A 1,132,672-nucleotide genomic window follows, 5' to 3' on the forward strand; every position below is an offset into this window, starting at 1 on the left:
AGGCAAAACTAAATCAGAGCATTGGTTGCCTCTGCTAGAGGACTGACTAGGAAGGGGCATGATGGAAATTTGGGAGGGTGACAATAATGTTCTCTATCTTGATAGAGCTTTGAGTTATACAGTTTAAAAACTCATTTGTCAAAATTCAGCAAATCTACAGTTGAGATTTGTGCATTTCTCTGTATGTAAATTTTACCTAAAAAGTAAACAAAGATTGAACTCTCATTAATGCTGAAGTGTTTATGGGTAAAGAGTACTGACGGCTGCACTTCAATTTGAAATGCCTATTGGATGTATTGATGGACGGAGAGAGGGATATATTGATGGCTAGATCCATGATAAGTCAAATATAGCAAAACACTATCTGTACAGTCTAGGTGGTGGCTGTTCACTCTACAGTTCTTTCAACTATTCTGTAGGTTTGAAACTTTTTATAATAGAATTTGGGGGAAAAAAAAGGCCCCTCAAGGTCATCATAAAAAAAAATTTTAGCGCGATTTCTCCATGTAAGTACATGTGCACATGTGGGCCTCTATGTGTGCATATATATGTACAAAGATAAATATGTATCTAGTTGTCAGTATATGTGTCCATGTGCTATGGGGATGGGTGAGTGTGAAAGCATCTAAGTCCAGCCAGGTGTGTGCTGTAGGCCAAGTAGATGAAAGTGTGAAAGACCTGAAGGGTTTCTTAATGCAACATGTAATTATTGAGGGCATAGTATATGCCAGGGACTGTTCTAAGCAACTGGGTTATATTAGCAAGCAAAAAAATAGAAAAAATTCACGCTTTTGTGAAGTTTACATTCTGGTAGGGGAAGACAGATGATGGAAATTAATTAATTAACTAATTATATAGTGTGTGTTCATTCACAAACTGGCCCCTGTACACACAGGGCAAGGAGAGACTGAAGAAAGAGGCAGATCCCGCCAGATTGGTAGGTGGCAGGTGTGCTAAGCAATGGAACTCACAAGGCTTGTCTTGGGCAGCTGCAAGATGAGTAGATCTCCTCACCCACCCACCAGAATCTTCAAAGTTTATCGAGAGTCCTTAACTGGGCTCAGTCACATATTCAGTCCAGATGGTCTCAACAACACCTTGCTCTCTCAGGGCTGTGTCCCTGGAACGGCTCCCACTGTGGGATCAGTAGACAGAGCATACATTCCAAGGACGGGAGAGGGGGTGAGGAGCCTCCAATGGCCCAGGTCCAGCTCAAGGGTCAATCAGCAGTCACATCCTCTTGATTACCTCCTCCAACAGTGTGTTACAAAGTGATAAGTGGTATGTAAACAGGAAAAAGAAAAATAGTTTGAACAGAGTAAGAAGAATCCGGAGTGTTGGCAGTGGGGAGGGATTTGGTAAGGGGAGCAGGCTTCACAATTTTAAAAGGAGTGGTCAGGGAAGGCCATACTGATGAGGTGGCATTTGAGCAAAGGCTTGAGGAGATGATAAGGAAGCAAGCCATGTGGCTGTCTGGACTGTGAACGTTCCAGACAGAGGGCACAGCCAGTGCACAGATCCTAAGGTGAGGTGTGCCTGGCAGGTTTTGAGGAGGAGAAGACTTGAGCTGAGTGAGTGAGAGGAACTGAGAAGGTGAGAGCTTGGGGGGCGTCAAATGGCGTAAGGCCTTGGCCTTTTATTCTGACTGAAATGGGAAGCCATTGTGGGGTTTTGAGCGGAGAAGAGACAGGATTGACTTATGATTTAAAGGGCCAGGGAAGAAGGAGGAAACTTTTGAGGGGCTATGGCAATAACGCATGCAAGAGATGATAGTGGCTCAGGCCAGGTTGGTGGTAGCCAGGATGGTAGAAGTGGGTGAATTCTGGATGTCTCCTCTGAAGCAGAGGCCCCCTGTGGGCAATCTCCTCTCTGAGGCTCAGATGCTTTTATAGGGGAGTCCTATTGGTGAGCACCCACCATGGGCCTTGCCTTGGCCTGGGTTCCTTCGTTCCGTTCGGCCTTATCCCATCAAGTTCTGCATGAAATAAGTGGACGGTGTTAGGTGCAGCTCACTTGCTTGGCCGGAATGGTGGTCCTGTGAAGGCACTGGTGAGAAGTGAGGCTGGAAAGGGCAGCAGAGCCAACCTCCAAAAGAGTCTGGACACCAGGACAAGGAGTTTGGGCTTAGTCCTATGGGCACTGAGGGTGAGATCACCTTCTGGGCAAGGATAGTGGCTTTTGCCAAATGCCTTAAGATGACTATCAGGCACGGAACTGCCCCTATGATTGACAAACAGGCTCACCCTTTTCTCCTAATACCTACTTGCAAGACCAGCTCCACCTCCATGTGGAGTGAGTTGATGGGTTCGTGGGAACTTTCCCAGCCAGAAAAGCCAGCTGGCCCAGATCTCTCTCCCCATTAGACCAAATTTATTGTTTCGGGAAGGGGTAGCCCACTTTTTATCCAGGCTTCTGTTAGGGAAACTTTCTGAGACTATCCTCTATTGGGGAACAAAGCTCCATAAACATTGAACACAGGTAAGAGGTGAGGAATAGAGGAGGCTCTAGCAGATGGGAAACAGTCTGGCCTGAGGATCCGGTGTGGAGATGAGGCCGTAGAGGAGCCACAGCTGACAGCCAAGATTCTGACTCGGTGCCTGGGTCGATGGTGGAGATGGGGAATTCAGGAGGAAAAGCACTTTTTCAGGGCAGGTGGAGCAAATTATAAGCTTAGTTTGGGCCACCATTTATGAGAGCAGACTGCAGGACAGGCAGGCTCTGTGAAGGCTAGTGTTGGGGCCCAGGGCAGGCCTCCTCAAAATATCCCACAATAGCATTTGATTATTTTGAATGAAAGTTATCGGAGAAGCAAGAGGCATTCTGATCCTCCTGTCTCTGTTCCCCTGAGAACAGGAAATCAATCCCCCCTGTGAAAGTTGCTGTCCCTGCGTCCTCATCACCAGAGCGAGGGGATTCCAGGCCAAGAAGCCTGTGTAAGCAAACCTTGCGAATTGACTACCTCCAGCCTAAACTCTGCTGAAATTCCTCACTATTTACGTACGCCAAACCTAAGCTTCTGTGGCCTGTCAATTCTTCACAAATTTACTGTTTCTTTGCATAAAAGATATTTATACTGCCTGATTTGTTCACTCTCCAAGCATCATTTCTTTGTGGTCTCCAATATGCACATATTAAACTGGGTTTTTCTCCTGTTAATCTGGTCTTGTGTCAATTTTGTTACTAGTCCAGCCATAAGAACACAAGAAAGGAAGGGGATTTTCCTGCACCCCGACAGTTTTGGGGAGCCAGCCAGGAGAATAACCAGCTGGGAAACTGCTTTCTCACTGAGAAAGCTGCAGCTGAGAGATCCTGGGACATGTGACATAGAAGCCGGCAAAAAGGTAAGCTTTCTTACTGTAGGGGCATTAGCTGGTGCGCCCCTTTAAAGACCACGTGTCCCTGAGGTTCCTTATCTGGGCTATGTGCCAGCACTCATGAGGATAGCAGTCCTGGGCTTGGCCAACCCAGCTGCTTTCTCGTGGGATAACTGGCACAAAGACCCTTGAGGTCTGAAGGAAAACAGAGGCCCTCAGGGAGGGGGGGGCTCTGGTCCTTGGAATGCAGGTCATACAGGGACAATCCCCCTTGGCAAGCGTGCAGCCTTTTTTCCTCTGCCTACTTAAGCTTCTCTCAGGGGGCGGTAGTGGTTCACAGATCTATGTCCAGCCTGCTGCCCCTGGACTCTCTCCTTATACATAAGTCCCAATAAATCTGTATGTCTCACCCGCCATCTCCAGGTCATTTCTTTGGTCTCTCAGCAGGATACCCTGCTGCCCTCACCCAGCTGGGCATGTGGCCTTACACCTGGCAAGCCAGCCAGGAAACCAAGGAAATCCCTGTGAGCATCAAGACTATGGAGGGTGGAAAGGGGAGATCTGCAGGGGAAATCCCGGGTTGGCCGGCATCCTCCATGTGGAGGCCAGTGGCTGCCAGCCTAGATGGATGGGGTCCAACACATGAGTACAGGGACACCCGGAAAACGCCAAAGGTCCTTGGGGAAGTCCTGCGCGTGATTGATGTGGGGAAATGAAAATCAGACGCCCAGGTGGTAGCTGCTGTGGTGGGGTGGCCCCTCCTTGCCGCAGTTCGCTTAGCAACAGAAGCTGAAATGGAAGCTAAGGCGAAGGTGAGGCAGGTACAAGAGGAGCTAAAATTAGAAAGGGAAGCACGGCTCGTTCAAACTGAAACTACCAGGCTCTGCCAGCAGGCTTACGGGAGTCTGATGGGAGAATAGTGACCTTAGCCTGCCACTTAGCCAAGATGAAAGGGCGATGGCTACCACGGGCAAAGGTACGAGCTCTCATGGCACAACGAGACTGAAACCCAAAACAGTGGGACCCATGTGAATCAAGCAGTGAAGAAAGTGAGGATGCTGCTGGCTGGGATGAACCATTAGAGGTTTCTGTACTAACCACATGACCCTGTCCTAACCTAAAAGTTAAAGTCTGACCAGCACCACCCCGCAGGGGTAGATCCCACGGACCTGCCTCCCCCTGTTCGGCATGTGCATTCCGCCATGAGGGATTACACCGCCACAGAACTGGTGGAATTGGGGAACAAATTCAGACAGAGGGGGAGAGAAAGTATCCCTGGCTGGTTTACTTTTTCTTTTTTTTGAGGAAGATTAGCCCTGAGCTAACTGCTGCCAATCCTCTTTCACTGGCCCTGAGCTAACATCCATGCCCATCTTCCTCTACTTTATACCTGGGATGCCTACCACAGCATGGCTTTTGCCAAGCGGTGCCATGTCTGCACCTGGGATCCGAACCGGTGACCCCCGGGCCACCGAGAAGCGGAACGTGTGAACTTAACTGCTGCACCACCAGGCTGGCCCCTCCCTGGCTGGTTTTTGTGCCACTGGGACACTGGTGCAGAAGGCATTTTGCTGTCAGGGGTGGAGAGGAGTAAGATGGCTTCTGTCACCTCCCATCCCACCCCACGTCAATGCCTTTATGCCACCATAAATGAGCATGGGGCGGTCTCTCTCCTGACCTGGCTAGTCACTGCCTGCAGGGGTGCCTGGCCCAGCAAGGGGGACATAACCATGCCCCCCGACCCTTGGCAGACCACGGAAGAACTACAGGAACTGTTAAGGGAATTAGGTATGAACCATGCTGTTTATGCCGAACACTTCTGAGGGCCTGACAATGAGATTTTTACTGCAGGCATGAAAGACACTGTGTTGCAAACAGCACCTAACCAATGGTATGGGGCCTTGGTTTCAATTCACAGTCCTTTGGTGGGTCAACCTATGTCCCGGGCAGCCCAAGCTGCAGCTGACCTGGGAGAAACAGACAAAATCAGAAAGAAGGGGGTAAGGGCTACTGGGATCCCTGGAGGGAAGGAAGATAAAGGGGGAAAAGTACAAAGGGTCCCGTTAGAGTGACTCGCAGGCAGATGGGGCAAGACTTGGTGGCTGTGGGCACCCCTAAGGAGAAAATAGATAAGCAGCCTACTGCTGTCTTGGTGTCATTGTGGCAAAAATTAGGGCCAAAACAGAGGCTCACCAAGTCTCCTTCTGGGGAAGCTCCTGGGGCTGCCCACTCCACAGCACCCCCTGTGATAACATGGGAACATCCCAGCCCCCTTAACTAGGGAACAGACCAAGGGACCCCGACTCACCCCTGTAACCGTGTGCATGTAGCAAGAGTTTCGGAGGACCAGAGGCCACATGTAGAGCTGACAATTTATTGGTCCACCAACAATAAACCGACTGTTTTAGGCTTAGTTTACACAGGAGCAGAATGTACTTTGATTCATGGCCATCCATCCCATTTTGATGGCCCTATTATTGTCATAGATGGTTATGGTGAGGGCACAGTCAAGGTGAAACTGGTGCTGCTGGTGTTGCAGATAGGGCATCTTTTCCAAAACAGTATATGGTTTATATTGCCCCTATACCGGAATACATCCTGGGTATGGATGTCCTCACTGGCCTGACTCCACAGACTACTGCTGGAGAATTTTGCCTCTGGGTCCACATGATTAAAGCTGTAATAAGGGGCCATGCCAAATGGACTCCAGCGAAGTTGCCCCAACTGCGCCATCTGTTGACAATAAAGCAATATCATCTCCCAGGGGGACAAGATGAAATCACAGGAACCATACAGGAGTTGGCAAAGATAGGAATCATTAGACCCACACGTAGTGCATTCAATAGCCCAGTGTGGCCCATCTGGAAGCTGGACGGGTCCTGGTGACTGACTGTGGACTATAGAGAATTGAACAAAGTGACACTGCCTATGTATGCTGCTGTCCCCAATATAGCCTCCCTCTTAGAGCAAATAGGGCATGACTTGGGGAGCTATCATTTTGTTCTGGACCTTGCTAATGCCTTTTTCAGCATCCCCTTGGATGAAGGTAGCCAGGACCAGTTTGCCTTCACCTGGCAGGGCACACAATGAATTTTCAGTGTTCTGCCTCAAGGGTATCTCCATAGTCCCACAATTTGTCATGTTCTTGTGGCCACTGACCTGGCTCAATGGACAAAACCCCCTGATGTTACCTTGTTTCATTATATTGATGATGTCATGTTAACCTCTGAGTCTTTTGCAGACCTCCAGGAAGCCTCTTGCTCCCTTGTTGCCCACCTACACCAACGAGGACAGGTGGTGAATGACAGCAAAGTGCTATGTCCTGGGGTGTCTGTCAAATATTTGGGTGTTGTCTGGTTGGGTAGGACAAAAGTGGTTCCTGCTGCTGTTATAGATAAAATACAGGCTTTCCCAACACCCAACACCCCAGAACAACTACAGACCTTTCTGGGCTTACTGGGTTATTGGCGCCCTTTCATTCCTCATCTAGCCCAACTGCTGTGTCCTCTTCATAAGCTGGTGTGAAAGGGGGCCATCTGGGACTGGGGGACCGCTGAGCAGGAGGCCTTTGCCCAAGCCAAAGTAGCAATAAAACAGATTCAGTCCTTGGGTGTTTTAACACAAGGACAACCATATGAATTGGATGTTTCCAGTTACCCAGAGGGGTTTGGATGGGGTCTCTGGCAAAGGCAAGGCAATAAACGAGTGCCCCTTGGCTTCTGGTCCCAATTGTGGAAAGGGGCTGAAAACCAGTACAGTGCCCTGGAACAACAATTGCGTGCTGCTTACCTGACCCTCCAGCAGGTGGAGCCCATCACCCGTTCTCTACCAGTCACCTCCGTACTCATTTGCCCATTGCAGGGTAGCTGCAGGATGCTTCCCAAAAGCCCCACTCCAGAACAGCCCAAACACAGACACTGGCAAAATGGCATGCATAGTTACAACAATGAGGGACACTCACCAGTAGTCCCCTGAGTACAGAATTGCATGCCATCCTAGGACCAGCACATACACCACGGAAGAAACAACCCTGTCAGATGAGGTGCCCATACCTGAAACCCTGCCAAATGTACAGGAAGGAGAAAGACCAGCCCCAGCAGAGGCCCGGTTTATGGATGGCTTTGCAAGGGGCAATCGCCCACAGTGGATGGCAGTGGCCATCCAGCCTTCGACAGACAGCTTGTGGTTGAACTCTAGCTCTGGGTACAGTAGTCAATAGGCCGAATTGCGGGCTCCCTGGATGGTGTTGACTTGTGAGCTCGATCCAGTGTGTCTATGCATGGATAGTTGGGCAGTCTATAAAGGGCTCACCCTGTGGATGGCACAATGGGCATGACAAAAGTGGACTATTAATGGTCGCCCATTGTGGGGGGCAGAACTCTGGGATGATATCTGTCAGCAGGTCCGGGGAATGACAATGACAGTATACCATGTGTCTGCACATCAGGTGACAATGCTGCCAGGAAACAAACAAACGAGTTATTTCGGATTCACTCCTGGAAGAAGCACCAGTCGAGAGAGTGGCGGAGTGGCTACACAAGAAGACTGGACACGAAGGACAAAGAACCCTCTGGGCTATTGCCAAGGCCTGGAGCCTTCCCCTGTGCTCTGCTGACGTGGTGCAGGTCTGTCAGGAGTGCCCTTTCTGCTCCTTGTGGAGACCCTGAACCATTCCCTGGGACACAGGCCAAATGGCAAGAGGCAACCAGCCTTCTCAGTGCTGGCAGGTGGACTACGTCAGGCCCTTGCCTCTTTCGGATGGTTGCCAGTATGCCCTTACTTGTGTGCACATGTCTACAGGACTGCTACAGGCATACCCCAGCAAAAGGTGCACACAGAAGACCACCATAACAGGCCTAGAACACCTCTGTGCTGCGTACAGTGTTCCTATGGACATTGACAGTGACCAAGGTACACATTTTACTGGCCACCAGGTACAGACATGGGCTGATCAAATGGACATACAGTGGTATTTTCACCTGCCATACAACCTCACGGCAGCGGGACTGGTGGAATGAATGAATGGCTTGTTGAAACAACAACTAAGTACAGGAGACAAGACCCTGGCCCACTGTACAAGACACCTGACAATGTCAATACATTGACTAAATGGACAGGAAGTGCACCCGACCCAGTGCATATCAGATGTTGACACAGGGACCTGATACGACGGTACGTCTACAGACAAGAGCTAATCAAGGAGAGAAACTACAACCACAGAGAGGCCATCAGAACGACTTGCTTTTGCCTCTTCCACGAGAACTCCCTACCGGGACCCACGTGGTCACTTGACCCTGAGACTGGCAGGTGGGGCCCCGCTGGTGTGGTCTCTTCGCCCCTTGAGGAACAGACTTAGAACAGGATATAACAGTAGCACCCTTCATCGTGAGGAGGTCACCCCAAACCTCCAAGCTTACTAATCCAAGACTTCCAATTCCTCAAGGTACGTTCATCCTTTCCCTCTGGTGTGTCGTTGTTCCTCCCTTATCCTATACCACTGCCCCTGTGGCAACCACACCCACTGGACAAGCAGTATGGTAATGCTGGCCTGGCTTGAAACCACAGGCCAGTGCCATAATGACTCAAGACATTGCAACTGCATGTGTTTTGCTGGATGGTCATGACCTCCCTGTTCTAGTCCCCTCTAAACATCTTACTTTTTGTCCTTAGCACAATGTCTGCCAACCTTTTCACTGCTTGGGCACACACCGTTGTGACATACAAAATCGCTCCAACTGCTGGGTATGCAGCAAGCTGCCTCTCTCCTCAGCCACAGGGTTACCATGGCATCTCCTAGCTGCCAACACCTCTGACTGGAGAGCCCTGTGAGAATGGAGGAATGCTGCCCACTTTCCCATTTCTACTCCCCTCCTGCCAAGTAACCTGTCCCTGCCCTGTTATGCTGCCTCTCGAAAGTATATCATCCAGCTTGTGCATGAGCAAGTTAATATAACTCCAACGGTAGGGTACTCTGTTTTTGATGGTATAGGATGGTTAACTGCTGTACAAATAAAATTAAGAGGTTCCCTTCCCTGGTGCATTGAACATCACAATAACTGTGCACCATCAAATGAAAGTATTTCAAAAAAATATGGGGTGGACACCTAAAGTAATGTGTAACCAAACAATTATCATTACTGCTGATATGTGGCTTGGAAAACAAGACAACACCATCAAAAGAGACTATGCCTCTCTTTGGGGGTGGTTGTGGGATTGTGGTGCCCACAGCTGGCCCTGTCTGCCTTATCATTGGACTGGCAGATGCACATGGGGGCGCCCCTACATCCCTGCACACATCCTGTCTTCCCTTCAACAGCTTCCTTCTAACTGGGAGGCAGTGCATGCACGCCATCGTGTGTGATGCACTGCAGGGTGGTTTTACTCCCTCACCTTCTTTTCCCCACAGGCTGTGGTTGTGGGTGTAGAACAGCAGGTGTCTGCTTTAGCCCAACACATGGCAACAGCCCTCAATGACACCAAACACGCAATAACTCTACTAAATGAAGAAACCTCCCAAATAAGACAAGTAGTGTTGCAAAATAGAATGGCCTTGGACATGCTTACCACAGCCCAAGGAGGAAACTGTGCCCTAATTAAAGTGCTGTGTATATCTCCCTGATTATACCCACAATGTTTCCTTCACAAGGGCCTCCCTATGGGCTCACGTATGGGCCATTGGCAACCTGTCCACTGACCTAGTATCCACTTGGATACAATCCCTCCCCTCCACCTGGCAACATGTTTTCTTGGGTGTCCTTGCCTTTTTACTGCTTCTTTTATTTTCATGTTGTGCTCTCTATTGCTGTTGTGGACTCTGGCTACAGTGCTCCTCTCTGTGTCTGGCCTGAGGGAAGCCATGAAAGACTGGAGTGATGAGACTGTAAGGGCCATTGGGACACATGGTGGGTGGAGTGTAGGGGCATTACACCAGCCCCTTTAAAGACCATGCGTCCTTGAGGTTCCTTATCTGAGCTATGTGCCAGCACTCACGATGATAATAGTCCTGGGCTTGGCCAACCCAGCTGCTTTCTCGTGGGATAACTGGCACAAAGACCCTTGTGGTCTGAAGAAAAACAGAGGCCCTCAGGGAGGCGGGGCTCTGGTCCCTGGAATGCAGGTCATACAGGGACAATCCCCCTTGGCAAGCATGCAGCCTTTGTTCCTCTGCCTACTTAAACAAGCTTCTCTCAGGAGGTGGTAGCGGTGCACAGATCTGTGTCCAGCTGGCTGGCTGACCCTGGACTCTCTCCCTGTATGTAGGTCCCAATAAATCTATATATCTCACCCGCCATGCCCGCCATCTCTGAGTCATTTCTTCAGTCTCTCGGCACGATACCCCGCTGCCCCAACCCAGCTGGGTGTGCGGCCTTACACTTACCATGTCAGCCTCCCAGATCTCTGTCTGCAGAGTCCCATGGGAACAAAAGTAGTGAGAGTTTCTTTTTCTCTCTCTAAGTTTAGATTACTAGGAGAAAATATTTGTGAAACTAGTTTTTCGGACTTGAGTGACTTTGGCATTTAATAAGTGAGTACTCTTGGTTTTGTTGATCTTTTCCTCTCAGAGATGGCCTTTGCTTTCCTTTCTCTCTGTCTGTTGTGTCGTTTGTCATAAGGAGAAGGACTATAGGGTAGGACAGCAGGTACAGGCCCTTGATAAGCCTACTGTTCAAGCCAGCCTCGCAGACTGGGGAGTTTTACAGTTCTCACCAGACCGGTATCTATTTAGACAAACTTTGCTGTGGGTCTCCTTTGTAAAAAACAGGTGAGGTTTTGATACTGAACCTCTTAATCTCAAATTTGTGTGCACAATATACAGTAAGCCAAACATTGAGACATTGGTGCTTGGAGATGGAGAAAGGTTTATTCAAATAGGCCAAAACAGGAAGATGAGAGCATAGGTTCTCTCAAATCCACCTTAATAAGAGCAGAAAGCAGGGGGGTTTTATAGAGCTAAGGGGCAGGAGGAACTTCAGAGAAACAAAGGGGTCACTCCTGATAAGCCCCTGGGCAATCTGACTTCTGAGTGTCAACAGCTGCTGGGGGCTGGCCATCTGGTGATCACAACCTCCCCAAAGGCATTCTCTTTCTTCTGCAAAACAAGCTCACAAATCCTCGTGACCCCTGAGTCACCCCTCAAGTTAAACAAGAAAACAGCAAGTTGAACAAGGTCAAAAAACAATCATGTTCTTATTGAATGTCTACAGTAACCCTCAGGTACCCAGTTTCAATGCCCACTGTCTTTTTTCCCTTCCTCATTCTTATAGGAAGTGGGGCATTGATCATTCTGGCTACTTCCTGCTAAAAGGGGGCAAAGATAAGGAAATTTTTCAACCTGAGACTGAGCACCAGGTTATATTCTGCATTATCATTATTTGAGTGCCTTTATCTACAGTCTTACAAGAGCACTTTATTCCATATTTGATTAATCCAAATGTTCAGCACCCAAAATGCAAGAACCCAATTCGTTTTACTTATCTGACTGGTGTTGGTTGTCTTAATCCAGAACAGCAGCTTAAGGTTTTTCAGTGGCTTACAAGACCAGTTTTTTTTCTTTTCAGCTGCTGAGTGCTCTGGTCATGGGGAGACGAGCTTTACTCAGTTGTGATGGATCCATGGTTTGACTCCAGCCAATTTGGCTGATGAATGGGTGGTCAAGAGGACTTCATAAGGCCTGGCACACTTGGGAGTTAGTTGATCCTGTAGTCCATGCTCTTTCCAAGACTTAAGGAGAACCTGGTCACCTGCCTTGATGTGGTACAGTGGAACATTTGACAAGAATGGGAAACTGTGAGAGGCAAACTCATGAACAGAAATTATAATTTCATTTAAAAATTTTAAGTGCTACCTGATCACTATTTCCTTCTGTTGTATATAATCTCCCCCCATTGGTGAAGCTGAGAATGATATACCACACATCATTTCAAAGGGGATAAATTGAAGCCTACTTCGGGGGGCCACACGGATCCTCAACAGAGCAGAGGGCAACACCAAATCCCAGGTTAAATTAGTTTCCTGGTTCATCTTTTTTTTTTTAAAGCTTGGCACCTGAGCTAGCATACGTTGTCAATCTTCTTTTTTTTTCTTCTTCTTCTTCTCCCCAAAGCCCCCCAGTACATAGTTGTATATTCTAGTTGTAGGTCCTACTACGTGGGACACCACCTCAGCATGGCCTGATGAGTGGTGCCATGTCTGCACCCAGGAACCAAACCGGCAAAACCCTGGGCCACCAAAGTGGAGTGCGTGAAATTAACCACTTGGCCACGGGGCCAGCTCCAAGGTTCATATTTCCTTTTTTTTTTTCATTGCAGTAACATTGCATTATAACATTATATAACTTTCAGGTGTAGATCGTAATATATTTTAAATTCTGTGTAGATTACATCATCTTTACCACCCAAAGACTAATTACAATCCGTTACCACACATTTGTCCCTAATCATCCCTTTCAACCTCCCCTCTCCTCTCTTCCCCTCTGGTAACCACAAATCCAATCTCTGTTTGTTTGTTTGTTTGCTATCCGTTTGTTTGTCATTGTTTTTATCTTCTACTTATGAGTGAGATCATTCAGTATTTGACTTTCTCCCTCTGACTTATTTCACTTAGCATAATTCCCTCAAGGTCCATCCATGTTGTCACAAATGGCCGGATATCATCATTTCTTATGGCTGAGTAGTATTCCATTGTGTATATATACCACATCTTCTTTATCCTTTCGTCCCTTGATGGGCACCTAGGTTGCCTCCAAGTCTTGGCTATTGTGAATAATGCTGCAATGAACATAGGGGTGCATGTATCTTTATGCCTTTGTGTTTTCAAGTTCTTTGGATAAATACCCAGCAGTGGGATAGCTGGATCATATGGTAGATCTATTCTTAATATTCCTAGGAAACTCCATACTGTTTTCTATAGTGGCTGCACCAGTTTGCGCTCCCACAAGAATGTATGAGGGTTCCCTTCTCTCAACATCCTCTCCGACACTTGTTTCCTGTCTTGTTAATTATAGCCATTCTGACAAGAGTGAGGTAATATCTCATTGTACTTTTGATTTGCGTTTCTCTGATAGTTAATGATGTTGAACATCTTTTCATGCGCTTGTTGGCCATTCACATATCTTCTTTGAAGAAATCTCTGTTCAGATATTTTGCCCATTTTTCAACTGGGTTGTTGGTTTTTTTGTTGTTGAGACATATGAATTCTTTGTATATTTTGGATATTGACCCCTTATCTGATATATGGTTTGCAAATATCTTCTCCCAATTGTTAGGTTCTTTTCGTTTTGTTGATGGTTTCCTTTGCTGTGCAGAAGCTTTTTAGTTTGATGTAGTCCCATTTGTTCATTTTTTATTTTGTTCCCCTTGCCCAGTCAGAGATGGTACTTGAAAATATGCTGCTAAGCCTGATGTCAAAGAGCGTACTGCCTATGTTTTCTTCTAGAATTTTCATGGTTTCAGGTCTTACATTCAAATCTTTAATCCATTTTGAGTTGATTTTTGTGCATGGTATAAGATAATGGTTTACTTTCATTCTTTTGCATGTGGCTGTCCAGTTTTCCCAACACCATGTATCGAAGAGACTCTCCTTTCTCCACTGTATGTTCTTGGCTCTCTTGTCGAAAATTAGCTGTCCATAGATGTGTGAATTTATTTCTAGGCTCTCAATTCTGTTCCATTGATCTGTGGGTCTGTTTTTGTACGAGTACTATGCTTTTTTGGTTACTATAGCTTTGTAGTACATTTTGAAATCAGGGAGCGTGACGCCTCCAGCTTTGTTCTTTTTCCTCAGGATTCCTTTGGCTATTCGGGATCTTTTGTTGTTCCACATAAATTTTAGGATTCTTCATTCTATTTTTGTGAAAAATGTTGTTGGACCTTTGATAGGGATTGCATTGAATGCATAGATTGCCTTAGAAAGTAGGGACATTTTAACTATGTTAATTCTTCCAATCCAAGAGCACGGACTATTTTTCCATTTCTTTGTGTCTTCTTCAATTTCTTTCAACAATGTTTTATAGTTTTCAGGGTACAGATCTTTCACCTCTTTGGTTAAGTGCATTCCTAGGTATTCTATTCTTTTTGTTGCAATTGTAAATGGGATTGTATTCTTAATTCCTCTTTCTGCTATTTCATTGTTAGTGATTAGAAACACAACTGATTTTTGTATATTGATTTTGTATCTTGCAACTTGACTGTATTCATTTATTATTTTTAAAACTTTTTTAGCAGATTCTTTAGGGTTTTCTATATATAAAATCATGTCATCTGCAAAGAGTGACAGTTTCACTTCTTCCTTTCCAATTTGGATCACTTTTATTTCTTTTTCTTGCCTGATTGCTCTGGCTAGGACTTCCAATACTATGTTAAATAAAAGTGGTGAAAGTGGGCATCCTTCTCTGGTTCCTGTTCTTAGAAGAATAGCTTTCAGTTTTTCTCCATTGAGAATGATATTTGCTGTGGGTTTGTCATATATGGCCTTTATTATGTTGAGGTATTTTCCTTCTATACCCATTTTCTTTAGAGTTTTTATCATAAATGGATGCTGTATCTTGTCAAATGATTTCTCTGCATCTGTTGAGATGATCATGTGATTTTTATTCTTCATTTTGTTAATGTGGTGTATCACGTTGATAGATTTGCAGATGTTGAACCATCCCTGCATCCGTGGAATGAAACCCACTTGATCATGGTGTATGATCTTTTTCATGTATTGTTGTACTCGATTTGCTAGTATTTTGTTGAGGATTGTTGTGTCGATGTTCATCAGTGATACTGGCCTGTAATTTTCTTGTTTTGTGTTGTCCTTGTCTGGTTTTGGTACCAGGATAATGTTGGCTTCATAGAATGTGTTAGGAAGCCTCCCCTCCCCTCCAATTTTTTGGAACAGTTTGAGAAGGACAGGTTTTAAGCCTTCTTTGAATATTTGGTAGAATTCACCAGGGAAGCCATTTGGTCCTGGACTTTTATTTTTTGGGTGGTTTTTGATTACTGTTTTGATCTCCTTACTGGTGATTGGCCTATTCAAATTCTCTACTTCTTCTTGGTCCAGTTTTGGAAGGTTGTATGATTCTACGAATTCATCCATTTCTTCTAGATTATCCAATTTGTTGGCATATAGCTTTTCATAGTATTCTCTTATAATCTTTTGTATTTCTGAGCTGTCTGTTGTAATTTCTCTTCTTTCATTTCTGATTTTATTTATTTGAGCCTTCTCTTTTTTTCTTGGTTAGTCTAGCTAAAGATCTGTCAATTTTGTTTATCTTTTCAAAGAACCAGCTCTTGGTTTCATTAATTTTTTCTACTGTTTTTTCAGTCTCCATTTCATTTGTTTATGCTCTGACTTTTATTATTTTCTTCCTTCTGCTGATTTGGGGCTTTGTGTGTTCTTCTTTTTTCCAGTTCCTTTAGGTACTCTCTTAGATAATTATTTGGGATTTTTCTTGTTTGTTGAGGTGGGTCTGAATTGTCATAAACTTCCCTCTTAGAACCACTTTTGCTGTATCCCATAGATTTTGGCATGTCATATTTTCATTTTCATTTGTCTCCAGGTATTCTTTGATTTCTTCTTTGACCCAATCTTTGTTCAGTAATATTTTGTTTAATCTCCACATTTTTGTGGCAGTTCTGATTTTCTTCTTGTAGTTGATTTCTGGTTTCATACTTTTGTGGTCAGAAAAGATTCTTGGTATTATTTTGATCTTCTTGAATTTATTGAGACTTGTTTTGTGGCCTAATATGTGATCTATCCTGGAGAATGTTCCATGTGCCTTTGAAAAGAATGTGTATTCTGCAGTTTTTGGGTGGAATGTTCTAGATATATCGACTAAGTCCATCTGGTCTAATGTGTTGTTTAAAGCCAATATTTCCTTATTGATCTTCTGTTTGGATCATCTATCCATTGGTGTAAGTGAAGTGTTAAAGTCCCCTATTATTATTGTGTTACTGTCTATTTGTCCTTTTGTGTCTGGTAATAATTGCTTTATATATTTAGGTGCTCCTATGTTGACTGCATAGATATTTAAAAGTGCTATATCTTCTTGTTGGATTCTTCCTTTTATCATTATGTGGTGCCTTTCTTTGTGTCTTGTTACAGTTTTTGTTTTAAAGTCTATTTTGTCTGATATAAGTATTGCTACTCCAGCTTTTTTTTCTTTGCTATTTGCATGGAGTATCTTTTTCCATCCTTTCACTTTCAGTTTGTGAGTGTCTTTAGGTCTGAAGTGTGTCTCTTGTATGCAGTGTCTATATGGTTCTTGTTTTTTTATCCAGTTGGCCACCCTATGGCAATTTATTGGAGCATTTAGTCCATTGGCATTTAAAGTAGCTATTGATAAATATGTCTTCATTGCCATTTTGTCACTTTTTTTTCTGGGTGTTTTAGTAGTTCTTCTCTGTTCCTTTCTTCTTCTCTTGCTCTCTTCCCTTGTGGTTTGATGGCTTTCTTTAGTAATATGTTTGATTTCTTTCCCCGTACTTATTTGTTTACCTATTATAGGTTTCTGGTTTGTGATTACCATGCAGTTCCTATATAATGTTCTATGTATATAGCAATCTATATTGAGTCAATAGTCTCTTTAGCTTGACCTCTTTCTAAAAACTCTACTCTTTTACTCCCCTCCTCCCACATTTTATGTTTTTGAAATCATATCTAATCTCTTGTTTTGTGTGCATCAATCCATTATCCTCTTATCATTGAAACAGGTAATTGTAGTACTTTAGTCTTTTAATCTTCATCTTATCTTCATAGGTGGTTGATCTGTTACCTTTACTGTATTTTTGCCTTTACTAGTGATTTTATTGCCTGGGTTTTGTTTTGTTTTGTTTTGTTTTTGTAGTCTTCTCTTTCCCACTTAAATAAGTCCCTTCAGCATTTCTTGTATAACTGATTTCTTGGTGATAAACTCTTTTAATTTTTGCTTGTCTGGGAAGCTTTTTATCTCTCCTTCCATTCTGAATGACAACCTTGCTGAATAGAGTATTCTCGGCTGTAGATATTTTCCTTTCAGCACTTTAACTATGTCATACCACTCTCTTCTAGCCTGTAGGATTTCAGCTGAGAAATCTACTGATAGCCTTATGGGCTTTCCTTTGTGTGTCACTTGTTGCCTTTCTCTTGCCACTTTCAGGGTTCTCTCTTTATCTTTAATTTTGGACATTTTAATTATAATGTGTCTTGGTGTGGGCTTCTTGGTGTTCATCTTGTTTGGTGCTTCCTGTACTTGGATGTCTGTTTCCTTCCTTACGTTAGGAAATTTTTCAGCTATTATTTCTTCAAATAAATTCTCTGCCCTTTTCTCTCTCTCTTCTCCTTCTTGTACACCAATGATACAAATGTTAGTGTACTTGATATTGTCCCAGAGTTCCCTTAGACTGTTCTCATTCTAATTCTTTTTTTTTATCTGTTTAGCTTGAGTGATTTCCTCTAGTCTTTCTTCCAGCTTGCTGATCCATTCTTCTGTATTATCTACTCTGCTATTGAGTCCCTCCAGTGAATTTTTCATTTCCAGTATTGTATTCTTCGTTTCTGATTGGTTCTTTTACATATTTTCAAATTCTTTGTTGACATTCTCACTGTGTTCATCCAGCCTTCTCCCAATATCAGCGACCATCCTTATGAGTTTTTGTTTGAACCCTTGTCAGGTAGGTTGCTTATTTCTGTCTCATTTAGTTCTTTTTCTGGGGTTTTGTCCTGTTCCCTTGCTTGGAATGTATTCCTTTGCCTCCTCATTATGCCTCTTTCTCTGTGCTTACATCTATGTATTAGGTGAGACGGCTATGTCTCCTGATCTTGGAGAAGTGGCCTTATGTAAGAGATGTCTTTTGAGACCCAGCAGTGTGCTTCCCTCTCACCACCAGTCCAAATGATCTAGGAGTGACCCCTGTGTGGGCTACTTGTGTCCTTCTGCTTTGGCAGGGTTGCTCTTACTGCAGGTACACAAGGAGTCTAGTCTTTCCCTCCCTGGCCAGTTGTTTGTAAATCGGATTTGGGGAGACCTAGCACCACTGGGTACAAGGTGTAATAGCTCACTCCTGTTGCAGTTTTCCTGTTAATTGGGTAGGTACCCAGCGTAGCTGGTTGCTAGGCTCAGGGGCTTACAGTTGCTGTAGGTGTCAGGCCTGCCAGGCTGTTGTCAGCTCTCTTAGGATTGCAGCTAAGTGGTGCTGGCCCTAGTCATGGAAGCACCCAATTGTTTCAGGCTTTAGAAGGTGGGGCCAATCCTCTTTGTGGCTGTTTGTGAAGCACAGGTCTTCTGCCACTGATACACCCCACCCCCCACATGTCCACACACACTGTCAACACAGCCCTGGTCCATGCACACTTCCCAACCCCCTGGAGCATACCCAGTCACCCCACTGCAGAGGCCCGCACCTCTGTACCAATGTCCACCACTGTTCACCTGGTCCTCACACAGGCCCTGCCCTACAGAGGCAGACACACTCACCTGCCTGTAGAGGATCAAGGCACCCAGTCTATGCAGGCTGACAAGTAGCCTGAGAGCTTGCTGTTGGGTGGGGCCAGTCCCTAGGGCTGGATGCCTGCCTTGGCTGAACTGGATTAAATCTGTGCTTTAGTGAGTTTGGCAGAATCCTGAGCTAACAGGACTGGGGAAGAACTTCAATGGTTTCTGCCAAAGTCTGTGTCAGCATGCCTGTACGAGGTCACAACAATGACCACCACCAATGTCTCAGTCTCTGGGGAGGTCTCACCTCTCACCAAGATGCACCCAGAGTCTACCAGGTAAGTCTCTTTTCACCAAAGGACTGTGCAGCTTTCTTTTTGGTGATTTTAGGTTGTTTCCTGAGATGCGTGAATTTGTGCATGGGCCCTTTAAGAGCCAGGTTTTTTTGGCTTTCATCTGATAGCTTTTATGGGGGTATTCCCCTGTTGTGGTTAATAGCCAGCAAAGCCAGATAGTAGGACACTTGTGTCAGTTGTGCTGAGTCTGAAGGATGCTTATAGCAGTAACGTGCCCCTGCTAAGGTCCCCACTTCTCCAGGGAAGGCTGCATACATTAGGGTGGCTCCGCCCAGCTGGCTGTGAAGCTCTGCTGCTCAAGAAGGTAGCATTCTTTCTCTCTAGAAGGAATTTCTGCCTCTTCTGCCTCAGTCAGGACTGTCCCTTGTTGTGGGGGTTATTTTTATCCAGTTTTCAGTTTTCTCTCCAGGGTAATTTTTCTAAGAATAGTTGTAACCTGGTTGTGTTTGTGGGAGGAGGTGAGTTCAGAGTCTGCCTACCCCACCATCTTAACAAGATCCCCCCTGGTTCATCTTTTCAGTCTTTCCTGTTGACTGGGGCCACTGTGAGTCATGGAGTTTCCAAATGATCCTCAAGGCTCTTGATACTTCCTGGGTTATCTGTGAGATAAATGCAACTCCGTTGTCACTCTGGATTGACAGTGGGAGTCCGTACCTAGGAATAGTCTACCAGGATGAGTCCTTCTGAGTTACATTGAAAATGCTTTGCTCAGGTCTGGTAAGGCCAGTGCAGGTGCTTCTATTAGTAAGTTTTTAAGATATTGAAAACTTAGTCACATAGCTTCCCACTCAAAGGGGTCCATTTCTGGCCCCTGTAGTTTATCATAGGCTTAGCAATCAAGCCAAAGTTAGGGGTCCAAATGTGGTAAAAGCCAACTATCCCCAAGAATCCTCATACCTTCCTATGAGTTTTATTACCATTTCTCTCTCTTGAGGAAGGCTGCATTGCCCTTTTGAAATGGTAAACCCCAAATACTTTACAGTCTCTTTAGATATTTGTGCCTTCCCTTCAGACACTTTATATCCCCTCCTGGCTAAGTTCAACAAATTTAACTCAATTCTGACACTATCTACCTGGGAATAGCTTCAGATACCACAAGATTACCCTTCACCTCCCATTTTAGATGCCAGTTGAAAGTCCAGATTGTCACCTGTGCTTCTGACCTACCAGCCACAGACCAGAGGTTCCCATGACCCCCTCCCTTGGGTTTGATTAATTTGATAGAGCAGCTCACAGAACTCAGGAAAACACTGTACTTAACAGCCAGATGGAAGAGATGCATAGAGCAAGATATGTGGGGAAGGAACGTGGATCTCCCAGGCTCTCTCTGGGCATGCCATTCTCCCCGAATCTCCTGTTATTCACCAACCCAGAAGATCTCTGAACCCCATATTAAACTCAATCTTAAATCTTTCTCCCCACCTCAGAGGTGTGGGGAGGAGGATGGGGCTGAAAGTTCCAACCCCTCAACCACACAACTGGTTCCCCTGGCAACCTGCCCCCACCCTAGGAGCTCTCCAAAAGTCACCCCACCAATATAAATTCAGGTGTGATTGAAAGGAACTTGTTATGAATAACAAAAGATACCTACTTCATCTTTATTACTCCAGAGTTATTTCAGGTGCTGCAGACAAAACTAATTATTATAACAAAAGATGCCCCCATGGCTTTTATATCAGAAATTTCAAGGGTTTTTGGAGCTCTGTGCCACAAACAAAAGGAAGATATTTCTCATTATAAATTACAATATCACACTGACCTAACAGGATTCCTGCTGAAGGCAGGGCAAGATGATCAGACATCACCTGGGTGTGGTGGAGGGTGAGGCTCCAAAGGCATCTTCCTTTTTTTTTTTTTTTTTGAGGAAGATTAGCCCTGAGCTAACATCCACTGCCAATCCTCCTCTTTTTGCTGAGGAAGACTGGCCCTGAGCTAACATCTATGTCCATCTTCCTCCACTTTACATGTGGGACGCCTACCACAGCATGGCTTGCCAAGTGGTGCCATGTCCACACCCGGGATCCAAACTGGTGCACCCCGGGCAGCCAAAGTGTGTGCACTTAACTGCTGTGCCACCAGGCCAGCCCCCAAAGGCATCTTATTTATTTATTTATTTAAAGATTGGCACCTGAGCTAACGTCTGTTGCCCATCTTTGTTTTTTTTCTTATTCTTCTTCTTCTCCCCATAGCCCCCCAGGACATAGTTGTATATTATAATTATAGGTCCTTCTAGTTCCTCTATGCAGGACACTGCCTCAGCATGGCTTGATAAGTGGTGCTAGGTCCGCACACAGGATCTGAACCAGCAAAACCCTGGGCTGCCAAAGCAGAGCCACAAACTCAACCTCCTGGCCATGGGGCTGGAGGCCAAAATCATCTTTTAAATCCAGCACTGTATAGCATTGATAGCCCCAAGGTCTTGAACAAATCTGTATTCCCCTATTCTCAGCCTTTTAATGGGTAAAATGGGAGTGTTCCATGGGGATCTCCATGGTCTGGTCAATCCCTGTTCTAAAAGCCTATTGATTACAGGAAAGATTCCTCTTACAGCTTCTGGCTTTAAGGGGTATTGTTTCACCAAGGGCCAGTGATCTACTTGCTTCAATTTTACCTTTACTGGTGGAGCACTGGCTGCTTGTCTCACCTGTCCTTGTGCCCATACTTCCACATTAATTCAGCTTAATACATTTAGGAGAATCTGTTCCTTCTCAGGTGCTGGTGTACCTTTCAATAGGGCCATGAGCTCAACTCACCGACTTTTATGGACTTGGATCTTTATTTTATCTTGTTCCCAGCTTATTGAGGCCCCTAACTTAGACAGGTTGTCCCTCCCTAGAAGGGGAATAGGGCATTATGGTACATACAGAAAAGAATGCTTCAGAATTTTTTATCTTATTTACCAGGTCAAGGGCTCCAGAAGCCTTTTGGTCTTTCCCTTCCTGAAGCTCCTTTTATGTCACACTTTCCTTTAGAAAGGTTTCCCTTTTGCGTGTTCAACACCGAGAATGTGGCTCCAGTATCGAGCAGGAGTTCAACATGCTCTCCTACTGCCAAGGTCACCTGGGGCTCCTAGAGCCAACTGGGGAGCCCGACAGCCCTGTCACATCTCATCTGTAATCAAGGGAAGTTGGCATGACCCAGTTCTCTTTGATCCCCTCTGTCTCTGGGGATGGTTCAGAGAATCCCACCATCAATGCCTTTCCTGCCAGCAGTATGCACATTGATTAGCCCCCGATCTTATTGGTGGCCTTGTGGTCCTTCAATGGGGGCTGGGATCACTCATCCATGGCATCTTCCTTTCCCTCAGGTTACCTTGAGCAGTCTGGAGAACTACTATGAGCAGATCTGCCTGTCTCTGCATCTTTTTCTCATCCTTCTTTCCCTCTGCTTCATTCCGGTTGTTGAACACTCTGAAAGCAGCCTCTACTAGCTGTGCAGGATTAATATCAGGACCCAAAGCCAACTTCTGGAGTTTCCTACAGATGTCTAGAGCACTTTGAAATATTAAATCGCTATTAAGAACTGCTGTACTGCCCGGGGCCTCAGGGTCCCCATTTATATATCACCTGAGGCAGTCCTGAGCTTCTGGGGAAAAAAAAGGTGAAGGGGTTTTCCTCAGGGCCTTGTTGGACCTCTCTTAATTTAGACCAGTTAATGAGTGACTTGCTTACTATTTGCATGACTTTCAAAAGCAGAGCCTAAAAATGTCCTAGCTTATCTTGATCATCATGGTCTCTGGGGCTCCACCCAGGGTCAGTCCCCAGCACAGCCCTCCCACTAGGCCTGTGAATTTCTGACCCAAGAACATATGCACTATCCACTTGTTCCCTGGCTTTTAACAGAATGGCTGACTTTTGCTTGACTGTGAGGAGGGTAGTTAAGAGGTCTTTTGTCAGGTTTATGAATTCTTCTGGGTCATCCCTCAATCCTCTAGTGTGTGGTTTCCAATTGTAAATGAAAGGGCTGGCACTACCCCTGGCTTAGAAGCCTGTACATACTGGCAGAATGCCAACAGCTCTTCGGGCTCCAACTGGGTCTTGGTGGCCAGGCCTCAGCAAAGCAACTGAATGCTGAGCCTCTTCTACTGCCACTGTTGCTGCTGATGATGGCCCTGGGGCTGGGCCAGGCTGGGCTGAGTACAAAGCCCCTCCACCAGCCACCTGCCTGCTCTTAGTCTGCCTCTCCTGTTGCTGCCACTGCTACTGTGGCTGTGGCTGCCACTGCTGCTGTGATGGGGCAGGAGGCACCAGGCTGCCCCACACTGCATTCCCCTCTGCACTGCTGCCACTACTGATAAGTCTGTGGACATGCCCATTTTAATAAAACCAACAAATTTAAACAAGCTTCTGACTCACACACAAGACAAACACACCCACACAGACAAAATCCAACTCCTGCAGGATACAAACAAAAGGCGAAGTCTAACAATCCCTTGTATCTCTCCCAAATGAGGGGCCCTCCTTTCCAATCACACAAAATGCAAATGGAGAAATAAGGAATTCACAACCATGCACATGTTATGGTGACTCACCTGGCAAAAACAAAACTGAAAGTACTCACATACAAGACAAACACATCCACACAAGGACAAAAAGTAGACCAAGGTCCAACGCATGTCTCCACTCCAAGCAAGCATTGTGCCAAGGGCAGCCAATGCTTGTGGTATCCTGGGAGTGGCAGGGCAAGTTCCCCAGGCAAAGACACCCAGGCAGCTGCTGGGGACCACCAATCACTTGAACCCTCACCAGGGCTATCCAGCCATGGGCCAAAGACTCCTTGCTGGCATGCCAAAATTGATACCAAACCTCTTAATCTCAAGTTCATGTGCCCAATACACAGTAAGCCAAACACTGAAACATTGACGCTTGGAGATGGAAAAAGCTTTACTAGAATTGGCCAAAATGAGAAGGTGGGAACATAGATCTCTCAAATCTGCCTTAAGAAGAGCAGAATGCAGTAGGGTGGGAGGAGGGAGGTTGTTCTAGAGCTAAGGGGCTTGGCAGGGGCAACTTTGGAGAAACAAAGGGGTCACTCCTGATAAGCCTCTGGGAGATCTGACTTCTGGGCATCAGTGGCTGCTAGGAGTGAGCCATCCAGTGATCACAACTTCCCCAAAGGCATTCTCTTTCTTCTGCAAATCAAGCTCACAAATCCTCACAATCCCTGAGGCACCCCTCAAGTCAAACAAGAAAACAGCAAATTGAACAAGATCAAGAGGCAATTGTGTTCTTATCAAATATCTACAGCAACTCTCAGGTACTGGGCCTCAGTTTTTCCTTCCGTCTTGTTCTGTGTCCTGAGAACTTGGCTTTGTGACCAGTGAAAATGTTTTTCTCTGGTGTCTGTCATCCACAAGGTACATTTACTGGGGTGTACCTGGTGACCAGATGAAAGACTGGGGTTCTGAGACATGCAGTCACAAGCAGCATTCTCTTTGTGCAGCCATGCCCACTCTCAGGGGAGTTTGTCATAAAAAGTTCAGTCCATAAGGGCTCTTGTCATCTCAACTTTCATTGTTTGTTAGTGCTAGAAAAATCCCATTCCCGTAGTGCCTGCCCAGTGTCACAGTTTAGCAGGTCTGTGACGGGAAGTGTCCCACACTCTGATGGGAGACTGGAGACACCATTTTCACTACACTAACCTTACCACCTATGCGACGAGGGTCTTTCCTTTCTAGACTATTTTTGGGAGTGAACTTCTGGATCTTGTGAGGGCTTCATCCTTTGCACTCTCTTTTGGGGATGCCTCTTGCATCCATGGTTAATCCATAAAAAGGCTTACTGGTTTCACTCACTATTAAGATCCTATTCGTCAATGGCCAGACAATGGATCCTTTAAATTGGAAAAATTTCTAAATTAGAAAAAATAATTTAGAGAGCTTTCATATTGATACAATGGTTAAGCATTAAGACTCCCTTAATAAGATGGAAAGACAGAAATTAGAACAAAAATCAAGTCCACTCAGACCACTTATTTGCCTTCAGATGTTTAAAGATAATGAAAAAAAGTCAGGACATCGGAAGTACAATTGTCCGGCACTTAAGAAGGAAAAGGGAAAAAATAATATAACAGCTAGACTTTTAGGGGCTCCTTAACCAGATGAGAGAATAAAAATTTTGACAACACAAAAGTCCAACATAAAACCCCCTTTTTAAGATCTGGCTCCATATGCCTTGTTTTTAAGCTTCCTTTTCCTACAAGATCTACAGAAAGCACTCCAGCCTAATTTCTAATATACAAATTACTCATGTAAACACTAAAAGACAGAAAATGAGTTCAACAAAAGCAGCTAGGACAGGCAGTAAAGCTCACTTTGCTGGGCTCTCTAATCAGGCTCTTCCAACTTCAGGCCTTTTAATGAAATGTCCTTTGCAGATTTATCCTAGAGCCACTCCCCAGGGAATTCATTTCCCCTGGACAACAGCACTTTTACCTCCAATCAGTGGCCATTCTGTAATGCCTAGTGAAGAGAAAAAAAATTCATGTTGTCCCTTCCTTTCCAAATCCAGACCCATTGGTTATTGACCCTTTCTCTCCCAGGGATAACTGTTACCTTCTTGCTTGCCTTGCTTTGTGTGCTAAGGGCTTGGCTTAACTTTCCGCTTGCCTGGGACATGCATGCAAGCTGTCAGTTCTTTCTTTTGGCTATCTTTTGGAATGACTCTGGATCATGGGAAGGTAATAACCTTTAAGGACACTTCTTGGGTCCATGGAGTTATTTAATACTGCCAGAAATATTTGCTGTTTATCTCAGCTGAAAACTGACAAGATATTTAAAAGGATTTTTTTTTAGTAGCTCTATGGTCAAAAGTTGGCCAAATTAAGGCTGATATTCAGAGCCTGACAGGAGTTTTTTATAGGCCCTTTTCCTGAGTTAAAATAAAACTATGTACCCAGAGGAAATAAGCAAATTAAAAATAATATAATTGGACACATAGATCAACCTATGATGTCATTTAAATTACAACCCAATTTCTGGGGAATTGAGAACAACTGTCCTTATCTTACAAATCTTTACAAAACTGAAAATGCAGCTATAAAGGCAGTTCAGATTCCACCCATTCCCTTTAACCAGTTCCATAACCTCCCTCATTTATTTCAAAAGGCTTGTAACTGGGGCTGGCCTGGTGGTGCAGTGGTTAAGTTGACATGTTCCTCTTCTCGGCAGCCCGGGGTTCAGCAGTTCGGATCCCAGGTGCTGACATGGCACCACTTGGCAAAAGCCATGCTGTAGTAGGCATCCCACATATAATGTAGAGGAGGATGGGCATGGATGTTAGCTCAGGGCCAGTCTTCCTCAGCAAAAAGAGGAGGATTAGCAGTAGTTAGCTCAGGGATAATCTTCCTCAAAAAAAGAAAAAAGGCTTGTAACCATTCCAGAAACTCTTATTTAGACCATCCCCAATTCCTAAGACTGAAGGAAAGTTTTAAATTACAATTAACCCGAATCTCCCATAAAAAATGCATTTTTTCTCTCTGTCTCTGGAAGTTATGTTTTACCATTTCTTTAGAATGTAACCCCCACAAGAAGATAAAAGTCCACAATTGCCTGAGACTAAAGCTGGCCAACTCAATTGGTAAAGCTTAAGGTTAAAAAAAAGTTTTGTTTTAAATGCAGGCTACTAGAGAGGCTCTTTTGCCCCAAATCTAATTCACAGCCTCCTTGTCTAAGGTAAACACAAATCTTAAAAGTCTTCTCCACAAATATTAACAACAAAAAGACTTTTAAGTAAGTAGCTTTGACTTGTTCCATCTTCTAATGACACAACTATTTATAAACTAGTAAGTTTTGTATTATACCTGATTCATGGCTGAAAATTTAAAACAAAATCTGGGCCAGCTCCAGGGGCCTAATGGTTAAATTTGGCACACTCTGCTTTGGCGGCCCTGGTTTTGTTCCTGGGTGTGGACCTACACCACTTGTCTGTTAGTGGCCATTCTGTGCTGGCAATTCACATACAAAAAGAGGGAGATTGACAGCGGATGTTAACTCAAGGTGAATCTCAGCAAAGACCAAAAAAAATAAAAGTAAAGTAAAATGAAAAATGAAAAATGAAATAAAAGCTATAAGATCTGTTTCTGTCTGTCCCTATATATGTATGTACATTATAGATATGGTATTTTTCTACTTGCATATGGTATTAGCAAAATTCATTTCTAAAGACCTCTATTTAATTAACTTAAAGTAAGTGCTTATATAAATTACTTCTACATATTAGAAACTAACCCAAATCTTTTTCAAGTTAATGTAATATAAAAGAATCTTTGGTGAATAAAAACTTGTTTAAGTTTGTTAGTTTAATTAAAACAGACATATCTTCAGACTTATCAGCATTGGATATAATGCAAACATACAACTTTTATTCTACCTGTGTTATTAATCAAATAAGCTCATGTTATTTCTGTTATAAAATTGATCAGCAAAAAAATAGCAATAGTAACTTAAGATGATGGCTGACTGCTTTAATGTCATAACATTTTCATAAATTAAGTATGATTATTAAAAAGAAATAAATTATATAGATGTTAATAAAATAAAAATTTTTAGGTATAGTAATTATGTTTAATGATATGTGTACTTGACAATAACTTGCCCAAGTCTTTTTGATGGCTTAAAACTTTAAAGTTTTACAGGTAAACTTAAATGATAAAAAGTTCATTAAATATCTATATCATCTCCAGATAAAATAAAATAATAAAACATTTAATTACTGTACAGGAGTTTGCCCACTTTTGCTCTCTTACTACAGAAAATCTAAAAGATAATTTGACTCTATTAATAAATATGTTTTGTGATTTATTTAAAAATTACACTATAAAAAATCTTTCTAGAAATTATAAAATATATTCATAAATTTGCTGATCTAAAGACTATAGATATAACATACAGTTCACAATTGCTTACTTCTTAGTTTTCACTAGAAATTAAGGCTTCTAAGGGCTAAATTCTAATTAATATATGTAACTAAAGCTACTAAAATTAATAAGGGAAATCTATATATACAAAAAGATAAACTATATGTTTTTGGTTAAAAGATATGAAAAATAAAAATACATTTTTATTAAAATAATAATAATTTTGTCTCAAAATAAAGTTATTTTGAAAAAAACAGAGAAGAGAATTTTACCTTGTGTAGTCAAGTTAGCTAAAATTAAGTTACTTTTAAAATTTTAAAAATGAGCTTTAATACAAATAGTGTATTTATATAAAACTGGAACTTAATTTTCTTTTCATCTCTTAAAAGAGCAAAATTTTCTTGGAATACTGGTCTGTTCCTGATAAGAGATTATGAAAGATTTTTCCTTATCTTTTTGTGTTTTATCAGAACTATTTCCTGTGCCTTATGTTAAAAGCCGTCTTGAATGATGGCAACATCATGGTGGAGTGAGCTGTTCCCTTAGTCTCTTCCCCCTAAGTTACAACCAAACAGACATTCACTAACCAAGAGGATTCCCTACAGAGCACAATAGAACGTTTGAGAGATCCATGCAGCCATACATCTGACAGTAGGGGTACTGGATCCCCAGGAAGCAGTGGAAGGAGGAGAATGGATGCCCTCCCCCTTCCCAGCAACAGTGATCTAGGTCAAGGGTACTCATGCAGCAGCCAGGTCATGACTATAAGAGGAGGCAGGGGAGCAGGCAGGCCTGCAAGCAAATGATTTTGCTTTTACAGTTACAGCCCAGCCCTCAGGAATGCTCCACACTGAGTGGTGCAGCTCAGCCACTGAGTGGGCACCCCCACCAAGCACAGCAGCCCAGGAAAAGTGGCTGTGAGTGCAGAGTGAGCCCATGTGCATGAAAGAAAGAGCCCCTCCCCTCCCCTCCTGCCTAGTGCACCAGCTTGGCCAGTTCCTAGCCAAGGCAGCATTCCACACCAGAGCACCTGCATGTGCAACCCACTAAGCAGCTGCAGCCAGCAGGCAGACACAGATGAGCCCTAGTGGCACAACTTCCAGCAGATGCTGGGGGTTCAGAAAACACAGATCCTGCCCCCTCACACCACTGAGGTGGCAGGTGGAATCTGCAAGCTGAAATTACCACTATGTGCCAGCAAAGGATCACTTCATCAAAAACCATGACCTACAGTAACACTCCAGAGAAGAAGGAAAATGACAAGTCTCCAGAAACCAATACTGAACTCAGAAAAATTTATAGTCTAAATGACAGAATGCAAAACAATTCTCATAAAGAAACTCAATTAGTTGTAGGAAAACTCAGACAGTTCAATGAACTCAGGAATAAAATTAACGAGCAGAAGGAATTCTTCACCAAAGAGATTGAAACTCTAAAAAATAAAAAAGCAAACAGGAGCAAACTGATGGCCTAGTGGCTAAAGTTCAGCAAACTCCACTTCAGCAGACCAGGTTCAGTTCCCTCGTGCAGAACCACACCATTCATCTGGCAGTAGTCATGCTCTGGCAGCAGCCCACATGGAAGACCTAGAGGCACCTACAACTAGAATATACAACTAGGTATGGGGCTTTGGGGAGGAGAAAAAAGAAAGATTGGCAACAGATGTTAGCACACAGTGAAAGAGATTTTTAAAAATCTAGAGGGGCCAGTCCAGTGGCATAGTGGTTAAGTTTGCATGCTCTGCTTCAGCAGCCCTGGGTTCATGGGTTCAGATCCTGGGCATGGACCTACATATAGTTCATCAAGCCATGCTGAGATGGCATCCCACATACAAAAAAATAGATGAAGATTGACATAGATGTTAGCTCAGGGACAATCTTCCTCCAGCAAAAAGAGGCGGATTGGCAACAGATGTTAGCTCAAGGCTAATCTTCCTCACAAAAAAAAAAAAACCCTAGAAACTTTACAAAACAGAACTGATATTATTGAGGACAGAATTAACAATTTAGAGGACAGAAATATAGAACCGCTTCAGGTGGAGGATGAGAGAGAACTAAGACTTAAAAAAAATGAAGAAACTCTTTGAGAAACATCTGACTCAATTAGGAAATGCAACATAAGGATTATAGGTATTTCAGAGGGAAAGCAGGGGGAGAAAGGAGCAGAGAGCTTGTTCAAAGAAATGATAGCTGAGAACTTCCCAAACCTGGAGAAGAAATTGGACTTAAAAGTATATGAAGCCAATAGAACTCATCATTTTATCAAAGCAAAAAGACCTTCTCCAATGTATATATTAGTAAAACTGGCAAAACTCAATGACAAAGAAAAAATATTAAAGGCATCAAGGCAGAAGACAATAGTCTACAAAGGAGCCCCATCAGGCTTTTGGTGGATTTCTCAGCAGAAACTTTACAGGCTAGGAGAGAATGGAATGATATATTCAAAATAATAAAGACAAAAACTTTCAGCCAAGAATACTCTATCTAGCCAAGCTATCCTACAGATACAATGGAGAAATAAGAGCTTTCCCAGATAAACAAAAGCTGAGGGAGTTTGTTGCCACTAGACCTCCCTTACAAGAAATGATCAAGGATACCCTTATGCATGAAACAAAAAGACAAAAGTTTACAAAGCCTTGAACAAGGAGATAAATAGACAAAATCAGAAAATTACAGCTCTCTATCAGAATGCGTCAGCAAACAATTATGACATAAAAGATAAGGAGGGGCCAGCCCAGTGGCACAGTGGTTAAGTTTGCACATTCTGCTTCTTGGTGGCCTGGGGTTCGCCGGTTCAGATCCCGGGTGGGGACATGGCACCACTTGGCAAAAGCCACCCTGTTCTATGCGTCCCACGTATAAAGTAGAGGAAGATGGGTACGGATGTTAGCTCAGGGCCAGTCTTTCTCAGCAAAAATAGGAGGACTGGCAGCAGTTAGCTCAGGGTTAATCTTCCTCAAAAAAAAAGATAAGGAGAAGGAAAGCATCAAACATAACTATAAATGCTTTATTTTAATCACAAACTCACAACACAGAACAGGATGATTTGTGACAACAATAACTTAGGAGAGGAAGAGGAAGGGGATGGAATCTGCTTAGGGTGACAGAGAAAAAAGATATCAGAAAATGAACTATCTCATCTAAGAGATCTTTTATACAAACCTCATGGTAACCACTAAACAAAAAATCAGAAAAGAGACACAAATCATAAATAAAAAGAAAACTGAGAAAACCATCAGAGAAAACCACTAAACTGAAATAGCAGTGAGAAACACAAGGGAAATATAGAACAACTAGAAAACAAGAGATAAAATGGCAGTTTAAGCCTTCATATATCAATAATCACTCTAAATGTAAATGGATTGAATTCTCCAATCAAAAGACACAGAACAGTTGGGGCTGGCCCCATGGCCAAGTGGTTAAGTTTGCGTGCTCCGCTGCAGGCAGCCCAGTGTTTCATTGGTTCAAATCCTGGGCGTGGACATGGCACTGCTCATCAGACCACACTGAGGCAGCGTCCCACATGCCACAACTAGAAGGACCCACAACAAAATATACAACTATGTACCAGGGGGCTTTGGGGAGAAAAATAAAATCTTTAAAAAAAAAAAAGACGCAGAACAGCTGAATAGATTTTTAAAAAATACCCAACAATACGCTGCCTCCAGGAAACACATCTCAGCTCTAAAGACAAACATAGGCCCAGAGTGAAGGGATAGAAGATGACACTCCAGGCAAATGGCAAGCAAAAGAAAGCAAATGTTGCCATACTTACATCACACAAAGCAGACTTCAAGATAAAAAAGGCAATGAGAGGCCAAGTGTGGTAGTATATAATGATAAAAGGGGCATTGCACCAAAAGGACATAACACTTCTGAATATATATGCACCTAACACAGGAGCACCAAAGTATATAAAGCAACTATTAACAGACCTAAAAGGAAAAATTAACAACAACACAATAATAGTAGGGGACCACAACACCCCACTTACATCAATGGATAGATCATCCAGACAGAAAGTCAACATGGAAACGGTGGATTTAAATGAAATACTTGAGCAGATGGACTTAATAGATATATATAGAACATTCCATCCAAAAATAGCAGAATACACATTCTTCTCAAGTACATATGGAACATTCTCAAAGATAGACCATATGTTGGGAAACAAGGCAAGCTTCAGTAAATTTACGAAGATTGAAATCATGTCAAACATCTTTTCCAAACACAATGCTATGAAACTAGAAATGAACTACAAGAAAAAAGCTGGGAATGTGACAAATATGTGGAGACTAAACAACATGCTACTGAACAACAATTTTAGGTCAACAAAGAAATCAAACACAAAATCAAAAAATACCTGAAGACAAATGAAAATGAAAATGCATCATACCAACTCTTATGAGATGCAGCAAAACTGGTTCTAAGAGGGAAATTCATAGCAATAAAGGCCCACCTCTGGAAACAAGAAAAATCTCAAATAAGTAATGTTAAACTGCACGTAACAGAACTAGAAAAAGAAGAACAAAAAAAGCCTACAGTCAGAAGAATTTGGGAAATAATAAAAATTAGATCAGAAATAAATGAAATAGAGACAAAAAAATAGTAGAAAGATCAATGAAAATAAGAGCAGGCTCTTTTAGAAGATAAACAAAATTGACAAACCCTTAGACTCACCGAGAAAAAAAGAGAAAGCTCAAATAAATAAAATTAGAAATGAAAGAGGAGAAATTACAATGCATACCATAGAAATACAAATCATTATAAGAGAATACTAGGAAAACCTATATGCCAACAAACTGGGTAACCCAGAAGAAATGGATAAATTCTTAGACTCATACAACCTCCCAAAATGGAATTGAGAAGCTAGAGAATCTGAATAGACCAATCACAAGTAAAGACAGTGAAACAGTAATCAAAAATCTTCCAAAAAGTAAAACTCCAAGGCCAGATGACTTCTCTGGAGAATTCTAACAAATGTTCAACAAAGATGTTAGATCTATCCTTGTAGAACTACTCCAAAAAATTGAAGAAGATGGAATGCTTCTTAACTCATTCTATGAGGCCAACATCACCATAATACCAAAACCAGACAAGAACAACACAAAGAAGGAAAGTTACAAGCCAACATCGCTGATGAACATAGATAAAAACGCCTCAACAAACTATTGGCAAAATGAACACAACAATGCATTAAAAGGGGCATTAAAAGGGTCAGACACCATGATCAAGTGGGATTTCAACCAGGGATGCAGGGACGGTTCAAAATCTGCAAATAAATTGATGTGATACACCCATTAACAAAATGAGGAATAAAATCATATGATCATCTCAACAGATGCAGAGAAAGCATTTGACAGGGTCCAATATCCATTTATGATAAAAACCCTCAATAAAATGGGTATAGAAGGAAAGTACCTCAACATAATAAAGGCCATATATGACAGTCCCATAGCCAACATCATACTCAATAGGGAAAAACTGAAAACCATCCCTCTGAGAGCAGGAACAAGAAAAGGGTGCCCACTCTCACCACTCCTATTCAACATAGTACTGGATGATTTGGCCACAGTAATTAGGCAAGAAAAAGAAATAATAGGTATCCAAATTGGAAGGTAAGAAGTGAAACTCTCACTATTTGCGGATGACATGATCTTATATATAGAAAACCCAAAAGAATCCATCAAAAAACTATTAGGAATAATCAACAACTATAGCAAATTTGTATGGTACAAAATCAACCTACAAAACTCAGTTGCATTTCTATACACTAATAACAAACTAGCAGAAAGAGAAGTCAAGAATACAATCCCTGGTAGAAGGGAGGAGGGCAAAAGGGATGATTAGGTATATGTGTATGGTGATGGATTTTAATTAGTCTCTTGGTGGTGAGCATGATGTAATCTACACGGAAATTGAAATATAATGATGTACACCTGAAATATATGTAATGTTATAACCAATGTTACTGCAATAAAAGTAAATAAATAAAGCTTTAAGGCAAAAGAAAGAAAACAAATAGGATTCAGTATAGACAACCTGTTAATATAATTCATTACACTAAAAACTAAAGAAAAACTGATTGTCATCTCAACAGATGCAAAAAAGCTATTTCTTAATGTTTAATAAATATTTATATTAAATATATTAAAAAATAAATAGATATGAATGAAATTCCATAATATAAATAAAAAGAATACAATCCCATTTACAAATTGCAACAAAAAGAATAAAATATCTAGGAATAAATTTAACCAAAGAGGTGAAAGACCAATACACTGAAAACTGTAAGACATTACTGAAGGAAATTGAAGGAAATATAAAGAAATGGAAAGACATACCATGCACATGGATTGAAAGAACAAACATACTCAAAATGTCCATACTACCTAAATCAAACTACAGATTCAATGCAACCCCAATCAGAATCCCAACGATATTTTTCATGGAAATAGAACAAAGAATCCTAACATGTATATGGAACAAAAAACACCCCCAATAGCAAAAGCAATCCTGAGAAAAAAGAACAGAGCTGGAGGCATCATAATCCCTGATCTCAAAATATACTACAAAGCTACAGTAATGAAAACAGCATGGTACTGGCACAAAAACAGACACACAGATAAATGGAACAGAATTGAAAGCCCAGAAATAAAACCACACATCTATGGGCAGCTAATCTTCAACAAAGGAGCCAAGAACATACAATGGAAAAAGGAAAGTCTCTTCAATAAATGATGTTAGGAAAACCGGACAGTCACATGCAAAAGAGTGAAAGTAGACCATTATCTTACACCATACACAAAAATCAACTCAAAATGGATTAAAGACTTGAATGTAAGACCTGAAACTATAAAACTCCTAGAAGAAAACATATGCAGTACACTTTTTGACATGGGTCTTAGCAGCATCTTTTCAAATACCATGTCTACTCAAGCAGGGGCAACAAAAGAAAAAAGAAACAAATGGGACGACATCAGACCAAAGATCTTCTGCAAGGCAAAGGAAAATTAACAAAACAAAAAGACAACTCACCAACTGGAAGAAAATACTTGTAAATCATATATCTAACAAGGAGTGTATTTCCAATTTTATAAAGAACTCATAGAACTTGACAACTGAACCTGGGGCCGGCCCAGTGGGGTAGTGGTTAAGTTTGCATACTCTGCTTTGGCAGCCTGAGCTTCACTAGTTTGGATCCCAGGTGCAGACCTATGCACCACTTATGAAGCCATGTTGTGGCAGGCATCCCACAAATAAAATAGCGGAAGATTGGCAGAGATGTTAGCTCAGGGCTAATCTTTGAGGATTTGCCTCTCTGCCTAACATCTGTGCCAATCTTCCTCAAAAAAAAAAAAAAACCCAACCTAATCACAAAATGGAGAGAAGATATGAATAGACATTTTTCCAAAGAAGATATACAAATGGCCAATAGGTACATGAAAAGATGTTCGACATCACTAATTATGAGGGAAATAACAATCAAAACTACAATGAGATATCGCCTTACACCTGTTCAAAGTGGCTATAATTACCAAGACAAAAATTAACAAATGTTGGAGAGGATGTGGAGAAAAGGGAACCCTCATACACTGCTGGTGGGAGTGCAAACTGGTGCAGCCACTATGGGAAACAGTATGGAGATTTCTCAAAAAATTAAAAATAGAGGGGCCGGCCCAGTGGCTCAGTGGTTAAGTGCACACACTCCACTTTGGTGGTCCGGGGTTTGCTGGTTCAGATCCCGGGTGTGGACATGGTACTGCTCGACAAGCCATGGTGTGGTAGGCGTCCCACATATAAAGTAGAGGAAGATGGGAACAGATGTTAGCTCAGGGCCAGTCTTCCTCAGCAAAAAAGAGGAGGATTGGCAGCAGATGTTAGCCCACGGCTAATCATCCTCAAAAAAAAGTTAAAAATAGAAAGATTGTACAATCCAGCTATCCCACTACTGGGTATTTACCCAAAGAACTTGAAATCTACAATTCAAAGAGAGTTATGCAGCCCTATGTTCACTGCAGCATTATTCACAATAGCCAAGATGTGGAAGCAACTCAAGTGCCCATTGACTGATTAATGGGTAAAGAAGATGTGGTGTCTATATATGATGGAGTACTACTCAGCCCTAAAAAAGACAAATCATCCTATTTGCAACAACATGGATTGATCTTGAGGGTATCATGTTAACTGAAATAAGCCAGACAGAGGAAGACAAACACTGCATGATTTCACTCATATGTGGAAGATAAGCAAACACATGGATAAAGAGAACAGATTAATGATTACTAGAGGGGAAGGAGGTTGTGGGGATAGGTAAAAGGGGTAAAGAAGCACATTTATGGTGATGGATAGAAATCAGGCTATTTGTGGTGAGCACAATGCAGTCTATACAGAAAATGGTAAATAATATTGTACACCTGAAATTATACAATGTTATAAACCATTATGACCTCAATGATATAATTTTTTGGAAGAAGCTGAGTATTTTCTATTAAAAAGAGCTTTTAAGGTTTTGCAGCTATGTAATCTTGTCTTTGAATCTTTTTATCACTTTGGTTAAACAGATAATTAAATATTGTTTCATAATGATCTGTGACCCTATTTAGGCAAGTGTTTTAAAACCTCTTTGATATTTTTGATAAACGTCCCAAAATCAAATTCTAAATGAAGTCTTTTTGAACTCTAGCTAACTTTGGGATTTTTCAGAGGTTCCCTGAAATATCTCAAAGGACTTGTTCTCTCTCCTTGTAAAAAGAGGGATATTAAAATAATTAGGCTTACTTGATGTGTTAAATTACATGGGACTATTGTCAAATAAGAAATAACATTAAGCCTTCTTTATGTTATATCCATAGAAGTATATGTCATAAGAATTCCAGAAATTATGTGAAATTTCTGAAAGTCTAATATGTCCTGGTATAAAATGTTGTCTGTCATCAAAATTGAGACTTACATTAAATATGTATAACAGAACCTATAAAGGTTATGACACATATGAATGAAGTCCATTCTGCTTCTCCAAAAAAAATTGACACCTCATTCCCAAACTTTTGCTATCCTGGTGTCCTTGTAACATGGCAACAGCCTTCTCCTGAATCAGAGAAATTAAGATGGGTAAACAATGGCTGTAAATTAAACAAATAGAGCTATGGGAAACCCAAGATGGCCACTTCCTTCCTCCTGGTTCCCTGGCAAACTCCATCTCTCAGTTTTTACATTCCTTCACTCACTATAGGAGAAACTATTTCTGTCCCCAGAGGGGTCAGAACTCCTCCCTCTGGGTCCTTTGAGCACGTCCTGCTGGACTTCATTCAATTGCCACTCAGTAGGGGTTATCAATGTGTTCTTGTTATTGTACATATATTTTCCAGATGGGTTGAAACCTTCCCCTGCCACAAGGCTGATGCCCTCACAGTGGCAATTAAAAGTGTTTAAAAAAATGTGTTTCCCACTTAATTTATACCTTCCACAGTCTCCAGTGATCATGGCATCCACTTCACTGGGCAAATCTTACAAGCCTTAATAAAAGCCTTGCAAACTTCTTGGAATTATCACTGTCTCTATGACCCCCAACCATCAGGCAATGTTGAGAGAACTAATGGAAAAACTGTATTCAAGCGGAACAAGAATTAATTACATGGGACTGAGTGAACTGATGAGGATGATTATAAATTTTGTGACTTTTTGCCTGAAAATTACTGTTCTTTAAATGTTTTGTTTTTCCAGATTTAAGGAAATCCTTTTTTTCCTTTTCTCTTAAGCCATCAATGACTTACAGCAATTTGGTGAACTATAACTTTGAAAACAGGATGGAAACAATTACTTTTTCTCCCTACCTGATCCCTCCAGAATTCAGCAACTCTCAGCATTCTTATTTTCATGACAACATATTTATCTGCATAAATTCCATAAGAATTTGTTCTCCCTGTAATGGAACACAATTGGAAACATTAGTTATATTACCAAGGCTTTGACTGAAATGTCATGTTTGAGAAAGACATACATAAACTCAAATATGCCTAAACAACCTTAAGGAATTAAGGTTAAGTCTCTGAAGCCAATAAAGCTCCTTAGAAAAACGGCCTGGTACCTCACTTACAGAGTTCTTGACAACCTAACCAGGTGAGTAAAGAAAGTCACTTCCTGGCAGATGCAAGAACCTCAGTATATGTTGGGATCCTCAAGAAGAGAGGAATTTCCCCAAATCTATAGGTATGACAGGCAGAATATTTGGCTTGGCTCTTTAGCCTCGAGAGGCTATTAAAAGTTCAATCTGGAGATTCTTTATAAAAATTTCCAGCAGAGCAGATTTAAAAGAGCCTATAATCAATTGCTATTCTTGCTGTACTTATGTAAATGACTAAGCCAAGTTTATTGAAACTAGAGTTATTTTGCAAACTAATTAGTCTAAATTTGACTATCTTTAATAAAATAAGGGTGATTTTAGAGAGAAAAATTATGTTTCAGTAGAAACTATAACACACTTATGAATATTAGATTCTAGTCCTGTTAATTTTCCTTGAAGTTTTATTTACCTAAAAACTGGACTAGATGCTAAGTTCTTCTGATTTCCTCAAATATTTGGCTACAACTCTACAAGCTATATTTCCAGTTTTTTCTCCCACTTTTGACTGGAATTATTAAGAACTACAGCTGGCCATTTCCCTGATGCCCTGAAAACTGAAGCTGAACAACTTGATAAAAACTTAAGAGAGATTGCCACAACAGCCCATATTTAAACAATCTTTGTGCATGTTGCTGAGTCAGCCACTCAGAAAGTTTACCTGAACATCCAATGACATCATCAGAGGCATTTCAAACTACAAAAGACGCTTTGACCTTGACATCTAGAAATCTTCTTGACTGGCTGCACCCTAAGCTCAGAAACTGGTTTATAATTTGCTGCAAGCATTAACCATTGATTTTCTTTGTTTCCATAGAAGTGTCTCCCATTAAATATCTAATTGCTTGCACTGTAAACCTAACTTTGGGAGCCCACTTGCATCACTGCCTCCTGAAATGAGACACAACTGAACTGATCTATTTTCAAGACTAAAAGATTAATTAAATGAAATAATAGAACGATCTACCAGTTCAACTTTTAATATGTGAAATTTCCGGGGGAGTTTCAGAGGAGGGAAATGTTGGGGCCCAGGGCAGGCCACCCAAAAATATCCCACAATAGCATATTGATTATTTTGAATGAAAGTTACTTAAGAAGCAAGGAGGGCATTCTGACCCTCCTGTCTCTGTTCCCCCTGAAAGCAGGAAATCAATCCCCCGTGTGAAAGGTGTTCTCCCTGCATCCTCATCACCAGAGTGAGGGAATTCCAGGCCGAGAAGCCTGTGTAAGGAAACCTTGTGAATTTACTACCTCCAGCCTAAACTCTGCTGAAATTTCTCACTATTTACGTACACCAAACCTAAGTTTCTGTGTCCTGTCAATTCTTCACAAATTTACTGTTTCTTTGTGTAAAAGATATTCATACTGCCTCTTTTGTTCACTCTCTGAAAATCATTTCTTTGTGGTCTCCAATACATACGTATTAAACTGGGTTTTTCTCATGTTAGTCTGGTCTTGTGTCAATTTTGTTATTAATCCAGCCATAAGAACACAAGAAAGGAAGAAAGGGGATTTTCCTGCACTCCGACACTAGTAAAGCTAGTGGCTGGTTTTTAAAGCATGTTCTGCTGACCCTGGGCTTTCAGAGACATGCTACATGGATAACTACAGTGGGAGAACAGCAGAGGACTCTGGAATTGCTAGCTCCCACTTAAAGCAGAGCACCAGCTCTCTTTTAACCTGCTTCCAATTTGACAAAATGGTGGCAGTTGGGGAGAGAAAGATTCTGTAAGGCCCTAGGGGAGCCTCGCAGGGAAAGGATCTGCACTTCTCTGCCAAGGAGAAGCTGCCTCAGTGTGGCAAGGGTGGGCTGTAGGCTAAGTGCAGGGGGCCCAGGGACACTTCCAGGGGCCAGCACCAAGGCAGCAAGTGGAGACTGTGGCCAGCCTGAAAAGATTGGGAGAGATGCCTGCCGGACAGGAAGAATTCCTGGAGGCTGAGTGGTCACTCCCTCCACTGAGCCACCCCTGAGGGGGTCATCATTCATATCAAGCCCCTGCCCTGAGGTCTTGTGTTTTGTTATTCTTGCCTCTTCACACATCTGTCCACCTACTCTGACCCCCTCGCCTCCTTCCTGGTCTGTGAGCTCTCAGGGGCAGAAACTGGGTGGTACTGGGTACTGTTCTCATGTACCCAGCCCCAGACACAGGCCACACAGTAAGCATTCTCTAGCCTTTGTTCTAAAAATGCCTGAGTGACCTGTGTGGCTGGCACTAAGCAAATCTCTGGGGCTTGGTTCTTCAAACGTAAATAGGAAAAGTACTCCCCCTTGGACTTATGAGAATCCAGATAAGAAATAGATAGCTAATCACCTTGGCGAACTGTGAAATGGGGTCCACATGTGGGTTGCTTCTGTCATTATCATTAAGAGGAGAGGTGGGGAGGGTAGGACAAGTCACTGAGGAAAGAAAGCCCAGAGTTCACTTGGGCATTCCCTGGGATGGGATTCCCTCCAAGCAATGTTGCCTTAGAGAAAGGGTGTCAGAAACTCAAGAGCGGAATCAATGACAGGGTGAGCATTTGGAATATCCTAGAAGCTCTGATTCTCTATCTGCACGGAGAAGGCCATGTGCCCAGTTGATGCATCTGCATGAATCCCACCATCCTAACACTACACAGTGAAACGGTCAAGGCTGTTTGGGGGCTTCCAGTCTTTAGTCTTAATCCACCTCCATCATCTCCCCACCTCATCCTCAAAATCCCTGGAGATTCTGAGGCTCAGAGACTGTCAGAGCTAGAAGGCTCTCCGAGGTTTTTAATTCCAAGCCACCCAGGGAGGGCTCCTCATGGCCTTCATTGAGCCCTGTGCCAGTGAAATCCTTCTTCCTGCTCTTACATCCAGGCCCAGCTCCCCACTGGTCCTACTCTAGGCCTCTGGAAATAGACAAAAAATAAAGCCAGTCTTTCCCTTATGCAGCGGTTTTCACCCCACCCAGGTAGGGTTACCAGATAAAATACAGGATGCCAGTTAAACTCGAATTGCACGTAAACAACAAATAATGTTTTAGTATAACTATGTCCCAAATATTGCGTGGGACATACTTATGCTAAAACATTACTCGTTGTTCATCTGAAATCAAATTTAATGAAGTCCCGTGTCTTTATTTGCTAAATTTGGCAACTGTAAGACCCAGGATCATGTGATCAGCAGTTAACATACTGTGGGAGCCACAGCCAAGCCTGGTCTGTCACATCCAGAGAGCAGACCTCACTCAGTGGCTCAGGAGGTCTGTGCATCACCCCCAATATCTCAGCTGGATAGAGTAGGCTAGTCCCTATCCCCTGCACTTAATGGTTTAGTCAGATTTTCTCAAAGCCATCCTCATTATGCTAGGGAAGTTTTCCTGCATACCCTGCATCCACCCACATCCCATCCATTTCTTCTGCTGGCTGGGCAGGGCTTTTAGGCATTCTGGCTCAAGTGCTAGTTTTCCCTTTCTCTCATCTGGCAAATTAAGAATGATCAGAGGATGGAGGCCCAACCAAGAAACCAAAACAGAAGGTTAGTGATGGGGGGCAGGAAAGGCTGAGACTGACTCAGCTGGAAGGTGCCAGAGTGGGCTCCTAGTGCTTCAGAGGGTTGGAGATGGCCACTCTCCTCTGCCCTGGTGGGCAACGGCTATCTTTCTTGTTTCTAAAGGGCCCCCAGGATTTGAGGGCCTCACATGGCCATTTCTGCCAGAAGACTCACTCCCACCTCTAACTTCATGTTACTGGTGACAGTAATGACTCTCAAATTCTCCCATGCGTACTCATGTGATCCCTTATCAGATGTGGAAGGGGGACAAGAGAAGCTACTCTGAGTATATAGACCATCGATGAGGAGGGACAAAGGGAGAAACAGGGCTAGGACTATAGTCGAGGGTGAGATTGTGAACCTCTGTTCCAAAACTCTGCTTCAACTTTGCATGCTATTCTATAGTTACTTGGTTTTTGTCTGTCTTCCCCTACTTGGTTATGAACTCCTTGAGGTTAGGGATCTTTATCCGTTTTGTTCACTGCTGTATCCACAGTGCCTAGAACGGTGCCTGGCCTATAGTAGGACAGAAAAATGGTGGCCGAATGAATAAAGGAATGAGCAAAGCAGATCAGAGGCAGGAGCAGGGGCAAGAACAAGGTTGGGGGTCAATACAGAAACCAAGCAACAACACAGCAGAAAACTAATGTGGTCACGAACGTATGTAGAAGATATTTACGGCAATTGTATTATAAATAGGTGCGGGTAGAGAGATGCAAAAGGAGATAAGATTTCTATGCTTCACTCAAACTGGTAAAATGACAACACCATAGATTTTTATAATACACACACACACACACACACACACACACACACACATACACACAAATACATAAATGTACCTAGAGTAACCACTAAAAAAATTATACAAGGAGATGCACTCGAAAACTTCATAGATAAAATCTAAATTGAATTCTAAAAAATGTTCAAGTAACCCAAAGCAAGGCAGGAAAAAGAAAACAGAAATAAACACAGAAGAAACAGAAAACAAAAAGTTAAATGGCAACTTAAGTCCTAACATATTAACAATTACATTAAATGTAAATTACCTATATACACCAATTAAAAGACAGAGATTGGCAGAGTGGATTAAAAAACATGACCCAACTAAACGCTATCTGCAAAAAAACTCACTTCAAATATAACGATGTTGAGAGGTTGAAAGTAAAAGGATAGAAAAATATATATCATGCAAACATTAATAAGGAAAAAGGAGTAATTATATTAACATCAAATAAAGTAGATGTTAGAGCAAAGAAAATTACTGGAGACAGACAGGGGCATTGCTTAATGATAAATGGGTGAATCTACCAGAAAGACAAAGCGATCCTAAATGTGTAGGATTTGCAACAGAGGCGCAAAATATTGGAATCAAAACCTGATAGAACTGAAAGGAGGAAGATAAAAAGCCACAATTACTGTTAGAGACTTCAACACTCCTCTCTCAACAATAAATAGAAGAATTAGACAGAAAATCAGGAAGGATATAGAAGTCAACAACACTATCAACCAATGGGATCTAAATAACATTTATAGAACACATCACTCAACCATAGTAGAATACACATTCTTTTCAAGTGCCCATGGGACACATCTTTGTCAAGATAAAACTTATCCCGGGCCGTAAACAAACCCCCAACAAATTGAAATCATATAGAGTGTGTTCTCCAACAACAAAGGAATCACGGTAGAAATCAATAACAGAAAGATAACGGGAAATTCTGCAAACACTTGGAAACTAATAATTCACTTCTAAATAATCCATGAGCCAAAGAGTCTCAAGGGTTCCAAAAGATACATTGTACTGAATGAGAATGAAAATACAATATATCAAAACTTGTGCGATAGCATTAAAGTAGTACTGAGAAAGAGATTTATGGCACTAAATGCATACATTAGAAAAAGAAGAAAAGTCTGAAATCAATCGTCTAAATTCTCACCTCAAGAACCAGAAAAAGAAGAGCGAACCTCACCCAAAGCAAGCAGAAGGAATGAAAACAGAGAACAAAAATCAATGAAATTGAAAACAGAAAAGCAATAGGGAAAACCAATGAAACAACAAGCTGGTTCTTTGAAAAGATCAATAAAATTGACAAATTTCTAGCAAGACTGACAAAGAACAAATAAGAAAAGAGAGAAGACACAAATTACCAATATCAGGAATCAAGCAGGGACTATCGCTGCAGACCCTGCAGACATCAAATGATAATAATGGATACTATAAATAACCCGACACACATAATATTTGACTGCTTAGAGGAAATGGACCAATTCCTCAAAGGACACAAGCTACCAAAATTCACTCAATGTGGAATACATAATTTTACTAGCCCTTATAACTATTAAGGAAAACAACTTTGTAATTTTAAAACTCCCCCAAAAGCAATCTTTTGGCCCAGATGTTTTCACTGGAGAATCCTACCAAACAATGAAAGAATTAACACTGATTTTACACAATCTCTTCCGGAAAAACAGAAGAGGAGGGAACAATTCTAAATTCATTTTGTGAAGCTAGCATTACCCTGATATCAAAACCAAACTAAACAGGAGCCGGGCCGGTGGCGCAGCGGTTAAGTTCGCACGTTCTGCCTCGGCGGCCCGGGGTTTGCCGGTTCGGATCCCGGGTGTGGACACGGCACCGCTTGGCAAAAGCCATGCTGTGGTAGGCATCCCACGTATAAAGCGGAGGAAGATGGGCATGGATGTTAGCTCAGGGCCAGTCTTCCTCAGCAAAAAGAGGAGGATTGGCAGTAGTAGTTAGCTCAGGGCTAATCTCCGCCGCCCCCCCCCCCAAAAAAAACAGTACTTAGCTCAGCGCTAATCTTCCTCAAAAAAAAAAAAGTACTGAAAAAGAAAGCTCCAGGCCAATATCTTTCATGAATGTAGATTTTTAAATCCTTAACAAAACATTAGCAAAGAGAATTCAGCAATATGTAAAAAGAATTATAAGCCATGACCAAGTGAGGTTGATTCCGGGAATGCAAGATTGGTTCAATACTTGACAATCAATCAATGTAATCGACCATATTAACAGGCTAAAGAAGAAAAATCACACAAACAGTTCAATCGATGCAGAAAACAATATTTGACAAAATTCAATACCTTCAATTCAATTCATTCATTCGTGTTAAAAACTCTCAGAAAAATAGAAACGAAGGGAAACATCCTCAACTTGATAAAGAACATCTCCAAAAACCCTACAGCTAATACTGTACTTAATGGTGAAAAAAGAAACATCTCCCATGATCCAGAACAAAGCAAGGCTGCCTGCCCTCGCCACTCTTATTCAACATAGTGCTGGAAGTTATAATTAGTACCATAAGGCAAGAAATGGAAATAAAAGGGTTCAGAGTGGAAAAGATGAAATAAAGCTGTCCCTATTCAGAGATGATATGATTCTCTACCTAGAAAATTCCAAGGAATCCTCAAAACACTCCCCCTAGAAATAGTAAGTCAGCTGAGCAAGGTCATAGAATACAAGATAAACACGCCAAAGTCAATTTTATTTCTATATACTAGCAATGAACATGTGGACTCTAAAATTAAAAATATAATACCCCTTACAATCACTCAAAAAATGGAATGCTTAAGTGTCAATCTGACAAATATGTGCAGGACTTATGCACTGAAAATTATAAAACATCTGTGAAAGTCAATGAAAATCTAAATAAATGGAGATACATACCCTGGTGGTCATGGATTGGAAGACTCAACATAGTAAAGATGTCAATTCTCCCCAAACTGATACGGCTGTAACACAATTCCTATGAAAATCCCAGCAAGATCCTTCTGTAGATATAGACAAGGGTATTCTAAAATGTATATGGAAAGACAAAAGAATTAGAATAGCTAAAACAATTTTGAGAAAGAAGAATAAAACTGAAGTAAAGGGCCTACCTAATTTCAAGACATTGCTCAGTTACAGTATTCAAGACTATACGGTGTGGGAGGAGGGATAGACCCATAGATCACAGATATGCCCAACTGATTTTTGACAACGGTGCAAAACCAATTCAATGGAGGAAGCATAACCTTTCTAACAATTGACGCTGGAGCAAATGGATAACCATAGGCAAAGGAACGATCCTCCACCTAAGCCTCAAACCTTACACAAAAATAAACACAAAATAGATCACAGATTCAAATTTAAAACCTGAAGCTATAAATCTTTTCAGTAGAAAACAGGACAAAATCTTTGGGATCTAGAGTTAGACAAAGAATGCTTGACAACAAAACCACGACCCATAGAAGGAAAAATTGATAAATTGGACTTCAAAATGTAAAACTTTTGCTCTGAGAGACACCAGGTAAAGAGATGAAAAGACAAGCTATAATGTGGGAGAAAATATTTGCAAACCACATAGCCAACAAATAACTAGTATCTGGAGCACATGAAGAACTCTCAAAACTCAACAGTAAAAAAAACAGTCCAGGGGCCAGCCAGGTGGCACAGCCGTTAAGTGTGCACATTCCGATTCAGCAGCCCGGGGTTCACCCGTTCGGATCCCGGGTGCAGACATGGCACCATTTGTCAGCCATGCTGTGGTAGGCGTCCCACATATAAAATAGAGGAAGATGGGCACGGATGTTACCTCAGGGTCAGTCTTCCTCAGCAAAAAGAGGAGGATTGGCAGCAGATGTTAGCTCAGGGCTAATCTTCCTCAAAAAAAAAAAAGAAAACCACAGTCCAATTATAAAATGTGGAAACAACCTGAATGTTTTACCCAAAAAGATACAACACAGATGGCAAATGAGTACATGAAAAGATGAGCAAGATTAGCTACGTAAGAAACACAAATTAAATCCACAGTGAGATGTCACTACACACGTATCAGAATGGCTCAAATAAAAAAGTATGACAATAATAAATGCTGGGGAGGATGCAGAGAAACTGGATCCCGCATACACTGCCAGTGGGAATGTATAGGCACGCTGGAAAATAGTTTCTTAACAAACTAAACATACACTTATAGCATGATCCAGCAATTGTAGTCCTGGGCATTTTTACCATAGAAATGAAGACTTACATTCATTCACACAAAAACCTGTATATAGATGCTTGTAGCAGATTTATTTGCAATAACCCCAAACTGGAAACAACCCAGATGTCCTTCAACAGGTGAATGGTTAAGCAAACTACAATCCATTCATATCATGGAATACTACTTAGCAATAAAAAAAGGAGTGAAATTTTGATATATGCAACAACTTGGACAAATGTCCACTTTCCTCATTTGTAACAAGGCGGGGGGGGGGGTCTCAAGGGCCTTCCTGTTTGGGAATTCAAGATGCAGATGAGCAGGGTGAGGCAGGATGAGAGCGTATTTGAAAGAGTTTGGAGCTTTATTTTATTTTTTAGAACTTCTAAAGATTCAAACTAATCAGAAAGAAGCGGCTTGATGAAAGCCGGCTGTTGTGCTTCCTGGGCATCCTAGGGAGCCCATTCTGGAAGCTGGGGACCCAGGAGAAGGGTGTTTAGGGTAGGTGCATTCTGTTGGCACAAGCTAAGAGGTCTGCTTGGTTGTAGAGAATGACTTTAAGGAGAGCAGCTATTGCCTTCTTACACTGAAATGGGACAGGGCGGATTTGAAGCCCATACTGAAAGCACTCTATGTTCCCAGGAACGTAAGGAAATATCTTTGTTCTGATACACAAAATTAAGGGTTTGCCAATCAAGGTATCTGAAAAATCGTAGAAAGCCACATTGCCTCCTGAACACTAGGCAAAACGGGAAGTCCAACGTCAGAGCACATTCAGCTGGTGGTATGGTATTTGTCATGTAATTCTCAGGCACGACTAGAGTCTGCACTGTGTTCAGGCTTGGAAATGAAGCCGGGAGTAAGAGTTCATGAAAAAGGTCTACAAGCCCAATTGCTGCACATAATACGTAAAGGTGGGATAACTCGCGGGATCTAACCCTCGGGATCTTACCCGCGAGATTTGAATCTCGCTAAAACTGGAAGCAACCGTTGCTACGGGGTCTAAAAAGGGCGTATTCAGGGTCTCCCAACAGCCAATCGTAGTGCCAGGCGTGCTCGGGGGCGTGGCCATGGAGAGACAGTAGCCAATGGCAGAGAGGGCCGTGAATAAGGTGAGGACGACGGGCGGGTGAGGCGCACAGAGTGCGGCAGACAGGGGAGGCTGAGGCGCGTAGCCTGTCTGCGGTTTGCGCTGTTAGTCAGAACTCTAGCCGGTACTTTAGCTCCCCCAAACTTAGATTAACATCATGGAAGATTCACAGCGGATGGTACGACGCCACTACCGCGAAAAGAAAGAGCTGCAGGCCCGCATCCAGAGCATGAAGAACTCTGTCCCCAAGAGCGACAGGAAGAGAAGAAAGCAGTTGCTCCTCGACGTGGCCCGCCTCAAGGCCGAGATGGAGCAGAAGCACCAGCAGGAGCTGGAGAAGTTCCAAGAGAGTTTTCCCGATGACAGCAACCTCGATTCTGTCACTGAAGATCTTGCCAAGATGGATCTCGAGAACCAGCCTCCCCGCCTCGCAAAGGCACAAAGAAGGCGCGAACGAAGGGCGGCCGCGGAGGGAGCGCGCCTGGAGAGGATCGCTGAGGTGGAGGCGGAGCGTCAGGCCGGCTTCCGCCACGACGACGAGGAAGAGAAGCTCTCCGCCATCCTGGAGGCCAGAAATCTGGAGATGAAGGAAATCCCAGCCGACGGCCACTGCATGTACCGCGCCATCCAAGACCAGCTGGTGTTCTCGGTGACCGTGGAGAGCCTGCGGCGTCGCACCGCCAACTACCTGAGGAAGCACGTCGACGACTTCCTGCCCTTCTTCAGCTACTCCGAAACCGGCGACGCCTACAGCCGCGACAGCTTCTTGAGTTACTGCGACGACATCGTGCACAGCGCGTTGTGGGGAGGCCAGCTCGAGCTGAGGGCCCTGTCGCACGTCCTGCAGACCCCCATCGAGGTGATCCAGGCCTACTCTCCCGTCCTCGTCATCGGGGAGGAGTACGCCAAGAAGCCGCTCACCCTCGTCTACCTGCGCTACTCCTGCAGCCTCGGGGAGCACTACAACTCGGTGAAGCCGCTGGAGGCCGGCGCCGTCGGGGGCGCCGCCCCGCGCCTCTTCTAGGCCCTGGCGCCACCGAGCCTGCCACCATTGCCGTCGCCGTCGCCGTCGCCGCTGAAGCCGCCGCCGCATCTCCTCAGTAGGCTCTGTTTTTTTTTCTTCGGTTTTCTCTGTTTTCTTTCTGTTACTCAAAATTCAGCGTCCCCTCGCGTTCTCCCCGCCGCCGTCCGGCCGCTCTGGCGCCTCTGTTGCTGCTCCGGCGGCGAGGGACCTGCCCCCCCCAGGAGAGCGCCTGCACGGTGCTCTCCGAGGGGACTGAGTTTGATAAGTTCTCGCCGCTTCTTGCCCTTAAGGGTCTTTGCCTCCCTCATCGATGAGAATTGGTCACCTTGCAAATAATTGGTTGGGGGGGGGGGGATTTGAAATTGGAAGTTTGGTTTGATGGCGTTCTTAACCTGAGGAAACTGAGTTTAGCTTGGGATCTGCAGCCTGTGCCCTGACTGTGTCGCCTTCCTCAGCTGAAGCTGGAGTTTAGTGCCCGCGAGGCCGTGTGAACGCCTTGTGCTTAGTCCTTTAGAAACCAGCGCATCCCGGACTGTTGCGGGCTTCGCGTGTCCTTCGGCCGGGTCACTCGGGAGACGTCGTGAGCCGTGCACGAGACCTCCTCCACTACTTTTTGTTTTTTCATAAAAACTTGTGTTGTTCCGAATTAATTTTAGTTCTTTAGATGTTTGCAAAATTCTCAGTAATAGCGTTTGTTAAATTTAGACGTTTAATGTAGGCGTTAAGTGTAGAAAGTAAGGATACATAAACTGATAGGCTAGAGAAGGGTTACTTGAAGGTGCGAAAGATCTCAACTTAATTTCTTTTGTTAAAGATAGGGAGAGCCAGGACTTGAGTTAAGGAGTCCGTCCATTTCATTAGATCTACAACTGGTGTGAAGCAAAAAGAGACAAACCGACAGGTAGCTTAACCCCTGTCAGGGACGTGTGAGCTAGTGAGTTTCCTTTGTGCTCAGAGACGCAAAAGGGTAGGGCTTTATTCAAGTAATTGATCCACTTTGTTATATCTATCACTGGTGTGACATGTGAAAGATGTGAATTTAATAATTTTCCTTAATTCTTAGAGATAGAAAAGTATTAAAAAAGATTTTTTAAAGTATTAATGGAGTTGATCCACTTTGTTATATCTACAACTGATGTGAAGGCTGAAAGATCCGAATTTAGTAATTTTCCTTAATTCTTAGTGATAGAGAAGTATTAAAAAGATGTTTTAAAAAATGTTAATCCATTTTGTCATACCTACAACCGGCATGGGGCAAAAAAAGTGAGCAGTGTGCTTTTGTTGATATTTGAGACTTGTTGGTGTCTTGAATTTGCCAAATAGTAGTGAAAGTGAAATGATTTTCAGTACACAATTTAAAAATTCTTAATCTTTGGATTGTGTATTTCAGTGAAGTTGCTTAAATTCATTTAAAAAATTCTTTGTAACACCAAATGTTCTAAAATAAAATATATGAACTTTAAAAATAAAAAAAATATTATGTTTAAACAATTAAAGCAGTTTAAAAAATACCTAGTTCTCTGTTTCTGTGTATCTAACTTCGTATAGAGTTCGTATTCCAGGATCCACTTCAGCAAAGGAATGCTGGAGGGTTAGGGAGCAGGAGTGGGGTCACAGATGAGGCTTTTAGGAGGAGGAATGGGCCTGCGGTCTTGATGGTGGCCTGGAGTGGAGTGTTTTCCAGGGAAGGATTTAGGTCCTGAGTTAAGGTTTCACTCAGTGAAAGACATCACGAAATGATTTCATTTAAGGATGTTCTCATTACTATGCATGAAAAAGAACTCCCACTTCCCAAAACTCACCAGTCCATGGCTACATTGCAGGAGGGAAAGAAGTGCCACTGTTTTTTTTTTTGGGGGGGGGCGGTGTGGAAGTGTTCCCAAAATACAAATATGGAAACCCTGCCAATAGCTCACTGTATAAATGTGAGTGTCAGATAAATTTCAGATAGCCAGCTGGCTAAGACGCAGTCCTGCAGAAACCGGGCATTTGGGTGCATTGTGAGAAGAGAGCCTTTTGTAGGGATGAAGACACTGCCTGGAGAGGGGAAAATAGGCCAGGGAGGGAGGCCTAATCTGGAAGGGTGCCCAGCTGGGAAGGAGGGTGAAAATTTGCGGAAAAGGTCAGCCTAGGAGGATGAATGGGACATGGCAGGAGAAAGGGGAACAGGTTGGGTGGGGGGTGGGGGTGGGGGGGGCGGGTGGCCACAGGCTGAGGAAGGGGACTGGCTGGGGAACAGGGCATAGATGGTGAAGAGAGCCTGGCTAGAGGAGGGGAACTGCGTGGGGTGTGGAACACAGGCCCATGAAGGGGGCCTGACTGGGGCCATGGCAAAGGCTGGTGAAGAGCTCTAGAAATGGGAAGGGTGCCCTACTGGAGTGGGCTGCATTGGGTGGGGGAGGGGAGCACAAGTTGAAAGCGAGGGCTGGGGTAGGGGACCTTGATGGATAAGGGGACCCAGCTGAGTAGGGGGGTTACAAGCTAGGAAAGAGAGCCTGGCGGCGGGAGGATTCCTGGCAAGGGACAAGGTCCAGACTGGGCGGGGGGTGGGGGGGCAGGGTATTGGCTGAGGAAGGAGGCATGGGCGAGCCGGGGACCCTGACTGGGGTAGAGGGCATAGGCTGGTGAAGAGGGCACTGCCTGGATAATGTGGCCCTTGCTGGGGGTAGGGAGAAGAGGGCCTGGTACTGCCCAAGGAATTCTTGGGCAGAAGGTACCAAAGACAGCAAAGTCACATTTCACAGGCTTGTCTCTTGAGTATGAGAGAAATAACTGTTCCTGTCTCGGGAACCCTGAAGGTCTCACTGGGGCCTGTCCCAGCTGCCTCCACCGAGTCTGCCTTCAGCTGTAAGGAGATGGAAGAGTTAACCTAGGCCAGATCCTAACCAGTCCCAGAGCACAGACCAAGAGGGGGCCTTCACTGTGGTATCTGGCGGGACGTAAGGGATTTGCAGTCTGTTCACTTTTGTAGCAGTGACCACAGTCACTGAAGACAGTGACTGTTCTGCGCAATTTCTTGTACAAAAGCCATGGGGCACTGTACCCAAAGGGATCCAATTCCAAAAGCAACTTTCATTCATTCACTTACTATTTTTTATTACGCATTGTCATGCCCTCTCCCCTTTTGTCATAGCAGCCAAAAATAACGTACACCTATCTGGGTTTGAAGCCCAGCGCATCCTCCCACTTCCTAGCTTTGTGAGGTGGGCCTCAGTTTTCTTATCAGTAACATGGGACAATTAACACCTGTCTTAGAGATGGTGCATTAAATGAAAATACATATAAAGTGATAAATGTTAGCTACTGTTAGTATCGCTATCTAGGAGCCCAACCAAGGACATAACATTATCAGCTGTGTCAGCAACTACCCCTTGATTTTGTCTACGGTGACTTTGGGGGCCACTTGGCCCCTTCTCACAGGTCCTGTGATGGAAGCAGAGTCTCCCCCAGGGTTGTCTGCCCCAGCTGTTGCCACCAGAGCTTCCTGGACTGCAGTGTGAGAGCAGAAGCCACTGGAGCTCCCCTGAAGTGGCCTATTGGAGGCCTGTGTGCAGGGACTCCTCAGGCCAGTCGGTATCTTCCTTCCAGGCCTTTCTACGCAAACACATAAGCACACGTGTTTTAAAAAGTAAAACTGGTATCATTCTATTCAAGCTACTTTTTTTTTTACTTAACAATACATTATAAGCATTTCCCTGTGTCCTTAAACAGTCTTCGATACAATGATTTTAATGCCTGCATTCTAGCTTGTGAATGTGCCGTAATTTACTTATCCTATTCCATTGTTGGACGTTTAGATTGCCTTCAGTTTCTCATTACTATAAATATGTCACCGTAGTATCTTTGTAGCTGAATCATTGTCTATATTTCTGAATATTTCCTTTTAAAAAGGTTTCTAGAAGTGATCTAGGTCAGAAGGAGAGGCTTTGAATGCGTGCTGGTAAATTGCCCTCCAGAAAGATTGCACCAATTTACACTCTCAGGGTACGAGAGTGTTATTTTCCCATATAGTCGCCAACACTGAAAATTATCATCTTTGCTAATTTGTTAGGTGAAAAATGTTGTATTAGTTGGCCCTTTGTCGATTACTAGTGACGTGGAACATTCCTCTAAGTGTTTATTAGCATGTCTTATTTCATTCGTGCAGGAACAAATAATTCTTAATTCATTGAGTGTTCCTGCACTTTGCTCAATTTTCTATGGGTGAGTTTGTTTTTTTCTTAGGGATTTTTAATATGTCCTTCCACCTGTCAGTCAGATATTTTTTAAAAATAGTTTTTTCCCTGTACATTATTATCCTTTCAGTTTTGTTTCTGACTTTTTGCCTATGCTGAAGTTTAAATTGTACTGGAATCCATCTATCAATCTTTTTCTTTACGGTTTCTGTCTTGGTATCATACTTAGAAAGGGCTTCCCCATCCCGGGGTTGGATCCATATTCATGTATACTTTCTTTCAGGTTTTTAATGCTTCCTCTTTATATTCATCTATATTTAACATATCCATTTGGAAATTCCTTTGGTATAAGGACATAAATTGACTTTCCCCAATTATGATAATTAACCAGTTAGCCCAACACCGTTTATTGAATAATCCATCATTTCACCATTGATTTGAAGTGCCACCTTCCACATATATTACATTCTTTAAGATAAGAGGGTAAATCTTGGGGCCTGCCCGGTGGCGCAGCGGTTGAGTGAGCACGTTCCGCTTCTAAGCGGCCCAGGGTTCGCCGGTTCGGATCCCGGCTGCGGACATGGCACGACTCGGCACGCCATGCTGTGGTAGGCGTCCCACGTATAAAGTAGAGGAAGATGGGAAGGGATGTTAGCTCAGGGCCAGTCTTCCTCAAAAAGAAAAAAAAGAGGGCAAATCTCTTTTCAGTCAGTCACCAGGAATAACTGCATCCGGTGACGTAAATCTGAAGCTACCAGCTGTCCATTCATCCGTTCATTCCATATTTACTGAAGAGAGTGGTGATAAACAATAGAGGCAGAGAGATGAAAGATCCAGTCCCAGCCCTCACCATGTAGTGGAGGCGGCAGACAGGAAGATAGAAAGTAGCAGCAGCATGACCAGCACCTGAGGGAAGGAAGCTCAGAGGAGGGACACCTCATCAAACCGGGGGGATCAGGGAGGCTTAGGAGGAGCTCTTAGAGAACACAGCCAGAGTGGAGGCAGGAGTGAAAAAACACGATGTCTTCCTGTCAGTGGAACCGGAAGATAGAGGTGAGAGGTGAGGGAGTTGTGGGAAAGAGGCTGGAGAGGGAGGCAGGTATGGTCTCCCAGCTTTAATAAACATCAGTTTTACTCATAATGTTACAAATTAAATAAATACAAATGAAATGAGATACCGTTTTGCAGCAGTCAGATTAGCAAAGAAGTAAAGTTTGAAAATAGGCTGTGTTGACGGAGAAATGCAGAAACAGGCACTCTCAAATATTGTTGATGGTGTGTAAACAGGTACAATCTCTTTGGAGGGCAATTTGGCAATGGCTATCAAATTTTGAGTGCATAAACTACTATCATTTATACTTTTATAGATATAAATATACAGTTTTGCTTGTGCATGACTGAAGCATATATTAAAAATGATAACCTTGGTTGCTTTTGAGGAGGGAAATCAGGTTGCCAAGGGAAAAGGATGGGAGGGGGCTTTTCAGTGTAATCTCTTGAATGTCTGATATTTGGAGCTATATGAATTAATAAGAAAATAAATCTAAACCTAACTTACTAAACAAAACGCACGTAGCTTTTGACCTAGCAATCTGCACCCAGGGATCTTTGCTCCGGATGTATGTATTATACAACATTGTGTTTCAAGAATGCTCATTACAGCATTACTTGTCAAAGCAAAAATCTAGATACAATCTAAGTCTCTTCCCTAAGGGCTAGTTGAATAAATTTTGGATTATCTATTTGAATCATTTCCTCTAGAGAGAGGGGGAGAAATGGATACGTGGAAGGAGGGAGATGGTGAGCTTCTACTGTTAAACTATATGCTTCTATATAGTTGAATTTTGTCATTGTGGTTATATATATGTCTCTCTCATAAAATTTACCATTTTAACTATTTTTGAGTTTATAGTTCACTGGCATTAAGTACTACATTCACGTTGCTGTGCAACCATCCACACCACCCATCTCCAGAATTTTCTCATCTTCCCAAACTGAAACTCCGTATCCCTTCAGCAGCAGCCCCATCCTCCCTCCCACCAGCCCCTGGCAGCCAACATTCTACTTTCTGTCTCTCAGTTTGACTACTCTGGGTACCTCGTAAGTGCGATCACACAGTATTTGTCCTTTTGTGACTGCCTTTTTCACATAGCATAATGTCTTCAAGTTTCATCCATGTTGTAGCATATGTCAGAATTTCCTTCCTTTTTAAAGCTGAATAATATTCCATTGTCTATATATACCACGTTTGTTTATCCATTATATTGTTGAATTTTTAAGTAGAAAATTTTATCTATGTATGATCTAAAAAATAGGAAAAACTTTCTAAACACTAGGATGGTCTCTTTTCTTCTTTTTGCTCTGGAATAATTTTTTTTCTTTTTTTTTTCTTTTTTCTTTTTTTTATTGAGTTATTGATAGGTTACAATCTTGTGAAATTTCAATTGTGCATTAATGTTTGTCAGTCATGTTGTAGGTGCGCCACTTCACCCTTTGTGCCCACCCCCCACCCCACCTTTCCCCTGGTATCCACTAAACTGTTCTTGGTCCATAGTTTTAAATTCCTCATATGAGTGGAGTCATACACAGATTATCTTTCTCTCGCTGGCTTATTTCACTTAACATAATTCTCTCAAGGTCCATCCATGTTATTGCAAATGGAATGATTTTGTTCTGTTTTGCAGCTGAGTAGTATTCCATTGTATATATGTACCACATCTTCCTTATCCATTCGTCTGTTACTGGACACTTAGGTTGCTTCCACGTCTTGGCTATTGTAAACAGTGCTGCAGTAAACATTGGGGTGCACGGGACTTTTGGGATTGCTGACTTCAGGCTCTTTGGATAAATACCCAGTAGCGGGATGGCTGGATCGTATGGTAGTTCTATTTTTAGCTTTTTTTTTTTTTTAATTAAACAAAGCTTTATGAGGAACCATGGCCCAGGGCCTTTCTTCCCGAAGGAAGAAAGGGCACCGAAGAAGTGGGGTGCGGACAGTGGTTATATACCCCCAAACGGGGTGTTTCACATGTGATTGAAATGTCCCTCCCCACAATAGTCACAAGATTGCCCTGTCGGCACAGTGCTTGATGGACACAGCAGGTAGTGGTCTGCTGTCTCAGAGGGCGTAGCAGGAGGCAAGTCAATTGTCTGGAGCTGGGCGGTCACAGGTGAGCTCAGCAATCAGTTCCTAGCCTAAGGAAAGATGCTTAATCCTTAAGGAATGCCAACATTGGGAGGGGGAGGGAAGTCAGTTACAGGAGGTTACCAGACTAGCACAATAAAATGCAGATTTTAAGTAATTGCCTTTGGTATTGATTAAGAGTTTTTGGAGAGTAGGTCATCTCCTTTCTTCTTCCTGGTACAGAGAGGGAGGCACCTTTTACAGATAGAGATTTACCTTACAAATGTAAACGTGTCCTAACAAAGGGCAAGTTCCATTCCTCAGAGCCTCCTTCCCTGTCCCAGTTTATCAAAAGCAATCAGCCTCAAATAATCCTGATGCCAAAGAGACATATCTTGGGGTGGCCAATTCTAGGTTCCCACAGTCCCGCCTTTGAAACTTTTTAAAGTTTCACAGTCCAGAAGCTGAGTGGTAGATTGTTTCATGTCACTGAACACATTTCTTAGTCCTGGTAATAGATTAGTCCAGTTAGAGTCATTTTAGAAGGCGGCGATGCAAGTGGGCTCCCAAAGTTAGGCCTATATTTTGGAAGCAAGCAGTCAGGTATTTAATAAGTATTTCTATGGAAATAAAAAGAAAAACAAGGTTAATGTTTGGAGCAAATTATAAAGTACTTCCTGAGTCCGGGAGACAGCCAGTCAAGAAGACTTCTTATGTCAGAGTGAAGCATCTTTTGTAGCTTGAAAGGACTCTGATGATGTCATCAGGCTTTCAGATGGCTTGCAGTTTACACAGCAACAGACAGGAATCTCTCTTAAGTTTCTATCAAGTTGTTCAGCTTTAGTTAGCAAGGATTCAGGAAAAAGAGCAGGTTCAATTCTCAATGATTCCAAATGAAAATGAGGTAAAAAAATTGAAAACATTAGTTTGGAGATTTGTAACCAGATATTTCAGTAGAATAATTCAGGATCCAGTCCAGTTCACAGGTAGAAAAAAAAACCTCAAACACAATTAACAAAACTAGGATCTAAGATCCACAAATGTGTATTATAGTTTTTCACTGAAACATAGTTCTTCTCTCTAAAATCACCCTCATTTTTACCAAAGATAGCCAAATTAAGACTAATTGGTTTGCAAAATAAGTTTAGTTTCAAGAAACTTGGCCCAATTATTTACATAAGTGCAGCAAGAATAGCAATTGATCGTACAGGCTCTTAAATCTGCTTTGCTGGAATTCTTTTATGAGGAATCTCAGATTGAACTTTAAAGACCTCTCGAGGCCAGGAAAGCCAAGCCAAGAACTTGCTGTCAGATTTGGCCTGCAGTACCTACAGATTTGGGTGGACTCCTCTCTTCTTGAGGTCCCCCAAAATATTCCGAGGTTCCTTACATCTGCCAGATAAGCAAGCTTCCTTACTTACCAGGTAAGATTGCCAGAATCTCTATACACAAGGTACCAGGCCCATATTTCCAAGTGGCTTATTTTCACAAAGTCAACCTTATTCCTCAAAGGCAGTGTTGTCATATCCGAGTCTGTATGTTTCTCTCAAATATGACATTCCAGTCAAAGCTTTGGCAAGATAACCAACGTGTCCTGTTATAAGGAGAACAGATTCTTATTGAACTTATGCAAATAGCTATATTGCCATGAAATAACCATACTCACAAAGAGTTTCCAAATTCTGGAGGGTTCAGGTAGGGAGAAAAAGATAAATGTTTCAGTTTTGCTCACAAAGGTATAATTTCACTAAATTGCTGTAAGTCATAGCACAAGAAAAAAGAGAAAAAGATTTTCTTGAATCTGAAAAAACAAAACATCAAAAAATCAACAATATTTCAAATAAAAGTCATAAAAAAATTATAATCATCCTCAGTTCATTCAGTCCTGTATAATCAGTTCTTGATCTTAATCTTCTGTTAGCAGTTTTATGAGGTCATCAGTTTCTCCATTAGATTTCTGTAATTTCTTACCCAGAGTTCAGTTCTATGATCTGAAAGTTTATCAGAAACCTGTATTCCAGAGTAAGTGTCAGAGTCCTTTTCCACGAATTCCTCTCTTGCCGGCTCTCGTCAGGGGTCCGGGATCTCTCGGCCACAGCAGTCCAGGAGCAAGCAGTGTCCAGCCAGTGAAATTTCATCCTGCCGACTACACCAAAACTGTAGGGGAGGAGGACATTTCCTCTCCCTAAATGGGGGTTCGTCTGGCTGGAGAACGAATTAAATTCACATGAGACAGAACAGCAAGAGAAAATTAAACAAAGCTTTATGAGGAACCATGGCCCGGGGCCTTTCTTCCCGAAGGAAGAAAGGGCACTCTCTATTTTTGGTTTTTTGAGGAATCTCCATACTGTTTTCCATAGTGGCTGCACCAGTTTGCACTCCCACCAGCAGTGTATGAGGGTTCCTTTTTCTCCGCAACCTCTCCAACATTTGTTGCTATTAGTTTTAGATATTTTTGTCATTCTAACGGGTGTAAGGTGATATCTTCGTGTAGTTTTGATTTGCATTTCCCTGATGATCAGCGATGATGAGCATCTTTTCATGTGCCTATTGGCCATCAGCATATCTTCTTTGGAGAAATGTCTGTTCATGTCTCCAGCCCATTTTTTGATTGGGTTGTTTGATGTTTTGTGGTTGAGTTGCGAGAGTTCTTTATATATTATGGATATTAAGCCTTTGTCAGATATATGACTTGCAAATATTTTTTCCCAGTTAGTGGGTTGTTTTTTTGTTTCAATCCTGTTTTCATTTGCCTTGAAGAAGCTCTTTAATCTGATGAAGTCCCATTTGTTTATTCTTTCTATTGTTTCCCTTCTCTGAGAAGGCATGGTGTCCGAAAAGATCCTTTTAATACTGATGTCAAAGAGTGTACTGCCTACGTTTTCTTCCAGAAGCCTTATGGTTTCAGGTCTCACCTTTAGGTCTTTGATCCATTTTGAGTTTATTTTGGTGAATGGTGAAAAAGAATGGTCAATTTTCATTCTTTTACATGTGGCTTTCCAGTTTTCCCAGCACCATTTGTTGAAAAGACTTTCTTTTCTCCATTGTATGCCCTCAGCTCCTTTGTCAAAGATAAGCTGTCCATAGATGTGTGGTTTTATTTCTGGGCTTTCAATTCTGTTCCATTGATCTGTGCACCTGTTTTTGTACCAGTACCATGCTGTTTTGATTACTGTAGCTTTGTAGTATGTTTTGAAGTCAGGGATTGTGATGCCTCCCGTTTTGTTCTTTTTGCTCAGGATTGCTTTAGAAATTCGGGGTCTTTTGTTGCCCCATATGAATTTTAGGATTCTTTGTTCTGATTCTGTAAAGAATGTCATTGGGATTCTGATTGGGATGGCGTTGAATCTGTAGATTGCTTTAGGTAGAACGGACATTTTCACTATGTTTATTCTTCCAATCCATGTACATGGAATGTCTTTCCATCTCCTTATGTCGTCATCCAATTCTCTCAGAAAGGCCTTGTAATTTTCATTATATAGGTCCTTCACTTCCTTAGTTAAATTTACCCCAAGGTATTTTATTCTTTTTGTTGCAATTGTGAATGGTATTGTATTCTTGAGTTCTTTTTCTGTTGGTTCATTACTGGAGTATAGAAATGCTACTGATTTATGCAAATTGATTTTATACCCTGCAACTTTGCTGTAGTTGTTGATTACTTCTAAAAGTTTTCCAATGGATTCTTTGGGGTTTTCTATATATACGGTCATGTCGTCTGCAAACAGCGAGAGTTTCACTTCTTCCCTCCCTATTTGGATTCCTTTTATTCCTTTTTCTTGCCTGATTGCTCTGGCCAGGACCTCCAGTACTATGTTAAATAAGAGTGGTGATAGAGGGCATCCTTGTCTCGTTCCTGTTTTCAGGGGAATGGGGTTCAGTTTTTGCCCATTGAGTATGATGTTGGCTATGGGTTTGTCGTATATGGCCTTTATCGTGTTGAGGTAGTTTCCTTCTATGCCCATTTTGTTCAGAGTTTTATCATAAATGGCTGTTGGATCTTGTCAAATGCCTTCTCTGCATCTATTGAGATGATCATGTGGTTTTTATTCCTCAGTTAGTTGATGTGGTGTATCACGTTGATTGATTTGCGGATGTTGAACCATCCCTGTGTCCCTGGTATGAATCCCACCTGATCCTGATGTATGATTCTTTTGATGAATTGCTGAATTCTGGTTGCCAAAATTTTTTTTAGAATTTTTGCATCTATGTTCATCAGTGATATTGGCCTGTAGTTCTCTTTTTTCGTGGTGTCCTTGTCAGGTTTTGGTATCAGCGTGATGTTGGCCTCATAGAATGTGTTAGGAAGTGTTCTATCGTCCCTAATTTTTTGGAATAGCTTGAAAAGGATAGGTATTAAATCCTCTCTGAAAGTTTGGTAGAATTCCCCAGGAAAGCCATCTGGTCCTGGGGTTTTATTCTTTGGGATGTTTTTGATTGCTGTTTCAATCTCTTTCCTTGTGATTGGTCTGTTCAAATTGTCTGCCTCTTCTTGAGTGAGCTTTGGGAGATTGTAGGAGTCCAAGAATTTATCCATTTCCTCTAGGTTATCCATTCTGTTGGCATATAGTTTTTTGTAGTATTCTCTTATAATCTGTTGTATTTCTGCAGAGTCTGTTGTTATTTCTCCTCTCTCATTTCTGATTTTGTTTATTTGAGCTTTCTCTCTTTCTTTCTTTGTAAGTCTGGCTAGTGGTTTGTCAATTTTATTTATCTTCTCAAAAAACCAGCTCTTTGTCTCATTGATCCTTTCTACTGCCTTTTTCGTTTCAATAGTATTTATTTCTGCTCTGATTTTTATTATTTCTCTCCTTCTGCTGACTTTGGGCTTCATTTGTTCTTTTTTCTCTAGTTCAGTTAGGTGTGCTTTAAGGTTGCTTATTTGGGATTTTTCTTGTTTGTTAAGATGTGCCTGTATTGCGATGAATTTTCCTCTTAATACAGCTTTTGCTGTATCCCATATGAGTTGGTATGGCATGCTATCATTTTCATTTGTTTCCAGGTATTTTTTTATTTCTTCTTTAATTTCTTCAGTGATCCATTGCTTGTTCAGTAATGTGCTGTTTAGTCTCCACATCTTTGTGCCTTTCTCAGCTTTTTTCTTGTAATTAATTTCTAGCCTTATAGCACTATGATCTGAGAAGATGCTTGTTATTATTTCAATTTTTTTAAATTTGTAGAGGCTTGCCTTGTTTCCCAACATATGGTCTATCCTAGAGAATGTTCCATGTGCACTTGAGAAGAATGTGTATTCAGCTCTTTCAGGGTGGAGTGATCTATATATGTCTATTAAGTCCAATTGTTTTAGTTTTTTATTCAGCTCCACTATTTCCTTGTTGATTTTCTGTCTGGATGATCTGTCCATTGATGTGAGTGGGGTGTTGAGGTCCCCTACTATTATTGTGTTGTTTTTAACATCTTCCTTTAGGTCTGTTAATAGTTGCTTTATGAATCTTGGTGCTCCTGTGTTGGGTGCATAGATATTTATAAGCGTTATTTCTTCTTGATGAAGTGTCCCTTTGATCATTATATATTGTCCCTCTGTGTCTCTCTTTACCTGTCTTATTTTGAAATCCACTTGGTCTGATATGAGAATTGCAACACCTGCCTTTTTTTCCTTGCTATTTGCTTGAAGTATTGTCCTCCACCCCTTCACCCTGAGTCTGTGTTTGTCCTTGGGGCTGAGGTGTGTTTCCTGGAGGCAACAAATTGTTGGATCTTGTTCTTTAATCCATTTTGCCACTCTGTGTCTTCTTATTGGAGAGTTCAATCCATTCACATTGAGAGTGATTATTGATGCATGTGGACTTAATGCTGTCAATCTGTCGCTCATTATCTTGTTTTCCTGTGTTTCTTTTCCTGTGTGCTTTAGACTACCCATTTAATACTGCAATTTCTTATGCTGGGTTTCTTAGATTCTTCCTTATCTATGATTTGTGACTCTGTTCTGTACTTTATTTTAGTGTCTACCTTGAAGTTTGTATTTAGAATCTCGTGTAAAATATAGTCTGTTCTCTGGTGGTCTCTTACTTACTCGACCAATACTGATTTAGACCCTTTGCTCTTCCCCTCCTAAAGAATTATTTTCATTTTTTATTCCAACTCGTCTTATTAATTTGTAGTTAGAGTGCTAAGATCGTCCTTGTTTTGGTAGTTTCCTTACTTTTACCCTAATGCTATAATTGAATATTTGCTATCCTGTTCTGGTTCTATCCATCGGTCTCCCTAGTCTGTGGATTGTGTCCCCTTTCTCCCTTGTTTCTTTTTTCAAGTATGAGAGCCTTCTTGAGGATTTCTTGTAATGGAGGGCTTTTAGTTACAAATTCCCTTAACTTTTGTTTGTCTGGAAAAGATTTAATTTCTCCCTCATATCTGAAGGAAATTCCTGCTGGATAGAGTATTCTTGGCTGAAGGTTTTTATCCTTTAAAGCTTTGAATATATCACTCCATTCTCTCCTAGCTTGTAGGGTTTCTGTAGAGAAATCTGCTGACAGTCTGATAGGGGCTCCTTTATAGGTTATTCTCTTTTTTTTTTCCTTACTTCCCTGAGTATTCTCTCCTTATCATTCCTATTTGCCAACTTTACTATTATGTGCCTTGCGGTGGATCTTTTTACACTGACAGATCTAGGAGATCTAAAACTCTCCTCTACACACGTTTCTCCATTGATCCCTAGATTTGGGAAGTTCTCTTCAATAATTTCGTTAAGCACACTTTCTGCTCCATTTTCCTTTTCCATATTCTCGGGAATTCCTATGATCCTTATGTTCTTACTCCTCATTGAATCCATTATCTCTCGGAGATTTTCCTCATTTTTTTAAATTCTTAGTTCTCTTTCTTCCTCTGTCTGGCGCCATTCAGCCTGTCTGTCCTCGATTATGCTAATTTTCTCTATGTTGTCTACACGGGCATTCAGGGAATCCGTATTCTGTTTTATCTGGTCCATTGTGTTTTTCATCTCAAGTAATTCTGTTTGATTCTTCTTTATGATTTCAATCTCTTTTGTGAAGTAACCCCAGAACTCGGCTTGTTTCTCTATCTTTCTCTCTAACTCATTGAGTTTTTTGATTATAGCTGCTCCGAATTCATTATCGCTTAGTTTACCTAATTCCAAGTCCTCAGGACTTAATTCTGTGTTTTTATTGTTTTCCTTCTGGTCTGGGGCTTTTATAAATTGCTGGATGGTAGAGGAGCGTTTTTTTCTCATGGTGGTAGAATTCAGTTGCAGTTACAGCCTGTCGCCACTAGATGGGGGTCGAGAGCGGCGTGTTAGCTCTCCCCCTTGGGGCAAGATGGCTGCGCCCACTGGCTTTGCTAGGGGGGGAGGGGCTGTTACTCACACGCGCCGGTCTGGGTTCAGATCAGTTCTGTTCTCTGGTCTCCCAAGGCCCTTGATGTATAGGGTCCCCGCGGACGGAAGCTTTCCCCCCGTCAGCGGGTGTCCACTGAATCAGCGGCAGGAGTCCTGGATGATCCCCCAGTTGCGCGGCCCCTCCCCCGCTCCTTCCCGACGGGCGCCGCAGCGATGGCAGACTCTGGGGGAGGGGGCGATGTTCTCTCCTACAATTCCAGCGCCTCCGAAGGTGTAAAGCTAGGTTATGATCTCCGCCTTCTTGGTATTGTAGGTCTCTAACGAGCTGGCATTATGTTTATTCTCTGAAATTCAGTTCTTCCAATCTTTTGTTGTATTTTGGAGGGGAGAGAATCCCGGGTCAGCTCACCCTGCCATTTTTCTCCGCCCACCCTGCTCTGGAATAATTTAAATAGCATGGGAATTATCTGCTCCTTGAAAGTTTGAAACAATCCACTCACTTGTGAAGCTGGGCCTAGGTCTTTGAAGTGATCCTCTTTGACAGTCAGGCACGGTCCTTCGAAGAAAAGCAACGCAACGTAACAACAATCATAACAATCTAAAGTAGACAGGAACAAAAATTGGAGAACGAAAAATCAGGAGGTAAAGAGTTACTGTGAGAATTTTCTTATCTCTAGAGGATGAATTAAAGATAACTTTTCATTTTTGAAGTTGAAAAATTGAGAATTATAGACTTAAGCATGGCGCTTAACATCATAAAAATAAACACTAGCAGAACGCAAAACAGATTGCCTATGGTCCCATTGAGAAGATTTTAAAAAAGAAGAAAAAAGAAAACCTAGATGAATAAAAACTAGACTATTGGTGGTGAGCACGATGCACACTGTAGAGAAACTGATATATAATAATGTACACCTGAAATTACATAATGTCATAAGCCAATATGACCTCAATAAAATAATTAAATAAAAAAAGAAAACAAAATGCAAAAATAAAAGTATGTTTTTCCACGAAAAGAAGAAAACCTAGCCCTTGGAGCAACAGATAGAAAACAAAGGAAACTGGGCTGCGTGTGGGAGGAATGGAGTAGCTTGTGCACTTTTCTCTTGGTGTCTTCGTTTTTACTTTGACTTAAATTATTTTGAGGGGCCGGCCCCGTGGCCTAGTGGTTAAGTTCGTGCGCTCCGCTTCAGCCGCCCGGGGTTTCGCCAGTTCGGATCCTGGGCGCGGACACAGCACCGCTCATCAGGCCACGGGGAGGCGGCGTCCCACATGCCACAACCAGAAGGACCCACAACTAGAATACACAACTATGTACTGGGGGCCTTTGGGGAGAAGAAGAAGAAAGAAGAAGAAGAAGATTTGCAACAGTTGTTAGGTGCCAATCTTTGAGAAAATAGAAAAAACAAAGAAAAAAATAAGTTATTTTGCATATGGAGATACCTAGGGTGTGCTATGCTCCTGTGGCCTGTACCTAGTTTCGTAAAGAAGACATGTTCTTATCTCTTTTTGGTTCCTTTTTATTTCGATGAGTCTTTCCTAGGGGAATGATACAAATGAACATTTAATCAACCATCAAGTCCCAACTTTACATTGAATGAAAAAAAATATGCCCTCTAAATATGTTTATTGCTCCTGAATTAGTCTTGCCAAAAAACCTTATTAACTGCCGACCTAGATGATCTCTATGGGTCCTTCCAGCTCCCTCTGTGTCTCTTTCTGTGTCTCTGTCTCTCTCTCTCTCTCTCACTCAGAGACACACATACACAAATCTAAGACCTGTCTCTGAACATTGTGTGACCCCACAACACCACAAGGCGGAAGCAATAGGGAAGCAGTTTGGGTTTGTAGTAGAAAAAATGTTCTGATCACCAGAGGCGTTCACAGATACAACCATCTCACAAGGTGGGGAGCTCTCTCTGAGAGGTGTGTAAGCCCAGGCTGGATAATCACCACCTCAAAGAGGTTTTCAGGCCATTTAACTGTCTAGTGGGAGCTTCTTTCTAGCTCACCTGAGAAATTAGAGAACAAGGAAGCTTTCTTTTACTTGGAGGTGGGAAGTGAACTGGAAGGGAAGCACAGAAAGCCCCAGGGCATGGGGAATGCTGGGCTGGGAGCTGGGGGGCACTAAAGGAAGTTTGCTGGGCCCTTTTTTCCCAATTGGGTCCTCTTTCTAGAACCACAGAAATGTTAATCCCTCCCCCAGGCCCTGATCAGTCTGGAGGGGCTGAGGAACACACAAGTATTATTGTAGGAGTAGCCTAAAATGGAGACACCACAACTGCAATGTTGGCTGCAGCCCTTGTTCCTAAGTGCAAAACTGCTGCTTCAGCCAGCTTGGAGTGTTGTTCGAGGTACTACTGGAACCTCGGGTTCTTATTGTTCCCCAGGATGGAAATCAAGAGAGACAACAAACGGGAGTAGAAAAGTGAAAGTTCATTAGCTCGTGCACAAGGGAGCCTGTGCAGAAAGGAAAGGGGCAGGTGACTGGCTCGGTAGGGAAGAGGATTGTGGGGCTTTTATTAGGCAAAGGCTGGGGAGCAGTGCCTTGTCATGGCATGTAGAGGTGGGGTTGTGTTTGCATCTGCCCTGTCGTGTAGCATGCTACTACGTGCAATGCGTGTATCATTAGCATGCTAGCTCTCCACCCCTGGGTGTGATATTTAGAGTGGTAATGAGGCTAGGCTCACCTTCAGTGGACTCCAGGGTGCTAGGGTGCATGCGTAAGCCCAGGAGAGTCCAGAGGCTGCAGAATGTGGATCTTGGTGGCCTCTAGCTGATTCTCCTAGCTTGTCTATTGTTTAGGGGCCCTATCTTGTTAGGCCAGGGGCATTGCAGATGGCCCTGTCATATTAGGCTGGTTCCTGTCTCAAAGGGACCTCTTTCTACGGAATGGGCTAGAATGATTGGAACATGTTCTGAAGTGTGTAAGCAGTGCTTCTGAACTATTTGTGGGGCTTGAAAACAGCTTGTTCTCTTAAGTATCCTATTCAGTTCAACCAAATATATTGAATATCTCCAATAGCAGGCACTGCTGGTTGGGTAGAGGCCCAGGAAGGCCAAGCAAGGAGCCCCAAAATAATTAAGACTGTGTTTATGCTCTCCAAGGCGACCTCACAGCCTTGGAGGTCAGACCTACACAAATCCAAGTGACCGCCAACCCAAGGTCCGTCAGTGAGTGCCGTGGTCCAGTAAGAAGATGAGGAAGTGAAGTGGGAATGCTGTAGGCCAGCTTGGGGTGATTGGAGCAGGACAGAAGAGGGAACGAGGAGTCTTGAAAGATCAGCTTAGATTTAGGTGGGCAGCCCTTAAAGGAAGGGCATTCCAGGCCAAGAGGACCCCGATGGACAAACACACAAAGGTGGCAGTGAATAGAGAAGAGTTGTTTGCGTCTCCAGCACGTTTCCCTCCATTCCTGCAAAAGCCTCTACCTCCTTTTGGGGTTTCCATCCCTCTGTCACACTCTGGGGGTGACAGGGGCTTCACCGCCAGGGCCCTGCCCCTTCACGCTTGCCAATCAAAGCACCACTTCTCCCCGGCCACAGTGATCTGTTCGAGGTGAATCTGTGGCTTGGGGCCATCTAATCAAAGTGAAACCCAGGATTTGGTGGGTGCATGTGCTCTGTTGCTCTTTTGAACCTGTGAGAAACAGAATCTGAAGCCCTGGCCATCTGGAAACCGTTGGGGGTTGGGGGGGACTGCAGTTACCGGGGTGGCTCAAGTGAAGCCACCCTGGGAAATCACCAAACTGAATCAGCTCCTAGGAAGTGGCTAATAAGGCCTTCCTGGAAGTGGAGGTGAGTTCAAAGTTCTTGGAAAATCTCAATCAGAATTTTGTTTGGAAAAAAGAGGAAGGAAACAGGTAGCAACCACAGTGTTTTCCCGTGTTCACAAAGCCACTTTATCTAGGTTTCTCAGCTACCTTGAAAAGAAGGGGAAACTCAGGTATTCTAGCCCCTGAGGAGTGGCCTCTCTAAGGAGTAGTAAGTGGGAATTCTTGGGCCCGTGGCAGTCTGATGTGAACTGAGTTAGTGTTTGTCCATTCTGAGGAATGCAAACATCACTGAGGGGTCCTAGGAGTATCCAGTTTTTGATCTCGAGGACCGGCCCCTGTAGCAACTTCATGAGCTGCCTTCCTGGAGGGCCCAGACTCAGCGACCAGCCACACCTAAGAATAGATAATATTTTTGCAACTTGCTCCACCCTTTGAGGAAAAAATTCTTCTGTAGTGCGGAGTTAGAATGTTACTCTAAAGGCAGTAGAATCCATTAAAAGTTTGTTTTTCAGAATGAATGAGACATCAGAGCTCTGCTTTAGGGATAAGGGATCCGATGGCACTTGGGGAAAGAATGGATTGCAAGGAGATTGAATTGGAGGCAAGAAGGTGATTTGAGAGGCTCTCTTTTAATTCATGACAGATGATGGGGAGCTTGCCTGGGGCTGTGGCAGCAGGGAGAGAAGAGGGGACCAAAGTGGTGGATGCTGGGAGTAGAATTAACGTTTGTTTTATGTGGGGAGTAAAGACGAAGGCAGGATCGGAGGTGGTTCCCTGGTTTCTGGCGGGAGGAACTCAGGAAATGGTTCACTGAGATAAACCTTTAAACACCCCTTGAATTACCAATCAAGTAGAATAACTTCACTTTCATATAGACAGCCTTTGTACACTAAAGTTTTTCGTACCTCTGAGCCCCAATCAAAAGGAAAGAATGTGTGAATGTGAGCAAGCACAAACTATCCATTCTAAGATAGAGACACACTCAGTGGCTAAGAATAGGGTGCGAAGGCACTGCTTATTCAAAATATAAATATAGTTAAAAATTTTAAATATATAAATAAAATTAAAAAAATAAAGTTAGCAGCAAGCCAAACGTGTGTCAACAGTCACCCAGCAGTAACTCTCAACAGTGCTGTCGCCAAACTCAGAATTGTTCAGTTGATGATGGTAAGACAGGAGCTTCAGCAGGGCCATGCAGGGACGGCTCTGGCACTCTCCGCGGTGTGATATGCTCTGCATCCTTCTTCCTGTAGGTCTGCAGTAGATAACTATCTGACCGGATTTCAGAGCCTCTCTCCTTTCATATGCACATCCCACCCCTTTCAAGGAAAGCAGCGATAATAAAGTCTAAATCCACATTTTAAAAGCAGTAAAATTTTTTCCTGAATTTGGACCCACAGCGGATTTTGAGTTTTACATCAGTTGCAAAGCAGTTTCTATTTATTCCTTCTTCTACTGGTGGGGAGACCTGAGGCCCACTACAATGCCTTATGGAAAAGCAGAACCGTTAAACCCTGGTGACACAAAGAAACTGCAGCAGAAGCTTTGAAATTCAAGAACTTTTTGTTTTGCTTTCTTGTGTTCTTTTTGCTTGTTCGTCTACTTTAAGCCCGGTCAAATGTTTAGCTTTGGTGTACTCCCCTCCCTGATCCTTGAAGATAGAAGGGAAGTTCCCCAGGCCAAGGTGGGAAGGGGGATGGGCAGACAGGATTGTTGGGAGCAACTCTAATGGATCCACTCGCATGGAATAGGCAAGAATAGACACTGAATATTAACAGAAGTTTTTCTCCCAGTGGAATTATAGGTGAACTTAATTTCTCCAGATTATCAACCGTGAGCATATATTACATTTCATTTTACATTGTATTTCAGTAAAAACAAATCAGTGTAAAGATTCCTAGATACTGTAAGACACTCATTAGAATTATTTTGTGGTATTTTTTTCTGCAAACAAAATACTTTTCTTTAAATAAGAAAAAAATCCTTTTAAATTGCAAGTGATTTCCTTTTTTTTTATTTAATGGAAAACAATCAGCCGTGATTTTTTTCTCAATGAATAAAAGTGTCCCCAAACAGGCTTGCTCTAAATGTTAAAATTTTAAACCTTTCAGCGATGTAATTTGCTAACTCTATGCACAATAGTTAACACGATTAAAAGTTAAAATCTTCCTTAAAACAGTGAAAATCGTTATAGCAAATAATTCAAATTAAAAAAATTCAATGTTTTCCTGAAAAAGCTTTATATTTTAAGGACTTATTAGAAAAATGAAGCTGCAAAGTAATTTGTATAATAAGATTATACAAGCTAATGTGTAATTTACAGTAAAATTAATTTTCCTTACAAAGTTTTAGATATTAAATAAAACCCCATAAATATTAAAAAGAAATTCTTACAAAAGGTGAAGTGACTAAGAGAGCAGGGGGAGGGAGGCTTCTGGGAGTAAGGCGCTGCTCTGTTTCTTCAGCTGAGCACTGGTCCTAACAGGCATATTCGTTTGATTTTTCCTTATGAAATGGGCACTTTTCTGCATGTGTGTTACTCTTCAAAAAATAACAATAAAAACACAAAAGAAGGAGAAGGCAAGCCGAACTGGAGGTCACAGAATTTCAGGATGAAGACTGAGACTAGGTTGTTGGACATTGTGAATAATAATAACAATAGTAGCTATCATGTATATGGCTAATAATTATTATAGTGAACACTTACCATGTGCAAATAATTGCTCTAAGTACTTTACATATGTTAATAAATGTACTAGTCTCTACTTCTAGGAGGCATGTATTATTATAACCCTTATTTCAGAGGTGAGGAAACTGAAGTCAAGAACACAATCCCAGGTAGAAGGGAGGAGGGCAAAAGGGATGATTAGGTATATGTGTATGGTGATGGATTTTAATTAGTCTCTTGGTGGTGAGCATGATGTAATCTACACGGAAATTGAAATATAATGATGTACACCTGAAATATATGTAATGTTATAACCAATGTTACTGCAATAAAAGTAAATAAATAAAGCTTTAAGGCAAAAGAAAGAAAACAAATAGGATTCAGTATAGACAACCTGTTAATATAATTCATTACACTAAAAACTAAAGAAAAACTGATTGTCATCTCAACAGATGCAAAAAAGCTATTTCTTAATGTTTAATAAATATTTATATTAAATATATTAAAAAATAAATAGATATGAATGAAATTCCATAATATAAATAAAAAGAATACAATCCCATTTACAAATTGCAACAAAAAGAATAAAATATCTAGGAATAAATTTAACCAAAGAGGTGAAAGACCAATACACTGAAAACTGTAAGACATTACTGAAGGAAATTGAAGGAAATATAAAGAAATGGAAAGACATACCATGCACATGGATTGAAAGAACAAACATACTCAAAATGTCCATACTACCTAAATCAAACTACAGATTCAATGCAACCCCAATCAGAATCCCAACGATATTTTTCATGGAAATAGAACAAAGAATCCTAACATGTATATGGAACAAAAAACACCCCCAATAGCAAAAGCAATCCTGAGAAAAAAGAACAGAGCTGGAGGCATCATAATCCCTGATCTCAAAATATACTACAAAGCTACAGTAATGAAAACAGCATGGTACTGGCACAAAAACAGACACACAGATAAATGGAACAGAATTGAAAGCCCAGAAATAAAACCACACATCTATGGGCAGCTAATCTTCAACAAAGGAGCCAAGAACATACAATGGAAAAAGGAAAGTCTCTTCAATAAATGATGTTAGGAAAACCGGACAGTCACATGCAAAAGAGTGAAAGTAGACCATTATCTTACACCATACACAAAAATCAACTCAAAATGGATTAAAGACTTGAATGTAAGACCTGAAACTATAAAACTCCTAGAAGAAAACATATGCAGTACACTTTTTGACATGGGTCTTAGCAGCATCTTTTCAAATACCATGTCTACTCAAGCAGGGGCAACAAAAGAAAAAAGAAACAAATGGGACGACATCAGACCAAAGATCTTCTGCAAGGCAAAGGAAAATTAACAAAACAAAAAGACAACTCACCAACTGGAAGAAAATACTTGTAAATCATATATCTAACAAGGAGTGTATTTCCAATTTTATAAAGAACTCATAGAACTTGACAACTGAACCTGGGGCCGGCCCAGTGGGGTAGTGGTTAAGTTTGCATACTCTGCTTTGGCAGCCTGAGCTTCACTAGTTTGGATCCCAGGTGCAGACCTATGCACCACTTATGAAGCCATGTTGTGGCAGGCATCCCACAAATAAAATAGCGGAAGATTGGCAGAGATGTTAGCTCAGGGCTAATCTTTGAGGATTTGCCTCTCTGCCTAACATCTGTGCCAATCTTCCTCAAAAAAAAAAAAAACCCAACCTAATCACAAAATGGAGAGAAGATATGAATAGACATTTTTCCAAAGAAGATATACAAATGGCCAATAGGTACATGAAAAGATGTTCGACATCACTAATTATGAGGGAAATAACAATCAAAACTACAATGAGATATCGCCTTACACCTGTTCAAAGTGGCTATAATTACCAAGACAAAAATTAACAAATGTTGGAGAGGATGTGGAGAAAAGGGAACCCTCATACACTGCTGGTGGGAGTGCAAACTGGTGCAGCCACTATGGGAAACAGTATGGAGATTTCTCAAAAAATTAAAAATAGAGGGGCCGGCCCAGTGGCTCAGTGGTTAAGTGCACACACTCCACTTTGGTGGTCCGGGGTTTGCTGGTTCAGATCCCGGGTGTGGACATGGTACTGCTCGACAAGCCATGGTGTGGTAGGCGTCCCACATATAAAGTAGAGGAAGATGGGAACAGATGTTAGCTCAGGGCCAGTCTTCCTCAGCAAAAAAGAGGAGGATTGGCAGCAGATGTTAGCCCACGGCTAATCATCCTCAAAAAAAAGTTAAAAATAGAAAGATTGTACAATCCAGCTATCCCACTACTGGGTATTTACCCAAAGAACTTGAAATCTACAATTCAAAGAGAGTTATGCAGCCCTATGTTCACTGCAGCATTATTCACAATAGCCAAGATGTGGAAGCAACTCAAGTGCCCATTGACTGATTAATGGGTAAAGAAGATGTGGTGTCTATATATGATGGAGTACTACTCAGCCCTAAAAAAGACAAAATCATCCTATTTGCAACAACATGGATTGATCTTGAGGGTATCATGTTAACTGAAATAAGCCAGACAGAGGAAGACAAACACTGCATGATTTCACTCATATGTGGAAGATAAGCAAACACATGGATAAAGAGAACAGATTAATGATTACTAGAGGGGAAGGAGGTTGTGGGGATAGGTAAAAGGGGTAAAGAAGCACATTTATGGTGATGGATAGAAATCAGGCTATTTGTGGTGAGCACAATGCAGTCTATACAGAAAATGGTAAATAATATTGTACACCTGAAATTATACAATGTTATAAACCATTATGACCTCAATGATATAATTTTTTGGAAGAAGCTGAGTATTTTCTATTAAAAAGAGCTTTTAAGGTTTTGCAGCTATGTAATCTTGTCTTTGAATCTTTTTATCACTTTGGTTAAACAGATAATTAAATATTGTTTCATAATGATCTGTGACCCTATTTAGGCAAGTGTTTTAAAACCTCTTTGATATTTTTGATAAACGTCCCAAAATCAAATTCTAAATGAAGTCTTTTTGAACTCTAGCTAACTTTGGGATTTTTCAGAGGTTCCCTGAAATATCTCAAAGGACTTGTTCTCTCTCCTTGTAAAAAGAGGGATATTAAAATAATTAGGCTTACTTGATGTGTTAAATTACATGGGACTATTGTCAAATAAGAAATAACATTAAGCCTTCTTTATGTTATATCCATAGAAGTATATGTCATAAGAATTCCAGAAATTATGTGAAATTTCTGAAAGTCTAATATGTCCTGGTATAAAATGTTGTCTGTCATCAAAATTGAGACTTACATTAAATATGTATAACAGAACCTATAAAGGTTATGACACATATGAATGAAGTCCATTCTGCTTCTCCAAAAAAAATTGACACCTCATTCCCAAACTTTTGCTATCCTGGTGTCCTTGTAACATGGCAACAGCCTTCTCCTGAATCAGAGAAATTAAGATGGGTAAACAATGGCTGTAAATTAAACAAATAGAGCTATGGGAAACCCAAGATGGCCACTTCCTTCCTCCTGGTTCCCTGGCAAACTCCATCTCTCAGTTTTTACATTCCTTCACTCACTATAGGAGAAACTATTTCTGTCCCCAGAGGGGTCAGAACTCCTCCCTCTGGGTCCTTTGAGCACGTCCTGCTGGACTTCATTCAATTGCCACTCAGTAGGGGTTATCAATGTGTTCTTGTTATTGTACATATATTTTCCAGATGGGTTGAAACCTTCCCCTGCCACAAGGCTGATGCCCTCACAGTGGCAATTAAAAGTGTTTAAAAAAATGTGTTTCCCACTTAATTTATACCTTCCACAGTCTCCAGTGATCATGGCATCCACTTCACTGGGCAAATCTTACAAGCCTTAATAAAAGCCTTGCAAACTTCTTGGAATTATCACTGTCTCTATGACCCCCAACCATCAGGCAATGTTGAGAGAACTAATGGAAAAACTGTATTCAAGCGGAACAAGAATTAATTACATGGGACTGAGTGAACTGATGAGGATGATTATAAATTTTGTGACTTTTTGCCTGAAAATTACTGTTCTTTAAATGTTTTGTTTTTCCAGATTTAAGGAAATCCTTTTTTTCCTTTTCTCTTAAGCCATCAATGACTTACAGCAATTTGGTGAACTATAACTTTGAAAACAGGATGGAAACAATTACTTTTTCTCCCTACCTGATCCCTCCAGAATTCAGCAACTCTCAGCATTCTTATTTTCATGACAACATATTTATCTGCATAAATTCCATAAGAATTTGTTCTCCCTGTAATGGAACACAATTGGAAACATTAGTTATATTACCAAGGCTTTGACTGAAATGTCATGTTTGAGAAAGACATACATAAACTCAAATATGCCTAAACAACCTTAAGGAATTAAGGTTAAGTCTCTGAAGCCAATAAAGCTCCTTAGAAAAACGGCCTGGTACCTCACTTACAGAGTTCTTGACAACCTAACCAGGTGAGTAAAGAAAGTCACTTCCTGGCAGATGCAAGAACCTCAGTATATGTTGGGATCCTCAAGAAGAGAGGAATTTCCCCAAATCTATAGGTATGACAGGCAGAATATTTGGCTTGGCTCTTTAGCCTCGAGAGGCTATTAAAAGTTCAATCTGGAGATTCTTTATAAAAATTTCCAGCAGAGCAGATTTAAAAGAGCCTATAATCAATTGCTATTCTTGCTGTACTTATGTAAATGACTAAGCCAAGTTTATTGAAACTAGAGTTATTTTGCAAACTAATTAGTCTAAATTTGACTATCTTTAATAAAATAAGGGTGATTTTAGAGAGAAAAATTATGTTTCAGTAGAAACTATAACACACTTATGAATATTAGATTCTAGTCCTGTTAATTTTCCTTGAAGTTTTATTTACCTAAAAACTGGACTAGATGCTAAGTTCTTCTGATTTCCTCAAATATTTGGCTACAACTCTACAAGCTATATTTCCAGTTTTTTCTCCCACTTTTGACTGGAATTATTAAGAACTACAGCTGGCCATTTCCCTGATGCCCTGAAAACTGAAGCTGAACAACTTGATAAAAACTTAAGAGAGATTGCCACAACAGCCCATATTTAAACAATCTTTGTGCATGTTGCTGAGTCAGCCACTCAGAAAGTTTACCTGAACATCCAATGACATCATCAGAGGCATTTCAAACTACAAAAGACGCTTTGACCTTGACATCTAGAAATCTTCTTGACTGGCTGCACCCTAAGCTCAGAAACTGGTTTATAATTTGCTGCAAGCATTAACCATTGATTTTCTTTGTTTCCATAGAAGTGTCTCCCATTAAATATCTAATTGCTTGCACTGTAAACCTAACTTTGGGAGCCCACTTGCATCACTGCCTCCTGAAATGAGACACAACTGAACTGATCTATTTTCAAGACTAAAAGATTAATTAAATGAAATAATAGAACGATCTACCAGTTCAACTTTTAATATGTGAAATTTCCGGGGGAGTTTCAGAGGAGGGAAATGTTGGGGCCCAGGGCAGGCCACCCAAAAATATCCCACAATAGCATATTGATTATTTTGAATGAAAGTTACTTAAGAAGCAAGGAGGGCATTCTGACCCTCCTGTCTCTGTTCCCCCTGAAAGCAGGAAATCAATCCCCCGTGTGAAAGGTGTTCTCCCTGCATCCTCATCACCAGAGTGAGGGAATTCCAGGCCGAGAAGCCTGTGTAAGGAAACCTTGTGAATTTACTACCTCCAGCCTAAACTCTGCTGAAATTTCTCACTATTTACGTACACCAAACCTAAGTTTCTGTGTCCTGTCAATTCTTCACAAATTTACTGTTTCTTTGTGTAAAAGATATTCATACTGCCTCTTTTGTTCACTCTCTGAAAATCATTTCTTTGTGGTCTCCAATACATACGTATTAAACTGGGTTTTTCTCATGTTAGTCTGGTCTTGTGTCAATTTTGTTATTAATCCAGCCATAAGAACACAAGAAAGGAAGAAAGGGGATTTTCCTGCACTCCGACACTAGTAAAGCTAGTGGCTGGTTTTTAAAGCATGTTCTGCTGACCCTGGGCTTTCAGAGACATGCTACATGGATAACTACAGTGGGAGAACAGCAGAGGACTCTGGAATTGCTAGCTCCCACTTAAAGCAGAGCACCAGCTCTCTTTTAACCTGCTTCCAATTTGACAAAATGGTGGCAGTTGGGGAGAGAAAGATTCTGTAAGGCCCTAGGGGAGCCTCGCAGGGAAAGGATCTGCACTTCTCTGCCAAGGAGAAGCTGCCTCAGTGTGGCAAGGGTGGGCTGTAGGCTAAGTGCAGGGGGCCCAGGGACACTTCCAGGGGCCAGCACCAAGGCAGCAAGTGGAGACTGTGGCCAGCCTGAAAAGATTGGGAGAGATGCCTGCCGGACAGGAAGAATTCCTGGAGGCTGAGTGGTCACTCCCTCCACTGAGCCACCCCTGAGGGGGTCATCATTCATATCAAGCCCCTGCCCTGAGGTCTTGTGTTTTGTTATTCTTGCCTCTTCACACATCTGTCCACCTACTCTGACCCCCTCGCCTCCTTCCTGGTCTGTGAGCTCTCAGGGGCAGAAACTGGGTGGTACTGGGTACTGTTCTCATGTACCCAGCCCCAGACACAGGCCACACAGTAAGCATTCTCTAGCCTTTGTTCTAAAAATGCCTGAGTGACCTGTGTGGCTGGCACTAAGCAAATCTCTGGGGCTTGGTTCTTCAAACGTAAATAGGAAAAGTACTCCCCCTTGGACTTATGAGAATCCAGATAAGAAATAGATAGCTAATCACCTTGGCGAACTGTGAAATGGGGTCCACATGTGGGTTGCTTCTGTCATTATCATTAAGAGGAGAGGTGGGGAGGGTAGGACAAGTCACTGAGGAAAGAAAGCCCAGAGTTCACTTGGGCATTCCCTGGGATGGGATTCCCTCCAAGCAATGTTGCCTTAGAGAAAGGGTGTCAGAAACTCAAGAGCGGAATCAATGACAGGGTGAGCATTTGGAATATCCTAGAAGCTCTGATTCTCTATCTGCACGGAGAAGGCCATGTGCCCAGTTGATGCATCTGCATGAATCCCACCATCCTAACACTACACAGTGAAACGGTCAAGGCTGTTTGGGGGCTTCCAGTCTTTAGTCTTAATCCACCTCCATCATCTCCCCACCTCATCCTCAAAATCCCTGGAGATTCTGAGGCTCAGAGACTGTCAGAGCTAGAAGGCTCTCCGAGGTTTTTAATTCCAAGCCACCCAGGGAGGGCTCCTCATGGCCTTCATTGAGCCCTGTGCCAGTGAAATCCTTCTTCCTGCTCTTACATCCAGGCCCAGCTCCCCACTGGTCCTACTCTAGGCCTCTGGAAATAGACAAAAAATAAAGCCAGTCTTTCCCTTATGCAGCGGTTTTCACCCCACCCAGGTAGGGTTACCAGATAAAATACAGGATGCCAGTTAAACTCGAATTGCACGTAAACAACAAATAATGTTTTAGTATAACTATGTCCCAAATATTGCGTGGGACATACTTATGCTAAAACATTACTCGTTGTTCATCTGAAATCAAATTTAATGAAGTCCCGTGTCTTTATTTGCTAAATTTGGCAACTGTAAGACCCAGGATCATGTGATCAGCAGTTAACATACTGTGGGAGCCACAGCCAAGCCTGGTCTGTCACATCCAGAGAGCAGACCTCACTCAGTGGCTCAGGAGGTCTGTGCATCACCCCCAATATCTCAGCTGGATAGAGTAGGCTAGTCCCTATCCCCTGCACTTAATGGTTTAGTCAGATTTTCTCAAAGCCATCCTCATTATGCTAGGGAAGTTTTCCTGCATACCCTGCATCCACCCACATCCCATCCATTTCTTCTGCTGGCTGGGCAGGGCTTTTAGGCATTCTGGCTCAAGTGCTAGTTTTCCCTTTCTCTCATCTGGCAAATTAAGAATGATCAGAGGATGGAGGCCCAACCAAGAAACCAAAACAGAAGGTTAGTGATGGGGGGCAGGAAAGGCTGAGACTGACTCAGCTGGAAGGTGCCAGAGTGGGCTCCTAGTGCTTCAGAGGGTTGGAGATGGCCACTCTCCTCTGCCCTGGTGGGCAACGGCTATCTTTCTTGTTTCTAAAGGGCCCCCAGGATTTGAGGGCCTCACATGGCCATTTCTGCCAGAAGACTCACTCCCACCTCTAACTTCATGTTACTGGTGACAGTAATGACTCTCAAATTCTCCCATGCGTACTCATGTGATCCCTTATCAGATGTGGAAGGGGGACAAGAGAAGCTACTCTGAGTATATAGACCATCGATGAGGAGGGACAAAGGGAGAAACAGGGCTAGGACTATAGTCGAGGGTGAGATTGTGAACCTCTGTTCCAAAACTCTGCTTCAACTTTGCATGCTATTCTATAGTTACTTGGTTTTTGTCTGTCTTCCCCTACTTGGTTATGAACTCCTTGAGGTTAGGGATCTTTATCCGTTTTGTTCACTGCTGTATCCACAGTGCCTAGAACGGTGCCTGGCCTATAGTAGGACAGAAAAATGGTGGCCGAATGAATAAAGGAATGAGCAAAGCAGATCAGAGGCAGGAGCAGGGGCAAGAACAAGGTTGGGGGTCAATACAGAAACCAAGCAACAACACAGCAGAAAACTAATGTGGTCACGAACGTATGTAGAAGATATTTACGGCAATTGTATTATAAATAGGTGCGGGTAGAGAGATGCAAAAGGAGATAAGATTTCTATGCTTCACTCAAACTGGTAAAATGACAACACCATAGATTTTTATAATACACACACACACACACACACACACACACACACACATACACACAAATACATAAATGTACCTAGAGTAACCACTAAAAAAATTATACAAGGAGATGCACTCGAAAACTTCATAGATAAAATCTAAATTGAATTCTAAAAAATGTTCAAGTAACCCAAAGCAAGGCAGGAAAAAGAAAACAGAAATAAACACAGAAGAAACAGAAAACAAAAAGTTAAATGGCAACTTAAGTCCTAACATATTAACAATTACATTAAATGTAAATTACCTATATACACCAATTAAAAGACAGAGATTGGCAGAGTGGATTAAAAAACATGACCCAACTAAACGCTATCTGCAAAAAAACTCACTTCAAATATAACGATGTTGAGAGGTTGAAAGTAAAAGGATAGAAAAATATATATCATGCAAGCATTAATAAGGAAAAAGGAGTAATTATATTAACATCAAATAAAGTAGATGTTAGAGCAAAGAAAATTACTGGAGACAGACAGGGGCATTGCTTAATGATAAATAGGTGAATCTACCAGAAAGACAAAGCGATCCTAAATGTGTAGGATTTGCAACAGAGGCGCAAAATATTGGAATCAAAACCTGATAGAACTGAAAGGAGGAAGATAAAAAGCCACAATTACTGTTAGAGACTTCAACACTCCTCTCTCAACAATAAATAGAAGAATTAGACAGAAAATCAGGAAGGATATAGAAGTCAACAACACTATCAACCAATGGGATCTAAATAACATTTATAGAACACATCACTCAACCATAGTAGAATACACATTCTTTTCAAGTGCCCATGGGACACATCTTTGTCAAGATAAAACTTATCCCGGGCCGTAAACAAACCCCCAACAAATTGAAATCATATAGAGTGTGTTCTCCAACAACAAAGGAATCACGGTAGAAATCAATAACAGAAAGATAACGGGAAATTCTGCAAACACTTGGAAACTAATAATTCACTTCTAAATAATCCATGAGCCAAAGAGTCTCAAGGGTTCCAAAAGATACATTGTACTGAATGAGAATGAAAATACAATATATCAAAACTTGTGCGATAGCATTAAAGTAGTACTGAGAAAGAGATTTATGGCACTAAATGCATACATTAGAAAAAGAAGAAAAGTCTGAAATCAATCGTCTAAATTCTCACCTCAAGAACCAGAAAAAGAAGAGCGAACCTCACCCAAAGCAAGCAGAAGGAATGAAAACAGAGAACAAAAATCAATGAAATTGAAAACAGAAAAGCAATAGGGAAAACCAATGAAACAACAAGCTGGTTCTTTGAAAAGATCAATAAAATTGACAAATTTCTAGCAAGACTGACAAAGAACAAATAAGAAAAGAGAGAAGACACAAATTACCAATATCAGGAATCAAGCAGGGACTATCGCTGCAGACCCTGCAGACATCAAATGATAATAATGGATACTATAAATAACCCGACACACATAATATTTGACTGCTTAGAGGAAATGGACCAATTCCTCAAAGGACACAAGCTACCAAAATTCACTCAATGTGGAATACATAATTTTACTAGCCCTTATAACTATTAAGGAAAACAACTTTGTAATTTTAAAACTCCCCCAAAAGCAATCTTTTGGCCCAGATGTTTTCACTGGAGAATCCTACCAAACAATGAAAGAATTAACACTGATTTTACACAATCTCTTCCGGAAAAACAGAAGAGGAGGGAACAATTCTAAATTCATTTTGTGAAGCTAGCATTACCCTGATATCAAAACCAAACTAAACAGGAGCCGGGCCGGTGGCGCAGCGGTTAAGTTCGCACGTTCTGCCTCGGCGGCCCGGGGTTTGCCGGTTCGGATCCCGGGTGTGGACACGGCACCGCTTGGCAAAAGCCATGCTGTGGTAGGCATCCCACGTATAAAGCGGAGGAAGATGGGCATGGATGTTAGCTCAGGGCCAGTCTTCCTCAGCAAAAAGAGGAGGATTGGCAGTAGTAGTTAGCTCAGGGCTAATCTCCGCCGCCCCCCCCCCAAAAAAAACAGTACTTAGCTCAGCGCTAATCTTCCTCAAAAAAAAAAAAGTACTGAAAAAGAAAGCTCCAGGCCAATATCTTTCATGAATGTAGATTTTTAAATCCTTAACAAAACATTAGCAAAGAGAATTCAGCAATATGTAAAAAGAATTATAAGCCATGACCAAGTGAGGTTGATTCCGGGAATGCAAGATTGGTTCAATACTTGACAATCAATCAATGTAATCGACCATATTAACAGGCTAAAGAAGAAAAATCACACAAACAGTTCAATCGATGCAGAAAACAATATTTGACAAAATTCAATACCTTCAATTCAATTCATTCATTCGTGTTAAAAACTCTCAGAAAAATAGAAACGAAGGGAAACATCCTCAACTTGATAAAGAACATCTCCAAAAACCCTACAGCTAATACTGTACTTAATGGTGAAAAAAGAAACATCTCCCATGATCCAGAACAAAGCAAGGCTGCCTGCCCTCGCCACTCTTATTCAACATAGTGCTGGAAGTTATAATTAGTACCATAAGGCAAGAAATGGAAATAAAAGGGTTCAGAGTGGAAAAGATGAAATAAAGCTGTCCCTATTCAGAGATGATATGATTCTCTACCTAGAAAATTCCAAGGAATCCTCAAAACACTCCCCCTAGAAATAGTAAGTCAGCTGAGCAAGGTCATAGAATACAAGATAAACACGCCAAAGTCAATTTTATTTCTATATACTAGCAATGAACATGTGGACTCTAAAATTAAAAATATAATACCCCTTACAATCACTCAAAAAATGGAATGCTTAAGTGTCAATCTGACAAATATGTGCAGGACTTATGCACTGAAAATTATAAAACATCTGTGAAAGTCAATGAAAATCTAAATAAATGGAGATACATACCCTGGTGGTCATGGATTGGAAGACTCAACATAGTAAAGATGTCAATTCTCCCCAAACTGATACGGCTGTAACACAATTCCTATGAAAATCCCAGCAAGATCCTTCTGTAGATATAGACAAGGGTATTCTAAAATGTATATGGAAAGACAAAAGAATTAGAATAGCTAAAACAATTTTGAGAAAGAAGAATAAAACTGAAGTAAAGGGCCTACCTAATTTCAAGACATTGCTCAGTTACAGTATTCAAGACTATACGGTGTGGGAGGAGGGATAGACCCATAGATCACAGATATGCCCAACTGATTTTTGACAACGGTGCAAAACCAATTCAATGGAGGAAGCATAACCTTTCTAACAATTGACGCTGGAGCAAATGGATAACCATAGGCAAAGGAACGATCCTCCACCTAAGCCTCAAACCTTACACAAAAATAAACACAAAATAGATCACAGATTCAAATTTAAAACCTGAAGCTATAAATCTTTTCAGTAGAAAACAGGACAAAATCTTTGGGATCTAGAGTTAGACAAAGAATGCTTGACAACAAAACCACGACCCATAGAAGGAAAAATTGATAAATTGGACTTCAAAATGTAAAACTTTTGCTCTGAGAGACACCAGGTAAAGAGATGAAAAGACAAGCTATAATGTGGGAGAAAATATTTGCAAACCACATAGCCAACAAATAACTAGTATCTGGAGCACATGAAGAACTCTCAAAACTCAACAGTAAAAAAAACAGTCCAGGGGCCAGCCAGGTGGCACAGCCGTTAAGTGTGCACATTCCGATTCAGCAGCCCGGGGTTCACCCGTTCGGATCCCGGGTGCAGACATGGCACCATTTGTCAGCCATGCTGTGGTAGGCGTCCCACATATAAAATAGAGGAAGATGGGCACGGATGTTACCTCAGGGTCAGTCTTCCTCAGCAAAAAGAGGAGGATTGGCAGCAGATGTTAGCTCAGGGCTAATCTTCCTCAAAAAAAAAAAAGAAAACCACAGTCCAATTATAAAATGTGGAAACAACCTGAATGTTTTACCCAAAAAGATACAACACAGATGGCAAATGAGTACATGAAAAGATGAGCAAGATTAGCTACGTAAGAAACACAAATTAAATCCACAGTGAGATGTCACTACACACGTATCAGAATGGCTCAAATAAAAAAGTATGACAATAATAAATGCTGGGGAGGATGCAGAGAAACTGGATCCCGCATACACTGCCAGTGGGAATGTATAGGCACGCTGGAAAATAGTTTCTTAACAAACTAAACATACACTTATAGCATGATCCAGCAATTGTAGTCCTGGGCATTTTTACCATAGAAATGAAGACTTACATTCATTCACACAAAAACCTGTATATAGATGCTTGTAGCAGATTTATTTGCAATAACCCCAAACTGGAAACAACCCAGATGTCCTTCAACAGGTGAATGGTTAAGCAAACTACAATCCATTCATATCATGGAATACTACTTAGCAATAAAAAAAGGAGTGAAATTTTGATATATGCAACAACTTGGACAAATGTCCACTTTCCTCATTTGTAACAAGGCGGGGGGGGGGGGGGGTCTCAAGGGCCTTCCTGTTTGGGAATTCAAGATGCAGATGAGCAGGGTGAGGCAGGATGAGAGCGTATTTGAAAGAGTTTGGAGCTTTATTTTATTTTTTAGAACTTCTAAAGATTCAAACTAATCAGAAAGAAGCGGCTTGATGAAAGCCGGCTGTTGTGCTTCCTGGGCATCCTAGGGAGCCCATTCTGGAAGCTGGGGACCCAGGAGAAGGGTGTTTAGGGTAGGTGCATTCTGTTGGCACAAGCTAAGAGGTCTGCTTGGTTGTAGAGAATGACTTTAAGGAGAGCAGCTATTGCCTTCTTACACTGAAATGGGACAGGGCGGATTTGAAGCCCATACTGAAAGCACTCTATGTTCCCAGGAACGTAAGGAAATATCTTTGTTCTGATACACAAAATTAAGGGTTTGCCAATCAAGGTATCTGAAAAATCGTAGAAAGCCACATTGCCTCCTGAACACTAGGCAAAACGGGAAGTCCAACGTCAGAGCACATTCAGCTGGTGGTATGGTATTTGTCATGTAATTCTCAGGCACGACTAGAGTCTGCACTGTGTTCAGGCTTGGAAATGAAGCCGGGAGTAAGAGTTCATGAAAAAGGTCTACAAGCCCAATTGCTGCACATAATACGTAAAGGTGGGATAACTCGCGGGATCTAACCCTCGGGATCTTACCCGCGAGATTTGAATCTCGCTAAAACTGGAAGCAACCGTTGCTACGGGGTCTAAAAAGGGCGTATTCAGGGTCTCCCAACAGCCAATCGTAGTGCCAGGCGTGCTCGGGGGCGTGGCCATGGAGAGACAGTAGCCAATGGCAGAGAGGGCCGTGAATAAGGTGAGGACGACGGGCGGGTGAGGCGCACAGAGTGCGGCAGACAGGGGAGGCTGAGGCGCGTAGCCTGTCTGCGGTTTGCGCTGTTAGTCAGAACTCTAGCCGGTACTTTAGCTCCCCCAAACTTAGATTAACATCATGGAAGATTCACAGCGGATGGTACGACGCCACTACCGCGAAAAGAAAGAGCTGCAGGCCCGCATCCAGAGCATGAAGAACTCTGTCCCCAAGAGCGACAGGAAGAGAAGAAAGCAGTTGCTCCTCGACGTGGCCCGCCTCAAGGCCGAGATGGAGCAGAAGCACCAGCAGGAGCTGGAGAAGTTCCAAGAGAGTTTTCCCGATGACAGCAACCTCGATTCTGTCACTGAAGATCTTGCCAAGATGGATCTCGAGAACCAGCCTCCCCGCCTCGCAAAGGCACAAAGAAGGCGCGAACGAAGGGCGGCCGCGGAGGGAGCGCGCCTGGAGAGGATCGCTGAGGTGGAGGCGGAGCGTCAGGCCGGCTTCCGCCACGACGACGAGGAAGAGAAGCTCTCCGCCATCCTGGAGGCCAGAAATCTGGAGATGAAGGAAATCCCAGCCGACGGCCACTGCATGTACCGCGCCATCCAAGACCAGCTGGTGTTCTCGGTGACCGTGGAGAGCCTGCGGCGTCGCACCGCCAACTACCTGAGGAAGCACGTCGACGACTTCCTGCCCTTCTTCAGCTACTCCGAAACCGGCGACGCCTACAGCCGCGACAGCTTCTTGAGTTACTGCGACGACATCGTGCACAGCGCGTTGTGGGGAGGCCAGCTCGAGCTGAGGGCCCTGTCGCACGTCCTGCAGACCCCCATCGAGGTGATCCAGGCCTACTCTCCCGTCCTCGTCATCGGGGAGGAGTACGCCAAGAAGCCGCTCACCCTCGTCTACCTGCGCTACTCCTGCAGCCTCGGGGAGCACTACAACTCGGTGAAGCCGCTGGAGGCCGGCGCCGTCGGGGGCGCCGCCCCGCGCCTCTTCTAGGCCCTGGCGCCACCGAGCCTGCCACCATTGCCGTCGCCGTCGCCGTCGCCGCTGAAGCCGCCGCCGCATCTCCTCAGTAGGCTCTGTTTTTTTTTCTTCGGTTTTCTCTGTTTTCTTTCTGTTACTCAAAATTCAGCGTCCCCTCGCGTTCTCCCCGCCGCCGTCCGGCCGCTCTGGCGCCTCTGTTGCTGCTCCGGCGGCGAGGGACCTGCCCCCCCCAGGAGAGCGCCTGCACGGTGCTCTCCGAGGGGACTGAGTTTGATAAGTTCTCGCCGCTTCTTGCCCTTAAGGGTCTTTGCCTCCCTCATCGATGAGAATTGGTCACCTTGCAAATAATTGGTTGGGGGGGGGGGGATTTGAAATTGGAAGTTTGGTTTGATGGCGTTCTTAACCTGAGGAAACTGAGTTTAGCTTGGGATCTGCAGCCTGTGCCCTGACTGTGTCGCCTTCCTCAGCTGAAGCTGGAGTTTAGTGCCCGCGAGGCCGTGTGAACGCCTTGTGCTTAGTCCTTTAGAAACCAGCGCATCCCGGACTGTTGCGGGCTTCGCGTGTCCTTCGGCCGGGTCACTCGGGAGACGTCGTGAGCCGTGCACGAGACCTCCTCCACTACTTTTTGTTTTTTCATAAAAACTTGTGTTGTTCCGAATTAATTTTAGTTCTTTAGATGTTTGCAAAATTCTCAGTAATAGCGTTTGTTAAATTTAGACGTTTAATGTAGGCGTTAAGTGTAGAAAGTAAGGATACATAAACTGATAGGCTAGAGAAGGGTTACTTGAAGGTGCGAAAGATCTCAACTTAATTTCTTTTGTTAAAGATAGGGAGAGCCAGGACTTGAGTTAAGGAGTCCGTCCATTTCATTAGATCTACAACTGGTGTGAAGCAAAAAGAGACAAACCGACAGGTAGCTTAACCCCTGTCAGGGACGTGTGAGCTAGTGAGTTTCCTTTGTGCTCAGAGACGCAAAAGGGTAGGGCTTTATTCAAGTAATTGATCCACTTTGTTATATCTATCACTGGTGTGACATGTGAAAGATGTGAATTTAATAATTTTCCTTAATTCTTAGAGATAGAAAAGTATTAAAAAAGATTTTTTAAAGTATTAATGGAGTTGATCCACTTTGTTATATCTACAACTGATGTGAAGGCTGAAAGATCCGAATTTAGTAATTTTCCTTAATTCTTAGTGATAGAGAAGTATTAAAAAGATGTTTTAAAAAATGTTAATCCATTTTGTCATACCTACAACCGGCATGGGGCAAAAAAAGTGAGCAGTGTGCTTTTGTTGATATTTGAGACTTGTTGGTGTCTTGAATTTGCCAAATAGTAGTGAAAGTGAAATGATTTTCAGTACACAATTTAAAAATTCTTAATCTTTGGATTGTGTATTTCAGTGAAGTTGCTTAAATTCATTTAAAAAATTCTTTGTAACACCAAATGTTCTAAAATAAAATATATGAACTTTAAAAATAAAAAAAATATTATGTTTAAACAATTAAAGCAGTTTAAAAAATACCTAGTTCTCTGTTTCTGTGTATCTAACTTCGTATAGAGTTCGTATTCCAGGATCCACTTCAGCAAAGGAATGCTGGAGGGTTAGGGAGCAGGAGTGGGGTCACAGATGAGGCTTTTAGGAGGAGGAATGGGCCTGCGGTCTTGATGGTGGCCTGGAGTGGAGTGTTTTCCAGGGAAGGATTTAGGTCCTGAGTTAAGGTTTCACTCAGTGAAAGACATCACGAAATGATTTCATTTAAGGATGTTCTCATTACTATGCATGAAAAAGAACTCCCACTTCCCAAAACTCACCAGTCCATGGCTACATTGCAGGAGGGAAAGAAGTGCCACTGTTTTTTTTTTTGGGGGGGGGCGGTGTGGAAGTGTTCCCAAAATACAAATATGGAAACCCTGCCAATAGCTCACTGTATAAATGTGAGTGTCAGATAAATTTCAGATAGCCAGCTGGCTAAGACGCAGTCCTGCAGAAACCGGGCATTTGGGTGCATTGTGAGAAGAGAGCCTTTTGTAGGGATGAAGACACTGCCTGGAGAGGGGAAAATAGGCCAGGGAGGGAGGCCTAATCTGGAAGGGTGCCCAGCTGGGAAGGAGGGTGAAAATTTGCGGAAAAGGTCAGCCTAGGAGGATGAATGGGACATGGCAGGAGAAAGGGGAACAGGTTGGGTGGGGGGTGGGGGTGGGGGGGGCGGGTGGCCACAGGCTGAGGAAGGGGACTGGCTGGGGAACAGGGCATAGATGGTGAAGAGAGCCTGGCTAGAGGAGGGGAACTGCGTGGGGTGTGGAACACAGGCCCATGAAGGGGGCCTGACTGGGGCCATGGCAAAGGCTGGTGAAGAGCTCTAGAAATGGGAAGGGTGCCCTACTGGAGTGGGCTGCATTGGGTGGGGGAGGGGAGCACAAGTTGAAAGCGAGGGCTGGGGTAGGGGACCTTGATGGATAAGGGGACCCAGCTGAGTAGGGGGGTTACAAGCTAGGAAAGAGAGCCTGGCGGCGGGAGGATTCCTGGCAAGGGACAAGGTCCAGACTGGGCGGGGGGTGGGGGGGCAGGGTATTGGCTGAGGAAGGAGGCATGGGCGAGCCGGGGACCCTGACTGGGGTAGAGGGCATAGGCTGGTGAAGAGGGCACTGCCTGGATAATGTGGCCCTTGCTGGGGGTAGGGAGAAGAGGGCCTGGTACTGCCCAAGGAATTCTTGGGCAGAAGGTACCAAAGACAGCAAAGTCACATTTCACAGGCTTGTCTCTTGAGTATGAGAGAAATAACTGTTCCTGTCTCGGGAACCCTGAAGGTCTCACTGGGGCCTGTCCCAGCTGCCTCCACCGAGTCTGCCTTCAGCTGTAAGGAGATGGAAGAGTTAACCTAGGCCAGATCCTAACCAGTCCCAGAGCACAGACCAAGAGGGGGCCTTCACTGTGGTATCTGGCGGGACGTAAGGGATTTGCAGTCTGTTCACTTTTGTAGCAGTGACCACAGTCACTGAAGACAGTGACTGTTCTGCGCAATTTCTTGTACAAAAGCCATGGGGCACTGTACCCAAAGGGATCCAATTCCAAAAGCAACTTTCATTCATTCACTTACTATTTTTTATTACGCATTGTCATGCCCTCTCCCCTTTTGTCATAGCAGCCAAAAATAACGTACACCTATCTGGGTTTGAAGCCCAGCGCATCCTCCCACTTCCTAGCTTTGTGAGGTGGGCCTCAGTTTTCTTATCAGTAACATGGGACAATTAACACCTGTCTTAGAGATGGTGCATTAAATGAAAATACATATAAAGTGATAAATGTTAGCTACTGTTAGTATCGCTATCTAGGAGCCCAACCAAGGACATAACATTATCAGCTGTGTCAGCAACTACCCCTTGATTTTGTCTACGGTGACTTTGGGGGCCACTTGGCCCCTTCTCACAGGTCCTGTGATGGAAGCAGAGTCTCCCCCAGGGTTGTCTGCCCCAGCTGTTGCCACCAGAGCTTCCTGGACTGCAGTGTGAGAGCAGAAGCCACTGGAGCTCCCCTGAAGTGGCCTATTGGAGGCCTGTGTGCAGGGACTCCTCAGGCCAGTCGGTATCTTCCTTCCAGGCCTTTCTACGCAAACACATAAGCACACGTGTTTTAAAAAGTAAAACTGGTATCATTCTATTCAAGCTACTTTTTTTTTTACTTAACAATACATTATAAGCATTTCCCTGTGTCCTTAAACAGTCTTCGATACAATGATTTTAATGCCTGCATTCTAGCTTGTGAATGTGCCGTAATTTACTTATCCTATTCCATTGTTGGACGTTTAGATTGCCTTCAGTTTCTCATTACTATAAATATGTCACCGTAGTATCTTTGTAGCTGAATCATTGTCTATATTTCTGAATATTTCCTTTTAAAAAGGTTTCTAGAAGTGATCTAGGTCAGAAGGAGAGGCTTTGAATGCGTGCTGGTAAATTGCCCTCCAGAAAGATTGCACCAATTTACACTCTCAGGGTACGAGAGTGTTATTTTCCCATATAGTCGCCAACACTGAAAATTATCATCTTTGCTAATTTGTTAGGTGAAAAATGTTGTATTAGTTGGCCCTTTGTCGATTACTAGTGACGTGGAACATTCCTCTAAGTGTTTATTAGCATGTCTTATTTCATTCGTGCAGGAACAAATAATTCTTAATTCATTGAGTGTTCCTGCACTTTGCTCAATTTTCTATGGGTGAGTTTGTTTTTTTCTTAGGGATTTTTAATATGTCCTTCCACCTGTCAGTCAGATATTTTTTAAAAATAGTTTTTTCCCTGTACATTATTATCCTTTCAGTTTTGTTTCTGACTTTTTGCCTATGCTGAAGTTTAAATTGTACTGGAATCCATCTATCAATCTTTTTCTTTACGGTTTCTGTCTTGGTATCATACTTAGAAAGGGCTTCCCCATCCCGGGGTTGGATCCATATTCATGTATACTTTCTTTCAGGTTTTTAATGCTTCCTCTTTATATTCATCTATATTTAACATATCCATTTGGAAATTCCTTTGGTATAAGGACATAAATTGACTTTCCCCAATTATGATAATTAACCAGTTAGCCCAACACCGTTTATTGAATAATCCATCATTTCACCATTGATTTGAAGTGCCACCTTCCACATATATTACATTCTTTAAGATAAGAGGGTAAATCTTGGGGCCTGCCCGGTGGCGCAGCGGTTGAGTGAGCACGTTCCGCTTCTAAGCGGCCCAGGGTTCGCCGGTTCGGATCCCGGCTGCGGACATGGCACGACTCGGCACGCCATGCTGTGGTAGGCGTCCCACGTATAAAGTAGAGGAAGATGGGAAGGGATGTTAGCTCAGGGCCAGTCTTCCTCAAAAAGAAAAAAAAGAGGGCAAATCTCTTTTCAGTCAGTCACCAGGAATAACTGCATCCGGTGACGTAAATCTGAAGCTACCAGCTGTCCATTCATCCGTTCATTCCATATTTACTGAAGAGAGTGGTGATAAACAATAGAGGCAGAGAGATGAAAGATCCAGTCCCAGCCCTCACCATGTAGTGGAGGCGGCAGACAGGAAGATAGAAAGTAGCAGCAGCATGACCAGCACCTGAGGGAAGGAAGCTCAGAGGAGGGACACCTCATCAAACCGGGGGGATCAGGGAGGCTTAGGAGGAGCTCTTAGAGAACACAGCCAGAGTGGAGGCAGGAGTGAAAAAACACGATGTCTTCCTGTCAGTGGAACCGGAAGATAGAGGTGAGAGGTGAGGGAGTTGTGGGAAAGAGGCTGGAGAGGGAGGCAGGTATGGTCTCCCAGCTTTAATAAACATCAGTTTTACTCATAATGTTACAAATTAAATAAATACAAATGAAATGAGATACCGTTTTGCAGCAGTCAGATTAGCAAAGAAGTAAAGTTTGAAAATAGGCTGTGTTGACGGAGAAATGCAGAAACAGGCACTCTCAAATATTGTTGATGGTGTGTAAACAGGTACAATCTCTTTGGAGGGCAATTTGGCAATGGCTATCAAATTTTGAGTGCATAAACTACTATCATTTATACTTTTATAGATATAAATATACAGTTTTGCTTGTGCATGACTGAAGCATATATTAAAAATGATAACCTTGGTTGCTTTTGAGGAGGGAAATCAGGTTGCCAAGGGAAAAGGATGGGAGGGGGCTTTTCAGTGTAATCTCTTGAATGTCTGATATTTGGAGCTATATGAATTAATAAGAAAATAAATCTAAACCTAACTTACTAAACAAAACGCACGTAGCTTTTGACCTAGCAATCTGCACCCAGGGATCTTTGCTCCGGATGTATGTATTATACAACATTGTGTTTCAAGAATGCTCATTACAGCATTACTTGTCAAAGCAAAAATCTAGATACAATCTAAGTCTCTTCCCTAAGGGCTAGTTGAATAAATTTTGGATTATCTATTTGAATCATTTCCTCTAGAGAGAGGGGGAGAAATGGATACGTGGAAGGAGGGAGATGGTGAGCTTCTACTGTTAAACTATATGCTTCTATATAGTTGAATTTTGTCATTGTGGTTATATATATGTCTCTCTCATAAAATTTACCATTTTAACTATTTTTGAGTTTATAGTTCACTGGCATTAAGTACTACATTCACGTTGCTGTGCAACCATCCACACCACCCATCTCCAGAATTTTCTCATCTTCCCAAACTGAAACTCCGTATCCCTTCAGCAGCAGCCCCATCCTCCCTCCCACCAGCACCTGGCAGCCAACATTCTACTTTCTGTCTCTCAGTTTGACTACTCTGGGTACCTCGTAAGTGCGATCACACAGTATTTGTCCTTTTGTGACTGCCTTTTTCACATAGCATAATGTCTTCAAGTTTCATCCATGTTGTAGCATATGTCAGAATTTCCTTCCTTTTTAAAGCTGAATAATATTCCATTGTCTATATATACCACGTTTGTTTATCCATTATATTGTTGAATTTTTAAGTAGAAAATTTTATCTATGTATGATCTAAAAAATAGGAAAAACTTTCTAAACACTAGGATGGTCTCTTTTCTTCTTTTTGCTCTGGAATAATTTTTTTTCTTTTTTTTTTCTTTTTTCTTTTTTTTATTGAGTTATTGATAGGTTACAATCTTGTGAAATTTCAATTGTGCATTAATGTTTGTCAGTCATGTTGTAGGTGCGCCACTTCACCCTTTGTGCCCACCCCCCACCCCACCTTTCCCCTGGTATCCACTAAACTGTTCTTGGTCCATAGTTTTAAATTCCTCATATGAGTGGAGTCATACACAGATTATCTTTCTCTCGCTGGCTTATTTCACTTAACATAATTCTCTCAAGGTCCATCCATGTTATTGCAAATGGAATGATTTTGTTCTGTTTTGCAGCTGAGTAGTATTCCATTGTATATATGTACCACATCTTCCTTATCCATTCGTCTGTTACTGGACACTTAGGTTGCTTCCACGTCTTGGCTATTGTAAACAGTGCTGCAGTAAACATTGGGGTGCACGGGACTTTTGGGATTGCTGACTTCAGGCTCTTTGGATAAATACCCAGTAGCGGGATGGCTGGATCGTATGGTAGTTCTATTTTTAGCTTTTTTTTTTTTTTAATTAAACAAAGCTTTATGAGGAACCATGGCCCAGGGCCTTTCTTCCCGAAGGAAGAAAGGGCACCGAAGAAGTGGGGTGCGGACAGTGGTTATATACCCCCAAACGGGGTGTTTCACATGTGATTGAAATGTCCCTCCCCACAATAGTCACAAGATTGCCCTGTCGGCACAGTGCTTGATGGACACAGCAGGTAGTGGTCTGCTGTCTCAGAGGGCGTAGCAGGAGGCAAGTCAATTGTCTGGAGCTGGGCGGTCACAGGTGAGCTCAGCAATCAGTTCCTAGCCTAAGGAAAGATGCTTAATCCTTAAGGAATGCCAACATTGGGAGGGGGAGGGAAGTCAGTTACAGGAGGTTACCAGACTAGCACAATAAAATGCAGATTTTAAGTAATTGCCTTTGGTATTGATTAAGAGTTTTTGGAGAGTAGGTCATCTCCTTTCTTCTTCCTGGTACAGAGAGGGAGGCACCTTTTACAGATAGAGATTTACCTTACAAATGTAAACGTGTCCTAACAAAGGGCAAGTTCCATTCCTCAGAGCCTCCTTCCCTGTCCCAGTTTATCAAAAGCAATCAGCCTCAAATAATCCTGATGCCAAAGAGACATATCTTGGGGTGGCCAATTCTAGGTTCCCACAGTCCCGCCTTTGAAACTTTTTAAAGTTTCACAGTCCAGAAGCTGAGTGGTAGATTGTTTCATGTCACTGAACACATTTCTTAGTCCTGGTAATAGATTAGTCCAGTTAGAGTCATTTTAGAAGGCGGCGATGCAAGTGGGCTCCCAAAGTTAGGCCTATATTTTGGAAGCAAGCAGTCAGGTATTTAATAAGTATTTCTATGGAAATAAAAAGAAAAACAAGGTTAATGTTTGGAGCAAATTATAAAGTACTTCCTGAGTCCGGGAGACAGCCAGTCAAGAAGACTTCTTATGTCAGAGTGAAGCATCTTTTGTAGCTTGAAAGGACTCTGATGATGTCATCAGGCTTTCAGATGGCTTGCAGTTTACACAGCAACAGACAGGAATCTCTCTTAAGTTTCTATCAAGTTGTTCAGCTTTAGTTAGCAAGGATTCAGGAAAAAGAGCAGGTTCAATTCTCAATGATTCCAAATGAAAATGAGGTAAAAAAATTGAAAACATTAGTTTGGAGATTTGTAACCAGATATTTCAGTAGAATAATTCAGGATCCAGTCCAGTTCACAGGTAGAAAAAAAAACCTCAAACACAATTAACAAAACTAGGATCTAAGATCCACAAATGTGTATTATAGTTTTTCACTGAAACATAGTTCTTCTCTCTAAAATCACCCTCATTTTTACCAAAGATAGCCAAATTAAGACTAATTGGTTTGCAAAATAAGTTTAGTTTCAAGAAACTTGGCCCAATTATTTACATAAGTGCAGCAAGAATAGCAATTGATCGTACAGGCTCTTAAATCTGCTTTGCTGGAATTCTTTTATGAGGAATCTCAGATTGAACTTTAAAGACCTCTCGAGGCCAGGAAAGCCAAGCCAAGAACTTGCTGTCAGATTTGGCCTGCAGTACCTACAGATTTGGGTGGACTCCTCTCTTCTTGAGGTCCCCCAAAATATTCCGAGGTTCCTTACATCTGCCAGATAAGCAAGCTTCCTTACTTACCAGGTAAGATTGCCAGAATCTCTATACACAAGGTACCAGGCCCATATTTCCAAGTGGCTTATTTTCACAAAGTCAACCTTATTCCTCAAAGGCAGTGTTGTCATATCCGAGTCTGTATGTTTCTCTCAAATATGACATTCCAGTCAAAGCTTTGGCAAGATAACCAACGTGTCCTGTTATAAGGAGAACAGATTCTTATTGAACTTATGCAAATAGCTATATTGCCATGAAATAACCATACTCACAAAGAGTTTCCAAATTCTGGAGGGTTCAGGTAGGGAGAAAAAGATAAATGTTTCAGTTTTGCTCACAAAGGTATAATTTCACTAAATTGCTGTAAGTCATAGCACAAGAAAAAAGAGAAAAAGATTTTCTTGAATCTGAAAAAACAAAACATCAAAAAATCAACAATATTTCAAATAAAAGTCATAAAAAAATTATAATCATCCTCAGTTCATTCAGTCCTGTATAATCAGTTCTTGATCTTAATCTTCTGTTAGCAGTTTTATGAGGTCATCAGTTTCTCCATTAGATTTCTGTAATTTCTTACCCAGAGTTCAGTTCTATGATCTGAAAGTTTATCAGAAACCTGTATTCCAGAGTAAGTGTCAGAGTCCTTTTCCACGAATTCCTCTCTTGCCGGCTCTCGTCAGGGGTCCGGGATCTCTCGGCCACAGCAGTCCAGGAGCAAGCAGTGTCCAGCCAGTGAAATTTCATCCTGCCGACTACACCAAAACTGTAGGGGAGGAGGACATTTCCTCTCCCTAAATGGGGGTTCGTCTGGCTGGAGAACGAATTAAATTCACATGAGACAGAACAGCAAGAGAAAATTAAACAAAGCTTTATGAGGAACCATGGCCCGGGGCCTTTCTTCCCGAAGGAAGAAAGGGCACTCTCTATTTTTGGTTTTTTGAGGAATCTCCATACTGTTTTCCATAGTGGCTGCACCAGTTTGCACTCCCACCAGCAGTGTATGAGGGTTCCTTTTTCTCCGCAACCTCTCCAACATTTGTTGCTATTAGTTTTAGATATTTTTGTCATTCTAACGGGTGTAAGGTGATATCTTCGTGTAGTTTTGATTTGCATTTCCCTGATGATCAGCGATGATGAGCATCTTTTCATGTGCCTATTGGCCATCAGCATATCTTCTTTGGAGAAATGTCTGTTCATGTCTCCAGCCCATTTTTTGATTGGGTTGTTTGATGTTTTGTGGTTGAGTTGCGAGAGTTCTTTATATATTATGGATATTAAGCCTTTGTCAGATATATGACTTGCAAATATTTTTTCCCAGTTAGTGGGTTGTTTTTTTGTTTCAATCCTGTTTTCATTTGCCTTGAAGAAGCTCTTTAATCTGATGAAGTCCCATTTGTTTATTCTTTCTATTGTTTCCCTTCTCTGAGAAGGCATGGTGTCCGAAAAGATCCTTTTAATACTGATGTCAAAGAGTGTACTGCCTACGTTTTCTTCCAGAAGCCTTATGGTTTCAGGTCTCACCTTTAGGTCTTTGATCCATTTTGAGTTTATTTTGGTGAATGGTGAAAAAGAATGGTCAATTTTCATTCTTTTACATGTGGCTTTCCAGTTTTCCCAGCACCATTTGTTGAAAAGACTTTCTTTTCTCCATTGTATGCCCTCAGCTCCTTTGTCAAAGATAAGCTGTCCATAGATGTGTGGTTTTATTTCTGGGCTTTCAATTCTGTTCCATTGATCTGTGCACCTGTTTTTGTACCAGTACCATGCTGTTTTGATTACTGTAGCTTTGTAGTATGTTTTGAAGTCAGGGATTGTGATGCCTCCCGTTTTGTTCTTTTTGCTCAGGATTGCTTTAGAAATTCGGGGTCTTTTGTTGCCCCATATGAATTTTAGGATTCTTTGTTCTGATTCTGTAAAGAATGTCATTGGGATTCTGATTGGGATGGCGTTGAATCTGTAGATTGCTTTAGGTAGAACGGACATTTTCACTATGTTTATTCTTCCAATCCATGTACATGGAATGTCTTTCCATCTCCTTATGTCGTCATCCAATTCTCTCAGAAAGGCCTTGTAATTTTCATTATATAGGTCCTTCACTTCCTTAGTTAAATTTACCCCAAGGTATTTTATTCTTTTTGTTGCAATTGTGAATGGTATTGTATTCTTGAGTTCTTTTTCTGTTGGTTCATTACTGGAGTATAGAAATGCTACTGATTTATGCAAATTGATTTTATACCCTGCAACTTTGCTGTAGTTGTTGATTACTTCTAAAAGTTTTCCAATGGATTCTTTGGGGTTTTCTATATATACGGTCATGTCGTCTGCAAACAGCGAGAGTTTCACTTCTTCCCTCCCTATTTGGATTCCTTTTATTCCTTTTTCTTGCCTGATTGCTCTGGCCAGGACCTCCAGTACTATGTTAAATAAGAGTGGTGATAGAGGGCATCCTTGTCTCGTTCCTGTTTTCAGGGGAATGGGGTTCAGTTTTTGCCCATTGAGTATGATGTTGGCTATGGGTTTGTCGTATATGGCCTTTATCGTGTTGAGGTAGTTTCCTTCTATGCCCATTTTGTTCAGAGTTTTATCATAAATGGCTGTTGGATCTTGTCAAATGCCTTCTCTGCATCTATTGAGATGATCATGTGGTTTTTATTCCTCAGTTAGTTGATGTGGTGTATCACGTTGATTGATTTGCGGATGTTGAACCATCCCTGTGTCCCTGGTATGAATCCCACCTGATCCTGATGTATGATTCTTTTGATGAATTGCTGAATTCTGGTTGCCAAAATTTTTTTTAGAATTTTTGCATCTATGTTCATCAGTGATATTGGCCTGTAGTTCTCTTTTTTCGTGGTGTCCTTGTCAGGTTTTGGTATCAGCGTGATGTTGGCCTCATAGAATGTGTTAGGAAGTGTTCTATCGTCCCTAATTTTTTGGAATAGCTTGAAAAGGATAGGTATTAAATCCTCTCTGAAAGTTTGGTAGAATTCCCCAGGAAAGCCATCTGGTCCTGGGGTTTTATTCTTTGGGATGTTTTTGATTGCTGTTTCAATCTCTTTCCTTGTGATTGGTCTGTTCAAATTGTCTGCCTCTTCTTGAGTGAGCTTTGGGAGATTGTAGGAGTCCAAGAATTTATCCATTTCCTCTAGGTTATCCATTCTGTTGGCATATAGTTTTTTGTAGTATTCTCTTATAATCTGTTGTATTTCTGCAGAGTCTGTTGTTATTTCTCCTCTCTCATTTCTGATTTTGTTTATTTGAGCTTTCTCTCTTTCTTTCTTTGTAAGTCTGGCTAGTGGTTTGTCAATTTTATTTATCTTCTCAAAAAACCAGCTCTTTGTCTCATTGATCCTTTCTACTGCCTTTTTCGTTTCAATAGTATTTATTTCTGCTCTGATTTTTATTATTTCTCTCCTTCTGCTGACTTTGGGCTTCATTTGTTCTTTTTTCTCTAGTTCAGTTAGGTGTGCTTTAAGGTTGCTTATTTGGGATTTTTCTTGTTTGTTAAGATGTGCCTGTATTGCGATGAATTTTCCTCTTAATACAGCTTTTGCTGTATCCCATATGAGTTGGTATGGCATGCTATCATTTTCATTTGTTTCCAGGTATTTTTTTATTTCTTCTTTAATTTCTTCAGTGATCCATTGCTTGTTCAGTAATGTGCTGTTTAGTCTCCACATCTTTGTGCCTTTCTCAGCTTTTTTCTTGTAATTAATTTCTAGCCTTATAGCACTATGATCTGAGAAGATGCTTGTTATTATTTCAATTTTTTTAAATTTGTAGAGGCTTGCCTTGTTTCCCAACATATGGTCTATCCTAGAGAATGTTCCATGTGCACTTGAGAAGAATGTGTATTCAGCTCTTTCAGGGTGGAGTGATCTATATATGTCTATTAAGTCCAATTGTTTTAGTTTTTTATTCAGCTCCACTATTTCCTTGTTGATTTTCTGTCTGGATGATCTGTCCATTGATGTGAGTGGGGTGTTGAGGTCCCCTACTATTATTGTGTTGTTTTTAACATCTTCCTTTAGGTCTGTTAATAGTTGCTTTATGAATCTTGGTGCTCCTGTGTTGGGTGCATAGATATTTATAAGCGTTATTTCTTCTTGATGAAGTGTCCCTTTGATCATTATATATTGTCCCTCTGTGTCTCTCTTTACCTGTCTTATTTTGAAATCCACTTGGTCTGATATGAGAATTGCAACACCTGCCTTTTTTTCCTTGCTATTTGCTTGAAGTATTGTCCTCCACCCCTTCACCCTGAGTCTGTGTTTGTCCTTGGGGCTGAGGTGTGTTTCCTGGAGGCAACAAATTGTTGGATCTTGTTCTTTAATCCATTTTGCCACTCTGTGTCTTCTTATTGGAGAGTTCAATCCATTCACATTGAGAGTGATTATTGATGCATGTGGACTTAATGCTGTCAATCTGTCGCTCATTATCTTGTTTTCCTGTGTTTCTTTTCCTGTGTGCTTTAGACTACCCATTTAATACTGCAATTTCTTATGCTGGGTTTCTTAGATTCTTCCTTATCTATGATTTGTGACTCTGTTCTGTACTTTATTTTAGTGTCTACCTTGAAGTTTGTATTTAGAATCTCGTGTAAAATATAGTCTGTTCTCTGGTGGTCTCTTACTTACTCGACCAATACTGATTTAGACCCTTTGCTCTTCCCCTCCTAAAGAATTATTTTCATTTTTTATTCCAACTCGTCTTATTAATTTGTAGTTAGAGTGCTAAGATCGTCCTTGTTTTGGTAGTTTCCTTACTTTTACCCTAATGCTATAATTGAATATTTGCTATCCTGTTCTGGTTCTATCCATCGGTCTCCCTAGTCTGTGGATTGTGTCCCCTTTCTCCCTTGTTTCTTTTTTCAAGTATGAGAGCCTTCTTGAGGATTTCTTGTAATGGAGGGCTTTTAGTTACAAATTCCCTTAACTTTTGTTTGTCTGGAAAAGATTTAATTTCTCCCTCATATCTGAAGGAAATTCCTGCTGGATAGAGTATTCTTGGCTGAAGGTTTTTATCCTTTAAAGCTTTGAATATATCACTCCATTCTCTCCTAGCTTGTAGGGTTTCTGTAGAGAAATCTGCTGACAGTCTGATAGGGGCTCCTTTATAGGTTATTCTCTTTTTTTTTTCCTTACTTCCCTGAGTATTCTCTCCTTATCATTCCTATTTGCCAACTTTACTATTATGTGCCTTGCGGTGGATCTTTTTACACTGACAGATCTAGGAGATCTAAAACTCTCCTCTACACACGTTTCTCCATTGATCCCTAGATTTGGGAAGTTCTCTTCAATAATTTCGTTAAGCACACTTTCTGCTCCATTTTCCTTTTCCATATTCTCGGGAATTCCTATGATCCTTATGTTCTTACTCCTCATTGAATCCATTATCTCTCGGAGATTTTCCTCATTTTTTTAAATTCTTAGTTCTCTTTCTTCCTCTGTCTGGCGCCATTCAGCCTGTCTGTCCTCGATTATGCTAATTTTCTCTATGTTGTCTACACGGGCATTCAGGGAATCCGTATTCTGTTTTATCTGGTCCATTGTGTTTTTCATCTCAAGTAATTCTGTTTGATTCTTCTTTATGATTTCAATCTCTTTTGTGAAGTAACCCCAGAACTCGGCTTGTTTCTCTATCTTTCTCTCTAACTCATTGAGTTTTTTGATTATAGCTGCTCCGAATTCATTATCGCTTAGTTTACCTAATTCCAAGTCCTCAGGACTTAATTCTGTGTTTTTATTGTTTTCCTTCTGGTCTGGGGCTTTTATAAATTGCTGGATGGTAGAGGAGCGTTTTTTTCTCATGGTGGTAGAATTCAGTTGCAGTTACAGCCTGTCGCCACTAGATGGGGGTCGAGAGCGGCGTGTTAGCTCTCCCCCTTGGGGCAAGATGGCTGCGCCCACTGGCTTTGCTAGGGGGGGAGGGGCTGTTACTCACACGCGCCGGTCTGGGTTCAGATCAGTTCTGTTCTCTGGTCTCCCAAGGCCCTTGATGTATAGGGTCCCCGCGGACGGAAGCTTTCCCCCCGTCAGCGGGTGTCCACTGAATCAGCGGCAGGAGTCCTGGATGATCCCCCAGTTGCGCGGCCCCTCCCCCGCTCCTTCCCAACGGGCGCCGCAGCGATGGCAGACTCTGGGGGAGGGGGCGATGTTCTCTCCTACAATTCCAGCGCCTCCGAAGGTGTAAAGCTAGGTTATGATCTCCGCCTTCTTGGTATTGTAGGTCTCTAACGAGCTGGCATTATGTTTATTCTCTGAAATTCAGTTCTTCCAATCTTTTGTTGTATTTTGGAGGGGAGAGAATCCCGGGTCAGCTCACCCTGCCATTTTTCTCCGCCCACCCTGCTCTGGAATAATTTAAATAGCATGGGAATTATCTGCTCCTTGAAAGTTTGAAACAATCCACTCACTTGTGAAGCTGGGCCTAGGTCTTTGAAGTGATCCTCTTTGACAGTCAGGCACGGTCCTTCGAAGAAAAGCAACGCAACGTAACAACAATCATAACAATCTAAAGTAGACAGGAACAAAAATTGGAGAACGAAAAATCAGGAGGTAAAGAGTTACTGTGAGAATTTTCTTATCTCTAGAGGATGAATTAAAGATAACTTTTCATTTTTGAAGTTGAAAAATTGAGAATTATAGACTTAAGCATGGCGCTTAACATCATAAAAATAAACACTAGCAGAACGCAAAACAGATTGCCTATGGTCCCATTGAGAAGATTTTAAAAAAGAAGAAAAAAGAAAACCTAGATGAATAAAAACTAGACTATTGGTGGTGAGCACGATGCACACTGTAGAGAAACTGATATATAATAATGTACACCTGAAATTACATAATGTCATAAGCCAATATGACCTCAATAAAATAATTAAATAAAAAAAGAAAACAAAATGCAAAAATAAAAGTATGTTTTTCCACGAAAAGAAGAAAACCTAGCCCTTGGAGCAACAGATAGAAAACAAAGGAAACTGGGCTGCGTGTGGGAGGAATGGAGTAGCTTGTGCACTTTTCTCTTGGTGTCTTCGTTTTTACTTTGACTTAAATTATTTTGAGGGGCCGGCCCCGTGGCCTAGTGGTTAAGTTCGTGCGCTCCGCTTCAGCCGCCCGGGGTTTCGCCAGTTCGGATCCTGGGCGCGGACACAGCACCGCTCATCAGGCCACGGGGAGGCGGCGTCCCACATGCCACAACCAGAAGGACCCACAACTAGAATACACAACTATGTACTGGGGGCCTTTGGGGAGAAGAAGAAGAAAGAAGAAGAAGAAGATTTGCAACAGTTGTTAGGTGCCAATCTTTGAGAAAATAGAAAAAACAAAGAAAAAAATAAGTTATTTTGCATATGGAGATACCTAGGGTGTGCTATGCTCCTGTGGCCTGTACCTAGTTTCGTAAAGAAGACATGTTCTTATCTCTTTTTGGTTCCTTTTTATTTCGATGAGTCTTTCCTAGGGGAATGATACAAATGAACATTTAATCAACCATCAAGTCCCAACTTTACATTGAATGAAAAAAAATATGCCCTCTAAATATGTTTATTGCTCCTGAATTAGTCTTGCCAAAAAACCTTATTAACTGCCGACCTAGATGATCTCTATGGGTCCTTCCAGCTCCCTCTGTGTCTCTTTCTGTGTCTCTGTCTCTCTCTCTCTCTCTCACTCAGAGACACACATACACAAATCTAAGACCTGTCTCTGAACATTGTGTGACCCCACAACACCACAAGGCGGAAGCAATAGGGAAGCAGTTTGGGTTTGTAGTAGAAAAAATGTTCTGATCACCAGAGGCGTTCACAGATACAACCATCTCACAAGGTGGGGAGCTCTCTCTGAGAGGTGTGTAAGCCCAGGCTGGATAATCACCACCTCAAAGAGGTTTTCAGGCCATTTAACTGTCTAGTGGGAGCTTCTTTCTAGCTCACCTGAGAAATTAGAGAACAAGGAAGCTTTCTTTTACTTGGAGGTGGGAAGTGAACTGGAAGGGAAGCACAGAAAGCCCCAGGGCATGGGGAATGCTGGGCTGGGAGCTGGGGGGCACTAAAGGAAGTTTGCTGGGCCCTTTTTTCCCAATTGGGTCCTCTTTCTAGAACCACAGAAATGTTAATCCCTCCCCCAGGCCCTGATCAGTCTGGAGGGGCTGAGGAACACACAAGTATTATTGTAGGAGTAGCCTAAAATGGAGACACCACAACTGCAATGTTGGCTGCAGCCCTTGTTCCTAAGTGCAAAACTGCTGCTTCAGCCAGCTTGGAGTGTTGTTCGAGGTACTACTGGAACCTCGGGTTCTTATTGTTCCCCAGGATGGAAATCAAGAGAGACAACAAACGGGAGTAGAAAAGTGAAAGTTCATTAGCTCGTGCACAAGGGAGCCTGTGCAGAAAGGAAAGGGGCAGGTGACTGGCTCGGTAGGGAAGAGGATTGTGGGGCTTTTATTAGGCAAAGGCTGGGGAGCAGTGCCTTGTCATGGCATGTAGAGGTGGGGTTGTGTTTGCATCTGCCCTGTCGTGTAGCATGCTACTACGTGCAATGCGTGTATCATTAGCATGCTAGCTCTCCACCCCTGGGTGTGATATTTAGAGTGGTAATGGGGCTAGGCTCACCTTCAGTGGACTCCAGGGTGCTAGGGTGCATGCGTAAGCCCAGGAGAGTCCAGAGGCTGCAGAATGTGGATCTTGGTGGCCTCTAGCTGATTCTCCTAGCTTGTCTATTGTTTAGGGGCCCTATCTTGTTAGGCCAGGGGCATTGCAGATGGCCCTGTCATATTAGGCTGGTTCCTGTCTCAAAGGGACCTCTTTCTACGGAATGGGCTAGAATGATTGGAACATGTTCTGAAGTGTGTAAGCAGTGCTTCTGAACTATTTGTGGGGCTTGAAAACAGCTTGTTCTCTTAAGTATCCTATTCAGTTCAACCAAATATATTGAATATCTCCAATAGCAGGCACTGCTGGTTGGGTAGAGGCCCAGGAAGGCCAAGCAAGGAGCCCCAAAATAATTAAGACTGTGTTTATGCTCTCCAAGGCGACCTCACAGCCTTGGAGGTCAGACCTACACAAATCCAAGTGACCGCCAACCCAAGGTCCGTCAGTGAGTGCCGTGGTCCAGTAAGAAGATGAGGAAGTGAAGTGGGAATGCTGTAGGCCAGCTTGGGGTGATTGGAGCAGGACAGAAGAGGGAACGAGGAGTCTTGAAAGATCAGCTTAGATTTAGGTGGGCAGCCCTTAAAGGAAGGGCATTCCAGGCCAAGAGGACCCCGATGGACAAACACACAAAGGTGGCAGTGAATAGAGAAGAGTTGTTTGCGTCTCCAGCACGTTTCCCTCCATTCCTGCAAAAGCCTCTACCTCCTTTTGGGGTTTCCATCCCTCTGTCACACTCTGGGGGTGACAGGGGCTTCACCGCCAGGGCCCTGCCCCTTCACGCTTGCCAATCAAAGCACCACTTCTCCCCGGCCACAGTGATCTGTTCGAGGTGAATCTGTGGCTTGGGGCCATCTAATCAAAGTGAAACCCAGGATTTGGTGGGTGCATGTGCTCTGTTGCTCTTTTGAACCTGTGAGAAACAGAATCTGAAGCCCTGGCCATCTGGAAACCGTTGGGGGTTGGGGGGGACTGCAGTTACCGGGGTGGCTCAAGTGAAGCCACCCTGGGAAATCACCAAACTGAATCAGCTCCTAGGAAGTGGCTAATAAGGCCTTCCTGGAAGTGGAGGTGAGTTCAAAGTTCTTGGAAAATCTCAATCAGAATTTTGTTTGGAAAAAAGAGGAAGGAAACAGGTAGCAACCACAGTGTTTTCCCGTGTTCACAAAGCCACTTTATCTAGGTTTCTCAGCTACCTTGAAAAGAAGGGGAAACTCAGGTATTCTAGCCCCTGAGGAGTGGCCTCTCTAAGGAGTAGTAAGTGGGAATTCTTGGGCCCGTGGCAGTCTGATGTGAACTGAGTTAGTGTTTGTCCATTCTGAGGAATGCAAACATCACTGAGGGGTCCTAGGAGTATCCAGTTTTTGATCTCGAGGACCGGCCCCTGTAGCAACTTCATGAGCTGCCTTCCTGGAGGGCCCAGACTCAGCGACCAGCCACACCTAAGAATAGATAATATTTTTGCAACTTGCTCCACCCTTTGAGGAAAAAATTCTTCTGTAGTGCGGAGTTAGAATGTTACTCTAAAGGCAGTAGAATCCATTAAAAGTTTGTTTTTCAGAATGAATGAGACATCAGAGCTCTGCTTTAGGGATAAGGGATCCGATGGCACTTGGGGAAAGAATGGATTGCAAGGAGATTGAATTGGAGGCAAGAAGGTGATTTGAGAGGCTCTCTTTTAATTCATGACAGATGATGGGGAGCTTGCCTGGGGCTGTGGCAGCAGGGAGAGAAGAGGGGACCAAAGTGGTGGATGCTGGGAGTAGAATTAACATTTGTTTTATGTGGGGAGTAAAGACGAAGGCAGGATCGGAGGTGGTTCCCTGGTTTCTGGCGGGAGGAACTCAGGAAATGGTTCACTGAGATAAACCTTTAAACACCCCTTGAATTACCAATCAAGTAGAATAACTTCACTTTCATATAGACAGCCTTTGTACACTAAAGTTTTTCGTACCTCTGAGCCCCAATCAAAAGGAAAGAATGTGTGAATGTGAGCAAGCACAAACTATCCATTCTAAGATAGAGACACACTCAGTGGCTAAGAATAGGGTGCGAAGGCACTGCTTATTCAAAATATAAATATAGTTAAAAATTTTAAATATATAAATAAAATTAAAAAAATAAAGTTAGCAGCAAGCCAAACGTGTGTCAACAGTCACCCAGCAGTAACTCTCAACAGTGCTGTCGCCAAACTCAGAATTGTTCAGTTGATGATGGTAAGACAGGAGCTTCAGCAGGGCCATGCAGGGACGGCTCTGGCACTCTCCGCGGTGTGATATGCTCTGCATCCTTCTTCCTGTAGGTCTGCAGTAGATAACTATCTGACCGGATTTCAGAGCCTCTCTCCTTTCATATGCACATCCCACCCCTTTCAAGGAAAGCAGCGATAATAAAGTCTAAATCCACATTTTAAAAGCAGTAAAATTTTTTCCTGAATTTGGACCCACAGCGGATTTTGAGTTTTACATCAGTTGCAAAGCAGTTTCTATTTATTCCTTCTTCTACTGGTGGGGAGACCTGAGGCCCACTACAATGCCTTATGGAAAAGCAGAACCGTTAAACCCTGGTGACACAAAGAAACTGCAGCAGAAGCTTTGAAATTCAAGAACTTTTTGTTTTGCTTTCTTGTGTTCTTTTTGCTTGTTCGTCTACTTTAAGCCCGGTCAAATGTTTAGCTTTGGTGTACTCCCCTCCCTGATCCTTGAAGATAGAAGGGAAGTTCCCCAGGCCAAGGTGGGAAGGGGGATGGGCAGACAGGATTGTTGGGAGCAACTCTAATGGATCCACTCGCATGGAATAGGCAAGAATAGACACTGAATATTAACAGAAGTTTTTCTCCCAGTGGAATTATAGGTGAACTTAATTTCTCCAGATTATCAACCGTGAGCATATATTACATTTCATTTTACATTGTATTTCAGTAAAAACAAATCAGTGTAAAGATTCCTAGATACTGTAAGACACTCATTAGAATTATTTTGTGGTATTTTTTTCTGCAAACAAAATACTTTTCTTTAAATAAGAAAAAAATCCTTTTAAATTGCAAGTGATTTCCTTTTTTTTTATTTAATGGAAAACAATCAGCCGTGATTTTTTTCTCAATGAATAAAAGTGTCCCCAAACAGGCTTGCTCTAAATGTTAAAATTTTAAACCTTTCAGCGATGTAATTTGCTAACTCTATGCACAATAGTTAACACGATTAAAAGTTAAAATCTTCCTTAAAACAGTGAAAATCGTTATAGCAAATAATTCAAATTAAAAAAATTCAATGTTTTCCTGAAAAAGCTTTATATTTTAAGGACTTATTAGAAAAATGAAGCTGCAAAGTAATTTGTATAATAAGATTATACAAGCTAATGTGTAATTTACAGTAAAATTAATTTTCCTTACAAAGTTTTAGATATTAAATAAAACCCCATAAATATTAAAAAGAAATTCTTACAAAAGGTGAAGTGACTAAGAGAGCAGGGGGAGGGAGGCTTCTGGGAGTAAGGCGCTGCTCTGTTTCTTCAGCTGAGCACTGGTCCTAACAGGCATATTCGTTTGATTTTTCCTTATGAAATGGGCACTTTTCTGCATGTGTGTTACTCTTCAAAAAATAACAATAAAAACACAAAAGAAGGAGAAGGCAAGCCGAACTGGAGGTCACAGAATTTCAGGATGAAGACTGAGACTAGGTTGTTGGACCTTGTGAATAATAATAACAATAGTAGCTATCATGTATATGGCTAATAATTATTATAGTGAACACTTACCATGTGCAAAGAATTGCTCTAAGTACTTTACGTATGTTAATGAATGTACTAGTCTCTACTTCTAGGAGGTATTATTATAACCCTTATTTTAGAGGTGAGGAAACTGATGTACAGAGTGGTTAAGTAACGTGTCCAAGGATGTTGCAAACTACTCTTTCAAGAAGTTTACAGTGAATGAAAAGAGAGAACAGTAGTTCATGAAGAAATCAGGGAGGTTTGTTTTTTGTTCTTCTTTCGTAAGCAGAGTTGAATGAATTTAAGGTGTCAGGAGAGAAGCCAGAGAGAGAAGGGGAAAGGGAACAAAAGTGCTTGATCCTCCCCAGGAGGCCAGAAGGAGATGGATCAAGAACCCATATATGTACAGTTTTGTCCAATGGAAAAGCATGTTCTAAGATCTGCAGAAAGGAGAGGTCTGTGTGGTAGAGAGCTGAGAGATCCCACATCAGGTAAAGGAGATGATGAGGACCTTTGCTGAGCCATTAGGAGGCCGGGAGTGGGTAAAGAAAGCTGGAGAAAACCTGCAGTGAGGATTACTCAGAGTTTATGATAGTTAAAATGATGGCAATTGCTCATTTCTGGATCCCACCCTAGGCCTACTGAATCAGACTCTCTGGAGGTAGAGCTCCAGTGCCTGCATTTTTAATGAGCTCTGAAGGCCGTTCTGATGACCTCTGGGTTTGAGAGACATACTGGCATACCTTGGAGATTTTGCAGGTTCGGTTCCAGACGACCGCAATAAAGCTAATATCGCAGTAAAGCGAGTCATGAATTTTTTGGTTTTCCCAGTGCATGTAAAAGTTTACTATACGGTAGTCTATTGTGTACAATAGCATTATGCCTAAAAAAAACAATGTACATACATTAATTTAAAAAATACTTTATTGCTAAAGAATGATAAGCATCATCTGAGCCTTCAGTGAGTCATGGTCTTTTTGCTGGTGGAGGGTTTTGCCTCAATGTTGGTGGCTGCTGACTGGTCAGGGTGGTGGTTACTGAAGGTTGGGGTGGCTGTGGCAATTTCTTAAAATAAGACAGCAATGAAGTTTGCCACATCGATTGACTCTTTCTTTCACCAACCATTTCTTTGAAGCACATGATACTGTTTGATAGCACTTTATCCACAGAACTTCTGTCAAAATTGGAGTCAATCCTCTCAAACCCTGCCGCTGCTGTATCAACTAAGTTTACGCCATGTTCCAAATCTTTTATTGTCATTTCAACAATCTTCACCAGGCATAGATTCCAACTAAAGAAACCACTTTCTTTGCTCATCTGTAAGAAGCAACTCCTCATTCATTAAAGTTGTATCATGAGATTGCAGCGATTCAGTTACATTTTCAGGCTCCACTTTTTTGTTTTGCTTTTATAAATGCAAATTTTATTGTGTATATGGAAACTTTTACTGAATTTTAATATCTTTACCATTAAAATTTGTCTTTTTTTGTTTGTTTTTTTGAAGGAGATTAGCCCTGAGCTAAGATCTGCTGCCAATCCTCCTCTTTTTTCCCGAGGAAGCCTGGCCCTGAGCTAACATCCATGCCCATCTTCCTCTACTTTGTATGTGAGACACCTACCACAGCGTGGCGTGCCAAGCAGTGCCATGTCCACACACGGGATCCAAACCAGAGAACCCCAGGCCACCGAAGCAGAACATGCAAACTTAACCACTGTGCCACCAGGTCAGGCTCCACTTCTAATCCTAGTTTCCACCACATCTGCAGTTACTTCCTCCGCTAAAGTCTTAACTCCTCAAAGTCATCCACGAGGGTTGGAATCAACTTCTTCTAAACTCCTGTTAGTATTGCTATTTTGACCTCCTCCCATGAATCACGAATGTTCTTTTTTTTTTTAAGGAAGATTAGCCTTGAGCTAACTACTGCCAATCCTCCTCTTTTTGCTGAGGAAGACTGGCCCTGAGCTAACATCTGTGCCCATCTTCCTCTACTTTATACGTGGGACGCCTACCACAGCATGGCTTTTGCCAAGGGGTGCCATGTCTACACCCAGGATCCAAACCGGCGAACCCTGGGCCGCCAAGAAGCAGAATGTGCAAAATTAACTGCTGTGCCACCAGGCTGGCCCCATGAATGTTCTTAATGACATCGAGAATGGTGAATCCTTTCCAGAAGGTTTTCAATTTACTTTGCCCAGATCCATCAGAGGAATCACTATCTATGGCAGCTATACACTTACAAAATGTATTTCCTTTTTTTTTCTCCTCAAAGCCCCAGTACATGGTTGTGTATCCTAGTTCTAAGTCCTTCTAGTTCTTCTATGTGAGCCCCCACCACAGCATTGCTACTAACAGATGAGTAATGTGGTTTCCTCACCGGGAAATGAACCCAGGCCACCAAAGCAGTGAGAGCACTGAACTTTAGCCGCTAAGCCATCAGGGCTGGCTCTGTATTTCTTGAATAATAAGACTTGAAAGTCAAAATCACTTCTTGATCCATGGGCTGCAGAATGGATGCTGTGTTAGCAGACATGAAAATAACATTAATCTTGTTGTACATCTCCATCAGAGCTCTTAGGTGACTTGTCAATGCACAGTAATATTTTGAAAGGAATCCTTTTTTCTAAGTGGTAGGTCTCAATAGTGGGCTTAAAATATTGAGTAAACCATGTTGTAAACAGATGTGCTGTCATCCAGGCTTTGTTGTTCAATTTATAGAACACAGGCAGAGTAGATTTGGCATAACTCTTAAGGGTCCTAGGAGTTTTGGAATGGTAAATGAGCATTGGCTTCAACTTAAAGCTACCAGCTGCATTAGCCCCTAACAGGAGAGTCAGCCTGTCCTTTGAAGGTTTGAAGCCAGACATTGACTTCTCCTCTCTAGCTATGAAAGTCCTAGATGGCATCTTCCTCCAATATAAGGCTGATTTGCCTACATTGAAAATCTGTCGTTTAGGGTAGCCACCTTCATTAATTATCTTAGCTGGATCTTCTGGATAACCTGCTGCAGATTGCCTTGCTCTGGATTAGGCTTTGGCCTAAAGGAATGTTGTGGCTGGTTTGATCTTCTATCCAGACCCCATTGAAACTTTCTCCATATCAGCTATAAGGTTGTTGGGCATTCTCTTTTTTTTTTTTATTGAGTTCATAATAGTTTACATCATTGTGCAATTTCAGTTGTACATTACTTCTTGTCTGTGATCACGTAGGTGTTCCCCTTCACCCCCTGCGCCCACCCTCCACCCCCCTTCACCTGGTAACCACTAAACTATTTTCTTTGTCCATGTGCTTGTTTATATTCCACATATGAGTGAAATCATCTGGTGTTTGTCTTTCTTAGTCTGGCTTATTTCACTTAGCGCAATTCCCTCCAGGTCCATCCATGTTGTTGCAAATTGGATGATTTTGTCTTTTTTCTGGCTGAGTATTATTCCACTGTATACCACATCTTCTTTATCCAATCATCAGTCGATGGGCACTTGGATTGTTTCCCATGTCTTGGTTATTGTGAACATAGGGGTACATCTGTTACTTTGGATTGTTGATTTCAAGTTGTTTGGGTAGATACCCAGTAGTGGGATAGCTGGGTCATATGGTAGTTCCAGTTTTAGTTTTTTGAGGAATCTCCATACTGTTTTCCACAGTGGCTGCACCAGTTTGCATTCCCACCAGCAGTGTTTGAGGGTTCCCTTCTCTCCACACCCTCTCCAACATTTGTTATTTTTAGTCTTAGTGATTATAGCCATTTTAACAGGCGTAAGGTGGAATCTTAGTGTAGTTTTGATCTGCATTTCCCTGATGATTAGTGATGTTGAACACCTTTTCATGTGTTTATTGGCCATCTGTATATCTTCTTTGAAACATGTCTGTTGATATCCTCTGCCCATTTTTTGATCAGGCTGTTTGTTATTTTGTTGTTCAGTTGTGTGAGTTCTTTATATATTATGGAGATTAACCCCTTATCGGATATATGATTTGCAAATATTTTCTCCAGATTGGTGGATTGTATTTTTGTTTTGATCCTAGTTTCTTTTGTCTTGCAGAAGCTCATTAGTCTGATGAACTCCCACTTGTTTATTTTTTCTTTTGTTTTTCTTGTCTGAGAAGACATGGTATTCAAAAAGATCCTTTTAAGTTCCATGTCAAAGAGTATACTACCTATAATATCTTCCAGGAGCTTTATGGTTTCAGGACTGACCTTCAAGTATTTGATCTATTTTGAGTTTATTTTTGTGTATGGCCTGAGATAGTGATCTAGTTTCATTCTTTTGCATGTGGCTGTCCAGTTTTCCCAACACCATTTATTGAAGAGACTGTCTTTTCTCCATTGTATGTTCTCGGCACCTTTGTCCAAGATTAGCTGTCCGTAGATGTGTGGTTTTATTTCTGGGCTTTCAGTTCTGTTCCATTGATCTGTGTGCCTGTTTTTGTACTGGTACCATGCCACTTTGATCACTATGGCTTTGTAGTACATTTTGAAGTCAAGGATTGTGATGCCTCCAGCTTTGTTTTTTTTTTCTCAGGATTGCTTTAGCAATTTTGGGTCTTTGGTGGCCCCATATGAATTTTGAGATTCCTTGCTCTATTTCCATGAAGAATGTCATTGGGATTGCATTGAATCTGTGGATTGCTTTGGGTAGTATGGACATTTTAACTATGTTTATTCTTCCAATCCATGTGCATGGAATCTCTTTCCATCTCTTTATGTCATCATCTGTTTCTTTCAATAATGTCTTATAGTTTTCATTGTATAAGTCCTTCACCTCCTTGGTTAAATTTATTCCTAGGTACTTTATTCTTTTAGTTGCGATTGTAAATGGAATTGTATTCTTGAGTTCCCTTTCCATAAGCTTGTTATTAAAGTACAGAAATGCAACTGATTTTTGTAAGATGATTTTGTACCCTACAACTTTACTGTAGTTGTTAATTATTTCTAATAGCTTTCCGATGGATTCTTTAGGGTTTTCTCTATATAAGATCATGTTGTCTGAAAACGGTGAGAGTTTCACTTCTTCAGTGCCTATTTGGATTTCTTTTATTCCTTTCTCTTGCCTAATTGCTCTGGCCAAAGCCCCCAGGATTATGTTGAATAAGAGCAGTGATAGTGGGCCTCCTTGTCTTATTCCTGTTCTCACAGGGATGCCATTCAGATTTTCCCCATTGAGTATGATGTTGGCTGTGGGTTTGTCATATATGGCCTTTATTATGTTGAGGTAATTTCCTTCTATCCCCATTTTGATAAGAGTTTTTATCATAAATGGCTGTTGGATCTTGTCAAATGCATTCTCTGCATCTATTGAGAGGATCATATGGTTTTTATTCCTCAGTTTGTTGATGTGGTGTATCATGTTGATTGATTTGGGGATGTTGAACCATCCCTGTGTCCCTGGTTTAAATCCCACTCGATCATGATGTATGATCTTTTTAATGTATTGCTGTATTCTGGTTGCCAATATTTTGTTGAGGATTTTTGCATCTATGTTCATCAGCGATATTGGCCTGTAGTTCTCCTTTTTTGTGTTGTCCTTGTCAGGGTTTGGTATCAGCGTGGTGTTGGCCTCATAGAATGTGTTAGGAAGTGTTCCATCCTCCCTAATTTTTTGTAATAGCTTGAGAAGGATAGGTATTAAATCCTCTCTGAAAGTTTGGTAGAATTCCCCAGGGAAGCCATCTGGTCCTGGGCTTTGATTCTTTGGGATGCTTTTGATTACTGTTTCAATCTCTTTACTTGTGATTGGTCTATTCAGATTCTCTATTTCTTCTTGATTCAGCTTTGGAAGGCTGTAAGAGTCTAAGAATTTATCCATTTCCTCCAGGTTGTCTATTTTGTTGGCATATAGTTTTTCGTAGTATTCTCTTATAATCCATTGTATTTCTGTGGTATCCATTGTTATTTCTCCCCTCTCATTTCTAATTTTATTTATCTGAGCTTTCTCTTTTTTTCTTTGTAAGTCTGGCTAGGGGTTTGTCAATTTTATTTATCTTCTCAAAGAACCAGCTCTTTGTTTCATTGATCCTTTCTACTGCCTTTTTTGTTTCAATAGCATTTATTTCTGCTCTGATATTTATTATTTCTCTCCTGCTGACTTTGGGTTTTGTTTGTTCTTCTTTTTCTAATTCAGTTATGTGTAGTTTGAGATTGCTTATTTGGGACTTTTCTTGTTTGTTAAGGTGTGCCTGTATTGCGATGAATTTCCCTCTTAGTACTGCTTTTGCTGCATCCCATATGAGTTGATATGGTATGTTTTCATTTTCATTTGCCTCTAGATATTTTTTTATTTTTCCTTTAATTTCTTCAATGATCCATTGCTTGTTCAATAGCATGTTGTTTAGTCTCCACTTCGTTGTCCCTTTCTCAGCTTTTTCTTGTAATTAATTTCTAGCTTTATAGCATTGTGATCAGAAAAGATACTTGTTATTATTTCAATCTTCTTAAATTTATTGTTGTTTCCCAACATATAGTCTTTCTTGAGAATGTTCTGTGTTCACTTAAGAAGAATGTGTATTCTGCTGTCTTTGGATGAATTGTTCTATATATGTCTATTAAGTACAACTGGTCTAGCTTTTTGTTTAATTCCCCTGTTTCCTTGTTGATTTTCTGTCTGGATGATCTATCCAGTGATGTGAGTGGAGTGTTGAGGTCCCCTACTATTATTGTGTTATTATTAATGTCTTCTTTTAGGTTTGTTAATAGTTGCTTTATGTTCTTTGGTGCTCTTATGTTGGGTGCATAGATATTTATAAGTGTTATTTCTTCTTGATGGAATGTCCCTTTGATCATTATATACTGCCCCTCTTTGTCTCTCTTTATGTGTCTTATCTTGAATTCTACTTTGTCTGATATAAGTATTGCAACACCTGCTTTCTTTTGTTTGTCATTAGCTTGGAATATCATCTTCCATTCCTTCATTCTGAGCCCATGTTTGTCATTGGAACTGAGATGTGTTTCCTGGAGGCAACATATTGTTAGGTCCTGTTCTTTAATCCATTATGCCACTCTGTGTCTTTTTATTGGAGAATTCAATCCATTTACATTTAGAGTGATTATCAATATATGAGGGCTTAATGCTACCACTTTATTACTCATTTTCCCATTCTCCTGAATTTCCTTTGTTTCTCCTCCTGTGTATTTTGGTCTACCAATCAAGTTATGTAGTTTTTTATGTTGTATTTCTTTGTTTTCTCCTTATTTGTTATTTGCATCTCTGTTCTCCTTTTTTGTTTAGTGGTTACCCTGAGGTTTGTATTTAAAATCTCGTGGGCAAAGTTAGTCCCTTTTCTGATGGCCTCTAATTTCTTTAGACTAAACCGATTCAGTCCCTTTACTCCTCCCCTCCTAAGTTGTTTTCCTCACATCTTATTCCATCTTGTGTTATAAATTGTGGTTAAAATGACAAGGTTATCTTTGTTTTTGGTGTTTTCCTTCCCTTTGTCTTTAATGCTCTTCTGGAGTATTTGCTATCCTCCTCTGATTCTACCTATTTATCTCCTTACTCCACACTTTTTAACCCCTTTCTCTCTTTTTTTTCAGGTATGAGGGCCTTCTTGAGGATTTCTTGTAGGGGGAGTCTCATGGCTGCAAACTCCCTCAGCTTATGTTTGTCTGGGAATGTTTTTATTTATCCCTCATATCTGAAGGATATTTTCACTGGATAGAGTATTCTTGGCTGAAAGTTTCTGTCCTTCACAGATTTGAATATATCATTCCAGTCTCTCCAAGCCTGTAAGATTTCTGCAGAGAAATCCACTGAAAGCCTGATGGGGGTTCCTTTGTAGGTTATTTTCTTCTGCCTTGCTGCCTTTAGTATTCTTTCTTTGTCATTCAGTTTTGCCGGTTTCACTAATATATGCCTTGCAGTAGGTCTTTTTACATTAACATATTTAGGAGATCTGATAGCCTCTTCCACATGGATTTCCATCTTCTTTCTTAGGTGTCAGAAGTTCTCTGCTATTATTTATTTCAACAAGCTTTCTGCTCCATTCTCCTTCTCTTCTCCCTCTTGAATACCTATAATTCTTGTTTTGCATTTCCTAATTGAGTTGGATATTTCTCAGAGACTTTCTACATTTCTTTTTAGTCCTAGTTCTCTCTCCTCTTCTATCTGGAGCATTTCAACATGTCTATCCTGAGTTATGCTGATTTTCTCCTCTATGATGTCTGCTCGAGCATTCAGGGAATCCATATTTTGTTTTATCTCATCAATTGTGTATTTCATCTCTAATATCTCTGATTGATTCTTCTTTATAGTTTCAATCTCTTTTGTGACGTAGCTCCTGAACTCATTGAATTGTTTCTCTACATTCTCTTTTAACTCATTGAGTTTTTTGATAAATAGCTATTTTGAATTCTCTTTCATTTAGAGTACATATTTCTGTGTCTTCAGGACTGATTTCTGGGTACTTGTCATTTTCTCTCTGGTCTAGAGATTTAATATAAGTATTGATACTACTAGAGAGCATGATTTTGTTCTTTTGTATCCTGGTATTATTTGGTCACAGTTATCACCTGTTGCCACTGGGTGAGGGTCAAGAGCTGCATATTCGGAGCCCTCTGTGTTCTCTTGGGATCCCAGGCACTGGAGCCAGCACTGGGCGGGCTGGGGGGAGGGGTGCTTTCTTCTGCATGCTCTCATGGGCTTACTCACTCTGCTCTCACTATCTGCTCTCCTGGGGTGTTGGCTTGATGAGGTCAAGCCCACATTAGCTTTCATCTTGGTAGGGGCTTTCCACTAGGCTGCAAGGGACCTTTGGTATCTTTGATGTTCCCACAAACGAGCATCCCCTCCCCTCTTGCTTCCCTCGCAGAGATCACGTGCAGTCCCGAATCACAGTCTTTTGGGGAAGGAGTGAAGTTTTCTCTTACCTCATTCTACCTCCTCCGAGCAGAGCTCCAACCACTCCACTCTCAGACATTTGGTTTTGTGGGTCCCTCAGAAGTCTTTTGTGTTATGTGGATGTCCTCTGGTGGAGTATGAATGTCTTTTTCATTGTATGGTGGAGGGGGGAGATCTCCAGGAGAACTCACTCTGCCATGATGCTGACATCACTAGTTTTGGCTTTCTTATTATTTGTGTATTCACTGGAGTAGCACTTTCAATTTCCTTCAAGGACTTTTCCTTTGCATTCACAGCTTGGCTAAGTGTGTGACACAAGAGGCCTGGCTTTCAGCTTACCTTGTCTTTCTACATGCCTTCCTCACAAAGCTTCTTCATTTCTAGCTTTTGATTTAAAGTAAGAGATGGACAACTCTTCCTTTCACCTGAACACTTAGAGGACGTTGTAAGGTTATTAATTGGCTCAATTTCAATATTGTTGTGTCTCAGGGAATAAGGAAGCCTGAGGAGAGGGAGAGAGATGCATGAATGACAAGTCAGTTGAGCAGTCAGAATACACACAACATTTGTCAATTATATGGGCACAGTTTGTGGTGCCCCAAAACAATTATTGTAATAGCATCAAAGATCGCTCATCACAGATCACCCTAACAAATATAATAACAATGAAAAAGTTTGAAATATTGTGAGAATTATCAAAATGTGACACAGAGACGGGAAGTGAGCAAATGCTGTTTGAAGAGTGATGCTGAAGTTGGAAGAACAAACATAGTTAAAATGTTCATATTGCCTAAAGCAATCTACAGATTCAACGCAATCTCAATCAGAATCTCAATGACATCCTTCACAGAAATAGAGCAAAAAATTTAAAAATTCGTATGGTACAACAAAAGATGCTGAATAGCCAAAGCAATCCTGAGAAAAAAGGAACAAAGCTGGAGGCATCACAATCCTTGACTTCAGAACACATTACAAAGCTATAGTAATCAAAAGAGCATGGTACTGCCAGAAAAACAGACCAACAGATCAATGGAACAGGATTGAAAGCCCAGAGATAAAACCACACGTCTGTGGACAGTTAGTCTTCGACAAAAGAGCCAAGAACATACAATGGAGAAAGGAAAGTCTCTTCAATAAATGGTGTTTGGAAAACTGGACAGCCACGTGCAAAAGAATAAAAGTAAACCATTATCTTGCACCATACACAAAAATTAACTCAAAGTGGATTAAAGGTTTGAATGTAAGACCTGAAACCATAAAACTCCTAGAACAAAACACACTCAGTACAGTCTTTGACATTGGTCTTAGCAACATCTTTTCGAATACCATGTCTACTCGGGCAAATGAAACAAAACAAAAAGTTAACAAATAGGAATACATCAGACTAAAAACTTCTGCAAAGCAAAGGAAACTATGAACAGAATGAAATGACAACCTGCCAACTGGGAGAAAATATTTGTAAATCTTTTATCCAACAAGGAGTTGATATCCCAAATATATAAAGAACTCATACTACTCAACAACAAAAAAACAAAAGCCCAGTCAAAAAATGAGCAGAGGATATGAACACACATTTTCCTGAAGAAGATATACAGATGGCCAACAGACACATGAAACGATGCTCAACATCACTAATTATTAGGGAAATGCAAAGCAAAACTACAAAGAGGTATCACCTTACACCAGTCAGAATGGCTGTAATGACCAAGACAAAAACCATAAATGTTGGAGAGGGTGTAATGAAAAGGGGACCCTCATACACTGCTGATGGGAATGCAAACTGGTGTAGCCACTATGGAAAACAGCGTGGAGATTTCTCAAAAAATCAAAAATAGAAGTACCATACAATCTAGCTATCCCGCTACTGGGTATTTATCCAAAGAACTTGAAATCAATGATCAAAGAGATTTATGTGCCCCTATGTTCATTGCAGCATTATTCACAATAGCCAAGATGTGGAAGCAACCCAAGCGCCCTTCCACAGATGAATGGATAAATAAAATGTAGTAGATGTATACACAATGGAATACTACTCAGCCATAAAAAGGACAAAATTGTCCCTGTCGGCAAAGTGGGAGAATTCTCCCCTCCTTCCCTTAGGGTTCTTATGGCTTGTCAAATAATTAAAAAGGCAGATTAGCAGGAGAAAAATCCAACAAAGTTTAATAACATGTATATATGGGAGAAACTCAGGAAAAACTGAGTAACTCAGCCATCTGGCCGAGGCTGCCTGTTTAAATATCTTCAGCTACATACAAGGAGGATGTTGGGGGTAGTGATTGGTAGTGATTTGGGATTTCAGAGGGGAGGAAGGCAATTTACATGGAGATGGAAATGCAAATATTTGTCAAGCAGGTTTTCCTGGGCCAAAAAATGGGTTTGTTGGTGTCTTTCTGTCACACCTGTTTTACATTATACTATAGCTATCATATGGTATGAGCTCCTTCATGGAACAGGCCTTCTATGTTAAATTATTTTAGGCAGTTTAGGGGGAAAGTCGAATGTTCTTCCTGAGTCTTCTGAACCTTTATTGTCTTCAGTTCAAAATAATCCACATACCAGTGTGGTGCATCTTGAGGTGACCTTCCTTGAACCCCATCATCCCATTTGCAACAACATGGATGGACCTGAGGTTATGATGTTAAGCGAAATAAGCCAGACAGAGAAAGACAAACATTGCATGATTTCACTCACATGTGGAAGATAACAAATACATGGATAAAGAGAACAGATTAGTGGTTATCAGAGGGGAAGGGGTTTGGGGGTGGGTGACAGGGATAAAGGGGCACATATGTATGGTGATGGACAAAAATTAGACTACTTGGGGTGAGCACGTTTAAGTGTATTCAGAAATTGATAAACGATCATGTATATCCGAAATTACACAATGTTATAAACCACTACAATCTCAATAAGGTTACTAAAAAAAAAAGACACTGATAGACTTGCTCAATGCAGAGTTGCCACAAACTTTCAATTTGTAAAAAACGCAGTATCTGAAAAGCACAATAAAGCAAACTGCAATACCTCATTTTGGTATGCCTGTACTGGCTTATGAGATTCACGGGCCTCAGAAAATGAAGGGAAGATAGGTGCACTTTGTGAGACAGAGCGTGGAGGAATAGTTCTCCTTAGGAATTGGAGCTTTTTAATAAGCTCTCCGAGTGATTCTGATGGAGGTGGTCTGTGCATACACTGGGCATGTATTTTGACAGTGGCTAAGCATGTGGGCTTTGGAGCCACATTCTAAATACTACTATTTATTTCCCATGCCACCTTTGGCAAGTTAGTTAAGCTCTCTGTGCTTCAATTTCCTCATCTGGAAAATGAGGCTAATAATAGATAGTACCCACCTCATAAGTTTGTTGTGAGGATTAAATAAGTTAATATATGTAAAGTGCTTGAAACATAATAAATACTCAACACTCAATAAGTATTAGCTATTAGTGTTAATGTTTATATTATTCAGCATAGCTGGGGGGCCCAGGGCCTCTGAAAGTGTGACCTAGAAAAGTAGGTTAGGCAGTGGAATGTTCAAGCAGATTCGTGAAAATCACCCGGTAAGTGAAAAACATAGCCTTGTGACCAGATAAGTGCTCACGAGGAGACAGAGGAGGCGGCAAAGTGAGGGCTGCACCCTCTCCTGGATGGTCTTACTAGGGTACTTGGCTGGCAAAGACAGTCCCTGACAGGGTGACTCGAGCTCCACCCTAGAAAGTGAATGAAGGAAGGCAAAGCGGGGATGGTGGTAGTGGTGGGGAGGTGGAGATAAAACTGCTGATGTGTCCTCCACAGGTGGATAGGAACCAGTACTGCACCGAGGGCTAACTGCTTAAAACCTACCTTGTTTTGCCTCTGTTGCGAAGCACCAGGTTCTAAAAATGTTCTCAAAATGAATGAAAGTCCTTTATTATTCATCTTACTAAAGGCCTGCCCTCAGAGTCTAAGCTGAGCCTCTTGGGCAGACGCTTGGAGCCCTGTCTCCAGCCATCAGTTCAGGCCACTGCTTAGCCTCTTCGTCTCTCTTTTTGCACCTTTGCACTTAACCCTGCTTGGGTTCTGGTTAAGGGGAGCACAGACAGACTAGGGAGAGAGCTGGAACCCAGGTCCCATGAGAAACAGTTGAAGGAGCTGGAGCTGTTTAGCTTAGAGAAGAGACGACTAAAGGCAACATAGTGTCTGTACTTCTGAAGGGCTGTTACAAGACAGCAAGAGCAGATGGGGTGGGGGTTCCAAGGGGCAGAGCTAGGACCCATAAATGGATAGAAACCATAGGGAAGCATATTTCAGCTCAACACAAGGAATCAACTTTCTGACAGAACCAATCAACCATGAATCAGAATAGATACCTTGTTGGGTAATGAGCTCCGTGTCACTGGAGGAGTGCAAGCTGAGGTTGGATGACAGTCTTATAGCAGAGAACATTTTAGAGTTTGGTTAAACTTTAGAACTAAAACGTTTGTTCTATATTTGTGTTCAGCAGCCTGGTTTCATTTCCATAACCCTTGGCTTTCTTAGCCCTGCTTTAATATCTGGTAACCAGATCACATCTAAATATACTTGGGAATGGATATTGGGGAGCACTCTGACTTTCCCATAGGCCCCAGGAATTGGGTCCATGCGTGTCCCTCCCTTTTAGCTACCATCACCTCTCCCCTCCCAGACTGCCTACAAAGTCGGATACATTTCTCTAATTCCCCGCTTTCTTGCTGTTCCTGAAACAAACTCATAGGCCCTTTAGGATTTAGGGTATAGAGTCACTGATGAGAGGTGACAAAATAGGAAACATAGCAGGTAGTCCCGAGTCCCAAGAACTCTGACCAAGTTCCCAAGCAATTGACCGTGGTCTACTAACAAATTCTTCTCGAACTTTAGTGTACGTTGAATCACATAGGGATCTTGTTAAAATGCAGATTCTGATTCAGGAGCCTGAGGTTCTGCATTTCTAACAAGCTTTCAGGTGCTGCTGATGGTGCTGGTCCATGGATCTAAATCATTATACAAATATCAGGCTTGTTGCTGTGGTTGTAGTTATCATTGGGATTCTTGTTCCTTGTTCCATGGCAGAGTTGTAACAGGGGTTGCAAACTCAGATGCCCAGCAGGATTAGTATAAATGGGCGAGGGAAGCCAGGTGTAAGGCAATGAATTCTAGGCTGTTTGGGTTGAGACTCAGCATAACACCAAATGTGGAAGGTAGACACCTAGCAGCCACCAGTCTGGGAACTCTGTGAGTCTACATCCACTCCGTGTGTGTGTGTTTAATTCTTTGTGAGAAGTTACTTATCTTGATCTCAGTTTGGTAAAAGTCCCAGGGATTCTGAGAGGAGAACAAAAGGATAAACCAGTTGTACTCAGGTGCCTCTGGACTCCCTCTCTTTGCCCAAGTGAAGGCTTCCTTGGCACTTTCTTCAAATTTCTCCCTTCAAAACAAAGGGCTCATTTTTCTTCTTTCAACACAGATAGCAATGAGTGTCTCTATTTCAAGCCGTCGCCCCTCGTACAGGCGAGTACAGTGATGTTCAAGGTGCTACAAGGAAGGATTTCATCTTATATGGAGCAAGAAATGCCTGATGTCCAAGCTGGACTTTGAAAAGGGAGACACACACAAGATCTAATTGTGATTATTCATTGGCTGCTGGAACGCTCCAAAGAATTTCAGAAGGTTAGTCTATGTTTTATAGACAGTAAAGCCTTTGACTGTGTAAATCACAAAAAGCTCTGGGCTGCTCTGAAAGAAGCGGTGTGCCTCAGCACTTGATCATCCTGATGCATAAGCTGTATTGCAGACAAGAAGCCACTGTCAGGACAGAACATGGAGAGACAGAATGGTTTCCTGCAGGCAAAGGTGTCAGGCAAGAGTGCACTTTTTTCTCCCTATCTGTTTAATGTGTATGCAGAATGTATCATATGAAAAACTGTACTAGACTCAGATGAAGGAGGAGTAAGAATTGGTGAAAGAAATATCAACAATCTAACACATGCAGATGATACCCTCTTACTGGCAGAAAGCAGCAATGACTTGAAACAACTTCTCACGAAAGTGAAAGAAGAAAGTGCCAAAGCAGGACTGCATTTGAACATCCAGAAGACAAAAATCATAACTACAGAAGAACTGCACAACTTTAACGTAGACAATGAAGACTTTGAAATTGTTGAAGATTTGATTTACCTTGGTTCAGTCATCAATTTAAATGGAGACTGCAGCCGAGAAATCAAGAGAAGGCTGAGACTTGGAAAGGCAACAATGAAAGAATTAGGAAGGATCATCAAGCGTAGGGACTTGTCATTAGAGACTAGAGCCAAGATTAGCCACACCCTCATATTCCCAATTACTAAGTATGGGTGTGAAAGTTGGACAGTGAAAAGGGCTGACAGGAAAAAAAATTGATTCAATTGAAATATGGTGTTGGAGGAGAGCTCTAAGGATACCCTGGACTGCCAGAAAGCTGAACAAGTGGGTCCTAGAGAAAATTAAGCCTGAACTACCACTGGAGGTAAAAATGATTAACTGAGGTTGTCCCACTTTGGGCACATCACGAGAAGGCAGGATTCTTTAGAAAAGACAATAATGCTGGGAAGATAAAAGGCAGCAGGAAAAGAGGAAGACTATGTATGAGATGGATGGACTCCATAAGAGCATGAGTCTACGGAAGCTGAGGAAGGCTACTGAGGACAAGACATTTTGGACATCACTCATACATAGGGTCGCCAGGAGTCGGAGCTGACTTGACGGCATGTGACGACAACCCCTGTACACACACGTTAAACAGAGAGTTTTCTGCTGTCATTTTTGGTCAGTAGACTGCAGGATAAACCCCAGGCCAGACGAGTAAGAGGTGAACTGGGCAAAGGCCAGAGTCAGGCTCTGGGCCGCAGGAGAGTCCTTCATATTAGTTCTCCCTCCAACAAAGGTGGAAATTGGAAAAGAAAGTACTTGTAAGGATATGGAGATTTAGTGATGGGAAAAAAGAGACTTTACCATGGAGAAAATTTTCTATAAATCCAGTCCCAAGCCCAGTACTCTGTCCCTAGGTTTGGGGAGAGAAACTCCTTTGGAAAGGGAAAGAATGATTTCTCAAGCCAGGTCAAGGGATCCCTGCAGACATTTGCCTTTGCTCTGATTCTCTTGGCATGCTCTACTCTCCTAGATGGAAGAGATCTTAGAGTATGTCATTTAGTCCAGCTCGCCACTGCCACCTCCCACCCAGCAACACTTCCATGTCTTCTCTATTCCTCAAGCAGATTTTTGAGTTGGCATTTATTTTTCCAAGTGATCTTTTTCCCCCAAACAAGAGTTCTACCTGCCAGGAAAGCACCGTTCTTAGGCTCAGCTGTCGAGTATAAGTCAGTCTTCAGTGAGCGTGAGCCCTCTATTTCAGGGCCTGGTATCTACTGTCAGGTTCAAGCACTAGAGGTCACAATGTTCAGTGAAAGTATTGTTCTTCCACAAGAGGCCTGTCCAGTAAGAAAAATGGCAGTAGGGACAAAGACTTCAGCCCAGGTTTATAATCGTTGATAGGAAACTCCCCCTCAGCTTCCTTGGTACTCTTGGGAGGTGACATTGGAGAGTAAAACTCAGCTCATTCTACAGAAGAGACAGGAGGATGTCGTGCTTCATTTTCTTCTGCCCTCTAGCCTTCGTTCATAATGGAAGCACAAATACCTCCCCAAACGGGCTTGTGCTAGCTTTCGAGAGTGGGCTGCCTGTTATTGCACACAACCTGGGCACAGAGCCAAATGACCTAGGCGTGGGAAACACCAAGGATCTCAAGGAGGGGTAAGGGCTCAGAGAACTAGCCGCCTCCCCTAGGGGAAGGAGGAGCTGCTTTCAAGGCTCCAAGGCATCATCCCCCTCACATTGTGCTCTGGACACATGGAGGGAGTCTCACCCCCAAGAAGCATGAAATGAGATCCCTATAAGCCTATCTCTCAGCACCCTCCCCCTCAAATTGCACCTCTGCACTGGATCAAGCCTTTGACTGATTAGAACTTAGAGGAGCCAAGGTCTCTGCCAGCTGGCCCTTCACAAGTGTTATGAGAATGCTGATGGCGGCCTGAGCTGGGCATGAAGGTAGGCCCCAGGATGGAGAACTAACAGGACCCAGTGGAGTCTGCTCCCAGGATAGACTGCTGCTTGGTAGGAGCATCACAGCTGTTGCAGAGAGGCTGTGTTGAACTGCAGGAAAAGCTTGCTTTGAGAATTGGTCCTATTTTGGAATTCCAGCTCCTCTACTTTCTAGCGCTGTGACCTTGAACAAGTTATTTCACTGCTCTATGCCTCAGTTTCCCTATATGCAAAAGCAAAGAGGTACCTACCCCTTAAGTGTACTCTGAGGATTAAATGAGGTGTTCGTAAAAGCACTTGACCCAGAGCATGCGCTCGATAAGTGTTCCTCCCCTTCCCTTGGCTTGGTAGAATATGTTTACCAAGGAAAGTTGAGATATACAGAGCCCAGCCCTATCTCTTGGACTGGTGCCAAATTGAAGGCCTCTAGATGCCATGACCCAAAACCAAAAATAAGACCAGAAGAAGGTTAAATAAAGCTGCTCCCTGCCAGCGTGACAGTGTGCTGTCCATCAAATACATAGCTGATCCTCTTGGTCCATGAGCATGTTTGGAGGGTCATATCTCTCCACTAGGGTTGCCACAGTCTGGTCTTCTCGTGACCAAAAGCAGTCATTTGCAAGTCAGTTGGCCTGAGGGACAGTTTTCCTGTGTGAAGCTAATTCATCTATGAAGTATTTTGAACTTTGCTCCCTCCTGCGTTGAGCCCTCACGACTCCCCATCCCTCCTCCTTCACCTGGTTAACTTCTCCTCCTACTGACCTTGACCTTAAATGTTAATTCTGCAGGGAAGCCTTCTAGACTATTGAACTAGGCCAAGTACCTGTACTTTGCCTGAGCACTTTGCACACCTACAAGTAATGAAACAATTGCACATTTCTGTGTAAGGACTGTTTTCCCCACTAGACTGGAAGCTCCTGAGGGAGGCACGAGGCCTGTTTTGTTCAGGTCTATAACCTCGGCGCCTAGCATAGTGCCTGGGATATGGTATGTGCTCAAAATATTTGTTGACTGATTAGATGACCCCTGTGGTCCCTCTCCACCTTAGGGTTCTAGGGTCGCACAGGCAGGCCGTTCCTCTGTAACCCCCATTGGCAAGGCCATGGCTAACCAGCCAAAGTCCAGTCTGAGAAGAGTTTGGGACACCCTGAAATATGGCATCTCCTTTTTCTCTCTTTTTCTCTCCTTTGTCATCACCATCCCTATTGAGGTGGTGACAGAATCTTGAGCAGCCATTCAACCTCCACCACAGTGGAGAGAATTAGCCAGCAATCCTAACAGTTCTTTTAGGTTCTGACAAAGGAGAGCAAACCAGGATGAACATAGCACCAGCTCTGGGTGTTTCAGATCCCAGAACAAGGTCCTAAGTCCTGAGTGACAAAGACAAAGTCCCTAACTGCCCCAGCCTGGCATACCATCTGAGGCTGGTGGATGTGAGGGAGAGGTGCCAGGAGACATGTGGTTTCTGGAGTCAGAGGTCGAGAAGCTTCCCTCGTGCTGAGTGCTAGAGAAGAGTTCCAGAATGAACAGGAAGCGCAAAGAGAGAGCCAGCCGAGAGGCAGCCCTGAAGGAACCCTCCATCAGAGGCTCAGATTGCAACTGGTCTTCTATGCATTGGTTTAAGAAGCAAATTCCATTCTAGACAAATTTCCTTCTTGCATGCACGCTGCTCTAATTTTAAGCATGTCAAATACGCAGCCAAATGCAATTACATTTTAAGCACAGCACTCACTTGAAATATAGCATAAATTTCTAAACCAATTTTAATCACATTACAGAGAGGGCAGACATGCTCAGCAATCTGAAATTACACCTTATCCAAGAGCCTTTCCTGATTAGTTAGAAGAGTGGCCAATTTGCTGGCTCTGGCCTGCCTCTTCTCCTGTTCACTCTCTGCTGTCAAGTATGCATTTATCCATATTCTTGCATATGATGTAGATGTGATTGTTGATTATTCATTCTGCCCTGGTTACCTGTTTGCTTCATTAATGACATGCCCTTTATGCCTGAGCAGCCTTTTGGCTGTTTTTTTTTTTTTCTTGTACCCCTCTGTGAGTATAGGCCTGGCGTTGGATTCCTTTCATGCAGGGCTCGCCCCAGCCCCACTCCTGCCCAGGTCCTTAATAAGGGTTCTTTGAGAATGAAAACTCAGGGAGCCAAAGGCCAAACCAGGTGGTTGCTGGGACAGTATGTGGCAGTGAGTCCAAGCTCCCCCAGAATTTAGGCATATTCATTTCTGTCTGGGCAGCGGGTCTAAGTGCCTTAGCATCGCTCTGGTCATGGGAGACTGGCACACTCCTTACAGGCCAGCATCACCAGAAATGCCTGCATATGTGTTCCTGCCATGGGGTGGCTGGAGAAAGGACTGGCTGGGTGCTCCTTGTGATGCCCAACCCTTTGACCAAGACCTGAGGGGACCACATTCAGGGGGAAGCTGATAGGAAGGAGACCAGAATCTGGCTAGTTATAGGGTCTGTGACTGACTCGCCTTTGCAGCTCTTCCCCTTGGAAAACCCAGGTTGCCGATCTCTGGATTGCCCCCCCAAAATTTCGGTACCATCATTCAGGCAAGAAAGGATTCCAGGCTTCACAGACAGCCTGAATCTCATGCTCACTTGCTCTTGCTGGCTCCACGCTCACTGGCGCTCTCTCGCTCTCTCTCTCTCTCTCTCTCTCTCTCTCTCTCTCTCACACACACACACACACACTCTCTCTCTCTGACTCTGACTCTTTCTATCTCTGACTGTGTATATGTGTCTCAGTCTCTCTCTCCTCTCTGTCTCTCTTTTCTGTCTTTCTCTGTGTCTCTGTCTCTCTCCTCTCTCTCTGTGTATGTGTGTGTGTGGATGTCTCTTGGTTTCTCTGTATTGCTGTCTCTCTGGCTCTCTTCTCTCTCCTGCCTCTACTCACTCCTCTTCTCTCTCCTTCTTGCTCTCTCATCTGTCTCTCTCTCTTCAACCTCTCCTCTCTCTGCCTATCTCTGAGTGTGTGTCTCTCTCTCCTCTCTCTTTCTCTCTGAGTGTGTCTCTCTCTCCTCTCTCTCTTTCTCTTTCATCACTGCTCTCTCCACATGCCCAGATACAGAAGCACCTATTTTTTCCCTTGGACAAACCCATGTATTTAAAAAGGTAATTTCACTTAGAAATGAAAGGAAAGGAAGTGGCCCAGAGCACAGATGTTGGCCTTGGTCAGGATGCTAACCCAAGCACCTTAACTCTTCTTCTGGGGTGTGCTGAGGTCACAGGGCTCCAGTGCCCACAGGAACCACTGTCCTCTCAGACCCTGGCTCACTGGGATATTCATGAGTTGGATGACAACTTGCTGGGGCCTGTAGCATCAGATGGAGGAGCTGGGAGGTGAAGGTGGACTCAGTGGAGTAGATAAATGACTTTTAAGGTCAGTCCCCAATGTGAGATTCTGGAACTCTGAGATTTTACACTTGTGACTTACTTGAACCTGAAATGACCAGATAGTATTCAGTTCTGGGCCTCACACATTAAAGGGAACAAACTAGAATACGTCCAGAGGAGAGTGATTAGAATGTAACAAGGACTAGAGACCATGTCACTGTCTCACAGTCGACATGAAATAAGTGCCTACTGTGTGCCAGACACTGAACTAAGCCCTGAGCATACAGAGATTAATAAGGTACAACTTTTTTACTTCAAAGAGTGATCAAATCTAGAAATATGAGTTTAATTCTAATCACCCACAGTCACTGAGTGCTTACAAAATACCATACACTATTCTAAGATTTTTGCATGTATTCTCTGGTTTAGTCCCCATTTTACAGATGAGGAAACTGAGACCCAGATAGGTTACATTTGGTGACACTTTAGTACCATGAGGATTGATTGAAGGAGCTAGGGCTATCTAGCCTAGAGAAGAGAGGATTCAAGGGAACATGGGTCTCATGTCTTCAGACTTCTGTCAGAGTCCAAGAAAACAGATGTATTTGTATGTGACCCAGAGGGCAGAGCTGGAATCCAAGAGTGGAAGCAGATTTGGACTCAGTACAGGCAAAAAGTCTGTCTTAGGAGTCAGAGCTGTCCGTGGCTAGAACAGGCTTCCTGGAGAGAGGGAATGTCTAAGCAGAGGCTACATGACCATTCAGGAAGTGGGGAGGGGAAGATGTGCCTAAAGGTCTCTTGTGGTTCTGACAGGCTGCACATTTCCATTTTCTGGCTACACACTGGCTTAAAGACCCAAACATGACCCTTTAAAGTCCTCTGAGGATCCACGCTTCAGCTGCCAGAGATAAACATGTCCACCTCTGTATACAGGAAGCCCCTGTGGCTTGCTCATGCTCATCCTCCTTCACGTATTTCTTAATTCTCTTCTCTTACTCCTTCCCAAGGGGTTTTGGGCTATGCCTTGCCAAAGAACCCCACCCACAATCTTCACCCACCAGTTTCCTACTCAGGCCTTGGGGTGATATTGTTGCTGTGGAAGTGCAGATTAAGAGCCAAGTAGTAGCTCTTTCTCAGTAGGGTAGTCAGACCACAGCAGATGACCGACAGCCAGTCACCACCAGTGAGGTCCACGTAACCCAAAGGCTCCCATGCCTCATGCAGCGTGAACTATGGGCACTCACTAATCAGGCCCAGGAGTCCTTCAGACTGCCGAAATATGCACTCTGGCCTTCTTCTAAGTCTGGCACACTCAGATTGGCCCTAAGCAAAGAAAGCATCCAGCAGTGAAGAAGATTGCTAGAAAGAGCCAAGCTTGTGAGGTGGTCAGGCATGGCCCTCAGGGTCACTCCCTTCAGGGCCTACAGGCTATTGTAGTGAAGGCTCAGTCTGATTGGCCAGGAGAAGGTAGCCAAGGCCTTTGGGAAGGTTGCTCAGCTTGTAGTCAGAGAAGTCAAGGTACTGAGTTTCTGTAGGCAAGAAGGCCGTGCCTGGGAGCCCTTCATCACATTGCCCTAGAGACAGAGCTTCTGCAAGGAGAACTGCAGGCCTTGGAAGGTCCCTGTGGTTAAAGTTAGCCCTGTGTTGCCAGAGAGATCCAAGGAGCAAAGGGTGGCAGGAGCAGACTCCTGAATGTAAGATCCTGGGCTTGTTCCTTCAAAGACCCAGATGCTACAGTAGGAAGGCTGCCCTGAAGGGCTGGGACGCCTACTGAGGGGATCTTCCCCATGGCAACATGCCTCCAACACAGGTGCAACCCCTTATCCCCCAAGTCCATTGCTTCTAGGCTGGGCATCATCTCAAAGAACCAGCTGGGCAAAGACTGAATAATATTCCCTTGGAGATCCAGAGATGTCAAGGGCAGAAGGACAATGAAGAAGTAGGGACTGCCCTCAAAACTGGTGATGTCATGGGGCAATGGGTGTCATATTCTGGAGACACTTCCAGGCCAGGCTGAGGTGCTGGAGGGCAGGAAGTCTACCAAGGAAAACTCTTGGGAATGCTGCCTACTTAGGTCAAGTGGGATATGCCAAGATAATGCTATTCGGATTAGAGATTATGTCATGGCCGCTCCCAGTCACAATCCACCTAGTCACTTCTTGGTACCAATAGGCAACCTCCTAAGTTGGGGATAGGGGATTTGATTCTAGAAAGGCCAGGGCGTTGTCAGAGAGGTTAAGATAGAGGAGATGGTGGTGAGTGGGGAGAAGTGGTAAGGTACTCAGGCAGTTATGGCTCAGGTCTAATAGTTGAAACTGGTATGCCCCATCCCATTCCTCAGCTGCAGATAACTGCGGGCCTTTGGGGCTCAAGTGGAGCTTCCACGGGTTGGGGAGGTTGAAGGAAGAAATGCAATGAAAAGAATTCCTGGCCAAGGTGAGCTCCTACAGCAGGGGCAAGCCAACAAATTTTCAGAATGTAGTTGTTGTTCAGGTTGACGTCCAAAGGGGATCCAAGAAGGTGCCCTGGGCCAGGCAAGTCATGCGGTTGTCTGAGAGATTTAGGCTCTTCAACAAGCTGAGTTTGGCCACTTAGTAAGCAGTCATGTCACTGTCACAGTTGACTGAGATGTTCAGAACCTGAAGGTGACGCAAGAACCAGAGTGTTCTGTCGTTAGCGAGATGGTTATGGCCCAGGTGGTTGGATGCCAGGATGAGAGGGCTGAGCCAGTGAAGCTAGTGGAGGCCAGAACTTCCAGCTAGTTGCCCTGAAGATCCAAGCCTTGGTCTGGCCTCAGTTGCACCATCCACCCTAGGGCTTTTAGAAAGTTGTGAGAGAGGTCACATTGTCCCACACTCCATGGGAGACCTGCCAGAAAAGTTTGGAAGCCAGGGCCTGGCAGGAAACATGCAGCCTAGAGAAGAGAGAAAAGAGTGTCTTGTGAACTAGAGAGAGTGGAGTGGAGTTGGGGAGAAAGAGCTGAACCCCATTCACTCAAAAATAAAGGTCTTGAGCACCTCCCGTGGCACTGTCTCATACATTACCTCACTCTAAGAAGTCGGGATGGTGGTTCCTGCTTTTTATAGATGATGAAAGAAGCTCAGAGAAGCAAAGTGACCTGCCCAGTATACAGGATTTTAACCCAAGTCTGGCTGACTCAAAGTCCATGCCATTTCCACTATTTATCTTGCCTCGTTGGGTGTATCTTTTTCTAGTTCAAAAGGCCCTTGTTCTCTATGGCAACAGGAAATTTGTTTCTATCCATGAATGAATCAGGCGATCCAACAGTACAATACAATCAATACAATCCTTGAATGTTAGAGCTGGAAGAGACCTTAGAGACCATTTCTCTCTGACAACACTCTCATTTTAAAGCTAGAACAACAAAAGGCTCAGAGAAGGGAAGAGGCTTGTCCAAGAGTACAGCAAACCTCAGTCTGGCTGCTCACCCTCTGCCCCAGGAGCTCACTGTGGGGGTGAAGAAAGGAGGGAGAGAATACAATGAATCTCCTTCTGGATTCCTTAGGTGGACACTGCCTAGCCCTGGTTTCTTTTTCTTGGAGATGGGGCACCCACCCAGGACAGGAGAAACCTATTTCTAGCCCTTTCCCTTGGGAAAAGGGTCAACCAGGGAGGTTCTCCTTCCAACCTCCCACCTCTCCCCATGGTCACTGCCCCCCGCAACAGAACATAACTTACCAGGTAAAAATGGGTTTTGAGGTAAAAACACATGGGTTCAATTGTTAACTTCACCACTGACTAGCCTAATAATCTTGGGCAAATTCTATAATTTCCCTGAGCCACAGTTTCCTCATCTGTAACACAATGATACTAATACCTTCCTTGAGGGGTTGTTGTGGAGATGCAATGCAATGACATCCATAAAGCACTTAAGACAAAGAACCCATCTATAACTATTCATTTGTCCCTTTCTTATCTACCACAAACTCCCATATTTTCACCCCAGGCTGGGCCAGGAAGGCAAAAGTCCCCAGCTTGGGGAAGGTGGCAGCCTTGGGGCAGAGGGGCGGAATTTCTACCACTGCCCATGAGCTGCAGAGACCACAAATCCAGGAGGAGGCTGAGTTCTGGTTGGGCCTTACTGTTAGGTTCCTTCAGCTTTCCTCCAAACCATGAACCTGGGCTGGACCTTGGGTACTTTTAAATAGGCCCATGCCAGGGTAGGAAGTGCAGATATAGGATGGGGAAAGCAAGAACCAACAATTCTCCCTGGGAGAAAGATAAGGCAAAGAAGTTGTGGAAGGGAATGAATGCCTTTGAAAGTAAAAAGGAAATAGAGGAAAGTTGCTGGGCTTTTCTAACATCTTGGGTGCCAGGAAATGAACAAACCGAGATACCTTCCCTGACTGGCTTATAAGTTTCCCTCAGTCCTTGGTGGCCATTATAGGGAAACCCCTTCAGTGAGAAGGAAAACTCGAGCTCTGAGTAAATTGGCCAGCCTTTCAGCGCCTGTATCATGGGACTCTGGCTCTGAGATGAGAGGGAAGTCAGAGGGTGGGGGCCAAGCTGAATCTTGGATAAGCCCCTACCACTTGGAAGGTATTGTGCTGGGTGCCCCTCCCTCCACTCATTCAATGAATTAGTGCTAGGTCCAGTGGAGAATAGAAGAGCCTCAAGTCACATGCATATCAAAAAAGCAAAAACTGTACCATGACTTGCTTCTCTGGCCCTAGTTCTCCTTCCTTTTTAGACAAGCTCTTAGAAAAACTTGGTTGCTGATTTCATCCCCTGAAAAAAATCCACGACTTCATCCCTTGGTCTTCATCCTCCTTACAACTTCTCTAATCTAAGCCCAGCTCATCTCTCACCTATCTCCAGTCTCTGCCTGCCTTCAAGGCAGCTGGATCTCCAAGCCAGCAATTGTAACCATCCACTTCCTGGCTTTAAACTCTTTGATGGCTCCCCACTGTCCACCAGATCTAATCCAGCCTCCTTCACCCAGCCCATGAGGCCCTTTGTGATTTGGCCTGTGCTTATCTGTCTTTATTTCTTGTCACTCCCCCACAAGAAACATACATTTCAGTCATACTTAACTATTTACAGTTACTAGAATATATCCACACTGTTTCAAACCTCTTTATTTGCACATTCTTCCTAGAATGCTCTTTCCAGCTTGACTTTCTGGCACAATTTGACTGTCCTACAAGCTGCAGCTGAAGCGTGATCTGTTTTGTGAAGGCTTCCTTGATCTCCCACCTTTTTATGGCTTCAGCCTTCCAGTCACCTAGGCAGCACCCCCCTCATACTTCCTGGCCAGTTCTTGTCATTACTGGTTTGCTTATCCCCACCCCTGCCCCTGATTTTTCTTCAGTTGAGCCTTATTCTATACCAGGCACTCTGCTAATGTTGTACATATGTTATCCCACTGAATCGTCACACCATCCTGTGAGTTTGGTGCCATTATTATCCCAATTTTACAGCTGAGAAAACTAAGGCTTCAATCTAGGTCAGTTACCCACATCACCCAGGACACGGGGTTAATAAACAGCACAGTGGAGATCCAAACCTACGCTGACTCAAAAGGCTTAACATTGGCACTAAAGTACCTAGTCTTTACCGGTTTAAGGGGTATAGTAACTCTGGGAGAGACTTGCTGAAGCTGGGCAGAAGTAGAGATGAAATCTCTTTAGGTCCATGTGCCCTAATGTCCTAGAGGCTGCAATGACCTTGGGGCAGCTCAGTCGCCAGTGTCTGTGGCTTTTTCCATCTGAGACAGAGAGCAGGGTGGGACAAGAAAGAACTAGTACCTTTCTAAGAGGAAAAAGACACAGGAGTCGGCCCCATGGCCAAGTGGTTATGTTCCTACTCTCCCCTTAAGTGGCCCAGGTTTTTGCCAGTTCAGATCCTGGGCACAGACCTAGCACCACTCATCAAGTCATGCTGAGGTGGCATCCCACACAGCAGAGCCAGAAGGACCTACAACTAGAATATACAACTATGTACTGAGGGGGCTGTGGGGAAAAGAATTTAAAAAAAAAGATTGGCAACAGATGTTAGCTCAGGGCAATCTTTAAAAAAAAAGAAGAGGAGGGGCTGGCCTGGTGGTGCACCGGTTAAGTGCGCATGTTCTGCTTCGGCAGCCCTGGGTTTGTTGGTTTGGATCCCGGGTCCGGACATGGCACCGCTTAGCAAGCCATGCTGTGGTAGGCATCCCACTTATGGAGTAGAGGAAGATGGGCACAGATGTTTGCTCAGGGCTAGTCTTCCTCAGCAAAAAAGAGGAGGACTGGCAGTAGTTAGCTCAGGGCTAATCTTCCTCAAAAAGAAAATAAATAAATAAAAATAAATTTTAAAAATTACATTAAAAAAAAAGAAGAAAAAAAAAAGATGCAAAGCTTCAGGTACTTCAACAGCTCACACAAAATCCCCTGGGCCATGCCTGGAGAGAGAAGGTGAAACAGTCCTGGGCAAGACTGACAGGGAGAAAGCAGGGGAGGAGCAAATAAAGCCAGAGTTCAGGCTTCAGCTGCCACCTGGTGGTCAGCTGTAGAGAGGCAAGAGGATGGGGCCAGGGTCCTGCCTTGGCACAAAGCAAGGGGCAGAGAGACTGCTCAAGTGAGCTGGGCCCTGGCTTACAGCATTTATTCATTCATCCATCCATCTATCCACTCATTTCTTTATTTATTCAACAAAGGTGTATTTCACCAAGCACTGGGAATACAGCAGTGAACAAAACAAAAATGTCTATTATCACTGAGCTCATATTCTAATGATGAGAGACAGACAAAAAATAAATAAGTAGATGATATCATGTGTTAGATAGTGATGAATGCTATGGAGGAAAAGCAAGTAAAAGTGAGAGGCAGAGGCTTTGCCATTTTAAATAAAGCCTCACTGAGAAGGTGAAATTTGAGAAAAGACTTGAAGGAAGTAAAGGTGGTAGCTATGGGTATGTCTGTGGAAAGAGGGTTCCAGGATAAGGAAACAGCTCAGGAAAGACCCTAAGGTAGGAGCATATGTGATGTGATTGAGGAGCAATCAGGAGGCCAGTGTTGCTGGAGCAGAGTGAATAAAGGGAGGAGTAGTAGGAGATAAGCACAGAGAGGCAGGCAGGGGTTGGATCACGAGGGGCTCTGAAGGCCTGTTTTATGTGCTGAGTGAGATGGGAAGCCATGGATGGTAACTTGCCCAGGATCACCAAGCTAGCAAGTGGTGCTGGGCATTCTGTCTCAGAAGCCTGTGCTCTGTAGTACTGATAGGGATAGACACATAGACCGGTGGAACAGAAAAGAGAACCCAGAAATAGATCCATACAAATGTGCCCAACTGAGTTTTGACAAAGGCACGAAAGCAATTCAATGGAGAAAGGATAGTCTTTCCAACAAATGGTGCTAGAGCAATTGGCCAACAACAGGCAAAAAAAATAAACTTCAACCTAAACTTCACACCCTATACAGAAATGAACTCAAAATGCATCACAGACTTAAATGTAAAACATAAAAGGGTAAAATTCTTAGAAAAAAAAATAGGAGATATCTTTGGGACCTAGGGCTAGGCAAAGAATTTTTAAGTTTGACACCAACAGCACAATCCATAAAAGGAAAAATTGATAAATTGGACCTCATGAAAATTAAAAACTTTTGCTCTGTGAAAGACATGTTTTATTCACACACACAAAAGAGACATGAATGTTTATAGCAGCTTTATTCATAATAGCCAAAAACTGGAAACAACTCAGATGTCCTTCATCACGTAAATGATTAAACGAACTGGTCCATCCACCATGGAGTACTACTCAGCAACAAAAAGGAATGGACTATTAATATGTACAACAACTTGGATGAATCTCTAGGGAATTATGCTGACCAAAGAAAGCCAATTTCAAAAGGTTACATACTATATGAGTCCATTTTTATAGCGTTCTTGAAATAACAAAATTATAGAGATGGAGAACAGATCTATGGTTGCCAGGGATGAGGGCAGGGAAGTAGGCGACTGTGGTTATAAAAGGACAATACAAGAATCCTTGTGCTGATTGAACTGCTCTGTATCTTGACTTGGGCTGAGGGCACGTGAATCTCCACATGTGATAAAATTGCATTAGAACTATACACACACACACACAAATGAGTGCATATGAAACTGGTGAAATCTGAAAGCTCTGTGGACAGTGTCGGTTGACTGGTTTTGCTATTGTATTGTAGTTATACAAGATGCCAACATTGGCAGAGGTGGGGTGAAGGATGCACAAGACCTCCTGCAACTTCCTGTGAGTTACTTCAAAATAAAAATTTCAAAACAAAGTAAAAAATCCTAGAAGAAACCATGAGGGGTTCTAAACAATAACCTTAGAGTGTTCAATCAAAGAAGTTTGGAGACCTCCACTATGTAAGTTTAAAAAGAAAATCAAAAACACCTTAACAGATTTACTAGCATTCACACCTGAAAAATCAGTTCCTCAATGAGAATATCAGAAGTACTTATGATCTGACATTAATAAGGAGATATGCAAGATGACAATTAGCCCAACATTCTTATTTTACAGAGGGGGAAAATGAAGCTCAGAGACAGGAGGCTACTTGCCCAAGGTCATACAGTAAAAGAGAATGGTGGAAATAAAATTGTCTTTGGTTCACAGTTTCAGTGAAGATGATAAGGGGTTCAGTGAGAGAAACAAGGCCAAGTGCCTTCACCTCTGTGAGCCTCTTGTCCTTAAACTTGGTAAAATGCCTGGTTATGAGTTAGTATGTAAAGTACCTAGCCCAGTACCTAGCACATCATTGGTACTCTATAAACTGTAGTTTCCTTACCCCCTTTATTGAGAGAGGGGTTGCCATGCTTTCAAAGCAGGGAGGGACAGAGACAAAGACTGCAGCCACATTAGGGAGTCACCCTCACCTTCCTTCCTCAGTTCTAGACCTCTAGTAGAAATTGACCCTGGTGATATCCTGGGGATAGGGCTGAGGGTCACCATGGAGATGACTGGGGGAAGGGGATGAGACTTTCAGTTTCTATGGTTACAGCCTGAGAAGCAGGATGAAATTTGGAAGAAAAGTTGGAGAGCATGGAGTTCCTTCCATGGAAATGGGGAAGGGGCTCTCTGAGGCCCACCTAGGGGTGGAGGTAGGGGAATTGGAGAAATAAAGCCACTCATCTCCATGGCCACAGATTGGGGAGTGGTGGAGTCACCTAGGGGACAGTGGGAGGTGAAGCTTTCTGTCTCTGATGCTAGAGAACTGCTAGGGGTTTACTTAGACCTATTGAAATGTATTAAATGTCCCTCCATGTACCACCTAAATTCATCACTCATATCAGCAGTATGCCTCCACACTTTGGGAAAGACTGGACCAGTTTATCTACTATAGTCTCTCTCAGAGCCACTGTGGGGTGCAGCTAAGACGTTGTTTATCGAAGTTCTTTGGAAATAAATGCTATACAAATGAACGTGAAGTAGGCCCTGCTTTCCTTTCATGATCTATGAGGGCAGGGGTTTGGTCTGTCTCATTCACTCCAGCACCTAGAAGAGTGTCTCACACATATCAGGCATTCAATCAATATGTGTTGAATGAATTAATCACCTACCTCCTTGTACGGGAGGAAAACAATTCCTCTACTCTCTAGGTCCTTCTAGCTGGTCTAAGAATTAGATTGACATGAGACAGAATAACAGCAGAAAATCATACAAAGTTTAATAACACATATACATGAGAGAAACCCAGGAAAACTGAGTAACTTGTCAAAATGGCCAAAGCCACCACCTTAAATACCATCTTCGGCTAAAGACAAAGGAGGATGTTGGGGGTGGTGGTTTAGGGCTTCAAAGGGGAGGAAGGCTATTTACATGGAGATGGAAATGTAAATGTTTGTTAAACAAGTGTTAGCTGGGCCTTTCGTAGACAATGGGACCCATTTTCTTTTTTAAAGATTGGCACCTGAGCTAACAACTGTTGCCAATCTTCTTTTTTTTTTCTTCTCCCCAAAGTCCCCCAGTACATAGTTATATACTCTAGCTGTGACTGCCTGCAGGTCTTTCTAGCTGTGGCATGTGGGACAGCTGCCTCAACATGGCCTGATGAGTGGTGCCATGTCTGCACCCAGGATCTGAACTGGTGAAACCCTGGGCCGCTGAAGCAGAGCATGTGAACTTAACCACTTGGCCACAGGGCTGGCCCCCTGGGACCCATTTTACATTACACTACAGTTATCTTATGCTATTAGCTCCTTCCTGGAACAGGTCTTCTATCTTAAATTCTTTTAGGCAGTTAGGGGGAGGGTCAAAGTTTCTTTCATAGTCTTTTGTTCTTAAAAATAATCAAGCCAAAGAGACACATTTGGGGTGGCCAATTCTGATCCCCCATAGTCCCACCCTTCAAACTTTAAGGAGTTTCACAGGCCTTTGAAACTTTAAGAAGTTTCATAGTCCAGAAGCTGAATTGGAAGATTGTTCCATCTCACTGAATTAATTTCTTAGTCCTGATAATAGGTCAGTACTGTTAAATTCATTTTAGAAGGTAGTGATGCACGTGGGCTCCCAAAGTTAGGCCTATACTGTGGAAGCAAGCAATCAGGTATTTAATAAGAAGTATTTCTATGGAAACAAAAAGAAAAACAAGGTTAATGGTTGGACCAAATTATAAACCAATTTCTGAGTCTAGGGGACAGTCAGTAAAGATTTCTAGATGTCAGGATTAATGCATCTTTTGCAGTTTGAAACATCTCTGATGATGTCATCTGCTGTTCGGGTATCCTTTTGAGTGGCCTACACAGTAACAGGCATGTTATCATGATTTGTATCAAGTTTGTATCAAGTTGTCCAGTTTCAGTTTGCAGGACTTGAGGAATACCAGTGGTTTTAGTTCTCAGTGATTCCAAACGAAAATGATGGAAAAAATTGAAAATGTTAGTTTGGAGATTTGTAGCCAGATATTTCAGGAGACTAGAAGAATTCAAGATCTGGTCCAGTTTACAGATAGAACACAAAAACCTCAAAGACAATTATCAGAACCAGAATCTAATATCCACAAATGCGTACTATAATTTCTACTGAAACAATTTTTCTCTCTAAACTCACTCTCATTTTTACCAAAGATAGCCAAATTAGCTGGTTTGAAAATTAAATCTAGTTTCAATAAATTTGGCCCAATTATTTACATAAGTATGATAAGAATAGCAATTGCGCATATAGGCTCACTTAAATTTGTTTTGCTGGAACTTTTTATAAGGAATCCCAGATTGAACTTTAAAGGCCTCTAGAGACCAAGAAAGAAAACCCAAGGACTTCTCATCAGACCGTGCCTGCAATACCTATAGATTTGGGTGAATTCCTCTCTTGTCAATGTCCCCAAAATATTCTGAGGTTCCAGGAATCTGCCAGAGCAGCAACCTTATTTATTCATCTAGTAAGGTTACTGGGAACCCTGTAAACACAGTACCAGGCCAATATTTCCAAGTGGCTTTATTCCATAAAGTCCGATTTTTGTTTTGTTAAAGCTCAGAGTCTATGTATGTTTCTCTCAAATATGACATTCTAGTCAAAGCTTTGGAAATATGACCAATGTTTCCAACTTTGTCCTGTTAAAAAGAGATCAGATTCTTACTAAACTTATGTAAACAACTATATTGCCATGAAAATAAGAATATTCACTCACTAAGAGTTTCCAGATTCTGGAGGGATCAGGTAGGGAGAAAAAGATACATGTTTCAATTCTGCTTACAAAAGTATAATTTACCAAACTGTTATAAGTCATAGTTAGCTTAAGAGGAAAAAAAGGTTTTCTTTTAATCTGGAAAAAGGAAACATTAAAAATCAGCAATATTCTAAGCAAAAGTCATAAAAATTATAATCATCCTCATCAGTTTATTTAGTCCCATGTAATCAACTTTTTATCTTGATCTTTTGTTAGTAGTTTCATGAAATCATCAGTTTCTCCATTAGAGTTCTGTAATTTCATACCCAGTTCAGTTTTATGATCTGAAAGTTTATCAGAAATCTGTATTCTAGAGTAGTGTCAGAGTCCTTTCTATGAATCTCTCTGAAGATGAAATATTTGCAAAAGGATCAGAGTAAAACAATAACTGTCTGTAAATGACAAGAGACTTAAAAATGGCAATTGACAAAGAAACTTGATTATTTTTGTTACATACAACACTTTAAAATAATAACTAGAATTATGATTGACAACAGGGACAGGTCAGAATTTTAGGAATGTTATATAATTCTTAAAACACTTGTATCACTAACATTTACTCACACAATATCATAGGTCCCTATGAAACAGTGCTTAGTTATACATTTAACCATGGTAACAATTAAAAATCTTCAGGTGAATGCAGAGAATAAAATAGCTGTAAGAAAAACTTTAGCATCTGTGATTAAAGACCTGATTAAAACAATATAGGACATTTATTTTGATAAAACATAAAATCCCTGCCCTTCTGGTAGACTACTCAAAGAAAAGCTCTTTCAGAATCTCTTCATCAAGAGCAGACTAAAGATTCAAGAAAATTATCAGAGCCAGCCAGGGGATGCAGTGGTTAAGTTCACACATTCTGCTTCTCGGCGTCCTGGGATTCACCAGTTCGGATCCCGGATGCGGACATGGCACTGTTGGCATGCCATGCTGTGGCAGGCGTCCCACATATAAAGTAGAGGAAGATGGGCACGGATGTTAGCTCAGGGCCAGGCTTCCTCAGCAAAAAAAAAAAAAAAAAAAAGAGGAGGATTGGCAGTAGTTAGCTCAGGGCTAATCTGCCTCAAAAATAAATAAATAAATAAACAAATAAATAAATAAATGAATAAATAGATAAAGAAAAAGAAAATTATCATTTTGAGAGGGAAAAACAAATTTTAATTTTGCACTGGTTTACTTTTGATATTAAAACTTATTCACTTAATTAAATTCACTTCAATCTTAGGCAACTTGACCATTTACAAAACTCTTTTTTTCTAAGAATTCCTCTTTCACAAACCTTCTATAACTTTCTTTTTACATTCAGAGTTTGTCCCATGCCTTCCTTCTTCCCTTCTAGTACATTAGGACAAATTTATATTTCTTAAGAAAACAAAAATATTTCCATTATACCTTCTTTACTGAAAATATACACCTTACTTTCCTTGAATACAAAGATGTTTTCCTTATTAATTTTTTGTAGCTTTAATAACATTAAAATTTTAAACCCTTAGAAACCTTAATTTTTAGTGAAAATTAAGTAAGCAAGCAATTATGAACTGTCTTTTACACTAGCATTCTCTGGCTTGGCAGATTTATAAATACTTTTTACAATTTCCAGAAACATGTTACTTTATAGTACAATCTTTTAATCAAACACAAGACATGTTTTCTAGTAGACCCAAATACTTTTTAGTTTATCTGTAATACGACAAAAGTAGGTAAGCTTAGACATGTTTAGCAATTAATGTTTCAGTATTTTACCTTATTTGGAAATAATCTAGATATTCAATGAATTCTTATTTAAATTAACCTAGAACAACTTCAAAGTTTCAGTTACCAAAGATATTTTCGAAGTTATTTTAAATACACATGCCATAAACTATAATTATTGCTAAAAGTTTATCTAGAAGTGCTTATCTCACATCTAAATAATTTGTTTCCAACAATTGTATTTAGATTATCCACAAAAACTTCATAAGACATCAGACAAAATTAGCTATTATTTAATTGACAAATTTGTAACGTGCATGACATGAGCTTGTTTCACTAGTAAACCCAGGATGTATGTCTGCATCATATCCAATGCTGATAACTCAGAGGAAATGCCTATTTTCATTAAACCAACAAACTTAAACAAGCTTTCATTTGCCAAAGATTTTATATCACGTTAACTTGAAAGACATTTGGGTTAGTTTCTATTACATTTAGAATAATTTATGTAAGTGCTTACTTTAAGCCAATTAAACATAGCTCTTAATTTTGGCCATACCATCTGGAGGTAAAATATGACACATATATAATAACATACATATAAACACACATACACAAAGACCTCACAGCTATTGTTTTAAAACTTTAAGACAATGTATCACATGTTTAAAAGTCTGCACAAAGCATTTAACAAAGGCCCTCTTTCTAAGTGTACAATTTAGTGCTAGACCAATTTACCTTAGGGGGGGTCTTTTATTATCTTTTTATTAGCACCTGATATTAGCCTCTAATTTTTATCTCATATGGTGTGGGCTGAGGAAACACTATTGACTTCCCTTAAGCACGTTTAATTAACATTATCTGAAGGGCAGATTTATATGCTGTCTTACAATCAGGCAGGAGAAACGTTCCCTTTCCATAGTGAGACATTGTGTCTATCTGCACAATACAATCTAATACAATGAGACAAAAAGAGATACAATCACTTCACATAAGGCCCATAAATATATGAGTTTTTCTATAAGATTTCATCTGAATTCCATCAACTCTTTACCTCTAATCATAGCTTTCATTAGGACTTTGTCAATAGGTCTTGGTCTTATAATTTTGGATGGGGAAGCACTCCCAGCCAGTCATAACATCCATTTTTAAAACACATTCAGGCAAAGTTGATATAACATCTTTATATAAAATTAGCTTAAACTTTCCAAAATTTATAATTTTATTAACACTTATACTTTTACATTTTCTCAATTTAATTTGTAGCCTGAGTCAGGGACTTACTAGTCATTTTTCTTAATTTCTTTTTTAATTTGGCCTTTTCATAGGTACCAATAAAACAATTATGATGAGAGCTCTCAACAGTTTTTTATTGATGTCATAATAATTTATAACATCATGAGATTTCAGTTGTATGTTATTATTTTTCAGTCACTATATAAGTGCACCCCTTCACTCCTTGTGCTCACCCCCTAAACCCCTTCCCCCTGCTAACCACTAAACTGTTCTTTTTGTCTGTGTGTTTGTTTATCTTTCACATGTGAGTGAAATCATATGGTGTTTGTCTTTCTCTGTCTGGCTTATTTCGCTTAATATCATACCCTCAAGCTCCGTCCATGTTGTTGCAAATAGGATAATTTTGTATTTTTTTATGACTGAGTAGTTTTCCATTGTATATCTATACCACATCTTCTTTATTTAATCATCAGTCGATGGGCACTTGGGTTGCTTCCACATCTTGGCTATTGTGAATAATGCCGCAGTGAACATAGTGGTGCATAAGTCTCTTTGAATCATTGATTTCAAGGTCTTTGGATAAATATCTAGTAGTGGGATAGCTGGGTCATATGGTATTTCTATTTTTAACTTTTTGAGAAATCTCCATACTGTTTTCCATAGTGGCTGCGCCAGTTTGCATTCCCACCAGCAGTGTATGAGGATTCCCTTTTCTCCACAATCTCTCCAACATTTATTATTTTTTCTCTTGGTGATTACAGCCATTCTAACAGCTGTAAGGTGATATACAAGTGTAGTTTTGATAGGCATTTCCATGATTATTAGTGATGTTGAACATATTTTCATGTGCCCATTGGCCATCTATATATCCTCTTTGGAAAAATGTCTGGATATAATTATTTAGACAGCTGTCAAGATGGTGGTGGAGGTGGACTCTGAACTCACCTCCTCCCATGCACACAACCAATTCACAACTACTCTTAGAACAATTACTCCCGAGAGAGAACTGAAAACTAGATAAAAAGAACCTCAGCAACAAGGGACACTCCTGACTGAGGTGGAAGAGGCAGAAATTCCTTTCTGGAGAGAAAAAAAAAGCAGCTTTGCAAGCCACAGCACTTCACAGCTGGCCTGGGGCAATCCTAAGGTACACAGCCTTCCCTGGAGGAACATGGGAGCTGAGTGGAGGAGCATTACCACTATAAGCATCCTTTGAACTCACTACAACCAAGATGAGTGTCATAATATCTGGCTTTGCTGGCTATTAACTACAACAGGGAATATCCTTAGAAAAGCTATCAGATATAAGGGAAAATAAAGCCAGTACTTAAAGGGCCCACACACAAATTCACCCATTTCAGAAAGCAACCTAAAATCACCAGAAAGACAGGTGCACAGTCCTTTGGTGAAATGGGACTCACCTGATAGGCTCTGGGTGCATCTTGGTGAGAGGTGAGACCACTCCAGGAACTGAGACATTGGTGGCAGTCATTATTGCAACCTAGTACAGGCGTGCTGACACAGACACTGGCAGATTCCGTTGGAGTTCTTTCCCTGGCCTGTTAGCCCAGGGGTCTTCCCCACTCACTAGAGCACCAATTTAATCCAGCTCAGTCATGGCACACAGACTGCCCTAGGGACTGGGCCCACCCAACAGCAAGCCTTTGAGCAACTTGTAGGCCAGCAAAGGCTGGATGCCTGCATTCTCTGCAGCCAAGTGGGTCCACTTTGGTGGGACAGGGTGTGTGTGAGGAGTGGGTGGAGTGTGTGGGATGTTGGTGGAGTGTCTGGGACCTCTGCAGGGGGGTGATTGAGTCCACTTCAGGGGGTCAGTGTGCACAGGGAAGGACTGTGTTGGTGTGTGTCTCCCTGTGGGCAGTGGGACTTGTCAATTGCAGAATATTTGTGCTTCACAAACAGCCACATAGGGGATCAATCCCAACTTCCAAAGCCTGAAACAATTGGGTGCTCACATGACTGGGCCCAGTCCCACTCAGCTGCAATCCTGAGAGAGCTGACAACAGCAATGCAGGCTGGAGGCCTACAGCAATTGTAAGCCCCTGACTCTAGCAACCATCCATACTGGGGTTCTACTCAACAGAAAAACTGCAGCAGCAATGTGCCATTAGACCTTGCTGCCAACTGTGCTGGGGCTCCCCACATCTGATAAAGTGACTATAAGGTCCATAGCAGACACATGCAGCTGAGAATTAAAACCAGCTTAGCCTAGCCTCCCCACCCACCTGCAGCAAGAGCAACCCTGCCACAACAGGAGACACATAGCACACACAGGGCTTGCTCCTGGAACATTTGGAACTGCTGGTGAGAGGGAAGCACAGTGCTGGGCCTCATAAGGTGTCTTCTACATAAGGCCACCTCCCCAAGACCAGAAGATGTAGCTGAATCATGTAATACATAGATATAAGCATAGAGAGAGAAACAAAATTAGAAGGCAAAGGAATATGTTCCAAGGAAGGGAACAGGAGAAAACCCCAGAAAAAGAAGTAAATGAAACAGAAATGAACAATCTACCTGACAAAGAGTTCAAACAAAAAGTCATAAGGATGCTCACTGATCTTGGGAGAAGAATGAATGAACTTAGTGAGAAAGTCAACAAATAATTGGAAAATATAAAAAAGAACCAATCAGAAATGAAGAATACAATACTGGAAATAAAAAATTCACTAGAGGGACTCAATAGCAGAGTAGATGATATAGAAGAACAGATGAGCGAGCTTGATGAAAGACCAGAGGAGATCACCCAAGTTGAGCAGATAAAAGAAAAAAGAATTCAAAAGAATGAGAACAGTCTAAGGGACTTTTGGGACAACATCAGGCATGTTAACATTCTTTCTGGTGTCCCAGAAAGAGAAGAAAGAGACAAAGGGGCAGAGAATATATCTGAAGAAATAATACCTGAAAACATTCCTAACCTAAGGAAGGAAACAGACATCCAGGTGCAGGAAGCACAGAGAGCAGCAAACAAGATAAACCCAAAGAGGCCCACACTAAGACACATTACAATTAAAATGTCAAAAATTAAAGAGAGAATCCTAAAAGCTGCAAGAGAAAGGCAACAGGTAACATTCAAAGGAAACCCCATAAGGCTGTAAGCTGACATCTGAGCAGAAACCTTACAGGCTAGAAGGGAGTGGCACAATATATTTAAAGTGATGAAAGGAAAAAACCTACAGCTGAGAATACTCTATCTGGCAATGTTATTATGCAGAATGGAAGGAGAGATAGAGTTTCCCAGACAAGCGAAAATTAAAGGAGTTTATCACCAAGAAACCAGTTTTACAAGAAATGCTAAAGGGACTTATTTAAGTGAGAAAGAGAAGACCACAAATACAACTAGGAAAATTATTTTTAAAAAAAGTAATAAAATCACTGGTAAAGGCAAAAAAAAAAAACCAGTAAAGGTAGAAGATCAAGCACCTATGAAGATAGCATGAAGGTCAAAAGACAAAAGTACTAAAATCAACTATTTCAATGATAAGAGGGCAAGGGATACACACACACACACACACACAAAAAGAGGTTATGATTATCAAAATCATAAAATGTGGGAGGAAGGGAGTAGAAGAGTAGAGCTTTTAGCAAGAGGTCAAAATAAAGAGACCATCAACTTAATATAGATTGCTATAAACATAGGTTATTACATATGAACCTCATGGTAATCGCAAATCAAAAATCTATAATAAATACACAAAAAATTGAGAAATGAACCCAAACATAATACTAAAGAAAGCCATCAAACCACAAAGGAAGGGGCCGGCCCCGTGGCCGAGTGATTAACTTCACACACTCTGCTCTGGCAGGCTGGGGTTTCACCAGTTAGGATCCTGGGTGTGGCCCTAGAGCCACTTGTCAGGCCATGCTGAGGTGGCATCCAACATAGCAGAGACATAAGGACCTACAAATAGAATATACAACTATCTACTGGGGGGCTGCAGGGAGAAGAAGAAAAAAAAGAAAAGGAAGATTTCCAGCAGGGGTTAGCTCAGGTGCCAATCTTAAAAAAAACACACACAAGGGAAGAGAGCAAGAGAAGCAGAAAGGAAGATAGAAGAACTACTGAAACTTCAGAAAAAAAGTAACCAAAGAGCAATAAGTACATACTTATCAATAGCTATTTTAAATGTCAATGGACTAAATGCTCCAATAAAAAAGCATAGGGTGGCCAAGTGGATAAAAAACCAGACCTACATATATGCTGCATACAAGAGACACACTTCAGACCTAAAGACACTCACAAACTGAAAATGAAGGGGTGGGAAAAGGTACTCCATGCGAAAGGAAAAGAAAAGAAACCTGGGGTAGCAACACTTGTATCAGACAAAATACACTTTAAAACAGAAACTGTAACAAGAGACAAAGAAGGGCACTACATAATGATAAAGGGAACAATCCAACAAGAGGATATAACACTTGTAAATATCTATGCACCCAACATAGGAGCATCTAAATATACAAAGCAATTATTAACAGACATAAAAGGACAAACAGACAGTAACACAATAATAGTAGGGAAATTTAACACTCCACTTACACCAATGGATAGAAGATGCAAACAGAAAATCAATGATACATTAGACCAGATGGACTTAGTAGATATATACAGAACATTCCATCCAAAAACCACAGAAGACACATTCTTTTCAAATGCACAGGGAACCTTCTCCAGGATTGATCACATATTAGGCCACAGAACAGGTCTCAATACATTTAAGAAGACTGAAATAATAGCATGCATCTTTTCTGAGCGCAAAGGTATGAAACTAAAAATCAACTACAGGAAGAAAATCAGAAAAGCCACAAATACATGGAGATTAAACAGAATGCTACTGAACAATTATTGGGTCAATTAAGAAATCGAAGGAGACCCACAACTAGAAGGACCTGCAACTAAGATATACAACTGTGTACGGGGTGGGGGTGGTGGGGTTTGGGGAGAAAAAGCAGAAAAAAAAAAAAGATTGGCATCAGTTGTTAGCCCAGGTGCCAATCCTTAAAAAAAAAAAAAAAGATTGGCAACAGTTGTTAGCCCAGGTGCCAATCTAAAACAAAAAAAGAAAAAAAAAAGAAATCAAAGGAGAAATTAAAAAATACCTGGAGACAAATGAGAATGAAAATACGACATGCAAAAACTTATGGGGTACAGCAAAAAAGGTTCTAACAAGGAAGATTATAGCAATACAGGCTTACCTCAACAAATAAGAAAAATCTCAAACAATCTAACAGTGCACCCAAAGGAACTGGAAGAAGAACAAACAAAGCCCAAAATCAGTAGAAGGAAGGAAATAGTAAAAATCAGAGCAGAAGTGAATGAAACAGAGACTTAAAAAATGATAGAAAAAATCAATGAAGCCAAGAGCTGGCTCTTTGAAAACATAAACAAAATTGACAAACTTTTAGCTAGACGCACCAAGCAAAAAAGAGAGAAGGCTCAAATAAATAAAATCAGAAACGAAAGAGGAGAGATTACAACAGATAACTCAGAAATACCAAAGATTATAAGAGAATACTATGAAAAGCTATACACCAACAAATTGGATAATCTAGAAGAAATGGATAAATTCTTAGAATCACGGGCTGGCCCCGTGGCCGAGTGGTTAAGTTTGCGTGCTCCGCTGCAGGCGGCCCAGTGTTTCATTGGTTCAAATCCTGGGTGCGGACATGGCACTGCTCATCAAAACCACGCTGAGGCGGCATCCCACGTGCCACAACTAGAAGGATCCACAACAAAGAATATACAACTGTGTACCAGGGAGCCTTGGGGAGAAAAAGAAAAAAAATAAAATCTTTAACTTCTTAGAATCATACAACCTTCCAAAACTGAATTGAGAAGAAATAGAGAATTTGAATACACCAATCACCAGTAAAGAAATTGAAACAGTAATCAAGAACCTCCCAAAAAATAAGAGTCCAAGACCAGACAGCTTCCCTGGGGAATTCTACAAAAGATTCAAAGAAGACTTAATACCTATCCTTCTCAAACTCTTGAAAAAATTGAAGAGAAGAGGAAGCTTGCTAACTCATTCTACAAAGCCAACATTACCCTGATACCAAAACCAGATAAGGATAACACAAAAAAAGAAAATCACAGGCCTATATCACTGATGGACATAGATGCAAAAATCCTCAACAAAATACTAGCAATCAAATACAACAACACATTAAAAAGATCATACACCATGATCAAGTGGGTTTCATTCCAGGGATGCAGGGATGGTGCAACATCCACAAATCAGTCAACATTATACACCACATTAACAAAATGAAGAATAAAAATCACATTACCATCTCAATAGATGCTTAGAAAGCATTTGACAAGATACGGCATCCATTTATGATAAAAACTCTGAATAAAATGGGTATAGAAGGAAAGTTCCTCAACATAATAAAGGCCATATAAGACAGAACCACAGCTAATATCATTCTCAATGGAAAAAAAAATCTGAAAGCTATCCCTCTAAGAACAGGAACCAGATAAGGTTGCCTACATTCACCACTCTTATTTTACATAGTATTGGAAGTCCTAGACAGAGCAGTCAGGCAAGAAAAAGAAATTAAAGGGATCCAAATTAGAAAAGAAGAAGTGAACCAGTCACTATTTGCAGATGACATGATTTCATGTATAGAAAACCCTAAGGAATCCACCAAAAAACTTGTAGAAATAATAAATGAATATGGTAAATTTGCAGATACAAAATCAACATACAAAAATCAGTTGCTTTTCTATACACTAACAATAAAGTAGCAGGAACATAAATTAAGCATACAATCACATGTACAATTGCAACAAAAAAGAATAAAATATCTAGGAATAAATTTAACCAAGGAGGTAAAAGACCTGTACTCTGAACACTGTAAGACATTGTTGAAAGAAATTGAATACACAAAGAAATGGAAAGATATTCTGTGTTCATGGACTGAAAGAATTAAAATAGTTAAAATGCCCATATTAGCTACAGCAATCTACAGATTCAATGTAATCTCTATCAAAATCCCAATGACATTTTCCATGGAAATAGAACAGAGAATCCTGAAACTTACATGGAACAACAAACGATCCCAAATATCCAAAGGAATCCTGAGAAAAGAAAAAAGCTGGAGGTGTCGCACTTCCTGATTTCAAAATACTCTAAAAAGCTATAGTAACCAAAACATCATGGTACTGGAACAAAAACAGACACACAGATCAATGGAACAGAATTGAGAGCCCAGAAATAAACCCACAAATCTATGGACAGCTAATTTTCGACAAGGGAGCCAAGCACATACGCTGGAGAAAGGAGAGTCTCTTCAACAAATGGTGTTGGGAAAACTGGACAGGCACATGCAAAAGAATGAAAGTAGACCATTCCCTTACACCACGCACAAAAATGAACTCAAAATTGATTAAAGACTTTAAGATAAGACCTGAAACCATGAAACTGCTAGAAGAAAACCTAGGCAGTATGCTCTTCTACATCTGTCTTAGCAGCATATTTTCAAGTACCATGTCTGAATTGGCAAGGGAAACAAAAGAAAAAATAAACAAATGGGACTACATCAAACTAAAAAGCTTCTGCACCACAAAGGAAACAATCAACAAGGGGCCGGCCCAGTGGCAGAGCAGTTAAGCACGCACGTTCTGCTTCAGCGGCCCCGGGTTTGCCAGTTCAGATCCTGGGGGTGGACATGGCACCGCTTGGCAAGCCATACTGTGGTAGGCATCCCACATAAAAAGTAGAGGAAGATGGGTATTGATGTTAGCTCAGGGCCAGTCTTTCTCAGCAAAAAAAAAAAAAAGAGGAGGGTTGGCAACAGATGTTAGCTCAGTGCTGATCTTCCTCAAAAAAAAAAAAAATGATCAACAAAATGAAAAGACAACCTAACAATTGGTTGATTAGGCACATGTGTGTGGTGATGGATTGTAACTAGTCTTTGGGTGGTGAGCATGATGTAATCTACACAGGAATAGTAATATAATGATGTACACCTGAAATTTATACAATGTTATAAACCAATGTTACTGAAATAAAAAGAAAGAAAGAAAGATTTGTCTTTCTTTAGAAATAAATAGAAATAAATAAAAGAAATAAAAAGAAAGAAATAAAAGAAAAAGAAAGAAAATGTCTTTTTATATCCTCTGCCCATTTTTTGATCAGACTGCTTGTTTTTTTGTTGTTCGGTTGTGTGATTTCTATATATATCATGGAGATTAACCCCTTTTCAGATATATTATTTGCAAATATTTTCTCCCACTTGGTGGGTTGTCTTTTCATTTTGATCTTGGTTTCCTTTGCCTTGAAGAAGCTCCTTAGTCTGGTGAAGTCTCACCTGTTTATGTTTTCTCTTGTTTCCCTTGTCCGAGTAGACATGGTATTCAAAAAGATCCTTCTAAGATCAACGTCAAAGAGTGTACTGCCTATATTTTCTTCTAGGAGTTTTATGGTTTCAGGTCTCACTTTCAAGTCTTTGATCCATTTTGAGTTAAATTTTGTGTATGGTGAAAGAGAATGGTCTACTGTCACTGTTTTTCATGTGGCTGTCCAGTTTTACCAACACCATTTATTGAAGAGATGTTCCTTTCTCTGTTGTATGTTCTTAGCTCCTTGGTCAAATATTAGCTGTCTGTAGATGTGTGGTTTTATTTCTGGGCTTTCAATTCTGTTCCTTTGATCTGTGCCTGTTTTTATACCAGTATCATGCTGTTTTGATTACTATAGCTTTGTAGTATATTTTGAAGTTAGCAATTGTGATGCCTCCACATTTTTTAATTTTTCTCAGGATTGTTTTAGCTATTGCGGTCTTTTGTTGCCCCATATGGATTTTAGGATTCTTTGTTCTATTTTTGTGAAGAATGTACTTGTGATTTTGATTGGGATTTCATTGATCCTGTAGATTCCTTTACCTAGTAAGGACACTCTAACCATGTTTAATCTTCCAATCCATGTGCATGGAATATCTTGCCACTACTTTATGTCATCATCAATTTCTTTCCGTAACATCTTATAGTTTTCCTTGTATAGGTCTTTCACCTCCTTGGTCAGATTTATTCCTAGATATTTTATTCTTTTTGTTGCACTTGTAAATAGGATTGTATTCTTGAGTTCTCTTTCTGTTCACTTGTTATCATAGTATAGAAGTGCAACTGATTTTTGTAAGTTGATTTTGTACCCTGCAACTTTGCTGTAGTTGTTGATTATTTCTAATAGTTTTCCAATGGATTCTTTAGGGTTTTCTATATATAAAATTATGTCATGTCAAAACAGCAAGAGTTTCACTTCTTCATTGCCTATTTGGATTCCTCTTATTTCTTTTTCTTGACTAATTGCTCCAGCCAAAACCTCCAATACTATGTTGAATACGAGTGGTGAGAGTGGGCACCCATGTCTTGTTCCTGTTCTCAGAGGGACGACTTTCAGTTTTTCCCCATTGAATATGATGTTGGCTGTGGGTTTGTCACATATGACCTTTATTATGTTGAGATCATTTCCTTCTATACCCATTTTATTCAGAGTTTTTATCATAAATGGAGGTTGGATCTTGTCAAATGCTTTCTCTGCATCTATTGAGAAGATCATGTGGTGTTTATTCCTCATTTTGTTAATGTGGTATATCATGTTGATTGATTTGTGGATGATGAACCATCCCTGTGTCCCTGGTGTAAATCCCACTCGACCATGGTGTATGATCTTTTTAATGTATTGCTGTATTCGGGTTGCCAATATTTTGTTGAGGATTTTTGCATCTATGTTCATCAGTGATATTGGCCTGTAATTTTCCTTCTTTGTGTTGTCCTTGTCTGGCTTTGCTATCAGGGTGATATTGGCCGCATAGAATGTGTTAGGAAGTGTTGCATCTTCCTGAATTTTTTGGAGTCATTTGAGAAGCATAGATAACAATTCTTCTTTGAATGTTTGGTCAATTATCCTGAGAAGCGGTCCAGTCCTGTACTCTTATTTTTTGGGAAATTTTTGATTACTGTTTCAATCTCTTTACTGGTTATTGGTCTATTCAGATTCTCTATTTCTTCATGATTCAGATTTGGGAGGTTGTAAGAATCTTAAGAATTTATCCATTTCTTCTAGATTGTCCAATATGTTGGCACATAATTTTTCATAGTATTTTATATAATCTTTTGTATTTCTGTGGTATCCATTGTAATTTCTTCTCTTTCATTTCTAATTTCATTTATTTGAGTCTTTTTTTCTTAGTGAGTCTGGCTAAGGGTTTGACAAGTTTGTTTATCTTCTCAAAGAACCAGCTCTTTGTTTCATGATCCTTTCTACTGTCTTTTTATCTCAATTTCATTTATTTATGCTTTAATTTTTATTATTTCCCTCCTTCTGCAGACTTTGGCCTTTGTTCTTTTTTCTAATTCTGTGAGGTGGAGTTTACAATTGCTTATTTCAATTCTGGGGTTTCAATTCTGTTCCATTGATCTCTGTGTCTGCTCCTGTGCCAACCTACTCATCTACAGACAGTTAATCGTCAACAAAGGAGCCAAGAACATACAATAGAAAAAGGAAAGTCTCTTCAGTAAATGGTGTTGGGAAAAATGGACTACCACATGCAGAAGAATGAAAGTAGATCGTTATTGTGCACCATATGCAAAAATTGACTCAAAATGCATTAAAGACTTGAATGTAAGACCTGAAACCATAAAGCTCCCAGAAGAAAATATAGGCAGTACACTCTTTGGCATTGGTCTTAGCAGCATCTTTTCAAATACCATGTCTACTTGGGCAAGGGAAACAAAAGAAAAAGCTGACAAATGGAACTACATCAGACTAAAAAGTTTCTGCAAGGCAAAGGAAACCATGAACAACAAAAAAAAAGACAACCCACCCACTGGCAGAAAATATTTGCAAATCATTTATCTGACAAGGAGTTGATCTCCAAAATATGTTAAAAAAACTCATACAGCTGAATAGCAAAACAACAAACAAGCCAATCAAAAAATGGGCAGAGGATATGAACAGACATGTTTCCAAAGTAGATATACAGATGGCCAACATACACATGAAAAGATGTTCAACATCACTAATCGTTAGGGAAATGCAAATCAAAACTACAATGAGATATCATTTTATACCAGTCAGAATGGCTATAATTACCAAGACAAAAAACAACAAATGTTGGAGAGGATGTAGAGAAAAGGGAACCCTTATACACTGCTGATGTTAATGCAAACTGGTGCAGCCACTATGGAAAACAGTATGGAGATTTCTCAAAAAATTAAAAATAGAAATACCATACGATGCAGCTATCCCACTACTGGTATTTGTCCAAAGAACTTGAAATCAATGATCTAAGAAATTTATGCGCTTCTATGTTCATTGCAGCATTATTCACAATAGCCAAGACATGGAAGCAACCTAAGTATCCTTCTATGGATGAATGGATAAAGAAAATGTGGTGTATGTATATCCAATGGAATACTACTGAGGTGTAAAAAAAAGACAAAATCATCCCTTTCAGAAAAACATAGATGGACCTTGAGGGTATGATGTTAAGTGAAATAAGCCAGACAGAGAAAGACAAACACTGCATGATTTCACTCATATGTGTAAGATAACAATTGCATGAATAAAGAGAATAGATTAGTAGTTACCTAAGGGGGAGGGAGTTGGGGCATGTGCAAAAGGGATAAATGGGTGCATATGTATAGTGATGGACAAAAATTAGACTAATGGGGGTGTGCACAATGAAGTGTATTCTGGAATTTATAAGTAATAATGTATACCTGAAACTGTACAATATTATAAACCATTGTGATCTCAACAAGAAAAAATCCATAGAAATAAGAAACAAAGATTGCTTATTTGAGATTTTTCTTGTGTCTTAAGATGCACCTGTATTACTATGAATTTCCCTCTTAGGACTGCTTTTGCTGCATCTCATATGAGTTGGTATGGTATGTTTTCATTTTCATTTGTCTCCGGATAATTTTTTTATTTCTCCTTTAATTTCTTCAATGATTCATTGGTTGTTCAATAGCATTTTGTTTAGTCTCCACATCTTTGTCCCTTTCCCAGGTTTTTTCTTGTAGCTGATTTCTAGGTTCGTAGCATTATGGTCAGAAAAGATGCTTGATATGATTTCAATCTTCTTAAATTTATTCAGGCTTGTCTTATTTCCCAACATATGGTCTATCCTTGAGAATGTTCCATGGGCACTTGAGAAGAATGTGTATTCTGTCATTTTTGGATGGAGTGTTCTATATATATCTATAAAGTCCATCTGGTTTAGATTTTCATTTAATTCCACTATTTCCTTGTTGACTTTCTGTCTGGATGATCTATCCATTGATGTAAGTGGGGTGTTGAGATCTCTTACTTTTATTGTGTTGTTGTTAATATATCCTTTTAGGTCTGTTAATAGTTGCTTTATTTATTTTGGTGCTTCTGTGTTGGGTGCATAAATATTTATAAGTGTTAGGTCTTCTTGGTGGAGTGTCACTTTGATCACTATATACTGCCAATCTTTGTCTCTCTTTACCTGGTTTATCTTGAAATCTACTTTGTGTGATATAAGTATGGCAACACCTGCTTTCTTATGTTTGCCATTAGCTTAGAGTATCATCTTCCATCCCTTCACTCTGAGCCTCTGTCTTTGGAGCTGAGTTGTGTTTCTTGGAGGAAGCATATTGTTGGGTCTTGTTTTTTAACCCATCTCACTACTCTGTGTCTTTTGATTGGAGAAGTCAATCCATTTACATTTAGAGTGATTATTGATATATGAGGGCTTAATGCTGCCATTTTATTGTTCATTTTCCGGTTCTTCTGCATTTCCTTTTTTTTCCTCTCGTGTACCTTAGACTACCAATTTGGTTAGGTAGTTTTCTATGATGGTCTTCTTAGTTTTCTCCTTATTTATCATTTGTGTCTCTGTTCTAATTATTTGTTTAGTGGTCACCACTAGGTTTCTATAAAAAATCTCATAGATGAGATAGTCCATTTTCTGATAGCCTCTTATTTCCTTAGACCAAGGCAATTCCCATCCCTCTCTTCTTCCCCTTCTAAGCTATTATTGCCACATCTTATTCCATCTTGTGTTGTGTGTTTGTGGTTAAAATGACAAGATTATATTTGGTTTTGGTCTTTTCCTCCCCTTTCTCTTTAATGTTATAATTGTGTGCTAAACTGTTCTGATAGAGAGCTGCAATTTTCTGATTTTGCTTGACTATTTATCTCCTTGCTCAAGGCTTTGTAGCCCCTTTCCTTTATTTTCAGGCATGAGGGCCTTCTTCAGGATTTCTTATAGTTGCGGGGTGGGGTGGGGGGTCTTGTGGCAATGAACTCCCTTAGCTTTTCTTTATCTGGGAAAGTTTTATTTCTCTATCATATCTGAAGGATATTTTCACTGAAAAGAGTATTCTTGGATGAAAGTTTTTGTCTTTTAGAATTTTGAATATATCATTCAACTCTCTCCTAGCCTGTAGGGTTTCTGATGAGAAATCCACTAAAAGCCTGATAGGGATTCCTTTGTAAGTTATTTTCTTCTGCCTTGCTGCCCTTAATATTTTTTCTTCGTCATTGTCTTTTGCCAGCTTTACTACTGTATACCTTGGAGAAGGTATAGTTAGGAGATATATAGGCTTTTTTCACATGTATTTCTGGCTCCTTCCCCAGGTTTTGGAAGTTCTCAGCTATTATTTCTTTGAACAAGCTTTCTGCTCCCTTCTCCTTGTCTTCTGTCTCTGGAATACCTATAATCTTTACGTTCTATTTCCTAATTGAGTCAGATATTTCTCGAAGAATTTCTTCATTTCTTTTTAGTCTTAGTTCTCTCTTCTCCATCTGAAGCATTTCTACATTTCTCTTCTCAAGACTGCTAATTCGTTGCTCCATAATATCAGCTCTATTGTTTAGGGAGTCCAGGCTTTTCTTTATCTCTTCCACTGTGTTTTTCATCTCCAACATTTCTGATTGGTTCTTTATAGTTTCAGTCTCTTTTGTGAGGAAGTTCCTGATTTCATTGAACTGTCTGTCTGTATTTCCTTGTAACTTGTTGAGTTAATGGTAGCTATTTTGAATTCTCTGTCATTTACATTATAAATTCCTGTGCCTTCAGGATTGATTTCTGGGTACTTGTCATTTTCCTTCTGGCCTGGACATTTAATATATTTTTTCATACTGCTTAATGGCGTGGATGTGTGCCTCTGCATAGTGATAGTATCTGTCCACAGCTTCCACTTCTCACCACTGGGTTCATGTAAGGAACTGTGTATTCTGAGTCTGCTACAATCCATGGCTTGCTCACTCCAGCTGCTGGCTGGTTTTCTATCTGTGTGGCACTCTGGCTGACTGGTTGAACTAGAGTGCCAGGCAGTGGGTGGGGAGCTTTCTTTCACCTGCATGATCCCAGGGCTTTTCTCATTCAGCCTTTGCTATCTATTCTTCTTAGGCGCTAGCTTGATGAAGATACCCTCATGATAACTTACTTATGTCTCTGTGTTGGGTTTTCCCATGGGCTGTGAGGGAACTTGCATAGCGATGGTGTTCCCATGGCAGACCACCCCTCCTCCCTTTCCTCTCACAGCTGTGCACAGTCCCAGGGTCACTGTCATTTGGGAGGCATAGGAGATTCCCCTTACCTCCTTCCACTTCCCCCAGGGGGTCCAGCACCTCCACTTTCAGACATATGGCTGTGCGGGTCTCTCAGATGTTTTGTGTTGTGTGAATGTCCTCTATTGGTATATGAATGTCCTTTTCATCGTATCTTAGAGGGGAGAGTCTAAGGGGAGAGCTAACTCTGCCATGATGCTGACATCACTCAAAATTCAATAATTTTTTTGAATTTTGAAGTTTTTCCAATTTAAATGATCCATTATCTGGCCACATTGACGAGTAGGATCTTAATAGCAACTCAAACCAATAAGCCTTTTACAACTTAACCACAGACGCAAGAGGTGTCCCTAAAAGAGAGTGTAAAAGAAGCAGCCTTCATAACATCCAGAAAGGTCACCCCCAAGAACAGTCTAAGAAAGCAAAGGCCTTCATTGCACAGCCAGAGTAAACAAGCAACGAAGGTTGAAATGACAAAGGCCCTTATGAAAGCAATTGAGACCTCTTATGACAAACTCCCCTGAGAGCTGACACAGCCAGACAAAGAGAGTGCATCTTGGAACCCTAGTCTAGTCAACTGGCTGCCGAGATATATGCTGGTATGTGCATCCCCTGGATGGCAGAGACCAGAAAGGTCACAAAGCCACGATCTTAAGAAATAGAACAAGACAAAAGAAAACAACTTCATCCTATACGCACAATAACAGCTTTAGATAAGCCTTGGATCTCTCAGAGCCAGACTAATACCTAGGAGGGATTAATTCCTAGCATGAGGTTGGGGATTGTGTATGCTTTTACAGAGTACCTCATTGCACAGACATTCTCTTGACATTGGCGGGGGACCTGTGTCATCTATGCCATTCTGTGACCAACTTATCCTATTATGAGAGTCTTCTTGAGGTGGTGTGTGTCCTAATGACTCTTAGTTGCTCGACCCACATCTACTAAATTTTCCACCTTTTTGGCTTCCAAGATGCCCTTAGCAACAGCTTTCACCTCATGCACATATTCTCAAACAACAGGCTTATAGAGATGCCTGCGTGTCACCCTATTGTTTTTCCTTTTTATGACAAATGAAAAAAAAAAATACAGAGACAAGGAAAAGCAGTGACCATCTCTGGGAGAAGGATCTTAACCAATGAATACTCAAACCAAATTTCCTAGAGTTGCTGAGTCCAAGAAGCTAGCTTCACCAATATTTTCTCCTCCTAACCTAAATTTAGAAAAGGGAAAAAAACTCACCACTCTCACTTCCACAGGACCCTCCAGGCAGAGACCCAGGAGTCTGACCTGCTAAGAACTCTTACCTCCTGCCAACTCTTGTCAGGGGTCCAGGATCTCTTGGCTGCAGTAGTCCAAGAGTGAGCAGCATCCAGCCAGTTAAGTTTTATCCCATCCATGTTACCAAACTGTAGGGGAGGAAGACAATTCCTCTACCCTCTAGGTCCTTCTGGCTGGTCTAAGAATTAAATTGACATGAGACAGAATAACAGGAGGAAATCAAACAAAGCTTTGTAACATGTCTACATGGGAAAAACCCAGGAAAACTGAGTGACTCACTAGAATGGCCAAAGCTACCACCTTGAATACTATCTTCAGCTAAAGACAAAGGAGGATGTTGGGGTTAATAATTTAGGGCTTCAGAGGGAAGGAAGGCAATTTACATGGAGATGGAAATGTAAATGTTTGTTAAACAAGTGTTTGCTCTGTAGACAATGGGACCCATTTTACATTACACTACATTTATGCTATTAGTTCCTTCTTGGAACAGGCCTTCTATCTTAAATTCTTTTTGGCAGTTAGGGGGGAGGTCAGAGTTTCTTTCAGCGTCTTTTGTTCTTAAAAATAGTCAAGCCAAAGAGACACATTTGGGGTGGCTAATTCTGATCCCTCGCATCTTGTTGCCTCAAATTCTAAGTTCCAATAACATCAAAATGCTTCAAGTTTCCTATACATGCTATCACCATTCAAGACTCAGTTTCAGGGGCTGGCCCACTGGTGTAGTGGTTAAGTTAGTGCACTCTGCTTCAGCAGCCAGTTCTCACTGGTTTAGATCCCAGGTGTGGACCTATGCACTGCTTATCAAGCCATGCTGTAGCAGATGTTTCACATATAAAATAGAGAAATATGGGCATAGATCTCAGGGCCAATCTTCCCCAGCAAAAGGAGGATTGGCAGTGGCTGTTAGCTCAGGGCTAATCTTCCTCAAATATAATAAAATAAATTAAGACTCAGTGTCAGCATCATCTCCTTTGAGAAGCCTTCTATGAACACCCTGCTTAGGTTCCCCTCTTGAGTGTTTCCATCATACCTTCCTGTGTATCACTATAACAGCATTTATCACATTACATTGAAATCACTTGTTGTGTCTCCCTCACCTAGCTGGTATAGCCTCGGGAGCAAAGACTCTGCCTGTTTATATCCCAGCAGCTAGCACAATGGCTGGCACATAATAGGTCCTCAATAAATATTTAATTGAACCAAATACCTCCCTATTGCTTACAGCACATCAAGTCTACACTCTTCTGACTGACTGTACATCCTCCATAATGTGGGGCAGCCTACTGGTTCAATCTTACTTCCTTTTACTTTTTAGCACAAATCCGTTACATGTTCATTTCCTCTTTTGTATTTCACCAGGTCTGTAATTTCCTCTTCTTTTGTAGTATAGTATAGTGGTTAAGAGCAAGGGCTCTGGAATCAGATCTGGATTCAACGGTATTGGGTTCAAATCCCAGTATAGGGCAATACCATTAGGCCAATTATTTTAACCTCTCTGAGCTGCAATTTCCTTATCTGTAAAAAGAGGGTATAACAACACTCGTTTCTTATGGCAGTCATGAGGACTACTTGAGAAAATGCATAAAAAGTATTTAGCATAGTCACCTGCAGGAAGTGAGCATTCAGAGAAGGTTAGGTGTATTATTATTATGTAGCATTATTCACTTAACATTGAATCCCTACCTAACAGGTGTCAGGTGCAGTGTTGAGGTAAACAAAGATGAGTAAGACACTCTCTTACCTCAAGGAGCTCTCAGTCTAGTGAGAGATAGCAGAGGATAAGGAAAATCATATTTCAGTACTATCATAGGGAAATGAATAAAGTGCTGTAAGAGTTAAGAGGAGGGTGCTTCAACTGCAGAAATGCTTCCTGGAGAAAGTGATCCTTCAGCTAAGTCATAAGTAATGAATAGAAATTTGCCAGGCAGACAAGGGAGAAAAGACATTCCAGGCAGAAGGCCCAACCCATGTAAATACATGAAGAAGGCCTAAGAGAACAGGATAGATTTGGAGAATTAGGAGAGTTTGCTAAAGGTGGAGCTTAGGATACAGGGAGGAACAGAATGAAAAGGATGTCAGCATCAGATAGGAAAGGATCTTATAAGTCAGGCATGGAGTTTGACCTTTAACAGAATGCCACCCTCAGGGCCAAAGTTATTCCCTCCATTCTTACCAAATTACTATTTGATTATTTGTTTACATGTCTCTTCCATTGAACTATGAACGCCTTAAGGGCTCAAACCCTGTATCTTGTTCTTCTTTGAACTCCCAGAGCCTAGCATTCAGGTAGCACACAGTGAATGTGGAAAGAGGGAAGGAAGGGACTTCTGCACGTCACACAGCTACTTGGTAGCAGAGGTAGGACTCAAATCCAGATCTCCAGAGTATTTTTAAGTTCTGTAACACATTCCTCAGACTTGGATATAGAAGTGGGAATTGAAATCTTTCATTTAATGCAAACTTCATTGTATTGGAGTTTTTCCTTTCATGGCTTAATGAACTTCTTGCTGCCAGTCAGGCAAATTCAGATCTCAAAAATACTGGGTGAAGACAGTTTGAACACTCAGGATTAAGTAATTATTCCATAGATAATTTCTGGCAAGCTATAGTCTGCTCTTGACTTTGCACACAGGTTGGTCTCATCAAGTGCTATGGCTGGCATTACAGGTACAAATATCAGTAGAATATTACTCACTCAAGACAAAACAGCATTGCCCCTCTAAAGCAGATCAAAGAAAGTCTAAACTTCCAAGCACATCAATTCAGATAGGCAAGAAAAGGTCTACTGTAACATTTCTCGCCTGAATCACACAATTTGTTATCCAAGGTAACAAATCTGTGTTAAGATCCAAACATGACAAATGAACATCTATCATCTCTCTCAGGGAGTCACATCAGGAAATACTTGAAAGGTCATCTCATTTCGACAGCCAGGCATAGATTACTTCAAATGTCTTCTACTGTAGGGGCGGAAGACAATTCCTCTCCCCTCTAGGTCCTTCTGGCTGGTCTAAGAATTAAATTGACACGAGACAGAATAACAGGAGAAAATCAAACACAACTTTGTAACACGTATACATGGGAGAAACCCTGGGAAAGCTGAGTAACTTTCCAAAATGGCCAAGGTCACCACCTTAAATACCATCTTCAGCTAAAGACAAAGGAGACTGTTGGAGGTGGGGGGAGTCAGCCATGGGAGAGTACCAGAAAAACACGGTAAACAAAAGTGAGGCTATTGTGCAGATTTAAGTCTGTGCTTGCACATGGATAAGAGTTTCTAGAGATAACGTCATCCCCCTCTTCCTGGTACAGAGAGGGAGACACCTTTACAAATGGACATTTTCCTTACATATGTAAATGTTTCTTACAAAGGGTAACTTCTACTTGGTTTTCAGAGCTTTTCCTATGTCTGCAGTTTTTAAAAAATAACCAGCCCCAAATAATCCTCATGCCAAAGAGGTGGCAAATTATGCTCCCCTGTACTACCATCCTCCTGGACTCTAGTTTTCCCCCTTCCCAACGCACTGTATATACTGTTGCCCTGTTCATCTTAGCTGTGGACCTTGGGCAAGTCACCTAACTTAGGGTCTCAGTTTCCTCATCTGCTAAATGAGGGGTGCTAGATTAGTGCTTTTGATACCGTGTTACTTAGAGCCCTGGAGTCCCTCAACAGTGTCTTGGGCCCTTGGGTGCCACTGAGCAGGTTGGGAGAAAGATGGGCCAGAGGCTGAGTTGGAAGACTTTTGTGTATCCACTGCAAACACAGCAGCCCTCTTAGAAATTATAGGCCTGTCTAAAATTTGGTTTGGAAAAAGAGTTCTGCTACTACAAAAAGTTGAAGTATCATTATACTTACATGATTTCTAAGGGCTCTTCTAGTTCCTCTAACTAGGAATTCTTAAAAATTGCCCATAGACAACAGGGATTCAATGTGATAATGTGTTGACGCCCAGAAACACAATAAAAATTCATTTTTATTATTGTTTTTTTCCTAACCACTTTTTAATCCTGGCATCGTCTCAAAATAAGATGCAGTGCAATACTTAAAAGGACAATTCAAATATAGAATATGCACTCTGAAAATAACTGGCAACTCCCATAAAGATTGTCATTTTGAAAGCCATAGAAAAATGGCTTACAAAGGTCAGGACCAAATTCAAATTCTGCATTTTTTTTCTCCCAGGCAACAGTAAATCTATGTCTTAGTTCAAGGCAATGTGCAGAAACAAATTATCCTTAGTCTCACAATTACTGAGTTTCCAAGTCTCCCCTGCAGGTACTATCTTTCTTTTGGGATTCCTGGCCCAGGCTGCCCCTGAAAGCTCAGTTTACTGGAGTTATTACAGATGCCAGCCAAACCAAATAGGTAATTCGCCAGAGCCTCCCTTCCTCCGCAGCTTCCCGGGGGTGGGGGTGGGGGTGGGGGTGGGGGTGGGGGGAGTGGCGGGGGGGGGGCGGGTTGCAAGGGGAGGTTTATTAGAATCACCTGGGAAGCTTTTTCAACCTACACTCAGTCCCCACTCTCCTCTCCATCCTGCAAAGCACTGTTTTAGCTCGGGGCTTCCTTCTGTCCTACATAAAAGGTCCTCCCCACCTTTTTAAATCCCACAATTTAAGATTGATGGAGTAAAAACAATTGAACTTAGAAGACGCTGGCTTTGTCACAACTGGTTGGGTAAGTCACTTAACCTTTCTACTCTCAGTTTTTTCCTCTGCTTTTTGAGGTCCCCTTCCAGCTTTGAAATTCTATGACTGCATATCATGTCTAAGAAGCTTTCTGAACTACTCTTAGCATAGAATGACTTGTCATTTCTTGGTTTTCCAACAGCTTGTACAATACAACATATCCCCTGATTTTATACTGTCCTATATTGCCCTCTAGTTGTTTTTACATGAAAATTTTTCTTCTCCACTATAGTTAGTTTAAAAGCTTATTTTCCAGGGCGGGCAGCATGCATTTTACTTAAATCCCCTAGGACTACTTGGGTTGCGTCTTAAGGTATCAGTATATATTTATATTGATTTGTTCAAAACAGTGATGTCCCTTCTTTCAAAGTCCTGGAATTATATTTTTACATCAGTGTTGTCCAGTAGAAGTAAAATGTGAACCACAAATGTGAGCCCAGTATGTAATTTTAAGTTTTCTAGTAGGCACATTAAAAAAGTAAAAAGACACATGATATTAATTTTAATATTTAACCCAATATATACAAAATATTAACATTTCCACATGAAATCTGTGTAAAAATTGAGATATTTTATATTCTTTTTTCGTAATAAGTTTTCTAAATCTGATGTGTATTTTACATTTATAGCACATCTCAGTTCAAAATAGCCACACTCATGTGTTAGTAGCTCCATGCGGCTAGTGGCTACCATATTGAACAGCGCAGTTCTGCATAATTGGACCGCTTTCCAAACTGGTCGCTTATTTTCCTGTTCATATAATGACACAGAGCACTTAATAAGTACCAGGCACTGGGCTAGCCAGAGGGGTGCAAAGATTACTCAGACTCATTCTGCTAAGGGAGTTAGATTTGTAAATCACTAGCTGTAATACAGTGTGGTCGGTGCTCTGCTGGAAATACACAGAAAATGAAAACTTTCTGCGACATGGCGGGGAGAGAGGGGGGCGTCAAGGAAGGTTTCACAGAAGAAGTCACTTTAGAAAGCAAGCTGGCTGTGGGGTGAACTCACTGGAGTTGCAGGTTACCAAGTGAGGGGCTCCAGAGAGCCCCAGGCCGAGAGGACAGGGCGTGGGGCCGGGAGTGGGAGGGGTGACGTCGGGGGGAAGAGGGCGGGCGAGGATTGGCTGGGAGGAGCGCGGAGCTCTAGCTGGTGGGGGGACGGAAGCCGGAGGGGGGCGCTCCTGGCGCTCGCGCGCCCAGACGTACGGAGCGAGGGAGCGGCGCGGCGGCCGGAGCCCCCGGCGGCCCTAGGGCGCTCCTCCCGAGGTAAGTTGCGCGCCCGCCCTCGCTCTGAATGCAGCCTCGGCCCCCGGGCCTCCGAGCCCAGGGAACTTCCCAGTCCGTGTCGGCGACGAGGAGCAAACCGTAAAATAGCGCCTCAGGTTTTGGTTGGTTGGTTGCCTTTCACAGATGCCTACTGCTTGCAATAGGCAGCCTGGTAAAATGCATCTATGGAAACGGTCGCCGGGGCGGCACACAGCTGCTTCCGGAAGTTCTTTGACGTTTTGGTAACAACGGAGCAACTGGACCAATGCGGCGCCCTTTCCGGTTTCGTTTGTTCTCGCCGAGTTCTTTACCAAAGTTGCCGTTGCCCCCGGAAGTGAGGTCTTCCGGTTTCTTCCCTCCCCCATGATGGCTGCAGCAGAAGACGAGTTATTGCTGCCACGGCTCCCCGAGCTGTTTGAAAGCAGCAGGCAGCTTCTGGAGGAAGTGGAAGTAGCTACTGAACCCACCGGTTCCCGGCTAATCCAAGATAAGGTGTTCAAGGGACTGGATCTGCTTGAGAAGGCTGCCGAAATGTTGTCGCAGCTTGACTTGTTCAGGTATGGGGGAGAGGGTAATAAGAGCTGAGAACGAAGCTAATAACGGTTACCAAGGGTGGAGCCCTTGAGCCTGGGTGGAGGAAACTAGGACTAGGAATTTTCCATTCCCACCTCCCCCTGCGATCTTGTGTACATTGTTTATATTCCGCGGTAATTGATATGCCACGACTCTGCTCCCTAGTGTCAGCTGTGTGCATAGGCGCTGGGTGTGAGCGCTCAGCCACTTTCATTGAAGAAAACCGGCCGCTGTTCCCCTGGCCCCGTTTGCTCCACTCCCACCCTAGCCCTTCCCTCCCCCAGGAAGCAAGGGGCACAGTTTGAATGCCCAGCCGGGCTTCACAGCCTCCTGTTTGCTCTTTCCAGCCGAAATGACGATTTGGAAGAGATTGCTTCCACCGACCTGAAGTACCTGATGGTGCCAGCATTTCAAGGAGCACTCGCCATGAAACAAGTCAACCCCAGCAAGCGTCTAGAACATTTGCAGTGGGCTCGAGAACACTTTTTAAACTACTTAACTCAGTGCCAGTACTATCACGTGGCAGAGTTTGAGCTGCCCAGAAACAAGAACAACTCAGCTGAAAATAATACTGCTAATTGCTCCATGGCCTATCCTAACCTCGTTGCTATGGCGTCTCAAAGACAGGCTAAAATAGAGAGGTGGGTCAATAGCTGATAATTTGAGGACTGCCCAATGGCAGTGTATTGGGGGGGCATGGTTTTTTTACTGGGGGAAACAATGGTGTATGTCACTCTTTTGGTTCTTATTGAGCATAGGCCCTGGTGACAGCAGACTCTCCTGAGTTTTTCAAGAAGCCTCTGCCTTTGTCGAGATGGTCACCTAACGGTCAGACCCCTACTACCTTATGGTTGCCAACAGCAGCAATGTAGTTTAGCATAGCGTTTCCCAGTCTTCCCCACCTCACAGCATAGCAATATTCATATGGTACCGTGGGGTGAATATCTCTGAAGGGCATAATATCTTGTAGGTCTAGTCCATTTGTGGTCCATTGATTGAGAAGCTTTGTTCTAACGGTTCTGGATCAGGTGTGTAACATCCTCAACTAATCTTGGTCCTGGCACAGCTTCATTGTGTGACCTTGAACAAGTTGCTTACCCTCTTAGTTAAAAAAAAAAAAAAAAACATTTAATGAGTGCTCACAGTAGGAACCGTGCTAGGCACTGGGGATACAAACTGAGTATGGGTGTTTGTATGAGTATGGGTGGTCTCTGTCTGATGAGGAAAAGAGGCATAGAAACAGTATTGATATAAAGTGATGTGTTACAGAGGGCTCTCCTGTGAGAGCAGACAGGAGGGGCGCCTGACCAAAGAGGGAGCAGGAGAGAGCAGAGGCTGCCTGGAAGACGTGACTACTGTGATGAGTTGTTTAAGGATAAATAGGAAGATTATCTAGAGGAAGAGGAAAGGAGGGCAGTAGCCAGCAGAGATAATAGTGTTAGTAAAGCTACAGGGGCGTTAAAGAACACAGTGCTGGAGTGGGGATGTGTGGGTGGGGAGCAACTGTAAGCAATTAGGTGATGCTAGAACACAAAGGAGGTGGTGGACAGGGGGAAGGAATGATGCTGAAGAGTGTCGTAGGGGCCAGACCGAGGAGAGCCTGCGGTGTGAGGAATGTGAAGGAACAACCTTGTTGCTAAGAACTTGGGAAGGGGTTTCAATCCCAGTTCCACCATTTAACACTCTGACTTTGGATAAGTTGCTTAATCTCTCAGTGCCTTAATTTCCCCAGCTTTAAAATTGTATAGTAATAGGCCCTTCCTCTTAAAGTAGTTTTGAAGATTAAAAGAGAAATACATAAAAAGCACTTAGCACAGTGTCTGATGCAGTAAGCACTCGAAGTCAGCTATTGTTATATCTCTGTAGCTGAGTACAGGTTGTGGAGTCAGACCGGGGTTTGAGATCCAGCTTTCTTTTAAACCATTGGACTTTGGGTAACTTATTTAACCTGTCTGAGCCTCAGGTTTCCTCATATGTGAAATCTAAGTAATAATGGTACCTGTCTCATAGGGTTAAGAAGCAAATAAGATAAAGCACATAAAACAGCTAGCACAGTATCTGGCACATAGTAAATATTCTATAAGTGTTGCCTGCTATTAGGCCATGCTAAAGAGCTTAAGCTTTGCTTGGTGATTGGGACCCACTGGAGTTTTTTTCTTTAAAGAGTAGATGGTCGTATTTGCGTTTTAACCAGCATACTCTGGCTGCAGTTAGGAAGCAATGAGGGGGGAAGATTAGATCCAGTTAAGTCATAGAGGTGGTGAGGCCTCACTAAGGCAGTGGCAGAAGGGATAGGAGGCATATATTTATTTAGGAGGGTTGAACCTGCAGAAAACCTGGCGATCAACTGGTGGTGGGAGGTGGGGTAGAAGGAAGCAGCAAGGAAGATGTCATGTTTCTGACTTAGGTGGATGGCTGTGGAACTCATTAAGATGGGGACTAGAGGAAGAACAACAAATCAGGGAAGAGTATGAATTCCTTATTGAGACATGTTGCGTTTAAGGTGCTTAGGAGACATCCAGGTAGAGGTGTCAGTGTGAAGCTCAGAGGAGAGGCCTGGTCTGGAGAGCTGAATATTGATTCATTCATTTAACAAATGTTTATTGAGCCTTTCTTGTGTGCCAGGAACTGTTCTAGGTAATGGAGAACCGGCCAAGCCCATGCCCTCATGGAGCTTTTATTTTGGTGGAGGAGACCAACAATAAGCTAGTAAATAGTAATGTAATTTCAGGTGGTGAGGGCTGTAAAGAATTAATAAGTGTGGTGAGGGGCTAGTGAGTGACAGTGAATGATTTTTGAGGAAATGGGGGTAGACTGATATGAAGTGGAGTTCAGCATCATGTCCTTTGTAAGAAGGTGAGGGCAACCCACTGGCATATAACAGGTAGTTTAAACAGTGAGTTTGGTATCCAAATAATTATAATATACCAAAAAAAAAAGGGAAACTGTAAATGCCATAGAGATACAAACAGTGTTGTGGAGAAAGACCAGGCAGTGATCGCGTCTGGTTGGAGGGGTGAGGAAACGGTTTCAGAACGTAATGACACTTGAGATGAGCCTTGAAGGATGTAAATTTCTATTCTGAAAATAGAAATTACACATCTTCCAATGTAAAGGTAATAATACTCATTGTAGAAAGTTGGAAAAACAGAATATTTTTTAAATTAACAATAAGCCTTAATCCTAGCACTCAGAGATGATCTGTGTTAACTTCCTGACGTATTTCCTTCCAGATACATAGTTATTTTAGTTAATAAATTTGGAGTAACACTGAAATTTAGTTTTTATCTCTTTTTTTTAGCCTAATATTCTATGTGAGCATTTCCCCATGTGTTTTGAAACCATGATATTTAAGGGTTACATAATATTCCATCCTATATTTGTACCATACTTATTTAAATTAATCTTTTATTGTCAGGTACTTAAACTAATTCTGGGTTATTTTTGTTTCTTTGTTTTTGCCATGCTAAGTAATAATCCGAGCAGACACCTTTAATGGAATCTGTAACTCTTTCCCTAGGATGGATTCTAGAAGGACCAGTGACTAGATCAAAGGGTTTGAGTATTTTTGGATTCTTGATGGTAACAATATTGCTTTCCACAATAACAAAGTTTCAGAGTATGTCCTGCTGCGCTGGTCTTGGAAGGTAACACTTAGAAAATCCAATTGAGCAAACAGAAAAAGTTATCTTATTGTTTTGATCTTATTTCTTTGGCTAGAAATCTTGATCTTTGAACTTTTTTTTAAATGCCTGGCAGATGAGGTGTCAAAATTGTCTTTTTGCTAATGGCTCCCACGTTTATATCACTAACCCGGACCTCTCCTGACCTTCAGGCTCATACTTTCAAAACCCTACATGGATGTTTCACAGACATCTCAACCTTAACATGCCCTAATTGAACCCTTGGCTTTTTGGCTCCCTAGTTGCACCCCTAAATCCAAGTCTTCACCGTCTCAGTAAGTGCACCACCATTCACCCAGGTGTTTCAGCCAGAAACCCAGGAGTTCACTTCACTTCCTGCCTGCAGGATCTCCACAGCCAGTCCATCAGCAAGGCCTGTCAATTCGGGCTACACAATGTATTTTATGTCATTCTGTTTCTCTCTTTCTTTACTGTCATACTTTAGTCTAGGCCACTAGCATCTCTCACCTGAAATAGCCAAACCACTAACTATAAGGCCCTGTGGGATCTCTGGCTCATGCCTCTCTTCAATCTCATCATGTATCATACTCCCCTTTTTCACTAGACTCCAGCCAGAATGGCCGCCTTTCAGTTCTTTGAACAGAGCCAGCTCCTTCCTTCTACAGAGTCTTTGTACATTTTCTCTTTGCGTGGAATACTGTTCATTTATCTGTCTTTCTGGGCTTTGTCTTTCTTGCCTGCTAGAATGTGTACTCCATGAGGGCAGGAGTCATTTCTTTCTTGTCCACTGTGGTATGCCTAGCACAGGCCTGACATACAGAAGGTGCTCAAGAAATATTGTTGACCAGCAGGAGAAACAACGTGAGCAGAAGCCCAAGGCAGGGTAGTTTGAGGTATGCACAGGGAATGGGGCATAGTCTGGTTTGGCAGACGCTACGAGCAGTATGGTCAGAGGTCTGCAGAAGGAAGTGATGTGTATAGAATATTGATGGGGAAGAGAGAGGCAGAAAGACAAGCTAACGTGTTATAATACTACTTCAACTAGGAAGGAGTGAGAAAAATGAAGTTACAACTGTCAGAGGTATTACTTTTGCAAGAAGCACTTATATGATTAGAAAATAAATTGTTCAAATCCTTATTTACTTTCTGTAAGTCCTCCCTCCCACGATTTTACATACCGAGGCCATCCTGCATAAAACACCTAAATGTTACGTCCTCTCTTTCTCAAAACCTGTTTCTTCACATATCTTCTCTACTCTTAATTCCCATCTTTGAGGAGTGACTGTAAGTCTGGTTGATTAACTGTATCTGCATTCTTTCTTTTTTTTTTAAGATTGGCACCTGGGCTAACAACTGTTGCCAATCTTCCTTTTTTTTCCCCCCAAAGATTGGCACCTGGGCTAACAACTGCTGCCAATCTTTTTTTTTCCTGCTTTTATCTCCCCAAACCCCCCCGTACACAGTTGTATATCTTAGTTGCACGTCCTTCTAGTTGTGGGATGTGGGACGCCACCTCAAAGTGGCCTGACGAGCAGTGCCATGTCCGCACCCAGGATCCGAACCCTGGGCCACCGCAGCAGAGTGCGCGAACTTAACCGCTCGGCCGCGGAGCCAGCCCCCTACATCTGCATTCTTTCGACAGAAATAGAAAAGTAGAAGCTGGATAAGTGGTGAGTCTAGTTTTAGATTTACTGAATTAAAGTCCTAAGGTGACAACTGGACAGCCATGTCCGTAGATCATGGAAATGTGTAACTAAAACTTGTGAGGCTGTTTTGTGGCTAGCTCCTAAAATTTAGGAGCCTTGGTGGGTGTGGATAGTTTGCCAAGAAAACACATGTAGAGAGGAAAAACCCAAGGAAAAACCATTGGGGCAAGTTAAGGGACAAGGAGGAGGAAGGAAAGAGCAATTCTAGGTAAGAGACTCAACAAGATACAGGTAGAAGTACTTACAGAAGCCTGGGGAAGTAAGAGAGCAAATGTCATGTCCTCTTCGAAGCTCCTCCTACCTATCTTCCCTCCCAGATACTGTAGCACTTAGATTATGTTACTTTTCACAGCATAGCTCTCTGTCATTCTCTAGACTTGGAACTCCTAAAGGTTAGAGACCCTGACTAATTGTGTACTTAGTATTCTAATTGTATCATTGTATCTTTGGTGCCCAACCTGGTAACTGAATCATAGTATGTGCTTGCAGTGTCTTTGGGAGGGGCAGATAGAGTGGACGTCAGAAAGACGGAAGCCATATAATGTAGCAGAAAAAGCCTGGACTTGGGAGTCAGACAGACCTGGGATGACCAATCCGATTACTACTACTCAATAGATAGGGCATCATCTAACCCCTCCTAGCCTCGATTTTCTCATCACCTAACAATATTTGTATCATGTTGCTGCTTACAGAGCACTTTCATGTGTATTGTTCCATTTGGTCCTCTTTTTTTTTCTTTTTCTTGTTTTTTTTTTTTTTTTTTGAGGAAGATTAGCCCTGAGCTAACTGCTGCCAATCCTCCTCTTTTTGCTGAGGAAGACTGGCCCTGAGCTAACATCCATGCCCATCTTCCTCTACTTTACATGTGGGACACCTACCACAGCATGGCTTGCCAAGCGGTGCCATGTCCGCACCCGGGATCCGAACCGGCGAACCCGGGCCACAGAGAAGCGGAACGTGCGCACTTAACCGCTGTACCACCAGGCCAGCCCCTCCATTTGATCCTCTTAACCCCATAGAGCAGATATCATTATCCCCATTTTAGAGATAAGGAAATGAGCCCTGAGAATTGACTTGTCCAAAGTTACATAGCTAGTAAGTGACCGGGCTAGGATTTGATGAAGGTCTTCAAATTCCCAGTTCTAGTGCTGTTTCCACTAGAGCACAGAAGAGAAAATAGTGGTTATTTGAAAAGATAGAACATAGATTGAGGGAAGGTGTTTCCAGGATAGGGGAAAGGCACCAGTAGACTGAAAAATTGTAACTGCTAATGACAGGGAAGACGATTGGGAGAGCGAGGCCTGGAAGATTGTGGGTGGGGGCAGGATCAATAGCAAAAGTGGAATGGTAAAGACATTGCCTTGCTGAAGACAGCACTAGCTCCTTCAAGACAAGAGGAAAGGGGGAAAGGTGAAGCTACAGAGATTTTAAGGTAAAGAAGAAAATTGAATTCTTCATTGGCTGGTCATCTGGTGAGTGTGATTGTGGCCTGGAATCCACAAAAGATGGACAAAAGGATAACTGAGCAAGAGTGATCACTCAGGCCAAGTTTGCTAGTATGAATTTGTAGTTGACTCATTTGACACAGATTTGTAATTTGTTAGTTCTCTTCAGCAGTTTGGGAACAGAAAAAGGGAATGGTGGGAGTTGCCCAGAGTCAGCAGGGTGACAGGCATTGGGGATCATAGGGTGATAGGGAGTGTTTCCACATAGTGGCTCACCACTGGAAATCGAAAACAGTGATGAAAGTCTAGGACAGTGGGTTTTAATCTGTTCATTGCAGCCCTAAGATTCTACCGCAGTGCCTAAGGGAGATGTTGGGAGCCCTCCTTTGACTTAACCGAAGCAGATTTTATCTGTTTATTACTTATTGGAGTCCAAGTAAGCTCTCAGAAGAAGAAAAGTTTCTTCTGCTAAGACAAAAAGGTTTTATTAATCTTTTTTTGAGATTTTATTTTTTTCCTTTTTCTCCCCAATGCCCCCCAGTACCTAGTTGTATGTTTTAGTTGTGGGTCCTTCTAGTTGTGGCATGTGGGACGCCACCTCAGCATGGCCTGATGAGCGGTGCCATGTCCGCGCCCGGGATTTGAACTGACCAAACCCTGGGCTGCTGAAGTGGAGCGCATGAACTTAACCACTCGGCCACGGGGCCGGCCCCAACCAAAAGGTTTTAAAACAGGAGTTGAGGAGCTAAAAGTCCTAAAGATGACAAGGAGCAAAGTCATAGGAGTAAAGAAGTAGAGAAGACGGGAAGACCAGAGAGTGCAGTGAGACCAGACGCTTGCGGGGAACGGGAAAGGAAGTGCAAGAACCTCAAAGGACCAGTAGACTAACCCAGAATTTACCCTGGATTATATGCATTCTGAGACCCTAGTAAGTTTTTTTCCTGACTTAGGTACATCCAGGAAAGAGGGTGGGGATAGGAGTTGGACTAGAATTAAATGTTGCCAAGTGATATCTGGAGTAGCCTCCATGAACTGGGAATTAGCCTTTGTAGTGTTTTACTCAGAATGCTACCTATGATGATACTGTGACAGCTGTTTGTAACATTATATAAAGTACCCGCTTGTTGTGTAAAAGGAGCAGAGGAGCCTAAAAGTTTTTGTAATAAAGAATGTTTCCAGAGCAGTGGTTCTTGACTTTTTGCAGGTCACGGACCTTGTTGATAATTTGATAAAAACTATGAAACCTCTTCCCAGCAGAAAAAAAAAAAAAAAAAAAAGCATCCATGTGGAATTCTGTATAAAATTTCAGGGATTTCAACGACCACCCCCTCACACACACACCTGGCTCCAAACTCTGCCCATGGACCTCAGGTTAAGAACTTCAGGTTTGGGCGAACACCTGCAGAGGGACATCTGATTCTGGACGTCCAGAGTGGAGTTCCAGATGCAGATATTTCAAGACACTTCTCTTGGGAATCGTGGCATTTTTTCTTGGCTCCTCTCTTTCCCTCAAGCTCTTACATCCAATAAATTAGCAGCTTCTGTCTTTTATATTTTAAGTACATCCACATCTCACCATCTCCCTATTTCAAGTCACCATCTCTCACCTGGCTTGTGGCAATATCCTTTTGATTGGTTTCCCAGCTTCCACCTTGCCTCCCAGCCCTCACAGTCTACGGTCCACACAGCAGCCAGAGTGGCCCATATGAAAACAAGTTTTCATGTCAGCCTATTCACGTCATGTATTCTATTCAAAAGCCTCCAGTGGCTTTCCTGTCTCACTCAAAATATGGCATTTGATATTTTGGGTCTTATGGCCTCCAGGGTTCTATAAATTATGGCTCTGGCTATCTCCTGGACCTCATTTCCTATCATTCTTCTTTACTCCATGTCAGTCACACTGACCTCCTTGCTATTTCTCAAACATGTCAAGCCAGGCACTCTCTCACCCCAGGACCTTCGTATTTGCTTTCCCCCCTCAGAACACGGTTCAAGATATTGGCATGACTTGCTTCCTTATTTCCTTGAAGTCTTTGCCCAAATGTCACCTCTTGCTGATCACCTTGTATCTCATAGCACCCTTTTGCGCCATCACTCTATCCACTTACCTTGCCTTTTGCTGCTTCTTAGCACTTATCACCACCTGACTCATCATCTATTTCTTTTGCTTCTCCCACTAGAATGAAAGCTTCAGGAGAGCAAGGGCTTTCTTGTATACACTGCCGTGTCTCCAGCACTGAGAACAGTGCCTGTCATGCAATAGGTACTCAGTAAATATCTTTCAAATGAATGATGGATGACATAGAATGCATCCTGAAAAAGGCAGGCAGGATGGTTATAACTCTTTAAATTATATTAGGATGAGTCAGAAGAGCTGGGAACATTTTGTCCAGAAGAAAAGAAGAGATGACCATTTTTTAGCTGTTTCACAAGGAATTCCTGCATCAATGGCAAGTGAATGACCCCTAAGATTCTCTGATTCTTTGAAGCTGTAATTCCTAAATGGATAGTATGTGATACTGAGCACCCAACCTATAAGGGTTGAAGTGATAACATGACTAAGGCACTCCCATCTCTAAAGATAATGGGGCGAGGTGCTCAGATCAGCTTCCTTTTATGTTTTTCTGGCTTCAGAATGTGTTTCTTAGCCCCTGCTGACCCCTTGCTTTGTAGTCTTGAGAGAACTGCCTTGGTGGCAAGTTCTAGGGTGTAGAATCTGTATTTTTGCCAAAGTGGAAATCAGCATACTTACTGCCTGGTCATTTGCAAAGGTAAGATCTTACTGTGGCCCTCATTTGAAGGAATGCCTCTTTATCTTTAAGTTCATGGGTAATGCTTTTCTGTGGAACAGATACAAGCAGAAGAAGGAGGTGGAGCATAGGTTGTCTACGCTGAAATCTGCTGTGGAAAGTGGTCAAGGAGATGATGAACGTGTTCGTGAATATTACCTCCTTCACCTTCGAAGGTGGATTGGTATCAGTTTAGAAGAGATTGAGAGCATTGATCAGGAGATAAAGATCCTGAAAGAAAAAGACTCTTCAAAAGAGGTAAGCCCATCACTGCCTAGATAGTTCAAAAAGCTACTGTCAGAGATTTGGATGTTCTGCAGGAGAGTTAAAATTAAAATCAAATTAAAATCCTTTTAAGTCTCCATAAAATCGTTGTTCTTATTAAGATTAGTGGAGGAAGGCTGAAGGTGCACTAGGGTAGCTTTCTCTCCAGCCTATAGTGATGTTCCCCAGTGCTTCCGAACCTGTAACGCACTTCTAGTCATTTGTAATTTTGTGACATGCCACAGGGGAGGGCGACTTCTCTGAAGTAAAAATTGGTTTTGGCTGTGGGAGGTCCTGACTGCTTGAGGAATGCATAGGGAGGTATGCCTTTAAAATCTGTGCTTGACTGTAATAAAGGGGAAGAGGAACGGGATGGGAGCAGAGAAGAAAAGTGGAACTAGAGGAGAGAGAGAAAAGGTAGAAAGAAGATAAAACGACAAATGGACCATGTTTAGGCTGGGGTAGGAATCCGAATTTAACCTTACACAGTGTTGCACTCACACCTTTAGATCACTCACGTATGAGACACGGCAAGGACATCTCCGTGCACAAAATGTTGCGTATACTGATAAAGAAAACCTGGTCTGACACAGCTTTGGCTGTCTTTGAAGATCATCACCCTGTTTTGGAGCTGCTGCTTCAGAAGATTAGGCTCTGCTGCTCCTTACCTTTGGGTTCAGGATACAATGTGAATTGAGTTGAATTTATCAGCTGGTCACAGACATTTATTTAAGACCTCAGAGAAACCTCTTCCCAATTTGATTGGTACTAATTAGCCCAGGAGCTTTTGCCTCTGGGTAACATCAGCTTAGTTCTTCATGTTAAAGGATCAAAGAATGAATGATTGGTTAGTAGTCTAAGGTCAGAAGGCCCCTTGAGCATATCTAGATGAGGGGTTTTCAAGCATTTTGAGACTCTTCTGAGTCCTCCCCTGTCCCTTTTTTTTGAGGAAGATTAGCCCTGAGCTAACATCTGCCACCAATCCACCTCTTTTTGCTGAAGAAGCCTGGCCTTGAGCTAACATCTGTGCCCGTCGTCCTCCACTTTATATGTGGGACGCCTGCCACAGCATGGCTTGCCAAGCGGTGCCATGTCCACACGCGGGATCTGAACCAGCGAACCTGGGGCTGCCGAAGCGGAATGTGTGAACTTAAGCACTGTGCCACCGGGCCAGCCCCAGAAGAGGTGTCTTAATCATTCAACTTTTGGGGCCGGCCCCATGGCCAAGTGGTTAAGTTCGCGTGCTCTGCTTCAGCGGCCCAGGGTTTCACCGGTTCGAATCCTGGGTACAGACATGGCACCGCTGATCGGGTCATGCTGGGGCGGCGTCCCACATGCCACAACTAGAAGGACCCACAACTGGAAATACACAAGTATGTACCGAGGGGCTTTGGGAGAAAAAGGAAAAATAAAATCTTAAAAAAAAAAAAAAAGTAATAATAATTCAACTTTAGCCCTGAAGGCCAGGCTGAGGAAAGGGGCTTCAAATTCAGCTCAGGGGATTTAGATGGAACATAGAAGAAGGCCTTGGAATCTCCTTCTCTGGAGGGGGGCATTTTAAAGCCATGTAATGTTTTACTTGTAGTGAGATGATTCCTGGGAGAGCTTCTCTTCCTCCTTTTTCAGTAAGGTACTTGGGCCTCCTCGGGAAGAGCTAAGCAGCCTCCACCATTAGTATTCTGCTGCTCTATCTTAGAGATTGATAAATAGGAAGTGAGTGAATTTTGAATCCAGGACTTTTCAAGCACCTGAAGACTTAAAAGCCTGCCCATATATGGGGTGGGCAAAATGGCAAATGCACTTCTGATGATTAATTTCCTTTTTAGGCATCAACTTCCCATTCATCTCTTCAGGACAGGCCTCCAATGAAACCCTTCATTCTCACTCGGAACGTAACCCAAGCCAAGTAGGTAATTCTAAAAAGTGGGTTGCCTTGCAGGCCCCCTGGTTTTATGGTTCCGTAGTAGTGGATGAGGAAGGGACGGAATGGGCGTTGTTAAAAGGCCACGGCTTCACTCGAGGGAGCTGTTCTTTCATCAAAGGGATATTAATCTCTTGTAATACTTCCTCTATGTCTGTCTTCGTCAGAGATTTCTCTCACAAACTTGAGCTTAAAAATAGGCTCCAAAGAAAACCAACAAAAATAAAGAGAAAGAAAAAAGGAATCTAATGAAGAATTGTATCCTTTAAAATTGTTTCCTGTTATTGCCTTTGACTACAGTTCTCAAAAGGACATGTTTGCTTCTTCTAGGATTTAATTCTGAGTTCTTGTGATGCTTTTCCATAGGGTCATGGGAGAGTCTCCTCCCTCTGTGTACCTTTTAGACCTACCGATTGTAAATACCCCTTCCACAGGATCATCACTGCTCTGTGGGGCATTGGCCTCTGGGTTTGCTTCTTGGGAGATGATCCTGGGCTATTTATCTTCTCATGAAAGCCCTTGACTTTAATGCCCTTTCCTGGATGCTTCTTTTTACATGTCCTCACAGGAATTTGCCCAACTCCGTGGAACATAGCTGGGTAGGGGAGCAAGGATGAAACAGACACAGGCTTTGTCACTAAACAGAAGAGGCTTTTTAATAGTGCTATTTATGTTTAGTTTTCTAAATGCAGTGTGATTCTTGCAGAGTATTTGGAGCTGGTTATCCAAGTCTGGCAACTATGACGGTAAATGACTGGTATGAGCAGCATCGGAGATACGGAGCATTACCAGATCGGGGAATAGCCCAGACAACACCAGGTATGAAGGGGGACGGGGAAAGTACTTAGACTACTGGTTCCTTACTCCCAGCAATTAAATTCAGACCAAGTATCATTGCCTTTTAGGAGCAGAAGTAATCTGGACAAAGATTCTGAGTAATAGAAAGATTCTAGGCAGTATTTTATTTATTATTAAAATAAATAGCAGATGATACTGGGAGGATGGGGGCAGCATCAGCATAGTTTCTGAATCTCTCCAAATATCATGGCATAAAAACAGCCTGAGCAGCTAGATGGTAAAACCAAAAATCCATGGATAGCAGTTCTGCTTATGATAATAGCAGAGTAGGTTGTATCAGGCCAACCCTTCCTACAGATAACAATTTACAAAGTATAACAAAACAACCTACCAGAAGGCACTAGAGAGGAACCAAAAAAATCAGACATAGACTGGAGAGAATTCAACATTTAAAAGGAAATGGTACTTGGAATTTCTTGAGGGCGGGGACTTTTGACGACCTGTATTCTTGGTGCCCAACTTGGTAATTAGATCATAGTAAGTACTTGGAGGTATCTTCTGAAGGGAAAGGTGGAAAGAGTTGATGTTAGAAAGATGGAAGCAATACGGTATAGCAGAAAAAGATGGACAGACCTGGGGTAACCAATTACTCCTGCCACTTAATAGATAGGACAGCATCTAGCCCCTCTGAGCCTCACTTCTTTATCTCGTATATTATCTCATTTGATCCTCTTTAACAACCCCATGAAGCAGACATTCTTATCCTTATTTTAAGATGAGGATGGTGTCTGAGAATTGACTTACCCAAAGTTAACATAGCTAGAAAGTGGCCAGGCTGAGATTTTAATTTAGGCCTTCAAATTCCCAGTTCCAGTGCTCTTTCCACTATAGCACAGAAAAGAGAAGAGTGGTCACTTGAAAGAGTTTCCTGTTTTTTATAGCTTTTCACCTATAGGCAGGCTGCAGTTGCTGTGATGTGAGGGTAGGTAAAACTTGGATAGAAACTTGCAGTCTTATTTGTTGAAGAATGAGAGAACTGAGCTCAGGGTGACCATAGCAAGTGAAAAGTGAGAGAAGATATCCCAGAAAGGAGAGAACCACAGAGAAGGAGCCCTAATTCTCCATATAAACCCTGCCCAAATCTCCACCTCACTCCTAAGCTATGCATGCACAGGATAGACTCCAAGCACCCTAGCTAGAGCTCAAAGAACTCAATGGAGCAAGGAAAGTCTCTTTAATAAATGGTGTTGGGGCGTGCACAAAGGAACAACGCTCCTATGGTGGCAGAGTGTGTGGGACCTCTGCAGCAGGGCAAGGAGGTCCACTCCAGTGGGTCGGGGCATGTGCACAGGGCAGGACTGTGTTGATGGGGTGTGTGGCCCTATGGGCGATGGGGCTTGTCAGCTGCAGCATGCTTGGGCTTCTCAAACAGCCACATAGGACGTCAAACAATTGGGTGCTTATATGCTTGGGGCCGTCCCCACCCAACTGCACTCCTGAGAGAGCTGACAACAGCCTTACAGGCTGGAGGCCTACAGCAATTATAAGCCCCTGAGCCTAGCAACCAGCCATATTGGGGCCTACTCACTTAACAGGAAAACTACAGCAAGAATGTGCTATTAGACCTTGCAGCCAACTGTGCTGGGGCTCCCCACACCTGATAAAGTGACTGAAGGGATCATGGCAGCCACATGCAGCTGAGCATTACAACCAGCCAGCCAGGGGGACACCTTAGCCTCCCCATGCACCCGCAGCAGGAGCAACCCTGCCACAACAGAAGGACACACGTAGCCCACACAGGGAACACTTCTGGAACATTTGGAACCAGTGACAAGAGGGAGGCACACGACAGGGCCTCATAAGGCATCTCTTACATAAGGCGACCTCTCCAAGATCGGGAGATGTAACTTATCTACCTAATACACAGATATAAGCACAGAGAAAGAGGCAAAATGAGGAGACAAAGGAATATGTTCCAAATAAAGCAACAGGACAAATCCTCAGAAAAAGAACCAAATGGAACAGATAAACAATCTACCTTATATAAAGAGTACAAACTAATAGTCATAAGGATGCTCACTGATCTTGGGAGAAGAATGGATGAATTCACCGAGAACTTCAACAAAGAATTGGAAAATATAAAAAGGAACGAGTCAGAACTGAAGAATACAGTAATAAAATGAAAAATTTACTAGAGGGACTCAGTGGCAGAGTAGAGGATGCAGAAGAACGAATCAATGAGCTAGACAAAAGAGTAGAGGAAACCACCCAAACTGAACAGAAAAGACAAGACTGAAAAAGAACCAGGACACTCTAAGGGACCTCTGGGACAACATCAAGCACACCAACATCCATTTTATAGGTGTCCCAGAAGGAGAAAAGAGAGGAAAAGAGGTGTAAAATCTAATTGAAGAAATAACAGCTGAAAACTTTCCTAACCTAAGGAACGGAACAGACATCCAGGTACAGAGAGCACCAAACAAGATAAACCCAAAGATGCCCACACCCAGATGTATTATAATTAAAATGTCAAGAATTAAAGAGAATTAGGGAATCCTAAAAGCTCAAGAGAAAAACAAGTTACATACAAAGGAAACTCCATATGAAATTGAGCAGAACAGGGACAATAAAGATGAAGGAAAGAGAAGGTCCAGATAAAAGTGGGAGAGAGCCAGAACCAAGAACTCTAATCAAGCAAGTCATTCTATTTCTTTCACATACATAAAAACGGCAGAGAGGGAGCCTCTGTGAAGTTAGAAAAGCCACTCTGAACCATACTACTTTCTAAAAGTTCAGGAAAACTTAGTACACGTAAGAATGAACAACAGCTAGTGGTGATGTTTGCACAGCTCTGAATATACGAAAACTCACTGAACTGTACGCTTTCGATGCATACATTTTATGGCGTGTGAAGTATATCTCAATAAAGCTGCGAACAAAATGAACAGAAAATTATCAAGGTCAAATCCCACACAAAGTGATTATACAGGGAAAGAAAGAATCAAAAGCATTCCAGAGACACTCAAAAAACACAAATCTAAAATGTACTGTTTAAAAATGAATTGGAAGACATTAAGAAAATTATATAAGACATGGAAGAACGATATAAAGCAGGATTAGAAAAACTCAGAAATGTGTGACAACTTGGGGAAAATAAAGAATCATTTCAGAAATGAAGGCTAAGCTAGAAGAAAAGGATGAGTGAACGCAACAGAAAACGTCTTAATAAGGTAACAAAGGAACATGTTTTAAATCGAAAAGAAATTTAAACAGGATTCAAGAAACAGTGACAAATGGGGGCTGGCCACATGGCCAAGTGGTTAACTTCACGCACTCCACCTCGGCGACCCGGGGTTTCCCAAGTTTGGATCCTGGGCATGGACGTGGCACTGTTCATCAGGCCATGCTGAGGCCGCATCCCACATGGCACAACCAGAAGGACCTACAATTAGAACATACAATTATGTACTGGGGGGCTTTAGGGAGAAGGAGAAGAAGAAGAAGAAAAAAGATTGGCAACAGATGTTAGCTCAGGTGCCAGTCTTTAAAAAAAAAAAGTGTCAAATATAAAAGATAGCAAAGAAGACCTGGCATATGGATAATAGGATTATCTGAAGAAGAAAACCAAAGCAAGGAAAAAGAATAAAAGCTAAAAATTAATGTTAGGGAAACTTTCCTGGAACAAAAAAAAAGATTTGATTTGAGAAGGCACACTGTGGACCTGAGAATTTTGACTAATAATGACCAACAACAAGACACATTCTAATAAAATTACTATACTTTAAAGAAAAGGAAAAAAAATGCTTTGGACATTTGGACAAACACAGGTGATTTATAAAGGAAAGAAAATTGGATCACCCTCAAACTTTTTGACATCAACACTTTATGCCAGAAGAAAATGGAGTAACATGTATTTAAGATTCTCAAGGGGAAAAAATATGAGCCAAGGACATTATATCTGGTAAAACTGACTTTTAAGTATGAAGGATATAGCCATTTATCAACATGCAGGAACTCAGGAAATATTGTTCCCATGATCCTTTCCTAAGGAATTTGCTAGAGAACGAGCTTCAAACAACCAAAATGATGAGAGACATTGACAGAAGGACTGGTAGCAAGCCTTAAATATATAGTTATTTAGACCTAAGACTAAACGAGGGTTAAAAGGGAGAGAGCAGAGTATGTAATGCCTATATGCTCCGTGTTCAGATAACGTCGATATAGCACCACTGTTTTCCAAAATGGAGAAATGGGAAAAGCATATGCAAGAAAGAAACTGCTACCAATAATCATATTGCTGACACTATTAGTGTTATTCCAAGACTGTGTGTAATGCGAGATAGTATAAGTGAGTAATTATAAGACATTTGAATCCTGTCATGCTCTGTCTTTGAGAACTAAGACTTTTAGTGTGGAAGAATACAGATGTAATTCAAGAGTTTAAGTTAGAAATAAAACGACCCTGTAGTCCTGAATATGAACTCAATGAGAAATTTTATTTAAAAGTAAACACACGCACACACCCCCCTTTGCTTTAGGGGTGAAAGGGCTTAGAAATAATGACTAGCCCAGTAGTAGTGAACACGCCTAGTAATCCAGATTGTGGTCTTGAAATACCGTTCCCATTAAAGGAAATTAGGATGTCTTAGAGAAACAGCTAATTCTAAGTGTGGGGCAGGAAATGTACCAGGTGAGCTTGGAACATTTTGTCATAAGAAGTAGGGAAGAAGCCTTCAAAGACTACTAAGGTCATATCAAAAAGACTCAGAAGCCACTTCGAAGATGTTTCCACTGGTCAGAGACAGTTTGGCTTCAAAAAGGATAATTGCCAATAGCAGTGAGCACATCCAGTGCCCAAATCTTGGTTTCTAATACCGTTCTCCACTTAAAGGAACCAGGGCTCCTTAGAGAAATGGCTGATTCTAGAGCTGGGGCAGGGAATATATAAGATGTGCCTGAAGTGTCTTGTAGTACTAGAAAATAAAGAAGCACTCAAGAAAAAACAATTGAGCTATGTTAATTGGACACAAAGGCCAGCTGAAAGAACTCTCACTGGCCAAAACTGGAAGAATTTGAGCAGGAAAATAACAGTATTGAATATAACACCAAGAATAAGATAAATACCCATGAGTCTCTAGTGATAGAAAGAAATGATTAAATAAATGAATGGGGGAGGAGAGACAAATCTCCCCTACAGAAAAATTCCAAATAATTTGTGTATGTACTCCTGTCTCAAGGAGCGGGAGCATAGCTCCTCCCCCCTGAGGTGTGGGCTGTGTCTAGTGACTTTCCGCCAGAGACTGTGGTGTGGAGGGTGCAGGAGGCGGGCCTTGACAGCTGGGAACCTGGCAAAACCTCTGCCTTAGTCGGGTGATTCTGGGTAAAACAGCAGCAGCGGTAAGTCATGGTGATGCTGTGTAGCCTTGATTTGATGTGGAGAGAAGGGCCCTTCGCCTCTGCAGTATTCTCCTCCAAGACCCATAACCCCAGTCAAACTATGAGAAAAGCATCAGGCAACCCCAAATTGAGGGACATTTTGCAAAATACCTGAGGAGTACTCCTCAAAACTGTTCAGGTCATAAAATCAAGGAAAGTCTGAGAAATTGTTACAGCCAAGAGGGGACTAAGGAGACAGGACTAAATGTAATGTGGTCTTCTGGATGGGATCCTGGAACCGAAAAAGGACATTAGGTCAAACCTAGGCTAAATGAAGTATGTACTTTAGTTGTTAGTAACACAGCAGTATTGGTTCGTTTCTCGTTTCTTGTGACACATAACACATAGTAATGTAAGATATTAAAAATCAGGGAAATTGGGTACGGATGTATAGGAACTCTCTATACTATCTTCTCAATTTCTCTGTAAACCTAAAACTATTCTAAAATTTAAAAGTTCATTTGAATATATTTTTAGAAATCATTCCAGTTGGTTGAAGCCCATCAAATATGTCTAAATCCATGAGTACATAATTATATTTAAAAACAAGAATTGTTCCATTTCAGAGGATGATAACAAACCAATTTATTATCTTAAGTAGTACATAAAGTAAAAGAATCGAGTATTTATCTTGTTTTTTTCCCGGGTAACTAAATAGTAGTAGATGAGAGGAAGCCTCTCTTTATAAAAGCATTCTAGTTAATAAAAAAGAATGTTAAAATTAAGGGTATGACCTTCCTGGAAGCCCTAGAAAATTATTGAATCTAGGCATTCAGCATCAACAGCGGCTAGCATCACCACACATGAGACACAGATGTTATGTGTCACCTGACGAGAGAACACAGCACCACCTAGAATCATGCCGAAGAGATGACCTCTGAGTCAGATGCAGCCTCTGTGTCCGCTTGCCAGTCTGCGGAAATACGGAAGAACAGTTGGACTACATCATGACTATGCAATCAGCAAAATCCAGATTTGGGGAAGCTCTCAGGTCAAATGCCCCAGCTACTTCAGTAGATAACTTGTAAGGAAAGAGAGAGAGGGAAGAGGAACATGTAGATTCAAAAGATATCAAAATATTTTTAAATGGGCAAAACTAACCTTAAAAACATTGTGCTAAATGAAAGAAGTCAGACACAAAAGACCACATACTGCTTGGTTCGGTTTATAGGAAATGTCCAGAAGAGGCAAATCTGTAGAGACAGAAGGTGGATTCGTGGTTGCCAGGGCTGGAGGCAGAGAAGGAATGGGGGTTAACTGTAAATGGGCACGAGGGACCTTCTTGGGGTGATAGAAGTTTTTTTAATTGGATTGTGGTGATGGTTGCAGAACTCTGTACTAAAAATCATTGAGCAACAAATGAACATACAGATGGACAGCCCTAGTGTCTAGGGGTGCACACTTGGGTAATAAAGCTATGATAAACTCCAGGAAATTATTACGATGAAAGGTGGTATAGTGATTTGGAAGATGCTCCTGGAGAGGCTTTTGAGATGGGTACAAGATGTATTTCTTGACCCAAGTGGAGGCTATGAAGGTATAGCCTTCTTATAAAAACTTGTTACATATATTTTTGTGTGATTTCTAGTGTCTTGTATTTTACAATACAGGGTTAAAAAAATAGGAGAACACAAGACTCCCAAGTTGTTAGATCAGATCCCCACGTATTTCATTCTTCATCATAGTAATGAGAATACTTCTCACGGGCAAACTCAGGGTAGCCAGGAAACGCTCCTTTACCTTGCAAAGGAAAAAAGTTAATGCAAAAGAGAGAGAGCAGTTGGTTTAATTTCTTCTGGGTGTACACTGCATGACAAATGCCATTTGGACCTCAGACCCTGTTCCAAACACGTACAAAATAACACAGATATTCTTTTCCAGTAAGTTCCACTGCCCCGTGTTTTCCAATTTTACACACACAGAAAATTGTATAACTATAATGAAGGAAAGGGACGGAGGAGAAAAAGTCACCTGTAGTCCCACCTCCCTGGCATATCACAAATCATAGAATCCTAAATATTTTTTACATTAGTGTTTTTGCTTTGCTCGGGGTGGGTTGGTTGGTTGGTTGGTTGTTTTTGTTTTTTGTTTGGGGTGGGGATGTTGGCCATTTTAGCAAGAATTCTTTCTCAAATAGAATTCATTCTGAGGGACAACTTTCATGTTTTTGTCTTCTTGTGAAAACCACTCAGCATCCTTTCTTCCTGTTATTTGACATGTCATCTGTTAAGGAATATAAGTACTGTCCCCACTTCTGCTGGCCCCAGGGTGGGCAGCTAGATTCCTTGTCCCCATTTTATGTGGTTGTGCTCAGAGTGGAGCTGAGGCCCCAGACATTCCCTCAGTTTCTCACCCCGGCTTTCTCACTTTTCCACTTTGTCAGAGTTCAAAAGAGCAGCTCAGCACCAGAAAGATCAGGAACAAAAGGAGGAAGAGGATGATGACGGAACCCTCCACAGAGCTCGGGAGTGGGATGACTGGAAGGACACCCACCCTAGGGGCTATGGCAACCGACAGAACATGGGTTAGTTGTCCCACAACAAGATGGGATGATAGGGGCACACCAGCTTCCCTGCCAAGGAAGGCTCTGTGGTCTTCCCCTCCCTGGGCTCCTGCTTCAGCTGTGTACAACAAAAACGTAGATGCTTAATCATGCTTTTCATTCAATAAAGTGTCAAAGAATTAAATGTGTATTTGTATCCTAGATGATGAGCCAGCAGTCTTGTTTTGGCATTATCATCCTCATCATGGTGTATTCCATTTTCTTAAGTGGAAAGAAAAGTACTGAGAAATGGCTTTGTATAATCAATGACTGTATGAATTCTCATTAAAAAATAATAAACGTCCATTCTATTACATGAGCCTGTGCAGAAATATGGCTATGAGCTTCTTTTTTTTGTGGGGGGGAAGTCAGCCGTGTGTCCCTGGGTTTATGGAGAGATCTTGGTCATCTCCCTTTGGTCTGGGCAGTGAATTTCCCAACATTACCGCTGCCCAGACCAGCTGGAGCTTTCTCCTTCCTACCCCAGCACTGTGAAATAATTCAACACTCTGCTTTACGGGGGTGAGCACAAAAGCCAGGACTTTCCCTGCCACACAGCACTATTTTTAGGAATTATAGCTGTACATGAATGGACCATAACAACCCTGTCTACCTAGACTTAATGCCTTGGCCAGGAGAAATGAGAGAAGCGGGTAAGGCGCTGTGGGGGAGGAAGAACTATTCCTCTCCCCTCTAGGTCCTTCTGGCTGGCCTCAGAATTAAATTGTTATGAGACAGAATAACAGGAGACAATGAAATTTAATAACACGTCTACATGGGAGAAACTCAGGAAAACTGAGTAACTTGCCAGAATGGCCAAAGCCACCACCTTAGATACCATCTTCAGCTAAAGACAAAGGAGGATGTTGGGGATGGGTGGTTTGGGACTTCAAAAGGGAGGAAGACAATTCACACAGAGATGGAAAAGCAAATGTTTGGTAAACAAATGTTTGCTGAGCCATCTGTGGACAATTGGACCCGAGAGAGAGAGAGAACTTTGCTATAAATAGGCTTGCTAGTGCCTTCCTGTCTACACACCTAGTTTACATTATACTATAGTTATCTTATGCTATTAGCTCCTTCCTGGAACAGGCCCTTTATCTTAAATTCTTTTAGGCAGTTAGAGGGAAGGTCAAAGTTTCTTCCAGAGTCTTCTGTTCTCAAAAACAACCAAGCCAAAGAGACACATTTTGGGGTGCAAATTCTGATCCCCCACAGCGCTATGAGAGCCATCCTGTGTATGAGTCTGAGGCCACGGCCTCTACTCATGGAATTATTTGCCATAACCCTTAGGGGCAAGAGCAGCTCAGGCAGTAGCCTAGCTCTTAAATGGCTCACCCTAAGAGCATTTTGGCCCTCCATGCCTGTACTGTGTCATATCTGGCACAGTCCGATGTGGTAAATGTGCCATGAGGTCACTTTGCTGGTTAGTAAGGTGCCTGCAGTCATGCTGAGAACTGAGTGTGGAGGAGGAGGAGGGCACAGATGGCACTGGAAGTTACCTACTTTCTGCAGTAGAGAGAAGACATGTCCTCAGCTCTTGGGTTGATACTCTGAAAAAGCAGCCATGTGTTGAAACAAATGGTCTGTATAGAAAACATACTTTTGTTCTATATGGCTTTGGTACACTTAGGTTTTCTTTTAACAGGAAGATGACGCAGCCTTCCTATTCTAGCTTCTGTAGTCTAGTTTAGTGGAGGGGTTTGAAAAGGAGACTCGGTTCCCTCTTGTTTATAGGATGGTAAGTGGAGGGCTGTCGGGTGATGATTAAGAGGTTGTGTTTAGTGGGAGATGACAGAAGACTACCAATAATATATTTGTGTAATGCTTAATAAAGGACTCATCTCACCTCCACAACAGAAGCCCCTGAAACTGGTAAAGCACAGATTAAATTCCCCGAGGATTTGGGAAGCACCCATTCATTTTTAGCTCTCTTCTAATTATTGCCAGACTGCCTCTAGCAGTGGCCTATTTTCTGCCCTTAAAACTCCACCCTGAGTTCATTATCAAAATGGGCCAGGATGGGGCTAACCCCTTGGTCTGAGTCTATTTAAAGATGGGCCTTCCAGAAGATCCAGCCTGATTAAGCCTCCTCACACATTCTTATATCTAGGAGGCAAACCAGACAATGTGGGTTTGAATTCTGGCTTTAAAAATCGCAAGCTCTGTGACCTTGGGCAATAGAACTCTGAATTGCTTTTCTGTTTCCTCAATGTCTGTAGGTGAGCTGGCTCGTGGTGGTGGTGTGACAATTAAACGAATAGTGGCAGCCGTTATAATAGACTCAAGCAACTGAAGAGTAAGTGATTTCTATTCATCTGAACTCAATGACTGCAGACTGTCCACTAGGAAGGGAAAGGAAATGGACACGTATTGGGTCTCTGTTCCGTGCCAGGTGCTGGACCCAGCACTTGCACGTTCTATTAATATAATGACTCTGCAACATAGGCAGCATTGTCCCCATTTCACAGATGGGAAAACAGGCCCAGACAAGCTGATTTCCTCAAGTTCACACTAGTGAGACGCTGTGCTTCTGTCATTTTCCATGTGCTTCCCAATTGCTTGTGCTTTTAGTTATGTATCTTAAAGCTGCTGAAAAAAAGGAAGCAGCTTCAAAAATCCAAACCCAAACCACTGCTTACACATCATTGGAGCTCTAGAAATTCCTTCTTAGCTGACTCACCAAAGAAAAGGTTATGCCAGCTCCCCCACCATTTCCTCCTCAGCTGGGCAATGAGAAGACAGATGGTGAGCAAACCCATCTTCCTCCATTTTCCTCTCCTGACTCCTGGCCTGACTGCCAGAGAAACCAAAAGAAAACCACCTTTTCTACCCCCACCAGGTCCAGGCCTCTCAGGGTCCTAGAGTGAGCTGGGTTTGGTGGACTCCAGTAAGTGAGGACTCAAAGCTTTCAACACATAATAATACAGCTTCATAGTTTACAAAATTCCTTCACGTAATGCTGCTTATTTCATCCTCACCACCTGTCAGGCAGGAGATGATGTCTTCGTTTTACAGAGAAGGAAACTGGCTTGGGGAAATGAAATGAGTGACTTCAGTCACAGCTAATAAGCAGAACGTGCAAACATATCATTGTAGTCAAAATATTTGCCTTCAATAGCTCTTACGTGGAAGCCAATTAGATTTGGAAAAGGTGAATACCGAGCACTATTTCTTATACCGCCTTTATGCAATAATTTGCCCTTCCCACTCTTGTCCTTCTCAACAAAGGGCAGGGGATTGAATGAGCTGATTTCAAGCCCAAGAAGTTGGAGTTAAGAGTCCTGAGTTAGATTCTCAATTCAAGAGGCTCTGCCACTCCCTAGCTGGGTGACCCTGGGCCAGGTCACCCGTGTCACTGCTGGCATTTAAAACAACTTGAAAAGGGAGAAACTTTTGAAACTAAATCTCTCTCTCTCTGTCATTCAAACTCCAAGTCCTCCTCTGCGGACTCTGGGCCTCCAGTTTGCTCATCAGCATAACAGACACAGTGCACCCATCTCTGTTGGACATCCTACAGCACCATGGTATTGGTACCATTGTCTCCTTGCAAAACAGCTCTCCAACACCTGCACATCATTGCCTCACAGAATACTTTTAACCCATTTGTCCAAGGTACAGCTTAACCTGACACAGTTTACTCATGTTCCGTAACAAAAAGACGTGGGTTCTAATCCCAGCTCTGTCGTCATCTTAGCCCCTCCCAGAAGCAGACACAACATCTGCCCTACTAACCTCACAGGCCAGAGTGAGGAGCAAATGAAATCAAATATGTGGAAGCACTTTGAACAGTTATAAAACACAGCACAAGAGTGGGGAGTAAGAGGAGTAGGCTGTTGGTAAGCTAGGGAGACAGAGAAGGGGATGCATTTGCTTTTAGTCAGTGTTTCACAAGTTTGTTTAACCCCTGCCCCTCTAATACTTTCTCAATCTATCTTCTGTATATCACCATCAGCAAAAAGGTTTGCGAAACGCTTTTTGTTTGTGTGCTGAGATGAACAGCAAAGGAGAGAATTGTTACATGCAGTGGAAACTGAGAACTGGTTTTTACATGTTTACAAGTGACCCAGGTGACCTGCCAGGCCACCTTTGACAAATGTATGTGAAAGGATGGTGAACAAAGTCTTAGATTTCAGCTTCTTGTCCCAACTGGCAATAAATCCCTCAAAGAGAATACAACTCAGCAATAACTTAGGGCAGCCTATTGCTGTGTGGTTGCACAAATAAAAATAATAGCTGCCATGTATTGAGCACCTACTATATACTAGGAGCTTTACATCATTTCTAATCCTCACAACACAGCCCAAGTTAGATATTATTATAGCCTCAATTTGTAAATGAGGAAACTGAGGCTCAAAGAAGTGATTGCTCAAAGGTTACTCAGCCCTAAGTGGTGGAGCTGAGCCTGGATTCCAGGTCGGCCTGACTCTACAGCCACGCCCTTCCAGTCCACTGCCTCTCTAGGAAGTACAAAGCACAGAGGACATACCAACTGGTCAATACACCCTGGTGGCATGCTGCTCTGGGGATAACCACGCCTCTTTCTCTGTCCAAGTTTTGAGTAACAATTCCACCAGCTTTGCCTGCCGGGGCCCTTTGGGGGCATGTCTGAGCCCTGCTCACTAGGGGAAAACACTCACTCGGAAACATCCCCTTCCTGGGGCCCTACATCCCTCAAACTGCAGGGGAGCATCCCTGCTCCTAATGCCAGGCCCACTTGCTCTCCCCTTTCATCCCTAGTCGATCTTCATTCAAGTAGACCTTTTAAACCCTCTACTCCAGTCTCTCACTCGGGTTCCTACATATTTTCTAAGCCAGACAAAGACTCCGTTGGTCCATCAGGCCTTTCTGGACAAGTAAGACCAGACCCAGGCGATGGGTGCATGAGCCTTGGAGGCCGGAGGCTGGGAGGAAAGTTTTCTGCCTGAACTCTGAGGCCCTTCAACACTCAGCAACAGACACCGCCTCTGCTACCATGCTGCCCTGGGCCCTGGTTCAGGCATTGAGAGATTGGCAGAAAGCCTTCTCACCAGCCTCATGTAATCCGTCTTCTCTTTCCTTGTCCACCTTCTCCCTGGGTGAACTCCAGCCCAGCCCATCTCCGGCTGCCCTGGCCAACTGTCCTGCGGGCCAGCGCTAGCCCTGACCTTCTCGCTGAGCTCCCAGACCTGTAGCCTCCCCTCTACCACACAGCCTCTCTTGATAAACAAATAAAACTCAAATTCAACAGTCTTGAAAGGAACTCATCACAGTCCCCACCCCTCTGGCTCCATCAGAGCTTTTCAGATTCCCATCACCTACATAGTGCTCATCCTGAGAAGCTCAGCATTGTTTCTGGATTTTTCCTCCTGACAAAGCAAGCATTCAATGTTTGCAGAATGAATTGGCTGAGTGAATGAGTCCCATCATGAATCACACTTGTTCATCAGGCAGATTCACGATTGGCCAGCCTCTTTCTTTTCATATTCAAACAGCTTTACGTAAAAGAAAACCCAGAATCCCTTCACCTTAAAGCAACAATCATTTCTCTCTCAGACCTCCTCTCACCCTAGCACTGAAGAGACCACATTTTTACAAAGTGTATTCAATGGAGAGGTCTGCTTTATTCTTTGCTTTTAAAGCTTAACATACCATATATGGCAGAGTCTGCCTTACAATAATTGTAATGACTTTTAATGACTGCACATTAGTCTATAATGTTGTTATATAATAGCTTACTTAGCCAGTCCCAGATTTTGAACATTTGGAATCTTTCCAGGTTTTTACTGTTTGTTCCTGTATCCATTTAACAAAGTAAATTACCTTAGTTGCTTGTGTGCACATAAAATATCCCTGGAGGGGGAGGGGTGTTGAGTTGTTGGAGGCCGGGAGAGGGAAGGAGACTTTTCACTGAATTCCCCATAATCCCTTTTGAACTTTGAATCATGTGAGTATGCTGACTATTCCAAATATATATACCAAAAGCTTACTGTACACCAAGCATTGCACTAGAAGCTGAGTGTAGAGATGGGGTCCACACTCACAAACTAACTCCCTGATAGGTGCTCTCCAAAAAGTATGTATAATGTACCTTGGGAACGCAGAGGATAATGCAGGGTAAAGAGTGTTAGGGAATGATATTTTCACTGAACCTTGAAGCATAGGTAGGAGTTAGGTTCGTAAGAGACTGTTATCACCACCAAACATAGGTTCTTTACCTGCCACACAAGAGGGGCCAAATAAAAACTGGAACACCCGGCTTATGGCATGGAAAGCATTTTTATTTCAGATGACATCAGCTGGGAGATGAGAGTGATCCTGCAAATTTGTCTCGTTTCATCTCGTCTCCCCGAAAGAGGGGGGAGTCAGTGGCCTTGCTGATCAGAGCTTTTCCACCAGCCTGTGTTTGGCCTTGGGACAATGTTTGTAGGGAGGAAGAGGAGGTGATATGGAACCCAGGTGGGCAACCTTGGCTGTTTGTGTCCATGGCAAATAGTGGATTTTGGAGCCAGGGAGCCAGGGAGTAAGCATGAAAAGAGTGCTTTTGGTTTTAACTGCATATATGCTGGGTTTAATGTAGGGGAACTGATATCAGGGCTGGCTTCAATTCCCCCATATTTTATGTTCCAGCTACTTCCTGCTGAATTGGGGAGTAGGTTGTTTTATCTAGTTGAACCAGTCTTTTAATAAGGTGGTGATGCAGATATGTTCCCAAAGTTAGCCCTGTATCATGTAAGTAAGTAACCAGGTATTTAATAAGAAGTATTTCTAGAGAAACAAAAAGAAAAAACAAGGTTAATGTTTGGAGCAAATTATAAATCAGTTTCTGAGCCCAGGGGACAGCCAATCAAGATTCATAGAAGTCAGGGTCAAAGCATCTTTTGCGGTTTAAAATGTCTCTGATGGTGTCATTGGGCACTCAGGTAGCTTTCTGAGTAGCTTACACAGGAGCAGGCATGAATCTCTCTTAAGTTTACATCAAGTCCTCCAGCTTCAGTTTTTAGGAAAAAGAGCAGGTTCAGTTTTCAATGATTTTAAATGAAAATGATGGGAAAAAATGGAAAAAGTTAGTTTGGAGATTTATTTCAAATATTTGTTTCACATATTTCAGATATTTTTAGGAGACCAGAAGAATTTAGGATTCAGTCCAGTTTATAGACATGAAATAAAAATTTCAAAGACAATTAATGGAACCAGAATCTAATATCCATGAATGTATATATAGTTTTTATTGAAACATAATTTTTCTCTCTACAATCACCCTCAATTTTACCAAGCATAACCAAATTAAGACTAACTGGTTGTAAAATATGTTTAGTTTTAATAAATTTGGCCCAATTATTTACATAAGTACAGCAAGAATAGCAACTGATCATATAGGTTCTTTTGAATCTTCTTTGCTGGAACCTTCTAAGGAATCTCAGGTTGAACTTTAAAGTCCTCTCAAGGCCAGGAAAGCCAGACCAAGAACTTGCCATCAGATTATGCTTGCAATACCTGCAGATTTGGGTGAATTCCTCTCTTCTGAAGTCCCCAAAATATCCTGGGGTTCCTTGCACCTGTAAGAGGGAGTGACATTCTTTACTCAACCTTACCAGGTTTCTGGGAACCCATAAGCAAGGTACCAGGCCAATATTGCCAAGTGGCTTTATTCCAGAAAGTCCACCTTCATTCCTCAAAAGCTGTCTTGTCATATCCAAGTGTGTATGTTTTTCTCAAACATGGCATTCCAGTCAAAGCCTTGGTAATATAACCAGTGTTTCCAATTGTTTCCTGTTATAAGAAGAACAGATTCTTATTGAATTTATGCAAATAGCCATATAGCCATGGAAATAAGAATACATGCTCATCAAGAGTTTCCAAATTCTGGAGGGATCAGCTAGGGAGAAAAAGATAAATGTTTCAATTTTGTTTACAAATGTATAATTTTATCAAGTTACTATAAGCCATAGTTAGCATGAGAGAAAAAAGAAAAAGATTTCCTTAAATCTGAGAAAATAAAACACAAAACAAAAAAATCAGCAATATTTTAAACAAAAGTTATAAAAATTATAATCATCCTCATCAATTCATTCAGTCCTGTGTAATCGATTCTTGACCTTAATCTTGTTAGCAGTTTCATGAAGTCATCGGGTTTTCTGTTAGAGTTCTGTAATTTCTTACCCAGTTTAGTTTTACAATCTGAACGTTTATTAGAAACCTGTATTCTAGAGTAAGCACCAGAGTCCTTTTCACGAATTCTTTTGAACATAAAACATATTAGTAAAAACATCAGAGTAAAATAACAACTATCCATAAATAACAAAGACTTAAAAATGGCAATTGACAAAGACATTTGACTATTTCTATGATATACAACATTTTGATATAATAACCAGAATTATGGCTGACAATCAGGATGGATCAGAATTTTAGTAATGTTATATAATTTTTCAAACATTTATATCGATAACATTTACCCATATAATATCATAGGTCCCCATGAAGCAATGTTTAATCATCCCTTTAACCATGGTGACAGTTAAAGAATTTTAGGCAAATGTAGAGAATTAAATAGCTGTAAGAAGAACCTTAGCATCTGTGATTAAAGACCTGATAAAAACACTATAGGAAGGCTGGCCCCGTGGCCAAGTGGTTAAGTTCGCACGCTCCGCTGCAGGCAGCTCAGTGTTTTGTTGGTTTGAATCCTGGGCGCAGACATGGCACCACTCATCAAACCACACTGAGGCAGCATCCCACATGCCACAACTAGAAGGACCCACAACAAAGAATATACAACTATGTACTGGGGGGCCTTGGGGAGAAAAAGGAAAAGAATAAAATCTTTAAAAAAAAATATAGGAAATTTATTTTGATAAAACATAAAATCCTTATCCTTCTGGTAGACTACTCAAAGAAAAAACCTTTTATAATCTTTTTTTTTTTACCAAGAGCAGACTAAAAGTTTAAGAAAATTATCTTTTTTGTAAGAAACAGATTTAATTTTGTACCAGTTTACTTTTGGCATTTAAATTTATTTACCTAATTAAATTTTTTTTTAATCTCAACCAACTTGGTCATACATAAAACTCTTCAGGGTTTTACTTTTATAAATCTTTTGTCACTTACTTTTTTTACATTCAGAATTTGTCCCAGTACTTTAGGACAAATTTATCTTTTCTTAACCCAACAAGCAAAAATACTTTTACCTTTTATACCTTTTTACTGAAAACATGCATTTTACTTTCCTTGAATATAAAGATTTTTTCCTTATTAATTTTTAGTAACTTTAATTAATATAATAATTAGAATCCTTAACCATTAGAAACCTTAATTTACAAGTAAAAACCAAGTAAGCAGTTATAAACTTTTCTTTACATTAGCATTCTGTGGCTTGACAAATTTACAAATACTTTTTATAATTTTTAGAACCATGTTACTTTATAGTAATAAAACACAAGGTGTGTTTATTAATAGGCCCAAACACCTTTTAGTTTTTCTGTAAAAGGAAGCCCAAAGTAGATAAACTTAGACATGTTCAGCAATAATGTTTCAATGTTCCATCCTATCCAAAAGTGACCCAGATATTCAATAGGTTTTGTCATTTAACTTAACTTAGTAAAGCTATAAAGTTTGTTTCCAAAAAGATTTTGGAAGCTGTTTTTTAAGTATATATACCATAAAACATAATTATTGTACTTAAAAACTCTTACCCAGTTTTAACAATTATATTTTAATTACTCTTAAAAACTTCATGTGACATTAAAGCAGTTAACCATCATCTGAAGTTGTTTTAAGTACATACATCATAATACATAATTATTGTTAAAAAGTTTCTCCAAAACCTTTATCTTTTTACTCCTAGTTTACCTGTTCTCAACAATTACATTTAGATCGTCTGTAAAAATCTCATGAGACATTAAACAAAATCAGCTATTATACTGAGTTATTGGTTTTGCTGATAAATTTTGTAACAGAGATGGGGCTGGCCCCGTGGCCGAGTGGTTAAGTTCGCGCGCTCCGCTGCAGGCGGCCCAGTGTTTCGTTGGTTCGAATCCTGGGCGCGGACACGACACTGCTCATCAAACCACGCTGAGGCAGCGTCCCACATGCCACAACTAGAAGGACCCACAACGAAGAATACACAACTATGTACCGGGGGGCTTTGGGGAGAAAAAGGAAAAAATAAAATCTTTAAAAAAAAAAAACAAAATTTTGTAACAGAGATAACGTGAGCTCATTTGACCAGTCAACCCAGGCTGTACGTGTGCATTGTAGCCAATGTCAATAATTCTAAGGATATGTCTATTTTAAATCAAAGCAGCAAACTCGAACAGGATCTTATTTACCAAGGATCATTTTATGTCATGTTAATAACTTCGTCTTTTAAAAGTTTCTGTATAGTAATCAAAGACTGTATTTCATTACGAGAGACTTTGAATCCTCTTTTTTAAGAGTGACCTCTAAGGTAGGCTCATCTGAAACAGAGATTCTCCAGAATGGCCATTACCATTCCAAATTGTCTCAAAAGTTTACTTATTTTTACTTGTTTAATTTTAAATCAGGAATTTCAGGGCAGTTGAAGTGGCACATCTCAGCGAGAGAAGAGAGAGAAGCAGCAGATTTGGCCTAGGCCACTGTCATGTTTAATTATTTAATTAATTTCTCTTAAAGAGGCAGTAAAGTATTTTTTATTTTATTTAGAAGGCTCAAAAGATTAAAACAGGCTTCCTGTTCTTGTAGCTGGCTTTTTTCAATTACATACGTCAGTTTGGGCAAACTGAAACTGCCCCATTTAAATATACCAATTTTACAAAACTTTATCTTAATTTTACCAACTCTTATACTTTTAATTATAACTTATATTAGAACTCCATTAACAAGTTTCAATATTACAGTATTATGTAGGGAAAGCATTTCCAGTTAGTCATAACATCTATTCCCCAAAACATTCAGGCAAAGTTGACATAACCTCTTCATATCATATTAGCTTAAACACTTTAATCTTTACAGTTTTATCAACCTGAGCAGCTCAACTCTTGCCCAAACAATTGCTGGTCAGGTTTCTCACTGTGATTTTCACCTCCTGACCTTTTAAATTTTTTCACACTGGGGTGAATAGAACAGGTTTGTCTGATGTCCTTTAATGTTGGGGGGCCAATAGTGGGGGTCCCTTTAGCCCATTCAACCTTAGGCAGTGTTTTAATAAAACCTTTGCTTTAACTTTATTTATGTCTGTTTTATTTATCCCATTTTCCTTTCTAATAACCAGCTAAAGATTTTCATCCTGTTGGGATGAGTTCTGTGACTCTTTCTTTTTTGATTTTTCTTTGTTAATGTTTTCATTAGAATCTGTAAAACCACAAAAAGAAGCTGAGGCCCCAAGTTTGATTAAGTTTTTAAGACTAATCATTGTATTTTCCTTTTAATTTGGTCTTTTCATAGGTACCAATAAAACAGCTGTTTATGATGAGAGCTCTCTAATAGTTTTTTCAACTTAAGGATCCATTGTTTGGCCATTTTCTCTCCGGAGTTTAAAGAATATTGTGGCCATGCAGTGTTACAAAAGAAAATCATCCCTTTTAGATGTTGGCTTATAACTATAATTAGACCATCTACTCAGAATTAACCCCAATGGGCTCTGCTTGGGGACAGACAGCATGTTTCCCATTCCAATACACAGAGACAGACAGACACACAGACCCAGACAAAGAAAAACCAGACACGAGTGAACTGCTTCCCAGATTGAGGGTAGAAAGTCCTACAACTGTTCCCACTCTGAATGCATGCCTAGATGGCCCCTCTGCGAACAGAAAGGGCCCCAGATGGCCCCTCCAAGAATGGAAGGAACCCAAGAGGAGGGAAAGGAAGTACACAGGCGTCCCGAGGTGACTTACCCTTTCAGACAGAGTCCGTCGACTCACCAGAACGAAGAACAAACAAATAAACCTAGAACCTGTTTCCTTGACATAAGAAAACATGCCTAGGGTCAGCGGTGCCAGGCCAGACAGAAGGTACTAGGGCCGGTTCCTAGGGCAAATCACGTAGACAGCTGCTGGGCTGCTTCCCAGGAAATCCCAGTCGGCCCGGGGCCATGGAGCCATGGGCAAGAGCCTCCTGCCTGGCTTACCAGATTGTTAGCGCCTGCAAACATAGGTTCTTTACCCACCACACAAGAGGGGCCAAATAAAAACTGGAACGCCAGCCTTATGGCATAGAAAGGTTTTTATTTCAGGTGATATCAGCTGGGAGATGAGAGTGAGCCCTCAAATTTGTCTTGTCTCATCTTGTCTCCCGGAAAGAGGGGAGGCGAGGACTTTTAAAGATTTGGGAGGAATGTGGCTGCTTGTAGAGACGTTGTGGGGAGTCAGTGGCCTTGCCGGTCGGAGCTTTTCCACCAGCCTGTGTTCGGCCTTGGGACACTGTTTGTAGGGAGGAAGAGGAGATGATATGGAACCCAGGTGGGCGACCTTGGCTGTTTGTGTCCATGGCAGATAGTGGATTCTGGAGCCAGGGAGTAAGCAGGCAAAGAGTGCTTTGGTTTTAACTGCATATATGCTGGGTTTAATGTAGGGGAACTGACATCAGGGCCAGCATCAAGACCACCATGGGCAAAGGCCCAGAGTAAGAAGGGGTACTTCCTAGTTGGGGAAGGATGCTGTGTTGGGTGTGGTGTGAAAGTGATGAGAAATGAGACTTTCAAGGAGGGCAGAAACAAGTGTAAAGATGGCTCTGGATACCAGGCTCTGGAGTTTGAACTTGATTCCACATGCAGCGGGAGACTTTGGAGGGTTTGAAACAGGGCAGATGCTAACAGCTGTATTTGACAGCAATCCTCTAGCAGCAGCATGGAGACCAAAGGGAGACCAGCAGGAAGCAGCCTGCTGAAGTCCAGGCGACAGTGACAAGGGCCTGAACTAGGGGACCAACTGTCCTGGTTTGCCCAAGACCATCCTGGTTTTAGCATTGAAAGCCCAGCATCCTGGGCAACTCCTCAGTCCCTGGCAAACAGAGCTGGTTGGTCACCCTAGCCTGAACCAAGGCACTAGATGCCACTGTTCCCCAGGGCCTGCCTGCCCTGAGAAGTAATCCACTGACTTCCAGGGGATTTTGAAATACCTACCCTGTTCTGCCCTACCCTCCGCCTCCACAGGTCCCTCCTTGAACCACCACTCTTGGGTCTACTTTCACTAGATTATAGACCCACTGACCTCCAGACATAAAGAGATTTTTAAGGAAAACATCCCCACTTACCAACATCTTACTGGAGCTTCAGGCTAAGGAATCAATATTTCCTTGCACTTGCAGGACACTTGATACCATTTTTGTATTTGATTTTCCTAGCAACCCTTTTGGTTACATCCAGAAGATTTTTTTGAGCACCTTCTATATTTAAGGTCTTATGCTGAGAATACTGGTCTTTTCCTTTAGGACACATCACAAATTCAAGAGTGTAAACATTTTTGTGATTTGTTTCTGTTTAACGTCTGTCTCCTCCACTAGACTGGAAGCTCAGTGAAGGCAGGAGTCATGTCCATTTTCTTCACCACCTCAGCGCCTACAAGAGTGCCTGACTCAACAGCACTCAATAGATAGAGAAAAAATGAATCCAGAGGTCTGGGACCTGGGGACAATTTTTCTTTTCTTTTTTAAATTTTTTTAAAATTATTTATTCATTTATTTATTTTTTGAGGAAGATTAGCCCTGAGCTAACATTCACTGCCAATCCTCCTCTTTTTGCTGAGGAAGACTGGCCCTGAGCTAACATCCATGCCCATCTTCCTCTACTTTATACGTGGAACGCCTACCACAGCATGGCTTTTGCCAAGCGGTGCCCTGTCTGCGCCCAGGATCCGAACCGGCGAACCCCAGGCTGCCGAGAAGCAGAACGTGGGCACTTAACCACTGTGCCACCGGGCCGGCCCCAATGGGGACAATTTTTAACTTTGCAAAGGCTGGTGTGCAGAAGCAAGCCTTTTAGCCTGAAACATAGTAGAAGTTCAGTAGATATTAATTGAACTAAATGAATAATAATAATAGGAAACACACAGTGCCTACTGTGTGCCAGGCCCTGTGCTAAGCACTTTACAGTCACGCACTCATTTAATCCTCAGAACAACCCTATGAAGTAGGTACTATTATTATCCCGATTTTACAGATGGGAAACCGAGGCACAGATGTTCGCCAACCTGTAAGCGGCAGAGCTGAGAGCTGAACTCTGGCTGTCTGGCTCTAAAGTCCACGCCCTTAACCACTACACTGCCTTCCAACAACGAATGCTCCGACTGAAATCTAAAGAGAGCAATTTCTGTCACGGGAAGGACATGGTGGAGCTAGGACTAGAACCCAGGTCTGCTGTCTAAGGAATGCTTCTCCCAGCCTACCATAGGTATCTGGCTGCTGATACAGAGCCCCTGGGAACGGCAGTACGAGGAGGGATCTGAGAAGTCTAGATATCAGTGCAGAAAAAGGCCTTAGTCAACTAGGTGGCTCTCAGCAGAAGACAGGGAGAGCCAAAGAGCAGCCACTAGGGCAGAAACAAGTGTGGTTGGCAGGTGCCATTTCTTAAGCAAGGAAAGGTAGCAGGTTGCTTTTCAGAGGTCCTGTCTGAGGCCTAAGCCATTCTCCTTTCCTACATTAATTTATCAGGGACCCCCTCCTCCACATACACACACAGCTAAAACCAACCCAAGGCCATTTCTGCTTCATTGCAATTGAACACGTGAAAAAGGGATACATATTAAGGAGATTAGGTAGATGATCTGAAACCTTGTGTGTGTAGGAAGTTGGGGTGGGGCAGAGAATGGAGAAGACTGGAAGAAAGGTTAGGTCAAGCCTAAAACCTCCAGCAGCTAAACTGACTCAATGATAAGCAGTTAGAACAAAGCACCTGCAATCAGCTCAGCTTTAGAGGTGTTGGCCTTCTGTTTGGGCTACTCGCCACAACAGAACAGCACCATAGCCATGGCCTTTCTCTCCCGACTGGATCTTCAAGAGACCCTCCAAACCCTCTCTGTTTTACAGTGGATCCCAGTCTACGTGTTTTTAGGTGAGTGAACCCAGGGACCGAAGAGCACATGGGAATGGGCCAAAAAAGAGGCCAGGAATCCCCAGATGAGGAGGGCTCTGAAGAGATCCTTTGGTTATTCTCCTCCCTCTAGGAAGGATTGTGCCTCACCACCCAGAGAGATGGCTACTGTTGAGTGCACTGGATCTCTCTCCTCCCAGCTGAGGGCTCTGAAGGCCAGGAGTGAGGCTGTGGTTGTTCTGGTTTAAAGATCACCCAGCCTTCTCAAGACTGCCGTCTCTGGACTAGCCGAAAAGAGTCATATTCAGGGACAGGGGCAGAGGTGGTGGTAACTTGCAGAAATGGTGTTACTAAGTAAGCGTAGGGTGATTTTCCAATATAAGATTATGGTGAGAGAATTCTGGAAAATCTGAGGGCTGCCTGAGTGACTCACTAGACAGAATTTTGAGAAAAGGTCAGTTGTGCAGTGGACTCAGGTCATGGCAATCATCAGTGCTGAGCAAATGGGCTGAGGGCTGCAAGCTTTTCCCAGCCAGAAACCAGGACTTTGCAGGCAGCGATTACAGGGGCAAACTGGACGGGGAGAAATGTCATCCTAAAGGATGGGACAGGTGGGAGGCAGCTGATTCCAGTCTCTGGGAGGCTACATGACTCCTTAGAGCAGAGGTTCTTAACCAGGGGCCTATGGATGTAGAACACATGGAGGGGAGAGACAACTTTGAATTTGTATGGAAAAAGTTACCTCCTATTTTCACTAACCTCAAATTGAAATGATGAATGTGCCAACAAACCACAAAAGTGTTAGCAGTACCTGTGTCTTTGTCAGTAATAGACATCACAGAGATTTACATTTCATATGCCAGCTGTTGCAAGCATCTCGAAATTTCATGTATGCACATGACTAGTACTTCAAAATCCCAATAGTTATTGGAGCCATTGTTAGGTCTGGTTATTTAAGGCATACATCAAGAAGCTCATGTTACTATATCATATTTTTTGTAATGTTTTTATAACTTTTAATATAAGGAGTTTCCTTTGTAAGTCTGTGTATTTTATTTTGTGCATTTAAAAATATTATTCAGAGAAGGGGTCCATAAGCTTCACCAGACTTCCAAAGGGGTCCATGGTCCCCAAAAGATGAAGACTATTGAGCCTTATTGAAATCAAATCATGCCAAGCTCTGAGTCCATCAATGGCTTGGCTCTAGCTACGTTAACACAAGGAAGCAATTTTTCTGTAAACTTGTTTCTAGTCCCTCATATTTTCTTTTTGTTTTCCTTTGCATTTATCTTAATTTCCTCAAAAAGACCCCTCTGACAAGTTCCAGCACTTAGCTAGGCAAGTGAAGGGCACAGGAAAGTCTTAAGAGACTTGGTATCGAGGTGGCAGCCACCATTTCAAGTCCGGATCCCAGAAAGAGTGGGCAAAGATGGGGCAGAGAGAGCAGAGAAAAGAGGGCAGGAGAGGCCAAGCGGTGTGAGCTGATCCTTTCAGGCATGGGGTCTGTCCCAGCCCAGAAAACCTCTGTATGGCATTTGAATGCAAGTGCTCGGTTGTTCTGGCTCTTCTAGGGGGCTCTCCTCAATAAAATGTTATTATTTTTCTCCCAGAAAATGATTTTTTCTTTAGTATTTTTTCCTCTCTTCCTTTTCCCCTCTCAAAAGACACTGTCTCTGCACAGGGATAGGGCAGAGGGAGTATCCAACACTGAATATGTAAGGGTCCGAGAGTGAGAGCATTAGCCTCCTTGTAATGCCCGCCCCCGTCCACCTGCCCTGCCAATCTCACCAGCTTTCAGTCATCCTGGAAAAGCTGGAAGATGGACAAACGATGGCACCTGTGTATCTTAAGTGAAAACACTAATAATAAATGTCAATGTTTTCCTTCACCTGCATTTTTAAAAGTTTTTAAAAATTGTGGTAAAATAGACGTAACATAAAATCAACCATTTTAACCATTTTTAGGTGTACAGTTATGTGGCATTAAGTTCATTCACAGTGTTGTTCAACCATCACCACCACCCATCTCTAAAACTCTTTTCATCTTGTAAAACTGAAACTCTGTACCCATTAAACACTAACTCCCCGTTCCTCCTCCTCCAGCCCCTGGCAACCACCCTTCTACTTTCTGTCTCTGAATTTGACTCCTCTGGGTACTTCCTGTAAGTGCAATTGTATAGTGTCTGTCCTTTTGTGACTGGCTTATTTCACGTAGCATAATGTCTTCAAAGTTCATCCATGTTGTGTCACGTGACAGGACTTCCTTCCTTTTAAAGGCTGAATACCATTCCACTGTATGTATACATCACAGTTTGTTTATCCATTCATCCATTGATGGACACTCGGGTTGCTTCTACCTCTTGGCTATTGTGAATATGCTGCTATGAACATGGGTATTCAATTATCTCTTTGAGAGCCTGCTTTCAGCTCTTTTGGGTATATACCCAGAAGTGAGGCTGCTGGATCATACGGTAATTCCATTTTAAAATGTTTTGAGGAACTGCCATACCGTTTTTCATAGCAGCTGCACCACTTTACATTCCCACCAACAGCATGCAAGAGTTCCAATTTCTCCACATCCTCACCAACACTTCTTTATTTTCTGGGGTTTTTTATAGTAGTCATCCTAATATCTCATTTTGGTTTTGATTTGCATTTCCGTAATGATTAGTGGCATTGAGCATCTTTTCATATCCTTGCTGGCCATTTGTCTTGACTTCTTTTAGATTGCTTATCTTTATCATTCCATTTGTCTTCCTCTACTAGCTTAGGTGTTATACATCCTGTTTCTGTTTTTTTAGTGATTATGCTAGAAATTACAACGTGAAGCCTGGGTCTTTGGAATTACCAAGGTAGCAATAGCATCTAACAGTGTGTGATGCCCACAGAGGTGTAAGACATTCAAATCTGTTCAACAGTTATAGAGCAAATACTAATGATAAGAGCTTGGCTGTCCCTGCTGAGACTGCAACAATGTGTCAAGTATGGGCTTCTTGCTATCTAGTAACAAAGATAAACCAATCATTTGTTCCACCATTGTACACATTTCATGTGTCACTCCTGGACATGCACACAAGTCACCACAATGTAAGGCAGACTGTGGTAAGTGGAAGAAAGAGCCACAATGAAGTGATATTAGGGTTTCAGAGAAAGAAAATATTACATCAAGTTGAGGACATCAGGGAAGGCAGAAAAGGGAAGCAGTGTGTCAGTGAAGAGGGCATGGGTTCTGGAGTTCATCAAACTTGGTTAACAATAAGCTATGTGACTTTGGACAAGTACTGTAACCCCTCTAAGCCTCAGTATCCTCATCCTCTCAGCCTAGTCCACAGTAAATGCTCCCTCCAAAAAACTATCTTTCCTTCCTTCCTCCTTTTTTCCTTCCCTTCCTCCCTCCCTTCCTTCCTAATTCCCTTCTTTCTTCTCTTTCTCACCCTTTTTCCTTCATCCCTTCTGTCCTGCTCAGAGCCTCCGTCAGTGCTTCTCCTCCTTCCCAAATGATGTTCAGAATCATGGCTGATTACTGAGCATTACTGGAAGTGATGGGGGAAGAAACATGGAAAGGGAGGAGAAAAAAGGCAGAGGGACAAGGAGGGAAGAAGTGAGAAGAGAGGAATGAAAAGACAGTTTGGGGGAGATATGGAATACAAATATTCATGACCCTGAGAATTAGGCAAAGGCCTTGACAGCCTCTCTGAGGGCTAGCTCCCATTTAAAGGCTGGCACTCCATCTGTCTCTTCTTTCCTGGGCTTGTATCACCATCTACCTAAACTGTTGCAATATCCTCTTTCCTGGCCCTCTGCCTTCTACTCTCCACTCTCTCCAATCTGTTCCACTGCCTACTCCAAGAAGAGTCTTTCAAAAGCAAATCTTTGATTACAGCCTTCTGCTCAAAAATAGTTGGTGGTTTCCCATGGCCTACTCGATGAAGTACAAATATGTTAGCCTGGGCATTCAAGGCCCTCCTCCACTCTCTGGCTCTAACCCTTTACCAACTCATCCTCCTACTCTTCCCCTATATGAGGCTTGTATTCCAGGCAATCTATTCACAGAACAAACACGAAGGGTACTCTCCCACTCCTTCACCTCTGCTCTGACTATTCCCTCCACTGGAAAGTTGCCCTGATCCCTCTTCCTGGGCTATCCACAGACAACCCCTCCATTGAGATATTGCTCAAGTTATAATTTCTCTGCAACATTTTCCAGACAACTCAAGACTACATCACCTCCGAAAGTCCAAAGCACTTTGTAAAAATAGTTGGGTAGGGGCTGGCCCCGTGGCCGAGTGGTTAAGCTCGTGCGCTCTGCTGTAGGCAGCCCAGTGTTTCATTGGTTCAAATCCTGGGCACGAACGTGGCACTGCTCATCAAACCATGCTGGGGCAGTGTCCCACATGCCACAACTAGAAGGACCCACAACGAAGAATATACAACTATGTACCGGGGGGCTTTGGGGAGAAAAAGGAAAAAATAAAAATCTTTAAAAAAAATTGTTGGGTAGCAGTCCTTATATCCTTTGTCACTTCTACCCACTAAGCTCCGTGAGAAACAGAAGCCATGTCTTGTCATTATTATATTTCTCACGAGACCAGGCTTGACACTTAATTGAAAATTCTTCCAGATTTCTTCTTCCTCACTAGAGACCTTTAAGTCCACCTCTGGTTCTTTTTCTCTCTCTCCTGGGCATCCTTTTCTTGTGGGCCTGCCTTCTTTCTCTGGTTTCTGATACTACAAAAAATAGAACATAATCTTGGGGGTCAGACAGACCAGGTTCACCACTTACTTGCTACATGACTTTGTGCAAGTAAGTCACTATTATTTTCTATGTGATCTTGAGCAAGTAAGTCATTCACCTTCCTTCATTGTAGAAACAAAGCATAGTACCTGCTTCTCAAGACCATTCCAAAGATCAAAGAGATGAAACAATCTTCAATAGATGTTCCTTTTCTTTCTTTCTCTTATAGAAATTGACATTACTTGGAGCCCAACCACCCCACCTCATAAGACACTGCCAACCTTGCCATTTGATCAACAGAGGATTGACAACCACTTCTGAGACAGGCACTCTACACGCTGATTTCATTGCACCCTCAGGAAGAATAATGAGCAACAAGGTCCTAGAAAATTAGGCAAATAGAGACTTTGACATAGTCTCAGCATTCTCATAGGCTGCTTTAAGGCATCATTCACTACTTCCTTTCCTTCAGCCCCTATATCCAATCAACTGCCAAACCCTGAAAATTCTGCCTCCATAGTATCTTGCAAATTGGTTTGAGAAATAGTAGCCTATTTCAGGTTCCCATTGCCCCTCATCTAAATCACTGCAGCTCTTAGCTGATCTCCTTTCCGACAGTTTCTCCTGTTCCCACAGTTATTCCAAGTTAGCTTACTGATACACAGATATGATCATGCTACTCCTCTGCTTAATAACCTTCACTGGCTTCCCATTCCATTCACGGTCAGGCCTAATCTCCCCAGCTTCCTTCCCAGCTTCCTCTCCTATTCTGCGGCCCCCATGCTCCCTGTACTTTTTCAGGTTATGATGTTACTCATGGGCCTTGGACTCTTCCATCTTGAGGCCTTTTTCAAGCTCTTCCTTGTGCATGGAAGGCCCTTCCTCCACTATCCATCTGTCGAAATCCTGCTCTTCCTCCAAAATGCAGCTTAAATCTTGCCTTCTGAAAGAAGCTTTTCTAGCTTTCCCAGTAGTAAGGATGGTCTTCTCCTGGGTTCCCATAAAATGACATTTGAACTCTGACTATATAGTTTTCACCCTCTGGGATGTCTCCATTATTTATGGTATCAGTCTTCCCCACTAGACTATGAGTTTCTGGAGAGCAAGAACTTTATTTTTTACGTGTATTAATATGACTTAACACACGGAAAGTGCTTAAAATAGCTCTTGGCACATAGTAAAGTTTCAACAAATGCCACTACTTTTTTTCCCAAAGTTTGGAGTGAAGGTACATGACCTCTCTGAGCCTCAGTTTCTTCATGTGTAAAATGGGGATGGTGGGGTTATTTCTTAGGCTTGTGAGAGGATTAAATGAGATAATGCACATTGAGTGCTGAACAGAGTGTTAATAATAAATACTTGAAACATGGTATCCATGACCAGACTTACATTATTTTCATCATTCCCATATTTACTCTCTTCACCCTTCTCCTTTCAGTCCTCAATCCTATCCCCATGGCTTTTAGCACAGAGACTTCACATGAAGTGTGCACAATGTTTGTTGAATTATTAAATTACCTTTTACTCTCACAGGCTCTTGTATTTATAGTTTATTTAGATCCAGTCACAAAGCCACAGAAACTCATCTTTGACAAACCAGCCATGTTCTTGGATTTCTGAAGGCTTTGAGCCAACTCATTAGGATGCTGGGTTTTTGCTTTACACTGAAAATAAATGGTTGCCTATAGCCTTACATGCACATGCACACCCTGGAACCTCAGAAGGTTTTTCCTTTTTTGAAATAAGAGCATTGATGGCTGCTCTTCCTATCAGCTTTTACCTGCCATTTGGAGAATTTTGAAATCAAACTTCTGCCTGTGCTACAATTTAAGGTAACAAATATTTATCATGAATCATTTCCCTCTGCTTGGCACTGTGCTAAAGGCTGTTTTCAAAAAGCTTACTGCCTAATAGGGACAGGGCCAGATATGTGACATATTAACTACACAAGCAGCAGAATGAAACAGGGCCAAATAGAAGCATAAGTAATGCGCTGTAGGTGTCTGGAAGAAGGAAGCTTAATTCTGACCAGAGAATCAGCAAAGATATCATCAAGGAGGTATTATTTGAGCTAAGCCTCGAAGGCTAAGAAAATTTTGATAGGCAGAAAGTTGGGGAGAGGGTAGTCAGAATGAGCCAACAGCATCACCAAAGGCATAGACATGTGAAATTTCTTGGTGGATTGAGGGAATGGGGAATAGACTAAGGTGGTTGGGCCACTGTTACCCATACTTCAGCCATTTGCATCCCACTTTCTGGTTCTTTCCACATCTGAGAACCACCTATGTTATTATTACTTAACATTTTGTCCAAATTGACTCATTTCTATAATCTAAATTAATGTATTTTAACAGGAAGCTTTATATCACTACTGTCAATTCACTTTTATTCACTACACATTAAAATAACTTTCCATACATACACCACCTCAGATCATCTAGTGTCCCTACAGTGGTATAGAGGCCACAATCTGAGAAATACTAGGCTAGAGCATCAGGGGCATGAGTGCAGGTACTGAGAGCTGAGGCTGGGAAGATGTGTGGGGCTAGTCCATGGAGGGTCTTAAATGCCAGGCTAACAGGTTCAGACTTTATTCTGTCAGCAGTGGGAAAATATTGAGGCAATATTGAGGAGGCAAACAATGTTATGATTGTACTTTAAAAAAATATCTAGCAAGGGGCCGGCCTGGTGGCGCAGCGGTTGAGTTTGCGCGCCCTGGTTTGGCGGCCCAGGGTTCGCCAGTTCGGATCCTGGGTGCAGACCTACATACCACTTGTCAAGCCATGCTGTGGCAGGCATCCCACATATAAAGTAGAGGAAGATGGGCACGGATGTTAGCTCAGGGCTAGTCTTCCTCAGCAAAAAGAGGAGGATTGGTGGAGGATGTTAGCTCAGGGCTAATATTCCTCAAAAAAAAAGAAATATCTAGCAGTAGCATGGGAAATGGACTGGAGGGGAAGAGACCAGTAGGCAAAGAGTGACAAAAGACTGCAGTCCTGACCAGAGGAGATCAAGTCCCGAACCATTGAAGTAGCAATGGGGACAGAGGCAGGAGGATGAATGGGAGAGATTTTTTTGGAAAGGGTGAGAAGTCAAAGATAGCTCCAAAATATTGAAAATATTAAAAAACCTTCCGAAACAAAAATCTGCAGGCCCAGATGGTTTCCACAGCAAATTCTACCGAACATTTTAAAGAAGATATATAACAGATTCTACACAATCTTTTCAGGAAAATAGAAGAGGAAAGAACACTTGCCAACTCATTTATGAGGCCAGACCCTGATACCAAAACCAAAGACAGTACAAAAAATAAAACTATAGGCCAATAAATATCCTTCATGAATATAAATGCAAAAATCCTCAACAAAATACTAGTAAGCAAAATCCAAATCCAGCAATATATTACAAAGAATAATACCACTGCCAAGTGGGCTTTATCCCAGGAACGCAAGTATAAATATTTGAAAAATCAATCAATGTAAACTAAGGAAGAAAAAACACATAATCATATCAATTAACGTAGGAAAAGCATTTGCAAACTTCATCTTCAGTCATGATAAAACCTCTCAAAACTAGGGCTAGAAGGAAACTTGCTCAACTTGATAAAGAGCATTTGCAAGAAATCTGCAGCTAACATCACACTTTGTGGCGAAGACTGAAAGCTTTCTCCCTAAGATTGGGAGCAAAGCAAAGCACAAAGATTGTACTCTCACCATTTGTATTCAACATCATACTAAAAGCCCTAGCAAGTGCAATAAGGCAAGAAGAAAAAAAGAAAGAAATGCATACAGATTGAAAAATAAGAAATAAAACTGTCCTAATTCACAGCTGACATGATTGTATAGAAAACCCCAAGGAATTTTTTTTAAAAAAAACCCTCCAAGAACTAACAAATGAGGTTAGCAAAGTCACATGATACAAGATTACACATAAATATCAACCACATTTCTCTATACTAGCAGAGAACAATTGAAAACAAAAATTTAAAAAACAATACCATTTAAATACCTCCAAAAAGTGAAATATTTATGAATAGATTTAACAAAACCTGTACCGCATCTGAAGGCTGAAAACCATAAAATGCTAATGAATAAAATCAAATACCTAAATAGTCAGAGATATACTATGTTCATGGATTGAAAGACCCAAAATAGTAAATATGTCAGTTCTCCCCAAATTGATCTATAAACATAATGCAATTCAAATAAAAATTCCAGCAGGGTATATCAGATAATAGTTTTGCATAAATATTAAAGTTCCCAAATTTGATAATAGCATTGTGGATATTATAAAGAAAGTACACACAGATATTTAGGGGCAAAGGGTTGTGATCTCTGTAATGTAGTAGGCTCAGATACAAACATACATGTATATACTTATAATTAGAGGTAAATCAAATGTAAAATGTTAACAATGGGTAGATCTAGGTGAAGGTTATATGAGTTTTTATTAAAATATTCTTGCAAATTTTCTGTTGATCTAAAGTTTTTTCAAAATAAAAAGGTTAATTTATTAACCTTTGTAGACATAGGCATAGACAAGCTGATTCTAAAATTTATATAGAAAAACAAAGGAACTATAATAGCTAAAACAACTTAGAAAAAGAATAAAGTTGAAGGAATACACTATCTAATTTTAAGACAGTATAAATCTACAGTAATCAAGACAGCGATGCATTGGTGAAGGGACAGACACATCGATCAATAGAACAGAATAGAGAGTCTAGAAATAGACCCACATAAAAATGGCCAATTGATTTTTGACAAAGATGCAAAAGCAATTCAGTGGAGGAAGGATAGTCTTTTCAACAAATCACGTTGGAACAATTGGATATCCACACGTAGTAAATGAACCTTAACCAAAACCTCACATCTTATCAAAAAATAACTCAAAATGGATTACACATCTAAATGTAAAACACAAAACTGTAAAATTTTAGAAGAAAACCTTCATGGCCTGAGGTTAAATAAAGATCTCTTTGATTTGACATCAAAAGCACAATCTGTAAAAGAAAAAAAATTGACAAGTTGGACTTCATCAAAATTAAAGGCTTTTGTTCTGAGAAAGACCCTGTTAGGAGGATGAAAAGATAAACAGAGACTGGGAGAAAATGTTTGCAAATCACATGTCTGACCAAGAACTAGTATCCAGAATGTATAAAGAACTCTTAAAACTCAACAGTAAGAAAACAAACAACCCAATTGAAAAATGGACCAAAGATTTGAACAGACACTTTACCAAAGAGGATATACAGAAGGCAGATAAGTTCATGAAAAGCCATTAAGCATCACTAGGTATTAGGGAAATGCAAATTAAAGTCATGATGAGGTACCATACTACACATGTATGAGAATGGCTTGGCCATCTTCAGTACAAATAGGAGCTACCTTACATGAATTTCCTCCTTGATAATCCACTCCAAGACTCCTCACAAGATGTTGGGAGCACCTCCTGGTGTCAAGCCTATAATATCTATGCGAGCGTCATATATGCATCCACACAAATGGTTGTTCTTCATTCTTACCTCAGATACCCTTGCTTTCTGTCACAGAATTCCTCATTACATGATCTTTAGCTCTTCCATGTTTGGCCTCTGTTTCTCCTCTCTTTAAATCCCATTTCTGTCACCGTGAGTGACACTGATGACATTCAAACAGGCTGGGTCTGGCAGGCTTGCCTTTAAAGGACACTTAGGGTCTCCTGAGGTGCCACACCTGCAATTCAAATAGATTCCACCAGAGAGGTGGTGTTTATGGAGGTATGGTTCTTGGTTAGAGTACCCCTAGGACAGGTGGATAACTGAAAGAGATCAGACGTGAGGCACACAATCAATCCATCCATGCTCTTAAAATAACGTCACATTGAAATAACATAAATGCTGACTAAGCACTAATCATCTAAGTTTACTATTATTAAAAAGAGAAAACATTTATGTATCTTTCAATCAATCTACAGATATTTGTTAAACACCTACTTTGTGCACAGCACTATTCTAAATACTGGGGATACAAACGAAATGTATTTGAAGCAAGATATAAAAGAAATGATACACAGACTATTTTTAATTAATAATGACTTTTATTTAACTTTACCTGAGTTTTCTTCTGAAGCTTACTCAGCAAATTTAATCTTTTATGAGGGTCAGAAGTAGCAGGACTTTTATCCATGGCAGGCTTCCCATAGCATTCCTCCCACCACTACTTCTTATTTAATTAGCATGCTTACAACATGCTTATTCAGCCTATCGCTAAGGTTTCTTCTACTCCATAGCGTGACTTTTTAAAGAAATGCACATTCCGTCTTCTTCCTGTTATTTTCATTTGTGTCCAAAATGCGAGAGACAAACTTGTTGGTAGGTAACTCTTGAGTTTCTTCCCCTCCTCTGAAACTTTTGTCTACCATGATGTGGTTACCTGGTCAAAGAAGTCATCCCCTTAGCTGGGTCTTTTTTTATTGACAATATGTGTACTTAGCCCTTCTTTCTCATGAATGCAGATTTAAAAATGGAATTCGATTCCCACAGCTATAAGATGTATCATGTTTGCATTTCACCGCTTGCTGTGGCCCTTTGCTAACAGAGATCATTTTTTTCCCTTCTGAACTTTTGAGACATTTTGATTGGGACAAAATCCAACATAGTAAAGCAGTTTAATATGTGCTTTCCTCTCAGCATCAAACATCCTGCACACTGCAGGCAGCCCCTCTCTGCTGGAATGTGCTGACTTAGCAGTTCCACAAAGGAAGGAGGGTCAAGCTTTTACAAAGGACCTCCTGAGGTCCCAGAATGGGGATGTCAGCCACTGGCCCAAGGAGCTGTTCTTTTCCACTTGCCAAGCAGTGCCGTCCTTTGACCCTGGCTGGGGGCCTGCTCTGAGAACGTTATGGTTCTGCTGTTTCCTCAGTTAAGATCTCAGCCATCAAAGGCACCCAGATCCAGGGACTCAGAGATCAGCCTGGACCACAGCAGAGCTACTAAGTGAGGGGTTGGGGGAGAGAGAGAGAAGGGTCTCTCACCAGCATTGACTCTTCCTTTAGTATAGAGCAGAGATGGGGGTTACGAGAGGTCTATTAAACTTGAAGGGAACTGAAGGGCATGAACCCTTTGTGTCCCCTCAGGAGCTGTTCCTATTCTCCTTATACCCTACTTTCTGGTGTTCACTAAGTTCTGGACCTTGTCTGTGCTCGCCTTAGCCTGGCTTGCCTATGATTGGAACACCCACAGTCAAGGTAAGAGACAGGGGGAGAGTGGTGGTTCATGTCTGTGCCAAGGATGGAACCACAGGGAGAGGGAGGTGGAGGGAAAGAGTGGGAGAGACAGAGGAAGAAGGGGTGGGGAGAGGAAAGAAGGGGAAAGAGAAAGGAAAGGGGGGAGGTGGAGAGAGGGAGAATAGTAAAGGGGGGTAGAGGGAAGGGGAAGGAGAGAGGAGAGCAAAGCTCAATAGGGAACAGAGGTCTCTGCCAGGCTGTCCAGGAAGAATGAAGAGGTTGAGATTTCTCGGCAGGTGCCTCCAGCTTCACACTGTTTCTCTTTCACCTTTCTGGCTGGCTCCAGAGGAGCAGGGGCTTCCTATGTCTTCTTGGGAGTTGGATTCAGGGACAGTGTCTACAGCTCTGTGCCCCCAAAATATAGAAGTGTGAGAAGGAGGCTCCTCCTGCGACCTGAGGACTGTAGGAAGAACCCTCTACGTCTGGGAGAGGTAGAGGGATTGGCAATAGCTTGCCTGCTCTTCTCTTCCCTTCTGTACCCACAGGTGGTAGGCGTTCAGCTTGGGTACGAAACTGGACCCTCTGGAAGTATTTCGGAAATTATTTCCCAATAAAGGTGACTACTCTTCCTCTGGGTACCCTTGGTCCCTGTTATTCAGACTCTCCCTCTCCACTCAGCTCCATGTTTTCAAAGGCTTTGGTGGCCAGCAGTGAAGGTAAAGGCCCAGAGGCATAATGCAGAGTAGGGGCCCAAGATGGATGAGCATGTGGGAAGATGGATAGATAGCAGCCTTTCCTCATGGTGGCACATCCAGGTCTGAGCATCATAACCCCTGGCAATCCTATGACAATGATGACATCCCAATGAACAGGGATTTAGGCTCCCCATGGGAAACACAGTCTACTTGCTGGGATCTTAGTCCACACGTCATCTCCTTCCTTCTTCCTATCCACTGCTCTGACTCAGTCTCCCTCTAACAGCTGGTGAAGACTCAGGACCTCTCTCCCAAACACAACTATATCATTGCCAGCCACCCCCACGGCATTGTTTCTTATGGTGTCTTCATCAACTTTGCTACTGAGGCCACTGGCTTTGCTCGGATTTTCCCAGGCATCACTCCTTCTGTAGGGACCTTGGAAGGGATCTTCTGGATCCCAATTGTGCGAGAATATGTGATGTCAATGGGTGAGTATAAGAAATCATTCCATTCTCTGACTTACCTCAGGGCTCCAACTGCAATAAGCCCTGACAGTCGGTCCAATTCTCACTATCTGCTCGAAGAGGACTTAGTAGAAAATGAGTCCAGAGCACATTGGTCCAGTAACAGGAGTATGTGGCCAACTGTCAGGTTCCATCCAAGATCTGGAAGGCAGGGTTTGTTTGGTTAGGCAGCAGGATAAGTTATGTGCATTCATAAGTGTTGCCAGGAATCCTTTCAGAGGAGGAAGCAGAAGGTTGCAGTTCAGAATCAAAGCCAAAGTGGAAAGCAGAAGGCAAAAGCCAAATAGCAAACCCAAATGTGCAGAAAATCAGGCATGAATGGAACAGCTCAGGCGAACTTTGCCACTCTTTCTGGGATGTCAGTTGGCTTCTTTGGGCCATTTATATAGCAGTTCTCATCCTGGGGCATCTTAAAGACATTTTAAAGTCTCTCATACTAGTTGGTACCCTCCTGGCCCATGACCTTTATCTCCTGGGAGCCCCTTCAAACTTGCATAAGAGATCAAGGGATAAAGGATAAGCATCCATCAGAATCCAGGACAACTTCCCCACGCCAGGCTTCAAGGCAGGGTACTGTGACAAGTGTCCTTCTCTCTGGATAAATATCCATCCTTCCGGACACCAGAAAACAACTGAAGCCAAACATTAAAAGGTAAGATACATTCATCTGGAGGGGCCAGGTGGGACCACTAGAGTCCCAGAGGACAGTTCTGCTCCCCTCTGAGGTTGGCATGAACCTGGAGCAGCAGTCTCCCTCAATGACCGAGGCCTAGAAGCAATTTCTGCCATCCCAGGAGAGAACAGAAGGTAAGCACAGGGCAAAGATGGGAAGCAGAATTGAGGAAAGACTGTGCCTGTTGTTGAGCGACAGGGTGTCATCCTCAATCCATGGTTCATCCCCATTTCAGTTTGGCTCGGGTATGTTCCTGGGCCTGCCTGCTCTCCAGAAACCCCGGCCAACGGCTCCCCTTTGGCAGGTTGCTCTAGGGAGGAAGCAGGTTGGTGGTGGCTAGTCCTGGTCACCCCTGGGGGAGAGAACTCTGGAGAGTCTCCCGTGCTGTCAGCCTGGGAAGAGTGGAAGACAGCTGTGGTTCATGGGTAGAGAGGGAAGGGATGGGCTTAAATACTATCGAGCTAAGAAGTAGGCAGAGAAACTCAATGTAGCCCCAACTGTAGCAGCACAGACCCCAAGGCAAGCAGCTGACCCTAAGGATCAACCTCAGGCTGAGGCTAACCCAGGATGTGGAGGTCAAAGACAGAACGGTGGAAACAAAAATAGTCAGGAAACAGAAGAACTGTGTCCAGAAAGGACGAGCCCAAAAGAACCCCTTACTCCATCCTCAGGTACTAAGTTTGTTATGCCACTTGACTCTCTTGTTTCACAGGTGTGTGCCCAGTGAGTGAGTCAGCCTTGAAGTATTTGCTGACCCAGAAAGGCTCAGGCAATGCCGTGGTTGTTGTGGTGGGTGGAGCTGCTGAAGCCCTCTTGTGCCAGCCAGGAGTCTCCACCCTTGTCCTTAAACAGCGTAAAGGTTTTGTGAAGTTGGCGCTGACGACAGGGTGGGTCCCTAGTTCCTGGTGCCCTATTGTCAGGGTGCCATAGGTCCTATGTAGCACCTCTCCAGAATGGTGCCCTCCCTTGGAAACCTGTTGGGGGGCTCCCTCTTCATTCTGATTGCTTCTCTCTACTCCCTCACACTGTGCCTTAAGGGTGTTTAGACCTCCAGACACATTTCTTTCTTTCTTTCTTTTGGAAAATTGGCCCTGAGCCAACGTCTGTTGCGAATCTTCCTCTTTTTTTCTCACGAAAGCCCCCTAGTACACAGTTGTATATCCTAGTTGTAGGTTCTTCTAGCTGCTCTATGTGGGACACCACCTCAGCATGACTTGATGAGCAGTGCTAGGTCCGTGCTCAGGATCCGAACCGGTGAACCCTGGGCCACCAAAGTGGAGCATGTGAGCTTCACCACTCAGCCATGGGGCTGGCCCCTCCAGACACATTTCGATGTGCACTTTTTCTTACTTGAAATTGAAGAAAGAACAGTAGAAGAAGACCTTTACGTTCTACACATTACCTAGTAGGCTGGGAGTCTGGGGAAGTAGGGGACTTCACTTTATATCAACCCATTAACTGAGATGCCCAGAGAACCTACCCAGGGCAAGGAAGGCACTGGACTTGATGCTGTGAGGATTGTAAAAATGAATAAGACACGGTTACTGCCCCCAAAGAGCATACAATCTGGTTTGAGAAATAGAATGCATTCATTCAGCAGTTACTGAACACCTACTGTGTATCAGGCATAGTACTAGGCATTGAGGATACAAAAATAAATAAGACCAGGTCCTTGCCTTTAAAGAACTCATAGTTCAGGGGCCCGCCCCATGGCCGAGTGGTGAAGTTCGTGCGCTCCTCTTCGGCGGCCCGGGGCTTCACAAGTTCAGATCCTGGACGCAGACCCAGCACTGCTCATCAGGCCATGCTGAGGCAGCATCCCACATAGCAGAACCAGAAGGACCTACAATTACAATATACAGCTATGTACTGGGGGGCTTTGGGAGAAGAAGAAAAAAAAGAAAAAGAGGACTGGCAACAGATGTTAGCTCAAGTGCCAATCTTTAAAAAAAAAAGAACTCATAGTTCAATGAGGAAGACAGACATGAGTCTATTCTCAACTGTAGCCAGGATGATCCTGTTAAACGTGAGTCAGGTCTTGTCACTACTCCAAATGCTCTAATGGCTCCCATTTCACTCCAAGCGAAAGCCAAAGTCTGTACAAGAGCCTGCAAGACCCTTAATAATCTGGTCCTTCGCCACCTCTCTGACCTCATCACCCACTGCTCTCCCCCTTGCTCACTCCATTAGAGCTACACTGGCCCGCTTGCTGTCCTTCAAACATGCCACACACTCCTGCCCTAGGGCCTTTGCTCTAGCTGTCCCCTCTGCCTGAAACACTATTCCTCCAAATAACTGCTTGGCTCATTCCTCCACCTCCTCCAGGTCTTTGCTCAGATGTCTCTTCTCAACAAAGTCTGTCCAGATCATCCTGCTCTATTTTTTCCCATTGCATTTATCACCTTCTAACATATCATCAATTTTATTTGTTTGTGTATCTGGCTTTTTGTTTGTTATTATTGTTTATTGTCTGTCTTCCTTCAATAAAAGGTAAGCTCCATGAGGACAGAGATTTTTTTAATCCATTTGTTCATTGATATATTCCCAGGGCTTAAAACAGTACTGGCACATAGAAAGAACTCAATAAATATTTGTTGAATGAATGACATGCTATAATAGAGATATGTACAAAATGCTATGAGAGCACCAATTGACAGAAAGACTTTCACCTAAAGTAGAGGTTTCATAGGTGGGTGACATCTGACTTGCAAATTGAAATATTAGTAGGAGTTGCCAGTCAGACCAAAAGGGAGAAAGAACTCAGGGGACCTACAACGTATCAGGCACTATGCCAGGTCTTAGAGATTCAAAGATGAATGACACGGTTCCCACCTTTGATCAGCTTGACAGACAACTAGGGAGTCAATCAGATAAGGAGATGACAGTAATACAGAGTTAGGATAGTGTTAGTGTAGGAAAAAGATAAGCACTAGATGAAGGGTGCCTAATCCACATTGTAGGGGAGGGAGTTGGAGGTGATCAAAGAAAGTTTCTTCAAGAGGATGAAATTGGAGTTGAGTATTGAAGGGCAAAATAGAATTAGCCACATGAAGACAGAGGGAAGGCATTTTCAGGAGAGGGAGCAGAGTGTACAAAGACCTATAGACAAGAGAGAAGTTGGCACACTTAGTATGGCTAAGCAGATCGCAAGGAACGGGTGGGGAGAGGGGAAACTAGCCAGGTAGCCAGGGCTAGAGCTCAAAGGCCATTCTAAGCAGTGTGGCACAAAGTGAGGAACTCTGGAAGGATTTTAAAGAGAGGAGTGATGTGCCCAGGTATGCAGTTTAGGAAGATCACTCTTGATGTTGGGTGCAATGAAGGCAGTTAGATTGCCTAAGATTTGCTTCTTCACGTCACAGGACAAGGTGCAGCAGCTTCCCTGCAAAGGGTTCACTTGGGAGGGTGGGGCATAGCAAAAATGAAACCCAAGGCTGGAGACGTTTGGGTGCTTGGGTTCTTGTCCTATAATGGAGAGATTGTAGAGGTTTCCCACCTTAGAGAGGGTTTCGCTGGGTGGAGCTGCCTGGGAGAACTCACACTTCCCCTTCTCTCTTTGCAGAGCATACCTTGTCCCTTCCTATTCCTTTGGAGAGAATGAGGTTTACAATCAAGAGACCTTCCCTGAGGGCACGTGGATAAGGTTCTTCCAAAAAACCTTCCAGGACACGTTTAAAAAAATCCTGGGACTAAATTTCTGTACTTTCCATGGCCGGGGCCTCACTCGAGGATCCTGGGGTTTCCTGCCTTTCAATCGGCCCATTACCACTGTTGGTGAGATTTCCAGTATCTCTGGACCACCCTGGTCCTTGATTCCCCATACCCAGGTCATCCATCAAGTCCCAGGGGACCTGACACACAGCTGGGATGAGCGATAGGAATTCCAGTGGGTGTGATTGAGGGCAGGGTGTGGCGGACAGCTAAACAGATAAGAGCTGTGGCCATTCACAGGTGGGACAGAGTTCAGCAGCTGCCATGAGAGCATCATTATTCACATACATTCCTTCAACACTCTCCTGAGCTTGCTCTCATTCTCTTGAGCATGCATGAGATTAGGTATTTGGAGAATACGAGACTGGATGGGGCTGGAGCAGAGGGAAAGAACAAAGGAAGGGGAGGGGACCCAGATACTAAGTTTCAGTACGTGGCTCCCTCTGAGGAATGGTTCATTTGAGTTGGGTAGCTCTAATGCTTGTCTCTTCTCCTTCCCCATAGTTGGGGAGCCCCTGCCAATCCCCAGGATTAAGAAGCCAAACAAGAAGACAGTGGACAAGTACCACGCACTCTACATCAGTGCCCTGCGCAAGCTGTTTGAGCAGCACAAAGTTCACTATGGCCTCCCTGAGACCCAGGAACTGACAATCATATAACATGAGCTAGATTCCCCCATTACTAAACCCCCAAAGCACTGAGGGATCCAAATAGGGCCACATGGGTGGAAGAATTTGGGGAGAGGAGAAGATCTCAGGGATGAGAGAGAAGGCCAACCAAGCCAAAAAGTACTTAACAAATCAGGTTTAGGGGAAGGAACCAGAGGGACAAGAGAAGATTGGGCAACAACCCAGTTCGGCAAGCAGAATCTTGTGAGTCCACAGATATTTTTTGCCTCCTGATCCCAGTCAACTCTCTGATCAGAGGAATGAGAAGCCAAAGAACACCGTGCCCCATCCTCCCAAGCCTTAGTGACACCCTCACTATTTAGGTTTAGGCTTGCAAGACTTCTTGCGAACAGGGATGGTTTATTTCCTTCTGGGCCCTTTCCTTACAATTTGGGCACCACTACACGATAAAGCAGGCACCCGAACTGTGGTTTTCTGATCCAAGCAGACAGGATTCCCTCAGTTGTAACACAGTTGTACACTGGCAAAAACTTTTGCACACAGTCATGCTGTTTCTTATGTAAAAATAAAGCTCCAGATGTATAAAACAAAATATGACTATTTCCTAACTACTCTGTGGTTCCCTACTGGGCTTCCCTCAAACTGGCCAGAAAGCTGGTCTGTGGAGAGCCATTTTCCTCTTCTTCATCCACCCTTTATACTGCCCCTGACAGAAAAGGTGGAGGAGTGGAACCAGAACTGCCATACAGAGCAGGAGACAGGAGCAGTACCATGGGAAGTGGCACAGGTACCCACTGAGCAGCCCATCTCTCCTGATCTCACGTCACCACTATGGGTCAGAAGGAAGAGAGCCATGAGACTGTGCACCAGCTGTGAGTCTACACCTACCACGTACCAGGGACTATGCCATCGTTTTCACAACGTCTGTCTCTTAATGCTAATACCAGCTGGGTGAGATTGTCATCATTTCCATTTTACAGTAGCTAAAACTCATAGAGGTTAAATGACTTGTCCGAAGCCACATGGCTTCAGGATAGAACTAGCATTCAAACCCAGGTCTTACTAATTCCAATCCAGAGCTCTTTCTAACACACCAACCACCACGCTTCCCATTCCTCATTTCCCAGAGACCTATTAACCAGCTTCATTTTCCTAAATGTGGTCCCATGGCCCCCCACTTAAATTAGTTCCTAAGTGTGGACAAAAATGACTTGGATTCTACTCAGAGTGGTCCCAGATTAGGCCTCAGGGAAAATAATTTATTAATTTTGAAAAACTGTTCATATCAATTGAATGGATTGAAAGTCCAGAAACAAATCCATACGTATCCGGTCAATTGATTTTTGCCAAGGGCGCCAAGACAATTCAGTGGGAGAAAGAATAGTCTTTTCAGTAAATGATGCAGGGACACTGGATATTCACATGGAAAAGGGCAAAATTGGAACCCCACCTCATACCATACACAAACATTAACTCAAAAATGGATCAAAGACCTAAAGTGAGAACTAAAACTATAAAACTCTTAGCAGAAAACTAGAGAAAAGTTTGCCAGCCTTGGATTTGGCAACGGTTTCTTAGATATGACACCAAAAGCACCAAAAAACAAACAAACAAAAATGGATAATTCAGACTTCATTAAACACTTTTGTGCTTCAAAGAACACTATCAAGAAAGTGAAAAATCAACCCACAGTATAGGAGAAATTTGCAAATCATGTATGCGATAAGAGTCTAGTATCCAGAATATATAAAGAAGACTTACACCTCCACAACCAAAAGACAATCCAACTAAATATGGGCAAAGGATTTGAATAGACATTCCTCCAAAGAAGATCTACAAATGAAAAAGTGCTCAAAATCATTAGTCATTAGGGAAATGCAAATCAAAACCACAATGAGATACCATTTCACACCCACTAGGATGACTATAACAAAAAAAAACAACAGACAATAACAAGTATTGGTGAGGATATGGAGAAACGGGAACCCCCAGGTATTGCTGATAGGAATGTAAAATGGTGCAGCCCCTTCAGAAAACAGCTTGGCAGTTCCTCAAAAAGTTAAACATATAACCCAGCAATTCTACTCCTACATATATACTCAAAGAACTGAAAACACATGGTCACACAAAAATTCGTACATGGATGATTATAGCACAACTATTTATACAGTCATGCACCACATAATGACGTTTCTGTCAACAATGGACTGCACATATGATGGTGGTCCCATAAGATTAGTACCATATAGCCCAGGTGTGTAGTAGGCTATACCGTCTAGGTTTGTACACTCTCTGATGTTCGCACAACAAAATCATCTAATGACACATTTCTCAGAATGTAGCCCCATCATTAAGTGATGCATGACTGTAATAGCAAAAAAGTGGAAACAACCTAAAGGTCCAGCGATTGATGGATGGATAAACAAAATGTGGTATATTAATGTGGTATATATAATGGAATATTATTCAGCCATAAAAAGCAATGAAGTACTGACGCATGCTACAACATGGATGAACCTTGCAAATGTTATGCTATGTGAAAGAAGCCAGAAACACAGGCTATGTATTGTATGATTCCATTTCTATGAAATGTCCAAAATAGGGAAATATAGAGATTCAGAGACAGAGAGAGATAGAAAGTAGATTAGTGGTTGTCAGGGACTGGAGGAGGAGGGAAAAGAGGAATGAGTGTTAATGGGTATGGGGTTTCTTTTTGGGGTGATAAAGATGTGGAATTAGATAGCGGTGATGGTTGCACAACCTTGTGAATATAATGAAACCCACTAAATTGTCCACTTTAAAATGGTGAACTTTATGGTATATGAATTATATCTCAATGAAAACGTAATGTTTGAGAAAAATTTTAGTGTAAGGAAAAAAGTATGAATTATATCAAAGCAAAAAAAAAATCACAATAAAAGCTTTTGCAAATATTTTTAAAATATTTTGAAATGATTGTAGATTCACAGGAAGTTGCAAAAGTAGCGTCCATTGGACACTTTAGCTAGCTTCCTACAATGGTAACATCTTACATAAGTGTAGTATAATACCAAAACAGGAAATTGACACTGGTACAATACTGTTAAGTAGACTATAGACCTTAACTCAGTTTTTGCCATTTTTATACGCATTTTATACTCATTCGTGTGTGAGTGTGTATGTGTACGTACATGTATGTCTATGCAATTTGATCGCATATATAGATTTGTGTAACTCCTATGACAATCATGATATAGAACTGTTTCATCAACGCAGAAAAACTCCCTTGTACTACACCTGTATAATCACACACCTTCACCTTCAGCCCTGTCCCCTGGCAATCACTGATCTATTCTTCATCTCTATAGCTTTGTCATTTCAGGGATATTATATAAATGGAATCATACAGCATGTACTCATGCTTTTTTCACTAAGCATAATGCCCTTAAGATCCATCCAAGGTGTCATATAACAATAGTTCATTCCTTTTTATTGCTGAGTAGTATTCCATGGTCTGGATGCACCAGAGTTCATTTAAGCATTCACCCACTGAAGGACATCAGGATTGTCTTCAGTTTTTTGCTATTGCAAGCAAAACTGCTATAAACATCCATGTACAAGTTTTTGCATGAACATAAGTTTTGAGTTCTCTGGGATAAATGCTTGAGAGAGCAATTGCTGGGCTATATGGTAATTGAATGTTCAGTTTTATAAGAAGCTGTCACACTATTTTCTTGAGTGGCTGTACCACTTTACATTCCCATCAGCAGTATGCGAGGGATTAAATTTCTCCGCCTCTTAGCCAGTATTTGGTATTGTCACTGTTTTTTATTTTAGCCGTTCTGATACATGTGTGGTGATATCTCATTACAGTTTTAATTTGCATTTTTGTTTTGGGTCAGTCTCAGCCTATCAATAGCGATGCTATGGCTAGAAATGCCTGAGGGCACTCACCTGGGCCCATACTACTTGGGCAAGCTCCCACAGACATTTCTCCCACTGGAGGCAGGGCTGTGGCTGGACTGGCTCTTGTGGTTCTTGTTATGATAGCAAGATGCACCTCAGCAACAACCATCAGGGAAATTTGAAAACACAAGGTTTATTACTCACAAGTCTTGGAAGGTACATGGCATGCCGGAGCCACACAGCAAGGTCATGGGTAGAGAGAAAGAGAGCTTGCAGACCTGGGGTTCTGACTTTATTGAGGTTGAGGGTGGGGTGCCTAGGGTTTCATGAGTTCACCCTTTGTTGGTGAACTTAAAACATAAGAGTGAGAATTAAAGCACAGGAAAGGAAAAGCAGGGTCCCTCAAGCAGTCATTATCTAGGCCACCCAGGGCTTTCTAAAAGCGGAACTTCATGGGTAGGGCAGTCTGGCTCTTAATCTCATTGTGTAGCTGGCAATGTGTTTATTCAAGATGGATGTCTTTAAAATGTATGCCTCAGCAATCAAAAGCTTAATGCCAGGCACTTGCATTACAATCAAAAAAGCTAATTGTCAGGCACTAACCTACAGTTTTCCTAATGGCTAATCATGTTGAACATCTCTTCATGTGCTTATTTGCCATCTATATATCCTCTTCGCGAAATGCCTTTTCATGTCTTTTGCCCATTTTCTAATTGGATTGATTAGATTTTTACTGTTGAGAGTTCTTTATATATTCTAGATACTAGTCCTTTCTTAAATATATGGCTTGCAGATGCTTTCTCCCAGTATGTAGCTTGTCTTTTCATCCTCCCACATGGTCTTTTGCAGAGAAAATATTTTTAATTTTGGTGAAATCCAATCTACCAAAACTTTCTTTTATGAATTGTGTCAGTTTTCTATTGCAGCTGCAACAAATTGCCACAAACATAGTGGCTTAAAACAACTAATTTATTATCTTACAATTCTGGAGGTCAGAAGCCTGAAAAAGGATCTCACTGGGCTGAAATCAAGGTGTTGGCAAGGTTGTGTTCCTTCTGGAGGCTCCAGGAGAGAATCCATTCCTTGCCTTTTCCTGCTTCTAGAGACTGTCCACATTCCTTGGTTCATGACCCTTTTCCAACAAAGGCATCACTACAGCCTCTGCTTCTGTCTCACACCTCCGACTCTCACCTTCCTGCTTCCCTCTTATAAAGCCTCTCGTGGTTACATTTGGCCCGCAGATATTATTTAAGATAATCTCCCCAACTCTTAACCTAGTCACACCTGCAAAGTCCCTTTGGCCACGTAAGGTACAAAAATCACACGTTTCAGGGAGTAGGGCATGGACATTTTAGGGGGACCATTGTTCAGCCTACTACATGGATCTTGTTTTTGGTGTCATGTCTAAAAACCATTCACCAAGCCCTGGGTCCCCAAGATTTTCTCCCATGTGTTTCTCTAAAATTTTTCTAGTTTTATGTTCTACATGTAAGTCCATGATCCATTTTAAATTAATTTTTGGATAGAGTATGAGGGATTAATAAACTTTTGATTAGGTACAAAGTGCCATCCAGAGCAAATTAAGTCATTGCACCTACCTCAGAGAGGCCACCAAGATGGCTCATCTCTTTCAAGTGTTTTCATTGATAGTACCTGGTCCAAAACAGAGACAGTACACGTGCCAAAAAAAGGAAACTATAGAACAATATCACTTCTAAACAAAGATGTAAACCTCTTAAATAAAGTAAGAATAAATTGGATTCAGAATTCCCTTAACAGAATGCTCCAAAACCAAGAAAGTTTATGCCAGGAATGCAAATATAGTTAAATATTAGGAAATCTATTCCTATGACATAACAACAGGTCAACAAAGAAAAACTCTATAATCATCTTAATACATGCAAAAAGCACAAAATAAAATTAAATGTCCGTTCTTGATTAAAAACTCTTTAAAATATAGCAGTAGAAGATACTTCCATAATATCGTAAATGGTATTTATCTCAAATCAATAGCCAACATCATACAATGATAAAACCCTATAGACATTTCCATTAAAATCAGGAATAAACTAAGAATGTCCTTTGTCAACACAGTTATTTACTACTATTTTCAATTCCTGGCCAAAGAAATAACAAGTGAAATGGAATTGAGAGGAATAAATACGGGAAAGAAGGCAACAGAATTATGTTTAGAGGTGACTCCTTTCTTATCACAGCTAAAATCCCCACAGTAATACCCAAACTCCTATTTACACTGATACAACATCAATTGATAATAAGCTGAGGTGTGGGTGAACAAGGAAAAGAATGAGAACAGGGTGGGTGGGGTACGCAGGGAACAAATTACGTAAGGTCTTGGAGGTCATGGTGAGTACTTTGGACGCTATTCTGAATTAGGTGAGAAACCACTGAAAACTTTGGAATGGGGAAGTGACAATATCTGATTCTGCTTACAACGCTCTTCACTTTTTTCTGGTCAGATTTCTTCAAATTTGAAAATTTTTTCACTCTCCCCAATATATGAGAAAAGAAATGCCAAATCAATTTTTAAAAAGCTATAACTTAAAATTGAAATATGATATTTTGATGTTTGACTCCATTAAAGCACAATGAGCCAAGCAACAATTTTGACAAAAACATTGTCTCTCTTAAGAACACATAAAAGTAGGCAGAGTGAGATATCAAGGGAAAATATTGCACCCTGAACAAAGTACATTTCTGGTTTAACAGCCATAGGAAGAGAACTATTTGCTGTAACATCAAAATTGGGGGAGAGGGTATCTGCAGGTACCAGCACAGAAGCTTTGAAGAAGTTCCTGGCAAAGTTAACTGAAATCATTGAAGAGGAACGCTACTATTCCAAACAGGTATCTAATACCAGTGAAACAGGAATTTTTGCAATCTAATGTTGTCCGAAATCTACAATGTCAAGAAATACAAACCAAGGCCTGGCTATAAGGCAGCGGTGGTTGAATTGTTAAATTCTCAAAAGAACTCAGCCATCAAAGATTTTATTGAAATAGGAGAGCAAGGGGTCACTGTTAGAGCTGCCAAAGAAATTATCCTGCTCCAAATATTTGTCATGTGTCAATACACATCTCATCGACAACAAAAACATTCCAGAAAAATGACCGTATTTTAAAATGCACTTGGAAGGTCCTAAGAGTAATAAAGAATGCCTATGTTTACTTGAGGAATATTTTGCAGAAAAATATGACATCTTCATTCCAAACTTCAAGGATTTGTGTTTTTTTCCTTGTTTTTAATTGAGAGATAATTCACATACCATATAATCCACCCTTATAAAGTGTACAATTCAGTGGTTTTTCATATATTCACAATGGACATCTCAGACAGGCCAGCCCTTGAGGGAAATTAATCACCCAAAAGAAACATTTCTGGTGCAGCATTTCCATTTAGTGTTTCGTTTTACATAGTTGATAAAGGTTTTCCAAAAGTATATATTTTCTTTTCTTTTCTTTTCATTATCAATTTTGGTATTTTTACAGTGTGAGGTGAATTTTCAGGAACAAATTGTTACTGAACCAGGCTTGTTTTGCCTGTTACACAGCATGCCAATCACCAAGATGACGAGTTTGCAGCAGAGAAACGGTTTATTCACAAGGCATCAAAGTGAGGAGACAGGAGAACAAATGTCAAATCTGCCTCCCTGAAAATAGGAATTAGGGATATTTGTGGGATAAAGGGGGCAGGGTGGTCTGAAGTGGGAATAGATGATTGGAAGTAAGGAAAAGTGAGGTAACTGATGATCTATGGAGGTGTGGTCAAGATTTATGGCTCTTCATATGATGCTTGTTCACAGAATGGTGGCATTAGCATCATCTGAGGGTGGAATTTTCAGCCCCCTGACGTCAAAAAGTCACCTATTGGTCATCTACAGAGGCCCAGTTGATGAGTCAGTGGTCTTAACCAGCTGGACAAGGAGTTCACTCCAAGTTCCTGAAAAACTTAACCACCCATTACCATGGTGACCCAAGCATCAGAGATGTTATTTATAGAGTGGGCTTTAGTAATGCATTATCTAACTACTTTTGCAAACAGACAACTAACTGAGTATAGTTCAAGCAAGTTGGCCCCCAGTTTCAAAATTAAAACATATTATATTGCACCAATAGTATATGAATTTACCTTATGAGAGCTTACTGCCTGAACTTGGTACAGGGACCAATAGGCTACAAGTTATTTGCAAACAATATGATTGTTTACTTTAAAAGTTCAAGAGAATAAACTGAGAAATTATTAGAATTGATGTGAGTTCAGTCAAGTGGCTAAATACAAGATAGTATAGGCAAAAATCCACTTTTCCTGTATACTAGTAATAACCAATTAAAAAATATAATAGGGGAAAAATCTACAAAAATTTATGGAGATATATAAAGAAATGGGTAAATCAATGGAGAGATATACCATGTTTCTGGATGAGAAAACCCAATATTGTGAAGATATTAATTATTCCCAACTTAAATTGAATGTTTAATGCACTTCCCTAGAAAATCCTAATGGGATTTTAGATAGAAATTTACTCTAAAATTCATCCGAAAGAATAAACAGTCAAAAGCAACCAGGCAATTTTTTAAAACTAAGAGTGATGAGGAAGAACTAGCACAGCTAGAGGGTAAAACACATTATAAATATTCAAACACTAGAATAGCACTCATACGAAAACATATACATAGGTCAATGGAACAGAACAGAGAACCCAGAAACAGATATCGATAGACAGAAAGAGAGAGAGATTGATTGATTGATTCACTATCTCTATATTTATATAGATCTATCTATATATACTGAACACAGGATAAAGGAAGCCTCACAAATAAATGAGAAGAGGTGGGTTGTTCAATAAATAGTATTATAGCAGAAATAAGCATTTGAGGGGGAGAGCTATAATGTCACCTCATACTGTACACCTAAATATATTCTAATTAGATTAAAGAGTTTCACTTAAAGCCTCAAACCATAAAGAAATAGTAGAAGAAAATATAGGGAACCTCAGAAAATGGGCTCAGGATTTAGAGCCTCTCTGCTTACAGTTCCCTTGTGGTCTTGTGGGGGACTGGTCTTGGCCACGCCAAGATATGTCTCTTTGGCATGAGGATTATTTGAGGCTGATTGCTTTTGATAAACTGGGCCAGGGAAGGAGGCTCTGAGAGGTGGAACTTACTTACCCTTAGTAAGAGACATTTACATCGTAAAGGAACTCTCCATCTGTAGAAATATCTCCCTCTGTACCAGGAAGGAGGGGAGATGATCTTATCTCTAGAAACTCTTAATCAACGGAGAAGGCAAGGACTTAAATCTGCCTTTGTTTATTGTGCTTGTCTGGTAACCTCCTGTAACTGACTTCCCTCCCCTTCCCAACATTGGCATTTCTTTAAGGATGAAGCATCTTTCCTTAGGCTGGGAACTGATTGCTGTGCTCACCTGTGACCACCCAGCTCGAGACAATAGACTTGCCTCCTGCTACTCCCTCCCAGATAGCAGACCCACTACCTGCTGTGTCCATCAAGCGCTGTGCTGACAGGGCAATCTTGTGACTATTGTGGGAGGGACATTTCAATCATATGTGAAACGTCCTGTTTGGGGGTATGTAACCACTCTGTGCACCCCACTTCTTTGGTGCCCTTTCCTCCTTCGGGAAGAAAGGCCCTGGGCCATGGTCCTCATAAAGCTTTGTTTAATTTTCTCTTGCTATTCTGTCTCATGTGAATTTAATTCGTTCTCCAGCCAGACGAACCCAGAAAAGGTAGAGGAAATGTCTTTCTGCCCTACAGTCTCTTCCCTCAGGAGAAAATGGAGGGGGCCTCCTCAGGGCCTACAAAGATCTTTCCTTGGCTCTGGTGCTTTCTAGGCCAAAGCAAGACCCCAACCCAAGGGCACAACCCTGTTGTCGGAGTGTGCAGCAAAATCAGTGGCCAAGGTCCCTCGAAATTTGTTGAGCTGAAGAACTGAATGGGGTCTCTGCACAGGCATCCCCCAAATAGGCTTCTCTCAAGTGCCACAGGCCCAAGCTCACATCCATCCTGTGGCTGCATAACAAGAGAGTATCAAGAGGGAAAATGAAAAGAGGTTGGAGGGAAAAATAGATGAGGGAGAGGATTCCTTGTTGCAGGGAAGGAAGAGACCTTCAGATTCACTGCTGCTCCCAGGTCCAACACTGTCACAGGGAATCCACCCTTTTGGGGCCTCCACAAGGGAAACCATCACAGTCTCAAAGCATAATGTCTGAGGAAAAACTAAGTTTTTAGAACCTAATCTCTGGCCCTCAGGACCTGGTGGAGCTTTGCCTCAATAACCCGTTTTCCTCTTTTCCCCAGTAACTGGAAGAAAACTGAGCTTAAGGATGGCCTAGGACAGGGAACTGGTGAGTCAGAAAACAGAACAGAGTGGCCACACTGATAGCCTGAGGGGGACTCCACCCACTTGACAAACCCAACTGCCTGGAGGTGAACCAGGCGTCCCAGCCCAAGAGCATCTGTGCAAACAAATCCTCCCTGAAGACAAGCAGAATGTAAGAGATGCCTTACTTCTTATCCCCACGATCTCTCACACCATATGACGTATACAGGTCATTATAGGACACACTGTTCCTAGAGGCTTAGCAGTTCAGAAGATGTATCAGCCTGAATTGCTATCTGCCCCATGTCACTCAGTGCTTTCAAACTATCACAACACCATTCTTTCACTATTTTCACAAATGCTTCTGGAGTCCTACTAAAAGACAGGCAATGTTGAAGATACTGGGATTGTAGCACTGAATAAAATAAAGACCTTGCCCTCAAAGAGCTTACATTCTAGTTGAGGGAGGCAGATAAGCAAGCAAGCAAGCAACACCATCAGAGAGTGACAAGTGCCATGAAGAAAAATAAAGCCAATAAGGGATCAATGTATGATGAGGAATCCTATTTCAGCTGGGGTAGTGAACGAGGCCTTCCCCAGAAATATGTTATTTGAACAGAAATCTGAATGGAGTGAGGCAGCCAGTCATGTTAACATTGGGGGAAGAAGAGAAGTAGCAGAGGAACCAGCAAGGACAAAAAGCCTGAGGGGGAATGTACTTGGCTTGTTCAGGAAACAGCAGGATTGCCTGGAAACTGGTTGGAGTGGAATGAACAGGGGGAGAGGGAGAGTGGAAGAGGAAGTGAGAGGTGGACAGGGGCTCGATCAAATAGGGCCTCACAAGCCAATGTGATGGCTTTGGATTTTCAACTAAGCGAGATGAGGAGCTGTTGAAGGTTTAAATTCTTTTTATTATGAAAAATTTTAAACATATACATAACTAGAGAGAAGAGTATAATGAACCTCCATAAAGTTATCACCCAGATTCAAGAATTATCAAGATACTACTGCTTGCTCATCTATTCTAATTTTTCCTTTTTTCTTTTTTAAAGATTGGTACCTGAGCTAACAACTGTTGCCAATCTTTTTCTTTTTCCCTTCTTCTCCCCAAAGCCCCCAGTACATAGTTGTGTATTCTAGTTGTGAGTGCCTCTGGTTATGGCAGGTGGGACGCCGCCTCAGCATGGCCCGACAAGCAGTGCCGTGTCGGCGCCCAGGATCCAAACCTGCGAAACCCCAGGCCGCCGAAGTGGAGCGCACGAACTTGGCCACGGGGCCAACCCTCTAACTTTTCCTTTTTCTTAGCTGAAGTGTTTTAAAGCAAATTTCACCCTTATGTATGTCACATCTAAAAAATATGACCATTTTCTTACATAACAGTAAAACCATTATCACACTTAAAAATTAGCTATAATTCTTTAGTATCATCTAATGCTCATTCCATAGTCAAATTTCCCTCATTGCCTTCACAAAGGTTTTTTTTACAGTTGGTTTATGATGTTCCACAAATTATTTTACTCTAAGCCAGTCTCCCCCTCCCTTCCCTTTTTTTCCATACCACTGACTTCTTGAAGAAACTAGATCCTATCCTGTGAAAAGTCCCATATTCTGGGTTTGTTTGTTGGCCTCCTCACAGTGTCTTTTAACTTGTTCCTTTATTCCTCTGATTTCCTATAAACTAGAAGCTAGCCAGAAGCTTGTTTAGATTCAAGTTCAACTTTGGAGGTCAGAATAGTTTAAAGGTAGGTATTTCCCACTGGAGTTATCCCCCTTTTAGTGCTTCTAAGATTGAGTGGAAGCGTGGGTGGTGACAGCCTCATCTGTTTGCTATAACATTCCATGTCAACCTTTCACCTCATGGTTTTAGCACTCAATGCTGATTGTTGCATGACACAATTATTTCCTCAGAGGTTGTACAATAATGTTTATCTATTTCTATCCTTCCATCCACACCTTTTAGTTCACATAATGCAGTGTATTGATAAATCTCACTTCCAACTCCACCCCCTCTAACCTTTTCCTTCACTCTCCCTACAGGTAGGTATGTTCATTAATTTGGGATTTTTTTCCTAGAGTTCTTTTTGCAGTTAGAATCATTTGCATGTATACGTATATATATGTATCACCCCTTCTTGAAAAAAGATTGCATTACTGTATATGCTTTTCTGTATCTTGCTCTTGCCACTTAAATGTATCCTAGAAATCACCCCATATCTGTGTCTCCAGATCTCCCTCATCATTAGTTTTGAGCAGGGGAATGGCAAAATCTGACTTATAGTTTAAGCCTTCCTCTAGCTGCCTTGTAAAAAATAGAATTTAAAAGGGCAAATACCAAAGCAGGGAGATCATTAAGAGGCTGCTACAATAGTCTAGGGAGACATGGTGATGCGCCATCTTGGATCATGCAAATGAGGGCACTACCCCAGGGATGGAGGGGCCTGGCCCCTGGTGGCTTCACTCAGTAGACCTGCACAACAGCTCAGACACCTCATGGTGTCTGAAAGAGAGAGAAATAGATCTTCATCTTATTTAAGCTACATTTTATTTTGGATCTCTGTCACATGCACTGAACCCACATCCTAACTAATACAAATCATTCTAGTTCTAATATGCTCTGATTATTATGACTGGGAGTCAAGACAACTGGCTTCTTGTCTTGACCGTCTTGGTTACGTGACCTCGAGCAGAGAAGAAGTGAGAGGGTATTCCAGGTAGAGGGAACAGCACGGGCGAGGTTTCAGAGGCTGTGTAATTTGGCCAAATCTCAAAAGCAATAGAGAGCTCCTGAAAGTGACAAGTACAAGAGGAATTTTCAAAAGGTGAAGTAGATAGTAGTATAGAAAAGAAGAGAAACCAGAGACCAGGAGACCAGAATAGGAACTCACGCCTAGGCCTTGCTTCTACCCATCAGGCAGTCATTGATAACCCAAGATAACTTATTTCCTCAAATACATACCATGGCTAACCCTACTATCACCTCTCTGACTCCACTTCCTACTATTTTCTCTACTTGTTACTAACTCCACTCCAGCCATGCTGACCTACTTGCTGTTTCTTGAATAAATTCCTTGAACAAATATGGCCCTGCCTTAGGGCTTTTGTACTTGCTCGTCCCTCTGTCTGGAATGGCTCTTCCCGTAGATAGCCACATGCCTTCCCTAACCAATCTACCTAAAATGGCAGCCCACTCCCCATCCCTCTTACTCTGATTTATTTTACTTCACAGAATGTCTTACCACTTGGCATTATATTGTATATTTATTTGTTTGCTATTGTCTTCCTTCCCTAGAATATAAGCATCACGAAGACAGGGATTTTGACTAGATCACTGCTATAACCTCAGCATTTAGAACACTGTGTAAAGCATAGTTGCACATAATAAATATTTGTTGAATGAATGAATGAGATATAAAACAAATTTCACTTAAGTCCTACCAGTACTTTACTTCAAGGAGTCTTAGCTAGAGAACACACTGAGTCGACAGAGGGGGAGGGGAGGGCTAGGATGGAAGAGTCAACCCTGAGACTAAAAACATGAGGGAAGGAGCTTGAAGAGGAGCTAAGAGTCTTAGCCCAGCCCCATTTGCAGACTGAAAAGCACTCAGATCAATTTCTGTGGAGATTTTTAAGTTTTCTGTAACTAACTAAACCTGCTATTTTTGCATGTTTTTTTCCCCCAAAGTTACAAAAAATTTCTGAGAATAATACACTTTTAAACTTTTGGAAAAAGTATCTTCATAACCTTAGAATGGGGAAGAATTTATTAAACAACACAAAAACAGTATAAAATTTAAAGGAAAAGATTGATAAATTCAACCACATTAAAACTGAGAACTTTAAAAAATCTGTAAAGAAAGTGAAAAGATAATCCACAAACCAGGAGCAAGATCATTTATTCAACAAATATTAGCGAGCATCTACTGTGGGCCGGGCACTGTGGATGGTCCTTAGGATAAATCAGGAAACAAATCAGGGCAAACTCCTTGCCCTTGAGGAGCCTCCTATTGAAATCTATGTGTTGATTACTATAGGCCAGGCACCATTCTAAGTATTTCATATATATTAACTGACATAATTGGCACAATAACTCTATGAGTTAGGTGCTCCACAGGTGAGAAAGATGAAGCTCAGAGAGGTTAAGGAAACTGACGCCTGGAGAGGTTATTGCCTGAGATCAGTTAGTAAAGGGTGGAGCTGGGATCTGAACCCGGGAAGTCTGGCTCTGGAGACCACGTCCTCTGCACCTTATTGCAAATTGGTATAGTGACACTCACAGCATCTAATTGACAAAGGATTAGTATGTGGACTGTATCAAGAGCTCCTGCAAATCAATAAGAGAAAAACAAACAATAGAAAATGAGTAAAAGACATAAGCAGAAATTTTTCAAAAGAGATATGGCCCTTAAACGCACGAACCGGTGCTCAACCTCTTTAGTAAATAGGGAAACACAAATTAAATACACAATAAGGTAGCGTTCAGCACTAAACTGATCGGCAAAAATTAAAAAGTCAGTTAAAGCCAAGCGTTAGGATATGGAGCAAGGTGAACTCACAATCTGGGGAAAGCATATAATACGATCACTTTGGAAACCAATCTGGCATGTCCTAGTAAAACTGAACATGCGCAGAACCTTTGACTCAGCAGTTCCATTCCTGGCATATATCCTAGAGAAACTTTTACACATAGAGCACCGGGAGACATGTATAAGACTGTCCTGGGGGCTGGCCCCGAGGCCGAGGGGTTAAGTTCACACACTCCGCTTCAGAAGCCCAGGGTTTCACTGGTTCAGATCCTGGGCACAGACCTAGCACCACTCATCAAGCCATGCTGAGCTGGCATCCCACACAGCAGAGCCAGAAGGACCTACAACTAGAATATAGAACTATGTACTGGGGGGCTCTGGGCAGAAGAAGAAGAAGAAGAAAAAGAAGATTGGCAACAGATGTTAGCTCAGGTACCAATCTTAAAAAAAAAAAAAGACCATCCCAGAAGCATGGTTCATAATAGCAAAAACAAGCTGGAAACAACCCAAATGTCCATCAATAAGAACATAGATGAATAAATCATGGTACTTCCATCCATATTTATATAATGGAATACAAAAAGCAGAGCTACATATTTTAACAAAGATGAATCTCAAAATCTTAGTGTTGAGTGAAAACAATCAAGTCACAGAGGAATATCATATTATATATATGTATATATATATATATATATATACACACACACACACACACAGAAGTAGGCAAAAATAGACAGTGTCTTATTGTTTAGGGAGACACACATACATATGTGATAAAGCTACAAATAAAATCAAGGAAATAATAGACAAATGCAACGGTATAGTAGTTATTCATGGTGGGGGAGGAGCGAGGGGAATGAGATTAGGGAGAGGCACACAGAGGCCTTCAAAGCTACTGGAAGCATACTATTGCTTTAGCTGGGTTACTATTCTTTCGACTGTTTTATATGTATGATATATTTCACAATAACACAAAGAAAAATTTTAGCTGACCTGAAAAGGATTATATACTCTTTTCAGAAACAAGAAGGCTGGGGAGGAGCTGGAAGGCCATGCCTATTTCTGCTAGTGCACCCTTCGTTCCATGTCAGATCTTTCAATGTTGACTGGATTACTAGGACTTCCTCCTGGCACCTCACACTTGGTCTGTGCCCTCCGTACCAGTCCTTTCCCCATGGTCACAAATTAGTAGCCCTTGGGCCAAGTCTGTTTGCAGTTGTATTACGTTTAGACAGTACAGTTATTGCTGTTTTTAAAATTAGAAATGGTTCAGAAAAAGAAAACATACATACATATGTACATACTTACATTCACATAGAGATAAAATAAATATGCAAAATATTGACAATTGTTGAATTGAAGAGGTGGAAGGTATACAGGTGTGCATTATACTATTCTTTCAACTTTCCTGCATGTTTGAATTGTTTTACAAGAAAAAGTTGGAAAAACTAACTTTAAAGGCCTTTTTAAAAGGAGCGTGCCCTCTCAAGGTCACCACAATCCCCACCATTCCCTAGTAAATAACTCTCAGCTTGTTCCCTCATTTCTGGGACCTCTGGTCCCCAGAGACATTTAAATTTGCAACCTGTGGCTCAGCTTGTAGGTCTTGGCCCCTCCTAGATTTCCCTGTTTCCTGCAGGTAAACAGGTCATGGTGTGGTGATATGACAGGTGTTTCTCTCATCATACACGAAGTTTCGTTTTTTGGAACAGGTTAAGGATAATACAAGCAAATGTAACTCCCCACTACCGTGCAGTGGAGAGGGCTGTTACCTGTGCCTGGACATGTGAGTTATGAAGAATCGCTTGAGGGTGCATAGGCACCAGAGAGTTTGCAGCCAATAAACTGCTCCTCTTCAGACTGATTGGTTCTTAGTCCCTCAGAGTCCAAAGACATCAGGGAAACTGAAGCAGCTTCCCAGTTAGCGTTTGCCAGCCACATTGAGTGATATGACAGATTTTTTCTTTGCAAACTCTGGTTCTCACTCTTGTAGCTATCATACTGCACTAAACAAATCCTTGAACCTGCCACCCCCAGCTTGGCTATTTCTGCACACATCGTACAGCATGAATTCATCCAGTTGTTTAGCATGCAAAGCAGGCATAGAAGGAATAGGCCAAGAACCAGAGGCAGGCAGGGTCACTTGAGGGATAAGCTGGGGTTGGCCAGTGACCTTCCCTGACAGGCAAGACCAGCATGCCAAGCAGGTGTGGAAATGGCAAGAGTCTGATTATTCTAATCACCCGGATAGAGACATCAAGATCACCTGCCTTTCTGATTTCCACTCATCTTTGATCTAGGACTAGGCCTGGGTGGTTTCCACTGGCTGTGTCACTCTTTGGAATGGCCTTGCCTTTTGCTATATTCTTACTTGACCTCCACACCTTGCTGACTTTCCAGATCTGAGAACTTCAACTCGTTTCTGATCTCTAGATCTCCATATGACCATGGAATTGGCTTGGGGGAACATTGACACCTGTCCATTCTTCTCTGACCTGCTTTGGCTCTTTTCTGTCTACATCCTGTAGTGAGGGAGCTCACTTGAAGATTTGATGCTGCTCTGATGAATCCTTACCAGGACAGGGACTGAAGATAAGGGACAGAACTCTATCACCAAAGCTGTAGCATTAAGAAGATACCTTCTGGTCTCTGAGAAGAAAGTGAAGGCCAAGACCAGACAATTAGCTGCTAAATTGTGACCCAGGGGCAAGACAGTATTTCCCATGTGTAGTGCTTAAGAAGGAAACACCCACTGGAAAAATATGAATCAATAAAGATAGAGAAGAGGGACGTCTATAAGACAATGATGAGAGCGTGTCATCAACCAAAGATTATGATTAATACAATTCTGTGAGGCCACATTAAAAAAAGAGAGAGAGAAAAGAAAGGATCAGTGTACTTACTAACAACCAGTTCCCACATCCCCAGGTTTCTTCCTTTCTTTTGGCCAACGCTCCATTTGTTTTGGAGGGTTTTTTTGGTTTTTTTTTTTTTTTTTTTGAGGAAGATCAGCCCTGAGCTAGCTACTGCCAGTCCTCCTCTTTTTGCTGAGGAAGACTGGCCATGAGCTAACATCCATGCCCATCGTCCTCCACTTTATACGTGGGACGTCTACCACTTCATGGCTTTTTGCCAAACGGTGCCATGTCCGCACCTGGGATCCGAACCAGCGAACCCCAGGCCACCGAGAAGCAGAACATGTGCACTTAACCGCTGCGCCACCAGGCCAGCCCCTCCATTTGTTTTTTAAAGGTTTTATTTTTCCTTTTTCTCTCCAAAGCCCCCCGGTACATAGTTGTGTATTTTTAGTTGTGGGTCCTTCTAGTTGTGGCACGTGGGATGCCGCCTCAGCATGGCCTGATGAGCGGTGCCGTGTTGGCGCCCAGGATCCGAACCAGCGAAACCCTGGGCCACCGAAGCGGAACGCGTGAACTTAACCACTCGGCCACAGGGCCGGCCCTCACTCCATTTGCTTTGATACAATTCATGGTGGCCAGGACCACCTACATACCAAGAAAGCCCCTGGCCTAGGAAATTGCAATCTCTGCCTCTCTTAGTTCAGGTGAGACTAGATTAATTTTCTTCTCAAAAAGAAAAGAAAACAATATGAAAGCATAGAAACCAACATGTTGATAAAACAGATTTCTTACCCTAGTTTTTCCTGGGTACAGGCTGATGTCAGTGATCCACAGCTTACAAGTTCCATTTTTCCACACATCACCTCAGTCCTGGACTTGGCTTGCATTTAAATGTTCCCTGAGCTTGAGCTGAGGTGAGTCTACGCAGCAGCCCTGCCAGGTCTAGTAGAATTTGGGGGGCCTTCATGAAACCTGTTTTCCGAGCTGTTTCGAGAAGAGGGTCAAGCCCTTTCTTCAGACCCAGTCTTGTCCTTGGAGAAAGAGGTTGATTCTGCTGACCAGGCTACCTGGTCCCTGGACCCTACCCAGGTTAACGGAGGCTTGAGAAAGTGTCCCAGTAAATCCTAAACACTGCCAGGAGAGAGGAAACTGAGCAGTGTCACTGAAAGGGCTGCAGGTAAGTGAGGGTTTCTGATCAGTGACCATTCCTCTACGATTAAAAGACCTAGAAGTCTGACCAGCTAGTGAAAGAGGCATGTCTAGAAATTAGTGCCTCCTCCATAACAGGAGATTGGTTAAATGAATCATGGCCTATGCACACAATGAAATGCTATGTATGATGTTATAGAAGAACATTGACATGAAAAATGTCCATGATATACCATTAGGTGAAAAAGCGGGTTACAAAACAGCACATAGAATATAATTCCATTTTGGTTAATGGTTATACGTAATAACTAATATTTATTGAGCTTTAAATATGAGCAAGGCATTGAGCGAAGTGCTTTACATTAATTACTTTATCCTCGTGACAACCCTATGATGTAGGTAGATATTATACTCATCTTTTTACGGATGTGGAAACTGAGGCACTAAGAGGTTAAATAATTTGCCACGGCCAGCTCAGGTGGTCTAGCAATTAAGATTCTGTGCTCTCACCATGGCAGCCCAGGTTCATTTCCCAGTCAGGGAACCACACCACCCATCTGTTGGTTGTCATACCGTGGTGGCTGCGTGTTGCCGTGATGCTGAAAGCTATGCCACCAGCATTTCAAATACCAGCAGGGTCATCCATAGTGAACGGGTTTCACTGGAGCTTCCAGACTAAGTCAGACTAGGAAGAAGCACCTGAGCACCCACTTCCGGAAAAAATGGCTATGAAAACCCTATGAATAGCAGTGGAGCGTTGTCTGATATAGCACCTGAAGGTGAGAGCATGGCGCAAAAAGACCAGGCAGGGTTCCGCTCTGCTGTACAGAGTGTTGCTAGGAGTCAGAATCGACTCAACGGCAGTAAACAAAATTTGCCAGAGTTCACTTAAGCGGCAGAGCTGAGATACAGACTTAGGTGTCTTGGACTCAAGAGCCAAACTCTTCACAGTGACACTATATCTATGTCCATATTTGTATAGAAAAAGACAAGAAAAAGAAATACCAGGATGCTATCACTTAACAGTGGTGGTGAGATTATGAGTGATTTTTGTTCCCTTTATGCTTTCCTGAGTAGTCTGAAATTTTTGTGATTTACTTGGAGTATTTTTTTTTCCTCCCTGAAGCCCTAGTACATAGTTGTATATCCTAGCTGTAGGTCATTCTAGTTCTTCTATGTAGGACATTGCCACAGCATGGCTTGATGAGTGGTCTGTAGATTCAAACCAGTGAATCCCGGGCTGCCAAAGCAGAGCCTGTGAACTTAACCACTTGGCCACGGTGCTGGCCCCACATGGATTATTTTTATAATCAGGAAAAACAATAAATCAATTCCATTTTGAAAAAAGTAAACAAACCATTGTTTCCACCTTGTTGGCAGCAAACCTCTGGGGAGTAGGGGGAGTAACTTTATTACAAGGGTTCTGGAAATTCCTACAGGGCACAAGCATTGTCTACAATAAATAAATAATATGCTTCCACGTATGTTTTTTTCAAATTTCATGATGTATACCCATAATGCCTTAGTTTATTATATATTTCTCAATCAACAGATATTAAAAATACAACTATTATCATGTGGAAGTCTATGACATTTTAAACATTAAAATACTAAAGCAAGGGATGGGATCTGCTGCTAGAAGGGAAAATATGTGTACAGATCAACTCTCTGTAGCTTGGGTGTCTTCTCAACAACTTTCCTCCCTTTTTTCAGGGAGGCATGAGGAAATACAGGGGAACAACCGCAAATGCACACATTATTAAAAGTTAACCCAGGAGAAGTCCTGGAGAAGACAATTTGCAAGGGTGAGAGAAATTGGAGAGGGAGTTGAGGAAGGTCCAGAAAATTCTATTATGGAAAGATGGAATGCTAATCTCCCTCATATTGCCAGGGGCTAGTCCCCACCCTCACCAGAGGGATGTCAACACTTGAGTAGGGTGGAGATGCTGAAATACCTGAGTGCTAACATTTGTTCCAGGGCCAGCCCAGCGTCCAATCAGCAGGAGGATCTGGAATAGGGAGGGCCCTCCCAGTGTAGGGGAGGCAAAATAGAAGAACTTTGTCTTTTGCCAAACTGTCTCAAAGGTCAGCATCTGCCTTCCTTTCTCTCAGTCTTCTTCTCCCCCTTTGTATTGTATCCCTTGTCCTTTATTTCTGTATAGTCTCTTGTCCCCCACTCAAGTCCCCAGAACCATCCTGATCACAGACCTCAAACTAAGACACTCGCTTACTGATCATTGATTCAGTACTAGGGCTTTCCAGGCATTAGGAGCAGAGGCACTGACAGATAAGATATGGTCCCTACCCCTTTAGAAGGATACAATCTTCAGGTGCAAAAAACAACCAAAAAACCCACAACTCAATTTGCTTACAATGGGCATAAAGTTAAAACAAGGTAAGAGGCAGGAATTAGAGAGAGGAATGAGGGCTTGCTTCCCCTCTCTCACTTTGGTCTGTATTTGGGACTCGCCGAGGAACCAGGTTCCACATCCCCACCTCTGCTCCTGGGAGCTGGTACTGAGGCCTGGAAGACTGGCTTACTCCAAGGGAGAACAGTCCTCAACAGGTCAGTGGCATGGGGAAAAGAAGGAAGGTAGGAAGGGAGAGTGCTCCATATTAAAAAGAAATTAAGATCTTGCCAAAGGCCTGAAACCTGAGTTTGATCTGGTCTTTGAATCCATCTGCCAATCTGTGGGAAATACAGAGGAACCTGCTGAAGCACAAGGTAAGCAAGGTCCAGGCTGTGGGAAATTCTCCGGGTCAAATGCCATGGGTTCTTCAACAGATAAATCATCAGGAAAAGAAAAGGATGGAGGGACAACCTGTACATTAAAATAGACTTAAACTCTTCAAAAGTGCCAAGATCATGAAAGACAAGGGAAGACCAAGAAACTGTCACAGATTGGAGGAGACTAAGGAGACATGATGATTAAATACAATGCGGGACCTGATGGAATCCTGAAACAGAAAATGGACATTAGTAGAAAAAACTGGTGAGATTCAAATAAAGTCTGGAGTTAACAGTAATGGACCAGTATTGGTTTCTTACTGTGACAACTGTACCATGGTTCCGTAAGATGTTAGCATGAGAGGAAGCTGGGAGAAGGATATGGGGAACTCTCCGTGCTATCTTTGCAACTCTCCTATACATTTAGAATTGTTCCAAAATAAAAAGTTTGAAAAAGAGAAAATTTAAGGGACATATCAATTTTTTAATGGGTAACACTAAACCATAGTCATTAGAGAAATACTTTGGGAATGAATAGAAATGCATAGAAATGCAAGGAAAAGATGTATCTAAGTGTCAGGATAATGCTTACTTTGGGAGGAAGAGGCGGGTTATGGATGGAATGGGGAACATGGAGAGGCTTCTCGAGTGGATGGAAAAGTTCTATTTCTTGACCTAATGGTGGTTCCAAGGTGTTTGTCTTATAATAATTCATCAAACCATACATTTTTTTTAAAGATTTTATTTTTCCTTTTTCTCCCCAAAGCCCCCCGGTACATGGTTGTGTATTCTTAGTTGTGGGTCCTTCCAGTTGTGGCATGTGGGACGCTGCCTCAGCGTGGCCTGATGAGCAGTGCCATGTCCGCGCCCAGGACCCAAACCAGCGAAACCCTGGGCCGCCGAAGCGGAGCATGCGAACTTAAACACTCGGCCACGGGGCCGGCCCCTCAAACCATACATTTGTTTTAGGTGGTTTTCTGTATCTGGGTTTTATTTTAAATGAAAAATTAAAGAGAGAGAGATAGACTTAAGAGACATAACATCCAACTACAATCAGTGGACCTTGTTTGGATCCTGATTCAAAATTAACCAACAATAAAAAGACGTTTGAATATGGACTGGAATTTAGATATTATTAGAGAATTATTGAATTTGTTAAGAGTCATAGTGGCATTAGTATTATGGAAGAAAAATCCATATTTCTGTAGATATATAGTAAAGTGTTTAGAGGTGAAATGACATGATGAGTTAGAATTGCTTTAAAATACTAACCCCCCAAAAAAACGAATGAGGAGAGAGATGAAATAAGTATGGCAAAATGTTAATAATTTGAGGATGAACACAAAACATGAACACAACGATGAAACTTTGTTGCTTTCTCTAGTTTTATGTGTGTTTGGAAATTTTTATAATAGAAAGTTAAAAGAAGGGGACAGTGCCAAACCACGCTGCCTCAAAGCAACAGTCTCAACAGACACCTAACCCCAGGTGCTCTCCATCCCACAAACCCCCAGAGCTCCTTTCCCACCAGCCATCTCCCTGAGGTCACAATCCCTGTAGTCTCAGAGCGGCTGGATCTCTGGGTCTCTAGAACTGGATGGCAGTCCTTCTTACCTTTCTCCATCCTGATGTCCTAATAATTCCAGGAAAGAGAGTCAAAGGGCAAATGGGCAGAGCCCAGGACTCAGACCTATGGGGCAGTCCTTGGTACTCCAGAGCCTTCCCCCTGCAGTGGGTGGGTGGTGGGTGTTGGGCAGGGCAAGGAAGGGAGAGGACAGGTGAAAAGCCTCATAATCATATGCGTTCACTATTGAGCGAAGCTTCCAGAGGCTGGTGTCATCTTTGGTTGGAACACTGTTCTGAGATCTTCACCTTCCTCAGGCTCCTGGGCACCATGCCTTATTTCAAGCAGCCTAAGCACTTCCAGACTCTAACAGTTGTGCAGTGGCCCTTGAGCTACATTGTCTTGTGTGAGTACCGATCCAAGAGTGCATGGCAAGAAGCCAGAGTCAGAGGCCAGGGCCAGACCTGGGGCAGTTTTTATGCTTATGGGAAGTCTCATCTCTGGCTTTTGATCATCTCAGATAGTAGCACAGAGTGAAGCCAAGGAGTCTCAAGTTTCAGGAGGACCCTGGGGAAGGAAGAGATAGAGCTCCAGGGGCCAGTGAGGACAGGCAGCGGGATGGAACAGTCATGATAGATTTGAGTAGATCTAGCTAATTTTGGCCACTTCCTAATCCCCACTATCTGGAGAGGGGAAGTGAGGCCCAGGGAATAGGTATGATACGTCTATGATCATAAGGAAGCATGGGGAGTGGGACAGAAGAAACATTAGCATTACAGACTTAGAGAAGTATAGCCTGTGTTTGAACCATGGAGTTTTCCATTCTGGGAGGAGGGTGGTGATAGAATTGGGGGAGACAGAGATAATGAAAGAAATGGCGAATGGGTAAGAGGACGAGAATGGTGGATGGGAAACAGTAGAGGGATGCAGATGCTGTGTGGGCGGGGTGTGGGGAAATATGGGTAGTATATGGGCAAGGGAGGGTGGGCTGGTGATTTAACAAGGGTTCAGGGATGATGGATAGGGAGGGAAAAGATGGTGGACAAATGGGAGCAGGGGGAAAAAGCTCCTGGCAGGCAAGGAGCAGGCATAGAGGGATGGTGAGCAGGCAGGGAGATAGGTGGACAGGGATGACAGGTAAGTGGAGAAATATGGTAGATGATAGAGGAAATGTTTGAAGGAGAAGTGGACATGGGTGATGGATGGGCAGGAGTTGGATTACGCAAAAGTCCAAGACCAGAAGCTTGGGTGGTTTGGAGGGCTCTTAATGGGGCTAGATACGGTCAAGTTCTGCTGGTAGCACAAATTTGGTCTGACCTGCTCCCTCATCAGTTTGGATCTTGCAGCCATTGTTCATTTACCTGCTGCTTACATCCCTGTGGCTGCTACCAGCCCTTTACTTTACCTGGCTTTTCCTGGACTGGAAGACCCCAGAACGAGGTAAGACTCATGGACCTAGAAAGAACAGGGCCTAAGAATGTTCCACCTTAACCTGTAACCAGGGAGTCCCACTCACTGTGGCACAGGCCTCTCAATCAGGTTCTGAGAGCCACAGGGGCTGAGCCAACTGGAACTGTCCTGGGGTCTCTTCCTTTTCCACCTCTCTAGTAGAGCCCTGGTCCCTCCATGCTGCTAGGGAAGCCCCGGGTGAGCGGCAGGGGTGGGGTTGGCACACACAGACACCATCTCCTGCTGATATTTCTGTTTCAGGTGGCAGGCGTTCGGCCTGGGTAAGGAACTGGTGTATTTGGACCCACTTCAGGGACTATTTCCCCATTACAGTAAGTGTCTCTTCCCCAGAGTCCCTCGTAGTTCCCAAAATATTGAGCACTTGTGCCAAAGGACTAGGGTTGTCCATAACGAGTATCCCGGAGAAGTCTTAGTGCAGGCTGGACATACTTCAGGACTCAGCATTGCCACTGGGCACTCACTGCTCTGCTAGGACACTTTGGACACCTTTGGCCTGACCTACCAGATGACGCAGGCAAAAACACGAATATACTTCAGCGCAGTTTAAAAAACATTGATTGAAAGTCTACTCTGTACCATGTTTGGGGGACAGAGAAGTGAGTAGGATGTGACCTCTGCCAACAAGGAGCTCACATCTAATGGGGAGGACAGACAAGTACATATTTGTGGTTTGGTACAAGGTACACAAGTAGTTCAGATGAGGGGTAAGGAAAGGCTTCACAGACATGGTGATATCGAAGCAGGGTTTTTCAAAGTTCAATAAAAGTTACTTATGCAGACATTGGGAGGGGCATTGGGGGAGAAAGCACCAGGAAGAGGTTCAGAAATGTACTGCAATGTTGATCCTCTGAGCACTCTGGAGTAGACAAGAAACACTGCCCCTATTTTTAGAGCAGAGCTCACTGACCTTTCTCACATAACTGCAGTCATAGAAGACGATACCATGCATAAAGTGCTCTAACTGAGTGGCTGAGACTACTTGCAACCACAGGCAAGAGGCCCAGCAGCTCTAGCTGCTCTAAACCCTGCCTGGTTTCCCAGAGGTTGAGGACCCTATCTCAGCCCCCTGAAACACACTTATGGCCTATCTGTTGAAAAGCTCCCCTTTAGAGAATGTCCTGATCCCTGAAGTGTCTTCCCCCTTGCCTCCCCACGTGATCTCATTTCACCACCTCTGGTGTTTCTCTCCATGGCTGCAGATGCTGAAGACTAAAGACCTGTCACCTAAGCACAACTACCTCATGGGTGTTCACCCCCATGGCGTCTTGACCTTTGGTGCCTTCTGCAACTTCTGCACTGAGGCCACAGGCTTCTCGAAGATCTTTCCAGGCATCACTCCCCACTTGGCCACACTGTCCTGGTTCTTCAAGATCCCCCTTATTAGAGACTACATCATGGCCAAAGGTGCTTCTGACCATACTTCCTGGAGCTTCTGGCTCATTTCTCTGCTTGGAGATGCACCCTTTTAAGCCACATCCCCTACCTCTCAATCCCATCTCACCCTTTCTCCCCCACCCCCCATCATCATAGCATAGTGATTAGAAGCATATGTTCTGGAGCTAAATTGCCTGGGTTTGAGTCCTGGCTCTGCCACTTACTATGTAGTCATGGGCAAACTACTGAGCCTCTATTGGTCTCAGTTTCCTCATCCGTAAAGTAGTGCTGATGATAATAGTCCAATCTCAGATGTGATGTGATGAGTAAATGAGGTAATACAAGTGTTCAATATAGTGCCTTCCACAGAGTATGTGCTCAATAAATAAAAGCTGTTGCTGTTAATGGCAATAGAAGAAAAGAAAAGGGTAGAATTATTGTTGGGATTCAGAAAGTCCTCTGGTTACCCATCCCACTGAAAACCTTTCTATTGTAGTTTCAACCCAGTGCCTCCTGCGAAGTGGAGATATTGCCTCAAAGTGAAACGTGTTGTGTTTGCCCACAGCCTTCTCTTCTCCATACCCTTTGCCCCATCTCATTGACCCTCCTCCTAGGACCCATGGGAAAGAGGGAACACAAACAAGCCAGTGAGGAGTAGAGCAGAGGGTGTTCCCTCTCAGCCATTTTCTCCTCTCCTGATCATTTTGCTCCTCTCTCTGCTCCTTGATTCTCTCCAGGTGTGTGCTCTGTGAGTCAGTCAGCTATTGATCACCTGCTGAGCCACGGCACTGGCAACCTCGTGGGCATTGTAGTGGGAGGGGTGGGAGAGGCCCTGCAAAGTGTGCCCAACACCACCACCCTCATCCTCCAGAAGCGCAAGGGGTTTGTGCGCACAGCGCTCCAGCATGGGTAGGTGTTCCTCCCACGGCAGAGGGGGTGGCCTTCTTTAAGCAGCATGACCTGGTTGGCGATGCCAAGATGAATCAGACATGAATCTTGACCTCATAGAACTACCTAGTAAGTAGCAGAGATGACCTTAGGATTTCCAAAAAGGTTTAGGTTAGCCACTCCTTCTGAGCTAGCTGAACAAGTTCCCAGGAGGCCAAACCAGAAACCCAGATTCTTCATTATCGGGGGGGGTTCCTGATTCATTATCAGCCAGGGCTCCCTTAGTATATAGATGACTCTCACATTATCTCTATCAACATTGATATCTACATCTGTCTGTTAATGGTAAGTTCAAGAGGGAGTACAGTATGGTGAGTATGCACGTAGGCTCTGGAGTCAGGGGCCTGATTTAAAATCCTGGCCCCATGACTTACCGTGCACTCTGGGACAGGTTACTCAACCGTTCTGAGCCTTGGTGTTTGCATCTTCATAATGTGGCTACTAATAATGGTACCTACTTCATAGGATTATTGTGGGGTTTAAATGAATTCATTCACATGTAACACCTACCAAGTGCCTGGCACACAGTAAGCAATGGATAAATGTTAGTCACTCTGACTTAGGGATAAACAGTGGGGGCAAAGAGCAGGAGCCCAAGGGTGGAGCTGTGGGGTGTCCCATCAGGTTAGTAGGCTAGCTCACTGGATACAGGGACAATTGTCCTATTGCAGACTCAGAGAAGAGGGAAATATTTCTTCTAAGGACCTTGTCTGAGTGGCTTGTTCATCAGTTTGGAGCATAATGTAGGAGAGAGTTCCGGGCTGTGAGGAAGAAGTCCTGGGTTCTAGTCCAGGTCCTGCCACTCACTGACTGCTTGAGTGACCTTCCCCCTTGAGAACCTGGGCTTCTGGATCTGTAAGATAAAGAAAATAACCCCCTACTGTGTCTTCCACTGTCTCTGTTGTGAGGAACCAGTAAGGTAACATATATCAGAATTCTGAGATCATTATTAGTAACTCACAAAGAGTTGAATGAGAGAGACTGTGTTCTCTTTACTCTTCTCTCACAGGAAGACTTAAGGAGCCTGTTTCTCTCCCTAGGGCACTGTCAGGGTGAATTCCCACGGCCTGTGGGAGGGAAACAACCTTTCTCTGCTCTAATTCCAAGACTCAAGGACAGAATTACCTTATACATAGTCCCTGTGGGTGAGGGACATGTCATATATACACATCTGGGCAGAATCATCGTCATCGTCTCTGTGCTTCCTGCTAGTAGAAACAGAGTCAGATGTTCCCCTCCTTGACACCTCCTGGAAGCTTTTCTTTACATGATGTAGGTCTCGGGACATCTCTGCCCAAACTCCTTTTCCTTTCCTGCACCCCCATATCTTGCCCTTGTGATCCTGGACTAGAGATAGCCTTGAAAATTTCAGGACAAAAAACACTCAATATGGGAGCCCTATTTAGTGCAAGAAAAAATGCTTTATGTCACGGGGATTTTATAATAGATGGGAGCCTGGCCATGAGCAAATGTTCTTCTTACCCTAGCCTGTGTTTGGGAAATAAATCGGGGTTTTCCTACAGGGCTCATCTGGTTCCCACCTTCAGTTTTGGAGAAACCGAGATCTTTGATCAGGTGCTGTTCCATAAAGACAGCAGGATGCATAAGTTCCAGAACTGCTTCCGCCATATCTTTGGTTTCTATTTTTGCATGGTCTATGGTCGAGGCTTCCGCCAAGGCTCCACTGGGATCCTGCCATACCCATTGCCTATCATCACTGTAGGTGAGTGCTGCTCTCAGCCCCAAGGCCACCTAAGCTCTTTTTCAACCTCAACCTCCCCTCCCCCACCAAAGAAGAGGGTATCAGAGGAGGAAAAGCTGGGAGCTGCTAACATGGGATGCGAGAGGATTTGGCCCAGGGAAGGAGAAGAAGGTTAAAGAAAGAGAAGAGTCTAATACTTGCCTTTCCCTTTTCCCACCTCTCTTGGCAGTTGGGGAGCCTCTGCCAGTGCCCAAAATTGAAAATCCAAGCCAGGAGATGGTGGACAAATACCATGCACTCTATGTGGATGCCCTGCACAAACTGTTTGAGCAGCATAAAACTCAGTATGGCTACTCAGAGACCCAAAAGCTGCTTTTCCTGTGACTGAAGTGGCTGCATGCCCAAGAGCACATGCCTTTACTGCTAACCAAAAAGGGGGAGAAGGGGGATTGAGGGAGGGCTAGGTATGTCAGGGGAGGGCATTAGGAATTGCTTCCTTGCTACAGAGCCCTTGCAGTTGCTGGCCCTGAGGAGCTTCACCCAGTCATTCCTCAGATGGGGCATTCTCAGTCCTCTCAAGCCCAGCCAATTGCATGCTCCCTGCCCCACCCAGGTCCTGAAGGACTCCAGTGATAGCCAGGCAGCCTGAGCAGCCCCCTCTCTGGTTGTTGTCTTAATGCATTTTTAAATTGAGATATATTTTGCATACCATAAATTTAGCACATTTAAAGTGTAAAATTCAGTTGTATTTAGTATATTGCACAACCACGACCATTATCTAACTTTAGAACATTTTTCAGCACCCCTCGAAAGAAACCCAGTACACGTTAGCAGTCACTCCCCATTCCCCCATCTCCCCCAACCCCTCCACGTTGTAGCATGTATCAGTACTTCATTCTTTTTCTGGATGAATAATATTTCATTGTATGTATGCACCACATTCTTTATCCATCCACCAGTTGATGGATTTCTGGGTGGTTTTCACTTTTTGGCTATTGTGAATAATCCTGCTATAAACATTCATGTGCAAGTTTTTGTGTGGTAGTCTGCTGTCTCCAAATATAAAGGCTTACCTTATGTCTACACCACTAAGCTAGCGAGCATGCTTTTCAGAAAGATCAAAGACATTTTACTCAGGATTACTTTTAAGTTGGCAGAGGCTTTTCACATAGGTCACTTTGTCCTCACAATGGTCCTCTAACACCATAATCCCAAGGTATTTGCAACCACCCCGAATCTACTGTGGGGAAGGTACTTTATATTTTAAATCCTGACTAAGTTCTGTTTTAAAGTTTTTCTTAAAGCTGTATTCTGAGAATTTTAAAAGAGTAAATAAAAACACAGGTGTCTCTTCCTTCACAAGGAAACCAACAAAAGACACACTTAAAAGCATAGCAAGGGACCAAAAGTTAAAAGACCATTTAGAAATTCATACAACTCAATAGCAAAAACCAAATAATCTGATTTTAAAATGGGCAGAGGACCTGAATAGATATTTTTCCAAAGAAGACATCCAGACGTCCAACAGGTACATGAAAAGATCCTCTTCGTCACTAATCATCAGGGAAATGCAAATCAAAATCACAATGAGATATCACCTCACACCTGTTACAATGGCTGTTATCAAAAAGACAACAGGTAACAAGTGTTGGCAAGGATGTGGAGGAAAGGGAACCCTTGTGCACTGCTGATGGGAATGTAAGTTGGTGCAGCCACAATAGAAAACAGTATGGAGGTTCCTCAAAAAATTAAAAATAGAACTACCATATGATCCAGCAATCCCATGTCTGGGTGCATATGTGAAGGAAATGAAATCAGTATCTCAAAGAGTTATCTGCACTCCCTTGTTCATTGCAGCATTATTCACAATAGTCAAGACATAGAAACAACCTACGTGTCCACTGACAGGTGAATGGAAGAAGATGTGATACAATGGAATATTATTCAGCCATAAAAAAGAAGGAAACCCTGCCATTTGCAGCAACATGGATGGACCTTGACAGCATTATTCTAAGTGAAATAAGTCAGAAGAAAGACAAAAGCTGTATGATCTCACTTATCTGTGGAATCTAAGAAAAAGGCCAAACTCATAAAAACAGAGTATAGAATGGTGGTTGCCAGGGGCTGGCAAGTGGGGGAAATGGGGAGATGTTGGTCAAAGGGTACAAACTTCCAGTTATAAGATGAATAACTTCTGGGTATCTAAGGTACAGCATGGTTATTACGGTTTAGTATAATGTATCATATATTTGAAAATGGCTGAGAGGATAGATCTCAATGTTCTCACCACAAAAAACAAAAATTGTAATTATGTGACGTGAGGGATGTGTTAACTAACCTTATTGTGGTAATCGTTTTGCAATATATATGTTTATCAAATCATCATGTCATAGACCTTAAACTTACACAATGTTATATATCAATGATATCTCAATAAAGCTGGGAAAAAATGGGGAAGAAAAGGCCATTTAGACTAGCTTTTTTTCCTTTTCTTAGCCCATAAATGTTGGGTTTTGGTGGGGTCCCACCCTCTTCTCTCACTTTACACTGTTTCCGGTCTCAAATATCTATTTCTAAACCAGATTTCCCTCATAAGGAATTTCCCTCAAAACCAGTATATCCAGCTCACCAATCTCTAACATGTACTTTAACCTCAACATACCCAATACCAGGTGAATCATCTTCCCCCTAGTTAGTTCTCTGCTTAAAATCCTTTATCATTCCTATAATGCTTCTACCAGCATATCCTAAATCATGTTCTCAGTACCACCAATGTTCCTCAGATGTTGATGAATATTGCACAGAAAAAAATGGTTCTGTGGTTAAATAACTACGGGAGATGCTTAATTGAATAAAGTTAGATAGATGTATTTAATGAAATATTTTCAAAGTCTTTACTACACTGATGAGCACTGGTGACTCTCTAAGAGGGACTGTTTAGTGTTTCCCAAACTTATCTGACAACAGAACCCTTGTTTACATAACACCTATTACTTTCTCATGGAATATCTGGAGTGCCTCTAAATACAGTCTTGTAAATGCTGGTCTACAGGACAAAATTTAAACTCCTTAGCATGGCAGAGAAGGCTGCTGGTAATATCATGAAGGTGGCTGATTTGATTTGGGGGCCTATCAGATTGGGAGAAGCCTTGGTAGGAGTCATTGGGGCCCACTGGGTGGGTCAAAACCTCACAGGGGGTGATCAGAAGGTAATTGAGTAAAAGGGGAATTGGATTTGAATAGTGCCCACCTGTCCTGGTTGTCCAGGAAGGGGCAACAAGAGCAGCATTTTTCCAGAAGAGTCTCAAGGGCACACATGGGAATGAGGCTACACCTGGAAGAGTGAAAGCAGAAGTGGACTGCAGTTTCAGCCTTTGCCTTCCCGTTAGCATTGGCCACTTGATCCTCCTCAAAAATTTATTCCCCTTGTATCTTTTCTTCTCACCATCACTTTCTACCCCACAATGCAATCTCTTGCCCTCCCTCTTTCTCCTCCTCCCCTCTAAGTATTTTTGAGACACTCTAATACTCTAAGCTTTTGCTCCACACTCTGGATGTCACAGTGACTTCGTACGTGGTGGTCATCAAGGGAACTAATCAGTAGGACTTAATCGCAGAATGTGAGAACAGGAAGGAATATTTCCAAAGAGTGGCCAGGATGGTGACCCCAGTGGACCAAATGGCCAGGGATCTGTCTGAGGTAATCATGGAGACAAAAAGTGAGCAGAGTACTTCAGTGATATCCAGAGGGCTGCCCTGCAGAGGGAAGAGCTGTACTCTGTCAAAGATTTTTGGACCCCGGCTATCAGCCAGGGAGTTTAACACCTCTCCATACACATAATAGTTGATTGGTCCAACATGAAGGCCAAAAAAGGCCGTTCGCAGTCTGGCCCCTCTTAACCTCCAGTCACTCCCTATCATGATCTAAATAAAGTAGTACATTGGCCTACTTCATGTTTTCTGAACATGTTCACATTTCTTTGACTTTGTACATGTTCTCTCTACATGGTAAAGCCTATTCATCTTTTAAGCCCGCATCAAATATCACGTTCTCAGTGAAGCCTTCACCAGGAAGAATTAATAACCCCTTCCTCCATCCTTCCATAGCCTTTTGATGACTCTACTGTGGTGCTTAACACATTATATTCCAGCATAATTATTTGCTTCTAGGTGAGTCTTTCCTACTCGTTTGAGAGCTTCTTGAGAACAGAAACTGTTTCTTACTTGTCACAACATTCCCAATGTCTAAAGCAGTGCCTGGCATGTGATAGCCACCGAATATATATTTCCCAGAAGGAAAGAAGGGGTTTCATAGGTGATTTCATAAAAGAAAGGCACCAAAGAGATAGATAAAGTCAGGGCATTTAGGTCCAAAGTATGATATACAATGAAAGTATAATAAGCTAAATAAGATAGCATAAAACCACATAACAGAAAAACTGAAAAAAGAAGTTCAAGGAAAAAATTAAACATAGAGTAGAACTTTGGGATTTACGGATTTAATATAGCTTCAATAATCTGCAAGTGTGCTTCACTGCATTGAAGCTCCACGAGCACAGGGCCTACAAGTGTGTAGCTCAGCTCTCTATCCTCACCCCTTAGCCCAGCGCCTGCTTCATTGTGGGTGCTTGAGAAATTATTGTTGAAGGTCCATGACATGGGGGCAATTTCTAATTCTGCCAAAACAAGTGATTTAGCTAGTGAATGAACTGAACCATATCAAAATGTAAACTTAGTTTTGTCACTCTCTACTCGTGGTTGACCCTACTAAGGATGTGCAAGGAAAACTTGAAATTTTCAGTTATACCTTTACAGCACTTACGGATGAAAATCAAACAGTCTCAGGATGCATGGCTTGGGATGTATTCCTCACATATCAAAGGTTTGCTGTATAATGTGATTGGAGTGTCAACACTCTGCTATCAGGATATGGCAAAGCAAGTAAACAAAAAGCTGATTTTAAAAATATGGAGCTGAATAAAACAATATATAATGTAAACTAGGCTGTCAAGTGATAAGAACCTAGTAAGCAGGACAAGGAATTACACTTTCTTCTCAAGTGCACATAAATCATTCACAACTATTGTTCATGTATTTGAATTCAAAACTTCTTTTTTAAATTCAATTTATTTAAACAAAAACAAAAATGGTTCATCCATTTCTCCCACTCCCACCCCCAGCCTCTGGTAACCAACAATCTGTTCTCTGTATCTATGAGCTTGCTTTATTTATTTATGTATGTTTTTAGATTCCACACATAAGAGAGATTATATGGTATTTGTCTTTCTCTGTCTGATATTTCACTTAGCATAAGGTCACAAATGGCAAGATTTCATTTCTTTTATGGCTGAATAATATTTCATTGTATATATGAACCACAGTTTCATTCATCTATCGATGGACACTTAGGTTGTTTACATATCTTGGCTATTGTAAATAATGCTGCAGTGAACATGGGGGTGCATGTATCCTTTTGAGTTAGTGTTTTGGTTTTCTGCGGATAAATACCCAGAAGTGGAATTGCTGGTTATATGGTAGTTCTCTTTTTAATTTTTTTTTTTCTTTTTGAGGAAGATTAGCCCTGAGCTAACTGCTGCCAATCCTCCTCTTTTTGCTGAGGAAGCCTGGCCCTGAGCTAACATCCATGCCCATCTTCCTCTGCTTTGTATGTGGGACGCCTACCACAGCATGGCTTGCCAAGCAGTGCCATGTCCGCACGCGGGAACCGAACCGGCAAACCCCAGGCTGCCGAAGCGGAACGTGTGCACTTACCGCTGTGCCACCGGGCCGGCCCCTCTTTTTAATTTTTTTGAAGGACTTCCATACTGTTTTCATAGTGGCTGCACCAATTTACATTCCCATCAACAGTGCACAAGTGTTCCCTTTTCCTCATATCCTTGCCAACACTTGTTATTTCTTGTCTTTTTAATAATAGTCATTCTGATGGGTATGAGGTGATATCTCATTGTGGTTTTGATTTGCATTTCCCTAATAACTAGTGATGTTGAACATGTTTTCTTGTGCCTGTTGGCCATCTGTATGTTTTCTTTGGAAAAATGTCTGTTCAGATTGTCCATTTTTAATTGGATTGTTTGGGTTTTTTTTTTTTTTTTTTTTGCTATTGAGGTGTGTGAGTTCTTTATATGTTTTGTAACCTCTTATCAGATATATAATTTGCAAATATTTTCTCGCATTCAGTAGGTTGCCTTTTCGTTTTGTTGATGGTTTTGAAGCCGGGTACCTGAGGGTTACTGTAGATATTCAATAAGAACATGATTGCCTTTTTTTTTTTTTGAGGAAGATTAGCCCTGAGCTAACATCTGCCACAAATCCTCCTCTTTTTGCTGAGGAAGACTGGCCCTGAACTAACATCCACACCCATCTTCCTCTACTTTATATGTGGGATGCCTGCCACAGCATGGCTTGACAAGTGGTATGTAGGTCTGCGCCCAGGATCCAAACTGGCGAACCCCGGGCTGCTGAAGCGGAATGTGTGAACTTAACCACTGCACCACTTGTCTGGCTCCGATTGCCTTCTGACTTTGTTCCCAACAAAGACATAGATGAATCTTGTCAATCTCCTGTTTCCTTGTTTAACCTGAGGAATGACTAGGGTCTTGAGGCTTTGTGAGTTTGTTTTGTAGAATAAAGAGAATGCCTTTGGGGAGGTTGCGATCATTGGATGGCTGGCCCCCAGCAGCCTTTGCAGATTGCCCATGGACTTATCAGGAGTGACTCCTTTGTTTCCCCAAAACTCCTCCTGCCAATCCCCTTAGCTCTATAAAACACCCCTGCTTTTTGCTCTGGTGAAGGTGGATTTGAGCAAACCCATGCTCCTACCTTCTCATCTTGGCCAACACAAATGGGGCCCTTCTCCATCTCCAAGTGACACTGGCCATGATATCAGTTCCCCTACATTAAACCCAGCATATACAGGGTTAAAACCAAAAGCACTTTCCCTGCTTACTCCTTGGCTTCCTGGCACCAGAATCCACCATCCCCCACAGAGGCAGACAATCAAGGACAGCCACTTGGACTCTATTTCATCTCCTCCCCTTCTCTGCAAGCAGCCTCCCAAGGCAGAACACTGGCTGGTGGGAAAGCTCCAACCAGCAAGCCCACAGGCTCCCTAACCCCGCCCCACAAGCAGACACATTCTTTGCAACCTTTAAACCCCTCGCCTCCCATCTTTCTGGTAGACAAGAAGAGACTAATTTGAGGGCTCATTCTCATCTCCTGGCTGATGTCACCCAAAATGAAAACGCTTTCCTTGCCATGGCCTCGCGTTCCAGTTTTTATTTGACCCCTCTTGTGTGGCAGGTAAAGAACCTATGTTTGTAGCTGGTAACACAAGCACTGATGTCTCAGTGTTTGGCTTGCTGCACACTGGGCACGCAAATTTGAGATTAAGTGATTCAGTATCAGTTTCCTTTGCTGTGCAGAAGCTTTTCAGTTTGATGTAGTCCCACTTGTTTATTTGGCTTTTATTGCTTTTGCTTTTTGTGTCAGATTCAAAAAATCATTGCCAAGACCTATGTCAAGGAGCCGTGTGTGTTTTCTTCCAGGAGTTTTATAGTTTCAGGTCTTACATTCAAGTCTTTAATCCTTTTTGAGTTAATTTTTGTGTGTGGTGTAAGATAGTGGCCCAGTTTTATTCTTTTGCCTGTGGCTGTCCAATTTTCCCAGCACCATTTATTGAAGAGACTGTCCTTTCCCTATTGCATATTCTTGGCTCCTTCATCATAAATTAATTGACTACATATGCATGGATTTATTTCTGGGCTTTCTATTAGGTTCCATTGATCTATGTGTCTGTTTTTATGCAAATACCATACTGTTTTCATTACTATAGCTTTGTAATACAGTTTGAAATCAGGGTGTGTGATGCTTCCAGCTTTGTTCTTCTTTCTCAAGATTGCTTTGGCTGTTTGGGGTCTTTTATGGCTCCACACAAATTTTAGGATTGTTTGTTGTAGTTCTGTGAAAAATGCCATTGGTATTTTGATGGGGAGCATTGACTACGTATATCACTTTGGGCAGTAGGGACATTTTAACAATATTAATTCTTCCAATCCATGAACACAATTCTGTGTTCTTTCCATTTATTTGTGTCTTCTTCAATTTCTCTCTTTAATGTCTTGTAGTTTTCAATATACAGGTCATTCACCTCCTTGGTTAAATTTATTCCTAGATATTTAATTTCTCTTTATGATAATTCACTATTAGTGTGTAGAAATGCAACAGAATTTTGTGTCTTGATTTTGTATCCTGCAACTTTACTGAATTAGTTTATTAGTTCTAAAAGTTTTTTGATGGAGTCTTTAGGGTTTTCTATATATAATATCATGTCATCTGCAAATAGTGACAGTTTTATTTCTTCCTTTTCAATTTGGACACCTTTTATTTATTTTTTCTTGTCTGCTTGCTCTGGCTAGGACTTCCAATTCTATTTTGAATAAAAGTGGTGAGAGTGAGCATCCTTGTTTTGTTCTTGGTCTCAGAGGAAAAGCTTTCACTTTCTCTAAGAATCAACAACAAATTGCTTTTGAATCGATTGTTGACTGTTCTGTTTTTCTGTTATCTTCTCACCTAGAAGGCTGGTCCTTACCTACTCTGGGGCTATAACTTTCTTGATAACTTAGGGCCTTGATAGGTCTTCCTGGATACCTCAGACATTCACTCATTCATTCACTTCATTCAACAATATTTATTGATCACCTATTACATGCTAGGTGCTGGAGGAAAATAAGTCAGACACCTACCCTGTCCTTAAGAAGCTCAGTCTACTGGATGAATATTCAAACACAGTTGACAGTTATTAATATTGACTTACTATGTAGCAAGCATTCTCACATGCATACTGTATAAAGCTATGCACGTGAAAGAGAAGTGATGATGTCAGGCTACAATAGTAGGTACACGATGAGTACAAGACAACTGGAGGAATTTAAATTGTTGAATTTAAGATTCATTAGGGGGCCGGCCCGGTGGTGCTGTGGTTAAGTTTGCATGTTCTGCTTCGGCTGCCCAGGGTTCGCCGGTTTGGATCCCGGGTGTGGACATGGCACCGCTTGTCAAGCCATGCTGTGGCAGGTGTCCCACGTATCAAGTAGAGGAAGATGGGCATGGATGTTAGCTCAGGGCCAGCCTTCCTCAGCAAAAAGAGGAGGATTTGTGGCAGATGTTAGCTCAGGACTAATCTTCCTCAAAGAAAAGAAAAATATTCATTAGATTCTTGGTTTTCCAGAAAGTTACTTAAGTCCATAATAAATATGACAAAAAATTATATACTGTTAATCTTGCTTTCGTGACTCTGGACTCTTTCAGAAAGGAATTTAATGTGTTATAAAAGGTTACTGTGGGAAAACCAGTTTTTAAATCAGAAGTAAACCAAGCAGTATGTAACAGACTCTGCTAGTACCCTACCCAATACCTATTATCCCAGTCTTCCTTACTCAGAGAACCCCAACTTGGTTTGGGGCAGCAATAAACCCAATTTCCCATACACATAGCTCAGGGTGGCCACATGACCTAGCTCTGGCTGATAAGATTAAAGCAAAAGTCTACTGGGTGGTGTTTCTAGAAGGGCTATTGTTTTCCTAATAAAGAAAACAATTTAGCTTACCATCCTTTAGCTTTTTGTCTTATACTCTTACCCCTTTCTTCCTGCATAGAACACAGACAAGGTGCTCAGAAGTTGAGCAGCCATTTTACAACCATAAGGATGAAGAAAACCCACTAAAAAGATGGTGAAGCAGGAAGCTAGAAGGATTTTTCTTGAGCAGCTGCACCCACCCTTGTACTGCCTACCTTGGAATTTTTTTGTTAGGGAAAAAACCCATTTTGTTGAGCCACGACAATAGGGTTTCTGTTACATGCAGTCAAATGCAGTCCTAACGAAGCTGGGTATCTGAGGGTTACTGTAGATATTCAATAAGAACATGATTGCCTTTTGACCTTGTTCCCAACACAGGCATAGATGAATCTTGCCAATTTGCTGTTTTCTTAGTTAACTTGAGGGGTGACTCAGGGGTCTTGAGGATTTGTGAGTTTGTTTTGTAGAAGAAAGAGAATGCCTTATGGGAGATTGCAATCACCAGATGGCTGGCCCCCAGCTGCTGTTGACGCCCAGAAGTAAGATTGTCCAGGGACTTACAAGGAGTGACCCCTTTGTTTCTCCGAAGTTCCTCCTGCCAAACCCCTTAGCTCTATAAAACCTCTCATTTTCTGCTCTTATTAAGGCAGATTTGAGCAAACCCATGCTGCCACCTTCTAGTTTTGGCCAATTCCAATAAAACTTTCTCCTTCTCCAAGCACTAATGTCTCAGTGATTGGCTTACTGCACATCAGGCACATGAATTTGAGATTAAGAGGTTCATTATCACAACTGATAAACTGTACCTCGAAAGGGAAACGTTTGCAAGAAAAATATTTTACTTTTTATTAGGAGAAAGAGAAAAAGTCTTTCTTCTGATTTGAAAAGCAATGATATTGTCTGCAAAAAGAAAGGTACTTTTCTTTTCTTGGTCTGTACTTGCCCATGGTGGAGAGCAAAAAATCTAGGAAAGAAGGAGACATAAGCTAACTCCTGCCCTCTGATCAAGTGGAACCAAGATATAGATTTCTCTTGGGGGCCGGCCCCATGGCCTAGTGGTTAAGTTCGGTGTGCTCTGCTTCAGCAGCCCAGGTTTGCAGGTTCAAATCCCAGGTGTGGACGTATACCACTCATCAGCCATGCTGTGGTGGTGACCCACATATAAAATACAGGAATATTGGCACAGATTTTAGATCAGGGCTAATCTCCCTCAAGCAAAAATAAAGAAGAAGATTGGCAACAGATGTTGCCAGGGCTAATCTTCCCAGGAAAAAAGAGAGAGAGAGAGAGATTTCTCTTATTAGGGTAGTGTCTCTTAAAATGTGTCTTGGCATAGTAGGTTCTTGAGATGCACCTCAGGAAAAAAGAAAGAAAGAAAGAAAAGTTTCCTTAGTCAATAAGTTTGATAGATATTGCATACAGAACCTTTTCCTCTTAGAAAATCACAGTGGGCATTACAATGTTAAAGGCTCTGGGTAAATCTTGTAGCAAAGAAATCTGCTTAGCGTCATTTAGCCCAATCCCTCAAAAACTTGGTAACACCTATTACTAAACTAGAAGATGCACTTTGGGAAACTGCATTAGAGAAATGAATAAAGACAAAACCTTGTAAAATCAAACTGGCTTAAATCCTCAAAAAACCCAGAGCAATGGCTACCCTCTAGAAAGGAATCCAGCAAGACTCAGTGTGGGTAAAAAGACATATTTTATTCACTTTGGAGGTAAAGGGAATGAGGCTTACAATGAACAGTAAGTGAAATACCAGTGAGAAGTACACAGATTGAGCAGGTGCCAGCAGCATGATGTCCCCTGAGAGGGCATTAGTTGATTTTTATCTTGAGTTTTCCAAGTACATCTGGTTTCTCCTTCCCATCAGTAGATCTAAGAGCACTACTAGGGCCTCAAACCATAGTACACAACGTACAGTAATAACCCCAGAAGGATTTCATCTTCCTCTTTCTCTTGGACAGTTGCCACATTTAATAATTTACACTTTGACTCAAGGAGGGATGATTTTTCTTCTTCCCACTTGTGACCTAAATACATAAGTTCTGGCAATCAAACACATACCAAGGTGCCCTCACAGACAGCCTCATTCTTTGGTTGTACTCAAGTATTTTTGCACTTCTTTTTGGTGACAAGCCATCTCTCAGCTCAAATGGGAAATAACAGCCCTATAGGTTATGTATGGCAAGTCACCCATTCAATGAGTTATTCTGAAATCTTTGGAAAGAGGTAGCGGCATCTAAGAACTCGAAGGGAAGGAAGAATATAAATGAATGTAAACAGTTCTTGATTACAAAAGCTATTTGAGATTGGCCTCTTTAGTTCACTCATTGGCTAATATCTTTTGTATGCATAGATCCAGGCTGGCAGGGAATCAAGTATTTTTATTATCTATCTAAGTGTCTTGTCCTCCTTGAATTCCCTTAGGCATTTGACACTGTTGCTTACTTTCTTAATTTTTCTTCTTTTCTTTCATTCAAAGGTTTTTTTTTTATTAAGTTTTATAAGTCCTTCTTTTTGAAATTCTCTTCTCCCTTGATGCAATGCCAGAGTCCCAATTTGTTTCTTCCCAGTCCATCACTATGGTCATCTCTCAGTGATCAGTTCTTAGGCTTCTGCTTCTCACATTCAAGGGTTCATTCTTTGTCATGATCTTAACTATCACTTCTAAGCAGCACCAAATCCAAATCTGGAATTCTGGCTCCTCATCCAGCTACACTAAAGTTGAGAACTGTTGAAAAGAGGTTCCCACCCATGGGAACTATACATGATATTTCTTCATCCATTACTTCTGTACTTCTCAACAGCCCTGCCAAACAGGTATCACCATTCCCAATTTACCAATGAGGAAACTGAAGCTCAGAGAGATTAAGTAACTTGTCTGAGATCATGCAGCTGTTGAGTAGCAGATCAAAGATTCAAAGCCACGTCTGGTTATCTGACTAAAATTGCTTGTTCTTTCTACTACTCCTTATCACTTCCTTCACCAAAATGCTGGCTTTCATCACATCAATGAAGAAAAACAGAGTCATAGGTAAAACATTTAGCCTAACCAGTTGGGGGCTATGGGATGAAGTAGTAGGAAATGTGGGGGAAGTGAAAGTTCAGATGTACCACCTTCTCCTCCTCTCCACATCCAGGTTAGACTTACAAGTAGGCCAACTAGTGAGTAGCTAGTGTATTGAGATGTGAGAGATGCTGGACAGGCCTACTTTCCTTCAAAACATCTTTCTAATACCCTCCCTACCTCTACTACTCCTAAAGTGCCCCCTAGATCTTTAGGTTCGTTAAGGTTCCTGTGGCCTCTTAACATGGAAATATACTCAGGAGAAGAAACATTAAACTGAATTACTGACATATAATCATTCAGCAAATATTTACTAAGCACCATTTATTAAGCAAATGGGATGATATAATAACAACCATTTATATTTGCTTAGCTCTCTAGATTTTCAGAGCCTTACCATGATCTGAAGTACTTAAAGCTGAGGTTATGATCCTCATTTTACAGATGATGAAATTGTGGCTGAGAGAGTCTGACTGACTCACCCAAGTGACACACCTGAGTCCCACTTTCATAACCAGGGCTCAAACTTGGGTTTTCTGATTTTCAGTCCTATGCTCTTTCATGATCACAGTAACTCACGGGGTTTACAGGTGGGAACTCAAAACAAACATATATAAAGAGTCAAATAACAATTCCAGATAATAGTATAAGTAATATCAAAAGACAAAAAAGATAGCACAACTAGAAGGACCTACAACTAGAATATACAACTATGTACTGGGGGGCTTTGGGGAGAAAGAAAGAAAAAGGAAGAAGATTGGCAACAGATGTTAGCTCAGGTGCCAATCTTTAAAAAAAAAAAAAAGACAAGGAAGTGTCAAATGACTAACATGGACAATAATTATTGCAGATGACCAGGAAGGTCACTGTGGGTAAGAGTTAGCAGGATTTCAACTTGTGTTGAAGATGCTAAGGAACCATGAAAGAGTTTTGAGTAAGACAATGAAACTGTGAAAGCAGTCCTTGGGCTGCTCAATCTGGCAATATACATTGTACAGGATGCATTCAGGTGAGGAGAGACTGGAGGTAAGGAAGACCAGTTAGGAGGCTGTGACAGTCAGTCGAGGATCAGGTGACAAGAGTTTGTATTAGAATGGTAGCACTGGGACCATAAGGGAAGGTCAATTGTAATTGATATGATGAAAAAAGAAATGGTTAGAATCTCCTGAAATAGGGAGGGAGAAGAGTTGAATTTGCCTGAGAGTTTTGAAGCTTAGGTGACTTGAGGAAAGAAGACGCCATGAACAGAAATGAGCAAGACAGGTAGGGAAACCGGTTCAGGGAGGTTAGTTTTTGACATCTTGGGTTGAAAGTAACAATGGAAGATCCAAGTGAAACTGTTCAGTGGGCAATTAAAGATATCAAGGTGGAACCTGGGAGAAGGTCAGGCCTAGAGCTGAGTTGACATGGTGTAGTGGAAGGAGATCTGGGAGCCAGGGGACCTGAGGTCTATTCTCTGCTCTGCTACTAACTTACTAAGTCATGGGTAAGTCATCTCTGGGCCTGTTTCCTCCTGTGTAAAGTGAGAGGGTGCCCAGGCCCTAGAAGATTCCTAAGATAACAAGTACTCTCAAGGACTATGAGTCAAGTGAATTGTATTCACGTGCATATATGTTGTCTCCAAGAGAAAATCAAGCATCAGATGGGGAGAGGAAATTAAATAATCCCCAAATGCTATGACTATGACAGATCTCAGACCTCTGTTCACTTAGTGAGTAAAAGAGAAAGAGAAGCCAGCAAAGAGAGAGGAAGTAATAAGAGAGAGAAAAGTAGGAGGAGAGAAATTTTAAAGCAAGGGAATAAAATAGGGAACTAAAATTAAAAGTGTTACAATAAATGGAAGAAATATTTATGTCAAATATGACAAAGGGTTAACATGTATGTTAAATACATTAAGAATATGTTTAGGGCCGGCCCCGTGGCTGAGCAGTTAAGTCCACGTGCTCCACTGCAGCGGCCCAGGGTTTCGCTGGTTCGGGTCCGAGGCGCAGACATGGCACTGCTCGTCAGGCCACGTTGAGGCGGCGTCCCACATGACACAACTACAAGGACGTGCAACTAAGATATACAACTATGTGCCGGGAGGATTTAGGGAGATAAAGCAGAAAAAAAAAAAGAATATGTTTAGATATATAAGAAAACCACTAAGATGTCAGTTGGAGAAGGATATGAACAGATAGTTCACACAAGAGGATATGCAAATAGTAAGCCTATGGGAAAGTGTTTAATCCCATGAGTATCAAGGAAATGAAATTGATGAATACTGTTTAAGCCATCCAAAAAGATTTTTATAAAGTCCAAGCTAGAGCTGCAAGGGAACTGGAACACTCATGTATTATTGTGGCGCTGAAAATTTATGCAGTCCTTTTGGAAATCAAGATCCATAAAAATGTTCATGCTCTGATCTGGTAATCCCACTCCAGGAGACTTGTCCTACGAACAGAACTACAAAGAAGAAAAAAGCCATACGCATTAAGATGTTCAAAGCACAGAAAAATTGGGAGTTATCTAAATGCCCAATAATAGGGGAATAGTCAAATAAAATATAGCCTACAAAAATGTAATTTTATGCAGCCACTGAAATGATAAACATGAAAGACTGTAGCACAAGGAGAGTATTTACAATAAAAAGTTTCTTAAGAGCAGAATTTTAAGATATACATACACTATGATTACACTTGTGTAATATATATATATATATATATATATATATATATATAATACAAATTGAAAAAGCACAGAACATGGAAAAATGAGAGCAATTGTCTAGGGTTTAGAAGTATAGATGAATATTTTATTTCAAAATTTCCTTTGATATTGTCATAGTGGAATTTTTTAATGTTTTTATAAAAGATTTTAAAGAGGACGTGCAACGGGGTCAAGTGAAGTAGAGAAGTCAAAGAGGATGAAGGTAGAGAAAAGACCATTAAAGGTCTTCCTTATGAGGTAATTTGTGTTATAGGTACAGAAAAGTGTAGGAAGGAAACCAGATTTAGAGAGTTAAGGGGGTGACTCTGGTGAGGAAATGAGGTTTATGGTACTCTTTCTAGAAATGTGACAATGAAATGAATAAGATGAATAGAAGGGTAGCTAGAAGAGATAGCAGGGTCAAGGTAATAGTGGTAACGCTTTATTTTTGTTTAGTTGTTTTTTTTTTTTTTACAGATGGGATGAAATCAGTTATGGAAGAGACTGAAAATGATGAAGAGGGATAAACAAAGGAACTAGAAAGAGGGCCACCTCTTATTCTGGGACTGGAGGGAAGAAAGGGAGAAAGACAAGATGGATATAGAAGTAGAGTTAACGTGAATGAAGCAGAGAGAAGTTGAGGTATTAGATCTCAGTTTTGCAGGAGGCAAGGTAACTCTTAAGGGGTCATAGGGTAGGATGAAGTTGGGGCCTTGAGAAGGTAGAAAAGACAGGAAACAGTTGCTCTGGAATGTTCACTAGGAAGTCAGCAAGCTAAGAGGAATGGGGGCTTAGATGAAGTTCAAAGACATGAAGTTTCAGTGGGTCAAGCCAGCCTTGTGCTCTGGCTTCATCTGCTATCTTCTCCAGTCCTAGGGGACAGAAGAAGATTGGCCTAAGGTGAAAGTCAAGGCATTTAATTAAAGTGAGAATGTGAGAGAAGGCAGCCCTAAAGTAGCAGACCACAAAGTCTGGCCAGTTAGTCTCAATTAAGCATAAAAAAGCTAAGTGGACTTGAGAAAGGGAGGAGGCTGGGTCAGTTGTGATGGAGAGAGCAGCTTTACTGGGTGGGACTGATGGGTAGGAGAGATGATAGGCAAGGAGGCTGCGATCACAGGAATAAACGGGAGAGAGTGCAGATGAGGAACAGGGTATGTAACAGTCTAGGCAGCGGCCATGAGATTGGGAGACTAAGAAGAAGGTCAGTTCATTTACTCCTAACAGAAGGGGTCCTGGGTAACAGGCAGGTTCTGGATATCCAGGGAGGAAGAGGGAGCACTTAAAAGAATGCAAAGAGGCACTTAGGGCATTGAAGTCATTTTTTTCCTGCAGACCAGTCCCAACCTTCCTCTCCAGAGAGATCCCTTAGCAGCAAATAGGCAAGTAAGAGATCAGAGACAGGTCAGCAAGGGTAGCGAGGGTAGGGCAAAAAAAAGGGAAGGCTGAAGACTCAGGAGACCAATGCGCTAGAAGGTGATTTCAGAGGGGGTGCCTAGAAGTGTAAGCCCACCCTTCTCACAAATGCCAGCTCAGAAACTCTTATTTCCCAAGGCTTGGAGGTTAGCTCCCCAAGTTCCATACTCTGCCGCCCCCACCCCACCCCCCGCCATCAACTCCCATAAGCCCATAAGCACTAAGTCCACGCTGGTGGGAAGTGACTGGATGGGAGACTCTGAGGGGAGCCGTCCAGTTCCAGTTCCCTGCCCTGGCCTTGAAATCCTAAAGCTTGATCTGCAACAGCTGGTTACAGATTTATCACGTATCTAGGGCAGAAGCTAGAGAAAGGGGAGAGGCCAGTGCAGAGTCAGCTCTGGGCATCGATCCCTGTCACCACCCCAACCACTGCACAAACCTGCTCCACCCCTTCGTGCCAGAACTTACAGCCATAGACACAAGAGCTCCTCCCTCTCATTCTGAGCCATCCCCTCTTCCTTTCATTAAGTATGAGAGCTGTCAAATATGCTCTCAGCAAATATCATAAAGGAGGTCCATCCCCATTTCTGGTCCAAAGGCTATCAGCTTGGGCCCCACCCCCTGGGGCTCCTCAGGGTCCCCCCGCCCCATGGTATGACGCAGGGCTCCCTCTCTACCTCGTGGCTATACACCAGTTCAACAGTGCCATGCCTCCAGCTGCATGTGGGGACCCTGACATGCAGGCTGTCTGGGATTGTGCCCTATTTTAGCACCTTGGTAGGCAAGGCTATCCTGTCTTTGAGGGGAAACTAGGAAGTGGGTGTGGTTGCTACATATGTCACATCCTTGGCATCTGTGATATACTGTTGCCCCCACTTCCTGACTCTGACTATCACCAGCAGATAAGCCAGGCCAATCCTGAGATTACTTCAGCTTCTCCACCCCTCCAGTTGAATGCTCTGGTCTGGAGGAACACATGCTACACAAGGATGTGCAGGAAAAGGGAGGGGGAAGGAGGACTGGGGAAGATTTCCAGGAAGGCTTATAGGATCAAGAAACAGGACAAATGGCCCCAGGAAGAGGACAGAAACAAAGAGAAAGAAGTAGAGGAGGAAGAGCAGCTGCTACCCACTTTGGCTAAAAAGGAGAGGCCAGCTGAAGGGTTTATGGGCATCACACATGACTTCCCTGGCTTCCTCTAACCCTCAGGGTGAGGGCCTCTCTCCAGGGCCTGGAAAAGAGGAGGAAGCAGCCATATCATCACATGTCACTATTAGGTTCCGTCGCCTCTACCCTGCACTCACCCCCTTTTCTCTCACTTCCTGGCTTCCAGTGTTACAATGTACCTGCCCTAGGGGTAGGGCACCCTCCGTCCTAGGGGGTGGCTGTCCACCTGCAGCTGCTATCCTCAGGCAGGGACACCAGTGCCAGGGAGGAGGCAGCCATGGGGGGCCGGGGGCCGCCACGACTGCAGAGCTGCCAGAGCTGACGTCGATACTTGTTCCCAGTGAGCAGGTAGAGCACAGGATCCAGGCAGCTGTTGGCACTGGCCAGGGGCCGAGTCACTTTGTAGACCACGTTGACAATGTTCAGCACCTGGCAGTCAGCTTCCAACAGCCTTGCCATGTAATAAATGGTGCGGGTGATGTGGAAAGGCACAAAGCAGACAGCAAAGACAGTCAGCACCACAGCAATGGTGCGGAGAGAACGCAGACGAGAAGATGACTGGGCAGCCCCTGGCAAGGGCCGATACAGGCGCCGGGCCATGAGCCCATAGCAGACAAGAGTGACCAGGCAGGGCACGCCAAAGAGCAGCCCCATGATTGCTGAGCTGAAGTACACATAGTGGTCAAATTCCTCAGGCCGAGTGGTGTCATGGCACAGGATGGTGTCCCCCTTGGTGCTGGTTGTGACAAAGAACAGGTTGGGTACAAGGCAGCTGGCTACGACCAACCAAACTGCCAGGCAAAGAAGGCTTGCAAAGTGTGAACAGCCCCAGCGTAGTGCCTGCAGCGGGTGGCAGATGCCCAGGTAGCGGTGTACACTGATGCAGGTGAGGAAAAGGACGCTGCAGTAGAGGTTCCAATAGAAGAGAAAGCGGATGAACTTGCAGAGCCCAGGGCCAAAGGGCCAGTGGTTGCGGGCTGCATAATAGTAGATGAGGGTGGGCAGTGACAGCACATAGAAAGTGTCTGACAAGGCCAGGTGGAACATGTAGGTGGCCGTTGCATCCCAGGGTCGGAGGCGAAAGAGGAAGAGCCAGAGGGTAGGGGCATTGAGGCCTAGGCCCAGCACAAAGACAACTGCGTAGCTTACAGGCAGCAGGATGAACTTGAACTCCTCATCAAACTGGCAGTCCAGCTCCACCTCACTTGTGCCAGGATCTGTGGTCAGGCCTAGGGCTGTGGGCAACGAGGACTCTGCATTGGCCATGGTCCCCCTAAAGGTGGAAAGGGCAGAAGTGAGGGTGACTGGATTTCCCTGCCCTCCCCCAAGCCCCTTCCCGGGGCAAAAAAAGTAGAGAATGGGGAGGGCAGTGTTTGAAGCATTAGAGGAGCTGAGAGGAGTGCATTCAGGTGCAACCCAGGCCAGCCTGGCCCCTGCCCAAGCTCTCTTGGTCCAGCCCGGGGAGTGGTGGGCAGTAGGCAGTGCTGGGGCTCAGGAGGGCAGTCAGCGGATTTGGGTTGTTCTCATTCTGCAGCTGACTCTGTCCTTCAGAGCTTGGCTAGCTGAAGGGGGTGGAGACTTACCAGGACTGTCCAATGTGGGAAGACACCCAGACCCAAATTATCTCCTAGCTCATCACAACAGCTGTGTCCCTGTGAATAGGGCATCTCTCCACATGGTGACTTCATCTCTCCTCTCACCCTCATCCCTGTGTCTCCATACTACAGTTACCTCTGACATCTTCCCCCAGCCTGGTCTAGCCCAGGAAACCCATCGCCACCCATACCTAAGAAACTTGGCACGTCTCCTACCTGGTCCCCTTGAAGCTGAGCCCAGCTGACTGTCACCCTTCCCTTTGGCAGCCAAAGGGCATATCCAAGGGGGCGGGGTTAGGGGTGGGGCCTACCCCTCCTCCTGTCCTGGGAGATTGTCAGAGCTAGAAAGGCTCATTGAGATCTTCTAGTCCAACCCACTCACTGTACAGATTGCGAAACTGCGGCCCAGCGAGATTACTATTTAACAGCTTCTAAATGACTGTAGGAGGGAATATACAAGGAAATGTCTGAGTTTACAGATGAAGAGCCAGGCCACTGGAGATAACTAAAACTATAGGAAGTTTGTACAAATCTGTGCAAGTGTGCAGAAGCGTGGGAAATGAATACTAACATGGGCAAGTGCAAGATAACATATTGAAAAATTTTAGAAAATCTGAACTACTGATGTAAATCTTAACTCCATGTGCATATAATTATAACAAATGCTTATACAGCACTATGTGCAAGGCATAGTTCTAAGTGCTTTATACTTATTAACGGCCCCACAGGCTCTCTATGAAGAAGATATTGTCCCTACTTTGTTGATGAGAAAACTAAGGCACAGAGAGTTTAAGTAGTTTGCTAATTAGTGGTACAGTCAAGGTTTGAACACAGGCAGGTGTGCCTTTAAACCAGGCATCCATGTCCTAATTGCTATGCTTAGCTGCCTTTCTAAGCCCCTGGCCATAGTCCAGGAAGGATAAAGAAATATTTCCTGAGAGCCTACTATGTGCTTTATCAAGTTCAAGGCACTGATAGTTCACTAGTAGTGAACAAAACAGACAAAAATCCCTACTCTGCTGGAGCTTGCATACTAGTGGGAGGGAAAAGATAATAAAATTAACAAGTAAAATATACAGATTGTGATCGTTGTTATAGAGAAAAATAAAGGAGGAAGGGGGAATAGAGAAGGAAGGACAAGGGGAACAAAGAAGGGTGCTGTTTTAAATATTAGGGGGACTGTTGAATAAAGACCAGGTGGTTGTGAGGAAGAGGAAACATAGAGAGTTTGGTGGGGACCAGATCATGAAGGTCCTTGGAAGCCATTGTGAGGACTCCTTGGCTTTTACTTTCAATGAATGGGAAACCATTGGGAGTTTACAAGAAAGTGTCAGAATCTGATTTACATTTGAGAAGGATCACTGCCTAGCTTTACGTTGAGAATAGACTGCAGGGCTGGGGGTGTGGGAGGAAGACCAGTTTGGAGGCTACTGCCAATAGAGATGATGGTAGCTTAGACCAAGGTGGTGGAAGTGGTGAGAAGTTGTGAGATTCTGGCTAGATTGTGAAAGTGGAGACAAGATTTACCGATGTGGGGTATGAGAGAAAGAGAGGTGTCAACAATGACTCCAAGACTTCTGGCCTGAGCAACTGGAAAAATGGACTTACTGTTGACAGAGATGGGGAAGGCTGCGAGAGGAGCAGGTTTGGGGAAAGACTGAGAGTTCGTTTTTCAGCCTGTCAAATTTAACATGCCTATTACACACACAAGAGGAGATGGCGAGGAGGCAGTTCACTCCTCCCCAAGGATGCTAGCCAGCATGCTTCCCTTACAGATTCCACCCCTTCCTACACACTACCGCTCATCCCTCTCTATTACTCCAGGAGCCCCTGTCTGAGTACAGCAGAGAAAATGCAGAGAGCAAGCCTACATGTTCGAGAGCTGAATGCCGGGGAACACCAAATTGTCAGGAGCTCTGGGCCTGGGACTCCTGGGGCTAACTAAGGCTCCGTGATCATGAGGTCTTAGGCACAGGAGGTAAGCTCTGGGCCTGGAGGACTCGAAGCATGAGGTGAGTGGTGCTCTCGGGGAGGAGGAGCAGGCTGGAGCAGAATCCACTCTGAAGGGAGCTGGGAAGCAATGGGAACTTTGAACCTGACCTTCAGGTCCTGAAAATGTTGCCCAGTTGGATCCTGAGAGTGAGAGGAGGAGGGAGGCCTTCAAAGGAGGCTCTAGAATGGAGATCCTTGCTCTGTGGCAGGGTGAGGGGCACACAGAAGGTAGGCATGGAGGAAGCAGTCGTAGCCTGAGTCCTAGACAGCTGACTGCTGTGATATTACATAGAAGGTCCAGGTGTTTGGAGCCAGGCAGACTTGAATTCAAATCCTTATTCTCCCACGTATTAGTTGTGCGACCCTGGACACCTCTTTGTAACTTAGTTTTCTCACCAGTGAAATGGGGATAATAATACCCTCTTTAGGGTTTCCTGAATATTGAACTGGTTAGTAGGTGTGAAAACACTTTGTAAACCATACGATGTTGCTAATCTACAAGGTATTTTGTACTATCACTTTGGTTCCAGGGATGAAGCTGGCCTCTTCAGAGGAGGACAAGCATGATTTGAGGCTTAGCATACACCCATGGGGACATTCCATCCATACACTAGAGATGCCCCAGTCTGAGCCAGCTTCCTGCTCCTACTGCTTCAAACTGGCTTAGCTCTGCTAGGTTTCTGCTGGTCCCCGGACACTGCTGCTGCCACCACTGCCCCCCAGCGGCTACTTCAGGAAAAGACCTCGCCCAACATTCCTCAACCCGACTACTAACGCCCCCACGGGCCAAAAGGAATGATTTGTGCCTTATGAAACGCTGCAGACCAGGCTCACTCTCTTCTGCGAAACTCTTCCCCACTTTCATTTCTGGGACTTTGCATTACTCTGGTTCTCCTATTCCTCTGGATGTCCCCTCTGACTCTTTCCCTGGCTCCTTCCACCAAACGTGACCCTTCCCCAGGGCTTAATCCTAGAGCCTCTTTTCCTCTCTCCTTTCCTTCCCTCCCCTCTCCCCAATCTCCCCCTTTTCCCGGACTCCACCATTTCTCTTACTCTCTCTCAACATCTTTCATGATTTAACTTAGAAGTTATGAATAATTATAATGACCAATGAGACTCTAGCATACAGGTCTCTCGCTAATCAAAATTTCTCTCTCACAGTCTTATCACAATTGATTTCTACTGAGATTATGGCACATATCACAAACTGCCTAGAATTCTACTCATTTGTATTTCTGTCCATCTCCTCCTGATCTTCCCACCCCTACAGCAGACCCAGCGCTCCTTGAGGACAGGCACCTGGCTTAACCTCTTTCCCACAGTCTTCCAGGTAAAGTTATGATTACATATGTTGCAGGTACTTTTTTTTCCAAATTGTATGTCTCGTTGTCCAAAAAATTGCCTTTCAATTCAGAGTTAAGAAAACAGATACCTTGCACATAGTAGGTGTGCAATACATGCTTGTTGAGTGAATGAATGATTCAGTTATAGTTTGTTGAATTGAATAATTCCCACATCTATAATCTAAGCCCTGCATATATTGTTTGCTGTAGGACATATCCACTTGGGTATCTCGTTGACATACAGAATTTAGTATGTCAGGCAAAGTTTCTTGCCTTCTTCCCCCTGACAGAGATAAATAAGATGTATGGATACCATTGTTGCTGATACCCTTCCGTTCCCCTACTCCTCCAGTCTTTCCAGTCCTCTCCCTCTTGGCTCCTCACATCTAATATTCATAAATGTCTTGATGACAGTTTCTCTGCAATGTTTGCTATTTCCTTGGGGCCTAAAGAAGGAAAAGGAGGAAAGGCATGGTTTCTAATCTCTTTCTCTGAGTTGAGGGAGGGGCAACGAAGGAGAGGGAGGGAGAAGGAAGGGAGGAAGGAAAGGGGGAGGGAAAGAAAGAAATGAGGGAGGGAAGGTAAGTGAAATGGTGAGGAAAATGCAGGCTTTGGAGTCAGACAGACCTAGAGTTTAACTCTGGCTCCGTCATCTACCAGCTATATTACTGTGGATAAGTCTTCCCGAACCTCCATCTTCTCAAATGTAGAATGCGGATACTAGCACCTATCTTGTGGTGAGGAGAAAATGAGGCAATGCGTGTAATGCATAGTGTCTGGCAGTTATCATCCTCTTTGGCATTAGGAATTAAAATATAGGTGAATTTGGAGGGTGTTAGAGGTTAGGAAATTCACCCCAATTGCTTGAGTTTTCTTTAGGAAGTGAAAAAATGAGGTCACCTGCTAAGAATAAGGTGCAGTGTGGAGTGGAACAAGACAGTCACTCAGCCTTGATGGAAAGAAGCAGTAACGGGAAACTCTAGATAATCCAAACTTACGAGTAAAATCATGAGAAAGTGACTGGCTCCATATAACTGCACCCAAGTTAGCCTTGTCCGGGTGTCTTTTCTGTAGCGGTCCGTTTAGTCTTTCTAAATGTCTGTTCTTCGTCTCCAGCAAGGCTGTTAACAGCTTTAGCGCAGAGACCAGGACTGCTGTGTCCAGCACCTAGGACAGCGTGGGAAGCTTCTGTTTCTACCATTTGATTCATCTGTCTCCTTCCCATCCTCCCTCACCGAGCCAGCGCTGTCGTCCAGATTCCACTTAAGTCTGCTGGTATGCTTCAGTTGCAATGACAGAAAATTCCAATTCAGCTGACAGAAAAATAAGGAAACTTATTATCTTGCATCCAAGTCCAGTAATGGGCAGCTTTGGAGCTGGCTAATTCAATGATTCAACGTCATTAAAAAAATCCTGATTCTTTCCATCTTTCTGATCTGCAACCCTCAGCATCTTGTTTAGCAACTCTCATGATCACAAGCTGGCTGTTGCAGTTCAGGCACTGCATCCAAACATGGTCATATTCAACGGTAGGAGAGGAAGGCCTCTCTTCCTGTGTGTTTATTTTTATTACTCAGGAAACCTTTCCCAGAATCTTCCTAGCATACTTCCCCTCACATCTCAGTGGCCTAAATTTCATCATGCCTATAACTAAACTAGTCACTGGAAAGAGGGATGAAATGACCATGACTAGCTTAGAGGAGCAGAGAACTATGTGGAGGAGGGTGGACTACCTAAAAAAAGGGGATTTTGCCCACAAGAAGGAAGGGGGAGTTGGCTATTGAGTTGATAAACAATCCTATCTGCTATAACACCTTAATGAATAACCAACCCCTTCCTCACTCAGAGAGCTGATCATCACTTCCTAACTGGAAGTCCTGGTTGGGAATATGATTGGGGATGCAGAGTGAGGGTGGGTAGGGACCTGAAAATACCTCTCCCATCAGTCTATCATAGGGGCCAGAAGCTCCATAATTAGAGATGCATTCCTTTGCCTTCTCACTCTTGTCTCCTCATAAAATGCAAATACTCTTGCTCAAAATGAAACTATGATGACAGCTCTCTTTGGGAGACTACTAAGTGAAAGGGACACAAGAAATTTTCTGGGGCAATGGAAATGGTCTATATCTTGATCTGGGTGGCAGTTATATGTGTGTATATATAGGCGTATTAGTTTCCTGTTGCTGCTGTGAAAAATTGGTGGCTTAAAACAGTACACTTATTCTCTTACAGTTCTGAAGGTCAGAAGTTCAAAATCAGTTTCCCAGGGCCAAAATCAAGATCTCAGCAGGGCTGCGCCTGAACTGCAACAGCCACCTTGCAACCACGAGAGACTAGGGGAGAAGCTGTGTTCCTGTCTTTTCCAGCTTCTAGAGCTGCATTCCTTGACTGCGGCCCCTTCCTCCATCTTCAAAGCCAGCAGCACAGCATCTTGCTTCAGTCCTCATATTGCCCTCTATCTCTGTAGTCAAATCTCCCTCTGCTTCCCTCTTACAAAGAGACTAGTGATTACATTTAGAGCCCACTCAGATGATCCAAAATAATCTTCCCATCTCAAGATCCTTAATTCAATCACATCTGCAAAGTCCCCTTTGCCAGATAAGGCAACATTCATAGGTTCCAGGGATTAGGACCTGATATCTTTGGGGCCATTATTCAGCCTACCACAGGAGGTAAAAATTCATCAAGCTGTGCAATTAAGATTTATGCATTTTATTGTTTGTGAATTATATTTTAGTCAAGAAATGCACATACTCCTGGAAAAGAGAGAATGATTTCAGTTCAATCATAATAATGAATTAATTGACCTACTAGATCTACTTTCTTTCTGCTAGAGGACCATGGACCTGAGTTGAAAGAGGAGATAAGCCTCAAGTGTGGGTCTAAAGACAAAAATGAGCTGAGGGCTAGTCCAAAGGTACATTCATTCTGACTTTTCACATTCCCCACAGACACCAAACTTGGCAAGTATATGACTCTTTCCTGTCTGTCCAGCATTAGTTTCAATCCCACTATGGTCCCTGCAGTCTGGGCCTCTAGCTTTCCCTGAAAATCCCTAAGAAGAGAGTTACAGCAACTAAATGACAAGGCCCTGGGGTGCATACTGGCAAGGAATGGCAAAAGCTAACATAGGTAGCTGTGCAAAGGGAATACAGGACAGCCTTCCAGTACCCACAGTGTGGAGCGGGAGGCAGGGAAGGCCCAGCCCTCTTAGCCACAGCCATAGGCATCCTCTGAGAAATGGACACCTGTTGCAAAGGGTGAGGGCTGCGTCTACAGATAGATACTACAGATGAGCCAGCTCAACGGGGAGGTGAGAGGGGGAAGGGTCCTGTATCCCCAGAGCTTGGAGGTTCTGTCTCTACATTCTCCATGTCTGTGAAGCCTGGGCCTGGGGCTGGGCCCTATGGGAAGGACAGCCAAGAAAGGAAGATTACTTTTGTTGCTGCCATTGTGGGGGTCTTGGCAGCTGTAGGACAGAAATATCTCTAATTCCATGAGCGGTCATATGAGGCAAGGGAAGCTGCTTAGAGCCTATAGCACGGACTTAGTTTCAGGGATTGGAGAGAGTCAAGAGAGCTGGGGGTAGGGTTTACTCTAGGTGGGGGTGATACAGATGTCAATCGCCTAATCCCTCCACATACAATATCTTGCCAGGAGAACGTGCCCCTGGGCCAAGAATCCTTTGTTACTTTCCTCTCCAACAAGAGAAGTTCAAGGCTCACAGACATGTGCACACAGCTCAATACACTCAGCCTCCCATTCCCCACCCCACCCCCATTCAGGAGATTTACTCCTGCTGTGCACCTAAGCTGGGATAATCAGAGTTTCTAAACATCAAGCTTCAAGAGTCCCAAGTCCCAAGCGGTGGGGGGCTGGGGAAGGGGTACTCTTTCCCATACCCTTGGCTTTTGTGTGGCCTGTAATGGCTGATCAAGAGATATAGAAAGATAAGTGTGACACAAGGCTCTCCTTTCAGAATCACAAAGGCCTAAACTTTGAGCTCTCCTATTTCTAGCCCTCATCATGCTTTTCCTTTAATGTCTTTGACTCCCCTTTGATCCCAGTGCTCAGGTTCAAAGCCTCACAAGGCCAAAACCCTGTAGTTTCCCTTCTCAAGCTCCCCTGATTTTAACACCATCAGATTCAACTCCCTACCCCCACCCTGTCCCAGCAGCAAGAGCCTTCTAATCTTTTAGCTACTAATCTTTTAGCCACTAATCTGCTTTCCAAACTCTTGGCACCTGAGCTATTTATAAAACAGTGTTTTATGCCCCCCCCGCCCCCCGCTGTCAGAACCCTATTCTTCTCCCCTGACCCCCACCAATCTAAACACTCAGAGGACCTTGAGTATAAGAAGCTGGGGAGGTGAGCATAGCAACCAGAGCTGGAGACGTATGTGAGCTTCATCTCTCTCCCCAGGTAATAGTCCAAAGTCCTCTATTTCCAGCCCATACTAGGTCCCATATCCCTTTCCCTTAGCACTATCCCTTCCCCCCCTTAATATATCAAGGAGCACTTGAGGGGCACCTTTCCTGACAAGCTAGCTGGCAGGCACTCAGGCTGAGACACCCTGCAAGAGACCTCTGGAAGCTCCCCTAAGCTCACTCCTTTGGCCAAACCTAATATGCATCAAAGAGAAACACTAGAGAGACATCTTCCTCTCTCTAAGGGTCCCTACTCCAAGGCCTAGCACCTGGGGACATGGATGGGGATAAGGATGGGCAAATCTAGGGAGGTGATGAATGGGTTCAAAGAAGGCTTTCAACCTTCATAGAGATTTCTGCCACCAACAACCAAGAGCATGAAGGCACCAACCCCTTCTCTCCCACATCTTTCTTCCTTAGCTGAGGATTAAGGCCACTGTGATTTGAACTCAGGCTCAGAATCCATTGCAGGAGCAAAAGCAGACAGAATCCATTTTTCATCCATTCATTCTTGTATCTCACAAACACGTCTTGGTGCCTTCTGTGTGCCAGATCATGTCCAGCCTCATCCAGTCCAATTTTCCTCACACTTTTCTGGATGGAGACCTCTCTCCAGCCCCTTTCTAGACAAGTTCCTTCTCTCTGAAGGCTCTCAAGAGTGCCCCAGCTATTCCAGGAAGCCCAGCCCTTTCTGGAGAATAGACAGTATGGTTAGTCAACAATTTGTAAGAAATAAGGAGTGTTTTTCCCCATGTCCAGGATGGGTGAGAGTATGGCTGAATAAGTAACCTTGGCAGGAGGGAGAATAAGAGTCACTTGATGGTGGTGAGGTATCTATCTAAGGAGGAAAGGTTGCACCTCACTAGGTGTGTCTGGGTGGTATACCAGAGTCGGGTAAGGAGAATAAAGACTAAATGACTGAGCCTTCCTCCTTCTTTCCCTCTTTCCAGAAAAGGCTCAACATCAACTCCATGGCCAACACCTCCAAGTAAGTAAGAACTTCTAATTCTCTGATTCTGTGACTTGTCGCCTACCCAAACTCAAGTAATTGCCTTTAGGGTAGAGGGATTTCCAACCTCTCTGCAACTTGTGGCTTGGACTCTACCCCAATTCTCTCTACCTTTGCGCCATTTCGTGCTCCTTGGACCTCTTCTCCTAATCCCAGGAGTATTTCCTTTTCTCTTCACTTACCTTTCTTTCCTCTCCCTTCCTCTCCTGTTCCCTTATCTCCCAATCCCTCTCCCTATCCTTTTTCTGATTTTCTCCTCATAGAGTGTTTAAGAAGACCTGCTCCAATGGGAAGGTGAGAGAACTTGGCCCAGCTGGGCAAATAAGAGGGTAAAAGGGATAGGTGGGTATATCCTTCAAGGTCTCAGGGGTTTGGGTTGGGGGATTCAAAGGGATCCATTCAAAGATGATTATGAAAATAACATGGGAGGTTGTTCCACAACAGCTTTCCATCTACCTGGGGAAACGGGACTTCGTGGATCATGTGGACACAGTGGAACCCATTGGTCAGTGAGTCCAAAAAACGAAAGAGCCTGAGGGGAAGGGAATGGGAGAGAAGGAGTGAAAGAAAGCCAAGAAAGGACCATGCAGAAGAGGAAGCCAATTTAAGGGGAAAATGGGAGGAACCATTTCGGGGATCAACTTCTGTCTCATGGTCTGAGAACTTTTCCTGACCAGGGTGCCTGCCATCTCTCCCTCTCTCCACAGATGGTGTAGTCCTGGTTGACCCTGATTACTTAAAAGGCCGAAAGAGTAAGTAAAAGTCCCTGTTGGTCTTGGTATGTGCCAAGGACCCCAAACTGAAACATCACAGATGCCAGACAAGTAACCTGAATGAGTGGACTGGACGAGTGGACCAGAGGGGTATAAGAAAACCAAAAAGTGGTGGGAACTGTGAATGCCTATCTGGTGGGGGCTAAGAACTGTGAGTTCCAGCCCAGTGTGGCCACATTTTCTGATCCTTAAAGAGGAACTGGAAATGAAGGTCAGAAGGAGATCTTTAGAAGCCCAAAGTCTGAAAAGATTATGATGCCCCTTCTCCAAATAATATTCAAAATAGGTATATTTCTAACGCACAAATAAAATTTTATTTTTCAAAATTACACAAAATTTACATGTGCTGAAATTAAAATAGTTTATTTCTAAAATTTTTGCTTTGCTGTTATCTGGACATGGGCTTAGACTACCTATGGAAAGATCCACTCCACCAGAAATCCATATTTTTATGCAAATTTCCTGATTTTCAAATGTTGGCAACTAATTAGAAGATTTTTAAATGCTTGGATAGATCAAAAAACTTTATTTTTCCATAGGCTAAATGTGACCCTCAGGCAGCCATTTTCCAACCTCTGGTATATGTCTTTCCAACTCTCCTTTTGTGTAGGGAAACCCCTTATCTTTTCTGTAAAACAGAAAAAAATAAAAACCCACACAGAAAAAACAATAACTACAGCAAGTAACAGCAAGAGACTTTACTCTGGCCACAGTTCTTTAGATCAAGATTACACTGAAACATTTTTCACTGCTTTTTTTCCTTTTAATTTTTACTCTGTGATCCAATTAGATTGAAAATTGGTTTTGAACTGAAAAAGGCTCAAAACAAACTGATAAATACTAGTCCAGATGTAACCTTTCGATATTGTGGAATAAAATCGCCTTAATCTCTCAGAATACACAGTGTGGCTAAGGAGTCCAGCCAGTTTTCAATATCAGAGGAAATTTGGGGTATAGCCAGTAAATTTTTTTTGTATTCTTTTTAGGAAGACTAGCCCTGAGCTAACATCTGCCAATCCTCCTCTTTTTTTTTTTTCTTTTTGCTGAGGAGGACTGGCCCTGAGCTAACATCTGTGCCCGTCTTCCTCTATTTTATATGTGGGACGCCTACCACAGCATGGCTTGCCAAGCAGTGCCATGTCTGCACCCAGGACTTGAACTGGCGAACCCGGGGCTGCCAAAGTGGAATGTGCGCACTTAACCGCTGAGCCACTGGGCCGGCCCCAAGACAGTAAATTACACAACTTATTTAAGACTCTCAATTACTCTGTATTGCTAAAACCTAAATAATTTTTTCACATCCCTACAAAATCTTCAGAATAACCTACAGAAAGAAATCTTTAGTTTAAAAAATGCATGTTGATCCAGGAATAAGATACGTTTTTTCCTTTTATCCCACTCTGATGTCCTTTAGTAGAGTTTTGTATTACCATTCGAGTTGCAAATATTTCTTAAATTTATTCCTTAGCTCTTTTATATGTTTTGTTACTTTTATAAAGAAACTTATTTTTCTATCGAAGTGGATTTACTCATGTAAAATACACTTACGCTATACCATTGAGTGATAACGGCCGGTTGTAGGGCAGTATATGTGGTTGCGTGAATGAAGTGTTGTATAACAAAAATCTATCTGAAATCTCTTGGTATTATTTCTTACAACTGCATGTGAATCTATGATGATCTCAAAATAAAAAGTTTAGGGCTGGCCCGATGGCATAGTGGTTAAGTTCACATGCTCTGCTTCGGCGGCCCAGGGTTTGCAGGCTCAGATCCTGGGTGCAGACCTAGCACCGCTCATTGAGCCATGCTGTGGCAGTGTCCCACATAAAATAGAGGAAGACTGGCACAAGTGTTAGCTCAGTGACAGTCTTCCTCAAGTAAAAAGAGGAAGATTGGCAACAGATGTTAGCGCAGGGCCAATCTTCCTCACACACAGAAAAATAAAAATAAACAAAATAAAAAGTTTAATTTCAAAAAGGCAATGAGAGAGAAGTCATAAAAGGCCTAAGGTGGCCTTAGGTTTATAGAAACAAACAAAGCTGGGAAGCAAACACAATAGATATTAATAGCAGTTATCTCTGGAATATGATGTATAATGGTGGAGCATTGATTTATCTTTTGGTTTATATTTTCTGATTTTCAAACAATTAATAAGTATTATTTGCATAATAAACACAAATATAAATTAATACTTTAGAATAGATATTGAATTAAAAAAATTAAAACAAGCTATTTCCTAGCACAAAAAAGGATGATTCTAAACTGCCAGAGAGCCAATAAGATCTTGGGGGAGGTGGTGATACCCTCCCCACATGCCAACTGCAAGATGTGCCAAGAACAACTCATCCGATTAACACCCTCACCTCAGAGGTTACTCCATACTCTTCTGCCTCACCCCTCCTGATCTTTTCCTGTCTTAGTCCTCATTTCTTTCATTTCCTCCCTCCCCCTGCTTCCTTCCAGCCACCTCTTTTCCTCTCCTTCTCATCTTTTCTGTCTTTTCCTTTCCTTTGTCCTTTTCCTTTTCATTTTCTTTCTCTCTCCCTTCTCCCACTTTAATTGGTCGTAATTGAGAACCAAGGTGAATTTATTTGTTTTATCTTTTGAAAATTGTTAAGTTTGTCTTCACTATAGAAAAATTAGAAAGTACAGATGAAGGAGAGACTGCAATCCTATCACTCAGAGATACTCACTAATAATATTTTAGTTCATATTTATTCATATTTTCTGTGCAAAAATTCTATATTTTTATTAAAAATGCTATACTATACATAATTTTTTCTAATCTTCTTTTTCATTTATGTCAACATATAAAAATCTATGAATTTTTAAGTTGCCTAGTACTATATTGTATGGGTGTGCTATAACGTCTTTAGCCAATCTTCAATTGTTGGACATTTTGTGCTCTTATAAAGAACTCTGTAAAGCACACACTTGTATATATATCTTTTCACACCTGTCCAATTATTTCTTTAGACTAAATGCCTAGAAAAGGAATGAATGGCCAAAGGGCATTCCCACATTTTTAAAGCTTTCCATTGCCAAATTGCCCTCCAAAATGTACCAATTAACTCTCTCTCCTGCGATGTATGAGGCTGCCCATTGCCCCAGTCCTTATAAACACTACCATTATCACACTTTCAGTCTTTGTTGTATCTTTTGAATATAGATTAATTTTTATTGTTCTTAATTTTAAAAGCAGACAATATGGTTGTTCAATATTTTGATCTCTTAAAAATACTAAAATAAGTTGCTTTCTACTAGTGGGTGCCTGTTGGTAGTCTTCTTTTCTTTACAGAAAACTTTTCTTTTCTTTTCTTTAAAGAAGATCTTTTAAAAGGGCTCCTGATAGAAATAAGATGCTCCATCCCTGTTCGACATCTTTCCTTCCCTTGATCTGTCACTCTGTCCTTGGACAGGTATCCCTCTGTGCCCCATGCCACACTCCATGAGGGCATTAAAGAGGCTTTCCATCTGCCCCTAATCTTAGGTACCAGCTGCAAAGTATGCATTCAATTATAACTGTTTCATTTCTGCCAATATTCCCACAATTATCATCATCATCATCTACATTTATAATTATTTTACAATTTCCAAAAGGATTTCTTATACATCAACTCCTCACAACCGTCCCATGAGTTAAGTTGGGCCTGCATGAGTCTGGGCCTTGGAGTGAGACAGGCCTGGGTTGAAATCCTGGGCCGTCACTTAACTGCTCTGAGCTCATTTTCTCTACCTGTAAAGTGGACATAATAATACTTCAGAGGATTGGTGGCAGGTCTAAATAACATATGTAGAGCTCTTAGTGCAGTCCTATTATTGACAGGTGAAATAACTGAGGCTCAGAGAACTGAAGGGATTTGTACAAGTCATAGTCAAGCCCAGGGATTCTGACCCTAGAGAATTACGTAATGAATACCCTCTACCCACCACCTAGCTTTAAAAAGAATTACAGCAACAAACTGAAGACTCCATGCATCCTTCCCTAATCCCCTTCCTCTTCCTCCCTCCCACCTCCTTCTCTCCTTGCCTCCACCCAGGTAACCACTATCCTGAATTTGGTGTTTATTATTCTCACGATGTTTCTATACTTCTACTCCATATCGATATGTCTGTGAGCAACTCTGGTATTGTTCTATATGCTTTTAAACTTTATATACACAGTATCAGATTGTGCATATCATCCTGCAGCTAGCTTTTTTTACTCAATAGTTTTTGAGACTTAACCATGTTGATACATGGAATTCTAGTTTATTTATTTTAAACTCAGTTTAGTATTCCACTATATGAATATACCACAACTGTATTACCTATTTTCCCATTGATAGATATTTAAATTACTTCCAATTTTATGCCATGACAAACATTCATGCAATGGACATTCTCATATCTAACTCCTTGTAAACATGAGCAAGAATTCCTCTAAATTCTCCTTAGGTCATAAGATATGAGCAGATTCAGTTTTACTAGATACTGCCAGTTTTTCAAAGTGGTTGTAGTAATACATGCTCCCAATAGCAATGCGTAATCAACTCCTATTGCTACAGATCTTCACCGACACAGTATGGTCAGACTTTAAAATTTTTGACAATCTGATGGGTGTGAAATGTTATCTCATTGTGGTTTTAATTTGCATTTATCTGATTACTTAGGAGACTGGACATGTTTTCATATCTTATTGGCCATTCCATTTTGCACTTCTGCGAAGAGCCTATCTTTGCACACTTTTATATTGAGATATTTTTATTTTTATTATTGACTTGTGGGAGTTGTTTATAATTACAAATGCTAACCTTTTGTCTGTTGTATGTGTTGCAAATATTTTCTCCCAGGTGTGTACTTGTTTCATTGTTTGTAAAGACTCTTAATGTAAAGAAGTTCTAAATTTTGCTGTAGTCAAATGTATTAATTCTTTTCTTTATGGCCGTACTGTTTCTATCATATTACATTGTCTCTCAGTGTCTTCCTATGAGCCATTTAAGACCTCCTTTTCCCTTCAGGCCTGACTCCTTTGTCTCCCCTCTGTCTCCTTTGCCTGCAGTGTTCGTTATGTTGACTTGTGCCTTTCGCTATGGCCATGATGACTTGGATGTGATTGGTTTGACATTCCGCAAGGATCTGTATGTACAGGTCCAGCAAGTGGTCCCCCCTGAGCCCTCCAGCCCCCAGGGGCCTCTCACAGTCCTACAGGAGCGACTGCTGCACAAGCTGGGGGAAAATGCTTACCCCTTTACTCTGCAGGTACTGACCCCAAGTCCTGGGCAAGGTTTCCAGGGAAAATTAAGAGAGGAAGCTAAAGCAGGAGAATAGGGGAAAACTGTCCCTATTTCTTCTGTTGGCTGACCTCTTTCTCATCTCTAGATGGCTGTCAACCTGCCTTGTTCGGTGACACTGCAGCCAGATCCTGAAGATACAGGAAAGGTGAGGTCTGGGTTCTGAGAAAGTTGGACAGATGGTTAGTGCTGGGAGGAGGGACAGAGGGACAAGTGGACAAGACTGAAGAAATAGACAGCTAAGGGATGAGGTCAGGTATTTCCTTACATGCCCATGAGGAAGGGAGGGGTAGTGTTGGAAATGAGTTCTCTTTGTCTCTGCCCCTTTGCAGGCCTGTGGGATTGACTTTGAAGTGAAAAGTTTCTGTGCTGAAAACCTGGAGGAGAAAATCTCCAAGAGGTATTCTCCTTGGTCCTTTCCAAAATCCCTGCCTCCAGCCTGGACCAGGAAACAGCTCTTGTTCTCAGGACAGAAGTGGCGCTACTTCTAACCTCCATAGCACCATCATTACCAACTCAGATGCCCAGTTCTGATTCCCCTCTGAATTTTCTTCTTTGCTCTAGGGCAAGGGTCAGTAGACTTTTCTGTAAAGGGCCAAAAAAGTAAATATTTAGGCTTTGTGAGCCATATAGTTTCTGTTGCAAATACTCAACTTTGCCATTGTAGTGCGAAAGCAGCCACAGATACAACGTAAACGAATGAGCAGGGCTGTGTTCCAATACAACTTTATTTACAGACACTGAAATTTGAATTTTATATAATTTCCAACTGTCATGAAATATTAATTTTCTTTGATTTTTTTCAACCATTTAAAAATGGAATAACTGTTCTTAGCTTGTGGGCCATACAAGAACAGGCAGCAGGCCAGATTTGGCCAGTGAGCCATAGTTTGCTGACCCGTAGGTCAATGTAGGTCTAGATACCTACATTGAGGGTCTAGAGGAGTTCTATGAGGGAGGCCTTCCTCCCCCTTTACTCCCCAAGCAAAGACTGGGCTATGGTGTTGGCATGGGAAAGGTCTGCGGGTCCCAAAGGAGACTTTCTAGCTAACCCCTTGGCCTCTACTCAGAGACTCCGTGAGGCTGGTGATTCGGAAAATACAGTTTGCACCCCTGGAGCCAGGCCCTGGCCCCTCAGCCCAGACCGTCCGCCGCTTCCTTCTGTCAGCTCAGCCCCTACAACTCCAGGCCTGGATGGACAGGGAGGTTTGTGACCCCCACTTCCTGTCTCCTACCCCGCAACCCCTCTGAAACCCTTTCTTCACTGATTTCCTACTTGGGTAGACAGGGTGTAAGCCAGGGTGGCGATAGCACTAACGGAATAGCAATTCTAGGTCTTGACCCAGGCATTCTCATTCCAACCTTGTGATGGGCCTCTCCTCCTACTTCAGGTTCACTACCATGGCAAACCCATCTCTGTCAATGTTTCTATCAACAACTGCACCAACAAGGTCATCAAAAAAATCAAGATATCAGGTGAACCTCTTTTCCTATTTCCTGCACCTGGTCCCAAATCCACAGGTCTTTTTCCAAAACTCTGCCCCACTCACCCAGTCTGCATTCGTCTAGGCTTTCCCTCCAATGCAGGCTTATCAATATAAGTATCTTTGCCCATGAGCACATTTTAGTGCATCATGCATAGTGTGCCCATGTATAAGGTCACTCCTGAGGGCAGTGAGTCGGGGTCTTGAGGATTACTGACTGATTATCGTCATGTGCTTTTCCTGGCTGTTCAGTTGACCAGACCACAGATGTTGTCCTGTATTCACTAGACAAGTACACCAAGACTGTGTTCACTCAGGAGTTCACGTGAGCTGGCGCTGCGGCCGGGGTCAGAGAACCAAAGGGTGGGGTGATGGGAAGAGGGCTGGAGGCAGAGGAGGAATTGGGGTAAGAAGGAAGTGGGTAAGAGCCCAGGACTGAGGAAGGTCAAGGTGAGGGCTGACATGGAGAAAGGGAGGGATTCCCAGGAGAACTATAGGGAGAATACCTACAAGAGGATCATCAAAATGCTGAGAGAGGGAAGGGGCATAAGGATTTCCCACCAGAGGGAATTCTTCCATTCTCCACAGTTAGACAAGCCAGCTCTCTGGGATACTCCAGTAGATTCATGAACTTATGCAAGATATTCTTGAGAATGAAGGTACCCTTAGTTGGCAAGCCTAGCCTAAGTTCTTCTCCTTTCAAAGGGAAACTATAGCTGCCAACTCCAGCTTCTCCAAGAGCTTTGCGGTCACCCCACTCCTGGATGCCAAGTGCCAGAAACAGGGCCTGGCACTGGATGGCAAACTCAAGCATGGTGATACCAATCTGGCCTCCAGCACGATGTAAGCTCAAATGTAACTCCCAACCTCCATTTTCTATCCCTAACACATTCTGCATGCTATATGTATAGTTCTAAGGCTTCACCTTCAATGAAGCCTACTTATTTTTTAAAATGTCCCTAGGCTAGTGTTCAGAGATCCCTCTGGGCCTGAGGGCCAACGGAAAGCTAAGTAATACCCATGGGACCAATGGCAGGCTTAGGTCAAAGGCAACAAGAAAGGAAAAAGTGGAGAGGACAAATTCCTTACGTTGTATAATACTTCACAGTTCACAAAGGTCTTACACATGTACTATGTTATCTTCATAAGAATCCTATTAAAGTAGGGTGGATAGGCGTTCTTATTCCATTTTACACTTAAGGACCCTGAGGCTCAGAGAGATGAAGGAACTTGTCTAAGCTTGCATAGCTAACAAGTGGCAGAGGGAGAACGGATTCTATCACATGGCATCTGGCTCTAACTCTGTAATCTCTACAGTAGCTACTCTCTAGGGAAGATAGATAGAAATGGAGTAGAGGACTAGGAGATGAGAAATGGAGGAAAAGGAGGACAAAAAAGGAGAATGATAGGAATTGATAGAATTCTATCAAGTCATTCATTTGGTCCTATGCCTTCAGAGGTCCTAGTGTTAGATGTCTCCCACCAAAAACCATCTGACAAGTGTTAATTCCCCTACCTCTCCTCATGCCTTATCAGTCATGTAGCTATAGACTGTTATCGCTAGAAAGACTCTTAGAAATCATTCAAACAGCATTATTTTATAGATAGAAGATCAGCATCCCAGAGCAATGAAGAGACTTTCCCAAGATCATACAGATTTCTGTGTCTTGCTTTTCAATCAGCGAGTTTTTTTATTGAGCATGTTACATGCTCATTCCCATGCTAAGCAACGTGGGAAGATACAAAGAAGTTTATGACAGTCTCTGCCTTCAGTCAATTTATGGCCTAGATGAGGAACAAAGAGGAGTGAAAATACAATCTAACAGTTAAATGTTAGTACATGTGGTTCAGATTATAAAGCCAATAGAAGTTAAAAGAAGCCAGCACAGCTGGAGAGAGTTTCCTGGCAGAGATAGAATGAGCTGAATCTTGAAGAATGGGTAGGATCTGGATATCAACAGAGGAAGAAAAGAGCATTCTAGATTGGCAGCACAGCATGGGCAAAGGCTAGAAGGTGGGAATCTGCATGGCATGTTCTGAGGCATGGAGAGAGGCTCTGCTGAGGTTGTATCCCAGGTGTTAGGGACTTAGGGCAGAAAAAGTTAGGGAGGCCAGGTGGGGCCAGATTATGAAGAGTCATGAAAGCCAATCAGACTAGTTACATTCAGAGAGGTAGGCTCTTGAGCAGAGAGTGACAAGGTAAAAGTGGTTTTAGGAAGAGAAATGTGGTCCCAATGAGTAGGAGAGATTAGAGCCTGGGAGACCTGTTACAAGACAAAAAATGCACAGGAAGGGACTGGGGGACTGAAAGAATTACTCTCCCCCCCCAACACACAACAATGAATACTACCACCTTCAGTCTTCGACCTGGAATGGACAAGGAGCTGCTGGGGATCCTAGTATCCTACAAAGTCAGAGTCAACCTGATGGTGTCCTGTGGAGGGTGAGTGAGGGTTCAGGATCTGTCTGGGCAGGGGCTGGATCTGTCTCGCTTCTGTTTTCCTCCCAGTTGTACTGACCCAGTCAAGCTGTTCCCCACCCTTTCTCCCAGACCAGGTTCCCAAACCTGTGAGCTCAGTGAGCAAGCCATCGTCCCCTCCAGAAACCCATTCTGTGCCTGAGTTGGCCTTACAATCCCTCAACCTCCAGTAAAATTAGGTTGCCACTTTCCATTGCCAGCTGCTAATTTTAGGGTGTCATTCTACCCTCAGCATCCTAGGTGACCTGACGGCCAGGTAAGAGACTGTGGGGAGGGGAGACTGGGGCAGGAAGGGGAGGATGAGGAGATAAGGAGACCAAAAACCAAAAGAGTGAGGAGGGAGAGTCTGAGGGCATCCCAGGACTGGAAAACTGAGGGAGAGAGGTTCAGGGAGTGGACTCAGATGGAGACCCGTAACTCCACCTTGGGATCCTCGCAGCGATGTTGGTGTGGAGCTGCCCCTAATCCTGATGCATCCAAAGCCATCACAAGGTGAGTGACCAGGTGGGGCTCACAGGAACGGTAGTTTTGAGGGTTGGGGACCAAGCAGTTCTGATCTCATGAAGTGGGGACTGGCAGTTTGAGTAGAGATTGACTAGCAATAGGCAGTTGGGTGTCTAGGTTTTCAGGGGAAGTTGTGTGTGTGTGTATTGTGTGTGTGGGAGGGAGAAGGTTAATAAGGGAGGGGGGACAGTAACAAGACATTTCTTCAGGGAACTGAAGAGCCCCGTATCAGCTTCAGCTCCATTTTTCCCTCCCTCTCCATGCTTGCTACAGAGGCTGCTAGGTAAGGAAATGTAGGCCTGGAAGCCACATCCCCCTTCCCCCATGGCCACCCTCCATTTCATGACGAGGGAAATGTTAAAAAGCTTCCCTGGGGGTCGGCCGGTGGCGCAGCAGTTAAGTGCGCACATTCCACTTTGGCGGCCCGGGGTTCGCAGGTTCGGATCCCAGGTGTGGACATGGCACCACTTGGCAAGCCATGCTGTGGTAGGCGTCCCACATATAAAGTAGAGAAAGATGGGTAGGGATGTTAGCTCAGGGCCAGTCTTCCTCAGCAAAAAGAGGAAGACTGGCAGCAGTTAGCTCAGGGCTAATCTTCCTCAAAAAAAAAAAAAAGCTTCCCTGGAGTATTGCTCTCAACACATGTGCAGTGGAAACATATGGTTTAGCCTGATGTCATAGTTCAGTGTTTTTCACATGCCCTCCTTTCCCTTTCTGCATCACCTGCCCTCTCCACCCCCTGCTCTTCTGGGAAGCATGCTTCCCCCTCATCTTTCATTCCACCCCCCTGCCCCTTACTTCTTCCCTCTTTCACTCTTTAATCCCAAGCCTCTTTCCCACCTTCCATTCTTATTTCCCCTCCAGCAATCATGGGGGACTTTTGTGTTGGGAGATTGGGGAAGGACCAAAGGGAAACAAGCCAGTGTCCTTGATGGGGGTGGGCTGGGGGTGGGAGACTACTGAGAGGGGGCTGAGGACCTCAGCTGGGAAGCAGGGAAGGGATCACCTCTCTGGGATCAGGAAAAGGAGTGAACATGGAGGACACTCAGAAAGTTGTTCTAACCCTCCATTCCCCTCTGCTGCTTCGCAAGCTCTGAGGACATAGTCATCGAGGAGTTTACTCGTCAGGAGCCCGGCGAGGAGGAGAGCCAGGAGGCTTTGGCGGCAGAGGGAGATGAGGGGAGCTGAGCACCTTGCTCTGGTGCCTCTGTGTGGGAGCCGCTCTGTAATGCTCTAATAAATTGGCTTGTCCAGACATGCCTGGTGATCTCTTTGCTATTTCTGCCTCCTGGAGGGTAATGGAACTAACAAGAACAAGCGCCCTCTCTCCCTGTCAGTGATTAGATTACTCTGTAGCAGGTGCTTTTCCCTAAGTGACCCCCCAAATTCCCTCTGGCATGGCCACTCGCCCTCTGTGGGTCCTTCAACTTTCCCTTTGCGCCCTGGCCATCCCCGCCACCACCCCACCACTCCATCAGTGATCACCCACTGCCCCAGCTGCTGGGAGCTGCAAGGCCTGCAGGCAGGGCCTGAGGGGGCATGGCCGTGTGCCCAGGCCTTGGGGCTACATCGAAGGTGGCCAGCTTTGGTTGAGCGGAGACCACCGTGTGACCTCAGGCAGCGAGTGCCGCTCGCCTGCTGGTGTTGTATGCCTTCGCACATGCGGCCCACAGCAAAGCTTCAGCCTGGAAACCACCCGGAAACCAGACCCGAGGATCAGTCTGTACACAAATACAAAGTTGTGTTCCTGGGGGAGCAGAGTGGTGGGTGTCTGGGTTGGGCCTTGGGGATAGGGACGTGTGACGGTATGGAATGGAGTAGGGGGTTCTCTGGGGAATCAATTTCCTCCTCGCCCAGGGTGACGGCTAACCTACTTATATGCCTCAAAGTGGGGAAGACAAAGATCATCATCCACTTCATGTACAACAGCTTCGACTGCACCTGCCAGGTGAGCCCACCACCAAGGAAGGCATCACACAGTACATTTTTGCCCCCTTCCTTGGCCGACTCACCCAGGGACTCTTCTTGAAGTTATCTAGTGTAAGCATTGAGAAGTTGAGCCAGGACAATCTTCTCAAGAGCCATTCTCCACTTCCACTTCTAAGATTGCCTGGTATTGGGTGTAGAGGAGTGGTACAGAGTGAGTGTGTGACTCTCATTTGCAGGCAACCACTGGAATTGACTTCCTAAGATCATGTACAGGACCAAATAGTGAGTGTTCACTCTCATATCAATAACCCTACACCTCAACCCTTTAGGCCTATTCATCAGAGTAGGGTAGCACCACCCCAGATTATCTGTGGATAAAGAAGGGAAAGAAAAATGTGAAGCCTCCCCAAATTACCAAACCCTGTGCTGTTTCTTTTGCTCTGCCCTCATCTAATCTCCAACTGGAACGCAAAGTCCAAGCGGCCTTGAATCCTTAAATCTGCTGCTCTTCCTTAATCAAAACCATGTATTGAGACTAGACCTGTCCTAGGATGGCAGGCCACTTGGTTTGTGGCCATAGCAGTCACTTTTTAGGGATCCAGTTTCCTTGACTCTTTTTATTTTGCCTTTATTAAGTTCTGGCCTTTAAAAGGCTAGTTTCTTTCTCCACCTTCTTTCTAAACACTTGTTTTATGCAAGTTTAGCTGCAGCTATGGGACACAGTTGGTCAGGAGCGTTTTTGCAGCCCGATTCCTAGCTACGTTCACGATTCAACTATTGCAGTGGTTATCTATGACATCACAAGTGGGTGTTAGGCCATGTTTTATGTGAAAAAGGGATTGAGGGACACAATAGGGAGGCTGGTAAGACTAGCAGAGAGGAAGGACAGATACATTACTTTCTCCAAATCTCCACTAAATCTTTCAAATTTCTGCAACACTTTCAATCACAGACATCAATTCTTTCAAGGACACAGCTTAGTGGGTAGATTATTTATGGGCAGAAAGTGGTGATGATGTCATCACCATGTTGGTGAGTAACAAGACTGATCTGAACAACAAAAGGTAAGGTATTACTACAACTTCTGGCATGCCTAGAGCTCAATCTCTATGGGGAGGGTCTACTGCGCTCTATTTACTTGGGAGGATTACCAGTGTCAGGGATCAGAAAGGTCATGGGTTCAAGGCTTCTAGGGTTCCTGGTCCAAGGGAAGCATCATCATACCTCAGAGGGCTCTATCCCTATCTACTAATTCTGGGTCAGAAAGGTTCTTACCACTTTCTGGTTGGTCCCTTACATCATTTCTCATTTGTCCAGATGAGTCTCTGCAGAAGAGGGGGAAGAAAAACCCAGACACCTCAATGCAATGTTTACTGAGACCAGTGCCAAAACCAGTTACAAGGTGAAAAGTGTAATACCCATTTCTCTTTATGATACTTCCATTGCACTCTTGTCTCTAGCTAACCACCACTGCTTACTCTTTTGGATAACCTTGGCTTGTCCTATCGTGAGGTGGGGGTAAGGTTCACCTCCCTGTTGTATAGTGCAAAGGTCCAGAATCATGTCTCTGAACTTGACCTTTTATTCTTTTGTGCATCACAATTCACACACACACTCAGCTATTCTGGCACGCGGCTTCCGCCCTTCCTTCCAGATGTAATTCATCTCCACTGAAGGAAGAGGAGTGTGGAGCATATCCTTTCTCCTAGCTTTGCTGGGGTAGGGAGTGTACAAAGACGGCAAACTTCCTTTGCTGAGTTAATGGTCAGGCCAATTATTCTGCCTGACTGATAATTAAGGGAAAATGGGACTAACTTCAGCCCAAAGTAGCTCCCTGGTTTGCCTTTAGGTGAAAGGGATCCTAAGATCAGAATTCCTCTTCTGTGTCTCCTAGAAGCTGCCCTGGGAGTTGAGATTTGACACCAGCCACCTTAATTACCTTCCTTAACACACACTTCAGTGTTTGAAATCCAACTGGAGCCCTCCAGAGAGTCAGGCATCAAAAGCCATTGTTCCTGTTGACAGCTTAGGCTCTTTGCCTAATTTGATGAATTTATTCCATTTGGGCTTCCCAGTACCGGTCCTCCTGCACCCTCAGGTTTATGGTTTAAATATTTGGCCACTTACTAAGCTTTCATCCAATTCCAGGGCTTAGGAGTAAAATGGAACACCTGAAAAGGCTATCATTTTTCTTGACTATCTCACAGCTATCAGGTGGAAAGTTCTTGCAGGGCCCAGGAATCCCACCTTACCTTCTCTGACTGCTAAAAGACATCTATAGGGGGATGCAGTTCTACAGCAGCTGGGATACCTTAGAGGCTGATATAGTTAATTCTCTACTGTTTTCTTGTCTACGCCCTCAATAAATGACTGGTCCTTTTGCCTCAGCCTCTTACTGCTTACGCCTTCTCCATGCTATACCTACACCTCCACAATGCAATTGCATCATACTGGGGCCCCAACACAGAGCCATTCCAAGTACCTCAAAGTGAGAACCAATTTAGGGCAGGGGGATTTTTGCCTCTTAGGCCTGTAGCACCTGGCTGGGACTTTGTACCATGTTTACTACACTTCTTGGATGAGTTGTTTTAAAGCCCATTAACCACAGACGGTCTCGGATCTCAACATTCAGTAGACTCAGCCAACATGCCTTTGTGTATCTCAGCCTCTAGTTTCTTTCTCAGACGGCCATTGGAGGGCAGCAAAGCAAACAGGCGCATAGAATAGGAGGCGATTTCACAGGAAGCAGACAGCTAAAACCTACCTCCAGCTCTGCTCACAAGGATGTTGTTACCTAACAATGGCACCAAGCCTCTAGAAGAGATATCATAGAGCTGGGATGGGATTTGTAAGAAGAGCCAGAAGTTCCTCATAGAGATACAGTACTACTATTCAGAACTGTTTCCCATATTTGAAGACTTACTTTATTTAAAAATTCAGATTTCCAGGTTCCACCTCAGACCAACAGAATCACTCTCCAGGGGAAGGGCCTGGAAACCTGTATTTAAGCTTCCCAAGATTCTTTCAAGGCAAATTTGGGACTTTTGTTATGGGCGCACTTGACCCCATATCTCATTAGAAAACTTTCTATTCTGAATGGATATTTTGAACACGTCAATGGAAATGGCAGGAAGAATGGCTTGGAATCTCTAGCAAAGGACTGATAACTAAGGAACTAAGAACATGGCAGAAGGTTATGTGGGGGCTGGGGTAAAGAAAAAGGGGAAATCAGCAGTCAGTAGTACTCAAACTAAAAGTCAGAAATTAGGAACTAATTTCTTACTGCTGTCCCTGAAAAGAAATATATCTAAGTCTCTCCCTTAGTTTATGTTCCAGATCAAAGAATTTGGGAAAGGAAAAGACAGAACTAGATTAACACTGCACCCTGCAGAGAAATGTCCAAAGCTCATGGGGGAAGGGGCACTGTTTCCTTCAATACCCCTCACCCTATGCCATTCCTTAGTTCCACTGTGGCTAAGGTTCCTGGGTCTCCTTAATGTTCCAGCCAGAGAGAGATACTTGTGAAGTACGCATAGTTTTGCTCTGTTACTTCCAGTGGCTCCTCTCTTTGGAAGAGCTTTTATTTTTGACTCAACAGTATTTTATACCAGTATCATCCAAAAACCACACCAACATTTCCTCATCACTGCATTTTACTTTCTTGGGGAGAGGACAGGAGGGAGGCAGTAAAAACAGGGTCCCACTGGAGTCTCTGAAGTGTATAAGACTGGCAGTATAAGGATGGGATGAGATGGCCAGGCAGATTAGATAGAAGGTCCTCAAGATTCCTTTCTCTACTGATTTGTATACTCTAGTGAAAATGATATGACATATGTACAATTGCCTAGCACACGGTATTCAATAAATGTTAGCTGCCTTTTCTAGCAGGGTTCTCCACAGGTTAGGCTATACTTAGACATCATCACCCTTCTCCTCTCAGGGAATGGAGCTCACCTAGAAAACTAGGGAACTAAAAGGGCAGTAGTTTCGGTAATACAGTTGGCTAGGTAGCTCAGTGCAGGGCAGCACTGTCTCCCCATCCTCCCCATTCCACTATGCCAGGATGGGGCTGAGAGCAGAGTTCCCCAAGTGGCTTCCCTGAGGCCTAGCCAGCTTATCCTAGAAGATTCCGTGTGGAAGGCTGTGGGCTGCAACTCTCTAGTGCACAGTCCTCTCTTTTTGACGATGATAATCTGGGGAAAAGGAGGAAAAGAGCAGGTTATCTTCAGGTTTTAGCCCCCAGTTCCCCATCGCCAACTTGTGGGGCTTCTAGTAACCAGTATTTAAAGAGTTCCTACCCAGGGCCCTCCCAGGTAAGTAAAAAACAGAGTGGCACTTACTGTAGGGAAAGAAGCGGACACGCATGCTGATTTCACGGGCTGTCTTCAGGATCTCAACAGCCTGGAAGAAACATAGCAGCTTGTACAAATGAAGAGATATGACTCAGCACAGAATCATAACAGCAGGAAAGTAGTTTGCCACTCCAACCTTCTAGGTCACTAAGAGCTGCTTCCCCCTGGTATACTTCCTCAGGAGAGAGTCCTATCAAGTTACAGATTAGGCTAATCTTGTCCAACTTGTCCTACCTGGGATGGCTTCCCACCTCACCACAGCCCAAGTGCTCTGCTCACCTTGCTGTGCTCAATATCTTGGAAATCCACATCATTCACAGCTAGGACTTGGTCCCCTTCCTGAAGTCCTGCTCGATGGGCATCAGAGTCGGGAATGACCTGTTGGTAAGAAGAGAATATATGTGATGGAGGTGGGACAATTTCAAAGACTGTAAGTGAAATTGAGTGCTACTCAAATGTAAGGTGCTATTGGGCTCTTTTTGTGTGTGTGACAATGTAGGGAAACAGATGGCTTGCCAGGTGGGAAGTTTTAAGTGGGAAAGGGTGTCCCCATTATGCCCCTTCTATGAGTTTACCAAATAATCCTTTTCCCAAGCCTTGGGACATCAGGGTTCTGCAATCTGATAACTTAACAAAGGGAAGTAGCTATTCATATTGCCTACCAGGTGCACATACCTTGGAGATGAAGATGCCTAGCTGGGAGGCCTTTCCTCCTCGGATGTTAAATCCCAACTGTAAGACAAGAGCACAGAATGGAGACTCAATATAGACCACAAACACAAGAACATCTAGTTGTATCACTGTATGATAGCTTGGCTTGTGTCCCTCAGAGAGAAGTCAGAAGTTGTGGAAGTGGTATCTCAGCTTTTCTGCCAATAAAAGGAAGTTTCCTTACCTTCCTACCTGCCTCCCCATCCATCCTCCAACCATGGCCAACTTCTGGGCCTGGTAAGGACAAATCTAGCCTGGAATAAGATGCAATTGTTCCACAAGCTCACCTGAGCTCCAGGGGGTTTCTTCAGTGTGACAATTCGGGGCAGAAACTGGGTCAACTCATTATTGTAGTCTGGGTGGTATACCCTCTGAAAGACACAGCAAGCCCAGAAATCTTATTACCAGTCTTAGATTTTATACCCACCTTCATCTGGAACACAAATGCATCACCCTAAAGTCAGGAAAAGGTGAAGTCATGCACTTAGTTTAAGAAAAACAGGTAACACTGTCCAAATGGGTAGACAGATAGCATGGGGAAATGCTAGCAGCTCAGTAGCTCCCGACTTCTTTACCTTGACAAAATGGAAACTAGGTCTCTGAATTTCCAGAATTCTCTGGTGTGAATGAACTCTAGCCGTAGGATTCCATAAGAAGCTCCCAATGGGCCCAGTTGCTGAGAATCCAACTTCTGGGTCCCCTGGCTACAATAAAGGCTAAGATTCACTCTCCAATGAACTGTCTAACCCTGCCATCCTAACTTTCATACATCATCTCATGCCCATGGGGGAAAATCCCCTACTCAAGGGTATAGATGGTTCCCACCTCATGAGGAGGAATCCATGCTGGAGGATTCTCATAGGCAGGCAGGAAAACCACTGGGTAGTCATCATAAGGAATCCGGTTGTCCATCTCCAGCAAGGACCTGGAATGGAAAGGTGAATCAAAGCTGACCAAAATGGTTTAAAAAGGACAGCAGCCAATCAAGTTTCACAAAACAACCCCAACTTATTTCAAGGCTGTCAGTCTACAGGCCCAGCCCACTTCTAGGTGATAAAGACTCGGGGAGAGAAGGAAGAAAAAAGATGGAAGAAAACTATTAACTTTGCTGAATATATGGATGCCAAGCAACCTGCTAGGTGCTCTACAGAGATAATCTTTCTCACAACAATCCTGCAAAACAGATGTTACCGTCTTCATTTTAGAGAATAAGAAATCAGAATCGCGTCTAAAAAAATGTGTCTACTTTCGAAGTCCAAGGGAACGCTGACTCCAACTATCCACAGGTACTCGGGAGAAGGCACCGCCCCCAGATTCCCTAGATGTGATCAGTAACGGTGGCAGTCCCCAGATCGACGCTTCCCTTACCACCTCCCACTTTCCAGATCCCTGCTCCGTATCCTGCCTGATTCCAGCGCACACAACGCGATAAATGCCCAGCCCCTCACCCTCCGGAAGGTCGCAGCCACCTCAGGCTCCGCTCACCGCCAATCCAGCCTAGGAACCGGAAGCGTATGCCGGATGGGTCGAAAAGGGGCGGGGTCAGGGTGCGGCGCGCAGGCGCTCCTCTCGCCAACGCGCCGTCCTGCGCGCGCGGACGTGCGTGCTCCTCCCGCAGGCTGTCTGCACTCCGATTGGCTGGCGCCTCCAAGACCGATTTGAAACTTGGCGGTTAAAGCTCCTGTTGGAACAGGGCGGCAGGAGACAAGGGAAGGGACACTCAGTTTGGTGAGTTAAGGGAGCACACCTTAGCTCAGGATCTGCCTTTCCCGGTACGCTGGAGCTTTGGTTCTTTGTCGTCGTCTCCGCTGGGGGTTTTCCTTTCCACTTGAGACGCCACTTCGCTCTCTTCAGTGTGTCGGGCTGATGGGCAGTCCTGTCGTGGCCAGGTCTGCGGGAGAGGGTCCCTCCTGAGGAAGCGATCTCGCTGGGGGGAGGAGGCTGCCACCGCTGCCGCTGAGTTCCGTAACCCACCCCACCCTCTGAGGAGGGCCGGAATTGAGGGAGGACGCCCTCCCACCCTGCCGACCTATCAAGGTTCATCAGCAAGCATCTTTTATTTATTTATTTATTTATTTATTTATTTATATGTTTATTTCTGCAGAGACGGTGTTGAGATAGGATCATGAAGGAAGAAGTGAAGGGAATTCCTGTAAGAGTGGCACTGCGATGTCGCCCTCTCGTCCCTAAAGAGATTAGCGAGGGCTGCCAGATGTGCCTTTCCTTCGTTCCCGGGGAACCTCAGGTGCGTGCGTAGCAGGGTCCAGGGCCTGCCTCTGAACAGCTGGGGCCAAATGGCAGTGAGGGGCGTGGTTTAGCCTTTCATTGTCCTTACTTCTTGTCCCTTGCCTTCTCTAGGTGGTGGTTGGTACTGATAAATCCTTTACCTACGATTTTGTGTTTGACCCCTCCACTGAACAGGAAGAAGTCTTCAATACAGCAGTAGTGCCACTCATTAAAGGCATATTTAAAGGTAAGACTTTAATTCTTGAAACTGTTCTTGGGCATATACTATGTGTCAGGCACTGTGCTTGCGTGCTGCAAATGCAGGAATGGATGAAACATGAGTTCTGCCTTCAAAAAGCCCAGAGCCTAGGAACTAATACAGTATCATTTGTGAAAGTCGCTGTACCCTATACTGTTTTATACTGTATTTGCTTTCTTTGGTTCTGCTCATCTTTGACTTGTATATATTTTTGTTTGTTTTCCCTGGAACCTCATTAGAGTCTAAGCTCTTTGATGGGTGCTGATAATGATCAGTGTGCCAAGTAATTGAGACCCAGGCACTGCAAAGCCTGTTGAGGGATTCAGACATAAATAACATAGCTTCCTGGCCCTGGAGGAGTTCAAAGTCCAGGGGTAGGAGTGAAAGTAGATGATTACATACATAATTTTAAATACATGAAAAATTGTAAACTTTTTGCACCTATCTTTAAGAAGAAATATTTTAAAATTTGAAAATATAAAGTAGTCCTGCTATAGAAGTAGCACTGGTTTCATACAAAGTGGTTTGAAAATCAAAAGGATGACATCTCTGTTTGGGGGATTTGAGGTGAATTTCACAACATAGAGAACCTTTGAGATAGGTCTTGAATGATGAGTAGAGTCTTTTAGGTGAAGAAGATTTCCTAAATCCCCTGAATACTCTAGCCAGTTAATGATCTTTATTGCCAAAGCTAAGGCTTTAGTGTTGTTGGAGACCATAGCAGGGTTTTGAAGAAGGGAGCAGTGCCTTAGAGGTGTCTGGTTGTTCTAGGACAGTGGTTATTTAGGATTCAAAGCAGAGAGCTATTTAAAAGAAGTGGAACCATGGTGTACGAGTCTGTTAAAGTTGAAAGGGACATTTGTACATCATCTAGTCTCACTTTCCATCCAAAGAAAAATGCTTTCTAGCAATATCTCTAAGTGAACTTCTAGCATCTGTTTAAAATTTTTTTCTTTGACAGGGAACTCATTGACTCACAAGGTAGTCCTATTGATTGGTTTTTGGACAGCTCTAATTGTGTTAGCTTATAATGAGGTGAAATTTGCTTCCTGGTAATTTCTACCCAGTGTTAGTTCATCCCTCTAGACAAACAGAAGCCTTCTTCCAGGCAACAGCTATTCACATTTTTTCCCCTTTTTTAATGATGTCATGGCTCAGGGAATGTTGAACACTTTGTTTCAAATTTTAAAAATATTAAAGCAATAATCTCAAACTTGTAGAAATGTTGTGAGAACAGCATAAAGAACTTTTTTTTCCTAAACCATTTGAGATGAATTGTTGACCTGATGCCCCCTGAATACTTTAGTGTATATTTGCTACAAACAAGGACTTTCTCCTACGTAACTATAATACAACCATCAAAATCATGAAATTAGCATTGCTACATTACTACCATCTAGTCCTCAGACCTCATTTAAGTTTTACCAATTGTCACAATAATGTCCTTTATAGCAAAAGGATCTAGTTCAACATCACAAGTTGTATTTATTTGTACTTCCTCTGTGGTCTCTTTCATTCTAAAACTTCTTCAGTCATTTTTTGCCTTCCATGATCATGACACTTTTTAAGATCACAGGCCAGTTATTTTGTAAACTGTTTCTCAATTTTGCTTTGTCTGATGTTTATTTATGACTAGATTTGGGTTGTATGCCTTTAGCAGGACTATCATAGAGGTGGTGCTGTATCCTTCTCATTGAACCCTATCAGGCAACACACGATGTTGATTGGTTACGTTACTGCTGATCTTCATTCTGATCATTTGATTAAGCTGTTATCTGCCAGGCTTCTCTGCTTCTATAACTTCTATAAAGTTAGTCTTTTTCCTATTTATATATTTGGAAGACCATTATCTGTTTCTGTCTCTTTTCTAATTAATCACCACTCCTTTCCTTTAGCCATTCCTGAAGCAATATGGTTCCCAGATCCTTCATTATCTGGTCATCCTCCTCAGAATATACCTTCACAGCTTAGTAAGAGCACTATAGGTCTACTTTCATATTTTTAACTTGAGAAACAATGAAAATTAAATTATAGTCTTTAGAGTCAATATAAGGTAGAAAGTGATCTGATATGTATGTGTTAGGTTAACATTGCTCTCAGTTGCAAAGACAAAGCAAGTATTTTTTAGTCAGCTCAACAGCACCCTCTTGTACTCTGAGTTCCCAAGACCACAGAGCCCTGAGTATTTTATTAAAAGTATTGAAACTTAGTTTCCCCAGTTGTTACAATATGCACATATCTGTGGTATTGCAGAAGATTATGGAATGTTATTCTCTTGCTCCCTAGTCATACCAGGTGATACTAGCAATCTGTTACACTGAAAATCTCAATTTAACATCTTATGATCTTTGAGAACATCCAGGTTTTCGTTTAGACAAACAAGTTATTTTAAAAAGAAAAAAAAGCAAAGGATATATATCACATTGAATCATACTTAAATGATGACATCTCTATGAGAAGCCTGATAATATGGTCCAGATGCAGTCTGAGAGTTCAGATAGGGAAGGGATGCTTTCACTGACTGTACAAAGCAACTTTGTTGCCTTTTCAAATGAAGACTGTTAATCAAAGAAATACACACTGGAATCCCATCTATTTATGCAGCTTCTAAGACTTTCATTTAATTCCCGTAATTTAGAATTGCTCAAAGTAGAGAGAAAGTAGAATTATAAAGTTCTGAATGGCTTTTTTGACAGTGACTTGGCAGTCATACCTTTAAGATTTTTACTTCCCAGCTTTTTTTTTTTTTAAAGATTGGCACCTGAGCTAACATCTGTTGCCAATCTTCTTTTTTTTTCCCCTTCTTCTCCCCAAAGACCCCCCCCCCCCCCCGTACGTAGTTGTATATTCTAGTTGTGAGTGCCTCTGGTTGTGCTCTGTGGGACGCTGCCTCAGCGTGGCTTGATGAGCAGTGCCATGTCCGCGCCTGGGATCTGAACCGGTGAAACCTGGGCTGTGAAGCAGAGCGCGCGAACTCAACCACTCGGCCACAGGGCCGACCCCCTACTTCACAGCTTTTAAGGGCTATCAAGAAGGGCACACGTTCTGGGGTTGGTATTTTTCTTCTCTGCTTATTTAGAGTAGCAAAAAGTCATAGCACCCATATAACTTTTCTCTGTTATTCCTAAGAGACCCTTGTCTTAAGAGAGCAGTCTCAGTTTTGTTACAAGTAATTGCTGAAGGAAATGGAGTATATTGATTGGATGAAAATATTTCAGCACCACTATGCATGTGACTTCTGTTTTGCCAGGATACAATGCAACTGTCCTGGCCTATGGGCAGACTGGCTCTGGAAAAACCTATTCAATGGGAGGTACATACACTGCAGAGCAAGAGAATGAACCAACAGTTGGGGTCATTCCTAGGGTAATACAACTGCTCTTCAAAGAAATTGATAAAAGGAGCGACTTCGAATTTACTCTGAAAGTATCATACTTGGAGGTAAATGATTTATCTTTATTCTGAATTCAAATTTATCTTTGGGTAGAAAAATAAATCCAAATCAGGTTTTTCCTGGTATGACTCAAATTAGTAAATTGCATTTTTTGTAAATTACATTTTAATAAATTAGTAGAGAAAACTTACTGGCTCGGTTGGATTTGGCTGCTATCCAGTTCTTTCCTTGTTGTCAGACTAGTCTGTTTAATCTGATAGGGGAGTGGGTATTACCATATAACAAAGATGATAGGAATTCTTAAGTTCCAATTTGGCCTCTGTTATTGATTCCCTATAGAGTCTGTAGAAAAATATTTCATTTCCCTTCAGTGTTTTGAGGCTAAGTGATAATGCTGCTACTTCATGAAGAATGTTATAAAAATTGAGTGAAGTACTGAGCTGTGTAAGTGATGATAGTGTGTGTTTATTCAACAGATATTTATTGAGTACCTACTATGTTATAGGCTCTGTTGTAGGTACTTGGGATATATCAGTGAACAAAACATGAAAATCCTTATCCTTGTGGGTGTTTTCATTCTGGTGTGTATCAGTATACAAGTAGATTGACCAGTTATATCTAACCTCAGGACACCAAAAACATGTGTTTAGGGAAATTATGCTTCTGGGAAACTAGCTGGTTGGTTCCATAGCAGTGAAAAGATGTCTTATCTTTAAGGAGCAATAATTAAACTTATTTTATTTAAGCATGCAGGGGCCGACCCGGTGGCACAGTGGTTAAGTGCGCATGTTTGGCTTTGGCGGCACGGGGTTCGCCGGTTCGGATCCCGGGTGCAGACATGGCACCACTTTGCTAAACCATGTTGTGGTAGGCGTCCCACATATAAAGTAGAGAAAAATGGGCACGGATGTTAGCTCAGGGCCAGTCTTCCTCAGCAAAAAGAGGAGGATTGGCAGTAGTTAGCTGAGGGCTAATCTTCCTCAAAAAAAAAAATTTAAGCAGGCAATTATAAATTGTATGTGAATACTTCATCCTGAAGTTGAATCTTAATATGTTAATAGATATAAGACGTGTAGAGTTGGAAGATGGGGAGTTAAACATTATTAAGATTAGCCTTCTTGACTCTCTTGATTAACCCAGTTGTGGCCAAGGTAATTAAATGTAAAAATAACTTAGGAACCTGGTATGTTAAATAGTAGCAACAGCAATAATAGCAGACACATATGGTGCTTACTATGTGCTAAACACTGTTCTAAGTAGTTAAAGTTCTGGTTGTTGTTGAAATATTGGTTGCATTTCTCCCTTTGCTTCCCTCTTCCGCCCTCCACTAAAGACCTGTTACTTATATTTTAACAAAATCATTGAGGATGACGCTTTTTTTTTTTTTTAAAGATTGGCACCTGTGCTAACATCTGTTGCCAGTCTTTCTTTTCTCTTCTCCCCAAAGCCCCCTGGCACATAGTTGTATATTCTACTAGTTGTGAGTGCCTTGGTTGTGCCATATGGGATGCCACCTCGGCATGACCTGACGAGCGGTACCATGTCCGCGCCCAGGATCCCAACGGCTGAAACCCTGGGCCACCGAAGCAGAGCACGCAAACTTAACCACTCGGCCACAGGGCAGGCCCCAGGGTGATGCTCTTATGACACCATTAAAGAACTGAATTTGGGCACCCGTGTAACTTTCTGTTGTGTCTGCTATTCCTAAGAGACTCTGTTTTAAGAGAGCAGTCTCGATTTTGTTACAAGTAGTGTGTGAATTCATTCTTGTAAATATCAGGTGATTACATGTAGGGTTACAGTCATTTTCTTAATTATAAAAGTAATATGTTTGTTGTAAAATAAATACTTTAATATGGAAAGTCACAAAAAATTTTTAAAATCACCTAGGATCTCATCACCTCACAATTACCACCGTTAACATCTTGTTTTTACCATTTTCTTTTCAACAATTTCAGATTTACAATGAAGAAATCTTGGATCTTCTTTGCCCATCTCGTGAGAAAGCCTCTCAAATAAATATACGGGAGGATCCTAAGGAAGGCATTAAGGTGTGTTTGTCTCTCATTTGATGTTATTAAAAAATGCTGGCCACTACTAAAGTTCACATCCCTTTTATTTGCCACTGTGGTTTTAAATGACTACTAACATCTCAGTCTTTCCCATTTTGTGAGGTCTTAATTCTCTTTGTTAATCTAGAATTCCTAGATGGGAGCCCTTGTGGGGAAGGAAGTACAGAGTTCTAAGACTAGGCTGTCCAGGATAGTAGCCACTAACCACAAATGGCTATTTAAACTTGAATGAACTGAAATTGAGTAAAATTTAAAATAAGTCCCTCAGTCACACCAGCCACACATCAAGTGCTCAATAGCTACATGTGGCTAGTGGCTACTGTATATGGACAGCATAGATATAGAATATATCCATGGTCATAGAAAATTCTGTTGGACAGCACTGTAATGGACATTGTGCTAGACTGTGGGATGATGTTTAAAAAGTAAAATAATATGAACATTTTTAAATTCATAAATACTGTAGGAAGAGGAAATCGTTTATTTGAAAGGCTTCTGTCACATGATACAGGTAGAGGATGAGGAGGTATAGCTGAACAGAAAGTTTGAGGCCAGGTTGGGAGACTTTTATATGGCATTGGGTCAAATCCAGGAGCCAGTGTTGAAAACAAGCAGAGCTTGAGTATTCAGGAGTGGGAGATCCAAGGCTAGAAGTGGATGAGAATACGTAGTACAGACTTAGGAAAATGTGGTAAAATAATGTCTTACCCATCTTCCTCTCCTTCCTCTCTTCCCTGCAAGGAAAAGTTGAAGGTTTAGGGTACAGGTGCCTGAGGGGCAGGTGTCTGTGCTTCTCAATTTTTTTTTCCTTCTGAGTTGTTAAGTCATTAGCCAGGTACTAAAACAAGGCTTGAGGGATCAGAGCTATTTTGAAAACCTGATAGGCTTGGAATACAGGAAGGCAGTTTGGATGGTGGGGATAATACACCTAGGCAAAATGCATGCTGTCCCCAGAAAGAATGTTGGTGCTGAACCAGCTCTTGACCAGCTTCCAAGATCTTTTATATGCCCCATGCCAAGGCAGGAATAAAATCCCAAGCATTATTTGAGGTGAAATTTGCAATACAAAGAAGTGTGAGTTTCTGACTCAAATTGAGGTGGGTAAAAACAAGTTTGTAAACACTGTTCAGATGGGATGAGTGGAATCTAAGTAAGTAGAGAAAAGAAGTAAGAGCATTCTGGTAGTAAGGAATAGCTTAAGCAGGAAAGCAGAAAATATACTCCTGGGGGTAATAAGACTACACCAGTCTGTCTAGATTAGAGGGTATGGGTTGGGAAGTAAGAGGAGATATGTTTGGACCAGATTATGAAGCCATGCTAAAGAGCTTAGCTTCTATCCCTGTGAACAGTATATAAGCTATTTACTACTTACAAATGAAAGATTGCTGTGGCTACTGTTACCAAGTTTTTATCTTATGTGTATATTTTTCCAACTAAGTTAGCTCCTGGAGGTTAGGAGAATATCTTAAAATCTCTTTATATCCTTATTATCTAGCACGGGGCTTGGTAGTTTGGTGACATTTTAGGAAGCAGGATTTTATGAAGACTAAACAGAAATGGGTTGAAAAGGAGAAAGACTAGGATGAAGAAGGCCTATTGGGGAAACTTTGCCTTATTTTTCAGGCACGAAGTAATATGGGCTTAGACTAGGCAAGTAGATGTGGAAAGGAAAAGGAAGCAATGGATTCAAAAGAAGAATGACTAGGAGTCGGTGTTAGATGAGATATGGAGGAATGGAAGGAACTGAAAGCAAATCTAAGGTTTTGAGAATAGAGATATTAATAGAAATGAAGAAGTAGTGAAGAGAATGAGTGTGGGTGGAAGGAAGATGATTTTGGTTTATAATTTATTGTTTTCAAAGCATAGGTAGCAGGCAATTAGAAATAAAGGACTAGAAATTTGGGCCACAGATGTAGATTTGGGAGCTATGGAGGAATAAAATCATAGCATATTGAGTCTACAAAGGACTTTGTAATCATCTAGTTCAGTCTCTAGAGGCTCCAAGAAATTTTAACTTGTACGAATTCTCTTGGTTAGAGATAGTACCGAGCCTAGGACCCTGTTTTCCTGGCTTCCTAATCCAGTGGAAACTGTACCGTGCCATTTCCTCTAGTGAAATGAGATGTAAAATGAGTCAGAAGTATAGGGAGGAGCATAGGGTCACATGGAGGAGAAAGTAGCAAAGAGAAATACCATAGCTGTTTATGTTGCCCTTGCTGTCCTTGACGCCAAAGCTTACCTTCACGTGGGGCTCCCTGGAAGGCACCTCTCCATTGCTACCCTAAAATCTAGAGATCTTTTCTAGCTCCAGTATTGGCTGGCGCCCTTGTTTTGGAAGTCCTTAGGGGAGATTGGAGACCTTGGTTTGCAGTGATCACAGAGTTTCTGGTTAAAATAGTCCCCATTACCACAACTCTTCTGTTTATTGACATTCTACTGGAACATCAAGGCATTATTGTTTTAAACCACCAATCCTTATGTTTCTGATGAAGTACTTGAAGTTGAATGATAAGGGAATTTTTTCTTTCTCTGAATTAGATTGTGGGACTCACTGAGAAGACTGTTTTCGTTGCCCTGGATACTGTTTCCTGTTTGGAGCAGGGCAACAACTCTCGGACTGTGGCCTCCACAGCTATGAACTCCCAGTCATCCCGATCTCATGCCATCTTTACAATCTCCATAGAGCAAAGAAAGAAAAGTGACAAGTAAGTTACAGTTTGAAGAGTCAAGCTTTTTAACATTAGTTCTACTAAAGTTGAATATTAGGTTGCTTGTTCAATTGATTTGACAAATCATCAGACCTAGTAACCAATGGAGCCCGTTTTGACTGACTCGAAAGAAGATAAGAGCCAGCAGGTCAGCTTTGATACTCAGCTACCCCCAAGCTTGTGTACCATTCTCACTTGTGTCTTCTTGTCATTCCCACAGGAATAGCAGTTTTCGCTCTAAGCTGCATCTTGTAGACCTTGCTGGATCAGAACGACAGAAGAAAACCAAGGCTGAAGGGGATCGTCTAAAAGAGGGTGAGAGTAGTTAAAGCCACAGTTGTAGATAAAAACTTCTAATACCCTTATTGGTATTACTTGGTGTCTTGACTGGGATATTTCAGGTCATATTTTAACAGTAGCTGCAATCCACATTTGAGGCTGATTTCAGAAATAGTGAAAAATTGTTTCTTTCCTTTGCACTCATTTTCTAATTTAGGTATGAGATTTGGATCTGGCCCTTGGTTTGATTTCATCTGGTTCAGGCAAGTTTTAGTTTTAGTTTTGTTTTGTTTTACCCCCATTACTTATGATTAAAATCAATATCCTGATTCTGTCATCTCAAGTATTCACTGTCCTTCCCAGATGTTGTCACTTATAAACCTCATCAGCATGGTTTCCATATCTTCGTTTAAGTTGTTGATTATCAGTGAGGAAACTCCTAAGGCTAGAAGGACCCCACGGTGTATGCTATTAGAAACTTTCGTCTAGCATGATGGTGACCTAGTAATCTGCATGCTTTGGGAATGGTCTTTCAAGCAATTATTAATCTATCTAACAAGAATTAACAACCAGCTCTTGTTTCTCAACTTTGCACTTAAGGATCTCATAAAAGATTTTGTCAAATGGCTTACTGAAGTCCAGATATACTATGCCTACCATATTTCTCATAGCTACCAGCTTAGTAACGGTACAAAAAAGAAATAAGGATTAGCCTAAATTTACTTTTTCTCAGTGAATTCAAGCTGGCTTCTAGTGCTTATTCTTCCATTTCTAGGTTCTTGCAAGCCATCCCTGGAATGATCTAGAAGACTTATATCAAACTTACTGGTTTGCAATTCATGGAATTAACTTTTGCCTCTTTTTTTTGAAAATTGAAATTATATCTTCCCAGTCTTCTGGAACATCTTTCTCCACGGTTCCTCAAAGATCGTTGACATAGCTTCACTGTTCTCGTTTGAAGTTACTCTCAGTTCTCTCAGCTAGAATTCATCTGGTCCAAGATATTTGAACTCTTATTAAAGTAGTTGAGTCCTCATTTACTACCTCTTTACTCATTTTGGCCTTCAGTTCCCTCTTAGGAACTGAGAAGGCAGAAGCAAAAATAGTAATTGAGGAATTTTCTCTCCTTGTCATTTATTATTAGTATACTGCTGGCACAAGGCAGAGACCTATTTCTTCATTCAGCTTTTTGTTCTGAATGTATTTAAAAATGCCCTTTTTGGTCTATGTTTGTACTTTTAGATTTAGCCCTCTTAATACTATTTTTAAAGGTTCTTATGCCTCTTTTATCTTTTTTTAGGTGTGCAGTTCTGAGGGTTTTTTTTAACAGCTTTATTGAGACATAATTCACATACCATAGAATTCACCCATTTAAACTGCACTTCAGTGGATTTTAGTATATTCACATAGTTGTGCAACCATCACTACAATCTAATTTTAGAACATTTTCATCACCCCCTCCCCCACCAAAAAGAAACTCCATACCCATTAGCAGTCACTCCCCATTCCCACCCCCTTCTCTAGCCCTAGGCAACCACTAACCTATATTTCATATAAATGTAATCATGCAATATGTGGTCTTTTGTGACTGGCTTCTTTTACTTAACATAATGTTTTCAAGGTTCATCCATGTTGTTGCTTGTATCAGTACTTCATTCCTTTTTATTGCCAAAGAATATTCTATTACATGAATATATTAAGTTTTTATTCATCCACTGATGGACATTTGAGTTGTTTCCACTTTCGGTTATTATGAATAACGCTGCTATGAGCATTGATGTACAAGTTTTCATGTGGATGTATGTTTTCATTTCTCTTGGGTATATGCCAAGAGTAGAATTGCTGGGTCATATGGTAACTTTATGTTTAACTTTTTTTTTTTTAATATATTTTTTTTATGTTTAACTTTTGAAGAGCTGCCAGACTTTTTCACAGCATGTGTACCATTTTACCTTCTTACCAGAAATATATAATGATTCTAATTTCTCCATATTTTTACTTTTATTATGTCTTTAATTATAGCCATCCTAGTGGGTGTGAAGTGGTATCGCATTGTGGTTTTGGTTTGCATTTCCCTAATGATTAATGATGTTGAACATTGTTTCATGTGTGTATTGACAATTTGTATATCTTCTTTGCAAAACTGCCCATTCAGATCCTTTGCTCATGTTTTGATTGGGTTATTTATCGTTTTATTGTTGAGTTGTGTGTGTTATTTATATATTCTGGATACTAGCCCCTGTCAGATATATGCTTTGCAATTTTCCTCCGATTCTTTGTTATTTTTTCGCTTTATTATGGCGTCCTTTGAAGCACACATTTTTAAAATTTCAGTGAAGTCCATTCATCCATATTTTCTCTTGTTGCTTGGGCGTTTGGTGTCATATCTGAAAACCTTGCCTAATCTCAGGTCACAAAGATATAAGCCTCTGTTTTCTTCTAAGAGTTTTATAGTTTTAGGTGTTACATTTAGGTCTTTGATTAATTGGTTTTTTTTTTAATTAATGTTATGATAGATTACAACCTTGTGAGATTTCAGTTGTACATTATTGTTAGTCATGTTGTGGGTACACCACTTCCCCCTTTGTGCCCTCCCCCCACCCCCCCTTTTCCCTGGCAACCACCGATCAGATCTCTTTGTCAATATATTAACTTCCACCTATGAGTGGAGTCATATAGAGTTCGTCTTTCTCTGACTGGCTTATTTCGCTTAACATAATACCCTCGAGGTCCATCCACGTTGCTGCGAATGGGCCAATTTTGTCCTTTTTTATGGCTGAGTAGTATTCCATTGTGTATATATACCACATCTTCTTTATCCAATCATCAGTTTCTGGGCATGTAGGTTGGTTCCACGTCTTGGCTATTGTAAATAACGCTGCGATGAACATAGGGGTGCAAGGGACTCTTGGGATTTCTGATTTCAGGTTCTTAGGATAGATACCCAGTAATGGGATGGCTGGGTCATAGGGTATTTCTATTTTTAACTTTTTGAGAAATCTCCATACTGTTTTCCATAGTGGCTGTACCAGTTTGCATTCCCACCAACAGTGTATGAGGGTTCCTTTTTCTCCACAACCTCTCCAACATTTGTCGCTCTTGGTTTTGGATGTTTTTGCCAATCTAACGGGTGTAAGGTGATATCTTAGTGTAGTTTTGATTTGCATTTCCCTGATGATTAGCGATGATGAACATCTTTTCATGTGTCTATTGGCCATATTCATATCTTCTTTTGAGAAATGTCTGTTCATGTCCTCTGCCCATTTTTTGATCGGGTTGTTTGTTTTTTTGTTGTTAAGCCGTGTGAGTTCTTTGTATATTATGGAGATTAACCCTTTGTCGGATAAGTGGCTTGTAAATATTTTTTCCCAATTAGTGAGCTGTTTTTTTGTTTCAATCCTGTTTTCCCTTGCCTTAAAGAAGCTCTTTAGTCTGATGAAGTCCCATTTGTTTATTTTTTCTATTGTTTCCCTCAACTGAGGAGTTATAGTGTCCGAAAAGATTCTTTTGAAACTGATGTCAAAGAGTGTACTGCCTATATTCTCTTCCAGAAGACTTATTGTTTCAGGCCTAATCTTTAGGTCTTTGATCCATTTTGAGTTTATTTTGGTGTGTGGTGAAAAAGAATGGTCAATTTTCAATCTTTGCATGTGGCTGTCCAGTTTTCCCAGCACCATTTGTTGAAGAGACTTTCGTTTCTCCATTGTAGGCCCTCTGCTCCTTTGTCAAAGATTAGCTGTCCATACATGTGTGGTTTTATCTCTGGGCTTTCAATTCTGTTCCATTGATCTGTGGACCTGTTTTTGTACCAGTACCATGCTGTTTTGATCACTGTAGCTTTGTAGTATGTTTTGAAATCGGGGATTGTGATTCCGCCAGCTTTGTTTTTCTTGCTCAGGATTGCTTTAGCAATTCGCGGTCTTTTGTTGCCCCATATGAATTTTAGGATTCTTTGTTCAATTTCTGTGAAGAATGTTCTTGGGATTCTGATTGGGATAGCATTGAATCTGTAGATTGCTTTAGGTAGTATGGACATTTTAACTATGTTTATTCTTCCAATCCATGTGCATGGAATGTCTTTCCATCTCTTTATGTCGTCGTCAATTTCTTTCAAGAAAGTCTTGTAGTTTTCATTGTATAGATCCTTCACTTCCTTGGTTAAGTTTATCCCAAGGTATTTTATTCTTTTCGTTGCGATTGTGAATGGGATTGAGTTCTTGAGTTCTTTTTCTGTTAGTTCATTGTTAGTGTATAGAAATGCTACTGATTTATGTATGTTGATTTTATACCCTGCTACTTTGCTGTAGTTGTTGATTATTTCTAATAGTTCTTCTATGGATTCTTTGGGGTTTTCTATATATAAGATCATGTCGTCTGCAAACAGCGAGAGTTTTACTTCTTCATTACCTATTTGGATTCCTTTTATTTCTTTTTCCTGCCGAATTGCTCTGGCCAACACCTCCAGTACTATGTTGAATAGGAGTGGTGAAAGTGGGCACCCTTGTCTTGTTCCTGTCCTCAGAGGGATGGCTTTCAATTTTTGTCCATTGAGTATGATGTTGGCTGTGGGTCTGTCATATATGGCCTTTATTATGTTGAGGTACTTTCCTTCTATACCCATTTTATTGAGGGTTTTTATCATAAATGGTTGTTGGATCTTGTCGAATGCTTTCCCTGCATCTATTGAGATGATCATGTGGTTTTTGTTTTTCATTTTGTTGATGTAGTGTATCACGTTGATTGACTTGCGGATGTTGAACCATCCCTGTGTCCCTGGTATAAATCCCACTTGATCATGGTGTATAATCTTTTTGATGTATTGCTGTATTCGGTTTGCCAGAATTTTGTTGAGGATTTTTGCATCTATGTTCATCAGTGATATCAGCCTGTAGTTCTCCTTCTTTGTGTTGTCCTTGTCAGGTTTGGGGATCAGAGTAATGTTGGCTTCATAGAATGTGTTAGGGAGTACTCCATCTTCCTCAATTTTCTGGAATAGTTTGAGAAGAATAGGTATTAAGTCTTCTTTGAATGTTTGGTAGAATTCTCCGGAGAAGCCATCTGGTCCTGGACTCTTATTTTTGGGGAGGTTTTTGATTACCGTTTCTATTTCCTTACTTGTGATTGGCCTATTCAGGTTCTCCATTTCTTCCTGATTCAGTTTGGGGAGCTTGTAGGAGTCTAGGAATTTGTCCATTTCTTCCAGGTTGTTCAATTTGTTGGCATATAGTTTTTCATAGTATTCTCTTATGATCCCTTGTATTTCATTGGTATCTGTTGTGATTTCTCCTCTCTCATTCCTAATTTTATTTATTTGCGATTTCTCTCTTCTTTTCTTGGTGAGTGTGGCTAAAGGTTTGTCAATTTTGTTAATTTTTTCGAAGAACCAACTCTTTGTTTCATTGATCCTTTCTATTGCCTTTTTTGTTTCAATATCATTTATTTCTGCTCTTATTTTTATTATTTCCCTCCTACTGACTCTGGGCTTTGTTTGTTCTTCTTTTTCTAGTTCTGTTAGGTGTCGTTTGAGGTTGCTTATGTGAGCTTTTTCTTGTTTAGTGAGGTGAGCCTGTATTGCGATGAATTTCCCTCTTAGGACTGCTTTTGCTGCATCCCAAATGATTTGGTATGTCGTGTTCTCATTTTCATGTGTCTCCAGATAATATTTGATTTCTTCTTTAATTTCTTCAATGATCCATTGTTTGTTCAGAAGCGTGTTGTTTAGTCTCCACATTTTTGCACCTTTCTCTGCTTTTTTCTTGTAGTTGATTTTTAGTTTCATAGCATTATGATCAGAAAAGATGCTTGATATTATTTCAACTCTCTTGTATTTATTGATGTTTGCTTTGTTTCCCAAAATATGGTCAATCCTTGAGAATGTTCCATGTGCACTTGAGAAGAATGTGTAACCTGCTGTTTTTGGATGAAGTGTTCTATATGTATCTATTAAGTCCATCTGGTCTAATTTTTCATTTAATTCTATTATTTCCTTGTTGATTTTCTGTCTGGATGTTCTGTCCATTGGTGTTAATGGTGTGTTGAGGTCCCCTACTATTATTGTATTATTGTTGATGTCTTCTTTTAGTTCTATTAAGAGTTGCTTTACAAATTTTGGTGCTCCTGTGTTGGGTGCGTGTATATTTATAAGTGTTATGTCTTCTTGGTGGACAGTCCCTTTTATCATTATATACTGTCCCTCTTTGTCTTTCTTTATCTGTTTTGCTTTGAAGTCTACCTTGTCTGATATTAGTATAGCGACACCTGCTTTCTTTTGTTCATTATTAGCTTGGAGTATTGTTCTCCATCCCTTCACTCTGAGTCTGTGTTTGTCTTTGGGTCTGAGATGTGTTTCCTGGAGGCAGCATATTGTTGGGTCTTGTTCTTTGATCCATCCTGCCACTCTGTGTCTTTTGATTGGGGAGTTCAATCCATTTACATTTAGAGTGATTATTGAGATGTGGGGGCCTACCACTACCATTTTATGTCTTGTTTTCTGGTTTTCTTCAATTTCCTTTGTTTCTTGTCCCATGGTTTAATCTGTTCTGATGAAGAGCTGCTACTCTCTGTTGTTGTCCTTCTACTTATCTCCTCTGCTCTTGGTTTTGTAGCCCCTTTCCTTTATTGGATTTTTCAGGAATGAGGGTTTTCCTGAGGATTTCCTGAAGAGGAGGTTTTGTGGCAATGAACTCCCTTAATTTTTGTTTATCTGGGAAAGTTTTTATTTCTCCATCGTATTTGAAGGATATTTTCGCTGGGTAGAGAATTCTCGGCTGTAGGTTTTTGTCCTTCAGATTTTTGAATATATCATTCCACTCTCTTGTAGCCTGCAAAGTTTCTGCTGAGAAATCTGCTGATAGCCTGATGGGGGTTCCTTTGTAGGTTAGTTTCTTTTGCCTGGCTGTCCTTAGTATTTTCTCCTTGTCGTTGACTTTTGCTAGCTTCAGTACTATATGCCGTGGGGTTGGTCTTCTTGCGTTGATAAAGTTTGGAGATCTGTTGGCTTCTGTCACCTGAAGATCCATCTCTCTCACCAGATTTGGGAAGTTCTCAGCCATTATTTCTTTGAATAGGCTTTCTACCCCTTTCTCCTTCTCTTCTCCCTCTGGTATACCTATAATCCTTACGTTGCATCTCCTAATTGTGTCTGATAATTCTCAGAGAGTTTCTTCATTTCTTTTTAGTCTTACTTCTCTCTCCTCCTCTGCCTGCAGCATTTCTATATTCCCATCTTCCAAATTGCTAATTCTTTCCTCCATATTATTGGCCCTACTGTTCAGTGCATCTAGATTTTTCTTCATCTCCTCTATTGTGTTCTTCATTTCCAGTATTTCTGTTTGGTTCTTCTTTATCGTATCAAACTCTTTTGTGACATAGCTCCTGAACTCGTTGAATTGTCTATCTGAATTCTCTCTTAACTCATTGAGTATTTTAATGATGGCTGTTTTGAAGTCATCGTCATTTAGGTTATATATCTCATTTTCTTTGGGATTGTTTTATGTGTATTTGTTATTTTCCTTCTGTTCTGGAGATTTAATGTATTTTTTCATATTGCTTGATGTTGTAGATTTGTGCCTCCGCATAGAGATAGAGTTTAGTTGCTCCTTCCACTTGTTTCTGCTGGTGTGGTGGGGGAGCAGCTGTTTATACTGCACCAACCAGGAACCCTATCCGCAGTTGCTAACTGGGCCTGGGCCCCTCCTCGTAGCCACAGTGGTCCTTTGGATTCCCTCTTCTGCCGTGGGGGCCATCACGGGGGGGCTTCAGGCTGCTGGTGCCTACTGTTGCAGCCCACCTAGACGTGCTGCCTCCTTGGGGTCTGTAACGGTGTTATGGGCTTTTCCAGCTGCCAGGGGTAGGATCACTTATATTTGCCGCTCTGTCACTGTTGGCACCCACAAAATCTCACTTGTCCACTATGGGTCGCAGCAGAGCTATTGGCATCTTCTACAGTCTGTGGTTAGCTCACCTAGCTATGCTACTTTTGTCCCGGGGTCTTCCAGCCTTGTGGCTGCCGGATGGGTGCTCTCTACTAGTGCTTTGCAGAGGCTTTCCCTGAGGCTGCTGTGAGCCTGTAGGGTTTCCCCCTAGGCTATGGAGCTGGGTCGCTGGAATTCCACCCAGCCCCAGTCCTGTTCCCCAGGAACTCGGGGAGCCCTTTGCCCTGTCTGGAGGATAGGCGGAGATCCTGATTTCAGTGGTAGCTGGTCAGCTACTGCCCTGCCTGATATTCTCCTCTCCGGGACCCTCCCGGTGTTGTGGATGCTAGGCGTGGCCCCTCCGCTAATAGCAAACAGAGAGTATTGTCTGCTGCCCAGGCGGAACTCTGGAGCTTCCCCTCCGGGCCACAGAGCCGGCCTCTGGAGCTCCCCCCAGCCCCAGTCCTCTCCGAGATCTCCGGCAATCCCTTGCCCCATGGGGCAGGCAACGGCAGCTGGGGGTCACCTTGCCCTCTGGGATTCTCTCTGGGACTTTCCCGGAGTTGTGAATGCTGGGAGTGGCCCCTCCGCTAATGGCAGACAGAGAGGTTGTCTGCTGCCCGGGCGGAGCTCTGGAGCTTCCCCTCCGGGCCGCAGAGCCGGCCTCTGGAGCTTCACCCAGCCCCAGTCCTCTCCAAGATCTCCGGCAATCCCTAGCCCCACAGGGTGGGCAACGGCAGCTGGTGGTCACTTCGCCCTCTGGGATTCTCTCCGGGACTTTCCTGGAGTTGTGAATGCTGGGCATGGCCCCTCCGCTAATGGCAGACAGAGAGTTTTGTCTGCTGCCCGGGCGGAGCTCTGGAGCTTCCCCTCCGGGGCGTGGAGCCGGCCTCTGGAGCTTCACCCAGCCCCAGTCCTCTCTGAGATCTCCGGCAATCCCTTTCCCCACCGTGCAGGCAGTGGCAGCCGGGGGGCCGCCGTACCCTCTGTGATTCTCTCTGGGACCCTCCGGGCGCCGTGAACACTAGGCGGGATCTCCCCGCCAATGGCAGGGCGAGACTCTCCCTGCGGGCTCAGGTGTGTAACTCTAGAGTTTCCCTCTGCGTTTAGGAGTAATTGCGGGGTGTTTAGGTAGGGTTCTGGTCACCTGTTTCCACCGTCGCTCCTCTGGTGTGTGCTCGCTCCTGCCCTGGGTGTGTGTTGATCTTCTGGGGGCGTCCGTTGGAAGAAAGCCGCTTGCAGGTACTAGGCTGTTCGGTCGGGGTCGGAGAGTTTTCACCTATCTCCACATCCTCCCAGAGGGAAGTCCGTCCGCCTTCTGATGTATAGTTGCGTGGGTCTCTCAGACGTCCTGAGATGCTATCTGGATATCCTTTGTTAAACGATGAGTGTCCAAATAATTGTAGACTCGAAGGGGGAGAGACAAAGAGGACTACTCACGGCGCTATCTTGGATCCTCCTCCGGTCTTTGATTAATTTTAAGTTAATTTCTGTATGTGGTGTGAAGTGGCAGTCCAAACTTATGTCTTTTGCATTATTCAGTTATCCCAGCATCATTTTTTTTTAAGATTGGCACCTGAGCTAACATCTGTTGCCAATCTTTTCTTCCCCTCCTCCCCCTCCTCCCCCTCCTCCGCCTCCTCCTCCCCCTCCCCTCTCCCTCCTCCTCTCTCTTTCTCCCTCCCTCTCTCCCCCCTCTCTCTCTCCCTCCCCCCCCCACCCCCCGTACATAGTTGTATATTCTAGTTGTGGGTCCTTCTAGTTGTGGCATGTGGGATGCCACCTCAGCATGGCTTGATGAGCGGCACCATGTGCACGCCCAGGATCCAAACCGGTGAAACCCTGGGCCACTGAAGCGGAGCACGAACTTAACCGCTGGCCCCAGGGCTGGCCCCTGCCCAGCATCATTTATTGAAAAAACTATTCTTTCCCCACTGAATTGTCTTGGCATCCTTGTCAAGAGGCAATTGGACTCTCAATTCTACTCCATTGATCTATATGTCTATCCTTATGCCAATACCACACTGTGTTGATTACTGTAGCTTTGTAGTAAGTTTTGAAAATGGGAAGTGTGTGCTCCAACTTTGTTCTTTTTCAAGATTGTTTTGTCTATTCTGGGTCCCTTGCATTTCCATATGATTGTTAGGATCAGCTGACTTTCTGCAAAGAAGCCAGCTGGGATTGTCACAGGGATTGTGTTGAATCTGTAGATCAATTTAGGAAGTTTTGCCATCTTAATATTAAATCTTTCCATTCATGAACATTAGATGTCTTTCCATTTATTTAGGTCTTCTTTAATATCTTTCAATAATATATTTATTTATTTTTTTATTTTCAGGGTATAAGTTTTACACTTCTTTTGTTAAATTTATTCATAAATATTTTATTCTTCTCAATGCTGTTATAAATGGAATGTTTTTTTTTTTTTAAAGATTGGCACCTGAACTAACAACTGTTGCCAATCTTCTTTTTTTTTAATTGCTTTTCTCCCCAAATCCCCCCAGTACATAGTTGTGTATTTTTAGTTGTGGGTCCTTCTAGTTGTGGCATGTGGGATGTCTCAGCATGGCCTGATGAGCAGTGCCATGTCCGCGCCCAGGATCTGAACCGGTGAAACCCTGGGCCACGGAACCGGAGCGCACGAACTTAACCACTCAGCCATGGGGCCAGCCCCCTGGAATTGTTTTCTTAATTTCATTTTCAAGTTGTTTATTGAGCTTTATGTATTGCTCTTGTGTCTGCAACCTTGCTGAACTTGTTTGTTAGTTCTAGTAGTTTTTTAATGGATTCCTTAGGATTTCTATATATAAGATCATATCTTCTGTGAACAGAGAATTTTACTTCTTCCTTTCTGATCTGATGCCTTTATTTCCTTTTCTTGCTTAATTGTCCTGACTAGAACTTCCAGTACAGTAGTGAATAGGAGTGGTGAGAGTGGATATTGTTATCTTGTTCCTGATCTTGGGGGAAAAGCATTCAGTCTTTAACTGTTAAGTAGAATGTTAGCTGTAGATTTTTCATAGATGCCCCTACCAAGTTGAGGAAATTCCCTTCTATACCTAGTTTGTTGAGTGTTTTTATCATGAATTTGTCAAATACTTTTTCATCATCTATTGACATGATCATGTTATTTTTGTTCTTTATTCTGTTGATATGGTATCTTGCATTAATTGATTTTTGGATGTTAAGCCAATATTGTATTCCTAGGATAAACCTAACTTGTTTTTGTATGTTTAGTGACTTTCATGGACTAATTCTGTAATTCTCTGTGGTTAGAATCACAGAAGTGTCTGCTCAGTTACTTTAGTAGTTAGCTAACGATTTGGTCTCAGATTTCCTTAAATGCCTTGAACCTATAACTGCCAGCATTTGCCTAGGACTCTGTGTATGTGTTGGGTCTTGCCTTCAATGTTTAGGCTCCTTAGAATTCTTAGTCTTCACTCCTTGAGCAGGGTCTCAAAGTCAGCCAGAGGTACAAGATGAGGTCTTTATAGGTCTTCTGGATCTTTTTAGGTCTTTCCTGAGCATGCACACAGCTTTCTAGATCTCCAGAAATATATCGGAGCTTTTTAAAGCCCCCTGTGGACACTTCATTCCTCGGATCTTCCTTTTCAGTTTTCAGCCAAGCTCTTGTTTAACCATGGCTGTTAAGTTTGGTGTGTATCATCACCAGATATATTTCTATGCATATGTGTATATTTACATATAGTAATACATTTGTTATATGCCTTTTAAAATTTTGGCATTGCTAAACTAATTTATTTCATTTTTATTACACAAGTAATACATGAATAAATTCCTCGTATAAAACACAAGCAATACGGATGAAGATAAAATCCCCCTTGATTTACTACCCAATCCTAATCTAGAGGTAACTGCTTTCACCTGCCTGGTAGCATTCAAGATATTTTTCTCTACATGTATATTTTTATTGGTGTTTCCCTGTTGTTTTTAAAGACAAATGCTATCATATTGCACATATTGTTTTTATCTCTTGGTAATATATCTTTGAAATCTTTTTGGATCAGCATATAAGTACCTCATTTTTACAACTGTTATATAGGATTCCACAGTATGCAAAGTCCACCTTGTTTATTTAACTATTCCTGTTTTGATTGACATTTAGATGGTCTAATTTCTGGCTGTTGCAAAATGATGCCTCAGTCGATAGCCTTGTACATGATACACACATGAGAGTAGTCTCTAGATTAGATACCTGGAAGAGGAATTGCTAGGTTGAAGGGTATATACACATTTGAGATTTTAAATACTGCTAAATATTGTCCTCCAAAATGTCTGTCCCGGTATGCACACCACCTACAATATATGAGAATATGCTTCCCTGTACTGTTTTCAATATTGGTTATTATTGATCTCTTTTATTTTTGCCTATCTTGAACATCACGTTATTTTTAAAAACTTGTATTTCCCCAGTTACTTGTGAAACTGAGCGTCTTTTCATGTTATTGGCCATTTCTCTCTCCATTTCTGTGAATTGCCATTTGCTTATTTCTTTTTTTTCTTTCAGGTTGTATTTTTCTTGTTGACTTTAGGAGTTGTTTATATATTCTAGATATTAATCCTTTACATATATTGCATATATTATATTTTTCTCAGTCTCATTTTTTAACTTTGTTAATCTTTTCATTCATGTCTTAGTGTTTCTTCCTATATATTTTTTCTTGAGGTAAAATTATTTACAATAAAATGTATGTATTTTAAATGCTCAGTTTGTTGTTTTGACAGTTATGTGCACTCATGTAACTACCACCCAAAGCATGATATAAAACATTTCCGTCTCCCCCAGAAAGTTCCTTTGTGCCCTGTTTCCAGTCAATCCACCCTTCCCACATTCCACCTTAAACATCCACTTTCTGACTTCTATCATCATAGATTAATTTTGCATGTTCTTAGACTTTGTATAAATGGAATCATATAATTTTTTTATGTCTGGCTTCTTTTGCTCAACATAATGTGGGTTTTTTTTGAGATTTGTCCATGTTCTTGCTTTGATTGATAATGTGTTCCTTTGTATTGCTGAGTGGTATTCCATTATATGATTATACCACTATGTGTTCTTCCATTTTACTGTTGATGGAAATTTGGGTTATTTCCAGTTTTTAGTTATTATGAATAAAGCTGCCCTGAACATTTGTCTTCAGGTCTTTTTGTTAACATATGTTTTCATTTCTCTTGGATAAATACCTAGGAGTGGAAGAGTTAGATGTATGCTTAACTTTATAAGAAACTGCCTAACAGTTCTTTAACATGGTTTGTACCATTTGGCACTCCAGCAATGTATGTGAGTTCCGGTTTATCACATCTTCATACAAAAAAGATGTCTTAGAAATTCTAGTGGGTGTCACGTGGTATCTCGTCATGGTTTTCATTTGCATTTCCGACATGGCAGTGTTGAGCCTCTTTCCATGTACTTACTATTTATTCATCTATCTTCTTTTTTGAAGTGTCCATTCAGGTCTTTTGCCCATTTTGAAAAATTGAATTATTCACCTTTTTATTGATGATTTGTGGGAATTCTTTTTATTTCTGGATTCAAGTGTTAGATATGTATGTTGCAAATATTTTTTTTTCCGGTCTACATCTTGTCTATCTTTTTGATGAGCAAAAATTTTAATTTTGATGAAGTCTGATTTATCAAGTTTTTTTTCTTTAATGCTTAGAGCTTTTGGTATCCTGTCCAAGAAATCTTTGCCTACCCAAAGTCATGAAGATAATCTCCTATGTTTTCTACTTGAAGCTTTATAGTTTTAACTTTTACATTAGTTCTATAATCTATCTTGAATTAGTTTCTGGTTGTAAAGTGAAATAGAGGTTGAGGATCATCCTCCACCTCCCAACATGGGTATTTAGTTGTTCTAGTACCATTTATTAATAAGGAGTTCCTTTACTCACTGAACTGACTTAGTATCTTGGTGTATTGAGTTGACCATATGTGTGTAGGTCTATTTCTGGACTCTATTCTGCCCTATTAGTGTATTTGTTTATTCTTTCTTTTCTTCGTCTTCTTCTTTTTTTTTTTTTTTGCTGAGGAAGATTTTGTGTGTGTGTTTGTGTGTGAGCCACTGCCACTGCCACAGCATGGCCACTGACAGACAAGTAGTGTAGGTCTGTGCTTGGGAACTGAACCCAGGCTGCCAAAGCGGAGCATGCCAACCTTAACCACTAGGCAACCTAGTGGTTACACAAATGCACTATTAGTGTATTTGTTTATTCTTAAACCTTTTAATAAATCTAGTTTATAGTATGTTTTAGTTTCTGGGAAGGCAAGTTTCCTGTCACTTTTCTTTCATCAGAATTGTTTTGATTATTTTCTCTTCAGATGAATTTTAGAATCAGGTAGTCAAGTTCTATGAAAAATCTTTTTGAGATTTTTATTGAGAATTGAATTCAATTTATCGATTAGAGAGAATTGAGCCTTCCCATCCAGGAACAGGATCTCTCTGCATTTATTCAAGTCTACTTTTATGTCTTTCAGTAAATTTTTGTAGTTTTCTTAATATAATTATTACACCACATGTAGGCTTATTCTGGAATTTTATAGTTTTTGTTACCATTTTGAATATCTCTACTTTATTTTCTAATCCTGTCTAGGAAAAGTATTAATTTTCAAATTTTGATCATATATCTAACCACATTGCTGAATTGCTTTCTTAGAAATTTCTTTCTCATCATTTGTCAGTTGCATTTCTTGGATTTTCTAGATGGGTATTCACATTATTTTCAAGTAGACACTATGGCTTGTTCCTTTCCAACATTTACACCTTATTTCTTATCCTTCTTCAATATAAGGTTGAATAGTACCAGTGATAGTAGCCATTCTTGTCTTTTTTTTTTCTTTTTTTACTCTAACCAGAACATTGCTAGTGTTTCACCTTTAACTATCTATTGTACATTTCTGGAAGATCTCCTTTATGAAGTTAAGGAAGTGACCTTTTATTCCTAGTTTGCTAAGAATTACATGTTTTTAAAATAAGAAATGAGTGTTGAATTTTATCGATTGGGAATTAATGATCATGTAGTGTTTCTTCTTTTAACCCATTGATAGAGTGAATTGTAAAAATAAATTTTCTCTCATTGAATCACCCCTGATTGACCATGATAAATTATTCTTTCTGTACACTGCTGGATTTCATATACTAGTTTTTGATTTAGGACATTTACATATCTGTTCCTATGAGAGAGTGGCCTATAATTTTTTTGTATGTGTGCTCTTCTTGTCCAGTTTTGGTGTGAAGGTTTTGCCAACTGTAGAAAATGAGTTAGGAAGCTTTTGATTTTTCCTATGCTCTGGTAGTTTATATAACATGGGAATTGTCTTTGAAGCTTTCTTGAAGATTTGATTTCTATGCCTTGAGCCAGTTTTGGTAATTTATATTTTCTTATAAAATTGTTCATTTTGTCTAGATTGTCAAATTTATTGGTATAATATTGCATATAGGTTTGCTTTATATTTTTAATCTCTATATCTGTAATTATGTCTCTACTTTCAGTTCATTTGTTTATATATCTTCTCTATTTTTTTCTATCACATTTGGCAGATTTGTTCATTAACTCTGCTTTTTTTTTCTTTTTTTTTTTTTACTCTCTATTAATGATTTCCTCCTAGGTTGTTTTATTTTGTTTTGTTATATTCTTTTTATTGCTTCCTGAGTTGAAAGCTTAGTTCTATTCTCTTCTTGTCTCCCTTTTCTTTTTTTATATCTTTCAAGCATATTTAAAAGAGATCAGGATGGTATAATGAACCCCCATGTACTTGTCATGCAGTTTCAACAATGACTAGTTAATGACCAGTCTTGTTTTATCTGTATCCTAACCAATTTCTCCCTCTGATATGATTTTGAAGCAAATCCCAGACATAGTGTTTTATTTATTTCAGTTTGTGTCTGAAAAAAATAAGAACTCTTTAAGAAATATAATCACCTGAAAATGACTAATAATGTCTTAATATCATCAAATATCTAGTCAGTGTTCAAATTTTCAATGGTCTCATTGATTTTATTTAGTTATTTGTCCAATGTGTGGACAAAGTCCACACGTTGTTATTACTTGATATGTTCTTTTAAGGCTTTTAATCTATAGGTACCCCCTTCATCTCTCCTTACCTCTCAACTTCCTGGAATTTATTTATTGAAGAAATCAAGTTTTCTTGTAGAATTTCTCGTAGTCTGAATGTCGCCAATTGCATCTCCATGTAGTTTTAATATTTCTCTTTCCTCTGTATTTCCTACAAATTGGTAGTTGGATTTAGAGGCTAAATCACATTGAAGATCAATTTTTTTCTTTTGTTTGCACATACCATTTGATTATCTCTCTTTTGGTGGTGTAGCTCATTTATTTTCAATTGTCTTTGTCTAAAAAGATACATTTAAAGCTATACATTTTCCTTTAAGTACCACTCGGATAAAATCTTACCATTTTGAGAAATAGTACTCTATTCATTTCTAAATAGGATAGTTCATTTTTTATTTTCTCTTTAACCTAAGAGTTATGTAGAAGGTGTTTCTATGCATCCTTTTGCTGTTGAATTCTGGTTTATTGCATTATGATCAATGAATATGTGTGATTTCTGTTTTTTGAAATTTGGTCTGATTCGTGTTTGGTCTTTGTTAATATTCTGTGTGTATTTGAAAACAGTGTGTTTTCTGTTGGATATATAGTTCTATATATACCTATTAGATAAACTTGTATTACTCAGATCCTTCATGTCCTTTCTTGTTATTTACTTGATATGTTATTTACTCATAATATGACCAAGGATTTGTCAATTTCTCTTTGTATTTGTTTATGCAGTATATATTTTGACCCTATATTGCTAGCTGCATAAAGTGTCATGGCATATATCTTCATAGAGTATTATATCTATTTTGTCTAATATTTCTTCCCTTACTTTCTCTTTGTTAGTCCTTGCCTGGTATGTCTTTTTGCATCCCTTATTGACCCACGTAGGTTGATTTCATTCATTCATTCATTTATACCCAATCTGATGTTCTCTTTTAACAGAGGTTTTTATCTTTATATTTTTATGTTTGTATTTGGACTTATTCCTGCCAAATCATTGGCTATTTGCCCAATGGCCTACTCCTATTCTGGTACCACAACCAATTACCTTCACTATTGTCTCAAGGCTCCCTCCTGTTTGCTGATTCCAGTACCTTCAAGTCTGCACTACTCCGAGAATTGGTGCCATCTTTTTACAGCAGTTCTCTCCTGTATATTTTTTCTTCTATTAGTCTGATTCATTCACTTTCAATTTCTCAGGGATTTTGCAGTTTCCAATCCACCAGTGATGGAATCACAGGTGGTTGGTCGCTTTCTCACTTGGCAGCATCTTCAAAAACTTTTAGGAGCTCTCAAAGGAATTTCACTCAGTTGCATTAGAGGGTTTTGCATACACATTCTGGGTTGCCCATCTTAGCTTCAGAGCTTCAATTTCCTCATTTGTAAAATAGGATTTGAATATATACTCCCCACAGAGAGGTAAGGATTAAGTGAACTCATATATGTAAAACGTGTAACATAATTCCTAGTATATGGTAACCTTTTAATAATTATTAATTCCATCTGCTGTGTTTTTACTTGCTCTGAGTGCTGGTCAGTAAGGAACATAGGGGCCCTACTGATATTTATAGACAAACTCAGCTGAATTAAGACCCCGAGGAGCTTGCTAGGGTGCTTGTCAACATTTGAGGTAGATTTTGAGGGTGGAAGAGGCTTTTGTGATCTGTACCAGCAGAATTAAGTTTTCTTTAGCTAACAAAATATCATTCCCAAAGCCAAGTCCCCCAGTGTTAGAGGGAATCATTTTCTACCTATCGAGAGCTAAGAAAGTTGCTAGCCCCTCTAGAATATTTTCAGAGGGTGGATATGGCCTATCAGAATTTTGTTGCATATTACATTACTAGGGATGGAGGAAGGGGGTGTACTTAAGTGTCAGATTTGATTTGTGAAGCAAAGAAGCTTATGACAAAATGACGGTTGAGTCTTAGATCAAGTGGGAGATGCCATTAGCTGAAGGGAAGCTAGTGAGAAAACAAGACATAGGTATATAGGAAGCAGACTGCAGAGGGAAAGATAATGAGTTTGATTTTGGACGTGTCAGATTTCGAATGCATATTAGAAAAGTCCAGGAGGAAATGGGAAATTCAGAACTACAGCTTACAAGCAACATCTGGGCTGGAGATAAATATTTGGAATCTATGAGTGAGGTTGCCCAGGGAGAGTTGTGTAGGGGAAGACTAGATAATGAGAGAGCCAACACCAAATATTAGTGAGGAGCACTAATATTTGAGTCAAGGGTAAAGAAACCAATTAAGGAGGTTAAAGAGACACAGGAGGATGGTAGTAGCTAAAAACCAAGGTAAGAGTTTCTAGAAAGAAGGGTTTGTCGCCTGTGTCAAATGCTTCAGAGTGGTTACATGAGATGAGGACTGAGAAGAGACAGATGGATTTGTCCATTGAGCTTTTTGGTGATCTTTGCCAGGGCAGTGTCAGTGAGGTAAGGAATCAGGGCAGGTTGCATCAGACTGAGGGGTGAATTTGACTACCGTTCTGAATGTGGTGTTTATCTTTTCCATTAATTTCTTGTATCCCTTAACAATATGTAGTGGTATTTTGCCTGTTTCTAAACTTTTCATAAGTGGTTATAATGTATGTGTTCTTTTGTCACTGATTTTTTTTTTTTTGCTCAATGTCATGTTTGTGAGATTCATCCATCTTGATACATATAACTCTAAGTTTTTTTTTAAACTAGAGTCTTGGGTTTTCTTAGTATAAAATTATATAAGCAAAAAGAAAATGATCTCTTTGCCAATATTTACTCCTATTATTTAATTCTTTTATTTTTTGTTTATTAGTAAGAAAGATGTTGAAATATACACCCTGTAAAGTTGCTTTCCTCAGGGGGGATCTAGTTTCTAATTTTAATTGGAATGATTTTAATGTTTTAATATTTGGAATAATTGCTACTGGTTTTGGTAAGTGGTATTTAATTCTTTTAGTTCCAGAAATGTACTTTAGTCTCCTTGAGAGATCTTTTTTAAGATCAAGTTGTCTGTTTCCTTCAGCAGCTCTGTTTCAGTGAAGGCCTATTCTAAGCGTTCTGCTTGTTCCTCTCTTTGACTTCTGTGTCCCCTTACGTGTATTGTTATTTTCCTTTGTCTGCTCACTGGGGCTCAAGTCTAAGGCTGGGGTGCTTTAAGTCATAGTAGCTATGTGAGTGAAAAAGGCACAGTGGTTTCTGCCCATGAGTCAGCACTGTAGCAGCAGGCATGTTGTCAGTCAGCTTGTCATACCCTTGGGAGGCATCAAGAGGAGGCCTCTCTGTACTCTTGTTCCCTGGTGCTGTTCTTGTCTCAAGATAGGGAGGACCCAACCCAACTCTTCAGTTTTTTCTCAGCACTTGCGGATCCAGGGAAACCTGGTGCACTCACATAGGCGATATCCACTGTCCCCTAGAAGTTCATAGAGTCCTGCGGGCCAAGCCTTCACCAAGAGCCGTGTTCCCATCATTGTACTTTGGTTCTGCTACATCAGACCTTGGGCCCTTGGCCCAGAGGTCTCATCTGTTCCAGAGATGAAAAACCCTGCATCACTCCTTACTCTCAGACCCGTCCTGTGACCTCACTCTCTTGGCTGACTGTAGCACCTATGGGGCTCAAGAACGGAGTAGATGGATTAGACTTGAGAATAGAGGGGATCTGGGATATCTTTAATCTAAGATCTGCCCAAAATCCTTCTACATTTTAAAAATATACTAACAAATTCCCATAAAGGCATGAAATTATTCAATTTTCTAACTTTTCTGCTAAGTATTATTACCAAATTGATAAGTGAAAAATGGTATCTCATTTTCATTTCTGTAGTTATTAGCGAAGTTGAACATACTTTTATATTTATAAACCATCTATATTCTGGATTAAATTACCCATTCAAGGTATTTCTCTCCCTTTAGTCAGTGTGGCTGCTATACATTTCTTGTTAAGTTTACCCCTATTTTTTTGTGACTTTGAATATAAAACATATTCAGATCACTGCCAGATAGATTATAAATATATTACAGATGGATAACAGGTAGATTATTCAACAGAAAAGTACCCAAGTCATAATTATACAGTTTGTTCAATGTTCACAAAGTGAATACACCCATGTACTTAGCACCCAGATCGAGAAACAATATTATAAGCATCCCTTGTGCCCACTTCATTCTCTGTCTTCCCCAGAGGGTAACTTTTGTGTCTGACTTCTTTCATTCAATGTAAGGTTGCCAGACAAAATATAGGATACCCAGTTCAATTTGAATTTCAGATAAATGATGAATCGTTGTGCATGGAACATACTTATATTAAAAAGTGATTCATCTTTTATCTGAAATTCAAATTTAGCTGGATGTCATGTATTTTTTTCTTTGTTAAATCTAGTAATCCTAACTCAACATTGTGCTTGTAAGATTTATCCATTGTATGTATGTATGTTTGTATGTATGTATGTATTTATTGTGGAAGTAATATTGGTTTATAACATTAGATAAATTTCAGGTATACATCATTATGTTTCGACTTCTGTATAGACTACATCATGTTCACCACCAAAAGTCTAGTTATCATCTGTCACCATACAAATGTGCCCCTTTACTCCTTTTGCCCTCTCCCTACTCCCCCTCTCCTATGGTAACCACCAATCTATTCTTTGTATCTATGTGTTTATTTGTTTATCATCCACATATGAGGGAAATCATGCAGTTTTTGTCTTTCTCCATCTGACTTATTTTGCTTAGCATAATACCCTCAAGGTCTATCTATGTCACAAATGGCAAGATTTCATCTTATTCTGGCTGAGTAGTATTCCATTGAGTATATACACATACCACGTCTTCTTTATCCATTCAACCATTGATGAGCACTTAGGTTGTTTCTAAGTCTTGGCTATAGTGAATAAAGCTGCAATGAACATAGGGGTGCATATATCTTTTCAAACTAGTATTTTTGTGTTCTTTGGATACATACCTAGAAGTGGAATTGCTAGATCATATGGTAGTTCTATTTTTAATTTTTTGAGGAATCTCTATACTGTTTTCCATATTGGCTGCACCAGTTTGCACTCCCACCAGCAGTGTGAGTGTTCCCTTTGGCCACACCCTCTCCAACACTTGTTATTTCTTATCTTGTTAATTATAGCCATTCTGACGGTAGTGAGGTGATATCTCCTTGTAGTTCTATTTGCATGTCCATAATAGTTGGTGATGCTGAACATTTTTTCATGTGCCCGTTGGCCATCTGTATATCTTCTTTGGGAAAATGTCTGTTCGGATCTTTTGCTCAGCACCACTTATCGAAGAGACTTTCCTTTCTCTTTTGTATGTTCTTGGGTCCTTTGTCAAAAATTAGTTGTCCATAAATGCGTGGGTTTATTTCCAGGCTCTCAATTCCTTTCCATTGATCTGTATGTCTGGGTTTTTTTGTGTTTTTTTTTGTTTTTGCCAATACCATGCTGTTTTGATTACTATAGCTTTATAGTCTATTTTGAAATCAGGGAGTGTGATACCTCCACTTTGTTCTTTTTTTCTTAGGATTGCTTTGGGTATTCAGGGTCTTCTGTTATTCCATATAAATGTTAGGATTCTCTGTTCTATTTCTGTGAAAAGTGTCATTGGGATTTTGATAGAGATTACATTGAATCTGTAGATTGCTCTAGGTAATATGAACATTTTAACTATTTTAATTCTTCCAATCCACGAACATGGACTATCTTTCCATTTCTTTGTGTCTTCTTTGATTTCTTTCAACAATATCTTATAGTTTTCAGACTACAGGTCTTTTACCTCCTTGGTTAAATTTATTCCTAAGTATTTTATTCTTTTTGTTGCAATTGTGGATGGGATTGTATTCTTCATTTCTCTTTCTGCTTGTTTGTTGTTTGTATATAGAAATGCTATTGATTTTTTGTATGTTGATTTTGTGCCATGCAACTTTACTATATTCATTAATTATTTCTAATACTTTTGTGGTGGAGTCTTTAGGGTTTTCTATACATAAAGTCATGTTATCTTCAAATAGTGACAGTCTTACTTCTTCCTTTTTAATTTGGATACCTTATATTTCTTTTTCTTGCCTAATTGCTCTGGTCAGGACTTCCAATACTATGTTGAATAAGAGTGGCAAGAGTGAGCATTCTTGTCTTGTTTCTGTTCTTAGAGGGATAGCTTTCAGTTTTTCACCATTGAGTATGATGTTAGCTATGGGTTTGTTGTATTTGACGTTTATCATATTGAGATACTTTCCTTCCATACCCATTTTATTGAGAGTTTTTATCATAATTGGATGCTGAATCTTGTAAAATGCTTTTTCTGCATCTATTGAGATGATCATGTGATTTTTATTATTCATTTTGTTAATGTGGTGAATCACATTGATTGATTTGCTGAACCATCCTTGCATCCCTGGAATAAATCCCACGTGATTGTGGTGTATGATCCTTTTAATGTATAGTTGTGTTCAATTGCTAATAGTTTGTTGAGAATTTTTACATCTATACTCATCAGCAATTTGGCCTATAATTTTCTTTTTTGTGTGTTGTTCTTGTCTGGTTTTGGTATCAGGGTAATGTTGGCTTCATAAAATGAGTTAGAAAGTGTCCCTTCCTCTTCAAGTTTTTTTTTGAATTTTTGTAAGGAAGATTGGCCCTGAGCTTACATCTGTTGCCGATCTTCCTCTTTTTGCTTGAGAACGATTGTTGCTGAGCCAACATCTGTGTCAGTCTTCCTCTATTTTATATGGGATGCCACCACAGCATGGCTTGACGAGTGGTGCTAGGACCATGCCCAGGATCCAAACCTGTGAACCCTGGGCTGCTGAAGCAGAGTGCACAAACTTAACAACTACGCCACCATGCTGGCTCCTCTCTTCAATTTTTTTGGAAGATTTTGAGAAGATTAGCTATTAAATCTTTGAATGTTTGGTAAAGTTCACCAGGGAAGCCATCTGGTCCTGGACTTTTGGTTTTTGATTACCATTTCAATGTCTTTACCAGTGAGAGGTTTATTGAGATTCTCTTTTTCTTCTTGATTCAGTTTTGGGAGGTTGTATGATTCTAAGAATTTATCCATTTCTTTTAGGTCATCCAATTTTTTGGCATATAGCCTCTTATAGTATTCTCTTATAGTCCTTTGTATTGTTTTGGTATTCGTTGTCATTTTTCTTCTTTTGGTTCTGATTTTACTCATTTGAGCGATCTATCTTTTTTTATTAGTGAATCTAGCTAAGGATTTCTCAATTTTGTTGCTTTTCAAAGAATCAGCTCTAAGTTTCATTGATCTTTTCTATTGTTTTTTTAGTTCCTAGTTCATTTATTTCTGCTCTGACTTTTATTATTTGCTTCCTTGTCTGACTGTGGGCTTCCTTTGTTCTATTTCTAGTTCTTTTAGGTGTAGTGTTAGATCGCTTATTTGAGATTTTTCTTGTTTCTTGAGGTAGGCCTGTATTGTATACTTCCCTCTTAGTACCATTTTTGCTGCATCCTATAAATTTTAGTGTGTTATGTTTTCATTTTCATTTGTCTCCAGGTATTTTTTCATTTCTCCTTTGATTTCTTTGTTGATCTGATAGTTGTTCAGCAGCATGTTGTTTAGTCTCCACATATTTGTGCCTTTTCAAGCTTTCTTCTTGTAGTTGATTTCTGGTTTCAAACCATTTGTGGTTAGAAAAGATGCTTGATATGAGTTCAATCTTCTTAAATTTGTTGAGACTTGTTTTGTGTCCCAGCATATGGTCTATCTTTGAGAACGTTCCATGTACACTTGAGAAGAATGTGTATTCTGTTTCTTTGGGATAGAATATTCTATATATATCTATTAAGTCAGTCTAGTCTAGTGTTTCATTTAAGGCTGATGTTCCCTTATTGATTTTCTGTCTGGATGAACTATCCATTGATGGAAGTGGGGTATTAAAGTCCCCTACTATTATTGTATTGCTGTCAGTTTCTCCCTTTAGGTCTGTTAACAGTTGCTTTACATACTTTGGTGCTCCTATGTTAGGTGCATATATATTAATAAATGTTATCTCTTCTTGACGGATTGTTACCTTTATCATCATACAATGTCCATCTTTGTCTCTTTGCTATCTTTTTTGGCTTGAAGTCTGTTTTATCTGATATAAGTATGTATATGTCTGCTTTCTTTTGGTTGCCATTTGCTTGAAGCATCATCTTCCATCCCTTCACTTTGAGCCTATGGTTTTTTTTTGAGCTGAGATGTGTTTCTGGGAGGCAGCATATTGTTGGGTCTTGTTTTTTAATCCATCCAGCCACTCTGTGTCTTTTGATTGGAGAGTTCAATCCATTTACATTTACAGTGATTGTTGATATATGAGGGCTTAATACTGTGATTTTATCCTGTTTTCTGGTTGTTCTGTATTTCCATTGTGTCTTTGCTCTTGTATTTCTGACTGCCATTTAAGTTTGGTGGTTTTTTGTGATGGTTTTCTCAGTTTTCTCTTTGTTTATGATTTGTGGCTCTACTCTGATTTTTTGTTCAATGATTACCATGAGGTTTGTATAAAAAGTCTCATAGGGGGCTGGCCCTGTGGCCAAGTGGTTAAGTTCACATGCTCTGCTTCAGCGGCCCAGGGTTTCGCTGGTTCAGATCCTGGGCGTGGACCTAGCACCACTCATCAAACTATGCTGAAGCGGCATCCCACATGGCAGAACCAGAGGGACCTGCAACCAGAATATACAACTATGTACTGGGTGGCTTTGCAGACAAAGAAAAAAAAAGTCTCATAGATAAGAGTCCATTTTCTGATAGCCCCTTATCTCCATTAGCGTAAGCAAGTTTCATCCCTTTCATCTTCTCCTTCTGGGTTATTGTTGTCACATTATTCTTTTTTGTCTTGTTAGTTTGTTACCAAATTGAAGTAGTTATAGGTATTTTTAATGCTTTCTTTCCATTTAACCTTTGTGTTTTGATTATTTACTAACCTATTCTGATATAGAGTTGCAACTTTGTGGTTCTGTCTGTTTATTTATCACCTTCCTTAAAGTTTTGTATACCTTTGCCTTTTCATTTCAGGTGGGAGAGCTCTTTTCAAGATTTCTTGTAAGACATGTCTAGTGCTGATGAACTCTTTAGCTTTTGTTTGTCTGAGAAAGCCTTTCTTTCTCCTTCATATTTGGAAGGTACTTTGCTGGATAGAGTATTGGCTGACTGTTTTTATCTTTCAATATTTTGAATATATCATTTCACTCTCCTGGCCTGTAGAGTTTCTCCTCAGAAATCTGCTGATAGCCTAATGGGTGTTCCCCTGTAGGTTATTGTTTTTTTCTTCCTTTGTCATTGACTTTTGACAGTTTTGGTATAATGTGTCTCAGAGAAGGTCTTTTTGCTTTGAGATAATTAGGTGTTCCATTAGCTTCATGTACTTGTTAGATCCAGTTCCTCCCCTATGTTTGAGAAGTTCTCCTCTTTTATTTCTTTAAATAAACTCTCTGCTCCCTTCTCCCTCTCTTTTCTTTCTGGGTTACCCATTATCTTTAAGTCACTTTTCTTAATTGAGTTAGATATTCTCATAGAATTTCTTCATTTTTAAAAAATCTTACTTCTCTCTCCTCTTCTACCCGGATCATTTCTAGATTTCTATCTTAAAGTGGTCTGCTCTATTTCCAATGCTTTCTACTTTATTCATCTCATTTATTGAGGTCTTCAGCTCCAGAATTTCTTTTTGGTTCTTTTTTAGAATTTCAATCTCTTTGGTGAAATGATCCTTCTGCTCATTAATTTTGTTCCCAAATTCATTGAACTGTCTTTCTGAGTTTTCTTGTAGATCGTTCAATTTCTTCATGACAGCTATTTTGAATTCTCTATCAGTTAGATTGCAATCTTTCATGACTTCAAGTTTGGTTTCTGGAGAATTGTTATTTTCTTTTTGTGATTCAGTGTTACTATAATTTTTTGTGGTGCTCAATGAACTGTTCCTCTGCCAGCACATTTGTAGTAGTGAATACCTTTCCTATTTGAGTAAAGCCTTGTTTACTTTGATTCTGAGCTGCTTCTGGTTGTATTTGAGAGCCTGTGCTTTCCACCCTCCACTACCTCTGCCAGAGGTGTCATCAGTGCCCTTGTTGTGCTGCTTGTGCCTCTGAGGTTGCTGGCGCCTTGCTGCTTCTGGTGTTGCCTGGGTCCTGGGTTCTCCCACTATGGTGGGAGGAGGTGGAGAGTGGGGCAGGAGCAAGGGTCACAGGTGCCCCCTCTACATCCAGGGTTGTTGGGTTTGCAGGTACTGCTTTTGCAAGTTGGGTGGCCAGGGTTGTGGGTGCTGCTGCAGCTGCAGGGTAACCAGGGTTGTGGGCTCTGCTGTCGCTGTTACTGGGCTCTCCGCGGCCTCAGGCGCTGCTGTGGTGGTGGGGCTGTTACTGTGCATGCTGCTTCCATTGCTGCTCCTGGGTTTTCTAGGTGTGCTGGCCAGTCCACCCACCTTCAGATGTATAGATGTATGGATCTCTCAGGCATTCTGGTGTGCTGTGCAGAGGAGCCTTCATTGGTCTATGGATGTCCTACTGGTTGTAAGTTAGAGGGGAGAGACAAAGGGGGCAATCACTCCATTATGATGCTGACGTCCCTCATCCATATTATTGCATGTGGTTGTAGTTCATTCATTTTCATTACTATACATATTTCTTTGGTGAATATGCCACTATTTATCCTTTTTACTGTTGGATGGGCATTTGGGTGGGACTATTATCAATAGTGCAGCTATGAATATTCTTGTACGTATATTTTGGTGAACATATGTACACAAATGCCTTCAATCCTGAATCCTCCTGTAACTGCTACCCTATCTCCTTCCCTTTAGAGTCAAGCTCCTCAAAAAAGTTTACACTGCTTAGCAACACATGTGGTTCACTCTTAGTTATATTTTTTGGTGAGCTATAGTGTGCATACATAAAAGTGCATAAATCATTTATATAGTTTAATACATAATTACAAAGTGAACACCCATGTAACTGCCACTTAGCTTGGAAAACAAAACATTTCCAACACCTGTGTACACTCTTCTCAGGTCATGACCCCCTCTCTTCCCTCTAGAGGTAACCACTTCTGACTTTTGTATTAGTAATTCCCTTGTAGTGCCACCTGTGTATATATGTCTAAACAGCATAATTTAATTTTGTCTTTTTTTAAACTTTATATAAACCGAATGATACTGTATGTAGTCTTTTGTATTTTAGATCTTCTATTCATGGTTGTGTATGAGAGAGTCATCTATGTTGCATATAGCTGTAGTTCCTTTATTTCCATTTCGTTATAGTATTCCATTGGGTGACTATACCATTAGTTATTGTTTCTATTGTTGATGGATATTTCACTTGTTTCCAGTTTTTGGCTGTTATGAACAATGCCCTTATGAACATTCTTGTTCATGTATCCTGATCATATGTGTAAGAATTTGCTAGGGTATATACCTAGAAGTAGAATTACTGGGTCATAGGCTACATATTCACCCAACTGTCTTCCAAAGTGTTCCAATGTATGAGAGTCCCTGTTGCTCCACATTCCCCAACACTGTTTTGTCAGAATTTAAAACTTTTACCAATCTAGTTGGTGTGGAATGATCAACCTCATCATGGTTTCAAGTTTCATTACCTCGATGACTAAAGGGGTTGATCACCTTTTCATATGTTTATTGGTGATGTATATTTTCTATAAATTGCCTCTTCTAGTCTTGCCCATTTTTCTATTGTGTCTTTTTCTTACTGATTTTGAAAAGTAATTCTTTGTATACTGTAGATTCTAGTCACTGTTCAGTTATTTTTATTGCAAACCTCCGCACCCCCACATGTTTTGCAAATATCTTCTCCCTCACCTCTGGCTTGTCTTTTCACTCTCTTTTCATTTACAATTCCTTCACTTTGTGTCTCGTTTAAGAAATCCTTTAGTGTCCCAAGGTCTTGAAGATATTCTTCTATATTATATAATAAAACCTTCACAATTTTGCCTTTAACATTTAAGTCTTTAATCCACCTAGAACTGTTTTTGTACATGGTATGATGTAGGGCTTCAATTTTGTTTTTCCATATGAATACCCATTTGTCCTAGCACTATTTATTAAAAAGTCCATCTTTTCCTCATTGATGAGCAGTACCACTTCTGTCATATATTAAGTGCCCAAATATGTCTTGGTCTGTTTCTGGGCACTCTCTTCTATTAAGTCAAATTAAGTCTTGCAAATCTATGTGCTATATCTCTCCATTTATTTAGGACTTCTTTAATATTTCTCAATAATTTTCCCTGTAGAAGTCTTATACATTTTTTGTTCTATTCTTAGGTAATTTCTATTTTGACAGTATTGGAAGTGATATTTTAAAATCTTTTTATTAAAGTATAATATACAAACAGAAAAGTACATATGTCATAGGTGAATAGCTAGCTGAATTTTCACAAACTGAACAAACTCCTGTAACCAATATAAATAGAATCTTTTTAAATTTTATATTCTAACTTTGTTTTTGGCATATGAAAATAAAATTTATTTTTCAATATTGATTTTGTATCTAAGAACCTGATTCACTCTTTTGGTGGTCTGTCTTTACTCACCTTGCTAAAACCACTATGTGAAACATCACCAGTGGTATCTTAATTACCAAAATGAATTGCTTCTTTTCAGGGCCTATCTTACCTGACCTCTGTGGCATTGACACTTGAACATACCCTTCTTGAAACTCTTCTCTTGGTTTGTAAATTCTCACTCTCCTAGTTCTTTTCCCAACTCAAACTATTTCTTTTCAGTTTCTTTTGCTTTTTCTTCCTATTCCATTATGCTAATTATTGCACCCAGCATGATCTCCTCAATTAGGAATGTGTGCCCACCTCCTGCTGTTAGTTCTTCCTTAGCAATGTTGTGGAGATGCACCCACTTCCAGTCCCTTCCTGCTGCCTCTACAAAATCCATGCCTTCACCCTGTACACCTGGTCAAGAGCCTCCTAACATTTTGGCTCCTAGGAGGCATTCCATTCTAAACACCATAGCTACATTAATTGCCTTAAAATACCCTTTGTACATGGTACCTCTCCTGATTAGAAACTGAGTGGCACAACACTGCTTACAGGATGAAGTCTAAAAATTGTAGCCAGGCCTTCCAGACCCTTTGTACCCTGGACCCAGCCTACTGCCTCAGCTGTCTTTTACAGCTTCCCTGCCCACACTCTCTACTCCAGCTACACGGCCTCTACAAAATGCCCTGCTAATTCTGGCTTCTGTGCACTTTCATCACAGCCATTTCCTCTTATTTCCCAAAATGTAGTATTTCCCCTCTCTCCCATCAAACTATCTACACCATAGCCATCTTTCAAGGTCCAACTTAAGTCTTGAGATTTTTCGATGTTGCCTTTTGTAACCATTTCATCTTCAAATGTACTTTTTCTCCTCTGAAATTCTGTAGTATATACCAAGGGACTACATTGTCATTTTCTGGCCCCTCTATATTTCCAGCTTCATTTCCTACCACTTCCCCACAAACTACAGGGTTCCAATCACAGCAGTCTACTCATCGTTTTCCAAACAATACTCTTATTTCAGATCTCTGTGCTGTTGTAGTTGTATGTTCTCTGCTAGGGTTTTTTCCTCCCCACTGCCTTGGAAACCTGCTTCCATCGGCCCCTGTTCCTCTTGTGTTTTTATCCTCTCCCTCTCTACTGGCTTTCCCCCTTCAGCAAAGAAGCATGCTAACGTATTTCTCCCATTTTAAAACAAAACAAAATCCTTCATCCTCCTCCTATTACTGCTCTCTTCTCTTTTCCTTTCACTCTGCTTTTTTGCCAACCCTCCATCCTCATTCCCTGGAAACTCCCTGCCGAGGTCACCCAATGACCTGAACAACTGGATCCATTAGGGTGTTTTTAGTCTCCTCTTACTTGATGACTTTGCAGTGTCTGATGCTCTGCCCCTTTTTCTGGACAGTCTCATTCCTCCCTTGGATCTGTGACACTACTCTCTCCCGGGTTTCCTCATACTTTTCTGAGGACTCTTTCTCAGGCTCCTCTTCTACTCACCCATACCTGAAATACAGCCCAAGTTCTGTCCTAGGATTTTTTTCTTTCTCTTCTCACTGTTCAAGACCATCACTTTGCCACTTCTGCACCACCCTGAGTGGTCTTACCCACTTATGTGCTTATAGCTCCTACCTATATATGGCCAATCCCAAACTTCTATCTCCAGCCCATATCTCACATCTGTATTTCAGTCTATAAATGTAGTTGCTTGTGGGGCATCTCATGAATGTCCCACAGGCACCTCCCATTCTACATATCTAAAATTGAACTCCTGGGGACGGCCCAGTGGCAGAGTGGTTAAGTGCTCACGTTCCGCTTCAGCGGCCTGGGGTTCCCTGGTTCAGATCCCAGGTGCAGACATGGCACCACTTGGCAAAAGCCATGCTGTGGTAGGCGTCTCACGTATAAAGTAGAGGAGGATGGGCATGGATGTTAGCTCAGGGCCAGTCTTCCTCAGCAAAAAGAGGATTGGCAGCAGATGTTAGCTTACGGCTAATCTTCCTAAAAAAAAAAAAAAAGAAATTGAACTCCTCATCCCTCCCTGCCTCTGTTGAACCTGCCCCTCCATCACCTGCATTAAATAATACCAACATCCCCCAAGTCACGCAAGCCAGAAACCAGGGCATCATTCCATACTCTTCCTTCATTCTGGCTCTTTCTCCCAATCCTTCAGTCACCAAGTCCTGTCAGTCTTACTTTCCTGTCTTTCAAGTCACTTTTTTTTTCTCTAACCCTACCACCACTACCTTAGTTCAGGCCTTCATCCTTTCTTAGCTTATAGCAAGCTTTCCAGTTGGTTTCCCTGTCTTCAGTCAGGCACCCTTTTAAGTCATCTACTAACCAGCAGCCAAGATATTCTTCCTAACTGGATAACCCTGCTTAGAGCTCTTCCCATAGCTCCTCATTTTGTACCACGCTGCTTAGCATGGCCTTTGCACTCTAGCCCTGTCTACCTGGCTAGTTTCCCCTCTCCCCACCCCTTCCTTGAAATCTGCTTAGCCATACTATGTGTGCCAGGTTATCTCTTGTCTGTGCATATTTGTACATTCTGCTTCCTCAGCCGGAAATACCTTCCTTCTGTCTTCATGTGGCTAATTCTATTTTGCCCTTCAATACTCACCTCCAATTTCATCCCCTTTAAGAAACTTTCTTTGATCACCTCCAATTCTTCACATCCCATCTAGTGCTTACGTTTTTCCTACGCTAACACTACCCCAACTCTGTATTATAGTCATCTTACCTGTCTGACTCCCCTAGTAGACAGCAAGCCATTCAAAAGTGGGAACTAAGTCTTACTCATCTTTGAATCCCTAGGGCCTGGCACAGTGCCTGACATGTCATTGTAGGCCCTCATTGAATGCCTGAGTTCTTTCTCCCTTTTGGTCTGGCTGACAGTTCCTATTAATATTTCAATTCACAATTCAGATGTCACTCACCTATGAAACCTCTACTTGAGGTCAAAGTCTTTCCATCAGTTGCTGTTCCCATGGTATTTTCTCCTAACATTTTATTATGAAATTTTTCAGATACAGCAAAGTTGAAAGATTTTGCAGGAACACCCCTTATACCTAGCATCTAGATTCCACCATTAACATTTTTCTGTATTTGCTTTATTACATATCTGTCCATCTATCCACTCATTAATCCATAATCTTTTTAAAAATGCATTTTAAAGTAAATCACACACATTAGTACACTTCCTCCTAAATACTTAAGCTTATGTATTATTAATTGGTGTTTGATATTTGTTTAGATTATTTACATGTAAACTTTACAATGAAAAGAACAAATCTTAAGTGTATATTAGCTGGATTTTGACAAATGCATTTACCTAAAAGCCTGTAACCCAAAGCCTTATCCTGATATAGAAGATTATCTCCCTTCCCAGTCAGTTGCCACTCTACCAAGTCTCACAGCATTCTCCCTTTTCATTGTAAAGATTTATTTATCTGTTTTTCCCAATTGACTTCGAGATCCTTGAAGTTAGAGACTAGTTCTTATTTTTCCTGGCACCTGTGCCAAGCACTGTGTCTGGCACACAGTAGATGTTCAATAACTGTTGGCTGGCCAGATGAATGAATATCTGCCTTATTCCTGGAATATAAGCACACGTTGTATTCATTCTCTGTCTTATCTCCCACATCCAAAAGGTCTCTTGTTCATGTCATTTTTATGTCTTAAATACCTTTGACTTCTATCTCCTTCATTCAATGGAATGGAAAAACCTTATTCCAGTCCTTAGAGATCTCTCACCTGAACTGTTAAAATAACCTCCTAAATTGTTTCTTTTTTTTTTTTTTAAAGATTGGCACCTGGACTAACAACTGTTGCCAATCTTTTTTTGTTTTTCCTGCTTTATCTCCCCAACCCCCCCCCTGTACACAGTTGTATATCTTAGTTGCAGGTCCTTCTAGTTGTGGGATGTGGGACGCCGCCTCAACGTGGCCTGACGAGCAGTGCCATGTCCACGCCCAGGATCCAAACCCTGGGCCGCCGCAGTGGAGCGCGCGAACTTAACCCCTCGGCCACGGAGCCGGCCCCTCCTAAATTGTTTCTTAAACACCTGGTTTTTACTCCCAAATCTGCCTTCCAAATGACTACCAAAGCAATATTTCTAAAATCCAAATCTGATCATTTTTACCCCCTCTTTAAAGCCTTTCATTTGTTTCCATCATCTACAACAGATTTTTTTTTTAAGATTTAATTTTTTTCCTTTTTCCCCTTAAAGCCGCAACATAGTTGTATATTCTTCGTTGTGGGTCCTAGTTGTGGCATATGGGACGCTGCCTCAGCGTGGTTTGATGAGCAGTGCCATGTCCGCGCCCAGGATTCGAACTGATGAAACACTGGGCCACCTGCAGCGGAGCACGTGAACTTAACCACTCAGCCACAGGCTGGCCCCTACAACAGGTGTTTTTAATCTGCCTTCCTTTTAAAGCAGAGGAACTCTTTGAAATGAAATCTTGTAATAGATTCTAACATTTGAAATAAATTAAAAAACAGATTTTAAATTCACATAAATTTATTTTATGTTTGTTTTTATAACATTAAGTCAATCTTAAAACAATAAGAATATTATAGCTATTTTAATGATCACAATTTCTTTCTTTATGTTAACTTTTGTATCACAAAATTTCCGTGATAAAAAATGCAATATATCATATCTAGAATATACAAAGACCTCTCAAAACTTGGTAGTGAAAAACAATCCAAATGGAAAATGGGCAAAAGACATGAACCGATATTTTACCAAAGAGGATATACAGGTGGCAGTAAGCACATGAAAAGATGTTCAACATCCTTAATCATTAAGGAAATACAAATGAAAACCATAACGAGATATTACTGCCCCCCTCTCAGAGTAGCTAAAAGAAAACAAAGTGACAATACCAAATGATAGCAAGAATGTGGAGAAATTGGATCTCTGGTACATTGCCAGTGGGAATGCAGAAAGGTACAGCCACTCTGGGAAATAGTCTATTTCTTCTAGAACTAAACATGTGCTTGCCATACGATAAGGCAATTGCACAATTGGACATTTATCCCAGAGAAGGTATATGCTCACGCAGAAATATCCATTAGCAGGTGAATGGTTAAACAAACTGTGGTACATCCATGCCGAGTAATACTACTCATCAGTAAAAAGGAGTGAACTATTGATACAGACAGCAGCTTGGATGGATTATTGTTATGCTGAGTAAAACAAAAGCAGCCAGTCTCAAAAAGTTCGATACTGTATGATGCCATTTATGCATTCTTGAAATAACAAAATTATGGGGGAGAACAGATTAATGGTTGCCAGGGGTTAGGTACTGAGAGGTGAAGGGTTAGGTGTGCCTACAAAGGTTAGCACGAGAGAGCCTTGTGGTGGTAGGACAGTTCTGTATCTGGTGCACAAGACCTTCCTGTACATTTTTTTGCAACTTCCTGTGAATCTGTACTTATTTCAAGATAAAATTTTTTTTAAATGCAGTATAATGAAACATAATTTTTTCTCTTTCCCAAAATCCTTAGTCCACATCTCTAGATATTCTCTTTGTATACAAATGGAAGCATACTGTGTACTCTGTTCTACTCTACTCTTTATTTTTTCCACTAAATGATATATGTTGGAGATTGTTTCCTATCAGCATGTACATCTCTCTCATGTTCTTTTTCATGTCCATAGATTGTATAGATATGCTATTATATTTATTATACCATTTCCCTATTGATGAATATTTGGGTTGGTTCTAGACTTTTGCTATTACAAACTAGTTTCCAGTGAACCTTCTTAATTCTTTGCATATATTTCCTATAATTTGTTCTGGTGACACATTATCAAGAAAATTCTGATTCATACTGATAAACGTAGTTGCAAATTATAAACATTTTTTAACAGCCCACTTTACAATCTCAGGATTCTCTTTACTTATTAAACTGATCCAGGAGCTTCAATGAGGAATGATGGGACATTTAAATCCAAAGTTGGATCACTAACAATATCTTTCCTAATTTATGTTATATAATAACTATAAATGTCTAACAAGACACTTGCAAAGCTTACAAGAAGCACTAAAATCATCTTTTTTTTTTTGAGCGCCATTGGCTAAGTGCTTCATATTTACGATCTCATTTAATCTTTTGTTTCAGCTTTATTGAGGTATTATTGACATATAACATAAGTAAGTTTAAGGCGTACAACATGATGATTTGATACATATATATATATTGCAAAATAGTTACCACAATAAGGTTAGTTAACACCTCCATCCCCTCACATACTTAGCATTTTGTGTGTGTGTGTGTAGTGATAACATTTAAGATTTACTCTCTTAACTAACAAATATATAATACAGTACTGTTAATTGTAGTCACCATTGCTGTACATGAGGTCCCCAGAACTTATTCATCTAATAGCTGGAAGTTTGCACCATTTGACCAATATCTCCCCATTTCCCCCACCCCTCAGCCTCTGGCAGCCACCGTTCTGCTCTCTCTCTATGAGTTCAGCTTTTTTAGATTGCATGCATAAGTGAGAAACACAGTATTTGTCTTTCTCTTTCTGATTTATTTCACCTAGCATAATGCTCTCAAGGCCCATCCATGTCACAAATGGCAGGAATCCCTTTTTTTATGGCTGAATGATATTCCATTGTATGTGTGTGTGTGTGTGTGTGTATACACACATACGTTACATATACATATGTATATGTGTATATGTGTATACATATGTATGCATGTATATATGTGTGTGTGTGTATACACTACGTTTTCTTTATCCATTCATCCATCAGCGGACACTTAGATTGTGAAACCATCTTTAATACCATATCATCTTAACATGTTGAGTTCCATATTCATTTGGTACTACACAGCTGACTGTAATGCAATGATGAGCACATGAATTAAATAACTGCTTCTGTCTGGTGTTTCAGTACAAGCTCATGTGCTATAATGGTATAATTACTTGCACAATTTTCCATGAGTGAGCATGTGAACTGGGAAAAACTTTAGTGCAAAGCCACAACCTTAAACTACACATTTGCAAAAAATCCAAACATATACACAAATAATAGAGGTATTTTCAAAGACTGCAGAAAAATTAATTAACCTGGTTGCAGAAGATGGTGAGTCAGTAGACTCCATTGTGTTAAGATTTGGTATATAGCACATTGAGGTAAGCCATTTAAATGCAGTTTTTTAAATAGTTAAAAACAGTTTTCAGTAGCGTTGATGGTTGCACAACAATATGAATGTACTTAATGCCACTGAACTGTACTCTTAAAAATGGTTAAAATATGGGCCAGCCCCGGTGGCCTAGTGGTTAAGTTCAGTGCGCTCTGCTGTGGGGGCCTGGGTTTGGTTCCTAGGCGTGGACCTACACCTCTTTGTTAGTGGCCATGCTGTGCTGGTGGCCCACACACTGAACAAAACAGAGGAAGATTGGCACAGATGTTAGCTCAGGGTGAATATTCCTCAGTAAAAGAAAAAAACCCAAAAACCAAAAACGGTTAAAACGGTAAATTTATGTTATGTATATTTTACCACAATAAAATATAATAATTTTTTTTTAAAAATTCAAATTACAGTTGCAGAAACTCAAAAGTATCTCTGTGGTTCCCTAAAGTATCCCTAAGATTCTGGGGAACACAATTTGAAAACCCCTGTCCTACAGGATAAATACAAATACTCGAGCATGACATGTCTGCCTTGCCCTTTATGATCTCTCCCCAACTGTCCTCTGGCCTCATTATTTGTCACTCTCCATCTCATGTCTTGCATTGTATTTATATTGAACTACCTGTAGTCCCTAAATTCATTATGCTCTCTCACAAATATGTGCCTTCATATGTGCTACTTCCTCTCCTGGAATGCTCTTACATTCTTCTTTCCTACCCTTACCCCCTCTTTTGGCATTGCCCTAGTCATCCTTCACAGTTCAACTCAAATTTTCAATTCTTCTCTGAAGCCTTCCTTTACCTTCACAAGTAAAATTTACCTCTCCCTCCTATGAAACCCATTTTTACTATACATATCTCTTCCTTTAACATTATATTTGCAATTATTTGTTTATGTGTCTGTCTCTTCCTTTAGATTATGAACTCCTCGAGGGTAAGGATTATAACTTATACATGTTTGTATCTCTAATACCTAGCACAATGCCTAGAACATTGTACATATGTATTCACTAAAAAAAATGTTCAATGAAAAGGACTTGGATGTGTAGGGTGAGAAAAAAGGAGGAGTCCGGGATGTCTCAGGTTTGCTGTTTGTTGGGTGACTGGTTAGATGGTAACACAATGAAAAGGAACAGTGCTGGAAGTGAAATAGATTTGCACTGAAAGATGAATTCTGTTTTCTTCAACGTTTTTATGCAATGCCACATGGGTACAGCTCACTGGAGGTTATTCAGTAGGCAGCTGAAATATATAGCTTTAGACAATAGGAAAGAGGTCTGGTTTGGACATGCAGATTTAGGGAGTCATTAATATAGGTATTTATTGGAGTTGTAGGCATGGATGAGATAACCCAGGGAGAGTGTATATAGTAAGGAAAGAGCTTGAGACAGTCGCAAGAGAATATCACCATTTAATGGGAAAGTATTAGAATGACTATCCTGTTAGGTAGACTGGGGATGATTGAGAAAAGGAGACACAGTAGTCACATGGCTCTGAAGGGAGACTTGAGAGTTCAAGAGTTCTTTATATACGTTTTGTACCAATCCCGTCTTTTCAGCCTCAAGTCTCTCCTTTTTCCAAGGTACCTGGTGCCTCTAAGTGAGCAAATTAGCTCATTTCCATAGACCATAGAAATTAAGACCATGGAGTTTGGAGCCGGACTGTGTACATTTGAATCCTGCCTCTATCACTTATTAGCTGTGTGACTTCAGGCAACTTACCTAACCTCTTTGTGCCTCAACTCTCATATATGTCAATACAGGGATAATCATGCTTCATAGGACCATCGTGAGGATTAAATGAGTTAATATGTAGCAAGTACCGAGAATAGTGGCTTATAATAAACACTATATAAACTTAGCTGTTATTATCACTATCCTCATCATTGTTTCTCTGCAGGTACTTTAGATTGAAGCTTTCTCCATCTTGCTAAGTCAGTTACTGTTTCTCTACCTATACTCTAAAAATATGTTGAAGGGGTCGGCTCGGTGGCGCAGCAGTTAAGTGCACACGTTCCGCTTCTCGGCAGCCCGGGGTTCGCTGGTTCGGATCCAGGGTGCGGACATGGCACCGCTTGGCAAAAGCCATGCTGTGGTAGGCGGCCCACGTATAAAGTAGGGGAAGATGGGCATGGATGTTAGCTCAGGACCAGTCTTCCTCAGCAAAAAGAGGAGGATTAGCAGTAGTTAGCTCAGGGCTAATCTTCCTCAAAAAAGATAAAAATAAATAAAATAAAAATATGTTGAAACTTTCTGCCTACTGATATTTCCTCTCTTATGCTCTGTGATCCTGTGGATTAGTACTTTTTAAATTCATTTTTGTAGTGTCTTAGGAGAGAGATGAGAGAAATGCTTGCTGTCAGTTTCCTGCGTTTGAGCAGAATTTTCTATAATGCTGTGTTCTTTTTGTATATGAGTTTATTTGCTACATCGATTCCTATGAAGCTACACTGATGTTTTATTGGAATAATTTGTGACTGGATAATTAGAATTTTCTTTTTGAAAGCCTTCTATTCTTTTTCCCCTTTAGACTTTCTGTTCCCAGAAACTTAACTTTTTTCCTGAATTTTGGAGATCTGTTTTGTTAATGTCTAGCATATGATGTTTGACCATGCCCCCTTGATCCCCTACAACCAGATTCCCAGAATTTTACTTATATAATCAGTTCTTCCACGTGTGTCAATTTGAAGGCCAAAGCAGCCATTTCCTTCTTCACGTGCAGTATCTTTTGGGTGAAGAAATTGTCGTCAGAGTAGATGAGGAATTTATCGGGTGCTCTGCTTTCAGCCTCATGTAACTTAGCAAATATCCAGATTATCCAGGTTTCTCTACCCTATTAATGATAACTTACATGTAGATAGCACTTTATAGATCACATTTGATTTTTATCATAATCCCATGAGGTGTAAGGTATGTATTACACTGTTTTATGGATAAAAGAAAGTTTCAGCGGCTTCTCCAAGGTCACATGTTGATAAGTAGTGGAGGCAGAGTTTACATTAAGATTCTGTCTCCTAATCAAGTTCTCTTCCACTCTATCCCCTTTCAGTAATTACTCCTATAAGTTGTGTGATCCATTGCAGTAACATCATTCTCTATCTCTCTGACTAGGCAGATTTTATCTATACTATAATATTACTTCTGTTTTTCACCCTAATTTATTCTGCAATGCTACCTGCCTTAGGCTCATGCATATTTTCTTCACATATAGAGCAGGGTTTGTCAGCTGTGGCACTTTTGACATTTTGGGTCAAATAATTTTGTGAGGGAGGGGTTGCCTAGTGCATTGTAGGATGCCTAGTGGCATCCTTGTCCTCTACTCACTAGAAGCCAGTAACACTCCCCACAAGTTGTGACAGCCAGAATATCTCCAGATATTCCCAGATGTCCCCTAGGAAGCAAAATTGTCACAAGTTGAGGGTCACTGCACATAGAGGTACTTCCTTTCTCTCCTACCTGGTTTTTCTCCCTTGTTACAAATGTACTCTTCTATTCTAGTTGCGAAACCTGTTGTAATGTGCCTCTATGATACTTGTGAAGTTATATTTCCCTTTTTAAGTTAAAATCTCTACTTTAGTATTTATTTGTTGCCATAGTGAACAAAGACCCAAAGGTGTTGAAGTATTCTTGATCCTCTCCTCACTTGATCTGTTCTCAGTCTTATAGAGAGAACTTTTGGTCTTATAATTTTTTCTGGGCATTTTTCTCCATGGCCATCCTTGATCAGAATTTTAAGTTTCTGCAAACATGTTCTTCCCAGTCTTTATGATATATATTCCATCCATGTCAAGAATTTATCATTTAATCTCTTAACAACAGGAAATCAGATCCTATTTTATGATGACTTCTTTCTAGAGAAGCATTCATTTATCTTGCTCCTTTCTATTCCAAAACCCCAACTATCATTTGAAGAAGAAAAAAACACCCTCTTTATTCTTTTTTTTTTAAGTTTTTATTTTTTTCTTTTTTCTCCCCAAAGCACCCCGGTACATAGTTGTATATTCTTCGTTGTGGGTCCTTCTAGTTGTGGCATGTGGGACGCTGCCTCAGCGTGGTTTGATGAGCAGTGCCATGTCCGCGCCCAGGATTCGAACCAACGAAACACTGGGCCGCCTGCAGCGGAGCGCGGGAACTTAACCACTCGGCCACGGAGCCAGCCCCCACCCTCTTTATTCTTAAATCTGTGGTCCTTGCTTAGATTATCATAGCTATAGATTGTTCTCAGAGTTCATCTGGAGACTTTTTTGTTCCTATTGAAATTATAGGTGGAAGTTGTGCTCAGTAGGTTTGAAGAACCTCAGCAGTCTCTCCCTTACATCCCGGATGGGATATCAGTCAGCAAGATGGCACAGTGTTCTGTTTGGCTAAAAGGAAATAAAAGAAAGGAATGAACTAATACAAGGATTAGTGCAGGTATCGATGAACAGGTTTGATAAATCTCAGCAGGCTCTCCTTCCTGTCCCGAATAGGGTAAATGGCCCTGAAAAATGGTACCCCTTCCAATTGGCAATAAAAGAGAAAAAAGGAATGGTTGCTTGAGGAAATTATTTTTGTTTTAGACTGGGGATATTTGAACATGTGTATAGACTGAAAAGAAGGAATTAGTGAAGGGAAGATAACTTGAAGATCTAAGAGAGAGGGGGAAGATCAAAGGATCCAGGATCCCAGAGAAAATGGAGGGAATATAAACACTGACAGAGGCTGAAGGGAACATGAGGGTGGTTATTTCCTCATCTGAAACAAGGAGAAGGACAAATGAATTAGTAACGGCAAAGGAAAGACTGTGCAGTGAGGAACAGGAAGGTTAGAGAGCCCTTGTGGATAACTTTGATCTCCATAATGTATTTGTTGAAATCATCTACTAACAGAATGAAGGTAGAACAATCTTGAAAATGATTCGCGTTTAGAATAGCTGCTGTGGGGAAGTAAGAATGAGGAAGAAAAGATTGTCAGTTGACCAAGGGTTCAGCTAAGGTAGGATAGCATGTTTTGTAATGGATGGATCTAATCCATTAGGTTGTGTGACTTTCTTTAGCATTGTAGCCCACAGAAGCTTACTCGCACACACATACACACATACACAGTTGGTTTAACCTATGGCTGGGAATTGACATGCTGGGGATGGCAGAAGGTCATGGGTCCAGTGAATACTTGGGAAAGCATAACTGAAATGATTGACCACAGGGTCCAGAATAGGTAGTTTAAGTCCCAGGAGAGGATGATCTACTGGGAGTATTACAAACTGTCAGTAAATTGGAAGTCACAATAAAGGTGAAGAACAGGATCAATGAAACAAATGGAAGGATGGCAGGATGCAGTCAGAGAGGAATTTTGGAATTCAGGATCTTGTAGATATAATTGTTTAAGGTTTTAAGGGAGTCCAAAATATGGCTGAATAAGTGAAAAGTAGAGTGGCACTAACAAAAATGATAATTATTTATTAACTTTGTTTTGTAAAAAGTATCTTTATTTAATTCCCCACCCCAACCCAATGAGGTAGGTAGATTTGCCTCATTTTATACAGGCACTTACCCAAAATCATGTAACTAGTCAGTGATAGAACCGGGATTAGAACCTAGATCCATCTGATACCAAAGCCCATGCCCTTAACCATTATACAATATAGCTTTTCCCTTAACCATTATACAATATAGCTTTTCCATGATAAACATAATCATGAGAAGGGCAGGGCTTTAGAGGGACCTCAGAGATTATTACAATGTTTAAAAAGCAAATCTTAGAATTAAAGAAGTAGATAAGAATCTTTACCCTTTCAAAGCAACGAAAAGAAAGGTATTCCAGTGTGATATAATAGAAAGAACATAGGACTTGGCTGAAATCCTGAGATGGAATCTCAGGCCTACCACATACCAGCTGTTTAACCTTCGACAAGTCATAAATAACCTGAGCTAGTTTTCTTATCTGTAAAATAAGAATGATAGTAAAAATAATGGAAATAAAAATTAGCTGTTTATCTAATTTCACAGCACTAATTTAAGGATTAAGTGTGATAATGGATATAAAAAGTAAATAACTATACAAATGGTTATTGTCATGGTGATACTTCCCTGTCTATCTGCTTTGTTTCCGTGGGAAAGGACAAGAAGTGCCAACAGACTCAGTTGTGCATATCCAACATTTGGACCTTTGTCCTTTGTACTTTACTTAAAGAGGCACTATCAGAAAAGTGAACAGGATTAACAGGATTCCTTAAGGTTGATGGCTTAATATTTCTATGGGGTCTTTCTTTCTTTTCTCTTTCTCAGGATACGTGTAGGTATATGTTAGATACTTTACCAAGCAATTTAAATTTTGTTTCCTGCTATTAGGTATTAATATTAACCGAGGCCTCCTATGCTTGGGAAATGTAATCAGTGCTCTTGGAGATGACAAAAAGGGTGGCTTTGTGCCCTACAGAGATTCCAAGTTGACGCGACTGCTTCAAGGTAAGCCTAAAGTGCCTCTAAAAATAAGAGAGTACCTCAGAATGATAGTGCTGAGAAAGTAAAGATAGAACATATAAAAAACAAGATTTTTGGACTCTCACAGAGCTGTCTAACTGATAAATAGGAGAGAGAACTGTTGGTAAGCAGGCTTCCAAGATAATGGAAAGATGTTTTCATATACGAGAGCCAAGAAATCTGTAGAATGCCAACTGTACTTAGTACTTTGTACCTGAAAATGAACCTGGTTACTGTTTCTTTATTATTGCTGATAAGCAGAATTCCTTGAGGAGTTAAAACCTACCTAGAGGGGGCATCCTAAGAATGTTTAATCCCAATAGTGGCTCCTAACTTACTTGGGCTGGGCCCCAGCTGTTTTAGCCTGATTAACTGCTGAAATCACAGTCTCTTTTGAGAATGAGGACACAGGCAATAGGATTCTAAACTATGTCATTTTACACATCGGAAATCTTAGTGTTTTTATATTAGCACAAATAGGAAATTTGTAGATACTTAAGAATTTTCTTTCTTACACCTCTGAGTTTGAAGTCACCAACCCAATTGGACAGCTTTGCTTGCATCCTACTTGTTTGATTTCACTTCCTTCCATTGTTCTTTTTCAGATTCTCTAGGAGGTAATAGCCATACTCTTATGATAGCCTGTGTGAGTCCTGCTGACTCCAATCTAGAGGAAACATTAAATACCCTTCGCTATGCTGACAGAGCAAGAAAAATCAAGAACAAACCCATTGTTAATATTGATCCCCAGACAGCTGAACTTAATCATCTGAAGCAACAGGTATAAGAGACTTAAAATTTGATGGGAAATATTACAAGTATGTGAGTGGAATGATAGAGCTTCTGTTTCTCAGCTTCTCCTCTACCAGAAGTTTAGAGATGTTGGTTAAACATTATGTTGGCTAGGGGAAATCATAAAGTAACTCCTATTAACATGTTTGTTGTCATGTTTAAGATTGGGCAGTGACATTGGAGATTTCATAAAAAGGCAAGAGAGGTAGGCAGGGATCAGATCCTGAAGGTCCCCATATAACTTGTTAAGGAATTTGGAATTCAATCTGAAAGCTATGGGGAACCATTGAAAGATTTTAAGTAAGAGGGTGACATGGTAACATGTGTATTTTAGGGAGATCATTTTAGCAAGTATAGAGAAAGTGGATTAGGAGTGGGCATGACTAGAAGTAGAAAATAAATTAGGCTGTTATAATAATCCAGGTGAGAACTATGGCCTGAACTAAAGATAGCAGCAGTAGTGATGAAGAGAAGGGGACAAATTAGGAAACAAAACAAAACAAGGAGGTAGAATGTATAGGGTCTACTTGATAACAACTTTGATGTGGAAGGGTGGGTGGGAAGAATCAAGATTGATTCCCAGATTTCTTACTTGTACTACTGAATAAATGGTAGTAACAATCATTGAGTCAGGGAATACAGGAAGTAAAACAGGATCATGTAGGAAAATGGAAATGATGAAATTCAGTTTTGGGCATTTTGAATTTGAAGAGCTTGGGGGAGCATCTAAGTAGAATTGTCCAAAGATAACTGTCTATATGGGTTTAATGGAGAGAGGTCTGAGCTGAAGATACAGATTTGAGAGTCATCAGCATTTAGATGGTATCTGAAGTTATGTAGTGGATAAAATCAAAGAGTGCCTAGCACATTAAAGGCACTCACTAAATATTTGCTGAATGAGCGAATGGCCAAGAAGAGAAGAAGGCCAAAGACAGGACTCTGGGGGAACAGCAGCATTTAAGGAATGGGGGAAGGAGGGAAGACAAGAAGAGAGACTAAGAAGGAGCAACTAAGAACTTAGGAAGAAAACCAATGGTGTCATGGAAGACAAGGGAAGAAAGTTTCAAGGAAGGTCGTCAAAAGTGTAAACTTGTAAAGTAAGATAAGGATTGAAAAGAGTCCATTGATTTTTTTCTTTTTAATCAACAAGGAGGCTGCTGGTGACGTTGGTGAGAAGATGGTCAGGGGAATGATAGGAGCAGATTACTGTGGGATGGATAGTGAATGCTAGATTAAGACGTGGAGGAAGCTGAAAGGCTCTTCTTTCAAGAAAGCAAGATGAAAGAAGGCAATAGCTAGGTAGTCAAGGGTCAAGGGATGTAGATCCTTGTTTTTAAAATATGAAAGAGACTTCAACAAGTGGAGGAACCATTTGGGAGAGACTGAAACTGAAAATAGGGACTAGTTGATAAGGTGCCATTTCTAAGTAGTTGAGATCCTGAGCAGAAATAAAAAGGGATTTGCTTTAGACAGTAGAGGCGATACCTGTCCCCAAGACTAGAAGAAAAGAGGTTAGGATAGGAAGCATATAGTGACACTAATTTAGAGGGAGAAGAAAGGAAATTGAGGGATTTTCAGCTTGATGACCTTTATCTTCTCAGTGAAGTAGGAGGCAAAGTCATCTTCTAAGAGCAAGCAAGCAGATAATAGGACAGAGGGATTGAGGAGACCACAGAAGCCTTGAAATCACAAAAATAGGTGAGGTAACTGACTAGGAGCATGAATTTGTGATGGTATCCATACAACTGGTTGTGAAACAGCTCAGCAGCCCTGATAGAGGATCTGAGAAAGCAAGTAGTTAGATTGACCCAGGCTGGGCGGGGCGGGGAAGGGGGGAGCGGTCAAGTTCTCTTGCCTTCCAGGGTATAGTACTCTTTCCACTGGGAATCTAGTGTTTCCCAACTGTCCAGTGCTCACTCCATCTCTGGCCTTCCTCCTCAGTGATAATAACTACTATTCAGTTAATCTTTCTTCCCTCCCCTTCTCCTCCTTTATCTCCTTCCCTCTGAGGGGCCATTGTAGAAAATATAAGTAATTTACCTGTTCACAGTATCATCTCAATTATAAAATACCATACTCAGTTTTGCCTCTCTATTTTCTTTCATGTGTATTCCTATTGCCAAAACTGCTCTTCTTGCTAGTCATTTATTTGTTCATTCATTCCAACAATAAATATTTATTGAGCACTATTATGTGCCAGATACTGTCCTGGGATTCATAGTTGAGCAAGGCAGACAGTTTCTGCCTTCACAGGACTTATTGTCTAGTGGGAGAGACAAACACTAGACACATAATCATAGCAACATATTATAACTGGGCTAGTGTGCTATAGGGTGAGGGTGCTATGAAAGTATGGAACCTCTGTTGTTTATCTAATCTGAGAAGGCTTCCCTGAGGTAGCAACATTTTGAGCTGAGATTTGAGGGATTGAGTAGGAATTATCTATGCAGAAAAGAAGGAAGAGGATTTTAGGGAAAAGAAATAGGATGTGTAGCAAAATATAGTGGTTAAGAGCATTGACACTGCAGCCAAACTGCCCAGGTTCAAATCCTAGCTCTATAACTCACTAGCTGTGTACCTTGGGCAATTTCTCTGTGCTTCAGTTTCCCTAACTATAAAATGGAAATAATGATAATAGCGCCTGCTTCATAGGGTTTTTGCGAGGGTTAAATGAGTTAATACATGTAAAGCACTTAGAACAGTGCCAGGCATATGTAGTCATGCATCATTAGGTGATTTCGTCATTGTGCAAACATCACAGAGGTACTTGCACAAGCCTAGATGGTATAGCCTACTAGACTATATGGTACTAATCTTATGGGACCACCGTCGTATATGCAGTCTGTCGTCGACAAAAATGTCGTTATGTGGTGCATGACTGTAGCAAGTCTGCAAAGGTCCTGAGTTAGGAAGGATTATAGCACATTTGAAGAACTCAAAGAATGCCAGTGTGGCTAAAGTAGAGAGAGCAAGGAAAAAGTATTCTAATGTGAGAGTAGAGAAGAAGTAGAGGCCTGATTAAGGCCTCATGGACTATGTTAAAAATGAGTTTAAGGGGCTGGCCCAGTGGCATAGTGATTAAGTTTGGCATGCTCTGCTTTGGCAGCCCAGGTTTGCAGGTCAGATCCCCAGCATGGACCTACACCACTCATCAGCCATGCTGTGGCTGCAACCCACACGTAAAGTGGAGGAAGATTGGCACAGATGTTAGCTCAGGGCTGATCTTCCTCAAGCAAAACAAGAGGAGGACTGGCACCAGATGTTAGCTCAGGGCTAATCTTCCTCACCAAAAAAAATGATTTTAAGCAGGGTGGTAACATTGATAATTTACATTTTTAAAAGTTGGTCTGGCTACTGTGTGGAAATAGATTATGGTGGAGCAAGAGTAGATTCATAGAGACTATTGAAGAAGTTACTGCAATGATCCAAGTGAGAGATAAATGGTGGCATAGACTTAGGGAGGTGGTGGTGGTGGTGAGAGAAGGAAGTGACCAGTGGATTAGATAAGGGGATGAGAGTATGATGCTCAGATTTCTGGCATGTGAAACTACATATTCACTGACGTGGAATGCACTGGGGAAGGACCAGGCTGGGGGATAGCAGACAACTAAGTGGAAATATTAAGTAGATAGTTAACATAAAGGTCTAAATTCAGAAAGATCTGTGTTTGAGATAAATTTAGGAGTCACTGGTTTATAGATAGTGATTTAAACCATAGGCAGAAATGAGACTTTAAGGAGAGAGTATAAAGCGAGAAGACTGACACTGAGCTTTGAGAAACTTTATCATTTAAAGGACAATTGGAGTGAAGATGAACCAAGGAAGGGACTTAGAAGATCAGCTAGAAGAATAGAAGAAAAAGCAGGAGAGTATACTGTCTGGTAAGCCAAATGCTACCAACGAGTCACGTAAAATGAAGACTGAAAAATGCCCTTGGAATACGGTGACATGCAGATTATTGGTGACTTTAGCAAGAGTTATTTCAGTGGAATACTGTGGGCAGAAATCAAATTGAAGTAAGTTGAGGAGCAGGTGAGAGAGATGAGCATAAAGGAATGGAGGCAACGGGGGTAGACTTGAACTTTATGAAGGAGAGAAATAGGGCAGGAGAGATAGGAAGTGGGATTGGGAAGGGTGCTTTTGTTTTCTTTTAAGATGAGAGAGACTTGAACATGTTTTAATCTTAATAGAAAGGATCCTGTAGAAAGGGAGAAGTTGAAGATATAGAAGAAAGAAGAAATAATAAGCAGAGTAAGATTCATGAGGAGACAGAAAGAGTTGGAATCCAAAGCACAAAGGAAGACACTAGTCCTGGGAGGCAGGCAGCTCCTCTTTTGTTATGGGAGGGAATGAGAGAGGATGACTGCGGCCTGCGCTCTGGTTTAACATCCGGCCCCATTAAGCCTTCTTTTGATGTTTTGGGATTTCATTAATGTGCTTCTTAGAACCGTAAAGTACTTAACTATACTTGATGACTTAGCATCTTCTGTCTTATATCATTTCCTACTGTTTCAGGCCCTAGGCTTGTCTTCATCAACTGGATTGTCAACTTGAGAATAAACTATGGGAGTTTATTCTCATATTGCCCTACATTGCCTACCCCAGTGCTGAGTGATTTTTAAAAAATAAATGCTCAATAAAAACTCATTAAGATGCTAGGTAAAAGAGACAACTCATCTTGTTCTTTTTGTCATTGAATTATCAACCCTGATGCTTTCTGTAATACCTAAGATATGCCTTAGATTTCGTAGGTATCGAGTAAAATTACCCTACTGCTAATTGTGGTGCTAATTCACTGATAAGGGGTAAGTAGCTTTTGATTGGTTACTAGCTAACTGTTCTTTGCTTTTCCCAGGTACAACAGCTACAGGTCTTGTTGCTACAAGCCCATGGAGGTACCCTGCCTGGATCTATAAAGTAAGAGTTGCAGATTAATTTTAAATGTGTATTCTAGCAGAGGCTATTTCTCCTGATGGTTGTTTTCACCCGATATACTAAAGTTTCTGGTAGCTCTTGGTGTCAAGGTAGGGATCTTACCAAACTTGCTGGCTATTTAGGACTTAGCTAGTTAGTTTTGAGGCAGCCTGATGGGATGAAAGAGCATGGATTCTAGCCTCAGAAATTTATTAATTAGAATTCTACTATGAAGAAGAGCTGTCTCCTCTCCTCATTTATCTATTTGATTATTTATTTATATCCATATAATATATATAAATACTCATGGGTATTTATTTTATTTTGTGGGTTAACATACAATGCTATCATTATTTGTTTTCTTGCTCAAATTGTTCCTGCTTTGTTCACTAGGAGCCTCTTCAGGGTGGCTCTTGTGTTCTTAAACACGCCCTCAAGTTTTTGAGCATTTCCACAAGATGTTCTACACCCATCTTGTATTTTCCCTGCCATATCTCCAAGGAGCCCTGTTCTAAATTGGAAAATACTATTTAGAAACCAGATCTGGGCGCTGTGTGCTGATTGTTACTGGGGTGTCACTACTTCTAGACCCTCTCTTCAAGTAGAGCTAGGAAATATCCATATGTATAGTAACCCACACACATACTCATATCTATATTTTTATATCTACTTGTATATATATTAAAAACCATGATTTTATACTGTTAACTCTGATTCCAGTGTAACACTACAGGGTTCATTTTAGCCTTCCTCCTCTCTTTATCTATAACTTCTTTCTCCAACAGTGAGAAACCAGCTCTTATTATCTGCAATCTATTTACTCACTTGTTCAGTTGTGGTATACGCATAAAGTAGTTTCAGAATTGCTAGCCCATACTCTGATGAGAAACACTTTTATGAACTAGATTACAGCATTTATGTACAGTTGTTTCTGTCTTTAGGCTTAGAGTATCCAAGCAAAATAGCATTTCCCACAGTTAGTGTTTGTATTCCATTTTGGGTCCCCCCTACATCATGGTTGGTTTTAATTATTTGTTTATATTTTGGGTATGTAAAACATTATGATGGTCCAAGAGTCAGAGTTATACGAAAAGATATACTCAGAGCAGAGAAATGCAAATCAAAACCACAATGAGATATCACTGCACACCCGTTAGGATGGCTATCAAAACAGAAAATAGCAAATGTTGGCAATGATGTGAGGAGGTTGTGGAGAAATTAGAACCTTTGTGCATAGTTAGAGGGATTGTAAAATGGTGTAACTGCTGTAGAAAACAGGATGGAAGTTCCTCAAAAAATTAAAAATGGGAGTACCATATGATCCAGCAATCCCACTTCTGGGTATATGTCCAAAAGAACTGAAAGCAGGGTCTTGAAGAGGTATTTGCACACCCAGGTTCATAACAGCACTACTCACAATAGCCAGGAGGTGGAAGCAACACAAATGTCCATCAGTGGATGAAGGGATAAACAAAATGTGGTATATATCTACAATGGAGTGGTATTCAGCCTTAAAAAGGAAGGAAATCCTATCACATGTTACAACATGAATGAAACTTGAGGACATTGTGCTAAGTGAAATAAGCCAGTCACAAAAAGACAAATATTATATGATTCCACTTATGCGAGGTATCTAATAAAGTAGTCAAGTTTGTAGAAACAGAAAGTAGAATGGTGGTAACTAAGGCCTGAGGGGAGGGGCAAAAAGCAAGTTATTATTTAATGGCTATATAGTTTCAGTTTTGCAAGATGAAAAAGTTCTGGAGATCTGTTTCACAGCAATGTAAATATACTTAATGCTACTCAACTGTGTACTTAGAAATGGTTAAAATGGTAAGTTTTAGGTTATGTGTTTTTTACCACAATTTAAAAAAAAGAAAAAAACCCACAAGAGAACTAGAAGAAAATATAGGTGAAGGTCTATGTCCGTATAGGTGAAGGTAAAGAACATTCTATAAGTAAGTGCAATGGCAGAAAACTTTAATAGACCAGGGTTGGTGGATGGAATGGGAGTTGTTATTTAACGTGTATGGAATTTTAGTTCTGCAAGATGAAAAAGTTCTAGGGACCCATTGCACAACAATATGAATATACTTAACACTACTGAACTGGACCCTTAAAAATGGTTAAGATGGTAAATTTTATGTTATATGTTTTTTACCACAACACTTTTAAAAAGGAAAAAATACGTATACTCAGAGAAGTTTCATTCCTTCTTTGTCCCTGCTACCCTGTTCCCATTCCACCCTTATTTCCACCTCTTTTCCACCACTAGTCTCCCTGCCCCTGTATTTAACCAATCTCTTTAGTTTCTGGTTTAGCCTTCCTGTATTTCTTTTGTACAAGTGAGCAGATACTTGTGTACTTTTTCATATCCCCTTTTTCTCATATGAATGGTAGTATTCTATAGATAACTCTTTGTGGCTTTGCCTTTTTCAGTATTTCCTGGAAATCATTTCTTAACAGTTCATAGAAGTCTTCCTCATTCTTTTTTATGGCTGCATGGTACTCTTATTATGTATATGTGCCATGCGTACTAAGTCAACCTCTCTCCTATGTGTGAGCATTTAGGTAGTTTTCAGTATTTTGCAATTTAAAAATATGCTGCAATGAGGGGCTGGCCCTGTGGCCGACTGGTTAAGTTCACGCACTCCGCTGCAGGCGGCCCAGTGTTTCATTGGTTCGAATCCTGGGCGCGGACATGGCACTGCTCATCAAGCCATGCTGAGGCAGCGTCCCACATGCCACAGCTAGAAGGACCCACAACGAAGAATATACAACTATGTACCGGGGGGCTTTGGGGAGAAAAAGGAAAAAAATAAAATCTTTAAAAAAAAAAAAAAGAAAAAGAAAAAATATGCTGCAATGAATAACCTTGTGTGTGTATATTTTCATATTATTAGTGATTTATCTTCAGGGTAGATTTCTGGAAATGGGATTGCTAGGGCAAAAGGTAAGTACATGTGTGGTTTTGTTCAGTATTGCCATATTCCCCTCCAGAAGGGTTATACCAATTTGCATTCCTAACAGCAATGTGAGAGTGCTTGTTTCCCTAGAGCCTTGCCAATACAACGTGTTGTCAAACTTTTTCCGTTTTTGCCAATCTGATAGGTAAGAAAGACTCAGTGTTGTTTTAATTTGTATTTCTTTAATTATGAGTGGGTTTGAACATTTTTTCACATGTTTCAGGGCCACTGTTATCTCTTTTTCTGGTGAATTGTCTGTTCATGTGTCCCATTTTTTCTATCAGATTTTTTGATATTTTGGCCCTTTTTAAAAAAATTGTGGTAAAATATACATAATGTAAAATTTACCATTTTAGCCATTTTTAAGTATACGATTCAGTGGCATTAAGTATATTCACAGTGTTGTGTAACCATCACCACCATCCATCCCCAAAACTTTTTTCTTCTTGCAAAACTGAAACTCTGTACCCACTAAACAATAACTCCCCACTTCCCCTCCCCCAACCCTTCGCAACTACCATTCTACTTTCATTTCATTGGATTACTCTAAGTACCTCATATGTGTGCAATCATACAATATTTGTCCTTTGTGACTGTCTTGTTTCACTTAGCCTAGTGTCTTCAAGTTTCATCCATGTTGTAGCATGTGTCAGAATTTCCTTCCTTTTAAAGGCTGAATAATATTCCACATGTTGTGTATCCATTCATCTGTCAATGGATACGGGTTGCTTCTTCCTTTTAGCTATTGTAAATAATGCTGCTATGAACAAGAGTGTGCAAATATCTCTTTGAGATCCTGGTTTCAATTCCTTTGGGTATATACCCAGAAGTGAAATAGCTGGATCATATAGTTACTCTATTTTTAATTTTTTAATTGAATCACCATACTGTTTTCCATAGTGGTTGCACCATTTTATATTCCTACCAGCAGTGCACAAGGGTTTTGACTTCTCCATCCTTGTCAACGCTTATTTTCTGTTTTGTTTTTTTGTAATAGCTACCCTAATTTGAGCCCTTGTTTTTAAGAGTTCTTTATATATTAGTGATATTAGTCCTTTGTAAGTAGTGTGTGTTACAAATATTTTCTTCTAGTTTGTTCTCTTTTACTTTGTTCATGGTGTTCTTTTTGTCATGGAAAAACTTTAATTTTTATGTAGTAGAAAGTTTATCAATTGTTTTTTAATTGCCTCTGGATTTTTTAGCAGCTTTATTGGGATATAATTTACATACCATAAAATTCACTCATTTTAAGCGTACAATTCAATGAGTTTTAGTAAATTTACAGAGTTATACAACTATCACTACAATCCAATTTTAGAACATTTCCGTCACCCCGAAAAGATCCCTCGTACCCATTTGCAGTCACTCCTATTCCCACTCCCAGCCCTAGGCAGCCATTAAGCTACTTTCTGTCTCTATAGGTTTGCCTACTGTGGACATATCATATACGTGGAATCATGCAGTATGTGGACTTTTTGTCTGGCTTCTCTCACCTATAATGTTTTTGAGACTCATTCATGTTATAGCATGTATCAATACTTCATTCCTTCGTATTGCTGAATAGTATTCCATTGTCTGTATATACCACATTTTGTCTATCCATTTACCAGTTGATAGACTTTTGGGTTGTTTCAACTTTTGGGCTATTCTGAATTATGCTGCTATGAACATTCACTTGCAAATTTTTGTATGGACATATGTTTTTTATTGGGTAGATACCTAGCAGTGGAATTGCTGGATCATATGTTTAACTTTTTAAGAAACTGCCAAACTGTTTTCCAAAGTGGCTACACTGTTTACATTCTCCCCATGCTTCTGGATTTTGGTTCATAGTTAGAAAGCCTTTCCCTACACCAAGGTTAAAGAGGAATTCATCCATGTTTTCTTCTAGTATTGAGGTCAGTTTTATTTTTTACATTTCATTTTTCCTTTTGGAGTTTATTCTTATGTATGATGTGAGCCTATTTTCTTTTAACATCCTTATTTTTAATAACTCAATCATTTTTTTCTGATTATAAAAGTGATACATTGCTTCTTGTAGGACACTTAGAACAGTATAAAGAATAAATATTAAAATTGCCATAATTGCATCACCCAGAGATGGCCAACCTCTCTTTGTAATTCTCTCCCTTTGGGTAATTTAATCTCGGTTTTCTAATAATATTTTAAGAGTGTTGGATAAAGAAACTAAGGAAAGCTGGAGTCTCTTAAGGACCTATTCTAGTATACCCAGTTTAGAAGCAATTTGTCCATTTTCCTTTCCTTTCAATTTAGCACAGTCCTGTTTCATGTAAGACAAGACTAATGAAAACCATTTCAGACTTCCAACTACCTAGAATATATTATAGGATATCGTTTCAGCTACAAAAGTAATAGAGTCTTAGAAACCGTTAACGAATCAAACAGTTGAACTCAATTGTTCAATGTTTTACAGAGAAATAAAGATGCTACTTCTTTTCTTAAAAATATGTACTTATATTTTTAGAGACATTTCGCTAAGTTTTTTACAAAATGTACAGTTTATATACATGTTGGGTTTTTTTTTTTTTGCTTTTTGTCCTTGGATTATATTTTTTTCTTTTTGAATGTGTGTCATTGAAGCTTTTGTACTGATTTTCTGCAAGTGTTTGTCAATTTCCACATGCTCAGCTAACTTGAATTTCTGGCATTGGCAATTAAATAGCATGTGAAAGAGGAAACATTGGTTTTCTGTTATATTATCCTCCATTTAGAGAAACCTTGGACATTTTTAGGGGGAAAAAAGCTATTGAGTTAAAAGTATCATTACTTTGGACCTTAACAACTTACACGAACGATGCATGGAAGTTTTCAGTTTAATTACAATGAGAAAATAAGGAAATATCAGAGCAACGTAAATTAACACTAAATTTACTGATAGTTCATTTTTATAATCCACATTTTAAATGAACATTCCTTCATAAGAGTCTTAATAAATTCTCAAGAGTGTAATATGAGACCTTATGGTATGGTCCTGCTATTAACTTTTTGATAAAGAGCATGCTAAGGTCTTCTGTAAGAATTCGTGGAGGTCTTAAGCTGGATGAGAGGGCATCTATTCCTGAAACCCTTTTCTATCCTTTATTGAGATTGAGAACAGCTGTTCCTTGTCCTTTTTTTCTCTTTATTATAGCCTTGACAGCTATTCATTTTTCCTTTCAGTATCCTTCAGATCAAATCTTCACATCTGATCTTTTTTCACCCGTCCTGTTTTCCAGTTTTGAACATTTACTCCCAGTGGATTACAAAATAACCCCAAAAACTTAACTTCTTGTTGGTCTACTTAATTAGTTTGGAACTGATATCAAGTAATCTGCATAAATTCCAAAGGTTTTTATCTCTACATACATTCCATCAAGCTATTTCTGTCCCTCCTTTCCACTCCTATTTGAAATGGAAACCATTGTTGCCACCCACTCTAAGCAATTTAAAATTGGTAGACAAATGAACCGGAGGCTATGGGTCATCATTCTCAAGCAAGGCAAGCACTTAGAAGGGAGCATGTATTTATGCAGAATTGTGAAATGTGCTCTTAGTGGCCACTGGTCATCATTTCAACTTTCTGACTTCTTAAATGCTATTTCCCTAAACGTTATAGTAACTAGGTAATTGACTTATGCTGATGAGGCTAACTTTTGACCCTAAGCAGTGTCACTTTTACCTCCTCCGTATGTCTTCTTTTCCTACTTCCCTAATCTTTAATGAGGGATTGAGAGTGGGAAGAAGAGAAGAAGAGGGAGAGAATATGTATCTTAGCTACAGTTAGCCTTCACTTCTTACCTTCATGGCACAAATAGAAAGATCCTAAACCAAGAGCCAAGGGTAGAGGTTAGTCATTCCTGTTCCAACCATATCTGACTTTAATTATTACCGTTCTCCAAATCACTAATTTAGAGTATTTCAGGCATATGTTTCTTATTCATCCAATATACTGACTGATTGGGAGAATATATTGGAATGGACACACTTTTTCCAGACTTTTGGGGGGTAATTTTAAACCAACCGCCCTACTCAAAAGGCGTATGGGATATATTTTTATCCACCTTTGATATAGGTGTTATCAATCAAGTATTTTTCTAATATGTTACTTTCTTTGTTTTAGTGTAGAACCATCAGAGAATCTACAATCCCTGATGGAGAAGAATCGGTCCCTGGTAGAGGAGAACGAAAAATTAAGTCGTGGTCTGAGCGAGGCGGTTGGTCAGACAGCCCAGATGTTGGAGAGGATCATTTTGGTGAGACCCCAAGACTAAACTACTAGCAATATGGATATTTACTAGCTTTCGTTTCTGAAATATTTAATATGCTTCTTAGTATGACAGATAAGTTATGTGGAAAGAAATGAATTAGTGTTACTATATCCTCTGTGGAGCCCCTCTAGGGTAAATACATGGGCTTATAATCAAACAGACAGAAAAGTTAAAAGAACTGTACAGTGAACATCCATATGTTCACCACAAAGAGTCCACATGAATCCCATTTTAAAATATATTTGCTCTAAAATATCAGAGAGGAAAGAACCAGCTCCCTCTGTCACCTTAAGTCCTGCCTAATCTTTATCCATAATACCAAGTCACTAAGGTTTTAGTTCCTCTCTATCTCCCTTCCCCTAACATTGTCACATTTCATATCCCATCCTAACAACTGCCATAGTGAGATAGAATGGCTGGGAAATTAATTTTAATTCCTTTTATATATGGTTAATTTCCAAAGAGTGGATCACTATGTAACTGATCACACCAGTTTTGAATTCTACTACCTGTTTGATAGTAACCTCCTGGATCTGTGAGTGCTGGCTCTGTCACTAATGTTTTTCAACTAGTCTAAATACAACTTAGTCTTTGATAACACGACTATCGCCAGTAGTGAACTGTTTCCCCCAAAATGTAATTGAACATCTGTAATCTATACACCTTCACGCATCAGTGTGCTCTCTAGTCAAGGAAGGGTGAGCTGCTTAAAGATTTCTTATTTTTTTGTTTAAGATTGGCACCTGAGCTAAAATCTCTTGCCAATCTTTGTTTTTTTTCTTCTTCTTCTCCCCAAAGCCCCCCAGTATATAGTTGTATCTTCTAGTTGTAGGTTCTTCTGGTTCTGTTATGTGGGACACCACCTCAGCATGGCTTGATGAGCAGTGCCATGTCCGTGCCCAGGATCCAAACTGGCAAAACCCCGGGCTGCCAAAGCAGAGCATGCGAACTCAACCACTCGGCCATGGGGCCGGCTCCCAGATTTCTTTAAAGGGGCCAAATCCTACTTCCATTGTATTGTCCGTTGCTAGCAGAAGGATGAAAATGGGATCTAGGGGATTTTTATATATAGTTTTCTGTCTCCAGTACTGCATTTTATGCCTTTGAAGTAACTCTAGAAGCTGTGTTTCACCATGTATGTGAGTGTAGCTGACATAATAGACAGTACTTGACCTTCATAAGGTTGTTACAATGGCTGCCTGATAGGCTTATTGTTTGATGTCCTGTCAGAACTTCATAACAAGCACATTTTTATCCTATATAAACTGTCCATCCCAAATCTGTTGCAGTATCTAGCATGTTACAGATACTGTGATTGAAATAAAACGAAAAATATTAATCACCTTTCCCAAAATGTCACTACCTCTGCCATTTCTTCTTCTCTGCGATCATTCTTGTGCCCCATCCTTTTTCTTGCTTTCTTTTGCTAAAACTAGCCTACCATATCAGATAGTGTAACTTGAAAAAACTCTCAGCTCATATTCAGTGTGAGGCCCTTCTATGTTTTAAATGCCCTTATGCCAGGGCTAGGGAACAGTATAGTATAGAAGGTAGTTTAAAGTAACTGGGTTTTTTTGCAAACAGCGGAGAGTAGCATGCCAGGAAGTATTGCTTTTTCTCCCAGTTGCAAAGTTCTCTATGGAATTAAGGCTTCACACTCCATCCCGTAGTCTGAGCTTCATGGCAAGCAGAAGACCCAGCTCCTTGGATGCTATTTTTAGTAGCTCATGTTGACTGAAGGACTAATTTCCATGACTCTTAAAGAATACATTTCTCAGTAAATAACCAAAGCCCACTAAATCCTCTATTAGAGCAAAGGAGGCAGGCTCTCTACCTAGGTTTTAATCCATAGGAGTAGGAGAGAGGGCATAATTAGGTTAAGCTGTCAGGCACTGCCACTGATGATCTCCTGGGTCTTTGTTGCAGACAGAACAAGCAAATGAAAAAATGAACGCCAAGCTAGAAGAACTCAGGCATCATGCAGCGTAAGTTTCCTACCAGATGTATGCTAGTGACCCCTACTGCCTTAGTATATAACTATGGACCCTCTGGCCTTTGCAATATATAATTAACCCTTGGGTTCCTTTGCTTGAATTTTCAGCTGCAAAGTGGATCTTCAAAAGCTAGTGGAGACTTTAGAAGACCAGGAATTAAAAGAAAATGTAGAGATAATTCGTAACCTGCAGCAAGTGATTACTCAGCTATCGGTAAGCCAAGTAGGGACAGCATAAATAGGAATATTGCTTTCCTTTGTTTCTCTTGATGCATATAAACATGTCTAATTCTGTGCCTTTTGCTGAAACAACTAGATTGTGAACTGTTTGAGGACAGAGATCATGGATCACTGGATCTGAATATTAAATTTGTTAAATCAAAACAGACATAGGTTACATATGCAACAGCACAATAATATTTCAGTGTTCTAATCAAACACTAGAAACAGCAACATAGCAGTGCAAAATTGCCTGGGTATCATGAGCAGCAGTCATTGATTTGTTGTCCTTTCAGTGTAGGCTAACTTAATAACAGGCCTTGTACCATACCCCAATTTTATTTTATTTTATTTTATTTTTTTGAGGAAGATTAGCCCTGAGCTAACATCTGCTGCCAATCCTCCTTTTTTTGCTGAGGAAGATTGGCCTTGAGCTAAAATCTGTGCCCATCTTCCTCTATTTTATATGTGGGATGCCTGCCACAGCATGGCTTGATAAGCACTGCTAGGTCTGCACCCGGGATTCAAACCAGTGAACCCCAGGACGCCAAAGTGGTGCATGTGAACTTAACCAGTATGCCACCAGGCCAGCCCAATACCCCGATTTTAAATAAGCTGAGTTTTGACAGATGGCTTAAAGCAACCAAGGAACACCATAACTCTCTTTTATGATCAGTAATGAATTAGTTTGAATGATTGTTCTGCTGTAAGTTCCCATTTTTATTTATTTTATTATAGTAGTTGTGGGTGGATTTGGAGGAGGGGTATTTGTTGTTTTTCCCAGAAGAAAAATTCTTACAATCCCTCCACCCTAAAAACTTATTTTTATTTTTGGTGTTCCTTCTCTATCTTAGTCCTTAGGCATATATACTTTTTAAAACTTGAAATCATTTTATGTTAAGAGGTAATGGTTGGTTAAGGAGTTACAGTTGGTTTTGCTCCATCTCTACTCTCTTGTTTATTATTCTGAAGCAGTCATGTGTATGTAAATGCTTGCTGATAATTTCTAGCTCTTGGGTAGAGGTTTTAATTTAAGCAAAACAGTGATTCTCCGCCCCAGGTCTTGCCCAGTGTTGTCTAGAGTTGTCAAAAGGTTATCACAAAATCATCCACATCTATATTTTACTCTTAAAGAGTCAATGGAAAAAAATACCATCCAGTATTGTAAAGGGAAGGTTAGGATGGCCAGTTCCAAGAAATTAAATGAATAATCTCCCAAAAGACTAGAAAGCAATGTTTTAGAATAAGTATAACTGTACAAAACTATCACAATAAGCCCAAGATTACAGTTCATTTATATAATAAACAGGCCACAGTTAATTGAGAACCTGGGCTCCAGAGCCAGATAGACCCTGGTTTGAAGCCAGTTCTGCTAGTCACTAGCTATGTAACCTTGCTAAGTATTGTATCAAAAGAAAATAATTTAAGTGACTCAGAGGTTAAAGGCATTATTCAGCTGATTCACTTAGGGAGCACCTGAACTCCAGGTAACTCCCAAGTTGAAGCAGGATTGGAGTTTTATAGGGTGAGAAGGGAGGGGGTGTGTCCTTGTGGTTTGGCTCAGGTAGCAGTTTTTGTTGTTAATTGCTATGAAACTTTTGGTTGGAGGCTGTTCCAGTTTTCATGCCTCTTGCTCAATCCCATTCTGATAGTTGTCTGATTATTTCCAAGACTTGTTCTTGCAAGCCTTGTAGTTTGTCAGTTGGTCAAGTTCACAGGTGAGAGGGACGGCAAAGAAGGGGGAAAGGGAAAGGAGGCAAGGAAAACTAGGGACCCTCTCTCACGTCTATTTTAATCCTCTTACATTAGCGATATGGGCAAAGCGCAGTGGGAACACAAAGGAAGGAATGATTAACTGCCTGGAAAACTCAGGAAGGCAGCACAGAAGAAACTGGGTCCTAAAAAATGAATAGGAGTTTGCCACATAGACAAAGGGGAAAGGACAATCTATATAGAGGAACAGGTATATGCAAAAGCAAAAAGGGAAGTTTAGAACATGGTAAGAACTTCAATGTCGCTGAAGTATCGAGTGCATGCCAGAGAACGGCTATCACAAGGTTAAATTTCACCATCTATAATTCCACTTAAATATAGCTGAAACATCTGATGTATGAAAACCTTGTGTGAACTGCCTCGGAATTAAGATAATCTAGACTGGAGAACCCTACTGCAGCCAAAGCTTATAGGATCAGAAGAGAGTGATCCAGGGCACTATTGTTCATGGCCGCCACACCAATCTTAGAGAATTTCATACCACCTCATTTCTGGGACTTTGAGTCACATGGGAAAGATGAAGAAGAACACCCATGGAACAAAGTTAATAAAATCAGAGAAAGCATATCCTCAGTGAGAATCTGGCAATATGACTGGTGCCTGGTGTGCCTATAGAGGAAGTTGCTAGTGGTGGCTGGCTCAGAGGAACTCTGTAGAATCAGTGTCTGCCACTAAAATTCACTTGGCACAGGAGAGTGCTAAAGATTGCCACAAGCTGATAAAGTCCCTGGCTTCCATCCACTGTCACAGCTAGGCAGAGTAAACCCTTTTACCCAGGGCTCCTGCTAGACTCTTGAATCAGAGTTCTCTGTGACTATTGTTTGGAGACCCTTCCAGCTACACATTTTTTTGGAAATACACAACAATGTATTCTCTGGCTTTTGTTAAGACTCACTACAGTGAAAGCAAAATGTTTCAAATGTAAGTGCTTGTGTCCTTCATTCTGGATTAAAACTAATTTTATTTTAAGCGATGGGTGAACACTCCCTTTTCAGTTTTGAAGGCAACCATTGTTCCTGGATCTTCCTCCCAGGGCTTTGAGGGCTAAACTGTACCATTTCTTCCCTTAAAATATAATTCCAGAAAACCTCTTTGTTGCAGTTACCTGTGAGGAAATTCATGCAGTCCTTTCATTCCCACAAAATCAAATGTTTTTGTTTTTACCCCCTCCTCTAAGGCCAATTCCATAAAAAGCATTCTGCATGCCCAGTAATGGTATTGCCTACAGCCTACAAGCACAAACTTCATTTTGGAGGGTACTGCTGGTTAATGTAGCTCAGTGTACCCCTGACTTGTTCCCCTGACCATCACCTTCAGTAAATCATGTCTTTTTACCTTAAAAGAGGTTTTCAGTTGTAGCCTTAGAATGAGGGAGAAAGAGGCTGTTAGGTTGAAATAAATCCTATTGTTATACATTTACATTTAGGATTATGAAGGCAGAATCCTGCCATGTTCTTATAGAACATGTCACCAAGGCTTAAACCGTAGCATTGTGAAATTTCATTGGGCCAAAAGCCAAAAGGTAAACTCACAGTAGCAACATGTCTTTTTCTAGAATTAACCCATCTACTTTGATCCTGACCCTCTGGAAGGTACTAGAAAAAGTCTCCAAAAGCCAGTGTTATAGGTTCTACTAATCTAGGATAGGCCTGTAACAAGTCCTTTTACTGAAACTTAAAACATGAGAGGGAGGAAAGCCTAACCATTAACCTATAATATATTGAAGTGCTCTGTTTTTTAAGAAGGATTTAGTATGTCCTGCCCTCGGAGAATCACCGGGACCAGAAATCATGATGAGAAAGGATATGGGAACACTGGAGCTTCCTTTGAATTCTCTTTGAGTCTTACTGGTTGGGAATTTCTGGGCAGAAGGGAAATGCTTTACAAACTGCTCTTACTAAGAGCCCCTTCACTCCTTGCCTTAAAGGAAGTGAGATTCAAGTTTCAACAACGGTGTAATGTTTCACTCAGCCGATGCAGAGACTCCATTTGCTAACCCTAAATTCTTTCCTTGCTATTGAACCAATAGCCCTTTTACCTATGACCTCCTTAATCATGTGACTTCCTGGAAATAATCCTTTCTTCCAAGGGCTTTGCGGAATCACTTAAACAGAAGTGTTAATCCATATGTTGCAATGCCAGATAAAGCCTAAATTCCAGTGGAAACAACAGAGCTCGCTCATATGATAGCATGTAAACAAATTAGTCCTAATAAGTGGTTTTGGGTTTCCCTTCTTGGTGGTTGTTGTTCCAATGCCCCCAAAAGGAATTTGCCATTCTCTGGGAGAGAATCAGTGTTTACCCTCTCCCTTCAGGTAATCACTACCTAGAGTAGCTGTATGTGATCAGTTCTTATGTATATAAGAGACAGAGGCTGCAATACATTTGTCTGACTTCATGAACACATTTTTCTCGAGTATCCACTGTGGCATTTATTTCCTTATAGAGTAGGCTCTAGCTACCTTGACTGACTGTAAAATAAAAATAAAAAATAACCCTTCATTCTGTTCACTTTTCTGCTGCATTGCCTTTATTTGATATGTCTGTTCTTAGGATGATATGTTCATGAAAGCTGGCTAGATCTGCACATTATAGAGGTAGACTTGGTGGTAAAACATAAAAAGAAAGAGTAGAATCTATAAAGTGGGTTAAACTTTGGCCCGTTGGAATAGCTAAGTGTTTCACTCTGGGCCAGTGATCTCTGGCAGAGCAGGAGAGGTGCAATAAATGTGTCAGTTGCCACATGACCCTATTTTTTACAAAGACTGCACGATCAACCTTTATAAAGACAGACTCTTGAGAGGTTGGACGTGGAAGCATGTGGCTGTTGGGGTATGTGTGACTACAAAATAGGTCCAGCACCTTAAATGGTCTCTGTATACACTTGAAAAAAATTAACCAATATAAAATCCACTAGTAAGCTTTGTTTCAGAATCTTTTCCTAAACTGAAACATTATTTGTCATTGCAGGATGAAACTGTTGCTTGCATGGCTGCAGCCATTGATACTACCGTGGAACCAGAAGCTGTAAGTAATTGGCCTCTTTGTGTAGAACCAGGAGCTTTAACTGTGTCGTTTCCTATAAGTTATCACTCATCTGAGGAATAGAATCCCTAATTGCCACCATCTCCATAGAATGCCTTGGAAATCCAGAAAGCTTGAGTGTAAATCTCAGCTTTGTAAGCTCTCTAACTTGGATAGACTCTGTCTCTAATAGTATAACTGGTAACGGGTGGCAGGGCTTCTTGGGGATGTCACTTTCCATATTTGTGGTCTGGCTTACTGATTTCTTATTAGATGCTAATATTCTCCATTGACTGTCTAGCAAGTTAATGAGGAAGGGAACAAATTATGGAAATTATGGCAAAGTCTAAAAAGCATTAGAGAAGAAATGGAAGAGAATTTTTTCTCCACATACTTTTCTATGGATGGGATGGTTAGGGGCTAAAAGAGCCAAGGAAAATATTTTGAGTGTTCAAGTTGCAACAATAGATAAAATGTATTAGATGTTGGCTAAAGATTATAGAGCCAGGTCAAAATCAAAGGCTGAACAATGATTTGATTGAGACAGCTTTTTCCGCCTAAAACAAATGTATACCAATATTTGCCAGTCTCGTGGCGCAGCGGTTAAGTTTGCACTTTCTGCTTCCGTGGCCCGGGGTTCGCCAGTTTGGATCCCGGGTGCCGACATGGCACCGCTTGGCAAGCCATGCCGTGGCAGGCGTCCCACATACAAAGTAGAGGAAGATGGGCACAGATGTTAGCTCAGGGCCAGTCTTCCTCAGCAAAAGGAGGAGGATTGGCGGCAGGTGTTAGCTCAGGGCTAATCTTCCTCAAAAAAAAAAAACTATGTTTCAATTTTCTGAAAGAAGAAAGATAGGAGATAAATCAGGTGCCAGAGGTCAGCTCTGTGCGAATAAATGAAGCCTCTTCTCCATTTCCACCTTTCCTAAAAGTGCCATTTCCAGAGCCCTCTCTCCTCTAAGGACCCCTTAGAATGAGGTAAAAGTAAGAAATGTTGATCAGATCAATAAAAGAAAGAGCAGGAAACTTAGTTTGCTCTAAAAGAGTCAGATAAAGGATGTAAGAAATAAGGTTCTTGTAGAGCAGGGAAATAGGCTAGCTCAATTTATTTCAGATGTTTAAAGTAAATATATGAGAAGCCACAGTTTTATTAGTAATGGTAAAGTGGCTGTGAGGCTTGATGAAACAGTGCCTAAGGAACTCCAACTGCTCGTTTCTCTTAGAAATCATTATTCTAATCTTTTCCAGCAGGTGGAAACCAGTCCGGAGACCAGCAGGTCTTCTGATGCTTTCACCACTCAGCATGCTCTACGTCAAGCTCAGATGTCTAAGGAGCTGGTTGAGTTGAATAAAGCCCTTGCCCTGAAAGAGGCCCTAGCCAGGAAGATAACTCAGAATGACAGCCAACTACAGCCCATTCAGTTCCAGTACCAGGTAAAATGTTTACTAGGCCAGCATTTGTTCATGTATACCATCTCTCTTTAATTGTATAGGAAGAAAACAGGCACACGGTTTTTGGTGATGACAAGACATTATAATATGCCTAGTACAACTGGAGTTGTAACTATTGATTTAAAAAAGGATACATTCAGGATAGGGAACCTGTAGCTTTGTTTCATTTAATCTAATACCTTACCTTATGCAACAGATATTTAATAGTTTGATACTGTTATAATAAATGTGGTCCCTGCTTGTGGAGAAATTTGTTCTAATAACTATGCTGGGATTCTGAAGGTACATCTCTTAGTCGATGATCTAGGTTATAGGGTGAATTATGAAGAGACTTGTAGTAGATATCACATGACTTGGCAACTGGCTAAACTGTTTTTCCTAGTGGTAGTCCTAAGTGGCCCTTGCTAGTGAATAGCAGGTCTTTACTTAAAGAGAAGTCTTTGGCTTTCAGGTTATCCACAAGGCTACCCTTGCTCTAGGCATTATTTTCTCTTGTAGCCCAGTGCTTCCATCACAAAGGGATGTTAGTGGAGCTAGTAAGGGGAAGAGTGGATGGTTTTCCCATCCAGTTATATGCTGCCACCCTCAAAGTCCTATATACTGGTATCGAGAAATCCCTGTAGTACTCATGCTTTTCTACCACCAACTCCCCTAAATTTTCAGAGTAAACAAGAAAAGTATTTCTACTAAATAATTTTCACTGCTTTTTTCCCCTGGGGTAAAGGTTGCTTCCAAAATAATGACTGAGTTGCCAATAGAGGTTTTATTTCCTTTTTGTTATCACAGTCATGTTTAACTTTTTTAAAACTAGTTTTTATTTATGTCAAACAAATGCAAGTATATCATTTTTAAAAGTCAAAGAGTATAATACCCAGAAAAATAAAAGCAATCTCCTGCCCTACTACCTTCTCTCCTGTTCCCTAGGCTTATACTTTGAGTTCTTTAAGCTATTTCTTCTGACACTTACGTCCATATTTCTAGATAAGAGTTGGTAGTATAATTATGTTAATTTAAAAATTTTAGACATTATCAATTGACTTCCCACTATGAAAGATGGGAATATAGCTCTAGTATACAGCCACTCATGCAATCTGCTTCACCTCTATCTTTTTAAAATGGTTATATCACAATTTCAATTAAATGAATATTTAGTGTTTAAATTTTTATGATTATGTAAATATGTTTTACAGCTGAGCCACATGGTATATAATATGATTCCATTTTCTTTCTTGTACAGCTTTTCGTATTTCCTGGAGTTAATAATCTCATTTTTTTTTCTTTTCATTAAGATTATGATAGTTTACAACCTTGTGAAATTTCAGTTGTACGTTATTGTCAGTCATGTTGTAGGTGCACCACTTCACCCTTTGTGCCCTCCCCCCACCCCCCCTTTCCCCTGGTAACCACCAATCAGTTCTCTTTGTCTATATGTTAACTTCCACCTATGAGTGGAGTCATACAGAGTTTGTCTTTCTCTATCTGGCTTATTTCACTAACATAATACCCTCAAGGTCCATCCATGTTGTTGTGAATGGGACGATTTTGTCCTTTTTTATGGCTGAGTAATATTCCATTGTATATATATATACCACATCTTCTTTATCCAATCATCTGTTGATGGGCACTTAGGTTGCTTCCACATCTTGGCTATTGTAAATAATGCTGCGATGAACATAGAGGTGCATGGGACTTTGGGAATTGCTGATTTCAGGTTCTTAGGATAGATACCCAGTAGTGGGATGGCTGGGTCATATGGTATTTCTATTTTTAATTTTTTGAGAAATCTCCATACTGTTTTCCATAGTGGCTGCACCAGTTTGCATTCCCACCAACAATGTATGAGGGTTCCTTTTTCTCCACAACCTCTCCAACCTTTGTCACTTTTTGTTTTGGATATTTTTGCCATTCTACCAGGTGTAAGATGACATCTTAGTGTAGTTTTGATTTGCATTTCCCTGATGATCAGTGATGATGAGCATCTTTTCATGTGTCTATTGGCCATCCGTCTATCTTCTTTGGAGAAATGTCTGTTCATGTCTCCTGCCCCTTTTTTGATCAGGTTGTTTGATTTTTTGTTGTTGAGCTGTGTGAGTTCTTTATATATTATGGAGATTAACCCTTTGTTGGATAAATAACTTGTAAATATTTTTTCCCAATTAGTGGGTTGTTTTTTGTTTCAATCCTGTTTTCCCTTGCCTTGAAGAGGCTCTTTAGTCTGATGAAGTCCCATTTGTTTATCCTTGTATTGTTTCCCTCGTCTGAGGAGTTATGGTGTCCGAAAAGATTCTTTTGAAACTGATGTCAAAGAGGGTACTGCCTATATTCTCTTCGAGAAGATTTATTGTTTCAGGCCTAATCTTTAGGTCTTTGATCTATTTTGAGTTTATTTTTGTGAATGGTGAAAAAGAATGGTCAATTTTCATTCTTTTACATGTGGCTGTCCAGTTTTCCCAGCACCATTTGTTGAAGAGACTTTCTTTTCTCCAGTGTAGGCCCTTTGCTCCTTTGTTGAAGATTAGCTGTCCATAAATAATCTCATTTTTTTTTCATTTACTTAGTTTTCTATATACCTGTCAATAATTTATCTCCAAACTTCTTGACAGAATTATAAAACTTCTCTCAATATGGTCAAACATTCCAGGTAATTTAACAACCCATTTCTTTCTTGAAGACAACCCTCCTGGAATCCTCTATCCTGGTTTGCTTTCTCTAGGCCCATTGCTCAGCCGTTAACCGGGACCATCATCCTGGGAATCTGCTTCACTTCTTGTCTCTGTGTTGAAGCCAGTTCTGTGTCTTCCCCATTCTTGGGATGCCCCTTTATGTTGGTGGAGTACAACCCCAGTAGTTTTCTGTGAAAGAAAAATGTTTTAAACCATTGCATGCCTGAAAATAGCTTTTTGTTGTTGTAGTTGTTCATACACAGTTAGTTTGGCTGGGTTTACAATTCTAGAGTGGAAGTCATTTTTCTTCAGAGTTTTGAAGGCTTAGCTCCATTGTCTTCGATTTCCAATGTTGCTGTTGAGAAGTCTATCGTAATTCCTGAATCTTTTTATTTGATCTGTATTTTTTTCCCCTCTGGAAACTTGCAGGATCTTTTCTTTTCTTTTATCTTTTTTTTTTTTTTTTTGAGGAAGATTAGCCCTGAGCTAACTACTGCCAATCCTCCTCTTTTTGCTGAGGAAGACTGGCCCTGAGCTAACATCCAAGCCCATCTTCCTCTACTTTATGTGTGGGCCGCCTACCACAGCATGGCTTTTGCCAAGCGGTGCCATGTCCACACCCAGGATCTGAACCGGCAAACCCCAGGCTGCTGAGACGTGGAACTTAACCACTGCGCCACTGGGCCGGCCCCTCAGGATCTTTTCTTTGTCCCCAGGTGTAATTTAATTTCACAATGATGTGCCTTGGTATGGGTCTTTTCTCATTTATTCTTCTTGCTGCTTAGTGAATCCTTTCAATCTAGAAATTTGTATTCTCCTTTAATGGGAAGTTTTCATGTATTATTTATTTAATAATGTCTCCTCTCTCCATTTTTCCTTGCACTCCTCTTAGTCAGATATTGGACCTCTTAGATTTAGTCTCTGCTTTTCTTATCTCTTCCCTCCTATTTTCTATTTCTTTGTCTTTTTATTCCATTTTCTGGAAGATTTCCTTCCACTACTTCTGGTGAATTCTTTTATTTGCCTATTAATTTCTAAGATTTTTTAATCCTCTAATTGTTCCCTTTTTTAGCCTCCTGTTCTTTTTTTTTCATGGATGCAGTGCTCCTCTCTAAGGATAGATTTAAATTTTGTTGAGGTTTGCTTCTTCCTGCCTTTCCTCTGTTTCCTTCAAATCTCCTTCTTTAGTGTGGTGGGGTTTTTTTGTCTTTCTTTCATGTAAGAGCTTTTCTCAAATTTCCAGTGATCTTTGGCTGTCCATTCATATTTAACAGTGAGGTGGTAAAAGCCAATAGGAAGTTCTGTATGCATGGTTTTCTCTTGGGCTGGTCAGTTTCCCATAAAGAAATCACTCATTCTCCTGCCTGAAGTTGTGTGGGTAGGGTGGTGGTATACCCTATTTCTAGTAACCCAGAGAAAATAAGGGAGTTGTAGTCTCTCCAGTCATATACAGACTTTTATTTAATCCTCTATGAGCAATATGATACTTTATCCCTGCCTTTCGCTATGTCTGCTATTTGTGTCCAGCCTGTCAGGTTCAGCCTCTCCAGAGAGGAAACCTCTGCTCTTCTCTATGTTTCTATGGCTTGTTTCTTCTTGGCTTTTGTCCTATAGGAGTCATATTTCAGCTTTTTCTACTCCCCTAAGTCAGTGACTACTTGCTCAACTATTTTCCTCTTCCAAAAGCTTGTTTCTATCTCTTGACTGCTCTCTTTATCCTTGTTGATTTATACCTTTTTAGGTCACCTCAGTGGAATTTCAGGGGGAGCGAGTTAAATATGTAGCTCAACCCTCCATGTTAACAGGACATAAAACGCAGCCTTTTTTAGGTCAGATCTATTTTGGCCTTTCCAGGGTAAACAGAGGATTAATGGTAAGGCTTGGAAATTATTCCTCTCTTCTTGTAGTCTTGCCTAGAGACACAGGTACATATGTTCCCCCAGAGTACCTCTAACCCTATGAAGAGGTGCTAGTAATGAGCTATAGCTATAGCTGTAGTAAGATATCTTGTCCTTTTTTCCCTTGGAATCAAATATGCTTGAGATCCCAAAACTAAATGTTAAGAGAAAATAAATTCTTTTTTTTTTTTTTTGCTGAGAAAGATTCTCTCTGAGCTAACATCTCTTGCCAATCTTCCTCTCTCTTTTTTTTTCAGCCAACTACATAGTTGTATATTTTAGTGGTAAGTCCTTCTAGTTCTTCTATGTAGCCACTGACACAGCATGGCAACTGACAGACGAGTAGTGTGATTCTGCACCCGGCCCAGAACCCAGCCCACCAAAGTGAAGCACGCTGAACTTTAGCCACTAGGCCATCAGGGCTGGCTCAGAAACAAATTCTTAGTGTAAACAGTACCTTTTAATCACATGTAGATCATTGTCTCTCTTTTTCTAAGAAATAAAGGTAACTTTGTTCTAAACAATATTTTTCCTATTACTGTGAGGAATTGCTATAGAAAAATTTGAGGGGGTATAGGTTCTGATTAATGAAGTTGTTTACCATGAGTTATAGTAGCCCAGGACTCAAATATTTGAATAATTCCCCTTGTGGAGTCAGTGAGACAATTATTGACTGAATGTGGCAAATGTATTGAAGAGATACTATTTTCCACCCATCTGATTGGTAAAAACTTTGAAGTGTAGTAACATCAAATGTTGACAAGGTACCGGGAAAGAAGTACTCTCTTACATAGCTAGCGAGAGTGTAAATTGGAATAGCCACTTTGGAGTAAAGTTTGGCAACATCTATTAAAACTGAAAATGTGTACCTCCATGATCTTGTAATTCCACTTGTCTTCCTCTAGAAAAACTTTGCACATGTGCACAGAAGGCATGTACAAGAATATTTCATTATGGCAAAAAAAAGAGAGAATGAGATAGATCTATATGTACTGATAGAAATAAATCTCCATGACCAAGTAAAAAAAAAACAGGCAAGTTACACCATAATATATACATACACTGTAATTCTATTTATCTTTAACACATTTCAACAGGTGCAAACACACATACATATATGCACATGTGTATGTGTGTGTGTATATGTTATATATATTTTTTTATTTTATTATTATTATTATTTTTTTTTTTTTGGTGAAGAAGAATGGCCCTTAGCTAATATCTGTTGCCAATCTTCCTCTTTTTACTTGAGGAAGATTGTCCCTGAGCTAACATCTGTGCCAATCTTCTTCCACTTTGTATGTGGGACGCCGCCACAGCATGGCTTGATGAGCAGTGTGTAGGTTCACGCCTGGGATCCAAACCCATGAACCCCAGGCCACCAAAGCGGAGCACACAAACTTAACCACTATACCACCTGACTGGCCGCTATATATTATACATTATTTTTTATATCTATTTACATATATTATATATTCTAGATATTTGCCACAATATATTTATATAATTATTAATTATGTATATATTCTAGGCATTTACATATATGTGTAAATGTCCAGAAGCGTAATATGTAAATGTCTAGAAAAAAATGTCTGGAAGATCTGGACCAAGCTGATGGCCATGGTTATACTTCTAGAGAGGGGACTGAAATTTTGGCAAGAGTGGAGGAGTCAAGGGGACTTGCCTTTTATATATATTATCTGGATTATTTTTTGCAAAAATATTTTCTTTGTTGATTATTATTATTATTTTTTATTGAGTTAATGATAGGTTACAATCTTGTGAAATTTCAGTTGTACATTATTGTCTGTCAGTCGTGTTATAGGTGCACCCCTTCACCCTTTGTGCCCACCCCCCACCCCACCTTTCCCCTGGTAGCCACTAATCTGTTCTCTTTGTCCACATGTTTAAATTCCTCATATGAATGGAGTCATACAGAGATTGTCCTTCTCCATCTGGCTTATTTCACTTAACATAATTCCCTCAAGGTCCATCCATGTTGTTGCAAATGGGACGATTTTCTTCTTTTTTATGGCTGAGTAGTATTCCATTGTATATATATACCACATCTTCTTTATCCAATCATCTGTTGATGGGCACTTAGGTTGCTTCCACATCTTGGCTATTGTAAATAATGCTGTGATGAACATAAAGGTGCATGGGACTTTGGGAATTGCTGATTTCAGGTTCTTTGGATAGATACCCAGTAGTGGGATAGCTGAATCATATGGTAGTTCTATTTTTAATTTTTTGAGGAATCTCCATACTGTTTTCTGTAGTGGCTGCACCAGTTTGCATTCCCACCAGCAGTGTATGAGGGTTCCTTTTTCTCCACAACCTCTCCAACATTTGTTACTAGTTGTTTTAGTTATTTTTGTCATTCTAATGGGTGTAAGGTGATATCTTAGTGTAGTTTTGATTTGCATTTCCCTGATGCACAGCGATGATGAGCATCTTTTCATGTGCTTATTGGCCATCTGTATATCTTCTTTGGAGAAATGTCTGTTCATTTCTCCTGCCCATTTTTTGATCGGGTTGTTCGATTTTTTGTTGTTGAGTTATGTGAGTTCTATATATATTATGGATATTGAGCCTTCGTCAGATGTATTACTTGCAAATTTTTTTTGCACTTAGTGGGTTGTTTTTTTGTTTCAATCCTGTTTTCATTTGCCTTGAAGAAGCTCTTTAGTCTGAGGAAGTCCCACTTGTTTATTCTTTCTATTGTTTCCCTTGTCTGAGAAGACATGGTGTCCAAAAAGATCCTTTGAATACTGATGGCAAAGAGTGTACTGCCTACATTTTCTTCTAGAAGCCTTATGGTTTCAGGTCTCAGCTTTAGGTCTTTGATCCATTTTGAGTTTATTTTTGTGAATGGTAAAAAGGAATGGTCAATTTTCATTCTTTTACATGTGGCTTTCCAGTTTTCTCAGCACCTTTTGTTGAAAAGACTTTCTTTTCTCCATTGTATGCCCTCAGCTCCTTTGTCGAAGATTTGCTGTCCATAGATGTGTGGTTTTATTTCTGGGCTTTCAATTCTGTTCCATTGATCTCTGCACCTGTTTTTGTACCAGTACCATCCTGTTTTGATTACTGTAGCTTTGTAGTATATTTCGAAGTCAGGGATTGTGATGCCTCCAGCTGTGTTCTTTTTTCTCAGGATTGCTTTAGCAATTCAGGGTCTTTTGTTGCCCCATATGAATTTTAGGATTCTTTGTTCTATTTCTGTAAAGAACGTCATTGGGATTCTGATTGGGATGGCATTGAATCTGTAGATTGCTTTAGGTAGAATGGACATTTTCACTATGTTTATTCTTCCAATCCATGTGCATGGAATGTCTTTCCATCTCTTTATGTCATCATCCATTTCGTTCAGAAAAGCCTTTTAATTTTCGTTGTATAAGTCTTTCGCTTCCTTAGTTAAATTCACCCCAAGGTATTTTATTCTTTTTGTTGTGATTGTGAATGGTATTGTGTTCTTGAGTTCTTTTCCTGTTAGTGCCTTATTAGAGTATAGAAATGCTACTGATTTATATAAATTGATTTTATGCCCTGCAACTTTGCTGTAGTTGTTGATTGCTTCTTAAAGTTTTCCAATGGATTCTTTGGGGGTTTTCTATATATAACATCATGTCGTCTGCAAACAGCAAGAGTTTCACTTCTTCCCTCCCTATTTGGATTCCTTTTATTCCTTTTTCTTGCCTAATTGCTCTGACCAAAACCTCCAGTACTATGTTAAATAAGAGTGGTGATAGAGGGCATCCTTGTCTCATTCCTGTTTTCAGGGGCATGGCGCTCAGTTTTTGCCCATTGAGTATGATGTTGGCTGTGGGTTTGTCATATATGGCCTTTATCATGTTGAGGTAGTTCCCTTCTATCCCCATTTTGTTCAGAGTTTTTATCATAAATTGCTGTTGGATCTTGTCAAATGCTTTCTCTGCATCTATTGAGATAATCATGTGGTTTTTATTCCTCAGTTTGTTGATGTGGTATATCATGTTGATTGATTTGCAGATGTTGGACCATCCCTGTGTCCCTGGTATGAATCCCACTTGATCATGATGTATGATCCTTTTGATGAATTGCTGAATTTGGGTTGCCAAAATTTTGTTGAGGATTTTTGCATCTATGTTCATCAGTGATGTTGGCCTGTAGTTCTCCTTTTTTGTGCTGTCCTTGTCAGGCTTTGGTATCAGCATGATGTTGGCCTCATAGAATGTGTTAGGAAGTGTTCCATCTTCCCTAATTTTTTGGAATAGCTTGAAAAGGATAGGTATTAAATCCTCTCTGAAAGTGTGGTAGAATTCCCCAGGAAAGCCATCTGGGCCTGGGGTTTTATTCTTTGGGATGCTTTTGATTGCTGTTTCAATCTCTTTCCTTGTGATTGGTCTGTTCAAATTGTCTGCTTCTTCTTGACTAAGCTTTGGGAGATTGTAGGAGTCCAAGAATTTGTCCATTTCCTCTAGGTTATCCATTTTGTTGGCATATGGTTTTTCATAGTATTCTCTTATAATCCGTTGTATTTCTGCAGAGTCTGTTGTTATTTCTCCTCTTTCATTTCTGATTTTGTTTATTTGAACTTTCTCTCTTTTGTGTCTTTCTAAGTCTGGCTAGGGGTTTGTCAATTTTATTTATCTTCTCAAAGAACCAGCTCTTTGTTTCATTGATCCTTTCTACTGCCTTTTTCGTTTCAAAAGCATTTATTTCTGCTCTGATTTTTATTATTTCTCTCCTTCTGCTGACTTTGGGCTTTGTTTGTTCTTCTTTTTCTAATTCAGTTAGGTGTAGTTTAAGATTATTTGGGATTTTTCTTGTTTGTTAAGATGTGCCTGTATTGCGATGAATTTTCCTCTAAATACAGCTTTTGCTGTATCTCATATGAGTTGGTATGGCATGTTATCATTTTCATTTGTCTCCAGGTATTCTTTGATTTTTTCTTTAATTTCTTCAATGATCCATTTCTTAGTCAATAGCATGTTGTTTAGTCTCCACATCCTTGTGCCTTTCTTAGCTTTTTTCTTGTAATTAATTTCTAGCTTTATAGCATTATGATCGGAGAAGATGCTTGTTATTATTTCAATTTTTTTAAATTTGTAGAGGCTTGCCTTGTTTCCCAACATATGGTCTATCCTTGAGAATGTTCCATGCGCACTGGAGAAGAACGTGTATTCTGCTGTTTTTGGATGGAGTGTTCTGTATATGTCTATTAACTCTATCTGTTTTATCTTTTCGTTTAGCTCCACTGTTTCTTTGTTGATTTTCTGTCTGGATGATCTGTCCATTGATGTCTGTGTGGTACTATTATTGTGTTATTTTTGATATCTTCTTTTAGGTTTGTTAATAGTTGCTTTATGAACTTTGGTGCTCCTGTGTTGGGTGCATAGATATTTAGAAGCGTTATTTCTTCTTGATGAAGTGTCCCTTTGACCATTATATATTGGCCCTCTATGTCTCTCTTTACCTGCTTTATCTTGAAAACTGTTTTGTCTGATATAAGTATTGTGTGTGACACCTGCTTTCTTTTGTTTGCTATTAGCTTTGAGTATTGTCTTCTACCCGTTCACTCTGAGCCTGTGTTTGTCCTTGGAGCTGAGGTGTGTTTCCTGCAGGCAAGAAATTGTTGGATCTTATTCTTTAATCCATCTTGCCACTCTATGCCTTTTTATTGGAGAGTTCAATCCGTTTACATTGAGGGTGATTATTGATGCATGAGGGCTTAATGCTGTCATTCTGTTGCTCCTTTTCCAGTTTTCCTGCGTTTCCTTTGTTTCTCGTCCTGTGTGTTTTAGCCTACCCATTGACTTCTGCAATTTCTTATGCTGGGTTTCTTAGAGTTTTCCTTATTTATGTTTTGTGTCTCTGTTCCGTTTTTTACTTTGGTGGCTACCCTGAAGTTTGTGTTCAAAATCTCATGTATAACATAGTCCATTTTCTGGTGGTCTCTAACTTACTTAGCCTAGACTGATTCGGTCCCTTTCCTCCTCCCCTCCTAAATTATTGTTTTCATCTCTTATTCCAACTTGTATTGTGAGTTTGTAGTTAGAGTGATAAGGTTGTCTTTGCTTTGGTGATTTACTTCTATTTATCCTAATGCTGTAGTTGAATATTTGCTATCCTATTCCAATTCTATCTGTCTCCCTACTCTGTGTTTTGTGACCCCTTTCTCCCTTTTTTTCTTATTTCAGGTATGAGAGCCTTCTTGAGGATTTCTTGTAGTGGAGGTCTTGTGACTACAAAATCCCTTAGCTTTTGTTTGTCTGAAAAAGATTTAATTTCTCCCTCATATCTGAAGGATATTTTTGCTGGATAGAGTATTCTTGTCTGAAGATTTTTATCCTTTAAAATTTTGAATATGTCACTCCAATCTCTCCTAGCTTGCAAGATTTCTGTAGAGAAATCCGCTGAAAGTTTGATAAGGGTTCCTTTGTAGGTTATTTTCTTCTGCCTTGCTGCCCTGAGTATTCTTTCTTTGTCATTCATTTTTGCCATTTTTACTACTACATGCCTTGCAGTAGGTTTTTTTACATTGACAAATCTAGGAGATCTGAAAGCTTCCTCCACACACATTCCTCTCTCAATCCCTATATTTTGGAAGTTCTCTTCTATTATTTCATTGAGCACACTTTCTGCTCCATTTCACTTTTCCACACCCTCAGGAATTCTGATGATTCTTAAGTTGCATTTTCTCATTGAGTCAGCTATTTCTCGGAGATTTTCTTCAGTTTTTTTAATTCTTAGTTCTCTTTCTTCCTGTCTGGAGCCATTCAGCCTGTCTATCTTTGATTATGCTAATTTTCTCCTCTATGATGTCTACACGGGCATTCAGCGAATCCGTATTCTGTTTTGTCTGATCCATTGTATTTTTATTCTCTAGTATTTCTGATTGATTCTTCTTTATAGTTTCAATCCCTTTTGTGAAGTAACTCCAGAACTCCTTGAGTTGATTCTCCATATTTCCCTTTACCTTATTGAGTATTTTGATGATAGCTTTTTTGAACGCATCTTTACTTAGTTTACCTATTTCCAAGTGCTCAAGACATACTTCTGTATTTTTACTCTTTTCCTTTTGGACTGGAGTTTTTATAAATTCCTGGATGGTAGAGGAGCGGGTTTTGCGCATGATGCTATTATTTGGTTGCAGTTACAGCCTGTTGCCAGTAGATGGGGTCGAGCTCGCGTGTTCTGAGCCGTCTGCCTTGAGTTGCGATGGCAGCGCGCAGCGCAGGTTGGGGAGGAGGGGCACTTTCTCTTGCTCGCCGACCTGTATTTGGGTCAGCTCTTGCTCTCTGATCTCCCGGGGCCCTGGCTTGCTGGGGTTCCCCCACACGAAAGCTTTCCCCCATTAGCGGGTTTCCACTGCACGGGCGGTGGGAGTCCTGGATGATCCCCAGATGCACGGACCCTCCCCTGGTCCTTCCCTCACCCACGGCAGTGATCCCAGTCTCTAGGGGAGGGAGCGAAGTTCTCTCTTACCCTGTTCCAGCTCCTCCAAGGGGGGCTCCAGCCTCTCCGCCCTCCGTCCTCTGGCTGCTGTGGGTCTCCGACAATCTCTGTCATTAGGATTTTTTTTTTTTGGTCAGAAAGCAGTTGCTCTTTTTGGTTGTAATTTGGAGGGGAGAGAGTCCCAGGTGAGCCCACGCCACCGTGTTGCTGATGTCACCCCTAAGACCCTATAATAATATTTTCATAAGTATGTTTTCTATAAGTGTATACATACACACACGTGTTATTGCCAATTTAAATATGCAGGGTAACTCTAAAGCAATGAGATTGATTTTCATTAGTTATACTGAAGTGGCTCAATATTTTTCATGGAAAACAACTCTTGCATGTTTAGAAAGCCTCTCTGATACAGCCCTACCTAACCTGTCTCTGCTTCTTTGTATCATTTCAGTACTGGTCTAGGGCCTGCATATAATCTTCTTGGCTGCGAATCACTCAGCCAGCCAGTTTCCTTTCATCTTTTTTGGTTATAAGAACATGAAGGAGTCTGTTCATGGGATTTCCCCAATCTTGGAAACTACGAAACTTGAGTTTCTAGAATTCATTTCCTAAATGCATGCAGAACTGCAGTTGCTATTGAATACCTAAGTTTGAAAGTTCTGAATATAAGAATGTTTGTGCAGCTCTTTACAGTTTACAAAAGGTCATTATTTTTTATCTTATTTTGATCTTCCCAACAACCCTGTAAGATAGGTGGTGTCGTTAATTGTTTATACAGATAGGGAAACTCTTGGGGGTCCCCAAGACCACCTCCAGGTTCATTGATTTACCAGAGAACTCACAGGACTCAGGATATAGTCATACTCGTGGCTATGATTTATTACAGTGAAAGGATACAAAGCAAAATCAGCAAAGGGAAAAGGCACATGGTGCAAAGTCTGAAGGAAACTAGGTGCAAGCTTCCAAGAGTCTTCTGGCAGTGGGGTCACACAGGATGCACTTAATTCCTCCAGCAATGGGTTGTGACAGCATGTGTGAAATGTTATCTATCAGGGAAGCTCCCTTGAGCCTAAAAGTCCAGGGTTTTTACCAGAGTTCGTTCTTGTAGGCATTCTCTGCCTAGCATGTACCAAAATTCTAGACTCCCAGAAGGAAAGCATGTGATTAGGATAAATCATATTTTTTGTGCAGTTTAGGCATAATGAGCCACTCTTATCAGTTAGGGAATGGTGAGAACCCTACCAGAATTCAGGTTCCCAGACATGAGCCAAGGGCCAGCCTTGCAAGCAGACCTTTTGAAGGATGGCAGTCTCAGGCTTGCTGTATTAATAACTCTTTTCTGCACAGAAACTGAGGCTAAAAGAGATGTAGTGACTTTCCTTAAGATATTTAGATAATAAGCACTGGACTCAAAGTTCAAACCCAGGCCTTTGGATTCCAAGTCCATACTTTTCCCTCTATATGACTTTTATCTCCATCAAATCAAGTACAAATATTTTTTAGTGTACAGTTGAAGTGGTCATATTGAATACATAGTTCCCTAAGTTGTGGAATGTTGAAGTGATTTTCTTCCTATGCCTTGTAATACTTTCTTTCTCTCTGACCTATAATGTTTCTAGGATAACATAAAAAATCTAGAATTGGAAGTAATCAATCTGCAAAAGGAAAAGGAAGAATTGGTTCTTGAACTTCAGACAACAAAGAAGGATATCAACCAAGCCAAGTAAGAATAAAGTCAATAAATATTATTTCAAGTCCTTATTAATGTGTGAGGAGCTGTAGAGGAAATAGAGAAGTAAAAGAGCCATTTCCTGCTCCTACAGAATTTAAACTTAGGTTTGGAGAGGAGACCTAAACAAAAGAAAAGTTAGATAATTGAGATTTTAAATATTATCTCATGATGATAGTAAAAAAATGCTATAACACAGTATGTGATTAGTGGCCAAATAAATTTCTTAGGCAGTAATTGCTTTAAGAGTTCAGAGACAGGAGATATCAGTTCAGGCTGGCATGATCAAGGAAGGCTTTATAAAAAGTTAGCATTTGAGCTGGAGTTTGAAAGAATATCAGACCTACCAGACAGCAACAGTTTCTTTGTCCCTGCACTGATGATAAATTAGCTTGTGAATAGAATTAATGTCCAGGCTAGTATTAAAAAATCAATCTAGCCATCCCTTACTTAAGAATAAAATCAAGAGATGAGGCTGGCTCCATGGCCAACTGGTTAAGTTCACGCGCTCTGCTGCAGCGGCCCAGGGTTCGGATCCTGGGCGTGGACATGGCACCGCTCGTCAGGCCATGTTGAGGCGGCGTCCCACATCCCACAACTAGAAGGACCTGCAACTAAGATATACAACTATGTACAGGGGGCGTTTGGGGAGATAAAGCAGGAAAAAAAACCAAAAAAATGTTGGCAACAGTTTTTAACCCAGGTGCCAATCTTAAAAAAAAAAAAGAAGAAATCCAAGAGAGATAACCAGAATATCCTTCTTTCCCTCAGACCTCTGCCTTATTGTCTATTCAACCTTCTTTTTACTCAGTGACTGTTATGTCTCTCTATTAAGTCTAAAGTTCATGTTCTTAAAAGTTATGCTGAATGTTTACTTTCTATCTCAGACTTGTGTAACAATCATCAGAATTATTCCTTACAGCTAAAATGATGTGAAATGCCTTCAAAGAACCATCCTTTTAACACAGAGTGTTAGGGGAGTGGTATATTGAGGCAATTGTATTGTTTTATACTCAAAAACTTTGTTGTTTTCCTCTTTGTATTCAACTCCCATTTTTGAGACAGTTTTGGTTGTTTGGGCGGTATTCATTATTTAAAGATGGCTATGTGACTGGTCACCTTCTTTATAAGTATCAGGGTTGTGAACCTGGGAATCTAATATCATGTCTTTTGAAGTCAGGCTTTGCTGCTGCTGGTCTTCATTCCTATAGCATCTGTTTTTAGGTTAAGTGAGCGCCGCCGCAAACGTCTTCAGGAGCTAGAGGGTCAAATAGCTGATCTGAAGAAGAAACTGCATGAACAGTCCAAGCTTCTGAAGCTGAAAGAATCCACAGAGCATACAGTCTCCAAACTTAACCAGGAGATACAAGTAATAAACTCTTATCCTTGTGTTTACCCTATTGACACTTACAAGCATAGGTGTTCCATTTTGGATTACACTACAGAGGTGTTTTGTAGGACATTGTGCTAGTAGTCATCTAGAATATGAATAATAAAACCCTGCTTTGATATTCAGAGTTTAATTTTAGATTCTCAGAAACCAAAGGGCAAAGATACCTTAATGTTTAATGGTGATATCCTGACCACCTTCCATGATCGTGTGGAATAATTTTGTAAAGTAGTTGCAACATGACAGAGACCTAGAGAAAATTTTCACTTATTGAATGTTCAACTTCTGGCATGTGCAAAGTGGTGATTACAGGCCACTTGTAGTGAAACCTTTAGAATACAATCGTTGCTAGGTGGATTTGTCCTTGAGGCTTAGTAGAGATTTACTTGAAATTTCATTTATATACAGTCAATTTAGGGATGAATTTAGCATATAGGTACATTTTTTCTTTTATTTCTTCAGAGTGTTCATTTGTGTATTCTATACTTAGAAACCCTGTGCAGGTATAGCAAGGAGTATTGCAAGCCTAATCAGAAAATCTTTTGGCAGCCCTCTCAGCTTAGCTCTGGGTTTTCTCTCTTCTTAGTGGTTAGTCTATCCATCTGCACATCAGTCTAGGATAAGTACAGATGACTAATACTTGTACTGGTTTTTGTTTTTACAGGTGATGAAAAACCAGCGGGTACAGTTAATGCGTCAGATGAAAGAGGATGCCGAGAAGTTCAGACAGTGGAAGCAACAAAAAGACAAAGAAGTAATCCAGTTAAAAGAACGAGTAAGTAACTATAACTTCTCAAAGGCCTACCTAATAAACCCTTCTCAGGGCTGACTAACATTAAAGCTTCTCTTCAAACAACTGGTGTCTCTAAAAATGTGACACATTCATGAATTTAACAGCTATTTATGAAACATCTGTTATGTGCAAGGTATTATCCACTAGATGCCATGGAAAACAGAAAGATAAATCATATGTGAGCTCTGTCCTTGAAGAATGTCTTGTCTAAAGGGGAAGGTGAGACATAAGCATGGTTTTCTCCAATACAAGGAATAAAGAGATCTGTGCTTTACAAATGGTCTAAAATACCAAAGTAATTAAGAAAAGGAAGCATACTTCCAGTTAGAGTGAAAAGATGATAGCTGAACGGGCCTTGAATAATAAGGAGGATTTTGATAGAGATAAGTGCAGGCATTCTAGATAGATGCAATAGCAGGAGCAAAGACACAGAGATGACAACTTTGTAGGTATATTCAAGGAATGGCAAATTCTCCAGGTTGGATGAAGGATAGTAGTAGAAGATTCCATTGTTAAGACAAGTTGAAGCTGGATTGTTAAAGATCCAAGAAGTTTGAACTTTATTTTGTTAGCAGGGTAAAGATTTTTAAGGTTTTTGAGAAACAAAGTGATGTCAGCAAACTACAGCTTAAGCAAGATGCATGTGGGAATAATATGTAGAACTGAAGTATTGAGAAACTGGAGGCCAGAATACAAGTTGGGAAGATATTGCATCATCCAGAAAGATAGTAAGGGCCTGACTTAGAGTAACAAGAATTAGAGTAGTAACTATGTTCTTGGAAAGGACAATGATTTGGGGAAATTCTAGAGTTGACCAGAATGTGATATGTTGTGTCAAGAAATAGGGAGAGAAGTACTTTCAGAATGGTGGCATGAGGAGCTTTGTGGACTCTCTTCCCAGCAAAAGAAGCACAACTGGTAAAATTTATAAAAACAAGCATTAAAAGTCTCTGGAAATTGTCCTAAGGGCATACAGCAAATAAACAATATTTCAAGGAAATCTACTAAATCTCAGTAAGAAGAGCAAGAGTCTGTGGCATTTGAGCTACAACCAACTCCCTCCCTTCTCCCCCTAGCTCCCTATCTATGGCTGTGGTTTCTTCTATTTCATCCCCCACAGCTCCATGTTTCTAAAGCTCTATTTCAGGCAAGAGCAGCCAAGAGGTCTGGGGATGCCTTCTTCCACCCAGCCCCCACGCATAGGGAGGAAGTTCTATCCCTGCTGCAGATGGCCAGGAATACTGGGACCTGATTAATCCAACCCATCTAATCATAAGATGTACGTTCCATGTGAGGAGATGCAAGCCAGGAAAAATAGGATATACTACCCTTGCCCAGCACCCTACTCATAGAACAGAGATGTCACTCAGAGAAATGGGCTGCTGTCCCCACCCCCAGTTCCTGAGCAGCAGTGCACAGGTTCTGGCTGGGGGAGAGGCAGGCCATAGGAACTGCCATAGGAATTCAGCCCTCCCTAAGGGGACCAACTTTATTTGGGGACAGAGTTTGGGGAAGTTAAACCTAAAGATGCTGTCAAAAACGATGTAAATTTTGGTGGTGAGCAATTGAGAGGAGACCTGGTAGCTTGATGAGAAAAATAAGTGAAACAACAATAAAAATATTCAAAGATATAATGGCTGAAAACTTTCTAAATTTGATGAAAAAATAATCTACACATCCAAGAAGCTCAATGAACTCCAAGTAGGATAAATTCAAAGGCATCCATACCCAGACACATCATGTCAAAATGCTGAATGACAAAGACAAAAAAACTTGAAAGCAGCAAGAAAAGACAACTCATCACATACAAAGAAATCCCCCCAAAATTAACAGCTGAATTCTCATCAGAAACAATGGAGGCCAGAAGGCAGTGGGACAACATATTCAAAGTGCTAAAGAAAAATGCTATCAACCAAGAATCTTATAGACAGCTAAGTTTTCTTTCAGAAATAAAGACATTCCCAGATAAACAAAAGCTGAGTGAATTTGTTTTTAGCAGGCCTACCTTACAAGGAATACTAAAGAACTTAAGACTGAAAGCAAGGGATACCAGACAGTAATTTGAATTTGCGCACACACACACACACACACACACACACACAAACAAAACACAAAAACAAAGAGTGCCAGTAAAGGTATTATGTAGGTAATTCTAAAAGAGAGTGTAATTGCATATTTCTTCTCCTTTCTTCTCTTAACTGATTTAAAAAGGAATTATATAAAATAATATGTATATAATTGTATTGATGGGCCTATAACATATAGAAGTGTGATATATTTGACAATAACAGCACAAGGAGGTGGCTGGGAGCAAAGTTGTATTTGAGTAAGGAAATGATATCAGATGGTAACATGAATCTACAGGAAGAAATAACGAGAACCAGAAATGGTAAAATAAGAACGAATTCTATAAATATATATGTGTAAATATATATTTACTCTCCTATCATCTCAGCTTGTTTAAGGATGTAAATTATATAAAGTAATAATTATAATAATGTATTTTTGGATTACATATAATATACATAACAATAATAGCACACAAAAAGGGAAAGAACAGAGCTATATAGAAATAACATTGTTAGGGGCCGGCCCCATGGCGCAGCGGTTAAGTGCGCATGTTCTGCTTTGGCAGCCCAGGGTTCGCCAGCTCAGATCCTGGGTGCAGACATGGCACCGCTTGGCAAGCCATGCTGTGGTAGGCATCCCACATATAAAGTAGAGAAAGATGGGCACAGATGTTAGCTCAGGGCCACTCTTCCTCAGCAAAAAGAGGAGGACTGGCAGCAGTTAGCTCAGGGCTAATCTTCCTCAAAAAAAAAAAAAAGAAAGAACATTTTTATATCTCACTAGGATTAAGTTAATATAAATCGGAAGGAGATTCAGATAAGATGTTTATTATAAGCACTAGAGCAATCACGAAGAAAATAACTCAAAAATATAGTGAAATAATCATTAAAGGAATTAATATGCTACAAAATATTCATATTCCCTTAATGTAAAAGAAAGCGGTAAAGGAGAAATGAAGGAACAAAAATGACATAAGACGTAGAAAATGAAAAATAAACTTGAAAACATAAATCCAGCCATATTAATAATAACGTAATGTGAATGGATTAAACAATCTAATCAAAGGGTAGAGATTGTCAGGCTGGATTAAAAAGCCAAGATCTATAACAAGATATGCTGTCTATAGAAGACACATAATGGATTCAAAAATACAAATAAGTTGAAAGTAAAAGAATGGAAAAAGATCTACCATTCAAACATCAACCATAAAAGAGCCGAAGCAGCTATACAGACAAAACACACTTTAAAACACAAATGTTACTAGAAATAAAGAGGAACATTTTATAATGATAAAAGAGTCTATCCATCAAGAAGATGTAACAATTATAAAAAATATATGCACCCAACAACAGAGCCCCAAAATACATGAAGCAAACACAGAAATGAAGGGAGAAATAGACAAATCAACAATAATATTTGGACATTTCAATACCCCACTTTCAATGATGGATAGAAAAACTAGGCACAAGATGACCAAAGATAGCAAAGACTTCAACAATAGTATGAACTAACTATACCTTTAAAATTTAAAAGGATTGAAACAGAAAAAGTATATTTTCCAACCACATGAAATGAAATGAGAAATCAGGGGCTGGCCTGGTGGCACAGCAGTTAAGTATGCATGTTCCCACTTCGATGGCCCGGGGTTCACCAGTTTGGATCCCAAGTGCGGACATGGCACCACTTGGCAAGCCATGCTGTGGTAGGCGTCCCACATATAAAGTAGAGGAAGATGGGCACGGATGTGAGCTTAGGGCCAGTCTTCCTCAGGAAAAAGGGGGGGATTGGCGGCAGATGTTAGCTCAGGGCTAATCTTCCTCAAAAAAAAATCAGTAACAGAAATTTGAGAAATTCACAAATATGAACAAATTAACACAGTCCTAATTAAATAATGGGTTACAGAAGAAATCACAAGGAAAATTTGAGATGAATAAAAACAAAGATACAGCATACCAAAACTTATGGGTTGCAGCTAAAGCAGTGTTTAGAGGGAAATTTATACTTCTGAATGCCTGTATTAAAAATGAATATATATCTCAAAGCAATAACCTAGGCTTCTACTTTCAAACACAAAAAAAGAAGACCTTAACCCAAAGCTAGCAGAAGGAAGGAAATATTAAAGGTTAGAGAGGGGGCCAGCCCCGTGGCTGAGTAGTTCTGTTCACGTGCTCCACTTTGGCGGCCCAGGGTTTCGCTGGTTTGGATCCTGGGTGCAGACATGGCACTGCTCATTAGGCCATGCTCAGGCAGCATCCCACGTGCCACAACTAGAAGGACCCACAACTAAAAAATATACAACTATGTACTGGGCGGATTTGGGGAGAAAAAGCAGAAAAAGAAAAAAAGAAGATTGACAACAGTTGTTAGCTCAGGTGCCAATCTTTAAAAAGAAAAAAAAAAGGTTAGAGAATAAATTAATGAAATGGAGACTAGAAAAACAATAGAGAAAAATCAATGAAACCAAAAGTTGGTCCTTTAAAATGATGACAAATACTGACAAACCTTTGGTAGGCCTAATAAGAAAAAAAGAGAAGATTCAAATTACTAAAATTAGGAGTGAAAGAGGGGACATCACTAGTAGTGATGAATCCTTTCCAAAGGAAATTAATCCTGATGATGAATCCTGAATCCTTTCAGAAGGAAAAGATTATAAGAGAATACTATGAACAACTGTATGCCAACAAATTAGATAGCCTAGATGAAATGGAAAAATTCTTGGGAAGATAAAAACTGCCAAAACTGACTCAAGAAGAAATAGAAAATCTTTACAGACCTATAACAAGAGATTAAGTTAGTAGTTTAAAACTTTCCAGAAAGAAAAGCCCAGGCCCAGATGGCTTCACTAGTGAGTTCTCTCAGAACTTTAAAGAAGAAATAATACCAATTTTTCAGAAACTATTCCGAAAAACAGAAGCAGAGGGAACACTTCCCAACTCATTCTTTGAGGCCAGTATTTCCCTGATACCAAAACCATACAAAGACATCCCAAAAAAAGAAAACTATAGACCCATATCTCTTATGAATATAGGTGTGAACAATCTTCAACATAATACTGACAAACTGAATCCTAAAATGTATAAAACAATGATACAACATGACCAAGTAAGGTTCATCTGAAAAAACGCAAGCCTTCTTTAACATCTGAAAATCAATTAATGTAATACACTATATGAGTAAAATAAAGGGCAAGAACCACGCGATCATCTCAATAGACACAGAAAAAGCATTTGAGAAAACCCAACTTACTTTCATGATAAAAACACACAATAAACTAGAAGTAGAAGGGAACTTCCTCAACCTGATAAAGGGCATTTATGAAAAACCTGCAGCTGACATCATACTTAATGGTGAGAGACAGAATACTGTCCCCCTAAAATCAGAAGCAAGACAAGAATATCTGCTCTCACAACTTCTATTCAACATTGTCCTGGAGGTTCTAGCCAGGGCACTTAGGCGAGAAAAATATATAAAAGGCATCCAGATTGGAAAGGAAGAAGCAAAACTATCTCTGTTAGCAGATGACATGATCTTGTATTTAGGAAACCCTACAGAATCTACTAAAAAACTATTAGAACTAATACATAAATTTAGCAAGGTTGCAGGATATAAGTTCAATGTATAAAAATCAGCTGTATTTCTATACACTAGCAACTAACAATTTGAAAATGAAATTAAACAATTCCATTTATAATAGCATCAATAAGAATAAAATACTTAGGAATAAACTTAAAACAAGTGTAAGACATATTAAAACCTTCAAAACATCATTGAATTAGTTAAAGATCTAAATAAATGGAAAGATAACCTGTGTTCACGGATGGGAAGACTTAATATTCTTGAGATGGAATGCTCCCCAGATTGTTCTACAGATTCAATACAATCTCAATCAAAATTTCATCTGGCTTATTTGCAGAAATTCACTCGCTGATCCTAAAATTCATATAAAAATACAAGTGATCCCGAATAGTCATAACAATCTTGAAAGAGAAGACTGAATTTGGAGATGTCACATTTCCTGATTGCAGCACATCTATCACCTCCCATAGTTACCCCCCTTTTTTTTAAGTATAGTGAGAACACCTAAGATCTACTCTTTTAGCATATTTCAAGTATACAATACAGTATTATTAACTATAGTCACTATGCTATATATAGATCAATTCCCAGAACTTATTCATCTTATAACTGAAAGTTTGTACCCTTTGACCAACCTTTCCCCATTTTACACACTCCTCAGTCCCTGGTAACCACCATTCTACTCTCTGGTTCTTTGAGTTCGACTTCTTTAGATTCCACATATAAGTGAGATTATATGGTATTTTTATTTCTCAGTGTGGTTTATTTCACTTACCATAATGATCTCCAGGTTCATCCATTGTTGTCGCAAATGGCAGAATTTCCTTCTTGTTTATGGCTGAATAATATTCCATTATAGAGAGAGAGAGATACACATGCCACATTTTCTTTATCCATGCATCTGTCAACAAACACTTAGGTTGTTTCCATATCTTGGTTATTGTGAATAATGCTGCAATGAGTATGGGAGTGAAGATATCTCTTCAAGATACTGACTTCGTTTCCTTTGGATATATACCCAGTAATGAGATTGCTGGCTTGTACAGTAGTTCTATTTTTAATGTTTTGAGGAAGCTCCATACTGTTTTCCATAATGACTGTATCATTGAAAGACTCTTTAGTTTTATTTTAGCTAGCTGAATAGCAATTAAAAGTCTGACATTTTCTTCTCAGGATCGTAAGAGGCAATATGAACTGCTCAAACTTGAAAGAAACTTCCAGAAACAGTCTAATGTACTCAGACGTAAAACTGAAGAGGTAAGACAATCTAATCTACTAGGTCAAGTGTATTGTCACCTTCAGGCTTAGATGCTGGCAAAGCAGTATCCCTTAAATGAGCCAGTGTCCTGAGAAACCAGGATACCAATCTTGACCAGCAATTCCTAAGTCTTGAACCCTGTATGTATGTCATGAACCGTGAGCAGATAAAAACCTGATGAAAACGGTACTATTCAAATAAGGATTTTTTTTCCTAATTGAGCTTGCTTCTTTCCAAGAAAACATAGAGTAATATTGATATTGACATTTCCAGATACTTTCAGCCTGCAGTGCTTTCTTGAAATGTGTGCCTCCCCTAGGCTCTAAAGCAGTAACTGCTCACCGATATTATGTACATGGAGACTTGTACACTTGGTTCCAACAGGAACTCAAACCCATAGAATTGTTTATTTTTCTTTACTAGTATGATGGAAATACTAATATGCTAGAAAGAGTGTTCTTCTTTTTACCTTTTTTTTCCTTTTTACCTTTTAAGTTAATTTAACATTACTATGAGCCATTTTTATTTAGGCAGCAGCTGCCAACAAGCGTCTCAAGGATGCTCTCCAAAAACAACGGGAGGTTGCAGATAAGCGGAAGGAGGCTCAGAGCCGTGGGATGGAAGGCAGCACTGCAGCTCGAGTGAAGGTATGGACAGCTTGAACTGCTGTTTCTCTCATGTACATTGGAGAAGGGAACAAAGGGAAAAAGCTTTCTTTTTGTTTAGAAGTAAACCGCTGCAAAATCTGAAGTTCTACCTTGTTGCCTTATTTCCTAAAGATAGGAATATCTTTGAATGATTGTTAAAGACCAAGAGAACCCTTTCTATCCCTGCCCTGTTTAGGTTCAGTTAACTTTTTAACAGTTTTATTGAGGTATAATTGACTTACAATAAATTGTATGTGTTTAAAGTATACAATTTAATAAGTTTTGACACAGATATGCACCCATGAAATCATCACCACAATCAAGATAATGTCAATGTCCATCATGACCAAAACTTTTTTTGTACCCTTTTGTAATCCCTCCCTCCCCTCCGAAGTCCACCCCTCCACGCCCTGTCTCCAGGCAACCATTAATCTGCTTTCTGTCACTATAGATTTTTTTTTGTTTTCTAGAATTTTGTAAAAATTGAATCATACAGTATATTTTTTTCTGGCTTTTATTCAGCATAATTATTTTGAGATTCATTCGTGTGGTTGTATGTATCAATACTTCTTTCCTTTTTATTACTGAGTGGCATCCCCATTGTATGGATATATCACAATTTGTTTATCCATTCACCTATTGATGGACATTTGTGTTCTTTCCAGTTTTGGGCTATTACAAATATTGTACTGAACATTTGTGTACAAGTCTTTGTGTGGATATGTGTTTTTATCTCTTTGGTGTATAACCTATGAGTGGAATCGCTGGCTCATGTGATAGGTCTATGTTTTAAATTTTAAGCAACTGCCAAATTGTTTTCCAAAGTGGTTGTACTATTTTACATTCCTGCTAGCGATGAATGAGGGTTCTCGTTGCTGTACATTCTCACCAATACTTATGGTCCATCTTTTGAATTTTAGCTATTCTAGTGGATAGGTAATGGTGCCTCATTGTGGTTTTAGTTTTTATTTTCTTAATGACCAAGGATAATGAGCATCTTTTCATGTGTTTATTTGCCATATGTTTGTCTTGTGAAATATCTTTTCAAACCTTTTCCCAATTTTTCAATTGGGTTGTCTTTTTTCTTACTTTTGAGTTAGAATTCATTATATATTCTAGATATATGTAACAAAGGCCTTCTATGTTCTATAAATATTTTCTCCCAGGCTGTGGCTTGCCTTTTTGTTTTGTAACAGTGTCTTTTGAAGAGCAAGCAAAGCTTTTTAATTTTGATGCCATCCAATTTACTGACATTTTTTCTTTTATACTTCATGGTTTTTATGTCCTATTTAAGAAATCTTTGCCAAATCCAAGGCCACTAAGATTTCCCACTCAGTTTTCTTCTAGAAGTTATATATTTTTAAGCTTTTGGTCTATATAGTTTACATTTTGGTCTATGATTCATTTTGACTTGACACCTTTGTCAAAATCAATTGTCCATGAGTTGATTTCTAGATTCTATTCCATTGATCTACGTGTCTGTCTTTATGCCAGTACCAAAATGTTTTGATTACGCTAGTTTTATAATAAGTTCTGAAATCAGGTAGTATAAGTCCTCCAAAGTTGTTATTTGTTTTTAAAATTTTGAGGGAAAACTAGCTCCTTTGCATTTCCATATAAATTTTAGAATCAGCTTATCAATTTCTATAAAGCGTCTGCTGGGAGTTTGATTAGGATTGCATAGAATCTATAGATAAATTTAAGGAGAATTTACATCTTAACAATATAGAGTCTTTATATCCATGAACACAGTACATCTCTCCATTTATTTCTTTAATTTCTCTCAGCAGTGTTTTAGTTTTCAGTGTACAGATGTTGCACATCTTTTGTCAAGTATACCCTAAGTATTTCATATTTTTATGATATTGGAATTTTTAAAGTTTCAATTTCTAACTCCTTGGACATAGCTGTTGGTTCTTGTAGGTTTTTTGTAGAGTCCTTCGGATTTTCTACACAGACAATCATGCCATCTGCAAATAGGGACAATTTTATTTATTCTTACCTGCTGTGTATGCCTTTTTTTTTTGGCTTTGTCTTGCCTTATTGCACTTGCTAGAACCTCCAGTAAAATATTGAATAGGATAGATGAAAGGGGACATTCTTGCTTTGTTCCCAATCTTAGGGAGAAAGCATTCAGTCTTTCACCATTTAAGTGTGATATTAGCTGTAGTTTTTTGGTATATGTCCTTTATCAGGTTGAAGAACTTCCTGTCTATTCTTAGTTTGCCGAAAGTTTTTATCATGAATGGATGTTGAGTTTTTTCAAAAGTTTTTTCTGAATCCTAGTGAGATGATCTTATGGTTGGTTTGTTTTTACTCTGTTAGTATGGCAAATGACATTGGTTTTTTCAATTTATCTTTTAAGGCATAACTGATATACAGTAAGATTTACCCTTTTTAGCGTACAGTTCTGTGAGTTTTGACAAACACATACAGTTGTATAACTACCACTAAAATCAAGATATAGAATAGTTCCATTATCCCCCCAAATTCACCTATACCCCTTATAGTCAACTCCTCCCACATCCCTGGCCCTTGGCAAACACTGATCTATATTCTGTCATTATTGTTTTCCCTTTGCATCATTGTCATATAAATATAAACATAAAGTATGGCTTCTTTCACTTAGCATAATGCATTTGAGATTCATCCATGTTGTTGCCTGTATTGATAGTTTGTACTTTTTTTTTTTTGCTGAGTAGTATTTCATTGTATGGGTGTCCCACAGTTTGTTTGTCTATTCACCTTAATAAAGGCTATTTGGGGGCTTTTTTTCTAGTTTCTGTGTAAACATAGGTAATCATTTCACTTGGGTAAATACCTAGGAGTGGGATTGCTGAATCATATAGTAAATGTGTGTTTAACTTTATAAGAAACTGCCAAATTATTTATCTAGTTGTTCATTGCTGGTATATAGAAATACAATTGATTTTTATATGTTAACTTTTATCTTCTGACTTTATTAGTCTAGTAGCTATTTTGTAGGTTCTTTGGGTTTTCTACATAGACAATCATGCCATGTGTAAATAGTTTTACTTCTTCCTTTTTAATCTGTGTCTTATTTCTTTTACTTGACCTATTACATTGGCTAGGACCTTCAGGATGATGTTGAATAGGAGTGGTGACAGTAGAAACCCTTCTGTTCTCCTGATCTCAGGAGCAAAGCATTCAGTCTTTCACCATTAAATATAATGTTAGCTATAGGTTTTTCATAGATGCCTTTTATCAGCTTGAGAAAGTTCTTATCCTCAGTTTGCTGTAAGTTTTTATTCTGAGTGGGTATAAATTTTGTCAAATACTTTTTTTGTCTCTAGTTTGTTGATTGGGTGAATTACTTTGATGTTCAAATGTGTTCAAATTGCATTCCTTGGATAAACTCCACTGGTTGTGATTTATCATGCTTTTGTGTATTGTTGAGTTCAAAAATACATAAAATGCTGCTAAAATCAAAATTTTGTGTAAAATTTTGCATCTGTGTTCATAAGGGATATTGGTCTGTTTTCTTATAATGTCTTCATCTGGTTTTGGTATCAGGTAATGCTGGCCTCTTACAATAAGTTGGGAAGTATTCCTTCCTCTTCACTTGTCTGGAAGAGTTTATATAGAATTAATATTGTTTCTTCCTTAACAGTTTGGTATAATTCACAAGTTAAGCCCTCTGGCCCTGAAACATTTTTGTGTTAGTTTTTGCTTTTGGAGTCGGAGGGAGGGTTAACTAAAGATACAGATAACTAAGATAAAGATAACTAAAGATAAAGAGGGGTTTTTTAAAGATACAGAGTTGTTCAGGTTATATATTTATTCTTGAGTGAACTTTGGTAGTTTATGTGTTTCAGGGATCTTTGTCTGTTTCATCAGAGTTGTCAAATTTATTGGCATGAAATTATTCATAATATTCCCTTATTATCCTTCTAATGTCTGTAAAAGCTACAGTAATGTCATTTATCTCATTCCTGTTATTGGTAATTTTGTATCTTTTCTCCTTTTTCCTGGTCAGTTTGGCTAGAGGTTTATCAAAGAACTAAATCATTCTTACAAATGGTTAAAATGGTAAATTTTATATTATGTATATTTTACCACACTAAAAAAATACCCAAAAGACACTAGCTCATTAACTTCCAATCCAATCTTTATCATTTTCTTACTTCTGCTTTGGATTTAACTATTATTTTTAGTTTCTTACAGTAGAAGCTGAGGTCATTGATTTGAGTTCTTTCTTCTTTTCTAATATAGGCATTTAGTGCTATAAATTTCTCCTTTTGTACTCCTTTAATGACATCCCACAAATTTTGATAGTTGTGTTTTTATTTTCATTCAGTTCAAAACATATTCCAATTTCCCTGTTGATTTCTTCTTTAACCCATAGGTTATTTAGAAGCATGTTATTTAGTTTCCAAATATTGGGAGTTTTTCCAGATATCTTTCTGTTATGATTTCTAATTTAATTCTGTTGTGGTTAGAGAACATACTTTGTATGACTTGAATCCTTTTGAATTTATTGAAACTTATTATGACTTAGAATATGTTCAATCTTGGCAAATGTTCTATGTGTACTTGAGAAGAATTTGTATTCTGCTGTTGTTGGATAGGCTATACTATAAATATCAATCATGTTGATTTGATTGATTATGCTGTTCATTTCTACTGTATCCTTGCTGATTTTCTGCCTACTTGTTCTATCAGTTATTGAGAGATGGGTATTGAAATCTCCAACTAGAATTATGGATTTCTCTTTTTCTCCTGGTAGTTCTGTGTGTTTTTTGCTTCATGTATTTTGAAGCTCTGTTATTAGGGGCATAAACATTTAGGATTAATTTGTCCCTTCATTATTATGAAATTATCTTTTTTTATCCCTGGTAATATTCTTTGTTCTGAAATCTACTTTTTCTGATAATAATATAGCCCCTCCATCTTTCTTGTGATTAATCTTAGCATGGTATATATTTTTTTAATCCTTTTAGTATTAACCTATTTATGCCTTCATTTTTAAAGTTTATTTCTTGTAGGCAGCATGTAGTTGGGTCTAGTTTGTATCTTTTCTTTTAGAAGATTGGCCCTGAGCTAACATCTGTTGCCAATCTTCCTCTTTTTTTTTCTCCCCAAAGTCCCAGTACATAGTTGTATATCCTAATTGTAGGTCATTCTTGTTCTTCTATGTGGGATGCCACCATGGCATGGCTTGATGAGTTGTGTAGGTCTGCAGCCAGGATTCAAACCGGTGAACCCTGGGCCACCGAAGCGAGCACACAAACTTAACTACTCAGCCATGGGGCTGGCCCCAGCTCTAGCTTTTTAAATCCAATCTGACAATCTCTGCATTTTAATTGAGGTATTTAAACCATTTACATTTAATGTGATTATTGATATGGATAGGATTGAATCTATCATCTTGCTATTTGTTTTCTATTTGTCCCATCTGTTTTTTCCCTTTTTCCTTGTTCTCTGGCTTCTTTTGGATCAATTGAATATTTTTATAATTCCACATTATCTCCTTTGTTGGTTTATATATGATTTTGTTTCATGTATTTCTGTGCTTTGTTATTAGGAACAAACATTAAGGATTTTATGTTCTCTTGAATAGTTGACTTTTTACCATTATGAAATGATCTTTTTTATCCTTGGTAATATTCTTTGATGTGAATTCTACATTCTCTGGTATTAATATATCCACTCCAGCTTTCTTTTGATTACTTTCAGCATAGTATGTCTTTATCCAAAGTGAACATGTTCTCAGGGATGGTTACTTTTTTAAAAACTGAATTTAGTTAATTTTGTTTACTTAAAAAAATTATATTCATCTACTTTAGAGATTAAGAATGAATATATATCTATTAAATAGAACAGATAATCAAAATATAGTTCAATTCTGTATCATGACTAGTTAAGGGGAAAAAATGGAGACGGTAAAGCCAGAGTACTTAGAAATGCTAGGATATCTGGAGATAGATTTTCTGCAGAAAGCCTCTTTCTTATGACCTTTTAGGATACTGCCATTAAAGGCTCTGAGAGAACTATTGGAATTTTTGGTGAGTATAGGCATAAATGGAAATCTCACTTTTAGTTACTTGGGCTCTGGTCTGAGTGAAACTAAGTCTGCAGCTGAATCTAGCCCATAGGCCAGCGATTCCTCATTCCTAACTCAACATCACTTATTTCTAGAATTGGCTTGGAAATGAAATTGAGGTTATGGTCAGTACTGAGGAAGCCAAACGCCATCTGAGTGACCTTCTTGAAGATAGAAAGATCCTGGCTCAGGATGTGGCTCAACTCAAAGAAAAGATGGAATCTGGGGAGAATCCACCTCCTAAACTCAGGGTAAGTGCCCTTATGGAAATATGTTACCAATAATCAGACTCTGCACTCCCCAAAAACCCTCACTACTTTAGAGGTTACTTTTCTTTTAGTACTTCACCCTCATTCCCACTCTCCTTCTTTACAGAGGCGCACATTCTCACTTGCTGAACTGCGTGGTCAAGTTTCTGAGTCAGAGGACTCCATTACAAAGCAGATTGAAAGCCTAGAGACTGAAATGGAACTCAGGTGATGGGTCTAGCTCTAAGGCATTATAAAAATTTATGCGTGGAATCAAAATAGAACCTGTCAGTCTGGTGATTCAAAAGTTTGTTTTTCAAAAGTTTTGTGATGGTGGAGAAACAAGAGAAAGTAGTGATTTTTTGAACCATACACTTTACTAGACATGTTAGATACATTTTCTCTTTCAGTCCCTCCCTCTAAGGTATCATTATACCTTATGAGGTAAGTATCATTCTTCTCACTTTAGAGATCTAAACTGAAGTTCAGAGATCTTAAGAAATTTGCTAAAGGTTATACAGAGCTGAGATTCGAAATCCAGTCTATCTAATTCCAAAGCCCATGCTCTTTATGATGCACCACAATTTTTGATGTAATAGTATCTCTGAGGTGTAGAACTGACTAAAAGCAAAACTTTAGAAGAATCCAAGAAATGATAGCAGAAGAGCAATAACATAGAAGGAGGAGAACTTTAGAGATCATCAGCAAAGTAGATATAATGTGTAAGTAAAGTTATCATGAGCATTAAATGAGATTAGTAAGTAAAGTACATAACACAGTACTTGGCATAGTAGAAGTGCTTAATGAACGTTCTTCTCTTTCTCCCTTCCTGGCTCTAAGACCAGAAATTATGCTACACAGGCTTTGTAATCACTATTATTGTCTTTTAAGTAGCTATGAGATCTAGAAGGAACAGAACTTTGACAGAGATTTTATAGTGTCTTAGAACAATAGAATGTTATTGCCCAGAAGACCTTGGAGATCATTTAATTTGTTTTTAGCAACACACACTAGCAGTTTATCTTTGGATACATCTATAAGTCACTCAACATTTGAGTTTCTGCTTTGTGCTGTGCTGGATGCATTTGGGATATATAGAAAGAATAGATGATGTCTTGCTCTCAAGTGGAAATAGTATAATGACTCATGGTAGTGTGTTGGAATTATTTGTTAAAATTTCAGGAATGTTATAAACCATTGATGGCTTACAATTGGTTATGGTGAAAGTATTTCACAGACAACTAGCAAAAGTTACAAATCAGGTCTGGTTTTAAGTGCTGATGGTTAAACTTTTACCTGTACACCATTGTGCATAAGTAAATGATTACTCTAATGTAGGGCAGGTGCCACATAGAGGGCAATTACACAGAGGTGAGTTTAATCAAGGGAATTTTCCTAAAGTTGGTGAGACTTAGACTAAATTTTGAAATAGCTAAGGGACATGAATTGTCAGAGAAGACAAGAAAGAGCAAATGATAGATGACAACTCTGAAGTGTTCTGGCCCACCTCTTCCAAGAAGGCTTCCCTGACTCTTCATCCCTCACTAATCTTCCACTTTAAACTCCTTCAGAACTTATAGTATTCAATCATGTGGTACAGATAAATATGTTATCTTTATATTTATTAATTGTTTTATGTTTATTAGTCTTGTCAATCTAGACAGATTGTAAGTTTGTTGAAGGAAAGGACTATATATTAGACCAAGGTACTCAAAGTGTGGTCCACAAACCCCTGGAGATCTCTGAGACCCTTTTCGGGAGTCTGAGCGATCAAAACTATTTTCATAATAATATTGAGACGTTATTTGCTATTTTTACTATGTCAATGTTTGCCATGATAATGGAAAAGCAACAGTGGACAAAACCTGCTGACACATTAGCATGAGTCAAAGCAGTGGCACCAGCCTATACTGGTGGTCATTATAGACTGCACCACCACACACTCTCAGTTTAAAAAAAAGTTAGTTTTACTTAAGAAAGTCTTTGATAGAGCAGTACAAATTGTCGATTTGATTAAATCTTGTCCCTTGAGTTCAGATCTTTCTAATATTCTGTGTGACGGAGCAGGAAGAGCACAGGAAGCACTCCTGCTGCCCGCCGCAGGGTGACGGCTGTCTCAAGGAAAAGCACTTGTGGCTTGTTGGAGGTGTGAGCTCAGCAGGCCTCTTTTCTCAGGGAACATTGCTTTTACTTGAAAGAACGACTGACAGACAAACTGTGGTTATTCAGACTCGGGTACCTGACAGACATTTGCTCAAAAATGAGCAGAATGAGCCTGTCACTTCAGGGAAAACAACTGACAGTGTTTGTCACCAAAGATAAAATTTGAGCTTTCAAGCAAAATGTAGAATTTTGGAAAACTTGTATCTGCCGACGTGAGCTGGATAGTTTTTCTTAACTTTTCTGATGAGACCAGTAGTGATATTAACAATTGTGGGGTTTTTTATATTGTATAATGAAATGTGTTAACATTTGAAGGCTCTGCATGACTCAACATTGTTCAAATGACATTTTACAGAATCATGTATGGGTAAAAAATCCATTTAGATTGCAAGATAGACCAATGGATTTTAATATGAGAGTCAGAAAAGTTTATGGATAATGGTTTCAGATTCTGCATTTCAACTAACTTAAGGAACTACCACTTGTTGGGTTTTGGTGTAGTCTCAAAGAAGATCCACAATTATCTGTAAAGGTTGTTAAAATGCTCCTCCTTGTCCAACTATATATCCTTGTGAGGCCAGACTGTCTTCATTTATGTCAACCAGAACATGTCACAAAAGATTGAATGCAGAGGGAGATGTGAGAATCCAGCTGTCTCCTACTAAACCAGCCATTACAAAGATTTGTAAAAATGCACAACAATCCCATCCTTCACACTAAATTATTTCTTGTTTTGGAAAATGTTATTTTTCATAAAATATGTTAATGTAGTATAATGGATTATTATTATATTTTTAAGTGAATAAGTACTTAATTTTTTTCTCAGCTTTACTTTCTAATACTATAAATAAATAAATATATATATATACAATATATAGGTATAACATATATGAACAGAGTTTCTTAGAGGTTCTCAATAATTTTTAAGAGTGTAAAGGGGTCCTGAGACCCAAAAATTTGAGAACTGCTATGTTAGGTTATTTTGGTACCCATCTTCTTTATAGTATCTCACATAGCACTGCATGTTACACACATGCTGGTATGGTCCCTCACTAGACACATAGCAGATTTGAGAAGGAAGCCATTAATGAAACTGAAATATTGTGTAAACCTTGGTCTCGGGCCATACTTGATCAGAAAATATCTAGAAGCTATAACCAGAGTCAGAGTATCTAGTCTTCTTGAGAAACTTCTCAGTCCTGTGGCAGGCACTTCAAGATAATCTCTCACAATATCAGCCATTGGTATCAATTTTGTATTTGATTCCAGCAAAGAGCATTTTCCTGTTTGTTGTTTTAAGATTTTTTCCTTTAGTTCTCTAGCCTAAATCTTGTCCTTGCATAGGTGAGCCACCATATCACAATCCGAGTTTACATGGCCTCAAGAGGAAGTCACATTACAGTCAATGCACTACAACAAAAGCCTTAAAAACAAATCTTTCTAGGTCCTACTATATGACCCATGTATTTCAACCAATATTTAATAAAATAAAACCATTTGGACAGTCTCTTGGAGTCCCTTTGTCACAGGATTTGAGATGCTGTATAAAATCCTAACCAGTTGACTCAATCATTATTTAGATGGTACTTAACTGATACCTCCATCCATAAAATTATTTGAAATTTCTCCTTGGAGTTTTTCCCCTCTCACTGGTGTTGAGGCTACTAGCAATAAAGCTTACTGTTTCTTTCCCTAAAGGAGTGCTCAGATTGCTGACCTACAGCAGAAGCTTCTGGATGCAGAAAGTGAAGACAGGCCAAAACACCGCTGGGAGAATATTGCTACCATTCTGGAAGCCAAGTGTGCCCTGAAATATTTAATTGGAGAGGTAAACATCACTCTTCCTACCAGGTCTGGCTTGGTAGGTTGAAATAAGATGTTAGCCTGGAATACTGTCATAGTGTTATTGCCACTTTTCATGATAGGAACCACAAAGACACTAACATTAGAGAAATAGTTTTATGGGTGAGGGTTGGTGTGAGCAAGTACAGGCCAGTTACTTAGAAAAATATGATATGACTTATAAATTGATACCTGTGATGCCTGGCATATAGCAAGTGCTCAATAAGTGTTCTCTGTTATTATTAGGAAAAGATCAGGATGCCATAGTAGGCCACTGGTTAAACATAAACTATTACACTATGCTACTTTTTAAAATATCTATGAGATGTATATTCAAAAGTCTAAAAGACAATCTAGGAAAGAGAAAACCTAATCATCTTTTGACATATAAAGATTTATCTTAAGGAAAATCCATCTTCACTGACCTTAAAACAATATACCATCTCACATTGTCACAAAATGAATTAAAAGTTGATCACCTTTGGTGATTGAGGCATTTTCATTTGAGACAAGCGTACAAACTTTGACTCTGTGAGTTTGAGCAATGCTATCCTTTATACATTTTTGTATTGGGTTAGCAGATTTGTCCTACTAAGGAAATCCTGATTAGTCTTGTGAACACTGGTATTTATGAGGTTCAACATCTGGGCTAGTAGAGAACATAAAACTAGGCCAGCATAGGATATCAATCTAGCCTGAAGAGCCAGATCTGCAGTCTCAGCTACTGTGTCTACGTGTTCTGACATGTGAACGTAGCCATTCTGAGACAGGATATAATTGGCCATAAGGGTGTGTCCTTTGGCCTTCTCTTTAAATTAAAGAAGAACTTCTCAAATATCAGAATTTGGAGTTGTCAGATACTGTTTGTATTAGGTTTATTCTTGCCTTGAGGCAGGCAAGAGATTAAATTACGTTAGTGGTGGCTTCTAGCTCTAAGATATCTGTCTCAATAGAAAAAGGGGCTCTTGGCCTCAGGAGTGTTGTTACTATTCAATGGTAGAGTCTATATGCCATGAAAAAATAAGAATGGACTTAGACATGGAGGAACTTTTCTCAGTCCATTTCAAGAAAACTGACATTTTCCTGCCTAATGAATGGGGAAAGGTGGCCATTCTCCAAATAAACTGGATCATCTTTTATCCCTTCCAGCTGGTCTCCTCCAAAATACAGGTCAGCAAGCTTGAAAGTAGCCTGAAACAGAATAAAGCCAGCTGTGCTGACATGCAGAAGATGCTGTTTGAAGAACGAAATCATTTTGCTGAAATAGAGACAGAGTTACAGGCAGAGCTGGTCAGAGTGGAGCAACAGCACCAAGAGAAGGTGAACTCTGGCAAACCAGAAAGCTACATCAAGAAACCAAACCGTTGTTGCTTTTTGTTGTTCATTAAAAAAAAAAATAGTAGGGGGTATGAAGTTTTTTTCAAAAGACCATGTAGTCTTTTCCAAATTTTGCAAATAGGAAACCTGAAACAGAGAAATGACTTGCCTAAGTTTATACATACCAGTGACAATGGCTTTTAGCCTCCAACTTTAATACTAAGATTAACATTGCTGATAAACCTTGTGGCTGTGCTTGCTACTTCAAGCCGTGAGAGCAAAAGAGAACAGTTTACTTCTAAATCACATAGGAGTCATCTGGATAACTGCTTGGACTAAGCCAGAATTCTTTTTTCCTCTTATTCCTTTGGTCCCATTGGGTTGTATCTTTCTCTAGGTGCTGTACCTTCTCAGTCAGCTACAGCAAAGCCAAATGGCAGAGAAGCTGCTCGAGGAGTCAGTCAGTGAAAAGGAACAACAACTGTTGAGTACCCTGAAGTGTCAGGTATGATAAGGAGCCAAAGGTCTCCTGAGATGGGTTCCGCAGGCCTGACTGAGAATCCTGTCTGATTTAGACCATTGTACTTGCGGCAGAGAGCAACTAACTACTGAAAAAAGGTTTATAATGGTAGCCTCTATTACCTTTTGGCCCTATTTGATCAATTTAGGGGTATTTAGAGTGTAGCCACACATAGAATAACCTCCTTTTTGGTGCAGAAATAACAGTACATACTCCATACCAGACTTTGAGGCCTTCTGGTTCTTTTCCTTAACTCTGAGCTCTAAAGAGTTAAGAAAGTTAAATCATCCAGAAAAATCCTAGGGGCATTCACCTGTCTCTTCCTGAGCCTGTTCTTCTGAGCTGAGACCTGACATGTTTGTAAAATGCCTGGGGTGTGAATTTCCTCCAGAGGCTGGGAACACCGCACCCTTTAGTAGCATGTTGGAGCACTATTTTATCCAACTGAGAATGTTTGCTGAATCACCAGTCTCTATAGAGTTTCTTTGGCACCTCCCATTGAAGACATAACCAAACTAGTTAAGGTTGTATGCGTGCATCCAGTCGTCTTATGTGGCAGGAATTTTAATTAGGCTTATTAGAGTAGCAAATAAACTGCCTAGTTTGTGTTGAGAAGGGTCAACAAAAGCATCTGTAGACTTCAAAGAAACAGCGCTAACTCTCCATTGTGGGTTTCTTAATCAGCATCCTGATGTGAATAAGGGATGTGAGGCTAGAGAATAGAAAAGAAAAAGGAAGGTGTAGGGCAGAGCCCGTGGTTCCTGCGAGTGTGATCAAGGCTGCTTGGGAGCATTGAAATCCAAGTGACATTCAGGACACCTAGGAACTGGTACAAATCAGGCATTTTTCTGGGTGCCAATGCCTGCTGTGCAAAAACCATCTGCTGCCAGCAACTTGGCAGCAGTATGTTTTCATCTATGTGAGTTGTCTGCTAACCCACATGTAGTGCCCAAAATAACCCCACCTATCACTGCACTATCTGGAAATAGGATGAAGAGCTTGAGAAGATGCGAGAAGTTTGTGAGCAAAATCAGCAGCTTCTCCGAGAGAATGAAATCATCAAGCAGGTAATAGAGCTTCCTACCTACTTAATAAGCCCTGGGAGACCCTGTTGCAACTGAGGCCAGCTCTTGGGAGCAACCATGAGTGTGATGAGTTGGCTCTATTTTATGAGGTCTACATCGACTTTCCATGTGATATAGTCATGTGCATTTCAAAATAATTTAAACATACATTTTTTAATTTGCTCTTTTCTGAATCTAATACTGATCTTGTAAAGTGGGAGTCCTTCAACCTACCTCACTATTACCCTGCCTCACTTCCCTATGGTTTTAAATTAAGCTAGCTTAGGAATCTTTATGTTTTAGCCATGAACACTCTCAGAAGCTGCCCTGCAATGTACACTTTGTCTCTTCTTTTCAAATAGAAACTGACCCTCCTCCAAGTAGCCAGCAGACAAAAACCTCATCTTCCTAAGGATACCCTTCTATCTCCAGACTCTTCTTTCGAATATATCCCGCCTAAGGTAAACTGCTTAGTGACTGTGATACCTTAACATAGCCAAGGTGTTTGGGGTGAGTGTGCTAAAATCGCCTTTTAAGAAGAGGTTGAGAGTTAAAATCCCCAAATTCCAGCATCTCAGTTTTCCTTGGAGTCCCAGATAAAACTACAATACAAATTTAAGGTAATCTCCCTCTCCAGAAGGCTGACTTTTGGCCGTGTACAGGCATTATGTAACACAACTGAGGAGGAGGAGCTGGAGAAAAGAGCAGTGTTCAGCTGTCCATCCAAAGATACTTATCTCATCATAGCATGAGTCCCTCCTTCCTCCCTCAAATTGCTCAGCCTCTGTCCCTTCAAAGACTCTGCAAGGCCAAAGGCTAAAGCAGAATTTCTTCTGATTGGTAAAGCCAAGTGGGGTATATCTGAGGGAGTCTGAAATCTCTGCTCTGAGAATATAGCTGGCAACAGCTACTGGGAAGATATGATCCACATGTGGTTTTTTTTATTTTTATTAAATAACCATTCCAAACCTTTTTTCTTAGCCAAAACCTTCCCGTTTTAAAGCAAAGTTCCTGGAGCAAAGCATGGACATCGAGGATCTAAAATATTGTTCAGAGCATTCTGTGAATGAGCCTGAGGATGGTGATGGTGATGGTGACGATGGGGATGATGAGGAATGGAAGCCAACAAAATTAGTTAAGGTGTCCAAGAAGAACAGCCAAGGGGTAGGAGACAGCTCTCATCTCTGTCAGGGGTTCCAGTCATCGGTCTTCACTGCCAGTGGGAATATGCTGGCCCCATATCGTGCACCCGAGCCCCTCGATCCTGTTCAGAGGCATTGGTTCCACTGAGGAGTGCTTGCTGAGCCAGCTCTGTGTGGAATCCAGGGCTGGTAGAGAGGGCTGTCTGAGTGTAGAAGGTGGCTCTCTTCATGTTTTCAGGTTCTTACCATCTGAACAGGTAGTAGTCTTCTAAACCATTTCATTGAGGCTGGTTCCAAAGTGATCATAATAATCCTTCACATTTTTACAGCACTTTACAGTTTATGAACCATTCTTATATATGTTATCTCTTTTCATCGTCACAAAAAATCTAGTGAGATATTTATTATTTGCATTTTTACAGGTGGATCTGAGACCCACAGGAAGGAAATGACCTTGCTCAAGGTCATAAAACCAAATGACAGGACTTGAAACCAAATATTCAGACTCCAAGTCCAATTTATTTCTACCGTCTCATGGTCATATAAGTAAAAATTACAGGCCAGAAGTTGAGTGGGGACTTTACCTTCCTTGCCTAATAGAGTGATTTTGCTCACTAGGCTAATGGGCAATAGGAATTAGAGAAAAGGCTAATAATTAAGATTGAACACACCAAGTGAAGGCTAGTTAGGAACAATCTGACTTTGAGGCATGCTTTATTTACTTAACACAGTAATAGTCCTACGTAATTATCAAACCTGGATGTTTTATGTTGAAACATTAACTTCCCAGGCACTATAGTTCACCACTACCCCGACTGTGCTCTGCAGCCATGTTTTGTTTAAGGAGACCAGTTCACAATTTACCCTAGCTGGCTTCCTGGAAGGGCGCTTGATTTCTTTAGCTGATTGATAGTGTACCACTTGGGGAACTGAGCCTTATAAAGCCACAACTCCAAAGAGAAGCAAGGCATGAGGAATGGACAGTCATGATGGCATTAAGACATTTGGAGAGAGTCATCAGGAATGCAACATATCATGTTCTCTTAGTGGGACTAAGAGCTCGTCCTTAGCCTCACAGAGCTTATACTCTAATGGGAAAACAAGGCAAAGAAATAAAAGCACACCATAGAACCTCAGCATATTCATCTCAGGGAGATGGACTAAGAGGTTTTTAAGAGTGACCATAAAGCCAAACCAAATAGACATAGTTCAAGAACATGCCCTGAAAGAGATGACTATTGCTGCATTATAGAACAGAAAAGGAAATACAGTCTTGGGAGCAACTGGAAGAACCGTTTCTGGCAAAGACTTGGTAGTAGAGGTAGTAGTGGGACAGAGGTTTGAGACACTTGGAGAAAACGGGGCAGAGCATGTCTGGCTTTCATTCACTTAGCAAACATTTATGGACTCTTTACTATGGTTGAAGTGAAGAGCATGAACTGAATGTAGATGAAAAGGTCAGCTAAGTAATAGGAAGCAGAGTTGAGAAGTACACACAGAAACAAATGGTAGAGGACCTAAAACCCCTGGGAAGAAGTTTCCAAATGTGAAGCAAATACGGGTATACTTCTCCTTGAGGAAAGCTGATTATGCGTATTCTAGCACTGTTGCTCTAAGCTTAAAAGGAAATAAAGAAGTTTAGCAAAAGTTGTATGTAAATAATATTTGCTATCAATGATAAATTCTATGTCTAAGCAGTGAGAGATCATTCTTTTCTAAACTTTTCCCCTGATTTTATAACTTGAAAAGAGAATATAACTGGGCTTTAAAAAGAGCAAGTTGGCATACAATCTAATTTCCCCCTTTTCGCAACCTCCAAGTCCATGGATGCTATGACTGCTCTTTCATCAGACTGCTCATAGACACATTAGCAGTAGACCTTGATGCTTTGCGTGAAAGCCATCCTGATTATTATTGTTTCACCCCAGCTGAAGCGGGCTGCTGCCATCACTAGGTTACTGTGAAGGAGACTGCAGCAGCTACCAAAATGATGACTTGTCCAAAGCTAATGCTGAAAAAGCGGGCTTCCTCACTTAGCCATGTTTTCTATACGTACTAAGGAGCTGCTGAGGGATAGGCCATGTGCTTTAGTAAAAGAAAGCAATAGCTTAGAAGCCGGGCAGACATGCGTTCTAGTTTTGAGTTTGCCACTGATTAGTTGGATGGCTTTAAGCACGTCACTTCATCTCCCTAGACCTCAGGTTCCTTATCTACGTAATGAAGAGATTAGACTGGAATAGATGATGTATAAGGTCCTTTCTAGCACTAATATCCTAAGTCAAAGTGACAGTTCAAAGTTTTATAAGTGGGTTTTGTTTTTGTTGTTATTTTTAATGAATGGGTTTTAATAATACTACCTTTATATGGTGTTATATGGTATTGAGAAGTTAAAAGGAGTATATGCAAAAGTACCTTGTGAAGGATAAAATATCATGAAGGTATTGTTATTAAGGCACTGTAAGCACTTTACAAATATTCTCATTTGTCCCCTTTGGCAGAAAAGAGGGAACAGGTATTCTTGTCTCTACCTCAGTGGTGAAAGAATGGAGATGAACTAGGATGAAATGACTTGTCCAACGTCATGCCAAGTATTAAATATAGGAGTAGACCCTCTTAATTCCTATCTTGGTATTCTTTATGTTAAAATTTTTTACCTGATCTTATCATTCTGAGACACAATGTAACACTGAAATCAGTGCTAGAAGAATTATAGATTCTAAAGCATTAGTTCTCAACCCTGGCTGCACGTTAGAACTCCCAAGGGAGCTTTTAAACACAGGGAGCCTGGAACCACACCCCCAGATGTTCTGATTTAATTGGCCTGAGGTGGGATCTGGCCCTTTTGAAAAGCTCCCCAGAGATTTCTTACATGCAGCCAGGTTGAGAACCACTGGCTTAAAGGAACCCCAGAGGTCTTTCAGCTCTACTTCCCACTCTATATAAAGAACCCCTCTATTATAGTGGTTCTCAGCGATGGTGTTGGGACATGCTGGTGGGTTACCAGCAGTTGTGATACACACACATGTACATACACACACACACACACCACATTCATATATATTTGAGGTTATGCCTGTGACAAGGTTATGTACCCTCTCTTACATTCTGATCTGCATCCTCATGTGGGAGAGAATAGGATTAAGTTATAGCTGGTGCACATGACATTCATGTGAAAACATCTGTCATGTGTGTCATGACTGTTCTATAATACACTACCAGGTGATTATCTAGGCTCTGCTTGCTTGAAAACTTCTAGTAGAGGGAAGCTCACAGTCTCACAGGGCAGCCCATCATATTCCACTAACTGTTAGAAGGTTGTTCCTTGTTGAGCTAAAATGTGCTATCCTATAAGTCATCCCAGTAGATCTTGGCTAGGGAAAAGTCTAATTGTTCTTCCTTATGACAGCCCTATAGATACCTCTGTCATACTATTATCCCTTTGGATAAAACAGAGACACACAGGCAGGGTAGTAGAGTGTTTTTGAGGCATATAGATGAATTTGTAGATGGTCAGAGGATCATACCCAGCCTTTAGCAATCAATGGATCACTGTCATCCTGGTGAGGTGTCTCTAGGACATGTCACAGAACTGTCTTTTGCCCTGTTTATTCAAAGAAGCAAAGTTTTTTTTTTCTTTTTTGAGGAAGATTAGCCCTGAGCTAACATCTGCTGCCAATCCTCCTCTTTTTGCTGAGGAAGACTGGCCATGAGCTAACATCCATGCCCATCTTCCTCTACTTTATATGTGGGACACCTACTACAGCATGTCATGTCCACACCTGGGATCTGAACCGGCGAACCCCAGGCCGCCAAAGCAGAATGTGCACACTTAACTGCTGCACCACCGGGCCGGCCCCAACAAAGATATTTTTATTATATGTCCAGTGCTAGCAAGGGTGACTAAGATGGGCATTCCTGTCTATTGCTATTAGGAATATAAATTGGTATACCTTTCTGGAAGGCAACTTGAAAATATGTATCAAAAGCCTTAAAAATGTTCCTATCCCAGGGGCTGGCCCCGTGGCCGAGTGGTTAAGTTCGCGCGCTCCGCTGCAGGCGGCCCAGTGTTTCGTTGGTTCGAATCCTGGGCGCGGACATGGCACTGCTCATCAGACCACGCTGAGGCAGCGTCCCACATGCCACAACTAGAAGAACCCACAACGAAGAATACACAACTATGTACCGGGGGGCGTTGGGGAGAAAAAGGAAAAAATAAAATCTTAAAAAAAAAAAAAAAATGTTCCTATCCTGGGCCAGCCTGGTGGGCTAGTGGTTAAGTTTGGCACGCTCTGCTTCAGTGGCCCAGGTTTGGTTCCTGAGCTTGGACCTATACCACTCGTCAGTGGCCATGCTGTGGCAGCAACTCACACACAAAAAGAGGACTATTGGCAACAGACGTTAGCTCAGAGAGAATCTTCCTCGGCAAAAAAAAAAAAAAAGTTCCTATCCTTTGGCCCGGTAATTATGCACATAGGAATTTATAATGAAAAAATAGTCATTGGTATGTAAAAAGATTTATTCATCCAACAAATCTTTTTTGAGCACCTAACTATGTATGTATCAGGCATGTTTCTAGGTGCTGAGGATAAAATAAACAAGACAGCTAAGATCCTCAGCCTCATGAAACTGAAGACATTCTTGTGGAGAGAGCCACACAGTGACCAGGAAAACAAATAAAACATTTTAAATGATGATAAGAAATGAAAAGAAAATACAGTGATGTTATAGAGAATGATGGGGTAGGAAAAGAGTACGTTAGAAGAGTGCTTGGGAGAGGCCTCTCTGAGGAAGAGATATTTAAGCTGAGATCTGGACAAAGTGAAGGAGCAAGTGAGGAAAAGAATCAGAGAAAGAACATTTTGGGAAAAGGAAACAGCAAGTGCGAAGACCTCAGGGCAGGAATGAGCTTGGTTTATCAAAGAGCAGCTGAAAAGGCCAGGGTGGCTGGAGTATTTTGAGAAGTGGGAGAGAGTAGTACAAGGTCAGGTCAGAGGGGTAGTCAGGGGCCAGATCGTGGAGGGCCTTGTCAATCATGGTAAGATTTGGATTGTATTTATGTACCACGATATTTGCTGTAACATGATTTATAACAGCAAAACAATCTTAATATCTAACATTAGGAGACTGGTTAAATAAATTGACATTTCCGTGATGAAATACTATATACAACTATTAAATATTAAAAATCATGATATGATTTTCAAATTTTACAAAGTGATATATATATTATTCCCATAATCAGAAAAAAAATATGTTATAATGGTTTATTTCACCTTCACAACCACAGAACATTGGCGATCGTTGTCATATGAAAGAGACTTAAGGGCTTGAATTTAACTGTAAACTCAGTATGAACCCACAAAGATATGACAAGGGGAAAAAAAGCTACTGTGATTTTAGGCCTCATTAACAGGACTGTTAGGTCCATAACAAGGGAAGTGTTTATCTCCCTCTACTTCACAATGGTTACACCACATTTAGAAAGTTATGCTCATTTCTAGGTGTCACAATTAAATATGAATTTGAACAAACTGATGTCTAGTCATTGTGGTGAGGATTCCTGGAAACCATGTCATGTGGTGAATCATTGGGGGAGCTAGGAATATTTAGCTTTGAGAGGATTTGGACAGAGGGGGCTGGGCAGTAAAAATTATGCTCAGGGTTTGAATAACTATGCTGTGAAAGTGGGGTTAAACTGATTCCATGTCATTCCAGATGGCAGAATCGGGTCCTGTGGTCAGAAGTTATGTAGAAACTATTATCATCTCAGGATAAATAGAGATTTGGATAATTAGACCAGGGATGTTAGAGAGGGGCTTCATACATCAAACCAGACTTTAGATGGTCACCAAGGTCTCTTCTGACTCTACTCCTTCATTCTGTGAGCTCTGCCACCTATGTTTGTCCCAAGCCAAACCATCCCACTTCCTTCCACCATTTGTCTTATAACATCGCTTCCGAAATGCTGATCACCAGCCTCTTTTTTGTTTAATGTCCTCTTTATTAAACACATACGCACAGTGAACTCCAGATTGTGTGCCCAAGGAAACATGCTTATTGATTAAATGGCTTTAATACATGGAAAGCACTTATAACAGTGCCTGGCACAGGTTAAGTTCAGCTATTACTACTGCAGCCTTGTTGGTAAGTGTGAAACATGGCACTGTGAGGGGTATGGATAAATTGTGGCATATTAATGGAGTGACAATGAATGGAACTGGAGCTACATGTGTCAACGTATAATAAGATGCTATTTATATAAAGTTTAAAAACATGTAAGAGAATTCCTTGTATTTTTTATGAAAATTCATATATGGTAAAAGATATGCATGGAAATAATAAACACCTAATTCAAGAGACTTTGCCCCTGGGAGGGACAAAGACTTTGCAAATGGGATCAGGAAAGGGTAGACAGGAGGCTTCAGTTATATCTGTATTTTACTTCTTAAAGGAGGAGTGGGGACATGAGTGAGGTTTTTTTATTCTCTATGCTTTAAATGCCTGAAAAAATTATGGCATCCTAAATTGGGATACATTATTTTAGATGGGGTCTGACTAGCCCAGGGGACAGTGAAGCGGTATTCCTCATGATTTCTGAACTCCAAATTTCTGCCTGACTGCAACTGCTTTTTGATAGTCACTTTACATTGTGGACTCATGGAGCTTGATAACACCTCAAATCCCTAGGCCTTTTTTGTACAAACTACTCTTCAGCCAGCCTGCCCCCCATATTAAATTTGTATGGCTGATTTGGGGGGAACTCACATTTATTCCTGTTACAACATTTCTTTCTACTTTCAACCCACAATTCCAGTCTGTCAAAATATTTTTGAATTGTGATTCTGTTATCTTACATATTAATCATCCTTCCAACTTTGTGTCGTTATCACTAATATATATGCCTACCTTGTACACTGGTTATGAGATTCAAGTGAGATTTTGTATTTATATATTAAAATACTCTGAAAACTGTAAAGTGCTATACAAATGTAAATGATCTTATTTCATATCATCAGTGATTTATTAAAATGCTGAACGACTAAAGTGCTGAGGACAAAGCCCAGACTGACCCTGAACAAACGGTAGAAATGTGAGTTGGATGAAAGTACAGTTAGGTAGATCTAAAGATATCAAGCATCTATACTCAGTCCTTAAATATACCTAACGTACTACCATCCAGCCTGCAGTTCTCCACTTTGCCCATAAAATTATCATGAGAGTTTTTGTCAGTTGCCCTGCATTCTTATGGTACCCCTCTGATCTGTCTTTCAAGTATACTGTCCAAAAAAGAAAATGGATTTGTCTGGCATGACTTGTTCTTAGTAAACCTATGGCGGTTCTTGGTGACCATTGTTCCACTTTAGAAGAGAGGACTGAGGAGATAGAAGGTGATGGTACTTCCTACCTTTTTTTTTTTTTTTGAGAAAGTCTCGAAAATTAAGGGAAGGCACTTCAAACTAGTTTTCTAACGCTTTCAGTAATGTGTCTTTCTACAAACCTGTTTTGCAGTGTTCCTGCAAGGGCTGGTGTGGGAACAAGCAATGCGGGTGCAGGAGACAAAAGTTGGACTGTGGCATGGACTGCAGCTGTGACCTCACAAAGTGTAGGAACCGTCAGCAAGGCAAGGTAGGATCAGTGCTATTGCCCCTCCCCATCTCTTCAGACCTCCCACTAATCTCTGCTCTTTTCTTCTATCTTCCATCCTGAAACCTGGAATCTCCTACACAGCTCTTCCTACCCTGCTCCTTCCCTCTGCAGCCAGAAGGAGAGACATCTCACTTCTCAATGCTTCTTCCTCACTGCTAGCCCATCCACACAAACCACAGCCCTTCCCAGGAGATTCCCAAGGATGCAGCTCCCCACCTCCAGCCTTGGCTGTAAAGTTTCTGTACAGTCTCTGAGGCAGGAACAAGGAACAGGAAATCAGGCATTTACAAGCATATAGACACGCAGGATCAAATTCATGCAGAGGCTTAGCTGGAACCATAAGGGCCGTATGCTGAGGTGGCAGCTTCCAGGAAGGAAGTTAATCCTTCTGACATCTTGAGGCATTAGTTACTTAGACCCTCTCCATGGGAACCAGCTATTCCATGGCTCTAGGAGAAGACCCACAGGAACTTGGTCTTTCTAATAGTCACTGTTGTGAGCCAAGTTAACTGTAACTGTCCTCCTGATATCGCTTCCAGGAATAGCAAACTCAGGGAAACAAAATGTGCACTGAGAAGGGCAGCACCAAGCAGGTCAGATGCCCATATTTGCCTTACACCTACCTGTACCTACAGCAAAAGCTCACTCCTACAGCTCTCTGTGCGATAATAATTCTGGCAAGCTTAGTCTGATGGTTGTTCATCGTGCATTTCTTGAGCATCTACATGTGAACAGTTTTGCCCTAGGTCTTCTATTAAAAACACTTCTAAGGTAGGTAGCCGTTAGAGGACTAAAATGGCAAGCTACAGGTTAGGCTAAGAATCCTAGAAGTAGCAGAGACCTTGGGATTCTCTATGCCTGTGTTTTTTTCAATTTAGATTCTAGAGTCCTGTGATGGCTCCATGAAAGTGCCCCTGAGCATAGAAGCATGGCCTGACTCAGTCTGACCCCATGTCAACCAAAGCAGTTTGCTCTTTACGTACTTACATAATAGGCTTCCTCTTAGGATTTAACTTGTAAAAACCACTCATCTAGTCCGTTGCTTCCATTTTACAGAGAAGGACACTAAGGCCCAGAGATAAGCATATGTGATTCACCTGATGTTACACAGCTGGTTGTGACAGCTAAGATTAGCCCTCAGGCTCCCTGACTCTTAATCCAGTCCTATTTCCATGACAACAGGTTATAATTCTAATCCAAGCTCTACCACAGAGTCCCCTTGCTACCTAAGTAACTTCTCTCTCTTGGCCTCAGTTTCCTTCTCTGAAAGGAAAATTAATACAGACAACACCCTGTAGAGGTGATAAAAAGGATATTGCAAATTGTAGAATGGGGAAGATTAATCAAAGCAACGACCAGGGCTTCGCCTTGTTTTAAGCCTTGCCTCGTGATGTATCCTGTGCCGCTATCCTACCTAGTCCTTTGCCTTCAGAAGCTGCCATCAAGCATTGTGACCTCCCCAAGCAGGGTCTCCCTGTGACTTGCTTAGACTGATTTTGAGGCCCTCAGAGCTGGTACCTCACTGGTTGAAGGAGAGCGGACTGATTTTGTAACCCCGGTAGCTGGATTTCTAATAGCCTGTCTGCTCCATTCTCAGGATAGCTTGGGCACTGTTGAGCGGACCCAGGATTCCGAAGGTTCCTTCAAACTGGAGGATCCCACAGAGGTGACCCCGGGATTAAGCTTCTTCAACCCCGTCTGTGCCACTCCCAACAGCAAGGTAGGTGAGCTAAAGGGCAGGCATTTCCAGCTGTCTTAGCGTCCATCTCTGCATTAGCTGTGACAGAGAACGGTGGGAGAAAAGGGGTAGAAGTATAATCCACTTGCTGGGGACTGGGAATCAGGCATAGGCTGGAGTCTGTTTTCTTCCACAGAGCAATCTTAGAGGACACGTGGTTCTACTGGGAGTGTGCTGAGCATTTGTAATGGCTAGGTTGGGTTAAGCCTCTGCCCCTACCTAGGATCTGGTCATACCTGTCTCTGTCCTTCCTAGATCCTGAAAGAGATGTGTGATGTGGAGCAGGTGCTGTTAAAGAAGACAGCTCCAGCGACCTCCTCCCTTGGCCTCCCAGAGTCGATACACGTAGCAACAGAATCCCAAGAAAATAAAGCTCCAGGGAAGAAAAAGAAACGAGCTCTGGCCAGCAACATCAGCTTCTTTTCTGGCTGCTCCCCTATTGAAGAAGAGGCCCACTGAAGTTGGACTCGTCATTTCGGCCCCAGTCTGGCTTGGGAGATGCTTGCAGCCAGAAAGGGTTTTTTAATGACTCCTCTGGATTTCAGGTTTCCTGCTGTTTAAAAGAAGGGACAGCGTGTTACTGAAAGGGAGGGAAACTTTTTTGGATGTTGGCCCTCGGTCTCTAGCCCCCCAGCCCCAGACTACTACTCTGTCTTCTCCAGGAGGATGCTAAGCCACCTGCAGAAGCGAGAACCAACTGACCTTCCTGACAACTCATCAGAAACCAGTCCCCAGCACAGTCTAGCTCCTTCTTATTTGTGAGCAGCTAAGGCCGTCTCCAGACGAGGCTGAGGCTGTCTTATCTCTGGGTTATCTCAGCTTAACAGCGGAGCAAATGGCAGAACCTGGCCTGAGCTGGAGGGCTGGCACCTATCCTTCACCCCACCTCAGGAATGGGGTTGGGATCTTTCCTGCCCTGACCGTCTCTGGATTTTAAGTGTTTTAACAGTACCCTCCATTGTCTTCCATGTTGCTGAGGTAAATGAAATATTTTTAAATGTTAATGTTAATTAAATAAATAAATCTTAGCCCATCTACTGTTTGGAAAGATCTTTCCGTGCTGGAGGGAGAAAGACAATTTCAACCTATGTTCCTCAGCCCCTGGACATGCTGTTAAGGAGGGTCAGCTGAGTACCTCACTGCCTTGTAGTGGCCCTCATCCCTCAGGGCAGGATGGAGCACCATGTCAGGCCTTTGTGTTGCTCTGCAGCCTTAGGAAATTGCAATAATACTAGCAAAGCCAGTGTCCTGGCCTCCACTGGAGAGCCTGCCTAGCCTCCAGATTTGGGAGGAAGGAACCATATTTACAAAGTATCTCCATGTACCTGCCACAATCCACAATTTTATTTGCTCCTCACAAAAAACTCAAGGTGGATAGGTGTCCTTATTTTGCAGATGAGGAAACTGAGATACAAAGAAGTTAAGTAACTTATCTAAAGTTACAAAGTTAGTGAGTAATAGAGGATAGGTGTCCTTATTTTGCAGATGAGGAAACTGAGATACAAAGAAGTTAAGTAACTTATCTAAAGTTACAAAGTTAGTGAGTAATAGAGCTAGGACTTAACCCAGGTCTAACACCAAAGCTTCTTGTGTAAGTGTAGAGAGGCAGGGGTGGCCATTCCTAATGCCCTGATTTCTTGGCGTAGCATGGGTGTGGGACGACACTGCTGCCCAGTCCCAGGATGGCCCAGCACACGGCTCAGCACACCGGCTGCCTGCTTTCTCCTTTGAAAGGGGAGAGGAGGGGCGTGGCTTACTCCTTACTATGCATCAAGGTTCTCCATCTCTGCTTAAAGCTAAAATGGGGCCAGCCTTGGAATGCCAAACACTGGCTGCTGACTCACTTTGCTGCCTTCTAAAGAGTTTGCAAGCCCTGGGCTTCATATCCATGCATTCTGAATCCCAGCTCCCTCCCCTCAGCAAAAAAAAAGCTCCCAAAGAACCGCCCAGAACTCAGCACATGAAAGCCAAGACTCCTCTAGAATCCAACGGAGCCCAAGCAAAGGAAACTGAAGGACAACCTGCCTAGAATGAAGCCTGCAGGAGGACTAGGTGACTTGGTAGCCTTCTCTGGCCTCCTGCCAGCAAGCAGCCTTGCTTCTCTTTGCATTTTAATGCCGAGGGAGCAAGGGAGCCTCTGCCATTGCCAACTAGAGCCCCTGGATACAATGGGAAGGCAGAGAGGGAGGGGGCGGCGGCCCTTGGCATAAGAGAGCCAGTCCTCCTTCTCACTGTTCCAAATCCAGTACGTGTAGGGGGAGGGGTAAATGAGCTTTTCCCCAGAGAAGACATCCTTTCCCACCAACACTCTGCTAGCCCCCAGGCTTCAAGCCACTACATTAGCCAAAGGTAGAGAGGGAAGGTCAGTCAAGCCAGCTCCCAGCCCCCAGCCCACCCAGAACCCTGAGCTTTAGCGCTAAGCTGACTACAACGTGCTAGCCAGCCCTCTCCAGCTGGTGGTATAGTAACAGCATCTTTTGCATATGTTCATCTTTCAAAAGCCTGTGACCCTAACATACACTCCTCAAATGATTCTGGGGAAGAGACTTTAGATGCCTTGGGGACAAGGCAGCAGGAATGACTCAAGTCTCAGCATGCCCTGAATGAGCATCTCCTGCCTGGGGTGACGAGGGGAAGGAGAGGGCTGCTAGTGTCACCCAGAATCCACAAGGCCCATGGGGACCCCTGATCCAGAAACGGGACGACTTGCTGCCCAGAGTTCAGGAAGTAGCTTACACCTCTGTCTCTTCTAGATGCACCTTGCAGAAGTGGAAGCAGGATCCCAAGAGGGAAGGGAGGCTGATGAATCAAGGCTGTCCTCTCAGGGAGCTTGAGACCAGATGCTAGACTTCCTCACACACACACAGCACCCCCCCCCCCCCCCCCCCGCCTTCCCAGGGGGCTGGCTGGGCCCCTTCTCCTCACTGCCAAGTTGCAAAGTTGTGTGGTCACCTCCCCCCAGCTTCCCGCCTGCCCATGCCCTCAGCCCTCGCCTCCCTGAGCCAGGACAAAGGCCCAGCAGTGACTGAGAGGGGAACAGGAGGAGGGACAGAGGGATGGGGAAGGCTGCACAAAGGAATTCCTCACCCCGAGCCCCCTGACCGGCAGCAAGTAAAGAAGCAGATCTGCTCTCCCTCCCCCTTCCTCCCTCCCATCTTCCCACCAGGGCTGGGCACTGGCCATAGAGCCACTGCAGGACCCGCATAGTCTCCTGTAGGTGGCAACAGTGCCACCTGTTTGACCGGTGGGGCTGAGCCAAGGACTGAAGAGGGAGGAGGCAGACAACTCGGAGAGGAGCTGAGAAGCAGTGCAGAGCAGAGAGCAGAGCAGAGCTGCCGCTGAGAAAAGGTGTGAGGGCTCGGGAAGGCTGGGGGGCTACAGGTGGGAGCAGCAGGGATTGGGCCCAGGGATTAAGCAGCACCCTTGCTCAGCTCCCCTGATTGGGGTTTGCAGTCTCCTCAGATGCTGACCCCATCCTCCAGTCTTCTCCTGGAGGGAGGTGGGACTCTGGAAGGCAGTGTCTAGGGTGCAGGGGCAGGACCTGAGGGGAGGCAGGAGGTGCGGATGGAGCCCAGGGCAGGCTACTACAACCCAGTCCCCGATGGGAAGAGGCAGGGGCCTCCATTTGGGATGGCTTTTTCCTGGGAGCGGAGAGGTTTCCTTCCTCTAGCCCTTCCCCCAGCTCCAGCCCCCCACTCCTCCATGCCCTACCCCAACCCTCCTATCCCAAGGCAAGCATAGGGTAAGAAGGGCAGTTTCAGGAGCAGCTACACCCTCCCTCCTTTCAGGGCCCGGCCACTGTGCACCTCCCTAAAACTCCACAGCCTCAGGGGAGCCCAGATGGCAAGGGTTTGTGTCCCTTAGACCACACAAACTTTGGGTGTATCCAGGGGCTCCTTTACACATTCAAAATCATCTAGAAACCCATTTGTACTGACAGCCACTAGTGCACACACATGTACAAATGCTGACACAAATTACACACCCTCTCGGTTAGAATCACAGTCACACACCCAACCTAATTTGGGGATCAGCAAGCCAGCTCGGTCTTAGCCTGACCCAGAAGTGCAAGGTACAGGGATCCTCTGCCCCAAGACAGCCACATCCCCCACTCACACCTTTGCCCTGTATTTGTTGCACTTTCACCAAAGTGACCTCAGAGGGTGGGGCCCTTGAAAGGGGGAAGGCGGAGACTGGGTTCCTGGCTGGGGTTGGGGGACGACTGGAAAGGAAGGGACAGCACTGGAGTGAGAGGGCTTGGGTTTTCCAGGTGTGTGCTGGCAGGAAAAGGGTTCCTTCAGAAGGCTGGGAGTGACCCTTCTGAAGGCTGGCAGTGACCCTTCTGAAGGCTGGCAGTGACCCAGACGGCCTGTTCCCCTCAAGTCTTCCTCTTACGGGCAGTGGCCCCTGCCCCCTGCCCCCTGGGAGGTGGAGACAGAGATCTTTCAGTCAGGGCTTTGTGATGTGTGCAGTCTCTGTATCCATAGCAACTGGCCAATTAGCTGGGCCTCCCTTAGCCTCAGGTCAGAACTGGAACCTCTGCTTCAGGTTACTCCTGGTTCCTGGGGTGGAAGGCTTTCCAACAGAGGGCTGCCTGAAGCTCGGCCAGATCTGCCTCAACTTGCTGAACTCGGTTTGCCCCACCCGGGGCAGTTTCTCCTAAGTCCCCACCCTGGGTAAGCACTCAATCCCCAGAGCTGGATGCTGTTAAATGGGGAGGAGTTGGAGAGAGTGGGTGTGAATCCTCTCTGCAAAGAGGCTGGACCTCCTGGATGTCCCACTGACTTTCCAGGTATCCAGATTAAAGGGAAAGAGACCCCGGAGATTGTCCCCCTTTGCTCACCTCCTCATCCAATCTGGCACTTGAGGCCTGCCCTGTGACCTCTGTTGCTGAGCAGCGGCCCAGGCCTCTGCTCCTCTCCTGGGCTTCTTAGATACACTGGGAGGGAGGCTGGGATCTGTCTCCTGCCAGGGTCCCTGATGGCCAAGTGTCCCTTCCCCCAGGCCCTCACCATGGCCAAGTCCCCCGGCTGCTGCTCCGTCTGGGCCCGCTGCCTCCACTGCCTGTATAGCTGCCACTGGAGGAAATGCCCCAAAGAGAGGATGCCAACCAGCAAGGTGGAGTAGGGATGGGGGGCCAGAAGTCCGAGGCAGAGGCCTCTTAGGAGGGATAAGGAGGCCAAGTGTGCTCAGAGGCAGCTGGGGGGAAGGGGCTTTCTCTCCCCAGGAAGAAAATCTCCCTCAAATATGAAAAGAGCAGCCTGCAGAGCAGAGCAGCCCAACGCCTGGCAGGAAGCCCCCTTGAGCTGCCATTTGTTGGGGACTCTGAGCTGGAAGTGGGGATCGGCTATGAGCTTCTCTCCTGCCCCTTTGCAGTGCGACTGCATCTGGTTTGGTCTGCTCTTCCTCACCTTCCTCCTCTCCCTGGGCTGGCTGTACATCGGGCTCATCCTTCTCAATGACCTGCACAACTTCAACGAGTGTGTCATGGACCCCCTCTTCCTCAGCATACACGTCAACCTACTCCGAACCCTGGGACACCTGGGTGCTCAGTCATCCCCAGCCCTGCCCAGCTCTCCTGCTACCTAACCACCTTAGAAAATCCCTCCCCGAAGTCTCCCCAACCCTTGGAGCCCCCCCCCCTCCCGCCCCACAAAGAGTTTCCTCTCACTCCTTTCTAGTCCTCTTTCTGAATCCACCCATCCCAACTCCCCTCAGGCCACTATTAACACCCCTTCCCCCACTCGGACACTTCCCTCTCCCCTCCCACAGATTCCTGTTCAACCACTGGGGACACTGGATGGACTGGTCCCTGGCATTCCTGCTGGTCATCTCTCTACTGGTCACATATGCATCCCTGCTATTGGTGGGCCTAACCCCCACCCCGGCCCTTCCTTCCTGCTCAGCTCTACCCACCTGGCCACTGAGGGGAGGGTGGGAGGGAGGTGTCAGACTGGAAAACCCCACCTTAGTAACCCCTCTTTGCACCTCATTACTCCCACCACCCTCTGCCCCCAGCTCCTGGCCCTGCTCCTGCGGCTCTGTGGCCAGCCTCTGCGTCTGCACAGCGTCCACAAGGTAGAGTGCGGATGGGACCGAGCGGGAGAGGGGGCCACTGGGCCCAGCACTTGGCCAGCTATTTGCCAAGGACTTCATTATTCTATCCCCAGGCTTGAGCTCAGGACCTGAGGCCCAGCAAATATTTGTTGAGTGAAAGAAGGAAAGTGGATGAGTCAGGAGAAGGGAATGGTCTTGTTTTCTTAGTGAGGGGGCAGCCCAGGTAGCCATAAGCCCAGGCTGACACAGAAGGTCCCATTCATCCCTGGTCCCCCAGGTGCTGCTACTCTTTATTATGCTTCTTGTGGCCGCTGGCCTTGTGGGACTGGACATCCAATGGCAGCAGGAGTGGCGTAGCTTACGTCTGTCACTGCAGGTGAGTGGCTGGTCTCCAGTGCCTAAGTGGGGGCCTCGGCCTATGGCCAACCCCAGGACATATCTTGCTCCCTGGTCCCCTACAAGTGCAAGTAGCTCTGAATTCCAAAAGTCAGGTCCTAGGAGGAGAAGGGGAGGGGCACTAGGAAGAAGAGCCCTCCTCACCAGCTCTTGTCCACAGGCCACAGCCCCATTCCTTCATATCGGAGCAGTTGCTGGCATCACCCTTCTGGCCTGGCCTGTGGCTGATACCTTCTACCGTATCCACCGAAGAGGTGCCAACTCCACTCCCCCACACGCCCTCCCTGGCCACCAATGCTGCTGCCTGCCGCTGCCCAGTTTCCTGCAACTGCACTCTGTTTTCTGCCCCCAGGGCTCACCCGTTGTCCTTTCTCCATAGCCTGCCCCCTACTCCCCGCAGGTCCCAAGATTCTGCTACTGTTCTTATTTTTTGGAATTGCCCTGGCCAGCTACCTGGCCCCCCTGTGCATCTCCTCACCCTGTATCATGGAACCCAGAGACTTACCTCCCAAGCCGGGGCTGGTGGGACACCGAGGGGCCCCCATGGTAAGTGCTGGGCAGAATGCTGGCAGGGCGGGGAGGGTCTGCTCCTCCAGGCTGTAGCGGCCAGGCCTGTGGGTCCCCAGGCTCCTATCCTTCCCTGCTACCTCCTTACCAAGTCCCTTTCCCAGCTGGCCCCCGAGAACACCCTGATGTCCCTGCGGAAGACGGCTGAATGTGGAGCTGCTGTGTTCGAGACCGACGTGATGGTCAGGTGAGGGAAGCTGGGGGACTGAGGGACGCAGCAGGGGAGCTCTAGAAACGATGACCAGCCCCAGAGCTTGGCCCTCTGACACCCCTTGTGCCCTCAGCTCCGACGGTATCCCCTTCCTCATGCATGACGAGCACCTGAGTAGGACCACAGATGTGGCCTCTGTGTTCCCAACCCGAATCACCACCCACAGCAGTGACTTCTCCTGGGCAGAACTGAAGAGACTCAATGCTGGGGCCTGGTTCCTAGAGGTGAGGAGGTCAGCCTCTGGGAAGAGGCAGCCATCCGCAGGAGCACTCAGGGCAGAGTTCATTCATTGATAAGTATTTGCTGAGCCCTGTGCTGGGCAACAGGTATACAGTCTCTGCTCTCAAGTCACTCCCTCCTGGTAAAGAAGAGAGTCTAGGCAACAGGCTATCAGAATATGAAAGCTAGAGTGATAACAGTATCTTTACTGGGTAAAGAGGAGAGAGAGAGGAGTCACTGTTTGGCAGGTTGGCTGTGGGAGAGGATCAGGAGCGGTTTCACAGGAGAAGATCCCTGAGCAGCACATGGAATGCGAGTGGTTTTTAAGATGGGCAAGGCAGGGAACAGGAATTCTAGTCAGAGGGAAGAGCATGTGTAAAGCCCAAAAGGATGATGAAGTGTTTCTAGGGAACAAAACGTGGCTCAGTGGAACTGGGAGAGAAAATTCCTGGAAGGAGTAGGTGGTGAGACTGGCTAGCGGAGCAGAGGTCTCGGAGGGCTTCGCATGCCAGGCCAAAAGGCGTGGGCCTCAATCCTGCAGGTGATGGAAAATAGCTGAAAGGATACTTTATCGTTTCAGTTCTTCTTTTTCTGATTACAAAATACATGTTCCTTGAAAAAAAAAGGTAAAACATCAGAGAAATAACCTAGAAATTGATGTCTCCCATAATTGAACTCCTCTGAGATATTCACTGTCAACAGTGGGTACATATTCTATATATACATACATATATACACACACACACACATATATATGTATACACGCACATATATACTTCCCATTTTGCACAAATAGGATCACTTAATGTATTCTTCGGCAACTTGATTTCTTTTTTTTTCATTTAACTCTGTATATGATGATATATCAGAATGATTAAGAGCAAAGCATCTGAGTTTGAATCCTGGCTTCACCACTTACTAGCTGTGAGCCTGGGCAACATTCATTAGTCTCTCTGTGCTTCATTTTCCTCATCTGTAAAATTAGAATAATAACAGTACCTACCTTGTACACTTCCTGGCACATAGTAAATAATGTGTTAGATAGCTCGCTTTTTCCATGTCAGTAATTAGAGGGTAAGGTCATTAGTTGATTACAAGGGGAGAAGAGGAGAGTGGCAGAGGTTCAGAATAGCTATTTGAAGGAATGGGGAGGGAGCAAATCAAGAACAAGTAAAAGGATGGCTAAGTGATACTACAAGCAAAAAATAGGACTACAGTGCCAACAGTCCACATGGTGTGCTCTGTCTCCAATTCGAGGGGTGGAGGAGGCAGACAATGGTAGAATTGAATCAGAGTTTAGAATTTGTAGGGCAGGTGGGGCAGGAAAGGAGTTGAGGGTGCTGTGGAAAATTAGTTTAAGCTGTGGACGAACCATGGGTAGGGGATGTAGGTGCGGTCAGAAAGGGAGGAAAGCAAGGGGTCAAGATCCCAGAGGTCTCTGTGAGACCAAAGAGAAAGTGTAGCAGGAGAGAGGAAGTTAGGAAACTGGGAGAGTAGGAGGTTGGGGTCAGAGTAAGGTGATAGAAGGTCTGGAAAAGACCACAGTGTGAAGAAATACAGACCCTGGCTCAGAGGTGGGCAGAAGCTGGACACAAGTAGGGGAAATGAGTGAAGATGGTGAGGATGGGAGATGGCCTGGAGGCTTCTTCTGGTCTTGAAATAATTTTCCTATTCTTATAGAGGCGACCCTTCTGGGGGGCCAAGCAGCTGTCAGGCACTGATCGGAAAGAGGCTGAGAATCAGACAGTGCCAACCTTGGAAGAACTACTGAAGGAAGCTGCCGTCCTCAACCTTTCCATCATGTTTGACCTGCGCCGCCCCCCGCCAAACCATACATACCATGATACTTTTGTGAACCAGACATTGGAGACTGTGCTGAGTGCAAGGGTGCCCCAAGACATGGTGATACTGCCAGGACCCCAAGTGCCCCTTCTTGCTCCTCCCCCCACCACCTTTCGTGGGATAATTTTGAGGCTGGCCCCTGCCCCAGGGCCCTACCTCAGCTCATATACCCCATTCTGTGGTCAAACCTCTCTGCCCCTTCCCCTGCCCTTGGAATCCTCAGGCCTTCCCCAACTTCATGCCCATCCTCCGTTAACCACAGGTCCTTTGGCTACCAGACGAAGATCGGGCTAAAGTACAACAACGAGCACCCAAAATGCGCCAGATATATGGACAGCAGGGAGGCAACAGAACTGAGAGGCCCCAGTACCTCAACCTCCCCTATCAAGACCTGCCACTGTTGGATATCAAGTGAGTGCCAGAGGAAAGGAGCTGAGGGTATCACATGAGGCTTAATGGTGGGGAAGAGCCTATGCAGAGAGTTCATTCATTTACTCATACAACAAGTATTTATCAAACACTTGCTATGTATAAAGCACTATTTATTGCAGGCTTTGGGTGTACTAGTGAAAAAGACACACCATAAACCACTGAACAAAATATATGCATATTGGATAGTGATAAGTGATATGAAGACAATAAAATGGGGAGATGTAGTAGAGCAGTTGGGGTTGGGGAGTGAGGGGCTAGGGAGGGGCCACGTTAGGAGGAGTGGTTCAAGAATTGGTGTCTGGGCTGAGACCAGACGGGTCACAAGGAGCTAACGATGAGAAGAGCTGCAGAAGAGCAGAAACAGCGCCACTGAGCAAGGGGAAGGCAAGGCTGGAGAGGTAGGCAGGGGCCAAATTGGGTAGGACCTTGTAGGCTACGAGAAGGATTTTAGCTTTCATTCTACATCAAAGAGGTAAGCGTAAGAGAAGAAGAATCCAGGAGACAGAGGCTAGAGAGTATCAGCTGTGAGCTGGGCCCCAGAAGCTGACCCAGCCAGTAAACATGATGGACTTCAAAACATGTGGTTGCCAAAGTCTCTTATAAAGTCCTTGTGGTCAAATAGAAAAAATGTGGACTAAATGATAGCTCAGTTATCGTAAGCATTTCAAGGACATTTCACCAAGCTGTCACCATGGAGGAAGACATGACATCGGGTTTGGTCCTTACCTTAGTCTTGTCCTGGTCAACAATGACTGCCGATCATCTTTCCAAAAGACATGAATTGGTAATGAATACACTGACAATGAAATCGAGGCCCTGAAAGGTCTAAGCACTCTAAGATGATGGGCCAAATGTACCAAGATGAAATGCAACAGGGATAGATATAAAGACCTATGTTTGGGGCCTAGAAGAAGCTCAAATGCACAAAGACAAGAGAGGAGACACTGGCATCAGCAGGAATGTGTGTGAGAAAGACCAGGGCTTTGACTGAACACTATGCATAATAAGTCACCAGTGGCATGAAACATTGCCAAAAACTAACCTGACCCTGCGCTGCCTTCATACAGGCAGGGTACCCAGAAGGCAGGAGTTTTGCTCTATTCAAAGCTGGTCCAAGCCCACCTGGGATATGTTCAGATGCACCCCCCCATACTTCCAAAGGGACTCCAAATGATAAATTGGGGTAAGACCAGATTAGAGAGGTTTGTGTGGTGAAAGGAATGATAAGCCAGGTCCTAAGAGTAATAGTTAAAGGAACTGGGGCTGTTGGGTGTGGAGAAGAGAAGACTCAGGGGGGTGTGGTCACTGTTCCTCAGACCTCTGAAGGGCTGTCATAGCACAAAGAGGAGAGACACATTCATGTGGCCCCAGACAGCAAAGCTAGGACCCATAGTTGGAATCCACTAAGAGAGAGAGTTTAGCTATGCAAAGAACATCACTTTTGGTCAGGGGCTGCTATGCAAAGGTAGAACTGATAACTCCTTGGCAATGACACTGTAGATTCAAGCACAGGCGGGGGCTGCCTCCCATGCCTCGTGCCCCACAATTCTGTTTCTTTCCCGCTTTCACAGGGCACTGCACCAGGATAATGTCTCAGTGAACCTATTTGTAGTGAACAAGCCCTGGCTCTTCTCCCTACTCTGGTGTGCAGGGGTGGATTCGGTCACCACCAACGACTGCCAGCTGCTGCAGCAGATGCACTACCCTGTCTGGCTTATTGTAAGGGCTCTGGGACTGTCACCCTTCTTCCTCTTTTCCCATTCCTGCTTTTTCTTAACCCCATCCTTCTTTTCCTCACTTATTTCCCCCCACATACTACCTTTGGGGCGCTGGCCACTGACAGGGACCTTTTCCTCTTCCCATAGCCCCCTCAGACCTACCTTATGATGTGGATCGTTACTGATTGTGTCTCTACCCTGCTGCTTTTGTGGACTTTTCTGCTCCAAGGGTGAGTGCTTTGTGCCTTGCCTTTCTGGGTCTTTATTCTCCCCAGGGTCCTGGTGATGAGGCTGATTCAGACTCATAGATGCTGCCTGGGGCTTGGGGTTTGGTCTGTTTGGTTCCTCTGAGATTCTTAGACCCTTGCTTATATAGTTATGCGCCACATAACAACGTTTCGGTCAACAATGGTGGTCCTATAAGATTAGTACCATAAAGGTAGGTGTGTAGTAGGCTATACCACCTAGGTTTGTGCGAGTACACTCTATGATGTTCGCACAATGACAAAATCGCCTAATAACACATTTCTCAGAACATATTCCCATCGATAAGCAACATCTGATTGTACCCCCAAATTGGCTTGAACCTGGGAAAGGCAGTTTGAGGGAACCTGGGGTTAAAATGTTGTGCTTGAAGCTGGCTGAACTCACAGAGGGAAGCTTTTCTCCCTACAGGAGATGTGCTAAGGAGAAAGAGAGAACTGGTAAGAACTTTCTCCCCTCACCTCATTTTTCTCCTCTTCTAGCCTTCCCCTTGCTCACTCCCTATATGCCCTCCCCACCCCCAGGCTTAGAAACAGCAGTGCTGCTGACCAGGATCAACAATTTCTTAATGGAGTGATGCTCTTCCCAGGAGCCCCACCAGCAGGAGTCTCAGGCCTGTCTGCATTGGCCAATGGCAAAGAAGGGAGAATGGCTGAAGTGGAACGTTAGCATGTTTGGGGTGGGGTAAATTTTGCCAACAGGAGTTTTTGAACTATGAGGGCACCCAGATGGTAAGCATGCCCCAAGTTTGCGTGGAATCTGCTCCCCTTGGGGTTTTGACCTGAGATGGTTGGGAAGACAGTGAGTCATGAGAAGTTTCTCCCAAAATGAAACTAGAACAGAGGAAGTGAAAAGGAGATTGCCAAGATAATGTTTCAGACCTGTGCACGCGTGTTCTTGTGTAGAAGGAACAGGGTGTGTCAGGGACGGGAGAGCTTGGAACAGTGGCTGAAGGAGATGACAAAACGGCCTTTCCTGGAGAACTGTAAGATGACGGAGACACCAACCCTCCTCCCTTCACTGTCTCGCCTGATCCCTGCAATTTAGCTGCTTTCCTGGCTAGAGGCTGGGGGCTAAAGCCCATCTAGCCATGTAATTCTGTGCCCACAGGTAGCTTCTTGCTGTGCACAGCCTTTTCTTCAAGACGGGTTGATTCCTGTATCTTGTCTGTTAATCTGTTAATCAATGAATTTAATTCCCATTTGGTCACAGTCTAATCTTTTCAGCGCTGGGGCTGGGCGGAGGATGCACCTTCTATCTAGCGTCGTATGTGACATGACATTGAGGGGTCCTCACCGGGAGATTCGTGGGTTGGAAGGGGGAGGAGGACCACCTGGGGTTATGAAGGGCTGCAAAGGAGAGGCAGGAGAGCAGCCGCCACCGGGGTCATTCTGGGTGGCTGAGGCGCGCCGTGCAGAGTTGCGTTGTAGCGCCATCTTGTGGTCACCTGCCCCAAGAAGAGGGCCGCGTCGGTCGTCAGCATGACGTATTTGCTGAATGCCACCTGTTTCCTGTGCCGGTTGGGGACTTGTGTCCTTGACTCCGGACCCTGAGGGCATGGTCCGATTTCTACAAGTTTTCGCTTCTCTGGGCTGTGCGCAGGGTCTGGTTTCCGGGCCCGCCTTCCCCTGGAGAAGCAGGTTCCCCAGTGTATTTGCTGCTCGTGAGTTCCTGGGCTAAACGGTTAAGATGACCAATGTGGGGCTAGCCTAGGATGGGGAGACTGGTAGAAGCGGGGCGGGGGGGGGGGGGGGGGCGGGGGAAGGTGGCTAAGGCCAAAACGGGGATTGGAGGGGGCTCTGTGGCTGACTCTTCAGTTCCCCACCACACCCATATTCGCCCCAGTTCGTGTCTCTACACGAAGGGAAATCGAATTAAGGCGCTGGCGAGCACAGGAGGTTCGGTTCGCAATTCCTCCTCTCTCGCCAGACTGGGACCTGGAGCACACTAGCACCTCGGGACAAGACCCTACTCGGTTGCAGGGCAGCTCCTGGAACTACAATTCCCAGGATGCTCCCGGCCACTTCCGGCCTCGGGATCGACGGAGGCGGTTTGAATTTGTGTTCCCGCCCCCTCCTCCTCCGGGACCCCGCCCCTTCCTTTCTCTCGCCGCCCCGCCCCCGCCATGCGCACACATGAGGAGACACACAGGCAGGCGTCCACGCCAACATACCTGGCCTGCAGCTGGCGCGGTGGGCGGGGGCGCTGGTGTGCAACTGGCCGGGAGGCAGGAGCGAACGCCGCGGCCGCTGCCTGGTCCCGGTCCTCACCGGGGTCCACGCAGCCTTGTACCGGGCAGCTCTCCTTCACTACACAGCCTTTTCAAGCTGCGTTTCCTTAGTTTTCGCCGTTCCCGATCCCGCCCCTCAGTCAGACCGACTGCCGGCCTCAGCTCCGAAGCGCCCAGCCTGTCAGGTACTGCCGGGTTCTCACCTCTCGGCATGTACCTCCTCCCCCCATCCCTCCTCTTCTGTCCCCTCCCAGTCGCCCAGCCTCGCAGGCCTGCAGCCTCTTCCTCCCCTCCCCTTCTGATTTAACCCTGACAACCTCCTGGGTCTCCAACCCCCGCAGCCTCAACCTCGCAGCTCCCAGGCTCTCAGCAGCAGTCCTCTAAGCTCAGCGTCCAGACTCCCGGCCAGAATGCCAGGACTCAGCCCTATCCCTAGCCTTGGCTACTCAACCCTGAGCCTGCCACCGCAAATCCTTACTCTTTCCCAAGAGGACTGGACAGCTATGGCGCCCTTAACCTCTATGAGGCCCTGGACTGGAGACTGAGACTGACAAAAACTTGAGCGCGGAGGGCCAGGGGGAGCTGTTCGTTGGAGTTCGGGTGCAGTTGCTCCGTTATTTTTAGCTGCTGACTCACATCTCCTGGCATCCGGGTTTGGGGCTAGCAGGCTGGGCTAGGGGGCTATTAATAGAGTCAAAGCACAGCCCCGACCCAGTTCAGTATGGAAGTACAGGGAGCAAGGAACCTCCCCCTGCCATCAGGCCTTGTGGAGATGTTGTGGACGGGGGCAGTGGCTGGACCAGTATCTCTCTGGCTGCCATTACCTCAGCCTGGTATCTCTACCTTGGAACTCTTGAGGGAAAGCCCACCACGAGACTCCTGGGCACAACTCTCCCCTGAGCTTGCCATGCCTTGGGGCTCTGCCACAATGCAGCTCCTGTTGTACTAGCTGAGAGTAAAGAAACGAGTCCCAAGTGGAGGGGTTGTTGTAGCCACGGCCTTGGCCTGCCTGGCCCTACTCCTGGGCCAGAATGCTAGGTTACTAGCAGGAAAAACTGTGGATTTATGGTCCCCAAAGACCCTCATAAGGATGGGGTGCTTCAGCATGGTCCTAACAGAAGGAGCACGGAGCTGGCAATATGCTAGCCCCAAACCAGACACAGCACTAGGAAGCTGCCAAATTCTGTGTTTACCACCCTCCCATTCTTCTTTTTCTTTCTTGCCCTCTTCTTGGGCTCTGTCTGTCCCTACTCACAGGGGTCAACAGACCTCAGGATGTCTCCCTACTCCATAGAGAAACCTAATTCAGGAGAGCCACTGAGAAACTTGTCTCCACCAAAGTATGAATGATCCTTTATATATTGTCATTCTTATGGGGCTTTTTTATTTTAATGGACTAAAGTCGGCGTTTCCATACTTTGGGAATGGTAGGGAAATCTTGATACTTTACTGGACTAATCACCAAAATTATTCCCACCCATGTGCAATTTGCTAGAATTCCCATCGACTAAGGATGCACACCCACAACAATAACCCCTACTTGCAAACCAGAAACTTCTGCCTTCAGCAGCCCCGATCTCAGGCTCCCGGTCCCAGGTGAAACCAGACGGCTTTGGGGCAAGGGTGATTGTTTCTCTACACACAGAGGCTAGGGTCACCCAATAAAGCTCTACTTTCAAGAATGAGCCCAGATTATTAGACAGCAGCAGGCCACACTGCCCCAACCCCGTCAATTTGCTGAGGGCACCAGAGAGACGGTGGATGGGATGAGAAATTGTCTCCTCCTCCTAAATCAGTCGCTTCAGTGTCTGTTCTGGCCGCCCCGTTGCCTAGCAACCACCTCCGCCTGCAGGGGCGTGGGGCTGCTTTTGACCTGTAGGGGGCGCCTGTCTCCCTGGGGCCTCGGAGGAGCTCTAGAATTTGGGGGTGGGGGTGGGGGTGGGGTGCGGGGAGTTCCAAGTGTCAAAGCATCTCAGGGTTGCAGACCTCCTCCAGCTGTCCTCATCTCAGTCGATGGCAATTGCACCTTTCCAGATGCTCTGGCCAAAAACCCTTGGAACCACATCTCATATCCAACCCAGTCTAGTCTGAGTCTGTGGAGTGGGGAGAAGCTCACTATGAATTTAAAGAGGTTTTACTCATATTCATTAAAAATGGACAGACAAGGGGCTGGCCCCGTGGCCGAGTGGTTAAGTTCGCGTGCTCCGCTGCAGGCGGCCCAGTGTTTCGTCTGTTCGAATCCTGGGCGCGGACATGGCACTGCTCGTCAGACCACGCTGAGGCAGCGTCCCACATGCCACAACTAGAGGAACCCACAACGAAGAATGCACAACTATGTACCGGGGGGCTTTGGGGAGAAAAAGGAAAAAATAAAAAATCTTTAAAAATGACAATTGACAGAGAAACTTATTATAACAACAACAACAAAAAAATGGACAGACAAGAGAGAGAAAAGAAAGAGCAGTCAATGGAGATGGGGCATGGGAAGGGCAGTTCGACCATTTGAGGCTTAGCAATGCTTGTTCTTCAATCAGAGCGGTTCAGAGGGCCAGGCTATACGGGGCTTTTTTCCTGAGCCACTTTTAGGATGTAGGAAAAGAGTCTAGCACTCTATATTGACAAACTGCTGAGCATATAATAGACTTTAAACTCTCAAGTTACCAGCCTAGCCTAGACTTGGTCATGAAGGAAGATATTCATTCATTTGTTCATTCAACAGTAATAGTTAACCCCAACCCGCTGTATACCAGCTAATGTGCTAAGTGTTTTACATTTAATCCTCACAAAAACCTTGTGATTATTTCCTTTTCACAGATAAAGAAACTGAAGCTCAGAGAAGTAAAGTAACATCCAAGGTCACACAACTAGTGACTGGGTTGGGTCTGACTGAGCAACCACTGTGTGCCAGAGACTAAGAATATGGGAAACAAGACACTTCTCTCTTTTCTCTACCTCACGTAGAGTACCTTTTCTCTACTGAGTCACCCTTCAGGACCAAACTAAAAATGTCATCTTTGTGAAACTTTTCTTAAGTCCTCCCCACCATAAGTAGATATTAATTAATTAATTAATTAAGTAGATAATAATTGCTTTTCTGTACACCCGTCTGAAATAGCGCTTTTCATGGGTATTGTAATGATCTATTTCCATATTTCGATTTCTCTAACTCTGAGCACCTCAGTGACAGGGCCTGTTTACCATTCATCTCCACTTGGATGTCTGATAGACATCTCAAACTCAGCATGTCCAGATCTGGACACCTGATCTTTTCCCCCAAAATGACCCCTCCTAAAGTTGTCCTCATCTCAGTTGAAGGTAATTCCACCTTTCCAGTTGCTCTGGGACCACACCTCATATCCAATCTGTCAGCAAATCCTGTTGACTCTCCCTTCAAAATACATCCAGAATCCAACCACATCTCATCACCTCCAGTGCTACCGCCCTGGTCCAAACTACCATCACCTGTCACCTGGACCACCGCAGTAGCCTCCTGACTGGTCTCACTGCTTCCACCCTTGTCCCCTGTGGCCTGTTCTCCACACAGAAGCGAGAGTGATCCTGCTAAACCCAAGTCAGATCATGTCAGTTCTCTGCACAAAACCCTCCAATGGCTCCCCATCTCTCTCAGAGTAAAGCCAAAATCCTTATAATGGCCTGCAGGCCCTACACAATCTGGTCGCCTGCTAAATCTCTGAGCTCATCTCCTAGTACTCTCCCCCTGCCTCACTTTGCTCCGGTCACTTGGTCCTTCTTGCTGTTCCATGGACGAGCCAGGTGTACTCCTGACCCACGACCTTTGCACTGGCTCTTCCCTTGCTATGTACATTCTTCTGCTTGGCTCACTTCCTCACCTCCCTCAAGTCTTTGCTCAAATGTCACCTTCTCAGTGAGACCTACCCTGACCAACCTATTTAAGGTTGCCTCTATTCTAATTTCCAGTTTATAGTAAATACAGGGTATAGAGGAATGAGACAAATGACACCATGAGGAAAAAAACCCCAGACAAATCCAGAATATAGGACATTCTACAAAACAACTGACTTGTACTCTTCAAAAAGTCAATGTCATTAATCAAAAAAAAAGGTGGGAGACTTCTAGTTCTGGACCCAGTATTAATAGGCACACTTCTCCTTATTCCTCCCACTAAGTACAGCTAAAACCCTGGACATTGTATATAAAACAAACATAAGAAGACTCTGAAAGAAAGAGAAAAGGGCAGACTGACTAGGAATCCCGGTGACCTGAACTCATGGTGGTGAGTTCCCTGGGTTTTCTTGTTGACTCTCATATTCCAGACTGGCACTGGAGAAACCAGCAGCCTGGAAATGCCAATGGGTACAGACAGAAAAAGCCTCAATAAAAGCCTGCTCTCTCTAGTCAGAAGACCAGGAAATGGGCAGCTTAGCCAGACAGAAAACTCTTAGACAATAACCATGCTACTACAACCGAACAGCACAGAAAAGAACTGCAGCCCCACCCACGCCAGCAAAGGCCAAGTAGAAATCCAGACTTTTACTCTTTCCAGGCTCCCCCAAGCTCTCTGGCATGGTGTCAAAGAAGGCCAAGTAGGGAGCCTGGACTTCCATCCATGCAGGGTAACAAGGCCTCTCCTCTCCGCTGGGTGGTGTCAGAGTGCCAGAGGAGGCCAAAAAGAGGGTCAGGACTTTTACCACTGCCCCCCCTCCTTCCCTCCCTACTCCACTCCTCTACCACCCTCACTGCCCCCCTCCCATGGTCAGTAGAAGCCACCTGGGGAGCAGGAAGGAGGCACTTCAACCCCTCCCAGCCTGAGAAGTATCAGTGGAGGCCTAGTGGGGAGCTAGAACTCCCACCCCTGCCCAGCAGTAAGGAGAAGCCCTGACCTTGGGTATCAACCAACACTGAGGGAGGAAGTTGAACTTATACACCTACCTGGCAGTAACCAAGCAGTGGCCCCTTCCACTGATTGAAAAGTGTCAGAGGAAGCCTACTCAAAATGAAAGATTTATAAATAAGATCCAGAGTCTCATAATATCCAAAACTGTCTAGGATGATATAAAAAATTACTCATCATACCAGGAACTAGGAGACCCTCAATTTGAATGGGAAATAATTAACAGGTGCCAACACCAAGATGACAGAGCTTTTGATGATCTGACAAGGATTCTAAAGTGGCCAACATTTTTTTAAAAAAATGCTTCAATGAGCAATTACAAACAAAGTTGAAACAAATGAAAAAAATAGAAAGTCTTAGCACAGAAGTAGGAGATATAATAAAGAATCAAATGGAAATTTTAGAACAGAAGAATATAATAACCAAACTAAAAAACTCAGTGGATGGGCTCATCAGGAGGATGGAGAGGATAGAGGAAGGAATCAGTGAACTTGGAAATAGAATATTAGAAATTACCCAATCTGAACAGTGGGAAAATAGATTTTAAAAAAGGATGAACAGAGCCTCAGAGACGTGGGATTATAACAAAAGACCTAACATCCATGTCATTGGAGTCCTGGAAGGAAAAGAGAAAGAGGGTGGGGCTGAAATAGTCCTCAAGAAATAATGGCTGAAAATTTCCCAAATTTAGCAAAAGACATAAACCTACAGATTCAAGAAGGTGAACAAACCCCAAAAAGGATAAACTCAAAGAAACCCATGCCAAGACACATCATAATCAAACTTTTGAAAACAAGACAAAGAGAAAATCTTGAAAGCAGCAAGAGAGAAACAACACCTTACCTATAGGGGAGAAACAGTTCAAATGTCAGTGGACTTCTCATCAGAAACCATGGAGGCCAGAAGGAAGTGGCAAAATAAATTTCAAGTGTTGAAAGAACTGCCAACCCTGAGTGCTATGTCTAGTAAAAATGTCCTTCAGAAATAAGGGGGAAATCAAGATATCCTCAAACGAAAAGCTAAGAGAGTATGTCGCCAGCAGACCCACGCTAAAAGAATAGTTAAAGGCAGTTCTGAAAACAGAAAGAAAATGATAAAAGAAGAAATCTTGGAAGATGAGGAAAGAAGAAAGATTAAGATGAGTAAAAATGTAAGTACATATAATAGACTTTCCTTCTCTTGAGTTGTCTAAATTATGTTTGATGGTTGAAGCAATAAGTGTAGTATTGTCAATCTAAGTAGAGGAAATATTTAAGACAACCATATTATACATGGGACAGAGTAAAGGGACTTAAAAGGAGGTAAGGTTTCTACACTTCCCTCAACCTGATAAAATGATGACAGCAGATCTTCGTGGTGATGAAATAATTCTGTATCTTGATTGCAGTGGTTGTTATAGGAATCTCCACATGTGGTAAAATGGCATAGATCTATACACACATTGTACCAATGTCAATTTCCTGGTTTTGATATGTATTCTAATGATGTAAGATGTAATCATTGAGGGAAACTGCGTGAAGCGCACACGGGCCCTCTCTGTACTATGTATGCAACTTCCTTGTAAATCTACAATTATTTCAAAATAAAGTTTTTTCAAAGATTAGGACTGTTTCTAGATTGAAAGTGGCTAAAGACACAAATACAATGTGAGAGCACTGATTAGATTCTGATGTTAAAAATATAAAAGGCAAGCGTGGGGGAAATTTGAATATAGACTGGACATTAGATGATATTAAGTGATATAAAATTATTGTTAATTTTATTAGATGTCATAGTAATATTGTGGTTATGTGGGAGAATGTGTTTATTCCTACAAGATGCATATTAAATTATTTATGGGAGAAGTGTAATGAAATCTGTAACTTAAATTTGAATGGTTCAGAAAAAAAGTGTAAATAGATCGATAGACCAAATATAGCAAGATGTTACCAGTTGTTGACTCTATGAGGAAGATATATAGATGCTCATTGTACTATTATTTCGACATTTCTGTATGCTTGCAAATTTTCATTTTTAAAAAAGTTGGAGAGGATATGTGGAGGATAGATATGTGATAAAGCAAGTATAGGTATAGTAAAATGTTAATGAGACTCTAGATGACAATTGGGTGTTTGTTCCCTGTAAAATTCCCTCAATTCTTCTGTGTGTTTGAAATTTTTCATATTAAAATGTGGGGGTAAAAAACATGAAGAAAAATTATCACAACCGGTGTCCCCCACAGCACTCCCAATCCCTCTTTCTCTGCTCTACTTTTTCTTTTTATCCACAGCACTTATCACCATATATACTATATAATTCACTTATGTATTGTGCTGATTTTTGTCAGTGTCCTCTCACTAGAATGGAAGCTCCCCAGTGGCAGGGGTTTGTTGAGTTTTGTTCTGTTTGCTGCCACATCCCCAAATCCTAGAACAGTGTCTGGCACATAGGAGGTGCTCAATGAATACTTGTTGAATTAAGAATGAATTTCTGTATCCCTAGGACCTGGTCAAGGTCTTGCACAGGGTAGGTGTGCAATGAATGTTTGTTGAATTGAACTGAGATCTAAGTTCTGCAGGAGAACTTAGAATAGATCTGTTGTACTAGAGTCGTTCAGAGCATGGATTCTGGAGTCAAATGGCCAGGATTTGCATCCTGATTCTGTCACTTCCAGCTGTGTTACCTAGCTGTATTACCATCTCTGAGCCTCAATTTCTCATTGGCAAAATTAAGGTAATAATAGTAGCACCTTGGTAGGGTTTTTGTTTGCATGTAAAGCATTTAGGACTTTGTGAAGACCCAATAACTGGTAGCTAACGACGAAACAAGAACAGCAAAAATATAAAGTCTTCCTGGCATGTCATCTTTCCTCCATCCCCCAACAGGCTGAGCCAGGAGAGGCCAAGGAGATGTCCTTGGAGAAGTATTCCCAAGTTCTTCTCCAGACCCCTAGAATATTTTCTCTCACTTCAGATCTCTTCTTACCTTTCCTCTTGACCTGGACTCTCTTTCCTCTTGGTATCCTGAAGCTCTTTCCCCCATCATGACCACAAGGGAGTGGAGTGGAGGAGAAAGGAGTCTGTGGACCAAGGACAAGAGCTTAGAGCCTTCTTTTCCTCCTGTTCTAGGCTTGAGTCCCTCGCTGGCGATAGAAGCAGGTCAAGTGTGAGGTTTGGTCATTTCGGGGCCTGGAGGTTGAGAGAACAATAGTCCTGAGAAGGAGGTGCTGACAGGAGAGTGGTCTCATAAGCTACCCTCTTCCTTGGTCCCCTGTTAGGAGAGAGCACCTCCCTTGCCCTGCTCCAACGTCCCTTCTGTCCGTTCTGCTGCCTAAAATCTTTACTTCTGGTGGCCCCAGATCAGAGCAAGCCCGGGGACCCATTGAACATCTCCCTGCAACTCCCTCTTGCAAGTGGGATGGGGTGGAGTGGGTGGAGGATGGACGGAAATTGGGGATATGGGGGCATGAGATTGGAGGCTGAGCTCACCCTTGGCCCAAGTCCCCTGCCCCTGCTCTAGGGTTGGCGGTACCCCAGATATATGGGGATCTGGGGCTGAGCCTGGGGGCGCCACTGCTTCTGTTCCTTTAAGGAGCCGCTGTTTAGCATTCCAGCCGCTGCCGCTGCCGCTGCCTGACTCTGCACGCTGATTGGCTGGAATCAACTGAGAAGGGAGCCAGGGAGAGATGCTCTTGACTCCACTCAGATCCATCCTGGGGACCAGTGCAGGAGCGGTCCTCGCGGCACCCAGCCTTTGCCCAGGCTCCCACTTCTTCTTTGCCACTGGGCCTCGGCCCAGGAGCCACAACGGGCGACACGGAGCCGCCAGTGCTGGAGGGGGAGCCGTGGGTGCGGGGCAGCGTCGGGGCAGAAGCCCCGGGACGCCCGCCCGGCCCCAGGCCCCGCTCCGCCCGGGCGCCCCCACGGGTGCCCCCCCCTTCCTGGTCTGAGCAGTGTGAGTGTGCCCGGGAGCCCGGCGGCGGCGGCGGCGGCGTGGAAACCGGCGTGGGCTGGGGGGTCCGGGCCGCAGGGGGCAGTGCCATGCACAAGCATCAGCACTGCTGTAAGTGCCCCGAGTGCTACGAGGTGACCCGCCTGGCCGCCCTGCGGCGCCTCGAGCCTCCCGGCTACGGGGACTGGCAGGTGCCCGACCCCTATGGGCCAGGTGGGGGTAATGGAGCCAGCGCGGGTTATGGGGGCTACAGCTCGCAGACCCTGCCCTCACAGGCGGGGGCCACCCCCACCCCCCGCACCAAGGCCAAGCTCATCCCCACTGGCCGGGATGTGGGGCCAGTGCCCCCTAAGCCAGTCCCAGGCAAGAGCACCCCCAAACTCAACGGCAGCGGCCCCAGCTGGTGGCCCGAGTGCACCTGTACCAACCGGGACTGGTATGAGCAGGTATGGACCAATGGAGGGGGGGCGGTGGGGCAACCCAGGGGGACTGGAGAGAGGGGGCCTAGAGGCCTGGAGTGCAGCAGGGTTTCCTAGGGCTCCAAGACAGTGGAACCTGAGCCCTAGCATTGCAGCTGAGCCAACAGAGGCGGTTGGAAATGTGGGCTTCCCTATGTGTATGCTTGGGGGTCTCCATTTGGAGGGGATTAGGAGGAGCTGTGTGTGTCAGGAGGTGAAGGTATGGCGGAGGGGCACATTTTCCTGTGTGGGGGAATTGGGTTTGTCTCAGTGTGGGGGTTTAGCAGTGTCTGTGTGTCTGGCAGGGGGCGGGAGGTTCTGCGGGGGCTGTGTGTGGTGTGTGTCTCCACAGGAGGGGAGGAGGGGGCATGATGCTCTGCGTAGGGGGGACATGTGTGTGTGTGTGTGTGTATGTTGAGGTGTGTGGAGGGAGGCAATGGAGCTCCTGTGAATCTATGTAGAGGAGTCCATGTGCCCAGCTGCTGAGCTTCAGCCCTCAATGCCATGAGTCCCTCTCCGTCCCAGTCCCTTTGTGTGTGAATGTGCACATGGACATGTGGGGCTGTCTCTCTGAATGTGGAGGTGTCTCTGTAGATGAAGCTGCAGAGATAGCTGTGTTTGCCTGTGTGTGTGGCTACATGTATGTGTGTGAGCATGTGGCTGCAAGTATGTGCACATATGTGCCTCTGTGTGTGTGTGTGTGTGTGGTGTCCCTGTTGAGAGACGCTTGACAGGCAAGGGAGGGGAGGGGGAGGAAGCGAGAGACATGTCCCAAGCAAGGCTGATAGGCTGCTGAGAAGGACGGACTCTTTTGTCCAAGCAGTCCGAAGTGTGTGTGTGCTGGGTGGAGGGGGGGGGAAGGGGGGTCTGTAGCAGGCTTCCTAGCTCCTGGAGCCAGGAAAGGGGCAGCTGCCCCGGTGCAGGGACTGGCCCCAGTGGAGCATGTCCCCCTTGGATACCCCCAGATGTGGGAGAACTTGGCCCCCCAGCTCTGACTTGGCACAGCTTGGGAACCCCTGGGTGCTGGGCACAACTCCGGCTTCCACTCCCAGCCTAAACTGCCAGCTTAGAAAATGGAAGGAGCATCTGTGGGAGAAGCAGCAAAATGGAGGCTGGGCCGGCAGAGCCAGGTCCCTGGCATGCATGGCGGAGGACCTGTCTGGTTATTCGGCTCTGCAGCCCCCAGGGTAGGGAGAGAGAAGGAGGAGGCTTTGCTGTCGAGGGCAGGTGCTGACTGCCCCAAGCTGGTGACCGTTCTGGCTGCCTCTGTCCTCCTCTGGGGATAGGATGTGTTCTCACTCCGAAGCAAAGATGGGGACTTCCTGGGGAGAGGAGTCCTCAGTTCTGGCCTTCTGTCTGTCCACAATTACTGCTTCCCATGCGCCTTGCCTTGGCCCCTTGCCCTCTCCAGCAAGTCCCCCTCTCTCCTTTTCCCCTCTATCCTGGGGCCCTACCCTTGCAAACACTCTCTCATGCTTGTCCTGCTCAAATGGGAGATGAGTGCCAGTCCCAAGGCTGAGCAAGTTGGTCATGGTTTCTTTGCCAGGGTTGATCCCTGGATGGCTCCTGGCCCTGGGAGCAGGGTCCCTGAGGGGGGCAGTGGGAGGCTGGAGGGTGGACCAGCAAGAGCCTGGAGCTTCTGGGTCTCACTGGAGCTGGGCTTTAAGCATGGCTTATCACATGTGGGCACACATGGTACACCAGATGCATAAAGAGCTGCATGAGTGTCCTTTTGCCTGTGTTTCTGTTGCATGGTACTTCAGGCAGCTGCGTTGGTCTCAGGGCTCTGAAGAGCCATTGGTTCTTCCTCCTGGGATCAGGGACCAGAGGGGGCCTGCGCTGGAGTCCTCCCACCAACTCCTAGGGCTGAAAGGCATAAAGTCCTGGGCCAGGCCCAGAAAAAGTGTAGGCAGGACTAGCCAGCCCTCTCCCCGTCTCCTCTCTGCTTCTTGAAGCCAAAGCTGCGTGGGGTGGAGGTTGGAGGGAGGAAGCAGAGCTGGGCATGTGGAGGAGCCCTCACCCTGGGTTTCCAGTTCCTCTCTTCAGAGGAGGAGACCAGGGGTCAAGAAAGGGGCAAGGCAGCCAGAGAAAGATTGGGGAGGGGTGCCAGGATACCTGGGGAGAGAGGCAAGAGGGCTCCTCCGTTCTTGGGGATGAGTGTGGGAGCCAGGGAGCAGGTTCTACTTGTCTGTCCAAAATCACATTTTCACTTGGTGATGGCCAAAAGTATGTCCTGTCTGGGGGCCACCTCTGTGGATTGGTCAGACCAACCCTGTGTTTCCATCCCCTTCCCTTCCTCTCCTCCCATGGCTACTGCTTGTTGAAGGTCATGGACTCTGCTGTCCATGCCTTGTTCTACCCTGGTTCTTTCTGCTGGGAAATACAAAGGGTTCAGGATCAAAAACCCCTTGGTAGAAATGGATTAGGACTTTGACTCCTTCTGCCCAGTTGAGGATTTGGGTTCCTGGGGACACAGAAGGAGATGTAGAATGAGGGTTTATGAGGTACTCTGAAGAGGGCAACTTTCCTTTTTCCCATGGGCTTTACTGGGGAAGGGGACGAGTGGCCAAAACATCAGTGGCCTTGGCAGCTTGCTTTAATCAAAAGAGCACCTGGAGATCAGGTTCTAGCCCCTGCTCTGCCACTAACTCCCAGTGTGCCCTTAGGCACAACCCATGTCCTCTCTGGGCCTTAGTGTCACCATCTGTCACATGAAGGAGGTTGGACAAGATGGTGTCCGCTGTCCTTCCAGCCATGACATGGTGGGAGTCTGTGATCCCCAGGTCAGGGAGGGCTGTGGTTCAGAAGGGGAACAGGTCCCTGTCCAGACCACTGGGTGCCCCCATGGATGCTGGGTGTGGCATGGTTTGCCTGCCACATGTTCCATTTCTGCCATCCCCCTCAGGCCAGCCCTGCACCCCTCCTAGTGAACCCCGAGGCCCTGGAGCCCAGCCTCTCGGTGAGTGCACCACTGGCTGGCTCAGTCCCAGACAATTGATCTGGGCTAAATGAGCAGCTGGGTTTGGCCTGATATGGCTGGAAGCAAGGGGAGGGGGGTGGCCTCCTCAGGGTCAGCCTGTCCCCATCTATGGCCAAGAGGTGTCCTGGGGTCGATTTGGGCTCTTCTACTCTGTGGGGAGTGGGGGAGGAGCAGGTTGACCAGGGGGGTAAGATGGCTGGGAGGGTAGGAGGCACTTAGGGAACTGCCTGTGTCTTCCCCTAGGTGAATGGCAGCGATGGCATGTTCAAGTATGAGGAAATAGTACTTGAGCGGGTGAGTCTGCCAGTGGGGTGGGATGAAAGGGGAGGGGAGGGTTTGAGCCAGGAAAGAGGAGGGCCCTGAACTTCAGTCTCAAGACTCATGGGGGCACCTGCATTGAGAGGATGGGGAAACAGCAGCCCTCAGAGGCTGCATCACTGCATCAATCAATCAACCAACTAACAAATATTAATTAATTGACCTTGCTTGCTGAGGCCTGGGGAATTGGGGAGGGGATGGCTTTGCTGAGGCCTCTATGCCAGAATGGTCAGCACAGGCTGGGAAGCTGCAAGGTTTCTGATGAATGTGCCTTGGCCTGCCATGTCCCCTTCTGAGGCCTGAAGACCCTTCTCTGGGGGGCTGGGGGAGGTAGGGTTGCCAGGAACCCTCCCTCGTGCCCTCTGAGTGAACAGACTGTGCCCTTCCACCCCCTTCTGCAGGGCAATTCTGGCCTGGGCTTCAGCATTGCAGGTGGCATCGACAATCCCCATGTCCCTGATGACCCTGGCATCTTTATTACCAAGATCATCCCTGGTGGAGCAGCTGCCATGGATGGGAGGCTGGGGTGAGGTGGCCTGGGAGCAGGGCTGGAGGTGGCAAGGGCAGGATGGAGATGAGGGAAGGAGGGCTGCCAGGCAGGATGACCCTTCCATTAGATCTGAGAGGGTTGGTGGGGGGGGGGGTGGAGGGTAGGGAGGGAGAGGGAGGGGAGGGAAGGAGGAGGAGGTAGGAGATGGGGTTGAGGGGTTGTGGCAGCGCAGTGTCATGCCTCTTGGGCTTCCCCCACAGGGTGAATGACTGTGTGCTGCGGGTGAATGAGGTGGACGTGTCGGAGGTGGTGCACAGCCGGGCTGTGGAGGCACTGAAGGAGGCAGGCCCTGTGGTGCGGTTGGTGGTACGGAGGCGACAGCCCCCACCAGAGACCATCATGGAGGTCAACCTGCTCAAAGGTCCCAAAGGTGTGGCCCTCTGGGTTTCTGTGTTCTGGCCAGAGGTCTCTGGTTGGCCCTGTAGGAAAGGGAAGGGAATAGCCTTACTCCTTGCCTGACTCCCTGTTCCAGCTCACAGCCTTCTTTCTTGACCTCATGTCTCACCCTAACTGACCTCGGGATGGCAGCTTAGTGTTTGGGATCCCTGGGGGGAGCTCCTGTGGGGCCAGTGGGTTGGGTTTGGGATTGACTGAGCACTCTATCTTCTCCTTGTGGCCCTCTCCCACTCCCTGCTGGCTCCTGCCCAGGTCTGGGTTTCAGCATTGCTGGGGGGATTGGCAACCAGCACATCCCAGGAGACAACAGCATCTACATCACCAAGATCATCGAGGGGGGTGCTGCTCAGAAGGATGGACGCCTACAGATCGGGGACCGGCTGCTGGCGGTGAGACAGCCTTCCCAGGGTGCCCAAATGATAGACTGGAGAGGAGGAGCTTGAGCAACCTCTCACTCCACCTGAACCTCACTCAAGGACTAGGCATCATAGGGAATTTCAAGAGCATCATCTGAGCTGTGTGTACGCAGATACTGAGGTCCTAGTTCTTCTCATGGCTGAGACTCCCTCACCTGCCCTACCCCTATCTCATGCTTCTCTGCTCCTCACAGCACTATCCTGGGGCCTCTGTTAGAGCACTGTTGAATTTCAGTGAAAAGGCACCCCTTAGGGTTCCCTGAAGAGGCCCTCCCTTCTCCCAGTGCTAGCCCTAAGGCCCCTCTTCTTGTAGGTGAACAACACCAATCTGCAGGATGTGAGGCATGAGGAAGCTGTGGCCTCACTGAAGAACACATCTGACATGGTCTATCTGAAGGTGGCCAAGCCAGGCAGCCTTCATCTCAACGACATGTACGCACCCCCTGACTACGCCAGCAGTACGTACCCATCTGCCTTGTTCCTGGCCTGAAGCCCCTGCCCCCTGGTTTCCGAAGGGGAAGAAGTTCATACCCCTTGTTGAGAGAGAGAGAGAGAGAGCAAGCAGAGAACTAGTGCTCAGAAGAGCTGAGTCCAAACCCCAGCTCTGTCCCTTATAGCTGGGTGCCCTTGGGCAAGTCCCTTTCACCTGTCTTTAGTTTCCTCTTTGGCAAAAAGGAGCTAATGCTATATGTGCTGCCTTCCTCATAGGACTGCTGCAAGGATCAAATGAGATCATGGACGAGAAAGCCCTTGGAAACCTGTATTAGGCTATAGAGATGCGAGGGATTATTATTAGTCACATCTCTAGTCATGCCTTTCTTTGTAGACTGCCTTGACTTCAGCTCTTTCTAAGACTCACAGGAGTGAGCCTAGGATTCAGAAAGGGACTGTGGAGGAGGAACCCTGAGGGGTGGAGTAGGGGGCAGAAGCCTGAGGAATCAGCATCCCTTGGTCTCTTTTGCATCTGGAGGGGGGTGGGTAGGGTACCCAGGTGGAGCGGTCTCTGAACTTTTCTCTCGCTTTCTTGATTCCAGCTTTTACTGCCTTGGCTGACAACCACATAAGCCATAATTCCAGCCTGGGTTATCTCGGGGCTGTGGAGAGCAAGGTCAGCTACCCTGCTCCTCCTCAGGTTCCCCCAGCCCGCTACTCTCCCATCCCCAGGCACATGCTGGCTGAGGAGGACTTCACCAGGTAAGAGCCCAACCCCCCCCCCCCACCTTCTTCCTATCGAGGGTTGAGGAGGAGAGGAATCCATTTCTGGCGGACCACAGGCCTCCTTATAGTATGGCACAGAAGAGGACAAGGCCCTCAGTGCTCCTGTCTTTGAGGTCTGAGGACCTCTTTCAGCCCTTGGGGCCCTAGGGAGGGACAGAGGTGGTTGCAGGGACAAGTTCTACCATCAGGGGGAGTTCCAAGTGTGTGGCCCTGATCTGAAAGTGCAGAGAAAGGGTGGGGTGGAGAGTTTAGGGGGCTGAGGAGGTGGAGGCTGCGGGGTTTCCTGCCCTAAGACAGTTGCAGCCCACTCTGCTGCAATCATTCTAAACTGGAGAAGAAAGAAATTCAGCCAGTGGGGTTGGCGGGACGCTGAGAGGCTGGCAGGGCCGGTGGCCTCACAGGGAACAGCCCCGCCCCACTCTGGCGGCGGCGGCGGCGGCACCGGCAGCGGCGGCAGCAGTGGCCTTGGAACTGGTCTGGCCGGCCAGGGTTCCGGGGGACAGGTTTGCTGCAGGGTGGGGCCTGGTAGGCTGCTGGGCTGGCTGCAGTGGAGCCGGAAGGGTAGGCGGACGGGGGAGAACTGGAGGAGCCATGGAGAGGGCACGCAAGTTCTCAGGCTCTGGCTTGGCCCTGGGCTTGGGCTCAGCCTCGGCCTCGGCCTGGAGGAGAGCTTCGCAGAGGTGGGCCTGGCCGCTCCGCTCCCTGCGGCCTGGAGGGGATGTCAGGTAGGAGGAGAGGAGGGCTTGGAGCAAGAGCATCCAGGACTCAGGGAGGGAGACTCTCACCGGAGACTGGGAGCAAGAAAGGAGGAGTCTTGGACTTGGGGCTCCCCTGATGAAAGATGCTTAAAGTGAAGGCAGTGGGCTGAGAAGGTGTGCTGGGAGTTGGGTTGTATGGATATACATGAGTGGCTCCCCTGATGACACTTTTACAGACGGATTCCTTAGACATGGTTAGTTAGAGTTGCAGTTTTTATGTGCTTTTCTCCTCTCTTCAATTAGGCTCCTAAGCTCCTTTTGGGGACCTGGGATTTCTTTATCTCTGTCTCCTACATCACCTAGCAAGGGTACATAGTGGTAGCTGGTGACTAAATCTGTCGTTGGGGAAGGTAGGAGGGGTCATAGTCAGTGGGTGGAATCTGAGGCTGCAGAGGAGCTTGTGTAAAGTAAGTATGCACGTTTTGCTGATGGTGACTGCAATCAACCCCAGGGTGATTGCACTGCCCCTAACTGATTCCCCTTGTTGGGGCCCAGGGTGCATCACACTGATTGGTAGGATAGGAGAATCTGGGGAGGAAGAGGACCAGTGAGTGGGCTCTGATATGTGGTCTCTAGAGCCCAGGACAGGGCTTTGTTGATCTGAGAGAGTAGGGGATTGTCTGCTGAGAAGCTGACTCCAAGCCCTCAGGAAGAAGGGAGGGAAGAGGAACTGAAACTTGGCAGCTGACAGAAAACAGCAGCCAAGCAGGTTTGAGGAGAGAAAGGGAGGAACAAGGTATCATACATAGGGACCCAAGTCCTTCTATAGTGATATAGGCCTCGTTCCAGGCTGGCCCTCACAGAGACAACAGTTGATATCTACCTTGTCCTGACCCTTCCATTCCTTTCCCACCAGAGAGCCCCGCAAGATCATCCTGCACAAGGGCTCCACAGGCCTGGGTTTCAACATCGTAGGAGGAGAGGATGGAGAAGGCATTTTTGTCTCCTTCATCCTGGCAGGAGGCCCTGCTGACCTGAGTGGGGAGCTGCGCAGGGGAGACCGGATCTTATCGGTGAGGAGACAAAGGCAAGGTGGGAGGATGGGAGCTGTGTCAGTCTAAAAGGGAGGAGGGGGGACCTCGCTTTCTCCAAGGAATGCTTGAGATGGGAGAGGCTGAGAGCTGGAGAAAACTTATATTCTCTTTATAGATATCCTTAGTGAGGGACAGGGACCAAGACCAGACTTATCCTTGAGGAGGAAATGAATATCTTTTGGGTCTTAACCCTGGTTGGCATTTGACTACCACAAAGATAATTATTACACTAGAGATGTCGTATACTTTAGGTCTCAACATAGGGACAAGGATGGGATATTGAGAAAGGCATCTGAGTAGGCTTAGGGATGGGCTACCCATCTGCCTCTCCTAATTAGTATGACAGAGGACTCCCTTTCTTGCTTTTGGGGTGGCTCATAGCTCCTCTCTTTGGACAGGTGAATGGCGTGAACCTGAGGAATGCAACTCATGAGCAGGCTGCAGCTGCTCTGAAACGGGCCGGCCAGTCAGTCACCATCGTGGCCCAGTACAGACCTGAAGGTAAGAGAAGAAAGGTGGGACAAGATGATTTGGGAAGTTTAGACTTACGCTAAGTGGTGGCTTTTTGCCATCATGGGTAGCAAAACCACTTGATCAAGTCCCTTCTATCCTAGTGCAGTAACCTCTTCCTCTCCCATTTTCCTTCTGGACAGGGGTAGGGGTGGGCAGTTTGGGAGCATCTATCAAAGCTGTGCTCAGAGCCTGCTGATCAAGGCTGCAGTGCAGCAGAAGACCAGTAGTGGGCAGCAGCCTACGGGAGGAAGCACACAGACTGGGGGCGACTGGAAAAAGGGGGGAAGGGAGGCGAAGCCGAAGGCCTCAGAGGCAAAAACAAGAAACTGTTTCTCCTGGAATAGGAGGCGAATAGCTCTCGGTTAGAAAAATCTCACGAAGAGATGTGAACTCTTAAAGGATCTTGGGCCAAACCTCCGTGACCCCCACTCCCCTTCCCTCATCAGGGTGACGGTGAAAGACCTAGAAAGGCGCTGAAAAGGTGATGCTATGCCCTCGGGGTAGGAAATGGGGAGTGGAACCCCTCCCCCTACGGGGGCCCTTCTTTGTGTTCTCAGGGAGCAGTCCCCGGGCTGGGGCGAATGGGCGGGGCAGGTTATGCAAATGACGATGTTTGATTGGCTGGGGTCAGCCAAGGCCCAGGTGCCGAGGTGAGCTGCGGGATGGCGCGCCCGAGCCAGCCGGCCGGCCGGGTGGCCATTGGCGGGCCGAGCGCGGCCTCCAGCCGCACGCCCCGCCCCCTGACCCAGGCGGAGGGCGGCAGGCGCCCCTCCTTCCCCCCTCGCGCGCCTCAGGCGTCTCCTCCTCCCCCTCCTCCCCCTCCTCCTCCCTCCTCCCCTCCTCCCCTCCTCCCGCGCGCCCCGCTTTGTGTCCGTGGTCTCCCGCGCGGGACGGAGGGCTGGCCGGAGCTGGCGCTTTCTCAGCACTAGACCTGGACTCCGACCCGGCGCCAGGTGAGGTGGGGCGGACAGGGGTCAGGCCCCCTCACAGTCCCCCCTAGCCTCTCCACGGTTCTGTTCTCAGACTCTCTCTTTCCAACACTGCGCCCCCAGCTCTGCGCTCTCCCGCGAAGCCCTCGCCGCGTGTCTGCGGCCCCGCGCGGTGCGCAGCTTTGGAGCCCCTTCTGAGGACCCCTCCTGGGCCCCGGGGAGCGCCGCGCCCGCTCTCCCGCGACTGGGCCCTGTCAGGCCGTCACCTCTTTGCCATCAGCTCTCCCCGCCCACGAACTGTGCCCCCTTCTCGCCCCAGGGCCTCGGTCCTACCCTCAGCCTCCTTCCTGCGGCTGCCGCGCCCCCAGCAGCTCCCTAATCCCTATCCTCAGAGGAATTTTCTAAATCTTCCCCTCCCCCACACGCAGTAATCCACCAAACCTGGCTACCTCTGGGAACCCCCGAGATTGGCTTGGCATTCTCAGCCCCCCTCCCCCCGGCTTTTGTTTGCAAGGATTTTCATACTGTTCCCGACGACTTTCGCCTCCCCCTCCTCTTTGTAAGCCGGCCTTTGTCCCTTAGGTCTGTAGCGCCTGGGCTCCTTGGACACCTAGGCCCGTGGGCCGGTTACTAAGGTGGAGGAAGGGATCTCTACGGGGCAGGTGCTCTGGTGCAGTGATGAGAAGGGGAGAGGCTGGGAGCCCTGTCGCAAAGCTGTAAGGGATCGAAAGTGCCTACCTTTGTCCTTTCCACCCTCTCCCCGACTCTTGTTCAGTGCCTCAAGCGAAGAGCCTGAAGGGAAAGAAGAGAGGGGCCGGCCACCTTCTGCACTAGGCTTTATCGATGGGGACCTAAGTATAGGGAGGTAACTAACAGGAGAGCTTGTTGGTCTGAGGTAATGGGAAAGAGAGATGCAAATAGACCCTTTGAGTCATTTCTCTTCACGTTTGGTGTTCAGCTTAATGACAGGAAACATACCTTAGGGATATTGCTTTTATGATTCCTGCCTGCGCTCTTTGCTTCTCAGTGTAGAGCTAACCATCTGATTTTCATTAGTAACCAATATTTATCCGTTTCATGCCCACACTTAGACAACATAGGTTCTGCAAAGAAAATGGTTTCTCTTGCATATTTGTGTGTGTGTGTGTAGGAGAAATTGATGTGTTTCTTTCGGTTTTGCTCTCTGATGTTGGGCACATGGAAACAACACTGAATTTGTCTGGTGGTAGTATCTTGGAAACTGATGACTGCATATTTCTATGAGTTTTGTTGGGAGAATGTAACTGACTGGTTTGCGTTAAAAGCTGCAAGTTGTCCCGGGTAAAGGGATTCCTGTGGTGTTCATTGCTCTCTGAGCGTATTTCTGAGTTTATAATATATGTTGAGGTGCTATCTCATGTTAGGTCTCTCTACCATTTGCTAAACAGAGCCTTTCTTCTCTTAGGATTTGGTTGAACCACTGTTGTTAAGGCTCTGGCACCCCAATCTTCTTTCTTTCTTTGGTTTGGTAAATCCTTCAGGGCCCCGACATGCAAAAGGTTTTTTTTTTCTGTTCGTAAATGGACCCTTGGAGACAGGTCCAGAGGGACTATCAAGCATTCTGTGTTGGGCTCTGAATTTTCTTTGAAAAAGTGATAGTTTTTAAAAATAGGGACTCCATGTTGATTATTTTATAAATATGTTAAATACTGTTCTTTGGAAGATTGCATCATATGGGCATTTACAAAATGAATAATCCAAAAAATGTCTGTTGGCTAAAATGGCAGAGACGTTGCGTGTTATTGGTCAAGTAGGTGTTCATTCTTTGTCTTTTTTTTCACATAGAATATGGGAGCTGGAAAGGATCACGTAGGCCAAGCCCTCATTGTGCAAACTGGAATAGCGACAGGAGAGCAAGGACATGACTTGCTTAAGGTCGTGAAGGGAAAGTTGCCGAGGGTCAGCAATTCAGCAATCGGTTTAATCTTGAGGGACAAACCCTGAGGGACAAACCGTGCTTGCAAATACCTGAGAGACCTAAGACCTAGTTAGAGCAGAGGAACAACAGGAAAGGACCTGGGGAAATAACAGAAGAGAGACCAGGGAAAGAGATGTATGTGCCCTGGAAGATTAGACTGATCTCCATGGTGGCCATGAGGCGCCATTGCCAATCCACCACAGCCTATACCTGGATATCCTTTAGCATGATAGCTTACAAAAATAGCTTTGACTAATTAGAACAATCAGAGTAAGAAGAGTTTTTCTGCTTTTTTAAAGGCTTAATTGAGATAGAAATCATATACCGTACAGTGTACCCATTTAGGTGTACAATTTAATGGCTTTTAGTATATTCACAGAGTTGTGCATCCATCGTCACAGTCAATTTTAGAGTATTTTCATTACCCTTCTCCTTCTAATACACAGAGAGGGTGCAGGCTTGGAAGGGTGATAGGTAGAGGACAGTTGCTTCCTAATGTGTCTCCCCTGGGCACGTAGAAGCTGGATGGCAGCTTGGTGGGAATGCTCTAACCTTGAGATTCTTTCATATATCTGGTTCGCTTAGTATGGGTTAAACTCATGAAGATAGGAACTGTGTCTATCTGTTTGAACTTTGTATTGTGCCTAGCATGTGTACTTTACAAGTATTTTTATGGTGAAGCTTTGGAAAATATTAAAACAGGAATAGAAGTACTAAATGATAAGCACCACAGTGAGAGATGGTGTTTAATTGTTTCGCTCCTGATTGCTCCAAACTGTTGTGGACACAGCAATCCTACCTGTTAGCTAAAAATAGCATTATGTTCTTGGGCATGTATAATCCTGCTTAAAATTCAGATTGAAAATTTAAACAACTGGCTCTTGGCAAAGGCTCTCTTCTACTCTATTCTGAAATAAAAAGTATTTTTCTGTGACTTATGGAATTGCTCCACCAAGGGAAGGAGGGACTTCATGTTATACCATTTTGATTTAGAAACTGTCTCCTACATTTTTTTGCCTAGCTACTTTGAGTCAGCCTCCATTTGTAAACCTGAACCCCAAATCAGGAGGTGAGCCAAAAATTGGTCACCAAGGTAGCTAAACTGGGAACTGATCCTTTGTGACCAGTCTTTTCCACTAGAGTCTAAATCCAGACAGGCTGGGGGTACAGGGAGTGAGAGGGAACGAGAGTTTTCCCTGCTTATCTTAAAGTGCTGAATAAGCACACTTTCGCCATGGAGACACCTCCAGGTAAGACCTGGAAGAGTTAAGGATCAGTGTTGATAATAACTTGAAAGCATAAAAGGGATATTGTTTCCATAACGTTTGAATAACCATCCCATCTCCCTCTGTTTGAGAGTGAAGGATGTAAACATAGCTGCTACCCTATCAGCATAATCTGTCTTGAGAGCACAGAGGTGAAAGTTTATCGCGGCAAAGAATCAAAGTCCTGAAACTCTTATTGCCATCCTAAAAGCAGGCTAACGTCCTAAAAGAAGGCTAACGTGGGGAAGGAAGAAAATTAATTCCTGTTAACAGCATTTCTACGCTAAACAATTTGAAGGCAGCTAGTATTGTATTCATCTTTGTGTTCCCGGGATCTAGTCCAGAGCCTGGTACGTGGTTTGTCGAAGTGAATTATTTGAGTATGTTCCAGATGGTTTTGTAAGCATTCGTCTTCAGGATATCCCTGTCAGGTAGGTGGTATTATCCCCATTTTACAGATAAGGAGAGTGAGGGTCAGAGAGGTTGAGTGACTTGCTCAAGGTCACACAGCCAGGAAGGGACAGAATCAAAGTTTGAAGTCAGATTTCTTGAGAACTTTGGGACTAGGGCATTTGCCACTAGGCCACGAGTACCTCCCACCACAGCAGAGAAGCTGTGAGCCCCTCCCCCTACCTAGATACCTCTGGACACAGCAAAAGATATGTTCTGAGACTCTTCAGATGCCAGAAGTTGTTAAATGAAGTAAAACCAACTCCCAGATGTCAGCTTTTTAGTCTTGATTGTCACAAACTCCTGCACCAAAGGAGGAAGTAACCTGGGGGTAGAGGGGCTGCTGTAAGCCTGAGGGAGACCCCCCTCCAAAGGGAAAGTGGACTTAGGAAGACTACCATGGGATAATAGTGCAGCCGTAAGAATATTAATGCAGTAAGTAGGCATTTCTCATTTCTTCAGGTGAAATGGAGTTGCATTTGTCATTCAGTTTTTTATGACCTACCGTTCACTTATTCAAGGGTGCAAATCAGTGTGATTTCGAATGTTCACAGAGTTGTGCAACCATCACCACAATCAATTAGAACATTTTCACCAACCCAAAAAGAAAACTCTGTACCTTTTAGCTGTCACCGCCCCCCTGCCCCAACCTCATCCCCCTCAGTGCTAGACAACCACTAATCTACTTCCTGTCTCTATGGATTTGCCTATTCTGGATATTTCATGTAAGTGGATTCATATAATATATGGTCTTTTGTAACTGTTCAAGGTCCATCCATGTTATAGCAAGTATCAGTACTTCACTTCTTTTTATGGCTGAATAATATTCTATTATGCATATAATACGACACGTTTTGTTTATCCATTCATCATTTGATAGACATTTGGGTTGTCTCCATTTTTTGACTATTATGAATAATAGTCTGTGAACATCTGTATGCAAGTTTTTGCATGGACATGTGTTTTCATTTCTTTTAGGTATATATACCTACTGGATCATATGACAAGTCTATGTTTAACCTTTTAGGGATGGCCAGGCTGTTTTCCATAGCAGCTACACCCTTTCATGTTCCCACCATCAGTGTGAGAGTTCCACTTTCTCCATATCCTCACCAACCTTGTTAATGTCAGTCTTTTTGATCCTAGCCATCCTGGTGGGTGTGAAGTGACACCTGGTGGTTTTCATTTGCCTTTCTCCTGTGGCTAATGATGTTGAGCATCTTTTCATATGCTTGCTCTTTGCCATTTAGTTTTACTTTGCTTGGTCCCCTGATTTGATTCTCACTCTCTTTCCAAATTGCCTTGAGACCAGAGCAAACCAACTATGTTATTACTCAGGTGATTAGAGGGAACCAGGAGGATAAGGGACTACCTTTCATTCTTATCGCTGTGTGCTGGAGGGGCTTAAGGCTTGGGTGTAGATCATTTTAGCTAGGAATGCTGACCTGATAAAAATGATAGGGCCCACCTTTTTTTTTTTTTTTTAAAGAAAAAACAGCTTTTTCACATACTGTACAATTCACCCATTTAAAGTGTACCACTCAAGTGTTAGAATGTTCAGTGTGGTGCAACTGTCACCACAATCAATTTTAGACCATTTTCCTCACCCCAAAAGAAGCCCTGCCCCATGAGCAGTCACTCCTCATTTTCCCCAAACTCCTCCCCTCCCCCAGCCCTAGGCAATCACTCCTCTTCTTTGTGTGAAGTTACCTTTTCTGACCAGTTCGTATAAATGGAATCATACCATGTGTAGTCTTTTGTGTCTGGCTTCTTTCTTTTAGTATGTTTTCAAGGTTCATCCATGTTGCAGCATGTAGTGCTTCGCCTTTTTTTTTGGCTGAATAATATTCCATCCTATGGTTATACTATGTTTTGTTTATCCATTCATCAGTTGATGGACATTTGGGTTGTTTCCACCTTTTAACTGTTGTGAATACCACTGCTATGAACACTCGTGGACCAGTTTTTTGTATGGTCATATGTTTCAATTCTCTTGAGTACGTATACCTAGGAGTGGAATTGCTGGGTCCTAAGGTAACTTGACGGTTAACATTTTTGAGTAACTGCTAGACTTTTTCCCCAAAGTGTCTAGAACCTTTCAGGCCCACCTTGTTTTGTAAACTTAGAAGAGAAAAAAATGTTAACTTTCTTTTCAGTTTTGCTTCCTGGGTGGAACTTCATATACAGATGTGTGTGTTTGTGCTGGTCGCTTCTGTCTTCACATAGCCTGAGGACACGGCAGCTAGCGTTGGCAAAGCATTTGGAACCTAGCCGGACAGGTGCTTTCTTGTTCTTGTTAGATGATGTGAGGCAAGAGCCTAGAAGCTTTGGTGTCTGTAAAACATCAGTTCTCCTGATGGGGTAGAATGATTAGAATACTATGGAGCAGCGAGAATGAATTATTTCTTATATAGTTATAGCTTTTTAGGATTTCTTTCTTTTTCTTTTATTTTTTTGAGGAAGATTAGCCCTGAGCTAACTCCTGCCAATCCTCCTCTTTTTTTTGCTGAGGAAGCCTGGCCCTGAGCTAACATCTGTGCCCATCTTCCTCTACTTTATATATGGGACGCCTGCCACAGCATGGCTTGCCAAGCTGTGCCATGTCCGCACCCGGGATCCGAACCGGTGAACCCCAGGCCGCCAAGAAGCAGAACATGCGCACTTAACCGCTGTGCCACCAGGCCAGCCCTAGGATTTCTTTTTATTTTAATACGTTGCTTGTTGAAAACTTGACCCTGGTATTTCCACTGTTGCTTTGTTTAATGCTGTAGATTTATATTCCACAATAGGGGAATTGATTTATCGTTTTAAATAGAGAAATAGGAGTAGAATAATGTGGGCCTATCATTGTACTGAAATTAAAAAACACTGTTTTTGCTCCCTTTATGTTAAGAATGTATGTATACACATGGTGCTAAATCCTATGAGAATCATCTTGGAGGAGGAGTCAGGGGCCTGGGTTCTAGTTCTGACTTTAAGTAGCTGAATGATCCTGTACTAGTCAACCACTTTGGGCCTCAATTTTCTGATCTGTAAAATAAGGAGACTGTGCAAAATGATCTCTAATGTTTCCTCTAACTCAAATTCTGTGTGAGATAAGTGGGAGTGAGTTGAGAATTCAATTTACAAGTTTCCATTTGTACCCAGACTGTTATTGAGTCACGTAGTCTTGAGCTAGTAACAGTCGTACTTTAATAAGGGTCTTGCCTTCTCTTCTTCTTTCCCGTGATAAGGCTTCATCCTCTTGAAATGGACTTTTGTTTGCTTTGTATTGAATTTAGATATCTTAAAAAAGTAAAGGCCCTAGAGATTTTGAGATTTTTCCACTTGGTGAAATTGTGATAAAAAATTTGAAATAGACCAAAAGAAGAAAATTAACATATTTTGTATAAATATGTACATTGGGGACCTGGATACATGTTCTTCAGATTTTCAAAAAGGAGAAAGAGAGTTTTGCAGATCTTGGGTTAAATTTCAGACTGGATTATCAAGAGTTGTTTTCTAAACGTTCAGAAAAAGCAGTGGTGAGCACAGGAACCAGTATTGGTTCATCAAGGTCAAACAAGTCATGTCAGACTGGCCAAATTGCCTTGATGGACAGGGTTACTGGACTGGTAGATCAGGGAAATATGCTAGATGTGGTATATCTAGATTTCAGCAAGGCATTGGGAAGGCTTCTTTGGTCCACTCTTGGATAAGATGGTGAGGTGATAATAGTGATAATACATTTAAATAGATTTGCCTGCAACTGGTTGAATGATGAGTCCCAGAGGAAAATGATGCATGAGCCACGAGCAGTGTGGAGGGGAGTTGCTAGTGCACATGTGTCCTGGCTTTGTCCTTGGGCCTGTCCTGTTCAGTCTGCCTCCCCACTCCCCTCAAATTATGTGTAGTTTTCCTGGATATAATAGTATTACATTTAGATTTATAGAGAATTGGAAAATATAAAGTAAAAAATTTCAAATCACCTGTAAAACTGCCTCCAAATATAACCACTGTGTGTGTGTGTGTGTGTGTGTGTGTGTGTATGTATGTATATATATGTATTTCCCTCTAGACTTTTATATATCAAATAATACATATGTATCTCCTTCAAGACTGGGATCATTGTATTTAAAGAGTTTTATATCCTTTCTTTTAACGTACTTCATAAATATTTTATTAACATGGTTTTTAATAGTTAAATAATATTCCATCACGTCCGTGCCATAATTCACATAACCATTCCCTTATTGGTGGCCATTTAGGTTGTTTCCAATTTTTTGATCTTATAAATAACACTTTGATGGAGGCTTTTTGTGAATCTGTGATTATTTCTTCAGAATGAATTCCTTGGAGTGGAATTATTGGGCCAAAGAGTATGAACGTGTTTGAGACTTTTGATATATTTTGCCAAATTGATCTCCACCTCCACCAACAATATAAGAGTATTTTGAGATCCTTGCCAATATAGAGTATGTTTTTTAAAAATCTCTGCAAATTTAATAGGTAAAAACATATTATTTAATTCATATTTTACTTTATGTTTCTTTTGTTAATAATAAAATTGAACAGTTGTGTGTGTATGTGCATTCACTGGTCATGTTTTGTGTGTGGATTGCCTCTTCATACTCTTTCCCCATTTGCCTGGTGAGGTGTGTTCTTCCGTTCTTAATGATGTGTAAAAACTTTAATGTAGTTAGAATATTAGTTCTTTATCATATGTATTGCAATGACTTTTCCCAGTTTGTAGTTTGCGGTTTTATTTTGATGTACAATGTTTTATGTTTTTATGTAGTCAATTCTACCACTGTTTTCTTTTGTGTATTTTGCCTCTCCCCATAGGTTTGGAAGGGCCTTCCTTATCCTGGGAGCAAATAAATATCTACCTTTGTTTTATTCTAATTATTTAATGTTTTGTTTTTGTATTTAAAACCTTAACCTACTTATTTATTTGTGGTTTATTTATGGTGTAAGGTAGAATACTACCTTATTTTTGCTCCAAACACTTAATGAATTACCTCAGTACCATTTATTAAAATAATCCATCATTTTCCTACTGTTTTGAAGTGCCACCTTTATTATACACACGCACACGATTTGGATTTTGTGTTTCTTTTTCTGTTCTGTAATATTTTACTCTGAGATTATCAGTTACTGGAAAATAACCACGGATGTTTTGACAAATAACAAGAGTCTTTCTCTACGTCCCGTTTTCTGGGTTCTTTCCACAGAAACTTGACTCAAAAGAGATTCAGTTGATACTCCCAATAAAGATTGTCAGAGATTTGTGATCCTGTTGGAGTGACTACTGTGAAGAACATTTGAATCTAGACTCTCATTTGACTGGGTAAAACATAGAAATCAGATGTATTAACTCAAGTTAGCAAGTTTAGGCATAAGATGATGTGTTTCAGTTACTATGTTGCAGCATCTCTATTAAATGGAAAAGATTGTTATGAACAAAAGTACCCACTCCTTTAAGAGCAGGGAAAGGTATAATTCTGTCTTCATTCTCATGTTTTCTGGATGAGGTGTTTTGTCTGGAGTGGTTCTACTTTGGCTTATGGGTTAAAGGAGCTAAAGGCTTTGTTAATCTTGCAGTTGAATATGCTATATGAAATTCCTTTGAAACGAGAAAAGGCCCTATTTGAGGCTTTTACCTCCATCTGCTGGGTGATCCGGAACAGGTGAGAAGGACCAATGGCAAGGTCCTGTGAATAACTACTTCTTAGCTTGATGTGAGATCAAAGCATTTTTCATTCTACTGATTTCAGACCACGTGGCTGTATGTAATGATACCTTTATATACTGTAGCACTTTCTCCCGGTAGCTCATCCTGCATCCTCACTAAGCTCTTTGGGGGACAGAAACATCCAGTCAATAGGGATAAACTGGAATCTTTTATGGTGTGCTGATCTGGCATGTCATGTTTTCTGTTTCATTCGCAATATCAGGATCCTGTCCAGAACCCTGGCTATGTTGTGTGTATGGCTGAGGAAGCACATTGTGACAGTGCAGGGACCAGAACAATGACACTGAGGTTTCTCTTTGGGTTAGTCATAGTTCTGAGCCCATTGTTCTAAAAGTAGAGCTGAAATTATTTTTCTTCAAGCAATATTTGCCCATATTGAGGCCTGTTTGCCACTTTTCTGCCTTCTCACATAGCCTTGAGAAGTTTTTTTTTTTTCACACAATTTATACTCATTGATTTGGTATCTTTTTGACCCAAAGAGCTTAGGATTATTTGCAGATGTGAAGATTTTCCTCTTTGAGATCATATTAAAAAATTAAATTAGACTAGTTCTAGGTTTGATTCCTTATGGTCCTCATTGATTTGGTCGTAAAATCATAATTATTTCAGAATTAGAAGGGACATGAGAAATTGTCTAGTTTTAGAGGTGTCAGATTCTTTAAATAGTAGGCTCCGTAATTAGAAACTAACCCAAGTAATAGGCTTCATATTGTTTGTATAGTGACAAGTTTGTGATTCCTAGAAATGTGCTATTTGGCTGTCATATACTTCTCTCGACACTGACAGGTATCTTCTTGATGGACTTATTTTACTTTCAGCTTTGTCCATTTCTTTTGAAAATGTGAGCTATATTGTTGGGACAGATGCTTGTAATTCAGATGGATCCTGAGAGTTTGCACTCCAAACGCATCTATAGAAACCTAAAACACAATTCGTACTCATCAAAATCTGTGTCTCTCTCCTGAGGCTGTCACTTCATTCTCACCGGAGTTCTGTACATTTTCACAATGGGTGATTCCTCTGAGCTCTGGGCAGCTCAGCGGTGGCAGATGAGGGCTGTGTGAGTTTGAGATTTGAAGACTGGCACTTCCGTAAGAACAAGTGAGCCTTTGGGCAGCTGCTGACTTATTTTGAGTTCATAGCCAATCAAGACACATGCTCTTTATTCAGCCCTGTCTTCCTTACTCAGTATTTGTGTGGGGACTCAAGGTCAGGAAGTTACATTTCTCTTTTTTACTTTATTTTCATTTGTGTCTTCCCATTGTTCCTACCTGTCACAATCTCTGTGTCTGAAATCTGTCATCCACTTGTCTCCACAGCTTCGTTGTCATTTCCAAATTTGATAGGCATGGCTTTTATTTTATTTTGTAGCATTTCCCTTTTATATCTTCATTCAAATCATTGATAGTCTATACTGCATACACAGTAAGTATCCTTTGTTGCTACCATTTGTTTCCTGTCTCTACAACATTTTTTACCCAACATCAAATAGGACCAAATAAACTTTCTATGGGTTGAGAAACTGAGCCCCTTTCAGCTTTTCCAAATTAATGACAAATGTAATTTTTTATCCCGAGAAGACAATTTTTCTGTCATTAGGAAGGTAGATGGATTTGAGAGCAAAGTCTTAGAGGTGACATGGATTTGGAGGCTGGGGTGTGTGTGCAGTTTGTATTAGTGAACATTGTAGTTTCAGTCCCCTTTGATGCTATTGAGTAGATCTTGAAACTTCTGACATGTCAGTGTTTTGCAGAAGTGGCTTGTGGTTTTGTTGGTCAGTTTTTAGCATTTTTTGGTGGGTGGAAGGAGAAAATTTTGTGTTCTTTTTTTCTTACATTAGTTCCTGAGGAGCCCGAACTTGAGACTTACAGTGTCCAAGTTTGTCCTGTCATATGTTTATAGCAAGTTAACACACTCAATGAAAGTTTGTTGGCTCAACATGGGTGTAGATTGCTATGCTAAACTTTGAGAAGGAAACAAAAACCACATCAAGGAGCTTATAGTTTGTAAAGGAAATGACATCACCACAAATTCTGGGCACTAGATTTTACAAGGGAGAGGTAGTGGAGGGTCTGGAAACCATGTTAGATGAAGAATGGTTAAGGAAGTAACAATGTTTAGCCTGGAGAAGAGAGAACTTACTTACTTTGAGGACATGATAGCCATTCTCTATTATGGCTGATGTTATCCCACTTTTTCCTAGTCTTTCAGGAAAAAACTGAGAAATTGCCCTTGATCCTTTCTCACCCTACATCCAATCAGATGTCAAAATGTCTCTCTTCGAGCTCCAACAGATTTCTTGATTCTTGTCCCTTCCTTCTATCCTCAATCACCCCCATACCATGCCAGGCCTTTCAAGTCATTGTCTATACTAGTAGAATAGGTTCCTGGTCTCTGTTATTTTTCTCTCTGTCCTCCATTCTATATTACATTGTCAGAATACCCTTTCCCCAAACCCAGCTCTGATTGTATCACTTTCCTATGGAAACACTTAACGGTCGTTCCCATAGCCTAGTAAGAAAAGTCTTATCTCAAACTCTTATAATCAGGCCCCCAACCTTCTCCTTCCCCTGTTCACACTCTAACTTCTATTCAGTCTTATTAAGTAGTCTTAAAACCTGCTCCAGGCTTTCCCAGCTCTCTGACCTTCTTTAAACTGTTCCTTCATACTATTATGAAGAAGAGAACCCATCATGTTTTATGCTGTTTTAGACACCAAAATTAGGACCAGCTGGCAAAAGAGTTGGCCCTCAACCCAAGAATTTTCTCTTGAAAAGTGTTGTCTAAGAATTAAGGAATAGAGAGCTTCTCAACATTGGACATAATTGAGCAGAGGCTGCCGGCTAGCTGGTTTGAATGCTGGTTTGGGCTACTTATACTAGGGACTGGAGGGGCTAAACAAAAAGAGAAAGCTTGATCCTCTGCTGTCAAGAAACTTAAATCTACTTGGGAGACACCACACTTATTCTCCCCACAATAGCCAAAATAATACACACACACACACACACACACACACACACACACAGCCACTCCTGATCGTGTCATTCTTTTACTTAAAATCTTTCAGTGACTTCTTTCCATTACTCTTAGGATGAAAGCAAAAATCCTTGCCATAGTCCATAAGGCCTTGTATGATTTGATTCCTGCCTACCTCCCTAGTCTGATCTCCTGCCAGTATCCCCTTGTTTCCCTGTGATCTAGACATTTTGTACCTTCACGTGTGCTGTTCCTTTTGTCTGGAACGCTTTTTTTGTCCACTCGTTTTCCCCTAGCTAACTTCATCCTTAAAGGCTCAGCTTAAATGTCACTTCCTCAGGGAAACCTTTGTGACCTCCCCCCACCCTCCCACCCCACAGTAGCTTAGGTCACTCTGTTAGTCTCTTAGCATTTTCTTTTTTTTTTTTTAAAGATTTTATTTTTTCCTTTTTCTCCCCAAAGCCCCCCGGTACATAGTTGTGTATTCTTCGTTGTGGGTTCTTCTAGTTGTGGCATGTGGGACGCTGCCTCAGCGTGGTCTGATGAGCAGTGCCATGTCCGCGCCCAGGACTCGAACCAACGAAACTCTGGGCCGCCTGCAGCGGAGCGCGCGAACTCAACCACTCGGCCACGGGGCCAGCCCCTTTTAGCATTTTCTTCATGGCAGTTGTTACAATTGTAATTAAGTAGTTGTTTGCTTCATCATTGTAATGTCTAAGAACTGTTTTGATTACCATTATTTCCCCAGCAGCTCTCACAGTGCCTGGCACAGAATAGTAGACATTCAGTAAATGTTTGAATAGATAAATGAATGAATAAAACTTCTGGGATGAGGAAAGAAAGGTGGTGAAGACATAAAGAATGTTCAGTGTCAGGCAGGGGAGAAACTTCCAGGAGAAGGGAATAACAGGTAGGAATGAACAAGTTTTATTCAAAGGTTGCAGGCAGGCTAGCTCAAAAGAGGATTTGTGTAATGAGAGGTGGCATAGATAGGCCAAGAGTGACAAGAGGATGGTTGTAGCAGTCCTTGGAAGTTTAGTTGAGATATTAAGGTAAAATTATTTAGTTGCTGTTGAGTTATTATAGATACTTGGACAGAGAGGCTGCAAGTTGAAGTTTTAGGAAGGTTTCTCAAATAATTATCTAAGCTGGACTGGAGTTTGGAAAGCCTGGGAGCAGACGACTTGTTAGGACAGTACCTCAGTGGTCCAGAGAAGAGACGATCCAAGTGACCTAAGTCAAGGCAAGAGGTAAAATATTCAAGAGAAAATGAAGAGGCAAAATCAACAGTAAGCAATGACAATGAAAGTTAGTAGGAAAGAGGTGGCCTGAGGAAGCAATTAGGAAGAAACATCAGCAAAACTTGAGGAAATGTTGGTTGTGCACAAGGGAAAGGGGGATGTCGTGAACAGTGCCAGGCAGGTTTGGCACTAGGTTATCAAGTAGGGGAGGCAGAGTGGTCAAGTCTAGAGGTAGATATTCCTAGAGGTAGTTAGAGTGCATATAGGTGGTAGGACAAGCTGTTTGAACCAGCAGCTCCACCTGCAGGATGATGACCTTTCTGTGAATATGCACAGAGGACTTTTGAGGCTCCTCTTTGTCTTTGTCCATTCCAGAACACAATCTTGACTTTACTTTTGCATAACCTGAAGTCTCATTAAAGTGTTTTTCCCCAAACAAAAGATCAATCTGTCCTCAAAGATAAATTCTGCCTCTACTTCTGCAGAAACAGAAAAGCTGCTGGAAGCTTTAGAATGGCAGTTTATCCTCACTTCCAGTCATAAAGGTTTCAGAATGTTGGGGTTCAATTTGGTAGCACTGATCAAATTTTTTCACGTGCATATAATTTGACCCTGCAGCTTCACTTCTAGGAATCTGTGCTATAGGAATGCTCGTACAAATATACAGTGCAGCATTGATTGTAATGTTAAAAATGTAAGCAATCTAAACGTACATCAGTTGGAATATGACTGAATAAATTATAGTCTATCCATAATATGGAATACTATGCAACTAGTAAAAAGCAGAATGAGGTAGCTCTCTATGTACTGACATGGATGGGTTTCTGGGACATATCAGAGAATGCAAAAAGTAAATGCATGTAAATCTGTGAGTTGTGAGTGTACGTAGATAAACAATGTACACGTGGAATCTGGAAGGATACAGACTAAAAATACTAACTGGTTACTTCTGGGTAGTGGGATGGGGAAATGATAGAGGAATGTCTAAAGAAAAAAGTTAAGGGTTTTTAAAAATCATGTGCTACTTTTATAATTGAAAAAATAGTGTAAACTCATCAGCTTTCTTTGCAGGCACACTGGACAGAGGCCTCTTTAGTGCTTTCCTTCCCTTGGGATTTTCGATTGTATTGCCAATTTTTTTTTTGAGAGCTTCCCAGCCCTCTTGCTCTACCTTCCTTTTGAGACATTCTGTAGGATACTTACCTTATCTTTTCCTGAACTAATAAAACAAAACAAATCTCAATTTTGTAAGTCAAGACCAGCAGTTTCAAACTTTATTGGGCATCAGAATCACCTTGATGCATGTTAAAAATGCAGATTCCTCCCCCCCTTAGTAGGTTCTGGGGTGGGATCCAAAATCCTGATCTTTCAGAGGCACCCCAGGTGGTCCGTGAGAAACCCTGTTTCGGGAATGACGGCTGATTGTGCCCTCTCCCCCTCGGTTCTCTCTGTGATTAGCAGAGGGAAGGAGGGAGTGGGTGGGGAGTGATGACTCACTGCCGATATCTTTGTGGGTCACAAATGGTTGGGTTCATCTCAATGGGGAAAAAATGAATAAAACACAGTTTAGTAGACTTGAGATTTTAGTAATAGGTGTTGTTTCTTTAAAGTAGGCTATTTGGGACTGGCCTGGTTGCATAGTGGTTAAGTTTGCACGCCCCACACCGACGGCCTAGGGTTCACAGATTCGGATCCCAGGCATGGACCCATGCACCACTTATCAAGCCATGCTGTGGTAGGCGTCCCCCATATAAAGTAGAGGAGGATGGGCACGGATGTTAGCTCAGGGCCAGTCTTCCTCAACAAAAAGAGGAGGATTAGCAGTGGATGTTAGCTCAGGGATAATCTTACTAAAAAAAAAAACCCAAACAAACAAAAAATAAAGTAACCTATTTAAAGTGGGCCCTTTGTGTTAGAGGCAGTGACTTTGGCCTAGAAGATGCCTTCCAGTGATGGCTTTGTTAGTTATGTGTGGAAGGGGAGTGGGGACCTTGGCAAATTGTGAGTTTTAGAATTCAGATGCTTTTTAAGTGAAGCTTTTATGCTTGGAAAATGATGCCTCTAATATTAAGGTGAGGTACTATCTATCTTAAGATTATTCTAAACAGTTTTCTCTTAGAATTATTTTTTCTTTGTTATAAACAAATTCTGTTAATCAGATGCCCACTGTGGGTTATTAAAATTTCAAAAAGGTGTTTAAAAAACATATACTCCAATTGCTCTGAACAATTAACCTTAGGGAACAAAAGTAAATGGGAATATGTCTTAACTACGTTTCCACACCCTCAGTGAAGCTGGCAGCCATCAGTTACATCAACCATTAGGTTCATTGGTTTGAGAACAGAAGTGTCGACTTGGGCACAGTTTTCTAATTTGCTCCTCATTTACCCAACACATTTATTCAGAGGCTACTCTGTGCATAGTGGACATTAGATAACTCTACAAATAAAAGCCAAAGACCGATGAGCAGCTGGAACTCTAAGGGGATCATCCAAATGGGAAAAAATGAATAAAACACAATTTAATAGACTTTAAAGCTTAGTAGCACATAGAAAACAGAAAGTGGATTCTTTAAAGCAATAGCCTTGTTCTCTCTCTGTAGTCTATTTTAAGTGGGCCCTCTGGCCCAGCATTATCAACCTTGGATTAGGAGCTTTGAGGAAATGGTGGTTTGGTGCTTGTTTTTTAAAGGACTTTTTAAGAACCGTAGTTACTAAGCAACTGCCATGACCTGCTGCTAAGTTGGAGTTCAGCGGGCAAGTCAATTCCAAAGAAGGGAATATATAAACAAGTTGCGAGAGGGGGAAAGCGGCTTAAGGATAGATTGAGTGTATTTTTTTTTCTGGGTTCAATGCATATTTCTGCCTTTTACTTATCTTCCCCAAGAAAGGGCTGCCTGGTCAGAAATCTCTTTGTCGTTCCGGTTCTCCTAGCCGCTGAGTGTGGAGGAGGGCCAGAAAGGAGCCGACTAGAGAGGGCCAGGATGGAGGGCCGGCTCTTGAGGTAGACAGCTCTGCTGCTGCGCTCTTGGGCGGTCCAGGGCTTCTATGACAGATCGGTCACCACCCTCTACCTTTAGATTGGGACTCCTTGTTGATAGTGATGTGTTGCCTTGTAACCCTCAGAACAGGGACATTGTCCAGCTGCTGTTTCTTTTCCCCCCCCCCAGCATTGAATGGGTGAGTCAGTGACTTAACTGCTTCCTGCAGGATTTCAGGGACGGGAGTAGGTAATGAGGACAAATCACCCTAACCTCAGAGCCTGATGAATGGAAGAGTATGTGAATTTAACCAGTTGGTTTCTCTGGTACCAGAGTGAACACGAAGAAACTTTGTTGCGAAGAGGGTATTTGCATGAGTTAGAACTCCATCCCCTCCCTTTTAGGCTTTTGAGCATATCCCTTTATACCCAGCTGAAGGTCAGGTTGCTTTGCTGATGGAAGGGGAGTGTCAGGTGTTGGAACAGGTGTTTTGTTTTCTGCCTGTAGAGTCACACAGACTAGATGGGGATGCTTCTTGCCAGCCCTCTATGGTGCGTGAAAATGCTTTTGTGGAATTCTTTTTCCCTGGAAAAATAATGTTTTTGTGTTTGTTTTTTAAAGCAGCTTCTCAACCTTCAACCCCTGGTATAAATTTTGACTTCCTTTAATATCAGCTTGTCATAATGAAGTATGCCCGTTTTCTACCGTTTCCACAGTCCATGCCTTAGATATGTCCCATTTTATGTGGCAATTACAGACCTGAAAAATGTTGTGTAATTGTGTGTGTGTGGTAAATGTGCATATCATATTTAAATTTAGCAGAAGAATGTCACAGCAACGCAGCCCTATCAAAATCCTTTTATAATAATTGTATGGCTAGAGTCAATTTTCCTGTGTCAGATTTTCTTAAATTGCCCATAAACCTGTAGTCGCCTTTCCAGAGTGATAAGGCTGATTCGGGCTGTTGTGGTGCTATCGGTGGGCCACAAAGCTGGGCGTGGACTTATGACCCCACTGACTAGATTTTGGAGGAGAGAGGTGTCAGCAGACTTCTAGGTTTGGGAGAATGTATGTTTTAATGTTTGTTACTCAAGCCAAACACCATTTGTTAAAAGGGAGCTAACTCAGGAGAGCTTTGTGATCTCATCTGATTGTGAGGTTGATTTGTTTTTACCTTTGTACTGGGTTCCAATCTCCCCCCTCAAAAAGAAAAGTCATTTAGAAATGTCTTCCTTGCCTAACAATGATATAATGGCCTCAGGTCCTTTCCAGCCGCTCCACCCTGCGTCTCAGGGCCATCTGTTCTCTGCAATCCACTTTTGGGGAAAGTCTCCTTTCCCATCTGCTCTCCTTGGGCCTTAGTGATTTATGAAGATTTATGAAGGCTGCCCTGGAACCTCTTTCCAGTTGTTATTTTTTTTAAGGATCAGTGCGATTTCAAGGCAGATGAAAGCTTTTTCTGTTTGATATGTTCAAATGTTGCTCCTTTTCCAGGTGTGTTCTTTCCTTCTCTTAGTCTGGAGGTGGAGAGAAGTCTGTCTTTCTGTGCTTGGAGGAGGGACTCTGCTTATCAAAGCAAAGATTGACTGGGCTGGGTCTGGCTGTTTTGAAGCCAAGTCTCTTCCTGGCTCTTTGGCCACTGGCATGCAGGCTCGGTGCAGCCTCTTGGGTTCATTTTTTTCCTGTCCTCTCCTTTGTCTCCCTGACAGAGTACAGTCGCTTTGAATCGAAGATACATGACTTGCGAGAGCAAATGATGAACAGCAGCATGAGCTCTGGATCTGGGTCCCTCCGAACAAGCGAGAAGAGGTCCCTGTATGTCAGGTAAGTCACACTTCTGAGCACCAGGCCTTTTGCTGCGTGAGGGGAGCTCTGTGCCAACCCAGCCCTTTTTGTTTAACTAGTAGGGTAGGGAGGGAGTGTGTACTCCCAGTACTAAAGCAACACTTGGCACTGTATGCTCAGGTTGTGTACTTTATGGTCAGTATCTCCTCCCTTTTGTGAGCTGACTTCTATATTTTTGCTCATGAATGACTCAGTGCAGGAAAATTTCAGTTTGCTCTAATTGTAGAAGACTGTTGGGTGATTGTTGCTAGTCAGCATTCAAATAGCACTCGAATGTTCAAAGTACTTTACTTGCAATCTGTGATTTGAGGGGAAAACTTGGCATCCCCCTTTCTACATATGCATACTAGACGTCAGGATTTGTATCAGAGCATTTCAACTATCACTGTGTTCTGGTACAGGGTCTCTCAAGAGACCAAAGAACTGACAGGTCGCTGCTGCATTCTGTTTGTTTGTTTTTTTAAGTTGTGTTTCCTTGCCCCTTGCTGCACTGGTTTGCTGTTTCTGAATCATGGGACATGGGATGGAATGGTGTACATTCCCCAGGAAGGGTGGGTGGAGGGAACAGATATATAGCATTGGGTGTATTGCTGCTGAAAGCTATTCTGAGATACTGTCCAAGGTTGAGGTTCTGACCCTTGAGGCACATTATAATACTTTGTCAGGTCAAAGTACAAACCTCTTGGGGAGTTGGACTGCTAAATGAACACTGACTCCTTGTAGAATTAGGGATAGTTTCCTTCTTCCTGCCTGGGCTTCTTGGCAAAACTCCAGCAGTTTGGTGTAAGTATTGTATCTCTTCAAGGTTAAAATCCTTAGAGAAAGAGGCGGTGGGGATTATACCCCGCTAAGCCAGAGGTAGCTCCCTGTGTGTTTAGTGCTTAGGTGTGGGGTTGTATCAAACTCTTGGGTTGAACTTTTTCTAGTGGCCTCTGATACCTGCTAGGGGCTCAGGATGGGAGGCTACATTTGCTAGTTGCCTGGCTACACAACTGCTCTGTCCTTGGGGTTTGAGATGACATAGCCAACGGATGTAAATGCTAATTGCACTTCTCCTCATTGGTGCTTGATTTTCTTTTCCTCAGTTGGTAGCCCCTGATGCAGGGAGTGGAGCCCAGGGAACCCAGCTTTGAGCCTGAAGCCCACTAGAACCCTTCATGATTCTTTTGTAAAGTGAACCCTCAGCTCAAAACCTTGTGTGTTGAGAGCAGTTTTTCTTCGCATTTCCTGTGCTCACCTCCTGCTGTGAAGAAAGGAGAGCGGGAGGAAGGCTGGACTAGTCACTGGTGATCTTTTCAGTCTTCTGTTTTCTTTCAGGAGGCCCTCGCTCTGGGTCTGCAGCCTAGACACTGGGGCACTGACGGGGGGAATCCGAAATGTGCTGTCGCCACCCGCATAAGGGTAATACTTATGTGACTTGGTCAGGATTGTTCCGTTCCCGTGCTTCTAGCCCCCGCAGATGTGGCACTCCAGTGTGCGTGGGAAGCTGCTCTTTAGGCAAGACAGCTTCTTCGGAGAGCTTTATTTTTAGATTTCCCCTCTCTGCCTATTCTCTGCTTGAGCTCTCCCTGCCTGGGCAAGGGGAGTGGGGCATTAGCTCCCGACTTGGAGGACCTGGAGCACTCTTCTCTGGCTGGGGCAAAGGGTACATTCTGCCTAACTCTGGGGAGGAGGTTGGGCCCACACTCTGTTTCTAGTGAATCAGTTTATATAATCTGCCCTTAACCTTATCTAGATCACATCTGTATCTTCTGAGGAAAGTAAATATGGGTTAGAATAGTGAATGTTTGTGCTCACTAGACTTAATCAAGGGAAATAATGTTTTATGGCTAAAGCAGCGAGCTGAGGTCCATTGCTAAGCTAACTGCTCTACTGGAGCCTGGAGCCGCTCCATTCCCTTTGGTGCTTGTTTTTGGCCTTTCACTCTACACTTGGTTCCTTTTCTTCAGCATGTAAACATATTCAAGTTTCTTCCATTTATTAAAAAGAAGAGAAAAAAAATTCCCTTGATACCAATAGTCCCTTATTGTTTTGTCTCTCTTCTTCAGCTCACCACATTTGCCAAATTATATGCCAGGAAACACAAGTTCCTCAAGATGTTAACAAGTATTGTGTGAAAAATCATTGGTTCAGTAAGTTGGGCAAATGCAGGATTAAACACAAGAAAATAGGGTTCTTCACCGTGATTAGTTCCCAGGGGGTACTCTACTAGGCAGTGGTTCCCCAAAAGGTAGAAGCATGGGAGCCTTATTTGGAGAACCCATCCTAACATCCAGGTTGGGAAATGTTAGAGTCGTCTGTACTTGCTGCTGCTGTTTCTTCAAATCGCCTCTCTCTCAGTAGGGAAGGAAGTGTGCACCTGCCTGTCAGCACAGGGCTGGGGTTCCAGGCACCTCCGCAGGGCTCCAAGGAGCAGAAGCCCAAGGCTCTGGCAGGGATCAGCGGTGACCTCTTAGTCCTCAAATTCAGTGACTGGTTCACTGATTCTCTGCCATTGGTCTGACCTCTTCACCGCCTTTCTTTCCACGAATTACTTGCTTTCTTCTTTAAAGGCTCTCTTCCTACCTTGCTGACCATTCCTCAATATCTTTCGTTAACTCTGTTCCCTAAATGTCAATGTCATTTATTTTCACAGCTTCACATCCTGTCGTGTAAATGACATCTCTGATCTCTTTACTGAACTCCAGACCTGCACATCAACTACTTGCTGGACATGTGCATGAAGCTGCCTTCCCAGTGCCTCAGACAAGCAGTGTGTTCAAAATGGACCTCCCCACACCTACTCCTCCTCACTTTCCTTATCTAAGTTAATTGCATCACCCTATCATGTGGAAAAGGGATTAGATTTGTTCTGTCACCCAAGGCAGATGTCAACTCAACGTAAGGAAGGAAGAGCTAATGATTAAAAATGTCTGAAAATGGAATGGACTGCTTCCGGAGATAGTCAGTTTGATCTTTTGTCACCGGAGGTGTTAGAGAAGAGGCAAGGCAGCCGTTTGCTCAGGTGTTGCAGAGGGGCTTGAAGCTAAAGCAGCGGTCTGGACGCGAACTGCTCAGAAGTTCCCACTAGTTCCCCCTTGTCTTCAGGATAAAGGGGAACAAACACTTAGGGAATACCTGTTATGCGTTAGGACCTTGTTATCCTCTTTGCCTTGCTTTTAAAATCCTTTTAATAATGCTACGAAGTGGACATTATTATTCTCACTTTGTAGGTGAAAAAACTGAGACTCCAGTTAGACAGCTAAGTAGTTCCAAAACTGGAATCTGAACCCGGTTGTCTGACTATAGAGCATGGTTCTTTCAGCATCTCCCACACTTGCTGATAGGAATCAGTTGGTGTGCTGGCAAAAATACAGCTTCCCAGGCTCCTCTTCTATCGATTTGGATTCACTAGGTTTGGGGAAATGTATGTTTTTAACAAGCCATCAGTTAGAATGCTCAGGAGTGACCACCTGAACATTACACTTACTTGAGCTCCTACTGTGTGGAAAGCAGGAAAGCACAGGGCTAAGAATTTGGGTATGGTTCCACGGGGGCAGATTCAAGGAAGCAGCAGATGTGTTTCCTGCCCTTCGGCAGCTTGCCATCTATGCAGAAGATACTGAGCAGCAGGTGGTTAAAGTGAAGAAACCCTTTTCAGTGAGGGTTTCCCTTCAAATTCTTTTCACTGTTGTTTCCCCTTCTGACATGTTCCTCCTCCCTTCCCTTCCCCTGGGTCTCTATCCTCTGGTCTGCATGGGGTTGCAAAGCTCTTTTGAAGCAAACAGTACCTCTTACAGCTGCACTAAGGCTCTAGCAGGTGAAGCCCTAGGGAGCTGCAGCTGTACTAACCACAGGGGAGACGGGATTTGTGGAGCAGGGAGCAGGAGGAAGAAGGAAAGGTAGCAGTGTTTGGAAAATGAAACTTGGTTTTAAAGTCACTAGTGACTTAATGGAAAGGGCTTCCCCATCCTTCACTGTACTAGAATCATCTCTTAAGTAGTATAGGCAGGATGAGCAGCGCCTCTCTCTCTGCCCAGTGTAGGGCCTTTGCTCTGCTGGTGAATTTGCCTTCCACTCTGGAAATGTCCACAGAAATCTGCCTCTCTTGAGCTTCTTGCTTGGGGTCGGGGTGGCTATGTGTTTAACTCAGACCATTCTGATGTGAAGGTCGTACAAAGACACAGGGTAGGTTAGAGTTCTAGGGACCTCTGAGTTTATACTCATATTTTATTTTATCTATTTATTGAATGAATGAACGAAAGAGCTTGTCCTCCAAAGGTTGCCAAGAGGCTCGATAGTATATTTGTAGAAAAAGCTTTTAAAAGTCTGTTCCAGCTAGCCTGGCTGCGTCCTTTGCAGCCACAGGACAACATCAGGCATTTGGGGAGTCCTGGCCTCCCAGCTGGCCATCTGCCATCCCACTCTAGTAAGGAGATCATATTGGGGCATCTGTAGTCTTGATTCAAGAAACAAGGTCAGAAATATGGTCTTGGTCATCAAAGAAGACTGGAGAATCCTCCTTCTTGTCAACAAGCAGACATTAATTGTGCGGCTACCCTGTGCTCGGCCCAGGGTGGTGCTTGGGGGAGCCCGGCTTTGTCTGCTTATTAATGAGTTTCAATAGTAGATTAAGATGCCAATGAGGAAATATTGGAAGGCTTTACTATCTGAAAGAATTTGGAGGTGACGATAATGTGCATCTTCAAAAGCAACAATTTATGTAGTGTTCCGCACTACCAGAGGGTAGGGCAGAGTTTGCTGTATCAGCGATTCTGGAACTGCCTGTTGCTAGATCATATACCCCAAACACCAGTCCTGGGCCTGTGCTCATAATCCCCTCAGCCAATCCAACAGGTGCTGTGAACCCTGAACATTCACACATTGGGGGGCGATTGGTCCTCGAATGCCCCTTTAACTTCGTAATTGCCCTCTACGGCTCAAGACTTTCAGATAGACTGACGAGGATGGTGCCCTTCCCTGCTCTCCCTGTTCCCTTCTTCAGGGAGGCCAGGGAGGCCAGCTGCACTCGCTTCTCTTGTGATGCCCCGTCTTGTGTCTACCTGAGTACTGAAGTTGGGCTTTTAGGTTGCTCTTCAGAAGCTACCGGAAATCGTAACTCTCACACTAAGGTCAAGGGCAAATGAGCAACTGCTGCTTTATAGCTCTCTGTGCATGCTTTATAGGGACTAGGCAAGGGAGGGGCTACTTAATTTTCAAATAATACAAGCCCTTTCTCTGGTACTTTCTGTCTTAGGCACCTGGGGCTGTTATAACAACATACCACAGACCGGGGGGCTTAAACAACAGGCATTTATTTCTCACAGTTCTGGAGGCTGGGAAGTCCAAGATCTAGGTGCTGGCAGATTCAAGTTCTGCTGAGGGCTCCCTTCCTGGCTTGTAGATGGCCACCTTCTAGCTGTGTCCTCACGTGGCCTTTCCTGAGTACGTGCAAGGAGGGAGAGAGAGCTCTCCTGTCTCTTCCTCTTCTCACAAGGGCACCAATCTCATGAGGAGGGCCCCTCCCTCATGACCTCATCTGAACCTAATTACCTCACAAAAGCCCCACCTTCAAATGCCATCACACTGGATTAGGGCTTCAACATAAGAATTTTGGGCAACCACAAACATTCAGTCAAAACACTGACCAAAGGAAGAAAGTGATGTCTTAGACCCCAACTGGTGTGGGAGGGAAATACAGTGGCAGAATGCTCTGAGGAATAGTAACTGGGAGGCTGTTTTGTGTCCCCGCCCCAGCCTGGTCTCATCCGCCATTCACAAGCAGCAGACATGGCCTCCGTCCTCAAAGGGCTTCCCCTTTGGTGGTATAATAGGAAAGATTAAAAACCTACAAGAGTTAAATAGCAATAAATAGAATATATAAAGAAAGGTCACTGCTAAATACATAGTGTGAATTTGGAAGAAGGAAATTTGGAGTGGGCAGAATCACAGAGGAGGGGTGGGACTCGGCTTAGTCCTCAGAGGAGCTGCTGAGGGTACAAGGGGCCAGGCAGAGCCTCCCCAGCCAGACAGATGGCTGGAGCCACAGGCAGAGAGGTGGACACCGTTGAGTGAGTGCAGTGGACACAGCCACTTGCCTTTGAGGCTGTAGTGCTCATGTTTACTTTGCTTTGAGAAACCTGCCTGACCAGTTTCCTCGGTAGTTGCCATTTTCTTTGCATTCCTGTTCATTAAGACACTGGGTGGCTGTGCCAGATACTTATGATTTCTCTGGATCTTTCAGAACCAAACCTCACAATTTAGGATCTGAACCGCAGAGACTTTGGCCTGGTAATCTGTTTACTTTGAGCTGATTATATTACTGCTGATTATATATCCCATCCAGCAGTGAGGTCCCAACTGAAAGGAAGATTAGACAAAGTCCCCCAGAGCGTGTGTATCCTCCCTGTGGACAGGTGCATGCAGCTCTTCCGGGATACTATTGGCAAGGTCACCACTTAAACAACATATCTGTCAAGACCTTTGGCAACGCTGTCTCGTTACGCTGAAGCTTAGCTTGGGAACTCTAACCTGCAGGCCCTTGGAACTGAGCATCTGCTTTTTGTGCTGGTGTGTCACCTCTTTCCCTTTGTTTTTACATGCCACATTTTCCCTGGGCCACACTCTTTACCCTGCTCTTGAGATGAGTCAGTGTTTTTCTGGCCTGGCCACAATGTTTGAGAAGTTGCAGGAAGACCCAGGATCTGGCTCTCCCTTGCCTCACAGAGGTGTGTGGCTGTAACCAAGGAGGAACGTATTTGGGGTTGGAGAATAATCTTTTATGTGGACCACTCACTGTGATCTTAGGCTGCGGATGGTAATATTTCCATAAGCTTTGTTCTCTCCTGACACAGTGTTTCCCTCTGACCTGACCAGTCCTTAACTTGGAGGCCTCCATGAAATTTTTATCTAGACCCAGAAAGAATAAGGGATTTCTGTGGCTTCTAGTCTCCCAACACACTGTCTTGTCAATAAGCTCGAACACATGGGGTGGGACTGAGGGACAGAGTGGTTAATTATGGTCTTTCTTCAGGTGTCTGGAGACAAATAGGCGTTGCTTTCTTTTTTCCTGCTCATTCATTTCTTGAGTAAGAGGTAGAAGAGGTTGGTTTCTGTGTCATCTGGTCCGTGCCCAGGTAGGATTTCAGTTCTAGGACAGTAGTTGGGTCTGATTTTAAAAGGGCGGTGTGTTATCTGCCTTGCCTTGCTCTAATGCTCACCCTAAGGATGAAAAGGGGCGGGCAGCAGGCTATATCCGTATTGTGGAGAAAGGCTCTCTCTCACCCTCTTGCCAGGTCTACCTGAGACATTTGTAACAAGGTGCCAATCCCTGTTACTGCCTTAGGTTTCCAGACTGTTCCTAAGAGACTGTCACTGCTAGATGGGCATAGTTTAGCATGCTTCTTAAAGATCTGAGGTAGATAGATGATATTTTTTCAGAATTTAAGCTCTAATTTACGTATTTTTTTTTATTGCATGAAATATATGTTATTTGAGAAGTGGTTTGACTTTACTGCTCAGGCCTGTTCTCTTTTACTGGGTTACTTTCCATGTGAAAGTTTAGCCTGGTAATTAATGATAAAAAAGCCGAGGCAATGAAGTTGATCACACAAGGCCTACTGAATGAAGGCCAGACTCCTTAGCTGGACTGCAGGCTGTCCCCAGGCAGGCCCTGGCCTGCGCTCTCCTGAGCACCCTGCGGTGCAGGCAAATGCGGGTGCTGCTGACCTCAGCACACACCCTGCACTCCTTGCCTCCAAGAATTTGCTCACACTGTTCCCTCTAGCCAGAAGGGCCTCTCCATATCCCGGTCTTTTGAAATCCTGAACCTCCATTGAGGCCCAGTTCAAAAGTCAACACCTCCTCCCAGCTTCCCCAAGCTACATGCGATCTATGCTCCCTCTGCTTTTAGCCTTGGTTTGTCCTGCCTTTGTGCCTCTCGCTACAACACACTCTGTCAGATGGCACGCTCCACAAGGCCAGGACTTATTTTGCTTCTGTGTCTCCTGTCTATTGAACACACTGTCCCACATAGAGTAGACTCAGTAAGTGTTCACATAATGGAAGAAAGGTATTTTCTAGACATAGCCAAGTGGAGAGTTAGCTTTTTTTTTTTTTAATGTGACTGTGACTTAGACCTCATGAAATTTTTCTGAGATGTAATAGCCCTGGTCTGAGAGTCGCTCACAATGCAACTCTAGACAAGGCCTTGTGTGTCTCTGGGCCTGGTTTTCATCATCTATGAGGAAGTTTTCTAGCTCTTAGTCAACCAAAATTTCAGCAGGAGAAGAGACAGTGGATTTAGAGAAAATCCATATCATGGATTTGGAAAACAAATCAAAACCATGATAATAGAAGGAGTGTTGAAGGAATTGGGAATGTTCGGCCTGGTAGAGAAGACCTAGGAAAGACTCAGACTCATTAAATGCTAGAGCTGGAAAGAAACTTGGAGAATATCGAAGGAATTTTCTTTAATAGGAAGTGGGATGAAATGACCTCTGAGACTCCAATGTTCTGCAAAGCTGTTCTCCTATTTGCACTTCTGATTGATAGAAAAGGAAATTTTTGTTAATCATCTTTAACATTCTCAACTGAGAATGACATAGTTCAGAATTTCATATCCAGATATTATGCTGCTATGTCTTTAACAGAATCATAGTTTAAAAAAAGCATTGTCTGTTCTGTTGTTCAGTATTCCTCATTCACAAATTCATCAAAATCCAGATAGACTTCGGTGCCCCTTTTTATTGGGAAATTGCCTTTTTTGCCTTGTTTGCCAGGGGACGTAGAGCCAAACATGTTCCTCATCAGAAGTAAATGATGCAAGCCAGGTGCTTGATACATCGATTCCCCACTTTCTTTTTTTTTTTAAGTGCTTAGAAGAGTCCCTAGTCATATTAAATGCTCATAAATATTTGCTTAATTAATGAATATCCTTAGGAAAAGAATATTGTATCATCACTAAAAATACTAGTTTTGAAGAATAGTCAATGATATGGGAAATAGTAATGGTATAATTTCAAGTGACAACTAAGGTTGCAAAATTGTACATACACACCATGTTTCCAACTTAGTGAAATTTGGGAAAAAACTTCCCAAACTTGACCTTCGACAAGCGCAGTCAGAAGCTGGACTACATATGGTAAAGTTGATGTAAACATGTCTTCTGGGTGTCAGAAATCTAATTATTGGTCATTTTCTAAACATCTGAGGTTTAAATAAAACTGATATGCTAGTTTATTTCCAAGATGAATTTCAGATACCTTACAATGTTAAAACATATAGAACACGAGCTAAGTAAAAGGTCGAATTGAAAAAACTCGTATTTTTGGGTCTGTGTGTTTATTACACAATATTATACAATACCACAGCAATATGAAAATGGTTTTTCCTAAGTTATATTAAATGTGAGTTTTCTTTTTTTAGACTTATATTTTTCAAATATTCTATAGAGCATAATTTAATTTGTAATGAAATCTGCATATGAATAGTTTAAAATCTCAAATATTACAATGGCATATGCAAAAAATATTAATCCCTTGCCTATTCTCCCCTTTTCTTGCTCCACAAAAGCACCTGCTTTCAAATATTTTAGCTGTAGCAAAAAGAAATAGTTAATCTAAATAGCCCTCTATGTGTTAAATAATGGAGCGACAAAATAATAAGGACATAGAAACACAGTCAAATAAAAAATTAGGCATGCATTTCCACCAGGAAAGAAACAAAATAAAAAGTTTATAGAAAAGGAAGGGTAGGGGCCGGCCCTGAGGCCGAGTGGTTGAGTTCGTGCGCTTTGCTGCGGCGGCCCTGGATGTTGCTGGTTTGGATCCTAGGCACGGACATGGCACCGCTCGTCAGGCCACACTGAGGTGGCATCCCACATGGCACAACTAGAAGGACCCACAACTAAAAATACACAACTATGTACCTGGGGGCTTTGGGAGAAAAAAGGAAAAATAAAATCTTAAAAAAAAAAAAAGAAAAGAAAAGGAAGGGTAGTCATCTATGGACACCGTTTACATAATAGTGTAAAATTAAATTTTGTTTAGCCAAAAAATGTGATATAACTGAAATGGGAGGACAGGGGAGAAAGGATGGTGAGTGCTATAGAAAACCAATATATAATGTCTAAAATGTAAAAGAAAAAAAAAGGCAATAAATATTAAGAAGCAGCAGTTATTTAGAAATGTGTTAGAAAAGAAAAAGAAACAGATAAAATATTTGAAAGCAGTTTCTTTTTAAGCTGACTTACAGTTTTTGAAAGTTGTAAAAGGAACACATGCCTTTGGTTAAAAAGCAAACCAGACGGCACCGTGACCACCAGCATTCTTGTTGACACGGATCTGCGCTTGTTTTGTTTTTACTTAGCTCGTGTTCTATGTGTTTTAACATTGTAAGGTATCTGAAATTCATCTTGGAAATAAACTGGCATATCAGTTTTATTTAAATCTCAGATGTTTAAAAAATGACCAAGAATTAGATTCCTGACATCCAGAAGACGTGTTTACATCAACTTTACCATATGTAGTCCAGCTTCTGACTGTGCTTGCCGAAGGCCAAGTGTGGTTCTGGAAGGTGCTAAAATACATATTGGATTGTCCCTGTTGTGTTTCAAGCTTGTAACCAGTAAACTCTCCCTTCTAATCTTCTGCAATCTCATCCTAATCTCTAATTAATTTTAACATCTTCCTTCCTTCCCTCCCCAAACTAATTTGTGCTTAATCCATGTTCTGTTCTTTTCCTTACTACGTTTGTTTTAATCTTTGAAGCCCATAATGACATTTAGTGTTTCTCATTGTCACTTAGAATAAAGTCTTCACCAAGCATGTCTTCGTAGGAACATCTGACAGAATGCCTTCCTTGCTTTAGGAAACTCAGTTTCGAATGCAGTGCAAATGCGTTTAGATCTGATTCTGTCACATAGAGCCTGGAAAGAACCTCTGGAGGGCAGAGCACCGCTTTCATCTGCTGGCCTCAGCCCCTCTCCTTACTGTTTTGAGTATGTAAATTGAGGGAGATAAAGGGCTTTTTGTCAGAGTTTGGATATTTTCATTTTCAAATAATCTGAAACCGATTTCTTAAGGATTCTGTTTCAAGAAATTTAAAAAGTAGATGGGTATTTCACTCTCTATAGTTTTACCAGGTTCTGAGTTTCATTTGGGCCCGCACATGGGGAAATAGCATTTTACTTTGCAGCTTCCAGCTGAACCAAAGACCACTGTGTTGCAGACGGAAGTCTAGGTCTTGGAACGAGTTCTGGGAAGTCTGCTGGGCTGTGTGTGCCAAGGGGTTACCAGAGAGTATGGAGAAGGCAAGGCAGAGCCTAGATTGCAAGTAGGAAAATACAAACTTCTCACTGAAATCACCCATTTGTGGTGACTCCATAAGAGGAGAGATCCAGTGGATGAGAAAAGTAGACACTGTGATGCAGGTGAGTTTTTTCCCTGAGCAGGGAACTCTGGTGTGAAGTACCAGCTTCACCAGAGCCGAAGTCAGCACTGGATCCTGAAAGATTGAGCTTGTAGCTTTGGTTTAAATTTGCCTTTGACATGCACTCCCCCGCCATTATCCCGTTACATACATACGAGGTTGGATTAATGTTCCTCAGGCTCTTTTGATGTGTTGCTTCCCTACTCTCAATATTCAGGAGCCGCTGGATCAGATCTACTCGAGGCCTTCCAAAATTTGCCCCAGACCTTTATTTCCAACCTCATTTCCTATGACTCCCAGCTGCAACCAAACTGGTGTCCTTCTTTTTCTCAAACCTGGATGGTATAGTTCCCTCCCCACCTTCCCTCACCTTCCCCTTTATGTCTTTACTCTGCAAGTCTTGTCAGAGGACCGGGGTTCTGTCCCAGGTTAGTTAGGTGTGTGACCTAGGTCAAATTATTCTTCTTCCCTGAGCCTTCGTTTCCCCCTATACGAGAGAGAGACTGAACTAGGAAACTTCTTCATAGGTTCCTTTCAGCTTTACCGTTGTGTGGGTCAGCATCAGCCTCAGCTTTTTCCTTGGCTACCCCAGGACACAGGGCCCTTTTCTCTTTTGTGTTTCTGTAGCATTTACCATTCATTGTTTGGGATCATAGTTAACATTTTTATGTCTTGTCTTCAACTAGGTTTTGAAGATATGTTTGTAAACTGAGAAGGCCCATTGGTAGAGCTGACTTGTTTCCCTGCAGTGTTGGGGGAGGGAGAGGACTACTGAGCGTGTTCCACTTTGGACTTCCACCTTGTGTCCAAAAGCTGGGAGGAGATGGCACGTGTGAAAGATTTTCCCTTATGCCCCTTGGTTGGAGAATGGGATGTTTCTTTGAGAGGGGGGCACATATTTACAATGTTGGGGCTGAAAGAATGATGCAGTCTTCCAGAGAATTCCGTCTGGTCTGCTGTGAGGCCTGTGGTTCTGTGCTGACTCTTTGGGTTGACCTTCCTCCACCATCCTTTCAGAGTGCCATTCTCTTGGTGTTTAGGGTTGGGATGGTCACTTCATCTTTCACTGTGCATTTCAGGGCCCTGTTTGATTATGACCGGACTCGGGACAGCTGCTTGCCAAGCCAGGGGCTCAGCTTCTCCTATGGTGACATTCTGCATGTCATTAATGCCTCTGATGATGAATGGTGGCAGGCAAGACTGGTGACCCCACATGGAGAAAGCGAGCAAATTGGTGTGATCCCCAGTAAGAAGAGGTGAGTTGTCATGACCACGAGAGAGGCCTTCCTTGCCCTGTCCTTGGTCCTGGTTTCTTTTTCCCTGTGATACTCTAAGTTGCTGAGAGCAGCAGATGTGCTTTATTACTCCTTTTTGGTAGAGAGCTGGGGCTCAGGACGTGGTTATGACTCAGTGAGCCAAAAAGTGGCTGCTGTGCCTGCTGCAGCCCACTGCTGAGACCACACACAGGCAGTAACAGGACCTCTTTCTGACTCCAAACAGGGTGGAAAAGAAAGAAAGAGCTCGATTGAAAACCGTGAAGTTCCATGCCAGGACAGGGATGATTGAGTCGAACAGGGTAAGTAGGGAAGGAAGTCAGCCAGTATGTGAAGAGGAGTAAGAAGCTTGGAGTCTGTCTGGTGGCTAAGCGAACTGGGAAGCACAAAAGAATATCTCTTTTTCAGGGGGCTGGCTCTGTCCTATCAGAATACTGACTGCTTTTCAGAAAGCAGGGAGAGGGCACTCAGACTCTCTGGCCAGTCTGTACTCTTCCCCGCTGGGTAACTGGCTCTTGAGATGTGTTGGAGTTGGACTGTCTGGAAGGCTGACTTGCTTGGAGCACGTGAAACCACTTGTGGGTGTCTCCCTGGCTGCAGACTCTGTCGGAGCTGAGGGACCCTGAACAGAACCTGGCCTCATCGTCCAGCGAGGAAGGCCAGCCCCAGAGCTCCGACCGCCCTTTAGACCGAATGAGGCATGAGGGCTCTCTCCCTTCACCTCTCTTCTTCTGTGAGCTTCGCAGGCCAAAGAACTTCCTAGTGGTAGAGGAAAGAGAGACATAGAGTGGATGACTCTGTGTGTATCAGTGGCACCTTAGGGCATGTGTCCGGGAGGCTACAGTGACCTTTGTCCTTTAGGAAGTACCAGTGAGTGCTGTGAGTCTGGATTAGGTAGAAACCTCTACCATCCCTACAACATTTTCCTGTAAACATAATTTTCCTCTTACATCAACTTTCATTTAATCTCATAGACTCCATTTGTGAGAGATGGTCTTTTATTTAGCTCACCATTGTCTCCATTTTAGTTTTTCTTGCATGCTTTAAAACCCATTGTTCTGTTTTTTTTTTTCTTCTGTCCTTCCCCTCCATCTTCATGTTCTTCCACAGTCGATCAAAACGAAACGTAAAAAGAGTTTCCGCCTCTCTCGAAAGTTTCCATTTTACAAGAGCAAAGAAAACATGGCCCAGGAGAGCAGCATACAGGAACGTAAGTAGCAGCAGGGTACAGAGAGCAGACCGCCCACAGTCCCGCCCTCTCGTCCTCATTTGCACCTCCCCTTATGAGAAGACTGGGAAATGGGAAAGTGTGTGTGTGCACGTGCGCACATGCGCGTGTGCACGTGTGTGTGTGTGAGTGTGAGTGCATACCTACCTGCTTATTTGCAGAGTCAGGGTAGAAACTGGTCTGCACAGGGAGACACTGGGTCTTTTTTGGTCCAGCTCCTCGCTCTGAAAGAATGTTGGAGGCTCTGAAGTGGAACTGGTTCCAGGGCTGGCCTACTAGGAAATCCCTGGCACTGGCAGTGAGAGTGCCAGGCTGAGCTCTGCTGTGGCGGTGATGAGTTCTCAGCCATAGTGTCAGGTTAAGAAAAATGGTTTTCAAGAGACCCAGGTCTAGGGACTCAGCGTTGCTCTCCTGGCTTCTTCCTCTTGTGTTTTCTTTCCCTTAACTTCACTCATCTGTGTCAAGAGAAGAGCCTTTTTTCCCTGGGCACCTGGAGTCGGGCCTGCTTCTGGAATTACACGCATATGCATATGCACCCAAGATGTCTACACAGCTTTAGCAGACTCGCTGTCATCCCAGAGTGATTACAGAGCTAGCTTTCAAAATGAAATCCTTACTGCTTAAAGGAATTGACACAGAAGGGACATTATTCAACTCTGTCCAAATAAAGATTTGTTGAGAAACACAAAGCTGGTTTGGTAGAAAAGGCCATAAAGCTGAGCTAAGTGAACTTTTAAGAACCAGTTTAATCCTAAGAAATATTCTCATTCTACCATATGCCTTAGAACTTAACTGTTCTGACCCTAACCTTAAATACCAGGTCAGGCTGGTGAACTATATGTCATGTGGCTCATGGTGAATTGAAACCTCTCCTCTTCTGCCTCACAAGGAGGACTCTTGGGGTCTTGAGCTGTTGGGGCTGGCAGGAGACTGACTAGTTCTGATAAGAAATGTCCTTTTTCTAGGCCAGCCTGATTCATGGTCATGGTATGCATAGGTCATTGATGTCTGGGGTGGTAGCTAATACGTCCCAGAGTGCCCTCATCCAGATGGAGGTTATGACTCACAGTCCTGGGTAGCTCAGTAAGAAGCACTAGGTGTAGTTGGTTCTGCTGATGAGCAGTAGGAGATGGTCTGAGACAGAGGCCTGGGTGAGGTCATCACAGTTTACCAGATGAGTCCCAGGACCTCTGCGCCGAGCCCAGCCTGGGGAGGGTTCGCTGGTGGGTGGCCCAGCTGAGGTGGGGGGTTGTCCATTAGATAAGAGTTGAAACTGCCTACTGCTTATCCTCCAGAAGCTGAGCTTATCCCCTGTGGTCTACATAATTCAGGTCAGCTTTGAAGGCCATACCTCAGACTGCATGAAGCCTTCCCTGAAGGATTTGGATAGTGTGAGTCAGTACAGGGTGACAGCTCCGTGGGATGGTAATTCTGCCTGCCTGCCACACGTAGATGTTTGCTCTTTCATGCAGCCTCAGATAGAAATGGTGATTTCAGGGCAAAGCAGAGACCTGGGCTATACAACTACATACTTAGTCAAAGCAGGTGCTCCAAGCCTTGGAAAGTTACCTGTCCTGTCCTGTCAGCCTGTAGGCTGTAGGCCACCTCAGAAAGGTAGTCCACTCCGAGGCCCTCTGGCACCAAATTGGGCAGCATGACGTCCAGGTGTCTTATTTGACCTGAGACGTTTTTTCTGTAGCACAGTTCTTAACCTCACTGTAGTCAGATGTCTTCGTAGTATTTCATACTTCTGTCACTAATGCTCACCTGGCTCTGTATTCTTCCTTCCCCTGTCTTTTTTCTCTACTTTCTCTCTTATCCCCAATTCTTTCCCTCCCTCCCTCTTTGTCCTTGCTGTCTGTGAAATCAGGACTTCCCTGGGTTAAGTGACGATTATTATGGAGCAAAGAACCTGAGTAAGTCAAACTTACACACCATTAACTGTATTTATGGCATGAGTGGAGATGCTGGGGTTGGGGGTGTAGGGGATGTGGGTGAGGGCAAAGGGTGAGGGGAGGGCAGTGTTTGTGATGATACTACAGCAGGAGGAAGTACAAGTGTCTCTGAGTGTCACACTTTTGCTCTGGATCCCTGGTACCCTAATAAAAGCCTATCATTCATGTCTGTGTTTTCCTTTTGTACCTTGAAGTGGTGGGGAGCCATGTTGGCATCCCACCTTAGAAGGGAGGTGGGCAAGGGATACTTCTCCAGGAATGACCACTCACCTCATCTCTAGCCTGTTGTTGAGGTGAGGGGTGCCTGCTGGTTGGATTCCTCTCCCAGTGACACAGTACTAAAGAACTGGGCTTAAGAATGAACTGTTTCAGTCTCTCTAACTAGGGGCAAGAGTCCTGTGAAGTCCTTTACCAAACATGCATCTGGGATGTCCCAGCAGGTCTGGGGCCTCAGCAAACAGCCGAGGGCCAGCTTTCCATACAGCATCTCCAAGGGGCTGAGCTGGTGGGGGCCTCAGCAGCATTTATGGACCATATATATCTAGTACTTTAGCTCAGGAAAACTCTGACTGACCTCTCCTCTCGGGAAAATAATCCTAGAGTGGAAAACGAAGGGACCTAGATGACAGGGCCTTAGCGTCCCTGCTGTGCGCAGAGGTGCACACACAGGCAGCTGGCTGTGCTGGGTGAGGTCTGTCAGCATACACTCTCCTTCAATAAGTAATAAAGGCGTGAAGGTAAAGGATCTTCCTCAGGGGATTGCTTAGGACCTAGCCACGGGTGGCGACTCAGCCAGTCCTTCCAGGGGGCCACAGCATATCATGGTCTGGAACAGTGTCATCTTGGCTGAAATGAGCAGTGTCTCTTTCCATAATTTGTTGTGTCCATGTTTCATCTTCATTTGGCTGTCGTCTTGGGAGTGGTGGGCTTTGTTTGGGCCAAACTGTGCCTTGTGCCTCCTGTGAGTGTGGCTGCTCTGCCCACACTTAGACGGGGGCAGGTCCCAATGGTCTGAGACAGGAGGGCTGTCTTGTCCTCCAAGTGTTCTTTGTTTGTTGTCTCTGTGTTTTGACATGTCTGTCTTCTGGTGGATGGAAGAGCACCTCCCCCCCCAACTACCACCACTGAGGCCAGGCCCTCCTTCTAGATAGTGGTGGCAGGAGGGCTGTTGGTCCCACCGAATGGTCAAAACATCGTTCCTTGGTGACTGCTCAACCTGCCCAGTGCTTAGCCTCTTGGTTCTGGAGCACCACACAAGTCTGTACTCTGGAGACTCTATCTGGGGAGGAAATTCAAGAGCAGCCTGGTCCCTGGCCTTCTCTTTGCTACTGTCACTGCCTTTCCTTTCCTATTGTGAGCCTTGGAGATGCATTTTGAGATAGGATTTGGAAACCACCCAAGTCAGTTCTTTTGGTTCAGATGAAGAGGATGCTGCCAAAGAATGGAAGGCTTGTAGTGTATAGGGAGGGACTTGGCAGACCAACAGGGCTCTGGGAACAAGTACGAGGTGGCCAGGGGCTCAGGATTGGAGCTGTGCCTCCCAGTTAGTGGCCTGGATGTGGCAGACCTCCTGTGGCCTGACTTGGTTGGCAGCTCAGTGTCTCGCTCCTGGAGCATTTGAGTTTTGTGCTGCGTGTGACCTCTCAGTGGTGTGTTCTGAATCAGAGTCTCTTTCTTGTTGGCTTGCAGAGGGAGTGACATCCAACACCAGTGACAGCGAAAGCAGTTCCAGTAAGTGTATGTCATTCTCCCCCATGTCATGTAGCTTCACTGTGTGTCCCAGCCATCCTCATTCCAGCATTACACAGCTGCCATTTCTGTTCAGAGGCTAGTGCTTCTTTTAGCCATGTACACTTTGAGATCCTGGAAATGCTGTGGCCATTTTTTGCTTATGGGATGGGGTTTAGGCCATGGATTACAGGAGAGTATAAGTCCTGCAGTTCTGGCCAGGCCCTGACTTAAAAGCATCCCTGGGGCCCTGGGAAGGGTGAGCTGCCAATGAGTATATTTCTGCCATGGGCATTATGTGCCATAGGTGCTTCCAGTTTGACAGATTTGCTCAGAGATCAAAAGAAAGATGGCTCCTGTGGATATTGTCCTGAATTGCCCTTCCAGGTCACTAGGACCTCCTGGTTTAAGGCTTGGTGTCCTTGCCTTTTAGCTGGATTAAATGATCAGGTAACTGCTGTGTTTTCCTTCAGAGATCCTATCGCTGGCTCAGAGAAGCCACACTTCAAACCCCCTGAGCTTTGGGAGCACTGGCCTCTCAGGAGTTGTGGCTGGAGGCCTTGTAAAACCTGCCCAGGAGTCTTAGGCTCAGAGGAGGTCTGCGAGCAGGCATCCTGGGGCTTGATGCAAATATTGCTGCCTTCCCTGGCACTTATGCCAGCCACTCTGGGACCTCCAGGCACCAAGCACCAAGTGGCTTGGCAACTGTTTTAGGAAAAGCTCATCATTGCCAGGATATATGGAACTCTACCCTGAGGAGAAAGCAGGGCTCAGCATTGCTCTTAAAGGGCACTAGGGATCTTAGCCCAGCCTTGTGCCACTTTTCTAGGTGCTTCTTCCAGTGAAGGGGGAATAGGTAGACCCTTAAAAGGGCGAAGTTGGGCTGCAGCTTTGGGGACCTGCATGAGTGCCCTGACTCCCCTGCCTGCAGACAAGGGGCCATGGCAGTGTGTCTCGACCAGTTAAAGCTTCCCTGTGATTCTTAAACAGAGCAAGAGGGCAACTAAGCACAGTTGACCGTTACCTACAAGAGCAAGTCCTGAGAAATTGAGATGGTTTTTGGTGGAGGCTTCACAGCTTCTGGGTCATGTCTCTTTGCTCGGCTATATTTTGCTGAACGAGAGGACTCCTGACTCCTGTCTCAGGGACGGCAAAGGACTTCCTGTGCTTTCTTGTCAGTGGGAAGCAGACGGGCCCACGGGGCAAGTGTTAGGAAGCACCACTGACAAGGCTGTTTTCTGGCAGAGGTGGGGGTGAGGTGAATGTTCTAGGGAGATGAGGACATAGGCAGGCAGATTATAAACTGCTAACATGTCTTCCTTTTTTGTTGCAGAAGGACAAGAGGATGCTATTTTGTCATATGAGCCAGTGACACGGCAAGAAAGTAAGCCCCTTTCTGAGTCTTGCCTTCAGGCTAGCCTCGTGGTCATGGGGCCTCCTTCTCTTCTGCTGCTTCCTAGTGTTTTAGAGAAGGGGAGGCCACCCAGTGTGCACGCCTCACTACACCTTTACTTGCTTCTGGGATGCCTTCCAAAGGATAGGACAGATTTACAAGGATGGCAAAGGTCGATTTCAGTGGGTGTGGCCGCTACTAAAAGAGAGGTCCTGGTCCCTCCCTTCGGTGGCTGCTCTGAAAAAACCTTGCTCAGCTGTTGGTGCCCTTGCAGAGATGTCTCCTGAATCTGTTGGAAGGAGAGACGCTTCTGACTTCAGTCTTGCCTTGGACTTAGATGTTCTCACATTAAAGGCTCTTTGATGTCTTTGTAGTTAGGAGCCCAAGAATGGCCGCAGACGCTCTGCCTTGTCTGAGTGGCAGCTCCAGAGCCTTGGTGTTCTAGGCAGACTTGGAGGTAGAACAGGCTGTTCAGTGGGGGGCCTCACTCACTATCTCTCTGCTCTCTCTCCAGTTCACTATGCAAGGCCTGTGATCATCCTGGGCCCAATGAAGGACAGAGTCAACGATGACCTGATCTCAGAGTTCCCACATAAGTTTGGATCCTGTGTGCCACGTAAGAGCCCAGGAAAGCTTTGGGAGTGAAGTGTTTCTGCCCTGGGAATTGTTGCTCTGATGTTTTATGGAAAGGATCTGGGGCCAGATTCTAGGATTCTGTGGGAACAGGGTACATCTCACACCCTGGAAGAGATTAGGCAGCAAGAGATTACCCCCAAGCTGATGGGGTTGGGAGGACTAAGACATCAGGCTGGCCTGCTTGCTCCCTTGGAGAGAAGTTTGAGTGGTGATGGTCGGGAATGACTGGATGAATAGCGGGGCCCAGCCCAAGTGGTGTTGGCATACCCACTGGACGGCATCCTCTGCCAGGTTTGCTGGCTCCTCTGCCACGTTTGGCAGCCTCTGCCAGGCCTTGGCCCAGGAACCTCCACCTTTCTGGTCCAGTTTAAGCTAAAGCAAATAGCCTTCTGTGTGTGAGACCTGGCAGTTAGAAGAGAAGTAGGCAAGACAAACTTCTTCCCAGCTACTTTTTTCCCCACTCATCTGAAAAATATTGGAATGGCCCTGGGACCCAGGTGAGAGAGGAGCAAGTCAGCTCTTTTGGCCTGGGGCAGGTCATTGTCCTGGAGCCACAGAGCATTTCCTTTCTTCTTTCAGATACTACCCGGCCTCGACGTGATAATGAGGTGGATGGACAAGACTACCACTTTGTGGTGTCCCGAGAACAAATGGAGAAGGACATTCAGGACAACAAGTTCATCGAGGCTGGCCAGTTCAACGACAATCTCTATGGGACCAGCATCCAGTCAGTGCGAGCAGTGGCTGAGAGGGTAAGGAGAGAGGAGACGGCCCTGCTAGATGACCCTCACAGGGAACACAGAAATGCTCCTGCCGAAGTTCCGCTTGGATCCTCATCCTTCTAGCATGGGGCCTACAAATGGCACTGCTGACCAAGCTGTGCCCACTCTGCATGTTTCCAGCCCCTGGATGGAGGTGTCTGTCACCCCAGAGCATCACCCACCTGAATAGGGACCCCTCTGGAGACGTGGCTTCTTCTGGGTAGTAGGAGCAAAATGTGGAGCCTGGGTCCCTCAGGGGTAGAATCTTCTAGGCCTCTTGGGGTGGCCCTGGGTCCCCCCTAGGTGGATGTTTGGCTTGCCACTGGGTGTGCTTGGGGCTAGGTAGCAGGGACTGCGTGGGCTGATGCAAGTCTTTGCTTTTTCAGGGCAAGCACTGCATCTTAGATGTTTCTGGCAACGCTATCAAGAGGCTGCAGCAAGCACAACTGTACCCCATTGCCATTTTCATCAAGCCCAAGTCCATTGAAGCACTTATGTAAGTATTTTCTGGGACTCAGACACCCCCAGCTAGGAGATGGCCCTGGAAAAGAAATAAAAAATAAAGTCATTTGTTGGGTAGGGGTGAGACTCAATGGAAGCTCAAAGGAAAGTCTGCAGCCCAGCTCTGGGCACCAAGGGCTCCTCCTGATTTGAGTGCCCATGTGTGTATTCCCAGTTGGGCTTTTACACCTGGAAGGTTTGAGAAAGACGTTGAGCCATGGGCCACTGGTGCTCTCAGAGGGCAGCTGAGAGGATTTTCAGGGAGCCTGGAATAATCCTTTGTTAATCAAAACATAGAAGCTAGCTTGGTACTATTTTTCTTATGTGTCTTTGGCAGGGAAATGAACCGACGGCAGACATACGAACAAGCAAATAAGATCTATGACAAAGCCATGAAACTGGAGCAGGAGTTTGGAGAGTATTTCACAGGTAAGACTCCCTGCTGCCCAGCCAAGGGTGATGGGGGCCCACCAGACACCTAGTCTGTCAGCGTCTCCGGGAGCCTTAGACACCCTGCACTGAGCTTCTGGATGCTCTTGAGCTCAAGCCTTTCCAAAGTGCTCAAGTTCCCTCCAGCCAGAGCAGTTTAGCCAGTTTATAGTATCAACCACTGTCACCAAACGCTGCCTTAGATCGTTATGTTCGTTTTGTCTTCATGTCCCTATTGGACTGTAGGCTCCCTCGATGACTTTGTTCCCCCCCCCCCAACTCCGCCCGCAGGCCAGTACTTGACCTTGCATGTTTTAGGTGCTGAATAAACGTTTGTTGATGATGATGGTTCCTTAGTGTGGTGTTCAGGTTGTCTGTCAGCATGTGTGCGCGTGTGTGTGCACGTGTGTGTGTGTCGTTTATATGGTCACCTACTTTAGAATGTCAGTTCCTGAAAGGTTGGGACAGTTTCTATGTAATATGTTGCTTACCTTTCAAAGTCCAGTGACATATATGTGTAGATCGATGCTGAGTTAGGTGCTACTAGGTTAACGGGAAAGGATTCATAACTGTACCTCGCACCTTGGGTTTTGGAGCTCCCTTTACGATTAGCATCCCTGTCCTCGTTTGCTGGGCTGACCTCTGACATAGAACACATATGACGGCCCCAGGAGCACTGCCTCTTGCCAGAAATTATGACTTTCAGCTCTTTCTCTGGATAAGCAGGATTTTCCAAATCTTCCAGTAAGGCTGCTTTAGAGTTACCAGCTGCTGGCCTCATGGCGGCCAAGAGCGACATGAGCTGCAAGGTCTGGCATCTCATGGGTGCTTAATAAACATTTTTTGAACAACACATTTTCCTATCCATTGCTGCTTAGTCTCACTATCTCAGCAAATCGACTTCAAGCCCTGGGCTTGAACTGGAGTGCCTGCCAGTTTCCCTTGCTGCCCTAGACTCACAGACAGCCGACTAGGGAAAGCTAACCCTCCCTGCGGGCATCTTGCGCCGGGATGAGCTGTAGGATTGTTGGGACAGGCCGGATTGCCGGGGTGTGGGGGGTGCTGTGGACCACAGTAATAATTCTGTTTTCCTCTTCACTTTAGCCATTGTACAGGGTGACTCACTGGAAGAGATTTATAACAAAATCAAACAAATCATTGAGGACCAGTCTGGGCACTACATTTGGGTCCCATCCCCTGAAAAACTCTGAAGAATCCCCTCCAACCATTCTCTTGTGAACAGAAGAAATCAAGTCCCTCTTCCCTCCTCCCTCTTCATTCCTGTCCCCATGGGGAGAACAAATGACTACTGTTCTTGTCCCCTTTTTTAGCTATGTCAAAAAAAATTGAGTTTTCTAGTCCTGTTCTGTTTTTTTAAATTTTTGTTTCGTTTTAGTTTATTTTTGGGATGATGCCATCTCACTCATCATGTGACTGTGCCCATTCCTGCATGGACCTTTCCCAAGCGCTAGCACAGGTGCAAATCCATCAGAGTCATTGTTTTCATAAAAACCAAGCAGACGCGAAGAGAAGAGAGGAGGACTGATGGAAAGACAGACTCTGGACAGCTGCACGGCTTGTGAAGTGAGCTCAATGCACCACGTGATGAGATGCTCCTGGGCATTTCTACCTATCTGTACTGCAGTCATGCAGCTCTGAACGGTGCAACGTAATGGCAACAGAAAGTATCTTATTTATATATAGATATATATATGTAATTTATATAAAATATATAGAAATTATTATATATATATATTATACACTCTCATATAATATATATATATTCCCACACATTTGGACTAGAAAATCTATGGAGACTTCATCAATGGTACTGTGTTATTAGAGAAATGCTTTAATTTTCATATTCCAATCAGATGGCATCTTCTATCCCAACTGGTTGAGGAGGAATTGGAAATGGTAGTAAGTGCTGTACCATGGGCACTCGCATTTGGTCATTCTCTTGAGAGCTGGGGGATCTCTAGGAGGGGGTCAGCCAGCGGCCTGCGAGAAAGGGCTTTTGCCTGGGGATGAGAAGGTTCGAGACTTGACCCTAAAGCAGCTGCTGCCCTGGAGGTGCAGTCAGTCCTGTGCGGAAAGAGAGAGAATGGCTAATGATGCTCCATATTAAATTGCCTATTGTTTTATGCCACCTGATGTGTCTGCATGAGAGGTTTCCTTTTTGTTCATTTTTAAGCTGCTGTTAAACCAAAACCATGTTGTGCTACTGTGTCAGCCTTTTCATTATTCCAAGTTTTGCTTTTACTATTTAAGTGAATGCGTAGAATCCAATTGGACAGTGTTCTGAAGGCTTGTGACGTTCTGGAGGAGCCGGGCCTGGTGCTAGAGTAGGTGCCCAGGCTCGGCCGTCCAGTCAGCGGAAGGGGCAGTGGGGCTGGTGAGAGCCGTGAGCAGGAGCTGGGGCTCTGCATTGCAGTGTCCCTTTACTCACCTGCCAGGGACATGCTGGGCTGAGCTGAGGCCCTTCGTGGGGCCCACCGACAGGGACAGGGAGTCACTTGCCTTCCAGTTCTGTGCTAGGCGGTGGGACAGCACTGGGCTTGGCCAGCCACGTAATGAGAAGTTTGATTTGGGTTTTTTTTGCTGCCGCTTCATCTGCCCTACCCCAGCCCCTCACCAACAGCTGGGAGCTTACTGTTTCTTCAAGGAAAAAGTAGACTTTAATGCTGTCAATTTGAGCTGTAGAGTGAAGATTCACTTACTGGAGAGATGTGAAACCTTGTTGCTTTTTCCCAGAGTCAGATGGCAGTAATTGTGGTCAAGGGAGTTTTTCTCTGACCACAGATGCAGGCGGCAGGGATGGCTCGGGCCCCACCCCACCTCACCCCACCCCACCGTGCTCCTTTGAAGCCACTCTGCCTCCCTCGCCTCCATGCTGGAGCCATGACCCAGGGGAGGAGAGCAGGCATGTGCTTGGCCCTAAGGTTGAGTCAGTAGTTTCCTAGCCCCCGCGTTACGACCAGTGCCAACGATGCCACGTTGAAGATGCTTTGAGCCCTACCAGCCAAATTTAGGAACGTGTTACCAGTTCTCCGACCAGTATGAGGCTGACTGTCAAGCATGGGGCCCAGATGGAGGGTAAAGAAAGGGCAGCAGCTTTCCATGGGCCGCACGCTGGGGGAAGGCGAGGAGGGGCAAAGTGATGGCCGACTGTGACTCTGGCGAGGAGGGGCGAGCAGGGAGTGCTGATTTCTCTGATGTTAGTAAGTGACGTGGTCCGAACGCTGCTCAACCCCCTCCCCCTCCCAGGGAAGAAAAGCAAAGACTCAAAGTAAGCATGACACTAGTTGGTTTACCAGTGTTCCTTCCAAGGAGACATATATTTTTTAATAAATGATAGTTGCAATGAACTGTGGCTCAGAGACCTTCTTGAAGTAGTTGAGAAGGGAGGGTGGGGGCACAGCACTGGGAAAAATGTTGCAAACCTTTGTTTGGGGGCCAAAAGGCTCTTTACTGAGTGACCGTCAGCTGACCGAGTCAGGCATTCCTCTGGATGGTTCTAGACCCCTGTGGTCCTAACAGGTCCTTTGTGAAAGTTAGATGCTCAGTCTTCCAGCCCAGCCGCCAAACACTTCCTCAGATAGCACCGACCAGGTCGGGGCGGTAGGGGATGGCCACATCCTTGGTGGCGAAATGCTGGCATTCTTCCAGAAGGGAGCTGCCTGCTGCAGCAAAGACGTTTGTTAGAGAAAGCAGGGGCCAGTTTAGCAGCAGAGACAGTAATAAATGTGGTGAGAGAAAGCTGGCTACCGGTGGTTCCAGAAAGCATTGAGAGCTCAGGGGAAAATGAGGATGAGATGGGCCCAGAGCAGGCCCCAGTTTGCAGAGCAGGGTGGCGGTCATCCCTGCCGCCCTCTGGAGAGGAGGATTGCGTAGAGCAGGTACTTAGAGGACATGGCTGATGCCACTGCAACTTGTGTGGAGAAGCGTGGGGAAGAACTGCTGGAATTAAGGTCAAGAGCGATGACTGAATGAATGAGCAACCCTGATGTGTGTGGGCTGAACCACAGAAAGGAGGAGAATCCTTGCCTGTGGTGCTTTACAGTTTGCAGGGTGCTTCCTTTCACACGTTCTCTCATTTGCTAGAAGGCACCCCGACGAAAGGGAGTCTACAGAGTGCTCCGGGGTGGGGGACGGTTTAAGGACATCCAGCTCCTAAGTGCAAAGGGAACAGAGAGCTGGCCTGTGACCACACTGTGTTAGACTCTGTCTTCACAGCTGCTGTCCCTTATCGAGGAGGCACAGCTGAAGAAAATTCGGCCCAGCGGGAAGATACTGAGCAACTTGGAATCAACGAAGGTAGACATCCCCTGACCCTAAGCTCTGCTGTGACCCGCTCGCTAGAGCGCATCTCCTCAAGGAGCCACTGCTGGGGTCTCTCCCTAGTTCTGCTGCTGACAACACAGTTAATCACGCCTTGGTTTCTCCATCTCTAACAGACCTTAAAACATTTGTAGGATGATATTTATGACCACATAAAATATTCATTCAGATACAAATGACCAACTTTATCATATAGTGAAAGCGCTTCTAGAAATTAATGAAAGCAAAATCTTTGCCCAAAACAAGTGTGGAAGTTGTGCTCAAGCATGAAGCTAATATGGATGCAGAAGAAAGTGGGAGTTGAGCTGCAGGCCTGCGAAGAGACTAGAGGGGAAGTATCCTGAGCGAGTCAAGGTCAAGCAAAAAAGGCTGGGACTGAAAAGGGACCCTGGGGTCGAGCAGAAAGGTCAGTACTAAAGGACAGTGGAGCTCTTTCCACAGAGGCAGTGCTTGCTTGGTGCCAACCACTGGAAGCCCAAGATGTGAGAAAACCTTGTAGAAATGGGATGAGTGGGTGCTCAGAGAGCCAGTAGCTTTCTCCAGGTAAGCCAGCAAGTGAGCGCCCAGGTAGAAGCGCGCCTGGGTGCCTGGCAGTCTCTCCCCGCGCCTTGGCAGGAGTCATTCGGTCTCGGCGTCCCCAGGTTCCTTCCTTCATTGCTCTGCCCACCTGGGATTTCATGGCCTTGATTCTATTAATCCTTTTATCCATTCGGTCCGTTCCTTGGCACCTCTAGGACATTTTATTATCACTGCAAATAACTTCTTGAAGCTCAAATTCCTATTTCCTCAAAAGCCTCTCTCTTCCCCCCTCACTTGCAAGAAATAGCAGAACTGGCTCCTGCACACCTCGTCCCTCCCTCAGCGAACAGGGTCTCGATACCATGTGCTTTGCCAGAGAATAGACGAGCTGCCTCAGCAGTGAAGCCCCAGCTGGATTTTATCTGCAGAGCTGTGCCCGTTGGCGCCATCGGATACCCGCTGGTGGTTTTCACGTTAGACTGAATGAACCACCTGCTTGTCCTGTCCCTCTTCCGCCACCGGCACTCTAGTCAGAAGTATCGGGCACACTTTGAAGGACCAGAAAGCGGGCAGTTTGAGAAGAGGGGTTCAGCCCTGCCTGCTCGCAGTGAAAAGCTCATGCAAAAGGATATTCTCCTGATTGTCCTTGCTGTCCCCACAATCATCCTCCACTTAGCTGAGAGAATTAGCCATGGAAAGTGCTCTCCCGCTTCCATGGGGCCCTGGTACCCACAGGGAAAAGTCTGAGCCCCTTAGCGTGGCCCTTCTGCTGTCAGGCCTTGGCCTTTTTCTCCTGCCTCATCTTTTGCTGTGTCTCCATCTGCTCCAGCCACAAGTTCCCTGAATGCACCACAACCCTGTGCCTTTGCTCCTGCTGCTTTTTCTGCCAGAAGTGCCCTCGTTGCCACCCCATCTTGCTTACCTGAATGACTTCTCTTAATATTTTAAGACTCAATTCAAGAATTCCTCTCCTGTGTTGCCTTTCCTGAAGCAACCTCCCACCCCATAGGAATTTTCTTCCCTCCCACCCCATAGGAACTGACCATTCCTTCTTTTGTGTTCCATTAGACCCTATAAAAACTCTTGTCATCATTGTAACAGCTAACATTTATTTCATGCTTACTATGTGACAGGCACTGTACTAAGTGCTTTATGCATTTTAATTCACTTATTGCCAAAAACAACCCCGTGCGATAGATGTTCTTATTGTCTTCATCTTCCAGATTAAGGAAACTGAGGCACAAGGAGGCCACACAGCTAGTAAGCGGCAGAGCTATGAGTCACACCCAGACTGTGGCTGCAGTCGTTGTGCTCTTAAGTGCTGCACTGTGATGCCTCTCACTTTGCTACACTTGGAGTATTTTCCTGCCCTTATCTTCTTTTACATCCGTCTTCCTCTCGACTCCTCTTTGAGAGCGGAGACTATCTTGTTCATCTGCACAGCCCAGCATTTAGCACAGGGTCCCACACAGTAGGTGCTCAGTAAAAGAGGAGATGTGCCAGTCTGGCTCAGCGTTGGAGGTAAGAGATTTGACTAGGCCCAGACCTGTGGTGAATATGAGTTTTGTGTTTTGTTTTGTGGAGAGCTTCCATTCTGGAGTCCCTGCATCTTCCCCTGGGATCTTACTCCATCAGTTATGACTCCTTTTCATCTCCAGCCGCTGCTTCTCCTTTAGCTCCTTCCCTTCTTTTCACTTTGCTGTCTTCTCACCAACAACTGAACAGTCTTCCTGCTCTGCTCCCACTTACTCACCATCCATTTGTTCATTCAACACAAGTTTCCCAAGTGCTCTCAAGGTCAGCCCTGGTCTCCAAGCATGACATTCCGAGACCCCCTTCCCAGCCTTAATGTCACAGAAAGACGGAAATGCTGTGTCCCTGTTCTCACCGATTTCATTTCTCTCTGTACCACTTCGGCTTTTCCTTGACTCTTTCACTCACTCTTCTCTCACCTCCTAGTGCCACCATTTTCCTCATCACATAGGTCACAAAGCTGATTTCTCTCCTTTGGTCTTCATATCCAATCTCCTACCAAAACTTGTTGATTCTTTACAATGTCTGTTCAATTTAGTCCTTTGTTTGCGTTATCACTGCCCCTACCCTACTAATAACAAGAGCTGGGCTTGGTGAGCACTTAGTGATAGGCGTGGGGCTTGGTGCTGGAAATAGAGAGGCAAACCAAAGAAGACCGTCTCTGCTCTCAAGAACCTCATAGTCCAGTGGGGGAGGGCAACAAAGAAGTAAATGACGGAGTATATAGTTGCACAGTATGCCAAACACTGTGAAGGAAATAAATAGGATACGGCGATAGATGATAATATAGGGAGGGGACCTGCTGTGAGTAGGTGCCTAAGGAAGGCTTCTCTGAGAAGATGACATTCAGCTTGAGACCTGTAAGATTAGTAGGATCAGCGTGGTGGAGAAGGAGTGTGGGATGTGGGGGAGGGAAGTATTTAACACCTTCCCCTGGCCCCCATCTGCGTTTCCAGCGTTATCTCCTGATGTTTCTCTACAAACCAATCTAGACTACTTGCCTTTTTTACCTGTGGGCAAGGCCTCTGTCTAGAATGTTTCCAGTCCCCATCTCTATGAAACCATTCAAGCTGCAGCTCAAGTGTCATTTTCCATGATGAGGTCACCGGTCACTCCAGAAGAGCTTCCCCATTCCCTTCTTTTGCAGCAGTCTAGCAGTTTATACTGAACTTACTCTGCTCTTCCTTGCATGGTACCTATTTGTCCATAATGTACTTCTCCAACTAGACAAAAAGCTTCTAGAAGGCTGAGACTGCACCCAAGTTATCTTTGTATCCCTCATAGCAGCCAATACATGCCAGACGCTCAATAAATGATTGTTGAATGACCTGTCCCTTTCTGGACCTCACTGTCTTGATCTTAAAACATGAGCAAGTTGCACAGAGGATCTCTAAGGCCTCTCCTAATGATGATGATAAAATAGAATTCTGAAGGACATGTACTATGCTGAATCCCACTCAAAGAGACAGTTTGTGCCTTTTGCAAATTTTCAGTTCAAAGGAACAAATGAACAGTGATGTAGGTGACATAGAAGGCTTAAATACAGCTGCCAAAGAACATGGCACATGAGTACATTAGGTTTATACACAATTAAACACTACACGCAGTCAGAGGCTAGGAGCCTGCTGTGGGGGAGCAAAGGATCCATAGGAGATGCGTGGATTAGGACGGGGCAAACTTCCTTTTCCCAGTTGGGCAGAGGGGTAGAGTTCCAGGACAGCTTAAAAAAATAGAAAATGTTGTGATAGAAGAGGGTGCCGATTCTGATTTCTTACAGTTGGACAAAGAAATGGTGCTAGGGAAATACGGGCATGAATGTGCCAAACATACCACTAGATGCCCTCAAAGGAGAGTTCAGGTGTCCCCTGGTGGCAAGTAGGGGTTCCTGGTGGTAGTTCCCGAGGAGCGCTATTTGAGACAGTGTGAGGGTGGTGTCGGGGGAGGGCGGCGGAGGGTGGGGGCTCATGGAAGAGCAGTCAAGTGTGAGAGTCACCCGGGAGGTCTGGAGACTGTCCCAGCGCCCAGTGGGGAGTGATGTACCAGGTCTGTCTTTGAGGCTGAGCAATCGATGGCTTTGTTTGTGAAATTAAATGCAAGCTTTTCAGCTTTTAACTTTTCTTGAGGAACTAAAAAGGTTTGTGAACTACCTCTCTATTCTAGCTTATCAGAGAGGTTGAGGTATTCCTAGGCAGAATGAGGGGAAAATGCAAAACACGGAAAAAGAAATCAGAATGTAAAGGTAAAAAGATCCTAAGAAAGTCAAGGGGGAAAACCCCCTGCTGTTAAGTAGAGGAATGGAGACAACACAGGCGCCCTCCAGGGTCTGCTAGAGTTCACCCCGCTGAGGGTGAATTGGGTCATTCTAGAGAAGACACAAAAAGAAACACTAGAGAAGGTAAAGGGGAATAAAAACCAGAGTCAAGACTATGATGAATAGAGGAATGCAAAACCAACAGCCAGAGAAGGTAAAGAACCCTGAATCACTGGGGCTGCCCCGTACTAGGTGGGCCGTCTTTCCAGGAGGAGTAAGTAGAGATCTGGAGAAGGAGAGAATGACAAGGACGTGTCAAGAGTTAGTGGGTGCAGGGGAACACGAAACCCTGCTGGAAAGCAAGTGCTGGGTAATAATAGCAAACGTTCGACGGTGCTTCCTGTGTGTCAGGTGTCACTCCAAGAGTAGTGTGTGTATTTGCTCATTGACTCTTTACGACAGCTCTGTGACTGTTGTTCCAGACATTTTCTAGATCAAGAAACTGAGGCATGGAGAGGTGAAGTAACTTACCCAAGGTCATACAGCTAGTAAGTGGGAAAGGAAGGATTGAACCAGGGCAGTTTGGGTCCGGGGTGTATGCCACTGGGCTCTGCTGCCTCGTCTAGTTCTTACCACTTCCCATTTCAGCATTTCTTTGCAGCCTGGCTTTTGCCCTCACCACTCCATTGAAACTGTGCTCTCAAAAGTCCGTATGGCTTCCAAGTCACCAAATTTTGTACCTTCACAGACCTCATACTCATCAGCCTCTCTGTCATATTTAACACTGTTATAACATTCTCCCCACCCAGACTTGAAACCTTTGCGTCATCTCTGATTATGTCTCTACAACAGTCCATACATTCACCATCACTGTTTTCACCACTATTATCCCAATTCAATTCTTCATTATTTTCATTCATTCAACAAACACATAATTCTGTGTCAGGCCCTGGGAGTACAATAGTGAGCAAAAGATAGACATAAACAATCATATAAATAAATATATATTTCCAAACTGATAAGTGCTATTAATGAAACTATGGGGCTTTATAAAAGGGTGAAATTGGAAAATTTTAATGGCCTCCAAATTAGTCTTCCTTGCTCTAGATTCTCCCTTCTCCAATCCAATTTATCCACTGTTTCCCAGGTCAATATTCCTAGAGTCTGTCTCTGACCCTACCCCTGCCCAGCTCTAATTCCTTCAGTGGCTTACAGAATAAAGTGCAAACTCCTTAGTCACATATTCGAGATCCTCCATAATCTGGTTCCAGCCTACCTTTTTAAGCTTTTCCTCACTGCTCCCCTTCAAGCACTCTAGGCTGCAAATCAACAAAACCATTCCCTGTTCCTCGTACAGAAAGACTACATGCCTTTGCCATGCTGTTGTTTTTCTGCCTGGAATTCCCTGCCCCTCATTCCTTATGGCCAAATCCTATACATTCTTAGAGTCCAGTTCAACCTTCTCCACAAAGCATTTCTTGAGTCCCTCCTTTGGAATCTCAGCACTGTCCCCCACTCTTACAGCATTCATGTTCTATCTTTGATATTGTAATCACTCCAATACAATAAGTGTAAGCCTAACCTCTTCCTTTATTAGACTGTAAGCTCATTGAGGGCGGGATCTGGGTCTAAATCACAATTATTCATTGGCTGGATGGACAGATAAATGAATGAATGAATGAACAGATGACTGAATGAGGAGTTGGTGGCTTTCTGACTGACAACATGGAGGGGGCCGTAAGTATGCAGATATGATATAAATATTTTCTTTGATCATGTATTTCCGCTGCAGTTTAATAGAGCTGTGGGAAAGTGATCAAATCAGACAAATGCTTCCCACTTCCACCTTCCTCCACCTCTTATTCTAACAAGTGTACCTCCTGTAGGGATGAGTGGCCCCACCAAAGGAGACACGGAATCATCTCCAAGGACTATGAAGTCATGGGCAGAAAATTCAAGGACTTGGGGGACCAGGTGCTATTTTCTTTTCTTCTTACAAAAGAAAACTGGTACTATGGAATAGAAAAGAATATACGGAAGATGAAATGGCTGCCTATTGAGATGGAATTTTAGAATAGGATTTGTCTTGTCTGGATCATAGTTTAAAATACTAGATTGCTGGGCTCCTGGCTAGAGACAGAGTTCTCTGTGATAACTGGGACAAATGTGCTTACCCAGAGCCTTGCTGATCTGATAAAGAGAACTTTAAATTGAAAATAGAGGGGGAATGAGAAAAATGTCCTGATAATATTATAAAATCAATTACTATGGATGATATCAGATATGACAACGAGAACAGCACTGGAAGAGGTGCCCATTTAGTCACAGAAGAATACGTCTGGGGAGAGTCATAAATAGAACTTACGGCTGAAGTTGTTTCTGCATCAATACACAGCACATACATTGGGTTGAGCCATATGAAATTGCCAATATTCAACCATTTTTGACCTACGAAAATGGCAACTTCATATGGTTCAACCTAATATTACAAAGTAAACTTGACATTTTAACTCAAGGTAATAAATATCAGCCAAGAGGTATCATTAAGACTTGGAGGAATGAAACAATTGGAATTTGGGAATTGGGAGGAGCACACTGTTAAGAAGAAAGGTGCCTTTGAGAATGGGAGATGACATTGTGCTGTATGCACAGAAACCCACAAATGTAAGGACAGAGCCCTCTACAGAGTTTGGTTAAAAGGAGAAAGGAGCAGGAGTCATGTAGTGTTAGCACATCACATAGCACCCTACAAAGTGGGGGAACCAATGAAGGATTCCTGATGCAGCTTACAAAAATGGCACAGGGCAAGATCCAGCAGCAATGAGGGACTTTGTCCAGTGTTGCTATAAATTTCATTGGCCTAAAAGAAGAACACTGAGAAATTCTTTACTTGTCTTGTTGACAGTATTACCCCTCAGAAAGTAAAGAAATCAACAAGAAGGACTGTTTGCTCTTCATGACCTAATTCTGACCAATAATGAAGAACTGATTGGTGAAATGGAAACTTGAAGAGCAACACTATTAACTCAGAGTTTTTAAGAGCATAAGGCCAGACGTGGTAAGGTATTCTGCCCTAGAATTCAAGAAAGAAGACTTCAAACGATTAGAGAAAATAAAAGTGGCGTGAGGGCAAAGAAAGAGCGGGCTCCAATAGATCTAGCTTTAACTCATGGCTCTGCCATTTTCTGGCTGTGTGACCTTGGTTAAATTACTTAAACTCTCTGAGGGTCAATTCCCCACAGGACTGACAAGGGAGAGAGGGAAAGAGAAAGAAGGAGGGAAGGAAGAGCAACAGAAGGACACTCCCTCCTTCTCGGGGTTGTCATGGCAGTTAGATGAGATAGCACATGTGAAATGCTTAGCGCTTGGTAGGTATGCATTAATTGTTAGTTTCCTTGCACTTTCTATTTGGCCACCTTCCCAAAAGGGTTGAAAGGCCTAGAAACTAAATTATGACCACATAATTGTGAAGTATTTTAATGAAGAGGTAGAAGGAAAGGTATTTAAAGAAAATGATGTAAATGCACAGAGAATTCTTTGATAATGAGACATTAAAAAGGTGGAAAGAAGGGCATCTGACCAAGGATGGATTTAAAATAGTAACATGGAACTGCCAAAACCATATCAGGAAGGCCTGACCCAAAGTGAGTTAATTCTAGGAGTAAGAAAAAGAGGCTGTTTTCAGTTTTGTTGGCATCAAGAAGCAAATGAAGGAGACCTTAAAGTCTGCAAGTTGGGGCAGATAGTATGTATTGTTTTAACTAAAATTAGCTTTTAAAATTATAAACATAATACAAGCACATGTAAAAAGAATTCCAATAGTACCACAGCGTGTAAAATGAGAAAGGAAATGGCGTAATGTTGCCAGACCACAAAGATAGAGAGAACCTCTTCCATTCCTAGTTTGCTTTGACTTCTCCACCCTACAAATTCTGTCCGTCAGGCTGGAAAGCATCGAGCAGACATTGGGCAGAGGGAACTGAGGATCACAGCAAGGAAACAAATTGTCTGATTTTGAGTCTTTTGGCCCAGACAAATTATATTTGGGGACGATGAGGGAACCTGTAGATGAGATCACTGCACTGGTGTTTGTAACCTTTGGGGCACCATGGGGCATAAGAAAAATGCTGGAAGCCTACATAAGGACATATGCTCCTTTTTAAAGAGAAGATGATAGATATCACAAGCTTTAGACAGGTAGGTTTCATCTTAATCACAGGCAAGTTTCTAAAATACATTATGGGAAGGGATGGTTTGCATGAGACCTAGAAGGGAACTAGTGATCACAACGGGTTCATAAAAGCCTTTACCTAAGAAAAGCTCAAGACAGACTAAGCTCACTTATGAGCTTAGTAAATGGGAATGGGTAAAGCAGAGGACTGTTGTAGACAGAGTGTATCTGGATTCGAGCAAGGCATTGACAAAGTCACTCATGATATCTTTGTGAAAAAAATAGGAAAAATGTAGATAGTATAATTACTGAATGGGTGAATGATCATCCCAGAGTCTGCTAATTAATGGATTGATATTTAATTTATTTAGGTACTAGTTTATTATCTGTCGCCCCCCACTCGGATGGAAGCTCCTCAAAGGAGAGACTTGTCCTCTACTTTGCTCATGACTTTATCCCCAGTACCTCTAACAGTGTCCAGCGCAGAGCAGAAAGTGTTCAGGAAGAATTTGTTGCACGAATGAATGAACTTGGAGGTGGGACTGCAAGGCATGTTCCCAAGCTTTGTCTCAGCCCACTCCTATTCAGTGTGTTTTATCATTTATCTGGATAAAGACATTAGATGACATGCTGACAAAATATACAGATGACATGGGTCTGAGAGGGATAACAACATAATAAAGAGAGCCTCTCTCCAAAAAGAACAACTGGCAAGAGCAATTAAATCATGATAAATGCACTTAGATGAAAAAAACTGGAAATACGCGTTGAGACATTAATTAATGGCAGTATGCATGAAAAAAGACTTAGAAATTTTCATTCATTCTTTCAACAACTCTTTATTGAAAGTGCCAGGCACTGTGGATATACAGTGGTGAGGCAAACATACTGTCTGCCCACATGGAACTTAACTAAGACTATTGAGGGAGACAGATATTAATCAACTCAGTCCATAAAGAAATACATATTTACAGACTGTGAAGAATAAAACAGAGTGCTAGGAGAGCATATGACAAGAGAACCTGACCTGGTCAGGGAAGGTTTCTCTGAGGAACTGACACTTGAGCTGACTTCTCTAAGCTAAGTAGGAATAAACCAAAGTGAAGGCAAGGGAGACTAAACAGTAAGCCCAGTGAGTCAACAATATGAAATGCCTGCTTAAATGTGAGTGCGGTCCCTTGCCCTTTCCCTTGGTGGGCGCTCAGCTAGAGACTCAGCTTGCTTGCTTGCTTGCTCAGCTGAAGACTTGGCCAGAGTGTCTGCCAGGGCTCAGGCCTAAGGGACAGCCCTCATGGTCAGAATGGCAGGCTTAGGATCAAGGAGACAGCTGCATGCCTGAGACATTGTCCTCAAACAGGGATATTGAGCAAATAAGTGAATATTTGAGGGTAACAGGAGCCAGGTCTCTCAATGTTGGAAGAGAGAGTTGCAAATATGGAAAGGAAGGAAGGCTAGAATAAACCCTCTGGTGTTGGATTCAAAATGGAGGTATCAGTATGAACTCAGTTTTATATACACTGTGTGTGTCTGTATATATATATACACACATATATAAATTCATATGCATGTACACACACACACACACACTTATTTCCTAGCTCTGTCCACTGAGAGGACCTAGAAACAATAGCATCCCAGTAACAATGAGTACACCTAGCACCCAGATCTTGGGCACTAACTACCGTTCTCCATTAAAAGAAACCAGGGATCCTTGGAGAAATTACTGATTCCAGTGCTGGGGCAGGAAAGTACAAGATGAGCCTGGAAGATGTTATTGGGTCACAAAGTAAGGAGGTTTTCAAAGAATGATGGGGACATGTCAAAAGGACAGAGGAACCAGCTTTGATCAGAAAAATAATGATAATAGTGGATTATGTCACTGACTAAATAGAAATCCATTAGTCTGTACTAAAACATTTTTGTTTTATTAAGATTATGATAGTTTACAACCTTGTGAAATTTCAGTTGTACATTATTGTTAGTCATGTTGTAGGTACACAACTTCACCCTTTGTGCCCTCCCCCCACCCCCCCAGTAACCACCAATCAGTTCTCTTTGTCTCTGTGTTTAACTTCCACCTATGAGTGGAGTCATACAGAGTTCGTCTTTCTCTATCTGGCTTATTTCACTTAACATAATACCCTCAAGGTCCATCCATGTTGTTGTGAATGGGACGATTTTGTCCTTTTTTATGGCTGAGTAGTATTAACACATTTTTTTAAAGATTTTATTTTTCCTTTTTCTCCCCAAAGCCCCCCGGTACATAGCTGTGTTTTTTTGTTTTTTTGAGGCAGATTAGCCCTGAGCTAACTGCTGCCAATCCTCCTCTTTTTGCTGAGGAAGACTGGCCCTGAGCTAACATCCGTGCCCATCTTCCTCTACTTTATATGTGGGACGCCTACCACAGCATGGCTTGCTGAGTGGCGCTAAGTCTACACCCGGGATCCGAACTGGCGAGCCCCAGGCCGCCGTAGCGGAACGTGCGCACTTAACTGCTGTGCCACCAGGCCAGCCCCCGTAGTTGTGTATTTTTAGTTGTGGGTCCTTCTAGTTGTGGCATGTGGGATGCCGCCTCCGCGTGGCTTGATGAGCGGTGCCATGTCCGTGCCCAGGATCTGAACTGGCAAAACCCTGGGCTGCTGAAGCAGAGCGCGCGAACTTAACCATTAGGACACGGGGCTGGCCCCTGTACTAAAACATTTTAAAAACATGAATAAATAAGTGGGGGTGAAGAAAATGCTCTACCTAATAAACACCAACTAATAACTGAAGAGGGAATGATGGAAATTAAAAAATTAACATTTAGTAACCATCACAGTAAAAACAGATTCAGGCATGAATCATCAATGGATGCCAAAACTACTGAGTGAAAGTTTAATGAGGAACAGAATATTTGGTTTCAAAGTATCTTTCACAAAGTACTTCATAATTACTTTTTAATCACTAAGCACCTGGTAGACACCACCTTAACTTTAAGCAGTGATGGGACAAATTGACACTGTATGTCTATTGGTGTGCTACACCAAGAAGAACACATCACTTTTGTGGTATGCCTACCAAAAAGGCAAAAACTGAATCTAATCATCAGGAAACATCAGACACACCCAAAGTGAGGTTCATGCTACAACATAATTAGCCTCTACTCTTCAAAAATGTCAAGGTCATGAAAGGTAAAGAAAGACTGAGGAACTGTTTTAGTCTGCAGGAGATGAAAGAGACGTGACAACTAAATGCAACTTTTATGAAGGATTTTATTAGGACAATCAGTGAAATTCGAATGGGGTCTGTGGATTAGATGGTAGAATTCTATCACTGTTCATTTCCTGATCTTGATGGTTGTATTGTGGTCATGTAAGAGAGTATCTTTGTTTTTAGGAACAATACACTGAGGTACTAAGGAGTAATGGAGCAAGACGTCTGCAAATTAACCTCAAAGGGTTCAGAAAGAAACGCAGAGAGAGAACAATAAGGCAACATGGTAAAATATTGACAAATGGGGAAGCTGGGTGAAGGGTTATGGCAATTCTTTGTGCTTACTTGCACCTTTTCTGTAAGTGTGAAACAATTTCAAAATCAAAAGTTAAAAAATGTTAATATAAATCAGCTGGGGAAGAAAAGCCACTGTGGTCTTGCAGTGCACCAATGCAGGTCTAGCCAGAAAGCGGCTGCTGAGCTCTGTGTGGGTCAGAGCTCACCGCTCTTGGAAGGCGAGGTGACCACGTCCTGTGAGGAACAGGTGTGGGGTCTGAGGAGGTTTAACTGGAAGAAGAAAAAGCCAAGAGGACAGGGAGGGGCCTGACTCCTGTCTTCAGTCTCCAAAGGGCATCTGGGACAGAGAAAGCACACTTGTTCTAGGGAGACTAATTTCTGTTCAGTTTGAGGAAGGGCTTTTTACCAATTAGCAAAAAAGGTAGATTGAACTATCTCAGGAGTTCCCTGTCATCGGATATGTTCTGATAGAGACTGGACAACCAATTCTCAAGGATGTCATAGATTTCATGACTCCCATCAATGCCCAAAGACCGCTAAGGTCCTCCTGATGAAGAGCCTGTGGTTCTCTGTCATCTTCAGGTATTGGGAATTTGAGCACTTCTGGAAAAAAAGGCACCCTGTGTTGGACCGAGGTGAACACTCCCTTTTGTTCACATGGGGCATGAATCATCTTGCTCTCACATGGGCTATTTCAATATATATACTTCTTGGCACTTTGGGAAATTCATTTGTCCCTCAGAAATGAGCAGTAAAAGCAACAGTAAAAGCCAAAATACTTTTATTTTAGAAAATTTCATTTAACAACATGAAAATAGGGCCTGAGAAAACAGAAACAAAAGCTCAAGAGAAAGTTTCACAAGAATTTAAATACTCAACATCTCAGGACCATAGATCTTCTTCAAGTTGCTGTCAGCTTGCCTGCTCCTATGCCTTGTTCCAGCGGTTCTCACTCTTTACTAAAAAGTGAGCCCTTGTTTTTATCTAATGCTTCCACAAGCTGACTATACAGAACATTCATCTGGGAAAGAGAATAGCAAATAGATTCCTTCAGAGGAAAGGAAATGTGGGGAAGCGTCCGGACCCACGGTGATGGCTAGCGAGTCTAACCCTTACCTTCCGAGATTTGAGGAGCCACTTTGGGGAGAAAATACAGTACTCTCTTGGGGAAGAGGGATCCCCATCACATGAGGTCCGTTTACTAGGGACAGGCGGCTATCATAAGGGAGAAGGTACTTAAAACATAAAAGATCCTTTGCTCTTACTTGGTAATAAGAGTTTTTCTCCCCAGAGCCTCTCCTGGTTAGCTAATGGCCCACAAGTCTGAAACTCAGACTAGTTCCTAGAGAGAATGCCTTTTTAAACAGTCACGTTTGCTCAGAGGCCAATCCTTCCCTACATGCACCAGCAGTGACAGTGATGTGTCTTTCCAGCGCTCACCCTTGGCATTCCTCTTAATTAGATTCCATTTGCTAGCCCTCAATTCCCCCACGTTCACCATCCTTCCTGGTTTCTACTCTTAGAAACTACTACTTACAGTCCCCTAACTCTTGCAGCTCTCTGGAACCACTGAGAGGAACGACAATCAAGATCCTTTCCTAGTCAAGCAAGGTAGAGTCCCACTGAGAGCCCCGGTAGAACCCCGCTGCCGCCCGAGTCATGCCGTCCACCCAGGCCATCTCCCTCCTCACCTGAATTTCATAGCTTCTCCTGAGGGAGCCAAGGTGGTCAAGGAAGCGCAATGCCAGGCCGCACCATTTTTCAGCAGATACATACTTGCTACGGCCGTACATAAATATTCCAATATTCCAGGACTTGACCATCAGCCAGAGAATCTCCGTTTCTGGGTAGCCTTCCTGAAATCCAAGAGCAGTGGGTTTACAGTTAGAATGGTCACAATCATGTGGCACTGACTATCAGTGCTGCATCCCATTATTATTTTACAAACAACGGTGCTCTGCTAACACCAAGGAAGGAGCCACAGGGCCCATGAGCAGTGCCCTGCCCCTGGAGAGTAGCAGGTGAGCACCTTGAAGGTTTGGTCAGCTGTAGAACGCTCCACAGCAAGACTTCATGAAGTGACATACAAACTGGAAAAGCGACGAGGCCCTCTTGGACTGAGGCCTGGTCTCCCTGAAGCAGGAGAAAATCCTGTATCCTGTTTGGGGCTTCCCTTGGTGCTGTCCTCAGTCAGTTATCTCCCCAAAACCTACCTCTAATTTTCAGAGAAGGTTATCAAGAAGCAGTTTTATTGAATTTCTTAATTTCCTTGACCTGAATCAGTCTGTTTTTGGAATAGAAATTGTATTAATCTTTATTTTTTGCAAATATATAGAAAGATTTATTTTAAGGAACTGGCTCACACAATCACGGGGGCTGGCAAGTTTGAAATCGTAGGTAGGCCAGCAGGCTGTAAATTCAGGTAAGAGTTGATGTTGCAATCTTGAGTCTGAAGTCTATAGGGCAAGCCAGCAGGCCGGAAACTCAGGCGGGATTTCTATGTTACAGTCTTGAGGCAGAATTCCTTGTCCGGGAAAACAGATTATGGAGGGTAATCTGTTTTACTTAAAGTCAATTGATTGTAATTTTTTAAAATATTAATCTTTAGTGTTGACAATATCTACCTAGCCATGAACAAAGGGCACATTTCTAAGATGGCCCCTTCTCTCTGAGTGGTCTTTAACATGGCTGATCACAAGGTTTTCCAATAGTGACAAGGATTAGTCTCAGGAGATACTTTCTCAGAACGTGTATAGGAGATGGGCCGCGAAGGGGGCATTCGCGTGCTCGTTCCATGTTAAAGCCCTTCATCTACTCGACAGGTCTCAGGCCCCTGGAGGGGGAAATGTGGTAGAAGACTTAGGCAGCAGTTTCTTGAGAGCGTCCATGACCTCGTCTCAGCTATAATTCTTTCACTCATTTGGGTCTATAAAAATTACTGTGCATGAAACACTATGAGGAGGGTGCTAAGAGGGACAAGACAAAGCTCTTGTCCTAAAGGACACATAGTGCCTTTGGCGAGACAAGGCATCCACATATAAAGAGGACCACACAGAGTATGTGATTAAGGGCTAGTGAGAGTGACACATGCATTAGGTGTTCTAGTTCAGTAGAAGAAACACGCATTAGGCTGGCACAGTCAGAAGAAGTCTGGTCTCTGCTTGAAATGCCACCTCCCATCCTTGTCCACTTGGTAAACCTCTACTTTTTTGAAATTCACAAGCAGAATTAGTTACTTCTCTCTCTCTGTTCCCATAACAAGCTTTACACTCCTCTATAAACTTATATCACATTGTTTTGAAACTGTTTATATATTTATCTCCTCCTCCAGACTGTCGAGCTCCTTGAGGTGCAGGGAAGTTTTCCTGTTCATCTTTATATCCTCAGAGTCCAGCATTGCACCTGGCCCATGATAGGAGCACAATAGGTGTTTGCTGAATGAAGAAATTAATGAAAGAGTGAACAAATGAATCAATATCCAGTCAAATGCTGCCTCCTCAGTGAGGCTTTCCCCGACTCTCCACAATTCATTATTCACAGCGCTTTATCCTACGGCACTTTGTTCGCAGCACTGCACCAGCACTTCCAACACTGTATCGTCTGTCTCCTCCACCAGGCTGGGAGTTCCTTGAAGGTGGAATGTCATCTACCCTTGTGTATCTACAGCCTGGCACAGTGTCTGACAGAGTTGTGATTTTAACTGAAGGAATGAACAGATGACTGAACAGACGACTGAACAGACATGGTCTTAGGGTAGATGAACAGCATCTCGATACACAGAGGTCATATGAAATGTCCAGAAGAGGCAGATCCATCGAGACAGAAAGCAGATTGGTGCTTGCCAGGGCTTTGGGCAGGGGGATGGGGAGTGACTGCTAATGGGTGTGGGGCTTCTTTTTGGGGTGATAAAAACGTTCTGGAATTAGATACTGGTGATAGTTGCCCATTTTGTGAATATACTAAAAACCACTAAGTTGTATACTTTAAAATTGTGAATTTTGTGATATATGAATTATATCTCAAAAAAAAAATACAGATATACAGAGAAAGAGAAAGGCATTCCATATGGTTAGAACAGAATAAATAAAGACTTGGATTGTGCTTGAGACTGGGCATGTCTCAGGGAGATTAATAGTTGTTTGGCCTAAGCAGACAATTTATGTAGGGAAATTAACGGGAAATAGGACTGGAAATGTAGGATGGGGCTACCTAAGCAGTTCCTAAAGCTTTTCCTCAGAACACTAGTGTCATGGAAAATGTTAACAGATGGTCAATAAAAATAGAATTCTTTAGTCAAATGTGTCTTGGAAGTGCTGCATGCTATATACACCCTCTTGGAGTGTTATAATGCACAGTAGTTCGTTCATTAAAAGTTCTAGGAAGTTTTATAGTAAGGAAACCATGTAACTTTGCTTAAGCTAGGGTATATAGATCGTTTACTAACATCTTGCGGGATGTAATTTGTAAAACGTTGGACTGGAGTGTAAAGGGTTTTGCAATACAGGCCACAGATTTTGGAATTTATTCTGCTGGCAATGAGAAGTCACTGAAACTTTTTGAGAAGGGAAGTGATAGGATGAAATTAGAATTTTAAGAAGACTGAAATGCCAGGACCTAAGTGTGAGGAAACACAGATAGTTAGACCTGTTTAAATGAAGTTTTAAGAGTCTAAGAATGAAGTGACGAGGGTCAGAAACAAAATAGTGACAATGGAAAGGCAAAGATGTAAGAAACATTCTAAAGAAGAATCAACAGAACTTGGTAACTGATTTGATATGGGGAATGAAGGATAGGTCAATTGGAAATGGCTCTAAAGTACATAGTTTGAGTGGCTGAGACAATGCTGATGTGATTCAAAGAAGAAAATGGAAGGAAATGTTTCTGGGGATAAAAGATCAAGATAATGATAAGTTCTATTTTAATCATGTTACAATTGAGGTAACTGGAGATATCATGTAGGCTGTTGCAGATATGGACTGGAGTTCAGGTAACAGTTGAGTGTATCAATTCACTTAAAACAGAGTATAGAATATAGAGAAGGAAAGAATAGAGCAATATTGGAATCATTCATAGTTGTGTGGTAAGAGGGAAAAGACAACACAGAGGCGTGGTGAGAAAATAAAGGACAAAGGAAAAGAGAATTTCACTAAGGAGACAGTGGTCAATAATGAAAGCCAGGGTAAAGAAAGAGGCCATCAAATTTGTCTAGGAGGTGGTAATTAGTGGCCTTGTGGAGTGCGGGGTGGCTAACAGTCAGGGAAAGAGTGGCTCAAAATGAGGACAGACAGGTAAGCAGGGCCTTGTAGGCCACATTCAGGATTTTGGTCGTTAAGACCAATGGGAAACTACTGAAGAAGATTAAGCAAGGTCGCACATATTTGAAAATTTAAAAGATCACTCTGGTTGCTGGATGGAGAAAGGTATAGAAGAAAGCAAGAGATGCAAGGAGACCAGCTAAAAGGTTCCTGCAGTAGCTGAGGCAAAAGATAACTTGAGCTAGGTTGGTGATGGTGGAAGATGGGAAGAAGTGAATGAATTTGAGATATTTAGGAGGTAGAATTAACAGGACTTGGTGATGGATTAGAAAGGGGAGTAAGGGAGGAGTTGAGGGTGAGTCCTCGATGTCTGGCTTGGCAACTGGAAGATTGATAGTGTCATTCAGTGAGTTAGGGAATACTGGAAGAGTTTTATTTTCATTTGCATTCGCTGCCCTCATGTCCAGCATTGCTCAGGAGAAACATTAATCTTTAATTAAAAAAAAATGCATCCATGCAGTTACTCACCCCAAAATGACATAGACTTGCCCAGGTGAAATGCAAATCAATGCCAGCAAACAGAGGCGTTTGCTCTTATGACTTTCTGGGGCTCATATTTGAAGCCAGTTTTCTCTGTCCTCAACATCTTCATATATATGGCAGTCCTACATATATCTAACAAAATTGTAGGTGTTCTGGAACACAAATGCCTGTCTTTTTAGGCTCTCCACAGGGTTCCTGAAGTGAATATTGTGTACATCAGCTTTACTAAGATAAAATTCACATACCATACAATTTACCTAAAGTGTACAATTCAATGGTTTTTAGTATAGTCACAGAGTTCTGCAACCATCCCCACAATCAATTTTAGAACATTTTCATCCCCCTAAAAGGAAACCGTGTGCCCGTTAGCAGTCACTCCCCATTTCCTCCAATACAGGCCCCCACCATCCCTAGGCAGCTACTAATCTAATTTCTCTCTCTCATAGATTGGCCTATTCTGGGCATTTTAGATAAATGGAGTCACACAGTATGTAGGCCTTATGACTGACATCTTTCACTTAGCATAACGTTTTCCAGGTCCATCAATGTTGTAGCATGTGTCAGTACTATACCACATTTTGTTTGTCCATTCATCAGTTGATCGACATTTGAGTTGTTTCCATTTTTGGCTATTATGAATAATGCTGATATGAACATTTGTGTATGAGTCTTTGGCATATATTTTCATTTCTTATGGGTATATACCTAGAAGTGAAATTCCTGGGTCATGTGGTAATTCTATGTTTAACCTTCTGAGGAAATACCAGACTGTTTTCCAAAGCAGCTGTACCATTTTACAATCACACAGTGTATGAGGGTATCAATTTCTCCACACCCTTGTCCATACTCATTATCTTTTTGATTATAGCCATCTTAGTGGGTGTCATGTGGTAGATCATTGTGTTTTTATTGGCCTATCTCAGATGACTAATGATGTCAAGAATCTTTCCATGTGCTTATTGGTCATTTGAACATCTTCTATGGAGAAATGTCTATTCAGATCCTTTGCCCATTAAAAAAATTTAGTTGTCTTTATATTATTGAGTTATGAGAGTTCTTTATATATTCTAAGTACAAGTCCCTTAACAGATATATGATTTCCAACGTTTACTGCTTTTCTGTGGGTTGTCTTTTCACTTCCTTAGTGGTGTCCTTTGCAGAAAAGTTTTAATTTTGCTGAAATCTAATTTATTTATTTTTTAATTTTATTGCTTGTGCTCTTGGTGTCATTTCTAAGAAACCACTACCTAATCCAAGTTCACAAAGATTTAAAACTACGCTTCTAAGAGTTTTAAAATTTTAGTTTTATATATAATTCTGAGTTTTATAATTTTAGTTTATATGTACTTACAGTTTTTATAATTTTAGTTCTTACATTTAGGTCTTTGAGGCATTTTGAGCTAATTTTTGTATACAGTGAGGTAGGAGTCCAAACTTCATTCTTTTCCACGTGGCTATCTGCTTGTCCAAGAACTACTGTTAAAAAAAAATCTTTTACACTGAAGTCTTGACAACTTTGTCAAAAATCAATTGGCCATAAATGTGAGGGTTTATTTCTGGACTCTTAATTCTATTTCATTGATCTATGTCTATCCTTATGTCAGTACTGCACTGTGTCGATTACTGTAGCTTTGTAGTAAGTTTTAAAATAGACAATTCAACAAAAATAGTTATAATTACTTTATATAATTTTATGTGTTTCGAAGAAACTAAGAGAAGTAAGGAATGCAAGTCCTATTCATAGTTTGTTATATTAACCTTCTAATTTACCATTTCTGGTCCTCTTCATTTCTTCCTGTGGCTTAGAGTTATTCTCTAGTGTCATTTCCTTACTCCAAAACAGGCTCCCACCTGCCTTCTTTGTGCTGTGATTTTTATATTACATTTTTCTATGTTAAAAGCCAAACAAAACAATTATATAATGTGTTTTATACATTTGGTTTTTAAATCAGTTAAGAGAAGAAAGGAGAAGAAACATGCATTTATAATGTCTTTTATAATTACATAATTACTGGTGCTTTTCGGTTTGTTTGGATGTGAATTATTGTTTGGAATCACTTTCTTTCAACCTAAAGAACTTCCTTTAGTATTTATTGTAGGCAGGGCAGCTAGCAATAAATTCTCTTGGTTTTTCTTTATCTGGTGATGTCTTCATTTCACCTTCATTTTTGAAAGATAATTTTGCTGGTTATAGGATGCTGGTTAACTGTTGTTTTCTCTCATCACTTTGAATATGCCACTGCTTTCTGGCCTCCATTGTTTCTGATGAGAAGTCAGCTGTTAATCTTACTGGAGCTCCTTTCTAAGTTCTTTTTTCTCTCCTTTCAAAATTTCTCCATGTATTTAGCTTTCAATACTTTTAGTATTATGTTTCTGTGTGTGGATAACTGTGTATTCTATTTGGAATTCGTTGACCTGCTTGGATGTGTAATGTTTTTCATCAAATTTGGAAATTTTTCAGCCATTATTTCTTTCAATATTTTTTTCTGTTTCCTTCTCTCCTATGCTTGATACTCTTGCCATGTGTATGTTGGTTCTTCAGATTGCATAATCTATCCATCTATCTTCAAATTTGCTGATTTGAAACAGCTGGGTTCTGCCAGTAGCTTTATAACAATCTACTGTTGAGCCTCTCTAGTGAATTTTTAATTTCACGTATTGTACTTTTCACCTTCAGATTTTTCATTTGATTCTTGAAAAAATATTCTATGTCTTTATTGATATTCTCTCTTTGATGAGACGTTGCCGTCACACCTTCTTTACTTCTTTTAGCATAGTTTCCTTTAGTTCTTTGAACCTGTTTATAATGGTTGCTTTGATATCTTTGTTAAATCTGATATCTGGGTCCTGTCCCAGATAGTTTGTGTTGCTTGCTTTTTTTCCTGTGCATGGGTCAGACTTTCCTGTTTCTTTGCATGTCTCATATTTTTTTGATGAAAAATGAACATTTTAGGTAACATATTGTAGCAAATCTAGAGACTGAGTCCCCCCAACCTGGGGCTTGTTTCTGTTGTTTTTTGTGTATTTATTTCTTTAGTAACTTGACTGGGCTATTTTAGCAAAGTCTATTTCCCTCACATGTGAAACTTGTTAGGTTGCCTCTCAGACAACACAGCCTTGGTTATGCAAATGGTCACCCTGGGATGACAGGGTTTCGTAGGGCTCTCTTTGACTTTCTCTTTCTCTGATGTCTCTATTAAGCTGTCTGACTGCAGGTATCACACCCAGCTACTCCACTAATTGCATAATGATTGCTGTATTGTTTTCAGCAATGCCTGGGGATATAAATTGTGCAGCGGTTAAGTGCACATGTTTGGCTTCTCGGTGGCCCGGGGTTTGCTGGTTCGGATCCTAGGTGTGGACATGGCACCGCTTGTCAAAAGCCATGCTGTGGTAGGTGTCCTGCATATAAAGTGGAGGAAGATGGGCATGGATGTGAGCTCAGGGCCAGTCTTCCTCAGCAAAAAGAGGAGGATTGGCAGTACTTAGCTCAGGGCTAATCTTCCTCAAAAAAAAAATTAAATTCAGGCTACTTTGCGGAGGTGGTCTTTGAGGTTTGTTCTGACTCCAGTAAAGCTCTTATTAGCTGTCTCTTTTCATGGTTCGTTCTGGTAATCTAGCTGGTCTGAGAGTTAGCTTGTTGTTCAAATAGAACTACTATCCTCCTTTTAAGTGCTTACCACCCAAATCTCCATTATTTGCAAGAGCATTCTTTGGCTTGAGCTTCCCCACATCCGGTTTCAAGTAAAGTCAGTACCTTTGGAGAGAACTTTGAAGCTCTCTGTTCTTACAGATTGCCTTTCCCCCTGGGAAAAATCTGAGCCCCCTACTCCGAGCTCTGGGGGGGGACAGTGGACCCCTTTTCTCTGAGTGACACTTCTGCTTTAAAAGCAGGGTGCTGGGTAGGGTGGTCTTCTTGACTTGCCTCTTTGGGTGTGGAACCTCTGCCCTAAGAGTTAGCTGGGGCAAGGGAAACCAGGGTTCCAATATTCTTGGTCTGACTTGCCTGAGGTAGATCCTCTGCCATACAAGTGGAGGATGGGTGAAGGAAGGCCTCATTCTTTAGGCCGTACTGGCCAGAAATTTAGCCTTTGCAACTTGGAGCTCAAGGTGGAATGGGAAGTGCTGGCAGCCTGCTGTTCTTTGTGAGATACCATATCCCTTGACAGGGAGCTGACAGAGTGGGAGGATCGTTTTCTTGGTCACACTTGCCTGGAGTGGAGCTTCCATCAGGCTGAGCTAGAGGAGGGACAGGAAGGGAGTGGGTCATGGCTCAAGTGCCACAGACGCTCATGGTTCTTACCAGGATTTAGTAGATTTTCTTGAATAGATCTTCATTTTCTGTATTCTCTTAGGACAATTTCCAGAGACTTTAAAGTTTGTTTTTTAAAAAATAATTTTCAACAGTTATGATTGTTTTGCTGGGGAGCAGATCCATTCAGATTCTCATGCTGCCATTCCAGAAGGGGAAGTCTCTAGAAACCTCATTTTATTGATAAGGAAACTGAGGCCAAGAGAGGTAGTGCCATCTGCCCAGGGCCACACAGTAGGTTTTTGGCACAGATGAGACTAGAAGCCAGGTGCACTCACTCTTGCTTGAGTGCTCGACTGGTTATACTCTATATGTTTAATGTTATCCCAAGCATACTCTCTAACTTGATGAAAATCTCTCCAGATATTTGCATCTGATGTTTTGACAAAGAAATGTATTTTTGTTTATATAGATTTCCTTGATTAATTGTGTGGTTGAACAACTTTTGCATATGTTTATTAGCCAGTTGCATGTCTTCTATTGTAGCTTACCTAATCATAGCTTTTGCCTATTTTTTCTAGTGTTGGTAATCTTTTTCTTATTGATTTTTAATTTAAGTATGTTACAAATGTCTTATCCAAGTCTGTGGCTTATTTTAAAACTTTCTGCAGTATGTTGAGTCATTTATTAATGTATGTAACTGAATCCATTTTTTTCCTGTAACAGCTTCTGGATGGGTCCTCTGCACCCCATAATTCAAAAAATATTTTCCTCTGTTTTCTCCTAATACTTTTATAACTTTGATTTTTATGTTTAGCGCTTTAATCCATTTGGATTTTCTTCTTTCTTTCTTTCAAACTTTATTTTTATGGATGGTATGAGATAAAAAGTAATACTAATACTTACCACTTTTATAGTACTTACTATAAGCTAGACACTGCTATAAGTACTTTACATATATTAACTTATTTAATACTACTAATAACACTGAAAGATAGGTATTATTATTATCTTTATTTTACAGATGAGGAGACAGAAGCCTACAGAGTTAGGTAATATGACCAAGGCCATACAGCTAATAAAGGGTGGAGCCAGAATTTGAACTGCCAGTCTGGCTCCAAAGTCTGTGTTCTTAACTAGGGAATATCTCTTCTTTTGAGAAAAGAGTTAAGATGAGTAAATAGGTACAGTGGCAGAATGTTATGGTTGAAACATGGACCAGTGAGGGAACTCGTACTTGATGCCCTTGATCTTCTCAATTAAAAGATATAATGAGGGGCTGGCCCCATGGCTGAGTGGTTAAGTTCACGTGCTCCACTTCGGTGGCCCAGGGTTTTGGTGGCTGAGGGTTTTGCTGGTTCAGATCCTGGGTGCGGACCTAGTACTGCTCATCAAGCCATGCTGAGGTGGCGTCCCACATAGCAAAGCCAGAAGGACCTACAACTAGAATATACAACTATGTACTGGGGGCTTTGAGGAGAAGAAGGAAAAAAAAGATATGATGAGACCATCTAATGGAGTCATCGTGAGGTAGGTCTAAGTTGTTTTGAGATTAAGAAAGTATTTTTATGAGAGTAGAAAAGGCTTGAAGCCGCCACTTTACTTGAGTTTGCAAAAAAGTTGATAGGAACGAAAGGATTTCTGAGCAGTGATAAGAACTCATTTAAAGCTTAACAGCATGAATTTGTACAGTCCCAAATTTGGATGGTTCTGTGCTTTTCTTTAGTGAGTCTTCTGTTCAAGACCAGGAGAAGGACTGATGGTGGTGAGTCACTAGGTGTAGAAAAAATGAAACAGCAGGCATGACCAAAAAAAAAAAAAAAAAAAGAAATGTGGTTAGACTGGACTATAAGAGAGTGGGAAGAGTTAAGTTATTTGAAGAAGTCAAAGTGAGAGTAGAGAATAGGTGTGGGGAAGTAAGAGAGATTAGTCAGTAGAAAAAGTCTGAGTTAATCTTGGATGTGGAGCTGATATGGGACACAGACATTGGCTAAAGGAGGGCAAAAAACTATGAAGTGGATGAATTGCTAACATGGATGCCAAAGTCACTTAGGATAATAAACTGAAGTCATCAATGATTGACAAATTGGCCCAGGAAGTGCCAGTTCATGACGAGACTGATGATTAAGAGACAGAAGATATAGATTTTAAGCAAAGAGAAGTAGCAGGAAGATGGTGTGTAAAAAGTGCAAGTGACACCAGGAAGCAAGGATCCAGGTAATTTAGTTCTTTCTTCTGCTGAGAAAAAGGGAGTGTGAGAAGGTGAGACCTCCACAAAAATTATTAGTGAGGTACATGTTGTCTTGAGGGAAGATCCTGCTTTGTTCTAAAAGGAAGAAGGGAGAAGAGGTGAAGGTTGATAATAAAGAGAATATTGCCTACAATTGTGTGGGGAAAACCCTATCTTGTTTTTTTGGGTTGGATGAGGTTATAGATAGCCTTGAGAGTGAGGGTAAAGATTTAGAAAATACAGAGCTATTAGAGATTTGGTGGAAAAGGAGATTTTGGAAAAAGGGAGCCAAGTTTGTGTTTGGGGGAGATATTAGATAGGGATGCAAAGGAAAAACTTGAGAAGAGAAGAAAGAGCTAGAGACCAATCAGCAAACTAACTACAGAAATCCAGAAGAGACACAATATCAAAGCTTGACTCAAAGATGTCTTTGTAAGAACCTCAATTCCAGTCTCAAGGAGATGTGAAGCTTGGAAAAAGGAAGATTTAGATGAAGGAAAACCCAAGAGCCATTGTGCTATGAAGAAAGAACATTGGGTTCAATTCTCAGCTTTGCTGTTATGTAGTTGTATGACCTTGTGTAAGATATTTAATCTTTCAGTGCCTCAATTTACAAAATAATAAGGTTGGGTTAGGTAACCTCAAAGATCATTAATTTCCAGTTCTAAATTCTAACAGTCAATGAATGGAACTTTACCTTTCATTTCCTTTAGATCCCAACAGTCTTGTTTATAAGCTAATATAAGATGATTGGTAGAAGTAGAAATTCTGCCAGTTGAACCAGAAGACCAAAGAAGAGAAGAAAGATGATATTGACAAATGAGTAAGCAGAGCTTCTCAAACTTTAATGTGCATACAAGTCACTTGGGGATCTTGTTTAAATGCAGATTCTGATTCAGTACGTCTGGGCTGGGGCCTAAGATTCTACACTTCTACCAAGCTCCCAAGCGGTGCTGATACTGCTGGTCCATAGACCACACTTTGAAGAGCAAATGACTAGAGAATGTACCTCAGTAGTTTGAACCACCTTAGCTTCCCATGTAAAAGAAAAGAGGCTGCTTTCTTCTGGGCTTCTTCTTGGTTACACAACAGGCCTGTGTGACTCTTTGTGACTGAGATCAGCTGTGAGGGTTAGGTTTGTCTCTCCTCTGTAAGCATAGGGTTTCCCTCCCACTATCTATGTTTCTGTATGGTCTTAAAAATGAACCAGGGAACTTCTACTTCTATGAGATGGAGTAGATGTACTTATCCCTATTTCTTCTGCTAAGTGCAACTAAAACCCTGGACGTTATTCATAAAACAAACATAAGAAGACTCTGAAAGGTGGAGAGAAGAAGGAAGACTGGCTAGGGACCTTGAGGCCAAGGAATGACACAATGGTGAGTTCCCTGGGTTTTCTCTTTGCTTCATACATCCCAGAGTTGGTGCTAGATATGCCAACAGGTACAGACATATTAAAAACTCCAAGAAAAGTCTGCTCTCTTTAGGCAAAGGACCAGGAAAAGGGGAGCAATGCAAGAAAGAAAACCTTTAGACAATAACTGCTTTATTACAGCCGAACATCAGAGAAAAAAATGTGGTCCCAGCCCCACCCACTCCAGCAAAAGCCAAGTGGGGAGCCTTGACTTCCACCCTTGTGAGCGTGTGATGAGGTACCCCAACCACTGTCTAGGTGGTGTCAGAGAAGGCCAGCTAGGGCGATGAGACTTTCATACCCAATGGCTGGTAATGAGGCATTCTCCCACCGCCTGAGGCATAAGTGGAGCCTGATTTCCGCCCCCACCCCGGAGTAACAAGATGCCCGTCTCCCTCCCTGCTGGAATGGTGTCAGAGGAGGAATAAATCTACAAACACTTGTGGAGAGGCAGGACTTTCACTGTCACACAGCATGTAATGAGGCCGCCCCCACCAAGGTGTTAGTGGAGACCATGTGAGGCGCCATCTTTACCCAGCAGTAACAAGGAATCCTCCACCTTGAGTATCATTGGAGGCCAAGTGGGGAACCTGAGTTTCTATTTCCATCTGGAAGTAACAAGGCTGAACTCCTCCTCTGCCATAGCAGTGTCAGAGATAGCCAGCTAAAACAGAAGGTTTAAATGAGATCCAGAGTGTCATAACATAATATGAAAATGTCCAGGTTTGAATAAAAAAATTACTCGTCATACCAAGAATCAGAAAGACCTCAAACTGACTGAAAAAAGACAATCAATTGATGCCAACACCAAGAGGACAGAAATGTACAATATCTGACAAAGATTTTAAAGTAACCATCATAAAAATGTTTCAGTGGACAATGATGAACATATTTCAAAAAATAAAAAAATAGAAAGCCTTGGCAAAGAAATAGAAAGTCTCAGCAAAAAATAAATTCAAACAAAAACAGAAGATATAAAGAAGAACAAATGGAAATTTTAGAACTGAAAAATCCAATGGCTGAAATAAAGACCTCTACGGATAGGTTCAACGGCAGAATGGAGAAGGCAGAGGAAAGGTCAGTGAACTCAAAGCTAGAATAATAGAATTTACCCAATCTGAATGACAGAAAGAAAATAGGCTGGAAACATAAGAGAATAGAGCCACAAGGGACTTGAGGGAAATGACAGAGGTTCTAACATTCCTGTCATCAGATTCCTGGAATAGATGGAAAGAGAAGAAAAAGAAGGTGAGGCTGAAAAAGTACTAAAGAAATTATGTCCCAAAACTCACCAAATTTGGCAAAAGACATAAACCTATAGATTCACAAAGCTGAGTGAAAGAAATCCACCTCAAGACACATCACAGTCAAACTTCTGAAAACTGAAACCAAAGAAAAAATATTGAAGGCAGCCAGAGAAAAACAACACTTTACTTTTTTTTTTTAAAGATTTTATCTTTTCCTTTTTCTCCCCAAAGCCCCCCAGTACATAATTGTATATTCTTCGTTGTGGGTCCTTCTAGTTGTGGCATGTGGGACGCTGCCTCAGAGTGGTTTGATGAGCAGTGCCATGTCCGCGCCCAGGATTCGAACCAACGAAACACTGGGCCGCCGGCAGCAGAGCGCGTGGACTTAACCACTCGGCCACAGGGCCAGCCCCAACAACACTTTACTTATAGGGAAAAAACAAGGTGAAGAAGAGCAAATTTCTCATCAGAAGCCCTGAAGGCCAGAGAGAAGTGGCACAGTATTTTTGAAGTGCTGAAAGGAAAGAATCATCAACCTGGAATCCTATAACCAACCAAAATATCTTTCAGGAATGAAGGGGAGATCAAGACATTATTAGATAAAAGGAGAGTTTATCAACAGACCTACTCTAAAAAAATGTCTAAAGGAAGTTCTCTAAACAGAAAGGAAACAATAAAAAAAAAACCTTGGGGGGCTGGCCTGGTGGCATAGTGGTTAAGTTCATGCACTCTGCTTTGGCAGGCTGGGGTTCATGGGTTCGGATCCTGGGTGAGGACCTACATACTGCTCATCAAGCCATGCTGTGGCAGTGTCCCACATACAAAATAGAGGAAGACTGGCACAGATGTTAGCTCAGGGCCAATATTCCTCATCAAAAAAAAAAATAATAAGGAAAGAAAGAAAGGAAACCTTGGACTATCAAAAGGGAAGAAAGAAAATGGTAAAATTATATTTTTATATAGGTAAATACAATAAGCTTTACTTCTCTTCTTGAGTTTTCTAAATTATGGCTGAAGGTTGAAGTGGAAATTATAATACTCATATGGTTCTAAATGTATACAGAGGAAAATTTATGACAATTATATTATAAGTGGGGGAGGGTAAAGACAGGTAAGGTTTCTGTACTTCACTCAAACTGGTAACCCGATGATAGCAGTAGATAGTTATAAGTTTTACACACATGCACAGTATAATATCTAGAGCAACCACTAAAAAAAGCCTGTACAAAGAAATACACTTAATAACAGTATAGATGAAGCAAAATGGAATCCTAAAAAATGTTCAAGTAGGGGGCCAGCCTGGTGGCATAGCAGTTAAGTTCACACGCTCCACTTTGGTGGCCCAGGGTTTGCCAGTTCGGATCCTGGGCGTGGACCTACACACTGTTTATCAAGCCAGGCTGTGGCAGGCGTCCCACATATAAAATAGAGGAAGATAGTCACAGATGTTAGCTCAGGGTTAATCTTCCTCAAAAAAAAAATGTTCAAGTAATCCACAGGAAGGCAGGATAGAGAAAAGAGATAAATGAAAAACAGAACAAAACAAACAAATAAAGCAAAAAACAAAAAATTGAAATGGCAGACAAGCCCTCACATATCAGTAATCTAAATACACTGATTAAAAGACAGAGATTGGCAAAGTGGACTAAAAACTGTGCTGTCGATATGCTGTCTACAAGAAATTCACTTCAAATATAACATTATAGGGAGGTTGAAAGTAAAAGGATGGAAATAGTAATATCATGTAAACATTAATCAAAGGATAGCAAGAGTGGCAATATTGGTATTAGTAATTGTAGAGTTCAGAGCAAAGAAAATTAACAGAGACATAGAAGGACATTATATAATGATAAAAGGGTTAATCCACAAAGAAGACAGAGCAATCATAAGTGTGTATGCATCTACCAGCAGAGTCATGAAACATGTGAAGCAAATACCAATAGGAGTGAAAGGAGAGCTAGACAATTCCACAGTTATAGTTGGAGACTTCAACATGCCTGTTAAATAGAACTAGCCAGAAAATCATCAAAGATATACAAGAATTTGGCAACATCATCAACCAGCGGGATCTAATCGACATTTATAGAACAGTCCTTCCAACAACAGCAGAATACACATTCTTTTCAAGTGTCTATGGAACATATACTAAGATAGATCATATCCTGGGCCATAAAATGAATCTCAAAAAAATTAAATAATTGAAATCATACAATCTGTGTTCTCTGACAACATGGAATAAAACTAGAATTCAATAACAGAAAGATAATAGGAAAATCTGTAAAAACTTAGAAACTAAACAACACACTTCTAAGTAATCTATGGGTCAAAGAGAAAGTCTCATGGAAACAAAAAATACATTGAAGTAAATGAAAATGAAAATACAACATAGCAAAATTTGTGGGACACAGGTAAAGCAGCACTGAGAGGGAAATTTACAGCACTAAATGTATACATTAGAAAAGAAGAAAAGCCTCAAATTAATAGTCTAAGTTCCCATCTCAAGAACCCAGAAAAAGAAAAGCAAACTAAATGCAAAGCAAGAGAACAAAGTAAATAATAAAGAGCAGAAATCAACATGACTGAAGACACAAAGACAATAGAGAAAATCAATGGACAAGCTGGTTCTTTGAAAAGATGAGTAAAATTTACTAACTTCTGGCAAGAGTGACAGAGAAATAAGGGAAGACATAAATTATCAACATCAGAATAAAACAGTGGATATCACTACAGACCCTGCACACATCGAAATAATAATAAGGGAATAATACAAAGCCTATACACATAAATTTGACAACTTAGATGAAATGTGTCCCTTCACTGTAAAATACAAATTACCACAACTCCCCCAATATAAAACAGATAATTTGAACAGCTCTATAACTATTAAGAAAATTGAATTTGGAATTTAAAAACTCTGGAAAAGAATCTCCAAGCCCAGATAGTTTCACTGGGGAATTCTACCAAACATTAAGAAAAGAACTAACATAATTCTTCACAATCTTTTTCAAAAACTTAGAAGAGGAAGGAACACATCTCAATTCATTTTATGAAGCTAGTATTATCCTCATACCAAAACCACACAAAGACTACACAAAAAAACTACAGACAATATCCCTAATAAATATAGATGAAAAATCTTTAACAAAAATACTAGCAAATAGAATTCAGCAATATATAAAAAGAATTATATATCATGACCATGTGGGGTTTATTCCAAGGATGCAAGGCTAATTCATTATCTAAAGTCAGTCAATGTAATCCAGGTGATCCATGTGAGGTTTTCTGAATACCAACTTGAGCCTCTCCTTTGAACTGAAATTTCCTAGCAAGAGCAGGTAAAGAAGACGTGTGTTCTGGTGGAAAGAGCCCTGAAATTGAGGTCAGAAGACCTGGGTTCTAGTCCTGACGCTCATTCATTAGCCACATGAACTTAGGCAAATTGGTAACTTGACTTTTTTGAATCTTAAAAATTTCCTCACTTATAAATCAAGGATACTAATACCAGCATTCCCTACTTCAAAGAATGGCTATGAAGGGGGAGTTGTACGAAATAATGGATGTAGGAATGCTTTGTCAAATGTAAAGCATGATACTGTGACGCATGAAATTTTATATTTGTGCAATAGCCATTTTGCCACTGTATGGAGGCACTTGATAAAGGTTATCTGCTCAATAAATAATGAAGGAGTGACTGGTCATTAGAAAAGTCAAACAAGGGCAGAATTTACTCCCAAGAATTTAAAACAAAAGAGATGCATAGCATAAACAGGAAAAAGCAAGATACACTATTTTACTTATATATATAAACTTACATATATGTATATATACTATATACAGTATTTTACTTATATATATATTTTATGTTTATATATTATTAAATATATTCATATATTTATATATATATAAAGAGCCAAGAAGGTTATTAAATTAATGCTGCATAAAAAGCTAACTATCTCATCATGTTTCAGGGGATGAGCAATAATGGATAGGAGACTTCTCAAAAAAGTAGGAAATATTAAGCTCTCTATCAGGCAACCCAAGAGCCAGAGAGATGGAACAGTAATATATTAGATAGAATAAAAGTGGCAAAAACAAACAAAAAAATGCTCAGAGTAGTTTTGGCCTTATAGAGAGACTATGAAAATCAATCAATTTGGATTTATAGTACAATTTAATTTTAGTTTGTATTAGTTACTGTGGCAAACACATCTGAAGGCCCAGATGAGGCTCGTGACTTAGAAATGGAATTTTCTCTTCTTGGCAAAAGAAAGTAAAAAACTATATATCCCAAATGTTCAATATTAGAGTTTTTTTTAAACTTAAGTTCACACAGCTCCAGAATTTTAGGTTTCTGTAAGTGGATGCTAGTTTGTACCAGGTGTCACCCTGCTGTACTGCTCCACTATCTGTTATGGTTTGCAGATATTTGTAAATGAAGAAGCAGTTGAGTGCAGAGCAGACTCAGGATCTTTGGATATTAACAAGGAATCAAATAATGACTTTCTGTGTGACTTTAAGCAAGCCATTTAACCTTCTTAATGTTTTTTAGCTCCCTTATAACAAGACTACCTAACATGTGTATGGGCTGTTAAAGTTTACAACACATTATTATTTCAAGTGATCCTTAAAACCTTGGTGTGGGAGTCAGGGCAGGTATGATTTCCATTTTACAAATGAGAAAACCAAAGTCAAACAGCAGAGGAGGGATATCCATATGGAAAAACAAACAAACAAGAAACCATTTAGATCCTTACCTCACACTATGAACAAAAATTAACTCAAAAGGGATCATAGACCTATACGTAAGAGATAAAAGTATAAAAACTTCCATAAGAAAACATAGGAGAAAATCTTTGTAAATTTGGGACAGGCAAAGATTTCTTATCATGACCAAAAACATGACCCATAAAGGAAAAAATTGACAAATTAGACTTCATTAAAATTCAGAACTTTTGCTTTTTAAATGATGCCATTGAGAAAATGAAAAGACATGCTAGAGACTGGGAGAAAATATTTATAAACTGCATGTTTGATAAAGGATTTGTATCTAGAATACATAAAGAACTCCTAGAATTCAATAAGAACCAAATTTTAAAAATGGGAAAATAATTGAATAGACATTTTTTGTAAAGAAGATATACAAATGGTCAATAAGCACAGGAAAAAATGATCAACACCACTAGCCATCAAGGAAATGCAAATCAGAACCACAATGAGCTACCACTATATGTCCATTAGGATAGCTATAATAAAAAAGATGGACAATAACAAGTATTGACAAGGATGTGGAGGAATTGGAACCCTCATACACTACTGGTAGGAATGTAAAATGGTGTAGCCCCTTTGGAAAATAGATTGCAGTCCTCAAAAACTTAAACACATGGACATACCACAAACATATGGTAAAAAAAGGGTTACCATATGACCCAGAAATTCGTGTGCTGAAGGGAACTGAAAACATATGTCCACACAAAGACTTGCACACAAATGTTCATAGCAGCATTATTCATGATAGCCAAAAAGTGGAAACAACTCAAATGTCTACCAACCAGTGAGTGGATAAGCAAAATGTGATATATCCATTCAATAGAATATAATAATATCCTATTTATTCAGCAATAGGAGGATTGAAATACTAACAGATGCTACAACATGGATGAACCTCAAAAACATTATTCCAAATTGAAAGAGCCAGACACAAGAGGTCACATATTGTATGATTCCATTTATATGAAGTATCCAGAAAGAGAAAATCCATAAAGATAGAAAGCAGATCAACGGTTACCTGGGCCTAAAGGTGAGAGCAGGGATTGAGTGCAAATGGGCAAGAGGAAACTTTCTGGAGTAATGGAAATATTATAAAACTGGATTGTGGTGACAGTGGTAACTCTATAAATTTACTAAAAATCACTGAATTGTATACATACAATGGGTGAAGTTTATGGTATGCAAATTACACCTCAATAAAGCTAATTTGAAAGTCACTGAATAAACCTGCACTGAAAAGAAAAAAAAGACAGCAGAGAAGGGACTAAAATACAGTTCTTCAGTATTCCTTCTACTCTGTTACCTGCTTTGGGGGAAATGGTGGGAACAACGATAAGCTTTTTCAAAGGGTTAGTATCATCACAGGGGAAATAACAATTCTACCAGGTTTTGAAAATACAAAATAATTCAAAATGCCAGGTGGTATATTAGAAATGTTCTACTTTTAACTATTTACATTTTATAAACCCAGGGAAATTTTGTAGTGTGTAACTACATTGTAATAAGAATTTATTTACCCTAAAACTCATATCAGAAAGCATTATTATTCTATGTAATTTCTTTTTTCTTTTGTTTTTTTGCTGAGGAAGATTCACCCTGAGCTAACATCTGTAACAATCTTCCTCTATTTTGTATGTGGGTTGCCACCACAGCATGGCTGCTGATGAGCTGTGTAGGTCCATGCCTGGGAACCGAACACTTGAACCTGGGCCATGGAAGCAGAGTGCACCAAACCTTAACCACTAGGCCATGGGGTGGGCCCCTGTGTAATTTCTAATACACAAGACAGTTCAGTTCTTTAAAATTAGCTGAAAGTTTAATATCACTGTTTGACTTACAGTGTGGCTAATAAGGTGCAGAGCATCCTCAAAATAGCCCCAAACTTCTTCCAGGGGACAGAGTTCTGCACTCAGCACCCGCTCTGGCACTAGGAGATTAATCAAGTTGTGCATACATTTGCTGAAATCAAAAACAGAAAACACATCCCATAAGGAAAGAAATGATTGGCTTCAGGGCTAAGATAAGTAAAATCTGGATCTCATCCCAGACTAAGAGCTTCATAACACTTCTGTTCTACTCTCAATTTTATCTGGCCTCCAGCCTTAGAAGACAGATTTTTGAAGTTATAAAAGGGGCTGACCAATCCTTCCTTTTATTATGCCTATGGTTGTCTTTCACTTTTTTAGTTTCCTGCACTAAGGAGTCATGGCTGTTTACTATATTTTATGAGCCGGTTCAATCTACAGGCACGTTAAAGCATCTTGTTATATCCTCAAATGGGCAAGGAAATTGGGATTTAAATTGGGAATAATTCCAGGAGAACTGTCTCTCATGTCTCAGAAAAGGAAGACTGTAATGAAGTTTTCCAGAGAAAAGTCACACAACATCTATTTTTCCCCATGTCTAGGCATAGAAAATGTAAAATCTCCAATAATTAATATTTTATATTATGCACAGCACTTATTGATCCTTAAAGAATGGTGCTTAGAAAAAAAATATCTGAGGCAAATATAGCAAAATGTTAACCTTTGTTAAATTTGGGTGGTGGAAACACTGGTGTTTGTTATATTAATCTGTACTTTTCTATACATTTGGCGTATTTAGTAATGAAAAAAGAAGGTACTTAGTAATTTTGTTATATCTATAGACGCACACAAAGAAGCAACTCCGCCCCCCCCCCCCAGCTTTTTCTCCTTTGAGAAAACCAGACTCCTTGACCTAGCTAATTAATTCTTGGTCTATAATACAACCCTAAATATGGAGCTGTTCTGAGGGGTTTTCAGTTCAGGAGTTACAGAAGTATCCCTGATCATGTTTTAAGTGGGGCAGTTGAGTATGATTGATGACTTATGGGGCATTGACTATAGCTCTCTTGGCTATCAGAAAGCCTGGATTCAGTGTTGAATTACATTTACTAACCTATATTTCAAAACATCAATTGATTCTTTCCTTTTGTGGAGCAATAAAGCCCTTTTCAAGGCCTTTAGAGCGATGGAAGGATAGCAGGCAGGCATTTCCATTGCTAATGCTACAGGAAGGGGGAAAAAAAGGTTGTGAATACCATAATCTCATCCACCATAATTTTCATCCCAGGCTACAACTTGCTTTCTCTAATGAAATTGGCCTGAAACAGATTACCAAAAACAAACAAACGCAAAAAACCAAAAATGAATTTTATAAAATAATGAATCCACAGTGGCTTTCAGAGAGAGCATCTACTTTCTGGGCAGAGTAACATGGTAGGATCACCAGGTTATATCTTTTCTTTAGCAAACATCAACAGAGAACCTACTGTTTCTGTGCCCATGCATATAGTCACACAGATGAAGCAATAATCTTATGAATCAGAGTCAAAGAGGGGCACACTAAGAAGGAAAGAGAAAGCAGATCAGTAAAAGGGCACCAAACAAAAACAGATTTATACCACAATATATTGTTTTTCTCTGATACTAAAAACATGAAACACTTGACATGAGAGTGAGCGTCAGAGATAATAAACCCTAAAACTTCCAGATGTATTTACCAGGCCTCTAGAATTGGAGTTTCCTTATACAAGGAGCAGTGGTCACTATCATATGTCCATAGATTACTCACCACCTGCTCCATGTCTCTAGGAATTCTGTCTTGGCAAGACAAGGAAAGGCAAATGTGACTTGTGCACTTGGGGCTACCTGATAACTTTATTAAACACACACAGGTTCCTGAGGATAGTGAGAGGTAAAAAGGGAAGATAATTAGGCCATTTCCTACAGTGTAACCCCACAGAGGCTCTGGGTCCCCAATACCACTTAGAGCCCAACCGGAAATTTGAAGGTGGCAATTGTGTTTAAAAAATATTACCAATATTTCTCTGTACACTATAATAAATTGCTAACATTGCATCACCTTTGATTAGTGAAGCAGTCAATTGTCATTTCTAGCCAGCTGAGCAAAACTAACTTTCTGAAGTTTGAGCTCCCCCTATTGTGTAGTTATGTAATTCCATTCCACACATAGAATAAATATGAGTGCCTATTATGAGCAACGCACTTTGCTAGCGTTTATAAGTACAACGAATATAGGTAATTATTGTTTGTGACCCTACGGAGCTCATGATCTCATATAAAGAAAAAGATAAATGCACAAATGATTGTAATACAAGAAAGAGAAACAAAGTGCTATGAGGAAACATCGTTTCCCACCTGGAGATAAGAGAAAAGAAAGAAAAAAGTAGTACGATTTAAATGGGTACCAGCTTTCCAAAACCATAATTATAGCTCTTACATGCGATTGTTTCAAATGTTTTACTTTCTAAATGAGGCAGTTCCCACACTGATTCCAAGAAGCTGTCCAGGAATGGATCGTTCATTTTGGCTTTAACTTCAAACTCATACAGCAGAAGCAATGTCTCACATGGATCGTTCGAGAAGTCCCCTAAGAAAGAGGCAAAAATGCAACATTCTCTGTGATTACATTTCATTATTCTTTCCTATTCTAATCTCTCTTCTGAGGAGATTTTCCTTTTGAAGAAAATTAATTTTACTTACAATTTGAAGGTTATCTCAGATTCTGTAGACAGAGTTTTTACATTTTAAATCTATAAGCTCACCAATACTTTCAGCACTCCGTAATGCATTAACTAGCTTTGCCTACACTTCCGGGAATTATTGCCATGGTGTTCCTAAATAGCCTGAAGAAGTCCTGCTGTGATCTAATTCAAATCCAGTGTTTCCCTGCCTCACTTTAATGACTGGCTTAACCAGGAGATACAGCACTGTATAAACTAACTGCGGTTTTATTTTAAGCAAAGTAAAGGAGAGTTTCCAAACTGTTTCATTTAGTCAGTCAACAGTATTTCTTGGGGATCACCATGGGCAGAATCTTGTATCAGGCGGCATATACCATACCATGTGAGATGGCTTTCATTCATCCTTGTTAGAATGAACTTCTAAAAAAGTTTCAAGGTACAGCATACATACAATAAACTGAATGAAGTGCATCAATCTTAAACAGCTTGATGAATTTTTAAATATGTTTAAACCCATGTAACCACTACCCAGATCACAATATACAACACTCCCAATGCTTGTGCTCCTTTCCAGTCAATACCATCTTAGCAGAGTTGACGACTATTTTGACTTTTATCATTATTGATTGTTATTGCCTCTTCTTGAACTCCATCGGTAGTACATAGAAACATAATCAAATTTTGAATATTGACCTTGTATGCTGTAATTTGTAACTCATTTATTAGTTCCAGTAACATTTTTGTAGATTCTTTGAGATTTTCTATGTAGACAATCATGCCATCTGCAAATAGAGTTAGTTTTATTTCTTCTTTTTCTCTCTATATGTCTTTTTCCCATTCTTTTGCTTGCCTTATTGCACTAGCTAGGACCTCCAGGATGATGTTGACCAGGAGTGGAGAGAGTAGACACCCTAGACCCTTGTTCCTGCCCTTAGAGGGAAAGCATTCAGTTTTTCATCATTAAATATGACATTAGCTGTAGGTTTTATTTTTGTAGATGTCCTTTATCAGGTTGAGGAACTTCCCCACTATTGCTAGTTTGCTGAGAGTTTTATCATAAATGGATGTTGAATCTTGTCATTTAATCTGTTGATATGGTGAATTAATTGAGTTTACAATGTTGAGACTAGGATAAAACTCACTTGGTTATGATCTATTATCCTTTTCATATTTTACTAAGTTCAATTTGCTAATATTTTGTTGAGGATCTCTGCATCTATTTTCATGAGGAATATTGGCCCACAGTTTTCTTTTCTCATATTTTGTCTAGTATTGCTATCAGGGTAATACCGATCTCATAAAATGAGCTGCAAAGTGTGCCCTCCTCTTCTTCTTGGAAGAGTTTGTATAAAATTGGTATTACATCTTCTGTAAATGTTTGGTAGAATTCCCCAGTGGAGTTTTCTTTGTTAGAAGATTTTAAACTACGAATTCAATGGGTATAGGACTATTCAGGTTATCTATTTCTTCTAGAGGGAGCTTTGGTAGTTTGTGACTTTCAAGGAATTTGTCCATCTCCTCTAAGCTTTCAAATTCATGGGCATCAAGTTGTTCATAATATTTCCTTATTATCTTTTAAAATGTTTTTAGGGTCTGTAGTGACGTCTCCACTTTCATTCTTGACATTGTCAATTTGTGTCTTGATACACCTGGCTAGAAGTTTCTCAAATGCATTGATCTTCTCAAAGCCACAACAACAACAATACAGCTTTTGGTTTCATTGGTTTTATTGTTTTTTTGTTTTAAATTTTATAGATTTCTGCTCGTACATTATTTCTTTTGTTCTGCTTGTTTGAGTTTAATTTGCTATTTTTTTCTAGTTTCTTAAGGTAGAGACTTAGATTATTTGAGATCTTTCTTTCTCTAAAAGAAGCATTTAATTCTACAAATTTTTGTCTAAACACTGCTTTAGCTGTATCCTTCAAATTAATATGTTGTGTTTTCATTTTCATTCCATTCAAACTATTCCTAATTTCCTTTGTGACTTCCTCTTAGACCCACTGGATTATTTAGAAGTACATTGTTTAATTTCCAAATATTTGGGGATTTTTACAGATAGCTTTATATTATAGATTTATAATTTAATTCCATTATGGTTGGAGAAAATACTTTGTATCATTTCAATACTTCTGAATATTTTGAGGTTTGTTTTATGGTTCACAATATGGCCTATGGTGACGCACGTTCCATATGCATTTGAAAAAACTGTGTATTCTGCTAGTGTTGGGTAGAGCATTCTACAAATGTCAATTAGATGAAGTTGGTTGGTAGTGTTGTCCATGTCTTCTATATCCTTATTGAGTATCTGTTGACTTATTCTATTGATTACTGACAGAGAAGTATTAAAGTCTCCAACTATAGTTATAGATTTGTCTATTCCTCCTTTCAATTCTATCACTTTTTGCTTCATGTATTTTGAAGCTCTGTTGTTAAGTATATTAAACATTTAGGATAGTTATGTTATGTTTAATTGACCACTTTTTCATTATGTTCCTCTTTATCCCTAGTATTATTCCTTGTTCCAAAGTGTTTTGTCTGATGTTAATATAGTCACTCCAGCTTTCTTCTGATTAGTGTTTGCATAGTGTACCTTTTCCAGTTCTTTTTATTTTTAACCTATATCTATGTCTTCATATTTTAAGTGGGTTTCTTATAGACAGCAAGTTGTTGGGTCTTGATTTTTTATCCACTCTGATATTCTTGGTCTTTTAATTGGTGTGTTTAGACCAGGAGTGAACAAACTACAACCTGTGGGCTGGCTGCCTGTTTTAAAAATAAAGTTTTATTGGAACACAATCATGTCCATTTGTTTAAATATTGCCTATGTCTGTTTTCCTGCTACAATGGCAGAGTTGAGTAGTTGTGCCTGAGAGCTATAGCCAGCTAGCCTAAAATATTTACTATTGGCCCTTTAAGGAAAGTGTCCTGACCTCTGATTTAGATCATTTATATTTAATTCAATTATTGATATAGTTGAGTGTTCTTGGATTTCATAAAAATGAATTATACTTAGAACAACTAGACAGAAGATCAACAAAGGAACAAAAGACTTGAAAAACACCATAAACCAACTAGATCTAACAGATATCCATAGAACACTCCACTCAACAGCAGCAGAATATGCATTCCTCTCAAGTGCACATAGAATATTCTCCATGATAGACCATATGCTGGGTCATAAAACAAACTTCAATAAATTTCAAAGTATAAAATAATACAAAGTATGTTCTGTGACTACAATGGAATGAAATTAGATACTGATAACAGAAAAAGATTTGGGGAAACTCACAAATATATGGGAAAACAACACACTCTTAAACCCCCAATGCATCAAAAAACAAATCAAAAGAGAAATTAGAAAAATACTTTGAAATAAATGAAAATGAAGACACAATATTCCAAAACTAATGGGATGCAGCTAAAGCAGTGCTTAGAGGGAAATTTACATCTGCAAACAGCTATAGTAAGAAGGAAGAAAGATCTCAAATCAATAACCTAACCTTCCATCTTAGTTAAGAACAAACGAAACCCAAACAAGTAGAAGGTAGGCAATAATAAAGATTGGAGTGGAAATGAATGAATTAGAGAATAGGGAAATAATAGAGAAAATTAATGAAACCAGAAGCGGGTTCTTTGAAAAGATCAACAGAATTGACAAACTTTTAGCTAGATTGACCAAGAAAAAAAGAGAAAAGCCTCATTACTTACAAATTATTTACAAATAAGAAGGAAGCCATCACTACAACTTTAGAGAAATAAAAATGATTACAAAGGAATGCTGTGAACAACTGCATGCCAATAAATTAGATAATCTGGATGAAATGGACAATTCCTAGAAAGACAAACTAGTGGAACTGACTCAAGAAGAAATAGGCAATCTAAACAAATCTATAATGAATGAAGATATTGAATAACTAACTTTAAAAACTACAGAAAAAGGAAAGCCCAGGCCTAGACAGCTTCACCACTGGATTGTACCAAACACTTAAAGAAGAATTAATACTAATTTTTCACAAATTCTTTCAAAAATGAAGGGGATGGAATACCTCACAACTCATTCTATGAGGCTGGTATTACTGTGATATGAAAACCAGACAAAGACATCACAAGTAAAGAAAATTACAGACAAATATCTCTCATGAATATGGACACAAAAGTCCAAACAAAATATAAGTAAACTGAATCTGGCAACATATAAAAGAATTATACAACATGACCAAGTTGGATTTATCAAGTTGCTTTAACAAGTGAAAAACAATTAATGTAATATACTATATCAATAAAACAAGAAGCAAAAACTACATGATGATCTCAATAAAGGCAGAAAAGCATTTGACAAAATCACCCTTTCATGATAAAAACAATTAACAAACTAGGAATAGAAGTGAACTTCCTCAACCTGATAAAGCGCATTTATAAAAACCCACCACTAAGAACATACTTAATGATGAAAGACTGGATTCTTTCCCTCTAAGATCAAGAACAAGAGAAGGATGACCACTTTCACCACTACTATTCAACACTGTACTGGAAGTTCTAGCCAAAGAAATTAGGCAAGAAAAAGAAATAAAAGACAGGAAGACTGGAAAAGAAGTAGTGAAACTATCTTTATTCATACATGATGTGATCTTGTAAATAAGATTCCTAGGGAATCCAGTAAAATACCATTAGAACTAATAAACAAGTTTAATAAGATCAATATACAAAATTCAATTCTATTTCTATACAGTAGCAATGAGCAAACTGAAAATAAGATTAAGAAAACAATTCCATTTACAATAGCATCAAAAAGAATAAAATACTTAGGAATAAATTAAACAAAAGAAGTTCAGGACTTGTACACTGAAAACTAGAAAACATCATTGAAAGAGATTAAAGAAGATGTAAATAAATGGGAAAATATTGCGTGTTCATGGATTAGAAGACTTAACATTGTTAAGATGGCAATACTCCCCAAAATCATCTATAGATTCAACACAATCCCTATCAGAATCCCAGCTGGCTTTTTTCAGAAACTCACAGGCTCATCCTAAAATGCATATGAAAATTCAAGGGACCCAGATATCCAAAACAATCTTGAAAAAGAAGAACAAACTTGGAGAACTAACACTTCCTGATTTCCAAACTTACTACAAAGCAATGATAATCAAGACAGTGTGGTACTGGCATAAGGATAGACATATGTATCAATGAGATAGAATTGACAATCCAGAAATAAAACCACGTCAACTCGTTTTCCACAGGAGGCAAAGGCCACCCAATGAGGAAAGAATAGTTTTTTTTAACAAAAGGCTCTGGGACAACTGGATAGCCACATGGAAAAGAATGAAGTTGGATCCTTACCTTATACCATATACAAAGATTAACTCAAAATGGATCAAAGACCTAAATGTAAGAGCTAAACCTATAAAACTCTTTAGAAGAAAACATAGGAGTAAATATTCATGGCTTTGGATTTGCCAGGTGATTCTTAGATATGATATCAAAAGCACGAGTAACAAAAGAAAGATAGGTATATCGTACGTCATCAAAGTTTAAAAAATTTGTGCTTCAAAGGATGCTATCAAGAAAGGGAAAAGATAACCCACAGAATAGGAAAAATATTTGTAAGTCATATATCTGATCAGGGACTTGTATCTAGGATATACTACTTAATAATAAAAAGACAAATAATCCAATGAAAAATTGGGCAAAGGGTCTGAATAGACATTTCTCCAAAGAAGATATACAAACGGCCAATAAGTATATAAAAAGATGCTCAACACCATAAGTTGTCAGGAAAATCAGTCATCAGGAAATCAAAACCACAATAGGATGTCATTATACACTCACTAGGATGGCTAGAACAAAAAGTCAGATAATACAAGTGTTAGCATGGAGGTGGAGAAAAATCAGAAGCCTTTTATACACTACTGGTGACAGGATAAAATGGTGCAGCTGCTTTCGAAAACAGTCTGGCAGCTCCTCAAATGATTAAACATAGTTACCATACGACCTAGGTATATATCCAAGAGAACTGAAAACATATGTTCACACAAAAACTTGTGCATGAATGTTTACAGCAGCATTATTCATAATAGCCAAAGGATGGGAACAACTCAAATGTCTATCAGCTGATGAGTAGATAAACAAAATATGGTATTACCCATACAATGGAATATTATTTGACCATAAAAGGGATGAAGTACTGATACATGCCACAACATAGATGAAACTTGAAAATATTATGCTAAGTGAAAGAAGTCACAAAAATCCACATAATTCCATTTATATGAAATGTCCAAAATATGCAAATTCATAGAGACACAAAGTAAATTAGTGATTGCTTAGGGTTCCTGAGGGGAATGCAGGGATGGGGGGTGTGATAGGTAAAAGGTAGGGGTTTCTTTTTGAAGTGATGAAATGTTCTAAAATTGTTGATGGTGATTACACATATCTGTGAATATACTAAAATCTACTGAATTAGACGCTTTAATGTGTGAATTGTATAGCATGTGAATTATATCTCAATAAAGCTGTTTTTAAAAATAAATTTATACTCTGTGTAACATGCCTTTGTGCCTGACTTCTTTTGCTAAGGATAATATCTGTGATATTCATCTATATTTTTCTGTGTCAGAAGTGCATTCCTTTTATTGCTTTGTAGTATTCCATCGTATGAATATACCACAATTTATTTAACCCATCCTCCTGTTGATGGACACTAGGGTTGTTTTAAATCTTTAGCTCTTATGAATAGAGCTTTCTTGAACATTCTTGTACATATTATGGTAAACAGATACACTCATTTCACCTGAGTATATGTCTAGGAGTGGGATTGCTGGGTCACTGCTGGGATAGAAGAATGTTTGGCTTTAGGAGATACTGCCAAACAATTTTCCAAAGTGGTTGTACCAATTTACATTTCCACCAGCAATGTATTAGAGTTCCAGTTGCTTCCCATCCTCACTAACACATGGTATCTTAATCTTAGCCATTTCAGTGAGTGTGCAGTAATTTCTCATTGTGGTCTTAATTTGCATTCTCTGATGAGTAATGATGCTGAGCATCTTTTCCTTTGATTATTGACCATCTGTATATCCTCTTTCGTGAAGTTCCTGTTCAATTATTTTGCCCATTTTTTACTGTGTTGTATTTTCTTGTTGAGTTTTAAGAGTTCTTTATATATTGTGGAATTTGTCAAGTCTGTATTGACATATCTTCTTACTGTCTATGGCTTGTCTTTTTCTTATCTCGATAGTACCTTTTGACAATCTGAAGTTCTCAACTGTAATGACATCTACTTTATCAATATTTTCTTTTATAGTTGGTAATTTTTTGTATCTCAAAGGTCATAAAGATATTCTCCTATGTTTCTCTTTAGAATCCTTATTGTTGTACCTTTTGCTATGATCCATCTCAAATCAATGTTTCTGTATGGTGTCAGCAAGGAGTCAAGCTTCATTTTTTTCCATATGGATATCTAATTCATCCAGTACCATTTATTATTAAAAAAAAATCTTTTCCCCAGTGAATAGCACTGGGCACCTTTGTTATAAATAAAATGATCACGTGTGAGTCTATTTCTGGACTCTATTTTGGACTCTCTTTTCTGGGGTGTAAGTCCTCAAACTCTATTCATCTTTTCCAAGATTGTCCTTTGCATCTCTATAGAAATTTTAATGTCATTCTGTCGATTTCCACAAGTAAATCAGCTGGGAGTTTGATTGGGATTGTCTTGAATCTACAGATCAAATTGGGAAAACTGACATCTTAATAATATTGAGTTTTCCAGTCCATGAACATGGTACATATCCTCATTTATTTAGGCCTTTAAAAATTTCTCTCAATGAGGCCAGCCTGGTGGTGTAGTGGTTAAGTTTGTGCACCCCGTTTCAGCAGCCTGGGGTTCATGGATTCGGATCTCAGGAGTGGACCTACACATTGCTCATCAAGCCATGCTGTTGTGGCGTCTCACATACAAAGTAGAGGAAGATTGGCATGGAAGATTGGCACAGATGTTAGCTCAGTGACAATCTTCTTCAAGCAAAAAGAGGAAGCTTGGCAACATATGTTAGCTCAGGGCCAATCTTCCTCACCTAAAAAAAATTCTCTCAGCAACGTTTCACTGTTTTGTAGTTTCCAGTGTAGAGGTCTTCTGCATCTTTCATTAGATCAATTACTAGGCATTTGACGGGTTTTGATGCTATTAAAAATAGTATTTTAAAAGTTCATTTTCCAATTATTTCTCACCAGTGCACAGGAATACAATTAATTTTTGTGTACTGGCCTGTATCCAGCAACCATACATACCGAAGTCATTTATTTTTAAAACTTTATTTAAAATAAAACAGATATAGAAAACCATTTTGTGTGTGTGTATTTTTAATGTTGAATTTGTGGGATAAACTCTATTTGGTTATGATGTATTATCCTTTTTGTATATTGCTGAATTTAATTTTCTAAAATTTTGTTTAAGATTTTTGCAGCTATCATTTAAGATATTGACCTGTATTTTTCTTTTCCTCAAATGTCCTTGTCAGGTTTTGTCATCAGTCATGCTGGCCTTATAAAATCAATGTGTAACCTCTTTATATTCTATAAGAGACATTTTTACAAGGTTGCTATTATTTCTTCCTTATATATTTGGAAGAATTTATACTAGTGAAGCCATTTTCTCTTTGGGAAGGTATTTAAGATTAAATTTCTTTAACAGGTATAGGACTATTAAAATAGTCTAAATAGAACTACTCAGATTCTCCTTGGGCCAATTTTCATAGGTATGCTTTTCAAAGAATTTGTCTGTTTTGTCAAAACTGTTAAACTTATTGGCATAAAATTATTCACAGTGTCCTTTTATTATCTTTTTAATGTCTGAAAGATTTACAGTGATATCTACTTTTGAATTACTGATATTGGTAATTTGTGTTTTTTCTTTTTATTTCTTGATCCATCTTGCTTGGTATTTAGCAAGTGCAGTAATCTTTCCAAAGGATAAACTTTTGGCTTGGTTGATTTTCTCTAATATATGTCTGTTTTCTATTTCATTGTTTTCTGCTCTTATCTTTGTTATGTTCTTCCTTCTACTTTTTTTGAGTTTAATTTGCTGTTCTTTCCCTAGATTCAAGCTGGAAGCTTAGATCATTGATTTTCAACTTTTCCTCTTTTCTAATGTATAGATTTAAAACTATATATTTTCTCTGGGGCCAGCAGGGTGGCGCAGCGGTTAAGTTCGCACGTTCCGCTTCTCGGCGGCCCGGGGATCGCCGGTTTGGATCCTGGGTGCGGACGTGGCACCGCTTGGTATGCCATGCTGTGGTAGGCGGCCCACGTATAAAAAGTAGAGGAAGATGGGCACGGATGTTAGCTCAGGGCCAGGCTTCCTCAGCAAAAAAAAGGAGGAGGACTGGCAGTAGTTAGCTCAGGGCTAATCTTCCTCAAAAAAAAAATAAATAAAAATAAATAAATAAATAAAAACTATATATTTTCTCTTATTTCAGTTGTACCTCACAAGTTTTGATGTCATACTTTTCATTTTTGTTAAGATCGATATATTCCATATTTTTAATCTTGATCTTTTCGTTGACCAATTGTTTATTTAGAAGTGTGTCTTTTAGACTTTCAACAGTGGAGATTTTCTAATCATCTTTCTGTTCCTGATTTCAAATTTAATTCTACTTTGTTCAGAGAACATACTTTGTATGTGATTTCAATCCTTTGAAATTTGTTGAGACTTGCTTTTTGGCTTAACACATGATCCATTTTGGTAAATGTTACAAGTTACAATGAAAAGAATGTGTATTCTACAGTTGATAGCTGTGTTGTTTTATATATGTTTCAATTAGGGGTGGAGTAAAGTTTTAAGTTTGAGAAACCTTCTAGAAATCAATAATGAATGTTTGTAGGTGAGGTATGGTACACACCTTACTCTGATCAGGAGTCATTGTGCCAAGATAATTGTACAGGAAAATTTCCAGATTCACATCTGTATTTTTATAAAAGAAAACCACAATGTACAAAAGCAAATATGCTAGGAACAGGGAGACTTGAATGACATTCCTAATTAGGTCAGCCACTTGGGAGAAAGAATGGTATATATCACCATAAATATCTGGGGACCATAATGAACCTGTCTCCTGAACCTGTGACCCCATTAAATTTCTTCAGTGATCCCATAGCCGTGTAATCAAAGTCCCTACACAATGCCATTAGGGCTTTGCTTTGTATTACTAAGGTAAGCTTATGCTGCCTGTGAGACATAATTCAAATGGAATGCTGCCAAAAGAGAAGATTTTTAGGATCAACTACCAGAGGAACTTGGGCATCTCCAGATAATTGTTTAATTTTCTTTGGGAAAAAAATCCTAAATTCAGGTCCTCCTATTTCTGTGGCCTAAGTCCCAACTCAAAATGTATACTAGAAAATGTACTCAAGTTTTGTCATTTTGTTTAATGTGCCTGAGGATCAGCTCCAATTGCCTTTTCTCTTGGCTAATCTCAAAACTATCATCTCTGAGAACTTCTTATCCATTGAGAACTTATCTCTGAGCCAAGAGCAACCCATGACTGATTGCTAGTTATTAAGCCAATAGAGGGACTAAGCAAAAACTGCCTGTTGAAGGAATAAGCATTTAATCCTAGTTTTGAACAGATAAAAATTATTTCTAATTCCAACATGACCTTTGATAAATGGTAGCTTTCTACTGTATTTGGATAAATGAGAATGACCCTTCCAGTTCTGGGCTGAGGAGACCATAATATATAAATTTAAAATACATAAAAATGTAGACAATCCTCTGCCCTGCCAGCTGAAGTGCCTTTCTGCTGGTAGAGGCCCATGATGGGCTTTACATTAAAGCTCTCAGGAGGTCTGCCCTGTTGTCATAACCACTAAGACTTTTGATGATGACACTTGATGAATACTTTATACCAAGGTCAAAAGTATAGTAAGTGAAATTCTTCCTTGCAATGACATAAAAACAACTAAAGGCTTTTCTCCATCTTCATGTTTTTGAGATAAAAAATTTACTCATATTACAAAATAAATAGCTTTAAGAAATCTAATCACTAAGATTACTTCTAGCCCTAATGTTAGATGACTCAAAGAGTATGACTCCAAGGATGTTCTTAGCAACATCCAAAGTTATGTTCTTCAATGGACACCCTGAAAAGGAATCAGAAAGACAGACTCAGAAGCTGTGAGTCCCCTTGTGTTAGAAAGGTTTGGAGTGTCTTATAATCATAAGCAGTCATCTTTGGTACAATTCCTACTTCCATTTAAATCTTATTTTTCTTTTCCTGGAAACCTCACTTGCCTTTCTCTGCCCTACATCTATACCTGCCCTATACCTATATCCCAAGTTGAATCTTTACTAAGGTACTTTTCTAAATGTTTCTCCTTCAAAGTGTAAGCTGATAATGACTTAAATTGTGAGCTCTGCCAGGGATCTTTGCATAGAGGGCTCTCACAGACCAAAATGCTCTAATACTCAAATGAATGACTCCCTAATGATAGAATTTCTGGCGCCATAGCAGTTTTCATTTAGTAAATATTTTTTAAGCCAGTGTATGTGCCAGATAGAGTTTTAGGAGGTAGGGAGAAAGAATGAACAAAACAGACAACTTTTATGCCTGCATGGAACTTAGATTTTAGTTGGGGAGACAAACAATAAACAATATATAATACAATATCAAGTAGTGATATGTGTTGTAAAGAAAGAAATATAGGTTAAACTGGGAGTAGACAGTGATGAAAGTCGCTATTTTAGAAAGGGTGTGGTCAGGAAAGACTTGTTTGAGTGGGGTGATACTTGAGCAGAGGATGTCAGGGAGCAAACCATACGAATATCCAGAAGAGTGTTCTAGGCAAAGGGAATGGCAAATCCAAAGGCCTAGAGGCAGGTGAGTACTAGGTATTATTAGGATATAGTAGGGCTAGAGACAGTAAGCTGAGAGGCAGAGTGATGGGAGGTGAGGTCAGAGAGGTGACCAAGGGCTAGATAATCTATGGCCTTGTAGATCATGTTAAGTACGAGAGGGCTGACATGATCTGATTTATGTCATAACACTCTGGCTGCTGTGTGACAGATTTATAGAGGAGTAGGAGTAGAAGCAGAGAGGATAGTTGGGAAGCTATTACAATGGTCCAGGTGAGAGATGAGGAAGCTTGGACTGAGGTGATACTACCGGCTTGATTTACTGTTGGGAAGGGGCATACCACAAATCACACTACTTTCAGCCTCACCTCCCACTATATAACCCCTGAATAAGAGACTATTCCAAAACTAACAATGCTCTCTCATACTCCTGGCATTTGTTTATTCAGTCCCCACAGCTTTTCATGCCTTCTACTTCCTTTTCTAACCATTAAAATCCTATTCATTCAAGAGTAAGTTCAAATAATACCTTTTGGAATGGGTCATTTTTTCCTCTGTGATCCCACACACTCTGTATTTCTATAAGTGAAGTCATTTCATTTTGCCTTTTATATGTGTAATGGATTATGCTTCTGACCTCCTTTCTTCACTGTAAATTTCTTAAGGACAGAGACAGTGACACATTTCCTTATGTTTCCACAATACCTAGTAGCTCCTAGGAACTTAATAAAAACTTTGTAGAATGAATGTGGTAAGCTGCTTTCCTTAGGTCACTGATATAATGACACGTCAGGTTAATCCTTTTGTAAAAGCCAATTCCCATGGCACTAAGATTTCAGTCACTGTTTATACGGTTCTTAATTAACTTTGATTTGGAATAGATTTTTAAAAGGTTGGCATTGTCCAATTTTCCCACAGGAGCTTATGATTCACCAGCTTTGCACTTCCCCTTAATTTGTCTACTTACAGTTGGTAGCTTAATGATTTACATTACTCACATGCTGGGCTCGTAATTTTAGGCATTATTTGGTTGGAAATACTCAATCTTAAGAAATATAGACCTTTTTTAACAAGTCGTTCATTTTTTCTAGATGTATTTTTGTTTTAATTATTAAAGTACTACATGTTCATTGAAAAATTCAAACAATACAAAAGTAAAATAAAAAGTAAAAGTCTCTCAAACTCACTAATGCCTGTCCCAAGAGGTAGCAAATGTTGAATTTGGTGTATATCCTTCCAAAGCCTTATGATATATGATATATACATTCATATGAATGCATATGTGTATATATATATATACACATATATGTGTAATCTATATGTGTATATATACACACACACACATATAGATGTGTGTATAATGTGTATATATAGATATAGTGTGTGTGTGTATATATGTACGTATATATTCTTTTGTTTATTCATGCATTAACCAAATATCAAGAATGTGCCAGGTATTGGATATACAAAGGTAAGCAAAAGCAGACAGTGTCTGTCCTCATGGAGCTTACAGTCTAGTGTATATGCATACAAACATACATACACATATATGTTTTGACAATAAAAATGGAATCAGAAAAGGCCAGCAAAAGTACAACATTGCAAAGTGAGGAGCACACCACAAGGTGCAAATCCTTTATCTACAATAACAAGAACAGAGTTTATAGGCTGGGGGAAGGAACCTGTGTTGATTTGGTTTGGTTTTGAGAAGCCGGTCAGTGAGGCAGTAGAGAAGAAAGAATGTTTGTGTTATAAGAAGCCCTACAGCTGGCTGGGAAAGTACAGAGACCACAAGAACTCATGTACACAACAACCCTAGATCATTAGTATAAACTTCTGCTAGCCTGGATCATGGCCCTGGCCTCCTCTCCACATGAATCTCCTATAAATAGTTGGTCTAAGGAAAAAGTGCCACAGTTTAAGATAAGTTATCACAACTCAATAGTGAAAATGAATAACTCGATTAAAAAAATGGGCTAAAGACTTAAATAGACATTTCTCCAAAAAAGACATAGACACACAAATGGCCAACAGGTATGTGAAAAGATGCTCAACATCACTACTCATCACATAAATGCAAATCAAAACCTCAATGAGATATCACCTCACACCTGTCAGGATGGCTATTATCATAAAAACATAACAAATGTTGGTGAGAATGTGGAGAAACTGGAATCCATGTACATTGTTGGTAGGAATGCAAAATGGTGCAGCCACTATAGAAAACAGCGGTTCCTCAACAAATTAAAAATAGAACTACCATATGATCTAGCAATCCCACTTCTAGTATTTATCCAAAAGAACTGAAATCAGGATCTTGAAGAGATATTAGCACTCGAATGTTCATTGCAGTACTAGTCACAATAGCCAAGATATGGAAACAACCTAAATGTCCACAGAGGGATGAATGGATAAAGAAAATGTGGTATATACATATAATGGAATACTATCCAGCCTTAAAAAAGAAGGAAATTCTCCAATATGCAACAACATGGATGAACCTTGAGGACATTATGCTAAGTGAAATAAGCTGGTCACAGAAGGACAAATAATGCATGATTCCACTTATGTGAGGTATCTAAGTCTAATTCACAGAATCAAAGAGTGGAATGGTGGCTGCCAGGAGCTGGGAGGCGGAGAACGAAGAGTTGTTAATCAATAGGCATAAAGTTACAGCCAAACAAGATGAATAAATTCTAGAGATCTGCTGTACAACACCGTACCTATAGTAAACAATGCTACATTGTACACGTAAAACTTTGTTAAGAGGGTAAAGCTCATGTTAAGTGTTCTTACCACAACAAAATAAAATTAGAAGAAAGATAAGTTATCAAAAAATATACAGCACAGGATAAGACACACATGAAAATAGGATGAGAGGAACAAGAAAAAAGAATGGTAGGTGGTAGGTGGGAGAGGTCTTACCAGAGAAATGTTTCTATAAAGCAGATGACAATTGTGACCAAACATGTCAGCATGAATTTTAAAATGTTAATCAAGTACTCATCCCTATAAAGTAAGAATATAAAGCAGGAATTCAAGAGCTCAGGAAGAGCTGGTAGACAAAAGGAAATGAAACATGCGCTAATTTTTAGAGACTAAAAAGGAAATGGGAAGAAAAAATAAAATCATCACAGAAATAAAGGTAAAACTGGAAAAAGCAAAAGAGAGACAAGATACCACTGAAGAAACAGTAAGGGACATAGAAAACAAGAGATAAGCAAGCAAAATGAAATGGAAATTGGTTCTAATATCTTTAGGTTTCCTCGTCAATTAATGAGTTAAATAAAATCTTTGACATATGTTTATCTTACACTCGTGTGAGAGTCATGGTTATATCTTTAAAATATTATTGACCAAAATGCCCCATAGATACAGTTGACAGAAGCAGGTAAATTGTGTTGCTGGAGAAGTGCAACTCATGGACTGCTTGAACTCATTTTTCCTTGGCTCCCAGATTGAATTCCAAGTGCCAATTAAACTTTGATGAATCTCTTTTTTCTTTTCTATTGAGTTTATGTTTTGTTTTTGTTTCTGGTTTGTGTATAGCCAATAAGTTATTCCCCTTTGGCAGTGCAGCAAAGACTTGGAATGTGGTTTTATGGTCTGAGCATTTGGTGATCTCTGTAAATGATTAACGGATTATCTAGTCTCTGGGGAAGAAAAAGCAGACAATTTATTTTGTTAGTCTTTTTTGTTTTTCTGTGTGTCCATTTTGAGCTCAAATTAATAAATTATTTCATGCCTGCTGGAAAGGAGAACAGCACTTGGATATGTGGACTGGTGAGTTTCTATGTATACTCTTGACCTGTAGCTGAAGTTGTAGATCTGAAACCATAAAATCTCTATATGTCTGTGTCTATGTGTCAATAATTCATAAAGATCTTGACCTCACATTGTGTGAATGTGAAATGTTTTCCTATCTCTGGTAGGTATTCATAAATTAGATTATAAAGTCTACATTAAAAGAGCTCTGTTCTAATTGTTTTACAGACATAAATAAGCACTTATATACAAATATTCTTAAAGTTCCCACAAAAAAGACACTGAACTTCTAATACTTTAAATGTGCTAACCTAAAAGTATTCCCATAAAAAAATTCTTCCCACTCAGAAACATTGTAAGAATCCAAAGTTAAGGTAAGTCTTTGGCAAATGAGATTAATTTAATAATTTTGGTTTAAAAGAAAGAGCTATGTCTTTTTTGGTGATTTATTTGTATAAAGTATAAAACAAACGTACATTTTATTTCACTTGGGTTGTTTCCTAAATGTATATAGGTTTACTGATTAAATGATGTTATATATTACTTATATATAACATTTAAGATTATGAAAAATGAAAATCGTGTTCAACTAAAATTGAATCATTGTTCTGAAAAATTTTTTATTTCAGCAGTAACTATGTTTTGGGTATGCTAGATTTAAAACAATTTCCAAGATATTTAGTTAAATTAAAATTTTTGGCTGATATTAAATTGTTAGTTAATGGATAATCACTGGATACCAAGATAAGTTTTAAGTAAAATAGAATACTTAAACATTGATTACTAAGCACAATTTTAAGTTTATATACTATTGATTCTTATTTTTATGCTATGGAAAGGCTATATCTTTGGGTCATGTTAATGAGTGTGTTCATTTTTCCTCTTTAAAAGGGATGAGTGTGGTCATAGAAGGCTGGGCTATGTGTGTTCATGAACTCTGCTAGTCTGCTATAATGCTTGTGGCCGAGAGACGGTTCTCAATTGCACCCCTCCAAGTTTTCTCTTTGAAATAGAAATTATTTTGCTTAAAAGTTACAGTTAAAACAAGTGGTTGAAATTATATTATGAACAACAGTGAAAGTGGATATGTGCTTTTCTTTTTAAAAGGAAAATGTAATTTATACCTAAAGCAGTGTTTCTCAAACTGTCTATTCTCAGGACCCCTTTGCACTCTGAAAAAACTGTCAAAAGAGATTTTTCATATGGAGGTTATAACTATCAACATTTACCATATTACAAATTAAAACAGAAAATTTAAATATATTTACTGATTGAATTATTTTGAGACAAACCTACTGCATGTTAATGTCAATTTTTAAAAAAATAATTATATTTTAAAAATCAGAAGATTGTTATATACTTGTGAAAAGCTCCTTAACACCTGGCTTAATAGAAGTAGTTAGATTCTCATATCTGCTTCTGCATTCAATCTATTACAACATCACACATCATGTGGCCTCTTTAAAAATGATATGTCTTATTATTATTATGAAAATAGTTTTGACCTGGTAGATCCCCTAAAATGTTGTCAGTTTGTTCCATAATATAAAAGAGCATAACAAAGAACAGACTTGGAAAGTAAATTTTATTTGCCCTGATTTAAACCTGACTCTGAAATAAAGCTCTGTAATGTATTAAAGTGTAGCAAAGGAATCTTGATTTTGATGGGAATGCTTCCTTAGTTTACTGATTAATGCCTTCACTTACAATATGAAAGCTTACTCTTTCTCCTCTATGTAATATGCCTAAATACTAAATTCTGTGTTTTACCAGAATAATTTTCTGGTCTTTATGTTGTCTTTATCATGTCTTCATTCTTGATTATTTAATGGCAAAGAACAAAATCTCCTCATTTATCAAAGAGCTAAAGCTCTTTACAATTGTATTACCTCCTGTGCTTATTTTTAAACGTTTTCTTATTATTTTGCTTGGGTAGGTAACCAAGTATTGTTTCCCAGGCACCCATGATCCTATTTTAATCAAGAGCCCAAACTGCTGCCAACAACACTTTTGTTTTTGCTTTCCAAAAAGTTGTATACGAAATATAGAAAATATAAAATAAAGTTTTCAGGATATCTTTGAAACCTAATACTATCTTTGAGATTTCCAAAAGGGCTCCTGGATAACTGAAAAGATTTACTCTTTCTCCTCACAAAGGAGAGAAATGTAAGAAGTAATTAGGTTCATTTGATAGGTTACTATTCTAAGAGTTGCATGAGAAGAGTGGCAAAATCAGAAGAAATGCCCAGTCTTCTCGCTGTTAAATTATTATAGGTAAAACATTATTAATATAAAATTTTCAGAAATTGTATACTTTATGGCAGTTTCTGGAGATAACTTTTGACTGTTTTCTCTGTCCATAGTATATTTTTACCCACCAGAAAAACATTAATCATAACTCTTGTGAACCACTTTCAATAATGGACAGAATATCTAGATAGAAGATCAACAAGGAAATGATATGAACAACACTATAAACCAACTAGATCTAACATACATATGCAGAATACTCCACCCAAGAACAGCAGAATACATATTCTTCTCAAGTGCTCATGAAATATTCTCCAGTATAGACCATATATTTGGCTACAAAACAAGTCTCAATAAATGTACTAAGACTGAAATCATATAAAGTATATTCTCTGACCACAATGGAATGAAGCTAGAAATCCATAACAGAAAGAAAACTGGAAAATTCACGAATATGTGGAAATTAAACAACACACTCTTAAACAACCAATGGGTCAAAGAAAAAATGAGAAGAGAAATTAGAAAACACCTCGAGATGGGAGCCTGCCCAGTGGCACAGTGATTATGTTTACGTGCTCCATTTTGGCAGCCCAGGGTTTGTGGGTTCAGATCCTGGGTGTGGACCTACACACAACTCACCAAGCCATGCTATGGTGGCATCCCACATACAAAATAGAGGAAGATTTTCAGAGATGTTGGCTCAGCAACAATCTTCCTCAAGCAAAAAGAGGAAGATTGGCACCAGATGTTAATTCAGAGCCAATCTTCCTCACCAAAAAAAAAAAAAAAGAAAAAGAAAAAAGAAAAGAAGAGAAAATACCTAGAGATGAATAAAACACAACATACCAAAACTTATGGGATGCAATGAAGGCACTACTCAGAGGGAAATTTATAGCTACAAATACCTACATTAAAAAAGGAGATAAATTTTAAAGCAATAACCTAACTTGAAATCTTGAGTAACTAGAAAAAGAGGAGCAAACTAAACCCAAAGAAGAAGGAAGGAAATAATAAAGATAAGAGCAGATAAAAATGAAATAGAGAATAGAAAAACAATAGAGAAGTCAATGAAACCATTGGTTTATTGAAGAGATGAACAAAATTGACAAACCTTTAGCTAGACTGACACAACAAAAGAGAGAAGACTCATTACTAGAATCAGAAACAAAAGAGGGGACCTCACCACCACCTTACAGAAATAAAAAGGATTATAAGAGATTACTATAAACTACTGTATGCCAACAGATTAGATTTCCTAGATGAAATGACAAATTCCTACAAGCACACAAATTATTTAAATTGACTTAAGAAGAGACAGAAAATATCAACAGATCTAAAACAAGTTAAGAAAATCACTAATAAAAACCTCCCAAGAACAAAAGTCCAGGACCACGTGGCTTCACTGGTGAATTCTACCAAAAATTTAAAGAAGAATTAACATTAACCCTTCTCAAATTCTTCAAAAAAATTGAAGAGGAGGGAATGTTTCCAAATTCATTCTTTCAAGCCATCATTACTCTGGTACCAAAGCCAAATTAAGACAAGACAAAAAAGAAAATTATAGACCATTATAATTTATGATTAATGATTCAAAACTCTGCAACAAAATACTAGTAAACCAAATCCTACAACATATTAAAAGATTAAACACTGTGATCAAGTGAGATTTATCCCAGGAATGCAAGGTTGGTTCAACATAAGAAAATCAATCAGTGTAATATACTACACTAATAGAACAAAGGAAAAAAAAGACACATGATCGTCTCAATTGATGCAGAAAAGTCATTTAATAAAATCAAGATCTTTTCATGATAAAGAAAAAAACACTCATAAAACTGGGAATAGAAGGGAATATACTCAACCTAATAAAGGACATTAACAAAAACTCACAGGTAGCATAATCAATGGTGAAAGACTGAAAGCTTTCTCCCTAAGATCAGGAACAAGAAAAGGATACCTGCCTTTACTGCTGCTATTCAACATTGCATTGGAAGTTCTAGCCAAAGAAATTAGGCAGGAAAAAAAAATTAAAAGCCATCCACATTAGAAAGGAAGAAGTAAAACTATTGCTGTTCACAGATGACATGATCCTATATATATAGAAAATCCCAGTGAATCCAGAAGAAAGATATGAATTCAGCAAAGTTGCAGGGTACAAGGTCAACATGCAAAAATCAGTTGTGTTTCCATACACTAGCAACAAACAATCCAAAAAGAAAATTAAGAAAATGATTCCATTTACATACAATAGCATCCAAAAGGATAAAATACTTAGGAGTAAATTTAGCCAAGGAAGTGAAAGACAAACAACTTTCAACAATTAACCTTTAGTTTTAGTACATTGATAACTATAAAACATTGATGACAGAAATTAAAGAAGGCCTAAATAATGGAAAGACATCCCATGTTCATGGATTGGAAGACCTAATATTATTAAGATATCAATGCTACCCTAAGAAATACCTACCCAAATTCTGACAGCCTTTTTTTGCAGAAACAGACAAGCCAATCCTCAAATTCAAGTGAAATTGTAAGGGGCCTCGAAAGGCCAAAGTAATCTTTAATAAGAAGAACAAAGTTGGAGGACTCACACTTCCCTATTTCAAAACTTACTACAAAGCAACAGTAATCAAAACAGTACAGTATTGCCATAAAGATAGACATACAGACTAATGGAATAGAATTGAGAATCCAGAAATAAACCCATACCTCTATGGCCAATTGATTTTCAACAATAGTGTCAAGACTCCTCAATGGGGAAAAGAAAAGTCGCTTCAGAAAACAGTGCTGGGGCAAATGGATTTCCACACACAAAAGAATGAAGCTGGATTCTTACCTCATACCATACACAAAAATTAACTCAAATGGATCAATGACATAAATATAAGAGATAAAACTATAAATCTCTTAGAAGAAAACATAGGAGCAACTCTTCATGACCTTGGATTTGGCAGTGGATCCTTAAATATGACATGAAAAGCATGGACAACAAAAGAAATGGTAGATAAATTGGACTTCATCAAAATTAAAATCTTTTGTGCATCAAACGACATTATCAAGAAAGTGACAAGACAACCTACAGAATAGGAGAAAATATTTGCAAATGGTATATCTGATAAAGGTTTTGTGAGATAATAGAAAATATATATATATTGGTCTCTGCCCCTGGTTCCTGGCACAGAGCTCCTAAAACTCTCGTAATTTCCTAAGTGATAAGAATGCCAGGAACATCTCTTGTTCTAATAATGGTATTTGACCTCTGTTCCTGACACAGAGCTCCTGAAACCCTTGTACTTTCCTGGGTAACAAGAGTGTCTTTTGTTCTAATGAGATGACTCTGGGTGGGCTCCTGGATGGCTCCTGGATGAGGGCTAGTCACTGGAAAGACCAAGCCATGATTAGAGCTTGGGATTTTCAGCCCTGCTTCCCATTCTCGAGAAGGTTGAAAGGCTGGAAATGGAGTTAATGATTGATCATGTCTACATGATGAAGCCTCCATAAAAATCCTAAAAGTACAGAGTTGGGAGAGCTTCTGAGTTGGTGAATTTGTGGAGTTGCTGGGAAAGTGGCACACCCTGAGAGGGCATAGAAGCTCCATTGCCCTTCCCACATACCTTGCCCCATGCATCTCTTCCATCTGGATGTTCATCTGTATCCTTTATCATATCCTTTAGAATACACTGGTAAACATAAGTAAATGTTTTCCTGAGTTCTGAGAGCCACTCTAACAAATTAATCGAACCCAAGGCAAGGGTCATTGGAGCTCCGATCTATAGCCAGTTGGTCAGAAGCCCAGGTAACAACTTGGGCTTGTGACTAGAGTCTCAAGTGTGTGTGGGGGGCAGTCTTGTGGGACTGTTCCCATGAACTGTGGGATATAATGCTATCTCCAGGTAAATAGTGTCAGAATTGAGTTGAATTGTAGGACCCCCAGATGGTGTTGCAGAGAATTTCTTGGTGTGGGGAAAAACCTCCACACATTTGGTAACCAGAAGTGTGTGAAGTAAAGTGTTCTGTGTGAAGGTAAAGGAGACACACAGGAAAGAAAGACACAGGACGAGGAAAGAAGTTTAGGTTTTTCTTTTTAGGTTTAACATAATGCAACAATAAAAAGACAAACAACCCAATTAAATGGGCAGAGGACTTTTTATTTCCAAAAAAGATACAAATGGCCAATAAACACATGAAAAGCCACTCAACATCATTAATCATTAATCATTAGGGAAATGCAAATAAAACCGCAATGAGATACCACATCATACTGATTAGGATGACTATAATCCAAAAGAAACAAAGCACGTGATGGCAAGGAGGTGGAGAAATTAGAACCTTCATTCATTCAGTGCTTATGGGAATGGAAAATGGTGCAGCTGCTACGGAAAACAGTTCAGCAGTTCCACAAAAAGTTAAATGTAGAATTACCATTTGACCCAGTAATTCCACTCCTAGATATAGACCCAAAAAATTGAAAGCAGGGACTCAAGCAGATACTTATACACCAATGTTAACAGCAGCCAAAAGGTGGAAACAACCCAAGTGTCCATCAACAGATGAATGGATAAACAAAACATGGTATATCCATAAAATGGAATATTATTCAGCCATAAAAAGGAATGAAGTACTGATATGTCACAACATGAATGAACCTTAAAAACATTATGCTAAGTGAAATGAGCCAGTCACAAAGGCACAAACATTGTATGATTCCACTTAAATGAAATATCTAGAATGGGCAAAACCATAGACACAGAAAGTACATTAGAGGTTACCAGGGGCTGGGAGAAAGGAGAATGGACAGTTATTAATGGGTTACAGAGTTTCTGTTTGGGCTGATGAAAAAGTTTTGGAAATGGATGGTAGTGATACTTGCACAACATTGTGAATGTAATTAACGCCACTGAATAGTATATGTAAAAATGGTCAAAATGGCAAATTTTATGTTATATATATATATTACCACAATAAAAACTCTTTTGAAATAATTATGCACTGTACCTCAATAGAGAATTTTACTTTCCTCCATTCTGATATTATTGATTACCTTACTGAATTAACCACAGCCATTAAAATCTCTGTAATGTACAGACAATTTTTGTTTTACTCTGATGCTTATCTGAAGACTCTGCTGCAAATTACAAGCCAGAATTTGTGTCTTCAACAAAGGACAGTCTCAGAGCCTCATAGAAAAGAACTGTACCAGGTATTTCAAACCACTGACGTGTCAGAATAGACTCTTGGGTACAGGTTTCTGAGCTGATAGTACATAGGCAACTCTGAGATCATACCAGCACACTTAGGATTTCCAGTTTTCTCTTTTCTTTTTTTCCAGTTTAGAAGCACACAGCTTCACGAAAGCAGATTGCTAACCCAAGATCCAGCAGAACACTAATTATATAGGACTGAATAAATTGATGAGGGAAATTTTACTGTGGTTATTTATTTGGAATATTGTTGATGTTGTTTTAATGGTCTATTTTCTGAATATGTATGAAAATCCTTTCCCTTTCTTTGTAAGTCATTTGTACTCAAAACAATTTAGTAAACACTGCTTCTGTAAACTAAATATTTGAAATATGATTCTCACTCACCTTCTCCCCATCCTACCCCTCCTTCTGAATTCAGAAACTTTTACTAAGTCTCCCTACTTTTCACAGCAATAAAGTTATTTGCATAGGTTCTATAAGAATCTGTCCTCCTTTTTTTTAAAACCAAGATATAAATGGACAAACTGATTGTGCAACCAAGGCCTCACATGGAGTATCATATTTGAGAATGATAGTCATTTAATCAGGTATGATAATATACTTTTAAAGAATAAGGTTGATCTTACCTCAACTTTATGGAGCAAATGTCCACAAATTTCCTCTCAGGGAATTATCCTGGTACCTGACTTGCAGGGTCCCAGTATAAATGTGGTAGGAAGTTCACTTTCCATCAGGTTAGGAACCTTAGAAAATTTGGGGGACCTTGAGAAGAGATGACTTTCCTCAAATTTATAAGTACTACAGGTGAAATCTGGTAGAGAGAATTTCTTGGCCTTGGTTTCCCAGCTTTGGAATAGCAAAAAATAACAACCCCTCCTACACACGGACAATTCACAGTTTTGTATATATTTGTAAATTCACTTCCTAATTGCCTGTGTGTGTTTTAATTCTCTTTTGAACCAGTTGTAACATCTTACTGGTTCTTTATTAATTAATGAGTTAAATAAAATCTTTCACATGTGTTCAAAAAAATTAAAATAGAAATTAAAACTCCAAAAAGAGAGAAAATGATTTGGAAGACAAGTAAAAGAGATCCAAAACATACATAGGGTCCCCAAAGAAGAAAACCGAAATAATGAAATAAAAACAAATGTTAAAAACAGTTCTGGAAAATTTTCTAGAAAAAGAGGAATACTTGAATTTACATATTGAAAAAGTACACTATGTTCCAGAAGAAGATATTTCCTAGTATAATCTATTCAGCTACCACATTTTTTTTTAGTTAATAGATTTTATTTTATTATTTTACTTTAAAATAAAATCCATTTTTAATAACATTTTCTAATCCATCATCCCTGGAGCTATACCCAACGGCCTTTTTTGGGGGGTATATAATTCTTTTTATATGTTGCTGGGTTTTTTCTCCAGCTTCACTGAGATATATTTGACAAATAACACTGTGTAAGTTTAAGGTGTACAATGTAATGATTTGATATATGTGTATACTGCAAAATGAGTGTCACAATAAGTTAACATATCTATCACCTCACATAGTTACTATTTTTCGTGTGTCATGAGAACATTTAAGATTTACTTAAATCTTAACTTTCAAACATACAATCCAGTATTGTTAACTACAGTCACCATGGTGTACATTATGTTTCCAAAACTTATTCATTTTATAACTGGAAGTGTGTACCCTTTGACCACCATCATCCATTTCCCCCATCCTCCATCCCCTGGCAACCACCAATCTACTCTGTTTCTATGAGGTCATTTCTTTTTAGATTCCACATATAAGTTAGATCATACAGTATTTGTCTTTCTCTGTCTGACTTATTTCACTTAGCATAATGTCCTCCAGGTTCATCCATGTTGTCACAAATGGCAGGATTTCCTTCTTTTTTAAGGCTAAATATTCCATTGTTTATATATATATACACACATACACCCCGCATTTTTTTAATCCATTCATCCTTTGCTGGACACTTGGATTATTTCCATGTCTTGATTATTGTGAATGATGCTGCAATGAACATGGGGGTGCAGATATCTCTTTGAGATACTGATTTCATTTCCTTAGGATATATACCCAGAAGTGAAATTTTTGGATGATGTAGTAGTTCTATTTTTAATTTTTTGAGGGCCCTCCATACTGTTTTCCAAAGTGGCTGTACGAATTTATATGCCCACTAACAGTGCACAAGGGTTCCCTTTTCTCTGCATCCTCACCAGCATTTGTTGTCTCCTGTCTTTTTGATAATAGCTATTCCTTTCAAGCAGTCTTAGATTCACAGCAAAATTGAGCAGAAGGTACAGACAGTTCATGTATACATCCTATCCTGCCCCCCCCCCAAACCTCCCCCACTATTGCCATCCCACACCATAATGGTACATTTGTTATAATCATTGAACCTACAATGACACATTATCTTCACCAAAAGTCCATAGTTTACATTGGGGTTCATTCTTGGTGGTGTACATTCTATGGGTTTTGACAAATACATAATGACATGTATCCACCATTGTAGTATCATACAGAACAGTTTCACTGCCCTAACAATTCTCTGTGTTCTATCTATTCATCCCTCCCTCCCCAACTAACCCCTAGCAAATCATAGTTTTGTCTTTTCTGTAATGTCATATAGCTGGAATCATATAGTATGGAGACTTTTCAGATTGGCCTCTTTCACTTAGTAATATGTATTTAAGTTCCCTCCATATCTTTTCATGGCTTACTAGCTCATTTTTTCTTAGCTCTGAATGATATTTCATTGTTTGGATATACCATAGTTTATTTATCCATTCACCTACTGAAGGATATCTTGGTTGCTTTCAAGTTTTAGCAATTATGAATAGAGCTTCTATAAACATTCATGTGTAGGTCGTTGCATAGACATAAATTTTCAATTCACTTGGGTGAATACCAAGGATCACAGTTGCTGGATTGTATGGTAAAAGTAAGTTTAGTTTTGTAAGAAACTGCCAAAGTGTCTTCCAAAGTGGCTGTACCATTTTGCATCCCCACCAGCAATGAATGAGAGTTCCTGTTGCTCCACATACTCACCACCATTTGGTATTGTCAGTGTTTTGGATTTTTGCCATTCTAATAGATATGTAGTGGTATCTTATTGTTGTTTTAATTTGCAATTCCCTAATGACATAGATAGCCAGCCCTGGTGGTCTAATGGTTAAGATTTGGCGCACTTACCCCTGTAGCCTGGGTTCATTTCCCAGTCACGGAACCACACTACCTGTTTGTTGGTTGTCATACTGTAGTGGCTGTATGTTGCTGTGATGCTGAAAGCTATGCCACTGGTATTTCAAATACCAGCAGGGTCACCCATGATGGACAGGTTTCAGAGCTTCCAGACTAAGACAGACTAGGAAGAAGATCTGACCACCCACTTCCAAAAAAATTGGCCATGAAAACCCTATGAATAGCAGCTGAGCACTGTCTGATGTAGTGCCAGAAGGTGAGAGGATGGTGCAAAAAGACCTGGCAGGGTTCCACTCTGCTATACACAGGCTCGCTAGGAGTCAGAATCAACTCGATGGTAATAACAACAAAATGACATAGATAGATAAAGATAGAAATAGATATAGACATATATAGATATGTACAGAGAGAGTCTAGCTGTGTTCCCAGAAAGAAGAAATAGATTTTTCAGTGGATACCTAGCATTCTGACATACTTTTAAAATTAAAGTCCTTGAAGCTATGAATTTCACTCTGAGCACTGCTTTAGCACTTTAGATTCTGTTACGAGGTATTTTCATAATCAAGGGTTTTGTTTCCTGATTCCATTATTAATTTCTAGTTTTACTGCATTGTGGTCAAATAATGTTATCTGTTTTATTTTTTACATCTTGGAATTTATTCAGGTTTTCCTTGTAATCAATTTTGTAAATGTTCAAAGGGCACGTGAAAAGAAGATGAGTTTTCTATTTTCAGGTTATAGAGTATATTTCTATTAAATCTTCTATACTAAGTATATTATTTAGGTATTCTCTATCCTTTCTTTTTGTTGTTTTTATTCCTTTAAATGCCTATTATAGATTGAGAGGGATGAATTAAATCTTATGTTTATGTTCTTCCTTATCATTCCTATAGCTTGATACCAAAATCCATCAAAGATACCATATATACACTAAAAGAAAATGACAGACCAATAATTTCTAAATATTATGAAACCAGTTCATCAACATTTTAAAAGTAATAGCACCCCATGACCAAATAGGATCACAGAAATGCATAGATGCAACAATGACAATTTTAGGAAATATATTATTATAATTTAATATATTAATACTTCAAATGAGAAAAACCATATGATTATCTCTATAGAAGCTGAAAAGGCATGTAATTCAATTCAATATCTATTGATTTTTTTAAAAATTCTAACTAAAACAGGAACAGATGGACACAATGTAAAAAAAAGTCTATCTAAACCTAAAGCCAATACCATCCTTAATGAGGAAACAGTAGTAAGCTACCACATAACTTCAAAAAGTTTGCTACTATTTTGATTATTTTATGTTAGCAGTATCTGATAGTGATTGTGGTGTGGCAGACTATTTAGTTAGAGTTAAATCTTGATTAAATTAGACATAAATCTAGTGACCTAAGAGCAATAATGTCATATTGAACAATAATGATCCTACTTTTATATTCAATACTACAGTTCTATAAAAAGCAAAGTAAAAAATATTCTTACTCCAAGTAGTGTGTGATAGAGTCAAAACATAGACATACACTGGGGAAAAATTAGTTTTTAAAGAAGCATTTGACTGGTTATCAAGTACTGCAGTGGCACAAATTTCTGGTGATAAAAGACTGGGTTACTCAGATATGAAACACCCTTCATAACTGTGTTACCGAGCTCCTAGTTCCCACTGTACCTGTTTCTTTCAGGAGATTCCAGATGTCTCTGCATTTATGGATCTGTTCAAGTGCACGATTCAGTAACCTGGTCTATTTGGCAACAATGCAATGAGAAAATTAGCAAGTTAAGCTATTAAAGCAAATTAAATTAAATTTTAATTTTAATTAAGCAAATTAAAATAATCTCACATCATTTTCATTAAAAACAGTTAAAAATAAAATGATAGTTTAAACTAGACATCCTGGAATTTATATAGAAATATTAACCTCTATTCGTACTTTTCCTTTATGTCCCAGGAAAAGGAGGATTAAACAGATAATCTTGAGCATTATCATTTTCTTTAATAATCTAGGACAAAAGAGAAGCACTTCCAGAATGGTGGTGTGAGGAGCTCCATGGACACTCTCCCCAGCAAAACAACCATAAGAGGCGAAAATTATAAAACACGATCATGTAAAGGCTTAGGAAATTGCCAAAAGGGCATATAGCAAATGGGGAAATATCTATTCCAGGAAATTTATGAAGTCTCAGTAAGAACAATGAGCTCATCAACCTCCCCAGCTCAGTGTGATGTAAGCACTACTTTAGGTGGGTGAGGCCAAGAAGATGAGGCTCCCTCTACCCTCAGCTTCCAGGGGATTCCCAGAAGGGGCATGCTGCCAGTACTTCTCATCCCCCTGCCCCAGGTCTGTACTGCAGAAGCTCTATTATAAACAAGCACAACTGAGAGGCTGGAGTTCTTTTCCTCTACCCAGTCCCTATATCAGGCATGGCAAATTGAGAATACTGGGTCTCAATTGCCCTCACCTCAGCTTGCATATAGGATAGAGTTTTCATGCTGGGAGAGGCAGGCCAAGAATGCCAGGGACTACAACTCCCGTCTAGCCCCCAACTCATAGAGCTGGACTGTCATCCTGATAGAAATGGGCCACTGTCCCCACCTCCAGCTCCAAAACAGTGGTATAGAGTTTCTGCTCAGGAGAGGCAGGTCATTAGAAGAGTGAGCTCTGTAGCTCTCCCTAAGGGGACTGACTTTAATTGGAACAGAACTTAGGGAAGTTCAAGTCTAAGTGTACTATAAAAAACCATGGAGATTTTGGTGTTGAGCAATTAAGAGGAGTCTGGTAGCTCAATGATGTCAACAAGCAAAACAGTAGACCAGCTAGAAGTTTACAGAGAGAACCAGGGGAAAAGAAAGCTAAGAAGATACCTACCCCTTCAAAGGGGCCTTACTTTAATTGGATCAGACTGTGGAGCAATTTATGCCAAAGAGCATTTTCAAACACACATACACACACACACATACAGAGCAATCACCTAGTAATTAGTCAAGAATAACATCTGGGTGGGATACCAATAGAAGAAGATCATTCAGCAGTTTAACATGGAGATCTGGGAAAGAGAGTAAAAAATAACCCTGCTAAAACCACTTTCATCCCTCTGAGGGGAGGGGTCAGGGTAACTGCACAGGCAAACACTGTGATCTCCAAGGAGTGGTATCAGAAGCTGTACATTTCTGTACAGTGGGGAAATAGACTTCACTGAACTAGCCCAGCCAAGTCACTGAACAAATAAACAAGCAAATATTAACAAGAACAAGCCCCAGAGGGGGAAGCAGTATCCAAAGATGCTCCAATATATTACCTAAAATGTCCGTTTTTCAACCAAAAATTATGAGGTATGCAAAGCAACAGAAAAGTATGACCCATATGCAGGAAAAGAGCAGGCAACAGGAACTGACTTTGGAAAGGTCCAGATGCTGAATTTAGCAGACACAGATTTCAAAGTAGCTATTTTAAATATGTTCAAACAACTAAAGGAAGCCACCCTTAAGAAAGGTATGATAACAATGTCTCAGCAAATATAGACTATAAATAAAGAAGGCAGTGGGATAACATATTCAATGTGATGAAATAAGATAACAGTCAACCTAAGAATCTAATATCCAGCAAAACTATCTTTCAGAACTGAAAGCACAGTAAATTCCAAGATAAACAAAAGTTTAGAGAATTTGTTGCTAGCAGAACCGTTTTACAAAAATGCTAAGAGAAGTTCTTCAGGCTGAAAGAAAGGGACACCAGATAGTAATTTGAATCCAAATGAAAAAGCAAAGTGCACTGGTAAAAGTAATTATGCAACTATAAAAGACAGCATAAATATGTATTTCTTTTTTCTTCTTTTAACTGTTTATAAAAGCAATTATATACTTAACAGATATCCATAGACCATTCTACCAACCCATGAAGAATACACATTCTTCTCAAGCATACATGGCACTTTCTCCAGGATAGACCATATATGCTAGGCCACAACACAAACTTCAAATAAATTTCTTTTTGGCTAGGAAAGACTAGCCCTAAGCTAACATCTGTTGCCAATCTTCCTCTTTTTTTTTTCCTCCCCAAAGCCCCAGTACATAGTTGTAAGCCCTTCTAGTTCTTCCATGAGCCACCACCACAGCACAGCTACTGACAGACGAGTGGTGTAGTTCTGCGCCTAGGAACTGAATCCGGGCCGCTGAAGCAGAGCACGCCAAACGTTAACCACTAGGCCATCAGAGCTGGCTCCAAATAAATTTAAAATAACTTGAAGTCACACAAAATATGTATGCTAACCATAGTGGAATAAGATTAGAAATCAATAAAAGAATAAAATTTGGGAAATTCACAAATATATGGATATTAAACAACAGATTCCTAAATAAACAATGGGTCAAAGAAAAAAATCACAATGAAAATTAGAAAATACTTTCAGATGAATGAAAAGAAAAACACAACATACCAAAATTCAGGGGACACTGTTCAAGCAGTGTGCTATGGTCTGAATGTATCCTCCCCAAATTCATATGTTGAAATCTTAATCCCCAAAGGTGATGGTATTAGTAGGTGGGGACCTTGGGGGGTGCTAAAGTCATAAGGATGGGGCTCTCATGAATGGGATTTGTGCCTTTTATAAGAGGCTCCAGAGAGATCCCTAGCCCTTTCTACCATGTGAGGACACAGCAAGAAGGTGCCGGTTATGAACCGAGAAGAGGGCCCTCACCAAAGTATTCAACCATGCTGGCACCTTGATCTTGGACTTCCAGCCTCTGGAACTGAGAAATAAATTTCTGTTGTTTATAAGCTTACCCAGTCTGTGGTATTTTATTACAGTATCTCAAACAGACTAAGACACAGTGCTTAGTGGGAAATTTATAGCTATAAAAGCTGATTAGAAAAAGAAGAAATAAATCAATAACCTAAACATTCACCTTAAGGAACTGGAAAAAAAAAAGAGCAAACCAAACCTTAAGCAACCAAAAGGAAGAAAATAATAAAGATTAGAGTGGGAATTAATGAAATAGACACTAGAAATATAATAGGGAAAAAAATGAAACCAAAAGTTAGTTCTTGAAAAAAAGCAACAAAACTGATAAACCTTTGCATAAAGTGATTAAGAAAAAAGGAGAGAAGACACAAATGACTAAAATGAGGAGCGAAAGAGTGGGGACCATTAATGACCTTACAGAAATAAAAAGGATGATTATAAGGGAATCCCATGAACAACTGTAAGCCAACAAATTAGATAACTTAGATTGTAATGGACACATTTCTAGAAACATAAACTACTGAAACTGACTCAAAAAGAGATGAAAAATCTGAATAGACTACAAAAAAGAAAGAAGAAAAAAAATTTATACTCTGAAAACTACAAAACATGGTTGGAAGAAATTAAAGACCTAAATAAAAGGAAAAATATTCCATATTCATGGGTTATAAGACTTAATATTGTTAAGATTGCAATTTAGATCTAAATTGATCTAAAGATTCAGTGCAATACCTATCAAAATCTCAGCTGGCTTTTTTGCGTAAATTGACAAGTTGAACCTAACATTCATGTGGAAATTCAAGGGATCCAGAATAGCTAAATAATCTTGAAAAAGAAGAACAAAGTTGGAATACTAACACATCCTTCTTTCAAAACTTACTCAAAGCTACAATAATAAAAACAGTGTGGTATTGCCATAGGGATAGACATAGGCATCAATGGAATAGAACTGAGGTTCTAGAAATAAACCTTCTCATTTATGGTCAATTGGTTTTCAATAAGGGTGCCAGGATAATGCAGTGGGAAAAAGTAGTCTTCAACAAAAGAACTGGATGTTCAAGTGCAAGAGAATAAAGTTGGACCCCTATCTTATACCATACACAAAAATTAACTCAAAATGGATCACAGACCTAAATGTAAGAACTAAAAATACAAAACTCTTAGGGATGAGCCTTCAGGACCTTGGATTAGGCAATGGTCTTAGACACAACACCAAAAGCACAAGCAACAACAACAAAATAAATAAAATAGGCATCATGAAAATTAAAAATGTTTGTGCTTCCAAGGACAATAGCAAGAAAAGGAAAAGATAACTCACATAATATGAGAGAATAATCACAAATCCTATCTGATAAGAGTCTAGTATCAAGAATATACAAAGAACTATTAGAACTCAATAATAAAAAGACAAATAACCCTATTAAAAATGGGCAAAAAATCTGAATAGACATTTTCCAAAGGAGATATATAAATGACAAAAAGGACATGAAAAGATGCTCAACATCTTTTGTCATTAGTCATGATGTCATTAGTAATGGCATCATTAGTCATTAGGGAAATGCAAATCAAAACTGCAATGAGATAGCACTTCATATTCACTAGGATGGCCATAATCCAAAGGACATAATAGTGGTGGCAAGGAGGTAGAGAAAGTGGACCCCCTCATCCAGTGATGGTGGGAATATAAAATGGTGCAGCTGCTTTGGAAGACAATCTGGGAGTTCCTGAAATGATTAAACACAGTTACCATATGACCCAGCAATTCTAATCCTACGTATATATTCAAGACAAATAAAAACACATATCCACACAAACTCTGTACATGAATCTTCATCACAGCTTTATTCATAATAGCTGAAAATTGGAAAAACCCAATATCTATCAATGGATGAATGGATAAACAAAATGTGGTATATTCATACAATGGAATATTATTCAGCCATAAAAGGAATGAAGTACTGATCCAAGTGACAACATGGAGAACCTAGAAAACATTGAAAAATTATAAAAAGAGTCAGTTAGAAAAGACTGTAAATCATATGATGACATTTATATGAAATATCCATAACGGGCAAATCTATAGAGATAGAAAGTACATTAGTGGTTGCCTAGGACTGGTGGTAGGGATGGGGAGTGACTGAAAATGGGTGAGAGGTTTATTTTTAGAGTGATGAAAATGTTCTAAAATTAGATTATGTTGATAGTTGCACAACTCTGTGAATATGAGGATTAAATTCTATACTTTAAATGGGTGAATTGTAAGGTATGTGAATTATACCTCAATAAGTCTGTTAAAAAATAATCTTAGGGGCTGGCCTGGTGGCACAGTGGTTAAGTGCACACGTTCTGCTTCAGTGGCTGGGGGTTCACTGGTTTGGATCCCGGGTGCAGACATGGCACTGCTCAGCAAGCCATGCTGTGGCAGGCGTCCCACATATAAAGTAGAGGAAGATGGGCACGGATGTTAGCTCAGGGCTAATCGTCCTCAAAACAAACAAACAAAAAAAGCTCAAAAAAAAAAAATCTAAGATGGGGTCAGGATACTTTCCTGTAAAAGTCCAGACAGCAAATATTTTAGGCTTTGCCAGCCACATAAACTCACTTTCACATATTTTTCTTCGTAATCTTTTACCAATGTAAAAACCATTCGCAACTCTGAGGCTGTAGAAAAACAGGCCGTGTAACTGATTTGGCCAGTTAGCAGTAGTTTATCCAGCCTGATTTAGGAAAAAGATGTGGTTCTTTCATAAATTACAATTACTCTATTTTTTTTAAAGCATCCTTCACTTCCCCTAACTCATACTCAGGAGAGTAGAGACAATTTTGATAGGACTATGCAGTCTATATTTCTTCATCATTTACTTATTTGGAAATACTCCAATTTATGAGGATTTAGAGAACAAGGGACAGATATATATATAATAGAATTCAACAAGTCTTCATTAGACAGACAGAGCACCGTGGTCTAATTCATAGAGACTAGAGTTAGATGGTAAAAGGCAGAACTGCATCTTTAATTATCCAAATAGATATCCTTTCAAAAGCAAAGAAGATTTTAGAAGGGTTACTAGGTTAGGGAGTTCTTAGGAAACATAAGTTTGTGCAAGAGAAAGAACACAGAAAAAAAGAGAACAGTTGTTACAAACAAACACAATAATTGATGATTGTACTTAAACATTTGTGAGGAGTGACATCGGCATCATGGCAGAGTAAGCTTTCCTAGTAATCTCCCCTCTCCACCACACAAGGAAAAAGACATTCACACTCCAACAGAGGACATCCAAACACAACAAAAAAGACGTCTGAGAGACCCATGCAGCCATATGACAGAAGGCAGAGAGGCTGGAGCCCCCCTCAGAGGAGGTGGAACGGGGTAAGAGAAAACTTCATTCCTTCCCCAAAAGACTGGGATCTGGGACTGCAGGCAGCCTCTGAGAGGGAAGGAAGAGGGGAAGGGATGTTTGTTCATGGGAACACCAAAGAGCTCCGAGGGCCATTGCAGCCTAGGAGAAAGACCCTACTGAGGTGAAAGCTAATGCGGGGGTGACCTCATCAAGCCAACACCCCAGGAGAGCAGATGAGGGCAGAGCAAGAAAGCCCCAAGAGCATGTAGAAGAAAGTGCCCCTCTTCCCCACCTGCCCAGTGCTAGCTCCAGTGCCTGAGATCTCAGAGGAACACAGAGGGCTCAGAACATGTGGCTCTTGATCACCACCCAGTGGCGAGAGGCAATAACTGCGACCAAATAAAACCATGATGTGCAAAAACAGAGCCATGTCCTCTAGCAGTATCAAAAATTATGTTAAATCTCCAGACCAGAGAGAAACTGACAAGTACCCAGAAATAAGTCCTGAGGACACAGAAATATGTAACCTAAATGACAGAGAATTGAAAATAGCTATCATCAAAAAACTCAACAAGTTAAAAGAGAATATAGAGAAACAATTGAACGAGTTCAGGAGCTATGTCACAAAAGAGATTGAGACTATAAAGAAGACTCAATCAGAAATATTGGAGATGAAAGACACAATGGAAGAGATAAAACAAAATATGGATTCCCTGAATGCTCAAGCAGAAATCATAGAGGAGCAAATCAGCATAATCCAGGATAGATATGTTGAAATGCTCCAGATAGAGGAGGAGAGAGAACTAAGACTAAAAAGAAACAAAGAAAATCTCTGAGAAATATCCAACTCAATTAGGAAATGCAACATAAGAATTATAGGTATTCAAGAGGAAGAAGAGAAGGAGAATGAAGCAGAAAGTTTGTTCAAAGAAATCATAGCAGAGAACTTCCCAAACCTAGGGAAGGGGATGGAAATCCATGTGGAAGAGCCTATCAGATCTCCTAAATATGTCAATGTAAAAAGACCTACTGCAAGGCATATAGTAGTGAAACTGGCAAAAGTGAATGACAAAGAAAGAATGCTAAGGGCAGCAAGGCAGAAGAAAATAACCTACAAAGGAACCCCTACCAGGCTTTCAGAAGATTTCTCTGCAGAAACCTTACAGGCTCGGAGAGACTGCAATGACATATTCAAATCATTGAAGGACAAAAACTTTCAGCCAAGAATACTCTATCCAGCAAAGATATCCTTCAGATATGATGGAGAAATAAAAACTTTCCCAGATATACAAAAGCTAAGGTAGTTCATAGCCACAAGGCACCCCCTACAAGAAATCCCAAAGAAGGCCCTCAAACATGAAAAAAAAGAGAGAAACTGGTCACAAAGCACAGAGTAAGGAGATAAATAGGTAGCCCAAATCAGAAAATTATAGCTAAATATCAGAACAGGTTAGCAAATACTCAAGAATGGCATTAAAGATACAGGGAAGGAAAATGCCAAAAACAAAGATAAGCTTGTCATTTTAATCACAAACTCACAACACAAGATGGAATACGATGTGAGAAAAACAACTTAGGAGGGGAGGAGGAAAGGGACTGAATTGGTTTAGTCTAAGGAAATAAGAGGTCATCAGAAAATGGACTATCTTATCTACGAGATTTTGAATACAAACCTCATGGTAACCACTAAACAAAAAAGCAGAACACAGACACAAATAATAAATAAGGAGAAAACAAACACAACGTAAAACACTACATAACTCAATTGGTAGACCAAAAAACACAGGAGGAGAAACAAGAAAATGCAGGAGAACCAGAAAAGAAGTGATAAAATGGCAGCATTAAGTCTCATATATTGATAATCACCCTAAACGTAAATGGATTAAATTCTCCAATAAAAAGATGCAGAGTGGTGAGATGGATTAGAGAACAAGACCCAACAATATGTTGCCTCCAGAAAACACATCTCAGCTCCAATGACAAACATGGGCTCAGAGTAAAGGGATGGAAGACGATATTCCAAGCTAATGGCAAACAAAAGAAAGCAGGTATTGCAATACTTAGACAAAGTAGACTTCAATATAAGACAGGTAAAGAGAGAAGAAGACAGGCAGTATATAATGATCAAAGGGACATTCCACCAAGAAGACATAACACTTATAAATATCTATGCACCCAACACAGGAGCACCAAAGTACGTAAAGCAACTATTAACAAATCTAAAAGAAGACATTAATAATAACACAATAATAGTAGGGGACCTCAACACTCCACTCACATCACTGGATAGATCATGGAGACAGAAAATCAACAAGGAAACAGGGGAATTAAATGAAAAGCTAGACCAGGTGGACTTAACAGACATATATAGAACACTCCATACAAAAACAGCAGAATACACATTCTTCTCAAGAGCGCATGGAACATTCTCAAGGGTACACCACATGTTTGGAAACAAGGCAAGCCTCAGTAAGTTTAAGAAAACTGAAATAACAACAAGCATATTTTCCAATCACAATGCCATGAAGCTGGAAATTAATTACAAGAAAAAAGCTGAGAAAGGGACAAAGATGTGGAGACTAAACAACAGGCTACTGAACAACCAATGGATCACTGAAGAAATTAAAGGAGAAATAAAAAAATATCTGGAGAAAAATGAAAATGAAAACATGCCGTACCAACTCATATGGAATGAAGCAAAAGCCATAGTAAGAGGGAAATTCATCGCAGTACAAGCTCACCTTAACAAATAAGAAAAATCCCAAATAAGCAATCTCAAACTACACCTAACTGAATTAGAAAAAGAAGAACAAAGCCTAAAGTCAGAAGAAGGAGAGAAATAATAAAAATCAGAATAATGCTATTGAAACAAAAAAGGCAATAGAATGGATCAATGAAACACAGAGCTGGTTCTTTGAGGAGATAAAGAAAATTGACAAACCCCTAGCCAGACTTACAAATAAAAAAAGAGAGAAAGCTCAGGTAAATAAAATTAGAAATGAAAGAGGAGAAATAACAATGGATACCACAGAGATACAATGGATTATAAGAGAATACTACAAAAAGCTATGTCAACAAAATGAACAATCTAGAGGAAATGGATAAATTCTTAGACTCTTACAAACTCCCAAAGCTGAACCAAGAAGAAATAGATAATCTGAATAGACCAATCACAAGTAAAGAGATGGAAACAGTAATCAAAAGCATCCCCAACAATAAAAGCCCAGGACCAAATGGCTTCCCTGGAGAATTCTACCAAACTTTCGGAGACGACTTAATACCTATCCTTCTCAAGCTATTCCAAAAAATTAGGGAAGATGGAACACTTCCTAACACATTCTATGAGGCCAACATCATTCTGACACCAAAGCCTGACAAGGACAACACACAAAAGGAAAACTACAGGCCAATATCACTGATGAACATAGATGCAAAAATCCTCAACAAAATATTGGCAACCCAAATACAGCAATACATCAAAAAGATCATACATCATGATCAAGTGGGATTTAAACCAGGGACACAGGGATGGTTCAACATCCCCAAATCAATCAGCGTGATACACCACATCAACCAACTGAGGAATAAAAACCACATGATCATCTCAATAGATGCAGAGAAAGCATTTGACAAGATCCAACAGCCATTTATGATACAAACTCAACAAAATGGGGATAGAAGGAAATTACCTCAACATAATAAAGGCCACATAAGACAAACCCACAGCCAACATCATACTCAATGGGCAAAAACTGAACACCAACCCTCTGAGAACAGGAACAAGACAAGGAGGCCCACTTTCACCACTCTTGTTCAACATAGTACTGGAGGTTTCAGCCAGAGCAATTAGGTAAGAGGTGGAATAAAAGGAATCCAAATAGGCAGTGAAGAAGTGAAACTCTTGCTGTTGGCACATGACATGATATACAGAAAACCCTAAAGAATCCATCAGAAAGCTATTAGAAATAAGTAACAACTACAGTAAAGTCGCAGGGTACAAAATCAACTTATAAAAATCAGTCGCATTTCCATACTCTAATAATGAACTTACAAAAAGAGAACTCAAACATACAATTCCATTTACAATTGCAACAAAAAGAATAAAGTATCTAGGAATAAATTTAACCAAGGAGGTGAAGGACTTATACAATGAAAACTATAAGACATTATTGAAAGAAATAGATAATGACATAAAGAGATGGAAAGAGATTCCATGCACATGGATTGGAAGAATAAACATAGTTAAAATGTCCATACTACCCAAGCAATCCATAGATTCAATGCAATCCCAATCAGAATCCCAATGACATTCTTCATGGAAATAGAGCAAATCCCAAAATCCATATTGGGCCACCAAAGACCCCGAATTGTTAAAGCCATCCTGAGAAAAAAGAACAAAGTTGGAGGCATCATAATCCCTGACTTCAATATGTATTACAAAGCCATAGTTATCAAAACAGCATGGTACTGGTACAAAAACAGGCACACAGATCAGTGGAAAAGAACTGACAGCCCAGAAGTAAAACCACACATCCATGGACAGCTAATCTTTGGCAAAGGTGCCAAGAACATAAAATGGAGAAAAAATAGTCTCTTCAATACATGGTGTTAGGAAAACTGGACAGCTACATGCAAAAGAATGAAAGTAGACCATTATCTCACACCATACACAAAAATAAACTCAAAATGGATCAAAGACTTGGACATAAGTCCTGAAACCATAAAACTCCTGGAAGATAATATAGGTAGTACACTCTTTGACAGCGAAATTAAAAGGATCTTTTCGAATACCATGTCTACTCGGACAAGGGAAACAAAAGAAAACATAAACAAGTTGGTGTTCCTCAGACTAAAGAGGTTCTGCAAGGCAAAAGAAACTAGGATCAAAACAAAAAGACAACCCACTAAGTGGAAGAAAATATTTGCAAATCATATATTCGACAAGGGGTTAATCTCCATAATATATAAGGAACTCACACAATTGAACTACAAAAAAACAAACAGCCTGATCAAAAAATGGACAGAGGATATCAACAGACATTTTTACAAAGAAGATATACAGAGGGCCAATAAACACATGAAAAGATGTTCAACATCACTAATCATCAGGGAAAGACAAATCAAAACTACACTAAGATACCACCTTAAACCTGTTAAAATGGCTATAATCACTAAGACTAAAAATAACAAATGTTGGAGAGGGTGTGGAGAGAAGGGAACCCTCATACATTGCTGGTGGGAATGCAAACTGGTGCAGCCACTATGGAAAACAGTTTGGAGATTCCTTAAAAAAATAAAAATAGAAATATCATATGACCCAGGTATCTCACTACTGGGTATCTACCGAAATAACTTGAAATCAACAATCCAAAGTAACATATGCACTCCTATGTTCACTGCAGCACTATTCACAAGAGCCAAGACATGGAAGTAATCCAAGTGCCCATTGACCGACAATTGGATAAAGAAGATGTGGTATATATTTACAATGGAATATTACTCAGGCACAAGAAAAGACAAAATCATCCCATTTGCAACAACATGGATGGACCTGGAGGGAATTATGCTAAGTGAAATAAGATAGACTGAGAAAGACAAACACATATGATTTCACTCATATTTGGAATATAAACAAACACAGGGACAAAGAAAACAGTTCAGGGGAAGGGTGTGGGGGGTGGGCACAGCGGTTGAAGGGGAGCACTCATGTGGTGATAGTCAAGAAATAATTTACAACTGAAATTTCACAATGATGTAAACTATTATGAACTCAGTAAAAAATAAGCAAAAAAACAAAAACAAAAAAAACCCAAAGACTTATATAGTGAAAAAAAAGAGCTTTCTGAGCTGAGAAAAAGATGAAACCAAACAAAAAAAAACATTTTGTGAAACTTACCTCACATCAATTTGATCTCTATTCACTGAGATATAAAATTTAACAAAGTCAGGACTACCAACTTAAAAAGGATAACTTTTAAAAAGTTAAAAGCACTATGTAAAAACAAGATGTTATTACTATTTTTTAGTAAAGCAAAGGACCCTATTGAGAATAAAATTACATTTAGCCGTACTTGGTAAGAAGCAAAATGGTTGTTTTTGGTTTTGCTCTGGGGCACACAGATTCTTTTCTCATCTTCTTTTACAATGAAAAGATTCCTAAAATGAGGCCCCTTTAGTCCTCAAGGACAAGGACTTTGTCTTCTTTATCCCCAGTACCCAGCAGAGAGCTTGGTACTCAAATGTTTGTTGAACTCAACAAGGGATGAGAAAGGAAGGGAAATATGTTGGTAGAGATCTGGTGAGAGTTGTTCCAGATCTGAAGGATCATATGAAAGGAGAGATTAACAGAAGGAAGAAAATAAACAGCAAGATGAATTTTACACCAATTAGAAAGAAGCGAAGCTGGCAAGTATGGGAAACTGGCAAGTTTTCTTCATTTGGATAAGAGGAAAAAAGCAGAGAGATCTAGATCTTAAAATCATGCAAATGACTGTGGTCCAATTTGGAGAGAATTTTCTTAGCCTGAAAGAAGGAAGGCAAAGAACTAAAGACAGCCAAAACTCTGGTGTTTGGGAGACTGAGATGTTGATGTTGGTATCTTCTAAAAGGGGTAAGGTTTAAGACACCGAGAGTGGAATTCAGGCAAGGGTAGGAATTTTGCCTTCTTATTAAAATTGAGTTGATAAAATATTTAAGGATGTGGGCCAAAGAAAGCAAATGCAATTGAGTGAAGAAAAACAAGCCAAGTAAATAATTTCAGATGGCTATCAAAGCTGTGGAAGTAGGTGAGTTCTTCCTTAGAAAATGTGTGAAAGGAAACAAAAATAGAGAAAATACTCCTATGGACTACGTATGGTAACAGGGAGACGATGGAGATAAGGAATATTTAAAAACAGATTCGGAAAGAGCGGTCCATGGGCAGGGGCATTTTAAAAGAAGAGATATTTAATCTTTTTAAAAGAAGAGGCCAAGCAAAATGTAACATTTCCTTAGGAAGGAATTAGCTATTATAAGTCTTTGAAATCAAGATGCGGCTGGAATGGAGGGAAAGGATTCTCTAAAGAGAATCAAAAAGAACTGCATCGGGGAAGGCAAACATACCAAATAACATGGTGAACTCTTGTGTTTTCTTTGAAGATGGCACATTACCTGTTGAAAAGTTGTTGAAGCTTTTCTCCCTTGCTCTAGATCAACTGCAGCTGCCATAAGTAAACATGTTTTCTGTGCAATCAGAATGACTTGATCAGAAGGACAAAACTGGGACAGCTGATAAGAAATAACCAAAATATCACTGAATAGTGAGAATTCTGCCAGGTGAACATAAACAATCAGAATGAAAATCAGCAACATCCTGCCTGAATGAGAAGATTCAGCTGGAAAAGCACATCTCACTTTAAAAATGACATAGAGTAGAACATTGATTTACGGTTTTAATTTTATATTACTTCATTGTTTTTTAGCACCTTTCCAGAGATAAAAAGCTTCATTTTGTCACAATTCTTGTATCTTTCTCAGTGACAAGTACTGTCATTTGGCCCTGTATTTCTATCCAGTGATTTACTTCTTGGTTTATGTTGTAATTTCTAAGTGATTTTTCCTTAGCAAACAGATTTCTTCTTTGCACTGAATACAGCTGAAATTAGTATATATATATTGTCATGGTTGAAAGAAACAATGTCAAAGTTTGACAGACATTACACATAACCTCATCATTAAACTTTGTCCTCTAGCTTTAGAAAAAAAACTCCAAGCTTTGTACTACAATAAAACTCTAGGCCGCTTGGGATTCTTACATGGAATCTTACTAGAGCTATCACAAATGTCAAAAACAAAACTAATTTATTTCACCTAATTAAAATGGCAATTATACCTGAACTGTCAAAGACTATTTCTTTCTTTCTTTCTTTTCTCTTTTTTTTTTTTGAGGAAGATTAGCCCTGAGCTAACATCTGCCACCAATCCTCCTCTTTTTGCTGAGGAAGACTGGCCCTGAGCTAACATCGGTGCCCATCTTCCTCTATTTTATATGTGGAATGCCTGCCAGAGCGTGGCTTGATAAACGGTGCATAGGTCTGCGCCCAGGATCCGGACCTGCAAACCCCAGGCCGCCGAAGCCGAGTGAGTGAACTTAACTGCTAAGCCACCAGGCCAGCCCCTCAAAGACTATTTCTTAATCTCTCAAAATGTTTAGTGGTCATAATCATCACCATCATTGAATTAATAGCATTTCAAGACACCCAATCTCTCTAGGTCTCAGGTTATTCATATATAAAATGAGGGAGCTGTGTTAGATTGTCTCTGTACTTCTTTCCAGTTCTAAAACTCTCAACATTTAATCTATTTCAACACATCATACTGTGTACTCCTGAATGTGTATGATGGATATTCTTTCGCCCCTCTCCTTTTATTTTCTCATCAATACTTGTTCTCTTTCTGTCATTTAACCTCTACCTTGGAGGCTAATGACTATTTTAAAATGCTTATAATTACAAAATAAGCTCACAAATCCTTACACGCCGAACCTGCTCAAGGAAAAATTATAAAGTAGGACCAAGATTCTTAGCATCATTTTCACTCCTTGTTGTCCCTAGATACCTATTCTATATTCCTATTGACCTATACCCAAAAGCCTTCCTAATGTTTTAGTAATTGACAACTTCTTAGTGTATTCTCCTCCTAAAGATAGTTATAGCCAGCCCTGGTGGTCTAGTGGTCGAGATTTAGTGCTCTCACTGCTGCGGGCTGGGTTCATTTCCAAGTCAGGAAACCACACCACCCATCTGTCGGTTGTCATACCGTGGTGGCTGTGTGTTGCTGTGATACTGAGAGCTATGCTACCAGTATTTCAAATACTGGCAGGGTCACCCATGGTGGACAGGTTTTAGCAGAGCTTCCAGACCAAGAAAGACTAGGAAGAAGGACCTGGCCACCCACTTCCAAATACATTGGCCATGAAAACCCTGTGAATAGCAGTGGAACATTGTCTGATATAGTGCCGGAAGGTGAGAGGATAACACAAAAAGACCTGGCAGGGTTCCACTCTGCTGTACTCAGGCTCACTAGAGGTCAGAATTAACTCAATGGCACTGATGATAAAGATAGTTATATTTTAATATAGGACTCTGAGAGACTAAACCTTCAAAGGCAAAGCAATAAGTTTTTTAAGGTAGAACTTTGGGCTTCATGATGGTTGTTTCTGATATTTTGGTATGGGGAGACCTGCCTCATGTTCTCATGTTATACCTTATAGAGATCAAATTCTCCTTAGGTCATTCCTGCTTAGACATATATTAAAAGTTCTTAGATTAAAAGCTAATCCCACTCTATATTTAGCCCATGACCATAGCCATAGTGGTCATATCCTTGCTGTGGTTCACACACGAGATACTTATTAGAAGATATTTACCTTATAAGAAAGCATGAAAAACTCTCTCATTGTCACTGGGTCTTTGTCACATTGCACAGCCAAGTTCCAAGCTGAAATAATATAATATAATTATGCAAATCTACTGTTTAATCTGTACCATTATAATCTCCACTACCTATGTCTTTAATATTAATATACTAATGAGGTATTTCTCAGGGGTTAAAAAAGCTAACTTTAGGTTTTTAGAGAAATTTTTTCCAGGTAAATTTAGATACCTCTATCACTTCCAATCTTTAATTCTAGGCTAATGACCAAAGGAGGTAGTGCTGAATTTTATTTTAAAAATTGGGGACATACAATAAATTCTTGGTTGGCACAAATCCAGCTAAAAAATGAGGATCGCCAAGGAGCTCACCAACTGTAAATGGTGAAAGAAATTTAAAATTCAGCAAAGAACAGGGTACATTAGAATCAAGGTTGAAGAAAATTGCTGGAAAGATTCACATCTTCCATAGAGCAGTGGAAGCCTCTATTAGGCAACATTCAGCATGATTTTCACCTTGGAAAATCAAAATTAAAATTCAGTAGAAGAAGTACTAGAAAACAAGTTTTCAAACTTCCAAAAGATCAAAGTCATTAAATCTTTCTATAGTGTAAATGTTTATTTTCCATTATTTGCATAAATTTCTTAGAAGCCAGATTGCTGTATTTATTCCCTTTTCTCTTAGATTAGAGCCTCAGTAAACCTCACAAAGTAGAAAAAGGTCCATGTAGAACCAGTCCACTTGGTGACATGGCTGCTTAATTGCTCTTATTACTGTAGTAACTGCCTCCACCAATTTTTTAAATGTTTCTATTGAAATAGAACCTACATAAAATAAATTACACAACTCATAATTGTACAGCTCGATGAATTTTCAGAGTGAATATATCCATGTAACCAATCTGGATCAAGAAAGATCTTGATCACTACCAGAAACCCAGAAGTAACTCCATCAACCCTCTTCAAGTCCAACCCCTAGGAGAGGGTAACCACTATCCTGAGTTCCAACATCATAAATTAGTTTTGCCTGTTGTTTTTTTACTATATATAAATGGAATCATGCAGTATATACTCAATGTCTGACTTCTTTTGCTCAACATTATGTGTGTGAGATTCATCTATATTGTTGCGTGTAGTTTTTCTTTTTCTTTTTTTTTTTTGAGGAAGATTAGCCCTGAGCTAACATCTGCTGCCAATCCTCCTCTTTTTGCTGAGGAAGACTGGCCCTGAGCTAACATCCACGCCTATCTTCCTCTATTTTATATGTGGGATGCCTACCACTGCATAGCTTGTCAAGCAGTGCCATGTCTGCACCCAGGATCCGAACCAGCGAACCCCGGGCCGCCAAAGCAGAACGTGCGCACTTAACCACTGCGCCACCTGGCCAGCCCTCATATAGTTTATTTTTGATGAATCACATTTAGAAATAAATTGGACATTCTAGACCAAGTTTAGGAGCATAACCTTGGGGACCTGCAGTTATAATTCATGATTTTACTCTTAGAGTCATTTCTATAGAAAAGGAAGAAAACTAATGTTTATTGAGTACCTACTACATCCAAGGTACATACACTGTTTCATTTAAAACCTTTAATAATCCTACGAAGTATGTATAATTATTCTCATTTTATAAATAATGAAACTGAGATTAAGCAAGTTATCCTTGTACCCATAGCTACAAACGAAAGAGTCAGAACTTGAATCCACATTTGTCTGATTCTACTACCCCACAATGTTTCCCATGCTACAGAATTTCCTTTTACCTATTTTTCGAAACCAATGAGCTTCATTAGTCCTTGAGTCTGAAGTTGAGGCTTTTCCATCAAAAAACTGAGCAAGTTTCAGGAGTGCTGCATCAAACAGGAAAATATGATATTGAGGTCTTTTACTTCATACTCTAGCAAAATTGTTAATCCTGCTTTAAAAACAGTCAAACATGAGTTTGAATTTAGAAAGTTCTTTTTTTTGTGTTTGTGCATGAATGCATACCAAAAGTAATTAAAATGACAAAAAAGCATTACCAAGCTCCAAGAAGCTGGTTAACTCAAATTTTGGGGGACAAGCACGTCTTTGGAGAGATTTATAATTTTAATTAAAGCAATCATTCAACACCTGAGGTAGAAAGATATGATTTACGTGTAAGGAAATAAAGAATAGGAACAATCATTAAAAAGACTGAAATGGAGATTGAGAATTGGAAAAGTGCCTATCTATAGGCTGACATAATATTTACTGAGCTCCTACAGCAAGCACAGTACAGAACCAGAACATGCTGTCATCATCAGAAAGCATATATTACATACCCACATGCCTTTCTGAGAGATAAGAATGCCAACCAGCAAAGTTTTTCTCTTTTGAGAACCTTTGGTTTCTAAACCACTTTGCTACATTTAACACATTGTTGACAGGTATTTGAAGTATAAAATTGAACTACCACAATAAATGGAATAGAATTTCTAAGATCTGAACTTTCTGGTGTATTTCGGACATAAGGAAATAGATGCATGGACAGTGGTAATTGGAAGACCTGTTAGGCAAAAGGGACACCAGGTAAGAAAGCATGGAGTTGGAAAAAGGGATGCAATGTAGCTAGGAGCTTAGCTTGAATGAAATGGACAGGGAGGAATTATTAGTAGATAGGGGAGATGATCCAGACTTGGGTAGATAGGAGGACAGCTTCAAAATTACAGAGTAAACAATCTGAATTTGATTCAGAGGACATGAAAATTAGCAGGGTTCAGAAAATTTTCATTTGTCTTGATTCTTTTTCATCTGTTCAATTCCTAGGTTAGGAGCAAGTGGCAAGAAGGAATGGGGGCAGGGCGGGAAATGTCTTTAAAACAAATTGGAATAAAATCAGAACTGAAATTACATTTGGAGATTAGTCCTGTTGATGACAAACTTTTCCCTGCCTGTGAATAGAGAAACCAAGGTAGACTGCTGTGGCAAACATTAATCAAAGCACGACATTTAACTCAAACATGAAGTTTGAGTTAATGTGCTCAGTGTACCTGGAGAATTTAATAGAGGATAGAGGCAAGATAAAGGACTGAAAATAACCAAGGAGATATTTACCTATATTCAAGCAAGTCAAGAGTCTATCCATTTCTTTTTTTCTAAAAAATAAAGAAAAGAGTGTTTTCCTACTGTTCCAAAGCTTTACCATAGAAAAGTACCAAAAGGAGACACTATTTGTGCCTGAGAGCTGTGCAAAGAAAATGCAAAATTGTGAAGTTTGTTGTTCAAGGCCCCAACTTATCATTTCAACACCATTTTCCCCCACTACAGGATACTGTGCCTCATTCCCAGTGCTGATATTTTTTCTCTTTTCTTCTTCTACACCTACTCCCAACAAAGGATTTAAATGACTGATAAGGTTTTTTATCACAGGGTCATAGAATTTGAGAGCAGGTAGTAATCTCTATGATTTTCAAGCTTTTTTTTTTTTTTTGAAGAGGGGGAATTGGAACCTTTGTCTCAAATAAAATTTTATAGAAGTCTAATATACAAGAAAAGATAAAAGTGTAGCTGCTTGGGTTGAACCAGTGGTAGGTGGAGGCCTAGAGTCTCACCTTCCTGGAAGTCCCTGAGGTAGTGCCACAGAATTTCCAAGGTTCTGAGGAACATAGTCTAAAAATCACTTATCCAGTCCAGACCCTTCATTTTACAGATGAGAAAACAGACCAGAAAATGGGGGATGATTTGTCCAATGTCAGGCAATTAATGACAATGTCCTGACTATTACCCAGGTCTCTTGACCCTTTGTCAAGCTTCTTTAAGGGGTAATATAAATTTTAACAGAGGAAAAACATCTCATTTTGCCTAAACAAAGGAACAAATTTTTTAAAAATTTAGCATATGAGTTGTTAATACTTACATAGATACTGATAGTTGAAAATCATAGGACTTTTAGAAGAGAAAGGAACTTTAGAAATTATCCAGTCCAGCTTTCTTTATTTAACAGATGAGGAAAATAAAGCTTAGAAGTGTTAAATAAGTTGTCACTGCCTAAAGTAAACCGGAAGTTAGTGAAATAGCTGAAATTAGAATTCAATTCTCTGACTCTTCCCATTGAATGAGGCTTTTTTTTTTTTTTTTTTACAAGTTAGTCTAATCTATTTGTTAAATCAGGTCCTGGCCTCTACCTGAAAACACTGCTAGCAGAAGTTCTGTTACTATATTTACTTGAAAACAATAAAGGTATGTTTTAAAAATATTCTGTAATTTGTTTATCAATAATTCAAACAGGATCCCTTCCCTTTTCCCTGTCTCTAAACTGGTTTTAATGAATAGGATTTGACTGTATGCCACAATTATGTGGAATATAAAGCACCTTACAAGACCAGTGCTAAAGATCTTCTTGTAAAGAACTGATATTCAGTCATTTAAATAAGTTGAGTGGCTATTATGTGTCAGATACTGTCCCTAGGTTCCAGAGATACAAAGATAAACACAAACAGTCCTGGCCCTCAAGGAGCTCTCTATCAAGGTTTAATATCTGAGTTTCCTTTTTTTTTTTGTGAGGAAGATTGGCCCTGAGCTAAAATCTGTGCCAATCTTCCCCTATTTTAATGTGGGATGCCACACAGCATGGTTTGACCAGTGGTGCTAGGTCTGCACCCAGGATCTGAACCTGTGAACCCAGGGCCACCGAAGCAGAGTGTGCGAACTTAACCACTACACCATCGGGCTGGCCCCTCTGAGCTTCCTTTTTTATTTTTAAATTTGTTATTGTGGAAAACTCCAAAGATGTTTATATGTTAACAGATGAATGAATCCCTATGAACCCATCAACCAGCTTCAGTAATTATTAACTCATCATCGATCTTATTTTAATGATACCTCCACCCACTCCTTCCCCTCCCATATTATCTTGAAGTAAATTCCAGACATCACATCATTTCATCCATAAATATTTTAGAATGTGTCTCTAAGACATAAGGATTCTTTTTTTAATTTAAAAAAAATTTTTAAGCTGTTTTTTTCCTGCTTTTTTTCTCCCCAAATCCCCCCAGTACATAGTTGCATATTTTAGTTGTGGGTCCTTCTAGCTGTGGCATGTGGGATGCTGCCTCAGCATGGCCTGATGAGCGGTGCCATGTCTGCGCCCAGGATCCAAACCGGCGAAACCCTGGGCGGCCGAAGCACAGTGCACGAACTTAACCACTCAGCCATGGGGACAGCCCAAGGATTCTTTTTTTAAAACAACCACATTACCATTATAGGCTTAAAAATTAATAATTTCTTAATATCATCAAATATTTGGTCATTATTCAAAATTTCCAATTGTCTCAATATCTTTTGTTTGTTTGAGTTCTCTTCTAGTGGATTCTTACAGCCTGTAAAGAAGAGGCAAAAATTATCATATATGCTTGGGTATAATTTGCACTATGAAAAAAAGTTATGTCATCAATCCAATATTATCTCCATCACAGTTACTTCCCAAATAAATTAGCTGAAAAAATATATTGTCTCCAGGTACAAATACATAAAGCAAAAGTAAAGTAGAGAGACACTATTACAGGGCTTTTGTCCAAGTAGAGAATGTAGAGATGGGTGATATTTCTCTGAAAGTTATCCCTAATCAAGACCTTGAATGGAGTTTTCTTTCAAATCATTAAAAGGTAGTGAATTTTGTGAATGAAAAATTGGTGACCCAATTCTTCCATGATTGTTAAGTTCTTGATATCTTATGCCATAGAAAACGCAAACAGAAAGATATTTGAATACTCCCAGCTAAGCTGATGAAGAATCAGAATCAACAAGCCAACCAGGTTATATGTTTCTGTGGGAAAGTAAGAGATATGTCTATATTTAAGTCTCCTGTTAAGAAAGAGGGAAACAGATGCAATATCACAATGAAATCATAGCTAACATGATTGAGGGCCTAGTAAGGGCCTGGCACTCTTCTTCTAAGTGTTTTACACATACTTACTCATGGGATCATCACAGCAACCCCATAATGTAGGTACTACTATCATTCTCTTTTTACAGATGGGGAAACAGAAGCCCAGGTTCCACATCTAATAAGTGGCAGAGCCAGGATATGAACCCAGGAAGACTGGCCCCAGAGCTTATATTGATCTTATCCATCACTCAATATCAGGTTTATATCGAAATTAACTATAATTTTTCTAATGGTTACACATCATTTCTGTTGAAATAACTTACTTGTTTTCAGATTCTGGCATTTGAGAAACTTTTGGAAGAACAAGACGAAACAAACACCTGCATGATAAAGTAATATAAAAAGTGATGCTTAGGAAAAAACATGTGAAAGAATTTATACCAAGTTATTAACCTTGATTACCTCAGGAGTCAGAAGTGTGAAAAGAGAGAGTAAGGAGGAAATTTTATTTTATTTAAAGATCTTTGTATTGTTTTAATGATTGCAATGAAAACATACCAATTTTGTAATTTTGGAAGTGTAATTTAATAAAATAATTTTAAAACGAAAGTGTTGCTTATGACAAATTCTTAAATAGTTACACAGTTTATATCATCGCCCCAAATCACCTGCTATAACATCAGGTATGATGTACAAGTCTTTATATTTTTCTTTCTGTAAAGGAACCTGGAATTGCCTTTTGGGCTCCATATAAAGTAGGATGACGATTTTTTGAAGGGATCTGGCAGTATAATGACAAACTGACAAAATAAGGTAGTTTGTAAAGTGTAAAACCCTAAAAATCTTTAAAAATACCATCTATCCTGAATGATTTTAGCTATCTATCTGACCGAAGGCATGCAAGTGTCTCAAGACTCCTTCTGATACTTTTATTTCTGTGACTCTATTTCCCTTTGAAGTGTGGCCTCAAGTGTAGTTGATCAACAGGGGAACCACTATAGAACCCTCTGGTTTCCAATTTTTCCCACTGGCATATTCTCAGTCACATCATTAGGAGCTATCATATCCTAACCTCACACTCCTCTGCCACACTATTGTATATAAAAGTTCCCTTTTGATAAACCATTTTTCTTCATAAAAAAAGAGAAGGGTGAAGATCAGGTTCAAATGATCTTTTTTTACTTTAAGCATCCCTATCAAATTTCCAATGGCATTTTTTTCACAGAAATAGAAAGAAAATCCTAAAATTCATATGGAACCACAAAAAACCCCGATAGCCAAAGCAATCTAGAGAAAGAAAAACAAAGCTGTAGACATCACATTTGTGATTTCGAACTATACTACAAAGCTACAGTAATCAAAAAAGCATGGTATTGGCATAAAAATGGTCACATAGACCAAAGGAATGGAATAGAGACCCCAGAAATAAACCCATGTATATATGGCCAACTAATACTTGACAGGGGAACCAAGTATATTCAATGGGGGAAAGACAGTCTTTTCAATAAATGGCGCTGGGAAAACTGGGTATTGACATACAAAAGGATGAAATTGGACCCCTATCTTATACTACTCATAAAAATTAACTTGAAATGGATTAAAGAGTTAAATGTAAGACCTGAAACCATAAAACTCCTAGAAGAAAACACAGGGGAAATCTCCTTGACAATGATTTTTTTGGACATGACACCCAAATCACAAACAACAAAAGGAAAAATAAACAAGTGGGACCACATCAAACTAAAAAGCTTCTGCACAGCAAAGGAAACTATCAACAAAATGAAAAGGCAACCTATACAATGGGAGAAAATATTTACAAACCATATATCTGATAAGGGGCTAATATCCAAAATATATAAGGAACTCAACAGCAAATGACCAAATAATCTGATTAAAAAATGGACAGAGAACTTGAATAGACATTTTTCCAAAGAAGACATACAAATGGTCAACAAGTACATGAAAAGATGCTCATCATCACTAAGCATCAGGGAATTGCAAATCAAAACCACAATGAGATAGCATTTCCACCTGGTAGAATGGCAATTATCAAAAAAACAAGAGGTAAGTGTTGGCAAGGATGTGGAGAAAAGGGATCCCTTGTGTACTGTTTGTGGGAATGTATATTGGTGTAGCCACTATGGAAAAAGATAAGGAGGTTTCTCAAAAATTAAAAATAGAACTATCATATGACCCAGAACTCTCACTTCTGGGTATATATCCAAAAGAAAGGAAATCACTATCTCAAAGAGATATCTGAACCCCCATATTCATTGCAGCATTATTTACAATAGCTAAGACATGGAAACAACCTAAGTGTCTATCGATATGTGAGTGGATAAAAAAATGCGGTATGTACACACACACACACACACGCACGCACACACACACACGCTGGAATATTATTCAACCATATAAAAAAAGGAAATCGCACCTTTTGCACCAACATGGGTGGACCTTGAGAGCATTGTACTAAGTGAAATAAGACAGAGAAAGACAAATCTGCATTATCTCGCTTAAATATGGAATCTTGAAAAAAAGCCAAATGCATAGAAACAGAGTAGAATGTTGGTTGTCAGGGGCCAAGAGTGGAAGAAATGGGGAGATGCTGGTCAAAGGGTAGAAACTTCCAGTTATAAGATGAATAGGTTCTGGGGATCTAACGTACAGCATGGTAACTATAGTTAACAACACTGTATTATGTACTTAAAAGTTGCTAAGAGAGCAAATCCTAAAAGCTCTCACCACACACAAAAAAACTTGTAATTTTGTGAGGTGATGGATATGTTAACTAACCTTATTGTGCTAACCAGTTTGCAATATATACATGTATCAAATCATCAATCATAAGGTTGTACACCTTAAAATTACACAATGTTATTTGTCAATTATATCTCAATAAAGCTGGTGGAAAAAAACAGTTGGTATAGTAGGCATTGACTCAGACCGATCTTATCAGTACTATTTCAGCAAAGCTTATAGACCAAGAGTAAGACTAACAGAGGAAATCCTTTCACATCCACAGGGTGTGGATTACTTACTTTAAAGCTGTAAGAACTTGTTGTGGGTCTTCTGCATATTGAGCTAAATATTCCAAAGCTTTTCCCGCCACAATTTGTTGTCCATGCTAAAAAGAACAAATATAATATGTTAAATTACATCTCAAAGTGATACAAAGTGTCATCTATATTCCTGTCCATTAAGGAGAAGAAAGAAATCTGAATTTGTTCATTTTGTATTTTCAAAAGGGCTACTGCAAGATGGTAGAATGAAGATACAACTCGTTGACAAAAACAGAACAAGTTCATATTGGCCCCAGAAACCCACTCCTTCCGATCCACAAACACTCATAGCCGGGCCAACACTGCTATGAATCCACTAGGACTAATCTTATTGTGCTCTCTATTGCTGTTTATTAGCAGTGACCAAAAGATCCCCAGACGCTCAGGTCACTCTTATTTCCAGCACCCTAATCCCCATAAGGCTCTGTAAATCCATTCTTTTGTTCTCTTTTCCCATTTCTCTCCAACTCCTCCAACCCTTCCACTATGCTTTCTGAAATTCAGTCCATTATCCGTAAAATCTCCTCTGCGAGTAACCTCTTCTCTGAAAGTTCCCTCCACATTCTTTCTCTAATGGAAACCTAGGTTTTGCCAAGGATACTGCTTCCAATGAAGCCCTCTCAAGTGGTGGCTGTTTTTCTCTTATCTCCCTTCTACCTCTACAGCTGAAGAAGTTTCTGCTCTTTATTGCTGTTTTAAGATTAGCCTTCCTTAAAACCCCCAGCTGTGAATTTCTGTCATCAGACTATATCACCCACTATCCCTCATTGTTGCAGTGATCTACCAGCTCTCAAGCCATTTCTTGATGACTTATCTACTGCTCAGTTATTTTCTCCAGAAACTACTCCTGTATTAACTTTTGGCATTTTCATTATATACATAGATGATCCTCCTACTCTCCTAGTCTCCTATTTCCTTGAATTTCACTCTGCCAATTACCTTAGCTATTCACTAGCACAGTCATTCACCGGACCCTGGCACTACTAATGATTACAACTCTTCCATATTCTCCCTCAGGGCTGGGACTAGGGTGAGCTAGCTGATGCAAGTGAGGCTCCTAGGGTGTAAAATTTAAGGAGATACTCTAAGGGTCATGCAGGGACCAACCCTACACTTGCATGACCCTGAGAGTGAGTGCTTCCTTAGGTAACTTACTCCCTCACCCTAGTCCTGCACCCTACTGTTTTATGTCTTCTACTTTCTGACCACCATCTCTTACCTTTCTAACTCACTCCCTCTAGTACTCCAGCAATCCTTTAACTGCACTAAGACCTCCAATCCATTGATGCTACTAATTTTTCACTCTCCTTCATCCTCTTCATGTCCTCCTCCATACCCAGTTTAAATTCCATGGGGATTACTAAGTATAAATACTCCTTTGCTTCCTGATTTTCCTGTCCCTCTTTTGCTTCATTGTATTTATCTGGCAAAACCACAAGCCTAGTTAAATCCAACTTTCTACTGACTTTTGCACCTGCATCATGCAGCTGAAAGAGGCTGAATAAAAACCCATAAAACTATTTGCTTTATTTTAAAACTTCATCAAATGGGCCTTAATACTACAGGGCCAGCATACTACACTATCCTTGTCATTCACTTTCTTGCACCTCTGGATAATTAGTTTACACCTTATCCTCTCTTCCCAATCCCCCAACAACTCCTCTCCCATTTTCACTCTAAGGTGATGACCTTGTTTCCTACTTCACTGAGAAAACTGAAGCAGTCAGGAAGAGAATTTCCATAGGTTCCCACTACCACATCTACTCACGCACCAGGAACCACACCACATACTCTGCCTTTTCAACTGCTACCATAGATGAACTATCCATGTTCCTTCCTAAAGTCAATCCCTGAACCTATACACTTGTGTCCATCACCTCTTGCCTGTTTAAGGACATTGTTCTAACAATTCTCCTTTTTCTTTCTCACATTGTCAACTTTTTGTTTTCTTACTGGGTCATTCCCATCAGCATATTAAACATTCTCATTCATTCCCATCTCAAACCAACCAACCAACCAACCAACCTCTTGATCCTATTTCTCTCACCAATTACTACCCAATTTATTTTCTTCCCTTTGTAGCAAACTGCTCTAAAGACTTGTCTATACTCACGGTATCCAATTCCTTTCCTTCAATTCTCTCTTGAGCCTACTCCAATCACGCTTTTGCCCTACCACTCTACTAAAACTGTTACTGTCAAGCTCACCAATGACCTCCATATTGTAAATTCCAATGGTCATTTCTCAGTCCTCATTGTATTTGACCGATCAGCAACATTCAATATAGTTGATCACTGTTTCCTCCTTGAAACACATTTGGCTTCCAGACACCACATTATCCTTGTTTTCTCCTACCTCACTGGTTGCTCCCTTTTATTCTCCTTTGCTAGTTCCTCCTCTTTTCCCTAAACCATTAATGTTCAAGGGCTCCATGCTCAGTTTCTGGTCCTCTTCTCTACTCCATATATATTCACCCCATGGTGATCGTATCCAGTCTCGTAGCTGTATATACCATCTATATATTAATGTCTCTTATTAAACTTTTCTCTCCAACCCAGATCTCTTTCCCAAAATCTAGAGTCATATATCCAACAGACTACTCAGACCTCTATTTGGATGGTTTAATAGAAACCTCAAATGCATCATGTCCAAAACTGAACTCATGCTTTTCTCCCCAAATCTGCTCTATTTGCAGCCTTTCCTAGGTCAGTTGATGGCAACTCCACTTAATGACCCAATCTCTTTCTCTTATACCTTTCATCTAATCTATCGGCAAATCCTGTTGGCTTTACATTCAAATAAACCTAAAATCCAACCATTTATCATTTACCTCCATTGTCATCTCCCTTATCTGAGTCACCGTCATCTTTTCCCTAGATTACTGCAAAACCTTCCTAACAGATCTCCTTGCTTCAAGCTTGGCTCTCTTATGGTCTCTTCTCAATACACCAGCCAGAGTATTTCTGTTAAAACGAAAGTCAAATCATGTCCCCATTTCATTCAGAGTCAAAGTCAAAGTCCTTTCACTGGTCTATAAGGATCACATAATCCAGACTCTCCATTACCTCTCTGACTTCATCTCTCACTAATCCCACACTTCATTCACTCTACTCTAGCCATATTGGCTTCCTTGCTCTTCCTAGTACCTACCTTATGGTCTTTGTACTGGCTGTTACCTCTGCCTGGAATACTCTTCCTCTTCACTCCCCCGCTATATGTCTACAGGGTTAACTCCCTCACCAATTTCAAGTCTTTGCACAAATGGCATCTTCTCAATGAGACCTATCCTCATCACCCTGTTTAAAATAGTAACTCACACCAATCCCAGCCCACTCTCACTCATGATCCTTTTCATCTTGCTCTATTATTTTCAATATCACCTATCAACATCTAACATATTACAGTCACATGTCAGAATGACGTGGATACATACTGAGAAATGCGTCACTAGGTGATTTTGTCATGGGCAAACATCACTGTGCTTACACAAACCTAGATAGCACAGCCTATTCCACATCTAGGCTATATGGTACTAATCTTATGGGACCACTGTCATATATGTTGTCCATCGTTTACCAAAATGTTGTTATGTGGTGCAAGACTGTATACGATTTGCTTATTTATTATCCATATCATTTATCATCTTCTCTCCTGCTTGAATGTAAGCTCCAAGAACGCATATCACTGTTTGGTTTACTTATTTATCCCAAGAGCCTAGAACAGTGCCTGGCGCATAGTAGGTGCTCAATCAATATTTGATGAATGAGTGATATTCTCACTAGAACTTGAAATGCCTTTTGTAAAGCAATTGTAGTGAGTGAAAACTCGATTCTACACTTGTTCTTTTGGAGGTATATATTCAATTTCCTGGGTTTGGCTTATCCATCCTTCCTTCCAACTTCTAATTCAAACTACTTTAAGTTTTTTATTTTCTGATTCTTTCTACTCTATTAAAACTATTTTCCTTTTCAGAAATACAGTTCCATAACTCTTCCACTGGCTTTCTTCTGCGTTCCATATCGAATGTAAATTTATACACTTTCCTTTAAAAAGATACCTGCCTTTGAGTTCCCCACTACCGAATTTCTCTCATTTCATTTCCTCCTCCTCACCATCTTCTACAAACACATCTTGTATCTGCATCTGCCAAATATTTTTCTGTCTCCTGCAGTTCTACTACCCTACTCATTTACATCAAAATACATATCATTCAAACTGTATTTAGCAACTACTTTGAGATATTAGGGTAGGTGCTAAAAATATGGTCCTCAAGAATCTCACAAGTCAATTTGAACAGGCAAGCCATGCATTAGCAATACAAGACAGTATAGATTTATAAAGACCAAATAACTAGCATACATGTTAAAAATTACTGAAATTCAGAGTAAGAACAGAGCATTGAGGACTAGAATTTATTTGGGAAGGCTCTACAGTGGAGAGAAATCTTAGGCTGGGCTTTCAAAATGGTAGCATTTAAATAAGCTAAGATTTTTTTAAAGGGTGGGATAGTATAAACAAGACATGGAAAAGCGAATGTGATTGGCAGCCTATTTGAGAGACACTGTGCTTTGTTGGAGTGATGGAGAGCTTATGTCTCCACCATTCTAGATCTTCTGCCTAATGTAATAGTGGTTTATACTACTAGGATGATGGTATGGGGAGTAATATGAGATAAAGTAGAGAGATAGCAGTGACCAGATTGTATATACGTTAATAAGAACAGAAACACTATACTTATGGATCAAGCTTCATAGATTACAAATCACATTTTCAGCCATCTCCTCAGTTAATTTTCACAGCAATCCTGGAGGTAGGTTTTATCTTTATTTTTAAAATGATGAAATTAAGATTCAAAGAAGTTAAGCACTTAAGTGGCAGAGCCAGTACTCAAACCCAGGCTATCATCCAGTCCAAGAGCTCCACAGTTGCTACAGTGCTTTTCCTAATCTTATATATTATTACAACTAGAATTTTGCAAGCAAAAAACAGGAGTGCAAGTATTTATTACTTCTAAACTAAAGTTGTTTTGTGGTTACGAACTAAAAAGATCCACAGAGATTTAAACTGTTTTTTTCAAATCAATGAGAAAGATAAGTTTCCAAATAACTATTTGTTTGCATGGCATAGCATCTTAAAGCTGGAGTGTCTTTTAAAAATTAATGTTTTGCTGTGCTTATTTTTTTCTGTAGTTCTAAGCACAAATCTGTTATCTTATTTTATTTCATTTACTTTACATTATAAAGAAATGAAGAGAAAGAAAGCAATTCTGCAACCGAGCTTGGTATGAAAATATGAGGCAAAACAGAGAGCAAAGGAAGGTCTCTCCTGTGCCTAACTGATGATAATTCTATTAATTGTCTCTCAAAATGGAAAAGAGGTAAAAATCTCTGTAGATGAATACATAAGAATTACCTCTAGAGCAAACTGGGCAGCTAAACTGAGGAGCATGACAGTTGAACCTCTATCTGTAAGTAGGTTATTTTCTTCTGGCTCTTCAGCAGTTAATAAATTCTCTAAAGTAGTAATTGCCTGCAAAGCTGAAAAACAAGGAAACAATTCAAAAAATGAGATACTCTTATCAAAGATAATTGCTATCTATGGTTAATTATTCTACAATGACTTTGGAACTCATTTTAAGAGCACTAATATCTTTAACATATTAGTTCATTTTCATAAAGTCATCTAAGTTGCTAAAATGTCAAGGAGGACTTGAATGTCAGAGAAATGCCCAACTAAGCAATTCACCTCTGTGAATTTATCCTATGAATATATTTGCAAAAGTGATCAAAAACATACAAATATGTTCATCCAGCAATTTTTCTAAGAGTAAAATATGGAACCAACCTAAATTCCTTCAATAGTAGATGGGCTACATACATTTTGGTACGTCCATAAAATTGAATACAGGATGAAGGAAAAAAATGAATGGTGGTATTACATTCTATTATGTCTTAACGGTAGACTATGATAAGTTAAATTTATCTGAAGAACAATCCTAAATGTGTATACCCCCATAACAAAATTTCAAAATACAAGAAGCAAAAACTGATAGAACTGCAGGAGAAATGAAAAAATCCACAATTATAGTCAAAGATTTCAATATCCTCTCTTAATAATTGATAGAACAAGTACACAGAAAATCAGCAAGGATATAGTACACTTAACACTATTAATCAACTTGACCTGACTGACGTTTATAGAACACTGGACCCAACACCAGCAAAATATCCATTCTTCTCAAGTGACAGGGAACACTTACCAAGAAAGACAATATTCTGGGCCATATAACAAGTCTCAACATATTTAAAAAGGATTCAAATCATACAAAGTTATGATCTTTGATGACACTTGAATCAAATTAAAAATTAATAAAAGAGGGGCTGGCCCCGTGGCCGAGTGGTTAAGTTTGCATGCTCCGCTGCAGGCAGCCCAGTGTTTTGTTGGTTCGAATCCTGGGCGCGGACATGGCCCTGCTCATCAAACCATGCTGAGGCGGTGTCCCACATGCCACAACTGGAAGGACCCACAACGAAGAATATACAACTATGTACCAGGGGGCTTTGGGGAGAAAAAGGAAAAAAAACAAAATCTTTAAAAAAAAGAAAGTTCTCTGAAAACCTGCAAATATTTGAAAAATAAGGAACACACTTCTAAATAATCCATGGGTTTAAAAAGGAATCTAAAGTCATATTGGAAAGCATTTTGAACTGAATTAAAATGAAAACACAACACATCAAAATTTGTGGCTTGTCACTAGAGCAATACTTAGAAGGTTAATTTATAGCATTAACTTTATATTAGACCAGGATAAACATCTCAAATTAATGACCTCAGCTTTCACCTCTGGAAACTGGAAAAAAAGACCAAATGAAACTCAAAGTAAGCAGAAGAATGGACATCATAAAGATCAGAACATAAATAAATGAAATAGAAAACAGAAAAAACAATAGAGAAAAATTAATGAAACCAAAAACTGGTTCTTTGAGATCAATAAAATTGATCAACCTCTAGCCACTCTGACAAGGAGAAAATGAGAGAAGACATAAATTACAAATATCAATAGTGAGAAAGGTGACATTACTATAGATTTTACAGATCTTAAAAGGATAAAATGGGGGATATAATGAATGACATTAGCCCAATAATTTCAACAACTTAGATGAAACAGACAGGGGCCTGCCTGGTGGTGCAGCAGTTAAGTGCACATGTTCCACTTCTTGGTGGCCTGGGGTTCACCAGTTCGGATCACGGGTGCAGACATGGCACCGCTTGGCACACCATGCTGTGGTAGGCGTCCCACATATAAAGTAGAGGAAGATGGGCACGGATGTGAGCTCAGGGCCAGTCTTCCTCAGTAAAGAGGATTGGCAGCAGATGTTAGCTCAGGGCTAATCTTCCTCAAAAAAAAAAAAATGGTCACAGATAATGGAGGAAGAAATAAAATGATTGAGCTGATGCTATGTTTAAAAAGTAAAATAACTTTATTTTAACATAACGTTAAAAGAAAAGATTTAATAGGAAATCTATTTTTTTGCCATTTTTGCTGGCAAAATGTTTAAAGTTCTTTTATCCTTCAATATAATATATTAAGTAAAACAAATGTCCAGAAGTCTCTAATGAAAACATTGATGATGGACATGACAGCAATATTAACCTTGATAAACAGCTGACTCCAATTTGCTACTCCTTAATTAATATACAGGTATACTTTACTATCCTGGAACATTTCTTTTTCAATGCAGAATAAATCATCTTTCTTCTTATAGAGTGAATAACAGAGTCCACTGCACACAGTAGGTATTCATAAATACCTGTGATATTGTGATTTTTTAATAAGAAATATATATTTGGTCTTTGTTCCTGTTTCTGGCACAGAGCTCCTAAAACCCTTGGAATTTCCTAAATGCAAAGAGCCATTAAGGTGTCTTTTGTTATGTTAATGAGGTGAATTTTGGAACCCACCTCAGGATGAGGACTGGTTGCCAATGGAGTCAACCATATGATTAGAGGATTGGAACTTTCAGTCCCACCCCTCAACCTCTGGGGATGGGGGAGGGCACAGAGGTCGAATCAATTGCCAGTGGCCAATGATTTAATCAATCATGCCTATGTCATGAAGCCTCCATATAAACCCAAAAGAACAGGGTTCAGAGAGCTTCCAGGTCGGTGAACATGTGGAGATGCAGGGAGAGTGGTGTGCCTGGAAAGGACATGGAAGCTCTGTGCCCCTTCCCACATACCTTGTCTCTGGGTATATAGTATCTCTGGGTAGACAGTGTCAGAATTGAGTTGACTTGCTTGTTGGTGTAGGGGGATGTCCCTCCCTCACACATGGGAAATTAGATGCTCAGAACACCAAAAAGAGTTGTTTAATTGGATTAGCATAAATTCTGTTTGGATTCATTAATTCAAGCTTCTGAATTTCTCAACTTGTGCCTTTCATAAAGGGCAATCAGTCTGGAGCTCAAACTGCTCCAGGATTTGCCCAGCTACCCTGAGGGCTGAACAGGAATATCACAGCATAGGCATATCTGTAACTAAGTCAAGATACATGTTGATGCAGACATACCAGCTAGGAAACCATGCTTAAGTTAATGGGAAGGTCACAGCACGAATGGGATGAAGTTCATATAAGATTCCAACACTGTTAACTTTGTGGACAGAAACTCCATTTTAAGGCCAAATCTCTCACCAATCACCTTCCAAATAAGCGAAGACAGTCAAAAGATACCCTGGAGACTTCCATTCTCTAAAGACAATTCTTAACTGATATGGGTTTGCAGCATAATCTTCCCCTTCCCCCACAGCTTTTTAAACTTAATTTTTGAATAGGTTGGTTCAAATGACAAAAAGTACAAAAAAGCATACAGTGCCAAGACTTTCCCCCCAGTTCTTGTCCCACATCTGCCTAGTTCTTACTCCTTCTATAGGTAGCCCTAGTTCTTTTTTTTTTTTAAAGATTTTATTTTTTTCCTTTTTCTCCCCAAAGCCCCCCAGTACATAGTTGTGTATTTCTCATTGTGGGTTCTTCTAGTTGTGGCATGTGGGACGCTGCCTCAGCGTGGTTTGATGAGCAGTGCCATGTCCGCGCCCAGGATTCGAACCAACGAAACAGTGGGACGCCTGCAGCGGAGCGCGCGAACTTAACCACTCGGCCACGGGGCCAGCCCCTAGCCCTAGTTCTTTTATTCTATGTAACCTTCCATAGCTTCTTTTTGCATGGTGGCATCATCTTTACATAGGAAAGCTAAAATATATATTCAACTCCATTATTTTAAAAACAATGTTTTTTCTATTATGGTCAAAGAGGATTATTTATTCTTTGTGTTAACAGCCAAATACAACTCATAAATAACATTTATACCTCTATCAGAGTTGCCCTCTAAGACTGCAATCTTGAATACATAAAATTGAGTGAAAATATTTGTAGGATCACGTTGTTCAGCTTCTGCCACTGCCACTTTAGCCTGAAAAAAAGAAATATTGGTTCTCTTTTATAAAAGCTATAAGGAAGACTTTATCATATTTTACTAATATTATTAACATAGTCACAACGGCTGAAGGATACTCATAATGAAAAGACACGAATCTAAGAAAAATCTTTAAAGGACTGTTCTCTTAAAATGCTAACAAAACAACGAGTTCTGCTTCTGAAAATAGGGTGCATTATATACGCCAGCTCAACCCTCCTACTGAAAACAAACAAAAAGTTGGATAACGTTTTTTTAAATTTCAAAAGCAATTGACAAGATAGTAAAGCAATTACCAAGCAAAATCTAAGAAAAAGTGAGGTCCCAAAGAAGTAAGCAGAGAATTAAAGACAATTTTTTTCTGGTGGGCATTTGTAAATCCAGGCAAATGTTAACTTTAGTTTTAATAGACTTCACTGGGTCAGGGAAACAGACTTCAAGGCCCAAGAGATCAAACTCTTAGGCTAAGGGCAAATCAGCAGCATTCCTATCCATATTGCCAGGGGACTGCAAAGAAAGTTATCTTGGTTCTGAGAAGAGTGCAGAAAAATGGGGTGGGGAGAACCAATCCCTGAGCTGTAACACAAATAGATTCCTATGTATTTACAGCCCCAAATTACATTATATGGGAAAGCCTAAAGGTTCCAAGCTATGAATTTAGTTTACATTGACTCCAAACATCTGAAGAAGCAAATGAAAATCCTCTCTGGGGGAAGGTACCTTCATCTTAGGCTTCAAAATATTTCCATAAATAATTTTTCAAGAATCATGAGTAGTAAACATAAAAAAATCAAGCACACTGGGAAACAAGGCACCATAAGTGAGAATCAGTAGAAAAAACAGATAGCAGAAACAGATTCTCAAGATGCAGATATCAGAATTTTCGAAAGCTATCTATAAAACACCTATGTTTTCAAAGTTTAAAGAAATAAAAGATATGTTCAAAAATATACATAAGTAGGTTGCTATTCAATAGTACATACTGATACAGTTACAGGTGTTGTTTGCAGCTGGTATCCATTCTGATTGATTATTGCCCATGCCATATAAGTTGTTAAAGACTTTGAATATCACAGAAGTTTGTAGGAAACAGAAACCATATTATGTGACCTTGCTGATTTGAAAAAAAAGAACTACTTGAAATGAAAAATACAAAAACGCAAATGGAAACATAATGGATAGGTGTAATAGCAGACTGAAATAGGTGAAGAAAAAATTAGTGAACTGAAAGATAAAACAGAATAAATTAGCCAAACTGCAGCACAGAGAGATTATAAACATGGAGGACAGTTAAGGAAGAATTCTATTCTTTTTAGGACAACTGCTAAAAGACTAGAAACAGTAAATGATTTCCACACTAGCAGAAGGGGGTAACTAGAAAGTAAAAGAAAAAGAATGAGGACAGTTTTTTCAACAAATGGTGCTGAAACAACTGGACATCCACATGCAAAAAAATGAATCTGGACACAGACCTTAAACCTTTCACAAAAATTAACTCAAAATGGATCAAAAACCTAAATGCAAAACCCCAAATTATAGAACTCTTAGAAGGTAACATGGGAGAAAATCTAAATGACCTTCAGTTTGGTGATGACTTTTTAAACACAATACCAAAAGCACAATCCATTAGAGAAAAATTGCTCTGTGAAAGACACTGTTAAGAGAATGAAAAGGCAAACCACGCTGTGGGAGAAAATGTTTGCAAAACACATATCAGATAAAGGATTGGTATCCAAACTATATCAACAATTCTTAAAACTGAACTATAAGAAAACAAGTAACCCCAATATACAATGGGCAAAAGATGTAAACAGACACCTCACCAAAGAAGACATACAGATGGCAAATGAACATATAAAAAGATGCTAAACATTGTATTTCATCAAGGAAATGCAAATTAAAACAGCAACGAGATACCATTACACACATATTAGAAGGGCTAAAATCTAAAACACTGATAACACCTAAACCTGGTGAGGATATGCAGCAACAGGAATTCTCATTCACTGCTGGTAAGAATGAAAAATAGTAGAGCCATTTTGGAAGACAGTTTAGCAGTTTCTCACAAAACTAAGAATATTCTTGCCGTATGATCCAGCAGTTGAACTCCCTGGTATTTACCCTAATGAACTGAAAGCTAATGTCCACACAAAAACCTGCACATCAATGGTTATAAAAGTTTTATTTATAATCATGAAAACTTGGAAGCAACTAAGATGTCCTTCAATAGGTGGTAAAAATATAGTCAAATTCAGACTACTCTAATACTGTAATGGTGGTGTGTAAATCACTTTTATCTCTACTATAAAAGTTAAAAAACAATATTGAAAATAACTATGGCTACGATAATTTGTTAACAGATGTACAATATAAAAAAAGTGTGAAATCAATAGCATAAAATGTGGGCAGAGGAGAAATAAAAGTTTAGAGTTTTTCTATGTGATTGAACATAAGTTGTTAGCTTAAAATAGACTTTTATATCTGAAAGATGTTTTATGTAAGACACATGGTAACTACAAAGAAAATACCTTTTAATACATACATAAAAAATAAAGAGAAAGGAATTAAAGCATACCACTACAAAAAATAAATCAGAAAAGAAGACAGCTAGAGAAGAAGAAAGGAACTAAAAACACAGAAAACAACTTAAAAAATGGGAATAGTAGGGGCCAGCCTCGCGGCATAGTGGTTGAGTTCGGTATGCTCTGCTTTGGCAGCCTGGGCTCATGGGTTTGGGTCCCAGGCACAGACCTACCCACTCATCAGCCATGCTGTGGTAGTGACCCACATATAAAGTGGAGGAAGACTGGCACAGGTGTTAGCTCAAGGCTGATCTTCCTCAAGCATAAAAAGAGGAAGATTGGCAACAGATGTTAGCACAGGGCTAATCTTCCTCAGGAAAAAAAAGGAATAGTAAGTCCTTATTTATCAATATTACTTTAAATGTAAATGGACTAAATTCTCCCATCAAAGACATAGAGAGGCTGAATGGATTTAAAAAAAAACCCAAAACAAGATCCAACAATATGCTACCTACAAGAGACTCATTTTAGCTTAAGAGCACACATAGGCTGAAGGTGAAGGGATAGGAAAAGATATTCCATGTAAATGGTAACTAAGAGAGTAGGAATGACTATACTTACATCAGATAAAATAGACTTTCATCAAAATCAATCACAAGAGACAAAGAAGGTCACTATATAGTGATAAAGGGATCAATTCATCAAGAAGATATAACAATTGTAAATACATATGCACTCAACATTCAAGCATCTAAACATTTAAAGCAAATATTAACTGAACCGAAGGGAGTAATTGATGGCAATACATAACAGTAGGGGACTTCAACACTCCACTTTCAATAATGCATAGACCGTCCAGACAGAAAATAATTTGAATAATAAATAAATAAATAAAATAATAAAGAAATAGTGGACCTGAATAACACTGTAGACCAAATGGACCTAACAGACACATACAGAACATTTCATCCAACAGCACCAGAATAGATGTTCCTCTCAAGTACACGTGGAACATTCTCCAGATCATATGTTGGGCCAGAAAGCAAGCCTTAACAAATTTAAGAAGACTGAAATTATATCAAGTATCTTTTCCAATCACAATGGTATGAAACTAGAAATAAAAAACAGGAGGAAAAATAAAAAATTCACAAATGCATGGAAATTAAACAACACACTCCTGAACAACCAATGGGTAAAAGAAGAAATCAAAAGGGAAATCAGAAAGTATTTTGAGACAAAAGAAAATGAAAATACAACATACCAAAATTAATGGGATGCAGCAAAAATAGGTCTAAGAAGGAACTAGTTTATAGCGATTAATGCCTACATTAAGAAAAACAAAGATCTCAAATAAACAACCTAACTTTACAGCTCAAGGAATTAAAAGAAAGAAGGAAAAAACCACGCAAATTTAGCAGAAGGAGGAAAATAATAAAGATTAGAGCATAAATAAATGAAACAGAGACTAGAAAAAAACAATTAAACTGAGTTAGTTTTTTGAAAAGATTAACAAAATTGACAAACCTTTAGCTACACCAAGAAAAGAGCGAAGATTCAAATAAATAAAATCAGAAATAAAAGAGGCGACATTACAACTGATACCACAGAAATACACAGGATCATAAGAGACTACTAAGAACAATTATATGCCAACAAATTGGATAACCTAGAAGAAATGGATAAATTCCTAGAAATATACAACTTACCAAGACTGAATCATGAAGAAACAGAAAATGTGAATAGACCAATAATTAGTAAGGATATTAAATCAGTAATCAAAAACCTCCCAACACAGAAAAGCCCAGGACCAGATGGTTCTAGTGGTGAATTATACCAAACATTTAAAGAAGAATTAATACCAATCCTTGTCAAACTCTACACAAAATTGGAGGGAACACTCTCAAACTCATTTTGTGAGGCCAGCATTACTGTGAGACCAAAGCCAGATAAGGATACTACAAGAAAAAAAGCTACAAGCCAATATCGCTGATGAATTAGATGCAAAAATTCTCAATAAAATACTAACAAATCAAATCCAATAGCACATTAAAAGGATTATAAACCATGATCAAGTGAGATTTATCCCTGGGATGCAAAGATGAATCAATAAATGTGATACATCACTTTAATAGAACAAAAATAATAGAATGAAAAATCATATGATTCCCTCAATAGATGCAGAGAAAGCAGTTGACAAAATTCAACATCCTTTCCTGATGAAAGCTCTCAAAAACTGGGTCTAGAAGGACCATACTTCAACATAATAAAGGCATATGACAAGCCCACAGCTAACCTCATAGTCAATGGTGAAATACCGAAAGCTATTCCTCTAAGATCAGGGACAAGACAAGGGTGCTCAGTCTCACCACTTTCATTTAACATAGTATTGGAAGTCTTACCCATAGCAATTAGAAAAGAAAAAGAAATAAAAGGCATCCAAATAGGAAAGGAAGAAGTAAAATTGTCTCTGTTTGCAGATGGCATGATCTCATACATAGAAAATCCTAAAGACCCTACCAAGAAAACCGTTAGAACAAATAAACAAATTTAGTAAAGTTGCAGGATACAAAATCAACATACAAAAATCAGTTGTGTTTTCATACACTAACAACGAAATATCAGAGAGAAATAAAAAAATCCCATTTATAATAGCATCAAAAACAATGAAACACAGGGGCCAGCCCAGTGGCATAGTGGTTAAGTCATGAGCTCCACTTTGGTGGCCTGGGGTTCGCAGGTTCAGATCCTGGGCACAGACCCAGCACCACTCATCAAGCCATGCTGTGGCGGCATCCCATACAAATTAGAGGAATATTGGTACAGACGTTAGCTCAGTGACAACCTTCCTCAAGCAAAAAGAGGAAGACTGGCAACTGACATTAGCTCAGAGCCACCTTCCCCACAAAAAACAAAAACAACAATGAAATACATAGGAGCAAATTTAACCAAGGAGGTGAAATATCCGTACACTAAAAACTGTAAGGCATTGATAAAAGAAGTTGAAGAAGATACCAATAAATGGAAAGATATCCCATGTTCATGGATCAGAAGAATTAAAATTGTTAAAATATCCATATACTGAAGACATCTATAGATTCAATGCAATCCCCATCAAAATTCCAATGACATTTTTTACAGAAATAGAAAAAACAATCTTGAAATTTGTATGGAACCACAAATGACCTTGAATAGCCAAAGCAATCTCGAGAAAGAAGAATAAAGCTAGAGGCATCACACTTCCTGATTTTAAACTACATTACAAGGCGATAGTAATCAAAACAGTATGGTACTTGCATAAAAATAGACACATAGATCAATGGAACAGAATCAAGAGCCCAGAAATAAACCCCCACATATAAGATCAACTATTATTTGATAAGGAAGCCAAGAATACTCAGTGGGAAAAAATAGTTTTTTAAATAAATGGTGCTGGGAAAACTGGATATTCACATGAAAAGAATGAAACTGGACCCCTATCTTACACCATTCACAAAAATTAACTTGAAATGGATTAAAGACTTAAATGTAAGACCTGAAACCACAAAATTCATAGAAGAAAAGATAGGGAAAAAGCTCCCTGACGTTGGTCTTGGCAATGATTTTTTGATAAGACATCAAAAGCAAAAGTAAACAAGTAGGACTACAACAAACTAAAAACCTTCTGCATTGCAAAAGAAATAATCAACCAAATGAAGAGGCAACCTATGGAATGGGAGAAAATATTTGTAAACCATATATCTGATAAAGGGTTATTATCCAAAAATATATAAGGAAGTCTTACAACTCAACAGCAAAAAGACAAATAATCTGATTTAAAAATGGGCAGAGGACTTGACCAGACATTTTTCCAAAGAAGACATACAAATGGTCGACAAATACATGAAAAGATGCTCAACATCATCAATCATCACGGAAATGCAAAATTAAAATGAGATATCACCTCCCACCGGTTAGAATGGTTATTATCAAAAAGACAAATGATAACAAGTGTTGACAAGGATGTGGAGAAAAGGGAACTCTAGTGCACTGTTGGTGAGAATGTAAATAGGCACAGCCACTATGGAAAACAGTATGGAGGTTCCTCAAAAACTTAAAAACAGAACTATCACATGATTCAGCAATTCCACTTCTTGGAATATACACAAAGGAAATCACTATTTTGTAGAGATATCTGCACCCCTATGTTCATGGCAGCATTATTCACAATAGTCAAGACACGGAAACAAACTAAGTGTCCATCAAGGGATGAATGGATAAAGAAAATGTGGTATATATATATACATTGAAATATCATTCAGCCATCAGAAAGAAGGAGAACCTACCATTTGTGACAACATGGATGGACCCAAGGGCATTATGCTAAGTGAAATAAGTCAGACAGGGAAAGACATATACTACATGATCTCACTTATATGTAGAATCTTAAAAAACCCAACCCATAGAAATAGAGTAGAATGGTGGTTGTCACAGGCTGGGAGATGGGAGCAATGAAGAGATGATGGTCAAATGTACAAACTCCCCGTTGATGACTAGGTCCTGGAGATCTAATATATGGCATAGTGACTATAATTAATAATACTGTATTATATACTCGAATGTTGCTAAGAGAGTAGGTCTTAAATGTTCTCAGTAGAACAAAAAGGTAATTATGTGAGGTGATGGATATGTTATCTAACCTTATTGTGGTAATAATTTTGCAATATATATGTGTATCAAATCATCGAGTTGTACACTTTAAACTTATAAAATATTACACATCAATTATATCTCAATAACACTGGGGGAAAAAAAGAGATGCCCTTCAACAAGTGAATGGGTAAACAAACTATAGTGCTTCCATACAATGAAATATAACTGAGCAATAAAAAGAAATGAGCTATCAAGCCATGAAAAGACATGGAGGAATCTTAAATGCATATTGCTAGGTGAAAGAAACCAATCTGAAAAGGCTACATCCTAAATGATTTCAACTATATGACATTCTGGAAAAGGCAAAACTATGGAAACATTAAAAAGATCTGTGGTTGTCAGGAGTTCAGTGGGAGGGAGCAAGGGATGACCAGGAAAGTACAGGGGATTGAAACTATTCTGTATGATACTGCAATGGTAGATAGATGTCATTATACATTTGTCAAAATCTACAGGATCTGTAATACATAGTGAAAACTAATGTAATCTATAGACTTTAGTCAAAAATAATGTACCAATATTGACTCATCGATTCTAACAAATATGTCACACTAACGCAAAATGTTAATAGTAGAGGAAACGAAGTACATGGGGGGTGGTGATGGGGTAACATGGGAACTTTCTGTATTTTCTACTCAATTTTTCTGTAAACATAAAACACTATAAAAAGAAAGTCTATTATTTTTTAAAAATGTTCCTAAAGAAGGCCAGAAAGGAGAGGAAAAGATACACGATAGATGTGACAAATATAAAGCACAAAGTAAGATGTAGATTTAAACTCAAATATGTCAGTATCATACTAAGTGTATAAGGACTAAATGCTCCAGTTATAAAAGAAAAATGGTCACACTGGATTAGAAATATCAAACTATATGCTGTATACAAGTTGCACATCTAAAAGATAAAGATACGGAAATGTTAAAAGTAAAAGAATTAAAGAAGATATACCTGGAAAATACTAACCAAAGAAAGCAAGTGTGAATATATCAATATCAGACAGAAATGATGTTAAAGCAAAAAGTAATACTAGAAATAAAGAGGATTACTTCATACCAATAAAAGCTGCAATTAATGGGAATATAATACAGTGCTAAATTTGTATGCATGAAAAGCATAGCCTTAAATATATAACATAAAAATGACAAAATTAGATGGAGAAATAGACAAATTCACAATTACAATAGGACATTTTAACAACACATCTCAGGAATTGATAATCACACAAAATATGATTTTGGATACAGAAGATTCAAACAAAATAAACAACAAACAATCAAAATTTATATACATATAAATTATATATGTATATATAAATATATATTATATATATTATATTTATTCCCCCAAACTGCAGAAAACACATTTCTATCAAGCAAACACAGAATATTTACAAAAATAGACCATATGCCTAGCCATAAAGCAAACTTCAACCTATTTAGACTATATACCTAGCCATAAAGCAAACTTCAATCTATTTCAAACGTCTGAAATCAACTACAATGCAATTAAGGTAGAAATCAATTACTAAATAGATGTCAAGAAAATCCCTACTTGTTTCAAAATTTGGAAATAACATTTTTGCACAATTAATGGGTTAAAGAAGAAACCATAAGTAAAATTAAAAATACTTTCAATTGTATAACAAAAATACTATATATCTAAACTTTTGTACTGGGTATGAGGGATATCCAGGGATGCTGCTAATGTTCTAATTCTTCTCTGGGTAGTGGCTACATGAGTTTGTTCACTTTGTGATAATTTACCAGGTCGTATACTTACAATTTGTGTATTTTTCTCTCTATAGGTTATATACCAATAAAAATTTACTTAAAGTATCATGGCCTACAGTTAAAGCAGCATTTAATGGAAAATGTATTAAATATATTATGCAATAAATATATTTTAAGAAGAACACTGTAAAGTAATAAGCCAAGGATCCATCTTGAGAAGACAGCAAAAGAACTGCAAGATAAATCCAAAGAAAGTGTAAAGAAGAAAACAATAAAGATACTAGCAGAAATTGCTAAAATATAAAGCAAACATACAACAGAGAAGATGTACAAAGCCAAAACCTTGTTCTTTCAAAATACTAATAAAATGGACAAACCTCTGGCAAAACAAATAAGGAACAAAAAGAGAGAAGGAAAGCCAAAGTTACCAAGAGGGTATTTGAACAACTTTATGCTAATAAAGTTGAAAATGTACACAACATAAATGCATCCCTAGAAAAATAAAATTTACCAAAACTGATTAAACAACAACTAGAAATATCTGAATAGTACTGTAACTATTAATGTAATTAATCAATAGTCTAAAATCTTCCCACAAAAATGCAAATCCTAGATAGCTTCACATTTTAGGGGAGAAATAATTCAAGTCTAACAAACTTTTCTAGAGACTAGGGAAAAAAAGGAAGACTATGCAATTTATTTTATGAGGCTAGCATAACCTTCATATCAAAACTTAAAAGACAAAATGAGAAAGAAAAATTAGAGCCCAATTTCACTCATGAAGACTGATGCAAATATCCTCAACAAATATTAATAAACCAAATCCAGTAAAATAGAAAAAGAATAACTTCATGACTGAGTTTGGTTTTTTTCCCAGGAAAGTAAGTTTGGTTTAACACTAGAAAACCCATTAATCAGTACATTAATGACATAAAGGAGAAAAAAATCATATGACCATCTTAACAAAACAAAATAGAAAAGCTCGTAGCAAATGAGCCATAGAAGGGGACTTCCTTAATTTGATGTACAGTATCTGTTCTGGGTCGAATGTCTCCCCAAAATTCATGCCCACCCTGGAATCTCAGAATATGACCTAATGTAGAAATAGTCTTTGTAGACGTAATCAAGTTAAGATGAGGTCATACTGGATAGAGTGAGCTTTAATCCAATGACTGGGGTCTTATAAGAAGAGGGAAATTTGGACACACACATAGAGAAGAGAATGCCATGTGATGACAGAGACAGAGATTGGAGTGATGCCTTTACAAGCCACGGAAAGTCTAGGATTGCTGGCAAATATCAGAAGCCAGGAAGAGACAAGGAAGGATCCTCTACTAGATACTTGAGAGAGAGCACAGCCTTGCTGACAACTTGATTTTGGGCTTCTAACCTCCGAAAGAATAGATTTCCATTGAAAGAATAAATTTCTGTTGTTTTAAGCCATCTAGTTGGTGGCCCTTGGTTACAGCAGCCCTAGGAAACTAATACAGTATCTATATTTATATTTAAAAAAACCAACAAAAAACACCCTAAAGCAAATATCATACTTAATGGTAATTTAGGGTAACTTTCCCTTCAAGATCAGGAACACCACTTTTATTCAACATGGTACTGTAAGTGTTAGCCAACACAATAAAGCGAGAAATATATAAGGCATAAGGATTGGAAAGGGAGAAACAAAATCACCATTATTCACAGTTGATATAGTTGGATATGTAGAAAACCCAAAAGAATTTGTAAGTAAATTATCGCAATTAAGAGAGTTTAGAAAGATAGTTGTATTTAAAAAAACTAAAATAAAAATAAACTATATGGAAGGGTTCTGGAAATATGGTGGTGGTGGCAACATAGCTTTTCAATTTCTCTGAATCCCCACATGAAAACAGACTGAGCATGTAGATGGCAAACCAAATCTGATACTTAGACAACATTTACAACAAAACTGGATGACAAAGCATCCCTATGAATTTCAAAATACAAATAGGTGGTGACAAAACACCAAGAGCTACAAGACCAGCATTATATCAGCATCTGTACAGGATGAAGAAAAACAGAAGGTAATATGGAAGTGTCTAATGGACAACAGAAAAGGAGAACTTCAAAATAGCTAATAGAAATTCATTGACAAGCATGATGGGGAAATTCGAGAACAGCAGTTGCAATTGGAAGGGAATTTACCTTCTTCATTATTAAGTCAGTTCAAGGGTCTCATAGCATAAATGGACTAAAGAAGCTGGAGCAGTCTAGCCCCTATGAACCCTCAAACTTGACAGGCTCTACACTGAGGAAAAACTGCTGAGAGTACAATCAAAATTGAATAGGACAAAGACAATAGAGATGAAAGAAAGGTATAGACCAGTGCCGTCCAAAGCACCTCTGTGATGATGGAAATGATCTATATTTGTGGTATTCAATACAGTAGCTGCTAGCCACATGTAGCTATTTAGCATTTGAAATGTGACTAGTACAACTGAAGAACTGAATTTTTATAATTTTAATTAATTTAAATTTAAACGTACATAGCCACATGTGGCTAGTGGCTATCATATTGGATAGTGCAAGTCTACACCAAAAACGAAGGGTGCAGTGGGGAGTGAAGCCAGGAAATCTCAGAAAGCAGTCTGCCTTATTTTTAAATGCTACCAAAAAAAGAAAAACACAGAAAAAGGAGCTCTGTGAAGTTTGTAGCACTTTCCAAAACCCCACCTCATTGTAAAAGCTAAGAAAAACTAATATCACATTAAAATGAGAAACAGTAAAGTTTTAAGATAAATACCCTAAAAGCTGTTTTTAAAAAAAGAGAATAAATAGGGGCTGGCCCCGTGGCCGAGTGGTTAAGTTCGCGCGCTCCGCTGCAGGCGGCCCAGTGTTTCGTTAGTTCGAATCCTGGGTGCGGACATGGCACTGCTCATCAGACCACGCTGAGGCAGCGTCCCACATGCCACAACTAGAAGAACCCACAACGAAGAATACACAACTATGTACCGGGGGGCTTTGGGGAGAAAAAGGAAAAAATAAAAATCTTTAAAATAAAAAAAAAAAAAGAGAATAAATAGCATAAAAACACCCCCACAGAAAAATGAAAGCATGCTAGGAAAATGTGCCCACAAAACAGGTCAAAACTCTAACCAACTATTTCAAAATGAGCTAAAAGACATTAAGAAAATTATACAAGATATGAAAAAATGTCATAGGTCAGAATTAGAAAAACTCAGAAATGAAGTACTAGAGCCCAAGAAAAAAATAGAAATAAAAGAAATAAATCATTTCAGAAACGAAGACTAACAAAAAGAAACATAAAAGAAAATAAATACAGCCAAAAATGCCATAAGAGAATAGAAGACAAAAACAGGAAAACTTTAAAGAGGAAATAAAGATTATGTATATTTACCACAATAGAAGATAAACATTAAAAAAGGAAACTAAGATAACTAAAGTGATCTACAGATTCAATGCAATTCCAGTGGCGTTTTTTTGTAGAAATAGAAAAACTCCATCCTAAAACTCGTAAGTAATCTGAACGGACTCTGAGCAGCCAAAAACAATCTTGGAAAAAAAGAAGATAGTTGGAAGACTCACAATTTCTAATTTCAAAATATACTACAAAGCTACAGTAATCAAAACAGTGTGGTACTGGCATAAGGATAGACATATAGACCAATGAAATACAATAGAAAGCCCAGAAACAAACCCTCACATATGTGGTCAAATGATTTTCGACTAAGGTGCCAAGACCAATCAATGGAAAAAGGATAGTGTTTTCAACAAACGATGCTGGAAAACAGGATATCCACATGCAAAAGAATGAAGTCAGATCTTTACCTCACATCATATACAAAAATTAACTCAAAATGGATCAAAAACCTACATGTAAAAACTAAAAATACAAAAGTCTTAGAAGAAAACATAGGGGGAAAGCTTCATGACATTGGATTTGACAATTATTTCTTGGATATGACAACAAAAGCACAGGCAACAAAACAAAAAATAGAAATTTGGACTTCATCAAAATTAAAAAAAGTTTGTGCTTCAAAGGACACTACCAAGAAAGGGAAAAAACAACCCACAGAATGAGAGAAAATATTTTCAAATCATAAAGTGATAAAGGGTTAATATCCAGAATAAAGAACTTTCTACAACTCAACAACTAAAAAATAAACAACCCGATCAAAAAATGGGCAAAAGGACTTGACATTTCTCCACAGAAGATATACAAATGGACAATAAACAAATGAAAAGATGCTCAACATCACTACTCCTTAGGGAAATGCAAATTAAAAATATGAGAGACCACTTCACACCCATTAGGATGGCTATTATAAAAAAACTAAAAAAATAACAAGTGTTTATCAGGATGCAGAAAAATTCGAACCCTTGTGCATTTCTAGTGGGAATGTAAAATAATGCAGCCACTATGGAAAACAGTTTGGCAGTTCCTCAAAATGTTAAACATAGAATTACCATATGATCCAAAATCCTACCCTTAGGTATATACCAAAAAAATGGAAAGCAGAGACTCAGATACCTGTACACTCATGTTCATAGCAGCATTATTCACAATAGCCAAAAGGTAGAAGCAACCCAAGTGTCCATCATCAGATGAATGGATAAAGAAAAAGTGGTATATACATACAATGGAATATTATTCAGTCTTTAAAAAGTAGGGAATTCTGACACATGCTACAACATGGATGAATCTTAAGCACATTATGCTATGTAGAATAAGCAGTCACAAAGGGACAAATAGTGTATGATTCCACTTATATGAGGTAGCTAGAAGAGTCAAAGTCACAGAGACAGAACATAGAATTATGGTTGCCAGGGGCTGAGGGTTAGGGGGAGTGAAGAGTTATTGTTTAATGGGCACAGAGCTTCAGTTTTGCATGATGAAAAGAATTCTGGAGATGAATGGTGATGGGAGTTGCACAATATTGTGTACGTACTTAACACCACTGAACTGTACACTTAAAAATGGTTAAGATGGTAAATTTTACCACAATTTAAAATAATCAATTGTATTTCTATATGCTAGCAATGAATAATTGGAAATTGAAATTAATAAAGTAAGACCATTTGCAATATCATCAAAACATGAATTCTTCGGGATAAAGTTAACAAGATATGTGTAATATTTTTATGCTGAAAGCTATAAGATATTGAGAGAAATTAAAGATGACCTAAATAAATAGAGAGCTATGCTGTGTTAATAGATTGTAACACAATACTGTTAAAGATATTAACTGTCCTCAAACTGACCTATAGATTCAGTGTAATCCCAATAAAAATCCCACCAAGCATTTTTGTAATAATTAACAAGCTGATTTTACAATTTATATGGCAATATAATGGACTTAGAGTAGCTAAAAGATTCTGAAAAAGAACAAAGTTGAGGTTTTACGCAGCTAGATTTTAAGACTTACTATAAAGCTACAATAATCAAGAGAGTAAAGTATTAGCATAAGGATAGGCACAAAAAATTACTGGAACAGAATATAGAAACAGATCTAAATATTTCTGATCAATTTATTTTTTACCAAGGTGCCAAGTTAATTCAACTGAGCAAGGATGGTCTTTCAATACTGGTGCTAGAACAACATGATACGAATATGGGAAAAAAATGAACTTTGACCTTTATCTCTCTCTCACACACACACACACGCACGCACACACACACACACACACACCCACACAGATTAACTCAAAAGGCATCACAGGCCTAAAGATAAAAGCTAAAACTAAAATTTCTAGAAGAAAGCATAGAAGAAAGATTTTGTCATCTTGGGGCACACAAAGATTTCTTAGGACACAATAAACATAAACCATAAAAAATATATAATAAATATGACTTCATTAAAATAAAACTCATAACACACCTACTAGAATTGTTAAAGTTAAAAAGATTGAAAATACCACATGTTGACAAGGATGTGGATGAACTAGCACTCTCCTCCATTGCTGGCAGCAATGTAAAATGGTCCAACTCCTTTGGAAAACAGCTTGATGGTTTCTTATAAACTTAGAAATACACTTACCATATGACTCAGCAATTCCATTTCTAGATATTTCCCCAAGAGAAATCAAAACAAATATCCCTACAAAGGCTTCTACCTTGAATGTTCATAGTAGCGTTATTCATAATAGTCTCAAACTGGAAACAACCAAAAATGTCAGATAAACAGATAAACAAATCGTGATATATTCATGCAATGGAATACTACTCAGGAATAAAAAGGAACAATCTATTGATATATGCAACATGAGTGATTCTCTAAAACATTATGTTGAGTGAAAGAAGCCAGACCAAAAAAAAAAGTACACACTGTATGATTCCTTTTTATATGAAACTCTAGGAAAGATAAATGTAATTGATAGTGATAGAAAGCTTATCAGTCATTGCCTTGGGCTGGGAATGGAGATGGGGATTGACTAGGAAGGCACACTAGGGAATCTTCTGAGGTGATGAAAGTATTCTATATCTAGACTGGGATAGTGGGTACACAGGGGTATATACTTGTCAAAATCATCTAACTGTAGATCTAAAATGAGAGCTTTTTAATGTCAATTACACTTAAATAAACTTGATTTTTAAAACAAATTAATAATGATTTGTAAGGGTCCATTTAGTTCTAAAAGTCATTGATTTATGACCTTATGAACTCCACAGAATCTTCTTTGACTATTATAGATTTTATCAGACTATACTGATATCTTATAACAATATGGTTGGAAGAGATCTCAAAGTTCTCTCAGCCAAGAAATTCTTCTGATGCTTGAATCTCCTCTATAACATTCACACTAAGTGGTCATTCAATCTTTGCTTAAATACTCTCAGGGAGAGAAAATTCCCTATATCTTAAGAAAATCCATTTCAGTTTTTGGACAAGTCTAATCATTAGACAGAGTTTCCTTATGATGACCTGAAATCTCACTCCTTGTAGCTCTCACCCATGGAAACATGCATGGAACAAATTTATTTTACTCCTTGTCAGCCATCCAATACATTAGGGTTTGTCAACATCCTCCTTCAAAAGTGTTGCCCCTGAGTCTAACACAATACTTCAGGTATGTGGTAACTAGAGCAGAATACAGGGTGATTACCATTTTTCTTCTATATATTTTATTTCTATTGATGCAGCTTAATTTGAATGAACTTTCTTAGCATTACTGGCTTATGTTGAGCTTAGAGTCAACTAACAACTCCAAATGTTTCACATGTGCTCCTGTAAAGCCACATTTCATCTATTCTGTTCTTGTTCAGTTGGTGATCCAACTGGGGATCCAAGTACAGGATGTTTTGCTGTTTCCTGTTTGTCCTCATCTTATTAGAATGGGCTCATCATTTTAGCCCATTGAGGTCCCTTCAGATTTGACTCTGTCTTCTAACATATCAGTTACTCTTCAGCTTCAGGTCACATGTACGATATTCACAAAAGGGTCTCATCTACATATTTTTATTCTAAATTCATATGGTATACATCACACAATTCGATATTCAATTGCACACTTTTATTACTTTCTAATTATTTCATATGTGTAAATCTTGTTTCTACAATACTTTAGGCTTATCTATGGAAAGAACCTTGTCTTCTACTTATTCTATGGTACCAGCCACAAACTAGGCATTCAATAAATATTTGTTGATTTGAAATCTCAATTATGGTATTTTTACAGTATAGCTGTATCAAGAATGGGCCACAACTGACCTTTATCTCCTGTTTACTTAAGTGCTAACCTTCTTTTATATCCATACGAATACATTAGTGGGAAAGGCTATACCTGCCAAAGCATCAGAAAATCACTTCAAAATCAATGACAAGCTGTTATAGTATAAACAGAGGCCACAGTGCCATCTAGTGAACATTGCTAGTTTATTTCTGCTGATCACAAGTTCATTTTCAGTCCTGTAATGGAAAGGTACGATTTTTAGAACTTCATATAGTAAATAAAATCAATAAAACCAGCATATGAGACATGACTGTTTTCACTTTAGGTCCTATAAATATTCTATAAATAATCTCTTGTGGCTATTCTAAGTTTTATCATTATACTGTGCTTTGAGATTGTGCTTTAGTTTTATCTATAATCTACAGCAGTACTAATGACACTCACATACCTAACTGCAGTTACAAGCTGAGGATGGGATTTCTGTACTGAGTTAGAGAGTACTCAATTGTGCACTACCATTAACTTACATAGACTATCACCAAAACAAGCCATTATCCATCTCTTAATAAAAATTAAGGTTTTATTACGATTTGCAGCAAAATCCCACTATATCAAGTTGTGATAAATTGCCCCTGTACTTAGAACCCAAGCTCATTTCCCCCATACTAAATCTGTTCATTCAAGCCTATGACTTGCACAAACTAAACACTTAAATATCCTCAAAAATAATATAATAAAATTAGGGTATTGGGCCTAAGGTACTATAAACTCCAGAAAGGCAGAATTGATGTCTGTGAAACTATGTAGTTTAATATTGTCTCATACAAGGTACTAGAGATACTCAATGGATGACGACAATTAAAATTTTACATTTATACAACTTAGAAAATAAATCAAGGAAATTACCTGTATTTAGCACTGTTATCTCAAAATGATGATGCTGAATGTAGGAACTAATGAATCTGTGACATAATCCACTAAGAGTTCAGAAGAATATATTTTCCAACTTCTTTGACTTGCCCTAATTAATTTCTGACCTGTGCCTCAATATTTCATTTTAAAGCAAAATAAAATAAAATGTGTTTGTCTCTTCCCAAAGAGTAAAGAACTGAGCTAGGGAAAGAAATAATGGATCAATTTTTTAAATAATATAATCTCATTCAATTCCAATAATCAAGGGCAGTTACAGATCTTGATCACTTTCAATTTCCAATTATCCACAGTAGCAAGGACAGAAATAGTATGAACAAATGGAATTCATATATCAGAGGAAATAGATTGACAGGTATTTACTGAGTCTCTATGACTATTTTTTAATGTAATGAGCACTTACTATGCATTAGGCTCTATGCTAGATATTAGGGAAAGTAAAGATAAGATATGGTCCCTGTCCTCAAGGAGGTGGCAATTTAATAGGGGGCTAAGACAGGTATAAAAATAACTAGAATATAAGGCATATAACTAGGTATAAAGAGAAGTGTTACAAAGTCTTAGAGAAAGAGCAAGACTCAGAAATTTCCTTAGGAAGCTAAGATTGTTATTAGAAGCAAGGCTTTGAAAAAGGAAATTTCAAAAGGTAAGGATGCAGGGAAGAGGTAATTTGCAATGGAGAAGCATGGAAAAAGGTACAGAGGTAGAAAAGCATAGATCATGGTTAGGAAGCAGCAGGTATTCCAGTTGAGGACAAATATAGTACACATGTAAAGGAAATAAAATAGGATTATTTTATTTATAGATTATGGAGGACCTTAAGTACTAAGGAATTTGTCTTTATTTACAGGGAGCCATTGAAGATTATTGAGCAAGATACAATAATCAGTTGAAGATTATTCCAATAGCCTTAGAGGTAATGAGAGCTTGGACTAGACTAGTAAGGTGAAGATGGAAGAGGAGACAGCTGGCAAAAATACTGCAGAGGCAGAATTGACCAGACTTAGCACATGATTGAATACAGGGGGAGAAGAAGGAATCCATGAATCTAAGATTTCAGTCTTAGATAGCTGGATATACCCAAAGACAGAAAAGTGGACGTGGGCTATGACAGAGATCAGGGCTAGAGACATAGATTTGGGAATGGAGAGTTGAAGCTAAGAAAACAGTCGACTGATGACTGGTTAAAGAAGATGTGGTATACACACACACACACACACACACACACACACACACACGATGGAATACTACTTAGTCATAAAAAATGACAAAATCATCCCACTCACAACAACACAGATGGACCTTATTATGTTAAACGAAATAAGCCAGATAGAGAAAGACGAACACTGTATGATTCCACTCATATGTGGAAGATAAACACATGGACAAAGAGAACTATTTAGTAGTTACCACGGGGAAGGGGGTTGGGGGGTGGGCACCTATAAGATGACTAATAATAATGCACAACTGAAATGTTGCAATGTTGTAAACTATCATAACCTCAATAAAAAAGGTCACTAGTGATCTTCAAAGAGCAGTTTATAGAATCATAGATACAAAAATTATCAAGAGGGAGTAGGTAGTGAGGCCAAAAACCTTAGAGTCATTGTTGTCTCTTCTTTCCTATCCTGCATCTGGTATGTCAGAGAATTCTGTCAGCTTTACTTTTGTAATCTCACCATCCACACTTCTGTCATCCTGGTCCATGCCACCATTCTCTCTCTTTTTAGTTTTTTAATTTTTTATAAACAATGGAAATTTATTTCTCATAGTTCTGGAGGCTAGGAATTCCAAGATCAAGGTGCCAGCAGATTCCTTGTCTGGTGAGAGCCTGCTTCCTAGTTCATAGACCTCGGTCTTCACATTGCATCCTCACAAGGTAGAAAGAAGAAGGGAGTTCTCTAAGATCTTTTTTATAAGGTCCTGATCACCTCCCAAAGGCCTCAATCCTAATACCATCACCTTGGGGGTAGGATTTCAACATTTAAACAGAGGATTGTTAGGAATTCTTCAGAAGCTGATGACTGAAGAAGTGCGCAGCTTTTACCCAAGACAAAGAAACAAGACTAATTTTCCAATTTTTTTCTAATTAATTTTCTAGTTGTTTGGCTCTACTAATCTTGCCTTGTATTGTATTTTGACACCAACATTATTGAACCAATATTAGTGGGGTAACTGTAAGGGATTTAAATAAAAATAAAATGGTCTACAAATTTCAATCCTTTAATTGCCATAAGCAACAAATTACTAATGACAAATCTCACTACATTAAGTTTAAGAATAATTACCCTGGGGGGCCAGCCTGGTGGCATATGGTTAAGTTCACCAGCTCTACTTCAGCAGACCAGGGTTTCACGGGTTCAGATCCCCAGGGCAGATCTACACACTGCTCATCAAGCCAAGCTGTGGTGGTATCCCACATTTAAAATAGAGGAAGATTGGCACAGATGTTAGCTCAGGGACAATCTTTCTCAAGGGAAAAGAGGAAGATTGGCAACAGATGTTAGCTCAGGGCCACTCTTCCTCATCAAATAAGTTAATAAATAAACAATAAAAAAAGAATAATTACCCTCAAAAACACAATTTATCTCAAAAGAGAGACTGTTTGGTCATTGTTATAGACTGAATGTTTGTGTCCACGCCGCCCCCGCCCAATTTGCATCCTATCAGCCAGGGACATAATCCAGGCAAGACTGTAAAGGTGGGAAATGACAGAAGCCAAAGCCTCGAGGCCCCTTTGAATACTGCCAAATGGATTTTACACAAATTCCTCTAGCAATAAGCTATGAATATGTTCAGGTTGTTGTTTGCTTATTCCCAGGATGGGCAGAGGTTTTTCCTTGCTGGGGAACTATAGCTCCACATCCTTATCTTCCACAAACTTCAGGAAAACTAAAGAGAATTAATGGAATCCTAAAACTAAAATTAGCAAGGCTCTCAGAAAACTCTGAACTTTCACCGCCTTTAGAATTCCCATTGGCCTTGATGGCAATAAGACTTACCCTCTCAGGGACCCATAGATTTTCTCCTCATGAGCTAATTACCCACCCCCTACCCCCTGCATTTGAAAAATTTATTTCCAATCCTGGATTCCAATCCATTACAGACTAATGTGAATAAATACAAGTGATTTATGATGCCTCCAGAATTATCACTAGCAGGTTCAAGCTGTATTTCCAAAATGCCTACTTAAACAGGCCCTTCCTGATCTAAAACCTGGAGATTTAGTCATCTGGAAAAGTCATCAGAATAAAACTGCCCTTGGACGTTGATGGAAAGGATTTTATCAGGTACTGTTAACAATGGACATAATGATAAAACTCTAAGGTAATGATCTTGGATCCACGGTTTCCAACTAAAAAGATGCACCACTTTCTCCTGATTGCTGGACATTCATTCTATCATCATCTCTTGCCTAGATTATTTCAATGGCCTCTTAGCTGGCCTTCCTGCTTCCACCCTTGCACTCACCCCAGTCTATTCAACACAGCGGCCAGAGTGATCTTATTAAAATGCAAGTCAGATCATGTCGCTCCTCTGCCCAAAATCTCCCAATAGCTCCCCATCTCACTTAGAGTTAATGACATAAGTCTTTACAATGAACTACTAGGTCTTTCTTACATGATCTGTTCCCCCACTACTTCCCTGATCACATCTCCTACTTTCCCTAATATTCCCTCTGCTTCAGCTACACTGATCACTTTGCTGTTATTCAAATACCCCAGGTATGCTCCTACCCCCATAGCCTTTGCACTTGCTATTCTCTCTATCTGGAATGCTCTTTTTTCAAATATCCACATAGCCAGATCCCTCATTTCCTCAGGTCTCTACCCAAAAACCACCATTGAGGCCTTCCCTGGTCACCCTGTCTAAAATTTCAACCATTCATTCTTCTTCTAAAACATTTAATACCACCCTTTCCTGCTTAGTTTTCTCCTTAGTACTTATCACTATTTAATATATCAGGGGTCAGCAAACTATGGCCTTTGTGCCACATCCAGCCCACCATCTATTTTGATACAGTCCACAAGCTAAGAATGGTTTCACCTTTTTTAAAGGCTGACAAAAATTTTAAAAAAATAATATTTTATGACACATGAAATTATATGAAATTCAAATTTCAGTGTTCCTAAATGTAAAGTGTTATCGGAACACAGCCATGCCAATTTGTTTACATATGGTCTGTGGCTGCTTTCATGGTACAACAGCAGAGTTGAGTAGTTGCAACAGGGACTGTACTGCCTAGAAAACCTAAAATATTTACTCTCTGGCTCTTTACAAAAAATTTGCTGGCCTCTGTGATATTTATCTTCTTATTGTCTGTCTCTCCTAGTAGAATATAAACTCCATAGTGGTAGGGGTTTTTGTCTATTTTGCTCATTAAAATATCCCCAATGCTTAGGACAGTACTTACCATGTAGTAGACAGCCAATAAATATTTTCTGAATGAATGAATACTGAAAAAATATAGGCAGTAATTTTAGGTTACAAAGTTTGGTGATGAAAGGAAGGACAAAGAGAGAACTGTAATTCTCTCTTATCATCTCTTGAGGATGATGATAAGGTTGAAGGAAGATTTTTGGATAAAGAAGACCTCAAAATCATTATAGTGACAGGGAAAAGAAACAGTAGAGAGAGAAAGATTAAAGACCTTGAGTCGAGATTTGTAGAGAAGGTCCCCAGAGAAAGTTACTTCTTTCTCAGAGAGAAGAAAGAAGAAAGGATGGCTAAAGGGGAGAGAAGTTGATGAAGTTCATGTTGGTGGCTACAAGCTCAGATAATTACAAGATGAGGTTTTCTGCTAAAAGGAAGGATAAGGCATGGGGGCTTAAGGACAAAAAAACGTTTTGGAATCACCATTTTGAGGAATGTGGTAGACTGTCAATAAGAGTCAGTTTTATTAAGTGCCTAGCTGAAAAAAAACATGAAATTTTAGCAGATCCAATAAACGTGGTTTCACAAAGTTTCTGAACAATGTTTAATTAGCTCAAGGGAAGGAGTGAAAAAAGCAGAAAATGAAGATTAACAAGGCTATAGTAAAATATGATGGACTGCGTAATTTTTTTTCACCTTTCTATCTGTCCTAGTATATAGGAGAGCATTCCTTAAATATGGAGAGTATGAAATCAATGTCTGCTGAGTTCAAGACAGGAAAGATGAAATAGAGAAATACACTAATTGTAATCAACAAGGTTACCTTGAACATCTTGAAAGTAACCTTTGGCTTCACCACCAATCTGGCCTTAAATGATATAATCACACATGAGTACACACTATTAGGACCTGCTTGGTTTCCTGTTCTCCTCTTCTTCCTTCTCCTCGCTACCAACACCATTTGAACTCCCAATTATAGGCTCAGTCCTATACTAAGCTCTAGGACCAAACTTGACATTAGAAAAGATTAGGAGGCACTGCTTCAAGTCTTGGAAGACTGTATCTAGTCACTTCGTATTCTTCTTCCGGTAATTGCATCCCAGTCTGGCTCCCTATGCCTGAGATCCACTTTTAAAAACCTCATATCCCAGTTCCTTTAGGATTTGAGCTCTACTTTGCTCTTCCTAGTCTGTCTGCACATACTCTCAATGTCCCAAAGATTCAAGTCATGCCTCTGAGTCCAAATCTCTATGGTTGAAGACCTGTTTCCTGTTGACATGCTTATGTGAGGCCAACTACCTGTATGCCTAATTTATGGAATATTTCCAACACTTAGATTTCCCTCATTCATGATTTGCTTATCTGCCCATTAGGATACTCTGATGCCAGCAGCTTGGCTGAGTCAAAGGCAACTGTCTTGTTAATCTCTGTAACTTCAGAGACTAGCATAGTGTCTCATACTGTGCTTTTTTTTTTTCTATCTTGAGTAGCTGATTAGATATCCTTCCTTAGCCTGCAGATGCTTCCATCCCCCCAGCTGTCATGTCTAGCTCCAGGTCCAGGTCCTCACCAATCTGCCAGGCCAATATAAATCATAGAAGTTACAAAGGCTTTGTGATCACATTCTTTACAAGTCTTTAAGTAAGCAGCAGGTAACCATCTTTCTAAAATAGTTAATGGTATCCTGTACAGAAATATAATGAATTAGGTAACAAAATCTGTGTGATAATTTTCTTTTCAGTAAAAGTTTTCAGTTAAAAGTTTACTTTTAAGTAAACAGTAGTCAAGTATCTTTCTGAAACACACGTTAGCTTGTGCAGAAATATGATGACTTAAGTAATATTTCAACTTCTCTTCCAGGACTATGAATTCATAACATACAAACTAAATGGTAAATAGTCTTTTGAAAGAAAATATGAAGTATTTAGTCAGATAAATAGCCTTTCAAAGAAAACAAATCTTCAAAGAAAATAAACCTTCAAAGAAAATGTCTGGAATTACAACCTTTAATCACATATTTTCCCCTAAACTTGTCATTAAAACTTGAAAAGCAACAAAAAGCTTCACATTTTATCTGGGTCCACACACTTGTCCTTCCTGTTTTTTGTCTTTCCATGAGCCAAGACCCATCCTCCACCCCCATTTGTGTATACTATATGATACCCAAAGGAAGAAATGTCTCAATTGCTTTGGGAAATATGAATGGCTCTATTCCTTGTGTGTGTGTGTGTGTGTGTGTGTGTGTGAAACCTGGCCCTGAGCTAACATCGGTGCCAATCTCCCTCTATTTTGTATGTGGGATGCCACCACAGCATGCCTTGATGAGCAGTGTGTAGGTCCATTCCCAGGATATCCAGGGCCACCAAAGCAGAGTGCACAAACTCAACCACTGGGCCACCAGGCCAGCCCCGAATGGTTCTGTTCTTAAATAAGTTTTTAGCTCTTTTACTTTTTAGAATTCTGTCCTGATAAGAAATCAATTGTTAAACATTTTTAAGAGTGGTTGGAAAGGCAAGAGATAATTCAGAAAGTAAAAGAATGACCAGTGCATCCAAGTATTTGCTCTCATTGAATTCTTGACAAAAAAAACGTGTACCTTAAAACTTAATCTGCTTCAAAGGACAATACCTACAGATGGTTAATAGCAAATAACTTTGTTCAGGAGATCCAATGATATATTACCTTTCAGAATAGGGTACAAAACATAAACAATAAGTAATGGAATTAATGATCTTCCAAATTCTCTCTCCTTTTGGGAAGTTCTACTCATTAAAGTTTACAGTGCGCAGATCAGGAAAATATCAATTTGACTTCATCCCATATGAAGGAACTCTCAGACATCCTCACCTAACAGCCAGGAAGTCACACCACTGCATCTATCTCTTACATTTTCTGCCTCCGAAAAATAGGTAAATAAAAGAACCTTGTCAAGTTGTTTCAAATGCAGGTAACAGGCAGCCATGTTCCTTTGCAGCTTGGCCAAGTCCAAATCCATTTGATCAGATGCATACAATCTCAGAGAATAACAGTACCACTGTAAGGCATCAGGGTAATTTTGTACCTAAAGATTAAAAATAAATAACAAAATCACAGAGATATCTCTACATTTGATGCTAATTTTTCCAAGTCACCTCTAGAAACAAACAAAAAAATGGTATTTTTTTTTTAGGCAACCAAAACACAATACCCTCTTTAGTTGAATTCTAAGTGCATTTTATTATCACTCTTGATTAGTGTAAGTTAGAGATAAAGTGGCACTCAATATTCTCTTTTCCCCCCACATTAGCTATTTCATAGAAACCATCAACAAAATGAAAACACAACCTACTGGATGGGGGGGAAATATTTGCAAATCACATATCTGATAAGGGGTTAACATCTAAAGAACTCATATAATTCCATAGTAAAAGAAAAGCAATCCATGTTAAAAATGGCAGAGGAAATGAATAGATATTTTTCCAAAGAAGACATACAAATGGCCAATAAGTACTTGAAAAGGTGCTCAACATCACTAATCATCAGGGAAATGTAAATCAACACCACAATGAGATATCACTTCATACCTGTTAGAATGGCTATCATCAAAAAGAAATGATAAATGCTAGCAAGGATGAGGAGAAAAAGGGAAATTTTGTACACTGTTAGTAGGAATGTGAACTGGTATAGCCACAATGCAAAACAGTATGGAGGTTTCTCAAGATATTAAAAATAGAACTACCATATGATCCAGCAATCCCACTTCTGGATATATGTCCAAAGGAAATGAAATCATTATCTCAAAGAGATATCTGCAATCCCATGTTCATTCCAGTTTTATTCACAATAGCCAAGGTATGGAAACAACATAAGTGTCCTTTTACTGATGAATGGATAAAGAAAATATGGTATATGAATACAATGGAATATTATTCAGCCATAAAGAAGAGGGAAATCCTGCCATTTGTGACAACATGGATGAGCCTGGAGGACATTATGCTAAGTGAAATAAACCAGACAGAGAAAGACAAATACCACAAGGTATCACTTATATGTGGAATCTGAAAAAGAAAAGCACAGTCAAACTCAGAAATGGAGAGCAAAATGGTGGTTGCCAGGGGCTGGGGGTGAGGAAAACGAGATGTTAGTAAAAGGGTACAATGTTCAGTTATAAGATGAAAAAGGTCTGAGGATCTAATGTACAGTATGGTGACTATAGTTGATAATACTGGATTGTGTAATTGAATTTTGCTAAGAGAGTAGAACTTGAGTGTTCTTACCAGAAAAAAAAAGGTAAATATGTGAGGTGATGGACGTGTTAATTAAATCAACTGTTAGAACCCTTTCACAATGTCTATGTATATCAAATCAAATCATCACATTGTACAGTTTAATTATAATTTGTCAATTATACCTCAATAAAGCTGAAAAAAATTTCACATGTGAGATGAAGAGTCTAAGAGGGTGGTGAAACACCCTAGAAAACTCAAAATACAATTTAAAAGTTATTAACACAATGATACAAATTTTAAAAGAGAACACTCATATTCCACCACGCTAATACAGCTATTTCCATTTTTTTACATTCCATTTTAACTTTATCCTTTTGTATTTTTATATAGTTGTAATCATAGCTTAGATTAGAATTTCATGTTCTATTCTTTCCACTTAACTTTGTTTTGTAAATACTAATCTATGTTGCTATGTAGTCTGCATAGTTGTCAATTTAAGGAATATATAACATTCAATTAAGTTAATATGCCATGATTTTCTTAATGTTGGATATTTAGTTAATTTCCAGGGGTTTTACTATTTATAATTAAATGCTGCTGTGTTTTTGTCAAAAATATTTTTTTACTTTTGAGGCACTTTAAAATTTTCAATGGTAAGAAGCTATTATGAAAAATCTGATAGAAAGAACCTGGATAACTCTTTTTAAGCTAAAAAAATTCAGATTGCTCATGCACACCAAGGTCAGGTAGATGAGTCCCATGTACCCTATCAAGAAGCATCACACTTTGCAATGAACTACAGGAGTTATTAGGACCTAAAAGGCATAAAATGCACTCTTCAACTAGAGACAACTGTGCTGAGTAGGTACAACCCTGCCTTTGACTATTTAAAGTGAAAATTACATTCTTCTCTGGTGTTGGAAGTTAGAGTTTAAAAAATCATTCTGCAAGACTGGAAAAAGAGGGAAAAGAAAAAGACTCAATAGGAGACGGGAATTCTGAAGTCATTTTTCACCTGCTCAGTAAGGAAATAAATACAGGGTCTCTAAAAGCAAACAAGGACACCATTCTATTTTGCAGCACTTAACCTTAAAGTGTAAAGGAAGATGTTTTGATATTACAAATACATTGTGAAATGATCACCACAATCAAGCTAATTAACATACCATCACCACACAGTTAACTTTTTTTTGTGGTGAGAACACTGAAGATTTACTCTCTTAGCAAATTTCAAGTATACAAGACATTATTACAACTACAGATACCATGCAGTATGTTAGGTCTCTATAATTTATTCATTTAATAACAGAAAGTTTATATCCTTTCACCAACATATCCCCAATTCCCCCAACCATCAACCCCCAAAACCCGATAACCATTGTACTTTCTGCTTCTATGAGTTCGACTTTTTTAGATTCCACATATAACTGAGATCATTCAGTACAGTCATGCGTCACATAACAATATTTTGGTCAATGACAGACTGCACATACAATGATGGTCTCATAAGATTAGTACCATATAGCCTAGGTGTGTAGCAGGCTATACCATCCAGGTTTGTGTAAGTACACTCTATGATGTTCCCACAATGATGAAATAGCCTAACAATGCATTTCTCAGAATGCATTCTCATCATCAGGCAACATATGACTGCATTTGTCTCTGTGCCTGGCTTATTTCACTTAGCATAATGTCCTCCAGGTTCAGTCATGTTGTCACAAATGACAGGTTTTCCTATAAATCACTTTGGGTAGTGTGGACATTATAATAATATTAATTCTAATGAACAAGGGGTATCTTTCCATTTATTTGTGTCTTCTTCAACATTCTTTCATCAATGTCTTATGGTTTTCAGTGTACAGATCTTTCATCTCTTTGATTAAATTTATTCCTAAGTATCTTACTGCTTTAAATGCTATTGTAAATGGGATTGTTTTCTTAATTTCTTTTAGTTAGTGTATTAGTGTATAAAAAGGGAACTGATTTTTGTATGTTGATTTTGTATCCTATAACTTTATTGAATTTATTTGTTCTAACAGTTTTTTGGTAGAATCTTTAGGGTTTTCTGTATATATATATATAAGATCATGTCATCTGCAAACTGAGACAATTTTACTTCTTCCTTTCTAATTTGGATGCTTTTTGTTTCTTTTCCTTGCCTAATTGTTCTGGTTAGGACTTTTAGTACTATGTTGAATAGAAGTGGTGAGAATGAGCATCCTTGTCTTGTTCCTGATCTTTGAGGAAAAGCTTCCAGCTTTTGAGTATGATGTTACCTGTGGGCTTGTCATATATGGCCTTTATTACGTTGAGGTACATTCTTTCTACACCTAATTTATTGAGAGTTTTCATCATGAAAGGGTATTGAATTTTGTTAAGTTTTTCTTTCTGCATCTATTGAGATGATCATATGATTTTTATCCTTCACTCTGTCAAATATGGTGAACCATATTTATTTATTTGCATATATTGAACCATCCTTGCATTCCAGGTATAAATTAGACTTGAACATTATGTATGATCCTTTTAATGTGCTGTTGAATTCAATTTGCTAGTATTTTGTTGAGGGTTTTTGAGCTACGTTCATCAGGGTTATTGGCCTGTAATTATCTTTTCTTGTAGTGTCCTTGTCTGGCTTTGGTATCAGGGCAACGCTGGCCTTGTAAAATGAGTTTGGAAGTGTCTAAGATGAGTTTGAGTTTGATAAGGATTGGCATTAATTTTTCTTCAAATGGTAGAATTCACCAGTGAAACCATCTGGTCCTGGGCTTTATTTTGTTGGGAGATTTTTGATTAATGATTCAATCTCCTTAGTCATTACTGGTCTGTTCAGATTTTCTTTTCTTCATGATTCAGTCTTGGTGGGTTGTATGTTTCTAGGAATTTATCCATTTCTTCTAGGTTGTTTAATTTGTTGGCATATCAGTTCATGGTAGTCTCTTAGGATCTTTTGTATTTCTATGGTATCAGTTGTAACGTCTCCTCTTTCATTTCTAATTTCATTTATTTGGGCCCACTCTCTTTTCTTCTTGTTAGTTGAGTTAAAGATTTTTCAATTTTGTTTACCTTTTCAAAAAACCAACTCTTATTTTTGTTGAAATTTTCTATTGTTTTGTTTTTCTGGTCTCTATTTCATTTATTTCTGCTCTGATTTTGTTATTTCCTTCCTTCTGTTATCTTTGGGTTTAGTTCTTTTTATAGTTCCTTGAGGTATAAAGTTAGGTTGTTTGTTTGAGATCTGTCTTTTTTGTTAATGTAGGTGTTTATTGTTATAAACTTCCCTTTTAGAACTACTTTTGCTGCATAAGTTTTGATATGTTGTGTTTCCATATTTGTTTGTCTCAAGATTTTTTGAATTTCCTTTTGATTTCTTCTTCTATTGCTATGCCTTCAAATTCACTAATCTTTTCTTCTGCGATGTCTAATTCGATATTAATACTATCCAATATATTTTTCATCCTAGATATAGTTTTTATCTCGAGAAGTTTGATTGGGGTCTTTTGTATCTTCCATGCCTCTACTTAACTTTTTGAATATATGGAATACAATTATAAGAGCTATTTTAATGTCCTCCATTATTGCTAACTTCTGCATCAGTTTCAATTGATTGCTTATTCTCTTCTTTATAGGTTGTGCTTTCCTGCGTCTTTGTATGCTTGGTAATTTATTACTGGATGCCAGACGTTGCAAACTTTACCTTGTTGGGTGCTGGATAATTTTTTATTCTGATAAATATTCCTGACCTCTACTCTGGGAAGCAATTAAATTCCTTGGGATCAAGCTGATCCTTTCAGGTCATGCTTTTATGATTTTTTAGGCAGGTTTGGAGCAGTGATCAGTGTAGGATGAATTATTCCCCACTACTAAGACAAGACCCTTCTGAGTTCTCTACCCAATGCCCCATGAATTAGAGGTTTTCCAGTGTGGTTGGTATGAATAGGCTTTATTCCCAGACCTGTGTGAGTGCCAGGCACTGCTCCCTCTAATATTTTTAGATGGTTATTTTCCTGGCTTCAGCTATTTTCATCCCATATTGTCCTGAACAGTGGTCTGCTAAACACTGGAGGAGGACTCTCTGATTGCTGGAAGTTATTTTCCTGTACTGTGCTCTCCTCTCTGGTACTCTGTCCTATGAATCCTAGCTGCCTTGGTCTCCCCAGACTCTCAGCCTCATCTCTTGAAATTAGGAAACTTGCTAGGATCCACTTCAGTTCCTGTTCCTATACTATAGCCTAGAATATCAAGGCAATAAGCTGCACACTTTCAGTGCTCACATTATTTCCTATCTCCCAGAGATCACTCTCTGTGGCCTGATGTGCAATGTCTCAAAAACCATTTTTCATGTATTTTGCCTTGTTTTTTGCAGGGGTGGGAATGGGGAATTGTTCAGGCAAGAACATAAACCTAGTCTCTGTTACATCTTGGTTAGAAGTGGAAATCCATCACAACTTTTCAAAAGTACATCTCATTGTTTTTACACATGGATACACAAATGCATACAAAGATTAGAAGGAAATATACCAAAATTTTAAGAGTGATTAGATTATGAGTGGCTATTCTTTAAAAAAAAATCGGTAGTTTCAAATTCTTCTACAGTAGCCTGGATTGTTTTGTAAAGGGAAAAATACTACTTCTTTTTTCATTTTTATTGCACCACAATTTTTTTACAGGCTTTTTTAAAGAGTAGTTTTAAGTACACAGAAAAATTGAGAGGAATGTATAGAGATTTGACATAGACCCCTGCCCTCACATATGCATAGCCTCCCCCATTATCAACATCCTCCACCAGAATGGTATATTTGTTACAACTGATGAACTTACATTGACACATCATACTCACTCAAAATCCAAAGTTTACTTTAGGGTTCACTCTTGGTGTGTACATTCTATGAGCTTAGACAAATGCATAATTACATGTATCCATAATTACAGTATCATTCAAAGTATTTTCACTGCCCTAAAAATCCTCTGTGCTCCACACCATAATTTTTTAAAGGGAATAAAATCCCTCTGACTTTTTGTTCCTCTTGTTAACATAAATTACTTTATCATCTTAATAATATCAGTGATGTCATTTCCCTACACTGTAAGCTCCCAATAGGGATAAATCACATCTTAGTATTTTCAAATAAATTCTTGTCCAATGCCCATTAACACTCTACATTATGAATATTTAATAAATAGATGGTACCTAAACAGAGAGAGATTATTAAAGTAGTCAATGCTCTACGATTTTTATAGTAAAAATACTGTTTTATTTGTTGGGGTGGAGAAAATATAAAGAATGAAAATACTTTATTCCCAAACCTCAAAACTTCTGGCAGCTTTTTTCCACAGAATGTCGTGTAAACAGCCTACTAATTCTGTTGTCAGTTGTCTTCCTGTATGGTGACCTGAAGAAAAAAATCCCAAGCTCTGAAAACAAGAATCAAGATCTATTACATCAAATAAAGAGTGCTAACTATATTCAGAACTTATAATCTTTCAGTAATGGGTACACATAGAATCACATTCAGACAGGTTTTCATCATCAATTTTAGGTTTACTAGAAAAATTGATTATATAATACAACCAGAGTTTGCTACAATCACAGTAATTCACCCATCAGTCTGCGAGAGTTTTCAGCCTAGTCTCTTGTTAACGTATTTTCCATGTTCCAAATTTGATCATCATCTGGTGCCTTAATGTTATTGTGAATGAACAGACAGTAAGGCTAGAAATCATTAATAAGAAGTGTTTATACTATTATGTACTAACTAGATCAGATCAAGTTCACAAGAAAGGCCAATTATACCTTAAAGCCTCATTAAAATACTTTAAGACCACATTTACACATAAACTTTATTACTTTAAAGTGTAACTCGTGTCTGATTGTTTCTAGTCTAGACATTTACAGGGTTCAAATATATTAGCACACATTAAGGTAAAGTTTAAATTATAACAGAATTCTATCTCTTCCACTCCCTTGGCATTATCAATTTCCACAAAAGGCTTGATTAGAACACTGAGAGTCTCTGATCCCCCAGCCCAGTCAGTAGATGCAGTTTGTTCCATGACTTAGTTAAAAATATTCACATGAGTGTAAAAAGCTACTTAATGTATCTATTTAAAATATTATAAACCTTTGAGAGTATAAGTGTATAACTAGATATCACAATAAAACTTTGGCTAACTGTAATCTTAGGAAAATTAGTTATTCTGGATAATGAAGTTTTCTAACTAGCTGACAGTTTACTTTCATTAAACACAAAATATTTTTTGAATTAAAAAGTCTAAATCATTTCATTTAGCTTATTAATTTTTCTAAAAATTATCTTTTATGAATTATGTGTTTCTAAACATACTATCTAGTTTTCTGAAGCACAATTTGACCTTTATTTGACCATTCAAAGTCAATAACACTAAAACTATCATATTTTATTTCACTATTAATATATCGTACTGATGTCTTTGGGAATTATTTTAGAGTACAGATTGTTATATTTTTAAAAATACTTGAAACTGTTTTATAAGATTTGTATAGTTTTTTCTTCCCCGTGGTAAGGTTATCTGTATATTTCCCTGCAGACTTTTTCTCTCTGTGTAATATGCTACCATTAAAATGCTAAGGGTTAGAAAACCAGATAACCAAGCTTACCAAAATTGGGTCTAAAAATAACTGGATTCTTAGTGAGAGTCTGAAGGAAGGGTGTCATCAGTAAAACATAGCTCATAGAATCTAGAATTTAAAAGGCTCTTAAAGATTATCTAGTCAAAAGATTTCCTTTTTAAAAATAGCAGTGACTTTGTTTCTATAAAAACATACTACACTCAAAAAGAAACGTACTACATACTTATAAAAATTCAAGCAATCTGGTAAAATATAAAGAAAGCAACAAATCACCTAAAATGCCATCACTCGGAATAAATCCCACTGTTAACATTTAGCAACTATTATTCCAGTTATATCTCTATATACATGTTGGAAGGATGAATTGGGGCAAGAATTCTCTAGGAATAGAATCATACTACTTGTGTTCTTCAGGATACAGGGTTCTACAGAAGGCTCGGGGGTTAGGGGATGCTGAGATTCGGCTCTACATCTCTGCTTCAACCAGAGCAACTCTAGTCTATTTTACTTGGGGGCAGCGTTCATATAAGATTGCATAACAAAAGAATGCTGCTGCTAAAAAGAAGTTAAAAACTAGAAATGTAGTTCACTACTTTCATTTTATAGTTAGAAAAAAACAAGATCCAGCAATATTATTGACTTGCCTGAAGGTACACAGCTAATTTAAAATCAAACTGGAAACGTGAAATTAGGATTCTAACTTCACAATTTTCCACTACACATGAGTTTGAAGCTCAGAGGTTTGCCTGTTTTTGTCGATGTTCTGTTACTTTTGCTTAGTGTCTCATTCTAGCTCAGTCAACGTGGAATCTGGATAGGTGAGGTATTATAGTTAAAGGAAGGAAGAATAAGGAAAAGGAAGTGAGAATAAGGAAAAATCTGTTAACCTGAAAATTTTGCTACTGTTCTGACATCTGTCTTAGAATTACATGCATATTAACACGTTTCTAAAACACCTGCAGAAATTCTACTGACCTACAATGATTTCTTCAATCTTCTCCTTGGCAAGTAATTCTTCTTTCCTTTCTAAAAGCATGTCAATGTGGAGCAGTAGAGCTTTTCCAATATTTTCTGATGACTTAAAATGTTCACAGATAATCTTCAGGAAATAAAATCCAACAGATTCCCTGTTGAATGAGACATAATTTTAAGTGGTGTGAATAATTGGTTTTTTGATCAATGGGATTGAAGTTTATTTGAGTATGAGCAAAACAGGCAAGATAAAGCTATATCTGAGCTTAGGTCATATCATTAAATGTATAAATAAGCCTACTTGTCAACAATAAATCACTTAATTCAATTTCTGTTTAATTTATTAAGCCACAAATGTTTTCTTTTCATGAATACCTTTAGTTAGATAATCATCTCTCTCCTAATATCCAGTTTATGCTTTTTCTCCAGAACTGATGCCAATTTATAAAAATTGGAACATGAGATCCAGTAAAAGTACATGAACTAACATTAGAAATTTACCAGTCTCTTGTGATGAGAACTTTCAAGATCTACTCTCTTAGCAACTTTCAAATATACCATACAGCAGTGTCAGTGATAATCATCATATTGTACATTACACACCCAATATTGATTTATCTTATAACTGGAAGTTTATATCTTTTGACCACCTTCTCATGTCATCAGGCTATACATCTTAAACTTACACAATGCTGAATGTCAATTATATCTCAATAAAACTGAAAGAAAAAAGAAATTTACCAGTTCCCTCCGCCAAGAGCTCCTTTAAAAAGTTATTTATGTTTGATTACACAAATAATACACCAGTATATTCTGATTATTTAAAAATACAAACAGTTCATGGATTGGAAGACTTAATATTGTTAAGATGTCAATACTCCCAAAATGATCTACAGATTTAATACAATCCCTATGAAAATCTCAATGACATTTTTTGTAGAAATGGAAAATTATCCTAAAATTCCTGTGGAATCTCAAGGGACCCTGAAGAGCCAAGACAATCCTGAAACAGAAGAACAAAGCTGGAGGAACAAAACTCACACTGCCTGATTTCAAAATTTGCTACAAAGGTAGAACAATCAAAACAATGTGGTACTGGCATAAAGACATATACTCCAATGGAATAGAATAGAGAATCCAGAAATAAATTCTCATAATATATAGTCAAATGGTTTTCAGCAGGGATGCCAAGACCAATCAATGAAGGAAAGAGAAATCTTTTCAACAAATGGTGCTGGGACTACCAGATATCCATATGCAAAATAATGAAATTGGACCTTTACCTTACACCATATACAAAATTGAACTCAAAATGGATCAAAGACCTAAATGAAAGAGCTAAAGTATAAAACTCTTAGAAGAAAACATAGGGGAAAATCTTCATGACATTGGATTTGTCAATGATTTCTTGGATATGACACCATATGCACATGTAACAAAAGTAAAAATGGATAAATTAGACTATATCAAAATTAAAAATTTCTGTGTATCAAAGGGTACAATCAACAGACTGAAAAGGTAAATTATGGAATGGGAGAAAATATATGCAAATAATATATCTGATATGGAGTTAATATTGAGAATATATAAAGAACTCCTAAATTCAACAACAAAAAACTAAACAACTTGATTTAAAAATTGGCAAAGGACTTGAATAGACATTTCTCCAAAGAAGATATACAAACGGGAACAATCACATGGAAAGATACTCAACATCACTAATCATTAGAGAAATGCAAATCAAAACCACAAGAGACACCACCTCACACCCATTATGATGGCTACTATCAAAAAAACAAAAAATAACAAGTGTTGGTGAGGATATGGAAAAATTGGAAACCTTGTGCACTGTAGGTAGGAAGGTAAAATGGTGCAGCCACAATGGAAAACAGCATGGTGATTCCTTTAAAAAATTATAAACAGAATTTCCATATGATCCGGTAATTCTACTTATAAGCCCAAAATAACTTAAAGTAGGATCCCAAAGAAATATCTGTACACCCATGTTCATAGCAGCATTATTCACAATAGCCAAAAGGTGGAAGTACCCAAGTCTCCAATGACGGATGAAGGGATAAATGAAATGTAGTATATACATACCATGAAATACTATTCAGTCTTTAAAAGGGAGGAAATTTTGACACATGGTACAACATAAACGAACCTTGAGGACAATATGCTAAGTGAAATACATTAGTCAGAAAAAGATAAATATTGTATGATTCTACTAATATGAAGTACCTAGAGTAGGCAAATTAATAGAGACAGAAAGTAGAACGGTGTATGCCAGGGGCTGGCGGAGGGTGGGGAATAGGAGGCTGTTGCTTAATGGGTACAGAGTTTCAGTTTTGCAAGATGAAAAGAGTTCTGGTGATTAGTTGCAAAGCAATGTGAATGTACTTAATACGAGTGAACTGTACACTTAAAAATGGTTAAAATGGTAAATTTTGTTATGTGTATTTTTACCACAATTAAAAACTTAAAAAATGTTTTTTAATAAAATAATGCAAATAGCAAAGCTAAAGCTAACATTTCCCTGGACCCTTACCCTGTCCCAGTCCCTTTCTCAGAGGTAACCACTCCTAAGTTTGCTAAGTATCCTTTTCAGTCCTTCCTTGGTGCATTTACATGCATATCTGTACCTATAGCAACATATTTTTAAAATACGTAAATTATATATTATGTATACTTTGCTTCTTTCTCTGAACAACATGTCTTAAGGGGTCATTATATATAGATTTACCTTACTCTTTTTAACTGCCACACAGTATTTTATAGTATAGAGATATGTTACTTTTCTTATCTATTCTTCTATTGATGATATTCAGAATGCTTTCAATGTTTCACTCTTACAAGCAATATTCCAGTAAATATCCTTGTAAACATGGAAAAATAAAATCTTAAGGAAAAAAAAAACTAATAAAACCATTCTGCCTATGAAAAGCCTAAATTTTCTTCTAACACTACACATGTGGAATATTTAGTGGCATGATATAAGACACTGTTCTTAGAAAAAAGAAAACATTTTCTCTGCTTTCATGGAATCTTCTCATACCAGCATAAGGAGGGGTAGTAATAAAGGGTTACAAATATTAATCGAGTATATGTTCTGTGCTGGGTACCGTGCTAAGACCCTTAGACACATTATCTTATTTAATTTTTTTTTACAACTTTCTTTTTTTAAAGATTTTATTTTTTTCCTTTTTCTCCCCAAAGCCCCCCGGTACACAGTTATATATTCTTCGTTGTGGGTCCCTCCAGTTGTGCCATGTGGGACGCTGCCTCAGTGTGGCCCGACAAGCAGTGCCATGTCCACGCCCAGGATCTGAACCAACGAAACACTGGGCCGCCTGCAGCAGAGCACCCGAACTCAACCACTCCACCACGGGGCCAGCCCTATCTTATTTAATTTTTATAACAACACCACAAAATGTGTTGCATCACACTCATTTTGCAGTTGAGGCTGAGAAAGGCCATAAAACAGATTCAAGCTTATAGAACAAAAGGGACATTCAGGGTTTGAACCCAAGTCTGTTTTACCGAAGAGTTTCCCATTATATTCCACTGACGTCCTGTGAAAATAATATTCAGGGTCACAACAACAACAATGGTGATGAATATGATTCAAAGGAAAATGATTTAACTCCCCATTAAGTGTCTTCATTAATTCAAGTTAACTACAAACCATTTTTAGTTGATTCCTCTTCCTCCTATGAGAGATGTCTACAAACAATAAAGAAATGGACAAAATAAATGCTGACAATTAGGATCTAATCAAGTTATATGAACTGTTGCCAGGAATATGCCACCATCTTTCCTCTGACCATACTAATAAGTTTCATATTTGGACATACATTGTTGGTCAAATGCACATTCAAGGTAACATCTTCTCTCCTAATCTAAGTCTTACTCATTTCTCAAATTTAAACTGCAGGGTGACAAGACAGGGTACATATTTTTAAAATTTTTCCCAAAGAATTTTAGGGGCATTGTTGGAAAATTTTATAGTCTATAAAATCTCTTCTATATATATTTTTTTTTACAAAGAATTGTCACAAACACTGGGAAGTTTTAAATTAATGAATTAAGAAATGATTAATTATCACTGTTCATAATATAGTGACTGACCATTAAAATGCATATTAAGGACTTCTACTTACAGAAAAATGGAGGAGATGTTCTCTTCCCTATTCTTCCTTCTAAGTATAACTAAAAACTCTTGACATTATATGTAAAATAAACATAAGATCACTCTGAAAGGTAGAGAGAAAAAGAACCACTAAGAACTTTAGGACCCAATGAATGGCATAATGATGAGTCTTTGGTTTTCTTTTTTGCTTCACATATCCTGGACTGGGTGCTGGAAAAGCTGGCAACCTGGGAACACCAATGGGTACAGACAGAAAAAGCTCCAAGAAAAGCATGCCTTCTCTAGCCAAAGGACACAGCCTAGCAAGGCTTATAACTTATAGACAATAACCACTTGGCTCCAGCAAAACACCACAGAGAAAACAGTGGCCTCATTCCCATTCCTGCTAGAAAAGGCTAAGTAGAGCCTAAACTTCCTTTTTAGCCAGTCTGTAAATAAGGCACTCAGCACCCTCACCAGGGTGTGAGAGAAGGCCAAGTAGGGAGCCAGGACTTTCATCCCTGTGGGGTAGGTAAAGAAGCTCCACATTTTCAAGGTGCTGGTGGAGACCACCTGGGGAGCCTGAATTTCCACTCTCACCTGGTGTTAATGAAGCATCCGTCTCTCTCCCTGCTGATGTGGTGTCAGAGGAGGCCTACTGGAGACTTAGGACTTTCATAATCACCTTGTGGTAATGAAGTGACCCCCTCTCCTGCACAGTGGCACAAAGACCACATGTAGCAGTAATGAAGCACAAAATCAAGTGCTATCAGTGTAGGCTTAGAAGAGAGTCAAAACTCCCATCCTATCCAGCAGTAATGAGCAACCCTCCTCCTCTTCTTCCCTTCTCCATCCCATCTCAATGGAAGCTGAGTGGGAAATGTAGACTTCCATCCCATCTGGCAATAATGAAGTAGTGTCTCCCTCCTCCCTGCCAGATCAGTGTCAGAGGAGGACAACTAAAACAAGATTTGAATAAGACCCAAGTCTTATAACATAATATTCAAAATATTCAGCTGTCAATCAAAAACCACTCATCATACCAAGAACAAGAAGAATCTAATCTAGATTATAAAAGATAGTCAACAGATGCCAACACCAAGATGACAGAGATGTTAGAACTAACAAGGACTTTAAAGCAGCCATCATAAAAATGCTACAAGGACCAAATATAAACAAGCTTGAAACAATGAAAAGTAGAAAGTCTCTGCAAAGAAATAAAAAGAATCAACAAAGAAACAGAAGATACAAAGAAGAACCAAATGGAAATTTTAGAACTGAAAAACATAATGTGCTAGGCTGAGAATAGCTAAAAGATAGCTTCAATTCTAATCCTCAGAACCTGTCGGTGTTACCTTATTTAGAAAAAGGGTCTTTGTAGATGTGATTAAGACAAGGACCTTGAGATGAGATTATCCTGGATTTTCTGGGTGGGCCCTAAATGCCATCAGAATTGTCCTTATAAAAGAGAGGCAGAGGGAGATTAGACACACAGAAGAGGAGAAAATGTGACCACGGAGGCAGAGATTGGAATGAAGTGGCCACAAGTTAAGGAATGCCAGCAGCCACCAGAAACTGGAAGAGGCAAGAAACCAACTCTCCCCTAGAGCCTCTGGAGGGACGGCAACCCTGCCAACACTTTGATTTCAGACTTCTGGCCTCCAGACTGTGAGAGAATAAATTTCTGTTGTTTTAAGCCTCCCAGTTTGTGGTAATTTGTTACAAAAGCCAGGAAACTAAAACATACAATAACTAAAATTTAGAAAATAACTCAATAGATAGGCTCAACAGCAGAATGGAGAAGAGAGAGGAAAGAATTAGTGAACTTCTAAATGAAAATTACACAATCTGAGCAACAGAAAGAAGATAAAGGGGAAAAAAAAAAAACCTGAATGGAGCCTCAGAGACCTGTGAGAATATAAGAAAAAACCGAACATTTGTGTCATCAGAATCCTGGAGGGAAAGGAGAAAGAAGGCAAGGCAGAACAAGTATTCAAAGAAATAATGTCTGAAAATTCACAGATTTGGCAAAAAAGATAAACCTAGAAATTCAAGAAGCTGAGTAAACCCCAAACAGGATAAATCCCATGAGAATTCACCCTAAGACATAGTCAAACTTCCCATAACTAAAGACAGAGAAAAAAATCTTGAACACTCTGAGAGAGAAATGACAACTTACCTATAGGAGTCATTTCACTCCTAGGAATTTACCCAGTTGATTTGAAAACTTAGGTCTACACAAAAATCTACATGCAAATGTTTATAACAACTTTATTCATAATCACTAAAATCTAGAAGCAACCAAGATGTTCTTCAATAAGTGAATGGATAAACAAACTGTGGTACATTATTCAATGGAAAATTATTCACTAATAAAAAGAAATGAGCTACCAAGCAACAAAAAGATATGGAGGAACCCGAAATACATATTGCTAAGTGAAAGAAGTCAGTCTGAAAAGGCCACATACAGTATGATTCCAGTTACATGACATTCTGGAAATGGCAAAACAGTTAAAAAAAGAAGAGAGAGAGACAGAAGGGAGCCCAACAAACAGGCTTTCCTAGGTTCTTCCCTGTCTACCACCTAATTCATGTTATGCTAAGGTAATAGCTCAGTTCCCGAAACAAGTTTTTTTATCTGAATTCTTTTAGGCAGTTAAAGGGAAGGTAACAAGAAAAACTTTCTGAGTCTATTGTTTATTAAAAATAAGCAGCCTAGGGAGTTCTCGTCAAGATGGCGCTGTGAGCAGACGTTGAACTCGCCTCCTCCCACAAACACAACCAGGTTACAACAATTTTAGGAAGAATCACCCTGGACTGAAAACTGAAAACTGGATAAAAAGAACCCCCACGATAAGGGACAGTCCTGACAAAAGCAGAAGAGGCAGTAACTCCAGCCAAAGAGGAAAAAAGGCACCTTCAGGAGCAGCAGAGCTTCTCAGCTGGCCAGGCGGGAGCCAACCTAAGGATATCCAGATAGCATCTCAAGACGCCTCAGAGTCTCGTGCTACTATGCATCAGAAGGCGGATGGACTTTGCCCCGGGAGGAGGTGGAAATAGGTGAAAACTCTCCGACCCCTGACCCCCGACCCCCGGACAGCCTAGTTCCTGCAGGAGGCTCTCTTCCAGCAGACTCCCCAGTAGCATCGCCACATGCCAAGGGTGGAAGTGTGCACTCACCAGTGGAGTGATGGTGGAAAGAGGTGACAATAGCCCTACGCAAGCCCCCCGTGATAACACCTAAGCCCAGGGGGAATCCCCAGGGTCCCGCACCCACCGGCGGGGAAGGCCTCCGCTCACCATTAGGAGGGAGGCTCCGCCCAGAATCCAGAACAACAGGAAGCTCCTGGTGGGCGGATTCCCTGGCACTGCACCAGGCCACCAGCTGCTGCTGGGCCCACGGTCTCCGGCGCACAGGTCGGTGCAGGGGGTGCCCGGACTTCCCATGGACGTGCTTGGGGACTGGGTGGAGCTCCAACACCCAGCTCTGTGGCCTGTGGGGATGCTCCAGGGTCCTGCAAACCCCCAGCAGGGAGGGCCTCTGCTTGCCATTGGCAGGGAGGCCCTGCCCAGCATTCGAAACACCAGGAAGCTCCCCAGAGCAGAATTCCCCACAAGGCAGCAGCTTACAAGCCACCACCAGGCCCACGGACTCTGGCCGTGTCCCAGACGAGGCAAGGAGCTCCCAGAGATCCCGTGAGAGTGGAGTGGGGCAGAGTGTAGCTCCGGTGAAACAGCTACATAGCCCAGGGGGGAACTCCAGGTTCCTACAGCAGCCTCAGCAAAAGCCTCTGCACAGCACTAGTGAAGAGGTCCCGACTGGCATTCGCAAGGTGGGAAGGCCCTGGGGCAAAAGTAGCACTGCTAGGAGAGCTAACAACAGACTGCAGAAGATACCCATAGCTCTGCTGGGACCTATAGTGGACAAGTGTGATCTTGTAGGCTCTGTTAGGGACAAAGTGGCGATTATAGGTGATCCTGCTCCTGGCTGCTGGGAAAGCCCACAACACCACTGCAGACCACAAGGAGGGAGAGGATCTAAGTGGGCTGCAACAGTAGGCATCAGCAGCCTGAGGGCCCCTTGCGATTGCTCCCAAACCAACGAGGGACCCCACAGGACCACTGTGACTACGAGGAGGGGTCCAGGTCCAGTTAGTAACAGCTGACAGGGTTCCTGGTTGGTGCAGTCTAAACAGCTGCCCCACCAAAAAACCAGTCGCAACAAGTGGAAGCAGTAACTAAACTCTATCTCTATGTGGAGGCACAAATCCATGCCATCAAGCAGTATGAGAAAATATATTAAATCTCCAGAACAGAAGGAAAATGATAAGCACCCAGAAAACAATCCCAAAGACAATGAAATCTATAACCTAAATGACGATGATTTCAAAACAGCCATTATTAAAAAACTCAACAAGTTAAAAGAGAACTCAGATAGACAACTCAATGAGTTCAGGAGCTATGTCACAAAAGAGCTTGACACTATAAAGAAGAACCAATTAGAAATACTGGAGATGAAGAACACAATGGAGGAGATTAAGAAAAATCTGGACTCTCTGAACAGTAGGGTCGATAATATGGAGGACAGAATTAGCAATTTGGAGGATAGGAATATAGAAACACTGCAGACAGAGGAGGAGAGAGAACTAAGACTAAAAAGAAATGAAGAAACTCTCCGAGAATTATCCGACTCAATTAGGAGATGCAACATAAGGATTATAGGTATACCAGAGGGAGAAGAGAAGAAGGGGGCAAAAGGCCTGTTCAAAGAAATAATAGCTGAGAACTTTCCAAACTTGGGAAGCGAGATGGAACTTCATGTGACAGAAGCCAATAGATCTCCAAACTTTATTAACACAAGAAGACCAACCCCAAGGCATATAGTAGTGAAACTAGCAAAAGTCAACGACAAAGAGAAAATACTAAGGGCAGCCAGGCAGAAGAAAATAACTTACAAAGGAAACCTCATAAGGCTATCAGCAGATTTCTCAGGAGAGACCTTACAGGCTAGAAGAGATTGGAATGAAATATTCCAAACTCGGAAGGACAAAAACCTGCAGCCAAGAATACTCTACCCAGCGAAAATATCCTTCAAATACAATGGAGAAATAAAAACTTTCCCAGATAAACAAAAGGTAAGGCAGTTCATCGCCACAAAACCTCTTCAAGACATGCTCAAGAAGAACCTCATTCCTGAAAAATCAAAAAAAGGAAAGGGGTTACAAAATCCAGAACAAACGAGATAAGCAGAAGGACAATAACACAAAGTAACAGCTCTCCATCAGAACAAAATGCAAAAGAACCGGAAAACAAGTCATAAAATGGCAACAGTAGGCCTCCACGTTTGAATAATCACTCTGAACGTGAATGGATTGAACTCTCCAATCAAAAGGCACAGGGTGGCAGGATGGATCAAGGAACAAGATCCAACAGTATGCTGCCTCCAGGAAACACACCTCAGCCCCAAAGACAAACACAGACTCAAAGTGAAGGGATGGACGACAATACTCCAAGCTAATAATGAACAAAAGAAAGCAGGTGTTGCCATACTTATATCAGACAAAGTAGACTTCAAAGAAAAACAGATAAAGAAAGACAAAGAGGGGCAGGATATAATGATAAAAGGGACGCTCCACCAAGATGACATAACACTTATAAATATATACGCACCTAACACAGAAGCACCAAAATTCATAAAGAAACTATTAACAAAACTAAAAGGAGACATCAACAGCAATACAATAATAGTAGGCGAACTCAACACCCCATTAACACCAATGGAGAGATCATCCAGACAGAAAATCAACAAGGAAATTATAGAATTAAATGAAAATTTAGATCAGATGGACCTAATAGATATATATAGGACACTTCATGCAAAAACAGCAGGTTACACATTCTTCTCAAGCAAGCATGGAACATTCTCAAGGATAGACCATATCTTGGGAAACAAAGCAAGCATCAGTAAGTTCAAGAGGGTTGAAATAATATCAAGCATCTTTTCTGATCATAATGCTATGAAACTAGAAACCAACTACAAGAATAAAGCTGGGAAAGGGCCAAAAATGTGGAGACTAAATAACATGCTACTGAACAAACAATGGATTATTGAAGAAATTAAAGAAGAAATCAAACATTATCTGGAGACAAATGAAAATGAAAACACACCATACCAAATGATTTGGGACGCAGGAAAGGCAGTCCTAAGAGGGAAATTCATTGCAATACAAGCTCACCTCAAATAAGCAAGAAAAATCTTACATAAACAACCTCAAATGACACCTAACGGAATTAGAAAAAGAAGAACAAACAAAGCCCAAAGTCAGTAGAAGGAGGGAAATAATAAAAATTAGAGCAGAAATAAATGATATGGAATCAAAAAAGAAAGTAGAAAGGATCAATGAAACAAAGAGTTGGTTCTTTGAAAAAATTAACAAAATCGACAAACCCTTAGCCAGACTCACTAAAAAAAAAAGAGAGAAGTCGCAAATAAATAAAATTAGAAACGAGAGAGGAGAAATCACAACAGATACCAAAGAAATACAAAGGATCATAAGAGAATATTATGAAAAACTATATGCCAACAAATTGAACAACCTAGAAGAAATGGATAAATTCCTAGACTCATACAACCTAGCCAAACTGAATCAGGAAGAAATAGAGAATCTGAACAGACCAATTACAAGTAAAGAAATAGAAACAGTAATCAAAAACCTCCCCAAAAATAAGAGTCCAGGACCAGATGGCTTCTCTGGAGAATTCTACCAAACATTCAAAGAAGGTTTAATACCTATCCTTCTCAAACTGTTCCAGAAAACAGAGGAAGATGGAGCACTCCCTAATACATTCTATGAAGCCAACATCACCCTGATCCCCAAACCTGACAAGGACAACACAAAGAAGGAAACCTACAGGCCAATATCACTGATGACATAGATGCAAAAATCCTCAACAAAATTTTGGCAAACCAAATACAGCAATATATCAAAAAGATTATACACCATGATCAAGTGGGATGTATACCAGGGACACAGGGATGGTTCAACATCCGCAAGTCAATCAACGTGATTCACTGCATTAACAAAATGAGAAACAAAAACCACATGATCATCTCAATAGATGCAGAGAAAGCATTCGACAAGATCCAACATCCATTTTTGATAAAAACCCTCAATAAAATAGGTATAGAAGGAAAGTACCTCAACATAATAAAGGCCATATATGACAAACCCACAGCCAACATCATACTCAACGGACAAAAACTGAAACCCATCCCTCTCAGAACAGGAACAAGACAAGGGTGCCCACTTTCACCACTCTTATTCAACATAGTACTGGAGGTTTTGGCCAGAGCTATTTGGCAAGAAAAAGGAATAAAAGGAATCCAAATAGGCAACGAAGAAGTAAAACTCTCGCTGTTTGCAGATGACATGATCTTATATATAGAAACCCCAAAGAATCCATAGAAAAACTATTAGAAACAATCAACAACTACAGCAAAATCAACATACATAAATCAGTAGCATTTCTATATGCTAACAATGAGCTAACAGAGAAAGATCTCAAGAATTCTATCCCATTCACGATTGCAACAAAAAGAATAAAATACCTTGGGATAAATTTAACCAAGGAAGTGAAAGATCTGTACAATGAAAACTACAAGACCTTCTTGAAAGAAATCGACGATGACATAAAGAGATGGAAAGACATTCCATGTTCATGGATTGGAAGAATAAACATAGTTAAAATGTCCATACTACCTAAAGCAATCCACAGATTCAACGCTATCCCAATCAGAATTCCAATGTAATTCTTTACAGAAATTGAACAAAGAATCCAAAAGTTCATATGGGGCAACAAAAGACCCCAAATTGCTAAAGCAATCCTGAAAAAGAAGAACAAAGCTGGAGGCATCACAATCCCTGACTTCAAAACATACTACAAAGCCACGGAAATCAAAACAGCATGGTACTGGTACAACAACAGGTGCACAGATCAATGGAACAGAATTGAAAGCCCAGAAATAAAACCACACATCTATGGACAGCTAATCTTTGACAAAGGAGCTGAGGGCCGTCAATGGAGGAAAGAAAGTCTCTTCAACAAATGGTGCTGGGAAAACTGGACAGCCACATGTAAAAGAATGAAAATCAACCATTCTTTTTCACCATTTATTAAAATAAACTCAACATGGATCAAAGACCTAAAGATTAGCCCTGAAACAGTAAGTCTTCTAGAAGAGAATATCGGCAGTACACTCTTTGACATCAGCTTCAAAAGAATCTTTTCGGACACCATAACCCCTCACATGAGGGAAACAATAGAAAGAATAAACAAATGGGACTCCACCAGGCTAAAGAGCTTCTTCAAGGCAAGGGAAAACAGGATTGAAACAAAAAAACAACCTACTAATTGGGAAAAAATATTCACAAGTTATTTATCCGACAAAGGGTTAATCTCCATAATACGCAAAGAACTCACACAACTCAACAATAAAACATCAAATAACCCAATTACAAAATGGGCAGGGGACATGAACAGACATTTCTCCAAAGAAGATAGACGGATGGCCAATAGACACATGAAAAGATGCTCATCATCACTAATCATCAGGGAAATGCAAATCAAAACTACACTAAGATCTCACCTTACACCTGTTAGAATGGCAAAAATATCCAAAACCAAGAGTGACAAATGTTGGAGAGGCTGTGGAGAAAAGGGAACCCTCATACACTGTTGGTGGGAATGCAAACTGGTGCAGCCACTATGGAAAACAGTATGGAGATTCCTCAAAAAGTTAAGAATAGAAATACCTTATGACCCAGCCATCCCACTACTGGGTATCTATCCTAAGAACCTGAAATCAGCAATTCCAGAAGTTCCATGCACCCCTATCTTCATCGCAGCATTATTCACAATAGCCAAGTCATGGAACCAACCTAAGTGCCCAGCAACTGATGATTAGATAAAGAAGATGTGGTATATATATACAATGGAATACTGCTCAGCCATAAAAAAGGACAAAGTTGTCCCATTCACAACAACATGGATAGACCTTGAGGGTATTATGTTGAGTGAAACAAGCCAGACAGAGAAAGACGAACTCTGTATGACTCCACTCATAGGTGGTAGTTAACATATGGACAAAGAGAACTGATCGGTGGTTGCCAGGGGAAAGGGGGGTGGGGGGAGGGCACTAGGGGTGAAGTGGTGTACCTACAACATGACTAATAATGATGTACAACTGTAATTTCCCAAGGATGTTAGCTTTCATAACCTTAATTTAAAAAAAAGTAAAAAAAAAAAAAAGAGAGACAATAGGAAAAATAGAAACAGTGAAAAGATCAGTGGTAGCCAGCAATTCATGAAGACAAACAGGTGAAGCACAGAGGATTTTTAGGGCAGTGAAACTACCATGTATGCTACTTGTCATTATTCACTTGTTAAAACCCATAGAACTCTACAGCACAATGAGTGAACCTTAATGTATGTAAATTTTAAAAATATATCATTAAGGAGGTTGGGGAATCCCAGGATGGAATACAGACTGTGACAAGAGAATCTAACAAATGTATGAATCTGTACAATTATATAAAACAACCTCACTGTGGGGGATGGGGGAAAAGGTACCAACCTAAGTAACTTTGGAAATGAGTAGAGTTTGTAGGCCTAAAGGCACAAGGAAATGCACAAAAATACTGTATTTTAGTTGATAAAGTTGTTTCCCATGGGGGTACAGGTTAACAATCCTGATACTTCTATATATGTATACGGGAATTAAACAATTAAGTAAATGGATAATGGATGGTGGGAGCCAGGTTTCTCACTGTTGGGTTAGGAACAGATAAGCAAGTGTTATTTGCAAGCAAGGCTAGAATGATCTATGTGGTAATGGATTAGAGTTTGAAACATCAGTAAGAAACCATATTTAGTTTAATATAGACACAGACGGTTACATATAAAAATATTTATAGATATGTCTACATCCATGGATTAGTATACATACTTATATTTCTTTGTTCTGTCAACTGAGAAGGCCTGAAAGAAATGATATCCCAGTAGCAACAAGCATAGCTACCTTTCGGGCTTGAGTGCTATATATAAATATATAAATCATATTTCTAAAATGATTCTCCAATGAAATAAACCAGGGCTCCTGGGAGAAATGATTGATTCTAGGACTAGGGTAGGAAATATACAAGATGAACCTGGAGTGTTTCGTAGTGTTAGAAAGTAAAGAACTACTTAAAAAAATACCCACACTGATGGGGATATGTCAAAGGAGCACAGGAGCCAACTGAAAGAGCTTCCAATGGCCAAACCTGGAACAATTTGAGCAAAAAAATAAAGCAGTACTGGATTATATCTCCAAGTATAAAATACATACCCATTAGTTAATACTAATATAAACAAATGATTGAATAAATTAATAAATTAGGGAGAAGAGACAAATCTCCCATGCAGAATAATTCCAAATAATTTATGTAGATACTCTGTCCTCAAGGAGGGGAGCATAACTCCATAATTCCAAGAAGTACAGTATAGAATGAGGAAAACAAGATTACATTGGAGACACCTGACAAACAATACCTCAGCCAAATAATCAAAGTTCATCTCAACAGATATAAGTCATGTTGATAGTATGCACCTTAGATATGATGTGATGAAAATTGTACTTTACTTCTATTATCTTCCTCCCCAAAACTCATAACCTTAGTCTAATCATGAGAAAAACGTCAGACAAATTCCAATAGAAAGGTATCCTAAAAAAATACCTGATGAGCACTCCTCAAGACTGTCAAAGTCACCATAAACTAAAAAAGTCTGAGAAACTATCACAGCCAAGAGAAGCCTAAGGAGACATGATAACTAAATGTAATGTGGCATCATGGATGGGATCCTGAAATAGAAAAGTGATATTAGGTAAAAACTAAGGAAATGTGAATAAACCATGGACTTTATTTAGTAATCATGTACCAATATTGGTTCATTAATTATAACAAATGCACCATTGTGACATAAGATGGCAATAGTAGGGGAAACTGGGTACAGGGTGTATGGAAACACTCTGTACTATCTTCTAAATTTTTCTGTAAATCTAAAACTGCTCTAAAAAATTAAGTCTATAAAAAAGCAAAGAGAACAAGCAGAAAACAAAAAAACTAAATGGTAGACTTAAGCCGTAACATATCAGTAATTAAATTAAATGTAAATAGTCTAAATACACTAGTTTAAAGGAAGAGATTAGAAGAGTGAATTAAAAACATAATGCCACACCCATAGGGTGTGTATAAGAAACCTACTTCAAATAAACTAAACATAGGAGGGTCGAAAGCAAAAGGTTAGAAAAAATATATATCATGCAAACATTAATGAAAAGAAAGAAGGACTGGCAATATTAATATCAGATGAAGTAGTCTGCAGAACAAAGAAAATAATCAAGGAAAGAGAGGAACATTACATAATGATAAAAAGGCCAATCCACCAAGAAGATATAGTAATCCTGAGGAGTAATGTCATCAAGATGGCAATATAGGTCATTCCCAACTTCAGTCCCCCTCACAAAAAGACCAACTAGCAACTATCCATAGATAAGTCACCATTGTGAAAACCTGAGAACCCAACAGTGAGGCTGAAGCACCCCATCCCTGGACCACAGAGACTGAGAAGGACCACATTAGAAGAGTAAGAGGAGCAAAAACACTCTGACTGCATCATCCCTCCTCTGGGCCAGCAGAGCACCACACCATAAAGGACCCCCTGGGCATACAGTTTCTCCAGTGGAGGAAAGGGCCCAAGGTAGACATTCAGCTTCCTCAATCACTGCAGGTCTACTGGGTCTTGCCTCATGGGGATCACTGTGGAAATCTGAGGTGCTGACCACTGAGAATCAGAAAGAAATGGAGAAGCGGGGGTTGGGGATACAACAATGAGCACTTAGATCTTGGCAGATTGCATTTCTCTTTACAGCTGCACCTAAGTGGACATCCATGCCAGTGGTTCTGCCCATTTGCAGAGCTGAGCTGGTGGCCCCACCTGGCTGGAGAGCTCAGCAGGCATTTCTGGTTGATTTGGGTCACCAATCAGTAAGCTGTGAACTACAAGATAACGTTCTACAAAATTATCCAGTCAGAGGAGCAAAAGGGAAAAAGAACAATAAGACTTTCAGCAGATTTCTCAACAGAAACTTTGCAGGCCAGGACACAGTGGGATGATATATTCAAAACAGTGAAAGAAAAAACTATCAACCAAGAATACTATATCCAGCAAAGTTGTTCTTCAGAAATAAAGGGGAGATAAAGACTCCCAAACAAAAGCTGAAGGAGCTCATCACCACTAGACTAGACCTGCCTTACAAGAAATGCAAAAGGGCATTTTTCAAGCAGAAATAAAAGGATGCTAATTAACATCACAAAAGCATGGGAATGTGTAAAACTCATTGGTAATGATAAATATATAGTCTAAGTCAGATTCTCTAATATTGTAAGCGTTGTGTGTAATTCACTTACAACACTAGATTAAAAGTTAAAAAACAAATGTATTAAAAATAACCATAACTGCAATTTTTATTGGATACATAATATAAAAAGATGTAAATTGTAACATCAATAACCCAAAACATGAGGGAGGGAGAAGTAGAACTATAAAGTTTCTGTATGCTATCAAACTTAAGTTGTTATCACCTTAAAACAGGATGTTATAAATATAAGATAATTTATGTAAACCTAACTATAACCACAAAGGAAAAACCTTTTCACAGAAAAGACTATGAAAAGGGTCAAAGCACACTGCTACAAAAATGTCATCAAATCACAAAAGAAGACAGTAAGAGAGGAAGAAAGGAACAAAGGATTCACAAAATAGAAAACAATTAACAAAACAGCAATAGTAAGTCCTTGCTTATCAATAACTACTTTGAATGTAATTGGATTAAATTATCCTACAAAAGACATAGAATGGTTGAATGTATTTAAAAAACAAGATTCAATGATCCAGCTGCCTAAAAGAGACTCACTTTTGTGTTAAGGACACACATAGACTAAGAGTGAATGGAAGGAAAAAGATATCTAAAGCAAATGGTAACAAAGAAAAGGCAGAGGTAGCTGTACTCCATTTAGAAAAAGACTAATGGTTAAATATGGTCAAAAGAGACAAAGAAGGTGATTATACAATGATAAAGGGGTCAATGCATCAATGAGATATAAAAATTGTAATTTATCCATCCAACATCAGATCACCTAAATAAATCAAGCAAATACTAACAGAACTAATGGCAGACTTAAGCCCTAACATATCAATAATTAAATTAAATTTAAATAGTCTAAATACATATGGTCTAAATACAATAATACAGTACAATAAAATACAATAATAGTTGAGGACTTTAATACCACACTCTCACTAATGGATAGATCATCCAGAGAACGAATAAGGAAACAGCGGATTTGAACAACAATATAGAGGAAATGGACCTAACAGCTATATATACAGAACATTCCATCCATCATGAGTAGAATACACATTCTTCTCAAGTGCACATGGAACATTTTCTAGGACAGATCACATGTTAGGCCAAGAAACAAATCTCACAAACTCAATAAGACAGAAATTATATCAAGTATCTTTTCCAACCACAATGAATGAAATTAGAAATCAATAACAGGAGGAAACCTGGAAAATTCATAAGTACATGAGAATTAAATACACTCCTAAAAACCAATGGATAAAACGAGAAATAAAAAGGGAAATAAAAAATATACTGAGACAAACGAAAATGGAAACACAACATATCGCAACTTATGAGATGCAGAAAAGCAGTTCTAAGAAGGAAGTTTATAGTGATAAGCACATACATCAAGAAAAAAGAAATATCTCAAATAAACAACCTAACTTTACATGTCAAGGAACTTGAAAATGAAGAACACAGTAAGCCCAAAGTTAGTAGAAGAAAGGACATAATAAAGATTAGAGCAGAAATAAATGAAATGGAGAATAGGAAAAAAATAGAAAAGTTGAACAAAACCAAAGAGTAGGTTCTTTGAAAAGACAAACAAAATTGACAGACTTTTAGCTAGACTAATCAAGAAAAAAAGAGAAAGGACTCAAATAAATAAAATTATAAATGAAAGAGATGACATTACAACTGATACCACAGAAAAACAATGGATCATAGCAGACTACTATGAACAACAATATGCCAACAAATTGGATAACCTAGAAGAAATGGATAAATATCTAGAAACATGCAACCTAAGGAGACTGAATCATAAAGAAATAGAAAGTCTGAACAGACCAATAACAAGTAAGCAGACTGAAGCAGTAATCAAAAACCTCCCAACACAGCAAAGCCCAGGACCAAATGGTTTCACTAGTGAATTCTATCAAACGTTTAAAGAAGAATTAATACCAATCCTTCTCAAACTCTTCCAAAAAAATTAAAGAGGAGGGAACACATTGAAACTTATTTTACAAGGTCAGCATTACCCAGATAGCAAAGCCAGATAAGGATACTACAAGAAAAGAATACTATAGGCCAATATCCCTGATGAATATAGATGCAAAAATTCTCAACAAATATTAGCAAACTGAATTCAAGAACAAATTAAAGGGATTAGTCACCATGGTAGCTATAGTTAACAATACTGTATTGTACATTTGAAAGTTGCTAAGAGAGTAGAAATTTAAAAATTGCACCACAAAAAAGTATAAATATGTGAGGTGATGGATATGTTAACTAACCTTATTGTGGTAATCATCTTGTAATATTTACATACATAAAATCACTACATTGCACACCTTAAACTTATACAATGTTATACGTCAATTATATCTCAATAAAGCTTGGGGAAAAAAACCCCACAATTCAACTATACACAGTTTGAGACAAACCTAACCCAAATGGGCCCAAACATATAAAAAGATAAAGGACAGGCTGCATGTTGACAGCGTTATCTTTCCAATCTCACCTCCTGCTTAAATCTAACCCCTTCAAGCCCAGGAGTGTCTTGGACTTTGATTTCAAAGATAATAAAAGTATATTTTGGAACCGACTTCTTCAGACTTTCAGGGGCAAACCTGGAAATGCTAAATCCCCTTTCCTCTTCTCACCTACTCTCAGAGAAGAGGCAGTCATCCTCCCCTTAAAGACCAGTCTTCCCTGTTTGGCCTGGACTGCCCCTCCTCATCTTGTTCCTTAAATTCTCCCCTCAGTTCACTGTATAATTAACCTCTTCTCCTCCAGGAATTTTTCAATAAACACTATTCTGGCTCTGACCATTTAATCAGTCAATCAATAAATCATTCAATATAACTAAATTTCCCTGATTCTGATCCTTTTTCTTTTAGCCCTGTTTTCCATGAACAGTTTTTCTGGTGTTTGCTTTTGGTTCTCAGCAAAACCCCTTGGTGAATTTCATGCTCATCGCCTTTTATCTTTTAATGCATCTGAGCCTCATCACACCACTTTCAAGGCACTATTCTGCAACTGAGGCAGGAAGAGAACACTGGGGTGACCTCAAACTCTCATCTACAGAGAGTGATGCAGATGGGATGCCCTGAGACTTCCACATTTCTTTAAGCCCTTTCACTCACCCAGCCAGGCCACTCATGGCATTTACAGCTCAGTGTAGGCTCTGATTCTGGCAGCAAACCCAGGCTCTGTCTGTTGCCTCTAACGAATCCACCCTTTTGGTAGCCTTCCTTTTTCTCTCCAGACAAGGTCCCTGTCCAAAGGTCTTGCTTCTTGGTGTGAGCTGTCAGGATTCTTTTACCTGGGCATGGTGTCCTTTCCACCTTTTCCCTGGAGCCCTCACCAATGATGGGTCTGAAGGAAAGGAAGAGCCCCCTCAGCAACCCCTCCTGAAAACCAGATGACCCTTTACTTTTTTTTGTTTCTTTCAGGCTATGTGAATAAATGATAAGCAGTAAAGGAAAATGAGTATTTTATTGAAATGCAATTGAAAGAAGAAATAATTGATGGAGGAAAAAGATAGAATGAAGTAGAAAAAGCTAAAATAATAGAAGAAAAGAAAGCAAGTGAGAGACAAGATTTTGTGGCTAAACAACTAGAGGAGCAATTCAGGTAATGAAATAAAAATACAGATAAATACATAAACAAGATCATGAAATGAGCATATTGAAAAGGACTTGGAAATGCTAATTACAGAAATTACAGCCTTAAGAGTGTATATACATGAGTTGTACCTTTATGTCTTAGTAAAACTATATACATCAGTAAATGACACAGTGTGCAGAAAAGAGTTCACATAGCAGGCCAGGGACTGCCTACTCTTAGAAAGGCCTGATTGCAAAGTAGGCCTTTCGCTGACATCTGGTCACTTGGCTGGTAAACAGTTCCCTACACCAATATAAAACTTTCCCTTAGCAATAAGGATGGCTTGCTGTGCCTAGACTGTGCAAACGATATGGTTTATAATGAACATCTACTTCCCTTCTGGGTGTCTGGAATCTTGGTATGTTATGCAGGGTTGCCTTCATGACCAGCCCCCATTTAAAGCCTTGGAGACTGAGTCTTTAAAGAGCTCCCTGATATAAAACAGTTTACACATGTTGTCATACTTGCTGCTAGAGGAATAAAGCATGTCCCGTGCAACTCCACTGGGAGAGAACGCTTGGAAACTTGTGCTTGGTGTCCTTCAGACTCTGCTCCAAGTGCCTTTACCTTTACTTTTACTGACTTTGCTTTGTATCCTTTCATTGTAATAAAAGGAGAAATAGACAAATCCCCAATTAGAGTTGGAGACTTCAACACTCCCTTTCAAAAATTCATAGAACCAGACAAAAATGAGCTAAGATACACAACAACTCAACAACTCATCAACTAACAGTATCTAATTGACATTTATTGAAGACTTCATCAAACAGCAGCAGAATACACAATCTTTTCAAGTGTCCACTGAACATATACAGAAATAGACCCTATTCTGGGCCATCAAACAAACCTTAAATTTAATTTAAAATTTAAAACAATTGAAATCATACAGAGTGTGTTCTCTGACAACACGGATCAAATAGAAATCAATAACAGAAAGATAATTGAGTTAAAATGAAAACACAATATATCAAAATTTGTGGCATGCAGCCACAGCAGTGCTGAGAGGGAAATTTTCTATCATTAAAGGCTTACATTGGAAAAGAAGAAAAGTCTTAAATCAATAAGCTAAGTGCCCACTGTCAAGAAACTAAAAAAGGAAGAGCAAAATAAACCCAAGCAAGCAGAAAGACGTAAATAATAAAGAGCAGAACTCAACAAAATTAAAACAGAAAAAACAATAGAAAAAATCAATGGAAGAAAGCACTGAAACTGGTTCTTCAAAAAATTTGTATAAAATTGAAAAACCCCTAGTAAGACTGAGAAATAAAAAAAGAGATCAGATTCAAATTACCAATATTAGGAATGAAACAGGGGATATCATTACAGACCCTGCATACATCAAAAGGATAATAAGGGAACACTATGAACAACACACACAGAAATTCAGCAAGTTAAATGAAATGGACCGATTCTCCCAAAGACAAAAATCTAACACAACTCACCAGCATAAAATAGATAATTTGAATAACACTATAACTATTAAGGAAATTGAATTAATAATTTAAAAACTCCTGAAGAAGAAGTTCCAGGCCAAAACAGTTCCACTGAAGAATTCTACCAAATGTTTAAAGAAGAATTAACACCAACTCTATACAATATCTTCCAGAAATAGAAGAGGAGTGAAAACTTTCCAATTCATTTTAGCAAGACAGTATTACACTGATAACAAAGTCAGCCAAAGGTGGTACAAAATAAGAAAACTATAGACCAATATTCCTCATGAATACAGATGCAAAGATCCTTAACAAAATATTAACAAACAGAAATAAACAATATATTCAACAAGTAACACCATGACCAGTGAGGTTTATTTCAAGGGTGCAATGCTGGTTCAATATTTGACAAATAATCATTGTAATTCACCATATTAACAGACTAAAGAAGAAAGATCACATGATCATATCAACTGATGCAGACACAGTATTTGACAAAACTCAACACCAATTCATGATTTTAAAAAAACTCTCAAAAATGTGAGAATAGAGGGCCATTTCTTCAACTTGATAAAGAACATCTACAATAAATCTACAGCTATCCTTATATTTAAAAATCTACCCAACAACAGCAGAATAGACCTTCTTCTCAAGTGCACATTGAACATCTACCAAAATAGATTATGATTATATTCTGGACTATAACACAAGTCCCAACAAATTCAAAAAACTCAAATTATATGAAGTACGTTCTTTGGTCTCAAGAAATTAAATTAGAAAACAATAACAGAAGTATCTTTGGAAAAATGCCCAAATACTTAGAAACTGAATAACACACTTCTAAATAACCCATTGGCTAAATAAGAAAATCACAGGGGAAATCTGAATGTATTTTGAGCTGAGTGAAAATGAAAACACAACATTTAAAATTTGCGGGATTCTGCTAAAGCAGTACTTCATGGAAAGTTAATAGCAGTAAATTCTGATATAAGAAAAAGAAAGGTCTCAAATCAATGATATCATCTTCTACCTTAAGGAAGGCTAAGAACAAGAGTAAATATAACTGAAATTAAGCATAATAAAAGCATAATAAAAATCAAAGCAAAAAATCAATAAAAAAGAAAATAGAAAAATCGATGAAACCAAAAGCTGGTTCCTAGGGATGATCAATAAAATTGATAAATCTCTAGCCAGACTTGTCAGAAAAAAATGAGAGGAGACACAAATTAGCAATATCAAGAACAAGAGAGTTGACATCACTACAGATTTTGACTAATGTTAAAAGGTTAATAAGAGAATATTATAAACAACTTTCTGCTGATATATTTGACATCTTCAATGAAAAAAATTCCTTGAAAGACTCAAACTACCAAAGCTCACCCAAGAAGAAATAGATAACCTGAATAGCGCTATATCAATCAAAGAAATTGAGTATGTACAGTCACGCATCGCTTAATGACAGGGATACATTCTGAGAAAAGTGTTGTTAGGCGATTTTGTTGTTGTGTGAACATCATAGAGTGTACTGAAGGGAAACAAAATTTGCCAGCCCAAAACATGTCTCTTTAACATGAGGATTATTTTAGGTGGATTTTTTTTCTGAGGAAAATTTGCCCAGAGCTAGCATCTGTGCCAGTCTTCCTCTATTTTGTATGTGGGTTGCTGCCACTGTGTGGCCGTTGATGAGTGGTATAGGTCCACGCCCAGAAACGAAACCTGGACTGCTGAAGTGGAGTGTGCTGAACTTAACCACTAGGCCATGGGGCCAGCCCTAGGCAGATTATCTTTAAGAAACAAAAGACTCAAACATTTTCTTGTTACCTCCCCCTTAACTGACTAAAAGAATTCAGAAAAAAATCCTGTCTCAGGAAGTGAGCTATCACCTCAGCATAACATGAACTAGGTGGTAGACAGGGAGGAACCTAGAAAAGCCTGTTTGTTGAGCTCCTCCTTGTGTTCTTCTGTTTCTGTGTGGCCAAACAGTTTTTTTCCAAACATTTGCTCCTTTTAACCTACCTGTGAATTGCCCTACTTTCCTTCTAAGTCCCTAACTCTCACCACCGCAACATATTCTTCTGTCTTTAGCTAAGGATAGTATTTAAGGTGGGGGCTTTGGCCATTTTGGTGAGTTACTTGGTTTTCTGGGTTTCTCCCATGTATATGTCTTATTAAACTTTTGTTTGTTTTTCTCCTGTTAATCTGTCTCATGTCAATTTAGTTCTTAGATGACCCAGAAGAACCTAGAAAGGTAGAGGAAAATTTCTTCCTCCCCTGCAGTACTTATATAAACCTAGATGGTATAGCCTACTACACACCTAGGCTACATGGTGAACTAATCTTATGGGACTACCATCATATATGTAGTCTGTCACTGACCTAAACATTCTTACACAGCGCATGGCGGTAGTTGAAAACCTTGCAACCAAAGAAATTTCTGGGCCCAATAGTTTCATTGTTTAATTATAACAAATCTTTAAGGAAAAAATACCAATTTAGCATAAACTCTTTCAGAAAATTGAAAGGGAGGTTATACTTCTCAACTTATTCTATGAGCCCAGCATTACCCTCATACAAAAACCAGATGTAGAAAACCCTAAAGTATCTACTAAAAAACTTTTAGAAATACTAAATGAATACAGTCAAGTTAGAGGATGCAAAATCAACATACAAAATTCAGTTGCATTTCTATACACTAACAACGAAGTAGCAGAAAGAGAAATTAAGAATACAATCCCATTTACAATTGCAACAAAAAGAAGAAAATACCTAAGAATAAACTTAACCAAAGGGGTAAAAGGTCTGTACACCAAAAACTATAACACATTGTTGAAAGAAACTGAAGAAGACACAAAGAAATGGAAAGATATTCCGTGCTCTTGGACTGGAAGAATTAACATCGTTAAAATGTCCATACTTCCTAAAGCAATCTATAGATTCAACGCAATCCCTATCAAAGTTTCAACAACATTTTTCACGAAAACAGAACAAAGAATCCTAAAATTTATATGGAACAACAAAAGACCCAGAACAGCCAAAGGATTCCTGAGAAAAAAGAACAAAGCTGGAGGTATCACATTCCCTGATTTCAAAATATACTACAAAGCCATAGTAACCAAAAGAGCAAGGTACTGGCACAAAAACAGACTCACAGATCAATGTAACAGAATCGAGAGTCCAGATAGAAACCCATACATTTATGGACAGCTAATATTTGACAAGGGAGCCAAGAACATACAATGGAGAAAGGAGAGTCTCTTTCAAAAATGGTGTTGGGAAAACTGGACAGTCACATGCAAAAGAATGAAAGTAGACCATTCCCTTACACCATGCACAAAAATTAACTCAAAATGGATTAAAGAGGGGCTGGCCCCGTGGCCGAATGGTTAAGTCCACGCGCTCCGCAGCAGGCAGCCCAGTGTTTCGTTGGTTCGAGTCCTGGGCGCGGACATGGCACTGCTCGTCAGACCACGCTGAGGTGGCGTCCCACGTGCCACAACTAGAAGAACCCACAACGAAGAATACACAACTATGTACCGGGGGGCTTTGGGGAGAAAAAGGAAAAAATAAAATCTTTAAAAAAAAAATGGATTAAAGATTTGAATGTAAAGCCCGAAACCATGAAACTTCTAGAAGAAAACATAGGCAGTATGCTCTTTGACATCGGTCTTAGCGGCATATTTTCAAGTACCATGTCTGACTGGGCAAGGAAAACAAAAGAAAAAATGAACAAATGGGACTACATCAAACTAAAACGCTTCTGCACAGCAAAGGAAACCATCAACAAAATGAAAAGACAACCTAACAATGGGGAGAAGATATTTGCCAACCATATATCAGATAAGGGGTTAATATCCAAAATATACAAAGAACTCATACATCTCAACAACAAAAAAACCAACAACCCAATTTAAAAATGGGCAAAAGATCTGAATGGAGATTTCTCCAAAGATATATGGATGGCCAACAAGCATATGAAAAGATGTTCAACATCATTAGCTATCAGGGAAATGCAAATCAAAAGTACAATGAGATATCACCTCACCCCGGTCAGAATGGCTATAATTAACAAGACAGGAAACAACAAGTGTTGGAGAGGATGTGGAGAGAAAGAAACCCTCGCACACTTCTGGTGGAACTGCAAACTGGTGCAGCCACTATGGAAAGCAGTATGCAGTATCCTCAGAAAATTAAGAATAGATCTACCATATGATCCAGCTATTCCCCTGCTGGGTATTTATCCAAAGAACCTGAAAACACAAATGCGGAAAGATACATGCACCCCTATGTTCATTGTGTCATTATTCACAATAGCTAAGACTTGGAAGCAACCTAGGTGTCCACCAAGGGACGAATGGATAAAGAAGATGTGGTATTTATACACAATGGAATACTACTCAGCCACAAGAAATGATGAAATCCGGCCATTTGTGACAACATGGATGGACCTTGAGGGGATTATGCTGAGTGAAATAAGTCAGAGAGAGAAAGTCAAATACCGTGTGATCTCACTCATAAGTAGAAGATAAAAAGAACGACAAACAAACACATAGCAACAGAGATTGGATTGGTGGCTACCATAAGGGAAGGGGGGAGGGGGGAGGGCAAAAGGGGTGATTTGGCTCACATGCGTGGTGATGGACTATAATTAGTTTTTGGGTGGTGAACTTGATGCAATCTACATAGAATTCGAAATATATTATGATGTATATCTGAACGCTATATAATGTTATAATCCAATGTTACTTCGATTAAAAAAAGAAATTACAAGAAAATAAAATTACTAACCAATATCCCTCATGAACATATATACAAAAATTCTACACAAAATCTTACCAAATCAAATTCAACAATATATAAAAAGTATAATATATCATGACCAAGTGGGGTTTATTTACTCCAAGAATGCACAGACATACAAAAATTAAGTCAAGTGAGGGGCTGGCCCCGTGGCCGAGTGGTTAAGTCTGTGCGCTCCACTGCAGGCGGCCCAGTGTTTTGTTGGTTCGAATCCTGGGCACGGACATGGCACTGCTCATCAAACCACGCTGAGGCAGCGTCCCACATGTTACAACTAGAAGGACCCACAACGAAGAATATACAACTATGTACTTGGGGGCTTAAAAGGAAAAAAATAAAATAAAATAAAATCTTTAAAAAAAAAAAATTAAGTCAAGTGAATCACAAACCTAAATGTAAAACCTAGAACCAATAACATTTCTAACAGAAAACATAAGAGAAATTACTTGTGGCCTGGGTTTGGCAAAGATTTCTTTGATATGACACCAAAAGCATGATCCAGAAGAGATAAAATTGATAAACTAGATTTCATCAAATTAAAAACTTTTATTCTTCAAAAAACTCTTAAGAGAATGAAAATCCAAACCACAGACTGGCAGAAAATATTTGCAAATCATATATCTGATAGAGATCTTATTTACAGAATAAATAAGTAACTTTCTAATTCAATACTAAGAAAACAACCCAATTTTTGAAAATAGGCAAAACATTTGAACAGACACCTCACAAAAAAGAATACACAGATGACAAGCATAAGAAAAGATGTTCAACATTATTAGTCATTATAAAAATGCAAATTAAAGCCACAGTGAGATGCCACTCCTCATCTATTAAAATTACAAAGGCTGACCATTCTAAGTGTGGGCCAGGATGTGGAGAAATCAGAATTTTCATACATTGCTAGTGGAAATGTAAAATGCTACAACTACTTTGGAGAATAGTCTGGCAATTTCTTAAAAAGTTAAATGTATACCAACCATCCAAACCAGTCATTTCACTTCTAGTTATTTACTAAGAAACATGAAAGCATATGTCCACACAAAGACATGCACATGAATGTTCATAGTAATTTTACTTGTAATAGCCCCAAAGTGGAAATAACCAAAATGTCCATCAACAAATGAATGGATAAAAAAATTGTGGTATATCCACACAACAGAATACTACTCAGCAATAAAAAGGAATGTACTACTCATAGACACAACAACATGGATGGACCTCAGGTAATTATGCTGAGTTAAAGAAGCCAGACTAAAAGGAATAAGTCCTCTGATTCCATTTATATAAAATTCTAGGAAATGCAAACTAATCTATAGTGACATTAAGTGATCAATGAATGATCAATGATTGCCTGGTGAAGGAGAGGTGGGGGGAGGAAGGAGGGATTATAAAAGGTCACAAGAAACCTTTTGGGGGTGATAACTATGTTCACTATCCTGATTGTGACAATGATTTCATAACTGCATGTATGTATGTATGCATGTATTTCTATATACACACATACATATATATGTATATGCCCATACATGTATGTATGGGTACACATACACTCATGAATATATATGTTCGTAGTGTGGATATGAACATATTGTGTATATATATATGCATACATTTATGACATATATAGTTTACATATGTCAAAATTTATCTAATTGTATACTTATTTTAAATATATGCATTGAATTATCTGTCAGTTATACCTTAATAAAGCTGTTCTTTAAGAGAATAAAGGAAAATTGGGCATTACTTTGCATAATTGCTAGAGGTAGATGGGAAGGCCAGCTAGAACTGTCATTATGAACTCAGTGCACCTTACATAGAGAACCCTGGAGATCGCTCTAAAGCAGTGTCACATCTCTAAGGAATATACTAAGTACTCTTTTACAGGTTATATTAGAATCTCTGCTCCTTGGAGCTAGTTTCATAGAAAATAAAAGAGTATGTTTGCCAGATATAGCGAATTGTGGGAATTTACTATGTGTTAAACATAAGGTATATGACTGATTCTTTAAAGGACTAAGAACTATAAGTTGTTATAATGCTAGTAGGCATATAGACATGACTGATCTTCTGGTTTGATAATTACAATCATTTTCAATTTAAGGATATGAATACCCTGCGTATAGAAAGTCACCTTTTCCTTGAACCTTAATTTTAGGCTACACCTAAAGAACCTGACTTTGGTTGCAACTGTTTGCTTTGCAGTTGCAAAACCCACTTCAATATCTAGCTGATTGATCTGCCATTACAGAGTTCCCCCCCAAACCTGTAGCTTTGCCATACTGGTATGTATAATTTAAAGTATTTTGTGTGTGTGTGTGTGTGTGTGTGTGTGTTATGTGACCACCCTATTTATGGTTGTTAGACTTTAGCTCACAAACTAGCAGCTGAATGGGAATCTTGCAATCATAGAATTCAGAGGTAGAAGGAAACTTAAAGTGTATTTATTCCAACCTCCTCCACCTCACCTCCTACTACCTCCCATTTACAGTGGAGGCTTTGTCTTAGTCTTCTATTGCTGTTGTAACAAATTACCACAAATTTAGCAGTTTAAAACACCCGTTTATTATTTCACAATTCTGTAGGTCAGAAATCTAGGCAGATTCACCTGGGAACTGTACCGAGTCTCACAAGGCCAAAGTCAAAGAATTGGCCAGCCTAGGCTCTTATCTGGAGGCTCTAGAGGAGAATCCACTTCTAGGCTTATTCAGTTTATTGGCAGAATTCAGTTCTGTAAGCTTGTAGGACTGAGATCTCATTTCCTTGCTGGACTTGGACTGGGATTTCTTCTCAGCTCCCAGAGGCTGCCTGCGTTCCTTGGCTCATGGCTCACTCTTTCTTCAGAGTCAGCAATGGTGTGTTGAATACTTGTGCTTTGAATCTAACTTCACCTTCTGCATACCTCTTCCGCTTTTAAGGGCTCATGTGATTACACTGGGCCCACCCAGATAATTCAGGATAATCTCCCTATTTTCAATTCAGCTGATTAATTACTTTACTTACATATGCATAGTCTCTTTTACCATGTAAAGTAACATATTCACAGTCCCAGGGATCAGGGTGTGGAGGCTCCTTAGGGACCATTATTCTGCTTTTCACAGGCCTTGAGAAGCTAAATGACTTGTCTGAGGTTATTCAGTTAGTAGCAGGGAATCATTCCAATATACCACATGTTGCCTCTTGCTGATACATAATCACTAATCATGCTAAATAGCACTTTAGCAATCATCACTTCAATGCCTGTAAATGGGCTCAGTGTTAGTAAAATTGTCCTGCAATTTACTCTTGGGCATAGCTCACAAGTGATGCTCATAAAACTGCTTAAAAAGCTAAATGCAGCATCTCAATCATGCCCAGGACTACTAGCCTTATATAAAATGGTGAACATGAATTCTATTCTGTAGATGCATGGCTCAACTTAGAATGACAAACTATACTAGTTTCAATACTTTTTCAGAAGTAATAATAGCCAAAGAGTATTGAATGCTTACTATGTGCCAGGAATTTTACATGAATTAACTCACTTAATCTTCAGACAAGCCTAAGAGGTAAGTACTACTAACGGATAGTAAACTGAAGCATAGAAGCATAAAACAACTTGCACAAGGTTAAGCACCTGTAGAGTGTATGGTTGGCAAGGACTTGAATCCATGTATTCTGACTCTGGAGTCCACATTATTAACTATTATTCTATACGGGATGGGCCTTGAGTTTAAAACAGCAGATTGAGCCAACTTATTTACTTCAAAAAATAATAGAATAAATGTAAGAATAAATGCATAGCAGAGCCAGAGACCAGGAAAATATATTGTCAGTGGCCAGAAACTTTGAAGAACTTCTGTGATTTGAAGCAAATGTAATCAGACTGATGGAAAATCAAGAGATGAGAATCCTGAAACCAAACAGAAGCACTAAAGGGGGCTGTTTAAGAAATAGGTAGCTAGTTTCCCCCAAAAGCCTAGGAAAACCCCCCAAATCAGAAATTAGTAGAGGACAGGAACAATTGGCATTGGTAATAGAGAAACTGCAGAAACTAATCCAATCCCCAGCTGTGCACACAAGGAGTAGGGGCCATTGATGTTTGACCTAAGGTTGCTGCTTCTAAATGATGTAAGGGATCAGTTATGGAGGCCTCCCAGCTTGAGAAAAAGGGACAAGGAGATTACAGACATAAGGAAAGGGGTGGGGAAGAAGAAAATCAATCAGCACAGAAGTGAAAATCCTCATGAGGCAAGAGAATGCATTTCATACGTCCCAAATCAAGGTCGGGATGGGGGCTAGTGTCCCTAGCCCATGATAATTACAGCCAGTTTCTAAAAATGTCCTCCCAATGAATTATGCTTCCTGGTATTCACGTCCTTGTGTAGGCCTCTCCCCTTATGACTTGCTTAACAATACATGACCTCTAACGCTAAGACATAAGGAGCCTTGCAGCTTCCGTCTGGTTTCTTGAAACATGTACTCTGGATGAAGCTAACCATCGTGTAAGTCCAAGCACTCTGAGAATGCCATGCTACAAGGAATTCCAAGCTAGCTGCATGAAGAGGCCCCATGGAGAAAGACAGAGATTCTCGGCCATCCTCCAGTTGTTCCAGCCATTCTCAGCCTAGGTGACAGGCATATGAGTGGGAAAAAAACACTGACTGTTTAGTCCAGCAAGCCTTTAGAACCTAAAGGTTTAGAATCTAAAGTTTAGACAACTATCTGGCTGCAACCATATGAGATCCCAAGCAACAACGAAGTAAGCTGAGATCAATCAATCCACAGAACCATGGGATAATAATCAATTGTCAATTCAAACCCCTAAGTTTTAAGGTGGTTTGTTACACAGCAACAGATAACCAAAACACCCATACATTCTGAAAGAAATCCTCTCTGTCCATGTGTGTAATCATGATAGAGTGGAGACACCCGCAGCTAGTCACACCACTCATGGGGGAGGCCTACTGAGGGATAGCAAAGTGTGAAATCATACAAATACTGGAAGTGGATCTTTTCTTTAAAAAAATGAAGAGAATCAAGAACATCTGAAGAAACCAGACATCTGAAGAAAATAGTCTTAAAGAGAAGCATCAAAATGAACAAAGTGACCAATGAGGAAAGAAAGTAAATGTAGAAAACAAAAGGAACCTTTAAAATGTTTATTATCATGCATTGGATGTGTTTTATTATGATGATGATGATTACTACTACCACTAACATCATCATCATCATTTTCTAATTGATTGTTGCTTAAGATAACTATAATCTTGGTGTACAAAAAGGTATTCTGGGGATGATATAAAGTCAACAAGTCATAAAAGAAGACTGACAAATTTAACCCCATCAACATTTTTTTAACTTTTACTTTTGAAATAATTATAAATTCGCAGGAAGTTGCAAAAAATTATACAGGGAGGTCCCATGTACCCTTCACCCCATTTCCTCTTACAGTTAAATATTACACAACCATAGGGCAATATCAAAGCAAGAAATGGTATTGGTACAGTTCGTGTGTATAGTTCTATGTCATTCTGTCACACATGTAGATGCATACAATCAATACAATAGAATACAAATTCCATCACCACAAAGATATCCCTCGTGCTACCTCTTTATAGTCACATCCAGCTCCCTCCCCCTTGTCACCATCCCTAACCTCTGGCAATCACTAAAGTTTTTTCCATCTCTATAATTTTGTTATTTCAAGAATATTATATGAATGGCTTCATATAACATGTGACCTTTTGAGATTGACCTTTTTCATTCAGCATCTCCATCACATTTTAAGACCTCTGTAGGGTAAAAGATAGCCTGGGGAGAATATTTGCAATATGTATAACAGTGTTAGCGTCTATTATATACGAAGGGCTCCCAAAACAATAATAGTAAACTTTATATAGCACTTATAATGTATCAAGCACTGTATTAGCACTTAACATAATTAACATATTTAGTCCTAAGAGCAACTTTTTGAAGTAGGCACTACTAATATTTTCATTTTTAAAAGGAGGAGACTTAGACACAGAGAAGTTAAAAACTTGCCCAAGGTCCTACAGCTAGTTAATGGTGGCATGAGGCTTCAAATCCAAACATCATACTCGTAACTAATACACAACACTGCCCCTCAACAAATAATAATCAGGGAGGGATTGCTGGGAAGATGGTGGCATAGGAGGACTCTGAACTCACCTCCTCCAATAAACACAACAAATTTACAACTACCCTTGGAACAATTACCCCTGGGAGAGAACTGGAAACTGGATAAAAAGAACCCCCACAAGAAAGGACAGTGCTGACTGAGGTGGAAGAGGCAGAGATTCCTTCCGGAGAGGAAAAAGCCACATTCTAGCTGCAGGCGCTTCACGGTCAAGAGCAATCTTAAGGTATGAAGCTTTCCCTGGAGCAGTGGGGGATCTGAGCAGGACAGCTTTGCCACAATAAGCAGCTTGTGAACTCAGCACAACCGAAACAAGTATCATAATACCTGGCTTTGCTGGCTGTTAACAGCAATAGCAAATACCCCCAAGAAAAGCTATCCAAAGATAAAAGAAAGAAAAACCTGCTCTTAAAGGGCCCACACACAAATTCGGAAAGCAACCTAAAATCTCCAGATAGAAAAGTGTACAGTCCTTTGGTGAAAAGTGACTCAGTTGATAGTCTCTGGGCACATCTCAGCGAGGCAGGAGGCAGCTGGAACCATCTCCTCAGGGACTGAGATGTTGATGGCAGCCATTATTGTGACCTAGTACATGCATGCTGACACTGATGCTGGCAGATGCTATTGGAGTCCTTGCCCTGGCCTCTTAGCGCAGGGGTCTGCCCCACCAACTAGAGCACCAATTTAATGCAGCTCAACCAGGGCAGGCAGCCTGCCCCAGGGACTGGCCCCACCCAACAGCAAGCCCTCAGGAAACTTGTGGGCCTGCATAGGCAGGGTGTGTGGGACCACTGCAATGGGGTGAGTGGGTCCACCTCTGTGGGGCAGGGTATGCACAAGGGACAGAGAGTGCACCAGGGGTGGGCCTGCATCAGGGAAGTATATGGGGCCTGTGAAATGAGGCGAGTGGGTCCACTTCAGTGGGGTAGGATGTTCACACAGGACATGACTGTGTTCACAGGGTGTGTTGGCCTGTGGGCAGTGGGGCTTCTCAGCTGTAGCAGACTTGTGCTTTTTAAACAGCCACATAGGTGATAGGTCCGACCTTCCAACAGCTGAACCAATTGTGAACTGCCTCGCCTGGGGCCGGCCCCACCCAGCAGCACTACTGAGAGAGCCGACAACAGCCTTGCAGGCTGGAGGCCTACAGCAATTGTAAGCCCCAGAGCCTAGCAACCAGTCACAGAAAAACTGCAGCAAGAGTGCGCTTTTAGACCTTACAGTCCACTGTGCTAGGGCTCCCCATGCCCAATAAAGTGACTGAAGGGGTCGTAGAAGCCACATGCAGCTTAGCATTACAACCAGCCAGCCAGAGGGACAGGTTAGCCTCCTTGTGTACCTGCAGCAAGGACGATCCTGCCACAACAGAAGAACACACATAGCCCACACAGGGGACGCTCCTGGAACATTTCAAGTGGTGACAAGACAGAAGCACGCTGCTGGGCCTCATAAGGCATCTCATATATAAGGCCATTTCTCCAAGATTGGGAGATGTAGCTGATCTACGTAATACATAGATATAAGCACAGAGAAAGAAACAAAATGAGAAGACAAAGGAATATGTTCCAAATAAGGGAACAGGATAAATCCTCAGAAAAAGAACTAAATGAAAAAGAGATAATCTACCTGATAAAGAGTACAAACTAATAGTCATAAGGATGCTCACTGATCTTGGGAGTAAAATGGATGAATTCAGTGAGAACTTCAACAAAGAATTGGAAAAGATGAAAAACAACCAATCAGAACTGAAGAATACAATAATGGAAATGAAAAATTCACTAGAGGGAATCAATAGCAAAGAAAATGGTATAGAAGAACAGATCAGCAAGCTGGATGAAAAACTAGAAGAAACCAACCAAGTTGAACAGAAAAAAGAATTAAAAAGAACAAGTACAGTCTAAGGGACCTCGAGGACAACATCAAGTGCACTAACTTCAACATTATAGGTATTCCAGAAGGAGAAAAGAAAGACAAAGGTTAAGAAAGAGAGGTTAAATATGATGTCAAAAACATAAAATGTTGGAGGAGGGGAGTAAAAGAATAGAGCTTTTAGCAAGATGTCAAACTTAAGAGACCATCAACTCAATATAGATTGCTACATACATAGATTATTATATATGAACCTCATGGTAATCACAAACCAAAAACCTATAATAAATACACAAAAAGTTAAGAGAAAAGAACCCAAACATAATACTAAAGAAAGTCATTAAACCACAAGGGAAGAGAAAAAGAGAAGAAGAAAGGAACAGAGAAAAACTACTAAAACACCCAGAAAAAAGGGAACAAAATGTCAATAAGTACATACTTACCAACAGGTACTTAAAATGTCAATGAATTAAATACTGCAATCAAAAGGCACAGGGTGGCTGATTGGATAAAAAAAGCAAGACCCATATATACACTGCATACCAAAGACATACATCAGACCTAAAGACACTCGGAAACTGAAAGTGAATGGATGGAAAAAGATACTCCATGCAAACGGCAATGAAAAGAAAGCTGGGGCGGTAATACTTATATCAGACAAAACAGACTTTAAAACAAAAACTGTAACAAGAGACAAAGAAGGGCACTACAAATTGATAAAGGGAATGAACCAAGAGGAAATAACACTTGAAAATATCTATAACACCCAACATAGGAGCACCTAAATATGTAAAGAAATTATTAACAGACATAAAAGAAGAAATACACGATAACAGAATAATAGTAGGAGACTAACACTCCACTTAAACCAATGGATAGACCATCCAAACAGAAGACCAACAAGGGAAAACTGGCCTTAAATGACACATTGGACCAGATGTACTTAATAGATATACACAGAACATTCCATCCCAAAACCAAAGAACACACATTCTTTTCAAATGCACATGGAACATTCTCCAGAACAGATCACATATTATGCCACAGAACAAGTCTCCAGAAATTTAAGAAGATTTACACAATACCAACCATCTTTTCTAACAGTATGAAACTAAAGTCAACTACAGGAAGAAAATCAGAAAAGCCACAGATATGTGGAGATTAAACAAAATGCTACTGAACAATAATTGGGTCAAGGAAGAAATCAAAGGAGAAGTTAAAAAATCCCTGGAGACAAATGAAAATGAAAATATGACATGCCAAAATTTATGGGATACAGCAAAAGTGGTTCTAAGACACAAATTTATAGCAATTCAGGCTTACCTCAACAAACAGGAAAAATCTCAAATAAACAATCTAACAGTACACCTAAAGGAACTAGAAAAAGAAGAAAAAACAAAGCCCAAAGTTAGTAGAAGGAAGGTAATGGTAAAAATCAGAGCAGAAATTAGGAAATAGAGACTGAAAAAAAAAGAAAAAATCAATGAAACAAAGAGCTGGTTCTTTGAAAAGATAAACAAAATTGATGAACCTTTAGCTGGACTCACCAAGAAAACAAAAGAGAAGGCTCAAATAAATAAAATCAGAAATGAAAGAGGAGAAATTACAATGGACACCTCAGATATACAAAAGATGATAAGAGAATACTACAAACAGCTATATGCCAACAAATTGGATAATCTAGAAGAAATGGATCAATTCTTAGAACCATACAACACATCTTCTTTATCAATTCATCCACTAATGGATACTGAGGTTGTTTCCTTGTCTTGGTTATAGTGAATAATGCACAATAAACCTGGAAGTGCAAATATCTCTTTGATATCCTGTTTTCATTTCCTTTGAATATACACCCAGAAGTGGTAGTTCTATTTTTAATTTTTTGAGGAACCTCCACACTGTTTTCCATAGTGATTCAACCAGTTTACTCTCCCATCAACAGTGTACAAGGGTTCTCTTTTCTCCACATCCTTACCAACACTTGTTATCTCTTGTCTTCTTGATGATAACTGTTCTAACAGGTGTGAGGTGATATCTCACTGTGATGTTGATTTGCATTTCCTTGATGATTAGTGATGCTGAGCATCTTTTCACGTACCTGTTGGCCATTTGAATATCTTATTTGGAAAAATGTCTACTAAGATCCTCTACCAATTTTTTAATTGCCTTGATTATTTTTTTGCTATTGAGTTCTATGAGCCCTTTTCTACTTTGGATATTAACTCTTTATCAGATATATGGTTTGCAAATATTTTCTCCTATTCCATAGGCTGCCTTTTCATTTAGTTGATTGTTTCTTTTGTTGTACAGAAGCTTTTTAGTTTAATGTAGTCTCACTTGTTGATTTTTTGCTTTTGTTGCTTTTGCTTTGGGTGTCAATCCAAAAAACTCATAGCCAAGAACAGTATCAAGGAGTTTCTTACCTATGTTTTCTTCTAAGAGTTTTATGCTACCAGGTCTTATGTTTAAGTCTTTAATCCATTTTGGGTTAATATTTTTGAGTGGCATAAGATAGGGGTCCAATTTTATTTTTATGCAAGTGGTTATTCAGATTTTCCAACATGACTTATTGAGGAGACTATCCTTTCTCCTTTGAGTGTTCTTGACTCCCTTGTCAAATATTAGTTGACTGTATATGGAGGGGTTTATTTCTGGGATCTCTGTTCTGTTCCATTGGTCTATGTGTCTATGTTTATGCCAGTACCATACTGTTTTGATTATTATAGCTGTGTAACATACTTTGAAATCAGGAAGTGTGGTGCCTCCAGTTTTGTTCTTCTTTCTCAGGACTACTATGACTATTTTGGGTCTTCTTCGGTTCCATACAAACTTTAGGATTGTTTTTTCTATTTTTGTAAAAAATGACATTGGAATCTTGATAGGGACTGCTTTGTATAATTCAACTAATTCATTCCTATGCAACATATCTCTGGTCATACACAGCTGATAGTCCACTCATTTACAAACTCTTTCCTATGTGATACACTCCTTTAGAATGCAGTATCAGTGAGAAAAGTTTGTCAGTTTTAAAGATAGCAATACAGGAAATGAGTGACAAATAGCTATAAGGCATGTAAAAAATAGCAAAATAATAAAAGTAAGTCCCTCTTTATCAGTAATTACTGATAAAAAAAACTTTATCAGTAATGGATTAAATTCTCCAATCACAAGGCAAAGATTGGAAGAATAAATAAAAAAACAGAATCCAACTATATGCTGTCTACAAGAGACTCACTTAAGATCCAAAGACACAACTAGGTTGAAAGTGAAATGATGGAAAAGGATATTCCATGCAAACAGCAACCAAAAGCAAGCAGGGGTGGATAAAATAACATCAGACACAACTGAATTTGAATCAAAAAAGATTACAAAAGACAAAGCAGGGGTGGATAAAATAACATCAGACACAACTGAATTTGAATCAAAAAAGATTACAAAAGACAAAGAAAGACAATATACATTAATGAAAGGTTCAATACAGGAAGAAGATATAACAATTATAAATATGCACATATGTAATAGACCACCAAAAGACCATCAGTTTGCGAGAACTGAAGGTAGAAATACCTCTACAATAATAGTTGGAGATTTCAAGATCCCATCTCAATAATGGATAGAACAACACAACACAAGATAAGTAAGGAATAGAGGATTTAAACAACATAATAAACCAAGTAGACCTAATAGACATATACAGCACAGTCTACCAATAATAGAATACACGTTCTTCTCAAGTGCACATGGCACATTTTCCAGGACAAACCAAATGTTAGGCCACAAATTTAGTCTTGACGGAGTTTAAAAGATAAATATCAGAGAGGAAGATCCAAGATGGCGCCGTGAGTAGTCCTCTTTGTCTCTCGCCCTTCGAGTCTACAATTATTTGGACACTTATCGCTTGACAAAGGATCTCAGGACGTCTGAGACACCCACGCGACTATACATCGGAAGGCGGATGGACTTTCCTCCGGGAGGATGTGGAAATAGGTGGAAACTCTCCGACCCCGACGGGCAGCCTAGTACCCGCAAGCGGCTTTCTTCCAACGGACGCCCCCAGAGGATCCACACACATCTAGGGCAGGAGCGAGAACACAACAGAGGAGCGACGGTGGAAACAGGTGACCAGAACCCTACCTAAACCCCCCGCAATTACTCCTAAACGCAGAGGGAAACTTTGGAGTTGCACACCTGAGCCCGCGGGGAGAGTCTCTCCCCGCCATTGGCGGGGAGACCCAGCCTGGTGCTCGGGGCGCCCGGAGGGTCCCAGAGAGAGACACGGAGGGCACGGAGGTCTCCCAGCCGCCGTTGCCCGCCCCGTGGGACTAGGGATTGCCGGAGATCTCGGAGAGGACCGGGGCTGGGGGAACTTTCAAAGGCCAGTTCTGCGACCCGGAGGGGAAGCGCCGGAGCTCCGCCCGGGCAGCAGACAAAACTCTCTGTCTGCCGTTAGCAGAGGGGCCACGCTGAACATTCACGGCTCCGGGAGAGGCCCGGAGAGAATCCCAGAGGGCGGGGCGACCCCCAGCTGCCGTTGCCCGCCCCGTGGGGCTAGGGATTGCCAGAGATCTCGGAGAGGACCGGGGCGGGGGGAACTTTCAAAGGCCGGTTCTGTGACCCGGGGGGGAAGCGCCGGAGTTCCGCCAGGCAGCAGACAAAACTCTCTGTCTGCCATTAGCAGAGGGGCCACGCCCAGCATTCAGGGCTCCCGGCAGAGGCCCGGAGAGAAGCCCTGAGGGCGGGGCGACCCCCAGCTGCCGTTGCCCGCCCCGTGAGGCTAGGGATTGCCAGAGATCTCGGAGAGGACCGGGGCGGGGGGAACTTTCAAAGGCCGGTTCTGCGACCCGGAGGGGAAGCGCCGGAGCTCCGCCCGGGCAGCAGACAAAACTCTCTGTCTGCCGTTAGCAGAGGGGCCACGCTGAGCATTCACGGCTCCGGGAGAGGCCCGGAGAGAATCCCAGAGGGCGGGGCGACCCCCTAGCTAGCGTTGCCCGCCCCGTGAGGCTAGGGATTGCCGGAGATCTCGGAGAGGACTGGGGCTGGAGAGAGTTCCAGAGACCCAGCTTAGTAGCCTAGGGGGAAACCCTACAGGCTCACAGCAGCCTTAGGGAAAGCCTCTGCACAGCACCAGTAGAAGGCACCCAGCCGCCAGCCACAGGGCTGGAAGACCCCAGGGCAAAAGCAGCATAGCTAGGTGCACTAACCACAGACTGTAGAAGATGCCAATAGCTCTCCTGTGACCCATAGAGGACAAGTGAGATTTGGTGGGTGCCGACAGCAACGGAGCGACAAATATAAGTGATCCCACCCCTGGCCGCTGGAAAAGCCCATAACACCGTTTCAGACCCCAAGGAGAGAGCACATCTAGGTGGGCTGCAACAGTAGGCACCTGCAGCCTGAAGCACCCCTGTGACGGCCCCCACGGCAGAGGAGGGAATCCAAAGGGCCACTGTGGCTACGAAAAGGGGCCCAGGCCCAGTTAGCAACTACGGACAGGGTTCCTGGTTGGTGAAGTATAAACAGCTGCTCCCCCCACCGCAGCAGCTGAAACAAGTGAAAGGAGCAACTAAACTCTATCTCCATGCGGAGGCACAAATCAACAACAGCAAGCAATATGAAAAAATACATTAAATCTCCAGAACAGAAAGAAAGTAACAAATACACAGAAAACAATCCCAAAGAAAATGAGATATATAACCTAAATGATGATGACTTCAAAACAGCCATCATTAAGATTCTCAATGAGTTAAGAGAGAATTCTGACCGACAACTCAACGAGTTCAGGAGCTATGTCACAAAAGAGTTTGATACGATAAAGAAGAACCAAACAGAAATATTGGAAATGAAGAACACAATAGAGGAGATTAAGAAAAATCTAGATGCTCTGAACAGTAGGGCCGATAATATGGAGGAAAGAATTAGCAATTTGGAAGATGGCAATATAGAATTGTTGCAGGCAGAGGAGGAGAGAGAAGCAAGACTTAAAAGAAATGAAGAAACTCTCCGAGAATTATCAGACACAATTAGGAGATGCAACGTAAGGATTATAGGTATACCAGAGGGAGAAGAGAAGGAGAAAGGGGCAGAAAACCTATTCAAAGAAATAATGCCTGAGAACTTCCCAAATCTGGTGAGGGCGATGGATCTTCAGGTGACAGAAGCCAATAGATCTCCAAACTTTATCAACGCAAGAAGACCAACTCCACGGCATATAGTAGTGAAGCTAGCAAAAGTCAACGACAAGGAGAAAATATTAAGGACAGCCAGGCAAAAGAAACTAACCTACAAAGGAACCCCCATCAGGCTATCAGCAGATTTCTCAGCAGAAACTTTACAGGCTAGAAGAGAGTGGAATGATATATTCAAAAATCTGAAGGACAAAAATCTACAGCCGAGAATTCTCTACCCAGCGAAAATATCCTTCAAATACGATGGAGAAATAAAAACTTTCCCAGATAAACAAAAATTAAGGGAGTTCATTGCCACAAAACCTCCTCTTCAGGAAATCCTCAGGAAAACCCTCATTCCTGAAAAATCCAAAAAAGGAAAGGGGCTACAAAACCAAGAGCAGAGGAGATAAGTAGAAGGACAACAACAGAGAGTAGCAGCTCTACATCAGAACAGATTAAACCATGGGACGAGAAACAAAGGAAACTGAAGAAAACTGGAAAACAAGTCACAAAATGGGAGTGGTAGGCCCCCATGTCTCAATAATCACTCTAAATGTAAATGGATTGAACTCCCCAATCAAAAGACACAGAGTGGCAGGATGGATCAAAGAACAAGATCCAACAATATGCTGCCTCCAGGAAACACACCTCAGCCCCAAAGACAAACACAGACTCAGAGTCAAGGGATGGAGAACAATACTCCAAGCTAATAATGAACAAAAGAAAGCAGGTGTCGCTATACTAATATCAGACAAGGTAGATTTCAAAGAAAAACAGATAAAGAAAGATAAAGAGGGACAGTATATAATGATAAAAGGGACTCTCCACCAAGAAGACATAACACTTATAAATATATACGCACCCAACACAGGAGCACCAAAATTTGTAAAGCAACTCTTAATAGAACTAAAAGAAGACATCAACAACAATACAATAATAGTAGGGGACCTCAACACACCATTAACACCAATGGACAGAACATCCAGACAGAAAATCAACAAGGAAATAATAGAATTAAATGAAAAATTAGACCAGATGGACTTAATAGATATATATAGAACACTTCATCCAAAAACAGCAGGTTACACATTCTTCTCAAGTGCACATGGAACATTCTCAAGGATTGACCATATTTTGGGAAACAAAGCAAACATCAATAAATACAAGAGAGTTGAAATAATATCAAGCATCTTTTCTGATCATAACGCTATTAAACTAGAAATCAACTACAGGAAAAAAGCAGAGAAAGGTGCAAAAATGTGGAGACTAAACAACACGCTTCTCAACAAACAATGGATCATTGAAGAAATTAAAGAAGAAATCAAACATTATCTGGAGACAAATGAAAATGAGAACACGACATACCAAATCATTTGGGATGCAGCAAAAGCAGTCCTAAGAGGGAAATTCATTGCAATACAGGCTCACCTCACTAAACAAGAAAAAGCTCACGTAAGCAACCTCAAACGACACCTAACAGAACTAGAAAAAGAAGAACAAACAAAGCCCAGAGTCAATAGAAGGAGGGAAATAATAAAAATAAGAGCAGAAATAAACAATATTGAAACAAAAAAGACAATAGAAAGGATCAATGAAACAAAGAGTTGGTTCTTCGAAAGAATTAACAAAATTGACAAACCCCTAGCCAGACTCACCAAGAAAAGAAGAGAGAAAGCGCAAATTAATAAAATCAGGAATGACAGAGGAGAAATCACAACAGATACCAATGAAATACAAGAGATCATAAGAGAATACTATGAAAAACTATATGCCAACAAATTGAACAACCTGGAAGAAATGGACAAATTCCTAGACTCCTACAATCTCCCCAAACTGAATCAGGAAGAAATGGAGAATCTGAATAGACCAATCACAAGTAAGGAAATAGAAACGGTAATCAAAAACCTCCCCAAAAACAAGAGTCCAGGACCAGACGGCTTCTCTGGAGAATTCTACCAAACATTCAAAGAAGACTTAATACCTATTCTCCTCAAACTGTTCCAGAAAATTGAGAAAGATGGAGAACTCCCTAACACATTCTATGAAGCCAACATCACTCTGATCCCCAAACCTGACAAGGACAACACAAAGAAGGAAACCTACAGGCCGATATCACTGATGAACATAGATGCAAAAATCCTCAACAAAATTTTGGCAAACCGATTACAGCAATACATCAAAAAGATTATACACCATGATCAAGTGGGATTTATACCAGGGACACAGGGATGGTTCAACATCCGCAAGTCAATCAACGCGATACACTACATCAACAAAATGAAAAACAAAAACCACATGACCATCTCAATAGATGCAGAGAAAGCATTTGACAAGATCCAACACCCATTTATGATAAAAACCCTCAGTAAAATGGGTATAGAAGGAAAGAACCTCAACATAATAAAGGCCATATATGATAGACCCACAGCCAACATCATACTCAATGGACAAAAGCTGAAAGCCATCCCTCTGAGGACAGGAACAAGACAAGGGTGCCCACTTTCACCACTCCTATTCAACATAGTACTGGAGGTGCTGGCCAGAGCAATTCGGCAGGAAAAAGAAATAAAAGGAATCCAAATAGGTAACGAAGAAGTAAAACTCTCGTTGTTTGCAGACGACATGATCCTATACATAGAAAACCCCAAAGAATCCACAGAAAAACTATTAGAAATAATCAACAACTACAGCAAAGTAGCAGGGTATAAAATTAACGTGCATAAATCAGTAGCATTTCTATACACTAACAATAAACTAACAGAAAAAGAACTCAATAACTCTATCCCATTCACAATCGCAACGAAAAGAATAAAATACCTTGGGATAAACTTAACCAAGGAAGTGAAGGATCTATACAATGAAAACTACAAGACTTTCTTGAAAGAAATGGGCGATGACATAAAGAGATGGAAAAACATTCCTTGCACATGGATTGGAAGAATAAACATAGTTAAAATGTCCATACTACCTAAAGCAATATACAGATTCAATGCTATCCCAAGAACATTCTTCACAGAAATTGAACAAACAATCGTAAAATTCATATGGGGGAACAAAAGACCGCGAATTGCTAAAGCAATCCTGAGCAAGAAAAACAAAGCCGGCGGAATCACAATCCCCGATTTCAAAACATACTACAAAGCTACAGTGATCAAAACAGCATGGTACTGGTACAAAAACAGGTCCACAGATCAATGGAACAGAATTGAAAGCCCAGAGATAAAACCACACATCTATGGACAGCTAATCTTCGACAAAGGAGCAGAGGGCCTACAATGGAGAAAAGAAAGTCTCTTCAACAAATGGTGCTGGGAAAACTGGACAGCCACATGCAAAAGATTGAAAATCGACCATTCTTTTTCACCACACACCAAAATAAACTCAAAATGGATCAAAGACCTAAAGATTAGGCCTGAGACAATAAGTCTTTTGGAAGAGAATATAGGCAGTACACTCTTTGACATCAGTTTCAAAAGAATCTTTTCGGACACTGTAACTCCTCAGTTGAGGAAAACAATAGAAAGAATAAACAAATGGGACTTTATCAGACTAAAGAGCTTCTTCAAGGCAAGGGAAAACAGAATTGAAACAAAAAAACAGCTCACTAATTGGGAAAAAATATTTACAAGCCACTTATCCGACAAAGGGTTAATCTCCATAATATACAAAGAACTCACACTGCTTAACAACAAAAAAACAAACAACCCGATCAAAAAATGGGCAGAGGACATGAACAGACATTTCTCAAAAGAAGATATGAATATGGCCAATAGACACATGAAAAGATGTTCATCATCGCTAATCATCAGGGAAATGCAAATCAAAACTACACTAAGATATCACCTTACCCCCGTTAGATTGGCAAAAACATCCAAAACCAAGAACGACAAATGTTGGAGAGGTTGTGGAGAAAGAGGAACCCTCATACACTGTTGGTGGGAATGCAAACTGGTACAGCCACTATGGAAAACAGTATGGAGATTTCTCAAAAAGTTAAAAATAGAAATACCCTATGACCCAGCCATCCCATTACTGGGTATCTATCCTAAGAACCTGATATCAGATATCTCAAGAGTCCGTTGCACCCCTATGTTCATCGCAGCATTATTTACAATAGCCAAGACGTGGAACCAGCCTACATGCCCAGAAACTGATGATTGGATAAAGAAGATGTGGTATATATACACAATGGAATACTACTCAGCCAAAAAAAAAGACGAAATTGGCCCATTCACAACAACGTGGATGGACCTCGAGGGCATTATGTTAAGCGAAATAAGTCAGTCAGAGAAAGACGAACTCTATATCACTCCACTCATAGGTGGAAATTAGTATATTGAGAAGGAGATCTGATCGATGGTTACCAGGGAAAAGGGGGGGGTGGGGGGAGGGCACGGAGGGGGAAGTGGTGTACCCACAACATGACTAACAAAAATGTACAACTGAAATCTCACAAGGTTGTAATCTATCATAACATTAATAAAAAAAAAAAAAGAAAAAAAAAAGATAAATATCAAACAAAGTATCTTTTCTGGCCACAAAAGGATGAAGTTAGAAATTAATAACAGCAGAAAAATTGGAAAATTCAGAATTTGTAGAAATTAAACAATACACAACCAACCAACGAAGGAAACTAGAAAATACTTAGGGATGAATGAAAATGAAAACACAAAACACCGAAACTTATGGGACACAGAAAGAGGTGAAATTTATAGCTATACATGCTAACATTGAAAAAGAAGAAAGATCTCAAATTAACAACTTAACTTAACAACTTAGGGAATTATAAAAAGAAGAACAAACTAAACCAAAAGCTAGCAGAAGGAAGGAAATAATAAAATTACATCAGGAATAAATGAAATAAAGACTAGAAAAACAACAAAAAAATCAAAGAAACTAAGATTCGGTTTTTTGAAAAGAAAATTGACAAACCTTTAACCAGATTAACTAAGAAAAAAAAGACTCAAATAAACAAAATCAGAAATGAAAGAGGAGACATTACAACTGATGCCACAGAAATTAAAAGGATTTTAAGAAGTACTATGAAAAATTATACACCAATAAATTGGATAACCTAGAAGAAATGCATGAATTCCTAGAAATATACCCTCTACCAAGCCTGAATCATGAAGAAATAGAAAAATTGACAAACCTACAAGTAGTAAAGGGATTGAAGCAGAAATCAAAAACCTCCCAACAAAGAAAAGCCCTAGACCTGATGACTTCACTCACAGATTCTACCACATATTTAAAGAATTAATGTCAATTCTTCTCAAACTCTTCCAAAAAATTGAAGAGGAGGGAACTCTTCCAAAGTTACTTTATGAGCTCATTACTCTGATAGCAAACATAGAAAAAGACACTACAAGAAAAGAAAACTACAGGCCAACATCCCTGATGACTATACATGCAAAAGTCCTCAACAAAATACCAGCAAGCCAAATTCAACAACATATTAAAAGGATCATGCACTATGACAAAGTGGTATTATTCCTAGCATGCAAGGATGGTTCGACATACATAAATCAGTGTTATATATCACATTAACAGAATGAAGGATAAAAATCACAAGATCATCTCCACAGATGTAGATAAATGATTTGAAAAATTCAACACCCCTTCATAATAAAAATACTAAACAAGATAAGAACAGAAGGAAACTATCTCAACATAATAAAAGCCACACATGAAAAACCCGTAGCAAAATTCATATTCAATGGTGAAAGACTGAAAGCTTTTCCTCTAAGATCAGGAACAAGGCAAGGACGCCTACTTTAGCCACATCTATTCAACATAGTACTGGAAGTCCTAGCCAGAGAAATTAGGCAAGGAAAAGAAATAAAGGGCATCCCTCCAAATTGGAAAGGAAGAAGTAAAATTATCTCTGTTCACAGATCATTATATGTAGAAAACCCTAAAGATTCCACAGAAAAACTATTAAAACTAATAAATGAATTCAGCTAAGTAGCAGGACACAAAGTCAATACACAAAAACCAGTTGCATTTCTATACACTAACAATAAACAAACTGAAAAGGAAGTTAAGAAAACAATTCAGAGGCCAGCCCTGTGGCTGAGTGGTTAAGTTCGTGTTCCACTTTGGCAGCCCAGGGTTTCGCGGGCTCGGATCCTGGGTGCGGACATGGCACCACTCGTCAGGCCATGCTGAGGCAGTGTCCCACATAGCACAACCAGAGGCACTCACAACTAGAATATGCAGCTATGTACTGGGGGCTTGGGGGAGAATAAAAAAAAAAGAGAGAGAGATCTTGTCAAGATGGCAGCGTAAGCAGACTCTGAATTCATCTCCTCCCACGAACACAACCAGGTTACAACTATTTTTGGAAAAATTACCCTGGATAGAAAACTGAAAACTGGATAAAAAGAACCCCCACAACAAAGGACAGTCCTGACTAAGGTGGAAGAGGCAGAAATTCCTGCTGGAGAGGAAAAAAGCCACCTTTGGGAGCAGCGGAGCTACTCAGTTGGCCAGGCAGGAGATACCCTAAGGTACGCAGCCCTCCCTGGAGGAGTGAGGTCTGGAGCGGGGTCTGAGACTGCCAACAGCATCCTTCAGACTCAGCACAGAGATAAGGGTCTTACCGTCTGGCTTCACTGGCTATTAACTGCAGTGAGGATACCCCCAGAAAAGCTATCGCCCCAAAGCCCAAAAGACCCAGGTCTTAAAGGGCTCATGCACAAACTCATTCATTGCAGCAACCTAAAATCACCAGAGAGAAGGCTGACAGTCCTTTGGTGAAACAAGACTCCCCTGGTGGGCTCTGGGGGCATCTTGGTGAGAGGAGGGACCTCTCCAGAGACTGAGACACTGGTGGGGGCCATTGTTCTGACCTGGTCCAGGCGTGCTGACACAGACCCTGGTGGGCGCCATTGAGCTTCTTCCCTTGGCCTGTTAGCCCAGGGGTCTGCCACAGCCACTAGAGCACAGATTTAATCCAGTTCAGCCAGGGCAGGCAGCCAGCCCTAGGAACTAAGGACATGCTAAGGACGGGCTCCACCCAACAGCAAGCCCTCAGGCTACTTTTTGGTGTGCATTGACTGGGTGCCTTGATCCTCTACAGGCAGGCAAGGGTGTCCGCCTCTGTGCAGCAGGGCCTGTATGAGTACCAGGTGAACTGTGGGGGGCATTGGTGGAGAGGTGGGAGCCTCTGCAGTGTGGCGTCAGGGCGCGCTCCAGGGGGTTGGGAAGTATGCACAGACCAGGACTGTGTTGACAGTGTGTGTGGTCCCGTGGTGGGTGAGGCTTATCAGCAGCAGAAGACCTGTGTTTCACAAATAGCCATAAAAAGGATCAGCCCCACCTTCCAAAGCCTGAAACAATTGAGTGCTCTCCCTGCCTAGGGCCAGCCCTACCCAACTGCACTCCTAAGAGAACTGAGAACAGCCTTGTGGGCCTGATGCCTATCGCAACTGTAAGTCCCTGAGACTAGCAACCAGCTACAATGGGTACTAACCCAATTAAGAGGAAAACTGCAATAGGAGTGTGCTGATAGACTTTATAGCAAACAGTGCCGAGGCTCCCCAAACTGGATTTACAAACAGCTGGCCAGCAGTAAGAGCAGCTCTGCCACAGCAGAAGGACACAAGTAGCCCACAAAGGGGTCACCCCTGGATCATTTCGACTGGTAACGAGAGGGAAGCACACTGCTGGGCCTCATAAGGCAACTCATACATAAGGCCACTTCTCCATGATCAGGAGACACAGCTGACTCACCTACTACATAGAAATAAGCACAGAGAAAGAGGAATAATGAGGAAACAAAGGAATACTTTCCAAGGAAGGGAACAGGACAAAACCCCAGAAAAAGGACTAAATGAAACAGAAATAAGTAACCTACTCAACAAAGAGTTCAAACAAAATATCATAAGCATGCTCACAGATATTGGGAAAAGACTGGATGAACACAGGGAGCTCATCAGCAAAGAAGTGGAAAGTATAAAAAAGAACCAATCAGAAATGAAGAATACAATACTGGAAATCAAAAATTCACTAGAGGGACTCAATAGAAGAGTAGAGGATGCAGAATGATCAGAGAGCTAGACAAAAGACTAGAGGATATCACCCAAGCTGAACAGAAAAAAGAGAAAAGAATTAGACAGAATGAGAACAGTCTAAGGGAACTCTGGGACAACATCAAGCATGCCAACATTCGGTATATAGGTGTCCCAGAAGAAGAGAGAGACAAACGGGAAGAAAATTTATTTGAAGAAATAAAAGATGAAAATTTTCCTAACCTAAGGAAGGAAACAGACATCCAAGTACAGGAAGCACAGAGAGCTCCAAACAAGATAAGCCCAAAGAGGCCCACACCAAGACATATTATAATTAAAATGTCCAAAATTAAAGATAAAGAGAGAATCCTAAAAGCAGCAAGAGAAAGGCCACAAGTGACATACAAAAGAAAGCCCATAAGGCTATCAGCAGACTTCTCAGCCAAGACCCTACAGGTGAGAAGAGAATGGCATGATGTATTTAAAGAGCTAAAAGGAAAAAACCTACAGCCAAGAATACTCTACCCATCAAGGTTGTCATTCAGAATGGAAGGAGAGATAAAGAGCTTCCCAGACAAGCAAAAATTAGAGTTTATCATCAAGAAACCAGTTCTACAAGAAATGCTGAAGGGACTTATTTAAGTGGGAAAGTGATGACCACAAATAGAGATTAAAAAAATTATCAAAAAAAATAACAGCCAATAAAATCACTTGTAAAAGTAAAAATATAGTACAGGTGGCAGATCAACTACCTGTGAAGATAATATGAAGGTTAAAAGACAAATGTACTAAAATCACCTATTTCACTGATAAGAGGGTAATGGATAGACACACACTAAACAAGAGACTATGATTTCAAAAACAAAATGTGGGAGGAGGGGAGTGGAAAAGTAGAGCTTTTAGAAAGAGGTCAAGCTAAAGAGTCTATCAACTCTATATAAACTGTTATATATATAGAATATTGAATAGGATCCTCATGGTAACCACAAATCAGAAACCTATAATAAGTAAGCAAAAAGTTAAGACAAAAGAAATCAAACATATTACTAAAGAAAGCCATCAAACCACAAGGGAAGAGAGCAAGAGAAAAAGAAAGGAACAAAGAAGAACTACTAAAACACCCAGAAAAAAAGTAACAAAATGGCAATAAATATGTATTTATCAATAGCTACTTTAAACGTCAATGGACTAAATGCTCCACTCAAATGCCACAGGGTGGCCATTTAGATAAAAATACAACACTCATGTATTTGCTGCATACAAGAGACACACTTCAGACCTAAAGACACTCACAAACTGAAAGTGAAAGGATGGAAAAAGATATTCCATGCAAATGGAAAAAAAAAGAAAGCGGAGGTAGCAATACTTATATATCAGACAAAATAGACTTTAAAACAAAATCTGTAACAAGAGACAAAGACGGGCACTACATAATGATAAAGGGAACAATCCAACAAGAAAACATAACACTTGTAAATATCTATGCACCCAACATAGGAGCACCTACATATATAAAGCAATTATTAACAGACATAAAAGGAAAAATAGACAGTAACAGAATAATAGTAGGGGACTTTAACACTCCACTTATACAAAAGGATAGATCATCCAAACAGAAGATCAATAAGGAAACACTGGCCTTAAAGGACACAGTAGACCAGATGGACTTAGTAGATATATATAGAACATTCCATCCAAAAACCACAGGATACACATTCTTTTCAAATGCACATGGAACATTCTCCAGAATTGATCACATATTAGGCCACAAAACAAGTGTCAATAAATTTAAGAAGACAGAAATAGTACCATGCATCTTTTCTGACCACAAAGGTATGAAACTAGAAATCAACTACAGAAAGAAAACTTGAAAAGCCACAAAAATGTGGAGATTAAACAAAATGCTACTGAACAATGATAGGAGAAATCAATGGACAAATCAAAAAATTCCTGGAGACAAATGAAAATGAAAATATGACATGCCAAAATCTGTGGGATACAGAAAAAGCAGTTCTAAGAGGAAAGTTTATAGCAATTCAGGCCTACTTCAACAAACAAGAAAAATCCCAAATAGAAAATCTAAAAGCACATCTAAAAGTACTGGAAAAAGAACAAATAAAGCCCAAAATCAGCAGAAGGAAGGAAATACTAAAAATCACAGCAGAAATAAACAAAGTAGAGACTAAAAAAAAATAGAAAAAATTAATAAAACCAAATGCTGATTCTTTGAAAAGATAAACAAAATTGACAAACCCTTAGCTAGACTCACCAAGAAAAAAAGAGAGAAGGCTCAAATAAATAAAATCAGAAATGAAAGAGGAGAGATCACAACAGACACCTCAGAAACACAAAAGATAATAAGAGAATACTATGAAAATCTATATGCCAACAAACTGGATAATCTAGAAGAAATGGATCAATTCTTAGAAACATACAACCTTCCAAAAGTGGACCAAGAAGAAGTAGAGAATTTGAATAGACTAATCACCCGTAAGGAGGTCGAAACAGCGATCAAAAACCTCCCAAAAAATAAAAGTCCAGGACCAGATGGCTTCCATGGTGAATTCTACCAAACATTCAAAGAAGACTTAATACCTATCCTTCTCAAACTCTTCCAAAAAATTGAAGAGGAGGGGAGGCTTCCTAACTCATTCTACGAAGCCAACATTATCCTGATACCAAAATCAGACAAGAACAACACAAAAAAAGAAAATTACAGGCCAATATCACTGATGAACATTGATACAAATATCCTCAACAAAATACTAGCAAATCAAATACAACAATACATTATAAAGATCATACATCATGATCAAGTGGGTTTCATTCCAGGGATGCAGGGATGGTTCAACATCCACAAATCTACCAACATGATACACCACATTAACAAAATGAGAATAAAAATCACATGATCATCTCAAGAGATGCAGAAAGCATTTGACAAGATACGCATCCATTTATGATAAAAACTCTAAATAAAATGGGTATAGAAGGAAAATACCTCAACATAGTAAAGGCCATATATGACAAACCCACAGCAAATATCATTCTCAATAGAGAAAAACTGAAAGCTATCCTTGTAAGAACAGGAACCAGACAAGGATGCCCACTGTCACCACTCTTATTTAACACAGTATTGGAAGTCCTAGCTAGCAATCAGGCAAGAAAATCACGCAAGAAAAAGAAATAAAAGGGGTCCATATTGGAAAAGAAGAAGTGAAACTGTCACTTTTTGCAGACGACATGATTTCATATATAGAAAACCCTAAAGAATCCACTGAAAAACTTTTAGAAAAAATAAATGAATACAGTCAAGTCAGAGGATACAAAATCAACATACAAAAGTCGGTTGCGTTTCTATACACTAACAATGAAGTCGCAGAAAGAGAAATTAAGAATACAATCCCATTTACAATTGCAACAAAAAGAAGAAAATACATAGGAATAAACTTAACCAAAGAGGTGAAAGACATATACACTGAAAACTGTAAAACATTGTTGAAAGAAACTGAAGAAGACACAAAGAAATGGAAAGATATTCCGTGCTCTTGGACTGGAAGAATTAACATTGTTAAAATGTCCATACTTCTTAAAGCAATCTATAGATTCAATGCGATCCCTATCAAAGTTCCAACAACATTTTTCACGAAAACAGAACAAAGAATCCTAAAATTTATATGGAACAACAAAAGACCCAGAATAGCCAAAGGATTCCTGAGAAAAAAGAACAAAGCTGGAGGTATCACATTCCCTGATTTCAAAACATGCTACAAAGCCATAGTAACCAAAAGAGCATGGTACTGGCACAAAAACAGACACACAGATCAGTGTAACAGAATCGAGTGCCCAGAAAGAAACCCATACATTTATGGACAGCTAATATTTGACAAGGGAGCCAAGAGCATACAATGGAGAAAGGAGAGCCTCTTCAATAAATGGTGCTGGGAAAACTGGACAGCCACATGCAAAAGAATGAAAGTAGACAATTATCATACACCATGCACAAAAATCAACTCAAAATGGATTAAAGACTTGAATGTAAAGCCCGAAACCATGAAACTTCTAGAAGAAAACATAGGCAGTATGCTCTTCAACATTGGTCTTAGTAGCATGTTTTCAAGTACCATGTCTGACTGGGCAAGGGAAACAAAAGAAAAAATGAACAAATGGGACTACATCAAACTAAAAAGCTGCTGCACAGCAAAGGAAACGATCAACAAAACAAAAAGACAACCTAACAACTGGGACAAAATATTTTCAAACTATATATCAGATAAGGGGTTAATATCCAAAATATACAAAGAACTCATACATCTCAACAACAAGAAAACCAACAACTCAATTAAAAAATGAGCAAAAGATGTGAACAGAGATTTCACCGAAGAAGATATACAGATGGCCAACAGGCATATGAAAAGATGCTCAACATCATTAGCTATCAGGGAAATGCAAATCAAAACTACAATGAGGTATCACCTCACTCTGGTCAGAATGGCTATAATTAACAAGACAGGAAACAACAAATGTTGGAGAGGATGTGGGGAGAGGGGAACCCTTGTACTCTGCTGGTGGGAGTGCAAACTGGTGCAGCCACTATGGAAAGCAGTATGGAGATTCCTCAGAATTTTAGGAATAGATCTAGCATATGATCCAGAAAATAAGGAATAGATCTACCATATGATACAGCTATCCCACTGCTGGGTATTTATCCAAAGAACTTGAAAACGCATAGGCATACAGATACCTGCACCCCTATGTTCATTGCAACATTATTCACAATAGCCAAGACTTGGAAGCAACCTAGGTGCCCATTAAGGGATGAATGGATAAAGAAGATGTGGTATATATACACAATGGAATATTACTCAGCCATAAGAAATGATGAAATCCGGCCATTTGCAACAACATGGATGGACCTTGAGGGTATTATGCTGAGTGAAATAAGTCAGAGGGAGAAAGTCAAATACCATATGATTTCACTCATAAGTAGAAGATAAAAACAACGACAAACAAACACATAGTAATGGAGATTGGATCAGTGGTTACCATAGGAGAAGCGGGGGAGGGCAAACGGGATGATTAGGCTCACATGTGAGTGGCTGGACTATAATTAGTTTGTGGGTAGTGAACATGATGTAATCTGCACAGAATTCGAAATATATTACGATGTACATCTGAAAGCTATATAATGTTATAATCCAATGTTACTGCAATTAAAAAATAATAAATAATTAAAAAATAAGATTGGCAACAGTTGTTAGCTCAGGTGCCAATCTTTTAAAAAAAAAGAAAACAATTCAATTTACAATAGCATCAAAAAAATACTTAGGAATTAACTTAGCCAAGGAGGTAAAGAACTTATACAATGAAAACTATAAGACATTTCTACATAAAATTAAAGAAGACATAAATAAATGGAAATACATTCCATGTTCATGGATTGGAAGACTGAATATTGTTAAGATGCCAATACCACCCAAAGCAATCTACAAATTTAATGCAATCCCTATCAAAATCCCAATGATGATTTTGCAGAAATAGAAAAATTCATCCTGAAATTCATATGGAATCTCTGAATAGCCAAAACAATTCTGTAAAAGAAGAACAAAGCTAGAGGACTCACATTACCTGATTTCAAAACTTACCACACAGGTACTATAATAAAACCAGTGTGGTACTGGCATAAAGAGAGACATACAGAGCAATGGAACAGAATAGAGAACCCACAGGGCCAGCCCGGTGGTGCAGTGGTTAAGTTCACACATTCCGCTTCTCAGTGGCCCGGGGTTCACCGGTTTGGATCCTGGGTGCAGACATGGCACTGCTTAGCAAAAGCCATGCTGTTGTAGGCATCCCACATATAAAAAAACAGAGGAAGATGGGCATGGATGTTAGCTCAGGGCCAATCTTCCTCAGCAAAAAGAGGAAGATTGGCAGTAGTTAGCTCGGGCTAATCTTCCTCAAAAAAACAAACAAACAAAAAGAATAGAGAACCCACAAATAAACTCCTGCATATATGGTTAAATGATCTTTGATAAGGGTGCCAAGACCATTCAATGGGGAAAAGACAGTCTTCTCAACAAATGATGCTGGGAAAACTGCATATCACATGCAAAAGAATGAAGTTGGACCTTTACCTTATATCATATATAAAAATTAACTCAAATGGATCCACGATCTAAATCTAAGACCTAAAACTTATATAAACTCCTAGAAGAAAACACAGGGGAAAATCTTCATGACATTGGATTGGGCAATAGGAGAGAAAAACTGAGGTTTTTTTTCCTTTTAGTATGGCTATTGGGTACTTATTCAACCAAAAAAGTAGAGGATGTGAAATTCAGAGATTAAGAGCAATTGATATTGTAAAGATCTAGTTTTGTAAGCCAAATAAACTCACTACATGATGTGCCCGCCAGAAAAGAGTTAATTTAAACATTGGCTGCATTAAGGAAACAGAATCTACAACAGTGCTGTCCAGTAGAACTTCCTGTGATAATGGAAATGTTCTCTATCTGTGCTGTCCAATAAAGTAGCCATTAGCCACATGTGGCTACAAAGACCTGATATATCTAGTATGACTGAGGGTCTAAATTTATAATTTTGTTTAATTTTAATTAATTTAAATTTAAATAGCCATGTGTGGCTAGTTGCTACCATATTGGATAGTGTATGTTTAAAAGATTTAGAACATGAAAGGTATATATAACTGTTGATTAGATCACATCTGGAGTATTGTGTTCATTTCCAGTTAGCATACTTACAAACTGGACGTGACATCCAGGAAGTGATCATATTACAAACGATGTTAGAATGAACTGAGGGAGAGTTGTCAAGTAAAAGATTTAGATGTTGCCATATGGCAGAACTAGCAGCCTTGGAAATTACTGGAAAATATGTATCAATTCTATATGAGGAAGAATTTTGTGCCCCAGCTTTGTAAAAATATAATCATCATCATCATCATCATCATCATCATCATCCCCTCCTACATAGGTATTCCAGAAGAGGCTGAATGACTTCTCATCCAAGAAGTCCTGTGTCAGGCAGATTAGTCTATAACAACAGTTGGCAAACTATGCCTGTGGGCCAAATCCAACTAGCCACATATTTTTGTAAATAAAGTTTTTTCAGAACACAGCCACTTCCATTCATTTATAAATCGTCTATGGCTGCTTTCACACTAGAACAGCAGAATAAAGTAAGTGTGATAGAGACTTTATGGCTTACAAAGCCTAAAATATTTACTACCTGGCCTTTTACAGAAAATGTTTACTGACCTCTGGTCTAAAATAGTGGTTCTCAGAACCACCTGGAGAACTAATAAAGAATACAGAGGTCTGGGCTTGTTGTAGTAAGGTAGGACCTGACCTCTATATTTTTATCAAGTTCCCTAGTGATTATTTTTTACAACAGTTTTATTGAGGTATAATTCACATACCATACAAGTCATCCATTTAAAGTATACAATTCAATGGTTTTTAGTATATTCACAGAGTTGTGCAACCATCACCCAATCAACTTTAGAACATTTTCATCATACCAAAAAGAAACCCCATATCCATTAGCAGTCACTCCCCATTTTCCCCCAACTCTCACAGCCCTAGGCAACCATTAATCTACTTTCCGTCTCTATAAATGTGTCTGTTCTGGAAATACGACATAAACGGGATGAAACAATATGTGGTCTTTATGACAGGCTTCTTTCACTTAGCATAATGTTTTTAAGGTTCATCCATGTTACAGCATGTATCAGTACTCTGTTTCTTTTTATCGCCAAATAATATTCCATGGTATGGGTATACTACATTTTGTTTATCCATTCGTCAGTTGATAGACATTTTGGTTGTTTCCACATTTGAGTATTAAGGATAATGCTGCTATGAACATTCATATACAAGTGTTTGTATGGACATACATCTACTCTTTAACTCAGGAGTGGAATTGCTGGGTCATATAGTAACTCTCTATTTAACTTATTGAGGAAGTAACAGACTGTTACCAAAGTGGCTGAACCATTTTACATTCCCATCAGCGGTGTAAAAGAGTTACAATTTCTCCACATCCTTGCCAATATTCGTTATTATCTTTTTTTAACCCTCCTTTATTTATTTATTTATTTTTTAAAGATTTTATCTTTCCTTTTTCTCCCCCAAAGCCCCCTGGTACATAGTTGTGTATTTTTAGTTGTGGGTCCTTCTAGTTGTGGCATGGGGGACACTGCCTCAGCATGGCTTGATGAGTGGTGCCATGTCCGCACCCAGGATTCGAACTGGCAAAACTCTGGGCTGCTGAAGCAGAGCGCGCGAACTTAACCACTCAGCCGCAGAGCCAGCCCCGTTATTATCTTTTTGATTATAGCCATTCTAGTGGGTGTGAAGTGGTTTCTCATTGTGGATTTGATTTTCATTTCCTTGATGGCTAATGATGTTGAGCATTTTTTCAAGTGCTTGTTCTCCAGTAATTCTGATGCACACTGAAGTTTGAGAACCACTAAGAGGTCTGTAATACTTTAAGGTCCTTTTTCACATTAATGATCCCATGAAGGTAGAGCCAGAGGAGTATTATCACTTGCAGAATGGCACTTGCTCATGCATTCCTGTTCCACATGACATGGGCCTGCAGGTTAACCTAGTTTAATTCTTGTTTTATAAAGCCCTATCTTATTCCTTTTTTGTTTGATTTATTTTTAAAATTTTTAATATAAATTTTTAAGTTAACTTGACTATTGATTGTGTAAATCATCAAGCAAGCAGTTCCATTTTCTAATTTGATTGGCACAATGGCAAATATTGTGCTCTGTGAATACAGATGGATATATATACATATATATATAAATGGAAACTTGAGAAAAATGTTAGTCTTTAGAGAAAAGAAAATCGATTCTTCTGTACCTATCATGATCCATCAGCAGTTTAGCAATGTTCAGACAGACATCTAAAGACGCGTCAAGATGTAGTGTTTCCATGACAGCTAACAAAGAGAAAAAGTGAAATAATCATATCAGTTTCATTTTGGAGGAAGCTTAAAAGCTTAGCTATTTTCAATAATTTTCCTCTGTTCAAAATCTACTTTCTAAATGTTTGTAATATACCATGACTTGCCTCACAATTTATCAAAATCTTTTTATAAAGTAATAATATCCAATGAAAGAGAGAGTGCAGTGAAACAGGCACTTCTATATGGATGACAAAATAACCTGGTACGATCCCTTTGAAAAGCAGTTTAGCAATATTATATGCTAAGAACACAGTGGTTAAAAGCTTGGGATCTGAAGTCAGATGGACCTATATTTGAAACCACTTGCCACTTGTATGGCCATAGACAAGTTATTTAGTTTTTCTGCATCTTAGTTTTGTCTTCTGTAAAATGGGGAATATATCACCAGTCTCTTAGGGTTGTTGAGAGGGTTACATGAGATAATGTATGTAAATTACATAGCAAAGCACCTAACACTTAATAGGTATTCAATATATGACAGCTGCTATTATTATTATTCCCTTTAATTCAGAAATTATACTTCTGAAAAATCATCTGAAATAAATATGGAAAAATATTTATGAACAAAGATATTAAAAGCAGTGTAGATTATTATAATAATAAAAAGGAAATATACTCTGAGTGTCCACTATAGAGTAGTGATAAACTATTATGCAACCATTAAAATTGTTGAATATGAAACAACATAAAAAATGGATATGCACTAATATGAAAAACGTTTATAAGATTAGTAAGTGAAAAATCAGAAAACAAATGCTGTGTGTACTATATGGTCACAATTCTATAAAACAAGTAAGTTAAACTAAGATAAAAACATTACTGAAAATAAATCATCAAATTGCTAAAAAGTGATTGTGTTTAGATTAATTATTTATTCAACAAACAACTAATGAGTGTATTCTCTGTGCCAGGAAGAGTGCTTGGTGTTGGGAGTTCAGCAGTGGACAAACACACACAAAAATCCCTGCTGTCAAGGAACTTATACTCCAGTGGATGATGAGACTATGGATACTTTTAGTATTTTCCAAATATTTCCTTAATGAGTATGTGCTACCCTTTCATAATTAAAAAATTTGTAAATTTTTTAATTTCTACATTTTCTACCACAAAAAATATCAGTGAAATTCTAATGCCAGCAGTTAGGTTGACCATTCTGAGTAAAGTACTTTCACTAGGAAAGAAACGAACAGACTATAAAAATGCAAGTTTCATACATTCTCTACAACAAAATAAAAGATAATTTTATTATTTTAAACTATAGAAAACTTGGATTCAGGAAGTCTCCTAATTTGTAATCTGACACTACAACTTAAAAATTACTCTGAATATCAAGAGTATCTAGACGGAATGACATAAAAACAATCTAGGAGTAAAGAAGAATAATTTTATTTTAAACTCTGCTTCTTATCTACATTTTGATAAAGACTACAATGGGGAATTCTAGTCCAAAATTAATCAACCTCAAATTAGGTGACTCCAACAATCTCTCTGGTCTTCCCATATTGTATTAGTTTGAGTAAGCCTCTTCCTTTAATTGGTTAATTGGGTTGTTTATTCTCCTAGTGCAAATAAGTAGAGTTGTCTTCCTCATTCCCAACATTTTCCAACCTGTGTATACTGAGATGATAGTTATCTAGAGATGCAAGATCCTCTATACATTTCAGCTTCTGAGGTCTCATTAATTGGCTAAGATTCTAGAGGTCACAGAGAGTTTCAGCAGTACTAAATTAGCACTAAACTTAGAGCTACTTCCAAATTTGATTATTGTCCAAGTTATTACAAAATGTTATTATTTATTGGATAATCAGTTATTATACTAACATATAATTTTATATAGTAAAAGTAACGCAGCTCTATAATGCAACTATATTTTTATATAGTACAAAAATTAAAACATGTACACATTAAAAGAACTTAGAGTAAACTATTTTTATGACTAAACATAATTGAAATACTGTTAAGGGGCCAGTGTACCTAGATTTTTTTTGCCTCACTTTATATGGTAGTAATAACAGTAATAATAATGACTACAATAATAGGTAACGTATTTCACATTATGCATCAGGCATGGTGCTAAATGCTTTACATAGATTTTCTCATAGGATTCTCAGAACAACACAATGAAGCAGACATTATTATTATATCTCTTTTAAAGACAAAGAAATTGAAGCATAGAAAAGTTAAGTGACTTGCCAAATGACCCACAGCTATATATCAGCTGTTTACTTTGTGATGTGTTCATTCTAGTCCATGAAGAATTTTGAAAAACAAATAGCAATGTTTACACAAGTAATTATAAAAAGCAGAGAACTACAAAGGCTTTTTCCATGGATAGGTAATCTTTCTTCATGGTAGTAGACAACTTCAGAAAAGTTGGACAGCTGCAATTCTCTGCTAGACTAAAAAAATCTGATAGCTTTTATTTAGCTCTTTTTTTACCACCTATGAAATTTGCTACTAGTCTCTCTTCTTTCTCTTTCCCTTTCTGACTGACAATCTTCTCCCTTTCCTACGTGATCAATTTTCTTCTCAGTCACATCAAATTATACCTTTTGTTAGTATACTACAAGAGATGTTATATGCAACAAATTGGTGGCGATGTTTCAAAATTGTGTGCTCTTCACACACAGAGACGATACCTTCAAGGAGTTCTTTATTAGCTATTTCACCCTTCAAGAGGATTTTCATCTTTAAGAAAAGCCCAGCTGGATGTGAATGTTCCTGTTTTAAACAAAGAAATCACAATAATATTAAAACTGTGAATGTAAAAGACAATTTTGAAGTAATTGCCTGTTTCATTCAACCACAGCAGGCATGACTCATGATCAAAGGAAACTAAAATTATAAAAGATCAGATCATAACATCCGGTCTATCCTTGAGGATATTTTCTGACATTGTATTCAATCTCAATGAAATAACAGAAGGAAAAGAACATATAAACATTTCCATTAAGTGGCAATCATTTAATGGCAAGGTCATTACTTAAACTGTGCGAATGTAAGGCCATATTCTTGTCTTGGTAAGCAAAATCCCAAATATCAGGTTTGTTTTCTTTTGAGCTTTTAATAACAACTAAGGTCCTTTGCAAACAATAATCGAATGAAATAAAAAACGTATTGTCTTTCCTAAAGGATATGCCTGTCCTATTTACTATAGTCTGGTTTTTCCAAGTCCTTGTAAGCTGGCCCTTAGCCTTCTGTGATCTCTTGCCTGGTTCCACTTTTGCCTGACAGGGTACTTCTTTAAACAGCTGGCTAAGATCAAAAGTGCAGTCCATGCCCACAGGATAGAACTTTTCTCTCTACAAAGCCAATTAGCCTCTATATGAACATTATTCTCATTAGCTGCAAACTCTGCAAATAATTATAGTCATTCATGTGTGACATGCCTTAAAAATGGAAAGTTAGGGAAAGTAAGCACTGGTATTAAAAGGGTTTACAAATATAGATGACATCCATACGAAAAATAAACTAAGGTTGCAAATTTTAATTTATTGCATTACCACCTTTCCTAATGGGCATGTTGAAATATGTCTTGGGTTCAATTTGCTTTTACCTGCAGAGATGTAAGGTCTCCCAGATCTTGACAGGATCTGTTTTCCTTGAATCTACTATACTCACACAAGTTAACATTCTGTTTTTCTCTTTGATTTCATACCAAACAACTCCAGAGAATGGACAACACTTTGCTTTCATTGTATCATCATCTATTCACTTCTATAAACATTTGCACTGTGTTTTCCATCCTTACTGTATCTTGAATTACACTTTCAAAAGTCATGACTGAGTTCCTGTTAAACCCATCAGCTTACTCCCTACCATCAATATCCTTGTCTTCTCTGTAATTTTTCTCACTGTTGTTTCTCACTCTTTTTCCTTACATTTTTGTTTGTTCGTTTTTTTCTTTTTCTTTTTACCAAATGGTTATTGGGAAACAGGATCCAGGTACAACAAATTTTCAACGCTAGTATTATGAATCCTGTTTTTCAGATGAGGATCCTGAGGCCCAGATGGAGTAATTTACCCATGGTCACATAATTGGTAAGTGGTAGAGTTGAAATTTGAATTCAGATTTCTCTGACTCTAAAGGCCATAATCCTTCCACTATAGTATGCTGCCTCCCTTGAAGCTCTTTCTACCCTTGGTCTGCCTATTGTTACACTGTCCAGTTCTCCTACAAGCTCCAAAGATAACATCTCCATTTTTTTAGTGTGAAGTGTATCATTCATTCATACACACACACACACACACAATTATATAAAACATATATGTATAGTTTACAAAATAATGATAAAACAAACACCCATGTACTCACCACTTGGGTTAAGAAACATAACACTATCACCACATTAGAGGCTTCCTATGTACTCTTGCCAATTTGCATCCTTCTCACTTCCCCACAGACGTAAACACCACCCTGAATTTTGTGCAGTAATTCCCTTGCTCTTCTTTATAGATACTCAATATATTTTTTAGTGTTTCCTGCATTTGAATGCCATTTAAACAAAATCATAATGTTAGAAATGCAGGCCCCACACCAAACCTACTGAATCAGAAACTCTGGGGGTGGGGCCCAGCAAATTGCGTGTGTGTGTGTGTGTCTGTTTTGTTTCAGGAAATGTGTAAAATCATTATTATTGATTTGCATTATGAAAAGTTTACATTTCAACGTAAATTCTAGTACCTGTTTAGTAAGGTAATAAAAAAGGAAATTGTGTTTTATCAGGCACTCTAGATAATATTTATGCATAATAAAGTTTGAGAATGCCAACTGTATAGTGTTCTATTATATGACTATATCACAATTTATTTACCGGTTCTACTTTGGACATTTGAGATGTTTTCAACCCAATTTCTATCATGAACAATCCTGACATCAACTTTCTGTACACTTCTAGTGTACAAATGCAAGAACTTTTTTCTAAAGTATATACCTAGGAGTGAAGTTGCTTGGTGGTTGGATATGGTTAAGTTCAACTTCATCAAGTAATGTCAAACTGTTATCCAAAGTAGTAGTATCAACACTCAAAAATGTAGGAATAGAGGGGAACTTCCTCAATCTGATAAAAGGCATCTACGAAAAATCCACAGCTAATACCATATTTGATGGTGAAATGCTGAAATCTTTCCCTTATGATCAGGAACAACACAAGGATGTCTGCTCTTGCCACTTCTGTACAACATTGTAATGGACGTTTCTTGCCAGGCAATTAGGAAAGAAAAAGAGATAAAAGGCATGCAGATTGGAAGGAAACTATCTCTATTTGCAGATGACATGATCTTGTATACAGAAAATCCCAAGGAATCCAATAAAAATTATTAAAGCTAAAAAAAAATGAATTCAGCAAGTTTACAACATTAATATTTTAAAAATTAACTGTATTTCCAGATACTAGCAATGAGCAATCCAAAAGTAAAGTTAAGACAATAATTCCTTTTATAATAGCATCAAAAAGAATAAAATACATAGAAATAAATTTTTAAAAAGAGGGGTAGGACTTGTAAACTGAAAATTACAAACACTGTTGAAAGAAATTAAAGAAGACCTAAATAAATGGAAACACATCCCATGTTCCTGGATTGGAAGACTAAATATTGTTAAGATGGCAATAATCCCCAAACTGATCTACAGATTCAATGCAATCCCTATCAAATTCCCAGGTAGCTTCCTTGCATAAACTGACTAGTTGATCCCAAAATTCATATGAAAACACAAGAGATCTAGAATAGCCAAAACAATCTTGAAAAAGAAGGAAGTCATAGGACGTATGCTTCCAATTCCAAAGTGGTATGCCACTTTACACTGACATCAGTTGTGCATGAGAATTCCCAGTCTTCCACATCCTTGTCAACACTTGGAATTATCAGACATTTAAGGTTTTGCCAATCTGGTGGCTATTTTACTTTCTTTGGTGTATTCTTTTTATCCTCCTAGCCCTTTACTGTGAGTCCTTCCTAAGGTTCAGCTCCTATAAAACTAAATATTCCTTTTCCTACATTCTCCCCTTCAGGAATCTTATCCACTTTCCAGGTTTCAAATATCCTCTCTTGGGTAAGAAAATTTGTTGCAAGACCTTTTTTTGGGTAACAACTTTATTGGGTTATAATTCACATATCATATAATTCACCCATTTAAAGCACACAACACAATGGCTTTTAGAATACACACAAAGTTGTTTAACTATCACCTCAATCAGTTTTAGAATATTTTCATCATCACAAACAGAAACCTTCTACCATTTAGTACTCATTTTTTATTCCCCTCAGTGCCAGTTACCCCAAGCCCTAGGCAACCACTATTCCACTTTTTGTCTCTATATATTTGCCTATTTTAGACATCTCATATAAACAGAATGATACAATATGTGTTCTTCTGTGGCTGGTTTCCTTCAATTAGTATAATGTTTCCAAAGTTCATTAATGTGTAGCATATATTAGCACTTCACTCATGTTTATGGCTGAATAAGGATATACCACATTTTGTATATCCATTCATCAGTTTATGGACATTTGGGTTGTTTCCATTTTTTGGCTATTGTAAATAGTGTTGCTACGAACATTCATGCACTAGTTTTTGTGTGGACACGTTTTCAATTCTCTTGAGTATATACCTAGGAGTAAAAGTGCTGGGTCATGTGGTAACTCTACGTTTAACTTTTTGAGGAACTGCCAAAATGTTTTTCAAAGTGGCTGCACCATTTTACATTCCCACCAGCAGTGTATAAAAGTCCTAATTATTCCACATTCACATCAACAATTGTTTTTGTCCATCTTTTTGTTATAGTCATCCTAGTGGGCGTAAAGTGGTTCCACATGGTGTTTTTAGTTTGCGTTTCTCTGATAACTAATGATGTTGGGCATCTTTCTATGTGCTCATTGGCCATTGGTATATCTTCTTTGGAGACATGTCTATTCAGATCCTTTGCTCCTTTTTAATTGGGTTGTCTGTCTTCTTATTATTGAGTAGTAAGAGGTTTTTTAATTTATATACCCTGGATACTAGATACTTATCAAATATATAATTTGCAAATATTTTCTCTCATTCTTTGGGAGGATCCCATGGGTTGTATTTTCACTTTCTTGATGGTTTCATTTGAAGCAAAAATTTTTAATTTTCATGAAGCCCAATTTCATCTAATTTTCTGTTTTTGATTGTGCTTTGGTGTCCTATCTAAGCACCCAAGACTTTCCCAATTTCATTGTACCAATAAATTTCAAAAATAACTTTGTGGAACAACATAAGCCTACCAAGTTTTTATTTATCCTCAAAAAAGAATATTTTTGCATTCCCACCAACAGTGTATGAGGGTTTCTTTTTCTCCATAACCTCTCCAACATTTATCACTTTTTTTTTTGGATATTTTTGCCATTCTAACAGGTGCAAGGTGATATCTTAGTGTAGTTTTGATTCGCAAACTATCATAATCTTAATAAAAAGTTTTCTAAAAAAAGACTATTTTTGAATACTACTATCAGTTTCAGTTCCAGTCGAGGTGGAGTGTGACAACTATAGCCCATATCCTCCACTAATTACAACTAAAAAGTCTGAACAAGATATACAAAGAACAATCTGAGGACTCTGGAAAGTGAACAAAAGCAGAAAGATTATAGTGAGGCATCAAAACATGGAGAAGTGAACTGGATGGGAGTGGTGAGTGTCCTGGGTTTTTTTCTCTTTTATCTAACGCTACAGAAAGTTTATCTTCTGCCTAATCTCTGAATGAAGCAAAAAAAAAAAAAAAAAAAAAAAAGATTGTCTGGATGATTTTTCTTTGGCCTGGAGAATTTTTAACAGGCTCTGCCTTCATGAAGATATGGAGTTCAAATTTATACTACTCATGTCGTCCAAAAACTGCCAAGCTGAAAAATCAAAATAAAAATAGCCAAAAGAGTGATACCTCTTCGACATCTGGCGAAGGCAAATAGAAAGCTTCTCTGTAGGGCCATGCCCTCAATCCAGGTTGTACAGGATTCTAAAGGAGTAACACTAAAGACAAACTAACAATCCAAAATTACAAAGCACAGGAGGAAATATTTCATACTGAGCAAGATTCAGAAGTACTACGAACAGCAGGATCACATTGTTTCCAAGTAACTTGGCTGTATCTCATAATAAAGCTCAACAAGATCTATAGCATTATAAAGATATCCAGCACCCAACAATGTAAAACTCACAATATTTGGCATCCAATGAAAGACTATGAGACCAGCAAAGAGGCAGAAAAACATGATCCATAATGGGGAGATAATCAATTGAAACTGACCCAAAACTGACACAGATGTTAGAATTAGCAGAGAAAAAAGAGTAAGTATAACTATATTTCATATGCTTAAAAAGTTAATCAGAGACATAGAAAATGTAAAAATGGCCCAAATCAAATCTCTAGAGGTAAAAATTGCAAAATCTGAGATGAAAACCATGTGAGATGGTGTCAGTCCATTGGGGTTGCTATAACAAAAATGGCATAAACTGGGTGGCTGATAAATGATAAGTTCTGGACACTGGGAAGTCCAAGATCATGGTACCAGCAGATTCAGTGTCTGGTGAGAGCCCACTGCCTCAAAGATGGCTGTCTTCTCACTGTAACCTCAGATGGCAGAAGGCGTGAGAGAGTTTTCTCTGAGGCATCTTATATAAGGGCACTAATCCCAATCATGAAGATTCCACCCTTATGATATAATCACTTCCAAAGGCCTCATCTCCTAATACCACCACCTTGGTAGTTAGGATTTCAACATATGAATTTTGGGGGGACATGAATATTCAGTCTATAGCAGATGGGATTAACAAAAGATTAGACACTGCAGAACAAAAATTGATGAACTTAAAGTAATAGCAATAGAAAACAGTCCAAAATAAAACAAAGGAAAAATCCTTTTAAATGAAAACAGCATAAGTGAACTGCGGGACAACTTAAAACAGCCTAACTTATGAGTAATTAGAGTCCTGGGGGGCAAGCAGAAAAAAAAAATTTGAAAAAATACTGGAACTTTCCAAACATAATGAAAATAAATATCCCAGAGATCTGAGAAGCTCAAAGAGCCCCAAGCACAAGAAACAAAGAAAATTGCTTCAAAGTACATCATCATCGAATTGCTCAAAACCAGGCATAAAGAGAAAATCCAAAAATCAGCCAGAGAAAAAAAGACATGTTACATAAAAAAGAACAAAAATAAAGATTGCATCATATTTCTCATCAGAGATAATACAATGTGAAGACTATGGACCAACACCTTTAAAATTCTCAAAGAAAAAGAAAGCTGTCCATTTCAAATTCTTCACCCAGAAAAAAACCATTCAAAAACAAAGGGTATACCTCATACCCATTAGTATACCTACTATCAAAAAAACCCAGAAAATAACAAATATTGGCAAGGATGTGAAGAAATTGGAACACTTGTACACTGTTGATGGAAATGTAAAATGGTGTAGCTGCTATGGAAAACAATATAGTGGCTTCTGAAAAAAATTAAAAATAGAATTACCATATAATCCAGCAATTCCACTTCTGGATTTATACCCAAAAGAACTGAAAGCAGCAAATCAGATATTTGTATACTCACATTCACAGCAGCATTATTCACAATAGCCAAAGATGAAAACAACCCACATGTCCATCAATGGATGAATGGATAAACAAAATGTGGTATATACATACAATGGAATATTATTCAGCCTTAAAAAGGAAAGAAATTCTGACACATTATGACATGGATGAACCTTGAGGACATTTTGCTATGTGAAATATGTCAGTCACAAAAGGACAAATACTGTTTGACTCACTTACATGAGGTATGTACAGTAGTCAAATTCCTGGAGACAGAAAGTAGAAGGGTGGTTACTAGGAAATGGGGGGAAGGAGGAATGGGGAGTTACTATTTAATGAGTACAGAATTTACATTTTGTAAGATGAAGAGTCCTGTAGATGGATGCTGGTGACAGTTGCACACTATGAATGTACTTAATACCACTGAAATGTACACTTAAAAATCATTAAGATGGTAAATTCTATGTTATGAAAAATTTAAAAATAAGAAAACAGGAATGGCTATGTTAATATCAGATAAAGTAGACTGTAGAGAAAAAAATTACTAGGAACAGAGAGACACATCATATAATGAGAAAAGGGTCAATCTACCAGGAAGAAATAATAACTCTAAATGCATATGAACCAAAGAAAAGAGCTGAAAAATACTTGAAGTAAAAATTTGTGGAGGGCACCAGCCCAGTGACATAGTAGTTGAGTTCGCATGCTCCACTTTGGTGGTCTGGGGATCGTGGGTTCGGATCCTGGGCACGGTCCTACACACCCCTTATTGAGCCATGCTGTGGCAGCATCTCACATACAAAATAGAGGAAGATTGGCAAGAGATGTTGGCTCAGGGCCAATCTTCCTCAGTCCCCCTCAAAAAGTTAAAAATTTATAGAACTAAAAGGGGAAATAAACAAACCCACAATTATAGTTAGAGACTTCAATACCCCTACCTCAAAAATTCATAGAATAACTAAACAAAAACTCAGCAAAGATATAGAAGAACTCAACAATATCATCAATCATCAGGATCTAATTGACATTTTTAGAACACTCCACCCAAAAAGAGCCGAATACACATTTTTTTTTCAAGCGTCCACAGAACATTTACCAAAATATACTATATCCTGGGCCATAAAACAAACCTTGTTAAGAAGATAAAAGACAGCTTACAGACTGGGAGAAAATATTTGCAAACTACATATGTGACAAAGAAGTCTTATTTGGAATATACAAGCAACTCTCAAACTCAACAGTAAAAAGTTGAACAATCCAATTTTAAAATTTTAAAAGGACAAGAGATATGAAGAGACATTTCACCAAAGAGGAGCACATGCAAAGGTGTTCAACATTATCAGCCATTAGGAAAGTATGAATTAATACCTATTAGAATTAATAGGTTTTAAATACCTATTAGAATAGCTAAAATATAAAAACAATGACAACACCAAATGCTAGCAAGAATGGAGAGAAACTGGAAATCTCATACATTGTTGGTGGGAATGCAAAATGGTACAGCCACTCTGGAAAACAGTTTGGCAATTTCTTAAAAACTAAATAGTTCAACAATTACACATCTATGCATTTATCCCAGGAAAATGAGAACTTATGTCCACACAAAAAACTATACACAAATATTCATAGCAGCTTTATTTATAATAGCCAAACCTGAAAACAATCAAAATTTCCTTTAATAGGTGAATAGTTAAACAAACCATGATACTATTCATATCATGCACTACTCAGCAATGAAAGAAACCAACTATTGATACACACAAAAACTTGGATGGATTTCAAGGGTATTATGCTAAGTGAAAAAAGTCAATCTCGGGCTGGCCCCATGGCCAAGTGGTTAAGTTTGCGTGCTCTGCTTCAGCAGCCCAGGGTTTTTGTCGGTTTGGATCCTGGGCGCATCAAGCCATGCTGAGGTGGCGTCCCACATAGCAGGACCAGAAGGACCTACAACTAGAATATAAAACTATGTAATGGGGGGCTTTGGGGAGAAGAAGAAAGAAAAAGAAAAGATTGGCAACAGATATTAGCTCAGGTGCCAATCTTCAAAAAAAAAAAAAGCCAATCTCAAAAGATCACAAACTGTATGATTCCACTTATATAATATTCTTGGAATGACAAAATTATAGAGATAAAGAAGGGAATAGTGATTGCAAGGGCTTAGAGATGGTGGGGGTGGAGCAGGTATAGGTGTGAATATAAAGGGGTAGCATGAGGGAAATTGTTGTGTAATGGAATAGTTCTGTATCTTATTGTAGTGGTAGTTATATGAATCTATATATGGGATAAAATGACACAGAACTATACACATACTGTACCAATGACAATTTGCTGTTTTTGATATATTATAGTAATGTAGCAGGTAACCATTAGAGGAAACTTGGTGAAGGATACATGGGACTTCTTTGTACTATTTTTTGGGGGGGGCATTAGAATTTTGTTCTGAATCCTAACCATTATTGCTTTTATTCTATTTTATTTACTTTTCTCTGTATACTATTTTTGCAACTTCCTGTGAATCTATACGTACTTCAAAATAAAATTTTTTTAAAAAAATAATGTGAAATAAAGACATTTTCAAACATACAAATGTTGAAATAAGTCATCCCCAGTACACCAGCATTAATAGAAATGTTAAAAGATGTCTGTGATGATTAATTTTATGTGTCAACTTGACTGGGCCATAGAGAACCCAGATATTTTGTCAAACATTATTCTGGGTCTTTCTGTGAGAGTGTTCTGAATGAGATTGACATTTAAATCAGTAGACTGAGTAAAGCAGATTGCCCTTCATAATGTGGGTGGGCTGCATCTAATCAGTTCAAGGCCTGAGCAGAACAAAAAGGCTAACTTTCCCCTGAGTAAGAGAGAACTCTTTCTGACTGATGGCTTTTGAACTGAGACATTGGCTTTTTCCCGCCTTCAGACAAGAACTGAAACTGGCTCTTTTTGGGTTTCAAGCCTGCTGGCCTTCGGACTGAAATCTTATCATTGGCTCCCCTGGTTTTCAGGCCTTTGGACTCAGACTGGAACTACACCATCAGCTCTCCTGAGTCTCTAGTTTGCCAACTCACCTTGCAGATCTTGAGACTCACCAGCCTCCATAACTGCATGAGCCAATTCCTTATAATAAATCTGTGTGTGTGTGTTTGTGTATATATGTATATATACACACACACACACACACATATATCTACATATCCTATTGGTTCTGTTTCTCTGGAGAACCCTAACACAATGTTCTTCAAGCAGAAGAAAAATAACATAAGATGGAAATTTGGACGTATACAAAGGAATAAAGATCATTTGAAATGGTAACTACATGTAAAAGTATATACAATTTTTTCTTATTATTTACATCTCTTTTAAAAGAAAATTTATGATTTAAACAAAAATAATAAAATAGTATTGTGGATTGTATAACATATGTAAAAGTAAAATGCATGACAAAGATAGCATAAAGGCCAGGCTGGGAGCTATGAAAGTATACTATTATGACATATGAAGGTAGATCAAGATAAAATATATAGTATAAACCCTAAAGAAACCACTAATAATCCAACAAAAGAAATAAAATCAAATCTTAAAAATTACTCAAATAGTATGTGATGTGACAAGACCTCTCTAATTACTCTTCCTTTTCAAAATTTCCTCAGCTAGTCTCACTGTTTATTCCTCCAGATCATCCTTAGAACCTTTTCATAATATTCCAATATAAATTCTTCAGGAAGTTGGAATAAAAATTACACTAGACTCATAAATTATTTTGAAAAAAATTACTCAAATAATCCAAAGGAGGCAGAAAAAGAAAAAAGGGGGAGTAAAGCACAGATGGGACAAATAGAAAATAAATAACAAAATGATAGACTCAAACTTAACCATGTCAATAAACACATCAAATGTAAATATTCTAAACACCCCAATTAAAAGGCAGAGGTTGACAGATTGCATTAAATAAAGAAATAAACAGGAAGAAGGATGAAACAAGATACACAATGCTAACACTAGTTAAAGAAAACCTTAAGTAACTATATTAATAAAAGACAAAGTGGACTTAAGAGCAAATGTGGTATATCCATACAATGAGATACTACTCAACAATAAGGGAATAAACTATGCATACACATAACAACGTGAATGAATCTCAGAATAATTATGCTGAGTGAAAGAAGCCATACAAAACAAGAGTAGATTCCCTATGATCCCATTTGTATATGTCTCTAGAAAGTGCAAACTAATCTATGGTGACAGAAAGCATATCAGTTGTTATTTAAGGAAGAGTGGGGGAGAGGAGTGACAAAAGAGCATGAGGAAACTTTGAGTAGTGATGTATATATTCACTATCCTGATTGTGGTGGTTGTTTCACAGGTACATACATATGTCAAGACTCATCAAATTTTATACTTTAAATATGTGCAGTTTACTGTATGTCAATTACACCTCAATAAAACTGTTAAAAGATAATTAAGAAGAGTAATGAATTACAAATTAATGAAAAATAGGAATACATAAATCCATATTGATAATAAATGAATGTCAATAAGTCAATAAATAAATAAATATTCAATAAATGGGAGAAGGGAGAGCTCTTGCTTATAGTAGAATGTTGAGTGTCAACTGGTAAATGTGGAGGGAGTGCTAAAGTTCAAAAATGACCATTTGGCAGCCATCATAATTAAAAGATTGGCTCAAGTAAGAATGCTAATCTAAAGGAAAATTTTAATTGAGAAGTAGGGTATATACATAATTTTTAAGTCTCCCCACCAACTGTTTACTGGTTGCAAGAGAAAAATAGTAAATATACAGCAAAAAACTGGACAACACCTTTGACCAGGTAATCAATATTAACATCACCAATGAGCAGGTGGACATGATGGGCCTCCAGAATGATAGCTTGATAAAGGACACAATACCACTTATGTAGTATGTCTTCCAGTCACGAATGGATAACTTGAATCTAATCATGAAGAAACATAAGATAAACCTCAAATGAGGAACTTTCAGTTAAAACAAGGTGGAAAGCTACTGTATTCTTCCAAAATGTTAATGACACAGGAGTCAAAGAAAGGCTGTGGAAATAAATGTTCCAGATTATGGGAGACTAAAGAGACATGACACACAATGCAACACCTGATCCTAGACTAATCCTATAATAGAGAGAGAAAATGCTATAAAGTTCATTATTGAGGGTATATAATATATATCCTCAATATATATATGGATATATTATGAACTATATTCCCTCAATAATATGGAAAGAAAGAGTGAGTGCACAAAATATTAATAACAGGTGAACCTGGGTAAAGTACATACAGGTGTTCTTTGAACTATTCTTATTCTTTCAACTTTTCTGTAAGTTTGAAATTATCTCTAAATAAAACTTTTTTAAGCGTATACTGGTCACTGAAATCCTAATGCACCCAATTCAGCTATGTCCAGGATCAATAATTAGGCTATTAAATGTGATATGTCAGGAGCAATGCAGGTGAGCAATTATTGCTATAAAAACTGCAACTTCTGCATCCAGTGAACGAAGAGACATGCTGGCAAGAAGCCATATAGCCAGTATGCAACCTCCTCAGTTCTCCTGGTCCCCGGTTTTCATTTGGACTTGCATCTTAGCAAATACAAAAAAAGAAAAAAAGGATGCAACTTTTGAAAATGTTCAAGTCTATTAATATTTTTAAATTAAAAAAATTTAATGTTTGTATAATTTGGATATTAACCCCTTATCTGATGTATGGTTTGCAAATATCTTCTCCCAATTGTTAGGTTGTCTTTTCGTTTTGTTGATGGTTTCCTTTGCTGTGCAGAAACTTTTCAGTTTGATGTAGTCCCATTTGTTCATTTTTTCTTTTGTTTCCCTTGCCCGGTCAGACATGTTACTTGAAAATATCCTGCTAAGACAGATGTCAAAGAGCACACTGCCTATGTTTTCTTCTAGAAGTTTCATGGTTTCGGGTCTTACATTCAAGTCCTTAAGCCATTTTGAATTGATTTTTGTGCATGGTGTAAGGGAATGGATACATCAGATAAGGGGTTAATATCCAAATTATACAAAGAACTCATACAGCTCAACAACAAAAAAACCAACAACCCAATTAAAAAATGGGCAAAAGATCTGAACAGAGATTTCTCCAAAGAAGATATACGGATGGCCATGAGGCATATGAAAAGATGCTCAACATCATTAGCTATCAGGGAAATGCAAATCAAAACTACAATGAGGTATCACCTCACTCTGGTCAGAATGGCTATAATTAACAAGACAGGAAACAACAAATGTTGGAGAGGATGTGGAGAGATGGGAACCCTTGTACACTGCTGGTGGGAGCGCAAATTGGTGCAGCCACTATGGAAAGCAGTACGGAGTATCCTCAGAAAATTAAGAATAGATCTACCATATGATCCAGCTATCCCACTGCTGGGTATTTATCCAAAGAACTTGAAAATGCAAAGGCATAAAGATACCTGCACCCCGGGGCTGGCCCCATGGCCGAGTGGTTAAGTTCGCGCGCTCTGCTGCAGGTGGCCCAGTGTTTCGTTGGTTCGAATCCTGGGCACGGACATGGCACTGCTCATCAAGCCACGCTGAGGCGGCGTCCCACATGCCACAACTAGAAGGACCCACAGCGAAGAATATACAACTATGTACTGGGGGGTTTGGGGGAGAAAAAGGAAAAAAATAAAATCTTTAAAAAAAAAGATACCTGCACCCCTATGTTCATTGCAGCATTACACACAATAGCCAAGACTTGGAAGCAACCTAGGTGCCCATCAAGGGACGAATGGATAAAGAAGATGTGGTATATATACACAATGGAATACTACTCAGCCGTAAGAAACGATGAAATCCGGCCATTTGGACAACATGGATGGACCTTGAGGGTATTATGATGAGTGAAATAAGTCAGAGGGAGAAAGTCAAATACCGTATGATCTCACTCATAAGTAGAAGATAAAAACAACAACAAACAAACACATAGCAATGGAGAATGGATTGGTGGTTACCATGGGGGAAGGGAGGGGACGGCAAAAGGGATGATTGGGCTCACATGTGAGGGGATGGACTATAATTAGTTTTTGGGTGGTGAACATGATATAATCTACACAGAGTTCGAAATATATTATGATGTACATCCAAAAGCTATATAATGTTATAACCCAATGTTAGTGCAATTAAAAAAAATTTAATGTTAAAGCAGTATTTCAGCATTAAATAACCCCATTGACATGACATAAATTTCAAGAAAATATAATTCAAGTAAATGGTCTCTTTGGGCAACTTAATATTCTGGTTAATTGAACTACTTATTTTCATGCCTCCAACCTGGTTGAAAAAAATCTTTCTAAAATGTATCTGTATATTTAATTGCCTTATTGAGTAAAATACATTGATCTTAATTGGATCTCCTTTTAAACAGTCATCAGCCTATCAGTGTTCCTTGTCCAGGAATGTAAAGGTATGCAGGTGTATGTACATACATATGTATGTATGTATGTATAAGTATGAGTATGAGCTGCAAGTGAACCACTGATGTTTCTCAAACTAATCCCATTATTTGCCTATTTTACCATCATTTCCTTGTTTTTTTTTTGATGAGGAAGATTGGCTCTGAGCTAACACCTGTTGCCTCTTTTTGCTTGAGGAGGATTGTCCCTGTGCTAACATCAGTGCCAATCTTCCTCTGTTTTGTACATAGGACATCACCACGGCATGGTTTGAGGAGCAGCATGTAGGTCCATGCCCTGGATCTGAACCAGCGAACCCCGGGCCGCCTAAGCAGAGCTCACGAACTTAACTACCACACCATCAGACCAGCCTCATCATTTCCTTCTTTATCCTATAAACTCATAGAAAAAGAGAACCCTTTCTGTTTCATACAAAAGAAAATTTTTTTCAAAAATATCTTGTCAAATAAGTATATTTTTCCTTTCTGTGCTGCAGAAGATACTGTAACAACCTGTTGTTTAAAAAAAACAAGAATACTGAAGCAAATGTCTAAACTGGATTTCAAAATGTGAATCAAAGCTTTAAAAAATTCATTAAGCTAATATTCAAAAGTAAAAACCTCATACCTTGTTTGCTAGGTTTATAGCACTGAGAGCCTTATCATAATATTCTCTGTCGTCCCAATCCAAATAAGCAGTGGCTAGTAATCGTAGAACTTTAGCCTATAATTAAAAATAGAAAAAGCACACAGTCAAGGGTTAAAGCGCAACATATCAGCTGACTAGCACTCACACGGTGACAGGCATATTCTCAAACATAAGTCATCATCATGAAATAGCATTTCCTTAAGTAACCACATAATCTTAGGATATGTCTCATCATTATGCTACCCACACCAAATATTATTAAGCAATTTTATAGTAATAGCTTAAGTTTAATATAATTGTGTTAATATAATTATTTTCCTAACGGTGCTTTAGCACTAAAGTACTTTATCATCCTCACCTTAAAAATAAAGGAAACTAAGGCACAGCAATATTTAATCATCTTACTACCTACTGTATAGGTAGCACTGTATTAAGCCTCCATCAAAAAAGATAAATAAAAACACACAATCCCTCTCTCAAAGACTTTATAGCCTTTTTTGAGATTAACCAATTAGACCAAGGGTACACATACTACCATTTCAGTAGGAACAGATATACTTTCCTATAGAGAAGATTTCTCTTAACTCAGCTAAGTTTTAAAATTAATAATGTATTGCTGAATTAAGTTAGTTTCCCAGCCAGGTCTACATTGGTAAGGGGAGTAACTCTAGCCAGCAGGGACACATTTAACAACAGATTCACATTTTGAAAGAAAGAGCCCTATTTCAATGAAGAATCTGCCTCTAAGTATAATGAGGACAGTAGGACCAGGCAAAGGTGATCTTCCAACTTTTAAAAAATATGTTAAGCACATTAGGGCTTTGTGAATCTAGAGAAATGACAGGGTGTCATATCTGTGAGTTTCTTAATTCAAAAACTAAGATGAATCAAATAAGATGTGTATAATGTACTTAGTATCATTATTAGTATTGTGGAATAACTGTGAAACTTATAAACTCCTTCAGAGGACTTTTATGGAGTAAATATGACATCTCTGAGAAAGACTGTAGCTATTTCGTAATAGTAAAAGGGTCAAATAATCAGAAAGATAACACAAAATGGATGAATCTCAAAACTATTATGGTAAGTAAAAGAAGCCAGACATAAAATAGTACATACTATATGATTCCATTTATACAAAGTTCAAGAAAAGTGGAAAATGATCAATAGCAATAGAAGTCAGAAGAGTGGTTTTATCTTGGGGATAGGAACAGCTATTAACTGGAAAGGTGGCAAAGGAACTTTTGAGGGTGATGGAAATTTCTGTATCCTGATCTGTGTGGTAGTTACAAGACTATATAAATATTTTAAAACTCATCAGGCTGTACACTTAAGATTTGTGCAATTTAGTATACAGTCATGCCTCGTATAACGACGTTTCAGTCAATGACAACCCACATATACGACGGCTGTCTCATAACATTAGTACCATATAGCCTAGACCTATAGTAGGCTACACCATCTAGGTTTGTGTAAAGTACACTCTATGATGTTCGCACAATGATGAAATCGCTTAACAATGCATTTCTCAGAACGTGTCCCCATCATTAAGTGACGCATGACTGTACATAAATTATACCTCAACAAAGTACTGCTACCATGAAAGAAAAACTACTTCATAATCTTACCTCTCCATACTTTGCAATATGAATATTGCACTTCAATCACACTTAAATCCTGTCTTCTATCCTCATTTCCTCCTCCTGACATCTTCTCATCTAGATCCTTTGCCTGGTATCCCCTTTTCCCTCCCTTTTAACTGTATAGATTCCATCTACTTTTTAAGGCCTTCCTGCCAGAATGCTTCTTCAACTACTCTAGTCAACCTTGATATTCCCCTTTTCTGCATGCCCTTCTACATACTTCAGGTCAGTACCACACAGTTTTTATCATTTATTTTTCCCAAATTGTTTCACTGTACTAGCTTTTAAAATCGATTTTTGAATTTTAATGAAGTAGAAAATACATACAAAAAAGTTTAAAAATCTCAAGAGTACAGCTCTGAATTTTCACAAAGTAAACACATGTATGTTAACAACACAGAAATCAAGATATGGAGCGTTAACAGCAACAGGCTCACCTCACGCCTCTTTTCAGACACTATTCCAAACAAGGATAACCAATTACCTGACTTCCAACACTATGTATTAGTTCTACCTGCTTTGGCATTTACATCTAGGAAATCATACAGTATGTATTGCTTTATATCTTGCTTTCTTTATTCAACATTATATGTGAAAACATTCATACTGTTGCAATTACTGTAGCTCATTTATTCTCACTGCTATATAATATTCCCTTATGTGACATCATCACAATATATTTTTTATTATTTTTAACTGTGATAAAATACACACGTCATAAAATTGGCCATCTTAACCATTTTTAAGTGTATGGTTCAACAGTATTAAGTATATTCCCATTGTTGTGTAACCATCAACACCATACATCTCCAGAACTCTTTTAATCTTGCAAAATTGAAACTCTGTACCCATTAAACAATAGCTCCCCATGTTCACCTCCCTCCAAACCCCTGCAACCATCTTCTACTTTCTGGTTCTGTGAATTTGACTACTCAAGGTACCTCATTTAAGTGGAGTCACATAGCATTTGTCTTTTCGTGAATGGCTTATTTCACTTAGCATAACATCCTCAAGGTTCACTTACATTGTAGCATCTGTCAGAATTTCCTTCCTTTTAATGGATGAATAATATTTTGTTGTATTCACTTGTATTAGTTTTATCCTTCAAACATAAGCTTTTTAAGGGTAGAGGCCACAATTTATCCTTCTCTTTTATTCCCCATTTATCACATTTCTAGATATATATAGATACTTGGTTACATTTTCATTAATATATTGTAATGGTAAGAAGCCAAGATGGATATTCAAAAAATATCCCATTTTGCTATGGCATGTATTAAATTGGTTTTATATCAGATTTATTCACATAATCACACTTTGTTTGATTAAATATTCAAATTAACTTCCAAACCAAGCTCATTCTATCTGGTTGGTTAGGAGAAAACCTAGAATTTTTGAACATGCAATAATAAAAGCTAAACCTTACTTAGCCAAACATTGTTCTAAGCACTTTACATGTATTAAATTAATCTACCTGTAGGGTAGATCTTACTGGTATATCAATTTTACAGAAATCAATCCACTGAGATAGTAAATGATGTACCCAATGGATAATCTACTTACAAATGGGGGGATAGACTATTATAATTTTATAACAATAACATAAACTGTATTTCTTAAACCTACTTCTACAACATTTAACACGATCCTCACCAGCATTTCTGGCCCAATAGAATTCTTCTCCATCTTCCCAATATCATAGCTTTGGCTATCATTAAAAGAGGAAAAAAATATATATATATATATGCATATTCATTTAAAATTATATTTTTTCAAGATTATATATTACTAAGAAGACATGGTATAATTACACTTTATTCTAACTTTTCTATTTAGCATTACAACAGATTATTAGCCAATTAATACATGAAAATCAATTGTATAGAGCAATACTTTCTAACTGTAGAAAACCACAATTTCCTCAAGATGTAGATCCAATAAATCAACACTAACATTACATTATTGCTCTTTTCCATTTCGCTATATATATATTGCATTAAAATAGTTTACATGTGTATACAAGCTCTGACTTAATGGTCACATTTTAAAGTATAAGAAATATAAATATATTTTTAAAATAAAAGAAATGCAGGAGTTTTCATGGAAACAAAAGCTTTAGTAATATTTATTAACCTTCACAATACCCATGTGAGGCACTATTAGTTTCATTTTGCAGCTGAATGAACCAATTTAGCAGTTAAGTGATTTCTAATATTTCCTAGATTGGTACTGAAAATGAGAGAGAGGGGTTGGGAGTAGGGAAATTTGACTTTCAGATCTCTGCTTTCATTACCAAACCATATTATCTATGTAACATTCTGATAACCACTAATAATATATTAATACGAGCCTCCTCAGGGTTTCAAAACATAAAACTTAAAAGGCAAAAACAAAGATCACTCACCATAAAATTGGTATTCCAAGAGAGGAAGTCAGTAAAATTTTGGTGAACTGAACTAAATTGAAGACATTACTTTGAAATATTCTAAAAATAACTTTAAAGGACCCAGAACTACTAAACGGAGTTTTCAGCTTGATAACAAGGATATAATGCTGGATTCGTCATTGTAAGCCCTGTCTCATAGAGGTTTCCTTTGGTACATTAAATCTTCTACTTCCATTTTTTAAAATAAGCAATGAGGATGGAACTTCTGCAATGGTGGTATAAGAAACTCTTGGAACCTCTACCCAGTAAAATGACCATTGCCTAAAAAGACCCCATTAAAACAAACAACCATTTAAAGTCTCTGGAAATTGTCCTAAGGTCATATAGCAAATGGAAAACCATTTATTCAAAAAAGATCAACTAAATCTCAGTAAGAACAGTGAGAGTCTGTGGCATGTCAGCCACAATCTGTTCCTACCCACACCAGTTCAATGTGATGAAAGCTACTCCAGATGGGTGCTGTCAAGAAGGTGGGAATTCCCTCTCCCTCCAGTTCCTAGACTCCTACCTAGGTTATGGTTTCACCCTGGGAGAGGCAGGCTGCCAGCCTCTTTTATCCTCCCCAGGAATGTGTTTTGGAAGTGCTCTTGTGGACTGGTGCAATGAGAGGACTGGGTCTTCTTTTCCCCTCCTAGTTCTCACTCTTAGGGTAAGGACTCTACCCCAGATGTGACAGATCAAGAATACTGGGACTCAGGAGTGAGGTCAGCATCATGGTAGAGTGTGCTTTCCCGGTAATCTCTCCCCTCCACCATACAAAGAAAAAGACATTCATACTCCAACAGAGGATATCCAAACACAACACAAAACACATCTGAGAGACTGAGAGACCTATGCGGCCATACAAAAGAGGGCAGAAAGGCTGGAGCCCCCCCCCTTGGAGGAGGTAGAACGAGGTAACTGAAAACTTCACTCCCTCCCGAAAAGACTGGGATCTGGGGTCATTCTCAAGGATAGACCATATGTTGGGAAACAAGGCAAGCCTCTACAAATTTAAGAAGATTGAAATAATAACAAGCATGTTTTCCAACCACAATACCATGAAGCTAGAAATTAATTACAAGATAAAAGCTAAGAAACGGACAAAGATGTGGAGACTAGACAACAGGCTATTGAACAACCAATGGATCATTGACAAAATTAAAGGAGAAATCAAAAAATATCTGGAGAAAAATGAAAATGAAAACATACCACACCAACTCATATGGGATGCAGCAAAAGCCATATTAAGAGTGAAATTCATCGCAATACCGTCTCACCTTAACAAATAAGAAAAATCCCAAATAAGCAATCTCAAATTACACCTCACTGAATTAGAAAAAGAAGAACAAACAAAGCCCAAGGTCAGCAGAAGGAGAGAAATAATAAAAATCAGAGCAGAAACAAATGCAATTGAAAGAAAAAAGGCAGTAGAAAGGATCAATGAAACAAAGAGTTGGTTCTGTGAGGAGATAAAGAAAATTGACAAACCCCTAGCCAGACTTACAAATAAAAAAAGAGAGAAAGGTCAGATAAATAAAACTAGAAATGAAAGAGGAGAAATAACAATGGATACCACAGAAATACAAAGGATTATTATAGAATACTACGAAAAGCTGTATGCCAACAAAATGGACAATCTAGAGGAAATGGATAAATTCCTAGACTCTTACAAACTCCCAAAGCTGAACCAAAAAGAAATAGATAATCTGAATAGACCAATCACAAGTAAAGAGATTGAAACAATAATCAAAAGCATCCCCCAAAATAAAAGCCCAGGACCAGACGGCTTCCCTGGAGAATTCTACCAAACTTTCAGAGACGACTTAATACCTATCCTTCTCAAGCTATTCCAAAAAATTAGGGAAGATGGGACACTTCCTAACACATTCTACAAGGCCAACATCACGCTGATACGAAAGCCTGACAAGGACAACACACAAAAGGAAAACTACAGGCCAGTATCACTGATGAACATAGATGCAAAATTCCTCAACAAAATATTGGCAACCCAAATACAGCAATACATCAAAAAGATCATACATCGTGATCAAGTGGGATTTAAACTAGGGACACAGGGATGGTACAACATCCCCAAATCAATCAACGTAATATACCACATTAACACAATGAGGAATAAAAACCACATGATCATCTCAACAGATGCAGAAAAAGCATTTGACAAGATCCAACAGCCATTTATGATGAAAACTCAACAAAATGGGGATAGAAGGAAATTACCTCAAGATAATAAAGGCCATATATGACAAACCCACAGCCAACATCATACTCGATGGGCAAAAACTGAACGCCATCCCTCTAAAAACAGGAACAAAACAAGGAGGCCCACTATCACCACTCTTATTCAACATACTACTGGAGGCTTTGGCCAGAGCAATTAGGCAAGAGAAAGGAATAAAAGGTATCCAAATAAGCAGTGAAGCAGTGAAACTCTCACTGTTTGCAGACAACATGATCTTATACACAGAAAACCCTAAAGAATCCATCAGAAAACTATTAGAAATAATTAACAACTACAGTAAAGTTGCAGGATAAAAAAATCAACATACAAGAATCTGTCACATTTGTATACTCTAATAACAAACTTACAGAAAGAGAACTCAAGCATACAATTCCATTTACAATTGCAACAAACAGAATAAAGTATCTGGGAATAAATTTAACCAAGGAGGTGAAGGACTCATACAATGAAAACTATAAGACATGATTGAAAGAAATAGATGATGACATAAAGAGATGGAAAGAGATTCCATGCACATGAATGGGAAGAATAAACGTAGTTAAAAGGTCCATACTACCCAAAGCAATCTATAGATTCAATGCAATCCCAATCAGAATACCAATGACATTCTTCACAGAAATAGAACAGAGAATCCTAAAATTCATATGGGGCAACCAAAGACCCTGAATTGCTAAAGTGATATTAACAAAAAAGAACAAAGCTGGAGGCATCATGATCCCTGACCTCAAAATGTACTATAAAGCCACAGCTATCAAAACAGCATGGTACTGGGGCCAGCCTGGTGGCACAGTGGCTAACTTGCACATTCCACTTCAGTGGCCCAGGGTTCACCGGTTCGGATCCCGGGTGTGGACCTATGTACCACTTGGCAAGCCATGCTGTGGCAGGCGTCCCACATATAAAGTAGAGGAAGATGGGCACATATGTTAGCTCAAGGCCAGTCTTCCTCACCCAAAAAAGCAAGAGGATTGGCGGCAGATGTTAGCTCAGGGCTCATCTTCCCCCCACCGAAAAGAAACAGCATGGTACTCCTACAAAAACAGGCAGACAGATCAACAGAGCAGAACTGAAAGCCCAGAAATAAAACCGCACATCTACAGACAGCTAATCTTTGACAAAGGTGCTAAGAACTTACAATGGAAAAAAGATAGTCTCTTCAATAAATGGTGTTGGGAAAACTGGACAGCCACATGCAAAAGAATGAAACTAGACCAGTATCTCACACCCTACACAAAAATAAACTCAAAATGGATCAAAGACTTGAAGATAAGTCCTGAAACCATAAAACTCTTGGAAGATAATATAGCTAGTATACTCTTTGACAGCGAAATTAAAAGGATCTTTTCGAATACTATGTCTTCTCAGATAAGGGAAACAAAAGAAAAAAATAAACAAGTGGGACTTCACTAGACTAAAGAGCTTCTGCAAGGCAAAAGAAACTAGGATGAAAACAAAAAGACAACCCACCAATTGGGAGAAAATGTTTGCAAATCATATATCCAACAAGGGGTTAATCTCCATAATATATAAGAAACTCACACAATTGAACTACAAAAAGACAAAAAGCCTGATCAAAACATGAGCAGAGGATATCAACAGACGTTTTTCCAAAGAAGATAGACAGATGGCCAATAAACACATGAAAAGAAGTTCTACATCACTAATCATCAGGGAAAGACAAATCAAAACTACACTAAGATACTACCTTACATCTGTTAAAATGACGATAATCACTAAGACTAAAAATAACAAACATTGGAGAGGGTGTGGAGAGAAGGGAACCCTCATACACTGCTGATGGGAATGCAATCTGGTGCAGCCACTATGGAAAATATTATGGAGATTCCTTAAAAAAATAAAATTAGAAATACCATACGACTCAGCTACCCCACTACTGGGTATCTACCCAAAATATTTGAAATCAATAATCCAAAGTAACATATGCACCTCTATGTTCATTGCAGCACTATTCACAGGAGCCAAGACATGGAAGCAATCCAAATGCCCATCGACTGATGATTGGATAAAGATGATGTGGTGTATATATACACAATGGAATACTACTCAACCGTAAGAAAAGACAAAATCATCCCATTTGCAACAATATGGATGGACCTGGAGGAAATTATGCTAAGCAACATAAGCCAGACTGAGAAAGACAAACACCGTATGATTTCGCTCATATGTGGAATATAACACATGGACAGAAAACAGTTCAGTGGTTACCAGGGGAAGGGGGTGGGGGGGTGGGCACAGGGGGTGAAGGGGAGCACTTATGTGGTGACAGACAAGCAATAACATACAACCGAAATTTCACAATGATGTAAACTATTATGAACTCAATAAAAAAATGCAATTTCAAAAAAAAGAGAGAAAAGAATATTGGGACTGATTGCCTTTACTCAGGCTGGGCCATTGGGCAGAAGTTCCATGCCAGGAGGGCATGCTAAGAAAATTAGGGGCTACCATCTCCCCAACATCCACTCATAGAGCATGAGTATCACTCCAGGAGAAGCATGCCGTGTTCTTGCCCTCAACTCTAGTAGTGTGGCACAGAAGTTATGCCCAGGGGAAGAAGCAAGCAATAAAAAAGAAGAGCTCAGCATCTCTGCCTGATGGTACTGACTTTATTTGGAACAGAGTAAGAAGTTCTCGCCTAAGAGCATTGTCAAAAACAATGGAGGTCTTGGTTGTGAGCAATTAAGAGGGGGCTGGTAGTTCTATGAAAATAGCAGCAACAAGTGATATAGCAGGCCAGCCAGAGGTGTAAGAGAGAGCCAGGGAAACAGACAGCTGAGAAAACAATCCTGGGGTCACATTTGTCCCTGGGGATACAGAAGGCTATGCATATGTGCCAGGCTGCACCTACTGTGAGCAATCAGACGGAGATGCAGGGCAGACTAGAAAGCATTCCTCAAGGCATACACAGATCCATCAGCAAAGAGCCTTGAGCCTGAGTGGCTCAAGAGGCTTAAGCAGAACCTCTAACCAAATACTGACTGAAAATTAAGCTACTCTGATCCAGGGGTTATGGTAAGGAAGCCAGGCTTAAAAATCAAATCACACTTCCAGTTTTTGGTTCCACATGTAATGAGCTTGGAAGTCACTACTCCGTTGTAACAAGAAGTAAAAAGCTGAAAAGACTAAAACATCAAAAACCATTCCTGGATCTATAGGAGAGGGGAGGACAGAGGGCAAATCACTGCCCTCAAGATTGGAGAGACAGACAGGCAAATATAAGGAGTTGCAGCTTACCACAGGAGAGATACACGAGCAGCAACTGCCAAGGGAACCAGTGCCAGGGCAGGAAATTGTGAACTGTAATTGACACTGTTGGAGCCTCAATGTGGGCAAGTCTGAGAGTTAAAAACTACAGAAGGACATAGTCATAGAGGGGCATCCACAATATTGTCAGATTTATCTCCAGGAGTTCAACCACATTCTTGTAATATATATCAGAGAAAAATCCCCTTGGGCTTTGGCAGGAAGAGGTGAAAAGGAACCATGATGAAATACCCCAGAGGATTCTGTTCTTCTTAAAGAGGCCTGCCCTCAGGGGAAACTAGTTAACTAGTGACTAAATTTATTATCAGCGCCTACCTGACTTGGGGAAGAGAAATACTCAACCTCAGCCTACTCTAGCCATTCTGTACCACCTAAGTGGGGAGAAAAAAAAAACTGAGAAACACTTGTGAAGTTCACAGTTCAGAAGCATAGGCACACCAAAAGACTGAGAACTAATCAAAGGACTAGAACTCTTCCCCTCCCCACACACCTAACCACCACATTACTAAAGGCTTATTTACAGCAGTTCCTTTTAACTCAGCACATCATGTCCAGCTATCAAGAAAAAAATTACAAGGCATACCAAAAGGCAAAAAACACAATCCGAAGAGACAAAGCAAGCATCAGAACCAGACATGGCAGGGATGTTGGAATTATCAGGCCAGGAATTTACAATAATTATGACAAATATGCTAAGGGCTCTAATGGATAAAGTAGACAGATGGGCAATGTAAGCAGAGAAATGGAACTCCTAAGCAAGCACCAAAAAGAAATGTTAGAGATAAAAAAAAAACACTGTAACAGACATGAAGAATGTCTTTGATAGGCTTTTTAAAAACTGGACATGGCTAACAAAAGAATATGTGAGCAAGAGGATATACCAACAGAATCCTTAGAAAACAGAAAAGCAAAGGGAATAAAGACTGAAAAAAACAGAATATCCAAGGACCGTGGGACAACTACAAACGGTGTAACATTAGTGTAATGGGAATACCAGAAGGAGAAAAAGAGAGAAAGGAAAAGAAGAAATATTTGAAACAATAATGACTGAGAATTTCCCCCAAATTAATGTCTGATACCAAATCACAGATCAGTAAGCTCAGAAAACACCAAGAAGGATGAATACCAAAAAAACCGCACCTAAGAATATCATTTTCAAATTATAGAAAATAGAAGAAAAAGAAAAAATCCCAAAACAAGTCAGAAGAAAAAAATACCTTATTATAAAAATGCAAATATAAGAATTACAGCCAACTTCTCAGAAACCATGCAAGCAAGAAGAGAGTGAAGTGAAATACTCAAAGTATTGAGAGAAAAATACCACAAACCTACAATTCTACACCCTGTGAAAATATCATTCAAAAGTAAAGAAGAAATAAAGACATTTTCAGACAAACAAAAACTGAGGAAATCTGTTGCCAGTAGATTGGTCTTGCAAGAAATGTTAAGATGGTGATGTCAGCAACATGATTGAGTGACCTATTCCCTTAATCTCTCCCCCTTTCAACTACAAGTAAATGGACATTCATTGACTAACAGGGAATACCCACACAGCACAGCAGGGCACCTGAGAGACCCAGGCAGCTATACATCTGAGGGTGGATGGACTGGGCCCCCAGGAAGTAGCGGAGATAGGTGAGCACTCCTCGACCCTTCCCTAGCAGCCCTGTGCACACACACAAATGCTTTCCCAGCTGCTATGAGTGCCCATGGTGCCACTGGACTCCCACAAGTGGGAACATGCCTTGGCATGACTGTAAGAAGAGGCAGTAGCAGCCCTGAGCCCATGTGTGAACACTGGCCCCGGCTAGTGAGAGAGCCCATTATGCTACTGTGGTCCCAATGAGTGGTGAAGGCTTGGACCCAGTGAAGAAGCCCCTTCCACCAAGCATAGCAGCTAGTGTGACCATAAGAAGAGGTGGCAACAGATCTACACATGCACAAATGAGTTCCCAGCCAGCGAGAGTGTCCATGGGACTGCTGTGGCCCCAGAAGTGTGAATACAACTCAGCGTGACTGTAAGAAGAGGCAGTAGCAGATCTGAGGTGACATGCAAACACTTTGCCGGCCAGTGGGAGCACCTACCACACCTGCACAAATTCCAACAGATGTGGTGAGATCAGAAACACAGATCCTGCTTCCTCCTAGCAGTAGAACGTGGAATCGGTGACCTAATACTACCACAAATGCACAGGCAAAGGATTAGTTCATCAAATATCATGAGAAACTCCAGCAACAATTCAGAGCAGGAGGAAAATGATGTTTCCAGAATCCAACCCTGAAGTGAAATAAATTTACAATCTAAATGACAGAGATACAACCAGAAAACCAGAGGGACAGCCTAGCCTCCCTGTGCACCTGCAGCAAGACCAACCCTGCCACAACAGAAGGACACACTTAGCCCATACAAGGGACACTCTCAGGACATTTGAACAGGTGATGACAGGGAAGCACACAGCTGGGCCTCATAGGGCATCTCTTACATAAGGCCACCTCTCCAAGATCAGGAGATGTAGCTGACCTACCTAATATGTAGATACAAGCACATAGAAAGAGGTAAAATGAGGAGAGAAAGGAATATGTTCTAAGTAAGGGAACAGGACAAAACCCCCAGAAAAGAAGTAAACAAAACAGAGATAAACAATCTACATGACAAAGGGTACAACCTAACACTCATAAGGATGCTCACTGATCCTGGGAGAAGCATGGATAAACTCAGTGAGAACTTCAAGAAACAATTGGAAAATATAAAAAAGAAGCAATCAGAAGTGAAGAATACAATACTAGAAATGAAAAATTCACTAGAGGGACACAAGCAGAGTAGATGATAAAGAAAAAAAGATCAGTGAGTCTGGACAAAAGGCTACAGGGAATCACCCAAGGAACAGGTAAAAGAAAAAGAATTTAAAAGAACAAGGACAGCCTAAGTGACATCTGGGACAACATCAAGTGCATTAACATCCATATTTTATAGGTGTCCCAGAAGGAGAAGAGAGAGACAAAGGGGCAGAGAATCTATTTGAAGAAATAATAGCTGAAAACTTTCCTAACCTAAGAAAGAAAACAGACATCCAGGTAGAGGAAGCATAAGGAGCACCAAACAAGATGAACCCAAAGAGGCCAACACCAAGACACATTGGAATTAAAATGTCAAGAATTAAAGATAAAGAGAAAATCCTAAAAGTTTCAAGAGAAAGGAAACAAGTTAGATATAAAGGAAACCCCATATGGCTATCAGATGACTTCTCAGCAAGAAAGCTTACAGGCTAAAATGGAGTAGCATGATATATTTAAAGTGCTGAAAGGAAAGACCCTACAGCCAAAAATAATCTACCCAGGAGGTTATCATTCAGAATGGAAGGAGAGATAAAGAATTTCCCAAACAACAAAAAACTAAAGGAGTTTATCATCAAGAAACAAGCCTTGTAAGAAGTGCTAAAGGGACTTAACTAAGTGGAAAAGAAAAGACCACAAATAGGAATAAGAAAATCATCCAAAACAAAACTAATAAAATCACTAGGAAAGGCAAATACAGTAAAAGTAGAAGATCAACCACCTACGAAGCTAACATGAAGGTCAAAAGACAAAAGAAATAAAATTAACTGTTTCCATGATAAGGCAGTACTGGATACACATGCACAAAAAAAGAGGTTAGATATGATATCAAAAACATAAAATGGGGGAGGAGGAGAGCAAAGAGTAGACATTTTACCAAGAGGTCAAACATAAGGACCACCAAATGAATACAGATTGCTATATATGTAGGTTATTATATATGAACCTCATGGTAATCAGGAAACAGAAACCTAGAAAAAAATGCAAAAAATTAAGAGAAACAAACCAAAACATAATACTGAAGAAAGCAGTCAAATTTCAAGGGAAAAGAGCAAAAGAAGAAGAAAACAGGGAAGAACTACTAGAACAACCAGAAAAAAAGTAACAAAACGGTAATAAGTACATTCTTATCAATAGCTATTTTAAATGTAAATGAACTAAATGCTCCAGTCAAAAGGCATACAGTGACCAATTGGATAAAAAACCAAGACCCATGTATGGTGTATACAAGAGACACACTTCAGACCTAAAGACACTCATAAACTGAAAGTCAAGGGATGGAAAAAGATACTCCATGCAAATGACAATGAAAAGAAAGCTGGGGTGGCAATACTTATATCAGACAAATTAGACTTTAAGACAAAAATTGTAACAAGTGACAATAAGGGCGCTACAGAATGATAAAGGGAACAATCCAACAAGAGGATTTAACACTTGTAAATATCTATGCACTCAACATAGGAGCACCTAAATATATAAGACAATTATTAACAGACATAAAATTAGAAATAGACAGCAATGTAAAATAGTAGGGGACTTTAACACTCCACTTACATCAATGGATAGATCATCCAAACAGAAGATCAATGAGGAAACATCAGCCTTAAATGACACATTAGACCAGATGGACTTAATAGATATACACAGAACATTCCATCTAAAAACCACAGAAGACACATCCTTTTCAAACGCAAATGGAACATTCTCCAGGATAGATCACATATTAGGCCACAAAACAAGTCTCAATACATTTAAGAAGACTGAAAGAAAATGTAAAATTTTTCCTGACCACAATGGTATGAAACAAGAAATCAACTACAGGAAGAAATTCGGGAAAGCCATAAATATGTGGAGATTAAACAAAATGTTACTGAACAACAATTGAGTCAATGAAGAAATCAGAGGAGAAGTCAAAAATCCCTGGAGACAAATGAAAATGACAATATGATATGCCAAAAGTTATTGGATAAAACAAAAGTGGTCCTAAGAGGGAAGTTTATAGCAATACAGGCCTTATCTCAATAAATAAGAAAAATCTCAAATAAACAATCTAACAGTGCACCTAAAGGAACTGGAAAAAGAAGAATAAACAAAGCCCCAAATCAGTATAAGGAGGGCAATAATAAAAATCAGAGCAAAAATAAGTAAAATAGAGACTAAAAAACACTAGAAAAAAAATCAATGAGGGCCCAGCCCATGGCCTAGTGATTAAGTTCACGTACTCCGCTTCAGCAGCCCAGGGTTTCGCTGGTTCGAATCCAGGCGTGGACACAGCACCGCTCATCAGGCCATGCTGAGGCGGCACCCCACATGCCACAACTAGAAGGATACACAACTGTGTACTGGGGGGCTTTGGGAGAAAAAGGAAAAAATTTTTAAAAAATCTTTAAAAAAAAAATCAATGAAACCAAAAGCTAGTGCTTTGAAAACATGAACAAAATTGACAAACCTTTAGCTAGACTCACCAAGAAAAAAAGAGAGAAGGCTCAAATAAATACAATTAGAAATGAAAGAGGAGAAATGAAAAAAGACACCTCAGAAATACAAAAGATTATAAGGGAATACTACATAAAGTTATATGCCAACAAATTTACTTTTAATCTGTATGTCTTTATATTTAAAGTGGGTTTCTTCGGGCCAGCATGACGGTGTAGTGGTTAAGTTCATGCACTCCACTTTGGCAGCCCAGGGTTCACTGTTTTGGATCTTGGGCATGGACCTACACACCACTTATCAAGCCATGCTGTGACAGGAGATTCATATATAAAATGGAGGAAGATGGGCACAGATGTTAGGTCAGGGATAATCTTCCTCAGCAACAAAAGAGGAGGATTGGCGGCAGATGTTAGCTCAGGGCTAATCTTCCTCAAAAGAAAAGAAAAGAATAAAACAAATTGGATAACCTAAAAGAAATGGATAAATTCTTAGAATCACACAACCTTCAAAAACTGAATCAAGAAGAAATAGAGAATTTGAACAGATCAATCACCAGTAAGGAGATCAAAACAGTAATCAAAAACATCCCAAAAAACATCCCAAAAAAGTCCAGGACGAGAGGGGTTTGCCAGTGAATTCTACCAAACATTCAAAGAAGACTTAATATATATCCGTCTCAAACTCATCCAAAAAGTTGAAGAGGGGAAGTTTCCTAACTCATTCTACGAAGCCAACATTACCCTGATACCAAAACGAGACAAGAACAACACAAAAAAAGATAATTACAGGCCAATCACTGATGAACATTGATGCAAAATTCCTCAACAAAATACTAGCAAATTGAATACAACAATACATTTAAAAGATCATACAACATGATCAAGTGGTATTTATTCTCAGGATGCAGGGATGGTTCAACATCTGTAAATCAATCAATGTGATACTCCACACTAAAAAAATAAAGAATAAAAATCACATGAGCATCTCAAGAGACGCAGAGAAAGTTTTTGACAAGATACAGAATCCACTTATGATAAAATCTCTAAATAAAATGGATATAGAAGGAAAGAATCTCAACATAAAAAGGACAGGTATGATAAACCCACAGCTAATATCATTTTTAATGGAGAGAAACTGAAAGCTATCCCTCTAAGAACGGGAACCAGACAAGGATGCCCACTTTCACCACTCTTATTTAACATAGTATTGGAAGTCTTAGCCAGAACAATCAGGCAAGAAAAAGAAACAAATGGGATCCAAATTGGAAAGGAAGAAGTGAAACTGTCACTATTTGCAGACAACATGATTTTATAGATAGAACATCCTAGACAATCCACTGAAAGACTTTTAGAAATAACAAATGAATATGGTAAAGCTGCAAGACACAAAATCAACATGCAAAAATCAGTCACATTTCTATACACTAACAATGAAGTAGCAGAAAGAGAAATTAAGAATATTATCCCATTTAAAATTGCAACAAAAAGAATAAAATGCCTAGGAATAAACTTAACCGAAGAGGTGAAACGCTTGTACACTGAAAATTATAAAACACTGTTGAAAGAAACTGAAGAAGACACAAAGAAATGGAAGATATTCCATGCTCTTAGAGTGGAAGAATTAACAGAGTTAAGATGTCCAAACTTCCTAAAGCAATCTACAGATTCAATGCAATCCCTATCAAAGTTCCAACAACATTTTTCACAGAATAGAGCACAGAATTCTAAAATTTATATGGAACAAAAGACCCTGGATAGCCAAAGCAATCCTGAGAAAAAAGAATAAAGCTGGAGGTATCACACTCCCTGATTTCAAAATACACTACAAAGCCATAGTAATCAAAAAAGCAAGGTACTGGCACAAAAACAGACACACAGGTCAATGTAACAAAATCAAGAGCCCAGAAATAAACCCACACATCTATGGACAGCTAATTTTCGACAAGGTTGCCAAGAACATACAATGGAGAAAGGAAAGTCTCTTCAATAAATGGTGTTGGGAAAACTGGACAGTCATATACAAAAGAATGAAAGTAGACCATTATCTTACACCATACACAAAAATTAACTTAAAATGGATTAAAGACTTGAAGGTAAGACCTGGAACAATGAAACGTATAGAAGAAAACAGGCAGTACACTCTTTGACATTGGTCTTAGCAGCACATTTTCAAGTAGCATGTCTGACCAGGCAAAAGAAACAATAGAAAAAAATAAACAAATTGGACTACATCAAACTAAAAAGCTTCTGCATGGTAAAGGAAAGCATCAACAAAATGAAAAGACAGCCTAACAACTAGGAGAAGATATTTGTAAACCAGATATCTGATAAGGAGTTAATATCCAAAATATATAAAGAACTCACACATATCAACAACAAAAAAGCTAACAACCCAATTAAAAAATGGACAAAAGATCTGAACAGACATTTCTCCAAAGAAGATGTACAGATGGCCCACAGGCACATGAAAAGATGTTCAACATCATTAACTATTAGGAAAATGCAAATCAAAGTACAATGAGATATCACCTCGCTCTGCTCAGAATGGCTATAATTAACAAGACAGGAAACAATAAGTGTTGGAGAGGATGTGGAGAGAAGGGAACTCTCATACACTGCTGGTGGGTGGGAGTGCAAACTGGTGCAGCCACTATGGAAAACAGTATGGAGATTCCTCAAAAAGTTAAGAATAGAACTACTATATGATCTAGCTAGTCCACTGCTGAGTATTTATCCAAAGAACACAAAAACATGAATGCATAAAGATGCATGCACCCCTATGTTCATTGCTTCATTATTCACAATAGCCAAGAGTTGGAAGCATCCTAGGTGCCCATAAAGGGACAAATGGGTAAAGGAGATGTGGTATATATACACAATGGAATACTACTCAGCCACAAGAAACAATGAAATCCAGCCATTAGTGACAACATGGACAGAACTTGAGGGAATTATGCTACGTGAAAGAAGTCAGAGGGAGAAAGTCAAATACCATATGATGTCACTCATAAGTAGAAGATAAAATCAATGATAAATCAACACAGGGGAACAGAGATTAGATTGTTGCTTACCAGAGGGGAAGGGGGGAGGGAGGAGGGCGAAAAGAGTGATTAGGCCCACGTGTGTGGAGATGGATTGTAATTAGTCTTTGGGTGGTGAATATGATGTAATCTACACAGAAATTAAAATATAATAGTGTACACCTGAAAGTTATATAATGTTATAAACCAATGTTACTGCAATAAAAAATGAACAAAGAAAGAAAAAATGTTTTAAAAGTCACAAAAAAAAGGAGAAACACCATATAATCCAGCTATCCCACTACTGGGGATTTTTCCAAATAACTTGAAATCAACAATACAAAGAAACTTATGCACCCCTATGTTCACTGCAGCATTATTCACAATTGTCAAGACGTGGAAGCAACCCAAATGCCCTTCCATGGATAAATGGATAAAGAAGTTGTGGTATATATATATATATCTATATATATGCACAATAGAATACTACTCAGCCTTAAAAAAAGACAAAACCATCCCATTTACCACAACATGAATGGATCTTGAGGGTATGATGTTAAGAAAAACAAGCCAGGCAGAGAAAGACGAATAGTGCGTGATTTCCCTCATATGTGGAAGATAAACAAACACATGGATAAAGAGAACAGATTAGTGGTTACCAGAGGGGAAGGGGGCTTGAGGATAAACTAAAGGGGTAAAGGGGTACATATGTATGGTGACAGGTAAAAATTAGACTACTGGTTGTGAGCACAATGCAGTCTATACAGAAATTGATAAATAATAATGCACACCTGAAATTACACAACGTTACAAACCATTATGATCTCAATAAAATAATTGAAAAAAAAACCCAAAATGTTAAGAGAAGTACTTTAAAGAGAAGGGAAATTATATAGGTGAAAAACTTGGATGTACATAAATCAAGGAAGAGCATTGAATAAGTAGTGAAGTTAACTAAACTCTATCTCTATGAGGAGGCACAAATCCACGACATCAAGCAGTATGAAAAGAATATATTAAATCTCCAGAACAGAAGGAAAATGGCAAGTACCCAGAAAACAACCCCAAAGACAATGAAACCTATAACCTAAATGACAATGAATTCAAAATAGACATCATTAAAAAACTCAATGAGTTAAAAGAGAATACAGATAGACAACTCAACAAGTTCAGAAGCTATGTCACAAAAGAGCTTGATACTATAAAGAAGAATCAATCAGAAATATTGGAGATGAAGAACACAATGGAGGAGATTAAGAAAAATCTGGACGCTCTGGACAGTAGGGTCAATAATATGGAGGACAGAATTAGCAATTTGGAGGAAAGGAATATAGAAATGCTGCAGATAGAGAAGGAGAGAGAACTAAGACTAAAAAGAAATGAAGAAACTCTCTGAGAAATATCTGACTCAATTAGGAGATGCAACATAAAGATTATAGGTATCCCAGAGGGAGAAGAGGAGAAGGGGGCAGCAAGCCTGTTCAAAGAAATAATGGCTGAGAACTTCCCAAACCTGGGGAGAGAGATGGAACTCCATGTGACAGAAGCTAATCTCCAAGCTTCACCAATGTAAAAGACCAAGCCCAAGGCATATAATAGTGAAGCTTGCAAAAGTCAACAACAAAGAGAAAATACTAAGGGCAGCAAGGCAGAAAAAAATAACCTACAAAGGAACCCCCATAAGGTTGTCAGCAGATTTCTCAGCAGATACCTTACAAGCTAGAAGAGAGTGGAATGATATATTCAAAACTCTGAAGGACAAAAACTTGCAGCCAAGAATACTCTATCCAGCAAAAATACCCTTCAAATATGATGGAGAAATAAAAACTTTCCCAGATAAACAAAAGTTAAGGGAGTTCATTGCCACAAGTAGTGAAGGTAAAATAAAAGCTTTTCTTTTTCTTACTCTTAATTGATCTAACAGATAACAGTTTGTTCAACATCATAAGTAACTATGTATTTAATTGTGTATGCTTATTTGTATATCTTATGTGTATATATATGCTTAGAATAAAGTGAAATAAATGACAGCAATAATACAATGGATGGGAGGGAGGAATTGATATTTTAAGGGATTCATACTACCCAAGAAGTGGTATAGTGTTATTTGAAAGAGGACTTGGATTCGTTGTAAATATGTATTGCAAACTCTAGGGCAACCAATAAAAAAGGTTTAGAAAAAGAAGTATAATCTATACATTATGAAAGGAGAGAAACTGAAATCATATAAAGTACTCAACTAAAACCAGAAAAGGGAGAAAAATAGTGGAAGATAACAATGGGAAAAAAGAACAAGAGCAATAAATAGAAAACATAATAAATATGGTAGCTACTAATATCCAACTATATCAATCACCACTTTGAATTTCAATGGTCTAAATGCACCAATTAAAAAACAGAGATTGTCAGAGTGGATCAAAAACATGCCCTAACTATATGTTGTCTACAAGAAACCCACTTTATTATTTTGTGTGTGTGAGAGGAAGATTGGCCCTGAGCTAATATCTGTTGCCAATCTTCCTCTTTTTGCTTGAGGAAGATTGTCTGTAAGCTAACATCTGTACCAATCTTCTTTTATTTCATGTGGGATGCTGCTACAGCATGGCTTGGTGAGTGATGCTAGGTCTGCAACCAGGATCCAAACCCACGAATCCAAGGCCACTGAAGTAGGGTGGGTGAACTTAACAACTATGCCACTGGGCTGGCCTCAAGAAATCCACTTTAAATATAAAGACATATAGCTTAAAAGTAAATGGATGGAGAAAAATATACCATGCTAACATTATCAAAAGAAAGCAAGAGCAGTTATAGTAATTTCAGACAGAGCAGACTTCAAAGCAAGGAAAATTATGAGGGATAAAGAAAGACATTATGTAATGTTAAAGAGTTCAATTCTCCAAGAAGACAACAATTCCTAACATGTATAAGCCTAACAACAGAGCATCAAACTATGTGAGGCAAAAATTGATAGGACAACAAGGACAAACAGATACATGTATTATCATCACTGAAGTCTTCAACACCCCTCTCTCAGAAATAGATACAGCATACACAAAATCAGTAAGAACAGTTAAACTCAACATTTTCAATCAACTGTGTCTAATTGACATCTATAGACTGCTACATCCAACAACAGCAGAATACACATTCTTACCAAACTCATATGGAACATTCCCCAAGATAGACCACATTCTGGCCCATAAAACACACTTTAACAAATTTAGAAGCATAGGAATCATACAATGTCTGTCAGACAACAATGGAATCAACCTAGAAATCAATAATGGAAAGATAACTGAAAAATTCCAAAATATATGGAGATTAAACAACACTCCTGTAAATAACACATAAGTCAAAGGAGAAATTTCAAGAAGTAAGAGAAATTTTTAAATATTTTGAATGAAAACACAACTTATCAAAATGGGTGGCATGTCACAAAAGCAGTGTCTAGAAATTTATAGCATTTAGTGCATATATTAGAAAAGAAGAAAGATCTAAAATCAATAATCTAAGTTTCCAACTTAAGTAACTAGAAAAAGAAATGCAAATTAAATCCAAACTAAGCATAAGAAAAGAAATAATAAGAATTAGAGCAATAATCAATGAAAGAGAAAACAGGAAATCAATAGAGAAAATCAATGAAACCAAAAGCTGGTATTTGATACAACTGATAAAATCGATATGCCTCTAGCCAAGCTAACTAAGAAAAAAAGAGTGAGGACACAAATTATTAATATTAGAAATGACAGAGGGGACATCATTACAGATCCCATGAAAATTTAAAGGGTAATAAAGGAATACTATAAACAACTCTATGCCCACAAATTTGATAACCTAGACTAAACAGACCAATTCCTTGAAAGACACAAGCAGCCAAAAACTCACACAAAAAGAAATAGACAGTTTGAATAGACCTATATCTATTAAAGAAATTGAATCAAAAATTAATAATCTTCCAAAACAGAAAGCATCAGGACAAGATGGGTTTACTATTGAACTCTACCAAACATTTAAGGAAGAAATTACAATTCTCTACAGTCTCTTTCAGAAGATAGGAACAGAAAGAATACTTCCTAACTCATCCTATAAGGCCAGCATTATCCTAATACCCATACCAGGCAGACATTACAAGAAAACTATGGACCAATATCTGTCATGAACATAAATTCAAAAAATCCTCAACAAGATATTATAAAATTAAATCCAAAAAATGAATTTTAAAACTTGTATACCACAACAAAGTGGGATTTATCCCAGGTATGCAAGTCTGATTCAACATTTGAAAATCAATTAATGTAACCCATCACATGAACAGACTAAAAAAGAAAAATCACATGATCATATCAATAGATACAGATAAAGCATTTGATAAAATCCAACACTCATTCATGATAAAAACTTTCATTAAACTCGGAATAGAGGGAAACTTTTTCAACTTGATAAAGACTATCTACAAATAAAATACAGCTAACTTAATCATACATCATACTTAATGGTAAGAAACTTAAAGCTTTCCCACTAAGATCAGAAACAAGACAAGGATGTCACCTCTCACTTCTTACCATTGTACCGAAAGTCCTTGCTAATGCAGTAAGGCAAAAATGGAAAACAACAGGTACACAGATTGGGAAGGAAGATATAAAACTGTCTTTGCAGATGACATAATCATCTATGTAGAAAATCTGAAAGAATTGACAGAAAAACTCCTGAAACTAATAAGCGATTATAGCGAGGTTTCAGGATACAGGGTTAATATACAAAATTCAATCACTTTCTTATATATCAGTAACGAACACATGGAATTTGAAATTAAAAACACATACTATTTACATTAGCACCCAAAAAATGAAATACTTTGGGGCCGGCTCCGTGGCCGAGTGGTTAAGTTCGCGTGCTCCACTGCGGCGGCCCAGGGTTCGGATCCTGGGCGTGGACACAGCACCGCTCTCAGGCCACATTGAGGCGGCATCCCACATCCCACAACTAGAAGGACCTGCAACTAAGATATACAACTATGTACGGGGGGGGGGGGTTGGGGAGATAAAGCAGAATAAAAAAGATTGGCAACAGTTGTTAGCCCAGGTGCCAATCTTTAAACAAGAAAAAAGAAAAGAAAAAAAATGAAATACTTAGATATAAGTCTAACAATATACATACAAGAGCTATATGAGAAAAACTATAAAACTCTGATGAACAAAATCAGAGAAAAACTAAATAAATTGAGAAATAGTCCACGTTCATGGATAGGAAGACTCAATAATTTCAAGATGTCAATTATTCCCAACCTGATCTATAGATTTAATGCCATCCCAATAAAAATTCCAGCAAGTTATAGTACAGATATTGACAAAATGATTCTAAAGTTTCTATGGAGGGGCAAAAGACCAGAATATCCAACACAATATTGAAGAAGAACAAAGGTGAGGACTGCTGCTACCTGACTTCAAGACTTACTATAAAGCTACAGTAATCAGGACAGTGCCTCATTACAGTAATCAAGGTATTGCAAAAGAAAAGACAAGTAGATTAGTGGAACAGAATAGACAGCCCACCATAAATACAGCCAACTGATCTTTGTCAAAGAAGCAAAGGCAAAACAATGGAGCAAAGACAGTCTCTTCAATAAATAGTGCTGGAACAACCAGACATCCATAAGCAAAAAAACCAAAATGAATCTAAACACAGACCTTACATCTTTCACAAAAATTAACTCAAAATGGATCATAGACCTAAATGGAAAGTACAAAACTATAAAATTTCTAGAAGATAACACAAGCAAAAACCTAGACGACCTTCGTATAGTGATGCCGTTTTAGATACAATACCAAAGACACAATCTACAAAAAAAAAATTGATAAGCTGGACATCATTAAAATTAAAAACTTCTGCTTTGTGAAAGACAATATCAAGGGAATTAGAAGACAAGCCACAGACTCAGAGATGCTATTTTCAAAAGACACATCTGATAAAGGACTAATATCCAAAATATATGAAGAAATCTTAAAACTAAAGTAAGAAAACAAATAACTCAATTAAAAAATAGGACAAAGTTCTTAACCAATACATCACCAAAAGATAGACAGTACATAAGCCTATGAAAAGATGCTCCAGATCATATGTCATCAGGGAAATGCAAATTAAAACAATAATAAAATACCACTACACACCTATTAAAATGGCCAAAATCCAAAACACTGACACCACCAAATGCTGGTGAGAACGTGGAACAGTAGAACTCTCATAAATTGCTGGTAGAAATGCAAAATGGTACAGCCACTTTGAAAGACAGTTTGGTGGCTACTTACAAAACTAAACATATTCTTACTGTACAATCCAGAAATCATGCTCCTTGGTATTTACCCAAGGAAAGTGAAAACTTATATCCACACAAAAATCTGCACATGGATGTTTATAGCAGCTTTATTCATAACTGCCAAAACGTGGAAGCAACCAAGATGTCCTTCAGTAGGCAAATGGACAAATAACTGTGGTACATCCACACAATAGAATATTCAGCACTAAAAAGAAACAAGCAATCAAGCCAAGAAAAGGCATGGAAGAACCTTAAATGCATATTACTAACTGAAAAAAGCCAATCTGAAAAGGCTACTATACTGTATGATTCCCACTATATAACATTCCAGAAAAGACAAAACAACGGAGATCAGTGATTGACAAGGGTTGGGGGGAGAGAGGGATGAATAGGTGGAGCACAGAGGATTTTCAGAGCAATGAAACCATCCTTTATGATACTAAAATGCTATAATGGTGGATACATGTCATTGTATATTTGTTCAAACCCATAGAATATACAACAAACAGCAAGAGTGAGCCCTAAGGTAACCTATGGACTTGGGTGATTATGATATGTCAGTGTAGGTTCATCCTTGGTAAAAAAAAAAAAAAAAAAAAATGTACCATTCTGGTGAGTGATGCTGATTATGGAGGAGGCTATGCATGTTTAGGGGCAGGGAGTATGTGGGAAATCTCTGTGCATTCCTCTCAATTTTGTTATAAACCTAAAACTGCTCTAAAAAATTATGTCTTTAAATAAATCAAATTGCATTCATACCTGGGGATCTTGGAGATTAGGTGCATACCCAAGACATGACCAGAGAGAGAACTGACTAGCTACTAGCCCTTGGAAGAACGCAGGGGCAAAATAATAAATTCATTGAACTGTGAAAATAGTCTCTAAGACAAATACACATCCAACAGGCAAGAGTGAAAATCTAACTGGCTAAGCGGGCTTAAACACAACCTTTGACTAATGAGCGGCTTAAATGGATGCAGGGGTGAATCCCAGAAAGCCATGAAAAGACAAAAACAAAAGGGAAAAACTCTGAGCAGCAATATTAGAGGTCACACACTGTAAGAAAAACAGACTCCACAGAATTAGTCCAGTCAAGTAACCAAACAAATAAATGACCAAACAGACAATAAAAGGAACAACAAGTTCTAGAAAGGGTGGAAATTAGTATGCAGACTTGTTACAATATATTGTCCAAAATGTCTAATTTTCAATAAAATATTACAAGACATACAGTAAGGCAGTAAACTGTGACTCACACAGAGTAAAAAGAGCAGGGAATAGAAACTGCCTTTGAGAAGTCCCAGAAGTTGCACTTATTAGAAAAATACTTCAAAGTAGCTATTATAAATATGGTCAAAGAACTACAAGAAACCATGTTTAAAGAATTAAAGGAAGGTATGGAAGCAATGATTCATCAAATGGAGAATAAGAGTATATCAATTAAGTGATAGAAATAATAAAATAGAAACAAGTGGACATCCTGGAGCTGAAAAATACAATAACTGAAATGAAAAACTCACAAGAGAGGTTCAACAATAGAGTCGAGCAGGCAAAAAGAGAATAAATAAACTTGAAAATAGACTGATGAGGGCTGGCCCAGTGGCATAGTGGTTATTAAGTTCGCATGCTCCACTTCAATGGCCTGGGGTTCACAGGTTCAGATCTCAGGCCTGGACCTAGCACTGCTCATCAAGCCATGGTGTGGCAGTGTCCCACATATAATAGAGGAAGATTGGCACAGATGTTAGCTCAGTGACAATCTTCCTCAAGCAAAAAGAGGAAGGTTGGCAATAGATGTCAGCTGAGGGCCCATCTTCCTCACCAAAGAAAAGAAAAGAAAAGAAAATAGATTGACAATGATTATATAAATCTGAAGAACAGAAAAGAACAGTGAAGAAAAAAAAAAGACCAGAACCTCAGAAAACTGTGGAACATCACTAAGCATACCAACATATGCACAATGGGAGTACAAGAAGGACAGAAGTGAGAAAAAGGGATAAAAAAAATATATTCAAAGAAATAATGGGGCCAGCCCCATGGCCTAGTGGTTAACTTCAGCATACTCCACTTTGGAGGCCCAGGTTCATGCTTTCAGATCCCAGGCACAGATCTACATGTGGCAGCAACCCACATATAAAGTAGAGGAAGACTGGCACAGATGTTAGCTCAGGGCTAATCTTCCTTAGTAAAAAAGAAAAGAAAGAAAGAATGGTTGAAAATTTCCCAAATATGATGAAAAACAATAATCTACACATCCAATAATGTTGATAGGCTCTCCAAGTGGGAAAACACAAAAAATCCACAACCAGACACATTATGGCCAAATTATTGAAAGTCAAAGACAAAGAAAATCTTGAAAGCAGTAAGAGAAAAATGATTCATTATGTAAAAGGGAATGACAAAAAGATTAACAGCTGACTCCTCATCAGAATCAATGAGGGCCAGAAGGCAGGGATGATATATTCAAAGTACTTAAAGAAAAAAAAACCTGTCAACTAAGAATCCTATATCCAGAAAAATTATTTTTTAAAATGAAGACTAAATAAATACAATCCCACATAAACAAAAACTGAAACAATTTCTTGTTAGCCAATCTGCCTTACAAGAAATAGAAAAGGACATTCTTCAGGCTGAAAGCAAGTGACACCAGAAACTAATTTGAATTCATATGAGAAAAGAAGAGTGTTAGTAAAGTAATCATGCAGAAATTATGAGACAGTATCATTACATATTTCTTCTCCTTTCCTGTCTTATTTAAAAAGTAGCTAAATGAAAATCTATAAAATTCTATTGTTGGAGCATTACATGTGTAATATATTTGACAATAACAACAGAAAGAAGTGAGTGGGAATGAAATTATCATTAGCGTAAGGAAATGACACCAGATGGTATCTCAAATCTATAAGAATACATAAAGAAAACCAAAACTGATAAGAAGGCTAATATACAAAAAAAATCTATAAATATTTATGCTTTCCTTTTTTTCTCTAATCTCTTTAAAATATATAAAATTGTATAAAGCAATAATTATAACCAGGTATTGCTGAGGTATTTTTTTTAATTTTTATTTTTTTCGGATGTACATATTTCGAATTCTGTATACATTACATCATGTTCACCACCTGAACACTAATTATAGTGTATCCCTTCACATGTGACCCTAATCACTCCTTTTGCTCTCCCCGCTCCGCCCTTCCCCAATGGTAACCACCAGTCCAATCTCCAATGCTATGTGGTTTGTTTTTTTTTTTTTGGTGTTTTCATCTTCTACTTATGAGTGAGATCATATGGTATTTGACTTTCTCCCTCTGACTTATTTCACTCAGCATAATACCCTTAAGGTCCCTCCATGTTGTCACAAATGGCCGGATTTCGTCATTTCTTATGGATGAGTAGTAGTCCATCGTGTATAAATACCACATCTTCTTTATCCATTCGTCCCTTGATGGGCACCTAGGTTGGTTCCAAGTCTTGGCTATTGTGTATAATGCCCCAATGAACATAGGGGTGCAAGTATCTTTATGCCTTTGTGTTTTCAAGTTCTTTGGATAAATACCCAGCAGTGGAATAGCTGGATCATATGGTAGATCTATCCTTAATTTTCTGAGGATACTCCAAACTGCTTTCCATAGTGGCTGCACCAGTTTGCACTGCCACTAGCAATGAACAAGGGTTCCCTTCTCTCCACATCCTCTCCAACATTTGTTGTTTCCTGTCTTGTTAATTATAGCCATTCTGACGGGAGTGAGATGATACCTCATTGCAGTTTTGATTTGCATTTCCCTGATAGCTAATGATGTTGAGCATCTTTTCACATGCCTGTTGGCCATCTGTATATCTTCTTTGGAGAAATCTCTGTTCAGATCTTTTGCCCATTTTCGAATTGGATTGTTGGGTTTTTTGTTGTTGAGCTGTATGAGTTCTTTTTATATTAACCCCTTATCTGATATGTGGTTTGCAAATATCTTCTCCCAATTGTTAGATTGTCTTTTCGTTTTGTTGATGGTTTCCTTTGCTGTGCAGAAACTTTTTAGTTTGATGTAGAACAACAAAAGACCCCAAATAGCCAAAGGATTCCTGAGAAAAAAGAACAAAGCTGGAGGTATCACATTCCCTGATTTCAAATTATACTACAAAGCCATAGTAACCAAAACAGCATGGTACTGGCACAAAAACAGACACACAGATCAATGGAACAAAATTGAGAGCCCAGAAGTAAACCCACACGTTTATGGACAGCTAATATTCAACAAGGGAGCCAAGAGCATGCAATAGAGAAAGGAGAGTCTCTTCAATAAATGGTGTTGGGAAAACTGGACAGCCACATGCAAAAGAATGAAAGTAGACCATTCCCTTACACCATGCACAAAAATTAACTCAAAATGGATTAAAGACTTGAACGTAAGACCCAAAACCATGAGACTTCTAGAAGAAAACATAGGCAGTACACTCTATGACATTGGCCTGAGCAGCATATTTTCAAGTCCCATGTCTGACTGGGCAAGGGAAACAAAAGAAAAAATGAACAAATGGGACTACATCAAACTAAAAAGTTTCTGCACAGCCAAGGAAACCATCAACAAAACGAAAAGACAACCTAACAATTGAGAGTTTTTAAACATATATAGACATAATATGTATAATAATAATAGCAAAAAAAGAGAAGCAAACGGAGTTATATAAAAGTAAAGTTTCTATGTTTTACTGGAATAAAGTTAGTATAAATCTGAAGTAACTTCTAATAAATAAAGATGTATATTGTAAGCCTTAGAAGAACCACACGGAAAATAGCTCAAAGAATGTATAATGTTAAAATTGTTAAACAAATTTAAATGGTATACTTTAAAATATCCACTTAAGACTCAACAATTCCACTCCTAGGTATATATACAAAAGAAAACAGGGATTCAAGTAGATACTTATACACCAATGTTCACAGTAGCATTATTCACAATAGCAAAAAAGATGGAAACAATCCAAGTGTTCTACACTCAAACAATCCACTCAAAGAATGGATTAACAAAATGTGATAAATCCATAAAATGAATATTATTCACCCACAAAAATCAATGAAATACTGATACATGCTACAACATGAAAACATTACATTGAGTAAAATAAGCCAAACACAAAAGGACATATATTATGTGACTCTATTTATAAGAGGAACCTAGAATATGCAAAGTCACAAAGACAGAAAGTAGAATAGAGGTCACCAGGAGCAAGAGGAGTGGGGAGTTATTGTTTAATGAGTACAGAATTTGTTTGGGATGATGAAAACATTCTGGAAATGGACAGGGGTGATGGTTACACAACACTGTGAACATACTCAATGCCACTGAACTGTACACTTAAAAATAGTTACAATTTATAATAAACTTTATGTTATGTATATTTTACCACAATAAAATAAATTATTGGTAAAAAGAGGAATGAAGTTCTCATACATGCTACAACACGGATGAATCTTGCAAATATTATGCTAAGAAAAATAAGCCAGGTACAAAAGGACAAATATTGTATGATTCCACTGATATGAAATATCTAGGTAGGCAAATTCATAGGGATAAAAAGTAGATTACAGGTTAACACTGGCTGGTAGGGAGGGAGAGATGGTGTGTTAATATTTAAAAGTTACAGAGTTTCTGTTTGGGATGATGAAAAAGTCTTGAAAATACATATAATGATAGTTGCACAAGACTGTGAATGTAACTAATGCCACTAAATTTATACTTAAAATGATTAAACTAGTAAATTTTGTTATATATATTACCACAATAAAAAATAAATTCATTAATTTTCAAAAAAATTCACTTAAGACAAAAGAAGGAAAAGAGGAAAAACAGTCATGAGACATATAGAAAACAAAAAGCAAAATGTCAGATATAAATTCAACAATAATAATATTAAATATGAATAGATTAAACAATACAATCAAATGGCAGAGATTTTCAGACAGGATTAAAAAACAAGATCCAACTATAAACTGTCAATAATAGACACATTTTAGATGCAAAGATTGAAAGAGAGATTGAAAGTAAAGAAATGGAAAAAGATCTACCACATAAACAGCAACCATAAGAGTGCTAGAGTGGCTATATGAATATTGAACAAAATAGACGTCAAGAAAAAAATGTTTCTAGAGATACAAAGGGATATTTTATAATGATAAAAAGGCTATATAAAGATTATAAACATATATTAACCTAACAACAGAACCCCAAAATACATGAAGCAAAAGTTGACAAAATTGAATGGAGAGATACATAATTCAACAATGATAGTTGGGGATTTTAATACCCTACTTTCAACAATTGATAGAACAACTAGGCAGAGTATCAAAAAGGATACAGAAGACTTGAATGACACTGTGAACTGATTAACCTGAGACATCTATACCACACTCCACCCAATAATAGCAGACTACACATTCTTCTCAACTGCACATAGAACATTCTCCAGAATAGAACATATTCTAGGCTTTAAAAAGCCTCAGTAGATTTAACAGGATTTAAATCATACAAAGTATGTTCTCCATCTACATGAAATTAAATTAGAAATCAAGAACAAAAAAAAGTTATGTGGAAATTAAACAACATACTTCTAAATAACCAATGGAACAAAGAATAAATCAGAAAGGAAATTAAAAAATATCTTGAACTGAATCAAAAGAAAAGCACAACAGACCAAAATTTATTTGACAAAACTAAAATAATGGTTAGGGAAAAATTTATAGCTATAAACAACGATATCAAAAAAGAAGAAAGAACTCCAACTTCCACCTTAGGAAAATGGAAAAGAAAGAGAAAACTAAACCCAAAGCAAGCACAGAAGGAAAAAGTCATAATGATTACAGTGGAAATAAATGAAATAGGTAATTGAAAAATGATAGGAAAAATCAAGAAAACAAAAAAGATCCAAGAAATTGACAAACCTTTAGCTAGACTGATGGAGAAAAGAAGACAGAAGACTCAAATTACTAAAATCAGGAATCAAAGAGGGGACATCACCTCTGACCTGTGGAGAAAGACTGAAGATCTAGTGCTCCAGCTACATGCCCTTGTATAAATCTCTTAATCTCTCTAAATTTCTATTTTCTTACCTGTACAAAATGAAAGTTGATCTGTATCAGTCATTTTCAAACTGTAAGCAGGCGAATCATTTTTTCAAACAAAATCTTTCAAGGACATAACACATAGGAAATTGATTAAAGCCTAACTTCTCTGAAGCAAAATGGAGATCTTAGAGAATTGTGGATAAGTCTCTTCTTCCTCTCAAGGTGATTCTGAAGCTCTTCTGGCATAACCCAAGGGCACCACAGAACATAGTTTCTAAATTACTGAACTAGATGATCTATAAGGGTTCCTATAGCTCTAAGGTGTTATCTGTAGTAAATTATCTTATTAAAATTGCTATTATACAATTTGTTGTATTTCCACAAGATGATACTAATACATTCCATTTTCCATTAAAACAGTTCTTGTATGTGATCATTTTTATAGTTAATAATTTCATCATAGTCTATGATTATATAATACCTTTAAATTTTCAAAGTACTATTATGCTGCTTATGTTATCTTCATTACAAGCCTGTGACACAGATAATATTGGACTCATTTTTCAGATGAGGACATTGCAGCACTTAGTAGTTAGGTGAGTGACCCAAGGTCACACAGCTGCTTAGTAACAGATTTTCTACTGCTAGCTCTACGATCTTTCCCTTGATCACATTGCCTGATTACAGATAATACTGTCAAATTCCCAAGATTTCAGGCTGAGAAGAGAAGTGAAAATAAAGGAATGACCATTAAGTAGTGTTAAAAACTGATACAAACTTCCCTTGGGTTTGTATATTAATATTTGTGCATATAAATATATTTGTATTTCCTTTATTATTTCCTTTACGTCTTATTAGAAAACCTCTGGTGACATATATGCCTTTATAAACATAGTAAAGGCTAAACATTGATAAAAAGATCTCATAAATACTGTCCTTATTATAACCATAATAGCTATTTTTAAACCCTGCATGAAAATTACATAATATAGATTCACTAACTCTAAGCACTATGAATTTAGAAAATAACAGCATAATTTTTGCTGAATTCTCCTCGTTTGATTCCATGAGAGAGACAAAAAGTTATACAGAAGCAGGAAAGAGACATACTCCTCTTCCCACTTGAGGAAACTACACCCAGGGTAAAAACTATTCCCAAGTAATAGAAAGCAACTTACGTTAGCTACCAATTGAGAAAGGTTTTAGATTCATCTTAGAGAAATTAAAAATGGTGTTAGAAAAGGAGCTTAAAAATTACTCCTCCTCAGAGTGACGTCAGCAACATGGCCGACTAAGCTGTTCCCTCTGTCACTCACCCTTTCAACTACAACTAAATGGACATTCATTGATCAATGGAGGATACTCACACAGCACCTCAGGATGCCTGAGAGATCTGTGTTGCTATACATCAGAAGGTGGATGTACTACCCCTAGGGAGGTGGTGGAGATAGTTGAGAACTCTCCAGCCCTCAGACAGCCCAGTACCTGCAAGCAACTGCTCTCCAGGCTGAAGCACTCATAGCACTGCCGCAGCCCTGAGGGTGGGTGTGTGCCTCGGCACAACTGTGGAAACAGTTGACGGCAGCCTTGAGCCCCCTGTGATTGCTCTTTGGTCCAGTGGGAAAGCCCACAGACCCACCATGGCCCCAGGAAAGAGACTCGGCTCTGTGCCAGTGGGGAGGCCCCTCCCACCAAGCAAAAAGGCTGGTGTGATTTAGGAGCAGAGAGCGGGCACAACTGCAAGTCCGGGTGAACAAACCCCTGGCTGCCTTAAACGTCCATAGTTCTGCTGCAATCCTGAAGGGGGGCGTCCAACCCAGCAGGACTGTGTGAACAAGCGGTAGCAACCCTGAGCCCCAATGTGATAGCTCCTTGGCCCAGTGGGAAAACCCATAGTCCAATTGTGGCCCCAGGGAGTGACTCAGTCTCTGTCCTGGTGGAGAGGCCCAGTCTACCAAGCACAAAGGCTGGTGCAACCTAGGAAGAGATGACAGTGTATCTGCAGCCTGGGCAAAAGTGCCACCAGCTGCTGCAAAAGTCCACAGTATCAGTGTCCCTGAAAGGGCAGTATGAATGGTAGGACTGTGGGAGCAGGTGACAGCATTTCTGAGCCCCTGCGTGATCACTCTCTCCACTGGTGGGAGAGTCCACAATCCCACCACAGTCCCAGAGAGTGGTGCTGGCTGAGACCCAGCATGGAGGCCCCACCTATGTAGCACAACAGCTGGTACAACTTAGGACCAGATGGTGGTGGAGCTGTGAGTCCAGGCAAAAAAAGCTCCTGGCTGCCTCGAAAGCCCATAACAGCACTGAGGTCCTGAAGTGGGGAGCGTGTCTGGGTGAGTCTGTCAGAGCAGGCAGCAGCAGCCTGGAGGCCCCATGTGATTGTTCCCACAGTTGGTGGGAGACCCCATAGGGCTGCTGTGATCCCAAGGAGTGGCCCAGACTCAGAGAGGCACAGCTGACAGGGATCCTGGTAGGGACAGATTACACAGCTCCTGGCCCCTCTCTCCAGTGGCAGCAAGTGGAAGCTGAGACCAAATTCTATCTCTATGTGGAGGCACAAATCCACACTGTGAAGCAGTATGAAAAAATACATTAAATCTACAGAACAGAAGGAAAATGACAAGTACCCAGAAATCAATCCTGAAGACATAGAAATCTATAACCTAAATGACAAAGAACTCAAAATAGCTATCAATAAAAAAACTCAATGAGATAAAACAGAATACAGATAGGCAATTCAATGAGTTCAAGAGTTACTTCACAAAACAGCTTAAAACTATAAAGAAGAACCAATCAGAAATGTTGGAGATGAAAAACACAATGGAAGAGATAAAGACAAATCTGGACTCCCTGAACAGTAGAGCTGATATTATGGAGGACAGAATTAGCAGTCTAGAGGACAGGAATATAGAAATGCATCAGATAGAGGAGGAGAGAGAACTAAGACTAAAAAGAAATGAAGAAACTCTCAGAGAAATATCCAACTCAATTAGGAAATGCAACATAGGATTATAGGTATCCCAGAGGGAGAAAAGAAGAATGGAGCAGAAAGCTTGTTCAAAGAAATACTAGCTGAGAACTTACCAAACCTGGGAAGGAGGTGGAAACCCATGTGAAAGAAGCCAATAGATCTCCAAACGTTATCAATGTAAAAAGACCAACTCCAAGGCATATAGTAGTAAAGCTGGCAAAAGTCAATGACAATGAAAAAATATTAAGGGCAGCAAGGCAGAAGAAAACAACCCACAAAGGCACCCCTATCAGTCTGTCAGCATATTTCTCAGGAGAAACCTCACAGGCTGGGAGACAGTGGAATGATATATTCAAAATTCTGAAAGACAAAAACTTACAGCCAAGAATGTTCTATCCAGCTAAAACATCCTTCAAATATGATGGAGAAATAAAAACTTTCCCAGATAAACAAAAGATAAGAGAGTTCATTGCCACAAGACCCCTCCTACAAGAAATCCTAAGGAAGGCCTTCATACACGAAAAAAAAAGAAAGGGGTTATAAAACCCTGAGCAAGGAGATAAGTAGATAGACAAAATCAGAAAATTACAGCTTTCCATCAGAACACGTTATCAAATGCTCAATTATAACATTAAAGATAAAGGGAAGGAAACACCAAAAATAAATATAATCTTGTCATTTTAACCACAAACTCACAACACAAGATTAAATAAGATGTGACAATAATACCTTATAAGGGGGAGAGGAAAGGGGTGGAACTGGCTTAGTCAAAGGAAATAAGAGGCTATCAGAAAATGGACTATCTCATCTATGAGATTTTTTATACAAACCACATGGTAACCACTAAACAAATAATTGGAACAGAGACACAAATGATAATTAAGGAGAAAACTAAGAAATCCAGCATAGAAAACTTCCTAAGTGAATTGGTAGTCCGAAATACACTGGATGAGAAACAAACGAAATGCAGAAGAACCAGAAAATGAGTGATAAAATGGCAGCATTAGGCCCTCATACATCAATAATCACTCTAAATGTAAATGGATTGAATTCTCCAATCAAAAGACAGTGAGTGGCAGGATGAATTAAAAAACAAGATGCAACAATATGCTGCCTTCAGGAAAGACATCTCAGACCCAAAGACAAACACAGACTCAGACTGAAAGAATAGAAGACAATACTGCAAGCTAATGGTGAACAAAAGAAAGCAGGTGTTGCCATACTTACATCAAACAAAGTAGACTTCAAGACAAAACAGGTAAAGAGAGACAAAGAGGGGCAGTATATAATGATAAAAGGGACACTCCATCAAGAAGACATTACACTAATAAATATTTATGCACCCAACACAGGAGGACCAAAGTACATAAAGCAACAATTAACAACCCTAAAAAGAGGTATTAACAACAACACAATAATAGTAGGGTACCTCAACACACCACTTACACCAATGGATAAATCATCCAGACAGAAAGTCAACAAGGAAATTGTACATTTAAATGAAAGACTAGACCAGATTGACTTAATAGATATACATAGAACACTCCATCCAAAAACAGCAAGTTACACATTCTTCTCAAGTATGCATGGAACATGCTGAAGGATAGACCATATGTTGGGAAACAAGGCAAGCATCAATAATCTTAAAAATATTGAAATAATATCAAGCATCTTTTCTGACCATAATGGTAAGAAACTAGAAATCAATTACAAGAAAAAAGCTAGGAAAAGGGCAAAGATGTGGATATTAAACAACATGTTACAATTAAAGGAGAAATCAAACATTATCTAGAGACAATCACAAAGACCAAAAAACACAAATGTTGGAGAGATTGTGGAAAAAAGGGGACCCTCATACACTGCTGGTAGGAATGCAAACTGGTGCAGCCACTGGGAAAACAGAATGGAGATTTCTCAAAAAATTAAAAATAGAAATACCATATGACCCAGCCATCCCACTACTGGGTATTTATCCAAAGACCTTGAAATCAACAATACAAAGAGGCTTATGCACCCCTATGTTCATTGCAGCAATTCACAATAGCCAAGATATGGAAGCAACCCAAGTGCACATCGACTGATGATTAGATAAAGAAGATATGATATATATATACAACAGAATACTACTCAGGCATAAAAAAATACAAAATCGTCCCATTTGCAACCACATGAATGGACCTTGAGAGTATTATGTTAAGTGAAATAAGCCAGACAGAGCAAGACAAACACCACATGATGTCACTTATTTGTGAAACATAAACAAACTTATGGACAAAGAGAACAGTTTAGTGGTTATCAAGGGGAAGGGGAGTGGAGGGTGGGCACAAGGGGTGAAGAGGCACATTTAAGTGGTGTCTGACAAATAATAATGTACAACTGAAATTTCACAATGTTACAAACTGTTATGACCACAATAAAAAAATATTTAAAAGAATTATCTGGAGACAAAGAAGAATGAAAACACAACGAACCAACTCGTTTGGGATGCAGCAAAAGCAGTCCTAAGAGGGAAATTCATTGCAATACAGGCTCACCTTAACAAACAAGAAAAGACTCCAATAAGCAATCTTAAACTACACATAACAGAATTAGATAAAGAAGAACAAGCAAAGCCCAAACTCCATAGGAGGGAAATAATAAAAATTAGAGCAGAAATAGAAACTGAACGAAAAAACACAGTAGAAAGAATCAATGAAACTAAGAGCTGCTTCTTCAAGAAGATAAACAAAATTGACAAACCCTTAGCCAGGCTCACTAAGAAAAAAAGAGAGAATGCTCAAATAAATAAAATTAGGAATGAAAGAGGAGAAATTACAACAGATACCACAGAAATACACAAGATTATAAGAGACTACTATGAAAAACCACATGACAAGAAATTTGACAGTATATAAGAAATGGATAAATTCTTAGACTCTTACAACCTCCCAAAGTTGAATCAAGAAGAAATAAAGACCCTGAATAGACTGATCACAAGTAAAGAGATTGAAACAGTAATCCAAAACCTCCCAAAAAACAAAAGTTCAGGACCAGATGGTTTCACTGGAGAATTCAACCAAACATTCAAAGATTTAATACTTATCCTTCTCAAAGTATTACAGAAAATTGAGGAAGATGGAACACTTCCTAACACATTCTACAAGGCCAACATCACCCTGATACCAAAGCCAGACAAGACAACACAAAGAAGGAAAATTATAGGCCAATATCGCTGAACAGAGATGCAAAAATCCTCAACAAAATATTGGCAAGCCGAATACAGCAATACATTAAAAAGATCATACACCATGATCAAGTGGGATTTACACCAGGGACACAGGGATGGTTCAACATCTACAAATCAATGTGATACACCACATTAACAAAATGAGGAACAAAAACCACATGATCATCTCAATAGATGCTGAGAAAGCATTTGACAAGATCCAATATTCATTTACGACACAAACTCTCAATAAAATGGATATAGAAGGAAAATACCTCAACATAATAAAGGCCATATATGACAAACCAACAGTCAACATCATACTCAATGGGGAAAACTGAAAGCCACCCCTCTGAGAACAGGAACAAGATAAGGGTACCACTCTTATTCAACATAGTACTGGAGGTTTAGGCCAGAGCAATTAGGACAGAAAAAGAAATAAAAGGAATCCAAATAGGCAATGAAGAAGTGAAACTCTTGCTGTTTGCAGACAACAGGATTTTATATATAGAAAACCAAAAAAATCCATCGGAAAGCTATTAGAAATAATCAACAATTACAGGAAAGTTGCAGGGTACAAAAGCAACATACAAAAATCAGTTGCATTTCTATACTCTAATAACGAACTAACAGAAAGTGAAATCAAGAACACAATCCCATTCACCATCGCAACAAAATAATAAAATATCGTGCAATAAATTTAACCAAGGAAGTGAAAGACCTATACAATGAAAAGTACAAGACTTTACTGAAAGAAATTGATGACGACATAAAGAGATGGAAAGATTTCCATGCACATAGATTGCAAGAATAAACATAGTTAAAATGCCCATACTTCTTCAAGCAATCTGTAAATTCAATGCAATCCCAATCAGAATCCCAATAACATTCCACAAGGAAATAGACCAAAGAATCCTAAAATTCATATGGGGCAACAAAAGAGTCCGAATTGCTAAAGCAACGCTGAGAAAAAAGAACAAAGCTGGAGGCATCACAATCCCTGACTTCAAAATATACTACAAAGCTATAGTAATCAAAACAGCATGGGAGGCCGGTCCCCTGGCCAACTGGTTGAGTTTGCATGCTCTGCTTCGGCAGCCCAGGGTTTTGCCAGTTCAGATCCTGGGCACAGACATGGCACTGCTCATCAAGCCATGCTGAGGCGGCATCCCACATGCCACAACTAGAAGGACCCACAACTAAAAATACACAACTATGTACCAGGGGGCTTTGGGGAGAAAAAGAAAAAAATAAAATCTAAAAAAAAAAAAAACAGCATGATACTCGTACAAAAATAGGCACCCAAATCAGTGGAACAGAATTGAAAGGCCAGAAATAAACCCACACATCTACGGACAGCTAATCTTTGACAAAGGAGCTAAGAACATACAATGGAGAAAGGAAAGTCTCTTCAATAAATGGCGCTGGGAAAACTGGACAGCCACATGCAAAAGAATGAAACTAGAGCATTCTCTTGTGCCATTCACAAAAATAAATTCAAAATGTATCAAAGACTTGAAGGTAGGACCTGAAACCATTAAACTTTCAGAAGAAAATACAGGCAGTACATTCTTTGACATCGGTCTTAAAAGGATCTTTTCAAACACCCTGTCTTCTCGAACAAGGGGAATAAAAGAAAAAATAAAGTGGGACTTCATCAGACTAAAGAGCTTCTACAAGGCAAGGGAAACCAGGATCAAAAAGAAAAGATAACCCATCAACTGGGAAAAAATATTTGCAAGTCATATATCTGACAAGAGATTAATCTCCATAATATATAAAGAACTCATAAAACTGAACAACAAAAAAGCAAACAACCCGATCAAAACATGGGCAAAGGATATGAGCAGACATTTCTCCAGAGAAGATATACAGATGGCCAATAGGAACATGAAAAGACGCTCAACATCACTGATCATCAGGGAAATGCAAATCAAAACTACACTAAGATATAACTTTACACTGTTAGAATGGCTATAATAACCAAGACAAAAAATAAGAAATGTTGGAGAGGTTGTAGAGAAAAGGCAACCCTTACACACTGCTAGTGGGAATGCAAACTCGTGCAGCTACTAGGGAAAACAGTATGGAGATTTCTCAAAAAACTAAAAGTAGAAACACGATATGACCCAGCTACCCCACTACTGGGTATCTATTCAAAGAACTTGAAATCAACACTTCAAAGAGACTTATGCACCCCTATGTAAACTGCAGCATTATTCACAATAGCCAAGCCATGAGAGTGACCCAAGTGCCCATGATTGATGATTGGATAAAGAAGATATGGTATATATATACAATGGAATACTACTCAGCCATAAAAAAATGACAAAATCATCCCATTCGCAACAACATGGATGAACCTTGACAGTATTATGTTAAGCAAAATAAGCCAGACCAAGAAAGACTAACACTGTATGATTTCACTCATATGTGGAAGGTAAACAAACACATGGACAAAGAGAACAGATTAGTGGTTGCCAGGCAGAAGGGGGGTTGGGGATGGGCATGAAGGGTGAAGGGGTGCACCTATATGGTGACTGACAAATAATAATGTACAACCGAAATTTCACAATGTTGCAAACGATCATAACCTGAATAGAAAAAATTACTCCTTCTCTAACATACTGCCTACCCAATTATTTATTTACATCCAAAAAATTCTAGCAACACTAAGTTTTGGTTGTGTTCTTTTTAAAAGAAAATATAAACTGTAACCATGGTCTCAGAAGTATGCTGAAGAAATCATGCTTTCTTTGGATTCTGACGGTTTCGAGAAAGGCAGCACAGAGCTCTCACACAAGAGGTTGAGAAATATTCTCATTTTTGTTAACTTATAAAGGACTCTCCTCTTCAGGAATCTATAAGTACTCTGTCTCTGATCTCTAAGTCAAAGAAGTGGGGTCATTTAAATTTCATTTATTATGATGGATGTTAGGTTATTTTTTACAGAACACCTTCAGGGTTTTATCCAATTCTCCAGGATTTTGTCCAATTCAAATGTCTTCTGTAATTTTCCCAATTTATGTCACTGTCTCTAATATAATAAGAGATCACCAATTAGGAATTTTCCTATGTATAGTCTTTGGCTTGGTTTCATTCCATTTATCTTCTTTATTCACAGCTCATTTTGAAAAAAAAACCCCTCAACTCCTGAATCCTCCAAATGCGTTTCTATGATTCTCATGTTTTCCTTGTCATTTAATATATTAAAAGAGTTTTTAAAAACTTTTTTTGAAAAAAACTAAAAAGAACATAAAGTAAAATGTTAATACTGAGCATTTATGAATGTAGGATTATAGGGGACTTTTACTTTCCATTTACACTTTTTTTAATATTGAAGTTTTTATAATTAGTACATACCACTTCTTTAATCAGCAAAAAAGTTTCAAACATTATTTTTTCTATATCCATGGCTATTACCCATTCGTTTTGACTGTTCTCTAAATTTAATTTGTCATAATTAGAAAATAGGTCTTCTTACAGCAAAAGGAAACAAAGTGAGCCTCCCAAGTGTTTACCAGCCAGTTGCTCCAAGGAACACAGTTGTGTGAATTAGAAAGAACTACTAGAAATAAAGGAAAAATTATGCAAGATTAAAAATATGACTAAGGCTTTGGAATTAGGGCATTTTCCTCCCAGGAGGAGAAAATCTGCAAAATCTTTGTGGTAAATCAATGTAACCCCAAAGTCTTTTGAGTTGGGTTTATTTGTATTTGTTTGGTTTACACTGCTTTTTGTAGAATACTAATTAGCTACAGGGCAATTTCTGTACTCCTTTTCTAAAAAGCCAAGATCAGCATACGTCCAAATTATTAGATAGGACTTTAAAAGATAAACACTAAATTTAAATTCCACCAGGGCAACTGAGAGGCCACTAACAAGTCCCCAGGTTGTGAAAGAAAATTCCAAATCAACAGTCTCTTCTCATCTACTTATTCTTGCCTTCTGCCACGAGCAGACAGAGGAGCTCAATATAGTAAGAATTACAAAAAGGGAGGAGTAGGGGGAAAAATCTATTTTATTAAACAACAACCTATTAAATATATTTCCAAAGCTGGCATTTCGATTTCAAAGATGTGAAATTTTAAATTCTATAGAATCCTAACTGAATTTGTCATTGAATACATCAAGGCAGGTACCTTGACACCCACAGTAAAGTAAGCTGAAGGATTCTCAATTTCATTCATAATTACAGAGGCCTTCTCTTAATCTGTGGCTTCTCTAATAAGGGAGCATGATCAAAAGAGTGTGGCAGAAAGCAAGGAGAGCAGCAGCTGTTCATGAACTTTTCGTAGCAAAAGAAAAGGCAGGGAGGAGGTAAAAACTAAGAAAGGTCCTGAACCAAGATCTGTTAACAAGAACTGAGGGAAAGAAGAGCTTTATAAACAATACCCACTACCACTCTTTATGTTGTAGGCTTCTATTTCAACAAAATTCTAATATACTATAGCAATTTTTATATCTTATCATTTGTGTAAAAATGGTTTTTTTCTTTTTTAGACTAAATGGATACTTCCAAATTGTATATAACCTCTAGCTTAATATTCTCTTCTTAATAGTTAAGCCTGTAGAAAGTACACACACTTTCCATGGCCTCCTTCTTGTATAAAATTTACAGGGAAGAGTGCTTAATTAGCAGCTATTCACTCCTGCTTATATCACCAACTTCTCCCAGCAGTTTTCTCAACACATGGATAATTAAAGCATGAAGAAAAATTATTCTGAAGATTAGCAGTATATGAGAGAAGAAGATGGGTGCTTGTCTTTATGATATTTTTACCTGGGAAGTCAATAATTAATCCATGTTTGATTTGACTGGGATGAATTTTAGAATAAACTAGTGGACTGGCCATATTAGTGTCCATTTGCAGTAAATAGCAAACATCACCTAGAAATAGTAGCAGCGGCTACCATTTATTGAGCAGTTTCTATTTCCTGAGCATGTTATCGAACACTCTACAATACATGCATCATCGTATTGAAGCTCTACAATAATTCTAACAATGGCTATCATAATATTAACAATTCACAATGATGTCAAAGATGACTCGAACTTGATTAGGAGTTGATCTAATACTAGGAAAGCTATCCATTGTGCTAAAATCCCTATCGTTAATAATAATTATTTTTCCCTTTTTTTAAACACATTAAAATACAATTTTTTTCAAGGCATTTGAGAATACTTCACCATGTTATTTTTATATCCCCAAAAGATGTGGGAAAAAAATCAAGAAGCAGAGAAAGTAAAACCATATATAATAACTAGGGCTATAATTCTAGTTCGTCCTGTTTTCCCCAATCTCATCTAGACTCAAAATATAGTGGTGCTCTATAAATTTGTTATTATGTAGATTTTGACAAAAATATGACTATGGGTCAAATTATATTCCTAAAAATATAGCCACTAAATATATAGTAAAAATCTGATATAGTTAGCTTATAATATGGATCAGTCACGTCAAGTCACCATCGTATTTTCCTTCTGTAAGATTTTCTAAAAAATGATGATGACATACGGGGGATCAACAACCCGTGGCATATTTGAAAATAACGTACATCATGTCACTTCAAGCCTCAGCCTACTCTTATGACCAGTTCCTAGAGAACATTCACCCTCATTCTTGGCATAAACTACAAGCTCACCTCATAGGCTTAAGCTTCCAGAAGCCATCCATGGCATCAGCATGCCTTTCTTTTTAAAAGGAAACCTGTTGTAAAACCCATGCTAAACTAGCCAGCTCCTTTGGTATATTTTAAATAATTCAATTTATAAAAATATGATTTCTAATAAAAATTTCGGGTACATTCCACTTGTGTGAAGCATTCTAAATTGAGACAAGTGTATCTCTTTTAACCGCATAAGCCTGTTCTGTCAGGCATAGTTCTCTATAGAGTTTGATAAGTCTTTAGGATCTAAAACATCTTTTACCTAAACAAGTTTTTTGCATAGGTATTTTGTTAGAGATATACATGCCTGTGAATGACCATATTTGTATTTACTTCATTAGGGGCGAATGTAATTTTCACAATAGTTAAACTAATCATATAACCAGAACTAACCCTGTACTCAGAAAGGGGAAACACTTACTGAATTGATTTGATATATTTTACTCCATAATCCCCTGATATTCAAAGAACCCTATGTTACATCTCCAGAAAAATACATTTTTCACATAAATTCATTTAACTAGCAATTACTGAGTATCCTACAATGTGTCAGAATCTGTGCTGGGCCTAGGTATTCAGTGAAAGACAGGATTCTTGTATATAGTTGCTACATTTTTGCAGCATTCCCTTGATATCTCCAGATTCAATACAACAGTACAAATCTTACTATAGTACTGAGCATACAGTAAGAGCTAAATATATGCTTACTTGTCTGCTATTAAAATACCAAAATTCATGTAAGACTAACAATTTGAGCTGATCCTACTCCCATTCTACCACTCTTATACTCTGGGATTGACAGACAGGAACAGGTACCAAAGCAAAAAAAAAAAAAATTCCATATTCTTGATGGAGATACAAAGGAGAAATGGAGGGAGAACATGTTCTTATGTTATGTTAAGAATAGAATACATTTTTCTATCAACCAGCAATGTGTAAGAATAATAAACAATACATGTTAAAGGAGTAAATAAATTTAGCATGTTGGCTTTTGAAGTCAGAGAATGTTTAAACTGTCAAAGCACTCTATATTAAGTATTAACTGAACTCTATGACAATATTTCTGAATTTACATTCATTATTTTCTTTATATTACCTAAGCCAGAAAGAACTTTCTTCATATTTATTCTGCTTGTAGGTTTCTACTCCAAAGTTGTAACAGAGAATATGAAGATATCTGGTCTGTAATATTTAAAGAAAAAGATACGTTAGAGTCATGATTTCCTTAACATTAAAAAAATCTATAGCAATTCAGAGTCTTTAAGACATACTTGAAATGTTCTGTACGTCAAAATAACCCACTTTTCTCAAAACTTCTCAATTTATATTAAGAGGAGCTACAAAATATTTAGGTTGGGGCATTAGTTACTAATGGAAAAGTAATACAATGCATTATTAACAGAACTTGAAAGGTGCTTTGTAATAGGAAATGGGAAACCTAATCATTGCCCAGCAAAAGGATAGGCTAAAATGCCTCTGTAGGTTACCAGATCCAGTATAATAGGCATTACATCAGAGAGAACATTCAAAGAAAAGAAATCACCATGGAGGGGGAAAAAAATGAAGGATTTTTTTTCAAAATTAAGACAATTTAAAAAAATTATAAAGTTCTGAAATATCTCCAAAGCACTATCTAGTCATAAGACTTATTTAGAAATAGTTTAATGGACCCTCTTTAACAACAAAAATTTTCTTTACATAAATTACCATTGAGATAAAAGTAGGAACAAGGATGTGAATGGTGCCACAGAAAAATACTCTGATGGGTTAATCAGCACCTCAGTCCCTGCATCAATGCCATATCTCACAGAATTTTCATCTGTCAAAATACTGGAAAATGGCATAAGAGAAAAATTTTTAATTCTAATATTTTATCCAAATATCCCCTCAGTATTTATAGAAAACATCTATCCAGAATCTGATTATACCCATACAAAGGAGTCCTTTATAAGTCTTACTTGAGTAAGACTACAGAAGTAGATCCTCCATTAAGAATCCAAGATCTGAGGCAAGTTATTCATAAGTAATGTGTAAAGACCTGTCTTGCTTCAAAAAAGTTTCCCTTTGAATTACAGTACATTCAGAAAGAAGTTCGATATGCATGCCTGAGCAGATCAGACCTACTGTATACTTGAATCTAAAATAAAGAATAGTCTTGGTAATGTGGGTCTGGCAAGAATTCACAAGTCTTTAAATGCATTCTTGACATATCTGCAGAAAAAGCTTAACTCATTACATGCCTCAGATCCCATAGGTTCACAGTGGGCCACACTAATTATGTAGCTATACTGGAATAATGCAGCTCACACTCACTTGCTGCAGAGAGGCCTGCAACTAACTTGTACAGAGGAAAATGGAAAATAAAACGTTTGATAAACATTTAAGTATACTGAGTCTTTATTCAATTTCCTCAGTACAGTCATGCATCACTTAACAACAGGGATACATTCTGAGAAATTAGTCATTAGGTGATTTTGTTGTTGTGCGAACATCATAGCCTACTACACACCTAAACCATATGGTATAGCCTATTGCTCCTAGGCTACAAACTGGTACAGCATGTTACTGTGCTGAATACTGTAGGCAACTGGAAGACAATGGTAAGCATTTGTGTATCTAAACACAGAAAAGGTAAAGAAAAAATATGGTATAAAAGGTAAAAAAAAATGTTACACCTGTATATATACCATTGAATGGAGCTTGCAGGACTAGAAGTTGATCTGGGTGAGTCGATGAGCGAGTGGTGAGGGAATGTGAAGGCCTAGGACTGTACACTACTACAGACTCTATAAACACTGTACAGTTAGGCTACATTAAATTTATTGAAAATTTTTTCTTTAATAATAAATTAACCTTAGCAATATGTAACTTTTTTACTTTATAAACTTTTAAATTTTTTTAACTTTTTGACTCTTTTGTAATTACACTTAGCTTAAAACACAAACATATAGTACAGCTGTACAAAGATATTTCCTGTCTTTATATCCTTATTCAATAAGAATTTTTCTACTTAAAAAATTTTTTTTTACTTTTTAAATTTTTTTGTTAAAAAGGAAGACACAAACACACACACATTAGCCTAGGCCTACACAGGGTCAGGATCACCAATATCATTGTCTTCCACCTTCACATCTCGTCCCACTGGAAGGTCTTCAGAGGCAATAACACACATGGAGCTGTCATCTCCTATAGTAACAATGCCTTCTTCTGGAATACCTCTTGAAGGACCTGCCTGAGGCCCTACTTGAGGAAGTGTCACTCTTTTCAGAAATATGTCCCTGGTGTTTAGCTTGGTTTGTTTCTTTTTTTCATCAGAGATTTACCTGTAAGCAGATAAACGTACCATGAACATTCCCCTCCATTAATGAAAATCTTTCAGTGTTGGGTCCACGTTTTCAAACTTTAAGGAGCTTGCTGAGGTCTGCAAAAGCTTCTGCTACACCCTTTGCTGTGAATTTTCTTGGAGGTTCTTTTTCTTCTCCTGCCATTTCTTTTTCTCTTGCCTCTCTTTCAGCTATACATTTCTGTTCCAGTTCCAACAACTCTTCATTAGTCAGTTCCTCAGGAACCACCTCTAGGAGCTCCTCAATGTCATCCTCATCTACAGCCGGGTTAAAGTTGTTTGCCATCTCAACCACAGCCTTGTTGATTTTTGCAACCTCCTCATTCTTAACAAATCCTTTGAAGTCATGGATGAACCTCTTGAGTGTCTTCTTCCAGATGCCATGCATATACTCCTTAGTGACATCACCTCAAGCCCAAGCAAGGTTCTTGATGCAGTCATAGATGTTACAATCCTCCAAAATTGCATCAATGTCTTCTCAGTGTCTTCCTCAGTTGCAGCAATAGCCTGAGTAAAGGTTCTCTTCAGGTCATAGCCCTTAAAAGCTGCTATAATTCCTTGACCCATTGATTGGATCAAAGAGGTGGTGCTGGAGGGAGAAACATAGCTTTGATATTGGGATGAAGATCACCAGTAAAAGATAGATGTCCAGGAGCATTATCAACAATAAGCAAAATCTTGAAAGTTACGTTATTCTCCAAACAGTACTCCATTTCTCTGTCATAGCAATTCAGGAGGGCATCTTGGAAGAGGAGCTGGGTCTTCCATGACTTCTTACAGCTCCTGTAGTACACTGGCGGTGTGTGCTTATTGATATGCTCAAGGCTGTGGGGGTCTGTGCCAGATCACAAAGGGTTTCAATTTGTAGCCCACAGCATTGCTCCCAAGAAAGACTGTTATTCTGTCCTTAAAAGCCTTGAAACCTGGCATTGACTTGATCTTCTTATGGATGAAAGTCCTTTCAGGCATCCGTTTCCAGAATGGGGAGGTTTTGTTCATATTGAATATTTGCTCTGACAAGTAATTCTCCTCCACAATCAGCTTATCTAGAATTTCTAAAAATTCTTCAGCTGTACTCACAGACTCACAGCATATTTCCATATTATGTAATGAATAACGATTCTTGAATCATTTCAACCATCCAGAGCTAACAATAAATTCAACGTTGTAGTTGGGTCCAGCCTTTTCTTTGAACATCGTAAACTTTCTGCTTTGGCCATGATTGTTGGTGCTGAGGAAGATAGCTTCTGTGTCTGGTCTTCAATCCAAGTCATTAGAAGTTTCTCCATGTCTGACATAGGCCCTTCTTGAATTTTTGTTAGTCTTGTTGCCTTCAATAAAGCACATACTTTAACAGCTTCTGCCACTTTGTTATGGTTCTTCAAGATCATAGCTATGGTGGAAGGGGACATGCCTGACTGGCAAGCAATAACCATCACTCACTTTCCACCTTTGTAGTCCTTAATCACTTTTAATTTTGTTTTCAGGTCAATCAGTCAACATGGCCTCTTACTGGCAACATTAGCAGTGGATTTTGTACACTTAGGGGCCATGATGAACAAAACAACATGAGATTAAATCAAGCACTAGAGAAAATGATGCAATCAAGAGACGTGGTGAACACAAGAGGTATGAGGCTGCTGCCAGTGTAACACAATATACTGTTTTACAGTAAACTGTTTTTTATAAGTAGAAAGAGAAACTCTAAAATAACAATAAAAAGTATAGTATAGTAAATACATAGACCAGTAACATAGTCATTTATTATCAAGTAGTATGTACTGTACATAATTATATGGGCAATACTTTTATATGACTGGCAGTGCAGTAGGTTTGTTTATATCAGGATTACCAAAAGCACGTGGGTAATGTATGTGCTACAGCATTATGATATCTATGACGTCACTAGGCGTCCAATTTTTCAGATCCATTATAATCTTATGCTACCACCATCATATATGCGATCCGTTGTTGACTGAAACGTCATTATGTGGTGCATGACTGTATTTGTCTCTGCCCTCACAATCTCTTCAAGTGTACATACATTAAATGCTACTTCCTAGGGGAGAAAAGAATACAAAATAATAAACTTATAACAACAAAGCTACCTAATACTAAAAGATCTTTCAAGAGACCCACAGCATATTCTCAATGTAACGACAAAAAAATCTTTTAACTATCAATACTGTTCCATTCACTCATTCATTTATAGATTCAATAATAAATATTTACTAAGCTCCTCCTATCTACTAGGCACTATTTTAGGCATTAGAGATACAGCAGCGAACAAAACAGACAAAAATCCCTGTCCTCATGAAACATTTCTAATGGGGTATGAAGTATTAAGATTCATAAAACTATCTCTTTAAAAGATGTTCCTAGCCTTCCATGGAGTGCTAACATCTCACTTTGCAAGCAATACACAACAGCAAAAAACAATGCAACGAAGGTAGATCTGTAAGTCTATTGTATATTGGTCATATAGAACAGGACTTATGGGAGCTCCAGGACCCAAGGGATCCCTAGGACTTCCAGCCACTGCTACATCTACTGGCCCAGAAATGACAGCTCTAACTGAATACCTACGTTACAATGCTAAGGTGAGATTACATAGATGATTTTAAAAATTCAATTAAAGTAGATATAGCTGCTAAAAATGAGTTTGAGCACTATATTTCAGTTCAATACAAGGCTTTTCATTTTTAACTAACTAGATAACTTCATTTTCTACAAATTACTTTGTAAATTAGGTTTTTAAAATTCAGAAGAAGCAAACTTCCTATTATTTTCCCAGTTCTAAGCTATTTTTGTTTGTGATTTTGTTGTCTTTTAAACATTTATAGACCATGTATTTTTACATTTTGTTCAATTATAATAGTGGGACACTAATTGAATGATAATTGCCTGGCTTTCTTCCTTATTGGCTTTAAGACATTTACCTTTCAATCCCTCCCTTACTTAGCTTTCTCTAATCCTCAAATATCTCAATACTAATTAACAAAAGGTCATTAGTTATTCCTCCTGGTGCTCTAAGACACAATTTTCCAAACATTTTGTTTCTCTGTCTCTGAACAACAATACAGCATTACCTTCTGCCTTCATGTCAACACATTACAGCAATTCCCTATCGAGTATTGGGGTACAGGAAGGATGTCTCAGAAAAGAAGAGGCTTGGTTTAATTCATTAATTCCTTTTACCGAGTAACACTATGTTAGTTCTTCTCCAATCTTTATCCGATCATTTCCTTTCATTATAAGATTTCCTGCCCTAGATTTTCAGGTCCCTTGTCTAAACCTTAAGCCCATCAAAAACACACTAAATAATTTCATTGACCTTTAGAATTTAAATCATGAGTTTCCTAACAGTATAGTTCTATCAACCACCTTCCAAATAAAATACAAACTCAATTCTGGACTTAAAGGTCCTTTATTAGTAGCCCCATCCTGATGTAGGCATAATTACTCTTCTGTTATATATCTTAGATCTTCTAATTCAGCGCATTCCTCTCTCTCTGCATTTGCTTCTCCCCTTGCCGGCTCTATCACTGTGCAAAATACCAAAAGTTTTCTTTCCCTAAACACCACCTAAGAGTCTTCTTTCATATCTTTCAGTATGCAATTCAATGCCCATTTACTCTACAAAGCATATTAAAGAAAGTTTCCTGTCCTGTGAAATAGATAGCAACAGTGCCAAAGCCAAAAGAGGAGGCAAAAATATGCAAATAACACCAATCCAAGAGAATTTACAGATAAAATTATTAGAACTAATAAGAGTTGAGAGAAATTGCTGGATACTAACTAAACATATAAAAGCAACTGCATTCTTATACACCAATGACAAATAATTTAAAAATATAATCTTTAAGATATCACTTATGATGACAATTGAATGAGAAATATCTTTACACAGAAAATTGTAAAACTATGTTGAAATACATCAAAGAAGATTACATAAATTAGAATATACCACATTCATGGATAAGAAGACTCACTATTATAAAGCTAGTGAAGCTCTCTAAATTAATCTATAAATCCAATGCCATCTCAATCAACATCCCAATAGTTTTTCACCAAACTTCACAAGCTGACTCTACAATGAATATGGAAAAGTAAAAGGCCCAGAACAGCTAAGACAATGTTGAAGAAGAACAAAGTAGAAGGATTTGTCCTATCAAGACTATCTTAGGTTGAACAACGTCCCCCCAGAATTCATGTCCACCTAGAACCAGTGAATGTCACCTTATTTGGAAATAGGGTCTTTGCAATGTAATCAAGATGAGGTAATACTGGATTAGAGTAGACTCTAAGTCCAATATGACTGGTGTCTTTATAATAGCACTCAAAAATAATATATATAAATCAAAATGTAGTTCTAAAAATCCCACAGGACTCATCTAACCCATAGGAAGGTGTGGGGAAAGCAAACAGAGAAACAAAAAGCAGAGAAAAAGAAAAGCCAGCATCAAGCTCCTGCTAAAAGATGTCAGAGTGAGCACACGTAATTACCTCTGCTCTCTCCTGAAACCCTAGTAAAATTATAGTAAAGAAAAAAGTTTTTTTAGTTGTCATAAAAAGCACATAAAATTTATCATCTTAACCATTTTAAATGTACAATTCAGTAGTGTTAACGATATTCACATTGTTGTGCAACAGATTTCTAGAACTTTTTCATCTTGCAAAACTGAAGCTCTTTACTCATTGAACAACTCTTCATTTGCCCCTCCTCCCAACCCTGGCAACCACCATTCTACTTTCTGTTTCTATGAATTTGACTACTTCAGATACCTCATATAAATAGAATCATGCAGTATGTGGCTTTTGTGACTGGCTTATTTCACTTAACATAGTGTCTTCAAGGCTCATTCATGTTGTAACATTCAACAGGATTTCTTTCCTTTTTAAGGATGAATAATATTCCATTATACGTGTATACCACCACTTTTTGGTTTTGTTTGTTTGTTTTGGTGAGGAAGATCGGCCCTGAGCTAACATCTGCTGCCAATCTTCCTCTTTTTGCTTGAGGAAGATTGTCACTGAGTTAACATCTGTGGCAATCTGCCTCTATTTTGTATGCGGAATGTCGCCACAGCATGGCTTGATGAGTGGAGTGTAGGCCTGCGCCTGGGATCCAAACCTGTGAACCCCAGGTCACCAAAGCGAAGAGAGTAAATTTAACCACTACACCACTGGGCTGCCTCCCTCCTCTTTTTTTTTTTCATCCATTCATTGATGGACAGTTGAATTGCTTCCATCTCTTGGCTATTGGGAATAATGCCACAAGGAACATAGGTGTGCAAAGATCTCTTCAAGAATCTGCTTTCAGTTCTTTTGGCTTATACTCAGAAGTGGGATTGCTGGGGGCTGGCCCCGTGGCCGAGTGGTTAAGTTCACGCGCTCCGCTGCAGGCGGCCCAGTGTTTCGTTGGTTCGAATCCTGGGCGTGGACATGGCACTGCTCATCAAACCACGCTGAGGCAGCGTCCCACATACCACAACTAGAGGAACTCACAACAAGAAATATACAACTATGTACTGGGGGGCTTTGGGGAGAAAAAGGAAAAAATAAAATCTTTAAAAAAAAAAAAAAGAAGTGGGATTGCTGGATTATATGGTAATCTTATTTTTAATTTTTTGAGGAACAATCATACTGTTTTCCATAGCAGCTGCATCATTTTACATTCCCACCAACAGTGCACAAGGGTTCCAATTTCTCCACATCCTCATCAACATTGTTATTTTGTTTTTTTGATAGTGGCCATCCTAATGGGTGTGAAGCAATATCTCATTGTGATTTTGATTTGCATTTCCCCAATGATTAGTTATATTTGCATCTTTTCATAAGCTTGTTGGCCATTTGTATATCTTCTTTGGGGACATGTCTATTCAGGTTCTTTGCCCATTTTTTAAATCAGGTTACTTGTTTTTTGTTGCTGTTGAGTTGAAGTCCTTTGTATATTCTAGATATTAACTGCTTACCAGATATATGATCTGTAAATATTTCTCCCATTCAATGGGTTGCCTTTTCACTCTGTTGATTGTTTCCTTTGATGTGCAGAAGTTTTTAAGTTTGATGTAGTCCTTTTTGTCTAGTTTTGCTTTTGTTGCCTATGCTTTTGGTACATTTACAAGAAATCATTGCCAAATCCAATGTCATAAAGATTTCCCTCTATGTTTTCTTCTAGGAGTTTTATAGTTTTAGGTCTTACATTTAGGTCTTAGTCCATTTTGAGTTGATTTTTGGATATGGTGTAAGGTTAAGGGTACAACTTCATTCTTTTTCATGTAGATATTCAGTTTTCCCACTGTCATTTGTTGAAGAGACTGCTGTTTCTCTACTGCATGGCCTTAGCACCTTTGTTGAAGATCATCTGACCATATATGCAAAGGTTTATTTCTGGGCTCTCTATTCTGTTCTACTGGTCTGTCTTCATGCTAGTACCACAATGTTTTGATTCCTGTAGCTTTGCAATATGTTTTGAAATCAGGAAGTGTGAGGCTTCCAACTTTATTCTTCGTTATTAAGTTTTTTTTTTTTTTGGCTATTTGAGGTCCCCTGAGATTCCATATGAATTTTAGAACGGTTTTTTCTATGTCTGCAAAAAATGTCATTGGGATTTTTATAGGGATGGAATTGACTCTATAGATAGCTTTGTATGGACATTTTAACAATATTAAGTCTTGCAATCTATAAACACAGGATGTCTTTCCACTTAATTGTGTCTGCTTTAATTTCTTTCATCAGCTTTTTATAGTTTTCACCTTCTTGAGTAAATTCACGCCTCAGTATTTTATTCTTTTTGATGCTATTACGTAAAAATTTTTTAAAGGCACAAGCCCACTGGGATAAGTACAATAGGATAGTAGACCAAGAGCAACATAAGTTTTGGAAGCTGAAAAAGAGATAGCTAAATTAGTAACTCACTTAGTAGACATGGGAAAGCAGAATGCTATACTAGCAATGGGGAAACCTGAGAAGCAGCCCAATTTATATTGCCAAATCCTCCTCTCAAATTCGGCAGCTGGCAGCCAAGGCACCTTGTAAAGGCTGAAAACAGGAGGATTGGTTGAAAGTCTGTTTAAAAAAGAGTCAAATCCTCAAGTCTCTTTCCTCACTCCATCAGACAAACAACTGTCCTACCATGATCCTAGCAATAGGCTGCAGGGGGTAAAAAAGAGGGTCTCTAAACTTGAGGAGGTGAGGCACAGTTAAGCATATGGATGCTAAACTGAAAAGAGGAAATTAAGTAAATTCACTTAAGTAAAAATTTACACACTATTGAGACTGAAGTCTTTGTTCCCTCCTCCTCAACTGTCAAAACTCAGGAAGCCAGGTATTGGATCTCTAAGGGGTAGACCAGAAGAGTCTTCTATGGAAAATTTGACCAGCCTAAGAGAAAGGATCCAAAGACACTGAAATGAGAAAATAGCTCAGCTTATAGATCACCTCATCCAGATACCTTACAGAGAACACCCAGGAACAGAACTTCCAATGAGATTTTTTGTGTTTTGTTATCAAAGTATAAGCAGCCAGTGATCACTGGACATATGAAGAAAGCATCTAATAGCATTTAATAGAAAGGCAGAGACAAAACACACATATATGCACACAGAGAAAAGAAATCACCTTGGAGAAAACATAGATGATGCACAGAAAAAAATGGAGAAGAAGAATCTATCAATTTCTTCTAAGACAGAAAGGAAGATATTGCAATTCTGAAATAAGAACAATATGCTATAAAAGAGAAATATTAAAAAAAATAAAAAGACATTCTTCTCAAGCGCGCATGGAACATTCTCAAGGATAAACTATATCTTGGGAAACAAAGCAAGCATCAATAAGTACAAGAGGGTTGAAATAATATCAAGCATCTTTTCTGATCACAATGCTATGAAACTAGAAATCAACTACAAGAATAAAGCTGGGGAAGGGCCAAAAATGTGGAGACTAAACAACATGCTACTGAACAAACAATGGATTATTGAAGAAATTAAAGAAGAAATCAAATGTTATCTGGAGACAAGTGAAAATGAAAACACACTGCACCAAATTATTTGGGACACAGCAAAGGCAGTCCTAAAAGGGAAATTCATTACAATACAGGCTCACCTCAATAAGCAAGAAAACTCTTACAAAAACAACCTCAAACGACACCTAACAGAATTAGAAAAAGAAGAACAAACAAAGCTCAAAGTCAGTAGAAGGAGGGAAATAATAAAAATTAGAGCAGGAATAAATGATATGGAATCAAAAAAGAAAGTAGAAAGGATCAATGAAACAAAGAGTTGGTCCTTTGAAAAAATTGACAAAATCGACAAACCCTTAGACAGACTCACTAAAAAAAAGGGAGAAGTCTCAAATAAATAAAATTAGAAACGAGAGAAGAGAAATCACAACAGATACCAAAGAAATAAAAGGGATAATAAGAGAATACTATGAAAAACTATATGCCAACAAATTGAACAAGGGCCTAGAAGAAATGGATAAATTCCTAGACTCATACAACCTAGCCAAACTGAATCAGGAAGAAATAGAGAATCTGAATAGACCAATCACAAGTAAAGAAATAGAAACAGTAATCAAAAACCTCCCCAAAAATAAAAGTCCAGGACCAGACGGCTTCTCTGGAGAATTCTACCAAACATTCAAAGAAGGTTTAATACCTATCCTTCTCAAACTGTTCCAGAAAACAGAGGAAGATGGAGCACTCCCTAATACATTCTATGAAGCCAACATCACCCTGATCCCCAAACCTGACAAGGACAACACAAAGAAGGAAACCTACAGGCCAATATCACTGATGAACATAGATGCAAAAATCCTCAACAAAATTTTGGCAAACCAAATACAGCAATATATCAAAAAGATTATACACCATGATCAAGAGGGATGTATACCAGGGACACAGGGATGGTTCAACATCCGCAAGTCAATCAACGTGATTCACTACATTAACAAAATGAGAAACAAAAACCACATGATCATCTCAATAGATGCAGAGAAAGCATTCGACAAGATCCAACATCCATTTTTGATAAAAACCCTCAATAAAATAGGTATAGAAGGAAAGTACCTCAACATAATAAAGGCCATATATGACAAACCCACAGCCAACATCATACTCAACGGACAAAAACTGAAACCCATCCCTCTCAGAACAGGAACAAGACAAGGGTGCCCACTTTCACCACTCTTATTCAACATAGTACTGGAGGTTTTGGCCAGAGCTATTCGGCAGGAAAAAGAAATAAAAGGAATCCAAATAGGCAACGAAGAAGTAGAACTCTCGCTGTTTGCAGACGACATGATCTTATATATAGAAACCCCAAAGAATCCATAGAAAAACTATTAGAAACAATCAACAACTACAGCAAAATCAACATACATAAATCAGTAGCATTTCTATATGCTAACAATGAGCTAACAGAGAAAGATCTCAAGAACTCAATCCCATTCACGATTGCAACAAAAAGAATAAAATACATTGGGATAAATTTAACCAAGGAAGTGAAAGATCTATACAACAAAAACTACCAGACCTTCTTGAAAGAAATCGACGACGACATAAAGAGATGGAAAGACATTCCATGCACATGGATTGGAAGAATAAACATAGTTAAAATGTCCATACTACCTAAAACAATGTACAGATTCAACACTATCCCAATCAGAATTCCAATGTCATTCTTTACAGAAGTTGAACAAAGAATCCAAAAATTCATATGGGGCAACAAAAGACCCCGAATTGCTAAAGCAATCCTGAGAAAGAAGAACAAAGCTGGAGGCATCACAATCCCTGACTTCAAAACATACTACAAAGCCACGGTAATCAAAACAGCATGGTACTGGTACCAAAACAGATGCACAGATCAATGCAACAGAATTGAAAGCCCAGAAATAAAACCACACATCTATGGACAACTAATCTTTGACAAAGGAGCTGAGGGCCTACAATGGAGAAAAGAAAGTCTCTTCAACAAATGGTGCTGGGAAAACTGGACAGCCACATGTAAAAGAATGAAAATCAACCATTCTTTTTCACCATTTACTAAAATAAACTCAACATGGATCAAAGACCTAAAGATTAGGCCTGAAACAATAAGTCTTCTAGAAGAGAATATCGGCAGCACACTCTTTGACATCAGCCTCAAAAGAATCTTTTCGGACACCATAACCCCTCACATGAGGGAAACAATAGAAAGAATAAACAAATGGGACTTCATCAGGCTAAAGAGCTTCTTCAAGGCAAGGGAAAACAGGATTGAAACAAAAAAACAGCCCACTAACTGGGAAAAAATATTCACAAGTTATTTATCTGACAAAGTGTTAATCTCCATAATATACAAAGAACTCACACAACTCAACAATAAAAAATCAAACAACCCAATTACAAAATGGGCAGGGGACATGAACAGACATTTCTCCAAAGAAGATATACGGATGGCCAATAGGCACATGAAAAGATGCTCATCATCACTAGTCATCAGGGAAATGCAGATCAAAACTACACTAAGATCTCACCTTACACCTGTTAGAATGGCAAAAATATCCAAAACCAAGAGTGACAAATGTTGGAGAGGCTGTGGAGAAAAGGGAACCCTCACACACTGTTGGTGGGAATGCAAACTGGTGCAGCCACTATGGAAAACAGTATGGAGATTCCTCAAAAAGTTAAGAATAGAAATACCTTAGGACCCAGCCATTCCACTACTGGGTATCTATCCTAAGAACCTGAAATCAGCAATTCCAGAGGTTCCATGCACCCCTATCTTCATCGCAGCATTATTCACAATAGCCAAGTCATGGAACCAATCTAAGTGCTCAGCAACTGATGATTGGATAAAGAAGATGTGGTATATATATATACAATGGAACACTACTCAGCCATAAAAAAGAACAAAGTCGTCCCATTCACAACAACATGGATAGACCTTGAGAGTATTATGTTGAGTGAAATAAGCCAGACAGAGAAAGACGAACTCTATATGACTCCACTCATAGGTGGTAGTTAACATATGAACAAAGAGAACTGATCGGTGGTTGCCAGGGGAAAGGGGGGTGGGGGGAGGGCACTAGGGGTGAAGTGGTGTACCTACAACATGACTAATAATGATGTAAAACTGTAATTTCACAAGGATGTTAACTTTTATAACCTAAATAAAAAAAATTTTTTTAATTAAAATAAAAAGAGCTCTTGAGGGGCTGGCCTGGTGGCATAGTGGTTAAGTTCACATGCTCCACTTTGGCAGCCCAGAGTTCGCTGGTTCGCATCCTGGGCACAGACCTACACAACACTCATCAAGCCATGCTGTGGCGGCATCCCACACAGAAGAACTAGAAGGACTTACAATTATGTTATACAACCATGGACTGGGGCTTTGGAGAGAAGAAACAAGAGGACAATTGGCAACAGATGTTAGCTTAGAGCCAATCTTCCTCACCAAAAAGAAAAAAAGAGCTCTTGAAAATTAAAAGTATGGTATCAAAAAAAATTCATGAGAAGTTTTGGAAAATAAAATGGTGAAAATAATCTAAATAGTAAAATGAAACAAAAAAACAGATGGAAAATTAGAAAGAAAAGAATATTAGAAACCAATCCAGGAAATCTAACGTCTGAAAAATAAGAGTTCTAGAAAGAGAAAACAGAGAAGAGAAATCAACAAAATGAGTAACAAAACAGAAGTACCAGATTGAAATGGATTTCCAAGTGCCCAGCACAATGAATGCAAAAAAACCACATCATCATGAAATTTTAAAACATTGGAGGCAAGAAGAATATCCATTTCTCATCAAGAGAGAAAAACAGAATAATGGTTAAGAGTGGGGACTTTGGAGCTGCACTGTCTAGGTTTGAATCCAGTTTTCATCACATACTGCATATCCTTGAGTAAGCTCTAAAATTATTTTTGCCTCAGTCCTTAACTGTAAAATGTGGACAACAGTAATACTCACTTCACAAGGTTACTGTGAAAGTTAAGTTAATATATATAAAGCACTAAGAATAATGCCTGGCACATAGTAGTATTACATAAGTATTGGTTATCCTTATTGTTACACAAACTTCCAAAGAGAAAAATCAAGTTTCATACAGTGGATAAAGAATCAAAACAGTGAGTGACTTCAGAGAAAATGGCATAGTATAGAACTCCAAGGGCCAGGCCTTCCAAAGAAACACTGACAAAAATGAGCAAAAACTGTCAGAGAAAATTGTTGGAACTCTGGAAAACTGTCAAAGGTTTACAGCAACCAAGTGAATGCTAAATCAAGGAAAAGGTGTCTTAAATACAGTGGGAGAGTTTTTTGGCATTTTAAGTTTAGCTTTGCCCCACTCCACTCCTTGACACAGTGGCACTCTTGAAAATGGCAGCTGGCGTCCTCACTGTGGGTGCCTGGTTCCCGAAGGAACTGAGTGGACCTTGTTCCCAGAGAATTGAGTTTGTTTGATATGATCTGTTCAGGGATTCCCAGCAGAACTAATGCAAGGTGCTTGACTTTGTTTCTCCTAAATCAGAATTCTTACAAGGTGAAAAAATGGCTAAGCAAAGGGCGTTCCTTGAAAACACTGAAACACAAAGAAATAAGCCACTGCTGTCTGGAGCAAAAGATGACAGTTGGGGAAAACAATACATATGTTGAAGGTCTGGGAGGAAAAGCTGCAGAAAGTTACATTGGGGAAGAACGGCTTTGAAAATCTCAAATATACAATGAGGAATCTAGAAAGCCATGCATATGTCCAGGGCAAACACATGCTGAGAAAATACCTGAGAAGACCCTAAGCTTTCACTTCCAGTTGGCTAATATTTACACTCCATGCAAGCAGGAAGCAAGGCTAAAGCAGACGTATAAAAAGCATGACTAAGTGTTGACATAGTGCCCCAACACAAACCAATATGCAAAGAGAGGGATAGTATTTTTTGTTTCCTTTTCTTTCTTTACTTTTTTCCTAGCTCTAAGCATTTAAGGAAATCTTTGTTAACCATTGCCTGACTGCAAGTTAGAGTAAAGGAGACAAAGTACACAGTCTTTAAAAAATAGTTTAGAAAAGTCCCTAAACAAAGAATTACAAAACCCAGCAAGAACAGCAAACTGTGAAGGGGGAGAAGAATCTAATTTCCAAAGTTAATATATTATAATATTGAAAATGTCCACTTTTCAACAAAAAATTACAAGACATACAAAGAAACAAGAAAGTATGGCTCATTCATAGCGGGAAAAAAAGTGAACAGAAACTATCCTTAAGAAAGTACAGACACTGGACTTAATAGGCAAAGACTTTAAATCAAACTGCTTAAATGTGCTCAATGAACTAAACCCAATCATGGAAAAAGAACTACTACAGGAAATAAGGACTAAGATGTCTTCTCAAATAGAGGATCTAAATAAAGAGATAGAAATTATAGAATTCGATAAATTTGTGTGTGTGTAAGGAAGATTGGCCCTAAGTTAATATCTGTTGCCAATCTTCCTCTTTTTGCTTGAGGAAGATTGTCGCTGAGCTAACTTCTATGCCGGTCTTCCTCTATTTTATGTGGGATGCCACCACAGTGCAGCTTCATGAGTAGTGCTAGGTTTGTGCCCATGATCTGAACCTGCAAACCTCTGGCTGCCAAAGTTGAGGACATGAACTTAACCAATACACCACTGAGCCAGCCCCTGGATAAATTTTTCTTTAAAAAATCATGATGCAACTATATGCTATATACAAAATATCAGTTTACATCCAAAGATAACAATAGGTTGAAAATGAAAATATGGGAAAAAATATTCTAAGCAAATAGGAAGCAAAAGAGAGCTAAGTGTCTATACTAATATCACACAAAATGGACTTTAAGTCAAAAATTGTTACAAGTGACAATGAATAACATTATATATTGATAAAAGGGTAAGTTTATCAAAAAGATATAACAATCATAAACATATACAAACCCAGTAACACAGTCCCCCAAATATACAAGCATATCTAGTTTTATTGTGTTTAATTTAATTGTGTTTCACAGATACTGCATTTTTTAGAAATTGAAGGTTTGTGGCACCCTTGCATTGCATAAGTCTATCAGAGCAATTTTTCCAACAGCATTTTCTCACTTTGTGTCTCTGTCTCATATTCTGGTAATTCTCACAATGCTTCAAACTTTTTCATTATTGTATTTGTTATGGGGCATATGTGACCTTTGATGTTACTATTGTAACTGTTTTGGGGTGCCACTATCTACACCCATATAGAACAATGAACTTAACCAATATATGTTGTGTGCATTCTGACTGATCCACCAACCAGCTGTTCCCCCATCTCTTGCGCTCTCCTCAGGCCTTTCTATTCCATGAGACACAACAATATTGAGATTAAGCCAGTTAATAACCCAACAATAGGGGCCAGCCCGGTGGTGTAGTGGTTAAGTTCATACACTCTGTTTTGGTGGCCTGGGGTTCACAGGTTCAGATCCCAGGCATGGACCTACACACTGCTGATCAAGCCATGCTGTGGCAGCATCCCACATACAAAAAATAGAGGAAGATGGGCACAGATGTTAGCTCAGGGCTAATATTCCTCAGTAAAATGAGGAAGATTGGCAACAGATGTTAGCTCAGGGCCAATCTTCCTCACATAAAAAAGGAGGAGGAAGCCCCATGGCATAGTGGTTAAGTTCATGCACTTCACTTTGGTAGCCTGGGATTCACAGGTTCAGATCCTGGGCATGGAGCTACACACTGCTCATCAGGCCATGCTGTGGTGGCATCCCACAAAGTGGAGGAAGATCAGCACGGATGTTAACTCAGTGATGATTTTCCTCAAGCAAAAGGAGGAAGATTGGCAACAGATGTTAGCTCAGGGCCAATCTTCCTCACCAAAAAAAAAGATTAACACAACATAGGCCTCTAAATATTCAAGTGAAAGAAAGAGTTGCTCATCTCTCAATTTAAATTAAAACCTAGAAATAATTAAGTTTAATGAAGAAGGCATGTGGGAAGCCAAGATAAGCCAAAAGCCAGGCTTCTTGTGCCAAGTAGCCAAGTTGTGAATGCGAAGGTAAAGTTCTTGAAGGAAATTAAAAGTGGTACTCCAATGAACACATGAATGATAAAAAAGCAAAACACCATTATTGCTAATATGGAGAAAGTTTTAGTGATCTGAATAGATTAGACCAGCCACAACATTCCCTTAAGCCATAAACATACATTGAATGCATTCTGTCACCTACACTTCTCAAAGTCCCAGAAAAGTGCAACATAACTTTTATATGCACGGGGAAACCAAAAAGTTCATGTGACTCACTTTAATGTGATATTCACTTTATTGCAGTGGTCTCAAACTGAATCTGCAATATCTCTCAGGTATGCCTATATGAAGCTAAAATTGACACAATTGAAGGGAGAAGTAGGACTACAATTACAGTTGCAGATATCAACACTCCACTTTCAATCATGGATAGGATATAACAACCAGACAAAATATCAAAAAGGAAACAGAAGACTTCAACACCACTATAAACCAACTAGACATAATGAACATATACAGAACAGTCTACCCAAAACCAGTAGGATATGCATTCTTCTCAGGTGCATACGGAACATTCTCCAGAATAGACCATATGTTATGCCACAAAACAAGTCTCAATGAATTCTAAAATATTGAAATCATACAAAGCATATTTTCCTACAAAAATGGGATGAAAGTAGAAAATTGGAAAATTCACAAATATGTGAAAATTAAACAACACGCTCTTAAACAACCAATGGTTCAAAGAAGAAATCACAGAGGAAATTAGAAAACACTTAGAAATGAATGCAAATGAAAACACAACATACCAAAATTTATGGGATTCAGCAGAGGCAATGCACAGAGGGAAATGTATAGCTATATATGCCTACACTAAAAAAAGAAGAAAGCTCTCAAATCAATAACCTAGAAAAAGAAGAGAAACTAAATCAAAAGCAAGCAGGTTAGGAAATAATAGAAATTAGAGATAAATGAAATAGAGAAGAAAAAAAATCAATAGAATCAACAAAACCAAAGGTTTGTTATATGAAAGATCAGCAAAATTACAAACCATTAGGTAGACTAAGAAAAAATAGAGAAGTTTCAAATTACTAAAATCATAAATAAAAGTGGACACATTTCTATGGACGTTACAAAAATACAAAGGATTGTAAGGAGAGTGACATCAGCATCATGGTGGAGTGAGCTCTTCCCTTAGACTCTCCTCTCTAAGATACAACAAAAAGGACATTCCTACACCAACAGAGGACCCTCACACAACATAAAAGGTGTCTGAGAGACCCACGCAGCCATACATCTGAAGGTGGAGGTGCTGGACCCCCCAGAAGGAAGTGGAAGAAGGTAAAGGGATCTCCTCTCCATCCTTGGCAGCAATCCAAGGCAGGGGACCATGTGTGGCTCTGAGAAAAGATGGAGGAGGGAGGGCTCTCTATGGGAATGCCTTCTCTCCCTAAGTTCCCTCACAGCCATGGTAAAGCTCCACACAAAGGAGGCTATGCTATTGCAGGGGTCTCTTCATCAAGCCAGCACCCGAAACTCCAAAGGACAGGCACAGATGCTAGGATCACAGTGGGCTCAGAATACACAGCTTCTGACCACCCCCCCCCCACCCCCCGCATTCAGTGGCAGCAGGTGGAATCTACAACCAGATACAATCATTATACGAAGGCAAAAATACATGTCATCAAACAGCATGAAGAAATATATTAATACTCCAGACAGAAAGAAAAATGACAAACACCCAGAAACCAATCCTGAAGGCACACAAATTTAGAATCTAAATGACAGAGAATTCAAAATAGCTATTATAAAAAGACTCAATGAGTTAGAGGAAAATTCAGAAAAACAGTTCAATGAAATCAGGAAGAAAATTACTGAACACAGGGAATTCTTCACAAAAGAGATTGAAACTATAAAGAAAAACCAATGAGAAATGTTGGAGGTGAAAAACACAATGAATGCAATAAAGAAAAATTTGAACTCCCTGAATAATGGAGCTGATATTATTCTGGAGGACAGGATTAGCAATCTGGAGCACTGAAATATAGAAATGCTTCAGATGGAGGTAGAGAGAGAACTAAGACTAAAAAGAAATGAAAAAATTCTCCAAGAAATATTCAACTCAATTGGGAAATGCAACATAAGGATTATAGACATTCCTGAGGGAGAACAGAGGGAAAATGGAGCAGAAGGTTTTTCAAAGAAATAACAGCTGAGAACTTCCAAAACCTGGGGAAGAGGCTGGAAATACAAGTAAAAGAGGCTAATAGAACTCCTAATTATATCAATGTAAAAAGACCTTCTCCAAGGCATATAGAAGTAAAACTGGCAAAAGTGAATGACAAAGAAAAAATACTAAGGACAGCAAGGCAGAACAAAATAGCTTACAAAGGAACCCCTATCAGGCTTTCAGCAAATTTCTCAGCAGAAACCTTACAGGCAAGGAAAGAGTGGAATGATATATTCAAAATTCTGAAAGACAAAATCTTTCAGCCAAGAATACTCTATCCAGAGAAAGTATCCTTCAGATATGATGGAGGAATAAAAACTTTCCCAGACAAGCAAAAACTAAGGGAGTTCATCACCATAAGACCCCCTCAAGAAGAAATGCTCAAGAAGGCTCTCATAACTGAAAAGAAAAAGAAAGGGTTTACAAAGCCTTGAGCAAGGAGATAAATAGGCAATAAAAATCAGAAAATTGCAGCTCTCTGTCAGAACAGGTTAGCAAACACTTAATTATAACATTAAAAATAAAGGGAAGGAAACATCAAAAATAACTATAATCTTGTCATTTTGACCACAAACACACAAGATGGAATAAGTTGTGACAACAATAACTTGGAAGGGGAAGAAGAAAAGGATGGAATAAACTTAGACTAAGGAAATCAGAGGGTATCAGAAAAAGGACTATCTCATCTACAAGATTTTTTATACGAACCTCATGTTAACCACTAAACAAATAACCAGAAGAGAGACACAAATGACAAATAAACAGAAAACTGAGAAACCATCATAGGGAACTACCAAAGTGAATTGGCAGTCTGAAATACATGGGACAAGAAACAAAGGCAATACAGAATAACCAGTGAATGAGTGATAAGATGGCAGCATTAAGCCCTCATATATAAATAAATGTAAATGGATTTAATTTTCCAATACAAAGACACAGAGTGGTGGGATGGATTAAAAAACAAGACCCAACAATATGCTGCCTCCAGGAAACACATCTCAATTCTAAAGAAAAACACAGGCTTAGAGTGAGGGGATGGAAGATGATACTCCAAACTGATGGCAAACAAAAGAAAGCGGACTTCAAAATAAAACCAGCAATGAAAGACAAGGAGGGGCAGTATATAATGACGAAAGGGACACTCCATCAAGAGGACATAACATTTATTTATATATGCACCAAACACAGGAGCACCAAAGTACATAAAGCAACTATTAACAAACCTAAAACACAATCATAGTAGTGGACCTTAACACCACAGTAACATCAATGGATAGATCATGCAGACAGAAAGTCAACAAGAAAATATTAGAATTAATGAAAAACTAGACTAAATGGACTTAGTAGACATATATAGAACATTCCATCCAAAAACAGCAGAATACACATTCTTCTCAAGTACTCATGGAATATTCTCAAGGACAGACCATATGCTGGGAAACAAGGCAAGTCTCAATAAATTTTAAAAGATTTAAATCATAACAAGCATCATTTCTGATCATAATGCTATGAAACTAGAAATCAACCACAAGAAGAAACCTGTGAAAAGGACAAATATGTGGAGACTAAAGAATATGCTACTGAAAAACAAGGGATCATTGAAGAAATTAAAGGAGAAATCAAAAAATATCTAGAGACAAGTGAAAATGAAAATACACCATACCAACTCATATGAGATGCAGCAAAAGTGGTCCTAAGAGGGAAATTCATAGCAATACAGGCCCACCTTAACAAACAGGAAAAATCTCAAATAAGCAATTTTGAACTAAACGTAACAAAATTAGAAAAAGAAAAACAAAGCCCAAAGTGAGCAGAAACAGGGAAATAATAAAAATTAGAGCAGAAATAAATCAGTAGAAAGGATCAATGAAACTAAGAGGTGGTTCTTAGAGAAGATAAACAAAATTGACAAGTCCTTAGCCAGATTCACTAAGAAGAAAAGAGATAAGGCTCAAATAAATAAAATTAGAAGAGAAAGAGAAGAAATTACAATGGGTAGCACAGAAATACAAAGGACTATAAGCGAATACTATGAAAAACTATATGCCAACAAATTGGACAATCAAGAAAAAAATTAATAAATTCTTAGACTCATACAACCTCCCAAAACTGAATCAAGAAGTAATAGAGAACCTGAATAGACCAATCACAAATAAAGACATTGAAACAATAATCAAAAACCTCCCAAAAAATAAAAGTCCAGGACCAGAAGGCTTCTCTGTAGAATTCTACCAAAAATTCAAAGAAGATTTAATACCTATCCTTCTCAAACTATTCCAAAAAGCTGAAGAAGATGGAACAATTCCTAACACATTTTATGCAGACAACACAACCTTGATCCCAAAGCCAGACAAGGACAACACAAAGAAGGAAAATTACAGGCCAATATCACTGATGAACATAGATGAAAAAAGCCTCAACAAAATATTGGCAAACTGCATACAGCAATACATTAAAAGGATCATACACCATCATCAAGTGGGATGTATACCAAGGATGCACGGATAGCTCAACATCTGCAAATCAATCAATGTGATACATCACATTAACAAAATGAGGAGGAGCCAGCCCAGTGGCGTATGAGTTAAGTTTACATGCTCTGCTTTGGTGGCCTGGGCTCACCAGTTCTGATCCTGGGTGGAGACCTACACACTACTTGTCAAGCCATGCTGAGGCAGTGTCCCACACAGAAGAACCTACAACTAGGATAGACAACTATGTACTGGGACTTCCGGGAGGAAAAAACAAAAAAGTGGAACATTGGCAATAGATGTTAGCACAGGGCCAATCTTCCTCATCAAAAAAAAAATAAGGAATAAAAACCACATGATCATATCAATAGATGGAGACAAAGCATCTGACAAGATCCAACATCCATTTATGATAAAAACTCTCAACAAAATAGGCATAAAAGGAAAGTACCTCAACATAACAATGGCCATATATGACAAACCCACAGCCAACATCATACTCAACAGGGAAAAATTGAAAGCCAGCCCTCAGAGAACAGGAACAAGACAAGGGTGCCCAGTCTCGCCATTCTTATTCAGCATAATACTGGAGGTTTTGGCCAGAACAACTAGGCAAGAAAAGAAAGAAAAGCAATCCAAATAGGCAATGAAGAAGCAAAACTCTTGCTGTTTTCAGAAAACATGATTTTATATATAGAAAACTCTAAAGAATCCATCAGAAAACTATTAGAAATAATCCACAACTACAGCAAAGTTGCCGGGTACAAAATCAACATGCAAAAATCAGTTGCACTTGCATACTCTAATAACGAACTAACAGAAAGAGAACTCAAGAATACAATTCCATTTACAGTCACAACAAAAAGAATAAACTATTGAGGAATAAATTTAACCAAAGCGGTGAAAGACCTATACAATGAAAACTATAAGACATTATTAAAAGTAATCAATGACAGCATAAAGAAATGGAAGGGTATTCCACACTCATGGTTGGGAAAAAATAAACATAGTTAAAATGTCAATACTACCTAAAGCAATCTACAGATTCAGTGCAATCCCAATCAGAATCCCAATGACATACCTAATGGAAACAGAACAAAGAATCCTAAAATTCATATGGAGCAACAAAAGACCCCATATAGCTAAAGTAATCCTGAGAAAAAAGAGCAAAGCTGGAGGCATCACAATCCCTGACTTCAAAATATACTACAAAGCGATAGTAATCAAAACAGCATGGTACTGGTACAAAAACAGACACACAGATCAATAGACTAGAATTGAAAGCCAGAAATAAAACCACACATCTATGGACAGCTAATCTTCAACAAAGGAGCCAAGAACATACAATGGAGAAAAAAAGTCTCTTCAATAAATGTTGTTGGGAAAACTTGACAGCCTCACACAAAAGAATGAAAGTAGACCATTATCTTACACCATACACAAAAATCAACTCAAAATGGATCAAAGACTTGAAGGTAGGACCTGAAACCATAAAATTCCCAGAAGACAATACAGGCAGTACACTCTGACACCAGTCTTAGAAGGATTTTTTCAAATACCATGTCTACTCGGGCAAGGGAAACTAAAGAAAAAATAAACAAGTGGGACTTCATCAGACTAAAGAGCTTCTGCAAGTCAAAGGAAACCAGGAATAAAACAAAAATACATTCCACCAACTGGAAGAAAATATTTGCAAATCATATATCCAACAAGGGTTAATCTCCAAAATATATAAAGAACTCACACAATTCAACTACAAAAAATAACCCAATCAAAAAACAGGCAGAGGATATGAAGAGACATTTTTCCAAAGAAGATAAACAGATGGCCAACAGACACATAAAAAGATGTTCAACATCGCTAATCATCAGGGAAATGCAAATCAATACTACACTAAGATATCAGCTTACACTTGTTAAAATGGCTATAATCACCAATACAAAAAATAACAAATATTACAGAGGATGTGGAGAAAAGGCAACCCTCACACGCTGCTGGTGGGAATGCAAACTGGTGCAGCCACTAGGGAAAACAATATGGAGATGTCTCGAAAAATTAAAAATAGATATACCATACAACTCAGCTATCCCACTGCTGGGTGTTTATCCAAACAACTTGAAATCAACAATTCAAAGAGACTTATGCACCCCTATGTTTATTGCAGCATTATTCACAATAGCCAAGAAGTGGAAACGACCCAAATGCCCATTGACTGATGATTGGACAAAGAAGATACAGTATATATATACAATGGAATACTACTCAGCCATTAAAAAGACAACATCATCCCATTCAGAACAACACGGATGCACCTTAACGGTATTATGTTAAGCAAAATAAGCCAGACAGAGAAAGACAAACACCACATGATTTCCCTCATATGTGGAAGATAAAGAAACACATGGACAAAGAGAACAGATTAGTGGTTACCAGAGGGGAAGGGGGTTGGAGGGATGGGCATAAGAGGTAAAGGGGCACATTTATATGATGACTGACAAATAATAATGTACCACTAAAATTTCACGTTATAAACTATTAAGACCTCAATAAAAATTTTTTTAAAAAGGATTCTAAGAGATTACTGTGAACATATAGTATGCCAACAAATAAGATAACCCAGACGAAATGCACTGTTCCTAGAAACACACAAACTACCAGAACTGACTCAAGGAAAAATAGAGGGGCCGACCCTGTGGCTGAGTGGGTAAGTTCATGCACTCCACTTTGGTGGCCCAGGGTTTCGCCAGTTCGGACCCTGGGCGTGGACGTGGCACCGCTCATCAAGCCATGCTGAGGCAGCATCCCACATGCCACAACTAGGAGGACCCACAACTAAAAATACTCAACTATGTACCAGGGGGTTTTAGGGATAAAAAGGAAAAATAAAATCTTAAAAAAAATAAAGTAAAACAAAAAAATAGAAAATATGAACAGATCTATAATAAGAGATTGAATGGGTAATCAAAAACCTCCTCTCAAAAAAGTCCAGGACCAAATGGATTCACTGGTGAATTCTAACAATCAATTAAAGAAGATTTAACACCAATCCTTCTAAAATTCTTTCCAAAAATATAATAGGAGGGAACACTTCCTAACTCATACTATGAAGCCAGCATTTTCCTGATACCAACGCCTGACAAAGATACCGCAAAATAAGAAAATTACAGATAACGTCTTTTATAAATGTAGATGCAAAAATCCTCAACAAAACACTAGCTAACAAAATCCAGGAATATACAAAAAGGATTATATACCATTTCCAAGTAGGATTTATCCTAGGAATGCAAGAGTGGTTCAACACAAGAAAATAAATCAATGTACTATACCACATTAATAGGATGAAGGAAAAAAACACGTGGTATCTCAACTGATGCAGATAAAAGCATTTAACAATAACCCACCACTCTTTCATGAAAAAGACTCTCAACAAACTAGAAATAAAAGAGAACTTCATCAACCTGATAGAGGGAATTTACGAAAAACCCTCAGCTATCATCATACTTAATGGTAAAAGACTGAAATTTCCCCCCCTAAAATCAACAACAAGACAAGGATGCCTGCCTTCACCACTTTGTTCAACATTGTACTGGAAGTTCTAACCAGAGGAATTACAAATCAAGGAAAAGAAGACAAATAAAAGTCATCCAAATGGGAAAGAAAGAAGTAACACTATCTCTATTCACAGGTGACACATTTCAAATATAGAAAATCCTAAGGAATCCACACAAAAAACCTACCAGAATAAATGAATTTAGCAAGTTGCAGGACACAAAATCAACACACAAAAATCAGTTATATTTATGTATACTAGTAATTAACAACCTGAAAAGTAAGAAAATAATTCAATTTACAACACCATCAAAAAGAATAAAATACTTAAGAATAAATCTAATCAAGAAGGTGCAAGACTTGTACACTGAAAACTACAAGTTATTGCCGAAAGAAATTAAAGAAAACATAAAGACGTCCTCTGTTCATGGAACGGAAAAATTAATATTAAGATGGCAGTACTCCCCAAGGTGATCTACAAGTTCAACATAATCCCTATCAAAATCCCAGTGGCCTTTTTTGCAGAAACGTAAAAGCCAATCCTCTAATTCAGACAGAATTGCAAGGGACCCTGAATGGCCAAAATAATCTTGAAAAAGAAAAAGTTGGAAGTCTCAAACATCCATAATTCAGATGTACAGTACAACAAAGCTACAGAAATCAAAACAGTATGGGACTGGCATAAGGATAGACATATAGACTAATGGAATAGAATTGAGAGCATAGAAATAAAGTGCAATACCTATGGTCAATTGTTTTTTGACAGGGTGCCAAAACCATTCAATAGGGAAAGAATACTCTCTTCAGCAAATGATAAGCTGGATTTCCACATTAATTTTGACCCCTATCTAACATCACATATAAAAATTAAGTCAAAGACTTCTGTCATTTTAAGTGCTAAAACTATAAAACTCAGCAAAAAACACAGGGGTAAATTATCATAACCTTGGATTTAGCAGTGGATTCTTAGATTTGACACCAAAAGCACAAGCAACAAAAGAAAAAGTAAATAAGTTGGACTTCATCAAAATTTTTAAACTTTGTACATGAAAGGACACTATCAAGAGAGTGAATATACAGCCTAAAGAATGGAGAAAAGATTTGAAATCATATGCATGTATCTGATAAGGGGGTAGTATCCAAAATACTACAACTAAATCACCAAAAGACAATCTAATTTAAAAATGGGCAGGGGCTGGCCCCGTGGCCGAGTGGTTAAGTTCACGCGCTCCACTGCAGGCGGCCCAGTGTTTCGTTGGTTTGAATCCTGGGTGCGGACATGGCACTGCTCATCAAACCACACTGAGGCAGCGTCCCACATGCCACAACTAGAAGGACCCACAACGAAGAATATACAACTATGTACTGGGGGGCTTTGGGGAGAAAAAGGAAAAAAATTTTTTAAAAATCTTTAAAAAAAAATGGGCAAAGGATTGCATACACATTTCTTCAAAGAACAGAATGGCCATACAAATGGCGAACAAGCAAATGAAAAGATGTTCATCATTATCAGTCATTAGAGAAATGCAAATCAAAACCACAAGATACTGCTTCACATTCATTAGGATGGCTTTAATAAAAAAAATATTGGAAAATAACAAGCATTGGTAAGGATGTGGAGAAATTGGAACCTTCATATGTTGCTGATGAGAATTCAAAGTGGTACAGCCAATGTGGAACATAGTTTGATGCTTCACAAAAAAGTTTAACAGAGAATTATCACATAACCCAGCAATTCCAGTCCAAGGCATATATCCAAAAGAATTGAAAACAGGTACTAAAATACTGGTACTTGAATATTCGTTAACAGCACTATTCACAATAGTCAAAAGGTGGAAAGAGGGGCCAGCCCAGTGGTGTAGTGGTTAAGTTCATGTGCTCCACTTTGGTGGCCCAGGGTTTGCGGGTTTGGATCCCAGGCACAGGCCTACACACCACTCATCAAGCCATGCTGTGGTGGCATCCCACATACAAAATAGAGGAGGATTAGCATGGATGTCAGCTCAGGGACAATCTTCCTCAAGCAAAAAGAGGAGGATTGGCAACAGATGTTAGCTCAGGGTCAATCTTCCTCACCAGAAAAAAAAAGAAAAGGAAAAAAATGTGGAAACAAACCAAAAGTCTATCAACAGATAAATGGGTAAAGAAATTGTGGTATATCCATACAATGGAACATTATTTAGCCACAAAAAGTTAAATCTATAGATACAGAAAGTAGATTGGTGTTGCCAGGGTCTGGGGTAAAGTGGTAAATGGGGAGTGACTGCTTAATAAAATGTTTTGGGGGGCCGGCCCAGTGGCATAGTGGTTAAGTTCACAGGCTCTGCTTTGGCAGCCCACCAGTTCCGATCCCGGGCACGGACCCAGACACCACTTATCAAGCCATGCTGTGGCAGGCATCCCACATATGAAATAGAGAAAGATGGGCACAGATGTTAGCTCAGGGCCAATCTCCTCAGCAAAAATGGGAGGATTGGCAGTGGATATTAGTTCAGGGCTAATCTTCTTCTTCAAAAAAAAGGTTTGAAACTAGATAGAAGTAAAACAAAACCATTTCATTTTGAATGTACCAAATGCCACTGAACTGTTCACTTGAAAATAGTTAATTTTATAACATGTGAATTTCACCTCAATAAAAAAAAGTTTAAAAAATCACTTGTGCATGAATGTTTATAGCAGCATTATTCATAATAGCTGAGGCATAACCCAAAGTCCATCAACTGATGAATGGATAAACAAGATGTGGTATCTCCATATCATGGAATATTATAATAGGTAACTCTGTAGAGAGAGAAAGGAGATTAATGTCTTCCAGGGGCTGGGAAGAGGGGCGAATGAGGAGTAACTGTTTAATGGGTATGGGATTTCCTTTGGGATGATGAAACGTTTTGGAACTAGGCAAAGGTGATGGTTGCACAGTATTGTGAATATACTAAATACCAGTGAATTGTACACACACTTTGAAATTGTTAATTTTATATTATAGGAATTTTACCTTAATAACAATAAAAGATATTGGAGAAAAAAAGAATCAGAAAGGCATCAAATTTCTCAATAGTAACATCAGAAGCTAGAAGGCAATGTAATGAAAGCTTTAAAATTATTTCTAACCTATAATTCTATGCCCAAACTATAAATTAAATGTGATAGTAAAATAAAAATGTTTAGACATGCAAAGTCTTTAAATTAACTTACATCCCATGCAACTAGTCTCAGGAAGCTGCTGGAGCATATGCCCCTCAAAAGTGAGGGAGTAAAACCACACAAAAAAGACATAGGGATCAAGAAACAGGGATGCAAGCTAAGAGATAGCTGAAGGGGATTACCAAGCTAATGGAGGAGGAAGATCTGAACCACTCTGTAACATGCCTAGAGAGCATCCTATCCAGATTAGAGCAGGTCAGAAACTATGGGAGAGATTCCTTCAAGCAAATGAAACTGATTTAAGAAATTGAAATATTTTAACATATTGAAAATAAATTTACATTATTAAGGGAGAAATAATATTGGGGAAGAGATAATATTGAGTATATGGAATACCAATTGATTGGGAAAACCAATACAATTATTAACTCCAGGGAAAACAAAATGTTGTGCAGGAAAGAAAAACTAATCATAGTACCCTATGTGATTCAACTACAAATAGTATTTACATAAGCATAGCAGTGTAAACATTGAATATTAATCTAACCAAAATTATGGCATAATTTTATAGAGATGATGGAGTGACAGGAAGTGGGCATATGTGTGGTAGGGGTAGGGGGATGCTGAAAAGGATTTAAATTCATCTTCTAAAGTGGAAAGTCAATAGATGATATCTAAAACTAAAAGACCAAGAAGTAGTAGCATAAAAACACTATTTAGAGGTATGGAGGTAAATATCAAAAGAACCAGCAAAAATAACTGAAAGTAGCCATTCTGTAAGATAAAAAAAAAAGGGGGTTGTGTGGGATTGGTAATTTTGTAATAAGAATTGTAGAATTATTTTTATCTTAAACTATGTGCATATATACGGCAATAAAAAGTAAAAATTACATGTAAAAAGTAGGCATAAAAAGTAACCCATACACATTTAAAAATAACAATGATAGCCCGAACTAAAAATAATCATTGATTTTTGTTAGAAGTCATGTTCTAAAGGCTAAAGAGCCTCACTACAGCCAAGAACATGAATAAGTTTGACCAAGCTTCCCATATGCTGTAGGTATTTAGTTAAAAAGTATATAACTCACTTAAAATTTAATGAAACATGCCATTACAAAGATTCCAAAGAGTCATTTTTAAAGCTGAAATGATTTTGAGTTTGGAAAGAAAGTCGATACCCTTAAGTGAGTTACACTCTCCCAGACAAACAAAGCAGTGGGTGGAAAGGGTCAGAGAAAGCAATTCTATCCCAGCTAGCCATAACAGGCAGAAAACTGAATTTTACTTCCAGAGGAGTAACTCATTTATGCGTCATGAGATTAGATTTTACTACAGATAGATGTACAAAATCTTATACATATGCTTCAAATATTTGGCTACAAAATGGTAAATTTAAATAGGCAAAAGAGAATAAAATCATGGTAATAAAGTCTAAGCAGCCTAGACTTCATTTAGAAGCTTTGTGCCTCTACAGAGCAGCAATGAAATCTAGCTGAATCTTGAATTAATTACTTCAAAGGGTTTCAGAAACCAGTTGGCCATTTTCCTTGTGTAAATGAAAAGTTTCACAATGAAGTAAAATTCTACACTGAAAATAAATTCCAGAGCAAACTAAAAACAGAAATGAAAGATAAAAATAAGCCGAATATACAAACCTAATGAAAATGAAATTCTGATTAAAGTTTCAAGCTTTGAGGAGAAATAGGTAAAGAATTAAGTAAACAGTCTGCTAACAGAGATCTCTATTATAAGAAATACACATATAGAAACACATACACTCTGGGTTATGGCCCAGGGCTTCTCTAAATCAAGGACCAGGAATTTTTGTACTGAAGGAACGTTTGAGACCATGCTGTCATACACTCATTTTACAGATGAGGACACTGATTTCCAGAGCTGTGAAATGTCTCACCACTAGCCACACTAGCAAGTAGCTCCTTCTACAATGCTGTCCAGATAGCATGAACCTTGTTTTAAGTAATTGCAAGAGTCTCAAATACCAAAGAAAGAGTCTCTATGTTCAACTTACCAAGGTGGATCAGTATATGCAAACTTTTTAAAAATAAATGCTCAAATTGGAAGAATTTTCTAACTCTCATTAAACAAAGTTAAGTTAAACAAAATATCACCATGTCTCGATTACTCCAGTTAATTGATTTTTCACTATGGACCTATAGAAGATGGATACTAAACCAATTATTTCCAATCATTTAATTATTTTATTTCAAAACACCTCCATCAAACTCCTAGAAGTGTTGTGTGGTACACATTTACTTTAAAATAGAAGTTAATGAAGTTTAACTTGCTTTAGAGTAGGTTTCTTGGTTTTTGGCTTTTTAGAACTTCATAAAATCCCCTTCTAAGGACTAGAGACATCTTAATGTCAAGTTGGCCATGCCTGCTACCCAGTTTTTGTGTACTTTCTCTTCTCTGTAACAGTAGCCACTTGAATTACAGGGCTTTTAGGAATTTACTTTTATAGCTCTACAATTTTCCAGAGAGAGAGAGACTCGGGACTGAGTGGTTTCCCTGATAAGATTCTATGCAACCATTCTAGTAGAAGAACGTATTTTTCATCCACTCAGGGAATGAGCATAGAGAATCAGAGCCCAAGTAGGGTGAGAGAGCATCTGCATGGAGTAATGGCCAGGGATAGGGTGTTGGGTCAGGGTGAGGAGGGTGTACACCAGTAGGGAGGCCCAGAATAAAGAGTCAGCATGAGCAGGGAGAGGAGGGCATCCTCACAATGGAGAGGGTGGCAGAGGAGATGGGATATTAGTTGCATACAGGGGTACTGATTAAATAAGCAAATACATTAAGGATAATAGAAGCAAGGTTTCTCATTACTGGAGAAGAGAATTAGAGATATGGGAAGGGAGACCACTAGGATGAACACTTTGGTGATGGACTAGAATTAAACATATCATAGCTTTCAGGAGATTAGATAACTAGCTAGATATAGATGATACAGATAAACAGATGGAAATCTGCAAGTGTGTACATATATGTATATATTACATATGTGTATATAATATACATAAGTATATATGTATATATATAAATACATGGAAAAATATATATGTATGTATATACATACACACACACACACAAATATGCTCTGTTCACTGAGAGGGTCTGACAATAGTGACAGCCCAAAAACAATAATCATACCTATTGCCCAGATCTTGACTTCTAAATGACATTTTCCACAAAAGGAACCGAGGCTCCTGAGAGGAATAGCTAATTCCAGGGCTTGAGCAGGAGAGTTCAGGACGAGCCTGGAACATTTTACAGGGCCAGAAAGGAAAGAAGTTACAAGTGATGGCAATATGTTAAAAAAGGCATAGAAGTCATTTAAAGGGGCTCCTAGTGACCAAATCTGGAAAAAGTTAAGCATCAAAATAAACAGAGTTCTAGTTCCGGGAAAGATAGAGTAAGTATATGTCACCCTTTTTCTCCCACTGAATGTAATTATAAAACCTGGACCAACTACATGGAGCTATTTGAGGTCTCTAAAAAGAGAATAACAGAAGGCAGATTGGAGAAGAATACCTGACTTCAAAGTAACACCAAGCTGGTAGTGAGTTTATCATTCTTTTCCTCTGGTATACCCTGGCCTAAATTAATGCAGCCAGAAACTAAGCAGTGAGCACCATGGTGCAGATTGAGAAAGCATCTCTAGTTCTGGCTTGAGTTGCTCAGAGAGAGTGCAGAAATCCTATTTTGGTTTTAATTTTCTCTTTCCTCCATTCTTTTGTGATCTGGCCCCCAGGAAATCCCATGGTGGCAACAGCAATGACAGCTAGGGGAAACAAGAGTTAAAATTTTGAGAGGGTGGGGAAAAACTTCATTGCTTTTTTTCTATCTCTGTCTTCCCACTGCTTGGCTCCAAATGCAGTAAAACTGAAGATATGGACGGTTACTGGGTGAAAGACTGAAAACGGTAGCTCAAGGGAACCATAAACTACCAAGAAGATGATGAAGAGAGAGGAGTTCAGAAACGCAACACCATCAAGTTGTTTATACAGGCCAGGGCTCATCTCACAACCTGACCAAGCAAGGATTTGATCTTAATTAGCATACCAAAGACTTTGAGAATGAGCTAAGGGATAGAGATCCACCAGGTACCAAACTGAACAATGAGTGTTGCATATTCAGAACAAATCTGAATAGCACTGCAAAGTCTTTGAAAATTGAACTGACATTGGAACCACAGCCCCTAAAAGACAATTTGAAAACTGTGGCATGAATCTAAGCAGATTGATTACCTGCTAAAATAAAAATATCAACATTCCTATAAAATTTAAACAAAACCCAGATGCTCATAACATAATATCCAAAATGTATAGGATACAATAAAAAAATAACTCAATCTATGAAGAACGCTGAAAATCTCAATCTACATGAAAAAAAAGAATCAACCAAAGTTGACAGTGAAACGACACATAAGTTGGAACTATCTGATAAGGACTTTAAGACAGCTATTATAAAACTGAACATGCAATTATGAACACTCTCAAAACAAACAGAAAAACAGAAAATCTCAGCAAAGAAATAGAACAGAGATCAGCAAACTACAACCTGTGGGCCAATACAGACTGTGAGCTAAATATTGTTTTTACATTTTTAAAGAATTGCTAAAAAAAAAGATTATGGAACATAGACTGTATGTGATCCACAAAACCTAAAATATTTACTATCTTGTTCTTTATAGAAAGTTTTCCAATCTCTGAAATAGAAGATATAAAGAAGAACCAAATGAAAATGTTCAAACTTAAAAATACAACGAGCAAAATTTTAAAAAACAACCTCACTGGATGGATTCAATAGTAGAATGGAGATGAAAACAGAAAGAAGTAGTAAACTTAAAAATAGATCAATATAAATTATCCAATCTGAAAAACGGAGAGGGAAAAAGATTGGAAAAAAAAAGAACAGAGCATGAAATACCTGTATAATTATAACAGAAAACCTCATATTTCATATCATCGGTGTCAAGAAGGAGAAGGGAAAGTGAATAGGACTACCAAAAGTAAAGAGATTGAATCAGTAATCAAAAACCTCCCCAAAAGTAAAAGTCCAGGACCAGACGGCTTCTCTGGAGAATTCTACCAAACATTCAAAGAAGGTTTATTACCTATCCTTCTCAAACTATTGCAAAAAATTGAGAAAGACAGAAAAATTCCAAACACATTCTACGAGGCTAACATCACCCTGATACCAAAGCTAGACAAAGACAATACAAAGAAGGAAAATTACAGGCCAATATGGCTGATGAACATAGATGTAAAAATCCTCAACAAAATATTGACAAACCGAATACAGCAATACATTAAAAAGATCATACACCATGATCAAGTGGCATTCATACGAGGGACACATGGATGGTTCAACATTCACAAATCAATGTGATACACCACATTAACAAAATGAGGAACAAAAACCACATAATAATCTAAATAAATGCAGAGAAAGCATTCAACAAGATCCAACATCCATTGACGATAAAAACTCTTAACAAAATGGGGATAGAAGGAAAGTACCTCAACATAATAAAGGCCATATATGACAAACCGACAGCCAACATCATACTCAATGGAGAAAAACTGAAAGCCATCCCTTTGAGAACAGGAACAAGACAAGGGTGCCCACTCTCACCACTCTTATTCAATATAGTACTAGAGGTTGTGGCTAGAGCAATGAGGCAAGAAAAAGAAATAAAAGGAATCCAAATAGGCAATGAAGAAGTGAAACTCTTGCTGTTTGCAGACAACATGATTTTATATATAGAAAACCCTAAAGAATCCATCAGAAAACTATTAGAAATAATCAACAACTATGGCAAAATTGCAGGGTACAAAGTCAACTTACAAAAAGCAGTGGCATTTCTATACTCCAATAATGAACTAACAGAACAAGAACTCAAGAATGAAATCCTATGTACAATTGCAACAAAAAGAATAAAATATCTAGGAACAAATTTAACCAAGCAGGTGAAAGACCTATTCAAGGAAAACTATAAGACATCATTGAAAGAAATCGATAATGACATAAAGAAATGCAAAGATATTCCATGCACATGGATTGGGAGAATAAACATAATTAAAATGTCCATACTACCTAAAGCAATCTACAGATTCAATGCAATCCGAATCAGAATCCCAGCAACATTCTTCATGGAAATAGAACAGAGAATCCTAAAATTGATATGGGGCAAAAAAAAGACCATGAATAGCAAAAGAAATCCCGAGAAACAAGAACAAAAGCTGGCAGCATAACAATCTCTGGCTTCAAAATATATTACTATAGTAATCAAAACAGCATGGTACTGGTACAAAAACAGGCACACAGATCAATGGAACAGAATTGAAACTTCAGAAATAAAATCACACATCTACGGACAGCTAATCTTCAACAGAGGAGCCAAGAACATACAATGAAGAATGGAAAGCCTCTTCAACAAATGGTGCGGGGAAAACTGGACAGCCACATGCAAAAGAATGAAAGTAGACCGCTATCTTTCTCCATACACAAAAACAGACACAAAATGGACCAAAGACTTGAAGGTAAGACCTGGAACCATAAAACTTCTAGAAGAAAATATAGGCAGTACACTCTTTGACATCAGCCTTAAAAGGATCTTTTCGAATACATCTACCTGGACAAGGGAAACAAAAGAAAAAATAAACAAATGGGGCTTCATCAGACTAAAGAGCTTCTGGAAGGCAAAGGAAACCAGAATCAAAACAAAAACACAACCCACCAACTGGGAGAAAACATTTGCAAATCATATATCTGACAAGGGGTTAATCTCCATGATATATAAAGAACTCACACAATTCAACTACCGAAAAACAAACAACCCAATCAAAAACAGGGCAGAGGACATGAACAGACATTTTTCTAAAAAACATATACAGATGTCCAATAGGCACATGAAAAGATGCTCAACATCACTAATCATCAGGGAAATGCAAATCAAAACCACACTTAGATATCACCTTACACCCATTAGAATGGCTATAATCACCAAGACAAAAAATAACAAATATTGGAGAGGTTATGGAGAAAAGGGGACCCTCATATACTGCTGATGGAAATGCAAACTGGTGCAGCAACTAGGGAAAACAGTATGGAGATTTCTCAAAAAATTAAAAATAGAAATACCATAAAACCCAGACATCCCACTACTGGATATTTATCCAAAGAACTTGAAATCAACAATACAAAGAGACTTATGCACCCCTATGTTCATTGCAGCATTATTCACCATAGCCAAGACGTGGAAGCAACCCAAGTGCCCACTGACTGATGATTGGATAAAGATGTGGTATATATATACAATGGAATACTAATCAGCCACGTAAAAAGACAAAATCATCTTGTTTGCAACCACATAGATGGACCTTGAGGGTATTATGTAAAGTGAAATGAGCCATACAGAGAAAAACAAACACTCTCTGATATGTGTGGAACATAAATAAACTTATGGGCAAAGAGAACAGTTTAGTGGTTACCAGGGGGAAGGAGGGTGGGGGCAGGCAGAAGGGGTGAAGGGGCACATTTATATGGTATCTAACAAATAATAATGTACAACTGAAATTTTACAATGTTATAAACTATTATGACCACAATAAAAAAAAGCAGGGGGGACTAAAAGACCTAAATAACTCCATACTGAATAATCCACTGTTCAATCTCTAAGAATCAATTTATTTATAAACTGTTTTCTGAGAAAAAAAAAAAGAGTAAGAAGAACAGTTTGACTTTACCCACATCACTCCTCCTCCAACCTGGCACAGTACAGTGTCAAGAGAGATCCCCTTGACTCATGAGTTCTCCAGTGAGGTAAAGAAAAGGCCTGCCCACCCCAACACTCCAGCAGTGGGCCCACCCACTACAGAACCCACCATCCCACCTGGCCGTGGTCCCCACAAAACAGCCCACTCAGGATCTCTGACCAGGCTGACTGATGAAGGGCTTTGCCTGTTGAAACCAGTCTGTAAAGACTGGAAGAAGTGACTTTTTCTTCAAATGTATGAACACCAACACAAAGCTAAAGGATCATGAAGAATCAAGAAAGCATGGCACCACCAAAGGAACAAAGTAAAGCTCCAGTAACCAACTCTAAAGAAATGGAGATCTACAAACTGCCTGATAAAGATTTCAAAATAATTGTCTTAAAGAAGCTCAGTGAGCTAGAGAACATATATAAACAACAAATAAAATCAGGAAAACAATACATGAAAAATGACTTCAATAAAGAGATAGAAACCATAACAAAGAACCACACAGAAATTCTGGAGCTAAAGCATAGAACAACTGAACTGAAAAATTCAATAGAGAGCTTCACCAGCAGATTTGATCAAATTATGGGAGTTTCAGAAGGAGAATAGAAGGGAAAAGGACAGAAAGCTTTTTTAAAGAAATAGTGGCTGAAAACTTCCCAAATTTTCAGCAGAAAATGGACATCCAGATTCTGGAAACCCATAGTACCCCAAATAGCTTGAATCTAGAGAGGTCTAAACCAAGACACATTGTAATTAAGTTGTCATAAATCAAAGATAGAGAATTTTGAAAGAAGCAAGACAAAAGTGACTTTCCACATATAAGAAAATCCCCAAAAGACTATCAGTGGATTTCTCAGCAGAAACCTTGCAAGCCAGGAAACAGTGGGATAATATATTCAAAGGGCTGAAAGAAGAAAATGGCCAAACAAGAATACTATACTTTCTTTCAAAATGAAAGAGAGATAAAGATATTCCAAGACAAAAACTGACCTGCCTTATAAAAAATGCTAAAGGAAGTTTTTCAAGATGAAACGAAAACATGATAAACAGAAACATGAAAGCATATAAAAGCATAAATACAGTGCTAAAGGTAAATATATGGATAAATTCAGAGTAATGTAATACTGTAATGGTACATAAATCACTTTGAATCCTAGTATAAAAGTTAAAAGATAAAATTATTAAGAATAACTATAACCACAAATATTTGTTAAAGAATATATACTATAAAAAGAAGTGAGACCAAATGGACCTAACAGACATACACAGAACATTCCATCCAACAGCAGCAGAATACACATTGTTCTCAAGCACAAACTGAACATTCTCCAGGATAGATCATATGTCAGGCCACAAAACAAGTCTCAACAAATTCAAGATGACAGAAATTATATCAAATACCTTTTCCAACCACAATGTAATAAAACTAAAAGCCAATAACAGGAGGAAAGCTGGAAAATTCACAAATACACAGAAATTACACAACACACTCTTGAACACCCAATGGATCAAAGAAGAAATCAAAAGGGAAAAAAACATCTTGAGGCAAATGAAAATAGCAACACAACACAGCACAACTTACAGGATGCAGCAAAAGCAGTTCTAAGAGGGAAGTTTAAAACAATAAGTGCATACAACAATAAAAAAGATATATCTCAAATAAATGCCTAACCTTACATGCTGAGGACCTAGAAAATGAAGAACAAAGTCCAAAGTTCACAGAAGAAAGGACATAATAAAGATTAGAGCAGAAATAAATGAAATAAGAGACTAGGAAAACAATAGAAAAGAAGAACAAAACCAAGTATTAGTCTTTGAAATTACAAACAAAATTAGACAAACTTTTAGTGAGACTAACCAAGAAAACAAAGAGAGAACACAAATAAATAAAATTAGAAATGAAAGGAGACATAACAAATGATACTACAGAAATACAAAAGATCATAAGAGACTACTGTGAACTGACATGCCAACAAATTAAACAACCTAGAAGAAATAGATAAATTCCTAGAAACATACACCCACCAAGACTGAATCATGAAGAAATAGAAAATCTGAACAGACAAATAACAAGACATTGAATCAGCAATCAAAAACCTTCCAACAAGGAAAAGCCCAGGACCAAATGGTTTCACTGTAGAATTCTACTAAACATTTAAGGAATTAATGCCAATCCTTCTCAAAAAATTGAAGAGGAGGAAACACTTCCAAACTCATTTTACAAGGCCAGTATTACCCTGACACCAAAGCCAGATAAGGACACTACAAGAAAAGAATATTACAAGCCAATAGCCCTGATGTATATAGATGCAAACATTCTCAACAAAATACTAGCAAACCAGATTGAACAGCACATTAAAAGGGTCATACACCATGACCAAGTAGGATTAATCCCTGGATGCAAGGATGGTTCAAAATGCATTAATACATACATAATACACATAAATTAATGTGATACATCACATTAATGGAACAAAGGAAGAAAATCACACAATCATCTCAACAGATGTAAAAGAAGCATTTGACAAAATTCAACATCCATTCATGATAAAACTTCTCAACAAATTGGATATACATAGAACATACCCCAACATAATAAAAGTCATATATGACAAGCCCACCAGTAACATCAACTAAATGGTAAAAGAGTGAAAGCTTTTCCTCTAAGACCAGGAAAAGGACAAGGGTGCCCAACTCTCACCACTCCTATTTAACATAAGTACTGGAAGACTAGCGAGAGCAATCAGGCAAGAAAAAGAAACAAAAAGCAATCAAATTTGAAACGAAGAAGTAAAATTGTCTCGGTTTACAGACGACATAATCTTATATAGAGAAATTTCTAAAGACTCCACCAAAAAAACTGTTAGAACTAATAAACATATTCAATAAAAGTGGCAGGATGCAAAATCAGTATACAAAAATCAGTTGCATTTCTATACACTGACAACATATTATCCACAAAAAGAAATAAACAATCCCATTTACAAGAGCATCAAAAACAACAAAGTTCATTCCTGAAAACTATAAGACATTGATGAAAGAAACTGAAGAAGACACAGATAAATGGAAAGATATCTGGTGTTTATGGAATGGAAGAATTAATATTGTTAAAATGTCCATATACCTTAAATAATCTACAGATTCAATGCAATCCCTATCAAAATTCCAATGCCTTTTTTTACAGAAATAGAAAAAAAAATTCTAAAATACATATGGAACCACAAAGACCCCAAATAGCCAAGGCAATCCTGAGAAAGATGAACTAAGCTGGAGGCTTCCTAATTTCAAACTACATTACAAAGCTATAGTAACAAAAATGATATGGTACTTGCATGAAAACAGACACATAGACAAATGGAACAGAATTGAGAGCGCAAAAATAAATCCACATATATATATAGCAAACTAATATTTGACAAAGGAGCCAGGAATTCCAATAGAGAAAAGATAGTCTCTTCAATAAATGCTGCTGGGAAAACTGGATATTCACATGCAAAAGAATGAAACTGGACCACTAACTTACACCACTCACAAATATTAACTTGAACTAGATTAAAGACTTAAATGTAAGACTTGAAACCATAAAACTCCTAGAAGAAAAAATAGTTATAAAGCTCTTTGACATTGGTCTTGGCAATGATTTTAAGAATATGACACCCAAAGCACAAGCAACAAAAGTAAAAATAAACAAATGGGACTACTTCAAACTAAAAAGCTTCTGCACAGCAAAGGAAACCATCAAAAAAATGGAAAAGCAACCTAAGGAATGGGAGAAAATATTTGCAAACCATCTATCTGTCAAGGGGTTAATATCTAAAATACAGCCAGCCCTCCAAATCCATGGGTCCCACACCACAGATTCAACCAACAGCAGATCAAAAGGCACCTGTAAAAAAGGATCAAAACGATCGATGGTTGCATCTGTACCGAACATATACAGACTATTTTTTCCTTGTCATTATTCTCTAAACAATACAGTATAATGACTATTTACATAGGATTTACATTATATTAGGTATTATAAGTAATCTAGAGATGAGTTGAAGTATATGGGAAGACGTGCATAGCTTATATACAAATACTGTGCAATTTGTTATGAGGGACTTAAGCATTTGCAGATTTTAGTATCCATGGAGGGTCCTGGAACCAATCCCCCATGGACACGAAGGGACAACTGCATATAAAGAACTCATACAACTCAATAACAAGAAAAAACTAATCTGATTAAAAAACGGGCAGAGGAATTTAAGACATTTTTCCAAAAAAGACATGCAAATGGCCAACAGGTACAAGAACAGGTGTTCAACATCACTAATAATCAGGGAAATGCAAAGCAAAACTAGGGTGAGATCTCACCTCACACCTGTTAGAATAGCTATAATCAAAAAGACAAGAGATGATAAATGCTACCAAGCATGTGGAGAAAAGGGAATCCTTGTACAATTTACATTCCCAGGAATATACATTGGTACAGCCACTATGGAAAACAGTACAGATTCCTCAAAAAATTAAAAATAGAAATACAATGTGATCCAGCAATTCCATTTCTGGGTATGTAGCCAAAGAAATTGAAATCAGGATCTCAAATTGAAATCTGCACTCCCACATTCATTGTAGCATTATTCACAATGGCCAAGACACAGAAGAAATTTAAATGTCCATCAATTGGTGAATGGATAAAGAAAATGCAGCATATACACACAATGGAATATCACTCAGCCTTGAAAAAAGAAGAAAACTCTGCCATTTGCAACAACATGGATGAACCTGGAGGACATTATGATACATGAAATAAATCAGATGCAAAAGGACAAATACTACCTGATCCCACTTATATAAGGAATCTAAAATACTCCAACTCATAGAAAACAGAGAATAAAATGGTAGTTTCTAGGGTAGAGGAAGGAGGAAATGGGGAGGTATTGGTCAAAGAGTACAAAGTTTCAGTTATGCAAGGTGAATAAGTCCTAGAGATCTACTGTACAGTATAGTGCCTGTAGTTAACAATACTGTATTGTATGCTTAAAAATTTGCTAAGAGGGTAGATCTTATGTTAAGTGTTCCTATCATAAAGAAAAATAATAGTGGCTGCAACAGTTTGCATTCCAGCAGTGTGTGAGGGTTTCCTTTTCTCCACATCCACTTCAACACTTGTTACTTCTTGTCTTGTTAATTATAGTTATTTGGACAGGAGTGGGGTGACATCTCATTGTAGTTTTCATTTGCACTCCCCTAATAATTACTGACATTGATCACCTTTTCATGTGCCTGTTGACCATCTGTATATCTTCTTTGGAAAAATGTCTGTTCATATCCTCTACCCATTTTTTGATTGGGTTGTTCAATTTTTGTTGTTGAGTTCTATGAGTTCTTTATATATTTTGGAAATTAACCCCTTGTCAGACATATGATCTGCAAATATTTTCTCCCATTTGGTAAGGAGGATGTGGTATATATATATATATATATATATATATATATATATATATATATACAATGGAATACTACTCAGCTATAAAAAAAGAAAAAATGACGTCATTTGCGACAACATGGATGGATCTTGAGAGTATTATGCTAAGTGAAATAAGTCAGACAGAGAAAGACGATACCATATGATTTCACTCATATGTGGAAGATAAACAAACACATAGATAAGGAGAACACATTGGTGGTTACCAGAGGGAAAGGGGGTGAGAGGGAGGACAAAAGGGGTAAAGAGGCACATATGTATGGTGATGGATAAAAACTAGACTATTGGTGGTGAACATGATGTATTTTATACTAAAACTGAAATATAATAATGTACACCTGAAACTTACACAGTGTTATAAGCCAATGTAACCTCAATAAAATAACTTAGAAAAAAGAATCATCAAAAAATAATAATAATAAATAAAGAGGATAGGAAGAAATTTTCAGAGGTGATGGGTATGCTTATGGCATGGATTGTGACGATGGATTCTTGGATGAATAGTTATCTCCAAACTCATCAAATTGTATACATTAATTATGTGCAATTTTTTGTATGTCAACCACACCTCAATAAAGCTATTTTTAAAAAAATGAAGCTTGGCAAATTCCAAACAGAATAAGCCCAAATAAATCAGTCACACACGTCATACTCAAACTGCTGAAAACTAAAGACAAGGAATAATCATGAAAGCAAATAGAAAAACAATGCAATTCTTATAATAGAACAATGATATGACTACATCCCAACTAAAATGGCTAAAATTAAAAGAAGTGACCATACCAAGCGTTGGTCAGGATGTGGAACAAGTGCAACAATCATATGCTGCTGGTGGGAGTATAAAATGGTTCAACCTAATTGGAAAACACTGTAGTGGTTTCTTAAAATGTTAAACACACACCTAACATATGACCCAGCCATTCCATTCCTAGAGTACTAAGGAGAAATAAAAACATATATCCACACAAAGATTTCTACATGAATGTTTAAAGCAGTTCTATTAGTATTAGACTTTTAAAGGCAGCTAAAAACTGGAAATAATCTGAATATACATCAACAAGTGAATGGATAAACAAATTGTGGTAAATCAATATAATGGAATTTCACTCTGCAATGAAAAAAGAACAAACTATTGATATGAACAAACATACGGATGAATCTCAAAACCATTATAATGAGTGAAAGAAACCAAATCAAGGAAAGCATATATTGAATTATTCCATTTATGTAATAAATCAAGAAAGTGCAAACTAATCTATCAAGACAGAAAACCAATCAGTAGTTGCCTGGGGACAAAGAGGCAGGGAATGGGGAATAGGAGCACCAAAAGAAAACTTTTGAGGATTATGGAAAGGTTCATAATCTTGATTGTGAGGATGATTTCATGGGTGTATACATATGCCAAAACTCATCAAACTGTACAATTTAAATGTATGTGATTTACTATACCTCAACAAATCTGTTTTGAAAATGCCAATTTCATGAAAGATAAAGGCAAATTAAAAGATACTAAAAAGACAGGAAAACTACATGCAAAGCATAATCCTGAACTAGATCACAGACTGGAGAGGAAAAACAAATGCTTTAAGGTACATTATTGGGACAATTAACAAAATTAGAATATGATTGTAGATTAAATGCATGAATATTAAATTTCTTGAATTTTCATCATCATACTCTGTTTATAAAGGAGAGAATATCCTATTCTTAAGAAATATACCACACACTGAAGTATTAAGTAAGGGTAAATGATGTATGAAATCTTCTCTCAAAAAAGAAAATAACAATATGATATAACAAAAATTAGAGAAAAAACACATGAAAATCTCAATTGATTAAAAAAATTTCACAAAATCTAACAACCTTTGACGATAAAAACACCCCAATAATGAATAGAAGGGAATGTCCTTAACATGATAAAAGCTGTGAAAAACCCACAGCTAACATCATACTCAATGGTGAAAGACAAAGCTTTTCCTATAAGAACAAGACAAGGATGCCAGCTTTCATCACTTCTATTAAACTTAGTACTGGAAGTTCTAGTCAGAGCAATTAAACAAAAAAAAGAAATAAAAGGCATCCAGATTGGAATGGAATAAGTAAAATTATCTCTATTCACAGATGATATAATCTGATATGTAGAAAGTCCTAAAGAATCACAAAATAAAAAAGCTGTTAGAGCTAATAAATGAATTCAGCAAAGTTGCAGGTTAAAAAACCAACACACAAAAGTCAGTTGTATTTCTATACATTAGAAATGAACAATCAATTAAGGAAATTCAGAAAACAATTCCAATTATAATATCAACAACAAGAATAAAATATTTAGGAATAAATTTAACCAAAGAGGTCTAGGACTGTACACTGAAAACCATAAAACATTGCTGAAAAAATTAAAGAAGACCTAGATAAATGGAAAGGCATCCAATGTTCATGGATTGGAATATTTAGTACTGTTAAAAATGACAACACTACCCAGAAAGATGTAGAGATTCAATGCAATCCCTATCGAAATCCCAACAGCCTTTTTTAAAGAAATGAAAAAAACCCATGCTAAAAATCACGTGAAATCTCAAGGTACCCAGAAGAGCCAGAATAATCTTGAAAAAGAACAAAGTGAGAGGTTTCACACTTCCCTATTTCTAATGTACAGAACAACAAAGCTACAATAATCAGAACAGTGGGGTAATGGCATCAGAATAGACATATAGACCAATGAAATAGAATTCATAGCACAGAAATAAACTCTGACATCTACGGTCAATTGATTTTTAACAAGGGTGCCAAAAACCATTCAACAAGGAAAGAATAATCTCTTCAACAAATGGTGCTAGAATAATTGGATATCCACATGCAAAATAATAAAGTTCAACCTTACCTTACACCATACACAAAAATTAACTCAAAATAGATCAAAAACCTAAACTGAACAGCTAACGCTACAGGGGGTCGGCCCAGTGGTGCAGGGGTTAAGTGTGCACATTCCGCTTCGGTGGCCCAGGGTTCACCGGTTCGGATCCCGGCTGTGGACATGGCACCACTTGGAAAGCCATGCTGTGGTAGGCATCTCACATATAAAGTAGAGGAAGATGGGCACAGATGCTGGCTCAGGGCCAGTCTTCCTCAGCAAAAAGAGGAGGATTGACAGCAGTTAGCTCACGGCTAATCTTCCTCAAAAAAATAAATAAATAAAAAACAAAAGAGCTAACACTGTAAAACTCTCAGAAGAAAACACAGGGACTGAAAATCTTCATGATCTTAGATTTGGCAACAGTTTCTGAAATATGACACCAAAAGCACAGCCAGCAAAAGAGAAAAATAGAAAAATAGGACTTGATCAAAATTGAAAACTTTTGTGCATCAAAGGACACTATCAAGAGAGTGAAAAGACAACCCACAGAATGGGCAAAAATATTTGCAAATCATCTAAGGGTTTAAAATCCAGACTATATAAAGAGATCTTGCAGTTCAACAAACAAAAGACAAACAACCCAATTTAAAAATAGGGGGAACTGCTGGGAAGATGCTGGCAATAAGAGGACTCTGGGCTCACCTCCTCCTGTGGACTCAACAAATTTAAAACTACTCTTGGAACAGTTACTCCTGAGAGAGAACTGAAAACTGGATAAAAAAGAACCCCCACAATGAGAGAGAGTGCTGACTGAGGTGGAAAAGGCAGAAATTCCTTTCTGGAGAGAAAAAAGTCACATTTTAGTTGCAGTGCTTCATGGCCGGGAGAAATCTTAAGGTACAAAGTGTTCCTTGGAGGAATGGGGGATCTGAGTGGGAAAGCTTTACCACAAGAAGCAGCATTTGGACTCAGTGCAACTGAGACAAGTGTCATAATATCTGGCTTTGCTGGCTCTTAACAACAATGGAGAATACCCCTAGAAAAGCAATCAGACCTAAGGGAAAGAAAAGCCTGCTCTTAAAGGGCTCACACACAAATTCGCCTGTTTCGGAAAGCAACCCAAAATCATTAGAAAGAAAGGTGCACACTCCTTTGCTGAAAACAGATTCACTCGATAGGCTCGGGATGCATCTTGGCAAGAGGTGGGACCTCCCCAGGATGGGACCACCTCCACAGGGACTGAGACATTGGCAAGAGCCATAGCTGTAACCTAGTACAGATATACTGACAGACACTGGCAGACCATTGGATTTCTTCCTCTGGCTTGTTAGTACAGGAGTCTGCCCAACCACTAGAGCATCAATTTAATCCAGCTCAGCCAGGGCAGGAAGCCTGACTTAGGGAGTGGCCCCACCCAACAGCAAGCCCTTGGGCAACTTGTGGGCCCACATACGCAGGGTGTGTGGGACATCTGCAGTGGGGCAGGGCATGCGCAAGGGGCAGGCCAGTGTTAGCAGACTGTTTGGGCCCTCTGCAGTGGGGCAACTGGGTCCACTTCAGTGGGGTGTGCACACAGGGCAGGAATGTGTTGATACACTGCTTGGGCCTGCAGGCAGTGGGGCTTCTCAGCTGCAGCAGATTTGTCCTTCTCAAACAGCCACATAGGGGATTAGTCTCAGCTTCCAACACCTGAAACAACTGTGTGCTGCCACACCTGGGGCCAGCTCCACCCAGCTGCACTCCTGAAAGAGCTGAGAACAGCTTTGGAGGCCGGAGGCCTACAGCAATTGTAAGACCCTGAGCCTTAGCAATCAGCCAAGCTGGGGGCCTCCTGACTTAACAGAAAAACTGCAGCAGGAATGTGCTATTAGACCTGACAGCTAACTATGCTGGGGCCCCCCATACTCGATAAAATAACTGTAGGAACCATAGCAGCTGAACAGTTGAGATCATTACAACTAGTCAGCCAGGGGGACAGTTTAGCGTGCCTGTATACCTGCAGCAAGAGCAACCCTGCCACAACAGAAGGACACACAGAGCCCACATAAGGGATGCTCCTGGAACATTTGGAATTGGTGACAAGAGAGAAGCACACTGCTGGGCCTCATAAGTCATCTCATACATAAGGCCACTTCTCCAAGATTGGAAACACAGGTGATCTACCTAAAACACAGATATAAGGACAGAGAAAGCTGCAAAATGAGGAGACAAAGGAATACATTCCAAATGAGGGAACAGGATAAATCCTCAGAAAAAGAACTAAACACAACAGAGATAAACAATCTACCCCATAAAGAGTACAAAGTAATAGTCATAAGGATGCTTACTAATCTTGGGAGAAGAATGGATGAATTCAGTGAGAACCTCAACAAAGAATTGGAAAATGTAAAAAAGAACCAATAGAGAAATGAAGAAAATAATAACGGAAATGAAAAATTCACTAGAGGGGCTCAATAGCAGAGTAGATGATACAAAAGAACAGATCAGTGAGGTGGACGAAAGACTAGAGGAAATCACACAAGCTGAACAGATAAAAGAAAGAAGAATTAAAAACGAGGACAGGAGTGACATCAGCATCATGGCACAATGAGCTCACCCAGGACTCTCTCCCCTCCAACATACAACAAAAAGGAGCAACCACATTCCAACAAAAAATATCCTAATACCACAGGAATCCTCAGAGACCCACAGCAGCCAAACGACAGAGGGAGGAAAGGCTGGAGCCCCCCTTGGAGGAGCTGGAATGGGGTAAGACAGAACTTGGCTCCCTCCCATAAAGACTGGGATCGACACTTGGGAAGCTCTGTGAGGGGAGGAGTGGGAGAGGAGCCATGCAACCAGGGGATCGTCCAGCCCAGACGGAAGCCCTATAATGGGGTGAAAGCTTTCGGGTGGGAGGACCCCATCAAGCCAAGGCCCCAGGAAAACAGAGAGTGAGACCTGATCAGGGAACCTGGGTCTGCATGCAAGAGAAAGTGCCCCCCCCACCAACCCACACTATGTGGGGCCGATCTCAGCTGAAGGTGGAGAGTGCAGAATATGTGGCTCTCGACCCCCATCTAGTGGTGACAGGCTGTAACTGTAAGCAAATAATAGCACTATGTGCAAAAACCCTTCCTCTACAATCCAGCAATTTATAACAGATCCAGAAAAGAAGGAAAACAATAAAAGCATAGAATTATGTCCTGAGGACTTGGAAACAGGTAAACTAAATGCCAATGAATTCAGAATAGCTATCATCAAAAAACTCAATGAGGTAAAGGGAAATATAGAGAGGAGTCACCAAGTTCTGGAGTTGGTTCACAAAAGATATTTAAACTATAAATAAGAATCAATCAGAAATACGAGAGGTGAAAAATACAATGGATCAGATAAAACAGAATACAGATTCCCTGAATGCCCATGTGGAAACCATAGAGGAGCATATTAGCATACTCGAAGATAGGTTGAATGGCTCCAGACAGAGGAAGAAAGAGAACTAAGACTAAAAAGAAATGGAGAATATTTCTGAGAAATAGCCAACTCAATGAAAAAAATGCAACTTCAGAATTATCCGGGGCCGGCTCCGTGGCAGAGTGGTTAAGTTCATGCATTCCGCTGCGGCGGCCCAGGGTTCGGATCCTGGGCGCGGACATGGCACCGCTCATCAGGCCACGTTGAGGTGCCGTGCCATATCCCACAACTAGAAGGACCTGCAACTAAGACATACAACTGTGTACGGGGGTGGGGGAGTTTGGGGAAATAAAGCAGAAAAAGAAAAAAAAGACTGGCAACATTTGTTAGCCCAGGTGCCAATCTTTAACAAAAAAAAAACAAAAGAATTATCGGTATTCCCAAGGGCGAGGAAAACTGAGCAGAAAGCACGCTCAAAGAAATAACAGCAGAGAACTTCCCAAATCTAGGGAATGAGAGAGAAATATGTGAGGAGGAACTTTCAGATCTCCTAGATTTCTCAATGTAAAAAGACATACTGCAAGGCATAAAGTAGTAAAAGTGGGAGAAATGAATGACAAAGAAAGAATACTCAGCAGCAAGGCAGAAAAAAATAACCCACAAAGGAACTCCTATCAGACTATCAGCGGATTTCTCTGCAGAAACCTTACAAGCTACGAGAGACTGGAATGACATATTCAAAACTTTAAAGGATAAAAATCTTCAGCCAAGAATACTCTATCCAGCAAATATATCCTTCAGATATGAGGGAGAAATTAAATCTTTCCCAGACAAACAAAAGCTGAGGGACTTTGCAGCCAAAAGACCTACACTACAAGAAATCCTCAAGAAGGCTCTCATACCCAAAAAAAGAAAAACAGGGAGAATGGGGTCACAAAACACAGGGTAGGGAGACAAATAGATAGAATCAGAAGAGGATAGCAAATGCTCAACTATAGCATTAGGGTAAAGGGAAAGAAATCACCAAAAACAAAGACAATCTTGCCACTCTAACCACAGACTGACAACACAAGTTGGAATAAGAGATGAACATAAGAACTTAGGAGGGGAGGAGGAAAGGGACTGAATCAGATTAGGCTATGGAAATAAGAGGCCACCAGAAAATGGACCACGTTATGCACGAGATTCTGAATACAAACTTCAGGGTAGCCACCAAACTGAAAAACAGAACAGAGACACGAAACATAAATAAGGAAAAAGCTAAGAAACCCAGCATAAGAAATTGCAGGAGTCAATGAGTAAGCTAATACACACAGGACGAGAAACAAAGGAAATGGAGGAAAACCAGAATGACAGCATCAAGGCCTCATCAATCAATAATCACCCTCAAGGTAAACGGATTGAACTCTCCAATAAAAAGACACAGAGTGACAAGATGGATTAAACAGCAAGATCCAACAATTTCTTGCCTCCAGGAAAAACACCTCAGCCCCAAGGACAAACACAGGCTCATAGTGAAGGGGTGGAAGACAATACTCCAAGCTAATAGCAAACAAAAGAAAGCAGTTGTCGCAATACTTATACCAGACAAAGCAGATTTCCAGATAAGGCAGGTAAAGAGAGACATAGAGGGCCAATATATAATGATCAAAGGGACACTTCATCAAGAAGAAATAATGCTTATAAATATCTATGCACCCAACAGAGGAGCACCAAAGTTCATAAAGCAACTATAAACAAACCTAAAAGAAGATATCAAAAATAACACAACAATAGTAGTAGTGGACCTCAACATGCCACTCACATCAACGGACAGATCATCCAGACAGAAAATCAACAAGGAAACACTGTAGCTAAACGAAAAGCTAAAACAATTGGACTTAATAGACATATATAGAACACTTCATCCAAAAACAGCAGAATACAGATTCTTCTCAAGTGCACATGGAACATTCTCAAGGATAGACCATATGTTGGGAAACAAGGCAAGCCTCTACAAATTTTAAAAAATTGAAATCCTAACAAGCATCTTCTCTGATCATAATGCTATAATGCTAGAAATTAATTACAAGAAAAAAGCTGAGAAAGGCACAAGGATGTGGGGACTAAACAATATGCTATTGAACAAGCAATGGATCATTGAAGAAATTAAAGAAGAAATAAAAATACCTGGAGACAAATGAAAATGATAACATGCCATACCAATTCATATGGATACAGCAAAAGCTGTATTAAGAGGGAAATTCATTGCAATACAGACACATCTTACAAACAAGAAAAATCCCAAATAAGCAATCTCAAACTACACCTGAGTTAGAGAAAGAAGAACAAACAAAGCCCAAAGTCAGCAGAAGGAGAGAAATAATAAAAATCAGAGCAGAAATAAATGCTTTTGAAACAAAAAAGGCAGTAGAAAGGGTCAACGAAACAAAGAGGTGGTTCTTTGAGAAGATAAATAAAATTGACAAACCCCTAGCCAGACTTACAAAGAAGAAAAGAGAGAAAGCTCAAATAAACCAAATCAGAAATGAAAAAGGAGAAATAACAACAGACTCTGCAGAAATACAATGGATTATAAGAGAATACTACGAAAAACCATATGCCAACAAAATGGATAACCTAGAGGAAATGGATAAACTCTTGGACTCCTACAATCTCCCAAAACTTAGTCAAGAAGAAGCAGACAATTTGAACAGACCAATCACAAGGAAAGAGATTGAAACAGCAATCAAAAGCATCCCAAAGAATAAAACCCCAGGACCAGATGGCTTTCCTGGGGAATTCTACCAAACATTCAGAGAGGATTTAATACCTATTTTTTTCAAGTTATTCCAAAAAATTAGGGAGAATGGAACACTTCCTAACACATTCTATGAGGCCAACGTCACGCTGATACCAAAGCCTGACAAGGACAGCACAAAAAAGGAGAACCACAGGACAATATCACTGATGAACATAGATGCAAAAATTCTCAACAAAACTTTGGCAACCTGAATTCAGCAATTCATCAAAAGGATCATACATCGTGATCAAGTGGGATTCATACCAGGGACACAAGGATGGTTCAACATCTGCAAATCAATCAACGTGATATACCACATGAACAAATTGAGGAAACAAGACCACATGATCATCTCAATAGATGCAGAGAAAGCATTTGACAAGATCCAACAGCCATTTATGATAAAAACTCTGAACAAAATGGGGGATAGAAGGAAACCACCTCAACGTAATAAAGGCCATATATGACAGACCCACAGCCAACATCATACTCAATGGGCAAAAACTGAGTGCCATCCCCCTCAAAACAGGAACGAGACAAAGAGGCCCTCTATCACCACTCTTATATAACATAGTACTGGAGGTTTTGGCCAGAGAAATTTGGCAGGAAAAAGGAATAAAAGGAATCCAAATAGGGAGGGAAGAAGTGAAACTCTCACTGTTTGCAGGTGACACACTCTTATATATAGAAAACCCCAAAGAATCCATTCAGAAACTTTTAGAAATAATCAGCAACTGCAGCAAAGTGGCAGGGTATAAAATCAACTTACATAAATTAGTAGCATTGCTATACTCTAATAACAAACTAACAGAAAAAGAACTCAAGAACACAATACCATTCACAATCACAACAAAAAGAATAATATACTTCAGGATGAAATTAACTAAGGAAGTGAAAGGCCTATACAACGAAAATTACAAGGCTTTTCTGAAAGAAATGGATGACGACATAAAGAGATGGAAAGACATTCCATGCACATGGATTGGAAGAATAAACATAATTAAAATGCCCATTCTACCTAAAGCAATCTACAGATTCAACGCCATCCCAATCAGAATCCCAATGACATTCTTTACAGAATTAGAACAAAGAATCCTAAAATTCATATGGGGCAACAAAAGACCCCAAATTGCTAAAGCAATCCTGAGAAAAAAGAACAAAGCTGGAGGCATCACAATCCCTGACTTCAAAACATCCTACAAAGGTACAGTAATCAAAACAGCATGCTACTGGTACAAAAACAAGTGCACAGATCAATGGAACAGAATTGAAAGCCCAGAAATAAAACCACACATGTATGGACAGCTTATCTTCGACAAAGGAGCTGAGGGCACACAATGGAGAAAAGAAAGTCTCTTCAACAAATGGTGCTGGGAAAACTTTGAAAGCCACATGTAAATGAATGAAAATTGACTGTTCTTTTTCACCATTCATAAAAATAAACTCTCAATGTATCAAGGACCTAAAGGTAAGATGTGAAACCGTAAGGCTTCTAGAAGAAAATGTAGGCTGTACACTCTTTGACATCAGTATTAAAAGGATCTTTTTGGACACCATGTCTTCTCAGACAAGGGAAACAATAGAAAGAATAAACAAATGGGATTTCATCAGACTAAAGAGCTTCTTCAAGGCAAGGGAAAACAGGATTGAAACAAAAAAACAACCCACTAACTGGGGAAAAAGTATTTGCAAGTCATACATCTGACAAAGGCTTAATATCCATAATATATAAAGAACTCACACAACTCAACAACAAAAAATGAAACAACCCAATCAAAACATGGGCAGGAGACATGTACAGACATTTCTCCAAAGAAGATATATGGGTGGCCAATAGGCATATGAAAAGATGTTCATCATCACTGATCATCAAGGAAATTCAAATCAAAACTACACTAACATATCACCTTACACCCATTAGAATGACAAAAATAACCAAAACAAAAAGTAGCAAATGTTGGAGAGGTTGCGGAGAAAAAGGAACGCTCATACACTGCTGGTGGGAATGCAAACTGGTGCAGCCACTATGGAAAACTGTATGGAGATTTCTCAAAATATTAAAAATAAAAATACCATATGACCCAGCCATCCCACTACTGGGCATCTACCCAAAGAGCTTCAAGTCAGCAATTCCAAAAGTCCCATGCACCCCAATGTTCATTGCAGCATTGTTTACAATAGCCAAGATGTGGAAGCAACCTAAGTGCCCATTAACAGATGATTGGATAAAGAAGATATGGTATATATACACAATGGAATACTACTCAGCCGTAAAAAAGAATAAAATCGTCCCATTTGCAACAACATGGATGGACCTTGAGGGAATTTTGTTAAGTGTAATAAGCCAGATAGAGAAGGACAATCTCTGTATGATTCCACCCATATAAGGAATTTAAACATGTAGACAAAGAGAACAGATTAGTGGCTACCAGGGGAAAGGGGGGGTGGGGGGTGGGCACAAAGGGTGAAGGGGTGCACCTACAACACGACTGACAAGCAATAATGTACAACTGGAATTTCACAAGATTGTAAACTATCATTAAGTCAATAAAAATTAACTTGAAAAAAATCTTAAAATGATGCTTATCCTTTGACCCAATTATTCTACTTCTTGGAATCTATCCTAATGAGATAACCTGAAATGCAGATAACAATTTGCACCCCAACGGCAAAAAAGTGAACAACCTGATCAAAAAATGGGCAGAGGATACGAACAGACATTTCTCCAAAGATATACAGATGGCCAACAGGCATATGAAAAGATGCCCAACACCACTAACTATTAGGTAAATACAAATCAAAACTACAATGAGATATCATCTCATGCCCTTCAGAATGGCTATAATAAGGCAAGAAATAACAAGTATCAGAGAGTATATGGAGAAAAGGGAACTCTCATACACTGCTGGGATTGCAAACTGGGGCAGTCACTATGGAAAACAGTATGGAGATTTCTCCAGAAACTAAAAATAGAAATATAATATGACTCAGCTATTTTCCTATTGGGTATTTATCCAAAGAACTTGAAATCAATAATTCAAAAACATATGTGCACCCCTATGTTCATCACAGCATTATTCACAATATCCAAGACATGGAAGCAACCCAAGTATCCATCAACAGATGAATGGATGAAGATATGGTGTACATATATACAATGGAATACTACTCAGCCATAAAAAAGACAAAATGGTTCCATTTGTGACAACATGGATGGCCCTTGAGGGTATTATGCTAAGCGAAATAAGTTAGAGAAAGATAAATACCGTATGATTTCACTCATATATGGAAGATAAACAAAGACATTAATAAGGATAACAGATTAGTGATTACCAGAGGAGAATAAGGCTGGGGGAGGGGGAGAGGTAAAGGGGCCCATATGTATGGTGATGGATAAAAACTGGACTGTTGGTGACGAAAACGACTCAGTCTATATAGAAACTGAAATATAGTGATGGAGACCTGAAATTTATACAATGTTGTAAGCCAATGTGACCTAAATAAAATAAAATTTAAAAATTGCAAACCAAAAAAAGAAAACATGAACGAGGACAGTCTAAGGGACCTCTGAGACAATATCAAGTGCACTAACATCCGTATTATAGGTGTCCAAGAAAGAGAAGAGAAAGACAAAGAGGCAGAGAATTTTTTGAAGAAATAATAGCTGACAATTTTCCTACCCTAAGGAAGGAAACAGAATTCCAGGTACAGGAAGCACAGAGAACACCAAAGAAGATAAACCCAAAGAGGCCCACACCAAGACACATTATAATTAAAATGTCGAGAATTAAAGATAAAGAGAGAATCCTAAAAGCTGCAAGAGAAAGGCAACAAGTAACATACAAAGGAGACCCCATAAGGTGATCAGCGGCCTTCTGAGCAGAAACTTTATAGGCTAGAAGAGAGTGGCATGATATATTTAAAGAGCTGAAAGAGAAAAACCTACAGCCAAGAATACTCAACCTAGCAGGGTTATCATTCAGAATAGAAGGAGAGGTAAAGAGTCTTCCAGACAAGCAAAAACTAAAGGAATTTATCACCAAGAAACCAGCCTTACAAGAAATTCTAAAGGGACTTATTTAAGTGGAAAAGACAAGACCATAAATAGGAATAAGAAAATTATCAAAAAATCAAACAAAAAAAACCAAAAAAATCAGTGGGAAAGGTAAATATGTAGTAAAGGTAGCATATCAACCACCTATGAAGCTAATATGAAGGTCAAAAGACAAAAGTACTAAAATTATCTATTTCCATGATAAGATGGTAACAGATACACATGCACAAAAAAGAGGTTTAAATATGATACCAAAAACATAAAATGTGGGAGGAGGGGAGGAAAAGAATAAAGCTTTTAGCAAGAGGTCAAACTTAAGAGATCATCAACTTCATATAGATTGCTATATACGTAGGTTATTATATATGAACCTCATGGTAATCACAAACCAGAAATCTATAATAAATACACAAAAAAATTAGGAGAAAGGAACCCAAACATAACACTAAAGAAACCCATCAAACCACAAGGGAAGAGAGCAAGAGAAGAAGAAAGGAACAGAGAAGTACTACTAAAACACCCAGAAAAAAAGGAACAAAATGGCAACAACTACATACTTATCAATAGCTACTTTAAATGTCAATGGACTAAATGTTGCAATCAAAAGAAACACAGTGGCTGAATTGATAAAAAATAAAACAAGACCCATATGTACACTGCATACAAGAGACACACTTCAGACCTAAAAACACTCACAAACTGAAAGTGAAGACATGGAAAATGATACTCCATGCAAAGGGCAATAAAAAGAAAGCTGGGGTAGCAATACTTATATCAGACAAAATAGACTTTAAAACAAAAACTGTAACAAGAGTCAAAGAAGGGCACTACAAAATGATAAAGGGAACAATCCAATGACATAATAAAACACTTGTAAATATCTATGCACCCAACCTAAATATATAAAGCAATTATTAACAGACATAAAAGGAAAAATAGCAACACAATAATCCTAGGGGACTTTAACACTCCACTTACACAAATGGATAGATCATCCAAACAGAAGATTAACAAGGGAACACTGGCCTTAAATGACAAATTAGACCAGATGGACTTAGTTGATATATACAGAACATTCCATCCAAGAACCACAGAAGACATATTCTTTTCAAATGCATGTGGAACATTCTCCAGGATAGATCACATATTAGGCCACAAAACAAGTCTCACTAAATTTAAGAAGACTGAAACAATACCAAGCATCTTTTCTGACTACAATGGTATGAAACTACAAATCAACTACAGGAAGAAAATTGGAGAGCCACAAATATGTGGAGATTAAACAAAATGCTACTGAACAACAATTGGGTCAAGGAAGAAATCAAAGGATAAATTTCAAAAATCCCTGGAGACAAATGAAAATGAAAATATGACATGCCAAAATTTATGGTATAGAGCAAAAGCAGTCCTAAGAGGGAAGCTTATAGCAATACAGGCCTATATCAACAAACAAGAAAAATCGCAAACAAATCATCTAACAGTGCAGCTAAAGGAACTGAAGAAAAGAAGAACAAACAAAGCCCAAAGTCAATATAAGGAAGGAAATAATAAAAATCAGAGCAGAAATAAAGGAAATAGAGATTTAAAAAATAGAAAAAAATTGATGAAACGAGGAGCTGGTTCTTTGAAAAGATAAACAAAATTGACAAACCTTTAGCTACACTTCCCAAGAAAAAAAGAAGTCTCAAATACATAAAATCAGAAATTAAAGAGAAGAAATTACAACGGGCACCTCAAAAATACAAAAGATTATAAGAGAATACTATGAAAAGCTATACATCAGAGAATTGGATAATCTACAAGAAATGGATAAATTCTTAGAATCAGGGGCTGTCCCTGTGGCCGAGTGGTTAAGTTCGCACACTCCGCCTCGGTGGCCCAAGGTTGCGCCACTTTGGATCCTGGGCACGGACATGGCACCATTCATCAGGCCATGCTGAAGCGACATCCCACATGCCACAACTAGAAGGACCCACAATTTAAAAAAATATACAACTATGTACCGGGGGGCTTTGGGGAGAAAATAAAAACGTTTAAAAAAAATTCTTAGAATCATACAACCTTCCAAAACTGAATCAAGAAGAAACAGAGAATTTGAATAGACCAATCACCTGTAAGGAGATTGAAACAGTAATCAAAAACCCCCAAAAAATAAAAGCCCAGGCCCAGACGGCTTCCATGGTGAATTCTACCAAACATGCAAAGAATACTTAATACCTATCCTTTTCAAACTCTTCCAAAAAATTGAAGAAGAGCGGATGCCTCCTAACTCATTCTCCAAGGCCAACATTACCCTGACACCAAAACCAGAAAAGGACAACACAAAAAAAGAAAATTACAGGCCATTACTGAGGAACATCGATGCAAAATCTTCAACAAAATACTAGCAAATTGAATACAATACATTAAAAAGACCATACACCATGATCAAATTGGATTTATTCCAGGGATGCAGGGATGGTTCAACATCTGCAAATTAATCCATGTGATACACCACATTAACAAAATGAAGAATGAAACTCACATAATCATCTCAGTAGATGCAGAGAAAGCATTTGACAAGATATAGCATCCATTTATGATAAAAACTCTGAATAAAATGGGTATAGAAGAAAAGTACCTCAACATAATAAAGGTCATATATGACAAACCCACAGCTAACATCATATTCAATGGTGAAAAACTGAAAACTATCCCATCAAGAACAGGAAGAAAACAAGGACGCCCACTCTCACTACTCTTACTCAATATAGTACTGGAAGTTTTGGCCAGAGCAATTAGGCCAGAAAAAGACATAAGAGGTGTCAAAATTGGAAAGGAAGAAGTGAAACACTTGCTGTTTGCAGATGACATGATTCTATATATAGAAAACCCTAAAGAATACATCATAAAACTATTAGAAATAATCAACAACTACAGCAAAGTTGCAGGGTACAAAATCAACTTACAACAATCAGTTGCATATCTATACTGTAATAACAAACTAGTACAAAGAGAACTCAAGAATACAATCCCATTTATAATTGCAACAAAAAGAATACAATATCTAGGAATAAATTTAACCAAGGAGGTGAAAAACCTACACACTGAAAACTATAAGACATTATCGAAAGAAATCAAAGATGACATAGAGAAATAGAAAGATATTCCATGCACATGGATTGGAAAAACAAACATACTTAAAATGTCCATATTACCTAAAGCAATCTACAGATTCAATGCAATGTCAATCAGAATCCCAGCAACACTATTCACGGTAATAGAACAAAGAATCCTAAAATTTGGGGGCCAGCCCCGTGACCAAGTGGCTAAGTTTGCACACTCTGCTTCAGTGGCCTTGGGTTCGTCAGTTCGCATCCTGGGCGTGCACCTACACACTGCTTCATCAAGCATGCAGTGTGTAGGTGGCATCCCACACAGAAGATCTAGAATGACCTACAACTAGGATACACAACTATCTACTTGGGCTTTGGGGCGGGGAAAAAAAAGAGGAAAGATTGGCAATGAATGTCAGTTCAGGGAAAATCTTCCTAACCAAAAAGCATACTGAAAAAGAAAGAATCCTAAAATTTATATGGAACAAAAGACCCCAAATAGTTAAAGCAGTCATGAGAAAAAAGAACAAAGCTGGAGGCATCAAAATCCCTGACTTCAAAACATACTGCAAAGCTCTAGTAATCAAAACAGCATGGTACTCACAGAAAAACAGCCAGAATCGAGAGCTCAGAAATAAACCCACACATCTATGAACAGCTAATTTTTGACAAGAGAGCCAAGAACATAAAATGGAGAAAGGAAAGTATCTTCAGTAAATGGTGTTGGGAAGACTGGATAGTCACATGCAAAAGAATGCAAGTAAACCATTATCTTATGCCATACAGAAAAACTAACTCAAAATGGATTAAAGACTTGAAGGTAAGATGTGAAACCATAAAACTCCTAGAATAAAATATACATAGTACACTCAGTACGACATCAGTCGTAGCAGTATCTTTTTGAATACCATTTCTACTCAGGCAAGGGGAACAAAAGAAAAAATAAACAAATGGGACTACATCAGACTAAACAGCCTCTGCAAGGCAAAGGAAACCAGGAACAAAACAAAAAGACAATCCACAAACTGGGAGAAAATATTTGCATACCATATATCTGACAAGGGGTTAATCTCCAAAATATATAAAGAACTCACACAACTCAACAACAAAAAACAAACAACTCAATTAAAATGGGCAAAAGACCTGAACAGACATTTTCCAAAGAAGATATACAGATCGCCAACAGGCACATGAAAAGATGTTCAACATCACTAATTATTAGGGAAATGTAAAGCAAAACTACAATGAGATATCACCTCACACCAGTCAGAATGGCTATAATTAAAAACAAATAAGTGTTGGAGAGGATGTGGAGAAAAGCTAACTCTTACACACTGTTGGTAGGAGTACAAACAGGTGCAGTCACTATGGAAAACAGTATGGAGATTCCTCAGAAAATTAAGAATAGAACTACCATACGGTCTAGCTATTCCACTGCTGGGTATTTCTCCAAAGAACATGAAAACATGAATTTGTAAAGATAAATGCACCCCTATGTTCATTGCAGCATTATTCACAATAGCCAAGACTTGGGAGCAACCTAGGTGCCCATCAAGGGACGAAGGGATACAGAAGATGTGGTATATATACACAATGGAATACTATTCAGCCATAAGAATTGATGAAATCTGGCCATTTGTGACAACATGGATGGACCTTGAAGGTATTATGCTAAGCAAAATGAGTCAGAGAGAGAAAGTCAAATACCGTATGATTTCACTCATGAAGAGAAGATAAACACAACAACAAACAAATACACAGAGACAGAGATTGGATTGGTGGTTACCAGAGGGGAAGGGAGGAGGGAGGAGGGCCAAGAGTGATTCACACATGTGTATGTTGATGGATGGTAATTAGTCTTTGCATGACGAACATGATGTAATCTACAAAGAAATCAAAATATAACGATGTACACCTGAAATTTATATAATGTTCTAAACCAATGTTACCTCAATAAAAAAAAAATAGACAAAGGACTTTAAAAACATTTCCCCAAAGAAGATATAGAAATGGCCAATAAGTACATGCAAAGATGCTCAATATCATTAGTTATCAGGGAAATACAAACCAAAAGCATAATGAGAAACCACATCATACCCAGTATGATGGTTATAATAATTTAAAAAAACAGAAAATAAAAAGTGTTGGTGAGGATGTAGAGAAACTGGAACACTCATACATTGCTGGTGGGAATATAAAATGGTGCAGCCACAATGGAAAACAGTTCGGTGGTTCTTCAAAAAGCTAAACATAGAATCACCATACCACCCACCAATTCTGGTCCTATAGATCCAAAAGAACTAAAAACAGGGATTCAAATAGATACTTGTACATCAATGTTCATAGCAGCACTATTCACAGTAGCCAAAAGGAGGAAACAATCCAAGTATCTATCAAATGATGAATAGATAAACAAAATGTGGTATACACATACAATGAAATATTATTCAGTCATAGAAAGGAATACAGTTCTGATACATGCTGCAATGTGGATGAACCTGGAAAATATTAATGCTAAATGAAATAAGCCAGACACAAAAGGCTAAATATTGTATGATTCCACTTATATAGAATATCTAGAACAGGCAAATTCATAGACAGAAAGTAGATTAGAAGATTACCAGGGGCTATAGGGAGGGGGCAATAGGGAGTTATTGTGCAATGAGTATAGAGTTTTTATTTGGAGTGATGAAACATTTTGGAAATTGATAATGGTGAGGGTTGTACAACATTTTGAATGTACTTAATGCCAATGAATTGTACACTTAAACATGGTTAAAATGGCAAATTTTATGTTATATATATTTTACCACAGTAAAATTTCTTATAATAGAATATCAACTAATAAAAATGAAAAGAAGGATGGAATTGGAAAAATAGCCAGTTGTCAACCATCATAGTACTAATTTAGGCAAGAAATACCAACAGATGGTGAAAGTGGGATGAGAAATTAGATTTTACATAGTCTCAAAGTATCACCCCATGAAATACCTATGAATAACAAAGGGAAAAAATATATATGTTTACAGTGGAGAAACCTAAAAGACACCATTTTAATCAAGAGATCAAAGTTAGCACCACCAATAATAGAAAAATCAATCCTGCATGCCACCCAATAGGAAGTCACGAGGAGAACATAGAATCACTTCTGTGATTTTCTGGCCCCAAATTCATAACCTGGTCTAATCATGAGGAAACTCTAAACAAAACCAAATTAAGGGTGGAGGAACTGGGGAGACGTTGTTTGAGAGTACAAATTTGCAACTAGTAGATAAATAAGTTCTGGAGAGCTAATGCACAACATAGTGATTATAGTCAACAATACTGTATTATAAATTCCAAAATTGCTTGGAAACTAGATCTTAACTGCTCTCAACACAAAAAAGAAATGATAACTATGTGACATGATAACTATGTGACACGATAAAGGTGTTAGCTAACGCTACTGTAATAATCATATTGCAATATATAAATATATCAAACCAACACGATACATCTCAAAATTACACAGTTATATGTCAATTACATCTCAATGAAATTTTTTTAATTTAAAAAAACCAAATTATCATGTTCTACAAAATGACTGGCCTATTATCTTGAAAATTGCCAAGGTCATGAAAGTCAAGGCAACAGTAAGGAAGTGTTCCAGATTGAAAGAGACTAGAGAGTAGGTGCAGTCCTAGATCTTGAATGCATTTTGCATAAAGAATAGTATTGAGAAACTTGAACGGGGTCTCTGGGCAAAGGGTATACAGGAGTTCTTTGTCCTACTCTAGTAATATTTCTGTAAATATGAAACTGCTTGATAAAATTTTAAAGTCTAGAAGAGTCCCTAGCATATAATTGGCAATATAAATATTTACCGAATTAAGCTCTACATTATAACACAGAATTTGGGGGGAAAGCAAGACCAATCTCACAAGTAGGCACAACTTATGGAGCCCTGGGAACATTCTCCCTAACATCCAAATATATCTTTGTTATGAATTCCCTCTGTGATAGTAAAGACTGAAGGAGGCACAGACACTGAAACAGGGGAGAAGGAATGGAAAAGGGAGGGACATAGGGTAGAAAAATAAAGAATTTTTTTTAACTGGAATTTTGATGAGATCCAGTGGTGGAAGAAGGCTTTATTTATCCTATCAAATCTCTCACACCTCCAAATCCCAACAGAGAAAAATACTATGGCAGTGATATGATTAACTGCTGTCAACTTTGTCAGCAGGAAAATAAACTCATTTTTGCTTTCTTTTGTCACATAGCATGAAATATGGAGGAGATATATCAAAATGGTTTAACAATAAAAAGGAAAGCAAAGAAATTTTAAGAGCTCACCCTTTCTAGTAAAAAACAAAGGAAGCAAAGTATTTCAAAGATCAGCTAAGTAAGATTTCAAAGATCAAATACAGTCTCTAAAGGGTTGCATGAAGTAGTAATGATTCTTTTTAGAACTTGATACAGCATATTTTCAAACTCTTGAAGAATAAATGCAGAGACTTTGCTCACCTTTTTGGGGACCCTCATCAACACATCTTTACAGCGCAGTACACATGCAGACGCTCTTTGAAAATCCCCTTGAGCAACTGCCTGGGAAAGTGAAAAAAAAGTCAATAATTGGTTAAAATGAAATAATAAGCTATTTGTCTATAAGTAAATTTTAACATATTTTTAACTGGTATTAAAAAACCTTAATTTGTTTTCCAAACATTTTAGCAACACTAGTTGGTCTAGCTAAACATAATAGCCAGCTCAAAACACAGAGAAATAAATGGTATCTTGGGTAACACAGAGTTGATACCAAATAACTGGGAGTCACTTTTTCTGGAAATGCTGAAACTGGTGTACAACCATATAATGCCACATCAAATAGACGTTTCCTTAGCTTGAATAGCTCTTGTACTTACCTCCACATTAGAGAAAATTTTTTATGTTAAAGAGCAGTCTTTCGTCCTAAAACAGGCTCACAATAACCTCACAGTCTGAAGTGCTCTGAACATCTGCTGTGAAAGGCAGCTTACTGCAATCCCATCTTGGAGCCAGAAGAGCCACTCTGATATTTATTATGTATAACCTGGAACCTTACGCTCTCATGGCTTCAGTTTCCTCATGTATAAAATGAGGACACTGTAGTACATTACCTCTAAGATTCCCTTCAGCTCTATCATTCTATGACTGAACACCCTCATATGAACAAAAACATCAATCACACATTACTTGGGCACTTGTAGAAGAGGCTTGTTACAGTCATTTAAGAATTTAGATGACAAGGCATATTATAAAAAAATGGACATATACAAGAAAATAATCTTATAAAGTATTTTGTAGGGGTAACATATCCCCACATTTGCTATTTTCTTTTCTCTTCCTTATGCAGTATCAAATATTCTTGTGCTTCGGATAAGGAAAGAATTGAATAGAAAGAAGAAAAGATGAAGAATATAAGAAGCCGGCTTCTCTTTAGTTTTCTCCTCTATCTATCTGCTGAATATTAAACTAGACATGTTGCTGAACAGATACCTTCTTTTAAGGCTTTAATGCTAGATTTTGTAAAAGGGGAAAATAAATTGTAAACATAAGAGCCTCAATAAGCCAAATCACAAATTATCTGTAGAGATTACAAAATAATATTCCCACCTATACGAATAAGTGTTTCATGAATACTTGCTGATTGATTCATTATACAAGGTGGAGAAAATCTTATTATAAAAGAGAAATGCTGAGTGACAAACCCCATAGCAGAAAATGATGATTTCTTTCTTATGACATACAAAACAATATAAGCCTTTAATATGCTCAAAGAATCTATAAAGCATCAATCATTAATCAGATTTTATCTTAGAGGAAATCATAACTCCAATAATTCCAGCTAGTTTTGAAAATGTATTCATCTTTTGGGGCCAGGAGTCAATATTTCAAACCCAAAGGACACAGAACTCAAGTAAAAGAAGTCTTGAAGAAGAGGCAGCATGATGTAGTGCTGTAGCAATGTTTGGTGAGCATCAAACTCACCTGTGGAGCTTTTTGAAAAACACATGCCCAGGTCCCACCACTTGGAGATTCTGATTCATTAGGTTTTGGATGATGCCCAGTCTATACTGATGAGGTGAAAAGACTATGGGCTTTGGATTCCCAGCTTTTCCATTTCTTTGCTCAGTGAACTTATGCAAGTCACAACCTCTTTGAGCCTCAATTTCCTTAATTGTAAAACAGGGATAGTAATGTCTACCACATGGAATTGACCTTATAAGAATCAAATGAGATCACAAGATATGAAGGCATTTTGCAAACTGTAAGGAAATATACAAAAGTGTGAACAATTTTAGCAGTCAAAACTACCATCAGGAGGAGGTCAGCGACATGGTGGACTGAGCTCACCTGGGACTCTCTCCCCTCCAAACTACAACCGAATTCCAACCAAAAAATCCTAATAACACAGAGATCATCATAGACACACAGCAGCCAAATGACGTAGGACAGAGAGGCTGGAGCCGCCCTCGGAGGAACTAGAACAGGGTAAGAGAGAACTTCACTCCCTCCCCTAAAGACTGGGATCACTGCCACGGGGGAGGTGCCATGCATCTGCAAGATCGTCCAGGATGCCCACCACCAGTGCAGTGGAAACCCTCTAATGGGGTAAAGCTTTCGCATGGGGAGACCCCATCAAGGCAGGGCCTCAGGAAACCAGAGAGCCAGAGCTGCTCGGAATCCAGGTCTGCGCGCAAGAGAAAGTGCCCCTCCTCCTCCCACACATGCTGTGCAGTCGCCATCGCAGCTGAAGGTGGAGGGCTCAGAATGCACAGTTCTCGACCCCCATCTAGTGGCGACAGGCTGTAACTGCAAGCACATAATAACATGCGCAAAACTGCTCCTCTACCATCCAGCAATTTGTAAAATCTCCAGACCAAAAAGAAAACAATAAAAACACAGAATTATGTCCTGAGGACTTAGAAATAGGTAAACTAAGTGACAATGAATTCAGAGAAGCTATCATCAAAAAACTCAATGAGGTAAAGGTAAATATAGAGAAACAAGTCAACGAGTTCTGGAGTTACTTCACAAAAGATATTGAAACTATAAAGAAGAATCAATCAGAAGTATTAGAGATTAAAAACACAATGGATCAGATAAAACAGAATATGGATTCCCGGAATGCATGTGTAGACAGCATAGAGGAGCAAATTAGCATAATCGAAGGTAGACAGGCTGAATGGCTCCAGACAGAGGAAGAAAGAGAAGTAAGAATTTAAAAAACTGAAGAAAATCTCCGAGAAAGAGCTGACTCAATGAGAAAATCCAACTTAAGAATTATCGGTATTCCCAAGGGCGAGGAAAAGCAAAATGGAGCAGAAAGTGTGCTCAAAGAAATAATAGAAGAGAACTTCCCACATCTAGGGATTGATGGAGAAATGTGTGTGGAGGAAGCTTTCAGATCTCCTAGATTTCTCAATGGAAAAAGACCTACTACAAGGCATATAGTAGTAAAAATGGCAAAAATGAATGCCAAAGAAAGAATACTCAGGGCAGCAAGGCAGAAGAAAATAACCTACAAAGGAACCCCTATCAGACTTTCAGTGGATTTCTCTACAGAAACCTTTCAAGCTAGGAGAGATTGGAATGACATATTCAAAACTTTAAAGGATAAAAATCTTCAGCCAAGAATACTCTATCCAGCAAATATATCCTTCAGATATGAGGGAGAAATTAAATCTTTCCCAGACAAACAAAAGCTGAGGGACTTTGCAGCCAAAAGACCTACACTACAAGAAATCCTCAAGAAGGCTCTCATACCCAAAAAAAGAAAAACAGGGAGAATGGGGTCACAAAACACAGGGTAGGGAGACAAATAGATAGAATCAGAAGAGGATAGCAAATATTCAACTACAGCATTACGATAAAGGCAAGGAAATCACCAAAGCAAAGACAATCTTATCACTCTAACCACAAAGTCACAACACAAGTTGGAATAAGAGATGAAAATAATAATTGAGGAAGGGAGGAGGAAAGGGATTGAATCAGTCTAGGCTAAGGAAGTAAGAGACCACCAGAAAATGGACTATGTTATACACAAGATTCTGAATACAAACTTCAGGGTAGCCACCAAACTGAAAAACAGAACAGAGACACGAAACATAAATAAGGAAAAAGCTAAGAAACCCAGCATAAGAAATTGCAGGAGTCAATGAGTAAGCTAATACACACAGGACGAGAAACAAAGGAAATGGAGGAAAACCAGAATGACAGCATCAAGGCCTCATCAATCAATAATCACCCTCAAGGTAAACGGATTGAACTCTCCAATAAAAAGACACAGAGTGACAAGATGGATTAAACAGCAAGATCCAACAATTTCTTGCCTCCAGGAAAAACACCTCAGCCCCAAGGACAAACACAGGCTCATAGTGAAGGGGTGGAAGACAATACTCCAAGCTAATAGCAAACAAAAGAAAGCAGTTGTCGCAATACTTATACCAGACAAAGCAGATTTCCAGATAAGGCAGGTAAAGAGAGACATAGAGGGCCAATATATAATGATCAAAGGGACACTTCATCAAGAAGAAATAATGCTTATAAATATCTATGCACCCAACAGAGGAGCACCAAAGTTCATAAAGCAACTATAAACAAACCTAAAAGAAGATATCAAAAATAACACAACAATAGTAGTAGTGGACCTCAACATGCCACTCACATCAACGGACAGATCATCCAGACAGAAAATCAACAAGGAAACACTGTAGCTAAACGAAAAGCTAAAACAATTGGACTTAATAGACATATATAGAACACTTCATCCAAAAACAGCAGAATACAGATTCTTCTCAAGTGCACATGGAACATTCTCAAGGATAGACCATATGTTGGGAAACAAGGCAAGCCTCTACAAATTTTAAAAAATTGAAATCCTAACAAGCATCTTCTCTGATCATAATGCTATAATGCTAGAAATTAATTACAAGAAAAAAGCTGAGAAAGGCACAAGGATGTGGGGACTAAACAATATGCTATTGAACAAGCAATGGATCATTGAAGAAATTAAAGAAGAAATAAAAAAATACCTGGAGACAAATGAAAATGATAACATGCCATACCAATTCATATGGATACAGCAAAAGCTGTATTAAGAGGGAAATTCATTGCAATACAGACACATCTTACAAACAAGAAAAATCCCAAATAAGCAATCTCAAACTACACCTGAGTTAGAGAAAGAAGAACAAACAAAGCCCAAAGTCAGCAGAAGGAGAGAAATAATAAAAATCAGAGCAGAAATAAATGCTTTTGAAACAAAAAAGGCAGTAGAAAGGGTCAACGAAACAAAGAGGTGGTTCTTTGAGAAGATAAATAAAATTGACAAACCCCTAGCCAGACTTACAAAGAAGAAAAGAGAGAAAGCTCAAATAAACCAAATCAGAAATGAAAAAGGAGAAATAACAACAGACTCTGCAGAAATACAATGGATTATAAGAGAATACTACGAAAAACCATATGCCAACAAAATGGATAACCTAGAGGAAATGGATAAACTCTTGGACTCCTACAATCTCCCAAAACTTAGTCAAGAAGAAGCAGACAATTTGAACAGACCAATCACAAGGAAAGAGATTGAAACAGCAATCAAAAGCATCCCAAAGAATAAAACCCCAGGACCAGATGGCTTTCCTGGGGAATTCTACCAAACATTCAGAGAGGATTTAATACCTATTTTTTTCAAGTTATTCCAAAAAATTAGGGAGAATGGAACACTTCCTAACACATTCTATGAGGCCAACGTCACGCTGATACCAAAGCCTGACAAGGACAGCACAAAAAAGGAGAACCACAGGACAATATCACTGATGAACATAGATGCAAAAATTCTCAACAAAACTTTGGCAACCTGAATTCAGCAATTCATCAAAAGGATCATACATCGTGATCAAGTGGGATTCATACCAGGGACACAAGGATGGTTCAACATCTGCAAATCAATCAACGTGATATACCACATGAACAAATTGAGGAAACAAGACCACATGATCATCTCAATAGATGCAGAGAAAGCATTTGACAAGATCCAACAGCCATTTATGATAAAAACTCTGAACAAAATGGGGGATAGAAGGAAACCACCTCAACGTAATAAAGGCCATATATGACAGACCCACAGCCAACATCATACTCAATGGGCAAAAACTGAGTGCCATCCCCCTCAAAACAGGAACGAGACAAAGAGGCCCTCTATCACCACTCTTATATAACATAGTACTGGAGGTTTTGGCCAGAGAAATTTGGCAGGAAAAAGGAATAAAAGGAATCCAAATAGGGAGGGAAGAAGTGAAACTCTCACTGTTTGCAGGTGACACACTCTTATATATAGAAAACCCCAAAGAATCCATTCAGAAACTTTTAGAAATAATCAGCAACTGCAGCAAAGTGGCAGGGTATAAAATTAACTTACATAAATTAGTAGCATTGCTATACTCTAATAACAAACTAACAGAAAAAGAACTCAAGAACACAATACCATTCACAATCGCAACAAAAAGAATAAAATATCTCAGGGTGAGTTTAACTAAGGAAGTTAAAGACCTATACAACGAAAATTACAAGGCTTTTCTGAAAGAAATGGATGACGACATAAAGAGATGGAAAGACATTCCATGCACATGGATTGGAAGAATAAACATAATTAAAATGCCCATTCTACCTAAAGCAATCTACAAATTCAACGCCATCCCAATCAGAATCCCAATAACATTCTTTACAGAATTAGAACAAAGAATCCTAAAATTCATATGGGGCAAGAAAAGACCCCAAATTGCTAAAGCAATCCTGAGAAAAAAGAACAAAGCTGGAGGCATCACAATCCCTGGCTTCAAAGCATCCTACAAAGGTACAGTAATCAAAACAGCATGCTACTGGTACAAAAACAAGTGCACAGATCAATGGAACAGCATTGAAAGCCCAGAAATAAAACCACACATCTATGGACAGCTTATCTTCGACAAAGGAGCTGAGGGCATACAATGGAGAAAAGAAAGTCTTTTCAACAAATGGTGCTGGGAAAACTGGAAAGCCACATGTAAAAGAATGAAAATTGACCATTCTTTCTCACCATTCATCAAAATAAACTCAAAATGGATCAAAAACCTAAAGGTGAGACCTGAAACCATAAGGCTTCTATAGGAAAATGTAGGCTGTACACTCTTTGACATCAGTATTAAAAGGATCATGGAAGCAACCTAAGTGCCCATCAACAGATGATTGGATAAAGAAGATGTGGTATATATATATACATATACATACATACATACAATGGAATACTACTCAGCCGTAAAAAAGAACAAAATCTTCCCATTTGCAACAACATGGATGGACCTTGAGGGAATTATGTTAAGTGAAATAAGCCGGATAGAGAAGGACAATCACTGTATGACTACACTCAATATGAGGAATTTAAAAATGTAGACAAAGAGAACAGATTAGTGGCTACCAGGGGAAAGGGGGGGTGGGGGGTGGGCGCAAAGGGTGAAGGGGTGCACCTACAACACGACTGACAAACAATAATGTACAACTGAAATTTCACAAGATTGTAACCTATCATTAACTCAATGAAAATTTTTTTTAAAAAACTACCATCAGTGCCAAGAACTGTAATAAAGGAGGTTATTTGCTCTTATGTGGTACTCATTGCTGGTGAAGAGAGGAAACTTTTCTTAAATCATACCCTAGCAGATCTATAAAGTATTTTAACTTATACTGATGGATCAAGGAACTTAGGTTTGCCCTTCCTTAGAAGAGAGAAAAGCTCCAAGGCTGGATCTGAAGTACTGCTCAACAGCATTGGACTATTACCATTATTCAAGAAATTAAATGCTAGACTGAACATCACCTAATACACTACTAAGTGATGATGACAACACAATCAATCCAAAGACAGTAAACTATACTGAATGGACCCACTAAAAAATTTATGCTACCTTCAACTGGACCCTCACTTCAGCTAAGCAATCAAAAATGTTACAGCTCCTAGTACCATGTCAAGCATATAGGGGATGCTCAATAAAAACTAGTTTCCTTCTTTATTGATTTCCTTAGGACATTTCCCACATAGATGTTCAAGCCCTTTTTCATATGCTTCAAGTGTTCCATAACATGCCACATCCTCCTACTATACCCCTCCCCAAAATTACTTTGCCTTCCATCTTAATTTTAAAAAACTCATGTGCTCCCTTATCCAATATCTAATTCTCTTCTGCAATTTAAAATATCTGTCTTACCCTATCTATCCACTTCCTTACCAGGAAAAATTAACAATCTTCTTAATTTTCACAGCATAGTTAGTTGCTCATCCTTTGTTTTTCTGTGGAACTTCATTCACATTTCTTTTAAAGCAATTACCCTGTTGTAATGCATCTGTTTACACATCTGTACCTCCCACAAAACTTACCTTAAGCTCCATAAGAGAGGTACCACATATTAATGTTATTGATCATTTTATCTCTAATGCACAGAGCATTGACTTATACAGCAGGCACTAAATAAATATTTACCCCTCTATATACGCAGTTGATCAGATTAATTTCCAACTCCTTCTGGTATATCAATTAATCCCCCTCCTTTTTATCCAACTCCTCCAATCTTCTTCTCCCTGGCTTTTTATATTCTACCTATAACATGTTCATATATACTCTGTTTTGAAAATAACCTTCCTTTGACCATGCTTCTCTCAGTAGCTACAACTCAATTTTTCTTCTTCCCATTGTCAGACATCCTGACAGAATATGCTATATTAATGGTTCTCAAATTTTAGCATAAAACAGAATCATCTGGAAGTCTTGCTAAACCACGGATTGTCAGGCTCTGCCTCCAGAATTTCTGATTCACTGGCTGTGGGGTGGCATTGCATTTCTAACAGGTTCCCAGGTGATATTGATACTGCTGGTCCGGGGACGACTCTTTGAGAATCACAGCTCTAGACCAATCTTATACCAATAGTGCTGATTCTTTTTGGTCTCAGGAGCCCAATATCTCTTAAAAATTATTGAGGACTCAAAGAGATTTTGTCTATCCAGGTGACAGCTACCAATATTTACCATATTAGAAATGAAAACTGAAATTTTAAAAAATATTTATTCACTAAAAAATGAATGTAAATATTATATGTTAATATAAATAACATATTTTTATGAAAACTAACTATATTTTCCAAAAAATTAGCAGAAGAGTACCATTGTACCACATTTTTACAAATCTATTAATGTCTGGTTTAATAGAACACCTGGATTCTCATATCTGCTTCTGCATTATACCTATTGTAATGTTCTTTTGGTTGAAGTATATGAAGAAAATCTAGTCTCACACATATATGTAGTTGGAAAATAATCTTTCCAGACAATTGTGGATATTCTTCTTTGATACAACACCAAAATTGCAATGTGAATTCTGGAACCACACCATGGAACTTTTCATACCCTGTTCACATTAAAATCCATGGATCTATCTTATACTTTAGATCGTTTACCCATGCATGATTTTGTTACAAAATTTTGTTACAAAATCAACACAAACTGGTAATTTGGAAGACATTGGCTCACTGAGTTATGTAGATATACGAAGGTTGACACATTCCATTATAACGTGTCAAAAAAAATCACTCATCCTCAGCACTCTTATTCAACACAGTATTGAAAGTTCCAGCCAGCACCATAAGGCTAGAAAAGGAAATAAAATGTATACAGATTGGAAAGGAATTAAACTGACCCTGTCTGAGGATGACACAATAGTCTATATAGACAACTCCAAGAAATTTACCAAAAAAAAATCTAGAATAAGTGAGTTCAGCAAGGATAAGGGTATCAGATCAACATACGAAAGTCAATTTTAGAAGAATCACTTCTAAAATGCTGGATTAAAGACCTCTGAAACTCCATTCGTCCAGAAAAGCAATGAGAACACTTGCAAAAATTGTCAAAATGAACTTTTCAGAACTCTGGAAATTAAACAAGGGCTTGCAACAATCTGAGAAGTATTTACTCAAGAAAATCAGCTGATTTTTGTTGAATAAAAGAATCTCAGTAAGACAGCAAGCTTTGTGGCATTTTAAATTGCCCATTTTTATGCCCCTCTCTCTAGCCCTGCAATAGCCCTGACAACCAGCAGACTGGGAACCATATTAGCTGGGAAAAACAGCAGCTTAGCAGCCACTGGAAGAGACAGAAGGAGTGTGGAGGGGCCAAAGAAAGCCCCATTCCCAGAGAATTGTCAAAAGTTGACCAGTCTGGCAGCTCCATGGAAAAGCTTCATTCACAGGGCTTTATTTATTTATTTTTTTGAGATATAATTCACATACCATAAAATTCACTACTTTAAGGTGCACAATTCAGTGGGTTTTAGTATATTCACAAGGTTGTGCAACCATCACCACTATCTAATTCCAGAACATTTTCATCATCCCAAAATAAAACCCATTAGCAGCCACTCCCATCACCCTTTTCTCCCAGCCCCTGGCAACCAATACTCTACTTTCTATCTATATGGATTTGCCTATTCTAGAAATTTAATATAAATAGAATCATACCTATGTGGCCTTTTGTATCTGGCTTCTTTCACCCAGCAAAATGTTCTCAAAGTTCATCCATGTTGTAGCATGTGTGAATATTTCATTTCTTTTATGGTTTGATAATATTCCATTGTATGGGTATGCTACATTTTGTTTATCCATTCATCAACTGATTGAAATTTGGGTTATTTCCATTTTGGAGCTATTATGAATAATGTTGCTATGAACATTTGTGTTACAAGCATTTGTATGAACATATGTTTTTAATTCTTTTGTGTATATACCTAGGAGTGGAAGTGCTGAGTCATATGGAAACTTTATGTTTAACTTTTTGAGGAAGTTCCAAACTATTTTCCACAGCAGGTGCACCATTTCACATTTCCACCAGCAGTGTATGAGGGTTCCAATTTTTCCATATCCTCACCAGCACTTATTTTCCATTTTTGTGATTATACATATCTGAGTGGGTGTGAAGTAGCATCTCATTGTGGTTTTTATTTTCATTTCCCTAATGACTAATAATGTTAAGCATATTTTCATGTGCTTATTGGCCATTTGTTTACCTTCATTGGAGAAATGTCTATTCAGGTCTTTTGCCCATTTTAAATTTGGGTTGTCTTTTTATTGTTGGATCTAAGAGCTCTTTATATATTCTAGATGCCAGACAATTATCAGATATATGACATGCAAATATTTTCTCCTATTCTGTGGGCTTTTTCACTTTCTTCATAGTGTCTTTTGCTGAACAAAAGTTTTACATTTTGATTAAGTCCAACTCAGCAATTTTTTCTTTGCTTCTGCCTGAAGTATCATATCTAAGAAATCATTGCCTAACACAAGGTCACAAAGATTTATACCTATGTCTTCTTCTAAGGGTTTTATACTTTCAGCTCTTACTTTTAGGTATTTGACCATAAATGTGGGGAGTTATTTCTGAACTCTCAATTCTATTCAATTGATCTATATATCTGCCCTTATGTCAGTACTACAATGTCTTGATACTGTAGTTTTGTAGTAAGTTTTGAAATTAAGACATGTGAGTCTTCCAACTTTGTTTTTTTCAAGATATTTTGGGTCTCATGAATACCTATATGAATTTTAGGAACAGTTTATCAATTTCTGCAGAAATCAAGGCAGTTGGAATTTTGATAGGGATTGAATTGAATCTGTAGATCAAACTAGGGGAATACTGCCATCTTAACAATAGTATATCTTCCAATCCATGAATATAGGCTACCTTGCCATTTATTTTGATCTTCTTAATTTCTTTCAACAATATTTTATAGTTTTCAGTGTACTAGTCTTGCACTTCTTTAATTTATTCCTAAGTATAATTCCTAAATAAAATTATCCCTATTCTGAAGTGACATGATCTTGTATATAGAATATCCTCAGAAATCCACAAAAAACTATTAGAACTAATAAACAAGTTTAGCCAGGTTACAGAGCACAATATAACAAAAACCTATTTTACTTCTATCCACTAACAGTGAGTAAACAAAAAAAAAACGCTAAGAAATCAATTCCATTTAAATTAACATCAAAAAATAAAATAATTAGGAATAAATTTAACAAAACAACTTTCACACTAAAAACTACAAAACATTGTTGAAAGAAATTAAAGAAGACCTAAATAATTGGAAAGACATCCTATGTTCACAGATCAGAAGATTTAATATTCTTAAGATGGCAATACTCCCTAAATTGAACTACAGATTCAATGCAATTCCCACCAAAATTCTAGATGGCTTTTTTGCAGAAATTGACATGCTGATCTTAAAATTCGTATTGAAATTTAAAGGATCCAGAATAGGCAAAACATTTTGAAAAAGGAGAACAAAGTTGCAGGGTTCACACTTCCCTAATTCAAAACTTACTACAAAGATACAGTAATCAAGACTGTGCTACTAACATAAGGATAGACATATAAATCAATGGAATAAAATTGAGAGTTCAGAAATAAATCCTTACATTTAGGGTCAAGCGATTTTTGCCAAGGGTACAAAGATAACTCAACGAGGAAAGAATAATCTTTTTTAAAAATGGTGCTGGGACTGGATATCCAATGCAAAAGAATGAAGTTAGATACCTACCTCACACCACATGAAAAACTGACTCAAAATGAATCACAGACTTAAATGTAAAAGCTAAAAGCTATAAAATTCTTAGACTGAGACTGAAATATAGGAGTAAATAGTCATGACATTGGGTTAGGTGATAGTTTCTTAGCTATGACAACTAAAGCACAAGCAACAAAAGAAAATAATAGATGTCAATTCTCCCCAAATTGATATACAGGCTTAACACAATTCCTATCAAAATCCAGCAAAAAATGTTTTGCAAATGTAGACAAGATTATTCTCAAATTTACATGTCAAGGCAAAGGAATTAGAATAGTTAAAACAATTCTGAAAAACAATAATAAAATGAAAAGAATCACTCTACCCAATTTCAAGACTTACTTTATAACTACAGTAATCAAAACAGTGTGGTATTGGAAGAAAGATAGACCCATAGATTAAAAGGAAAGAATAAAGATCCCAGAAATAGATCCACTCACACAAGTATGGCCAACTGATATCTGACAAATGTGCAAAAGCAATTCAATGGCGGAAGGATGGTCTTTTCAACTAATGGTGCTAGAGCAAATGCATATCCATAAACAAAAAAAAGGAACTTCAACCAAAACCTCACACCTTATACAAAAATTAACTCAAAATCGATCACAGATTTAAATGTAAAAGGTAGAGCTATAACACTTTTAGAAGAAAATATAGGATAAAATCTTTCAGATCTAGGGCTTGGGGAAGAGTTTTGAGAGATGACACCAAAGGCAGAATCCATAAAAGAAAAAACTCAATTGGACTTGATCAAAATTAAATACTTTTGCTCTGCAACTCTATCAAAAGGATGAAAGACAAGCTACAGATTAGAAGAAAATATCTACAAATACATATTTGACAAAAGACTCAAATCTAGAATATATAATTCTCAAAATTCAACAGTAAAAAAATCAAACAATCCAATTAGAAATGGACAAGAAAAATGAACAGACATTTCACCTGAGAGAACATACAGATGCAATAAGTGCATGAAAAAAATGTTCAACATCATTAGCCATTAGGAAAGTGCAAATTAAAATGACAGTGAGATATCACTACACAGCTAATAGAACAGCCAAAATAAATGAGTCACAATACCAAATGCTGGCAAGGATGCAGAGAATGTGATCTCTCATGCATTGCTGGTGGAAATTAAAATGTCACAGCCACTCTAGAAAACAGTTTGGTAATTTCTTAAAAAATAAACCACTACACATACACTAACCATTTGACCTAGCAATTGTACTCCTGGGCATTTACCCCAAAGAAATGAAAATTTATGTCCACACAAAAACTGTACATAAATGTTCATGCTGATTTTATTTGCAATAGCCAAAAATTGGAAACAATCCAAATTTCTCAATAGTGAATGGCTAAACAAACTGTGGTATATCCATATCATAGAATACTATTTACAAATAAAGAATGAACTATTGATACACAAAACTTGGATGGATGTCAAAGGAATTATGCTATGTTTAAAAGCCAGTTTCAAAAGGTTACATACTATATAATTGCATTTATATAACATTTCCAAATGACAAAATTACAGAGGTGGAAAATAGGCTATTGGTTGCCTGGGACTGGGAATGGGAGAGTGGGTATAACTACAAAGGGGAAGTACGAGGGATCTTGGTGGCAATGGAACTGCTCTGTATCTTGATTGTGGTGGTGGTTACACAAATTTACCCATTGATAAAACTATGTAGAACTATAGACACATACACAAGTTCATGTAAAACTGGTGAAATAAGAATAAATTCTATGGGTTGTACCAATGTCAATTTCCTGGTTTTAAAATGTTTAAACATATTTATGCAAGATGTTACCACTGAGGAAAACTGGGTGAAAGGTACACCAGATCTCCCTACTAGTTTTGCAACTTCCTGTGAACCTATAATTATTTCAAAATAAAAAGTTTTTAAAAATCACATAAGTTAATATCACCATCAATTTCATCAGAGAAGTCTAAGTATCTGGAAGCTATCAAGCTCACGGTAGAAGTACAAGTTTTCCGAAATTCTAATTTTTACTTAAAAGCTTAAATTTCATCACTAGCAACAAATACTGTCAGGTGCTCTCCTTGAAGTCACACTCTCACTTCACTCATTTTTAATGACAATGTCTGCTAACTACCCAAGAGTGAATGAACAAAGTTTATCTGTCAGTCACTCTTTCCAGTAAAAATGGTGCTGTGTGAAAACAGAAGTAGCTACTTCAGCTTACAGGTCAATCACATAAGGACCTTTCTTCAAGACAACCACCATACTTCAATATGCAGCAGAAGTGCTCTGTGGGTACTTCCCTTTTCATTCATAGAATATTAAAATGATATGTAGCATCCAAGGGTCAAGATTTAATCAAATTAAATCATTTTTACTGTTCCACCAAGGGTATTTTTAAGTAAAACTGGCATTCTTTTTACTGCAAGCACTGAAGAATACAATGACTACTAGTAAAGAGTGTGCCCCTGTCTCAATTCATGTTAAAGTGCCACCATTGCTTTTGCACCACCAGTACAATGCCAATATAGCAAAAACGGCAAATACCTTACAATTATTATGAAAACAATTTTGAACTCACAGACACCCCCACCTTACTAACTTCTTCCATTGCCTCACCATCCATTCAGCCCTTAAACTCCTACAGTCTGTCTTCCACTTTTACCTTGCTATTAAACTGCTTTCTATGGTCACTACTGTCTTCCTAAATGCTAAGTCCAATATCCTCTTCTCCAACCTCATTTTCCTTTATTTCTCTCATGCACTGGCCACTGCTGATCATCCCTTTTTCCTTGAAAAGGTCTTCTCTTTTCATACATGACTCACTGTTCTAATCCTCCTTCATCTCTGGTATGTCATATCTTTGTTTGCTCTACTTTTTACTACATCCCTCCAACATGTAAATGTTTGTTAAATGAATCAGCCTTCTTATTATCTTCCCTTTCTTGCCTTCAAGGACCGAGTGATTCAGTCTTTCTCACTGAGCATAAATGCCTGCTTCCTTTATATCTCCTATATCTGCCCCCTTCCTCCCCATTATTGCCCCTACTGCTATAGTCCAGGCTCTCATCATTTCATGCGTAAACTATCCTCCATTCTCTTCACTTTTTCAATCCACCTTAAGCATTATTGCCAGGTTACTCTTCACTTGGTGCCAGCTTACCTCTTCCCAAAAACCTTCAACCATCACTGCCTTTAGGAAAATATCAAAAGTATTTTTTCAGAGAGGTATATTTAGGCCTTCTCAACTTGGTGAAACTTATTTCTCCAAACTTAGTCCTTACTATGCCCTTGCACAAATACTTCCCTTCAAATAAACTGGTCACTCGACATTCCTTAAACAAAACAAGCACATTTCTGCCTATATGACTTTGTCCATGCTCAAGCCTTTGCTCTGCCTAGAATACCCTGTGCCCTCTTCCCCACTTTTCTAAATCTATTCCTTCCTTCAAAGTACAAATCATGTCCTAAATCCTTTGTGTATCTTCCTCTACAACCCAGCCCACAATAATACCCCCCTTTTTATACTCTTACAGTACTTGTCTATACCAGTGTTTCTCGATCTTTCATATCTTATATACTACTACTACACTTTTTGTGGGGACAAAGAGGTTAAAGAGGGATAATAGGAGAGTGGATTCATTTGTACAACACACATTTACATATTGTCTATTATGTGCCAGGTACCACGCTAGACGCTGACAACACAAAGATTAATTTTTTACATTACTGTTTTTTTAACTAGTAGGAGAGACAGTGGACCAGGGCCCTTGGTATAGTAGAGAAAGTGGGCTTTCCACTTGGCTTGCATCACCAGGATACCCTCCATCATAGTCTTTATGGATAAGCTCGCGGCATCTACTTCTCTGTGACCCTGCCAGTTTCCACAAGTGGTCTTATCCTAGTAAAGAGGGAAGGGAGCAGAAGCACAACACATGACCCTTGCATCTGCAGATGATATGACAACAGAAAGAGGCACTGCCAACAGACAAGTGAAATGGGAAATTAGGAGAAACACCAAGATCTATAGTTACTTCTACAATGCTAAAAGACTACAGATGGATAATCTGTAGCACAAGGGTAAACAGAAGATTATCCATCACTTTGCAGGGGGATATAGAGATTGAGGAAAAGTAAATCGTTAGCAATTGTTATGAAGACCATGTGACCACCTTAGATGTAGTTTGTACCCCACCTCATCTATGACACTCATTTGGCACTTACATTTTCCTTTTTCCACTTTTTAAAAATGCACTTATAGCCTAACTTCCAAACTAGCTTATAATTTTCTCGAGGTGAATGACCATACCTTATAACTCCACCCATATATAGCACTGAACACTGCATATAGATAAATTGTCTGCACTACTCTTATGGTACTTAATTCTTTCTATCTTGAATATGCATTCTTTATCTCACCAACTAAACTGTAATCTCCTTGAGGATAGGATATGTGATTATTTGCATTTCCCTCCCCCATAAAGCCTAGCTTAGTACTCTGTTGATAGAAGATGCTAATTTTCTGTTGAATAATTTAATAAATAATAAATTAATAAAGAAGTTATACAACCAGTTCAATGGTAAATGCCTAAAGAAAGATAAGGCCTATAAGATCTATAAGAATATCTCTGGAGCTCTATTGGAACAGAGAAAACTCATTAATAAACACTACTGTTAACAGTGGTTCTTAAAGATGTTTTCTGCCAAGCAAATATCAACAAAACCTATAGGCCCTGATGGTAAGAATATCTTTCAGATGAAAAATTTACTTACAGCAAAAAGAATTAGTCTTTTTTTTTTAGGAAGATTAGCCCTGAGCTAACAGCTGCTTCCAATCCTCCTCTTTTTGCTGAGGAAGACTGGCCCTGAGCGAACATCCATGCCCATCTTCCTCCACTTTATATGTGGGACACCTATCACTTGCCAAGCGGTGCTATGTCTGCACCCTGGATCCAAACCGGCGAATCCCAGGCTGCTGAAGCGGAACATGCGAACTTAACCCCTGCACCACTGGGCCGGCCCCAAAAAGAATTAGTCTTCATTTCAACTTTTGGAGATGTCAACACAAATCAAAGTCAAGAAATATATAATTCTCATTTTTTAACATAACTACTAAAACTTTCAGCAAGCTAAAGGAGATACCATTTAGCTATCAACATCCACAACACTGAAGAAATGCTACAAGATTTTCTGGAATCACAGAATCTTTGTGTTAAAGAAGAGACTTAAGTCATCTAGTCTAATTTCCTACCTAATGAAGGAATCCCTTCTACAATAGATAATTCTTAGGATGTTCACACCTTGGCTTGCAGTCTTTCAGTGACAACAGACTTCCATCTTGCAACAAAGCTATTTCATTATTGGATTACTATCACTGATAAAAAGTTTCTTTACACTGAGCCCAAACTTGTCTACCTATATTTTCTACCCATTGGTCTTTGTTTTATCCTGTGGAGCTTATCTTCTTTGATCTGATAGTTCTCAAAATATTTAAAGAGAGCTATCATTCCTACTGTCTTCTTTTTTTCCAGGCAGACATCCCTATATCCTCCAAATAGTTTTCACATATTTTCCACACTATTCCAGTGATTTTAAAGTGTGATGGCTAGACTGATCACAATACTCAAGATGTGAACTAACTACTGTAGAATATCTGCCAAGATCTTGGAACTGTATATCTATTAATATAGCCTAAGATTGTGCTAACTTTTTTTTGCACCTACATCACATCACTAACTTAAGCTTGAGCTTGAATTAAAACACATAGGTCAGGGCTGGCCCCATGGATGAATGGTTAAAGTTCACACGCTCTGCTTCGGCAGCCCAGGGTTTCGCCAGTTCGGATCTTGATGACAGACACGGCACTGCTTGTCAGGCCATGCTGTGGCGGCGTCCCACATAGCACAACCAGAAGGACTTACAACTAGCATTTACAACTGTGTACTGAGGGGCTTTGGGAAGAAGAAGAAGGAAAAAAAAAAAGAAGAAGAAGACTGGCAACAGATATTAGCTCAGGTGCCAATCTTTAAAAAGAAAAATAGGTCTTTTTCACATGAACTGCTATCAAGCCAAATGTACCTCTGTCACAGTGTAATACATAGACAGCTGTTCTCTTAAATTTCAGATTCTTATAGCCTTAGAGAGGTTAAGTAACAGCCCAAGGTCATAGAGCAAGTTGGTAGAAGAGTTAAGATGTAAGACCAAGACATGCTGGACTTCATATCAGTTTTTTAGTAGTTGCATTAAAGTAACCCACAAAAGGATATTAACATTAAAAGGCAAGACAAGAGGCTGGCCCGGTGGCGCAGTGGTTAAGCTCGTACGTTCCTCTTCGGTGGCCCAGGGTTTGCCAGTTCGGATCCCGGGTGCGGACATGGCACCACTTGGCAAGCCATGCTGTGGTAGGCATCCCACATATAAAGCAGAGGAAGATGGGCACAGATGTTAGCTCAGAGCCAGTCTTCCCCAGCCAAAAGAGGAGGATTGGCAGCAGATGTTAGCTTAGGGCTAATCTTCCTCAAAAAAAAAATAAAGAAGGCAAGACAAAATTACCAAAGGAGGGATCACTGTTTTACATAATCAACCTAATTTGTAGGGTAGAGAGCATTAGACTGGAAGTCAGAAAATGTTGGTTCTTGTGTCAGATCTTCAACTAACTCACATCCTCTTTCTGAAACTCAGTTTCATCATTTAAAAATAAGAAAGAATTAAATAAAACCTAAATAAATGGGAATACATCCCCTATTCATGGATCAGAACACTTAATATTATGAAGATAGCAATACTCCTCAAATTGATCTACAGACTCAACACTATCCCTATCAAAATCCCAGCTGGCTTCTTTGCATAAATTGGCAAGCTTATCCTAAAATTCACACAGAAATGCAAGAGACCCAGAATAGCCAAAATAATCTTGAAAAATAACAAAGTTGGAGGACTTATACTTTCTAATTTCAAATCATTACAGTAGATACATAGCTACTGTAATCAAGACAGTGTGGTGTTGGCATAAGGACAAACATATAGATCAATGGAATAGAATCAAGAGTGCAGAATAAACTCTCACATTTATGATCAACTGATTTTTGACAAGGGTGCCAAGACCATTCAATGGGGAAAGAATAGTCTTTTCAACAAATGGTGCTGTGACAACTAGATAGCCACATGCAAAAGAATGAAGTTGGACCCATACCTCACATCATACCCAATAATTAACTTGAAATGGATCACAAACCTAAATCTAAGAGGTAAAACTATAAAAATCTTATATATGGAGAAATAGAGCCCTCATACACTACTGGTGGGAGTGAAAAATGGTGCAGCCACTGTGGAAAAGAGGCAGTTTCACAAACGGCTAAACATAGAAGTACCCTGTTATTCAGCAATTCTACTCCTAGGTATATATCCAAGAGAAATAAAAACATGTACACAAAAAAATCTGCACATGAATGTTCACAGTAGAATTATTCATAATAGCCCAAAATTGGAAACAAGTCAAATATTCATCAATGGATGAATGGATAAACAAAATGTGGTATATCCATACAGTGGAAAATTATTTGTGAAAAGATGAAGTATTAATACATGCTACACCACAGATGAATCTTGAAAACATGCTAAGAAGCTAATCACAAAAGACCACTTATCGTATGATTTCATTTATATGAAATATCCAGAATAGGCAAATCTATAGAGACAGAGGTAGATTAATGGTGGCTAGGGCTGAGGTCAGGAGGAATGGAGAGTGACTGCTAATGGGTTAGAGATTTCCTTTCGGGGTGATGAAAATGTTTTAAACTTAGATTGTAATGAAGGTACACAATTCTGTGAATACACTGAAACCACATTGTACCTTTTAAATGTGAATTTTATAGCATATGAATCATAACTCAATAAAGATGTCAAAAAATAAAAATAAGAGGATTATACTAGATGATTTTTAAAGCCTCTTTCATTGCTAAAATTACATAATTACACAGAACAAACTCATCACAGCTTACATTTTGTCAACTGAAAATGCACACCTAACTGCACAGTAACAAAAGGAGGAAACTCACAAGCCAAACAGAGGTAAAGTACAACTTTGAACAGTGATAGCAGCAGACTTTTAGAAAACATCAGCAAACAACTCAGAACAATCACAAATGAAAACTCAGGCTCTTTTTAGGCAAATATTTTAGGCAGACTATGAATGTAACAGTCACAAACAGAAACAGGTATTTCAAGTAGGGGCTATTGCCGTAAATAAATGACAGATATTACATGCAGTGGTTAAAAATGATGTTTAGTTATATATCAGTCTTTCCAACCTCATCCACCCCCACACAGATACCAATCACCATTAGTAACATTACCTTCAGATATAAGAGACAGATTAAAAAAAAAAAGGTCAAATATAATATCCTATGAAAGGCCAATGACACTTGACTTTCTTCTAATAGGTTACATCTCATCACTTTTGCATTTGCCTATACAACGTGCCCCACTGTGAGGCTCTGGTCACTATGATACCTACTGACTCTGCTTGGTAGGAAAGCACTTTGAAAAGGTCCCTCTCTACAGCAATCTTCTGCATAGCCATGTGGGCCTCAGTGGAGCTCCTCTGCATTAATCTGACATATAATTGCTCCAGACCCTGGAAATAAAACCACAATACAATGTAATGATGAAAATAACCACAACTTTTACTAATAATTGCCACGGCTAAATATCAATGGTAACTTACAGCAATGGCAACTTGAAAAAATTCATCAGCGGTCACAGCATTGCCAACATCCAGCCACCCTTTTCCTGTTTTCATATTCATCTGGAAGAGAGAAGTCAGAAAATAATTTTTAAAAATTCACACCTCCTCCAAACTGATCAAGGAGAGTATTGGAGAAAATATTTAAGCCTGTGTCCATATTCAGCAGTATAATCCACAGAAAACAAAAAAGTTACAGCATTTATTAGATTTTTGTGTTCTGCTCTGAACTCCATAATTCAAGAGAAATGGTCTTAAGAAAATCAATAATAAAAAATTAATAGACTTGAGGGGGCCAGCCCATGGCCAAGTGCTTAAGTTTGTGCACTCCACTTCAGTGGCCCAGGGTCACCGGGTCGGATCCTGGGCACAGACATGGTGCTGCTCATCAGCCCATGCTGAGGCAGCGTCCCACATGCCACAACTAGAAGGACCCACAACTAAAATATACAATATACTATGTACTGGGGGGATTGGGGGAGAAAAAGCAGAAAAAAAATTAATAGACTTGAAAACACATCTTCGAAGGAAATATTAAAAGAAAACATTGGAATAATTTAGATAGGAAGAGAAAGGTCTGAAAAATTAATGCTTCACATACTTGAAGAAAGTTATATGATAAGCATTAGACTATAAGTCAACACACCTGGGTTCTAGTTTTTAATTACATCTCTAATAAAATTTTTATTAACCCAATAAATGTTTATTAATTATCCTTTACATGCCAGGCACCCTGAAGAAGCTCACAGAATTGTAATTAACAGACATCTAAATAAATAGCTGATATGTAATATGCACAAAAGCTATGGAAGCAAACAAGGCCTGAATTGAGATGAAGGATTGAGCACACACCACAGTCATCCCTTCTATGATAAATTCCTAGAAATGATGTGCATACTATAAATTTTATATACTATAAATCCCTAGAAATGATATATGTGATATCACATATAGTGAAATATATCATATGATCATATGATATATATGATATATATATCATTTCTAGAGATTTATACATATTCTCTAGAAATAAGAGAAAATATACGCATATTTTTCTTATACAGTAAGCATCCTGGAAAACAAGGGACATTTTCAGTTGACCTGAAATTATGAGGAAGCTCTGAGAAACAGACAGCAAATGGGATGAGGCAAAAACCCACATCTCAAAATGCACAAAAATGCAAAATGTGGAAACATTATGGACGTGAACAATAGGAGTATCAGGCAGTTGGCTTCTCCCTAAGAGGGAACCCCCAGGAGTTCCCCCTGGACTCCTGTCCCAGGAAGGAACAATGAGTACAATCACTTAGGCTGGAGAAAAATAGGGTTCCAATTGGCTGACAACACAGGTCAATGCAAAACATCCAGTCCTTTCTCTCCATCAGTCACTGGATTCAGTTTATTTACTATAACCTAGTATATAGTTTGACACAGCATTCACAGAAGACTATCAAGAAATCTCAAATAAAATATGAGCAAGAATCACCAAATAATTGAGGGAAACCAATACCATGAAAGGACAGGACATCACACTCAACAAACAGAAGAATACCTGAGGAAATAGAATTAAGAGAGCTAGCAGATGGAAACAAAGAGAAATACCATTGTTATCCACAGAATTAAATAGTAGTCACAAGAAATAAAATGCTCCTTCTACTTTTCATTCTTTGAAATCAATGAAGCCAAAAATGCAAATGTTATTAAAGGTGACAGGAGTTGTAAGGTTAAAGGTAAGGAAAGGTAGAGAGAACAGTAAAGGTACCAATATCCTCAGAGTGAAAAGTAAAGATATATGCTCCAAAACTGATGGAGAAAGAAATAAAAATTTAAATATGTTATTTAAAGTTTTAAAACATAACTATCAGATAAATTAAAAATAGTACAATATAACTAACAAAAACTGAAAGGGGATGTAGGGGGAGGTAATATAAGATAATATGTCTTCATCTATCATAGCAGAAAAAAATAGATCACATATAAAGCTGATAAATCAAGATGGAATAATCATTATTATGGGCTGAATTGTGTCTCCCCAAAATTCATATGTTGAAGCCCTAACTCCCATTACCTCAGAATGGACTGTACTTTAACAAGGTGATGAAGTTAAAATGAGACAAATAGGGTGGGTCCTAATCCAATCTGACTGGTGTCCTTATAAGAGGAAATTTGGGTACACAAAGGGACACCAGGGATGTGCACACACAGAGGAAAGGCCATATGAGGACACAGCAAGAAGGCAGACATCTGCAACTGAAAAAGAAAGGCCTCAGAAGAAACCAAATATGCCAACACTTTGATCTTGGACTTGTAGCTTCCAGAATTGTGAGAAAATAAACGTCTGTTGTTTAGCCCATTCAGTCTGTAGTATTTTGTCGTGGGAGTCCTAGCAAACCAACACAGTGACATAAGCATATGATTAAGACACGTGGAGGTAACTATGAGAAGTGAAAATAGAAATGGTTACAAGTAATAGCCTTAAAACAGGAAAAGATGTATGCACAAGGCAATTCACTGCAGAATCCGAATGTCCATCGAAGAGGGCTGGCTGAATATAATAAGGTACATGCACCAATTGAATATTATGTAGCTATGAAAAAAAGAATAATATCTCTATATACTGCTATGAAGTGATCTCTAGGCTATAAAGTTAAATGGGGTAAAAAAAAAAAAGGTGGAGAAAAGTATATATATGGAATGCTACCATTTATCTAAGAACCTTGAAGGAGGGAGGGGGAGATATGAATATATACCTGTTTCCTTATATTTAAAAACCAAAACAATAAACAATAAAATAAACAAAATAGTTATCTAGAGGGGAAGGAAGGAAACAGGGTGGAGAAGACAGAGATAGAAGCTAGACTTATCTGAATATACTCCGTTTAGTGGGTTTGACTTTGGAACCATGTAAATATTTTACATAATAATAAAACAAAATTCAACCAAAATGTGGGGAAAAAAGCAATCACTAAAAATCAAAAACAAATAGAAACAAATGAACCTAACTATGTATCAAGTCAATAGTTTAATCACAGAGAAAGGAATTATTTCAAGTAATTTTAAACAATATTTTAATAATATTAAAACAATATTTTGACTGTATATTCCCAGTGAGATATATCCCAAGAATAAAAGAAGTGCAAAAAAATTCTTAAACAATTTTTAGAAATCATTCCTAGTAATAATATTGATATTTATATATTCCAAAACTATTATAAATATACAATTTTTAGGATAAAACAAATTATTCATTATATTAATGTTGTTAGGCACCAAGATTGTTAGCACCTGTGTAAATTAATACAGGGAAACCTCATTTAAAATGGAGGTGGGGGGCTGGCCTGGTGGCGCAGCAGTTAAGTTCGCACGTTCTGCTTCGGCGGCCCGGGGTTCACCAGTTCGGATCCCGGGTGCAGACATGGCACCGCTTGGCAAGCCATGCTATGGCAGGTGTCCCATGTATAAAGTAGAGGAAGATGGGCACGGATTTTAGCTTAGGGCCAGTCTTCCTCAGCAAAAAGAGGAGGATTGGCAGCAGATGTTAGCTCTGGGCTAATCTTCCTCAAAAAAAAATAAAATAAAATAAAATAAAATGGAGTCAGGAAGCCAAAAGAGGGAGCTCCCATGCAGTACCACTCAAGGTCAATTACAGAAAAGATAGTCAATTATATACCCCAACTGGAAAGAAGTCTTCAATAGGAAAGAACTGTCAATCACAGCAAGAAATGTACATTGTATCCTTAACAGAAATCAAATACCCCAGTAACTTAGCCAATGAGAACTCATCACCTTCCTTAACTCTTGCTTTGCTCCAATGGACTTTCATTCAAAACAACATTTCTCCATTTCCTCCTTTTTCCCCATAGAAAAACATTCCTCTCCTTTGATTGTTGGACTTGCCTATGGCTTTTGCCATAGCATCTTGGTCCTGAATTCCAATTCTTTGGTTTTTCCCACATAAACTTGTTTTGCTGGTAAAGTAACTAGCTGTTTTATTTTTAAGGTCAAACACCAGAGAAAAAAGACACAAATATAAAATCAAGAAGCCAAGTGAAACCCTATAATCCTAAATATCACTTGGAAATACCAGTATGAACTCATTACGTATTTTCTCTTATTAAAAAAATATGTATTTCATAGCTCTGTCCACTAAAAAGGTTTAGAAACAATAACTGATGCAAGAGCAATAACAACTTGTCATGTCCAGATTGTGGTTTCTAAATAACATTTTCCACCTAAAGGAAACAGGGCTCCTTGGAAGAATGGCTGATTCCAGGTCTAGGGCAGGAACTATACAAGATGAGCCTGGATATCTTGTCATACGAGAAATCAAAGATTACTGGGGTCATGTCAGAAGGACTCAAAATCACTTAAAGAGGTTCCTTCTGGCCAAAGATAGGACATTGTGCTTCAATAAGAACAATAACTACAATGGATTGAAGTTCATTACATATATTAAAATCCATGAGTTCACAATGATACTTTTTTTGAAAGCTTGCTTGGTCATCATTTAAGGATGTTAGAGAACCAACTCATTATTCTGCAAACTACTAAATAAAGAGAAAGAATCAAGACTGTCTTTCTTGTAAAAGTATACTTCAGAGTAACCAAATAGTTGATGAGGGAAAGTTTCTCTCTTTTCCAGTTAATAAACAAAGAAGGAATACAGAATTAGAATATGCAAACCCCTACAGAAATAATGGATCTAGGGACAATCATCAAAGGGCACTAACACAACAAAAATGACAAGCAGACATTAGTGCCTCCTGATGGAAGTACACCATACCACCCATGAATTATTCTTGACAAAGGTGAACCTGAATCAAATCAAGCTTCTAAATCTACCTACCAGTTTATAGGAAAAACAGGGGACTATATTAAATGACACAATGAGGATCCAGTCATCAGAATCCAAAATTTAGGAAACTCTATAGAACAAACAACCTGGTTTCTTCAGCAAATAAAGTTGTTCAACAGATTGAAAAAAAGGAAGGGGAAACATATAGATTAAAAGAGACATATAAACAAAATAACAAGGTGTGGACTTTCTTTAATCCTGATTCTAAAGAACCAACTGGAGAGAGGAGGAGCAAGCAAGTAGGCGGGGTGGGGTGGGGGAGACTGGATATTTGATGATTTGGGAAAATCTTTGGCAAATTTTATCAGGTGTGATAACGGCTATTGAGTTTGTTTGAATAAAAGAATACCTTGCCTTTTAGAGACACATACTGAAATATTTATGGACAAAATGATGTATTTTGAATTTGTGTCAAAATAATCATGGGGCCGGGGTTTTTCTGTTGGAGGAGATATAGAAGACACAAGAGTGGTCATGAGTTGATGATTACTCTAGTTGGGTGATGGATAAATGAGGAAATCACAGTACTATCAGCTATTTTGTGTGTACATTTGGGCTTCTTAAAAAATATTGTTTTCAAACACTAGGAGAAATATTTTCCACTAAAAAAACATACTTGCTTCTAGGGAGGAAAACAGGGAGTAGGAAGGGATGGAGCAGAGAAATATTACTTTGTATTACTTTCATTACATTTCATAAATCTTGAATTATAAGTTTAATATTTAGTCCACTGAATCACTGTAATAACAACTATAGTACTACTGAGACTTTTCATTGTAACAGATATAATTATCATAAAAGGAACATGGACCCCCTTTCAGGTTTACCCTAACTTCAACCATCTTCACAGGAGTAACAACTTTCTCAGTGCATCTGCACTTTCTCCTCATTTAATTAGGACTTACCAAAATCTGTTTTTGAATAGCTTCTTCTGAAACAGCTGAGTCTTCACACATACACACCAACTTGCAAGCAACATGCCGTACTGCAAAACAGTAATTAGACACCCATAAACACAAAACATTCATTCTATTTTTATAATACATCTATAAAGAGAAAAGAAGAGTGAAATTAAGCCAGTTTTATTGTTAAAAACAAGAATTTTAAAGGCCTTTTTAAAAAGTCAATTATCAAAAGTAAATGACCTGAAAATTATCAGATAAATCAATCGCTTAATGCTCCAGTCAGACAGATAACTAATTTTCAAATTTTAATTTCTGCAAGCCTTAAATCCCAAAGACTCACTGAAGATACCTGGTTCCACATAATGCTCTTGTATGTACCATGCTGGCAGCAAAATAACTCTAAGTAGAACCGGAATCTAAAGTTATTCAACACCTGACGACTTCTGAACATCAGGATAGGTTTAGGTTATTCTCCTAAAATGTAAAACTTTCTAAATATATTGTTTTCTGTAGATGACATAAAAGTTCTTAGAAAATACAGATATCTTCATTATATGGTTAATTTCCCCTGAAAATAGGAAAGTTTGAATAATTGTAACCTCTTTAATTGTGTAGTTTCTTTCATCATAAAACACATCCAATTTTTTTAAAGATGACTCCACATATAACTGAACCAGTTGCCTTGATGTGGGATCTCAGCTGCCATTCTATCTATGCTAATACCATTTTTAATTAATATTTTGTTGAAAAAGAGAAGATGTGCCCAGCTGAAATTACAGCATAATTGAGATAGTCAGATTTTTATTACCCATCATGAAGTAAAATCTATTCATCTCTTAGAAAGTTAATTTGTTTCTGAAAGAAAACTTTCGGTAAACTAATTTCAAATCAGGAGCCAGCCCTGTGGCAGAGTGGTTAAGTTCATTAGGCTCTGCTTTGATGGCCCAGGTTCATGGGTTCAAATCCTGGGCATGGACCTACACCACTCACCAGCCATGCTGTGGGAGCGACCCACATATAAAGTGGAGGAAGATTGCCATAGATGTTAGCTCAGGGCTAATCTTTCTCAAGCAAAAAAAAAAAAGAGGAAGATTGGCAACAGATGTTAGCTCAAGGCTACTCTTCCTCAGCAAAAAAACCCAATAATTTCAAATCATATATTTACATTGTCATGCATTTCCGGTTTTAAAAACATTTCCTTTGTTTTTCCAAAGCTCACTAATTCTGGAGTATTCTCAAGGACCCTGATCTCTCAATTATTTCCCCTCTCCAAAGATATCTTCAGTACCTTTCCTCTCAGTTTACTCCTTCCCCTCTACCTTCAAACATATCCATCTCCTTTCCTTGAAAAAAATTAACTAACCCCACTGTGCTTCAAGGTTCTATCCCATTTCTCCCCTTCCCTTCATTGCCAAACTTCTTGAACTGAATGGTCTATCTACTGCCTCTATTTTCTTGCTACTCATCTCCTTAAGCCCCTGCAATCTGTTGTGCATCCCTACCACTTTACTAAAACTGTACTCCCAAAGATCAACTTCCTTGACTTCTTAGCAACATTTCACAATGATCATAACCTTTTTGAAAAACACTACTTCCTTGGCCTCACACTATTCTGGTTCAGCAGTGAAAGTGTGCCTCTGTGGGAAATGTCTTAGTCTAAGAACTTTGTCTGCTCTCATCCCCACATCCTTGATCCCACTGTTTATATAAGCCTTCAGGCCAAAGGCAGCTGAAGCTGAGGCAGAACGATACTTCAGTATTAAGCTGTTTTGTTTTTGTTGCTGTTGCTCTGTCCTTGTCTTCTCATCAGCCTATCCTTGGCCCTTCTATATTATAAACATCTTGGTTAGGTGCTTGCTGACTGACTCCTTACATGGGCCTTTCTCTGCTCCATCAGCGCCCACAGCTTGATATTTGAATTGACTTTAGGCAACACATAGTGTTGCGTCCTCTGGCATTTGCGAATTCTTTATTTTTATTGTTTCTTTAGCATTAACTCATTCCTTCCAAGATCCTCAAGCATAATGTATGCCTGGTATTTCTGTTCTGGAGCCTTACCTGGTCCCTTTCACCTACTGCCAACCATAAGATGGTGTGACAACCCTATAGGGAGCATGTACTCAATAAATGGGTAGTGAGACTCTAGAATGTTTTGACTGTCCCTTTTGGTCTCCTATCCTTGTTCTTTTTCTTCCCAGTCCTTAACTGGAAAAGTCAAGTTACAATCTCACTACTCTGTTCTCTCAACACCATTGGTTCTTAAAATTTAGTGTGCGTGAGAATTCTTGAGAAATGTTTTCAAATTATAGACATGCCCAGGTTTCACCCTAATCCTAAAAAATCAAAATCTCCAACGGTGGGCCTGGGCATCTGTAGTTTAATAGGCTCCACAGGCGATTCTTATTTATACCAATATTTAAGAACCATTGCTCTTTATATTCACCCTCAGAGAACTCAACTACTCTTGTGGCTTCAACGATCACCTCCATGTGAATAACTACCAAATCTATAGGCAGCCTGACCTTTCTTATAAGTTCTTGTTACCTCAAATGCAACAGGTCTAAAACTAAAATTTACAAGTAATTTCTCTACTTCTGGCTTTCCTATTTCTGTTCATCGTTCCATAATTCTTTCCAATAACAAACAAACTGTAGTTTACAAATCTTGATGACTTTTTTCATCACATAACATAATCCAGGCACACTGAATTTGTTTTTAGGGAGACAAAATATCTTCCAATCAACATATTTTTGGAATAAAACTCTTTTAAATCAGAGGCCTCCTGCACCAAAGCCTGTATTCCACTGTATCTTAAAAGTACTATACACATAATAAGCACTAAAATATCTGATTCAGAACTGCTCCATGAACACACTCGGTACATTGGGAGAGGTCCTAGGGCTGCAGCTCCCACTTAATCTCCCAAATCCCTGCTATTTGGCAAGCAGTGAAAAACAGCCAGAGCAATGTTTCTTGATATGCAGAATGGTAGGAGTTTAGAATTAATGCATTTTATTATCACACAGTTCACATGTGTACTAAGTTTTTCCCACAGATAAATTTCTAGTTCTTCCCTCCCCATAACTACAGGATCTAAGTCTCCTAGGAGCAGTAATATCAACATTTATCTGAGAGTTAAAGAGATAGAACTGTTCTCTAAACATCCTGATAGAGGAGTAGACTAATAAGTAAGTATATTACTAACTATATTAACCACTAATTACTCCATATCTACACTGAAGTTGTATACAGTTTGGTTTATATTCATAAAAATAAATACTTAGTAATAAATTCTATTTGTTGCATACACACAAAATTCATTTGTCTTTACAAAGCCAAGCAGTCAAGAGATTCACTTTTTGGTTTGCTGCCTCAATGTATCCTTTCATGAGGCAATATGCTTTCCATAAATGTATTAACTGTCACTATCTTTGTTGGGAATCAGTAACCAGCACTCTAGACCCTGCCCATTTAGCTAAAGCACTAGAACTTTGCCAGAGAGAACCACATTTAATGCATCCAAGCAGATGAGTTTGGTTTGGAGTTCTTGATTTGTTTTTCCTCTTCTCCTTGCTTGCTCTTGCAGGAAGGAAAAAACATCTAATTTTTCTCAGTAACTCAGTCCAATGCTCATCACTTCACCTCATGAGGAAACTATTCTTTACAGATGTTTAAATCTAAATCCCTCACATAGCAACATTTTTCACTCTATTATTAATGGAAAGAGGAAACTACTATTTGATGGTCCTTTAGAATCCTGAAGTTTCTGATCATCTCTTCTCCAGGGAAAATAATCTGTGTCTTTTAACATTTCCTCAAGTTCTCATTTTCCCACTCTTTAATCATCTTTGTTGTTCACCAGCAGACTATTTCTTGCAGTGACACTTTTAAACTTTTATTAATAAGGAGCTAACCTCTGAAAAATCCTAAAACGGAAGGGGGCTGTTTGCTTGAGAAACCACTGCACGTGGTTTGCTTTGTTTAGTTTTCTCTTAACAACTCTCCATCTAAGAACTGGTCAAAATATTATTTACACTGCAGGAACACAACCTAATGTAATATAAGAATACTCCTCATAATATGAGTCACAAAACGTATACATACATTTAGCTTTCTGCTCTTCACTTATAACCAAACCTACTCTCCTGGTAACTGCCCAGTTCCACAGGTTTACTGCCATTTCTTCAACCTGGACAAAAGAAAACATTTTCTTAGCCAGTTAAAATACTGCCTACCTCCAACAATATTTTCTTTCTTGCATGTTTTATGTTTATGTGATTATTGTGGGTTATTTACAGGGCCTCCATAATCTAGTCCCATTGTACCTTTCCTCCCAAAAACTTACCCACTGTTAGAGTAATTATTTCACTGTCCCATGAACACAGCTTGTTCATTATTCTCTATACACCTTTATTCATATTGTTGGCTTTACCTGATATATCTCCTCCCATTGTCTTTATGTAACTCAAATCCAGTTCAGTCTCACCAGGAACATCCACGAAGCTTTCAGCAACCACTACAGCCTACATTGATCTCTCTCTTCTTTGAATTCTTATATTCATTAAGTTTCACATAATTGAGCAATTAATTATGTTACTTTGTATCATTTATTCTTTAATTGTTTTAGCTGTTATTCTTATTTCCCAACTAGGCTCCTTTATACCAAAGATCATATCTCATGCAACTTATGTAGCACTTGTAGTTCCTGCCAAAGTGCTAAATAAAGAATACATATTCAAATAACAAGATTTGCTGTTTTATTGTGTTTTGTTCCAGGGACCATGGAGCAATGTTTCTAGTAGCTTCTTTTGGGGTTTATCTTTCTATCAGGTGGAACCTAGTCAACTGGACGCAAAAATAAATCAAGCTCATAGTGTCTCAAGGATAAAATGGAGACACAAAACATGTGTAATTTAGGACAGGTTGGTTTCTGGCAAGAGACCTCTGCAGGCAATTATTGGTCCTGAGTGGTACTATTGCCTGAGACCAATACAGCATAGCTCTGGCCTAAATCTCCCAGGGTGCTATGGTGATTATGATAGAAGCTATATACCATTATCTTATAATAAACATATTGGTAGTAATATAACTGAGAGGAATACTAACTGGATAAACAAACAAAAACCAGTTTATGTACAATGATGGTGCACAATTGTATTTTAGTTTCAATTATTTTCTCCAGTGCCACTTTTCTCACCTACAATTCCACATTTTTCTGATGAGCTCCCCTTTAAACAGATTATTTATTTAGCATAGCTGTCATTTCACTAACTATTCCAGGGCTAATTCTCACGCTCATCTCCATCACTCTCACATGGTATCTCCATGCCACAGTTGACCTAATGATGACTTTCATACAAAGTATTATTTGATTTGTTTCATCAAAAATACATGGAGTTAATACTTGACTCCACATTCCCCAGAAGAACAAACAGTATTGAGGGGGGAAAATAAACACCCAGAGTAAAATAACTCAAAGAAGCTGTCATTTTCGGTATTTTGGAAAGTAATTTGACAATATGTAAAAAGAACCAAAAAATGTTTACATGTTTCAACACAGTATTGTTTTTCTGAGACTCTGTCCTATGGAACTAATCCAAAATGTGGAGAAGATAATCTTTTTTTTCCTGTTTGAGAAATAATTGACATACATCACTATATAAGTTTAAGATATAAGTGTAAGGCATAGAGCATGATGGTTTGATTTACATATATGGTCAAATGATTACCACAATAGGTTCAGCTTAACATCCATCTTCTCATATAGGCACAAGAAAAATAAAAGAAAGAAAAAAGGAAAAAGTTTTTTCCTTGTGATGAGAATTCTTAGAATTTATTCTCTTAAACTTCCCTATATATTATACAGCAGTTTTCACTATAGTCATCATGCTGTATATTACATCCCTAATACTTATTTCTTATAACCGGAAGCTTGTACCACCTTCTTCCAATTCTCCCTTCCCTAATCCTCCACCTCTGGTAACCACCAGTCTGATCTCCTTTTCTATGAGTTTCATTTGTGGAGGGAGGAGGGGGGTGTTTTTTAGATTCCACATTTAAGTGAGATCATACAGTATTTCTCTTTCTCTATCTGACTTATTTCACTTAGCATAGTGCCTTCAAGGTTTATCCATGTTTTCACAAATGGTAGGATTCACTGATTTTTTATGGTTGAATAATATTCCATTGTGTGTGTGTATATAAATATATATACACATGTGGTATATATATACACATATATATATACCACAACTTCTTTATCAACTTGTCCATTGATGGCCATTTAGGTTGTTGCCAAGTCGTGGGTATTGGAAATAATGCTTCTATGAACATGAGGGTGCAGATATCTTTTCAAGTTAGCATTTTCATTCCTTTGGATATACTCCCAGAAGTGGAATGGCTGGATCATACGGTAGTTTCATTTTTAATTTTTTGAGGATCTGGAGGGGATAATCTTTGCACTTTATAGTGTTCCTCATATCATTATTTACAATAGTGAAAAATTAGGAACAATATAAATATCCAATAATAAAGAAATACATAGATAAATTATGATAAATTCACTAGATAGAATATTATTCAGTCATTTAAAATAGTGGTCATGGAAACTGTTTTAACATGGGAAATTGTTTATTATGTCTCTAGCGAAAAAAGTAAGATATAAAATTGTATGTACAAAAATGTTTACATATGTAAATTTTAACTCAACAACGATCTGTAATAAAATACTGGACTTCAGGTAATGATATACATGCTGGAGCATTTAGGGGTGAAGTGTATTGATTTCTGCAACTCACTTTGAGATGCACCCAAAAAATAGGATAGATGGATATGTGATAAAGCAAATACAGTAAAATGTTAACAACTGTAGAATTTAAGTGGCTGTTATATTGATGCCCAAAGCAAAATAATCTCATCTTTTCTGTTTGAAAAGTTCTATAATAAAAATATTAGGAAAAGAGAAGAAATTGCCTTTTATGATGCCACAAATATTACATGTACACTGCAATTATGGCTATATAAATTTTAAACATGGAAATTATTAAAGAAAATACATTAAAATGAGTCTATGTAGTAATATTAGAGTGGTGTGATTATGGGCATTTTCTCCTTCATTTTTCAAACTTCATGTAATGTTATATTACTTTATGATTTAAATAATTTTTTGTATTTTTCCATATTGTGTTAGAAAGAAAAGAATAAGATTAATTATGACTATAAACACTTCATATTCGCAAAATGCAGCTTTATTCAATAAATACGTATTGAGCACCTAATATGTGGCAGGTTTTGTGCTAAGTTTATATAAATGTGTAATGATAAGCACAGTAAGTATATGCAACAGAAGTAAATAATATTCAAAGATTGGCTTTCTAGAAAGAAAATAAATTCAAGTCACTTCCAAAACCAAGCAGATATTTTTGTAAAATAGGACTAGACTCTCCCCTGAACCTCATAATCTCTTTTCACTAACAACTAAGCACAGTAAAGAGGTTATAATCTAAAAAGAGACATACATATAAAAGAATACACTAAAAACTTTAGATTTAATTAACAAGTTCAGCAACATTACAGGATATAAGATCAATACACAAAAATAAATTGTATTTCTATAACTAGCAATGAATAATCTGAAAATTAAATTACGAAAACAATTCCATCTACAATAACATCAAAAGAAATAAAATATATAGGAATAAATTTAACAAAAAAGAGCAAAACTTACATTCCAAAGCTAAAAACATTGTTGAAAAACATTAAAGAAAACTTAACAAACAGAACGATATACCAATTTCATGGATCAGAAGACTTAATTTTGTCAAGATGGCAATACTCCCCAAATTGATCTAAAGATTTAAGGCAATACCCATCAAAATTCCAGCTAGCTTCTTTTCAGAAATCAACAAGTTGATCCTAAAATCCATGTGGAAATTAAAATAACCCAGAATACTCAAAACAATCTTGAAAAACAAGAACAAAGTTGGAGGACTCACACTTCCCAATTTCAAAAGTTACTACAAAGCTACAGTAATCAAGACAGTGTGGTACTTGCATAAAGATAGACATAGAGACCAGTGGAATAGAATTGGGAGTCCAGAAATAAACCTTCACAGTTATGGTCAATTGAATTTCGACAAAGGTGCTAACACAAATGTAACGGAGAAAGAATAGACTTTTCAACAAATGCACTAGGACAACTTGATATCCACATGCAAAAGAATGAAGTTGATCCCTTCCTCACACCATATGTAAAAATAAAATCAAAATGGGTGATAAACCTAAAGGCAAGAAATAAAACTATAAAACTCTTAGAAGAAAAAAATAACAAAATGGCAATAAGTACATATTTATCAATAGCTACTTTAAATATCAATGGACTAAATGCTCCAATCAAAAGACAGAGAGTAGCTGAATGGATAAAAAAAACAAGACCCATACATACACTGCATACAAGAGACACACTTCAGACCTAAAGACACTCACAAACTGAAAGTGAAGGGATGGAAAAAGACACTCTGTGCCAAGGGAAACAAAAAGAAAGCTGGAGTAGCAATACTTATACCAGACAAAATAGACTTCAAAACAAAAACTGTAACAAGAGACAAAGAAGGGTCCTACATAATGATAAAGGGAACAATCCAACAAGAGGACATAGCACATCTATGCACCCAACATAGGAGTACCTAAATATATAAAGCAATTATTAACAGACATAAAAAGAAAAATTGACAATAACAAAATCATAGTAGGGGACTTCAACACTCTGCTTACATCAATGGATAGATCATCCAAACAGAAGATCAATAAGGAGACATTGGCCTTAAATGGCACATGATACCAGATGGACTTAGTAGATATAGACAGAACATTCCATCCAAAAACCACAGAATACACATTCTTTTCAAATGCACATGGAACATTCTCCAGGATAGATTATATATTAGGCCACAAAACAAGTCTCACTAAATTTATGAAGACTGAAATAATACCAAGCATCTTTTCTGACCATAACGCTACAAAACTAGAAATCGATACAAGAAGAAAACTAGAAAAGCCCCAAATACCTGGAGATTAAACAAAATGCTACTAAACAACAATTGGGTCAAAGAAAAAATCAAAGGAGAAATTAAAAAATCCCTGGAGACAAACTAGAATGAAAATATGACACACAAAATTTATGGGATACAATAAAAGTGGTTCTAAGACACAAGTTTATAGCAATACAGGTCTACCTCAACAAACAAGAAAATTTTCAAATTAACACTCTAACAGTGCACCTAAAGGAACTAGGAAAAGAAAACAAACAAAGCCCAAAATCAGTAGAAGGAAGGAAACAGTAAAAATCAGAGTGGAAATAAATGACATAGAGACTAAAAAAAAAAAATAGAAAAAGTCAATGAAATGAACAGCTGGTTCTTTGAAAAGATAAACAAAATTGACAAACATTTAGCTAGACTCACCAAGAAAAAAAGAGAGAAAGCTCAACTAAATAAAATCAGAAATGAAAGAGGAGAAATTACAATGGACACCTCAGAAATACAGAAGATTATAAGAGATTTCTATGAAAAGCTATACACCAACAAACTGGATAATCTAGAAGAAATGGATAAATTCTTAAAATCATACAATCCCCAAAACTGAATCAAGAAAAAATAGAAAATCTGAATAGACTGATCACTAGTAAGGAGATCGAAACAGTAATGAAAAAGCAAGAGTCCAGGACCAGATGGCTTCCTTGGTGAACTTTACCAAACATTCAAAGAAGACTTAATACCTATCCTTCTCAAACTCTTCCAAAAAACTGAAGAGAAGGGGATGCTTCCTAACTCATTTCTATGAGGCCAACATTACCCTGATACCAAAACCACACGAGGACAACACAAAAAAAGAAAACTACAGGCCAATATCACTGATGAACATCCATGCAAAAATCATCAACAAAATACTACCAAATCAAATACAACAATACATTAAAAAGATGATACATCATGATCAAGTAGGATTTATTCCAGGGATGCGGGGATGGTTCAATATCCACAAATGAATCAACATGATACACCACATTAACAAAATGAAGAATAAAAACCACATGATCATCTCAATAGATGTAGAGAAAGCATTTGACAAGATATAGCATCCAATTATGACAAAAACTTTGAATAAATGGGTATAGAAGGAAAGTACCTCAACATAATAAAGGCCATTTATGACAAACCCAAAGCTAACATCATACTCAACAGTGAAAAACTGAAAGCCATCCCTCTAAGAACAGGAAGAAGACAAGGATGCCCACTTTCGCCAATCTTATTTAACATAGTATTGGAAGTCCTAACAAGAGCAATCAGGCAAGAAAAAGAAATAAAAGGAATCCAAATTGGAAAGGAAGAAGTAAAACTGTCACTATTTGCAAATTGCATGATTTTATATATAGAAAACCCTAAAGAGATCCACAAAAAACTATTATAAATAATAAACGAATATAGCAAAGTTGCAGGGTACAAAATCAACATACAAAAATCAGTTGCATTTCTATACACTAACAAGAAAATACCAGAAAAAGAAATTAAGAATACAATCCCATTTACAATTGTAAGAAAAAGAATAAAATACCTAGGAATAAATATAACCAAAGAAGTGAAACACCTGTACAGTGAAAACTATAAAACACTGTTGAAAGAAATCAAAGAAGACACAAAGAAATGGAAAAATATTCCATGCTCATGGATTGGACAAATTAACATAGTTAAAATGTCCATACTTTCTAAAGCAATCTACAGATTCAACGCAATCCCCATCAGAATCCTAATGACATTTTTCACAGAAATAGAACAAAGAATCCTAAAACTTACATGAAACAACAAAAGACCCAGAATAGCCAAAGGAATCCTGAGAAAAAAGAACAAAGCGGGAGGTATCATACTATTTTCAAAATGTACTCCAAAGCTGGGGCCAGCCCGGTGATGTAGTGGTTAAGTTCAAGTGCTCCACTTCAGCAGCCTGGGGTTGGCGGGTTCGGATCCCAGGTGCAGACCTACATACCACTTGTCAAGCCATGCTGTGGCAGCATCCCACATGCAAAATAGAGGAAGACTGGCATAAATATTAGCTCAGCGATAATCTTCCTCAAGCAAAAAGAGGAAGATTGGCAACAGATGTTAGCCAGGGCCAATATTCCTCACCAAAAAACATATATATGTATATGTTTTTGGAAAAATGTTTGGAAACATATATATATATATATATATATGTACACACTACGAAGCTATAGTAATCAGAACAGCATCGTACTGGCACAAAAACAGACACACAGATAGATCAATGGAACAGAATCGAGAGCCCAGAAATAAACCCACACATCTACAGACAGCTCATTTTGGACAAAGGAGCCACGAACATATTATGGAAAAAAGAAAGTCTCTTCAATAAATGGTGTTGGGGAAAACGGACAGCCACACGCAAAAGATTGAAAGTAGACCATTATCTTACACCATACACAGAAATTAACTGAAAATGGATTATAGACTTGAATGTAAGACCTGAAACCATAAAACTTCTAGAAGAAAACATAGGCAGTCCACTCTTTGACATCAGTCTTAGCAGTATCTTTTTGAATACCATGTCTGACCAGGCAAGGGAAATAGTAGAAAAAATAAACAAATGGGACTACATCAAACTAAAAAGCCTGCACAGCAAAGGAAACCGGCAACAAAATGAAAAGACAACCTAACAACTGGGAGAAAGTACTTGCAAATCATATATCTGATAAGGAGCTAACATCCAAAATATATAAAGAATTCATATAACTCAACAACAAAAAATGGGCAAAGGATCTGAACATTTTTCCAAAGAAGTCATACAGATGGTCAACAGGTACACGAAAAGATGTTCATCATTAATTATTAGGGAAATGCAAATCAAAACTTCAATGAACTATCACCTCACTCCCATTAGAATGGCTATTATTATATCATGATGTACACTTGAAATTTATATAATGTTATAAACCAATGTTACCTCATTAAAAAATTAAATAAATAAATGCTTTTCTAGGAATAAAGAAAAAAATAAAACAATTAAGATGGTAAATTTTATGCACATTTTGCCATAATTAAAAATAAAACAAACACAATGAGATACCACTTCACACCCATTAGGATGACTATAATCAAAAAGACAGATGATAACAAGTACTGGTGAGGATGTAGAAAAACTGGATCCCTCATACACTGCTGGTGGGGATGTAAAACAGTGCACTCACTCTGGAAAACAATCCAGCAGTTCCTCAAAAGTTTAAACAAAGTTACCATATGACCCAGCAATTTCACTCATAGGTATGTACCTAAGAGAAATAAAAACCTAAATGCCTGTACATGAATGCTCGTAGCAGAATTATTCATAATAGCTGAAAAATGTAAACAATCCAAATGCCCATCAACAGATGAATGGATATACAAAATGTGGTACATCCAAAGAATGGAATATTATTCGGCCATAAAAAAGGAATGAAGTACAGATATATGCTACTACATGGAAGAACCTTGAAAACATGATGCAAAGTGAAAGAAGTCAGTCACAAAAGATCACACATTGTATGATCCCATTTATATAAAATTTCCAGAATAGGCAAATCCATAGAGACAGAAAGTAGATTAGAGGTTGTCTACAGTTAAGGGAGAGGGGAAATAATGGAGAGTGCTTGTGAATAGGTGTAAGACTTCTTTTTGGTGTGATGAAAATATTCTAAAATTGTGGTGATGGGTGCACAACTCTGTGAAACTAAAAATTATTGAATTGTACACTTGAAATGGGTAAATTACATGCTACATGAATTATATCTAAATAAAGCTATTATATACATAAAAAAGAGGGACAGATATTTACAATTAACTTTCTTCTCATCTTTCCATATGTGCAGTCACCAAAATGGAAGGATTTGCCCAAGGTAAACATTCCCAAAAATGTTTCAGAACCTCAAGGCAACTTGCAAATTAAGTGACAAGTCTTCATTTAAATATTAGAAAAAATACCCCCCCAAAAGCACCCCTGAAGACTTATATTCAATTGAGTTCCCCACTACCAGGTAGTTTCTTAGTTTGCTGCAAAGAGAAGGAAAAGAGAACCATTATTTAGTGACTAACTACTATGTACCCAGGACCTTATATATGTTATTTTGTTTACTATTCACAACAACACTAGGAGGCTAGTTGTATTATTCTCCTTTAACAAATGAGAAAATTGAAGCTTAGAGAGGTTAAAGAGTAAATATTAAGCTTGAGCACATACTTTTCCATTGGTTTCTAAAACTCTATTTTCCCTAAATGTGCCATGAGGCTTGAAAATCCAAAAATAGATTTTCTATGTATTTAGCAATGGCTAATCATGAAAACTATTTTTTTACTTATATATTAATTAAAATGATGAATCATCAAAATTTATCATAAACAAAATTATTTTTATACCAACCTGAGCATCCTGCATTTCAGCCATAGACTCCCTGTTGATATTTGCTATGTCCATGAAGAGTCTATCAATGGCCTCATGTATGCTAGGTGAATTACCTTTTACAATCAGGTTTTCAATAATTTCTGAAATAAGAATGGATGAGAAAAATAGTGTGAACTATCACCATCAGCTAAAAGTAGCAAATCATTTTGAAATCTGTTCCCAGACCTTTGGTCAAATGACTACAGCATGAAGAAACTTGAATGATACTTAGAGCAAAACCAAACTGGAGACAAAGTTTCTCTTAGCTAAAGGTAGAGTACAATTTTCATATAAAATTTGTATTCCCAGGGAGTCCCTTGTTTAGAACTTAATCATCATTACTCATTCTCAGAAAGCAAAATGCACTGACTTCACAAATAGTAATGTTACTATAGTACGTCTTAAAACTACAAAATAAAACTTAACAATGTCTTCAAAACTACAAAATTCTGAAGGGAGACTTAGATATGTGCCCTGTAAAACTGAAATACTTATTAAGACTTTCAAGCATTAGAGAGACATAGCTAACTTATGCTGGCTCTGAAGTCTTGACTACTTTGTGAGAAAAAAATGCCACGCCCAATTAGCGACAACATTAACTTGTTATTGAATCCGTACAAATGATGTCACCATTTTCTAAACAGTCTGAGCTCCAGACTCCACATAGCTGAATCTTACTAGGGCGTGGAATTCCTTAAAACCCAAGCATGACGCAGAATCATAATTGATGCCTTTCATATTATCAAAAATGAAGCTTTTCCAAACTCATGTAACAGAGTTCTCCATAACCTACACGTCTCTAATTTCTTGCAACATTTCTGAGCATAAACTAGCAAGAATATCGTTAATATTTATAACAATACTATAAGAGTAGCTTTTGAAAGATTTTTTAAGCTGCTACAATAAACAGATTCTTTAACCTGCTACAATAAATAATAAATCTGCTAAATGAAAATTTTCAGTTAAACATCAGAAGATAGAGTCACAAAAAGACTTCACAAAGCAAATTATGTTCAAATGTACTCAAAATATTTCTTTAAAGCTCATGGAATCTTTAGTACCCACTACATGAGCAGAGGTATTAGGGAAAATATACCATACATATTTTGCACACCTCAGGTGATAAGATATACATGAAAAGAAAAACCTCTAGCTTCCTTATTCCCATAAATTAGTTAATGGAAAGACTAATATTAATTATCTTTGATTCCGCTAAGATTAGGTAAGTATTAGCCTGAGAGGCAAATATATTACAGCACTTGCTCAAAATATTGATAAGCGAATTAGAAAAGTTTAGAATAGGAGAAAATATTTGCAAACCATATATCTGATAAGAGGTTAATATCCAAAATATATTTTAAAGAACTCATACAACTCAACAATAAAAAAACAAGCAATCCAATTAAAAAATGGACAGAGGATCTGAATAGACATTTTTCCCAAGAAGACATATAGATGGCCAACAGGCACATGAAAAGATGCTTAACATCACTAATCATCAGGGAAATGCAAATCAAAACCATAATGTGAGACCACCTCACACCTGTTAGAATGGCTACAATCAGAAAGACAAGAAATAAGTGTTGGTGAGGATGCGGAGAAAAGAGAACCCTTGTACACTGTTAGTGGGAATGTAAATTGGTGCAGCCACTATGAAAAAGAGTATGGAGGTTCCTCAAAAAATTAAAAATAGAACTACCATATGATCCAGCAATTCCACTTCTAAGTATTGATCTGAAAAAAACGAAAACACTAACTCGAGGGGGCTGGCCCTTAGCAGCTAAGTTCAGCGTGCTCTGCTTCAGTGGCCCGGGTTCAGTTCCCAGGCACAGACCTACACCACTCATCAGTGGCCATGGTGTGGCGGTGACCCACATACAAAACAGAGGAAGACTGGCACAGATGTCAGCTCAGGGTGAATCTTCCTCAAGCAAAAAGAGGAAGATTGGCAACAGATGTTAGTTCAGGGCAAATCTTCCTCAGCAAAAAAAAAAACAACAAAAAAACCACTAATTTGAAAAGATACATGTACCCTGTGTTCATTGCAGTATTATTTACAATAGCCAAAATATGGAAACAACCTAAGTGTCCACCGACGAATGAATGGATAAAGAAAATGTAGTAAATATACACAAAAGTCAAACAGAGAAAGACAAATACCATATGATCTCACTTATATGTGGAATCTTAAAAAAAAAAAAAACCTAGCTCATAGATAGAGAACAGATTGGTGGTTGCCGGGGGGGGGGGGGGGGGCAGGGAGCCGAAATGGGTGAAGGGAGTCAAAGGTACAAACTTCCAATTATAAAATAAATAAGTCATGGGGATGTAATGTACAGCATGGAGATTATAGTTAATATTATACTGCATATTTGAAAGTTGCTAAGAGGGTAAATCTTAAAAGTTCTCATGACTAAAAAAAATTTTGTAATAATATAGTGACAGATGTTAACTAGACTTATTGTGGTGACCATTTCTCAAAATATACAAATATCAAATCATTATCTTGTACATGTGAAACTAATATAATGTGTCAATTATAGCTCAATAAAAAAATAATTAAGAAAGTTTTAAAAATGATGTTTTTAAAAAATCCAAATATGGTTTAAAAACATTTCTTAAAATGTTTTTGAAAAAAAAACAAAAACTCAATATTAATCTTTGATTTGAGTTCCTTTTCTCAAAAAAATCCAAAGACATTTTAGTAGAATACCAATTATAACTTCTGGTTACATAGTATATGAGACTATGAAGACATTAATTTTGACTTATGAATGTTCTCTTAATGTTTTATATGATTCATTCTTCGTCAAAGTAATTCTGGTCCTTTCAAAACATATTTTCAATGTCATTCAGTTGAGCAACTTGATTGATACCACCCACCTGAGGCAATGACAGCCCTGCAGTTCTTCAGGATTAAATGCAGTCTGATCAAAAAAGCCAGGTAAGTAGTAGAGATCACACGGCTGAATGGCTGAGACTTACACTATGAAAGAAGACATGCTTCTAGGAGAACCTCAGAAAAGAGCCTCTATAAATACAGCCTATTCTTGAGATCTCAAGACAACATGCTGTATTAAGGTTATATCAAACAAGATTGTACATTTTGAAAGAAAATGATTAAATTATCTTCCTGGCTACTGAAATAAACTATGATTCACCACATGATTTCAGTCAATATAATTTAAATGAGATTCATCCTAGTTAAAACTGGGGGTCACTCTATTGAGGCAGCCGTTAATCAGTACCAATTAATTCTGATTAGGTAGACAGCATTCTAGGTGGCGTATAATAGAAAATAAACATTTTCCCTGTCCTTGGGGAAGGGAGCTTCTGTGACAACATGGAAAAAAATCTATCATCAGTCCTGCCAAGTCTCTCCCTGTGACCTCCATCAGCTCAACCAGTCATTCAAAAGCCAAAGCAGCACAAAGATCTGCCAGGGTCAATTCAAGATTTTACTCCAAGTCACAATGATTATCTGCAACTTCTTTAGTGAGAAAAGAACCGAAATTTACAATAAAAATAACATTTGCAAAGTATTTTACGGTCTCAAAGTTTTTTCATATGCATTCTCATTTAATCATCAATCTACGAGGGAGATATTTTTATTTTATAAGATGTGGAAACTGAGATTTAACAAAGTGTAGTGACGTCTCAAAGGTGACACAAAGAAAAAGTAGCAAACCAGGACTAGAACTCAGGCTTTCTAATTTGAAATCCTGTACTTTCCACTATACTAATTTTATTGGGAAGGGCCTGGAACAAGTGATATGCCAGGACTCCGAGACAACTGAAAAAACAGCAGGGAGGGGGCCAGCCCCGTGGCCAAGTGGTTAAGTTCGCGTGCTCTGCTGCGGCGGCCCGGGATTTTGCTGGTTCGGATCCTGGGCGTGGAGATGGCACCACTCATCAGGCCACGCTGAGGCGGCGTCCCACATGCCACAACTAGAAGGACCCACAACTAAAATATGCAACTATGTACTGAGGGGATTTGGGGAGAAAAAGCAGAAAAAAAAGAAGATTGGCAACAGTTGTTAGCTCAGGTGCCAATCTTTAAAAAAAAACAACAGCAGGGAGAGAAGAAATGAGCCAACACCATTCAGAGTGCTACACTGTAATTCTGATTGCGAGCTAAGAAAAACTATTTCAGCAAAGGCTGGTTCGAATGAGGATAGCCAAAATATCCAAAACAGTGCCAAAAGGGCATGGCAAACTCATGACAAACAGGTTTAGTCATAACTAAAATCACATTGTAAATCATACTTTCTATCTACAGTCAGAGAGAGAATTATTTTTCTTATACAATGTCCCAGAAGGTCCCAACTAACAAACTGGCTATGGTACAAGAGAATACAAGCAGAGAGCCATAATGCAGAAGTCTGATGGAAGAGCATGCACCATAGCTCCAAGAGAGCTATTCACAGCAGTGTATTGTAGTTCTGAGCAGCATCTTGGTCCTGGAGGGCAACTAGGAAGGGATGCAGGGCAGGCTAACTCCATGAAAATCATGACAAGCATAAATGATACAGCTCCAGAGCTCAACAGGTGCCTAGAGTATGCCCCTAGCATGTTAAATCTCAAATCCGATGGCTAGTATGACTTCATTCCAAACCAACCTCTCCTCTACTCCACAATATTATTCTTTCTTGCCCTGGACAGAACTGGCTCAGGGACTGGAGCAAATACTGGGCTCATCAGGAGATAAACCTGTGTAAAGTTTTGGACGGCAATTGGCTGAGGGGGGTGGGAGGAAGGCAAGAACTGACAATATCATGCTGACCAAAAAGGAATTTCCAGTTTGATTTTGGTGAGGAAACACATCCAGTCACATTCAGGGCACTAAACTTTAGAGACTAAAGGATAGAATTGTACTGACACCATACAAACTACATCAGTAGAAGAAATATCTCAAAAGAGCCACAACTCAGTCCTCTCAACGAAATGCACATTGTGTAAATGTCACAATGAATCTAGGTATTTTACATCTTTCACACTCCTGAAAATACAAGGCTCATAACCAAACTCAACTTGCCAATTCATCCAATCCTATTCCTAAGCATCTACTTAATGAAGTATCTGTATACATTGCTCTTTTATTCTCACCATATCCTGGGACCCTTTGTAGCTGAGCCCTGCTGTTCTTGACTGAGAAGCTTTTATTCAGCCAAAATCTGGTTTGTTTTAGTTACCATGGTTACCAAAGGCTATTTCTATCTGTCCAAACAACTTTAATTTAATTAATTAGCTTCTGTTTACTGAGTGTTAACAATGTACTAGGCACTGGAAAAAAGACTTATCCAAGACGCTTGCCCAGGAAATTAATGTCTAAATCAGACCAGAAACAATACATGGAAAGGTTGGGAATGCAGTAGGTAGACTATAACAACACAGTTGGAAGGCTGAAGTGGATTAACTAGGCTGAGTAAATTTTAGCAACTCTTACCAAAGAGGTCTTTGAATGAAGAAAGACTAAGTTGATTCAATTGTCTTTGTAGTTTCTTATCTATATATGATTGTAACCTACACACAATACATATAAAAAAAAACTTGCTTGCAAAAGAGGTTAAAGGTCTAATAAAATCAAAGGAAAGATGGCTAATTTTCCACACAAGATATCTTTAGCCTTTCTGATCCTAACAGAATGCACTAGTTAGTCAGAGGATTGCTAAGCAAACTGTCATAAACAATTAGGCACCCTATGAATTGTTTCTGATGGTGATGGAATAACACAAGAAAGCTTTATCTAAGCCCATGTGCATTTCCAAATCATCATCAGAAATATATAGGGTCATCCCTGGTGATAGCGTTGCCATCCTTGTGGGCAATGTGAATGGAATAGACAAGAGTTTTTTTATTCCTTTCTTCAATAAACATTTAATGATAATCAAGTATTTTGCTAAGCACCAAGGATATAATGTAAACAAGACATAGTCCCCTCCCTTAAGGAGCTTACAGTCATTTCCACACAAGATATATGTAGATACACATGTATCAATCAATCAAATTTTTAGAGCTGTAAGTCACCTTAAAATCCTAGTAACACACTCCAATTTTTCAACTGATTAAAATAAAGCATAGAGAAGTTAATTAACTTGCCCAAAATCAAAGCGGTTAATAGCACAGCATGAACAGAATCCAAGACAACTACACTCTTTCTGCTTTTCTTGGTGTCTACATTTCTCCTTGTAAAACTTAATTCAACAAATATTTATTCAATGCCTGGTATTAGGCAGATACTGGGCATCTTGCTAGGAATACAAATATGAGTGAGGCAGTCTATGCCATCAAGTGGATCATACACACTATTAAGGGAAATTAAAATGAAAACATTTATAATATAATGTAATAAGTGCTGTGAGCACAAGATGCTACAGGAATATAAAAAAAGAATTGGGTAACTCTGCCCATTTGAGAGTTGGGATACAGGGATGGCAGGAGAGGCTTCAGTGAGGTGCCATTTGAGGTGGGATGAGTTAGGGATTGCAGGCAACATACCAAACTGAGGGAAAAGCATAGGGGTGTGGAAAAGCACAGTGGGTTCAAATAACCATAAATACTTATGTATGGCTGGAGAAAAAGGTAAAGGAAGATTACAGGAAACACCATTAGAAAGGTATGTAGGGCCCAGAGCTTGAAACACACTGCATGGCATACTAAAAAGGTTGAATTCTGTTAGTTATTCCACCTCTTTATTTCATAAACTGTATAATATGTGCATACCAGATGACCTCAACAAGTATCTCAGCGAGATCTCTGCATAGGCCATATAGAAGCTATGCTCAGGACTCTGAACTATGTGGCCCCCTCTTAGGACATTTCCTAATAACTCTGCCATTCCTAATTTGAGGATCCCATTGTGGCATTTAAAGGATTGGGAAAACAATAGTTCAGGGAGGCTTCTAAATGAATAAAGTCCTTTGAGATTCAATGAAAGTCAATTATCTTCAGTGAGTTTTCCTACTAAAGTTTTTAGTCTAGATCTACAGTCTAACATGGAAGACACAAGTGGCTATTGAGCACTTGAAATTTGGTTACTCCAAACAGAGATGTGCTATAATTGTAAAATACACACCAGATTTCAAAGATTTAGTATGAAAAAAAAGAATGTAAAATATCTCAGTAATTTTGTATAATGATTACATGTTAAAATGATGATATTTTGGATATATGGGGCTACAAATATAGTATTAAAACTATTATTATTATTAAAAATAATTGTACTTGTTTCTCTTTACTTTTTAAATGTGGCTATTAGAAATTTTTAAATTACATTTGTAGCTCACATTATATTTTACTGGACAGGGCTGGTCTAGAGTATATATTGTGACTGAATTCTGAAGATTTGATAAAACAAATTAGTTAATATTTACCTCCCTAACAGTCATCATAGATTTAACAGAAAAAGAAAGTATTAACTTGGATATTTCAATAGACCATAAGGGTATTTATATAACAGCAAATACAAAGATGTTAGAAATCTAGAGAAAGGAGAATTGTCTCCAAATTAGACATAGGAAAGGAAGTTCCAAAGCTTGAAAACAGTTGCCATCCTTTAAGAAGAAATAACTCTAATGTTGAGAAGGACAACTGGGCTAAATTATCTTGATACAAACGTTCTTTCAACACCACTTAACTTTTTGATATTCCCATGTTAAGTCGCCTTCTATTTTGGATGGTCTTGGTGCTTGACAAGATGAGGAACTTTTTCTGAATCAGGCAGGGCAGTTTTAGAAAACCCCCCAGCCCAGTTGCTATTGTTTCTTAAATTAAGAATTTGGGCCTTTCAAAACCTGTCCTCCAGAAAGGAAATACTCTAGACGATCTGTTGAAACCTGGTTACAAAAGCACTTTACATCCCAGCAAATCCATTCCCAGGTACTCCCCCCAAGAAAAATGAAAACTTAAGTCATTAAAAAAAACTTATACATGAATAATCACAGCAACTTTATTCATGATAGCCAAAAATATCCATTAGCTGATGAATGGATAAACTATGATATATTCATTCAGTGGAATGCTACTATGCAATAAAAAGGAATTAATTACTCATATATGCAACAATATGGATGAATCTCAAAACAATTACGCTTAGTAAAAGTCATCATAGAAAAAAAGAGTGCATACTGTATGCTTTCATTTACAGACTAATTGGCAGTCATAGAAATCAGAACAGTGGTTGCCTGGGCGGGGCAGCATGTAGACTGACTGTAAAGGGGCATGAAGGAATTTTCTGAGATGAGAATCTTCTATTTCTTCATTGGAATGGTGGTTACATGGGTTACATTTGCCAAAAGAAAGCATCAACCTGTACACTTAAAATGTGTGAATGTTACTGTACATAAATTATAACTCAATAAAGTTGATTTCTAAGAAAGAAAGGAAAAGAAAAAGGAAGGAGAGAGGGAGGAAAGAGGAGGGGAGAGAAAGAAGTAAAAGTACTAGAGAGCTGAAATCCCTGGAGGTTGTAAGTCAAAAGCAGGACAGCACAGTGTGGCATCAAACTGTTCAACATCAAGAAGGCAGCCTCAAAGGTAAAGAGGAGGTTCGTCCCCTTTGACCACCTTTCACCCATTTCCTGCGCCCCCCTCAAAAAAAACTATGTGAGGTGATGGATGTGTTAACTAACCTTATTGTGGTAATCATTTTGCAATATTTACATATATAAAATCACTATGTTGTACATTTTAAATTCACACAATGTTATATGTCAATTATTTCCCAATAAAGCTGGGAAAAAAAGGCGAACGAGAGAGTTGGTAACAAGTGCATATACAGAGAGACCCAGGAGCCCTTCGAGGAGATGAACCAGAAATTCTAACTCTAGGGATAAAGCCAAGTACAGAACAAGAATGTTGCCAGACTGGAGACAAGAGCAAATAAGGCAGATTGAACAAGCCTACCCAAAGCATGCTGCTTAATGGATTGATGTCAATCTCAAGTGAGGTATTTAATGTCACAACATTCTGTCCTTGGCCCTGTCCTACTGAACAATTTTATCAATGATTTGGATGAAGAAGCTGAGAGAGAACAAATAAGATGGATGATATAATCAGGAACAAAAATTAAAACTTCAGTTGTAGCAAAGGGATTAACATAAGAAAAAAATTATAGTCCTGCATTTAAATCTTCAAAACTAACTGCACCAATGTATAACAGGCAAGATGTAGCTTAACAGCAGCATGTATTAAAAAAAAGACTGAGGGTCTTTTGGGGGTAAAAAGCTCAATATGAGTCACTAGTGTAGTGTGACTGCCGTCACCCACGAAAACAATAAAACAAATTCAATCCTTAGCTACATCAGTATCTAAAGAAAATGATGATCACTCCTAAATCTAAAGAGAAAGATTAGCTTGTGCTGCTCATATCAAACCTAGAGAATTGTGTTCTGTTCTGGGTACCACACTTTAAGAAATAACATGAAAAGAATAGAGCATGTTCAGAGGATAGCACATAAAAGGATGAGGGGACTAGAAACCATGTAATATGAGGAATGACTGAATGAACTGAGAACGCTTAATCTGAAGAAGAGACTTCCCAGGGGACACGGTATCTTCAAATAGTCAAAGAGCTGGCATGCAGAAAAGGAGTTACACTTATTCAGCCCCAATGGGTATAACTTAGACCAATTTCTATTCCTTCTTGGCTTTGAAATTGATTGGAATTGTCAGTACAAAAAGATGGATGAAACCTGACAAGGACAACACAAAGAAGGAAAACTACAGGCCAATATCACTGATGAACATAGATGCAAAAATTCTCAACAAAATTTTGGCAAACCGAATACAGCAATACATTAAAAAGATTATACACCATGATCAAGTGGGATTTATACCAGGGACACAGGGATGGTTCAACATCCGCAAGTCAATCAATGTGAGAGACTACATTAACAAAATGAGAAACAAGAACCACATGATCATCTCAATAGATGCAGAGAAAGCATTTGAAAAGATCCAACATCCATTTATGATAAAAACTCTCAATAAAATGGGGATAGAAGGAAAGTACCTCAACATAATAAAGGCCATATATGACAAACCCACAGCCAACACCATACTCAATGGGCAAAAACTGAAAGCCATCCCTCTGAGAACAAGAACAAGACAAGGGTGCCCACTCTCACCACTCTTATTCAACATAGTACTGGAGGTGTTGGCCAGAGCAATTTGGCAGGAAAAAGAAATAAAAGGAATCCAAATAGGCAACGAAGAAGTGAAAGTCTCGCTGTTTGCAGACACATGATCTTATATACAGAAACCCCCAAAGAATCCATAGGAAAACTATTAGAAATAATCAACAGCTACAGCAAAGTTGTTGGGTATAAAATCAACATACATAAATCAGTAGCATTTCTATACTCTAATAACGAACCAACAGAAAAAGAACTCAAGAACTCAATCCCATTCACAATCACAACAAAAAGAATAAAACACCTTGGGGTAAATTTAACCAAGGAAGTGAAAGACCTATACAACGAAAACTACAAGACTTTCCTGTAAGAAATTGATGACGATGTAAAGAGATGGAAAGACATTCCATGCACATGGATTGGAAGAATAAACATAGTTAAAATGTCCATACTACCTAAAGCAATCTGCAGATTCAACGCTATCCCAATCAGAATTCCAATGACATTCTTTACAGAAATTGAACAAAGAATCCTAAAATTCATATGGGGCAACAAAAGACCCTGAATTGCTCAAGCAATCCTGAGAAAGAAGAACAAAGCTGGAGGCATCACAATCCCTGACTTCAAAGCATACTACAAAGCTACAGTAATCAAAACAGCATGGCACTGGTACAAAAACAGGTGCACAGATCAATGCAACAGAATTGAAAGCCCAGAAATAAAACCACACATCTATGGACAACTAATCTTTGACAAAGGAGCTGAGGGCCTACAATGGAGAAAAGAAAGTCTCTTCAACAAACGGTGCTGGGAAAACTGGACAGCCACATGTAAAAGAATGAAAATTGACCATTCTTTTTCACCATTCACAAAAATAAACTCAAAATGGATCAAAGACCTAAAGATTAGACCTGAAACAACAAGTCTTCTAGAAGAGAATATAGGCAGTACACTCCTTGACATCAGTATCAAGAGAATCTTTTCAGACACCATAACTCCTCAGATGAGGGAAACAACAGAAAGAATAAACAAATGGGACTTCATCAGACTAAAGAGCTTCTTCAAGGCAAGGGAAAACAGGATTGAAACAAAAAAACAACCCACTAGTTGGGAAAAAATATTTACAAGTTATTTATCCGACAAAGGGTTAATCTCCATAATATACAAAGAACTCACACAGCTCAACAACAAAAAATCAAACAACCTGATCAAAAACTGGGCAGGGGACATGAACAGACATTTCTCCAAAGAAGATAGACAGATGGCCAACAGACACATGAAAAGATGCTCATCATCACTAATCATCAGGGAAATGCAAATCAAAACTACACTAAGATATCACCTTACACCTGTTAGAATGGCAAAAATTTCCAAAACAAAAAGTGACAAATGTTGGAGAGGTTGGGGAGAAAAAGGAACCCTCATACACTGCTGGTGGGAATGCAAACTGGTACAGCCACTATGGAGAACAGTATGGAGATTTCTCAAAAAGTTAAAAATAGAAATACCTTATGACCCAGCCATCCCACTACTGGGTATCTATCCAAAGAACTTGAAATCAGCAATTCCAAAAGTCCCATGCACCCCTATGTTCATCGCAGCAATATTTACAATAGCCAATATGTGGAAGCAACCTAAGTGCCCATCAACGGATGATTGGATAAAGAAGATATGGTCTATATATACAATGGAATACTACTCAGCCATAAAAAGGACAAAATCATCCCATTCACAACAACATGGATGGACCTTGAGGGTATTATGTTAAGTGAAATAAGCCAGACAGAGAAAGACGAACTCTGTATGACTCCACTTAAACATAGAGACAAAGAAAACTGATTGGTGGTTACCAGGGGAAAGGGGGGGTGGGGGGAGGGTACGGAGGGGGAAGTAGTGTACCCACAACATGACTAACAAAAATGTACAACTGAAATTTCACAAGCTTGTAATCCATCATAACATTAATAAAAAAAAAAAAAAAGAAAACTGATTGGTGGTTACCAGGGGAAAGGGGGGGCGGGGGGTGGGCACAAAGGGTGAAGTGGTGCACCTACAACATGACTAACAATAATGTACAACTGAAATTTCGCAAGGTTGTAAACTGTCATAATCTTAATTCTCCCTAAGAAGAAAATGAGCTGGAATCATCGTATGGCCTTTTATTGTCCATTTTCACAAAACTTGACTAAAGAAGTTATATGTACAGAAAACTCAAATGGCCAATAAATCTATGAAAATACACTAAACTTTACTAGTTATCAGGGAAATGTAAGATGATAACATTACAGAAAATGAGACTGGCTGAGGGGTATATGGGAACTCTCTCTGCACTATCTTTGCAACTTTTCTATAAATCAAAAATTATGCCAAAATAAAACATTAATTAAAAACAACAGTACCTTTCAAACTTACAAATTTTTTTAAGTCTGATAATATCAAATATTAGCAAGGATATACGGAAAAGAGAAAGGGAGAAGGAGTATAAATTGTTAAAACTACTTTGGACAGCAATTTGGCAATATTTATAAAGTTAAAGATGCTCCTAGCTTTTGACCCAGCAGTTCCACTCCTAAATGTATACCCTGGAACAGTGCTGCCACAATGGGGTAGCCACTAGCCACATGTGACTTCTGAGCACTTGAAATGTGGCGAGTCCAAAATGAGACATGCTTTAAGTATAAAATACATACTGGACTTCAAACACTTTCTAAGAAACAAAAAAGAATGTAAAATATCTCACTAATAATTTTTATATTGATTACATGTTGAAATGGTAACATCTTGGATATACTAAGCTAAATCATTTGTATTGTTAAAATTAATTTCGTCTGTTTAACTTTTTATAATGTGGTTACTAGAAAATATAAAATTATAATATATATAATAAAACATAATAAATATATTTATTTTTATTTATATTTGTTTATATTTATATATAAATATATGAAGTATTAAATATACAAGTATATTTAATATATAATATATTCTATTACATATTATATAAAATACATAATATAAATATTATAAAATATTATGTAATATAAAATAGTATATTATATATTAAATATATATATTTACTTATATTTATAATAAAAATATAAATATAAAATATAAAAACATAGTGTGTTTGCACTGTTTCAATGGGACAGCACTGCCCTATAGCCTCAACCACTAGTGCTCAAGAAATAAATCAATTTAGTGGCTCATAACCAGCATTTTTTGATAAAAAAGCATAGAATAGAAAATATCATTGTGCACTGCATGTAATAAGCATAAAACTGTTTCAAATGTTTGATACAGTGTGTATGTAATGGAGGTGATATAAAATATATTTCCTTGCCATGGGTGGTAGTCAAAAATGTTTGGCTCCTGCCAAGCTCTCGGAAACACAATGTTCATTGTAGTGCTGGTAGTGCTGTTGTTTGTAACAGCAGATATTTGAAACAACTCATATATCCAACAAAAGGAGATTGGATAAACAAATTGTGGTACACTTCTAGTCAATGTAATAGTACTAATCAGCAGTGGAAATAAATGAATTAGAGCTAAAATATCCAAATGGGTAAATAACCAAAACATAATGCTGAGCAAAAAAAGACAAGTTACAGAAAAAAAATCATACAAAATGATACAATTTATGTAAAATTTTCAAAGATGACAAACTGTTAAGATTCAACAAACTTAGTGGTAGGTATACAGGTGTTCATTATATTACTTTCTATACTTTTCTGTGTGCTTCAAATATTTATGTAAATAAAAGGTCTCAAATACCATATGCTTAAAAGTCATAATCCCTAATCCATGTTTTTATCTGTAAGATACTACATCCTAAACTAAAACTTAAGGTAGGAAGCAGTGAGCTTTGTTGCTGTTGGTTTTTTCTTTTTTTTTTTTAAAGATTGGCCCTGAGCTAACATCTGTTGCCAGTCTTTTTTATTTGTTCTTCTTCTTCTCCCCAAAGCCCCCCAGTACATAGCTGTATATTCTAGTTGTGAGTGCCTCTGGTTGTGGCATGTGGGATGCCGCCTCCCTGTGGCCTGATGAGCGGTGCCACGGCCGCGCCCAGAATCTGAACCCTGGAAACCCTGGGCCGCTGAAGCAGAGCGCGTGAACTTAACCACTCCGCCACCGGGCCAAGCCCTGTTGCTGTTGTTTTAAAATGACAAGAATTAACAAAATATTGACCTCAATTTTTTTAAATCATGGATTTGTAGCCGCCCTGGCTACACATATTTCATTATTATATGAATAATATGAAATATATATGAATGTGAATATATCATAGGTCTAATCATGTCCCCAGAAAAAAGGAAATACCATAAACGCTCCCATATCTGGCATGGTTGAGGAATCTCTTGTTCTGGTCCAACTGCTTTTGTTTATTAAGAATTCCCATAAATACTAAACAGGGATTACCACTTTTCAAAAGAATTAAGATACAATAAAATGCACTTAAACCTGACACTACACAGGATATAATTTATTTTTCACTGACGATTATGGAAAGGCACTCCAGGATCTTGCAGTATTTTTTTTTTCTTCATAAATAATATTTATTTGGTAAATCCATACATACAGAATATCTAATTTCCTGACAGTATACTGAATAAATGAAGTTTCGTTGTCAGTATCTTTTGAACTGGAAGCTAGCAGGTAGCACAGTTTCATTTGCTACTTCAGTCATCTCAGACAAAAAACTCGGAAAGTATGTCAGAGCCAGACATTGTGCACCATGCAGACTTCTGCATTTTGCTGTTTTATTCTTCCCTTGCAAAAAGGAAGACTCTTGCAGTAATTTTTTTAAGGTACTTTTAACACAGTAGATTTCTATTTCAGATTAAACCAGTGTTATTTTGCATGCCATAAAACTCCTGAGAAAACAAGCTATGAATTGTGAATTCAATTTCCCTACACTAGCTTATAAAAGGGTTCCAGTGTCCTAAACATCTACATTGTTTTTCTGGTACATAAATAAGAAAAAGTTGGAGCTATGGATACTCCAACGAGATAAAATTCGGAAACGAGATACATTTAGAAGATTTTAGATAAGGCAGCAAACAGTTTGACATTTTCTTTACTACCATGTAAAGCTATATACCTTTAAAGTCCATGAAACGAAAATCAACATCGTCCATTTTTAAAGCCCTGGCTCAAGCCTATGAAATAAAAAAAATATATCTTTTCAGCGAAATTTTTCCAGGTATTTGTTATTCAAAAGAAAAAAGTGCCGAGGAAATTTTAAAACCCAGAAAAAGTGGTTAAGGAGGGGTGGGGCCAGGCTGTCAGACGACAGGAGTCGGGCCTGGAGTAAATTTTTATCCCAAATCTTTTCTTACCATAATCCGCCTGGCAACCCGGAAACCAAGGCTCAGGGTACCCTGTGATTGGCCTGGCTGGTACTCGTTGCCTCCTCCTAATTGGTTCAAAATCCTTCTTCCCACCGCCCATACGTGCAAAGCATCCAATCACTCACCGTCCTTTTTCCCGCTCTCACAGACCCAGCTAGCGCCTCCAGCTGCCCGCCCCCAGCAGTCACCAACCATACGGCTTCAACGGAATTTAGGTCCTTCACAACCAAACTACAATAACTACTATCTCCCGCTTTCAGTGGCCCCGCACGCTCCCCATACTGCGTTCAAGTCAAAAAATCCTGCCTCTGCCCATCTTCCTTCACCTGAGAGGCAGCTACAGCAGCTCTGTAGTTCAAAATCATTGCCGCAGGGCCACTCTAAAAAGTGTTGACCTAATGGCCGCATCTTCTTGCTAGTTAGAAACCACTCAACCAACCTGTACCTGACCCTCCTCTAGCCCCATCCTACCTACTAAATCACTCACCTCAGCCGGGACCGCCAACGCGCAACAGGGCAGTCTCCACAAACTGGGTCCAAGGTGCCCGTCGACGCTCGGGAAGCTCCTCCCCCTATAGTGACGTCAACCAAAGGCCACTCCCTATTGGCCTTTACTCTCTACGGCAGAGCTTACGCCTTGACGTGCAGTCTAGGCCTGCGGTCCTGGGGATGCAGTTCAGAGAGTAAGGAATTATGATGTAATACCGGAAGCAGACTACAGTTATTGAGGGAAGAAGAGTGCAGACGACCGTGGTTACGGGAAAGAGGAGAGCAGGCCTTCAAAAGGAAGAACAGGGATGGAGGGACCAGGGAGGGGAAAGGGGAGAGAAGCGGAAGGAAGGACAAAGGGAAGGAAGGGAGGGAAAGTAAACAACGTTGCCCACTGTTTAATCAAGAGCGGCAACGGTCAGAAATATCAGAAATTGAGGAGACTGAAAAACCCTGTAGTTCCAAGATGTGTTTCTGCTGCCCTGCCCTTGTCAAACCTCAAGGAAACTGACTCCTCTGCAGGCTCACAGCGAGGGCAGGGGTCCCACCCATCTCCAAACAAATGGTTTTAGGGATGGGGGCGGAATATATAGTAACATGTTTGATTCCAGCTGAATCTATAGGTGATGCTTGCAACCAGGGACTTGGCCTCTACTTAAACCTCCATTCAGAGACAACAGTGTTAAGGCATGATGCCTCCAAATTTGGAGAAGAACCCAAAAATCAAACCATTAACAAGCCTCCCACTTCTTCCCTCACATACCCCTCTTTTAAGCCTTATGCACTTCAGTCAAGCCAGACAGGCAGCTGGCTAACACGAAGAAGAAGAGAGATTGTGGCTTCAATTCTGGGAACGTTAACAGTTCCCTTCTGACCCTAAGACTCTCAGAGTCAGTCAATATTTATCATGGAAAAGACAGGGTTTCTAAAAAAAAATTTCTTTTCCCTCTTCAAAATTCTCTGCATCTAGATCACATCAAGTGAAGAAAAAAGGGAAAAGAAAGTACTGCGATGAACTCCTCTTGACTTTTGCATCCTGCAATTTGGTATTCATTTCACAATCCTAGATTGCTAAATTAGGGAAAGAAGTCTGGTGGAAAAGGGCAGTAGAGCATCCCATAGCTGACTGAATCCTGTTGCGCCGCATACTGTGTGACCTGGTGCTAGCTACTTACAATCTCAGGGCCTCAATTTCCTCATCTGTAAAATGGGAATAAAAGTAGTTCTATACACAATGGAATACTACTCAGCCAAAAAAAAAGACGAAATTGGCCCATTCACAACAACGTGGATGGACCTCGAGGGCATTATGTTAAGCGAAATAAGTCAGTCAGAGAAAGACGAACTCTATATGACTCCACTCATAGGTGGAAATTAGTATATTGAGAAGGAGATCTGATCGGTGGTTACCAGGGAAAAGGGGGGGTGGGGGGGAGGGTACGGAGGGGGAAGTGGTGTACCCACAACATGACTAACAAAAATGTACAACTGAAATCTCACATGGTTGTAATCTATCATAACATTAATAAAAAAAAAAAAAAAGTAGTTCTAGGCTTCTGGTTCAATAGAATATTGTGCATAAGTCATCTACAACAGTGGCTGGCGTACAGTACATACTTAACAAATGTTAGTTCCCATTATTGTTCCCCACTTTCTGGCTGGCAAACTAAAGGCTCCCAATTTCCATCATCCCACCCAGGCACCTGGCTCTACCATAACTTCTTCATTCACGGATGAACAGATGAATGAACAGGGTGATAATTAGACCTAGCTCTCAAGCCTACAGTGGTCTTTTCACACGCATCTTAGAGCTCTTAGTGATTAATAATGTCTGTAGCAGAATTGATGTTATATTGTCCAAGATTATATAAGGCATACAGAATCAAATGACTCTATTGACTAATACTGACTGTAAATATGACTCCAAAGTCAGAGCTACTGAGTAGGCACCACTGCATTGAAAGGGCCAGTGAATAAAGGAAAAAATGCAGAAAGAGTGAAAACCCTTATGTTGTATGGGTATCGCCAATATTTTTGTTTTTGGTCTAGATGGCCTCCCTAGATGTTATAAGGAAGAGAGAATTAAAAGAGATAGAAAAAAGGTAAAAGAGAGAAGAGGAAAAGGGATAATAAAAGAAGCAGGTGCATCTTGAGGAGGATATGCAAGAGTGAGTAGTAAAATGCCATTAAGTGACACTCAACATGCTGTAGATTATCTTCCCTTACCGTTTCATAAACTATAAATTTCCTGCTCCTACCTTTTAACAAATTGATGCAAAAATGGTGAAATAGATAGTACATAAGGCTGGTGAACAGCTTGGACTCTAATGAGAGCTTATTAAGACTCTCATTAATAGAGTGGATTAAAAGAGAGTAAGCAACCAAGAATGCAAATTACTTAATAAGGTAGCATTATATCTTGTTAAAAGAAGAAAAACACTTTCAGCATAAATATGCAATTATAGTCAGGAAAATTATAAAAACAAAAGTAATAATGGAGTAAGGGACAGGGGCTTGTTCTACAAGATATTAAAACTACCGTAAATAAAATTGTGTGGTAATTGTGCAGACAGATAAATGGAGCAAAATAGAGTCCAGAAACAGACCCAAATGTACAGAGAAATGATTCAAATCAGTGGGGAAAGGGATTATTCACGCAAAAGCATTGAAACAACAGAATATTCATTTAAAAAAATAAAGCTAGATCCCTGCCTCACTTCATATACCAAAATAAAGTCTGGATTAATCAAAGATTAAATTGAATCATAAAATTTCTAAAAGAAAATATGAGTGAACATTTTATAAACACAATGGCAAGATCTAAACACGATCTGAAAACCAGAATCAAAAAGGAAAAATAATGATAGGTTTTACAACATAAAAATTAAAATCTTCTGAATGGCACTATAAGTAAGGTTGAAAGACAAATCACAGACTAGAAAGAGGTTTCTTCCAACATATGTGACACATAAAGAGTTAACAAAAAGAGCTCTTAAAATTAAAAAGAAAAAGACAAATACTCTAGCAAATAAATCAGCAAAGAACATGATCAGACAATTTACACAGGAAGAAACATAGCCAATAAAGACATGAAAAGATATCCAACCTCATCAGTATCAAAGAAATGCAAATTAAAGCAAGGTAAATTTTTTTCATTTATCTGATTGGCAAAGGTTAAAAAGATCAACAAAACCTCAAGTTGGCAAGATACACAAAACAGGTACTCTTGTGCACTGTTGGTAGGAGTACAAATTATTGCAACTTTTCTGGAGGGCAGTTTGGCAATATGTATCAAAATCTTCAATGTGTGTACCCTGTTACCTGACAATTCCTCTTCTAGGAATTTTTCTAAAGGAAAAGTTGGAAAAATTTGCAAAGACAGATTAACAGAAACATTCACTGAAGCATTGTAAACCACTTAAATGTTCACCTAGTCAAATGTGGACTAGTTATGCAACTTAGGGTACATTGGTACCAGATAGTGGAATACTCAGACAGCCTTTAAAAACATTGCTGTGAAAACAACCTAAAGGTATAAAGCTAGGGAAATGCCTATATCCTACTCCTGCGTTTAAACAAGACAAAAGTTAGCAACTACTCAAAAAGATGTAATTATATAGATTTGAGTGGCTAAAAAACACTTAGGATGGTTTCCACCTAGGTATGAATAGGGAGAGGCATAAGCAGCTACAGGGGCCAACTAATCCCACTAATATGTAAATTATCAAAAAAAAAAGAAAGAAAAAACTTTACACAGAAGGTATACACTTATATAAAATTGTATGCATATTTGAAAAACATGTCTGGAAGAATATTTACCAACATAGTGCCAATGTTTATCTTTGAGTGGTAGGATTTGGGAGAAACTTCACTTTCTTCTTTCTATTTTTCAGTTTTTCGGTTTCCTACAGTGAACACATTTTTATCATTAGGAGAAAAAAAAAGCTATTTTCATTAAAAAAAAAAAAAGTCCACAGGAAGATGAGGGAGTTTTTATCTGATGGGCATGTGTTTTCGCAATAAAGTAAGAGGCAGTCAAAAGCAGAGAGTAGGAGGGAGAGATTTGAAGAATGTGAATAAGGTAAGAAACTGTTGTTTCAGACCACAGGGGAATCAGAGAGAAAAAGAGGATTTCCAGCAGTGTTGGGCCTAGTCAAGGTTGGTGATCATTAACCTGCCCAGTTGTGTGTCTGTCTCCAACAATCCTGAACTACACAGGTGAAAGTATGGAGAAGATATTTGGATTCCTGTGGTTTGGCGAGGGGGGGAGGGGGGAGGCGGGCCGGAATACTCTAGAGTATTGCCTAGGGAGGTGAAGATATTTGCAAGAGTGATAATGATAATAAATGCAGGAATTTAAGTGGGATGGGAAAGGGAACAAGCAAAGATCGGAGGAAACTGATAGAAAGAGAGAAAGCATATGTGGGAGGGGGGAGAGTGAATTGGAGGATTCATGAGGTCAAAGAATTGTTGCAGTGGGGTTACTTGAGCAAGTGAGCTGGGTAAGCTTGGGAAGTTGTGCATAGAGAACTTGATGCTTGAATTAGTGATTTCAGGTGTAGATTCTGGCAAAATCTAGGGTATAACCATGGGACTGGGTAGCTGAGGTGTAATTCATTGAACCAAATCACAGAACCACTCTCTCCTTCATATACTGTAATATTTTTATCCACACACTTCTTTCTCTTCAGATGCAGGCCCCAGAATTAATAGCCTTCAAGAGTCTGACTGGAATTTACCTTTCCTGCCTTATTTTTCCACTTCACCCCTTCAAAATCCTAGGCTCTGAGCAAACTGAATTATAAACTTTCCCATCTTCTTGCCTTTGTGCACAAGTTTCCCTCCTCTTGTAATCCTCTCCTGCCATTTGTGAAATTACACATTTTACCTATCCTTTAAGCACCAGTTTAAAAGCCTGTGTCTCCATGAACACTTCCCAGAACTCTCTGCCAGAACCCCCCTCATGTGAATTCTCATGGCACTTTGTGCATACCTCTTAGGACACATATTATTTTCTAGTTTGTATCTTTGTACTTATTCGGGCCAATTTTAGCTCTGACTCCTTGAGGAGATTAAGATTAGACCATGCCTAAAGCAATTTTCTACTTCATCTTCAAGCATAGCGTCCTGCGGAGTTTCTTCACTGTGTTGACTACCTAAGTGTTTCCAAAGTATGGGTATATGTGATTATTTTAGGTGGTGAATAGCTGAACATTTTTTAATGGTTGGATGTTTATTTTAATGTGTATTAGGAGAATACTTTGTTTTCTATTTTATGATGGTGGTGAAATGTTTTCTTTTAAAAATAAGTGTAGATAAGCTTAAAAAGTGTTTTTTTTAATAGTACGGGAATTACACAAATAGAGAAAAATTCATGAAGGTTATACTTACCTGTCTGAGGTCTGGGAAACACTGCACTGAATGAAAAAAGACTAGAGAATCAAATCACAGAACTACTCTCTCCCCCATGAATGGTTTGTTTAAACAGTAGTACCAGGATTCATTCGCTCTCTCCATTGACAATCTTCTTTAAGCATATAGTAAATACAAGAATTGCCCATCTTAAAAAAAAACCTCTCTCAACTCCCTCCAGATAATACCCTGAAATGCTGGCCTATTGTCCCTGTGTCCAATTCCTCACCCTCCATTCACACAACCCACTGCAATAATGCTTCCGCCCCCACCATCTGACCTAAAGTTGCTCTTGAAGTGATCAATTACCTACTAACTGACAAAACTAATGAATCCTTTTCTGTCCTTGTCTTATTTAACTTGGCTCTGTAGGCAGCATTTGGCATTGTCAGCTGTTCCTGAAAAGTCCTTTCCTCCCTAGACTTCCACATCACTCTCCTGTTCCTCAGTCTTTCCTTCTGCATCGCCTGCACTGAGTCCCTCCTCCTCTATTTCTATCCCCTAATCTTTTACTATTATGATGACTATAAAAGGGATGAAAAAAGTAAAGTTTGCACTTAGTAAAAAACTGAAAAAGTACAGAAGAGAAACCAGAGGCTAACAGTGTCTTGTATATTTGTCCAGAAAAAAAAATTATGTATAAATACATCTTTTGTTCTTTCACCCAAATGTTCTGCACCTTGGGGTTTTTGTTCCATTTTGTTTTGTTTCTACTTAATAGTCTATCTTTCCATATCACCTCTTGGCACATGTAATTCTATCTCATTTTTTAATGGCTGTATAAGTATTCTACTGAATTAATATAACTTATTTGACGAGTTCCTTGTGATGCACATTAGGTAGCTTGCAAGTTTTACATTATATTATATAACTTTGCAGTAAATATCCTTATATATGCAAATTTTAAAAAATTCCTATGAGTGGAATTGTCAGATCAAAAGGAATGTTTTTAAGTCTTGTATCATCAAATTACCCTCCACAAGTTACAAAAATGTATATCCCCATCATGCACAAGACTGCCTGTTTACCCTCACTTTCACGAACACCTAGTCATTGAAATTTGTTTTGCCAGTCTGTAAGGTAAGAACTGAGATCTCATGGTTGTTTGATTTGGACTTCTTTAATGAATGAGGGTGAGTACCTTTTCTTATATTTACAACTTTCACTCATTTTTCTATCAGGTTATTCATCTCTTTCCTATTGATATGTAAGAGATCTTTGTATATAAAGGAAACTATATAATTTGTGCTGCAAGTTTTTTTTCTTCTGTTGATTTTGTCCCAAGATAATCTTTAGCCCCAGATACAGCTTCTATCACATACACATATGTCCTCTGTGTCGATGACTCCTAAAGCTAAAACTCTAGCCCAGACCTCTAGCCTAGCTCGAAGTTTCAATTGTTGATTACATATCTTCACCTATATGAAGCAAAACTCCTGTATGTTTATAAACTCAGCTTATCTTGAGCTGAATTCATTTTCCCCAAATATGCTCTTCCTCTTATGCTCTCTATCTTGGCTAATAATTTGATCATTCACCCAGAAATTTCACCCAGAAATCTAAGTCATCCATTTTTTTCTTATCTCCTACATCCACTGACCAAAAACTCTGAAATATTTTGCCCAAATGACTGCAGTGCCCTCCTAATTACTACTAGCAACCTCACACAGTGGTCAAAGAGCACAGGCTGCAGAGTCAGACAGAACTGGGTTTGTATCCTGGCCCTGACCATTCCAACTTAGGTGACCTAGAGCATATTTCTTATCCAAAACATTTTCGCTCATCTGTAAAAAATAATTATCATAACATCTACTTCATAGGGTTATCGCAAGGACTAAATCAGATTGTGTGGGAGGCTGGCCTGGTGGCATAGCAGTTAAGTTTGTGCACTCTGCTTCAGCAGCCCAGGGTTTGCCAGTTTGGATCCCGGGCACGGACCTATGCACTGCTTATCAAGCCATGCTGTGGCAGGCATCCCACATATAAAATAGAGGAAGATGGGCACAGATGTTAGCTCAGGGCTAATCTTCCTTTAAATAAATAAGTAAATAAAAATTGTATGCACAGTATCTGATATATAATAAATACCCAAAAAGCTATTATCACACTATTCTAGCTTCCCCCACCCTCTTCCAAGCCATCCTTCTTGCTGTTGTCAGACTAACAAATCCAGCCATCCCCCTTGCTTGGAATCCTTCAGTGACTAGCCCCCTCCTTCACACACACATCATTTATAAGATAACATGTGAGTCCTTAGCAGGGTATACAAGACTATTCATAAGGTCTCTGTTATCTTTCACCACAAACCCATATACGCTACCCTTGAACCACATTAAACTGTACAGCATACCCTCAAATACAATATGCTCATTCACACTTCCATGGCCTCCCTTCAGTCCACTTCATAATACCTGTTGTTCAAGACTCAGGTCAAGCACATCCTTCTCTGTGCTTCCGTAGCACTCAGCACTTCCCCGTGCCCTGATGCAAATCGTACTGTTTCATGTTTAGCTATTTGTCTTTCTCACTAGATTGTAAGCTCCTTAAGGGCAGGGACTATGTTTTATTCATGTTTGTATCCCCAGTACCCAGCATGGGGCCTAGCATTTTATAGGAGCTCCACATGTTTGTTGAATAAATGGATGAATGAATAGTTCTTGGTCTGAGCAGAGCACTGACCTCTATTCCCTCATTACTTCTGTAGCAGTCAGTATCTATACACATATACAGTCCTTTACCAACCCCTCCTATTGTCTGCCCCTCCTTCCAGCAGTGCCAAACACCCAAGCCTAAATTTCTGTTGCCCAGGCAGTTACAGGAGTCTGGGACTGGTCCAACTAGAAGGGGTAGAACAGAAGACAATGGTTTCAGTGTAGGCCCTGACCAATGCCAGTGTTGAGATCAGAGTCCCAAAGACGAGTGCTGCTGTCTACTTATTCAAAACATAACCTTTAGTGTAGCATGGGGAAAACATATCTCAAGATCATTCCTTTAAGTGTGACTAGACTTGATGGCTGCCTACACTACCTTCCTCAAACCCTGAGCCAACAGGAAGCACACACAAGCACAACAGATAACTCGTGGTGACTGGAGCAAACAAAGGACATTTATCTGAAGCTCTCCACACTGAAAGTCAGGCTCCACATCATCTCAAGCAAGCAAAGAACAGGACATAGTTTCTTTTTCTAGTTTCTTTTAATAATAATGTTTTAAAAGTCAGTGAGCAGCTACAGACACAATTAAAAAGTAGACAAGTTAAAAAAATTAGACAAGAAACAGCAAAGACACATCCTTCACTCCACAATAAATACAGAGCTCTACTAGTGTTCTCCCACCAACATCCCATGGGAGGCCTAGCTCTCTGTGGTCAGGAATCCTCTCCATTATTGTGCAGGGGAACCAGACAGCCTTCAGGTGTGATGATGTCAAATCGAATGTGTACAGGCACCACTGAGATCGAGGTCTACAGTTTTGGCTCTGGATTTGAGTGGGGGTTGATCACTCTTAACCTCTTCCAGGCTGTGCTGGATCCCATAGCCAAAGTAGATAGCAAACCCTAGTGGGGAAAGGTAGCTGTGAGGTTGGGAAATAGCAACCTGTAAAGGCTTAATAGGTCTCCTACTCGAGACCAAGAGAGAAAGAGTTGGGATAGGACACCCAAGAGGCCTACCCTTCCCAAGTAGATACCTACCAATCAGCATCCAGACCCCAAATCGGGCCCAGGTGCCAGCTGTCATCTGCATCATAAGGTAAACATTCACAAAGATGCTCACTAGTGGGAGGAGAGGCAAAGCAGGTACCTGGGAACAAATCAAATCCTTCTTTGTACATAGCACAAGGTGACCTGGAAAGAGATCCCTAACCCACTCAAGCCAGGAAAGGGAAGAGTCCAACTCCTACTCACACTGTGTATTTCAGTACCCACTCATTTAGTGTACCTCATATGGGACTCAAGAATACAGAGTTTGGGGAAATGGAACTGGAAAGGAACTAGGGAGGATCAGAGAAGTCTTTGGCTTAGGCATCTCCTATATCTTTCCTTTCTTGCACAATTAAAGAATATCTATGCACTCTATTAGACTGCAGGTATCTGGAGCCTATTCTTCCAAGATGGGTTGGTGGGCAGAAAGAGAGGTCATTTACCTTAAAGTGAAGGGGAGCAGAGCTCTGTGGCTGTCTCCAAATGACCCCAGTGATCCCAGTAATGAGCATCAGGAGCAGCACAACCACTGCAATCCACACTGGGTCTCCAAAAAGCAGTGGAATTGGCCAGTGGGCCAGCACCAGGCAAAGGACAGTCAGCAGTAGAGCTTTAAGAGTCAAGTAGAGAAACATCAAAACCAACTCGAGCCCAACATGTTAAGATGTTAAAGCACCCCATTCCAAGGAAGGTGACCCTCTCTCTAGTTCTTCCTCAGCCACCCAATGCCACACGCTCCTTCCCCCTATCATGCTGACCTCATAGCCACCCCAGAGAAAAATTCCACTGCTTACCAAGAAGTGAGGAACAAATATAGACAACTTGGCCAGAGAGTGGAGTGGGGATGGAGCTGAGTGGACAAAATAGTCCCTGGAGGGTTAGCTTCTCCCCTTCAGGTAGCTTCTCCTCCTGCAGCTCCACTTCATCTTCCTCATTCTTCATCTCCTGGTCAGGCTGATACCTGAGGCAAGAGTAAGAAGGCAGTATTAAGAACAACCCTTAACCACTCTACCATCTTCATCCAGGCAGTTTAACCTTCCTCATCAGGGTAGGGTAGAAGCTCTTTTTGGCCGGGAGGGATATCCATATTCCTCAAGGAGAGTCAGGACAAGGAAGGCAGAGGAGGAAGGCGGAGCAGATCCCCATCATGCCTCATCCAAGAATAAAAACCAAAAATCACAGTATGTGCAAAAATAGAGTCTCACCTGAGGATGAGAACACAAATAGCCACCAGGGAGTAAGCAAGCAGGGTCCCAATTGACATGAGATCCACAAGATCAGTGAGTTCAAATAGGAATGCCATGAATGCTGAAAGTGATGGGCACAAAACAAGAAATGAGAGAAGGGAAGAGCAAAGTTAAGGGAGTTGGTGAAACAACTAGGGGAAGTGCAAAGACGATTTTTTACCTGCAATAATGCCAGAGACCACAGTGGCCACGATGGGGGTGTGTGTGCCAGTGTGGATCCGGGCAAGGACACGGAACAGGAGGCCGTCCTCCGCCATGGCGTAGATCACCCGAGGCATGGGAAACATAGAGCCCAAGAGGCTAGAGAGAAGGATGCCCAGAGTGGCATGAGTTGACTGTGATCTCTCTCCCCAACCCTGTGAGATTAAGGAGTTTCCACCTTCTCCTCACAGCCCTTTTAAGGGGTATTCTCTGCTACTGAATGCTTTAACCTGAGACTCTGACATCAGAGGAGAACAAATATTTGACACTGACCTGGTAGAAAGAGCACAGAGGGATCCAATAGCCACAACATAGCGGGCAGGGGCCCATCCAATATGGAGAAATGCCTCAGGCAAGGGGCTCTCAGGTTGAAGCTGGTAGTAAGGCATCATGAGCGTGAGTGCCGAAGAGACACCAAAATACGCCAAAAAGCAGACGAATAGTGAAATCACAATGCCCATGGGGATGGAACGCTGGGGATTCTGGGCCTCTTCCCCTGCAGAAAGGGGCACAAGATTCTGAATCAGGGAAGCAGGTTTGCTCCTCTGCCACTCCCAATCTGCATGCAGCCTGAGCATACACTGTGCCCAAACCCCAGACAGAATGGAATGACTGTGTTACCAGTGGTAGCAATACAGTCGAAACCAACAAATGCATAGAAACAGGTAGCTGCTCCACGGAGAATCCCCTCGAAGCCGAAAGGCACAAATCCTCCAGAGCCCAGAGGGCCCAAGCTAAAGTGGAAGAAGGGATGGAAAAGGTAAGGGTGTATTCAGCCAGCTCTGCACCTTTCTCTAAAGCCAAACTACTGAGCTAGATCTTCAACGCCTAGGCTCCCATTCCTCCCCACTCCCAATCCCGAATCCCTCAGCCAGGAGCCCCCTGCTCCCCACCATGTTCCCAGCTCTGCATCTCTTGAAAATGAATCTCCTAACCTATAGGTGTCATTGAGTCCAGCCATGGCCAGTTCGTAGTCCTCTTCTGTGAGCTTCCAGTTGTGCAGGTCCCCCTTAATGAAGCCAGAGACGATGACAAAACCGAGAACCAAAAGGTTCATCCCTGTGAACACCTTGGTAACCAGGGCCGACTCACTAGCCCCCAGAGCCAGCAATCCTGTGGGAAAGAGGCATTCAGGACTCCAAGAAATAATGTCCTCAGTGCAAGCTTTGTTTCCTAGCCTTTATTTACGTGCAGACCGTTCCTTCCCAGCTTCTCTTCTTTCTCACCATTATCACCTCCACCAAGCCCTTCTCAGGCCTAGTCCCTCCTAGCCCATCCCCATCATTATCCCTGTCCCTTGCCTCACCAGTGAGCAACAACACAAGGCCCATAGCAAAGAAGTCTGGATATTCTGCGAGGACACGGGGAACATGCAGTGAGATGCTCCCCTGCAGGGTCTGGGAGATGTGGTTCCCAATTAGGTTGTCAAAAGCTGAGCTCCAGGCCCGGGCCACACTGGCTGTACCTGGTGGAGCAGAGGGAGAAACATGGGGTCAAGTTTCCTCCCTCCTCTCCTCCCTCCCCCATACCAGTCTCACAAGAATCCCTGCTATTTTCACCTATTCTTACTTTTTAAGAACCAAAACCAGTCAATTAAGGAAACCAGGACAGAGTAAGTATAATGAACAATTTCTCCACACCTTCAACCCTCCTAGCCCCCCAACACACTCACATTGAGGGATATCGAAGTCCTGTGAATGATGAAGAACACCTCACTTCACCATTCCACCCAGATTTCCTGACTCAAAGCCCCTTCACTGGCTGTGCAGTTCCCTCCCTGCCCCACCATCTCACCGATAACATAGGAGAGGATGAGGTTCCAGCCAGTGGTGAAGGCCCAGAGTTCACCCACAGTGACATAGCTGTAGAGATATGCAGAACCAGAACGGGGAACCCGGGCACCAAACTCCGCATAGCACAGCCCAGCCAACACAGAAGATAGGGCGGCCACCAAAAAGCAGATCACAATGGATGGTCCTGCTTTATCTTTGGCCACCTCACCAGCCAGGACATACACGCCTGCACCCAACGTGCTGCCCACACCGAGGGCCACTAAATCCAAAGTACTCAGGCATCTGGCAAGGCGAGTCTCAGCCATGCCTGGCTCCAGCGTACGTCTGCGTACCAGCTTTTGACCAAATCTGCGGAGTGCCTGCCACAGCATTCCAGCTGGAATTGAAGAGGATGCTAGGATCTGGTGAAAAACAAGACAAAAGCCCTTCAATAGGGCTCATTATCCCTAAGCTCTGAGAGTGAATTACAATACCCACTCCACCAAGCAAAGGAACCATGGGGGGATGGGGAGGAGGATACTGAAGGGACAAAGGCAAGTCACTTTTCCTCCAACCTCAGTTTCTGCCTATGCAAGTAGGAATAACAATAACTCACAGGTTTGTGGAAGGAGTGATTTCAGAAAAGGCATGTGTGAAAGTCCCCTATAGCACAGTGGCCTGGCACCTAGTAGGGGCTCAGTCGATATTAGTCTCTTCTTTCTCTCGCAGGGAAACTAGAGGATTTATCCTAGACTCCAACCCAGGAACCGTGGAACCTAACCTGTGTCTCTTCCCTGGCCTGTAGCTCCTTGGGAACCAAACAGAACTCAACCCAGGAGGGGCAGCAACTCTGGGGAGAACCTCCTTCTCACATCCAATATCCATTTTCCTTTTCAGTGCTCGCCCCCAGGGCTACTTAATAAGCATGGTTCCTAGACCGCCTGGAGGGAGGAGGGATCGACCTCCGCTGCAGATCAGAAGTGAACACCGACTCAATTCCATCCCTCCTCACCAAGCCCACACAGCGTAACTGGGGCGCAGCCGTCGCCCAGGGCAGTAAGCAAATGTTCCCCCACTTCCTCCCGCCTCGCTAGGCTGACCAGCAAGCATCAACAGTGAGGCGGGGCTTCGACATCTGAAGATTTGGAGACGCGCCCCGAGAGGGGCCCCAGAGCAGCCCGACATGGCTCGCACTGGAGAGCAGGGGTTCCACCTTATGCACCCCCGACTCGGCCCCCAGATTCTTATGCCGCCCTTTGGAAACGGTCTGGGGCTGAGGTGGAGATGGGAGCCTTGGCTCCCGGGGCCGGGGTCTCGCCAGCAACAGGTCACGACCGCACTGATGCAACTGCATGCCATGGTTGCCAGAGAATCCTAGGTATGCCCGGACCCTCGCCGTCTCCCTCCGACACACGTGTCGGCCCCCAAGGCTTACCAGACAGCTGTTGCGAGCCCAAGCAGTGGAGAGTCTTGGATGGGGTTCGGTGAGGCTGAGTTAAGCCGAGTTGGGTTGGGGCTGCCGAGTTCGGTTGCTCAGGCTTCAAAGCTGCTGCTTGGGGTCGTTGCGCGCCAAGCGCCCCTTATATACCCCAGGAGGCGGAGCGGGTAACGTCATGGAATCCCACCCCCAATCCTCCTCCCTACACACAACACACACACACGCACACACACACACACACACACGCCTCAGCTTTGTAAAAGGGATTGCGTATAACGCGCGCGCGCGCGCGCGCGCTCCTCAGTTTTGCAAAAGGGATTGCGTGTGGCCTGAGACTGCTTCCCACTTGCAACAGCAAGACCAGCGCGGCAAGGAGCGAAAAATGGGGGAGGGCAGCCTTTTCCCATTCTCCTTGCTTATCGTCAGAGCAGGACAATGAGAGGCTTCCTGGCCAGAGACCCCATGGGATTTTCTACCTTTGTGCCTTGATAGTCAGAACCAGTGATTGGCAGGTGTGGGGGAGGGGAACAAGAGGTGGAGGGGAAAACAGCACAGGGAGTCTTCAACTCACTCTCCCTTAGTCTTGCTTAGCTTTCTTTTCTACATGAGGTTCCCCCACCCCTAAAATCGTTCCCAAAGACCATATCAGATTATGGACAGCCATCTGATTCCCACTCCTCAGCTCTCACCCTCAACTGTGGGTGTTTCTAATGCAGTCAGCAAAATAATGGAAGATGATTTCAACCACCACCTGAAAACAGATAATCAATCCCATCTAGATTTCTAGGCCCCAATCTCTCCACAGTGTGTCTTTAGCTGCCTATAAATGTTAAACTATTAAATATGAAATACAGACAATATTGAAATATTGGAGGAGGGAGTTTATTTAATCCCTTTTTACTGATGAGTAAGCTGAGGCTCAGAGGCATGACTTGCCTGACATCATACCATAATTATGTGTGACCACTTTACTGATAAAACCTGGCCTATTGGACTTCAATGCCTGCCTCCCACAGGCGCCATACCTCATTTAAATGCACAAGAAGAGGAGGTGTGGCATCAAGCAAAACCAAACAGGGAGAGGCATCAGCATCAAGACAGACCCTTTCAAGCTAGGAGTTTCTGGGAAACAGAAGAGGAGCCAAAGAATCAAAGAATGATCACATGGAGTGTCAGACCCACAATCTCATCCAGCCCAATCAGTTCTTAGTCATAATGGAGCAAGAAGGGTTGTGAAGGTGTGCTTCTCCTCTATCAAGACATCTCAGGAATTAAGGATGGACCCAAATATCCTTGTTTTCTTTATATTATCCATTATGCTTACGTCACCCATGAATCTGTCTAAAATCCAAATCCCTTTTGAAGTAGTAATTGGTATTTTCAGATAAATACAGCTCCATTTGGGCATTCCTTAAGTATTTATTAAGCACTGACTATGTGTATAACACCTAGTATAGCAATGAAGAGACTACAAAGGAAACATAAAATAAAACCCTTGCCCTCCTAGTCTTAAGAATCTAGTTACAGAAGGAAAACACACCCCGTACAATTGAAACACTATGACATAGGGGTTAGGAGCGCAGTCTTCGGAGTTAGACCCAGGGTAACTTCTCAGCTCAGCCACTGTGGCCTTGAGCAAATTGTCTAACATCTCTGAGCCTCAGTTTCTGGATATAATATACACACTTCACAGGGTTTTGGGGATTCTTAGATGAGATTATAAAGTCAACTCTTCCTGCCTGGCACATGGGAAGTATTCAACAAAAACTTGACACATACTCAGAATAATATGTTAGTGTGTATGATGATGATTTGGTTGTTTAGATTAGGTGATTGATTTGATTATGAGATTAATTGACAAATTGGTGTTGGAAATATTCAAGGAAAGAAGTCATCAGTACAGACTGGAAGATATAAACAAAACCTTTTAATTTGTAAGGTGTTGAGGAGGATAGTAGGCAGGACTTAAGCTGAACCTTGAAGGATGAAGGGTGGATGAGCTCTGGACCTACAAAGAAGCATGAAGTAAAGCCAGGGGCCCATGTAGAGACCAGCATATCAAGTGCAGTGTTTGTTAGGCAGCAGTGGAAGATAAGGTTGAATGATGGGACGACCCAGTATGTAAACAATAATTCTTATCATTGGTCATAGACTCACACCAGTCAAATCTAACAGTGGACTTAATAGGCACTCAATTATTCAATAAAAGCTTAGTCAATTAATTAGAAGCATCAGGGGGTGTCCTCCAATTCTAATATTCCAAGATTTTGTGAACAACTATTTTCGTTCACCTATCCATCCCTTTCATGAATTTGTAGAATTTAACCATATTTCATTCCTCAGCTTTTCTTTTTCCAGAAGTTCCATGGTCTCCTCAATCATTATGGACTTTCTCCAACTTTAATATCCCTTTCTTGCGGTACAATGACCAGGTGCAAAACATTGAATTTTTTGTTTTTATTATAAAACAATTTAACACTAATGAAAACTGCAAAAAAGTCACCCTTAATCCCTAACAAACCAACTATTTGTGTTTTTGCATGCTCTGTTATGGTCTTTGTACATATCTATATAGCATATAACTTTACATTCTCCTTTTTTCACAATCAAATATTTTTTCAAATTTCTACTAGTATTCAAAATTATCATTGTTAGTGATTGCATAGTGCAATATTCCATAGCACTGATGTACTATTATTTATTTAACCATTTAAACATTTCTTCAGGTTGTTTCCAGCTTTCCTTTATACTAAGAAACACTTTCATTAATACAACGTCTCTATTTAGTTGAATTACTTTCTTAAGTTTCATTTCCAGGAGTGGGACTATTGAGTCAAAGATAATGAACATGTTTATAAACTTTCGTACTTATTACAGTGCTTCACCAAAGGATTTTTATCAACTTAGAGTGCTATCAGCCATGTTAGAGTAAAGCAGGGTTACCACAATCTCACCAGCATAGTTATCATTTAAACAAGTTATTTGCTAATAAAATAACAGAAGTAGAAAGAAGTTCATTCTGTTTCTAATGAATATTTCTTTTTGAAACTGTTTATTCATAGCTTTTCTTTTTCCCACTAACTTATTTGTCTTGATGCTTTCCTTATAAATTAGAATAGATTCTTTTTTTTCCAGTTTCATTGAGAAATAATTGACATACATCACTATATAAGTTTAAGGCATATAGTGTAATGGTTTGATTTACATATATTGTGAAGTGATTATCACAATATGCTCCGCTTAACATCCATCTTCTTGTATAGATACAAGAAAGAAAAGAAAAAAGGAAAAAAATTTTCTCCTTGTGATGAGAATTCATAGGATTTATTCTCTTAACAACTTTCCTATATATCACAGCAATGTTAGCTATAGTCATCACATTGTACATTACATCCCTAGTATTTATTTACCTTATAACTGGAAGTTTGTACCTTTTGACCACCTTCCTCTAATTTCCTTTCTCCTCACCCTCCACCTCTGGTAACCACAAATCTGTTCTCTTTCTATGAGTTTAGGGGTTTTTTTAGATTCCAAATTTAAGTGAAATCACACAGTATTTGTCTCTCTCTGACTTATTTTACTTAGCATAATGCCTTCAAGGTCCATCCATGTTGTCACAAATGATAAGATTTCCTTGCTTTTTTATGGTTAAATAATATTCCATTGTATATATATATATATTACAACTTCTTTATCCATTCATCCATCAATGGACACTTAGGTTGTTACCATATCTTGGCTACTGTAAACAATGCTACTATGAACGTGGGGGTGCAGATATCTTTTCAAGTTAGTGTTTTCATATCTTTGGATATATTCCCAGAAGTGGAATTCATGAATCATGTGGTAGTTCCTTTTTAATCTTTTGAGGATCCTCCATACTGTTTTCCATAGTGGCTGCACCAATGTACATGCCCACCAACAGTGCACCAGTGTGCCTTTTTCTCCACATCTTCACCAGCATTTGTTGCATCTTGTCTTTTTGATGATAGCCATTCGAACAGGTGTGAGGTGATATCTCACTGTGGTTTTAATTTGCATTTCCCTAATGACCAGTGATATTGAGCATTTTTTCATGTAGCTGTTGGCCTTTTGTATATTCTCTTTGGAGAAATGTCTATTCAGATTCTTTGTTCATTTTTTAATCGGTTTTTTTTTTTTTTTGCTATTGAGTTATATGAGTTCTTTGTATATTTTGGATATTAAGACCCTATCAGATATATAGTTTGCAAATATTTTTCCCATTCTGTAGATTGTCTTTTCCCTTTGTTGATGATTTCTTTTGCTGTGCTGAAGCTTTGTAGTTTGATGTAGTCCAACTTGTTTATTTTTTATTTTGTTGCTTGTGCTTTAGGTGTCATATCCAAAAAATGCTTACCAAGACTCATGTCAGGGAGCTTTATTCCTATGTTTTCCTCTAGGAGTTTCATGTCTCACATTTAAGTCTTTAATCCATTTTGAGTTAATTTTTGTGAGTGGTGTAAGATATAGGTCCAGTTTCATTCTTATACATGCAAATGTCCAATTATCCCAGCATCATTTATTGAAAAGACTGTCTTGTCAAATATTAGTTGACTATATATGCTTGGGTTTATTTCTGGGCTCTCAATTCCATTCCATCGGTCTATTTGTCTGTTTTTATTCGAGTACCATGCTGTTATGATGACTATAGCTTTATAGTATAGCTAGAAATGAGGAAGTGTGATGCCTCCTGCTTTGTTCTTCTTTCTCAGGATTCTTTTCAACTCTTCAGGGTCATTTGTGGTTCCATATACATTTTAGGAGTGTTTTTTCTACTTCAGTAAAAAATGCCATTGGAATCTGGGTAGGAATTGCATGAATCTATAGATGGCTTTCAGTGATATTGACATTTTAACAATATTAATTCTTCCAATCCATGAACACAGGCTATTTTTCCATTTATTTGTGTCTTCTTCGATTTCTTTCATCAGTGTCTTGTAGTTTTCAGAGTAGAGATCTTTCACCTCCTTAGTCAAATTTACTTTAAGTATTTTATTGTTTTTGATGCTATTGTAAAAGGGATCGATTTCTTTATATCTTTTTCAGAACATTCATTGTTAGTGTATAGAAATGCTACTGATTTTTGTATGTTAACTTTGTATCCTGCAACTATACTGAATAGAATGAATTCTTTGTGTAGATATTAACCTTTCTTCTGTAATATTTGATTCAAATATTTTCCAGTGTTTGTTGCTTTTATTTACAAAGTTTAAATTTTCAAACCTTTTATTGAGGTATGATAAATACAGAAAAATGTGCACACTGGTATCATAAGCATACAGTTCAATGAAGGTTCACAAAAGGAACACATCCATGTAAAAGCACCCACATCAAGAAACAAAACATTATCAGTATCCCAGAAATCCCCTTCACTCTCCCTTCCAGTTCCTACTCACCAGCCCCCCAACAAGGCTTACCTCTGTCCTGACTTCTAACAGCCTAGACTTTTCTTTACTTTATGTAAATGGAATCATACTGTATGTAATCTTTTGTTGATTGAGAGAAAATTCACCCTTTCAAGGTGTACAATTCAGTAGTTTTTAGTATAGTCAGAGCTGTGCATCCATCACTACAATCAATTTTAGAACATTTTCATCATCCCAAAAAGAAACCCTGTTCCCGTTCCCAGTTACTCCCCATTTCCTCCCAAATCCCTCATCCCAGCCCTAGGCAACCACAATTCTACTTTTGGTCTCTACAAATTTGCCTATTCTGGATATTTCACATAAATAGAATCATACAACATGTGGTCTTTTATGAACTGGCTTCTTTTATTTAGCATAATGTTTTCAAGGCTCATCCATGTTGTACCGTGCATATGTACTTTCTCTTTATTGCCAAATAATGTTCCATTGTATGGAAATACCACATTTTATTTATTCATTCATCAGCTGATGGCCATTTGGGTTGTTTCTAAATTTTTTTTTGGCTATTATGAATAATGCTGGTATGAACATTAGTGTACAAGTTTTTCTGTGGACATATGTTTTAAATTCTTTTTTTTTTTTTTAAAGATTTTATTTTTTCCTTTTTCTCCCCAAAGCCCCCCAGTACATAGTTGTATCTTCTTCGTTGTGGGTCCTTCTAGTTGTGGCATGTGGGACGCTGCCTCAGCGTGGCTTGATGAGCAGTGCCATGTCCGCGCCCAGGACTCGAACCAACGAAACACTGGGCCGCCTGCAGCAGAGCGCGCGAACTTAACCACTCGGCCACGGGGCCAGCCCCTGTTTTAAATTCTTTTGAGTACATACCTAGGAGTGGAATTGCTGGGTCATATGGTAACTCTATATGTAACCTTTTGAAGAATTACCAGACTGTTTTCCACAAAGGCTGCACCACTTTACATTCCCACCAGCAGTGTATAAGGGGTTCAATTACTCCACATTCTCACCAACACTTGTTAAATCCATCTTTTTGATCATAACCATCCTAGTAAGTGCGAAGTGGTATCTTATCGTGGTTTTGATTTGCATTTCCTTAATGACTAATGATGATTAGCAACTTCTCATGTGCTTCTTTAGAGAGAATATATTCAAATCTTTTACTCATTTTTAATTGGGTTGTCTTTTTATTGTTGAGTTTTAAGAGCTCTTTATATTCTAGGAAAGCCTGAGAAAAAAGAACAAAGCTGGAGGTATCATAATCCCTGACTTCAATATGTATTACAAAGCCATAGTGCTCAAAACAGCATGGTACTGGTACAAAAAACAGGCAGACAGATCAGTGGAACGGAACTGAAAGCCCAGAAATAAAACCACACATCCACGGACAGCTAATCTTCAACAAAGGTGCCAAGAACATACAATGGAGAAAAGATAGTCTCTTCAATAAATGGTGTTGGGAAAACTGGACAGCCACATGCAAAAGAATGAAGGTAGACCACTATCTCACGCCTTACACAAAAATAAACTCAAAATGGATCAAAGACTTGAAGATACGTCCTGAAACTATAAAACTGGAAGATGATATCGGTAGTACACTCTTTGACAGCGAACTTAAAAGGATCTTTTTGAATACCATGTCTACTCAGACAAGGGAAACAAAAGAAAACATAAACAAGTGGGTGTTCCTCGGACTAAAGAGCTTCTGCAAGGCAAAAGAAACTAGGATCAAAACAAAAAGACAACTCACCAATTGGAAGAAAATATTTGCAAATAATATATCCGACAAGGGGTTAATCTCCATAATATATAAGGAACTCACACAATTGAACTACAAAATAACAAACAGCCTGATCAAAAAATGGACAGAGGATATCATCAGACATTTTTACAAAGAAGATATACAGATGGCCAATAAACACATGAAAAGATGTTCAACATCACTAATCATCAGGGAAATGCAAATCAAAACTACACTAAGATACCACCTTAAACCTATTAAAATGGCTATAATCGGGGCTGGCCCCGTGGCTGAGTGGTTAAGTCCGCGCGCTCCGCAGCAGGCGGCCCAGTGTTTCGTTGGTTCGAATCTTGGGCACGGACATGGCACTGCTCATCAAACCACACTGAGACAGCGTCCCACATGCCACAACTAGAAGGACCCACAACGAAGAATATACAACTATGCACCAGGGGGCTTTGGGGAGAAAAAGGAAAAAATAAAATCTTTAAAAAAAAATGGCTATAATCACTAAGACTAAAAATAACAAATGTTGGAGAGGGTGTGGAGAGAAGGGAACCCTCATACACTGCTGGTGGGAATGCAAACTGGTGCAGCCACTATGGAAAATAGTATGGAGATTCCTCAAAAAACTAAAAATAGAACTACCATATGACTCAGCTATCCCACTACTGGGTATCTACCCAAAGAACTTGAAATCAACAATCCAAAGTAACATATGTACCCCTATGTTCATTGCAGCACTATGCACAATAGCCAAGACATGGAAGCAACCCAAGTCCCCATCAATTGATGATTGGATAAAGAAGATGTGGTATATATATACAATGGAATACTATTCAGCCAGAAAAAAGACAAATTCATCCCATTTGCAATAACTTGGAAGGACCTAGAGGGAATTATGCTAAGCAAAATAAGCCAGACTGAGAAGGACAAACACGAGATGATTTCACTCATATTTGGAATATAAACAAACACAGGGACAAAGAAAACAGTTCAGGGGAAGGGTGTGGGGGATGGGCACAGGGGTTGAAGGGAAGCACTCACATGGTGACAGTCAAGAAATAATTTACAACTGAAATCTCACATTGATGTAAACTATTCTGAACTCAATAATAAAAAAAAGAGTTCTTTATATTCTAGACATTAGACCTTATCAGACATAAGATTTGTTAATATTTTTGTCCATCCCGTGGGCTGTTTTTTCACTAGCTTCATAGTATCTTTTGATGCACAAAAGTTTTTAATTTTGATGAAGTCTAATTTATCTATTTTTTCTTTGATTCCTTCCGCTTTGTGTCATATGTAAGAAATCGTTGCCCAATCCATGCTCACAAAGATTTACACCTATGTTTCCCTCTAAGAGTTTTGTGGTTTTTATCTCTTATATTTAGGTCTTTGATTTATTTCAAGTTAACTTTTGTGCTACAATGTGTGAGGTAGGGGTCTAAATCCATTCTTTTGCATATGGGTATTGTATCCCAATACTATTTATTGAAAAGACTATTCTTTCCCCCACTGAATTGTCTTGGCACCCTTGTCAAAAATCAATTGACCACAAATGTGACGGTTTATTTCTGGACTCTCAATTCTATTCCATTGATATATATGTCTGTCCTTATTCCAGTGCCACACTGTCTTGATTACTGTAGATTTGTAGTAAGTTTTGAAATTGGGAAATGTGAGTCCTCTAACTTTATTCTTCTTTTTTCAAGACTGTTTTGACTATTTTAGGTCTCTTGAACCTCCATATGAAATTTAGGATCAGCTTGCCAATCTCTGCAAAGACAGTTGGAATTTTGATGGTTATTTCCTTAAAACCATAGATCAATTTGGGGAGTATTGCCATCTTAATAATATCACGTCTTTTGATCTGTGAAAATGAGATGTCTTTCCACTTTTTAAGGTCTTCTCTAACTTTTGTCAACAATGTTTTGTAGTTTTCAGAGTGTAAATATTGTACTTCTTTTGATAAATTTTTCCTAAGTATATTATTCTTTTTGATGATGTTATAAATGGAATTGTTTTCTTAATTTCATTTTTGGTTTGTTCATTGCTCCTATAAAAAATATAATTGATATTTGTATATTGATCTTGTACCCTGCAACCTGGCTGAACTCACTTATTAGCTCTAATAGTGTTTTAATGGATTCCTTAAGACTTTGTATACACAAGATCGCGTCATGTGCAAATAGAGATAGTTTTACTTCTTGCTTTCCAATCTGGATGCGTTTTTTTTTTTTTTTTTGAGGAAGATCAGCCCTGAGCTAACATCTGCCAATCCTCCTCTTTTTGCTGAGGAAGACTGGCCCTGAGCTAACATCCGTGCCCATCCTCCTCTGCTTTATATATGGGACGCCTACCACCGCATGGCTTGCCAAGCGGTGCCATGTCTGCACCCAGGATCCGAACCGGTGGACCTCAGGCTGCTGAAGCAGAACTGTGCACTTAACCACTGCGCCACCGGCCGGCTCCTGCATGCCTTTTATTTCTTTTCCTTGCCTAATTGCTCTAGTTCAAACTTCCAGTAAAATGTTGAATAGAAGTGGTGAGAGTAGACATCCTTGTCTTGTTCCTGATCATAGGGGAAAGCATTCAGTTTTTCACCATCAAGTATGATGATTGGGGAAGTTCACTCAACATTAACTTCTTGAGATTCATCCATATTGTTGTGCGTTGTTGTAGATCATTGATTCTCAGCTGTACAGTATTCCTTTGTGGGAATATATCACAATTTATTCCTTCGACCTTGTTGATAGATTTTTGGTTAGTTTCCAGGTTTTAGCTACTACAAATAGTGCTGCTGTGAACATTCTAGTACATATTATTTGCTGAACACATATGTATATTCCTGTTGGGTATAAACCTAGCAGTAGACCTGCTGAGTCATAGAATATGAATATATTCAATTTTTGAAATTTCATGTTCAAAGTTGTCAATCAATTTCAAAGAATATTAATAGTATTGTATAATACACTGAATTTTAAAAGAATCTTGAGTTCACGGTGATACTTTAAAAAGGTAGAGGGATTGGGGCTGGCCTCAGTGCTGTAGTGGTTAAGTCTGCATGCTCCACTTCAGCAGTGCAGGGTTCACAGGTTCACGTCCCTGGCACAGACCTAGCACCACTTGTCAAGCCACACTGTGGCAGCATCCCACATAAAATGGAGGAAGGTTGGCACAGATGTTAGTTCAGCGATAATCTTCCTCAAGCAAAAAGAGGAAGATTGGCAACAGATGTTAGCTCAGGGCCAATCTTCCTCACAAAAAAAAAGGTGGAGGGAAGCTGTTCTTAATAGAAGAAGACCAGCTAATAAATCTACAAGAAATTCTAGAATTAGAAAATCACCATTTGCACTCACCAAAGTAATAACTGATTTAGACAAGGATAATCAATAGATGATGCTTGAGTGTTGGGAAACAGAATATTCACATGATCTCAACATACCACCCCACAGATTACACATTAATTCCAAATGGAAAGGTACCTGTATTAGTTTTGTATTTCTGCCATAACAAATTACTACAAACTTATTGGCTTAAAACAACACAAATTTATTGTTCCATACTTTATATAGGCCAGAAGTCCAATGCTGCATGGCTGGATTCTTTGCTCAGGGTCTCACAGGGATAAAATCAAAGTATCTGCATTCCTTTCTGGATGCTCTGGGAAAGAAGCCACTTCCAAGCTCATTCAAGTTGTTGGCAGAATTTAGTTCCATGCAGTTGTAGGACTGAGGTCTCCGTTTCCTTAACATGTGGTCTTCTCCACCTCCAAGCCACAGTACATCAAATCCTTCTCCTGCTTTGACTCTCTCTGACTTACCCTCTTCTACTTTTAAGGACTCATGTAATTACATTGGGCTCACTGAGATAACCCAAGACAATCTCCCTATTTTAAGGATTGGTAACCTTAATCATATCTGCAAAGTCCTTTTTGTCATGTAATATAACACATTCACGGGGAGAGAAGGTCATGGGGTCCAAAATTCTGCCTACAACAGAACCTTTACAGTGAAGAGATCTGGGGGGAACCACCTTAACCAAATGATCAAACTTAGCATCACAAATAATGGGACAAATTGACATTACGCGCCTCTAGATGTGATGTAATAAGCAGTATGTATCATCCGTGACCCCCTTTTTCTTTTTTGGTGAGGAAGATTGGCCCTGAGCTAACATCTGTTGCCAATCTTCCTCTTTTTTGCTTGAGGAAGATTAACCCTGAGCTAACATCTGTGCCAATCTTCCTCTATTTTGTATGTGGGTCACTGCCACAGCATGACTCACAGGTGGTGTGGGTCTGCACCCAGGATCCAAACCCACAAACCCAGGCCACCAAAGCAGTGTGTGCCAAACTTAACCACTACACCATAGGACCAGCCCCATCCATGACAAATGTTTGCCAAAAATTTTTAACTTGAATCTAGTCATGAGGTAATAATCAGACAAATCCAGCTCATGAGACATTCTACAAGACAAAAGACAACTAGGTAGAACTCTGCAAATGTCTTGAAAGACAAAAGAAAGAAAAGGTAGGGGGACAATTTTAGATTAAAGGAGGCTAAAGAGACATAACATTATAAAGTGCATATTTCTCAGTTGGAACTTTGATTGAAACTTTTTTAAAAAGTAGCTAAAAAGGACGTTATTGGGACTATTGGGGAAATTTGAATGTGGACTGTGTGTCAGGTGATGATATTGTATCAATATTAATTTCTTGTGTATGATAATGGTATTGAGGTTAGGTAAGAGAATGTCCTTGTTCTTAGGAGATACATGCTGAGTATCTAGGGATGAAGAATCATGAACCCACAAATGGTTCAGCAAAAATAATGTACATATGTGTGTTGCACATGCATGCACATGAGAGTGTGTGTAGAGGGAGAGAGAGAGAAAGCAAATGTGGTAAATGCTGACAATTGGTGAATCTAGGTGAAAAGTAGATGGGTATTAATTACACTACTCAAATTATCCATAGGTTTGAATTTTTTAAAAATTAAAAGTTTAAAAATGATCACCCTTTTATAGATGATATCACTTTTTCTACTTAACTCTGTAATCCATGTGGAACTTACTTAGGTGTATGAAATGTGATATATATATATTATATATATAAATAATTTGAATAAATAATAATTTAAATATAAATAAATATAATTATAAATATTTTGGATTTTTGTCAAAATACAAATCAGCCTAATACAATTCATTAGTCATTCTTTTCTTGACTGTTTGATGATACCTACTTTATCATATAGTAAATTCTTAAATATACTAGCATATAGTTCTGGATTTTCTATTTTTCCATTGATCTATGTCTACTTTTATGACAGCACACTAAATTTAATTTTTAATTTAAAAATTACAAAAGCAAAACATGTTCATGAGAGAGAGAAGGAAAGAAAGAGAAAGAAAGTAAAAATCCACTCCCACTCAGTGCGATATCCCCACTGTTAACAGTTTCTTTTGCTTTCTTCCAGATTCCGTGCCTATACAAGAAAATATATGCATAACATAAACACATACATCCTTGTAAAAATACAAATATGATCCTACTATACATATTCTTTGGCTCTTTACCTTTTTTCCTTAAATATATATTTTGGACTGCTTTCCAGATCAGTACTCGTGGATGCCCCTCACTCTTGTAAATGGCTGTCTAGTGTTCCACAGAATGGATGGCTCATAATTCATTTAACCAGTTCCCTATTTGTGCACATTTATGTGGTTTCTAGTTTCTTTTCCCAGCACAACATTTTAAATAATAGGTGCTTTACCGTATTTTAACATTTGTTAAGGCAAGACTTGCTCCTTTTACAAAGTACTCCAAGCAGTTTATTTTTCAAAATGAAATAGTCATTTTACAATCATTTCTGCTAGAATGCTTGTTTTGAAAATGAGAATTTGTTTCAAAGTGATTGATATATCAGGCAACAATTTGAGCAGAATGTGAACTTCACCTTTGGTTATGTGCCATTTCATCTGTGGGAAAAGGTAAATGAACGCAGAAAACTGCACCCAGATAAACCAAGTTGGGCAGGACCACACGTAATAAACACATGCATACACTGCAGACATCTACCAGCTACATCAGTTCACCACGTGTTATGACTCACACCCATCCACATCTGGTGTTACGACTTTCCCTCAAACTTCAGATAGCTCTCTTCCCACCACTTCACAATAATTCACAAGCTAAAACCATTCCATGCCCACTTCCACAAGCAAATTTTAGGTCTTTTTCCAGGTAAAGAGCCTTATTTATTGTGGTATTCATTATCATTTAACGTGTAAAACTGTGATACCATTTTATTAACTTCCTAACTTTTTGTGTCACTGACAAAGATTTTTAGTGTTGTGCCTCTAACCCCATCTTACCCATAAGCCATGTGGCTTTTATTGCACAATTTTGCATAGCTGGTTGATTTTTAGAAATGCATATGTTGCTTACAGCAGAACTGACTGTATTGAGTTTCAAGAAAAATTTTGTTGAGGTTCTAAATGGAATCACAATAAATTCATAAATTCATTTTAAGAGAACTAATATTCTTGTATATAGTTTTTCTACCGAGAAACAAAAGATGTCTCTTTATTAAAGTCATTTTATATTTCTCAGTTAAGTTTTATAGTTTTTCTTAGGTCATACATATCTCTCATTGAGTTCATTTAAAAATATTATGTATATATTTCTTACAATCATGCATAGGATCTCTTTTACTATATTTTCTAACTGGTTACTTATAGTGTACAAGATTGCTACTGGGGCCTGCCCGTGGCGGAGTGATTCAGTTGGCGCGCTCCGCTTCTGCAGCCCGGGTTTCGCCCGTTTGGATCCTGGGTGCCGACATGGGACCGCTCATTAGGCCATGTTGAGGCGGCGTCCCACATGCCACAACTAGAAGGACCCACAACTGAAAACATACAACTATGTACTGGGGAGATTTGGGGAGAAAAAAAAGCAGGAAAAAAAGAAAGAAGAAGATTGGCAACAGTTGTTAGCTCAGGTGCCAATTTAAAAAAAAAAAGATTGCTACTGATTTTGGTATATTTCTCTTATCTGGGGAATACTGAGGCATACAACCACATCATCTGCAAGTAATATTTTTGTTTCTTCTTTTCAAATATTGAGTCCTCTTACTTCTGTTTCAAATCTTATTGCACTAGCCAGAACACCCAAGACAATATTAAATAATAACGGCAATAACAGGCATCCTTATTTTATTTTCAATTTAAAAGGGAGTAAGTATGGTGACTGTTGGTTTCGGATCCTCCTTATCACATTAAGAAAATGTCCTTTTATTTCTATTTTTTAAAATTCTTTTCTTAGGAATAGATGTTTACAACATTGTTTCACATAAGATGTTTTCTTTCATTTTTATTTCTCTCATTTGTTTGGCATTATGTTAGGCACAACTGAACATTTCAAACCTCTAGGCTTTTGCCCATGCTGTGTCTCTCATCCGAAATGCCCCTCCCTTCTTAGCTTAAAAATGTCTACTCATGTTTCAAGACTGTATTACACAGGCCTATGTTTTTTATTACAAGTGACAGAAATCCAACTCAAACTAGTATCAGCCAAAAAAAAAAAGGGACTATATTGGCTAATATAATTGGGAAGTGCAGCGAAAGATCTCCCTTTAGGAGCAGGGTTCAAACAAGGTTCTCAGGGCCTCCTCTCTCTCTTCCCTGTTTCTCTCTGCTTATCTCCTTCCACAAGTTCTCTCCATGCAGCAGCTTGTGATACGTGTATATACACGGTATATCCTCACAACTTGTGATCCAAGAAAGACTCTCAAGACCCCAGTGTCTTTGTCCATATATCAATCTCATATGATGACTCTGGCTGGCCCTTCCTGAGACCTGTACCCACCCCAGGGTTATAGGGTACCATGAGTGGTCAAGCCTGGGTCATGTGCCCACCTCTGCACTCAGGGGTAGAGTGGAACTCTTATGCACAGTCCTAAGAGAACTGTATGTGACAGAGGGGGCAGGTCTCCACAGGTCAGAGCAGGCAGATAGATGTCTGCTGTTACAGAGTGAACCTCTTTTCTCTTTCTGCCTTCTCACTACTCCTATCTAGGAAGAAAATTGACTAACCTAACTAATGACTTTGAGAGAAGGTACCGGGTATGTGTGGCTCAGCTCTTCCTGGATTCCCACTTTTGAAGCCATCCTGCCTGCAGAGAGGATGCATTCTGATTTGTCCTCTGTGAGGGTGGCCTAGGTTGCCCAACTAGGTGAGTAAGTCTCTCATTGAGGGCAGAGTGTTTAAAAGGCCCACTTGGTCACAGATCTAAAGCCATGTCTACCCAACAGTTTCATCAGTAAGAATGCTAACATTTTGATCTCCATTTATTTTTCTCCTGTGCCTTATTTCTCAATTGGTTAGAAACTATGAAGGGGAAAAGGAGGGCATTATGTATTGACTCCTTAAAACCTTAATGTCTACTACAAAGTCCCATCTCAAATATCACTTTGGTGAAGCCATTCCTCCTGTTCCTCAGGTAGTGTTAATCTCTTGTTCTTCTGTTTAAATATCTTTTTTTTTTTTTTTGAGGAAGATTAGCCCTCAGCTAACTACTGCCAATCCTCCTGTTTTTGCTGAGGAAGACTGGCCCTGAGCTAACATCCATGCCCATCCTCCTCTACTTTATACGTGGGACACCTACCACAGCATGGTGCGCCAAGCGGTGCCACGTCTACACCCGGGATCTGAACCAGCGAACCCCGGGCCGCCGAGAAGTGGAACGTGCAAACTTAACCACTGCGCCACAGGGCCGGCCCCTTGTTTATATATCTAACACAGCCCCTCTTATATAAAAGAATAATTGTGTCCATATTTTTTGTTTCCTTGACTAGCCAGGCCTTCCCAAATGTAGAGATCATTTTATTCCTCTTCTAACCCCAGCATCTGATATCTTGCTAAGTTGCTGGTCTTTATGAGGAAAAAAAAGGATATTTCCTTTTAATTACCTTTGATATAAAAGCTTCTCAAAAAGTTTTTAGAAGTTCAGTTAGATTCTATCCACTAGTTTCTCATCTATATGTCTACTTATTAGCCTTTTAATAAACTCTTAATATTAGGAATGCTAACCCTCTAATGAAAACCATGTTGCCCTTCATCTAGATTATATCTCCTCAAAGATTTTGCAAGTTTGCCTCATGGAGGGGAGCCAGTATGATCCAAGGACCTTTGAAAACTAGATAAGAGAAAACGCACCCAAGGGTGGGTGGTAGAGTTGGAGGAACCAGCTTCCTCTAAGAAAGAGTAGAAGTACACAAGTTTCAGAGCTGAAAGCTGTGTGGGAAGAAAGAGCCCCTAAAAAGACAGCAATAAGAGGCACAAATATACTAATGTGTAAGAAATGGAGGTGATTATAAAGGTATCTGGAAACAGTCACTTGGTAGCTGTGTGCTCATATAGAGAGACAATGTCATAGTAGGGTGAACCTCGCAGACCATAGCAACACAAGATTCCTGCTTTACGTCTCTTACATTCCAGTCCCACGGGAAGAGGAAAACAGCAGTCTAAAGTGCGTGATACGGGTGCTTTAGACATCTTCTCAGGATGGGAACTTACAGTTGGACATCAAAGGAGGGGCCAGATAGGTTCTAAAAGGGCTTCATTGTGGGATAGTGAATGGTGGTGTTATCACAGTCTAGAATCTAATCCCCAGGTTTTCAGGTTAAAAAACAAGTCATTTTCTTTTCAATCGAGGTATAATTGACATAATATTACATTAGTTTCAGGTGTACAATATAATGATTTGATATTTGTATATATATATTTTTTTTTCATTCTTCTCTCCAAAGCCCCCCAGTACATAGTTGTATATTCTAGTTGTAGGTCCTTGTGGTTGTGCTATGTGGGATGCTGCCCCAGCATGGCCTGACGAGCGGTGCCATGTCCGTGCACAGGATCCAAACCAGTGAAACCCAGGCCCCTTGATATTTGTATATATTGCAAAATGATCACCAAAATAAGTCCAGTTAACATCCATCACCATACATTGTTACAAAATTTATTTTCTTCTCATGACGATTTTCAAGATCCACTCTCCTAGCTACTTTCAAATATGCAAAATAGTATTATTAACTATAGTCACTATGCTGTACATTACAATCTTCATGACTCATTTTATAACTGTAAATTTGTACCTTTTAGCCCCCTTTACACATAAAAACAAGTCATTTTTAATCATTTTACTCAAAGGAGATCTAATCAACATAATCAACCTCACTAGTGCTTAACTTATAACAAAATACCACTTATAATTTAACAATTAACATCAATTATTCTGCCATATTTATCTCTCCTTATCTTCTCTTTTTTTAAAGTATGGTATTTCTTTATTTTTTAGGTATGCTTTTTTTTGTTTTTGGTGAGGAAAGTTGGCAATGAGCTAACATCTGTTGCCAATCTTCCTCTTTTTTCCTCCCCAAACCGTCCACCACCACCCTAGCTGTAGGTTCTCCTAGTTCCTTTGTGTGGGACGCCACCTCAGCAGGGCTTGATGAGCAGTGCTAAGTCGGTGCCCAGGATCAAACTGGCAAACCCTGGGCCGTGGAAGCAGAGCATGGGAACTTAACCACTCAGCCACGGGGCCAGCCCCTCTCCTTGCCTTCTGATCTTAAAGGTAAGTTGATTTTTGTTGTTAGTGCCGTCCAGTCGATTCCGACTCCTGGCGAGCCTGTGTACAGCAGAGCAGAAGCCTGCCGGTCTTTTTGCGCCATGCTCTCACCCTCCGGCGCTATATCAGACAATGCTCTGCTACTATTCACAGGGTTTTCATGGACAATATATTCGGATGTGAGTGCCAGGCCCTTCTTCCTAGTCTGTCTAGTCTGGAAGTTCTGCTGAAACCTGTCCACCATGGGTGACCCTCCTGGTATCTGAAAAGCTGGCGGCATTGCTTTCAACATCACAGCAACATGAAGCCACCACAGTATCACAACCAACAGACAAATTGAGTTAGTCACAGAATTAGGGGAAAAAGGAGAAAATTTTTAAAATGTAACTCTTATTGCATTTTTCTCATTATAGAATACATGTTCATTGTAGAAAATTTAGAAAATATAGAAATGCATAAAGAAGAAAAAGTCTTAAAATTATTCATAACTCCCAAACTCTAAGAAACCATTGCTAAGATTTTTGAGTATTGCCTTCCAGGGTTTTTCTGTATGTGTTTACGCAATTAGGGTCACACTAAATATTATATCCTATTTTTACTCATATTGTAAAAATCTTCCCTTGTATGAACTGAACTGTGTTCCTCCCAAATTCATGTGTTGAAGCCCTAACCCCCAGCACCTCAGAATGTGACTGTATTTGGAGACAGGGCCTTTAAAGAGGCGAGGAAGTTAACATAAGGCCATTGTGGTGTGCCTTATTCCAATCTGACTGGGGTCCTTATAAGAAAAAATTTGGACCCACAGAGACACCAGGGATGGCGCACATGAAAAAAGATCATGTGAGAACACAGCGAGAAAGCAGCCATCTGCAAGCTGAGGAGAGAGGCCTCAGAAGAAATCAAACTTGCCAACACTTGATTTTAGACTTTTAGCCTCCAGAACTGTGAGAAAATAAATTTCTATTGTTCAAGCTGCCCAGTCTGTGGTATTTTGTTATGGCAGCCTGAGCAAACTATTAGACTTGCCATTCAACATTCTTCAACATCTACCGTAATATCCTCTTAAAGTATCCTAAAATAACTATTATGGTAATTTTATGTTGTTCTCAAATTTTCACTATTATAAACAATGTTTCAACAAATAGTAAATCGAATATTCTTACATATAGTTTTCAGAAATAAGAATAATTAGATTAATTCCTCCGTCTACTCTCAAGGTCAAGCCTAGCGATGCACTCGCAAATTCTCACTTTCGGTTCCATTATTTCTATTCCTCTCATGGAACATCAACTTTCTGGTAACCTCAAACAGATTATAATATGATTAAGTGAATTCGCTTTCTTTCCATTGGTTCCATTCCAGATGTGAGGATCAGCCTTGGTCTCCCCCATTAGATCTGAGAATTACTCTGGGCTCCTCCTTAGATTAGGAAAAATATTCAGGTTTCCTGGATAAAAACTTGGGAAATGTCCTTGCCTAATATGTAATACACTATGCTCAGAGGGTGACGTTTCTTGATTTTGTTCTCAACTCTTGAGGGTTCACTACCATAAAGTAGGAAATAAACACAGGTATAGATTTGAGGAAGAGGAGGAGTTGGCAACAATTCCCTACCCTGTGAAGTGTATTTAGCCTTTCCCACTTGTGACTCAGGTACTCAGGCTCCATTCGTTTCTGCGATGAGAGGTCTTTGTGATATTGTGATTTATAATAAGAAATATCTATTTGGTCTTCACCCTGTTTCTGGCACAGAGCTCCAAAAACCCTTGGAATTTCCTAAGTGAAGGAGCAATCAAGGTGCCTTTTGTTATGTTAATGAGGGCTTTTTGACTGCACCTAGGGTTTCGGGCTGGTTGCCAGGAGAACCAACCACATGATTAGAGGGTTGGAACTTTCAGTCCCATCCCCCCAACCTCCGAGGAGGGGAAGGGACTGGAGGGCGAATCAATCACCAATGGCCAAAGATTTAATCCATCCTGCCTATGTAATGAAGCCTCCAAAAAACCCCAAAAGGACAGGGGTTGGGAGAGCTTCCGGGTTGATGAACATGTGGAGATGCTGGGAGAGTGGGCCCTCTGAGGGCATGGAAGCTCCACGCCCTTCCCCTGTACTTTGCCCTACGCATGTCTTCCATCTGGTTGTCCTGTTACATCCTTTTATAATAAACTGGTAATCTAGTAAGTAAAATGTTTTTCTGAGTTCTGTGAGCCACTCTATCAAATTAATTGAACCCAAGGTGGGGGTCGTTGGAATCTCCAATCTATAGCTGGTAGATCAGAAGCATAGGTGACAACCTGGATTTGGAATTGGTGTCTGAAGTGGTTGGAGGGGGGCAGCCTTGTAGGACTGAGCCTCTAGGATCTGATGCTATCTCCAGGTAGATACTGTCAGATTTGTGTTGAATTGTAGGATAACCAGCCGGTGTCCGAGAATTTCTTGGTGGTGTGGGGGAAAACACATTGTAATTGGGTGCAGAATCATAGTCTTGAAGTATGTGTGCCTGTCAAGCACAGCGAGGTCAGGGAAGGGGCCACCATAAACTGTGATGGGGTTCGGGGCAGGCCGCCCCAAGATGTGCCACTCTGGTATGCAGATTATTTCGAGCTGAAGACAATAAAGGCTCAGAAGACTCAGGAAGAACATTCGACCTTCCCCCTAAACTGCCTAAAAGAATTTAACAGAGAAGGCCTGTCCCAGGAAGGAGCTTATACCATATGATAGCTATAGTGTAATGTAAAATAGGCGTGACAGAAAGACACCAACAAACCCATTTTTTGGCCCAGCAAAACCTGTTTAACAAACATTTGCATTTCTATCTCCATGTAAATTGCCTTCCTCCTCTCTGAAATCCCAAATCACTACCCCCAACATCCTCCTTATCTGTAGCCTAAGACATTTAAACAGGCAGCCTCAGCCAGGAGGCTGAATTACTCAGTCTTTCCTGAGTTTCTCCCACGTATACATGTTATTAAACTTTGATTTTCATCTGCTAACCTGCCTTTTTAATTATTTGACCGGCCATAAGAAGCTTAAGGTAAAGGGCGGGGTGAGGGGATGGGAATTCTCCCACTTCCCCAACAGCTGCAATGGGCACAGGGAGGCCTATGTTCACAACTCTACCCCTAAGTGAGAAAATATAGGCAGAACTCACCTTAGAGGGGGCTTGGATTTTTCATGGAGACCGCAAGTTATATTTTCCTTAGACATATTCTGCTTAAGTCCTCTGAAACATTTTCTGTTATTGATCACATCTTCTTTCACTTTATTCATACAACAAAAAGAATTATTGAGCTTCTATTATATGTCAGGCATTGCTCTAAGATGTGAAACGTCAAGGTCCCTGTCTTCAAGTAGTTCACTCTCTAGTGAGGAAGATGAGCATGTAAGCAGATAATTACAATATGCTGTAATAAGTGCTATTAGATCTCAAAAGAAAGAACCACTCACAGTGTATTAGGGGAAAAGGGTAGGAAAAAGCCATCCGGGAAGAACTTGCAGAAGAGAAGATGAAACCTGTCAAATAATCTACATGCTGGGACACTGATTCCAAATCAAGAAGGTGGGATTTAATGGTAATAAATATTTAAAAAGTCATGTATTCAGTTTAAAAACCTGAACTCAAAAGAAGATGAAGTGAACTGACCTAAAATTATATAAAGAAAACCTGGAAGTATTCATTAATAACAAGCTCTAAATGAGTCAACAATGTAAGTGTATTAGTTTTCTATTGCTGTGTAACAAATTACCACAAATTTAGCAGCTTAAAACAATGCCATTTATTATCTCATAGTTTCTCTGGGTCAGGAGTCCCAGGACAGATTAGCTAGGTCCTCTGCTTGGGATCCCACCAGCTGAAATAAAGGTATAGGTAAGGGCTGGGGTCTCATCTGGAGCTCAGGATGCTCTTCCAAGCTCACAGGTTGCCGGCAGAATTCAGTTTCTTGTGGTTGTAGGGTTGAGACTCACAGATCCTAGAGGCCACCGGTAGTTCCCTGCCACATGGCCCTCTCCCTAGGCAGTTTATTGCATAGCCATTTGCTCCTTCAAGACTAGCAGGAGGGTTTCTCTCATTCCAGTTTGCTGAGATAGAGTCTTATATAACCTAATATAATCATGAGAGTGATATACCATCACCTTTGCCATATTCTGTGGATTAGAAGCAAGTTACAGAGGAGGAGATTATACCGTGTGTGACAAATTGGGGGTCATTTTAGGGTTTATCCACCATAGTAAGGTAGGTACCAAATATGATAAGAGAAGTAGAGTATCCATATTGTTCGTTCAAACATTTACAGACAACCTATAATGGGTAAGGAACTGTTAGGCACTGGAGATACAGAAATGAAGAAAACATTCCTATCCTTGAGGACAAATAAGTAACTATCTAGAAATAAATAAGTTGGATTCATAGATACATCTTACACCAAAATACACCAAAATAAATTCCATATGGATAAAAAAAATTAATATAAAAATGAAACCATAACTAACCATAATGCTACGAGGAGGAATGGTGGAAATTTTTTTCTTTTTAACTTAAAGCAGAGAGGGGAGATGCCCTTTAAGTATGACGCAAACCTATAAGTCATATAAGAAAAGATTGAGGGGCCGGCCCAGTGGCGCAGCAGTTAAGTGCGCACGTTCCACTTTGGTGGCTTGGGGTTTGCCGGTTCAAATCCTGGGTGCAGACATGGCACTGCTTGACAAGCCATGCTGTGGCAGGCATCCCACATATAAAGTAAAGGAAGATGAGCACAGATGTTAGCTCAGGGCCGGCCTTCCTCAGCAAAGAAAGGAGGATTGGCGGCAGATGTTAGCTCAGGGCTAATCTTCCTCAAAAAAAGAAAAGAAAAGAAAAGAAAAGATTGATAAGGGGGCCAGCCTGGTGGCGTAGCAGTTAAGTTCGTGCCCTCCACTTTGGTGGCCCAGGGCTCACTGGTTTGGATCCTGGGCACGGACCTAGGCACCACTTATCAAGCCATGCTGTGGCAGGCGCCCCACATATAAAGTAGAGGAAGATGGGTACAGATGTTAGCTCAGGGCCAATCTTCCTCAGTAAAAAAAGAGGAGGATTGGTGGTGGATGTTAGCTCAGGGCTAATCTTCCTCAAAAAAAAAAAAAGAAAGAAAAGATTGATAAATTTGACTACATAAAAATAAAAGGAATTCTAAGTGACAAAACCCAAAGCAACAAAATAAAACAACACAGGGGCAGGTCTCCAGCATTTCTCAACCACCCCTACCTCTAGTGGCAGAAGCTAAATTCCTGGTGATTGAGGCCAAGAGACAGAGGGCTCCCTTTCTCCACCCAGGCCCCAATCATAGAAAGGAGCATTTACCCACATACAGCAGGTCAAAAATACTGCAGCCCTGAAGGCCCTTGACCAGTTAGCTTGTAGGGCAGAGCTCCCAAACTGGCAAGCCAAGAAGACCAGAGGCTACCAGCCTGTTCCAGTGCCCTGCTCATAAAACAGGGGCATCACTCAAACAGGTCACAGTCCCCACCCCAATCTCCAGAGTAGAAGCTGAGAGATTTAGCATGGGAGGAGAGGCAGTCCTTAAGAACTATAAAAAATCCACGGACAACATCATACTTATTGGTGAAAAACTGAATGCCTTCCCCCTATAACTAGGAACAAGTCAAGGATGTCTATACTCACCACTTCTTTTCAACATTAGAAGTTAGAGTTAGAACAATTAGGCAAGGAAAAGAAATATGATACATCCAAATTAGAAAGGAAGATGTAAACAATCTCTTTTTGCAGATGATATGATTTGCACATAGAAAATCCCAAGAAATCCACTAAAAACCAATAGAACTAATAAGTGAGTTCAGCCAGGTTGGAGGATAAAAAATCAATATACAAAAATCAATTGTATTTCTATACGGGAGCAATAAACAAACTGAAAATGAAATAAAAAAGCAATTTCACTTATAACAGCATCAAAAAGAATAAAATACTTAGGAGTAAGTTTATCAAAAGTACAAAACTTACACTCTGAAAACTACAAAATATTATTGAAAGAAATTAAAGAAGATCTAAAAACTGGAAAGATATCCCATGTTTATGAGTTAGAAGGCTTGACACTGTTAAGATGGCAACACTCCCCAAACTGATCTATGGATATAAGGTAATACCCACCAAAATTCCAGCTGTCTTCTTTGTAGAAATTGACAAGCTGATTCTAAAATTCATATAGAAATTCAAAGGACCCAGAATAGTCAAAAAATTCTTGAAAAAGAGGAAGAAAGTTAGAGGACTCACACTTCCCAATTTCAAAACTTATTATAAAGTTACAGTAATCAAGACAGTGTGGCACTGGAATAAGGACAGATATATATATATCAATGGAATAGAATTGAGAGTCCAGAAATAAATGTTCACATTTATGGTCAATTGATTTTTGACAAGGGTGCCAAGATAATTCAATGGGAGACAGAATAATCTTTTCAACAAACTGCTGAGACAACTAGATATTCACACGTAAAGGAATGACTTTGGACTCTTAACTCACACTGTGTACAAAAATTAACTTGAAATGGACCAAAGACCTAAATGTAAGAGCTAAAAATATAAAACTCTCACAAGAAAACATAGGTGTAAATCTTCATGACTTTGGATTTGGTAATGGACTCTTAGATATGACACCAAAAGTATGAGCAACAGAATTAAGAATAGATAAATCAAACTTCATCAAAATTAAAAACTTTTGTTCTTCAAATGACACCATCAAGAAAGTGAAAGGACAACCCAAAGAATAGGAGAAAATATTTGTGAATCATTTATCTGATAAAAGAACTGTATCTAGAATATATAAAGAACTCTTACAATCCAATAATAAAAAGATAAACACTTAACATTCACTAGGATGACTATCATTAAACAAAACAAAACCGAAAAATAGCAAATGTTGGCAAGAAGATGGAGAAGCTGGAACCCTTGTGCATTGCTGGTGGGAATGTAAAATGGTGCAGCTGCTGCATGGTAATTCCTAAAAAAATTAAACATAGAATTATTATGTGATCCAGCAATTCGACTTCTGAGTATTTACCCAAAAGAAGTGAAAGCAGGGACTTGAACAGTTATTTGTACATCAGTGTTCATAGCAGTATTATTCACAATAGCCAGAAGTTTGAACAACTCAAGTTTCCATTGACGGATGAATAGACAAACAAAATGTGGTATATACATACACTGGAATATAATTCAGCCTTAAAAAGGAAGGAAATGTTGGGGCTGGCCCCGTGGCCGAGTGGTTAAGTTCGTGCACTCCGCTGCAGGCAGCCCAGTGTTTCGTTGGTTCGAATCCTGGGCGCGGACATGGCACTGCTCATCAAACCACGCTGAGGCAGCGTCCCACATGCCACAACTAGAAGGACCCACAACGAAGAATACACAACTATGTACCGGGGGGCTTTGGGGAGAAAAAGGAAAAAATAAAATCTTTAAAAAAAAAAAAAAGGAAGGAAATGTTGATATATGCTACAACATAGATGAAGCTTGAAGACATTACGCTAAATGAAATAAGCCAGTCACAAAAGGACAAATATTATATGATTCCACTTATATGAGGTTCCTAGAGTAGTCAAATACGTAGAGACAGAAAGTAGAATGGTGGTTGCTAGGAGCCAGGGAGGGGGGAAAGAGGGAGTTAGTACTTAATGGGTAGAGTTTCAGTTGGGGAAGATGGAAACATTCTGGAAATGGATGGTGGTGGTGGTTGCACAACAGTGTGAATGTACTTAACACCACAGAGCTGTACAGTTAAAAATGGTTACAGTGGTAAGTTTTATGTTGCGTATATTTTACCACAATGAAAAATAAGACAACCCAGTTAAAAATGGGCAAAGGATTTAAATACACATTTCTCCAACAAAGATATGCAAATGGCCAAAAAGAACATGAAAAGATGCTCAACATCACTACCTATTAGGAAAATGCAAATCAAAACCATAATAAGATACCACTTCACATCCACTAGTATGGCTATAATCAAAAAGACAGATAATAACAAGTATTGGTGAAGATGTGGAATAATTGGAACCCTCATACACTGCTGGTGGGAATGTAAAATGGTGCAGACTTTGAGGAAAACAGTTTGGTAGTTCTTCCAAAGGTTAAACATAGAATAACTATATAACACAGAAAATCTACCCCGAGATATATACCCAAGAGAAATGAAAACATATGTCCACAAAAAAACTTGTACACAAACATTGATAGCTGCATTATTCATAACAGCCAAAAAATAGAAACCCAAACGTCCATCAATTGATGAACAGATAAATAAAATGTAGCATGTCCATACAATCAAATATTATTCATCAACATAAAGAAATGAAGTACTGATACATGTCATAACATGAACCTTGCAAACTGGATGCTAAGTAAAAGAAGCCAGTCACAAAAGCCCACATATTGTATGATTCCATTTATAGGAAATAGCCAGAATAGGCACATCTATAGATACAGAAAGTAGATTAGTGGCTGCCAGGGGCTGGGAGGGTTGAGAGGAAATGGGGAATGACTGCTAATGGGTACAGAGTTTCTTTTTGAGGTGATAAAAATGTTTTATAATTGATTGTTATGATGGTTGTACAACTCTGTGAATTTACTAAAAACTGTTTACTTGTACACTTTAAATAGGTGAATTGTATATGTGAATTATAGCTCAATAAAGCTAGTATTTTTTAAGACACAGGTGAATTTTTTTTTCATGAGGGAGCTCTTTAAGTTTGGAGAGATATATATATCTCCAATAGCTGGATAGATGATAGATAAACAGACAGACAGATACATAGAAAGGATGGATAGAGATACATAGATAGATCTCCAATATATATTGTTAAGTGAATAAAGAGGCAAGATTGCATGTAAGATTGTATCATTTCTCTAAAAAAGAGGAAAGATTATATATATATACACACACACATATATATATATACGCACAATTGCTTGTATATGCATAGTTTATCTGTACAGCTTTTCTCAACCAGGGTTCAGAGAATAAAGCCCTACAGAAAATTATTTGTGTGACTATTTTCTTAATTCTCCCAAGAACTGCATGCAAACAATGCCATTCTAGATGCATGGGTAATAAGTTTACTCATTACATACGATGGATGTCTTAGGGCATTAGGACTGGGCTGCAAAAGGATAAACAAGAAACTGAAAACCCTGGTTGCCACTGGGATAGGGATGGGAGGGGAATTTTTCCTGGCTTGTTCTTTTATAACTTTTGAAATTTGAACCAAAAAGGAAATCGCAATGAGATATTTTAAATGAAATTTATTTTTGAAAAAAGGAAGAAAATAAATTTAACTAAGGCTGCACGTAGAATTAATGAAGTATACTCTTTTCTCACAAGACGGTAGATACTAAAGCATGTTTACTAGCTGAGGGCAAGAATCTATGATGGAGCTAGAAAGGCTGAAGAGATAAGAAAGAGAAGGAATAATACTGGCCCAGCCAGGACCCTGTAGAGATGCGAGGGTATAGGATTCTGAGCACAAGTAGAATGATTAACTTTTCTCAGAGGGAGGGAAACAGGAAAGGCTGAGCACAAATGTAACTAAATTTTGAAGTAAAGGAGCTGGTACTCGGCTTCAGTGCTCTTTATGAAGGGGAGGCAGGGACATCTTCCGCATGGGAGGGAACAGGGATGGAGCAGGTAACCTGAGAAGGGAGGTGAGGGAAGGTTGGAAACAGCATCTGTGGGGACTAGGAGCTAAGGCTGCTCGGTAATAGTCAAAGGACTGCTAGGTCATTGTGATTCCGCTGTGTTTCCCTGGGGGGCATCATGCATTTCACTTGGGGCTCCACACCTGAGGAAGGCCACTGCCAACTACAGTGTAAGCTCAGGTCAAAGCAACTAAAACGGGAAGTTTTCTGGAAACCTTGTCACATAAGGACTGACTGAAGAAGCTAGAATTATTGAACTGAAATAAAATAAATCTAAAAAGGGGCAGATGAGAAAGGAGCCACAGGTAAGAGTCAAATATGTGATGGTTTGCCATATAAAAGAAGGCAGAATTAGGAGACCTTCTAGCTCTAAGATTCTGCCATTTGCTCCTTACTATTGTTATCTTCCCAAATAGAGTATAAACATTAGCTGGCTGCTGAATGAAATCTGTAGAGGGACTGGAAACAGACCAGCACTGGAGTGATGGGGGTTAGAATGCAGTGGATTAAGAAGTGAATGAAAGGGGAGGAACGGAAGACAGTAAACACAGACTACTCTTTTGAAAAGCAGGGCAATGAAGGAAAAGAGAAAAATAAACTTAGCTAAAGAGAAATGCAGAATTCAGGAAGGGCACAGTCATAATATCTAATAGCAAATTTCATCTATTCAAAGATGCACATTTCTTCATGTTTTTAAAATTTCTGAAATTGGTATCCATCTTATAATGGAATCTCACAGTTGCTATTGACCAGGTAGCAGTTTGATGTAGCTGTCGTTGCCTGACACCATCTGGTAAGATCAACAAAGTACCAGCTTGCAAAATCAAAACCTGCAGAATGGTTGTCAGCAACTTGGAAGAAAACCCCGGCAACAGAACACTCCTCCCCACTCCCCGAAACACTACATCACCAATGTTGTTAATGACAAAGAGAATAACATTCTGTGGAAAATCCAGAACATGTTAACTGAACCAAAAGTAATTTGGATATACTCTAACCAAAAGTAAAGGGTCAGATTCTAAACGTGAAGATATTTTAGAAATATCTTAATCAATTTATTTCATTTCAGTGTTCTTTGTAATATATGCACAAGACTGATAGATGATAAAAATCAATTTCTAAATACGTCTTAAAGAACACTCTCAATAATTATAAATTCTAAAAGCTAAAATAGTGTTGTGTTATAATTTAATTGGCAGTTTTATTCTTTCCTAGTGTTACATAAAACAAGGATGCATCTTATAGTCAGTGATGTTTCAGAGTAGATGAAATAGAGTAATTCTACATCTTAAACAGAACCTATAAGAGTATCATATAGTAGGTGAAACAAATGCTCATTCATTGGGCATTAACAGATTTATTCATACATTTATTAAACAAATATTTACTTAGAATTTACTACATGCCAGGTACCGGATGCTGGATATACAATGGTAAATAAGACAGACATAGTCTTCACTCTTATTGAGCTTAATGACTAGATAAGATAGCAGTTCCCAAACTGGTCCCTCAAAATTAGTTTCTCAAGATACTCCAGGAAAAAATAGTTCTGCGGTGAGATTAGTTTGAGAAAAGTTGCATACTAAATTCACTTCTTCACAATGTACATTACCACATTAAAGGTTTTTTTTTTTTTTTGAGGAAGATTAGTCCTGAGCTAACATCTGCTGCCAATCCTCCTCTTTTTGCTAAGGAAGACTGGCCCTGAGCTAACATCCGTGCCCATCTGCCTCTACTTTATATGTGGGACGCCTGCCACAGCATGGCTTGACAAGCGGTGTGTAGGTCCGTATCCAGGATCCGAACTGGCAAACCCTGGGCCACCAAAGCAGAACATGCGCACTTAACCGCTCTGCCACCGGGCTGGCCCCACATTAAAGGCTTTTTAAAACCGTATGGTAGAGAAGTTTGCTTAACTTTGTTTCACTCTTCATATTTCAAATTTATAAATGATGTAAACCCAGAATCAGAATTGTGATACATAACATAAAAAGAACAAATCAATTGGAAAAAGACAAACAATATTGGCAAAGGAGATCAACAGGGAATTCACAAAAGAAATTACATCTGAAAAATGCTCAACCTCACTCATACTTAAGAAATACAAATTAAAACAATGAGAGAGCAGACTTCTGCCCATCCGACTGGCAAAGATAGAAAAAGATTAATGATAAATAGTGTTGTGAAGATGTGGGGAAAGAGATACTCCCATTCACTACTAGTTGGAGTGTGAAGTAGGTCAATGTTTTAAGAGCACAATTTGGCAATATCTACCAATTTTACTTCTATGAATTTATCCTACAGAAATACTTACACAGGTGCCCAAAGATATATGTACAAAGGATGTCCACTGCAGCACTGTTTGAATAGTGAAAAAGTGGAAAGAACCCAAATGTCCATCAATTGGGCATTTAATAAACTATATTACATACACACAAAGGTCTACCATGAAGCCATTATAAAGATAAGAGAGTGCTAATTGAAGATGTCTGACTAAAGATATGTGCTTATCTCCCTCCCTTTTGACATCCTATTAAAATGGTAATAAAGGAATGAACCCTTAACAGTGAAGAAAATGGGCTTAACAAATTTCTGGAAGATTGGAAATGTGTCAACTGATGAAACAGAATGGAAGAAGCCAACGTACACGGCAGAAGCCCAGAAAGACTCCCATTTCAGAGCTGGCAAGTATTCAAGGTCAAAATAAGAAGGGAGTCTGAAAACCAGGGGTGAATTGAAAGCCTGTCTATGAAACAAATGCCCCCATTAGCTCCCTATGATCCCCCCCACCCATCATCCCCATACTCAACATAGTTAACCCAATCTTTATCTTTTAGCAACAACAAAAAAGAACAAAGAAAGAAAGAAAGAAAGAAAAAGAAAGAAAGAAAGAGAAAGATAGGCAGAAAGAAAGAAAGAGAAAAGGACTCAGTAGAAATAGAATAAATGGCTGGAGAAAACGGAAGGATAGTATAGGTATTGGTGCCCCAGAGAAAATGAAAATTCTTCTTAATATGGCATTTGGGGACCTCCAGCCTAAAGGCAGTTTCCAAACCCAAGTCTAAAGAGAAGGCTACTAGTCACAAGCCCTGGCCAGTTACACAGATGTCTAGTACAATCCCCTATTCAGAGAAGAGATCTAGGGGGAAAATGGACCTACATAAGTAAAGTAGAGGAATCTATAGCACCTACTTATTCTTTCAATTATAAATATGAAGAGACAATCAAAGCCCATCAGAAATATGAAGAAAAAAAGCATTATGAAAAGAAAGGCCAACATAAACAAGAAGTAACCCCAGAGGAAACATAACTCAGAAAAGAGAAGATTTTAAGGACCTACTAAGACCAAAGGAAAAAAAAAGACCCACAGCTACATACTATATCATTTTACACTATCAGAAACAGAGAAAATTGGGGCCAGCCCAGTGACGCAGCACTTAAGTTCACATGTTCCACTGAGTGGCCCAGAGTTTGCTGGTTTGGATCCTGGGTGCAAACCTATGCACTACTTGTCAAGCCATGCTGTGGTAGGGGTCCCACATATAAAGTAGAGGAAGATGGACACAGATGTTAGCTCAGAGCCAGTCTTCCTCAGCAAAAAGAGGGGGACTGGCAGCAGATGTTAGCTCAGGGCTAATCTTCCTCAAAAAAAAAAAAAGAAAAGAAAAGAAAAAGAAATAGAGAAAATTGTAAATGCTTCCAGAAAGAAAAAGTAGGTTACCCATAAAGAAACAAAAATCAGATTTCTCATTAGCAACACTGGATGCTAGAATAACACTTTAAAATTGAGGGAAAATTATTCTGAACCTAGAATTTAAAACCTAGCCAAATCACCAATCAAGTATGAGTACAAAGAGATATTTTCAGAAATGTGAGGACTCAAAAGAATACCTCCTACACACCCTTCGTTCGTACAGTATGTTACTTGAAGATGTACTCCAACAAAACCAGGGTAAATCCCAGAAAGAAAAAGACATGGGAAATATGAAATAGTAGACTTAACTCATGAATCTAGTGACAAAAAAAACTCCAGAATGACAACTGTGAAATAGGACTGGAAAGCAATCAGTCCAATTTAGAATAAGCAACCAGAGTGCTACAGAATGAATATCTTCAAGAAGAATGAAATAGATTCTAGGTGATAGATAAAGAAGCTGGAAAATATTAATGATTGGAAAGTCATGTCTCTTTCCTCAAAAAGAAAATATAAAAGGCAACTCCAGGAGAAACAAACAAAACTATACAAGAAAATAATGACGGAAATATGAAGCAAGATTTCCATTCCTGGTTATATGGTGCACTAGGTATTTGAACCAACCCTCCCACAGAAAACCACTTAAGAGACTGGATAAAACATAAAGCACTTTATTAAAAGCATCAAAGAACTGGTAAGATAGTAAGGAATTATTAAGATAAAATAAAAGGGAACCCATAAAGACATGTGGTGCACAGAAGCTGCTTTTGCCCTGGGAGCATATGCTAAATCTAGTGACCTTCAGCTAAAATATTCATAGACTCCTAGGTCCATCCGAGGTGGAGAATCTAAAAAAAAAAGCTCTCTTTCTGTACCCATGGGTTTTAGCTAAATCCTGAAAGGACTACAATCTTAAGTAAGGGCAAACTAAAAAGTAACCTCACCAAACCCCACTTTCCCAGCTCCAGGGGACTGAAGGAAAGGTTGCTTTGGCTCTGAACAGAGGAGAGAATCACATCCCTGAGAAACTGAACAATAAGCTGGACCTTGCTCAAGTTTACAATTCAAATACACACCATCTGGTGGCCCAAAAAACTTGATTTACCTTACACAGTCCCAGACCATTGCCCATAAGTGCCTAGAAGAAGCAAACACACTTTCTGAAAGAATGCTCTTTTACCCGAGGCCTCAAAAATTTTCCGCAAATAATTTTCTAAGGAAAATGAGCAGCTCACTACCAAAAATTAGTAAAACACACTTCTCTCTCACCAGAAAGGTTATTTTTTAAAAAATATTGATAATATCAATTTTTGACAATGACGTGGAATAATCTGAACTCTCATAATTACTAATGGCAATGTAAATTGGTACAACCACTTTGGAAAACTATATAGCAGTATCTAATAAAGCTAAACATACATTTACTCCATGACTCAGCAATTGCACTCCTAGATAAACATTCAACAGAAATTAGCACATACAGCCATAAGAAGACATGTACAAGAATATTTGTAGCAGCTTTATTCATAATAGTCAAACGTTAAAAACAACCCAAATGTCCATCAACAGGAGAATAAATGAATAAATGGTGCATATCCATGCAAAGGAACATTAAGTTCCATTAAAAAAGGAACAAACTATTGATACAGGCAATAATATGAATGAAGCTCAAAAACATTATGCTGAGCAAAAGAATCCAGACACAAAAAAGTACATCCTGTTCGATTCCATTTATATGACATTCTAGAAAAGACAAATCTTTAGTAACAGGAAGCAGATGAATGGTTGCCTGGTGCCCTGGGTGAGGACAATTGGCTGGGAAAGGGCACAAGGGAACTTTCTGGGATGATAGAAATGTTCTCTCTTGATGGTGACGGTAGTTACACAGGTGTATGCATTTGTCAAAATTCATCCAATTGTACATGTAAAATAGGCACATTTTATTATATGTAAATAATACTTCAGAAAGTTGATTAAAACTGTTTTAAAAACTTGCAAAAATGAGAAACATAATAATTGCAATTAAAACTTAATGGACAGGGGCCAGCCCCATGGCCAAGTGGTAGGGTTCACATGCTCTACTTCGGTGGCCTGGGGTTTCACCAGTTCGGATCCAGGTCACAGACATGGCACCACTCATCAGGCCATGCTGAGGAAGCATCCCATGTAGCAGAACCAGAGGCACTCACAACTAGAATATACAACTATGTACTGGGGAGTTTTGGGGAGAAGAAGAAGAAAAGAAAAAAAAAAGAACATCAGCAACAGATGTTAGCTCAGGGGCCAATCTTTAAAAAAAATAAAAACTTAATGGACAGGATGATTCTTGGAAGGTGGTGAGGTAGCATAGTTTTTTAATCCTCCCAAGTCCCTCTACAAAAACAGAGAAAATAGGACAGCAAGACCAAAACCCATGGACAACATCTGCAAAAAAACTAGGTAACAAGATATTCTCATGAACCCCAAAATATGAGGAAAGGAGACAAATTACCAACAGCTACAAAGACATGTATGATATTAGCAGTTGTACAAAAGGAAGCAGAGAGAAGCAATGGGGCATCTGACAGATCAGAGAATCTCCAAGCAGCCAAAGTCACTCACTAGAAAGTTCAGAGGGCCAATCAGAGGATAGCAGCTGAAACTGGGAGAGGTTTTGTGTATTCCAATAGTAGGGTAGTGGTAAGACCCAAACAGGCTAGAAGAATCAGGGCCTGGAGCAGTGTGAGCCCCAAGACTTCTCAAAACTAACCAGCTAAAGGTCCATTCCAGGACAAAGCCCCACACTGAGGAGAAACTGCTGGGAATAGAATCCAAACCAGGCAGTGCAGCAAGAAAAGATCCAGACAAAAGTAAGGGAGTGCATCAGCAGCAGGGTGTCAGTTTTTTAATATTACACAAAAGCAACAGAAGAGGGAGCTCAAAAGCCATGAAATTAGAAAATCTATTCTAAATCCAGCTTCCCTCTAAAATTAAAAAAAAAACAAACTTCATGTTCTTACATGAACATGAGCAACAGAAAAGGATCAAGGTCACATTTATTATAATAAAAATGAGAATAAGGATAATAACATCCCTTGACAATGAAAGCATGGCAGAAATTTAACACTAGAAAACATGAAAACTATAAGCTACTATTTTAAAACAAGCAAAAAAAATTAAGAAAAAGATATGAAATATGAAAGAACAACATAAATCAGAATTAGAAAAACTCAAAAGTTAGGGAACAGAACTAAGGAAAGAATTGTAAATAAAAGAAAAATCAGAAATGAATTCTAAACTAGAAGGAACACAAGAGTAAATAAACTCAACACATAATGCCTTAAGAGAAACAGAAAATGAAAAGAAGGAATTTTTTAAAATCAAAAAGAAAAAAAGAAAGATAAAAAGGATTTGAGAAAAAGTGATAAATTTAGAAGATAAAGAAAATCCAACATACATAGAAGAAAACCAAAGTAAGGGAACAGAACAAATAATAAAGACTATAAGAAAGTTTTCCTGAAATAACTTCTAATAGAGACTTGAAACAACATTTAAGAAGGCAATTTGTGTAACTGAGAAAATCAACCCAAAATGACCATATCATAGTAAAATTACTGGACTTTAAAGAAAAAAATCTTATGTATTCAGGCGAAGAGAACAAGAGAAAGAAAATCGGCCAGTCATCAGATATATTGACAGCAATGGCTTATGCCAGAAGAAAAGTCACATATTCTAGATCCACAAGGAAAGAAAATGTGAGCCAAAGATTTTATATCCAGCCAAACTGACTGGTATGGGATGAATTGTGTCCCCTCAAAATTCATCTGTTGAAGCCCTAACTCCTAGTACCTCAGAAAGTGACCATATTTGGAGACAGGGCCTTTAAAAGGTAACGAAGTTAAAATGAAGCCAGTAGGGTGGGCCCTGATCCAATCTGACTAGTGTCCTTATAAAAGGACATTTGGACACAAATAGAGATACCAGGGATATGCACACACATAGAAAAGACTATGTGAGGACACAGCAAGGAGGTGGCAATCTACAAGCCAAGGAGAGAGGTCTTAGAAGGAATCAAATCTGCTAATACCTTGATTTTGGACCTCTGGCCTCCATAACTGTGAGAAAATCAGTTTCTGATGTTTAAGTCGCCCAGTCTGTGATATTTTGTTATGGCAGCCCTGGCAAACGAATACACTGACTTTCTAGAGTAGAGGCTACAAACTGTTATCAACATGCCATCATGCAGGAGAGACTGCTCTTGTGGGGCCTCCCCGAGGGATCTACCAGCGAATAAACTTCAGAAAAGCAAAGTAACTAGAAAAGTATTGACATAAGGGCTGATAGTGAGCATTAAATAAGTACAATAAATAAACACACACGCACATATTTGTAGAACTAATATTCAATGAAGGTTCTAAGTAAGAGAGTATAGTAATGCAATTGCTACAAAAGGGTGGAAAACCGAGAGAGAATATGCAAAAAAACTTTTTAATTGTTCTTGTAATCATATTGGTGGTGGCAGCATTAACACTGCTAGTCTTAGATAGTTGTGTATATCAGTGGGATAAAGTAAATGAGTAATTATGATATATTCTAATTCTATTATCCCCTATATCTTTGGGAAGCAAGATTCTCAAGCATGAAAGAAAGGAGATTCAGCTATAGGACAGGAGTTAAGGAAAACCCTGAATGCCTGAATTTGAATTAAAGTATCAGTGTCAACTCATGAGGCATTTTTTCTCAAAAGCCTTAGAAATAAGGACCAGCCCTGTAGCCATGAGCACTGCTAGCCTAGCATCTAGACTGTGGCCTTGAAATACAATTTCCCACTAAAAAGAAACGAGGGTTTTTTTGAGAAGTGGCTGATTCCAGATCTGGGGCAGGAAATGTACAAGATGAGTCTGAAATATCAAATATGTTCAAATCCATGAGTTCATAATGATGCAATTTTTGTTAAAAAAAAGAAATAAAACTATACATATTAGCACTGTGCAAAGGACCTCTATAAACGTACAGCAAATACTTAGAGTTTCTCTCTTGGGACTAGGATTATAGGGAATTTTTCTAAGTTACTACTTTCTAGATTATTTGTTTAAAATTTAATGAGCATACATTACTTTCATAATTAGCAAAAACAGTGATTAAAGAAAATTTTAAAAAAGAAACAACTGTGATAACTGCATAGTTTTCAAGAATCAGTTTCTAAAACGAGGCATTCTCATTGACTTAATCAAGATTGAGCAATGACTAACACTAGGTTTTGGTAAATGGTAAGAATAAAGTTCCCTAAACTGACTTTTAGACTGCTTTTGCTTTATTGCTCAAAATTCACAGTTTTGAATAGCTAGCAGGCCATTGTTATCAATGAAAATTCATCTACCCTCACACATGGATTTCTGATCCGGTGGTTCAGTACTTTAAAAAAGGTAGAACCCTGCTTTCAGTTTCAGTCATTTTCTTCCCTTCTGCTTTGGTGAGGTGTGAAGATCGGGGGGAAGGCTTCACAGAGGCAACACTCTTATCTTTCACCATTTAACCTATATGCCATGGATCTCAAAAGTGTGGTCCCTAGACCAGCAGACAAATTCTCAGGTTCCATCAGACCTACTGAAGCTGAATCTCTTGAGGGTGAGGGCTAGTAATCTATGTTTTAATAAGCCCTTTCGGCAAGGTTGCTAGACAAAATATAGGATGGTCCAGCTAAATGTGAATTTCACATAAACAACAAATAATTTTTTTAGTATAAATATTTGCAATATTTGGGACATACTTATATTCAAATTCAAGTTTAACTGGGTATCTTGTTTTGTTTCTTGTTTATTTATTTCTAAATCTGGTAACCTGACCTCCAAGTGATTCTGATCCAAGTTAAAGTTTGAAAATCACTGGAGTAAAGGTAAGAGGATGGGCCTTGGATTCAGATAGATCTGACGCCATCATTTTTTTTAACAATGGATGGAATCCCACAAATATGACTGGCATCTCCATATGACAAAGGAGACCATGGGGGAGAGAGGCAACCAGCCTCAGGGCCTAGAGTAAAGTTTGGTAGCAGAAAGGGCCTGAATTTCACCAGAAAGTTCAGACACACTCTGCGTGACTGATACTCTAGTCACCCTGGGGTGCTGTTCTCATACAAAGTACAACATTGGCCAAAATGGGAGGAAGGGCTGGGTGGGGGATGCAAGGGAGGGAAAAACTGAAATCTATAATACGGAGGGAGGAATATAAATAGCTTAGAATCAGCCAAGGTCGGTTTGTGCTCACTTCAGGCTCTCTACCACTGACTTTGCAGGGAGAAAAGACTGGGGAAGAGTCACTCTGAGTATAAAGAGGCTCCTGGGCAGCACCAACCCTGTTCTGTGAGCCTCTAAAGCAGTGCTTCTCACCCAGGGGTGATTTCAACCCTGGCAGTGTCTGGAGACAATTTTAGTTGTCACAACCAGGTGGGGTGGGGAGGGTGTGCTACTGACATCTAGTGGGTAGAGGACAGAGATACTGGTAAACATCTTACAAAGCAGAGGATGGCCACCCACAACAAAGAATTATCTAATTGCAAATATCAAGTTCCAAGGCTGAGAAACTCTGGCTCTAAAGCAGGTCAGTGCAGAGAAAGTTACTCTCTTCGCCACAGCCGCACTCCTTACCCCAAACCACTGACCCTCCTCTACAACGAGGTGTTTGCACTGCACTGCAGAGATTTGATGCTTGCCCATTCTCGTAAGTCTGAACTTGGACAAGCTACTCAATTCTCCTAGCTTTTCTATCCTAATCTGTACAATGTGGGTAAAACTATTTACCTCATAGGGTTATTGCAGGGATTAAACGAGGTAATTTAACAGTTTAGATTCAAACATTTATCAAGCTCCTACACTATGTACCCAGTCTTGGGGGTACACGGTCATGCCATTAAGGATTTAAGTCTAGTGAGTTTTAAGGCACATGGTAGATTTTCAAACAAAGGCTTATTTCCTTCACACTCAGCCCCTACCCATATCCTTCCCTTTCATTATTAGACTGGGGCCTAATCTTCTCTCTTCCTTACCAGAGAACTGGAAGGAAGAGCAGAATTAATACCTATTATGAAGAGGAGCTACACCACCAGTTTGTACTATTTTGCTGATGCTTTTCATCATTAATTCTCAATACAGCACTAAAGCCAATGTATTGTTCTTAATAATCGAAAGAAGTTCAGTTAGCTATTTAAGGCTGGCATCTGCTCTGTTCTCAAAATTGACTATTACCTTTGAATAAGGTCAGGAAACAAAAAGCAAGCTCAAGAAGCCCTCTTTCTGACCCTGACTTGCATGGCTCCTACATCCTGCTCTTGTAAGTAAGGTTATTAGAGTATTAGAAAATTCGGGTGCTCTCCTAACATTCCCACTTGCTCATGAAATGGAATGAGAGAAAGGAAGGGAGGGGGCGACTCAAAGGTCATATCCAGGGGTCGGCCCGTGGCCAAGTGGTTAAAGTTCCGTGCGCTCCACTTCAGCAGCCCAGGGTTTGCGGGTTCGGATCCCAAGTGCAGATGTCCTCCACTCATCAGTCGTGCTGTGGAGGCATCCCACATACAAAGTAGAGGAAGATTGGCACAGATGTTAGCCCAGGGCTAATCCTCCTCAAGCCAAAAAAGAGGAGGATTGGCAATGGATGTTAGCTCAGGGCAGATTTTCCTCACAAAACAAAACAAAACAGGTCATACCCAGGTTTTGGGGTTGAGCAACTGGATGATAGTAGTGTCATTTACTGAGATTATAAAGTCTTGGGGAGAAGCGTGTTTGGAAGGGAAATCAAGAGTTCCACTTGGAACAATTAAAAAAATCTCTCTTCTTCTTGTCTCTAACCTCTCTTTCTATCAGCCTGTACAAATGACCAAGTCTCTCCTTTCTTAAAACAAATGAAGCCCTCCCCAAACTTTATAATCCCTTTAACTGTTGCCCTCTTTCCTTGCCTTTAGGTCCAAACTTCTTTAAAGGATCATCTATTTCTCCTCTATCTACTTCCTCACCCCCAAGCCTCTTCTCGACCCCCTGCAATTTGGTTTCTGCCCTCACCATATTATTGGAACTACACTCACTAAGGTGACAAATAATGTCCTAATTGCCAAATCTAACAGATACTTTTCAGTCCGAACCTCACTGGACCTCTCTGTAGCCTTCGATATGGCTGATCACATCCTCCTCTTTGGAAATCTCTCCCCACTTGTTTCCCTGGCATCCCTTTTTCCTGCTTCTCTTCCTCCTCTGTAATTTTTCCTTCTCACATTCTTCCTGACTCCTCCTCTATCTGCTGCTTAAATGTTGAATTTGCAGGGATTCTGTTCAGCTCTTCTCTCACTTTACACTGTTTTCACAGATGATCCTATCTTTTAGATCCCATTTAGATGATTTTGGCTATCATCTATAAACTGTCAACTCCTAATTTGCTATCTCCCGACTCTAATTCTCTTTGGAACTATACGCTCATATTTTGAGTTGCCTACTAGACAGGTCATCTAGATGCTCCCAGATGTCTCAAATTCAACACATTCAGAATTCAATTCTAAACAAGACAATTTACAAAAGAAATTCATGTTTCCTCACCTAGTAACCAGGAAAATGCAAATTAAACCAATAAATGCAATGTTTCTTACAAAGACTGACAAAAATTTATGAGCATGAGAACACCGAGTGTTGATGAAGATTAGGAAAAAAAGACTCTCAGACACTGCTGGTAGAAGTATGACTAGTTATAACCTTTTAGGAAACTAATCTGGCGATATCTATTAAAGTATAAAATACATATATGTCCCTTCTATGCCAAAGAAATTGCCACACAGGTCCATAGGGTGCATGTACAAGGATGCTCATCACATTGTTGTTTGTGTTAATAGGAAGGTGGAGGTAATCTGCTTGCCCATCACTGGAGAAGTGGATAAGGGAAATGTGGTAGATATATACCTTGGAGTATGATGCAGCAGGAAGAAGGAATGCCTCAGATGTATTGCATAGCAACAGGAATGGCTTTTATACCAGGGTGTTGAGTGAAAAAGAAAACATTGAAATGTCTAACACAAAAAGATTTATGTAAATTAAAATAATACACACATAAAAAAAGTTGTACTTTATAAGAATATATTTAAACAAAAGGATATACATTAAGGAATGGTTGCCTGTGGGGTGGAGAGGGCCTGGGAGTGGGAAATGAGGCTAAAAGAGAATATACAAACAAACAGGGAGGAATCTTACAAGGGCCAATGATGATAATGTGCTATAAACTGAGGAATATCATTAACTCAACCCACAGCACTGAAGACTTCCCCCAGATTAATAACACATTCTCTTTGACCCTACAGTCTGTTCCCATTTTTTTTTTGCCACTAACAACAATGCTACAATAAGTATTCTTTATATGTATATTTTTATATTGGTGATTATATTTCTATAGCATATATTTTTAATTGTGCTATCTCCACATATGGAATAGCATGCAGTTATTAGAAAGGATGGGTTACAAAGAAATCCATGCCAAGACACATCATAATTAAACTGCTGAAAATGAAAGACAATGAAAAAATCTTGAAGTCAGCCAAAGAGAAAAGTATACAGGAACATCAATTTGAATGATAGCAGATTTCTCATCTGAAACCATGCAGGCCAGAAGGAAGTGGCACAAAATTTTTCAAGTGCAGAAAGAAAAGAACTGTCAGATTAGGGCAGGAAATATACAAGATGAGCCTGGAACATCTTATAGTGCCAGAAAGGAAGGAAGCACTCAAAGGAGAAAAACACAATGATAGTGGAATGACAAAGGGACACAGAAGCCAACTAAAAGAGCTCCCAGTGGCCAAAGCTAGAACAATTTGAGCAATACAGTAAAGTGGTATCGGGTTATAACCCAAGGTACAAAATAAATATCCATGAGTCTATACTGATATAAACAAATGATTGATTGATTGGACTGATAGATAAATACATTCATGGGGAAAAGAGACAAATCTGCTATGCAAAATTCTAAATAATTCATGTAGATACTTTGCTCTCAAGGAGGGGGAGCGTAACTTTATTCTTTAAGTTTGGGTGCATACAGTGACTTCCAAGAGTACGAGATGGAAAAGGAGATCAAAGAGTAACTTGACTGTGGAGAAATCTAACAAACACATCAGCCAGGTGTTCAAGGTGAACATCAAAAGTAACATCTTTGCTAGTATGTACTCTTGATATGATGTGATGAAAATGGTATTTTCACTTCTGTGGTCTTCCTCCCCAAAACCCATAACCCCAGTTTAATCATGAATCGGACAAATTCCAATAGAGGGATTTTCTACAAAATAGCTGACCAGTGCTCTTCAAAGTTATCAAGCTGATCAAAAGCAATAAAAGTCTGAGAAACTGTCATAGCCAAGAGGAGCCCAAGGAGACATGATGACTAAATGTAAGGTGGTATTCTGGATGGTCCTGAAACAGATGAAGAACATTAGGTAAAAACTAAAGAAATCTGAATAAAGTATGGACTTTAATTATAAGGTATCAATACTCCTTCATTAATTATAACAAATATATCATACTAATGTAAGATGTTAACCACAGGGGAAACTGGGTACAGGGTATATGAGGACTCTCTGTACTGTCTTCTCAATTTTTCTGTAAATCTAAAACTGTTCTAAAAAAAATAAAGATTAGTAAAAAAAAAAAAAAGTACTGTAAACAACAAGTTCTGTATCTGGCAAAACTATCCTTCAGATAAAGGAAAATGGAGAAAATTTGTTGCTAGCAAACCTGCCCTTAAAGAATGGCTAAAAGAATTCTCTCAACAGAAAGAAAAGATAAAAGAAGTCCTGGAACTTCAGAGAGGAAAAAAACATCAGAATGGGCAAAAATAGGGGTATATTATCCTCTTCATGAGTTTCTTAACTCATATTTGATGGTTAAAGCAAAAATTATAACACCATCTGATGTGGTGGCTCAACATATGTAGAGGAAATACTTAAGACAGTTACATTTTTTTAAAGTGGAGAAGGTAAATAGATCTAAATGGAAGTAAGGTCTTCATACTTCACTTGAAGTGGTAAAACACCGACACCAGTAGAATGTAATTAGTAACATATTTACATTGTAATACCTAGAGCAACAACTAAGAAAACTATATAAAGCAGTATGCTCAAAAATACTGTAAAGAAATCAAGATAGAATCCTAAAAAATATTCAAGTAACCACAGAAAGGTAAGAACAGAGAACAAGAAACAGAGGAAACCAACAGAAAACAAATAAGAAAGTGGCAGACTCAAGTCTTAACATGTGAATAATTACTATCATAGGTTGAATTATGTCATCCACAAAGATATATCGAAGTCCTAACCCCCAAACCTGTGAATGTGACCTTATTTGGAAATAGGGTTGTCTTAGTCAGTTTGGGCTACTATAACAAAGTATTATAAGCAATATAAATTTATTTCTCACAGTTCTGGAGGCTGAAAATTTGAGATCAAGGTGCCAGCACGGTTGAGTTCTGGTGAGAGCCCTCTTCTGGGCTGTGGGCTGCTGACTTCCTGTTGTATCCTCACATGGCACAAAGTACAAGGGAGCTCTCTGGGGTCTCTTTTAAAAAGGCACTATTCCCATTCATGAGGGCTCCACTCTCATGACTTAATCACCTCCCAAAGGCCCCACCCTCCTAATATCATCATATTAGAAATTAGGTTTCAATATACAAATTTTGGGGGAACACAAACATTCAGTCTATAGCAAGTGTCTTGAAGATGTAATCAAGCTAAGATGAGGTTGTTACGGTGGACCATAAAACAATCTGACTGGTGTCCTTTTAAGAAGAGGGAAATATGGGGCTGGCCTGTGACCTAGAGGTTAAGTTCACGCGCTCTGCTTCGGTGGCCCAGGGTTTCACCAGTTCAGATCCTAGGCGCAGACATGGCACCACTCATCAGGCCATGCTGAGGTGGCATCCTTCATGCCACAACTAGAAGGATCCACAACTAAAAATATGAAACTATGCACTGGTGGGCTTTGGGGAGAAAAAGGAAAAACAAAATCTTAAAAAAAAGAAGAGGGAAATATGGACATAGACACACAGAGAAAGAGAACACCATGTCTTCACATGACACATGAACACTGACACAGAAGGAAGAGGGCCATGTGAAGACAGAGGCAGAGATTGGAGTAATTCTGCTGCCACAAGCCAGGGATTGCGTGAGGATTCCAGAAGTTGGAAGAGGCAAAAAGGATCAACCTCTAGAGGCTTCAGAGGAAGCATGGCCCTGACAACACCTTGATTTCAGACTTTTAGTCTTCACAACTATGAGATACTAATTTTCTGTTGTTTTAAGCTACCCAGCTCATGTTATTTTGTTATAGCAGTCCTAGGAAATTAATACAATTACCTCAAATGAAAATGGTCCAAATACACCAAATTAAAAGACAGAGATTGAGGCCAGCCCGGCGGTGTAGTGATTAACTTTGCACGCTCTGCTTCAGTGGCCCCGGGTTCACAGGTTCGGATCCCAGGTGCACTGGGACCTAGCACTGGTCATCAAGCCATCCCTGTGGCAGCATCCCACATAAAATAGAAGAAGATGGGCACAGATGTCAGCTCAGGGGCAATCTTCCTTGCAAAAAAAAAAAAGACAGAAATCAGCAGAGTGGATTAAAAAAAACAGGATCTGAGTACATGCTGTCTACAAGAAACGCACTTGAAACACAATGACATAGGTAGGTTGAAAGTAAAAGGATATAAAAAGATAAACCATGTAAATATTAACAAAAAAAAGCATTGGGTATGGGGCCGGCCTGGTGGCATCGTGCTTAAGTTTGCATGCTCTGCTTCAGTGGCCCAGGGTTCACAGGTTCAGATCCTGGGTGTGGACCTACACACCATTCATCAGGCCATGCTGTGGCGGCATCTCATATACAAAGTAGAGGAAGATTGGCACAGATATTAGCTCAGGGACCATCTTCCTCAAGCAAAAAGAGGAGGATTGGCGACAGATGTCAGCTCAGGACCAATCTTCCTCTCACACACACACAAAAAGCACAGGTTAGATTGATATATATTGACCTAGGGGTATATCAACTGAAGTATTACTAAGTAAGAAAATCAAGTTGTAGGACTATACATATACATATACATATATATATATATATATATATATATATATATATCCTCATCTTTATAAAAACTAATCATTAAAATCATACATACATACACATATATATACACATACACACTCATGAAGAAGGTGTGGAAGGCTACACAAATTGGTCCCCTTGATGTTACAATGGAAGGGGAGGGGGATATGAAAGGGGAGATTATTAACTTTCTTCTTGTATTTTTGGATTGTTTCACTTGTTACAGTGAGAACATACTGCATTTGTAATTTAAAAGAAAATTGCAATTAGATAAATTTTTTGAGGGAAATATTTTCCCTCAAACCTACTTTTGTTCTTCTTCTCTATTTTGGTGAATTAGTACCATCATTCACTCCCAAGACAAGAGACCTGCAAGTAATTCTCGATCCTTCCTTTTCTGTAATCTTCCACTCTCCCACTTAATTAGTTACCAAATCTAGATTTTAGTTCATAAATATCCCTACCTTCCTCTAATTAATTATAAGTCCTGTCTATTCTAGTTCCTAAATCTCTTTTAAATCCCTTCCCCTCTTTACCACCCCTGCCAATAATGCCTTTTTTTAGTTCAGGACTTTATCATCTCTCAGTATTTCAATAACCTTTCAAATAATCCTGTTTTACTCCCCCATCCAATCTCTCTCATACAATGCTCTCAGAATTATCTTTCTAAACAGTTATAGTGTACCACTGCTGGTACACAAATTAATATATTTTTATTTTAATATTCATAAGAAAATATATTAAACTCATGATTTCAAAGATATTACTGCCTAAATTAAGAAATTAAAATGGTGAAGGCAGAATATGAGTCACTGAAGTTGGAAAACATTGGTCTACAAGGATAAAGCCCAAATTCCATGAGTCTTTAGATCTGGTCCCATCCTACCTTTCCAACTTTGACATCATAAATGTACCATTCCAATTAGAGAAAACCTTCTGATGGCCCCCCTCTATTCCAGTACTTGTACTTTATAATATGCTAATTATTTGTTCACATTTCTGTGTCCCCCACTAAATTATGAACTCTTCTTGGACAGGGACTAAATCTTACCCAACTTCTTATCTCAAAGGCCCACAAAATACCTGGCATAAGCACTCATAAAATGTAAGTTGAATGAAAAGATTGAAGTCTGGAATCTAGAGCCAAGGAGAACATTCCCTAAAGGCAAGTCTGCTTTGCGTGTTACTACAGCTTCCTGCCTTCTTTTAGACATCACCCTGGTCACCTGGAAAAGAACACAAAGGCCAGAGTCATGAAGGTTTCAGGGACAGGAACAGAACAGATTAGAAGGGTTTAAAGTGAGGCCACGCTGCCATCAGTTGGCACTAAGTTGACTGTTCTGCGTAGACACTTGGTCTTTGTAGATCAAGTCTTCCTTCCCATCTTCTCTCTCTGTCTGGTTTCTGACTATCTGGGGTGAGTAAACCCAAGAATTATGGCCTCAGCCTGCCTCTGATAACAGCAAAAAGTACCCTGGACATGATGCAACAAAATGGACATTGCTCTGCCAAGGTTTCATTTCCATGTTATAGTCTGGAGCTCTCTGGATTGATATTTCACTTCTAGATAAGGTGCAGTAGTTGTAAAAGGTTGTTAGCGGTGGTGGGGGACAGAGGTGCAGGTGGGAGGAGAGAGAGAGAACTACATTGACTATCATCATACAAATCGCACACAGAAAATATTTAAACCCTTTGGCTTAAAGTCAGCCTTGATGACAGCCCCACTTTCTGTGGGAATGCTGACTAGCCAGACAGAGAGAACCAGGAAAAGGTTGAAGGTCCCTGAAGTGACAGACTTGGAGCCATCCCTCTATATGCCCATTCTTCCTTTCACACTAAATACAATCCTTATGGTTTACTATGTCTGTGTGGCCTTTGGTTACAGCACCTTGACAAAGTAATAAGTGCATACGGGTTGAATGTTTCCAGCTTTCTAGGGACTCCTTGTCTTGGGAAACCCATGGCTACAGCCCTTACAATCCATGAACAGGCAATAGGGCATTGACTCGCCATGAAACTGGTAATATAAAAGAATTTGTATTGAAAATTAGTTTTTGAGGGCAGCATGGTGGTGTAGTGGTTAACTTTGCACACTTCAGCAGCCCAGGGTTTGGCAGTTCGGATCCTGGGCACAGACCAACACACTACTCATCAAGCGATGCTGTGGCGGCATCCCACATAGAAATAGAAGGACTTACAACCAGGATATAAAACTATGTACTGGGGCTTTGGGGAGGGGAAAAAAAAGAAAATTAGCTTTTGCTTTTTTAGTTATTGTTTGGGGAAGGGCAAACGGTGCCAATAAAGAAGTAGTAGATAAAACAGGACCCCAAGTCCCTTTACTAAGCTTTTTTTCCTTTAGCCACTTGATTCTAAAAGCCAGACAGGATTAGGCAGATTCGGGGGCAGGAAAGGGGGAATGGCTCACTATAGAAAAGGCAAATGTGAAGGTATATAGTGTACATAGGAACTATGAACCTGAGAGCTCTCTAAGCATCAGTATCCAATATTTAAAAAAAAATATTTTCCATTTAAAGTGATACACGTTTATTATAGAAAATATGGAAAATGAAGTCCTCCAGGTGATTCTGTCTATATTCTCTCTCTAAAGCAGGCTCTCTCAAACATTAATGTATATAAAACAATGGGAAGCTTTAATGAACAGAGAAGCTTGTTATAATACAAATGGCTAGATTCTAACCCTAGAAACAGATTAAGTACATCTGGGAATCTGAATTTTAAATGGGAATACCAGGTAATGCAGAGGATCCATACTTTGAAAACATGGGCCTAAGGGTAGAGCCTCATTCTTAGTCTGCAGAACAATGATTCTGAATTTCTTCCTATTCCATCTTTCCTTCATTTAGCAATCTTATCCATTGATATAGTTGCAGTCTCACTTATATGAACAACTCCTGAAGATTTATTTCTATCCTCAACCTCTCTGAGTTTCGGAACCAAGTTTATAATTACTTGCAAGATACCGTGTGGCTTGCCAGCACCTCAAACTCAACAGGTTCAAAACTGAAGTCATTAGTCATTCAGTGACTTCTTACTATGTACCTGAAACCATGCTAAAGATCTGGGATAGAAAGATGAATTAAAATTCAGTCCTTGTATCTCCTTTCCCTTCATTACTTTCCTGAATGAATTTCAGAGTTGGAAGAAGCATTAGAAGTCAAGAAGTATAATCCTTTTACAAAACAATCTACCTGAAATGAATGGGCCTTCTGAAAGTGATTTTAGTGTGTAGATATTTGGCCTCCTATGACATTAATCAGGGTATGGATTCCTTAAGAAATATAATTACAAGGTGGTGGTTGTTTTTATGGAGTAATATTTCAGGGGATAGTTTCCAAACACTCTAAACCCATTTACACCAGGAAAGCTATCTTCTCTACATTATACAGTAGGAAACTTTACCATAAACTTGCATCTCAGTCTGACTACAGAGCTCAGTAGCTCTTAAGGTCTGCTACAAATACATCAAGTAAAATCCTCCTTGAAGAAAAATATAGTGGAGAGTAACTGCAAATTGGTATGGTGTTTATTTTTGGAGTGATAAAAATGTTTGAAAATTAATTGTGGTGATAGTGCACAACTCTGTGAATACACTAAAAACCAATTAATTGTATACCTTAAATGAGTGAATTGTATAGTATGTGAATTATGTCTTAATAAAGCTATTATAGAAAAGATATCAAGAGAATGGAAACACAACTCTCAGAATGGGAGAAAATATTCACAAATCTTATATATGATTATATATATATATATCAAGAATATACAAAGAACTCCTATAACTCAACAATAAAAAGACAACCCAGTTTTAAAAAGAGCAAAGATTTCAATGGACATTTCTTCAAAGAAGAAATACAAATGGCCAACAAGCACACGAAAAGATGTTCACCATCACTAATCATTAGGGAAATGTAAATCAAAACCACAATGAGATACCACTTCACACCCACAAAGATAGCTATGATCAAAATAACAGATATCAACAAGTGTTAGTGAGGATGTGAAGAAATTGGAACCCCCATATATTGCTGGTGGGAATGTAAAATGATACAGCTGCTGCGGAAAACAGTTTGGCAATTCCTCAACAAGTTAAACACAGAATTACTATATGACCAAGCAATTCTACTCCTACGTGTACACACAAAAGAATGAAAGGGGCCAGCCCAGTGGCGCAGTAGTTAAGTTTGCACGTTCCAATTCAGCAGCCTTGGGTTCACTGGTTCGGATCCTGGGTGCAGACCTATGCACTGCTTATCAAGCCATGCTGTGGCAGGCATCCCACATATAAAATAGAGGAAGATGGGCACGGATGTTAGCTCAGGGCCAATCTTCCTCAGCAAAAGGAAGAGAATCGGTGGCAGATGTTAGCTCAGAGCTAATCTTCCTCAAAAAACCCCAAACAATTATAAACAGGTGTTCAAACAAAACTTTGAACATATATGTTCACAGTAGCACTATTTACAATAGCCAAAGATAGAAACAGCCAAATGTCTATCAACGGATAAACAAAATGTCGTGTACCCATATGATGGAATATTATTCAGCCATAAAAAGGAATGAAGTACTGATACGTGCTACAGTGTGGATGAGCATTAAAAACATCATGTTAATCATTTCACAATGTATACAATATCATGTATATATACATCAACACATCGTATTGTACACCTTAAGTATATACAGTGTTTGTCAGTCATATCTCTATAAAAGTGGAGGAAAAAAGGAGAAAACATCATGCTAAATGAAAGAAACCAGACACAACAGATCATATATTGTATGATTCCATTCATATGAAATAACCAGAATAGGTAAATCCATAAAGATAGGGGGCAGGTTAGTGGTTGTCAGGGGCTGAGGGCGGGTGGAATGGGGAGTGACTGCTTAATAGGTACAGAGTTTCCATTTAGAGTGATGAAAAAGTTAGATAGAGCTGATGGTTGCACAACATCATAAATATACTTAAAACCACTGAATTGTATACTTTAAAAGAGTTAAAATGGTAAATTTTATGGCACGTATATTTTACCACAATAAAAAGAAAAGAAAAATTCAAACATGCAAGAGGTTGCAGGAAAGCATTAGAAATATAAAACTATAAATGAAATTTAAGCTTCATTATGTCATGTCACAGCTTGGAAAACAAAACTATAGTGGGTCTAACTGGTTGGGATAGGAATGCATTTAGCAAAAGTGTAACCCTGTAAGACTAACTGCTGATTGAAATCTTTTATCATCTAAAAACAATCTTAGTATTGGAAAGAACCTCAGATGCCATCCTAATCTTCCCTACAGTAAAAAAAAATGATGAACACAAAGGAAAAACATAAAAAACTTATGTTTGAAAAAAAATGTCAGGTCTGACACGTAAAGAGCTCAGAAGTCATCCCTCCTATCCTCACAGGAAAAAAGCCGAACTGAAAATGCACAACTATTCTTAGGTTCTTCAGAGAATTGAGGTCACAGGGTAAACCACTGCCCCCAAAAGTGGAGAGACAGGTGAATAGAGTGAATCACAGCTTTTGAGAGCAGAAGCCCCCCCACTGGAGCTAGTATTAGGATAGGAAAATCAATTGACCAATTGTTGGAAGCTCTATGTGGACAAGCATGAGAATTTAAAAGTCCAGAGGGGAGCCCCAGTCCCAGGGAGGCCCCCACACTTTCATGACTTTTACCTACATGAGCCCCACTAGGTTCTCAATGCAAAGATTGGAGAAAAATTCCCTCATGATTGTGACGGGGGCGTGGGGAATAACCATTTTGAAATAACCCAAGGTATTCTGTTCTCCTTAACAAAAGCCTGCACCAAAGCTAACTGATTTTACCAGAATCTACCACACTGGGTTTTGCTAGAGCCTAGCCAATCTGGAGGAATGGAAATATCCAACTCCAGCTCCCTCTAGACTTCCTATCTCACTCACGTTGTGGCAGGGTGGAATAAAAAGCACTTGTAAAGATCACAGCCTAGGAACACAGGCTTACTAACAGACTGAGACCTAATTATAGGAATATAGAATCTTTCCCCGTCTCTGACACCATACCACCACATCAATAAAGCTCCTGTATAACAACAGGGAATTACAAATGAAAGAATTGCATGTCTCAGATCTTTAAGAATAACTCTCTAGGGCAAATCCAAAGACAACAGGGGAAAGAAAAACAAGAACACCTGGGCCAACCTGGTGGCACAGTGGTTAAGTGCGCACATTCTGCTTCAGCGGCCCAGGGTTCGCCGGTTCGGATCCTGGGTGCGGACATGGCACCGCTTGGCAAGCCATGCTGTGGCACGCGTCCCACATATAAAGTAGAGGAAGATGGGCATGGATGTTAGCTCAGGGCCAGTCTTCCTCAGCAAAAAGAGGAGGATTGGCAGCAGTTAGCTCAGGGCTAATCTTTCTTAAAAAACAAAAAAACAAGGACAACAGAGGAAATTTTACCTCTGACACAACTACAGTACATAGTAAACCCAGCCTAACTGCTAGCCAGACAAACATAAAATCTCACACAAAATGTCAATTTACCTGAGTTCCTCTTATCTAGTACATCATGTTAAGCTTTCACCAAAGCATTACAAGGCATACTAAATGGCAAAAAACACAGTATGAAGAGAAAGAGAAAACATCAGAGCCAGACTCAGATATGGCAGAGATTTTGGTACTACCAGAACAGGAATTTAAAATAACTATATGCTAAGGGCTCTATTGGAAAAACTGGACAACATACAAGAATAGATGGGTAATGTAAGCAGAGAGATGGAAATTCTAAGAAAGAATCAAAAGGAAATGCTAGAAATCAAAAACACTATAATGGTAATGAAGAATGTCTTTTATGGGCTCATCAGTAGATGGGACATAAATGTGGAAAGAATCAGTGAGTTTGAAGATACGAAAATAGAAACTTCTGAAACTAGAATGCAAAGAGAAAAAAGAATGCAAAAGATGGAACATAATATCCAATACTTGTGGGACAATTACAAAAGGTGTAATATATGCATAATGGGAATACCAGAAAGAGAAGAAGGAGACAAAAGAACAGACGAAATATTTGAACTAATAATGGCTGAGAATTTTCCAAAATTAATGATAGATAACAAACCACAGATCCAGAGAGCTCAGAGAACAGCAATCCAGGGTAAATATCAAAAAATCTATACCTAGGCATATCATATTCAAATTATAGAAAATCAAAGACAAAGACAAGCTCTTTAAAGAATTCAGGGTTAAAAAACATCTTACCTACAGAGGAACAAGGATAAGAATTACATCAAACTTCTCTTCAGAGACCATGCAAGCAAGAAGAGAGAGCAGTGAAATATTTAAAGTGTTGAAAGAAAAAAGCCACCAACCTAGAATTCTGTATCTAGCAAATTTATCCTTCAAAAGTGAAGGAGATAAACAACAAAAACAACCCAATTTAAAAATAGGCAAATCTCCAAAGAAGATATGCAAATGTCCAAAAAGCACATGAAAAGATGCTCAACGTTACTAATCACTAGGGAAATGCAAATCAAACCACAATGAGATACCACTTCACACCCATTAGGATATTGGGGTGGCTATTATTTAAAAAAAATTAAAAGATAATAAATGTTAGCGAGGATGCAGAGAAATTGAAACCCTTATGCATTGCTGGTGGGGATGTAAAATGGTACAGTATGGCAGTTCCACAAAAAATTAAATATAGAATTACCATATTATCGAGCCATTCCACTTCTAGGCATATACCCATATACCCAAAAGAATTGAAAACAAGAACTCAGATTATTTGCACACCATGTTTACGGCATCACTATTCACAATAGCCAAAAGTGGAAACAACACAAATGACCATCAACAGATGAATGGATAAACAAAGTGTGGTATATACATACAATAGAATATTATTCAGCCTTAAAAAGAAAGGAAATTCTGATACACACCATAACATGGATAAACCTTGAACACATACTGCTAAGTGAAATAAGCCAGACACAAAAGGACAAAAATTGCATAATTCTGCTTATATGAGGTACCTAGAGTTGTCAAATTCCCAGAGACAGAAAGTAGAATAGTGGTTTTCAGGGGCTGAGGGAGAATGGGGAGTTATTGTTTAATGGGTACAGAGTTTCAGTTTGGGATAGTGAAAAAGTTTTGGAGATGGATAGTGGTAATGGTTGTATAACAATGTGAATGTAATTAATGCCACTGAACTGCACACTGAAAAGTGGTTAAAATAGTAAATTTTAGGCTATGTACGTTTTACCACAATAAAAAAAGAAAAAATGAGACAGATCTGTATATACAGACATGTAAATATTTCTACACGCTTTCTCTTGTAAAAAACTAAAAGACATTAGAAATACTGTAGTAATCTTAAAAGCCTATAAAAATGTTTACAGAAATGCTTTCTCTAGTTACTGCTCTCTCAGTTCTAAAGTTGTACCTCGGTTAATTCGATTATTTCCCATATTTCCTTTAGTAGCACACTTGTAAACCACTTCTACAGATGGCTAATCTCATCCCTTCAATGACAATTCTTATTAAAATTTCAACCAGTAATTCTTTTTCCAAGTTCTCAGCTTCCAACATACTCATTACAGCACTAATCATTTTACCTGACAATATCTATTCACTAATCAATTCCCAGTGAGAATTATAAGACATTTATGTCCAGTAGCAAGAAAGAAAAAATTAGAATCCCTGAAACAGATGGTAAGTGATATGCTTTCAAATCTAGGACATATAGAAAATGAAAATATGAGACTCTCTGGTGATTTCCAGAGAAAATAATATTAACATAGTCAATGCACTGTGTGACTTATCAAATAAGTGCTGTAGAAACATTAGTGAGATCATTTGGACTCTGACAGAAGGAAGGCTTGTGGAAGTAGTTAGATAGGGTTGGCTATATGCACAGCCATTACACATAGAAAAAGACTAGAAGAACATATACCAAAATGTTAATATTGATAATCTCTGGGAAGTAGGGTTCCTAGGTTTCTTTTCTTTTTTTGTTTATCTGTATTTTCTAAAATTTCTAAAATAAATATGATAACTACTATAATAGGAAAAATCCAAATAATAAAATTTATCAAGGACACCATCAAAGTGGCAATGTAGGAGATCCCAGCCTCCATCCCCCCACAAAGATCAATAATTAGATAGCTATCCATGAACAAAAACAGCTCTGAGAGAGCTCTGGAGTTCACTTAAGAAACTGTAGCAAGAAAGTGGAACAAAAAACCTGAGAATAACTATAAAAGAAGAGAAAGTAGACAGCTTCATTTTGCCTGTATCATCCCATCCCCCAAGCTACCACTGCTCAGCACCAAGGGGGAACTTCCCAGCTAGAAAGAGTTCCCCTCGTCAGGAAAGGAAGAGTGGGGTGAGTGACCACCTTCCCCAGCCTTTCAGGCACTTCATGAAGGTCTCACTTCAGTTCCACCTCACCCAAACTAGCAAAGCTGAGCCATATAGAGATGGCTAGGAACAAGGAAAAAAAACAGGGGCTACCAATGCAGTCATGCAGTGGAAGGAATTGCGGTTCACAGTGATCTGCTCTGTAGATAAACACAGCAGATTTTGCCACAGGAGAAGAAACTGGCCAACACAATCACTGTGGATGCCTCACAGATTTCACCATCTTTTGCCCCACAGGTATTCACATTCACTGACATCAGCTACCTGAGTCCCTCCTCACTCCCCTCCCCCACTGGAGCCTGGGAACCTCACTGGCAGCTAGCTCAGGCCTCTGTGGCTATGTAAGTGCAAGACACAAGCCTAAACCCCCACAGCTGACCCCCACTGCCATGTGCATGCTTGCAGTTATCCCCTCCAACTGTGCACTTGCACGCTGCTGGCCTGATGTCTAACATCTATTACTGGCTCCCACTGCAGTGTGCACACCCGGGGGGAGACTATGCAGCCAAGGGAGAGCATGCCAACAGCTAGGGCCCCTGCAGCTGCCAGTGAGCCCATGGTTGGCCTCAACCTTTGTTATATCACTTGGCCCCCACCACCACATGTGTGTCTGCATCCAGCTCCTGCCACTACAAAAGCACCTGCAGCCAACCCCTGTAGCTAAATGTGTGCCATCACTGGCTCTAGCCACACTGCTACATGCCCTGGTCCCCAGCCATGGTAACAGGAAATGTTGCTAAGGACACCAACAGCCCTGCAGCCACAGTGGACCCCCTGCAGTGATCACCAAGAACCACAGTTGTCAACGCTGTGGAACCCAGTGGCCTGAGCTGAAGAGACATCATGCCCCCCTGGACCTAGTACTATCATATGCCCCTAAACTTGATGCCCTACACCACTAGACCCAGGGTCACAGCATGCTCAAGTGAGCCCCCAGCTCTAGGTGAAAGGCTTCCCTTACCAAAGACAGTCCATAAAGTCTGGAAGAGGTGACTGCTTCTTCAAATGTGCAGGCATCTACAGAAGGCTACAGGGATCATGAAGAATCAGGAAAGCATGATTTCACCAATGGAATACAGTAAACCTCCAATAACTGTCCTCAAAGAAATGGAGATCCAGGATTGCCCAACTAAGAATTCAAAATAATTGTTCTAAAAATATTCAGAGAGCTACAAAAGAACACAGATAAACAATTTAATGCTATCAGAAAACAATACAAGAACAAAATGAAAAATTCAACAAAGAGATAAAAAAATATAAAAAAGAACCCAAGAGAAATTTTGAAGCTGAAGAATACAAAGATTGAACTGAAGAATTCAATAGAGAGCTTCAATGACGGACTTGAACAATCAGAAGAAAGTATCAGTGAGGTAGAAGATAGAATAATTGAAATTATCCAATCAGAAGGTCAAAAAGAAAAAAGTACGAAAAGAAATAAAGAAAGTTCACAGGGCTTATGGGACACCATCAAGAGAAATAATGTATGCAACACTGGAGTCCCAGTAGAAGAGATGGAAAAAGGTGCAGAAAGCTTGTTTAAAGAAATAATGGTTGAGAACTTCCCAAACCTGGGGAGAGATTTGGATATTCAAGTTCATGAAGTTAATTGGTTATACCAAAATTTCAATCCAAAATGATCTTCTCCAAGAAACATAATAATAAAACTGTCTAAAATCAAGAAAAGAGAGAATTTTAAAAGCAGCAAGAGAAAAAAATCTCTCATACAAGGGAACCCTCTATAAGGCTATCAGCAGATTTCTCAGGAGAGACCTTACAGGCCAGGAGAGAATGAGATGCTATTTTTAACGTGCAGAAAGAAAAAAACTGCCAACCAAGAATACTTTCCCCAGCAAAGTTATTCTTCAAAAATGAAGGCAAGATAAAGATTTTCCTTAATAAACAAAAGTTGAGGGAATTCATCACCATTAAATGTGCCTTACAAGAAATGCTGAAAGGAGTTCTTCAAACTGAAATAAAAGGACGCTAATTAGTAACATGAAAATATATAACATGCTGGTAAGAATAAGCATATAGACAGATTCAGAATACCCTAATACTGTAATATGGTGATGTGTTACCTACTTAACTCTAGTATAAAGGTTAAAAGACAAAAAGTATTAAAAAGAGCTATAGATTCAACAATTTGTTAATGAAAACACAACATAAAAAGTTATAAACGGTGACATAAACCTAAAAGGGAAGAAGTAAAACTATAGAGGTCTTACATGCAATCAAAGTTTTTGTAAGTGAGACATTGCTATCAGCATAAAATAGGCTGATATATACATATATAGATATATGATGTTTTATGTAAGCCCTATGGTAACCATGAAGCAAAAATCTAAAGGAGATTCACAAAAGATAAAGAGAAGGGAATCAAAGAATACTACTATGGAAAATCATCAATTTACAAATCAAGGCAGAAAGACAAGAAAAAAACAAAGGAACTGCAAAAGAGTCAGAAAATAATTAATAAGGTGGCATTAGTAAGTCCTTACCTATTACTAATTACTCTAAATATAAATGGATTGAATTCTCCAATCAAAAGACACAGTGACTGGATGGATTAAAAAAAACACACACAAGATCCAACTACAGTTACCTAAAAGAGACTCACTTCAGCTTTAAGAACACATATAGGCTCATAATGAAAGGACCGAAGAAGATATACCATGCAAGTAGAAACCAAAAAAGAGAAAAGGAAGCTATACATATATCAGAAAAGAGACTTTTAGCCAAAACCAGTAGCAAGAGCCAAAGATGGTCAGTATATAATGATAAGGGGGTCAATATATCAAGAAGATATAACAATTGTGAATGTATATGCACCCAACATCAAAGCACCTAAATATATTAAGCAAATACAAACAGATCTGAAGGGAGAAACAGACAACAATACAATAATAGCAAGTGAGTTCAATATCCCACTGTCAACAATGGATAGATCATCTAGACAGAAAATCAACAAGGAAATGCTGGGCTTGAATCATAGTTTAGACCAGATAGACCTAACAGACATACAGCACATTCCATCCAAAAGTAGCAGAATATGCATTCTTCTCAAGTGCTCATGGAACATTCTTTAGGATAGATCATATGATAGGTCACAAAACAAGTCTTAGCAAATTTAAGATTGAAATCATACCAAATACTTTTTCCAACCACAATGGTATGAAACAAGAAATCAACAACAGGAGGAAAGCTGGAAAATTCACAAATATGTGGAAATTAAACAACACAGTGCTAAACAACCAATGAGCCAAAGAAAAAATAAAAGTGATCAATAAATATCTTGAAACAAATGAAAATGAAAGCATAACATATCAAAAGCTACAGGATGCTGCAAAAGAACTTCTAAGAGAGAAGTTTATAGTGATAAATACCTACATTAAGAAAAAAGAAAGATCTCAAATAAACCACCTAACTTTACACCTCAAGGACCTAGTAAAAGAAGAACAAACTAAGCTGAAAGTTAGCAGAAGGAAGGAAATAACAAAGATCAGGGCAGAAATAAATAGAGGCCAGAAAACAATAGAAAAAATGAGCAAAATTAAGAGCTTGGTTTTTTTTAGAATAAACAAAATTTGTAAACTTTTAGCTACACTAACTCAGAAAAAAAGGAAAGAGGACTCAAATAAATAAAATCAGAAATGAAAGGAGACCACAGAATGATACCACAGGAATACAAAGGATCATGACAGATGACTATGAACTGGACATACCAACAAACTGGACAACCTAGAAGAACTGGATAAATTCCTAGAAACACACAACTTACCAAGACTGAATCATGAAGAAATAGAAAATATGAAAAAAACCAACAAGTAAGGAGATTGAATCAGTAATCAAAAACCTCCTGAAAAAGAAAAGCACAGACAGTTTCACAGATGAATTATACCACACATTTAAAGAATAATTAATGGCAATCCTCCTGAAACTCTTCCAAAAAATTGAAGATGAGAGAACACTCCCAAACTCATTCTATGAGGCCAGCATCACCCTGATACCAAGGCCAGATAAGGACACTATAAGAAAAGAAAACTGTAAGCCAATATCCCTGATGAATATAGATGCAAAAATTCTCAAAAAAATCTTAGCAAACCGAATTCAACAGTACTTTAAAAGGATCATACACCATGATCAAGTGGGATTTATCCCTGGGATGCAAGCATGGTTCAACATACACAAATCAATGTGATACACCACATTGACAGAATGAAAGATAAAAATCATATTATTTCAATAGTTGCAGAAAAGGCATTTGACAAAATACAACAACCTTTCATGATAAAAACAGTCAATGAATTGGGTATAGAAGGAAACATGCCTCAACATAATGGAGGCCATATATGACAAGCCCACAGCTGACAACATACTCAATGGTGAAATGTTGAAAGCTTTCCCTCTAAGACCAGGAACAAGACAATGGTGTCCACTCTCACTAATCTTATTCAACGTAGTATTGGAAGTCCTAACCAGAGCACTCAAGCAAGAAAATGAAATAAAAGGCATCCAAATCAAGAAGGAAGAAGTAAAATTGTTTCTGTTTGCAGATGATGTAATCTTATATACAGAAAATCCTAAAGATTCCACCAAAAAACTGTTAGAATAAACAAATTCAGTAAAGTTGTAGGATACAAAATCAACATACAGAAATCAGTTGTGTTTCCACACATTAACAATGAAACATCTGAAAAGAAATAAAGAAAACAATCCTATTCACAATAGCATCAAAAACAATAAAATACTTTAAAATAAATTTAACCAAGGAGGTGAAAGATTTCTACACTGTAAACTACAAGAGTTTGAGGAAAGAAATGGAAGAAGATACAAATGGAAAGCTATCCCATATTCAAGGATCAGAAGAATTAATATTGTTAAAGTCCATACTACCCAAAGCCATCTTATAGAATCAATTCAATTCCTATCAAAATTCCAATGGCGTTTTTTCACAGAAATAGAAAAAGAATCCTAAAATTAGTATGGAACCACTAAAGGCCCTAAATAGCCAAAGTAATCCTGAGAAAGAAGAACTAAGCTGGAGGCATCAAACCTCCTGATGTCAAACTACACTACAAAGCTATATTAATCAAAACAGTATAGTATTGGCATAAAAATGAATGTAATAGACCAATGGAACAGAATTGAGAGTCCAGAAATAAACCTTCACATATAGTCAACTAATATTTGACAAGGGAGCCAAAAATACTCAATGGGGACAGAACAGTCTCTTCAGTAAATGGTGCTGGGAAAACTGGATATCCACATGCAAAAGAATGAAATTGAACTCCTGTCTTAAAGAGTCACAAAATTTAACTTGAAGTTGATTAAAGACTTAAACATAAGACCTGAAACCATAGATATCCTAGAAGAAAACATAGGGGAAAAGCTCCTTGACATTGGCCTTGGCAATTATTTTTTGGCTATGACACCAAAAGCACAAGCAACAAAAGCAAAAATTAATAAGTGGGGCTATATCAACCTAAATAGCTTCTGCACAGCCAAAGAAATAATCAACAAAATGAAAAGGCAACCTACTGAATGGGGGAAAATATTTGCAAATCATGTATCTGATAAGGGGTTAATATCATATGACTGAACTCATCATACATATGAACTCATACGACTCAATAGTAAAAATCCAAACAATCCAATTTTTTTTTTTTTAGGAAGATTAGCCCTGAGCTAACATCTGCTGCCAATCCTCCTCTTTTTGCTGAGGAAGACTGGCCCTGAGCTCACATCCGTGCCCATCTTCCTCTACTTTATATGTGGGACACCTGCCACAGCATGGCTTGCCAAGCGGTGCCATGTCCGCACCCGGGATCCCAACAGGCAAACCCCAGGTTGCCAAAGCGGAACATGCGCACTTAACAGCTGTGCCACGGGGCCGGCCCAAATCTGATTTTTAAAATAGGCAGAGGAAATGAATAGATATTTTTCCAGAGAAGAGATACAAATGGCCAACAGGTACATGAAAAGGTGCTCAACATCACTAATCATCGGGGAAATGCAAATCAAAACAATGAGATATCACCTCACACCTGTTAGAATGGCCATCATCAAAAAGACAGGAGATAACAGGTGTTGACAAGGATGTGGAGAAAAGGGAACCCTTGCACACTGTAGCTAGGAATGTAAACTGGTGCAGCCACTATGGAAAACAGTATGGAGGTTCCTCAAAAAACTAAAAATAGAACTTCTATATGATCCAGCAATCCCACTTCTGCATATATATCCAAAGGAAATGAAAACAGGCTATCAAAGAGATATCCGCATTCCCATGTTCATTGCAGTACTCACAACAGCAAAGTTATGGAAACAACCTAAGTGTCCATCAATGGATGAATGGATAAAGAACATGTAGGATATGTATACAACAGAATGTTATTTAGTCATGAAAAAGAAGGAAATCCTGCCATTTGCAACAACATGGATGAAACTTGAGGGCATTATGCTAAGTGAAATAAGCCAGACAGAGAAACACAAATACTGTAGGATATCACTTATATGTGGAATCTAAAAAAGCTGAACTCACAGAAACAGAAAGTAGAGTAGTGGTTTCCAGGGGCTGGGGAATGGAAGAAACGGAGACATGTTGGTCAAAGGGCACAAACTTCCAGTTATAAGATGAATAAGTTCTGGGGATCTAATTGTGATTATAGTTAATAATACTGTATTACATACTAAGTTACCAGGAGAGTAAATCTTAAATACTCTCATCACAAAAAAGAAATGGTAATTATGTGACATGATAGAAATGTTAGCTATCGTTATGGTGGTAATCATTTTGCAGTATACAAGTGTATCAAATCAATATGTTGTACACCTTAAACTTACATCCTTCTTAAAATGTCACTTATCAATAATTATCAACTTACAAATTATCAACTTACAATGTCACTTATCAATAATATCTCAATAAACCTGGAGAAAAAAAGCTATCAAAGAGATGGTTAATTTTAATAGCAACTGACCTGAGTTGCATTTTCTAGTGGTTTTTTCAGCCACAGAAGTGAACAAAATCTTCTAGGACAAAGTAACAGTGTAGATGGGACCCAGAGAGAGACTGATTGTACTCTATGATAAGTATTCTCCAGAATATAAAATGAAGTCATGAACAGGAGGCCAAGCTTTTGTTCTCTTGTATCTCTCTCCCTCTTGCCTCTTCTCTGATTTTCTTCCACACTCTGAGCATTCTAAGTCATCTTATATGTGGTCAGAAAAATCTATAAGGAAGATTGTTTCTCTAGACTCTGGCTCTATCAATTATCCCTTTTCTGCTCTATTTTCAACATTTTCTTGTCTACCTACAGACACATTTAACTTTCCCTACTCTAAAACAAACTAAAAACACTTATGTCCACCCTATCTCATTACAAACTCCCATCCTTTCTCCCTTCTTCCCTTCAAAGCCAGATTTCTGGAAGAATTAATCTACATCCAGTCTGTACTTTCTCCTTCTCCATTCATTAAATTCACTGCAGTCTGGCTTCCATCATGATTCCAGGAAACTATAAAGGAAAGCTTCCAAGATGTTGGATTCACTGGCCTGTATTCACATAGCCTAAGGCTATTAATTGCTCTTATTTCTCAAAATTTCCTCTTCTTGACCTCTGGGACACTACTGTCTCCTCATTCTCCTATCTTTCTTAACTTTCCCTGTCAGAAGCTCCTCTTCTTTCCAATTCTTACTCTTTGGGGTTCCCCAGGATTATGTCCTAGTCTCTCTTATAGTCTTACACCACAAAGGAAAAAGTTAATCTATTTACACAGCTTCAACTATCAGTGATAGATCCCAAAATTTTTAATACTAGCCCCCAAACTCCTGTCTAAGCTTGAGACCTCTATTTCCAAATTACTTTTAAGCATTCCTACCTATAGGCTATAAGGGTACCTTAAGCTCCTCTAGTCTAAAATCAGACTTATCCTCTTTACTGCCCAAATCCTCTACAACCTTTTGGATTCCTGGATTATATTCTCATTCCCAATCATAAGACAGGTTCCCAAACTAGAAACTTTTGCCCCAACTACTTCTTCTCCCTAACCCTGCACATTTAATCAATCAGCATACAATTCTATTGATTCTACCTCATAAATACCACTCTGTCAAACCCAGGGTTTCCCCTGCACTGCCACAATGTGGGTTCAGACTCTTATAATATCAACTTGGACTACTTACCACAACACCTGCTAACTAGTCCTGCCATCATTCTCTCCCCACTCCAGACCAGTTCAGCTTCTACATTGCTTTCAAAATGATCTTTACCAAACCACTCTTTTGATTCTCCAGTGTCTACAGGATAAAACCCAAACTCCTCAGTCTAGCACAGTAGGATCCAGTCTAGCTTAGAAGCCTCACTTTCTACCTCATCCCCAACTCCCGCATACTAAGCTTCTGACCATTCCACAAACACACCAGACTATTTTATGTCTCCACGTCTTCATACGTTATATTCCCTCCTCTCAGAATGTCCTTCTCTTTCTTCCTCGCCTGACAATGTCCTAGATGTCTGAGAAGAGAGAATTTGCTTTATTTTCTACAGCATCCTCCATGTGTCTGACATGTTGATGGTCCGCAGCAAATACTTATAGTGTGATTGAATAAGAGAGAATTCATGCCTCAACTCCACACTTCACTCTCAGCCATACAGAATTTCAATCCCTGCACCCATGCTCTTACCTCCATATCTTTGCACACACTAACACTCAGGAAAAAAATGTATACGTGCCTTCTCAGGAACCAGAAACTAGCTATCATTTATTGAGCAGTTTTGCTAAACGATTTATGTTCATTAGCTTATTTTAATCCTCAATCAGTACTGTGAGGTAAATATTATCATCATTTCACAGATTTAAAAAAACTCGGAGATGTAGAAGGTTTAAATAACTTTTCCATCTTGTAAATGATGGGATTTAAATACAGACCTTCAAAGCCTGAACCTTTAACCACCGTGCTCCAGACAATGTGTATCACACACAAGCGACTACTCCATCCTCTCTGCTCCCATACCACTCCGTTCACCTCTCTGTAATGACAGTTGCCACATTAGAATGTAATATTACTGTTTACACAATATCATCTCCACTAGACTGGACGTTTCATTGTAATAGCAACAAAGTCTCACTAATCTTTGTATCCCCAATGTGTTTAGCACATTGTACGTGCTCAATAAATGTTCACTGTACAAATTCCAAAATCTCTCTCTGGCAATATCCTTTTGGTTGCTGCCTTGCTTTTCTTCTTCTTGCTGTATCCTTTCATTATTCATTCAACTATAAGCACTAAAGGCTGACAACTTGGTAGTGTTTAATAAAGATCACCTTTCATATACTAAGTGAATGTGCATGAAATGAGCAACAGAGGAATAGATCAGGAGTGCTTCCTTATTTGGGGGGAAGTTTATTCTGTAGCATTATCAGTCATATTAATATCATATTTTTAAACCACTTTCTTGTATTAGATACAAATAAACATAGGACTAATGACGTATTATTTTAGGAATCAAGGTTCTCAGTATAAAACAAAAGAAAGTACAATCACAGACTCAAGAATTTAGGAACACCATTGAGAATTACTGTTGAGCTTATTAATCATGTTGATATTAACTCTTTTATTGGTATCATGAAGAATATAGAAAACTGTTAAAGATAGCAGTTAGGAGATATTCTCTAACTCAAGGGGAATATTAGTAGAATGAACCTATATGTTCTGACCTTGAGTCAGACGAAGCCATGTGAAATATCCAGAATCCAATTGGATCTAATTTTAAGGATCCTTAGGAGTTATATAATCCTATGAATATGAAAGAATGCACAATTCCCTCAGGTCTTAAGTCTTACAATTAAATGCAAAAGACATTACTACGGAACATCAAGTTTAAGAGTCTCTAGAGATATTTACATATCTTAACATATGTAAATTTATATATCTTAAGATTTCAAAACTCAATCAATTGATCAACTCAGGTAGTAGCTGCAGACTTTTAGGGATAAAAAATATGTAACATAAAAAGTGAACCCAGGTATTTATCCAAAGAATACAAAAACACCAATTTGAAAAGATATATGCATCCCTATACTCATTGCAGCATTATTTACAATAGCTAAGACAGAAACAGCCTAAGTACCCAAAGACGGATGAATGGATAAAGAAGACGTGATATATACATACACGATGGAATACTACTTAGCCATAAAAAGATGAACTCTTGCCATTTGCAATAACAAGGATGGACCTTGAGGGTATCATGCTAAGCAAAATAAGCCTGACTGAGAAATATAAATACCGTATGATTTCATGCATATGCATAAGATAAACACAACAACAACGAATAAACAAACATATAGATACAGAGAACAACATATTGGTGGTTACCAGAGAGGAAGGGGGGTGAGGGGAGGGCAAAAGAGTAAAAGGGGACATTCGTACAGTGATGAATGGAAACTAGACTTTTGGTGGTGAACACGACGTAGTGTGTACAGAAGTTGAAATATAATGATGTACACCTGAAATTTTTAAAAAATTGAACCGAGGGAAGTGGGCTAGATGATCACTCCCCTATTTATGTATTTAGGCATACATTTATGTATTAATTTTTTCTTCTTTTGCCTGGAGTATTTTAAGGCAAATCCCAGATATCATATCATTTCACCCAGTTATTCCTCTCTTGAAGTTATGGAATCATTAACATAATCATATATAGTTGGCCTTCCATATCCACAGATTCCACATCCAAGGATTCAACCAACTGCGGATTGAAAGGCCTACGATGCTTCTGTCTGTACTGAACATGTACAGACTTTTTTCTTGTTATTATTCCCTAAACAATATAGTATAACAACTATTTACATAGCATTTACATTGTATTAGGTATTACAAGAAATCTAGAGATGATTTAAAGTACACAGGAGGATGTGCATAGGTTATATGCAAATACTATGCCATTTTATATAAGGGCCTTGAGCATCCACGGATTTTGGTATCTGTAGGGGTCCTGGAACCAATCTCTCATGGGTCCCCAGAGACGACTGTATAGTTTAGTGTTGCCCATTGGGATCTCAAACAAGATTTCTCAGCCCCCCAGCCCAATTGTCTGCTGGTAAACAGCTTCAGTTAACTGATATGGTAACTGCCTTCTTAGGTGGGTAAACATCTTTTAATTTGAGAAGCTTTAGAATAAAGCATAGAAATATTTACGAGACCCATTATATGAATATTTTTTGTGTGTTAAAATGGTGGCTTTGCATATTTGGTGTTCTATGTATTTGTCACCAGAGGGTGGATTCATTCTGGTAGAATGACATCTTTGTAACCAATTTGAAATGTTGAAACAATTTAAATTTTTTTTTATTTTAAGGTGAAATCTTACCAAATTATTCTTTTTTTCCATCCAGCTTTATTGAGGCATGATTCACAAATAAAATTGTATATATTTAAAGTATACAATGTGGTAAACGATGGCCACAATCAGCTTAATTAACACATCTATCACTTCATATAATTACCTTGTGTGTGTGTCTGTGTGTGTGGTAAGAATGTTTAAGATCTACTCTGTTAGCAAATTTCAAGTTAACAGTATAGTATTATTAACTATAGTCACCATGGTATACATTAGATCCCCAGAACTTATTCATCTTATAACTGAAGGCTTGTACCCTTTGACCAACATCTCCCCATCTCCCCCACCTCCCAGCCCCTGGTAACCACCATTCCACTCTCTGTTTCTATGAGTTTGACTTTTTTTTAAGATTCCACATATAAGAGAGATCATACAGTATTTGTCTTTCTCTATCTGGCTTATACTTAGCACAATGCTGCAAATGGCAGGATTTCCTTCTTTCTTATGGCTGAATAATATTTCATTGTATATATATACCACATCTCCTTTATTTATTCATCTGTCGATGGACACAGATTATTTCCATATCTTGGCTACTGTGAATGATGCTGCAATGAACATGGGGGTGCAGATATCTCTTCGAGATACTGATTTCATTTCCTTTGGCTATATACCCAGGAGTGGAATTGCTGGATCATATTGTAGTTTTATTTTTAACTTTTGAGAAACCTCCATAGTGTTTTCCATAACGGCTGACATTCCCAACAGTGCACAAGGGTTCCCTTTTCTTCATATTCTCACCAACACTTGTTACCTCTTGTCTTTTTGATAAAAGTCAGGAATACTTCTTGAATTAACTTTCTCTTTCAGCAGCCTAATCTACTGACACTTTCTCTTCAACCTATTAATGTTCTCAAGGCTTTGCCCATCTTAAAAAAAATAGTGCTCCTTCAACCATGCTTTTTTGTCTAGCTACTGTCTGCTTTCCCTACTGCCCTTTCCCTTTGCAAAACATCTTCAAAGAATTGTCTACATTTGCATATCTCCCATTCACTTTTTTTAAAATTTGGAAACACTTTAAGCAAACAAAAAATGGTAAAGAACAACATAATAAACACTCATGTACCCACAACTCAGTTTGTTAAATATTAACATTTTGCCAAATTTCCTTCCTAGTCTTTAAAGAAATAAAGCATTATTGCTACAGCTTAAATATCATGTGTACCTATCACTTCCGCAATCCTCTTCCTACCTTCTCAGAGGCAACCACTATTTAGACTTTGGTATGTCTTATTTACATGTATGTTTTGATATCCATACTACATATGCATGTATCCCTAAAAAATATGCAGTCCTGGGAGATGTGGGATCAATAGGCCCCAATGAATCATGTCTCCTTGAATCCACACCCTTGGGTGGCCTCCTCCCACACTGACTCTGGATTTGGTCATGTGATTTGCTTTGGCCAATGGGATATCTACAAATGTGACACAAGTAGAAGCTTGAAAAACACTTGTAGGCACCATGTGGTCAGCTGGTTCTGGCTTTCAGGGAAGAGGACACAGGGGCTACTTTCCCTCTGCTACATCCACCACTGCCACGATTCCGGTGTTGCTGCTGGTAGTGGTGGTAGTGGGCTGCTGGACTGCCATCTACCTGACTGACTTGGTGCTGAAGGTGAGGGCCTTGGGCCTAAAACCCAAGCCCGTGGTGCCCAGGGCTGGGGCACAAGGCCGGAGGCCATTTCTCTTCCCCTGCCTAGCACCTCTTGGGTTGGCAGCCACATGGCCGATGCCCACATGTGCCCTTCCACATGGTGCCTGGCTCTGTGGCATACATAAAGCACGGTGGGCCACAGGAGGGGTGTGGTGGCCTGAGCAGCTGCTGTAGTCGCATTGCGGGGTAGTGCAGGCTCTGCAGCCTTTGGGCCCTGCCCACAGGCACTGGTAGTGGGCTCGGGAGGGCCAAGGTCCTGCCAGACCCTGTGGCAGTGCACCAGGGAGGAAAATAAATGTCTGCCTAGGAACAGCATTGTTTTCCCTCAAATTGTCTTTAAGCCCATGACCCTCTAGGGACTCTGGTGTTGGAATGAATGTAAATCAAGTTGTGATTTAGGTCAGAAGTCTCAAACTTTAAAGTGCATACAATCATCTGGGGTTCCTGTTAAAATGCACATTCTGATTCAGCAGGTCTGGGGCGGAACCTGAGATTCTGCATTTCTTTTTTTTTCTTTAGGATTTTATTTTTCCTTTTTTTCCCAAATCCCCCCAGTACACAGTTGTGTATTTTTATTTGTGGGTCCCTCCAGCTGTGGCATGAGGGACGCTGCCCCAGCATGGCCCAACAAGTGGCGCCATGTCCACGCCCAGGACTCAAACCAGCAAAAACCCAGTGGAAGTGGGTTTTGGTGGAAGCAGAGCGCACAAACTTAACCACTCAGCCACGGGGCCGGTCCCAAGATTCTGCATTTCTAACCAGTTCCCAAATGCTACAAATGCTGCTAGTCTAGAGACCGTACTTCCAAGTAACAAGGATTTAGATAGTTTCTGACTACTTAAATTCTAATTTGCACTCTGCTCACCCTTCTTCACATTAACCCCCCAAACGCACATACCCTGGGTACGTGGTCAATTCTTCAGTTATTTGGGAAGATTAGCAAAAATTATGAACAATTATCTGACCACATGCTTCAAGCAACCTTTTGGAATTGAATATTGGGGGGTCGGGGTAACTGTATGTTTGGAATAAAATCATATAAATTCTCAAATGGTTAATAAAAATTCCAATTATGAATATGAAGCTTCATGTTATGAATACCATTTAAAATAGAATACTATTCTATTTCTATTCTATTTCTATAGAACCAACCTTCCTCCCTCCCTCCCTTCCTTCCTTTTTGTTTTTGCTGGGAAAGATTTGCCCTGAGCTAACATCTTGCCAATCTTCCTCTTTTTTCCCCTCCCCAAAGCTCCAGTAGTAGTTGTATATTCTAGTTGCAAGTCCTTCTAGTTCTTCTCTGTGAGCTGCTGCCACAGCATGGCTACTGACAGATGAATGGTGTGGTTCTGCACCCAGGAACCAAACCCAGGCCGGGAAAGCAGAGTGCGCTGAACTTTAACTGCTAGGCCATCAGGGCTGGCTCAAGAGAATACATTTCTGCTGTTTTAAGCCATCCAATTTGTGGCAATTTGTTATGGCAGCCCTAGGAAACTAACACACCTCCCAAATGATCTCCCTGCCTTGGATTACTTCTTTACAATCAATTTTGGGTTAGGCTCAAGGATGGCTCTTTCCAAAATACACACGCAATCATATCACTCCTCTGCTTAAACCCCTGCCATAATTCCCCATTGGCCCATGCTGATCTTTGCAGCCTCATCTCTTGCTACTCCATTACATAATCCCTACACATTAACAACATACTACTTGAAGTTCTCCCCAAATGCTATGTTCATGCACACTTCTGTGCTTTGCTACACACTGTTCCCACTGCCTAGAATATACTCCCTGCACCATCAAATTTTTCTTCTCTATATCTCCATAACCTAGTATGCAAGGAGTGGCAGTAGTGAATACAGAATGGTTTTTCAAGGAATCTCACTGTGAAGGCTCAGAATCTTTTGTCAGTTACAAATTTTGAAAACAGAGAATCTGGAGTCTGCTTTCTAACATACACTGCTAGCAAGGGATCCTCTACTTATACAAAGCCATCCTCCCAACATTCTGCCATTTGTCCTTTTCTGTTTTCCCTCTACTATTTTCCCTCTTGAGGATGGCATCCATTCTTATGGCTTCAAATACCACCTATTGTAATAGAGGCTAGCAAATCTCTATCTCTACTTTTAATATCTCTCCTAAGTTCAGACCACTGGTATTTGTTCCACAGCTCACTGATGCTCTGTTCATTTTTCTTCTGGTCATTTTTCATCTGTGTGTTTAATTTTGGATAATTTCTATTGCTGTGTCTTCAAATTCACTAATCTTTTCTTCAGTCGTGTCTAATTTGTTAATCCAATCAAATATATTTTTTCTCAGACATTGTATTTATAATCTCTAGAAGTTTAATTTCAGTCTTTTTATATCCTCCATGTCTTTCCTCAACATGATTACATGATCATGTTTTCCTCTACCTTACTGAACAAATAGAATATATTCATAATATCTGTTTTAATGTCCTCGTCTACTAATTCTATCATCTGTGTTATTTGTGGGTCTGTATCTGTTGATTGATTTTGCTCATATTTTCCTGCTTCGTATACCTGACCATTTGTTATTGGTTGCAAGGCATTGTGGACTTTATATTGTTGGATGCTGGATTTTTTTCTTTATTGCTCCTTTAGATACATTTGTGATTTGTTCTGGAATGCAGTTAAGTTTCTCAGAAACAGTTTAATCCTTTCAATGCTTTCTCTTAAGTTTTATTAGGCAGGATCAGAGCAACTTTTAGTCTAGAGCTAATTTATCCCCACTACTAAAGCAGTACTCTTCTCTTTCTCTCTCTGTCTCTGTCTCTTTCTGTGTAGGTCTCTCCTCTTTGGCACTGTGCCCTGTAAATATTAGCCACTTCAACCTCCCTGAATTCTCAACTCTGTCTCCTGAAGTCAGAAAGGCTGCTAGGCTCTAGCTAGACTTCCTCTCTCTGAACCGTTGTTGCATATATTTGGTCCAGTTTTGTAGTTGTTTAAGGCCAAAGGGTGAATCCAGTCCTTGTTACTTGATCATAACCAGAAGCATAAGTCCTTACCCTTTTGAAAAGATCAGTGCATCTACTCTGAAAAAACAGATTGTAGAGGGGCAAAAGTGGAAGAAGGGAGACTAGGCTATAGCAATAATCCAGGTAGAATTGATCAACTTGGACTATGGTGGTAGCAGTGGAGATGGAGAGAGAGATTCTGGGTGCATTTTTGTTTGTTGTTTCAGAGTAGCAAGTGGATCTGTTACTTACCACTAAACCTATAGCACAGTACCTAGCCCATAGTAGATGTTTAATAAGCGAAAGGCAATATGTCACCTCCAGTGACTGGCTCAAAGATAAACAACATGTGGTCACTGTCCACAAGAAAGCAACAATCCAGTGCAAAAAAAAGTTTGATTATGTTACTCTACTGGCTCAAAAGCCTTTTGATGGCTCCCCGTTACTTACAAAATAAAGTCAAAACTCCTTAGTACATCACGCAAGGTCCTCCTTGATGAACTTCTATTCTTTCTTTCTAGCTCATCTGCAACTGAACCACTATCCTGCCAAACTCTCACACTCTAATCTCACCAGACTACAAGTAAATAGGTGCTGAGTGAACAAATAAATTACATTATGCAAAAAATATATACACAGTTCTGATATTTTCTCGTTCCTGATTGTATCTGAAGAAGATAATAAACTCAGAGAATCAGCATCTTACACCAAGCCACAGCTATTTTGAATTTTTTTCTTCTTCTTCTTTTCCCCAAAGCCCCCTGGAACATAGTTGTATATTCTAGTCTTGGGTCCTTCTGGTTGTGCTATGTGGGATGCCACCTCAGCATGGCCTGACGAGCGGTGCCACATCCGTGCCTGGGATCCGAACCAGTAAAACCCCAGGCCACCGAAGTGGAGTGTGTGAACTCAACCACTCGTCCACAGAGCTGGCTCCTATTTTGAATTTTTAATAATTTAGAATAGATTATTTACCCTAACTCTTGGCTCCCCTTCTCAAATATCGCATTCCTGTTAGTGGTATCACAATTCTTCCAGTCTTTTAGGTAAAAGTCTTGGTCTCATCTTTGGATACAGGGTTCAGAAAGGGATTTCTTAGATACTCCATTACCATGTGTCTCATTTACACATCCTTCTTCAATACTATTGGGACTAATACTGTTCAGAATCTCATTGCTTCACACCTAGATTACCATTACAAATTCCTATCTGGTCTCCCTTTACTGTTTCCCAATATATCTTATACACAGCTGTTGAAAAAATCTTCCTAAAGCACAGCTTTCATCATGCCACTCTCTTGCTCAAGGAACTTCAACAGCTCTCTAGCTGCATCAAGTCAAAACTCTTCAGCTTGGTTTTCAAAGTCTTCTATTATCTCCTTTCCTACCAACACAATACGACCTTACTTCCTGTTACTCTCACACTTGTAACTGCTACTATAGTTACACCAATTTCCTCCTCACTCTTCCTGGATCACACCAAGCACATTCCCTTCTCCATACCTTTCTTCATACCGTTTCCTCTTCTTAGAATGCCCTCCCATCACCTCTTTATCTAAATCCTCCTCTTGTTTAACAACCAATCCTAGTCCCGCCTCTTCAATGATGCTTTTTTCAATTACTGTAACCTTGAGTGCACACGGTGTCTCACACTATAGATAGCTCCCAAAGCACCTGGCACAGCATTGAGCATAAAGAACCCAAATAAGTACTTTCCCAACCTGATGAATATATAAATTAACAAGAACAAAATTCATAATTTTCTTTTTAAAGATTGGCACCTGAGCTAACAACTGTTATCAATCTTCTTTTTTATTTTTTTGTCTTCCCAAAGCCCCCCCGGTACATAGCTGTATATTCTAGTTGTGAGTGCCTCTGGTTGTGCTACGTGGGACACTGCCTCAGCATGGCCTGACAAGCGGTGCCATGTCCATGCCCAGGATCCAAACCAGTGAAACCCTGGGCCGCCAAAGTAGAGCACATGAACTTAACCACTCAGCCATGGGGCCGGCCCCCAAAATTCATAATATTTAATGAACATAATCTCAGTCTCCTTCACTGGCTCCTCATTCTCTGCTCACTTCTTAAATACTATTATAAAAATAGGAATTATAGTAATACCTACCTCATTTAAGGTTGTTGTGAGAATTAAATGAATGGGTACATATAAAGCACTTAGTATAATGCCTGCCACACAGTGGGCTCTCAGTAAATGTTAGCAATTATTATATCACAGTCACCACTCTCTAAACTTGTTTTACTGCAAATAGTCTCATTCTTAGTTAACGGTCTTACCATTGACCTAGGCTCCTAAACCAGGGCCCTTTAAGGCTTTAAGCCATTTTATTGCCATTTAATGGCTTTAAGCTCCTCTTAACTCCTCTCATACTTTCCATATTCACTTAGTTAGCAAAGGACTATCGACTCTTCTTCAGAAGTACCTCTCTGAATCCATCATTTCCTTTCTTTCGTTCAGGACCTCACTTCTTCCTTGAGACAATTCCAACAGCCTTCTACACTAGTCTCCCTTCCTCTGGTTTTTCCCTACCCAGTCTATTCTTCATACTGTAACCAGCTATCTAAAACACAGTTCACTTCCCCTTTTAAAACTTTTCTTGTCTACCAATTATAGAACACAGTTTGGTGTGCAAGGCCCTTTTGTGCTCTGACCCCTGCCTATCCATCCAACTTTGTCTTCTATCGAATCCTTATTCTATATCTACAGTTCAGCTATACCAATCTATCTTCAGTTACAAGAATGGGCCATGCTGTTTTACCACAGCATGCCTGGGTACTTTAATTTCTTCCTGAAATTCCCTTCCTAACCTTGTGCACTTAGTAAATGCTTATTCATTCTCTGTCTCCATTTAATTGCCTTCTCTGTGAAGATGTCTCTAATCTCACTCTCCATTGTCATACTTTATCACATTTTCTCTGCTTATGTTTCCCCGACTACCAGATTATCTTTATTCCTTAAGAGCAAAAGTCCCATCTTATTCATATTTTTATTCTCAGTGTGTTGCATAGGGTCTAGCTTATAGTAAAAGGGCAATCGCTATTTAATGACTAAATAACCCTCATTTCCAGCTGTACTTCCTACTATCCTATCAAATCTATGAAGACACATTTCACTGTCTAGCCTCTCTCCCTTGCTTCTGCCAATCCCTGTGCTGGCAATGTTTTCTACCCCCTCATCTCAGCCTCCTGAAAACCTACCTATTTGCCAAGGGCCAGATCATTCTCATCTCCTATTGCTACCTTTTCTGATCACCATGGCTGGAAATGATCCCTTTCTCGTCCTGTTCTCTATTATATCATGAGATTTTAGGATCGATAAGATCCACAGATCAATGAGATCTACTCTTTGAGCTCAAGAACTCTCTGTCTACTGTGGGGGTACTTAACCTAGGGCAGTGGTTCTCAAAGACTAGTGAATAAAAGTACCACCTAGGGGGATTGTTCAAAATCTTTGGGGCCCACCTCCAAAGATCCTGATTCAGTAACTGGGGGTGGGACCTGGGAATTGACTTTGTAAACAAGCATTCCAGGTGATTCTAATGCAGATGAGTGGGTCTGTACATGCCCTTTGGGAGGTTCATGGACCCCATGATATTACATGAAAACTGTATAAATATATGCATGTATGTGCATATTTCTAGAAATAGAAATTTCTTTAGCTGAATAGTATTCCATTGTATGGACATACCACATTTTGTTTATCTGTTCATCAGTTGACGGACATTTGGGTTGTTTCTACCTTTTGGCTATGATGAATAATGCTGTTATGAACATTCATGTATAAGTTTTTGTTTGAAAACCTGCTTTCAATTCTCTTGGTTATATACCTAGGAGTGGAACTGCTGAGTCATATGGTAATTCTGTGTTTAACTTTTTGAGAAACTCCAACAGAGATTTTTAAGCAAAGAAATGATCAGTAGGATACTAACTACAGCAAAATGTAGAAGAAAGCTGGAATGGGAAAGAGGAGGCAGGAAGATCCCAGAGGTGGATACTGTAATAGTCTAAGTAAGAGTAGATAGGGGTTTAAATTTAAAAAGAGGCTAGAGAAGAGGTAAAATAACTATGTAATATTCAGGATAAGGAATAGAAATAAGTCAAGGAGATGACACTGTATTTGCTAGCTTAGAAAACTAGAGGGATGGTGACATTAACTGAAACTGAGAACATAGGATGGCGAAGAAGTTTAAGAAAGCTCATAGAGCACAACTGTTAAGAGTATTGGCTCTGGAGCCAGACTGCTTAGGCATTCAAATTCAGGCATAGCCACTTACTAGCTGTGTGACCTTGGACAGGTTACTTACCTTTCTATATGTCAATTTCCTCATCTGGAAAATGGAGATAATAATATACCACTTCATCAAGGTGTTGTGAGAAATAAAATGAGTTAAAATATATAAAGCACTTAGAATAGTACTGAGTATATAGTAAGTACTCAATAAATATCATCAACGGTCGCCTGCTGTTGTTGATGATGATGCTATTTGAGATGAAAAATCTAAGTCTGAGTTGCTAAGTGTAAAATGTTTAGGGAAGAAGAGTTCAGTAGGCAGTTAGAAATACTAAATTGAATCTTGAAAAAAGGTACTTTTGGTACAAAGTTACACCATTGGTGTAGATGAGATTTCTCACAGAGAATGTATAAGTAAGACAAAAAAAAAAAAAGAAGGATAGAAATCTCTTTCCTGGGATATTCCTTAACCCATCATCTAAACAGTCCCTTGAATACCAACCTTAGCGTGTTCTTCTTATTATAATCTCCCTAAGCAATCTCACATATTCCCACACTTTTAACCATTACCTAAGTGCTGATAGTTCTTAAGTATCTACTTCCAGTCTTCATCTCTCCCCTAAACTTCAAATTCTTATATCCTATTGCCTGATTAATGCCTCTTCTTTAATGCCCCTAAACATGTCTAAAACTGAATTTATTGTCACCCTGACCACCAAACCTGTTCCTCCTATATTCCTTATCTCAGTTGGTGGTATCATTTCCTCCTAGGTGAAGCCGGAAACCTAGAAGTCATCATCTTACTCAACAATGCCGCCACCAACATATACACGTCTTATTTCTCACTAAGGGTTTTAGTCTATTCTTCTAAAGATCTCTAGAATCCATCCTCTCCAACTCTCCAACTGTCCTAGTTCAGGTCCTTATCATCTTGAACATGGTATAATAACTGTATCCTCACCGGTCTCCCTGCCTTAGATATTGGCCAATTCCCATTTCACTCCTACCTACCACATAGCCACCATAATTATCTGTTTAAAATGAAATTTTCTTCAAACCTACTTGAAGCCCTAAAGGGCTCTTCTCCAATAACCACAGCACTGATGGGGGTTAGCAGTCCCCAGAAGTCCTAGCCTCTACCTCCTCATCCTCATCTTCAGACACTTGCCACTTGCTACTTCTCAGTGCTGTCCAAAATTCATCAACAAGTCAGAGAATCAACCAGTAATTCTGATTTACTCTAGGTTTCCCTTGTTAGAGTAGGAGAGGTAGAAGACATCTTGCAGTGTATTGAAAAGAGAACGAATGAGAGGTAAGGAAGGGCAGACATACACCTAGTGTCAATGTTTTGACAAATTTATCAAAAACATGAGTGACAGGAAAGAGGGAATTTATAGTTTGAGAAGAGGCAGAATATTTGTTTCTAGATCGAGGATTTGAGTTTATTTGCAGACAGGGAGGAAGGAAGCAATGGAGAAGAAGAGAATGAAGATACAAAAGAGGATAGCTAATGGAGCAAGGTCAGGGAGAAATAGGGAGGGGATCATCAAGAGAAAAGATAGCGAGTGCTTTTCTCTATTTCTTATATTGTTTATTTTTTCATAATAAGCATGTATCACTTTTGTAAAACCAGCAAATTCATTACCTTAAATTTAAAAAATAGTTGGAAGAGTTAGACAGGAAGGCCTGAGTCTGAAGGGAAGGAGGTAAAGATGAGTGTCACCATCAGTCAGCTTGAAGATAGAAAATTTCTCACTTGATGACCAATATGTTCTCTGAAGTAGAAGACAGGCTCATGAGAGAGTAAGAAGGCCACAGTGGAGGGCTTAAGAAGAATGGCAAATTCTTAGAAGTAAATAGGAGAGTGAGAAAGGGTTGACAAGAGATAAGTAAAAGGCTGCAGAACAGTACAGCAAACCCAGCTGAGGTTGGGATGCTAATCTTGCAGTAACTCCTATCTACAGGACTATGATGTTTACTCCAGCAATGCTGGGCATGTCAGGAGCAAAGGGGTGAAAGCACATGGCTGAATTTACCCAAGACTGGAGATAAGTTGAGCTGGTGAAGAGAAATTTAACTTTAATACAAAATATATGTTTATCCCCTGTACTAGCTATACCTCATTAAACTTTCTACTCCCTAGACCCTCATACATATTACACTTTCAAATATTTCATAAGGACCCTTGACCAGAGGGTTTTCACACAAGAAGAAAAAAAAGAATACTAGTGATTGTTCTTTCTCCTATATTCCACAACCCAGCTCTTAAGAACTGTTCCCCTACAGGTAGTAGTTTCACCCAATGACTTCTTGTAATAACTCTGGTAAAGGCATAGTCTTCAATTGAAGTGATCCTGGCCTTAATATAATATGTTAATTTCTCGGGTCATTTTGGAGGAACTAGAAAGATTTGTAATTTCCTGCCTACACGCTTCTCCCAAATTATCAACTTTCCCAAACTGTCCTTAGTATCAGTTTTAGGTGCCACCAACTACTACTAAAACCCTCTGGTGTCCATTAAACACACCCTGTAACAAGTCACTATGCCAGCCAGAAGGGGGCTGAAGATAAGGAGCTAGGGGAAATTTGAAAAAGTTTTTTAAGCTAAGGCTTTTTAATCTTACCTTAGTCCCAACATATCCTAATACTTCTTCTAAGAAGAAGGTTATTTTCTAAAACCTAATTAAATATAGAGAAACTCATGGAGTATCAAAGCCCAGAAGGCTGCACATTAGATGCATCTCACATTAAATACAACCACTACAAAAATAAAGAAATTAAAACATTACACTAGAAAATATTCACCTAATACAAAACAAAGCAGTAAAGAAGGACTAGAGAAACAAAAAAGAGATGAAACATAGAGAAAACAAAAACTAAAATGGCAGATATAATTCAACTATATCAATAATATTCTTAAATCTGAATGGATTAAAAGACCACGAAAACATGAATTTATAAAGATACTTGCACCCCTATGTTCATTGCGGCATCATACACAATAGCCAAGACTTGGAAGCAACCTAGGCGCCCATCAAGGGACGAATGGATAAAGAAGATGTGGTATTTATACACGATGGACTACTACTCAGCCATAAGAAATGACAAAATCCAGCCATTTGTGACAACATGGATGGACCTTGAGGGTATTATGCTAAGCAAAATGAGTCAGAGGGAGAAAATCAAATGCCATATGTTCTCACTCATAAGTAGAAGATAAAAACAACAATAGACAATCACACAGAGACAGAAATTGGATTGGTAGTTACCAGAGGGGAAGGGGGGAGGGAGGAGGGCAAAAGGGGTGATTAGGCACATGTGTATGGTGATGGATTGTAATTAGTCTTTGGGTGGTAAATGTAATCTACACAGGAATCAAAGTAAAATGATGTACAACTGAAATTTATATAATGTTATAAACCAATGTTACTTCAATTTTAAAAAAAAGCAAACGTATTAAACAATTTGATCAAAATGCAGTTATTATCAGATGGATTAAAAAAAAAACAAGATCCAGCTATATACTATCTATAGGAGAAACACTTTAGATCAAGGATACAAATAGGTTGAAAGTAAAAGGATGGAAAACACATACCATTGCAAACAGCAGCCATAAGAAAGCTGGAATGGCAAGACTACTATCAGACAAAATAGACTTTAAGAATAAAATGTTACTAGAGATAAAGAGGGACATTTTAGAATGATAAAATCATCAGGAATATATAAGAATTATACTGTATGTGCACCTAACAACAGAACCTCAAAATGTATGAAGCAAAAATTGACAGAATTGAAGGGAGAAATAGACAATTCAACAATAATAGTTGGAGACTTCAATATCCCACTTTCAATAATAGAACAGGACAGAAGATCAACAGGGAAACTGAAGACTTAAACAACACTATACACAAACTAGACCCAACAGACATCTACAGAACACCACATCCAACAACAGAAGAATATACATTCCTCTAAAGTACACATGGAACATTCTCCAGGATAGATTATATGCTAGGCCTCAGTAAATTTAAAATGACTGAAATTATACAAGCGTGTTCTCCCATCACAATGGAGTGAGATTAGAAACTAATAATACAGAAACTAATAATAACTGGCGCAGCAGTTAAGTTGGCACATTCTGCTTCAGCGGCCCGGGGTTCACCAGTTCGGATCCCGGGTGCGGACATGGCACTGCTTGGCAAGCCATGCTGTGGTAGGCATCCTACATATAAAGTAGAGGAAGATAGGCATGGATGTTAGCTCAGGGCCAGTCTTCCTCAGCGAAAAAAGGAGGAGGATTGGCAGCAGATGTTAACTCAGGGCTAATCTTCCTCAAGAAAAAAAAAGAAAAAAGAAATTAATTATAAAGAAATTAAGAAATTTGGGAACTGACAAATACGTGGAAATTAAACAATGCACTCCTGGAAAAGCAAGGGCTCAAAGAAAAAAAATCACAAGGGAAATTAGAAAATACTACGAGGTGAATAAAAATGAAAACACAACATACCAAAACTTATAGGATGCCACTAAAGCAGTGCATGCAAAGAAGTGTATAGATATAAATGCCTATGTTAAGAAAGAAAGATCTCAAATCAGCAACCTAAACCTCTCTTTGAAAACACTGGAAAAAGAGCAAACTAAACCCAAGGCAAACAGTAGGAAGTAAGTAACAAGGATTAGAATGTAAACTAATAAAATAGAGACTAGAAAAAACAATAGACAAATCAATGAAATCAAAAGTTGATTCTTTGAAAAGATCAACAAAACTGCCAAACCTTTAGCTAGACTGATGAGCAAAAAAGGAAAAAAGATTCAAATTACTAAAATTAGGAAAAAAGTGGGGACATCACTACCCACCTTAGAAATATAAAAAAGATTATTAGGGAATACCATGAACAACTGTATGTCAACAAATTAGGTAACCTAGATGAAATGGACAAATTCCTAGAAAGACACAAAATAAATAAAATTACCCAAGAAGAAATAGAAAATCTGAATAGATCTAAATAAGTAAAAAGATCAAAATGGTAATCAAGGGGTTGGCCCAGTGGCACAGCGGTTAAGTGCACACGTTCTGCTTCAGTGGCCTGGGGTTCACTGGTTCAGATCCTGGGTGTGGACATGGCACTGCTCGGCAAGCCACGCTGTGGCAGGTGTCCCACATATAAAGTAGAGGAAGATGGGCACGGATGTGAGCTCAGGGTCAGTCTTCCTCAGCAAAAAGAGGAGGATTGGCAGCAGATGTTAGCTCAGGGCTAATCTTCCTCAAAAGAAAAGAAAGAAATGGTAATCAAAACACTTCCCACAAAGAAAAACCCAGACATGGATGGCTTCACTAGTGAATTCTACCAAACATTTAAGGAAGAGTTAATACCAATTCTTCACAAACTCTTCCAAAAAAGAAAATAAGAGGGAGAACACTTCCCAACTCATTCTGTGAGGTCAGTATTATCCTGACACCAAAACCAAAATATCACTAAAAGTACACACCAGAATCTCTTATGACTATAGACACACACACACACACACATACACACACAAGCAACATGAATCCAGCTATATAAAAAAAGGAATATAAACTATGAACAAGTAGGATTTATCCCATGATTGGAAGGATGGTTTAACAACCAAAATCAATTAGTGTAAAACACCATAACAATAGAATAAAGGACAAAAACCACACGATCATCTCAACAGACACAGAAAACTGACAAACTTCAAAACCTCTTCATGACAAAAACATTTAACACAGTAGAAACAATGAAGGCTTTTCCCTAAGTTCAGGAGCAAGACAAATATGTTTACTCTTGCCACTTGTATTCAACATTGTACTGAAGGACCTAGCCAGGGCAATTAGGCAAGAAAAAGAAATACAAGGCATACAGATTGTAAAAAAATGAAGTAAAACTATATCTGTAGATGACATAGTCTTGTATATAGAAAGGCCTAGGAAATTCACTAAAAAATGATTAGAACTAATATATGAATTCAGCAGGGTTGCAAGACGTGAGATAAATATACAAAGATTGATGGTATTTCTATACACTTGCAAAGAAAAATCCAAAAATGAAATTAGGGAAAGAATTCCATTTACGATAGCATTAAAAAGAATAAAAGAATTATGAATAAATTTATCAAAAGAAGTACAAGACTTATACTCTGAAAACTACAAAAGAACTTGAATAAGACCTAAATAAATGGAAAGACATCTCATTTCATGGATTATTAGACAAAATATCATTAAAATGTCCATATTCCTCAAATTGATCTACAGATTCAATGCAATCTCCATCAAAATTCCAGCTTGTATCTTTGCAGAAACTTATATTTTGAACCTAAAATTCATATGGACATTCAAGGGACCCAGAATAGCCAAAACAATCTTGAAAAAACAAGAACAAAGCTAGAGGAATCACATTTCCCAATTTCAAAACTTACTACACAGCTACAGTAATCAAGACAGTGTGTTTCTGGAATAAGACAGACATATAGATCAGTGGAATAGAACTGAGAGTTCAGAAATAATTTTTGAAAAGGGTACAAGTACATTCAATAGGGAGAGAATTGTCTTTTCAATGAATGGTGCTGGGAACACCGGATAGATACACGCAAAACATGAAATTGGACCCCTATCTCACATCATACATAGAATTAACTTAAAATGGATCAAAGATCTAAATGTAACATAAGTGTAAATCTTCATTACCTTGGGTTGGGCAATGGATTCTTAGGCATGACACCAAAAACACTAGTAACCAAAGAAAAAAATAGATATATTGGACTTAACCAAAATTAAAAACTTTGGTGCTTCAAAGGACATATCAAGAAAGTAGAAAGACCCCCTCCATCAGTTAAAGGATCCATGGCAAGACAGTACATGTCAGATCCCAGGAGGATAAGAAATGAGACTATAAGCAGGAGCTGAAGAGCTTGGGACAAGGAGGATAAAGAGGTCATAGCTGTAAACTGCATCTAAATTAATTTTCTTATAGTTTTATAGTCCATGACATCCAGGATTATGAAGATCTCTCCAAATGCAATCAGCTTATCTAACTTTATTCTTGAAGGCAATCCCAAATACCCAAATTCTAGAAGGCTCAAAGAGAATATAAAACATATCTCAGACGCTACTTTACTTATGAGAATAACTGCGTAGGAAAGCAGAAGCACAGGTACCTGAGCCACACTTATAATAAAGAGATAATTCAGTTGGGAAACTATGTTTAAAGTACAAAAGTTTACTTGGCGATGAGAATTCAGAGGATGATTTATTTAGACAACAATTTGTGCTTTATTCTCCCTGCTGTAAAGGATCAAAAACCAAGAGGTATTAGACCCTCCCCAATCTAAATCAGTGGCCATATCATGTGTCCAGAATCTAGGCTCCCTAATCCAAGGACCTTAATGACTGTTATGTGATAGAACCTAAAATAAGAAGTTACCGAACACATAGAAGACAAGGATCCCACAGCTCCTGCCATCAGATCTTGTTGGAGAGATGGCAGTTCATCAAAAAGTATTGGTACAGGGCCCGGCCCTGTGGCCAAGAGGTTAAAGTTCTGCATGCTACACTTTGGCAGCCCAGGTTTGCAGGTTCGGATCCCAGGAGTGGACCTACTCCACTCACCAGCCACGCTGGTATAGAGGAGGATTGGCACGGATGTAAGCTCAGGGCTAATCTTCCTCAAGTGAAAAAAGAGGAAGATTGGCAATGGGTGTTAGCTCAGGGTGACTCTTTCTCAGAAAAAAAAATAATAAAAACTGTTGGTATAAAAAGTGGTTCAAAGATATGGGGAGAAAAATGACTCAAATTTGGAGGAAAAGGTTGAAGCTTCTCCAGGACAATGAGAAAAGAAGGTGCTAGATTTCTAGGGAGTAATGAAAAAAAAAAAGAAAGTGAAAAGACAACTCACAGAATGTGAGAAAATATTTGCAATTCATATATATATATGTTAAGGCACTTATATCTAAAATACATAAGACATAATACAACTTAATAATAAGACAAATAATCCAATTAAAAATTGACAAAGACTTTCAGTTTCCAGTCTTCATTGAAGGAGCTTAGAAGTTGCCAATCCATCCTAACAAGTAAAAAGCTGAACAAACTGAAAAATCAGCAACTCTTCCTAGATGTGTCAGAGAAGTGAGGTCACAAGGCAAACCACAGCCCCCCAAATTGGTGAGACAGACAGGCAGATACAGAGAATCACAATTTCCTGGAGCAGAAACCCACGGGCAGAAACCTCCACGGGAACCTGTGCCGTGGCAGAAAAATCGGAACTGTAAGTGACGAAATGCTGTAGGCTCAGAGTGGACAAGCCTGAGAGATTAAAAATCCAGGGAGACCCAGTCATGGGGGACCCATTACTTTTGTGAGGTTTACCTCCAGGTTCTCAAAGGGAAGACTGATGAAAAATCTCCTCAGGATTCCAGCAGGAGGAGGGGAAAGTAATCATTTTGAAATATGTCAGATCATTCTGTTCTACCTAACAAGGCCTGCCCTCAAGAGAAACTACCAGAGCCTGACCTATTGGGGTTTTATCAGAGCCTAACCAACCTGGAGAAAGGGAAATACCCAACTCCTGTCCCCTCTAGCCACCCTGTACCACCTAAGCGGAGAGGAAAAACCAGAAAGACACTTACGAAGTTCACAGTCCAGGGGCGCAGGCTCACTAAAAGACAGAGACCTAATCATAGGACTATAAAGCGCTTCCCCTCCGCCACACCTTACCAGTACATTACTACAGGCCTATTTACTGAAGTTCCTTTTACCTAGTACATCATGTCTGGCTTCCAACAAAAAATTACAAGGCATATCAAAAGGCAAAAAAATACAGTTTGAAGAGACAGAGCAAACATCAGAACCAGACCCAGATTTGCCAGATGTTGGAATTATCAGACCGTGAATTTAAAACAACTATAATTAATATGCTAGGGCCTCTAATGGAAAAAGTATATAACATGCAAGAACATATGAGTAATTTAAGCAGAGAGAGAGGAATATAAAGAATCAAAAAGAATTGCCAGAGATCGAAAACCCTAACAGAAATTAAGAATGCCTTTGACAGGCTCATTAGTAGACTGGACACGGCTGAGGAAAGAATCTCTGATCTTGAAGATACATCAACAGAAATGTCCAGAAATGAAAAGCAAAGTGAAAAAGACTTTTAAAAAGGGAACAAAATATCTAAGAACTGTGGGTCAACAAAAAAGTTTAATATATGCATAATGGGAATACCAGAAGGAGAAGAAAGAGAAAAAGGAACAGAAGAAATTTTTCTTATTCTTAATTGATTTAACAGAAAACAGTTTGCTCAAAATAATAATAGCAACAATGTAGGGGCCGGCCCTGTGGCTGAGTGGTTAAGTTCATGCGCTCTGCTGCAGGCGGCCCAGTGTTTCGTCGGTTCGAATCCTGGGTGCAGACATGACACCGTTCATCGAGTCATGCTGAGGTGGCATCCCATATGCCACAACTAGAAGGACCCACAACTAACCGGGGGGCTTTGGAGAGAAAAAGGAAAAAAATTAAATCTTTAAAAAAAATAGCAGCAATGTATTCAATTATGCATGTTTATATGTGTGTATATTTATATATGCATATAATAAGAGAAATGAATGACAGCAATGATACAAAGGATGGGAGGGAGGAATTAGGATTATTTTGCTACTATAAGGCACTCACTCTACCTGTGAAATGGTATAGTGTTATTTGAAGAGTGGATTTGGATTACCTGTAAATGTATATTGAAAACTCTAGGGCAACCACTAAAAAAATAAATTACAAAAAAGAAGTATAGTCAATATGCTAAGAAAGGAGACAAAATGGAATCATATAAAATGTTCAATTAAAACCACAAAAGGCAGAAAAATAGCGGAAGACAAAAATAGGAACAAAGAACAAGGGCAACAAATAGAAAACACTAATGAATATGGTAAAAACTATCACTTTGAATGTTAATAGTCTAACTGTACCAATTAAAAGATAGAGATGTCAAAGTGGATCAAAAAACAAGACCCAGCTATATGTTGTCTACACGAAACCCACTTTAAGTATAAAGACATATATAGATTAAAAGTAAATGGGTGGACGAAAATATGCCATGATAACACTAATCAAAAGGAAACAGGGCTAGCTATATTAATTTCATACAGAGCAGACTTCAAAGCAACGAAAGTTATCAGGGATAAATAAGAGCACTACATAATGATCAAAGGACCACTTCTCCAAGAAAACATAACAATCCTTAACGTGTACGTGCCTAACAGCAGAGACCCAAATTATGTGAGGCAAACACTAATAGCATTGCAAAGAGAAACAGATGAATCCAGTATCTTAGAGACTTCGACACCCTTCTATCAGAAATGGACAGATCCAGCAGTCAGTAAGGATACAGTTGAACTCAACAACACCATCAATCAACTGGATACAATTGACATCTATGTACTACTTCATCCAACAATAGCAGAACACACATTCTTTTCAAGCTAATATGGGACACTCACCAGGATAGATCACATTCTGGGCCATAAAACACACCTTAACAATTTAAAGAACAGAATTTAAAAGAATAGAAATTATGCAATTCCTGTGGTCAGACCACAGTGGAATTAAACCAGAAATCAATAACAGAAAGATAACTAGAAAATCCAAAAATATATGGAGATTAAAAAACACACTTATAAATAACAGATGGGTCAAAGAAGAAATATCAAGAGAGATTTTTAAATATTTTGACTAAATGAAAATGAAAACACAACTTATCAAAATTGTGTGGGATACCACAAAAGCAGTGCTTGGAGGGAAATTTATAGCATTGAATGCATGTATCAGCAAAGAAGAATGATCTAAAATCAATTATCTAAGTTTTCACCTTAGGAAATTAGAAAAAGAAGAGCAAATTAAATCCAAACTAAGCAGAAGAAAAGAAGTAATAAGAATTAGAATAGAAATCAATGAAATTGAAAACAGGAAATGAATAAAGTCAATGAAACCAAACCAAAAGCTGGTTCTTTGAAAAGATTAATATATTGAATCATACAATTGAATTGTACATTTTAAATGAGTGAATTGTGTGGTATGTGAATTATACTTCAAGAAAGCTGTTTTTAAAAGTAAGATCAAAACTATGGAAACAGTAAAAAGATCAGTGGTTACCAGGGGGTAGGGAGGAGAGAGATGAATAGGTGGAGCACAGAGATTTTTAGGATGGCAAAACTATTCTGTATGATACTCTGATAACAGATACATGTCATTATACATTTGTCAAAACCCATAGAATGTACAACACCAAGAGTGAACCCTAACGTAAACTATGGACTTTGGGCGATAATGCTATGTCAATGTAGGTTCATTGATTATAACACATGTACCACTCTGGTGCAGGATGTTAATTGTAGGAGAGGCTGGGCATGTGTGGGGGCAGGAGGTATATATAGGAACTCTCTGTACTTTCAGTTCAGTTGTGCTGTGAATCTAAAACTGCTCTAAAAACTAAAGTCTATTTAGGGGCTGGCCCTGTGGCCGAATGGTTGAGTTCGTGCACTCTGCTTCGGCGGCCCAGGATTTCGGTGGTTCGAATCCTGGGTGTGGACGTCACACCACTCATCAAGCCATGCTGAGGCAGCATCCCACATGCCACAACTAGAAGGATCCACAACTAAGAATATACAACTAAGTACCTGGGGGCTTTGGGAAGAAAAAAGAAAAAATAAAATCTTTAAGAAAAAAAAAACTAAAGTCTATTTAAAAGGAAATGTTTTTTTAAATCAGAGACTCTTCAAACAGAATGTGAAACAACAACAAAAAAAATCCTGTACCTTTAAACTTCCTCTTCCACGGCTCCTTTATAGGCCTAACAAAACTAGACCCATGGGGCCAGCCCCATGGCCGAGTGGTTAAGTTCGCACACTCTGCTTCAGCAGCCCAGGGTTTCGCTGGTTCGGATCCTGGGCACGGACATGGCACCGCTCATCAGGCCATGCTGAGGCAGCGTCCCACATGCCACAACCAGAGGCACTCACATCTAGAATATACGACTATGTACTGGGGGAGCTTTGGAGAGAAGAAGAAAAAAAAAAAGAAGATTGGCAACAGTTGTTAGCTCAGGTGCCAATCTTTAAAAAAAAAAAAAAAACTAGGTCCATAAAAAGTACAGTCTGTGTCCTCCTTTGCTATTTAGACTGAGAAGCCTACCTCCTCCTTAACTTGAATAGGCTGGCCAGAGGGCCTCATTAGGACCTCTGTTTAGGCTCCCTGTGACACTTCAGCTCCAGGCATTCTGCTTCACTCTACCCAGACAAGTGACCTAATGAATTAGATCCAAAAGCTGATCGGCACTGACTATGGAGAAATCTTTACCTTTTATACTCTTACCATCTTCTGTTTTCAACTAGCATGGTCTGTCTACCTGACCTGTCCATCATTTTGCTATCTTCCCCAAAACTCAAGATCCAAGTCAAACAAACAAAAATATTAAAAACACTAATGGTTAATCTAACTAAAAATGCTAATGTTAAAAGCACTATTTTAGAAGGAAAATGTATAGAAGACCTAATTTGTTACAAACCAGGAAATAAAGGAAGTTACCCTCCTTCAAACTGACCTAATTAGCACTCATTGTAGCCTGATCTCCAAGAGGTTCTGACCCTGAAACTTCTTGCTGCAGGCTGCTCGGACAAGAAATAACTGCATACCTACCTGTGAAGAATAATTCATCACATTATTGAACATCCATCTCGGTAACTCGCCCTCCCACTGCCTGATAATAGTGACCATATATTGAACTCTAAGTATGTGCCAGGCTTCATGCTATACACTTTATATATTTTTTCACTTAATTCTTACAATAACCATGTAAGTATCATTAATCTATCTGAAAGGTAAAGAAACAGGTTTGGAGAAGGTAAGCAATTTTCCTATGATCACACAGCTAGTAAGTGAAAGAGCCAGATTCATTCTCTCTTAACTATTAAATATTAATCTTTAAAATATGATTATCATCTCTATATAGCTAATATTTCATCAATGACACTGCATTACAATTAAACTTCTATCCATTTTAACTTCAAAGCATACTTGCTTCCTATTTAACCTTGCCTTTATAGATATTTTTATTGCAGTTCAATCTAAGTTTCTTCATTCTTGAAGTCACGTCAGGTCCCAAAAAAGACTTAGTTCTCCCAGTGTTTATATTTCATGAATATCACTCTACTGGACTTATACATAACCCCCAGGGTCCTCTCCCCATGATTTGCTGCTTATGGCCCAGGCCTTAACTTCTCTAGGGTCTAAGATTCATATCTATGTTTTTCCCCTTCTTTGCTTTTTTTTTTTCTTGTTCTTTTCTGGAGAACAAGATACTTGTCCATAGGGACTACTCACCTGGCTAGACCAGAATGACACAGACTGCCTCATGAACTGGAATTCTGACAACCCAAGAGCTCAATATCTCAGGTCACAAATGATGAACAGGACTGTACAGGCAATAGCTTTTTTGTGGTCTCTTTTCTGATGGCTGCTAGAATGACAAAAAAAAGAAATATTACATCTATAAGAGTAACCATTAAACTCTTTCATGTTATTAGAGTAGAAATCAATGTAATAAGTCCCCAGCATGACCATAAATAATTTTTCTGCTGTTATCCACCAATACCAAATAGACAGCATTAATATAAAAACAGCTATAAGGCTCATTGCCAATTAACCAACTCTCCTCCTCCACCCTATTGCCAGCAATTACGCACCTCAGTATCCAATTATTTCACTGTTCTTTCAGTTCATAATAAATGATAGCCAGAACTGAAAATCTACCAGATTACTATCACAGCAGTTAATCTTCTTAAGGTTTTCATAACTGGAGCTCTACGTCTCCAATTCAGTCTCATTTTTGTTTCACATTTTCTCTTCTCCTATGCTTCTAGCTACATATCCTACTTATACAGAGGTACAATCATATCAAACAGAGTCAGGGCATTTGAGATCAAAACCCTCACACTAAAGTAGATCTTACACAGTCTTTTATATATTGTGGGTTGCAGATGGTTCTGGAAAAGAATAGAAAAAGATTATTCCAAAAAGTCAACACATTTTTAAAGCTCCAATTTTCTAATTACAAAAAGACCAAAATTTATCACAGTCTACTGGCCACATTCCTACCAAAATTATGATCTATTGTCAACTTCAGTTCCAATGATGGCATTAATAACATCAAATATACACCAATTTTACATTTGTCATAGTCCAAGTATTCCAAAGCTGTCAAACTGCTTCCCAGTTACCAATACCAGTTCCAAAATTTCCCTAAGATCTAAACAAAATAACTTCAAAAGGTTTCCTTAGTACACCACCTAATTAATATTTTAACTATAATGATTCTGTTATATTCTAGATTCAAACTAATCACATAGATTCCAATATTATCTTCTATTACACCCCTAATTGCACCCTCTGCTTACAAAAAAAAAAGAAAGGACTATCCACCATTTCCTAAAACTTTCTTGCCTTTGGCCTTGCTCATCCATTCAGCCTCTATCTCCTCTCTTTAACTCTGGGTGTCCCAAATTCTGTTTCCCTTGCAAAACTCTTAGTTGGAGGCTGCTCACTTTCTTTTACTCACCCTTTTCCATAAGTCAAGATCAGGTCACCATCTTCTCATATCTTCTTCATTGGATCCTTAAAGTATTATTTTACCATCTTCCCTCAACGGCCCTTCTTTCTTCAAAGTTCACACTACTCACTTTTATCACCCTCTCAAATGTTGAATGTCGACTTCCAGGTCTCTCTCCTACATTCACTGAAGACTTTGGTACCAACTGTTTTCCTTTCCCCTTTTCATCTTGAAAGCCTTCATTATCCCCCCTGATGACCTAATGCATCCAAACTTCACAGCTCCTTGACATATCCTATTCTAATTTCTCCATCTCAACTCCAGTTTAATCGTCCATTTCTGTAGTGACACCTGGATAGCTCTACCTCCAAAACCAAACATAGAGTTGTCAACTTAAAAAGCAAACTCACCTGTTATTTTACTCTCCAACGAGCTTATTCAGGAATAACCAAAAGAATTGCAATTTGGGATGTGCATACTATGGTGAACCATAGGCAAATCTGGAGAACAAAAGAGGGGAGCTTGGTTTTATAGAGCAAAAGGGGGAGAAGGGGGGCCGGCCTGGTGGTGTAGCAGTTAAGTGCGCATGTTCGCTTTGGTGGCCCGGGGTTCGCTGGTTTGGATCCTGGGTGCAGACATGGCACTGCTTGGCAAGCCATGCTGTGGCATGCGTCCCACATATAAAGTAGAGGAAGATGGGCATGGATGTTAGCTCAGGGCCAGTCTTCCTCAGCAAAAAGAGGAGGATTGGCAGCAGATGTTAGCTCAGGGCTAATCTTCCTAAAAAAAATTAAAAAAATAAAAATTAAAAAAAAGGGGGGGGGGGAAGTAGGGAGCGGCTGTTTAAAACGAAAGTCCATTGGGGGAAAGTCACAGTTCAGGGCAGCAATGGCTTCTTAACAACTGAGCTGCTGTGTCTCATTGGCTGGGCTGTTGCCAGGTGGGGAGAGAAATCTTCCTTCAGTATTAAAGTAGTTGTACTTCCTGTCAGAGATGCAAGCCCACATCTCCTCTAGTTTGAAGTAATTGAGGATGTATGATACGGTGTGAGAGCTCCCCCTACAGGCCTTCCCAACTCCAACTTAGTTGAGTTATCTTTTGATAACTCAAAACTCATTTTGATAACTCATTTGAGTCCACCGTCAGAACTACTTGTTTTTCTACTTCTCTTACGCCTTACGCTCCTTGAATTTACCCTTCAACTTCCTCAAGGCCTTTAGTTCATCAACCCACTTACCTATTCTCCAAGGCCACCATGTCCCTTTGGGCTTCACTTCCTTCTCCACCTAGGAAAGATTCCATGGACAGTGGGTCTTCAATGACAGTAACCAGCACTCTCAATTCTCCTATCCCCTTGATTTACCACCATACATATTCTGCCAATCTCCACCCACAAATCAACTCCACTATTTATATTTTCCATTCCTGTTTATAGATTACAAAGTACTACAGTCATGTATTGCTTAGTGACAGACATACGTTCTGAGAAATACGTCATTAGGTAATTTCGTTGTTGTGCGAACATCATAGAGTATACTGAAGGGGACCAAAATTTGCCATCCCAAAATATGTCTCTTTAACATGAAGATTATTTTAGGTGGATTATTTTTAAGAAACAAAAGACTCAGAAACTTTTTCTTGCTGCCTCCCCCTTGATTGCCAAACAGAATTCAGATAAAAAATTTGTCTCAGGAAGCAAGCTATCACCTTAGCATAATGTGAACTAGGTGGTAGACAGGGAGGAACCTAGAAAAGCCTGTTTGTTGGGCTCCCCTCTGTGTTCTTCTCTTTCCGTGTAGACAAACAAACACTTGCTTTCTAAACATTTGCTCCTTTTCACCTTCCTGTGAATTGTATTCCTTCCCTTTGAAGTCCCTGACTCTCCCCACCCCCAACATCTTCTTTTCTCTTTAGCTAAGGATGGTATTTAAGCTGAGGGCTTCAGCCATTTTGATGAGTTACTTGGTTTTCCTGGCTTTCTCCCATGTATATATGTTATATTAAACTTGTTTGTTTTTCTCCTGTTAATCTGTCTCATGTCAATTTGGTTCTTACACCAGCCAGAAGAACCTAGAAGGATAGAGGAAAATTTCTTTCTCCCCTACAGTACTTACACAAACCAAGATGGTATAACCTACTACATCCTAGGCTATATGGTACTAATTTTATGGGACCACCATCATATACGCGGTCCATCGTTGACCAAAATGTTGTTAGGTAGTGCATGACTATAATGTGTAAAATTTTGTACTCCTGACCACCAGTTTTCCCTGCACCCAACTGATCTTCCACTGCTATCAGAATGATCTTTTAAAACATAAATTAGGCAGGACTTCAGGAATGGCAGAGTGAGGGGCTCAGCAAATGCTTTCCCTGAAAAAACAATGGTATAGGCTGGGAAGACGGTGACATAGGAGAACTCTGAACTCACCTCTTCCCACAGACACAACAAATTTACAACTATCCTTGGAACAATTACCCCTAAGAGAGAACCAGAAACTGGATAAAAGGAACCCCACAACAAGGAACAGTGCTGACTAAGGTGGAAGAGGCAGAAATACCTTTCTGGAGAGGGAAAAAGCCACATTATAGCCATGGCACTTTACGGCTGAGAGAAATCTTAAACCACATACAGGGGATCTGCCCCACCTTCCAGTGCCTGAAACAATTGTGTGCTGCCACGCCCAGGGCTGGCCCCACCCAGCTGCACTCCTGAGACAGCTGACAACAGCCTTGCAGGCTAGAGGCCTACAGCAATTGTGAGCCCCTGAGCCTACCAACCAGCCACACTGTGGGCCTACTTACTTAACAGAAAAACTGCAGCAGGAATGTGCTATTAGACCTTGCAACCAACTGTGCTGGGGCTCCCCCTGCCCAATAAAGTGACTGAAGGGACTGCAGCAGCCACACATAGCTGAGCATTACAACCAGCTAGCCAGGGGTACAGCCTAGCCTTCCCACGCACGTGCAGTCAGAGCAACCCCACCACGACAGAAGGACCCATGTAGCCCACACAGGGGACACTCCTGGAACATTTGGAACTGGCGACAAGAGAGAAGCACACTGCTGGACCTCATAAGGCATCTCTTACATAAGGCCACTCCTCCAAGATTGGGAGACATAGCTGATCTACCTAAAACACAGATATAAGCACAGAGAAAGGCAAAATGGGGAGACAAAGGAATATGTTCCAAATAAGGGAACAGGAAAAATCCTCAGAAAAAGAACTAAATGAAACAGAGATAAACAATCTACTTGATAAAGAGTACAAACTAATAGTCATAAGGATGCTCACTGATCTTGGGAGAAGAATGGATGAACTCAGTGAGAATTTCAAAAAAGAATTGGGAAATATATAAAAGAATCAATCAGAAATAAAGAATACAATAATGGAAATGTAAAATTCACTAGAGGGAACAAATAGAAGAGTGGATGATACCAGAGAACAGATCAGCGAGCTGGACTAAAGACAAGAGGAAATCAACCAAGCTGAACAGAAAAAAGAAAATTAAAAAGAATGAGGACAGTCTAAGGGACCTCTGAGACAATATCAAGCACATTAACATACATATTATAGGTGTCTCAGAAGAAGAAGAGGGAGACAAAGGGGCAGAGAATCTATTCAAAGATATAATAGCTGAAAACTTTCCTAACCTAAGGAAGGAAACAGACATCCAGGTAATGGAAGCACAGAGAGCACCAAAGAAGATGAACCCAAAGAGACCCACAACAAGACACAATATAATTAAAATGTCAAGAACTAAAGATAAAGAGAGAATCCTAAAAACTGCAAAAGAAAGACAATAAGTTACATACAAAGGAAATGCCATAAGGCTATCAGCTGACTTCTCAGCAGAAACCTTACAGACTAGAAGGGAGTGGCATGATTTATTTAAAGTGCTGAAAGGAAAAAACCTACAGCCAAGAATACTCTACCAGCAAGGTTATTGTTAAATGGAAGGAGCAATAAAGAGTTTTCAAGGGAAGCAAAAACAAAGGAGTTTATCACCAAGAAACCAGCCTACAAGAAATGCTAAAGGGACTTATTTAAGTGGAAAAGAAAAGACTACAAATAGGAATAAGAAAATTATCCAAAAATATAAAATAAAATTACTGGTTAAGGCAAATATACAGTAGAGGTAGCAGATCAACCACCTATGAAGTTAATATGAAGGTCAAAGGACAAAAGTACTAAAATATTCTATTTCCATGATAAGAGATTAACAGATACACACACACAAAAAAAGAGGTTAAATATGATACAAAAGACATCAAATGTGGGGGAGGTGGTAAAAGAGTAGAGTTTTTAGCAAGAGGTCAAACTTAAGAGACCATCAACTTAATATAGGTTACTATATATGTAGGCTAATATTTATGAACCTCATGGTAATCACAAACCAGAAACTTATAATAAATACACAAAAAATTATGAGAAAGGAACCCAAACATAATACTAAAGAAAGCCATAAAACCATAAGGGAAGAGAGCAAGAGAAGAAGAAAGGAATGAGAAGAACTACTAAAACACCCAGAAAAAAAAGTAACAAAATGGCAATAAGTACATACTTATCAATAGCTACTTTAAATGTCAATGGACTAAACACTCCAGTTAAAAGGCATAGGGTGGCTAATTGGATTGAAAAAACAAGACCCATATATATGCTGCATACAAGAGACACATTTCAGATCTAAAGACACTCACAAACTGAAAGTGAAGACATGGAAAAAGATACTCCATGCAAATGGCAATTAAAAGAAAGCTGGGGTAGCAATACTTATATCAGACAAAATAGACTTTAAAACAGAAACTGTAACAAGAGACAAAGAAAGGCTCTACATAATGATAAAGGGAACAATCCAGCGAGAGGATATGACACTTGTAAATATCTATGCACCCAACATAGGAGCACCTAAATATATAAAGCAATTATTAACAGACATAAAAGAAGAAATAGACAGTCACACAATAATAGTAGGGGACTTTAACACTCTGCTTACATCAATGGATAGATCATCCAAACAGAAGATCAACAAGGGAACACTGGCCTTAAACGACACATTAGACCAGATGGACTTAGTTGATATATACAGAACATGCCATCCAAAAACCACAGAATACACATTCTCTTCTAATGTACATGGAACATTCTCCAGGATTGGTCACATATTGGGCCACAAAACAAATCTCAATAAATTTAAGAAGATCGAAATATACTAAGTATCTTTTCTGACCACAATAGTATTAAACTAGATATCAACTACAGGAAAAAAAAGTGTAAAAGCCACAAATATGTGGAGATTAAACAAAATGCTACTGAACAACGATTGGGTCAATGAAGAAATCAAAGAAGAAATTTAAAAATCCCTGGAGACAAATGAACATGAAAATACAACATACCCAAATTTATGGGATACAGTAAAAGCAGTTGTAAGAGGGAAGTTTATAGCAATACAGGCCTACCACAACAACCAAGAAAAACCTCAAATAAACAATCTAACAGAGTAGCTAAAGGAACTAGAAAAGAATAACAGAGCCCAAAATCAGTAGAAGGAAGGAAATAATAAAAATCAGTGTAGAAATAAATGAAATAGAGACTAAAAAAAAATAGAGAAAGTCAATGAAACAAAGAGCTGGTTCTTCGAAAAAAACAAAATTAACAAACATCTAGCTACACTCACAAAGAAAAAAAGAGAGAAAGGTCAAATAAATAAAATCAGAAATGAAAGGGGAGAAATTACAATGGACACCTCAGAAATACAAAAGATTATAAGAGATTTCTATGAAAAGCTATACACCAACAAATAGGATAATCTAGAAGAAATGGATAAATTCTCAAAATCATACAACCTCCAAAACTAAGTCAAGAAAAAATAGAGCATCTTAATAGACCAATCACTAGTAAGGATATTGAAACAGTAATCAAAAAACAAAATTCCATCCCAATCAGAATCCCAACGACATTCTTTACAGAAATTGAACAAAGAATCCTAAAATTCATATGGGGCAACAAAAGACCCCGAACTGCTAAAGCAATCCTGAGAAAGAAGAACAAAGCTGGAGGCATCACAATCCCTGACTTCAAAGCATACTACAAAGCTACAGTAATCAAAACAGCATGGCACTGGTACAAAAACAGGTGCACAGATCAATGGAACAGAATTGAAAGCCCAGAAATAAAACCACACATCTATGGACAGCTAATCTTCGACAAAGGAGCTGAGGGCCTACAACGGAGAAAAGAAAGTCTCTTCAACAAATGGTGCTGGGAAAACTGGACAGCCACATGTAAAAGAATGAAAGTCGACCATTCTTTTTCACCATTCACAAAAATAAACTCAAAATGGATCAAAGACCTAAAGATTAGGCCTGAAACAATAAGTCTTCTAGAAGAGAATATAGGCAGTACACTCTTTGACATCAGTTTCAAAACAATCTTTTCAGACACCATAACTCCTCAGACGAGGGAAACAATAGAAAGAATAAACAAATGGGACTTCATCAGACTAAAGAGCTTCTTCAAGGCAAGGGAAAACAGGATTGAAACAAAAAAACAGCCCACTAATTGGGAAAAAATATTTACAAGTTATTTATCCGACAAAGGGTTAATCTCCATAATATGTAAAGAACTCACACAGCTCAACAACGAAAAATCAAACAACCCGATCAAAAACTGGGCAGGGGACATGAACAGACATTTCTCTAAAGAAGATAGACGGATGGCTAATAGACACATGAAAAGATGCTCATCATCACTAATCATCAGGGAAATGCAAATCAAAACTACACTAAGATATCATCTTACACCTGTTAGAATGGCAAAAATATCCAAAACCAAGAGTGACAAACGTTGGAGAGGTTGTGGAGAAAAAGGAACCCTCATACACTGCTGGTGGGAATGCAAACTGGTGCAGCCACTGTGGAAAACAGTATGGAGATTTCTCAAAAAGTTAAAAATAGAAATACCTTATGACCCAGCCATCCCACTACTGGGTATCTATCCTCAGAACCTGAAATCAACAATTCCCAAAGTCTCATGCACCCCTATGTTCATTGCAGCATTATTTACAATAGCCAAGATGTGGAAGCAACCTAAGTGCCCATCAACTGATGACTGGATAAAGAAGATATGGTATATGTATACAATGGACTACTACTCAGCCATAGAAAAGGATAAAATTGTCCCATTCACAACAACATGGATGGACCTTGAGGGTATTATGTTAAGTGAAATAAGCCAGACAGAGAAAGACGAACTCTGTATGACTCCACTTAAACATAGAGACAAAGAAAACTGATTGGTGGTTACCAGGGGAATGGGGGTGCGGGGGGAGGGCACAAAGGGTGAAGTGGTGTACCTACAACATGACTAACAATAATGTACAACTGAAATTTCACAAGGTTGTAAACTATCATAATCTTAAAAAAAAGAAAAAAAAAACTTGACATTTCAAAAGAAAAAAACTGGGGCTGGCCCGGTGGCACAGCAGTTAAGTTCGCACATTCCACTTCTCGGCGGCCCGGGGTTCACCAGTTCGAAACCCGGGTGCAGACATGGCACTGCTTGACAAAAACCGTGCTGTGGTAGGCGTCCCACATATAAAGTAGAGGAAGATGGGCATGGATGTTAGCTCAGGGCCAGTCTTCCTCAGCAAAAAGAGGAGGATTGGCAGTAGTTAGCTCAGGGCTAATCTTCCTGAAAAAAAAGACAAAAAGAAAACAAAAAAAGTCCAGGGCCAGATGACTTCCTTGGTGAACTTTACCAAACATTCAAAGAAGACTAAATACCTATCCTTCTCAAACTCTTCCAAAAAATTGAAGAGAAGGAGATGCTTCCTAACTCATTCTATGAGGCCAACATTACCTTGATACCAAAACCAGACAAGGACAACACAAAAAAAGAAAACTACAGGTCAATATCACTGATGAACATCCATGCAAAAATCATCAACAAAATACTAGCAAATCAAATACAACAACACATTAAAAAGATCACACACCATGATCAAGTGGGGTTTATTCCAGGGATGGTTCAACATCCACAAATCAATCAACGTGTTATACTACATTAACAAAATGAAGAATAAAAATCACGTGATCATCTCAATAGATGCAGAGAAAGCATTTAACAAGATATAGCATCTAATTTTGATAAAAACCCTGAATAAAATGGGTACAGAAGGAAAGTACCTCAACATAATAAAGGCCATTTACAACAAACCCAAAGCTAACATCATACTCAACAGTGAAAAACTGAAAGCCATCCCTCTAAGAACAGGAACACGACAAGGATGCCCACTTTTGTCAATCTTATTTAACATAGTATTGGGAGTCCTAGAAAGAACAATCAGGCAAGAAAAAGAAATAAAAAGAATCCAAATTGGAAAGGAAGAAGCGAAACTGTCATTATAGGCAGATTACATGATTTTTATATATAGAGAGCCATAAAGCATCCACCAAAAAACTTTTAGAAATAATAAATGAATATAGTAAAGTTGCAAGGTACAAAATCAACATACAAAAATCAGTTGCGTTTCTATACACTAACAATGAAGTATCAAGAGAAATTAAGAATACAATCCCATCTACAATTGCAACAAAATGAATAAAATACATAGGAATAAATATAACCAAAGAAGTGAAAGACCTGTACACTGAAAACTATAAAACATCGTTGAAGGAAATTGAAGAAGATACCAAGAAATGGAAAGATATTCTGCGCTCTTGGACTAGAAGAATTAACATAGCTAAAATGTCCATACTTCCTAAAGCAATCTACAGATTCAATGAAATCCCTATCAGGGTTCCAATGACATTTTTCACAGAAATAGAAGAATTCCAAAATTTATATGGAACAACAAAAGACCCCAAATAGCCAAAGCAATCTTGAGAAAAAAGAACAAAGCTGGAGGTATCACACTCCCTGATTTCAACATATACTAAAAAGCTATAGTAATCACAACAGCATGGTACTGGCACAAAAACAGACACACAGATCAATGGAACAGAATCAAGAGGCCAGAAATAAACCCACACATCTATGGACAGCTAATTTTCGACAAGGGAGCTAAGAACATACAATGGAGAAAGGAAAGTCTCTTCAACAAACGGTGTTGGGAAAACTGGACAGTCACATGCAAAAGAACAAAAGTAGACCAGTACCTTACACCATACACAAAAATTAACTGAAAATCGATTGAAGACTTGAATGTAAGACCTGAAACCATAAAACTTCTGGAAGAAAACAGAGGCAGTATGCTCTTTGACATCGGCCTTAGCAGCATATTTTCAAATAGTACGTCTGACCAGGCAAGGGGAACAATGGAAAAAATAAACAAATAGTATTATATCAAACTAAAAAGCTTCTACACAGCAAAGGCAACCATCAACAAAATGAAAAGACAACCTATCAATTGGGAGAAGACATTTGCAAACCATATATCTGATAGGGGTTAATATCCAAAGTATATAAAGAACTCATACATCTCAACAACAACAACAAAACCAAATCAAAAAATGGGCAAAAGATATGAACAGACATTTTTCCAAAGAATATATACAGATCACCAACAGGCACATGAAAAGATGTTCAACATCACTAATCATTTGGGAAATACAAATCAAAACTACAATGAGATATCACTTCACACCTGTCAGGATGGCTATAATTAACAAGACCAGAAACAAGTGTTGGAGAAGATGTGAAGAAAAGGGAACTCTCATACACTGCTGGTGGGAATGCAAAGTGGTGTAGCCACTATGGAAAACAATATGCAGATTCCTCAAAAAATTAAGAAAAGAACTACCATATGATCCAGCCATTCTACTGCTGGGTATTTATCCCAAGAACATGAAAACATGAATGCATAAAGATTTATGCACCCTGTGTTCGTTGCAGCCTTATTCACAATAGCTAAGACATGGAAACAACCTATGTGCCCATCAAGGGATGAACAGATAAAGACATAGATACAGAGATTAGATTGGTGGTTACCAGAGGGGAAGGGAGGAGGGAGGAGGGCAAAAAAGGTGGTGACTGGGCACATGTGTATGATGATGGATGGTAATTAGTCTTTGGGTAGTGAACAGGATATAGTCTACACTAAAATCGAAATATAATGATGTACACCTGATATTTATATAATATTATAAACCAATGTTACCTCAATAAAAAAAATTGGTATAACTGTACAAAATTGTCAAACACAACCATTTCAGGACTCTGGATGTAGACCAAAATGAAACAAGAAATTAAGAAGTGTCCAAGAGGGGCCAGCTCTGTGGCCGAGTGGTTAAGTTCGCGCGCTCTGCTGCAGCGGCCCAGGGTTTGGATCCTGGGCACAGACACGGCACCACTCATCAGGCTACGTTGAGGCAGCGTCCCACATCCCACAACTAGAAGGACCTGCAACTAAGATATACAACTATGTACAGGGGCGTTTGGGAAGATAAAGCAGAAAAAAAAAAAAGGAAGATTGGCAACAGTTGTTAGCTCAGGTGCCAATCTTTAAAAAAAAAAAAAAGAAGTGTCTAAGAAAACCTATTGAATCTTGTGTAAGAACAGTGGAAGTCCATGGTGTTTTAGCCTGAGGCTGTTCACATCCCCCGACTCCCAGCCCCGTTGGAGCTGATTTTACAAGGGCAGGGCAAAGCAAGCCATAAAAACCAACAACTTGGCTGGTGGAGAGGAATTGCTTGTTTAGGAATAAGCACAAAAAAAAGTCCTATGCCCAGGGGTGTCAAAAACAATAGCAAACTCCTTAGGTCAGGGAACACCAATATCACAGTTACCTGAGGTCACAATACTGGTTGGGGTAAGCAACGGAACAGCAGGCCTGCCAAAAAGTTTAGCAGAGAGACCCAGAAAAGGCATCCCTAGTGGAACTTGAAAAGTTCCCTCATCTCCCTGGTGGTCTAGAAGGCTATGTGTATGTGCAAGGTTGCACTCAAGCTCACAGTAGTGGAAAGGGCCCTAGTTATCTACATTTCCCTGGCTGAATGTGAAGCCTTGCACAGGCACAGAGGAAACATGAGGAGCCCCAGCAAAAAGTAAAAACCAGGGAAGACTTGTAAACTCCCTGAACTTCGAATATGCTTCCCAATCCACACACAATTCCATTAACAAAGTGTGGAAGACCATACTGGCCCAAGGCATTCAAGGATAATCTCTAACAAACCATTGGCTGACCACTAAGCTATCCTGATCTTGGTATGACACCTCGGAAGCAGGCTTATAAATAAAAAGAATTTTTTATAAAACTGAGCAGGAACATCAACAGGCTACACACAGAAGAGGAGACAGGATCCAAAGAATTAGTCCAGGCAAGTCACTAAACAAATAAAAAAAAGAAACAAGACCACAACAACCTCTAGTGGGGTAGAGATAAGAACCTGAGCTTAACCTTTTGAGCAACCGCTGACTGTTTTCCAAAGTGGCTACATCCACTAGGATGGCTATGATCAAAAAGGTGAAAAATAAACAAGTGTTGGCAAGGATATGGAGAAAATTAGAACTCTTATACACTGCTGGTGGGAATGTAAAGTGGTGCGGCTGCTTTGGAAAACAGTGTGACAATTCCTCAAAAGGTTAAAAATAGAGTTACTGTTACCCAACCAGGTTCATTTTGCCGACTGCACGATTATGTCAATCACTAAGACGATGAGTTTTCAAAGAGAAAGGATTTAATCACAAGGCAGCCAAGTGAGGAGGTGGGAGAACCAATCTTAAATCCACCTCCCTGAAAAATAGGGATTAGGGATATTTATGAGATAAGGCGGCAGGGTGCTCTGAAGTGGGAATAGATAATTGGAGGCAAGAAGTGAGGTAATTGATGATCTGTGTAAGCGTAGTCAAATGTCATGGCTCCTCGTAGGACACATGTTCACAAAATGGCAGCATTACCATGATCTGATGGTGGAGTTTTCAGTTCCCTGATGTCAAAGGGTCACTTATAGGTCATTCAGCACAGGCCTGGTTGATGAGTTAGTGGTCTCAACCAGCCTGAACTGGACAAGGAGTCAACTCTCAGTTCCTGAAAATCTTAAGCACCCAGGCATCAGAGATGTTATTTATAGAGTGGGCTTTAGGAATGCATTATCTACCTACTTTTGCAAATAGACAACTAACTGAGTATAGTTAAAGCAAGTTGGCCTCTGGTTTCATTACCTACAATAGGACTCAAAAAGTGGAAACAACCCAAAATGTCCATCAACTAATGAATGGATGAACAAAATATGGTATATTCATACAATAGAATACTATGCAGACATAAAAAGAATGAAGTAAGTACTGATACATGTTACAACATGAATGAACGTTGAAAAAACTACGCTAAGTTTAAAAAAGCCAGACCAAAAGGCCACATATTGTTTGATTCCATTCATACGAAATGTCCAGAGTGAACAAATCCAGAGACAGAAAGTAGATTATTGGTTGCCAGGGGCTGGGAGAAGGGGGAAAATGGGAAGTGACTGCTAACCCATACAGAGTTTCTTTTTGGCATGATGAAAATGTTCTGGAATTAGATAGTAATGATGGTTGCACAACCTCGTGAATATACTAAAAACCACTGAGTTATATACTTTAAAATGGTGAATTTTATGGTATGTGAATTATATCTCAATTAAAAAAGAAAAACTAATGCTAAGTGAAAGCAGCCAAACACAAAAGGCTATATAGATTCCATTGACATGAAATCTCTAGAAAAGGCAAATCTATAGAAACAGAAAGCAGATTAGTGGTTGCCTGTGGCTAGGGATGGGAAAGGGGATTGACCGAAAAAGGGTACAGGAGATTTTACAGTCTGATGAAAATGTTCTAAAATTGGATTGTGATCATGGTTGCACAACTACATACATTTACTAAAAATCATTGAATTGTATACTTTAAATAGGTAAATTTTTATGCTATGTAAATTATGCCTCAATAAAACTGTTGTTAAAACAGAAAATATAAATAAACTAAGGTCCCTTAAAGAAGTGGCAGGTCTGGAGCAGGAAATATAAAAGCTTTGTGCCAGAAATCAAGCAAGCCATGAAACCCTATTGAATAGTTTCAGGGGGATATGGGAGGCAACACTCTGGTAAAAGATGGGACAATTTGAGCACTAACAAGAATAATGAATGCAATCAATTGAAACCCATTGAATACATCAAAAAACAAAGCACAAGTTCATATTAAAAGAGAACAAACACATACAACCCATTGTACATCATTGAAAGTAAGTAACTAGGGCACCAACTCTTTATTCTGAAAATTGGCAATCAAGTCCAAGATCAAAAGTTAAGCATCTCTCTTGCCTTCCCTGTACAGGTACCCCAATACCCCTAGCTGATGTGGGAAAGTTTACTTTCAGAAGAATTCTAGCTAATTAGAGTAGAAGATAAAATTAGGAAATCACCACTTTGAAACTCCTAGTGAAATAGTTAATTCTGCCAATGATCATCAATGAATGAAAGGTTGATAGGAAACATCATAATGAAGGAATCAGGCTATTACCGTTCATTAAAGGTGGAATAGACATGTGCCTCCAGACATGATTCAAAGTGAATTACACAGCAACCCCTGTGAAATATTCTTGACCAAAAAAGAAAAAAATACAATCACAAAAGAATTAAACATTTACCTTGATAATCATGTACAAACTGTATTTTAGGATACCAAATAGGCCTAGTAGGTAAGGGGAAATTCTTTACAAAAGAATTCCAGCTAATAGATACAGAAGGAATGACAGAACCAGAAAAAAATCACCAGTTTGTAACCCCTTATGAACTGATTCAGATAATGATCATCAACAGATACTAAAAGCAATAGGAGAAAGACAAATGAGGACTTTACAATAGAAGGAGCAAGCTGTCATGAATCTACACTCACGGTTCAATCATAGCATCACTAAAAGGATAACAACCAGACATTGGAATAGCGTGTGTGAAGGTTTGGATTCAAGAGGAAGAGAGCATGGCATTCTCCAAGAATGGAAAACAGAGTTTAGAATGACTGAGATACAGAGTTTGAAATGGGGAGTTTTGATAAATGAAGCTGAAGTCGGAGAAAGATGTAGCGCCTTGTAAGCTACTCAAAGAATTTTGGACTTTCTCTTAAGAGGACTAGGAAGTCACTGAAGCGTTGTGTTTTAGAAAGTGTTCTCTAGCTGTGGCGTAGGGAATGATTTGGAGGTAGGAAAGAATAGGGGCAGGTAGATTAATTAGGAGACAATTGAAATAGTTCAGGTGAGAGGTTATAGTTGTCTGGACCAGGGTAGTGGCAGCAGGAACAGAGAGAAGTATATGGATTCAAAGGATATTTAGAAAATAGACCTGAAAGGATATTGTGGTAGAATAACTAGAGGGAGGACGGTATGAAGGTTTCAGGCTTGGGCAACTGAATTGATGGTGGTGCCATTCACTCTCTAAAGAACACAAGAGGAGGAACAGGTTTAGATAGAGAGGGGAAGAATGAGCTCAGTATGGGAAATGGTGAATTTGAGATGCCTATCCACATAGGCAGGTGGATACACAGGGTCTGAGGCTCAGGAAAGAGGACTGGGTTGGAGATACATTTGTGTGAAGTGAGTGTATAGTAAGCAGTTGAAGCCACGAGAATGGATAAGATGAGCCCAATAAAAAAACAACAAAACACAACACATGTCCCCATAGCCCATATCTTCCACTCCTAGCAATTCCAGGCCAGTGGCAGAAGAGAAGCCAGATCAGTGAATTGAAGAGTAGGAAGTGAGGGAAAAAAAGGTGAATGAAGGGGAAGAAGGAGAGATGACAGGAACTAAAGGAGAATATGAACTTTTATACCATTCATCCATGTTGTCCAATTAACCCTTTAATTGTCCTAAGTTATAATATATATAGTATTGTCTTCTTCAAGAATGCCTCACATGCATGTCTAGTCTTCCCAGTAAAACTATAAGCTCCTCATGGAGTCTTTAAAAAAATATTTCTTTGGAGAACTGTTCAGTGGTTACTAGGGGAAGGGGGGTGAGGGGAGGGCACAGGGGGTGAAGGGGAGCATTTATATGGTGACAGACAAGAAATAATGTACAACTGAAATTTCAGAATGATGTAAACTATTATGAACTCAATTAAAAAATAAATATTTCTTTGTATTCCCCACTATACGTACAGAAGTCAAAGAGCTGTTTAAGATCAGGAGGCTTAGTTGTTGACTACAAAAGAACGACCTCCTAGGTAAGCAATATCTTTGTGGCATCACAGTGGTCAAGGATATGGTGCTCAGCAAGCCAAATTAGCCAGTTTCACAATTAGCTGGATTATATGCCAATGACTTGATTTACAAAGGGAAACAGATTTATCTCAAGAACCAGGATCAGGTCATCTGTACAGGGCAGTCCCTCTGGGGGGTGGGGGGCAGGCATATTCAGCAGGCCAGACTATATATTAAAAGTTTGGGGGGCCAGCCCGGTAGTGCAGCGGTTAAGTGCGCACATTCCGCTTTGGCGGCCTGGGGTTCGCCAGTTCGGATCCCGGATGCGTACATGGCACTGCTTGGCAAGCCATGCTGTGGTAGGCATCCCACATATAAAGCAGAGGAAGATGGGCACGGATGTTAGCTCAGGGCCAGTCTTCCTCAGCAAAAAGAGGAGGACTGGCAGCAGATGTTAGCTCAGGGCTAATCTTCCTAAAAAAAAAAAAAGTTTGATTTGTGAGCACGTTTTTAAAACAAAAGGAGTTTATATCCACAAAGGACATATACCCATCAAATATACCCATCAAACTATCTTTCTCTACTCAAGATATTTCTATAAAAAGTCTACCTAACCAGAATGGGGGCAAGAGAATTGGTGAAAGAAAACTTATTCTTACCTGTAATGTTTTAATATTTCTTACAAGAAGTATTCACATATTACCTATGTAATTAAAAAAATAACAAAAAGAGTGCCCGGAAAAGGCTAAAGAAACAAAATTTTCTTCCCCTTCCAGGATCCTCACCGTTCCATTCACAGATCACTCCCTCAGACAGCCAAGTTATCAGGCAGTTAAGTTAGGATTTCTTTGCATTGTTACATTTCATTCTCTTCTCTTCTTCCTGAGACTACACTCTGGTCTTTGATGGAAATGTGAAAAACACCCTCATCTAATTAAAAGAAAACTTAGAAGCTCTCTCTTAGGATAGGTTAATTCTGTAGATGAATGCTTTCAGATAGCTACTTTTATCCATCATATTTAATTTTATTCCATTTTAAGACAATGACTTTTTCCCTTCCTTATTTGCAATTCTGAAAGCACCTTCCTAGAAGGCCGTTTTCCTCCTCTTTAATAAGGTGAATAAGTACTTGCTAACTGAAACGGCAGATTAAAAGAGAAGGGCACACTAATAGGAGGTTTTGTCAGTTAGATTTTGGAAGCTTGAACTAGATGACCCCTAAAATTCCTTAGAGTCGATGAAGATTCTGTGATTAAGGTGGAATAGCCTTGCCTCCCTGAAACATTTCTCTTTTGTCTGGCACCAAGGAGGACACAGACTGAGCCAGACCAGGCCAATTTCTACTCAAGAATAAGTTTGGGAAGGCCCTCCATTTTATAATAAACAAACTTCCCCATGACCTTGAAGCACTGGCCCTATGAAAAAACTAGAAATTGGATCTATTTTGTGTATTGTGACAGGTCTGTTGGCTCAGATTCTACACAACAGCGGCTGAAGGTAGATGAACAGCAGCAACCCTTATTTGATGGATTGATTTCAACATGGGAGAAGGTCTCTAGCCAGGCTGAAAAGATTTGAGCTCCACCCTGCTCTTTTTGATATTTTTAAACACTTACTTGTATGAAGACGTTAATGGCATACTAATCAAATTTGCAGACGATAGGCTGGAAAAGATAGCTAGTACAACTGGATGACATTCCAGATTCAAAATAAGCTTGACAAGCAGGAATAATAGGCTAAATTTTAAAAGCTGAAAAGAAAGAGATTAACTTAAAGACTTATACTAGGTCCTAAAACACAACTGTGCAAGTACCAAATGGATGAACACAGGACCAGAGTGAAAGCCTTAGAGATTTCAACTATAGGCTCAACAAAGTCAACAGAGTGATTGCAGCTGTCAAAAAAGAAAAGAAAAGGTGCTGGTTCCATGGCTGAGTGGTTACGTTCTTGTGTTCTGCTTTTTTTTCTTTTTCTTAAGGTTATGATAGTTTACAACCTTGTGAAATTTCAGTTGTACATTATTGTTAGTCATGTTGTAGGTACACCACTTCACCCTTTGTGCCCTCCCCCCGCACCCCCATTCCCCTGGTAACCACCAATCAGTTTTCTTTGTCTCTATGTTTAAGTGGAGTCATACAGAGTTCGTCTTTCTCTGTCTGGCTTATTTCACTTAACATAATACCCTCAAGGTCCATCCATGTTGTTGTGAATGGGACAATTTTATCCTTTTCTATGGCTGAGTAGTAGTCCATTGTATACATATACCATATCTTCTTTATCCAGTCATCAGTTGATGGGCACTTAGGTTGCTTCCACATCTTGGCTATTGTAAATAATGCTGCAATGAACATAGGGGTGCATGAGACTTTGGGAATTGTTGATTTCAGGTTCTGAGGATAGATACCCAGTAGTGGGATGGCTGGGTCATAAGGTATTTCTATTTTTAACTTTTTGAGAAATCTCCATACTGTTTTCCACAGTGGCTGCACCAGTTTGCATTCCCACCAGCAGTGTATGAGGGTTCCTTTTTCTCCACAACCTCTCCAACGTTTGTCACTCTTGGTTTTGGATATTTTTGCCATTCTAACAGGTGTAAGATGATATCTTAGTGTAGTTTTGATTTGCATTTCCCTGATGATTAGTGATGATGAGCATCTTTTCATGTGTCTATTAGCCATCCGTCTATCTTCTTTAGAGAAATGTCTGTTCATGTCCCCTGCCCAGTTTTTGATCGGGTTGTTTGATTTTTCGTTGTTGAGCTGTGTGAGTTCTTTACATATTATGGAGATTAACCCTTTGTCGGATAAATAACTTGTAAATATTTTTTCCCAATTAGTGGGCTGTTTTTTTGTTTCAATCCTGTTTTCCCTTGCCTTGAAGAAGCTCTTTAGTCTGATGAAGTCCCATTTGTTTATTCTTTCTATTGTTTCCCTCGTCTGAGGAGTTATGGTGTCTGAAAAGATTGTTTTGAAACTGATGTCAAAGAGTGTACTGCCTATATTCTCTTCTAGAAGACTTATTGTTTCAGGCCTAATCTTTAGGTCTTTGATCCATTTTGAGTTTATTTTTGTGAATGGTGAAAAAGAATGGTCGACTTTCATTCTTTTACATGTGGCTGTCCAGTTTTCCCAGCACCATTTGTTGAAGAGACTTTCTTTTCTCCGTTGTAGGCCCTCAGCTCCTTTGTCGAAGATTAGCTGTCCATAGATGTGTGGTTTTATTTCTGGGCTTTCAATTCTGTTCCATTGATCTGTGCACCTGTTTTTGTACCAGTGCCATGCTGTTTTGATTACTGTAGCTTTGTAGTATGCTTTGAAGTCAGGGATTGTGATGCCTCCAGCTTTGTTCTTCTTTCTCAGGATTGCTTTAGCAGTTCGGGGTCTTTTGTTGCCCCATATGAATTTTAGGATTCTTTGTTCAATTTCTGTAAAGAATGTCGTTGGGATTCTGATTGGGATAGTGGTGAATCTGTGGATTGCTTTAGGTAGTATGGACATTTTAACTATGTTTATTCTTCCGATCCATGTGCATGGAATGTCTTTCCATCTCTTTATGTCATCATCAATTTCTTTCAAGAAAGTCTTGCAGTTTTCATTTTATAGATCTTTCACTTCCTTGGTTAAATTTATCCCAAAGTATTTTATTCTTTTTGTTGTGATTGTGAATGGGATTGAGTTCTTGAGTTCTTTTTCTGTTAGTTCATTGTTAGTGTATAGAAATGCTACTGATTTATGTATGTTGATTTTATACCCTGAAACTTTGCTGTAGCTGTTGATTATTTCTAATAGTTTCCTATGGATTCTTTGGGGTTTTCTATATATAAGATCATGTCGTCTGCAAACAGTTTTACTTCTTCGTTGCCTATTTGGATTCCTTTTATTTCTTTTTCCTGCTGAATTGCTCTGGCCAACACCTCCAGTACTATGTTGAATAAGAGTGGTGAAAGTGGGCACCCTTGTCTTGTTCCTGTTCTTTGAGGGATGGCTTTAAGTTTTTCACTGTTGAGTATGATGTTGGCTGTGAGTTTGTCATATATGGCCTTTATTATGTTGAGGTACTTTCCTTCTATACCCATTTTATTGAGGGTTTTTATCTAAATGGATGTTGGATCTTGTCAAATGCTTTCTCTGCATCTATTGAGATGATCATGTGGTTCTTGTTTCTCATTTTGTTAATGTAGTGTATCACTGTTGATTGACTTGCGGTCTTGTGTTCTGCTTTGGCAGCCCAGGGTTTCGCCAGTTCGGATCCTGGGCACAGACCTCGTCATCGTTCATCAAGGCATGCTGAGGTGGCATCCCACATAGTACAACCAGAAGGACCTACAACTAGAATATACAACTATGTACCAGGGGGCTTTGGGGAAAAAGAAAAAAAAAGAAGATTGGCAACAGATGTTATCTCAGGTGCCAATCTTTAAAAAAGAGAAAGCTAACTTAATCTTGGCTTGCATGAATAGTACCATAGGGTCTAGGACAAAGAAAGTCATTGACCAACTCCTCTGTACCGATCAGAACATGTACCTGAAATAGTACATTTCATTCTAGATGCCAATCTTTAAAGAGATGTTAATGAACTGAAGTATGAACAGGACAGAACAGAATAACCAGAATGATGAGTAGATCTTAAAACTCTGCCATGACAATAATAGCAGTAAAGGACCTGCAGATGCTTAGCACAGAGAAGACAAGACTTAGTAGAGGAAACCAATGACCACTGTTTTCAAATATAAAGTGTCGTCGAATATCAGAGCTGCCCAGCAATGGAAGAGACTGTCTCTGAAGGGATTTCTTCAAATAATGAAGTGGTCAAGCACAGACCTAGACAATCACTTGGGGGGGATATTGAGAGAGATTCAAAGCCTGGGATAATTCCTAGGTCTCTCTGCTAAAAAAGCCCAAAAGCTATGACATTCCAGTAGCAATAACCTAGCATGCAGATCTTGCTTTCTAAATATCATTCCTCAATTAGGGGAGCCACAGCTCCTTGGAGAAATAGCTGATTCCAGGGCTAGGGCAGGGAAAATACAAGATAAGCCTGAAATATTCTTGTTGTTCCAGAAAGTAAAATGCTTTTAAAGAATGGTGAGGAGGGGCCGGCCCCGTGGCCGAGTGGTTGGGTTCGCTGCTCCGCTTTGGCAGCCCAGGCTTTCGCCGGTTCAAATCCTGGGCGCGGACATGGGACCGCTCAGCAGGCCATGCTGAGGCGGCATCCCATATGCCACAACTAGAAGGATCCACAACTAAGAATATACAACTATGTACCAGGGAGCTTTGGAGAGAAAAAGGAAAAATAAAATCTTTAAAAGAAAAAAAAAAGAAGAATGGTGAGGACATGTCAGTGGACACAGAAATCAGCTTAAAGGGGCTCCCATCTGGGCCAATTTAAACATCAAACTGAATAATGACAGTAAAGCATTATAACCTATGCAATAAATAAGAATCCAAGTATCCACACTGATAATCAATCAACCAATCAATACATAAGGTAAAGTGGAAGCTCTTCTTTAAAGTAGAATGCCAACTAATACATGTAGAACTAGAGATGTATTTAGAAAAATCACCATTTTTCTTTTCTTTTTCTTTTTTTGAGGAAAATCAGCCCTGAGCTAACATCCCCTGCCAGTCCTCCTCTTTTTGCTGAGGAAGATTGGCCCTGAGCTAACATCTGTGCCCATCTTCCTCTATTTTATATGTGGGACGCCTGCCACAGCATGGCTTGATAAGCAGTGCATAGGTCCGTGCCCGGGATCCGAACCTGCAAACCCCAGGCCGTCAAAACAGAGCATGCGAATTTAACCACTGCACCACCAGGCCAGCCCTGGAAATCACCATTTTTCAAATATCCTAGTAATAACTGATTCAGATAAGAATCATCAATGAATGTTAAAAACTATTGGGTGAAAGTTTGATGAGGAACAAGACATTTATACAGTCTCAAAGTAATAAGTTTTTAAAAATCGTCCCATTTGCAACAACATGGATGGACCTTGAGGGAATTATGTTAAGTGAAATAAGCCAGATAGAGAAGGACAATCTCTGTATGACTCCACTCATATGAGGAATTTAAAAATGCAGACAAAGAGAACAGATTAGTGGCTACCAGGGGAAAGGGGGGTTGGTTGATGGGCACAAAGGGTGAAGTGGTGCACCTACAATACGACTGACAAACAATAATGTACAACTGAAATTTCACAAGATTGTAACCTATCATTAACTCAGTAAAAATTAAATTAAAAAAAGAAAAAAAGTAATAAGTTTTTAAAAGCTTCAAATGATATAAAAATGGGAAACTATATTAATGTTCTTTAAAGTTCTAACAAGACTATCAGCAGGAGCCAAATTCTGAAACCAAAGCTTTCAGCAAAGGAGACAATAATATTAAAGAATTTTTACAAGTCTTGGAAAAGTTATTAAGAGACTAAAAATAGTCTTTTTGTAACAGCAAAGACATGGTATTTTGTGTCACATAGACCAGGATTCAAATTCTTGTTCTGCCGCTTATTATTTTTATGAACTTGGGCAAGTCGCTTAGCTTTCCTCAGCCTCAATTTCCTCATGTTGTAAAATAAAGACAATACTACCTACTTCTCTAGTTGCACACACACACACACACCCTCCCTAACATATGAAGTGCTTTTATAAGTCATTACATATCAACATGTAAAAGATGAACACTCCAATAGAAAAATGGACAAAGGATGAAAACAGGCGAATTGTGAAAAATTATATACAGATAATCAATAAATAAAGTTTGTGAAAATATGTTTAACCTCACCACTAGTCAAAGAAATGCCAATGAAACTGAAATATACTTTTTTTTTTTGAGGAAGATTAGCCCTGAGCTAACATCCACTGCCAATCCTCTTCTTTTCACTGAGGAAGACTAGCCCTGAGCTAAGATCCATGCCCATCTTCCTCTACTTTATATGTGGGACGCCTGCCACAGCATGGCTTAACAAGTGGTGCATAGGTCCACACCCGGGATCCAAACTGGCGAACTCTAGGCCACCAAAGCGGAACGTGTGAACTTAACCACTGTGCCACCAGGCCAGCTCCTGAAATATAATTTTTAACCTACGAGACTGGCAAAGAATAAAAACATTGATAAAACCTAGTGTTGATGACAGTATGAGAAATTGTATTACTGGTGATAATGCAAACTGGTACAACCTTTCTAGAAGGCATTTGATAATAGCCATCAAAACTGATCCAGAAACTTCTACACTGAAAGCTACAAAACATTGCTAAGAGAAATTTATTTTTGGAGAGGAAGTTTCGCTCTGAGCTAACATCTGTTGCCAATCTTCCTCTGTTTCATATGTGGGTCACTGCCACAGCATGGCTTGACAAGTGGTGTAGGTCACGCCCAGGATCCAAATTCGCAAACCCAGGCCACGGAAGTGGAGCGTGCCGAAGTGAACCACTACTCCACGGGGCCAGCCCCAAAAGTCCACAGTTTTTAATCAAATTCTCAAACAATTACTCTCATGCAATTTGTTCATCAAACATTTATTAAGAAACCTACTATATGCCAGGCACTATAAATATAGAGATAAAACAATAAGGTCCCCACACTCAAAAAGTTTACAGATGAGAAAGAGAGAGAAGTAAACAAAGAATTACAAAATTGTATAAAACACAAAAGAAGCCTAAATAAAAAGAGAGACACACCATTAATAAAGACCTAAATAGAGAGACATATCATATTCATGGTTGGGAAAACTCAATAATGTAAAGACATCAACTCTCCCCAAATTAAGCTAAAAATGCAATGTAATATCAACTAAAATCTCAAGATCTTTTTTTTTTTTTTTGAGGAAGATTAGCCCTGAGCTAACTATTGCCAATCCTCCTCTTTTTGCTGAGGAAGACTGGCCCTGAGCTAACATCCATGCCCATCTTCTTCTACTTTATATGTGGGATGCCTACCACAGCATCGCTTGCCAAGTGGTGCCATGTCCACACCCGGGATCCAAACCAGCAAACCCAGGCCGCCAAGAAGCGGAACGTGTGAACTTAACCACTGTGCCACCGGGCTGGCCCAAATCTCAAGATCTTTTGTGGAATTTATTGACTGATTCTAAAAATTCTTGTGGAAGGAAAAATGATTAGCCAAGAAATGTTTTAACTACAACAAGGGAAAACTTGCCCTATCAGGTATCAAAATTTACAATAAAGCCATAGTTGTAATTTTAATATTTATACTGATATTAATATTGATATTGGCATAAAAACAAATGAATACATCAATGAAACAAAAGAGATGGTCCAGAAACAGACTCACATGTATAAGGGAATTTGGTATATGATAAAGGTGGCATTTCAAGTCATTGGAGAAAGTCAATAAAGTGTTGGAACAATTAGCTAGCTGTTTAGAAAAAAATAAGTTGCACTAATATCTCATACCATTCACAAAAATTAATTCTAGGCAGTTTAAAGAATAAAACCTAAAAGATCAACTCAGAAAAAGCCTGTGTTGACAAAAATTTCTTAGATATGAAACCAAAACCATGAGTCATAAAAGAAAAACTTGATAAACTTCATCAAAATTATGAACTTCTGCTCTTCAAAAGATATCAGTAAGAGAATGAAAAGACAAACTACGGACTGAGAGGAAATGTTTGCAAATCACCTATCTGATAAAGGACTTGTACACAGAATATATAAGAACTCTCAAAACTCAATAATAACAAAAATAATCCAATTTTTCAAAATGGGCAAAAGATTTGAACAGACACTATACCAAAGATGTTCAACATCATTAGTCATTGGGAAAACACAAATTAAAACCACAATGAGACACTTTCACACCCCTATTAGAACATCTTTTAAAAAAACCTGACACTACCAAGTGCTGAGGAACTAGAAGTAACTGGAATTCTCATACATTGCTGAAAGGAATGCAAAATTGTACAGCCACTTTGGCAGTTTCTTTTTTTTTTTTAAAGATCTTATTTTTCCTTTTTCTCCCCAAAGCTCCCCCAGTACATAGTTGTGTATTTTTAGTTGTGGGTCCTTCTAGTTGTGGCATGTGGGATGCTGCCTCAGCATGGCCTGATGAGCAGTGCCAAGTCCGCGCCCAGGATCCGAATGGGTGAAACCCTGGGCCGCCACAGCGGAGTGTGCGAACTTAACCACTTGGCCATGGGGCCGGCCCCCGGCAGTTTCTTATAAAGTTAAACATACATTGACTATACAACCCAGCAATCTCACTCCCAGGCATTCACCCAAGTGAAATGAAAATATGTTCACACAAAAACCTGATGCTGATGTTTAGAGTGACTGTATTTGTAATCACCAAACCCTGGAAACAACCCAAATGTCCCTCAACTAGAGAATGGGAAAAAAAAAACTGTGGTACATCCATACATTGGAATCTACTCAGTGATAAAAAGGAACAAACTACTAATACAAGCAACAACATGGATACATTTTAAAGGCAGTATGCAGATTGAAAGAAGCCAGTCTCAAAAGGTTCTATACTGTATGAGTTAATTTATATGACAGTTTTGAAAAGGCAAAAACTATGACAGAAAACAGGCCATGAGTACTAAGAGGTAGAGGGAAGGAATTGACTATAAAGGGGAACTGGGGAATTTTTTGAAGTGATGGAACTATTCTATGTCTTGATTGTGGCGATTCTTATATGACTGTACGCATTTGTCAAAACTTGAAGAAATATGTACGATAAAAAGGGTGAATTTTACTATATGTAAATAATTCCTTAATAAAAAAATATATAATCCTAACACACACATGCATACACACACACACACACACACACATTTAGAAATGTATGAGGGACCGGCCCCATGGCCAAGTGGTTAAGTTTGCGGGCTCTGCTTCCGCAGCCAGCGTTTTGCCAGTTTGGATCCCGGGCAAGGACATGGCATCACTCATCAGGTCATGTTGAGGCGGCATCCCACATAGCACAACCAGAGGCACTGACAACTACAATATACAACTATGTACCGGGGTGCTTTGGGGAGAAAAAAACGATTGGCAACAGATGTTAGTGCAGGTGCCAATCTTTAAAAAAAAAAAAGAAACAAAGAAATGTATAAGATGCGTGAGAACAAGGGGGCACAAGGAAACTTTTGGGAGTAATGAACCATGTTCATTATCTTGATTGTGGTGATAGTTTTGTGGGTGTGTACAAATGTCAAAACTCATCAAATTATATGCTTTAATTATGTACAGTTTATTGTACATCAATTATACCTCAATAAATCTGTTTAAAAAAAGAGGAGAAAGAAATATATGAGAAGAAAGTATACATGAATATGTTTAAAACCTTAGAGTAGGGACAGCCTTCTTAAGACAGAAAAAGCAAAAGCCATAAAAGAAAAGAATGGTATATCTGACTACCTCAAAATTTAAAGTTTCTATTCTAAAGACATTGTAAATAGATACAAAAGAAGAGTAGATTAGGGAAAAATATTTCTAATATATATAGATAATGGATAATTAATATCCAAAATATAAAGAACTCCTACAAATCAATAAGAAAAAACAACCCAATAGAAACATGAGCAAACAATATAACAAGCAACTAAGAAGAAATGCAAATATTAATAGACATATGAAAGAAGGATGCATAAATTGACTAGTAATCAGAGAACTACGAATTAAAACAAGACATCGCTTTTTGCCTAAGATATTAACAAAAGTTTTAAAAGACTGACGTCAAGTGTTGGCAGGGGTACAGGGAAATAGGTGCTCTCACATAGTGTTGTTGGAAGGATTCAGCCTTTTCTTGAGCAGTTTTGTACTATCTGTTAAAATGTAAAATGTGCATACCCTTCGACCCAGTAATTCTATTCTTCATTACTACCCTAGAGAAACACTTGCATATGTCCACAAAAAGAGTTCTTGGGAAAAAAACCAAAAAACTAGAAACTCCCTCTCAGTGATTTTCAAACTACATGTGGTAAAGGACCAGTTTTTTTGGGTAAATTTCCAATCTGTTATGGACTGATAGCTTTGTAAAGTAGAGAAAAAAGGAATTACTAGAAAAGTGATTATGTACTTGGATGTCATGGCAATGTCAAATTGCTACAAAAGTTTTTAAATGCTTACTCTCAACTTCTGTACTTCTCTCACAGTAGACAGGTGATAGTTCATGACTGGCACCAGTCTGTGGAATACAATTTTACTAGTACTGATCTAAATGTCCATCAAAAGGGAATGGGACTTGCTATATGACCCAGCAATTCCACTTCTGGATATATACCCAAAAGAATTAGAAGCAAAGACCTGAATGGATATTTGTACCCCCATGTTCACAGCAGCATTGTTCACAACAGCCAAAAGGTGGAAGCAACCCAAGTGTTCATCAATGAATAGATGGATAAACAAAATGTGGTATATACATGCAATAGAATATTATTCAACCTCAAAAAGGAAAGAAATCCTGACACATGCTACAATGTGAATGACCCTTGAAGACCTTATGCTAAGTGAAATAATCCAGTCACAAAAAAACAAATTCTATATGGTTCCACTAGTATGAGGTACGTAGAATAGTCAAATTTATAGAGATAGAAAGTAGAATGGTGGTTGCCAGGGGCTGGGGAGAAGGGGTAATGGGGAATTATTGTTTAATGGGTATGGAATTTCAGTTTGGGAAGATAGAAAAAGTTCTGCATATGGATGGTGGTGATGGTTGCACAACAGTGTGAATATATTTAATGACACTGAACTGTACACTTAAAAACTGTTAAAATGGGGGGCCAGCCCCGTGGCTTAGTGGTTAAGTTTGGTGCACTCCACTCCAGTGGCCCAGGTTCACGGGTTCAGATCCTGGGCGTGCACCTACACCATTCATCAGCCATACTGTGGCAGTGACCCACATATAAAGTGGAGGAAGACTGGCATGGATGTTAGCTCAGGGCTAATCTTCCTCAGCAAATAAATAAATAAATAAATAGTTAAAACGGTAAATTTTATGTTATGTTTATTTTACTACAATTAAAAAAAGGGAAATGGGAAATGGTGTATGCATACTACAGAATACTGTGCAGCATGTTCTATGTTGCAACCACTGATCCACCTCACTCTCTTAAGCATATTGCTGAGTAAAAAAAGCAAACTGTGGAACAATATAGAGCATGATTTCATTTATACAGGGGAAAATAAACAAAAGCTATATTTCTATTTTTAAATACACAGAAAATGATCTGGAAGAACAAATACCAACCTAGTAACATTAGTTTCCTTTGGGACAGGGACCTACATGAAGAGGTCAAAAAGGAGATCTACCTATAATGTTTGACTTAAACAACAAAAACATATTCATGTATTACTTGAAGAATTGAAATGCTTTTTATAAAAAATGAAAAGAAGGGGTCAACTACAGAAAATATATAGTGTGGTAAGTAAAGAAGGCAGAGGTGCTGTAGGCATACCAGAAAGCACAGGTGCTATGAACATACACGGGGTACCTCACTGCAGCCTGGGAAAAACAAGGAAGGCTTCCCAGAGGAGAAAAGAAAGCTTGAAACAAGTCTTGAAAGAAGAGTATAAAGTAGCCAAGAAAAATGTGAGTGGGAAGAAAAAGATGGAGAGGGTATTATAGGCAGAGGGAAATGAACGTGTGAGGGCATGGAGGTATGAAAGAACATAGCTTTCTCTGGGAACTGGAAATAGTTCACCAGCCTTGAAGCACAGAATCTATGTAGATGAGTGTAGGATTTGGCTTTTACACTGAAAACAATAGGGAATTTTTAAAGCTTATAGGAGTCGCCAGGAAGTTTTAGAAAGATCGCTCTAGCTGTTGTGCAGAAAATTGATTGAATAGTAGTTGTAAAACCAAAAAGGTCACTTTCAAAGCTACTTTAGTAATCCAGGAGAGAAATGATAAAAGGGGGTAGGAGTTGATGAAGGGGGGACAGGCAAGGAACAACAGAGGGTTGTTTGATATTGGGCATTTAATTTGAAAAGGATTTCCAAGTGGACGTGTTCAATAGGGGGTTGAATTATACAGGTCTGGAACTCGGGAGAGATGTCTGGTTAGAATCGCACATTTGGGAGTCAGGCTACTGAAGCCAGGAGAATTCAGTCTCTTCTGTGTCATAAACCTCACCCTCTCAACTGGCTCCTTTACATCGACATTTAGGTAGACTCCAGTCTCTCTCAACTTTAAGGGGAAAAAACTCCTTCTCAACTCCATCCTCCCATTCTCTACTCCTTTATAGAAAAATTTTTAAAATTCTTGAATGAGCTGTGTTCTCAACGTTCTTCCCACTTCCCATCACTCCACGAAAATAGCTATTGCAAAGGTCACTAAACATAAGAGATGCCTTCAGTCATCGGCTTACTTTGGTCTCTCAGCAGCCTTTGATACAGTATTAAATGTACCCTTTCCTTCCCTCCTTCTGTTAATACTCTAGTCCCTTGGCTTTCATGACACCTCATCCTTCTGGTTTTCCTCCTACATCTCTTCCTATTCTTCAGCTTCCTCTATGAGCTTCTCTTCTTCTACCTCCTACTTCCTATATAATCCAACCAAAGGCAGATAGAATGTGATTGGAAAATTATTATGGAAGGGTTACAAATTCTATTGCAAATAATCCTGCAAGCCTAAAACAAAGCTACTTCTCTCCCCACTATGAATCAATATCAAGTGAATAAGCATAGCCTTCTGCTGAAGTAACCCCCTGTGGTAGGCTAAATAGCAAAGGATGTCCACATCTTCCTCCCCAGAACCTGTGAATATTTTACCTTTACATGGCAAAAGAGACTTTGCAGAAGGAAAAAAAAAAGACTGAGAAGATATGATTAAGTTAAAGGTCTTGAGATAGGGAGATTATCCCAGATTATTCTGGAGGCCCCAACATAATCGCAAGCGTTCTTGTAAGTGAAAGAGGGAGGCAGGAGAGTCAGAGAAGGAGATGTGAAGACCGAAGTAGAAGTGGAGTGGAGACTGCTAGCTTCGGAGATGGAAAGGGCCCACGAGCCAAGGAATACAAACAGCCTCTAGAAACTGGAAAAGACAAGGAATAGCTTCTCCCCTAGAGCCTCTAGAAGGAACACACCCCTGCCAACACATTGATTTTTAGCCCCATAAGACCTCTTTTGGACTTCTGACCTCCAGAGCTGTAAGATAATAAATTTCTGTTGTTTTAAGCCACTAAGTTTGTGGTAATTTGTTACAGCAGCAACAGGAAATGAATATACCCACTTTAAAAGGTAAAAAATAAAGAAACAAACTGGATCCTAAAGCAAAGATGGCTGGCCCCAAGAAAACTCTTCTGACTTCCCATTATGACAAGAAAAGCCTCAAGGAACCTCTTCTCCAGAGTAAGTCTAGTGAGACCACCTAGTGATTTTTCTGCTATCTTGCCTTGAGGGTTCTTTGTCTGGATGGGCTAGGTGACGACTCTCCCATTCCCATCCTCTGGAACATACCTGGAACTAGGTCTGACTCTTCCCTTCCCCTTGGTCAACCACGGTGAGGATTTTTCTAGGAAGATGTTTAGCTCACCTATAGGTCACCTCTTCCCAGCATGAGAGTGGAGACCAGGAAAGAGCCAGCGCCACATAGGAAGCTCTCAATGATTAGCGGATGAGAGCTGGGTGTGGTGATGCTGGGCTCTGAATGGGATCCCTCTTTACAGGAAATGTCCCCCTTATCAGGTGTGTCCCAGTGAATGCAGCCAACTGCTGAGGTCGGAAAACACCATGGGCAAGACTTCAATTGAGGAGCCCTGGAGATTCACAATCCTAGGGTCTCTCTATTCTCTGCTGAGTCCCAAGACAGACAGTCCTTTGAAAACAAAGAACAAAAATATATAGGTCACTCACACTATGGTCACTCACACTATCCACAAAAATAAATCCTAGCTGGATCAAAGATGTAAGCACAGAAACCACTATACAAGTATCAGAAAACACAGAAGAATGTTAATGATCTTGTCATATGAAAGACCTTATTAAAACACAAAAATCAAAAGCTAAGAAAGAAAAGATTGATAAATCTGACCTCAAAATTTAAAACTTCTTTTCAATACAAGATACCACACAGTTAAAAGGCAAGAGAAAGACTGGGAGAAGATATTTGCAACATATATAAAAAAGGACTAATATTTTTCTTTAATTATCCTGGATCAGGAAGAGACAAACAATATAGAAAAACAGGTAAAGGATATGAGCAGGTATATCACAGAAAAAAACACAAATGGCCAATAAACATATGAATGGATGTTCAACTTCCCTATTATCAAAGTACTAGAAAGAAAACAATGAGATTCTATTTTCTACCTTTCATATTGGCAAAATTTAACATTTGATAATATTCAGTGTTGGGAAGAGTAAGGAGAAATGAGACCGCTTACACCCTGCTGGTGGGAGCATAAACTAGTACAGTCACGTTGGAGGGGCGTTTGGCAGTATCTACTAAGATTACAAATGCATAGTTTAGGATACCACTCCTAGGTATATGCCCTAGAGCAGATGTTCAAATGTTCTCAAAATGTGGTCCATAGATCCTTTGGGGCGCCCAAAACCCTTTCGGGGGTCTATAAGATTCAAAACTATTTTCATAATAGTATTAAGACATTGTTTGTCTTTTTTACTGTGTGACATTTGCACTGATAGTGCAAAAGCAAAGGTAAGAGGAAAAGAAAAAGCAAGACTGAGTAAAACTGCTAGTGCCTTAGTGCTCATCAAGGCAGTGGCATTAAACTGTACTAGTAGTCACTGTATTTTTCACCACCACACACTTAAGAACGTCCTTGGTGAAACAGTAAAAAGTATTAAATCTCCATCCTTGAGTAGATGGCTTTCTAATATTCTGTGTAACAAAACCGGAAGTACAGAGAAAGCACTTGTGTTGCATACTGAAGTACAACGGTTGACCCAAGGAAAAGCACTTGTGAGATTGAGTTGGGAGCTGAACTAGTCACTTTTTTCATAGAACACCCTTTTTCTTGAAATAATTACTGACAGATAAATTATGGCTATTCAGACTTGGGTATTTGGCTGGCATTTTCTCAAACATGAACAAGTGAACCTGTCACTTCAAGAAAAACAACTGACAGTATCTGGTGTCATTGATAAAATCTGAGCTTTCAAGCAAAAATTAGCATTTTGGAAAACTTTCACCTCCACCATACGCTTAAAATGAGAGCAGTGGTGATATTAATGAATGAGACATTGACACTGTATAATGAACCGTGTCTGCATTTGAAAGATCTGCATAACTCAGTGAACCAATATTTTCCAAATTGCCAGTGTATGGTGTTATAAAATCATTCACAGGCAAAAGATCTGTTGAACTACCAGGTAGACCAACAGATTTTAATATAACAAAGTATGGAAAGTTGATTAGGGCGGGCCTGGCGGCGCAGTGGTTAAGTGCGCATGTTCTGCTTCTTGGCGGCCAGGGGTTCGCCAGTTCGGATCCCGGATGCGGACATGGCACCGCTTGGCAAAAGCCATGCTGTGGTACGCATCCCACGTATAAAGTAGAGGAAGATGGGCATGGATATTAGCTTAGGGCCAGTCTTCCTCAGCAAAAAGAGGAAGATTGGCAGTAGTTAGCTCAGGGCTAATCTTCCTCAAAAAAACAAAGAAAGAAAGAAAAGTTGATTAACATGCTTTCAATATCCACATTAAAAGCAATTTTAAGAAACTATAACTTGCTGAGCATTGATGTAGTATTAAAGAATATCCACAATTATCTGAAAAGGCTATTAAAACACCTCCTCATTTTTCTAATTACATATCTGTGTGATATACTTCAACCAAAACATCGTAATAGAGAAAATGCAGAAGCAGATATGAGAATCCAGATGTCTCCTATTAAGCCTATTTTTTTTTAACTGCTCTTGTTTTTTGGGGGGTTTTTTTGTGTTTTTTTTTTGGCAGGGAAGGATTCGCCCTGAGCTAATATCCATTGCCAATCACCCCCCTTTTTTTTTCCTCCCCAAAGCCCCACTGCATGGTTGTATATCCTAGTCGTAAGTCCTTCTAGTACTTCTATGTGAGCCATCTCCACAGCATGGCAACTGACAAATGAGTAGTGTGGTTCCACCACCCAAAATGAACCTGGGCTGCCAAAGCAGTAAAAGTGCCAAACTTAAACCACCAGGCCATCAGGGTTGGCTCCTGTTAAGCCTATTAAAGAGAATTGCAAAAAATGTAATACAATATTCCTGTTGTCATTAATTATAATTTGGCTTTGGAAAAGTTATTTTTCATTTAAAAATATCATTTATGTTAACATGTAATGGGCTTATTGCTATTATTTTTAATGAATAAATATTTTTAAAATTTCTCACTTTTAATCTCTCATATATTGAATAGCGATAGATATAAACCCACATAAACAAATTCTCTTAGGAGTGTAAAGGGGTTCTGAGAGATCAAAAAGTCTGGGAACCACTGCCCTAGAGAAACTCTGACAAGGAGTCATGTTCAGAAATGTTCACAGCAGTATTGCTTGTAAAAGCAAAACATTGGGAAAAATCTAGTAGTCTATCAATAAAGAATGGTTAGGGCTGGCCCAGTGGCACAGCAGTTAAGTTTGCACATTCCACTTCAGCAGCCTGGGGTTCACCGGTTCAGATCCCGGGTGCAGACCTACACAATGCTTGGCACGCCATGCTGTGGTGGGCGTCCCACATATAAAGTAGAGGAAGATGAGCACGGATGTTAGCTCAGGGCCAGTCTTCCTCAGCAAAAAGAGGAGGACTGGCAGCAGATGTTAGCTTAGGACTAATCTCCCTCAAAAAAAAAAAAAAAGAATGGTTAATAAACCATTTTATAGCCATACTATTGGATATTATGCCACATTTTTTAAAAAAAATAGAGTAAATCTGGATGTGGCGAAATAAAAATGTTTCCAAAACACTGAATGAAAAAACCTGCAGGATATGTACAGTATGGTATACTTTTTGTAGAAATAAAAACACAACACAATGCATTTTCTAAAAAAAAAAAAAAAAAAGACCAGAAAGGCTACCAGGATACATACCAAACTGTTAACAGTTTTTTCCCCTTTGGGAAGGGGAAAAGAGGACTAGGATTGTGGGTAATGGCCAAAGGGTACTTTAGTCCCATCTATGTATAATGTTTTGAGTTTTTGTTTTTGTTTTACAAGGAGAATGTACTAGTGTAATTAAAGATAATGAGGAAAAAGGAATAAAGCCAACGAGGTCAAGCCCACTGGCATTGAGAAAGAAAGGACTCGCTCTGAGTGCAGGCTGAGAGGGCCAGTGTATTTGCCACAGTGGTTCTGGAGTTGATGAGTCTAGGCAAGAGCCACGAAGGGTGAAACCAGGCGACAGAGGGGATGGGCTGGCCGAAATGGTGGTGGCCACCTGGCCGGCGCAACTTTCTGGGTCAGACACCTCCTGCTCCCTTCCCGGGACTTAATACAAAGGCCTTCACAGCCGCAGAGCACAGCCTCTCCCGCTTCTGCCGTCATGAACCTCGCCCTGATGCCAGCAAACTCTTGCCCCATTCCCAGTCCCCACTGCCCAGCTCCAGATCCATGACCTCAGCGGACACATCAGAGGCAGAGCTCCAGGCTGGCGGTGGTGGAAGGAGACGAGCAGGCTAAGGCAGAGCTTCCCTAAGCGCCACACAAGAAGACTACAGCCTGAGTCGCCACAGCACACCTGGAGACACTCTGAGACACCAGAAGCGTGACGGGGATGGGGGTATAGAGGGCAGCTAGGTTGCGGGAGGGCGCAATTACCAAATACACCGCACAAGCTCCGAAGCAACCTGCCGCCTCTTCCAGTGGCCATGGGGCAGGCTTCGCTTTCGAAAGCAGCGCCACAGCGTTTCCATTGGTTTTCCATTCCAGCCAACCAGCAGGTCTCCCTATGGCCCACGCCTCGATTAAGAGGCCAATCAGGAGAGGGTATGTGCTTCCCATCGCGTAAGACCAACTAAAAGCTTGCTCATTTCTGACTGACACGTGGACAGCCAACCAGAAGAGCCGAGGGCTGGTGATTCAGCCTCCTAGTTCAGTCACCATCTCGATCTAGGTGCCTGTCCTTGTCTGTCCTGCCTGGAATCTAAGGTTTGGATTTGAGAGATATAACCAAAAAGGAGGTCCAAGCTGGAGGGATGGTGGCCCACGAGGCGAAGTAATATTTCCCCCAGTTTCCAAGGAGGTTGGCCCTGAGGTCAGATAATGTTGCTTTGCCACCAGGCTGATTGCTTCACTTTCCCCCAAAGTCAGGTAGGAAGAAGTCTAGGAACATTCAGGGCCTTTATGTTTGTGTGTGTGTGAGGAAGATTTGCCCTGAGCTAACATCTGTTACCAACTGTCCTCTTTTTGCTTGAGGAAGACTGTCACTGGGCTAACATCTGTACCAATCTTCCTCTGCTTTATGTAGGATGCCACCACAGCGCAGCTTGATGAGAGGTGCTAGGTCAGCACCCGGGATACGGACCCTGGGCTGCTGAAGCTGAGCAGGCGAACTTAACCACTACACCACAGGGGCCCGGCCCCCATTCAGGGCCTTCAATTAAGAGTGTTGGTTTATCTACAGTGAGGAGTGGTAGGGTTGCTCAATTAGCAGCAATAAATACTACTTGTAGAACAACTAAAATGAAATGTGCAGGGAAATTTTTTAAAACCTGATAGTGGTATCACCACAACTAAGTGTTCCAGAAAATGCAAATTAAAACTAAGAAATACCATTTTCAACAAGTAGTTTGAATAATTATCAGTTGTTTAATAGTTTTCCTCTTTTGGCAAAGAAACTTTTTGTGGGGAAACAGGAATTTTTCCACTTTTGGAGAGGAAACAGAAATTCTCATTTGCTGTAAGTGGGAGCCTAAACCACACTCTCTAAGAAGGCGCCTTAGTAGTACCTACCAAAATGTAAAATGTACACATCCTTTGATCCAGCAATTCCTTCTCTCAAAATCTATCCCACAGAAATACTTAAATACATGAGCAAGGTTTTATATAGCATTATTTGTAACAGTGAATGATTGGAGACAAACTGCCATCAATAGGTGAATCATTAAATTGTGATACAACCATACTATGAAATGTTATGCCGCCAGTTTTTAAAATGAGGTAAATTTCCATGTACTAATGAGAGGAAGTCCACAACACATTGCAAAGTGAAAAAATTCCGTTCAAAATAGTACATATAACAGACCAGTTTGTTTTTAAAATGACTACATACAAGTGTGTGGGTATTCATACATATATCCGTGTGTATGAACATATGTATATTTATGTATGCATATATGCATGCAGTTATATACATATATTTGTGCATAGGAAAAGGTCTGGGAAGACACCAGATTAAGTTATTCTTGGAGAATGGGAGTAGGGAGAGGGAATAAGGAGAAATCTTTCCCTCTTGACACATTTATATTTTGTTTGAATTTTGTCAACTAGCATTACTTTTGAATTTTTATCACCACAATGAAACATTTTAACAAAATAGGCACTTTTGTCATCAGAACAATCAACAAAATTATAATTTATATATTTTAAATACGAATAATTCCATATAGGTATTTCATTTAAAATTTTCAGCTAGAAGACCTGGGGTAAAATTAGGGCAACTGTAAATCAAATCACCATTGAATTTCAGTAGGGTACTCATGACTTGATACAATAGGATGTGGGCAAACAAAACCTAATCAGGGTAAGTGAAGAGTCATTCATTTCTGGAAGAGAAAACTAACTACAATACAGCAAACTCCATCATATGGGAAAAACCGTGCTTTCACCTTTTTGGTGGCATCACCTCCAGGGTTTACTCAACTCCTTGGCAAAGGTTGGAAATCAGAAAAATTAGAGATTCAAGATACCTCAGTCAAATCCCCTCATTTTATAGTTGAGAAAACAGGCCCAGAGTGGTGAAGCAATTTGCCTAAGGTGCTACAGCCAGCTGATAGCATAGCCAGCTCCAGAACCTAGGTTTCTCTTCTAGGCTTAGTACTCTTTCTACTTTCAGATCTTCCTGAGTCTTCATTCCGATGACATATTAGGAAATATTTTTAAGTCTCATGAATATTAGACACCCCTACATTTAAACTTTAGAAAAATGCATTAACAAAATAAAAATGTATATCCCTCCATTAGCACAGATGATCAAAAGTTGACTGTATTTGGACAAAAAACATTATTGGTATAATAATATAACATTTTCTTGAAAAGTAATGCATAAATTTCTGTGAATCCAATTGTATTTTACTGTTAAGAACTACTGTTTTATCCAATTTCTGGTTGATCTTCAATTGGCAGTGCCTCTTAATCCTTTACCTTCAGTTTCCCTCTATCAAGTAGTTGATGATCTATATACAAACACTTAAAACCACCATAGGAAGAACCTATTTAAAGGAAGGCTGTAGAGATTTAAAGAATCCTTTTATAATATTAATAATTACCCCAGTTTGTAAGGAATGAGTTTTCTGTTCTCAAAGCATAGACAGATAGACAGACAGACAGATACATAGATAGATAGGCAGACAGACAGGCAGAGGAGAGAGAAAACAAAATTAAAACAGGGAATAATCATTTTTTTGTACAAGCAAGGTAAAAAAAAAAAAAGAAAGATAAGAGGAATGAGGGGTGGTGGGTAATCAGAGAGTGGCAGAGAACCACAAGCTAAATTAGTCACAAAGTGTTCATATTTTAAAATTAAACTTAAAACTATGATATATAGGGGCTGGCCCCATGGCCGAGTGGTTAAGTTCGCGCGCTCCGCTGCAGGCAGCCCAGTGTTTTGTTAGTTCGAATCCTGGGCGCGGACATGGCACTGCTCATCAGACCACGCTGAGGCAGCGTCCCACATGCCGCAACTAGAAGAACCCACAACAAAGAATACACAACTATGTACCGGGGGGACTTTGGGGAGAAAAAGGAAAAAATAAAATCTTTAAAAAAAAAAACAAAACTATGATATGTAAGTGGACTAACAACCATCTAACCTTCAGGCTATAATTACAGTGGTGTCTAGTTTTAGACTCTATGTCTTAGAGACATGTGAGGACCTTTGAGAGATTTCAGAATAATAAAGATAAAAGGGTTAAAAAATGAGCCAAGTGAGGAAAACTCAGAACTGTTATTGTGTCTAAGAAGAGATGATCAGGGGTGACTCAACGGTCCTCAAGGATATGAAGAAATACCCATTTCAGTGAGCAGCTGGTCTGCATTTCCACAGCAGAAAGTAATTTTATTTAAATTATTACAGCATATATTTGAAGATACAAGTGTTTCACCTAGGCAATCTCATCAAACAAAAACTCCAGAGAAGCCTGAATGCTGTCCACCTCTCCCACTCTTTACTAGCTCAACACCACATCTCAAAGAATGGGTCAAAGGGGAGATAAGGCATCTTTGGAATGTGAAGATTCAGACTTCTTTCGGGTCCAGCTACTGTGTTCAAAATTTTTTGTTAGCCTCTATCCCCCATGTCCAGTGTAAGGCTGAGCCGCTTCTGTGCTATGGATAAAGTGATTAATTAATAGTAAACACCTAGATGCATGCACAAACTTGAATTCCTCATAACAGAATGCTTCTTCTCAGTGTTGATGGGTAAGAGGGCTTGGATTGGGGTTCTTTCGGGATCCAATTACTGTGCTAAAATGGCCCATTTGACTCCAAAGAAGGGGAATTTACCTAACCTGCTATTAAAAAAAAAAAAGACTGGATAACCAGCTAGATGTGCCGGGACCTCTTATTTTGTCTCTAGCATTTTCTTGTCCTGTACAGACATCTGAACTAAAGTATAAGAAGTGTAAGGTCTATAAAGAAAGAGAATGCAATCATAGTCTATTTGTACCATGACCACCCCACCCCATCCCCAGCCCAGCTTTTATCATAAAGTTGGGCACACAGAAGGCTATTAACTAGTACTTGTTAAATGAATGTCATCTGTCCAAAATTTTAATATTTTATTTTATAGCTGCTTGTTCTAGTTATTCTCTAATTCATTGTCTAACACTGCTGCCTCTGAAGACTGCATTTCTCTCGTTATTCATCCTCTCTTATCTCACAGAAACATCTATTCTTCCCTACCCCCTCAGATAACTTTAGTCATCTAATTCCTGAACTACCAAAACCTCTTAACTTCCTTAATTCAGCCCCCACTCTTCTACTTAGAACCAAACATCAATGTTAAGTCACCTTAATTCATAATGTTTTGACCACATCACTTTCTATACCTTCTTTCCATGCTCAGTTACATGACTAAAACTAGCTTTGACTTCCCAAATGACAAGACTCCTACCTCCTCTCATTTCAAACTTTTCCCAAAACCCACTTTGTGTAGGAAGCCATTTCAGAACACCTTGGTCAGATGAAAATATCCACCCATCAAAAGTTCTCAGAGTTCACTCACCTTTCTGCCTGCATCAAATCTATTTGAAAGAAAAAAAGAAGTCTCAATTGAGGTAAAAAGCCCATGAAAGAAACAGTGTTTGTAGGTGGTGTGTGGGTGTGTTGGAGGATTAAGCACATGCACACACATGTTTATGTACACATATAGTATATGCATATACATACATACACACACACATGCTGTAAATATATCCTGCCCAAATTAGCACAAACCCACAAGCTTAAAAACCAAATCTGCTAAATCTGACCCAAACCACAGGTACTGAGCCCTATGGCTACTTCCTACAAGCAGATGCATTACCTTTGTGACAAAGTCAATTGCGAGTTGCAAGAAGGATAGGTAAATATCACTACAGGCAGCTAGGATTCTGCTTTTTTTTAAAAGTTAAATGCAAAGCTTACTTATCACCTCAGGATATTGACCACGTTATTTCTGCACAATACCCAGAATATCCTAGACACTGAGAAATACTAAATTTACAACTTAAGCAGGAAAACAGAGGCTTGCTTCACAGTGGTTTAATATGAACAGAGTTGAATATGACATTGTCTGACAGAAGAATGAATAGTTTGCTGAATAAAAGCCCCGAGTCAGGATATATACACAGCAGAAATGGGGCCTCAGGCTCTCAGCACTTGTGCACAATGAAAGAAGGAATCTTAAAAAAAAAAAAAAGTCAATAACAGAGGATACAAATCAACAAGGCAGCAACAATACCAACATTGGGGAGGGAGGAAAGGGAGCAGAGCCTCTCTCTAGGGGCTGCTCAGCCCCGGCAAAGGCTTGGCAGCTGGAGAGCTGATCTGTCTCAGGGAACTTCAGCGTTTAGATGGACTCCAAATCCCATGTCAAAATCTAATCCTAATCTCTCCGATCAGGGTCTTCTCAGAATCAGTCGTCCTTCTCCCCAAGACCCTGTATAGAGAACTCCAATCCTTCCGTGATAAGGAGTCTAAGCAAAGAACCCCCACTCTTGACCTGAAACCAGAGTTAACTTGCTCCCATCCCACCACTTGGGATAGATATCGGGGCCCAGCAAACAAACCACTACCTCCCAGAGAGAAGCCCAGGAAAGCTGCCAGCCTCAAGAAGCTGCTTCAGACTCTAAGATTTGGGAAATCCATACCCAGCTGCTATCCCTAGCTCAACTTCTGGAGAGAAGGCTGGAGGTCCATGGGAAACAAGTGCAGGCAGTTCAATAACCCTGTGACCAAGCTGGGAAGGGCAGTGACAACTCTTGCCTGAGCCCCATTCAACAGCTCAAAGTGCTTAGCAGAAGTCAGAGACTGTGTGGTTTGTTCATGCACTTCTGCCCTGTGGCAGCACTAAACAGGATGGGGGAAAGGAGAATGGAAGGAAGAGAGTGGTCATTCCCTTCCCTACCACCGGGAGGTACCTAGAAAATGATCCACGCCCACCCTTCAGGGAGTTACCTGGCAGTAGTGAGTTCCCCCCACCCCTCAAGCCACCAAACCTGCAAAGCTAACCCATAAAGCAGCAAGGGCTTGGGGAGGGAGAACTGCTGGTCCATACTAACTCACCTGCTGGTGAGCAAGAACAGCCAGCCAGAGCAGGGAGCCACAAAGGAGAGGGGCTAGGCAACAGGAGCTCCCTACTGTCCTACGGCTTTCTTCTGACTCTGAAGCAGCCATGATGATGGGCCCAGAAAACCCACACACCTTGCTCCACATAACAGACTGCTTATACTCTAGGAGGATTACTGCCATCAAAAGCAAGAAAGGAGAGAGAAAGCAACAAAAGAATCTGGAGAAAACTGGGAGCAGGCCTAGAGAAAACAAGGAGAGCTTTTGGGTCTCTATCACCTTCCCAAAAAGGAAAAAATTCATGCAGGTAGGAAAGGCAGGTTTTTCCCTGCTCGGCATTCCTGGTTAAACCTAAGTGTAAGAAAAATCCCCTGGACTTGCAGCATCAGTATGTATTCAAGTGCCTCACCAGCACGAGACCCGCCCCCCGACCCCAAGGTTAGCCTTCTGGCATGGGTAAATGCCCAAGAAATTGCCTTCTACTCCAATCCTCCCACCCACCCCCCAACCCCAAGCAAAGGGCATCTGCCTGTGGTTGCCCACCTCTCCTCAGAGAAGAGGATCCTAGCAGAGTGCCCACGGTATAGTCAAGTACCAAGGAACACAATGCCAAACAGTCTATCAGGCCAGGGGATGGGTAGCCAACTTCAGATCAAAGAGAGAAAGAGGCTTAGTGTAAAAACCAACGTCATTTCAGCAGGAAAGTAGAGGGCAAGTGGTGAGAGGGGCTCCTACTGGCGCACCTTCCCGGGGACGTAGTTCCTGTCAATTGCCTCCTCCTGCAGGAACATGTGTAGGCAGCGTTCATTCTGAGCCAGCGGATGCCCAGCAATTCTGTAAAGAGACCGAGATGGTTATCAGTAGTATTTGGGATTAGAGAGAATTCGCAGAGAGATGGGGGTGTGGACAGGGGAGGAAGGGCAAGGTCAGCCCTGAGGTTTAAGCAAGTAGAGAACAGCAGCAGGGCACCACTTCAACCCTAATATTGTAGAGGGGAAGGAGGATAGAGAGGTAGGGAGGGGGAAATCCCTAGACATGTCCAACATCCAGTGCTTTCTCAGGCCCCGAGGTACAGGATCAGAATTCTGCTCAAAGGAATGGAGTTTTACTATCCAGTCAGTCCACCACACAATTGGCACCACATCATATTACCCATTACAAAAGGGGAGATAGACGAAACATAGAGAAAGACTATGATGGCAAAAGTTGCCAAGAGGAGCCCCCAGGAACTTGGCTTACTTGTTAATAAACTGTTCGAGGCCCTGCCTCCTCTCTTCAATGAAGGACTCCTCAAAGATCCCTTCATCTCCTCGAAAAGGGAGCTGCCGCTTCAAGGCTTTCCCAGGCAGTGGGGGTACCACAATCTGCAGGCAGACACAAAATATCAGCCACACAGGAGAGGAAGGAGAGGGAATGAGATGCCAAGTACTATATACCTCATTTCCTGTTAGGCGTAGGGTCCATCCTACCTCACAGTCAGCAACTTGTAAGAACTGAGACCATAAGAACAGTGGGGATGGCTCAGGCCAAAAATTAATCCAACCCTGCTTTTGTAGGAGGACAGGTTTACTATCTCAAAAGAAAAGAAATAAACTCCAAATAGTCCTCCCTTTCTTTAACAATCCACTACCATCCAAGAATTTAGCTAGGCCTTTCCTAACACTGTACTTTCCATTTTTAGCACTTACAGGAGTTAAGCTGAATGAGTTTACTAGCCACTAGTTAAGTAATGCTTTTTCTTTACAATTTGTCCTAAACTTACCACTTTCAGGTTTCAAAGGGTATCACCCAGATGCAATATATTGGGATTTGGTAGATAGAGTGTGTTCACCCTCTCCACTACCTCCAAGATTTTATAGACTGTGATTTTATGCATTCTCAGTCTATGTGTATCTCCTCCTCCAAGGCTGCCACACAAGGAACGATGCCATACCTTACTGTCTCGCTCCAGCTCATTTTTTAGCCACTCAAAATCACTGTAGCGCCGTCGTACACAGGACTCCTTCAGCTTGAAGATAGGTAGGTTTGTCTACAGGGAAGGAAGGATAAGAGAAGAGAGATGGTAAGTAAGGTTCAGCCTGTGGTGGCCACCTGTCAGAACTACTTGGACAGGTCCCAGTGAAGAAATAGCTCCGATGAAGGTCGGCCCTGTGGCACAGCGGTTAAGTTCGCATGTTGCAATTCTCGGTGGCCCGGGGTTCGCCAGTTCGGATCCCGGGTGCAGACATGGCACCACTTGGCAAGCCATGCTGTGGTAGGCGTTCCATGTATAAAAGAGAGGAAGACGGGCATGGATGTTAGCTCAGGGCCAGTCTTCCTCAGCAAAAAGAGGAGGACTGGCAGTAGTTAGCTCAGGGCTAATCTTCCTCAAAAAAAAAAAAAAAGAAAGAAATAGCTCTGATGGACCATGCTTCTAAAATTCTTTCAAAACACCACTGGGTGAATACCAATCCTTACCACATCCAGCCTTGTCACAGTTGGTGATTAGAAGTCCCTTGCTGCTTAGCATTTATCCTACAAATAGACTTGAAGTTGCATGTAAATATGTATGTACAAGGGTTTTCACTGCATTTTATCATTTGCAATAATAACAAATATCTATCAATCAGTAATTCGTTAAGTAAATTATGGTACACCTATTCATTAGAATACTGTACAACTAAGAAAAGAACGGGAAACATATATATGTGCCAGGACGGAAAGAAAGTAAGTATTACAATCAAGATCCAGAACGGTATATACAGCTTGCCTCTTTTTGTATTTTAAAAAGGGATATGTGTATGTGTGTATATTTATATTTATGAAAAGATACTGGTAATAGTGACTGACTTTGGAGAAAAAGACTAGGTAACTGGAATGGGTAGGAGGGTCACATTTTTCATTGTGCAATTTGAATTTATCATGTGCATGTATTACATTTTCAACTGAAAAGTGAATTTCAGTTCCCAGTAAAGAACAAGAGATAAGCACCTCCAAGGTATGCCTTTCTCTGCTTTTCCTGTCTAAATCCTCTCCATTCTACAAGTCCCGCTTCATCCAGGAAATCTTTCCTGACAAAACCAGCTTGATTTATTGGTCTTCCTCTGCTCTGAACACCCATGACACTTATATTTTTAGTACTGCCTGACACGCTATTGTTTTATACATCATGCTTAGTCTTGCTACCTAACTAAATTGTAAATTCACTGAAATCAGGAGCTACAACTACTTCTGCATCTCCCTAAATGCGGTCTACACAAGTTACTCAATAAATACTCAGTTGATTCTAGAGGCCCTATGTATCTGTTTACCCTCTCCTTATTTAGAAAGTGCAGCAGAAATAGCAATTACATTACGTTGGCTTACCATAGCTTGTTCCGGATATAAATCAGCTTATTTCCACATCTTAATCATTGAGAATTTTCCCAAGGCTCTAATGGCAATGCAAATACCAGAGAAACAAAAAGCCTTGATCCTCACTCCTGTCTACAAGTTCTAAATAGAAATAGCCAGCTGCATGTATTAATACTGACTATATTTCCCACCAGCCAATTCAGATCAGCAGATGGAAATAAAAGGAACTAGCTTCTCTCCTTTCTCCACAACTGCCTCAGGGCAGGAAAAGAGCATCCTGGAGCCATGCTATAGCTTCCCACAGCACACACTACAACATACTTTATAGTCTTCAAGACTGGAAATTGTCTTTTCAGGATCCACTTCTAGGTGTAGGCCATCAAAAGCCCAATAACTGGCCAACTTACATTAGTTACAACTCTACCCAGGATCGAGGTCCAAGGAACGTCAACGGGTTGAAGTGGAGTGAGAGACGTACATGCCAAGTAATATTTTATTACCTATTCTTTAGAAGAATAAGAAACTGGAAACAGTGGTTTCTTCAGAAAGGGGAACCTCTGGAGGGCAGAGGGAGGGAGACTTAGTTTTTACACCTTTTGTACCTTTTGAATTTTGTACCATGTGCCAGTATTAACTATTCAAAATAAACCATTATAGAGAACATTCTCAGAATGCTGCAAGAAATATATACATGTATCAAATCATCACATTGTACACCTTAAACTTACACTTACGTGATGTTATACATCAACCATATGTGAATAAAGCTGGGGGAAAAATAATCCCACAAGAAAAAAAGTCCTTCAGTATCATGTGATTCCAGGCTTCCACCACAGTTCATTACAAATATTCTGATCCCCAAACAGTAGAACCTTAACTAGTAGGTTTTTACAGAAGCCAACAGAAGGGCCAAAGAAAAGAAAAAAATGCTGAGTAGATTCTTCCAAGACACAGAGACACCACCCACTGCCATTTTGTGGACTTCCTTCTTTGACTCACAAAAATGCTGTTCTTTCCCTACCCTGACAGAACGGTGACAATAATAGCCTTTCATCTCAGCACCTAGCCATCTAAGGAAGGGGCTACTACAGACTAGGATAGTCTCCCAGCTTCAACCTACAAATCACATGAGGAAGACAGGACTGTGTAGTACAGGATATAGAGAGCCCTCTGGCTCTGATTAACACAAAGTCAAGGGAAAGGAGAGAAAGAAGCACAGTTCAAGTCCACAGGACAACTGACATTTGAAAACTTCCATACGCATCATGTGAAGTCACCAGGACACCTCTCCAGACTCCTCATTTCTTGAGGAGGTGGGAGGGGGGAAATTCTTTCCTGAGCAAAACGAAAGAGAACAGCTTCAGAAATATTTAGCTATTATACAAAGAAAAAAAGTCAGGGCTATCTGCTTCTGCCATACCCAATACCTAACTCTCAAAGCCCATTCTCTGAGTCTCATGCTCCCTATAATGCCTACAACAATCAATCACTTAAAATAGCAATTTAAAACCAAATCATTTCACCAATTTTTCCCCAAAACAGAATTCAATCAAATATTAAAAGCCTATATAGCCATACAAATTAACATAAACTACACAAATTAAGTCAAACTCACAGAACTAGAAACTGCCATCAACCCTATCATCACTACACAATTAGATATTGTGGAAAAGACTGATGAAAAGCTTAGTGGGTAGAAAAACTTTGCACACTAAAGTTTTGCAACTTTAAGCGTTGCCAAAGAGACTAAAGTGTAGCAGAAAGAGTATGATGGGCTTTGGGGTCAGATAGACCTGGGTTCAAATGCCAGCCCAGCCACTTATTATTTACGTGTACATGGGCAAGTTACTTAAACTGCATTCCTCCTCAGTTTCCTATCTGTAAAATAGTGTTTTTTTAAGGATTTAACAAGTAAAACCTAGTTCGGTGCCTGACACATAATAGGCACTGGGTGAACAGTTCCTGTTGTCATTAGAATGCCTGCAGTAGAGAGCTATCTCATTCATAACCCCTAAGGCTCTTGGGTAACGCATCAATACAATGTCTCCAAAACCCCACAGCAGAGAGTCCTTATACTGAACAACGTATGCCCAGGCTTCCCCAGGTAACTTCTCTACCATGAACAGTTTCCAGCTTTTATCGTATTTTGAGAGATCTAACTTCCATTCTTCCCCAAAGAGATGATTTCAAATAGTTCTTACATAGACAAGTTTTCCTCATTTTTCACTATTCGCTTTTCTTTCTTGAGTTTGGACTTTGCCTAACTTGGAATTTGGAGATCATCATTTCTCAACCAGATTTCAAAGCCCAGGTAGGAGAGCACACTCTCATTCAGTTCATTCATTCATTCAAAAATGAAAGCACATACACTCTTTTAGGTCTTCAAATGCTGTTTGAGTAGCATGCTGTCCATAGAGAATACTCTGGCCCTCTAGTCTGAGAAGAAAACATAAGAAAAATTAGAAAATGGTTATCAAACTTTTTTGCCTATAACCATTTCAACTGGGCAAAATAACCTGCAAACTGAGTAGTCTATCTGCATATTCCATCCTTGCATTGTGGACCAGGAACTAGAGAATAAAGTCCCCTGCAGTGCACAATGGAAGAAGCCACTCCTGGGGCAGCCCTGAAATATCACATATTAAAGTAACTACAGACCAGGGTCTGAATCCAGAAGGTTAATCTAGGACAGAATTGAGAGCCAATAGATATTGAAATAAACATTCTGGATACTTTAAATCTAAAGGATCAGCACAAGAGGAGAGCAGCGACTGACAATCCACCAATCCCAGTGCAAGGCCAGGGTTCACAGTGAGACACAGCACGTGGTGGTACCTGAGAAAAGTTAAGCATAAAACACTTCTCTCCTTCAGATGCTAATTCTACACAAATCTGGGAAGCACTCAGTCTCAAGGAGACTCCCTTTCTTACTTCCGCTCCACCAAGCCCACTGCCTCCCTTTTCGGGAGTCTATCTTCCCTTGAATCCAGGCTTTGCTCAACTCCATCATCCCAGGGAGACCTCACTAGGAAGAAGCCGGGCCTTCCTGCCCTCCCTCTTCAGATTGACTTCCCACAACCTAGTTTAGTTAGGGGACCCAGTGATATAGCGCCTTGGCTTTCCACCCCCCAGCCCTCTTCCACGCTCCCTTCCCTCCTCCTGTCGCCACAGTCGTGATTTCTATTTCCTTGATTCCTCACTCTGATCTTCTCCATCCTCCCCACCCCATCCAGCCATGCTTCACTTCTTGCTCATGAGCACTTGTTTTCCCTCACCCCGGTCCAGTGGCCCCCTCAGGAGTTTTCTGTACCCTCGGGCCACAACCGAGTCTGCAGACCTCTCTCCAAATCTATTAAGCTCTACTAAGCCCCAAATGACCCCTCCAAGCGTCTTCTCCACCGTTAGTCGTCCCTATGGCAGCCTCCCCCCAGCCCGCTCCCGCCCCCCTACCCCCCCGCCCAGCCGCCCGGTCCTCCCTCAGCTGTCTCCCTCACCCCGTGACTCACCCGCATGCGAACCTCATAGGTGGTGAAGCGCGCGCGGCCCACGCCCACCGTCTGTGGATTAAAGATGTCGATCTCCAGGAAGTTACTTGGCGGCCCATAAGCGTCGGTCAGGTCCTGCGGCTTCGAGTTAAGGCGCCGAGTGTCAGCTACCGCCGTGTCCGACATCTTTCCGAAGGAGAGACTGGGACCAGGGAAGGGGGGTGGGGGACAGAGGCCGGAGGGAGGAGCGCGCACGGCCCCTCCCGCTTGCAAAGTAACCAGCCAACCCACAGACAGCGGCGCCGCGCACGCGCGCCCACGCACGCACGCACGCACGCGCACGTTGCCCCGGACCAGGGCCCGGCGCCCTGAATTGCAGCCCAGTTGGCGGTTGTGTGTCCTGTGCAGAGGACGCGTCATTCAGTCTTCCGGGCGGTGTTTGTAGCCGCCCCGGAACCTGCATCTCTAGTACGCACCACCCAATGTCCTGGGACGCCCTCCAGGCGGTATCCGCCCATCGCTGCTCCTCAACCCAAGAAACGGTCTTGTACCGGGTCTCAATCAGCAGTGGGCACTGCCCCGCAAACTAGGATCCTACAGTGATAGGCCACAGCCCTGTGACCTGAATAAGTCAGAGTTCTGCGCGAAAATAGGAGGAGGGTGGTCTCTGGAGAGTGGGGTTCCAACAAGAGTACCAAAAACCTAGAACGCAGCCCCGCCGCTTGTGCCCCTGATAGTTTCAATTCATTCTACACGCAGTTGAGCGCTCGCTGAGCGTTATCTACGGTGCCAGGAAAGCAGTCAGGATGGGATAAACAAAGATGATTTCTCATTCTCACCTTTCAGGAAAATATGGGCATATCTTCATCTTCCACTTGTTGCCACATAAAAGCTAACTCCAGGTGTACTCAAATAATACATTTCTCAACAAATTGAAGGCATTTATTTCATACCTTCTATCGCTACTCTGCAGAGGTCCATAGTTGGCACTGCTCTGAGGTTGCTTGCAGCCCACAATGGAGACAGAATACGAGTCTACATGAAAATATCTATAGAAATATGTGTTGGGGCCGGCCCGGTGGCGCAGCAGTTAACTTCGCACGTTCCGCTTCTCGGCGGCCCAGGGTTCGCCGGTTCGGATCCTGGGTGTGGACATGGCACTGCTTGGCAAGCCATGCTGTGGTAGGCGTCCCACATAGAAAGTAGAGGAAGATGGGCACGATGTTAGCTCAGGGCCAGGCTTCCTCAGCAAAAAGAGGAGGACTGGCAGTAGTTAGCTCAGGGCTAATCTTCCTCAAAAAAAAAAAGAAGAAATATGTGTTAATATTTGTATGACTAATTTACACATGGCCCATTTGAAGGGGTAGTGCCCCACATTAAGGGTGGTGATTTTAGGTCATCTTTTCTCCTTTCCGCACCTGCCCTCATCTGCAAAAAAAATTTCCCATGTCACTGATGCCTGAAATTCCTTCCACAGAGCACAAGGCCCTATAATTTCACAATTCAGTTATTTAATTCAATTTAACAGATATCTACTAAGCAACCACTTATGTGCCAGGCACTATGCTAAACACTAAAGACCTAGAGTTGAGTAAGAAACTTCCTGCCCTCAAGGGGTTAACATTCTAGAAAGGGAGACAAGTAAATTAAACTAATACAATGTGACAAATACAAAATAAGCGAATGTTCAAAGCAGCACATAGGACATGAATAATTGGAGGAATTAGGGAAGGCTTCCTGGAGGAGGAAACATCTGAGTTTGACAGACATGAAAAGACATAAGGAACAAATAGGAGTGGAAATGGGGAAAGGTAATTTCTTGCAGAGGGAATAGCATAGCAAAGTCATTCTGATAAGAAACAGCATGATATTTTTAGGCAATTATCACCAATTCAGATTGTGTAATGGAAATGCTTAGAGAGGTAGGCTGGCCGGGGATGGGCAGCTGAGGGTGATCCTTCTATATTAAGCAAAGGGTCTCTGGCTTTATGATGTAGGCGATAGGGAGGCACTGAAGGACCTTCAACAGGAAAAAGACATGATCAGATTTGTGTTTTAAAAGGATTATTTTGCAGGCAACATAGAAGACGTGTTTGAGTTGAATATGACGAATTATAAGAGTATCAACAATAAAACTTAGAATCTGGTCGTGATGGTGGGAATGGAGAAAAGGGAGGAGATAGGACTGAGACTGAGGAAATAAATAGATAGGACTTGTATGTGATTAGATATGGTGGTAGTATAGTATAGGACTTAAGCATGTGAGCTATGAACTTAAGCTGCCTGGGTCAAAATCCCTGCTTCCTAGTTGTATAACCTTGAGCAAGTTATCCAAACAGTTTTCCTCATCTGGAAAATGGAAATGATAAGACTAAAAGCTACCTCTGGGGCTTTTGTGAGAATTAAATAAAATACATGCAAACAGGAAGTGTTCAGTAACTATTGGCTATTATTACTATTTGAGGGGAGAGGGAGGAAATTGAAAATGACTCCTGGGTTTCTGATTTATGTAACTAGGTGGATCCTGGTACCACCAATCAAAATTGGAATTACAGAAAGAAGAGTAAGTTTGGGAGGGAAGACAATGAGTTCAATTTAGATAAATCTGGGGTGTCTGGGAGGAGATGTCCAGCAGGCAGCTGAAGTACTGGCCTGGAGCTCAAGGGTGTGATCAGGGTAAGAGACAGAGATTTGAGAGTCATCAGCATACAGTGTAGAAAGAAAAACGTGAAGAGCAAGGACAGAAGATTTAAAACTTGGTGAAGGCATGCAGTGTTGATGAGAGTGTAAATCCATACAATCGTTCTGGGAGGCAAACTGGTAGCATGTATTAAATAAACATTTGACCTCAAGAAACTTGTAATACTGCTTGTCTCTGGAGAGCAGAACTGGAGAGCAGGAGTCAGGGATGGCAGGGAGAGCTGTTTTTCATTTTCATTTCATTTATGTTTAAGTATTTTTGTATTTTTTAAAAAATTTTAAATGTTATTTACCAAAAGTTTTGACTCAAAAATTTCACTTCCAATAATTTATCCTGAGAAAATAATCAGATAATCACATAAAGATACCAGTATACAGATCTTGTCTTTAAGAGCGAATAATTGTTCATGTTATGCAATGGAATATTTTTGTAGCCATTTTTTTCTAATTGGTGAATTTGTTCATATGACAAGTCTTACAAAGGAGTAGTGGGTTCTATTTTTTACAGACTTTGTATCTCAGTCACTTCCATCATAAAACTTAGTCTCTTGTGTAAATGGCCAAATTCAGGGTTCTCCTAAGTATCCATTTAAAATAACATTCTAGGGGCCGGCCCAGTGGCGCAGCAGTTAAGTTTGCACGTTCCGCTTCTTGGCGGCCCAGGGTTCGCCGGTTCGGATCCCGGGTGCGGACATGGCTACCGCTTGGCAAGCCATGCTGTGGTAGGCGTCCCACATGGAAAGTAGAGGAAGATAGGCACAGATGTTAGCTCAGGGCCAGGCTTCCTCAGCACAAAGAGGAGGGCTGGCAGTAGTTAGCTCAGAGCTAATCTTCCTCAAAAAATAAAAAATAAAATAACGTTCTATACTCGTTGATATGGATACTCATTGATATGGAATGATGCCCACAAAAAAAGTGAAAAAAGCTGGTAAAAAATATTGTAATATGATACCATTTGTATTACTGTATATGATTTATATATATAATAATTTTTAAAGACTGGAAGGATATAAATTAAAATGTTAGCAGTGGTTACCTGTGTGTGGTGGGGTTTCAGTTGGATTTTATGTTTTTATTTATAATTTTCTAAAGGGCCTCATTTTTAAACAATGAACATATATGGTTTTTTTAATGAGAAAAAAAACCACTATTTCCATTTTGGAAAAAAATTAAAGGGCAGGCACAGGAAGAGAAGCTTGTGAAGGAGACCAGGGAGGAGTGGTCAGAGAGGTAGAAAGAGAACCAGGAGACAATAGTAATCTGAAGGGGGGATAAAAAATGTTTCCAGAAGGAGCAAGGAGGTGGTTCACAGTGTTTGAAACAGTAGAACCGTTCAATAAGATAAGGCCTGAGAGAAGTCCACTCGATTTGCCCATTACCTCCGTGAGAGCAGTAGAGGCCTGGAGATGGAACCCAGACTGCAGTGGATTGAGAATTAAATCAGAGGCGGAGAAGTGAAAACATTTAGTAGAGATTATTCTTTCGAGAAGCTTGCCTAAGAAAGGAATGTGGTAGCTAGAGGGCAATGCTTTGTCAAAGAAGGATTTGTTTGTTTGTTTTTTAGAGAGAAGAGACTTGAATATGTTTAACAGCTCGGGGAGCGGGGGAAGGATTTCATAGAAAGTGAGAAGTTGAATATACAGGTAAGTAAAAGAATAAGGCTTAAAAATCAAATAGCCCTAGGAGAATTGTGAGAGTTAAATTCACAATGAGGCATAAATATACGGTCTTTTTTTAAAGAGAAAGATTTGACAGGGCAGAGAGAGAAGAGTAGATGGTACCGGGCTAATTAAATCCTTTGCAGTAATAACATGCTAACAGCTGTTACCAGCTGGCTTAGACACACACACATACACACACGCCCCGCTTTTTGCTTTTCATGAAAGGCACAGAGCTTCACAGTTACCAAGTGATGTTGGGCAAGGCACAGTTATCCTCTGTACCTCAATTATCACACCAAAGGGGGGAAAAAAAAGAATAGCTGAGTCAAATCTCTTGGTAAACAGGTGACATCAGAACTCGATGTAGCAATGCTCATTTTTCTCTCTATCAGGTTTCCTTGAGCACGTTCATTCTTTGCCAAAACAAGTCCAGAGTGGGGAAAAAATGAGAGATAGAGATTTAGGATCTTTAAATTGGAAGGAATCTCATTAGTTCATCCTCCTGCCTACAGGCAATACTGTACCTTAATCAAACAGACACCTATCCATCTTCCTGCCCTTAAATTTTTCCAAAAGGAGATTGCACAATCTCCAACTCAGTGTTAGGCGACCAAACTGACAAGAACTTCTTTCTACTTTCTATTCAGACTGTCCCAAGAAAATGGCAAATCAAAAGCCCCTACAATTTGGAGTGTTGGCGTTCTTGGGAGCAGGGGTCTGGAACTGAAGGGAGGTAGTGAGGCGGGGGGTGTCTGAGTGTAAAAGACGTAGTGCAGTGAGGGAAACCAGAGAGCAGTGCTCAGGACGGCCAGGCTATACTCCAGGGAACATGGATCCAGAGGTTAGCTGCCTCTGCAGCCCCACTCTCTTTCCACACACAGCCAGCCAGCTGCCTACTACCATTAGTGACTTCTCCCCTTTGTGAAGTTCATTTAACCATAATTTCACCTGGCGCCTCCCTAGGGATAGTCTCTACTTTAAACTCAATCCATTCTGAAACTTGTCAGCTCTCTCCCTATGTTGATGAAGTTGTTCATTAAATACTCAACTTGTCTACTTAAGTCAGTGATTGTATTTATTTTACTAAAGTATTTCTGGATCGCCTAGGGGTGAAGACAATCTGACAAAAAGTGGTGTGGCCTAAGTTTCTGAGTGTCTATGCATGTTTATCAGGGGTTGCTAAAGACCTAACCCTTTAGCTGACCAGAGTGTGGCCTCTAGCTTCCATACAGGTATTCATTAATTATATAATGAATTACCAAGCAACAATAAGACCTGGAAAGATAATAATGTTGCAGTTAGCCAGCCTTTTCCCGCAAAAAAAGCTAACATTTATCGAACACTCACTATGTGCCAGGCACTCTTTTAAGCACTTTATATATTTTAACTCAATTAATCCTCAAAACAATCCTACCACATAGGTGCTATTTTTATATCTGCATTTTACTGATGAGGCACAGCCAGATTAAGCAATGTGCCCAAAATCACACAGCTAATAAGTGGTAAAGCCAGGATTTGAACCCAGACAGTCTGGTTTAGGAGCCCAGGTTTTTAACCTGCCTCTCAATGAAGATTCTTTTAGCCCTGTACGTCACCATAAAGGGAATAAAATGGAAAAAATATATATATTAAAAAAAGAAAAAAGAGAGAAAGACTGAAAAAAAGTGCATTTGGTGGGAAGGGATAGAATGTCACTAACGACTGCTCAGTAACATTCTGGTGTAAGCTGCCTACTCCTGCCTAGATGTTGTTCTTCATCTGTTTTGTCTTTAGCCTGAAACTTTTTATGTTGAATTCCATCTTCTTAATAACTATTAGAAGTTCAAGCCCATTTAATTTCTGCCTATCCTTCAAAGCCCAGTGCAGGTCCCACCTCCTCCAAAAAGCCTCCATGTCCATCCAGTCTACAGTAATCTGTACTTTTAAAAATTTTACAGACTTGTCTGTAACGTTCATTTGGCTCTGACTTGCATTCTCTATTAGCTTTGTGTGCATTTATGTCTCATCTTACCAACCATACTGTAAACTCTCCAAGGGAAGAGACTAAGATTTTTCTTTCTCTTGCATCTTGTATCCACCATAATGCCTAGCACGGTGTATTGCAAAAATAGGCACTGAGTAAATATTTGTTGGTTGACTGATTGATTGAAAAAGGTCAGAAACTGCATCAAATGTTGGTTAATTCCCACATCATTTAGTGAAGAACTATGCACTCAATGTGTACTCAATAAACATTAATAATGATTACAAAATCATTCAAAAAGTCTTTATGGAGTTTCCACAGTGTGTAGAGAATGATGCTGCGGGGATAGAAATGAAATTGAAGACACAGCTTCTACCTTTGAAGAGCTTAGCTTAGTCTTCTCTCACTACTTCAATGCACACTGTCTCCTTTCTCTGAATTCCTGCTGCATTTGAAGTCAGGACTAGTTATCACTCACTTGTTGTCTCCCTCAATTAGATCGTGAGCTCCTGGAAGGACATGGATAGCACTGTGCTGGGAACATAATAGAATCACAGAATTGGAAGTGACTTTCGAGCTTTCCTTATTGTCAAACTTCCCACCCGGTGCAAGAATCCCTTTTGCAACAGCCCTGTTCCAGCTCTTATTTAATTATATGCTTCCAGAATCAGGAATTAACCGAAATAGGAAATGCAGGAAGAAGAGTAGGTTCACGGGCTAGATGAGTTGGATTTTGACTACGTGCAGTTAAATGTGATTCCAGACAACCAGATGGAGACAAACAGCTGAAATTCAAGTCTCAATATCAGGAGAGAGGTCAGGGCAGAAGATAGAGTCTTGGAATCTTGGGCATTGTTGTGATAGTTGAAACACTAAGATTGAGTAAGACTGCCAAGGACAAAGTCTCTGAAAATTCTTCTACTTAGAAAACGAGAGGAGAAATCAGTGAGGTGGGAGAACTGGAAGACAAAGGAGAGAGTTTTAAGGAGAGGTTGGTCACCAGAGTCAATGAGGGATAGAGCAATGAAGTTAGAGAGGATAAGACTGAGAAAAAGTTATTTCATCTGGTGATTAAGAAGCCAGACCTTTGATGACCTTGAAGAGAGCAGTCTCAGTGAAGTAGGGTCTATTTTTACTTACTCTCGTTACCCCTAATGCCTAGCACAATGTCTGGCTCAATACATATTTGTTGAATAACTGAATAAACGGATGAATGAATTGTAGTTCCTGCCCAAAACAAGAGGTGATGGGAAAAAGTAAACAAGTTAGCCTTTTTTTCCCCTCTGAGGCAAGAGGGGAATATAGGTGATAAGATAGAGAAATGCCAAGGTGAAAAAGAAAGAAGTTGAGGGCTATGATTTTCCCCCCAAAAATATGAAGTAAGCTCATCTGAGAATCTCTCACAGGTTCCATTCTCTCTCAATAGATAAGAACTATAAACTCTGGACAAAATACACACACACACACACACACACACACACACACACACACACACATCCCTACCTGAAAGCTCCAGAGAGTGAAGAATAGCAGGCATATATTGGAGGGAGGTTGGAACTTGGAATAAGGGAACAGCATGGGGCAAGTTTCTCATTTTTATGGCTTTATTATGAGGGCAGGCTGCAGTCACCAGTCAGACCATTAAAACCATATTAGGAAACCCTCATATGTCTAGCCTGAAGAACCAGAGGACAGGGGGCCTGTGGCAACCATAGTCTCTAGAAAGTGAGGGGATAGCTCAGAAAAAGATTCTGAGAAAAGGAACCCAAAATTATCTGTATAAATTCTTCCCAGGTCTTCTCTTGAGCCACACATGCATAAGGCAAACTCAAAGCAGTTCTCGTCTAAGACGAAAAGGATGGAACTGAGATTTGAGCTGCCACCCATTGCAGACAAGGCAGAGTTTTCAGTTGGAATCTAACCATGTTAATCGCTTGCTGAAACAAATACATCCACACTCTTCAGAGGAATACAACAGAATCTGGAGTCTCCACAAGATAGCATTCACAATGCCCAGGAAACCCTCTAAAATTACTCAATATATGAAGAATCAGGAAAATGTGACCCATTCTCAAGGGAAAAGACAACTAGACAACTAATGGAGGCCAACCCTGACATGATGATGCTTGATGAGGAGAGAAAAATACCCTGATAATGAATGAAAAGATAGGAAACTTCAGCAGAGAAATATAAAATAAAAAAGGAACTCAATGGAAATTCTAGAACTGAAAAACACAATATCTGAAATAAAAATAAATAACTAGATGGACTCAATATCAGAATGAAATAACAGAGGAAGGAGTTGGTGAACTTGAAGATATAATAATAAAAAGCATCCAATCTGAAGAAGAGAGAGGGGGTTGAAAAAAATGAACAGAGCCTCATAGACCTGTGGGACAATATCATAGGTCAAAAATAAGTGTGATTACAGTTCCTGAAGGAGGGGAAGGAGAGAATGGGGTCAGAAACATTATCGAAAGAAATAGCGGTTGAACACGTTCCAAATTTGGTGAAAGACATACATTTACACATTCAAGCTCAGCAAAGCCCAAACAGGATAAATACAGAGAAACTGTACCTATGCGTATTCTAGTCGAACTGCTGAGAACCAAAGACCGAGAGAAAATCTTGAAAGCAGCAAGAGAACAACAACACAGTACATATAATGATTCAAATAACAGTCAACTTCTCCTCAGAAACTATGGCTGCTAGAAAACAGTAGAAAAACATCTTTAAATTGCTAGGGAAAAAATCATTGTCAACCCAGAATTCTATGTTCAGTAAAAATATTCTTCAAGAATGAAGGTGGGGCCGGCCTGGTGGCATAGTGGTTAAGTTCGCTTGCTCCGCTTTGACGGCCCCGGGTTTGCAGATTCAGATCCTGGGCATGGACCTACACACCATTCATAAAGCCATGCTGTGGCAGCATCCCATTTACAAACTAGAGGAAGAATGGCACGGATGTTAGCTCAGGGACAATCTTCCCCAAGAAAAAAAAGAGGAAGATTGGCAACAGATGTTAGCTCAGGGCTAATCTTCCTCACCAAAACAACAACAACAACAACAAATGTACATGTACATATGTATAAGAATGAAGGCAAAATAAAGACATCATCAGATAAAAGAGAGTCTCTCTCATGCTTATAAACCTTTATTCCTGCTGTTCCCTCTGTCTGGAACACACAGTCTCTCCCCTAGTCTCCTCCACATCTTCAGCTTGCTAATTCCTACTCATCCTTCACATCTAAGCTTAGATATCACTTCCTCCAGGAAACCTTCCTGGTCCCCCAAGTCCAAGTTAGATGTCCTTCTTTTATATACCTATAACCCCCCATATTTCCCCAATCTTAGTATTTATCATGCTGTATGTGATTGCTTGTTTGATTGCCTATGAATCCCACTAGACGATATGCTTCATGAGGGCAAGCACTTTGTTTTTCTTATTGGTATCTTTAAAGTCCCTGGCACGTAATAGGCACTCCATTAATATTTATTGAATAAAGGAAAGAATGTCTGATTCCAAAGTATTTTTTCTTTCTACTACACCAGGCTGCCATCACGGAGAGGGAGGTCCTGACACTACTGTAAGATTCACTACTATTGTACTCTCTCAACTTTTTGGAGAAATCTACTGTTCTCTGAAAAACTGCAGCCTTCATTGAACTACTATTTTCCTGTTTTCCTATTTTTTCCTATTACATGGCAATTACTGTTTTGGGAAAATCTATTTGTGCTTAACATAGATCCTTGGCAATCAATGCTTGTGAAAATCCTCATTTTAATACTACTTCAAGTTAGTGGCTAGCAATATGGAAATGATTATCTATGGTACATCCAACTGATAGAATAATACGCAGGAACTAAAGTTCTATTTATGAACCTGTGTAATCATTTGAAAACATCTTTATATGTTAAGTGGGGGAAAAAACCCAAATACAAAATTATACATATAGTGTGGTTACAACAGTGTTTTCTTTTAATTTATGTAGAAGGAAAAAATAATACTGGAAAGAAATATAGCAAAATATTAACTGTAGTTTTCATTGGGTGATGGAACTATAAGTACTTAAAAATTTTTTTTCTGTATTTTATAATTTTTCTTTAATAAACATGCATTACTTCTATAGTGTCTGGGGGGTGACTTTCTTTTTTTTAAAGTTTAAAATAGAAAGTCTCAGGGCAGGTAGAAGTCCCCTGGTATACCAGACCACGATCACAAGTAAAACAGGACTGTGTTTAAGGCTCCTTTCTCTTTAACTTATATCTTAATGGCCTGATGCCACTTAGAGATTAGCTGAGTGCATGACCTTGTTGAAGGATGCTGTAAGTCTGGCCTCGGGAAAAGAAGAAAGGGGATCAGCAATGGAAACTGCCAGAGGCAGAAGGAGAAAGAGACTAAGCAAAGAGATCAGAGAACATAAACATAAAAGAACAGGAAACAGGAGGGGGGAGGGAAAGACAAGAGGATAGGTATACTTTCATACGTTGGCGCCCCTATGAAAAAGAGGAGCTAGTCATGGATTTTTGTAACAGGCATAGCTAGCATATTTTTCATGTTATTTTATCACTGTCTGTATTAAGACTGTATTTGTGCCTCGTGCCTCACTATTCCTCCCAGGGGCAGGCTGTGTACTTCTTCAGCCCACATGTGCTGTCATATCTGCCTGCTGCTGCCAGGGAAGATCAACTGGACATTAGATCTGGACATTCTGGAGCCTGCTCTGGGAACAAATTGCATAACCACATGCCTATCTATGTGAGCTATAGATTTAGCAGGGTATATGGGACAGTCAGGAACCTTCTGGGTGATAAAGGAGATCTGGATGGGGATTCAGTGTCTCTCAGAGGCATTTATGGAAATCAAAAAAGTACATCAGTTCTTTCTGGGTCTAAATCCCATTTACGACATGCAACTTGACTAACTGAACAATGCTGGCTCGCAGCCAAGACCGTTTTGCAAGATGTTTATACCATTCTGTTGACTTTGTGTACTACTTCTGTCATCCTTGAAGCTTTTACTGGACTAGTGGGATGACTGATGGGGGATTTTAGTTTATTAAACGTCAAGTGAGGGTGTTGGGATTAGAAATGAATTTCTACATGGTTTGGTTTGAGTATAGTCATTTCCCAGAAAGACAGGCTTTCTAGCAACCTTGTCTTTAACCCGTCTGGAAACCAGGAACAAGGAGAATTAACCTTAAAAGAAGAACATATAAAAAGACCAATACCAGATCTTCGCATCATCCATTGACCTTTAGAGGGTGGACACAATTGTCTCAGAGCTCCTGATGATCTAATTTGTAGCCTAAAAGAGCGTGGCTTCCATTACCCTATGTTAGAGTCTTGCACTATCCAATACAGTAGCCACTAGCTACATGCGACCAAATTTAAATTAATTTAAATTAAATTAAACTAAAACTTCAGCTCCTCAGTTGCCTGGCCACATTTTAAATGCTCAATAGGCATGTGTGGCTAGTGGCTGCCGTATTGGACAGTACAGATATAGGACATTTCCATCATAACAGAAAGTTCCATTGGGCAGCACTGTGAATCCAGACTCATGGGATGGTGATTTGGGGACCAGGGATCTCTGCGTCTGTGTGTAAAGTAACATTTTTTTCTTACTTCAGGCTGTCTCTCTGCATTAATGTGCTCAGAGTGACACCAGGGAAATTGACATAGTTTAGCAGACTTATTAACCCTCTTGCCACATACACACACAAAAAGATACGAATTCTGCTTTAGGGAATGGCTAAATGAAATGTGGCATATTCGTTAAATGGAATACAATACAGCAGTTAAAGGGAATGAACTAGCTGTTTCAATAAGGATAGATCTCAAAAGCATTTTTATGTGAAAAAAGCCAGTTGCTGAATATAATCATTTATTGTACATATTTTTCCTATGTAAGAGTATTTTTTTAAAAAAGTCTGGAAGGATACATATCAAGCTCATGACAGTGGTAACTTCAGGGAGGCGGGCAAAGGTGAGTGGGATAAGGGACCAAATGGACTTTTAGCTTTTTCTGTAATGTTCTAAATTTTCAAAGGAAAATATACACATGTATTACTGTGTAATTACAATGATTAACACAGAACACAAATTTATATGTATAATATGAATATAAATATGTAAAAACATGGTGGTGAAAAAAATAAGAGAAGTACAAAAAAACCTTAGTGATAGTTGCGTTAAGAGGATGGGATTGTGGGTAATTATTTTCTCCTATTTCTCTATTTTTTTAATTTTTTTGTTTTGTGGCTGTAATGTTAAATTTTAAAATAATAAATGAGTCTGCCTTTATGCTGCTGACATAGTATTATCACACATTAGGTGCAGTTCATAAGAGGTAAATGGCTCTGGTATATAATTAGTACCAGAAATAATAGCTCAACATCATTTACGTAAAAAATTTTAATTGTCCTTGGTGACAGTCTCCAAAATTCAACTGGTCAATATAAAATCCCCTTCTGCAGCTAATTCATATTGGCAGGCACACTGGGAGCCTACAGTTCCTAAAACCAGAGGTTCCATTGGATTATTTATGAGACTTCCCTTCTTATGCCAGGCCACCTGACTGGTTATGGGCTTTGAAAACTGTTCAGATCAAAAATCCCTCCTTTGTGGTGTGGAACTCAGATCCAAAAGCTGCTTCCTAAGAAAAATCTGGCTTCACCTGCACCCTACCTTCATCGGGATGTGAGGTAGACATCCACGCAGGCAACAACACTGGTCAGGCTTCTCAACTTTCAAGCCAGAATGTTAACCCTGTCACCCGACCACCTGTTCGTCTGTCTTCCAAAACATATGGATCCTGCCTCAGTCAACAACAGAGCATACCAACACTTCTGGCCTTCATCAGAGAATAAGTGTAGTCAGCCTCTGAGGTCCTGTCAAAAGCCTGGCTATGAGAAGAGATATTTATGGAATATATTGTAAGGGACATTCTATCCATCCACTCCTTTAGGTGGCATTTTAAGTTGTGTCCTCAGATCAAGTTAGAGCACCAGAAGGTTACATGCCTGAACCGTATCAGCTCAGCCCCTGCAGAAATGCTTTAATGTTACACCCTTGGCTTTTAGCCAGGGTAGTTACAAGAAAGTAATATGAAAATCTCTTCTATGTGCGTTATGAAATTTACTGAGGACATTGTCCCTTATGTTAATCCCACATGAAAAATTTCTTACGGAATTTAGTGCCAGTAATGGGCCATTCTGTAGCTGCTAAAAATTATAATTCCTGAAGACTAAATATGAAACGTGTTTATGATATGTTCATTAAAAAAACAGAACACAAAATGGTATATAGACCCTAATTGCAGCCATGTAAAATTATTTCTGTCTGTGGACAAGGACTGAAAGTGGGTAGGCAAAGATGAAAACTGTATGAGGGCAAGGGGATTATAAATGTTTTGTTTTTTCAAAAATTTTTGTTTGCTGTAGCCCTGTCTTTTCAATCAGGGGAGAAAAGAATTTAGTGACAGGAAAATCTCTCTCTCTCTTGAGGAACTGCTATGTGTCGTGCCTTCTGATAACAAGAATTTCATATTTTACTGTGTTCCGCCTTTTCCCTGGCTGCCCCCAAAGGTGAATTTAATGTTCAGTCATCGCACATTAGTTCCCTCTTCCTTTCCATGGTCTGATGTTCTATTTCTATAATCTTATGACATTTGTACTCTTATTTTGGTAAAGTGCTTCAAATCCTGTATAGAAAGAGGCAAAATATAATGAATTTTTCCCAATTTAAAAGTTATACACAGTCATAGTAAACTGGAAAAATATAAGAAAGTAAAAAGAAAAAAGATAACCACTGTTAACACTTTTTGGCATTTTTCCCTATCTTTTCTCAATGTATTTTAAACAAAATTATGAGCATATAAAGTATTGCATCCTGCTGTTTTCATGTAACTTTAAAATATAAGCATTTTTTCGTGTATTGGACACTCCTTGGTGAATAACTTTAGTAAATACCATGCAAGTAGGACTTTCAAAGGTTGGAACCATAGAGGCTTACAGGAAGGGTTACAGAGGAAGCTCAAAGGTCAGTTCAGGCGAGCCCCAAACCTGAGAGAGGAAGCTTTGCGGACCTTATTCCTACAGGGGGCCAGGACCAAATTTGTGTGGGTATGAAGTGAAAGCTCAGGGTAGCCTAAGGCCAAAAGAGCAATCTAGGGTCTTGTACCCAGATTGAAGATCACAGGAAACAGGATTTTCGAGCTAGGAAAACTTTAGAGATCATCTAATACAACACTCTCATTTTACAAAGCCAGAAGAGGTGAACTGACTTGTGTAGGCTCTGGAGTCAGACTGCCTGGATTTGGACCTCTGCTCTACCACTTAGCAACTCCAGACCTTAAGTGGGTCCCTTTACCCTCTGTAAGTCTCATTTTCCTCTGTGAAACGAAAATAGCAATAGCATTTAACTTAACATGCTTATTGTGTGGATTAAATCAGATAATCCATGCAAAGCTCTTAGCACAGTGCCTAACACATAATAAAAATTCATAAATGTTACTTATTAATGTTCGTGTAATTATTATCATTATTCAACTATTTAGTGACAGGGCTATTACAAGGACTCAGATCTCCTGCCTCAATCTATCACTCTTTTCACTACATCGGACTGACTTTTAGGGTCCAGAAAGGACTGAAAGCTGCCTTGAACTCAGCAGTGGTGCTAACTCAAATCTACTTGGGGCTAAACCTGAGGACTTTAGTCTGGGGTGCACTTTATGTAAAAGCACCTAGTCTGGTGTCTGGAAAATAGCAGGCTCTTACGAAATGTTCCTCAACTGATAAGATTTTTTAAAACAACAGCAGGGTTGGGAGGGTGATACTGGCCTCTAAGGGAAGGACCAAAAATCTTTCACAGAAAAACAGAAGGCAGGACTTACAGAAGAGGGCTACCAAAAGTATGTACATTCCATACACATCTGCGAAGACCAAGGACAAGTAGAGGTGGTGCTTTCTGAGACTCCTTGAACTTTCTCGATGTTATTTTTGTTAACCCCTGCATCTTTCCCTGTAGTCACTAGCAAAAATCCTATACAAACCCCAGGTGGGGGTTGTGTGTTCTTCCAGAGCTGAGCAGGCTGAGAAAGAAGTGGGGAAATGTCTATCTCGATTCAAATTAATAAAGCCGGTTTGGCAGCAGGCTTGGGGGGTGGCACCCAGGTAGAAGAGTGGGTGGTGGCAGTGAAAGAGGCAAGAGAGCCAAACCCCTATGACCTTCAAGAGGAAAAAAACAAGTCGTGAATGGGGAGCCAGTTGAGACCACAAACTCAGAGGTTGCAACTGGGGAAAAAAGCCTGTGCCCACCCCCCACCCTGCAATATCTGTTCATAATTTATGACTACAGTGGCTTTCTGGGGGCCTCCTATTAGTCCTCTTTCCTGACCAGTGTCTCTCCCATTTTCCAAAGCCACCTTGCTAACTCTGTCTCTTGACTAATGGATATTCCAGCACTCCCACAGTAATAAGGGGGAGACAATATGCCCTCATGAAATGAAAAGCCATGTAACCATAAGCACAAAATTAAAGAATACAAACTGAGCTCGTAGAGGTTCAGGAGATGCAAAGTAGGCAAGCGATCTGTCAGGTTGGGCTGGTTGGGGGAAGTTTCCAAGAGCACGTAAGTTTTGAGCTTTGAATTGGAAATTTAAGGAGGTGATGGACATGAGTTGGTGGAGAGGTGGACCTTTTCAAAGAAATGCACAAAGGGAGACAATGCAAGATATAACTCAAGCCAGGACAGGTGCCTGCCCCACCCTGCCATTTCTCTGCCTCGGCAGCTCTGCATGATCTGCCACCACACCTGTTTCAGTTAGAAGAGAGCTCCTTGTGACCTAGTGCCCACCAGGCTCTCTCCTCTACCCAATTCCCCACTTGTGCAGCACTTACCAAGTACTCCAGGCTGTGCTGCAGGAGGAAGAGGCGTATGCAGGAAATGTTTGCCAGGCAATGTGAGCAACTATGTCCCATCTCTCGAGTCTGGACATCAGGTAGGAATACATGGTCTTTTGTTTACTCTCTACACGACAGATGGAGGACAAATGTATGTTGGAGTAGAGGGAGGCAGGAGTATGTAGAACCAAGTTTATTCTGTTACCAGAAGCAGACTAACGTCACTTTGAAGGCCCGGTGTGCTGCTGTCTCTGAAAAATCCCAGGCTGTATCGATATCCTTCCTGACAGGAGGAAGGTCTGGTCATCACAGAGCACATATCAAGCAACACTGCAAATGGTATAGCGCTGGGCACTATACAGACAAGTTAAACTATAGTCCCTACCCCTAGGAGCTTGCAGTCTAATGGGAAAATTGGGACATGGCCAGGCAGAAAACACACATGATACGTTCATTAAAAAGTTGTCAAATGTACAAGTGCAATGTCATTTGATTCCTGAACCCATTCATTCGACCAGCATTTATTGAATGTCTACTATGTGACTCCAAGCCAGGGTCACAGAGATACACAAAACTTGTCTCTGCCCTCAAGGAGTTCACAGTTTAGTGGAAGAGACATACACGTAAACAGATAATGACAATACAACATGGTCTGTGCCGTGTCACATAAGCCTGCACAAAGTGGTTGGGAATGCAGAAAAGGGAGAACCAACTGCACTGAGGGAGACAGGAAAAGCTGAATAGGAGCCTTCCAGAATAAGAGACTTGGGGAGTGGACAATGAGAGGAAGGACATCCCAGGATATGGAGGGAAAGGCATAAAAGGGTACAGTATTTCCAGGAAATAGTGTGAAACTCTGACTGGTTGGAACTTAGTGTGCCCAGTGAAAGATGAAGCAGGAAGGGTGGGAAGTGACCTGAATCTGAGGAGACCTGTATGCCTTCCTAGGGAGTTTGAACTTTATCTCATAGGCAATGGGGAAAATCAAAGGCAGTTTTAAGCAGGGAAATTATATGATCACATACAAGTGATATGATCCCAGTTCTCCTGCCTCCTAGCTGTGTGACTTTGGGCAAGTCACTAAATCTCTGAGCATTAGCGTCTTCATCTATAAAATGGGGATAATAGTGGTACCTACCTCGCAGGGTTGATTTGAGGAGTAAATGAGCTAATGTATGTATAAAGCAATCAGCACAGCGCCTGGTCCATAATAAGAGCTCCATAAATTTTAGCTATTACTACCAGGCGTGTTTCTTAGAAAGGTAACTTTGTTGGCAGCAAGGAACATAAACTGCAGTGGGGAAAAGATTGATGGCAGGAGGTCCGATTAAGATGACATTGCAGTTTAATCCAGTGATAAATAAGGTCTTGAACTGGTATTTGGATGCGGGAAGTTAGGGAGATGAAAAAGCGAAGAGTAAGTCGAGCTTGGAAGATTGGGTAGATGAGGACAACCATTAACCAAATTCAGAGAGAAGGCTAGCCAGAGGATAGGGGTGTGGGTGCAGCAACAGATAAATGAGTTCAGTTTGGGATCTGCTGAATGAAAAGTGAAGCCGCCTAGGATGGGAACCTGGAGAATATCAACATGCAGGGGGAGGCCAAAAGAGCCAGTGGAGAAAACCGGTCAGCGACCGCAGTGTCAGTGTGAACTGCGTAAGGGAGGTTTAGGGGGCTGAGGGACACACTATCATCAGCTAGCCATTTGTTTATGTTACACAAACACTCAACTCCCCAACATGCATACAGCCTATTTTCTAATCAGTTCTTTGCTTCTTGCTTCTCAGCTTTGTTTCTTGTAGAGACCACATTTTTTTCCCTTTTGCCCTCTCTTAACTGAAAGAGGGAAAGGTCTAGCATCTCTCAACAGGGGCGACCCCGAAATCACAAGTGAGGAGGTGGGAAGGGGGGAAGAAAGGAGGAAAATGATTTTTAAGAAAAGAAAAAGAGTTCGCGGCGACCTCTAATAATTAAAGTTCCACCTCCCTATATCCTGCCACGCCGCTCTCCTGCCGCCCTTATCGGGCTCCCGGCCGCGAAGTAGGACGGGAAACGTAGTCCTCAAGCCTGACCGGGTGGCACGACTGAAGAACTCGGTTTCCCAACTGGCTCTCCAGGCGCGTGCGCAGATGGCTGCCCCGGCGAGTGGTAAACAGAGACGTCAGGCGGGGGCTGCTGCTTGGAGCAAAACAAAAGGGAAACCCGGGGGGCGGGGGGTGGGGGGGGTACATAGGGGAATTGGTGCGGGAATAGGGGAGCCTGGGGCTGTGGGGACGTGGACCTTATCAAGAGTGGAGGGCAGGGAAGAGGCGGAGGGAGGGGGAGTCAGGGGAGGGGCAAGTGACGCGGGGGAGCGGGGCGTGGGGGAGTGGGGCGTGGGGGAGGGCAGTGATCCGGGTGGAGGAAATTTGGGAGGAGTGTCCGGGGGGCAGCAACTTAAAAGGGGGAGGGAACTGCGGCTAAAGAGACGTTCGGTGATGGGAGCGCAATGTATGAGGGGATACCGTGCCTCAGGTTTAAAGGAGCAGGAAGCTGAGTGAGAGGTTGGAGAAAAAGTGCCTTCGCTAGGCGGAGGTTACAGGTGGTGTCTCAGAAAGAGCTCTTGAGGCTGCAGGCTGTAGTCGAGAAGAGGATCAGAGAACTGTGGCAGGGACAGCTTGGGGGCTAGCGTCCTGGGGCGAGGGGGAAGTTCACGACTTTCTGAGGACTGGCAGGAATGTGCCTCCTGGCCCTTAGTGCTTCCCCCCTGGGGGGAGGCATCGTAAGGGACGGTGGCAGGCTCCTCTGAACGCTGAGCGGCCGAGGTCCAACTCCACGTATGGATCCAGGGAATGAGAATTCAGCCACAGAGGCTGCCGCGATCATAGACCTCGATCCCGACTTCAAACCCCAGAGCCGTCCCCGCTCCTGCACCTGGCCCCTTCCCCGACCAGAGCTTGCTACCCAGCCGTCCGAGCCGCCCGAGGTGGAGCCAGGTCTGGGAGAAAAGGTACACACGGAGGGGCGCTCAGAGCCGATCCTGTTGCCCTCCCGGCTCCCAGAGCCGGCAGGGGGCCCCCAGCCCGGGATCCTGGGGGCCGTAACAGGTCCTCGGAAGGGAGGCTCCCGCCGGAATGCCTGGGGAAATCAGTCATATGCAGAACTCATCAGCCAGGCCATTGAAAGCGCCCCAGAGAAGCGACTGACACTCGCCCAGATCTATGAGTGGATGGTCCGCACTGTGCCCTACTTCAAGGACAAGGGTGACAGCAACAGCTCAGCAGGATGGAAGGTAACTATGACCCCCTTACCTCCATCCCAATACCATCTGCCCCTGGGCCCCCTAGCCTCCTTACTTCTACTCTGGGGCCCTTTTTACACCCCCACCCCAGAGATCCACCTTCAGTCGTCAATTAGACAAACATTTGCTTAGGACATAGTATATGCCATGCTCAGTGCTTGATGCTGGAGGATCACAGATGAATAAGACACTGTCCTTGTCCTGGAGAAAATTGAATTCTCTGCTCACTGCTCAACACTCCCAGCACTTTGGCTTGGGCTGCCCCAAAACACTTATCCCCACAGAGAAGTCTTTATCCTATGTGCAGCAGGGACTGTGTGGATTCCCCACAGGAGCCTAGCCTGCCCTCCTCCTCTGCCTCTCACCCCAACACCTTTTCTCCCATTCCTGTGAGATTGCTTGGATTCCCCGCTTGCCTCCCAATACCTCAGGGTGGAGGTACTGTTCTAGATTACTGTTCCACCCAAGAAGAAGGAGTGGAGTGGCAAAAGGGAGGAAGAGTGATATTCGTGGGGTAAGGTAGCTGGTCCTATGCACTAAGAAAAAAAAAGGGCTGTGAGCTACTACCTGCCTCAGTTTACCCTATAATGCCAAGAAACTCTCCCTTGTAAGGGGCTATCCAAGTTTTGGGGGAAAGTTTTCCTTTACTCTTGGGGAATATTAGTCATGAGAAAAAGAGGTAGGGGTCTGACTTTAGAGCACAAGGTTGGGAGTTCCCTTGGCCTTCCATGAAGAAACTGTGAGGAAAGATCTCGCTAGAAGCTCTGAAAACTTGTCCTGAGAAATATGGGGCTCTAATCATGAAACTGGAGAGCTTCAATCCCTCTGGGTGTCCTGTATCCCTGTAGGTGGTGAGGTCAGCATACAAGGAAGTACAGAGGGTTGAGTGAGCAGAGGGTCTTCCTGTAGGGATACGAGATCCAGGGATCAGATCTGCAGGATCCCCAGGAGCTGGGCAGAACAGAAAACAGGACAGCTGACTGAGACCCTTGGCACTATTTCTGGGTAGACTGCCACGCCACAGTCTCAGCTCATAAAGAGCTCCCCTCCTTGGACCCAGCCTACACAGCTGTTTTTCTTTTCCCTTAGGTTCATTTTCCAGGATAGGAGAAATAATCATGAGTTGTTACTTATGCTGTGGGAGTGTAGTCCCTCCTTCTAATTTACACGTATACGGGGCTTTTTAGTTTACGAAGTAGTTTTTAAATTTTTTATTTTATTCATCTTCATGACGATTCTGAGATTCCACGTTTTACGTATTAGGAAACTAAGGTATAGAAAGGTTGGGAAACTCACCTGATATCAGTAGAATGAGGACTTGCACTCGTCTAACTATAAATCATATGCTCTTTCTGCTCGTCCATGCTGCCAAAATGTCTTCATTGAAATGATGGCAAAGCCAAATCAGGCTGAGCTTGGGGTCTCCAAGGCTCTCACCCCGCACTCTCCACTCCCACCCCACTCCAAGGGGGGAAGCCTCACTCCTGAACTGGCTTTCCTGGTGATGGGCCAAGGTTACTACCACCCCACCAGGGGGCGGCACTCACTTAGAACAAGAAAGCCTAGTTTAGGTGGCTTGGGGAGCAATTAGCAGTCACCCTCCTTCCAACAGGTAGGAATTAGAGGCTTCTAGGGAGCTGACCTCTCCAGGTAGGGAGCTGTACTGTATACTAGTCCCAAGGCCTAAAGAAGAGGGGATGAAAAAATGGGCCTCGTGGGTACTGAGTAGTAGGGAAAGGAATGGGTCTTCTCAGTAGACCCAGAGTTAGAGGATGAAAGGGGGGAAATCATGGTGGCAGAAGTCACTGTGGTCCTCAGTTACTGAGAGCCCAGGCTGGATGGACAAGTGTGATTCTTTGAAGGAACTAAGAGTATTAATGCAGCCAGAGTAGTTGGAGTGCCATTACTGCAGGGTCCCAGGGAGACCAGGAGTTCTTTGGCTAAAGAGCCCTGGAACAAGAAGCTACTTAAGCATCTTTCCCTAGGCAAAGGGTCTCCTCATGTAGAAACACATGAAGTGATTTCTGACTGTCCATAGCCTCAGCTTCCTAGTTGCTCCAAGCCTTTCTGGGCTCCTCTGGAGTTTTAAACACTAAAGAGCTCCATGTGGGAGGTCAAATGCCCCTAAGGTTGGAGATCTTTTGCACAAATTCCTGAGAAGTGGGGGAAAGGAGGTAGAAAAGAGAAAGGAGGTTGGGGAGGGGGCACACGAAAGGATGGTGTGACTAGCCTGGAGCAACCAGTAGAAATAAGCCGCTCTGGGGGCTCAAGAAGCTGCCAATCTCTGCTCCCTGGGCCCCTGGGGAAAAAAAAACTTATCTCTAGCAGAATATCAGCAGCCAGCAGGGAGGGAGGAAGGGAGGACACATAGCTTCTAATACCCAAGGCCTCAAGAGCTGACAGAGCCTCAAGGAGAGCCTCACCACCGTCACCCAGGGGCCACCCACCAATCGGGCAACAAATATTGATTATGTACTGGGAGCTTGACACTCTGAGGGGGCACTGCTGGGGGCTGCCTGGCTGGACAACGTGATCCGTGACCTGGGCGCTTATACTTTGACACTAATTATATGACACTGTAAACAATACAATGTAGATTGGGTAAAATCGTGTGGAACAGTTAAAAAATACTGTACAAGTTGGGCCCGGCCCGGTGGCACAGCGGTTAAGTGCACACGTTCCGCTTTGGCAGCCCGGGGTTCACCGGTTTGGATCCCAGGTGCGGACATGGCACCGCTTGGCAAGCCATGCTGTGGCAGGCGTCCCACGTATAAAGCAGAGGAAGATGAGCATGGATGTTAGCTCAGGGCCAGTCTTCCTCAGCAAAAAGAGGAGGATTGGCAGATGTTAGCTCAGGGCTAGTCTTCCTCAAAAATAAAAATACTATACAAGAAATTTGGCTGCAGAAGTCAAGCAACCACTTTATAAAAGAGAGGGGCCTTAAGCTTGGTCTTGACAAACTAGGAGAATTTAGGGAGGGGAGATCCTTCCCAGGACCAGGAGGGAAGGAGGAATGTGCCTTGTGTATTTGAGGCACAGTGAGAAGCCTGGCCTGAACGTACTTGAGGCTGTGTGTCCACAAACTGGGAGAAATCAGAAAAAAGGAATGTTCAAATCCTGTAGAGAGCTGGGGCCCAGATGTCCTGTGGGGAGTGGAGCACCAGCCATGCTGAGGTTCCAGCCGCTCAGTCTGTTCAGAGAACTGGCCCAGGACAGGGTAGGTCAGTCCTGGGCTGGTGTTATGCCACTGCCCTGTAAACTCCATCCAAGCCTGTACTCAAGGAAAGGGGAGCTGTGGCATGCTCTTTCCCACCTGAGTCTAGTTCCTGATGTACCAGGAGTGCATCTCCCCAATGCCCACGAGCCCCAGACAGCCCCCCAAAGACTTGGGAGAAGTACAGTGTTGTGAGCTTTTCCAGGGTGGGCGCAGTGTCCTCTGCAATAGGTTATTACTCAGGTTGTCTCCTGGGCCCCTGTGCAAAGGAGTCTGGAGCAGAGGCCGAGCAGCTTGTCTTCGGGTGGGAACTCTGTATGGTCTCCTCCTCCACTCCCAACCCCCGCCCCTACCTTGGCCTGTTTTCGCCCTGGATTTGACTAGCTTTGAGTCTCCAGGAATGCCCCTGCCATGTCCCAGCATCCTTTTAGACTGGACTGCTGGCTGCTGACCTCCCCTACACACACCTCATGCCCCTTTCCTGCTGCCTCTGCCCTCTCCAGAACTCCATCCGCCACAACCTGTCCCTGCACAGCAAGTTCATCAAGGTTCACAACGAGGCTACTGGCAAGAGCTCTTGGTGGATGCTGAACCCCGAGGGAGGCAAGAGTGGCAAGGCGCCCCGCCGCCGAGCAGCCTCCATGGATAGCAGCAGCAAGCTACTCCGGGGCCGCAGCAAGACCCCCAAGAAGAAATCAGCTGTGATGCCAGCCCCACCTGAAGGTGCCACTCCGACGAGCCCTGTTGGCCACTTTGCCAAGTGGTCAGGCAGCCCTTGCTCTCGAAACCGCGAGGAAGCTGATGTGTGGACCACCTTCCGTCCACGAAGCAGTTCAAATGCTAGCACTGTCAGCACCCGGCTCTCCCCCAGGAGGCCAGAGTCTGAGGTGCTGACGGAGGAGGAAATACCAGCCTCAGTCAGCAGCTATGCAGGGGGTGTGCCTCCCACCCTAAACGAAGATCTAGAGCTGTTAGATGGGCTCAACCTCACATCTTCCCATTCCCTGCTATCTCGGAGTAGTCTCTCTGGCTTCTCTTTGCAGCATGCTGGGGTTACGGGCCCCTTACACACCTACAGCACCTCCCTCTTCAGCCCAGCAGAGGGGCCCCTGTCAGCAGGAGAAGGGTGCTTCTCAAGCTCCCAGTCTCTGGAGGCCCTGCTCACTTCTGATACGCCACCACCCCCTGCTGATGTCCTCATGACCCAAGTAGATCCCATTCTGTCTCAGGCTCCGACACTTCTGTTGCTGGGGGGAATACCTTCCTCCAGCAAGCTAGCCACAGGAGTCGGCCTATGTCCTAAGCCCCTAGAGGCTCCAGGCCCCAGCAGTCTGGTTCCTACCCTTTCGATGATGGCACCACCACCAGTCATGGTGGGTGCTCCCATCCCCAAGGGCCTGGCGACTCCTGTGCTCACACCCCCTACTGAAGCTGCAAGCCAAGACAGAATGCCTCAGGATCTAGATCTTGATATGTATATGGAGAACCTGGAGTGTGACATGGATAACATCATCAGTGACCTCATGGATGGGGGCGAGGGACTGGACTTCAACTTCGAGCCAGGTACGGCACCCCCTAATCATGGTAGCATCTCACAACCTATACCCACTCCTCAGTGCCCAGCTAGTCCCATGATCTGATCAAGCGGGAGATTCGAACAAGGGGTGGCTGGAGATCCTGGGATATTGGAGGGAGGATGTCATATTAGAGTGGCATGGTTTCCAGATGAGACCTCCAGGCCCTCCAGCAGTGCCCACCCCTACAGGGCAACACAGGAGAGGTGGGGGGAGGGGCTCTCTCTGTTTTCCTTGGTATGGACCTTGATGATGGAAAGTTGTCATGCCCCAGATCAACCTCTTACCTTGTCCTCCATTTTTTTCTCCCCACAGATCCCTGAGCCATGGCTGGAAGCTTTGTCCCCTGCTTCAGAGGTGGAGCCAGGCATGCCCATATCCACTCTTTACCCTTGACCCATCCCCGGGAATTTGGGACCCTACTTTAGAGCTAGGGTGGGGTCTACTCACACGGGTGTTAAGGAAATTATAAAGATAAAGCTGCCCCATATGGGAACTATGGGAGGAGGGAGAGGGGAGGGGGAAAGGGAGAGGGTTTATTCTCACTGTGCCAATTAGGGGGTAAGGCCCCCTCCCGGGAGCCATCCTCGCCTCCCCTCATTCCCACCCCTAGGTTTTGTAGCAGGGGCGAGCAGTGCTGTTGGAAATGTGAAGTCACCAGTGGCCTTACCCCTGCCTTTGGGAGCAGGATTTTTTGTAGAGTCTTATCTGAGCTGGTCCAGGCTAGACTGAGCCTGGGATTTTTATGCAGTGGCCCCTTAGGCCAGTGGGGGGTGGGGGGGGGCTAGTGGAGACCTGGAAGGGCCAAGGTCTGAGCACTGGAGTGGCTCACCAGGCCAAATCATCCTTGGAAGGCTGCAGATAACAGAAAGTCTTTTTATAAACTTTTAAAGAAATATAAACACAAATATAGAGATTTTTAACAGTGGCAAGGTGCTAGTGATGGGGAGAATGCTTTTTTCTTTCTGAAGGCTTTGTCATAGTGACAGGATACAAACACTACAGACATTACTTGGGGAAACATGGAGAAGTCGGGGAGGGAACTCCAGGCTGACAGAGAGCAGCAGTGGGGAGGCGTACTGAGCAAGGGGAAGAGCCCCAAGTGGACCAGCTCAGAACAAGGTCTGGTGGAAGTAGCTTGGAGTTTCCCTAAGGAGAAAGCTAAGCCAGGTCCCCTCATTCTGTCACCTTGTGCCTGGCAGTGTGTGGTATTGGGGTGCAGCCACACTCTTGCATGACCCACTGTGAGTTAGTGCTATGGTGGGAGAGTGCATTGAAGACCTGGAATTAGTTTGTGGCCTGGGAAGGGGATGGGAGGGGAGAGAAGAGAAGGAGGGAAGGATTTAGGGTGGTAAAGTTAGGCACAGAGACCTCCCTGTTCAAGGCCCCTGACAGCTGTCCCTGCCCTTCTTCCCCTTGCCTGACTACAGGGGTTATGTGGAAGTGTGTGTGGCGGCAGACAGGGGGAGGGGCAAGACAGGGAAGGGGGAGCAGGAGAGCTTGGCTGAGGGTCTGGGAAATGAGCAGGGATGGAGGGGAATGTGGATCAGGTTTACTAGCACCTGCCAGGGAGGCCATCTGGGGCTCCTTCTCCACCCTAGCCCCCAAAGCAGCCCCTCCCCCAGTCCCCTTTGCATTGTCCCCTCCCCCGCCCCTGCTGTGGGTTCCCATCATTTCCTGTGTCAGCGCCTGGCCTACCCAGATTGTATCATGTGCTAGATTGGAGTGGGGAAGTGTGTCAAATCAATAAATGAATAAATTCAATAAATGCCTATAACCAGCCCTTGTTTCTGCTGTCTTGCTGCTCCCCTCGGATAAGGGGGAGGGAGGGGAAAGACAAATGGCTGACCAGAGGGACTGCCCAGAGGCAGAGATGTGAGGGGTCTGGATTTTGGCAGGCAGGTGGGGGTGGTGGAGTGTGGTGGGGGGAGGGAAGGTGCCCATGGTCACCTAACCCCAGCAGGAGCAGGAGGGCTGTGATAGGCCTCCCAAGGGGAGGTAATCTAGTTGGAGAAGACCCCACCTCCTACTCTGTCCCTCAAAGGTTCATTGTACTAGACTTCCCAGTCTTTCCTCATTCCCACCTGTGTGCCCACCCCAGCCCTCTCCTGCTGCTCCTACCCACCCTCAGAGCCTCCACAGTGCCTGGAGCATACTTAGGCCTTGGTGCAGATATTGAGAGGAAGGAGTCTTTCTTGAAAAAGGAACCTCACATTAAATACCAGTCATTTCATACCTAGTATTGCTGCTCTCACTTGGTCTGTTTATTTGGATAGCGACGTTTAGTCCTCCTACTGAGAAAGTCTGCTCTGGTCTTAAAGAACGGACCCCTGCGAGTGGGCTTCTGGTCATATGATCGTCTTGATGATTTGGACTGGAAAAGGAAAGGATCAGTAAGTAGTTAAAGAGGCCCCTGCAGGGAAGCTTTCTTCAACTAGGGCCAAAGGTAGGACAAAAGAGGTGAGAGGCAGGTCTTGGGCATGCATGTTAGATTTGGAAAGGAAATTCATCCCAGAGGGCAGGGGTAGAGGAGCCTTCAGTTGGCTGGTGGGAAAAGGGGGGTGCTGGGACAGACCACATTTGGGGAGTCTTACTGGGACTTTCGCAGAGGGTTCAATTGTAACGACTTTCTTGGCTTCTTGGCTTTTAAGCATTTTTATTCGGCTCCTCTCCAGCTCATCACATTGTGTGCGCAAGGCCCCTAGGAATGAGGAAAAGGCACCCCCACCTCTGAGGACTAGAGAGCTTACCTACCCATCCCGTCCCTCCCATCGTTAAAAGGATCACTTGGAGTAACAAGGCCTAAAGCTAGGCTGAGGAGTGATCTGAAGGTGCCTAAGCTTTCCCCTTTTTAGTAGGAATTGGGACACCAAGACTCCTAGAGAAAAAGATGAAGGGAAATATGGAAACGGTGGGGTGGTGATAGGGAGATATACTGAGAAGATGGCTGAGAAATGAGGGCGAAGAGATAGTGACGCACGCACATTCCACACGATTTGAGCTAAACTCCCTCCTAAAGTAGACCCAGACCCTATTCCCCTTTTCCTAGGATCCTGTGATCCTACCTGCTGTATTATACCAGTCTCACCCTATATCTCCCATCACCCAGCTATGTACAGTACTCTCCGTGTTCCTTCTTCCTCCATCATGCTCCTTACCAATTAGCTCAGGTTCTGGATTCTTCAGGAGGGGCACAAAAGCTTTGTAGGCATTCCCAAGTCGGGTTCCTGTGAACACAGCAGTGTGCTATCCCCAGCCCGTGTCACCCCGTTTCCACCCTTCCAAAGCCCAAGATTTCAGGACCTTAACACTCAACACTACCTTGAGCTGGTATACCTTATTTCCTCCCCTCAGGTCCATCCCTAGGATCAGGTGGGGGGCATCGTATGTGTGAACCTAACCTATTGGCATAGAGGCAGTGCCCTTTCTTAGGCTGACTAGAGATGCCCTATTTTAAGGACAAGGTTCACAATCCATCTTGAGGGCCTTGCTCTATCTCTTGGGAATGATCCCAAGCCTCTACCTGGTGGCCCACGCTCCACCCTACAAACATAGTAGGTGTTTCGAACTGTAAGGAATTTGCTGGCATAGTCTCCAGGGGTCTTCAACAGGAAGAAGAACTTCATTGTCCCCTCTTCATCACACAGATCGATGGTATCTAGAGAGAGGCCACAGGGTAATTGGAGCAGCCAAGGAAGGAGAGCGGGAGCAAAAGGGGCCAGTGATCCTATCCCGAATGGGTTGGAGGAAGCTGTCAGGATTCAAGGAGCTCTCTTTTTGCTACCAGAAGGGTTTGGGGGCTAGAGATGACCCTACTACTTCTGACCCTTGGCCATTAGTCCCCACCCCAAACTCCTCACCTTTTTTAGACAATTTCATTTTATTTCGGATGTAATGCAACAACAGGAGGACAGAGCAATTGGTGTTGACCAGAAACTGCTGATTATCTGAGAAGAGATGGGATGGGGCATGTGGCACTTCTCTACTTATACCATCCCTATGATCTCCACTGCCCTCAAACCTCCCCAGCACTACACTTAGACTCTGGCTCTGTGATGTCCCTCACCTCCATGTTTGATGAAGATGAACATGCTCTGAAGATCTTCTCACTCTTCAGAGAGAGCCCCTGATGAGTCATACAGGGAGAGGGTGTTCTAGAGGCCTGGAGGGGCCAAGCAGGCCCATGGTGTAGAAGCAGATGGATTACATAAGCCGAGGAGACCCAGACTGGGCAGACAGGAGAGAGCTTTTGGCAGTTGTGGATAACCAGCATCCCTAGGGGTGGGGCCTGAGGCTGCAGTTGAGGGATTATGAGGTCAGAAGTGGTATGTGCGGCAGAAGGTGGAGGAAGGATAAGGAGAGAAGAACTTGGGTGGGGTCTGTAAAAGATTTGTTGGGAATGGGGGAAACACGGGAAATCTAACTCTAAACTGGACTCTGGAAGGAGAGCAGGACACTTAGAGAAAAACAAGTTTCTGGAACAGTACTCTTTTCTAGTTAATTTGTGGTACAACTGCTTGCTTCCACAGCATCAGTCTACTACTCCTTTTTCCTACCATGGGCAGCATGTCTCCCATCCTCATAGCACCCCACATTTCCCTTGCTCCCCACCCCAACAACAGACATTCTTGATGATCATCAGCAGAAACTTTATTTCTCATTGATTCAGGAACAATTGAAGGGTAGACGGAAAGAGGGAGGGAGGGACGGAGGGACGGCGGGACAGCGGGGAAAGAATCCAGCAAAGAGGGAGGGCTGGATTGGAGGAGATGAAACATGTACCAGGGCAAAATCCTCAAGTAGGAGATATTGAATAAGGGAGCTGTTATAGGGGGCACAAAATTCAAAATCAGGGGAGTGAGGTAAGGATCGGACCCAGCCTGGTTAGACTAAGGGATGTTAGTACAATTTAGGGCTACAGGACCCTGGGGTTCTGTCAGGGTATAAGGGCTCAGGTTTCAAGTTTCAGGGTGTAACATGGGGGAGCCCAGTAGGGGCTATGCTGGCTGCAGGGGGAGCCCCCAGACCCCTCCCCTAGAGCCCCTCCTTTTGGGGGAATTTCACTGACGTGGCAGAGCCGTTCACTGTAGTCTGGCCGCAGACTTTCCGCCAATCCCTTAGACACACCACTCCAGGCCTAAAGACAGATATCTCCAGGTCAGGGGTCAATTAGGAGCAGGAAGTAAAAGACCCGGGCTCTGTGCCAAGGCAGCTCTCACAATGTCTGCAACCACTGTGATTACAGAAGGGACACACAGACTCCTGGGCCCCCAACACCACTGTTTCCATCTGCCTTAAACCAATCTATAATCAGTTCTTCTGTGTCTTTCTCTCCATCTAGCCCATCCCCCAATGGGTTGGCCACATCCTGACAGTTAGCCCTCCCTCCCCTCCCCTCTGCCCCCATAGTCTGTCTGTCTTGCTGGCAAGCAGTTGGCAGTTGACAGACTGCAGTCTGCCTATGACAATGTTCTCACCGAAAAGTTCCCATGGTATTCAGTAACCAGATCCTCTAGGTTCTTGAGGGTAGGAATTCGGGGCATCATCCTGAGGGGGGAGAAAGAGGGAGCAGGAGCACATCAGTTACGCTCTTTTATTACCCTTCTCCCAGTGCTCCCATATGGGATGAAGTGATTCTGTGTTCTCTGTGCCTACAGTTTGCTCCCACCACCATGCCCACTTGGATACTGTCCCGCCCTCTACTCCTGGAGACCCTATAACAACTCTCCTCTACTATTCCCAGCCACCCCCACCTCATTTTTCTGGGATTCCCAAAATCTCACCGCTCAAGCAAGCAGTACACACAGATGAGGCCAATAATCAATCCCATGGACCCGACGGGGATAAGCACAGCTTCCAACGCAAACAATGAAGGACTCTCTATAGAAAAGAGACCTAACATTTGTGGTGTCCCTACTACGTGCCAACATTTGTAGAGCCCCATCTTGGTGCCAGGCACTGTGCTAAACACTTTCCGTATACTTAATCCTCACAGCTCCTGAGAGCGGGGAACAAGTCATATCTCCATTTTACAGATGAGGAAACAGAATCAAGGAGGTTAGTGATGTGCCCAAGGTCAAAGAGGTAGTAAGCAGCAGGGGCAGGTTTAAACCCTTGATTTGTCTGGTTCCAAAGCCATCTTCACTGTGCAGGCTTTCTGGGAGTGCCGTGGGGAAATCTTATACATTCCATCTCCCCTCTGAGCACTCCTCGGCCTCCTTCTCAATCCACCCCCCTACTCTAACAACACACCGACCCAACCCTCCACAGACAAAGCCTGCTTCCTGGGAGTTGGAGTTGAACAGTGAGGGAAGATGGGCCACCAAGTTTGAGGTAGGGAGGTAGAGCAGAAGACTTAGTGGTGCTAGAAAGGTTGGGGTGCTGGCCTCATGGGTCAGGGTGATGCATCAGGCCCATTTTACCCTTTGAAGTACTGCTGCCCCAGTGGACCGGGTGGCTCCATTCACTCCAATGCTGAGCACTTCCACAGAGTGGGTTATAGCGGCTCCGAACACGGAACGTGTAGAGTTTCTGTGCATCCACGCTAGGCAGAGAGAAGCTAGGTCTGTGGCCCACTGATTGTTCCTTGGGGAGAAAGAGGGTGCGGGAAAGATGGGTGTCTACACAACAAGGGAGAATTGAAACTGCTGCCTCCTATGTCATCTTCTGGCCCTTCCCAGTTCCTCCCTCCTCTCGACTACTCAAGCCACACTGCTCCCTTCACTGACTAGAATCTAATGCCTCCTCTCCAGAGCCCCTTAAAAGCTTTCTTTTGTTTACTTGCCTATCTGGTATTAGGAAGAGTATGGGTAGGGAAACTTTAATGAAAACTCACTGTTGATGACAGGGAAAGGAGGGTGGAGGGTGGGCAGAGGAACTGGGAGGCAGAGAACGGGAGCTTGGGATCAGGCCCTCATATTTGGCTGAGTGGATTCTTTATCCCCACTTGCTTGGCCTTAGCTGCTACATTCATATCCCCAGTCACTCACAGTCCAGCTGCGGTCCCGGTCACTCCGGTACTGCACCAGGTGCTCCAAACAATGGTCCGAGTATCTGCTGCTCCATCTCAGTTCTAACTGGGATTCACTCAGGTTGTGAAGTGTTAGATTCTCTGGAGCCCAGGGGATCACTGGAGATATGTGTGCATGTGTGGTCATTCCCCTGGTCTGGACAAGTCAGGATCCTGAAAGTAGTACCCCTGATCCCTCCCCCACTTCTCCGTCCCCAGCCCTCACCTCCTCCTTTCTGGCCGAGTACTCTTATGGTGAAAGAACACCACTCCATATACCCCAATGCCCCACAATATCCTGGACTCTTGATCCTCTTTCCAAATTACCCAGATCCTGCAGTTTTAGCATCTGTGTGGCTTGCCTCCTGGGTTCCCTTGGGTCCTGGAGCTGGACAACAAATGTTTCGTAGAGATGGATCTCCTCTTTTCCCAACCAACAGCCAGAAGTGACCTCTTCAGAGAATAGATAGTGGCCACACTCTTGGACTTTACCATCGTCAGAGTTTTTGTACCTAGAGAAGGGTAGGAAGGAAGAGAAACCGGGGCGGGGGTGGGGGTAAACTTGGGTATTACAGATATCCACAGGCCAGCCTCATCTCCTCTGAATTGACTTAAGAACTTACCCCACGAGAAAAGAGTGGGGAACCTGAAATGTTTGCTACCCTCTTTCTTGGTTCCCAGGCAGTTTCTCACATCCAGCCCACCTCCTCTTCCTCCCCCATGCTGTCCCCTCTTCCCTTCTCATACCAATAGTGCAGAGTCAGGTTGGTGGGCTGGGGCTCAGAGCTGCTGTTCCAAGTGCAATTCATGTACTCAACATTGAACACAAAACACTGAACCTTTGGGAGGGGCAGGGTGGAAACACTGGGGGCCCTAGGGGGTGTAGAAGTCAGGAAGAAATCTAAATTGGGAAGAAAATGAAGTGGGGGAGGGGAAAAGAAGAAATCATGGTCAGAAGAAGAAGCAGCGTGAGGCAGGGAACCTTTCCCCTCGCTCTCCCCACAGTATTCTTAAATTCTGCCCGCATCCTTGTAACGCCCAGGTTTCAGATTTCTGTAAGGCCCCTTCCCACAACCTCCATTCTCACCAACCCCCTCCAGTCCCAGGTTTCCCACCAGTTGTGATGTCTTCATTCCCACTGGGCGTGGGGACCTTCGGGGTCAGCCCCACCCCCAGCAGAGGCAGCTGCAGGAATAAGAGGGATCTGAGTGGCAATGGTGGCTTCAACATGGCGCTTGCTCTTCGTTCCCTGGGTGTAGACTGTGTCAGGACCATGGGCCCCTCACCCACTACCCCTCCCCACCCACACATTTCCTTCTGTCATAGCTTCCGGTGGAAAGAACCTTAGAAACCAGGGCTTTACAGAGGGTGTGGCAAATGTGTGCTATGACACTGGTTAAATCCTCTGGGAGATTAGGTGTTAATCTAATCTGCAGGGGTAAACCCACCACTGTAAAGTGGTGTCAAGTAGAGCCTAAGGCTGGGTATACAATATTGTCACAGATTCAAGAATCCCCAGACCACCTAGATCCTGAGAAGGATCTGTTCACACTCCCACCACCATTCTCAACCACCTCTCACTCAATCGTTTCATCCTTTGGGGGGGGGGTCTGAGCCTCCCCCCATCCAATGTGATGCTCCTTTCTTGGCTCAGTCACCCTGAAACCTCTGTCAAAGGTCTACTGTCTCGGCTGGAAGGAAAATACAATCTTGGCTCCTGTGGGCACATATATAGCTGTCTTTCCTCTGACCTAATCCAAACCAGACTATCCATACTTAGCTGCTGCCCTGTGGAGATTGGGTCCCTGTTGAGACTGGTGAGGAAGTCTGACTTAGAAGTAGACTCTGGAAATGGAGGAAAACAATACTAGCTTCAAACTCTTCATCTCCCCCTAAATCTGCTTCTCTTCCTGTGTTGCCTATCTCAGTTAATGGTATCATCACCCCCTCAGTCACCCAGACTTGAGACCTCACAGTCATCTTCAACTCCTCCCTCTCTCTCACCCTGTGAGTCCAATCAGCTCTGCATATGTGGTGTTTCTCCCAGCAGTGTCCTCCTTTCCATGACCACAGCCACTGTGCTAAATCAGCCTTTCGTTCCCTCTAGTCAGGATTATTACTAGAACACACTAACTGGCTTCCCTTTCTAAAGACCCTCTGCTCTCTAATCCCTTCTTCATCCTGTTGGCCAGATTTGTCTTCCCCAAGACGCAGAGCTGATTGGAGACACTATTTACTGAAATCGTTTATTCACAAAACATCGAGTGAGTCTTTCATATGTGCCAAGCACCGTGCTTATGTTCTAACCCACCCCAATTTTCTGCAGGTTAAAATTCCTCAGAGTTAGTTCAACTGTTACCTCCTCCAATATGTTTTCCTCTCCCCAATCAGAATTAATCTGTCTTCCCATTGTGATTCAATAGCATTTTATTGTTATTTTTACTTATTTGCTAGTTTTATTATTTTTTATTTATTCTTATTTGTGGCTTTTATTGTAGCACTCCGTCTATTCTGTAAAAGGCAATACTATCATAGAAAGAAGAGTCAAGAAAAAATCCTAGTCTCAGCTCTATTACTCAGCAGCTGTATAATATCAGGCAAGCGGACTTCCACTCTTTGAAAACCAGCTGCCTCATCCACAAAATGGAGACAATAATAATCCCTAACTCATGGGGCTGTTTGCGGATTAAAAGGGAGAATGTCTGAAAAGCATCTGACACTGAGCAGATGCCTCTTTCGCTAGAGCAAGGGTTCTTAACCTGGAGTTCACGGACACTTAGGGGATATTTCGATGAGCTTCAGGGAGTTTAAGAATCTCCCTGGCAAGTATCTAACATTTTGTACGTCTCTATGTGCACTTTTCCGGGAAGAAGGGCCATAGCTTCCATCAGCATCTTAGCAGGGTTGTAAATAAAAAACGCTTAAGAACCTCCGCGCTAGACCATAAAGACTCTGAGAGATTAGAACCGGCCTTTCAGGGGTTAATAGCTGCTTTCTTATGCACACATAGTTTCTCATCTTCACAACACTCCTTTGAAGGAAGTGTTAGTACACCCATTTTTCAGATGCGGAAACTAAGAAACGAAGAAGTGGTTTGTAAAGGGCACCTATTCGAGGCCAAGAACCGAGCGAGGCGCTGGGAGGCCAATGCCAGCGAGAGCTCTGCGCCGCGGCGGCCTCCGCCTTCGGGCCGGACCCCACGATCGCGCGCGGCCGCTCCGTAGACCTTCGCCGGGCGACACCGACCTCCGGCCGCCGGCGGCCGGCTCCCGGGCGCGGAGCTCCGCCCCACGCCGGCCCAGGCCCCGCCCCCGCTGCGCTCGGCGTTGTCCGACGGTTCCCGGCGTCCCTCGGTTCCCCTCGGCAGTTTCCGGCAATGATCGAGAGTTTTGAGCGTGCCCCCTTGTTGTCTTTCGGCTGCCGTCCGCGCCCCCGCCGCCCCCCTTTTCGGCTCCCCCTCCCCCTCCCCCCGCCGCCGGGCCGGCTGGCGCCTCTGGCGTTACGGGCTGGGCAAGATGGCGGCCTTCGGGATCTTGAGCTACGAACACCGGCCCCTGAAGCGGCCGCGGCTGGGGCCTCCCGATGTGTACCCTCAAGATCCCAAACAGAAGGAGGTGCGTTCAGAAATCCGGGCTCTCGAGGGGCCAGGGGCAAGCGATCCGCCTAGAAGGAAGCACTGATGGTTTGGGGAGGGGGGGCGGGGCGGGTTCGTGGGAGCGAAAGTCCCGAAAGGGGGAAGAGTAAAGTGGGCTGGTGTAGGAGAGTAGGACCCGGCGGGGGGTCCTGGGTGTGAATAGGGGGTGATGTAGGGGCCACGCTGGAGGCGCCCCCCTCTCCACACACACACCTCAGAAAGTTGTCGGAGGCAGCTTGGTGAGCTACGGCTGCTCGCAAGCTTGCAAGGAAGAGAGATGTTGAGTGAGCTCTGGGCGATCGGGAATCTTAGTGACTGCGGGGTGAGGGTGGTGTCCAAATGAATGTAAGGGCCTAGCTTTAAGTAACAATCTGTTCCACTCAGGATCCTCCTCTGTTTTTCCCCCTTCTTCCCTTCTCTTCTGCCCTCCTCTCCCACCACCACCACCCCTGAGGGGAAAAAAAGCTAAAATGTCGTTTTCCTGCCTCAGGATGAACTGACGGCCCTGAATGTAAAACAAGGCTTCAATAACCAGCCTGCTGTCTCTGGGGATGAACATGGCAGTGCCAAGAACGTCAACTTCAATCCTGCCAAGGTGAGACAACCCTGCCAGGCTGAAGGAAAAGGCTGGAAGAATCTGAGAAGGAGCAAAGGCTTGGGTTGGGAAGACTTCAAGGGACAACCTAAATGGTTGAGTTTTCCTTCATAACCTAATGCTACCACATTGGCATTTGCCCATCAAAGGCACAACCACCTCTCTGCCCCTTCTTCCCACCCTGAGGTGTAGTTTTCTTCCCTCAGATCAGTTCCAACTTCAGCAGCATTATTGCAGAGAAGTTACGTTGTAACACCCTCCCTGACACTGGTCGCAGGAAGCCCCAAGTGAACCAGAAGGACAACTTCTGGCTGGTGACGGCGCGATCCCAGAGTGCCATTAACACCTGGTTCACTGACCTGGCTGGCACCAAGCCACTCACACAACTAGCCAAAAAGGTGAGCTACTGTTTCCTGTTCTTCAGGCCAAGGAGGGGAGCGTGGGCACCAAGTACCCTCCTATTCCCAGGTTAAGCTACATGGATGCCAGCTTGTAGGGGTGATAGAGGTCTCACTATTTGCGATGTCCATGCAGGTCCCCATTTTCAGTAAGAAGGAAGAAGTGTTTGGGTACTTAGCCAAATACACAGTGCCTGTGATGCGGGCTGCCTGGCTCATTAAGATGACCTGTGCCTACTATGCAGCAATCACTGAGACCAAGGTTAAGAAGAGACATGTCATTGACCCCTTCATGGGTGAGTAACTCCTAATACCAGGAGTCCCACCACTCATTGCTTCAAGGAGTGATAGAGAGGCCCTTGGAATCGTTCTCCTTCCTTATCTATATTCCCTGCTTCTGTTTGTATCTTGCATTCACTCAATTAGTAAACATGGAGTTTCTCGAGTACCTACTGTGTCCGGATGCTGGGATATGAAGATGACCAGTACCTAATCCCTGCCCTTAGGATGCTTATACTCTAGTAGGGCTGCTAAGGCATATGTACGAATCATGTAATTAAATGTAGAAAGTAGTAAGTGTCAAAAGAGGTGGCAGAAGGTTCTTTGAGACTTCAGTGGGCAGAAATATTACTTTCTTTTGGGGACACCTGGGAAGGCTTTAGGAAGATGGCATTTGACTAGAGCCCAAGAGGACAAATAGGATTTAGAAGTATGGTGAGTGGGCTTTGGGGTGGGGGACAGAAGGTGTTCTGAGCAGAGAGAGAGTATGAAATAGCCCTTTTCCCATCTTTCCCCCAGAATGGACTCAGATCATCACCAAGTACTTATGGGAGCAGCTGCAAAAGATGGCTGAATACTACCGGCCAGGGCCTGCAGGAAGCGGGGGCTGTGGTTCCACTATAGGGCCCTTGCCCCATGATGTAGAAGTGGCAATCCGGCAGTGGGACTACAATGAGAAGCTGGCCATGTTCATGTTTCAGGTAGGAAGTGGGGCATGTTGTGTGGAACGTTGGATTGAGCCTGGTCTCATACTCTGTCAGTGTGGAACAGAATCTGCCTGCTGCCTTGCCCCAGTTGTGGTTCTCTTGATCCTTTCATTTCCTTTATCTGCCTCATCTCTAGTAGTCCCTGGGCTAAACTAATACTCTTCCCACCCCTCGTACCCATAGGATGGAATGCTGGACAGACATGAGTTCCTGACCTGGGTACTTGAGTGTTTTGAGAAAATCCGCCCTGGAGAGGATGAATTGCTTAAACTGCTGTTGCCCCTGCTGCTTCGAGTAAGGCCTAGGATTTGGGTGGGGCTGGGGAGGATTTGAGGAGGGATAAGACATGAAAGCAGTGTCCCTTGGAGAGAACTGGGGGTTTTGATCCTCATGTCTTCACAGTACTCTGGGGAATTCGTTCAGTCTGCATACCTCTCTCGCCGCCTTGCCTACTTCTGTACCCGGAGGCTGGCCCTGCAGCTGGATGGCGTGAGCAGTCACTCGTCTCATGTGATGTCTGCTCAGTCGACAGGCACACTGCCCACCACCCCTGCTCCTCAGCCCCCGACTAGCAGCACACCCTCTACACCCTTTAGTGACCTACTTATGTGCCCTCAGCACCGGCCCCTAGTTTTTGGCCTCAGCTGTATCCTTCAGGTAGGTACTGGGTGGGCTCAAGGAAAATCCTGAGAAGAGCTGGGTGCCCGTCCTGGAGAATGGTGGTGATTCTAAATTGGAAGTGGGAGTAGACACTGAATACTTGCTTGGAGATTGTTACTTCTCATTCTAGGGTGTTAGTTCCTTTTCAGTTAGTTAGTTCCCTTCCAGGGCTAAATAGTAGGCCCAAAGCCTTTGAGGAGAGTGGATGAAGTGAGGGGCTCGGAGATGGAGTGTTGCCACCCCAGGGACTCAGAATAGTTTTGGCTTGGAAATCTAAGGGTTGGGTCATTTAATGGGATTCTAGAGAGAGAGCCATGGTAACTGAGTTTGACTTAGCTGTTCCTGTCCCGCAGACCATCCTCCTGTGTTGTCCTAGTGCCCTGGTTTGGCACTACTCACTGACTGATAGCCGAATTAAGACTGGCTCACCACTTGACCACCTGCCTATTGCCCCCTCCAACCTGCCCATGCCAGAGGGCAACAGTGCCTTCACTCAGCAGGTAAGTCTGACCAATACTCTGGTACCCCTAGAGTGAGATGTGAGGCGAAATTACCAGACTTGGAGTCTGGTACTATTCTTTTAGCTTGGGGCCTGGCCTTTTGCATGCCTTGGTACATCCTTAAAGCCTTCCTTTTCGATATTACAGGTCCGTGCAAAGTTGCGGGAGATTGAGCAGCAGATCAAGGAGCGAGGACAGGCAGTTGAGGTTCGCTGGTCTTTTGATAAGTGCCAGGAAGCTACTGCAGGTGGGTGTCAGCGGTCAGATAGTAAGAAGGATGTTTGAGGAAAGGATGGGGGTAGTAAGGACATATAGATCTGAGAGTCAGAATGCAGTGGGTCTCCAGTGAAGTCCCCTTTACCACTTTTCCTTCTTAGGCTTCACCATTGGACGGGTGCTCCATACTTTGGAAGTGCTGGACAGCCATAGTTTTGAGCGCTCTGACTTCAGCAACTCTCTTGACTCCTTGTGTAACCGAATCTTTGGATTGGGGCCTAGCAAGGATGGGCATGAGGTAAGCAAGAGGGAGTATAGAAGAAGTGCAAAGCATTGCAGGAGCAACAGTATCTATGAGGGGAAGGCATGGTGAGGCATTGAAACCAGGGGATGTCTGAAGAGATGATCTTACTGGGCCTAGGATGTTTTAAGGTGGGGCCCAGTCTTTCAAAAATTGGAACTCAGTTGTTCGTCCCCAGCCCTGCCTTACTCACCCCTGTCTTCCTTTACTCTCCAGATCTCCTCAGATGATGATGCTGTGGTATCATTACTGTGTGAATGGGCTGTCAGCTGCAAGCGTTCTGGTCGGCATCGTGCTATGGTGGTAGCCAAGCTGCTGGAGAAGAGACAGGCAGAGATTGAGGCTGAGGTTAGGGGGCAGAGATAAGACAATGCGACTGGCCAGTGGGGCAGTGGCAACCGGGGTTGGAGAGAGATTCAGTTGGTAGTGGGACCAAAGTGGAAGTTGTGAGAATAAAGAGGTGGTAGAAAACCTAAAGGGAAAGTTGAGGACATAAGGCAAAAGTAGAAAGGAGCAGATTGATGTCAGAGTTCTCTAACTCCTTCTGTAGGCGATCAAGTCTTCAGTTGGGAGGTGGTAAAGAAAATAGAGGTCAAAGGGGGAGCGGAAGTGAAAAGCTTGGGGTGGAGGCGAAACAGGTGATAGTTCAAGGATTACACACGAAGGAGTGAAGAACCAGGTAAAATCCAATCCTACAGTTGGTTCTCTCGTCCTACAGCGTTGTGGAGAATCAGAAGCCGCAGATGAAAAGGGTTCCATCGCCTCTGGCTCCCTTTCTGCTCCTAGTGCTCCCATTTTCCAGGATGTTCTCCTGCAGTTTCTGGATACACAGGCTCCCATGCTGAGTATGGTCCCCTGCCACCCTCTGGTTACCTCTGCCTAGACTCAGTTACCCGTCACTGTCATCAGAAAGTATAATTAAGGGTCTTGTGGTATATATTTCTGTCTTGGGTTCTATGCAGAATGACTTTTGGACATAATTCTAGTCTTTGATCATCTTACAGTTTAACAGAGTAGAGAAATAAAAAGAAGAAGAAAAAGAACATACGATCGAAGCATTTTCATGTATAAATAGCAGCAAAGATGCCATATTCCTTTATGAGATGGTGTGTGGGGCAGGAGGTGGGGTAACCAACCACACTTTGTCCTTCAACAGTTTTGGGGTGTTTTTTTCTTTTTGGTCGTTCCTATTCTTGCCTCCCTCAGACAGTCTAGGAGCACCATACCTTAGGTGTGTCCCTCTCTCTCTCTGCCCAACTCTTGTGGTCTCCTAACTCATCTTTTCTCGTTCCCTCCCTCCAGCGGACCCCCGAAGTGAGAGTGAGCGGGTGGAGTTCTTTAACTTGGTACTGCTGTTCTGTGAACTCATTCGACATGATGTTTTCTCCCACAACATGTATACTTGCACCCTCATCTCCCGAGGGGACCTTGCCTTTGGAGCCCCTGGTCCCCGGCCTCCGTCTCCCTTTGATGACCCTGCTGATGATCCAGAGCGCAAGGAGGCTGAGGGCAGCAGCAGTAGCAAGCTGGAGGTGAGTGGGCTTTCCCTTGCCCTGGACAGTTTCTTCTGACATTCCCACCTTCCTGGCTTCCAGAGTCCTCAGAATCCTTCACCTAGTAATGAGGGTAGTCTTTGCTTAGTACTTCACAGGTTATAAAGTGCTCCCACATCTGGTTTTTTTCATTTGATCCTCACAACAGCCCTATGAGGTACTCTTATCCCCATTTTAAAGCTGAAGGAAACCGAGGCCCATGGTGGTTAAGCGACCGGTCAAGGCTTGAATCCACATCCGATGCTTTTCCCAATGTGGTCTCCTCTCTCCAATTCTCCTGTCAATCAACATTTCTAGATGGTGGGGAGCAGCTCCCTGGAGCTAAAGCAGCTTTGCTTACGTTCTGTGCCCTCAGGATCCGGGGCTCTCGGAGTCTATGGACATAGACCCTAGTTCCAGTGTACTGTTTGAGGACATGGAGAAGCCTGATTTCTCAGTAAGTTAGATTCCGCTATGGAAGAATCCAGCTCCTGTTCTGCTGCTTTTGGGGATTTCTTTATGCCCCCTCCTCCCGTTTTCTTCCTTTAAATGTTCTGCCCTTTCGCCTTTCTCTTAGTTGTTCTCTCCTACTATGCCCTGTGAGGGGAAGGGCAGTCCATCCCCTGAGAAACCAGATGTTGAGAAGGAGGTGAAGCCCCCACCCAAGGAGAAGATAGAAGGGACCCTTGGGGTTCTTTATGACCAGCCACGGCATGTGCAGTATGCCACACACTTTCCCATCCCCCAGGTACTGTTCCCCAACACCTTGTGACCATCTATTTTGAGCCTAGGTTTCTGTCCGAGGACCGTGCCGAGGGGTTGGAGCTGTTCTTGAGGGTGTGGTATGCTGGGAAAGGGCTTGAGCCCTGGGATGCTCAGGGGCATGGAGCATGCTTTTAAGAGGAGGGAAGGAGATTCATGCTGGAGTCTGATGGTGCTGCTGGGATGCAGGAGGAGTCATGCAGCCATGAGTGCAACCAGCGGTTGGTCGTACTGTTTGGGGTGGGAAAGCAGCGAGATGATGCCCGACATGCCATCAAGAAAATAACCAAGGATATCCTGAAGGTTCTGAACCGCAAGGGGACGGCGGAAACTGGTGGGTGTGAGGCTCCTTAAACAGATCTCCCCCAAAGAGCGCCCTAGTCAGTCTTCCCTTTCCCAGCATAGGGAACTCCCAGTCATGTCCCAATGTCCTGTCTCTTGGAGTCTCCTGAGAGCTCTAGTCCTTTTGAAACTTCCCCCCTCATTCCCCCCTTCTGCAGACCAGCTTGCTCCTATTGTGCCTCTGAATCCTGGAGACCTGACATTCTTAGGTATCTCACAGTAAGCCCCATACTGCCCGCCCTCCCTCTCCCTTCCCTCCCTCAACCTAGCACCTCCCTGTACATATTCCTCTAAGGTCCCCCTAGTCTGTGGTCCTCAAAACCTTTGCTTCACTCTCCCCTTCCCTTCATCCCTCCCCTGTCCCTTCCTTGACCCTCCCTTCCCTTCTTCCCTCTTCCTTCCTTCCTTCCCTCCCTCCCTCCCACCTTCCCTCCCTTCCTTCCCCCTTCCCTCTCTCCCTCCTATAGCCTTCTCTCCATACCCACCCCTCCCTACCCCCAGTCAACTAGTTATCTTCCTGGTCCTGACTGGTCCCTTTCGACTGTCCCCTCAGGTGGGGAGGATGGGCAGAAGCGACGGCGCAACCGGCCTGAAGCCTTCCCCACTGCTGAAGATATCTTTGCTAAGTTCCAGCATCTTTCACATTATGACCAACACCAGGTCACGGCTCAGGTGTGGGCCTAAGTCCAGACCCCTTCCCCCACACTGGCCTCCTGTCCTACTTTCCTTTCTTCCTTATCTTTTCTTTCCCCCCTAGGCAGGCTAAGCCTCCCAGTCTCATCCCCTTCCACCATCATCCTTTCCTGCTTCCCTGGTTCTTCCCACCTCTCTCTACTCCCGTCTCACTCCCACTGCCCTTATCAGGTCTCCCGGAATGTTCTGGAGCAGATCACAAGTTTTGCCCTTGGCATGTCATACCACTTGCCTCTGGTGCAGCATGTGCAGTTCATCTTCGACCTCATGGAATATTCACTCAGCATCAGTGGCCTCATCGACTTTGCCATTCAGGTGGGGAAGTTGGGGAGATAAGGGGGAAGGAAGGAGTTTGTGCTCTATAGCGTCATAAGGATAGGAGTAGAGGCTCAAGCTAGTGTCCCAGGCTATTTGGAGGCGCAGAAAGACTAGCACCGGGGAAATGGAACATGAGTTAAAACAGCAGGAATAGAGACTCAAGTGCTCCCTGGGGAGGCCCAAGAGACAGATGAGAGCATTCGGCACTCAGTGTCCTCCCATGGTGCAGTTCATAGGATCACATCTTGGAGACTGGTTAGATCGTTGACGTGGCTTGTGTTGTTAATAGAATAGACGGCAGTGGCATATGGCAACAGGGCCATTCTATACTGAGGCGACTCCTGCAGGAAGGGGCTCAGGCCTGGCTTTGCAACAGTTTGCTCACAGGAAGGGGGATTATATATAACATGCAGGGCCTCTTCTCATTTCTCACCCCCCACTCTCTCTGCTAGCTACTGAATGAACTGAGTGTAGTTGAGGCTGAGTTGCTTCTCAAATCCTCGGATCTGGTGGGCAGCTACACTACCAGCCTGTGCCTGTGCATTGTGGCTGTCCTGCGGCACTATCATGCCTGCCTCATCCTCAACCAGGACCAGATGGCACAGGTCTTTGAGGGGTAAGCAGGGCTTCGAAATAACCGAAAGGCGCAGGGCTCTGGTGAACGCTGCTGGAAGCGGCCTGTGGAGAACACGTGAAGCTCTCACTGTGGGAAAGTGCATTCCATTCAGGTGGGGAGGGGAGAGTACTGCCCAGAGACTTGAATCTGGGTCCAGGGCCCTTTGTGCCCCAGCCCCTGCATACCATCTGCTGACCCTCCTGACCTTGCTGCCTTGTGACAGGCTGTGTGGCGTAGTGAAGCATGGGATGAACCGGTCAGATGGCTCCTCTGCAGAACGCTGTATCCTTGCTTATCTCTATGATCTGTACACCTCCTGTAGCCATTTAAAGAGCAAATTTGGGGAGCTCTTCAGGTAAGAGAGGTGGGAGGTAAGGGGTAGAGGGTGGGACCTAGTTCCACCTCCTTCCCATTGCTGCCCAACTCGGGAGCAGAGCACAGCCCAGGACCCTGCTGTCTCTGCAGGGTCATTTGGGGACTGTGTCCTCCACATGTTCTTGGGTCCTGAGCATGGGCCGTCCTCGTCAGCCTTTCCTCCAGCCTGCCTCTGTGGGGCCCACACTCCTCCCCGCTGCCTCCAGAGGCCCCTGCGCCTTATTCTCACTGGTTTCCTTTCCTGCCCAGTCTCCTTTGTCCCATCTCCCCTTTTGTGGTCCCAGGGTCCCTGGTCCCTCCTTTTTTTCTTTTCTCCCCTTTGCTGACCATCCCTCTACCTCACCAGACCTTCTTCAACAGTACTGTCTCCCTTCCCCCACCTCTGCAGCGACTTCTGCTCCAAGGTGAAGAACACCATCTACTGCAACGTGGAGCCGTCAGAATCCAATATGCGCTGGGCACCTGAGTTCATGATTGACACTCTGGAGAACCCTGCAGCTCACACCTTCACCTACACGGGGCTAGGCAAGAGTCTTAGTGAGAACCCTGCTAACCGCTACAGCTTTGTCTGCAATGCCCTTATGCACGTCTGTGTGGGGCACCATGATCCCGATAGGTATGGGGCGTACTGAGTGAGGACTGGGCACCATGCTCCTGCCTGATATTGGGAGGGATGAGATGCCCGGGAGGTACTGCTACCTTGGTTATTGCCGGGTGGAGATGAAAAGTTAATGAGTCTGAGGTCTTGTGGAACAAGGATTTTCCTGAGGGCATTTGTACTTTTCCCCAGGGTGAATGACATCGCAATCCTGTGTGCAGAGCTGACCGGCTATTGCAAGTCACTGAGTGCGGAATGGCTAGGAGTCCTTAAAGCCTTGTGCTGCTCCTCTAACAATGGCACTTGTGGTTTCAACGACCTCCTCTGCAATGTAGATGTGAGACTCAGGGCGGGGTCCCACTGGGGCAGGAGGCAGTTACCAGGGCAGGGCTCTGGTCCCAGTACTCAAGGTAGTAAAGGGACAGAGCTTTGGAAATTGAAGGCGTATCACTTTGAGTAGGTGCCCTCTCTCCACACTGAGTCGTGATGTCTGTCTGCTTTTTCCCCCAGGTCAGTGACCTGTCTTTTCATGATTCCCTGGCTACTTTTGTTGCCATCCTCATCGCTCGGCAGTGTTTGCTCCTAGAGGATCTGATTCGCTGTGCTGCCATCCCTTCACTCCTTAATGCTGGTGAACTACCAATCCGTAACCCCTAGAATTTCTGGACCCCAAATTTCAGTACACACGTGATGAGTGGACTCACGTTGTTCAGTGTGGGGTTCCCTGGCCTCACCAGAGGCCAGTCCTGTGGTGTGCCTCAGGCTGCGCAGGGCCTCTTTCTTACCCCGCATTTGCAGCTGTGATCTTTCCGGTGTTTGACCCTTCAAGGTACTCCCCTTATACTGCAAAACAGTTGGCTGCTCCACCTTTCCTCCAGCATTCTCTTGTTTTTTTCCTTTCACCCGACCTGTCTCCCCTTTTGGCCCCTCACCACCCGCAAACCCACACACAGTCCACCTTCATCCTTTCCAATCTGTTTTGTCTTCCTTCTTTTAGCTTGCAGTGAGCAGGATTCTGAGCCCGGGGCCCGACTTACCTGCCGCATCCTCCTTCACCTTTTCAAGACACCTCAACTCAATCCTTGCCAGTCGGATGGAAGTAAGTGCCCCTGATCTGAGCCAGCCAGCAGTAGAAAGTGCGGCTACCCCACCCCCACTGTTTCTACTTTTGCTTCCCCTGACTTCAGCTCCTTCCCCAGACAAGCCTACTGTAGGAATCCGCTCCTCCTGTGACCGCCACCTGCTGGCTGCCTCCCAGAACCGCATCGTGGATGGAGCTGTGTTTGCTGTTCTCAAGGCTGTGTTTGTACTTGGTATGGGGGTAGGAAGGGAGTGGTGCCAGAAGTGTGTATAGGGTGGAGTGCCAGCTAAACTACAAAGGACAGTCTTTCTCTCTCCTGAAGGTGGTCTCTCTGACCTTTGGGGAGGAGAGGAGGGAGGGAAGTATATTTCTGTCCCATAGGGCAGGATTTGGGGAGTTGCTGCCTCTGTGGGTCCGGGCTGGGTCTCTACACAGCGTTCGGATCTCACTCTGCCCTCCCTATCTCCCACCGGTGAACCACAGGCGATGCGGAACTGAAGGGTTCAGGCTTCACTGTGACAGGAGGAACAGAAGAACTTCCAGAGGAGGAGGGGGGAGGTGGCAGTGGCGGTCGGAGGCAGGGTGGCCGCAACATCTCTGTGGAGACAGCCAGTCTGGATGTCTATGCCAAGTACGTGCTGCGCAGCATCTGCCAACAGGTCAGTCTCACCTTCCCCCCACACCTCCTAAATGCCTCTATATAATATAGTCCTGTTTCCAGCCATGATCACGCCACCTCCCTACTATACATCATGTCCCTCACCAGCCCCCAGCCCATCCCTCTTACCCCTAACCCCCTCGCTGGTTGCCCCGGTCCCCTGATTATCAGCTTCCTCAGGAATGGGTAGGAGAACGTTGCCTTAAATCGCTGTGTGAGGACAGCAATGACCTACAAGACCCAGTGTTGAGTAGCGCCCAGGCCCAGCGCCTCATGCAGCTCATCTGCTACCCACATCGGCTGCTGGACAATGAGGATGGGGAAAATCCCCAGCGACAACGCATTAAGCGTATTCTCCAGGTAGGCCAAGGTGATGGGGGTCTTGGAGGAAGCAGTGGGGCCCAAGCCTGGGGTGAAATAATAGGACTCTTGAGAGAAAAAGAGAGGGAGAGTTAAGCAGGAAGATGAACGAGGATGTGGATGAAAGGTGGGGAGAGAAACAGTTCCAGCATGGGTTTAGAAGTCAAGCCCATACAGTCTAGACTCTAAAGTAAACTGGGTGAGGGCACAGCTCTCTGGAGTAGGACTGTCGTTTATCAGTGGGGAGCATAGCATCTGGGAGGCCTAGTTTTTGGCCTTGTATGTTCGTCATTTTGGTCATGGCTCAGTAATGAATAGTCCTACTACTGAACAGCTGCTACTTATTGAGTGACTGCTTTGTGCCAGGTACTGGTATTGTGCTCAGCACTCTATGTACATTTTCTCGTTTAATTTTTACAACCCTGTGAAGTAGGTATGAGTATCTCTGTTTGACCTGTGAGGAAACTGAGGCTTGACGAGGTTAAATAACTTGCCCAAGGTGACACAGCTAGTAAGTTTGGAGTCGGGATGTGAACCCAGGTATGCCTGTGCCCTTTTAGCTTCGCTGTGCTGCTGCTTCAGACATTCAGGTGACTGGAGGGTGGAAGAATAAAGCCACTGAGGAAAAGCTAAAGGCATGAGGTCTCTTCAGCCCAGAGGAGATAATGCCGAAGAGAGATTGGCTAACAGTAGCCTTCAGGTCTGTAAAGGACTTTGAGCAGCTGGTTTACAGCAGGAGAAACAGGCTTCAACTTTAACGTCAAGGATTTAGGTTAAGCATTAAGCAGAACTTCCTGATGCTAAGGAATCTGAGGCTCTGGAACAGAAAACTGGAGAAAGATGTGAAATCTTTCCTGAACCACTTTTAAAATAGGATAGGTTTTTCAACCATTTTGGGTTATTTAGGTATAGTCTTTCCTAAAGTTGGGGGCATAGAAAAGTCACTCTTAGACTTCCAGGCGTTTGTGATTCAAGGTTGTGAGACATCGGGAACTGGCCTTGGTGTGATAAGAGGCTGGGGGTCACACAGTGGTGACCAGCTTGGGGGTGGGGGGGTCTCTGTCACAGAACTTGGACCAGTGGACCATGCGTCAGTCTTCCCTGGAGCTGCAGCTCATGATCAAGCAGACCCCTAACAATGTGAGTGGTGCCGGGCCCTCTCTTTCCTGTGCTCACTTTCAGCTCCATGTGTCAGGGAGGTGGGCCACCATAGCAGAACCTAGGTCGTACTCTTGGGTTCTTGACCTGAGAGAGATAAGAGAGGATGGGAAAATGGCAAATGTGTGGAGTTAATGATAAGGGAAATGGGTTGGGAGTGTTGGTGCTCTGCGCTGTGGGGAAGGTTCGTGGTGGTGGTGGAGGCTTTCTTTGGCCACAACTGTAAGGAGGTATGTAAAGGAGAAGACGGTGGGGAACTGGAGAGATATGGAGGTGCTGGAGGGCATGACCTTCAGCAGAGTTGTGTCCCTACCCTCCCATCAACCTCCACAGATGCCTTCCACCCTCATCCCCCATCCCTCCTACCATATGTTTTCCTTCACTCCCAGCTGCCCATTTAGCACCCCTGTGCCTTTCATCCTCCCCAGGAGATGAACTCCCTCTTAGAGAACATTGCCAAGGCCACAATCGAGGTGTTCCAACAGTCAGCAGAGACAGGGTCATCTTCTGGAAACACTGCAAGCAACATGCCCAGCAGCAGCAAGACCAAGCCTGTGCTCAGGTTGGGTAGAAACGTGTTAAGACCCATCCCCTTATGAGTTTCTGTCCTGGTAGTGTAAATGATTTCAGCCGCATGGAGATGCCAGGCGTGCCCATCAGGAAAGGAGAGGACCTGATGCCAGCCTTTGCCCGGCTCCTCTGTGACCCTGTGTACTCCATCTGTCCTCCAGCTCTCTGGAGCGCTCTGGTGTATGGCTGGTGGCCCCCCTCATTGCTAAACTGCCCACCTCAGTCCAGGGGCATGTGTTAAAGGCTGCTGGGGAGGAATTGGAGAAGGGCCAGCACCTGGGTTCCTCTTCCCGCAAAGAACGTGATCGACAAAAGCAAAAGAGGTAATGCGGCTTTGGGGGGCCCAGGATTGAGGGGTGAAAAGGCGAGGAGGCAGGCCCAGGGAAGAAGAAAAAATGGGGTAGAGGGGTGAGGATAAAAATCATAGAAAAGTGGAAAATCAGAGGATAAGAGTGGGCCTGGCTGCACAAGAGGCTAGATCTTAGGAGAGTAGAGTCTGGGGCTTGGAGGGATCAGGTTGGAAGTTGCCTGATCTCCAGCCCATGGTCCTGTTCTTTTTCTTTTCTTTTCCTCCCTTCTCTAGTATGTCCCTGTTGAGCCAGCAGCCTTTCTTGTCCCTGGTGCTGACGTGTCTGAAAGGGCAGGATGAGCAGCGTGAGGGACTCCTTACCTCCCTTTACAGCCAAGTGCACCAGGTACAGGTCTCTGGGCCATGGAGCCAGGCAGGAGGGCAGAGAAGGATGCACCCAGGAGGCCACTATGTACTCAGAACCTTCAGTACTTTCTGACGAATACCTCGGGTGCTCTGGGATGGAAACAAGAGGATCCCTGAGCTGTGTGTTATACTTGTTTCTATCTTAGATTGTGAATAATTGGCGAGATGACCAGTACTTAGATGATTGCAAACCAAAGCAGCTAATGCATGAGGCACTCAAACTGCGGCTCAACCTGGTGAGACGGGGAGCTGAAGAGAAGAAGGAAGTGGGTGGGGCTAGAACTGCAGAGCAAAGAAGCCCCAGTTGGAGGAGGGCAGGGGTGAGGATGGAGGGCCCAGGTTCTTCTGGGTCTTCAAGTAATAACCCGACTCTCCTAAAGGATGCAAGACCTGAAAGTGGTTAAGGGGATGGATCCTTGCAGGTGCCCCGCCTCAGTATCCTAGATTCTGGCTGGGCCCTAGCAGCCTGAGAAACCCATTGTGGAATGTTGAATGGAATCTTGGACATCCTTTAGTCCAACTCACATCATTTTATAAGAAAGGAAACCGAGGCCTAGAGATGTCAAGAATTAAGTCATTGGCCTGAGATCATGTAGCAAATCATAGTTACAATTGGAACATGACCTTGGGTGTCCTAAGTCGACCAAACCCAGGTTCTAATCTGAGCTTTCCCTGAATGCCGGACTTGGCCCCTGAACCATCTGACTGACTTGTTGTGGCCCTGGCAGGTGGGGGGCATGTTTGACACGGTGCAGCGCAGCACCCAACAGACCACAGAGTGGGCTGTGCTCCTCCTGGAGATCATCATCAGCGGCACTGTCGACATGCAGTCCAACAAGTAAAGCATCCCCACCTCCTCCCTTCAATTTTGTACCCAAGGAGATCCCCCTTCCCCCACACCAGCTGCACAACCCGCTGTGATTGGTGTGGCTGACACTGCAGACTCTGAGGTCCCGGGTTCCCCACATGGTTTTGGTGCCCTCGGGATGACGTCTTAAGCACACTCCCTACTTCTGTCCCACCCTGAGGCCTTTGTCTGTCTGAACCTCTTTCTTCTCCTGTTTTCTCCCTGGCTTCCTGTCACAGCGAGCTCTTCACCACTGTATTGGACATGCTGAGCGTGCTCATCAATGGGACCCTGGCTGCGGACATGTCCAGCATCTCTCAAGGCAGCATGGAGGAAAACAAACGTGCCTACATGAACCTGGTGAAGAAGCTGCGGGTGAGCAGAGGAGGCAAGGACGAGGCTCGGGGGACTACGATATGGGCTCCCTCTCCCCTGTGTTTACTGTCCAGCCCAGGGACTTCTTTCTGGCCAGAGCCCCTACCCTCCCCTTTCATGTCCATTTTTCCTTCGTTCTTCATACAGTGAGGATTTACTGAGCGTCTTCATGCCAGGTTCTGTGCTGTCCTCTGAGACTTCCCATCCCTCTTTTTCTGTGTCCTTGAACTCTTGTCCCATCTTCCTGTGCCTGCAGAAAGAGTTGGGGGAGCGCCAATCAGACAGTCTGGAAAAAGTTCGCCAGCTGCTGCCACTGCCCAAGCAGACCCGAGATGTCATCACATGTGAGCCACAGGGCTCCCTTATTGACACCAAGGGCAACAAGATTGCCGGCTTTGATTCCATCTTCAAGAAAGAGGCATGTTCTGTTGTCTTCCAGTCCTGGGCCCCCCACCCCCGCCGCTGCTTTTCCCCGTTGGGCCAGAGCCTCCCTGCCTTAACCTTGTAGCTATAGCAGGCTCACAGGGCCTGGCCAGTGAGAGCCGACTCTGGGCGCTGAGCTAATCACGTGCCTTTCCTTACATTTCTTCTCCCCATCTTGGGAGTCTCACCCTCTCGCCTTGGTCTCTTGCTTCACTCCTGCCCACCTCTCACCACTCCTACCCACCTTTGAACATACCACCCATTTCTCAGCACCCCACCCTCCTCTATCCTCTGCCCCACTTGCCTCCTGTCCTACTCCACCTCTGCCTGTGCCGCACCCTTCTGTCTGGCTGACAGCCAGTATCTCTTTTATCCCTGCATTTCTCTCCCCCCACTCACCATCTCAGCACAGTTTTCTCTTTCCCCTCACTCTGTCAGTTGCAGTATTTGTTGAGTAACCATAATTATTGTGTATAGTAGAGAGGGAGAGGAAAAAGAGGATGCAGAGTTTAAAATCCAAAAGCCAAGCAGTTCATATATACATTCTCTTCACTGCTTTTCCTGGCCCGTCTGTCTCTGTCTGTCTTTCTGAGTGTCCTTGTCTTGCTCGCTCGCTCGCTGCCCGACTCTCACCTCGCCTTTCTCTGTCTCTCTCCACTTTGTCTCTTCGTCTCTCTCTCTCTTTCTGTTTTTTTCTCTCTCCCCCGTCTCTCTCTTTCTCTCTGCCTGTCTTTAGTCTCTCACTGCCTTTTCTCTCTCCCTTCCTGTTTCTGTCTCTGTCTTCCTCTGAATGTCAGTCTGTCTCTGAGTGTGCTCCCTCCACCCATCGCCCTCTCCCCTCTTGACTCTGTCTCCTCCGCGTGGATGTACGTGTGTCTGTGTCCATCTGTCTTCCTCTCACCATCTCCCCTGAATCTACCCGTGACTTTTTTCCTTTATTGCCAACAGATATTTTCCCCGCTCCTACAAGTCCTCAAAGTCTGTCTTCTGTTTTCCGAGTTTCAACAGCTCACTGTTTCTCATTTTCTGGAGCAGGGTCTACAGGTTTCCACCAAACAAAAGATCTCTCCCTGGGATCTTTTTGAGGGGCTGAAGCCGTCTGCACCACTCTCTTGGGGCTGGTTTGGAACAGTCCGGGTCGACAGGCGAGTGGCCCGAGGCGAGGAGCAGCAGCGGTTGCTGCTCTACCACACACACCTGCGGCCCCGGCCCCGTGCCTATTACCTGGAGCCACTGCCACTGCCACCAGAGGATGAGGAGCCCCCCGCTCCCACCCCGCTAGAGCCTGAGAAAAAGGCTCCAGAGCCCCCCAAAACTGACAAGCCTGGGGCTGCTCCACCTAGTACTGAGGAACGCAAGAAGAAGTCCACGAAGGGCAAGAAACGCAGCCAGCCTGCTGCCAAGACAGAGGTTAGTGCTGCCTCCATTCTGCTGCTTCCACAGCTTCTCGCGCTTCATGATTCTGTTCAGTTTCTGGTTTGTGGGAGGGGCACAGGTGTGTGCGGAAGGGGTGCCATAAGAATTACAAAAATTAACTCTGTGGATCCAGCTCCTCTTCAGCCCTCCTACCCAACCTCGTCCCACTCCTCAGCTACTGCTCACTCACCCTCCTCTGCGTTCATATAGGACTATGGAATGGGCCCAGGGCGGAGTGGCCCCTATGGTGTGACCGTGCCTCCGGACCTCCTGCACCACGCCAACCCTGGTTCCATATCCCACCTTAGCTACAGGCAGGGTTCCATAGGCCTGTACACCCAGAACCAGCCACTACCTGCAGGTGAGTGCCAGCCACTAGGAACAGGGCAATTACTGAACATTCCTCCCACCTGAAGGATGATGCCACTCCTCCGAGGAGCTATGGATGACCAGGACAGAGCAGGGACCACAGGGATGAGGAGCCTACAGAGGTCAGCCTGATCCCCTTTCCAGGTGGCCCTCGTGTGGACCCATACCGCCCTATGCGGTTACCAATGCAGAAGCTGCCGACTCGACCACCTTACCCTGGAGTGCTACCCACAGCCGTGACTGGCGTCATGGGACTGGAACCCTCTTCCTACAAGACCTCTGTGTACCGACAGCAGCAGCCTGCAGTGCCCCAAGGACAGCGCCTTCGCCAACAGCTCCAGGCAAAGATAGTGAGAGGGGCAGTAGGGAGGGCCGTCAGGGAGAGGGGCTTTTGAGGGCAGCAGGACTGAGGAGACACTTGGGATCTTCACAAGGACAGGCGGAGAGGGAGATAGAAGAAACGAGATGGCGAAAAGTGTTTCCTGAGTTTGAGTTTGTCCCCTTTTTCCCTTTAGCAGAGTCAGGGGATGTTGGGACAGTCATCTGTCCATCAGATGACTCCCAGCTCTTCCTATGGTTTGCAGACCTCCCAGGTAAGGGCACAAGATGGTGAGACTCGGGGAGCTTGAGGCAAGCTGCTCTGCACACTCTTGACCCTGACTCCCTCTCTCCTCCTTCCCTCCAGGGCTATACTCCTTATGTTTCTCATGTGGGATTGCAGCAACACACAGGCCCCGCAGGTACCATGGTGCCCCCCAGCTACTCCAGCCAGCCTTATCAGAGCACCCACCCTTCTACCAATCCTACTCTTGTAGATCCTACTCGCCACCTGCAACAGCGGCCCAGTGGCTATGTGCACCAGCAGGCCCCAACCTACGGACATGGGCTGACCTCCAGTCAGAGGTACCCAAGGAGATGGAGGGCTGTGAAGACGTAGTGAGATAGGAGGGCGCATTTGACTTGGGAAAACCGACGCCTGGGAGTGATGGGACTAGTCAGACTTTTCGAGATGTGCAAACCACTTATCTGGCCACATAGCCTGTCATCACAAAATGCCAGAGCTGGAAGGGACCCTGGCAAGCACTAGTATCACACCTACTTCCCCAACGTGTCTTTGAGGCCCAGAGAGGAGAAATCATTTCTCCAACTATGATAAGGAAAAATTTGGGGTTCATTGATGCACTGTGTGACCAAGAGTCACCAAGCTCTTAGCAGAGCAGTTTCGCACTGGAATAGACTAATGAACAAATCGTCCCACCATGCCGCATGTTAATCAGGCCTCAGATAAGACATTGTAATCATGTCTTGGGGTTCTGCGGCTTAGAATTTAGAACACTGCGGGGTGGACCCGAGGAAAAGTCCTTTACTTGGAAGGATTAACTGCCCACTGTGTGGCTAGCACTATGCTAGCACTGGGTGGGGTGAGGAAAGATGCCAAAAAAAAATACCAAGTCCTTCACCATGAAGAATTTTTACTGTCGTTGGGGAAGATGAGACTGAACACTTAAGAAGAACACTTAGAGAACATTATGAGAAGAGGCAGCATTAGGTGTGCAGTTGTGTGCTGTGAAGTGAAAAGGGAATTCAGACAGGTAGGGGATAACACCACTGGGGGCCTGAGTCATCGGAGAAAGTGCCAGGAAGGAGGTCAGACTTGCGTTGGCCTTCGAAGAATAGCTGATTTGGGTTTGTGGAGAGGAGGAGAGGGAAGGGTGTTCTAGGCAGAGGACATAGCATGAACGAAGACACGGGGAGCAGAATGAGTTGGGTGGCTGGGAGGACAGGAGGAAAAAGTGCTTGGATAGAGTGTAAAATTCATGCCAGGGAAGTAAGGGATAGGCTAGGAGCGGGCAGGTTGATAGAGGGCCTTGAGTGCTAGTGCAGAGTTGAGACACAATCCCAGAAAGCGCTCTTTTGATGAGGAAAGTGATGTGATGAGTTGGGCATTTTGAGAGATTAATGTGGAACGTGTGGATACGATACATAGGAAAGGTGAGGGAAAATATGAGGCAGAGGGCCCAGCCAGTAGCCTGTTACAGTGATGTACAGATTGGGGTGAGGAAGGCGTAAAGAGCAGTGGGACTCAATAGTCTTTAAGACGCTGAGATGTTATTGGGGACCACCATCAACAATACCAGAAACCACCTCAGTGAGTGTTTATAGAATACCTGCCCCGTGCTAAAACTGGTTTTCATTTTCATAAGAGAAAAAGAGCTAAAACGGCGTTGAAAAATTCCTACCCATGAAGGTTCTGAGACACTGAAATGGGCTGCTGTCTTTGCCTCTTGTTCCTCAGCCTAGAAGTATGTCAGAACGTAAGAGGGCTTTTCTGGTTAGTGACAGGAGGAATGAATGAAATGACTTGTTGACACTTCTTTCAGGCCACAGACCCAGGCCTTATATTCCCCCTCTCTCCCCGCTCTGTGCCTTGACCTCTGGACCTCTTTCTTTGTAGGTTTTCACACCAGACACTGCAGCAAACACCCATGATGGGTACCATGACTCCACTGGGCGCCCAGGGCGTCCAGGCCGGCGTCCGATCAGCTTCCATCTTGCCTGAGCAGCAGCAACAGCAGCAGCAGCAGCAGCAGCAGCAGCAGCAACAGCAGCAGCAACAGCAGCAGCAGCAGCAGCAGCAGCAACAGCAGCAATACCACATCCGGCAGCAGCAGCAGCAGCAGATCCTGCGGGTAAGGCCCTGGGATTTCCTCTGGGATCTGGGAGCCCAAGAAGGAGGGGAGGCACAAGCTCTTCCAGGTTGTTATGAAGGCTGAATGAGGCTGTGTACATAAAGCTCCCGGCAGAGTGGCTGGCACATAGTAGGGGCTTAAGAAGTTAGTTCCCTCCTCTCCCCCGTTTTGTTCTGGGGGTCCTGGTGGGAGAGAGTTGGGAGTTGTCTGCTGGATCCTTTAGATGTGTTTTCTTCCTCTGCAGCTCTCTGAGGAAGGAGGGCAGTGGACCCAGAGTTCCCTCCCTGCTGCTGCTTCCCCATCCCCATCCCTCCACCACTGAGGCTCAGCTCCCTTGCTCTCCTTAGGAGTATCTCTCATGTTTTCACAGCAGCAGCAGCAGCAACAGCAGCAGCAGCAGCAGCAGCAGCAACAGCAGCAGCAGCAACAGCAACAGCAGCAGCAGCAACAGCAAGCACACCAGCAGCAGCAGCAGCAGGCGGCTCCTCCCCAACCCCAGCCCCAGTCCCAGCCCCAGGTAGCTGCTGGACTACAGTCCCGGGCTCAGGGACGGCTGCCCAGGTTGGGCACACAGCCATGGAACTGGTTGGGGACAGTGTGCAATGGGGTAGAGGTGGGAGGCAAGGCATGGCACTCGAAAAAGGGGTTGGGAGATGAGGATGGAGAAGGAAGTGGAAGGTTTGAAGTGGAAGGTTCAAGTTCAGTCTTCCACTTCCTGTTTCCACCTCAGTTCCAGCGCCAGGGGCTTCAGCAGACACAGCAACAGCAACAGACAGCAGCTTTGGTCCGGCAGCTCCAACAACAGCTCTCCAGTAAGCCTGCCTTCCTTCCGAAGAAGAACCCCATGGATTAGATGGGGGTGGGGGGGCGAAGTCACTGAGGTGATTGCTTCAGGCTCAGGTTGTGGGGGGAAGCATTGCATTCCATCCCTTCCCTTGGTACCTGAATAGCTTTCCTCATGCACACCCACACCTCTGCTTGGTCTCCCACCCCTGATAATCTCTGGTTTTCCACAGATACCCAGCCACAGCCCAGTACCAACCTATTTGGACGCTTCTGAGCCACCTGGAGGAACTGCTTGTGCACTGGATGTGCCCCCCCCCCCACTTTCCTCTTAATTCCCAGTCCCCTTCCCGGGCTAGCACCAGTAGTGGTTGGGGCTCTTCCCTCAGGCTCCATTTTTAATGAGTTTTTAGTATTTTTGTTAATGTGAGGCATTGAGCTGTTGGGTTTTGTATATTATTTATATAGAGACCCCAGAGCTGTTGCACCCAATACACAGAGCTTCTTTGCAAAGGGAGTGTGTGAGTTCTGTGTGGCTGGGAAGGGTGGGCTCTTGGGAGAGTGCTGGGAGCTGGACCGACGAGTCAGAGCCTTCCTTCTGTTCAGATCATCCCCCCAGTTTACCTTCCACCCCCTAAATCTCTCAATTCTAATTGGATTGCTACCCTGTCTTCCCCTCTCCAATCTGACAACATATGAAGGTTTGGGCCCTTAGTCTCTTAAGAAGGGTAGCTTACCGCCTCGGCTAGATGTTGTAGCTTCTTTACCAATTTACTCCGTGGAGGATATACCACTGGGATTGGAAAGGGGCCAATAGGCCAGAGGAAAAATTAATGAAACCTGATTCTCCTTCCACCCATCACACATGCTGGGGTTTGAACAAGCTTCGGGGTGGAGGAGGTGACAGACTGCCTACCCTTTTTGCCATCTTGTGTGGTCCCCATTGTGCACCCAGCGGTATCCTAGACAGAGAACTTCCCTGAGAGTCTCATTTCCGGGATGAAAAATTGCCTTCCATTGAGAAGTGTCACCATCAAATAGGTGGTGGAAGGATGGTGTGGCTCTGGGAGGAAGAGACCAGTGAAAGGAAGCACCCTTTTCTCTCTCTGATCTGTTTTTGGAACTGCTTGTTTTCACACAACCCACCTTAGCAGGACCCAGGATGACTAGTGCTTGCTCTCATTGTACAGTAGAGAAAACTCAAAGCTGTTGTTCCAGTCACATGTAGAACAGTGGCAGGGCCATTCTCAGCCCTCTTGCCTTCAGGTTTGGGGCCCTAGATCTAAGGCTATCCAGGAGAGCCAACTAGTTTACTACATTGGAGTCTTCTGGTGTGCCCAGCTGGGGCTGGAAGAGGACCAGCCCCAGCTTTGTGGGTTGCTGGTACAGGATGACTTGACAACTTCAAGATAACATCCAGGCCATAGTTGCCTATATCACTGGAAGTGTCAGGTGTGCTGGTAAAACCAGGAGCACCAAATCAATACCCAAGTTATAAAAAATAAAAAAATAATAAAATCCCTCTTTGAAGTCCACAAAGCCCTTGCTCGTATGGGACTTACCAAGTTTAAGAGTTGTGTGCACAAAGAATGGAACTCCCCAACAGGGTAAAGGCAGAGCTGACTGAAGCTTTCTTCTGACCTTTTCTGTCCTGACATCCGCATTCTGAGGAGCTACATGGGTAGAGACTTGGCTGGGATAAGGGAGACTCAGAGGGGCTTGGGGTGGGGGGCTAAACAAACTGGACAGGTGTACTACATACAGAAACGCAAGACACAAGGACGGCTGGGTCTGGGGTGGAGAGACTGAAATGGTTGGACAGCTGACATGCTGACTGTCTGAGTCTGACGTGCCCCAGCAGAAGCAGCAGAAAGGAACAGCATTGACCTTTGGGAGAGTGACAGGATGAGGGCAAAATGCCACCTCCCCCTGCCCGCTGGCCCGCCTCACTGGTTGCCGCTTGAGTAGTGCTGGTGCTGAGGAGAGGTAGGGATGCTGAGTGAGGCGGAGGCGTGTCTTTACGGAGCATGACGGGAGGCTCCTGAAGGCAGTGCCTCAGTTTCTCCCTTTGTTTCAAGGTCTCAAGCTTTGCAGGTAAAGTTGGGACTAGCTGCTCTGGACCACCTGTCTGTGACTGGAGGGGTGTGTGTACGTGAGAGAGGGAGAGAAAGCCTGGGCAGAGCGTGCTTGAGCATGGGAGGAATTGGGCCATGCCCCAGGACTTGAGCCATCTCTGGCACAAAAGGAGTTAATGGCAGGGACCGCGCCCCCCCCCCCACCCTGTGTCCGGGCACGCGCAGCGCGCCCCCTCGGTGCGCGGGCACAGCAGCCAGGCTGCCGGAGAGCAGATCTCGGGGATTCGGGTGCGGAGCCCTTGGCCTGGAGGCGATATGGGTGGTCCACGGCCCGCTTCAGTCGCTCGCTACAGCCTGGGGAACAGGTGAGGCCGCCTGCCCCGGTCTCTCATCCTCTAGCTGTCCATACCTTGCCCAGATCCTATCCCCTCCCAATCCCAGGCTCCTCCACTCCCCAGCCAGTGCTCCCCAGCCTGCTCAACCCCATGTTCTCCATCGGCACCCCTGACCCCCCGGTCCTCCCCCGCTTCCCTTCTCTCCTCCACCTCCTCCCTGAATCCCGCATCTCTATCATCCTCCTGCCTATGGTCCCTCTATTTCCACAGCCCGGCCGGCATGCCCATCAAAAAAATACCCCTACCAAGGGCCCCCAGCCCCATTCCTGTATTGCACATTGCCAGTCCCCCCTCCCCCGCAGTGCAGCCCCATCTCTCTTCCATTATAGCATCTCACAGCCAGGCTCCCTCCCCCACTCTCTGCAAGCCCCCCCCTCCAATGGAGGCCTTTATCCTATCCTCCCCCATTCCAATGCAGCTCCGTCCCCCAATACCGTTCGGAACCCGCGTGGCCCCCAATGCTGCAGTTCTCAATACCAGTCCATTCCTGCACAATGCCCCTCGCCCAATACTGCTCCAGCCCAGAAAGTACCCCCAGATGCCATTCTGATTCCCAGCATTGCCGCCTCCCCCTGTCTTCTCCCAAATTGCAAGTTGGACCAGGATGGAGATCTCAGCCTTGGGGACTCATAGTGGGTCTTAGGGTACAGAGGGCGTTTGGGGGTCGGTCGATTTGTCTAGGTGTTCACAGGGGAGGCGCATTTGGCGCCGAAGGGTTACTGGAGAGGGATGCATCCCGAAAGGGTTAATGGAATTTGTGGGGAGGGGCGGCACCGAGGGGGTTAATGGTGGGTGGGGGGGGGGGGTTGCTGGCGGGGAAGCCGTGTGAATGAGCGGTCTGTGCCCCGGAGTTGCCATGGAGACGGTGAATGGGGGGATTGTGTGAACTCAGCTGCGGACTATCCCCCCCATACACACACACACCCCCACTCCCTCCTGCCCCACCTCCCTACTCCTACCCCTTCCTTTCCCTTCCCTTTCTCCCCTCCACCCGGGTGCATTCTGGGCAGTGTCTGGGATCTAACCCCTCATACTTTGCTCCCCATTTCCTCTGAGCCCCCACCCCTTTAGTCTCTGCCCGCCCTCCCTCCTCCTCCCTTTTCTTCCTCTTCCCTCTTTCCTCTCTCTCTCTCTCTCTCTATTTCTCTCTCTCACATACACACACACACACACACACACACACACACACATTCTCATTCCCCTCTCACGGTGGCCGATTGCCGGGCGTTCCCAATCTCCCTCCCCCACCCCTTCAGCCAGTTCTTAAAGGAGCAGGCCTTCAATCTTGGAAGGCGGGAGAAATGGGGGAAAACCAAATTCTGTGTGTGTGTGTCCATGCAGGCGTGTCTGTGTGTGCCTGCGTACATGTGTTGACGGTATAACTGTGTGTCAGAAAACCTGTGTGTCTTGAGTGTGTTGCTATTTCTGTTTCTGTCTCCACCTATGTGTCACCGTTATGCTGCATGTGTCTCTGGATATTTACCTATGCGGCGTGTCTGATTATATTTCAGTAAGTCTCTGTGTGTCTCTGAATGTCTCTCTCTGTGAGTCTCTGACTCTGTGAGGCTCTCTGACTCAGAATGTGGGACTATATGAGGGGATCTCTGTGGGTTTGGAATGTATGTCTCTGGGAGTGAGTATCTCAGTTTCTGTGATCCTGGCTTGGTCTCTCTCACTCCCTCTTTGAGTCTTTGTGAGTTTATTTCTATGAGTCTCTGAGTGTGTGTCCCCTGCACTCCGTTATTTATTTTACACTGGCTGAGCATTGACAATGCCTAGGGTGCTAGGCAGAACGGTTTCTGCCTCGGTCCTGGCACTCTGTGAGAATTAGAGGGAGCCCAGCCGATGGAAAGGACCAAGGCTTAAGGAATGGGGAGCATTGAGGGCTGAGAAGAAATGTACAGGAGGGGCCCAGGAGGGTCTGTGGACTCTGTGTATGGCTGTCCTGCCCCCTGCCCTGCCTGAGGACGAGAGGGTCTCTCTGTGGGACCCTTTGCCTATCTGCTGCTTTCCCTTCTATGCCTTAGAGTCCCAGAGTGAGGGTACCAATCTCACCCTCTCCTGATGTGGAGGTGCCTGTGTGGGGCTACCAGGTCCAGGCGGCCAGAGAGTCAGTGTCCACACGGCATGCCCAGAGACCGGAGCTCCATTTCCAGTTCTCCCCACCCCCTGCTACCACATGCTACTCTGGCTCCAGCTGACCCCGATGAGCTCCACTGGCTAAGGAGTTAGAGTTGGGGACTGGGAACTTGCAGTGGCAACAACTGTCACTCTGTCAATCCCCGTGGATTTTCCAACAATGGCTAGGCACATAGAATGGTTCTGACTGGCAGTGGAGATCACCCATGGGTCCCTGGAACTCTGGGCATGTGAAACCTCTCCTAACTGTGGGAGAATAGCCCAAGCCCAGCAGGGCCCCAAAGACCGACTTGGTAGCCCTCTCCAGCCATCTTGGATGACGTATACTTCCCTCTTTCCACAGGCCTGTCTGGCCCTGAGGGAGTCCCCTTTCTGAAGCTGTGGTGCTTGGACGACCTGTTCTCTACGTTGCTGGGCACCTGTAGGTGTCCCTCGAGAGCTCAGTTTTGAGGTTCAAGTCAGTGTGGCCATGAAGGGGCTGCCTGTTGGGCTGATGCTGTGACCCTGGAGTCTGCCTTTCCTGCCAGTCCCCCTGCCCGGAACATGTGGCTGCGGCTTGGCCCGCCCTCGCTGTCCCTGAGCCCCAAGCCCACAGTTGGCCGGAGCCTGTGCCTCACCCTGTGGTTCCTCAGCTTGGTGCTGAAGGCCAGTACCCAGGCCCCGGCACCCACAGTCAATACTCACTTTGGGAAGCTAAGGGGTGCACGGGTACCATTGCCCAGTGAGATCCTGGGGCCTGTGGACCAATACCTGGGGGTGCCCTACGCAGCTCCCCCAATCGGCGAGAAACGTTTCCTGCCCCCTGAACCACCCCCATCCTGGTCTGGCATCCGGAACGCCACACACTTTCCCCCAGTGTGCCCCCAGAACATCCACACAGCTGTGCCCGAAGTCATGCTCCCCGTCTGGTTCACTGCCAACTTGGATATCGTCGCTACTTACATCCAGGAACCCAACGAAGACTGCCTCTACCTGAACGTCTACGTGCCCACGGAGGATGGTGAGTGCTGCGGCCAGGCACTGCGCCCTCCCTGCCTCCCACCCGCCCTGTTGTGTTTGTGGCTTGCATGTAGTTGTGTGCCCTGCAGCATGCATCTGTCTGTCTGTGAAAACGCTTCTAACCATCACTCTGCTTGGCCTCCCCCTTCCTCTTCCCTGTTCTTCCCTCTCCCAGCATTGTCTGAGCTCCCATGTGTGAGTGACACTGTTACCAGGAGGGGCCTGGCCAGGCCTGAAAGCTCTGACAGGTCTAGGGCCAGAGTGCTGGATGGGGCTTCCCTGGGGGAGTATGGGCCACTGCTGGCAGCTGCCCGCGGGAGGATGCTGGCTCCACCAGGCCCCCCTGTTGCCATTCCACCTGCTTTGAAAGGTGGTAGGTGTGTGTGGCCAAGGGAGCTGGGTGTGTGTGGGGGGCGGGGGACAAGCCTGGTGGGCATTACTTAGGTGCCTCCTCTTTCACTAGCTGATGCCTCCTCCCGCGGGGGTCATACTAAGGTAAGTGACAGAAACAAGGAGATGGTGGGACAGGCTCTCTGCCATGTGCTGCCTGCAGAGCAGCTCTTGGGGCCTGGGAGGGTGGGGGGTGCATGCCCCTGGGCAGAGGCCTCCTGTTATTTTTTAGTTTTTTATTCATTTTACAGTAAAGCGGATTTCCAAGGAATGCGCCCGAAAGCCCAACAAGAAAATTTGTAGGAAAGGAGGTAGGTAGCGAGCCGGCGGGGAGGGAGAGAGAGAGAGAGGGAGGGCTGCCTGCCCACCTGCCCTTGCCCCTGAGGACCCAGCCTTCCTTCAAGTAGCACAGGCTCAGGGGGCGGTCGGTGAGCAGGCACAAGCTCCACCTCATCCAAGGGCCCTGGCTGCTTTTCAGGGAGGATTTGGTGGCCTAAGGCAGGTTCAGAGCAGAAGCAGCAACCCCATTTCTTCCAGTCTTCCCAGCCCCAAATTCTGCCCTAAAACGTGTGCCAAAGACAGAGCCACCTCAGGAGAAACTTGAGGCAGCCAAGATGGAACCGGAGGCTCTGCCCTTTTCCTGGTGGGGGAGCCACCAGCTCGTCCCACCATGCTCTTTCCTGGGGTGAAAGTCTAGACTCAACTCTCAGGCCCTGAAGCTTAGACCAAAGTAGTCCTGCCACCCTGCCCACCACCTCTGGCCAGAGCATAGCTGAGTGACCCAGCCTAGTTTGGTGGCAGACCTTGGCGGTCTCCAGGAACTCTGGACTCTAAATGAGACACGAGATCCTGGATTATAAATTTACCCTCTTGCTGGGAAGAATTTGTTACCCCTGTATAATAATTCTTCCTGTTCGAATACCACTTTATATTTTCTGCGAAGTGCTTTCATACTTGCCTCATAAAATCCTCCCCACACATCTGGAAGCTCACAAGGCAGGAGTCGGTATCTCAGTTTTATGGATGAGGAAACAGGCCCAGGGGAGTGACTTGCTGATGCTCAAGGCCCCATTACTGGTCTGTGGTAGAGCTGGGACCAAAACGTGGGTCTCTTGACCCTCAGGGAAGTGTTCTTTCCACTGTAGCACGCGAAGCAACTCCCATCTGGTCATTCCCACCTCCCGAACTCTGGGAAAAAAAATGCTGAAATTTGGATGGGTTGGGCCCAACTGGAAACAGTAACAGCCTAAGGAACAGGTGGAAGATCACAGCCTGATCCCCACAACCCTTTGGCAAGCTTGGAGTTTGTTTTCCTTTGAAATCCTAGGTCAGGGTTCCCCAGAGAGGGCTGGTTGGGATTCCTGGGACCGGATGCTCCCTGCTGAATAAGACTCTCTGGGGGCAGAGCCCAGGAATCCGCATGGTGAGTGTGTGTGCTGAGTGCTCTTGAGGCACGCTGAAGCACTAAGGCCCGCTGCCCTAGGGGAGGTGTTCCACCACAGTCCCACACCCAGCCCAGGACCTCGCACACAGCAGGCAATCAGTAAACACTTTTTTGCACCAATGAAGCAGCATTGTCGTGTTGCAGAAAGAGTGCAGGTCTGGGAACCACAAAGCCTGACTGAGTCCCAGCTCTGTTGCTAACTCATGGTGAGACCTCAGGCAAGTCTTTTTCTTTAAGAACCTCTGTTTTCCGCATCTGAAGATGGTAGGGGACCATTCTGGCCTTAACATTCCATCAGCCTTCAAACGGATTCAGGAAGTGGGCTTCTTAAGCCTACCTCTATGAGTTACTGACTGGGGTGGGGGGAGGGGCAGGGAGAGGAGACGACATTAACATTAACGGCTTCCTAGGAGGAATGATCTCCCCAGGGCGCCAGTAAGAGCCTAGGGCAGTTCAGTCCTGTCCTGAGAGTCTGGTTAGAGAGCTGACTGGAGGCTCCACCCAAATATAAGCATTTACCAATCAGGATTGTTGACTACGGGCAAGGCCATGTGCTAGGTGCTGTCGGGATGTGAAGGGATGTGAAGTAGAGGAAAGACTGAGGAATAACTAAAGGCCTGATGGCTACTTTGAAGAAGATCCTAGCTGTGTATTTAAACTCAGCTGGTTTGGCTAAGCCCCACAGGCCAAGCTGGGGAGTAGGTTCCAGAGAGTGTGGGGGAGGGCTTCGGTCATTTAGCTGTTGAAATTAGTTCCCTTCCTAGGGCCTGTTGGCCAGTCGGACTGGAGTTACAAACCCTGCCTCTTGGGGGACCCATCCCCAGAGGCCGTTGGGGTTGTGATGTGCATAGGGTAGGCAGGGCTGGCCTGGCTGAGATCCTGCTGCAGCATAGTGTCGGGATGGGGTTGGTGGTCTGGCTGGCCTGGGTGACAGGCACGGCAGCAAGGAGTTGCTCAGCAAGTGCCAAGCTGAAAGACCAAAGGCATCTGTCCCAGCAAAGGAGGAGGCCGGGACAATGCAGCAACCCAGGGACACTCCCAGAGAGGGGCAAAAGGGACGCATCTTCTGCATCACGGCCCCTGGGAAGTAAAGAATTTCCTGGGAAAGACCTGCCCCACGCCCCCGCCTCCACCCCCATCAAGTTGGAGGGAATTCGCGTTTAGGGATGAGTGATTTCTTTTCATTTGGGGGAAATAGAGACGTGAGGATGCCCCAAGTCCCACAGGGTTTCTGAGGGCAGTACTGGTAGGCACCACTGGAGGTTCAGGAAGCCGGAGGCGGTTTCTGCCCCTCAAGCTGGCTCTTGCCCTAGTTGAAAAGGCATTTTGTAATATGAGGGCGGTTCCTGTTTTGATTAATAGCTGTAAGGGAATTCAGTCCCCAGAGCCCAGACCAGCTGAGAAAGAGGGCTATTTGCTGCCTCCAGGCTGAGAGTATCTGGTATCATAGACAAGAGGGTAAGCCCTGGGGTGCCAGCAGAATGACCTCGGTTTCCACACGCTGACCAGCATCCAGGCAGTAGGTCCTCTTTCTCCACAGCCATTCTCAAGATGCACTTCTCGTCGCCTTAGAACAGGGAGGAGAACTGGTGCCAGCTTACCCCCAGGTCCTAAATGTCTCTCTTCTCTCCTCTAGTCTCTTCTTTTTTCTCCCTCCCTTCCCTCCCCTCCCCTCCACACTCCACCTCTTTTCTCATTTATTTTCTTCCCTTCCCTTTCCCCCATCCCAGAAAGGTAGCATGGTGCAGTGGAAAGACCATGGGCTTTGGAGTCAAGCAGACCTGGGTTTGAATCTCACCTTTAGCACTTCCTAGCTGTGTGATCTTGAGCAAGTCACTTTACCTCTCTGAACCTCAGTTTCCCCATCAGTGAAACAGGAATAGAGATAGCACCTACCTCATTGGGGTGTAAGGATCAAACAATATGGCAGAAGTAGAGTGTCTGGCACATGGTAAATATTCAGTACGTGGTAGGAGCTATTACCATTATTCCTATCTCTCTGTTTCTCTCTCTCTCTTTCTCATGTCCCTTTTTCCTTTTGCCTTTCCCCCTTTCCCTCCCTCTCTGGCTCTCTCTAGATCTCAGAGCAATGCTTGCTGCTCTCAGGCCTGGTTCCTGTGGCTGGAACCCCGTTTGCCATTAACCAGCTCAGGGGGCCCCAACGAGGAAGACCAGAGGGAAAGCTTCATCTCCCATTTTCTCCTGTGGGAATCAGGGTCAGCTGAGGCCCAGCTTGAGCCTGCCCACTGGGCCAGGGTAGCTCAGGGCTGGGGTCCTTGGTACCCGTCTCTGCCCTAATAGCTCACATCCATATCCACACATGCTGGCAGTGCCGCCTCTCACCCTCCGGGCCTGCCCTTGCTCTCCAGCTCAGCCTGCCTGTGTACACACGTGCAGTCTCTTCCACCCGGAAGAAATCCTTTCCCTCAGTGGGTCTCTGGCTCTGTGCCCCGGCCCATCTGCTGCTATCCCCTTCCTAGCTGGGAAGGTACTTGGTTGAGATGGGCTGTTGGGGACAGGGAGGCGGGGCAGGGAGGTGCAGGGAGGCCAGCACAGCAGGGGCCTGCAACACCATCATCCTGATGAAGGTCTGGGCCTCAGCCCACCCATTCCCTCAGTTCTTGCCATCCCTCCTGCCTGTCCTGGGCTCAGGCCCAGAGCTGGCTTGCTGGGCCACACTGCAGTCATGCTGTTTTTGAATTCTCTCTCTGTTTTGTTCTCTGTTCTGTGCTGTTGTGTCTCCCCGTGTCTGGTCCCCAGGATCCGGCGCTAAGAAACAGGGCGAGGACTTAGCGGATAATGACGGGGATGAAGATGAAGGTATTTGGGGGCTGCAGGGCGTGGCGGCTGGTGCATGGCACAGAGCCCCTCCCCCTCTCGATGGGGAGAAGCCCCGTCTGTCTGTCTGTCCGTCTGTTGGTGTGTTTCTGTTCCTGTACAAGGCCGTTGGGCTGTTCATCCATCTTTGGCCTGGTTGGCCACTGGGAGTTCCAGGGTGATGGACACGGCTGGCGGGAGCAGGGGACCACAAGCAGAGCCGTGGGGAGGGCATCCTCCTCGCCCTGGTCCTCCACCCTGTCCTCAGACCTACAGTAGAAGCGGGCACTGCCGGAGACAGCTTCCTCCCCCATCTTCTGTGGTTCATGGGCACCTGCTCCTACTGAGCAGCAGGGAGGGTGGAGAGAAAGCAGGGCTGAGGGAGGGTGAGGAGAGGCACAAAGGATACTGGATGGCGAGGAGGTGCCTGTGTTTCATTGAGGAGACACCTGTATTTCGCGGGGAGACTGGCTCCTGGGAGAGGGGCCCAGCAGGATGTCACTGAGGAGTGAGGCAGTGACAACCAAAGGGGCTGGAGAATAGCACCACCCAGAACCTCCCCAGCCTTCTCCCAGAAAGAGAGAGATGGCCTCAGGGCCGGGGCTGCAATAGCTTCGGGACAGGGCCAGAAAGACTGTGAGCTAAAGCAGCAGGCTGAGGCCAGGGTACCACAGCCCAGTCAGTAGAGGGCACAAGATCCTTGGGTGACGGTTGAACCAGTCTTCCTTCCTCCTTGGGAAAACAGGTTGTGTTTGCTTGGCTGCAGAGAGCATTCCCTTCTACCTCCATGCTCTGGCCCTGCTCCTCCACCTCTGGAGGGGCCGAACAGCTCAGGGGGCCCACTGGTGGCTGGTAGGGCTGCGCTGGTGTGGCAGTGTCGGTCCAGCTCACAGACTGAGAGACTGCAGGTAGACATGATCAGGCAGGAGCCTTCTCTTGACTGCCCAGCCCTGACGCCCACGCCGTGCTACCTGGGCTTGGGAGCAGTTGCTTGAAGGTTCCTCGTTGAATGGCCTCTGGGGAGGCTCCATCTTCATCTTAATGCTGACTGGGGGCAGGTTCTCTCATTCTAGTTCTGCCTCTTTCCTCTTCCCCATCCCCAGTGTTTCCAGTTAAGTCTGCCTGATGCCCGGGGAGAATGAGATAAATGAGCACATGGCTGAGAAACCATGTCGATAAGGTTCCCCCTACCCCATCTCTGCCATTCACTCCCCTTTCCCCACATCCTTCCTTGTTCTCTCCCTGTGCCACCCCTTATTCCCACCCCTCATGTCTGTGTCTGCACTGGGGGGCCAGCTGCTGCCAATGGCTGTATTTTCATGTAACTGGTCTAGTCTTGGGGGTTTCAGGGCTCCCCAGCCCCTGCTCTCTGAAGCCATGTCAGGTCCCAGGACTCCTGGGTGCCCAGGGCAGGGACTCCCTGGATCCAGGCCTTCGTCTTCCTCCTGCTCCCCATCCCAGCCACGTGGTGGTAGGGCCCAGCCACGGCCTACCTAGGCCTAGCTGTATCAGGCATGCCTGGCTGCCTTCAGCTGGGAGGCACTTGAAAGCAGAGGCTTTAAAAACATCACTGAAGTCCGACTGTCTCTGGCCGATGTTTGAGCTCCAGGCTGAGCAGCCCCATTAGTCCTGCCCTCAGAGTTGGCGGTGGTGTCCTGGCACCTGGGATAGCTTTGCTGCCCGCACCCGCCCAGGGCTGGCGGGGGTCGGGGAGGAAGGGCATCCTACCCAGCTTGTGTCTCACCCTTCTCCTTGCAGACATCCGGGACAGTGGCGCTAAGCCCGTCATGGTCTACATCCATGGAGGCTCTTACATGGAAGGGACAGGCAACATGATTGACGGCAGCGTCCTCGCCAGTTATGGCAACGTCATCGTCATCACCCTCAACTATCGGGTTGGGGTGCTAGGTATGGTTCCTTGCTAGGTGCCTAGAAGGAAGCCTGGGTTCTCAAGGAGGGAGAAAAGAATGCTGGGGGAGTTAAGAACAGACGGCCTTGGTTCTCTAGCTGGTGCTAATGACCAGAGTCAAAATGTTGTTATCCTATCACCCCTGCCCAAGTGCTGGGAGCTTCCTCATGTCCCCAGGCCGTTTCCTGGAATGTTTAGATGCCATTGGAAATTCAATTCAAACTTCACACCTTCTGTTATGTCTCAAGCCAGGTCTCTGTTAGCAGACTTTTGCTTGGCTGAATTCTGTAGGGTCCATTAATTTTCTAGTGTCCTGTCCTCATCCCCACCCACCCACCCCCACCTCCCTAAACCGCCCCCCCCAACACAGATATTCCTTCTAGCCAATCACATATCCACACACTCCCATACCCTCACATATCCACTCCCAGGAATACGATTATTTCTCACTCACTCCCCACAAGCACACACATATACCCATGCACATATAGACCCCCACATCCACCTCTACGGACCTTCTCACATATATGCACACTGCCCACACTCCATATACACTCCACACATATAGCGTCCCCCACACACATATCCATATGCCCACATACCTCTGTACACTCCACACCCGTTCCCCACATCTACACAGGTTTCTCTCACCTTCCATACACACACACACACGTTCCTATATCTCTCTCCTTCCACATCTATACCCATACACACCATGCATACCCACACTCACACTTTCTTCTACCCCCATATATATACTCTACACAAAGACCCACACCCTGCACATCCACACACAAAACCCACAATATATATACTTTAAATGTACATAAATATTTCTTCCACACATACACACACACCCATATCCCCCTACACACCCCATTCCACATCCACCCCAACACCCAAATACACACATATACACCTTCCCCACATAAACGCAAACCAGTATTCTCCCTCCCTACACATATGTACCCATACCTAGATGTCCACACCTCCCCACCCCACACATACACAAATACTACACACACACACCCATATCCCTGCTTCCAGATCTACGTACGCATCCCATTCACTATACTTATATATTTCCCCCGCATATACACACACCCATCGACCTCCTGCACATATTCCTACATGCACACGTACACACACACACGTACATATTCCTCCCATACATGCCCTGCATATATACATCTGATACATACAGATGCACATATTCCGCCCCCTACCCCACAAAAACATACACATCCATATACCCACACCTGGCCTTCCATATCTGTACATGCACACACACCTCTACCCACCCCCACGCTCGTGCACGTCCCACACTTACATGCCCCTATATACACACATACACATTTCTTCTACTCTCTTCACGCATACATCCCCACACACTCCTACCCCGTTAGTACACAAATATACTCCCACACATACACACTTATGTCCCAAACGCCTCCTCGTACACACCCATGTGCCCTGCCCCTCGCATACTTTGTTGCCCACACACTTGTTTCAGTGATTTAGCCTGCCCCTCTACCCTGTACCTTCCTTGGTGACTGTTAATGCTTATCTGTGGCCAAGGACTTGAGGTGAACAAGAGCCTCAGAGAGGGTGACTCAGCACACAGGGCCTCACTGCCTTTCAGATGCTCGCCCCAGCCTCAGAGGGCGCCTGCAGCCCCCCATCCCTGGAGTGGCCTGAAGAAGCCACCTTCTTGCCTGGAGGGCTCGTGTGCTCAGAGGTCTGTGGGGGTCTAGGCTGTTTGCCAGGCCTGTCGGCCTGGGTGCTGCACCAGCAATTAGGCACGGTTTACTCCATGGCCGGCAGGCTCACAGGACATTATTCTAATTTGCTTTTGAGTATATTGCTTTGCCAGTTCTAATCCCAGAGGCCCTGGTGTTGCGTTTCACTTCTGGGTGCAGTAATGTACACAGAAAGGCCATGTCCTCTTGACTTACCCTTGATACTGTGTGGGATAGCAAGATATCTTTTTGGGGATCAGATTGGAGAAAGGCTATTTCCTGAAAAAGGTGGAGCCTATGTCCCCTTCAGTGGCATCTGGATACTGGGTACGAAGCATGCATGGCATCTCCCTGGTCTCTCAGCAGTCTGGTGGGCTTTGGTTTCATGGTTCCGCTGCTGCTCCTCTGTCCTTCTGAGTTGCCCTACCCATCACAGCAAGGCTCTTGTAAGCTGTTCTGTCCTGTTGAGAAAGGGGATCTGAGTCTCTGACAGTAAAAATGGTACCATGGAGGTGGCTGTAAACCCCCACACAGTTCCTGAAAAGTGATGAATATACAAATGTAATCACACACAGATATGCAGGAACACATACGTGGTAGGTGAAGGCCAAAAGTAATTTTGTGACTTTATTTTCTTAGTGAGAGTGATAGAAAGTATTCAACTCAGCTGCTTTTAGAAGTTATAAACACAAAGCTCCATTCTACCAGGTCTTTTTGGAAAGCACAGAGAATACTAAGGATACGCTTCAGTTCCAGATTATTGGACCAGCTAGGGGTGAAGGAAAAGAGAGAGTGGAGGAGCAGGGAAAAGAGGGGAGAAAGCGAGGAAGAGAAGAGGCTGGGGAGAGCAAAGAGGACCAGAGTGCGGCAGAGAAAGGAGGCAGAAGGGGAGACTCGCAGGATTTGAAGTGTCGGTTGAGAGCTGTGGGCTGCATAGAAGGCTGTTGCCGGTGAGCGCTGCCTGTGATACCCTGACGTGCCGACTGCTTCACAAGCCTTCAACTGCCCCGGTCCTTAAGCTTCCGTGTCAGAAGTTCTTAACGTTTTGTGGAGTCTTGGACCCCTTTGAGATTCTGATGAAAGCTCTGGACTCTCCTCCAGAAAAGTGCACGCACGCACACACGCACACACACACACTTAGAGATGTGATTTCGTTGGTTCTATTGAAGCTCATCTGTGAAACTCAGGTTAAGAAGCCCCACTTGACGGCCTCCTCTCATTCGGATGACCAGAACAGCACATCTTAGGGCAGAAATATTATTCTTTGGGCTTAAGCTTTTAATGATCAAAATATTATAAGAAGGAGTCACAAACTGAGATTTGGTCAGGAGTTCTCCACCGCTTCCTGTGTGCCCTTCAGTGCTTGCTCTGGAGCACAAATGTAATCAATAAGCCACTGATTGGATTCTGGGTCCATACAAGATGTTTTTGTCTCTTGGCGCCAGATGTAGAACGTGGGTTTTCCCCAGAAGCTTGGGGATTTCGCTGTGTAGCTGAGGCTTTGTTGTTTGGCCTCCCAAAGCCTCCCAGAAGAGGCGGTCGGTTTTGGACCTCAGTTATATGCATTCATTCACCCTCCCTCCCGTCAGCTTCTCTGGAGCACTGAGCCCAAACAGACGGTTCACTCAAAGGTGCTTCTTTAGACATCTTGGGTGATTCCGTGTGTTTGGAGAATGTCACAGGCTAGTCCATGGATCCCGTCTAAGGCAGAAGGGTAGGTCTTATTTGAGAAGCCCCAACTAGGCTTGAGGCCAACAAAAGAAAGGGACCCCAGCAGGATATAGGATGTAGATATCCCCGGGGCTGAGGAAGTAGGGGCTTGCCAAGTTTAATTCTGGGTTCCAGGATTTAATCCTATGTCCTTGCTCAGGTACCCTTCAGGCAGACTGAAAACCTGGTAAATGTCAAGCCTTGAGTGACACAGATACCTGGTTTTGATACAATATACGAGATTCCCCCGTCTTCTGTTGACAAGCAGCTTACCATGTACTGCAGTATAAACTTGGGCCCAGGGAGACTGGCTCCGATTTATTCTGACAGTTTATGGAGTTTGGTATTTCGGCCCTCATTCTCGTGTGGTTTCTGTGAGTGGCTGAGTTACTGGGGAACTAGCAGTGAGTGACTGCTTGCCCAGATTTCCAGGTTTCGTGAGCTTTCGTGGTCGGTCACGTTTGCTGTATCTTCCACCTGAGCCTGTTGGATATAGCGCTTCAAGCAGGACTCTCATAGTAGGGATGGTTGACATGGCATCATCCATAGGCTTCAGTGCCTCTTATCCTGAGGTTTGTGGGATGTGAGGGAGCAGAGAGTGATGGTCGAATCCTCCACCCAGCCCTTTCAGGCCTTTGTTTCTAACTCAGGAAATCGGTCCATGTTGGAGAAATTTACTTTACTACATCTAAATGCAGGCTTTTTCTGCTGATTAAGACAGACGTGTTTGACACATTTCACTGAATGATACCTTAGCAAAGGCTGAAGCCAAGTCTGCTATTGCCTAAATGAAAGGAAAAGAGAATATGGGGAAAGGCGAGAGGAGGGAGGGAGGGCAGGTAGGCTAAGAGAAACACATAGTGGTTTGGGTTTTTTTGCCCCAGGGTCTCAAGGCTCGGACAGCTGGGTTGGATCTTGGTCGGCATACTTCTTAAGGCTTGCAGGAGCAGCTTCAGTTTGTGAATGGGCCAGGCAAAGGAGAAGCTGCTTCCTTGTCTAGAGGAACAAGGGCTCCTCCGTTCATCCTCATTCGGGCTTTCTCTAATTCCTTCTCATTTCCTCCTCGGGAACCTGGGGCTAAAGAGAGCTTGTGACCAGGTCCTGAGGGGAATAACTAAGTACTTTACATACTTAATTGTACCAAAGGTAAATTAATAACACACTTGAAGAGGGTGAGCTGAGCTCTTTTGCAGAAGCTAGAAACAGGAGGACTCGAGAAAGACAGTGATGAGGTCGTGTGCCTGCCCGAATCTATTTGAATTCAGCTTCTGCCCATGACCTGCCAGGACCGCCAGCTCTCTCTGTGAGCTGAGGGAGCCTCCTCAAACATGGCCTGTCACAAAGTTGACCCCAGGTGCTGCAAATGAACTTTAACTGTGGAGTCAAAAAATACTGATCCAGGTATGGGTTTCCAGTGTGTACGAGCACCACTACCACCCACCTGAAAAGGAAGCCCTCCGACAGCCTAGGGCAGGAGAAGATAGAGCTTTCCAAGGAGCCTAAGGATCAGGGAAGAGAGATGAAATGAGGCAGCAGGATCAGTCTAAAATGGAAGCAGGGTCGGGGGGAATATAGGACATCTCTGTGGGATAGCCAGCAGGTGGGCGGGAAGGTGGTCTCCATGGCAACAAGTCTCCACAGCAGCAAATCCCAGCAGGTGGGTGGGAAGGTAGTCTCCATGGTGACATGTCTCCTCAGCAGCAAATCCCAGTGGGTGGGCGGGAAGACCTGTTTCTGTGGTAACACACTGCACTGACTTCCCCGTTTCTCCACCAGACGAAAAAGATGGTCTAACCCAGTGGTTTTCCAACTTTAGCAGGCATCAGAATCACCTGGAGAGCTTGTTAAAAACAGATTGCTGGGCCCTGTCCCCAGAGCTTCTGCTTCATTAGGTCTTGGAGGAAGAGAAATAAGGACCTGCCCTGAGAATGAGGGGAAGGGGCATCCGAGGCCCTGGAAAGAAGTGGAGATAGATGAACTCATACAGGAAGGACAAGGAGAGCTTAGGGATTGTTGCCTCTTGGCATCTTCACTTCCTTCAGAGAGAGAAGGAAGGGGAAAGAAAAGTAACTATAGATTTACAGTGTGCTGAGCATATTAGAGATGCTTATGTTCATTTTATCCTTGTTATAACACTTTGAAGTATTTTAATCTCCATTTTACAGAAGAAGAAACAATATAGCCCAGAGATTTTAAATAACTTGCCCCAGGCTACACAGCTAGTAAGTGGTGGAGCCAGGACTCGAACCAAGGACTCTCTGACTCCAGGGTTGCTCTTTCTCCTCTATTTTACCAGGTGCTAGGGTCATGTCCCAGACAGTACATCTGGGCAGAGGCTGCTGGGTCCTGGCCATTTCAGTTCCTGCAATTTAAGTCTCCCAACTGGAGGTATCCCCTTTGAAGGGTCTAGAGACTCCTCCTTCCAAACTGGAGAATGAGTGGGAGGCAGGGAGCTGACCCTTCCTGTGTGGATGGTGCTGGACCTTGTCGAAAGGAGCAGTGGTTTACGCTAGCTAGGTGGAAAGACCTACCCTGCATGCTCATTCTCTGCCCTCATGCCCCCGACTCCTGTCTGCCTTCACAACCCAGATTCTCCATTCTTCCGCCTTCACTGTCCTCACGCCCCTTGTTGAATCCAGGTTTCCTGAGCACTGGAGATCAGGCTGCCAAGGGCAACTATGGGCTCCTTGACCAAATCCAGGCCCTCCGCTGGGTGAGCGAGAATATTGCCTTCTTTGGTGGCGATCCCCGCCGTATTACCGTCTTTGGCTCGGGCATTGGTGCATCCTGTGTCAGCCTCCTCACGTTGTCGCATCACTCTGAGGGTGAGTAGCTCTTGGGGCAAAACATGAGCTAGCAGAGTGCTGGCTGCCCACCCTGAGCCTCCGGCTCTCGAGGGCTCGCTCAGCTCCGTGCCCCAGGAACACCCGGGGGACTCAGCCACCCCTCTTCTACCGGCTCAGTCTCCCTTTGGGGAGAAGCGGAAGGGAATGTTTCTCTAGGGGAAGAAGTAATTCTCCCAATGTGAGAGAGCGGAGCAGAGAATCCCATTTACATCTTGAGAACGTAGGCTTCTCCTTCGGATGTGGGAATCTTATTTGGGGGAGTGGGAGCAGAATGCCTCTCTCTGCAGGGGTGATGGTTCCTTTGAGGCGGGGGGAAATCTTTCTGTCTGGGAAGGACACACAACTTCGGGGTAGTGAGCTAGGGTGGAAATTAGTTTTTAGGCGTAAGAAACACTCGTTCTCTGCCTTTCTCGCTGAAGAACAAGTCTGTACAAGAGAACTGTCCCTGAGGGGGAAGATGGGTCGAAGTGAGCATCATTACCCTGCGGGGTGGGCTTTTTCTGCGGGCAGTGATCTGTTATCTGACTCCAGACGTCCTCCTGGGCTGTACCCGCCCTGAAGGGAGACTCATCTTTAGCCTGAAGGAAAGCCTGTCTCCTTGCTGTGGGTCCCTCTGCCAGTGACTCTTCCAAGGGGCCCGAATAAGCCCTTTTTTGCTCATCAGGAAACGTTCTCTTTACCTCTGGACTACAGAGCACATTCTATCTCTGAGAGGCAAAGGTGAACTTCTCACAAACAAGAGATCTTCCTGAAATAGCTGCCCTTCTCTGGAGTAAGGAAATCTGTGAGAGAGGACATGGTTTTTCATTGCAATCCACCCCGTGAGCTGGTGATATCCTCACAGGAAGACTTTCAGTCTCTCTTGGAAGAAGGCCTGTCTCTCTGAGAGAGAAAGGTCACCTTCTCTGACATAGAGATGCTGTCTCTCTCCCTCCAGGGACTGCCTTGGTGAGGGGAGACTAAGGTGGGGTGCCCACCGTAGAATGTGTTTCTAGGTGACAGTAATGGGAACAGGAATCCCTTTTTCCACAAAGGAGGATAAAGTACTGGTTGTGAGGGTGCTTCTGTGTGAAAAGAGGGACAGTGCCTCCTGCCTGGGGACGATTTCCCTGGGAGGAGAGGGCCTTTCTTGGACAGGTGCTAGACTCTCATCGGGAGCCTATGTCCCTGGAGGCCTGGCTGCTTTAAAGATTTGTTCTCTCTGTCTTTCTGTAATTAATTCATGGAGAATAATCTTTCGAAAAGTGAGGCTCTCTAAGTAGTAATCTATATTTCCCTTCCTCTCTTTCTGCCCGTGCAAACTGTCTTTTTCTTAGAGGAATGGAACTGCGTGCCTGAGGGCCAGATTCTCCCCTCCTTGGGAAGGTTACAGCCAGGGAGAGAATGAGACCCTTTTTTTGCCTCGTTGCGGGGGAGAATCATCCACGTTTTTAGTTTGGGGGACTGGCTCCCTCTTATAAGGCTAAGGGAAAATCTGGATCCGAGGCATCAGTAGTTTCAGGCAAAGGAAAGCCTCTGTGGAGACTACAGATGGGGAAGGCACGTTCCCTGGAGACTTTCAGACCCCAAGGCCTTTGCCCTCGGGAATCCTTCCCCAAACTCCCAGAATGTGAGGCTCTCTCCTGCCTGCATTTCTCATCTCTCATGAAAAAGACCCCTTTGTGGTGGAAGCGCGAGCTCCCTGGTGGTGTGCTGGCACAGAGCTGGGCCCAGCTGGGCAGGAAGCAAGAGGGGAAGACAAGGAGAGATAAAGAGAGGGAGCATAAGGAAGCTGATGTCTGGGACCCAAGGGGTTAATTCTTCCTGCCATTTACTTAACCCCCAAGTTACCAACCATCACCCCCGAACAAGGAGGCAGGCAGCAGGCAGGGGACCAGTCAGAGAAGGGGCCCCACAACCCCTCCTTTGGTTCTAACCCACCGTCCCAGCCAAAAGGATTGTTTCTCCTTCCCAGCCCATTCAACCCACAGGGCAGCCTCAGTAACAAAAGAATGAGGAGGTATTTAGTGTGTCCCTCAGGTACAGGCAAGGGGGGCCTAGGCTGTGGGTGACATGACAGATCTGACCTGGTGCTGCCTATCTTCCGTAGGGCTTTTCCAGAGGGCCATCATCCAAAGTGGTTCTGCTCTGTCCAGTTGGGCTGTGAACTACCAACCAGTGAAGTACACCAGCCTGCTGGCAGACAAGGTGGGCTGTAATGTGCTAGACACAGTGGATATGGTAGACTGTCTTCGGCAAAAGAGTGCCAAGGAGCTGGTAGAGCAAGACATCCAGCCAGCCCGCTACCATGTGGCCTTCGGCCCTGTGATTGACGGTGATGTCATTCCTGATGACCCTGAGATTCTCATGGAACAGGGTGAGTTCCTCAACTATGACATCATGCTAGGTGTCAACCAGGGTGAGGGGCTCAAGTTTGTGGAAGGGGTGGTAGACCCTGAGGATGGTGTCTCTGGCACTGACTTTGACTACTCCGTCTCCAACTTTGTGGACAACCTGTATGGCTATCCTGAGGGTAAGGACACCCTGCGGGAGACCATCAAATTCATGTACACAGACTGGGCAGACCGTGACAACCCTGAGACCCGCCGTAAAACACTGGTGGCACTCTTCACCGACCACCAGTGGGTGGAGCCTTCGGTGGTGACAGCTGATCTGCATGCCCGCTATGGCTCACCTACCTACTTCTACGCCTTCTACCATCACTGCCAGAGCCTCATGAAGCCTGCCTGGTCAGATGCAGCTCATGGGGACGAAGTACCCTACGTTTTCGGCGTCCCTATGGTAGGCCCCACTGACCTCTTCCCCTGCAACTTCTCCAAGAATGACGTTATGCTCAGTGCTGTCGTCATGACCTACTGGACCAACTTTGCCAAGACCGGGTAAGAAGAAAGTGGGGTTTTTCTTCTTTGGGACCCCAGCTTGCCCTCCCCTCTGCTTCTCTATCGAAACTTCTTCCATCATCTCCCTTCCTAAGATATTCCCCAAATCTTGCTTGGTAACCCTTCACCCCATTCCCTACTTCCCCCTTTGGAGTCTTTCATGCTATTTCCTTCCCTCAAAAATTTTGTTGAGGCTCAGAACTTGGTTGGCCTTAGGGCTCAGCAGGAATGAGAGATAACTGGCAGAACTATGGAATTCAAGGTTAGATGGTCTGAGGCCTTGTGAAGTAGGAATAAAGTGCTTTCAGAAAGAGCCTTTAAAGGGCTCTTGGAGAAACTGGGCAGCTGAAAAGATTAATGGATACACAGTGGCATGTGGGAAGAAAAAGCGTCTCCAGCGTGATCTTACAGGACGGGCACAGGGAAGGGTGAGACAGTTTCTATGATGCCGTGGGCAGTAGAAGTTCGGGGCCTGGGGAAGAGTTGGGACATGGACAGAAGGAGGGACCTTGAAAAAGATGAAAATGCCGGGAAGTTTTGGACTGGGGAAGAGGTTTAGGGGTGGGTGTGAGAGGAAGAATGCTGGGCCCTTTCCTCATCTAGGTAGAGTGTTGACCCCAGGTTTTCATGTGGTATTTCAGGGATCCCAACAAGCCGGTCCCCCAGGACACCAAGTTCATTCACACCAAGGCCAACCGCTTTGAGGAAGTGGCCTGGTCCAAATATAATCCCCGAGACCAGCTCTACCTTCACATCGGGCTGAAACCGAGGGTCCGCGATCATTACCGGGCCACTAAGGTGGCCTTTTGGAAGCACCTGGTGCCCCACCTATACAACCTGCATGACATGTTCCACTATACGTCCACAACCACCAAAGTGCCGCCCCCGGATACCACCCACAGCTCCCACATCACCCGCAGGCCCAACGGCAAGACCTGGAGCACCAAGCGGCCAGCTATCTCCCCTGCCTACAGCAACGAGAACGCCCAAGGGTCCTGGAACGGGGACCAGGATGCAGGGCCACTCCTGGTGGAGAACCCTCGTGACTACTCCACTGAATTAAGTGTCACCATCGCCGTAGGGGCCTCCCTCCTGTTCCTTAACGTTCTGGCCTTTGCTGCCCTCTACTACCGTAAGGACAAACGGCGTCAGGAGCCCCTGCGGCAGCCTAGCCCTCAGAGGGGAACCGGGGCCCCTGAATTGGGAGCTGCTCCTGAGGAGGAGCTAGCAGCATTGCAGCTGGGCCCCACCCATCATGAGTGTGAGGCCGGTCCCCCCCATGACACACTGCGCCTCACTGCATTGCCCGACTACACGCTGACCCTGAGGCGCTCCCCTGATGACATCCCACTCATGACCCCCAACACCATCACTATGATTCCCAACTCCCTGGTGGGGCTGCAGACATTGCACCCCTATAACACCTTTGCCACAGGGTTCAACAGTACTGGGCTGCCCCACTCACACTCCACTACCCGGGTATAGCTCCAGCCCTGAGCACAGCCTATCTCCCGGCTCCCTCCCTCCCAGATCCATGAACACATGTGTGCACTCGAGCGCGTGTGCGCACACACACACACACACACAGACACACACACAGACACATACAGACGTATATGTATACGCACGCACCCACACTCGACAGCAGACCCACCTGCACAAACATAGACAGATGTGGACATGCACCCGCATGTACAAGAACACAAATAAAGAAGTAAACCTGAACAAACCCTTTAAATGGGGACGCAAATGAGTCCTTGGGAAACCGAGGACCCGTGAAACAGCAGCTGAAGCCAGCTCCCTGAGCCTGACCACAGACACTCCTGGGGGCCTGAAAGCGCCAGCTGGACACCCCCTCGGTGCTCGCCTTCCGCCTCCCTTGGAACTGCACCACCGCCCAGCTCCAGACTTGGGAGTGTTAAAGAGCAGAGGAGCTCTTTCTCCCCCAGACTTGGTCTCTTTTCTGGGTCTTGTTTTTGTTGATTTTTTAAAAAAATTTTGGAACAAATGCTTCTCCAACCCATGAGTGCAAAGAGCCTCCAGAAGGGAGGGCTCCAGGCCCAGGGCTCTCTGGCTCTGGAACCCCCAGTGCTCACACAGTGCGACCAAGGAACATGACCCCCAAGAAAGAAACAGATTTGAGCAAGACCATCAGATGGAAGGAGGAAGGGGCTGCCGCTGAGTGGGGTTAGAGGGCTCTGGGGAGAACTCTCCAGCTATCTCGGCATCCTTGTGGAGGGCTGCAGAGACCACAGGGTGACCTGCTTCCCCCAAAAGCCAGGAGCACCAACCTGGCTAGACTAGGGGACCCTAGATTTGGTGAACGAGGTTTTGTGGAGGCCATGTCATTATCGGGCCCCCCTGGGTATAATCCGGGTTCTGCCTCTCCCTTGGGGTAGTGCTATCAGAAATTCGCCCCATTTTCTTTACAGAGTCTCTTTTGTGTCTGTCATTTCTCTTTCAAAAAGGCAATGTTTTTTGTTGTTGTTGGCTTTTTTTTTTTTTTTAAAGAAAAGTTCTTAAAACACTAACGGAAACCCATGGAGTTTGTCCTTTGTAAAAATTTTAAACACAGTGTCTTGATATAAAAATAAAAAATCCAGTTAGCACTCCCAACCTGCCTCCCTTGCACAGGCCTTGTCCCAACAGACCTCCCGGCAGGGTGCCTCTGCGGGGGCCAGGAGTCGCAGCCTCCCTCCGCCTCCTGTGCCTTTAAGCTGATACAAGTCTGGGCTGCACTCTGCTGGCCCCTCGCAGGAAGGCCTCTCCAATCTATCTCAATCAGGTTGCTGTCCCCAGTCCCCCACCCCCCAACGCTCTGGGTTCCTGCGCTGAAGCCTTCTCTCAGCACCTCAGCCCTCCTAATGAAACAGCAAAAATAACACTTCCTTCTCCTCTGCGCCACTGCTGCTGCTGCTGTCGCCATTCCTGCCACCTGCTGCCGCCACTGCCACTATCACCACCACCCTGCCCTCATCCTGAACTGGGGCCTGGGAGGAGGTTTGACCTCTAACATGCTGAAATTCCTTCTCGTATCTGAATCCAGTGCAGCATCAGATATGTGGACTCCTGGCCTTGGGTGACTGACAGAGCAGGGGCCCTCTCCTCCCCGGGGTACTTGCTTCCTGTTCTGTGAATTAGACTTGGAGAAGTCACTGGGGCCCTGGGAGCAATTTCTCTCCAGGACTGCGATTAGTGGCTCCCTGTCAACCCTGGGGGACAGATTCAGTGGGGCTCCACAGAGTTAGCATTGTGGTATTTCATATTCTGATCAGTGACTTGATGGCCTGAACGAGGAGTGTGCTCATCAAGTGTGACAGTTGGGCGGGGTTGCTGACACCTCAGAAACCAGGAATAGGATTCTTCAAAGTGACCCTGACAAAATGAGGGAGATGAACCAACACAACAGGACGATGTTCAGAGGGGACAAACACAAGGTGGTACGAAGACCCAAACTGAGAACTAAGATACTAAAATGGTGCGTGGGTTCAAGAGAGAGAGGGGCAGTGATTGACGTGACACGGTGTATTTAAAAAAGAGAAAAACTGGGGGGAGGGTGTCAGGGTGGGTCACAAGTTGAATGAGTCCATGGTGTAGAACTGGTTTTCTCCCTCCCTCCATCCCTTCCTCCCTCTCACCCTCTTCTTTCTTTTCCTCCCTCTTCCCTCCCTCCCTCCCTCCTTTCCTTTCTTCTTTCCAAAACTAATGTGAATACTAGCATATAATAACAAAAATATAGCTTGGAGTGCTGGGAAGTGATCAGAGTCCGAGTTTTAGAATTAGAAGTAACCTCAGAGTCATCTAATCCAACTCACTTGTCATTGGGGAAATGGGCCCAGAAAAGCCCAACATCACAGTTAGTGTTAGAAACAGACCTAGAATGCAGTTCAGTAAGCTACGACCCTTCCCCGGCTCCTCCACTTTGCCACTTTACCTAGCATTGGTCAGACCTTTTAAAGCATTAATGGGTCTGCCCTTGGTCAACACATCTTCAGCATGCATGGAAAAGCTGGAGAGGGTCTGGAGAAGAGCAAAAACAATGTGCCAAAGGACTAAGTTTGGAGTTTTTTTGTTAATTTAGAAAAGAGAAAGCCAATGAGGTAACGTTCAATAATTGTGGAGCACCCAGCCATGTGACAAGTGTGCTATATCATCTTCCAAAATGTAACTCCTAAGGAAGGACAGAGCCGACGAGCTGTTCTCCATCTTTTTTGAGAATGATAGAGGGAAAAAGATTGTTAGACACACGGAAGCACTGTGGATATGATCATGGCACTTAGAACGTCCTCAGTAACAGTTGCCAAATTGTAGGAAGGGCTACTAAGGAAAGCACTGGTGTTCATCCTCCTGAAAGCAGAGGGCCGAATGACCCTTTTAGGTCAATTTAGAGTCTTTGTTGTTATGATCCTTTGATTGCTCCATCTCAGATATTACCAAACTGGGCCTCCTCTTCGTGTGTGTGTGTGTGTGTGTGTGTGTGTTTATACCTCAAAATTAGGAGGCTCTCTATTTGGGGAGGATTTAGGCATCGCCTCTCCTCTAAGAACTCAAGGTGCTATAGCAAACCCAGCTCCAGTCCTATTTGGGACACATCGGTGAGAGCTTACGGTTGGTCTTCACACCTTTGAAAGGTCTGGGTGGAAGAGGTGACCTCCAGGACAGGCAAGGTTTCAATCTAGTTGGCGGTCAATGCTGTGCCTGGGTAGCTGGAGTGTTCTCGGCCCCATTGCTGACTACCAGCCTTGGGCCCAGCTAAAAAGCCCAGCTACTTGTTTGAAGAGGGGCTGAAGACATACTTGGATTTTATTTGACATTTCAGAAATCATTAGCGCCTAGACTGGGTCCAGTCTGCCTCGCGAGATTTATCTGGTTTCTATATTAGTCCCTTGGGGGCTGGACACAGCTATCTTGGGATCTGACCTTGCGGTGTGTGTGAAGGGCTAGAGGGTGGTCGCTGTGGAAATCTCCGGAGGAAGTGAGTGTGCTCATCAGGACTGTAGGCCTGGCCCTGTGCTAGTTTATATGCTATGAGGGATAGGAGCTACCCACTATGGGGTATACCCTGTCAGGAAGACAAAACGGAACTATGACAAAATGCACAAAATGCATCATCTAGTATGTGACTTCAATTGTATGGTAAAGGTTAAAGGGGCTGGAGAAATTTCAAGAAAGGTTATGGCAATGTTTGGGTAGGTGGGTGGAATAGTGGGCATTCCAAATTGGGAGAAAAGCCTCAGCAGGAGCATGGAAGTGAGAAGGTCTAGGTGCATTTGAGCAGTGAGGGACCTGACTTGACCGAAGCAGAGGGTTCGAGTTGAACGGTGGGAAATCCCCTTGGAGAGGCAGGTTGTGGCGCTCTTTATGACAGTATAGGAGTTTGGGTGCTATTGGACGAGTGATGGGACGCCCGACCTCTTCTTTTGCTGTTGATCTTATAAAGAGAAACAAAACCTTCTCAGCTCCTCTTTCGCTCCTTCTCTTCTGCAAGGAGAAGGATTTTCAGAGTAGAAAGGACAAAGCGAGCACCCGAGAGAGGCTCCTAAAGGCAGTCTCCTAAAGAGAGCCTTTAGCTGCTCCGAGTAACTCCATCTCAGCCTGGGTCAATAACAGCCCAGGGCATTGCAAGGACTTGCAGCTCAAGTTGCAGGACAGCTGGCGGTGGCTTTGAAAACCCCATGGAGAGTGAAGAAGATGCACACTGCAGCTTAGAGATGGGCAAACGTGGTTCCGCAGTTTTACAAATGGGAAGAGATGAATTCCACAAATTAGAGATCAATAAGTTTAAATATTGATTGAGGGCAATATTTTAGAACAAATGACTAAAAGGATGGTTGGTAAGCACTTATAAAAGGAAGCGAAGATCATTCAGCCCCTCCATGAATTCAGGAAAAACAAATCGCTCCCCATCAGCTCACTTCCTGTGATAGGGTGACTGGAGGGGTCGATGATGAGGAGAACACTATACCTGCAGAGTATTTCGAGGTCAACAGACCATTCTCTCATGATACTCTGGGGATAATGTGGAGAAATGTGGCGCAGATAAAGATAAAACTAGGCGGATTCGTAACCGTTGAATGACTACACACAAAAGGGTTCTGTTCTAATGTCACTAGATCAAATTTGAAAATTACACGTAGCTGGGGGAAAGAGCCAAAATGTGAGATGACAGAATCAGAATTCATAGAGATGTCAAGAGGCTGGAATAATGGAGTAGCTGTAGCAAAATGAAAGCTAACAGAGACAAATGTAAAGTCACTTATTTGAATTCCAAAATGTAGCAGCACAAGTGTAGAATATGAGAGATGTGACTTAGAGGGTTTTAGAGTGAATGAAAGCTCATCATGAGCCATGAGTCAAAAGCGTGGTTTGGTTGCTACAAGAAGTATTGTGACCTTGGACTGTATTAATAAGAGTATAATCTTCAGGATAAAGGAGGTGATCATCTTATGCTACTCTGCACTAGTCAGACCGCATCTGAGGCCCTCTCTTCAGTTGCAGGCATCACACTTCAAGGGAGATGTCAACAAAAGTATATTCAGAGAAAGAGTGGTGAGAATAGTGAGGGGACTGGCAAATCCCGGGAGAAATGTGTCCATTGGCAGCAAATCATTACCGAGCTCACGGGGAAGAGGAAGCTGTAAATTTGTTCTGTCTGTGACTCCAAAGCCTCCAAGATCCAATGGGTGGAAGTTACAAGAAAGCAGACTTTGGTTCAATATAAGGAAGATGCTTTCTTTCTTTTTTATAATGAAAACAATGATAATAAAAGTTTCAGTTCATGTTTCCAGCCTCTTGAAGTCCTTTTACAATTCATTACCAACAGTTTCAGTACAGAGAAGAAAAAAATTCCTAATCTCAACATCCTAATATAAGCATTTTGCTGTGTTTAGGAAGAACTTTTTAATAATTAGTAGTACTCTCTGAAATTAGAATGGACTGCCCCCAAAGGTAAGCATCTCCCCCATCCCCAGAGATATTCAGGCAGCGACTGGACAACCACGCTGTGTGGATGATGCAAGGTCAATGAAAGCATCCGATAAAGGACTGAACCAGGTGGCCTCTTGGTTTACTGAGATTCTATGATACTTGAGCTGGAAAGTCTCATGGTTAAGTATTCAGGAAAATATTTCTGGAGCTCAGGTGCGGGGCACTCTGGAGGAGGAGAGACTAGAAGTAGAGATAATAACTGGTTAAGAGGCACCTATTCTGAGGGCTACAACTATTTTCACCTCTAGCCCCCCTCCCACTTGAATCCCAAAATTACAGTTGCAAAAGCAGCCTTAATGGTTGCCTAATTGCCCTCCCTCATGATCAGATGCTTGATTCCCTTCTGCAACCTCCTTGCCAAATAGTTATCTTGCCTCTGCTTAAATACCTCCAGTGATGGGAATATCTTGTCCTGTCAAAGCAGACCATTGCATAATATGTGGTCATCTTGAACCATTATCAAGTTCTTCCTTAGGTTGAGTCAAAATATGTTTTCCCATAGCACCTGCCCTTTGCCCCTGATGGTGCCATCTTACGAAGCAAAACAAGGCAGATCCCTCTTCTGGATTATGAACCTTCCAATATGTGGAAACTGGCTCCCAAACCACCACCATCACCCTGTTGATCCCTTCTCCAGGTTAAAACAGCTCCAGTGGTTCCTACGGGATGATTTTTAAGTCTTCTCACACTCCCGGTCTCTCGCTTTCGTGCCTGCTCCAGGTTGCTAACGCCCCTGCTCATGTGTGGCGTCCAAGGCTAAAGACAGTCCTCGCCGTGGCCTAATGAGCAGAGAAGAAAGCACAGCCGTAATCCCTGCACCCCAGCCCCGAATGCACTAGCACTGCTGGCAGCTAGTGTCAAAAATAACGAGCTGACAGGCCCCTCAAACACCTGAAATCTTTTCCCACGGATCGTTATTAAGTCCCGTCGCTCCTACCTTGCACGTAAGCATTTGGTTTTGACGAACTCGACTATGAAACTTTACATTTCATTTTCCTGGTTCATTATGGCCTCTTGGGATCTTCCTGAAACCAGATTCATGTCACTTACAAATATGATCAGCATACCATCAATGTCCTCATCCAAGTCGTTAATTAAATCATTGGATAGGCCAGGGACCTGCCTCCAGGCTGACAAAGATCCATTAGCCATCAGCTGTGAATACACCTTACTGTCCTGTCTTCACCCCACATTTTCCCTTCTTATCCACAAGGACATCTCACATCAGGATATTCTTAAACAAAATAAGGTTGCACTCTGAAATCCTCTTTGGAAACACAAGAGTGCGGAGAGAAGGGAGTGGAAACAAAATGAGAGGAATGTGACCTTTAGATCTTCTCCCTTTCCCCCAGTCCCCATGATGAGTCCCATGGCTTTAGTCTCCATGAAGGAATTTCCAGCCAACAGCTCAGGTATAGAAAGTTGAAAGAACTGAATTTAGGGTCAGAAAACCTGCATTCAGACCTATCTCTGCCTCTTCCTAGCTGGATGACCTTGGGTAAGTTGTCGGACTTCTGAGTCTGTTTGCTCATCTGTGAAGCAGGGCTGGTAACACATACCTCACAGGCTTGTTGTGAGGATTAAATGGGAAAATGGATGTGATGTGCTTTGTAAACTGTAAGCACCGTACCAATGTAAGATAATATTATGATGATGATTTATTGAGTGCCTACTGTGTTCCTCAGTATAGGGTACAAAAAGACAAGGTATGGTCCTTGCCCTCGGGGAGCTCACAGTTTTGCAGGAGAGACACATTCACAAATAATTATCATATAACGTCAAAGAATAGGGCAAATGGCATAAGTTATTCTGGCAATTTAAGAAGAGTGGGCGGTCCCTCCAGACTGGGGGAAACCAAGAAGGGCTTTGTGGAGTTCCATCGGCACCTCAACAAGTGGGCAGATCCCACAGATAGAGGACAGCATTCCAGGTGCAGGAGCCTAGGAAAGGGAATTTATAGAACACGTTTGAGGTGCTGGAAGCAGTCCTGTTTGACTGTAAGAGGCCATGAGGCTGGTCGGCCACATCACAACTTTTTTAGACACAGTCATTCCCAGCACGCCCATGACCGAGTGTTCAGTCCCTTTGGAAGGGGGACCGGCATTGGAGCAGGGACTCCTAGGTCTCATGTCTGTTATTCTTCAGCTGACCTCCTTGGAGAAAAACAACTCTTCTGGAGGGTGGAGGCATCTGGAAAGATTCTAGGAAAATCACCTTTTTCCTTATCTGCAGCTGAGAAATAAGTCTCCAGGAAGGGTAGAGACTAAGGCTGCATTTAAGTCTTAGGAATCTTCAGCTGGAAGTGGCTCTAGCTTAAGGATTCGAGCGTTTTCACTGGAGAGTTATCTACCATATCTGAAAGGCTTCTTATTCTTCAATTCCATGTAGGGAGCAGGGAGGGAGAAGAAAACAGTTCAAGGGCTCTCAAGGTCTATTTCCTGACCACGTCTTTGGAGATATGGTTATAATTTGGTGCCACCTGGTGTCAGAGACAGAATATAGCACCCTGCTGTAGCAGCCTCCATCCGCTCCTAAGTTTAGAGCACTATCCTGCCGCCCAGCATCTGGAGATGAGGCTAGCTTCCTCCCAGTAGGGTAGAGCCAGCCATTCAGAGGCACTCCGGGGGGCTGTGTAATGGGAAACAGGGAGAAAAGGAAAGCGCTGCTCCAGGCTCATGGCCGTCCTTTCCTCTGTTGCCAAAGTCTCTATTTTCCCCAGAATGCCTGTGGGAATGTGTATTTTCCCGAGTACTGCAGGATCGTGTTTGCCATGTGCCCCTCTTTCCACCCCCTCCCCCGACTCACACACACTCTCTTATAGTGGCTTGAGTATCTGTAACAGATGATATATGATCTCTCTTTCAGACTTGCCCAAGAGAAATCGTCGTGAGCCTCTAAAGTGGCCAAGGGAGTAACAGTAAAAGGGTCTGGTTCCCTCATGAGCTCAGGTTTAAGTATTGTTTCCTCCTGAGCGGGCTATATTGTTCTGGAATGACTGAGCCCAAACTCCTCCATAAGAAATCTGTTCCCCGAGGCTACACTTAGGCTTTCTCCAGCCTCTCTAAAAGGTATGGGGAGGGAGCGCCGGGGCTGCACAGAATAGAACAGATGGTGGCCCCTTTTTCCCTCAAACCCCGTTCCTGAACAGATTCAAAGCCATCAATAAAACTAAAACCGAATCGGTCTGATGATGCCTCACAGTGCAAGGATCGCAGAGGTAGATTGAGGGGATGGCTGGAATTGGGAGGGCCAGAGCCAAGCAAGGACAAGACTGAACTAGCGAACAGGTTAATCCCTGTGCCACTGCCTCCATTCTCAGGTACCCTTGAAGTCTGATATTCTGTTGTGCTCCACCCTCTCAGGCATAGGCCTTTCAGGCTCTTCTGAGTGCTGGTGAATCCTGGGCCAGCTCTCAGTTTGGAGTATGGATTATGGGTGGGAGCACGAAAATGGCTGAAGTGCAAAAGGAAAGAATCAGCTAAATTAATGCTTCAATTCTTGGATCACTACTTTTATAGGCCCTGCTCTTCCCTGGTCCCTACAATACAGGGCCGCATGAGCGGAGGCCCACCAACTGGACTGGCCAAGAAGTGAACAAATCCCTTTTTATCCTATAGTTTAGTCACAACAGGGTTGCAATTTTTAAAGAGTAACATTTGTTAGGAAACAGATAAGAAAACTAAGGAAAGAATATACAAACAAATGGGTTTATGGGTTAACTCGAATTTCTTATTTTATCCTGGATTAACTAAGGTCTAACTGTAGGGGAACTTATCTGATGCAACGTACAGGGCACCCAGTCCTGTTTTGCCAGGGCAACCTTTCAAAACAGGTGAGAGATCAGAAGGTAGACCAAGCTGCCTAGACTTTAACCTGGCATAGATCTGGTGAGATTGGCGGTCCTGGGCAGAATCGGCTTCCCGGCTTCCCATAGTGCCTCGCGGCCTGGCACGTGCTGCCTTCTGGGTCTGCCGTCCCCCTGGCTCCTGGGCTCACCCACCTTTTCCTGCTCCCTGACAGAGAGGGGCCCCAATGAAACTCCACCCCATTCACATATTGTTTTAATGATTTTTTTAGGACATGTGTTCTGACAAATCCAAGTGTGCTTATGAATCTAACTGGAAAAACGTATTTGGATTGGAGACTGCCTCTGAAAATCTGAAAATCCTATGGCGGCTGTTCCTATTATTCTCACTAGTATCTCGTTTAGTCCCCTAAACTGGCCATGTGACCTTGACGGCAAACGCCATCTTTCTAAGAAGCCTGCCTGCGCCGCATCAGGCTCCTCTGACGGCTGCTCGCGCTCTGTCTTTTCCGATTTCAAAGCCTTTAGACCGCCCACCGACCCTTTTTCCGGTCTGAGAAGCCCGGGAGGCTCTCAGGTCATTCGTGGAGCAGATGTGATTGACACGACCTGTGTCTAATGAATGCTCGTCTCCTTCCCAGCTCAGATTACTAGTTCCGCTCTCTCTCCCAGCTTCTTTTTGATGACTCATCGCTCAAATTCTTCGCTCGCTCGCTTGCCTGCCGTATACCCGCCCCGCCCGTGCTTTCTCCCTTGGCTCCTATTTGTCCCCCACCCTTGGGGGAATGGTTTTTGTGAATCCTATTGGGTATAGTTTTTACAGTGTACTTTAAACATATAGAAGCGAAAAACAATTTCCGCACAGGAAAGAGGAGGTTCGCTTCCTTATAAGGAGCTTAACCCGTCGCTGTTCTTGAGCTTTCCCTTTCACGTGATGGGGGTGGGTGAGGGAGAAACGCAAGCAGGGCTTCTGCCTCTGTTTCCAGTTCAGCTCCAAACCCCAGGCAGCTCTGAGTTCCTAGCAAAGGTCAAGCTGCCCTGCTCCACAGCCGGCCTCGCTGAGGGAGGAGTTGAGGGAGGCACAAGTAGGGCTGGAAGTGTTCAAACATTTCTGTGGGTCTCTTGGGCACCTGCATCAGGCACATATGACAATTTTGATGGGGACTGCAGCCCTAAAGAGGAAACAGACCTTGAGTAGTTAATGAAGGGGAGAGGGAAGAGGGGAGCAAAAAGAAGGAGGCTGAGACTGAGCTAGGATGCTGTCCTGTCCCCAGTCTGTTTAAATAGGTGAATGAATAGACTTTCACCTGGGCAAGGGTCCCTAGCCCTGCTGTGCCCATGCACTCCTCACAGACTGCTTTCCTGGATAGGGTCAAGTGAAACCCGTAGAAGATCTATAGTAGGAAGTTGGCAAGGAGCTGGCTAAATTTGTTGCCTTTGGGCGCTTGTAGGTTCAGTTGCTCTTTTTTGCTCACACAATCATCACTACTTCTCTGCTGTGTCTCTTATGCCACAGCTAGAGCCTGTGATCGAAAGCTTCCAGTTGCGCCTAGGTTTAACACTGCCTTGTATAGGGCTTTGTGCATAGTGAGTGCACAACGAACTCCCGGGAGTCTGAGTAGCATACCAAAGGCTAGAGACTTAGGGACCACCCAGTCTGCAAAAGTGCTCTCAGATTCCGGCATCTATTTGGAGGGAGCTTTTGCACTTTGGTATTGTGTCTCTGGGAGAAGAGAGTAGTTTGAGCTTGGAGAAACAAAGAAGGTGCTGAGAAATACGTAGGCACCTTCCTTTTCTATTCCCTCCTAACCAGCCCCACTGCTCTCCCTTTGGAGGCCCCTTGGCTAAGTCCCATCCAAAGCTCATTTGCATTGTCCAGGCTTGCCCCTCTGGCCTCTGAGAGGAATGTAGCCAACGAACAGGAAAGAGGCGGCATGCTTTCTGCCCCTGCTGGGGTGAAAAGTGAGTGGAGACACAGATCCTAGCCCCTCCCCAGCTTCTGCTTCCACCTCCTCCCCTTCATCTTCATCACAAAACAGTTCTGAAGCATTTCTCTGTCCAAGACTCTGTCTGTCCTCATTAGTTTACAGAGTCCTTGCTCTGACAATCAGAGACAACAAGGGCTGAGTGACTCCGAAAATGCAGAAAGCACATATACGTGGAGGGGGGAGTGGGCTACTGTGTAAAGTATGTAGTCCAGAGATGTTCAGATCAGTGACACATCTGAGGGTCAGTGCAATTTGGGGCTGAGGAATCAGGATAAATGCATGTCATTGCAAGGAAAAGTGGGGGTGGGCAATTGTGAGAGTTGTAGATCTAGGCAGATGGGGACAAGCAAAGCTATCGGCTCTCAATTGCAAAGGATTCTTAGAGGAGGTGGGATTTCGGAAATAGCTGAGTGACAGAACCAAATGGTCATAAGGTTTTCACCTCCTGAGGTGGGAGTGGAATTCGCAGATGGAGTAGACTTTGATCAGGTAGCCTTGAACAACCAGCAACTGTTACTCCTCCTCCTCCCCTCTCAACACACATTTGTTGAGTGCCAGCTCTGTCCTAGATACTGGGAAGATAAAAATAATAATGATAGCAAATAGTTATTGACTATTTACTATGTGCCACGTGCTGTGTTAAGCACATGATCTTATTTAAAACTCACACTGACCTTATGATGTAGGTATCATTATCATGCCCATTTTGCAGATGAGCCAACTGTGGTTCAAAGAGAGAAAGTGACTCACCCCGAGATCACACAGCTGGCTGTAAGTGGGAGAGGTGAGATTTGAGTCTAGGCAGTTACAATCTAGAACCCATGAATTTAATCAGTGTGCTCCACCTAGTCTTCTAGTTGGACAGGGATAGAAATGGAACTCCTTTGGTGGCAGGGGAAGCTAGAACAGGGAGGGCCAGGACTCTGAGAGCAGAACAGGGTGAACCAGAAGATCCCAGAAGCAGCAGCAGAGCCCCCAGCCAGCTATTTAGATAGGCAGGTAGAGCGAGCGCCTGGGTAACCAAGATGCAGCAGACACTAGGAGGAAGCCTGGACGGGCAGGTGGTTGGCAGCCGGACTGTCTGGCAGCCAGTGATAAAGGCTCTGCCGGGGGCCTGAGCTTCCAGAGCACAATGCCAGATGTCAAAAGGTCTGTCAAGAGCTATAGGAAGCACTGTTCTTACAAAGACTAAGGTGTAGACAGGGCACCAAGGTAGGACTAAGGCACTGGAGCACCAGATTAGGGGCTTAAAGTAGGGGCTTTTATACAACAAACCAGGAAACAGCCCAGTTATTAAAACTGGGAATCAACTCCATTCATTCACCCTCCAATCTATTCTTTCAACAACATTTTTTTGAGCTCTCACGATGTTGGCAAGTGCTATACCTGGCTCTGGGGTAAGACACAGTCTCGTGGGGGAGCCAGACCCGTAAAACAGGTAGCTAAAGTACTGTGTGGTTAGTTTTATAGTAGAGGCACAGACAGACTGTGTGTTGGGGGTAGTGGGAGGAGACTAACTTTTCTTGGGAGAGTTCACAAAGAATATTAACTCTGAGCTGGGTCTTTAAAGAAGAGGAGAAATTTCCCAGGCTCTGAGTGATGGAGAGGATTTCAGGCAGAAGGAATAACATGGGCCAAGGCATAACATTTTGAAAGAGTAGGCCACATTTGGGGAACAAGAAGCAATTGATACTGGACTATGGGGTATATGGTAGGAATGGTGGGGAATATGAGTCTGAAGAAGACCTGAGGCCAGATTATGAAAGCTTTTGTGGGCGCTGCTGAAGAACTTGGACATTCTCCCGCAGGCAAAGGAGAGCCAGCTAAGGTTTTTATGTTGGCAAGTGACTGGATTGCTTTGGGGTGTTTTAGGCAGATTACATGGGAGATAGGGCCCAGATGCACCGGAGGCAGGCAGATCACTCAGGAGGTTATTGCAATTGTGCAGACAGAAAAAAAAAATGATGGGAGCTTGAACTAGGAAAGTGACAGAAAGAATTAGTTCAGGAAAACATTTCTGAGGGAGGGTTGAGAAAACTCAGTGCTTGATGTGGTAAGTGATGGGGAGAAAGGAGCCATGGACAACTCCAAAGTTTTCTTGCTTAACAGTCGGGTCCATGGTGACATGATTCACACAGAGATTGGGAATCTAGGATGAGGAGCAGGCTTTCGGGAGGAAATAAGGAGTTCGGTTTGGTCATGTTGAGTTGGAGGTGCCCAGTGGTGTACTGGTAAATGTTTAGCTAGTGGTGTGCTGGTAAGTGTTTAACTACTAGCTCTGGGTGGTGGCGGGAACGTGGATTTACGGATTTTTATGTGTAAATACATCCACGATGGCCAATTTCAAGCTACCAATGTTATGTCGACCCACTCACAAAATTCCTGAATATTTAACAGTCAGTCTCAGAGACCCACGGGAAGGACTCTGCCAGGTGGTCTAGGGCACAGGCCTCTGATGGCATTGCTTAAATAGTTTTGAGACCACACCACTGGACTGAGTCAGGATTTTCAGAACTCCAGTGGAGAAGCTAATAGGTTCATAAAACTGCTAACCCAAGATCAAGCAGAACAAGAATTAATTACGTGGACTGAATGAACTGATGAAGGATGATTATGGCTTTCGTGTGGAGTATTGCTGCTGGATTTAAGGAACCCCTTTCTCTTTCCTCTTAAGTTATCTATATTCTTGAGTATTCTTATTTCCGTGGCAATATAATTATTTGCATAAGTTCAGTAAGAATGTGTCCTCCTTGTATAGGTATATAGGACATAACTGGAAACATTGCTTATATAACCAAGACTTTGATTGGAATATTGTATTTGAGAATGACGTGCACAGAGTCAGATATGACCAGACAACTTTAGGGAAGTAAGTTGACTTTATGGAGTCAGTGCTTACAAAGCCCTCTTGAGAGAACTGGCCTGGTACCTGGCTTACAGTCTTCCCAGTCAGAAAGCTCACTTCCTGGAAGGCCTTGGAATCTTAGGCTACTTTGGGGCCCTCAAGAAGAGAGGAATTCACCCGAATCTGTAGGTATTGCAGGTGAAATCTGGTAGCAAGTTCTTGGCGTGGCTTTCTAGCCTCCAGAAGGCTTTTAAAAGGGTAACGTGAGATGCCTTATGAAAAGTTCCAGGCAAAGAAAACTTAAAAAGACCTATGTGGTCAATTACCCTTCTTGCTGCAGTTATGTCAGTAATCAGGCCAAGTTTAACGAGACCAGACTTATTTTGTAAACATGATTCAAAAAGGCAGGGGTGACCATAGAGATAAATTTTATGTTTCAGTAGAAAACTATAGCACATCCTTGCGGGTTATTAAATTCTAGTCCTGTTCATTGTCTTTGAGTTATTTTTTGCCTCTTGGAAAACTACATTTTACTTTCTACTTTGTTATATACCTGTGAATTGGACTGTATCCTGTCATCTTGCACATTTGGCAGTCCTTACCAACTTCTTAATTCTTCTAGTTTCCCTCAATATCTGGCTACAACTCTCCAAATTGGCATTTCCAATTTTTCTCCCACCCTCCTGACTTGGTGCCACTGAGAACTAAAACCTGACTGCCCAGATCCTTATTGGGACTCTAGGTTGTTTTGTAGCCGACCTTACCCCCAGGATCTAAAGAAGCCCTGAAAGCTGAAGCTGGACAACCTAATATAAACTTCAAAGGAGTTATCACCATGGCAGATCACATATGGGCAACCTTTGTGCCTACTGCTGTGTGGACCACTTGGGAAGTTCACTGGAACACCTTCATCTTCCAAGTTCTGCTCCAGGAAATAAGCATGCAAACTGCAAACCAGGAAACTTGTTGGGTTGCCACTGCTGTCCTCATTCTACCATCTAAAGATGCCTTCAGCCAAGCATATAGAAATCTTCTTGACTGGCTGCTGTCTGGACTCATAAACTGGGTTTATAATCTGCTCTGGCCATTAATCTTTGTTTTTCTTTTGTTGTCATAGAAATTCCCTTATTAAATGCCTGATGGCTCACACCATCCAACAAATATCTTCTACTACCATCTCGCAACATACAGTTCAGCTGGTCCTTAATGAACAAAAGGTGACCAGATGAGGAATGGACTTAAGTTGTTTAGAGGAAAGAAATCTTCTTTCCTTGAACAAGAGTGAGGGACTGACAAAGACGCTCTCCTTGACCAAACTTTAATTAGGCTCCTATGAGTCTTCTTTTCAACCAGGCCTCAAGCTTGGCACTTGTCCTGTCTTTGGCCTGCCCAACCCAATCTTAGCAAAGAATCCTGCTAAGTCATCCTTCCACCCTTGATATCTGATCACCCTTGATATCTGATCAAGTTCCTCATCCCCTGTCTTTATATCTAAATCCTTGATCTGCCTTTAGTAAGACTGTTAGGTCAGTTTAGCAAGAATCCCCCATCCTTGACATCTCCTCTTAGTAATTATGGACCATAAAACACATCTTAAGAAATTTAAAGATTTCATTATTATTACTTTTTTCCTTTTTCTCCCCAAAGCCCCCCAGTACATAGTTGTATATTTTAGTTGTGGGTCCTTCTAGTTGTGGCATGTGAGACGCTGCCTCAGCATGGCTTGATGAGCAGTGCCATGTCCGTGCCCAGAATCTGAACTAGTGAAACCCTGGGCCACTGCAGCGGAGTGTGCAAACTTAATCACTCGGCCACGGGGCCGGACCCCATCTTAACAAATTTAAAAGAATAGAAATCATTCAATGTCTACCCTCAGGCCACAATGGAATTAGAATAGAAATCAGTAACAGAAAGTTAACTGGAAAATCCAGAAATAGGTGGAGATTAAACAACATACTTCTACGTAACACATGGATCAAAGAAGAAAACCTCAAGAGAAATTTTTAAAGATTTTGAACTAAATGAAAATAAGTACACAACTTATCAAAATGTGTGGGGTGCAGCAAAAGCAATGCTTAGAGGGAAATTCATAGCATTGAATGCCTCTATCAGAAAAAAAGAAAGATCTGAAGTCAATAATCTAAGTTTCCACCTTAGGAAATGAGAAAAAAATAGAAAATTAAATCCAAAGTAAGCAGAAGAAAAGAAATAATAAGAATTAGAGCAGAAATCGATGCAATTGAAAGCAGAAAATCAATAGAGAAAATCAATGAAAGCAAAAGCTGAGTCTTTGAGAAGATAAGTAAAATCGATAAGCCTCTGGCCAGGCTAACTAAGAAAAAAAGAGGACACAAATGACCAATATCAAAAAGGAAGGATGGGTCATCACTACAGATCTGTGAACATTAAAATGACAATAAAGGAATAACATGGACAACTCCAAGCCCAAAAGTTTGATAATCTAAGTGAAATGGACCAATTCCTTGAAAGCTGAGCAGACAAAATTTACACAATAAGAAATAAATGATCTAAGTAGGCCTATATATAAATGAAATTGAATCAATAACCTTCCAAAACAGAAAGCACCAGACCCAGATGGGTTCACTGGTGAATTCTACTAATCATTTAAGGAAGAAATCATACCAATTCTTCTACAATCTCTTTCAGAGGATAGAAGCAAAGGGAATACTTCCTAACTCATTCTATGAGGCCAGCATTACCCTAACACCAAAACCAGACAAAGACATTACAAGAAAAGAAAACTACAGACCAATATCTCTCATGAACATAGATGCAAAAAATCCTCAAGAAAATATTAACAAATAAACTCCAACAATGTATAAAAAGAAATATACACCATGACCAAGTGGGGTTTATCCCAGGTTTGCAAAGCTGGTACAACATTCAAAAATAAATTAATGTAATCAATCACATCACTAGGCTAAAAAAGAAAAATGACTTGATCATATCAATAGATGCTGAAAAAGCATTTGATAAAATCCAACACCCATTCATGATAAAAACTCTCAGTAAACTAGGAATAGAGGGGAACTTCCTCTACTAAATACATAACATCTACAAAAAGACCTAAGCTCACATCATACTTAATGATGAGAAACTCAAAGCTTTCCCATTAAGATCAGGAACAAGTCAAGCGTGTCTTCTCTCACCACTCCTTTTCAACATCGTATTGGAAGTTCTAGCTAATACAACAAGACAGAAAAAGGAAAGAAAAGTCATACAGATTGGGAAGGAAGCAATAAAAATGTCTTTGTTTGCAAATGACATGATTGTTTATGTAGAAAATATGGAAGAATCAACAAAAAACTCCTGGAACTAATAAGCAATTATAGCAAGGTTGCAGGATACAAGGTTAATATACAAAAGTCAATCGCTTTCCGAAATACCAGGAAGGAACACGTGGAATTCGAAATTAAAAACACAGTACCATTTACATTAGCACTCCAAAAATGAAATACTTCAATATAAATCTAACAAAATATTTACAAGATATATATGAGGAAAACTACAAAATTCTGATGAACAAAAGCAAAGAAGGAGAGTTACCCCATGTTCGTAGACTGGAAGACTCAATATTGTCAAGATGTCAGTTCTTACCAACTTTTTTTTTTCCTTTTTCTCCCAAAGCCCCCCCGGTACATAGTTGTATATTCTTCATTGTGGGTCCTTCTAGTTGTGGCATGTGGGACGCTGCCTCAGCGTGGTTTGATGAGCAGTGCCATGTCCACGCCCAGGATTTGAACCAATGAAACACTGGGCCGCCTGCAGCAGAGCACATGAACTTAACCGCTTGGCCACGGGGCCAGCCCCAGTTCTTACCAACTTGATCTATAGATTCAAAGTAACCCCAATCGAAACCCCAACAAGTTATTTTGTGTTTACTGGTTATCAGCAAACTGATTCTAAAGTTTACATAGAGGCAAAAGACACAGAATAGCCAACACAATATTGAAGGAGAAGAACAAAGTTGGAGGACTGACACAACCCAACGTTAAGACTTACTATAAAGCTACAGTAATCAAGACATTGTGATCTTGGTGAAAAAATAGACAAGGAGATCAGTGGAGCAAAATAGAAATCCCGGAAGTAGACCCATGCACATATAGTCAACTGATCTTTGACAAAGGAGCAAAGGCAATACAATGGTACAAAGACAGTCTTCTCAACAAATGGTGCTGGAACAACTGGAAACCTACATGAAAAAAAGTGAATCTAGAAAGAGACCTTACAGCCCCCACAAAAATTAACTCAAAATGGATCATAGACCTAAATGTAAAACTCAAAGCTGTAAAACTCCTAGGAGATAACATAGGAGAAAACCTAGATGACCTTGGGTATGGCAATGACTTTTTAGATACAACACTAAAGGAACGCTCTATGAAAGAAAGAATTGATAAGCTTGAAATTAAAATGGAAAACTTCTGCTCTGTGAAAGACAATGTCAAGAGAATGAGAGCACAAGCTATAGACTGGGAGAAAATATTTGCAAAAGACACATCTTATAAAAGGCTGTTATCCAAAACATACAAAGAACTCTGAAAACTTAATAATGAGAACACAATCTGATTTAAAAATGGGCCAAAGACCTTAACAGACACCTCAAAGTAGTTTCTGTCTGTAACAGACATCAAAGAAGATATACAAGTGTCGAATAAGCATATGAAAATATGCTCCACATCATATTCCATCAGAAAGATGCAAATTAAAACAATGAGCTATCGCTACACACTTATTAGAATGCCCCAAATCTGGAACACCACCAAATGCTGGTGAGAATATGCAACAGCAGGAACTCTCATTCATTGCTGGTGGACATGAAAATGGAAGATGCTTTAGAAGACAGTTTGGTGGTTTCTGAAAAAACTAAGCATACTCTTACCATGTGTTCCAGAAATTGCACTCCTTGGTATTCACCTAAAGGAGTTGAAAACTTATGTCCACTCAAAAACCTGCACACAGATGTTTATAGCAGCCTTATTCATAATTGCCAAACCTCGGAGGCAATCAAGACGTCCTTCAGTAGGTCAATGGGTAAATAAACTGTGGTACCTCTAGACAATAGAACAGTATTCATTGCTAAAAAGAAATGAGCAATCAAATCGTGAAAAGACATGGAGGAACCTCAAATGCATATTACTAAGTGAAAGAAGCCAATCTGAAAAGGCTACATGCTGTATGATTCCAACTATGTGACATTCTGGAAAAGGCAAAACTGTGGAGACAATAAAAAGATCAGTGGTCACCAGGCGTTGGGGAGGCATGAATAGGCAGAGTACAGAGGATTTTTAGCGCAGTGAAACTATTTTGTATGACACTATAATGATGGATATATGTCCAAACCCATAGAAGGTACAACACCAAGAATGAATCCTAAGATAAACCATGGGCTTTGGGTGATTATGATGTGTCAATGTAGGTTCAACTATAACAACTGTACCACTCTGGCAGGAGAGATTGATAATGGAGTAGGTTATCCTGTATGGGGTAGGGGTATGTGGGAAATCTCTGTACCTTCCTCTCAATTTAGCTGTGAACCTAAAACTGCCCTGAAAATAATTAAAATCAACTGCCAGTACAAGCTGATTCCAGCACACCCATACAGGTGCCTGAGAAACATCTGGGAGGTGTTTAGAAGGCCATCGGAAACACAGGTGTGGAGCTAGCAAGGTTGCAGCTGCTCTGCCGTTGCCTCAGTTCTTGCCCTGACCCAATTCTTCCTGTTGGGCTTGCCCACGCACCTGCCCTCTTGGAATAGACTCCCTCAGCCCTCTCCTAGAGACAAGCAACTCAGGATCAGGAATCTGCCCTCCACAAACCCCTTGGGTTGTAATTTAATCTTTTCTGCCACTGAGAGCAAAAGTGTCTTGCTAGACTCTCCCAGGACACGGTTAAGGCCAGTTCTCACACAAGCACTTTGGCAATATTTCCAAAACTTTAGTCATTTAAGAATCATCTTCATAATTTTTGCCATATCCATGTGACCACTTGTACTATTACTTACTTAACATTTTTCTTTAAATTGCCTTTAAATCAACTCCTCCTCCCTTTTGTACTTTTGCTTCTTTCCAAGCAACAATAGTTAAACTCACCCTAAAAAATCCAGGAGGAAAATGTCACGCTAGAGACCAACATATCCTCTCTCAAGAAATTCAACATAGTCAGCTTGGGACAGATTGCTATTTCTTGAGTTGAAGCCTTGATGAAGTTGTGGACATGTGGTTAGGAGCCGTGTTGTTGTAAAATCCGTAAATTCAAACCCCACTTGGGGTCATGAGATTCCTATGGGGCTGGAGATCAATTAAGAGGGAACATCAGATCCACATTTCCTATTTTACCTCACTACAGGGTACATATTTATTGATAGGGAATAGTGGGGGAGGGGCAGAGGCAGGATCTGGACTATTTACATATATTTCTCTCTATATATAAATCTTTAGGTGAATTCATTCATCTCAGTTTAATATGCTTCTTTTTTTTTTCTTTGAGGAAGATTAGCCCTGAGCTAACTACTGCCAGTGCTCCTCTTTTTTGCTGAGGAAGCCTGGCCCTGAGCTAACATCCGTGCCCATCTTCCTCTACTTTATATGTGGGACGCCTGCCACAGCATGGCGTGCCAAGCGGAGCCACGTCCGTACCCGGGATCCGAACCAGTGAACCCCGGGCCGCCGAGAAGTGGAACGTGCGAACTTAACCGCTGCACCACCGGGCCTGCCCTTCAGTTTAATATGCTTCTGATGGACACCATTATATCCACAAATGGTCACTGTCTGATACACTCACAGGAGTGCCCAGCACCTTTGCCCTTCATCTTAGCAAATAAATGGAGTAAAAATCTTCCCAGAAGAGCGGTAAAGACTACTGACATATTCCACTTACCTTGCACAGATTCCAGAAGAAGATGGGGCAGTCTGCAGATAGACGGATTCTCACACTGGGAATAGCTGGGATGGGCTGGAGGGTTGGAGGTGGGAAGGAACTATCAAAACCTTACTTAGAGCTATAGGACTCACCAACATACAGATGGTACTTGAAATCACTCAGCAAGAGTCTTGGAGTAAGAGGACAAGTGAGGCTAGAATTCTGGGGAACATCTACAGAGAAGGAGGAGCCAGAAGAAGAGAATGAGGAGGAAAATCACGAGCATGATGTCATGGAAGCCAAAGGAAGAGTAACTTTTTAGAAGCGAGATTTGTTCATAGCATTAAATACTACCGAGAAGCTCCCTCTGAAGCCTGTCTGTTAGCTTTTCCAGTAGGGAAGTCACTCATGAGGATAAGGAGTGCACTTTTAGCAGATAGTTGGGGCAGACGCCAAATTGCAGCGTGCCGAATCATGACGGGAAATAAAGAAGTGGAGATAGTGAGTATGAACTATTTTTTCTGAAAACCACAATCTGGGCATTTCTTTTAAAAATAGCAATACCAGTTACCATATGTTAAATAACAAACGTACAGAAGGTGAGCATTAAAATTTCTTTCAATTTCAATAAGCATTTCTTGGGTGCCTTGGCTGTTGGGGATATGAAGAAGAACAAGCTGTGGTCACAATCCCCAAGGTGCCCACAGTGTAGTAGGAGGAGATAGACATAAGGGTCTGGGAGCACAGAGAAGGGGACATAATTTTTGTCAGAAGAAGGGGTTGGGAATCTGAGGAGTCTTGACAGAGGAAATGACATTAGAGCTGGGATTTGAAAGATGAGTGGAAGTTCTCCTGGTGGGGGGGTGGGGAGGGCATTCCATATGAAGGGACACATAAGCAAAGGCTTGTAGATATAAATGTCTCTGTCATGTCTGGAGATGACTAGTGGTTCCGTGCAGACAAATTGCAGGGCTTGACTGTAAAGGGGGTCTTTTAGCTATATTAATGAGTTTGGACTTTAACGTAGATAATGGGAAGCCTGCAGAGTTTTTTTTGAAGCTAGATCGGTCACATGTCCAGAGTTTAGAAGGGTAAAACTGCAAGTGGGGAGACCAGTTGAGACAATTCCATAATTGTCTGAGCATGAGAGGATGAGAACCTGTATCTAAGAGAGTGGCAAGAGGTTGGAGGAGAATGAAACAGAAATAGAGAATAAGGCAGTTGAGCTGATCTAGGAAATAAAGATGATGACCTGACTTTAGATTGGTCATAATGAAATCAGTAAGCTCTTGAGCTCTGGAATCAGGAAGAATGCTAGCTCTGCAACATCCCAATTGTGTGACCTTAGACACATTATTTAACATCTCTGAGCCTCAGCTTCCTCATCTGCAAAATGGGGATAATAAAATACCTATAAATAAGACAAAATAGAGTAAGTACTCAATAAATGTTAGCTATTATTTTTAATATTTTTAGTTTTACTGCAAGCTAAATTTCTGTGACTGATGGAAATGTCCAATAGGCAGGTAGAAATGTGAATTGAAGTGCAAAAGGGAGGTATGGACCAGAGGTTTCTGATTCATCTTAGATAATAATTGATCTTGGAGAGTGGCTGAGCCTCTGCGAAGGGCTGAGAACGGAATTATGCAGAATATTCACATTTAAAAGTGGTAGGAGAAAGGGTACCGAAAATTAGTGGCGTGAGAGGGAGGGAGAGGACCTTACCTTGAAGAGGATCTTTAAATTGCTAAATGCGGTGGCTTCGTCTTTCAGTCCTCAGTTCCTGACACTTCTGCAGCATTGGATGCAAGTGACCTCTTAAAGCCTTCTTTTAGAAACTCTCTTCTTCAGTTTCCATGGCATTCTGTTCTCTTCTATCTTCTCTGATTATGCATAGGATGTCTCAGCTGAAAGCCTTATAGCTGACTTGCTCCAACCCCCTCATTTTACAAATGAGACTAAAGAGCCAGAAAATGGAAGTAGCATGTTCAAGGTTCTTAGTCAGTTGTTCCTTCCTTGTCTTTTCCTCCCCTTTTCTCACTTCCCACTGTTCTTTGCTTTTTGCTCTCCTATACTCTCTTCCTCTTTCTATAAACTCGTCTGTTTGCGTAGCTTCTAGGATTGCCTTTAGGTTTTTGATTGCCAAATTGAAGTCTCCCACCCGTGCCTCTCTCCAGAGCTGCTATCCCCCCTTCCAACAGTCAGCTAGATGTTCCACTGACACCTCCCCCTCAGCATGTCTGAAACATCGTCTTTCCCCACAAGGCTAGCTTCCCCCTTTGACTCCACTACCATACTAATGCCACCTCCATTCTCCTAGTCAGCTAGTCTCTTACCAAATTTGGTGGATCAGTCCTCTATAAATGTGCACGTAGTGCAGTGGTTAAGCACACTGCCTCTAGGGACAAGACCACCTGGGACCAAATCCTGGCTCTGTGATCTTCGGCAAGTGATTTAGTCTGAACCACAGGCCATTAAAGCTGGACGAGATCTTAAAGATACTTACTTCTCCAAGCTTCATCTTTTTCAGAAAAGAAAACTGAATCCTGAAAGGCAAATCCCCATAGCCTGTAAACGGGAGTCAGGATTGGAACTCAGCGCTGTTGAAACCCCAGTCTACTGCACTTGTACTGCACTATATTGCCTCTTGCGATCTTGTTGACTCTGTCACCACTGCCACCTCCCTAGATAGAATATTTATAGCCTCTGCCTGGATTATTGACACAGCCTCCCACATACTCTTGCAACATCTCATCTACCCCATCCTCAGTTCATCATCCTGCCAAGTTAATCTCCCTAGAGCATCATTTCCATCTTGTCAATCCCCTCGTGGAAAAGCTTTCAGTGGTTCCTCATTGCCTACTAAATAAAACTCAAGTGTCCAAGCTAGGCAAAAAACATCCTCCAAAATCTGGTGCCAGCCCACCTTTCCATGCTTCATTACCCACACTACCCTTTTATACCCCATTGCCCAGCCACGCCCAGTGCTCTGTGTTCCTTGCGCACTGTCATTCCCTGTTGCCTTTTACACACTGTTCTCTCAACTTTGAGTGTCCTTACTTTGATTATCCTCCTGTAAAATTCTTATTCATCTTTCAAGACCCAACTCAAATGTCCTAGTGCATTAAGACTTTTCAGATTCCCCTAGTCGGAATTAATCTCCAAGATGATATGTGACAGGAGTTGCCATCATAGATAGGCATTTAGTAAATGTGAGTTCCTGTCTCCCTTCCTTTTTCCACCTGTGTTCCCACAACATATTACTTATACCTCTGTGTAACACGCATTTCACTTACCTTATATTAGAGCTGATTATTTAAACAACTAGTGAAACGACAAGTTTCACAATCATTCATCTTCGCATCCTCCATGGCCCCTCAAAGAGTTCCTAGAGCACAACAGGTACTTAACAAATATTTACTGAAATGAAATGAAAACTGTAGAGCCAAGTCTTGAGACATCATCTCATTAGTAATTCAGCAAGACCAACTCCTCTTGCTGAACATGGAGTGACATGTTGAGAGAAAAGAAATCTGGGAAACTTTGTTGGCAAATCTCCAACAATGTGCTTTGGGGCAGCCTCAGTCACTTTCAACCTGACAGTTTGCTTGAGGATGATAAAGTAAGAAGTGACATGACTCAGATAAAGTTCTTATTCATACATTCTTCTTCTTCTTTTTTTTTTTTGGTGAGGAAGATTGGCCCTGAGCTAACATCTGTTGCCAATCTTCCTCTATTTTTCATATGTGGGATGCCACCACAGCACAGCTTGATGAGTGGTGTGTAGGTCCACGACTGGGATCCGAAACCATGAACCCCAGGCCACAAGAGTGGAGTATGCAAACTTAACCACTACGTTACCAGGCTGGCCCCCTTATCCACACATTCTTTAAAATAAGCTGAGGTCAGTGCAGGCCCATTGTCCCCAGCCAACAAGTTGCAAGTAGCTGGAGAGAACGGTGACTGGCAAAGAGGTGAGGAGGTAGAAGCAGAAGCTCTTCGGAGCCATTTGTAAGAAGAGGCTGCCATGATCCAGAAATTAATCTTGCCCTGGAAAGGGATTTTTGACTGAGCTCCCTGGATCATTTCCCTTTGAAGAGTGGGTAACTGTGATGGGAGATGCAAGCCAAGTAAATTGGCATGTGTGACACACCTTTATGGTCTCTCAGTAGCAGAGTCTGTTCCAGGTTATTCTGGACACAGCTTTTAGCTAAGGCTGCTGTGCAAATCATTCCCATTCTGGAAGTGATGCCTGGGGTATGGCCAAGATAAAAGATGACTGCATTCTCATATTGACAGCTTAAGGACAGGTTGAAGGCCTCAAGTTCCTTTCTTTGTTGGCCACTTTCATTCATTCATTCAACTGTCATTCATCAAACTTTTTCTAAACACCTACTATGTGCCAGGCACATAGGTACTGATACAGAGATGAATGGTCCCTGCCCTAAAAAGGATTCTTCTAATGGAGGAGATATACAAGTAAACAGACAATATGGTGGACTATGATAAGTGTTATGACAGAGATATACAGTGCAGGGGAGGAACAGAGGGCTAGAGAAAGTGGAGGGAATACAACTCACACTGAATTTAGCACAAAAGGCCACTGGCTACCTCTCACCACTCCTCAGCCTTTGTATGTGAAGGGAAGACTATCTGAGCTGGGTTTCAAAGGATGAAGAAGAGTTGGTAAAGAAATGGGGAAAAGGTATTATAGGTAGATTTTATCCCAAAGGCAGTGAGGAGCCAATGGAGGATTTTAAGCAGGGGAGTGGCATGATCAGATATACATTTTAGAAAGACCAGTCTGAAGAAAGTTTGGAGAATGGACTGGAAGAGGCCATGAATGGCAGTAGGGAAACAGTTAGGAAGCTAGATTACTAATCCAATTGTAAAATTATTAGAGTCTGTACTAGGGCAGTGGAAATGGAATAGAAAGGGAGAGAAGGAGTCAAAAGATATGAGATAAATCCCACAAGGTTTAGTTATTTATTTAATACAGAGTAGTAGGGGGGGTGAGCAAGAGCGGGAAGCTAATGGCAGCTCTTCAGAGTCTTGGCTTGGGCAATTAGGTGGATATGATACCATTCAATGGGATAATGGAGCACTGGAGGAGCAGCAGGTTTTGGAGCAGAAGAGATGAGATGGACATCCTATATATATATATATATATATATATATGTTTGGAGGCCAGGAGTGAGGTCTGGCTTGAAGGTACAGGTTTGGGATTATCAGAGTTGAAGCCATGGGAGTGGATGAGACTGCTCAGGGAGAGTTTGAAAAGCATTAAGAACAGAGAGAATGGAACTCTGAGGAACATCAACATTTAAGGGGCAGAGTAAGAGGAAAGCATGGAGCAGTCAGAGAGATAAGAGAGACATCAGTGGAGAAAAGCGCAGTAAAAATCAAAGGAGACTTTGTTATTAGTGCCATCGAGTCGATTCCGGCTCCTAGAGACCCTGTGTACAGCACAGTGGAACCCTGCCCCGTCTTTTTGCGCCATCCTCTCACCTTCCGGCACTATATCAGACAATGCTCCCCTGCTATTCATAGGGTTTTCATGGCTAATGTTTTTGGAAGTGGGTGGCCAGGTCCTTCTTCTTAGTCTGTCTTAGGCTGGAAGCTCCACTGAAACTTGTCTGCTATGGGTGACCCTGCTGCTATTTGAAATACTGGTGGCATAGCTTTCAGCATCACAGCAACAGGGAGCCACCGCAGTATGACAACCGACAGACGGGTGGTGTGGTTCCTTGACCAGGAAACAAACCTGGGCCGCGGTGGTGAGAGTGCCGAATCTTAACCACCAGACCACCAGGGCTGGCTAAAGGAGACTATATAGCCATTAAAAACCATGTTTTAGAGAAATATTTAATGACATTTTTAAATGGCCATGATATAATGGCAAGTGAAAGAGAATATGAAATAACATGTATTTCAGAGAAAAGATTGGTGGTTGTCAGAGGCAGGGGTGGGGTTGGGTGAAATGGCTGAAGGAGTCAAAAGGTACAAACTTCCAGTTATAAAATAAACAAGTCATGGGGATGTAATATACAGCATGGTAACTATAGCTAATAATACTGTATTGCATATTTGCAAGTTGCTAAGTGAGTAGATGTTAAAAGTTCTCATGACAAGAAAAAAACTTTTCTAACTATGTAGGGTGACAGATCTTAACTAGACTTATTGTGGTGATCATTTTGCAATATATGAAAGCATCGAATCATTATATTGTACACCTGAAACTTACATAATGTTACATGTCAATTATACCTCAATAAAAAACAATAATAGGGGCCGGCCCCGAGGCCGAGTGGTTAAGTTTGCGTGCTCCGCTTTGGCTGGCGGCCCAGGATTTCACCAGTTCGGATCCTGGGCGCAGACATGGCACCGCTAGTCAGGCCACACTGAGGCGGCATCCCACATGCCGCAACTAGAGGGACCCACAACTAAAAAGAATATACAACTGTGTACCAGGGAGCTTTGGGGAGAAAAAGGAAAAATAAAATCTTTAAAAAAAATAAAAAATAAAAAAATAATAGTATGTATCATATGACGACAATTTTATTTTAAAAGTACATTTATATATTTTCAGTGAAAAACAACTGTAAGGTTTCACACCTATTAGTAATGGCTATCTCTGGGTGGTGGTGTTACAGACTATTTTTATTTTGATCCTTATGATTTTTTTGTATTTTCCAGTTTTTCCATAAAGAACATGCATTACTAGTGTAATCAGCAAACACAAAAATTAATATAAATAGGAAAAGATCAAAGGGGAAGACAGTTTCAAGAAGGTGGGAGTGGTCAACCGGATCGAATACCTCAGTCAGTGAGACTCCTTCTGAGGGGTATCCATTGGATTTAGCAACAAAGTGCCCTCGGTGAAAACTCTTTCAGTGGAGTAGGGAATGGGAGCAGATGCCAGATTTGAGTGGAACTGAAGAGTGAATGGGAGATGAAGAAATGTAGGCAGTAAGTATAGAAGCATCTTTCACAAAACTTGATCAAGAAGGAAAAGAGAGGGGCTGGCCCTGTGGCCGAGTGGTTAAGTTTGTGCGCTCCGCTTTGGTGGCCCAGGGTTTTGCCGGTTGAGATCCTGGGCGTGGACGTGGCCCCACTCATCAGGCCACGCTGAGGCGGCGTCCCACATGCCACAGCTAGAAGGGCCCTAAAACTAAACTATAACTAAACTATAAACACAACTAAAATATACATCTATGTACTGGGGGGATTTGGAGAGGAGAAGCAAGAAAAAAAAAAGAAGATTGGCAACAGTTGTTAGCTCAGGTGCCAATCTTTAAAAAAAAAAAAAAAAAAGGGAAAGAGAGAGGGCAGAAACCCAGTTTAAGGTATCATCCAGTTTGAGAATCCAACATCATGTGTGGTGGCTTTGAGCACCCTGAAGAGAGGTAGGTCATGAAGATCTTCTGACATCCAGATTTCCAGTGTAAGGGGAACAGCATAGTGTGGAACTGGAAGCAGCAGCCACATCAGGGAATCAACATCAGAAATTGTTTTTCTGGGCTCAGAGACAAATTTATCATCATTATAACTGAGCAAAACACTCCAATACTACATATGTGGCTACAAAATTTAGAATGTGGGTTAATCCTTGGAAAAGAGCCCCCCCCCCAAAAGCTTGTGATGACTATGAAATAGTTGTGGAAGTTCTTGTGACTCATGTGATAACAGTCAGGGCTTCTTTATCAAGGTGAGGAGCTCAGTTCCATAGATAATATTGTTCTCTAGGAATAACGTCAAACCTCAGTGCATTCTATGGCTCAACCAAGCCCCAACACTGTGAGGTGAAATGTCAGCAGTGAGAAAGAGCAGTTTACGTTTACTGTAAAGCACTAGCTCAGATTCAGAAATCAAAAATTGCTTGACATTCTGAAAAGTGCCCTCATACTGGCAAATCCAATGCCACTGAACACCCATTTCCTAGGAGATAATGAAGCAGCTCAATCATCCTTGTCTTTCATAGGAGGAAAACATAACCAAAATGGAGGCCTCTTCAGAGGATCCGAAGCTCTTACTTTATGTCTGAAGCAGAGGCCCCATATATTATAGAATCCTTATGCCAGATGTGTCCGCTTCTTGGGTGAGCAGAGGGAGGAGGATCCTAGGAGCATCCAACTAGAAGAGGTTTTCACTTGAGGAGGTCTAGGACAGTAAAGCCATAGAGGACAACCATAATCTTTAAACAAAAGGCACGATGAGGATGGAAATAGAAGAAGGGAGACAAAATCTTTATCTGGGAGGCTTGGGAGCAGGATTGTCCCGTCCAGGTACAAGGAACGGATCGAGGGAAGTAGGTTGTTAGAATGAAGGCTGTGAAGGATGAAGAGGTATTAGAACTCCCCCTTTTGTATGGTGCTCAGAGCCTGTTGCAGGGACTGACTTGGCAGTTTAAAGAAGGTATAAAAGACCAGATCCTATCTTCCCTTTGACACACACACACACACATGCAAGCACGCACACATGCCCCTCACTGTATTGGCTGGGGCTGGAGCTGAGTTGGCTCTGTGGAAGGCACAAAGCATTATGGATGGGAGTTAAGGTTGGACTCAAGCCTTTATGGGTGCCCCTCTGGCCTCAGCTCTCTCCCTGGCCCAGGTGCTGGAATCCACATTGGTGGGGCTGTCCAGGAATCCCTGCAACACGTACTCTGGCTCCCTATCCCAGGTAGGATGGCTAGATGTGCATGGATGGCGGGGGGTGGGGGGCACTTCAAGCAGAAGGCAATGGAGTTCGTGATTTCAGAGATCTGAGTTGGCCTAGGAATCAGCCCTCTAATTTGCAGCAGGCTTGGCTGGGCAGGTGGAGTAGGAAGAAAACTGCCTGGGTTTCCTACCTCGACAGCCCACCTCCCCTCCTGTGAGCAGTGCTTCTCAGCAGAAGCCTTGGCCTTCAGGGTGTCGTCAGCAGCCTGGCACTCCCCTAGGTACCGACCTGGTAGCACTGGGTGGAGCAGGGAAGCAGAAGGGGTAGTGGTTGTGATTACTGAGGCGGGGAGATTCTGGATGAGGCATTCATGTTGTTATCGTTGGCAAACTTGGCTGACAGAGGAAAGCACAGAGGAGTCCAAAGATTAGATAGAAAGGGTGAGCACCAGGGCTTCTATTTCAGGCCTGGTTTACATGTTTCATTGGATCATCAGTTTGAGAGGATGGGTGATGGACCAGTAGATTTCTATTTGGAAGACCTGGAAAAGGATCCTGTGAAAAGAAAATCTCCTGTATGTACAATATGATTTCAATGATGGGTGTGTATATAAAGAAAGAAAACTGTAAGGAAAGTACTAAACTATTAACAGCTTAGTGGGCAGAGTGTCAGCTCATCAGGTTGGCCACCCAAACTTGAACAATTAGCAGAACAAACTAAATTCTTCTGTGTCCTTTTCACTTCACCCTTCAAAGTTGACACTTGGCCCCATTTTTCTGGCTATGACCTGGACTCCTCTCTGATTCCTTGCCCCTGCCACACTACCGCTAGTCCCCTTGGGTAAAAATCCAGGACTGGATTCAACCTGGGAACTTTCTACCCCTGTGCCACTCCCTAGGTCCTACAGTGCACCGTACCTTCAAGAGAAGAAAGACCAGGAAATGGACATCAAGCTGCATTGGCTGAGTACAAGCAACATTAAGACGGGAGCCCAAAAGTTCCAATTTCCCTTTTCACTTGGCTACCTGATCTAGTGAAAGGATGTGAAACTTTCTGGAGTCTTTTGCAAGCATACCCTCTGTTGGTGCAGTGATCAGACATCAGTGAAATACAGAATCATTCCTTAAACCCCAGGAATTAGGGTCTTCATAAAACACAAAAACGGGCAAAACGAATTCCACATTGCAGGGAGTAGATACGGTGCTGCTTAAGGCTCTTATTCCCGGGAAATCTCTAAGCTCTAAGAAGCACCACCTCACATTTAGGCTTTACTGTCGCTGGAATGAGTGTACCATCCTGACCATGTGGGGCTGGTTTTAGGATGTTTCATCCAATTAGGTTTTTTGGGGGAGAGGGCTAAAACAACTTTGCTTTTGTTCCCCACTCCAGACTCTCCTTAGAGCCAAAGGTATATGCGCATCAGGTGAACTGGTGCACTATCTGGGTACAGCTCTTCAGAAACCCCCTAGGAAAAATATTGATAACTCCCTCTAGTTGACCTCTTCTAAGAATATGAATTCCTGGGGCGCAGACTCGTTTGCATAATTATGAGTCCTTTTGAAAAGGATTTGTGGAAACCAATAGCAATTATGAACACAGGACCCCTTCCATCTTTGCCCGGCAGCCCCTACTGGGAAGAGTTTGCCTAACCTTCCACCGCCTAGCTGGAGAGGGGACTTTTGAAATGTTCTGTAGATTTTCAGGGTTAGCCATTTCTTTAATCCTATGGATCGATTTGAGCAGAGTTTTTGCCTGTGTGTCTTGAGCAACATTTATATTGGAAGCTGTCCCCTTTGATTTCTGAGCCGTACGGCAATGCTGTCTCACTGATCAAAGGCATGCAAAATGCCACATTTTGTTCGGTAAAGAGGCCCAGGGACAGGCTGGATGATGGACTTCACATGCAAGGCAGTGCTGCTGCATGCTGTCCGAGGAAGCCTCAAGACTGCTGTGCTGAGGCAGCCGGCATGGCTCCGCGATACAATTCTGTTGATGAGGTACGAACCTCTGAACTATGACAATGTCACTGGTGAGATGTGCTCTTAAATAATGTGATCAGTTTCCTCCATCAACCGTCCTGGTCCTGGGTGGAACAGGAATGGGGAAAGCCCTTTTTGGGCTGATGTTTGAGCCGTGCTGGAGATGGCAGGCTTATGTTTAGGGCCTCTTATCTTGTATGTTTCAAGGTCTAACGAAGATCTCCCTGAGTGAATCTGAGGAAGTAAGCAAGCTGATGTAAAATTTTAAAATATTACCCCAAAATGTCCATTGTAAGAAGAACGTCTGCTTAAGATTCAAGGCAGAAGCTGATTTTAGCTGGTTACCAGGAGCAAATGGATTTCCACTGCTCGTTGTAGTACAGTTTTCCTCCTCTCCATTTCCCTCCCCTCTTTTCCCTCACGTGCTCTCCCTCCTCTCTCCTTGCCTTCTCTCTCTCTCTCTCTCAATCTATCTCTCTCTCTCTCTCTCTCTCTCTCTCTCTCTCTCTCTCGCAGCAGCACCCCATCCAGAAGATATGTTCAAGTCACAGTAAACAGCAGAGGACAAGTAGATTCTAGCAACGGTATTTTTCATACAGCTACAAACTACTCAAATAGACTTTCTGACCTGCAAGCGCTCTGAAGAAACTCTGCCAGAACTCCAAGGAACAATGAGTACACACTGATGTCGACCTGCAGTTTCCCTTCCCAGGAGTTCAGTATAGGAGCTCTCTCTTCTGGTCAAACAGGTCTGCCCACCATTCCCGGAGCACATCTCACAGCTTCCTGTCACCTGGAATGCTTGGCTTCTCCATTTCCTTTATGACCTATGTCCACCTCTGCCTCTTCCATTAAACCTTCCCTTTTCTCCTACATCTGAACGCCCTCTGGCATCTCATATCTACATATGGCATTTAGGACATACTCCCTTGTTGTAGGTACTTGGGTACATGTCTCATCTCTCCTGCTAGCTTAGAATCTTCTAGAGTCAGGGACCGGTTCCTACTCAGATTCTCAGTGGGACCTGTAGAGCTCATCAGCTGTGATGTACTGGTTAAGTGAACAAGTTCTCGAGCCAGACTGCCTGGGTTCAAATCTAGCTTTGTTACTTTCTAGCTGAGTGCCCTCAGTAATGTCACTTAACTTCTGTATGCCTTAATTCCCCTGTGACATGGGAATATTAACAATGCCTATTTCATAGGCTTATGCTGAGGATCAAAGAAAGCAATACTTGCAAAGGACTTTGAATGTTGCCTCTCACGCATTAAGTGCTCAAGAAATGCTACTCCTCTTTATCTACTCCAACCTGTACTCTCAGCAGGAATAGCCAAGTGCCAAAGAACGGCATTCAGCCTGTCCCCCATGGTGTCTAGCTCAGTTATACCTTATACCAAATTTACCAGACACTCACTAAAGGAATTCCCTACTTGACTTTAAATGCCCTTCATACCCTGAGCCCCTTAGCTGACTGACGGTATCTTCCACAGCCACCCAACACAGTCCTGTCTCCCTTCTGTCTCCCAGACATGCCCTGCTCATTCCTACCTCTCTCTGTGCCTTGACTCACCCTGTTCCTCCTCCCTGGAATGCTAGCTCTACCCATCCCCTTTCCAACTCCCATCCGTCCTTTAATTCACTCAAGCCTCGCCTCCTCTAGGAAGCCTTCCCTGATTACTTCAGTTTACTCTAGATTCCCCTTCTTTGAAGTCCCTCAGAACCGCATAACTGAACATACGCTGACATTTTTCATGGCAGCTTCTTGAGTCTTGGTCTTGTCTCCCCAGGAAGTTGGTAAATTCCTTAAGAACAGTTGAGATGTTTTTCCCTCCTCTGCCGCCTGCCCCCAGCATGGATTCAGTACTGGGTACCCAATAGGTGTCCAGTAAAGACTTATCGATTGATGTATGCATATGCCTGGGTTTAGCCAAGAAAAGCTGAGGCTCTGGTTCTCGTTCTGGCGGTGAGCTCAGGCTGGGGTGAAGAGCAGGAGGCAGGGAACAAGTTTCTGCTAACTTTGCTTATTTCTTCACTGCCATGCAGGCCACAGAATTAGCAGGGCCTTCAGGTAAGTCCTCTTTCAAACTAGACTGATCTCTCAGTTAATGGTTGACATTCTCTGTTTACCTTAATGATTGCCAAGATCTGTTGCTGCACATGGCACACTTTGTGGTTCAACTGTCTTGGCCCCGAGGGTAGAAGGCAAGTTTTGAAGACATTTTAGGGTTCCGGGATGGGACTGGAAATACTCTTGTCCATCCCCAGCCACTCAGGACGTGGACAATAAGCAGAGGGCCAAAGAGCACCGTGGTACTGCCATACGGGTGGGAAGCACTGCCATCACCCACTTTGACCTCAGGTGCCAGGACGCACTGCCCATGGCTTTTTTCTCCTCATAGTCATATCGTTTTAGAGGCTGGGAGCTGTAAGGAATGGAAGGGATGGTACCCAGTGCAGGAGCCCTCTCTGTAGCTTGCCCACACATTGGGTCTACCTGTGGCCAGGGGGTAGGGAAAGGCTGAGGGTTGTTGATGAACCCAGGTCCAGTGTCCCAGACGGGCTAAACATGGGTGACAATGATGCCTCGCTTCCTCTGGGACAAGGCAGTAACTCCAGGCTATGTGATTTGTCTCTCCAAACCCATTGGGAGCTCAGGGGATCAATCTTATTTAATGATTGTGTGTGGGAGGAGGTGGGGCTGGTTAATGTTTGTCTGGTTCCTCTTGGGCTGTGGGCCATATCTGGCTCTGGCCCTGGGTTCTTTGTCCCTCCCCTGGGCTGGGCTGACAGTACCTAGTGGCATAGTGCAGACACGCCTGCAGACATTCCCTGGGAAAGGGCAGCAGCAGCCAGGTGAGGAAGCTGGAGGCCGAGGGAGGTGGGCCAGAGGGGCTGGTGTGGCACAGGGGGACAGAAATGGGGGTTGGGGAGAGGCTCGGGTCTTGCCTTCTCTTGTGGCTCTATGTGGTTCAGCATTCAGCCACATAGATCTCTTCTGTGCTTCCCTGCGAGCTGGGGTGAGGCCCCTCCTGCCAGGTGCCAGGCTTGCTTAGCTTCTCTCTGTATCCCCCAACTCTTATCCTCCAGGCTCACAGTTGCTTCTCCTCTCACTCTTTTTTCCCAGTCAGGGACTCCTCTCATTCCCACAAGGCCGAATTCCCAGAAAGACTCAAGGGACCCCCTAGGTGCAGGGTGGCCAACTTCGTCTCTTTCAGACATTTCCTGCTACAGAAGGTTAGGGGCCGGTGGGACCCTTGGGCACTGGCAGGTGCTGTTTTCTGTCCAGATTAGAAGGTAAACGAGGCATGCAACCAACATGGGGGCTACAGGCAGATGAATACAGTGCACTCAGCAGGCGCAGAGGGCAAGCCAACAGGGCCGAGATTTGGGAGCATGCATTTCCATTTTCCTAAGGGAGGTAGGCAGACTCAAATCGAGATTGGAATAACTGACGATTTGGAGATGTAAAGGAGGGGTGGCCCCCCAGCTGCTTGAAAGTTGTTCCAGCTGTTGGGAATGGCAAGGCAGAATGCATGGACTTAGAAAATGTGATAAGGAGAGAAGCATACAGACAAGAGGGGTTTGAGTGGAGACAAGCATAGATGAGGATGCGGCAGAGCAATGGGGAAGGGCCCCAGGCTTTGGTGAGGGGCCAACACGAGTCCTAATCTGAGCTCCAGCACTTGCTTACCAGCTGTATGATAAGTTACTCAGCTTTCTTGAGCCTCCGCTGCCTCACCTGTGAATTGAAGAGAATAACTCACAGCTCAGAGGGTTGTTGTGAGGACGAGAGCTAATGAACATACAGTTCCCAGCACATAGTGGGCATTCTATAAATGGTGGCTGTTATAATAAGCCTAAGCAGAGAGCAACAGGAAGTCAGATAGCCGATGGAGGAGTAAGAGGGTGTAGTCCAAACAGTGAGTCAGGGAGCTGACATTAGCAGGAGAGATCTACGAAAAGAGCATGGCAGAGCAAGAGAAGGAGAACATTAGGAGGGGCTAGACTGGCCCTGACCCAAATCTGGCCACAGAATACATATGGCAGGGTGGAGAGGACAAACGACTGAGGTGCTGTGGAACCACAGGGTGGAGGCTGGGAAGAGGAAGAGGGCTGGAGGGATTTGGCCTTAGCCACGCCAAACTGATGAAGGCAGCCCGAAATTCACAAGGAAATGTCAAAGAAAGCTCCCTGTCCTTTCCTGGCCAGAGGCTGCCTGTGACATGGGGGAGGGAGTGTGGAGTCTGAGGCTGAATGTAACCTCATCCAGCCCAGCTGGGCCTTTCTTCTCCAAACCAAAAAAACACAAGGATTTCCTGTGGTTGGAAGGAAGGACAAGGAAGGGTTGGGGCAGAAAGAGTGAGACAGACTTGATGAACATGTGTGAGTGTGTGCATGTGTGTGTGTGCACACGCGAGCACACGTGGACAGAGTATAAGTTTTTGAGTTGTGGGCCTGGTCTCAGAATGCAAAGTCCTTAAAGGAAGAGAGGCCGCCAAAGGCAGTACAATGTAAAAAGGCTCTGAGGTCAGAAGAAAATGCTAATTTGAAACTTTACCATTTAGCAGCAGTGCAGGTGCCATTGAGGCAAGTTATTTAACCTCTCTGAGCCTCAACTTCCTTGTCTGAAAAATGGGGATGATATTACAGGACTGTTGTAAGGACTAAGTGCGATCTCCTGGTTTTGAACTGTGCTTGAGCGCCTGGGCGAGTCTGAATCTGAGGACAAGGCCAGAGCCTGACACGGCCAGAGAAGTCTTGTCTAATTAAACATGAGCGCAAAACACGCCTGGAGCAACACAGCGTGTATCAATACCTGGACTTTAACCCAAAGTCACAAAAACTGTTTGAATTTCAAAATCAGGTCACTCCCCTGGATGTTTTCAAAATGAAACCCTTGAGGTACTGATGTTGATGTAGGGATCAGCTCTCCTTCCAAAGGCGAGAGCAAAAACTGAGATCCCAGTGCCCACACAAGGGCCCTTAGGGGGCCCAAAGGGAGCTACTGGCTACGTCCCAGAGGGCTCTAGAAGATGAGAGGCGGAGAGCTATAAGAACCTAGAAACTCGGGAGGCCAGGCTGTCTGTGGGGCACCCTTCAGGGGCAGAGAGAAGAGAACAGCTGAAGTTTGCTTTGGAGTTTGAGGGAGCAGCCTGAGAAAGGTAAGGATGGGAAAACAAAACCAATCAGGAGGCCATGGAAAGCCCTGGAAGGAAGGAGACGAAAGAGCTGTCAGCTGATGGGAAAGGGGAGAAGGGGCTAGAGGAGAATAAAAGCCAGATCAGTTATGAATCTCCCTGTTTCTAAAAACACTCATAGAAAGAAAAACTACAATTCCAGCCAAGTCAGTAGAGCTTACAGGAAAGAGTATGGGCTCTGGAGTCAGCTCGGCCTGGCTCAAATCCCAGCTCTGTCACGTACTCACTGTGCAACCCTTGTGACCCTTGGACAAGTCCCTTCACCTTTCTTTACCTCAGTTTCCTCATCTGTGATGTGAGGATTGAAAATAACACCTACCCCATGGGGTTGCTGTGAGATTTACACGAGCCAGTGCACATGCAAGGGCCTGGCACACAACAGGTGCTCGGTAAATGGTTCTTCTTAATAATGCTCCTTGACTGCCTGTTTTTGAATCTAACGTGTCTCGCCGGATGAAGCATCCCTTTCCAGCTAACCATGGTGCTCTACATTCAGAGTCCCAGGCTTGGGAGAAGGGGCCTCCATGTTCCTGCTTCCCCTCCCTGGTTCAGGCCCACAGCATGAACTCATTAAGGCTTTTTTTTTTTTAAGCTAAATGAAGAAACCTTGTTTTGAGAGGTAATCTACGTCCTATGGACCATCCCTTTGTCCCCTAGTTTCTTTCATCTCATTCCCCAACTTTCCCAGTTGCTAATACCCTACCCCCTCACCCTACACCAGAGAGAGCCACCCAGAACTGGATATGGGACTTCCGCCACAAGCACTGCCCCTGCACTGGGGGCAGGAAATGCTCTGCATTTCCTACCAGTCCAGGCCTGTGTGTTCTCTTCACATCCAGTTCCCCACTTCCAGCGTGATCTCCTTACAACTTAATGGCAGCAGTGGTGGGAGGTAGGGGGAGGCCTTCTTTGCCTGCCCAAGGGAGAGAGGGGCCTTTCTTCCCTAGAGCCACTGGCAAGCTCAGGAAATGAGGAGGTTACAACATACACTTGATGTTGGGGGCAGGACAGCAACGGAACAGTCTATTCTATCTCAGACAGGCACTATAGGTCGACAACAGCATTGGGAAGAAGAGTGATACTGAGTTTGGCAGACCACTTAGTCCCCTAAAGCAACATTGTTTTCTCTTCCTGATAAGGTTCTTGCTTCGGTTGATCACCAACTATGAAACTTGAGCTGGGCTGGGAACTTTTGCAGGTTGCTTCGTTTAACTTCACGATAACCCTGGGTATGAAGCCCATTGACAGATGAGCAAGCAAGCTCAGAGAAGTTCCACAACCAGCCCAAGGTCGTGTTAGGTGAAGAACCAGGAATCAAACCCAAAGCTGTGTGACTCGTACCTAGTCCATCTTCTGACTAATCTTCTGTTTGCTTGGTTAACTTTCCTTTCTCCTGCCGGCTTGTACTCACCATGTGCCCACTTGTCCACCCTCGGTATGTGTGCCCTTTCCTGAAGCTCAAGGACGGATGGTCAGGGTTTGCTCCATGACACTGGAGTTAGAATGTGCTCACGGGTCACATGTTTCTTGTGCTTTTCAGGGTAGCCTCAGCCTTTGCTTTTGCTGCTGTTGTTGTTAGTGTTAGTATTATTACCACTATTATTAATGGCTAGCCTTTGTTTTTGCTGACACTATCTGCAAAAGCACAAGGAGCATGCTGGGGAAAGAGTTTAGCCTTTTGCTTCATATACTTCTGTGTTCTCCTACTCTAGCACTTCCCAGCTGTGTGAACTTGAGTGAGTTATTACTTATGTGAGCTTCAGCTTCCTCACCCGAAAAGACTAGGGTAACAGTCCTTAGAGGTTTGTTAAGTGAGTCAAAAGAAAGAAGGTACGGGAAAACGCTTAACGCAGTTCCTGGCTCCATCCACACGAGCTCCCTTTCCTCTCCTCTAGCTCACCCATACCCTGGAGGGGATCTAAGCCTAGGAAAAATCCTGCTGCCCTTCAGTTTCTAGTAGGGTCATGGGGGAGGGCCTCAGCCCAGAGCCTCCCGATCCCCAGGTGTCCCCTCTTACATGCACCTGTCTTTGTCCCATCTCTCCCCACCCCCGCCGTGGCCATTCTTCTGGTGGGGCTATGGGGCCGGTGCGGCGATGGACCGGGCGGGCACAGAACAGGTGGGTGCAGGCTGGGTGTCCGGCGCTGGGACACAAGTGCTCTGTGTGTAGGGTGGGCGGAAGTCAGGGCGTTTGATCTGAATTCTAAAGGGCGTTGTTCAGAGCCCCACAAAGGTCCCATTGTGCAGACACTGGGTATAAAGCAGCATATGACTCCCCAGCACCGGGCGGCGATGAATTGGGACGCAGGCGCGGACCCAGGGACCACTCCCCCTGCACAGACATGAGACCATAGGGGACCTGTCTGGGTGGCCTCAGGGATAGGCGCTCCCCAAGGTAATGGGGCTTTGTTGGGTTTGCCCCAGGTCCAGATTTAAGGAGCTGGGGGCTGGGGAGCTAAAGAGGATGGCTGATGGCAGAACAAGATGGGCCTGGCAGAGAAAGGGGCTGGAGAGGAAAGAATCTTGGACGAAAGCAAAGAAGGGAGATCAAGCTAAGTGAGTGAGGAGGAGGAGGAGGAGGAGGAGGAGAGGCTGGCAGGGAGATGGGTGATGAGGAAAGCTATGACTTCCCTTCTTCCTTTCCTGTCACTGGCTCTTGGAAGGGGTGGGGGAGGGGGCTGTCTGCAGTGTTATGGTGCCCGGCTTTCTGCCCCAGCTTTCTGACAGCTTGCTTTGTGGCTCATGTTTTGCAGGTGTGAATGAGGCAGGATGAACTGGACAGGTTTGTACACCTTGCTCAGTGGCGTGAACCGGCATTCTACTGCCATTGGCCGAGTATGGCTCTCGGTCATCTTCATCTTCAGAATCATGGTGCTGGTGGTGGCTGCAGAGAGCGTGTGGGGTGATGAGAAGTCTTCCTTCATCTGCAACACCCTCCAGCCCGGCTGCAACAGCGTCTGCTACGACCACTTTTTCCCCATTTCCCATGTGCGTCTGTGGTCTCTGCAGCTCATCTTGGTTTCCACCCCAGCTCTCCTTGTGGCCATGCACGTGGCTCACCAGCAGCACATAGAAAAGAAAATGCTTCGACTTGAGGGTCATGGGGACCCCATACACCTGGAGGAGGTGAAGAGGCACAAGGTCCACATCTCAGGGACACTGTGGTGGACCTATGTCATCAGTGTGGTCTTCCGGCTGCTGTTCGAGGCTGCCTTCATGTATGTCTTTTATCTGCTCTACCCTGGCTATGCCATGGTGCGACTTGTCAAGTGTGATGCCTACCCCTGCCCCAACACAGTGGACTGCTTCGTGTCCCGTCCCACCGAGAAAACCGTCTTCACCGTCTTTATGCTGGCCGCCTCTGGCATCTGTATCATCCTCAACGTGGCCGAGGTGGTGTACCTCATCATCCGGGCCTGTGCCCGCCGGGCCCAGCGCCGCTCCAATCCACCCTCTCGCAAGGGCTCGGGCTTTGGCCATCGCCTCTCACCTGAATACAAGCAGAATGAGATCAACAAGCTGCTGAGTGAGCAGGACGGCTCCCTGAAAGACATACTGCGCCGCAGCCCTGGCACTGGGGCCGGGCTGGCTGAGAAGAGCGACCGCTGCTCGGCCTGCTGATGCCACATACCAGGCAACCTCCCATCCTGCCCCCCACCCTGCCCTGGGCCTGCCCCTCCTTCTCCCCTGCCGTTGCACAGGCCTCTGCCTGCTAGGGATTGCTGGATCGAAACCTTCCCTCTCTCCCTACTTCCCTTCCTCCTAGGGCCTTCTGTCTAAGGGGCTGAAGGGATGGGGAGCTGGAGGCCACCCACACCAGTGCTCAAGGTTATTGGGGGTGTGGGCAGCTCTTGTTGCCTGAACCCCTTCCTCTTCCCCCTCCCTCTCCCTGGGACCACTGAGGCAAGAGATAGGATGCTCTAACAGCATCTCCAATTATGAAACTAATCTTAACCCTGTGCTGTCAGATACCCTATTTCTGGAGTCACATCAGTGGGGAGGGATGTGGGCAAGTGCAGTGGAGGGAGGGTGCTGTGGACATGTGGGTGGAGAAGGGAGGGTAGCAAGAAAAGGAGGAACAGCACTTGCCGGCCACAAGGAAAAGGAGGACATGTCTGGGGTAGAGGAGTTAGGGAGGGCGAAGCAGGCAGATAATGTGGAGCGGGGGTTGGTCGGGGCTGTCTTTGCCTCTAGTCCTCAAGGCCTCTCTCTGCCTGAAATGTTACACATTAAACAGGATTTTACAGTAAACGAAGAGGTGGCTTGCGTGTTTGTCAAGTTCTTTCCCCCTGCAACCTCTGACCTCTCCTTGGATGAGCTGGCCTTGGCTTTTTGCTGATCAAGAAAGGAATGGGCAAAAAAAAAAAAAATAGCTATTTGAGTAGCTGAAGGTGCAAATGAGGAACCATTGCCCTCCTGGCCTGGCCAAACCAGACCCTGAGCCGTTCTCGCCTGTTTTTGTTGTTTTGGTTTTCGGTTTGGTTTTTTCCTTTCTTTCATTTTATAATAACAGCTTTATTGGGATCTAATTCACTTACTCCTTTTCTCTGATTTTTTTTTCATCCATTTTAAGTATACAGTTTATTGAGTTTTGGGAATTGTGCGTAGTTTTGTAAACATGACCACAATATATTATAAAACATTTAGATTACCTCGAAAAGTTTCCTTGGGCCCCTTTCTCTGATTTTAAAAAGATTAACATGACAACTCCCTCTGGAGAAACAGGAAATAATAGAGAAATGTCACAAGTCTGAGAGAGTAGCACACATTCCCTTGGCACCTTGGCGAGGCCCCCTCCCCTGCACTCTGGGGAGAAATGTTCCCCTCCTTGAAATTCAGCATTCACTGCAAACTGATGCCTTGCAAGCCACCAATGGGATTGCACAGCGACTTTGACCCCTGTCCTCTGGACATAGCCCCTAATTCTACCCTCCTCCCTAGTTTGCTTCCCTCAGGAATCAAGGCCTCCCTGCCCAGAGGTGTCTCCACCACGGGTCAAACATTTCAGAGCAGCAGTCGCCTCGCCAGTATCATTCTTCAAAGCGGCAGGTAGCCTCCCCTCCCTCTGTCAGCTTTGGTGGGAAAAGCCCCAGACTGGGACCTGACAAAGCTGGGTTAAAGTCCCGGTTCTGTCACTTATTAGCAAGGCATTTCCCTTCCTCAAGCCTCAGTTTCCTTGTGAGCAAACAAGGGCTGGCCTGGCACATCTCTGAGCTCCTTCTAACACTCTGTGCTTCTGGGATTCCTAACAGACTTCCTCAGCCTCGCGGGGGTTCCCCGTCTCAGAGTCACTGCCCTCACCAATGGCCCCTCGGAGTAACATTGACCCCCACAGCAGGTTTCTCTCCTCAGCCTCCCTACCTCCTAATGGAAAAAAATTATTTGCCACTCCCTCTCAGAGTGGGCTGGCTCCATGTGGGAAGTAGATCAGAAAGGAAGAGAAAATCAGGCAGAATCTTATCAGAACTGTTCTCCTCTAGAAACAATCTTTCCCCTTCAGACAGAAAGCGTGGAAGCTTTCCTCATCCAAGGAGGTTTCTCCCTTAGAAAAGAAAGAAGGGAATAAGAATTCCTCTCCCCGACACTCAGCAATCCCTGAGAGAGAGCTTCCCCCTCTCTTAAAAGACAGATATTTCTTTCCTGCAAGAAATTTCCTTTCTCTTTACAAACCGACATCATATCCTGTCAGAAGAGAGGTCCCCACCTCTTCATGGTGGGAGAGATTCCTTTTCTTATTGAAATCCACCCCCTCCCCCTACAACGCAACACAACAAACACAGAGCATCTCCTCTCAGTCCAAAAGGCCATCAAGAGAAAGATTTTCTTTTCAAAATTCCACCCTGGTTCCACAAAGGAACCTCATGCCTTCTCCACACTGAGAAATGCTAAATCCATCGACACCTCAGAAATCTAGTTTCTCTTCAAAAGATTCCAAGAATCCCCCTTGGAAAGAGGCTCCAACTCCAGGTCAAGGCTTTCCTCTCCAGGGGGCAATGGTGGGACAGTAAAGCTACCAAGCTAGGTGTTACAGCCAAAGGGAGGACACTTACTCTTGTGTCCCATGAACCAGGTGGGAGCAGGCCAAGGGGACCTAGAGGGGAGCTGGTGTACACAATGTCACAGGGAGGGTGAGTCAGGCCAACCCGAGGACTGACATTTTTATTCAAGGCTCTGTCACAAGAATGTAAGGGAGAAACAGGAGGCAAGTGGAACTTAGTCCCTGGCACACGGTAGACACTCAATGTACTGAGTCACCAGGCATTGGAATTAGGAGACCTCGTTCTCCATTTATTAGCTCTATCCTCTGGGCACATTACACTTACCTTCTCCAAGTCTCGGTTTCCTCATCTGCAGCACAGGGTTGATAATAACCTCTCTACCTCTTTCACAGAGCTTTTGTGAGAATCAAGCAAACTGTGTTCAAAAGCTGGTCATAAACTGTAAAGTAAGGTAAGATAGTATCATAAGCACTGCGACCATAGCCTTAAGGCATGCTAGAGCTTGCAAGGAGCCAGAAAGGAGTGAGGCTGGTTCAGGTAGGCTGGAGCTAGTGGAAAGAACTTGGCAATAATAGGACTGCCTCCCCCAGGGCATGGACAGCAGTCCAAACAGCAAAGTCCAAGAGATGTCGCAAACTTCCCTTGAACATGATCCATTTAAGGGTCAATATTTAAGGGGTCTGATCTGGGGGCAGAAAAGGCCTAGGAATAGGAGCTTCTTGCACACTCTTTCTCTCTCTCTCTCTCTCATGGTACTGGTGCTTTCAGGGACACTTACGGTCTTTTAGAGGCACCTGTGTGCAGAGATACCAGGAACTGGGGGCAAACAGACAGAGTCAGCTCCTGGATGAAGGGACTGGCTGAACTAGGAGAGTAGTCAAGGCCCCAGCCAGCTGAGTTGGGATTTCAATGCAAGCTGCAGTATCCATAGAGAATTGGCATGGCAACCATGAACTGATTCAGATGCCCAATCAGACAGCCTGGGTGCACACAGTGGTGGCTAGAGGGGAAAGCTTGCTCCATTTACTGATTCCGCAATATTTAAATGGCATACCTGATCTCTGATAGAGAAGGGCCTGTACAAGCCCACCAAACTGGGCCCCCTTTGATTGCTGGACCAGGTCAGGCTGAGCCTGTCAAGCGGGGAAAGGGCTGAGGCATTCTAGGGGAGGGGAATAAAGCAGGCAAAACACATAGATCTCTGAAAGGGCATGATGTCGTCTTCAGAGTTAGACAAACAATCCGCTTTGGAGATTCCAGGAGTGGAATGGCTAGAGGGGAGGTAGGAAAGATAAATTACAACCAGCTTAAACGGGCTTTGTGTGTCATCATAGGGGGTCAAGACTGTCCTATAGGTGGTGGAAACCATTAAGGGTTTTGAATAGGGCAGTGCCACCTTTAGATCTGTGGTTTGGGAGCCCAGTCCGGCAGCCACGTGGAGAGTGGACTGGGGGTTAGAAAGAAGAGAGGCAGACTGACCAGTTATGGAGCCGTTGCAATAGCCCAACTGGGGCCTGTAGGACTAGGACAGTGGCAGAAGGGATAAGAGGAGACAAATGTGAGACACTTGGGATGTAGAAGCTGCAACAGGACTTGATGTCTGAGTGTGGGGAGATGGAGGAGCCAAAGATAACGTGGAGGTTTCCTTCCCTTGCTTTGACTGGCAGACTCCTAAGCATTCAAGACTCAGTTCACGTGTCATTTCTTATGCGAAGCCTTCAACTTTCTTCTCCTCTCCCCCCTCAAGTCCCTCAGAGAGGACGAGTCTTCCCCCCGACTCTGAATCCCCACAGTACATTGTAGTCGCTGTCGATTACAGTGCTTATCGAATTATGTGGTAATTCCTTACATAACCTTAACACATAGTAGGGGCTTAGCCTGTTAAGGGCAGTAGGGAGGAGGATATAGGTGTGTGCAAAGGTTCAGAGTCTTGGAAGAGTAGAGTGTGTCCAGTGTGACTAGAGCAGAGAAGGCATGGGATTGGCGGATGGGTCGTAGTAGGAGGTGAGACTGTCACGGTAGGTTGGGGCCACTTCATGAAGGGTCTCCTATACCGTGCATAGAAGTTTGCACAGGAGTTTGAACTCTCAGCTCTCACACTTAAGGAACTCTTCTGAGTTAAAAGTTAGGCCGGGAACCAGCCCGGTGGCAGAGCAGTTAAGTTCCCACGCTTCTCTTCGGAGGCTTGGGGTTTGCCGGTTTGGATCCTGGGAGTGGACCCATGCTGTGGCAGCATCCCACATCTAAAGTAGAGGAAGATGGGCACGGATGTTAGCTCAGGGCAAATCTTCCTCAAAAAGAAAAAAAGTTAGGCCCTACTAGACTTACAGGCACTACTGTATTCATAATTACAGACAGACTGTGGAGATCTTGAGGAGATCGAGGTGAGAGCAGACCTTTGCATAAATAGATGCATTAAGGTTGATGGTGAACTAGGGAAGAAAGAGCAGAGCGATTCGACAGTGGACTTCCAGGAGAAAGAGTAATTTACTCAGGATGGTGACTGACTGTTCTCCATTTCAACTGAAGCCCCTTTGAAGAGTCAGTATAGCCCCGTGATTAAGAGCATGACCCACTTCCTACCTGAATGACTTTAGCCAAATTACTTGGCCACTCTGTGCCTCAGTTTCTTCATCTGTAAAGCAGACATAATAATAGTACCTATGTCACAGGGCTGTGGTGAGTATCAAATGCATTAAATATATACACAGCACTTCGAACAGTGCCTAGTCGACAGTGCGTTCTATACAACTGTGTGCTGTTATTATTTCATCTCACCATCTTTGCCATCCTCCAACTACTCACCAACTCTGTCAAACACCGAGCTAAACTCTTTCTTACCTAATTAACATGCTTTCTTGACGGTCTAGTTGTCAACTGCCGTGTGTGTGCTTAAGTAAGCAAGTCTGTGTGTTTGCATACATACGTAGCAGTACATATGATCACATTCGGATACATGCGGGAGGATGGCTGTGAGGGGAGTCTTAATTCTTAATGTAGTTTTAATGAAAAGGATGCGTCTCAATCACAATATAGTCTGAAACTTTATTACCAGACTTAGAAATAACTTAGGTGGATGAAAGGAAAGGAGACTGTTTATGGAGCA

The 1,132,672-nt window shown here is 40.8% G+C and overlaps 20 protein-coding genes and 3 long non-coding RNA genes across 79 annotated transcripts; 14 read left to right on the plus strand and 9 right to left on the minus strand.

Annotated features, from left to right (window-relative positions):
- The first annotated feature begins 46,991 nt into the window (after nt 1–46,991).
- On the plus strand, nt 46,992–50,042 carry LOC139042748 (OTU domain-containing protein 6A-like). Its single transcript, XM_070502793.1, has one exon. It carries the CDS (start codon nt 47,786–47,788, stop codon nt 48,650–48,652), a length of 867 nt encoding a protein of 288 aa, XP_070358894.1. The 5' UTR covers nt 46,992–47,785; the 3' UTR covers nt 48,653–50,042.
- A 33,088-nt stretch (nt 50,043–83,130) lies between these two features.
- On the plus strand, nt 83,131–86,181 carry LOC106827658 (OTU domain-containing protein 6A). The gene has a single exon (XM_014835608.3). It carries the CDS (start codon nt 83,925–83,927, stop codon nt 84,789–84,791), a length of 867 nt encoding a protein of 288 aa, XP_014691094.1. The 5' UTR covers nt 83,131–83,924; the 3' UTR covers nt 84,792–86,181.
- Nucleotides 86,182–162,290: 76,109 nt separating this feature from the next.
- On the plus strand, nt 162,291–183,913 carry IGBP1 (immunoglobulin binding protein 1). Its single transcript, XM_044763269.2, has 7 exons — nt 162,291–162,463; nt 162,608–163,020; nt 163,384–163,677; nt 172,683–172,878; nt 174,711–174,790; nt 175,512–175,624; nt 183,423–183,913. Exons 2-7 carry the CDS (start codon nt 162,827–162,829, stop codon nt 183,566–183,568), a joined length of 1,023 nt encoding a protein of 340 aa, XP_044619204.1. The 5' UTR covers nt 162,291–162,463; nt 162,608–162,826; the 3' UTR covers nt 183,569–183,913.
- A 13,462-nt stretch (nt 183,914–197,375) lies between these two features.
- Nucleotides 197,376–217,331, plus strand: DGAT2L6 (diacylglycerol O-acyltransferase 2 like 6). Its single transcript, XM_014835603.3, has 7 exons — nt 197,376–198,588; nt 210,418–210,528; nt 211,053–211,123; nt 211,489–211,693; nt 213,115–213,289; nt 215,962–216,173; nt 216,615–217,331. The coding sequence occupies exons 1-7, from the start codon at nt 198,504–198,506 to the stop codon at nt 216,767–216,769; spliced, it is 1,014 nt and encodes a 337-aa protein (XP_014691089.1). The 5' UTR covers nt 197,376–198,503; the 3' UTR covers nt 216,770–217,331.
- A 22,706-nt stretch (nt 217,332–240,037) lies between these two features.
- On the plus strand, nt 240,038–247,325 carry AWAT1 (acyl-CoA wax alcohol acyltransferase 1). Of its 2 annotated transcripts, none has more exons than XM_014835605.3 (7): nt 240,038–240,212; nt 241,139–241,246; nt 241,517–241,587; nt 242,476–242,680; nt 243,388–243,559; nt 245,122–245,321; nt 245,530–247,325. In XM_014835605.3, exons 1-7 carry the CDS (start codon nt 240,041–240,043, stop codon nt 245,682–245,684), a joined length of 1,083 nt encoding a protein of 360 aa, XP_014691091.2. In that variant the 5' UTR covers nt 240,038–240,040; the 3' UTR covers nt 245,685–247,325. The 2 variants fall into 2 exon arrangements, with proteins under 2 accessions (XP_014691091.2, XP_044619929.1); XM_044763994.2 differs by having other exon boundaries at nt 247,158–247,325.
- Nucleotides 247,326–252,482: 5,157 nt separating this feature from the next.
- On the plus strand, nt 252,483–287,323 carry ARR3 (arrestin 3). Of its 5 annotated transcripts, XM_070503170.1 has the most exons (20): nt 252,483–252,620; nt 266,656–266,809; nt 268,094–268,153; nt 269,283–269,441; nt 270,399–272,588; nt 273,544–273,581; nt 273,866–273,944; nt 274,047–274,107; nt 274,310–274,354; nt 279,417–279,616; nt 279,737–279,796; nt 279,981–280,048; nt 280,719–280,854; nt 281,040–281,124; nt 281,385–281,457; nt 281,838–281,975; nt 283,492–283,575; nt 283,844–283,867; nt 284,051–284,103; nt 285,207–287,323. In XM_070503170.1, coding segments are annotated over exons 9-20 (936 nt in total). In that variant the 5' UTR covers nt 252,483–252,620; nt 266,656–266,809; nt 268,094–268,153; nt 269,283–269,441; nt 270,399–272,588; nt 273,544–273,581; nt 273,866–273,944; nt 274,047–274,107; nt 274,310–274,353; the 3' UTR covers nt 285,221–287,323. The 5 variants fall into 5 exon arrangements, with proteins under 5 accessions (XP_070359271.1, XP_070359270.1, XP_070359272.1 ...); XM_070503169.1 differs by lacking the exon at nt 270,399–272,588; XM_044764290.2 differs by lacking the exons at nt 252,483–252,620; nt 266,656–266,809; nt 268,094–268,153; nt 269,283–269,441; nt 270,399–272,588 and adding an exon at nt 284,389–284,398 and having other exon boundaries at nt 272,601–273,581; nt 273,866–273,896.
- On the minus strand, nt 260,672–287,402 carry P2RY4 (pyrimidinergic receptor P2Y4). 3 transcript variants are annotated; one of them, XM_044764295.2, is made up of 3 exons: nt 287,320–287,402; nt 286,128–286,225; nt 260,672–264,509 (listed from the first exon to the last, which is right to left on the minus strand). In XM_044764295.2, exon 3 carries the CDS (start codon nt 264,500–264,502, stop codon nt 263,444–263,446), a length of 1,059 nt encoding a protein of 352 aa, XP_044620230.1. In that variant the 5' UTR covers nt 264,503–264,509; nt 286,128–286,225; nt 287,320–287,402; the 3' UTR covers nt 260,672–263,443. The 3 variants fall into 3 exon arrangements, with proteins under 3 accessions (XP_044620230.1, XP_070359273.1, XP_044620231.1); XM_070503172.1 differs by lacking the exon at nt 286,128–286,225 and having other exon boundaries at nt 287,320–287,372; XM_044764296.2 differs by lacking the exons at nt 286,128–286,225; nt 287,320–287,402 and adding an exon at nt 265,048–266,644.
- Nucleotides 287,403–289,679: 2,277 nt separating this feature from the next.
- On the minus strand, nt 289,680–292,687 carry PDZD11 (PDZ domain containing 11). Of its 10 annotated transcripts, none has more exons than XM_044764297.2 (8): nt 292,556–292,668; nt 291,933–292,032; nt 291,683–291,811; nt 291,395–291,478; nt 291,072–291,128; nt 290,676–290,774; nt 290,385–290,445; nt 289,680–290,237 (listed from the first exon to the last, which is right to left on the minus strand). In XM_044764297.2, exons 2-8 carry the CDS (start codon nt 292,017–292,019, stop codon nt 290,203–290,205), a joined length of 552 nt encoding a protein of 183 aa, XP_044620232.2. In that variant the 5' UTR covers nt 292,020–292,032; nt 292,556–292,668; the 3' UTR covers nt 289,680–290,202. The 10 variants fall into 10 exon arrangements, with proteins under 10 accessions (XP_044620232.2, XP_044620234.2, XP_044620233.2 ...); XM_044764299.2 differs by having other exon boundaries at nt 292,577–292,618; XM_044764298.2 differs by having other exon boundaries at nt 292,476–292,604.
- Nucleotides 292,688–292,695: 8 nt separating this feature from the next.
- Nucleotides 292,696–415,621, plus strand: KIF4A (kinesin family member 4A). 6 transcript variants are annotated; one of them, XR_011499928.1, is made up of 33 exons: nt 292,696–292,835; nt 293,212–293,352; nt 293,466–293,580; nt 296,843–297,033; nt 298,945–299,037; nt 301,597–301,763; nt 301,987–302,081; nt 344,004–344,120; nt 344,741–344,916; nt 349,783–349,844; nt 356,928–357,060; nt 359,002–359,060; nt 359,177–359,282; nt 364,031–364,087; nt 365,333–365,518; nt 379,157–379,260; nt 380,491–380,635; nt 381,321–381,431; nt 388,269–388,352; nt 388,884–389,000; nt 395,160–395,315; nt 395,440–395,540; nt 399,174–399,303; nt 400,467–400,637; nt 401,032–401,139; nt 402,144–402,221; nt 402,581–402,679; nt 403,200–403,382; nt 410,870–410,986; nt 412,605–412,727; nt 413,001–413,723; nt 414,666–414,797; nt 415,499–415,621. XR_011499928.1 is itself a non-coding variant. In XM_044764277.2 (31 exons), the coding sequence occupies exons 2-31, from the start codon at nt 293,233–293,235 to the stop codon at nt 413,202–413,204; spliced, it is 3,708 nt and encodes a 1,235-aa protein (XP_044620212.1). In that variant the 5' UTR covers nt 292,696–292,835; nt 293,212–293,232; the 3' UTR covers nt 413,205–414,654. The 6 variants fall into 6 exon arrangements, 2 of the variants coding, with proteins under 2 accessions (XP_044620212.1, XP_044620214.1); XR_011499927.1 differs by having other exon boundaries at nt 414,666–415,621; XR_011499930.1 differs by having other exon boundaries at nt 292,791–292,879; nt 414,666–415,621.
- Nucleotides 415,622–417,287: 1,666 nt separating this feature from the next.
- Nucleotides 417,288–425,656, plus strand: GDPD2 (glycerophosphodiester phosphodiesterase domain containing 2). The gene is made up of 16 exons (XM_044764288.2): nt 417,288–417,421; nt 417,750–417,863; nt 418,122–418,225; nt 418,518–418,611; nt 418,764–418,823; nt 419,080–419,178; nt 419,359–419,452; nt 419,599–419,744; nt 419,870–419,952; nt 420,050–420,200; nt 421,876–422,097; nt 422,300–422,448; nt 424,041–424,188; nt 424,335–424,417; nt 424,863–424,891; nt 424,976–425,656. Exons 2-16 carry the CDS (start codon nt 417,759–417,761, stop codon nt 425,026–425,028), a joined length of 1,620 nt encoding a protein of 539 aa, XP_044620223.1. The 5' UTR covers nt 417,288–417,421; nt 417,750–417,758; the 3' UTR covers nt 425,029–425,656.
- A 9,559-nt stretch (nt 425,657–435,215) lies between these two features.
- Nucleotides 435,216–486,489, plus strand: DLG3 (discs large MAGUK scaffold protein 3). 9 transcript variants are annotated; one of them, XM_044763632.2, is made up of 21 exons: nt 435,216–435,930; nt 438,848–438,901; nt 439,166–439,216; nt 439,642–439,766; nt 439,991–440,160; nt 440,439–440,575; nt 440,916–441,060; nt 441,637–441,796; nt 443,435–443,591; nt 444,011–444,113; nt 463,367–463,481; nt 475,991–476,167; nt 476,412–476,487; nt 479,284–479,329; nt 481,058–481,099; nt 482,430–482,480; nt 483,004–483,105; nt 483,705–483,877; nt 484,273–484,382; nt 484,725–484,816; nt 485,921–486,489. In XM_044763632.2, exons 1-21 carry the CDS (start codon nt 435,574–435,576, stop codon nt 486,025–486,027), a joined length of 2,550 nt encoding a protein of 849 aa, XP_044619567.1. In that variant the 5' UTR covers nt 435,216–435,573; the 3' UTR covers nt 486,028–486,489. The 9 variants fall into 9 exon arrangements, with proteins under 9 accessions (XP_044619567.1, XP_044619566.1, XP_044619570.1 ...); XM_044763630.2 differs by lacking the exon at nt 479,284–479,329 and adding an exon at nt 477,296–477,395 and having other exon boundaries at nt 435,217–435,930; XM_044763631.2 differs by lacking the exons at nt 479,284–479,329; nt 481,058–481,099 and adding an exon at nt 477,296–477,395.
- On the plus strand, nt 463,496–466,426 carry LOC139042793 (uncharacterized). Its single transcript, XR_011499931.1, has 2 exons — nt 463,496–464,903; nt 466,138–466,426. It is a non-coding gene; the product is annotated as an uncharacterized lncRNA (long non-coding RNA).
- A 1,820-nt stretch (nt 486,490–488,309) lies between the features above and the next one.
- Nucleotides 488,310–859,570, minus strand: TEX11 (testis expressed 11). Its single transcript, XM_044764084.2, has 30 exons — nt 859,417–859,570; nt 858,680–858,737; nt 843,429–843,550; nt 834,069–834,153; nt 829,965–830,044; nt 824,187–824,267; nt 823,977–824,096; nt 803,322–803,402; nt 740,745–740,830; nt 699,817–699,871; nt 696,500–696,595; nt 681,514–681,595; nt 678,769–678,847; nt 621,218–621,369; nt 618,940–619,025; nt 612,348–612,485; nt 587,409–587,511; nt 583,457–583,581; nt 578,024–578,109; nt 575,306–575,362; nt 572,210–572,250; nt 570,898–570,984; nt 569,131–569,201; nt 566,874–566,990; nt 553,310–553,382; nt 525,092–525,241; nt 523,748–523,856; nt 522,667–522,787; nt 502,812–502,976; nt 488,310–502,141 (listed from the first exon to the last, which is right to left on the minus strand). Exons 2-30 carry the CDS (start codon nt 858,714–858,716, stop codon nt 502,070–502,072), a joined length of 2,757 nt encoding a protein of 918 aa, XP_044620019.1. The 5' UTR covers nt 858,717–858,737; nt 859,417–859,570; the 3' UTR covers nt 488,310–502,069.
- Nucleotides 859,571–868,027: 8,457 nt separating this feature from the next.
- On the minus strand, nt 868,028–873,514 carry SLC7A3 (solute carrier family 7 member 3). The gene is made up of 12 exons (XM_014837710.3): nt 873,186–873,514; nt 871,773–872,172; nt 871,285–871,443; nt 870,914–871,091; nt 870,600–870,712; nt 870,252–870,474; nt 869,938–870,077; nt 869,736–869,838; nt 869,325–869,491; nt 868,974–869,140; nt 868,522–868,630; nt 868,028–868,386 (listed from the first exon to the last, which is right to left on the minus strand). Exons 2-12 carry the CDS (start codon nt 872,140–872,142, stop codon nt 868,256–868,258), a joined length of 1,860 nt encoding a protein of 619 aa, XP_014693196.1. The 5' UTR covers nt 872,143–872,172; nt 873,186–873,514; the 3' UTR covers nt 868,028–868,255.
- A 10,237-nt stretch (nt 873,515–883,751) lies between these two features.
- Nucleotides 883,752–963,037, minus strand: LOC106828883 (uncharacterized). 8 transcript variants are annotated; one of them, XR_011499738.1, is made up of 7 exons: nt 962,987–963,037; nt 960,525–962,529; nt 959,746–959,840; nt 958,961–959,195; nt 918,522–918,664; nt 916,694–916,918; nt 907,719–914,756 (listed from the first exon to the last, which is right to left on the minus strand). It is a non-coding gene; the product is annotated as an uncharacterized lncRNA (long non-coding RNA). The 8 variants fall into 8 exon arrangements; XR_011499735.1 differs by lacking the exons at nt 958,961–959,195; nt 959,746–959,840 and adding an exon at nt 935,783–935,883 and having other exon boundaries at nt 907,720–914,756; XR_011499737.1 differs by lacking the exon at nt 959,746–959,840 and having other exon boundaries at nt 907,720–914,756.
- A 36,016-nt stretch (nt 963,038–999,053) lies between these two features.
- SNX12 (sorting nexin 12) lies at nt 999,054–1,008,947 on the minus strand. The gene is made up of 4 exons (XM_070502348.1): nt 1,008,634–1,008,947; nt 1,003,728–1,003,823; nt 1,003,034–1,003,158; nt 999,054–1,002,628 (listed from the first exon to the last, which is right to left on the minus strand). The coding sequence occupies exons 1-4, from the start codon at nt 1,008,796–1,008,798 to the stop codon at nt 1,002,526–1,002,528; spliced, it is 489 nt and encodes a 162-aa protein (XP_070358449.1). The 5' UTR covers nt 1,008,799–1,008,947; the 3' UTR covers nt 999,054–1,002,525.
- An 18,016-nt stretch (nt 1,008,948–1,026,963) lies between these two features.
- On the plus strand, nt 1,026,964–1,034,683 carry FOXO4 (forkhead box O4). Its single transcript, XM_014837709.3, has 3 exons — nt 1,026,964–1,028,109; nt 1,031,836–1,032,895; nt 1,033,222–1,034,683. Exons 1-3 carry the CDS (start codon nt 1,027,657–1,027,659, stop codon nt 1,033,227–1,033,229), a joined length of 1,521 nt encoding a protein of 506 aa, XP_014693195.3. The 5' UTR covers nt 1,026,964–1,027,656; the 3' UTR covers nt 1,033,230–1,034,683.
- A 338-nt stretch (nt 1,034,684–1,035,021) lies between these two features.
- CXHXorf65 (chromosome X CXorf65 homolog) lies at nt 1,035,022–1,037,125 on the minus strand. Its single transcript, XM_070503267.1, has 6 exons — nt 1,036,973–1,037,125; nt 1,036,767–1,036,853; nt 1,036,430–1,036,564; nt 1,036,065–1,036,133; nt 1,035,501–1,035,607; nt 1,035,022–1,035,280 (listed from the first exon to the last, which is right to left on the minus strand). The coding sequence occupies exons 1-6, from the start codon at nt 1,036,995–1,036,997 to the stop codon at nt 1,035,158–1,035,160; spliced, it is 546 nt and encodes a 181-aa protein (XP_070359368.1). The 5' UTR covers nt 1,036,998–1,037,125; the 3' UTR covers nt 1,035,022–1,035,157.
- A 406-nt stretch (nt 1,037,126–1,037,531) lies between these two features.
- IL2RG (interleukin 2 receptor subunit gamma) lies at nt 1,037,532–1,041,232 on the minus strand. The gene is made up of 8 exons (XM_014837706.3): nt 1,041,031–1,041,232; nt 1,040,663–1,040,816; nt 1,040,243–1,040,427; nt 1,039,896–1,040,035; nt 1,039,329–1,039,491; nt 1,038,690–1,038,786; nt 1,038,384–1,038,453; nt 1,037,532–1,038,043 (listed from the first exon to the last, which is right to left on the minus strand). The coding sequence occupies exons 1-8, from the start codon at nt 1,041,224–1,041,226 to the stop codon at nt 1,037,858–1,037,860; spliced, it is 1,191 nt and encodes a 396-aa protein (XP_014693192.1). The 5' UTR covers nt 1,041,227–1,041,232; the 3' UTR covers nt 1,037,532–1,037,857.
- Nucleotides 1,041,233–1,043,270: 2,038 nt separating this feature from the next.
- Nucleotides 1,043,271–1,064,399, plus strand: MED12 (mediator complex subunit 12). 17 transcript variants are annotated; one of them, XM_070503259.1, is made up of 46 exons: nt 1,043,271–1,043,529; nt 1,044,040–1,044,144; nt 1,044,351–1,044,542; nt 1,044,679–1,044,838; nt 1,045,341–1,045,522; nt 1,045,712–1,045,822; nt 1,045,931–1,046,185; nt 1,046,542–1,046,688; nt 1,046,836–1,046,935; nt 1,047,066–1,047,202; nt 1,047,422–1,047,553; nt 1,047,924–1,048,050; nt 1,048,508–1,048,737; nt 1,049,114–1,049,194; nt 1,049,315–1,049,485; nt 1,049,689–1,049,833; nt 1,050,000–1,050,050; nt 1,050,395–1,050,513; nt 1,050,706–1,050,849; nt 1,051,305–1,051,468; nt 1,051,692–1,051,823; nt 1,052,232–1,052,459; nt 1,052,634–1,052,778; nt 1,052,952–1,053,072; nt 1,053,439–1,053,540; nt 1,053,629–1,053,754; nt 1,054,006–1,054,181; nt 1,054,361–1,054,540; nt 1,055,609–1,055,680; nt 1,056,127–1,056,260; nt 1,056,430–1,056,591; nt 1,056,852–1,056,963; nt 1,057,130–1,057,219; nt 1,057,712–1,057,821; nt 1,058,070–1,058,205; nt 1,058,462–1,058,623; nt 1,059,664–1,060,038; nt 1,060,255–1,060,405; nt 1,060,558–1,060,763; nt 1,060,929–1,061,006; nt 1,061,099–1,061,153; nt 1,061,229–1,061,316; nt 1,062,869–1,063,103; nt 1,063,474–1,063,620; nt 1,063,834–1,063,915; nt 1,064,120–1,064,399. In XM_070503259.1, exons 1-46 carry the CDS (start codon nt 1,043,431–1,043,433, stop codon nt 1,064,161–1,064,163), a joined length of 6,501 nt encoding a protein of 2,166 aa, XP_070359360.1. In that variant the 5' UTR covers nt 1,043,271–1,043,430; the 3' UTR covers nt 1,064,164–1,064,399. The 17 variants fall into 17 exon arrangements, with proteins under 17 accessions (XP_070359360.1, XP_070359361.1, XP_070359362.1 ...); XM_070503260.1 differs by having other exon boundaries at nt 1,063,477–1,063,620; XM_070503261.1 differs by having other exon boundaries at nt 1,060,558–1,060,754.
- A 1,665-nt stretch (nt 1,064,400–1,066,064) lies between these two features.
- NLGN3 (neuroligin 3) lies at nt 1,066,065–1,088,962 on the plus strand. 3 transcript variants are annotated; one of them, XM_044763038.2, is made up of 8 exons: nt 1,066,065–1,066,326; nt 1,068,839–1,069,495; nt 1,070,136–1,070,195; nt 1,074,089–1,074,148; nt 1,075,904–1,076,053; nt 1,082,143–1,082,328; nt 1,084,439–1,085,228; nt 1,085,870–1,087,731. In XM_044763038.2, exons 2-8 carry the CDS (start codon nt 1,069,039–1,069,041, stop codon nt 1,086,711–1,086,713), a joined length of 2,547 nt encoding a protein of 848 aa, XP_044618973.1. In that variant the 5' UTR covers nt 1,066,065–1,066,326; nt 1,068,839–1,069,038; the 3' UTR covers nt 1,086,714–1,087,731. The 3 variants fall into 3 exon arrangements, with proteins under 3 accessions (XP_044618973.1, XP_044618974.1, XP_044618975.1); XM_044763039.2 differs by lacking the exon at nt 1,070,136–1,070,195 and having other exon boundaries at nt 1,085,870–1,088,962; XM_044763040.2 differs by lacking the exons at nt 1,070,136–1,070,195; nt 1,074,089–1,074,148.
- Nucleotides 1,088,963–1,103,893: 14,931 nt separating this feature from the next.
- LOC123282332 (uncharacterized) lies at nt 1,103,894–1,109,864 on the minus strand. Its single transcript, XR_006522402.2, has 3 exons — nt 1,109,458–1,109,864; nt 1,107,751–1,107,825; nt 1,103,894–1,107,161 (listed from the first exon to the last, which is right to left on the minus strand). It is a non-coding gene; the product is annotated as an uncharacterized lncRNA (long non-coding RNA).
- An 11,210-nt stretch (nt 1,109,865–1,121,074) lies between these two features.
- GJB1 (gap junction protein beta 1) lies at nt 1,121,075–1,128,096 on the plus strand. Of its 3 annotated transcripts, none has more exons than XM_014837700.3 (2): nt 1,121,075–1,121,222; nt 1,126,321–1,128,096. In XM_014837700.3, the coding sequence occupies exon 2, from the start codon at nt 1,126,337–1,126,339 to the stop codon at nt 1,127,186–1,127,188; it is 852 nt and encodes a 283-aa protein (XP_014693186.1). In that variant the 5' UTR covers nt 1,121,075–1,121,222; nt 1,126,321–1,126,336; the 3' UTR covers nt 1,127,189–1,128,096. The 3 variants fall into 3 exon arrangements, with proteins under 3 accessions (XP_014693186.1, XP_014693187.1, XP_070358680.1); XM_014837701.3 differs by lacking the exon at nt 1,121,075–1,121,222 and adding an exon at nt 1,125,814–1,125,962; XM_070502579.1 differs by lacking the exon at nt 1,121,075–1,121,222 and adding an exon at nt 1,125,909–1,126,123.
- The last annotated feature ends 4,576 nt before the right edge of the window (nt 1,128,097–1,132,672 follow it).

Source organism: Equus asinus, chromosome X (assembly GCF_041296235.1).
Source record: "Equus asinus isolate D_3611 breed Donkey chromosome X, EquAss-T2T_v2, whole genome shotgun sequence".
NCBI lineage: Eukaryota > Metazoa > Chordata > Mammalia > Perissodactyla > Equidae > Equus > Equus asinus.

Coding starts and splice junctions, on each gene's coding strand:
- IGBP1 (XM_044763269.2), top strand. CDS start 162,827: ATGATGGCTGCAGCAGAAGACGAGTTATTGCTGCCACGGCTCCCCGAG. Junction 172,879..174,710: donor AAAAAGACTCTTCAAAAGAG/GTAAGCCCATCA, acceptor TTTCCTTTTTAG/GCATCAACTTCCCATTCATC. Junction 174,791..175,511: donor CGGAACGTAACCCAAGCCAA/GTAGGTAATTCT, acceptor TGATTCTTGCAG/AGTATTTGGAGCTGGTTATC.
- MED12 (XM_070503251.1), top strand. CDS start 1,043,431: ATGGCGGCCTTCGGGATCTTGAGCTACGAACACCGGCCCCTGAAGCGG. Junction 1,049,834..1,049,999: donor CAAGGGGACGGCGGAAACTG/GTGGGTGTGAGG, acceptor CCCCTTCTGCAG/ACCAGCTTGCTCCTATTGTG. Junction 1,053,073..1,053,438: donor CCCTTCACTCCTTAATGCTG/GTGAACTACCAA, acceptor TCCTTCTTTTAG/CTTGCAGTGAGCAGGATTCT.
- DGAT2L6 (XM_014835603.3), top strand. CDS start 198,504: ATGGCCTTTCTCTCCCGACTGGATCTTCAAGAGACCCTCCAAACCCTC. Junction 198,589..210,417: donor CCCAGTCTACGTGTTTTTAG/GTGAGTGAACCC, acceptor GTGTCCCCTCAG/GAGCTGTTCCTATTCTCCTT. Junction 213,290..215,961: donor AAGTTGGCGCTGACGACAGG/GTGGGTCCCTAG, acceptor CTCTCTTTGCAG/AGCATACCTTGTCCCTTCCT.
- GDPD2 (XM_044764288.2), top strand. CDS start 417,759: ATGGCCAAGTCCCCCGGCTGCTGCTCCGTCTGGGCCCGCTGCCTCCAC. Junction 418,824..419,079: donor GTCTGCACAGCGTCCACAAG/GTAGAGTGCGGA, acceptor CTGGTCCCCCAG/GTGCTGCTACTCTTTATTAT. Junction 419,745..419,869: donor GACACCGAGGGGCCCCCATG/GTAAGTGCTGGG, acceptor TCCCTTTCCCAG/CTGGCCCCCGAGAACACCCT.
- ARR3 (XM_044764290.2), top strand. CDS start 273,508: ATGACTGAGCCTTCCTCCTTCTTTCCCTCTTTCCAGAAAAGGCTCAAC. Junction 274,355..279,416: donor TTACTTAAAAGGCCGAAAGA/GTAAGTAAAAGT, acceptor CTTTGCCTGCAG/TGTTCGTTATGTTGACTTGT. Junction 281,125..281,384: donor CAAAAAAATCAAGATATCAG/GTGAACCTCTTT, acceptor CTGGCTGTTCAG/TTGACCAGACCACAGATGTT.
- DLG3 (XM_044763630.2), top strand. CDS start 435,574: ATGCACAAGCATCAGCACTGCTGTAAGTGCCCCGAGTGCTACGAGGTG. Junction 441,061..441,636: donor ACCCCCTGACTACGCCAGCA/GTACGTACCCAT, acceptor TCTTGATTCCAG/CTTTTACTGCCTTGGCTGAC. Junction 443,592..444,010: donor GGGGAGACCGGATCTTATCG/GTGAGGAGACAA, acceptor CTCTTTGGACAG/GTGAATGGCGTGAACCTGAG.
- LOC106827658 (XM_014835608.3), top strand. CDS start 83,925: ATGGAAGATTCACAGCGGATGGTACGACGCCACTACCGCGAAAAGAAA.
- GJB1 (XM_014837700.3), top strand. CDS start 1,126,337: ATGAACTGGACAGGTTTGTACACCTTGCTCAGTGGCGTGAACCGGCAT.
- AWAT1 (XM_014835605.3), top strand. CDS start 240,041: ATGCGTTCACTATTGAGCGAAGCTTCCAGAGGCTGGTGTCATCTTTGG. Junction 240,213..241,138: donor CTTGAGCTACATTGTCTTGT/GTGAGTACCGAT, acceptor CTCCCTCATCAG/TTTGGATCTTGCAGCCATTG. Junction 242,681..243,387: donor AGACTACATCATGGCCAAAG/GTGCTTCTGACC, acceptor GATTCTCTCCAG/GTGTGTGCTCTGTGAGTCAG.
- P2RY4 (XM_044764295.2), bottom strand. CDS start 264,502: ATGGCCAATGCAGAGTCCTCGTTGCCCACAGCCCTAGGCCTGACCACA.
- KIF4A (XM_044764277.2), top strand. CDS start 293,233: ATGAAGGAAGAAGTGAAGGGAATTCCTGTAAGAGTGGCACTGCGATGT. Junction 297,034..298,944: donor TGAAAGTATCATACTTGGAG/GTAAATGATTTA, acceptor CAACAATTTCAG/ATTTACAATGAAGAAATCTT. Junction 299,038..301,596: donor ATCCTAAGGAAGGCATTAAG/GTGTGTTTGTCT, acceptor TCTCTGAATTAG/ATTGTGGGACTCACTGAGAA.
- PDZD11 (XM_044764297.2), bottom strand. CDS start 292,019: ATGGACAACCGGATTCCTTATGATGACTACCCAGTGGTTTTCCTGCCT. Junction 290,446..290,675: donor AAGATATTGAGCACAGCAAG/GTGAGCAGAGCA, acceptor TGTTTCTTCCAG/GCTGTTGAGATCCTGAAGAC. Junction 290,238..290,384: donor TGTCCGCTTCTTTCCCTACA/GTAAGTGCCACT, acceptor CCTTTTCCCCAG/ATTATCATCGTCAAAAAGAG.
- TEX11 (XM_044764084.2), bottom strand. CDS start 858,716: ATGGACGATGTTGATTTTCGTTTCATGGACTTTAAAG. Junction 575,363..578,023: donor CAAGTTCTTACAGCTTTAAA/GTAAGTAATCCA, acceptor TTTATCATGCAG/GTGTTTGTTTCGTCTTGTTC. Junction 570,985..572,209: donor CTTGACTTGCTTGAATATAG/GTAAATATCTCC, acceptor TGTTTGATGCAG/CACTCCTGAAACTTGCTCAG.
- FOXO4 (XM_014837709.3), top strand. CDS start 1,027,657: ATGGATCCAGGGAATGAGAATTCAGCCACAGAGGCTGCCGCGATCATA. Junction 1,028,110..1,031,835: donor ACAGCTCAGCAGGATGGAAG/GTAACTATGACC, acceptor TGCCCTCTCCAG/AACTCCATCCGCCACAACCT.
- LOC139042748 (XM_070502793.1), top strand. CDS start 47,786: ATGGAAGATTCACAGCGGATGGTACGACGCCACTACCGCGAAAAGAAA.
- SLC7A3 (XM_014837710.3), bottom strand. CDS start 872,142: ATGCTGTGGCAGGCACTCCGCAGATTTGGTCAAAAGCTGGTACGCAGA. Junction 871,444..871,772: donor CATCCTCTCCTATGTTATCG/GTGAGATGGTGG, acceptor CTGCTCCACCAG/GTACAGCCAGTGTGGCCCGG. Junction 870,713..870,913: donor GGACTCAATGACACCTATAG/GTTAGGAGATTC, acceptor CTTCCACTTTAG/CTTGGGCCCTCTGGGCTCTG.
- CXHXorf65 (XM_070503267.1), bottom strand. CDS start 1,036,997: ATGTTCATCTTCATCAAACATGGAG. Junction 1,036,134..1,036,429: donor GGTGGAGCGTGGGCCACCAG/GTAGAGGCTTGG, acceptor CTGTGTTCACAG/GAACCCGACTTGGGAATGCC. Junction 1,035,608..1,036,064: donor TCCAGAACCTGAGCTAATTG/GTAAGGAGCATG, acceptor CCTCATTCCTAG/GGGCCTTGCGCACACAATGT.
- NLGN3 (XM_044763038.2), top strand. CDS start 1,069,039: ATGTGGCTGCGGCTTGGCCCGCCCTCGCTGTCCCTGAGCCCCAAGCCC. Junction 1,069,496..1,070,135: donor CTACGTGCCCACGGAGGATG/GTGAGTGCTGCG, acceptor TTCATTTTACAG/TAAAGCGGATTTCCAAGGAA. Junction 1,076,054..1,082,142: donor CTATCGGGTTGGGGTGCTAG/GTATGGTTCCTT, acceptor TGTTGAATCCAG/GTTTCCTGAGCACTGGAGAT.
- IL2RG (XM_014837706.3), bottom strand. CDS start 1,041,226: ATGTGTGGGTGGGGAGGGGTAGTGGGTGAGGGGCCCATGGTCCTGACA. Junction 1,040,817..1,041,030: donor GAATGAAGACATCACAACTG/GTGGGAAACCTG, acceptor TTCCCAATTTAG/ATTTCTTCCTGACTTCTACA. Junction 1,040,428..1,040,662: donor AACCTGACTCTGCACTATTG/GTATGAGAAGGG, acceptor ACCCTTCTCTAG/GTACAAAAACTCTGACGATG.
- SNX12 (XM_070502348.1), bottom strand. CDS start 1,008,798: ATGTCGGACACGGCGGTAGCTGACACTCGGCGCCTTAACTCGAAGCCG. Junction 1,003,824..1,008,633: donor CCTATGAGGTTCGCATGCGG/GTGAGTCACGGG, acceptor CCTTCCCTGTAG/ACAAACCTACCTATCTTCAA. Junction 1,002,629..1,003,033: donor CTCGAACAGTTTATTAACAA/GTAAGCCAAGTT, acceptor GTCTCTTTACAG/AATTGCTGGGCATCCGCTGG.